Source organism: Gopherus flavomarginatus, chromosome 4 (genome assembly GCF_025201925.1).
Source record: "Gopherus flavomarginatus isolate rGopFla2 chromosome 4, rGopFla2.mat.asm, whole genome shotgun sequence".
NCBI lineage: Eukaryota > Metazoa > Chordata > Testudines > Testudinidae > Gopherus > Gopherus flavomarginatus.
In genome coordinates, this window is record NC_066620.1 from 37,673,030 (window position 1) to 38,826,462 (window position 1,153,433).

At 42.2% G+C, this 1,153,433-nt stretch overlaps 5 protein-coding genes and 2 long non-coding RNA genes across 19 annotated transcripts; 5 read left to right on the forward strand and 2 right to left on the reverse strand.

Moving 5' to 3' along the window:
- The first annotated feature begins 1,603 nt into the window (after positions 1-1,603).
- On the forward strand, positions 1,604-11,625 carry TMEM247 (transmembrane protein 247). The gene is made up of 5 exons (XM_050951950.1): positions 1,604-1,697; positions 1,880-2,046; positions 8,574-8,807; positions 9,323-9,658; positions 11,253-11,625. Exons 3-5 carry the CDS (start codon positions 8,730-8,732, stop codon positions 11,460-11,462), a joined length of 624 nt encoding a protein of 207 aa, XP_050807907.1. The 5' UTR covers positions 1,604-1,697; positions 1,880-2,046; positions 8,574-8,729; the 3' UTR covers positions 11,463-11,625.
- A 5,118-nt stretch (positions 11,626-16,743) lies between these two features.
- On the forward strand, positions 16,744-98,706 carry LOC127050249 (uncharacterized). Of its 4 annotated transcripts, XR_007774167.1 has the most exons (7): positions 16,744-16,870; positions 31,149-32,252; positions 49,587-49,628; positions 56,351-56,481; positions 92,089-92,365; positions 96,721-96,840; positions 97,435-98,706. It is a non-coding gene; the product is annotated as an uncharacterized LOC127050249 (long non-coding RNA). The 4 variants fall into 4 exon arrangements; XR_007774165.1 differs by lacking the exon at positions 56,351-56,481; XR_007774168.1 differs by lacking the exon at positions 56,351-56,481 and having other exon boundaries at positions 16,744-16,863; positions 31,145-32,252.
- EPAS1 (endothelial PAS domain protein 1) lies at positions 83,697-234,885 on the reverse strand. Of its 3 annotated transcripts, none has more exons than XM_050951801.1 (17): positions 234,492-234,885; positions 158,893-159,083; positions 135,065-135,216; positions 133,443-133,527; positions 132,574-132,692; positions 132,272-132,474; positions 128,988-129,080; positions 110,221-110,327; positions 103,304-103,451; positions 101,949-102,157; positions 101,400-101,590; positions 93,907-94,017; positions 91,016-91,500; positions 89,555-89,678; positions 89,337-89,454; positions 88,102-88,278; positions 83,697-86,118 (listed from the first exon to the last, which is right to left on the reverse strand). In XM_050951801.1, exons 1-17 carry the CDS (start codon positions 234,515-234,517, stop codon positions 85,967-85,969), a joined length of 2,691 nt encoding a protein of 896 aa, XP_050807758.1. In that variant the 5' UTR covers positions 234,518-234,885; the 3' UTR covers positions 83,697-85,966. The 3 variants fall into 3 exon arrangements, with proteins under 3 accessions (XP_050807758.1, XP_050807757.1, XP_050807759.1); XM_050951800.1 differs by lacking the exon at positions 234,492-234,885 and adding an exon at positions 233,176-233,219; XM_050951802.1 differs by lacking the exons at positions 128,988-129,080; positions 234,492-234,885 and adding an exon at positions 233,176-233,219.
- Positions 233,323-310,516, forward strand: LOC127050256 (uncharacterized). Of its 2 annotated transcripts, none has more exons than XR_007774181.1 (3): positions 233,323-233,963; positions 308,554-308,627; positions 308,705-310,501. It is a non-coding gene; the product is annotated as an uncharacterized LOC127050256 (long non-coding RNA). The 2 variants fall into 2 exon arrangements; XR_007774182.1 differs by lacking the exon at positions 233,323-233,963 and adding an exon at positions 294,383-294,440 and having other exon boundaries at positions 308,544-308,627; positions 308,705-310,516.
- A 22,995-nt stretch (positions 310,517-333,511) lies between these two features.
- Positions 333,512-831,635, reverse strand: PRKCE (protein kinase C epsilon). Of its 6 annotated transcripts, none has more exons than XM_050951832.1 (17): positions 829,545-831,635; positions 669,395-669,458; positions 632,271-632,351; positions 517,600-517,759; positions 514,242-514,276; positions 511,116-511,201; positions 508,475-508,607; positions 504,676-504,818; positions 499,910-499,942; positions 499,389-499,485; positions 498,536-498,750; positions 495,307-495,480; positions 425,215-425,369; positions 377,123-377,261; positions 371,821-372,009; positions 360,199-360,345; positions 333,512-335,594 (listed from the first exon to the last, which is right to left on the reverse strand). In XM_050951832.1, the coding sequence occupies exons 1-17, from the start codon at positions 829,890-829,892 to the stop codon at positions 335,448-335,450; spliced, it is 2,346 nt and encodes a 781-aa protein (XP_050807789.1). In that variant the 5' UTR covers positions 829,893-831,635; the 3' UTR covers positions 333,512-335,447. The 6 variants fall into 6 exon arrangements, with proteins under 6 accessions (XP_050807789.1, XP_050807794.1, XP_050807790.1 ...); XM_050951837.1 differs by having other exon boundaries at positions 830,434-830,458; XM_050951833.1 differs by lacking the exon at positions 499,910-499,942.
- Positions 831,636-883,604: 51,969 nt separating this feature from the next.
- SRBD1 (S1 RNA binding domain 1) lies at positions 883,605-1,133,181 on the forward strand. Of its 2 annotated transcripts, XM_050951786.1 has the most exons (23): positions 883,605-883,667; positions 885,404-885,564; positions 901,522-901,666; positions 906,476-906,558; positions 910,019-910,184; positions 911,387-911,749; positions 914,011-914,177; positions 915,843-915,960; positions 916,434-916,572; positions 925,318-925,414; positions 928,600-928,735; positions 936,451-936,554; positions 944,059-944,166; positions 951,482-951,639; positions 955,759-955,849; positions 956,940-957,047; positions 1,016,535-1,016,626; positions 1,038,086-1,038,168; positions 1,099,574-1,099,680; positions 1,102,318-1,102,494; positions 1,106,702-1,106,878; positions 1,126,112-1,126,296; positions 1,132,163-1,133,181. In XM_050951786.1, the coding sequence occupies exons 4-23, from the start codon at positions 906,476-906,478 to the stop codon at positions 1,132,450-1,132,452; spliced, it is 2,949 nt and encodes a 982-aa protein (XP_050807743.1). In that variant the 5' UTR covers positions 883,605-883,667; positions 885,404-885,564; positions 901,522-901,666; the 3' UTR covers positions 1,132,453-1,133,181. The 2 variants fall into 2 exon arrangements, with proteins under 2 accessions (XP_050807743.1, XP_050807745.1); XM_050951788.1 differs by lacking the exons at positions 1,126,112-1,126,296; positions 1,132,163-1,133,181 and adding an exon at positions 1,113,340-1,114,285.
- Positions 981,079-982,446, forward strand: LOC127050244 (uncharacterized). Its single transcript, XM_050951980.1, has 2 exons — positions 981,079-981,463; positions 981,880-982,446. Exons 1-2 carry the CDS (start codon positions 981,208-981,210, stop codon positions 982,263-982,265), a joined length of 642 nt encoding a protein of 213 aa, XP_050807937.1. The 5' UTR covers positions 981,079-981,207; the 3' UTR covers positions 982,266-982,446.
- Positions 1,133,182-1,153,433: the final 20,252 nt, after the last annotated feature.

A 1,153,433-nucleotide genomic window follows, 5' to 3' on the forward strand; every position in this document is an offset into this window, starting at 1 on the left:
CATTTCTATATTGCAGCAAGAATAAGAAACTCCTTTCTTTACTCCCATCTCTGACTTAATCCCATATCCTGCAAACCTCATTCATCCTCTGGAAGTCGCTGGGGTTCCTGCTGTTAGTGTGAGGATGATGTGTGATTGTTGCGACTTACAGTTCAGCCCCTTAAACTGGGTGATAACTCTAGTGGGATAGGCTCTCCCCCATCCTTGTCTCCCCTTCCCCTCATGCTTCAACCCTGCTGCTCTGGTGGCTTATAACTAGGCTTGGTAGAATACAATTTTTAATTTTTTAAAATAACTTTGAGTAATATCAATTGTTTATTTTTAAGCTTTTTTGTATTTTTATAATTTTTAGTTTTCAGTTGTGGGAAATTATGGGGGAGGTCAGATAAATTTTAATGACAGTTGAAGTTGAGATTCAAAGAGCTGAACTTTAAAGCACAAAAAAGAGAGACAAGGTGGGTGAGGTATTTTCTTTCTTTGGCCCAACTTTGGTTGGTGAAAGAGACCTGGTGCACCTATGGGGGGCAGCCCACTTATCAGCTCACTTCCTACCTCCCCCAGTGTCTCCTGCCTGCTGGTGGGCCCTACGGATCAGCCCCTCCCTACCCGTGCCTTCCGCCTGCTGTGAACAGCTGTTTTGTAGCACGCAGAAAGGTTGGGAGGGAGGGGGGAGGAGTGAGGATGCAGCACGCTCAGGGGAGGGGTTGAAGCAGGGGTGGAAAGAGACAGCGGGAATGGGGACTTGGGGGAAGGAGTGGAGTGGGGATGGGTCCTGAGGCACCCCCAGTGGTTTGAAAAGTCAGCGCCTGTGGCTCCACAGCCCTGGAGAAGAGCTCTGTGGGGTTTGAAAGATTGTCTCTTTCACCAACCACAGTTGGTCCAATTAAAGATATTACCTCACCAGCCTTGTGGCTCTCATATCCTGGTACCAACATGGCTACAACAATACTGCAAAAACCACTAAGTGTCAATGTCACATGTCAAGATATACAAACTAAATATCCTAAAAGCAGAAAAGATTTGTTGATTTAAGTATTTGTTCTCTAGTCCATTTGTAACAAGCCCAATTCAGAAGTTTATATCATTGAAGTTCTCAAGCAGCATTTTTCTTGTTTTCCCTATCTGTAAATTTCAGTTATTACTGATGGAAATATGTTTGTGGATTTGTGTGTGTATGGTGAAATCAACAGCTAATTTCCAAGTTAACTGCAAAAGAACCCGAGAGTTTTCAGGTGCCTTAAAATCCCCTGGAATCATGGTTAAAGTTGCTTTCTCTCCTCCCCACCAAAATCTGAAATGGCCAGGAGTAGCCAGAGGGCTGCAGGAGGGGCCTCGGTTTGGTTCTGGAAGATACAGCCCCCATGTGACAGCCACATGCTGTGCACCAGGTACCACAACCCACAGCAGCAGTGCAGAAGTAAAGGTGGCAATACACCATATACCGTGCCACTCTCACTTCCGCACTGCTGCTGAAGGTGGCATTTGTTACAGCAAGGGGAATAAGGCAACACTTCAAGAAGGAAAGCTTTAGAAATGGTAGAGGGGAGATGAAAGGAAAGCCCCTTGTCCCAGAAGGACAGACTCAACTCCCTTCCGTATCTGTCACTGGTGGATTTAGCTTACAATAAGGGTGTCCCTCCCTCCCTGTGTGATGTAAGAAAATGAAGAAAAGACAAGGTACCATGGTGCAAACAAAGGTAAGTGTATTAAGGGTAAAGGTACAGAAAACTGGGAAAAATGGGAGGAAGAAACACAGACATAAACATACAGTGAATCAGTGACTGGCTTTAGAAACTTGAAGCTCAGACCCACAAAACCTCCCTTGGTATTCAGAAAAACAATAAAGAAACCCCAATACAGAACCTTTCCTACGATTTAGGCGTAGTGGACACAGTGTACAGATGCAAATCCCAGGGGCTTCTACTCTCCGGCTGATTTAGAGCCTTTGAGGAGGATTACTGGGGAGTCCTGAAGACTGTTGGACTTCGTCGCGGCAGGGGAGACCCTCTGGGATGATGGACACCAGAAAAACAAGATCCTCCACAGGTAAGATGGATTCGGTTTTCTGTGGCGGGGGTAGTGATGACAGGCCTCTCCTTCCTCAACCTCTCTGCGGGATAGATAGCACTCTACTCTCTAGCTCTGTAGTGGTGGGAAGACCCGACCGTGGATGCACTGCCGCTGGAATGGACAGCCCCGCGCAGGCACTGAACAAGATCGTATATAATCTCTAAGGCCTGGTCTACACTGGGGGGTGGGGCATCAATGTAAGATATGCAACTTCAGCTATGGGAATAGCATAGCTGAAGTTGACATATCTTATTTCGACTTACTTCCCGTTTTTACGACGCGGGATCGACGGCTGTGGCTCCCCAGTCGACTCTGCTTCTGCTGCTCACCCTGGTGGAGTTCTGGAGTCGACGGGAGCGCGTTTGGGGATCGACATATCGCGTCTAGATGAGACATGATATATCGATCCCCGATAGATCGCTACCTGCCGATCCGGTGGGTAGTCTGGAGGTACCCTAAGGCAGGAAAAGTTTTGCAGGAATAGAATGTTGGGGGTTGGCTTTGGCAGGAGAAGCTGGTTCAGTCCAGTTTGAGCCAGAGGACTCCAGTGTCCAAGCTGTAAACAAGTCTGCTTACAAAGATGGAGTCCAAGGGTCATAGTTCATATACTCCATATTAGATTCTATTAAAGCCAGTGATTTACTTAACATCACTTCAAAAGTACATTATTAAAACAACTAATTAAACATATTAAACAATACCAGCATTGCTTCTTTATACTTAACACATTGCCTTCAGAGCTGAGCGCCCAGCCAGCACCCACCAGTATCAGGTCGCCCTGCCAGTGCTTAATTTGTGTCAGGTCTGAGCTCTGGCATCTCTTTCAGTACAAATTAAACACTGGAGGAGGCAGCGGAGCCCAGAAGTGATGGGGTGGGAGAAGCCCATGGAGCCTCTGGAGGCCAGGGGTGATATGGGGGGGTGCTAAAATACAAGTTCGCCCAGGATGCCATTTTCCCTAAGGCCGGCCATCCGCCATATATTAGGCAGAGTGCATGTTGCTCTTCTTCAAAGCAACAGCTATGGGGACCCAGCATGCGCCTGCAGTGCATACTGATGCATCTGCTCCATCTTTTCCTCATGTTGCCATTGCTTTTAATTCTCCACATGCTGGTATTTCAACATCATCAACGCATAAAACCTATCTGCATCTTTTCCAACTCAGTATCAGCTCCTTTGGCCTGTCTGATGTGTATCAGCTGCTGCTCTTCGTGGTGGCTGATCTTGCCCCCTTTGGAGACTGCTTCTTGTTGTGAAAGACCTCTCTCTGTTGTGCAGTGTCCAGTTGTGCCTCCTGATCATTATTGGCCTGGGCTTCTGTGGTGATAGAGGGAATATGTGGTAATGTTGGGGTATTGTCAACAGCATCCTGGTACAGACTGGGCAAAAATATATATTCATTTCTAAGCAACAACAAGCAACAAAGTTACTTCTAGAATAAGAAAAATATTTTTCATACACCTTAAGAGAGATGAGTTCAAAAGGCCCTACTGTATAGAGACAGACACCTTTCAATATTATAACACACAGCACAAACAATAAGAGCACCCACTGGAATGATATAAAATTACAGAAATTAGAATTTGCAAAGAACTAAGAGGAAATCCAGTCTATTCCCCCTTCCTGTGCACAGCTGTCCCCTGCAGTACATTTTCTACTGCTTTGTGCAACCAGCTTATTAAAGCTCCCAGTCTCTCACTACTTTACTTGGGACAGTGGTCATCCCCCATCACAGGTACTTGTGCCCCAAAGTACTGCCCTAAATAATTCCTCTTCCTTCTGGTGTTCACACTCTTCGGTCAGAAAGTCCTCTCTTACACATTGCTTACCCAAACTATAAATATTTAGATCTTTCTACCGAAGTCAGCCCCTCAATACTGCCATTTTTAATGTTCTTCTCTGAGCTCCCTCCAGTTTGCCACTATCTCTGCCATTTTGTCAATTGGTTTAGATTTATTGTCAAATCCTCACCTATTATGACGGGTGTCTGCACAGAAATTAAAACACAAGCCTATTTGACAATAAAATACTTGAAATATACAAAAACCTGCATCTACCACTTAGACATTCAATCATGCAACTACTATTAGCAATCAGAAACAGCACAGCGCTAATACTAACAAAACCCTCGTATATTTTTCAACCATCCTTCAAAAGACCTCCTTTCTCAAGTGAGTAAAATCCTGGCCTCTATGGAAGTCAACGGCAAATCTCCTACTGACTCCAATGGGGGTCAGGAGTTCAACCAATATTTATTCACAAATTATTACACAGGTTTCATTTTTTTAAAAGGTATTTAGATGGAAAATACAAAACTCATCCTCGTTCCCTGAGGTAATTTACAATTTAATGTCTGGCAGATAAAGAAAAGTGAAGATTAACTGAAATATTTGCCTAGAAGACTTAGGCACAAGGCCAGAGAGAGAAATGAAGCTACACAACACTGGATTCACAAGCCTCCCACTCTCTCCTGGAGAAAACTCAAACACCAGTTGAACAATTCAAACCCTAGACCAGACTGCCTCAATGATGTCATGAGATTCCACATTCCTGCCTGCGCATTCTCCCGGCTACTCTGATCACCAATATTCTCCGTTGCTAAAGGCCCTGCCCTGGCTTGTCTGCTTATCTCTCAGCCTCATCATGTTGCATGGACAGAAAGCATTAGAGCAGGACAGAACATTCTGATGGGGGACAGTTCTATTGTTCTGGTGAAATGTTGATAGTAAATGTACAAGTCAATCATGCCACCGGTGTGCAGGAGGCAGATTGCCAGAACGCCGTTAATCTGAACAATAAAGGGGTCGTATTCCACGCACAATGCCTCAGGAGCTCCCAGGCATACCTGGGACCATGCTCACTGCTACATGCTCTCAGAGGGTCTGGCATATGCTCCCTGAGAAATACTGGGAGATAGATAGAATAGGGTTGCCAAGAAACAACAGGATATTACTCGTATCTAAACAGAGTGAGAGCTGGACTGTGCTATGCCCACATGTGGATGTGTAAAGCAGGGGCTGGGACAGTAGGCAACATAGTCAGCATGTGGGAAAAAGCCTTCCTTTGGCAATCCCTGCGCATGAGTGGGCTGTAATTACACGCTACTCAGCACAGGAGCCTCTTCCTGCTTGTGCTTCCTGGGTCAAAAGCCATCCCAAAGAGGAGGGAGGGCACAGAGCCATTACCCTGCCTCCACTCTAGCCTGCTGGCAGAGTTGGATGCCCCTTCCTAAGGGGCAGGGCTGTGGACATACTCTTGCTGGGTGGTGCAGCTGTGCACTTCTCCAGACTGGGGGTCATGCCTAAAAGTCACAACAGGGCCCTCATTTACCCCCTGCTTTCGCTCAGCATCCATGATTACCCCTTATTCCAATTAACTTACACCGAATCACACTTCTTGGAACCCTTAGCACATGCTCACACTCCTGCATTACCGGCATCCTCTGTAAATTTGGCCTTTAACATGGATCCCGGTGCAAGATGCACAAAGCTGCCTAGAGAAAACATGTTCAGCTCTAAACTGTGTTTCACCATCTATTAAAAGACAGTCTTTGTAATCAAATGTGAAACCACCAAACCCCCAAACAGCAGTGTAAGTAGCACTCCTGAATATTATATTCCAGGGAGTGCACTTGCTGCTGTGGAGAAAAATGACAGCAAAGAAGGAAATGAAAGAAAGTGTCATCCTGGAATCTGTGGCAATAACTGCAGAGCAATGGCAGCAACACACACAGAGTGCAGCTGCCTGCTAACTGCTAACCTCCATTCTGCAGGCCAACTGACAGCAGGCTTGGAAAGCTAGGAGAAAAGCAAAGCAAAAGAGATCACTGGATGAAGGAAATAGCAGCCTCCACTTTTGGGGGTGGAAGGAAATGGCTTTGCCTTCCTCTCTGGTTTGAATTTGGAAGCCAATATAAAAAAAAAATGAAGGCCAAGACATTGTAAAGTGCTGAGCACCGTCCAGGTCCCTCTGAAACCACTGGGAGTTGAGGCTGCTCAGCACCTTACTTGCTGTGGCCACAAAAGTTTGAGTGAGGGAAGTTGCAGCTTGGCAAGTAGCAGATGTGTATCACTGTAATGTCTGCTGAGCAAACAGCATCCTGTGCCTCCTATCTGCCAATACAATCATTCAGCAAAAACATTCATATATTAAATTGATTTCTCCCCAATTCACCACACCACTTGATCCCACAAGTCCTTTTACGTCTCTTTCATAAGATTTATAGGAAGATCCTTTCAGGGGGACAGCTTGAGAATTTGAATAAATGTATCATTATTAGTCACTGAGGCATTGCTAAAAGAACAGGAGTACTTGTGGCACCTTAGAGACTAACAAATGTATTTGAGCATAAGCTTTCATGGCTACAGCCCACTTCATCGGATGCATAGAATGGAACATATAGTAAGGAGAGATATATACACATACAGAGAACATGAAAAGGTGAGAGTGAGGCATTGCTATTTCTCCAGTAGCCATCAGGGATGCAAGAAACTTAACTGCAAAAAGCACAATGGGTGCCACACATCTCCACTCCACCATTGCAGTGGTGCTGGAACTAGGAGTGCATCGCACCCCCTGACTTGAAGTAATAAAAAACACCTAATAAAATGGTTTTCATCATTAGCATCCTCACTATAAAAATTGCTCCATGGCTCCTGCATCATTGACTCAGAAGGCACACGCTACTTCCATAAACCTTCTGGAGCTCCCTATTTCTCCACTTGCACAGCCTCTGAGTATACAAATACCTAGTGCTGGTGCACCTGCCAAAGTAATAAGATCTTCAGAAAAAGCATTTAAAAACAGTGTTAAAATTCTCATTCAAAGATGAAGATGGGATTCTATGCACTCATGTATCAGGGTAGGTGCAGCAGCCCGGGATTTGAAAATCCAGACATAATCTGACACTACACTGGATAATTGATATATCAGGGATGGTCTCAATAATTTAATGTCTTTCTCATCTATAGCTTCTACGATCCTGCTCTCCACACATCACCTACCACTGAGACACACTCACAATGCCTTGGTATAAATGACTACACAAGGTACTGTGCTATTAATAAGCAAGCCCACTGTTTCTTTACATGACATAAATGACAAATACCATGTTGACAGGTGCCTTATAAATGCTAATAATAATACATAGGCCAAATTTGGAGGCTCATACTCCTTTCGCCCATGCCCCAGTACTAACAGAACAAAATGGTGTTTTACCTAAAGTACTTCCAAGGCCCCCATCTTACAGTAGCTGAGCACCTCCCACTCTGTTAAGGTATTTATGCTCACACCATGCCTATGAAGTACTATCATCTCTATTTTATGGATGGGAATGAAAGCATAGAGAGACTAAGTGACTTGTGCAAGGTTACGTAGGAAAGTCTGTAGCAGAGCAGAGATTGAACCTGGGTTTCCCAAGACCCAGGCTGATGCCCTAACCGATAGATCTTTTCTTGCTCTCTAAACCTAAAGATTTATATCAGTGATAATAGTGAGGATGTGGGAGGACAAGTAATGTGACAGTTCAGGCCCTTAGCAACAGAGAGCATGTAATATGTTGTGGCAATAGAGTGATTATGATGTCAGCAGAGTGTGGCAATGACATCACTGTGGCAGTTTAGAAAAGTAGCTTGGTTTGTGTTTTAATGGTGTGGGCCTGTCGGAGCAGCTGGGGCTGAATTTTCTGCATGGGGGACTTGTGAAACAGAGGCTGCTGTTTGTGTCTCTAATGTTTAGTCTAGTCTCCTCCACCACTTCTGTGCCTAAATCAACTATGGTAATTCTTCAGTTTTTCTTTTCTTTATCAACTTTAGGCAATAATGTAGCTCAGAAGCATTAGAGAATGAGTTTTGTTGCCTTTCTAAATCTTCTTACAAAGATGACTTTTGTGGGTCATTCCTCCTTTATAAAATGTCTAAATAAATACTGTGTAGCTTGGGTAAGAGACAGGTTGCATTCTTATTTCAAAAAAGTCAGTTGAAAGGATGCTTTTGACCTTGATTAGTGGCAGATTGCATCTTGCAAGCACTGTTCTGTGTTGAGGGCAATGAGGGGCTGCTTCATTCTAAAGAGTCTTCAGGATGGATTGTACCTCCGGAAAAGAGAAGTTATCCTTCCCAGAGCTCCAGGAAGTGTGTTGACTGTGCTATGCCATACGATGATGCAGCATACATCCTTTTGGGCCCTAGCCAAATCTACTGGTTTATGTAGAAGAGGATGGTTTCATATTTCCACCTCATCCTTGCATACTGTTTGGGGCCAGATTTTTAAAGGTATTTGGGTGCTTAAAGATGCAGATAGGTGCCTAGTGGGATTTCAGAATTGCCTAGGTGCCTAATTCCCAGTGGTTTCAATAGGATTTAGGCACCATGGTTCTTCTGAAAATCCCACTAGGCACCTATCTACATTTGCAAATGCTTAAATACCTTTCAAAATCCATCCCTTGCCTTCTTAGGCGTCACTTGCTTAAAAGTACATCTATGCTTTTTCCCAATCTGTGCCAGGACACCTCCAGAGGTACCTTGACTTCATCAGATGTCTCCCATGTTGAGACGGAGTCTCTGCATGTTAGAGATCAGGAGACACAAGCTGATTTGGAGCGGCTCAGCAACCTAGAGGGTTCGGAATATTCAGACCAAGCTGGTACAGCATTAAAGGAAATGCAGACAGGGTTTGAATTTACTGTGCAAATAGCTCAGTATAAAGACAACAAGAAGCAGCAGCAGCCTGAGAAGATGGTAAGTGGAAGTGAAAATTCAGCCAGAGGTAAGACCCCTGGTGTATAATGGGAGATGTCATCCAGCTCGGGAGCTCGGCCCCTAAAGGCGAGTGGGCACATGGGACATCTGAGGTACCTCTCTCATGAGGCAGCAGCTTGGATGGACACAAATCAATATTGAACTGACTTTAAATGAAACATTTTGATTTGGTTCAATGAATCAAAATGTTCTGATTTGGGTCAATCTGACCTCAACAAAATAGTTCATTTAGATTTTCCTATATAAAAATTTTGATTTTGCTGAAATTGTATTTTCTGTTGGAAAAAAAAATTCAACAGAAAATTCCCAACCAGCTCTATAAAATAACTTTTCAAAGGGAACTGATGAATATTATAGGATTAGTGAGTCCTCATGTGAATATATAATTGCCCAAAATTTTAGGTACATGAGACCAAATCTGTCCCATCAAAGCCTGATTAGGTCTCTTTTATCAGCTTAAATATGAATTTATACCTACTCTCAATATGTACCAGGATGCTTCCAGAGGTACCCAAACATCATCATACATCCTATATGATATGACAGAGGGCTTGGATGGTAAGAGCCAAGCAGTCCATTTGGAGAACAGGGCAAAGAGAGAAGCTGATGCTTTGCAGCCAGAAGAATTCACCAGCATGGGTGAGATCAGCAATTTGGAGGAACTGGAACAGCCATGTGGCAGACGCATCACAGCCACTGATCTCGAGCTGGAGAAGATGAGGTGGGATTCTGCACTGACGAGGCTGAAACACAAACATGAAGACAATGAAAAGCAACGGCAGCATGAGAAGACTATGGAGCAGATACGTCAACAGGCAACACCCAGATCAGTAAGTGGGAATGGGAAAAAAGTGGTGGGCATGACAGAGTGGGAAACTATTTCCACAATTCCATAAAGCCTCATTCCTTTGAGTATTCCTTCCTCAAGAACATTTTCATGCTGCTTTTAAATTAGATGTGCGAATGTGATCCCTATAGCTCACACTGTTGCTCACAGAGAAGTCAAGGTATTGCCTCCTCTAAGAACAGTCCCCTAAGACTGTGATATAATTAAAATGAGCCGTTAAAGTACTTTTAACTTGCAAATTAAGTTTATTGGATAAAGTTCAATGGGCTTAAGAAGAAACATAGAAGGAATGTTTTCCAAATTATGAATACAGTAGAGTAATGGATCTTACTGATGGTCCTACTGATTAACTTATGGCCAGCTTTAGGAGTAGCTGACCTGGGTGCCAGTTTCTGGAGAGCACCAAATCAACATGAGGGGTATGTCACATGGCTCAGCCCTTGTTTAAGTGTTTGTGTTTACTTAGCCACTCGAGGGGCCCCTGAAAATGTTTGCCACCCTCAGCAGCAAAACATTGAGGGCCTGCCCTGGTTCACCTGCTTCCATAATGAAAGAGGTCAAAGAGGACTTATTGCTAGAATAGTTCCTGAAAGATTTCCTGAGGTACAGTTAGATGACCAAGCCACAGGTATATCAGAGCAAACAGCTATGAAGTCAGGTAGATATCTGATCACCAAGCCCATACAAATTTGGAAGATGGGCCAGATTTCGCAACAACTTGTTCACAGAAGTAGCCCTGTTGAAATCACATAGTCAAGGGTTTGTTGGATTTGGTCCATTGTTACCAGGTGTCCAGTCTAAAGGAGATAATTTTTTGACAGAGGCAGAAAGATTTAGAAGATGTGCCACTCATAAATCTCAGTTTAGTGGGTTTTCCTGATCAATGTTGCTATCTCGGGGGTTATTTCTCCTCTCACTTTCAACAGTTGGTTACTGGTGTGAGTAAGAGGAATATCAGGCTGTCTATTTCTATGTCATCTATGGTAAGATGTACATGTATCTTGAGCGTTTCTTGCAGGCTTTGTGCTGTTAGCTAGCACAAGATAGATAGAAGTGTTTGCATTATTATTTATTATTTGTACTGCAGTCGAGCTTAGGAGCCTCAGTTAGGATGGAGGACTGGCACTTGGCAAGGTGTTGTACAAACCCATAGATTTTAAAGTTATCTGTAACACCTTCTGTATGTGTAGTTTGGAAACAAGTACTGCAGGAGGGCATTAAGCAACAGTAACACAAATGGAATTAGAAATATAAATGAGATCAGAATCAGGCCCAGTGTATTATTGACATCTTTCAGGCTCAATCAAAGAGAGAAACTACCAATTCCTTTATTAACATAAGGCCTAACCATTCCCATATATGGGTTGTGTAGGTACGTGTTTGGAGATGATTGAGCTATTGGTTATTGAAAGATGAATTAATATGTGACTCTGAGCTCACACAGAGTATGGGCTACACTGTTGGTGACATCCAGTACAGACCAAAAGGACTGGGTGTGCTGAGCAGTGGCATCTGTACAAAGTAGTGTGCAGAATGCAATCTTGCAATGTCATGCAGCTCTCTTCCTTTTTCCACAGTTTGGCCAAGGACTCCATGATCTACTCCAGCCCCAGAACCAGTACACCTTGTTTCTTTACTGCTTCATCTTTATACACCTCATTTACACAGTGAGGGAGCTGGCGTTCTATTTTGTTATAAAACACTACTTGTTTTGCTTTGCCATTGTGCTCTATTTCATTTTCAAGATAATTTTCCAGGATTACAAAAATAAGAAAAAATGTTGCTAAGCCAACCGCACATTTGCTACAGCTGAAACAGATGCTTATCTGTCCTGACTTTTTCCCCACTTTTCCTGCTTCCCATCTCCATTATCCCACCTGCGCTTCACCTCGCATTTCCACTATCATTTATACACAATGCTAAAATTGGTGCAAGTTTCACTTACTCCTTTTGAATATTGTAGCTGAATATCATTGTTCAATTACATGTGCTTCCATTAACATATTCAGCATAATTCTGTCACATTCTCCTATACTAATAAAGATACATGTAATAGAAATTGCTTTGGAATGTGTCTTTGTCCATTTATTCTCACCTCCCTGGTGGAAGTTAGCGGCTTGGCTATGAGGCTTGTTTCTGTGAGGCTGTGTGGAAGGGGGCCCATGTGGTTATTTACTCTTGGTGTTTTCTCAGTGAGAAGGTTTACTTGTTCCTAGATGGGATGTGCCACACTCTTTAGTTCCACGCCATTTCTTTTGAGGATGGGTGGCCCATTTTCACGAACAAGCATTCACATTTGTTGCAGCCAAGTTCTGGTGACTGCTGAGATTGCTATAGACTCGGGACCCATAAAGGAAGATTTAGGAGATAATGCTTCTGACCTTTTTGTTGGGAGTAAGTGTAGACAGAATTTGGTGATGTCCCTTTTACACTATCTTTATCATGCAACTTAAAGGTCCTCCCACCAGGTGTGGAAAGGTGAGAAATTGTTTACCCTATGAAACAGCTGATGAGGAGCTAGTACAATCTCATTCACACATTCGCAAACTTAGAATTGAAGCATTATTAAGCCACACGTCTCCATAAACTTTATTGTATGTATTTAAATCATCCTAGCATTTGTGTCCTTGTTGTTCCTGGGAGGTCTGCATATGGCATTGTGTACATGATGGGGAAACAACTCAATGAGCATTTTTGGATACCTTAATCCCAACATCTAAAGAGCTGTTCAAGTCAAAGTTTTAGGGGATGATATGGGTGTAATTCAAACATATTCCTGAGTATGCTTCTGATATGCTTGATCCTGGACAGGATGATATTCTGTGTGTATTCAAATGGCATTCTGTTTCCATACACAGCCCATGCTATCTATGCATGGCAATTAGATAAAGCCTTTTGAACCATGTCCATTGACGAAAGTGTATCTCAGACCCAGATCTAGCTATTGGATAAACACTGACCCACCACAGAATGAGTGCAGATCTCCAAAGTCACCCCACAGCCAGATCTACAGCTCTATATTTTCAAAATAGTGGAAGATCACAGATAGGATTCTCTAGCTTGCATGTGTGCAAAGATCTGCAGTAAATCGAATGATCGATGGCATGATCTTCCTGAGAGGAGGCTTGACATGGTAAGTAAGCTGAGGCTGTCTGACATTGACACAACCAACATATGAGAGTTCAGGTAACTAGTCCAAATAAAATAAGGGCCAAAGGTTTTATTGCAGCTAGATTTCCTCTTCTCCAAGGTTAGATGACAGTTGGCTCACTGCACACAAGAGACTTTAGGCTACTCACCTGTCATACTTTGTGGTTCCTCTGTAATGCAGCAATTAGCCTTAGCTGAATTCAGCCACACTGTATCTGGAATCCTTGGCAGCATGAGGAGGCTGCTGACTAAAACAGCTGTTCTGGTTGACAAGTGCCACCTCTTATGTTGGCCAGGGAGAGCCATATTCACTCCAGAGCAATTCCAGTTTACAACTGTAATTGAGATTTTTCACCAAGTCAAGCAGCGGGATATCACTTGTGTAAAATCCAATCAGCCTGAGAACCCTTTCGATTACAGATATTTCTATCAGCATCAGTGTGGACACCAAATCAAGTCCACCAGAAGCCCCATATAAAGAGGTTCCCCTCTGTAGTTCTGTAACTCCACAGTGTTTCCAGTGTGAACGTCCTAACAGATGTCTGCATGTCTGTGATAGCTTAGGAGTTGATTGGATGTTTGCACACATTTTTAAAATAGTTTGGACTGACAGAGTTATTTGAATGGCTGATGACAGTTAAACTGTGTTATTAAGCCTGAAGTGAAGAGATTAAAAATTATTAGTGCAAACACAAATGTAAACACATTATAAATGTAATTACCTGTCTCCAATAACATGGGATGGTGGGGGCTAAAAGTGCCATGGAGTTGAAAGGGAAAAAATGAGGATTTTAGTGGGATGTGTCCCATTGACAGACGAGACATACATTCCCTGCAACACGAATGACTTAGTACTTAGGAGGACAGATAGCACAAGAGTCAAAGGACCTTGGCAATAGAGCTGGGTTACTGTAGCAACAGGGAAATGGTGACTATGGTATAATGACATCAGTGAAATTGTTTCTACAGTTAGTTTGGTTTGGGTTTGAACTTTCTGTGGATGGGAGAGTGGGATCCTTGTGAAATGGAACCTGTTGTTTGAGAAATCAACTTCACAAAGTTTATTTCTTTCCCTGTGCCTAAATCTTGTGTGACAAGAGCTCTATTAACTTTCCTTCATAGGCTTTATTCTGTAAGTTATCTGAGGCTTCAGATGACTGTCATAAATGGGCTTTTGGGAGCAGGAATAGACATCAGTGGGGGAAGAGTTCAGTAAGTGGGAAGATTTGGAGCAGCCAAACAAGGGTCCCCTGTGACCAGATGACATTGAGTGAGAAGAGATGCAGCTAAAGGTTGAGTTAACTAAGCTGACCTACCACAATGAGAAATAAAGAGTGACAGCATAAGAAGATGGAGCAGATGTGTCAGCAGGACCCATTCAGAGAGGTAAGTGGAGCTAGGCTGCCTATTACTTTTTTGTGTTAGAACGTTGCCAGGCAGTAGCAATGTGTTGGGAAATGTGGGTGAAGCAGTAATAAGGCGTTCTACTAGAAGAGAAGCTTTCAAGAGAAGAACATCTGAGGGGTACCAACAAGCACAATCAGCAGTGGGCTGTCCTACCATCAATCAGAGTCACTAGCAATGCCTAACTGATTCCGTCTGTTCAAACAACAGTTGCACTAGATCTTTGTTCTGTGTTTGTGCACAGCCAAGAACAATGGGGACCTGGTCCATGACTGTGGCTCCTAGGCGCTACCACAATGAGAAATAATAGTAATATAATATAACATGAATTATTGCCATTTATTATTATTTCACATGTACACTACGGTAGCACCTAAAGGCCACAACCAACTCATGCCCTTGTGCTAGGTGCCAGGCAAACATAATGGACAGTCCCAGCTGAAGGTGGGTTACAGTGGTGGTGCTATAGAGTGGCACAGACAAAAAGGACTGGGCCATGCTGAGCAGAGGAGTCTGTGACTGGGAGCATCAAGGACATAAGCATGCAATGTCACACACGGTTGTCCCCTACAGTTTGATGAGGCACTCAGGGGCCTTTGCCTGTCCACAGCCAGCTTGCATTTTTCCTGTATTACTTCATCTTCATATCCATTATGAGGAAACTGATCTCTTTCATTATGAGGCATCTTTTGTTCTGCATTGCTGCTACCGTAATCTACTTCATTAAAACCTTCCTGTATCATTCACATACTTTTCTTTGTGCACTTTCAATATACTCAGGCTGGGGAAAGCCGTCCTCCAAGCATTTGAGTGTCTTGTATGCAATAGCCAAACCACTGTCTATGGAAGAAAAGGGTTGTTAGACGCAAGGACAGCTCTGTGTTTTTTGCCGCCCCAAGCATGGCAGTCAGGCGGCCTTCGGCAGCGTTTCTGCGGAAGATCCTCTGGTCACGCGGATTCGGCAGCATTTCTGCGAGTGATCTGCCAGTCTTGCGTCTTCAGTGTACCTGATGCTGAATTACTGCCGAATCCACGGAACCAGTGGACCTCCCACAGAAACGCCGCCAAAGGCTCCCTGACTGCCGCCGTCACAACGACCGGCACCCACCCCCCCACCCCCCGGCTTGCTGCCCCAGAAACATGCTTGCTGCGCTGGTACCTGGAGCCGCCCCTGGTTAGACAATATGGGCACACTTCACTGTGCTTCTCCAATACTTGATTTCTATTAGGATGTTGTTCTGAGTGCCTTTGCCTGGGCTAAATATACTTACGTAGACTGCTCTGTGTATGACAATTAAAATGAGGCACAGTGAGCTTAGCCCAGAGTCACATATACCCCAGATCCATGCCTCACTATGAATATTTATCAAGTGCAAGGCCAGTTCTCCCAAGAAGATTTCTGCAATATTGTCTCCTTAGGAGACCTACATTCAGACTGGCTTGACTTGAAGGTCCAATGACATTTTCAATCACGGACCAAATTTCAAGTGATCTGGCTTGACATTTGGATAAGTGTAAATTATAAGTGGATAAGTGCAAATTATAAGTGAAATTTGGATAACCACGAGCTGTGGTTCCTCACTGCCTCACCAGCAACTTGTTCTGCTCACTGTTTCACCAGCCACTCGCTCACCACTGTCAGTCACCTTCTGCTCTTACATGCTGGACAGAAACACAGTCTCACTACAACTGATTTCAGCTCTGACTGAGCCTTTAAAACAGGGGTCAGCAACCTTTCAGCGGTGGTGTGCTGAGTCTTCATTTATTCACTCTAATTTAAGGTTTTGCGTGCCAGTAATACATTTTAACATTTTTAAAAGGTCTCTTTCTATGAGTCTATAACATAGAACTAAATTATTGTAGTATGTAAAGTAAATAAGGGTTTTTAAATGTTTAAGAAGTTTCATTTAAAATTAAAATGCAGAGCCTCCAGGCTGGTGGCCAGGACCCGGGCAATCCCCCTCAGCTACATTTTGAACTTAAGATGAACTATTGTATATACAAGGTTTTGCAAAGCCCAGTTGAAATGTTCCCATTTTGTAATCTTAATTCCAGTGGAAGATTTTTTTTTTTTGAGGGAGTGCCAGGACAAGTAAGCCCCGAAGTAAAAGTTTAGCTAAGAACAAAAGTGAAACCTCTCTATGTTATTCATCCCAGTTGGGTGAAATACAAAAAGCAAGCAATCAGCATTAATAGTAGAAAGGAAATCAGATTTTTAAAAATCTTGGCCTTCAATAATGTAAATTTATTACACAGGAATTTAAAAAAACAACTACACATGATTTTAATCTGACAGGGTCTCTTTAAGTAGTTTCATTTTCTTGCTAGTCAGTGCCAGGGGTTTGAAAAGACATCAGGTTTCTGTTAGACATAGCTGTACCTCAGCAAGATCATGTGTAATCCTCTGACCTAGTGAACATCTCAGAGGTCTGCATCATTTGATTACAGCATCACATATCTGACAAAGAGCTCCACCTCTTACTAGTGAGCAGTAGCAGCTTTTAGGGGAAGATAAGAGGAGAGGCAACTGGGCAGAATAACAGCTGGAGGAAGGTTGTTGCCTATCGCTGTTAAGGGGAAACAAGGGACATCTGCTACTGCCTCTGCCTTGGGAGGCTTCAACAAGATGCAGAGGTAGGTGGTCTGATCCCCTCTGCATAGGAGGGTAAGGGGAGAAAGAGGGAAAGCACTTAACTTAGTAGCCTTGAGGGTATTGACTGAGTGAGTGCATCACCCTTTATCCAGGGCTCCTAACTATAGGTGCATCTTCTGTTTGCTCTTGGGTGCTGTATTCTCTAGAGACCAGGGAAGAGTGACCTACTTTTAGAGGCACCTTAACCTCATATACCCCTTAGGTTAAGCGATTTGGAGGTGCAATAAGGTGTGGGGAACTGTTTGCCTGCCTTTATTTGTGGGATGTGTGTGACACTTGACTGTCTTTACTTTTAGGATGGTTAATAGCATCTGTGCTGCTGATTTCTCCATGTACACAACAGGTTTGGGGGTTGGTTAAAGAGCAACAAAATAAAGATGACAAATCTGCCCTCCTTGTTCTTACTTGCTGCTATTTTAGCAGGCAGCCTGTGCTTGCAGACAACTAGAAGGGAATGGTCAGGTGCAATTTCTCTGCTTAAATTCATAGAGTACTAAAGCTTTTGCTCTTATTAGTCCTGATTGGATGCTTTCTCTCAGTCACCTAATAAATAGTTCAAGTGCCAATACTGATGTCTTTAGCATGTGTGTGTATATGTATGTATGTATGTGTATGTATGTATGTATGTACTATTATTTCTTCATCATATAGGAACTTTCCCAAGGTGACGGGGGATGGGATGGTGGACAGTGGTTGTTCACAGCATAAGAACTTTCCAAAGCTCCATTCTCATTGGGGAGATGAGGAGGAGAGTTTTTAAACCATTTGGATTTATAGAAATAATTAAATATAGCTGCGTTGGAGAACAATGGTTCTAGATCCCACCTTCTAGCTTAAATGTCATCGGATTCTGCTATGACGTGGTTCACGTGGAATTGGATTCTGCTCTCTTTTGCACTGGTGTAATTGAAGCTACAGGAGTTACTTTTGATTTACACTCATAACTGAGAGCCAGATTTTCCTGGTAGCATATCTCTCACTTTCTGTAAGTGGACAATCAGGGCCTTGCCGCTAGAAATATTAGGGCCTGGTGCTGCAAACACTTGCACGTGTGAGTAACTTCACTCTTATGAGTAGTGAGCCTACCAATGGACTTAGCTTCACTTTGAGGATGCCCTCCATTTAAACCCCAATATAGCAAATTCTCTTCCCCAATTAGAGAGAGTCTCTGTGTATTGTCATCATAAATAATTTGTGTCCAAAGTGTCAGATCGTGAAACTGAAGTTTCTAGAAATGTTCTTGAATTCAATGTGCTGGTTGTCTGTCTGATAAGATTTTTTTGACACAGAATGAGTGTTTAATAGTCTTCTCTCTCCTGCACCCTCCCCATAAATAAACTCATTTGGCAATGACTCCACAAAGGCAATTGCTATATTCATGGCTTTTCTTAAAAAGAGAAACCCCTAATAGACTGCCTAGGTGGAAACATGCAGTGTCCCAGTTAGGGCAATCTATGTGCCAGAAATACTCTTTTGTAACTGGCTTCCTTCTATCTTCAGACCTGGAAATTGCTGATGGCTCAGCATCTCTGTGCACCAAGTGATACACCATGTGTGTGAGTGATGGAGGTCAGTGAACCAAAATGGTCATTCCATTTCCTAAACCCCATGTCCTCTTGAGGAGGTATCAATGTATTTTTCGGAGACAGGGATTTGGCCCCTTCTGAAGTGCATAACGCTTCCAGCTCTTCTCTCAGAGTCAGACCCAACTCTGACCCAATGGTAATCTTTCTACTGACCTCAGCCATCAGCCCTTCAGTGTCTTGCAAAGTACAGACAAGGTGTCAGAATCATGTTTGTTTCAATACTATAGCAGGGTGAACAGAAACAAACAAACTTCACTTCTACATTAATCCCCCTGCAGCTGTACGCCTTCCAGATATTCACACCACTCTTTGGTAATACTGTATTCCACTGGACAAAGATGCAATTAGCAAAACAATTTGGCCCAAGTTGTACAGCATTGTATTAGAGTCCTGTCAGCAGCAGGGCATGGAGGTGGAAGGTGGGGCCGGTGGAAGAAGGGATGACTGTTATTGCCTGGGGGGTGGGAGAGTGACTTTGTTATTGCCATTACAAAATGAATAAGATTCTTTTAGATTAAAGGTGGATCTGTTTTAAACCGGGGGGAAAGAGGTCTCATCTCTGCAATTAAAATGGCAACATTTGGCCAACTTTGTGAATTGCAATGAAACATACAAGTCTCAAATGTCCTTGTTTTCAAAGTTTTGTGTGACTGTTCTTCACAGGCCTTTGGCCAGAGCTTTAACTCTGTCCCACTGAACTCAGTGGAACTATTTGCATGTGAAAGGATCAGCTGGTCTCTAATTAGTAGCATTCAGTGTGCTGCTTTGGGGTCCAACCATGTAGCTAACTTTGAGATTAGTCCATTTAAATCACTGAGATGACCCATAGGCAAAATATCACTCATGTTCCTAGTGTTTGCAAGAGGAAGCTCTGGGTCTTCTGCCCAGTGTGACTCGGAGTTGTGGTTGACAGCTGCAAAATCAAGACAAATATCTTCCCCTATAGCAGCATATTTGGGGCTAGGACTAGCTTCTCTATGGACTCTTTTGCTGGCAGGTCCGGCTGCAGGTTGCTGGCCATTTGGGCTGACTGTGAGGTGATGACTTTGGATTTGTTTGCTTCCTTTATGAACCATTTTGCTCCCTGCTGTGTGTCAACAGTAAGTGCATGTACTAGCTTCAAATATGTGAACTATACCATCCATTACATTAATAAGTAAGGATTATTTCATGCCCCTACAGGTATGATGCAGCAATGAACATGTTCCTTTTAATTGCTGTAAGACACACATTCTCATGCTTGTACCCTTACTCTTCTTTTAAATTTTAGTGGTGTTTTTAAATTGATGTCTTAAAAAAAATTAAATGAAAATGATGAGGCTGGTGGGGAGGGAGGTAGCTGTTTGTCTTGGGTTTGGAAAGTGCTAAAATGTTCTGGGGGGTTAGGTTTATGTATTCTTGAGATGTATTATGGGAAACTTTTAAAAGGGAGTGAGTGGACAGGCCTTGGAGAGCTGAGGGCACCCCTGAGAGTGGGAGTAATAAGACCTAGAAGGACCGCACTCCACAGCAGAGAGGCACATTCCAGAATGAGGTGGGGGGAGATGGGATGCCATGAGGATGCTCTATAGAGTACAGGGAAAAGAAAAGGCCATTCTTGAAAAGGAGGAAGAGAGGGAAAAAAAGGATGAGGTACCTTGTAAAAATGCTGGAGGAGCAGTCCCTGACGGGGGAATGGGATTATTATAGATCGCAGCCCCACCAGATGTGGATAATAGGCTGTCAGGCTTCCCCACCAAGAAGATAACAAGGTGGAGAGGGAAGGGTAAAGATATGCTTGTGTGCTGGTGGATCAAGGAGCTTAGGGAGGTGTCTATAGGTATGGATAAGTATCTGATTGTTCAGATGCTGTCTGAAATAATCCCATATTACAACACCTTGGTTTTCACTGGTTTCATATGTATCGATCTAATACTCGTGGATGGCAGTGTGCTTTTTTTTTAATGCATTTTTGTGATATCCCATCACTGTAATAAAGCATCACTGCTTCCGATCCAGTTGCTGCTGCATTGAGTGCCAAGTTCTGCTTTCACATTCTCATGTTAAAGATCCTACACACTTCACTCCAGCCAGTAGCTCTGCCTTGCTCACGTGTTGAAACAGAGACTGTGACCAATACTACTTAGCTTGAAGATCTCCTGACTAAGTTCTCACCACTGCTTAGCATTAAGGACTCCCATCCAGATAGATGCTATGCCAGATGCTGCTTAGCCTGGAGGTTTGCTAGCCAAACATTGACTTTGGGGTGCACATAAGGTGACCAGATGTCCCGATTTTATAGGGACAGTCCCGATTTTTTGGTCTTTTTCTTATATAGGATCCTATTACCCCCCACCCCGTCCCGATTTTTCATTCTTGCTGACTGGTCACCCTAGGTGCACAGGCTGTGAGTTAGTGGAAGCTCTTACTACTTTCTAGCAGTTACCCCATTCACTGGCCAGAGCAGAGGGTAGCTTGGACACAAATTTTAGCTATGATCTCTGTTAATATCATGGGTCTGAGGGAGAGACTTGAATCAGGGTGAGGAAGGACTTGCGATGAACAAGACAAGTGGTTTGGGAATCAATGTGGTTTTATCCATCCTGTGATTTCCATCCAAGCAGATACTCTTCCATATAAATGAGGTTGCTAAGGCCTAACTGGCTTAATCTTAAGAAACCTATTAACAGTCTTGAAAATATAACAAAAGTAACAATTCTCTTTATCTGCGCTCTGGCTTTTGTTCTCACAGAACCTGAATAGCTGCCTATGGCACTTATTCTGTAAAGGACATAAGCAAGTGCTTAAGTTTTAAGGCAAAGAGTAGTCCCGTGGACTTCAATGGGACTATTTGCGTACTTAAACATGTGCTTAAGTGCTCTACCGGATCAAAGCTTATGAGAGCTCCACAGCCTAGTTTGATTAACTTGGTCCTTGTGTTTCACCATGTGTAAATTGGGGCTAATACTTCGCTACCTCAGAAGCATGGTAAAGGTTAATTCATTAGGGTCAGTAAACTATGGAGGGATACTCTGCTGAAAGGTGCTAGTCCAGTGCCAAGATTTACACACGTACAAAGGAGGGGAGGAGAGGGGAATGATTCAAAGGCAGAGGGAGTCACTAACATTTCAATTGTCTCAGGGTGCCCTCTTTTGGAGCTTCTGAATCACTGCATTGGACTCAGATGTATCTTCAACAGTCTTCTCTCTTGCTAACATCTGCACTCTGTAATTGGGGGCTTTGGATTTAGGTATGTTTTTAAAAATTTGAGGGATCCTTTTATCACAGTTAAATGCAAAATCAGAAGGTGTAATCTGATTTTGGGGGTTTACTGCAGTGCTCACCTTAGTCCTCAACCCTGCGCTGTTTCCAATGAGATATCAAGAAGGAGCAGGGTTTGACCTTTACACTTAATTGGCTGTCAGCCCAGTGTGGCAAAAGAGACTCTATTCTGATATAAACAGGTACATCAACTGTGATTTCCAGAGGATCTGAAGGAAGGTAGGTATCCACATTTCATTATATTCCAGTGAGATATGGGCCTCTCACTTCCTTTAACCCTTTGAAAATCTCACCCTTTGTCAGTAGACAGTGAACTGTGTTTCCTGGCTGGCTTTCTAACCAAAGGTCTCTAAAAATAAGATGGTACGTGGTCTAAGATAGATCATTTAGAAGATAGTTTCAGATGGTATGTTATCTCATAGAAGTAGAGAGCAGGATGGGGTCCAGACAACAATTTGTCTGTTGCTTAAACCAAAGCTGCAAAACTGTTATGGAACCTTACCAGACAAAGTACAAAATTTGCTTGCATAGCCTGATGGGTGGGGGTGGGGGTAGAGAAGGATGGGAGGTTTTAACTTAGCTTTCAAAATAAATAAGTTGCCCTAGGCATGAGGGTGATTAGAAATTTGTGAGGTTGGCTTCACCAATGGCTCTAGTCACAGAGGGTTAAAGAAACTTTTTTTTTGGTCTGGCCTCTAGTAAGCTTGAAGTCTGTCTTGAGAGGGTTCAGGGGACAGTCCATTGTCTGTTGGAGAGGAAGGAGGATAGTTGAATATTTCTACTAGCCTAGAGAAGTTGTTCCATCTTATTTCTATTGTCTAGAGTCCTTTCTTTTATTCAGTGGAATGCTCTCCTGCATCCTCACTCTGCTTGATTCCATGGGACATCCTGGATTTGGAACTGAAGGCTCCTCTCAAACACCTACATTCCTGGATCAGCTAACCTTTTAAGAAGGGATTATATAGTGTGTATAGAATGCACCTAGAGGAGGAAGAGAGCCAATGACAATACTAGGGCATCAAAGGTGGCAGAAGGAGAAGAGTCACTCCTCTGTTTAAAATGAAGTGTCTGTTCTGCTTGATCTTTGTTTGCCTAGTGTACTCTCTCTTCCTACTGCCTGCCTGCTTACTCATCTGCCCCAAACCTGGAACCCAGTCCAGATCTAGGGGAGTCCTTTCATCTACTTTAACAGCAGTTTCATCAAGTGCTTCTATTTTCCAGCCTCTCATAGTGGGGTATCATGAGACTTCCCAGCCCATGATATCACAGTGATGCAGCAACCAGAACAGAGATGTAGTTACTCACTAAGGACTAAGCTTCATGGATATATTATCCAGGTTGAGCTGGCCAAGCCTCAGTGAGAATTTTGGGTCAGTTGAATCTGAAGGTGATGCAGCTGAACGTTGCCCTGTGCAGCATCATGTTGTGGGCGGGTTCAGATTCTGTTCCTCTTAAAAGAGCACCAGGGCGTTGTATTACCCCAGCTTGGTTTTACTGTGGCAGCAGTTTGAGAGACAGATGAAGATTAATGAAGTGTTTCAAAGGGCATTGCCCAGCTCAGTCAGCTCGTATCCACTGTCAGCCTTCTCCTGAGATTCCTGCAGAGTATGCCTAAGAAGAGCCCACAGTGAAGAAAACATTAATTGTTTGTGGGCAACAAATAAATACAGTGAAGAAGCTCACTAGCCAGTGTTCTCCCTGCTGGCCCTGACAATGCTGTAAAGACAACATCCAGACAAGTAAAGAAGACAAGGGGGGTGCAGAGCTTCTGTATCAATTGACTGGTGAAAGAGGTTATCTTCTGAATTCTGCCTGGATGGCAAACACTCAGCCTTTCTGGGTGTCAGAATAGTGGAAATGAAGACTTTGAATTGGGGCTGGAAGTGACAAGCCTTTGTCCTCTTTGCTTACCAGCTCAAGATTTTGTAACATTGCATGCTATGTGGGAAATGTATATTGTGCCAGAAGCGTGGAGGGGACCTGATGTAACAAATTGTCTAAATGCTATTTGATAGGCTAAGAAACCTGTTCGGGCTATGATTAGGTGAAGGTTGATATTTAGGGTTAATGTGTTGGATTAGTTTTGATTGGCTGTGGATTGGTCCTGCTTTGAGCAGGGAGGTGGACTAGATGACCTCCTGAGGTCCCTTCCAACCCTGATATTCTATGATTCCCATTACATTCTCTCACAGATTTCAACCCAAGATGGAAGAAATCTAGCAAGATTATTTGTTCTCCTGATGGTTGTCACATTGGAACTGCAACCGTGGCTTCTTTTTATTTGGATCCAGGATAGCACTAACACTGCAAGAAAGGGCTTGGGGCTGAGTTTGAATCCAAAGCTCATCCTCCTGACATTCTGAGGAGGTTGGAGTTTGAGATTCCACTTGTGTGCAGACAATCCACATCAACTGATCAGTGGCGTATGCTTTGTAAAGTTCAATAACTTCCTGTCTGTCAGTGGACACAAGGCAAGAGGCAAAGAGATCAACAGGAAGCCTTTGTATATCTTTGCTATTCTCAAACACAAGGAGAGAGACTGAGAACTGGTATTTTTTCTTATACTGCAGAGAAGGATATCTGGAGGCATTTTGACTATAGGAAGAGCATCTGGAAGAAGATGATAGCCTGGTCCTCTGAAGAATCTACCTGTTTGTCAGGCTTGTAAGGCAGTTTGGCTAACAAATGACAGCCCAGACCAATGTGAAGAGGGGGACCTTGAGGTAATTTTTCTTGGCAGTCACATAAAAGGCTTCTCTCATGGACTGGGGCCAAGATGTTCATTGACTGTGGCACAGCAGAAACAGCCAGAGCTGCCTGCAAAGGTGACTTACAGGATGGGTACCTTGGACTTCTTTTGTTCTCTTACCAGGTCAATCAGGAAGAAAATCCTCTGTCAAAATGAAGACAAAGATCTTTACAATGAGCATAAAAAATGAGGAGTGTTCTTGCATAGCCCTCGTCATCCAAGGCAGAATGAGACTAGTAGCTGAAGTTGTGGTGCTAGAATCTGCATCAGGAGATGAGGAGCCTAAGGAGCCAGCACGGCCACTAATTTTCATTGCTGCCAGTTAATCTGAGAGTGAAAGAACAATCTATCATCCCAGAGTGATGGAGGTGGTTAGACCTGATAGCTCACAGGCCCAAGGGGGGAAGAAACAATCACTTCTCTCTAGAAAGGAAGGGATGGACAAGTGATTAAAGCACTAAACTAGCACTCAGGTTCCTGGGTTCAATTCCTGTCAAATCACTTAATGCCTCTTTCACTATTTTACAGAGGGGAAAATAATACATCCCTACTCCACATGGGTGTTGTGGGGATAAATTATTAACATTTGTGGGGTGATGGTACACTTTGGTGATAAGGGCTGTACAAATAGACAGAGATCTTTAAAATAACAAAACAAACAGTGCTTCACCCCTGCCAAAGCTCTTGGCAACTGAGCCAAACAAATACAAAAAAATAACATGGATCCTTTAAAATACAAACACATAGCAATGAACACAAGGCTGAAATAAAAGGAATGAGATATGGAATAAAAGGAATAAGAATAAATGACTGGACAGGAACATCAATGTTAGGTCAGATTTCCAAGTACTCAGCACCAGCGACAAGGGCCAGATTTCTCATTGTGACGCTTCTGGGCAGATTTTTCAAAAGAGCTCAGCACTCAATATATTGAGCTCTTTTGAAATCAAGCAGCTTTAGCTCTTTTGAAAATCTGATCCATGTTGTCCTAACCTGATGGGTTCTGACTTACAAGGCATCCCAAACAAGCTGTTTCATTTTTCTCTCTCTCCTCATTCCCCGAAAATCCAACACATTATTGTCTCCTTCTCACTGTGGAATCCAACTCTGTACTCCTATACAGATGAGAAGATCAGTTGGGGAGGGATGTTCTTGCAAACAGTCTGTTTCCCTCTACTGGAAGTAGCAGAATAGAACAGTTCTAAGATGTCAGCTGATTTGCAAAGCAGCTATAAAACCAAGACTGGAAACTTACAGGAAAGGTGAAACTGCATCTTTTGTGATCAGAGCTCTGAAAATCTGTGCTCCAGAAGGTGGCAGTCTGAGCAAGCAGGAAACTTGTTCTCCAGCAGACATGTGTTCTTTGTTTTTAGTTTCATACAGTTGTGAGGTTTTTCTCATAATCTTTATCTTTCAAAAAAGACCAGCAGCCTGTGTGTTTGACAAATATTTGTATAGTATTGTAAATTCATACAGACTTCAAAATGACCTTTGAGTCAAAACTGGAGCAGATTCCCACATAAAAAGGAATTGGGTTTAGTTACTATTTTTGCGTACAAAACCTGTATAAACAGAAGATATTTAAGTGTATGCCCTAAATACTTCATCTCCAAAACTGAGGCTGGAACAGCATAGCTGCATGTTCTCTTTATTTCGGCTCTTCAAATCTGCTATCAAGGGCCTGATCCGTCTCTCCTTACACAGGCAGAACTGCCATTGACTTCCCAAGCTCCATGAGCCTTAGAGGATCTACAGGAGTGAAGGGGTATCGCTTTGTCTTGGCACAGACTCTGAAGCCTTGGCACCCCTTATTACCAATATTGGTTACCTTCCCTACCCAGGCCATAATCCTGCAAGACACTGAGCAATTCTTGGAAGTGATTAGCATTCAATGGGAGGTGAGGACACTCAGCCCCTCATAGGATCAAGCTCAGAATATCCCTAGGGACACAGTGGGGACACATTGTGTGTAGTGCCGCCACACCTGGCTTGCCTCCAGCTTAGTCCCCTGTGAGGCCCAGGGAATGGGGTAAGGATCTGCACTGAGGAGGCAGCTGGCCTTCTATGGGGGAAAGAGGAGATCTGTACGTTGTAGGTCTCCTCCTTGTGTAGCTCTCCAGGGCTATTATTAAAACCTTTATACAGAACAGCTCTTTTGGAGCTGGGGTCTGCTAGTTTGCAATGAGGGTCTGTTTCCAAGACAGAGCAATGTGTTTGCTTGGCTAAGCTGACAAGGAAACCTAAATATATAACAATATAAATAAAAGGGAAAATATAATAAATACATCAGGCCTGTTTTTCATTTACATTATGAGGTCCCTTGACTCTAAAGGGAATTTACAGCTGTTGTAAATGTAATTTATGCCCACTTTAAGGCCCCTTTGTGCTATCTGGATGGTGGAAAAGGACCTTGGTGTGAATGAAGATTAAAATTGGTACGACGCTTTTGGAAACGGCTTATAACAGAGCAGAAGTGCCAATGTGGCTATTTCTGTTTCAGGGCTGCACTTTTTTTTTAAACGAAATATTAATTTCTTAGTAAATTATTCCCAAAACTAGAAGCCTTAAAAGAGACTTTCTATGCTTTTTCTCTTTGAAAGTAACAATTTGCAACTTTTAATTTTTCAGTGGAGTCCCCAAGAGACAATTTGGATCTCACGCTGATGTCATTCCATTGATATATATATATATATATATATATATATATATATATATTTCCTTTTCTTTGAGTGACTTTGATTTGACACTGCTGTAACTGAGGTCAGGCTATAGCCTTACATATGATATGACTTGCTAGGTCCACGTCTTTGACTCAAAGTTGAAAGCTGGATTTTTGTTCAATCTCTAATAGTATTAGCAGTAGGGCTGTCAAGTGATTAAAAAATTAATTGTGATTAACTGCACTGTTAATAATATAATACCATTTATTAAAATATTTTGGATGTTTTCTACATTTACAAATATATTGTATTCTGTGTTGTAATTGAAATCAAAGTGCACAGTGCTCACTTTATATATATTTTTATTACAAGTATTTGCAAGGTAAAACAAAAGGAAGTACTGCAGTGCAATCTCTTTATGATGAAAGTTGAATTTACAAATGTAGAATTATGTAAAAAAGTGCATTCCAAAATAAACCATTGCAAAATTTTAGAGCCTGCAAGTCCACTCAGTCCTACTTTTTGCTCAGCCAATCACTCAGGCAAACAAGTTTGTTTACGTTTTGCAGGATATTCTGCTGCCCGCTTCTTGTTTACAATGTCACCTGAAAGTGAGAACAAGCGTTCTTGTGGCACTGTTGTAGCCGGCATCTTAAGATATTTATGTGCCAGATGCTCTAAAGCAGGGGTTCTCAAACTGGGGGTCGGGACACCCCAGGGGTTTATGAGGTTATTATATGGGGGGTCGCAAGCTGTCAGCCTCCACCTCAAACCCCGTTTTGCCTCTAGCATTTATAATAGTATTAAATATATAAAATTTATAAAGGGGGGTTGCACTCAGAGGTTTGCTATGTGAAAGAGGTCACCAGTACAAAAGTTTTAAGAACCATATGTCCCTTCATGCTTCAAACACCATTCTGATGATGGGTTCTCTTTGATAATGATCCAAAGCAGTGCAGACCGACTCATGTTCATTTTCATCATCTGAGTCAGATGCCACCAGCAGAATGCTGATTTTCAATTTTGGTGTTTCAGATTCTGTAGTTCCCACATCGGAGTGTTGCTCTTTTAAGACTTCTTCTGAAAGCATGCTCCACGCTTCATCCCTCTCAGATTTTGGATGGTACTTCAGATTCTTAAACATTGGGTTGAGTGCTGTAGCTATCTTTAGAAATCTCACATTGGTACCTTGCGTTATGTCAAATCTGCAGTGAAAGTGTTCTTAAAATGAACAACATTTACTGGGTCATCATCCAAGACTGCTATAACATGAAATATATGGCAGAATGTGGGTAAAACAGAACAGGGGACATACAATTCTCCCCCAAGGAGTTCAGTCACAAATTTAATTAACATGTTATTTTTTTTAACGAGTGTCATCAGCATGGAACTATGTCCTCTGGAATGGTGGCCAAAGCATGAAGGGGCATATGAATGTTTAGCATATCTGGCACGTAAATACCTTGCAATTCCGGCTATAAAAGTGCCTTGCAAATGGCTGTTCTCACCTTCTGGTGACATTGTAACTAAGAAGAGGGCAGCATGATCTCCAGTAAATCTAAACAAACTTGTTTGTCTTAGCAATTGGCTTAACAAGAAGTAGGACTGAGTGGACTTGTAGGCTCTGAAGTTTTACTTTGTTTTGTTTTTGAGTGCAGTTATATCAGAAAAAAAATCTACATTTGTAAGTTGCATTTTCACGGCAAAGAGATTGCACTACAATGCTTGTAAGAGGTGAATTGAAAAATACTATTTCTTTTGTTTACAACTATTTGCACTGTAAAAATAATAAAAAATAATATACATCTTGATTTCAATTACAAAAAATACAATACATATGCGAATATAGAAAAACATCCAAAATATTTAATACATTTCAATTGGTGTTTTATTGTTTAACAGTGTGATTAATCACAATTAATTTTTTTGAGTTAATCATGTGAGTTAACTGTGATTGACAGCCCTAATGAGCAGTTGAATCACATGGTGGTGGTATTTCAAACTACCTCCAGATCAATAAGAAACCTGTATATTAATCTGCAGAAGGAAGGTTAGAAGCTTCAGCTATTTTAATTCAGAACTTCAATTTGGAAGAACAGAGCATATTTGCTGAAGAAAGGCCACAATTTTTTGCTGTGTTCCAATGTGGTCAACCTTGTGGAGGACTTGCATTAGTGGATAAATCACAGGGAAGCCAGCAGGACATAGATGGACAAGGGGTTTAATGTTCCAGTTAAAATAACTACATTACAAAGAAACTCAGAATGTAGGACCAGTTTGATATGTTATTCAATTGGCATAATTTCCAAGGTCTTTTAAGACAGTCCTGGTTTGTGAATGATGATTTTTTTTAATTTAAAATGAAAGTGGTTAAATGGTCTGAATTGCTTGTGAAATGATGCAGTTCTCACTCTCCCAGTTCCTTCTGGCTTGGTATATTGTAGGTTCCCATGCTGTTTCCAGAGGATGGCAAGTTTCCCCAGCTATCTCAGGAGGCACTTGGCAGGGGAAAAAAACATCTCACTTGTGTTGCAAAGTTCTGTTTTTAAAATGGAGAAGGTTTTTTTTAAAACAAAAAAATCAAATCTACTTTGGAAAATTCTTGCTTTGCTCTCGTAATGCTTGGACTAAAAATTGAGTCATCAGTTTCACTTTCTTTTGTGGGAGCATAATACTCCAATGTTTGGGTTGCAAACTCTAAAAGGAAACGTTTAAATGAAGGCAAACTGTTTTCACTGGCATTTCAGACAATCATGAAAACATCTGTTTTCAGTTTTATAATGCCTCCTTTTATTTATTTATTTTAAACCAAATTTTATTATTTGTATTCTGGTTGGTAGTACCTGGTAGCTCTAGCCAGTGACCACGATCCCATTTACCTAGGCACTATACAAACACAGAACAAAAAATCTGTCCCTATCCCCAAGGATTTTGAGACTAAACGACCAGACAAAGTCCCTTTTACACACACACACACACACACACACTCAAAGTGTAGCCCAACTGAGAATTACTAAACAGAAACACGTGACATGAAAGAACGTAAACAAAATAAAATCTAAAACAATCCGTTTGGAAATAAATGCTTTGAACAGAGAAGATAAGCAAGGTAAGCAATGGAATGTTACACTTTATACAAATATAGAAGTTTTGAAATAGACCTGGAGTCTTATTTGCTTTGAATCTCTGTTGCAAAGATGTTGGATCAAAGCTTATCCCTCTAATGCAAAATAAATTGTATTAAATATAATTATATGCCACTCACAAAGATTCAAAGACAGATCTCATCAGCCATACAAATATCTAGGTACGTGCATTACTGGTTTGTCCCAGGGTTGGGAAACAATTAATTTAATTTAATAACTCGGTGAGCGGATGGTGTTTTCATTAATTTTATGAAAAAAACTCAATTACCAGTTCATAAGGAGTCTGATCAAAAACCTGTACAAGTCAGTGGAAGTCTTTCTACTGATTTCAGTGGGCTTTAGATCAGGCCCAAAATACACAGTAATCCTTCCCCCCACAACACGCCTAGGCAATATAATAATGCATCCTCCTTTCCTCATTCTAATATATGGGAAAATTACACCTTCTAGTTCCTGCTAATTTTGAAGCAAGAGCCTCACTGCCATTATCAGAGGATCTCTAGTAGTATGTTAATGAAGCAATGAGACATGACAGGTTGTGTACTGTGGTCTAATAATGTGCCTTGGAGGTTAATAGCACCTGGCCCTTGTCTTCATGTACAAAGTGACTATGAGCAGCTAACTGTCCAAGTATATCGTTATTAGCCCTTGATCTACTCTGGCCTGTCTTCTTGCAGTGATGGAAAACTCGTGTATATAGTTAAAAAAGACAATGCAATCCTTTCACTTCTCAGCCCAGGTGCAAGATCATTTTTAAGGGGACTAATTACAAAGTATTTGATTATGGCAATGAAAAACGATTAGCACATTTAAGAAGAACAGTTTGAAAATGGTCTTTTTGTTTTGGTTTTTCCCTGAAGGAAGCAGATAAACAGCTATCCTGTAACTGTGGGCAAAAGTCCGGGGGAGAATGAGAAGCTTTCCACTACACTTAGGGTCCTAGCTTTGTCCTGTCATTGGGAGAGTGCAAGAAGGATAGCTGGGGAGGAGGCTGATCACTGCATGCCCTCGTCTACCCTCCATGGCAACCAGCAGAAGTAACTGACTACAGAGAGAAGCATATGTTCTGTTCAGCTAAAGGATTATACAGTGGCCACACAACCTGGCTTCATGCTGGGAGTTTGGAGATGCTCTATGAAATCTGATGATCTCTGAATAAATTAAGTCTTCCAGATAGCACAATCTGCTGATGGAAAGCAGTGCATAATTTTAGCATACCTGAGCTAAGCAAAAACTCAGGTGCTCGAAAGCAAGCAGCATGTGTGGTTTCCTTGGATGACAGTTCAAAACTCTCTCAGAATCCTTGTACTGAATCAGAGATGAGAAAACTGAAGTGATCTGCTTCCTGCCACAATATTGGCCCTAAACCTATTCTGCATTAGTATGAAATGAAGCTCTGCCTACATGTGCGGCTATAGACAATTGAAACACTACCCACGAATGAGGAACTGACTGACGTTCCAGTCCAGTGAGTTGCTGAGCTTCACTTGTTGGTGTTCAGCCCCTTGCAGGAAAGGGCCATAAAGGCTGGGTCTTTTTCTCCTTAACTCCTAACATTTCCACTGAGTCTTGATGGAAAAAGAAGGGCAAGACCTGCACCCCAAATATGTCTGATGTGCTTGTCTGACTTTAAAAGATTCAAATTTCTGTTACAATTCAATTCCAGCAATGCCCCTCTGCCATGTACATTGGCCAAACCGGACAGTCTCTATGCAAAAGAATTAATGGACACAAATCTGACATCAGGAATCAGAACACTCAAAAACCAGTAGTAGAACACTTCAGCCTGTCTGGTCATTCAATGACAGACCTGTGGGTGGCAATTTTGCAACAGAAAAGCTTCAAAAACAGACTCCAATGAGAAACTACTGATCTGGAATTGATATACAAACTAGATACAATCATCCTAGGCTTGAATAGGGGCTGGGCATGGCTGAGCCATTACAAAAATTGACTCTATCTCCCCTTGTAAGTATTCTCACACTTCTTATCAAACTGTCTGTAGTGGGCTATCTTGATTATCACTTCAAAAGTTTTTTTTCTTTTACTTAATTGGCCTCTCAGAGTTGGTAAAACAACTCCCACCTTTTCATGCTTTCTGTATGTGTATATATAACTCCTCAATATATTTCCATTCTGTGCATCCGAAGAAGTGGACTGTAGCCCACGAAAGCTTATGTTCAAATAAATTTGTTAGTCTCTAAGGTGCCACAAGTACTCCTGTTCTTGTTACAATTCAATGTGTCAAGTGACTGCTTCAGCAACTGACAAAACCTAGCTGCTTAACTGAGGAGGCCTTCCAACAGAGGTGGAGTGGAGATGTTCCCAGTATTTGTGGGGGTATGGGTGAGTAGACTGTAAAGACAGGTACTTGCCTAGCTAGGATGGTCTCTTGTACTGTATCTTTCACTTAATAACACAACTGGAACACTGAGATCCTCTTTCATAGCTGCCATGGTAAAGGACCCTTCATGGAGAATACCCTGCCAGCAGGGCAATTGCAGCTTGTGTGTGTCTGCTAACAGCAACAGTGGTGGTATCACAGGGAGAGAAGCAGTCACTTGAATAGGCAGGTTATTTGAGGGTTCATAGGTCAAAACCAAGACCATAAAGCCCATCCAGAAATTAACGGAAAGTCAATTCAGATCACAGAGCACTAGTATTGTATTTACTCGATCATAAGAAAGTTCGTTTATGTCATAAACAGATAGCTAAGGGTTAATGTCTCTTTCACCTGGAAAGGAGTAACCTGAAACACCTGACCAGAGGACCAATTAGGAAACAAGACTTTTTCAAATCTGGGTGGAGGGAAGTTTTGGGTGTGAGTTCTTTGTTCTTTGTCTTGTGTCTGACCCTCTCGGCTATGAGAGTGATTTTTCTATCTCCTGGCTTTCTAATCTTCTGTTTCCAAGTTGTAAGTACAAAAATAGTAAGACAATAAGGTTTATATTGTTTTCTTTTTGTATTTACATGTGTATAGTTGCTGGAATGTGTTAAATTGTATTCTTTTTGGATAAGTCTGTTTATTCATTTTTTTCTTTTAAGCAAATAACCCTGTATTTGTCACCTTAATACAGAGAGACCATTTTTATGTCCTTTTCTTTCTTTTTATATAAAGCTTTCTTTTTAAGACCTGTTGGAGTTTTTCTTTAGTGGGGACTCCAGGGAATTGAGTCTGCAGCTCACCAGGGAATTGGTGGGAGGAAGAAGTCAGGGGGAAAATCTCTTTGTGTTAGATTTACTAAGCCTGACTTTGCATACCCTCTGGGTGAGGGGGGAAGTACTTGTGTTTCCAGGACTGGAAACAGGGAGGGACGCTAAGGTCCAGATCTGGGAAAAATGTTATGACAGTTTATAAGCCAACCCCCCTACAAGATGGGTAAATAAAAATGGAAAATGTTTATGATCCATTCATGAGCCGACCCTATAATTCAGGGGTCAGCAAACTTTTTGGCTTTTGGGCCATCAGGATAAGTCGCTGGGGGGCCGAGATGGTTTGTTTACCTCGAGCCTCCGCAGGCACAGAGTTAAACCTAAGTAAATGAAGTGTCCCGGTGTGCCAGCTGCTTACCCTGACAGACCTGGACAGCAACTGGTGGGGAAATTTTTTTGGGAGGAGAAGCTGGGAGTCAGGGGAGTAACCCCTGTGTCTACCCTCCACATGACCCCACCCCTAGCTCGGGACCCCCACACTCTCCCCATCCCATCTCTTCCCACCTTATCTGGGGAGGGTCAGGGGAGGATGTCTCTAAACTGGCTGGAGCTGCTATGGAAGGCTGGGCAGCGTGGCCACAGCCTCCTCTGGCAGGCCAGACCGGGTGGCACAGCCGCAGCATATTCCAGTGGGCTGGGCCGGGCAGCACGGCTGCAGCATGCTCGGGCTGCGCGGCCGCAGCCTGCTCTGGGGGGCGAGGCTGAGCGGCACGGCTGCAGCCTGCCAGCCCCGGAGCTGCAGCTGCTTTGGAGGCTGGGAGGAGAGCAGTGTGGCCTCACCTCTTCCCTTCTGTCTCTGCTGGCTGTGCTGCCTCTCCTTGCTCCCTCTGTTGGGGGGAGGGGCTGTGTCCCACCTCTCCCTCTCTATACCCATTCATAAGCCAACCCTCTTCTCTGGTGCTTCCCTTTTTTAGTAAAAAAATTTGGCTTATGAACGAGTATATACGGTATATTGTGATGATGTGGTACCTCATAGGCAGTAACTTTCTGCTGTAGCTTCAGTTCCTGAATAGATTAAAGATGAAAACCCGCACAGGGCATGTTGCAGCAGACTGATTTTGAGGTGACAAAGGCACTGATGACGAGCTATGTCCATGTCTGAGAGAGATGGGAGGCAATGTAGTTTGGTTGGTGGGGCACCAGAGTGGGAGTCAGGAAACTTGGATTGTATTCCTGGCTTGGTCATGGACCTGCTGTGTAACTGGGAAACATCACTACACCTTTCTGTGTCTCTGTTTCCTTTCATGTGCATGTAGACCAGGCCTGCACAACATGTGGCCTATGGAGGGGGCAGGGAGGCTAGGGGGTGGTGAGGAGGAGAGTGGTTGGGCAGTGGCGGGGGCACAGGTGAGCTGGCGGCGGGGAGGAGGCTTGAGGAAGCAAGCGGGTGGGCTGTGGTGGGGGGGCAGGTGGAGGGGCAGCTGGCCCCTGCTCACCACCGCTCTGCCTCCTCCCCTGAACACTCTGCCCCGCTTCCTGCGAATCAGCGGTTTGCGCGGGAAGCCTGGGAGGGCAGAGAAGCGGTGCGGTGACTTCGCGCTCAGGCCCAGCAAGGCAGGGACGAAGCCAAGGTGAGCTGGGGAAAGGGGGGGGCGCCTGTGCCGCAGCAGGTAACCCGAGGGGAGGGGGCACAGGGGAACCGCTCCCCACCCCAGCTCACCTCCCCCATCTCTGTCTCCGCCTCCCTGGGCCTGAGTGCGAAGCCGCCACTTGCTTCTCAGCCCTCCGAGGCTTCCCGCGTGAACTGCTGATTTGCGGGAAGCAGAGGGGCTGCGAGCTTGGCCTGACCCGGTGCTCCAGGCGAGCGGCGCGGCAGTAGCACCGCCAGCCAGCTCCAGGCAGTGCAGTAAGGGGGCAGGGAGCGGGGGGAGCGGGTTGGATAGGGAGGGAGGGTGGTCGGGGGGGTGGATAGGGGTTGGGGTGGTCAGAGGGTGGGGAACGGGGTTGAATGGGGGCAAGGGTCCTGGGGTGGTGGCCATCAGGAAGGAGGGGAGGTTGGATGGGGCAGCAGGGGGCAGGGGCAGGGGCAGGGGTAGGGGTTCCAGGGGTGGTCAGGGGACAGGGAGAAGGGGTGGTTGGACAGGGGAAGAAGTCCCAGGCGGAAGGCCACGACCCCTTTGTGGGATGAGGATGGAACTGGTTGTTAAGATTTTGGCAGCTCATCACTGACCCGGGGGGTGGGAGGCTGAGGAGGTGAGCGGGTGGGCAGTGGCGGGGGTGAGTATGCGTGCTGGGGAGGGGGGGCTGAGAAGGCGAGCGGGGGGCAGGTAACCCAGGGGAGTGGGAGTTTGAGGAGGCGAGAGGGCATTGGCGGGAGGGGGCAGGTGAGCTGGCGGCGGGGGAGGAGGGCTGAAGAGGCGAGTGGGCAGGCAGTGGCGGGGGGGCAGGTGAGCCGGTGGGTGGGAGGAGGAGAGCTGAGGAGGCGAGTGGGGGGTGGGGGGCTGAGGAGATGAGCTACGAGTCAGTGGATGACCTGTTCTACTGATCTGATCTGGCTCCCATCCCCTCTCCAAGGGTTGCAGCTGTCTGGAGGTGCTGCCTTCCATGCCTTCCTCAGTCACACCTCATTCATTCAACAAGGCAATTGATTACAAAGAGGGGGGAAGATCTTATTCTACTTCTAGCAAAAAGACATTTTTCTTTAACCTTAATTATACTACCTTAGGGGCTTCCTATAACATATTACCAAGGTTCAATACTGCTGTTTCGGTAGCGCAGCACTGGGGATGGAGGGTTTGTTTCCGTGGGGTGAGCAGTGCTTGGGGGGGGAGTTGTTTCGGGGGGCTGGATGGCGCTAGGGGGGTTGTTTTTGCAGGGCGGGTGCTGCTGGGGGGGTTGTGTGTCGGGGGGCTGAGTGGCACTTGAGGGGGGGTGTTTCAGTGGTGCTGAGGGGGTTCAGCAGGGCTAGAGGGGTTTCGGCCCTTAGCTGTTTTTGTTGGAGTAATATGGCCCTCACCATTTTATGAGTTGTGCAGGCCATTGTAGACTGTAAACTGTCCACACCAGGATTCTCTCTTGCTATGTGTGTGTATGGTGTTTAGCTCAATGGGTCCCTAATTTTGACTGGGACTGCTAGATATTACCATATACAAATTAAGAAGGAGATTGGGGCTGTGGGGAGTCCATCTTGGTCACTTATGAGAACCCTTCATCTATAAGGAGCTGGTGAGCTAACCAGATGCCCGGGCATATCAGACATGTGTCCTCTATAAAAGTAATATTTTGCCAGAATCTTCAAGTTGCTTTTGCCAACCAAGTTGTCTTTGTTCCAGAGATAGTGCCAGAGATAGAGCAACATAGTTATCATAATATACACATACTTGATTCTAGAAAGGTAACTGAATGGGGGGAGGGATAGCTCAGTGGTTTGAGCATTGGCCTGCTAAACCTAGCATTGCAAGTTTAATCCTTGAGGGGGTCATTTAGGAATCAGCAGCAAAAAAAATAGTTGGGGATTGGTCCTGCTTTGAGCAGAGAGTTGGACTAGGTGACTTCCTGAGGTCCCTATGAATTGTAATTTTTAAAAAAAGTATAGCACTAGGTATATAGTCTCCCTAAGAACAGCCATACTGGGTCAAACCAAAGGTCCATCTAGCCCAGTATCCTGACTTCCAATAGTGGTCAACGCCAGGTGTCCCAGAGGGAATGAACAGAACAGGTAATCAAGTGATCCATTCTCATCTTCTGGCAAACAGAGGCTAGGGACACCACCCCTACTCATTCTGGATAACAGCCATTGATGGACCTATCCTCCATTAATTTATCTAGTTCTTTTTTGAACCCTGTTATGGTCTTGGCCTTCACAGCATCCTCTGACAAAGAGTTCTACAGGTTGACTGTGCATTGTGTGAAGAAATATTTCCTTTTGTTCATTTTAAACCTGCTGCCTATTAATTTCATTTGGTGACCCCAAGTTCTTGTGTTATGAAAAGGAGTAAATACCACTTCCTTATTTGCTTTCACCATACCATTCATGATTTAATAGACTTCTATCATGTCCCCCCTTAGTCATCTCTTTTCCAAGCTGAAAAGTCCAAGTCTTATCAATCTCTCCTCATACGGAAGCCATTCCATACCCCTAATCATTTTTGTTTCCCTTTTCTAAACCTTTTCCAATTCCAATATATCTTTTTTGAGATGGGGCGACCACAGCTGCACACAGAATTCAAGATGTGGGTGTACCATGGATTTATGTAGCGGTCTTAATGATTCCCAACATCCTGTTTGCTTTTTTGACTGCTACTGCACATTGGATGGATGTTTTCAGAGAACTGTCAACAATGACTACAAAATCTGCAAGATCTCTTTCTTGCGTTGTAACAGCTAATTTATGAATATGTTGAATAGGACTGGTCCCAGTATAGACCCCTAGGGGACACCACTATTTATCACTCTCCATTCTGAAAACTAACCATCTATATTCCTACTCGTTTTAACCACCTACCAATCCATGAGAGGACCTGCCCTCTTATCCTATGACAGCTTACTTTGCTTGAGAGCCTTTGGTGAGGGACCTTGTCAAAGGCTTTCTGAAAATCTAAGTACACTATATCCACTGGATCCTCCTTGTCCATATGCTTGTTGACCCCCTCAAAGAATTCTAGTAGATTGTGAGGGATGATTTCCCTTTACAAAAACCATGTTGACTTTTCCCCAACAAATTATGTTCATCTATGTGTCTGACAATTTTTTTCTTTACTATTGTTTCAATCAGTTTGCCCGGTACTGAAGTCAGGCTTACTGGCCTGTAATTTCTGAGAACGCTTCTGGAGCCCTTTTTAAAAATTTGCATCACATTAGCTATCTCCAGTCATTTTGGTACAGAAGCTGATCTAAATGATAGGTTACAGACTACAGTTAGTAGTTCTGCAATTTCATATTTGAGTTCTTTCCGAACTCTTGGGTGAATACCATGTGGTCCTGATGACTGATTACTGTTTAGTTTATCAGTTTGTTCCAAAATCTCCTCTAATGACACCTCAATCTGGGACAGTTCCTTAGATTTGTCACCTAAAAAGAATGGTTCAGGTTTGGGAATCTCCCTCTCATCCTCAGCCATGAAGACCGATGCAAAGAATTCATTTAGTTTCTCTGCAATAGCCTTATCATCCTCGAGTGCATCTTTAACATCTCAATCGTCCAGTGTCCCCACTGGTTGTTTAGCAGGTTTCCTGCTTCTGATATACTTAATATTTTTTTTTGCTAAAGTCTTTGGCTAGCTGTTCTTCAAATTATTTTTTGGCCTTCCTAATTATATTTTTACACTTCATTTGCAAATAAAGTACACTTTAGTAAGGTATTGGATAAGCTGAGTGGCATGGGGTACTGCCAACATTTTGTAGGCAAGCAATATTTTAAAAAACATTCAGGAGCATTTTGCTGCACTACATAAGTAGTTGGGAAGAACTGACTAAGCAGCAAAAACAAGCTCTCTGGCTTACTAATTTTGAGGCCACCCAATATGGCTGCATCCCAGGTTTGTGTATGTCTGTCTTGTCAAAGGGGATATAGTCTAATGTAAGGAATACCCTACTGTTACCAGTACAAGCTAGCAGCTCATGGTACCATTCCTTTTTAAGTCATTGTTCAAAATCATAAGTTTAAAACATTTTTAATAGAATAATTAAGATACTGTAAATTCAAAAATAAAGCGAAAGACACTCCAGGCAACCTAACCACATCCTGGTTACTGCTCAGGTATTATACTAATAATGATTATACTGAAACTGATTTTTGGAGCTTCAAAAAGAATGAGTTCACATGAAGTGGAGATAGATGGCATTTGTGAGGGTTACCAGGAAATCCATGTAAAAACCAAGGGCTTGATCCTGTTCCTATTGAAGACAATGGGAACATTGCTGTTGACTTCCGAGGTGCGAGATCAGACTGCCTATGCATTGACTACTAACATGAACCATTTAAATAATTAAGGCAAAATGTCTGCAGTTTTTCTCTCTCTCTCTTTCTCATTCTTTTTTCTAGTGTCTGGACTATCAAATTTTGTTGCAAGCTACCAAACTTGTCTGGCAGCCTGGACAAACACCACACTTGAAAGTGAGTTTATTTGCCTCACATTCTGGATTTTGCAGAAGTTGTTTCTTTCTAAAATAAGTGATTGATATGGGAGGGGCATGGTGCGTGTGGTGGGTCTTTGTGACTTTTTGGTGTGTGCATAGTAGGCATACAGTAGCCTTATATAATGGATAGTGTGGTCCTGCATTGAGCAGAGACTGTGGGCAGGGCTCTGCTCATATGGATCTCATGTAGGATCTGGTCATAGAGAGAACCAGTTCACTAGGGACAAGATTCTGATATGCTGATAGCATTATACTCAAGGCCTTGTCTGAACTTGTACTGCTTTAATTATTTCAGTGCAACCCCCTGGTGTGGACTCTGTCATACCAATGCAAAGGTACTTTACACCAATATATCTAATCCTGTGCAGGACAAGGAATAAATTATCTGGAAAAAGATCCCTTTATATGGGCATAACTGCATCCACATTAGGGGTTAAAACTGTTTAAGTAAAAAATATCAAACTTCTAACCAAAATAGTTATTGACATACACTGTGTGTAGACCAGGCCTTACTCCATATGAGTAGTCTCTGTGCAATGGACCTGATTCTCAGTCACACTAAGGCCTGTTTATAGGCCCCTTGGCAGCCAGAGTGGTGAAAAATTTACATTTACACTCACTTCAAAATCTCTTTTCCCTGCCAGAAAGATGTAAAGCAATCTTACTATAAATGAGAATCCGATTCAAATGGGTCTCTTATGGAGTAAATCACTTCCCAACATAAGTAAGGGTATAAGAATATGGCCCTGAATTATAATTTGGAAAAAAAATTAAGTAAAGGCTCTTACTTTATTATGAGGTATGTGAGAGAAGGGAGGAACATAGCTAAGGGCTTATCTAAATTTAAAAGTTTTACAGCCATAACTATGCTGGTAAGGGGTGTGATTTATTTTATGTATTTATTTTCCTGACGAAGTTTTATTTGTGAAAGTCCTAGGATACAGTTGTACTAGTATAAAGTGCTTTAGATCAGTATAACTTTTTCTCTTCAACAAACTGGAATCTGAAACTAGACTGGAATAAGCACTTTTATAGTGGTGTAACTACATCCACATTATTTGTTTTTCCATTTTAACCATCTTGATATAGTTAAAGTGGCAAGGATTTTAAGAATAGACAAGTCTTTAACATCTCTGCCGGGCCCTTCGCCCTAGCCCCTCACAATTTGTTGTTATATATAATGTTATTATGAACTTTTTATCAGTTTGATTTTTTTTTCTTCCTTCCAATGAAATAACTTGTACATTTCACTGTGATTGTTTAAATTGAAAGCTGAAGCCTGGTACTTTTTTTTTTTTTCCCACGAGAACCTCTCATTTTGTGGTTGCTTGAGGAAGTTGACTTTAGCAATTTAAGATGAAGCAGCGGTTTATTTAGAAAGAAACAGTGGCCGTTAACATATTTAGGCATCTTTTTTTGTTAACAGGTGCAAGAGCTGTCTAATCACATGATGGCTACAGGAAACCTATTAACCATAGTGTTCAGGTTAGAGATAGGTCACACAGATAACTTAACCTTCTGGTATTGTTATCTTAGAAATTTTGCTGTATCTTTTTTTTTCTTGTACTTCAGTGGCTATATAGAAAATCTTACTATCTTCAATCTCTAGATTGTGTTATGTGTATGACTTCGATAACAGAAAGTTGGTGACAAAAAGCAGTGACACTCAGCCTGACCCTAACCTTGCGGAGCTCTATTTGGGAACTGGAACAGTGGCGTGAGGTTAAGCGGATGTCAGCATTAAATCTGAATTTCTATGCTTTTGCTGGTTTTATGTCACAGGCTCCAATCCTTGCTTAAATGTAGCCTTGTTTTATAAATTAAGCAGCTTGGAAGCATGTCAGTGCATGGCATTTTTTTGAAGCCATTAGTCTGTCGTTCAGGACATCTCTGACAGCTGTAAAAGTCTCATTTAGGACTATGGCCTGGCTTACTTGGGGCTAAAACCTCTGTTTTCCAACAAAATCTTCACCTACTATTCCAGACTGCCATGCAGGGGGCTATCCTGACCCAGCAGTCCCATAACGGTACATCTGAGATACAGAGCTGGCATTGACAAATGAAATTTCACTTGTCATCTTCAGAATGTAAACCTTATCCTGAAGCATTAGAGACCCCAGAACAACAACATTGTATTAGTGTGTTAACAGGGCCTATCTCTCTAATTAAAATATATATATTTTAAATCATATCTGATATAACTGAGGGTGTTCCTGTAGTCTATACAAACATCTAATGATATTTTTAAATCTTACTGAGCTCTTGGCTTCAGTGTGGACTAATGTTCCTCTGCTTAGGGTGCTAATCTGGGATTTAAAAGACTGGGGTTCTGTTCCCTGTTCCACCACAGGAGTCTTATGTTATTTTGGCAAGTAATTTCATCTCTCTCTACCTGTTTCCTATCTGTAAAATGGGGATGATCGTACTTCCCTAACTCAACAGAGTGTTGGAGAAATATATTAATGATTGTGAAGCACTCCCATACTATTGTAATGGAGGCCATATAAGTACAATAGACAGTGATATCACATTGCAATGAGTTCTGTATGTTCCTTTTTTTAAGACAATGCAAAAGTATTTCCTTTGATCAGTTTTACAGTTTTGTAGCTTTTTAATTTCACTGAATTTCCCTCCCCCCCAATCCTCTTGTATTCTGAGGGGTAAACAACAAGCAACAATGTACCTTCTCTCAATCATCCATTATTTTGTATGCTTCTGTCATGACACAAGTTACTTGTCTCCTCTCTAACTGATTACTGTCAGTCTTTTTCAATCTCTTCCTGGTTTTTCTGTGTCTCAAAGAATACTAAGAGATGAAAGCAGGATTTTCCTTTATAAAAACCATGCTCTTTGTCCTTATCTTATTGCATTCCTCTTGTAGCTTTATAACTCTGTTTTAACAAACTTTTCAATACTGAATAAGGTTTACTGGTCTGAAATTCCTAGGATCACTGCCAATACCATTCTTAAAAACAGTTCTAGCTAGTAGGCCCAGTGGCCTAATGGATAAGGCATTGGTTTCCTAAGTCAGGAATTGTGGACTCAAGTCACATCTGAAGTAAAACATTATTCTCTCACTGACAATCTTAAATCAAGAGTGGATGTTTTTCTAGAAGTTCTGCTCTAGAAATTATTTTGGAAGTTCTATGGCTGGTGTTAAACAGGAGGTTATATTAGATGATCACCGTGGTCCCCTCTGCTCTTGGAATGTATGAAAAACTGCTACCCTCTAGTTCTCAAGTATATAAGCTGATTCTGATGAGCAATTGGATATTTTTATTAGCAGTTCAGCCACTCCATTCTTATGTTCTTTTAAAACAGTTGAGTGTGCATCTTCTGGGCCTAGTGCTGACTTGATGCTGTTAGGTTTTCAATTTATTCTAACACCGCCTTTATCCCTGGCAGGTGCGTTTGAAAAAAGTAGATCCAAGGTAGGAATCACCCCAAAATCCTCTAGTGAAAACTGATGCAAAGTATTTAGCTCTGTGTCTTTCTTTGCTTGAAGCCACAAAAAATCTTATCACTTTCCCCAAATTTTTTGTTATATGGTTCTATGAGGAATCAGGATTATAACCTAGAGAAGACCTAACAGTCAGAACACATTATTTCCATAGCACAAGTCTTCTGATCACATTTGAACCAGTTGGGTGCTCTAACTGAAAATATCCTTGAGGAAATGCTACAGACTGAAACCAAGGTATCAGAAGATTCTGACACTATTCTAGATGTGAAAATATTGCAGACTGAAGCAGATAATATGTGGGAAGAAAATAATGTGCATTGCAGAATGAGTCCAAAATTTTCTTGCACTCAATACAACATTAAATAAAGCAATAGCAGAAGCAAAGACATTGGACAAAGTAACAGTTCCCAATGGATAGGAAACCAACTTCCCTAGACAGTGACTCAGGATTTTGGCTGATCTGAATAACTTTCACAAGGTTTCATCTGCCACTTAATTCTAACCTTCTCTTGTAGCTTCCTTGAGAAGTGTCTGCTCAATGAGAGAATCTAGAGATGGAAAAGACCTATTACAGTTGATCATTTAGACCTTCCTTTTGCGAATTGTCTTACTCTGTGACCAAGGGAGAAAATGGTAGGGTAGAACTAGGTATTATTCCTGACTCTGACATGAACTTGCTGGGGGATCCTGGAAGGAAATCACTTAACTACTTTATACCTCAGTTTCTCCAGTTGTACAATGGAAGTAATATTTACTTATACATAGTCATTATTTGGTGTGTATTAAGTGCTCGGAGATCCTTGGATGAAAGGCTCAGTGTGTATGTATTATTTCTGATCTTAATCTTGCTTTCACCTTGTTTATTATTCACAGTACATCTTCATAACTTGTGAAGGCATTATACTTTTCAAGTCTGTAATTGTTAATTCCTGCTCCTGCTATGCAATTGTCAGACTAGAAGAAGGAGTCCTTTTTAAAGCTATTTTCCGATGATACACATCTACATTACATAAACAATGACAGTGCCTTTTGGTATAAATATTAAAGAAACACCACAGAATAGAAACACTGAGATCATGGTCACACCCACATTTCTACTCATAAAAAAAACCATGTGACCACTTCATAATAAGCATCATATTTCAAAATGTTCTGTCCCTTAAGGCTGTCTCCTCTGCCTGCTTATTGCTTTTACTAATTATTTCAAACATACAATCCTCCATATGGAAGTCAGATATTTTAGTCATAACAAAACTAAAAGTTATTTTCTTTGGAACAGAAGTGTTCCTCATTGTCACACTGTGATAGAGTAGTCAGTCAACAGGTACCATTTAGAGGAAATCACACACTGTCTTCTCAAGGAAGCTAGACCTTTCACGTCTCCCCCACTTCTGTCTAGTTGTGGAATGACAATTAGGCCCTGGTTCAGCAAGGTACTGAAGCATGTCCTTGATGTTAACAGAACCAGACACAGTTAAAGCTGGGAATTAATTGGGGCATTAATATCTTAAAGGATACCATTTTCTCCCTCAGCCACAGAGTAAGACAATTGACAGAAGGAAGGCCTAAATCAGGGATTGGCAACCTTTCAGAAGTGATGTGCCCAGGGCCAGCTCCAGGCACCAGCCGACCAAGCACGTGCTTGGGGCAGCACCTTGGGGCAGGGCAGTGCTTGATTTTTTTTTTTTTTGGTTCGGCGGGGCAGCACTGGAGGGTTTTTTTTGTTTTTTGTTTTGGCGCGGCGCTGAGGGGGTGGCGCTGAGGGGGGCGGGGATTTGGGCAGCGTGGCACTGGTGCTCAGGGAGGCAGGGCTAAGGGCAGCGTGGCGCTCGAGTGGGTGGTTTCGGCAGTGCGGTGCTCATGGGGGGGGTGTTACGGCAGCGCTCTTTTTGTTTGCTTGGGGCGGCCAAAAAGTTAGAGCCAGCCCTGGGTGTGCTGAGTCTTCATTTATTCACTCTAATTTGAGGTTTTGCGTGCCACTAATACATTTTAACATTTTTAGAAGGTCTCTTTCTATAAGTCTATAATCTATAACTAAACTATTGTTGTATGTAAAGTAAATAAGGCTTTTAAAATGTTTAAGAAGCTTCATTTAAAATTAAATTAAAATGCAGAGCAGAGCTTCCTGGACCGGTGGTCAGGACCAAGGTAGTGTGAGTGCCACTGAAAATCAGCTTGCGTGCTGCCTTTGGCACGCGTGCCATAGGTTGCCTACCCCTCGTCTAAATGATCAGCTATAATAGATCTTTTCCATCTCCAGATTCCCTCATTGAGCAAACCCTTCTCAAGGAAGCTATAAGAGAATATTAGAATTAAGTGGCAGATAAAACCTTGTGGCAGTTATTCAGACCAACAAAAATCCTGAGTCACGATGGCTTACTCTTCCTAGTTGGGGGAGAGGTGCTGGGTGAAAGCTGAGTCACCTGAAAAACTGGTTTGGGCAGATGCTCTAAGAGATCTGATGGGGGTTCCTTTCCTATAAAAGCTCCCTTGAAAAAAGAAGATGCAGAGACACAATGGTGATGGATATCTTGGATTGGACATATGACCACAATTAACAAAGAAATGCTCAGTCTTGGAAAAAATACAGGGAGCCTAGATAGAGACCCAATTTCTGAGCGGTAATTCAGGTGAAAGAAATCATTCTGCCTGCTTGTAGTTCTATTCAACTGCATAACACAAGGTTCTTGCCCACCCAGCAATATTTTAATAATATCAGTCTGAAGCATATTTGTTTGCTTTGCCTTTCTATTTTATGGTTATTTCTCTTTATTCTTTCTGATAAACTTGATCTAGATTATGGCAAATGTTAAGTGTGAAATAATCTACACTCCAATGTGCCTGAGGGAGAGAAACCAGAACACTGACTTCAGAGGAGATAAAAGCTGGTGTGCAGTCAAAACTATGGGAACTGCAGGGTCAGTCCCAGCCTGATGCTGAAAAGAAGCTGGCATAGTCGACCATGGAGGAGGGGGAATACTTAAGGTCTGGAAGGTGTTTTTTGTGGCTAGGGCTTGCAACTCTGGACCAGATTCTATGCTGTTGCAACTTCACTGAAGTCAGTGGAGTTATACCAGAAAAGGATTTGGTCCAACATGTCTAACCCAATTAGAGATTCTGTCCGGTAGATGAAGGTTCATAGGAGAAACTAAATGAGTGCCTGCTAATAGTCTAGCTTCAGTGGCTCATGGTGATTGTGTTTGGTACCAGAGGTCTGATGCACATCCTCTCCAAAGAGGTTTCACAGCTGTTACGATTTAGGTCTAGTAGGAAGGTTTTCTACTTGCATTCCTAGTTGCAAACCAGGACTGTATGTACAGAATGCTGGAAATGAAAGAGCACAGCATAAAGTGAGGCTCATGCCAATGTCTGACCTAGGCAGTTGAGAGTACTGCCTATATGAAAGGGGGATAATTGTGTTCTTAGCAATAGCTCAAGTCAAATGTTCAAGAAGTTGCTTCTATAAATCTTTGACACCTTTTTTTGCTGAGTGGTGAATCGTGTCAAAATAAGTTGCATGTTACTGTCAGAATGATATTGTTGTATCAGTCATGAAAGAAAAGCAGAAGTTTGTCTTTAGAAGCTAAGAGGGTTCTGAAGCTGATAGAAAAATACCTCCTGGGATTCACACTTGGCAGCAAAGGTCATTAGGAGTGCTAGCTGGATCTGCTTCCAGATAGTCTTGCTCTGGATTATGGGAATTTATTCGAGAGGGTTTTCTCCTCCTCATTGTCACTCAGGTTATGAGCACACTGGTTGCTAACAACTTTGGAGCCAGGGGTAGGGTAGGAGGGGAGAAGCACTTGTGACTTTCTGCAATGAGTATTTACAACAGGTACTGAAGTAAAGGGGTGGGAATGGGAATGTAGGACAGGACACAGGAAACTCACCTGGGTCCATGATTTCTTGAGGCCCAGTTACTTTGGGTAAATATAGGGCCAGCCTGGGACAACTCAGGGATTTGAAGGTGCAGTTTGCTTTGGAAGTATAGCTTTTGAAAGTTTCCTGTAAATAGCAATGTATCTCACGGGGAACATTTTTCACAGGGCTTCTAGCCCTGTATTTTAAGTACCCTGATCTGTGCACCAAAACAGCAGGGATGAATTCAGAAGGCATTGTTGAAAATTTGGCTGCATTGGCAGAAGATAGGAAGAGTTGATGGGACTTTTTTCCTGCCATGCTTGAAAACCCTCCATGGAACAGAGCTGTGTGTGTGTGTGTCTCAGTGTGTATTGGGCGCAGAAGTTATGTGGTGCAAGGAAAAAGAAAATTACTAATTCATGTTGTGTGGTTTCAGAGTGGTAGCTGTGTTAGTCTGCATCAGCAAAAAGAACGAGGAGTACTTGTGGCACCTTAGTTATTTGAGCATAAGCTTTTGTTGGCTAAAACCCACTTCATCAGATGCATGCAGTGGAAAATACAGTAGGAAGATATACACACACACACACATATATATATATATACACACACACACACACACACACACACACACAGAGGACATGGAAAAAATGGGTGTTGCCATACTAATTATAACGAGAGTAATCAGTTAAGGTGGACTATTAAAGTGAATGAATTTTAGCCTCTCATATGTCTGTAATTAAAACACACCTTAGGCCAGTTCACAACAATACATACAAGACACTTTTCTTTTCATACATAGCACCATGCATATACATTTAGAAACGACATGTCAGACATAAACCCTTAATCAGCTGCTCACCATAAGAGCCTTGCTAGTTCCAGCACCTACAGTTATTCAGTTCATAGTCTCATCTATACCAAGTCTTCACATTTTCATTTAAATTACCTTCAGACCATATTCAGAGTCTGTGCCTCTGGTGTGCATGTCCCTGTTTGCACATGAATTTTCCTATATAAATAGGCATTTGCTTGCCTTATCTCCTTTTTCATAGGCAAATGCTTAGGAGAACATATGCACACGCAAGCAAACTGACTCCCAGAGCTGGTCTGTTTCAGTAGTGGTGGAAGATGATGAAGAGTCCATTTGCACCTGGTTTCTTGTCCTGCAAATAAATATTTCTAACTGATATCTGTCTGAAATAATGCAGACATTTTACTTGATTCTTATCAAAGGAATCAAGAAAATTCATGTTTTAGATTTATCATTTTGTGCTTGTTTTAATAGAGAAATTAATGGTATCAGGCTAGAGTTGATCTAGACGTATCTATTTATTTTGTTTAGATTAAACACAAGGACTGTGTTATTATTATGTAAGTGTAAACAGTGCCTAGCACAATGGGTGCTTGTTCACAGATCAAGGCCTGTAGGTGCTAACACAGTATTATTAATAAATAATAATTTCTTTGCTCTGTGGCAATTATTTTTGCATTGATGAAAAGTTTATAACTAGTGCTGAGAGAAACCAGAATTTCTGATGTGTGAGAATTTCTGATATTCGACATTTGTTGTTTGTCCCAAATTGGGATGAAATGTTAAAATATTGAAACTTTTTTTCTTTTTTTTCTGGATCAAAAAGTTCTTTAAAAAAATTCAGTTCAGAAATGTTTAGTTTCCATTTGCTGAGCCAAAGTGTAAGGTTCTGTTTCAGATCATTTTGACAAACTGCCAAAGGTGCTGCAGTACCTCATGGGAGTTGTAGTTCAGATCCCTCATGTCTTCATTCACAGCTATGGACTGGGCTAACATACTACATTCATATGAATCCCATGATGCACAATGCAATTTGTTTGAACTGAAGACTGCTTTGCACCATGGAGATGAAGCCCAGCCCATAGGAGAGAATGGGGGCATGAAGCACCTGAACTATCACTCTCAAGAGACAGCACAGCACCTTAGGCAGATCTAGTTTAATGCTGAACTGGCTCAAAATGAAATGGTTCCATTTAGTTCAACAAACCAAAATGTCTTGATTTGCATTGAACTGTTCCAAAACAAAATATTGTGCTTCATTTTCTCCGATGGAGAACTTTGAGTTTTGTAGAAACTGCACTTGTCAACAAAAAATAACGTTGACAGAAAATTCTCAACAAGCTCTAGTTATAGCCTTAATGATGAAGATGCTACCATAACTACATTATACTCTTGTAACCTTTTTTTTTTTTTTTTTTTTTTGAGGACAAATATTTTAGTCATATAATAAACCTTGGGCCAGATTCTCAAGCTAGTATCAATCATCATAGCTAAGGATATAGTGCTTGAAATGTTTTGTTTAACGTACGTATGTGAGTGAAGCATTTTCCTTTCTGAGAGCCTTTAATTAATCTTTTAGCCCAGCTTACCTTGCTTACATCTAGGAAAACAGGAGGAGATAAGTGTCCCGCTCCTCTTAACTTTCAGTGGGGACTGGCACCTATCTTCCATTTGTGCATTTTGAAAATCTCCCAACATTGAATTACTCAGCTGCTCTTACTCCCCCCAAAATGAAATGTGAACACGTGTATGTGCATGACTGAAATGGGTTCCTTCCATGAGGCACTCGGGATTCTCAGTGTGGGATATTGGAAATTGCTTTAAAAATAGAAGGGGAGTTGTTGTGGTTTGTTTAATTTATTTATCTTTCTTTCTAGAAAAGCAGTTATAGGTCACTTAGCCCAGAATCCTAGGGGAAGGTAAGTGTTTATTTATAATTTCCTGCTCTCACAGTACCATAAACATGCAAGGTGCCTTATAATACAGCTAAAAATGGATACTGTTTAATCTTATATTCAGGTCAGTGAAGTGGGCCCTTACTCCTACACAGTCTTACTGAAGTCAGTGAGAGTCTAAACTGGTATCTGCCCACATGGATCTGAATGCAGGAAGGGAAACTAAATGAAGAGCAGAGCAAACAGGATGAGATGGCAACACAGGGAAGGGGAGACAAAGGGAAAAACTTGTGAATTAGTCTTGTTTAAAACAAGCTTAAAACAAAAATGCTGTGGGTCTCTTCACCAGTACTGGAAAGGTGGAGGAGGAGGAAGAGTTGTTGTTGTTGTTAGTATGTAAAAGTTTGTCTTAAGAACGGCCATACTGGGTCAAACGAAAGGTCTGTCTAGCCCAGTATCCTGTCTTCCTACAGTGGCCAATGTCAGGTGCCCCAGAGGGAATGAACAGAACAGGAAATCATCAAGTGATCCATTCCCTGTGGCCCATTCTCAGCTTCTGGCAAACAGAGGCTAGGGACTCCACCACTGCCCATCCTGGCTAATAGCCATTGATGGACCTATCCTCTATCTAGTTCTTTTTTGAACCTTGTTATGGTCTTGGCCTTCACAACATCCTCTGACAAGGAGTTCCACAGGTTGACTATGCGTTGCATGAAGAAATACTTCCTTTTATTTGTTTTAAACCTGCTGCCTATTAATTTCACTTGGTGACCCCTACTTCTTGTGTTATGAGAAGTAGTAAACAACATTTTCTTATCTACTTTCTCTACAGCAGTCATGATTTTATAGATCTCAATCATATCTCTCCTTAGCCATCTCTTTTCCAAGCTGAAGAATCCCCGTCTTACTAATCTCTCCTCATTCGGAAGCTGTTCCATACCCCTAATCATTTTTGTTTCCCTTTTCTGAACCTTTTCCAATTCCAATATATTTTTTTGATATGGGGCAACCACATCTGCACACAGTATTCAAGATGCGGGCGTATCATGAATTTATATAGAGGCAACATGATATTTTTTGTCCTATTATTTATCCCTTTCTTAAGTATTCCCAGCATTCTGTTCACTTTTTTGACTGCCACTGCACATTGAGTGGATGTTTTCAGAGAACTATCCACAATGACTCTAAGATCTTTCTTGAGTGGTAACAGTTAATTTAGACCCCATAATTTTATATGTATAGTTGGGATTATGCTTTCCAATGTGCATTACTTTGCATTTATCTACATTAAATTTCATCTGCCATTTTGTTGTCCAATCACCCAGTTTTGAGAAATCCCAGCACAGCACCCCAGTGTCCTGCTTGGGAGATGTGAAATGGAGCATAGCCAGGTTCCTTAAGTCCACTAGTTTGTATGTTTTCCAGGCTGTGAGGTGAAATTGCTACTTCAGTCAGTCAGGAGCATACGTACACATCACTATAGGCAACTAAGTAACTAGTTAACAATCTAAACTCAATTTAGGGAATTATTGAACCAGTAACTCACGTCTCAACTTGTAGATCTTCAAGTGATTACCTGTGGTGAAATGTTCTGTCAAGAACAATTCAATAAGTTCAGAACCGTTTTCTATGGAACCCAATGACTCAGCAGCTGGCATCTAGTCACTTCAGAACACACCCAAACAGGAGCTGTAGCAAAGCCAAGACTTTAATGCAGGGAAAACAGATTTAGACTTCTCTCTATCCTCTAACTAGGGACTCGATCCTACAAGTACTGAGCTCTCTGGCCCCGAGCCAGGAAAGCACTTAAGAAAGTACTTAATTCAGAGTAGGTGAGCAGCTCTAGAGATGGTGTCATAATTAAGCACATGCCTAAAGGCTTTGCTGTATCGGAGCCAGAGAGCTCAGCCTCAGCTAGGATTGAGGTCTAAAAACTGCATGGCTGAGAGTACAAATATACAACTGTGACTTCAAAACATTCAGGGACAGAAGCACAAATTTATATTGTTTTTCTTTTACTTGTCCCTTTTAATGACCCTGTGATGCTTCAAAAACAGGGAATCTATTTTCTCCACTTCTGAACTGAATATCTGTTGCCCCTACATGCCACTGAGGTCATTCAGGGGGATATGTATAGCTGTGTTCACAGGCTTCCTTAAAAATTATTCTGTTTAGGGAGGCAATGGCATCTAGAGAATGTTAGAGCTATAAATGCAATGACTGGCCTAGAACAGGGTGTAACTACTGCAGGTGGGACAGCAGGAAAGGTTCACCAGAGTTTGAGACATTTGTATACAGAGCTTTGTGTCAGCCAGCCGAAAACTGTAGATCCATCTACAGAGCCCACTCTGAATATCTCCAGATGACCATGCAGTGAAGATACAAAGTTTTAATTCAGGATAACCGCTAGAAACAACCAGTATTTCAAAGTTTAATACTTTGGATTTACACCTGTGCCTCTGAGGCTTTCCCCATTGTCTTGATGCTGCTGCCAGAAATCAAAGCTCTATGCCACACAGGTGTTGCCATGTGTCCCTGTACAACCTCTCCATGACTGGACTTCCTCATGCAGCAGAACTACATTTCTCTTGTCTTTCAGGCTTCTCAGGAGCTGGAGGATTTTAGCCTGGGGAAAGGAATACTTGTGCAGTAGAACAGGAGTTCACTTCCTGCAAGACAAGAACCCACCACACAAGTAATTAAATTTTAGACCCAAAAAAAAAATATGGCCCCACTCACTCATCTGTAATTAATCTTAATTAAGATTAAGAAAATAAACCTCTCTTGCTGCAGGAGTCTACAATGATGGTTTTGGTGCCAAGTATGAGGCCCACAAAACCTAATGTATGGAGCTGGATAAGGTTTAAAAATTAAACTGAACCGTTTAGTAACAACATCTCTAAATGGCTCTGAATCCAATGACGTAGAACCAGACTACACTTTTTGTATAGCACCTTACTACTCAGGTTTCCCATTGACTTCCACAGTTCAACAGCATTTCATTCACAGAATTAAAGCTCAATTACACACTTAGGGTCAGATTTGCAAGTGGTCAGCACCTACATTTTATGGACTGTGCTTAAGCAAAAAGAATAAAAAACCACAACGCCCTTAACAAGGCACCTATCAACAGAACCACCTTGTCCTCACAGCATCATCTTGCCTAGCTCTCCAAATGACCAAGAGAACATTTATACATCTGTGTGGTTTAAGCTATTGTATCTAAACTAGCTTCAGTGGGACCACTGCTGGAGTAAGGTGTTGCTATTCAGCATGAGTAAAGAGATCAGAATCTGGCCCTTAATGTTTACTTAAGTCTGAGTCCTTGTACCCCATGGCCATACAGCTGTTTTCTCAGGCATGTAGGGAAGAAGCCAGGCTGATGGTGTGGGCTTATGGAACATCTGTTGATTTTTTTCTTTGCCCAGGTATTGTCCATTAAGTGTGTTATCAGTTATGAATTCTTTTATATGAAACACTGTTTAGTTGGGATAGGCATGAAAAAGTTGAAATAAATAAAGAAAGCACACAGAGGATTCTGCTGAACTATCTATGCAATGCATTGCTGACTAAAGCAAAAGCATTATAGATGAAAGACAGAGAAACACGCACATGCCTTTTACTAGCTGTAGGAATTTGAGACAGTCTGATTTAAACTGTGGCACAATAATTCTTACCACTCCTCCTTATCAACAACCGGCAGGTGAAGCTCCTCTTCTTCCTCATGCTATTGTTTATTATTATGGTAGCATGTAGAGCCTCCTACTGAGATCAGGGCTCTGTGGTGCTGGTCACTCTGCAAACACAAAATAAGAGAAAATTCCTACCCCAGAGAATTTACAATCTAAATAGACAAAACAAACAAAGGATGGGATAAAGAGAGTATTATCATTGCATCCTCTGCATGCAAATCCTCCTGTCTCCTTGCATTCTACATACAATCCCTCCCTCCACCCCCTTTCTCTTTCTGCTTTGTTTTTTTTTTCCTCTCCCATGTATCAACAAGGCCAATATCTGGCCTGGTGTCCTCCCCCTCTCTCTCTTTCTCTAACCATCCATAAAATGGCCATTGTTCTGGGTTTGACTGGAATGCCCTTTCAGATAGGGGCTTCCACATTTGAGTTGAAGGCCTGCCAATGTCCAGCAGCCACTGGTTTACTGCAGATGCCAGTCCCAGAAGGTCTCTGTGGAGCTCTAACTGTTCTGCTGGAGGAGTCGATCTTTCCTTTCTCTACATTGTTGGCTCAGCTGCCTGTGCTGCAATGTATCTGCTGATGTACAAGTAATGTTTGACTGAATTCAGGGTGTGCCATGTCCCAAAGGAGTGTGCCATGTCCCAAAGGAGGCATTTTCAGGGCTAGGTCACATAACTTTGGAGAGGTAGAAAAGTAAGTCACAAATGAGGGACGTCTGGGTGTGATGCTGTGGCAAGTGAGCAAAAGGGGGTTGGAGGAATCTGGGAATGTGCTAAGCATAAAGGTAGTAGTGAGCATGGCAAGTGCTGCTTGTATGGGGAACACAACCACTGCTTCCCATTGCTCTTCAGTGTCTGTGCTAAACCCCAAATACCACTTTATACCCTTGCTTTTTAAACTCATGTTACTTTTTGTACATACAGTGCCTTGCTGAGAGGTTGTGGGTTACAAAACCCCCATTATGGCATTGCCAGGGTTGCCAATGGCTTATAGGTGATGGTCTGACTTAGAAAAGGATTTGTAAGCCAGGCACATGCATGACTTAACGTCTTACACAAGCACTGCTGAAAGAAAATGGATTCCGCCTATTGTGCAGCAGGTATAATGGGGCTTTGGTAATAACCCAGTCCCATAATTACCTCTCTCTCTATGCCAGAAATAATTTGGCCAGGCAGTTATTAGCTTCCTCCAGTATGTGGATGGCACTTCAATATTTGAAGACTTCAGTAAAGTTAGATGTTGATTTTTAAACACCTGTGTCTTTATGAGGGCTGTTTTCTGGGAGATACACTGTGCTTTTATTCTGTCATTAGTCACAAATATCATTTACGCTTACTGACTATGGCTCTGGTTTTATCACTTCTTGCCAAAGCACCTTTGTGTTAGAAAGAAAATTGACACCTGACTGCAGCTTTATTTCCTTGGCCCATTATCTTGCTTTTCCACTCTCCATTGTGAAACAGATATCCTGTCCTCAGATTTAAGTTCCTGTTCAACAGATCTAAATAATAATCATGGTCACTCACCACATTCAAACTGGTCTGACTCTTTGGGATTCTTATGCCCTGCATTGTAGAATGTTCATCCTCACCTCTGCAGATGTGAAACCCCTGCTGCTCCACTGCACTGGGAGACAGGCCAAGAGGAGCCATGCATCTAATCATGGGTTTTATACCACATATACCACCATGGTATCTGTCCCCTTGCCTGGTGTGGCAGACCAGAGAAGGGCATAGGGTTATGGCTAGTGGTTCCACCAGACTCATCCTCTTGTTGCCCCTGCTTCCTTGGAGTGTACAAGGGCTAAAACCACTACTACAGCTCATAGTCTAGCGTGGGGCTGTGTCTACACTATCCTGTGACCATAGGTCTGAAGGGGAAGGATTCCCCTGGATCCACTATACAAAATCCATTTATTAAATACTTTGATTGGGGGATAAAAATCTGTCTCTGTCTTCTGCAATGTGTTCATTTTTAAATCAGCCAGGCTAATAAAGACACTTTCCCCCCAGGCTCCACATCCGTCCAAAGGTATATCCAATATCTCACAGTAACTGTGAGCTACAGAGACAAGCTTATGCATGCACTTCGGGGAGTTTTAATGACATCCATGGTAACCATGCAGTGCTGGATTAAGGTATAATCTAACTAAGCTACATCGTAGGGCCTCTAAAAAGGAAAAAACTGACTCTATTTCAAATGTTGTCAGAATCGGTTGATAAATAAAGGAGATACGGGAAAAAGAAGATTTTCTCTAAATATAGACATTTTCATTCAAATATGACAAAAAATATACACATCTGGCTACACAATACTCTTACCCTCCTCTTACCCTTGACTAATTGTTCATTATTGACAGGTGGGAGGCCAGGGCTGAGAAAAAAGGATAATTGCACTTATAAAATTAGTATTTCTACGAGTAAGTCTGCTATCAATCTCCTAAGGCAGCATTTTGTTGGCCAGCTGCTACTGGTGAAATTCTGACCATGACTTCATAACTTATTTAAATAAATAAATAATCTCACTGCCAATAAAATCAGGAAAAAATGTCAGGTCGGAGACGGCAGCATCATGAAGCAATCCTGCCAAGCTCATACTCGTATGTTAGTGTGTTCTTTCTTCTTTTGATCTATATTTAAGTACAATTGTGTGCTTTCTGCTTCATGTGCTGTCCATGCTTCACATGATTGAATTTGCAGGTGATTGTCTTATGGACTTGGGTCAAGTGGATCTTGAGGAGGATAAATTTTGTGTTGGCTTCCCTCCGTCAGTTTCAGGAACCTTCACAGTAAATATCAGAGAGTGCAGACGAAAGGATAAATAGAGGGTTTTGAGAGATGTGAAGGAAGATATACATATATATCAAAATATTCTGAGTACTTGGTGAGCAAGTTATTTCAAACTCTGTGTATATATGATGTATAGGCTATTAAAGCCTATAATATTCATATTTGCTTGAATATAGGCTAGTTTTTCTCACTTTCTCAATGCTTGTCTAGAGATTACCAGTCTTTTTTTCTGGTAAATTCTTTCTTTTTCTTTCGCACATAGAGCTTGTTGTCAGTCTGTGTGTCCGAGGTGTTTACTAGAGATTCATTAGTGGTCCTGGGGGAGACAGAGGATAGAGAAGTGAACGTGAGGGGGGGAGCCTAGAAGAAAGACTGGAATTTTCTGCTCAACAGGTTTGGAGTGTGCAAGATAATATTTTATTATAGGTTGTATGCCATGTAAAAATTCTTATATAGACTTATAAATCACATATCATATGCATAATTAATTATATTTTTATAGTATGGCAAAAGAAAATTCCCAAGAATTCATTGTTTTGTAGTGAAAATTAAATTGGAATAAACATTTGTAAATATATTTTATATATCGTCTGGATAAACTTTGTATCTCGCTAAGAAAATTAATCAAACTTTTTTTATTTATAGAAAAAGAAGGATAATTTTCCATATTCATGGTGTAAAAAAAGTTATGTATTCTCTCTTGTTTTCCTGTGAGAACATGGAGAAAATAGCACTAGCTTTCACAGAAATATCCTGATAAAAAAACACAAGTTTTTGGAATATATATATTTGTTGTTGTTTTGTAGATATATAAATCTCAATATTTATAATATAAAATTATTTTTTTACAGGTTTCAATAAAAACTTTCTGCTACTAATTTTAGTAGCAATATTAGGTAATTCAGTATAACCTTCTATAAAAACAAAGCAAATCAATTTATTGGAAAAATACAACATGCATACAATCTTCTGATGGTTTCTTATTATCTGGGTGTAATTCATATCAATATAACTAACAATTGAGATTTAAGCTTGTGGGTTATATGCATCCTATATCCTGTATTGCCTCTTGTATCCTCTTTTGCCATCTTATATCCTCTAAGAGTCTCATTGCGTATTCAGACAAGGAATTCCACAATTTAGATGCCCGAAAAGAAAAGAAAAATTTCCTGAGAACTCTTCCAGTAAATTGTATTATTTACTGCATTTTTTTATTTCGTATTTTTTATATTGTTTACTTCTACTTTACTTACATTTGCAATTAGTTCAAAAAATTTGTCTAAAATTTATTTCTGTCATGATATCATCATTACAGAGAGGGCTGCTGAAAATGAAGATTGTTCTAATTTTTACAACTTCGTGTTTGTATATATGCAAATATAAAGCTTTCGCGTTTATATATTCAATGTCCTTTCTGTGAAAATAATAAATTCATTTTTTTTATGGTATGGGGCCTCTTACACTCGACATGACTTAGAGACTCAGAATGTCATAATCCGGCCCTGTAATCACAGCAGCGAAATGGGAGTGCTTTGTGACTTTCTCAGAGATCTATCATGTGCCTATAGCCTTTTCCATAGTTCTCCTGAACTGTGTTTTATGTATGTAGAAGATCAGAAACATTTTAACAAACCCTTCCTCTATTTATCATCATGTACCAAAGATTATCCTACTTTGCAGCATACTTTATAACAAAATTTACATTTGTTTAGAGTCAGCAGTTTAAGGCAGAGGGTCTTTTAAACTGTAGGTGAGTCCAGATGTGCACAAATGGTCTTAAATGTTTTAATTCTTTAAGTTCAAGTTGATAGCTGAGCTGTGACATTGTCAACATTATCAGTGAGAGGAATGAAGTCGGGGGAGGAAGGGGGCATTGAAGCAGTGTAGAGATTAGGATGGTGCAGGCTCTTCCTCTTTGTCAATTTTACCCCTTTAGCATATGCTCTGGCACAGCTACTGAAGGACCAGCATTCCCCTATACAAGGGCAATTATTAATGTAAAGGATTCTTCAAACAATATGATTTTTGGTAATTCAGTTTAATTGATAGAACTTTGACAAAGAATGAGGTTTTCAAAATGTAACTTTTCTATGATCCCTCTATGACTAAGGGATGATCCTCAAAGGGTATGTCTACAGTATGAAATTAGGTCAATTTTTTAGAAATTGACTTTATAAAGTTGATTGTGTGCTTCCCCACTAAGCTCATTAATTTGGCAGTGTGCGTCCACAATACCGAGACTAGTGTTGACTTTCAGAGCATTGCACTGTGGGTAGCTATCCCACAGTTCCCACAGTCTCTGCCACCCATTGGAATTCTGGGTTGAGCTCCAATGCTTGAAGTGGCAAAAATATTGTTGCGGGTGGTTTTGGGTACATGTCATCAGGCCCCCCTCCCTCCATGAAAGCAACAGCAAACAATTGTTTCTCGCCGTTTTTCCTGGGTTACCCGTGCAGACAACACAGCACAGCAAACATGGAGCCCACCGTATGTCTCCTGGGTGCTGCTGGCAGACATGGTACTGCATTGCTACATAGCACCAGCTCCTTGCCTTTGCAGCAGCAGATGGTGCAGTACGACTGCTAGCTGTTGTCGTCGTCTCCTGGGTGTTCCTGGCAGACCTTGGTGAGGTCGGTCAGGGTGCCTGGACATAAATGGGAGTGACTCCAGGTAATTCTCTTCTTTAAGTTTTGTCTCATGGAGATGCAGTGCTGCTTGGAATATCATGCGAGCTGGAGGCTTCTGCCTCAGGCTGCTCTCCCAGTCAGCAGCACTGCATGGTCCCACCTACTCCAGCCTACCCCTTGCTCCCATGGCTGATGAAGCCTGGACAGTAGTAAGAAGCAGTTCAACTACAGGCTGAGCAAGTGCAGAATGGTGGTAGAATGTGCATTTGGATGTTTAAAACCGCACCGGAGCAGTTTACTGGCTCGGTTAGACCTCAGTGAAACCAATATTCCCATCGTTATTGTTGCTTGCTGTGTGCTCCACAATATCTGTGAGAGTTAGGGGGAGACATTTATGGCAGGGTGGGAGGTTGAGGCAAATCGCCTGGCCATTGATTATGTGCAGCCAGACACCAGGGTAGTTAGAAAAGCACAGCAGGGCACGCTGTGCATCAGAGACGCTTTGAAAACCAGTTTCATGACTGGCCAGGCTACGGTGTAAAAATTTTTTTTGTTTCTCCTTGATGAAAACTCGTCCCCTGGGTTCACTCTGTTTCCCTGTAAGCCAACTGCCCTCCTCTCCCTCCTTTGATCACTGCTTGCAGAGGCAATAAAGTCATTGTTGTTTCAAATCATGCATTCTTTATTAATTTGTCACATAAAATGGGGGGATAACTGCCAGGGAGGAGGAGGGAAGAACAAGGCCACACTGCACTTTAAAACTTACTGAATGCCAGCTTTCTGTTGCTTGGGCAGTCCTCTGGGGTGGAGTGGAGTTCTGATAGCATGGATTCCTCTCCCCATACAGTGATCAGATCCACTACCTCCTGTTCAGTCCATGCTGGAGCTCTTTTGCGATTCTGGGACTCAATGATCACCTCTGCTGATGAGATCTGCACAGTCACCTCTGAGCTCGCCATGCTGGCCAAACAGGAAATGAAATTCAAAAGTTCACGGGTCTTTTTCTATCTGGCCAGTGCATGTGAGTTGAAAGTGCTGTCCAGCGTGGTCACAAAGGAGCACTCTGGGATAGCTCCCGGAGGCCAATACCATTGAATTGTGTCCACACTACCCCAAATTCAACCCAGCAAGGTCGATTTCAGCACTAATCCTCTCGGAGGGGAAGAATGCAGAAATCGATTTTAAGAGCCCTTTAAGTAGACAAAAATGGCTTCATCGTGTGGACGGGTGCAGGGTTAAATCCATCTAGCACTGCTAAATTTGACCTAAATTTGTAGTGTAGACCTTTTCCCTGAGTTCACAGAGAAGTGCTGACAGAGCAGACCCATAAGAGCAGAAAATTGCACACCTTCCTTTCTCATGTCATAAATGTGGAAGAAGGGAAGCAGGGCCATCTGTGCCCTCCTCCTTCTTCCCTATAAATACCCACCACTCCCAGGGCTGCTTCACCAGACCAAGGGAGTGGGCTCTGCTGCTCTCCAATAGATTAAACAACCCAGAACTCCCTTTCTGCCCCCATGCTGCCCCCAGTAGTGAGGGACAGGCTCCAGGTTCACCATTCCCCCTGATGCTGATTCTTCTAGTTGTGGGCATGGGAGGTGGGGAGAAAAAAGTGTTTCTCAAAATGAGGGAAACTGACTTAGCGGCTTAAAGGGGGAAAGGGGAGGTCAGTGCACTGCAGGAGAGTTTGAAAAGGAATGAATTGGTTCAGAACTGAGCCTGTTCCACACCAGCCATCCCAGACTAGCACCATGTTACCACCCTTGTCTACGGAATTTGTCCTGAGACATTGCTTTCACTTACCCCACACTAAACTCTGGAGACCATAGTTATGTACGTCACCAGACTGCTGGCAATTCGCATGGTTAAGAAAACACCTGTGTGCACCTCTGCAGGCAGAGCTACAAAACTCAGCACTGAAATGAGGCGTGCTTGATCCCTTAGGGTCTTCTTCTGGTGTGACAGTGACATCTCTTCCATACTGCTGCAACTAACACCTCCACCGTTCAGTCTGACTACACCAAGCACAGTGGACAGAGCGGGAATGCATGCAGTTAATACTGGAATTAAATATTTGGAACACCACACAAACAATGGCAAATTCTCTTAGGACTGGTCTAGTGTGTTTTAATGTAGAAACGGGGCTAGGGAATTTTTAGTGTGAACCAGTTAGTGTGCAGCACATTAGTGTGCACTAGAATTTACACATGAATGGTGCTGACTAGTGCACTGAATAGACAAGTCCTTAGTCACTTTTACTAGTTATTTTGGACTCCCCCTTACTGAACCATTCCTGCAGGCTGTGCTAGGAGCCTTAACTCTGTATTAATGAAGTTTTGGGACATTCAATTCAATGAGATTGAAAGGTGACCTATTTAAAACTGATACAGGGAAATATTTGACCAAATGCATAGTTAACCTGTGGAATTCAGTTCCACAAGATCTATTACTGCGTCCAGGAACATAGTAGGTTTCCAGAGGGATTGGATATTTACATGGATAATGAGAACATGCACAGGCACAAAAGTAGGATACACGTTTTTTTAACCCACACCCTTGCTTTTTGGGGCATAAGTCACCCACAAACTGAACGGTGAGGAAGAAACATCCACTATGAACAGGTTATTCCATGGTTGTCCACTTCTCTCCTATCTTCCTGCGAAACCTGGGTATTGGCCACCGTCAGAGACTAGGTTCTAAACTAGATGGAGCCCTGTTCGGTATGGCAATTCCTATGATGCTGCAAGTACGCCACCTGCAAAACTCTCATTACATCTGGTAGAAGGTCCATGTGTGGAGAGATTGAAGGATCAGGCCCAGTTATGTCACAGACTTGAAATATAGTCTTGTAATGAGTTCATAGCTAGGAATACGTGATTTCCCACCCCCAGTATTAGTGTCTTTCTCCTATGGTGATTGATCGTGTATGTGTGTGTGAGACCCAGATCTTAGATCATTTAATTAATCAGAACGCTAACTATTCAGGCCAAGACTGGTGAAACTGTTTATATGTTTTAAAAAATTGGTTTCCTGCTGGCTGGCTGGAGAATTGTTCATTAAATCACAGGCAATAAACTGCTTGCCAATATTTTCATTCATCCTGTCATCTTATGCTACAAATTCATACTTTTTATTTACAAATATCTGTCTTTATTTTAAATACCCTCTAATGAATTGTTAAGGCATTCCTGCATTAGCATACTATCACAGTGCTTGCAAATTTAATCTAGGACTTGAAATATATATAGCTTCTTTCTTTAAAGTGTAGGAGATGAAGTTTACACAGTTTTGCTATTACTAGTAAATAATAAGCTGCATAAGCAAATGAAGGCCATTATAAATCTTGTTTCATGGACAGTTTAGCTTTAAACAAAAGGATTTCTTCACACTGAGCCTCATTAGTCTGATTAACGGGTTGGTAAAATGAAGCATGAAAATGAAGCATGACATTGACATGTATTGATTGTACTAAATGTGTAAACCGTGTTGCTTTAAAGTGGAAAAACCTTGAGAGCAGTATTCCCCGACCAGTTTAAATTGTTAAGATTTAGATGTAGCTGAGTTTTATAGCCTGTAAACAACCCTGCTCCGATGCATTAAAGGGAGATGCTATAAGAGGTTCAGACTCTGCTGAGGTTAATACAAGAGGGACTGGTGTAGTTATTATCTGAAGGAAACACTGGACAGGAAAACATGATGGAATAATGGATAAAATCCGTACTGATTAAACCTAATGTAAACATGAAGAAAATAGTTGTGTTGTGAAGTCAGAATATAGTTAACTATTCTAAGAGAACCGTCTTACCATCCTGCCCATCTACGTCTTCAGCTGTGCTTTATTGCATTTTCTTGCTTATTAAAAAAATCCCATTTTTAACTGAGTTTGGGAGCGGCTGAAATTTGCATCTTGATTGGAGATTTTGACTTCTTATGGTGCAGGAGCTGCACTGTGTATTTTAGACATCACTACAGCATGTTTTTTTAGGGTCCAGTTTTCTTAATAAAGTGCTGTGTAAAGAAGCTTTATTTCTTTAGGCACTAATCTCCTTCAATTGCAACTAAGCCTCTTTTATGCATACTGTACCCGCCCATCCCAAAACTACAGCTGTGAAAAATTTTGTTTTGTGCTTTGCTAGAGTGGTCTTTCTAGGGGAGGGGGTTCACGTTATTTTTATTCTGTAGCTAGCTTTTGAAACTAAATTGAGAATTTGAATTTATCTTTTCATGCAGAAGCAAAGTCAGTTTTAAAGTTGTGAAAGGACAGTATGAATAAAATCGGAATTCAACTGTGACTGGTTCAGTTGCTTAATCTACATTTCTGATTTATAAGCATCTTGAAAATTATTTTGAAATACTATTGAAGGTTCAGGGAAGGACAATCTGGCAATATACAGTATGATACTGAATTGAACATCCTAATAACTTAGAGACCAGGCTAGAGGTTTTAAAATATAAAAAAGGTATTGAATTACTGTCCCACGAACATCACACAACAAGAGAGGGGAGGACAATCATTTATAAAAATAGTAAAATGTCACTGTAAAAATCTCAGTAACCTTGGTTTAAATGCAGTGTAAGATGTGCTGAAAAATATAGCTGTATTTGGAGAGTGATAAAATGTGAAAGGAAAATGCACTTCCCACAGATGTGCAGCTTCATAATGCTTCCTAGGGCAGCTTACAGTAAGATAACCTTTTCACTGTATAAAGTAGATGTGTAATGTACACCTCCAAGATTAATTCAGTGACCTGGGAAGGAATGCTTTCCCATGCTTCTTTCCCTCCCTCTCCCTCTCCCTTCTGTTGTGTGTACAGTGAAAGTCACATAACGCAGGCAGAGCCTGAGTAAATGGACTTCATATGACCTATATTAAGGACAGAATCTTTCTCCTGACACTAAGGCACTGGGGGCCTGACAGCATTTTCAAAATTTGTTAAATATTTTTGGATTTTTAAAATAAAATTAAAGGAATTTTTTAAATGAAATTTGCTTCAAACTGAAAAATTGAAACCTTTCATTTTGAAAATATGAAAAGGAAACATTTCTATTTCTTTTTCAGATTTTTTTCCTCAAATGAACAACTTGACAACATAAAGATAAACTTTTGCCATGTTTTGGTAGCTCCAAAACTCCATTTTTTCAGCTGAAAAATTTCACCTAGCTCTACCCAAGAGACAGAATCAAAATACCGTAAACTTGAACATCCAATCAGGTTCAAACAATGAATTTAAAGTAATTTCAGATGTTTCATCTGTCCTGGAATCCCCTGCCAATTACTTGAGATTTTACAGTCAATTTTTTCTATTTTTACAAAAATTTTCCTCTTTCCTGTTGTGGGAGTGGGAGGTGAGGTGGAGAAAGTGGCTGTCAGAATGAGGGAAACTGACTTAGCTGTGGTACATTGAAGAATAAGGTATGACTCAGTGGGAATCAGGAAGGCAGAATCTGGACCAAAGTAAACAAAGAGTTATAGTAATTGTAGATGTTACCTATACAAATAACAGAATTTTCAGGCAGATGGTTGAGGGAGGGGTTGGTTAATTGTTGTTTTGTTGTTTTTTAAAATTAAGGCTGCAATAGAGAATTTGGTGTCGGTGTCTCTTTTTAATGTGCCCAGTTTCTTGTAGATTTCTGTCATGATAAGACTGGCCTTAAAAGTGCAAAGACAATTTTCCCCAAAGCTCTTCAATAAATATTAAAAAAAAAATCAGACACAACAAACTGCACTACATAAATGTGCGTGTTGTCCCAGCTAACGAATGCAAGTCAATGTGGTTAAGCAGGAAATGCACTATATTATGGGCAGGCAGAGAAGGGCTTCATCTTAACAACTGCCATTGCACCTAAAATAGTCCTAGCTGTGTGGTCTCTTTTCTGATTAACTCTGCATTTCTTTGCTTTTTGTTGTTTTGCTTCCTGTTGATATTATTTTTAATACATCTGACAGACCTCACAGGCTGCAATCAGTGGCCATCAACATTAGTAGTAAGGTGGTACAATTAGTCTTCTGTGTTCTTCTGGTGGATGACTCATGTGACATATCTCAAAATGAACAGTTACTGTATCAATTATTTTATGCCTCACTGAATTGAGTATAATGAGTGCTGTGTTGATTTTGTTTTGTTTTTTTTGTTTTTTAAGAATTATGCACCAGCCACATTGTATGATGCAACTTAATTCACAAATGATATAAACGTCTAACTGAAAAATGGGTTCAGGCTTAGAATGATGCCAATGACCTGGTGGCTTTGATTTGTGTTTTGGCACTTGCGGTGGTTTGATTTTGCTCTTGACCAAACGGAATATAACTTGTCCTGTATGAACATGTACAGAAATCAAGCACAGGACTTTCACATAATGGACTGCCTTCTGCTCACTGGTATATCCCCAATGAAGTCAACTAGGAACAGAATTTGCCCAGCATGTTTTAAAATATGACTTTACACTCTGAAAAGAGATTGTGGCATTGAGGGGCTCTGGTTTAATAGGTCTATCTGCCTTACACAGCAACTGGGCTTAATTTACAAGTAAAGTTGGGTTAGGTGGTTGTTTTTGTGATGGTGTCTGTCTGGTTACTAGCTGGCAGACAAGCTCAGATGAGAGCAATGAGGCAATTCACTTGTGTGTGAATATCAAAGAAATGCTAAAAGCAGTGTGTGTTCAAGCCAATTCACTTGTTAGTATAGATCAAAAGGAAATAATAATGTTATTGTCCACTTCTCCACATCTCAAACCCCACCATTAGTCAAACCCCAGGACCAATTGCCATAGAGAACTGAACTTGCTTTCTCATCGTTAAAGGTGGTCCCTCTCTAAAGCCTGACTGCAGCACACTGATGTAGTAGTGTTCCTGTGCTGCTAGCCACTCTGCACCTGTTCCGTGGAGAAACAGAGAACTTCAGCCACAAGGCTTTCTCTCTTTCACGTTTCATGCCTAATATGGCCAACATCAAGCATTCAAAAATCAACAGTCAAGTCTCAAAAAATCATGAGATTGAGATTCATGCAGTAATAAATTCTTTTTATTTGTTTTCTTCTGTTGGTTCCTTTAGGGTCACATTTCCAAGCTCTTCTTTACAACCATGAGAGCATTTTAAAAATGAAAGCTGAGTCTCATATACTGATCTGACTCTATTAGCTGGTGCTTTATTAAAAAAAACACCAAATATCGTGAGACTCATGAGATTTTTAAGCTGCATGTATGCTTTAACTCTGTGAGTCTTCGCCTCCCCTCCCCCCTCCCTACTCTACTGCTAAGGGTTATTTTTCTTTTTAAAATAAAGCCATTTTGATGTGATCAGTGGCTAGGGCTCCTGTGGTGCTTTGTAGCTGCAACTGAGTAAGAAACAGTCCCTTTTACAGAAAGGAGGAACAATGAACAGAGCCCAGGGTAGCTGAAATCCAGGACTGTGTCTCCTTGGAATGAGCAGACCCCTGCTGACGTGGATGATGTCACAATGCTAACATACAAACACAGAAGTAAGCAAAAGCCAGCTGTTGTCCAACACGTTGGCTTCTGCAAAAGGAAAATAATCTCAGAAGCATGGTAAATTTTATTTCTATTTGAAAAAATCTTGTCTCTTTCCCACTTGGAAATTATTTCCTTGTCTTTTGGGAAGTTTTAAACAATAACCAGTTCACAAAAATATTAAGAAATGGGATTATATTTTTAATAAAGGTAAATAAATCTGCATCTTTCAGATATCAAATATGTGTCATGTATGAAATTAACATTTCTCCATTTAAAAAGCCTTTAGAGGAAAGGTCAAGATTTGACCTAAACCACTCTAAACAAGAAGGGCTGGACATGAGGCTGAAATTCCATGCTTTCAGCTGTTCTCTTGTGTATTTCAGCAAATAAATGTAAAACTACCTACTGTTCAGACTTCAGTTGTGCTTAGGAACAATGGAGCTGGATTAAGGATGGAGTTAGTCTTTTTGCCATATATTTCCTGTTTGGTGATTTAAGTCAGAATCCCAGCAATATTTTATTATAGTTTTTCACATGTAATTGTCATATGTTTCTGATTGCTGCGTTCACATGCATAACAACAACAAAACAGAAAGGATCTTACTTGCATAAGCATTTACATGTGAAAAAGGAGAGATCTGTTGATGAAAAGTGTGTGTGTAGTGGGGGAGGCTGGGATTAAATTGCTGTTGGTCCTTTGCACAAATGGAGGCAAGATAACGCAAGAAGCCTTCCTCCCTCCATCTGCATCCCATGCAAAGGCCAAGGACCATTGCATTCACTGTGCTCAAGGCAGGGTAAGACCTGTTCTTTTATGGGTCCTGTTCTTTGCAAATCACTAAGGGGGAGGGAACATGGTCCCATCCTATGAAGTGGGCAGGGTGTGCTGGGGGAGCATGTTATCACATAAAGAAAGGTCAATTTGACACCTCTCCTCCGGGCATCAAGGAGCATGGAGGATGTGCTATATCCTTGAACTCCTAGTGCAGCTCCTCCTCGCCCCCCATTCAAGGCTGTGGACCTAATCAGTATTGTAGCTCCTTACAACACCACCTTCAGTGATTTAAAGCACTTTTCTTCCTGAATGATTCCCCAATATTACTTGGCCATATCCAGGCTGTAATCACATTGCCTATCCCTGAAATGTAACCTCTTCTGGGAAGCAAGACATGGAAGGACCCAGTGCTGGAACATGTAACATCACACAGCAATGCTAACTGATGAGTTAGGATACTGAGCTCCAGGGAATATTGTATCCCATTGATGCTGTAGGAAGGATTTAACTAGGGAGAATGTAAGCATCCAGGTTAGAATTTATCCATCATACTTGGATTAACACCCTTCAAAAGATGACAAAAGCATTATGGAGTTTACAAGCAGTCTGGACAGCTGTTTTCATCTCCTCTAACAGCTGAAGTCAATGGAAAAACCCCCAGTGATGTCAACAGATTTGGGATCAGCCTGAAGAAGGTAAAGTGTGTGCAGAGTCACCCTGTTCATTGTACACAGTCACGATATAAATTCCTTATTGTTCAGACAGCGGTGTCACTGCACAGAAAATGGGAACTATTTCACAAATCCTTCTCTCCTGATATTTTTTTCTCCAACATGGTAAATGAGTTTATTTGTAGGGCTGTCAATTAATCGCAGTTAACTCACAGGATTAACTCAAAAAAAGTAATTGCGATTAAAAAAATTAATCACGATTAATAGTGGGATTAATTGAGTTGTTAAACAATAGAATACCAATTAAACTTTATTAAACATTTTTGGATGTTTTTGAACATTTTTAAATATATTGATTTCAGTTGCGACACAGAATACAAAGTGTACAGTGCTCACTTTATAATTTTTATTACAGATATTTGCAATGTAAAAAATGATAAAAGAAATAGTGTTTTTCAATTCACCTCATGCAAGTCCTATCATGCAATCTCTTTATCATGAAAGTGAAATTTACAATGTAGATTTTTTTGTTACACAACTGCATTCAAAAACAAAACAATGTAAAACTTTAGAGCCTATAAATGCATTCAGTCCTACTTCTTGTTCAGTCAATCGCTAAGACAAAGAAGTTTATTTACATTTACGGTAGATAATGCTTCCGACTTCTTAATTACAATGTCACCTGAAAGTAAGAACACGCGTTTGCATGGCACTTTTATAGCCAGCATTGCAAGGTATTTACGTACCAGATATGCTGAACATTCATATGCCCTGTCATGCTTCAGCCATCATTCCAGAGGACATGCTTGCAGGCTTGCAGACTGATGATGCTTGTTTAAAAAAAGAATTCTACTTAGGGGAGAATTGTATGTCTCCTGCTCTGTGTTACACGCAGTCTGCCATATATTTCATGTTACAGCAATCTTGGATGATGACCCAGCACATGTTGTTGTTTTAAGAAAAAACAGTTACCTACCTTTTGTAACTGTTCTTTGAGATGTGTTGTTCATGTCCATGCCATTCTAGGTGCGTGCACACCCATGTGTGTGGGCATCGGAGATTTTGCCTTCACAGTACCTGTAGGGCTGGCTGTGGCACTCTCTGGAGTGCTGCACTCATGCTGTGGCATATCAGGTGCTACCGGCCCTATGCCCTCTCTGTTCCTTCTTGCCAACAACTCCAACAGAGGGGAAGGAGGGCGGGTAATGGAATGGACATGAGCAACACAACTAGAAGAACAACAGTTACGAAAATGTAGGTAACAGTTTTTAATTCTTTGAGTGCTTGCTCCTGTCAATTCCATTCTAGGTGACTCACTAGCAGAAGCAACTGAGGTGGGTTCGGAATTCACAATCTTGCAGTTTGTAGCACTGCTCTGCCAAAGCCAGCATAGTCTTGAGCATTCTGGGTCAGTGCATAGCGCGATGCAAATGTGGGGACTGATGACCAGGTTGTGGCCCGACAGATCTCTTGGATGCCTGCGCCCTAGTCAAATGAGCCGTCACGATCACTGGTGGGGGCACTTTCACCAGCTCATAGCTGCAGCAGATGCAGGCCATGATCCAAGACAAGATTCTCTGGGCTGACACTGGCCAATCTTTCATCCTGTCAGGGACAGCAATGAACAACTGTGTTGACTTACAGAATGGCTTTGTTCTATCAGTGTAGAAGGCCAGCACCCATCTGACATCCAAGGTATGCAGCCTGCACTCCTCATCCTTCACATGAGGCTTTGGACAAAGGATTGGTAGGTGCAGACACAGCTGGACCATGTCCCTGTAGAAGACCATATAGGGCAGCTCCCACATGAGTGCCCTGATCTCGGACACCCTGTAAGCCGAAGTTATAGCAACCAAGAAGGCAAACTTCCAGGAGAGAAGCAGAAGGGAGCAGGAAGCCAAGAGTTCAAAGGGGGGACTCAGGAGTCTGGACAGCACAAGATTCAGATCCCAAGGGGGAACTGGGTCTCAGACATGCAGGTAAAGGTGCTCCAAACTTTTCAGGAAATGCCCCCTCATGGGATGGGCGAAGAACGACTGGCCTTGAAGCGGAGGGTGGAATGCTGAAATGGCTGCCAGGTGTACCTAGATTGAAGATGGCAACAGATCCTGGTGCTTAAGGTGCAGTAAATAGTTCAGGATGTCCTGCAGCTGGGTTTTATCCCCATGAATGTGTTGGTCTGAGACACAACACGTGAACTGCTTCCACTTTGCCATATATGTAGCCCTAGTAAATGGTTTTCTGCTGCCCAGCAAGACCTGCTGGACACCAGCAGAACACTCCCATTCATCTGTACTCAGCCACACAGCAGCCAAGCCATCAAGTGCAGTGACTCCAGGTTCAGGTGCAGCAGGTTCTGTGACAGCAGATACAACCAAAGAGGTAGCTGCAGTGGGATGACTGCTGAGAGACTCTGCAGTGATGACGAGGCCAGGTCGGGGCTATGAGGATGATCAGTGCTTTGTCTTGCATCTGGCCACCACTGTAACCTTCTCCACCAGAGTGCCAAACTCTGGGGCCAAACCCTTAGGGAGGGATTCCCAGAACTTCCCAGAGATTAAAACTGTATTAGCCCTGCAGAGCCTGATGATTCGCCACCCAAAATTGCAGGCTGGCAGTAGAATAAATCTGTCTCACAAATAAATCAGGTTTCTTAGCGTCCTTATTTTGGGGAGTCAAGGAACTGGGGACCTGCTTGTCTTTTTCATTGGCTGCAGATACAACCAGTGAGCCCGGGGGCAGGTGGGTAAAGAGGTATTCAAAACCTTTGGCTGGCACAAAACACTTTTTCTCGGCCCATTTCAAGGTGGGTAGTGTGACGTTGCACTCTATATGATTTTATGAAAATATGCTAATGAGTTTAATATAATGTAACTGGAATATGCTTCATGCAAAAGGTCTCTTTGTAAGGTATCATTACAAAGCTTATAATCTACTGAGTGTGATCATCCTATTTGTATAAATGTACCACTCTTGTATCTGTAATTAGAAATATGAAATATAACTCTGAGGGCCTATTATAATTATGCAAAGTGTGGGCCATTAATGGTGGTTTGGAATCTTGATGACTCCCATTAACAAGGACAATTGACTGCAGATGGCTATGTTTTACCTGTAAGTCTTCCTATATATGTGTGTGCTGGCAAGTGCGTAATGAAGTCTTACAGTGACATGTGATCATGTCACCTGAACTGGAATCCATCTGTAAGCAGTCAGGATAAGCTCTACCCTGACATCTGGTGGTGAATTACGGCAAGTGTGGAAAAGAATTTCAGGAGCTGATCTTGTTTGCATAGGCACACCCACCCTGCCTAGCATAGCCCATGGCAGCCTAAAATGATCACTTTGACAGCTGTGGGATCCCCAATTTCTCTGTTATTGGGGCAGGAGGAATAAAGTGGTGTTACCCTGATTATGTGAATGAGGGACTATGAGCCTGTTTTATGACAGAGGATCTCACCATCAACTAGTAGCACTCGCTAGACAAGGGACATGGGTGCCAAAGCCCAGTGAATTGAGAAAGGTTGGGGATTGGTGTGTTTGTACTTTATTGAATGGGCCTCTTTTAAGGATCTGGAACACCAATTGCATCTTCTCCTGTCTCCACTGTTGAAGAGCAGAGCTAATTTTGATTCCATTAGGAGTCTATCTAGAGGCTGCTGAGCTGACTTCACTTTGGGCCAACAGTGCACCAGCACTGGGGCTCCCCTACTACAAGCTGAAATCACTAAGAGCTGAAATCACTGAGTGATGTGTTAACTAGTGGGGGAGCCTGAAGATCTATTGCTAAGCAGCTGGCAGAGCGGCGCAGTTTGCAGCATGGTTGGAGCAGCCCACAGAACAGTGAGCGGAGCCAAGCTGAGCTGTTTGTGGGATGGTTGGAGCGGCCCATGGAACAGCAAGCGGAGTGGAGCGGTTTGCAGGGATGGCTGGAGCGGCTCACAGGTTGGCTGGAGGAGTGGCACAGTGGGTGGAGTGGAGATGGTCATGGTGAAGGCTGCAGCAGAACTCCATGGAGAGGCGGGGCAGTTGGCCCGGCCCACGTAAGGTGCCCATTAACACTCTGTGTGCGACCCCCCCATTTCCACCCAAGCTGGGAGAGTAAAACTCTGCAGATAAACTTTTGAACTCTGGGGCGGAACTGACCAGAGACAGAGACATTTGGGTTGTCGGGCTTTGGGATGATTGGACTTAAGACCTTAAAGGGGAAAAGGACATTGCCAAAACTTACTTGGTGGGTCTTTTGCTCGTGGTTTATGTTATGAATCTTGTTTGTAGTGTTTCCCCAATATGATGCCACATTGTTTCCCTCCTGTATTAAAAGGATTTTGCTACACTCAGACTCCTGTGCTTGTGAGAGGGGAAGTATTGCCTCCTAGAGGCGCCCGGGGGGGGTGGCATGTAATTGTCCCAGGTCACTGGGTGGGGGCTTGAGCTGATTTTGCATTGCGTTATTGAAACGGAATCCCTGGATACTGAACCCGACCCTTGTTGCTGCCCACTCAGAGGGGCAGAAGTGTTACACATCTTTAACCTGGTGCTTTTCCATTGAGAAGGAGGGGGTGGGAACCCAGAGAGGGACAAAGGATTCTCATCTTATGCAAAAGATATATAAATGGGTGGAACAGAACAAAGGGGGAGCCATCATGGGGAATACCCTGGCTACCACCTGAGCTGGAACAAGGGCTGTGCCAGGGGAAAGGATTGTGCCCAGACTAGGAAGGCATCCAGTCCATGAAAGAAACTTATTGAAACATCTCTGAGGGTGAGATTTTTATCTGTACTCAGTTGTATTACTGTATTAGGCTTAGATTTGCGTGTTTTATTTTATTTGACTTGGTAATTCACTTTGTTCTGTCTGCTATTACTTGGGACCACTTAAATCCTACTTTCTGTATTTAATAAAATCACTTTTTACTTATTAATTAACTCAGAGTATGTATTAATACCTGAGGGAGCAAACAGCTGTGCATATCTCTCTATCAGTTTTATAGAGGGTGAACAATTTATGAGTTTACCCTGTATAAGCTTCATACAGAGTAAAATGGATTTATTTGAGGTTTAAACCCCATTGGGAGTTGGGCATCTGAGTGTTAAAGACAAGAACACTTCTGTAAGCTGCTTCCAGGTTAATTCTGCAGCTTTGGGGCATGTGGTTCAGACCCTGGGTCTGTGTTGGAGCAGACTGGCATGTCTGGCTCAACAAGACAGGGTGCTGGAGCCCTAAAATGCCAGGGCAGGAAAGCAGGGGCAGAAGTAGTCATGGCACATCAGGTGGCAGCTCCCAGGGGGGTTTCTGTGATCCAACCCATCACAGACGGGATGAAGGAATGGGTCTGCCACAAGGCCTTGGCTATCTTGAGGATCCCTTCATGCACAGTCAGGCAGGGCAACCCGGGCAAGTGTAGAGGCTGAGAGAACATTGAAGAGGGTGTCCTCCTGCTCTGCCATCTCCTGTACCTCAAGCCCCAAGTTCTTGGCCACATGCCAGAGAAGGTCTTGATGCTCCCTGAAGTTATCTAGCTGGCTAGCTCTGGAAGGTCCTGCAACCACTTCATCTGGGGACAACAAGGAAGACTGGACCACCGGTGGAGGTGCTGAGGTCTCGACCACTGTCAGAGAAAGAGGCTTTGCGGTGGGCACAGGTTCCTCCACCCTGACCTCAGAATGGGCTTTCGGTACCAGGTCTGGTGCCAGTGGAGCCACCATCCGATATTCCATTTCAGGCACCTAGGAGTGCTGTGAAGGAGGCATCATCACAACTGGTACGCCCCACGCGCTCCAATAAGGCCACTGCACTGGCTACTGGCCATGCTGCTATTGTGGTGCCACCAATGAGGGACTCTGGTGCCCAGTGACATCGATGAGAGCGTGACAATGGGCTGAACGGGCCTTCCATACTGGAGGAACCCTCCTCTGGCAACCATGGAGGAGCCGTCAATGCCTGTGTTTGTTTGCTGGTCATAGCTACAGGTGAACATTGCCTGGGCATAACTGCACAGTAACTGGAGCATCGAGAGCGGTGCCAGGGGGACCAGGACCGGGGCAGGAAACTTTCCCACCATGCTGGTGATTGGTCGTCCTCTAAGCGTCAGTCCCATCAAGACAGCAAGTGGTGCTGGGAATAGAAAGGGGAGTGTTGGCACCATGCCAGAGAGAGTAGCACCATGGGGAACTGGAAGTGTAAATCCTGGGTGACTGATGATACGATTGGGATCTGCCCCAGGATTCCGAATGCGGTGGTGATGATCAATGTGTTCTATCCGGTGACTGGCGTTGTTCCCCTGTCCTCTGAGGAGCCTTAATGGTGGGCTTGTCTTCTTGAGGAGCCTTAGCTGGGTCCTGCAGCACCAGGGTCGTCCTCGGAGCAGGTGGAGACCTGTGTTCTCTCTGTGCTGGGGGGAGCCTGGGCTGACAGAGGTGCAGGCAGGAGTGTGGGTCCCATACCGCTCCCATGAGTCAGTTGCAGACCTTTAAGGGGGCTGGGCACTTCAGCTGGAGAGGCACGATTGCATGGACATGGGTCCCTTGATAGATGACCACTGGGCCTTCTTGCTCAGTGCTGGGGAGCACTTCTTGGCCACCTTCTTCGGTGCCAGCGATGGCAAACAGGTCCCAGCGATGTGCTGTGCACGGAGGCCAAGGCATTTGGTGTGACCTGCCCAGATGGCTTGGAAGCCTGGCAGAGGGCGGATTCCATCAGGAGAGCCCTGAGGCAGATGTCCCGCTCCTCTGGGTGCGGGCCAAAAGTTTTTGCAAATTTGGCACCGCCCCTTAATGTGTGACTCCCCAGGCACTGAAGGCATCTGCTGTGGTAGTCACTAACATACATAGGCCTGTTGCAATCCAAGCAGAGCTTGAACCCAGGAGACTGGGGCATGCCCCGCCTGGGGCAAAGTCCCACTGTGACCCTAACTAGTAACTCACTAACACTTAACAAGTACTTAAAAACTTTCTAACTACTTAGCACTAGCAAAGTGAATGTACAATGGCATTAAGGCATGAAGTTCAGAATGGTAGACACCCGCTAGCTCTTGCTAAGCAAGAAAGGTGCTCTGACTGACCACCACAGGCGGTAAGAAGGAACTGAGAGGATGTGGGGCTGATAGTGCCTGATATACTGCCATGTGAGCACAGCACTCCAGAGGGCGCCACAGTCAGCCCTACGGGTACTGCTAATGCAAAAATCTCTGACAGTTGCGCACTCTGGTGTGTGCACACCTGGAATGGAATCAACATGAGCAAACACTCCAAGAAGAACACTTTCACTGCAGATTTGACAAAACGCAAAGAAGGTACTGATGTGAGATTTCTAAAGATAGACGCAGCACTTGACCAATGTTTAAGAATCTGAAGTTCCAATATCTGAGAGGGATGAGCTGTGGAGCATGCTTTCTGAAGTGTCGAATGAGCAACTCTCCGATGCAGAAACTACAGAACCCGAACTACCGAAAAAAGAAAATGAACCTGCTGGTGGCATTTGACTCAGACAATGAAAATGAACATGAATTGGTCTACACTGTTTTGGATAATTTTCTAGCAGAACTTGTCTTCAGTATGGATGCATAACCTCTGGAATGGTGATTGAAGCATGAAGAGACATGAATCTTTAGCACATCTGGTATGTAAATACCTTGCAATGCCTGCTACAAAAGTGCCATTCGAATGCCTATGCTCACTTTCACGTGACACTGTAAATAAGAAGCAGGTAGTGTTATATCCTGCAAATGTAAATAAACTTGTTTTTCAGAGCAATAGGCTGAACAAGAAGTAGGACTGAGTGGACTTGCAGGCTCTAAAGTTTTACATTGTTTTACTGTATTTTCGAATGCAGTTATTTTTGTACATAATTCTACATTTGTAAATTCAACTTTCATGATAAAGAGATTGCACCACAGTCCTTGTAATGAGGGAATTGAAAAAATATTATTTCTTTTGTTTTTTTGCAATGCAAACATTTGTAATAAAAAATAAATATAAAGTGAGCACTGTAAACTTTGTACTCTGTGTTGTAATTGAAATCATTATATTTGAAAATGTAGAAAACATCCAAAAATATTTAAATAAATGATATTCTATTGTTTAACAGTGTGATTAACCACATGATTAATTGTGATCAATTTTTAAAATCGCTTTACTGCCCTACTTAAATTTGATTAACGCTAGGCATGCTCTAACTAGATTTTGCTCTGGAAACCATAAGCAATAGAAGGACCTACTAGATTCGTTTCTATGCAACAGGAGGAAAGCTTAAGCTGTTGCTTCAACCTTCTTAAAATTTACCCAAACTGGAAGCAAGAAATAAATTGTTATGTACAGTATTGGGCTTCTCTATATCTCTGTATAAATGCTGATTGCTCTTCTTATTCCCCTAGACTCAGTGAGGTTCTGCTCTGAAAACTGACTGTGTAAATGACATCTTGTTGTTTAGTGTTTTCCATCTGGAGGTCGCATTCTACTTTCAGTTATATTGGTGCAAATCCATTGACTTTAAAGGATTCACAAATGGTATGACAGCAAGCAGAATTTGGCCAAATGACTTTTCATATCAAATTTGCTCAATTTCCAAGTTGACGTGGTGGGGAGTGGCGGTGGTTGGCATTAACAACCAGTTCTGCAATTCCTTCTGCTAGCTGAACATAGTGCTGTTTTTCTTCTGCTCTGCATGTGTCACTGCTAAAAACAGATGTTAAATGAATGTTAAGGTTTCGAAGATAAGCATTTAAAAGTTAAGAAATGCCAGATAACAGCATGTACAAAATTAAAATGGGAAAAACAATATATTTCCCCTAATCTCTTTCTTGGAAATGGCTGAACTGTTCTAGCTGAAACTTTTTTAAAAAAAATTAGTCTGACACAGATACTTGGCATGGAAAATTTTCAGCCCAAATGGTTACAGTGTGGCAAAGCTGTGACTAACTGAAAACAGGCTTACCATGGAAAGTTTAACTATGGGCATCACTGCCAACTCTATCAGTAATAATATGGGCACAGGCAACCTTAATTCTAGCATTTCCAAACTTTTGAGTGCTTAACTTTGCAACCTTAATTTATCTGTGTGCATGTGTATGTGTGTGCATGGAGAGAGCGAGCGAGATGTACAATGTCATCAGCCATCATTGACAATGAAGCCTCTCTAATCAGAATGTAGCTGTTTTTAGTTTATTCTGGCACAAGCATCAAATACAGCACTGTGTGCTCTGGTCTTCTATAGCTTTATTAATCTGAAATAAACACTTTTTGACAGAAAACTAGGCAGCTGTGACTTAGCACATACACAAGAGGAATAGCAAGGTGCTATACTCAGTGATTTTTTTTCTCACCATAAGCACATTTTTATTCATCAAATGAGCTGGTATAATAAAACCGATATCATTGATTTTTGCAAATTCAGAACTTGAGGTTTTTCCAGTGGTTTTCTGCAGTAGTCCAGTGACTTTTTTCCCTTGATGTGCCTATCATTGCTTACTGTAAAGATGATGTTGGCATTCTCAGCCCTTCTCGCCCAGGGTGATCAAACTATATTTTGATGGGTGAGTAAAACTTGTGGTGGTTTTTTTTTTTTTTAAATCTCCTCTATTGGTCATAGTAAAAGACAGGTGAGTTGCTTTGGTGCCCAGACTGGTAAAGTTCTGTAATAATATTGCAAGACAGTCTTCTCTGTTTAAAGTTAGTGACCAGAAAAAACAGAAACTGTATAAACATTAAAAACATCACCTTTCATGCAATTCACCTTACTTAGCCCCGACCCAACAAAACGCTCAAGCACACGAGTAGTCCCATTGACTTCAGTGCTACTAAAAAAGAAAAGATATAATTTGCCTAGAAATACTCACTTTAGATTTAAAAAAATCTAAACTCTAGAGCCTCTGAAAAACTGCATCAAACAGCCTTCACTGCAAATGACCTTGACTCGTTCCCCAGTGTGAGCCAGTTTTGAACTGGTGACCTAGAAGCAAAAGCTTGTGTCTCCACCAACCCTGCTGCATCCTTGCACAGGGGAATCTAGATCCATGAATACCTGTGAATAAAGATGCCTTGAGCCAGTTGTTTCAAGGCTTTAGGGAAATGATAGACTGGAAAAAATTCTGATTCCTTGCCTAATGGTAGCTAAGTCTTCAGATTTGATTGTCCTAGTTCTTACCGTTTGGTCTCGTCCTCTCACTAGTCAATTTGAATGAAACATGGCTGCTCCTGGGATTAGCTAAAAACATTTCTCTTACTTTTATGCTGCTTTGTTTTGGCCTGTTGTGCCTTAATTTCACATTTTCAGTCTCCAATTTTTTGTGTGTCTGTCTAGCTCTCATGTGCTCTTGTATGTTTAGTTCCTTTCCTTGCTTCAGTAAAATGCCACTGCTAGCAGCAGTGTGAGGCTGAGAGTTAGCACTGACACTCTGGAACAATCATTTCCCATTCAAGTGGAAATTCTAGCTAGGAGTCTAGAGCTGCTCATGCAGAATAGCACTGAATCCTGGCACCAGGTAGAGCTGCCTGCTGTTGACTGCTCATTGTGGTTCTATCCACGAATGATTTATTTCTGGTACCCCTTGAAAACAAGAGGAATAGTCTGATGGGTCTGGAAAGCATCTATTCTTGGACCATTTGCTTGTACCAGCGTGTGCTTTGCTGCTTGCTTACACATGGGCTTATTTTGATTCAGTTCATTGGAGAAAGCGAACATTCTGCCACAGCCGTGCTATAGAACAATGACAACAGTGTTTCCACCAAGTGCAATGCATCCTCAAAGGTAGGAGGCCTCAGGTCTACAACCCTTGTAACACATGCATGGGCGCTGGCACTTGTGGATGTGATGGTATGTAAGTGTATTTGTAGAAGCCACCATGGACCTAGGGCACCAGTCTCCTTTTTCAACCTCACTCAAGCCCTGTGTAAGTTGAACTAGCAGAGTAAGGGTTTGTATAGTGTCATAATGGGCAATTCTTTTTTTAACACTAGGCTGGTGGAGGTGGAGGTGTGTGGTTGAACACACTGAAACTGTGTGACAGGGGATTGCTGTAGCCCGATGAATCAGGCATCCTTCTGTTTCATGGCAGCTGCAGGGATGTAGGTCTCATTTCTCTGCAGCTTTGTTTCTACAGGCACAAACATTTACCCCTTCCAATTTGTCATTCTTAAGGATAAGTTTTTGGATGTCAGGTCTGGCACTGATTTGTTATGTTTGAAAAGCCTCAAACAAGATCTTTCAAGAAATAGATAAGAAACTTCAGTCAGAAAGGTGATTAATTCTATTATGAAATACAACAGGCCCAGGAATTTGATTGGCATTATCTCGTTAAGAATGCCTCTGACCTGGGCCACCTCAGCTATTGTGCCATGTTCTCCAGTATGGTCTGAAGGAGTGACACTGATGTACAAAAATACAGAGAGCGAACCAATTCTTCCAGTATACAACATAATTTATGCTCACTCAGCCTTTTATGAGCTCAAGGAGCAGTATAAGCAGAGTAACACAACACTAGCGGGCAGCAACCCCCCTCCCTTCCTGCCCTGGGAACCCAGGATTTTGAGGGCTCATCACCAATTGCAGCTGCCTCTTCCCACACAAGCGTGGACTTTCCAAGCTGAAGTGACCTTCTAAGAAGTCCCTAGGAAGGGAGCACAGGTATTTACTGTTTGTTAGAGGAATTTTTAAATGATTTAAAGAGGACAACTTAACTGTTTTATAACTCGCAAGGTCTGCAAGGCTTAGGCTGAGTAACCACATGATATCTCTTCCCTTCGTTCTCAGTCACTTGGTTTAACATGTTTTTAATGAGACTGTAAACTCTGCCAGGCAGGGACCACATTTCCACACATATTTGGTACCTAGTACAACAGGGCCTCAGCCAGGATTGGAGCCTGTGGGAAGCACCAGACTATAAATAATGATGATAGAATACTGGAAGATAGTGCTAGTTCTACTGAATCAGGTGGTAGTGTAGCAGCTGAGCAAATTCGTCTGCTGCAGGAGCCATGCCTGACTACTTGAAGTGGACACAATTGGCCAAAGAAATAAAAATGGTTGGTTGCAAGCTAGAGCGATATAGTTAAATGATCTTGACTTAGGTCAGCTCTTACTAGGAGCGCTCGGATGCTGGCAAAGCACTCCTAGGGTGACACAGTTCATAGGGGCAAACCTGGGGAAATAAGGGGGGAGGGCCTGGAATAAACTAGAACTGTGTTTACATTAGAGATTTTGCCAGCACAGTTGTATCAGTCAGGGACTTACACCTCTTCACACCCCTGACTGAGATAGCTATGATGGCAGCAGTTTGTAGTCGAGACCTGCCCTTATTGTGAGATGCAACATACCATTGGTTCAGGAACATGCATAAACAGGGAAAGGCAGTGGTAACCTGTTGATATTTCAGTGTGGTCATGACAGTTAATGAGTCCATTGTTTAATGGAGTCTAGGCATGGGAAACTAAGCTTTTTTGGTTAATACCCACCACACATGCACATGCACAACAGTAGCCATCGGTGGCTTTTTCTGGCGGGACAGAGGGGACTCCAAACCTAGCCATCATTTTTCAGATGGAGTTTGGAAGGCTTTGCTTGTTCCTGCAGCTTCCCTTTCTAGAGCCAGAGCAGCTGCTCCCAGCTGCCTTCTCAAGTTATGGGTTAGGAAGAAGCTATGATCTGGCTTTAAGATGTGTTTAGTGCACTCCTCGGTTTACTGTGTTACCTATAAATACTTCCCCAGTTCTTGTTAGATTTCTTGATTAAACTTGCTTTTTCACTTTTCCTTGCCTTGCTTTGCGTTGTTTAATGCTTTCAGTAAGACCAACTAAGCGGAGAAGGAAGAAGTCTTAATATCATGGTCCTTAATGTGCTACTTGATCAGCTAAGAGAGGTCAGTGAGGAAATCCTTACTCATCTACAAATACGTTTATAGTTAAAAGAAGAAATATGCTGCTCTCAAGTTAATTTACTCTTAATAATAATCCATTAGCTTCTCTTGTTGTGATTTGCTTTTGGGTCCATAGATGATGGTGCCACTATTGTATATAAAACATGTATTGCTTTTGGCTGGTGTCTTGGGTGCTCACTGTGGCTTATGCACCCAGAGTCAGATGTCTGAATAATCGTATGCACACCAATACAACAGCAAGGCCCAATGGTCCATAAGTGACAAAGCTTGGCAAAGGAAGCAGGTTTGGACTGGGTATTTGAACGTGGAGCTGACTGATGCTTCGTGTAAGAATCATAGAATATCAAGGTTGGAAGGGACTTTAGGAGGTCATCTAGTCCAACCTCCTGCTCAAAGCAGGACCAATCCCCAACTAAATCATCCCAGCCAGGGCTTTATCAAGCCTGACCTTAAAAACCTCTAAGGAAGGAGATTCCACCACCTCCCTAGCTAACCCATTTCAGTGCTTCACCACCCTCCTAGTGAAAAAGTTTTTCCTAATATCCAACCTAAACCTCCCCTACTGCAACTTGAGACCATTACTCCTTGTTCTGTCATCTGCTACTACTGAGAACAATCTAGATCCATTCTCTTTGGAACCCCCTTTCAGGTAGTTGAAAGCAGTTCCCCCCCTTATTCTTCTCTTCTGCAGACTAAACAATCCCAGTTCCCTCAGCCTCTCCTCATAAGTCATGCGCTCCAGCCCCCTAATCATCCTGCCCTCCACTGGACTTTTTCCAATTTTTCCACATCCTTCTTGTAGTTTGGGGCCCAAAACTGGACACAGTACTCCAGATGAGGCCTCACCAATGTCGAATAGAGGGGAATGATCACATCCCTTGATCTGCTGGCAATGCCCCTACTTATATAGCTCAAAATGCCAGTAGTCTTCTTGGCAACAAGGGCACATTGTTGACTCATATCCAGCTTCTCATCCACTGTAACCTCTTGGTCCTTTTCTGCAGAACTGCTGCCTAGCCATTCGGTCCCTAATCTGTAGTAGTGCATGAGATTCTTCCTTCCTAAGTGCAGGTCTCTGCACTTGTCCTTGTTGAACCTCATCATCAGATTTCTTTTGGCTCAATCCTTTAATTTGTCTAGGTCTCTCTGTATGCTATCCCTACCCTCCAGCATATCTACCACTCCTCTCAGTTTAGTGTCATCTGCAAACTTGCTGAGGGTGCAATCCATGCTATCCTCTAGATGATGAAGATACTGAACAAAACTGGCCCCAGGACTGACCCCTGTGGCACTCTGCTTGATACCGGCTGCTAACTAGACATGGAGCCATTAATCACTACCCATTTAACCCAATGATCTAGCCAGCTTTCTATCCACCTTATAGTCCATTCATCCAGCCCATACTTCTTTAACTTGCTGGCAAGAATACTGTGGGAGACCATATCAAAAGCTTTGCTAAAGTCAAGGAATAACACATCCACTGCTTTCCCCTCATCCACAGAGCCAGTTATCTCATCATAGAAGGCAGTTAGATTAGTCAGGCATGACTTGCCCTTGGTGAATCCATGCTGACTGTTTCTGATCACTTTCCAAGTGTTTCAGAATTGATTCCTTGAGGACCTGCTCCATGATTTTTCCAGGGACTGAGGTGAGGCTGACTGGCCTGTAGTTCCCCAGATCCTCCTCCTTCCCTTTTTAAAAGATGGGCACTACATTAGCCTTTTTCCAGTCATCTGGGACCTCCCTGGATTGCCATGAGTTTTAAAAGATAATGACCAATTACTCTGCAATCATATCTGCCAACTCCTTTAGCACCCTCAGATGCAGTGCATCCAGCCCCATGGACTTGTGCTCATCCAGATTTTCTAAGTAGTCCTGAACCACTTCTTTCTCCGCAGAGAGCTGGTCACCTCCTTCCCATGCTGTGCTGCCCAGTGTAGCAGTCTGGGAGTTGACCTTGTTTGTGATGACAGAGGCAAAAAAAAGCATCAAGTACATTAGCTTTTTCCACATCTTCTGTCACTAGGTTACCTTCCCAATTCAGTAAGGGGCCCACACTTTCCTTGACTTTCTTCTTGTTGCTAACATACCTGTAGAAACCCTTCTTGTTACTCTTAACATCCCTTGCTAGCTGCAACTCCAAGTGTGATTTGGCCTTCCTGATTTCACTCCTGCAAGAGAAAGTCAGAGCTCTTCAAATGGGGGGTGGGGAAGCATGAGAAATGGCATAGGGTGAGAGAAAGAAGATGTCTTGGCAAGAGCAGTTTCTAACAGGGATTATTTGAGGGCAAGTCACTGGCTGATTCCCTAGCTGTAAAATGGAGTCAATAATACCTCCCTATCCTACAGGCTGCTGTGATGGTTTGTTAATGTTTGTACAGTGCTTCTGTAGGAGCGGTATACATATTGCATGTTAGACAATGACTGGAACTGCTAAGCACTTGCAGCTCATATTGGCTTCCGTTGGAACTGCGGATGCTCTGCATCAGTGATCAGTTTTCCTCTAGAATATTTGCTGCCTTTGAATGGCCTGTCCATGGAAGTGCTTTGGTAAAATCCTTAGGAAAAGAGCTGACATGGTTGTTGGCATTCGAATCTAAACCCTGGGGAGGGAGCTTGCATGAAGGTCCTGACATCTGAGACATCCAAGGCAGTGGGAGAAAAGAATTTATTAGGAAAATCATGATTCATAGAGGCACCCTGGTTGCTAGCAGTACGGTACGCTTGACTACTGTTGCCAAACACTACAAATCAAAGGTAAAAGTATAAGAGAATAAATGCATAAAAGTATAAAAGAATAAATGCAATGATTGGCAGTTCAGTGTCTAAGATCATTTTCTACGTTATTTGTTAAATCAAACACCATGTGTATTGCATGTACTCACTCTGGCAAATTTCTATTAATTTTCCAAATTCAGTGGGTCATATTGTACCATAAGTTTTAAAACAGTCCCTATTGAAATAAGAGTCAGATTCAATGGCATGATATGTTTGAAGGTACGGAAATTTATCTTTAACCCTTTGCATACTGAGGGCTGGTCCAGGATCCATTGATGTTAATAGATGGAAAGGTTTATAATACATCACTGTGTCTTTATGCCTCTGGTTGATGTTGCTCTAATATTCTTTTCTAGTTTTTAAATATGGGTAGCTTTTGTTCTTCTTTCAAGCTTTTAAAGATCAATGCAAACCTTCATTTTCTATAAATAATTTAATAAATACTTTGTTTTACAATAATACATCAAGTGATAAATTCATAGCAAACAAGAGTCACGAAGAATTTAGGATCAGTATACTTTAATAAGGTATCAGTGTCAAAATACATTTCCTTATCAAGTTAAAGTTCCCATACAGTCATTATATTGTCAATAAAAATTCAGAAATAAAGATCATAAAATAATGCTGCTACGTTTGGTTAATATTAAGCATGGAATATTTGAGTGTCTAGTAAACTTATGGTATAACATCTTTAATGCTGAAACTACACAACCAAAAAAAAAAAAAAGAGCAATATTTAAGTGTCATTAACCCTTCAAGCACTCAGGTCATTACCACTGCAGATTTGTCAAAGCTGCTTTGCTAAGTATCATTAGATGCTTACACTTTTTTTCTCACATAGCAATAGGTTCCTTTTAAAAGTAACTTATTTTTGGTAAAAAGTTCTTAAAGGTACTGCAGGACACTAATAACTTTTTTTAAATGTACCAACAACAGAAAAGGTTTTCAATTATTTTTTCAGTGTGTAAGACCATAAGGCTAAACACAATGAGCTCTGAAGTGCTCAATGAACGCAATGCTCCCTACCTGCAAATGTCAGTGCATAGTACAAAGGGATTTGATGGAACATAGACTTCAGTGGAGTTGGAAGTCTGAGTAGAATGGCTTTGAGTTTGGGGACAACTTTAAGGGCCAGATTTTCAGCTGGTGTAAACTGGCACTGATTTACATCAGCGGAGGATGTTAGCTTAGGGGCAAGAGGAAATAGTTTGTCCTCGCATCTGCTATCGGGGCTTTGCCCTTCCTTCCTTGGTTTTCCACTGAACATCTAGACTTCAAAGAGCAATACCATTATTCTTATTTTCCAGCAAAGGCAAAGAGGTTTCCGGGGACAAAACTGAATCCTTGCCCTTTAAATAAATTCATGATAACAAGAGTTGTTTTTATGGTGGTTCTGAAGATGTCCGATTGCCTTACAATGACATACTGTAAGATACTTGAAAGGCTATCAACAATACAAGGAAAGCTAAAACACTAAAGAAAATCCTCCCAGCCCAACACTCTTAACATCTTATTTTCACTAGGGTAACTCAGTAAAAGGCAAAGGTAAGTAGGCAAGCGGAAATACTATTTTAACTTTTATTTTTAATGTTTCATGAGTGTGGATTATGTTGCTAGGTAGCAAATAAAATGCACACACAAAAAAGGTCAACTTAATTGATAATTAGCAGTGTTAGTACAAAGTTTGGACAAATCCTTACAGTCCTGCAATATTGGCAACACCATCCTGAGTGTTCCCAGCGCTCGTCAAAAACAGCTCTTAAAAAGTGAGTATGGTTCTGGTTCTATGTCTTAGCCATAACAAAAGTACCAATACATAATAACCCAAACAGAAATTTCAAAGATTCAGTTACATTTTATGTAAAAAAAGAGAAGAAATACCGCCCCCCTCCAAAAAAACCCCATGAAACCCCATCACAAATGAAAACCTAGATGCAGAGCCTCTGCTAGCATACGTCAGTGTAGCTCTCTATATAGCAATAGAGCACCAGTTTCAGCAGCTGAGGATCTAGCCCGTGTTAGGGAAACAAAGCTACGCTGTGCAACTTTCACAGATACCCACAAACTCTGCAGTTCACCCTTCACATTTCTTTCAGCAAATAGTATCTGATTTAGGGAGAGAAAGTCAGAAAGTGGTGGTGTGAGGTTTTTTTATTTTTTTCCCCAAAGATGTTAACATTTACAATATGATTAGTGCTGGGAAATAGAGACTACAAACACAATAGGGGCATGGAGCATTTTAATTTAGAAGGTCAACACAAACTGTGGTAGGAAAGCAGATTTTTTTTGTTTGTTTTCATTTATCTTTGGCAATAAAAATCAATCTTTGCAGTACAGGAGCCAAAGTATTAGAGAGACATTTACACCACAGTTTTGTTAGCATGAATACTGAAGAAAATGTCAGCGAATATAAATTACAAGTCAGGCAGGAGGGGAAATAATATAAATTTTCTAAAGAACACTTTTATTGAAATAGAGAAAAATACAGTAGATGTATATTTTTAATAAGAATAATAAAGTGAATAACTTCAAAAAGGCCACTATTTGGTAATGTGGACAAGTTCAATACATAAGTAAAATCTTGTAAAAGTGTATTGGGTATTAGAAATTGTCTACTTGAAAAAATATATTTAAAAACTGAAGCTGTTTTGAACAGTATAGGCCAAGGAACAGTGCAAGGTTACTCAGGTTGCCTGGTCAAGAGCTCTGAGCAAATCACATCCTTGCAGAAGTGTAGAACTGCCCAAAACAGGGACATTCACCTCACAGTCATATCTGGTCAATTCAGGCAACAAATAGGGTTCATAAGACTGCCCAAGCAGACGACTTGTCACACCTGAAATAGAGTGTTGAAGAAAAGTTGTAAAATAGTGAATGATGCCCATCTAAACAGAGTGGGGAAGGTTAATGTTTCCCTCCTTTAGCTTTCTTTGGTATTCTATAACATTCAGGCACCTGAAAACAGCATTACATCTTCCAGTTCAAACCTATATATGCCAAACAACATTTAAAACTGAGAATAATCTCACCTGTTGAAATTTTAGCTAGAAGTGAAACATGTTTTCTTTTCCTTGTCATTTAGATTTTTTTTTTTTAAGGGGAAATCATTCTAGTTCAAAAACAGGAAACCTGTAGTAAACCACATAGTTTTCTGAATTAGCACCAATTGCATTCATGTTCCTCATCTAATTTTTTTTTTAAAAAGGATCATAAAATAAAGTCAAACCTACATCTACTGAACTATGACTCACTTCTGTGATTGTGCTGTTGTTGTAGTAAGCTGTTTGTTTACACTTTCAGTTGAAGGGAAAAATGTATGCACAAGTTGCCAAACATAAAATCACTCTGAAGTGACACAGTTGCTACATTTATAACTATGAAAAAGAACTGCAATAATCATATTTAACGTTGCGCTACGTCATTTCAACTTTATTCCTTTATTTACCAAGATTGATGATGGGCGTCAGATTTTGTTGAGATCAAAGTTACAAAGTCCAAGTATATGGAGGAAAAGACAGTAAAAAATGAAGAATCAAATTCAAATATAACTTGATATAAAGAGGACAAAGACAGTACTGGGTGCTGGGAAAAGGCAATAATGGACAAGTTTTCTCCACTCACTGTTGGAAAAAAAATATTTTTTTAAATTCTCGTTAAATTTGTTTAGGAAGATTTTCATTACAGTCAGAAAAGTGAACTGCTATAATGTAAATTAATGTGCTGTTGAACTGTGAAGCATGCAATAGCAAGGCATTGTAAGGTGTTATTTTAGCCGATATATTTTAATACATTTGCTAAACAGTCCTTATTAAAGGAAAAATGGCTCTATCTGATGTTAGTGAAGTATAATTTTAGAGGAATAACTGAGGCTTATTTACCCTTTGCCTAAATCTATATAGGTATCCATGGACAGTTATGCCTTTGGACACTTATTTTGAAGAGTATCCACTGATGGGTTCTCAAGGGTACAGACGCCGATGCATGGCCATTTAAATTTTCAACTTTGGATATTTAAAATTAATGCTTTTCAAGGGTCAGAGCCTTCTCTCCTGCTTCTCTGGGGTTGGAATGCTCTAAATGCAGCAGAACCACCATGGATCCACTGCACAGGGGCTTACGTGGCCACACAGAAGAGGAATAAGATACAGGCTAGTAAGGGAAAGCTTATGCATGACTAGTGGATCTGCAACAATGTGGATGAACTGACTGAAATCAGGCCTAGTTAATGGCATTCCAGAAATGGCTATTTTGACAGCTTCTGTGCTACAATCTAATGGGAGGATTCTGAGCTGCCAGTTCATACAGAGTTCCCTGGTTCAATCTCCATTTAACTTAAGCTTCACACGGGACAAAATTGTTGGGTTGGATCACGTTTAACTCATTTTCTGGGAGGAAGAATTTTATATAAGTACATACATGTATGTGGCTTACTGTCGAGACTGTGCTGAGGGGTGCTATTGAAATACTTGATTGATAGTGTGTGCAATATAAATGTTCATATTAAACGTACACACATCTATATGGAGAGAGAGAGAGAGAGAAAACAAAACACTAAGTTGAATTTATATGAAGTGTTAAAGTTTGTGCGTACGATATGGCCTAGAGACACACGTTTGTGGGATTTATGCACAAACTGTCAAACTAGATATAAACTTATACATACATTCAGAATTTCATCACTTCAGTATAATATGAACTATACAGATTTGAGTTGAAGTTTATTGTCCTCTAACTCCCCTTTATAAGCCATCAGTCCTCATATCTGTATTGAAACCAAAGAGCAAAGCTATTTTCTCATTTGTCTGTGATAGCCCCTTACCTGACTTTTTATGAGTTGGTTGAACATTGAAGTTCTGATAATGGGAACTGTAAAACTGAGGAGAGAATGCTGCTTTCTGATTATCTCCAGGGCTTCCACAGGAGGGTTGCTGCTGTCGCTGCTGCAGTTGGTTCATTGGTTGGCTCAGACCTCTCTGTGAGTTACGAATAAACTCGTCTAAAATTAAATGTGACAATTGTTTTTTTAAAATGACCTTTGTGATACAATGTGCCAATATATCTTCTAGGAGCACAAGTGCCGGGATTGAGCTTCCCAGAGTCCTTGACTATAGTAATGAAAGTATAACTGGCAAACTTTACTACACTGCTTCAAAGCTATGGCAGACCACCTTCACTGGTTAGTCAGTCACAGCTTCCCTGGAGCAGAGATTACATCACTGTGCCAAATGAGTGTGGCCATTTTGTGAGAGAGCTTAAGACTAGGAGGCTATATTCAATCTTTTTTCACTTAAAGGATTAATGTGTTCACTGAATTATTTATACAGATAGTGCAGATGAAATTATTTTTTTCTTCCTAATAAGAGTTCATTCCAAAATCTACAGTAGGTTTAGATAACCACCTTATTTTGATCACTGATCATTACCAGCACTTGAGGGTTCTTTCTTCAGAACCACTGACTGGGTAAACATACTCCTAACCTAGTTGTGAATAAATGATGCTGCATATACCAGGATGGGTTGTAGAACACAGTAGACCATCGTATTGTGACTGTCCCAGTGGGGAGAAGAAGAATTGGAATTTTAATACTTCACACTAAGCTGATGTCTTAACACAGAAATCACACTTACTTTAAGCTGCCTTCCTATGGCCTTGGACCTATTGCACAGCGGTGGTTCATATTTAGAAGAATATTTTTGCAACCAGAAAGTATAAACTTTTTAAATGAAGACTTTGATGCTGTGGAAATTACTGGAAATATCAAAAGGCCACAGTGACCCTAAATCTGAGCTATAGTGGAACTATCACATCAGGCTCCCTAGGAAACAGAGAGCCCCAGAACAATATATAAGCTTTCATTTACAGGACAATCCAACTCAGAGCACTGTTGACTGCATTAACAGTTGTTGGTCTAAATGTTTGGTTTATGGTAGTTCTTCTGCTTTTGGCATGAAAATGGCAAGTATGATAATTCCTGTACAGAGTCCTTGTTTCTAGTGAAACTGTCCTAAAATAATATCTAGAAATGAACATTATAGAATCAATTTATGTCTTACCAGTAAGGACACTTGTGCTGAGGGACTTCTTTTCAGTAACCAATGAACAATTTTCACCTTTGAGAATTTTCATCCTTTTCCACATTAAATGAGATGGGTTCATCATTGACAAATCCGCCTGCAGTTGGATAAAGAAACCAGAAACAGACATAACTAATCAAAATGAAAACCTTTTTGTAATGGTCATTGAAGTGTCTGAATTCCTTATAACAGATTACCCCACTCAGCTGTTGAAATGTTTGATCTTCATAATCCATCTGTCGCTTCAGTTTCAAACTGTTGGCAAGAGCAATTCTTGCAGGGTTTATATCTATGCCCCGTTGCTCAAAACTCTCCAGTGATCTGTAAAGGAAAGACCTTTCCTTGAGTGAGCAGTTTGCAAATAAATAAGACTATTTGTGTCTGACTGATCTTTCAAAGCATTAAGGTTCTTTTGGCATAGGACCGTGGGATGGGCTAGACTGTAAGTGCAGAATTTTTCCTGGACAGCTAACCCAGTTATCAGTACACTTACTGCCATAATGCTTGGAAACTTTCAATAGCAAGTGTTAATGAAAGTCTGGTAAGTCATTACCTCACAATCTAGAAGCAAAACCTTGATTGTGAAACAAAAATTGTATGACTTAGTAGGTCAAATTTTTAACAGGGCTTAACCTTCCCCGCCATTTTTGCAGGCACAATTATGGGCCCATATGTTAGTGTTTGTGGACCAATATTTGGCTCTGTGGTCACATAACCAAAAAGGCTAGCAACTGCATACAATTAATTGATCCTTCACATATAAAACTGCACGTGCCCACATCCCTGAGATGGTTACAATTTTTTTTAGAAAATGAAACCCATCATTTTGTACATCTTTAAAAGTATTAACAACCCTAAAGCTCTTAGAGCACTTGTCATCTGTGATTCCCAAAGAGCTTTACGAAGGTCAGCCAGTATTTTTATCTCCATGTTACAAATCCAGAATCTGATGCACAAAGTTGTTAAGTGACCTGTCTGAACTGGACTACTGTGCTTCTATCCTGGTCCTTACCCTATGCTCATCATAGTAGTAATAAATATAAATAAACTGCATTGAAAATCTGAAATTTAAGGATGATTTCTGTTTAACAACATGCTTTAGACTATTACTGAAGCTCTTTACCTACAGTATTTATATGGTCCCCATGACTGTTGTATCATGTATTTGCCCTGCCACCAGCTCTGTGAGGTGGGGAAGTGCTATTACCTCCACTTTACAAATGGAGAACAGAAGCTCAGAGGCTTGCCCAATGTCACACAGGAAGTCTGTGGCAGAGCAGGGAACTGAACCTAGCTTGCTGTAACAATTGGGCCATCCTTCTCTCTGTCCTACCAGATCTGTTTCTGACACTGTTTGTGACAGTAAAGCAGCTTTGCAAACTGTTCTCTGTTTTTGTGCTAGACATGTACATTTTCACAAATCCACACATCAGTACACTGATGATAATGGTGAAAATCAGCCCACTTCTGCTCCCATTCAAGTCAATGGAAGGGCAAAGCTGTTCACTTCAAAGGACAGCAGAATTGGGCTCCTAGTATTCCATTCTGTTGAAACAGATTATTCCAGCAGAATGGGCAAATAGACTTTTTCAAGGTTTGCAGCACAGAAGTCTCAAGGAGAGATACACCTAACAGCTTGCATATTAGGATAGATTTACCTTTTCTTATATAACGACATGTTGGGAGAGTGCACTGGCGGCCCTGATGATGAACTTGCTAAGGACCCACAGTATTTATCCATTAGTCTCCACTTAGCAGGAACATACTGTACTGGTGGATCAGGTGGCCACTGGCTGCTTGGTCTTCCAACCATTGAAGCCAGTGGGGTGCTGGCTCGCACATGGTATGGTGGCAGGGAGGATTTGTTCAAGGCGTTGAAGGACACAGATGACAGAGGCCCACGACCATGGTTCATATTTTTATTTGACATCTGTTGGCAGTATTTCTCCAAGAGAAACTGATTCTGAGAGGCAGGAGCAAGGGGCTGGAAAATGGTACTCATGCTACTTAAACTTTTCTGGGTGTTTTGTGCATTTTCAGGGAGAGGACGTTCTTCTTGGCAGATTGGACTCAGCTGGAAATCTTCCCCATCCATGGGAATGTAAGGAGCCAGGGTTTCAAGATCCAGCTCATTGAAATCAGTCTGTACAAATAATAATAATAAAAAGCACATGGCAATTAATGTGTACATGGAAGATGAAATATCAGTGAATGTAAGACTGAAGAATCATTATACCTGCTGTATAGCTAAGAGTCAACCGAATTTACTTAAATATACTGAAAAAGGCAGATCCCTATTTAAAGATGCATGTAATTTCTATACTGAAATGTCTGTTTTCATGAATTCTATACTTGTTTCTGATATCACCAGGGATAAGGTTGCAGGGCAGATGAGAAACATGAAGCAAGACTGAAAATCATGCTACACCCACGAACCATGCTAGCATATGCACAGCACTTTCTGAAGGCTAATGCCCCAAGGCAGTTTGGGAGGTCAAAGTGGGTTGAACTGGAGCAGATGTTCCACTGGGCTTTGAATAACTTGTTTGCCAATGCTTAAGTGTGGCATATAGGTCAACTTCACACCAAGCCTGACTAATGGAAAATAAGTTATTCAAAATCTAATTGCATAGAAAATGTGCATCAAACCCACAAAAGGCCTATTAAACACAGTTCACAGGACATTAACACATTTGCAGGACATTAACACATTCATTTCTATATTTTTCAGTGAGAGTGCTGACTGCATCTAAATCTTGCATCTTCCACGCAGAAGCAATGCAACCTAGAAGCAGGAAGAGAGCATGCTTCCCATCCACCCAGATCAGCAACACCCTCTCCTCCTATTTCCATCACAGCAACAGTCCCAGATCTAGCCCTTAAAAGCCCTAGCTCCACCGGGAGGATTCAGATGACCACCAGCAGCAGGTGGAGGAGCTGCAAGCAGGACAGAAAGGTCTCATACACCCTTGAAGTCATCTGAGCAACCTGATGTTGAATTGTTTCTGGTAACAATTATTTCTATTGTGCTCCAATTCTCACACCATGTTTGCCCTCCTTCCTCCTTGCCTGCCTGCCATTTCACTCTCCTTCTCTACCCCTCCTCTGTTGCTGTCACTGCTCTGTTGTGTCAAAACTTAGACTGTAAGCTCCCCAGGGCTTTTCTTATCTAGAACACTTTAAATAACAATCCTCCCTCTAGCTACGGTGTATACAGAGGGAGTGTCTGTGCTCTCAAAGTTGCTACCGAAGCATGGAGAGTAGTCTAAAAAGAGGTCTCAGGCCTTTTTTATTTGGAAGCAGTTTTCAATCAATTTCTATGTCGCTTTTTGACCAGTTATGAACCCAGAAAAAGGAGAAGGACGGACTGAGTCCAAAGTGATTATTCTGATTTTTCCACTGGGCTGTGTGTGATACGTGATGTGTGCACTTCCCTGTCCCTGCCTTGTTGCATGTTGCCTGGTTGCCCATCAGGCCATCTGGCATTGCTTATTACTAGTGCCGCTGTATCCAACCTGAATCAGTATTCAATGTTTTGAAAAGCTATTTTTCACTGTTGAATTGAACGATATAGTCTATGCCAAACAAAATATGAATGAAAAGATTTGCTTCGTAGTTAAGTCTAAAATTCACTTGCACACTCTCACAAGGGCTCTATGTGTATGTGCAAATCAAGGGCCGTCTGTTGCAAGTTGGAGGCATCTGTATGGGCATAAGCATTTTTTGTGCATGTGCTTTTGAAAATCTTTCCTGTAATCTCCTAGGTTTACCCATTTGACTGGATCTCAGCAAGCTGATCTCATGGCAGGCATTTCTACTTCTAGCAGTGGCAGCTCCAACTGGAGAAGTTTGGATCATTTCCACTGCGCCTGTCTCAGTCTGTGCACAGATCAGTCCTCAAGTGTTAACCTAGTTCTTAAGATGTAGCTGAAAGAACTAGAGCTCATTATAGCCCCTGCATCATAAAACCTCCCCTAGGAGGAGCAACATTACATTCCAGGTGGAGTCCTGCTGGCACAGGATCTCGAGGAGATGGACTCAATCAGCAAACTTCACAGCTTGTCCACTTTCCATTCATCTCCAAGGGCCGCCTGGGGGTTGGGGGGCAAGTGGGGCAATTTGCCCCAGGCCCTGCAGGGGCCCCCATGAGAGTTTTTCGGGGGCCCTGGAGCAGGGTCCTTCACTTGCTCCGAGGGCCCTGGAAAACTCTTGGAGCTTCTTCCGCTCCGGATCTTTGGCAGCAATTCGGCGGTGGAGAGTCCTTCCACCCCGGGACCCGCTGCCGAAGTGCTGGGTCTTTGGCAGCAATTCGGCAGTGGGAGCCCCCCGCCGCTGAAGACCTCAGGCCCCCTGAATCCTCTGGGTGGCCCTGTCATCTCCATACTCTCTCTTGACTACGTTGACCCTTGCTGGATCTTCTTGAGGAATGGGAACTGTGAGCAGCATTGAGAATTAAGTGCTGTATTACAGTAGAATGGTCATCCATGGTACTGGTTATGGGAGAATTGTTTCATCACTTGTGGGCAAGAAAATACTATTGTCCTCTGACCTGAGAGTTGCACTGGTTCTTTGACTCTGTGTCCATGGCAAAGAGCTTCTCAATCACCTCAATCTTAAGATCTTCATCTAAGGAGCTGTAATAGTCTTCTGGGCTGCTTGGCTGCACAGGAATAAAAAAGAAGCCTTTAAGAAGCAGCTAGATTATCAGAGTACTTGATTTTAATATGGTGCTGTCAGTGCACTGTGCTGTACAATAATGAACATCAGCTATGCAAAACAAACAACGAGGCTGGGTCTACAGCATCTCCACAAACCAAATATTCTACTCAACTCTAATAAACACACACTAGTCTCCAAAAGAAAAAATGGTTACCTACCTTTCATAACTGTTATTCTTCAATGTGTGTTAGTCATATCCATTCCATTCTAGGTGTGCGCATGCCCACCTGCATGGCTGTCGGAGATTTTGCCTTAGCAGTATCTGTAGGGCTGGCTGTGGAACCCACCCTACGTTCTCTCTGTTCCTTCCTGCCAACAACTCCGACTGAGATGCACAAGGGCAGGTAATAGAATTGACATGAGCAACACATCTCTAAGAACAACAGTTACACAAGGTAGGTAAATGTTTTTTCTTCTTCGAGTGCTTGCTCATGTTGATTCCATTCTAGGTGACTCACAAGCAGATTCAACAGAGGTGGATTCAGAGTTCACAGTCTTGCAGTTTGCAGCACTGCTCTGCCAAAGCTAGCATAGTCTCGAGCGTCCGGGGTCAGCATGTAGTGTGATGCAAATGTGTGGACTGACGACCAGGTTGCAGCCTGACAGATCTCTTGGATCGGCATCTGCGCCAGGAAGGCAGCTGACGATACCTGCACAATAGTCGAATGAGCCATCACGATCACTGGCGGGGACCCCTTCACCATGCAGGCCATGATCCAAGATGAGATTGTCTGGGCTGACACTGGCCAACCTTTCATCCTGTCAGGGACAGGAACGAACAACTGTGTTGACTTATGGAATGGCTTTGTTCTATCAGTGTAGAAGGCCAGCGCCCATCTGACATCCAAGGTATGCAGCCTGCGCTCCTCATCCTTCACATGGGGCTTCAGACAAAGGACTGGTAGGTAAATGTCCAGACCAGTGTGGAACAGGGATACGACCTTGGGCAGAAAGGCCGGGTGTGGACACAGCTGGACTTTGTCCTTACAGAAGACCATATAGGGCAGCTCTGACATGAGCACCCTGGTCTTGGATCCCCTATAGGCCGAAGTTATAGTGACCAAGAAGGAGACCTTGCAAGAGGCAGCAGGAAGTCAAGAGTTCGAAGGTGGGAACCAGGAGTTTGGACAGCACAGAATCAGGTCCCAAAGGGGGGACTAGGTCTCAGACATGCAGGTAAAGGCACTCCAAACCTTTCAGGAGGCGCACCATCATGGGATGGATGAAGACTGACTGTCCTTGAAGTGGAAGGGAGAACGTTGAAATGGCTGCCAGGTGTACCTCGATCAAAGATAGCGACAGATCCTGATGCTTAAGGTGCAGTTAATAGTCCAGGATGTCCTGCAGCGGGGCCTCTTCTGTATGAATATGTTGGCCCGTTACCCAACTTGTGAACCGCTTCCACTGTGCCACATATGTACCTCTGGTGGACAGTTTTCTGCTACCCAGCAGGAATGCTGGACACCAGCAGAACACTCTCATTTGTCTGTACTCAGCCACACAGCAGCCAAGCTGTCAAGTGCAGTGACTCCAGGTTTGGGTGCAGCAGGTTGCCATGGTTCTGGGACAGCAGATCCAGCCGAAGAGGTAGCTGCAGCTGGGTGGCTGCCGAGAATGTCAGCAGCATGCCGAACCAGTGTTGACGAGGCCATGCCAGTGTTATGAGGATGATTGTCGCTTTGTCTTGCTTTACCTTGAGCAGTACTCTGTGGATTAACGGCACCGGCGGGAAGGCGTACATCAGCGCTCCTGACCAAGGGATCAGGAAGGCGTCCAACAGAGAACAGAACATGTGGCACTTTCTGTTCTGCCAGGATGAGAACAGGTCCACCTGGGGAGTCCCCCACCTGCGTAAGATCAGGCTGACCACCTCCAGATGGAGTGACCATTCATGGTGAGACAAGAAGGTCCTGCTGAGGTGAAATGCCAGGATGTTCTTGGCTCTGGGCAGGTGAGCAGCTACCAGATGAATGGCATGTCACACACAAAAGTCCCAGAGGCTGAGCACTTCCTGACAAAGGGCCAAAGACCTGGCTCTGTCTTGCCTGTTGATGTATTGTCCATCAGGACCTGCACCACCACTGCCCTTCACATGGGGCAAGAATGCTTGGCAGGCCAGGTGAACTGCTCTGAGCTCCCTGATGTTGATATGAAAAGCTAGATCGCTGTGTAGCCAGTGGCCCTGAGTCCTGAGCTCTCCCAGATGGGCTTCCTAGCCCAGGTCTGAAGCGTCCGAGATCAGCGTAAGGGACGGAGATAAGGACACGAAGGGAACCCCGTGCAGCACCAACTTGGGATCCAGTCACTAATCCAAGAATGAGAGGACATGGCTTGGCACCATGACCACTTGGTCCAAGGAGTGCCTGCTGGAGATATAAACTGAGGCCAGCCATGCCTGCAGAGGTCATAGATGAAGACAGGCATAGCTGACCACATATATGCATGCAGACATGTGGCCCATTAGTTGCAGGCACGTGTGGGCTGTGGTAAGTGGATGGCTCTTTGCGTGGACAATCAAGTCTGACGTGGCCTGGAAGTGCACTTCTGGAAGGAAGGCTCTGGCTCACGTGGAATCGATAACTGTTCCGATAAACTCTATGAGTTGAACCAGCGTTAATGTGAACTTTTCTGCATTTATTAACAGGCCTAGGTTGTTGCAGATGGACCACACCAGACTGAGGCTCTGTTGGACCTGCTCCGGAGACTTGCCCTTGATGAGCCAGTCATTGAGATACAGGAAGATTTGGATGCCTCAACTTCTCAGGTAAGCCGCTACTGCTGCCACACACTTTGTGAGCACCCTGGGGGCTGAGGACAGGCCAAAGGGTAACACTGTGAACTGGAAGTGATGCCCAGCCACTATAAACACAGGAAGTGCCTATGGCCTAGGAATATGGAGACATGAAAGTAAGCACCCTTTAAATTGAGAGTGGTGTACCAGCCCCCCAGATCCAGGGAAGGGATGATGGAGGGCAGGGAGACCATGCGGAACTTCAACTTCTTGAGAGACTTGTTAAGGCCATGCAGGTCCCTTTTGGCTTTTGGGATTAGGAAGTACAGTCCTCATCCTTCCATGTCCCGAGGAACCTCCAAGCCCTGGAGCTTCTCTACCTCCTGAATGAGGAGTTGCTCGTGAGAAGGGTCCCTAAGAGGGACGGGAAAATGAGGGGGTGGGAAGGAGGGGCGGCCAAGAACTGCAGGGTATAGCCCTGAGCCATTATGTTCAGGACCCAGAGGTCTGATGTAATCCATGACCAATCACTTCTGGCCCCTGATTCTTTTGTGGCTCCAGGCTGGGCTGGTGAGCAGGAGGAAGAAAGGCGACAATGACTGAAACTAGCATCCCTTCTCCGTGTAGGTCCCTGACGAGGCTTCGAGAGTGTTGGCCAGAAGAGCTTCCTGGCTGATTGTGGCCTATGCATGCCCAACAAGTGAAGGGTAGCCCTAGTGTCCTTCAACCCGTGCAGCTTGGCATCCATTTGATCCGAGAACAGACCAACTCTATCAAAGGGGAGGTCCTGGATCAAGGCCTGCATCTCCTGGGAGAGGCCTGCTATCTGGAGACAGGAACTACGTTGCATGACCACCACCGATGTGACCACCTTTGCTGCTGAGTCCACCATGTCCCATGCAGTGTGCAGGGAGCATCCGGCCACCATCATACTCTTCTTCACCAGAGTTGCAAACTCTTGGGTCAAACCCTGAGGGAGGTATTCCTGGAACTTTTTGAGACCATCCCAGAGATTAAAATTGTACTGGCCCTGCAGGGGCTGATGGTTTGCTACCCAAAATTGCAGGCTGGAGCGTGGAATAAATTTTTCTCCCAAATAAATCAAGTTTCTTAGCCTTGTTGTTTGGGAGTCAAGGAGGCGGGGACCTGCTTGTCTGTTTCATTGGCTGCAAATGCAAACAGCAAGCCCGGGGGCAGGCGGGTATAGAGGTACTCGAAATCTCTGGTCAGCACAAAGTACTTTTCTCAGCCCATTTTGAGGTGGACGGAATGAAGGAGGGGGTCTTCAACAAGGCCTTGGCTATCTTGAGGACTCCCTGGGAACACGTGGAGGCAGAGAGAAAGCTGAAGAAGGTGTCCTCCTGCTCTGCCATCTCCTGTACCTCAAGCCGAAAGTCCTCGGCCATGCACCATAGAAGGTCTTGATGTTCTCTAAGTCATCCAGCAGGATAGCTCTGGAAGGTCCCATAACCACCTCATCTGGGGATGACGAGGAAGACGGGACCTCCAGTGGAGGTGCTCGGGTCTTGACCACCATTGGAGAAAGAGGCTTTGGGGTGGGAAGAGGTTCCTCCACCCTGACCTCAGAACGGGCTTTCGGTACCAGGTCCAGTGCTGGTGGAGCCACAGCCCAAGCTTCCATCGCAGGCACTGAGGAGTGCTATGAAGGAGGCATCATCACAACCAGTATGTCCCACGTGCTCCAATAAGGCCACTGCGCTGGCTACTGACAAAGGTGCAGACAGGAGTTTGGGTCCCATACCACTCCCAGGAGTCAGTGGCAGACCCTTAACAGGGCTGGGTGCCCCAGCTGGGGAGGAACGATTGCGTAGCTCTGGAATAGTCTGGTGGGCAGGTCTGAGTCCCTTGGTAGATGACACCTGGGCCTTCTTGCTCAGTGCCAAGGAGCACTTCTTGGCCTTTTTCTTCGGCACTGGCAAAGGTGAACAGTGCCAGTAGGAGTTGGGTCCTGGAGGTGTGCTGCTCATGGAGGCCAAGGCACTTGGTATGACCTGACTGGGTGGCTTGGAAGCCAGGCGGAGGGGGCAGATGTCTTGCTCTTTCTGGGTGCAGGGACAAAAGTTTTTGAAGACTTGCCACCGCCCCTTAATGTGTGACCACCATGGGCAGTAAGAATGAACTGATAGGGCGTAGGGCCGGCGGCACCTGATATATCCAGTATGAGCGCAGCACTCCAGATAGGGTTGCCAGGTGTCTGGTTTTCAACCAGAACACCCAGTCGAAAAGGGACCTTGGAGGCTTCAGTCAGCACTGCCGACCAGGCTGTTAAAAGTCCCGTCAGCGGTGCAGCAGGGCTAAGGCAGGCTCCTTGCCTGCTGTGGCTCTGCGCAGCTCCTGGAAGCAGCAGCATGTCGTCCCTCCAGCTCCTACATATAGGGGCAGCCAGGGTGTTTTGCACACTGCCCCAGCCCCAAGTGCCAGCTCTGAAACTCCCATTGCCCGGGAACCATGCCCAATGGGAGCTGCAGGGGCGTGCCTGTGGATGGGGCAGCCAGCAGAGCCACCTGGATGTGCCTCCATGTAGGAGCCAGAGGAGGAACATGGCACTGCTTCTGGGACCTGCCTAAGGTAAGTGCCACATGGACCCTGGATCCATGACTTGCTCCCCTGTCCCACCCCCAATCCGCATCCCACCCTCCAAACCTCTCGATCCCAGCCTGGAGCACCCTCCTGCACCCCAAATCCTTCAGCCCCAGCCCCACACCAGCACCCACACCCACAGCCAGAATCCTCATGCCCCCCCACGTCCTGCCCCCCTGCTCCAGCCCTGATCCTCCTCCCACCCTCCAGACACCTCATGCCCAGAGCACCATCCTGCACCCCAAGCCCCTCATCCCCAGCCCCACACCAGAGCCCACCCCCCTACCCGCCCGCCCAACCCCCTGCCTCAGGCCTGATCCTAATCGTGCCCTCCAATCCCCTTGGTCGCATTCCGGAGCACCCTCCTGCATTCCAAACCCCTCATTTCCAGCTCCAGCCCCATCCCAGAGCCCACACCCCCCAGCTGGATCCCTCACCCCCCTCCATGCCCCACCCCCCTGCCCCAGCCTTGATCCCCCTCCTGCCCTCCAAATCCCTCAGCCCCTATTTGGTGCCCCCTCCTGCACCCCAAATCCCTCATCCCCAACCCCACACCTGAGCCTGCATCCCCAGCCAGAGCCCTCACCCCCCTGTGCCCCTACCACAGCCTGGAGCCCCCTCCTGCACCCGGAACTCCTCATTTCTGGCCCCACCTTGGAATCTGCACCCCCAATCCAGAGCCCATACTCCTCCCAACTCCCTGCCTCAGCTGGAGCCTCCTCCCATACTCCAAACCCCTCAGCTCTACCCCACAGCCTGGAGTCCCCTCCTGCACACTAAACCCCTGCCCCAGCCCAGTGAAAATGAATGAGGGAGGGTGGGGAGAGCGAGGCCTCAGATGAAGGGCTCAGCAGGGGGTGGGGCAAGGTTGTTTGGTTTTGTGCAAGTAGAAAGTTGGCAACCCTAACTCCAGAGGTCGCCACAGCTGGCCTTACGGGTACCGCTAAGGCAAAATCTCCAACGGCCACGCATGTGGGCACATGCACACCTAGAATGGAATCAACATGATCAAGCACTCAAAGAAGATTATTACTTTTATCACTAAGAAATGGTGAAAAGTGTTGCATGCGATAATGATAGAAATGGTCTACCATATATATATAGAGTACGGCTTCAGATATAGTGTAAAAATAAATTTAAACTGACAATGTGAGACATCCCCTCTTAGATCTCTCTGAAGAGGAACAGGGTAAGCAGGGGCTCAGGCTTTCCTCTTCCAGCGTTTACAAACTAAATGGGGCATCCTCCAGGAATGGCCTGCTGGCTATGCTAAGTCAGCACTTTCCAACTTCTAGGAGGCGATTATGAGAGTTTAAGCAGACTAAACTCTCATGTGTTCCAGTCAGTGTCTACTGCCTCTCATTCAGCTGTGCACCATCCAGCTTAGTTCAGAGCAAACCAAATTTTCGATTAGAGAGTACACAAATGAATGGATGACAAACAGCAGCAGTTCACTGAGGCCCAGCACAGAGCAAGGAGGGACAGAGGAAATCCATGGTACCAGCCTGAAAAGCCTTAAGTGCCAGGACTGGTACATGTATCAGTAGTTGGGAACCACTGATATATGGCTACAGCTTCTACCGAATGAACAAATAAAGGTACTATGCCAGGATTTTTGTTAAAGGGATATTGATAATGGCTGCACTATCTAATAGCGGCCTTTTACTGGCTAATCCACCTAGAAGTAGTAGTGGCTTGGTCTAGCAGCTGTACAAAGGATGTTTTAATGAGAGAAGTGTGAGGGTGGCTGGGAAAAAGGTACTAAGCGCAGGGGCTAGCCCCGATTTATTATCCTCATCATTTTGTTCAATGTGTATACAATACAATGTGTGTATAGTTGCCTTGGTCACTTCATAAGTACGAGACCACTACTGTACACGTACCTCCCACTGATGTCGAGGGGAGTTACATACAAAACATCACACTCCATTTATTTACCTTGCAGTTTGTAGATTAGATAATTTAATTTTCTGTTCGAAGGTCTTTCTTACCGTTGAACAACTGCTGTTGCTACTTGCACTTGGAGTACTACTGCCTGGTGCAACTTGGGGCATGGTAAATGATGGCATAGTCAGCTTTTCACTTTGGGGAGTATGGGTCTTCACTTCCACTGGCCACTGTTTGTTTAGAGTCAAAACAACAGCCTTGTTGTAGATAGAGGCTTCCTCAAACGTCTGTGTCCCTGAACAGACATTAACAAGATTTACACATTCTTTCAGCCTGACAATTCTGTTGTGCTATGACACATTAGCAGCTATTTAATAAATAAATAAGCAAGCAAGCATCTCCCAGTTGCCATGTGCATGCTTCACATTCTAAGGTTTCAGTATAAATCAAGAAAAAATAATAGGCCTGATTGTCATCTGGCTCACAGAAATTTTTCATTGGTGTGAGTCCTTTGACTTCTATGGAGTCACACTGGATTTTCCCAAGTGCAAGCAAGAGCAAGATCTGTCCCATTGTGGTTCTTTGCATTTGTTAAACAAGAAGTATTTTGTGATTATTTTTTATTGCATGCTGCTTGATGCTACAATACTAACCGAAATCCAGAGAAATAATGGCATCGCCTGGTGTGGGTGCCAACTGAGCAAGCTCCTCCGGTTCTTCCTTCAGTTTTGTGAACAAGAAGTCACTCTTCTCAGTCACTGGGACCCCATTATCAAAAATAGTATTCATTGTCAGCAGGTGAGGCTTAAACAGAGATTCTGTCTGGTCCATTGAGAATACAATGTCATTCTTCTCAATTTCACTAACAAGGCAATTAGATCTGTTAGACATTTTGCACTCTAAAACAAAGTCAGTGTATAAACAGTTAATGAACTGTTACAACTTTAAGGCAAAGGCCAAAACTGCCACTAATTTTTGGTGCCTAATGTGAGAAAACTGGAGCTGTAGTTGCTGAGCACCCAGAACTTAATTTGAAGCAAAGAGGAACTGCAGTTGCTCAATAATTCTGGGGGATGATTCACCACTGTTACTCCAGTTTTATAGGTGTGTAATTAATATAGTAATGGCCCAGATCAGTTTCACTCTACAAGATTGCAGTTTTTGGCCTAGTCTATGACCACAATATTTAATTTTGCCAAGAGTAGATCACTTTGTGGTCCTGACTTTGCTGAGGAAAACTACTGTATATACTCGTTCATAAGCCGAATATTTTTGGTAAAAATGTGACACACCAAAGTGCAGGAGTCGGCTTATAAACAGGTCTACACCAAAATTTGATGATTTTAAACTCTCTGGAATCATTGAATTGAATATCTAATACATTGTCATTTTGTTTACCTGGAGCATCTGCAGGCATGGAGCCCCTCAGCTCCCATTGGCTGGGAATGGTGAACTGAGGCTACAGGGAGCTGAGGGGCTCCATGCCTGCAGATGCTCCAGGTAAACAAAACCAGCGGCTTACCCTGACGACCAGGAGCCAAAGTTTGCCAACCCCTGAAATATAGGGTCGGCTTATGAAATGGTCATACAGTTTTTGCTATTTTTACCTAACCATATTGGGGGGTCAACTTATAAATGAACGGGCTAATGAATGAGTATATATGGTACTTCTTCCTGGTGATATTTACAAGAGATTAGGCTTTTCTTTGCTCCACCTGGTAGCAAGCAATTATTGCAAATTTTCCATGCAGGTTTTATATCTGGTCCTCCCAACAGACTAGAAATTATACTGCATGCAAATAAAAGCCTTCTGCAGGCATGTGTCAACAGATTTTGTATCAAATAGACATTATTGAAAGAAAAAGTCCAACAGTTGTGTTTGATCTAACTTGCTTGGCAAAGTTGGTTTCAGAATATCAGAGTAAAATACACCTTTCAAAAATTCCACTAATTGCCTGTGTTACAGTGTAGATGTTCATAAGCACTTTTGGCACTCTGTATAACTTACCTCAGTACATAGTTGACACAGACAATACACTGAGGTTGTAGGTTGCGTGTATTGTAAATGACAGTTCCTTGCGTTTCCAGCCACACATATCCACCATGCTTTGCAAGCATTCGGTACTGGCCAGTTACTACTTGACCTTTTGCACACACTATCAAATAGGACAAAATATAAATAATGCAGCAGCATTTATAAGAATGCAATATATAAACATAGCACGCGGCTTAAACCAGTAAGACTGCTTTAGAGTTCAAGTCATGTAACATGACAGCACTATAATTAAAGCTATTTGCTGGTAACTGTCTGATTATCTTATTTTTTTAAAGTGTAAAGGTTAAAGCCAAAATTTTCAGAAGTGGACACTACTTCTGGGGGCTCAGTGTGAGAGAGTTCAAGTTAGGTGCCCCAAATCGGTGGCTACTGATTGCATATGTATACTGAATGTAGACTAGTCTAAGGCCAGTGGTGAGCTGGAGCTGGTTCCTACTGGTTCCCAAGAACTGCTTGCTAAAATTAGATCTCCATGGAGAACTGGTTGTTAAAGGGCCTGCGGGCTGGACCATCCTGTTGCTCCCAGGATTCCCATCTGGGGCGGCTGAGGCTCCCCCAGCCCCTCCCCTGCTCCCCCACCCTTAAATCAGAACTTTTTATAGGGAACCGGTTGTTAAGATTTTGGCAGCTCATCACTGTCTAAGGCCAAGCATAGGTGCCTAAAGTTAGGCTCCTCAGACCATGTTTAGGCATCTAAAGAAGTGGACTGATTTTCAAAAGTGCTGAACACCCATCAGTTGCTTTTTATTCAGGTGTCTATGAATTTAGGAGCCCAACATTAGGTGCCCCCACCCCTTTTTTAAAAAAAATCTTAGCCTAAATTGTATATATTTTCCTTCCTCATGCCTTGGAACCTATGACATCAACTCCAGATATACACTCCTGATATATTTTGTTATTGTTGAAAATAAAGAGGCATGGTATTACTATGCTGACACTGCTCTTACAGCAAAAGGGAAATAAACGAAAAACATTTTCAAAGCTTTCACGGTGACATAAATGAAGTATTATCAGTGGTACTGTTTTGTCAGTAGAGAAAATGGAGAGTTGAATTGTTCTGCTTTTCTGGCTGTTTGGCCTATGCAATCGTCATTATTTCTCTGTAATACTTCCTTTTAACCTACCAGTTTCCAGCTAAGACTTAGATGAAGGTCAAACAATGCTTACAGGACAATGTAATACTTCCATGTTACTTCTGGGTTACACAGAAGATAGAATCAAGCTTTGTTTGGGTAGTAGCACACTGAACAAAAAAAGTACAGTTCAGATTTAGAGTTTGATCTGGATGCTTTACAAATACTTTTATATATCGCCTAAATAAGACATCTATAGTACTCACAGATAGGTAAGATGTTTCAGTGTAGAGTTCTTGGCATTTAAGAATTTAAGTTTTTAGGGTGCTTTACTTGGTGTCAACCTTCCATTTTCCTCAAGGCAGCTAATATGGATGGTATCTTCCATTCAAGCAACAGTCTTTCTCCCAACTGACAATAATTTTCTATCCATGTTAATAATAATATTGCAATCCATGCTAGCACATAAGCTCGCCATTGGGATTCAAGTTTGCCCAATCAAGCCCTTTTGGCAAAATTTCCCCTTTAAGCACCTTTCAATTGTAATAACGTTATTTGTTCTCAATTAAACTGATGTACTAAAGGCCAATTGTAGTTGGACTTGATCCTACAGTCTTTGCACAGGAAAAATCCTGCGTACGTGACCATTGTAGAAACTATTGAAGCACAAGTCCTTCCTGCACAACCACAATAGAACTGGGCCCAGTAAATTTCTGAAATAAAATAAGGTTAGCATACTCAAATGTAGTTAGGTGCCTAACTCCCTTTGATTCCAATGCGGGGCAGGCACTTAAGTATCTTTGTAAACCCCACTCTAAGTGTTCGTGGGTCATTTGTAGTGTTTCTCTTCCTGTCTCTAAAGTTTTTTTCCCTAGGAATATTTCATCATCCTTCATTTAATTTATTTAGACTTTTTTAATTTAGACAAAATATAAGATTATTGTTTTTGATTAAATATGTTTTTGATTAAATGTGTGGAACAAAATCAAAAGGTTTTGTCTTTAGTATGTTTCAGAGACTGTTCTGCTCTGCTTGTGCAACATAATTACATTGGCTTCCTAATCATCAGCTCTTCAATAAGAGTCATAATAAGGGTGCCTGTTACATTACAGGAAAGCTTTTTACTGCTTTAATCTTCCCCCTCGCCCTCCAAAGCACATCATGTTCTGATAGAAAGAGTGGCAGAATGCTTTCTTTGGAGTAACGCTATAAATTACTAATGCACTTGAATTTTGTCTTTCAGTTATCTATGCCTTCAGTCTGACTTCCAAGTTGTTAGAAAGTTAAAAGCATTTTATTTTAAATACGTTACCAAAATATTACATCTCTATCTCATACAACATTAATTAGATCATCACACTGAAGAATAAACAAAAAATATTATCTTCAGTTACTTTTTATTGCCTTTAATTGTTTACAAAGCTGCTTTTTAATTGTTGTCATACATTTGAAATAGATGCAAAATATGATACAACTGACTTGGTCTGTCAAACTCCTATGTACTTCCCATTGACATGTCTCAGATGGCCAGAGCCAGCTCCCCATGGAAGTCAATGGCAAAATTCCAATTGTTTTTAATGGGAAGGCCCTAAATGGATATAGTTCTAGAATATTAAGTGTTTGCACAAAAGATTCCCTGCAAAGCTATATTTTCCAGCCAAAGACAAAGATTTTCATCTCTTCCTCACACAACTGGTAAAAGAGTGGGGTATGTTAAACCCTGCAAAATTGAATTCTAATCTTGCATTTGATGACATTCAATTAAGTCTTATACTGTATATGGAGCTATACTTGCAGCCAAGAACACAAACAGTACTATGGTTTATTTCAGCACAGGGTCATTACCTCATCTGAAAACAACATTACAGTATTGTAAAACTGCAACAAGTGTATCAGCGGTGTCACCAGCAAATCGGGGAGTAGTTCTGTTTCCATCTTAAAGGCTCATTTTAGGTCTGTTCACTCAACTTTCAAACTTTTTTTTCCCATTCCTCATTATAGTGGTGGATTACCTTCTTGTAATGAAAAATAAATCTTGCTCTAGAACTCAATTCTTTTCTTTGTTTGGTAACATTACATTGTTGGCACTGATATATTCAGAATCAGTGGGTATATTATAGTGTGATTATACTTGGCTCCTGCAGAAAGCATAGTTAGGTTAAATAAAATTTGGATGTCTAATATATTTAGCAAGGAGTTTTATTTTTGTTTTGCATTTTAAATGATTACTTTGCAGCTCTGCTAGGAGAAGAATTTTGTGAAGCATCGATCAAAACAGTTAGGAGAACTCTCCAGAAGAAATTGTATCTTGTTTTAACTTTTAAACAAGGATAATTATGTGTCATCTTATATCTGATCTATTAACATTAGATTACTCAGTGTGTGTTAGAAATCACAGAACATAACTCATGAACATCCGCCCAGTTTCTCAAAAGGTCACAAGGGCTTCCACGTTCAATAAGGGCTTGCTGGTGCTCAGGTGGCTGCTTGTTCATGGCTTGCTATTCCTATGGCCCCAGCCATACAGGCTTCTTTAAGAAGTGCCTGGAGGCATTTGCCTCAGCGAGATGCAATGGGCCAAATTTTCTGGTGATGTAAAGAGACATAGCTCTTGTTGAGGTTATTGGAGCTGCACAAATTTACATCACCATAGAATTTGGGCCAATGCCTGTAAAGGGCAGAATGCATAAGCTATGCTACCCTCAGACTAGATACAGTATATATGCTTCCCCACACACCTTCAGAGACTGTGGGGCTACTCTTAGTATTATAGGGCCTGATCCTACACATTTATTACTAGATGTAGTGCTCATAGCTGTGAGTAGCCCTATAAGGCTGCAGTGGGATTCTTTTTATAAATAACCACTTCTGGGTCTTCTCCACTGATTTCAACATGCTTCTGGATTAGGGCTACGTGGAGGGCTTAAGTGACACACAGGCTTTATGCTGGCCCTGTGCATGGAGTCGATCTGACTCCGTTAGAACAAGGAGCAGCCTCCACTGGTGGCTTATTTTATTTCCTCTCCAGTGCGATTTCAATATAAACTGTAGATGGTCACTTTTATTGATATCTGGGATTTAAAAACAATTTAATGCAACATAGCCACTGATTGCTCATGATGCCTCCTAATCAGATATCTCAGAATACATAGATTCCTTGAGTGGAGACAATATCATTAATTGCTCACCCCTGTAAAAGACCTAATTTGTTTTGGGGAATTCAAAATTTGTGAAAAAAAGACGAAACCACATGAATGGATTGACAGAAGCAGGCTAATGGAGAACAAATATAACTGCTTCCTCAAAACATTCTGATTAAAACTAACATTGTTCTGCACCACAGATGAGTATCTCTGCTGTCAAACATTCTTATTAATGAACATCTGAGCACTTAACTTGTTGGGGATGGAGAGGTCTAGAACCTCTGCTGTTAGGGCTAATGTAACCCTCCACCCCTTTCTGGTTATGCAGTTGCCTGCTGAGACTGATTATTATGGTCTTTAAAAAAGTTAAAATCACTCTGAAAGGGATGTGGAAAAAGATGATCGGGGTCTATCACTGGATGCCCCCACAACATGACTGAGCCTTTCACTGTAAATGCATTTGGTAGACACATGTAGGGCCTTCATTATATTGCTATGAAATGTCAACTCCAATGCACAGACAGTCACAAAAAATTCTATATTTATATATTAGTCAAAAGACTAATCTTTAGGAGATTAATGTTAATGGTCACCTTTAATCAAGAAAAAGAGAGTTAGAAATTTAAAGTAAATGCAAAGAGCTAGAGAAGACATGATATAGTTAATTTCATCTACCAACAGCTTGTTTTACATTTCAAGGACAGCAATTATGACCTCCAAAAGACAGCTCAGAGTTTTATATACTAATTTGATTATAACTGTATATATTTCCGGTCATTATTATTTTCCTTGTGGAAACCATAAACTATGGTTGAATTTAGTGTTCCACAATTCATTCACGTGGTTAAATTACACACATGACACTCTTCAAATAGCTCATTATGTCATTTTTAATTTGTATATGGAGCCAAGAGTTTGAGTCAGATCCTGTGGACTGCTGTTAGACTGCTACAGAACTGGATTGACACTTTGTGAAAATGACTATGACGTAAAAAACCAAGCAATTCACCTCACATAGAGCACACAGGAGATGACACAAGGGAACAGTAAAATGGTCCAGCTAGTTCGGTATCCTGTTTGCAAGAGAGGCCATATACAGGAGACACCTGAGCAACTATATCATCTTCGTAGGGTTGTTTCCTGGCCCCCAGCTGGTCCAAACTGTTGTATCCTGAAGCATGAGAATTTGGCACCTTTGTATTTCTCTAACCTAGCTAACGTAATGGCATTATTATTTGTATTATAGCAGCAACTAGAAGCCACAGTCAGGATTCAGGCCTCATTGTATTAAGCACTGCACAAGAAGATCTTACCATCTAATTTAAGGAAAAAAGTAACAAAAAATAAGACAGGAGCAGGGGAAGGAAGATGAAGGAAACGGTCCTGAGAACATGCAGATAATTTTATTTTTTAATCTTACTAAGCAATGTTTCTCAATAGTATCTTCCATCAGCATAGTCACAGGTTAATTTTATGTCATATAAAATTGGCTTTTTCCCTCCTTGTTTTTGTTTGTTTCGCTTGTTACATTGAAAGCTCCCTTGTTTCGACATTATAAGATAAGACAAACAAGAGTGGTAGTCTGCATCTTTTAGGTATCTCTAGCATATCTCCTTTCATGTGTGTTTCTCTACTAAATAATCTTTGAGATTTTAAAAATTCTCCTCCTATGGAACTCGCTTACCCCCAATCAATGCTTCATCATATTCTATGACCTCTCATGATCATTTCAAAATGATCGTATCAGGAATGAAATGAGATGGTCATAAGCATACACAACATTCACTGTGAAGCATTGATTTATACAATGGCATTATACTTTGCTTCCATATAGTTCTCCAACCTTCTGACCACCATTGTCTACTGAGCAGATGCCAACATTTAGCTGACCATGTCAGGTAATATGGAAACCAACTAAGTATAAAAAGAGTTAAAAAAACCCTTCCTCCCAATATATATTACCTCGTATACTGAATGCCATCTTCCATCTATCTCATTTTATTAAGTCCTGTTGGAGTCTCCCCACAATCTTCCCTACTCCGAATTAGCCTAAATATTTCTGTGTTTTTTCCAAGCTATTTGTTTTGGGTGGGAAAAAGAAGTAAAGTGATGGGGACAGGAGGAAAGAGAGAAAAACATTGAACAAGATAACTTAATAGAGCTTTTCTTATTTATTATATTGGACACTTGTGTCTAATACTGATCACTGTGGTATGCCACTATTTACTTCTTGCCATGCTTGAAATTGACCATTTATTCTTATTTACGCCTTCCCAATATTTACTGCTTGCTCTTACCCAGCTTTTCAGCCTCTCAACTGAATCTGGTATCATGAGTTAACTTAGAAAAAAAGGGTGTGTCCACGAATGAACATCCTGCAAATGGAACTAGTTTTGTTTCTAATTTAGAGTGAAATTCATCAAAAGGGCCAGCCACGGGGCTTCAATGGGACATAGCAAAAAGCCAATGCATCACTTAAGTTTCACTTTGAAGCACTAGTGCAATCCCTTTGCATTTCTCTCTCACAGAATACATGCAAGATATACACAAGAACTCAACAACACGCCAATGTGCCTTTATGTTTGCAGCTTGTTAGTCAGGTACATGCATACCGTGTTTTATGTACAACAAAGGACATATCAGCATGACTTACAGTTCTGATGGCTTTTAGTCATATTTTCTGAGTCCAAGGCATGATAGAATTCATATGCAGAACGGCCCAGTAGCTCTTCTGGGTGGTATCCAATCAATTCAGTAATTCTTGACCAAGAAAAAAAAGGTTTAATTAGATCTCTCCTACTCTACAATATCTATATATATTTCAAGTGCTGCCATGAATTTAAGTCCTTATAGCAATAGAGCTGAAATGTGATGTCAATTTCTTTTTGAAACATATTAGGAAATATAGTATTCTTAATAATGATCTGCTGTTACCATACTTAGGGTATATCTACCCTGCCATAAAAGACCCACAGCACAGTCACAAATGGCCCAGATCAGCTGACTTGGGCTTATCCAGCCTGAGTCGGAATGTCTACACTGCTACCTTTAGCCCTGCACCCTGAGCTCCGCAAGCCTGAGTCAGCTAACATATGCTCTGAGATGCGGTGCCATGTTTTGTTTTGTTTTAATCACAGTGTAAACATACCCTTTGAATACTTTTATCATTCATTTTGATAGCTGATTATTAAGGCAGCCATTAAAAACACTATTTTCTTCCCAATGGTTCCATAACAGTTGGAAAACTCACCACAAGCAAATCATTGCTTACAAGTTGCCTCACTCTCTATTACTGCAGATGGACCTGATCCTCCACTCCTCCACACTAGGAGCAGTGTGTGCAAAGAATAGAAGGTCCTGCTCTCTGGCTATCTACTCTGCTTGTATAATTCTTATGGTTTTGACTTTAAAAACTGAACTGTAGCAAGGGATTAGCTCATTGCTTTTGGTATTTCATTTATCAAAGCAAATTACACAGTAAACTAATGCCAGGAGAGAGAGATTTTAAAGAAATCAGCTGCTCTGCTTATTCAGTAATGTTTCTCAACAAAAAATCCATGAGGATTTTTGGACTGTGTTACTTGGATCAGGAATCCACAAACTACACAGGGTTTACAGAGATAGAATTGTGAAAGTCTGATCTCAAAAATCAGAAGTTTCTTAAAGGACCTAAGTAAGTATTTAGGAAGGATTTAGCTTGGGACATCAGAGAAATAAAAAAAGTCTTCAAAAGGAGTAGACATATCAAAATAAATATTTACAGGCTGGGGGGTTAATTTTAAATAAGTGTTTCCTAAATTAAATTTGAAGTGCATGTAACTGTCACATGAAAAATATTCAGGAATTCATCTATTAAAAACAGGAAAAAAAGTAGACCTCAGTTAATGAGAAAACACCTATATATATCCAACAGCAAAGTCACATCTACTGCAGAGATTCTAAGAAACCATTATAATTTATTGTTTCATCCATAATACTCCTGGGTGACTTCTATTCTTTAAACAAACTGCAGTAAAAACTGGGAAATTAACAGACAGCAACAAAAAACAATTGACTAACTCCTAGGTTGTCATAAACATTACAAAGCCAGGAAATTCAGACTTTAATGAATACTCATTCTCCTCTTTCTTCCCGCACGTAACTGCCATTAACATTAATAGTTACACAGGCCTAAAAGCAGCACAACAGAGAGCAGAATCAAACTCTCAGTTTTGTATACATGAGCTTAGGAGGAGTTGCTGTTAGTCTGAGTGTTTTTCCAATGCTCTAGGGAAAAGAATGGCCAAGTCATAAACATCTATAAAATAGGTACATATAAATACTGCAAGAGCCATGTTAATGTTCAAGGCAGCCACCTGCAAGGCCTCCCCCAAGCTAGGATCACAAATAAAGTATGTACATTAGTACACCTCTACCTCAATATAACATGACCCAATATAACACAAATTTGGATATAACGTGGTAAGGCAGTGCTCCAGGGGTGGCGGGGAGGAGGGAGGAGCTGAGCACTCCGGTGGATCAGAGCAAGTTTGATATAACACGGTTTCACCTATAACGTGGTAAGATTTTTTGGCTCGTGAGGACAGACTTATATCGCGGTAGAGGTATATATGGTTTGATAGCTGACACTGCTGAGTCAGGTGCTTTACATACATAAACATATGGTCCACATCTCTTGTGACCCCTTTATCTTGTCTCAGAAAAATCCATGTGCCAGATTCTGATTTCAGTTGGGATGACTCTAGATTTACGTTGGTGTAAATAGGATCATGTCTGGCTCCTTTGTGGGGAGCCTACAGAGCTGTTTGTCCACAGATTTGGGGGATCCATGATTGGGGTCGATAACTTGTGCCCTTCACTCCCCCCCCCCCTTGCTAATCATGGATATTCTGACGAGTGCATATGGAAAGTGCTCTGCCAGAATTTGGCCCTGTAATTGCCACCCCATACACAGGATAAGAAATTCATCCTGTTCTATGAATACCAAGTAGCCACCAATACATTGAGTCTGCTTGTTGTAAATCATGTTTCTTTAAATATATCAGAGTGGTGTGGGCTTGAAAAACATTGTTTTCTATTAACTTGCTTAGTCAGTGAACAAATACAGCATTTCAACCCCAACATTAAAAAATCATGAGTTAGGTCCCCCCCAAATTATGAGAGAGGCTTAAGAATAAGATGATTTTAAAAATACATTTGGGGGTCCTTTTTGTTTGCCTTCTGGTTTCTGAGCCTTTACAATGTACTTGGGTCACGTTTTCAAGCTTTCCTCTGCAACTAGGAGGACGAGAAGTTTACTTTTTAATTAAAGCTGAAATTCTCATAGGACCCAGCACTTTAAATAGAATACCAAATATCATGAGACCCACAATGTAACTGTTAATGCTGCAAATAGGCTATATAAATAAAAACAATAATCAAAGTCTGCTCTGTCTTCAGTGGAGATGCGTTGGTATAACTGGCCACAGAATTTGGCCATCTGCACAAATTTGAATGTGTAATCCTTAAAAATTTTGAACCACTGGTACAGAATCAGTAAACAACCTAGGTGGGATTGCAACCCCATCACCTGGGGCAAGTTGTTAAAATTCAGTGAGTTTGGGATTTAACCCTAGTCTTCAAATATGGATTTAGAGACAGGAGGGGAAAGAAAGTAAGTTTATCAGTAAAGCAAGGGACAGACACTGATCTCAGTTATACAACTGTAAATAAAAAATTACTCCATGATCTTCAATTGAGTTACACCAGAGAAATGGACATGAGAGTCCCTCGTGCTGTAGTAATGCATAATTTTGTCTGCAATTCAAACATGCCATTTTTAGCTAGCTGCATGCTGGTTCTATGGATTTTAATCCCCAAACTCCTCTTTCAATCTGTTTCTAGCTAACTTCCTCATTACAAAAATACCCTTCCTGTAGTTCCATGTTACAGCACTACCTCTTGTAAGTATAAGCCTCCAGTGAGGATGTCAAATTGAATTAGATCAAATGTAATCTTTGGATTGACTGTTGTGTCTCTGGCAATGGGCGTGTCAATGTCCTTTTGCTGAGATCAGCTAAAATGTACAAACAGTATATTAAAAAAAGCTCTTGAGGCTGAGTATCAGGGAACTGCATCTATGTTGTGAGAGAACAATATCGAACAGACAAAAATTCTAAACATCCTAAATCACAGTGAAATATTACTCAAGGATTAAAGTTTTAAAATAGCTACTTTTTAAAACTGGCTAAATCAACTGTACTCCCTTGTTAACTAATCTGTTAACAGTTCTAGGCTTCACTGCATTTCTCTTTAAACCCTGTCCAATTGTTAATCAACTATACTTAACAAAATTTGAAGCAAGAGATTTTTCCTTTTTCTCTCCCCTATCAGAAAACTAAAATATGTTAAAAGAGCTTCAAAGATATATTTTTTTAAAAGTACCATAGTATGTACTACAGAAATTCTGTATCTTCTAGCTGTTACAAGAGTAACCTTTACTTAAAGTTGCAGAACCATTTCATGCATTTTGGGAACAGACAGGGGCTGGCACTGATAATTTTCAAAATCTTAAAGTTAAAGGCTACAGCCTTTGCAGAGATGAAAAATAGATTAGCCAATTCCATGTCACATTATGCACCAGATGTGATGCCAAATGCGCCACCAGTGCTGCATCACACACAGCCCATAACTCCATTTTAAGTTACTGGGCATTTTGTGAAAGAATATGGTGTGCAGCAAATAAGTTGAATATATTTGTCAAAAACGCTATTACGGAGCTGCTTTAGTTTAGTTTTTGACAAAATCCTCCAGATACTCTGAATAGCTTCCACAGGAATCTCTTTATTGTACAGAATCTCAGATGAACATACAGAGCAAATTGTACAGTAGCAAGCAGTTAGCTTGAACCAACCAAACATAAAGGAGGAAAGCATTCTTCTGGAAGTGTGATGTGGGAAGGAGGGAGAGAAAAGAAAAATAGAAGAAGAAGATCTGTATGTGTGCTCCATGGGACTAATCAATCTTTACACAAGAACCAAGAAATCCTTATTACTTTGGGTTTCAACACTAGGCAGAAAATTATTTCTCGTTCAAGCTGTGGAATGACTAAATAGCACATTTTATTTTAGTGTACTTTCATCTTTGAGATGAAAAGCGGAGTGAAGAAAGGATGTGTTCTTTCCCTGACACACTTTGGAATCTTCTTCTCAGTACTCCTGAACTGTGCGTTTAAGGACACAAAAGATGGAGTGTATCTCCACACAAGATCGGATGGGAAACTCTTCAACCCTGTCCTGACTTAAGTCAAAGGCCAAAGTAAAAAAGGTGCTAATCAGGGAAATTCTGTTCACTGATGATGCTGCCCTTGTAGCCCACGATGAAGATCTGCTACAAGAACTCATGAATCACCTTTCAAGTACCTGTCAGGCATTTGCTCTTACCATCAGCATTAAGAAATGGTTGTATTAGGACAGGGGGTTCCACAAGATCCTTCAATCTCCTTAAATGCAAACCAGCCAGAAGCAGTCCAAAAGTTCAGCTATTTAGGTTCTACAGTAACCACCAACCTCTCAATGGATGAAGAACTAAATGTTCGCATTGGAAAGGCTGCCACCACCTTTAGCAGACTAACTAAAAGAGCATGGAACAAATCAAAGTTAACCATCAAGACTAAAATGCTAATGTACCAAGCTTGGGTCCTCAGCCCTCTCATGTATGGTGGGGAAACATGGACAATTTATGCTCATCAGGAGAAAAGTTTAAACAGTTTCCACCTACGCTGTTTACACCGCATACTCAACATCAAATGGCAAGATAAAGTCACCAGTGCAGAAGCTCTTCAAAGGGAAAATTTACCAGGCGTGACAGCCCTGCTCAACCAAAGATGATTGTGCTGGATGGGCCATCTGAGTAGGCTGGAAGACAAATGTATACCCGAGGACATGCTATATGGCAGGGGTCGGTGTGGTGTGCCGAGTCTTCATTTATTCACTTTAATTTAAGGTTTCACGTGCCAGTAATACATGTTAATGTTTTTAGAAGGTCTCTTTCTATGTCTATAATATATAACTAAACTATTGTTGTATGTAAAGTAAATAAGGTTTTAAAAATGTTTAAGAAGCTTCATTTAAAATTAAATTAAAATGCAGAGCCCACTGGACTGGTGGCCAGGACCTGCGCAGCATGAGTGCCAGAAGTTGCCTACCCCTGCTATATGGGGAACTATTAGAGAGAACAAGAACAACAGGATGTCCCAAACTTCACTATAAAGACACATGCAAGTGAGATATGAAGGAATTTGAAATTGATCCTGACCGATGGGAAATCTTGGCAAGTGATCGTAACAAGTGGCTCCATCATCTCCATCAGGGAATTAAAATCCATGACAGGAGCTGGCTCCTACAGATTGAAGAGAAAAGAGCCTATAGGAAGCAAGCAGCTCCTAACCAGGGTGGATAAAAATCAATGATTAAAAAAAATTGGAGTTTTTTATTTAAATCGGACTTTCTTGATAAAATGCTTTTTGAGGAAAAAAAACCTATCTAAAGATAATGTATCTTAATTAAAACTATAGCTCAAAGATATCTCCCTATGGAATAGGCATTATAAATTCTAATTCTATAGTATGAGACAATATATTCATGTAACGTTTAAGAAAAGTTTTGTAAATGAGTTCAATAGTTCATGAATTAGGAATCCAATTTTATAGGGTTTCAGGGGCTTCTGTATAGATTATTTAGGTTAATCTATCTACCCAATGCGACTCAGTGCTCAGTCTAGAAGATACCATCAGAGATGTTTAGTTTTGCGGTTCTCAAACTGTGGATTTGTGTTTCCAGAGATAACATGCTTGTCAACAGCAAAAATGTTTTTAAATAAAATAAATAAATAAATAATATATAGAGGTGAGAAATAACAGATCTCAACCCTATTGTCCCTCTGCAAATTTGTGTACACAAAGTCAATCCCTTACCTCTCTCTAAAAGTGCAAAGTTTCAAAAAGTTGAGGTCTTTGTGAGTGTAGCCTTCATTGATTTGAGATCTGCCATACCTCTCAGTAGAAGGGAAAACCTATAATGGCAGCAGGCCATAAAAGAGACCCAGCTTGGGCATATTTTAATGAAGTTCCTCTATGTGTGGGTAAGACAGGCATGCATGCAAAAAGCAAACAGTGCAACAAAGAAATACAAGACCTGGCTGCCCAAATGAAACAACATCATGAGATGTTTTCCTTCTCAGGAGGAAGCTGCACTGAAGATTATGAAAGGAACATGTAAGAACATGCAGGATCTTCAGGTAAACTTTTTTTATTTCATACTTCTTTCTTGAGGACGGCCTGTCTTCCTTCTGGACTATTCTTGAATTCTCATGTCTGAGCAAAAAATAATAGTTGTTACTCTCTGGTACTATCATTTTAGGATTCTGAAGACTGTCCACCTTCAAGATCACCATCATTTTCTATAGTTTCAGAGTTATCTGCCAATGATAAGATCCAGCAGATTACAAAAAGGGCTAATTGATGGGAAAATTGCCCAGTTTGTTTATGCAACAAACTCTCCTTTCTGTATGATTGAGAACCCACACTTCATTAACATGGTTCAGTCATTAAGACAAGGATACAGTCCACCCAACAGAGCAGATGTCGTAGGAAAATTGCTGGATAAAGTGTATGAAAGAGAAATTTAGCAGTGTGCAAAAGGTCTAAAGGGTAAAATTGTTAACCTGAGTCTTGATAGGTAGAGCAATGTCCACAATGATCCTGTTTTAGGTGCTGTGTGACAACAGAAGAAGGGAATGTCTTCCTTACTGAAACAATTTATATATCTGGAAATGCACACATGGCAGAATATTTACAAGAAGTAGCAGTAAAAGCTATAACAAACTGTGAAAACAGCAAAGAATCCTGTGGCACCTTATAGACTAACAGACGTTTTGGAGCATGAGCTTTCGTGGGTGAATACCCACTTCCTCAGATGCATGTAGTGGAAATTTCCAGGGGCAGGTATATATATGCTAGCAAGCAAGCTAGAGATAACGAGGTCAGTTCAATCAGGGAGGATGAGGCCCTGTTCTAGCAGTTGAGGTGTGAAAACCAAGGGAGGAGAAACTGGTTCTGTAGTTGGCAAGCCATTCACAGTCTTTGTTCAATCCTGAGCTGATGGTGTCAAATTTGCAGATGAACTGAAGCTCAGCAGTTTCTCTTTGAAGTCTGGTCCTGAAGTTATTTTGCTGCAGGATGGCCACCTTAAGGTCTGCTATAGTGTGGCCAGGGAGGTTGAAGTTTCTTTCTTGGGTTTGTCTTGCAGTAGGAGGCTTCTGGCTATGCCTACCTTCATGCCTCCAGCTTCCATCCTGGACACATCACACGATCCATTGTCTACAGCCAAGCACTGAGGTACAACCGCATCTGCTCTAACTTCTCAGACAGAGACCAACACCTACAAAATCTCCACCAAGCATTCTCAAAACTACAATACCCGCACGAGGAAATAAGGAAACAGATCAACAGAGCCAGACGTGTACCCAGAAGCCTCCTACTGCAAGACAAACCCAAGAAAGAAACCAACAGGACTCCACTGGCCATCACATACAGCCCCCAGCTAAAACCCCTCCAACGCATCATCAAGGATCTACAACCCATCCTGGACAATGATCCCACACTTTCACAGGCCTTGGGTGGCAGGCCAGTCCTTGCCCACAGACAACCTGCCAACCTGAAACATATTCTCACCAGTAACTGCACACCGCACCATAATAACTCTAGCTCAGGAACCAATCCATGCAACAAACCTCGATGCCAACTCTGCCCACATATCTACACCAGCGACACCATCACAGGACCTAACCAGATCAGCCACACCATCACCAGTCCTTGCCCACAGACAACCTGCCAACCTGAAACATATTCTCACCAGTAACTGCACACCGCACCATAATAACTCTAGCTCAGGAACCAATCCATGCAACAAACCTCGATGCCAACTCTGCCCACATATCTACACCAGCGACACCATCACAGGACCTAACCAGATCACACCTCAACTGCTAGAACAGGGCCTCATCCTCCCTGATTGAACTGACCTCGTTATCTCTAGCTTGCTTGCTAGCATATATATACCTGCCCCTGGAAATTTCCACTACATGCATCTGAGGAAGTGGGTATTCACTCACGAAAGCTCATGCTCCAAAACGTCTGTTAGTCTATAAGGTGCCACAGGATTCTTTGCTGCTTTTACAGATCCAGACTAACACGGCTACCCCTCTGATACTTGAAACTGTGAAAAGAAATTCAAATGTCTAGTATGCAGCTTGGTCAGAGACAATGCTGCAATTGTATCCAAGATGAGAAGAAATTATTTAGAAGAGAGTGAAGAGAATCCCAAGCTAATAACATATGGCTGCAGTATTCATTTGACGCACCTCCTAGCCAAAGACTTCAGTGTTCCAGAAATAAAGGCTAATGTTGTTGAAATTGCAAAATTCTTCCATAAGAATCACTTTGCAGCAGCTGCTCTGAAAAAAGTGGGAGGAACCAAGCTAACTCTCCCTCAAGACGCGTGATGGAACTCAGTAGTGGACTGTTTTGAGTACTGTATCAAGAACTGACCTAATCTGACGAGAGTTTGTGAACAAAATCGTTAAAAAAATAGATGACACTGTCACAGCCAACGTTCTCAGCATTGGGCTTAAGGGAAATGTTGAACACATGCTGAGTACCCTGAAGCCTATTTCTGTAGCCTTGAACAAAATGCAGGGAAATAGCTGTTCTATTGCTGATGCCGTTGAAATTTGGAAGGAACTGAGTGAGATCTTAAAAAGAGAAATATGCAATGATAGAGTTAAATTACAAGCATTAAAAAAATGAATGGGACAAGCACTATCTCCAGCTCATTTTCTTGAAAATATTCTCAATACTCAGTACCAGGGTCAAACCTTAACTGTTGAAGAAGAGGAGTTGGCTATGACATGGACATCCAGCAATCATCCCTCCATAATGCCAAATATAATAAACTTCAGAGCTAAGGGTGAGCCATTCAAGAAATATATGTTTGCTGATGAAGTTTTAAAGAAAGTCACACCAGTGAACTCGTGGAAGTTACTTAAGCACTTGCATTCAGAGACTGTTGAAGTGATAATCTCACTTTTAACAGCAGTAGTTTCTTCTGATGGTGTAGAAAGAATATTTTCTTCCTTTCAACTAATTTATTTCAAATTGAGAAATCATTTGGGACCTGAAAAAGCAGGAAAGCTTGTTTTTCTTTTCCAGATTATGAACAAACAGGAAAATGAAGGTGAAGACGACTGAGTTAGCTGCAGAAGCCAGTATTTAAAGTTTCTCATGTTGACCTGGCTGACACAGTCGATTTAATGTTTTCTTTTTAAAATATTTCATTTAACTATTTTAGTTAAACCAATTTTAACAAAAACAAACCTGATTTTAAAAAACTTGAATGTTTAACTAAATTCAAAAATTCATATGCTTGTTTTGTTAAAATATTATGTTTGCTGTTGAAGAAAAAAATCCAGAATACATTAATGTAGTTGTTTTAGTTAAATAAAACAATTTAAATATCTTCCTGTTAATGTTCTCCTCTTAATACAGCATGGCAAGAAAATCCTCCAAATATTAACGATTAATCTGTTGAATGGGAGAGATAGTTCACCTCCCAGTGACTTCATAAATATCTTCTTCAATTACCTTTGGTAAATGAAATAACCAATCATTCATTCATTTTCTGATATAGCTGTGAAATTACTCTGAAAAGTTTTCAAAATAAATCACTTTAAAAATATACCTTCTAACAACGAAACCTACATCTATCTCTAAGTTGTGAATAATATGTATTAAGGTTATAACAACCAACAAGAATGCACTTTTATGTAGAAATCCATGATTAAATCGAGTCTTCCTGACTAGTGATTTCTATCATGGTTTAAATTAAATCCACCCTGCTCCCAACCAAGATACATATATTTGTAACAACTGCCAAAGATCATGCAGATCTCAGATTGAAGTATTCAGTCACATGAGACATTGCAAACATGCACCACCAACCATCATAGGCAGCAATTCTGACCATCTCTTGCAGATGAAAAGGGTGCCAACAATGAACAAAAAATTTGGTCAACACTCCTGCTGATACTTGCTTTGTGTTCTTAGTTAACATCTGTATTTCAAAGGTTACATGGCTGCCAGTTAGAGGAATAGTAGTAATTTTAGTTGAGAAGGTATGGGTCGTTGGAAAGCACTTTGCTATCCCTTCTACCTCTCTTTTCAAATTTAAGTATTTATGGAATTTTGCTTTCGATGGACTGCCTCTTATGTTTTGTTACCTGAATCTTCCTCTCAGTTACATCCAGAGGGCCAGCTTCTGAACTCAGTTATTCTGGTAATAACCAACTGCTATTTTATCAATGTAGTTTTTACAGCTGTTCTACTCTTTCCTTTTTTAATTGTAGTAAAAACATTGTGGGATATTAGTGACACACAGCAAGGCTTTGTGGTTAAGGCACAATACTGGAAATCAGATGATCTGGGGTCTGTTCCTAGATCTGTCAGTCACAGACTGACTGTGTGACCTTAGGGAAGTCACTTCACCTCTTTGCCATTTAGTAAAATTTATGCATGGAATATTCCCTACCTCAAAGGTTGTTGTGAGGCTAAGTTAATTAAATGTGAACTGTAAAGGGCTGTTTTTATTAAATTGGTCTTGCACCCCATTTTACTCCTTTACAATATATAAAGACAGACAAAGCTTTTTTGATACTTCCCACTCACCTCCCATTTTTTTACCTCAGAACAGCTTGTGGAAGAAGCTACTACCCAGCATAAATAAGGATGGCAGTATACAAAGCATGTCCCATCCCTACAGCCCTCCTTGTGGTGAGGCATAATGCTGCAGGCTCACCCTGCCTTACTTTCCCCAATTGGGTCACCAGTAAGTTCACTTTAAAGGATCTGGGCCAAGGGAAGCCAAAACTGACTAACAATAAGTATGTCCCCTTTACAAAGGAGAGGGAGCAGCTATAACAACAGTTCATAGGGCTCTTACCTCAGGACTCTGGTCCAGAGACCCCAAACTTGAAAGTCCACAAACAAAGTCTCTGGGCCTGGCCAGGCTAATCCCATGGAGTCTAAAATAGCAAGCACAGCCCATTGCAGTATGTATGGCTTCTAGTCCCCTATCTCCTGCTCACCTTCTCTGCGGTGTTACACCCCATATTCTTCATAGAAATACTGTTCTGATATGAATATAGCCTAAGATATATTTCATGCAAGATGTGTCTTGTAAGGTATCATTGGAAAGGTTATGATGTACTGAATGTGATTATCCTATTTGTATGCATGTATCCTTTCTGTATCTAAAGTTAGGAATGCTGACTATGTAACAATTACAACTGTGTGTTTTTGGGAGACACCTACCGGACAACTGGCCATCACAGCCTTGATGGGCCATTAGAAAGAAACAGTAAGACTGTGAAGAGACTAATCTCTCTCCTTCCTCAGAGGCATCCTGGGATGTAGCTGTGACACTACCATATCAGGTGGTCCTGTCACCTGATACAAAATACCACCTTTGACACTGCTGGTACTTTTCCTCTGTAGGGGGAGGGGGATCAAACTACAGTTTCCGACTTTAGGTAAATCCCTTTTAAGGCTGGAGAGGGGGTTAATCTGGACTCTTCTCCATTGCCTACCCAAGAAGAAAGACTACTGAAAGCACCTGGAGGGATGAAGGACCTAACCTGAGGGGAAATGCAGGGGTGAGTCCATACTGAGACTTGGGGGTCCAGTTTGTAAGAAGAAATAACTGGAACTCTAAGCTACAGAAATGCTGCAAATTGTCTAAAACAACATTTAGGGTGAGAAAATCTCTTAAAGATTAAGCTTAGTATGCGCGTTTTGTTTTATTTGCTCAGTAATCTGCTTTGTTCTGTTTGCTATCCCTTATAATAACTTAAAATCTGCCTTTTATAGTTAATACATTTATTTTGTTTATAACATAACCCAGTTTGTGCAATTCATATCTTGAGGGGAAGGGGGCAAGAAGCTGTGCATATCTCTCTTCACATTGAGGGAGGGTGAATTTTTATGAGCTTGTGCTGTGCAGATCTTTCTATACAGGAAGGTTGGCACCTGTGTGCTGGGGCAGGTCCCTTAAGCTGAGTCTTCCCAGAGCTGATCTTTGTGTCTGTGTCTTTCTGCAGCCGGGTGTGGCGCTGCCTGTGTGTGTGCTAGAGGAGGCTTAAGAGCCTGGCTCAGCAGGACAGGGTAAAGGGGGCCCAGGATGTTGGAACAGGCGATCTCAATGCATCAGGTGGCACCTTAAAGGGGGACAACCCATCACAAGCCCCTTGAGATGCTTTTAATGACTTATAAGTTGTGACAAGGCTTAGAAAAATGGGTTGAATGGCTACAGTATTTTTGCCCAAACTAGATCATGAACAAACATTTTTGTTTTAAGAACTATCATGATGCATCCAATTCAGATATCTCAGTACAAAACATTCCACTTACAAACAATTCTGTTCATAATGTGTGTTATTTTCAGGTGGCTTTTTCCTTCCTTGGTTTGTAATTCCAAGAGATGTTAAAGATACAGTGACTTCTCAAAGGTCAAGGCTAAGGGCTAAAAATACTGTGGTAATGTCTTTCCCTTCTCCATCCCCCATGTTTCTAGCGGGTTGAAAATGTAATTGGTAGGGTGTGCAAATGTCACAGAAGCCCAAAATACAATTAGACACATAAATACATAAATTCTAAGGTTGGGAGGAACCCTTGTGATCATCTGACATCCTGTACAACACGGGCCATACAATTTCAGGCAACGATTTCTGCATCAATTTTAAATAACTTGTCACTGAATTACAGCATATCTTTGGGGAAGAAGACCTCCAATCTTGATTTAAAGACTCCAAGTGATGGAGAATCCATCACAACCCTAGGTAAATTGCTCCAATGGTTAATTACTCACACTAAAAATGGGCATCTTATTTCTAGTCTGAATTTGTCTACCTTCAGCTCCCAACCAGTGGATCTGGCTATGTCTGCTAGACTATAGAGCCCTCTGTTAACAGAAATATTCTCCTTGTCTACATACTTACAGACCACAATCAAGTCACTTCTCTCAACCATCACACATTCTATGCAACAGTGTCTCAGTAATTCTATGCTTTGGAGGATAAGATTATACTTCAAAATTATCGAACAAACTGGAGAAATGGTCTGACGTAAATAGGATGAAATTCAATTAGGACAAATAAAAAGTATGCCAGTTAGGAAGGAACAATCAGTTGTACACATACAAAATGGGAAATGACTGCCTAGGAAGGAGTACTGCAGAAAAGGATCCGGGGGTCACAGTGGACCACGAGCCAAATATGAATCAACAGTGTAACACTGTTGAAGAAAAGCAAATATCTTTCTGGGATGTATTAGCAGGAGCGTTGTAAGCAAGACACAAGAAGTAATTCTTCCACTCTACTCCACACTGATGAGGCCTCAAATGGAGAATTGTGTCCAAGCTTATTCCCCATACTTCTCACATTAGTATACAGACATCTAAGATACCGATTTGATTACCCTCTTGCCCTCAGCCAGGTCTGTCTTGTCTCTCCATTATCCCTGCTATAACTGCCCATGCTCCCCCCATATTCTGACTGTTCTCCCAGATCTCCATGTTTTTGACTATCTGTGGGCTTTGGTCACCTGCCCAATTCAAACCTACTTTAAAGCCCAGTCTGTATCCTAATATGTTCTTCTCCTTCCTCGATATGTACATAAGAACATAAGAACGGCCGTACTGGGTCAGACCAAAGGTCCATCCAGCCCAGTATCCTGTCTACCAACAGAGGCCAATGCCAGGTGCTCCAGAGGGCGTTAACATAACAGATAATGATCAAGTGATCTCTTTCCTGTCATCCAACTCCACTATCTGACAAATAGAGGCTAGGGATACCATTCCTTACCCATCCTGGCTAATAGCCATTAATGGACTTAACCTCCATGAATTCATCTAGTTCTCTTTTAAACCCTGTTATAGTCCTAGCCTTCACAACCTCCTCAGACAAGGAGTTCCACAGGTTGACTATGCGCCGTGTGAAGAAGAACTTCCTTTTATTTGTTTTAAACCTGTTGCCCATTAATTTCATTTGGTGGTCCCTAGTTCTTATATTATGGGAACAAGTAAATAACTTTTTCTTATTCACTTTCTCCACACCACTCATGATGTTATATACCTCTATCATTTCCCCCTTTAGTCTCCTCTTTTCCAAGCTGAAAAGTCCTAGTCTCTTTAATCTGTTCTCATGTAGGACCCGTTCCAACCCCCTAATCATTTTAGTTGCCCTTTTCTGAACTTTTTCTAATGCCAGTATATCTTTTTTGAAATGTGGAGACCACATCTGTACGCAGTATTCAAGATGTGGGCACACCATGGGTTTATATAAGGGCAATAAGATATTCTCCATCTTATTCTCTATCCCTTTTAAAATGATTCCTAACATCCTGTTTGCTTTTTTGGCTGCTGCTGCATGCTGCGTGGACGTCTTCAGAGAACTATCCATGACGACTCCAAGATCTCTTTCCTGATTAGTTGTAGCTAAATTAGCCCCATCATATTGTATGTATAGTTGAGGTTATTTTTTCCAATGCACGTTACTTACATTTATCCACGTTAAATTTCATTTGCCATTTTGTTGCCCAATCATTTAGTTTTGTGAGATCTTTTTGAAGTTCTTCACAGTCTGATGGACCCCATCTCTGCTTAGCAGTCCTTCTTCCTAGAACAGCATCCCGTGGTCAAGGATGCTGAAGCCCTCCTGGCAACACCATCCTCGCAGCCAGGCATTCACCTCCTGGATGCATCTGTCTCTGCCTCGGTCCCTACCCTTGACCAGAAGGATCGAAGAGAACACCACCTGCACGCCCAACTTCTTTACCTTTACTCCCAGAGCCCAGTAGTCACTTCTGATCTGCTGAGGGTCATACCTCACAGTATCATTAGTGCCCACATGGATGAGTAGCATGGGGCAGTAGTCAGATGGCCTGGTGATCATTGAGAATCCCGCCTTAACATCTTGGATATGGGCCCCTGGCAGGCAGCATACCTCCCGGGATGCCATGTCAGGGCAACAGATGAGTGCCTCCGTCCCCCTTAAAAGAAAAGTCACCAACCACCACTACCCTATGTTTCCTCCAGGGAATGGTGGCTGCGATCCTCCTAGCCTTGGGGGGTACATGGCTTCTCCTTCTCTACCTTTGGGGGCAATTCCTCATTGCTCATTGCTAGGGCAGCATATCCATTTTCTATCACTGTGATGGGTGAGTTGGGAGTAGGGGTGGAGCACTGCGTGATGCCAGAAACAACCAGCAGCCAATGTCCTCCCTGTGACAGAGCCATATCTTCCTCTCCTAGTGGCATGACAGCAGTCCTCTGTAGCTGGATAGCCTCCTCAGCCTTGGATGTCTCCATGCAAATACTCTCAAGGAATTCCTCGTGGAGACAGATGCTGCTCAGCCTAGCCACCTCCTCCTGTAGCTCTCCCACTTGCTTTCTGAGAGATTCGACCAGCAGGCACCTTTCAACACAGGATGGTCCCCCAAGCCTGGCTTTCTGTGAGTGGGAAATGCAGACCACAGTCTATGCAAATCCACACCAGGATCTGGGTACAGGCATCCAGGGTTAGGTTGTCTGTCTGGATACAGGTGCAGATGGAGAAGACAGGAGCAGTGTTGGCACTGGTGATACGGCCTTTCCTAACCATAATGATTATATTATATCTCCTTCCCACAAACTCCCTCCCAAACTCCCCTGTTTGTGGACCCCTGTTTGCTAGCTCCCCTTGGTTGCTCAGCTTCTGGCTTTTAAGGCCTCCTTTCCTAGGTCAGGGGGACGGTGATCGCAAGGCTGATTGAGGCTAATCAAGGATGATCAAGGAAGATCTCCTCACCTCAGTCCCTGGAAAAATCATGGAGCAGGTCCTCATGGAAATCATTTTGAACCACTTGGAGGAGAGGAAAGTGATCTGGAACAGTCAACATGGATTCACCAAGGGCAAGTCATGCCTGACCAACCTGATTGCCTTCTATGATGAGATAACTGGTTCTGTGGATATGAGGAAAGCAGTGGACGTGATATATCTTGATTTTAGCAAAGCTTTTGATATGGTCTCCAACAGTATTTTTGCTAGCAAGTTAAAAAAGTGTGGATTGGATGAATGAACTATAAGGTGGATAGACAGCTGGCTATATTGCTGGGCTCAACAGATAGTGAGCAACAGCTCGATGTCTAGTTGGCAGCGGGTACCAAGTGGAGTGCTCCAGGGGTTTGTCCTGAGGCCGGTTTTGTTCAACATCCTTATTAATGATCGGGATGATGGGATAGATTGCACCCTCTGCAAGTTCACAGATGACACTAAACTGTGTGTGTGGGCGGGGGAGGTAGATACGCTGGAGGGTAGGGATAGGGTCCAGAGTGACCTTGACAAATTGGAGGATTGGGCCAAAAGAAATCTGATGAGGTTCATCAAGGACAAGTGCAGAGTCCTGCACTTAGGATGGAAGAATCTCATGCACTGCTATAGGCTAGGGACCGACTGGCTAAGCAGCAGTTCTGCAGAAAAGGACCTGGGGATTACACTGTACGAGAAGCTGGATATGAGTCAGCAGTGTGCCCTTGTTGCCAAAAAGGCTAACGGCATATTAGGCTGCATTAGTGGAGCACTGCCAACAGATCAAGGGAAGTGATTATTCCCCTCTTTTTGGCACTGGTGAGGCCACATCTGGAGTATTGCATCCAGTTTTGGGCCCCCTACTACAGAAAGGATGTGGACAAATTGGAGAGAGTCCAGCAAAGGGCAACAAAAATGATCAGGGGGCTGGGGCAAATGACTTACGAGGAGATGCTGAGGGAACTGGGCTTGTTAGTCTGCAGAAGAGAAGAGTGAGGGAGGATTTGATAGCAGCCTTCAGCTACCAAACAAGGTGGAGCTCAGCTGTTCTCAGTGGTGACAGATGACAGAACAAGGAGTAATGGTCTCAAATTGCAGTGGGGGAGGTCTAGGTTCATAGAATCACAGAATCATAGAATATCAGGGTTGGAAGGGACCTCAGGAGGTCATCTAGTCCAACCCCCTGCTCAAAGCAAGACCAATTCCCAACTAAATCATCCCAGCCAGGGCTTTGTCAAGCCTGACCTTAAAAACCTCTAAGGAAGGAGATTCCACCACCTCCCTAGCTAACCCATTCCAGTGCTTCACCACCCTCCTAATGAAAAAGTTTTTCCTAAGATCCAACCTAAACCTCCCCCACTGCAACTTGAGACCATTACTCCTTCTTCTGTCATCGGGTACCACTGAGAACAGTCTAGCTCCATCCTCTTTGGAACCCCCTTTCAGGTAGTTGAAAGCAGCTATCAAATCCCCTCTAATCCTTCCCTTCTGCAGACTAAACAATCCCAGTTCCCTCAGCCTCTCCTCATAAGTCATGTGCTCCAGACCCCTAATCATTTTTGTTGCCCTCTGCTGGACTCTTTCCAATTTTTCCACATCCTTCTTGTAGTGTGAGGCCTAAAACTGGACACAGTACCCCAGATGAGGCCTCACCAATGTCAAATAGAGGGGAATGACCACATCCCTCGATCTGCTGGCAATGTCCCTAGGTTGGATATTAGGAAACATTATTTCACTAGGAGAGTGGTGAAGCACTGGAATGGGTTAGCTAGGGAGGTGGTGGAATCTCCATCCTTAGAGGTTTTTAAGGCCTGGCTTGACAAAGCCCTGGCTGGGATGATTTAGTTGGTGCTGATCCTGCTTTGAGCAGATGACTTCCTGAGGTCTCCTCCAACCCCAATTTCTGTGATTCTATGATTCTCTGATCCATGAAGCAAAGGCTCAAACAGTCTCCAGACACATAGTCCCAGCTGACCCTGTAACTGAAATAACCTGAAAGAGAAGGAAAAACACAAACAGCCAAACAAACTCACTCAGCCCAAGATTAGTACTTGCACCTTGTTCGTTCAGCAGGGGGATTTCCTTCTCCCCCTCTCAAACTCCCCTGTTTGCAGTCCCCTCTTCACTATGAGTCAGCACTGTACATTTTTTCAGCAGCAACATCTTGTTTTTAAATGATACTACAACAACTTTAGTTTTCAAATACATTTTAAAATGATCTGGTTATTATACTGAAGTGATCTCACTACAACATCTCATGAGCCAAATTTTCAAAGGTGCTACATAAGTTGTCCTCAAGGAATTTCCCTGTGGGAATTCAGCTTTTGAATGTGCATGAGTATGGGGATGTGTGCACACAATCAAGATCATATAGAAGCTTTGAAGACAATTTAGAACTCTCTTTTGACAATCAGGCCTTTCTGTTAATTCTAAGAGCTCCCCACACATTCACCAATGTATACTTGCAAGCGCATGGTGCTCATCTACCTGTGTGTTTCACATTCAGTCCACTCTTCACTGCTGGGAGGCAGGATATCACCAGTCCCAGCCCTTGCATTCATTCTCTGAGAATTCAAACATCTTTTTAAAAAACAAAAGAAAGTAAGGCAGCTACCTCCTATTACACTACTGCTTTCTCCCTGTCCAAGCAGAGTAGACTCATATTGCAATCTTCAGAATATATTTCTAATAATGATATGTTTGCTACTAAGTGTGAAGGAGGCAATGATCTCAGTCACAAGTTGCCTTTATCCAGTCATATGGTACATTTCTAATCTTTCTTACATTCATAGCTGCCAAAATTACTAGGTTCTGTGGCTCCTTCACAACATTATGTAAAATACTAAAACTCTTACTTGCAACCATTAAAAGTCTTCAAAGCACCAAAGAAATTAACTAACTAAATCCCCAATCCTGCACACACTTCTGCATGTGCTTAACATTAAGCATGTGTAAAGTCCCAATGACAACTATGCATATTTGAATGACACTGCTCCTGTGTTGCATGTGTATGTGTACGTGTTTGCAAGACTGGGGCCAATAGTCAACTAGAACATAATACCATTGGTAAAATCCTGAAATGTAAAGTATAACCTGGTGTCAGAGTCGGTAGAGGGCAGAAATATCGACCCAAAAGTTGAAAGTTTGAGACAAGACTTTTGGTCCTGGGTTATTATGTCAGAATCACCAGAAAAGTGCCTGATCTTGCTAAATTAAAAGGGGAAGAATAAACATCAAAGATTAATTGCCTTTCACTTGGCAAAAGAAATGCATCTCTGCTTTATAGCTGTAGCAAACCTATTACAGAATTCTTACAAATTCTCCATTGGAAAATTCTATCCCTATGGGATTAGCCAGCTGGTAACATACTGATCCAAGTGACCCAGAAAACAGCACTTAATTTGTATCCACAAAATACGGGAAAGCACATGAGTAAGGACTCTAGGAACAAGCCCATATATTAACTCACTTTTTAAAAAACAACAAAAATGGATTTATGTTACCAGTAAAGCCCTTAAGACCTAAAGGGCAAATGCTATTGCTCTGAATTGTCTCGTCTTCTAACAGTGAGCTTGCAATATTCTACTTGCCAAAGGAGAATATGTATTTATTTTAGATTTGAGAGTAAAAATCTCATTTTTCCCCCTTATCATCAGTCATGATGGTAAAGGGTCAGGGAGCAGATTTTGGCCCAATTCAGAGGTGAGCATAAGTGAGCCAAGTAGGGTTGCCAGGCCTCCAGTTAAAAGTCCAGTCAGTGGCAGTGTAGGGGCTAAGGAAGCAGCCGGCATGTTCCTGTGGCCCCTAAGCACAGGAGCGGCCAGGGGGCTTCCACGTGCTGCCCCAGCCCTGAGCTCCAGCTCTGCACCTCCCACTGGCCGGGAACCATGGCCAATAGGAGCTGCGAGGGTGGCGCCTGCAGACAGAGGCAGTGTGCAGAGTGCCCTGGCCGTGGCTCCACCTAGGGGCTACAGGGATATGCCTGCCACTTCCAGGAGCCGCCTGAGGTGAGCACTGCTTGAAGCCCGTGCCCTGAACTGCCTCCTCTGCCCAAGCTCAGAGCCCCCTCCTACATTCTGAACGCCTCATCCCCAGCCCCATCCCAGAGTCCACATTCCCAGCCAAAGCCCTCACCCCCTCCCATGCCCCAACCCCCTGGCCTCAGCCCGGTGAAAATGAGTGAGCGGGGGGCAGGAAAGCGAGCAATGGAGGATGGAGTGAGCAGGGATGGGGCCTCGGAGAAGTGGTGGGGTAGGGGCAGAGGGCAGGGGGCAGGGCAAGAGTGTTCAGTTTTCTGTCATCAGAAAGTTGGCAATCCTAGAGCCAACAGAGCACTTATGTTGGTGTACAGTACACCTCCTTCCAATCCTTCCTGGTCATGCATGTTACACCAATTTAGATAAGAGGTCACCAACTGGTCCTAGAGGATCTCCCAGTCGATCGCAATCTCTGCTGGTGCATCGTTGCTGCCACTAAGGCAGGCTCCCGGAAGCAGCCAGGATGGCCCTTTGGGGCAGAGGGGTCTCCCTCTGCGTGCTGCTCCTGTCTGCAAGCACTGCCCCTGCAGCTCCCATTGGCAGGGAACAAGGAGCGGTGGCTAATGGGAGCTGTGGGGACGGAGCTTGCAGAGAGGGGCAGCACGCAGAGCCACATGCCCCCCACCCTCTCCCAGGGGTGCAGGGGTGCACTGGGCCCTTCCAGGAGCGGCATGGGGCCAGGGTAGGCAGGGAGCCTGCCTTAATGGCAGTCACACTGCGCCGCCAACTGGGAGCCGCCAGAGGTAAGTGCTGCCTGGCGAGAGGCCACACTCCATACCCACTCCTTCACCCCGAACTCCTTCCTGCACCTCAACTCTCAGCCCTGAGCCAGCCTCCTGGAGCCAGCACCCCATACTCCCTCCTGTACCCCAACACTCTGCCCCAGTCCTGACCTCCCTCCCAGATCCAGCACCCTGTACCCCCTCCTGCACCCCAACCTCCTGCCCCAGGCTCAGCCCAGAGCCTGCTCCCACACTGCGAACCCCTCGGCTCCAGCCCAGAGCCCACACCCCCTCTTGAAACCCAACCCCTTACCCCAGCCTGGTGAAAGTCAGTGAAGGTGGGGGGATGGAGTGATGGGGAGGGGGATGGAGTGAGTGGGGTGGGGTTTTGGGGAAGGGGCAGGGCCTTGGGGAAGGGGTGGGGTAGATCCTGGGTTGCCCTTAAATTCAAAAAGTGATCTTGGACATAAAAAGGTTGGAGACCACTGCTCTAGACTCACCTCTATAATCTCACACGCATTTACCAACATGGGTTTTACAATCTTTCCCTTGTGCATCACGTCCTAATTTGACCCTCTGTGCCTAAATTGGTAAATTTTAATTACAGTTTTCCAAGGTTGTGTGGAGATTACAGTTGGCATGGGTAGGAAAGAAAGGGATTGTCTCCCCATTCTATGAGACCTTATAGAAACTCCTTTCCTAGTGTTCAGGGTGGCTTGGAGAACTATGGTACGGGAAACTAGCCACCCACTGAAGGAATCATCCCTGCTTAACCTGTTGATTTCAAATTAGAAATCCAAATGGAGACTGACATTTCTCAAAACTGTTCCTCTCCAGGATTGTAGGAACAGCCAATGGAAGAATTTCACTCTTGCTAGTGTGCAATAATTTAACCTGTTCAAATACAAAGAACACTGTGAAGGAAGACTGTGGTTTCCTATTAATTAATTGTTTTGTTAATAAAGATAAATCAGAAACTTCCTAGGCAAGGAACAGTCAGTAGATTCTTTACCTGTCATCACAATAGGTAAATTTCATGTCCATACTATGGCGACTCAAGAAAGTCTTGCTGTCCAGTGGGATATCCATGTTTGATGGGTGCTGAATAGGTTCACACATTATTATAAGGCAGGTGAGGAGAGGCTCCTTATACCCACACAGGGTGTGAGGAGGACAAGTGTTATACACCTTAACTTGTCCAGTGCAGTGCAAGACCTGAAACAAATAATGATTTTATAACAAGGCACAAAGGTACTTGCTGAAAAGACAGTCTGATTTTCATCAATAAAACTTGTTATGGCTAAAATGTGATACCTTCCATGTGGCAGATTTGAGGTTCACAGTTCTGCCTCTGTTGGTAACAGTGCATTTCATTCTCATGAAGAAGTCACGCTCTGTGGATATCTCTTTGCTTTTCTTTCCAAAGCCTGGACCTAAGGTGAGGAAAAAAGGCAATTTCTTGACTAATAAGCTTTTTGCACAGGCTGGGGGGTGTTTGTGTTGCTTTCAAAAAATCTCTCTTTTATTTTTAAGCATAAAGGATTTGTAGATAACAACAGATGGTTTGGTTCTCAAATTGTTACCTTCCACATCAAGACCTGCGCCCTGAGCACTCTTGGTTTAAGTAATATTTAGCATGAGTGTGAAAAATAAATCCCCTCCTAGGATAAAATATTAGACTTTTCTGCCACTTTAGTCCCATTTGAACTCCATGCTAAGACCTCAAGCATGAAAACTACTTCATGTGAGCAGACTCCTGTACCCATGCAGAGCCTCACAATATCAAGCAGGGCTCTGTACAAGGGCAATGGTCTACCCATGCAGAGCAGTTTGCACAGGTTTGGGGTGTAAAGACTTAAATGGTATGGGAGCCCTGTTCATTTTTAACTAGTATTTCAGCCTAAGGTACATAATCTTTGCGAACTATTGCAAGTGAAGACATTGCGTTTGTTTTAGGTTAGAAACAAGAAAGCACCAGAATACACAGTTCTTAGTGCTGTTATATTTAATCACAGAGTTTTAAAAACAGTGGAAATGATGTTGATGCCAAATACTACTCCAGGCGTTAACATTCTCATTTGCCCGTGGCCTCTATCTAACTTCCGCTATCTATTAGTTGCTTTATTGGGGTGTTTAAAAGGCAAAGAAGAAGAATACATCAACAATTTGAACTTTTTTCTTACCAGTTTTCAAACTCAGATTCTCTCGAATTTCCTCATGGTCACATGGGTGGGTAAAGTCAAATATGCTATGTCCAGTTAATTCCACCTGTTCAGGAAACAATACATATATTTAGCCAAAAGTGAGGAGAATACATAAAATTTAATAATACAGAAGACTCTTTTGGAACACTGATTCATTCAATGCGATCAGAGAAAAGGCAAAAGCAATACAACATGCCTGAACTTTTCTCGATGATCATTTCAGTTCCTCACATTCTTTTTTACCTGTTTCCCTAAGGTATGATTTATCTGGGGCATTTTTGAGGCTATTTTGGGTAACAGCAAAATAATTCTTAAGCTTAGAACTATGAGCTAGATATCCTCAACAAACTAATCAGTCAGTGAAACTAAGTCTATTCACACCGACTGAAGATCTGCCCTAAACTATTAAAACCAGAAATGATATTGGAGACACCACGTGCCAAATTCAACACCAGTGTGTGTAACTGTCATGGTGTGCATATCAGCAATAATTTTAGCCCACTATTATTTGTCAGCTATTATTTAGACTCTATATCTTGTAGACTCATTTGTGCATTTTGATTTAACCCTTAAACTGATTGGTAACTCACTTCACCAATGCAAAGGGCCCATTGACTTCAATAACCTTTGGATCCAACTGACAACATCCAAATAATCAGACTGTATGGGAGAAGGGCAAGGGAACCCAGGGAACATGACACCACAGCTCTCCCACACATGCTGCAGTCACTGCTCCAGGCTCTGGACTGGAATGGCAGCTGCAGCTCCTGAATGCCATGTGCAAGGTATGTAAGGACCACTGGATTAGAGCAAGATAGATCCTGTGGCCCTTAGCTCTCTCTGTCCCTGACCCATCTTCTCACAGTCTTTGTAGGGCCACTCCCCTACTTTGGGGTATATGTGGTGCTGAGCAACCTCTGCACAGTCATTCCCCGCCCTGCACTTATGGCAGTCAATGGCTCCCATGCCACAGGTGAATCTTAGCATAGGCAGTGCCTCAAGCACTGGGGCACTTTGGTCCCTCCTCTTCTCTCCCTGTGGCACATAACAGTTTAGTCTCCTGCAGGCTACAATGTTTTAGTATAATTTCAGCTCTTGGGTTTTGTGCGTGGGTGCTGGGTGCTGGATGCTGTTGGTGGCTTGTGACATACAGGAGGTCAGACTAGATGATCTGATGGTCCCTTCTGGCCTTAAACTGTAACTCTGACATTAAAAAGATCCCTCCTAATCCCAAACAAACCACTCCCCTATCAAAAAAAAATTGTGAACACAGGCCAGTCTTATATCCTCCAAATCTGGGGACTAGCAGGACAAATGGAAAATGGTGTTCCAGATCTGCGAACCCTTCACTGAGAATATCCTGCACCCAGGCACCTCAGTTTTAAACGGAGAGGCTGACAGCTCAAGGTGCTGATTCAGAGTGCTACAGTGTCACACAGGGGCTACGTTTGCTCACTGTGTGTTTCACTGAATGAGATCACAGCTTTATTAAACATAATTTGAATTAGTCAGAAGCACAGTGAAAACAGAGAAACTATGTCAAGGTTTCTAGGAATTATGTGACAATGGCAGCTCTTTAAAAGCAGTAGGGAACAGATTACCTGCGTGAGGCCCATGTATTTGTTGATGTTCTCTGACAAAAAGATCATGTCTCCATCCTGTGTCACCACAGCAATAAATCCCTCCAAAGCTTTCAGGTACAAGTTGTCTATCTGCTGGTCTGTCTCTAGGTCACTCTCATTGTCAGCACATACTGAAACAAAAGGAAAGTGGCCAATAAAATCAGTTTTCAGAGCCATCATTTTTCTGCTTACTTTCTAATCACACCAAATAGCAAAACGCTTTTCTGATGCCAGAATGCTAGTTATAGAAAAACCCTCTGTGCGCATTCTTGGGGAGGATGACAACTGGGTGGGCCATCTGCATTGGGTCTGAAGGGGACATGTCCATCGTTAGGAAGAGAGAAGACATCTTTTGTAAAGGTGAAGAAACACTTACTTTACAGTAACTGTAGTTCTTCAAGAAGTGTTGTCCATATATATATTCCACTGTTGGTGCACATGCACCCAGTGCATTCATGTTCAGATTCTTTTGGCTAGCAGTGTTCTTTGGGGGCCACATCTGTAACACGAATGTCCTTGGGCCTCCATAAATGGTGGGGCAACCCCAACTGCTCCTCAGCTCCTTCACCAATATAGAAACCAGGTTTTGTGAGACTCTCTGTGATAGCAGGGAAAGAGGGCGGCTCATGGACTAGATATGGGCAACATATCTTGAAGAACCACAGTTACTGTAAGGTAAGTAACTATTTCTTATAAGAAATGGGCACTAGGAGCCTACCTAAATAATGAAGAAAGCATGGCCCTACCAAAATTAGCATCAGATTTTGACACTTCCACTGTGGAGTAAAACTGGGCAACTATGTGCACTGGACCCTAAGTACAGAGCTCCAGCATTGGAATATTTCTCAAAGCAGCAACAGAAGCTGCTTGCACTCTTGTAGAGCGAGCGGTCACTCTCACTGGTGGCTCTACGTTTCCTAACTCATAGCACAGTCGGATATGAGTAGAAATCCAGTTAGAAAGTTTCTTTGTTGAAATGGCCTGACCCTTCACTCTGTACCCATAAGGCATCAACAATCTGGGGGATACCCTAAATGGCTTAGTTCTGGCCTTGTAGAAAGAGAGTACCTAGGAACTTCCAGGGCATGAGGCTTAGCCTTACCTTTGTTTGAATGTGGCTTGGGGAAAAACATAGATGGGAGTATAAAAAATGGTGTTTAGATAAAAATCAGAGACTACTTTGGCAAAAAACTTTGGGTGAGGTCTCAAGGACACCTAGTTTCTACAAAAAACTGTACATGAGCGCCCTTGCACTACTGCTTGCATCTCTTCTAGCCTTATGGAGGATAGTACTGCTCCCACGCAGACTGTTTTGATGAAATAGTGATTGTGAAGCTAATGGCGCAAAGGGTGGGCCCATTAACTCTGTCAGTACAATATTTAGATCCCAAGGAGTGGGACATTCTCTGACTGGGAGATATACCCTCATATGGTCTTTTAAGAACCAAGGCACCAGAGGGCATGAAAATGTGGAATACCTCTATATTGTTCTGTCGGAACATGCATTGACATATCCAGGTGATGATCACTTGGCTGATACAGAGACTTCAACCAACCTTGCATGCAATGAAGATGAGTCTGTCATGCTGCATTAAATTACATAGGTGGAGGAGGCCATTGTGTCCTAAAAGTCTGAGACAAGTCCTCACCAATATCTTGGGATGAACTTGTAGCTAGATGGATAGGTCTTGGAATCTCTTTTGTGGAAGATAAGCCATTTGAGTTATTACCTCTAGCTCAAGGGCGGGCAAACTTTTTGGCCTGAGGGCCACATTGGGTTTCTGAAATTGTATGGAGGGACAATTAGGGGAAGCTGTGCCTCCCTAAACAGCCAGGTGTGGCCCGGGCCCCACCACCTATCCGACTCCCTCTGCTTCCTGCCCCCTGATGGGCCCCCCTGCCTCATCCACCCCTCCCTGTCCTCTGACAACCCCTGGATCCCCTGTCCCTGATTGCCCCCACTGCCCCATCCAATCCCTCATCCCATTCCTGACTGCCCCCTGGGACCCTTGCCCCACCTAACCATCCCTTCTCCCTGACCGCCTCCGGAACCCCTGCACCTGACTGCCCCCCATTGCCCTCTCCAAACCCTCCTCTCATTCCTGACTTCCCCCCGGGACCCCTGCCCTCATTCAAGCCCTGTTCCCTGCCCTCTCATAGACTCATAGACTCATAGATTCTAGGATCAGAAGGGACCAATGTGATCATCTAGTCCGACTCCCTGCACAAAGCAGGCCACAGAACCCTACCCATCCACCTCTATAACAAACCCCTAACCTATATCTGAGTTACTGAAGTCTTCAAATTGTGGTCTGAAGACCTCAAGCTGCAGAGAATCCACCAGCAAGTGACCCATGCCCCACGCTGCAGAGGAAAGCAAAAAACCTCCAGGGTCTCTGCCAGTCTGCCCCGGAGGAAAATTCCTTCCCTACCCCAAATATGGCGATCAGGTAAACCCTGAGCATGTGGGCAAGACTCACCAGCCAGCACTTAGAAAAGAATTCTCTGCAGTAAATCCTCTGACCACCCCCAGGATGCCTGCCTCATCCAACCACCCCTTCTCCCTGACTGTCCTCAGAATCCCTGCCCCGACTGCCCCCGTTGCCTCATCCAATCCCTCCTCTCATTCCTGACTGCCTGCCTGGGACTCCTTCCCCATTCAACCCTCCTGTTCCCCACCCTCTGATCACCCGGACCCCTATCCACACCACTGCCCCCTAACTACCACCCCAAACTCCCCTGCAATCTATCCAACCCCCCCTGTTCCCTGCCCCCTTACTGTGCTGTCTGTAGCACAGGTGGCTGGAGCACCAGGACAGGCAGCCATGCCACCTGGCTGGAGCCAGCCACGCCCCTACTCAGTACAGAGCACCACGTCAGGCCGCGGCTCTGCAGCTGTGAGACCCGGCAAGAGCTCACAGCCCCGCTGCCCAGAGCATTGCACTGGCGGCGCAGTGAGCTGAGGCTGCAGGGGAGGGGCCGGGGCCTAGCATCCTGGGCCAGGAGCTCAGGAGCCAGGCAGGAGGGTCCTGCAGGCCGCAGTTTGCCCACCTCTGCTCTAGCTGGAGAGGCAACTGTACGGTAGATTGGATGGAGAGATTTTTTTAGGTTCAAGCACCAAAACTGCCTCAGCCATGCTGGAGGTACACCACGATTATCCATTGAATGGGAATTAGTATTGACTTTTCACCTCTCTAGGTCTAAGAGAGAACAGAGATCACTGAATGGGGTCATCTAGCTGTTGATTTAACTTTTTTTTGTTAAAAAGGCTAAAGAGAGTAGCAGATGTTCTGTATAAGATAAACTTGCACTTCTTGTCCTCTGAGATAAGCTGCCACTACTGATAGCCATTTTTGTGAATATCTTTGATTCTGTCAATAGATTAAATGGTAGCAACCTACACTGGCAGTACAAATTGCCCACTTGAACTTTCATACCTTCTGTGGGCAGGACAAATTGCTATATGGAAATAAGCATCCTGGCAGTCATATGCTGTGTACCAGTCATGTGGATTTAGGGTTAGAATTATCAAGGACAGAGCCACCTTCCTGACCTTGAGCTTGTGAATAAAGGTGTTCAGCTGCCTCAGGTCCAGAATAAGGCACCAGCCCTCTTTCTCCTGAGGCACTTCTTCCACTGCTTTGGGATTTAGAAATGACTGCACATCCTGATGTAGCCTGCTGTCATGAGAGAGGGCCTGAAAAGGGATGGAGAAGATGTATGGGGATTGTGAGTGAGGGTGGTCTGGAATTGGATGGAATAACCCATTTCTATGATTTTCAGGGTACAGGGCTCCATAGTGATGATGATCCAGATCAAATGAAAATGAAATAAAAGATTCTCAAAAGGAGGGAATAAAACAGGAATATCCAGAAGAATATGTACACTGCTCCTGACCAAGCACTTAGATTTGCTGCCTTGATGAGGTGGATGCAGATTACTTCCTTTTGTGGAATTTTTGGCACTTTCTTGGAATTTCAAATTGTCTTTATTGGGTGCCTCTCCTGTTGTTGAGGACTAAAGTGCTTCCACTTTGATGCAGGAGTATAGATTCCTAAGGACCTTAATGTGGTATGTGAGTTCTTCAGAAAGAGTAAAGCTTCATTGTTTTCACAGTGAAAGTATCACATCCCTTAAACGAAGATCCTCAGTTGTAATTTGTACCTCTTTAAGGATCCCTGATGACTAGAGCCAAGAGGATCTCCTTTTGGCAACTGAGGTAGTCATAAATCTGGAAGCTGTAATTGTAGATCAATAGCTGCTTGGAGGGTAGTACGCAGCAACAGTTAGCCTTTGACCACCAAAGACTTAAAATCCTCCCTAGTACCTTGGGGAGGTGTGACACTTGGCAGACCAGGTGCCAGCTCATGCCAGAGCCCTAGGCCAATTCGCTTGTATATTAATATTGATCAAAGTGATGGTTAAATGTATAAGAGTGTACTTAGTGTTTAAACTTCATGAAAACTAGTGGGATGTTACTTGCATTGTTTTCACTTATTTGTATCCCATTATAATAGAGTAGCAAACATTTACCTAGTGTATACTCCTGTAACTAAATAACCTATCACATGAGCCATCAAGCAAGAAAGAAGCCTTGTGGAATGCAAACGAAGAACTTTAACAGAAAAGTGCTAATTTCAAAGAAAGTGGACATTGTATGTGATGTTTGAAAGTCAAAGACTCAAAATGCATTCCTTACTCTCCGTAATCAAAGGAAAAGTTCACATGTAAAGTGATGCTATCAGTTTGATTTCTGTGAGAAGAAGCTATAAGTATGGATTCAAGGAAGGATCCTGCATCTATGGACTATTTGGACTCTTACAGGGAAGGGTACCAGATGCAAAGCAGAGATCCCCAGAGACAATATGGGCTTCCTGAAAAGACTTGGAAAACTGGCAATTTATTACATCACTGCCACCATTTGAAATTACAAACTCTGACTCACCTGTGCAAATATTTTCCATGCTTGAAGCTCTCCATAACTCTCATTTCCTTTTCTTAGCTAATAAATGTTTAGTTAGTTTACTACAGAATTGGCTACTAGTGTTATCTTTGGTATAAGACCTAAAGTACCAACTAATCTGGGGTAAGTGTCTGGTTTCTTGGGACTGGAAGCAACCTAAATGTCATGAGATTTTTGGTGTAAGTAACTATTTTATAACAAAATCCACTTTGTCTGGGTGGCAAGATAGATTGGAGAGTGTATGGGAACTGTCTGTGACTCCATGATAAGACTGGTATAGTGATCCAGTAGTTCCTATTTGTCACTGGCTCGGTGATATCTAATTATAGAACACACCACTAGTTTGGGGTGTCTGCCCTGTTTTCTGACAGTCTTCCCTGAGTTATGTACTCACAACCACGAGCTATTCCAGACAGCATGACAGAAGCTTGTCTGCAAATTTAGATATGAAATCTCAGTTCATATAATTGTGCTTCACCAACAGGGCCTAGTCTCATTTAGAGCTGTGATGTAGAATTTTCGATCATTTGATATTGCTTTTTGTTGAATGTCTTATAGTCATCTAAGTCAAGGGAGATGACATAGGTAACCACAGTCTCCACAGGGGATGTGGATGAGATGAATGCTAGGATGGGATGGTCTTCTGTCTGCGACTCCTCGTCAGAGCCATGACCAGACTGTTCAGCAGACTGTGAAACAAACTATGCTTGTTGTAGAGTCCCCTTGTGAGATGGATAAGGTGACCTAGCTCTGGACTGAGATACAGACTCTAGCTTTCTAGCATGACTCATTCCCCATGGAACCTAATAAGCCCAAGAGTGTTGGAAAGCATAAGAGGCAGGTGACCAAGGGGAATACTATAACACACCAGGGAATACTATAACTCTTTGAGATTCTATAGGCTGAGATAATTAAACTAAGTCGTTGATTCCCTCTCAGGTGTATACTGGTCTTAATGCCCAGACCTCAGAGAAGAAGCGAATGAAACCTCTCTACTGCCCTCAGAGTCTGAGGAGGAGAATGAACAATCATCCTGGAAAGGAGAAACTGTACCAGCTGATGGGCTGGGAGATGCCTTAGACTGAACTCTGATCAATATTGCTTAAGTACTCAGTACCACAGGAGCCAGTTCCTCCTTTCCCAGGGGATCTCAACCCCCGCTCAGGCCCAGGGCCCACCTCCACCCCACCTCTTCCTGCCCCTGCCCCACTTCTTCCTGCCTTAGCTCCGCCCCCTTCCCCGAGCACACTCCATCCCCACTCCTTCCCCCAGTGCCTCCTGCACACTGCGGAACAGCTGATTGCAGTGGTGGGATGCACAGGGAGCGATGAGGAGAAGTTGATCGGGGGGGCTGCTGGCAGGTGAGAGACGCTGGAGGAGATCTGGCTGCCAGTGGGAGCTAAGCACCCACTCATTTTTTTTCATGGGTGCTCCAGCCCTGGAGCACCCACGGAGTCGGCAGCTATGCTCAGTACCAGTGCAGGAGCAATGGTTGGTACCAGGGGAGGCACGCTCACTACTGCCAATAGCAGGGAATCTGGTACTGAAGAGACTAGTAGGTATTCTGCACAATGCCCCAGTACTGAAGATGTTGGTGCCACAGAGAGCTGAGAGGATGACATCAGTATTGGAGTGGGTAGTACAGGGGGCCTCAGTCCTGAAGTGATATAAGAACAGCCATCTAGCCCAGTATCCTGTCTTCTGACAGTGGCCAATTGCCAGGTGCCTCCGAGGAAATGAACAGAACAGGTAATCATCAACTGATCCATTCTCTGTTGCTCATTCCCAGCTTCTTGCAAACAGAGGCTAGGGACACCATCCCTGCTCATCCTGGCTAATAGCCACTGATGGACCTATCCTCCATGAATTTATCTAGTTCTTTTTTGAACCCTGTTATAGTCTTGGCCTTCACAACATCCTCTGGAAAAGAGTTCCACGGGTTGACTGTGCATTGTGTGAAGAAATACTTCCTTTTGTTTGTTTTAAACTTGCTGCCTATTAATTGCATTTGGTGACCCCTAGTTCTTGTGTTACGAGAAGGATTAAATAGCACTGCCTTATTTACTTTCTCCACATCAATCATAATTTTATAGATCTCAATCATATTCTGCTTTAGCCATCTCTTTTCCAAGTCCCAGTCTTATTAATCTCTCCTCATACGGAAGCAGTTCCATACTCCTAATCATTTCTGTTTCCCTTTTCTGAACCTTTTTCCAATGCCAATATATATTTTTTGAGATGGGGTGATCACATCAGCATGCAGTATTCAAGATGTTGGCGTACCATAGATTTATATAGAGGCAATATGATATTTTCTGTCTTATTATCTATCCCTTTCTTAATGATTGCCAACGTTTTGTTCGCTTTTTTGACTGCCGCTGAACATTTGAGTGGATGTTTTAAGAGAACTATCCACGACTCCAAGATTCTTTCTTGAGAAGTAACAGCTAATTTAGACCCCATCACTTTAGATGTATAATTGGGATTATGTTTTCCAATATACATTACTCTGCATTTATCAACACTGAATTTCATCTTCCATTTTGTTGCCCAATCACCCAGTTTTGAGCGATCCTTTTGTAGCTCTTCGCAGTCTGCCTGGGACTTCACTATTTTGAGTAGTTTTTTATCATCTGCCAATTTTGTTACCTTACTGTTTACCCCCTTTTACAGATCATTTATGAATACGTTGAATAGGACTGGTCCCAGTACAGACCTCTGGGGGACACTTCTATTTACCTTTCTCTATTCTGAAAACTGACCATTTATTCCTACAGTTTGTTTCCTATCTTTTAACCAGTTACCAAACCATTAGAGGACCTTCCCTCTTATCCCACGATAGCTTACTTTGCTTAAGAGCCTTTGGTGAGGTACCCTGTCAATGGCTTTCTGAAAATCTAACTATATCCACTGAATCCTCCTTGTCCAAACGCTTGCTGACCCCCTCAAAGGATTCTAGTAGATTGGTGAGGTATGATTTTCCTTTACAAAAACCATGTTGACTCTTCCCCAACAAATTATGTTCATCTATGTGTCTGACAATTTTGTTCTTTACTATAGTTTCAACCAGTTTGCCCAGTACTTACCAGCCTGGTAAGTCATACTTACCAGCCTGTAATTGCTGGGATCACCTCTGGAGCTCTTTTTAAAAATTGGCTTTCCTCACTTTAGCTTTCCTCCAGTCATTTGGTACAGAAGCTGATTTAAATAATAGGTTATGGACTACAGTTAGTAGTTTTGAAATTTCACATTGGAGTTCCTTCAGAACTCTTGGATGAATACCATCTGGTCCTGATGACTTATTACTGTTTAGTTTATCAAAACTCCTTTAAGGACACCTCAATCTGGGATAGTTCCTCAGATTTGTCACCTAAAAAGAATGGTTCAGGTTTGGGAATCTCTCTCACATCCTCAGCCATGAAGATCAATTAAAAGAATTCATTTAGTTTCTCTGCAATGACCTTATCGTCCTTGAGTGCTCCTTTAGCATCTCGATCGTCCAGTGGCCCATTGGTTGTTTAGCAGACTTCCTTCTTCTGATGTACTTAAAACAAATTCCTATTACTTTCTGAGTCTTTGGCTAACTTATTTAAATTCTTTTTTGGTCTTTCTAATTACATTTTTATACTTCATTTGCCAGAGCTTATGTTCCTTTCTATTTTCCTCACTAGGATTTAACTTCCACTTTTTAAAGGATACCGTTTTGCCTCTCACTGCTTCTTTTACTTTGTTGTTTAGCCAGAGTGGCATTTTTTTGTTTCTCTGACTATGTTTTTTTAATTTGGGGCATACATTTAAGTTGAGCCTCTATTATGGAGTCTTTCAAAAGTTTCCATGCAGCTTGCACGTATTTCACTTTTGGCGCTGTAGCTTTTAATTTCTGTTTAACTAACCTCCTCATTTTTGTGTCATCCCCTTTTCTGAAATTAAATCCTACAGTGTTGGGCTGCTGTGGTGTTTACCCTGTCACAGGGACTTTATATTTAATTATATTGTGGTCACGATTACCAAGCGGTCCAGCTATATTCACCTCTTGGACCACATCCTTGTTCCACTTAGGACTAAATCAAGAATTGCCTCTCCTCTGGTGGGTTCTGGGACTAGCTGCTCCAAGAAGCAGTCATTTAAGGTGTCAAGAAACTATCTCTGCATTCCATCCTGAGGTGACATGTACCCAGTCAATATGGAGATAGTTTAAATCCCCCATTATTATTGAATTATTTATTTTAATATCCTCTCTAATCTCCCTGAGCATTTCAAAGTCACTATCACCAACCTGGTCAGGTGGTCGGTAATATATCCCTACTGCTGTATTCTTCTTATTAGAGCATGGGATTACTATCTCTAGAGATTCTTTGGTACAGTTTGGTTCATTTAAGACTTTTACTTCATTTCATTCTATGCTTTCTTTCACTCCTCGTGCCACTTCCCCACTAACACGACCTGTTCTGTCCTTCTGATATATTTTGTACCCTGGTATTATGGTGTCCCATTGATTATCCTCATTCCACCACGTTTCTGTGATACCTGTTATATCAATATCCTCATTTAATACAAGGCACTCTAGTTCATCCACCTTATTATTTAGACTTCTAGCATTGGTAGATAAGCACTTTAAAAACTTGCCATTTTTTAGCTGTCTGCCATTACATGATGTAACTGAATGGCACTTTTTTTCATTTGACTCTTTCTCATCAGATCCTACCTGTATTTTATCATCACAGGTGCCTGACTGGGTGCCAGAGTTACCCTTTTGTACCTTGTGCTCCCCGTTCAGCTGAGTGTTGAGAGGATTTGTGGCTCCCAAGGAAGGACCGAATGATGGAGACCTAGATCTCTTCCCTCTGTGGACTCTGCTTTTTCCTCCCCTTTGTCCCCTGAGATTTAACCAGGCAAGGAGGATCTTTAGGAACCGCTGTTTCAACTCAGTAAGTAGAAGAGCCAGCAGGAGTCCTTTTAGATAATGAGCACTCAAAGGTTTCTGCCCAAGGCACCCAGGGGCTGAAGGGGGGACTCACTGACCTCTCTAGCAGGAACTTTTTCAGGTGAGATGCCATAGCTCCTTCGACGAACTTAGAAACGAATTTACAGATGGCACATCACTATGTAATGTGCTGCGTACTCGGATACAACAAGCATCTGGCATGCCCATTACTGAGAGACATTACTGCCAGAATGAAGGGCAACTTGGAAACTTGTGTTCAGTCATTATGATTGATCCCTGGTTCCCTGTACTAGGGCAAACACTGAGGCAAAACCAAAATTCCTTATTACTGAAGAAAGAAGAAAAGGCTAAAACCAGGGGCTGGCAACCTTTGAGAAGTGGTGTGCCAAGTCTTCATTAATTTAAGGTTTTTGTGTCAGTAAAAGGTTTTGCATGTCAGACTGGCAGTGCAGGCGGCAGATGGAATCCCAGACTGGCAGCCAATTTGGGGTTTCGTCCACCAGCCCCTGCCAGCCGAAGTCCCAGCCACTGGTCCCTCTGGCCTCGCTCAGCCCGCTGCCGGCCCGGGTTCTGTCCATTCAGGCTGGTAGCAAGCTGAGCAGGGCCGGCGGCCAGGACCCTGGCTGGCAGCAGTGTGCCACTAAAAATCAGCCCGCATGCCACCTTTGACATGCATGCCGCAGGTTGCCGACTCCTGGGCTAACCTAACAATAATCACTAACTGACAGCTATTCATTTACAAAACAATGGGTAAGCTGCACAGTAAGCAAAGAGGGTACTGCCACGGAGAGTCAGAACTGAGGGGCAGTTGGGGTCACCCTGCCCTTTACATCCTCAGCTGGAGGTAGGAGGATACACAGGGTGTATCTATATTGCAGCTGGAAAGGTGTCTCCCAGCCTGGGTAGACCGACACATGCTAGTTCTGCTCAAGCTAGCATGCTAACCATAGCAGTATGGATGCTGTGGCGTGGGTGACAGCATGGGCTGGCCACCCAACTACAGACACAGGGGGTTGGGTGGGCTTGTATTCACAGACCTAACCAATACTGCTGCCCGTGCTGCAACATCCAATCTATTTTTAGTGCATTATTTGGGCCAGAGCTAGCACATCTGTCTACCTGCCTAGGAGACACACTCCCAGGTGCAGTGCAGCTCTATGCTCAGAGTGCAGGCACAGCTCCCAATGGACATGGCTGACTGAAAGAATCTGAATTCAAGTGCACTGGGTGCATGCCCTGCAACAGCAGAATATAGACTGACAAGCACTCAAAGAAGAATGTATTGTTTCTTTATTGCTGTTTAATATTACTACTGCAACACACAGGGTCTATTCTCCAGTTAAGAGTGTATGTAATGCTTATTACTACTAAGGACATTCAGGGCCTTGATTTTCAGATACCTTATTTGCAGATACCTGATTTGCACCTGCAATTACTGAACCTGCATGTAATGGCAGAAGCAAATGTGCCTGATCTGTACACCCAAGTACTCATTTGCACAAGCAGATTAGTTCATGCCTAGATTTTGTGAATCTCTCTTCCTACATTCCAGTGCTGAAACCACTCTTAAGGTATTAGTCAAGAGATAGACACAAATAATTTGCTTAAAGGAGATGTTCGTCTAAAACAAAATCACCCTCATAATGTTTGTGACTAGTTTAGGTCAGTCTCTTAAGACAAAAAGTGGCTGGCTAGCAGAAGCCTCCTGTACAGGTTTCACAGTATATCAAGAAGGCATTAACTCCTATGCTTTGCTTATTCTAGTACAGAAGAAATATGTATTCATGGAAATGAAAATTATCATTTTTTCCCTACCTCTATACTGATGGATTCATCCTTAAGGATTTTTCCCATTTCTACTGAAAACACTGATTTCAGAAGTCTGCTAGAATACTGAAGCAGCTATTACTTTGTAAATACATATCATATTTATCTATTTCATATATTTTAGCAGGAAAGAAATGGAGATCAATTGTTCTTACTTTAACCTACCTAAGAATTAATGATTTAAGATTAAAGGGTAAATCCTACTTATACCTACGGTTGAGCACTCTGACCAGTCCAAAATCTAATCAGTCAATTGACCAGTAAAATATTGTCAGATAATGTCAAAAATGGTCAAATATTTTAAAGCATTACTTCATTAGAACAGTAACCACAGCAAAAACAAAAAAGAAAGACTTTATGGTCTCCAATAGACTTAGCCTTAGATAGATACATATTCCTAAAACAAATTTACTTAACTGAGATATTTTAACTCAGAAAAATGTGGAACAATGAAATGAAGTTCTAAAAGATGAAAGAATAATTATCTTTTCTAGCAATGTCAGGTGGACATTTAAATGTGAACATTATTCAAGACAGAACAGTTACAAAAGAAAAGAAAATGAAATTAAACAGAAATAAAACAAACACAAAGCAACTATAAGAGAAAAAGTCATTTTAAAATGCTCTCATGCTAGGTAGACAGCAGGCCAACTCAGTGAGCAGCTTAATGGCTGTGCCTCTTTTCTTCTTGTGTTGGGGAAGGAGGTTTAATGAGTCTGAACCCTCCTTTCCCTTCTCCACTCCCTTCTGAGTTAATTTTATATGTTTGTCTAGTCAGTTTAGACTGTAAGGGCTTTGAGGGCAGGAAATGTCCCTTTTAACTTGTTTAATGTGCTTTGTAATTCACCAAGAACATTGATGGCCTGGTATACAAACAAAAATATACATGCCTACAATGTTTGTTCTAAAAGATTCCAGCCAATCAAAATGCTCAACTTTGAATTAGTTCACCTTTTCCCCCAACAGGTGGCATTAGCATGTAGTAATATAAGTGACCAAGATATTTAGGTAGGCTCGCTAATAGATGGCACTATGATACATTCAGAAAGGTAGTCCGTTGCCTACATCAGAACATTTTTGCTGGAATACTTGACTGTGGTCAAATGATAGGCAGTCAATTGACAGGCCAATTGACATTATTTGATGAGTCAATTGACCAGACAAGCCTCCATAAGGCTTTCTGCAACCTCTCTGCGTGACGCATGGGAATGCACTGAGAGGTGTGGCTAGGAGAATTTCAGTGGGTCATACACTGCAGTCCCTACACACTGGAACTGACCATACCCCACAGCCGGCAGAGCACATACCTGAAGTGCCCAGTAGGAACATATTAAGGCTGAATTCTAGAGCTCCCTGGAGAGCTTATTTAGGCATCATGCCCTGATGTTGTGTGGGTGTGTTGGGAAGCGAGGGAGTGGAGTCATCATTAAGCCACTTTCCATCACGCCCAGCACAGGACAAGATTGAGCTCTAATGAGTGAATGTCATTTCATTTGTGCATAACAATTTAGATAAAACAAACATGTAGGGCCTAATTCCTCCCTTGTGCAACTCCACTGACTTCAATGGCATTCCACCAGGGTTGGAATTGGCAGGTAGAAAACATACCACAATAGATCTGAATAATATTCACTTTGACCATAACGCCCAGTTAAAACAATTCATGTAAGCGGCCATCTGCCTTCTAAGTGCAATTATGCTGCATACAGAATGTCAAGACTACTCTTCCGGAAGCGAATAGTTTAGTCAGCAGGGGCCCTGGCTATAACCCAAAACAAACTGCACCATGTGGGTTCACAGCAAACCTAATCTTCTCGACTCTCTGGCTCCAACTGAAGCCTCTTTTTTTCTATTTTTTTCTCAGCTCATTAAATGTGCATTAGCAATACATCACCATTCAAAAACAGGAAGACTATTTTGTATTCCAAAATACTCAGTACCACCAACAGTAAAAAACAAATGCTTTACTTGTAGTATCAGATGATTACATTACTTTCACATATGTATTATGTCACATACACATGCACTGAATGACTTCCTTGCCGCACTCATGAAGAGGTTCACGATCAAGCCCTAGGGTCTCAATTCAGCAGATCACTTAAGCATATGCTTAAATTTAAGCACACACTTAAGCTCTTTGTTGCATTGGACCCTGTCCATTTCTTTAACGTTATATTAGAACAGAAAAAATGGCCCAACGCTGCATAACACTGGTAGCCTCAATGTCAGTAGTTAATGGGAATCCTCACTTGTAGTCAATTAGCACCTTGTAGGTCCTGCTGCTGCTCACATCCAAATCTTGGTCTACACATATTTTTTGTATTGGTATAACTATGCTGATTAGGTGCGTGATTTCTTATCCATAGTTTTACCAGTACAACTTCTAGTGTGGATGTAAAAGATGCCTTATACAGGTATAGTCATTGCTCTTCCTGCATGGGGAATAACTATCCCAATATAAAGCATCTTTATACTAGTGTGACCAGGCCAGACTAAGGGAGTTACACCATTTTAACTACATTGGTATAGTTAAAGCGGTACAACTTTTGCGTACAGACAGGTCCTAGGTAAATGGCAAAAATCTGATTCACTTCAGTAGAAGCACAGTTTTGCAGACTGATAGGAAAGTAAACAGAGAGACTTTGTAATTCAAGCATATCTCAGAAATGACTCCATTTTATTTTGTTTTAAATTTTTTTAGGCAATTTACCAGTGGACTGCACTGGACCATAAGCATGAGCTATTTTAGCCCCAGAGGAAAATGTTTGAGCAAGTTGGGAGGGAATGAAAATAGGGGGTTAGAACAAAATGACTTTTTCAACTTATGTTTACAGTAGCTGTGATGTCACTTACTTTGGCAGAAGTAACTTGGCATCTCCTCTCCAGCTTTTTCAGGGGTTTAGGAAGGTAATTATTGACTCAAATTATGTTCAAAAAATTGCTAATTACATTTTGAAACAAGCATGATGTGTATTTTCCCCTTTGTGGAATCTTACAAACAAGGGCTTGCTTTTTAATGGAGCCCTTTTCATTTCTCCTTTAATAATGATTGTAGCATAGTTACCGTGCCCTGATCATAAAAGTTCAAGACTGGAGTGCAAAATTCGATTTTATTCATCGGTCTCCTTAAATTTAGATTAATTCACATCACATTACAACTTATTATTTGTATTAGGGTTGTACTTATGGACTCCAACCAACACCGGAGCTGCGTTGTGCTAGACACAGTACAAGCCATGATGATAGAATCCCTGCTCCACACAGGTTAGAGTCTAAAATAGACAAGGCAAAGGGTGGGAAGGGGCACAGAGATGTGAACTGACCCGCCCAAAGTTATACACATCACATCTGTGGTAAAGCCAGGAATAGAACCCAGGTGCTCAGGGTCCCCATCCAATGCCTTAGCTATTGGATCATGCTGCCTCTGAGAAAGTATTTCCTAGTTTGTGTAAAATTTAAATCTTTTACAGCTTTTTAATCAATTCTCCCCTGCCCACAGAAAAGTACAATTGATCACCCAGTAACTCTGAACTGTTATGGCAAGTCCTTGTTGTAATGTTTATTGTACCCTTCTTTTATGCTAAAAATAGCCCTTGTAAACAAGCTTTGATTAATTCCCACTGTCAGGATGTGCACTGTTCCCAAGTTTTAGAACACTTTTTCCATAGATGCTTGCTCATTTCCTTTAGTCCAACCTCTTGGAACAAATGTAAATGCTAAAAGTCAGATTTCCCTTGAAAGATATAACAGCTCAGGTGTAAATGAGCACCATATGCCATCTGAAAGAAGGGTCTGTATTCTTTTACACACCTTTTATCTTGCTCAGATGTGACTTTTTTTAATTTGAAATATCAAATGCACATGTGGTCTACTGGAAATCATCTGCACTGACATGACCTAAGAGTCAATCTTCAATGCTGACTCCTCCCCTGGGCTAGGCTAATACTCGGAAAGTTGTTTGGATGTCATGTTCAGCAGATGAAATCACATCCTGCCCAATAGCAACAATTACTGTTCCCTACTCCCCCCAAAAAGGGTGATAGGGTTTTATCTGGCATGTGTGGGGTAAAGAGCAAGGGTTTTTGTAAGGATACATGTTCTGTTTCTGTAAAACTATGGTAGGAAGGCAGACAGAAGAAGAGTTATGGAAGATTCTAGGAAGATGTGCTACAGCAGTGGTTCTCAACCAGGGGTCCCCTGCGGGTATGCAGAGGTCTTTCAAGGGGTACATCAACTCATCTAGATATTTCCCTAGTTTTACAACAGGCTACATAAAAAGCCCTAGTGAAGTCAGAACAAACTAAAATTTCGTATAGACATTGCCTTTTTTTATATTGCTCTATATACTATAATGCACTGAAATGCAAGTGCAATATTTATATTCCAGTTGATTTATTTTATAATTATATGGTAAAAATGAGAAAGGAAGCACTTTTTCAGTAATAGCGTGCAGTGACACTTCTGTACTTTTGTTTGATTTTATAAGCAAGTCGTTTTTAAGTGAGGCAAAAGGTACACAAGACAAAACAGTCTCCAGAAAGGGGTACAATGGTCTGGAAAGGTTGAGAACCACTGTACTTCAGTGAATCACAGAGAAACAGAATAGCTTTACAAATAATATTATTTGTCTTATTCTAGTAAAGTTTCTCTTGTTCAGTATCAGAGGAAATTGACTTTTTCTGTGATTCTCTGTCCTGACATAACAATCCTCATGTCTGAGAAGATATTCTCAATTTGTTCAATAAAAGCTGCAATTTAGATGCATCAGCAAAAAGCCATTAGGAAAGCTCCCAGCTTCCTGAAGGGCTCACTTAGAGACAAGCACATCAACAACTTCTAGAAAATACTTGCCTTCTTGCTATTTAGTAACTTTATTACAAAACGTTCATATCCAGTCAGAGCCACCCAGACCTGTGAGGAGGTTCAGAAGGCACTCAGCACCTTGTAGGATTAGACACTTAGCTGGAGTAAGTCAGATAAGACTTTTCTCAAGAGAGATGCCATTATAGGAATGTAACATTCAACACGCTCTCCCACTCTCACTGATGGGGCTGGGGTCAACACAGGGAGTTATTTTTCCAATTAAGCAAAGCAAAGCAAACAAACAGCTATTTTTAAGTAATGTTTTATGTCACAATGGTCTCAGCTTGTCCAGACATGCTAAACAATAGCCAGACCAGTGCTCTGTAGAGTTTATGCTATCCCTTAAAATCATACAGAACAGCTATTTTTTCCCTTCTGCTCCCTGCTGGCTTTCCGGCTCTGTTGTCTCCCTCGCTTGAAACAATTTCACACTGACTTCCTTGCAACCTCCCTTCTCTGAAACAACTTCCCGTCTGCTTCCCAGCTCCCTCTCCATTCCTTCTGCTGTTTCTCTCCACAGAAACGACTACCAACACCCAACTTCCTCTGCTGGATTTCTACACAGAAAAGTGTCCCAGGTGTCTGTACACTTAGAATAAGGAGAGGGAAAGCTGACAAAACAATCTTTGCCTGATTAGCCTAATGAAAATATCTGGCATAATGTGATCCATATTACATGGTCCTGAAACACACAACTCACTAACATCAATGGGAGTTCGGATGTGCAAGGCATTGATCCCAGTCATGCTTCTTTTCTCATGAATGTTGTTATAGTCTCAGTTTAGTTCTGACGACATGTATTAACATACAAAACTGATATTTAAGTAGCTTGCCTATACTCCAGCATTCTCAGGCCAGCTGGGAGATATAATCCCTCCAGTGTGTCCTGGGTCAGTCTCAGGGCCTCCTCCAGTGGGACATGCCCAGTAGAGTTCCAAAAGAAGCCTCCCAGGGGGCATCCTTATCAGGTGCCTGAACCATCTCAGATGGCTCCTCTTGATCCAGAGTAGATCCAGAATAGCGGCTCTACTCCGAGGCTCTTCCAAATAGCTGAGTCCTTGCCCTGTTTCAGAGAGTAAGACCGGCCGCATGTCAATCCATCAAATTTTATCTGTGTACTAAAAATCTTAGGAACCTGATTCTGCAAACTCTTATTCCTCTTTGGACTTCAGCTGAACTACTCACAGAACTAAAATGGAGGATCAAGATCCTAATTTGGAAAAAACAAGATATATTCTAAAATAATCACACTCATTTTCTAATATAAAGATGACAAAATCTATCATGTCAATATAATTAGAAGACATCTTGAAAAATCTTTAAGGTGATCATATTTAACAATATCTCTGCTAAGTTCCAATTATATTGTGTACTGTTCTGTCTACACACAGCATGGAAACAATTATAAAGCTATTGTTTCAGTTTGCTTCCTGTGATACTGATCTCAGTCAGGTTGTCAGACCTACAGCCTGTATTTCTAAATGTTAAAGACTTCCTTTCCAACATTCCCACACTGAACTGCCTACTGTGAAAATCAAAGGGAAATGTGTTACTAAGTAAAGAACAACTTTTATAAAAGCAAACCCTGGTATTTTTTACCCTTTTGAACTCTGAGATATTCAGGCAGCTACTTCCTATTATGATAGGACACAAAGGGCCAAATTCAGACCTTTCGGTGACTTCAATGGAGTTGCAACATCTTACATGGAGGCAGGTATTTTCAGAGGGCCTTAATGGAGGAGGAAGTGTGGACAGAGCATTGGACCCTGGGACTCAGGAGACCTAAATTCTATTCCTGGCTCTCCCAGTGACCTGCTGGGTGACAATGGGCAAGTCATCTCACCTCTCTGTGCCTCATTTTACCCATCTGTAAAATAGAGATAATGACACTGACCTCCAATATAAAACCCTTTGAGTTTATTATTAAGCATTTATTAAATTATTTTTATTATTATTGTTAATGATGGAGTCAGACACCCATTAACTTTTAAGAGCAGTTGGCTATCTAATTGCTTTAGATCCCTTTGAAAATTCCTGTTACAGTGTGAATGTAGGATCCAGTCCTCTGAGGTGCTCAGCACTCTGAATTCTCACCCATACAATGAGAATTATAGAGGTCAGCCCTTGGAAGTATCAGACCCCTGGCAGGATCAGAACACATTGCAAACACTTTGATATCAAAACATTTTTTTCTTAAATGACTGTAGCTTTTGATGAAAACAATCAAAGCTTGAATAACCACTAAGCAAGCAGCATTGTGTACTGGATTCCCTTTAAAGTATTTTTTTTCAAGTTGAATTGGCAGCTTGTTTTACTAAAAATGTGAGTACATAAATGCAGCAAATATTATTTTTACAGTTCCAGGCAGTTACAAAATAAATACACTCAAGTCCAGTTTATAAAAAATGTCTAGTTGACTTAATCATTGTTGTGTCCAAAAAGACAAGATAAAATGAAAAGTAATAGCCTGGGTTGAGGCGATCCACTGCTTCTCATGGAGAATTCAGCCCTTTAAATTCCCATTTTCAATGTCAGCAGTCAGAGACCAGCTGTCACACTAACTTCTGTGCTTCTAATCAATCATTTTATCAATGTACCCTACTGGAATTAGATCCCTTATGTGTAATAAAAGGGCCAAATTCTGCTCTTGTGAACACCAACATAAATCAAGGGTAACTTTATTCAAGCTACTGCAACCAGTCTTGATTTAGACTGGTGTGACTGACAGCAGAATGTGGTCAAGTATCTCACAACACACTTTCCATTCTGTTCCACACTACTTTCAGAATGTTTGCATGATGAGCAGCAATCCTGGTCATACATGAGTGACAAATTGTATTGAAACTAAAGTTTTCCATTAAATTTGACATTTCATCATTGTCTGATGACAGCTAGAATGCTGCTAAAATGTATCTAATTCAAAAGAGCCCAACATCAAAGATGGTAAACTAATTCTCATCCTGTTTTCAAATTAATTGATCAGAAAAACTATGGTATTTAAGCATTAACTATTGTACATAACTATTATATAACAAAGTGAAGCTCTCCATATTATTAGCCAGCCCCCATTCTCTCTTGAGGGACAAAAACAATATTTTTTCAACTAAACCTTGACTGCTAAAAATTTTCTGAGAAATGCGAACTTTTATTTACAAAAAACTTGATTTCCAAATATCACACTTATTCAGGGCAAGAAATAATTTCTTAATGGGTATAGGTTTACTTTAGGCTAATTCTTTCAATATATAATTCCTAAAATATCTCAATCTGTGTTTCCTTCTTGGGACTTTATTGGCAAGTTTCTATTCTCCCTTGATACCAATGCATTCTTCCCACTGGTCTTAATGGTAATCATGTGTGAATACTGAGGGAGGCAACAAGCTGATGAAAGTAAAGTCTTGTCTCGTCAAAAAGAATTTCAAAAATCTTTGCAGTAATTTAACACTGCTGTGTTCTAAAGCCAATAACATTTTAAAACTATTTATTTCAAATATTCAGAGTCAAATTCATCTGTAGATCACTTGGTTAACTTAAACAGATCTGCACCTGAGATGAATGTGGCTACAGGCCAGGAATTTCAGAAGTGAGCAAGGATTTTGTATGCTCAGTTTGAGACACCTTAGAGGGTTCTGATTTTTGGAGAGCAGGTGTAAAGCACTTTCTGAAAAATCAGGCCCCTTTAAGGTGTTCAAGGTGGGCACTCAAGAGTGAAGACACCCAGAATAACTTCTGAAAGTCTTGAATGTCTAAAGGTGCATTCTGTGTAGAAACAACTCAAACTTTGGTTAGATGCTGTAATTATATTTGCTGTACAAACAGAACAACAACATCTGACTTGCTGTTGGATTTATAGTTAAATTTATACTTGGCTTGGAAGATAAATAGTTGAATTATTAAAACAAAGGCTGTCCCAATTGTAACTGATGACATATTTCAGGTTCATGTAGGTGCTGGGTAGTGGGGTATTCCAGGCAAAGCGATTCAGTTGCATTCACCACACACTTGTTTTAAAACCTGATTTAATATCAGAGGCATGCCAATATCAGGTCTTGGAAGTGTCAAGCAGTGTAAACTTAAGCCAGACATGTATGAGGGCACTATAAGATATGTTTTATTCATATTTCTTAGTCTGCCAAGAAATATAGATGTAATTCTTTTTGAAAAAATTCATTTTGCCTTAGTAATTGCCAGATGAATCTGGTGTCCTTGTGTGATGATGAGAACAACAAATCTGAAGTTACTTAATTTTAACTTTCAAAGACATCCTTGTAATATAACGTTATCTGTCTTGTTGTCCTTAGGTAAAAAAAGAAATTTGTTTTCCCGCTACTCTAGTCCACTCTCCACCAATCAATAGCTCACAATCTGTAGATGTAAAAAAGTTCTACAATATTTAAAATTGGTTAACTGATAACTAGTTGGCATGACATATGGAGTTTTTAATGGGAAGAAAGTTTGTTTATTTTATGCAACTTGTTTGAGTATGGCATATTACTTACAAAACCACAGATGATATGCAAGTTCTGCTAGCAAAGAGTTTTCTAAAGATTCCTCTATTTCATTTTCCATTAAAATAGGCACAGATAGAATGTAATTTTCTCACAATCACTATGAGCCAAGAATAAAAGCTCTTAAATCAGTTCTGAGGAAGTGGAAACACACACACATCCCATAATCACCTGGAAACAGAAATGCGTGAATTTGACTTAATCTGATGTGACCTGCTGAATAACCACAATCAGCATGTGTTTTAGCTATTACACTCCATGATAAAACAGACACTCAAGAAGTAACAGAAAAAATAAGATGCTTTCTAATAGCATTTTTTGCAGTATTATTATAATCCCACTTGTCAACTTAAAGACTGTGGGTAAGATCTTGACTCCATTGAAGTCAATAGGAGTTTTGCCGTTGACTTATCTGGGAACAGGATTTCACCCATACTATTTCATTTTTAACTCAGGCATTGTATGAGTTATTGTTAATGTTGTAGTTTCAATGTTCAAGAAATCATTGTATGAAAATCACCCCAGAAAGATCAAGACTAGTGACATGCAACACTTGAAGACATAGTGAACTTTGAAGAACATGCAAAGATTCAGGTTTGTTTTTAGTTTAATCAAAGAGTTTTACCATCCCTAGATCTTACAGTGTTCAGTCCAAAGAACTAAGTGACCCTTTGATTTCAGATGTTGTAATTACTCCTTATATATCCTATTGTAGGTAATGAGTAATGGCATGCCTCCAAACATCAGGGGATTAATTCTTTACCATTTTACATCCCTGATTTTTTCTGTCATAAAACTAAATACAGATGTTATTCCTTGCCACAATTCAGAATCAAAGAAGAATGAAAACTATTACAGTTGCTTTATTGACCTTGCAGGTTGCAGGGGCCACAAATGTCCACTGAAGTAAGTTCCCATAGCAGCGTATACTCAGAAGTGGTAGCAGTAATTAAAAACTTTTAAAATACATTTCATAATTTACAGGTGCTGAAAGATCCCATTCACCATGTGTGCCATCATATAGCTCTGATATGAGCAAAGTGGGTGGTTTCTCTTTTAACAGAATCTGTCCATCCAGGTCAAATATTTTAAGATTGTGGCTTTAGCTATTTTAGCACATTGTGCCTCAGATCTACCAGAATGCCTGTCATAAACAGATAAGTAAGAGTTAATAGAACAGAAGTACTTCATATCTCTTTTGCCTGGAAAGGGTTAACAAGTCCAGTGAGCCTGGCTGTCACCTGACCAGAGGACCAATCAGAGGACAGGATACTTTCAAATCTTGAGGGAGGGAAGTTTTTGTGTGTGCTGTTAGTTTTTCGTTGTTGTTCGCTCTGGGGGCTCAGAGGGACCAGACGTGCAACCAGGTTTCTCTCCAATCTCTCCGATACAGGATCTTATAAGTTCAGAATAGTAAGTACTAGGTAGATAAAGAGAGTTAGGTTTATGGTTGTTTTCTTTATTTGCAAATGTGTATTTGGCTGGAAGGAGCTCAAATTGGTATTTTGCTGAAAGGATTTTAATTTGTACTTGTATACTTAGGCTGGGAGGGTATTCCCAGTGTCTATAGCTGAAAGACCCTGTACCTATTCCATTTTTTAAATTTACAAAGATAATTTTTACCATTTTTTCTTTCTTTAATTAAAAGTTTTCTTGTTTAAGAACCTGATTGTTTTTTTTATTCTGATGTGAGACCCCAGGGGACGGGGTCTGGATTCACCAGGGAACTGGTGGGGAGAAAGGAGGGAAGGGGGAAAGAGAGGCTAATTTCTCTCTGTGTTAGGATTACTTTCTCTCTCAGGGATAATCTGGGAGGGGAAGAGAGAAGGAGGGGGAAAGATGCATTTTCCTCTCTGTTTAAAGATTCAAGGAGTTTGAATCACAGTGATCTTCCAGGGTAACCCAGGGAGGGGAAGCCTGGGAGAGGCAATGGTGAGGGAAAGGGTTTACTTTCCTTGTGGTAAGATCCAGAGGGTCTGGGTCTTGGGGTTCCCCGGGCAAAGTCTTGGGGGGATCAGAGTGTACCAGGCACTGGAATTCCTGGTTGGTGGCAGTGCTACAGGTTCTAAGCTGGTAATTGAGCTTAGAGGAATTCATGCTGGCACCCCATCTTTTGGACGCTAAGGTTCAGAGTGGGGAATTATACCATGACAATGCCATCTATTATTGATCTACTATCAGCATATAGCACAATTAATCCTTTTAAACAATTTTTTTTTGGACATTCAAAATGTCAGAGCTAACTTCTAGATGCATGTATGCAAATGTGTTTTCCATGCCAAATCAGGATTTACTTGTCTCAGCATGGAAAATTTTCTGTAATTTATAATCTAGGTATTTTAATTATGATTACATTCTTGAAGCCTGAAATCTTTTTATTTGATTTTAATTAACCATTTTCTAGGGCATATTTAGATTAATTTCTATCTATATGAAATGTCATTGAATTTGGCTACAAATCTTATTTTGACAATTAACACCCTGCACGATTAATGATTGATATTGCTCAATCTTCTCTAAACCCTTAAAAAAAATCACATTGTTCTGATGAAAAGCTATGCTCTAATGTTTGTCTGAGCTCTCAGAACACATGCTGAGGTGTCCCCTTTATGCCTTTAGTCTTTTGTGTTTAGAAAATAATAAGCATACCTTTCCATTGGGATATCAGCTAACATTGACCTTTCTCTTCCATGGGCCTTACCTGAGGACAGCAGTTTGTGAGTGCGTAAGAAACTGATTGCCAGACGCATTATGGATGCCTTGTCCAGATGTGAACTAACGCTGTGGGGCAAGGGCAGTTCGTGAGCTAATTCATAGAATACTTCAGTCTCCTTGCTTCTTCTGCACCTTGCTGCATCTCTTGATTTCTCCTTCCTCCTTTCTGAGCTGCTCCTATAAAGTAAGCAAAAAAGACAGCTCCTGAGAAGCAATTCATATCTAAAGAAAGACATTAACTGTCAAGGAGTATGATCTCAGCAGTGAGCCAGCTGGCCATTTGGCTTAAAATAATAGATGTGATAGCATTTTGATTCTTTATAAAAGCCTCTGGAAAGTGACATCACAATAAAGAAAAAGTTGAAATTTTATTCAGGTCAACATTTGGTCCCACTGAATTCCCACTGACTTCAATGGGAGAAAAAAGTGGCCTTTAGTGATGAGACTTGAAAAATACAGCAAATCATGAGTGCTGCCATCATTCAATTTAAATTTGATTCACTAAGGGACTTTGTTTTCAGGAGGTTTTAAAAATTGTTTGGATTTTTCAAGCAAGCTGAATTCAGATATTTTCAGTCTTTGGAGATATATATATTTTTCAAAACGCTTTTTAAAGAAACTGTGACCTCATTTAAAGTCAAAGGCAAAACTGCCATTGTTTTTACAAGGGCAAAGATTACATCCAGAATCTTTTAGTTTCCATAACTATATAAAATAACATATGGAATGATACAGTATTATCATGGAATGCTGTTCTGATAATTCTGCCTACAGTGCAAGGATCTTTTACACTGCTGTCATATGGGACAGATATTAAAGAAAATACACCTCAATAATATGAATTTTACTACTGGCTACAGACCTCTCACAAAGGATCCAATCCTGCTAGGAACAGAGTGTAGAGAGCAGTGCACCACGGTGATGGGTTCACAGCACCTGTTTTACAGTTGGAGCTATTTCAGAGAGTGTGGCACTGTTCCTAGATATAGTGAGTTGGAAAGGCCATTCCTTACATTTCAGTAAAAGTAAGTAGTAGGCTATTAAGCTCTGTTGGGCTACACAGAATGTCACAGTTCAAAAGCTGATGCTACACATGAAAAAGCATCCTTTTTATTTTATTTTTTACTATGAAAGAGACTGACCATGAAATACATTAAATAGAAAAATACTGTAGCATGAAGTACAGCCAATTCTTGGCAAAATCTGTTCTAGTAAAGTCTCCTTCTCTCTCCTGTGTGTCCCTCCAGTGAAATAAACATAACCAGTACAGCTGGCTCCTCCTCTCCAAGGAGAACAAGAAATAACAAAGGTCAAAGGTATTTTACAAGGGGCAGTGGACAAAATTCATCCACCAGAAAGCCCAATGCTAAGTTTAAAGAAGCAAGAAACACAAGCATGGTTTGTTACAAGTTTGAGGTGGTTAGTTTGTTGAGGAAAAACTTCATTAATCCCTATACAGCACTTCATAAATAGTCTTGGAAGGATTAGATTTTTAACCAGTAAATGTCGATTTCACCATACATCCACAAAGCAACGAAAAAATATTTCCACTGTAATAATCAAGATTTACAGATAGGCAAAGTAAAAAATAAAAAAGCTGCTTGAGAATTTAATTAGCGTAAAAATCCAGTGATTTTTGACTTGAATTAGGCTTGTTAGAAATGGAGTAACAAATGAATAGTTATGATTTCTTGATCTAAGGATATTTACTTTGTATATTTTGACCTGTAATGCTGACAATTTGTGTTTTAACAGTCTATAAAGTCAAACTTTTTGAATATCAATGTCTACTGTCATAAAATAATTGTCTGACATCCCCCAATAATGTCATGCCACTGTGAAAATCTAAAATGGATAACAATTTAAAAAAATGCTTACAATTAAACCAATATTATCCATCAGAATTTTTTTTTACAAATTGAATTCTGCCAAATCTATTTATAAAATGCATTTATACCACAGAGCACATCTCCTCCAAAAGGAAATAAAAATTTAAGAGGTGTTTAAAAATCTTCAGCTGATATAAATCAGTGTAGTCCCACTGACTTCAGTAGAACTTAATCAATTTACAACAGCTGATGGCTTTAGCCCTTAGCTGTTCATCATACAGTGTCCAGTGAAATGTATTGCTCCATTTCCTGATCAGAAAACTATAACATAGTAGTCATTTTAAACGATCTGGCTTGGATGAGAACAGGATGTGACATGTAAGAGGTCAGTCTCTCAGTTTCAGAAGCTGCAATTCTTTAGCAAGTATCCCATTTCCAGTGTCACCTACACAGGTTCTCATTTTGAGACTATGAACTAAGATGTCTGTGACCTTGGCCAAATTATAGCATATTTTGAGTGGGAGAGGTTGCGTGGCTGGACAGGTTGGAAGTGCTTGTCATCAGGGGAAATCACAAATGACTTTGTCATCTTGGCTGCAGCTCCGCGCGGCAGCCAGCATATCCGGCTCCTAGGCAGAGGGGTGCCCAGGAAGGCTCTGTGCGCTGCCTCTGGTCACCCCTCCACTTAGGAGATGGAGACATGCAGCTGCTTCCTGGGAGCCTTGCAGACTCTCCCCCACCTGAAGTCAGTGCCACCAAAGTCAGCACCCCCTAGAGCCCACACTCCCTCCTACACTCTCCATGCCCCAACCCCCTACCCCAGCTCAGAACCCGCTCCCGTGCCCAAACTCTCTCCTGAATCCCATACCCCACACTCCCTCCTGCACCCCAACCCCCCCCCACACACTCCAAACCCCTTGGCCCCAGCCCAGAGCCCCCTCCCGCATCCTGAACTTCTCATTTCTGGCCACACCCCAGAGCCCTCACTCCCCCACACAAACCCCAACCCTCTTCCCCAGCCCAGAGCCCCCTCCTGCACCCCAAACTCCTTACCCTGACCCCACCCAACAGCCCACATCCCCAGCTGAATCCCACACCCGCTCCCGCAGCCCAGCCTCCTGCCCCAGCCCAGTGAAAATGAGCAAGTGAGTGAGCAAAGGAGGAAGGGGGGATGAAGTGAGCAGGGTGGGGCCTCAGAGAAGGGGCGGGGCAGGGGCAGGGGCAGGCCAAGGGTATCCAGTTTTCTGCAATTAGAAAACTGGCAACCCTAGCCTAGGGGATGAGGTTGTAGATGTGTGCTGATGGGCATGTTACCAGAGTAAAAAGCCTCGGAAATACATCTTTTAATCCCTAAGACTGACCTCCAGCCAACTTAGTACAGAACTATTTTTTTCCCAGGTGAATATATTCTAAAATGTTGATGGAGAGACTATTATGAAAGTTATCTATAAGATGCTGCAAACATGGAAATAGCAGTCGCATAGAAATTTGACAATATTTCAAAAGGACTGCTTAGGCCCTCAATAGGGGACACTGATTCTTTACTTTGACTGGGTGGAGTTTTCATATCATGGGACTATGGTAATTTAACAAACACAAGTTAATTAGTATAGCATCTTAGCCTTAGGCCATAGTGCACAATCAAATAAATATAAGATAAATCAGAAATTTAAATCAACACAGCTCAATAAAATAAATACAGACTTTTCAGATGCAAAAGAAGATAACATCAACTCTTCTCCCAAAATCAAATACACTTTTAAAATCACAACCCATCAAACAAGATGCAAAATTAAAACAAGAAGGGTTAGAAATATATTTGTTCATTTAGTCAGAAGGAACCTACCTTTCACATACTTTTTTCTTGTCTTTATGACTGGCCGGCAACTAGGGTGAAAGCCCATATAATAGAAACATTTTCCCCACACAACAAATATTTTAGTTTTTGATCTGGTGTAGGAGAAGACACCTGAGCCAAGAATAGGATTTAAGGTAATTTAATAGTGATCTAATAAGTAATGGTCAGATTATCTGCTCATGTACAGTCCCTCCACCCACATTTCTGCACCGTTTGTGTGCAGGAGAGTCAGCTACCTCTATTGTCCTTCTTATACAGATTGCAGGAGAAGCAGAACCATGTGTGTATTTTTACATCAACGTTTTCTCAGGGAAATTATGTTTTTAAAACTCCATTTCTATGTAAAGAAACCTATGCTATGCCCCAAATGATTCATCTCTAGAAGTAAGCCCACCAGTGGAATAAGGATTAGAAACAGAACAAAAACAAAAAAGAAAACCCCCATGCAGCAATATTTATGAGAACTTCCAATTGTGACTTGGAGAATGTAACTCAAACCACAAACGTTTTAGTTCCATTCTAAATGTAGAGCCCACGATTTTCAAATTGGTTCTAAATTATACAAAACATTCAAAATTGTAGAAAGTAGCATCCCCACCAAAAAACTTCCTTTCATTTCAATTCTAAACCAAGCACGTACACAGGACAACATTTGCCATTCACAAATTAAAAAAGGGTTGTGTAAGACTGGCAACCTCATGATGCCACTCAAGTCACAAAGGAAAATATTTAGTTTTGTCAACCTTAGTAAATATAATACAGAAGTGTGGCTAATGAGGCAAGCTGGTTTCATTAATGATGGTTGCCCAAGATTTTTAATAACCTATGCTGTCGTTAGAGAGTAATTGTTTCAAACTGTATTACACTATCCTTCTACAATGTTTCTGATCACAGTCATAATTTTCATACCTGACGTTTGTTAAAATGTATTACATACTGCATCCATGGCTCTTCTTTACCCTACGAATCCCTAGGGTAAAGAAAAGCAGGCTCTCTACCTTTTACAGAATTAATTTGCTCAACCATTACATTTTTAAATAAATAAATAAGTTATCTGAATGCAAGCACTTCTGCTTGAAATACTCCCCCCTCTCCCCCGGTCACCTCATGTATATCTGTTTTTTCCTTTTCTTTCCCTAACACAGCACACTGAAGCTGCATCATTACTGCAACCAGACATCCAACACACACACACACATTGGTGCAACGCCAGCTATTTCTAGTGGCACAGAGAATCCCAACAACATGACTCTATCTACTCTTCTTTGTTTATTTGCCGGCCAGGAACAACTCTTTTAAAGAATGTCACTCAATGCTTCCACTTCGTAGCTGTGAGGTTTCAAAAACTGCTGGTGTACATGTTTGTTGGTTTGTTTTTCCAGCCTCATGGAACATCCTGCACAAGCAATGACAGTCAAGCAAAACAGAGACCTCACTAGTATGTGGTATTTTCATTGTTTTCCTTTGCACACTGAAGGCCAAGGCTGGCTGCAGTTACTCCTACTGATTTCAGTGGAGGAGTATTTTACCCAGTCTATGGCTTGATTCATCCATGTCAGTGGAAGCAGAACTACACAACAACAGGGCTGTACTAAGCCACGAAAGAGTGCTTACACTTAATCTTTTTCATACCTCATTCTGATAAGAGGACGGAACAGGGAGAAGGCAGGGCTTAGCAAACTCCTGAATCACTCCCTCACAGCAATTTTAGTCAGGCTACAACCCACTTTTGCGGAGAAAAAGAAAGAGCTGTTTGGCCTGAATGCATGTTGTTCTCTGGAAAAAGTGACTCAAAAACATGGATCTACCTCACCCAAACTTCTCTGGGACTTTCAAGGAACAATGTGTAGACACAGTGTTTCCACCAACACACAAACACAGAGCCTATCAGCTGCCAAGTGCCTCCAGCGAACCCCCTCAAAGGCCATTGGTTCAAAGGGGCCTGGATTAGACCCTCATCTCTCCACACACACACACACACACTCACGTTGTAATTGCATGAGTAAGAAAGGAATGTCAAAGTCCAAACTTCTGCAGGAAAACAACAAAATCACACCCAGGTCAGGGAGCAGGCTAGACTGGCTCCCTCACCAGAGTACCTCAGCCTCCTTTCAGGGAATAATGGTGGGTTGGTTGTTTGGGTGGAAGAAAAAGAAAGTTTCAAGCAAGGGTTTTCCATGCTAGTTTGATGATGCTCTGGGGTGGCTGAAGCAGTGTTTATCCATGCATGAGCACAGTTAAAGAGTTTGACCTGCAAGAAAAGGAAGTGTTGAGAATCTGTGGATGATTCTCAAACCATAGAATATAAACAGCTTGTCTTCCCTTCCCCACCCTCCCAAAAGGCTGTTTACAAGATTCCTTAGTCGCTTTTGAGTGTGTTTAGTTCAGATTCTGAAAACTGCTGTTGTATGGGGGCAAAGAAGACAAAGTACTCAGGAGTACTTAATGAAATCACATGAATTATCAGTAGCAAAAGTTCCCCAGGCCCCCCAAAATAAGCCAACAACAGAACAGCCCCAAAGACAACTATAACACCGACAGACTCCAGTCAGTGGCAAGCAGGATTGAACCTGGGACCTCTGGAGCTTAATGCATGAGCTAAGGCTCTAAGAGCAAACTCTTTAACCTCTCACTTGCTCTCGGCACTACTAGATGGGACAGAACACCACACCCAGAAAGTGTGTGAGTTACATACTTCCCCTCACTGGGGAAGCACATCCCAAAGACTTCCCAGTTGAAATCCCAGACAAGCCCCCACTTGACATACCAACAGACCCGTGTTGTCAGTGGGCAGGATTGAACCTGGGTCCTCTGGAGCGTAAAGACTGAGCCCCTACCGCATGAACTAAAAGACAACTGACTGTTAGCTAAGGCTGTAGACCAGACTCATTTATCTTTCTCTAAGTGGTTTCAGTGCCACTAGATGGGACAGAGCACCACACCCAGAAGTTGTGCGGGTTACACAACCACACAAATAAGAACAAACAAAGAGTATAACTCAACCAGCCAGATGAGCTCCAATTATTTTAATTATGCCCTGAACAGAATTAAGGGCCAGATTGTGATCCCCTTTCTCAGGGTGAATAGCCCCTTGCACCAGAATGGTCTCACTGAAGTCAGTGGGAGTGTTTGCAGAGTCAGGATGAGTTACAGGGATCACAAACTGGCCCTAAAATGTAACCCTTATTCCAGTATTGTAGTTGTGTGTATAGCTGCCTACCTTCAGGAAAACAAAGCAATGTACATGCATTTTTGTTTTAAAATATGGCTCTGTTCAGTCATGGGGTAACTAGAATCCATTTGCACTCGGTAAGTAATTCTTGTCTATCACAGGTATAAAGTGTTCACTAGTTTGAAGTAGTGTTAGACACGCAAATTCTGCCCTGGGCTGCACCTATGCAAGCCCTCTGATATCAGGAGAGGTTGCACGGGATAGAGACTGGCCCCGTTTATTTAAATAAAGTGAATCCATTCCTGAGCTGGATCAGCTGACATACAAACTTCTGCTTGGTGCATCCATATTTGTTCTTTCGTCCCACCCCACCAATAACTGGCTTTACGTCAACTAAGAATACTTGTCCTCAGTTAGTATATCTCATCTTTAACCTTTCCATGAACATCTACCCTTCAATGTTCTTGGTGGCTATTTAGCAGCTAGTATCCTGGCAATCAGCTTTAGAGATGGGTCCTTCTGCTATGGACTTAAGCTTGTTTAGTGGACTCTTCATAGTGTCACCAGAGTTGATCATCTTCCGTCTTTACACAAGTCCACGTGTGTGCGCACCGCATGACAGTGCTGCTGGAACAATTTACATAGCTGGGGGTGCTGAAGGCGGAAACCATGTATGTGGATTGTTATTACTACTTCAAGCCAGGGGGTGCAGCAGCATTAGGGTGACCAGACAGCAAGTGTGAAAAATTCGGACAGGTGGTGGGGGATAATAGGAGCCTATATAAGAAAAAGACCCAAAAATTGGGACTGTCCCTATAAAATCGGGACATCTGGTCACCCTAAGCAGCATCCCCAGCACCCCTACTTCCAACACCTATGCTGCGGAGGAGGAGTGAATCTGTGTGCGCGTGCACGTGTGTGCGTGCATGTTTAGGGCTAGCATCCTTGTCAAAAAGTGTTTGTTCTGCAGAATGTTATAACCCTGTAATACAATTAGGTTCCAGAGCACTGAAGTCCCAGGGCCTCTGCAGTTAATACTCAAAAAGCAGAAATCAGTATTTAGCTATGGTAGTTTTCACTGATACAACATCTACTGTACTGTGAATTTATAAAATGTTTAGAATTACATAGCTTCAGACGGGCTTACTTTAGTTTACTTAATTAGTTTTGTGTCTCTGGACTTTGTTTGAAACTGCTGTGTAAGTAAACCTCTTAACCTTATAAAGTAACAGGCATATTACCTTACATTACAAGGCTCGTTATTAAGCACTTGTAGCTCAGACATGTATTAAAGGTCAAGAATCCACAGTTAATTAAACTGTCACACAAAATATCTATAGTAATTCATGCTGGCTTCAATGTTTACAGTAAAAGCTTCAGATGTTAACTTGTAGAACAAGAATAGCTACGAAAAGATAACATAAAATATACATGATTTACTGTACACACAGAATGGTTGACCAAATTGATTAGACCTCATTTAGAACAGTAAGAATTTAAAGGAATATTTTTAGAATAAAATTCATATAAATCTAAAAGTAATTAACTATGTGGATAATAGTCTATTACTGATTACTTTTTAATTAAACCAAAAGCACTTTTTATCACTTATTTACATTTTGCATTTCACTCAATTTGGACAATAAGTGCCAGATATTCAGCAGCTTTAAAATAGCATAGGATCTAGCCCTGAAACTATAAACTGGTCAGTTTCTCTTCTGTTTACAGTCATTTTCACTTTCTGGTTCTACACTAGTTCAGCGATTCAGTGTTTGAGTCCAGTTCCATAGACACTATTTAACAAATGTACAAAAGTGGGTGTCATTCTTATTTTATTTTTAAATTTCATTAAAGTATTTTTAATAATGGGGTTTTGTAACAACTTTATCCATCTTATGTTCAAAAATAACCTTCACTCTGGGCATCACACTGTCCTTTTGACAGTGCCCCATTAAATTAAGAAAACTGATAACTTGTAAATGAAACGTGCATGATAAACAGCAGTTCACTCACTCATCAGGAACTGCGACCAAAAATATGGAAGCTGAGAGTGTAACTCCATCCCATTTAAAGAAGACAAGATTGTCCCAGGCAAAACCAAGGTAAGACTTTCTCTGGTGAAAGGGGTTCACTGATGCATTATTTTCACAGGGATGGCCAAATGGTGGCTCGTGAGCTGCATGTGGCTCTTTTACAGTTAAAGTGAGACTCACAAAGCCCCCTTACTCCACCCCATCATTCTCTGTCTACCAGGCTGGTGGGCGAGCTCAGGGCTTCTGCCCTGTGGCAGGCTGGTGGGGATAGTTAGAGGCTTCTGCCAGACATGACTGGTGCCTGCTCGGGGGAGGGCACAATTTAAAGCTTCATCCCCCCAACAACTTGAGTCACACACATCCCAGGCACTCTGCTCCTCTTACCCTCAGTGTCCCCCACCTCCATCCCCGGAGGCTCCCAGGTGTTAGCTCCACATGGAGACACAGCGGCAAAGAGCTGGGAGCTGCAGGGAGAAGCCACTGCTTTAGCTCCATGGGGAGAGGCAGCAGCAAAAGCAGCAGCTCCAGCAGCTGCCAGGCGGGGAGGGAGCCTGGCGGCACCAATTTACCAAATAGGGCCAGCAAACCCTGACAAAAATCTGCGTGGAGTACATGACCCCAGGTGCCCTTCCCACATCACCTCTGGCTTCTGCCCAGCGGGGAGAGGATCTTGCCTCAGGGCTTCAGCAGGAGCAGGGCTGGAGCCCCAAGCCCAGTGGGCATCTCCCTGCGGGGCTGGAGCTCCAGCAGGCACGCCCTGGCCCTTGAACTGTGGAAGATTGTCAGATGTGGCTCAGAGGGTCAGTAAGTTTGGCCACCCCTGTTCTAAAGGCTTAAAGCAGACTCAAGTGGCCAAATTCTGCTTAGCCATAAATGACCGTGTTTAAATTATACACCAGGTGTTAACTGATTTGAAAACAAGTGTGTGAATATATAAGTGGTAAAGTGGTGTAACTTGCACTGATTTGGCATCCAGTGGGTGTGCAAAACAAGTGCAAGGTCCACACCAAAGGGGGTTAATTAGTACATTGAAGGAATGAAAGTTTGGGTATTGCAGGAAGTCAGTCACTAACAGGAGGGCAAAAGAGAAATAGGGGTATATGTTACCTTATATCCTTCCTTCTTTTAAGGTTGCTTCTTCCTGCTGTGCCACAGCACTCTGCCCCTTTGGTTGCTACACTTGTTTTGCACACGCAAATTGGTGCAAGCTAAAATCACATCCCTATTTACACCCATTTTTTTTATCAGTTTGTACCCTCAAAGTTTAATTTAGAACAAGATTTTCATGGAGATGAGCCTGCTAATCCTAGGTCTGAATTTGGCCTTTGGTTTCTATTTGCAAGTAAGTATGGGAGTGAATTTGAACTGGCAGAAGTGAGATATACTTGAAGTCTTGGGTAGGGGGCAGAGATCAGAACATGCTGTGGGAGCTAAGCTTTTTTCAGCTTTCTATCTGTAATTATAAGTCTTTCTAAAAGGTGCCTAGCACCAGGGTTTGGGGCTTGATTAACAATGGAATTTGAACGTGTGGAAAAGGAGGAATAGGATTTAGGGGGGGATAGTTAGTAACACAGCAAATAAATCTAAGCACTTTTAAAGTACATGAAGTCCATACCACCATTACAATTTCCATGTCCCAGACTAGCTCAGCAACAGATAAGGACTCTTCCACAGCCATGTTGATGTCAAAATGAACAGACTGATTCTTTGGGGAAGTCAGATTTGTAATCTTCCACACGTTTTTAAATTCCAGAAGGGATAGATCCTCTCTCATGTATGAAGCACTAATATGTTATTACACTTGTAATCGAGTGTTATTGGATTTGTAATTTTTTAAAATGAAAATTCCTGGCATAAGTTTCTGAAAGACATTTACAGAGACAAAAAGCATAACATCTACTTTTAAAAAGTTTATAGCACTGACATCTTGCTTTTTATGCAGATATACCCCGTTAATCAGCAACTGAAGGCATCATCACAAACATTAAAGGTATCAAAGGGATTTAAGAGCAGTTCTGATGTTAATGACCCTGGGCTACAAGAGCAATTAATTTCTTTAACATCCATGTACATAGTATGTCACCACATTCTGATCATTTGGTACATTCTAATAACAACCAAAAGAAAGTCAGTACAAATCTATTATAGTCGTTCGTTGTAACTTTCTCTGCAGTTATGTGGAACTTGAAATGCGAAAAGTTAAAGTTAGAATTTTAGCAAATTCTCCTCTGTCTATACTTGGGTTGCTTTGCAGTGTGCACATGATGCAAAGAGACCTTAAGGCCAGAATGGCTGGTCTCAGGAGGATTACTCCAGCTCTGGGGCAAACTCCAGTGGTGTAGACTCAGATCCTATGCCATCTCCACTCACTGTGGTTAGAATAAGGGGTATGGTTACTGGTAAATGGGATAGGACTAGAGCTTCTCTGCACCACAATTATCCCTGACTACTGTAATGGCCATTGAGGCTATTGTCAATCTTGGTAATTTAGAGTAGTCCAAAAACTGCTCTAATTTCTATGAGCAGCTAGAGCAAAGGTTCTCAAACTGGCGGTTGTGAGCCCTCAGAGGATTGTGAGATTATCATGGGGGTAGGGGGCCATGAGCTGTCAGCCTCTACCCCTAAATCCCATTTCTCATCCAGCATTTATAATAGAGTTAAATATAAAAAATATGGTTTAAATTTATAAGGGGGGGCACACTCAGAGGCTTGCTGTGTGAAAGGGGTCACCAATGCAAAAGTTTGAGAACCACTGGTCTAGAGGATAGAACGAGCCTAGCACACAGCTCGTCTTGGGTCAGAGAAGTACAAAGCCACCTTTTACAGCCTCCCCTCCTGAGCAGTACTATCCTAACTCAGCCACCACCATGGTTCTGGATCATTGCGTCTTTTAATCTGATGCTAAAACTGTTTGGCACAACACAACTACAGTGACATTCAGCATCCTTTAGAGGCTGTTTGGAATGCCAGATAAAACAGCCATTGAGAAATGTGTTGAGCAAGGACAGTTTCAATGCAGGTTCACCTTGAAAACGAGCAATTGCACTACCCACCTTGTAAATAAACTTTTCCAAGCAATGCAATGTTTTTCTGTGGTATTGCTTTTCTTCACAACCTCTACTTTTAAATCAATGTTAATTGTAATAAAATAGGAATTGGAATCACATCATAAAGCTGAGGATACTGAGGATAGTTGCCAATATGGAGCACTATATATTTATCAATTATTTGTATTCAGAGAGATTAAAGATCTTAATCTCACAGCAGCCTTTTGTTGTAGCAATCAGTCATCCTTGACAGCTAATCTACAGATCTGTACAAATAATTACTCAGAAACTCAGCAAGTATTGTTAAGATCTGCTTTCAGATAAGTCAACTGTTTACCTAATCTGAAAGCACATAGGAAAAGGTGTGCGTTATCTCTGTAGTAGAGGGTAAGAACAGGGATGAACAAAGTGCAGCCCACAGGCCTGTGTGGCACTAGAAGTTGTGCTCTGCACAGCATCCAACCACCCTGATTTTTCAGATGAAAGCACAGACTACGTTCTAGCATGTGATAGGCCTCCTTGAGCCAAGATGAAGGCTGCTCAGCTCAAGGTAAACCATTTCATGCTGGGATCCATAGACCCGCAGGTAAATCAGCCTGTCTCCTTTTAATTCTGATCACTATTTTAAGGCTACAGCTACATTTTGCCACCAGATTACCTCAATGTAAACTCTCTGCACAAATCTGTGGGCAAAATTTTGCCCTAAAGTCCGCTGGTTTGTGAATGACTGGGAAAAAAATTGCTTCAATCTGCTGACATATTCTGGATATACACAACCTACAATGTGGGCAATACCAGCTGAGGTTTGTGGGACCTGTGGTTAAAATCACGAGTACTCCAGAAGGCCCAAACTTGCAGCCACAACACTAGCTTTTATCTGATAACACTGGCATACAGTTCTGTTAAAATTTCACTCCGGATGTCTTTGTGGAAAGAAACAATCAGAAAGTGGCTTGCAGAACGGGCGTGGACCATCAAGGACTCGAGAGAAACCTCTTTGAAAGGAAGACGTTTGAAAATACCCCACATCCTGCTTTTCCACCATAATATCGCCACTTCATAAACAAGATGGTATCAACAGCCAATCTTATAAGGTGCTGGAGGCGCCTAACCCCCATTTCACTGTGTGTGAAACCAGCCCAATTGAAGTCAAAGGCAAAACTCTCACTGACTTCAGTGGGGCCAGGACTTCACCATGTGAGTAGTCCATGTAATAAGTGGCCAGTGGGTGAACCATGGGCTCAGGGAGGCTAGCCTCTGGCCCAGCCCATCCCTTCTGCCTGTGACCCAGACCCTCTCAGACCCTCTCCATGCTGAAGCCCAGAGACCCCATCTGCGGCCGCCAACCACTCCTCACCCCCTCAGCCCCAGGCCACCTAAGGGCCTTCAGCCCCAGAGCACCTTCAGCCCCAGAGCACTGGGTGGGCGGCATGCAGCCCCCCTCTCTGCCAGCCCCTGGAGTGCAGCACAGTGCGGCCCTGGACCTCGGGTGGTCCCAGCCATCCCAATCCCAGTCGTCCTAGCTCCAGCCCTGCCCCAGCCGGCTTCCAGGAAGAAGAGCAGCCTGCCTGGGCTGGAACAACTAGTGGTAAGCAGGAGGGGGCTTCCAGGCGGAGCATGGGGGGGCATGTGGGGCTGTTTGGAGAGACACAGCCTTCCCCAGCCTATTATACACGCCGCCCATGAGTGGGACTACTCACAGGGTGAGATTTTGTGCAACAGAACTCTCAGCACAGGAGCAGGGAGGCTAAAGTGGCTTCGCCATTTTATATCTGTGCTGCTCTGGTGGCCAGAGATACCCCCAGAGTAACATAGACAGCACTGTCCATGTTAAAACATCCTCTCCAGGGTTGCCTTATGGGCTGCAGCACTGCTAAGAATTCTTACAGCACACAGCACTGTGTGTTGTAGTCCAGCCCAACACACCCCTACAGCACCACAGCACCTATTCCTGTCCCTGGGCTTGCAAGGAGAGTCCTTCAGAAGAGGCCTTATGGCTGTTTTCCAAAGTATCAGCTCTGAAGAAATCCTCCCCTGACCAGAGTTGCTCTTAGGGCCTCTTTACAGCATTCCAGCCCCTTTTACCTGGCGTGAAAAGGCTGGAGCAGGGGTGCAGATCTCACCCACAGTGTATCAAGTTAAGCACGTACTTCAGGTCTTTGTAGGATTAGCAGGTAAAACCTTGAATGTAAAAGTAAGGTAATTGAAAATGAGATCCTAAATGTACACTATGATGCGCTCGGATTCTGGAAACATGATTTTGATTATTTCTTCAAATAGATAATGTTCGTAGGTTTCTATGGATACATATTTCAAATAAATAATGTCTGGACATGAGCCTTTGTTGAATTATTGAGGATGAACTCAAGAGGAACTAGGATTTCTTTTTAACACGTCCATTTATTCATATCTCCACAAAAGAAACACAACTACTTGTCTCATTAAGTCACTTTGTTTCAAAGATCATATGTCTGTGTGTTTGTTGATCTCTTTATATATAGACTATGTGCATAGGGTTACCAGGTGTCCGGTTTTCAACCGGAACACCCAGTCAAAAAGGGACCCTGGTGGCTCCAGTCAGCACCGCCAACTGGGCTGCTAAAAGTCCAGTCGCCAGTGCAGCAGGGCTAAGGCAGGCTCCATGCGGTTCCCAGGAAGCAGCTGGCATGTCCCTCTGGCTCCTTGGCAGAAGGACGGCTGGGGGGGCTCTGCGTGCTGCCCCCGCCCTGGGCACGGGCTCCACAACTCCCATTGGCTGCGCTTCCTGGGAGCCACAGGGAGTCTGCCTTAGCCCTGCTATGCCACGGACTGGGAGCTGCCTGATGTAAGCAAGCACCACCCGGCTGGAGCCTACACCTCAACCTGCAGCCCCAGGTCGGAACCCCCTTCCACACCCTAACTCCCTCCAGGAGCCCGCACCCTCTCCTGCTCCCCAACTACCTGACCCAGCCCTGAGCCAGCTCCTGTACCCCAAACCCCTCATCCCCAGACCCACCCCAGTGCCCACACCCCCAGCTGGAGCCCTCTTCTCCTCCCACATCCCAACATCCTGCCCCAGCCTGTTGAAAGGGAGTGAGGGTGGGGGAGAGCAAGCAACGGAGACGGGGAGATGGAGTGAGCAGGGGGGGGCTCAAAGAAGGGGCGGGGGCAAGGCCTCAGGGCAGGGGTGGGGTAGGATAAGGGGGTTGAGTTTTGTGTAATTAGAAAGTTTGCAACCCTAAATGCATAGTGAAAGTACATATATGTAAATGCATTTATAATTTTATATTTCAGCTTATAAAAATTTGCCCATTGATTCCCCCTAGGTGACTTTGAACCAATGTCTGTTAATGGCCTATGTCTCGTCTTGTTCCTGTGAAGTCCCAAGAACAACATAAAGTTTATACAAGATCTCTGATCAGAAAATCTTCATGCAAGAATGTCAATTTCATTTAATAGCTGCATCTTGATTATATTAGGGCCTAGCTGATTAAACAGGAATGTGTGGTTTCTTTATGGTCTTTTCATTCACTTACAGCCATTCGCGATGAGATCATGAATATCCAGGGATCCTAATTACAGAAATGCACAAGACTTATCCTGTCATTTGGTCTATCTCCCTGACATTGGTGAGAGTAATAATTCCTAGAACAATAACGTATCCATTCTAACTTTAAATATCCCAAGTAATGTGGTTTTCTCCACTTCCTTTAAGGATCATTATCAGGAAGTATGTCCTGACAATACGCCTACAATTTCTGGTCTTAATTTCTTCCCATCATTCTACTTTTTAGGATGAAAGTTTTGCCTGAGTAAGGACTGTGGAACAAGGATCTCTAGGGTCTCCCCATCAATACCTCATTTTCCTTTTCCACGTAGCCACGGTCTCATATTATATTTCTTTAGTGGTCAATGCCATTCTAAATTAAACCATCAGGAATCTGAGGGGAAAGCCACTACTAGTCTACCCTTATCTTAGTAGGTACTAATGTGAGATTGAAACCATAAGTCTGTCACCACTTTATGTTCAGAGAATAGGAGAGATGCATCCTGTATAGTAGTTTAGGGGGGCATGTGAGAGTAAATGACCATTCAAAGAGGGGAAAACTATGCATATGACCCTATCTCAATTAACGTGATGTAAACCCAGGCTAAATTCACTGAAGTGAGTAGAGTTACCCTGGATTTAAAGCTTGGTATCAAATCATGCCCAGATTTTTCAGAGCCTTAATGTCCTTGAATATTTCTTTCCAGCTGTTTAGTATTTTGGCTGGCTGGCTTTTTTAGGCAATAGCTTCATTGTGCCAGCTAGAATGACTAGAGAAAATGGTTCTCTTTCTAGCATATTCCACCTCATTCTTGTGCTCCATGAAAAGACATCTGATGAGAAACAAAAGGCACTTCTCCATCCCCACTCCAGTTTGAATCCTTCAGACTAATATGAACCTTAACACTCTACGTTGGAGGCAAGTTAGATTGGGTCAAATTCATTCCTGAGGTAAACTAATTACGTCAATGGAGTTATACCACAGATTGTCCCAAAGTGTTCATCTTCACAACAATGAAGCCAAAGTCACAGATAAGTTGGTAAGAATTTCAGTCAAATAGCCAACACATAAAAATGCCTTAGAACTGAGAGATTATTTTGGTTGTTATCAAAATTTGATGAGCATTTAAGCAATTCTTAAATGCCTCTCAGCATTTGGCTCTGCAGTGAAATGTTTGAATGAAGTGGAAACTACATGTAAAGAGGAAACAATTGTAGCTCTCAATATCAGTATTTCAAATATTTTAAAAATTAGGGCTTGGGTTGCTGAGCTCGGTTGGCAACTCTTGTGACACAGGATAATTACTCATTATACAAAATCTTTCAACAGGACCAAGAGTATAAAGGAGCTTAAACTTTAAGGCAATGGGAACAAATGCAAGCAGAGCCATTTGATTTTTTTTAAATGGCCTTGCTTTAGCAACTTTAAATTTCTGAACATCCTTGTAAACTAATATCGTTTAAACAGATTAATTTCTCCTTTTACACATGGACCAAATCTGAGAAAGAGACATTTAGTGTATATAAAACTGAAGGGAAGTGGTTACATCTTCTGTGTGTTCTTTGCTATTATCATTTGCACTGTTAGGCCAGCTTCTCCTTCTAATCCATCCTGAACTGATGTTATAATGCCATTACATTAGTGTGTTACAATGATTGACTGTGATGCCACAGATTCAGCATTGTGATTACTGCAGGATCAACGACTAGGGGAAACTGCTTTCTAAGGGTACATCCAGACTACCCGCCGTATCGGCGGGTAGCGATCGATTTATCGATCCCCAAACGCTCGCTGTCGACTCCAGAACTCCACCGGAGCGAGTGGCGGTAGCGGAGTCGACGGGGGAGCCGCAGCCGTCGATCCCGCGCCATGAGGACAGGAGGTAAGTTGGAATAAGATACGTCGACTTCAGCTATGGTATTCCTGTAGCTGAAGTTGCATATCTTACATCGACACCCCCCATCTCCCCACAGTGTAGACCAGGCCTAAGGAATAAAGTCACCTTTAAGATACAAAGAGTTAAGTTCATTGCTGGTGTTGGTGGATGCAACTCCATTTACATTATTACAGTTGTCCCTGTGTAAACCAGATAGTTTACCCCAATAAACTAACAGAAACAGCAGTAGAAATTCTAGAAAACGTGTAAAGAGAATTGTATTTCACTCTGATACATTTAAAAGCTTTTCCAGTATGTAAGTCTCTCTCCTCCACTCATTATTTTCTGTTCTGCAAAGTGGGCACAGAATAATGTTCAAAAAATGGAGACTGTTGCGCAAAATTCTTAACAAGTAACACTTTCAATCCTTTTTGGGTAGGTAGCTTAATGCTATTAGCCAGCAGAGAGTCAATGAATGTTTGGTATAGTACATGAAGCAAATTGACAATGGAACTTTTTTTTACATTATTCATTCAGACACAAAGTTAAAAACTTGGCCCTCTCTCTGAAGGAATTGTTTTCAGGGGAAAATCCCCTGAAAGAATTACAGAGCTAAGGGCTTGTAAAAAGCAACGAAGAGTCCTGTGGCACTTATAGACTAACAGACAGCTAAAGGCTTCTCTACACTATAAAATTAAGTGAACTTTATTTAATTCGACCAAGAGCCTCTGAATTATTGAAGTCAATTGTGTGTGGCCAAACCATGCTCATTGTCTCGATGGAGTGCATCCTTACTAGCACTGCATTGTGGGTAGCTATCCCAAAGCGCAACTTGCCGCAGTGTACTTTAGGAAGTTTGTGCAATGCCACATAGGACCAAAACATTGTTGCAGGGGAGAATGGGACCATTGTGTCAGCATCCCATGATGCACTGTATTCCCTTTTCGTGCCTTAAAACTGCCGTGCATACGCCATAATCCAGAAGCATGGAGCCTGTTCAGTTGTGCACTCTTGCTGTGAGCATCTCAAACACCTTGTGCCTTCTTCTGCAATATTTCCAGAGCTGAAGTAGGGCCCGCTGCACAGAACATAGTTGAGACATTGCACCCCATAATGCTTTATAGAAATATGCTTATGAATGTAAATATGATATAACTTGAATATGTTTTATGCTAGATATGCCACATAATATATCTGTTCAAAGGTTATGTTCTTCTGCATGTATTCATCCTATTTGTATGAATGTATCATTTTTGTATCTGAAATTAGAAATATGAAATATAACTCTGACGTCCTATTGTAATTATGCAAAGTGTGGACCATTAATGGTGGCTTGGAATCTTGATGGCTCTCATTAACCAGGACAATTGGTTGTGAATGGCTCTGTTTACTTATCAGAGGGGTACCCGTGTTAGTCTGGATCTGTAAAAGCAGCAAAGAATCCTGTGGCACCTTATAGACTAACAGACATTTTGGAGCATGAGCTTTTGGTGGGTGAATACCCACTTCGTCAGATGCATGTAGTGGACATTTCCAGGGGCAGGTATATATATGCAAGCAAGCTAGAGATAATGAGGTTAGTTCAATCAGGGAGGATGAGGCCCTGTTCTAGCAGTTGAGGTGTGAAAACCAAGGGAGGAGAAACTGGTTCTGTAGTTGGCAAGCCATTCACAGTCTTTGTTTAATCCTGAGCTGATGGTGTCAAATTTGCAGATGAACTAAAGCTCAGCAGTTTCTCTTTGAAGTCTGGTCCTGAAGTTTTTTTGCTGCAGGATGGCCACCTTAAGGTCTGCTATAGTGTGGCCAGGGAGATTGAAGTGTTCTCCTACAGGTAAATAAGTCTTCCTGTATACCTGTGTGCTGGCAAGTGGGTAATGAAGTCTTACAGTGACATGTGATCATGTCACCTGAACTGGAATCCATCTTTAACCTGGTGCATTTCCATTGAGAAGGGGAGATGGAAACCCAGAGAGGGACAAAGGATTCCCACCTTGTGCAAAAAATATATAAGGGGGTGAAACAGAACAAAAGAGGCTACAGTCATGAGAAATCCCCTAGCTACCACCTGAGCTGGAACAACGACTGTACCAGGGGAAAGGATTGCACCCAGACTAGAAGGAGGCTAGTCTGCCAAAGAAACTTATTGGAACATCTCTGAGGGTGAGATTTACCTGCATTGTTTCCTACTGTATTAGGCTTAGACTGCATGTTTTATTTTATTTTGTTTGGTAATTTACTTTGTTCTGTCTGTTATTACTTGGAACCATTTAAATCCTACTTTTTGTATTTAATAAAATCACTTTTTACTTATTAATTAATCCAGAGTAAGTATTAATACCTGGGAGGGGCAAACAGCTGTCAATACCTCTCTATCAGTGTCACAGAGGGTGAACAATGTATGAGTTTACCCTGTATTAAGCTTTATACAGGGTAAAACGGATTTATTGGGGTTTGAACCCCATTGGAAGCTGGGTATCTGAGTGCTGGAGACAGAAGCATTTCTTAAACTGTTTTCAGTTAAGCCTGCAGCTTGTGGGGGACGTGGTTCAGACTTGGATCTGTGTTTGCAGCAGACAAGTGTGTCTGGCTCAAAGAAGGCAAGGTTCTGAATTCACAAGCTGGCAGGGAAAACGGACTCAGAGGTAGCCCCAGCACATCAGGTGGCAGTCCCAAAGGGGTTTCTGTGACCCAACCTGTAACAATAGTGATGTCCTGCAAGTAGACCAGGTTTATGAAACATTGTATCATGTAAAACAAAGGAAGCAAGCAAACAAACCAACCCTTCCTAATTGTACACTATTAAATGCTGAGGGCCAAATTCTGTCCACACTTACAGTCATGCAAGCCTACTGAAATCAATACCGTATAAACACACAGGTAGAAATAGCCTGGTCCATATGTAGTTACAATATAGATCAAATACCGACATCAGAAGCAAAACAAACATTTTAGATACAACAAAACTGAAATAAGAAGTGGCTATAGGCTCAACATTTGTCACTTTCCAGAGACAGATGCTATTCTGAGTGTAGGAAAATACAGTGGATGTTTCAGATAACACTGTAAGCTAACTGTCAATAAATACTTGGCCAGATCTGCAGTGGGTGTAAATCAGACTAGCGCCATTGACTTCTACTGACATTTCAGTGCTAATAATGTTTTTATCTTCAGAGGCTCTTCAGCCACCAGAGACTACACTAGGAACTTATATCAACACAGTTAAGTCTCTCAGGAGTATGAAAAATCCGTATCTCGAGAGAAATAGCTAAGCCAACTTATCCCCCATTGGAGACAGCATTAGGCTGGCAGATGAATTCTTCCAATGAAGTAGCTACTACCTCTCCGGGAGGTGGATTACCAACACTAATGGGAGAATCCCCTACTGTCTGTGTAGGAAGTGTCCACACTAAAGTGCTGCAGCAGCACCACTGTGTCTGTTTAATGTAGACATACCCTAAGAAGGCCACTTTCCCCTCCTCTCCAGCAGCTGATATCATTACAACATTTGCCCTCCAGATGGAAGAGACTGTGCAATCTTCTTGGAAGCTTTTAAAGCCACTCCAACCAACTGGTGGCCAGCAGCACAGAAGCCATATATGACACTTTGTTTTGGGACCTTCCTGATCTTTCTTGTCCCTGCAGACCAAGCATGCTACATTACATAGGTTCCACTGATACCAGAAGCAAATACCTGACTTTACTCAAGAATTCTAGTCTCACAGAGCAGCATGGCTATCATACCATTGTGTCAGAGATGGGAGAGTTTTACTTAATTAGTTTCAATTGTGTGCAATATCCAGTAGGGATTAATATTTTGCAGCCATTTCCTTTTGAGCCTTCATTTGCTAATGCTAAATAAACCACAGAGCAAATATTTACATTTAAGGTTGGACTCTCATTTACACTAAAGCCCATTTACACCACTGTGGAAGTTTAAAGAGGTCTCAAATTGGATATAAATTACAGTTAGGCCCATATTATGTAGTAGACTTTGTGCAGTCTTCTGCTTGTAAATTTGTTTATTGTTATGTTCCTCTGCAGGTAGAGTTGCCAGATGCTCAGTTTTTGACTGGAAAGTCCAGTCGAAAAGAGGACCTGGCTGTCTCCTGTCAGATGTACTGACCCACCACCAAAAGTCTGGTTACCATAGGGCGGGAAGAGACACTGAGTCATTAACCCTGCCCATACTCAGCCGGGGCTACCTCCAACCTGCCAGCAGACTCCTTGTCAGTCTACAGCAGCTCCCATCCCAGCCTCGTAGCAGAAGGGAGGGAAAAGGGAGAGCTGAGGAAGAGGTGGATAAGGGGCAGCCCTTGGGGGAAGAATTAGGGCAGGGGGATGGACCTCGGGAGTCCAGTTACCAGCAATTAGAAAGGTGGCAACCCTATCTGCAGGGGAAGCAGAAGGGAACCTTTATTCAAACCATTCTTGAAAATGCACAATAAATAAATAACCATGAAATTAACCAGTTATGAATAATGCTGTTCCAGGCTCTGATCCTACAATGAGTGACAAGTTAATTAAAATATAACCTATGCTTCATGTTTGAGATGCTGTACAAAATTCAGCATCAATAGAGTTAAAAAAAAAACAAGAGTAGAAATAATGGCCTAGATCCTCAGCTGGGGTAAATCTGCATAGCTACTCACTCCTTTTTGCACTTGGTGGGCATCTGGATCTCTGGCTTCCTGTTTGAAGTTTGGCAGTTCTAGTTTGTGCAACAGCCAAACTTCAAAGAGGAAGCCTGAGATCCACACACAGAAAGGTGCACACAATTGCATATCTACACACACACAGTTATGCATCCAGAACAGAAGGCTGCTCCAAGAAAAGGACCAATGTGCTCATTCACATGGAGTCACAAAGACCGCATATGCAGTTTTGCAGGCATCCTATGGGCCTCCTTTCCTTTGGCAGCAGTGCTCTTGGTGGAAAAAACATATAAAAACTTCTATTTTCTCTTGTTCTTTGCTAAATTAAATTATTTATTTATTTATTTATCTGGCCTGAATGATTGTTCCAAAAACTACTGCTTCTCAAGAGAAGCAGCAAGAAAGGAATTAAAATAATAATGTTGGAGAAAGTACATGCCATGCCAAAAATAATTGTTTTGTCATGAGGAGTCTGCACTGGGATACACTACAGAGGCCTAAGATGAGACATACTGAGAAATAACAGCACCACAGCTCCTGTTTGAAACGGAAGTGCAAAGGAATTTTCAACTTCATGCATATAAAGAGCATACTGTACACACTGTGATACAAGCTAAATCCAAAAGTAACACTGCTGGGACTGATGTAATCTTATTGAATTATATTCAAATAATGGTGTAGTTAACTATGCTGTACAGAATAGGCTGCAGCTGCTAGAGGAGACAGAACTTACAAAAAACTATATTTTTACAGCTTATAAAACAGAAACAAAATGAACAGTCTCTCTCTTTTAAATGAAGAAATGTTTCCTTAAGTCCTTTATCACTGGCATATACTGATATGCCAACAGTGGAAGAGATGGAATTCTGAGCTCTTTGATTTTTACAAAGCTAATTTGCATTATTGAGTGTGTTTCAGTAACAATTTCATAAATGATCAAATGCACAATTAGTAGATTCTACTTAATCTATGTACAAGCTCCACTTTTCTTAGAAGCTTAAAATGTAGTTTTCACTAAATGAATATTTAATTAATAAAACACCTCAGAAAAACAAACTATTATATATTAAAAAGTTCCATCCTTTCATTTTACTTATTTTTCAGCATTATTGAAATAAGTCCCACTATACGTAAAAAGCACAAGTAACTGTTCCTTCACATTTTGTTAGCACTTCCTCCTTACGTTGCACTTTTACGTTAGCTTTTCAAAACGGAAATTATTTTTAAAGACATTTTAAGATGATCACCAGAGATTTTAAAGAAACAACAACAGAAGATTTGATAGCAGAACTGGACCATCTGCCCGAACATTTTTCCAATAATATCTACTTAATAGAGGTCAAGTATTTAAAGTCTGTTTTCTCATTTTATTAGCCTTTTTCAAACCTCCATGAGAATGCCTGTCAAAAGTGTAATAACTCTGTAGCAGCCTTTTATAGTGCATCTAAATATTGAAAAGATTCACAGATTGTCTCAAACTGTTTATAACATTCAGAGAAATAAAGACAAAAGCAATCTTGCTGTTCAGCTTTATCAAACTGAACAATTCATATCCTTAAGGGCAGAAAAAAATCTTTTGGAAAGCACATTGGGTGAAATTCATCCCTGTGCAAAGGGACAGAAAAGCTCAATATACTACTAAATTCTCAATTAAAACCCCAAAACAGCACTTACGTGGTATGTAGTCCTTGTGCTAGGGCTCTGCACAGGGATGAATTTCACTTATTATGACCACAGCATATGTTTTATTTAAAAAAGAAAACCACAACCAAGGACACACTAACAGGTGACTCTGGGATAATGACAGCTTTATGAGGAGAATGACTTACAAAGTCATCTTTCAAGTGTCAGTTTTATTTAGCAGACACTATATTTTTCCTCTTGCTTATCAAACCAGAACTTTTCTTTGCCTAAGTTCCTTAAGATTTTGCATTTCCCCTTATTTTTAGCATACTGGTACTCTACCCCTTTCCCTCTTTTAAATGCTCCTACAAGGGAAAAAAAACCCACACAAGATTCTCGGAGACAGTCAAATATTGGACAGGAAGATATGATGGCCCAGTGTTGTATAGCTTTCAGCGTCCATCCTCAATTCTGGACCAGTGGATTTTTCCATACAAATGCTATCATTTCAATGGGCCAGTTTAAAATGATAATTTAGAGGCATGAACTCCAGGTTAAATAGAAAAGGACCACAGGATTACAAACCAGAGTGCAAGTTGAACTCCAAACAGAGGATAAAAGGAAGATAAGAGACACAAGGAAGATTATAAACAAAGGGCTTGGCTACACTCGAAACTTCAAAGTGCTGCTGCGGGAGTGCTGCAGCGGCAGAGCTTTGAAGTGTGAATGTGGTCGCAGTGCCAGCACTGGGAGAGAGCTCTCCCAGCGCTGCACGTACTCCACTTCCCCATAGGGATTAGCTTGCAGCGCTGGGAGTCGCGCTCCCAGCGCTGCAGCACTGTTTACACTGGTGCAGCGCTGCGGCACTGTTTACACTGGCGCTTTATAGAGCTATATCTTGCAGCGCTCAGGGGGGTGTTTTTTTCACACCCCTGAGCAAGAAAGTTGCAGTGCTGTAAAGCGCCAGTGTAGCTAAGGCCAAAGTGACTTACAATGATCTAACCCTATGAAAGACGAAACATCAATTCTTCTTTGAAAATACTGTGTGTATATCCACACTGCCAAACTGATGGAAGGAATTTCCTTCTCCTTCCTCTACACATGTGGCAGCAACCACCAAATGTTGCTTTAAATTTTGGTGCCCTCAGATTTACACCATTCACTCATACTCACTGCTGTGGTAATTGTCAAGAAAACATTTCTACAGATAAGTTATTCAGGATAGGAAAAAACAGTAGTGGATCAATCCCACCCATGTTAGTAGTGACTGAAAAGCCTGTTGTCGTCTGCCATCTATTTAATGCTTTGTGTGTCCTTTCACAAAGTAACCACCACCAGCACCACAGTTGGTAACTCAACTGACTGTCTGGAGAGGCCAAGGATTGAAATGTCATGAAATATGCACTGGGGCAGTGTTTCCCAAACTGTGTTCCGCGGAAAACTAGTGTTCCGCACGATGTGAATAGGTGTTCCGTGAAAGAATAATAATTTTTAAAAAAGGTCTTTAAATTTATTTTAATTTTAAATTTGGCATATTTGAAGCATAGTTTACAACTCTTTTTTAATGACTATAATTTAACATAAAACTCTTTTTCCGGTTATTGATAGATCTCATATTGAATATCATGGTGTAAAGAGAACATGGCATGCAAGCATGTTGACGTCTACCCCTTTCGGGCACATTTCAGTTAGTGACGTCATACCTTTTCCACTCGAGACTGCGCAAACTGCAGTGGTATGCACACACCATTCTCTTTATGCCATTTTGAATATAACATATAATATAATGTTATATTCTTCATGTTGAATATAACATATTCAAACCTGTGGGTCTTTACCGTGTGTGCAATAAGCACAACTAAACTAGCTTCGCTCGAAACAATATAAATATTTGTGACAAAATTTGACAAAAATCAGTATTTCTAAATATTGTTACTAAACCTAATCACCATGGATTTGTGGCTAAAAGAAGGAACTTTGAAACAAAAAAGCAAGTTCTTTTGTTACTCCAACTGTGGCAGAAATAAACGAGCAAAAGTTTATGACACTTCAAAGTGAGGACGAACAATTACAGTCTTTTGTTGCCAAAAAATCTGTTAGTACTAGTGAGTTATCCAAGGTGAAAGAACTTCCACTGATGTATATCAAAAAACAAGAAGAAGCAGGTGTTAAAAGACTGAAACAAAAGTACAATGAAAGTTATTTGTCTTTCGGTTTTATGTGTGTTGGAAATAAAGATATTCCTGATGTACAGTGCGTCGTGTGCAACAAAATACTAGCAAATAGTTCATTGGCTCCTGCTAAACTTCATAGGCATTCGGAAACCAAGCATGCTGAATACAAAAACAAAGATATAATTTTTTCAAGAGGAAGCGTGACTCACTTGGAAACTGTAAACTTTCAAAGATTAAAATTGCTAAAACAGACAACAAGACTGCAACAGAGGCATCTTATCAAGTAAGTTACCGTATAGCACTTGCTGGAGAAGTTCACACTATTGGAGACGTTCTTATCAAACCGTGCATGAAAAATATTGTAACTTGCATGTGGAGCAAGCAGTCTGATAAAAAAATTCATGCTGTACAGTTGGCAAATAATACTGTTGCACACCGTATTAAAGATCTTGCCAATGACATAGAAAAAGCTAGTTTGCTGACTGAAAATTTGCCATGAGTATTCATTGCAGCTAGATGAGTCCACTGATGTTTCATGACTTGCTATGCTACTAGTATTTGTCCGATATAGATTTAATAATATTATTCAAGAGGACCTGCTCTTATGTGAATCTCTGCAAAGCAACACAACTGGAGAAGAAATATTCAACTGCATCAACAATTTTATCAGAAAGCATGAAATTAGTTGGGGAAAATGTATTGATGTATGTACTGATGGTGCTCGAGCAATGATCAAGAAGATGAAAGGAGCTGTAACGCGAATCATAAGTGTGGCACCAGAAAGCACTAAGAGCCATTGTGTTCTACACAGACACGCACTTGCAGTTAAAAAAATACCAGCATATCTGAAAATTGTGCTCCATGAAGCAGTACAAATTATCAATTTTGTAAAATCTCGACCACTTCAATCCAGGTTATTTAAAATTTTGTGTGAGGAAATGGGTAGTCAGCACAAAGCACTTCTTTTACATACGGAAGTGAGGTGGTTATCCAGAGGAAAAGCGCTTGTGAGGCTTTTTGAGCTTTGTAATGAACTACTTGTATTCTTCACTTCAGATAATTCAGGATGAAAACTTAATGATTGTCTGACAAATTCCTCATGGCTAATAAGACTTGCGTATCTTGCAGATATTTTTGCAAAATTAAGTGAAATTAATCTGTCACTGCAAGGAAAGAATGTGACCATCTTTACTACAACGGATAAAAATTCGTCATTAAAAAAGAAACTGGAATTCTGGACATAACTTTGACTGCTTCCCTACAGTACATGAATTTCTGATTGAAATAAATTCTACAGTCCATGAAGAAGTTTCCAGCACCATTTTACAGCACTTACATGACTTGCAAGCCTCTTTATTAGAATATTTTCCTACAACTACTGATGATAATGCCTGGGTTCAAAATCCTTTTGTAATTACAGCCAAACCAGTCAGCTTTACTGCATACGATTATGAAAACCTAATTGACTTAACTTCTGACTCTGATCTGAAACTAAAGTTTAAGGATTTTCCGCTGAATAATTTTTGGAGCAGCCTAATAGAAGAGTACCCTAATGTGGCTAAACGTTCAGTTCGAGTGCTCCTTCCTTTTGCTACAACCTATTTGTGTGAGATGGGATTTTCATATTATACTGCAACAAAAACCAAATATAGGAATAGACTTGATGCTGCACCTGACATGAGGATTCAACTTTCCAGCATTATTCCTAATATTAAGCGAATTTGTGATAGAAAAATGCAGAAACACCAATCCTATTAAATCCAAATTTGTATTTCTGTTTATAAAAATAGATTTTCCTAGTAAAAATCTAATTTGTTTGGTGTTCATGTATATATAAAAACAGGTTTTTTTAAGTAGAACACTGTTTTTAATTTTGACTCTTGCACTTGATTTTTGTACTACTTTATACGCGCTTTCCAGTTAGAAAATTGTTAGTTCAAGTTATTTTAAATTTGTATTTTTGCTTTGTTTTATAAAATAAAATACATTTGAGCATAAATAACGTGATTTTTTATTTGAAGACCAAAAGACTACAAAATAATATTACACGTGTTCCGTAATAGGATAAAAAGTGTTCCATGGCCAAAAAAGTTTGGGAAACACTGCACTAGGGTCCCCACCATTCAGGGTTGAGGCACACTGGCAGGGTATACTGGCATTTCCACTGCCTAGGCTGTGCTTTTCCTATGGACCTCAGGCTCCACAGTTATTCATATAAAAATCTCACTTGATTTTTCTTGCATGCTTAGTTTATAAAATAGTACCTCAGAAAGCAAAATGCTGGGAGAAAGCTTATTCTTGAAATCAAACTTAGTATGTATTGCTCATGCCTGCACCCCTAAACACCAGTTCAGCACAAAGAATCCAGACTAGGAACAGAAGAAGGAAAAGAGAGCAAGAGGTATTATAATACTTGCAGCCTCTTATCTGATAGTGAAGTAAAAGCACATGAGGGAATCCAGGTGAGATGATCATTCCAAGAGCCACGTGTATATCTCAACACAATAATGTGCAGACAACTCCAAGAGCTGGAATATTTACTCTGCACCATCTGCACCCCTCTGGGAGTTCCCAACCCTACTAAATTTGTAGTCATGGTGACATGTCTTGTCTCATTCTGAAGGTTTACATTTTTTTCTCTCACAGGACTAATAATGAGTGTCAAAATAATGTAGAATAGTTACTATAGAGTTTCAAGGTTTTCTGAAAACTAGGCCCCTTGGAGGTGGAAAGTACATAAAAGTCCTGGAATAAGGCCTTGACCATTAGATTCTTTTTAGGCTAGGTCTACACTACAAACTTACACTGGTGTAACTACATTGCTCAGGGATGTGAAAAATCCACACCACCTGAGAAATGTATTTATGCTGACCTAACTCCCAGTGTAGATAGCGCTGTGTCAACTGGAGAGTTTCTCCTGCCCACATAGCAACCGCTTCTCAGAGAAGCAGATTAAGTACGCTGAAGGAAGCAGCTCTCCTGTCGGCACAGGTAGTGTCTTCACTAAAGTGCTACAGTGGTGTTGCTGCAGGTTTTTAAGTGCAGACCTGCCCTCAGCAAGCTACAAACTGCCTATTCCTAAAGCAATAATATAATATTTTCCTGAATTGTCAAATCAGTAATTAGTTTGACAATTAGTAACTCACCCTTTCTTGAGACAGGCATATGTTATAATAATAATACAATAATAATATTTGGAGATATACCTATCTCATAGAACTGGAAGGGACCCTGCAAGGTCATTGAGTTCAGCCCCCTGCCTTCACTAGCAGGACCAAAAAGTAAGTCAAATAACACGCTCAGGTGGTAGAAGGGGCAGAAGGATCACATCTTTTTGTTTACCACACCCAGTTAGCCCCAAACTCCGCATACTGCCAATACTTCTAGTGATGCTACTCAGATCACTTATTAATGGAGATATGGCCTTAGAATGAGATCCTCAAAGATATTTAAGTGCCTAACGCACACTGAAGTCAATGGAAGTTAGGCACCTAAATACCTTTTGGATCTGAGCCTTACTGACAGTCCTGTGCTCTTTCCACTACTTTACAAAGACTCTATCTTGCTAGTCAGCGCTCCACACAACTTAGGCCTCCCACTCTCTATCGCCCATGCTCAGGCTCTCTGCTGCTGCCACTTTGCAGATACTCTAGCAGTGCAATTTATGCTTTGCACATACTATCATAGATGCACATTCAAAGAAGATGCTGAGCCATTGGAGTCAACAGAAGGCAGGGGTGCTTAGACAATGCTCAGCAACTCTCAGGATCTGGCCATACAATCTGTATAGGCCTGACTGAAAACCCAGTGTTACTGACAAAATGAAATTTTTTGAAGAAAGTGTCTGCTTTCCTCAAAAGTTTTCCAATATTTTATTAGAAAAACAAAAAAGCTTTAGTTTTCAATAGTTTTTGGCTGAAGTTTTTCAGTGTTCAGGTTTTTTTGCAAAAAATCAACGTTTTTCTGTGGGGGGGAAAAAGTACATTTTACAGACAGCTCTAAGGTATATATTTTACACACACACACACACACACACACACACACACACACACACACACACACACACACTCCTCTCTCTCTCTCGCTGCTACTACTCTTGCCCATTGTAATCTGGGTTTTATTTTTTGGCCTTTGTTTCTAACTCTGTTAGGGTCTTTGGTAACATCTGTTGCTGTATTTAAATAGATGTATATAAATAGTGTGTCAGTGTATCAGAACCACCACCTTCCTATGCAGTTATAGTGACCTTATAGCTTTGCTTTGTTTTCATTGCAGTTTAAACTTGTGCCTGAATAATCAGTTTATAAACAGTCCTGCCTGTTTATAATTAGAAGCCAGTATACAGTTTCTACTGTATGTTGGCAACCAGATTTCTATCACCCGGTCACAGGTTGTCATCACAGGCTCATTTTATCTCTGTGAATAGGTTTAGGTTTTTCTGACCAAAAACAATGTGGTAAGAACAAATCAAAACATTGAGCACACTTTTGATGCTAAACAAATAGACAACCATACCAACTAATAATTAATAGTAATTTGCTATTATTTATTTGCACTCTACTTAAACAGAGCCAAATGGGTTTTATGAAGATGATGTGCATGAATAAGATGCCAACTTCCTTGAAACAGAGCATATGGTATAAATTATTCTTCAAGGAGCCCTTCATTCTCAGGTCAGCTATTATACATTTCCATAGGACAATTCCTAGTAATTACATCTAATAGCATTTTCACTGCCAAATGCATTTCTGAAGGAGGCTGATTCTATTTTCACTACCAATAGTACTGTAAATAAAACCATTACCAAATGAAATCTACCAAAAACTTACAAACTTGTCTTGTTTAAATAAACTGCATTGCAAGACCAAGTACTAAGCTAATCTCTGGTTGTTTATAGCATATATTTGTACATTTCCCAAACACTTAGATCCAATGGGAGTTACACATGCCACAGAGAATGCAGTTGTAGACATGATACAGAAGTGTGACCTCAGAAAGATACATATCTATAATATTTATAATAATCACTATTCAAGTAAAATTTAAGCAATGGACTTCAGAACAATATTAGACAAACTGTCTCAAAAGATTTTAACACAGAAATGTATTTTTCACCTAAAAGTACAATAGAAAATGTTTACGGTAAGTTTCAGAGCAGCAGCCGTGTTAGTCTGTATCTGCAAAAAGAACAGGAGAACTCCTGTTCTTTTAACACTTTGAAACACTCTTATGGCATTCATCGTACTGAAACTCTGCTATGGTATTCATGAAAACCAAGGTATTTGTTTACAATAAAACATTACAATAATAGCAGAATTCTGCTATCAGATAGGAAGTCAGTCAGCCCTATTTTGTCTAATTTGCCACCTACACTTTGTAGTGTTTATAAGAAATCATGTAACCAGGGATAGGTAGGTTGTGTGACAGACAGGAATAGCTGATCATTTGTCCTAGAAGTGCAAAAATATTTAAGTGCCTAAATCCTATTGAAATCAATAAGAGTTAGGTACCTAAATACCTTAGAGGATTTATAACACTTGTTATAATATATATATTATATATACATGCAAGTTTGTATACAGTCAATTTATGCCTCTCCCCCACCTTTCATAATCTGCTATACACCATGCTCTTTGGGTCAGGACCTTGTCTTCATGTACTTTTGTATGGTGAGGCCCTGAGATCCTGACTGAGAATTTTAGCTGCTACTGCAATACAATTATTAAGTAATAAATAACAGTAGCACTGCAGAAAGATCAGTCATTCTAAAGGGTTATCATAGACAGACCATTAAAAAAAAACGTGACAGGGTAACTGTCCTTGACATTTGCAAACTGGAAAGCACTGTTCATTAGTTTCCAGGCTGCAAACTCAAAATAGTTCTATGTACTGGAAACAGAATTTAGCAGTTGTTCCCTCTGCAGACTATCACAGCTGCAATTTAAAAAAAGAGTATTTTTTTACAAACAATTTCAGTAAATTAGTCTATCCAGTTGTACTATGAAAGAAGCCACACAGTAGCACTACAGGTAACAATCTTACAGCAGATACCATTTTCCTATCACAACAGCAGCCCTAAATATTCAAAAAATCATGAGTTAGGCTCACCAAAATCGTGACATTCATTTAAAAACATGAGATTAAAAAAAATTAGAGATTTCGTGTTCTTTTTATTTGCCTTCTGGTTTGTGAGCCTTTAGGGTGCACTCAGGTCACATTTTAATGCTTTTCTTTGCAACTATAAGGCTAAAAACTTTCATTTAAAAAAAAAGAAAGCTGATAACCCCATTTATTCACAGGAGTCCAGGAGCTTGGCTTCCTTTGGGAAAAAAATTAAATATTGCAACCCTCATAATAAAGTTTCATGGGTTGACATCACTGCAAAAGGATAAATCATCATCTCAAACTGCTTGCATCACAAGAGGCACATTCCTTAAGTAGAATAGCTGGTATTAATACTAGTTATGGGAAACTAATTTATTAGTTCAAATCATCCACACCCTTTGATAGTAAAATATGACATGAAGGCAAGACTACAAAAGGACAATAGTAGTACTAAAAGACAGGAAGTTTGCTTTGGGATTTAGAATAAATAATGTCTTACTCCCCTATGCTTATGCTGAAAAAACCTCTACCAAAGTAAAAACAAGACAGGAGTGGGCAACAGTCACTCAGGAGACATTATCTGTTTAAACTGCTAATGGCAAGCTCTGCTGTTATATTTGTATTATTGCTTTTCTGCAAATTTCTTTTATCAGCGATAATTTAGCTTTTTATTTCATTATCTAGCACAGCAGACAAAAGGAAAACAGGTTTGTTTTACAGCAGCTCCAGCACTTGTTCCGTCCATTAACATTGACAGATGAAGGCAAATTAAAGCTCTTAGGCCACATTTTCAACACACATTGTCGTGAGTACTCTGTATCTAACTAGCCTGTGTTTCTAAAGTTGCACAGAGCACAAATTATGCTTTTATTTTTTTCCATGAAGCACATATTTTAAAAAAACATAATTTTTTTTTGCATTTTTCAGTTTTATCTGCCTACCAAGAACAGATGCATATCATCTAAGCATAAAGCAAGGAGCACCAATTTTTGTAATTTTTTGTGAGAAATAAACATTAGTGATGAGTCATCTGAAGACTGAAACTTCACTTCCTCCCATCCTCGTTTTCTTTTTTCTAAACTAAAACGCTATAAAACCACAAAGGAGGAGTTGGGTTTGATTAAAAGATTAGCCATTACATGGTGAAACCTAATTCAAAGGACATTACATTATATTTATACTTTATTTTAGACTTGTTTTAAGCCACATGATTTCTAAATCTTGATCCAAAAACATGGACTGCCAACAAAAAATGTTTACTGGATCAAATGCAGATATATTAGACAATATTTCCTGTAAAAAAGTCATATATTTTTTAAAAACCTTGAGAAGTTGCCACTGCAACCTAAAGCATAAAACTGTACTATTGTATAATGCACAAAGTCAATGATAAATTATTTCAAAGGTCAGACCCATATAATAGGGAAAATCTTTACAAAGAGTGACATGGAAAATAAGGAGTGCTGACCCCATCATTTTAAAATAATGAATCTATATTGAATTATTATAATTAATTATAATTAAATAATGCCAGTACCATTTCATCTTCTAACTGAAACTGATAATTGTTCTCTAAATAAAAATTGTGAAACATTTACATTAGATTAAAGTGATGTAGCTTTAAATCATTTCCCTAATCATTGTTAGAAGACTGACCTATAAGCAGATTTTTTGTTTGGGAGTAAGGTCAGTGAAAATACAGTGATGTTATATTAAAAGTTGGTGGAAATGCATAGAAATCCAGAACAGTAAGAAAAATATCTCCTAGGTTCCCCACCAAAATAATTTTGAAAAGCAAACAAACATCTTTTAATCTTTTCCTTTTCTTGCAAGCAGGCTTTGCAGGGTCCCCAAAGTAATAATAAAAATGAAATTACAAAGAATGTACGCCAGTGTTTTCCTAAGAGGGCCCTTGTTAAGAGAAAAAGAATACGCTATTTGAATATATTTAACCAGCAGGAGAGTCTAAATCAGGCTCTTATGATTTTTCCTCCCTCATAATCCACCACAAAGTTCAAGGGTCAGAGCTTTCCCAGAGGTTCACGGTGCATAGTGCAAATGTTGTACACTGAAAAGTTCCCAAAGGCTGTGCCCATTTATATCTCTGGGACTGAACTAGGCATAAAGCAAAGCAGAATTTGGCTCAAAAATCTTCACATTTTCAATTAAAGTTCTTTTAATTGCATCTATAGGGATTATATTGTTTCCTATTCATCCTTTAAAGCTGTGAACTTATAGAAATACACACACACACTTGCACTGTGAATATTTAACTATTTTCTGATAAATGGATGTACAATATCAACTATGTTTCTTCTAATGGGTGTAGGTTATTAACAGCATATCGCTAGAGATGTTCTAGTAACTTGGTTGCTTTGAATTTCTGTTCTGATTACAGGTCTAGAATGAATTGAAAACTGGGAGAGTTGAGGGTAGACATTATAGAGATATAATAATGCAGTATAGCAGACCTGGGAAGATATTAAGCTGAAAGCCCGTGCACATGCTATTACACAGGAGTAGTTCATAAAGTCATGTGTGTAAAAAAGTCCAAAGTGGCTGAGAACTTAAAAAACAGACAGTAGCAGATGGAGAATCCCAGTGATCATTGGATGTGTTGAAATTCTAAACAAAAATATTTTAGGAATTGCATATTAGGAAAAACCTTTTCACTAGAAGGGTGGTGAAACACTGGAATGGGTTACCTAGGGAGGTAGTGAAATCTCCTCCCTTAGAGGTTTTTAAGGTCAGGCTTGACAAAGCCTTGGGTGGGATGATTTAGCTGGGGATTGGTCCTGCTTTGAGCAGGGGGTTGGACTAGATGACCTCCTGAGGTTCCTTCCAATCCTGAGATTCTATGATTCTATGAAAAAGAGCTCTCAGGCATTCTTGTAGCTGTTTCCATCACCTCATGCTGACTCAACAGATATTAAGAATATAAGAATGACTTTACTGGGTCAGACCAAAGGTCCATCTAGCCCAGTATCCTATCTTCCAACAGTGGCCAGTGCCAGGTGCCCCAGAGGGAATGAACAGAACAGGTGATAATCAAATGATCCAGCCCCTCACTCAGTCCCAGCTTCTGGTAAACAGAGGCTAGGGACACCATTCCTGCCTATCCCGGCTAATAGCCATTGATGGACCTGTCCTCCATGAATTTATCTAGCTCTTTTTTGAACCTTGTTATGTCGTGGCCTTCACAACATCCTCTGGCAAGGAGTTCCACAGTCTGACTGTGTGTTGTGTGAAGAAATACTTCCTTTTATTTGTTTTAAACCTGCTGCCGATTAATTTCATTTGGCGACCCCCTAGTTCTTGTGTTATGAGAAGTAGTAAACAACACTTCCTTATCTACTTTCTCTACACCAGTCATGATTTTATAGACCTCAATCATATCTCCCCTTAGCCATCTCTCTTCCAAGCTGAAAAGTCCCAGTCATATAAATCTCTCCTCATACAGAAGCCATTCCATACCCCTAATCATTTTATTGCCCTTTTCTGAACCTTTTCCAATTCCAATATACCTTTTTTGAGATGGAGAGACCACATCTGCACACAGTATTCAAGATGTGGGTGTACCATTGATTTATAGAGAGGCAACATGATATTTTCTGTCCTATTATCTATCCCTTTCTTAATTATTCCCAGCATTCTGTTTGCTTTTTTGACTGCCGCTGCACATTGAGTGAATGTTTTCAGAGAACTATCCACAATGACGACTCAAGAAAGAGATCTTGGAGTAAGAGCTAATTTAGACCCCATCATTTTATATGCATAGTTGGGATTATGCTTTCCAGTGTGCATTACTTTGCATTTATCATTAAATTTCATCTGCCATTTTGTTGCCCAGTAACCCAGTTTTGAGAGATCCTTTTGTAGCTCTTCGCAGTCTGCCTGGGTCTTAACTATTTTTGATAATTTTGTATCATCTGCAAATTTTGCCACCTCACTGTTTACCCCTTTTTCCAGATCATTTATGAATATGTTGAATAGGACTGGTCCCAGAACAGACCCCTGGGGGACAGCACTATTTACCTCTCTCCATTCTGAAAACTGACCAATTATAACCACCCTTTGTTTCCTATATTTTAACCAGTTACCAATCCATGAGAGCATCTTCCCTCTTATCCCGTGGCAGCTTACTTTGCATAAGAGCCTTTGGTGAGGGACCTTGTCAAAAGCTTTCTGAAAACCTAAGTACACTATATCCACTGGATCCCCTTGGTCCACATGCTTTTTGACCCCCTCAGAGAATTCTAGTAGATTGGTGAGGCATGATTTCCCTTTACTAAAACCATGTTGACTCTTCAACAAATTATGTTAATCTATATGTTTGACAATATTGTTCTTTATTTCAGCGTCAACCAGTTTGCCGGTACTGAAGACAGGCTTGCAGGTCTGTAATTGCTGGGATCACCTCTGGAGCTCTTTTTAAAAATAGGTATCACATTAGTTATCCTCCTGCCATCTGGTATAGAAGCTGATTTAAATGATAGGTTACAGAGTACAGTTATCAGAGTGATAGCCGTGTTAGTCTGTATCAGCAAAAAGAATGAGGAGTACTTGTGGCACCTTAGAAACTAACAAATTTATTTGAGCATAAGCTTTCATGGGCTAAAACCCACTTCATCGGTTTTAACCCACGAAAGCTTAAGCTCAAATAAATTTGTTAGTCTCTAAGGTGCCACAAGTACTCCTCATTTAGACTACAGTTAGTAGTTCTTCAATTTCACAGTTGAGTTCCTTCAGAATTCTTGGGTGAATACCATCTGGTCCTGGTAACTTATTGCTGTTTAATTTATCAATTTGTTCCAAAACTTCCTCTAATGATACCTCAATATGGGACAGTTCCTCAGATCTGTCAGCTAAAAAGGATGGCTCAGGTCTGGGAATCTCCCTCACATCTTCAGCCGTGAAGGCTGATGCAAATAATTCATTTAGTTTCTCCACAATGGCCTTATCATCCTACAGTGCTCCTTTAGCACCTCAATCATCCAGTGGCCCAACTGGTTGTTTAGCAGGCTTCCTGCTTCCAATGTACTTAACAAAATTTGCTATTACTTTTTGAGTCTTTGGCTAATTGTTCCTCAAATTCTTTTTTGGCCTACCTAATTGTATTTTTACACTTCATTTGCCAGTGTTCACGCTCCTTTCTGTTTTCCTCACTAGGATTTAACTTTCACTTTTTAAAGGATGCCTTTTTGCCTCTCATTGCTTCTTTTACTATGTTATTTAGCCACAGTGGCTCTTTTTTTTGTTCTCTTACTATGTTTTTTAACTTGGGGTATACGTATAAGATGAGCCTCTATTGTGGTGTCTTTAAAAAGTTTCCATGCACCTTGAAGAGATTTCACTTTTGGCGCTGTACCCTTTAATTTCTGTTTAACTTATCTCCTCATTCATATTCAGTACTCATATTCAATGCTTCAGGGTGATGTTTAGGTTATTTGTGTGTACCTGTTGTGTTGTTGTGCTGGGAGAGTTGTGTGAATTTCTGCAGGAGACAAATGGGGGGGGGCTTCTGTGAGGGCTGTGTATGTTTGAGGTTATCATGTGGGTAATGGCTTTGACTTGTATTGGGAAGGGGGATTGTGTTGGGAGATATGCGTTGATTTGTGTGCATGGTGGTTAGTTACACAGATCATAGAACTGTAGGACTGGAAGGGACCTCAAGAGGTCATCTAGTTCAGTCCTCTGTACTCATGGCAGGACTAAGTATTATCAGACCATCCCTGACAGGTGTTTGTCTAACCTGCTCTTAAAAATCTCCAATGATGGAGATTCCACAACCTTCCTAGGCAATTTATTCCAGTCATACTATCGCAGCATGACAATTAGGACATTTTTCTTAATGTCCAACCTAAACTGCCCTTGCTGCAATTTAAGACCATTGCATTTTGTTCTATCCTCAGAGGATGAGAAGAACAATTTTTCTCCCTCTTCTGTGCAACAGCCTTTTATGTACTTGAAAATTATGTCCCCTCTCAGTCTTCTCTTCTCCAGACTAAACACACACAATTTTTTCATTCTAAACCTTTCATCAGTTCTGTTGCTCTTCTCTGAACTTTCTCCAATTTGGCCACAGCTTTCTTTAAATGTGGCACCCAGAACTGAACACAATACTCCAGTTGAGGCTAGGGTTGCCAACTTTGTAATCGCACAAAACCGAACACCCTAGCCCCGCCCCTTCCTTAAGGCCATGCCCCCTGTCCAGCCTATTTTCTGAGGCCATGCCCCCCTGCTCACTACATTCCCCTCACTCGCTTTCACTGGGCTGGGGCAGGAGGTTGGGGGGCAGGAGAGGGTGAGGGCTCTAACTCGGGGTGTGGGCTCTGGGGAGGGGCCAGAAATGAGGGATTCAGGGTGCGGCAGGGGGTTCCAGGCTGGGGCGTTGGGGTGAGGGTACCATCTGGGGGTGCAGGCTTTGTGATGGGGTTGGAGATGGGTTTGGGCTGCATGAGGGGGCTCCAGGCTGGGGGGTGGGGCAGAGGGGTTCAGGGTGTGGGAGGGAGCTCTGGACTGGGGTAGGGGGGTCAGGCACTGTCTGGGGGTGCAGGCTGTGGGGTGGGGCTGGAGATTAGTGGTTTGGGATGCAAGAGGTGGTACCAGGTTTTGGGGGGCTCAGGGTTGGGGCATGGGGTTACCTCCAGCAGCTCTCGGTCAGCAGCGCAGGAGGGGGGCTAAGGCAGGCTTCCTGCCTGTACTGACTCCACGCTGCACCCCGCAAGTGGCCAGCAGGTCCAGCTCCTAGGCAGAGGCATGCAGGCAGCTCTGCACACTGCTCTTGCCTTCAGGCACAGCCCCGGCAGCTCCCATTGGCTGCAGTTCACCAATGGGAGTGTGGAGCTGGTCCTCGGAGCAGGGGCAGTGCATAGAGACCCATGGGCCCCCCAGCTAGGACCAGACCAGCTGGCTACTTCCAGGGTGCAGCACGGAGCCAGGACAGGTAGGGACTCGCCTTCCTTACCTCTGCAGCACTGTTGACCAGACTTTTAACGTCCCGGTCAGCGGTACAGATTGGAGCCGTGAGGGTCCCTTTTCAACTGGCTGTTCCAGTCAAAAACTGGACACCTGGTCACCCTAGTTGAGGCCTAATCAGCGCAGACTAGAGAGGAAGAATTACTTGTTGTGCCTTGCTTACAACACTCCTGCTAATACAGTCCAGAATGATGTTTGCTTTTATTGCAACACTGTTACGCTATTGACTCATATTTAGCTTGTGATCCACTATGACTCCCAGATCTCTTTCTGCAGCACTCCTTCCCAGGCAGTCATTTCCCACTTTGTATATCTGCAACTGATTGTTCCTTCCTAAGCAGAGTACTTTGCATTTGTCCTTACCAAATTTCAACCTATTTACTTCAGACCATTTCTCCTACCACATTTTCACTGGCAATCACTATGTTAGACGTCCAATTATTAGTAACGTTTTTGTTGAAAACTGAAACAAAAAAGTCATTTAGCACTTCTGCCATTTCCACATTTTCTGTTATTGTTTTCTCCCTTCATTGAGTGACAGGCCTACCCTGTCCTTAATCTTCCTCTGGCTTCTAATGTATTTACAGAGTGTTTCCTTGTAACCCTTTATGTCTCTAGCTAGTTTAATCTCATTTTATGTCCTGGCCTTTCTAATTTTGTCCATACATACTTGTGCTGTTTGTTTATATTCATTCTTCATAATTTGACTTAGCTTCCACCTTTTATGGAACTCTTTTTTGAGTTTCAGATAATTGAATATCTCTTGGTTAAGCCAACATTGTCTCTTGCCATACTTCCTATCTTTCCTATGGAGTGGGATAGTCTGCATCAGTGGCAGTTGGGCCAAATAATCCTCCATCTGTGCAGTCTCCCTCATAAAACCAATGAAATTGTGTGTGCAAATTAGCTGTAGAGTAAGGGTGGTGATCAGTTGAGTTATCTCTGATATCAGAATGTTGTAGGACTCTTGGCATGGTATAGACACATGCCTTGCTTTTGCACAGGTATAGTTCACAAAGTCAAAATGCCTGAGAATTTACAAAATGGATAGTAACAGAGTGCAAAAATCCAGTGATGATTGAACCTGGTGAAATTCTTAATAGAAAGAGCTCTCAGCCATGCTTGTAGCTGTTTCTATCACTTCACACTGATTCACAGACATAATAAGCTCCAGAGTGACACACAGAGTGACAATCCCAGAATCTTATTACACAGATATATAGGAACAGCTGAGGACACACCTTTCAGTGCTACTAAAATGCATGGGATTGGGAGAGATTTTGGGACAAAATGGGTAAATGCTAAAAAAAAAAAAGGATTCTCCATCTTAGTTGGCACAGATGGCTTGTATGGATAGAACAATTATACTTAACCCAAATCCAAAACATTCATCTAAAGCAGCAACATCACCAGTAGATTGTCTTACACACACAGGCGTGGCAGAGTAATCTAATAGATTGAACACAGGGCCAGCAGTCAGAAACTCCAGAATTCTAACTCCCCTCTCTCTGCCTTGCTGTGTGGCCTTGTCGAGTTACTTAACCTCTCTGAGTATGCCTACACACCAAATGAAAGTACCTGTGCTAGTTTTAATCTATCTAGCATGGGGAACTACAGTACTGAAGATGTGGCAACACGGACTTCAGTGAGGGCTAACAACCCAAGTACAAGCCCACCAGGGACCCTGAGTATGTATGCTGGCTGCTGGCCTGCAATGAAATCCATGCTGTTATCCATGCCAGCTAGATTCAAGCTAGTGCAGGTATATCTACCTGTGCTATAATCATACCTTCATTTTCTGTGTTGTCATAACCTCTTTAATCATTCTTACAATGCTGCATGTTGGAAATATTAATGAGTCAGTGTTTATACAGCAGTTTGAAAATGTAAAGCACTATATAAAAATGTTAAGTATTATTAACTGTGGAGGGAGTTACCTGCCCTATTTTCCAGCTTGTTAAGATGTAGTAATAGCAATAACTAGAAATAATCCAAGCTCATATTAGTGGGTACATCAAGGAATGTAGTACCCAGAAATGAAGAGATAGAAAAAAAAGACAGACAACTTCTCCAATCTTGGAAAATGCTCAACTGTAGGTCCTGAAAAACAAATGATCTCAGCTGAAGAGTGAGTGACACACGCTCTATTTTTTCAAAAGGGGTCTCTAATTTTGGATGCACAATTAAACATAACACCTGGCAAGACCGCCAGTAATGTGGTGCACCTACAGTTCCTGTTCAGCAAAATCCTGGCCCTACTGAAGTTAGTGGGAGCTGTCATTCAGATAAAGCTCAAAGCAACTGAACTATACGGATATACACCAGCTGAACATCTAGTTCATACATTTTTCAGTGCTCTACAAATAATTGTAGCACACAACAATCTCATCAAGGAAGTACATATGACCAGAATAAGTCTTACTGGGTGACTGTTAAGCAAGTGTTTTAAGGCAGTCTAGGAAACGATCATTATAACTATACGTAAGGTTCATTTCTCCTATTTCCTCAAAATATTATTTTACTACCTTGTAGCTCTCTGTGGGTTTATAAAAAAATCATCTGCTTCCCTTGGATGTTGCATACAACATGATTCTACACACAACCTTCCCACATTTTTGCACATACAACATTCTGAGGGTTTCAACATACATTCTGCATGCACCCATTCTCAAACTACATTTTGTTGTCAAGCAGTAACAATACAAATCATGGGAGTCATGGCCTGAAAATGTTGGCCTGAAAACTGAATTGGCCTCGTGCTTGCAATAACTAAGAAACACAAAGCATTAAACCATTTTAAAGGTTTGCAATATGGTATTAGCACATAATTTCTAAAACAAAATTTTTAAAAAAGAACTTGTCCAAATTCTTCTTGGGTAGTTCAGCATTACAGCACTGTGTCAGAAGGGGAATCAAAACACCATCACTGAAGTGAATCAAGGGACCTGAGGGACCTGGTAGATAACCAACTGAACACATGAGCTCCCACTACAATGCTGTAGCTAAAAGGGCAAATATGATCCTTGGATGTATATTCAGGAACTATTAAGTAGGAGTAGGAAATTGGTATTGCCTCTCCATACAGCATTAGTTAAACCATTACTGGAATACTGTGTAACACTTCAAAAAGGATGCGGATATGTTGGAAAGAGTTCAGAAAAGAGCCACAACGAGTTGAGATCTGAAAACATGTCTTCCAGTAAAAGACTAAAGAGAACCAATAGACCTTATGGTTTACTCAAGTGAAGGTGAATTGATCATAGTAGGTGTCTCTTTAATCAAGCAGAAAAAGGCAGAAATGAGATTCAGTGGCTGAGGGATAGTTCAGTGGTTTGAGCATGGGCCTGCTAAACTCAGAGTTGTGAACTCAATCCTTGATGGGGCCCACTGGGGGATTTGGGGCAAAATCAGTGCTTGGTTCTGCTAGTGAAGGCAGGGGGCTGGACTTGATGACCTTTCAGGGTCCCTTCCAGTTCTGAGATAGGTATATCTCCATATATTTTAAAAATTGAGGGCTAGAAAAAAGATGCAAATTTTTAACAGAGAAGTAGTTAACCACTGGAACAATTTATAATAGAATGTAGTGAATTCTCTGTCACCTGAAGTCTTAAAATAACTAGATATTCTTTTAAAAACATGCTATAGTCCAGGGGTCGGCAACGTTTTTGATGTGGTGTGCCGAGTCTTCATTTATTCACTCTAATTTGAGGTTTTGCATGCCAGTAATACATTTTAATGTTTTTAAAAGGTCTCTTTCTATAAGTCTATAATATATAACTAAACTATTATTGTATGTAAAGTAAATAAGGTTTTTTAAATGTTTAAGAAGTTTAATTTAAAATTAAATTAAAATGCAGAGCCCCCTGGACCGGTGGCCAGGACCTGGGCAGTATGAATGCCACCCGTGCCATAGGTTGCCTACCCCTGCTACAGTTCAAACAGAAGAGAGATGAGAAGAGAGATACGCAAGATGAAAAGCTGTCATTGCTTTCATAAACACAGTACATCTCTATCCTTAATGGAATGCTGTTTTGTCATTTCTTACAGAAAACACTTTTCGGTGAATCACATTAAATATCTCATGTCTCCTGGAGCAACCCCTTATGAATCTGAAATATATCCCATCAGATTCCAGGAAAGGGATATAATGGTCACACAAAGGTGTGCCCCATCATGCCTTTTACATACTAAGAGTAACAACAGATACACATAAAAGGCTCAATCCTGCAAAGTCCTGAATGCCCTCAACTTCCACAGAAGTCACCTTCCTGGAACAAGTCCAAATTGCAATTTACAAAAAAAAGTACTTGATCCCCTTGCTCTTAGGCAGGTGAAACACCCAAAGAATTCAACTCTCATCTTACATATCAATGTTCCTAATATCAAATGTGTTTGAACTAAAAATATTGCTCCCCATAAACATTTCATTTAATTGTCTTAATAATAATGAACAACTAGAGACTGGGGTGGTAAAGAGGTAGGAAACTAGCATTTAAAATGAATACAAAGCTTAACACTGGACACCCAACAAAACCTGCAAACATTTGTTCACTCAAGGTCTTTTTTCAGCAGCCATGATGAACTTTCCCAGTTCAGGAGAGAAGAAGAAAACATTTAGGGTCTTCAGTCTACAACTCTGCCCACTGCACCCTAATATTGCCCCTGCTTATCATGAGATGATCCTAGCCATGGCTGGTATCTTATTTCTGTAACCTTGTGGGGGTTAGATGGAGCCAATTTTATGGCTGTAATAGTTCTAGTGCTGTTATAAAAGATCTTTTCCTGTGAAGAAGCACATTCTTTGTGGGGGGGAAAGGAACGACCACACTTGCTAATTGGAAAATGTTTGTTTTCATTTAAAACAATCAAAGCAAAGCTGCAGCAACAGAAATCATAGTTGCTTTAGAGCTTTTAATAATCATTAGGCTGTGAACTGAACTGCACCCACATAAACAGTAGATGCATAATGATGGAATTGTGCACATGAAGCATATAGAGCCAGATTTTGTTTCCACTGAAATCAATGGGAGTTTGGTTATTGATTTCTGGAGAGTCAAGATTTAGCACCCAGAGGCAGAGCATAATTCACTCTAGTGCATAAGGCTCACAAAAATCTCTATGCCCTACTTAAGGCCTGGGATGGGTCAATAAAGGCCTACATTCTGAATAGGTCTGTACCTGCACTTGTGTGAAACTAGAGCCTTAGGTAGGGTGACCAGACAGCAAATGTGAAAAATCAGGACAGGGGGTGGGGGGTAATAGGAGTCAATATAAGAAAAAGTCCCCAAAATCGGGACTGTCCCAATAAAATCAGGACATCTGGTCAACTAGCCTTAAGGCTAGTTTCTGCCATACTGTTACCGGGTCTGTGGTGAGGGGTGGAGGAAAAGTTAAGATCTTCCTTCCGCTCTGCATAGTCCATATAAGGACCAAAGAAACTCCAGACCCTTAGTGCATAAAAATGCAGAGTTGGCACTCTGCCTTCTCCAGGGGGCAGCACAGTGCCCCAAAGGGGTGGGAAGCGATTAAGAGGAAGAAGGGACATAGGTTCACTCAGCCCTGTCCTGACCAGCAGAGCTCCCCATGAGGCTGTGTGCAACCTTGCATGACAACCCCTTCAGAAAGGCTGTACCAAACGAGCACAAATGTGTATTATATTCATGAGTGAAGTCTATAAAGAACACTTATAAGTGACAGCAAATCCATTTTAAATTAAAACCATTGGCAGGCCAGCCTGTGATTCAGCTGAGCTGAGATTGTATTCAGCAGTCCTGGCTGCAAGGGGTGATTCTGCCAGCCCTCACCCAAGTGGTATTGTTCCACAAACTATCTCACTGAGTGAAATACACACCAGTGACAATCCCTCCGTCACATCTTGGATACGGGCCTCAGGCAGGCAGCATACGTCCCTGGATGCCATGTCAGGGCAACAAATCCCCTTTATCCTGATCGATCCCTAGCTGACTACTCTACCTAAACTGCAGTACTGTGTAACACACCAGATGCTTCTCAATATATCACAAACTCAATTTTTGTTTGAAACATGCCACTAGGCTGTGGCATGCATCATTTGAAAAGCCAACAACGTGGCATGCTTTTCACTTCACTTACACACATGCCACATTTAACAAAATATATGAAATCACAATTGCAATAGGCAGAGAACTTTGTTTTCACTATGTGTTTGAAGAGGCTTAAATAGGTTGTTTAGCCCTTCAGGTACATGGACTATTTTCTCATGAAACATGCTTTAACATTTTATGCATCACAGAGCATGGTCCAAATCCTAGAGTCCTGAATGAGTTTTCACTCGTCTTTTCCCACACAAAACTGCCATTTGCTTCAACAGAAGTTTTGCCTAAGAAAGGCTAAGTTAAAAAGTGAGAAAGGACTTCAGCATTGTCAGTAACTAGTGTGTGGGATTAAAAACATCCTGTCTTAGTCAGACTACTCCCCATTTCTCTTATCTTTGAGCACAGGCACCTTAAAAGTACATATCTGCCCTTCCACGTCTTTTGGAGGAGAGCAGTATCTCACTCCACCAACAGCTGAGTGATGGATGCTGCTACCGCCCCCTCCAAGAATCTATAATTCCACTAATGCTACTAGACATGTGTGGATCTGAGATCACAGTCCATTACAAGAATCTACATAGAATTCAGAACGGGTATATAAACTCACTGACATAAGCCACAAAGGGTGTTTCCCCATGTACAAAAGTAGATTACTCTGTACAGCTACGTGCTTGCCAAAAATGGCACTTAGTCAAGTAAACATGTGTAGAAGGCCAATCTGTTGCTCTTTTCTCTGACTGAATTCAGCAGGAGTTGTGTTTGGGTATGCAGTTTAGGATCAAGCTCTAAATGTTCAATGTGCTGAATTAGAGGTACCCCACATTCTAAAATTCTTGGGTAAAAAGAAATATCCGAAGGAGAAAGACATACACAATACCTTGAGTTTTTTCCAATTACATTTTGGTTCAATCAAGTTTATAGATTTCTCTATACTCCTGTATCAGAGGGGTAGCCGTGTTAGTCTGCGTCTGACGAAGTGGGTATTCACCCACGAAAGCTTATGCTCCAATACGTCTGTTAGTCTATAAGGTGCCACAGGACTCTTTGTCGCTCTATACTCGTGGTTCACGTACTAAAGCCCATCGGCCAATAGCTCAGCTTTACACATAGATACCGCTTTAGTCTCTTCACACTAATTTAGTTACACTACACTCAGAACACTTTTCTGAAGATTCATCTGTTTTAAAACCATTCAGACAATTTTCACAATGTAGAAAAAGAATTTAAAAAGGAAAATAATTGATATTTGTGTTCTAAAATATGGTCTCTCTTTGTATTCATTTTAAAGAAAAAGTCACTTTAACTGATTGTGGGCTCCTTCTCTAGTCTGGCTAACCTGTGCTCAATTCAATACTGGAGGAGAGAAAGGACTTTAAACTACCTTCAAATGTCCTGATCCTGGGGCCATCCTGGCAGTAGTCCCCTCCCCACAATAAGGTCTATCTTGTGCTGTCTTCCCACAGCCCCAAAGAGCTTTTGCTGCAGCAAGAGATCAGCTGAGTGCAGGGACAACTTGGCTATACAGAGCAAGGTGATGTCTCCATCAGCTGAAGCTATGTCTACATTACAGAGACTATACCAACATATATCCATCAGTATAGTTATGCCAGCATAGCCCCGTAGTATAGATGCAGCCTACATGCACAGAAAGGGTTTTTCTGTCAGTGTAAGAACACCACCACCTCCCTTAATGAAGTTAGTGATGCTGACAGAAGCATTCTTCCATTGGCATGAATAAATCTGCACTGAGGGTTTGGTCAGTATAGCTAGGTGGATCGGGATTGTTGTTTTTTTTTCCACACCCATGACCAACATGCTGATATAATTTTTCAATATAGACCAGGCCTGCGTTTCCTCCTGCAGAAAGTGCCTGGGAAAGCCAGGTTTATGGATCATTCATACTATCTGAGTGATGCAGTGGGGATGCCCTGGAGCACTTAGCTCTGCATCTATCGACCAATAGTGCAGAAAACATCTAACAATCAATAGCAAAACATAGGTTTGCATTAAAAACACTGCAAAATATGCCAGATGTAGCCAAAAATAGTGTTTTCTGTTAGGTTTCTGTGACACTTTCCAAAATGTTACTGATGACACCTAGACTCTAAACAAAATAGCACGGATCTCTAGTCTGAAATCTCTGCATTCAAAAGACCAGTCACTTTTGAATGACTTTAGACAGGTATTCATGAAGAGCTGCCTTGTTCTCATATTAATCTATAAATATATATATATTATTTAAAATTAATAAGGTTAACCCAGAATGTTGCAAGAAGTCATCTGTAGGCAGAATGCACTTATCGATGTCAATGATACCATGACAACCAGATAATCTGGATCTATGGAATAGATGACAATATGAAATGATTTGAACAAAATCTCATAATTGGTCTATGCTGATGACCAATTTAATTCTAGCAGGCATTCCAGCAGACATTTAATAGAAAGTTTATACAATATCATGTAAAGTCTGTAAACTATAACAAATGTACCAGTAAGTCTACTGGGTAAATTTACAAACATACCAAAACAGGTATATTGTAAGCCTTATTATTTGGCCTTTTAAAATCATGCCAGGAATTGAGATATCAAAGAATCTGAATAACAATTTGGCAAGGAATTTTAGAAAAAGGAATCATAGTAAAATTCACATGATGTGTGTGCCCCATTTTTAACACAAATTACCTGACATCTTACTAATTATGTGCAAAGCTAAATGTTTTTAATAGTGTAAAATTGTGGTCTGACATGTAAGCTGCTATAAAATGCATGTCCAAAAGTTAGATAGAAATAAACACAGGTTATGCTGACTGGGAAACATTAGCTGAACACATTTTCTAAATTTAATCTACAGCTCTGAACCAAACAAAGCTCTATGATAACAATTTCCTTCAACTGCAGTGCAAAATTAAAAAACTTCAGCATACACATTTTAACCACAGGCAATTATTTACATTCTGGAAAAAAGCTTATATGGGAGCATTTAACACTGGTAGAACCAAAGGAATATAATCCTCTTTTAAAGCAAATATTTAAAGTTACCTGGAATACATTTTCAAAGCAACGTACAGGGATTTAGCTGTGTGACTCCTATTAATGCTAACGGACGTTTCAGAGTGCTTTGAAAGTGGACTCATGGATTAATATTCTGGTATGAAAAAAACCTTTCCGCTAATGTAGTTTTTTATTTATCTCTCTATTTATTATACAAATCAGACTAACAAAAATTTGCATCTCCAAGATGCATTCAACTTGAGTTTTCATCTTGGCTATTAGTTTTCTTTTGATGATGTTCCTATTCCATAGTTTAAACTGAGCGTTAACTAAAAAAAGAGAATCAGACACAAAAATATTCAGTAATAAAGTAATAAGTCATATCCCAGTACAATATATATCCCCCATACAGTTCCATATGAAAAGCACATACAACTGAAGAATTGTCCACTCCGTTCTACTGCACTCACACTTGACAATAACAAGTTCTTTGCTGTTTTTAAAACGTTGAATTTCAAGCTGTCCAATTTAAATTTAAATGATCAGTTTTTCCATTTCTCTCTCTCCTCTTCTGCTAGCCTTAAGAATGTTCCTCCATATAATAAATTTGCCCAAAGCACTAAATAAAGTCTAATCCAGAAAAAATGAGGGAAACTTTCAAGTGAAGTACATGAAACCCATTGGCTTTCAGTGGGAATTAGGCACTTAATTGCCATTTGTGCCTCTTGAAAATCTTTCCCTACAGACCTTAAAATATGTAAACTCCTGTTTATTTACATTTCCTATAGAATTTAAAAGAAAATGGTAACCATTCTAGAAGTTTTTTGAACCATCCTAATTTAATAAAGAATTTTCTATCTGCTATGGGTTTCTATAGAATGGTTCAAAAACCCTGATGTAGCTTTCTGTATTCTCTGAAAAATTCTGTAGGTGTTTAGAGTAATTTCTATAGAAACCTGTTACATTTCTGTAAAACCATTGTTAGTTTTCTCTGTTGAATTCCACAGGACTTTTCCACATTAGACCCTCATGTTTCCATTTAAGTGCACAACATGTCTTGTGTTGCCAAGAAATAAAAAATGGTTTTCACTAGTTTTGCCTGCAGCATAAGTTGTCATTATATGATCATAAGGGCGCTACCCCTACTCTGGAGGGTATAAATGAAAATAAGAAAATAATGGCAACAATCCCTTCTTTTTAAATTATGGGTTTATTTCAGATACATGATACTACAAATTTTAGAACCATTAGGACCAAACTTCTAAGTGTGTTTGGTGTTTTTAATTTTATTTTACAGTGTATACATTTTCCTCTCTCTTCCAGGAAGGCACAGATATACTAAAATAAGATGTAAAATAAACAAAGCAAGCACAAATATCTTTTCTTAGTTAGTTATTACCAACTACTATGTTGGTTTAAGCCAACCTTCTTCCATAAGACTAAACCAGGGGTGAGCAAACTTTTGGCCTGAGGGCCACATCTGGAAATCGTATGGCAGGCAATGAGTGCTCACGAAATTGGGGGTTGGGGTGCAGGCTCCAGCTGTGGGTGCGGACTCAGGGGTGGGACCAGAAATTAGGAGTTCAGGGTGTGGGAGGGAGCTCCGGGCTGGGGCAGGGGGTTGAGGTGCGGGGGGGCGGGGGTGAGGGCTCCGGCTGGGGTATGGGTCCTGGGGTGGGGCTGGAGATGAGAGGTTGGGGGTGCAGGAGGATGCTCCAGGCTGGGACCGAAGGGTTCAGAGGGTGGGAGGGGGATCAGGGCTGGGGTAGGAGGTTGGGGCAAGGGAGGGGGTCAAGGGTGCAGGCTCTGGGTGGCGCTTACCTCAAGCAGCTCCCAGAAGCAGTGACATGTCCCCCCTCCGACTCCTACATGGAGGCGCAGTCAGGCAGCTCTGCATGCTGCCCTGTCTGCAGGCGCTTGAGGTGGGGGCAGCGTGTGGAGCCCCCTGGCTGCCCCTACACATAGGAGGGGGACATGCTGCTGCTTCTGGGAGCCATGCAGAGTGGGGCAAGCTCCTGACACCTCTCCCTGGCTAGAGTGCCAGAGCGGGGCTATCCCCGGACCCCACTCCCCAGCGGGAGCTCGACGGCCAGATTAGAACATCTGGAGTGCCGATGCAGCCTCCGGGCCATAGTTTTCCCACCCCTGGACTAAACCCTAGAGTCCCCATCGTCACAACACGTTTACATTGTGCTAATACTTACTGGCTGAGAAGCCCAAACTGCAATCATTTACATCCCTTTCAGAGACTACTTACATGCACGTTTGCAGGATCAGGCCTTTAAAATGAACTGGGCAGTGACTAGACCAAGTGCACAGTTACACAAGAAGCAAGGAAATATTATGCAAGACCACAGGAAGTTAAAGGAGACAGTATTCTGGGCAGACCTGGCAAGAAGTCTGTGTGAACTTCAGCTAACAAGCAAACTTCGGTCATTGGCGCCAAATTCAGCAGAGAGCATTCCCAATGCTGCAAAGGATAACACTGCACATGTTTTTGCCAGTAGGCTACACTCCAGGACATCATGTACCTGATGGGATACAGATAAACTCAGGTTTTTGTGTGTTTTTTGCTAAGTCTTAAGTTATTTTTAAAATGTGGAGAGTATTTTCATTTTCAATATTTGTTAGAAATAGCTAAAGGCTTGTTTTCATGGCTATCCTAACAGACCACTGCTACTTCTGCTCCTTATAATTTTAGCTACAGTAAGTGGCCTACAAAGGAAACCTTTTGGCAATAGCTCCATTTTTTTTTTGCCCTCACATCTCTCTCTAGGTATACTCTACTTAAAAATTATTTCCTTTGTAAGAACCAAATCCTCCAGGAAAAACATTAGATGAAGTTCATGTGAGTTTTGCTTGTATAAGGACTGCCGGATTTGGTCCCAGTCTTGCAAATGTTGATTACCTGGTAGTATAATGAAGGGAAGATATTTTCTTCTTTGTTAATGGTTTCTCTTTAAAACATTGATGACAAAGTGTTTGAGGTGGGAAGCTCCATTTTGGTTTGCACACATAGTCAAATAAAAAACACTGCATACTAAAGTGTCACACAGCACAAAACAATTGTGACATGTCTAGTCTACTGGAATTCTCAATAGACTCTATTTTATATTTCCAACCACCATCTAAACAACACTAGCTCTCTCCTTCTGGCAAATATACAATGAAATACACACAAACAATAGCACTGCCATGAAGAGAGGATTCTGAGAATTACGTTACTTGAGTAGTAGATCCGGATTGCCACACTTGCGCAAAGTTGATTTAAACTGTTTCCATCATGACTGTTGTTTAAATAAGGTAAATATCAAACATACACAGATCCTAACCATAGATTGCCGTCCTGTAGTACACTCATAAAGAGGTCCCCATAACCTATCACTTTTGCAAACTCAATTAAACCACCAATACAGAAAAGTGAAAATGGCATTGGTTACAGTGCCTACCTTGTTACACTGGTGTAACAATAACCAACGTGAATCATGACCATGACCACAAATCACAAATGAATACAACTGGACCACTCGAACCAAAAATATCCCTTTCCAAACAAGGATTAATTGTTTTGTGTCAGGAATCAGATTCCCCTGATGGCATGTCCACTGTCACTCTTGGAATTTCTGGATCCACAAATGCAGTTGTTGAGAAGTTAATTTCCTATTCCAAATGAAGACCACAATTCCATTTCAAAATGAAGACTCAGCTTTGATGGGACCACTTATAAAGTTAAGCATGTGCTACAGTACTTGATAACAGTCACAATGCTAAACACCTTCCAGGATTCACTCTTAATATTCCAGCTAAGAAAACCAATTAGCTTTCATCTATACACGATGACCATGCTGTTCTCTCCCACTAGAAATAACCTTCCACTGAAAATGAAAGGGTAACAAATCATCACAAATCACACAAGAGAGAGTAGAGGGATGCTTCCAGTTCAAATATCTTCTCCCATTTGTTCAAATGATCAAAGCTCCAGCACACTGAAGTTCCTCCCGAAATGCCAAAAACAAGGAAAAGTATTAGGGAAGAAGGGATAGCTCAGTGGTTTGAGCATTGGCCTGCTAAACCCAGGGTTGTGAGCTCAATCCTTGAGGGTGCTATTTGGGGATTGGTCCTGCTTTGAGCAGGGGGTTGGACTAGATGATCTCCTGAGGTCCCTTCCAACCCTAATAATCTATGATTCTATTTTACCCGCATCCACTTCTAGCAGATGCCAAATGGCAAGATGAGCCAATACTCGATGATGATACTATCACTGTTCTATAAAGATCAAACTGGAAACTCCTCTATGGCTGCTTGATCTTCTATTAACATGATTATGTCTATTGAAAATCATTAACACAAATGTTAGGTGTCAAGCCAGCTGAAATCACTGTATATAGTCATAATTTATATGGTTCATTCTTAGCTGTAATTTGTCACAAACTAGAATACACCTGCTACCAAAGACTAAAATTCTTTACTTTCTCTTTGGGGAAAATGTATCTTATTTGTTTCCAAATACTCAAATTTATGTCACTAAGTGGCAGCCTTTTGTTTTTTCTTCAAATAATATATCTTATTTAACAGCCTCACTTTAAATATTGCAGCAATTCTTGGCACCAGAGCAAGTGGAATGCTTTTTTTTTTTAAAAGGCCACACATGACGCATTAACATAGATTTGTCCACAAAGTGTTTTCTCCTTAAACTTTGATAAACTAAAATCCACTTCCTGCACACGTAAGGTGACCAGATGCCTTGATTTTATAGGGACAGTCCTGTTTTTTGGGTCTTTTTCTTATATAGGCTCCTATTACCCCCCACCCCATCCCAATTTTTCACATTTGCTGTCTGGTCACCCTATGCACAAGTAACAATATAAAAACAGATATTTGCTCAGCATTCCTCATACCTTACACAGCATCTAACAATTGTGTTTGCTTAAAACACCAGTAAATAGGAGACTGAACACAAGTGGAATCATTGCTAAATTATCGTTTGAGGAGGATAAGTTATATTTAATCTAAACTTACAGGGGGCTTTCTTTAGTATGCATCTATTATTTAGGCCCCAATCTTACAAACAGTTATACAACTGTTTAACTTTACAGATCAGTTCATGTTGACTACAGTGCAAATATTCACATCTAAAGTTAAGCAGATGCGTAACTGTTTGTAAGATTGGGGTGGTTAGTTTATAAGCTTTCCGCCCAAGGACCATCCTTCTGTTATATGTCTTTTGCCATGGGCAAGGGAGAAATTTTCCATGCCCCTAAATGGGGAGCAGGCTGTGGCTTTAACTGCTCAGTTGTTCCCAAGTAACTCAGTGGTGGGAAATGTTATGCAAATTGCCCTAATGCAGCCTCACAAGGTGGGAGAGGGGGGTCTTCTTACTCCTCACCTCCATCCCTGCACCTAACTCCATGTTATGTCTAGTTACAATCTAGCCCCAAATGGCCAATTCCTAGTTCCCAATCTCTACGCAGCAGCAAGGGAGGGGCTATGTATATGAGAGCTTTGCTTCTCCTTGTTCCCACCCAGTGAGGGGATTAATGTGAAAGGAGTGAGCAAGGTTAAGAATGTTGATATCAGTTTTGATCCTGTCCTTTCATACAAAGCTCCATGCATTCAGATGTGGCATTAAAGTGCTTTTTTCTGCTGAACAGTTTGCACCAGATTTTCAAACTAATTATTATTTGCACTACTATGCTATGTACACATAGGAAGAAAGTCACTACCACAGAAATTTATTATTATTATTTATAAGAACAGCCATATTGGATCAGACCAATGGTCCCTCTAGCACAGTATCCTGTCGTCTGCCAGATGCTTCAGAACAGTGGTTCTCAACCTTTCCAGACTACTGTACCCCTTTCAGGAGTCTGATTTGTCTTAGATACCCCCAAATTTCACCTCACTTAAAAATTACTTGCTTACAAAATCAGACAAAAAACACACAAGTGTCACAGCACACTATTGTTGAACAACTGATTACTTTCTCATTTTGTCTGTATGAAATTTAGTTTGTACTGACTTTTCTAGTGCATTTTGTGTATCCTGTTGTAAGATTAGGCAAATATCTAGATGAGTTGATGTACCCCTGGAAGACTTCTATGTACCCCTACGCATACACCTACCCCTAGTTGAGAACCACTGCTTCAGAGGGAATGAACAGAACAGGTAATTCTTAAGTGATCGATTCCCTGTTGTCGATTCACAGCTTCTGGCAAACAGAGGCTAAGGACACTTCAGAGCATGATTTTGCTTCCCTGCCTGTCCTGGCTAATACCCATTGATGGACCTATCCTCCATGAACTTATCTAGTTCTTTTTTTCGAAGTGTGTTACAGTCTTGCCCTTCACAACATCCTCTAGCAAAGAGATCTACAGGTTGACTGTGCATCGTGTGAAAAAAATACTTTTGTTCATTTTGAACCTGCTGCCTATTCATTTCATTTGGTGACTCCCTAGTTCAGGGGTCGGCAACCTGTGGCACACGTGCCAAAGGCAGCACGCAAGCTGATTTTTAGTGGCACTCTGCTGCCAGCTGGGATCCCAGCCACCAGCCCCGCTCAGCTCGCTGCCAGCCTAGATGGACGGAACCCCGGGCCGGCAGCAGGCTGAGTGAGGCTAGCAGCCGGGATCCTGGCTGGCAGGGGCCGGCAGACGGAACCCCAGACTGGCAGTGGGCTGAGTGGCTCAGCCCGCTGTAGGTCTGAGGTTCCGTCTGCTGCCCTCACTGCCACTCTGGGGTACATCAACTCATCTAGATATTTGCCTAGTCCACCAGCCCCTGTAAATGTAAAATGTATTACTGGCAAGCGAAACCTTAAATTACAGTAAATAAACAAAAACTTGGCACACCACTTCTCAAAGATTGCCGACCCCTGCCCTAGTTCTTGTGTTATGGAAAGGAACACTTGTGTTCCATAACACTTCCTTATTTACCTTTTCCACACCCATCATAATTTTATGGACCTCTATTAAATCTCCCCTTAGTCATCTCTTTTTCAAGCTGAAAAGTCCCAGTCTTATTAATCTCTCCTCACATGGAAGCTGTTCCATACCATTAAATATTTTTGTTTTCCTTTTCTGTAACTTTTCCAATTCCGATATACCTTTTTTGAGATGGGGCGACCAAATCTGCACACAGTATTCAAGATGTGGACATAACATGGATTTATATAGAGGCAATATGATATTTTCTGTATTATTATTTATCCTTTTCCCAATGATTCCTAGCATTTTGTTAGCTTTTTTGACTGCCGCTGCATAGTGAGTGGATGTTTTCAGGGAACTATCCATAATGACTCCAAGATCTCTTTCCTGAGTGGTAAGAGCTAATTTAGAAGCCAACATTTTATACATAAATAGTTGGGATTATATTTTCCAATGGATATTACTCAGTATTTATCAACATTGAATTTCAATTGACATTTTGTTGTCCAATCACCCAGTTTTGTGAGATACCTTTGTAACTCTTTGCAGTCTGTTTGGACTTAACTATCTTGAGTAGTTTTGTATCATCTGCAAATTTTGCCACCTTGCTGTTTACCCCCTTTTCCAGATCATTTATCAATATCTTGACCCATATTGGTCCCAGTACTGACCCCTGGGGATACCATTATTTACTCCTCTCTATTCTGAAAATTGACCATTTACTCCTATCCTGTTTCCTATCTTTTAACCCATTACTGACATGACAGGACCTTCCCTCTTATCCCATGACAGCTTACCTTGCTTAAGAGTCTTTGGTGAGGGACCTTGTCAAAGGCTTTCTGAAAATCCAAGTACACTATATCCACTGGATCCCCCTTGTCCACATACTTGTTGACCCTCCCTCAAAGAATTCTAGTAAATTGGTGAGGCACGATTTCCCTTTACAAAAACAATGGTGACTCTTCCCAACAAATTGTGTTCATCTGTTTGCTGATAATTCTGTTCTTTACTATAGTTTCAACCAACTTGCCTGATACTGAAGTAGGCTTTGGAGCCTTTTTTAAAAATTGGTGTCACATTAGCTATCCTCTAGTCATGTGCTACACAGGCTGAGTTAAATGATAGGTTACAAACCACAGTTAGTAGTTCTGCAATTTCACATTTGAGTTCCTTCCGAACTCTTGGGTGACTACGATCTGGTCCTGGTAACTTATTACTTTTCAATTTGTCAATCTGTTCCAAAATCTCCTCTAAGAACACCTCAATCTGGCACAGTTCCTCAGATTTGTCCTCTAAAAAGAATGGCTCAGGTTTGGCAACACACCTTACATCCTCATCACTCTGCCTAGAAGCCTCAACTAAAACAAAATGATATCTCCTGCACAGATATTTAAAACTACCGTGACCTTTCCATGTATATTGCCCTGGCTTTAGTTCAAATCCATCTCATTGCTTCAGGTACACTTGGGGCTGCTCATCTACCAGTCCTAATATAACAACAACAATGGGTTTGTCATCTCAAAGATATGTTCATTGTTTTCTGATCCCTTGCTATTTCCCTTGCTAAATGTCTCCTAAATTGCTCAAAGTACCTAATCTGTACATTGATCCTAAATTCCCTCTAAACTGGGCTGCGGCAGGGAGAGATTCCTCTCCCCCAGCCACAGACCCAACCCAGGCCAGCCACAGACCCACCCTGGCTGTGGAAGAGGTGCCCCTCCCACAGCCCTAACCCAGTCCTGGCCCAGACTTGCCACGGCCATGGGAGAGACATCCCTCTTCTTGCCCCATATCCCAGCCTCGGCCCAAACCTGCCACAGCCATTAGAGAGACACCTCTCCTCTGGCCCCAATCCAGCCCTGGCCCAGCCACAGCCGTGGGATAGGCGCCCTTCCTCTGGCCTCCACCCAGCCCTGGTCCGGACCTGCCACAGCCTTGGGAGAGATGCACCTCCCCCAGCCACAACCCAGCCCGGGCCGGGATCTGCCACAGTCATGGGAGAGACACCCCTCCCCTAGCTCCAACCCAGCCCCGGCCCAGCCGCAGCCAGAGGAGAGGTGCTTCTCCTATGGCCCCAGTCCTGGAGCTGCTGAAGTGGGGAGAGGCACCCTCCCCCCGCAGCCCAGGTGCTGTTGCAGAGAAAGAGAGCTGAAGGGAGACCTCTCTCCCCACCGTAGCCCTGGGGCAATCTGCACCCCAAACCCCTCATCCTCAGCCCCAACCCAGAGCCTGCACCCCCAGCCAGAGCCATCACACACACACCTGCACCCCAACCCTCTGCCTCAGCCCTGAGCCCCTTCCCACACATCGAACACCTCAGTCCCACTCCCACCACATGAATGTTGTTATGAGCATCAATATGGAGGTGATGTGTCACACATCACCTCCATATTGGTGCACATACCAAAATTTATTCTGCACATGGGTGGGAAAAATTAGAGGGAACACTGCATTGATATTATAACATAAGGGCCAAATTCATAGGAGATGCAAATGGTGGTGTAAATTACTTATAAGCAGGTGTAATTTATACATCGAGGGATAGCAGGAAGTGGTATAGTAGGAAAAACAATTAACGAGATAGCATAAGAAGGCAGTAAGGTAACATAAGCTCCACTATTTATTTTGACCTTCTTGTTAATTATTCTTATTTAGGAGTCCCAAACCAGGTATGGATTTCATTGTGCTGGGCAGAGAAAGTTCCTACTAAAAATTTTTCAATTTAAATAGACATCACAGTCAAACGGTGGAAGTGATGATGTATTACTACCTCCTTTTACAAATGGAAAACTGAGGCACAATTATCTAAATTTCCAGAGATCACTCAGGAAGTTGATGGCAGCACCAGAAACCGAACTCAGATTTCCTGACTCCTTATCCAGACCCTTAATCAGGGTTCTTCCTCTCTACAAAAGTTTAGATGCTTTTCCTGCCATATTCACTCCCTTTTAATCCCTCAACAAGTAATTTATACCCTACTTAGTGGCATGCAATTTACACCAGAAGTTACATCACCTCTGAACTTGGCCCTTGAGTATTTAATTCCAAACACCTGACTGTAATTTAAGAAAGTTGCTCAAAGTAGGATGCCTGTTCTTGATAAGGGACAATTTAAGCTCTAGGAAGTGCAGACCCTCCCTAGTTCCATTTACTCCAAACCCCCCACCATAAGGACCTTTCCTGAAGAGCCAGCCTTCTGGCTGTGGTAAATCTGGCCGTTTCTAGAGCCTGTCAGGGTTCATCTTGTATCAGTCAAAGGAGTTGCCAGAAACAGATCTTGGTGTACTCCTTTCATAGTGCTTCCGGCACTAAGCCAGTGTCAGAGCAAATAACTGAGTTCAGAGTTGAAATTCACAAAATGACATCCTCAGCTTGCAGATCCTCAGTTTGACATGGCTCTGGATTGGCTGGTTACATGGTTAATAAACAATTTTTTTCTATGGGTAATAATGAGTGTTTCTAAACAGTGGTATTAAGTTTCCCTGCAAACATCTGCACCTGCTTATATTCCACTTTCAGGTCAGTGCATGCCTATGTAAATAGGGTATTCTCTTTTTCTGAATCATTTGTAGAATATATAGCTCTACTATGTAAAAACCTGTGGCAATGTTAAGACAACTTGATAGTAGAAAGGATGTTTTCATAGAAATATCCCTCTGGTTAGTAATGGCAATAACATAACCTTCAAATCACTTTGAGAGGAAAATACAACTGTAAGAAAATTAAATCTTCAGTTATAACAACAAAGTTATTACAACTGTAGCACTGAAGAGTTCATTGGGGCTGAACAAAGCTGCCAGAAAAAGGTTCTGCTGTCAGACTAAAAACAGTGATCCAGCAACTTTAGGTTAGCATTTTAAGAGCACGAGTTTAAGTTGTCAAAACCAGTCAGGTGAGAACGATGCTGTGTCAAAAATCAAACACCAACATTTTCTTAACTGCAGGAGCCACATTGTTGCACTAGAGCCAGATGTTGCCTTCAGTGTGACCACAAAAAGAGGATCTCCTGCATGCATGGAGCTCACCCATTCATATATGGAGGGGTCAGCTGCCTCCGCTGACTTTCGCCATACTGCATTTGTTTAGAATTGGCTTCAGCGAAGGGTGGGAAGTGGCTGGGTTAGGCCACCTGGAGATTCCCTGGGAAAAGCAACACAGTCCTTTTCCCATAGATCCTCCTTTGTGGCAGGGATCCTCATTAGAAGGGGGAATCCTAAGTGCAGCCAGAACCAGAGGTAATCAGGGGCACAAGGCCTTCATGCTGATGACCCTTCTTTCCTGGGAATCAGTGGGGTTTAGTGGCAGACTTTACAGTTCATTCCTGTAGGGCAGGGGGGAAGGAGAGAGGAAACCCCACCCTCCCAACAAAACATCATGGAAGAAGCTCTCCAAAAGGATTCTAGCAGAGTTTTTCTCCCCCCACAACCACCACAAGAGAGACAATCTAGACCTTAGTAAAATCCACAAGTCATTCAAATACTCTGGACATAGTGTCATCAATTTTTTCATTTCAGTAAAAGTACTGCTTAAAAATTCATGGAACAATATAGCCCTCAGATCCAAAGCCTGGAGTCCTTTACTCAGAACTTACACAAACAAAGCTTCCATTACCCAAATAAATTCCGAATTCAGGACTTCACCCTACAATTATTTGTATCATTTTACTAATCAGAAGATTATTTACAAAGCCATTCTTGCTCCTATTGAATTCAGCGGGAGCAGCAGCAAGCCAGGACTCTATGTAGTTATCTCATGGGCTCAATAAGTGGAATTATATCCTGCATATGAGACTGACAATGATCAAGAATGCTATTGTACAATAGTAGAATATAAAATCTAACTAGACGTAGCAGCCTCATATACTGTGTCACAGAAAATGCTTTAGAGTGTGAAGCAAGTTGCAGGTAGAATTAAAATTATTGTGATGGCTTCAGTTTGATCTGTAAGCAATAGCACATTTTCCATTATATATAAAGCCAGTCAAATTACTGTATTTTAATGTCACATCAAAGATCTTCAAAGTATTGTGACAATAAGCAGAGCTGATAATGTCAAGAATTCACTCATACAGAGGGTAATATAATTGTGAATGCACAGGCCTTGGAGATTCACTGATAATAACTGGAGTGTTATAACAAGAATGATATTTAAAGGATTGGTCTGTGGTTTATCATACAAATGCACTGTTAAATGCAAGTGAAAATGGACTGTTACTCAGATATTAAGTGCAGTGACTATGCTACCATTTATTGTGTCCATTATTTACCTCTGGTGAAATAAAATACATGGAATCTTGTTACATTACATTTATAAAAGCTCCTTCATAACCACTAACATGTGACCTTCATACTTCTCTATCTTAATACTAAGCAAACATTTGTTGTGCAAGTGCACAATTGTGTGTTCTAAAGGTGAACTACAGTATACTGACAATTGAAACGCTATTAAACCCATTCACATCAAAATTCTCATGACCATCAAGTGATTTTTCACTGTGTGCAAACAAAATTTAATTAATTAAAGACTCCAAGAACATAAAATTGCAAGGGCTTTATGCTGCAGGAAAATGAGCTTAATAATGCACATTGGTTTTCATGAAATACTGTAGATTATTTCAAGCAGTACTGTAGATTATTTCAAGTATTTGTAAATTACAGTGTACTATGTACAAGGAAACCTATTTTAGAGGATTGACAAAAATTGATTACTTAAAGAAAGTGGTTTCCGAAATACATAGTGGATACCAGATGTACTAAGTATGTTTGTGGATACTATTGTACTAAGTTTCCTATGGCAGTAACTTACTTAAGAAAGGTAGCCATTTGTATAAGTATTGTATGATAATATAAGTGTTGTATGAAGTAGTTTTGTTTGTGTAGCGGGGTGGTCACCTACTCCTGCCCTGAGGGGTATAAAGACAGCCCTGGGAGGGGGCTGTTGCAGGGGAAGGCAGCTACTAGACTGATTGGGGAAACAGCCGCAGCTGGGGCGAGTTGTGGAAAAGAACTTCAGGGGCTGAACTTATTTGCATAGGCACACCCACCCGGCCTAGCATGAGCCCAAATGGTCACTTTGGCTGCTATGGGATCCCCAGTTCCTCTGTTATTGGGGCAGGAAGAATAAAGTATTGTTAACTTGATTATGTGAATCAAGGACAATGAAACTGTTTTATGACAGAGGGACTCGCCATCGACTAAGTAACACTTGCTAGACAGGGACATAGGTTCCAAAACCCAGTGAATTAAGAGAGGCTGGGGACAGGTATTTGTAGTTGATGGTATGGGTGTCTTTTGAGGGCCTGAAATACTAATTGCACCTTTCTCTCTTGTTACTGTGGAATATCAGAGCTAATTTTAATTATATTAGGAGTCTAGTTACAGGCTGCTGAGCTGAATTCATTTTGGCTAATGGTGCACCAGTACTGAGGCTCCTCTACTATAAGCTGAAATCACTGAGTGCTGTGGGGTGCCCTGAAGATATGTTGTTGAGCAGCTGGTGGAGCGGAGCAGTTTGTGGGATGACTGAAGTGGCTTGTGGGACAGCTGGTGGATCAGAGTGGCTCACAGTGAAGGCTGTAGCAGAACCCCATGTAGAGGTGGGGCAGTCAGCCTCAGACTACATAAGGTGCCCCTTAACACTGCTGCCCTCCCCACCTCCCACCCCCGGCTGGGAGGTAAAACTCTGCAGATAAACTTTTGAACTCTGGGGCTGCACTGACCAGGGACAGACATTTTTGGGTTGTTGGATTTTTAGGACTTTGGGTGATTTTTTCGGTTGCTGGACTTAAGACCCTGAGGGGGAAAGGATACTGCCAAACTTACTTGGAGGGGTGGGTCTTTTGCTATGGCTTGTGTTATGAATCCTGTTTGTGGTGTTTCCCCAACATAATGCCACATTGTTTCCCTCCTTTATTAAAAGGATTTTGCTACACTGAGACTCTGTGCTTGCGAGAGGGGAAGTATGTAATTGTCCTAGGTCACTGGGTTGGGGGCTTGAGCCAGTTTTGCATTATGTTATTGAAACAGAACCCCTAGAGACTGAACTCGGCCCTTGTTGCTACCAACTCAGATGGGCAGAAGGGTTACATATGAAGTAGTTTTGTTTGTGTAGCGGGGTGGTCACTCACTCCTGCCCTGAGGGGTATAAAGACAGCCCTGGGGAAAGCAGCTACTAGACTGATTGGTGAAGCAGCCACAGCTGGGCCACGTCCCAGTCAGGCCTCAGCTAGCCCTATATAAGAGGCTGGGAGCCAGGACTCAGCAGTCACTCTTTAGCAATAGAGGGAGATGAGTTTGGCTGCTTGGGTGCTGAAGAGGATACTGGAGTGGTGTAGGGCTGGGGAAAGGCAGAGAAGCTGGGGAGCTCCAGCCTGGAAAGCCCCAGGCTGCGGCCTAGCAGAAGGCCAATGGGAGGTTGCAGAGAACAGCCTAGGGGTAGGCAAAGGCAACAGGTCCAAACCCAACCTTGCCAGCAATAAGTAGGCTCATACTGCAGTCTGCCCCAGGGTGTGGGGGCTAGATGATGACTGGCAGTAGCCTTATACTGAGGTGAGGTGGGGACAGTGGGTGAGAGTTCCCTGGGGAGGAGGGACCCAGAGACTCTGGGGTGTACTGCCAGGGTGCAGCACCCTGGTGTGCAAAGGGCATCGGGTCTGGAAGGGACACCAGCCTGCAGAGGGTGCTCTGGAGGCTCGATGAGCTAATGCCCAGAAGGACCAGCAGGAGACGCCAAAGGGGTGAGTCCCACGTGCTTACAGGTGATGGAGAATGCAGGCATAGGGGCAAGGCAGGACAGCGGGACTATTGCCTGGACATTGAAGGAACAAGCAAGAGATGGTGGATTCTGGGTACGCCTGGGTTTTCTATAGGGAGACCTCAGGTGTTGTCCCTGGGTGGGCCCCAGTGTCAGCGCCCCAGAGGAAGGGGGCTGATGACCTGCAGGGGAGCTGGGAGACCCAGAGTGGACTGTTGGAGGTGCAATGGGACCTCCATGGACAGATGGCCCAGCTGGCAAAGGAACAGCAGGCCCTAATAAAGCTCCTGCGGAGGGAGTTCAGGAGAAACTACCGAGGACTGGAGCAGGAGCCCAGCGCCAGCGCCAGGAGGCCTGGCGTGGAACAGAAGATGTGTTACGCCTGTGCCAGGCGTGGACATATCAGGTGAGTCTGTCCCTACTGGGCTGGGGGCAGGGTGCCTCACCCAGAAAAGGGACAGCGGCAAGTCCCTCAGGCAGTTCTCCAGAGGTCTCTCCCCTACCACAGAGCTGATGCTGGGAAAGAGGGCCGTCTCTCCCCAGCAGCTCCAGCCCTGGTGCTGAGGAAAGTCACCTCTTTCTCTGGCCGCCACAGCCCTGCACGTCCCAAATTCCCCCCACCCCTTCTTCTCACCCCATTGCCCCCTCCCACTTATCCCTTATTCCCTCTAAGGCCACCACCTCACCTTATATGTGCATCTTCTCCAGGGTCCAGGCACCTAATTAGTGGAGCCACGGCTGTGTGCAGGCACACACCTTAGGGGGAACTATCCATGGACCATCTGAATGGAGCTCGGACCACAGTTTGAGAGCCTCTGATCTAGACTGACCTCCTGCATAACACAGTCCAAGGATGCTCACCCAATAATTTCTTTATCAAACCTCCTGTCTTCTGTTTGAGCTACTGCATATCTTGTAGAAAGACATTGAGTCCTGACTCAAAACTGCAAGTGATGGAGAATCCATCAGATCCTTAAATTAGTTGTTCTAATGGTTGGTTAATTATGATTGTTACAAATTTGTGACTTATTTCTAGTCGAATTTGTCTATCTTCAGCCTCCAAATATGTTTTCAGACTCAGATAATGGGGTACATAAATATTTACAACAGATAACGTTCATATTTTATTGGTTCCAAACAAGTTTTTAATGATTCTACTAATTTTATTACCACATACACCTTCAGACTGCTAGCTAATGATACTTTTACCAATATCTACATAATTTAATGCAGTTATCTGATTTAAAAAATCTTCATATCTAATTTTATCTTTTCCTTAGACAGTACAATTGTATTTTCTAAAATGAGAAGTGACAGTCTAAACTTCAAAGTCCATTGTTAAGGAAAGGGCTTTTAAAAGAAATGTCAATTAAGTATGTGCAACTGACATCTCTAAATGCATAAAAACCCTGTGGTATTCTACTTTCTGATCCTGCCACATGCTGCTCAATAGGAAGAAAAGAACAGGAAAGGAGTCAATGGAATGCCAATGAAGTCACAGTGGAAGTTGAAGGTGCTGATTAATTTTTAGAGGTGCACAACATTTCACATCAGTAAGTACTTCATTCAGACTTTTTACTTTCTGAAAAACAATTATAAAGGCCCAGTAGCTAAGAGATAGTAGAGGGGGGGGCGGGGAAAGAGTGACTAATTTATACAGCATCTCTCATGAATATCAGTACACTACAGAGTATAGTACATACAAGGATTGCAGCGGATTGTGGCAATCATTCTACACCATCAAAAGCTTCATTTGGTAAACACAACAACTTCATTTAGCAAAAATGATCATCTAGTTGTGTTCCTGTCCAACTGGGAGAACGGGCAGCCAGCTGCCTTTGGAATCAATAGTCTTCAGATTGCTGTTGGAGATGATACATTGAAAGAGTTGAAGAACTAGTCATAACATGCAATCTTCATATAATACGAAGGTTGATCACCAAAGCAACAGCCCAACAACAAGAAAGAAAACTCAATACCTACATTGCTCAAGTTATTAAAATGAAAGTTTACAGACATTTAAGTTGACTCTCTATCCTTCGTTTATAAGAAATAATAAATTAAAATGGTTTCGTTTCTATTGATCTTGGAGTCTAAAGACCCATTTCATTAATCACTTATATTAGCTTCCTAGCATCTATGGATTTGATACACTACTATTGGTTTTTTCCCTAAAGATTTTAAAATTTAGAGACAGATGTCCTTGATGTAATAAAGATTCAGCTCACTAAGTCTTTATTCTTCCGTGTGTCTGATTATTGCAACAATTACACTTTTTAGTAAGAGGAGTTCTTGAAAAGTGCTATAACCATCTTTCCTGCATGTACACTCAGGAAAAATACAGTTGTAAGAGATGTGAATTGCCCCTAGTTATCTCAATGACAAGTGTTGACTTAAAAGCTTAATGATACTGCTCCATTGTCTTTAACAGAACTAACCCAATGTACACAAGCTGGAGATCTGGCCCAGATTTTTAAGTCATTTAGGAACGCTATTCCATATAAGACCTTAATTTTGTAGACTCAACCTAGGGACCATAATTAAAAAGTGTAATCTGGCGTGCTTCATAGACAAAATTTGACAGGCTTCATGTTGATATTTTCCTTCTTTGAGAATTATTTAACTAATATCAACTTCACATACCAGACTACTTTTATAGATGAGAAACATTTTAATAATTCTGACTTTTTTCACATTTTGCTCCTGGTGATAGACAGAGAGGCACAAGTTGTTGAGCAGTAGATTTCTTTTAAAGCTTGCTTTTACTTCTAAAATATGTTACACATGTGAATTACTAAGGACTTTTAGAAAAAAAAGAATGTATTTAGTTCTGTTTTGGCTATGTATATTCTTAAAGGGTTTAAAGGCAAATGCTAAATTTGAGAGTGAAAATGTAAAACTATTAGATCTCTCCTCTGCCTCTAATTGGCTTGCAACGTAAATAAATACAGCATAGAATCAAGATACCAGTCATTATTATTGTTGATATCCCAGAGCAGAGTATGTTTGCCTACATTTTAGCTGGAATGAAACAGTTTCTGTAGATTTTTGTTTTTTTTCTAATCTACTGTCCTCATTAAAAAATAATACAAACCAAACATTCTGCTTCTGCTCAGATGCACAAAACTGTCCATAAAGCTGCAATAATCTGATATTAATTTCACAACCACAGGCTGAAATAGAACATTTGTAAAGTTTTCTGAACTTTTTCAAACAATCTTTTGGAGGGAACACGATAAACATTCCATTAATCAAAGAAAACTGCTGACTCCACATAATCATACATACAAGACGGGTCAAGATCAGGGCACCTCTTTGACTGAAGATCAGACACAAAAATTCAACTAAAGCAACTTTGCTTCTTGTTAGACAAAACACTTAATGAGCTTCTATAGAATGGAATATTCAATACTTGCTGTGTCATGTAATGCGATGGACAGTGGAGCACAATGGATATTTTAGCCCATCTCAAACTCTGTATAAAAACAGCCTAAAATTGTTTTAATGTCTAAAATGGCACACAGTTTACAAAGGACTGTTTGTGGTACAATTCTTAACAATTAAAAAAAAATCTAGAGCTAAACACAATCATGCAGGCAAAAGAGCCAAAATCATAATTAAATTTAGTACTAAAAAGTATAATTAAATATGGCTAATTTGGGACACTAACTGCTATCATCCAACTGGTCAACTGTAAGTCATAAAACAAATAGTGTATTCTACAGTGCTATTGGAAAGCGGCATTATGCAGTTTCACAGCATTATACAAAAAGGAAGCTTGGTAGTTGTGAATAATCTTGCAAGTCTAATAAAAAGTGAATACTGTCTCTAAGTGATTAAGCTCTTACTAGCACCAGCTAATTAAAACACTTTGCTCCAACTAATGTTTAAGCAGCTACTGAACACAGCACTAGACTGACAGATAACAAGATTTTTCTCAAGGAAGTAACATAAAAAACTGCACCTGCATAGTGGACCATATTTGCATTTTGTTTTAATCTATAATGGTGTGTTCTGGCTATTGGCATATACTTCATGCCTTACAGTATGCCATAAAGTGAAATGCACATCCAGAATTTTCTCCCAGCATGTATATATGATGTATAAGCAAGCACACTAATATTTAAAAGAATACCCTGATCACTGCACTTCACTATTAACAGATCTAAATGGAAAAGGCATTTCTGTGTCTAGAATTAACTATTTGTTTGCAGTGTTGTTATAACTGTGTTGGTCTCTGGACATTAGGGAGACAAGGTGGGTGATGTAATGTCTTTTATTGGACCAACTTCTGTTAATTAAAGAGACAAGCAGTCGAGTTGACACAGAGCTCTTCTTCACATCTGGGAAAAGTATTCAGTGACACAGCTAGATGCCAAGTGGAATAGATTGTTTAGCATAAGAAGTTAACATGTTGTAAGGGACCAGTCAAGGTGAAGTCTGCAGTTAACACCTCTCCAGTCATAGGCAGGTTAGTGGGTTATAGACTGTTGCAATAAGCCATAAATCCAGTGTCTTTATTAAGTCCATGATTTTTAGTGTCTAACGAAGTTATTAATTTAAGGTCCCAGGCTCATCCTTTGAAGGTTGCGCAGGTTTCTTTTGAGGATAAGGACTGAGTGGTAAGATATGGAATGAGCATTTTGTGAAAAATGTTCACCCACAGGTGATATGGTGTTTTTGTCTTTTCTATTTGTGTTCGTTCTAGAGCATAATGATTGTCTTGTTTCACCCACACAGTTGTTATTGTGACATTTAGTGCAGTGGATGAGGTATACCACATGGTTTGAGTGACACATGTAGGACCTATGGATCTTGAAAGATACGTTGTGAGGCATACTGATCATCACACCAGTGGAGAGATGTCTGCAGGTTTTGCATTTGTGAAGGCAGGATCCTTTGTCCTCTTATTGCAGAGGTGTTTAATTACTCACTTTACTTGGAATCAAGTATCAGAGGGGTAGCCATGTTAGTCAGGATCTGTAAAAGCAGCAAAGAATCCTGTGGCACCTTATAGACTAACAGACGTTTTGGAGCATGAGCTTTCGTGGGTGAATATTGATGCTGACGAAGTGGGTATTCACCCACGAAAGCTCATGCTCCAAAACGTCTGTTAGTCTATAAGGTGCCCCAGGATTCTTTGCTGCTTTTACCTGGAATGGCTCTCTTACAACAGTGGTTCTCAACCAGGTTGTAAGAGAGTTAATGTACCCCAGGGGGTATTCAGAGGCCTTCCAGGGGGTACCATCAACTCATCTAGATATTTGCTTAGTTTTACAACAGGCTTTATAAAAAGCACTAGCAAAGTCAGTACAAACTAAAATTTCATACAGACAATAACGTGTTTATACTGCTCTACATATTGTACACTGAAATGTAAGTACAATATTTATATTCCAATTGATTTTATAATTATATGGTAAAAATAAGAAAGTAAGCAATTTCTCAGGAACAGTGTGCTGTGACACTTGTGTATTTTTATGTCTGATTTTGTAAGTAAGCAGTTTTTAAGTGAGGTGTAACCTGAGGATACGCAAGTCAAATCAGACTCTGAAAGAGGTACAGTCATCTGAAAAGGTTGAGAGCCACTGTCTTACAACATGTTAACTCTCATGATAAACAAACCTGCTCCACCTTGTATTTAGCTGTGACACTTGGGTGTGTCTACACTGCAATAAAAAACTTGTGGCAAGCCTGTGTCAGCCAACACAGGCTCATGGGCCTAAAAACTGCAGCCAGTGTAGATGTTCGGGCTTGGACTGGAGCCCAGGATCTGGGACCCAGTGAATGGGGAGTGCGCCAGAGCCCAGGATCCAGCCTGAGCCCGAAAACCTACATCACAGTTTTGTAACCCCTCAGCCCAAGCCCTGTGAACCCAAGTCAGGTGACACAGGTGAGCGGCAGTGTAGACATACCCTCTGAGTACCTTTCCCAGATGTGAAGAAAAGCTCTGTGTAATCTCGAAAGTGTGTCTCTTTCACCAACAGAAGTTGGTCCAGCAAAAAATGTTACCTCACCCAACTTTTCATTATAGAATTTACTGTATTTAAAATAATCTGCCTTTATTACTATGCCTCATTGGCCATCAGTTCCTTTACCTGATATTCATAACTTGAGAGGAGTCAAATGAACCAAATGAAATAGGTTTTTTTCTCTGCAAGGCTGTTTTTTCAGTTCACGTAGCAAGATGCTCAACGTAAAGAAAATGATTATAATGAGTTTCACCCGACACTGGAGCTTGAGCATTGTAGTTCAAGCATTACATTTGGAAAAAATACAACTAAGAAAGGTCAGTTCTATGCTCACATTTGAAATATGAATTGCAATACATTACACATCTTCCTTTCACTCTTTGCCAAACAAACTATTATGCTGGTAACAAACAGCCCAATTCTTCAGTGCTTACTCATACGAGTGCTATAATTCCATTGACTTCAATGGGACTACCTACAGCAGTAAGAACTGCTTTCAGGAATAAAGGTTGTAGTATCTGGCTCTCCAGAAGCTAAGTTTTCAAGACAATGCAGTACTTTTTTCCCCTTTCTGCACAGCTTGTAAAATTCTTAAACGTAGGAAAATAAAATTTTGTTCACTGGAAGTTTATAATTCTTGTAGATAGGTCAAATTTTTGCAGTTAGTGGAAGTACTTAAAAACACAGTTATAGAATTCACAGTGCACAACACCTCTTGTTTTGAAATGTATACACTGGAATTTCCAGATGTGACTGCTACATCATAAAATTAGATGTGCTATAGAAAGCAAGAGGAAATTCATTATTTAGATATATGGCAAGGTCCCTAAATATGAAGAATACCATAATAACAGAATTCCAGTACTGAAGGCTTCCATAGTATCTGAACAGGGTGAATATATGATAACTGGGGATAAGAACAGATTAGTAGAAAATGTAATGTTATTTGACAAACAGAAAATCAAAATGACGTACTCCACTCAAGGGTGCCAGATTTTAGCATTCATCATGTGAATGGTTATGACTTTTGACAGAAACAGTGGTTGTGAAGTCAAAAGTATATATAACTTGGCAGAAACCAAGACAATTTTAGTAGTCTCACAAATGACAACAAATGCCCACATTCTGCAGTTATCTGGGTGAAATCCATTCAACCTGTATAAAGTCCAAATATTTGGGCTGTAATATGAGTGGAATGAACAGTGGCTTGGGAACTGAAACCTACCCCTTCTAATTGGATGTGGGTGCCACTGAAGTCTATGGGACTTGGTTTCTGACAATTGGATTAGTTCTTTTGTGAGTAAGGATTTGCAGGCTACTATTGATGGTAAAGCTCTTAGGACCACATCCTTCTCCGATTAAAGAAAATGGCAAATTTCTCATTGACCTCAGTTATGCAGAATCAGTCCTTTAAGGGACAGGTCAATGGGAGTTGAAGGCACAAAGTATCTCATGAGAGTTTCTTAGCACTTAGCAGTATCAAGCTTTAAATATTAATAGAAAGCATTCAGTTATCTAGCCACAGTTGAACAGGGATATTTAAGTATCAGATGTTTGGTGTTTTGGTCAATTTTTTCATACCCTGTTCCCTCCCCCTCTAATATCACCTAAAAATTAGCACGGCTTATAAAAAAAATCTGACTTCAGTATAGTGTCATTAACAACCATTAACTTTTCTGCAGACATGGGGGGGAATAATGAAACAATCATACAAAAGTACACTTAAAAATCACTGCTGCCAGATTCTGACTCAGCAGTGGCACATGCATATTTCTCATAGTCTAAGTTGTTCATTTTCTCAACTTGAAAAATCTCTAGTAGTTTTTTTTCCAGCAATCTGTGTTCTGAATGAATTTATCAGGAAACACTGAACAAGCATCATCAGTGTTCACTTTGAGCAAAAGAACAGCTTTGACAGTGTCTGCACTCATTCGCTTTACTCCAAAGACTGTTCCACATGAAACACTAAATCCTATGTTCCTGATAAATACAGACCAAAATCTACTTGGTCCTGCAATGTGTCTTGAAGAAAATAAATTCTAACTATAAAAAAATAACCAATTACAAGCAAAAATCAATCATGGTTAAATAAAATCCAAAGACATTTCAAATATCTGAAAAGAAGTTCTCAGAACACTGAAATATCATATGAAAAAAAATTGTATCATGATTTTGCATATGGCCATGTTTGGAATATGAAGATTAAATATATGCTATATTGATTACTCTTAGTTTATATTATCTTGCAAGTAAAATTTGTTTTATTCTTTCAATGATTTATTAAAATATATTAATATTCTAAGAAATATTTACTTTTTGTTTAAGAATACAAATACCTACAAGAAGCTTTCCACTGACTAATTTGAAGTAATGGATCTATTCATTTTCCATCAAAGTCGGTGGTAGATGACTCAGACCAGATTTTTATTTTCGGAAACGCACCTTACACCTACTAATGAGAGTGAGACAACTTGACAGTTCTACATAAAATGTCGCTCAGATCTCTTTGACTTGGACTGAAATGTAACTCCCATGCGAGAATCCTAGGATGATCTTTGATTTTTAAAGCACAGTGTAAAATGTCCTGGATTATCCTTCATGGAGTGCCACTTGTTTTATGGTGGCAGAACTGTTCCTCAAGGCTTATGCTTCGAGACTTGCCTGGAAGTCCTACAAAACAGATTTTTATTAGCATCATCACTTTTTCTCCATGAAATTGATTTATAAATTGTGATATTATGTGAGCCACGTTAAGTTTCCAGCTGTATATCCAGCTAGAAATCAAGCTAATAATACTGTAGCAACTGATAAACTAAAGGCAATAAATCATTCATATAAAAGCAACAAATGAAAATAAAATATATTAAGTTTCAATTGACTATGCAGAATATTCCTGTACATACATACATTCATACACACACACCTGAAAGAATACTGAACTAGATACATGACCTTTCATCTCAAAGCCCCATACAAACATTGTACTCACCCCTATTACACACCTCTATTACACACCTACTTCTGAGATATGGAAATAGGCACAAGAATGTCAAGTGATTTACTTAAGATCACACTTGAGTCAATGGCAGAACCAGTAAATTAGAACCCAGATCTCCTAAATTTCAGTATTGTGCTGTATATAAAAGTATATTCTTAGGCACTTTAGAGAGAGAAAACCAAAGAGAGGAAAGAAGAAAGTGCAGTAGGCCTCAAGCACCAGTAGTGCACTGGTTTCATCTTCGGGCCAAGCCTTAAACCTGCACCATCTGTGGCAAGACCTGCCCCTTGAGAACTGAACTTTTTAGCCACTCTCAATGCTGCAGCATGACACATAGTAACTGAACTGTTTTGGCAATTACACCGTTGTCTTGAGACAGTTGCCATCTATGGGTATGTCTACACTGCAAAACACCTATGGCTGGCAAGCCAAGCCCAAACATCTACACTGCAATATTACAGCCCCACCACAGGGGTTTAATTGCAGTGCAGTCACACCCTAAAATCCGCTTAGTCAAAGTTCTCTGTGCACTAGACACTGTCATTCCCTTATAGTTTTAGGTGATTGAGTGATTTTTTTTGTTAAAAACTGTGATATTACTATCTTTCATTAAAATTGTGAATTTTCAGTCTGACGATTATTTCAGCCCTTTATTAAACGTACTACATATTTTTATAATACACCTTACTGTACTATAATTTTTTTCACACTTCTCTTCAAAACAGAATTATGAGGGTACATAACATTATCCAGTACATCGTTCTTTGCATAGAATGTTAACTCATATGTAGAACAAATGTGCAGTTCAGATAAAGTATATAGCGCTAATACATTAATATCTGATATGCTGATGGTTCTAAAAATACAATTTAACTAAAGTTATCCAGTGCAATAATTTTCACACTGGTCATAGTGTAGCTTAGTCAATGATCTGGAGCTAGTGCACAAATTAAAATGAAATATTAAAAACAATTTTTAGAAGCTTAGTATATCAGTAAATGAAACAACTATATAAGAACAATGGCAAGATAAGATATTTCCTTCATAAATTACAGCTTGTATTTACATATTTCTGTATTCAATGACAAAAGTCAATCTTGCAAACACTGATAGCATAAAATAGCTTGAATATCTCAACACATGGGTCAATCCTGCAATTTTTAATCACTTGGATAGTCTTTACTCATGCAAGTACTCTCATTGATTTCATGAGTTAAATGTCTGCCAGTTTTGCACTATAGTTCCTGATTTCCTTCCCTTTGTTTCCACCTGTAAGGTGTACAGAGCACCGTAACAATTTGTATTAAGATTCAGTAGGTTCTCAGTGGTAATTACGGAGCTTGAATACCTGGATTTCTGTTTTCCTTGGCCATATTACTATGATATAATTAAATCCTTACTTTACATCTCCTTACAACAAAAAATATTTAGTAAGAGTAAGAGAGAAACACCTACCCAATAACTGTGCTCAGCATATTCACAGAGCCCTCAACTTTAAGTGAAATGATTGGCAGTTAAAACACAACATGCTCCTCTGGTCCTATATTAAATTCTGGTGTTTCATCAGATCCCCAAAATTATGAGGCCATCTACACAGTACACCCTCAGTACACCATATGTTGAGATTTATCGGCAATATAAAATTAATAAAATGTTTACATAACATGTAAACTATTCCCATGTAATTGTAATTAAGAAGCATGTTTTGTTAAAATTCCTTCCTTCTAAAACACCATCTTCAACTCAAAAAATAATTACCTAATTGACATTAAAAATAATAAACCTTGTTGTAAATTGCATTAGCTTAATTGCCGAAAACTAATGAACTAAATAACCCTGAATTGGAGAACTAGTATTTGTTGTTGATTGTGGTCTGCATATGTGCATGACCTTAGTTTCAAATGACCAGCTATGGGTGCAGTTATGTATTTTCGATTATATTGTACGCTCTTCTTTGTATGAGGAAGATTGATAACCACCAGAAAGGTGGATTCTTTCCCACTTAGCAGAAAATTTTTGGATGGAGCAAAAAAGTGGGAGTAAATGGAAGGGGGGGAGACCTTAGCCCATGGGTGGACAAACTGGGGAGCGAGGTCTGGGGCTCAGCCCCGCTCAGGTGCTCCAGCCAGGGACCACACCAGCCATGGCACAGCCCCACTCTGGCTCCTATGTGCTCCAATGGGAGCTGCAGGCGCTGTGGCGTAGGAGCCATGGAAGGGATATGCCATTGTTTCCGGGAACCTCTTGAGATAAGTGCAGTTCAGAGCCTGCACCCCTGAGCCTCTCTCTACGCCCCAACCCTGATCCCCCTCCCACTCTCCAAACCCCTCAATCCCAGCCCAGAGCACCCTCCTACACCCCAAACTCCTCATCCCCAGCCCCACCCCAGAGCCCACACCCCTAACCAGCCCTCATCCTCTCCAGCACCCCCACCTACAACCCCACCCCAATTTAGTGAGTATTCATGGCCCACCATACAATTTCTATTCCCCAATGTGGCCTTCAAGCCAAAAAGTTTGCCCATCCCTGCCTTAGCCTCCGAGTAGCAGAGACCTCTCTGGTGCAGCCAATCAGAAAACAGACAGCTGAAAATTGCCCAGCGCAGCTAATCAGAGCGCCGCTATCAGGATATTCACTTTCAATGCAACCGAAGTGCAGACCCTCAACAGGAAAGGGACTAACTCCACCCTGAGCTCAGCTCCCTGGAGCATTAGCTGCAGAGGAGATCCGCTCGGTCAGTGTTCCAGCCAACGCTTGGGCTAAATACTGATCAGTTACACAGGACTTAATCCGGACTCACTCTGCCCCCTTAAGGAAAATGAGTCCGGATTCACAACCGGTGTAACTGAGCTCAGCCGAGCCTACGATGCCATGTCTCCCGACTGGCCCCCGCGCTCGCCGAAAGTCCCATTGGGAAAATAACACAGGGTACTTATCCCCTGAGACTCCAGCCGGGGTCCTATCAACCGGGGTTGGATGAATGCGGAACTTACACTTGCTTGGCTTTATATCCCAGTTTTTATCCTAAACCCGCACTGGGGAGCGCAGGTGGAAAACTGGGGTATATTGCTCATGTGCTCTCCCGGGGAAGCGGCGGAGTATCCATTACGCTTCCCTGAAGCTCCCAGGGACGCATGAAAGTGCGGGCTGGAGCCTCACCACTGCATATGCTACGTTTCCCTATAATGTATATGACATGACGAGGAGCTTTTGAAACTACCTACTTTTGAGATCACTTTTAGGAAATCGTTCATCCTGGTAAATTCCTTCTGCCCTGGTTCAGTGCAACAACTCACCCCACCTGCTATGCTGTTTTTTAATCCTTCACCTCTCGGGGGAATTAACTTTTTGTAACCTGCTGCACCAACCCATCTTGGACTCGACTTCATTTTGCCTGGGCCGCTACAGACTGAGAGAGGAAGGCGCAGGGCTGCGACCACCCTCCGCGTGTGGTGTAAAGTTTTGTGGTGGTGTGCGCGGCTTGGGCAGGAAGGTTATCTTTGCTGCCCTGCTGAAATGACCTCTTCCTTCGCGGCTGCGGCGATCAACCAAGACAATTAACTGTCAAGAACCATTTTTCCTGCCGCTACCCCTCTCAGGGCCCGATCCCGCGCCTCGGCAGTCAATGGGATCACTACCATGAACTTCGACCATGGCTGGATCCGTAAAGCGCCAGCTTGGGTAGTTTGGTAGCAGCGGCAGGCAGCTCTAGCCTGAAAGCATCCTGAGTCCCAGCCGCGGGGGCAGCCCCAGGACCTGGAGTCCACGCAACAGCCTCAGCCTTGCGGGAGAAATCGAAGTCACCCAGGCAGCAGCAACCAATGACCCCTCCAGCAGGCGACGAGACACGGTCCTGTCCTTGGGACCGTCATAACTCAGGAGACTCCCAAACCCCGTGCCTCTCCCCGGGCACCACGTTTGCAGTTGCACTGTTCCCACGTTCATTGCACATCCCACCCCAGAGCCTATCCAGCCGCTTGTGCCCCCGTCTCGCTTACCTTTTCTTTTCCTTGTCAGCTGTCATTACTGAGGCTGCTGCTCGTTGTGCTGCTTAAACCAACTCGGGCTGCCAACCAGGGCCCCTCGGTCACGGCTGTGGGTGTCCTGCTTGCCGATCCCCTCTGCCCCCCAAAAGCACCCGGCAGCCTAGAGATCCCAGGCGTGGAGGGGGGAAGGCCGGGGAATGGCTCGCGCTCTCGCAGCTGACAGCAACGCTGGTGCACCAGTTGTCCTGTAGGAAAAGGCTGAAGCAATCCTGGCCAGGTCGCCCCTGAGCTGACCATACAGTCTCAGGACACTGCCGAGGATTGTACAGCCCGCCCAGGGGGGAAGGAGAAGGGAGAGACCGGGATCCCCCTCAAATCTGAAGCCCTGCCAGAAGAAAGTTCTCACTTTAAAACTTCAGGCTTCCCTGGGCTCCGGGGGGCAGGTTCAGCCTCTTTAGCCCCGTCTCCCGCTGGAGCTGTCGCGGCTCGTTCTCCAATGGGGACGGGAGCTGGCTGAGCCCTCCTCCTCCCGCTGCCCCCTCCCACCACGTCCACCCAGGCTCCAGCAGGACTTGCCGAGATGAGGTCAACGCCGCGAGGGTGGCAGGGCCAGCAAGGAGCGCTCAAGGGACGCGGGGGCGGAGGGGACGTTGTGGGCAGCGGGAGTCTTTCCTCCCGCTGCGCTGCACCACGCAGCCCCCTGCAGCAGCCCTGCCAGCAGCACCCCGCTGGGCTGGAGGGGGCAGGGCAGCGTGCCGGGAAGGGGGCAGCGATTGCTTTGCAGGGGGCAATTCCCGCCCCTCGGCAGCGTCTGCTCCCGGCCCAGGGGGCGGATTTCCCTCCTCCGCGCGGTGCCTTATCACTTGCTGCATCGGGCGGGATGCTTGGCTGAGCTCGCCCCGCAACTCGGCCTGCGCTGCTGCCCCGGGCACTCCAGCACTTTCCCAGCCAGAGCAGCGGGGGGCGGGGGGGAGACGGGGGCGAGCTGCCCGAGAATAGCCTTAGGGGAAGGTAGCTGGGAGCACCTGGCAGGTCAGGCAGAAACGTGACTGGGGCTGTAAACATTGGCTTGTGGGTGACTTATACCCTCCCCCCGCCCCCCACACACACAAGCGTTGTTGTTGTTTTTTTTGCCGGGGGGAGGAAGAGATTGTATTTTATACGAATTGTTTTTCTGTCGTGGATGCACTGGGTCTGCAGGGGTCATTCTTCAGACTCGAAAAATCAAGCTCTCATCATCATGCTTTTGCCCTCTTAGTACATGCAGATAAGGCCTCTCAATTCCCTCCGCCTTCAGCTGGCTGGGGCTGCTCCTCCGACTAGGAGCGTCGCAGAGGCGATGCCTCTCATTAATTAGGAAATAGCTAGTTTGGCAAAGATTCACAGAGGCATTTAGTGGAAGTTAGGAGCCTCAATACCTTTGTAGATCTGGGCCTTTGATATTAAGGTTAAGACATTCAGATACTATGGTGGTGGGGTCATAGAAAAGTGATTACTTGCTTTAGCTGGCTGTGTGCTTGGTAAAGTTCCCAGGACTTTCTTTAAATCCCTCACCCAGGTTGTTCTCACAAATTTATCTATCTGGATTATACCTTAACTAAAAAATGCTCTTCACAAAAATTTAAGACTGTCTATATTAATACATCTTTCATATCAATAGCCACAAACCCAGCAGCCATTCGACAAGCTCAAAACCCAAATTAGTCAGCCACACACTGATGAAAAAATACCCTTCTCACAACTACTAACTCCCGGTGCTCAGTTACTCTTCAAAATATTAGTATCACATATGAATGTTCCAAATGAGGGAGGAAATGGGGTCACAGACTCAGTGATTGTGCTCCAGTGCAGATCACATCTGGAGAGAAGTGAATATTGGAGCATAAGTTTGCACAGGCCCTCAGCTTACTGATCTTCCTTCCTCAGACTTCTACATTTTGTTTCTTTTTAAAAAGCCATTGTATCCTTGTTTTTTGTTCAAATAAAAACAGCAATAAAAAACTTTTTTGGTATTAAGTGTCTGCTGGGGAAATAAAGTACTAACGCTCAATTCCTGTGAGCTCCTGCTATGACATTTTTCAAATTGTACAATTAAATAAGTCTCTGTCGTATCAAAAATTATTTCCTCACACTACAATCTATTTATTTTTCAGCTTAATTGCATTCATGATCTCTAAATACTTAAGATTTTTTTTTAATTAGACAACTCAAACCCAAAACATCTTTTGCTCAGAATAAAAATTGCTTGTTTTCTTACACTTCATCATAATGGAAATAACTTCATATTTTGCCTATAATAGATTATTTCTCCATTCTTCAAAGTTTAGCTATTTCCCCATGCCACTTTCATATACTGTTTAGAAAAATATTGGTCAGAGAAGTGTTTCTTTGTGTAACATGTTTAAAGCAATATATATATTTCTATATTAGTAATACATTCTGCTCATCTGAAGAGAGCTACCCATGCTTGCATAGCAGCAATCTGATTATGTGGTAACAGTTTCTTATACAACAGAACCTACACAAAAGAAAACTGCAAATATTTAAAACCTAAGTAACCCTGGTTAAACAGAATTTGTATGTACAGGGCTAAGTTTAGCCTTCAAGTGATAAAAGAATGCAGCAGGATCAAAGAACCAGTCATTCATTCTCCAGATTAACTTGAGTTCTTGGTCCTTCACTGATTTTTGCTGATGTCACTGCTTTGTGAATAAACAACTTGACTTCAGAGTCAGACAAGCAAAGAATTTAAAATGGCTAAATTTAAAATGCACAGTAAAACTCAGATTTTACCCATTGGCCTAGTCCTAGCGACACTGTTCTAGATGGCCATATTGCAGCACACATTTCTTGCTCCTTTGACCAGCAGGGGCTGAAAGTACTGGAGCAGTAATGGCCTACTCAAGAGTGACTCCCCAAAATGTCTGAGGAATGATGATAGATTTTAAAATATATTATATTCTTTCCTTGCCCAGGAGCATGGTAGTGATGATATTGCTATGTCATGGAGATAAGGAAAGTAAATAAGCATAAAGGATTTTCAAGGTTGTCAGCCATGCATCAATTATCAGAATAATAAAAGGCCCCATTGAAATCATGCGAGTTTTGCCACTGACTCCAGAGGAGTCAGGGTTTCAGCCACAGATTCAATAAAATGGTCCTAAGATTGCCAGAAATGACAGTATAAACAACTAGTTCTCAATCCTGGCTAACAGAAGAGGGAACAGATGCTCCACATTTGAAAAGATTGTTCCAATTTTCTGCAAATCAAAACATATCCACCTATTCTAGGGGCCAAATATAAAAACATAAGAACGGCCATACTGGGTCAGATCAAAGGTCCATCTAGCCCAATATCCTATCTTCTGACAGTGGCCAATGCCTGGTGCCCCAGAGGGACTGAACAGAACAGGTTATCATCAAGTGATCTATTCCCAGTTGCTCATTCCCAGCTTCTGGCAAACAGAGGCTAGAAACACCATCCCTACCCATTCTGCCTAGCAGCCACTGATGGATCCATCCTCCATGAACTTATCTAGCTCTTTTCTGAACCCTGTTATAGTCTTGCCCTTCACAATATTCTCTGGCAAGGAATTCCACAAGTTGAGTTGTGTGAAAAAATACTTCCTTTTTTTGTTTTAAACTTGCTGCCTATTACTTTCATTTGGTGACTCCTAGTTCTTGTGTTATGAGAAGGAGTAAATAACACTTCCTTATTTACTTTCTCCATAATCATGATTTTATAGATGTCAATCATATCCCCCCTTAGTTGTCTCTTTTCCAAGCTGAAAAGTCCCAGTCTTATTCATCTCTCTTCATAGGGCAGACATTCCAGACCCCTAATCATTTTTGTTACTCTTTTCTGAACCTTTTCCAATTCATCTCTTTTGAGATGGGGTAATCACATCTGCACACAATATTCAAGATGTGGGAGTACTATGGATTTATATAGAGGCAACATGATGTATTCTGTTTTATTTGCTATCCCTTTCCTAATGATCTCCAGGATTCTGTTTGCTTTTTGACTGCCGCTGCGCGTGTTTTCAAAGAACTATCCACAATGGCTCCAAGATCTCTTTCTTGAGTGGTAGCCAATTTAGACCCCATCGTTTTATATATATAGTTGGAATTACTTTGCATTTATCAACACTGAATTTCATCTGCCATTTTGTTGCCCGGTCACCCAGTTTTGTGAGATCCTTTTTAGCTCTTTGCAGTCTGTCTGGGACTTAACTATCTTGAGTAGTTTTGTATCATCTGCAAATTTTGCCACCTCACTGTTTATCTCTTTCTCCAGATCATTTATGAATATGTTGAAAAGGACTGTTCCCACTACAGACCCATGGGGGATACCACTATTTACCTTTCTCTATTCTGACCATTTATTACTGTCCTTTCATTCCTATCTTATAACCAGTTACCAGTCCATGGGAGAACCTTCACTCTTATCCCATGACAGCTTACTTTGCTTTAGAGCCTTTGGTGAGGGACCTTGTCAAAGGCTTTCTGAAAATCTAAGTACACTATATCCACTCAATCCCCTTTGTCCACATGCTTGTTGAGCCCTCAAAGAATTCTAGTAGATTGGTGAGGCATGATTTCCCTTTATAAAAACCATGTTGACTCTTCCTCAACAAATTATGTTCATCTATGTGTCTGACAATTTTGTTCTTTACTGTAGTTTCAACCAGTGTGCCCACTACTGACATTAGACTTACGTGCCTATAATTGCTGGGATCACCTCCGGAGCCCCTTTTTAAAAATTGGCATCACCTTAGCTATCCTCCAGTCATTTGTTACAGCTGATTTAAATGATAGGTTACAGACTACAGTTAGTAGTTCTGCAATTTCACATAAGAGTTCTAAAGGAACTCTTGAGTGAATACCATCTGGTCCTGGTGACTTATTACTGTACAGTTTGTCAGTCTGTTCCAAAACCTCCTCTAAGGACACCTCAATCAGGCAAGTCCCTCAGATTTGTCACCTAAAAAGAGTAGCTCAGGTTTGAGAATTTCACTCACATCCTCAGCCGTGAAAACTGATGCAAAGAATTAATTTAGTTTCTCCACAATGGCCTTATCGTCCTTGAGTGCTCCTTTAGCATCTTGATTGTCCAGTGGCCCCACTTGTTGTTTATCAGGCTTCCTTAAAAATTGCTATTACTCTGAGTCTTTGAATAGCTGTTCTTCAAATTCTTTTTTGGCCTAATTATATTTTTTACACTTCATTTGCCAGAGTTTATGCTCCTTTCTATTTTTCTCACTAGGATTTAACTTCCACTTTTTAAAGGATGCCTTTTTGTCTCGCACTGCTTCTTTTATTTTGTTGTTTAGCCACAGAGGCACTTTTTTAGTTCTGTATCAGAGGGGTAGCTGTGTTAGTCTGGATCTGTAAAAGCAGCAAAGAGTCCTGTGGCACCTTATAGACTAACAGAAGTTTTGTAGCATGAGCTTTCGTGGGTGAATACCCACTTCATCAGATGCATGACGAAGTGGGTATTCACCCATGAAAGCTCATGCTACAAAAAGTCTGTTAGTCTATAAGGTGCCACAGGACTCTTTGCTGCTTTTTTAGTTCTCTTACTATGTTTTTTAATTTGGGGTATAGATTTAAGTTGAGCCGCTATTATGGTGTCTAAAATTATATATATGTATATATGTGTGTCTGTATACACACACACACACACGCCTTCGTTTGCTATGCTGGGATTAAGTAGCATTTAAGGGAACCCATGCATTTTACAGGGATTTCACTTTTGGCACTGCACCTTTTCATTTCTGTTTAAGTAGCCTCCTCATTTTTGTGTACTCCCCCTTTCTGAAATTAAATGCTACAGTGTTGGGCTGCTGTGATGTTTCCCCCACCACAGGGATGTTAAACTGAATTACATTATGGTCACTATTAACAAGCAGTCCAACTATATTCACCTCTTGGACCAGATCTTGTGTTCCACTTAGAACTAAATCAAGGAATGCATCTCCTCTTGTGGGTTCCAGGGCTAGCTGCTCCAAGAAGCAGTCATTTAAGGTGTCAAGAAACTTTATTTCTGCATCCTGTCCTGAGATAAGATGTACCCAGTCAATATAGGGATAGTTGAAATCCCCCATTATTAATTATTATTATGGAGTTTATTTTATAGCCTCTCTAATCCCCTTCAGCATTTCACAGTCACTATCACCATCAGCTGCTATATTATTAGAGCATTACTATCCATAGAGATTCTATGGTACAGTTTGGTTCATTTAAGATTTTTTAGTTCATTTGATTCTACACTTCCTTTCACATCTAGTGCCACTCCCCCACAAGCATGATCTGTTCTGTCCTTCCGATATATTGTACCATGGTATTACTGTGTCCCATTGATTATCCTCAATCCACCAAGTTTCTGTGATGCCCATTATATCAAATGTCCTCGTTTAATATGAGGCACTCTAGTTCACCCATCTTATTATTTAGACTTCTAGCATTTGTATATAAGCACTTTTAAAACTTGCCACTTTTTTGCTGTTTGCCATTACATGATGTAATTGAATGGGACTCTTTCATTTGACTGTTTCTCATCAGATCCTACCTTTATTTTATCTTCCATCCTCTCCTTACTAGGACATAGAAAATCTCCATTAATAGATCCTCCCCTAAGGCATGTCTCTGTCTGAACCAGGTGCTCCTCCACACGTCGGCTTTCCCCCAGCCCCTAGAGCAGTTTTTAAACTGTGACCTTTTTAATTTGCTTCTATTTTGGTTTAGGCAGAGCCCATCCTTCCGGTATAGGCTTCCTCTTTTCCAAAAGTTTCCCCAGTTCCTAATAAATCGAAACCCCTCCTCCCTACACCATCATCTCATCCATGTATTGAGACCCTGCAGTTCCACGTGCGGGACCAGTTAGACAGGCAGAACTGGAAACATTTCAGAGAATGCTACCATGGAGGTGCTGGACTTCAATCTCTTACCTAGGAGCCTAAATTTAGCCTTCAGGACCTCTCTCCTATCCTTCCCTATGTCATTGGTACCTACATGTCCACAACCACCATCTCCTCCCCAGCACTACACATAAGTCTATCTAGATGTCTCAAGAGATCTGCAAACTTCACACCAGCCAGGAAAGTCACCATGCAGTTCTCATAGCTGGGTTTGCGATGACTATCTATGTTTCTCATGATCGAATCCCCCATAACTGTTACCTGTTTTACCAATAACTGGAGTTCCCTCCCCCAGAGAGGTATCTTCAGTGCTACATCATCTGAAAAGAGGCTCCCAACTATGGGATCATTTCCCTCTGCTCCAGTTGGATGTGCTCCTTCCCTGAGACTTTCATCCTCCTCAACAGCACAGAGGCTGTCAGACCAAGGATGGGACTGTTCTCCTGTGTCCGGAAAGTCTCATCTATGTACCTCTGTCTCCCTTAGCTCCTCCAGTTCAGTTACTCTGGTCTCCAAAGCCCAGACCTGGTCTTCTTGCACAGAATGCACACATACACCACCTGCCCATAGGGAGTCTAATAGATTACCATAGGGCAGGTAATCATACATGCTGCATTGAGTGCAATAAACTGGATAGCCCCCACTCTGTTGCTGGATTTCTGCCCACATTCCTTTTTACTCCTGCAGCTCATTCCTTTGTTGGTGTTTTGTTTTTATCAGTGGATGTTTTGGGCTTTAAGTTTAAAGAATGTTAAGTGTAATTAGCTCCCCCTCACACTCGACACTCCCTCTCAAAACTCTCATGTTAACTGCTCCTGTTCACTAGTGCCTCTGCTCACTCGGGGTGGGCTTTCTAAAGTCCTGGTCTTCCTGAGTAGCCTCACTCCCTGGTTAAGGGCTGATGGGTGCTAACGGGCTTAGGGATCAAAGCCTGGTTAAGAAGCTCTCCCTAGCAGGCTGCCAGGCTCAGCACATAGAGTCCCCCAAACAAACAGATCACAATGTATATTTCAGTCAAGCAGCAAGCACACCACAAACACACTACAGACAAACTTACCCCAAGGGTCACATAATTGTTCCTCCTTCACCTGGAGAACTCCCTTGCAAAACTTCTCAGTGCTGCTTATATGATTCACTATGTGAAAGTAAAGCACACTTCAGTACTTCTATATAACAGAGAAAATTTCTCCCAGGAAAAATCCTTGCTAGATGCTGTTATTCAAACAGAGAAATACCAAATTTTATTCCCAAATGCATTGTTACTCTTTTCTATTTTGGGCATTATAAGGAGTCTAAAAGGCCACATTTGCTATCATGTGCCATCAATGCCCCTCTGCGATATACATTGGCCAAAACAGACAGTCTCTACACAAAAGAATAAATGGACACAAATCTGACATCAGGAATCATAACATTCAAAAACCAGTGGGAGAACACTTCACCCTCTCTAACCATTCAGTGCCAGACTTGAAGGTGGCAATTTTACAACAAAAAAAGTCAAAAACAGACTCCAAAGAGAGACTGCTGAACTTGAATTAATATGCAAATTAGATACAATTAGCTTAGGTTTGAACAGAGACTGGGAATGGCTGGGCCATTATACTAACTAAATCTATTTCCCCATGTTCAGTATCTTCACACCTTCTATGGGTCATCTCAATTATCACTTCAAAAGTTTTTTTTTCTCCTGCTGATGATAGCTCATCTCAATTGATTGGCCTCTTACATTTGGTATGGCTGCTTCCACCTTTTCATGTTCTCTGTATGTACAAAAATATCTTCTTGCTGTATATTCCAGTCTATGCATCCGAAGAAGTGGGCTGTAGCTCACGAAAGCTTATGCTCAGATAAATTTGTTAGTCTCTAAGGTGCCACAAGTACTCCTGTTCTTTTTACAGAAAAAGACTAACATGGCTGCTACTCTGAAATCTAAAAGATAGTATTTCCCTGCACTTAAAATAGATAATACTGCCATATTTCAAGTACCAGCCTGTTTTAAAAGTATATACTGTGGTTGTTTAATAAATGTAGTATCCCATGCAAAGTACAGCAATAGAACAAAATGACCAAATATTGAAAAACACACAGAAGCCCCAATGTTTTATTTGATGCAGCAATAACAGCTTGTCCTCTTGGCACAGATGGCATTTGTATTACTCTATATGCTTTTACTATGCCACAAATAGCAATATAGACAGATTAGGAGTGCCAGGGAAGCACTCAGGAGAGAGGATACTCCATGAAGTGACCTTTGTAGAGCTTTGTCAGTGTACACTCTTTAAACAGACAGCATGTCCAGGAAACTGCAGAGCAGCAGGGGGGTCAGGCTTGGAAACCAGACTATCCCTAAGGTCGGTGTGTCCCTGCCCAATGCTCCAGTGGGCTCCTTCCACAACGCAGTCCTATAGGAGCATGCTGTTACAAGCCATGTAGCCACTGGGTTTTTCCTGGCACCTGTGACTCATTCTTACTTTAATGGGATTGATGGTGCGGAGGTCAGTTAGTGCTGGTTCTATACAGATTTCCAGCAGAAATTTGTATGGTGCGAAGAGGAACATGAAGTAGACTGCATCTGCACAGGGCTTCTATGGCAGGGGTGGGCAAACTTTTTGGCCTGAGGGCAACATCTGGGTATGGAAAATGTATGGCGGGTCATGAATGCTCACAAAATTGGGGGTTGAGGTGCAGGCTCTGGCTGGGGGTGTGGGCTCTGGGGTGGGGCCAGAAATTAGGACTTCAGGGTATGGGAAGGGGCTCTGGGCTGGGGCAGGGTGTTAGGGTACAGGGGGATGAGGGCTCCAGCTGGGGGTGCAGGCTCTGAGGATGAGGGGTTGGGGTGCAGGAGGATGCTCTGGGCTGAAACTGAGAGGTTCAGAGGGGAATCAGGGCTGGGGTAAGGGGTTGGGGTGCAGGATGGGGTCAAGGGTGCAGGCTCTGGGCAGCACTTACCTCAAGCAGCTCCCAGAAGCAGCAGCATGTCCCCCTTTGGCTCCTATGTGGAGGCACAGCCAAGCAGCTCTGCACGCTGCCCTGTCCATAGGCGCTTGGGGCAGGGGCAGTGTGCAAATCCCTCTGGCTGCCCCTCCATGTAGAAGCCAGAGGGAGGACATGCTTCTGCTTCTGGGAGCCACACAGAGTGGAGCAAAGCCCGGATCCTGTGTGACAAACTGGGAATGTTCTTAATGTTTTCTCTGAATACTGTGTTGGTGCCTCAGTCTCCCCTATGCAGTTCTTAAGTATCTAGGTGGTGGAATAAGGGTGTGTGATTACTACAGAGCAAAGGGCCAGTGCACCTAAATGCCTCCTTCTCCTAGCAACTGATGGCCTGGGCCCCTTCTCTGCAAAGGTGCCAACTGAAGGTGTTGGAGACAAAGGGATCAGGTGACCTCCTGGCCCAGGAAAGGAACTGAGGAGAGGAAGTGGGGTTGGAGGGGTTGGAAGGCTGGAGCTGGCTGGGGACGAGGAGTGAAGTGCAGACCTGGAGGTCTGGCTCACTGACCCTCCCCGGATTGGATCCAGCTGAGAGGTCTGGTTTGCAGTACCTATAAGCTCTGATTTAGACCATGTTCCTGCCATCAAATAAACCTCTGTTTTACTGGCTGGCTGAGAGTCACATTTGACTGCAAAGAGGGGGTGTAGGACCCCGTGGCATCCCGAGGATCCCGCTGGGGCGGGCTTGCTGTGGGAAGCACACAGAGGGGGCAAAGGATGCTGAATGCTCCAAGGAGAGACCCAGGAGGTGAAGACGTGTGAGCTTCTTGCCCTGAAAAAGTCTGCTCCAAGGGAGAGGAGGCTCCCCAAAGTTTTGATTGGCTTTGTGAGGAGCAGTTCCAGAGCATCGCCTGGGGACTCCGTGACACCCTGCTGCCTGACTGGAGTGTCAGAGCGGGGCAAGCCCCAGACCTTGCTCCCCAAATGGAGTTCAAGGGCTGGATTAAAATATCTGAGGGCTGGATGTGTCCTCTGGGCTGTAGTTTGCCCATCCCTGTTTGATGGCCTCTTGAGTCAGCAAAGACATTCAGAGATCTGCTTTCACTCCATACTCTCAGAGAGGTCTCTGGCTCCAGTTGCTCCCATTTGAACTGTAGAATTATAGAGCTTCTCACCACTAGAGTGGAAATAATCTTGAAGTGTCCCAATATCTATCTTTACATTTATATTCTTAATGTTTCATTAAGATCTGTGTGGCAATGAATTTCATAGTTCTTTAACACCTGTTTGAAAGCCCACTGAAGTCAATAGAAAGGCTCCCATCTGCTTCAATGGCGGAGGGGGAAGTGTTCAATCTGACTCAGATAAAAAAGGGGGAGGGGGAGGAGAGAGGAAACCAATTGCATATTGAAATAAAAGTCAGAACTCTAACTTATAATTAAACAATACACAATGAAACAGACAAATTTGAAATTTCTATAGGTTCCCTTAAATGCTACTTAATCCCAGAATAGCAAAGTAAGGTAGGTACATACACACACACACACTTCTGAGAACACAATTTTATGTAATCAGATATTCAAATCAATGTATGTAATGTGTTTATTTGAACAATCTAATCTCTGAAATAGCATGCACCTCTCTCTGGAGTACTGTAAATATATGTAAGCAGGGCCAACTCTAGCAATTTTGGCGCCCCAAGCATGGCGGCACGCTGCGGGGGGCGCTCTGCCGCTCGCCTGTCCTGCGGCTCCGGTGGAGCTGCCGCAGGTGTGTCTGCGGGAGGTCCACTAGAGCCACGGACCAGCAGAACGTCTGCAGAAACGCCTGCGGCAGCTCCACCAGAGCCTCCTGCCGCCCTCCCAGCAACCAGCAGAGCGCCCCCTGCAGCTTGCCACCCCAAGCACGCGCTTGGCGTGCTGTGGCCTGGAGTCAGCCCTGCATGTAACAGTTTATGCATTTGCTTAAAATGCAGTGGAAAATCGTGCAGACATGATTTTCAAACACGTGATGATTCTGGGCCAGTACTGCAGAATGCTGAGGCCCAGATCCTCAAAGATATTTGGCCTCTTAACTCAACAGAAGTTAGGAGCCCAAATACTTTTGAGGATTTAGGCCCAGTGCCCCCTGTGGAGTGCTCAGCACCCTCAATTCCCATAAATTAAGTGGGATTTGAGGGCACTCAGCACCTTGCAGGATGAGCCTCTCCCAAACCTCTTCTTTTTTAAAGTTCTAAACCATCATTATTCAAACATATCAATTGCACACTTTTCACAAAGGAGTACATCCATGAAAAGGTTGTTTTAAAATTAAACCATTTTTGAGTTAGCCAAGTTCCAGATTATGTGGAAAACTTCAATGCCTTGAAAAGAACTGCGAATCACAGCTTTGTTGCAAGGAGCACCAGGGCTGTGCCCCTACACCATTCCCCGAACATGCTTTTATTTCTTGTTTTTAAGATGGCTTATTTTGCTTGGCTTGGGGACATGAACTCCTTTTGGATGAATTTATTTTTGTCCCCATGATCTTCCTTTTCTTGCCTCATCACCACCAGAGGATGCAACACTGTATCACAACATAATGCTGACACCTGAAGTGACAGTCTAACCCAGCGAGCTTTTATCTGTTTTTATCACTGGTAGCAAAGATAAGTTTTTAATTTGGTTTTGTCCAGTTAGCCCTGCAGAGCCAGTCACTGGGGAGGAAAAGTGAGAGACAGCATGGCATAGCAGATTGGAATCCCAGGACAGTGCTTAAGACCTGAGCTCTAGTGCCAGTGCTGTTGGGTGACCATGGGTCTGTCACTTCCCTTCCATGTGCCACAGTCTCCCCCTCTTATAGATGGGAATAATGATACTAACATCCTTTGTAAAGCCCTCTGAGTTCTAAAATCTAAGTTCTATATCTCTGTTAACAATTGTGGCATGAGCCAGAAAAGAATAGATGCAGAATATTTACTACTGGTGACATGTTACAGAAAAAGAAAAGCTTGACTAGTTAATAGGGTTGGCAGCTAATTAAAATAATCCTTACTTATAAATTGGGCCAGTCTGATATGAAATTCAATGAGAGACACATGACACCATTTTGACAGTCATTTTTCATACTATGGGTCATAACTTCAGCGAGCATAAATCAATATCACTGCCTGAGTTCACTGCACATTCTATAAATCACTTTAGGAAAACCTCTTAAGCAGACTCAGTCCTGTAGTCTTCGCAGAAAGAGAGCTCCTGTTGAAAGGACTCTACAATCAAGCATGAAAATAGTATTTCAGGGGAGAGGTTTGTGATTTTTTAGAAACTTCAAGATACAAAACGCACACCTTCAAGAAATTACTAAACAGATAAGCTCAGTCATTTTAAGGCATTGATTACTTACAGGCACATTCCTGACGTTTCAGCCATCACACGCCCTTGAGAAAGGCCTGATGGCCAAAATGCTGGGAATGTACCTGTAAATATTAAAAGGCTTAAAATTACTGAGCTTCTCTTCGCCTTTTTCGGAAGGTGTGCTTAGTCTATGTTGAAAAAGTCACAATATTACAATGGATCACTGCAATAATGTATACTGAGGATGTCTTAATGCTACAAGAAAGGAAGTATTTAAACTTGCCACAACAGTCTTACATGATTATTTCTTCTATGGTCATCACTGATTTGTCTTTTACAAGTTTGTTGCATTAGGATCTATTTCAAAAGAAAAATGGTGACTAATGAATACTGAAAAAATCCCCACATGGTGTTGGCATAGACCACCAGAAATTGGAGCAGCATGTGTGAGGTTTATATAACTTGTTGAACGAAGAAGGGTTTATTCTCCTTTCTTTCTGCAGCTTATTATCCAGTGATCTTGTGCTCTACTGGTTAGTATTACCTTAAAAAACTGAACTGTTGAAGATTATAGATAAATGCTTTTGAAAGCCAGGGCCCTAATCCATCAACACATTTACGCATATGCCTAACTTCAAGCATTGAGTAGTTCCATTGTAATCAATGGGACTATTTATATGCTTAAAGTTAAGGACATGTTGATTCAGCATGTTGAAAGTACCAATTAAAAGGAGCCAGTTACATCATTTCTAAAACATATGTTTGCATCAAATGTTATTGTATGATACTACCATTATATATATTTAATGCAGTTAAATGCATTGAATAAATGCAGTTTAATGCAGTGAAGAAAGCTACATTTTTCACAATGATAACCTTTGTCTGCTGAAAGCCTTGTGATCCTTCTGGAGGAAAGGCACCATATAAGTGTAATATTACACACTTCTTATTGCACTTTGAAACCAGCCATCACTGTAACTATTATCCTAGCTCTTAGTGCGCCACCATGATGTTGATGCAGCATGTAGCCTTCTTTGGCCTCTTGATGTGAGCGCCACTGAAGGACACATACATACAAGTACTTCTATAGTACTGCAGGTTTCTTTCTGAGGCAAAAGCAGAGACATTTAACAAGTGGGGAGTTCAATTCCCTTTGGGATCAATAATAATAAAAAAACCCACTACTTAAAGTTGCTGTTCAAACATGAGTCTATTTATACTTTAGCAGTGTTTGGAGATAGTCACCACGACCCCTCAATCCCCAACAACAGTCCTCTTGCTCAGGGCCGGTGCAACCATTTAGGCAAACTAGGTGGGCACCTAGGGCGCCTAAAAGCCCACTCAGGGAGGTGGTGGAGTGGAGGTGAGCTGGGGTGGAGGTGCACAGGGAGGGCCACTCACAGTAATGGGGGGCTGCACAGGGGAACCGCCCCCAAATCACCTCCACTCTGCCGCCTCTGCTGAGCACACAGGCCCTGCTCTAATTCTCCTTCAATCGGCGCTGCAAGCCTGGGAGGGAAGGAGAATTAGAGCAGCGCCAGCATGCTGAGCGGAGGACAGCTGGGACAGGCTCCCCAGACGGAGTTAGCTGCTGCGAGGGGGGGTGAGTTAGCTGCAGCCTGGGGGGTTCCTTGGGTGGGAGGGGTGTGTGGGCTTGGTTAGCTGGGGGTTGTGGTGCAAGGTGGAAGTTTTGCCTAGGGCGCAAAAATTCCTTGCACCGGCCCTTCTCTTGCTAGAGGAAGTGGAGCAATATTGGTGAGAGGATTCCACCACCACTGCAAGAGCAGTGCAACCTGTAGAGGTTCAGAGCAATATGAGGTGGTAATGAAGGATTCCTCCAGTAATAAAGCTGATGCCTAACCCTGCAGCCTTTACTCATGTGAGCAATTTTTACTCACAGCAGGCGAAATCCCTCCCTGCGCAGAACACTAGATTTTCAAATGTGCCAAGGGATTAGGATCACACATGCTATTGGTTTCCAAAGGAATGCATGCTCCTAAATCCCTTCAGTGCTTTTGAAAGGCCATTCCTGAAGGTTTCAATGATGCATAGGCCTGCACTGACTCTTTGCATAAGGCTGAATTTCACTATTAAGTGGATCCATTGACTTAAATTGTAGGGAGAAATGGGGACAGGAGCAAAGAATCTATCACCATAATTCTAGTGCTGAGAGGCAGGTCCCTAGTAATCAGTGTGAATAGAGTCAGGTGGCTTATATTCCCCAGAAGTGCTAATTTAGCATAATTAAGAGCCTAACAAATTTTAGTTTTAAAACGCAATAGTGTTTAAATTACAGAAGTTTAACAAAGCTTCTAAAAAGCTATAACATCCCTTATGCTTTTATTTTGTGAATATAAAAGTGACAAATTGAAAATCTGAAATGCACAAAAGGCTTCAGGGACTCAGATGCTGAGCCTGATACAAGCTTTTGTGGGCAAGGAACCCTCCTGATAACATGACAGTCATTGTCAGTGCATTGTAATTGTTGCCTTTGAAATGGTCCTGCAGTGCTTCTGTAATTTCAATACCTAGCCATTTATTTCATTAGTATATCTAAAAACAAACAGGGCCAATCCCACTTCTGTTGAAATCACTGGGGAGTTTTGCCAAGAAACATTGGAAGAGTAGGATCAGGCCCAAAGATGCCAATGTACTACTTCAATTGTATCTAGAAAAATCTAAACCTTTCAACTACATGAGGTGGTGATTAGGGTGACCAGACAGCAAATGTGAAAAATCAGGATGGGTAGGGGGTAATAGAAGCCTATATAAGAAAAATACCTCAGAATTGGGACATCTGATCACCCTAGTGGTGATGTTCAGACTCCACTCATATATTTTAGAGCCCCTGAATATTCCATGAAAGTGGGCCTCCAATTACCTCTTACCATGGAAAGACTTGCAGGCTCTTAAGCACAGAAGGAAGTGGTGAAAATAGCTGAAAGTCCTGAAAGTAGCGGTGATTCTTGAACAACTATATATTCTTTTCCTCTGCTTGGGTGTGCTACATTATTTGGAATGCCACCTATTATCTAAATTGAAACCAGTTATCTGCATTAAGTAACATTTGTCTTCATTATATTCAGTTATACTGTGTAGTTTATGATACGATACATGCAATTACATTGCAAAATGGGAGGTTTTGTAAAATAAGAGAAGAGAAAGCTAGAACCAACATGCCACAAGTCATCTACACTTTTGGGATAAGAATGAATAAGAACATTTCATAAGGAGTTGAAAAGCAACAGAGCACCATTTACCTAAGATTATTGTAAATTAATTTACATTGCAGAGTTACTTTGGTTAAGGAAAAGGGGATACTTTAGCCTGTGTGGTGACTTAAATCCTGAGTTTCACCACCCTAAAACAAAAAGTCAAAGGACCTAATCTGCTGGAGTTATGCCAATTTAAACTAGGAGAGATCCATTTCAAGTGATTCCTTAGTCTCACTGTTCCACATTCATAACTTGAATTGATCTTAATAGGAATTATTCATAGGTATTAACAAAAGGACAAAGGCCCTAATTCTGATCTCATGCCAGTTTTAACAGTAACTATTGACTTCTGAGTTACTTGTAATTGACATGAACCTTAAGTGCAATCAGAAATCAGACTCCAAATATTTAACTATTGTGCAATCTCACAGAACATTGTGTGGTTACTATTCCTGTGTGTTAGGTCCAAAAAATAAATAAATAGAAAATGCAGTTAGGTAAGGGCCTGATCCAAAGTCTAAGTCAGTTAAAAAAGATTCCCATTGACTTAGATGGACTTTGGATCAGGCCCTAAAGATGTTACACATTTTAGATATCTATGTTGGTTATTCACCTAGGACAACCCTACTTAAACTTCAGAATAGCATTACTTTGATAGTGATGCTTTGCACAACTCTGAAGGCAGCGGATTTACAACAGGGAAATGGATTTATGTTCTACATTTTATAAAGATACAGTAAGAAAAGGAAGGGGCGAGGGAAAGTTTGTTTTTGTTTTCTCTCTTTTGGGGGGGGGGGTGGGAGGTAGACAAGGAGGCTTCAGGCACCTACTTAAAACCTCCAATTACATTTTTTAAATAGTAGAGCTAGTTAGGCCTGTATGGCCCCAAAATCTTGGCAAGCCTGACAGGCTTGGCAGGTTTTTTCCTCTAACTGTGCCATAGAGCCTGAGGCAAATAATAGCATTCCAGATTTGCCCAGCTTCAGAACTCAACAACAAAGAGCAAATAAATATACCCACAATCAAGTTTTCAAAGCCATGGATTTAGATTTAGCCATATGAGTTCTACAAGTGTCAGCAGAAGTGTGTGGCTAAACCCCCCTGTAAAGGTAAAAGTAACTTAGCAGAGCTATGCTGTGCCAACATTCTTAAGCGGAATTCTCCATCCAATCCAGTGGGAAATGCCACTTAAGAATTGATGGCACTACACTGTGTATATTTAATAAAAACACCCAGAGTGGGATGTCTACAAGTACTCATTGAGGCCTAACTCTCAAATTGACTCTGATGGGTGCAGGGTTAGGTCAATGCTTTTTGAAAATGCCACCCTAAGTGTAACACTTGATGCCTTTGGGCTCATTGATAAAGCTACTTCGTCTTCTGGGGGTGGCAGGGTTACAATGAAACTACCCATTCTCAAATGCTGTCTGCACTTCACCTGATTATCCAGCCATGTTGAGTTCTGCTTAACATCTTTTGATAGTGTCCTACAACATGGCTGGCTCCCCAAAACAGCATTGGAAAGATTGTAAGGTTCTAAATTGAAGACCAGGCTAAAAGCATTTTTTCTTTCAGCAGTACCAAAATGCAAGCAATAAGGGCAACTGTATGTTTTACTTAAACCAAGATCCCATCAATGGGGTCCACTTGAAAATAATCAAGGAGGCTAATTTTGAATTGCTTAACTGACTAAGTGCTCACATGATTTAGCTTATTGGGTATTGCATATTTCCATGGTTACAGGCATATAAATGACTTTAGTGGATCTTATCAATAAGCTTAATTTTCACTGTTCACAACAAGATTGGTTTGCTATTTTATTAATTTTCATTCCCCTATTTATGTTCTAGCTCTCTGCTTGCTAAAAGTAAAGTGATGAGGAAACTGATAGTGACTGTACTCTGACTTTCAGAGCATGCCTGTTTGAAAGCAAACAAATGAAACAGAAATTGAGGTCTAAGTTCTAGCTGTTGATTTATACTAGAAAGTACATATATGTTTATGAAGTACATTGAAAAGAGATATTTCTGCCTGCATAATATTCCTGCCTCGTCATTTAAAGAAACAAAAAACCTCAAGGTCAGTTTCACAAACTGGATTATCCATTTTAAATTATGCAAGGGGGTTTGCAGTTCTTCTCTAGTACAATGGTACATATTTTAAGATCACTTGTAACATTGAAGTTAATGGTACTCAGCACCTGGCAGCATCAGGCCCTACCTGACATATCTTCATGGATAAGTTTGTGTTACATTGTAGCTAACTTTGGGCTCAGTTCTGCCGGGTTGTTTGGCACCTTCAGCTCATATTAAATTCTTTGTTGACTTTGACAAGGGGTGGGCAAACTACATCCTAGGGGCTGCATCCGGCCCTCCAGATGTTTTAATCCGGCCATCCAACTCCCACTGGGAACAGGGTCTAGAGCTTGCCCCACTCTGGCACTCCAGCCAGGGAGTGGGGTCAGGGGCTTGCTCCACTCTGCACAGCTCCCAGAAGCAGCAGCATGTGCCACCTCCAGCTCCTACGTGGAGGGGCAGCCAGGAGGCTTCGCACGCTGCCTCTGCCCCAAGCGCCTGTGGACAGGGCAGTATGCAAAGATGCCTGGCTACACCTCCATGTAGGAGCCAGAGAGGGGACATGCAGCTTCTTCTGGGAGCTGCTTGAGGTAAGCACCACCCAGAGCCTGCACCCTGATTGCCTCCCACGCCCCAACCCCCTGCCCCAGCCCTGATCCCCCTCTCACCCTCCAAACCCCTCGGTCTCAGCCTGCAGCACCCTCAATGCCTCATCCCCAGCCCACCCCAGAGCCTGCACTTCCAGCTGGAGCCCTCACAGCCCCCTGCACCCCAACACCCTGCCCCAGACTGGAACCCCCTCCCACACCCTGAACACCTCATTTCTGGCCCCACCGCAGAGCCTGCACCCCCAATTTTGTGAGCATTCATGGCCCATCATACAATTTCCCTACCTAGATGTGGCCCTCAGGCCAAAGTCTGCACACCCCTGACTTAGACCCTTATTTTATGACTGCCCCTGCCCCTGGATATTTATATATATATATATATATACCTGCCCCTGGATATTTATATATATATACCTGCCCCTGGATATTTCCATTACATGCATCTGAGGAAGTGGGTATTCACCCACGAAAGCTCATGCTCCAAAACGTCTGTTAGTCTATAAGGTGCCACAGGATTCTTTGCTGCTTTTACAGATCCAGACTAACACGGCTACCCTCTGATATTTTATGACTGATTTTCAAAGCCACTGAGGGGATATGAATGCCATTTCAATAGAAACTGGCCATCAAAATCCTTTTGATAGCTTTGAAAAATCACAGCCATAAAGTCAACAGCATATTTAAGAGTGCATTGATGGGTAAGAGAGCAGTGGAGAAAACAAGTTCCAAACATTTTTTCTGTTCATGGCTTGCTCAGGGTCACATAAGTATTTATTTTACTTTCTTCTGTATTACTAGGCACCCTAGTACAGTAGATGAATGTGATTTATCTAGTACCTTGAATGAATTTTATAAAATCCATCATCAAAAATAGGCAAGTCCCACATTTAGGTGAAGCGATCTGACCACAGACATCAATAGACGAGTCATTAGATTTATTTTATCCCCTGAAATTTAAGGTTGGCAGAAACTCTCCCCTGCAGCCCTGAGAACATGACCCTTTCACTGAAACCTCAGTAAGGTCTTTTGTCCCAATTCCTCTTCAATCACGCCAAAACCCAAGCCCCCCAGCACATATATTGGTCACTTCCCGCCCCTCTTCTTATGACAGAGCCGTTAACTAGCAGCTCTCTTGTGCTCCAGCAGCCTCCAGAAGGCATGTTGACTTTCCACTGAATCCTCGATCTGCCTTCCAGCTCTGCCCCAGCCAGCGTAGCTTCCCAATGTCTGGGCCAGGCTCCCCCTGCTCTGCAGGTCACAGGTATAGCAGAGGAAGGACCAAAGCAGGCAGAAGCTCATCCACTGCAGGTTGGCACCACAGCTACAGGCTAATGCTTGCCCAGCAAATGGGCATAAAAGAGGCTGCAAATGAAGCTTCGTACTGCCTAATCAGCCTGGTAAACAGCACATTGCAAGCAGCATGGCTCACTTTTCCTAGCTTAGCCTCTTCTCTGCTCTCTTACCTTCAGAGCCAGTGAAGATTTGAGGAGGAGATGGCTATGTGGGGGAGGCACAGATCACCACAAATCCTGTGCTAGTTGCTGTTTTCCTTGAAACCCCAGCTTCTGAGGCCATGTAATTCTGAAAATCTTACTTTCTTTGAAAAATTAAAGGAAAGTTTCTAGTCCTAATAGTTGCAAAGAAAAGCTAGAAAAAATCTTAAAAACTAAAAAAGGCCAAAAAAGAACTCATAGTGTTAATTTGAACTACTTATGATTTCTGAGTGCATAGGTTAGCAATACTGTTAATCTTAAAGGGTAACTTTTTTTTTTAAAGAAAGGAAAGACATAGGATCTGAGTCTGATCTCACTCACACAAGTAAGAGCCAGGAGTAATGCCATATTAAGTCAATAAAGTTACTGTAGTTATCACCTACTCTTGCAATTTTTATTGAGAGAATCACAGTTTTGGATTCATTTCTTTTTAAGTCCCAGCTCCTAGAATCAAGATTATATGAGAATTGCAGTTTTCATTTTAAATAAGTGAAATGAAATTTTATCCTTCATGGTTATGAAGGATACCTAGAAAGTGTGACCTGAGTGCTCCATAAAGGTTCAGAAACCAGCAGGTACATAAAACTCCACAAAGTTCATTTTATTTTAAAAATTGCATCTTTTTGAATGTTTGCAATTGGCAATACCAGCACCGGATCAGAATCAGGTCAGGTTTCTCCTTGGGGGAAAAAAAAAATCTCTATACTAGTGTGGAAAACTGACTCACCACCAGGCATAACCTAGCTGCTCTTTCATCTTTATTACCCTCCACCAGAAGTTGCTCTGGTCCTGTGGTAATCTGCCTTTTCTCACAAATTAGCCATCTTGCTAGGTGATGTTTTAGTTCCACTTCTTCTATGTGGAGAGTCAGCACAAAATACAGTGTTTTTACTTCTGACCTCAGCCCTGTCTCAGGGGTTTAAGTTATCCTTTGGTCAGGGAGCATTATACCACCCTCTCAGTGGCTGGCAATAGAACCTAGGCCCATCCTTTGTATTGGGTTCCAGTTCCAGCCCTGTAATGAGCAGACAAGATCTGTCTCTTCTAACCCTTCCTAGGCTTCTTATAACCTCAGCCAGTCTCTCGTACCTGTAAGTTCACCCTTCTTTCTGGTCCAGGACTTGCATGGCTCCCCCTTGGAATCCCACAACAAACTCCAAAGCACAAGTACAAACTTAAACCAATTTCTACCTTCCTCAGGCTTTGCCTTTCGTGACTTATGTTCCCTTTGCTCCATTGAATTGAGGAACACTTCCTGGGGTCTCTCCCTGGAACTGCAGAGCCTGAGCTTTTATCAGTGCCCACCACTAGCATTTGCCCTACTCCACTGGCACGCACGCACACTATCTTTCTCTCCCTCTCCCCGAAGAGTATCCCACAGCCACCTGTCTCCTCACCTTAACTTGCTTGGGGTATGGCTACACTTGCACTTCAAAGCGCTGCCGTGGCCGCGCTTTGAAGTTTCGAGTGTGGTCGCAGCGCCAGCCCTGGGAGAGAACTCTCCCAGCGCTGCACGTGCTCCACATCCTCTATGGGTGTAGCTTGCAGCGCTGGGAGCCGCGCTCCCAGCGCTGCAGCACTGTTTACACTGAGGCTTTACAGCGCTGTATCTTGCAGTGCTCAGGGGGGTGTTTTTTTCACACCCCTGAGCGCGAAAGTTGCAGCGATGTAAAGCGCCAGTGTAGCCATGGCCTTAGTCTAGAGAAGCACCTTGAGACTCCATTTCTTCACTACCCCTACTGCTCCAGGCTTCCTCTCTTTATAATCACCACCAGCAATCGACCAGGTGAAACCAGGTGTCTTAGGCCCACATTAAGCCTTTTGTCACCTGTGTGGGGTAGACATCCTATCACAGCTTATATGGTACACAATTAAGCAAAGAGGCAGAGATCCACAAAGGTACTTAGGTGTCTAAATCTGTGATCTACAAAACTCCCAATCAGCTGCTACTTAACCCTGTAGGCACCTAGACTCATTTGGCACCTACATTTTCAGGGTGAAAGTTCCCTAGGCACCTAGGTTTCTGCCAATGGCTATTTAATTATTTAGCCAAAGTTGCACAGTTTCAATAGGAAAGACTTCAAGCCCCCTATCCAATCCCATAGCTCAATGGTTAGAGCACTCTCCTGAAGGGTGATAGATTCCCATTCAAGTCTTTTCTCCTTATCAAAAAGAGTGAGAAATTAAAACCAGGTCTCCCACTTCCCAGGTCAGTGCTCTAATCGCTAGGCTAAAAGTTATAAGGTCATCATTGCAACATTCTGTTCAGGGCACCCAGAATTATAAGCCACTGTATTATCCCTCTGCCTCAGCAAATAAGAGGTTTGCAGCTGGGAGGGATAGCTCAGTGGTTTGAGCATGGGCCTGCTAAACCTAGGGTTGTCAGTTCAATTCTTGAGGGATTTGGGGCAAAATCAGTACTTGGTCCTGCTAGTGAAGGCAGGGGGCTGGATTTGATGACCCTTCAGGGTCCCTTCCAGTTCTAGGAGACAGGTATAACTCCCTGATCTTCCAATCTGTCCACCTTGCCTGAAAATTCCTTGAGACTTTGCCAGTCTAGCCCTTGCCAGTAACAATCAGTGAACACCAGAGCCATCTCCTTACAGTATCCAGTCCCTCTGAATGACTAGGGTGGCCAAATGCCTTGATTTTATGGGGATAGTCCCAATATTTGGTGCTTTATCTTATATTGATGCCTATTACCCCCCACTCCATGCCCAACTTTTCACACTTGATGTCTGTTCACCCTACTGAACACTCACAGAAATTATTACATTCACTGCCTCCAAAGAGATAGAGCACACACCAACCTGTTAGCTTAGCTGAAGATTTTAAAAAAGGGAAGGAGGAGGATCCAGGAACCACAGGCCAGTCAGCCTCACATCAATCCCTGGAAAAATCATGGAGCACGTCCTCAAGGAATCAATTCTGAAGCACTTAGAGGAGAGGAATGTGATCAGAAACAGTCAGAATGGATTCACCAAGGGCAAGTCATGCCTCACTAACCTAATTGCCTTCTATGACGAGTAACTGGGTCTGTGGATGAGGGAAAAGCAATGGATGTGTTATTCCTTGACTTTAGCAAAGTTTTTGATATGATCTCCCACAGTATTCTTGCTGGCCAGTTAAAGAAGTATGGGCTGGATGAATGGACTATAAGGTGGATAGAAAGCTGGCTAGATCATCTGGGTCAACGGGTAGTGATCAATGGCTCCATGTCTAGTTGGCAGCCATATCAAGCGAAGCGCCCCAAGGGTTGGTCCTGGGGCCGGTTTTGTTCATTAATGATCTGGAGGATGTTGTGGACTGCACCCTCAGCAAGTTTGCAGATGACACTAAACCAGGAGGAGTGGTTGATACGCTGGAGGCTAGAGAAAGGATACAGAGGGACCAAGACAAATTAGAGGATTGGGCCAAAAGAAACCTGATGAGGTTCAACAAGGACAAGTGCAGAGTCCTGCACTTAGGACGGAAGAATCTCATGCACAGCTACAGACTAGGGACCAAATGGCTAGTCAGCAGTTCTGCAGAAAAGGACCTAGGGGTTACAGTGGACAAGAAGCTGGATATGAGTCAACAGTGTGCCCTTGTTGCCAAGAAAACTAACAGCATTTTGGGCTGTATAAGAAGGGGCATTGCCAGCAGATCGAGGGACGTGATCGTTCCCCTCTATTCGACATTGGTGAGGCCTCATCTGGAGTACTGTGTCCAGTTTTGGGCCCCACACTACAAGAAGGATGTGGAAAAATTGGAAGGAGTCCAGCAGAGGGCAACAAAAATGATTAGGGGGCTGGAGCACATGACTTATGAGGAGAGGCTGAGGGAACTGGGATTGTTTAGTGTGCAGAAAAGAAAGAACAAGGGGGGATTTGATAGCTGCTTTCAACTACCTGAAAGGGGGTTCCAAAGAGGATGGATCTAGAACACCATGAGAGCTGCCATATACCAGAATGAATCACAAGGCAAACTGCTTAAGAAGTAAATGCCCTAGTGATAAGATAAGTTGGTGTTCTGAGAATGTAAGTGGTATTTATATGTGCACAATGAATGTAGAATTATTGTGAGGTATTTTTTGTGTGTGTGCAAATTTTAGGGTGTGCAGTTTTTTATATTTGATTTTGAATATTCAGGGCCCTTATACTGTCATCTTTCCATGCATGGAACTCTGAGAAGTCATTAATTCCTCACATGGATGATTGATTAATTAATACTGGTAAAGCCCTTGGAGCTTCTCAGGTTACAGGCCAAATGCAACTGAAAAATAATGTATAATTCAATAGTGGTAATGGATAATACATTGTTATAATTATTTATTATCATTACCACCAAAAGGAAATTGTGCATAAAATGGATGTCAAGAAGGATAGTTCCCTGATTTTTGACTGATTTGTGCAATTATGACAGTCTAAAGTTAAAATCATTTTGTCCATTTGGGAAAAAACCCTGAAATGGGTTCCAGCACTTTAACCTAATGTCTTGTTCCCTCTTGCTTAAGATATAATGTTAAAAAACCAAAGTTTTCAGGGAAAGCATTCTTTGCTGATGGAATAATACACCTACAGCTAATATGAGTACTGCTGAAGTTCTCATATTGTCTCAAAGGGAAACTATTCCAGTTATTGAGACCTCAAACCTATTGTCAGATTTGCTCCATCACAAAGCCAATGGATTATGGTGTCATTGTTGCAACTGATGCCTCCATTACTAGCAATTGTATTGGGTAACAGCCAGTCACAATATAAATATAATGGCCCAAATTCTGTTTTCAGTTACACCAGTACAACTACCAAGGAATTTTTTTAACAAAATCAACATTGTCAGACTAAACTACACTGACAGTGTCTTTTTAATAACCTTTTTTTTCCATCTTTAACTATTTACACATAAATGCTCAGAAGTAAAAGTTCAGTAAATTTTGCAAAAGAACAAAAATAGGCTTCATAAATGACTTAAGATTCACACTCCACCTGGAACTTCATATTGAAGGATCTGAGCCTGAGAAGGAGGAAGCTGCTACAGTTGTGCTGAGAGAGTCCAGTGGAGGGGAAATTTTTAGCATTGCTACATTTAAATCTAGACTGCTTGCCAAGTTCTCTAACTGGATGGTATGAGAGATTCTTGATAGTAAAAGAAGGGGAATGCCATTATTAGTAATAAGATGAGTTAACGATCCATTAATTGGCTTTTTCCTAAGAGGAATGTTCTGATCATAAGAATTTTGGTAAATACTCTCTAGTTAGTAAAAAAAAATTATCAGAAGTAGGAGTTTAAATGGCCTTCTGTGAAATAGCTGTGTTATCTCTTGTTTACAGTACATTCTGATATTGTCTTCTTAGCGCTGAAACAGACGGACATCTGAACATGTGTTACTCAGAATTTGCTGAAATGAAAGATTATTAAGCATTTCCCTGTCCTATATTCTGTATTAAAGTTTTCTTTATAAACACTAATTGCCTTCATCAAAGCTGTCCTCCCATCTAGGATGTCAGATACAAATTATATTTATATTGAAATGCTTGTGCCTATATATGATTTTAACCAATTAATAGTTCTGACAAGAAGAAACTGTGGGTCAGATCCTCAGTAGAACTACTCCAGTTTATACCAGTTTAATCTAAATCTACGGTATTTAACATCCCCAAATCCTCAAGTTCTAAAACAGCTTTTCTTCATGGTTCTCTTTAACCTTGCGTGTTTTCCTGTATAGAGAATTTTTATGTTAAATATCTTCAAAATTTTAATTCCTATGGAAGCTGCTGCACTATAAGTATCTTTTGATATTATTTAGACTTGCTCTAACTTATTATAATTAGGGCCCAATCTTGTAAATCCTTACTCATGCATCTAAGTAGTATTGCCATGAATAACGGTTTGCAAGACTGCAACTCTAATAAGTGATCTTCTCAGGCCTGACACAATCATACTGAAATCAGTGGAAAACGCCCTTTACCTTCAATGGAAGTTGGTTGAGACTCATTTACACTGTATGGTGGAGGTATTAATTCCACAGCTCCAGCAGTGTTTAAACCTTGTATCCCTTATCAACACGCAGACCCTTGCACAATAGTTTTTGATCACCCCAAGGAATATTGACACAGACTTAGATGCATTAACTTGTAATGCCTTTCCTCTAAATCTTTTAAGCAATCTTGTAAATTCAAGGCTCCATCTGAGAGCAAAGGCATAGTGACTTAAACCTTTGGACCTGTAAATTGCCAGTGTGAGTGGTAATAATTAGGCGAAGGGCATGGTGTCTGATGTACATAGCCACATTTTCAATAATATAGCCTCCTTTTTTGTGGGCATTATTCATTTGTGCCCTCTAAAAGGAAGACTGAGCCTCAGTCCTTTAAACCTGTACCTCCACCTTTTCTGAATTAACATGTAGTTAAATAAAATCTGCATTTTTAACTTTTTTAAATTAAAAAGAATTGTACTCTGGTGTTGGTTACATTCAAAAAGACACCACTGAGTTCAATGGAAACTAGGACTGTCAAGCCATTACAAAAATTAATTGCGATTAATCTGCAATTTAAAAAATTAATTGCAATTAATTGCACTGTTAAATAATAATAGAATACCATTTATTTAAATATTTTTGGATGTTTTCTACAATTTCAAATATATTGATTTCAATTACAATACAGAATACAAAGTGTACAGTGCTCACTTTATATTTATTTTTTATTACAAATATTTGCACTGTAAAAAAGTTGAACTTACAAATGTAGAATTGTTTAAAAAAAAACCCTGCATTCAAAATAAACCAATGTAAAATATTAGTGTATGCAAGTCCACTCAGTCCTACTTCTTGTTCAGCCAATCGCTAAGACAAACAAGTTTGTTTACATTTTGCAGGAGATAATGCTGCCTGCTTCTTGTTTACAATGTCACCTGAAAGTGAAAACAGGCATTCTCGTGGCACTGTTGTAGCCTGGGTCACAAGATATTTACGTGCCAGATGCTCTAAAGATTCATATGTCCCTTCATACTTCAACCACCATTCCAGGGGACATGCATCCATGCTGATGATGGGTTCTGCTTGATAACAATCCAAAGCAGTGCGGACCGACGCATGTTCATTTTCATTATCTGAGTCAGATGCCACCCGCAGAAGGTTGATTTTCATTTTTAGTGGTTCGGGTTCTGTAGTTTCCACTTCGGAGTGTTGCTCTTTTAAGACTTCTGAAAGCTTGCTCCACACCTCGTCCCTCTCAGATTTTGGATGGGACTTCAGATTCTTAAACCTTGGGTCAAGTGCTGTAGCTATCTTTAGAAATCTCACATTGGTACCTTGCATTTTGTCAAATCTGCAGTGAAAGTGTTCTTAAAATGAACAACGTTCTGGGTCTGCTATAACATGAAATATATGGCAGAATGTGGGAAAAACAGAACAGGGAACATACAATTCTCCATCAAGGAGTTCAGTCACAAATTTAATTAACACATTCTTTTTTTAAATGAGTATCATCAGCATGGAAGCATGTCCTCTGGATTGGTGTCGAAGCATGAAGGGACATATGAATGTTCAGCATCTCTGGCACGTAAATACCTTGCAATTCTAGCTATAAAAGTGCCATGCAAATGTAAATATCTATATTTGTAAGTTGCACTTTTACGACAAAGAGATTGCACTTCAGTACTTGTATGAGGTGAATTGAAAAATACTATTTCTTTTGTTTACAAATATTTGCACTGTAAAAATGATAATCAAAAGTAATATACACTGATTTCAATTACACAAAATACAATATATATGAAAATGTAGAAAAACATCCAATATATTTAATAAATTTCAATTGGTGTTCTATTGTTCAACAGTGCAATTAATCATGATTAATTTTTTTAATCACGATTAATTTTTCTAAGTTAATCACATGAGTTAACTGCAGTTAATCAACAGCCCTAGTGGAAATCCTACATGCACACAAGAAGCCAGAATACAGACTGTCATTTTATTTAAATTATGTTTTATTTGTAGTGATGCAAATGTTCATATGGCCTGATTCACACTCGCTAATGCAAGGAGGTATATATTCCAGCTCTATACACCAAAAAGTTCCTTGCACCATAGGCTTAATTCTCTCTAAGGTCTCACCTTGTTAATATGGTGCATTTCATACCCAAGAGCTCTAGGGTAATTTACAGGTTCTGCCATATCATCCTCTCTGATAGTTCCCAAAAAGGATGCAAAAGGAGTGGAAAACCTGTCCCCTTGCACTAACCTCCCACCCATGGACACCATGGAAGTTCCTTGTATAAATTTATTTGGGCTTCTGTGGACTTTCAGGGGCTTTGGTTAAGCAAAAAGAGAGTAGATCTAAGTAGCAACATTTTAGTAGAACCCCCTGATTTGATCCTGCAACCCTCCAGAAATTATAAAAAAATTATTTATGAATCATAGAAGATTAGTGTTGGAAGAGACCTCAGGAGGTCATCTAGTCCAACCGCCTGCTCAAAGCAGGACCAACCCCAACTAAATCATCCCAGCCAGGGCTTTGTCAAGCCAGGCCTTAAAAACCTCAAAGGATGGAGATTCCACCACCTCCCTAGGTAACCCATTCCAGTGTATCACCACCCTCCTAGTGAAATAGTTTTTCCTAATATCCAACCTAGCCCTCCCACACTGCAACTTGAGACCATTGCTCCTTGTTCTGTCTTCTGCCACCACTGAGAACAGCCTTGTTCCATCTTCTTTGGAATCTCCCTTCAGGTAGTTGAAGGCTGCTATCAAATCCCCCCCTCACTCTTCTCTTCTGCAGACTAAATAAGCCCAGTTCCCTTCTAAATCATGTGTCATTTCCCTCCTCTGGACTATCTCTAATTTTTCCACATCCTTTCTGTAGGGAAGGGCCAAAAACTGGACGCAATACTCCAGATGTGGCCCGCCAGTGCCGAATAGAGGGGAATAATCACTTCTTCGAGTGCTGTCCCCATGGGTGCTCCACTCCTGGTGATGGTGCCTCCCAGCGCCATTTTTCAGAGATCTTCAGTAGCAGTGCCTGGTCGGGACGTACGCATTCAGCTGCTGTCTCGCTGTCTCATTAGAGTCTGCTTGAGTGTGCGCATCCCATGCACCCCTCAGTTCCTTCTCAATCATCCGGGGCTGAAGACGGGACTCGGGGCAGTGCTGATCCTCTCCCCTGGTTTCTAAAGGAAACAATTACAAAGAACATAGAAATAGTTAGTTAGTAACATCCTCATTGTTTCACTTCCTTTAGAATAGTTACTTAATTAAAAAACAAAAACAAAAACAAAAAAACCTTTTTTCTTCAAGTTTGTCTCCTGCTGAGACACTTTCTCCTGGCATTCATAGCGCAATAATGCCAGGGACCTCAGGAGTCAAGAAATGTGCTTCTTGTCAGAACTCTATGCCAATGTCTGATAGACACTCACGTTGTGTGAAGTGCCTCGGCGAGACACACATCCCTACCAAGTGTGTTCATTCCACAAGCCTCAAAACCAGGGCTCATCGTGACAGGGACCTGCGGCTGAAAATGCTTCTCATGCAGAAATCCCTGCAGCTGCCTCTGGAGAGGGCAATTGCAAACCCTCTCGCTCATGCTCCTCAGCCAGGTCCAAACCAATTGGAAGCATGGCTTCACCCTCTTAGGCGAAGAGGAAGATAGCCCAACTGTCTCCATGCAAAGACTTTCACAAGGGTAAAGGGTCTCCTGTGAGAACCTTACCCTCAGAGCTAACACCGAAGGCAGGTGCCTCCAACCATCCCAGCACCTCAGCCATGGCTCCCGCGGAGCGCAGAGGCAGGGACCCAACCTCCCATACCAAGAAGGTCTCCTCAGCACCAGTCCCCTGGGCACCGAAAATAGACCTGGTGCCTGCTGCTCAGATAACAGCAGCAGACCTCCCACAGGGTGCCTACAAGTGTCCCATGGCACCGGGAAAACTAAAACAAAAGTCTGTGCACACCTCTGAGCACAGATTGCGTGCAGCAGAATCACAGCCCAGGGAGCAGCAACAACAGTTCCTCAGTCAGGACAACCTCTCAGTGGCACCTGAGCCTAACTCTCTGCTCCTGGACACACAGTGCTCACTTTTTGACCAGCGGTTTTCCCCCCTGACCTGGCTACCTTTACTGACAGCGAGCCTGATATGCAGCAGCAGGCAGAGTTCTCCCCACCTGCCTCTCCTCCTCCACCAGAACCTTTGGCACCTCAGGTCATGGCTCACAACCACCAGCCGCAGTTTCCCTACTTCACCCCCAGTGGATGGCACCTAACTTTTCTTATCTGATGCCTTGGCCTCAGTGGTACCCTTGGTACCCTACTGCCACTCGCCTCATGCTTCTTCCACCAGACCACAAGCTCCTTCTGTGCCTCTATCTCCAGCTCCATCTACTTCTAGAGTGCCTGAACCCCCCTCTGAAGAGGTGGGCTATGGACCATACCCTGATTCATCGACTCATAACTCTCCATCAGCTCCAGATGGAGCCCTCATGCCTCCAAATTTGGACGACTTTAAACAATTCCAGGAACTTTTCAAGAAGGTGGCACTCAGCCAAGACATCCCTTTAGAGGAGGTCCAGGAAACACAACACAGACTCCTCAAAATCCCCCAACCCTCTGCTCCCTCAAAGATCACGCTTCCCATAAATGAAGCACTCCTAGAACCAGCTGAAACTCTCTGGCAGACTCCAGCCTCTATCTTACCAACTTGCAAAAAGGCTGAACATAAATATTATGTTCCTGCTAAGGGCACAGACTTCTTATTCTCTCATCCACAACCAAATTCTCTTGTAGTAGATGCAGCGACACACAGGACAAAACAGCCACACTACCAGCCCACCCCGCAAGACAAGGATCTGAAACACCTTGATCTCCTGGGACGCAAGGTTTATACCTCCTCCACTCTGCATTTCAGAATTGCATACTATTCCGCCCTACTTGCAAGCTACGACTTCGATAACTACAATAAACTCTTTGATTTTACCTCTCATATCCCAGAGATAGGAGAGCAGACTTTAAGTCAATCCTCGTCGAGGGCCAGCTGGTCTTCAGAACGGCCCTACAACTATCTCTAGACATGGTGGACACAGCAGCCCGCACTACTACTAGAGCACCTGAAGCCAATTAGAGCACCTGAAGCCAATTAGAGCACCAGCAGTCAGTCATGTGATAAAAACCCCTGCTTCAGTCAGACAGTGTGGGAGTTGGAGCAGGAAGGTTTGGCTGGAGCAGAGAGCAGTTTGAAGGAATTGGAGAAGAGAACAGTATTGAAGAGAGACAAAAGGAAAGTTTGGATGAGTGCTGCGGTGGGCTGAGAAATCCAAAAGAAACCCTAGGTAAGGGGCACCTGGCTTGTGTAAAAGGAGGGCAAGAAGCCCCTTCCCAAGCTGAAGGGCAGGAGAGGGAAGTAGCCCAGGGGTAGGAACCGCTAGTTCAAGTGGTTCACCACAAAACCTCAGGGCCCCTGGGTTGGGACCTGGAGAAGAGGGCGGGCCCAGGTCCCTCCCTCTCCACTCCCGTCCTCAAGGACACTAGTGGGGTAATTAAAATACCGGTTCAGAGGCAAGCAACGGTGCCCTGAAACCTTCCCCAAAGAAGAGAAAGCGCGAGACCCAGCATAACAGTACCAGCAATTTGCCACACGGAGTATCTACCCATCTCTTCCCAGGAGACAACAGTATCAACCTTATCGGAGGCCATACACAACAATATCACCAGCCTCAGCCCAGACCATAAAATATACCTAGAAATCACCCTAGACCTCCTAGGCTCAGACAAAACCAAGTGCAAACAGCTACCTCCCATCCATTGGGAAATAAACAACAATTTTGAAGAGTTGGTCAAGCGTTGGTTGACCACCCCTTGGCTCCACCACCTATTTGACCATTTGGCCACTGCCTCCAGGTTTTCCACCATGCCTTGCAGCAGATTACACAGGACTGTTGGGTCCTGGAAATAGTCCAGTTACTCTATCCCTTTTATATCCTACCCTCCTACACTTCCCGCTTCCCTGTCCCTCTTTAGGGACCCCTCTGACGAGCACCTACTTCACGTAGAAGTGGCTTATCTTCTACAGCTAGGTGCAGTGGTACCTGAGCCAACACAACGTCAAGGAAAAGGTTTCTACTCCCACTACTTTCTGACCCAGAAAAGACCGGGGGATGGAGGCCTATACTAGATCTATGCCTACTGAACATATTCGTAAGGGTACAGAAATTCAAGGTGGTCACACTGGGCACAATATCTGCACTTGAACAAGGGGACTGGTTCACAGCCCTCGACCTACAGGACACCTATTTTCATATATCCATTCATCCAGCCCACAGATGCTACCTCCGATTCACAATCGGACACGACCATTTCCAATATAGGGTACTCCCTTTTGGACTCTCCACAGTGCCGAGAGTATTCTCCAAGACCCTTGCTGTAGTTGTGACCCACCTCCGCAGACACAGGACCCCCTACTTAGACGATTGCCTCATCAGAGGCAACTCATACGACGAGACGCTACAAGCCACCCATTTCGCCTTTTCCATGGCTTAGGCCTGCAAATAAACATCCAAAAATCCACCCTGACACCTACACAGCAGATTGAATGCATTGGAGCTCACCTGGACTCAATTTGAACCAGAGCCTCACTCCCACACAACAGATTCCTCGCTATCATACGTCTCATGTACATGCTCTCTGTTCGTCCCAGGATACAGGCAAGAATTTGCCTATAGCTCTTTGGCCACATGGCAGCCACCACCTTCGTGGTCAAGTACACCAGGCTGCACGTGAGATGTCTCAGGGCTGGCTCAACTCCAACTCCAAACCCAGAAGGCACAGCCTCTGCATGCTGCTGGCTCCTCCTGCGAACATACTAGCTTCCCTACAATGGTGAAGAAGACCAGAGAACCTCTGCATGGGCTTTCCCTTCCAGCAACGATCCCCGGTGCTCATGCTCACCACAGACACTTCCCTGATTGGTTGGGGAGCGCATCTGTGGGGACATACGGCACAAGGCCGCTGGTCCATGCCAGAGACACGTCTGCACATAAATATCCTAGAGCTCAGAGCAGTGAGATACGCCTGCCTTCATTTTCTTCCCCTCATAAAGAACAAATCTATTTGGGTCCTAATGGACAATATTGCATGTATGTTTTACATCAACAGATAGGGGGAGCATGATCGCACTCCCTATGCATGGAGGCCATCCGATTGTGGAATTGGTGCATTCAGCACCACGTACAAATTATTGCTTTGTACCTACCCGGCACTCAGCAGACACTTCTCCATAGAAGTGGAATTGCACCCTGCGATACTATAACAGCTCTTCTCCCACTGGGGACCCCGTCAATAGACTTCTTTGCTACAACCAGAATCGCAAATGCCACCTATTCTGCTCCAGAGCAGGATTCGGGACTGCATCCCCAGGAGACACGTTCCTCATCCCATGGAACAGCTCTCCCATGTATGCCTTTCCACTGATCCCTCTGATACACAGGGTCTTGCGCAAGATCAGAGACAACAAGGCCTGGGTCATACTTATTGCCCCGACTTGGCTGAGACAGACATGGTATTCTTACCTGCTCCACATGTCCTCCCATCCTGGACTTTTCCCAACAGACCAGATCTGATTTCTCAGGACAGTGAGTGGATTATTCACCCTCAGCTCCAGAAACTCCACCTGACAGCATGGTTCATGGTTCCAGACCGACGAACTAGCCTGTTCTGAGCAAGTCCAATATGTCCTCCTGCATAGTAGAAGACTCCACTCATAAAACTTACCTGCAGAAGTGGAAATGCTTCTTCCTGTGGTGCTCAAATAAACACTTAATGCCCCATACTGTGACCCTCCACAACATCCTAGACTACGTCCTGAATTTGAAACAGGATAGACTCTCGCTCACTCCATCAGAGTACATCTCACGGCCCTCACCACCTTTCATGATTCACTAGATGGCTATTCACTCTTTGTCCACCCCACTATAAAATGCTTTCTCACGGGCCTACAAAATCTCTACCCTGAGATTCATCCATCGGCAGCTGCATGGAATCTCAACCTTGTTCTTCGCAGTCTTATAACCCCCCATTCGAGCCCTTAGTTTCCTCATCTCTTCTTCACATGTCCATGAAAGTAGCTTTCTTGGTTGCTATAACATCAGCAAGAAGAGTAGGGGAAATAAGCGCCCTGATGGCCTACCCTCCCTACACAACCTTTTCTAAAGACAAATTTATCTTGTGACTGCACCCTAAATTTCTCCCTAAGGTGGAATCCACCTTCCACCTTAACCAACCAATATACTTACCTACATTCTATCCCAAAGCTCAAGAGACTCCACCCAAGGCAACTCTGCATACCCTCGATGTCAGACAAGCAATAGGCTTCTATTTAGACAGGACTAAGTCATTTCACAAGTTTTTGTGACTATTTGTCTCCACTACTGAGAGATCGAAGGGTGCAGCTATCTCTAAGCAATGCCTTTCCAAGTGGATCTTTGACTGCATCAGATCCTGTTACTGCATTCAGAACGCTCAACCGCCCAAAGGCATCAGAACTCATTTTACTCGAGCTATGTCAACATCCGTTGCCTTCCTCCATAATGTACCCATCCTGATAACTGAAAGGCTGCAATGTGGTCATCTGAACACACATTTACCAAACACTATGCTATCACTCAGGATACCACGGCAGACACCATAATAGGCCATACAATACCGTTTACAGTACTCACTGCCGCAACTTCAAAGTCCCACCAGCCATAGTACGTACTGCTCCACATTCACCTGGAGTGGAGCACCCACAGGAACAGCACTTGAAGAAGAGAAAGTTACTCATCTTGCAGTAACTGAGGTTCTTCAAGATGTGTGTCCCTGTGGGTGCTCCACTCCCTGCCCTCCTCCTCTCTACTTTGGAGTACTATTCTGACTTCTCCACGGTAGAGAAGGAATTGAGGGGGATGCGGGACATGCACGCACAGGCAGTCTCTAACAAGACCACCAGACAGCAGCTGAGTGCGTGCGTCCCAACCAGACACTGCTACTGAAGATCTCTGGTCAACAGCACCGGGACGCACCGTCACCTAGAGTGGAGCACCCACAGGAACACACATCTCGAAGAACCTCAGTTACTGCAAGATGAGTAACTTTCTCTTCCCTCGAACTGCTGGCAAAACTCCTTAGTCCTACTGAAGGCACTGGGGTTACTCATGTGAGCAAGTTTATGCTAACACTGTTTTAATGCTGATACTAGCAGTGCTAGAGTTAACTAGCAATGAGTTGTACAAACTCCTGTTCCATGAGTAGAAAGCCACTATGTAGAGGGGTGGAGGTGTCCAGCCCTTGTGAGCAGGGAGATGATGGGTTACGTGGAAGAAAGTCTTCACCTTCAAGGAGTTTAATTTTCTGCCCAACTTTGGTTATGGCAATAGGTTATTTTTTGGTATGTCAGGTTCTTGTCCCAGTCCAATTCCGAGTAGACAGGTATTTGAATTACGAAAGCCACCACTGCAAATGGCACTAACTGGCACCCTGTTTGGAACTTTCATTAGAGAGGTGAAGGAGTGAACAGGCTATGGAGGCTGAACTATCCAGTCACCCTTCGAGGTGGTCATCCAGAACGAAGCATGGGGCACAAAGTGGGAGCAACAGCATGAAGCTTGCCCTGCCACAACGTGCTTGTTCTTTTATAAATCCTGCAAAGGACTGTGTCATTTCCAGGGCTGTCAGTCTAGCACAGGGGTGGGCAAACTATGACCCAGGGGCCACATCCAGCCCTCCAGATGTTTTAACCTGGCCCTTGAGCTCCCGCTGAGAAGTGGAGTCTGGGGCTTGTCCTGCTCCGGCACTCCAGCCAGGGAGAGGGGTTCAGGCTTGCCGCATTCCGCGTGGCTCCCCGAAGCAGCAGCATGTCCCCCCTCTGGTTTCTGTGTGTAGGGGCAGCCAGGGGGCTTTGCACACTGCTCCTGCCTCAAGCGCCTGCGGACAGGACAGCGTGCAGAGCTGTGGGAGCCCCCACAGCTTGAGATGAGCACCATCCAGAGCCTGAACCCTCGACCCCCTCCCACACCCCAACCCCCACCTCAGCCCTGATCCACCTCCCACCCTCCGAATCCCTTGGTCCCAGCCTGGAGCACCCTCCTGCACCCCCAACCCCTCATCTCCAGCCCCACCCCACAGCCCGCACCCCCCAGCCGGAGCCCGCACCCCCCCCCAATTTTGTGAGCATTCATGACCCGCCATACAATTTCCATACTCATTTGTGGCCCTCAGGACAAAAACTTTGCCTACCCCTCATCTAGCACCTAACACAAACACTAATTTGTCATGAAAAATGAAAATTAAAACAGTAATTTTTTTTGGTAATATTTCATGCTAGGCCTCAGCTGGAGTACTGTGTCCAATTTTGGTCACTAATGTATAGAAAGGACGATGAGAAACTGGAAAGGATACAGAGGCAAGTGACAAAGATGATCAAAAGGATGGAATGCAAGCCATATGAACAAAGGCCAAAGGAACCGGGTATTTGTAAAATAACTGATAACTCCCTAGGAGGAAAACAACAATGGACAGCATGAACATGTGCTGGAGATATTTTCACCTGCAAAATGTTTTCAAGTAAACAATTATGAAACAGAGGATGTATAGAGCCTTAATTTCCATTATTTGGTTTATAATAGCACATAGAGGGCCCAACCTCCAGGCATTGTACAAACACAATTAAAAGATGGTCCCTGGTTCTTGTTACTTTCTCTGTTGCAACCTCTTTTTTCTCCACAACTAACCAAAAGTGAAATGAAGTGAAGAAAAGAAAGCATAGGTTCCAACTCTTGGTGGAGCATTGACAATTTCAGCTTAGTTGCATTGTTTGCAGAATTTTCACACTAGTATATTAGGCAAAGAGATGTACTTCTGGTACAAAAAGTAATATCAAAGTTATGCAAGTATTAAGAATGTGTACAGGATCTACTGTAGATAAGTGCATATTCAGTGACCAAATAAGAGAGTCATGGGGATTTCTTTTTTTAAATACAAACAGAATACACTCACAATCTCTAGTTAGTCATCAACATTTATGGAGACTGATTGGTTATCAGGCACCAAAATGGGAATGCTGGTTTGAAGCTGTCAAGAGAATAGGTTTGATAGCACTGATATGCTTGTGGCTAGATAAAGATGCATAGCTGCTGTCAATGATTCATTGTGTGCCATTTGACATAAATGTTTCTTGAGTCTGGGAGTATCTAGATGTCCAGGCATCTCTGTAAAAAGGCCAACTTGGTTACTCCTTTAAAAGTAAATGCAAACCTAATGGAAGCAAAGAATTGGGAACACACACACATTCATACACAAGAAGGAAATGCTGGAGCTCTTTGCAGCAGAGGTGTCATTTCTGCTTACACAAAAAAGAGGTGGGAATTTTCCATTCTATTCTATGTACTGAAAGTGAGACACAATAGCAAGTGTTCTCTGTGATCTGTAGTTCAAATGAGGAAGAAGAAGAATCATTTTCCACTTGTATCACTATCAATATGGGATGCACCACTTATCAGTCACCCAGAGTGCAGTGTTTTGTTTCTCTTTGATGAACATGAATGAGCCTCAGTAAAGTATTAGGCATTAGGAATCATTGTCCTGCACTTTGGGAGGTGAGATTGCTGATGAGGCAAATATAAGGGGAATGTCTCCACTGGCTGAGCTGTTAGAAATCAGTAAATAACCCGGAATTCTTTTAACCCAGTATCTATTTGTTTTTGGCCAGATCATTAGCCAGAGACATGAACAGGTAATCCTTTCTCTTTATCCTTATGCAGGGAGCACAAGGAAAGAGCAAATTAAGGGCATTTCACTTTGGGGTAGACCAGGTCTCGTTTTCAGAGACTGAAAGACTGATTGAGGCTGATCCCCAGGTGAGCCATGACCAGAAACAAATGTTTGTGGAATATCTGCATCAGCATGTGTAGTGGTGTAAGTTAACTCAAGTTAATTGGTAATTAACTCTCATTATAGCAGGACCAAAAATGCTAATCTAGACAAGGCCTGTTCGTGATCTCAGGCAAGTCACTTAGGCCTCAATCCAGCAAAGCATTTAAGCACTTTGAGATCCTCGGATCAAAGGCATAAAATTAATGATGATGATTATAATTAAAGAAATGTCAGACGGCTGTCTTGTGTAGCAAAGAGGTGGGGTATTTTCCCATTCTATTGCTTCATTGTAAAATCATTTTGAAAATTTTGCATTGTGCTATGTATACCATAAATTATTTTTTATTTAAATTGAAATGTGGAGCATTCTTCTGTGATTTTAGCACATGTAACATTATTGTCAAAAAAAGAATGGTAGGTATGTCTCATATACACATTCAGACAAAATTGGGGTGACCAGATGTCACTTTTTAAAGGGACAGTCCTATATTTAAGCCCTCCTGCATGTATCCTGACTTTTTCTTAAAAATGGGCAAATTGTCCCACATTTTCTGCCTCCTCCCCATCAGTAATGGTGGGTCCTGCTGCCTGCCAGATCCCTGCTCATCAGCCGCCTGCCCACCAGCGGTGAGTGGAGGGGGTGTCCAGTGGCTGACGATGGGCGTGGGTGTGCAAGGCTGGTGGCAGGGCAAAGCTGCAGCATGCAGTGCTGGCTGCTCCCCATGCTGGTCCATCAGCACAGCCCCCGCTGTGTGCCAACTTTCAGCCAGCAAGGCCTCACCCCATGTCCCGTGCTGGCGGTGCTCTGTGGTGGCTGGTGAATGCCTGCAGGCGCCAGGCAGCGGCCAGTTACGTGTTGTATCTGCTGCCCACCCATCAGCTTTCTACATGCTCCCTCTCTCGCTGTCCTCTCCTTGCTTTTCCCTTTACCCCCACACCCCAGCCCTGCTGCTCCTCCATATCCCCCTGGGCAGGGAGTGTCCCACTCCCAGCGCTGGGCGGAGAACCAGTCCCTGGTCCTCAGCTCACCAACAGCCTGTCTGGCAGGTTCCTTCCTTCTCCCACTGCCTCTGGCTGGGCCAACGACCCAGGAAAGCTCAAGACCCTCTGGCCTGGGGCACTGGCCAAGAGGAGCCGAGCCCTGCATGTGCCAAAGCCCCGCACAGCACTGGCACGGGGAAGCCTCTCCTCCTCTCAGCTAAGCTCTGGAGTGGTGCTGGGGAAGCAATTTCCAGCCTGTTCACACCCCAACCCTGCAGGCTCCACAGCAGCCCCCCAGGCAGCAGCTTAGCACCCTTTTCACCCTCCTCCGGGTCCTGTCCCCAGGGAGTGCAGAGCTGCTCCATCCCCTAGGCACCCTCTGCTGCTGAGCCATCTCTCTGGTTGGGTTCGCTGAAGCCCCTGCAGTCAGGTTCCCTGGGCCCTGGTGCACAATGCATCCTTAGGGCTTAACCCCTTCCTTCCCACACTGTTAGCTGGGGACAGAAGGTGGCTTGGTTAGGTCGGTGGCCAGCAGCCTGGAAGTGTTAGCTGCCTTTCAACACTGTGTGGGCAGGAAGGAACAAGCTGCTTCTAGCCACAGGAGAAGGAGGGAAAGAGATGAGCTCTGCAAAGACATGGGCCAGGTCATCCCTTCACCAGCCCCGCCTCTGCTGTGGCTGGAAGCAGCTCCCATCCCCTCCCTCCTGCACAGTGCCAAAAGGCTGCTGTTGGACACAGTCTGGTGTGAACCCTGGCAGAAATCAGGGGGGATAGGCATGTGACCCTGTGTGCCCCCCACATTGCCTCGGGAAGACACAGTCAGGGCCAGCGCTTCCATTTAGGTGGCCTAGGCAATCGCCTAGGGCGCCAGGATTATTGGGGGGTGGCATTTTGCCGGGGGGGGGGGCAGGCGGCTCCGGTGGACCTGCCGCAATCGTGCCTGCGGAGGGTCCCCTGGTCCCGCGGCTCCAGTAGAGCTGCCGCAGGCATTCCTGCGTACGGTCCGCTGCTCCCGCGGCTCCGGTGGACCTCCCGCAGGCACGGCTGCGGCAGCTCCACCAGAGCCGCAGACCAGCGGACTCTCTCCTCAGGCACGACTGCGGCAGGTCCACTGGAGCCATGGGACCAGCGCGCAGGGCGGCAAAATGGCCATGCGCCTAGGGCGCTAAAAACACTAGCGCCGGTCCTGGACACAGTGCCAGGTACCAGGAGAGTTGGGTCCGTCCCGGGGGCCCAGCCAGGCATGGAGGGCGGAGAGCACTGGGCAGGGAGAGTCGGGTTGTTCAGTCACCTCCCGCAAGTGAGAGAGGTGTATGAGAGTGTGTGTGTGTCACCTCTCCCTGTGTGAACCCTAAAGTCTTAAAGATAGGAAGGTAAATAAAAAGAACCCAACTACTCAGTATTTCTTTTTAACAGGCTCAGTCAACTTGATGCTAATTTGAATGCTTGTACAGCATAGTTCTGATTGATTGCCATTGAACTTGCTTGAATACGAGTAATTTTACCAGGTGTCCCATATTCAGCATAGGGAAATATGGTCACCCTAGACAAAATGAATCAGATGCTTGATTTACAAGGAAAAAACAAATGAAATCATATAAATACTTCTCCTTTAACAGGGTCTGATTTATAAATTGGGGTATTCACAGAATTTTAACTATGACATTAATATTATTTTGAGCTCTCATAAAGAGATTCCATTTCAGGAAGCAGGGTCATGAGGAACAATCTGGGTAGCTATTACTCTATACATACAGCTGAAACTTTTAGTGCTATGAATGTTTCAAATCCAGAACATTTCCTTACCTCAGAAAAAGTATGTGGGGAAGAAATCTGAGATGAGGAAGTCTCCACAAAGATTTCTTCAAGGGGTGCCCTGAACCTCATTACATCAAGGGCTCTTGTGTTTTCTAGATTTTTGGGACAGGGGAAGATTTCAACATTTTATCAAAGTACTATATGTGTTTAAAGTATCACTTCTGAGCATGTTCAGCTGGCATCTGCTAAGACTTCAACAGAGAAAGTCATGCCCACTTTGTGACAGTTTTGCACATACTCTGTGCAGCCTAATGCTCCCAAGAAATTTCTGCTCTTAGGCTGCTGCTGGGACAGTTTGCAAATCGAAAATTGAAAATTCCACCAAAACAAGAAAAAAAGCAACCATGTACTAACCTCAAATACAGGATGAGATTACAGATGTGAAAAAAAAATACATCCTTAGTGTTTGGGGTATCACCACAATTTTAACAATATTCTGCAAATCATAATTTTTCATGCTTTAAAAATGTTTTTTTCTCTCCATTAAAAAGATAAGTCATCAAAGTGGAAACTTAAGTGCTATTGCCTTGTTAATACAGCCTTGCAGAAAACATTTGCTAGCTAACTAGTAATAGTAGCAAAGATAAGACTCCACCCTTTTCACATTGCATTTGCCTTACTGACATAGGAGTCTATATGTGACAACTTAACTATTAAAAATATTAAGTACAGGCCATTTTTCAATTTAAGAAGAACAAGGACATTAAATTGGGATGCGGGGGAACAGCATTAAGCTAATTTTAACATGGCCCAATAAAAATCACAAAGTTAGGAAATGCAAGAGTTAAAATTCTAACTGCAACGATCATTCAGCCACAGGTATGTATTATTACTCTTATTTGTGAAGACCTGTCCATGCAAAATGTATCATACACAAAGACTATTGAGCCATGCGGAAACCCATGAAGTCTATAAGGATCTGCCCAGGCCTAGCAGTCCACTTGGACATTCGACCCACACACCACAAGTTACAGGATCAGGGCCTACAACTGAACCATCAAGCTGTTTGCATACCCAAACTGCATGATCATGTGACAGACTATATGTAACCCTTGTCCTTCTGTATACCATCTCCTCCCTAATGTTTATTGCCTTGGTCATCATCTAATACTAGGTTGTAAATTCTTTCAGGCGGAGATCACTTCTTCCCATTTTGCCTACCACGCTTCTGGGTGTTTTCAAAATAATAGAGTGTAATAAAACTGACTCCCACTGACTTCCCTGTGCAGGATTAAAATGCAGAGCAATATGCTAGTGTTTGTTGTAAAGTATGTGCCATAAAACAAAGGATATGTGGCTTTGTTAAAATTGCTTTTTGAACCTTAAATTTTGCATTGTCTGCTGTTTTGTGATTTTTATCTGTGTCACCTTAAAACTGCTAACCTAAGTTTGTGCTTTCTATATACATACTTAGCAATGGGCTGTATGGGACTTGGTCCATACTTTGTAAAGCACTTTTGTGTTCCCTTCAGGATGAAAGGTGTTATATAAATGTAACGAATGATCATGATGTCATTACAATGGGGGCAATCAAACCCTCAGTTAGCTCAATATATTACACAGTTGCTGTTAGCAATGATTTTGTTACAATTATGTCAGCACTTCCATTATAACCCACTTTTTTCATGAATTTATATTACTCAGAAAAAGTAGTTCATTATAGTCTGAAAGCTGGCAGAGGAAATTTTAGACTAGAGAAATTTTTTTGAAAAGAAATTTTTAAAAATAGCTGTATCAATTTTTAAACTCAAAGTAAAAAAATATAACCTGGTTTTTGCATTAGTACTGCTCAAAATTGACACCATTGATCTGGTAATTAACCATACCATAATCGCTATGGGTATTATGAAAACCAGACTTTTAAATGTGTAAGGACTTTAAAGTTTAAAGTGTTTGATGTAGCTATTTTTCCAAAAGAATTTTCATGATACTACTTATTTCCTCTGTAGGAAAGAAAAGTATTAATATCCCCATTTTATAGATAAGTCACAGAAGCAAGGAGAGGTAAGGTGACCTGCCCCGTCACACAGATGATCAGTGACAGAGCCAGAAATACAGTCCAGGACTACTGACTCCCAGTTCAGTGCTGTGGCAACTGGGCCACGGTGCATCCTAGCAAAATTGTCTAAGACATTAAGGCCCCAACCCTGCAAACACTGATGGAGCTTGACACACAGTTTCAAGTTAAGTACATGCGTAAGTATTTACAGAATTAAGAGTGGAAGACTGTTTTCTGCTCTCACATGTGCAGTAGTTTTTTGTGTCATGCATGGTAAGCAAGGTACAGACGTTCCTCAACTTATGCAAGCATTCTGTTCCGTTGAGCCTTGTGTAACTCAAATTTTGCGTAAGTCGGAAATGTATACCTGACCATTATGCCAAAAAAAAAAATTAGGTCCATCTAGATACCAAAGTGTTGAGCGTAGTATATAGAATAAAATTCAGTGAAGAAAGGCATACTTACTGATAATGTGTGTTAATATTTATACAATGCTTTGATGATATAAGGTGCTATACACATGCTGAATTATTTATTAATTATTATTATTATTATTAGAAAAGCAAGTCCAGAAACCTAAGTGCAAGCCAAAGTCTCCTGCATGGTATCAAACAAGCACACAAAATTGGTTCCAGAGAAAAGAGCCTTATCATTCTCAAAAGGCAGTTCTTTGTTTGCAGCCAAACATTGAGATACAGGTAGAGTCAGAGGACAGTAAAACTATAACCCACAATTCCCAGGAAAGAACAATTACCTTTATGAGATAGGGACACATGCTTTCCTCTGTAGTAAAAATTAATATGCATGAACATACATAGAGAGAAAGATCTAAGATCTGCAAAAAATTTACTTTGCAAATAAGCTGCATATGTTTCTACATCAGTGGCCTATCCTGCAAACCTTTCCTCATGCAGATATTTTCACTGGCCAAGATTTTCAAAAGTGACTAGTGATTTTGAGTACCTAATCTGAGACACCTTAGAGGGGCCTAATTTTCAGAAAGTGCTGAGTATCCTCCTCAGAAAATCAGGCCCCTCTTAGGTATCTCAGGCTGAGCACTCAAAATTACTAGTTAATTTAAAAAATCTTGGCTCTTGATTTCAATGGGATGATGTGGGTAAGTAAGGGTTTGCTGTAAAATTTGTATTGTAGAAACCACCTGGGTGTGAGGCTTGCTCATACATCCTCTGGAGAGATTGAACACCTGCAGATACTATACCAGATTGTGGCACTGAGATTTGCTTGGGGTATGAGGCAGGACATCAGGGAACTGATTATGACTCCCTCACGCCCTGAGCCAGTCTGCCACAGCCCTAAGCCCAATATAGGTTACAACTGCCTATTAGTTCAAGGGACCATATGTCAGCTGAGGATTCTTGAAAAATATTACAGTCTGGCTCTACTGCACTTGACCCTGTATGCTGGGAGGGTGTGGGAAGGCACACTGGATGAACCCCCAAATTGGAAGATACAGGGACTTTTTGTTCCCTTTGAGCCACAGCAGCAGGCCAAAGAAAATAAAGTCATGTCAAAGAATCTGGCTCAGTGTGCTGGAGACACTATAGAGGAATGCACTACTAGACAAACTGCTATGGCAGCAACCATAGTAGGTGGCCATTATACGTTATGTGTAGAAATGCAGCAAGCTTTTATGAAGCTTGTTGTAGCCTGAGATGAAGGCCAAATACCTCCACTATTTACAGATGGCCTTTTTTATGCTTATATAGCCACTGAAACATGTATATGTTAGTCGCACTAGCTACAGACTTCTGCTGATTGCAAGTTAATGATGCTCAAATTAGCAGTAAGGTGCTATTAGTTTTCTGTAGTAACTTAAGTGTGAAAACAATGTAATTCTTTGGGTTTTGCCTTGATTCTTCCCATATTTTGCCAGGCTACTTTACTTCTGGAGTGTGCAGATCTTTTTCAGATCTTTATGGGACTGTCTCTGTGTTTTTGGATAGCTTAGCACCAAGGAGAGGTTTTTACGTGTGTATCTGTAGGAGGTTTCTAACAAGTAACTATGCTTTTTGGCATGTGAGTACATGGCTCATAGTAAGCTTTCAATATTCTGGGCAGAAATAACTTACTACTGGCAGAAATTAGCACCTCCAGGTGGGATGGTATAAGTGTTTCAGTGGAATCCTAAGTATACTGTGGCCATCTGCTAATGACTGGTGTGTGGGCTGCCTCAGATTAAAAAGGGCTTGAAAAAGCTTGCTGCATAATTACAGACACCCTATACAGATGCCCTATTCCAGATGATGCCATATATGTGATGATGCAGTGAACTGCATCATCCCACAGCAAATATCTCTGGTGTTTGGCTTTTTCTAGAGTTAGTTCTAGTCATACCTAGTACTGGTTTCTATTACGTTTCTCCTGTTGACCAGATGGCTTACTGTTTAACTTGGTCAGTCATTTTTATAGTAGATTCTTGTGGATCTTTGCCCTTTTCATGCTTTTGCTGAAAATGGAGACTACATGGCCATGAGTGAGTATACAGTGAGTTAAAATTCAGCTCAGGAAGGTTTAAGGGACTCAGTCATGACAAAAATCATATTCAGAAATGTTCCTTGCCTATTTCATTAATAGAATTTTTGATTATTAAAGCTGGAATAATTTAAGTAATGTGATTTACCTCTAACCATGTGCTGCATTCTGTTTATTTACTTTGTGCATTTCCTTTGAGCCCTGATTCAGCAAGTTAATTAAGCACATGTCTAACTTTAAGCATGTAAATGGGCCCACTGATGCCACATGCTTAAAATCAGGTATTAAGTACCTTGCTGCATCAGGGCCTCCTCTTGGACAATGAAACAATTTCATTGCCCATTCCATTTTTTTATTCCAACATAATGACAAATGGGATGATTTTGATGAAATCTGAGCCTTGAGCAGGAAGAAAGGAGCAAAGTATGATATTCCAAAGACATTATAAGAGCAATTATAGATACTGCAGATCCTCAGCTGGTGAAATCCCAGGAAGTTGGGTTGACTTCAATGCCAAGTTACACCAGCTTCAGCGGCGGGGGGCCATTCAGTCGCACCGCATCTTCGGCAGCACTGAAGGGCCCCCCACAGCTGAAATGCCGCCGAAGACCCGGATCGCCACCGGACCAGGGCTCACGGGGCCCTTGTTGTGCCCGGGGCCTAGGGCAAATTGCCCCACTTGCCCCCACCCTCTGGGCGGCCCTGCTGACAGCCATTACTACTCATGAGAAAATGGATCGAAGGCAATTAAAGGCACATGGCACTGTGAACTCTGTGAACAGTTAACAGAAAGAGTAGCAGACAGTGGAGTTCCCAGAAGAAATTTGGGAAACAGAAGTGCCTACATGCTAACAGGTTCCAATAAGGAAACATGATCAGTGTGTAACATGCAGTGAAATGTCCCTGTTTCTGCAGAACAGCAGCTCTGAGAAGTATGAAATGCCCCATTCATCTCAGTGTGTGCTAACTCAGAAACCCAGTGAAAATGTGATTGGTAACTCACTGTTAACAGTTTTTTCCACCTCACAGCCAAGAAGGTGCTCAGTCAAATCCAAGGAGCCTACCAGAGCTCAGGGGCCTCCTCCTCAGTCAGACTTGCCACCAGTCGGGTTTTATCCGGACAGTCCAGTTTTTGGCTTCTATGTCTGGGTTCCAGTAGAACCAAGCTCAGAAAGCCCAGTGGGGGATCTGAACCTCAGTGAGAGAAGGCAACCCCAAGGATCCTAGCAGAGCACCTGAGCATATTCGGACTTCACTGAGAGAGAGTCAAGTCTAGAGAGCATGAGTAATCATGTCTGAACATCTACACAATTGACTCTGAGTAGAGGTGACTCATGTGAGTGAAGCTTATCTTATGAGCAGAGTTCAGAAGAGTACCACCACTTCCCCCCTACACAGATACACACAATTAATCTGATCCATAGGGATATAACAAGGCTTGGTATTAGATCCAACCTAATTTAGTTTCTTTACTAATTACCTGGAAGTGAGGATACACCATACACTAACAAAAATCACAGATGATAGTAAACTGGAAAGGAAAGACAGAGAAATGAAGGAGGATGGCCTACAGGGTTAGAAATATGGGCAGAAAATGGAATGGAGATATAATTTAAAAAACACAGACTAATGCGGCACATCTGAAGAGAAATAATCTGAAATATAAATATTCCCTGAAAGGCAGAAACCTAGAAAGCAGTAAAGTCTAAATCAGGGCCAGATTCATCCAGGGTTGCCCTCTCTGAGATGCAGGAAAAAACCAGCCACTGACCACCCCCAGCCCCCTTCCCCAACAAAATCCAGCCCCTGGCCATCTCAATGCCACCACCAACAAATAGGTTCCTAGTTCAACTATAGACAACTAGTACTAAAATGTTTTAGACAAAGACAAACACATACTAACACAGGCTGTATATTTTATGTCGTTTTATCCTTATTTTACACTATCCTAACATGCCATTGCAGTCTAGAATACAGGGGGTCTGACTGAAGAGCGTTCTAACATGTCCCAAATGGAAAAAACAACAATGGCAAATTAAATCTTTTAACTGGCAAGGCAGTACAAAATCTAGCCAGGCTGGTTAAAAACTGGCAACCCTAAATTCATCCCTTCTGTAACTCTGCTTAAATCAATGACGTTTCATCAGGGACAAATCTGGGCCCTAGGGTGAGAGTGGACAGCAAATGATTTATGGGTTGGCAATGTGATGTGACAGACAAAATGGCCAATGCATTTTTACACTTCAAAGGCATGGAGCAAAGAGGGGATAGTCCTTCTCTGCAAGGCTTTCGTGAGAGTATAGAAGCAACAGTTCTCTGCGAAACAGCTTCAGAAAGCTGGGACAAATGTGAGGTTGCTTAGAGAAGAGAAACAAGAATAATTATGTGTCTGAGAGGAACTGGTTTCTGAGGAAAGACTACAAGAGCTAAATATGTCCAGCTTGGCTAGGTAGACACAAAGGACAATGGGAGACAGATGAAGGCACATGAGCTGTAGCACCCCTAGCTGGAGAGCCATTTTGATTGGATTTCCTCCAAATGGCTGGCAGATGCCATGCACTCTGCTGGGCTAACCCTCAAGCATTTGAGACCATGTTGTGATGATCTGAGCCCTGGTTTGATTTCTATCTATAAGCAAAAACCATTGTCAGAATGTGTCAACTTTAAAAAAAGCTGTTTTTTCAAGGGTCTGTATCTCAGGAACCCTTAGTCAAATGGCCCAAAATTTGGATCACTGCCCCTCCACTCACCATGAGGCAAACCAGATTTAAAGGCAATCTGATTAACTGTATGAATTTTAGAGCACTTAGAACAGACATGCTTTAAACAGAAAGCTAGTCTTAACTTTAACTATAGCAGAGCAGTCATTCTGCTATAATGTAATAAAATAATATATGCATAGATCTGAATACAAAAATCTGCCTCACTCCAGAAGCCTGTATATTGGAATTCTTAGCTGAATTAAAACATTCCGCAAACACCAAGAACTGGATACAGATGTGTCTATTAGTAGCAAAATGTGTAATACTCAGAAAATGGAAATCTAACTTTTGTAAAATGACTGCTCAGTTCAACAAAAACAAGCTCTCTACTCCCCAGACTGCAAGTTGGGAACTTGCTGCTTTATTCAACTGTATCATAATGGAGAGAGAGTGTTGGGGGGAATTCCCACTTAGAACCCAGGAAATAAGGGGGTATGAATGAAGCTTAGCTCCATCCCATAATACTCTACATAACCCAGTTAATTATATTATAATCAGGAGAGGGATAGCTGAGAGGTTTGAGCATTGGCCTGCTTAATCCAGGGTTGTGAGTTCAATCCTTGAAGGAGCCACTTAAGGATATGGGGCAAAATCAGTATTTAGTCCTGCTAGCAAAGGCAGTAAGCTGGACTCAATGACCTTTCAGGGTCCCTTCCAACTCTCTGAACTAGGTATATCTCCATATACTTTATTTATTTCGCCTATCACTTCACTACACTAAGATGCCACCAGTTTTCACAGAATAGTTGAAAGAATTGTCAAACAGAGCTGTAATGGAGAAAATAACTTTACATAAGTGACAAAATGAGGGAAAATGCAGTATAATTTGGTGTCACGTGGAAGCATTAATGCAGTTGGGACATAACATGGCGTATACAAGATGTTCTGCTTAATGTTTTTTTAGATTACAGTTGTAACTAGTATACATTGAGCATCATGGTCATAAACTGAGCTTTTCTTGGGAATTAAAAAAAAACTTAAAAATTCATGAAACAATACATCCGTATATTTGCATTCTTATGTCCTCTCATCAATAACACTGACAGCTGTATTCATTTAATATCTATTTTTTTCCTTTTTCAGTTTGTTTTTCTGTTATTTAAAAAAAACAACTAAATGTTTCATAAATAAACTGGACAAGTTATTGGCAAATGTCCTGTAAGGAGCATTGACAGAAGGGATGGACTAAGTCATCTAATAAGTCTTTTCCAGCTTATTTCTATGTCTCTGTGGAACTTGGCAATCTTTCCTGCACTTTTACTTCAGTTTAAAATAAGCTGTAATTGTGGTCTTGTCTAAAACTTGGCATATAGCAAGTTTATGGCACATAGATACACAAATATAGTAACTTTCATTTTCTGCATATTATATCCTGCCATTTATGATGTCTGTGGGAATAATTCTTCATCAAACTTGCCTCTAGCTCTTTTTGTTGGCATCTATTTGCACAGAAGTTTTATGTCATCTGTTTTTCCTTTTTTTACTATATTTTTTCTTACTCCTTTTCCTTCAGAAACAGGTAATAGTTACAAATTATGGGTATAAACATAAAGACTTATCTAGTTCTGTTTGTCTCGTCATTGAAAAATAAGTGATATATATTTATGGGGGATATTATATAATCATACAGCCATTTATGTGGAAAACAGAATCTTGATCTGTGTATTTTGGTTGCCTCATTAAGGCCATTTTATTGTAACTCTAGACCCACTTGGCAGCACTAGGTCACTTGTTTCCGATAGCAATGAAAAAAAACTGAATCCAGCATATTTTTCCAGGATGTTGTTTTCTCATCCATTTCAGTTTCCAGTTCCCATGAACTAGCTCATTGCTGTTGTGTTTGGATTCATTACACTGCAGAAGAATGTTTAAAACATTTTAAAGGTTTGAATTAAAAAACCCGTCTCTCTTCATATTGGGCCAAATCTTTAGATTCTTATTTTATTTTTACTCAGTCTTTACTCAGGCAAATCCCCACTAGTTTCACTGGGCATTTGAGTAAAAACTGAGGGCCACCTTGGTAACATTAAAGCTGTAACTTGCATTTGCAGGGCATTAAGGGAGAGTCCTGGGGGATAATACTGCAGCAGAAGCTCAGTATAGAACACTCAGCAGAAGCTCTAGAACATTTATTGAGAACTCCAAGCAGAGCACTGAGAGAGTGAATTCTGCAATGATACAGTGTCATCTGGCTCCACTGAATTGGTTCAGAACCAAGGCCTCACTGGGTACGTCTACACTGCAATAAAACACCTACAGGTGGCCCATGTCAGCTGATTTAGGCTCAGGGTTCAGCCTGTGGGATTATAAAATTGCAGTGTATTGGAATTGGTCTGAAGCCTGGGCTCTGGGACCCCAAGATAGGGGAGAGTCTCCAGTTCTGCACTCCAGCCTGAGTTTAAATGTCTACACTGCAACTTTATAGCCCTTCAGCCTTAGTCCCATGAGCCCAAATCAACCAACATGGGCAAGCCATGAACATTTTATTACAGTGTAGACATACTCATTCTCACTCCAGCCTCAATCCCCTTTTTGAGAGGCTATCTCAACTGGTGGCAGTAATCCAGACTGGAGTCTCCATTCCCCACAGAGATACAGGTTTGTCCCTGCCCGGGGCTGAATAGTTGGGAAGAATCTTTTAAACCCCCATGCATACCCATCCTGGGGCAGCCACACTTGGGTCTGTCTTACTGCAGGATTTGATCTTGATAGAGGTTTATTCTATTTATTATTGATGTATTTATTCATTCGCCCCTGGTGTTGGGGTGAGTAGTTCAATTTATCTGATAAACTGCACCTGGGGGACAGCCAGGGCTTAAAAGCCTGGTTGAGGATTGAGCCCAGCTGAGAAGGAACAGGTGGGTCTGGTAAAAAGCCAGGAAATTGGCAGTAGAAAGGGGCTGCAAGCAAAGTAGCTTATAGCTATGCCCTAGGAAAAAGGAGGTATCCTTTGAGGCTATGGAGTTAAGCAGCCTACAGTTCCTCCTTGGGGGAGTGGATGTTTTGGCTGGTAAAGCTAGAAATAGGGAGAGCCCAAAGATGTAGGAAGGAGTCCAGGGAAAAAGCAACAGGGTCTCAGAAAAGTAACTACAGTTGTTAGACAGGGTCCCTGGACTGGAATCCAATGTAGAGGTTGGACCCAGGTTCCCCTAAAAGCTATTGGAGAAGTGGACACTTTGGACAGTGAAGGGAAGACTGCCACTTTAGATAGAGATCCTTTGATATCCTGGAAAGGAAGGATTCTCGTGGCCTGGCCAGAGAATCAACCCATAAAAGAGAGAACATGCTGGGTGGCAGAGAGAGAGGCAGCAGGGCATGTGAACAAGTAGCAAAAGGGGGCATTGGACCTAGAAGGAGCTAATCCCCAGAGCAGCTAGGAGGAAGTGCCCTAGTGGTGAGTGGAACTCTGTGACACCCCTCTCCTTTTAGAGCAAGGCAGCCTTTAGGAGCGAGGCTTCATTACAGGAAAAAAGCTGTGTCTGTTTAACCATGGAGGGTTAACTGAAACTGATTTAGTTACAGCAGGGGAAATTTATGTGGAATATATTTTCAATGTAATAGTGGCTTTTTTATTTATTTAGCTTAAGTCAATTGGGAACAGGCTTGAGCTAAACTGCAATAAGTCACTCTTAAACTGAGAAGTGTTCATGAACAGTTTAAACCTGCTTAAACAAAAAGGTTTTAAACCCAATTTAATTTAAAGTGGTGTCACTTTCCCATGTGGACAAGGCTCAAAAATCAACTGGCAGAACCTCTAGTTTGAGCTCTGTAGGCTTCCTTTTTTGTGTAGCCAACTGTCTGTCTTCAGGTGTTTTTACAGTCATTTCAGCTAAACCTGGGGTTCAGATGTGAAAACTAGCATATCAGGGGCCCATTTCTCCCACTTCAGGATATGAGCCATGCCCAGAAGTTGTTCATATCCTCTGATGGAAGAATCAGGCCCACTAGGGGCTTGATTTTCATTTTGTTTCCAGAAATGATGATCACTAGCAATTGAAGTCAGCGGATTCCCAGCACTTCTGAAAGCCAAGTATGGATTTGTGACACTCCTGAAAGCCTATGAACACCAGACAACATAACAGAATGGAAGTGAATTAAACTAAATGTGGGAGGGAGCTTGCCTCTCAGTAAAGGGCATGGTATATGTTAACTTTTTTGCAGTACTGTTCCTTTCTATAAACACAGTCTATGTACTGATCTGAAGATACACTAGTCTGAAGAATTCTGCCTACCTATACAAAATGAGTAACAGTAGGGTCTGCTGTCAACCCTCAAATGTTTCACTTAGGACAGAGAGAGGGACAATGCAGGACTTTGGCCCTTTTATCTACAGCATACCCACATTGCTATGAACACTTCACCCTACCCGGAGCTAACTTGCTTCGAAAAATCTGAGAAATCAAGTAGGAACTCCCCTTGAGGCGACAGGTGAGGAGTTCCAACAACTGTCTAGTGGTGAAAGAATGGCATAATTATGATTGCTTTAATAAATACTATACTTACAGTGTCAGCATTAGTAAAGAAGACAGACTGCTGCGAGATAAGTGGAAAAGAGATAAGGGGATACCTTCCCTTAGACTCACATACAAGTTTCAATACAGAAACTGCAGGGCCTGACTGTCCTGTCCCTATCCCATCCCCCACATCAGATGTATATCAGACACACAAGTATTGACAACAATCAGATCACAAAGCTAGTCAATGGGGGGAACTGAAAAGTACTATATCTGTTTCATGTTCTAGTTATCACACAGTGTGGCAAAAATAAGAAAGATCTTTCCCTCCCTCTGCTTTCCTCAGCTGTGTTGAATGTCAGCTTGGTGTAGCCAAGGCTCTGGAGCCTGCTATCTCCTTCCCAAGCTGCACCAATAAATCATGCATTTATTAGGCAAGTCTGTGCTCTGTATAGTATTAGTGGGCCAGATCCTCAGCTGATGTAAATCAACATAACTCCACAGACCTCAATGAAGCTATGCAGATTTACACCAACTGAAGATGTGTCCCATCATGAGCAAGGTTGCATTAAAGGCCCCTGAAGCATTTCTGCTTTCTTCTATCCCACCTGTACTCTGTAGTTTTTAATTCTGAAGTCTCTAGAGAGAAATAAAATGTTGAGGACACTCAGGAAATCTTAAGGGCCAGACTGTAACACACGGATTAGTAATTTACTTCTGGAGTAATCCTATTTACATCAATATGATTACACAAGGAGTAAGGTGCTTTTTCTATGTGATTACACGTATCACAGTTTGGCCCTTAATGAGGTTAGAGATATGTTAAGCAAAGAGGATGTTGCTAACAGCTGTATGAGACAGTGCAGAGGCCTAGGGATTCAAGAAACCTAGTCACAAACAGAGAGATCAAAGAGCCTCAATTTTATGGAAATGAGAGCAGTAAAACTATCCCAACACTCTGGTACAAAGGGAAACACTAGCTGATAATATGATAATGTCAGACAGAACAACTAGCTTCTTACCTAAACAAACAAGGGGACAGAAGAAAACAACAGTAGTCAAATATTCCATGACTTGAAGACCTACATTTCAAAGGTTAGCTCAGCTGTAGAAGAGACTGTTTCCTGCTAAGCCAATCAGTTATGGGCATGGAGCCTTCACAAACAGCTTTGCTGGCTAATGACCTCCAAGCATGGATAATTGAGAGTAATGTTTCTGTATTGAGCTTGAACTAGGAAGTATCCAGATATTGTGTTTCATAAGACTGAAGTGTCTAGCAGCAAATTCAGTGTTATTGAACCAGAAAGCAAGGGTCTGCCAAATGTAGGTGATATCAAAAGTAAGGTACACATTCAAAAGACTTGCCCACGGTAATTCTAATAGCACTACTGAGCCCAGAGGACTGGTGTTGGAATCACTGGCTTGAGGACTTAAAAAGGGCATCCTCAGGCCAGAATGTTATAATTGTGCGTGTGTGCAAAACTGTCAGCATCATGTGAGCACTCTTGTGCATGCTGTTCAAATAAGTCCTCCAAGCATAAGCAACAGCAGCAAGGCGTCTAGGGGTTATACCCAGTATGGTTGCTACTGCCTTACAGTATAAGATTTTTCAAAGCAGCATCACTGGTTAACCCCAAAAAGAACAGGAGTACTTGTGGCACCTTAGAGACTAACAAATTTATTTCAGCATGAGCTTTCGTGAGCTACAGCCCACTTCTTCAGATGCATAGAATGGAACACACAGACAGGAGATATTTATACATACAGAGAACATGAAAAGGTGATAGTATGCATACTAACAGGAAGAGTCTAATCAATTGAGATGAGCTATCATCAGCAGGAGAAAAAAAGCTTTTGAAGTGATAATTAAGATGACCCATAGAAGGTGTGAGGAGAAATTAACATAGGGATATAGATTCAAATAGTGTAATGACCCAACCATTCCCAGTCTCTGTTTAGGCCTGAGTTAATTGTATCTAATTTGCATATTAATTCGAGTTCAGCAGTCTCTCTTTGGAGTCTGTTTTTGAAGTTTTTTTGTTGCAAAATTACCACCTTCAGGTCTGTCACTGAGTGGTTAGAGAGGTTGAAGTGTTCTCCCATTGGTTTTTGAATGTTGTGATTCCTGATGTCAGATTTGTGTCCATTTATTCTTTTGCATAGAAACTGTCCAGTTTGGCCAATGTACATGGCAGAGGGGCATTGCTGGCACATGATGGCATATATCATGTTGGTAGGTGTGCAGGTGAACGAGCCCCTGATGGCGTGGCTGTGATTATGTCCTATGATGGTGTCACTTGAATAGATATGTGGACAGAGCTGGCATCGGGCTTTGTTGCAAGGATAGGTTCCTGGGTTAGTGTTTATGTTGTATGGTGTGCAGTTGCTGGTGAGTATTTGTTTCAGGTTGGGAGGCTGTCTATAAGCGAGGACTGGCCTATTTCCAAAGATCTGTGAGAGTGAGGGATCATCTTTAAGGATAGGTTGTAGATCTTTGATGGGCTGGAGAGGTTTTAGTTGATGGCTAGTGGCGTTCTGTTATTTTCTTTGTTGGGCCTGTCATGTAGTAGGTGGCTTCTGGGTACTCTTCTGGATCTGTCAATCTGTTTTTTCACTTCAGCAGGTGGGTATTGTAGTTTTAAGAATGCTTGATAGAGATCTTGTAGGTGTTTATCTCTGTCTGAGGGATTGGAGCAAATACGGTTGTATCTTAGAGCTTGGCTGTAGACAATGGATCGTGTGGTGTATCCTGGATGGAAGCTGGAGGCATGTAGGTAAGTATAACGATCAGTGGGTTTCTGGTATAGGGTGGTGTTTACGTGACCATCGCTTATTAGCACAGTAGTGTCCAGGAAATGGGCCGCTTGTGTGGATTGGTCTCGGCTGAGGTTGATGGTGGGATGGAAATTGTTAAAATCATGGTGGAATTCCTCGAGGGCTTCTTTTCCATGTGTACGCATACTTTCACCTTTTCATGTTCTCTGTATGTATAAATATGTATAAATATCTCCTGTCTGTGTGTTCCATTCTATGCATCCGAAGAAGTGAGCTGTAGCTCACGAAAGCTCATGCTGAAATAAATTTGTTAGTCTCTAAGGTGCCACAAGTACTCTTGTTCTTTTTGCGGATACAGACTAACACGGCTGCTATTCTGAAAACTGGTTAACCCCAGTGTCACATGTGCAAGTGAGCATCCTGGAGACTGAACATCATTTTACAGGATTCACTCCCTTTGAAAGCTTCCAGTCTCTCTAAGAGTCTTCTAACTGTAAAAATGGCATTTCTCTTTGCCTTAGCTTCAGCACGGAGCATGTCAGATCTCCAAGCCTGGTCAATCAAGGAATAGTCCTGTACTTTTCACAACCACAAGGTGTATCAGAGGGCAACAAAATCAGAGTTATTTCCAAATACTAATAAGGTCTAGGAACCAATAAACCCTTCTTTCTAATCAAATCCTAATTATTCTAAAGTAATGCAATGGCATAGAAAATATAATTAATGAAATCCAATTGATCTTTTCATTGTGAATGATTTTATTTAATTAATTTGTCCCTTTTTCTCTTTGCAAATTCTCTGTGAGAAAAATCATGGTTTTTGATTTTCTCATTATTTGAAATTTTTCAAATTTTTTTTAAACTTTTCTGAGGTTATGGACTATTTGCAAGCTGGGCATAGTGAGTGTTCAGTCCACTGTTCAGAAATGTATCACTTGTGTGTTGTGACTGGGTCACCTAAGTTATATAGTATCATTTCTGTTTCTTGACTGGATGAACTAGGTACTTTTGTTTGTGTGGAAGCAAATTTCTGCTGGTCAAGGAATGAATTTGTTTAAATTTGATTAAGTAACCTCCAATTGCTGGCCCATAATTCACCGTAAAACTGAACAAACAAAACAGCGGTTAAGTTAATTTTTTTCTAGTGAATGAAAAGGGAGACCTAAGAAACTGAATTGAAATTTGGGGTTTAATTCAGCAAGCTGGTTGAGAACAGACTCTTACCCCACTCATCCAGCTTTAGCTCATATGATATATTTGAAAAGGCCAAATCCACATAGACAGACATCAACCACATTCATACTATTATATGACTGAGATAAAGACAAAAAAGCTGTTTAAATCATCAATACCTACGCAACTCAGAGCATGCATATCAGAAGCCAGCAGAGTGAAGGGAATTTCAGCTCATTCAAACATAGCAGGCTCAGCCTCATGGGGACTAACAATCTATGCACTCTATGAAAGGATTTGTAAGGCCACAATATGGTAAAATATTCATATTCCTACTAGGCATTGCAAACTGGATTTGCAAGCTTCTTTGGAGCCAGTCTTCAGTCATTGAGTCCTGCAGGCAGTAGTAGTGTCTCAGTAAAACACACCGACAAATAACTCTGCCTGATCGTTTTTGTTTATACATTTTTACCTCAATGTTTGTTCCTGTCTGATCATTTATTTTCTCAGAATTTGATCATAGCCACCCATCCAGACCTTATCTAACTAAAGAGAATATTTTAAAAGCAAAACAAGTTGTTTCTCTGAACATTTTTGAAGGATAATTGAATGTTCAGTTTTAATTATTGGTTAGCATTGCTAAGAACTTTCCACTATAAAACCCTATTTTCAGTGGCTTATAACTTTGCCGAACTTTGACTGTTTAGGCTGAAATGTCCCATGCTGGGTGTCTGCCTCAGGCTGATTTTTTAAAAGAAAGTTTAAGCTAAAATTTTTCAGTTTCGGAGATTGAGAGTGGGGAAAATCCACTGTTTTGTTCATGTTAAATTATTATAGCTGTTTCATGCCTCCATGCTTTGGATTAGTGAACTGAAATTTGAGCCTGATGATAAGGATGTGCCTTTTTTCATTCCTGTGAAAATCCACCCGAATCTGGCCAAGCTATAACCCTTTCAAAACTGCAGTTTGTACATGTTCAGTAGAAGTTTATTATAGTTTGGGACTTAAAATTCTCTGAAGCTTGTCTGTCCTGAACATGGTCCACCCCTCAAACTCCTGTGTATCATCAGCCTGCACAGGTGCATCCCTACAAAGTGACGGAGCATGTTTCATCCCAGGGCTGAGCAAGACTTTCCCGGCAATTTCTGTTCTCAGTTGCCAGATGTAGTACAAAGCATCAGAATGCAGAGCAGGGAGATGTTCACTCGTGCCCTCTTGATACCCCAACCCCTGCTGGTGCCCAGGCAGCAGGCCAGGAAGGAAGGAGGAAACTGCCTGGCTTGAATGCACAAGGTGAGAAGCAGTGGGGGCTGTGCGGACAGTAGCTGGAGGCATGGGGATACTGACAGTAGGCAGGACACGAGCAAGAGCTAGGGGAATAGGAATAGTACTGGGTTTATAATAGTGCCAATGGTGCCATGGTGCTGGTCCCACACTGGGAAGGGGCCCTTACAGACCTGTCTAACTCATCCACACGGCCAAGTCTGTCACCTCCCCCGAGGCAATCCAGCACTGAGGCCTTGCTGCGTGAGCAGCTCCTAGTCAGCAGATACCACTTACCAGTATGGGGCTTCCCGCCAAGCACCCAGGCTCTGCCATGCAGGGTTTCTGGGGCCGTGTCCCTGTGGGTCTGCCCTGCTCCCCAGCATGGGTATGGCTCTGAGCAGTCTCTGCTCACTGCCACCTGTAGGGCCCTGCCCACCTCCTTGGGGCCACTCCACCTGGGACTGGTGCAGAGGCTGGGCTGGTCTTGGCCAGTGGGGAGAGAGGCAGCACGGGGGCCTTGGTTGGGCCTCACTTGGCTGGGCCCTGCCAGGCAAGTGGGTCCTGAGGGAGCCTGGCCCAGACAGGCCCTACTCCCACTCCAGCCTGACTGATTACACCGCTCCCAAGGGTCCAGCCCCAGCTGCGCTGCCTGCTTAGCCCACCACTCAGGAGCCACGGGGGGAGGGGGGAGGTGCTGGTAGAGTTGCCAACTCGGATAAGAAGCTATTCCAGGAGATTTTTTTTTCCAGCATGAAGTAATGTCATTTTAAAAATATATCCTATTTAAATCTCCCAGATTGTTTCTCAGTAACCACCAGGAGATCAATGCCAATTCTGGGAGACTCCAGGCCAATCCTGGAGGGTTGGCAACCCTAGGTACTGGCCAGTGCAGAGTGGGGGATGTTTGTTCTATTTTAGGGCACTGGGCAGTGGGGAGTCTGTGTGGTGCACTGTGCAGTTACGATAGTGGAGGAGTCCTGGGAAGTGTGTGTGTGGGGGGGTCCTGTGGGCAGGGTGGTGCTGGGCAGGGGGTGTGTGCAAGACACAGTGCAATTGTAGTTGGGGTCTGGGCTGGGGGGCCGCTGGGCATAGGAGCACTGAGCAGTGTGGCACGGTGCATGGTGTGGGCCCACCCCTGAGGGGAAGGGTCACACTGGCAGCACAGGTCCAGGTGGGCCAGTGCATGTCTGGCGGCTGTAGGGTAACCAGATAGCAAGTGTGAAAAACCTGAATGGAGGGTGGGTGGTAATAGGTGCCTATATAAGAGAAAGCATCAAATATCAGGACTGTCCCTACAAAATCAGGACATCTGGTCACCCTAGGCGGCTGCCACTTTGTAAACAATGTCTTTGTGTCGAGTGGAGCGGAGTTGTCCTCACCGTGCCATGCCCCATTGGCCCTGGCCAGCCCCTCGCTCCGAGGATCGATCCCCACCTCTGCTCCAGGCCCTATTGCCACCATGGAGGCCAACAAAAGGTTAATCCGGGCCTAGACAGGAACAGAAGATGGGACCATGGCAGCATCCAGGAGGAGAGGGGACAAGAGCACATGAAAGGACAGGGACAGGACCTCAGGTGGGAAACAGGGAAAGAAGGAGAAAGAGACAGAAGGGTCTATAATCACTAAAGAAAATTCCCCTCCAGAACCTGGAACTGAGGTCATGATTCTTTAGTCTCAACAGTCCTCTGCTGTCAATCACTGACAAAGTGTTCATTTCATCTCCCTCCAGAAGCTGGTCCACGGAGAGGATGACAACGTACTGTTGTTTCTCCATTAGCTCAAGCAGTAGAGGTCTGTGCAATGGATCAAAAGGTTCCAATTCTGCTGATGATTTGTGTGGGTTTCAGTCTGATGCCGCATGATGGAATTTCTGTTCTTCAGTTCATTCAGTACAGAGGTCAGACCTGCCCTGGGGATGAATCAGGGTTGTGCAGTGAAGGAAGCCATTTTTTGTAGAACCCCTGCCTCATTTGTCACAGAAGTTAGATGTATAATGACTGAGGCAGAGAATTGCAGGAATGGAAAGAATGGTCTCATGGGTAAGTCACTTGAATGCCACGCTAGACAAAGAGATTCTACCTGTGCCTGTGTCACAAAGTTCCTGTGTGAGGCTCGGCAAGTCACTTAAACTGAAACTTTGACAGGTGGCCCATTATTTGTGTGTTCCTCATTTTCTGAGGTCCTGACCTGAGAATCTGGGGCCAGGTTTGCAGAAGTGCTGAGCAGTCACAACTGCAACTAAAGTAAATTGAAGGTGTGCTATGAAAACGTTAGGCGCTCTGAAAAATCAGGCCCTAGATTTCTTAAATTTGGCACCCAAAATTAGTTCATACTTTTGGCAATTTTGTCCCCAATTTATCTGGCCCAGAACCTCACAGGCATTTAGGTACCTAGCTCCTATTGATTTCAATGGGAGTTAAGATCATAAATACCTGTGAGGAACTGGGCCTCTGACATAATTCTCCCATCTGTAAAATGGGGATAGCACCCCCATTTCACTTCACAAATATTAATTCACCTTCACAGCACTGCTGTGAAGTACTTGGCCACTTTACTTCTGAAGAGAGCACCCACATAGGGGTTTAACTTTAACTAATGTGCTTTAACTGCACACCTTTAGTTAATTCAACTTCACTTCTCTGAGTGCTTTCAAGTAGACTTGTCCCTCTCCCCTCCTCCCCCTTCTCCCCTCGTGCCCCTCCCCCGGCATAGTTGAAGGCAGCCTGAGAGACGCCTTCTGCTCACAGCATTCCATCCCATACTCCTCTGGGGGTGAAGAAACTATTTCAGTGGCTCAAAAGCCTTCAGGGAATTAGGACAAAGGTTTTCTGTCAAGTGTTTCATTGTTTCATCACCAGAGGTTATCCTTTGCTTCTATCTCTTTTATGATACCAGTCTTTTCTCTTGACTAAAGGTTTAATAGAAGATCAAGCTCCTATGGAGGGCCTGATTCTTCACTGCCTTGCACATTTATACCTCTCAAAAGGAACTGTAACATTCTACCAAATGGGAGCAATAGTTTTATAGCTTTTTGGTCCAGCTGTAAATGAGTGAAGGTGTGCAGCAATGGAGAACGAGTCTCTTCTGCAAACAGAATGTCAGCTGTGTTTGTTATTAAGCCACTTCCACCCAGGTTTGTCAAAGCTACAGAGATTCCAGTCCCTTCTGTTCCCATGGCCAACATCTCTCACTATTTTTGATTAATCTTAAGGTGGGGGGGCATAGTCAAAATAAGTACCAGAGCTCTATGGTTGCCTGGCCTGCTACACCGCCAGACAGAAGTCCTGGGCATTTGGGATATTTGAGCAGCAGCTATCATCAGGAAGAGCTCCTGCTCCCCACAACAACGCTCAACATTTTGATACAGACTATTGATCTGTTTTGTGCAGAAATACTACTACATAATTAAAGCTAAATTACTCATCCATTCACAGGATTGCTAAAGGCAGCAAGGTTCTATCACTTAAAGCAGAAGGAAAGACACCTAATAATGCCATTACCTTCCAGTGCTCAGTGAATACTTTAATTGATATATGAGCTGGATCCAAAATCACATTCACCATTCCAGCAAATGTTACAATGTGGTACAAATTACTAACAGATAAAGCAAAACATTGGTCCCCAACTGGCAGTGGCTAAGTTAATATCAGTATAAATAGGCTGATTATTGCTATATTTGACATGCTGTGTAATTTTATATATTTTGCTTGTGAAGCACTGAAAGAATAACCAAATATACCTATCATTTTACTGCCTGAATTTGTAGCTGGCATAGAGTGGAATGCAAGGCTTGCTGTGCTGCTTTGATGTGCAACAAATTCCAAAAAGGGGGTTTGTTACATCCCACATATTATCACATTGAACTGCCTTATAGCCTGTTAAATGCTATATTTGATTAGCTGAGAATAGTGGGCCATTTCCATTACATAACACAATATATAGTCATAAAAGACCATCCTTATTCACCAGGATAGCTCCTACTCCTGGGTCCACTACTAGTCAATATTTTCTTTCATGACTTGGATTATGGAATGGTGAGTATGTTTATAACATTCGTGGATGACATGAAGCTGGGGGAGGTTTCTCATTCTTTGGAATACTGTATAGGATTAGAATTCAAAATGAACTTGACAAATTGGAGAATTGATCTGAAATCAACAAGATGAAAGTCAATACAGACAAGTGCAAAGTACTTCACTGGGGAAGGAAAAAGTCAGATGCACAACTAAAAAATAGGGAATAACTGTCCAGGTGGTAGTCCTGCTGAAAAGCATCTGGGGGGTTATGGTGGATCACAACGTGGGGCAGTTGTGAAAAAGACTAATGTTCTAGGGTGTATTAACATGAGTGTTGTATGTAAGGGTATGTCTTCACTACCAGTTGGATTGGCAGGCAGCGATTGATCCAACGGGGATCGGCTTATCGTGTCTAGCCTAGACGTGATAGATCAATCCCCAAGTGCTCTCTCATCGACTCCTGTACTCCTGCTCGGCAAGAGGCATAGGCGGAATCGATGGGGGAGTGGCAGCAGTCAACTCACCGTAGTGAAGACACCACGGTAAGTAGATCTAAGTACATAGACTTCAGCTACATTATTCACGTAGCTGAAGTTGCGTAACTTAGATCGATCCTCTCCCCCACCCCCCAGTGTGGACCAGGCCTTAGATACAAGAGGTAATAGTCCAGCTCTACTTGGCACTGGTGAGGCCTCAGCTGGAGTCCTGTGTCCAGTTCTGGGAGTCACACTTTAGGAAAGATGTGGATAAACTTGGGAGTGCCCAGAGGAGAGCAACAAAATAATAAGAGGCTGAGAAACCAGACCTATGAGAAAAGATTTAAAAAACCTGGATGTGTATAGTCTTGAGAAAAGAAGACTCAGGGGGACTTATTAACAGTCTTCAAACATGCTGAGGGCTGTTACAAAAAGGACTGAACAATTGCTCTTCATGTCCATGCCTTTTATGACTAGACAAGAAGTTATGGGCTTAATCTGCAGCAAGGGAGATTTAGGTTAGATATTAGGAAAAGCTTTCTAATTATAAGTGTAGTTAAACTCTGGAATAGGCTTCCAAGGGAGGCTGTGGAATTCCCAGCATTGGAGGTTTTAAGAACAGGTTGGACAAACAGCTACCGGGGACAGTCCAGGTTTATATGGTCCTGCCTCAGCTCAGGGATTGGACTTGATGACTTCTAGAGCAGTGATTCTCCATCTTTTTGGGCTCAGGATCCATTTGTAAATGTTATGGCCTGTCCCAACCCAGTAAATAGTGCGGTTTTAGTCAGATCCTGACCCCCCCGGGGGGGGGGGGAGAGGTTGGGTCCTGCCCAACACTCACCTGAGAGTCAGGCTGGCTGGGTTTGGTTCTCTGTTCTGGGTGTTGTAACCTCTGAGGTTGCAGCACCACTCAGGTTTAGCCCCACTGTACTGACTGGACCAAATTTGTGTGAGTGGAGTTATGACCTGGCTCTTGGGGGTGCAGTGACACTCACTCAGATTTGGCCTTCCGAGACTCCTGTCATCATGACAGCTGGACTAAACTTGAGTGGCACTGAAACCTCAGTGGTTGCAGTGCCTGGAGCAGGGAGTTGAGCCCAGCCAGCCCCTGGAGCTGCCACGCCACCCTTCAAAACAGTCTGCCAATCCAATTTTGGGCATCAAGTCACAGGTTGAGAAACCTTGTTCTAGAGATCCCATCTAGCCCTACTTTTCTATGATTCTACTGAATCATTTTTGCTGTCCATGGTTTGTGCAAGGCTTTGATGGTATCTCAGGGAGATTCTGAAATATGCCAGAGCTATTTTAATAGCTTCCGAAACCAGCCTTTACACTTGTAAAACCAGCCTGGTAGCCTTTCAGTCTCATGAATATCTTCTGCTCTAGTGATGCACTGCATATTGTATCCCACACTGGAAGTGCCACATTGTTTACTACAAGAAGAACTTTGCCCCATAATCCACTAAACTTCATTCAGACGTAGTCAGGGTAGAATCATCTTACTTTATTATCTACTGATTCAAAGCTGGAATTTGGCAGCTTAGACCACAATAGAGCATTAGGTGACCTATCTCTGTTTACTTTCCACTATGTGTTTGGATACAAATCCATTCTCATCTCACCAGGGATCTTGTTTTCTGCATACTCAATACTGTAAAATGTTGCATGCCTCTGCAGCACTCTGGCTTTACATGCTGTAAATCAACAGTAGCTCTGTTTGAGTAAGGACTACAGGACTTGGCCTGTATAATCATAAATAATCCTTAAAGGATATATCTAAATATTTATATTCTATTTCATTTTAATCAATCATAGAGTATACCTTTAAATATTGAAATGATAATGTAGTCTAATGAAAACTTGGTGTGATTTTTTCCAAAGCGCCTGTGTGCCTGAGGAGCACAAACCTTATTGAAAGTCCCTGGGCATACTGTGTTACTTTCCATGAGACATGTGACTCTAAGGGCATGTCTATACTTACCGTGGATCAACGCTGCAGTGATCAATCCACCCGGGGTTGGTTTAGCAGGTCTAGTGAAGACAGGCTAAATCGACTGCAGATCACTAGCCCATCAATTCTGGTACTCCACTGGAATGAGATGCATAAGATAAGTCAACAGGAGAGTTTTTCCCGTCAACCTAGCATGGTGTAGACACCGCAATAAGTCAACCTAAGCTACGTCGACTCCAGCTATGTTATCCAATTAGCTGGAATTGTGTAACTTAGGTCGATGTAACCCCGTAGTGTAGACCTGTCCTCAGTCACACAGGTGCTTTGGAAAATCCCAACCTCAGCCTTCAAGGTTTTAACTAGTGTAGCCTGGGATTTGTAAAGGTGCCTAAGGTAATTCCCAAATGCCATTGCAAATCAATGGGATTTGGTCTCCAAATGACCTCAGATTTTTTTTTAACATCCCAGTCCAGCCATTAGCATTGGTGTTGAAAGAAAAGGCTTTGGCTGGTGTGAGAATGATCAGTCATGCTGCTCCATTAGTCTTTTTGGAAACAATTCATCAAATTCTGCAATTGGCCATGCATCTTGTGCTCCCCTGTTGAGCAGAGTGGGGTTGCACAGAGTGAAGGTGGATTTGGCTCCATAACATTAACAAAAGAGCATTTAGCCTGGAAAGGAGATTTAGAGTGTACCATGGTGAGATATACAGATAACTATGAAGGATATAATGAAAAAACTATCAGTCCTCTCTTTTTATCTTGTCTCATAATATGAGTACAAGGCGATACTGAGTTAGGTTAATGGCCAGTATATTAAAGATCAAAAGAAATGCTATTTTATCCAGTGTGACCGGATTTTCAAGAAGGAGGGATAATTTATGACCTTTAATAACATTTGTAGCTTACTGTACCAAGATAAAGATGATCAAATATTATGCTCCTGGTCGTGAACAGATTGCCAGTGTGTATCAAGAAGGAACCACAGATTCTTCTTTGCCTCCCTGTGCTGGACATGTGCTGGAGTGGTGTGTGAGGATAAATGTACTTATACTTCCTCCACACATCTCCATTCTTCCTCCACACAGCCCTCTGCTGCCCACTTCAGGGAGCTTGTTGCCACCTCCGGCCCACCTTACTTTGAAAGCTGGCCAAACGCTAACAATTCTATTTCATGAAAAATGTTGAGGTTTCAAAATTTGTTTTTGTTCCACATTGGACCAAAAAGACCCTTTGAAATTTTTCATACAAAATTATGAGACACCAACCCCCAGTGTAGCCATTAGCCCAATGAGCAGGGTACTCCCATAGGAGTCATAGGTTCAAGTCCTGGCTCTGAACTAGACAGCAGGAGCTTGAAGCAAGATCTCTCAGATCCCAGGTGAGCACCTCAGTCACCAGGCTATTGGCTATGCTGGGTGTGGCTCTCTAGTTTTGACCAGAAATTCCATCCTGATCTAGACAAAATTTCCTGACAAAATTTTCATCAAAACTGATACACTTTCTTGAAATATTTTGGTTCAATGATCAGCATTTTTTTAATGGCAAAACCTTTTATCGAAGTGTTTTGACCCAGCTCTGTTTGCTTCTCCTTGAGCCCTGACCTCCACTGCTACAAGCCAGACGGCAGAGTGGGGAACAGCAGAGTAGGTGGTGAGCACAGTGTCATTAAGCTCTTTAAGATCTCAGCTTCTTAATTATACTCACCAATTGCCCTCTGCTGCTCCCTGTGGAGCCACATAGGGGGAGGGAGTGGGGATAGAGCCAGCACTGCTGCCTTGCTCTGTACTTCCTGCACCCACGTGACTCCACACGGAGCCATAAAGAGAAATTAATATGTTTAATTAAGAAGCTAAGCTCTGAACCACACTTCAGTCACCGAACTAGACTCTTCAGATCTTCCCTCTCTGTGCTCACCCATTACTCTGTGCTGCTGTTTGGCTTGTGGGGGTGGAGGTACTGGAAAGGTGAAGGAGCAGAGTAGCAAGGAGAGGGCAGGAAGCAACCAGGGATTAAGGCCTCAATTCAGAAAAGTACTTTGGCACTTACAATATACACTCCTAAAAAGAAGAGGGGAAAAAGAAGAGAGAGAGAGAGGAGTAATGCAGGACTGTCAATCCCAGTTCAAAATTATGAGCCAGGACCCCATAAACCATGGGACTGGCTTAAAAAATAGGATTTTTTTTTAATTATAATTTTTTTGATCTTTATTTTCCTGCTGGTTTATGAGCATTTCGGAGGTCACTTTCTCAGGCTGTTTCCCAAGCCACAACAGCAATAAACGGCCCTATTTTTTTTACGAAAGCTGAGAGTCTTGCATAATCACATGACTTCAGGAGTTATGGCTTGAAGAAACCCACCAAATATGTCCAGTGTCGCCAATTCTCATAATAAGTTACAGAAAGACAGGAGAGAAAATTGAAAGAGAAAAGTGTCAACAGGGCCGGCTGCAGCTTTTTTGCTGCCCCAATTGGCAAAGAAAAAAAAAAGCCGCTATCAGGGGCACTTCTGCGGCTGCTCTACCATGCTGCTTCATAATTCGGTGGCCAGTCCTTCCCTCCGAGAGGGACTGAGGGACCCGCCGCCAAATTGCCGCCAAAGACACAGATGTGCCGCCCCCAGCCTGGAACTGGCCCTGAGCGTCAGGAAAGAAACAGACAAAGGAAGACTATGGAGAGAAAGAAAGGTTTTAGGGCACAGGGAGGCGATACATAAATATTAGATATTATTAATTAAGAGCCGTTTCAGAGAAAAAATGGAAATGGGGGGGAAAAAGCAAAAGCCACAAAAGTAAGAGAAATAGGGTAGTATCCCTTTAAATAATTTGAGATGCTCACCATGTTCTGTTCTAGATGCTGCCAGAAACCAGTCAGGGCAGTAGTATGCATGTAGGTAGGCCTGGCATGTTTCTATATATTTAGGAAATAGGGTTGTCTAGGACTCAACTGTGCCCATTTGGTGTCTTCATTTTATTTTTGTCATGTGAGCAAAAGATCTACCCCATGGAAATGAACTGATGCTGCTGTTGAAGGGGAGCAAAGAGGAATGGATAGTGTGACTGAGATAGGGGCCCTCATGTGTGCATACATATCAGGGAAGAAAACTGAGAGAGAGACTTTGCCTTTTCAGCTTTATCTACACACAGTTTTTGTAGCACATGGCGGGCCGGGCCGGTTTGCTTACCTGCTGCGTCCGCAGGTTCGGCCAATCACGGCTCCCAGTGGCCGCAGTTCACCACTCCAGGCCAATGGGGGTGGCAGGAAGCGGCGGCCAGCACATCCCTCAGCCCGCACTCCTTCTCACCACCCCCCTTGGCCTGGGGCAGCGAACCACGGCCAGTGGGAGCTGCGATCAGCTGAACCTGTGGACACGGCAGGTAAACAAACTGGCCAGGCCCACCAGCTTGCTTACCCTGTCGGGCTGCATGCCAAAAGTTTCCGATCCCTGATCTAATACATTGTAGTTTTGTTTACCTGGAGCGTCTGCAGGCATGGAGCCCCTCAGCTCCCGGTGGCTATGATTTGCCATTCCCATTGGATGGGAACGGGGAACTGCAGCCACCAGGGGCTGAGGGGCTCCATGCCTGCAGATGCTCCAAGTAAACAAAGCATCCCGACCCACCAGCGGCTTACTCTGATGGGCCAACCCCTGAAATATAGGGTCAGCTTATGAAAGGTGTTAATACCGTTATACAAGGCATTGGTGAGACTTCATCTGGAATACTGTGTACAGTTCTGGTCTCCCATGTTTAAGAAGGATGAATTCAAACTGGAACAGGTTCAGAGAAAGGCTACTAGAATGATCCGAGGAATGGAAAACCTGTCATGTGAAAGGAAACTCAAAGAGCTTGGCTTGTTTAGCCTAACCAAAAGAAGGCTGAGGGGAGATATGATTGCTCTCTATAAATATATCAGATGAATAAAAACCAGGGAAGGAGAGGAATTATTTAAGCTCGGTACCAGTGCGGACACAAGAACAAATGGATATAAACTGGCTATCAGGAAGTTTAGACTGAAATTAGATGAAGGTTTCTAACCATCAGAGGAGTGAAGTTCTGGAACAGCCTGGACATATCTGGTTTCAAGACTAAGCTTGATAAGTTTATGGAAGGGATGGCATGGTGGGAGAGCCTAATTTTGGCAATTAATTCGTCTTTGACTACTAGCAGTAAATATGCCCAATGGCTTGTGATGGGATGTTAGATGGGGTGGGATCTGAGTTACTACAGAGAATTTTTTCCTGGGTGTCTGGCTGGTAAGTCTTGCCCAAATGCTCAAGGTTTAGGTGATCACCATATATAGGGTTGGGAAGGAATTTTCCTCAGGGCAGATTGGCAGAAGACCTTGGGGGGTTTCATATTCCTCTGCAGCGTGGGGCACGGGTCACTTGCTGGAAGGTTCTCTGCACCCTGAAGTCTTTAACCATGATTTGAGGACTTCAATGGCTCAGACACAGGTTTGATACAGGAGTGAGTGGGTGATATTCTGTGGCCTGCATTGTGCAGGAGGTCAGACTAGATGATCATAATTGTCCCTTCTGACCTTAAAGTCTATGATTCTATGAAAGAGTAATACAGTTTTTGCTATTTTTACCTATCCATTTTGGAGGGTTGGCTTATAAATGAATGGGCTAATGAATGAGTTTATACAGTATATAGATTTAGAAATGGATATAGCTGAAGAGGAAAAATGACCATAGTGTGGAAGCAGTTATACCAGCATAAAGATGCTTAACTGGAATCGCTTATTTCAGTAAACGTATGGAAATAATCAATACTAGTATAAGAACTTTTATACCTATGTATCTGCATCTATACAAGGGCATGTACTGATTTAACTACACTGGTATAAAACCACTCCCCTAATTGAAATAGTTAAATCGGTCCAAAAACTGTGTAGACCAGGCCTTACAGAAAGAGAGGAAGAGACAAATTTTAATTATATTTTGCTTTATTTTAGAATTTTCTTTAACTCTGTCCTGCCTACTGATGAGAGACTATTCTCATGAGCTAATGGTTGTGTAATCTTTCTGCCAAATACACTAAGAAACATTCATAGAATCATAGAATATAGAATATCAGGATTGGAAGAGACCTCAGGAGGTCATCTAGTCCAATCCCCTGCTCAAAGCAGGACCAATCCCCAACTAAATCATCCCAGCCAGGGCTTTGTCAAGCCTGACCTTAAAAAACCTCTAAGGAAGGAGATTCCACCACCTCCCTAGGTAACCCATTCCAGTGGATCCAAGTTGTTTAGTTCTTGGAAAATAACTAAAATGATGCCTAGGCCCCTTCCCCTAGACCCAAGCTTATGTCTGCTTTGGAAGATAAATCTTCCCTGGGTCACCTTTGCAGACAATATTTTTCCCATTTGTAAGCATTTCTTGAATATGGAAGAATAATCTTTTATTGGAGGGAAAGGAAACACAATCAAAAGAACATGGAAATCTCCTGTAAAAATGTAAGGCACTTAAGTCAACAAACCAGGAGTTTAGTCAACCTTCCCTCCCCAGCGGCTCAATAAAAGTACATCTGATGGAGATCCAAAACTCTGTCCACCACAAACCTCACTCTCTGAAACCCCACTCATCAGCTGAGTCACTCTCTAGGATAGGGATAGCTCTCCTCTGTTGGGTTACCCACCATAGTACCCATTCCACTCCACCAGTCCAGTTGTGGAGTCTGCCCCCACTTCACTGCCAGTCCAACCCTACATATTCCTTCTATAAGCTCCAGGATGTTCAACTAGGAAACCAAGAACAATACGACTTTTTAGATACAGCTCCAATTCCTTATCACTAGAAAAGAACACTGCCTCTCTTATCTTGTTAGGCACAAGCTTCATTATCCAACCTTAGTTCAAATCTTATTACCTGATGGTGGTTCCTCACCCATTTAGCACAATTCCTATGCCCTTTCATTAAATAGTAAGGATATATATTATCACACACTTGCATTATAACTTAAACCAATTCTAACCTAAACAACACTTAGCTGGTGGAATTCTGGGTAAATAGTAGGTAAATAGTAAGCCAGAGCTCCTTTGTTTTCCCTCCTCCCCAGTAAAGGGCACAGCGAGTTCCTCTAAATTCTCTGTCCTACATCTGTAAATTGGTATCCTGTTTTAACACTTTGTCAGGTGGAGATTTTCTAGGACAGGGTTGAGTTCCAGCTCTCCTACATGTAGGTTAATTTAGGTCTTAATTAAAGCTCTTTGTTACACATAGCTAACAAGAATAGTGATAATTGATCACATTTTTGTACTTATATAGCAACTTTCATCCATCAATCCCAAAGCACTTTAAAAGATGGGTTAACTAAGTCTCACAATTCTGACATGGGATTGGAAGGTAGTGTTAATGCATATACTTATTTCACACATGGGCAAACTGGGATATAGCTATATGGCACAATAGGCTTTTCATCAGGTCTGCATTTCTAAGTGTGTAGGCTGCTATCAGCCCCAAGGAATCACTGCAGTATGCCAGCCACACCCCAAATCATCCCCTACACCAGAGCTGGGTGTTATAAGGCTAAGCTGGCCTTATAGCAGCTGGAGAATCCCCATCTGACTTGTTAGGGCACATTTTGCCTTATTTACACTGCTGAAACTGGGCAGAACAAGCAGTATAGGCCTGGAGCAGGTAAGGGATTTTACCAAAGTCACATAGTGATTCAGTGGCAGAGCTGCAAACAGAGTTCATGCATCCTCACTCAGTTTTACGACCTGACAATCAGATAATAATCTCTCCTCTAGCTACTGCTTTCTTCCTTTCATTTGTAAATAAAGTGTAAATAAATTTTGGATTAAAAATAAGCATGCAAATCAGAATACATAGTCAAGAAAGACTGTGGGCCAGCATCTTGGTAAAACTGAGATCAGAACTTGGACCTATCCATCCAATTTATGCTTAAGTCTAGTATAATTTCCAAACAGGGAACTCACCTTGCTTTTTTTTCAATCACATAATGGGTATATTTCATTACATTACTGATAAAGGGATTAAGCCAGCATGCCTCTGCTCCCTGCCCTGCCCCTTCCCAGGCAGAAAGAACACAGTATGCAAAACACAAAATCAATATAGAAAGAAAAACTTGTATGACAAGCAAAAGAATCACAAAAATAACAGGGGAAGATTCTGTGTTTGCACACCACCTAGCAATGGGGTCCTGGCCTGTGACTGTGGTTCTCAGCTGCTATGGCAATGTAAATAATAATGATAATTAATTGGACCCTAAAACTCACTATCACAGTGGAATTCCTTGTAGATAACCAATATAGGTGAAATAAACCCCTGTTATATCAAGGGCATGTATAGCTAAGATCTTCTTCTCAGATCATCACTTTGGCTGTGTCCCCTTTGAGCATCTGTACTGGCAGCCCTTCAAACACATCACACTATAGCAAGTCAGTGGCAGAGAAAGACCTAGATCTCAAGTGTCAACACTGCTTCCCCCCAGACACTGAACTGTAGAACTTGGTCTGATCCACAGCGTTACTAGGTGCTCTACTTGCTCACATAGAATGGCTAATAAAGCACTGATCAAAGGAGTCCTTTTATGATGCCTGCTGTGAGCATCTCTCACACAGCGATGCTCCACTCCAAGACCTGGGATCGTGAAGCAAGTCCTCTTCTCCCCCTGACTTGTCTGATGAGAGAAGGGTTTGTTGAATGCATGGTGGGAAAAGGACACTGGAGAAAGCCTGGGCTCTTAATACAAAAAGATAGTAGAGGAAACAGCTGTTGACTCTCCATCACCAACACAAACTAGGAGGGAGACTACATATCCCCCTGACCACACAACCCACCAACCCTCCAAAGAGCCAGGAGTACGAGGGCCTCCCTGATGCAGGAGAGAGTGATTATCCATTTGTGTGAGAGGAGCAATGATCCACTGGTTAGATGAACAGCTTGGGGAGTAGAGAGTGTGAGTTTGCTTCATCCTCAAACATCTGGTGTGACTCTGGGCAAGTCACTCAGTCCTTTTATGTCTCAGTTTCCCATCTGTAAGATGGGGATAATAGCATTTCCTTACCTCACTGGGGAGCTGTGAGGATACATACACTAAAGATTGCGAGGCTCTCAGATAATCTGGTGATGGGAGAAGTACCTAAAATAGATGGAGCGCCTCACTCCTACTATCCAGGTGGGGAAAAAGATGGGAAAGAAGATATAGGTCTCCATCAAATGCAGTCTGTTTATCCTTAGTGTCAAAGCCTTTCACAATGTGCACTCCACCCACTTACATAATCTTCATCTTGGAGCAAGGTCAGCCCCGGTATTTGCTCTGCCAATGGTGCCAGCTTCTATCACCTGACTCTCTGCTTCTCTTACAAGCATGTTCACACTCTCACCTAGGGTGTCCCTTACAAGTAGGAACAGCTCCCAGTCAGAATCTGTAAAGCAACCTCCTTATCCTCCTTTGAGTTCCTCTTCAAAGCTCATCTCTTCCACAATGAACATGGAACACTGTGTTCCAATGACAGCCTGACAGGTGCTGAGCTGTGATTACTGCTCTTGGCTGACTTAGAACACTGCACATCCTAATATTGTCCCCATCTTCCAGTCCAACCTGTCTATGTGTCTCATCCACCTATTCTGCCTACTCTTTTTGACTATGACCTTTTGGGGGCAGGAACTATCGTTTACCATGTTTGTACAGCACCTAGCACAAAGAGGTCCTGACCTATTATAATTGTTTAATAAAGAATCATCATTATTATTATTATTAATAATAATATTCAAAGCAGGCATTGCATGAGTACATTATTCACCTTGTCTGGGTTTGTTGCAGTTTTCCCAATGGGACCTATGAATCAAAGTTAGCAGTGATGTAACCTGTGACAGAAATTACACCTTAGGTGCAAATTAGCCATTACATAGGGATTAGCATAGTGTAATTTTCACTAGCGTGGCATTCTATAGGGATGAAAAACAAACAAAACTTTGTACTATGGGATGGAATAGGATGGGTGGAGAGTGGAAAGAAGGAATGAAGCATGAAAAACAACTAACTTGGGATATTTCCAGAGTAATGGCCGGTACCCAGGCAAAACTCCTATTGGAGGCAATGGGAGTTTTGCCTGGCTAAGGACTGCAGGATTTGACCCATGTGAATAATAGTTCCTTTGCTGCTGTGGCATTTCTAGCCTACTGCTTCAGACACAATAAGAAGATGCATCATAGCAGTAGCTGAATAATACTTAAAATAATATCTTATTCTAAGCGGTTCTTATACTAAACAAATTTTCTGAATCACCCCACAGTCAAACTGATGCTCACTTTGCAACTCCTAATTATTACATAGCATTTGAGGCAACTGGGAACTAGAGAAGGAAATGACAACAAATGCTTTCTTAAAACTTATTGTCATACCAGATGTCAGCCACTTTTTTTCAGAGTATTTGTGTCTGTTGTGCACCTAACAATGCAACCATCTGTCATTGCAGTTACCCTCAGGAAAGGGTGTCACACATATTCACCAAGCAACAAGGAAACTTGAGAGATATGGGATATATTAAAACCGGCAAGTGGTAAGTCAAAGGGGAAAGTCATGTATATGTAGAGCCTTGTAAAGTTCCCCTTTTTCTACCTGAGACTTATTTTCCAGAAAGCTGAAGAAAGCACAGGTCAGAGCTGGGCCACAAACAATTCATAGATGTCAGTCTCTGGCCATTCACTCCAGAATGCAGAACAGCATTTCTCTGCTGTTGGCGTCAAAGCCAGGCCTTCACCAACGGTGAGTCACGCACCAAGCAAGAATTATGTTATCATTGTTTACGATGTTACAATAGTGCCTGGAGAGTCCAACCAAGATCAAGGCCCCATTCTCCCACCTACTGTCTTTACACACAATATGAGACAGTCCCTGCCCCAAGGAGCTTACAAGCCAGAGGGAGACTAGATGCTCAACTGAACATACAACCCACCCCTATTGGGGACTAGCCACCGACACCCCAAAGAGCAAGGAGTGGGCAAGCAAGAGCTGAGGACCTCTGACTCCCCCACGCAAGCCAACCCCCAATGGACATCAGGAGAGGTGGGGAGAAGAGATAGAGTGCCCACCCCTTTCTGGCAAGGGAAAAGAGCATAAAGTGCCCCCCTCCCATCAGCCAAGAGGACAGTAAAGCTGGGTGTAATCTGCTTCTGTGGTTGACACAGCAGGATCCTAGAACATCCCCTCTACCATAGACTAAGAGCCAAGGCAATTGTAATTGAGAGTCCCTTGTATAAAACTCTAAGCCAAGAGTCTGAGGTAATCACACAGTCTTGTTGATCCACTTGTGACACCGGCAGATCAGGTACCAGCTCATACCAAGGGCCCTAGATCTCACTGAACACTGACAAATACATAGCTGGAAACCTGTCTAACTCACCTGTGCACTAGTATTGTTAAAATAGGTATTAGATTTATAGATATGTGTTTAATGTTTGGACTTTATGAAATGCTTGTAAATTGCTGCATGCTTCAGTCTCATTTATAATATCTGTATCCCATGCTATATGGCAGAGGTGGCCAAACTTACTGACCTTCCGAGCCAAATACAATAATCTTCAGAAGTTCGAGAGTTGCAAGACACTCATAACCTGCCCTGCAGGGTGGCACCTGCTGGGGCTTGGGACTTCATCCCCATGTGGTGTGCCTGCTAGGGCATGGGGCTCACCTGCTGAAGTCCGAATCCCCAGCACCTCCCCACTACTGGGCTACAGCCTAGAGACCCCACCCTCCCTGCAGGCAGAAGCCCCTAACCCCACCACCCAGCTCCCTCCCACAGTCTATTAGGTGGAGAATGGGGGGGAAACATGGGGTCTTCGCAAGCCTCACTTCAACTGTAAAAGAGTTTGGCCACACCTGCTATATGGCAATATTTAAGAGTTTGCTTTGTAACTATAAAAGTGTTTGCTGTGAAACTGGAAACCCCCACAATCAGGAGAGAAGTATTACCAAGTGTGAAATACTAGTTTACCACAAGACATGCCGTTTTCTGTCCAACAGAAGAGGGCCTCTTTCTTTAAGGATCCCCAAAATCTCATTCTTTAATGCCCAAAGGAGTGATGGACAGAATAGTTAGGCCTAATATCTGACACACCAATTTTGGTTCACTGATTTCTGGTTCAACCCTTAGCTTGTTTACCAGGAATAATCTCAGCTGGTCTAGTGTCACCAGATGAACCACTGTGGAACATCAGTGGACAAAAGACTTTGTTCCACCAACACCCATAAAGAAAGGGTTTGCACAAACCCTCAACCCCTCACAGTTTGAACTCTAGGGGAAGGGAAGAAAAATCCCTGACCAGAAGGCTCTGTATCACTATGTTGCTAGGATTTTGGAGAAGGCAATATTTCTAAGCATAAGCAAAGGTTAGCTTTAAAGAACATATAGAGCTTGCACCTTACAGCAGTTTCTATTACCTTCCAAAAAGTAAGACTGTAACTTCTTTGTTTGTATGTGTATGTTTACTTGCTTTAACCTTGTAAATAACTTTCATTTCTTTTTCCTACTTAATAAACCTTTAGTTAATTTGTTATAGGATTGGCTATAAGTATTGTCTTTGGTGAGAAATCTAAGGTACAATTGACCTGGAGGAAGTGACTGGTCATTTGGGACTAGGAGTAACCTGAATATTGTTGTGATTTTTGGTGTAAGGGACCATCTGTCAACAAAGGCAGACTTTCCTGGGTGGCAAGAGAGAGTGGAATGCCCAAGGGGAATGTCTGTGACTCCATGTTAAGGCAGTTCTAGTGCCTGAGGAGTTCATAGTTGATACTTGAATAGTGAAATCTGATTATTGAACACACAACCAGTTTGGAGTTTGTGCCCTGGCTTGTAACAGTCTGCCCTGATGTTGGCACCCACATTCATGAACCACTCCAGACAGCTTGATACCACTTTTATAAATGCATCCACCAGAAGGGATAATCTGATCTGTCCTTTCTTTACCAGTTACATGATGAACAGCAGCATTACAGGTCAAAATTCCAGCCATGTGGCTTTTCACTGGTAACCTCAGAATCAATATGGATTTCTTGATTTGGAGTTAGGTTTGCAAGGCCAATTCATCTGTCCTTGTTCATTGTGTAACCCAGATACACTTCCAATTTCCAGAGAATAGTGAAGGCCTGATCAGTAGTCACAACAGCAACAGGCAAAGCCCCAAGTATTTGGAGTCATGTGTTTTTCTGTTTGGATAGATCTCCTTTGAACAAGATTTCAAAGATTCAGTTAGTGTTTGGCTATCGGGCACCTGTGACAGAAGATGACTGACTGAATCAGTGCTTCCTTTCACTCAGAATCACTCATTGTGGATACTGGATAGCAGTTACACAAAAGTGTATGGTACACAAAAGTGTACTTGTATTGTACATGGAAACTAGCTTTCAAAGCAAACTGAGGGATAAATGTTGAAGCTTAGAACACCCATTAGCATCCTGATCAAATCTCTCTTTTATATCCAAAGTGTTATGTTCCAAGAGTACATGCTATAAACTGCAGCTCTGTAATAACTTGCCGGGTTACATGCAGGATTGTTGTTTTGATAAATCTGCTTCCCTTTAGTGTCATCAAACCTTTTTTTTTGGGGGGGGGAGGAGGCGGGGGGCAAGGGGGGAGAACAAACAGATCAGAGTGCCAGTCTTTTTTTTTCAACCAACTTTTGTACCTATTGAAACATTTTGCAAAATTAATTAGATGAAATACTTTGCTGTCTCTGGAGTCTGGTGTACTCTTTTCATTAACACAGAGGCTGGAATTAAGCTGGCATCACTTCACAAGCCATTAGATCTGTGATTCACAACCTGGGGGCTGTGAGTCTCTGATGGGTCAGGAGGAACTGTTGGATCACAGATTGCTGCAACTATCAGTGCACCACATTGGATGTCTGCCTCCCCTCGTCACCTCCCAGGAAGCATTTTGACAGATAAAGATGGCACAGTACGTTCACCTACCTCCCCCACACTAAATTTTGGCTGCAGCATAACCAGTGCCCAGAGGGGGGAATGTTATGGTTGTGCTGTGCTCTGGCACTGAAGCTCTTTCTCCTACTGTGAATGACACTGAGTGAATTGTATTATGCTAGTCAACATTACAGAAAGTGCCATATCAGTGTATAAACCTGTTCAGTAACTGTTTAGTGCAGGAAGGAACCTGGCTTGACTTATTCTCCAGCTACTGACCTGAACTGAAAAGAAGAGAGAGACAATCAGAATGAAAAGAAAAGAAATGAATAGTGTCAGTGAGAAAATAGCCAGAAATACAGCAGAGAGCAAGAGAGACATAGACCCACCCACTGCAAATAAAAGACCAGATCCTGACCTACCTCTGCACTATGTGTGAGGGCCAGAAGTGTAGAGGACAATGGAATTCATGTTTGTGAAGCACCTAGTCCCTGGCCCATGACTGGGGCTCCTAGGTGCTACCACAATACAAATAAATAACTGGGCAAGGGGGAAAACCCGCATCAGTATCTGCTTAGCTCATACTCCTCCCCAGGAGAAAGAGTCCACACTTCACTCAATGGCAGTTATATCTGGCCATGTGGGAGCTGGTGAGTGATGGACAGGGAGGTAGCAATTCTCCTGAGGTCTGAGTTGGGGGCAAGAGGGAGAGGGAAGGATTTCCCCGGCTGAATGGCAGATGAAGAGGCTGTACAGGCTGTGTGGACCTGAACCTGCAAGCCTGATTCGAGTTGTCAGCAATGTAGGATGGTTCCATCAGCATGAATATGGAGTACCTTCAGGTGTTAGGGTGGAGAGAGAGATCACAATCCCTGGACAATATTTTTCCATTGAAAAGTGGAGATTCATCAGAAGTAAAACATTTCACAGAAGTGTGTCGATTTTTTTATTAAATTTCATGTATACAAACGTTGAAAAAAGCCTTTTGATTTTTCATTTTCATATTTTATAATATAAAGGTTTTTAAAAAATGAAATAAGTAAAACCTTGAAATTGGAACAAAACATTTCAGTGTTATTGATCCAAGATTAAATTTGCAGAATTTCATTTTCAGGACATTAGGTTTTGCTCCATATTGGAACAGAAAAAAATTCAAAATTGCAGAGTGCCCCAAGAATTAAAAAATCCAGGTCACACCCAGCTCTGGTTCTCAGGACCGTCATTTTATATATCATTTGAACAGCGCCTCTTAATGCACTGTTGAGGCATTGGCTCAGTACTGACTCAGGAAAAAAGTCCCACTGGCTCAATAATCAACACTGCTTTTTATAGCACATGGTGTCTCCTAGGAAATGTGTGTGTGTGGTTTTCTCTAGTAGTGTGTGTTGTATAGTTGATTGAACTTCATGTGAATGTGACTATTACTTCCTTGCTTTTAGAAACAGAATGAGCATACACAACTCCAAGGTAACTAAGTTTTTTGTTGGACGATATATAGATATTATGCCAGAGTCATTAAGACACCAACAGTTAAGGCTATCTTCTGGTTTGCAGGTATTCACATTTGTTAGTATCTGTCCCAAATTTTCAGCACACAAATACTGAGAAAAGTTTTAATTTCTGAGATGTTTCAAGAAAATCTGTTAATATCCAAGTTCTCATTGATTAAACAGTACCTCCCCCCACTCAAAAAAATTTCACATTCTGAGTCTCATGCTTTTTTAGACTTCTCTAGCTTAAGAGCTACAGAGGAAAGATAAGAAAAAGCAGAAAGGTGATGGATTGTAAAAAGTCAGAGTTTGGTGGTCTATCTGGGGTGATGTCATTAACAATGAAAAAAATATGTTTAATCGTCATAAGTGGCTCCTTCTACACCCTGGTTAGCTGAGGGAGAAAATGTTCCATGTTGATTTATTCCAAGGAATAAAGAACTGCCTTTTGATATATGCCCTTGGTAATGCTCTCTGCATCCAAAATTGAGATTGTAGGGAATGGATGTTATTAGGCTACAGGCTATGTTCTGTGTCAGAGAAGATCGCCACTGAAGTAGCTGCTGGTTCATCCAAGACTAGGATGTCTGTGAAAACTAATATCACCTTCCCCAAACCTCAAGCTGTGTAGTTTTACAGAAGGGATGGTGTAAGGGTTATGCAGTGCAGATGGGAAAGTGAAATTTAGGAAGGAAGTGGTGGGAGGCTGGCATTCTTATTGGGACAGAGTTTAGGTCGGGGTGTGTTCTTTGCTGTCAAATACTAATGTGTGGTGTATTCTCTGTCCCAGTCAAGCCCGGGTTATCGTTATCGCATTCCTATCCTTCTCTCCATTCATGCAGGCCCTACCCAAGCCTCATCCTTCTTGGCTTAATTACCTTTCAATAATCCTTTTGTTTTTCTTTATGATTTCTAAAACCTTGGTTCATTCCATGGTTCTTTCTCATCTGGAGCACTGTCTCCTCATCCTCCTTCTCCACCTCCCCAGTTCTAACTCACCCATCAATCAAGCCAACATGCTATCACTAAAATAACCTTCCTCTCCCTCCACTCTGTCCATGCCATCCTAGTTCTTTTTCCCCCTTTACTGGCTTCCTGCCTCTTGCCATATCAGGTTCAAACTTCTTGTCCATACTTTCAAGGCCCTGCACAGCTGCCATCTGCAAATGTCTGATAACATGTTAATGAGGCATTCGCACACTATAGCCATATGTAGTTTATATATATCTGCAGGGAGCTCATCAGGGCCAGGTCTTTCCCCAGACATTAAGGAGGAGATGGCCTCAGCTATTTCCTCAGTGCTAATGTCACATCCCAAGGCCTCACATTCTTCCACTTCCAGTTTCTTAAGTGAATAGTCACTTAGGGAAGAATGTTTACGGCTGAAGTTTGATTCTGCTTTGGAATTGTATAGTTCCAAGTAGAATTCCTGGAATCTGTTGTTTACAAGCAAGGGTCAGAGGCTGTAGAATCACTTTCTACTTGCATTTGAGGGATATAACAGGAGTTTTGCCGTGCGTAGCAGCTAAGTTAGATGACTGGCATTGTTCTCAGTGTTGCTATGCTCTCTGGCTCTAAGATTAAGCTGTTCAGCTGAGTGTGCAATATAAATTATTGTTAGACAGCCTGAGTAAATGCAAAATAACTTCCTTCTTGATCAACAACATCCTTTTCTTATCCATGGTCAGGAGCATTAGCAAGATCTGAAAATGTAACTATGGTATAAGCTCTGATACTTAATATAAGTGTCAAACAAATGCAGCAGCCTGTTAATAACTGCAAAACATATGGAAGGGATAATCTGCAACCTAAAGCATCTTGGTCGTTTACCACTGGGTACTATTCTCCTTAAAAGGCTAATAATGAATGATGTTACATGGGATTTCAGCAAGACTGTGCTGAGAAAGTGGTATGAGTCTGTTCTTTGATGGTACAACAAAGTCTTTCCTGGCTTTCTGCTGCTCTTAGAATCCTTCCACTGGAATTCCCTCTCTGGCCCATTTCCACTCTTACTGAAGCGAGTAGCCATATTCATCTAGTGCAGCGTCAAGCCTCCTGTTGGGGCTTTCTTATGGGAACTAGTGCAGGGACAGATCACTTCATTGTCAGACTCATAAAATGTAATGATCAGGAAAAGAATGACCAAAGTGAGCACAGAATTTGCAGACATTTTTTACTAGAGCAAGTTCACCACATTCACTTGTAACCCTTCTGCCAGGTCGAATTGATAGCAGTAAGGGCGGGTTCAATACGTAGGGGTCCCTTCCCTACAACATAATACAAACCAGCTTGAGTTCCCACCCAGTGACCTGGGAAAATTTTATACACACCCCTGGGTGCCTCGAAAAGGCAATACTTCCCCTCTCGCAAGCACAGAGTCTCGGTATAGCAGAAAATGTTTAATAACATGAGATAAACAACATAGCATTACATTGGGAAAACACCTCAACTAGAGTTCATAGACCAAACCGTGAGCAAAGACCCACCCCAGGAAATTGGGCCGTGTCCTCTTCCCTGGGCTCTTGAGTCCAGCAACCCCCAAATCACCCCAAGACTCCAAAGTCCAATACCCTAAATGTCCCTAGAGTCGAGCAACCCAAAGATCACCCACAGTCCCAAAAGGTCCGCAACCTAAAAGTCTCTGTCCCGGGTCAGTGCAGCCCCAGAGTTCAAGAGTCTATCTGCAGGGGTTTTTCCCCCGCCAGCCTGGGTAGAAAGGGGCACCTTACGTGGTCTGGGGCTGACTGCCCTGCCTCTCCATGGGGTTCTGCTTCCGCCTTCCCCATGAACTGCTCAGCTCCACTCCACTGCACCAGATGCTCTGCTCCACCAGCCGTCCCATGATCCGCCCAGCTATCCCCGCAAACTGCTCGGCTCCGCTCGCTCCATGGGCCGCTCCAACTGTCCCACAAACTGCTCCGCTCTGCCAGCTGCTCTGCTCCACCAGCTGTCCTGTGATCCGCTCCAGCCGTCCCCGCAAACTGCTCGGCTCCGCTTGCTCCATGGGTGCTCCAACTGTTCCACAAACTGCTCTGCTCCACCAGGTGCTCTACCCTGCAATATAGCTTCAGGCTCCCCCACAGTTAACACAGTTCTTTAATGATTTCAGCTCTTAGTGAGGTCAGCTCAGGAACTTGTAACTTAGATTCTTAAAGGAATCAAAAATTAGCTCTGGTTATCAACAGTGGAAAGAGAAGGAGGTGCAATTGATGCTTCTGGCTCACACAAGGAGCCCACTCCCTTGTCTAGCGAGTGCCACTCAATTGATGCTAAGACTCCCTGTCACAAAGCAGTTTCACAGTTCCTCATTCACACAATCAGGGTGACAACACTCCACTCCTCCCGCCCCAACAACAAAGAAACTGGGGATCCCACAGCTGCCAAAGCAACCATCCCAGGCTGCCGTGGGCGAGTGCCACTCAATTGATGCTAAGACTCCCTGTCACAAAGCTGTTTCACAGTTCCTCATTCACACAATCAGGGTGACAACACTCCACTCCTCCCGCCCCAACAACAAAGAAACTGGGGATCCCACAGCTGCCAAAGCAACCATCCCAGGCTGCCGTGGGCTATGCCAGGCGGGGTGGATGTGCCTATGCAAACACGATCAGCCCCTGAAATTCTTTTCCACACTAGCCATAATTCACCACCAGATGTCAAGATAGAGCTCATCCTGACTCTGCTTACACACTTAAGTAGTCTGAGATTAAGGGCATGGCTACACTGGAGAGTTGCAGCGCTGGTGATGGGGTTACAGCGCTGCAACTCACTCTGTGTCCACACTTGCAAAACACAGCCAGTGCTGCAACTCCCTGGTTGCAGCACTGGCTGTACACCTGGTTTGTTTGGGGGGTAGCGATTCCTGTGCTGGCGATGCAGCGCTGGTCATCAGGTGTAGCCACCAAAAGCGCTGTTATTGGCCTCCAGGGTATTAGGAGGTATCCCAGAATTCCTGTCCACAACAAACCGGAAGAATGACTGAACTCCGATCTCCCCGTAGCTACTTAGCTAAAAAACAAACACAGCTGCTCTTTGCTCCAGCGAGCGAGCGGAGGCAGGGGAATTGCTTTGGCATGTTCACAGCTGTTTGCTTGAGGAGAGAGGGGAGGGGGGAGTCCGTGTTGAGCAGCTGCTTATATGGTCTAAAGACTATTTAGGAGTGCATAATTTGCAGTTACTGAATAAGAGACAGTTGGGGGAAAGGTCAAAACTTTTAAATTATTGAAGGTAGGCACTGTGTATCTTCCAGTCCTTAGAACTTGCAAGGCAGGGAGCTGAGAACAGTGTCAGCTCCAAAAATCCACTCTCTCTGTCTCCCCCACGCTCTCTGTCACACTCCACCCCACCCCCCTGTTTTGAAATGCACGTTGCAGCCACTTGAACGCTGGGATAGCTGCCCACAATGCACCACTCCCAACAGCGCTGCAAATGTGGCCACACTGCAGCGCTGGTAGCTGTCAGTGTGGCCACACTGCAGCGCTTTCCCTACACAGCTGTACGAACACAGCTGTAACTCCCAGCGCTGCACATCTCCAAGTGTAGCCATACCCTAAGTAATGAATGCAATGTGTGGACACAAGCTGTCTATCCTAATGGCCTTCTGCCATTAGAAGACAAAGGTCTTCTGCAGTACATTCACTGTTAGCACTTGTAGCTAGGGTCCTACCAAATTCACAGTCCATTTTGGTCAATTTCACGGTCATAGGATTTTAAAAATTATACATTTTCATGATTTCAGCTTTTTAAATCTGAAATTTGTTATTCATGTTTGTTATGAATATGAATATGAATCATTTGTTATGATTTCAGCTATTTAAATCTGTTGTAATTGTAGGGGTCCTGACCCAAAATGGAGTTGGGGGGTTGCAAGGTTATTGTAGGGAGGGGGTTGCAGTATTGCTATCCTTGCTTCTGGCTGCTGCTGGTGGCAGCGCTGGCTTCAGAGCTAGGCAGCTGGAGAGCGGCAGCTGATGGCCAGGATCCCAGATCTGAAGGCAGAGCCACTGCCAGCAGCAGCACAGAAGTAAGAATAGCACGGTATGAAATTGCCACCCTTACTTCTGCACTGCTGCTGGCAGGGTGCTGCCTTCAGAGCTGGGCACCTGGCCAACAGCTTCCACTCTCCAGCTGCCCAGCTCTGAAGGCAGGGCAGAAGTAAGGGTGGCAATACCGCAATCCCCCTAAAATAACCTTGCAATCCCCCCCCTTTTGAGTCAGGACCCGCAATTTGAGAAACGCTGATCTCTCCTGTGGAATCTGTATTGTATAGCACACAAAAGACCAGATTTTATGGAGGGAGACCAGATTTCACGGTCCGTGTCTGTGTTTTTCATGGCCATGAATTTGGTAGGGCCCAGTTATAACCTGTGGGTTTGTTGATCAACCCTGCTGATGATTTTTACATGAGAGAACACTGCTGACACACTGAAGGGTCCCCCTTGGATACTCTGTATTATATGGAAGGACCCACCTCGTATAGAAAAGGCTTGACCAGGGGTAGACAACCTATGGCACGTGTGCCGAAGGTGGCACGCGAGCTGATTTTCAGTGGCACTCATACTGCTCGGGTCCTGGCCACCAGTCTGGGGGGCTCTGCATTTTAATTTAATTTTAAATGAAGCTTCTTAAACATTTAAAAAACCTTATTTACTTTACATACAAAATAGTTTAGTTATAAATTCTAGACTTATAGAAAGAGACCTTCTACAAACGTTAAAATGTATTACTGGCACGTGAAACCTTAAATTAGAATGAATAACTGTAGACTCAGCACACCGCTTCTGAAAGGTTACTGACCCCTGGGCTTGACTATATAGCATCATTGTAGCTTTCTGTGCTGCAAATAGCTAAAAATTCAGCCCTGAGCAGTTAGGGATCATTAACACTTGCCACAGTGATTTCCACATGGGTTACATCTGCACGCTGGAAGGATTTGGTCTGAGGCACCTGAAGGCTTGCAGAAAGGTTTAGCAGCTCAGAGAGGGGCTGAGCTGGGAAAGGTGCTGGTAGGGAGTTTACAGATGAGGTTACCTGTCTGCAATACTGCAGCACAATTTACTGTGAACAAGGCTACACGTTTGAAGAATACTGTGGCTGAGAATGAAGTTAGAGTTTGTGTGTGGGGGATAGGAGTGGTTATTGCTCTGTGCAGTTAGAATGCAGACACAGGCAAGGAGTTAGCACATTGTCAATCCACATGGTTCCACGTCATATTGACAGATAAAGTTTAAAGGTCTTAAAATTGTCTCTAAATAGGACAACCCCTCCCTCCCATCCCAACATGAACGTACACACAAGTGAGCGGATTTGTATTTGCATAATCCATTTAACCTTTATCTGTTTCACCTCACATCTAACTTAATCAACCACATCCTTATTAGAACACAATGTACAAGTTCAAAGGGTGAGAGACCTTCGACCACTCCTCACTTCTCATTAACCAAAAATCAACACAAAAATGTTCCAGAGATTACACCAACACAGGCAAAAATACATTTCATAGAGCTTACGGGAATCAGAGGTCCTTAAGCTTCTTCAGAGTGTGGACCACATCTTAATAGGGCACTGATATCATTGTTACCTTCCCTCTCCATTTACAAAATCATGACACACCCCACTTCCACTTGCAATCAAATAAATCCCTGTGGCGGCTACAGCCACTGCTTGCATAGCAAAGTAATATTGCAAAAGTATGTGATATATTTTAAGCTGCCTTTTAATGTGATTGTGCAACTGGAAAGAAGCAATATAGCCATTAGCACGACCAGCTTGTTCACCAGAGCACCAGCAAGTGCTCTGTGAGAATTGTTTTGCTCTCATAAAGACATCATTGCCATTGGGTAGGACATTGGACTCTTGGGTTCTGTTCCCGGATTTACCGTTGTCCTGGTGCATGAACATGGGCAAAATGCTTCACTTTTCTATACCTTCATTTGCCTATCCAGATAATGGGGATAATGGGCTAGACTTCCTCGGTAATGTGCTTTGAGAGCTACAGATAAAAAGCATTCAGTACAGTACAGTTTGAAATGTGTCAATAGATAAAATATTACAGTAGTAAGAAAACAGCAATTTGTTGATGCAAATATGCTTATTTTAAAAAAGAAAAAATGAGAAATAAACAAACAAGGTTTTAGTTCCATTTCTGATATTTAGCCAAAGAAGTTTCAGATTCTAACCATACCAGGAATCTGGTATTGGTGTCCTCATAGGAGGTGTGCTTAAACTAAGTTTTGCTTATTGAATATTGTCCCTAAGCTCAATACTGTACAGGACATAGAAGGAGATGGGACCTATTCCCCAAGGCTGATGTCCTGAAAAATCACATTATTTTCAGAGTGTCCCTAAAGGTAGGATACAGACCACCCCATTATACTGTGAATCTCCCACTCGCACTGGTCACATTTTTGTCCTCTGTGGCTTTGGGCTTATTGTCCTAGATGACTTTGTCTTCCATGTGAATCATGGCTCCTCAAAATTAGCATATCAACTCCTGGTTTCCATGAAAACCCTGGGCCATAAGTCATTGGAGGTGTGCTGATTTACACCAGCTCAGGCCCTGTGTGCCATACACCACATACTGTATTAAATAAGTCATGGCCATATGGAATCAACAGGATGAGTCAATGTAATCACTGACAATAATAGATATGCACCAGGGATGAATTTCGTACAGAATTTTTTAAATTAAACTCAAAAGCACTACACGCTATTGATAAAATTATCTTCTTTGGGAGCACCTTAGCAGTGACCCTATTCTGTCCAAGGCACCATCTCACAAAGACCCTAAAAAGTCTCACTCACAACCAAATGTAGAGTGCTTCTCTGGATAAAATATTGTCATAGTCACCTTCCTGCAGAGATAAAGTACATTGGCGCAGACACTGGTCTCAACCTAGTACTGACTGCTGTTCCTAGATACATACATCATGACCATTCTCAGCTTCAGCTAACCTTGTCTAGCATGTGAGACAACACAGTGGGCAAACAGTGGATCTGCTTGATAGCTACAATCTCCTGATACCAAAACCATGCAGTTCCTCATGCCAAGTTCATGCAGTGCCCACTTCAGCAACAGACTCAGGGTCATTGGCTATCTTTTGGACTGGTCTTTTTCAAGGATTAAATAGCTGTGTACAAAACTGAACATGCTTTAATGCGTTTCCAAACTTCAGACAAGGTCTGGTGTAATTATTTCACAATATTTTTAGTAGGATTGTAGCTTGTGTTCCACCTTCAGCCCCTACTCCCTCATGTGTCATGTAGTAACAGGAGGGATAGTGTGGGGACTGCTTTGACAGCTGGATTAGTTTTCCTAATCTGCTGGAAAACTTAATCGTTGCTAAAATTCCAGCAGAAGACGACATGAGTGAGCAATGTCCTACTGTTTATTTAAGGTTACCTCTGGTAGACAGTTCCTATGTTTTGGTTCTTGCTTCTGATAAAAGCTCACTGCAATCTGGTTGTCAGCTCTGTAATGTTTCCAGCATTAGCTCTGTCCCTCTCCACAGCCAGGACTCCCCAGTCCAGGTCTGCTCCCCACACCTTCAGCAGAGGGCTGAGCAGTTTGCAGGTAGTTATGCTGCTGGACCAATGGCTGGAACTTCCACCTGTTATCTCATGGAAGCTGCTCGGTCCTCTCATCCCTTTTTTTCCTCGCAGGAGGGGTGGATGAGACCTAAGAGCAGGTCATGGCTGGAGGGAGGAGACGGACCATGTTCATCATCCTTGCCAATACTGGTAGCTGATCAAAAAGTCAGAGCTTGAGATTGGTGAAATTCCAGAAAGCTGGAATCACTGGACACAAGATTGAGGTTAGACAAGTTTGAGAGTGGGGGATGAGGATGATCTGACGTGCTGTGTGAACACAGTGTGGCTGTGGCTAGTGCTTCCCAATGTTTCCTACTACCCACCAATATAATTCCTACATTGGCTGGGTTTACATTCAGCCAGCCACTCTTCACCATATACTGATTTTACTTAGGCACTAAGCCAGGAGTCTGCAACCTCTGGCACATGGCTCACTAGGGTAAGCACCCTGGTGGGCCGGGCCAGTTTGTTTACCTGCCGCGTCGGCAGGTTTGGCCGATCGCAGCTCCCACTGGCTGCAGTTCACTGTTCCAGGCCAATGGGGGTGGTGGTAAGCCACAGCCAGAACATCCCTCACCTGCGCCGCTTCCCGCAGCCCCCATTGGCCTGGGATGGCAAACCGCGGCTGTAGTCAGATGCTCCCAGTGTGGTGCTCTGCTCTGTTCAATGTTGAGCTCAATCGGCTGCGTGCATGTGTTCCCTCTGTGTGTTGTCCCAGCTCTGTGCAGATAGCTGACACAGCAGACCCCGAGAGAACCCCCAATGACCACAGACTCTCGTAAGGTACGAAGGCACATCAGCCAGGTTTATTGTAGAAGAGAAACACAGTCTCCAGCTCCCCGGCATAGAAATCCAAGGTGCTGCTGAGGTGCGGCTAGCTAGTACTCATGTGCTCCCTGTCATAGTATCTTTCCCAATTCTGAACCTTAGCATCGAAAATATGGCTACTAGCATGAATTCCCCTAAGCTTAATTACCTGCTTAGATCTGATAAGCTGCCACCAATCAGGAATTCGAGTGCCTGATACACTCTGGTCTCCCCAAAACCTTCCCTGGGGACCCTTAAGACCCAGACCCCCTGGATCTTAACACAAGGAAAGTAAACCCCTTTCCTCACCGTTGCCTTTGTCAGCCTTCCCCTCCCTGGGTTACCCTGGAAGGTCACTGTGATTCAAACTCCTTGAATCACAACACAGAGAAATTAGGTCTCCTGGAGAGAGAGAGAGAGACAGATTCACGCTCCGTGAATCTAAAACAAAGGGATTCCACCCTTCCCCTCCCTTCTCCTTCCCTGTTAAGTACAGACTCAATTCCCTTGAGTCTCAACAAGGGGAAAAAAATCAGACAAGTCTTAAAAGCAAAACTTTTAATAAAAAGAACGAAAAAAGGTAAAAGTTTATCTCTGCAATATAGATGGTAAAAAGTTACAGGGTCTGTCAGCTTACAGAAAATAGAAAGAAGCCTCCCCCCCAGCAAAATACAATTTAAAATACTTCCAGCAAACTACATATTTGCAAATAAAGGAAAACAAATAAAAAGACTATACCGCCTTTCTACTTTTGTACTCACAAAATTGGAATAGAAGGTTAGAGAGCCTGTAGGTACGTGTGGTCACTCTCACAGCCCAGAGAGAACAAAGCAAAACCCCAAAAACACAAACAAAGGCTTCCCTCTACCAAGATTTGAAAGTATCTTGTCTCCTGATTGGTCCCCTGGTCATATGTTTGGTTCCCTGTTTGTTAACCCTTTACAGGTAAAAGAGACATTAACCCTTAACTATCTGTTTATGACACTCCCTGACAATGGACTCGGCTCAGTCAGTGGCGGGCCTTTCCACAGCCCCCTAGGCTGGACAAAGACACTGCCCCAGGGATGCATTCTTATACACAGGTACAAACAAGTTACACATCACTCCTGACATATTGAAGTGCAACCCCTCTATGCAGCAAGGTACAACCCCTCTACGTAGTAAGGTACAACCCCTCTACGTAGCAAGGTACAACCCCTCTACGTAGCAAGGTGCCGCCTCTCACCTTGTACATGTTGGTTCGAACAAAACAACTCTATCCATCATATTACCCTTTTGGCCCTGTCATTGGGATGGGTCAGCCTGTTCCTTATTATCTGTGTGGAGTATACAAGTATGCGAATGTTCTGATATCTGGTGACCAGTACCTTTTAGGTATCTCTTTTCGCAGCATCAGCCCTTTCCTTGCCAGCTTCTGTGAGCAGGGCTGCCTCTGACTCACAGCCTAACTTTGCTTTATGATAGCTTTATGAAAGTCTTGACCATTACTTTAGTTCAGGCATTAGGCATCATACCGGGCCTCTAATACCATAGTTTATATCTCAGGGCCTCCTCTTAATACAGCTGCCAGGGGTAGCCGCGATCGGCCGAACCGGCTGACGCTTGTGGAGCCACAGGTTGGCCACCCCTGACCTAGATCATCCCTGGTCAGTGTTTGTTTAACCTGTTCTTAAAACCCTCCAGTGACAGGGATACCACAACCTCCCTTGGACACCTAGTTGAATGCTTTATAATTAGACAGCTTTTCCTAATATCTAATTTAAGTCTCCCTTGCTGCATATTAAACCAATTATGTCTTGGCCTACCTTCCATGGACATGGAGAACAATTGTTGTTATCCTCTTTATAAACACCCTTAACATATATTTGAAGACTGTTATCAGGCCTTCTTTTCATGAGATTTTATATGACCAATTTTTAAAAAACTTTTCTTATAGGTCAGGTTTTTCTAAACCTTTTATCATTTTTGTTGCGCTCATCTGGACTCACACCAATTTGGCCACATATTTCCTAAAGTGTAGTGCCCAGAACTGGACACAGGACTCCAGCTGAGGCCTCATCAGCCAAGTAGTGCATGTCTTATATACAACACACCTGTTAATATACATTAGAATAATATTAGCCTATTTCACAACTGCCTCACATTGCTTGATTCATAGTTAATCTGTGATCCACTATAACACTCCCAATCCTTTTCAGCAATACTGATGCCTAGCCAGTTATTTCCCACTTTGTTGTTGTGCATTAGATTTTTTTGACAGTAATTTCCACTTTATTGAATTTCAGCTTGTTGATTTCAGACCAGTTCTCCAATTTGTCAAGGTCATTTTGAATTCTAATCTTGTCCTCCAAAGAACCAGCAACCCCTTCCATCTTGGTGTTATCCACAATTTTATAAGCACACTCTCCACTCCATTATCTAAGTCATTAATGAAAATATTGACTAGTATCAGACTAAGGACTAAGGACAGACCACTGGCTAGTTGAGTCCTCCCAGTATGACAGCAAACCATTGATAACTACTCTTTGAGTATGGTCTTCCTCACTCTCCCAGCCCCTGCCAGGACTGAGCTGTCTGTGGTGCCAGGAGCACCATCTCTTCTTTGGATCCAATGAAGAACTGACTGGTCTACAATGCAGCTCCTTATATACTAGCCTGCAACCCTCTGCTAGGCTAGCGCCTTGCAGCCTCCCCCGGATTGGCTGCTTACTGCACAGTCTCTGTAGGCTAACTTGGAGGACTTAGCTCCACTGCTCCTTTCCTGAGACAGTGTTACAGGACCCTGGTCCATCCTGTCACAATATTACAGCACTCCTAGGAACCCCATTCAAGAATCAGAGCCCCATTGTTCTAGGCCAGGAGTGGGCAAATTACAGCCCACGGGCTGGATCCGGCCCCTCAGGGCTTTGGATCCGGCCCATGGATTTGCTGCCCCCAATGGTGCCTTGGGCCCCACGCTGCTCTGGGAAGTGTCTGGCACCACGTCCCTGCAGCCCCTGGGGGAGGATGTGGGGCAGAGGGCTCTGTGTGCTTTTCTTGCCTGTACGTACCTCCCCTGAAGCACCCATTGGCTGGGAATGGGGAACCGTGGCCAATGGGAGCTTTGGGGGAGGTACCCATAGGCGCGCTGAGCCCTCTGCACCCCCTCCCCCAGGGGATGCAGAGGTGTGGTGTCGGCCGCTTCCTGGAGCAGCGCAGGTCCGAGGCCAGGACAGGCAGGCAAGAAACATAAGAACAGTCATACTGGTTCATCCAGTCCAGTATCCTGTCTACCAACACTGGCCAATGCCAGGTGCCCCAGAGGGAGTGAACCTAACAGGTAATGATCAAGTGATCTCTCATTCCTGCCATTCATCTCCACCTTCTGACAAACAGAGGCTAGGGACATTCCTTACCCATCCTGGCTAACAGCCATTAATGGACTTGCAGACCGCTACCACCCCGGAGCCGTTCCAGGTAAGCTGCCACCCTGGAGCCTGCACCCCAAAGCCCTCCTGCACCCCAACCCCCTGCCTTGAGCACCCTGCCGCACCCAGCACCCCTCCTGCAAGTCAACCCTGAGCCGCCTGCTGCACACCTTCCTGAGCCCCCTCATGCAGTGTGCACCCCCTCCTGCACCCCAACCCCCTTCCCTGAGCCTCCTCGTATATCCAGCACTCCACCTGTGCTCCAACCCCTTGCCCTGAGCCCCTTCCTGCACACTGCACCTCTTCCTACACTCCGCACCAGACCTACATTCATGGCCCTGGAAACAATTTCACCACCCCGATGTGGCCCTCTGGCCAAAAAGTTTGCCCACCCCTGTACTAGGCTCTGAACAGATGAGCACTATCAATGATTCCTCAGAGATCTTACAGTTTAGGTGTCAGACAACTCACAAAAAAACCACAATAGGACACAAGTCAATGGGGGATGAGATGGGGAAATGGGAGAATAAGTACTTTCACTCACATAAATATCATTTATTTATTATTATGAAACCAACCATAACAATCAGGATAGCTTTTTAACAGGAAATGGAAAAGAGCTTTGAATCAGCCTGAAGGAAGTACTGGTCTGACCAGAAGAGAAATATAATCTGTATGTCCACTTAATGTCCACCTTCAGGCTGAAAATTAGATGAGCCATGTTGGTGGGTCCAGGCTTCATGTGCAAGGTTGTTATGGGGGATGGGTAGGACAGTCTGGCTCAATGTGTCAGAGGCATCTTTGAAGATGGTGTTGAAATGCCACCAAAGCAAGAGAACTAAGGACTGCAAGCCACGGCTGCTAGCTCTGCAAAGAAACCTGCACTACTTGGAGGTTTTGGAATAACAACATGGTGATGTTGGCCTTGTACTTGGACTCACAAATGAAGTGCTTGCACTCACTCGATTTATTTTCCTGGGGAGACTGCTCCTATATATGCTACTACATCAGCAACTTTGCACACTTTAGGTCAGTGAAGCATAGACTAACCCAAATTGACCAAATAAGCCAGCAATAGGCTAGTATTGTCATCAAGCCACAGTTTGGTGATGCTGGCAAGGGTAGAGGGTCTTCTCAGAGGCCATAGTCATGGAAAATAATGGGATTTATTATTACCGATCAGGTATTGTTCAACATGCGTGAGCGATTGGGGATGTTGCTTGTAGGTGTAGTGGCCCTGGGTGAAATTGTTGTGTGTTTGCACCAGTGCACTGCAGCAATCTGGCACAAAGATTTCTTGATACTAGCTGTTGTTTCCCATGACTGGTACTCTTTAATCAGCATAGACTGTAAGAGTTCATAAAAGGAACTGAAGAGGTTATATGTAGTGCTGGGTGAGATTTTTTGGAATAAACATTTTTCCATGAAAAACACAAACCCCTCCTCCAACCCCCCCCCCCCCCCGCCCTTTCAAAGTTCTAACATTTTGTTCTGACATATTCCAAATGAACCTTTGATTTTTGGGATCAAAACAATGTATTGTTTGAAATTTCCTTCAAATTTATTTTAAAAATAACTTAAAAACTTGAAAATTGGAGGGTAAGAGCACAAATCCCATGTGTATGCTGCTTGTGCTGTTGTGTGCGTTGTTGTATTTGTGTTGATTTGTGTGGTTGGCACATGCAGGGTGTGCGCGGGAATATTTGTGTTTGGAGTTTTTGGGTGAGGTGTGTTGTGCTGGGAGAGTTGTGTTGATTGGTGTGGGTTGCAGTTGGGTGCACAGATGTGGCAGGTGGGCCAAATAATCCTCCAACTGTTCAGGCTCCCTCATACAGCCAATGAAATTGCTGCATGAAAATGAGCTGTCAGGTAAGTTGATTGAGTTACTTGTGATGTCACAATGGTGTAGGACTCCTGGTGTGCCATAGATACATGCCTTACCATGGCTGTCCATTGCACAGATGGAATTTTTAAAATCAAAATGGCTGAGAACTTAAATTTGGATGGTAACAAATTGTGCTGACTCAGAAAGAGTGCTCAACCATGCTTGAGCTGTTTCCATCACTTCACATTGACTCAACAGACATGTTAGGCTTTCAAGTGAACAGTGACATTTCTGGACGCTTCTTTTATCAGTAACAGCATAGACAATCTGCTATTACTGAATTCCTGGGTCCCTCCCTCCATAGTTTCAAGTCCAACTCACTCGTTAGTAGATGTTGGCTGCATTCTATGCACAGTCAGTAAGAAGAGCTTTAACTGGTAAGCAAGAACATGAAGTTCCCAAACACCTAGAAACTGTTTTATTAGACTGTTGGTTTTGTTTGGTGGTAATGGTAGATGCTTCCCCCTGCAGCCCCCAGGCAAGCACCACAGCACCAGTACTGTACTTGCCGGCAAGTGTTCTCACTACCAGCCATGCAAGAATGGGCTTCCATCTCTTCACATCAAAGAAAAATACCTGCTTTGGGCTAAAAAGGGAAAAAACAAGCCAACCTGACTTATTTGTGCCTAAAAGGGAGACATGAATTAAAAGGTATATGCTAAAAGCAGGATTTGCCATTGTTTTTTTGCCAGAAATGAGATTTTGGTTAATTTTGAGCAACTCTGATCGTGAGGTCAACACACCTAGTAACAGCTTGAGTTACTCATTCATGAAATGCAGCCATTTCCTGAATATGGACATATGGTGTGTGGCTTAGGTAGCATTCCAAGTAGAGTGTGACTGAGTTGGATTTATGCATCTTTCCTTCGAAAGCATCCCAAAGCACTTTACATAAACTTATGCCCATTAACCCACTCCTGAAATGTAGGCTCCTCCAGGGTGGATCACATTGCCAGAAACATCAGACTTTGTTAAATTAATTAAATAAAATAGAGACAAATTCTTGTCCAAAGCATAAGTTCAAATGACATAATATCAAAATAATCAAGTATCACACAGTGGTTTGCTTTTAGGCATATCAAAAATAACACATCTGTGCAGATGGGCCTGGCTGCTGATGGACCCCGAGATCTGCAGGTTCTGGAAGACAAAGGTACTGTGCTTCCACGCTGCCTCCTGGCTGCTTCCCTTCACTCTCATGTTAGCATAGTCATCCAGGGCTTCTGTTGCTGGGAAATGCCCGCCACATTTTATAAAGAATTTTTGTTTTTCAAAATTTCTGGGCTTTTTGATGAAAACAGAAATCCAATATATTCTCATTTTTTTAAGTGGGGGAGAAGATTCTAAGAGGAAAAAAAGGAAAAACTGAAAAACTTCAGAAAACTATGTCATGAAAATTTTCAAAACCAGGTCTTCTCAAAAACTTTAAAGTGAAAATATTTTCAAAAATTTTCCAAAGCTCATATCCATTCTCCATCTGGCTCTTGTTACAGACAACTGCCTTGAAGCAGCATGGTTGGCCAATTTACTGTAATTTGAACTAACTGGTTGTATAATAGCATATAATTTATCACCCTTTCATTTTTAAGTAGCATATTGTTTCCATCACAGCAAACACAGTAAAAATAACAGATTAATTTGTATTATATTATAAGACAAATGAATGTTGGTAGGTTTGCACTCATTTAACGTATGCAAAATTTGGCCACTTACACTTTTAAGGCATGTGCTCGTTATTTCTACTCAGGTAAATAATAGAAAATTAGCGACATGCACCTTCATATTTACAACTTTCAATTTAATCTTTAATGAGAAAGAAGTGACACACTCAGAAGGGTCTGGAGATAAGGCACCTGTGTAATGAGGTAATTTAGAAAAAAATATTAATGGACCCCTGTTAAAGAAGAGACAGGCATAGATTATCCCCGAGTCAGGATCTGTCACCTGCTGGTTTTACTGTGAAAGACTAATAAGGAACAAATTAAACAAGCTAGAAAGTGGTTTATTAAATATGGTGTAAGTAGATAAATAAAGATATAACTCTGAGGTTTGCGAGGGCATGAAGCCCAGATTCCTTTTCTTCCTAAGGTATAATAGATATAGGTGTTTGTATTTTACAATCAAAATCCTCCAGAAAGGGGTTCCTCCGGTTCTGCATTGACTCTGGTCAGTTGGATCCGGACCTGCTACTGTGTTCAGGGATGTCAGGAAGCACAGGAGGAACTCAGGCCAACAGCAGCCGGATCAGGACTGCGATCACGATCTGGAGGTAAGTAGTAGAGATGTTGCCTCTTGGAGCTCTCTCTTCTCTCCCTCTCCCTCCACGTGTGCATTGAACATTAACTACCCTGACTTGCACGCAAGCTGTCCCATCCCGCAGAGTCTGCGTGTACAGGGTTACTATACTCCTTTCATGATGGGGCACCTTGTTAAAGAAAGGGTTTCCAAAAACCCATCACATATAAACCAAATAACTTCACAGACTTCTAATGTGACTTTGGGTAAATCACTTAATCTACCTTGTGCCTCAGTTTACCATCTGTTAAAACAAGGATAATACACTCTGGTGTTCTGATAATAAAATCATGACTGACCATGAGGTGTTCAGATACTATGGTGATGAGAGCCACATAAGTAGGTGGATATATTCAGAATTTCTATTTGACAGAGATTCTATCCTTCTGAAATATACACGTGCTCAGTACAGCTCTCCCAGCATGTACAGTTAATCAGAATGAGTTCCATTTCTATCCATAAGACAGCAGTCTCTCAGCACCTTACAATTCACTAGCAAAGAAGAAAGCCTTTTTTAAATATTTATGTTTTAGAGACCTGTGAAAAGTTAGCGGGAGGGGTAAAACCGGACAGAAAACATGACATGGATTAATATACTAGGGGAATAATGAAGTCTATTGCCTTGTAAGATGGCAGTTACATTCTTTGTATGCTTGGGTTTTGAACAACTGCCTCAAAAAGACAAAAAGTGACCCAAAGAGCTTTGTGTACCTCGAAAGCTTGTTTTTGCACCAACAGACATTTATAGAAGATCAGGGTTGGAAGAAGCCTCAGGAGATCATCTAGTCCAACCCCCTGCTCAAAGCAGGACCAACACCAACTAAATCATCCCAGCCAGGGCTTTGTCAAGCCAGGCCTTAAAACCCTCTAAGGATGGAGATTCCATCACCTCCCTAGGTAACCCATTCCAGTGCTTCACCACCCTCCTAGTGAAATAATGTTTCCTAATATCCAGCCTAGACGTTGATCCAATAAAATATATTATCTCACTCACCTTATAGATTTATAGATTCATAGATTCTAGGACTGGAAGGGACCTCAAGAGGTCATCGAGTGCAGTCCCCTACCCTCATGAAAAGACAAGATATTCTTCCAACTGTATATCCAGAATATCAAGTTGCTTGATAACTGTTTAGCTGCCAAAATGTGTTATGGTACGGCCTTTGTTAATTAATGTCCCTTGAAAGCCAAGGTTACTGAGGCTCAGTGGAATTGAGGGGGCTGAGTGTGAGGGACAAACTGGAATGATAATAAGGAAAAGCTGAAGGAAATGAGCGAGGAGATATTTGAATGACATGTAAGGAATTTGCTGTTTTAAAGTTAGTTAATATTTGCTGTAGTTTGAAGCGGTTTGGAAAACTCTCTGCCAAAGACAATGAGCTGGTAGCTGCCATGCTGGGGCTGAACATTTACATACATGGTGGAAATGAGAAATAGCTTAGAATTTGCCATTTGTCCTTCACGCGTATTTTCTAGGCCGACAAACCATTTAACTAATGCAAATCAAGACCATTTAACGTTCATGTGTACTAATACATGCCGCCTTTTCAACTTTTACACTTTGCCGGCTGTGAAATTTTAAAGGAATAAATTAAATAACTAGAAAAGATTTCAAGCAGGCTCTTAGGCCCCAATCCAGAATATCATTTAAACATGTGTAATGTTAAACACGTAAGTAATCTAATTAAAGCCAACAACTCCTCACCTGCTCATGTTTGAGTGCTCTGCTGGACTGGGGCCTTACTTCCCAGCATGTTGGTGAGATTTGTGGGAATCGAGGGTGCTCAATACCTCTTAGTACTGGGTCCTTATTTATCAAATCCCCCTTTACAAAATGTCCCCCCACAAAAACCAACCAACCAAAACAAAAAATCCCAGCATAATGAAAAAGTATTCTTTCTTCAGCCTTGTAAAAAATGTTTTCTTCCACTGGAATTTGTCATGAAGACTTAGAAAAAATAAGATTTAACATCATCGTATTTATTCGATTCTGAAACAATACACATTCACATCCTTTTGAATACAGTACATTTGGCACAGTAATAATGTTTACGATGAAATAACACTAATGAATGGCAAGAGATTCAAATTACATCCATATGAAAAAGAAATCCTGTACAAATAAAGCCTCACCAAAAAACTCAGCCAACCCCAACTCTAAAACTGAATACATTTTATATTTAACAAGAGCTATTCTGCCCATAATTTAAAAAGAGGTAATTTTTTAGCTTTTTGGAGAGAATTCATTATTTTTCACTCTATGGAAAAAATGTTTCCACTTTTTATAAAATCTATATGGAAGAAAAACAAGAAACAGTGGATTCTTCTTTTTTTTTTTGGCATTTTGCACTCATTTTACAAAAAAAGATCAGGAAAGATTTTACAGAAATGTAACAGCATGTCCATTTTTAAGAATTATCTTTAAAAAAATGTTCAAGGTAACAGACAAACCTCCTAATGTAAACCCCACACAGAAGATCTATTTATTTGTATTGAAGAAACATCTGCCCATGCAAAAGTTTTACCTCCTTGACTTCGCACTTAGCATCCTTACAAAACAAATGCAGGTGCCAAGGCCTCTTGTAATAAAAATGTGTGTTCATGATTTTCACACTAAAAACAGGATTGATCTAAACCGTTTGCTCACAAAAGCTTTGTGGAATGTATTTACCCCTCAAAAGCAAATGCTAATAATTTTGTATAAAGGCCTCTAATTTTACAAACAGTAGTGCACTATGTAATCATTTTTCTTCATTCTATTCACCTATGTAAAAGAACACTTAGCACTGTGATCAGTTCTTGCCTGGATGACTAAAGCTACAGGTGGTGAAAACTACACAGAGCCAGTAGTGACACATGAAAATGTATGGGCAATGTTACAAGTTTCCTTGGAAAAAAAAATGAGATGATGTAATCATTAAAATGTTTCTGTGCTTGTACTCAACTCCAGAAGCTAGTCTTTTCCCAGTACATAAATTTAATGAAGATAAATTAAATTAATCTAAAGATTCGATCCATTATTACACCTGTAGGCCAGACAACACATGAATTGATATAGCATAATATTTAATATTTTGAAATCATCATAAGAATATATATAATAATTACACCTGAGTTTTTAAAAAAACAAACTGGAACTGAATGTTGTCATCAGTTACAAAGGCTATGAGCAGCCAGACGCATAATTGACACAAACTAACTCATTTGCTTGAGACCAAGATTTCTCTCTTAAAGCCAATGACTCGCACTTTGTCCACCACAATTTGTAACATTCCTTTCTCTTTCCTAGCTCTATCATAGCAGAGAGTTGAAGAGAACTATAAAAGAGCTTTAGTATAGCTTAATATATGTCTACATCTTTTATAACAAAAAAAAAACCTCATCTCTCTGACAGTAATTTGAACCAATACACATACAGAGTATTGCACATGGACATTATTATAATTATTCTTTCATAGACTAAAGTTTTTATAATATGCCTGAACATGCAGCAGTTGATACCTCTATATTCAATGAATTCCACAGGCCTTGCAGCAAACACTATATACAAAATCTCACCTGTACAAAAGGCAAAAAAGCTTCTTAAGTGCCACTTTGCCAGTAACAAGTATATATATTTTCTGTGCAGCTGGAAATCCATGTGCAACAATTAAAATGGATTCCATTAACTGCTCACTCAGTCCAGTAAAATATATAATAAAATTACCTCAGCGATACATGTACACAAAAAACACAGGGTACTTCTGGAAATATAAGTACATAACACTGTTAGCATATCTACAGGAGGTAACTTCACATTAGTAATATTGTCCACATGAGTTACCACTTCAATTAATACACAAGAAAATCAATTTACATCTTTCCATAATGTCAGTTTTTGAATGTTTGATCTTCAGTCTTTCAGCACACTTTCACATAATCCATGTTAAGCTTTGTTTTCTGTTTTTCTAATAGCACAGATTTCATATTAGATTTTAAACATTAAAAACAGTAGTACTATGGTTTTGTAAAAGTGTGCAAAAGTAACACACTGCTGTGAAAAATAAATACACATAATTAAGCAGGATTGTTATCATTCAAATTGAATACAAAGGATTATTATTTTTTAGAAACATGTAATTTAAAACACCTCCATGCCTGACAATGTTTGCTTTGGGTACAAACTTTTACTGAGAAAGAAAAGTAATGTTTACCCAATTACCTGTCAAATTTGTAGTAAACCTATGTAGCTTTGTTAAAGCTATTATAGGCTTTTGGAGAACTGATCGATTCTTATACTTTAGCCCTTTAATACCTGTCTATAAAGTATCTGATTTCCTATTTTAAGCAACTTCTTACATTATCTTAATGATTCTTTTTATTCCTAACTACTAATCATGAAAAATTAGCAAGGCCTGTTTTTGGTGGATAGTTTTACATTACGCTTGCACCCCAGTACGTTAAAGCATATGTATGTGATCAGTAATTGCACATCTAAGAAAGTAGACTTTTTCAATTACCACAGAACTGTATAACTGTTTTCTTCACATCTGAGTACAAACGTCGTTGTAACCACCAGTGCAGAAGAAATGGCTCTTGCTCTCTTAATTAAAGATGTATGGCAATTATGTACTGTTGTAGGATGAGAAATAAAATCTGCTAAATCTCTCTTTTAAAATAGTATGGCTTTTTTGTTTCATGAAAAGATGCAAATGGTGTCCTTTCTGGGAGACCTTAAGAGTAACAGAAAGGTTGCAAATTGCAAAAGCACGGCAGTGTGTTACATCTACAATTTCTGATACAAAATTGTTTTGCATTGTTTGTGAGACAGAAATTAAGAGTGCCTTCAGATCAGACAATTAAAGGAAAATAATAAATATATAGTTTAAATCGGGATACGGGCTCATGGTAAGAGAAGTAGTTCTTGATCTAGTGAGTCTCAGTAACTGGAGAATCTTCTTAGGACCATTTCTTGCAGCATCATTCATCTAGCAGCCCACTGCTGACTACGGCAGTAGCTCTTCTCCAAAATAAGAGAACCCTTTAAATTCTTCTTGATTGATTTGCTTTATAATTGTCTCATCCACTAGCGTTAATACTGGCTCTTCTCGTGTAAAGTCTTGATCAAAGTTATTTACATCCCTTTTGGTTTTCTGGGGAGAAAAGTATAAAAAGGTGAGTGAGTAATGAAATAACATACTAAACCCAATAAACATCAAAACTGCTTTTTTGGGGGGGCTGAAATAAGCAGAATTTTCTGAAATGATAAAGAAAAGCTATTTCACACAAAGAATAACAAACATATGGGATAAGCTACCAAGGGAGGCCACAGAAGCAAATATTATAGTGACTTCAAAGAGTCCCACTGGTTACTGGAGCGCGAAGGGGTCGTGATATGATGAGAAAGCAGGAAGCTGAGATTAAGAGTCATTATAAAAGAAATGGTATGGTAAGCAGTGTGGCCATTTCCTACTCTGACATTTTTCTATGGTTTTAATGGCATCACACTTGAGACAATTAAAGTGAATTGTCTTCCCCACAAGACAAAGGTCAGCCCTAACTGAGCTGGTTACGTTTGTGTTTAAAATGTAAATGTAGAGCTCATGACAGGTCCTAAACTCAACATCTTGGAGGCTCAGCACAGACAATTCACGTTTCCCCACGTTGCCCTGCTAATATGATCTGGATGAATCAGCTCTAGAGCTGAAATCCTGGCCCCATTGAAATCAGGGGTAAAGCTCCCATTGAGTTCAATAGAGACAGGATTTCACTCTAAGACCTCAGGGTCATTTAGTCCTTGGTCTTTTCTTGGCAATTGCTGTGATTTGGATATCTACCAAGGAGGAGCTGGACTAAGAACACCAACTCATTTCACATAGATCATTGAACAACCACATGACAGTGATTATGATCAGTCACTACCCACACAAAAGTGACTTGAAGATGTGATTGAGAGGTAAAAAGCTCCATCTCTCATTACCAGTTTCCTGAGCTCTGCCGTGTTCTTGCATTCCACATGAATGCAGTCATATTTCAGGTATGCACAGCGTCGTTGAAAGGAATGGGCATTTTTATTTGTTTTTTAGACCTTTCACGGCTGCCCATTCTTTTGCTGTGTTTCATGAAACATTTCAGAATAGTTACAGCTGAACCAAACAATATTCAATAAGGCAAAACTGCCATTTTAAAACTGGTTTACTATCAATTCTAAAATCAGACAGATATTTTTGAGATTAAGATACCAGAAATACAGTAGCAACCTAACTTACAATGTACTGTGTCAAATCATATTGTAAATATATTTACATACAGAAGTGTATATGTATTTCCTTTCAACACATATCTATAACTCTTGCTAATGCTAATGCAAGAATATGCCCATCAAAGCATTATTTAGCTGATCAACTCTACTGATGCATCAGAAAAATATTTTTCTTTATTTCACATAACTGACTTTTCTCAGATCTGTCAAATAGTCATAGTAACTAGTATAATCTATTTTGGCTGCATAGATTTTATATACCAATAATGTATCTGTAATAGCAAAATAACTCCCCTATTTAAAATGAAGAATATCTTTATGATTTGTGCACTAAAGGATCTTCTAAGTGATGGGCAGTGAATAACATGCATAAGTCCACCTACTTGTAATGAGATTTCTGAAGATACTATAACACCCTATGTACTGCCTTTAAAATGCTAAAGTGGAAAAAATGGATATATATTTTTTAACCTGGTACATAAGGATTTCATTCTATACAGTTTTAAAACAATGGGCTTTAAAGTCCTTAGTGAATTCTTACTCAGATGGGAAAATATTGGGGAAACTATCATTTGAATTTTTAAATGAATTTGCTTTTGACTGTGTTCACACCCCTCTTCTGTTTGCTCTCTGTAAATATCCTAGCAAATGAGTTCATTGTCAGACATGTTCACCAAAGCAGAAAATCGCAAGTGAATATTTTCGGAACTGACTTTCAAATTTGTAGTAAGGATTTTATGCACCAGAACCCTTATCCAATGTTCACACTTTGAGTACTGAATACTCAGAGCCAATAACCTGTGGACAAGTTGTAGAACAAGAATTTTTTAAAGAACTAACTTTCATTGAATATATTCGTGAGGAGTGTGGTTTGTTCGCTGGGAATTTGCAAACAAAAAGAGAGGCTAAAGTCGTCAAACAGGCATTCATCATAAATCATTTGCCCAGCAAACTGAGGGCCAACTTTTAAAAAGTATTTAGGGACCTAAAGATACAGATAGGTGTGAAACGGTATTTTCAAAAGCACCTATGCTCCTAACTCCCAGTGACTTTTAAAATGCCATGCGGTGCTTATTTGCATCTTCAGGAGCCTTTTAAAATCTGGCACTGAGTTTCTAATGTGGGCAAAATTTCCAATGAATTTAATAGGATTTTTGTCTAGGTAAAGACTGAAGAGCCTCAGAATTTTTCAATGTTTTAGATATGGAGGCAATTATCTACTTTTCAACATAGATATAACTATAGATATAATAGGACTAGCATAGAGCAACCTGCATTGCATACTCTAGCAGGCCTCTAACAATGCAATTACTCAAACCAGACAAAAATGAGTGGGACACAAACAAAACTGAATAGATTAAGTAATCCAAAGAAAAAAGCATAACCATTGCTTCTTTTAAGCAGAAATCCTCATTTGAGATTTGGCTTCTTAGGCCATTTCTTCTTGAAGCCCCTTGTATTTTGCGGGGCCTCATCCACTGTGAACAAACAAGTCTGAGTGCATTACTGCTTCTTCCTGGCTTTGCTGTTTTAACATTCTTGCATGCTGGGTGCCGCATAGGCCCATAGCATGCACAATTCTAAAGCTGCAGAACCAGAGCACAGAAGGAAGGCAGCAAGGGCTGCTGCTGTCACCCAGAAAGGATCCTGAAAGGTAGAAGGTAGAGAGATTCTAAGGCTTCATGTACACTATGAGCTAGGGGTTTGATTCCCAGCTTGCATACACATACTTGCACTAGATAAACAGTAGTGTAGCTGCAGTAGTGTAAGCAGTGGCAGCAGTGGCCTGGTTTACCCACCATGGTACATAATTGGCATAGCTAAGCCAGGCTGCCGCCACTGCTAATGCCTGTGCTACTGCAGGTACTCTGCTATTTATACTCGTATTAGCTTGATAAGAGCTCACACAAATTTGTGTCTGAAAGCTGGGAATCCCATCCTTGCCTGCAGCATAGATGTAACTGAAAAGTATATGAAGGGAATGGGATTCCAGTAGAGCCAACCCTAAGCATTCAGTCTTCATAAGTAAGGCTACAAAAAAATCTTGAGATGGGATTAAAAATCATAATCACATGACTCCAGGAGCTAAGGCTTTAAGAAAAACACCAAATATCACAGGATTCTGATAATGTAATGAGTTGGCAACAATGGGATTTTCTCAGGGGAACTACCAAGGCAGCAAAGCCAGTAGGGTACTGAAAGTCAGAGGAATTGACATGTGGCATGGAATGTGAGTCAGGCTTCTGTATGGAAGCCCAAGGGGAGCACAGCAGTCCATGAAAACTGACTTCCCATACAGCATATGTCACAAGGAAAGTCCACTTGGTTTCAGAAATTGCGTTTTTTCTGGGTTGTCTGGACAATGTGTGTGTCCAACCCAAGTGAACTGTACCAATGAATCAGAGACAGAGAGACAGAGCAACTACACAACAGTTTCTGACAGGAAGTGAAGGATACTGTGCCCTGATGAAACTGCAGGTGGGCAGAAAGTAGCCAATCATTTTGAATTAGACTGAGTGCCCAGCATTAATAAATTTATTCTTATGAAAAGTGCCTTGTGATCTTTAATGACCACAGGTGGTCAGGTCCTTGGCCATCTCCAGAAGCACAGTGCCTCTTCTACCTTGAAAAAAGATATTGATTCCAAAGGAAGAGTGCCACCTGCTTAATCACCATCATCCCTTTCTCGAGAGCTCACAGCCATTAGTGACCCTGTTTACCCTTTGGTAAGCTCAAAGTGGTGTGACTTCCTGAGCAGTTATATAACATTACAAATTAACAAACTAATGAACAAAACTGACTGTAACATAAGATGACATTTGCAAGAAGACCATTTTTAATTTCACTTAAAGTTACTAGTGCTGTTCAAAAGGCCACAGACAAAACAGAATTGTTAAAAGACTGTCTCATTCAAGGAACATTGTTGTTAGTCAGATGTCTCCAATGGTGTGTGTTGGTTTACACAAGGGAATCCTACTTCACATTTTAAAATGCTAATTTTTGTCTTGAGTCTCTATAGGCAGGTCATATAGTGGAAGGGGTCACAACGGGCTCTGTATGGAAAAAGACTTTGGAAAAAAATTTTTTGATTAAGCTGGGCTGCTGAAGGGCACACTTTAAGCATTGTCTGACCAAGTACATGAACATTTATTTTGGCTGTGATTCTGAAAGATCTTCCTACCACATGTTTTTTCTGACCATTTTAAGCACTATCTATATGCAGTTAGTAAGTGAGTAATGTGAACTTCAGTACACGTTAATGAGCATGCACTGAACATGGATTATTTGCACAGTGACTATTGCAATGGTTTTATTTTCACTTTCTGTACTGTACTGCCATTTAAGTCAATACTGAATTTTCTACTTCCATCCACAGAAACAAGTGTAGCAAACCAAAAGCAATGTAAACATGTAACAAACTTTCAAGTGACAGGGACAAAGATCAACTGTCAGCACGTACGTTGATGATCATAAACTGAGAGTCAATAAAATATGAAACTCTATGAACTAAAATTAAAACCCCATCTTATTTGAAGTTCTGGGGTGTGAGAATATAGCAAGATGGCTAAAATTCTTTGCATTCAGTCTTCTCCCCAAATCCATTTGAGACAAATCTGAACTGTGAATGCCCCATGTTTCCCTTTGAAATGAAAAGATACTGAAATAGCTAGGATTTGAACAAATGTACTATAAAAACATGCTGCATAAGTAAACACATATCGGCCTGTACACGACAAGAAAAGAATCAGCCTGATCCTATGATGTCAATGGCAAGATTGTCAAGATTTGCTATGGCAGCAAGCTCTGGCCCAATGTGTGTAGTAAGTGGAAGTAAGTGGCCAGAAACACTCACTGAAATGAACAAATGCAGAATATGCTTAAGAGGAAGAGAGACACTACCCCACAATCCTCTAAAGAAGGGAGATTCTGGTGTAGAGAAATATGCACTAAGCTTTTTCATACCCCCAGTAGACTAACATGTCACCATCATTGCTGACCACATGCAGACAGCTACTGTAAGTGTAGACATTCAGTGAAAACTTTATTATAATTTATGCCACCCTGGTGCAGATTTCTGTTAACAGCAATATTTGACTCCTCCCAAGTTTTCTCAGACCATAGTCCAATCATGAAGTTTGCAGCTCTTCTGAGGATATACAGCATGAAACCTTTTTAGTGCCGTATGTGGGTATGGCAGCAGCATGCCAAAATGAATATTGATATTTGCCCTGAATTTAGAGCTACTTCCTACACTCCTAGTGTGTAGCCACAGGAGCACATGGCATCAGTGCAAAAGGAATAAGTGGGGCAGGAATGTCTGCACCATTCAGTGTATATCATACTCTTGGGCAATTTAAAAGGATCCTATCCAGGTTCTTGGTATTAACAAGGATAAAATAACATGGAATGATTGGGTTAGATTTTTTGATGCAAAGGTTGGGTGTGGTTATACTGCCTTTGATGGGAATTGAGGGGTCTCAGCACTTTATATGACTGAGCTCTTGATAAGTTAAAAATGGACCAAATCCTGTAGCTTATTACGTCTTTTCCAGATAAGAATCTTATTAACATCACACAAAAGACACAATCCTTTAGCATACCAGACAGAGCCAATGTCCTTTCTATTCTCAGCCTCTTTCAATTAAGTACCAGAAAATATTGAACCATCAAGGAACATCTTCCTTAATGTCACTGCCCCATGTCTTGAAATGGAATGGAAAGTACCTGGATGATTTCAGTGAGAATTTTGCCTGAGTGAGAATTATAGTGGACTCCATGGTTTGACCCAGTAACTCTAAGAGAAGAGTAGTCAAGACCTACTGGGTCAGTGTTCTCAGTATTTTCTGAATAGCTTCTCACCAATAACATTTTCAGACGGTATTGTTCAAGAGTAATGGAAGCTACAGCAGTCGAACAGATCGCTGCAAAGCATAAGGTACTTGGCTAACCTCACGTATCAATGCCCTCTCATTCACCTTTCTTTTGTGTGACAGCAAAAACAGCAGCGCTGCCTGAGGATTGTTTTACACCAATCCAAACCTCTGTTCAACAATGCAAAGTAGTTTCTAAAAGGTTGGTAATAGCTGTAAAGACACAGTTATTTTCACACTTCACTCATTCTACATATACAGAAGATTCGGTATGAATATTGAGAAAAACAGGCTGAAAAACACAAGCTCAGCTTTCTGTTGAGTACTCATGTTTTTAAAAAGTATTTGCATGTATAAGAAATCCAATTTGTTATTATAAACCAAAATATTTGCTAAAATCTTTTTGGGAACTACAAAATATGAAATATATTGTCTTTGGCTAAACAGAATAGTTTTAGGAATTAAAAATTTTCAGTCTGTCAGTTGATCTTTTCATGTGGGAGGGCTGCAAGAATCAGGTATATACTTCTTAAACAATCATGATCACAATGACTTCAACTAAAGGTTATCACCAGGGAAGGGTTTTGAACCAAAAGTACCCAGTTTTTATGACTATGCTAACATCCTTTGCTTTTAATCAGAGAACCCTGTGTTCTGATACTAACTTGTTTTTTACATATAATATGAAAAAAAAACGTTTCAGATTTCACTGGGAACAAATGGAAAGTGAAAAAGAAACGGCTTTCATTAAAAGTTTTAATAGTATGAATCTCAAGTACTTAAGACATGCTGCATTATGCAATTCAAATATTAATTACCAATGCACAGATACCTCTCTTTAGCATCACACAACTTTACAGAATTTTGCATTTTAAGAAGGATAACATTGCCCTCTAGCAACCCGTAACCACTTCTGGAGTGGGAACATTATGCAACAGAAAGTGGAGGGAAATACCCTATCCAACTAAAGGGACATAAGAATGTACTAATTACTCATAAGAATGTACTGAAACGACTCAAACTGGAATATGGTTATGACACCAAGCTGAACAGCTCTAACTCTTGCATGCCATTGGACCCTTCATGATCGCTGTACGGTTAGTTAGACATCTCACTCATTAGATGCCACCCTCTAGAATCACTATTCCCTATCACCACGTTGTGGCATTGGTTTAGTACTAACTAAGGCTATGCCAGCACTGGAAAAAGGGTTTTGGTTTTTTCAGTGAGATAACACACATGAGAGTTATCATGTTTTAAAAATCATAATGGAGACAAGGTACCTGTAGTTTTTGCACTGAGGTAGCGAGGTGAGATCAACAGTATACCTACCAACTGTGGTTGATTTAGTTTAGTTTACCTCACATTAAACCTATACTGCCTTTCTCCACTGGGATTTTACAGAAGGAAAGTTAATGCACATTAGTTATCCCACAGTAAAGAAACATCTTTTTTCCGCGGGGAAGACAAATGGCATGTCTATACTTCAAATATAACCATGTTGGCATCCTTTCGTCTGCAAGAGATGGTGGGAATTGCAGCCTATGATGTAGATGGTTTGCAATGTCTCATGTGACTGAATAGTTCAATCTGAGATTTGTATGATCTTTGGCAGTTATTGCAAATGTATGTATCTTGGTTGGGAGCTGCTTGCTTCCCATGGGCTCTTCTCTCTTCAAGCTGCAGGAGCCAGCTCCTGTCATGGACTTTGATTTTCTGATGGAGACGATGGCGCTACTTGTTGCGATCACTTGCCAAGACTTCCCATTGGTCAGGATCAATTCCGAATTCCTTCATATCTCACTTGCATGTGTCTTTATAGCAAAGCCTGGGACATCCTGTTGTTCTTGTTCCCTCTGATAGCTCTCTGTATAGCATGTCCTTGAGTATATGCCTGTCTTCCAAACTACTCAGATGGCCCAACCAGAGCAGTTGTCTTTGCTTGAGCAGGGCTGTCACACTTGGTAAATTTGCCCTTTGAAGAACCTCTGCGTTGGTGACTTTATCTTGCCATTTGATCTTGAGTATGCGATGTAAACAGCATAGGTGGAAACTGTTTAACCTTTTCTCCTGATGAGCATGGCACATTAAAAAAATGGCAAAAGTAGTTGCCTTGCACAGATATTAGTTATGTAAAATTGACATTATTTTTTTAAGAACACCCTAACATTGAGATTTATATATTAGAATCACTAGGCAAATTATAGATTTTATAATAAAATGTGAATTACACAAGCTACCAAAAAGCATCTGACACCAGAACAACTTCATTTATTTTGTAAACAGAGAGCTTTGACATAAGAAAAATGCTGTGAACTTCAATACACTATCTCATCCTCACAGGCTGTGTCTATGGTATATTAGTCCCCTCGCCTATTCACATCTCCCACCACATTGTAAACAGGGCACTAGCATCTTTATCTAACCCTGCTCAGAGCAGATCTTGCCAGCAGAGTGGTAAGATCTCTGACTGCCATCCAAACCCTGTCTACACTGGAGCACCCATGTCTTGTAGCTTCTACTACTAATGCAGCTGCATCTGTAGTATTGCAATCAAGTCTATTTAAGGCCTACACTATACCTCATTCCAAAATAATCTGCAGTTAGCCTTCCCATATATTCCTGTGATTTCTAAACACAACACAAGTCTTAAGCACAACCATCTGAAAAACAACAACTGGATGTTGGGCCACTATTAATACAAGCGATTGTGTATTTAACTTGAAGGAAAAAATTGAACATTAAAGAGTTATTCTGCCTTCTGTGGATTAAACTACGACAAAGGCAAAAATAGTATCAAACGCCACCCTGAAGCAAATGCCGCTAGTAAACACTTCATCTCTCTTATCTGAAGCATTTCCATGACTACAACGCTAAGAGTGGACACTTTCTGTCTTCTACTCTGCCTGTAGTAGGGTCTTCACAACATACACACTTCTGAACATATAAGGTGTAACCACATATTAACAAATGCTTGTTTCTGTGCCCCTCTTCCAGCAACAGATGGTCCTAATGCAATGAAACCGCTGCAGTTTCATTGTGCAGGGAGGATGTGCAGAGGTGGTAGCACTGCTCTACACTAGGAGAATGATGATTACACATACCAATCGGCCATTCTTTTGGGGCTGCAATAGTGGCCATAGATCAGCAATGCAACCTACTGGCAGGTAGGGTTGCCAATAGGGCTATCAAGCAATTAAAAAAATGAATAGCACGATTAAAAAAGTAAATGTGATTAATTGCACTAACAATAATAGAAAACCATTTATTTAAATATTGTTGATGTCTACATTTTCAAATACATTTTCAATTAAAACACAGAATACAAAGTGCACAGTGCTCACTTTATATTTATTACAAATATTTGCACTGTAAAAACCAAAAGAAATAGTATTTTTCAATCCACCTAATACAAGTACTGTAGTGCAATCTCTTTGTCATGAAAGTTGAAATTACAAATGTAGAATAATGTACAAAAAATAACTGCACTCAAAAATAAAACAATGTAAAGCTTTAGAGCCTACAAGTCCACTCAGTCCTACTTCTTGTTCAGTCAATCACTCAGACAAACAAGTTTGTTTACAATTATGGGAGATAATGCTGCCCTTTTCTTGTTTATAATGTCACCTGAAAGTGAGAACAGGCACTTACATGGCACTGTTGCAGCCGGCTGTGACGGTGTACCCCATAAGGCTTAATGGGAATGTGCTTATGAATGTATATATGATATAACTGGAATGTGTTTTATGCTACATATGCTGTGTAACATATCTATGTAAAGGTTATGATATACTGAATACACTCCTATTTGTATGGATATCTCATTTTTGTACTTGAATTTAGGAATATTGGCAGTATACTTGCTAGATTTCTAAGTAGCTTTAGTAAAGCATTTGGTCAGCTTCTTAAGAAAGGAATGTGCAAATTAAGTGCCCAATCAAGAACCCCTTAAGCCAACAATGAACTCAAAGACACCAATCCATATCAGAGCTTTCCCAGGAATGTGGTTTGGCTGGTAAGAAACTCAGTCATGCATGGACATGTGACTTGCCCATATGACTCCAAAATAGGGTGACAAGACGGCACGTGTGAAAAATCGGGATGGGGTGGGGGTTATAGGAGCCTATATAAGAAAAAGACCCCAAAATCAGGACTCTCTCTATAAAATCAGGACATCTGATCACCCTACTCCAAAACTACATCTTGGAGCTGGACTTTGCATAGGAGGTAGGAGGGGGTCTCCACTCACAAGGGAAAGTCTATTTAAATCCCTGGGAGACCCCTCCATCTTATCTTCAGCTGGCTCAAAAGACAGCCTCCTCACCCCCAAGGATACCTGAAAGAAACTGGAACAAAGGACAGTAACTACAGGGGGTGTGAGTGATTGCTGGACCCAAACTAGAAGGAGACTAGTCTGTAAAAGGAAGTTTAGTGGAATTCCTTTAAGGGTGAGGTTTTTATCTGTATTCAGTTTTCTTACTGTATTAGACTCAGACTTGCGTGTTTTATTTTATTTTACTTGGTAATTCACTTTGTTCTGTCTGCTATTACTTGGAATCACTTAAATCCTACTTTCTGTATTTAATAAAATCATTTTTTACTTATTAATTAACCCCAAGTATGTATTAATACCTGGGGGAGGCAAATAGCTGTGCATATCCCTCTATCAGTGTTACAGAGGGTGAACAATTTAAGCTTACACAGGGTAAAATGGATTTATTTGGGGTTTTGACCCCACTGGGAGTTGGGCATCTGAGTGTTAAAGACAGGAACACTTCTTAAATTGCTTTCAGTTAAGTCTGCAGCTTTGTGGCAAGTGGTTCAGACCCTGAGTCTGTGTTGGAGCAGACTGGCGTATCTGGCTCAACAAGACAGGGTGCTGGAGCCCCAAGCTGGCAGGGAAAGCAGGGGCAGTAGTAGCCTTGGCACATCAGTTGGCAGCCCCAAGGGGGTTTCTGTGATCCAACCCATCACACCGGCATCGCAAGATATTTACATGTCAGATGCGCTAAAGATTCATATGTCCCTTCATGCTTCAACCACCATTCCAGAGGACATGCAGCCATGCTGATGATGGGTTCTGCTCAAGAATGATCCAAAGCAGTGTGGAGCAACATATGTTCATTTTAATCATCTGAGTCAGATGCCACCAGCAGAAGATTGATTTTTTTTTTTGGTGGTTTGAGTTCTATAGTTTCTGCATCAGAGAGTTGCTCTTTTAAGACTTCTGAAAGCAAGCGCCACACCTCATCCCTCTCAGATTTTGGAAGGCACTTCAGATCCTTAAGCCTTGGGTCGAGTGCTGTAGCTATGTTTAGAAATCTCCCATTGGTACCTTCTTTGTGTTTTGTCAAATCTGCAGTGAAATTGTTCTTGAAATGAACAACATATGCTGGGTCATCATCTGAGACTGCTATAACATAAAATATATGCAGAATGTGGGAAACACAGAGCAGGAGACATACAATTCTCCCCCAAGGAGTTCATTCACAAATTGTATTAATGCATGATTTTTTTAACGACCATCATTAGTGTGGAAGCATGTACTCTGGAATGGTGGTTGACGCATGAAGGAGCATATAAATGTTTAGCATATCTGGCACGTAAATACCTTGCAATGCCAGCTACAAAAGTGCCATGCAAATGACTTTTTTCACTTTCAGGTGACATTGTAAATAAGAAGAGGGCAGCATTATCTCCCATAAATGTAAACAAACTTGTTTGTCTTAGTGATTGGCTGAAGAAGAAGTAGGACTGAGTGGATTTGTAGGTTCTAAAGTTTTACATTGTTTTGTTTTTGAGTGCAGTTATGTAACAAAAAGCATCTACATTTGTAAGTTGCACTTTCATGATAAAGAGATTGCATGACAGTACTTGTATGAGGTGAATTGAAAAAGACTATTTCTTTTATCACTTTCACAGTGCAAATATTTGAAATAAAAAATAATAATATAAAGTGAGCACTGTACTCTGTATTCTGTGTTGTAATAGAAATTAACATCTTTGAAAATGTAGGAAGACATCCAAAAATATTTAATACATTTCAGTTGGTATTCTATTGTTTAGCAGTGCTATTAAAACTGCGATTAATCACCATTAATTTTTAAAATTGTGAATTTTTTTGAGATAAATGCGAGTTAATTGCAATTAATTGACAGCCTTAGTTGCCAAATTTCTAATCGTATAAACCCGAATGACCTTGCTCTGTCCCCTGCCCCCACCCCCGCTCACTCCATCCCCCCTCCCTCTGTTGCTCGCTTTCCTCCACCCTCACTCACTTTCACCGGGTTGGGGCAAGGGGTTGGGGTGCAGGAGGCGGCTCAGGGCTGGGGCTGGGCATAATCATTTACTAACCAGAAATATATAGAAATTATATATTTTTAATAAAAGTCACAATATATTAGGAAGCTATCAATATAAAGTGTGAGTCCTTTTTAAAAAAATACAGATTTGGTAGACCACTCAGCTTTTACCAACAAGCACGTTCACCCCAAAAGTTAATGGATATTTTAAAAACTTCAGTGCACAATCATGCATCACGGCATGTTGCTTCCAGTCCTTGCTACATCTCTTGCAGCTTCAGCACATTGTGAGTATGTCTGTACTGCAATTAAAAGCCCACAGCTGGCCCATGGCAGCTGACCCGGGCTCCCGGGGCTCAGGCTAAGGGGCTCTTTAATTGTGATGTAGCCATTTGGTCTTAGGCTGGAGTGCGGTCTCTAGGACACTGCAAGAACAGCATTTAATAAGTAATGCCTCTCTCCTCCTGTCCGTTTCATATATTTACTAAGCCAGGGGTCGGCAACCTTTCAGAAGTGATGTGCCAAGTCTTCATTTATTCACTTTAATTTAAGGTTTCTTGTGCCGGTGATACATTTTAATGTTTTTTAGAAGGTCTCTCTCTATAAGTTTATTTATTATATAACTACACTATTGTATTGTAAAATAAACAAGGTTTTCAAAATGTTTAAGAAGCTTCATTTACAATTAAATTAAAATGTTGATATTAAGCCACCAGCCCGCTCAGCCCGCTGCGTGTCTGGGGTTCTGTTCACCTAGGCTGGCAGCAGGCTGAGCGGGGCCTGTGTTCGGGACTCCAGCTGGCAAGGGTCCAGCAGCCAGAACCCCAGACCGGCAGCCAGAAACTCAGACCGGCAGCGAGCTGTGCGGGGCCAGCAGTCGGGACCCCAGACCAGCAGTGGCCTGAGTGGTTCAGCCCACTGCTGCTCATGGGTTCCATCTGCTGGCTCCTGCCAGCCGGGATCCTGGCTGCCGGATCTGCTCAGCCTGCTGCTGGTTTGGGTTCCGGCCCTGCCCACATACAGTGGGTACCTACCTTCTCCCTGGTTCTGGCCCATTCTCTTCCTCTCTCTGCACTGAGCTGAGGGTGTGAGTGCACTGAGCACAGGGCTGGGGGTGAAGGCTCTGGCCAGGAGCTAGAATGAGGAAGGGGGCTCAGGGTTGGGGCAGGAGGTTTAGGTTTCTGTGTGGGTGGGGGTCAGGGCAGAGGACTGGGATGTGTGTGTGGGGGGTCAGGGCTGGAGGGGATATGCCCCTATTCCACTCCTCCTTTCTCAAGGCCCTGCCCCCTGCTTCTTCTCTGCCTTTGCCAGGAGCACCGAGCACGCTGACTCTGCTCCTTCCCGACCCCCTCCCTTGCAAGGGCCATCAGCTGATTGGCCGGCAGGGAGGGATGGAGAAGGGGCAGGAACCCAGCACTCTACAGGAAGAGGCAGGGGAGCTGGCAGGACCAGGTTTCTGCCCCCTGCCCCTTGCCCCCTGCCCCCATGGGGGGAGCAAAGGGCGGAGAAGAGCGGCCGGGCTGGGCATGATTTTTAATGGCACGCTGCTGCCTGCCGGGACTCTGGCAGGCAGCAGCGTGCCATTAAAAATCAGCTTGTGCGCGTCTTTGGCACATGTGCTATAGGTTGCCGACCCCTGTACTAAACTAATGGCCTCATTATAAGAACTGGTGGGACACAGCACCTCTAACATTCAGCCCCCAAATACTTTATTAAACAGAATCATATTCTCTCTCTACCAACTCCTCCTCAAGTGAGAGCCCTGCATATCAGCCTACAATGGCTCTGGTTAAAATCCTTGGGGAAATAGTGGAAGCTGTAGTTTTTCCACAGAGATTTTAAATTTTTGACTCTTGGAATGGGCTATTGATAATATAATGGGAGCAGCCACATGAATTAGGGCAAAAGTAAATGCTTTGCCTACACTCTCTATCTGCTAGCTCCCAGCTGAGAACTGCAGCAGAGCCAACGAGGAAAGACTCTAACTCCCTCCTCCCCTTGCAATGACTTCCTCTTCACTATCTGGCTTGGGGATAAAGGGCCAGATCCTGCTCTTTTTGGAATCAACTGGAGTTTTACCATTAACTTCCACAGGACCAGGAGCAGGCCCAAATGAGCTACTTTATCATCTGTGTTAACATATAAATATGTTATAACATAATATAAATATGTCTGTGTGAGTGCTTCAAGAATGCACTGGAAATGGCCACAGTAATAAGAATCTGTGGTTCATATCATTTTCTCAAAATAGAACTGGGGGTTTAAGCAGCCAAAAAGTGAACTAGAATCACTGTTATTCTAAGGAAGCCCAAAAGCCAAGCTAGAACCTTCCTGCTGCTTACCACTCTATCCTAACTGGCACAGTTGGAAATGTAAAGTGAAGAGAAAGTTAAATGTAGAAATGAACTGCATTTAATAATTCAAAATGAGAATATTTTAATATTACAAGACTATGAATATGCAAAAGGAAAGAAACAAACACTACTGGGTTCTTTGAACAGAATCAGAAGAAGCATTATAATAATTGTTTAACTTATAAATATTTGGGGAATTGCACTGTTGGGAAGTAGCTTTAATACTTCTGTTATTCTACTGTGTTGTGGTATCAAAGCCAAAGACAGCTGTTCCCAGCACTGACACTCAATAGAATAAGAGACAACCCCCCTGCCATTCAAAAAAAACTCAAACCAAAACAAAACAAAAAACCCCAGAAGACTAACAAACGGGCAACTATTGGAAAAATGGACCCTTGTTCATCTAACCAAGGAACAGTGGAGTCCTTTAAAATATCATTTTGCTTATATTTTCTGATCTACTTTTTACACCATACTTCACGGCATCAAATTATTTGGATAAAACCTGCTAAAAAGATTTATCCCTCAATTCTGAAAGAATATAGGGTTAAAAACAAGGTTCCAGATTATTTAGTCTTTGAGACCTAAGCCCTTTTGTCCACAAGGGAACACATAAAAGCCACACAAGTTTCTCCACACTGCCCTTCCAATCTGCCTCAACCCTATTCTGAAGTGACCACAGTGAGAAGTTTGATCTTCAAGTCATTCAGTACCCGGACAAACTCTGTTGACGCTGCCATTTATGATAGTACTTTTGTGGTGGTGGCAGCTGTCACCTGAGAACTAAACTGAGATTACCAAGTAATTTTACCACCTATCTATCAGCAGGTAATGATTTTTAATCACTGTAAATCTGCGTGGGATTTGAACCACTGATTAAAGAGAAGGGAAAATCCTGTATCTTGGAGCCACCCCACTGCCCTTAAACATTTACCTCTCACCTATATTCATTGGTAGGGTCCCATACATCTTGGGTTACACCAGAAATGAGAAATGGGTAGATGCTAACAAATATTAGCCACCCACAGATAAAGCCCAAAGTTGGTTTTCTCTCCATTCCCCCCTTTATCTAACAGAGATAAATTTACCACAGTTTAAAAAATATTGATAGGTATTAAATCTTTAATGTCTCAAACTCTTTATTTGTACACTAGCATGGCCACAATGTCAGCATCACTCTGAGAGAAGAGCTCCTTAGTTAAAGAATCCTGAAAGGACAGCAGGGAGGTGGGGAGTACATAATGCAACGGTGCGTTAACAATGGTACATGAGTGTCTGAGGTTTCAACCCACTACCCAGTGTTTGATCTTAGCAATAACATTTCATGCAAAAGCATGCAGTATAGCCCCTTCCATTCCCCTCTGCTAAATGCTGATTGCCATGCATCAGGATGACTGAATGGAAATACATAATGAGACTGAAGGCTACCTCAAGGTTATTAGGCCTCAAAATCGACCTACCTTGACGTTTTCCCCATACTGAAGGCCTTACCTTAAAGAGGGACATTCACACTGAAGCAAACTTGAAAAGAGAGAACATTTATACAAAAAGAAATTTACTTGGCCAGTAATTTCATGTGTTCCTTTCGCTATTATTTAAGGATATTGTATTTTAAGAAGGGTTTTCTTTCCCAAAGCCCAACAGTGAAGTCGTAATTCTGCCTTTATGACATCACAGTCCACTGCCATGGAAATTACAGTGATGTCAGAAATGCAGCATTGTGACTTGACAGCAGAAGGACAAGAAGCCCTCATTAAAAAGCACAAATATCTTTGCTCATTAGCAATCAATGTAAGGAAATAAATCTAAAACATGGGAAGATTAAAATGATTTATATTTCAGTCCAATATATTTGCAAGCTTTTTCCAGAAAGAAAGTCCCTCTTTAAGGATTCCAGCCACATTTCATTGTAACCTGACATTTGCGGCAGCAATTTAAAAATAAACATACACCTGGCTTACTGAACACATTTTCAGCGGCTCTCCATTGAGGCACCTGCAAAATAAGCATCTTTTGTATGTGCAACTTTGCATGTTTGCCTGTGCAAATAAGGTAACTGTACACGCAAAGGGCCTACTTGCATTCACCATTTATTACCCAATTTTCACACATTTGTGGGCATGCAGAAAAAGTGTTTGGACATTCACAGGTGCATTAATGAAAAAAAAAAATCACTCATGAGCATTTTCTCCAGTCATAGCAAGTGCATTGGCTAGTTCCAAAATTTGGTATTTGTGGGATGATTTTATTTTGAATCTTTGCTGTAGCACAAAATTAAAACAAAATTGCTGGCATCCTTAAGACAAGACTTATAAGGAGGAATAGATTTCGGAAGAAAGATTTAAAAGAATGAAATACATACACTGTGACTTTGAGAATGATAACTAAGGGGGACGGGGCTATGATAACTGCAAGGTTGCAGATACTAAGAAGTGATAGCAACTCTTTAAGGTGGTTGTACAAATGAGCACAGGAAAGTTTAGGCTATCCAGAGAAATCTCTTAACACTGAGGTCTGTTATACTGTAGAACAGTCTCCGAAGGGAAGTGATGCAAGTGTTGTCATTAAGAAAATATAAAACTGGATTCAAATTGAGCATACATAATTTAATAACAATATTTCTCAACTATATGGCCCCTTCATTGGAGGATATCAAAGTGCCTTATACAGGTGAGTAAGTATTACTAGTCTCATTTTACAGATATGAAAAATGAGGTATGGAAACTCTAGGTGATTTGTCCACAGTTACACAGTTAGCCAGTATTAAAGCTGGTAAAAGAACCTAGAACTCCTCTCAGTCCTCTCGTTCCAACCTCTAGACATACTGCTGCCTCCCAGAGCCTTTAAAATTACAGACTGAACAGACAGGCATTGGGAAAAATATTCTCAACAACACAACAATGGTGGTAATGGGTAAGCTGGCAAAATGCAGGGGATTCAGATAAACCAGATGCTCATTTGGCAGCACTTGCTTTTATTCTATATTGCCATTTACAATCCTACCACAGCAGAGCAAGAGATTACAACCAGTCTTTCCCATCTCTCATTTTTATGATTCTAAGACTGCAGATCACTTTTGAAGCTTAACAGCCGACCCCCCAAGATGGATAAGTAAAAATAGCAAAAATGGTATGACCCTTTCATAAGCCGAACCTATATTTCAGGTGCTGGAAAACTTTGGCTCCCAGCCCATCAGGGTAAGCAGCTGGCAGGTCAGGACATTTTGTTTACCTGGAGGGTTCACAGGCACAGAGCCCCCCAGTCAATATTCAATTAAATGATTCCACAGAGTTTTAAATCATCAAATTTTGGTGTAGACCCGTTTATAAGCTGACCCCCGCTCTTCAAGGCGTCACTTTTTTACCAAAAATATTCAGCTTATGAACAAGTATATACGGTATCTGATCTGAGAGAGAAAGATTTTCTTTGCTTTAGATTGCAACAAAACTTTCAATAACTTGCGACCTACCCTGATTGCCTTTTGTGACCCATCCTCCAGAGGCTGTGACCCAGTGATTGAGAAACGCCAATCTTACTGAAGTAGTAATTTTACTGTGTCCATATTAAACAAACAAGAAAAAGGAGGAAGAATAAAGGGCTGATTTTCAGAGTTGCTATACATCTGAAGCTCCAACTGACTTCACCCAGGTGAGCTGTGAATTTAGGGTTAGAACTTTCCCCCACCTTCAGTGGGCAAGTGGGACTGGGATAGAGTGGATCCTGGATCATAGTACCATTCTTTCCTTCACCCCTAAACACACAAAAGTCCCTCTGTGGATGCTTCATTACTTGATGGACTGATGTGTGGGAGGTGGTGGGTCAGCAATGCAAGCACACTGGAAACCCATGGGGACTTTTGTGGACAAATGAATGCTTTTCACCAATTTTCTCATTCACAGTGTGAGACTCCTCCTTCTGGGGAATGATCTGATCAAATCAGACTAATGGGCAAAGGCCATGCTGCCATGCAGCTAGAGAGGGATGGAGAGCAGAAAGCCAGCCTGGATACTTCAGGCCCTTGTGGTTCTTGGGGGATTAGCTCTTTCATTGTTGGAAGCCTCAAAAACACTCTATGGCTAGAGATAGGAGAAAACTTGGCCTCCCCATATGGAAGAATCCTAGGGTTTCGCTGACACAATATGGGAGTATTGTGCCTGGTGGGGTGAACTTCCCTTAGCCCTTATTCTAGAGGATGGGTTTAAGGTTCAAAGTGCAATTATAATCATCTAATTTGAATTCTATGACACAGGAAAATTCAAGAAGTTCTTTGAAACTCAAGCATAAGCTTTCTAAGAATAATGGAAGCAAACCCTAAGAGACACTATCAAGGTCACCAGGCCCAAGATTTAACATATCCTTCCTTCTTACCTCTGTTTGCAAAGTCCATTTAATTTCTGTATCAGAGGGGTCGCCGTGTTAGTCTGGATCTGCAAAAGCAGCAAAGAGTCCTGTGGTACCTTATAGACTAACAGAAGTAATGGAGCATGAGCTTTCGTGGGTGAATACCCACTTCGTCGGATGCAGGGTATTCTCCCACGAAAGCTCATGCTCCAATACCTCTGTTAGTCTATAAGGTGCCACAGAACTCTTTGCTCCATTTAATTTCTATTATTTTCCTCCAAACAAATGCTTCAATAATATTTTTGCTTTAAAATAAAATAAAACCTTATAGGATCCCTCCGCAAGAGAAGCACCTAGAGAACTGGTGCAGGAAGCACACTAAAGGAATTCACTTCACCTGCATAAGCATGGATCCCATTGCCCTTCCCTGACCCACAAGTATGCTACACACTGTGTCACTCTTAGTAGTCTGCTGCTTAGCTCTTTTCTGACATTGCTCTGCCAATGGCTCCCCCTGTGCAAATGGCCTTGGAAGGGTCTTCTGTGCCTGGATGATTTTCATCCCAAGGCTGAAAGCCAAAGATAGTTTAGGAAAGAGATCTGTGTTTTTAAGCTTCCAAGGGATCATTGGAATCAATAAATCATTTTGAAAATGATGGAAAATCCTTGACAATATCCTTTTAATTTAGAAAGGTAATTTACTTGGTTACAACCACTAGCTGAATAAACTTTCATGAACCTCATTAGAAGCTGCACTTCCATGAAAGTTGCGGAGTTGCTTGTAATGGGCATAAATCATACTTTCTGTAATGGTGTAAATACAGAAAGGCTGGTTAATGAACAGCCATACAGCTGCTTCTTACAAATCCAAGTGGAAGATTCAAAGATCAGTCTTAATGGATGGTAGAGCTGAAAATGACATATTGGACCAATGTAGAAGAGGTTGGGAGCATGACTATTACTGTATACACCAGATATTGTCCTTAGTAATACCTGCTATGGTTTCCTCTATCACTCTGCAGAGGGATTTTTGCCCTCTCTGAAACAGGAACTGATCCAAAGCCCAACAGATTCAATGGGAGTCTCTCCTGGCGTTGATATCAGAGTTTTGGATCAAGCCTACAGTAAGCACAGCAAGAATAAAAGCCAGTATGGATTGTGACAAGATGGCTAAGGTTCATCGGGTGGATCGTGCGCTTTTCTTGGTGGGGAGGGGGAGGGCTAAGGCGCCACACCTTGTCTCTGCTCTTGGGCGCTGAGGGCCCCGCTAGCGGCCCAAGAAGGCGGTAGAGGAGGGAAGCAGGGGAGGGGTCTTGGTTTGCCCCTCACTCTGAGTCCCAGACCCTCTTAAACCCTGTGGGTTTCTTACCCTCTTCCCCCTTGGGTGGGGATACCCTTGGTCCTTAGACACTGGGGGAGGGAGTCTCCCTGCCCTACCAGGGCAGGGTCTCCCTTACTTCAGTTCTCTAGTCTCTCAAATCTCACACACCTCCAAGCTCCAGTCCTCTCTCCTTCCTCCTCCTTCTCTGACTGCCTGAAGCAAGGGGTTTTATTAGATTCCTGGCAGGGCAACCTAATTTACCTGTAGCAACCCTCCCTAGTCTACAGGGAACCACACCTTAATTAGCCTAGGGCTTATATATTTCACCTCTCCCACTGCTTCCTGGTCGTCCAGTATCACAGGATGGAAAGGACTGTCAGGATTCCTCCCACATTTCTAGGGTTTCTGGGGTAACACAGGCATAACTGAGTCAGAATTTACTCTAGATATTTACTCAGAATTAATTCTAATGCTGATGCCTCAGTCACCTCCTTTGGCAGATTATTTTACTGACCTCAGTGTTTGACCATTTTTGCTAATGTCTTAACTTTCCCCTTTTTCCCCTAATGTCTTAAATTTCCTTTTTTGAAAAAAAATTAAGCCCTTTATTTGTAATTTTATTACCCATAATTCACTTAAATCATTATCCCTCTTTTCTTACTTCCTCAAGTATCTATGACACAGGTAGATAGCAAAATCCCCCTTAGTCATCTTAGGTCTTGGTCAGAAAACAGCTGCACACTTGTGTAAATATGTGCCTCCTTTGCACAGGCACTACTATATATGTTCATGCAAATCTGGAATTTTGATGCACACATGACTAGATGGGCATTGTGCGCATTTGCAGCTATGTGCATTCACAGTGCATGTAAATGTGTGTCTATTTTCTGACTACAACTCAGGTCTCTTGGCTCAAAGGTGTTCTCAGTATGTTAAGTCTTCCTAACATCACTGTTGTATATCAAGCCCTTTTTTTTTTTTTACATTTTTAGATGACATTCTTAATCAATATTTCCTTCACAGAACTGCAAGAAGTTAAAAATTGTAGAGCACTTCAAGTGTGCCTTTGTCAGGGTTGAAAACAAGGCAGTTAATTAAATTGAATCAAATTTGAAGGGGAATTCTACATACGTTCCATTCCATTTGTGTTAGTCTTCCGTACTTTCTCCCTTCCATCTTTTATTGATTGGTGTCCCTTCAATCTTTCCTAGATTGGTGTCCCTATAAAATCTTCTTCTGGATTATTTATGAAGATATTAAATTTTATTGGCCTAACACTGACCCATCTGAATCTCACTGGATGTACTCCGACTTTGAGGTTGCACGGTTTATAATTGTGCTCTCATTGTGTAACCCTTTTGTCAACACTCAATACAAGTCACAATTTTCTTTTCCAAATGATATCACTTTTCTGATTAAGAGGTGCAGTAAAACTTTCAGATGATCTTGCCTGGGGATTCTAATAAAACAGGGAAAACCAAACAGGTGCAAAACTATGGAGCCGGTACAAAAGAATCACATAGTGTAATTAATTATGCATGGTGCACTTTCAGAGTGGGGAGATGCTAACTGTAAGAACTGATAGAGATAAGTCAGAAGATAAGTTATCCTTGATACACTTTTTACTGAGAGGGAGGAACAGATTGAGAATGAGAAAATAATAGACCAGACTAAAAATTTTTGAATTCACCATCATAAGGAAAGGTTTCACAGAAAGCAGCCGTACAAGGCTACTAGATTTCAGCAAGGCAAAGTCTGGAGAACTAAGAAAGCTGGTGAATAAGGTGTGATGGGAAGTATGGAAATCCAATGCTGTGATAGCAGCCTGATAGATCATAAAACCCAGCATAATTAAGGTGCGACATACAATTATCCCTACAAGTAAGTATTTCAGGAGCCACCAGTTGACACTCTAGCTTTACAAGGAACTGCTTAGAGATCACCAACAAATCTCAATGAAAACAGAAGAGGTAACCAAACAAAAATATTAATAGTGATGTAAGGAAGAAGGAGCAAATATGCAAAAGGTGCTAATGCTATCAAAAGGGTGTGAGAGGAAATAAAAATGGCTTTTGCAATATATTGGGAGAGAAAGAATTATCAGAAAGAAAGAAGGCCCATTAACATATTAGGAGGGGTTATATCAATGATCAGTCAAAATGGCTGAGATACTGAATTCCTTTTGGTTTTTAATAAGAAGAAAAACAAAAATTCATTTGGACAATTAAATAATGAAGATCTTGCAAAACGGCTATTGATAAAGTAAAGATAAGGGAATAGCTGAAAAATGTGAATGTATGCAAAACTACCAGTAGATAATATGCATCCTGAGGTATTAAGGGAAAATAGCTGACAGAAGTACTGGATCACTGGCAATTAGTTTCAGAACTCTCTAGAGAAATAAGGAGATATTGGCGGCCTGGGGTAAAGCGAGTGTGGATTCATTTACAATTTCACTTTGAGTTCTGGTCAGTCCATTACTAGAAAAATGTTGACAAACAGGACAGGTTTAGAGAAGAGCAACAAAAATGATTATGGGATGAAAGGACACGTCTATGTGGAAACGTTAAAAGAGCTTGACATATATAGGTTGGCTAAACTTGACTTAACAGTTCAAATAGTTGATGGGTGTGAACAATGAATGGGAAGAAATTAATGAGGAGAGTACAAGGAGGTAAAACTCGGACCAAATTGGATGAAATTAGAAAAGGGAAGATTTAAATTTAGATTTTGAAATATTCCTCTGAGTGAAATCTATTAGGTAGTGGCATGTTCTCCCAGTGAAGTGGTGAAAGCCCAGTCATTTGGGATATATGAACCTACATTGTTATCCCACAGAGGAAAATTCTGCATAGACATATGGGACAGACTAGATGACTTAATAGGTCTTTTCTGCACCTAATTTTTATGACACTTGGATTCATTGGGCCCAATGTTTTTTAATATCTTCATAAACTCTCTGAAGAAAGATACAAACAGAACATTGAAAATACTTGCAGACAAGACCAAAGAGTACAATAAAGAGGGAACAAAATTAAAAGAAGCATGAGGGTTTCCAAAGCTTTGGCAGCCAGTGGAAAATAATATTGTCTGATTAGATAATGTAGGGGACTGCGGAAGACTGTGTCATGGCCTAGCTAGGGTATCTCCGCTTTCTCGGCGGCCTTGTGGAAAGCCCCTGCTTGCTAAGTGGCCGGTCATTGTAGGACACGGCATGCCAGTTATAATTTGCTTTTAACTGGTTAAAACCAGTTTGTATGGCCTTAGGCCAAAGGGCGGGCACAGCTTGTGGAAAGTCCCTTTTTGCATATGTATAAGTTGCTTTTGTATTGTGTATATATAGCTGTATGCTCCTAGTCCCGCCTTTGGACTCTGACCCAGGCCGAGCTAAGCTTCGGTGCTGGGTTCCCCGCCAAAGTGACAGCAACGCCCAGGGTCCCCGTTGCAAATGTGTCACTTTACCTTCATTAAAGCCAAAGAACTCACAGTCTGTGTGGGCCTTGTTCTTGCAGAGCATCCAAGCACGTTACATATATAAAAGTACCATACTTGCAGTGCTATAGTCAAGAGTCAATTCTTTCTTTAGACTCTAAGCCAATGTTTTCAAATACCTCATCATAAAATTTGCCATACATATTCTTAGCCCAAAAGCTAACATTTTTGTAAAATATAAATACATCTCATTTGTTTGATAATTTTCGTTTAGAGGAAAAAAAGAATAATGAAAACCATTTTGCCTGGGTTCAGTTGCTTTAGCAAGAGAGGTGGATGTTTATTTACATTTGTTAATTTAAAATATGATACTTTATTATTACTTAGTAACAGATAGGTATCTGGATATAACTAGACCATTAAACATTTTTCTTTCCTTTATTGGTTTTAGTCCTTAATGTTGTTTTATTGTATTTTTTTTAATTTGATGTAATCAGGAACATTTTCCTAAATACCACAACGATTTACCAAGGTGAGACTATTGCATAGTTCCTACTGAGAATGTATATAACTTGAAGCACATTCTTCAGACTGAGATATCCATAGAAACTGAGGGAAAGCTTTAAAATTAGATCTTGGGCTCTCTTCAGTTTGCAAAGAGACTCAATACAAAAACATTACAGTGTATTCTAATCTGACACTTACCTTCCGAGGAACCAATACCAGGGAAATCTCTTCAGCAAGGCACTTAACTCTGTTATTTCAACTTCTAATTTCCACGCCATGTGCATAGTTTCTTAATACAGCAAAAGAAACCAACAAGTACAAATTTTTAACCAAGTTATTTCCAGAGTTTACTCAAACTGCTACTTACAATCCGAGGTTTGAAGGGTGGCTTGATTTTCTTTTGTTCAAGAAGAGCCCAGTCAATTTCCTTAAAGAACGGATGCTGTTTAATCGCGTCCTCCCCATTTTGCGACGCCACACAGCCTAGTCGCTTATTTGGGTTTTTTGTCATGAACTGGGGAAAGGAGAAGTTATAAAATATTAGTGACATATGGTTGATAATTATTTGCAATCCAACCACACATTCTCAGTACAGCTCCTTGTAAGGATACTCTCCTAGAAAGGGCTGCATTTCTTGCATGAGTGATAGGATTCCCTCCAGGGGTCAGAGGTTCCAAGCAAACTCATCTGAGACTCCTACTTGTAAATCTCATGGGAAAAGGCTCTCTCAAAAATTTCAGGAATATCCTAATTTCACCTGGTTGGGAACAGACTCCTTTTCAGTATTTCTACTTATACTTCCAGTGTTAGACAAAACTGGTAAATGCAGCAACAAACTATTAAACCCTCCAGAGTCATCTTAAGGATAGATGTTCAGGGAGGCTCTTATTTTAGCCACTCTGGTTTGTGCTGCCATAAATATGATTTTTAACTGTTAATTCAATTGCTTTTCTTGAATTCATAGGATCACAATACGGATGCTCTAGCACACATGCTGGATATGGAAGAAAAGGTGCAGGGTCCTTGTCCTTAGTTCCCAGCGTTCCCACAAAGGATGTAGGCATAATTTATTTGTTTGCACTGGCAGTGCTAGGAGGACACTAAGTCACATTCTAAGTAGCTGCCAGAGGGAGTGTAGTCTCATCCTGGAGTGGGTTGGGGCCTGGCTCTGCACCACCCTTACACAAGAGCCAGAAGCTCTGAGACTGGCTGAAGAGAACATAGCCTATGACTATTCTCTCCATGTGTAGCAAAAGCTGCAGATAGTGAGTTCTACTCAGTTCCTCCTGGCTTCTGCAGGTATAATGTTGCCAGGAGGCCTCTGCATAGGTGCAACCCTTCTCTCCCTTGCTCCCAGTAAGGGCCAGATTCTAAGAATCATAATTAAGATAATAAATATTTCATGACCATGATTTCTGTGAAAACAACATGATTCAGGGTGTTTCCCTAAAAAGTCATGCACTGCATGTAGTCACACTCATGTAAAGTGGATATAAAGCACTACCAAAACAAATTCTGCATGGCTGTAAATCATATTGGAGAGAACAAGACCCCATGGAGTTTGTCACTATGGCCAACATGTGAGTGAGCTAGATTCTTCCATGAAATTTTACATATTTGTCTCTCTATATATGCAGTGTAATTGAGTATGGGAGAGTGATCAGGGTTTTAAAATAGTTTAACACTATTAGTTAAATATTATTAATTACTAATTTTTGAGTTTTGCATTTTTCCCAATTACCAGAGCATCTTTCCTCATAATTTCCAATGGCAAACATCCAGCTTCATGAGTATTTTGGTCTTTTGTTATCTTTACAAATTCTTAAGCCAGTACTGGCAGCTTTTTAACAGTATTCTCATAGAAAATAAACTTAATGAGAATTAACATATTGACTTTTCCTTCTATTTTAAAACTAAGGTTATAATCTTTGCATTTTTTGCCAGCACAAAGCCATGACCTTTGCTCATTCTTCTGCCCCAACAACCTTCCTTAGCCAGAATAGATCTCAAAGCAAAATCATACCCAAGAAAAATAGGTTTCATTTCATATAATCCTTTCGATATCTTTCTCCTTTGACAAACTTATTTTCACAACAATATGGTTTTATTGTTTCTTTATACCATACACATAAGACTATTTTGGACAGCCAAGGAAAAATGTGGTTATGTCGAGTGGAAAGCTGCACATATACATTTTCCCTTATCTCCTGTATGCTGGCCAGGGCAAAGTTACACAAACATCTGTGCCCCAGCTATTGGCTCCTGTGGCTTCTCCCATAAATATGGTGTCGTTTTACCTTGAGCGATCCAGTTAACTTAGAGAAAGTGGTCCCCACAGATAAAGCAGTAATTTCAAATAACCCTTTGCAATTAGCATGTTGAGAAGTCCCAGCCTTTCACTTATTACTGAAGCAAAGAGCTTAGCAAGAGCTGATGAAAGTATTAGGCATGTGTGGGTGAAATATCCCTCTGCGCTGTACTGACCTGGTACCCCTGTGCCCGTGAGAGTAATGGGGGGGGGGGGGGCGGTGGAGAGGACACATGGGGGCTACAGGCAGAAGGAAAGGCACAGTGGTCAAGCGTCAGAAGCACTCCATCTTTATGCTGGGAAGTCCCACTCTATATTGGAAGCAGGGTAGTATGGAGAAAACTGTTGGGGGAAGCCACAAGAAGGGCCTCTGGATCTCTGCTTATGCAGATCCAGTTGCAAGGTACAAAGGAAGTGCAGTGGCTGCTGTTCTAGCCTATAGGTAGGAGATACTATAGCAGCTGCAGAGTGGAGGCAGTGCAACCTCATTTCATGCCCCCAAGCTGTGGGTTGGAGTTTGCAAATGAGTGCATATATAGCCACCCACCCCCAAGCAGGACAGCCACATATAAAGTCTCAGGATCCATGGAGGTTTAGAGAGAGAGTTTTACCCTGATATGAACAAACAATGTAACTGCAGCTATTTGAACTACCAAGGTTACCTGTTCACATGCTTCAGAAAATATGCTGAGAGATCACCAACAAGGGAGAGGAAAAACTTCCCCCAACAGCATAGTATTACACAGCTGGCCAGGTGCATAATGTTTTCCTTTGCACCTTTCCTTTAAGCACTGGTACAGACCACTGTCAGAAACAGCAGATAGGACTAGACTGCTGACTTGTCTGAACTAGGATGAGAACTTCCATGTGCCTTTCTCTTAAAAGAGCAGTAATATTTTACATTCCTGTCATGGCTTTCATCCAAAGTGCTTCACAAACTGCAATATGACTGAAAAACAGCCTCTACATGGAGGAAGACAACTGACCACTGCACAGCATATTCCATAACCATGAGTGATGGGGAAATATTGGCCAAGGGCCCTGGAGCAAACAGATATTCATACAAATACGGCAGTGGAATCGTTAACGTCCTCCACAGAGATAGGACATTGTTTTTTACAGGATAATCTGCATAGACTGCTTCACAGTTAGGGTTGCTAAGCCTCCAGGATTGTCCTGGAGTCTCCAGGAATTAAAGATTAATCTTAAATGAAAGATTACATCATAAAATGAAACCTTCAGGAATCTATCCAACCAAAATTGGCAACCCTACCTCACAATGAACTGCACATGGAAGCCACCTTATCTGCTTCAGAACAGTGACCATAAGAACATAAAAGTGACTATTTTATTCTACACAGATTCTCATATTGCCTCCATCAACTAGTATCTGAGCACCTTCCAGTAGTGAATTAAGCCACGTGACTAACATCTGTCACGTGCTGTTTGTTTGCTCTCATTCTGTCTCCACAGGGAGAAGTATGTGTGCAGTGAAGTTTGTTTTGGTAGGGTTTTGTTTCGTTTCCTGTAAAATTTATTTCAGCTGCTACAGAAGCAGTTACTGCAGCCCTTAAAATGGTCTCTCCCAATGAACATGTGACACATAGTTGGGTCAGCAATTGACAGGAGACTAATCTACTATCTTCTTAAAGGTACAGTGCACTTCTTCCATGCAGTACATTGTGGTTCCAAACAACACATCAGCCATCCCAAGGACAGCACTTCCAGCTTGGTCTTAAACAGGGGCGGCTCTAGGTATTTTGCCGCCCCAAGCACGGCAGGGAGGCTGCCTTCGGCAGCATGCCTGTGGGAGGTCCCTGGTCCCGCGGATTCGGCGGCACACCTGCGGGAGGTCCGCTGAAGCCGCGGGACCAGCGGACCCTCTGCAGACATGCCGCCGAAGGCAACCTGCCTGCCGCCTTCACGGCGACTGACAGAGCACCCCCCGTGGCTTGCCGCCCCAGGCACGTGCTTCGCGTGCTGGTGCCTGGAGCTGCCTCGGTCTTAAATTAAAGTGAGCTATTTTCACTGTTTCTCCAGGTTCCCCAATAGAAGGCAAGTCTCATGTCAGTAACTGCCTGTATTTTCTGCTAGAGGAAATAAAAACTATTTTTGAAAGAGACTTTGTCAAAGGATGATGATATACTGAGAAAACCACAAAATGCATTCCTAGGTTCCTCTGCTTTATTTCACACACAGGAGCAGCTAAGTGACTGGGAGAGAGGGGAGACCAGGAACCAGCCACAGTGCACCTTGGAGAAGAATAACATGGAAGCCATATGATATGCTTTTTGTACCATGTAATCCCGATATCAAAGCAATAGAAGCTGGTCTCTGTCTATATCAGGTCCTATCCTCACGCCAGGCTGCAGGCAACCAAGACATCAGCACAAGTATTTTTTTAAAAGTACAGGGGATTAAGATGCTACTAATTAGTGTAGCTACTAACCCTAACCCACAACCTAATAGGACTCATATGCAGATACTGAGGGTGAAGAGACCTGATGAAATGATAACAATGAAAATATGTTAAAAGTATTTTTTATGTTTGTCATACTCTGTAATCCCTTCAAAGGCTGAAATGGACATTATCCTACTACCCCTTTTGTCCTTTTTCCATGTGATAAATATCAATTCATTTCCCCTCTATTTTCTGTGGAACCCAAGCCAGTGCAGATTATTTATCTCCCAGTTTGCTAAAGCATCGCTGATGATGTAATTGTCAATACAATTATAGACTAAAAGAACCTTCCTATCAACCGCCATATGGTGGGATGGTGCCAATGCTGCCGGAGAACCACATAAAAAGTCACAAGATCATGCATTAGTCATAGCTATTGCCTTTTTATTTTAATTTCTTGAGGCTGGATCCTGCTCCCAGTGAAGTTGATGACAAAACTTATAATGATTTAAATGGGAGCAGGACTGGACTCCTGCTGACACAGTGGTAAATTAAAATTAATACCATGGGCCCAATGCTCAGTTACATTAAAGCACCTTTGCACCACTCTGGCAGTGTAAAGGGGTCTTAGTATAAATGAGAATCTGATGTTGTAGGTCATGAGACTTAGGCAGCTAAGTGTTTAACAGACAAACTCTCCAAAGTATTTAGGCACCTAAAGAAACAGATGGGCACCCAGTGGGATTTTCAAAAGCATCTCAGCAGATTAGGTGCCTACCTCCCATTGAAATCAACTATTTAGGTGCTTTTAAAGATCCGACTAGACACCTATCTGCATCTTTGAATACCTCTGAAAATCTGGCCCTGTGTCATTTTTGAAAATGTACCTTAGGTGCTTTTGCAAATTTTACGGTTAGAATGTGAAGAATATTTTCTATCAGGTCAATTTTAAAGTAGGGTCAAATCTGGAGCTGAAACTATCTGATCATGTCCTTTTAATTTCTAGAACCAGCTTTAAACACAAGCAAGACAGATTAATAGGCCTCCATAGTTCTGTAGGGACTCAGCAATTCATGGCCCTATTCCTCCAGCTTTGGTGACCCAGAGATAAGGGGCACAATTCAGCTTCCCATTCAGCCATTCCCTCACTCTGCGGAAGCAGAGACTGCAGCAAGTCAGCTTCCCTCTTCTGATACTAGACACAGAGAAGGTGGTATAGGAACCTGAACAGCAGCTTGGGAATCCTGAAATTTGCAAGACCAGTACTGATTGCCAGAAGGAATGAATCTCATACTTTGTCATTCAAGGAGAACAAAAGTGCTTCATATACAGTCACAGCAAGGAATAGAGACCTTTGCTGGAATAATATGGACACTAGTAAACATTTATGACTCAGCTGGTATACTGAGGCACAGCCAGCAGTAGGGTGCAGAGATGCACTGTTCCAGTGGAAGTTCCTGGGGTGCTGACCATAGATAGGTACCAGATCTCTTGGAACATGGGAGAACACTGCCAGAGTGGTGCAAAGGTGCTGTCATCTTTCCATAGGGTGCACCTCTCCTTTCCATGTGGGCCCACTCTGCTGGCAACGGCGAGGGGAATGGGGATGAGGCATCCTGTTTGGGAAATCTAGCACTACTTGTGGTGCCAGACCTGTGTAGATCTTCTGAGTGTGCCCAGCTCCTGTAAATGAGTGCAAGGTGACACAGCTCCCACAGCCACACTACAGCTGGTGCAGCTCTCAGGTGGTAACAGTGGTGGTAGTGTTAGTGTAGACAGAACACTGGTATGTCTACCACTATGCCATCAAGATCTGCTCTAAGCAAGGGTAGAGAAACAGGCCTCTGAGTAGGTCTAGGGGACACAGTAAAAATGCCCATGTCCCATCAGCACAAGCACTACCACTCTTCTTACTACTGGTGGAGCTCTATTGGTGGGAATACAAGTATCTGAGGCAACACGAAAGACCAATGATCCTGATTCAACCATGAAGACTCATGCAGAACTCCCAACAAATTCCAGTGACTGCTAACAAATTCCAATGACTGCTCAAGGACAGCAGCACTCCACCCACAGGACAAGGAGTCAAGTGATTCATTATCATTGTACACTAGCCTCAACCATTGACACACTGGCTCCACAATGGCCTCTTCTTCCCCACTGCTCATACAGATCTCAGTGGTTTTCTGACACCCTGCACTGGATGAAGAGAGAAGAGCAGATCTTGTGTGCCAATGGTGAGGGGAAAAAGGCCGATTCAGATAAGATGAAACATAATAAATTTCTCAAAGCCTACAATGAGGCTGTATTACCAAGAGACTAAGAGAACCTTTCTATCAACCACCACTGAGGCTGCCAAATCCTGACTCAAATTGCTATCCATGGTGGTAAACCACTTCACCAGTGCTGAGTGCCTACAACCTGCATCTGAACTGAGCACCAAGTGCTGTAAAGAACTGTCATCCTTCTTTGTTGAAAAGATCACACATCCAAGAAGCCTTCTCAAGCAGCAAGCAGCATGGATCTGTTCCACTTATGCCCACCAACCAACAGCCCACATGCATTTTCACATTTCAGTAAATTCATTCATTAAGAAGTTCTGGACATTCCAGAGGAATCTTGACCCAAGACTTGTGAACCTGACCAATGCCTTCCTGGCTTGTGAAAGAAAGTCATGACCAACTGGTGCAATTCCTGACTGAAATAGCCAAAGTGTCATTCAGGCAAAAACCCTTCCCTTCTCCTTCAAACACACAATATTCTGATATACTGACATACTGATTCTAGCTAACTGCTGCTCAGTGTCAAACACTCCATTTCTGAACAAACTCATTTAGAAGCTGGTTGAGGCCATCTATAAGCTCATTTAACTGAAGCTAACATTCTAGACCTGGCACTAACTGGTTTCAAGTAGGACATGGAACTGAAATTGCTTTAGGGACACTGATGCATGATCTCCTCCTATCAAAGGCTAGAGGACAGATATCCATTCTCATCGCCCTGGACCTCACAGTATTTGACACTGCTGACAATACTGTAGTCTCACCTGAGAGTGGTGGGCAGGGGTACAGGGCAATGCATTAAAATGGTCTGAGTTTTTCCTAGAGGCACGCACCCAATGAGTAGTACTGGGAAACTGCATCTCTATCAATAGACCCCTGACTTGTGTAGTCCCACAAGGATCAATTCTCTCTGGTCTTTTTCAGTGGCTACATGCAATTAGTAGGTGAACTGGTCAGATGACATTGATTAAAGTGCCAGCAATATGCAGATGACACACAATTCTACCTATCCTTCACCACATCAGACCATACTGCTATGACCTAGCATCAAGATGGCCTAGTACTTGGAAAAGATCAGCTTATAGCTGAAGAACGGCTGGCTAAAGCTGAACAGCAGCAACAGAGAGTTGACACTAGGGGGCAGAGGGAAGCACTTTGAAGAGTTCACAGCCACCTTAGCAGTCTTTGTTTAAAAGAACATACCACAATTGGCCAATTCAGTCCATTGTGCAGGTGTAATTGTGGAGCTGGTGCTGAGCTCTCATATAGCTGCATTCATGAGTAATGCTTTCTATATCATCTCTGGTTGGCTAGGAAACTCTATCCCGTTGTGGTAGATGATGATCTGACCTCACTTATTCATGCATTTCACTACCTCTCAGCTAGAGTACAGTAATGCAATATATCTGGGCATGAAGACATCAGCACTTAGGAAACTCCCAGTAGTATAGAATCAGAACACTGAAGCACACGTTCTCCTACCACAAACACATTAAACCTGTCATTCGTTCTCTACACTGACCTCCCATAGAATATTGAATCAAGGTCAAGGTCTTGGTCTTTATCTTCAAGGCATTCAAAGGCCTGGGCCCAGCATATCTAAAAGACCGCTTAAAACTCCAGGATGAAAATGGTGGTTGGCAACTTTGCTCCTCTGGAGCAAGGCAGCTTGCTACAATAAGGGCAAAGCTCATCAGTGTGGGAGACAGAAGTTTCTTGGGGGCAATCTGAGACTGTGGAATGAACGCCTCCATGAATTAAGGACCATCAAAGCCTCACCACCTTCTGCTCCAAGTGCAAGGCGAATTTCTTTGACTTGGCCTTTTCTAACAAACACACAGCAACATGTATATATATTTTTAAAAATCCAAATGACACAAACAAGATACTCAACAGCACACACTTTTCCCTCTGTGGAGAGGATGAGTAAACAAACAGCATGTGATAGATGTTAGTCACATTGCTTAGTGCATTACTAGAAGAAGCTCAAATACTACGGTGATGAGCATATCATAAGAACCTATACAGATTAGAATAGAGATTTTCCCAGAAAGGCTAGTGAAATTATAACCCACTGGTCAGTGCAGCTTACATGTCTGCCTCTATGCCTGAGTCACAGATCATATGAATCTGTTACCAGCACCCATCTGTAATTTTAGCTTTGGAGGTGCCCAGTTCAATCTCTGGGGTTGGCCAAGACGCCAGGCCGTCACACAAGTAGGAGCTCATCCAGGACTCAAACTAAACACCTCCAGCGCTAAACACAAATCTCTACAACTTGAACTAAGCAGACAGACTCAGTAGCAGGGGACTGAAACAGACTCACATCCTCTATGGTCAGACACAGAAGGAGATCAGTAACACACTGACCACAGACAGTGGAAACCAGAGGAAACTCATCTCAAGCGTCTGAAGCCTACAGCAGCTCAAATCCCAAATTCCACTTATGTGATGGCTGCCATACTGTGGATTGAATTAAGGACCTCCAGACCTCCAAATCTGTACAGCCTGAACTAAACCACCAGGCTCCAAGGGTGAGAGCTGGAGCAGACCTGTATCCTCTGTGGATCAGGTACAGAGGGAAATGCAAAACACACTGGCAGTAGGCTAGATAGATACAGCTTTTCTCTCCATCTCTTGCAGACAAACACAGTGCTGGGCACAATCTATCATGCATTCCAGCACTATCAGCAGTAAATAATCTCATTTCAATGAATAATTGTCTCTCTCACATGACAGAATGGAATTTTAAATAGCATCTCCTGCATATTCACAGAAACAGGCCTAAAAAGATCTGTTCTTATAGGATAAGTAACATGCTGTCAGTAATGTTTGCTGGAAAATTGTCCTTGGATTTTTTTGTGGGAATTAAAAATGGAAAATATATTCTTGCAAAAAAATTAAAAATTTAAAACACTGAACAGAAAATTACATTTGAGGTAAATGTATGTCGTTTTGTTAAACTTTCCCCAAACCCTATTTGAAGGGCTGTGAAAATGTAGTGTCTAAAGAACATGACCCATGTCTGAGAGTACAATGTGAGGAAATAAACTGTTCCAAAGCTAATCCCTTGTTAGTATTCAGCAGTAAAATACATAGACGCCTCTCTATTTCCTCTGTTTTTCCTGTTCTTCATCTGACAATGTGGCTAAAGTATTAGATGAAGATCACAAGTTTCTAATGTTCAGACAATAACTACAGACACAAGCAGATTGTTAACATAAGGGGCCAGATGCTCAGCTGGTGTATACTGGCACAGCTCCATTGACTTCAACTGATTTACACCGGCGAAGGAACTAGCCCAACCGGGAGTATATCTTTTTAAAATATAAAATGTAACAGATGATTTATGATTGTAACTCTCTTTGTAGAGTTTAAAAAGGGCATTAATGATAACAAACTACAAACAGAAAGACATCCACAAGGGATCACAGTAAGGTAAAAATAAGCATGGCTTGTATCAAAAGATATTGGCAGAAGAACAGACTAACCAGAATTGTAAACTGACAACAAAACAGCATTACAGGAAACCAACCTATTATGTGTCATTGCATTTATCTTTCACAAAAATGTGTCGCTTACACAATAGGTCTGTGAATTATTTTCTCTGAGTGGTTAAGACTTATGGACCTGAGCTGTAACATTGGGATCAGCGTCTAATCTCTCATGAAGATGAGAGTGTTGGGCCCTAGTTTTTCGTTTGGTTTATTATGGACCAGGGCCACTGTCAAAAGTCAGATCTGCATCTCAGCTGCTCTAAAGTTCAGGGCTTTTGGAATTTGAGGGTTTGGTTCATGCCCATATGAGCTATCCATTTCCTTGACTCTATACAAGGACTTCCCCTAAAAATCCACATCTTACTGGGCTGTATCTTCTCCCCTGTCATGGAAACACTTGTGGTAGGGAGAAAGTGCCATGGTAACTCATCATGAAATGTTCAGTTTCAGAGCCATTCTTCACTCTTTTAGGAGTCATATGATTTACATTTGTCTATCTCATTTGTGGTGCAAACAGTCAGCTAGACGTCTAGCTGTTAATGCTTGTGCCCAGAGCTTGCCGAAGATTCACAAACCCAGATGCACAATCAGGCCTATTGTATAAGCAACACATTTTTGTGAAAAATAAATGCAATGACATATAATAGGACACACGAAAGAGTAATTTCAGCTAAGGACAAGAATAAGGCGCATAAAAAGAGTCACTGAATGATGCTTCTTGTCCCAGTGCTGTCCAAAGTCAGTGTTCACGCCAGCTTTCTGTGCCACTTGCAGAATGAAACCTTATGCAGATCTTATTATGGTAAGACCCAACCTTTAAAGTTCTTCTCAAATTGAAAGCCCCAAATTTACCACTGGGATGCAGTACAGGACTGATGATTAAGTAGAATGTCCAGAATCACCTGGTGACATGTTTTGGCCACCTGACAAGTAAAACCCACCTGGATTTGACAAGATTCCGTCAATCACCCAGCTCACCTGGAGTGAAGGACCAAAGCAAAGTCACTTGCATTATAGTGGGAACATCTGTTTAAAAATGCCATTGTGTCAAGTAAGGAAAACAACATGCAGCTTTAAAATATTTTTTGACAACATGTTACAAAAGACAGCAGGGTGGCCAAGTTTATATGTGGATTAAAATAAAAACATTGACACTGTTTCTTTAATTACATAATGCTTCCCCTGCTCCTAGTGAGCATGCAGTGTGTAAAGTGTCAGAGTGATAACACAGCTCTAGTTGATTGTGATTTTCCCTGAAACATGATTCTGCCTAGATTTATACAGCATACAACTGCAAGGAACACAAACATTCTGTTCCTTTCCCACAAGAAGTGTAATTTATCCCAGGACCCATTATCCTAATAGTGGCACTCTGAACTGTGGTTGAACTCCCAGTGGTGACTGTTCTGAACTCCTGAAGGTAAATTCAATTTTTAGCAAGGGAATAAAAAGAAGAAAAGAAAAAAAGGAAGAACGAGAGAAAGAGAAATGGAAGACTCACTGCTTTTAAAATGCTGACAGCTTCTTTGCTGAGCCAGACTGGGTAGAGCACATCATCATGAAGGATGGATTCAAAGAGATCATCTTCATTGTCAGCTTCAAAAGGAGGTTGCCCAGCCATCATTTCATACATCAGAACACCCAAAGCCCACCAGTCTACCGAGGGACCATATTCTAACTCTTGGAGGATCTGTTAGGGAAACAGAGAGGTCAGATTTAATAGGCAACTTGAGTGATACCTTCAGATGCAGGTTTACTGATTAGACACAAGATGCTTATCCTACTACAGTGTCTCAAAGAAGCCAAGTCCTGTTGACTTCAATGGCAGTAGGCTTGGGCTTTTTACTTGTGCAGCTCTTATTAATATCAATCATATGGCTAAGTTTCAATGTGTTGCACTGAAAACCAACCTGCAGTAGTGTCCTCAGAAGCATTAACCAATTTCTTGGTCTCCCCTAGCATGTTCACAAGTAAAGGAGTTGTATAGCCGTCTATATTGTTTAAACCAAGTCAGGGAAAAGTCTACTGCATATGCAAAAAATTGGTGGTAAATGTAAATTCAGAACATAACAGACCATTGGTTTGATCCAGGATCGCAATCTAGCCCAGTATGTTGTCTCTGACAATGACCAATACCAGAGCTTCAGGGTGAGTGTACAGAACAGGTCCGATGGTGTAATCCTCCCCCACCTTCTTTTCTCAGCTTCTGGCAGTTAGAGATTTAGGGTTGCCTGAGCATGGGGTTGCATCCCTGACCATCTTGGCTAATAGCCATTGATGGATCTATCCTCCACGAACTTACTAAGGTCTTTTTTGAATCCAGTTATGCTTTTGGCCATCACAAGATTCCATAGCAATGAGTTCCACAGGTTAGTTGTGTGTTGCATGAAAAGTACTACTTCTTGTTTGTATTAAATCTTCTGTCTGTTAAATTCATCAGGTGACACCTGGTTTTTGTATTATGGAAAAGGGTAAATAACACTTCTCGTCTGTTAGTCGTCTGTTTTCACACTGAATAGCCTTAATCTTTTCAGTCTCTCTTCATATGGGAGCCGTTCCATACCCTTGATCATCTTTGTTGCCCTTCTCTGAACTTTTACCAGTTCCATGATATCCTTTTTGAGATCAGGTGACCAGAACTGGACACAATATTCAAGTGTGGGTGTACCGTGGATTTACATAGTGCCATTATGACATTTTCTAGCTTAATGTCTATCTCCATCCTAATAGTTCTTAACATTGTTAGCCTTTTTGACCACTGCTGCATGTTCAGCTGAACTTTTCAGAGAACTATCCACCAAGACCTCCAGATCTCTTTCTAAAGTGGTAATTTAGAACCCATCCTTTCATTGTCCCTGTCTTGAACACTATAAATTGATGTAGTTAGTCTTGTTGCACAGAGATCTGCTAAGATTTATAATGGTCCTTTTAGTATGAATACTGGAAGCCAAAAGCATTCTCCTTTGAGAATTTTGTTTACAATAGGAAAACACGATACCCGTTCGTGCAGCATCAGCCCCAGTGTACTGTACTAAAGATTGTAGACTTTGCTTTAATTATCTTTGCTTCTTGGGAAAACTGGCAGGTTTTCTACTTGTAGTTGCAGCAAGTTCCAATGTGTTACACAAGCAAGTCCAACTTTGCAGCAGACACCTTGGGTAGGTTAGAGTGATTGATTATTATTTTATTACTCCAGGGCTACTGTTATTTAAGGAACAATCTTAATTGTTGACTTTAGTCTGTTGGAAAGGAGTCTGCAGTTTGGCTGCAAAGTATCAACACAAGAAGGTGATAGTTTAAAAGAAAAGGTACTGTGACCCCGGGCTGACAGTTGTAATGGTAACCCACCATATACACACTCAAAGATTATTAGCATTATAGCTGGAATCTTCTGGGTAGGGATTATTGTACTCAGCTCTAGTGAATGCTGATTGCACTGCATATATAAAACCCATCCAATATTAATATAAGCACAGGTACTGGTCTAAGCTTTGAATCATAGTGCTTGGATCCAGATCTGAATGTCCCCAAAATCTGTAGGTGGTTGGACCCTGTGTTTTGGTTTGTGATATGATAGAAATACATTATAGAAATGTCAGCTGCAAAGTTGTCCTCAGAATTGGACTTCTCCATGGTCTGGTGTGGGAATGATCTTTGGATTTCACATTCTTACTTTGGCATCCTGTCAATCAAAAGTAACATGAATGATATAGTGGTGACTGAAGAGGACAAAGCAGTAGGAAAGCTTGAGGAAAAGGAATGGTGAGAAGCAAACAAAAAGGGAAAATGAGTTTTGCCATCTTCAATGGGCCCAAATTTTCATCTGAAAATGTCTAGGAGTTTAGTACTGCCTTTTAATTTAGTAAAAATTTATAAAAAAATCCACAAAGTTCTGATTCTTTTTTCTAGTAGAGTAAAGAAATAATGTTCACAAAGCCAAAACCTTACACCCATTTTGCTTTCCTTTTCTTACTGGAGTGCTCTCTCAAACTGTGCAAACCACCCTAGGCACAAATTGTGTAGCTTTAAAATGAGTTTCCTTGCCTTTGCACTTACCAATACTTGGTATCATCTAGTGCTAAAAATACAGATTTACACTTTATCTTTAATTAGCAACCAACATTTTCCCCCTGCAAAATAATGCTTCATGAAAAAAATGCTGATATAACTTTTTGCCCAGCATCCTTAGCACAAATGCAATATGTGTGAGATACATGTAGGCTGCCTTTACTAGAGGGGCCTCTGAACTTTATTGCGAATGTTCCAGTTGGGAAGATCCTGTGTGCTGCAATCCAGCCTTAGAGACCACAACTCCCATGATGCCTTGGGGAAAGAGAGAGAGAGAGAGAGAGAGAGAGAGAGAGAGAGAGACTTGCTCTTCCAGGCAGTGCAGGCAGAGCAGGCAGTGGGCTCTATTTTTGGGGAGAGGAGCCAGATTACTGGTGTGGAGCTCTGTCCATAGCGGGTGCTGCTGCTGCTAGGAAGCCAGAAGCTGCAGTTGAGAGCCTGCTGGGGCTTTGACTGAGCAGGGAGCTTCAGAGGTAGGTTGGTGGCTTCACTGGAGCCAAGGGAGAGATTATTGCTGTGCCTGGAGCTGACTGAGGTGGGCCTGCAGTGAAGGCAGTGTGAGTAACCCTCACTCCTGTTTGGGAAAGTATTTGCACGGGAAGGGGCACAGCAGAGAGTCTGAGTCTGAGGAGAGGCAGAGTGATCTTCGCATCGAACCAGGACCCAGAGCTGCGGACATGTGGTGGAGCCAGCTCCGGTCGTCAGAGGGGTTGTGCAGCTTGTTGCCTTGGCTGGACAGATACACAGAACTAACAGAGCGCTGTCTCCAGCTGCAGATCTCCAAGCGCTCCCATGCATGTCTAGGACTCTGAAATCCAGAGGCGTGTCCACTGCGAGGTGGGATAAATGGTGGCAGAGCAAATGCCAGTTACATAATATTCATTTATTACTGTATATTATATTTGTTAATTGATTTTATTCAACTGCCCCCTGTGGATTTAAATTAGTAGTGACGTATAATCTTATATACCCTGTTATACCCTGTTTCTTTAACTTGTTAAGTAAAGGTTTGTTAATGCTAAATTAAGTATAGTGGATGTATATTATTTATAACTGGTATTTTTGAGTTAGACCAATGCCACAGATTTATTCATTAATTATTATTGTTGTTGTTGTTATTGTTATTATTACTATTTGAAGGAGTTTATTCCTGGAGGTTCCCAAGGTACACCATTGAGTGTGTACAGGAGCTAGCCAGGTGGAGGCACTGCCAACTGTAAATTCCTTTAGTATACAGGGACTACAGCAGAGGGGTGGATAAAGGATTCCCACCTATCCAACATCAGCACTGGGATACTCAGGATGTCCTTTAATGTCAACAACATCAGGCACCCAGGCACACAGGCGAGTGTTGCCTGTTCCGAGTAACCCAGGAAAGAAAGAGGGGTTAAATACAGGACAAAATTTTCAAGGATTGGTGACTAAACTTGAATGGGCAAATCTGTACAGTACCTGTTTTGCACATACCAATGCCTGTACTTATAAAGCATCTGACAAAGTGGGTATTCACCCACGAAAGCTCATGCTCCAAAACGTCTGTTAGTCTATAAGGTGCCACAGGATTCTTTGCTGCTTTTACAGATCCAGACTAACACGGCTACTCCTCTGATACTTGTACTTATAAAGAGAATCCATGTAAATGGTGCTGACTCAGCTTAGGCACTGACCTTTGAAAATGTATCCATGGTATTAAAATCTAGGTAACTTACAAATAGCATAGTGCTATGTCATCTTTTTTATCCAAATATCACCCACTATGTGAATGTAAGTTATGTCCCCTGATTTCCATCAGAAATCCATCCATGCATTAATTTGCATATTTCCCATGCCATCTGGACGAACAGGGGAGTCTATTACATGTCACTCATCAGTACCTCAGAGCAGAGAAACAACGATACTCCCATACAGGTCTAACACAATATGATACCTACAGTATGTTACATTGTGTCAGATCATATCTATGTACGTCTTATTACATCCCTGTTTTTAGGCCTGGGTACAGGTCACTGCTAAGAGGGAGCATCCGATTACATCCAGCATCTGAAAGATTTAGAAGCACCTTCAATGCGGCAATAGGCTCATAAATGTGGACAAGGAGAAGAATAATGCAGTGTGCCAGGAACATGTCTCAGGGGAAAATGTTAAACAACAACATCATGCAATAACAAACTGGTCACTTTAGCTTCAGTTTGACATTTTTGTTCTTCACCTTCTAGTACAGAACAAGACAAAAGACTAGATGATAAAAGAGCAAAAGTTGAGTATGTTTAACTGCTCGAGTCTTTTGGCAGTTGCAGCAAGGAGTGTATGACATGGGTATTTTGACATGTGGAGTAACTACTCAATTGAAAGGAAAAGTAGCATGGAATGGGCAAATATCCAGTGGGAAAACGTTATACACTATTACTCACTAACGAAAGAATGACAGACAACTGGCTACCAGCAAAGCTAAACAATTTACTAGAGAATGACATCAAATACAGTACAGGAAACTTTTTTAAAGCAAGGTTGCAACAGCTATCAGGGACAGAATCACAGACATCGCTCCTCCCTTACACTCAAAGGGCCACATTTTGCGAACTACTGCTGCTCCTTGTAGAGATCCGCAGATTTCAACAGGATTATTCAAGTAGTGCAGATGACAGAATCTGGCCCACACTTTTCACCTTGCACATACAACAGATACAGCATGGTTACTGGTAATATTTGTACGTGAAGTCTGGTATAAAAAATACCTCTGGAGCTATGTAGTCTGGTGTTCCGCAAAATGTAGTGGTTGTTACTCCGTTCAGAATCCCTTCTTTACACATTCCGAAATCTGCCAGCTTGCAATGACCCTCTGCATCCAGAAGAATATTGTCCAATTTCAGGTCTCTGGGATAATAAAAAGGTGTAAGATTCAATATTTAACCCTTTCTCTCAAACAGGCCACATACTGCAAACATTTTAAGTACATGGCCCTTGTCTGACCCACAAACTATAAGAAAGCACAAACAGGTAAGTGCACAGCAAAAACAAACAGAATCAGCTGTTCGCTATGTGCATGTAGAGTTTGCAGGAGTCATTTTGGTGTAACAAGAAAACTGAGGGTACCAAGCACTTTGCAGGATTAGGCCTTTAAACTTTTGTCAGGTGCATAAAAGTACAAGCCTCAAGCCCAACCCAGCCGTACTCAGCACAGTATCAAGGATGAGTGTGAGAAGACTTGCCCCTGTATAATTCCCAAACCTAGGCCTGGCCAGAGGCCACTTTGGATTCCATCACACCTAAGGCCCGGTCTGCACAAAAGAGATTCACATGGACAACGTCTAACAATTAAGTTATACTGGGGCCAAACTCTAATGTAGATCTGCTGTATCAGTGCAAAACGAGGCTTACCCCAGTCACGCTTACCTGGGCATGTTATTGAGATACAACAAACCCTGTTTTGCACCACTGCAGGCTGTCTATATTAGGAGTCTGCACTGGTGTGTAACCAAACTGATGTAATTGCATCAGCAAAAATTCCTTAATGTAAACAGCGGCTAAGAAAAGTGGAAGTAGCCATTCTAGCAACAAGGGTTCACCGTGTTGCTCCAGACATAGCCTTTTGCCAAGCGAGAAGAAAGACACCAAACTATGATTCCAGCTTGACCCCAATTAGAGGTTCTGTCTACGCCTCCTACAGAGGCAGGCTAGGCAGGCTTTGCTTTTCCTTTGTCCTGCTGGAGTGGTGCAAAGAGTCAGAGCACGCTAGGGATCTGGCCTCAAAAACTGGTAGGAAGTTACCATTGCCAAAGGCTAGCAATGTTCTGAGATCTGAGCTTGGTGGTGCCTCCAACTGGCTCGCCCCTGTACACACTCCAGGGCAGGGGTGGGCAAACTATGGCCCGGGGCCCACATCCAGCCCTCCAGACGTTTTAATCTGGCCCTCGAGTTCCTGCCGGGGAGAGAGGTTGAAGGCTTGTCCCGCTCCAGCACTCCAGCCAGGGAGCGGGGTCCGGGGCTTGCCCCATACTGCGTGGCTCCTGGAAGCAGTGGCATGTCCCCCTCAAGCTCCTACACATAGGGGCAGCCTTGGGGCTTTGCAGGCTGCCCCCACGTGAAGAGCCACTCTCGTAGCTCCCATTGGCCGGGAACTGTGACCAATGGGAGCTGCAGGGGCAGCACCTGTGGATGGGGCAGTGTGCAGAGCTGCCTGGCTGTGCCTCTGCGTAGGAGCCAGAGAGGAGACATGCTGCTGCTTGAGGCAAGCACCGCTCGGAACCTGCACCCCGATCCCCACCCCCGCCCTCAAACCCCTTGGTCCCAGCCCAGAGCACCCTCCTGCACCCCCAACCCCACATCCCCAGCCCCACCCCAGAGCCTGCACCTTGAGCCAGAGCCTTCACCCCCACCTGCATCCCAGCTCCCAATTTCATGAGCACTCATGGCCCGCCATACCATTTCCATACCCAGATGTGGCCCTCAGGTCAAAAAGCTTGCTCACCCCTGCTCCAGGGCGTGCCCTGGGAACCTCCAGGAATAAACCTATTCTAATAATAATAAATAAATAAATAATCAATCTGTGGCATGGATTTAACTCAAAATACCAATTATAAATAATATATATCCAATATACTTAAATTAGATAGCAATGTTCAATAATCCATCTTCCACACATTAAGGCAATATTTATATATCCTTTTAGGCTGAACGTGCACACAGAACACACTGTAATATGAAGGACTTTTGAGTCAAATAAGGACAGTTTTATTGTTCCAGCACTCAAAGAGCGTCTCTTAAAGCCACTCTGTTCATTGTGCTAAATGTAACACTTAGCAGGTTCTAAAATTGGCATATTTTTCAGTCCTGCAATCTGTGATTTTAAGAGAGGCACAGTCCTGCCAAGAACAGAATCCTCAGTGCTGGAGTTAAAAGCAAGAGTTGTCAAATACATCCAGGAAAGAAGACATCCTACCATAATTTGCATGAAAAAATCACTTAAAAATATGGGATTGGGTTCCGCCACTAGAATTTTAGTTCAAAGTTCTGATTCCAATGAGAGAGAAGACTGAGGAGGATAAGCTCCCAGCCTTGCAATACCTCATTATTTTCTTTGCATAAAAAACAGTTCAGAAATAATCTCACAGGAATATAACACATTCATTGTTAAAGAGCAGCACAGCACATCCTAGCAGCTGGTTTCTAATCATTCTTAGCATGAATGTGTTTATGTCAAAAATACCCAACTCTCAGTTACTAGATTGGGAGGGGTCAAAAACATGTTGAGAAAGGGATATCCACCTTTCCTGTCTTGCACAGTATTTATACATTTTCTAAAAATACTGTTGATTATCTCATGATTTAATACAGTGGATACTGTGTACCATTAATTTACCTGTCACCTGCCTTAGGTTGGACCAAGAGGGGTAGAAAAACACTTGAATGAAAAAGCAAACAAGTAAAGAAACAAATTGATAAAAACAACAACAAAGTAAGTAGAAAGTGTTTCTGCTTAGAGGTGCATTATACAATCCTTTTTATTGTTATTTATTCATTTAGATGTATACAAAACTTAAAGAAGTGTCTGTCTGGGCTCTGAACATCTCTCCCATACATTAAAAATACAAGCCAAAAAATACTGACAGAAAAAAGAAAAAGAAAGAAAGAAAAGAAAAATAGCTGTTTTTCCTAAGGCAAGGAAGGGAACAAAATCCCACTGTATGTTCACACTGTACCAAATACTCAGCTGGAGCCAACTATGCTAAAACAGATTTAGTAGTATCATTCAGCCACATTTCAGAAGTACTTGCGAAACATATATGCCTAATAGGGAGATATCTCTTTAAGAGACCTATGGGAGGGTGGGGATAGGAGTGAGTTGTGTCTGGGTCATTGTTGCTAGGCAGATTTACCACTCCCCATCCAGAAGTTTCTGGACTCGGGTTTGGTAGTTTTGGATATGCTCCAAAAGATTCCCTGCTGCTGGGGTCAGACTCCATGAGGGAAGTGGTCAGAGCAACTGCTTTACAAAAGGCCATGTGCCTTGTGTGAGTTGGGAGAAAGGAGCAGAAACATCTTGCAGCAGATTAATGACATTGTTAACCCTCCAACAGGGAAGCATGGCCAATGTTAATTATAGAAAAGGGAAATTGGGAGGGAAAAATAATTTCTTCTATTTTAATTGTATACTTTGAATGTTGTTTGATTTTAGCCAAATTGTTTTCGTTAAATTGTCTCAACTAGTTTGATTCACCAACTTTCTCTTTAAATGTGATAATGAGAAAAAAGTCATTTATATTTTGCTATTCTCACTTTTGTGTTTTCTCATCATGGTTTTTACAAAAATCCATATATTTAACTGAGTAGTTGGTTAATCAGTTAGCTGACTGGCTAACAGTGCTTTCAGAAGAGGAAGAGTCTGCATGGATTCCAACTGAAGAGTCCTAAAAGCAAATGGAGGGAAGACGTTGCTTGTGACTGACCTGTTTATATTTAATTAGTTTTCTTTATTTATATTTATGTATAACTGTGAAGATAATGTATGAGGATTATAAATTAGCCATGTTATGTTCTAAAATTAAATTATTACATTAGAACATCAGAGTTATGAACTGACCAGTCAACCACACACCTCATTTGGAATTGGAAGTATACAATCAGCAAGAGCAGAGTCTCCCTCCACAACCTCCCTCCCCCAAAAAAGCATACACAGTACTGTGTTAAACATAAACTACTAAAAAAATAAAGGGAAAGCAACATTTTTCTTCTGCACAGTAAAGTTTCAAAGCTGTATTAAGTCAATATTCAGTTGTAAACTTTTGAAAGAACAACCAGAACGTTGTGTTAGAGTTACGAATATTTCAGAGTTACAAAATACCTACATTGCTGAGGTGTTCATAACTCTGAGGTTCTATTGTATTATTTATTGTTTCCTTATCATAAGATTTTATAAAGTTATAAATTAAATTCATTCCTTTTGTTCCTGTTGGGACTGAATGTGGGGAGGTTGACCCTGTGCAATCCTTGCTGAAAATCCTGACAGACCGAATTCTGGGTCTCCAGCTACTTTCCTATGGGAGTTGGGTTGGTTTTTTTGGGGGGGTACTGGAGAAGAGCAATGAAGTGAACTGTAGCCCACCGAAAGGTTACATTTGCAGAACTGAGGACCTCATTTGTAGTCAAATCACCCCAACCTTCCTTCAGCATGAACCAAGCATCGTCATCCACTGACAACCCAGCCATGCAAGAAATAATTAAAGGCAAAGTCACAAGAATCAACATTTTTAATTCCATGAATCTGGTCTACACTTTATGAAAGTCTGCCCCACCTTGTGTTTCTCCAACCACAACCAAAGGGATCATGTGAGCTAATCCCTTCGTACCAACTCTTGTTAGTTCAGGTAGCATTGCTCCACTCTGTTGGCAACTGTAAAGAGCCCCAGCTGACCATCCACATAAGGTCCTCCAGGACAGGCCGCAAAGTCTACTGTCCCAATACCAATGTAAGCACCCTCCTGAGTGCATTCCAAACTGGAAAAAAAGCCCCACCTCTAGGAACAAACAACAACAAGAGAAAAAATCCCCCCCCACACCAACCTTTTCAACCTAGTGGGTCAACCATTTCCGCTCACCATCCTGGTTAAGCCCCAATTACAGAATTTCTCATTGTCATAGATAGGAGACAGATACTAACCAGCTCAATCCTACCCTGCCAATGGGATGAGATAAATAAAACAAAAGAGTTAACTCCAAAAACCACACAAGCCCTCCATGAGACTCTGCTTCCATCTGAGTCACAAGTGCTACACACACAAGGGTGTGTGTTCAAACTAGACTGTGACATCATTTAGTAGATCTAAGAAAGAGAAGACTGGACTCTTGAAGAATGGGAAATTTCTACTGTGTGCAAACACTCTGATGTGAGTTGTGAAACCGTCTACGTTCCAGGCTGAGCTAGCTGAGCTAATAAAGGGGTCAACTACAGCACCAAAGCAGTGCTGCCAGGAAATTAATTCTTCTAGGTGGAGGTTCAGAAAAAAGCTTGTAATTGTAGATGTTTTTTAACCTTCCAAATTTGGAAATCCCCACAACCTATGGAATAATAAAAGCTGAATTAGAAAGTTGAGCTGTTAGGATCAAACAATCATAGCATGATTACATTTGACACAAATTAGGAACCAATTCAGCTAGTATCAAAACAGAAGTTAAGAACAGAAAGAAGGTCATAATGTGGCTAATTATGATAGAGGATTGATGAAATTCAAGGGACAGCTCAGAAAACTGGAAACTCTGGAATTTGTAGTGGTAAGACTGATCCCGGAAGCTAACGATTCTTCTTAACTTTTAGCTTAACTCTCTGATCTTGGAATTGGGGATTTCCCAGTGCTGGCAGAGGTCACACTGGCAGCTGCTAGCATCTACTCTTTAACATTTTGTAAAAGCCAGAAGCATGCTTGGCAATGACTAGATAATAGATGAATACATAATCACCACCCCAAGGATCTTCTAACCTAAAAACAATCCTAGAGAGCAATAAAACACAATAGCACCAAACCACCATGTGGTGGAGAGGCATAGTGGTGCAGTCACTAGTTTTATTTGCTTATGGGTAGACAGACATTTGTAATGGGAAAGCTGGATACAGACTCTAAGATAATTAATAGACAGGAAAATTCTGAATACATCAAAAGTGGATGATGCCATTTACATCACAAAAGTTTAAATTGACCTGCAAACGATCATCACATATTAATGCAGTGATTCTTGTAGCCTTCTTAATTTAAACGGTTAATATTTACTTGATTAGGTTTCACCTCTAGAAAGGCTAAAGTGTGTCAGTTATCATTAAATGGAGGATCCCTGAGACACACATGAGGAATAAAAAATCTTTCGTTAGCCAAGAATTCAACACCTATTATAATAATATAAAGGATGGTAAAAAATAAAAATGAACTTGTTTAGTCATGGTCCCTTGTGGGGAAATCCATTGACAGGAGAGTGTGTGACATCTTAGTTTCTACTATCTAGTCATCCTGATCTTCCCAGTTATGCTCCAGGTGCCACTCTCTCTTATACCATGTTATGTTAGTGCCCATTTTAGCCTATGCATATTCATAATGCATAGTATCAGAGGGGTAGCCATGTTAGTCTGGATCTGTAAAAGCAGCAAAGAATCCTGTGGCACCTTATAGACTAACAGACGTTTTGGAGCATGAGCTTTCGTGGGTGAATACCCACTTCGTCATAATACATAGACACCCCTTTTCTTCTTATCTTAACTTCTACAACCCAATTCCTATAGGTTAATCAATCATTTACTTCATACTCATTATCATTTACAACAATAGTTGCTATGGCATTACTGCAGTTAATGCTTGTGACTTGTGACATATATTCATTAAAAATCCCTAAAATATCAGTAATTCATATTTGTTGTTTCTTACCTCATCTCACTGCACTTATTTATACTTCACAGTTGTGAGCTGAGGTCTGTTGTCTGTCATTTATTTATGTCAAGTTATACTTAGGCCTTTCCTCTCGTGCTTCTGTCAGTACAGGTCCTTAGGCTTCCAGGTTCACTACTTGCATGATAGTAGAAGCCACACCTTTAGGCATCATCTGAAATCCTGCAAACGCTACATTCTGAACCTTTTCCAAAATGTGACCCTCATCGACTTTAAGGCCAGAGGGTACCATCATGATCATCTAGTCTAATCACCTGCACATTGCAGGCCATAGAACTTTGCCCACCCACTCCTATAATAGACCCAGAACCTCTGGCAGAGTTACTGAAGTCCTCAAATCATGATTTAAAAACTTCAAGTTACAGAGAATCCACCATTTGCACTATGCAAGTGACACGTGCCCTGTGTTGCAAAGGAATGTGAAAAACCCACAGGATTTCTGTCATTCTGATCCGGGGAGAAATTCCTTGCCGATCCCAAATATGGCAATCAGTTAGATCTGAGCACGTGGGGAAGAATCAGTATCCAGACACCTAGGAAAGAATTCCTCATGATAATTGAGAGCCCTCCCCATCTAGTGTCCCGTCACTGGTCATTAGAGATATTTGCTACTAGCAGTCACAGACCAGCTCCATGCCAGTGTAGGCAGTCTCCTTATACCATCTACTCCATAAATTTTTCAAGCTCAAGTTAGATTTTTTGCCCCACGTTATTCCCCTTGGAAGGCTGTTCCAGACTTCACTCCTCTGGCTTTTAGAAACCTTTGTCTAATTTTAAGCCTAAACTTATTTGTGGCCAGTTTATATCCATTTGTTCTTTTGTCACATTAGCGCTTAACTTAAATAACTCCTCCCCTTCCGTGGTATTTGTCCCTCTGATGTATTTATAGGGAGGAATCATATCTCCCCTCAGCCCACTTTTGGTTAAGCTAAACAAGCCAAGCTCTTCGAGTCTCCTCTCATAAGGTGGGTTTTCCATTCCTCTGATCACCCTAGTAGCCCTTCTCTGCACCTGTGCCAGTTTGACTGAATCTTTCTTAAACATGGGAGATGTGAAAGTAGAATGAATTATATTGTAAAAATAGAATGGATTAAAGAAATACTGTATGTACCTTTAAGCAGAAATAAGAAATGTTGAAATACAGGTGTCAGGAAAAGAAACATTAAGGCATAAACAATGAGGCCACTTAAGCTAATGGTGAAATATTAACCGGAGATTGGTAAAAGTTTATAAGGAAATTAACTATGTATGTCTAGCCTCAGGTAAACTTGTCCGTTCTGCTTTCTTTGTCCTCTTGTTAAGTTTGCGCTCTTTTTATCTGTATAAAATAAGGTAGTGTGGGTCTTGGAAAGCACTCACATTATCTGAGTGTGTTAGCAGAGCGCTGTGCTAATAAAACAGAATGGTCTGACAAATTGTGAGTCGTGAGTCTGACTTTGACAGAGACCATAATTGCACACAGTGCTCCAGATGAGGTCTCACCAGTGCTTTGTATAATGGTACTAACACTTCCCTGTCTCTGCTGGAAACACTGGTCTACAATTTTTGAGAAGTCGTCTGCTTCAGAGAAAAAATGTGATATTTATTATGTATTTTGACGTGCTGAATTCTAATATGACAATTAAAACAACTGATTGGCTACTGTTTCTAAGATATTTAAGTTTTTACATTTTATGTCTATGTATATTGTGTAGATAGTACAGTTTTAATCATAAATTGTAAACCTCGGTCTTTTCATGTGTTTATGGTTGCTTTATATGATAATATTTCACCTGTCCTGTTTATGGAACACTTTAAAAATCAGCAAAAGGCTTATATAAATAAAATTTATTATGAAACAAAAGGCAAAAAACTATTATATACATAGTTTAGTCCTATTCAGTGTCTACTCGGCACTTCTTGGCTTGTCTCTTGTATTCATTAAATGGAGCATCTCTTGTCACTGTCCAGCAATAGTCTGCAAGCATTGATGGGCTCCATTTGTCCTGATAGCCTGCCAGGAGATTCCACTGCTGTAGTCTGGAGCCCAACAGCTCTGCCTTACTCTTGGGTAGTTCCAAATCCCTGACAAGGTCATTCAGTTCACCTTGTGTTATGAGGTGTGGTTCAGAGGAGGAGGATGAGAGAAAATGTGGGTCCGGTGACATTGATGGTTCAGGACCAGAAGTTTCATCCTCTTCCTCTTCCTCGTCTGACTCAAGTGAGAATGATTCTGGTGCATCAGGAACCGGCAGTCCTTCTCCATGGGGTACTGGGTGTATAGCTGATGGAATGTTTGGATAATGCACAGTCCACTTTTTCTTCTTTGACACACCTTTCCCAACTGGAGGCACCATGCAGAAGTAACAATTGCTGGGATGATCTGTTGGCTCTCTCCAAATCATTCGCACTGCAAAAGGCATAGATTTCCTTTTCCTGTTCAACCACTGGCCAAGATTTGTTGCACAAGTGTTGCAGCATATGTGTGGGGCCCACCTCTTGTCCTAATCTCCAATTTTGCAGCCAAAATAAAGGTGATAGGCTTTCTTAACCATAGTGGTTATACTGCGCTTTTGTAATGCAAAAGTCATTTCACCACAAACATAGCAGAAGTTATCTGCACTGTTCACACAAGTACGAGGCATCTCTGCTCACTTTGGCTAAACATAAATGTGTCCCTTTGCAAAATCAAACACTGACAAATAAAAGAGCACGACACTGTATGATTTCTAGAGCTGATATAGGGCAATTTGTTCAGCAGAGTGATGTAAGCTTCGTTATGATTGCATCATCCATGACTTCTAGGAATAACATGATGCAATTAATATCATGTATGACGCAATACCAGCTTCAGATTGCATCATTCATTGTTTTGCCTAAAAAGCAAGTACTGTCCAAACCCAGTCATAGATTTATTCATAGATCCAGTCAAAGATGTATTTTAGTCATTTCTGGTTTAAATTGAGATCCCTTCCCTTTATAACTCACTTATCCTCCGCCATCCCCAAGTCAAGGGTCGTATATACTGGCCCAATAGCATATCTTGAAAACTAGAGCCAATCAACAATTTTAAGCATCATTTTCATTCTCAGTGACCCAAAATTAGTAAAGTTGGACTACATTTATTTTAGAAGCATTTTGGCTGTAGAGCAGTGAAATACCTTCCTGATGCATCCCAGGATTGCATTAGCCATTTTTCATGGCCACATCACATTGGTGTCTCATAGTCATCCTGCGATCAACCAATACACCCAGGTCTTTCTCTTCTGCTGTTGCTTCTAACTGATAAGTCCTCAGCTTACAGAAAAAAAACTCTTGTTGTTAGTTCTTAAGTACATGACCTTGCATGTTGCATTATTAAATTCCCTCCCGTTTCTATTACTCCAATTTTTCAGGTCACACAGATCTTCCTCTCACTTGACCCTCACAGAAGGCAGTTTTGGGACCCCTTCGTCTAGTCAAAAAGACAGGTGGAGGGCTTGCAACCCTTAATTGCCAGTTGAGAACCCATATGTTAATGGACTTCAAAATTATTCTTAACATAAGCAAAAAATATACTGGAGTTAAATTAAATTAGGAGAAATTTGAAAAAGACTTTAAAACAATAGCAGCACAATTCCTATAGCCAAACATGTAGGAAGCAAGGAGACAAGTTGAGGTTAACAAAATGCCAAAATCATAGCTAGAACAGTCAAATGAAAATCTATCAAGGCTGCAACACCCTCTGAAACCATTGAGGAGTATTTGGTTCATTTACAGTTACCACATTTTAAAAAACAAATAGTTATGCAACTCGGGGGCGGGGGATCTAATGACTAAACGGACGTATAGTGAGAGCTGGCAGGCTGAGGCACTTCACCTTGTCACACATAGAAAAGATGAAGAAACAAAGTGAGTACAACAGAAAAGAATGGTCAGGAAGCATATCTTTGCACCACACTGGGGTCAATGAAGAAACTGAAAGCAAGTAAAGAGCATCCTATGAGGACAAGAATTCAGAAGACAGACCACCCCCACTAGAAAAAGTGGCATGTTTTCTCATTCCTTAGAAAAGTAGTATAGTATATTCTTCTTTGTTTTGATTAGCTGAGGATAGTATTTTCTTTAGGAATGTTTCCCTTAAGTGTATGAAAAATGTGCATGTACGTGCATGTGCCTGCATATGTGTGTGTGTGTGTGTGTGTGTGTGTGTGTGTGTGTGTGTGTGTGTGTGTGTGTGTGTGTGTGTGTGTGTGTGTGTGTGTGTGTGTGTGTTAGCAGGACAACTGCAAGGCTCTGTTATCCATCATGACACTCCAGCCTAATTTCTTCCCTCTTATTACTCTATACCTATTTCACACTACCACCACATTTGTACATGACTTGAGTGAACAAATGGTGCTCTTTCCATATGTTCCTTGGGAGACAGAAAAGCTGATATGCAACCAATTATGGATGCAGGAGAGCTGTACATACTGTGGCTTCCCCCACTTTTGTGATAACCTAAGTCCTGCTTGAGGTGTGGGAGATGTGGCCTACATCACTTCTTATCCAAGGTCTCCTGCGTGACAGTGTAAAGTGGTCCCAACCAAGCCAATGGACTAGTTTGTACAGATTTACCATATAAATTGCTTACAGAACCAAATTCTCTCTCTCCTAACTACACTGCTCCAAAACCACTTCTATTTAAATGTGCAGTACCCTCTGCTGTGCAATATAAATTAGAGCAGTAACTTCTGATTGTGCAGCCATGAAAAATGTTACTGTGATATTATTCTGGTGTCTGTGTTCACTAAACGTGTTCAACCTCAATAATAGAGGATGCTGAAAAGAACTATTTTATTTGAGTATAGTTTTAATTATACTTAGCACAGAGTTTAAGGAAGCTCTTTAAAAAATACTGAGCTTCCTCAACTCCCTTCAGCTTCAGTGGGAGTTGGAGATATTCTGCATCTGGCTGGATTGATTTTTTTTTAAACAGGCATAGAAAAGGAGTAGCAGTTTTGACAGTGCTAAGAACTGCTCCAAGAAACAGCCAACCATTTTGTTAATTTGGATAGTGAGTAAATAGCCATCAATCTCTGCAATTTAGAGTAACTGTCTGCACAGAACGACTCATTCTGTCTTTTGTTTCCCAGTGTAAATGCCAACTGTCTTCCCCTAAATCTGAACCTCCCAAATGATATAGTGTGGGGGTAGCTCAGTGACAACAGTCTGTTAGATTTCTTCTTTCTCCTTTTGCATTTTATTCTCAGGGACTAAGAAAAGTCATCTGTGTCTGGCAAAATGAGACACCACAACATGAGAGAATTGCAAACAGCCCAACCAGTCATGCCAGGAAAATGCCCAAATCACCTGAATGCAGTAGAAATATATTAAGCTCTCTTTTTCCTGGTTAGTGTGCCAAAATCTACTGTACAGACACAGTTCAGTTGACTTCAGCAATTGACCACCGAAAATATGCTCTTTTTCAACACTCTTTTTTCAGGAAGCATTAAATAGAATAATTTGGGCCTTGGCTTTGATTTGTGAACACTTGCCAGCATCACAAATAACCACGCAAGCGAGCATGATTGAAGGATCTGTTCGAGAGAGATCCAGGACTATAATAGCAAGGCTAGTGCAGGTCAGAACAGAGATGTATGGACAGACTCCATGCACACTGTAGGCCACCAATGGAGAGGATGAGAGTTTGTACAGTGCCCATTCATACTGGGCCCAGATCTGCAAAGGGCCCTTCCTGTAAGGTGCTGAGTGCCCTCAGTTCTAATAAGAGTTGAGATGATCATACAGGATTGGATGATTATAACCTGACATTAGCCAGTAGCCAGTGTTATAAGAACCTCATTTGTATAGCCACCAGAATGTCTCACACATATTTATTTAGCTAACACAGATAATTATATTTCCACTAGGCAAAGCAGATGCATTTAAATAACCAAAATGGGTTTCTACCAGTAACATCAGAACGTCTGCCAAATACTACATACTATAGTCTTTGAATCAGGGTAAACATGAGCTCGTGTATATAAATCTACATTTGAACAACAAAATCAAGTAGCTAAGAAACACGGTCATGTACTGGTTTAAGCAAACAATCATTTAGAAGCATATATATCTACAGCAGCTGTTTCTACTCTAACTTCAAAATGAAGAAAAAACCAAAAAGCTTATAATTTTCAGTGTGGGTGGCACTGGATTCAAAAGATTCCAGGCGCCCAGAGATGCATTTATTTTAGAGGCTAATCATTGCATTGGAGGCAAGGATCAGTTGTTTTTCGTTTGTTTGTTTGTTTTGTTTTTTTGATTTTTGAATTAAATGCAAAGTTGGGAGTTAAATAAAGGATCATAACTTATTGTAAGTGCGTAAAGAATGTCCAAGCTAGAGTAAAATGCTGGCAGTAATGTAAAGAAAGGGAGCAGCATTGTATATATTTACTCTTTAATTGTTCTGAACTGGTCAGAAAAGTAGGCTATATAAAAGAACCCTGAGGTCTTTCATAATTTTTAATTTCTATTTTGCTGCTGTTGTTTATAATAAACCCCTTGAACAGTGCACCTGAGATAATATTCATTGACATTGTTTTCTTCTATGGGAAAACCTGGCCTCCACTGCAAAGCTTGAATGGTCAGGATGTTCAGGGAGGGAGTCACAGGAGGCAGAAGGGAAGGAAACATCCCCTTCCAAGCCATGACTAGGCAATGGGACAATTCTAAGCTGCTAGAGTTTGCGTTTGGAAGCATGAGAGTTCTTTATCCCATTATCACACAGCATTAACAATCTGAACTATGTAGCAAGCTGGAATTATTTTTCTTAATGAACAAACCTGATTCCTCCATTCTTACATGCTTACTGGAATATGGATGCTTTTTCTGAATCAAGGCTTAATGGGCCTGTCTGGTGCCTGATACAAACTCACAATTTTCTGTCATTTTATCTGGTGCTGCATCTAAACGTTAGCAAGTGTACAGTACATCCCTTGATCACCAGAACCTCAGTTGTCTGAAATGTCATAATCTGAAAGAGGATTCTGTCTTCTCAAATCTATTAACACTATTGGCATAAGTATCTGAAACCTCAGTTCTTCAAGCATATTCATTGTCTCCCATAACATTCAGATAACTAACGTGTGATGAGGCATTTAAATCTCCAGGCAGCACAAGGGACCCAGGAGTGGTGTTATAGCCACGGGGCCCAAGACCGAACCTTCAAGCCCAGTGACGGAGTACTCCTCCTTCTCCCCTCTGAAGAGTCAAAACTGCTTGCCCAATGGCAGGGTGCTGACAACTTGATCCAGCGAGTGAGGCCAGTCATGTATGAAGTCCACCAACCAGACCGAAGAAGAAAGAAGCAGATTTACCACATAATCTTCTGAAGTCTTGGCATGCACAGGATGAGTTGCTAGTTACCCCTCACCCACCTGAGCCGGCCTTAGGTCCCCAGGTCCTGGATATGGCCAAGACTGAGGAGCCTCACCTGGGGGACACCCTCTCCCCAGAACAACAGGAACAGGCTCGGTACCTGGTGGCTGCCTTTCGTACAACTTTCACTGCCCTTCCCAGCCAGACTAGCATAGTCCAGGACACCATTAAGACGAACCCGGGGACGTGATTTGGGAAACCACTTGCCCGCTCCCACGACAGACACAGGAAGTTGTTGAAAGGGGGAGTCCAAGCGGTGATGGAGCTACGAGTCATGGAATGATCACAGAGCGAATGGCACAGTCCCATCGTGTTGGTTCCGAAGCCCAATGGGACTCTCCAATTCTGCATAGATTTCTGAAAAGTGAACACGATATCAAAGTTTGACATGTACCCTATGCCCAGGATCAATGAACTCCTCAATCATCTGGGAAATACAACATGGAAGTAGCCTCACAAAAGGCTACTGGCACATCCCCTTGGACCCGAGCTCCAAAGAGAAGACTGTGTTCGCTATGCCGAGAGGGCTCCAGCACTTCACTCGGATGCCATTTGGCCTCCATGGAGCCCCGTCAACCTTCTATCACCCGATGGACCACCTCCTGGACCCCCAAACTGAGTACGCTGCGGCCTACCTGGATGATGTCGCAGTATACAGCTGCCAGTGGGAGGAACATTAAAATCAGGTGGTTGCCATCCTCTGGACCCTGCAAGGGGTTGGGCTCACGGCCAACCCAAAAAAGTGTCGAATTGTCACCTGGGCTATACCCTTGGCAGGAAGCCTTGTCCACCCCCTCAGAGGAAAGGTCCAGGCACTGCAAGCATGCCTGGCCCTGATGACAAAGCGCCAGGTACGACAGTTCTTACATCTGGCTGGATACTATTGGCGCTTTGTGCCCCAATTCGCATCCCTCGTGGCCCCCCTTACGGCCCTTGGGGCCATCTTCTCCCAGGAGGTGGATGGAGAAGAACATTCCATCCTCTACCTCAGCCATAAGCTTTTGCCTCGTGAGTGCAAATACTTGGTCATCAAGAAGGAGGCCCTCGCCGTAAAGTGGGCAATTGACGCGCTCAGATATTATCTTCTGGGGCCCCCTTCATCCTGATCACCAACCAGGCACCCCTGCAGTGGTTGAACAGCATGAGGAACTCTAACACCAGGTTGATGTGCTGGTACCTTACCCTCCTGAAGTACCTCTTTACTGTCAAGCATTGGGCAGGTAAGGAGAACGTCAACGCTGATTTCTTCTCCTGCTTAGGGCGGAATCAAGAGACCAGCCCCGAAGATCGGGAGCTGGACTTGAGGGTGTGTGTGTGTAATGGGGTGGATTGGCCACCCACAGACCCGGAGAGGGAAGAGCCCCTCATTGAACCCTAGTGGGCGGAGTCAAGCCATGCTCAACCCTCCCATGGGAAATTAGTGGAAGGGCCCAGAAGTACAAGAGACATGCTGGAGAGCTCAGCTGGGATGCAGCCACCAGAGGAGCCAGACACCTCTGAGCGCCTGAGCTTGGAGGCTGCTGCAGATCTGAACACAGAGGAGCTGCAAGCCCTGACAAAGGCCTGTGCATAAGGTAACAGTCTCAGTTGAGAGTGGGTCTTAGAGAGGGATTGAGTGGTTTTCTTTGTGAGCTTGTGATCCTGGTCATGTTGAGGACCCCAGCCTGTCCTCTTCCTGTTGGTGATTTGACAGGCTTGAGATCTCCGCTTCCTGTAAATAAATGGTCTCAAAGACTGAGGCCTAGCAAGGGGAATTGGGGACAAAATGGTTACCTACTTTTCGTAACTGTTGTTCTCCGAGATGTTTTGCTCATGTCCACTCCATTCTAGCTGTGTAGTGCCCATGTGCACAGTCATTGCGCTCATGTGCTGGTATATTAGGCGTTGCCAACCCTATGCACTCTCAGTTCCTTCTTGCCGGCAACTCCAACAGAGGGGTAGGAAGATGGGTAATGGAATGAACATGAGTAACACATCTTGAAGAACAAAAGTAACAAAAAGGTAGGTAACCATTTTTTCTTCTTTGAGTGTTTGCTCATGTCGATTCCATTCTAGGTGACTTACAAGCAGTATCCTTGGAGGTAGGCTCAAGTTTGCAGTCTAGCGATTTGCAAATCTGCTCTCCTGAAGCCAGGAGCGTTCTGGACCTGCTGGGTAAGTGTACAATGGAACGTGAATGTGTGGATAGATGACCAGGTGGCCACCCTACAGATGTCCTGGATAGGCACTAGGGCCAGGAAAGCTGCTGAAGAGGCTTGCGCCCTGGTTGAGTGGGTGGTTACAATCACTGGAGATGGCATCTTTGCCTCATTGTAGCAGAAGTGAACAAACACAGTGGATCCAAGAAGAAATGATTTGAGTGGACACTGGATGATCTTTCATCCTTGTGTTCATCCACTGTGACGAACAATTGCATTGACTTGCAGAATGGCTTGGTTCTTTTAGTGTACAAGGCAAGCGCTCGCCTGACATCTAGGGAATGCTATCTATACGCCTCCAACTTATGTGGCTCTTTAGCATAGGTGCAGCCAAGTATTAATTAAAACTGCCTGCTATGTGCGTGCCTACTTTTTAAAATCAAAATAACACTTAACCATTATTTGATAAAACCACCTGATAAAAGATGCTGAAAGGATGGTATGAACCTAGGAAATTCGAATCAGATCAAGTCTTTATAGTGGAATGCTTAAAAATGTCAACATGTCCCAGACATGAAATTTATCCATAGACATATTATCTTTAAGGATTACATTCAGATTAATCTAATAGGTTACTTTGACTTACAAAATAACTCACACTTGTTTTGCGGTGCTTTTAATGTATATATATATGGGTAAAATGCCAAACCCACCATTATTTTGCAATGGAACAGTAATGATGAAAAATTAAAACAGAAAGAAAAGCAGTCACTGGATTTCATAAGCAATTTTTCTAGATAACAGTAGTACAAACATTCTTAGTGTTTTTACAGTCAGGATCTCATTGGGCAGAGGATAAAAGAAAAAAACCCACAAACATAAATATCCATTCCACTGAATGCTTTCTACTTCTATAGTACCTGCATTGCAGATAGGGAAACTGAGACAGATTGATTGGATGGTGTCCTCTTAACCTATGACACTTCCATCCAAAACGTTTTTTATCTACTGAAAAGATTAGAGAAAAATATTTTCCTTTATTTTCACACTATCTTTATTGTATGTATTTGACAGCATTGAATATATAGTCAATTCAGTGCTCCTCTCTTTATGTAGATTTTCCATCACCAATGGCTTGATCCTGCTCCCATTCAAGTCAATAGAAGATTTCCCATTTTTGCAGGATAAAGCCACCCACTCCAAATCAAATTAAAAAAAAAAAACACCTTCATTTGCCTTGATTAATATCAGTGATTATAAGATAAACCTCAGACAAATTATCTAGCTTTTGAAATTGAGATATTAAAGATTATAATGCTTAACTATATAAGTGGAAAAACACCTTACACCGTTAATATATACATTTTCACAGACTAGCCATAGATTTAATACCATTGTTTAGACACAGAAAAGTGGGCTCGAAAGCAACACTATTCTATGTTGTTTCAGGCATTCAGAAAAAAACTCTACTCCCTCTCCCCCATTCTAACAAAAATAACAGAAGAAAAGCTGCTACTGTAATCAGCCATAATTGAAGGCATTTCCTGTATTTTGTTATCAAAATGTTTTTTTTTTCCATTACATACCAAGTGAACTCTAGTAAGGTCAAGACACCAGAGAAAAACATGACCAATTATGTCTTTAGTCAAATGAATCAACTACTTTGCTCTTCTTTTCAGAAGCTGGAATCTAGATTTCATCTCAGGCCCCGTAATCTTATGTCTTAAGTCACATTTAAAGAAAAGAAAATCCTTCCACATTTACAATTCCTTCAATACTATTTAGCTTGTCAGGCTTCTCCACCACTCCCATCACCTAAAAGCCATCGTTAGCCTAAGCTCAGTACTTTAATTATATTACATAGAAAAAACAAACCCTGTTCCAATATGATCTGAGCATGAGATAAGCACAACAGGATACAGAGATTTTCAGTTATGACCACGATGCAGGGTCAAACTCTGCCCTCAACTACAACTTTGTTGATTTCAATTATGTTGCCCTGTTGTCAGTCAGGGTAGATTAGGGAAGTCAATGTAGTTACACCAGGGATGAACTGACCAACTGTTGTATGTTAAGGCCACTCCATGGTGCCTAAGTGTAAACTAGATGGTGGTATATTCTCTATATAGTTATAAATAGCTTCAGTTAACCATGGAACTTGTGCGTGTACATTGAGAGAAGAATAAGCAATATAGCCCACAGTAACTTAGTTCAGCCACAGCAGCCCTCTTCATAAAGGGTCTTAGGTGTTCTAATAACTAGGCAGAACAAGGGGAGTTAAGAAAAACAAAGAGTAATATTCGTTTACGCCTAACCAATAATGTCACTGAAATTATATTTTTTAAATGGCTCATACTTTGCATTTGGGGCCTGATCCTGAAACGTGCTAAGCAGCCATTGCTCCAGTTGAGTAAGAGTTGAATTTGTAGTGTAGTCAACAACATCATTGCTTTAAAAGACTCCCCGCTCCTCTTCCCACGTTAGCTTTTTTGACTCTTCTTCAGTTTTCTTGTTTTAATCAAACCAGGAGGGGGAACTGAATTAAAATCAGAGTTCCCTATTTTTTTCCAAGAGGTACAATCTGGTTTCTTCACAGGCTTCAAACAATAGTTTTGTTGGCAGCAGGTTAAAATGTTGCCTTCTGGCTAGACAGGGTCTATTTTCAAGCATATTGTGGGCCTGGGGGTGGAAAATCCTGAAAATCCTATGCTTTTGGTCACTAATCCTGCAGTTGGATGGAGAATGTAAGCCCAAGTATGAGGCAGAGAAGACAGAGAGCTAGCTCATCATCCATGCAACTGCTGCTGGAATACCACATGCAGTCCTGGCATCCACAATTCAAGAAGGATGTTGATAAACTGGAGATGGTTAAGAAAAGAGCCACAAGAATAATTAAAGGGTTGGAAAACACGCCTTATAACGATGCTTGGCAGAATTAGATTTTTAAAATAATTTCAATGGATAATAACTATGTTCATTTCTAAGCAATTTTTCTTATTTTTATCAATTTAAAGTTTCACAGTTGTGGGAAACCATGGGGGGAGAGCATCAAACAACAATTATTTAATGACAACAGATGTTGAGATTCCAAAAGTTAAAGCTTTATAACTCTTAAAACACAAATTGTCAACAGACAAAGTAAATTTCCTTAAACGCTAATAAGTCCTCAATCAGCATTTTTCTTACTTCACCTATAGGTAAATTTCTATTATTATTGATGGAAATATTTGTTCTTGGTTTATGAATGTAGCATGAAATTGACATTTACCAATAAAAAATTAATCCTTCCAAGCCTACTTATAGTGATAGACTCACGAAGCTCAATCTATCCAGTTTAACAAAGACAAAGTTAAGGCATAACTAGTATCTACAAGGGGAACAAATATTTGATAATAAGCTCTTCAAATCTAGTCAACAAAGGTATAAAATGATCCAATGACCGGAAGCTGAAGCTAGATAAATTCAGACTAGAAATAAGGTATAAATTTTTAACAGGGAGGGTAATTAACCATTGGGAAAATTTATCAATGTCGGTGGTGGTGGATTCTCCTTCACTGATAATTTTAAAATCGAGCCTGGATGTTTTTCTAAAAGATGTGCTCTAGTTAAAACAGGAATTATTCTGGGGAAGTTCTATGGCCTGTGTTATACAGAAGTTCAGATTAGAGGATTACAGTGATCCCTTCTGCCTTGGAGTCTAGGAATCCAGCCATGAAGTATCCATGGTCTGATATGGTGCCCCATTGAATTTGACTGCACTTGGTACAGCAGCTTAGGTCACCCATGCCTAAAGCCAACCCAGTTGATAGGCCACCAATGCTCTTATTGGAATTAAATGTTTTCTCCATACTTTTCTTTAAAAAGAAATATACTTCAGATCTTTAGGATTTTTTTTTTGTCTCTTAATCCATGTGAACATAGGTTGATTGGCAAAAATCCCAGTGAGATACTAAGTGTCTTTCATGTCAGTGGCGCTACAATCCACATATACAAGAGTTTGCCATAAAAATCTTTTGTGCTGTTAGTAGGGGCAGTTCCTGAAAGTGGTCAATTAATGGAACTTCCAGTGAAATCAATGGAAGTTCTAAGCCCAAAACACTCTTAGGTCTGAAATCTCAGACTTGTTCATCTTCTTCTCATTACTAACTTGCCTTTATGGATTCACAGTTCACAAACCATCTTTCACAGCCTCTCCATTCTTTGAAGAGTACAGATCATAACGAAAGAAGCAGAAAATAAGTCATACTCAACAAAGATAAAATACAAAAAGAGAAATGTGGAGAACAAACCTGAATGGCAACCCAAATTCTAGGACTCTTTTTTAGAGTCTGCTTTGTATTAGGATGACCAGATAGCAACTGTGAAAAAAACGAGATGGGGGTGGGGCGTAATAGGCGCCTATATAAGAAAAAGTCCCCAAAAACGGGACTGTCCCTTTAAAAACAGGACATCTGGTCACCCTACTTTGTATAGTCACTTGATACATGAGCTCAGGAAGCAATTCAAGCTTAATAGGCCTAGTGTATGAAAGAGCAATGTAGCTAATTGTTTTAGGAGCCTACCTAAGAAGTAAGCCAAAACATTAGGAGAGGTGTGGCCTTAGTGAGTCAGTCATTTCTGCATCCAGGCCTGCTGTCAATGGTGTGGGCAGAATAGAATACCCACAAAAGGCCATATTGTGAATCCCTACTCATCTTGCCAAGCACTTAATCAAATAGTCCCATTGGTTTCTATAGCACTACTCACTAGAGTAAGTGCTCACCACAATCTGTCCCTATTTACACATGCAGACCACCTTTGAACTCCTTGAGTAACACAGTACCCACTTTATGCTTGTGTTAGGGACAGACTGAGCCACCACATTCAGATACAGATTTCTCAAAAGTTTGGTGGTTTTTGGACCTGGGAGTTTGATTTGAGCCTATACCTTTCATTTCTACCATTTCCTTTATTACCCTAACCTTATGTAGCCTTTTAAATCAAGTTTCCAAGAAATAATAATTCCAGTATGGGAACCACACCATAATATAGAGTAAAATCCCCTGGCACAGGTAACCATGAGATGGATGATTGCATTTAAAACCATTAATGTGCTAGCATGATCCTGTATTTTTGTGCCATTTGGGACAATGCAAAAACTCTGCAAATTCATGGTGTGTAGACTGTGCGACGGAGGAGTGTTGTTGCAGGTTGCTATATATAATGCTTCTTTTTATAAAACAAACACATGCCTCAAAATTCTCCCCACTCTTCTCCCAAGGGTATCTTTAGTAGGGAACAAAAACGAGTCCTCGTTTCAAGCAGGCTCTTATTATAGCCCCATGTCAAGTTTCCATTGAGAAGAATGCTTTCTAAGTCAGAAATAATAACTTTACAGGGAACATTGATATAGACAGATTTTTGCAAGTTCCCTCTAATCCCAGTGAAACCTTTTGGGTCTTTTTATGGAAAGCCTTTCCACAGGCTAATGTACATGGTATTACATACAAATGGATTAACTCATATTTATGTTGACTCGTAAGAATGTTGTTTCCTGACAAAATGTTTACTTATATGGAATCACTGGAGCAAAGGTTTTAACATTTCTCCTTCCATTCTGATTTCAGTAGCATAGTTCACATGCCTAAGTTTGTTTTTACACAACCATGTGATCTGAACTCTGGAAGGATATGTATGCTCTTAAACTGAAAATCTTTTCTACCCCTCAAATAGCTCTATGTCATTTAATTGGGGTGAAAGCAGCGGTACTCAACAGAGATGTAATAGGGTTCTGAAGAAACTACTCCAAAAACCTATAGAATTTAATAGAGAATGAGATCTTTTCTAGAGTTGTGGGGAGAGAGAAGAGTTGTTGTTTTTAAACCATCGAGTAGTATTCTGTAGCAGAGAGAGAATTCTCTGGTTCAGAAGTTCTAAAAAAGGCTATCATTTCTATTAAATTCCATAGGACACTTTTATAAGGGAGGATCTCTGGCAAAATTAAAAAGAACCTGGTCATTGATCTATAACATAACAAAAAATGTTTCAGACTCTGCTGATAGCACCTAACTTTATGACCAGATAGAAAACTGACATTATTTTGTTTATTTTAGAAACAGTCACTGGAAAGAAACTTGAACGACTATTACATGAAATAAGGAACTTCTTTTGCATTTCTTGTAATCCCCACACTACTAAACAAACCAAATGGAGTTGTGGGTGCACAAGGAATGCACTATCAAGACTTAAAGGTGACATGATTTGGTAGTAGTCCCAGGAACAAAAGACAGAATTCTACATGTAATCCACTTGAAAAATGTGGGTGACAGCTCCCTCTAGTGGCTGGTCTGCATAGAAGATAAGAGCCTTCTACTGCTACCGGGTAATGGAGTTAGTTCTGTAGTTCAAGAGTAGAGGTCTTTGCTTTGGCAATGTGATCCTGGCTTCAAAGCCTGATCATTACATATGGAGTACAAATATTTATATTTCAGAAGTTGGCCATTATCAGCTAGAGGTGCATAAAGAGATCCACATTATGGTTCCCTATGCTCACAGATAAAAGTTTCAATTGTGTTTTATTAACATTTACAAATAATTTTTTTTCTAGATAGAGAGCCTGTGAGTACATTTTAGTTTCAAGGTAATTTTATATGTACTGTGGTAACCCATGAAAAATAAAGGGTTTAAACTGAACAGCTAATACAACTTTAACTCAAGCACTATCAATGGGATGCTGTCATTAATATAAGAAAACACAAAGTAAAGTTCACCTACTATGTTTAACAACCTACATACATAATAAAAGGCACTATTCTTAATTGTCATACATGTTATGGAAAGCTGGTTTGTAAGAGTGTCACTCATGAAAAATGACACCTCATGACTTGTTTAATAACAGGATATATACATTTACCAACATGAAAATTCATCCACAGAGCTACACCCACCTGGTATTTGTTGGAAAGTTCAACAGAGAACAAAAAGAAAATAAAAAAGGAAATGGTTCTACGAAGGCTGATTCATGAATGCAAAACTTGGGAGAAGTAAAAACTGTAAAAATGCAGACAGTTGTAACTTTTGGTATTTACATGGCAGCTAATCCAGGCAGACACTGACCTCAGCAGGATTACAGGGCAAACTTTGCACAAAGATGAACTGTTCCTAAACAATTTCTTTAGTATGGAAACCATGTAGTTTGAGCCTGACATATTATTTTTAAAACTTTAAAGTGATATAATCTGAAGTCCTCAGTAACAATCTCTTTGGGGGTGAGAGTGTTGGTTGGGGGAGTGTTAATTAGTCTACGCAAGTGTCTAGCTATTAATGTAATGTTTCACAAATCTCCTGCTAAACGTTGGTAAGGCCAGTAATTATCCTATTAAACTTCCTGAAACTCACACTGGCAACCAGTTTTAACTTCTGCATGAAACAATGATACAGATTTCCAGAGAATTGTTTTTTCCATAAAGTTTTATAAAATCTTCCATTTACACTAAGGTCCCTTTACACCAGTGGTTCTCAACCAGGGGTCCGGGCCCCACTGGGGGGACATGAGCAGGTTTTAGGGGGTCCACCAAGCAGGGCCAGCGTTAGACTCACTGGGGCCCAGGACAGAAAGATGAAGCCCGGGACTCTGGGCCCCACCCTGAGCCCCACCATTCATGGCTGAAGCCGAAGCCTCAGCAACGTAGCTTTGTGGGGCCCTCTGTAGCATGGGGCCTCAGGCAATCGCCCTGCTTGCTATACCCTAATGCTGGCCCTGACTTCTATATGCAGAAAAACAGTTGTGGCACAGGTGGGCTGTGGAGTTTTTATAGCATGTTGGGGGGACCTCAGAGAGAAAAAGGTTGAGACCCCCTGCTTTACATCACTTTGACACTGTAAAGTGGCCTAAAGTGAGTGTAACTATAATTTACTCCTACTTTAAGGCCACTTTACACTGCTAAAGTAGTAGAAAGGGGACTTAATGTAAATGAGAATTGGCCCTTTGAGTTAAATGGCCAGGATATTAAGCTCCAGTATGCAGCTTCTGTGCATGTGCTGCCACCTCTTTCCATAATCATATTTATATATGATTATACATATTTCTACTATACATAATCATACATCTATTTCCACTGTGTCTTGTGAAATGGCCGGTTCCAAAGGTGTAATCAAATGAAACAGGGAACTTTGAGAAACAAACATTTTAATAAAGAAAATACTTTGTATTAAGAAAATTAGAGAAGAAAAGCCACAGAAGTTTTGCTTCATCCAAAAGAGAGCAATGCAGTGTATCAAAGTTTGAATGACACCTAAATTGTCTAGCACTCATAGAAATGGGGGTATCAGTTTACAGTCTTGGAAGCCAACTGTTTTATTATTATTTGAAAGTTGATCTTATTACTACTTTATTTACAGGATAATTCATAGGGTGCACTATAATATGGAACTCAACATTCATCATCATCAGTCAAGATAAATGATGTTGAATTCAACCACCTGTTCAGACTCTTTTATAAGCTGTAGTTCATTCTAGCCTGAGTCTATGGCTACACTGCAGATGTAAGAGCAGCACAACTACGGCACTCCTTACAGAAGAGGTTTATCCATTGCTGTAGTTAATCCAGCTCTCTGGGAGGCAGTACTTAGGTCAACAGAAGAATTCTTCCATTGACCTAGTCATGTCTACACTGGCCTTAGACAGGCTTAACTATGCTTCAAAGGCACATGGATTTTTCAGATCCCTAAGCAACATAGCTAGGTCAACCTAAATTTTAGGTATAGAGCAGGCCTGAGTAGAGCCACAGCATCTTGTGCATTGGAAAATCCCATGCAAGCGCCAAGAAACTCTTTGAGGTTGCTTCAAATCATTCTGCTGAGGCAAGAGTTCTCTATCCTTTGGCAGTGGTTCTCAAACTTTCTTTTTGGTGGACCACTTGAAAATTGCTGAGGGTCTCGGCGGACCACTTAGAGATCTTTCCAAATGTTGTTTGTACTGTTAGCTAACTATTGTGAAGTGCTTTGGATAAAAGCACTATATAAAAAAAAAACCTTAATAATAATTAACATTTTTTGTTCTACAAATAAAAGCACACAACTCATATTTTAATATCAATAGTCTTACCTTTCTAATGTGATGGACATGCCCTCTCTCTACCACTGCAGCAGCCCGAGCTGAGGCTGGGAAGGACTGGGGTCTCTCCCCCACCACAGCAGCCCCCGAGCTGGGGCTGGAAAGGAGGGAGGTATTTCCCTCGCCACAGAGCTGGGGCTGGGAAGGTGGGCCATCGCTCCCCAGAAGCTACAGCCCTGGAGCTGGGGAAAGGCACCTCTTTCTCTGGCCACCACAGCCCTGCATGTCCCAAATTCCTCCCACCCCCTCTTCTCACCCCACTGCCCCCACTCACCTATCCCCTATTCCCCCCCAAGGGCACCACCTCACCTTACATGTGCATCTTCTCCAGGGTCCAGGCACCTAATTAGTGGAGCCACACCTGCGTGGCTCCACTAATTAGGCGAGTGGCACTTCAGTCTCTTGTGTGCGGCCAGCCAGGTGCGCACCTTAGAGGGAACTATCTGCAGACCACCTGAATGGAGCTCACGGACCACTGGTGGTCCACGGACCACAGTTTGAGAACCACTGCTCTATGGAATAGGCAGGGAACAATACACACCAAACCTGCTGATGTTCTAAGAATCTTAGATAAATCCCACAAGAAGCAACAACATTTGCCCTTTTGAGTCCTACTCTTGTGGCCTTGCTTCTGGTGGCTGCCACAAGCTTCCCTCAGCTCTTCCTCAGAGAAATTTCAATGGGTGGAAGTGGAATTCACATAAGATAATGCTGATGGGAGAAGCTGCTGTGGAGACTGGTTATCTCCTCACCTTTGCCATTCAGCACACCGTCTCCCTGATCTGCAGAGCCCTGACTTCACAAAGTTTGGTTGGGGAGGCTTCCATAGGATTGTGGGGGAAAGGAACATTCTGCAGAGAGGATATCCTTTCATTTTGTGGCTGCTGTCATTTTAAGACCCCTTTTCACTGCAAGAAAGGTGTAAAAGGCCTTTGTGCAAATGAGAATCAGGACCTCTATATAATATTTATAGGGCATGATACACTGTGCCTCTGGAGTTATTACAATTTATCCCCTAAATATATTCTGTATTTAGGCATTTTTGGTAATATCTTTTTTTGTTCTCAATATACAGCACCACAAAGGCTTATGACCTGTTACTCTGGGTTAACTGAGGTAAATACGTATTTAGGCGGTTTCTTAAGTGCATATTATTTCCCTACTGCAAGGACTCCTTCAGAACTGTTTCATATTTATTGCTTCAATGTGTGTTTGGAACCTTTTAAATATCCATTAGTCCCCTAATTAACCATAGCAATTCCATTTGTGTCATTATGTTTATCAGGATATATTTAGGCACTTTTTTCAAAATGGGTTTTATTTACTTAATAGACTATAAAATCTCCCTTGGAAACCTTATGCTGTTTCAGGTAAATAAATACTGTGGATACCATAGTGTTTACCTGTTAATACTTAATTTTACCACCATCTATTTGGACAAACCAGGTACTGTAGTTAATTTAGGTTACTCATGACCAAGGTTTTCTCAGGACATTTGCTTCTACATGATCTTGGCCCTGGATACATACCACACTGGCACTGAGCCTTCCACTGATGGGTATCTGCACTCATACACCAGCTGCTACCTAGATCTTACTCTTGCTGTGATATGCCCTATGATATGGAATACTTTGCTTCTCCCCCACTTATCCTGAATCAATCTTTTTCTTTCCAAGAGAGGCGAGGTGGGTGAGGTAATATCTTGGACCAACTTCTGTCTGTGAGAGAGACAAACCCGACCAGTCTGAAGAAGAGCTCTGTGTAAGTTCGAAAGCTTCTCTCTCTCACCAACAGAAGTTGGTTCAAAAAAATATATTACCTCACCCACCTTATCTCTCTAATATCCTGAGACCAACACGGCTACAACTACACTGCATATATTTTATATCCCAAAAGAATTTATTGCCAAACGATATACTAAACCTTAGAACTACCACTGTCAGCTCTATTTATTGCCCCTCCTTTCATCCCTTTCTTCAATTATTTTTGTGTGTTCATATTTTGAGAAGGAGGTATTATATTGTATTTGGTTTTATTTTGTTTCGTGGTTCTGCAAGTGCTTACATGAGAGATGGGGGTTATATTATTCTAATCTATTATTAATAATAAGTCAAGAAGAACTATCTGGAATAGCTAAAATAAGTATCTGAGATGCAGCCCTTTATTTCAATGTCGTGTTTGGTGCTTTTACACACTGATTCTGACGGGCCATAATTCAGCCCTACTGAGGCCAAACTCACATTGAAATTTTACTCCTTGGGGAATTCTGTGCCATTGTGCATGTGCATAAATCATGTCTCCCACAGATTTCTTTGATTCCCCACAGAAAAATGACTTTCTAACAGGGAAGCAAAGGGAAGCTGCAAGAGCAGTCATGCACCACACCCTAGCTGCTCAGGTACATCGTTTCAGATACCCAGAGCAGCTGGCAGAGACGTAAATCATGGCAAGGCTGGGGACATCCCAGCCAGAAGCTCCTACCCTGAGCTGCTTGTCCCAGTTGGGCTGAAGGCAGGAGAGGACAGGACTGCCTCTTCCTCTGCAAGGAGTGGCTGGGGCTGTGTCAGACCCACCCACAGAAACTTCCCCCAGCTGCAGGAAGCTCAGCATTCTCCCTTCTTCCTGCTCCCATTGCTCCTCAGCTGCAGTGGCAGAGGTCATTGTACAGGGAGCCACTCCCCCATTCACCCAACCCCAGGCATCCACACTTCCCATACCCAGACACCCCCACCAAGCCTCACCCTATACACCCAGAACCCCCCCCTAGCCCTCGATGCCTGAACTCCACCCCATTGACCCTCAACCCCTACAACTGGAATCCCTCTGTGCCCAGATGCCTTGCCGCCGGACCCTCACCCCTGCATGCAGACCACCCCACATTCAGCTCCCTGCATTCAAACCTCCACCCTTATGAGCCTCACACCCCTGCACCATCTTGAGCCCCCACATCAAGACCCCCATGCCACTGACCTCCAATTAGCTGCACCCAGACCCCCATCCCACCAAGCCCTACTCCCCCAGGATCCAGACCCCCCTGCTGATGCCCCCACACTCAGACCCTTCCACTGAGCCCATCCACTTTCACCTGGAAGCCCCTGAAGAGTCCCATTGCCCCTGCACCTGGAACCCCTGCAATGAGCCTCTGTGCATCCAGATCCCCCCACATCTAGAGCCCCTACTGAACTGCCTGCACCCAGATATTCCCACACAGAATCCTCTCACCCCACATCTGGATCGCCCCAGACTGAGCCCCTCCACACTTGGATCCTGCCTGGTTGAGCCTGCTTGTCTCACACCTGGTGTGCCTCGTGCAGAGGGGCAGGGCCCCAGGGTGTTTCTGGGGCAGGCCCAGGACTTGTGCAGTATCAGGGTAGGCTGCAGCTTCACCAATGAGTCCATGTCTCCAGGGGTTGTGAATCTGCAGGACGATCTCCTACTTTTGTGCAGCCAGTGGCCTGTGCTCCTCACTGCTATGCTGAAGCCTCTGCATGTATTTATTGACAAATAAAACTTGCAGAATTTCGCAGATTTAAAAAATATTGTGTGCGGAATTTTTTGGTGCAGAATGCCCTCAGGAGTATGAAATGAACCAAAGTTCCAATCACTGTAAGGATTACTGAATTAAGTAAGCCTGTTACAAAAGTGAAAATCAGTTGGATGGCCTGCAGTTGATGGTACTCCACTCTCTCACCTCTCAGACCATCTTTAGTAAGAGCTTATAACTGGCTCTGTGGTCTTGAGGTATCTGCAGTCACCTCCACTGCCGTTCTAGGCTCCCAGCGTTAGATGGCACATTTGGACACCAGGTGCAATGCCAGTGCTAGCCCATTGGGGGCCCTAAGCAAGTATATCCCCGCCCCTCAAATATATACTAAAAACATATAGGTGGCCCCCTTTTGCTGCTCAGGGCCCTAAGCATTTGCCTTGTCTGCTTATGCCGGACACTGGCTCTGATCAGGTGTTTCTAACAACCAGCTGACAGGTGGTGTTGCACCACTAAATGTTTTTGATGATAATCCATTCTATTGGTGCTGTTATCTCTGAGTTCACCTCCAGGCACAGTCCTCAAAACATGACTCAATCTGGGTTTTAATATATAGTTTTGCTGATTTGTCGCTCTCTCTATTATTGCTGGGGAGTAAGTAGGATGTTGAGAGGTAGGCGAGGGAAATTTATAAAAGCAACTGGAGGCTTGTGCCACACAGTAGCATCCGAGATTGCCATAGTTCTTCTCTATTCTTAGGAGAGAAATTCTTTGTGGTAATTCTGTGCTCCAACATTCCCATTGTAAAATGGGTGGACACAATGATGAAAAAGTCTGACTTGTTAACACAATAGAGCTAGCCTATTACCTGGTAAGTGTGCATGAGATGAGCTGCCCACCTTGCATATGGTCAATTAGAATATCAATCAGCTGAGATCCATTCTCTGCTGTGTCACAGACTTCCTATCTGACTTGGGCAAGTCACCTAGTCTCCCTGTGTTTCAGTCCCCCATCTGTAGAATATGGATAATACTTCCCTATCTCACTGTGGTGTTGTAAGGATAAATACTTTAAAAGATTATGAGGCAACCAGATACTATCGCATTGGGCACCATATAAGTACCTTTGATGACAGATTTGCTTTGCTGGTGCTTCAGGCTGGCTATGTGAATAACTATATTTTGTGGGTTTATTTTGTATGTCCTGTCTGGCTTGTGTCCTTAGTACCCTCCTTTTCACTTGTGGAAGCTGGGTTACAGTTTCCACCTCCACTGTCTTAGAAAAATCTTTGTTGTTACTTGGGGCCAACGGATCACCAGTAACAAGATCCTTGCAAGAACTGGTCTGCAAACTATGTTGGACGTTCGCAGGTTTCACTGGAGCGCATGCCTCAAGATCATCTGCTGAAGGCTGTGCTTTATGGACAATGTAAGAACTTCCTGCAACACAGAGGAAGGCCAAATCTCTGATACAGCAACAAGGTCAAAAAGGCCTCAATAGATTCAGCATTTCCACTGACGACTGGAAAAATCCTCCCCACAATCGTTCAGTTTGGAGATGCCAGATTAAGACCGGTGTAGTCAAGGTGGAGAGCTACCAGAGAGTCCAGGCTGAGGCCCAAAAGTGAGTGACAAAGTAGAGTGTGCTCCAACCTCTATCTGGTGAGGGGAACTGTAGCCACTGTGGGAAGGTTTGCTGCCACGCATCGGGCTCTTTTCCCATGCCATTGCTAAGCACTACCAATGGATGGATTTTGTCACATCGCCTTTTGTCTCTCAAGATGTTTGACCGCCATATAACTATGTGTAGTTGACATGCTGTGATGATGATAGGAGTAGAAGCCCTATAAATATAATTCTCCCTCTCTAAAATCCTCCAGCTAAGCATAGATTCTCTGGAGACAAGATCTAGAGAATGGCAGGGGCAACTTTTCTTTCAGTTCCACATAAAAGGTAGTACTGATTAAAGTGGTCTTTGGTGTAAAAAGTGTATCTCTATGTGTATTGTGGCAAATTGCCGGCACTGTTTTGATGGGTCTTGCGCTTTCTCTTCTTTGGGGAGGCTTCCGGGCACCATTTCTTGCCCCTGCAGTGCAATGTTAACTGCCCCACTAGTGTCCTAGAGGAGAGGAGTGGAGAGGGAGGGACCTGGGCCCGCCCTTTACTCCAGGTCCCAGCCCAGGGGCCCTGAGGATAGTGGTAAACCACTTGAACTGACACTTCCTTCCCCTGGGCTACTTCCCTCTCCTGCCCTTCAGCTTGTGGGGGGCTTCCTGCCCTCCCTCTGTACAAGCCAGGTGCCCCTTTACCTAGGGTCTTGGACTTCTTAGCTCACCACAGCACTTCTCCAAAATGTCCTCTGCTTCCCTTCAAACTATTCTCTGCTCCAGCACCACTTCCTCTCTGCTCCAACTCCTTCAAACTGTTCTCTGCTCCAACTCCCACACTGTCTGATTGAAGCAGGGGTTTTATCATGTGACTGCCTCAAGTGCTCTAATTGGCTTCAGGTGCTCTAATTAATCTATAGCAAACTTTCTTCCCCTTACAGGGAATAAAGCTCCCTTCTAACCCTCTCCTGCTGCTCTCTGGCCATGCTGTATCACAGTATATTTATGTTATCTCCACGCTCACTCGCTCTTGTTCCTCCGAGACTGCTATTGTAACTAAGTTCTATTAGTTTATGGTCAAGGAGAGGTCAATGTGTCTGATGAAAAGACTGTAGGAAAAATGGTCAAGCAGGCAGCTCACCATGTGGCAAACAAAACTCATGTGAATTTCTTTAAATCCAAAACAAGTTACCAGTTATACAAACAGTCTGCTACAATTCTATTTCCCTTTCACTTACTGTAGACCCTGATCTATAGATCCTGACCTCCTATTAAACTTGTAAGTAAATTTAGCTAATTGACAAGGTTATTTCTTTTAATGCCCTCTTTAGTAATTTAATATAAAATGTACATGAAAAATTATTTTTTATTACACTGGTGACTTGTTTTGGTCCATTCTTCTCTAATAACTTTTCTGGTGATAGCAATACATTTTACCACTTTGTTTTAATTCTTTTTCTCTTACTGAAGAATAATCACCTTTCAGATTTGACCTAGTGGATGGCAAATTATCTTCTCTTTCTGCCAACATTAATTAATTAGTTTAAGTGATCCCGAGATATTCTGGCCTTATCACTTTTCAGCATAATCTTGGCAGCGAGTCCATTTTGTTTCAGTCTTTGGTTCTCCCACCAGGGTTGGTTATGGTTTATCTGAGGTCTTCCTAGTGAAGTCCTGCCATTGGCTATTCTGACTGTGGTGTTGGCTTTCATGCTTTGCTGAGAATGTTGGGTTTCTTACGGCCTGGTTTCCTCTTCTGCAATCCTTCTGGTTATTTTGGAGCTCGGCTTTCCCTCTAGTATTGGCCTTGCTGGTTTCAAATTAGGTGCCAGCTTGTCTGGCTTCTAGCTCTCCTTTTTACAGAGGAATGCAAATCTCCTCTTTTATTAGTTATTATTACATCTTTTCCTTTTGATTATTGGCATGGTTGGTACTTTGCCTTCAGGTGAACTGGCTTAATGGATCTCTTCTGAAACAGCTAATAGATGCAGGTACTGTTGGCTACAGTTCAATACCAGGCACAAATTATGTTAGAAAGGGCAGAAAGTACTAACACGTTAAAACCTGTTGGGCTTATTAACCAGATGATGACAAACTAAGTTCTGTGACATCAAGTCATTTTAGTCCACCTCCTAATTAATTAAGTTTTGTTTTCTTCACTTAAACACTGAGGAGCAACTAAACTGGAAATTAAAATGCTGCAGGTTTCAGTGATAGAGTGGATCCCCTGTAACTAAGTTGATCAATCAAAACTGCCGTTGAAAAAACCCAAGAACAAAAAAGAAAACAAAAACCAGTAAATGCAAAATGAAAACTAAAAATATTAAACAATAATAAAAGATTTTTGTCAAAACATGGAAAATATTGGGACTATCAAAATGTTTTCATGAAAATAACCATCTTTTAAATGGCCACATTTTACACCCGTGGATCGAGGCCTGGCTCCAGGCACCAGCTTGTTAGGGGCTTATTCCTTCACCCTCTCACTTCTCTGGTCCTTCTCGCATGAACAGAGAGCAACAATACCCGAAGTCCACAAGCGCAAACAATTCGATGTTTATTGGGGTGAACTTCCAGCAAGCATGATTCCAGTTTCCTTAGTGCCCCCTTCCCAGCTCTGACACCACAGAGCCTTGCCTGTGTCCCTGTTCCTGTTCCCATCCCGTTCCCATTCCCCCTTTAGCAAAACATGATCCCAATTCCCCCAGTCCCTGCTCCCATTCCCCTCCCCTTACTTCCTGAATGACTGTAGACTATATAATAAAACCTTAGTTTTGCTTAGCTATTCCTTAACCAATCATTTTACTGAAATTTAACTAACCAATTCTAACGTATTGTAACACAGTTATTTAACCAGTTATATTCCACCACCTTCATTGGTTTACACCCAACAAAATTAATTATACAACAGACAGAAACAATTACAGAACCAGACAGATGTAAATAAACATACAAAACAATATAGAAGTGAGGATTTCACAATTACATCTACACAGACATAAGGGTTTTCCAGTTGTGTCTATTGATAAGTGAGTTCTTGCCAGACAGGATGCTATCAAACTAAGTTTCCTTTTACATCTTCTAGGCTCTTCCCTCTCTCTGGAGGTGATAGGAATATCAGGGCAGAACTGTATTCCTAATAGCCCAATAGCACCTTATTTCAATGTGACTAGTTTGGAATGTGAGGATGTGACCATACACTTCCCAGCTTATGGCTGCCTAACTACATCTTAGCTGAAGGCCTTAGCCTGTCACAATAAGAGAAGGCCATTATACAGACAGTGATCTTTGATTCTTTCCTTTACACCTCTATAACTAGCTAAGTGATAAGAATACACCTACATTCTAAAAGTATAGGCCTTTGCAGACAGGCCTGAACATCTATATCCTAACACAGCTCAGCAAGCAGGTGCTTGAGGCGGCGAAGGGGAAGGGGCGGCACGTTGGGCTCTTCAGCGGCAATTCGGTGGCAGGTCCCTCAGTCCCTTTTGGAGGGAAGGACCTGCTGCCGAATTGCCGCCGAAGAAGAAAGCAGCGTGGTGGAGCTGCTGCTGATCAAGGCTTTCCCCTCCCCATGCTGCTTGGGGCGCCAAAAACCCTGGAGCCGGTCCTGCCCAAGCCTCCATGTTCCCTCCAAAAAATGTGATCAATTTTTTTTTATTTGCTCTGTTGAATAACAACTTAAAGCTAGAGTTGCTTAAACATGTTGGACCAACAATGACACTGAGTTATCCCTTTCTCTGCTGCACTCTTCTGTCTAACAGCATGGTGGAAACCCTTTGGAAGTGCCAACGTTCCATGGTAATTTATGGAACAGCACCCAAGGACAGTTTGCCCTGTTCCACATATTACCACTGAACACTGGAAAGAGCATTCAACAGTATGCAAGAGGTCACAGCCTCATTCAAAATATAATGCAATGATTGCAGGAATGGTGTGACAGAAATATCAACTGTTTTAGAGACAAACAAACTTGGGGCCCTGTGGAGACCCAGCCTTCACTTTGATTTCCCTTCCTTTTGTCAGTTTGTGTCTCAGCCTTTCAATGCCCAGGTTTTAAATTTAGGATTCTATCTTCAAGATTTTAATGCAATGAAAAATAAAATCAAATTTATTCTCATTTCACTGTTCAGAAAAAAAATTGACCACAAAATGATGATGGATTGGGACTTGTATATTTATTTCCATTGACACAACAAAGATGTTTCTCAATGTTGTAGAGAAAACTGCAGGGACCGAGTGATTTCAATAAACCATAGTATTAGCATGTGCTGTGGCATAGTAGCTTTTTATTTCACATGCGTATCCCTTAGTTAAAGTCTACTTATCAAGTGCAGGAAGATAATACACATTTTTCCTGTTATGAAAGTAAAAACAGAAATACCAAACATCCTAAAATAATTGACATTCAAAACAGAAAATAAATATTTTTTCATACTTCCTGTGAGCAATAAGGTTTTACTGTTGTTATCTGTCATGAAGTGCTGTTCCCCTTCCTACACTGTCTGCAGGAACATGGTTGCCCTCCCAGGAATGTAAACTTGTCATTAGCCTTGGCAGACTCCCACTCCTTCCCTCCCTCTCTCATTTAACATCAACTCACTCTCATACTGTAACTGGAAGGTAGGGGTCGCAGATTTATTTATATAATGTAACATTATAAAAATGGACATTAAACAAGGAAGACCTTGCACCAAATAAACATGAGCAAAAAAATAATGATGCTGATCTTCCCATTGGGAACTCCTTTTGGAAATAGCATACCATTCCCAAAGTTAGGGCAATGTTGCTAATCTACCTTCTTCTTAATGTTATATGTCCATTAATCTTTCCTTATATACCCAGTTCTCCTGCAAGCCCGATGCTTCCCATCTAAACTGAGGAATTTCTCAAGTTCCAAAACCAGGAGAAAATTTTAAAACATTCTACGGTTGAAAGGACCATATGGTTTACATCCTATTCCCACAGTCCTCTCTTCCTTCCCACAGCTGGAAATCTTGTTCAAGGGCTCTTCTATATAACAGCAGCCTTCAGCGCAATACACAGCCTAGGCAGACGGCAAGGTGGACTCTTTCAGACAGAATGCCAGAACCACGAGAACCAACACTTACTCCCACTTCACCTCTTCTTCTGCCTGTTTCTCTCCACCTCAGCCCATTGCCTTTTCCTGCAAGGAGGCATCCTCCTTATTCCTTCATTTAGGGATTGCTGACCTGCCTAGATTCAATAGAGGGAGAATGTAGAGAGGCTGGGAGTCCAGGACATTAAACCCCTTCAGCCATCATCCCCCAGTTTTGGAGACTGAAACTCTTAAACGAAGGGCTAGAATGTGTTTCAAGGAACAGATATGAACAAAGAGTGGTACCTAAATTGCACCATCCTAGGAGTAGCCGCAGAAGACACTGACTCTGACACACTCACGTTAAGCTCAATTCCCTCCTTCCTTCCTTCCCCTTTGCACTGGGAGCAATTTGCTGGCAGCTGTAAAGGAGTGGCCACCAAACAGCATGGCTTGATGGTTTCAGGGCAGCCCTGCATGCAACCGTTCACCTCAGTTTCCCTTCTTGGATCCCCAAATAAAGTCCACACAGGATTTTTCCAGTCCAGTCACAACAGCCCTCCTTAAGGTCTGATTTATTAACTTAAAATTCACAACTAAACACAAAAGTCTTCCCTCCAGACTTCCACTGGGTACAGCCCATACTCCCCTGGTCTGGTCAGAGTCTCTCCTGCCTCAGCACTCTAGTCCTAGCCCTTTTTCAATTCACCTCAAACAAGTACTGGACTGTAGTCTATCATGGCAGAGACAGATGCATCGTGGAGGTGAATGCCTGGCTGCGAAGATGGTGTCGCCAGGAGGGCTTTGGCTTCCTCGACCACGGGATGCTACTTGAGGAAGGACTGCTAGGAACAGATGGCGTTCACCTTTCGAAGAGGGGAAAGGCCTTATTTGCGCACAGACTGGCTAACCTGGTAAGGAGGGCTTTAAACTAGGTTCGACGGGGACAGGTGAGCAAAGCCCACAGGTAAGTGGGGAACAAGACCTGGGAGATGGGTTGGAAACAGGAGGGAGCACGGGCTATAATGGCAGAGAAGAAGGAGGGTCAGGGCAAAGCTGGGAGGCAAAATCAAACCAGTATCTTAGATGCCTTTATACAAATGCAAGAAGTATGGGTAATAAGCAGGAAGAACTGGAAGTGCTAATAAATAAATACAACTATGACATTGTTGGCATTACTGAAACTTGGTGGGATAATACACACGACTGGAATGTTGGTGTGGATGGGTATAGTTTGCTCAGGAAGGATAGACAGGAGAAAAAGGGAGGAGATGTTGCCTTATATATTAAAAATGTACACACTTGGACTGAGGTGGAGATGGACATAGGAGACGGAAGGGTGGAGAGTCTCTGGGTTAGGCTAAAAGGGGTAAAAAACACAGGTGATGTCGTGCTGGGAGTCTACTACAGGCCACCTAATCAGGCGGAAGAGGTGGATGAGGCTTTTTTCAAACAACTAACAAAATCATCCAAAGCCCAAGATTTGGTGGTGATGGGGGACTTCAACTATCCAGATATATGTTGGGACAATAACACCACGGGGCACAGACTATCCAATAAGTTCCTGGACTGCATTGCAGACAACTTTTTGTTTCAGAAAGTTGAAAAAGCTACCAGGGGGGAAGCTGTTCTAGACTTGATTTTAACAAATAGGGAGGAACTTGTTGAGAATTTGAAAGTAGAAGGAAGCTTGGGTGAAAGTGATCATGAAATCATAGAATTTGCAATTCTAAGGAAGGGTAGAAGGGAGTACAGCAGAATAGAGACAATGGATTTCAGGAAGGCGGATTTTGGTAAGCTCAGAGAGCTGATAGGCAAGGTCCCATGGGAATTAAGACTGAGCGGAAAAACAACTGAGGAAAGTTGGCAGTTTTTCAAAGGGATGCTATTAAGGGCCCAAAAGCAAGTTATTCCGATGGTTAGGAAAGATAGAAAATGTGGCAAAAGACCACCTTGGCTTACCCTTGAGATCTTGCGTGACCTACAAAATAAAAAGGCGTCATATAAAAAATGGAAACTAGGTCAGATCACGAAGGATGAATATAGGCAAATAACACAGGAATGCAGAGGCAAGATTAGAAAAGCAAAGGCACAAAATGAACTCAAACTAGCTATGGGAATAAAAGGAAACAAGAAGACTTTTTATCAATACATTAGAAGCAAGAGGAAGACTAAGGACAGGGTAGGCCCACTGCTCAATGAGGAGGGGGTAACAGTAACGGGAGACTTGGAAATGGCAGAGATGCTTAATGACTTCTTTGTTTCGGTCTTCACTGAGAAGTCTGAAGGAATGTCTAGTATAGTGAATGCTTACGGGAAGAGGGTAGATTTAGAAGAGAAAATAAGGAAAGAGCAAGTTAAATATCACTTAGAAAAGTTAGATGCCTGCAAGTCACCAGGGCCTGATGAAATGCATCCTAGAATACTCAAGGAGTTAATAGAAGAGGTATCTGAGCCTCTAGCTATTATCTTTGGGAAATCATGGGAGACGGGGGAGATTCCAGAAGACTGGAAGGGGGCAAATATAGTGCCCATCTATAAAAAGGGAAATAAAAACAACCCAGGAAACTACAGACCAGTTAGTTTAACTTCTGTGCCAGGGAAGATAATGGAGCAGGTAATCAAAGAAATCATCTGCAAACACTTGGAAGGTGGTAAGGTGATAGGGAATAGCCAGCATGGATTTGTAAAGAACAAATCGTGTCAAACTAATCTGATAACATTCTTTGATAGGATAACGAGCCTTGTGGATAAGGGAGAAGCGGTGGATGTGATATATCTAGACTTCAGTAAGGCATTTGATACAGTCTCGCATGATATTCTTATAGATAAGCTAGGAAAGTACAATTTAGATGGGGCTACTATAAGGTGGGTGCATAACTGGCTGGATAACCGTACTCAGAGAGTAGTTGTTAATGGCTCCCAATCCTGCTGGAAAGGTATAACAAGTGGGGTTCCGCAGGGTTCTGTTTTGGGACCGGTTCTGTTCAATATCTTCATCAACGATTTAGATGTTGGCATAGAAAGTACGCTTATTAAGTTTGCGGACGATACCAAACTGGGAGGGATTGCAACTGCTTTGGAGGACAGGGTCAAAATTCAAAATGATCTGGACAAGTTGGAGAAATGGTCTGAGGTAAACAGGATGAAGTTCAATAAAGATAAATGCAAAGTGCTCCACTTAGGAAGGAACAATCAGTTTCACACATACAGAATGGGAAGAGACTGTCTAGGAAGGAGTATGGCAGAAAGAGATCTAGGGGTCGTAGTGGACCACAAGCTTAATATGAGTCAACAGTGTGATACTGTTGCAAAAAAAGCAAACGTGATTCTGGGATGCATTAACAGGTGTGTTGTAAACAAGACACGAGAAGTCATTCTTCCGCTTTACTCTGCGCTGGTTAGGCCTCAACTGGAGTATTGTGTCCAGTTCTGGGCACCGCATTTCAAGAAAGATGTGGAGAAATTGGAGAGGGTCCTGAGAAGAGCAACAAGAATGATTAAAGGTCTTGAGAACATGACCTATGAAGGAAGGCTGAAGGAATTGGGTTTGTTTAGTTTGGAAAAGAGAAGACTGAGAGGGGACATGATAGCAGTTTTCAGGTATCTAAAAGGGTGTCATCAGGAGGAGGGAGAAAACTTGTTCACCTTAGCCTCCAATGATAGAACAAGAAGCAATGGGCTTAAACTGCAGCAAGGGAGATTTAGGTTGGACATTAGGAAAAAGTTCCTAACTGTCAGGGTAGTTAAACACTGGAATAGATTGCCTAGGGAAGTTGTGGAATCTCCATCTCTGGAGATATTTAAGAGTAGGTTAGATAAATGTCTATCAGGGATGGTCTAGACAGTATTTGGTCCTGCCATGATGGCAGGGGACTGGACTCGATGACCTCTCGAGGTCCCTTCCAGTCCTAGAGTCTATGAGTCTATGAGTCTATGAAAGTGCAACTTCAAATGTAGATTTTTTTTTTTGTTACATGACTTCACTCAAAACCAAAACAATGTAAAACTTCAGAGCCTGCAATTCTACTCAGGCCTACTTCTTGTTCAGCCAATCTTGTACACCTCAAGCATCTGTGCCCCTCAAATATATGGATTTGGAAGTACACGTGTACTGGCAGTGTACCAGTCCCCAGGATCCAGGGAGGGGATGAGGGAAGCCAGGGAGACCATGCAGAACTTGAGCTTCACCATGTTCTGGTTTAAGCCTCACAGGTCCAAGATGGCCCTGAGCCCCACTTTGGCCTTTGGGATAAGGAAATAGCAGGAATAGCATCCTTTGCCTTTGAACTCCACGGGTACTGCTTCCACCCTCCTAGGCCAAGGAGCCGCCCCATCTCCTGCTCGAGCAGAGCCTCGGGGAAGGAAGCATGGGGGTAAGGGGTGGTTGGGCAGGGAGGAAGTAAACCGGAGGGTGTAGGCCTGGGAGATGGTGTTGAGGATCCATCAGTCAGATGTCAGCCGCGACCACTCCAGGAGGAAAGCACACAACTGATTGGAGAATGGAAGCTTTACTGGGGGTGGATCCCTGATGAGAACTCGCAGGGCACCCCCGGGCGTCCCATCAAAACCGCCTTTTCCCCGCTTGCTTGCCCTTGGAGGACTCAGGCTGGAGGGCAGGTCGAGACTGCCTCTGTAGGCTCCTCTTATAGTCCCATGACTTATGAGCGGTCTCATATTTTGGGTGAGTGGCCTGAGCAGGAGTCTGCTGCGGCTTGAACTTAGGTTTAGCCAGAGCCGGAACACAGAGACCCAAAGTCTGGAGAATTGTGTGGGAGTCTTTCAGGCCATGCAACTTTGTATCCATTTGTTCCGCAAACAGAGCTTTGCTATCAAATGGGAGGTCTTGCAGGGAGGTCTGTGCCTCACTGGACAGTCCAGAGAGCAGGAGCCACGAAGCCCTTCTCATGGACACCACTGAGGCGATGGACCGTTTGGCTGTGTTCGCTGCATCTGAAGCTGCCTGCAGGGTTGCCCGCCCTGGCAGCTGCTGTGCCTTTCTCCACCAGCACTTTGAACTCCTTCCTGTTGCGTTCCTGGAGGAAGTCCTCGAACTTGGGCAGGGAGCCCCACAGGTTGAACTCATAATGGCCCAGGAGAGCCTGGTGTTTCGCCACCCATAACTGGAAGCTCGAGGACGAATACATTTTTCTTCCAAAAGAGTCCAGCCTCCACAAATCTTTATTTTTTGGGGTAGGGGCTGGTTGGCCCTGCCACTCCCTGTGGCTGACTGACTTGACCACCAGGGAGTTAAGAGCAGGGTGGGTGTATAAGTATTCATGCCCCTTGGTGAGTACAAAACACTTGTGTTCTGCTCTCTCAGAGATGGGGGCCAATGAGGCCAGGGTTTGCCACAGGGCATTTGAAATTTTTGCCACCCCTTCATGGAGAGGCAAGGCCACCCTGCCTGGTGTCTCAGAGGACAGCACATTAAACAGGGAGTCCAAGGGCTCCTCCATCTCCTCTGCTTGGAGGTGGAGGCTTGATGCCACCCTTTTTAAGAATACTTGGTGGGCCCTAAAGTCCTCCTGTAGAACAGAGGGAGGTGGGGCCGTAATCACCTCATTCAGGGAGGGCGAGGAGGCCGGCACAGTATTCTGGTTGTCCGCCGGCACTGTAGGGTCCATCATTTGGTCGGTCTCCAGGCACGGTGCCGAGGATGTACGTCCCACTGACTCCTTCCTCAGAGGTCTGGAGAAGGAGGCCGAAGGTCCTTCTGAGGTTCTGGCCACCAACTGCGGGGGCTGTGGTGAAGGCCATGGTGCCCACTGATAACACTGGGCCAGCCACAGGGCCTGGTGCCACTGCACCTGCTGTGGCACCGGCGGGGCTGGTTGTTTGGCCTGGCCTATTGATGGACAACTACGAAGGTAGGCCAGGCTAACATACATCCTGCCACTGTCCTCGGTGCCCGGTGCCATACACTGAACGAACAAGTAGTTTTGGGGATGAGCTACAGCAAAGCTGGAGCAGAGCAGCACCTTCCGAAGCACCTTCATTGGTGGCAAGAAGGAACTGAAGGTGGGGGGAGCGTGCAGCACCATGGAGGCACCGCTCCCCTACAGTACTGCTAGGCGAGAAACTTCCAGCACCGGTGCACATGGCAAGCACACACATCTATTGTGGAATACACATGAGTAATCACTCAAAGAACAATCAACCTTCTGCTGGTGGCATCTGACTCAGGTAATGAAAATGAATATGCATTGGTCCGCACTGCTTTGGATTGTTATCAAGCAGAACCCGTCATCAGCATGGATGCATGTCCTCTGGAATGGTGTGTGAAGCATGAAGGGACATATGAATCTTTAGCACATCTGGCATGTAAATATATTGCGACATCGGCTACAACAGTGCCATGAGAATGCCTGTTCTCACTTTCAGGTGACATTGTAAACAAGAAGCAGGTAGCATTATCTCCTGCAAATGTAAACAAACTTGTTTGTCTGAGCAATTGACTTAACAAGAAGTAGGACAGAGTGGACCTGCAGGCTCTAAACTTTTACAGTTTTATTTTTGAAAGCAGTTTTCTTGTACATAATTCTACTTTTGTAGGTTCAACATTCATGATAAAGAGATTGCACTACAGTACTTATATGAGGTGAATTGAAAAATACTATTTCTTTTTTTACAGTGCAAATACTTATAATAAAAAAAAATATAAAGTGAGCACTGTACCAATTTGTATTCTGTGTTGTAATTGAAATCAATATATTTGAAAATGTAGAAAACATCCCAAAATATTTAAATATATGATATTCTATTATTGTTTAAGACTGCAATTAATCGCAATTAATTTTTTTAATTGACAGCCCTACTTACAACCTAAGTAAACTAACCTACAAAAGACACCTATTGTTTAAGATATTTCTCATCCCTCACCCCTTTAAAGTGAACTGTCATTGTGATTGTTCAGCTTTCTTATCTTCTGTTTTACAGTCCCCCGCTGACTTGTTCAAATGGTGCTGAAGTGTACTGGAGAAATACTGCACTCTATGGCCATTGTTCCCTAAGATCCTCATGGAAACGAGACATACAGCTCACGAGGTTATACTCTTAAAATCTGGCTTATAAGGATAAATATAAATGTTAGTGTTTGCCTTAATGATGGTGTTTGCCAGTGGTGCCTCAATCCAAATCCAGTGGCCTCAGCTGGGAATAGCAAGAATTCATTAAGTATCCTTTCACAGACTTTAGGGCCACAAGGAACCTTTACAGTCACCCAGTTTGATCTCCTGCACAAAACCGACTTAGAATTTCACCCAAGAATTCTTGCATGAGCTCAATATTTTTTGGTTAAACCAGAGCATATAATAATAAGGGTTGTGAAGTGCAGAGAAATATAAATGTAGCAGTCAGTGGAAGTGGTTAGACTGAACTGCTGGTCTCCTAACTGCTAGCTCAGTGCATGCTCCCCTACACTGAAGGTTACATTAAACTGCCTATGACTGGCTTTAAGAGGCAAATGGTCCATGGTCTTTCATCAATGGGTTCACAGGCAAAATCAGTGTTGTGGTCTCAACCACAAGTCATGAAGTTATGGTACAATTTTTCATAACTGGTATGTCTGTTTGAATGGCACGGCACAAACAACAAGAGTGCTGCTGGTCTGGGCTGAGCTAAAGGGGCTTTCATTACAAACTTTGTGGGTAAGTCTGTGCAGTGCCTGACTTACTCTGCTTGTACTATCAGTCCCAGATAAGCCTAAATAACACCAAATACTAGATTGTGGGGGGAAAATAAGCTCTGAGAGTGTGTTTAGCACTGTGAAGGACATGGAAGTCACACTCCCTACACTGAGGACCTTCCATAATCTCATTAGATGGACATCACAAAGCATATCGAGGTTCAGTCATACAGCATGGCTTTTTTAAAAAACGGCAATACAGCTTTATATGGAACTATTTATATAAATTGAGAATGTGAGCTTTGTTTTCACCACAAGCAGCAGAATCAGATAACGCAACAGCACTGAGATACAAAACTCTATTACACAGATAATTTAAACAAGACTGGAAACTGCTGTTGAACCAATTGCAAAGGCATGAACTTCGAGCTGAATTTCTTTTTTTCAAATGAGAAAAACTTTGCCTTTGAACTCTGGAGGAAATGAGGCTAATACTGTCTCTTAAAAAAGAACATCACTAACTAGCCTTGTAACACTCTCAAAATCTGACAAACAAGCCAGAGCACTAGCTAGAGAGTTACGCTTTTAGAAATAGACAGTTATGTTTAGCTCCAAACAGGAACTTCCAAATACACCGCTACTTCGATATAACACCACTCGATATAACACAAATTTGGCTATAATGCAGGTAAAGCAGTGCTCCAGGAGGGCAGGGCTGCGCACTCTGGTGGATCAAAGCAAGTTCGATATAACACGGTTTCACCTATAACGCGGTAAGATATTTTTGGCTCCCAAGGACAGCGTTATATCGAGGTAGAGGTGTATGTGGCTAAACAGAGGCCTGAAGACATATCAGGTATTTTGAAACCTTACTCCCTTCAAACATGTTCCAAGCATGCCCTGAAATACTGCCCATATAAGAATCATTTCCCACCTTGGAGAACATCCACTAATTTCACATCACAATGTCTTTGCTAGAGCTATCACTATACAGGAAGTGTGTATTACTTCATTTGAGTGTCTGAGGGTAGGGTAGGTATTTTGATTGGTGGTTAGTCAAGGGCAAAAAGTACTTTTTTTTTTTTCACTTTTGCTAGCTCACCCCACCACTTTGGAGATATAAATGAAATAATTAGAACCAAATGCCTTTTTCTTTCCAGTGAGTCAGTGCAATGTTTCAAACGATGATGGATCTTCTCCCTGAAAGATGACTACATTCTGGTGCATGTTAAATACTAACAAACATTTTAGCATTCCTCAAGGGCTTATCACACCATGTATGAATCATGACCTTTTTTATAGTATATTATTTAAGGCAATAATAGTGACTTGCTTTTGAAAAAAAGGCCCATGTCACTGTGTGATGTATTAATAGGAGTGTCATATTTCAGACTGATAATGTAATTGTTCTGCTTTACTCAGCACTGGCAAGGCCTGTTGGAGTACTGTGTCCATCTTAAGAAATATGTAAACATATGGGTCCAGAGTAGCAAAAATGAAAACATGATCTATTAGGAAAGGGTGAAAGAATTGGGCATATTTCGTTTAGAGGAGAGGGCTGCATGATAACAATCTTCAAATATGTAAAAGCTAGTTATAAAGAGGATGGTGACCAATTGTTCTCCATGCCTAGTCAGGGCAGGACAAGAAGCTGGCTCAGTTTGCTAGAAAGGAGATATCCCAGTCATTGGAGGTTTTGGGGAACAGATTATACCAGGGGAGGGCAAACTACAGCCCGTGGGCTGGATCTGGCCTATCAGGGCTTTCAATCCTGCCCACAGAATTGCCAGCCCCCTGGCGCAGCGGGGCTAAGGCAGGTTCCCTGTCTGCCCTGGCCCCACGCTGATCCCGGAAGCAGCCGGCACCACATCCCTACGGCCCCTGGATGGTAAGGGGGGGAGGCAGAGGGCTCTGTGCACTACCTTCGCCTGCAGGCACTGCTCCACGCAGCTGCCATTGGCCGGGATCAGGAAACCACGGCCAATGGGAGCTTCAGGGGTGGTACCTGCAGGTGAGGGCAGCACGCAGCAGGGCTGCCTTCCCCATCTTGTCCCCCCAGGAGCCACTGTCGGACATGCAGGTCACTTCTGGGAGCAGCGCGGGGCCAGGCAGGGAGTCTGCCTTAGCCCTACTGCATGCTGCGGCCAGACCAGAACTGCTTGAGGTAAGTGGTGCTCGGCTGGAGCCCACATCCAGACCTCCTCCTGCATCCTGAACCCCAACCCTCTGCCCTGAGCCCCTTAACCCCCAGCCCTAAGCCCCCTGCTGTACCCCTCCTGCACCCCAACCCCCTGCCCCAAGCGCCCTCTCGCACTGTGCACCCCCTCCTGCACCCCTACCCCCTGTCCTGAGCCCCCGTTGCACCCCACACCCCTCCTGCAACCTCCTGCCCTGAGCCCCCTCCCACACTCTGCAGCTCTCACCCCCTCCCACACCACGCACTCCCTCCCACACTCCAACCTCCTGCCCCAGCCCTGCATTCATGGCCCTGCATACAATTTCCCCACTCAGATGTGGCACTTGGGCCAAAAAGTATGCCCACCCCTGGATTAGACAAACACCTGTAAGGAATGGTCTAGGCATACTTGGTCCTGTCTCACTCAGGGGATGGTTGGTTGGGAGTGGACTAGATGACCTCTTGAGGTCTCTTGCAGCCTTACATTTCTATAAGTCAATGATTATGATGATATTATGGATTATAGATCTTCAATTGTTTTTTTAAAGTAACCGAGATGTGCATTTTATACATTATTAAGTTTCTTGGTGACCTTCAGGTGAGAAATTAATAGTTACTAGGAATAAAACAATGTCCAGGTCAAAAAAATTGTACTAAAATAAAGCAGCAGGAAGGGATGTGTTCTTAGTGGATTTTCCTTGCTTTCATCTCAGAACCCACATTTTTTCTTCTCATTTGTCTCTTCTGAAACTAGCCCTAGTACAAATACATCACCAACTATTTTAATACCACAGCATGTCTTACTACAGTGTGCTAGAGCTACGACAGTATAGGCTACTGAGTCAGAAGTTGAGACTATCTCAGCAAGCTTTAAAACACAGAGCATTGCTCACTCATCAGCATTTAGAATGAGTGTGTACACAGTGATTCAGTGCAGTTCAGAGCCAAAGCACAAGGCTCTATATATGAGAGAGAAGGAGGAGGGGGAAGGTTACTATACAAATCAATATAAGAAAGGTGTTGTGTAATGTTATCATTTTAGATTTTCTTCACACTGAAGGTAATTTGTCTCAAAAGTGTCCTTTTTGTTTCGTTCACTGAAATCAGTAAATTAACTGCTAATTACTCAGGGTGTAAATTCCAGCTACCAGTGCTGGGAAATGAACATTAGCCTGTTTAGAAGAACTAATCCTCAAAATCCTTCATTTGTTAAGACACTAAACTTCTCCTTCCCACCCCCAAAAAGTGGCAATTTATGAAATTCTGATGCATTCAGAGAGGGGTTACCTAAACCCTACTGATGTGTTGTTTGGGAAACAAATAAAGGGAGATGGAAGAGTCCTTACATAGGCAACAAAGGTAAGATATGTATTTAGGGTGTAAGCACTTAGAATAATTTAAACCCCAGAAAAAGAGGGTTTGGAAAGGGTCCAAATTGGATCTGGTGAACTGATTTTACTTTTGCAAGACTTACAACCTGATTGTCAGTGTTATGGATCAGCCAGACATCCAACTGCAGCTAGAGATGACCAACCCCACAACTGGTCAACATTTTTCTGTCAAAAAACTTTTTACAGAAAAGTGTCTGCTTTCCATGGAAAATGTTGATTTTTCATCAAAAAAATGAAACTTTTCCTTCCACTTTTTGATGAGAAGTTGAAATTGTCCATAGAAAGTAGACACTTTTCTGTGGAAATGTTCATTAAGTCAAAACCCATTTTTCTATCAAAAAACAGTTTTTTGACAGAAAAATGCTGACCAGTCCTAGGGTTGGCCACCTCTAGCTCTCACTGACTCCATTTTCCAAGCAGCTCTAATGCAGCATCTTTAAAAATGAGTCCATCAATTATTTAAATTCCATGTCCTCAGCTAGACTCGTCCTCAGCTAGACTTTTTTCACATAAAAAAATCTAGTGTCCCCCCCCTTCACTCCCCTAAAATAAGTCAGATTTAAAATTTGACAGGAGTAGGAATATCAGAAACTCTAACATATATCTATGGCCTGCAACAGACTTAGAGATCTAAATAAGGTTTAAAAGACTCATATCCCAAAACCCACAGCTTTGCTGCTTGCTACAGGCAGGCAAGATTTATCGCAAGTGGTGACAGGCTGCCAAAAATAATTTAAAAAGAGAGGAAGGGTGAAACGACAAGATAAAGGACTTAATAAACATATGGATAACAGGGTGAAAATTTCTCAAGTGGTTCCTCATTTCTAATAATAAATATTTATTCTTAAAAGCATTCTTCACAGCACAACAAAATTGTCCATAAATTGGTTTGATTTGCTTTTGTTTTAAACTGGAAGGGTAGTGATTTAGTTTAGTTTTTGTTCAGATGGGAACTTTGAGCAGTAACAAGCAAATCCAAATTGTCTGCAAAGAGCCACTTCCTGTTAGGGACTGAGACTTCACCCTAACAGTTAAGAAGAAAGGCCATTGCAAACTACTATCCTGATTCTATCAGACTGGAGACAACTAGGACAAACAAACTCAGGAAGTGGCAGGGAGTTCGAAAGCGAGAGGAAATCTATGGCACAGAGAGGAAAGTGAAGAGATTGCGCTGATCTGCAAAAAGTTCACCCCTAGGTCAGAATGTGCCAAGCTTTTCAAAAAGCTTTATTTGTACTATAATACAAAACTGGCACACACAGCTGGCGATTGCTGCAGAGGCTATTCAAATGTTAACATTCTGAATGATAAACTGCCAAAAAAAGTTCTATGTAAGCAAATAGGAACAAACAACTAATCTAAATTTGGTTGCTAAGAGACAGAGGTTTTCAGCCAAATTCACCCTCAAGTCTCAAGAATACTTTATTCTTAATCAAGAAAGTACCTGTAGATGACGCCATGCTGATGAAGAAACATGAGTGCTGATGTGACCTCTGCAGCATAGAAGCGGGATCGAGGCTCGTCAAATTTGCGTGAGCGCTGAATTTGAAACATTAGATCTCCACCATTTACATATTCCATGACGAAAAAGAGGCGGTCCTGAAATTAATTAAAACAGTGCTATTTAGCTAATTTCTTCAGCCACACAAAGGGCTGCTTTAAACTACACATTAGGCGACAGAAGGATTTGCGTCAAGAAACTGAAGAACTAAAGCTACAATTCTGAACTGGGGAAAGCTGACAACCAAAAAACAAAAAACCCCAGAGAAAACCGATTCAAGAAAGAGCGAACGAAAGAGAAAAGATAGAGAATTAAAATACGATTAAAAAATAATAAGGATTATTAAAATAGTACAATCAGCTTTGTATTTTTAAAGAAATGTTTACATGCTGTTTAAAAAACCCATTTAATATAAATATTACAAGCCAATGATGATTCTGTCAGTTTCTGAAGGGCAGGACAATTTTGCAGGTTGCCTGCCCTCCTGGCTCCCTATCCCTACATATTATCAAGCACTCTGTGTATAAAATGCCTTTTCTTCCAAATTATAACTTCAGAATACATATTACTAATTATTTATATGGAAACTACTATTGTCAGTAGAAAACAGTCAAAAATCACAAGTCAGGCTTTCTCAAAAATCATAAGATTGGCGTAAATATAATCAGATTTTTAAAAATAATCTATTGGGGGTTCTTTTTAATTGTCTTCTGGTTTTTGAATCTTTAGGGTTCTTTTTTTTTTCAGACTTTTCTCCATAGCAATGAGGGGTAGAAACCCTCTTCATTTTTCAGTGGCAGCTGCCATTTTCACACAATGATGTGACTTCGGGAGCTGGGGCTTTCAGAAAAACACCAAATATTGTAAGAGTCACAATAAAAAATAGCAGCAATTGGCAATGCTGAGAAAAAAAATGTGAGTGAGGCATTTTAAAGGTCCCCAACCCAAAGAACTTATAACATAAACAGACAATGCAGAACAAGCATAGGCAAAGAACATGGTATATACATTTTTATCATCTCTGTCCCATTTTCTCTGAAGGTTTCTTGTCCATCCTTAGAATTTTACCTAACTATATCATTAGCCCTACCCCTCCTTGAGCTTTGCCTTTTGCGAAATTCAGTAAAGCATTTAAACATCACTGACTTAAATTAAGCATGTGCTTAAGTGCTGTCCTGAATGTGGATGCCTTCCTGAAGGGGGCTTGAAACATTTGCTTAGCCCAGTAAAGGTCACAGGTGGAGGATGTAGAGGAAGAAAATGCAAGCACTCCAACTGTACACATCAGAACATTGGAATTGCCACAATGGATCATTTCTGAGGTCCATCCAATCCAGCATCCTGTCTCTGAGGACATATCTTAATTACAGCTGCTACAGTGGCACTGTAGCACTGTAATGTAGAGATGTCGTAGATCAACTGAAGGGGTTTTCCATTGCTGTAGTTAATCCACCTCTCTGACAGGCAGTAGCTAGGTCTATGGAAGAATTCTTCCATCCGCCTAGCCATGACTATATTGGGGGTTACATGGACCTAACTATGTCACACAGGGCATAACATTTTTCACAACCCTGAGCGATGCAGGTAGACAATCTAAATGTTAAGCATAGACCAGACCTGACAGTGACTGATACCAGACAGCCACCATCATAGTCCTTTCCTGAAAGGAAAGATTGGGGAAACAATAGCATTACTGCTGCTAGAAGTTACAAGCACTCCAAAGGAAATGGTATAGGCTATAGTCTTTCCACCTTCCAGACTGACTCAATATTGCCAATCCTAAGTGTTCAAAAATCATGAGACAGTCTCCAAAAATCATTAGATTTAAACCCTCATGATATTTGTGCTCAACAAAATAATAAATGTGAGGTTCTTTTTTATTTTGATCCTCACGTCACATTTTTCAACTTTTTTCTGCAACCATGAAGAATAGAACCTTGCTTTAAAATGACAAAAAAATAAGGAAGAAAAGAAAAAAGATGAGATTCTCACATAATCCCAGAAATTGGTGCATTAAAAAAGCAACAAATATTGTAAGACTCACGATAAAAATCACAAGACTTAGCAACACTGCCGTCTGAGGGATTGCAGAGATGTGGGGAAAGAATACACTATACCTCCAAAGAGGAGATGCAAGCACCTGTTTTCAGCACATTCCCAACTTTTATTCCAAGAGTAGTGCATGCCTGTATTCTCTGCAGGCAGAATGGCGCTGAAGATTGGCATGGGAGAGGCACACAACCAATTTCCAGTATTATTATGCCTTACACCTTCCCATTTGGAGAGGACATGGGAAAACATTACAAATATGATTGGGATGAGAGGTCACAGTCTATGTCATTCAGTTGGCTAAAGTAATTCCTCCCAAGGTGATCACCTTTTCACTGTAGCATTTTATGTTCTGCAAAGTTGGTAGAACCTGGGCATGACTGAGCAGCAAGATGATCAGGCAGCAGGAGAACGGGGTCAGCATTTGCTACCTAACTATGACATGCTGGCTGATTCCCCAAAATGCAACCCACTGGATGTGTCTGCACCATAAAAACAAAAGGACTCAGACATCAAGTGCACAAAATGCTGTCGGTTGTCCTTGTTATGCTATAAAGAATCCCACAGGAACAGCCTTTCTGTGTCATGAGACTGCTGAGTCACCTATTCCACACTACTCAGTACTGTGGGTGAAGGAACTCTGGAGTAATTTCCTTGTGGGATGAAGATAAGGAAAGCAGTTGAAGGCACATAATTACAGTGGTTACAGTTTCTTTCTTCAGTGGGGAGATACTGCTGGAGACACTATCTCCCAAGAGTGGAGACTGTATATTTATCTCCTAAGCTGCTGATACTGCCCCCTTGACCTTGATTTTATTTCAATTTTTATTTAAATGATCTTTGGATACTCTTCTCTTATATGAACAGAAGTACCCACTAGAAATTTTGTAATCCCAGTCTATTTTCAAAAATGCTCAACTTTCTTGACTCTGATTTGAGCAGAGAGGATGCCCAAGAAATCTTATGCAGAAATTCAGCAGAACCTTCCTTGCTACACAGGCCTATTAATATTTTATGTATGTTACTTAATATGAGTTCCCAGTTCTTGGATGAGATCCTTAATCCTAGGTACTGTTCCCAAACTACTTTCAGTTCAGTGTTTGAATTTCTTTGCCTAATCAATAGGTTGTACAGATTCAAGTCCATGCACTTTGATCTACACAGAGACTAACTCTGTAATTCTAGTAGGGTGCACAGGGAAACACTTCAACATCACTACCCTAATTCATTACTTCTGTAGGTACAGTCATAGTACTTCCATGTTTGGTCCAAATAGAGCCCATATTCTCTCAAACACCTATCTGTGGCAATTCTAAGCATCACATACTGTTGAGGTCAAAATGTGATTTCTGTGGTTTTGGTTTAGGATCCTTTACAGCAGGGGTCAGCAACCTTTCAGAAGTGGTGTGCCGAGTTTTCATTTATTCACTTTGATTTAAGGTTTCGCGTGCCAGTCATACATTTTAACGTTTTTAGAAGGTCTCTTTCTATAAGTCTATAATATATAACTAAACTATTGTTGTATGTAAAGTAAATAATGTTTCAAAATGTTTAAGAAGCTTCATTTAAAATTAAATTAAAATGCAGAGCCCCCCTGGACCGGTGGCCAGGACCTGGGCAGTGTGAGTGCCACTGAAAATCAGCTTGTGTGCTGCCTTCGGCACATGTGCCATAGGTTGCCTACCCCTGCTTTACAGGATTTTCCTCATTTGACCAATCTGGAATTTAATCTGGATTGTGGAGCCAGATGTCTTGTGCTCAGTTGAACACAGGGGATTCAGCAACAACTCTGGCCTCAGCAATGGCAAGCTACTAAGTCACACATCTCCCTTCATATTTTCAAATGGAAGGCATCCTCACCTGGATTATTTTATACACACTCCAATGTACTTTTTTGTTTATGTGAAAGGGTATCAGACACCACATGTATTGACCAATGTTATGCCCTACAAGTATATTGCTCATCTCTCCAGGCAAGTGTACAGACTGGATCTTGGATTTGCTGGTTTAACAGCACTGTGGGTAAATGTATCCTACAGGGATATCTGTTTGACACGGCATTAAGTGCCTATAAAACGCTCCTGTAGGTTACACTCTCCTACTACATACATTTACATTTCAAACAGCCTTCCTAGTTTTCCCAGCTGTGTATTACAGCCAGTTTTATTGGACAGCCAGAAGTGTCTTTGAAAATCATGTTTTCCTTATGTCAAGAATTCAGGTGAGGATTTTTTATTTTAGTATAATGTCAATTTGTATAATCAATTGTAATAAAACACAACGTGTCAATAATGCAGCACTGGTACAGAGAGCATCTTCCTGGAGAAAAGAGGACTCCAGTATTTTTACGACACCGTGCTTTTCTAAACCCATTCTTTAGCTTTTCGTTTCCTATGCTCTAGAGAAAGGACCAACTCAATCTGGAACAGGCATAAACAGAGACTAAAATGGGAGCACATACGTTGGCATCTATATCAAACTCTGTTTGAGAAATCTATTTACCTAGGTATTTTTCTGGTTCCCATCACTACAGTACCATCTGAGAAAAAAATGTATTGCTACATACTTTCATTAAACCTTTTGCACCCATAATTTGGGATCCTAATGCTAAGAACATATGTATTCTTTTGTTATCTCCTATTTTTATCCCATTACACACACACACACACACACACACACACACACACCAAAACCCACTCACACAGGATGAGATTCTGGCCCTATTGAAGATAACGGCAAAATTCCGATGGACTTAAATATAACCAGGATTTCGCCCTCATCGTACACTTCCCTGTACAGAAACTGAGGCACACCTGAGAACATATCATTCATTAGATCAATCACAATGAGAAGGTTACAAAGTGGACAGAACACAGTATTGTACAGTATTGACAACCAAGTACCTAGAGCAGCTAACTATTAGATATGGTCTTATTAATCAATTTTGTTCCAAAACTGGTTTGGATTATCTTTTGGATTCCATATCCATAACATTTGAGAAGTATGTTTTGATGAACAAAAAAATATGAAGCAGTCTGGGAACTCCTTCATTACATAAACTAAAATAAAAGAAAAGATCACAAACAAGCCATTATAGATTAATCCCCTCTTGGTATCTGTTAGGCAAAACCAAAAAAGCAAAGGACTATAAAATAAGCAAATATGTTTTCCGAAGTAAAGACTTTTTACAGGGTTTTTGTTTTTCTCTTAGTCTAACCTTCTCTCCCTTGAATTCGAAGAAGTTATGGTGGAATGAAAACACTTAAAATAATAAATGAAAACAATCTAAAACAGAGACGGTGGGTAAGAATGTTTCAGGGCAAAGAGGATGAGAGATAAACAGTCTGGAAGACAACAAGAAAAGCTTTCAACTTTAATCTGAATTTTCATGGTACTATAAACTTTCCTGTCTTTGGTTTCAACTATATCTCTTGTGATAACTTGCAAATCTGCCTGTCCTGACTTGTCCCAACCCCTCATCTTGGTCTACCTCACCAATATAGCCTCCTGGTTGTCTCACTGTCACTTTAAGCAAACATGGGCAAAACCAAACTCCTTAATTTCCCTCTCAATTATTCTCTTTCTTTGTCACTCTAAGCACCACAATCTTCCTCTCACCCACTAAAGCCTGTCAACTGAGGCTACATTTGATTCAGCCTCTCTTATCCCATTCATTTAAGCTGTGCCCAAATCCTGCCTCTTCACCCTCCTCAATATTTCTAAGATCCATCCTTTATTTTCTATCTCTACAGCAAAAGCTTGCATCCAAGCCCTCATTATCTCCTGCCTTGATTTCCTATAACTGCCTCCTCTCTACAGATATATAGACCCACATTAGTTTTTGACATTTTTGTTAGCCTAGCAGTATACATGCTACTCTTGTTCTTTCTGCCCTCTCTGTCTGTCTCTCTTTAGACTAAGTTCTTTGAGGCATAGACCATGCCTTCTTTTCTGTTGGGAAAACTATGGTCACCTCCAGAAAAATAAATAGCAATAATCTCTGAGGGCATAACTAGGCCATCCTACGTCATCTTTGAAGAGGTGTGAGTGATGACCAAGAACCTCCTCCTAGATATTCTTGCCAATTAGTTTTATGTTGATACATGGTTCTCTATAACCTATTAGTTGTTTATATGTGAAAAGATACCATTGTTGGGGAACGGACTTCCATGTAAATCCCAAACAAAAGTTGAGACTGAGAACTACAGCTTTTGATGTACTGTTTACAACTGAGAAATTATCACTGCCTACCACTTTTAGGAATTTATTATCATTATATCAGCCCTTAATTCACCCTACGCTTTGTTTGTTTTTCACTTAACATTTAATGAGATCACACTGTAATGAAAATGTATTCATAGAGCACAAAGTACAATTATTACTGGCAAGCTCAAGAGTACAAACCTTTCCCCAAGTGAACCTTAGGAGCTGTGTGACCCCACATGCAGTTGAACGCAGCCAAATTAACTGAAATATCACAAAGCAGAAATAAATCATCCAATGTGTTTTCCAGTTTCATATCCAAGACATGTATCCGTGCTATATGCCAGGCAAGCAATCTTTTCACTACAAGCCCTAGACTGTAGGATCTAGCCCTGCAACCGTTCAAAGCACAGAAATCAGGAAAGGCATCAAACATATACTTCTCAAATAGAATTCACAGTTGATAAGACTTATCAGCATTCTCCAAGTACCATTTTTTCCTTCTTTTATGTTTCTCATACAAATGGGTGTGCATAAATTCTTCCTGATTCTCACTAAATCCTTAAACTAAGTTCATGGTCTCAATAGACTTTTCTAACAAACAGTATCAGAAAGTTACATCTGAATCAGATTTTTCCAGACATTACTGAAAAATATTTCATAATCATGCTAGAAAAATTAGGAATGTGTGCTGATTGAGAGTAAATTTAACACACAAAAATAGCTCATACATGACTTATATCTTCTGTTAAATGACAGAGTGTTTTGTGCTATAACAATACCAAGCTTGTTATCAATACAAAAGTCAAAATACACAAGAAGCCAGATAAATACATCATGTCTTTGGTATGCTGTGTAAGATGATATTTTATTCAAATCATGAGTGTATTAAACTCTTTCCCAACTAGCACAAAACTGTGATTACTTAACTCTATTTAAACAGGATGCTCAAACAGTTTGTTTAAAATTACCTAAAACTGCAGCAACTGTCCCACCCATTAGAACTTGAATAAACATTTCCTGCTTCTGATTGAAATTGCACAGATACACTGGACTTAGTACACAAAACTAAACAAGAGCCTTAAAGAACCAGAGATGGAAATGAACCAGAATCCTAGATTCAAACATCTCCCCCAGCCCCAATGTTGGAAAGGGTCATCTGCACAATGAGTAAGTGTATTGTGACAGACCCAGACCAGTGGGGTACAGGAGTCTGGTAGAGGGCAAATATACTGGTCACTGGATGAGTAGTTTTCTATTCCCTGAGTGACCAGAGCAGGGGCTGCACTAGAGCAATCAGGAACCTGCTAGAACCAATTAAGGCAGAAAGGCTGATTAGTTCACCTGCAGCCAATCAAGGCAGGCTAATCAAGGCACCTGGGTTTAAAAAGGAGTTCACTCCAGTCAGGCAAGGGGGAGCCAGAGGAGAGGAAGTGCGTGTGAGGAGCTGGGAGCAAGAGGCACAAGGAGCTGAAAGTGAGAGGGTGTGCTGCTGGAGGACTAAGGAGTACAAGCGTTATCAGACACCAGGAGGAAGGTCCTGTGGTGAGGATAAAGAAGGTGTTTGGAGGAGGCCATGGGGAAGTAGCCCAGGGAGGTATAGCTGTCATGCAGCTGTTACAAGAGGCACTATAGACAGCTGCAATCCACAGGGCCCTGGGCTGGAACCCGGAGTAGAGGGCAGGCCCGGGTTCCCCCCCAAACCTCCCAACTCCTGATCAGACACAGGAGGAGTTGATCCAGACTGTGGGGAAGATCACGGAGGTGAGCAAATCTGCCAATAAGCGCAGGACCCACCAAGGTAGAGGAGGAACTTTGTCACAGTATGTAAGACAAGAGATATGGAGAAATACAGAGAAACAAAACCTCAAATTCATTTTATTTCCTTTCAGATTTACTCAAACATAGTCCTTTAACAAGAGACTGTGACATGTAAAAAGGCAGTTATGTTTATAGTGATTATTGTTTCCAATTTTTCAGTGTCTATTTTAAGGCCAATTATGGCTTTTTAAAATAAAAAAATTAAAGACAAGAATAATTTTTTCACAGTGTTTAAAAAAATTGCTTCTATGAATGACTAGAAGAATGACTTCCACTGTAGTCTCGTGTTCCTTGGGATGAACACCCAGAAATGATGGTGAGAGCTCACAAACAATTTTAAACATTTCAAGAACTGTAAGTCTGGGGTATTTTCAATGTGCATTTTATAAAATCTATTCTCACTCTCAGTGTTTGAATCAGAGGTGTTATCAGTAGTTATAATGTACAAATGGAAATCTATACAAACAAGAGGTAACAAACATAACAAAAATATTTCTGACAATCCAGCTGCTTTAATTTTCTTCAGGTTGGTTGGAACTACCATTTTTATGCACATAAATACTCAGTTTCATTCCTCTCTCCCTGGTGCTGTTTCTAATAGGCTTTCGCACTTTGCTTTCTAGAGGAAGAATGGTCTTGTGGTTACACAATGGCCTGAAAGTTGTGTGATCTGAGTCTGTGACTCTCAGAGAGTCACTTACTCTCTCTGTGCCACAGTTCCCCATCTGTAAAATGGAGATAATAATCCTTCCTCAATCATAGGGCTAATGCAAGGAGATATTGTTATACTTCTGAGGTAGTTAGACACTACCGAGATGGAGGACGTATAAGATCCTAAATAAAAATATTGCTCAATTGCATTTTTATCTAACATTGTACAAACGTTTTGAGGACTGGATGGCCCAGTTGGTAGCAAGATACTTTCCAAATATGAAACCAAAGCAGGTCAGCTGTAGCAGACATTTGAAGAAGATAAGAGTATTCTTCTTCACTTACTGTCCTAAACTGTTGTATGAGAACATAAGAACCGCTATACTGGATCAGACTAAAGGTCCATCTAGCCCAGTATCCTGTCTTTTGACAGTAGCCAATGCCAGGTGCCCCAAAGGGAATGAACAGAACAGGTAATCATCAAGTGATCCACTCTGTCGCCCATTCTCAGCTTCTGGCAAACAGAGTCTAGGGACACCATCCCTGCCCATCCTGGCTAACAGCCATTGATGGACCTATCCTCCATGAAATTATCTAGTTCTTTTTTGAACCCTGTTATAGTCTTGGCCTTCAAAACATCCTCTGGCAAGGAGTTCCACAGATTGACTATGCGTTGTGTGAAACAAATACTTCCTTTTGTTTGTTTTCAACCTGTTGCCTATTAATTTCATTTGGTGACCCCTAGTTCTTGTGTTATGACAAGGAGTAAATAACACTTCCTTATTTACTTTCTCCACACCAGTCAAGCTGAAAAGTCCCAGTCTTCTTAATCTGATATGGAAGCTGTTCCATATCCCTAATCATTTTTGTTGCTCTTTTCTGTACCTTTTCCAATTCCAATATATCTTTTTTGAGACGGGTTGTCATAACATATTCCCAGATTTGGACCTTAGCGTCCAAAATATGGATGTTAGCATGAAGACCTCCAAGCTTAGTTACCAGCTTGGACCTGGTAAAGCTGCCACCCACCCAAAAATTAGAGTGTTTTGGGGCACTCTGGTCCCCCCAAAAACCTTTCCTGGGGACCCCAAGACCCAAATTCCTTGAGTCTCACAACAAAGGGGAATAAACCATTTCCCTTCCCCCCTCCAGGTGTTCCCTTCCTGGGTTCCTGGAGAGAGATACAGAAGCAAGCTCCGTGAAACTAAACAGAGGGATTCCACCCTCCCTATTTCCAGTCCTGGAAACACAAGTACTTCCCTCTTCACCCAGAGGGTATGCAAAGTCAGGCTAGTAAATCTAACACACAGAGATTTTCTTTTCCCTCTGACTTCTTTCTCCCACCAATTCCCTGGTGAGCTGCAACTCAATTCCCTGGAGTCCCCCACTAAAGAAAAACTCCAACAGGTCTTAAAAAGAAAGAAAAAATACATAAAAATGGTCTCTCTGTATTAAGGTGACAAATACAGGGTCAATTGCTTAAAAGAAATATGAATAAACAGCCTTATCCACAAAGAATACAATTTAACACATTCCAGCAACTACACACATGTAAATACAAAAAAACAAACCTATGGTCTTCCTATCTTTGTACTTACAACTTGGAAACAGAAGATTAGAAAAGCAGGAGGCAGAAAAATCCTCTCATAGCCGAGAGAGTACAGGCAGAAGACAAAGAACAAAGGACTCACACACAAACTTCCCTCCACCCAGATTTGAAAAAGTCTTGTTTCCTGATTGGTCCTCTGGTCAGGTGTTTCAGGTTACTCCTTTCCAGGTAAAAGAACATTAACCCTTAGCTATCTATTTATGACACGGGTGACCACATCTGAACATAGTATTCAAGATGTGGACGTACCATGGATTTATACAGAGGCAATATGATATTTTTTGTCTTACTGTCTATCCCTTTCTTAATGATTCCTAACATTCTGTTCACTTTTTGACTGCTGCTGCACACTGAGTGGATCTTTTCAGAGAATTATCCACAATGACTCCAAGATCTCTTTCTTGAGTGGTAACAGCTAATTTAGACCCCATCATTTTATATGTATATTTGGGATTATGTTTTCCAATGTGCATTGCTTTGCATTTATCAGCATTGAATTTCATCTGCCATTTTGTTGTCCAGTCACCCAATTTTTTGAGTTCTTTGCAGTCTGCCTGGGACTTAACTATTTTGAGAAGTTTTGTATCATCTGCAAATTTTGCCACCTGTTTACTCTTTTTTCCAACGTGTGCTGTTAAACAGCTGCCACTGTCCTTCCAATAATTGGCTGCATTTCAGCAGAGTGTAGTGATTCCTGTTTAAAATAAAGGATTCTATAGCTTGTGAAGCCTTTGGAAGTCTGAGGTGAAAAGTATTACCATATATTAGTGCAGGGTGTTATTCATAAATTATTACTACTATGATTATCACCATTTGAAAGCAGCTTTACTGAAATTATTGAAAGGTCTCAAAGTCTAGTGGATAAGCACCATCTTTGCTGACAGCCTCAGTAGTAAATGAACAGACATGCAGACCAAGATGGCCCCTCATTCCTTGTGATGACCCCTCCAAAGTGTATTGAGGGATATTTGAGGGGAGTAGGCAGAACAATGTTGTTCGTGCTGTACTTGGTGTGTGTCTAAATAGCCCACATTAGGTTTCCAGGCTGTTCCAGGAAAACCACTATTAAAATTCACTTGCTGGGAAAAAAAAACAAACCAGAAATAAAAATAGCTTGTGGTGGGCTGGCCTGATTGGATACAAACTTTTACCTAGAAATCAGAAAAGAAAACAGCATTAATGCCATGCTCCCTTCTCCCCCACAATCCACCCATTTTATATCACTGGCCCTGGACCATATTCAGCCCATACTATGAACCCAGTCAGTCGTGGTCCAGGCAGGTTGTGGCAGGAATAACAACTGGTAGTGCTGAGTGATACCTTTACAATTCCACTATGTGCTTAGGTGGATTGTGGAGTGCTCAGGGCTAAGAGTTGCAAAAGTAGTTACCTAACTTCACCCTCACACTCTAGCCAAGTAATGGGAAACAACAAGCTGTGATCTGGTCAAGACAGGCTATATTATGGATGCAAGTTAGGTTTTCAAACTAATGCTTTTGAAGCTTGTACAGAGTTTCTTATAACCTCTATATTAGATTAGTCTAATACATTGTGTTTGTGGCCTAGACTGAAATATAAAATGAAGCCTCTGACTAGGGTTTTAACTTGAGCAGGATGCCTGTGCCCCAATTTTAACTTGCACAAAGCAGGCGTTGTACATTATTTTTGCCCTGGGGGTTTTACTATTGGCTTCCTGTTATGTATCAGGTTGTTTTTAGAATTAGAACAGAATTTGTTTTATTCAGTCTCTCATCTCCCTAAAGTAACCCAAAGTGCTTTCCAATGAGCCAGATGCTGCTGGTGTACAATTGACTCTGTAAGCTAATGGGGGAGCCGGTATATGCTCAGCACTAGATCACGGACTTCTGGAGATTAGTCTATCATAACCAGGGAGTGTTATGGAATGTTAAGTTCTACCAGCTAGGCCAGGCCATCTTACAGAGATTCTAGCTTTCTATACACAGATGGAACAGATTCCAGGTGGTTCCACAGCTTCTGAACTGGATCTAGAAGCCTTCCATTTTCAGGTATCACAATCTTCAGGGGGAAGGATAGCTCAGTGGTTTGAGCATTGGCCTGCTACACCCACGGTTGTGAATTCAATCCTTGAGAGGGCCACTTAGGGATCTGGGGCAAAAATCAGTACTTGGTCCTGCTAGCGAAGGCAGGCAGCTGGATTCAATGACCTTTCAAGGTCCATTCCAGTTCCAGGAGATAGGTATATTTCCTCTTATATAATCTTCTCCCTATCGTTTAACTCCAGCATGTTGAATAATTTATGCTAAGGGTGTGTTCAAAGAGCCAACCATTCTGCCCACCAGATCCTGAAAGGTCCTGGTGTTACTAGGGGAAGAAGGTTAAGAGGCTAAAACAGAACCACTTAGGGAAGATAATGAAGAGGGTGGAACCACTAATCTCTCTCCTGTTTGTTCCTCTTCCACTGAGTTACTTCTTGGAAAGGGTTTGTGGCTTGGGTGGAAGGACAAGCAACTTCCCATGGGAGGCTATGTAAAGGAGAAAAAAGTGCATAAACCAACGTTTCAAAATTGGTTCACACAGTTAATTTAATGTACTGTATATAAGTTATTTGTCTGGTTAACATAAAGCCTGACACTAATGCTCGTTTGCTTGCCAAGAGACAGTAATTAATAACTCACAAAAAACTGCTTAAAAAATAAAAATATACACATCCAGGCTACCTTGGAGAATTAATCCCATTAGCACCAGTGTGCACACATACTGTACATAAACTTCATTTCTTCTGCTGTCTGCTCCAGAAACACTGTCCACCACATTTTCTTTGTTGTTTATGTTGTTCCCTGTGCCCCGGAGGGAGAGGGGGAATCAGGACAGTTGTTCCCTTTATCTGCCTTCCTTCTCAAGAGTAGTCATCAAAAGAAGCTCAGGGAACATTAAGTGAAGCATTCAGGCTTCTACCAATTCATCACCAGAGGGCTGCTATTCATTGAAGCATCAATCTTGCACCTTCTATGGGGCAATCATTGCCCCCCATCCATTAATCAACATGCACTTATAGCCCTGTGCTACAGCGCTCCTGTGTAGAACACCCACCCTTAGGTTATTTGTTTTTTCCTACTACTATTATTATTTATATTACTTTAGCACAGGGGTGGGCAAACTACAGCCCACGGGCCACATCCAGCCCCCAGGACCGTCCTGCCCAACCCCTTAGCTCCCGGCCAGGGAGGCTAGCCTCCAGCCCCTCCTCTGCTGTCCCCCCCTCCCCTGCAGAGCAGCAGTGTGTCTGGCTCCGGCCGGTGTGGCAGCCAGACACACTGCTGCTCTGCATGCTCTGCTCGGCGTGGTAAGTGGTCCAGGGCTGGGGCATTGCATAAGGGGCAGAGGGTCCTGGGAGGCAGTCAGGGGACAGGAAGAAGGGGGCAGTTGAATGGGGCGGAGGTTCTGGAGGGGGACGGTCAGGGGACGGGAAACAGGAGGAGTTTGATAGGCGTGGGGTCCCAGGGGGCCTGTCTGGATGCAGGGTTATGGATGGGGTTGGGGCAGTCAGGGGATAGAGAGCAGGGGGGTTGGATAGGAGGTGGGGTCCCAGGGGAGGTTAGGGTTGGGGGGTCCTGGGAGCAGGTGGTCAGGGGACAAGGAGCAGGGGCGGGTTGGATGGGTTAGGGGTTCTGAGAGGGGCAGTCAAAGGACAGGAAGTGGGAGGGAGTGGATAGGGGGTGGGGGCCAGGCTGTTTGGGGAGGAACAGACTTCACTACCTGGCCCTCCATCTAGTTTTGCAACTCCATTTTTTGTGGCCCTCAGGCCAAAAAGTTTGCCCACCCCTGCTTTAGTACCTAGAAGTCCTAATCTAGGCTAGTTGACTTGCAATGCCTTGATAAGGGAAATTCCAAAATCACTCTTGACCAAACAGAAGACTGTAGGATTATTATTTGTCCATGCCACAGTAATGGCACATAACATATGGAAATTTTGTATATAACACGGTGGGGCGGGGGGTAGGGAGAGAAGTGCATTCAATCTCTGCCCTTATTTTAGGACCTGATTCTGCAACCTTTATTCACTAGAATAGATCACTGATTCCAACAGGACCACTCATGTCAGTAAGATCTACTTGCATGACTAAGTGGCAAAGGAGCTGGCTCTTCATTTGTACTTTCAGAGAGTTTGCGGGTGGAAGGGAAATCCTATGCTTCATTCAAAAGAGCTAACTGAATGAGATCTTTGCCAAAGTAAAAATATTCACTAGCAGAGAAATAGCTCTTCTCTACTATGTGAAGTGTTTTAATAATGTTCCCACGTACTTATAAACAGAGGTCAGCCAGTGACAACACTTGGTTCTAGCTTGACAGCACAGCAAGAAACTTTGTACTGCACTGTGATCATCAGAATAGGACAATATCTTTTGTAAATTTTCCATCAGTTCACAAATCATGCCCTGGGTGCCAGAAATAATTTATGTTCAACAATTTATTTGAACTCAATGTTCTGAGTAATATAAAATTATTACATTACTGTACAATCAGAATTCTGTACTGGGATCAGATGAATTCCCTTGAAATGGGAAATTAGCATGCAGTAAACATTCAGGCAATTGAATCTCTCTGTGTTTTAATTAACATACAAACAAACATCGGCTCCCACAACTTTAGAATAACAGGGGATTACGTTACAGTATTTACCGATCAAGCTCTCTTCTGTGGGATCCCAGCTAAGCCAAAACAAAATAAATATGACAGCAAAGAAAAAAAGATACGACATTGCTCCAGAGGAAGTTTAGAAAGTCCCTTCTTCCCCACCCCGTCTTATTTTGTTTGAGAATATCTCATCCTTCCACATCCACGCAAACCCTCACACAATAATTGTCTGCTTCCCCTGGTGTATGGCATTGATTCACTACAGCTCTTAGGGGAAGCAGCAAGGTTAACAATGGTAGGCACACCAATGAAGCAACATCTTTTTTTCCAAATGCCCACTGAATCTCATTTCCACAAATACAAGTTCAGCCCCCCATACAATACACATCTGAGCGGAAAGGGTTCAAGTGTGGATTTTATCATTACAGAGACAAAATGGGTGACGTAATATCTATTATCGGACCACCTTCTGCTGGTGAAAGAGACAAGCTTTTGGGCTCCACAGAGCTCTTCTCCAACACTGCAAACAACACTGGATTTTATCAGTTATTTATTATTTGTATTGCAGGAACACAGAGACCTCCCCAATCATCGACTGGGACCCCACGGCACTAGGCACTGTACAAAAGACAGAAAAAGACAGTCTGTGCCCCGAGCAGCTTACAACCTAAGTATAATACAAGAGACAACAAACAGATGGGGGAGTACGAGGAAACAGTGAAAAGATAATGGTCAGCAGATAAAGCAGTGTTCACTGCATGCCAGCTGCCCAGTCACTGTCAATTCAAGCCACAGCCTTTGGTGAGGGTAGGTGTGAAGGTGCACTGCCCCAGTAGGAGACCCTTTGCTTCAGGCAGCATACGCCTCCCCTAACACCTACTGGGCCTCCCTTTGAAAGGATGCAGAGTCAGTTCCCCTCCAAGGGGAGCAAGCTTAGCTGGTTGGTACATGGCAGGGAGAGGGGAATGGGCCCTAGACCAGCAAACAGCCTTGCACATTCCTTGTGTTCAGGAAAGAGAATGCAAAGGCCACAACTGTGCCAGGCTTTATGGGGAGAGGGAGCAGGACCCCTTTAAAAACTCTCCTCCCTGAGGCCCCAGGCAATGCCAAACACCAACTAATCTCATACTGCACATCATTTTACACTGTCCTTTCTTACTCAGGGACAACTCATGTCAAAGGAAAGCCATTTAATAAGACAGAGATGATAATTAAAACCAGAAGATTTCCCAAGAACCCTACTGACTTTTACTGGCACTCTTGGGAGTCTGACAACGTCACAATGTCTCATCACAGAGATATGAACGTTAGTATGACCAGTAGCTTGTGGGTGGGGTTCTGACAGCGTGTAAACCCTCCTCTCAAGGCTACAATTGTATTTGCTCAGAGCTTTTGTCTGTACCTACCAGAAGTACCTGTTTTATTGCCTCACCTGAGCAGTATCTAATGGGGGCTCTTTCTGATACATTGTTTGTTGCATTTACTTGCACCCAGCATTAATTTACCCATAAAATCTTATTTCCTGCTTTGACAAATTCCCATTTGACAAGACAACAGACATGATTAAAAAGGCAGACCAAGCTACAAAGAGCAAAACAGCATTAAGCATCAGCATCAATAATTGAAAATGAATTACTAAACCCTCACTTTTATTAAACCCCACAATTATTAAAAGTTCACTTTCTATAAATCCCCCATTCATCTTAAAGCAACTAACACAGGCATGAAAGCTCACATTCAGTACACACTCAGCCAGTACATTTACCCAGTGTATAGACTGACACCAAGAGAGGGAGGGGTTGTCCCTATCGGTCTTAGTACAGGACCTAGATTCTAATCCCACCTTGGATACAGACTCTCTCTGCAGCTCTGGTCTAGTCACTTAACCCATCTGCATCCCCAAAATTGAGAATAAAAGAATAAATAATAATACTTATCTACCACACACAGGATAAACTAAAGGGTTTAGTTTCGTTCAGTTAGTTAAGTTAGTTTAACTTCTGTGCCAGGGAAAATAATGGAGCAAGTAATTAAAGAAATCATCTGCAAACACTTGGAAGGTGGTAAGGTGATAGGGAATAGCCAGCATGGATTTGTAAAAAACAAATCGTGTCAAACTAATCTGATAGCATTCTTTGATAGGATAACGAGCCTTGTGGATAAGGGAGAAGCGGTGGATGTGATATACCTAGACTTTAGTAAGACATTTGATACGGTCTCTCATGATATTCTTATAGATAAACTAGGAAAGTACAATTTAGATGGGGCTACTATAAGGTGGGTGCATAACTGGCTGGATAACCGTACTCAGAGAGTAGTTATTAATGGCTCCCAATCCTGCTGGAAAGGTATAACAAGTGGGGTTCCGCAGGGGTCTGTTTTGGGACCGTCTCTGTTCAATATCTTCATCAACGATTTAGATGTTGGCATAGAAAGTACGCTTATTAAGTTTGCGGACGATACCAAACTGGGAGGGATTGCAACTGCTTTGGAGGACAGGGTGAAAATTCAAAATGATCTGGACAAATTGGAGAAATGGTCTGAGGTAAACAGGATGAAGTTCAATAAAGATAAATGCAAAGTGCTCCACTTAGGAAGGAACAATCAGTTTCACACACACAGAATGGGAAGAGACTGTCTAGGAGGGAGTATGGCAGAAAGAGATGTAGGGGTCATAGTGGACCACAAGCTTAATATGAGTCAACAGTGTGATACTGTTGCAAAAAAAGCAAACGTGATTCTGGGATGCATTAACAGGTGTGTTGTAAACAAGACACGAGAAGTCATTCTTTCGCTTTACTCTGCGCTGGTTAGGCCTCAACTGGAGTATTGTGTCCAGTTCTGGGCACCGCATTTCAAGAAAGATGTGGAGAAATTAGAGAGGGTCCAGAGAAGAGCAACAAGAATGATTAAAGGTCTTGAGAACATGACCTATGAAGGAAGGCTGAAGGAATTGGGTTTGTTTAGTTTGGAAAAGAGAAGACTGAGAGGGGACATGATAGCAGTTTTCAGGTATCTAAAAGGGTGTCATCAGGAGGAGGGAGAAAACTTGTTCACCTTAGCCTCCAATGATAGAACAAGAAGCAATGGGCTTACACTGCAGCAAGGGAGATTTAGGTTGGACATTAGGAAAAAGTTCCTAACTGTCAGGGTAGTTAAACACTGGAATAGATTGCCTAAGGAAGTTGTGGAATCTCCATCTCTGGAGATATTTAAGAGTAGGTTAGATAAATGTCTTTTAGGGATGGTCTAGACAGTATTTGGTCCTGCCATGAGGGCAGGGGACTGGACTCAATGACCTCTCGAGGTCCCTTCCAGTCCTAGAGTCTATGAGTCTATGACTGCTGATGCAAATTTCATCCTCGAAAGAAGCTGATCAGTGGTTGCCCTGATGCTGTCCCCAGGAGCTTTGGGTTGGGGAACGAATTTGCAACTTGTAGTTGGGGCTCACTAGGAGCAGCAATAGAGGCTGCCCTGGGGATGTGCGAATGTGTATCCCCAGCCATGAACTTTCTCCAGACAGCAATGCCCAGCTCCCAGTACAGTGGAAGTTGTAGTGCTTTTTGGACTATCCACCAGTATTGTACCTCTGCCCTGGGTTGAGCTGGGGTGCACTCATGCTAGGTGAATCAAGCCCGATATCTGTAACAGGCTTCAAAGATGTAACATGCTACTACATAAGTGCACTGTAATGAATAATTTATCCTTGATCATGATATCAAAATGAAGTGATGACATTACTGTAACATTAGCAGTAGCTTGTCTTTAGCTAGGGGCATAAGGAACATTTCTCTTGCCCATTTGATAAACAGAACTAGGTCCAAATGTGCAAAAGTGTATGAGCAGAAGGGAATAAAGACTTTTTGCATCCCTGACTTTGCACAAGTCTAATGGTACATGCTGGTTGAAGTTTTATGGGCCCAAATCCTCTCTATGAACATGCACATTGGAACTTCAGAGAGACAAGGTGGGTGAGGACCAACTTCTGTTCATGAAAGAGACAAGCTTTTGAGCTTACACAGAGCTCTTCTTCAGGTTGGAACTTCAATCATATCCAAAAACATGTGGACAATTTTGAAATGCTGGCCCTGTGTATGCATGTGTAGATGTGCACATGCTTTTAATAGCTATGTTTTCTTCATAGGCAGGATGTGCCTATAATGCAGTGGCTCAGCAACAGTTTAGTTTGGCCACCAGTCTTGTCAATAACATTCCCTCATTCTGGACCAAGAAAAGGGGCTTTAATATGCAGCAAATGCCAACTTCAGCTTATCTAAAGCAGTCCATATTTTCTTCAAAGCCTTCACAAAATTTTCCTCTTTGATTTGTAATGCTGCTAGTTAAAGGATAAAACTTTACAACACACAGCATCTATTGCAACATCAAAGATGATTACAGAATAGTCCGGTAGTTTACTTATCCACTTTGGAATGCTCATAAAAAAGAAAGATGTGTGCAATAGGAATTTGCAAAATGTGTTCTCTTTAAGATAAACTGACAAAGGAATGTACATGTGCATGGATACAGTAAGATCTGATTTTGACACACACACACACACACACACACACACACACACACACACACACACACACACACACACACACACACACACACACACACACATTATATATAACTTAAATGGTGTCATGTTTTCAAACCCTAGGAAGGTATTTAAGACGACAATGGAATGAGCCAGTTCAGAAAAATTTAAAGCTAGTGTGAATATTGTCCTAGAAAGTGCAATATGACTCAAAGCTCAAAAGAGAATTCGGGAGATGGAAATAGCCAGTTTAGACTAGGATTTTGGTATTGCTTTTGCAACAAAGTTTTTAGCCATCCAATGACATCACAAGATAGAGCTACCAAACAGATGGACAAATCAACTTCAGAAATAAGGTCTGTGGCTGGGAATTTTGGTAAATGGTCCTTAGATAATGCAAACATTTATGTCAATTATTAAGAAAAAGAACACATCTGCACTTTTTTTTAACCTTAAAGAAATACTGGGCTAATTTCAGCCCTGGATCACCCTGGCTTCTGCTAGCATAACCGAAAGTATAAGGCTCCTGCAATGGGAAGTTCATGCAGAAGAGGACTGTGGTGGTGTCAGGGACCTGTGCCTGCTTGCCACAAAATGGGTGTCTACAGTTAACCAGTGGAGGCCTTAGATCTGGCAATATTTGCTACATATAAAGGGGCATGGCTGGTGGATGTACTGATTCAGCACAACTCCTGAGAAGTCTCTGCTGGTGAAGCTCCTACTGTGTCCCAACAATAACTTAAAGCTATTCCCCAAGCAGAAGAACCTCTGAGAGGAATGAGTAGGGATACATGAATGCTTGACTGTCCTAACCCAGGGTTGAATCCCCACTGGGAAGCAGGGCCCCTCTAGTGGTGCAGAAAGGTTCAGTGGGGTGACTGTGGACAAATCACTTCATCTTTCTGAGCCTCTGAAACTTTAATTTGATGTCTGTGACCATGGGCATCCAAGCAAAGTATTCTGACTATCACTACACGAAGAAGCTGGGGGAACCACTGGTGCTGGGTGAGCATAATTGCAGGAGGAGGAGAGGTATTTTTGATGGTGGAAGCTTCCTAAAGCGCAAGAGAACTAATCCAGCAGGCAATATATTTTGAAGACTAGTACTGGTATAATGGTCTTTTAAAAAACGATGCCTGAGGGGCTACAAGTGGGTGACCAGGGTGCTAGGCTAAGGAATGTAATTGTGGTTGTATTACTATTAATGGAGGTTGGTAATACAAAATATAATTCTCTCATTTATTTCCATGTTATTCTGGAGAAAAGATTTTTATTCACCTTATTTCAAGTTTATAAAAGATGAATCATACTTAACACCATGAGGATTATTCATTTACAATTCATGAACCAACATTAGAGAGTGAAAGCATTTAAAATAACGTTGATAGGAAAGAGTAAGAATGCACAGAGGTCAAATAACTTGGGTGTTTAAAGTTCTTCAACTCCGAAGGAGCCGTTCAAAGCTTTTTTCCACTGCATATATCAATGAATTGTGACATCTGCATACAATGCAGTAGTGCAGATCACATGTAAAAAAATAGTACAAATTCCATTCACCAACCACAATTAAAGATTTGTTAAAACCCTGAACTTTCTACAATGCAGCAACGAATATGAAATCATGTTCAGGAAAGCACACCATTCAATGAAGCCCATTAGGGCCCTGATCCTATCATTTGATCCACACAGGCAGAACCTTGCAATGGCCCTGAAGTTAACTGGGTGATGTGTCTGGGTCTCAGCAGGTCTGATGGCAGGAGTGGGACTTAATTTGTTACTGAATTGTTCACATGTTGTTATGTTCCTATTAGTTTAGAGTATCAGAAATAAAGCCAAGAATTCAGACTGATTTAAAGTATCTGATTTCAATTAATACAGAGAAGATTAAGTCTTTGTACAGTACTGCCATTGGTGGCAATGAGCATTCTATGCACCAATTCGGGACAGTGTAAAAACCAAAGTACTGGTTACAATCAGGTAATTTATTTTATTTAGATTACATATACGATAATGCAATTCCTTGAGCATTTCAGTTGGACTGAGACAGCACTGTTAAGGAGAACACTTGAAAACTCAGTTAAAGCAAGAGTACCGTTCTAAAGTAGTTTCAAAATACCTACAATTCTCCTCTGTGTCTGAAATTGCTTTCAAAATGAATGTAGTTCATATCTGTGTCATGGGAGCATTTTTTTTGTTTGAATTGTCGCACACAGGAAAAAAATAAACTTGAAACTGATTCACACAAACTCAAACATGCCTCCCTTTCTCCCATCAGGTGGACTTTTTACAGCAAAGCCAATGAAAACATGTTTCTATGTCTATACTGAACGGGAATAAAACAATAAAAATTATTTCAGCTGCTGCAGTTCAGGAAGTAAAACAAAAACACCAAGTAGGAGCAAGGAAGAAAAAAAATTCCTGGCTTTCAGTCTCCTTGTTCTCTCTCTAGCCTTATTGTCCTGCTGCTAAAATAAGTCGCTCACTGGAAAGAAAGCTCACCACCACTTTCAGAAAGAGGTTTGTGTTTTGACAATGTTTTTTAACTCCCACAAAGTGCTTTTTGATCGACTCCTTGGGAAAAAATAACAGCAAAAAAAGCCAAAGTGAAATATTTTGTATTAACAGTGGGAAGTCAACCTGTGAAAAAGAACACAGACAGCGTACGGTATTGTGCATTTACTGAGAGTACGTGCAGCGGCTGCAAGTTGAAATCCTGTTGCTGAGATCTTGCAGAATACAAATAGGGTCTCAGAGTACTTGAGAGCACAGTAGCAGGGAAAAACGCCAAACCAAATTCTGCTCTTGCGTGTATGCACAGTGGTATTCTGTACCATGGGTTGCCCCGAGATCAAAGGAGTTGGCTCCACATATGCCAGGAGTCAATTGGCCTACTGTGTCTTATTTAGATCACATTTTCCATATAAAGCCAAGCTAATTTTCTGCCACCACAAGCAAAATGTTACTTCTGTGGGATCATTTCAATCCGCCTCACTCCCCTAAAGCCCAGCATACCCGTGATATCTCTTTGGTTTTGATATTTGGAGAACCAGTTAAAACCCATGAAGTATTTGGATGTGATCCAGCTCCCACTTTAGCACAGGTTACTGAAGGACTCAGGCCAACTTAACCCCACATCCCTTTGCTCTCCTCACATTCCTTCTGCTTCCAATTTCACCATTCTGTACCTAGACAGTTGTACAATGGAAAAGGACAACAATGACCCAAAGAATGGCTTATGTTTACTGCATTTATTTTGTTTTATTGGAAGTGCAAATCTTTAAGTTCTATATCAACAGTTAATTCTGTAACAACTTTTTGCAAAATAATTCAAATTGACCCAGTGTTAACACTATAATACTCCACAGCCAAGAGAAAGCAGGTGCCCATCTTCCCCTCTACATCCCCACTTTAGTAAAATCCATCCCCTCAGAAAAAGAAAAAAAGCCTGGATAAAATATATAGGTTTTCCAATGTGTCCTGAAGGCAATCTGGCAATACTCACTTAGGGCCAACCACTGGCTGGGGACTGCAGGAGTACATTACACTCTAGCCACTCCTCCCTACCCCCGACACACTTCTACTTGGAGGCAGGCCCAGCAGGAAGGGCCAGCTGGGGATTTCTCAGCACTGAGGGAGCCCCCTCCCCCAAATGAGTTATGGAGTCTCAACTCTGTGTGGTGCCTGAATGGCACACAGAGAGCAAAGTGGGGATTAAATCTGCCCCTATAATTTTTAGGAAGAATTCTAATATATTGTAAAAAAATAAATAAATAATGGAAAGGTACTATTCAGACCCAATGTTATTAAACGTCAGATCTAAATAATGCCACCTTAAGATCATTTTGATTTTATACTGGACGCTAAGGAACAGATTTTAAAATCACTGCAAGGGTCTAACTTTTACATCACACCCAAAAAATTAGGCAGAGCTAGGTAAAGCTCCAAATTTGGGTGACACACAGGTCCGTGAATATGTTGCCCAGAGATTGCAGAAGTCGCAGAATGCTGCAGCCAGAGCTTTAACTAGATCCAAACTACGGTAATTGGCCCTATTACGTGACCGTATTGGTCCCATTGTGGGTGAGGTAATAACTTTTATTGGACCCTCTTCTGTTGGTGAGAGCTTACACAGAGCTCTTTTTTAGGTCTTCCACAGGTCAGACCTGAAGAAAAGCTCTATGTAAGCTTGATAGCTTCTCTCTCTCACCAACAAAAGTTGGTCTAATAAAAGATATGACCTCATCCACCTTGTCTGTCTAATATCCTGGGACCAACATGGCTACAACACTTCATGTAATAGGGTCAATTGGTTTGGATCTAGTTAAAGCTCTGGCTGCAGCATTCTGTGACGTCTGCAATCTCTGGGCGACATATTTACTGACCTGTGTGTCAGCCCAATTTTGGCACTTTACCTCTGACTAATTTTTTGTGTGTGTGGTTTAAAAGTTAGACCTTTAACATTATTTAAATGTAGTTTTGTTTGATTGAATAAATATTTAACATCCTGGACAGTGAACTTGTTCCTTCCTAATGTTTCTTTCCATCCTGACACAATGAATCAATGGATCTCTGCCAGAGTTATCCCATCTTAAGAAGGGACAAGATGTGTATCCTCCAGATGAGGTGGCCACCGAATGTCCTGAGTTGCACTGCACCTTTTTTGCAGCCTGTGCTATGTTTAATATTGGTATATTTATGTCACATCAGCGTAAGAGACTTACACATTTAAATAATAGACTATCTGGCTCACGAAACCACTATAAACATATAATTTCCACACAATATCAAAAATCTTGAGACACTTTTAATGATAAGTTAATTTTTGAAATGGGGCCAAATTCACACTGGTGTAAGCAGGGCACAACCCAGTTGACGTCAGTGGCGTTGTGCCTGCTTATGCCAACAATTAATTTGGCCCACAGTGTTTAATTTACTTTGGCAACACCCAAGTGAATAGTTGCAGTATCACTACTTGGCAGTACTTTGTATGCACAAAGACTTAAGAACAATGCATTCCCTCTGGGGCTCACAGATTGGTTAGGACAAAATCAGAACCAAAACCAAACCTTTACCAATTCCACAAATCAAACCTCTTCTGAAGCTCAAGAAGGTTCCATTATCTTTCTGGTTTTTCTGTTTTCATGAGCATCTGCCCTTTTTAGTTCTGAGTGGGATTAGAAGCAGATTCACTCAATAAGAAAATTGAGTCATACTTTTTTCTAGCCCAGTTAGAGACAGGAGGTACCAGTTCTGACAAGATTCCCAGCCCAGTAATGCAGAGCAAAGAGGTCTTTTTAGTATAGATGTAAACAACAAAATATTCATCATTTAAAACCTCACAAGGCTCTGAGAGCCCTCAGCTCCCATTGAATTCAATGGAGTAAGAAAACGTATGCTACACGTGCACACATGCATGATTAAAAATCCTCGTATTTATCAAAATATTCAGAATCCAAGGAGACCAAAAGCAGCAATCTGAAAATAACCTGCAATGCCTGGACAGCTGCTGCTGTTCAGCACAAGGGTGATAATACCTAAACTGAATACAGACACTATCCTTACTTGATCTGACTGTGCAATTGCCATTAATGCCAACAGCAACTGCACAAATAAGACCCATATGACTCCAAGTGCAAGGTTCATGCCTTGTCAGGAACTCTGTTTTTAAGCAGACTCTCACTGCAGCAGGTTAGTCTGTAGATCCAGTTCTACCCTCCACACATACCCACCTAACTCCTTCTGAGCCATCAGCTGTTGTAGACTGCCTTGAGGAGAGGGGTCAACATTAATGTCTGCAGGGAAAGTCCCTCAAGATGTATGAGTGTGTGACCCCTCCTCACCTGATTAGAAGCCATCCACTTTGTCCCTAACCCCTTTTCAAATGTGAAGATCCCAAACCAGACCGACTCAACATAGAGGCACTTCTCAACTGGTTTCCACAGGATTTAGTTCTCCTTCATTCATGGGAGTAGAGAGGAATATCTGGTCCTATGTTTTGGCATTTCTGGTTCATATTGAAATTGGTAGTTTTCCTGCAGCTACCAAGCAGTATTAAAGTAATCATAATCTTATATTTACAAAGAACTGTCTATCACTCTGTGGCATTAACAATATTTTCAAAGGCTTGCTTTGGGTGTAGGCTGGGGAAAGGGATGCATTTTTGATTTCTCCATTTCCTTCCTATGATTGTCTGTTCTTATAATAATACTAAATACAATTTATCTGGGTATATTTTTTTCCTTTTTATTTGTCACTACTAAGCCACAAGAAACTTGCAAAATTCTGGTCCGTTAACATAGTCCGTGCATTGTTTCATCCATTAAAGGAGATCCATGGTAATTGCTCAGTAATGAACTGTGGAATTCCATGTCTGCAGATATGAAACGTGAGTTTTCTTGAATATTTGCTTATAACGCCATTCCTCTTCCTTCCCTGGGAGGTTTTGATTACACAGGTTTCTGTGGCTACATTACATGTTGTTCTGTTTTGAAGTGAGTTCAATAGGAAAGCCTGTATATCGCATATTTAGCATGAGAGTTTACAATAGACAGTAATGTTATTTTAATTCAACCTTTAAAAACAACAAGTACTTTGACTGGTTAACACTGCGCAACTTTGGATTCCCTCTTTCTTTTCTCCTGGTATGCTCTGTGGGAAACAGTTGGAAAACTCCGTCTAGCAACCTTTCACATTGATAGTTTTCACCATTTGGCACAACAGTGAGGCTGTAAGTACTAGTTAGTGTTGCTGGATTTGCAACATGAAGCATTCTACTATTTTTAGAATGTGTAGTCTCCATTTGGAATACACAAGGCTACTCTACAGCATTAGTCTGCTAAAACATTCTTTCGTAGATGAAGAAAAGGAGCTCTTGCTTATTTTAAAATTATGAGAACCCCTAAGCAATTGTGTTTCTGAAACTGGATTCAAACACAATGAATTCAAAGGGAACGGCTGGGGCACTCGGATCTTTTGAAAATCAGATCATTTATTTAGATACTTGACAGGAGACTACCTTTGGGCACTTGTTTATGAATGTGTTGGCCAAAGTTTGCATCAAATTTCTGGATTTTAGACCTTGAGAAGAACTGAACACTGAAAACTAAACATGCCATTTTGTGGATGCTCTGAAGTAACTTGCTATTAATGAAATATCAATTCTGCAAAATAGCTTCTCAAGAAGAGGAAATTAAAATGAATAGTGAATTACACTTTACGATATAGTGACTAATTACAATGTAGTTACATTGCAACTATAGTGTAATTACACTATACTCTATTCTAAAACTAATAATTACAAATTAGCAGTAGTAAAATCTCTAACTACTAGGAAAGAAGTATGGTAGCAGTTCTCTTTCCTCCTTCTCCCTCTGCTGCTGCTAGTCTGCTCATGATCATTATGAAACATGAGGCGCCTATCCCCAAGCAGTTCAACCATGGTTCGTACTTCATGAGGAAAGCCAGAAATATTTATTAAGCCGTCTTCAATTTTCTTCACTTCTGCGGATATGTTGGTGACGATTGCTTCTCAGTGTAATGGACAGCCATGGCATCCAAGCACGGGGCCAGACAAAATGAAATAGAAGCTTAGCAGAAGCATATGGTATCTTCAGTATTTTCACAGAAAGAACCAGAGGCAAGGCAGAGATACAAAGAGTATCACTGTAGTGTAATCACCTTCCCCTTGCCTGTGCTTGTTAAGGGTCCAAGTTGTTCTAAGATCTTGGATAAAATCTTGACATACTACTGATGGGGGAAAAGTGGTCCTTATGGTAGGTCTTTAAAAGAGTTTCTAATGCACAAATGATATCATCAGATGCAAATAAGCTGCAAAAGTAAGATCAGGGCTATATGCAGTGCTCTCAAAGATAGATGCAAGACGATTATTGTAATCATTTCTCAAAACAATTTTCCACGCTAGACAGTGATCTCAAACTCAGCATTTACACTAGAGTTCATTGAGATATGCACACTAACAAAATACACCTAATGTATCTATCCTCACATGGGAAAAGCCAGCTGCTCAGAAGGCTGGAAAAAGCAAGTCAGGAGAAATCCCTTAATTTTATCCTTAAGGTTCTCTTGAGTCTGGACTGATGCAATAACGTGTAAACCAGGTGGAGAAAACAGTGCTTGGACCGTTCTCTCACTGAGGAGACTTGTCATTGATCAGATAAAAACTGCTGTGTTATTGAAGTTACTCTGATAAAGCAATTTATCCTTGGACTTAAAGCACATCATCATAGATTTTGCTTGCCACCCACCCACAACTAGTCTAGCAAATCTAGTCAATGTAAGGGAACGGATGTTTACCAGCAACATGAAGGACAAAACTGACATTAGGCCCATGGGACCAGAGTATAATCTGTTTTATACTAATGTACTTCCACTGAGTTTAGTGGAATTACTTAGACTGGTGTGAGATCAAAATCAGGCACATACTCCTAGGAGTGACTTTAAATCACTGGGCGAGGGGGAGGTTGATTATACACACACTTTTTAAAAGAGTCACATTATAAAAATGTCAAGGTTGCAAAGTGAAGCACTCAAAAGTCAGGAAATGCCAGAATTAAGGTTGCCAGTGCAATCTTAATTTGTCCCCCTGGTGTCCATGCATTATGATGCAGTTCTTAATTACATGATCACATTCTGCCTCATTCAGGGCAGGGATGATGCTCTGGGTGTACATCAGGATTGTGTAGCGAAGGAGACTTGTCTATAGGACTCTTCTCTCCTTTGCTGCAAAAATTGGAAGGTGTATAGTAAATGCGGTAGGAACTGCAGGAAGAGAACACATGGTTCTATGGTTTAGGCAGTTGAATGCCACTCTGAAGAACCGGATTCTATCCCATCCCAATGCCAAAGAGTTCCTACATGATGCGAGACAAGTCACTTCAAAAGAGTCACAGTTGGCCATTAATTCTTTATTTTCTGGGCTTGTCTTGCAGAAATACTGAACACCCTCAGCTGCAACCAAAGGTGACTGGAGCTGTGCCTTGAACATATAAAATGCTATATAATGCTAAGCACTCTGAAAAATCAGGCCCTTTGTATCTTCAGATCGGGCACCTAAAGTTAGCGGACATTTTTGAACTGTGCCTCAGTTCCCCAGCTGTGCAATGGGAACAACAACAGCACCTAATCGCACAGGGCACTATGAATATAAATTCATTCATGTTTGCGGAACACTCAGATACTACAGAAATACACATGAGGAAATTAATAAGTTTATATTCAGGAAGGGTTTGAATGGTGCGTGTTAAATCAGATCTGAGGTTACACATTTAATGAGTGAGAGATCCTAGGGAAAAACAGCATGTGGTCATGTAACTAAGGAGTGTATCATAATGTACATACACTAGAATGACAGTAAGGTTACTTGGGAAACCATAATTCTGGCATTTCCTAAACGTTGAGGGCTTGGCTTTGCAACTTTAATGTTCTTTTAATTTTTTTTTTTTGTGATGTAATTTTATATAGAAGGCACAGAGTTCTTGTTTTTAGATAGGTCATTTAAAGGCTTGCCAGGGAGAGGACAATTAACTTACACTTTATGGACAAATTCTCATGGGACCTAAGCCAGCGTGTGGTGAATGGAGTTTGGGTAGGTACCATATAAAAACTCTTAGATGCCATGTCCAACAAAGTAAGATATTCTTCAGGAAACCTTAAGAAAAGGTTTACAAAGAGAGGCGGGAGGTGAGGTGCAGAAAGAGATAATTCAAAGGTTCACTTCCATGAGGCTATAGCAAATGAGAGTAAGAGTAAGTGGATGGAAAGTCAGGCAAGTGTAGGAAAATGGAAATGATCCTCTCTAAAAAGGTTGTGGATAAAATCCTGACTCTGTGGAAGTCAACGGCAAGGCTCCCATTGACTCTAATAGGGCCAGGATTTCACCCTAGCAAGATTCTTATGAATACGGAAGATACTCTAAAGGAAGGGGAAATCTTGTCAGAGCTGCTGACTAATATTAAGTCAACTTTAGAAGCAGTTTTTTATATTTTTTTGCCTTGTCAGCAGGTTACTTGTATATCTGTGGTATGACTCTGACCTTATATCCTCAAAGGCATGGCCCACAATATCTAGGGAAACATGACAGTGGGTGCTGACAGAGTGGGACATGTTTAACCTTGGCAGGAGGGAAGGAGGGGAGCTTAACAATAAGCATTTTTCTTTTTTTTTGAAAGCAGCTGCCTTCTTGAACTTCACTTAAGCAGAGGAAGTAACATCCAGCTGGGCTATTGCTATAACAAAGGCTTGGACTAGTACAGAAGCGAGGTCGGGAAAAAAGGGGAGGAGGAGAAGTCTGACATCTTCTAAAATAAGATACTTTGTAACTCAGTGTGGTTAACTGGGTCCAAAGACCTGAGAGGCTGAAATCTTCTCTGCTCAGCTAAATTTAAAGAGAAGTTTGGGGTTTGAACAATCTCAGAGACTGTTGCAGATGAGGTTTCAAAGGCATAAGAAAGAGAGACCCCAATCAGTCAGGCTGAGTTTCATTGTCTCACTAAAAAGAGTATTTAGACATTAGTCTATGGTGTACCATGGTGAGGAGTGCCATTTACATAGGTAGAGAAAGAGATGTTTTCTTTTTTTCCCTCATAGGTCTCTCAGGTATCTCAGCCATATTTAACATCTCCCCCGCACTAGTACTACAGAAGTCCACAGTCACTATTTACGTTTAGGTGGCTTTCATAGCTCTAAGAAAGGGGAAATAAAACAATGAGCTACTGTACCACTCTGATCTTCAAATAAACTCTGACATGGCAACCACCAAGGCTAAGGAGTTACACAAGCAGGTTCCCATGTATCCAGATGAAAATGCACAGTACCCCTTAACATGCCCATAATACTCTGGTCTATAATTCAGAAACTTGAAAGACAAAACAAACAAGGACTGGAAGGTGTGACATCTGATTAAAAAACCCAAAAACAAAACAATGTACCTTTTCTATTGAACTGTTCTTATATGCCCTGGAGTTTTCTGTGGAGTATGTAACAGATGTGGAGTTCATAAAATGGTATTCAGAAGAGCTAGGAGCCAAGGTGACGTACCTTCAGATCAGCAGAAGCTTTATGAAGACTAAGTTTATCATTCAAATTTCTTGAGTTTGGCCAAATTGTCAAACCTAATCTTCTTATTGGGTTAGACATATCCATTTGCATGTGGTAGCAAGTGGTATATGAATGGCTGAGGATTTACATGCTCCCTTTCTCCAGCTCACTAAAATATTGCAGGATAGTGTGGTACTTCTCAGGTTTGTGTAGTGCATTTAACACGAAGAGGGTCAGCAAAGGAGTAGGGTGCAGAGGTGCAAAGAAAGAGGGTGCTTTCCTCACTGTATAGTTTAAACAGTTTAGATTCTTCTTAGAATTGACTCACAGTTTTCCTCTGATATATCTGCCACATCTTCACACCATTCTGACATCCTAGACACCAATCAAAATGTGTGGAGCAAAAATCCCTTTTTCGTGCTGGGCCACTATTCTGTGTTTTCTCTTTGTTTTCTTTAAGGAGAAAGACTACAGGTTACTGCCATCAGATTCTGAGCTTTCCTAAAGGCAAAAATTGAACATGAATGCCTATTGCTTAGCTACCATTCTGTGATAGGCATGGTAGAGTTGGCCTCTGTCAAGTATAATTCCCAATTCTGGACCTTAGCGTCCAAAATATGGGTACTAGCATGAATTCCCCTAAGCTTAGTTACCAGCTTAGATCTAATAGGCTGCCACCAATCAGGACTTAGAGTAGAGTGCCTAATAGACTCTGGTCTCCCCCAAAAACCTTCCCTGGGGGTCCCAAGACCCAAATTCCTTGAGTCTCACAACAAAGGGAAATAAACCATTCCCTTCCCCCTCCCTTCTTCCTCCCAGCTCCTTCCCGCCCTGGGAACACTAGGAGATCGCCTGATTCAACTTCTTGAATCACCACGCCGAGAGGAGTGTTACCTTCCCCCTCACCCAGAGGCCGTACAGATTCAAGCTGCGTGAATCTAACACAAAGAGAAAATTTATCCTTCCCTTCTCCCCACCAATTCCCTTGAACCTCAACTAGGAGAAAAAAATCAAACAGGTCTTAAAAGCAAAACTTTTAATAAAAAAGAAAAAAAAAGGAAAAAGTTTATCTCTGCACTTTAGATGGTAAAAAGTTACAGGGTCTTTTAACTATAAAAAATAGACAGAAACTTTCTCCAGCAGAAACACAATTTAAGCTACTTCCAGCAAGTACACATATGCAAATGAAAAAAAAAAAACAAATTAAAAGACTATGACTGCCTTTTCTTACTACAGTTCTGAATAGATAAGAGACTGTAGCAGGGAGATTGGCAGAAACCTGGTTGCACCTCTAGTCCCATCCAGGACCCAGAGCGAACAAAGCCAAACCCAAAACCCACAAACAAAGGCTTCCTTCCATGAGATTTGAAAGTATTTTGTCTCCTGATTGGTCCTCTGGTCAGGTGTTTGCAGGTCACTGTTTGTTAACCCTTTATAGGTGAAAGAGACATTAACCCTTAGCTATCTGTTTATGACAGCCTCAAAGAGAACCTAAGTGGAAAAAAGAAAATCAAAGGGCCAGATTTTAGCAAGCTCTTGTGCAGAAGTTAGTTCACAAAAAAGCTGTCTTCCCTTTCTCTACACTCCCTGCACTGGGACCAGGTACAGTGAGAGCCCATTATTTACACCCTTGCCTATCTCCCTTGCTTCTTATTATACCTCCCCTCTCCTCTTTACCCAGTGATGCCTGCTTCATCATTTCTTTCATTTTCTTCTCCCATTCCTGTCTTCTTATCATCTTCCAGGCCAGCACCTCTCTCTCTACCCCAAGTGCAGCAGGTTCCCACTTCCCCCTCCTTTAAAGCAGTCTGGAAAACCAACTTCACTCCTGAAGCCTTTATATGCACACTCAAGAGAATATACGGCTATTTCCAGTACCACTTTTTTAAGCTAGCAAACAAAAATCTTGCAAATTTTTACTATCAGCTTGAGATTGCTGTGCTTTTTTATCCATCCTTACACTGCTTGGCCCATATGAATCCTTTTTAATGTCTTGTACAGTGGTGAGGACAATGTCAGCACTTAAATAAATAAATTATTGGAGGGAATTTTATCTTTTATGAAAAGCTTCTAGTTTTTCTCAACAATGTAAGACAATTTAAATCAGGGAGGCTAGAAAAGAAAAAGAAAAAATACAAATACATACCTCTCTCATAGATCTGGAAGGGACCCTGAAAGGTCATTGAGTACAGCCCCCTGCCTTCACTAGCAGGACCAAGTACTGATTTTGCTACAGATCCCTAAGTGGCCCCCTCAAGGATTATGCTCACAACCCTGGGTTTAGCAGGCCCATGCTCAAACCACTGAGCTATCCCTCCCCAAGGAAGGCAGGTGACCCATAAAGGCCTATCCTACCTTCTACCAAATTGTCTCCAGACCCTCAGCTCAGGAAACACAGCATTTACAGAAAGGTGGAGATACAATAGTAGATTAATAAAAAGGAAGATCCAGTATTTGGCAATTCCACTGGAAATCAGCAGCCCTACTGACACAAGTGTAAGGAAATGAGCTGAGTTACTTAGAAAATTTGGCACAAGTGCAAAAGAAAACGTACAGCTTTTAAAAACAACAAGATATTTTAAGGGCTCTGGTTAAATATTGGAATATTTACTTTGAACTATTTCCCAATAAACACCAGTGCATGTTACCAGGCAACAATACCATGTTTGTTAATTACACTTTAGTACCAATCCTGTAGAATTATAGAATATTAGGGTTGGAAGAGACCTAAGGAGGTCATGTAGTCCAATCCTCTACTCAAAGCAGGACCAGCACCAACTAAATCATTCCAGCAAGTGTTTGTCAAGCCAGGCCTTAAAAACCTCTAAGGATGGAGATTCCACCACCTCCCTAGGTAACCCATTCCAGCGCTTTACAACCCTCCTAGTGAAATAGTTTTTCCTTATATCCAACTTAAACCTCCCCCACTGGAACTTGACACCATTGCTTCTTGTTTGGTCATCTGCCACCACTGAGAACAGCCTACCTCCATCCTCTTTGAAACCCCCCTTCAGGTAGTTGAAGGTTGCTATCAAATCCCCGCTCACTCTTCTCTTCTACAGACTAAATAAGCCCAGTTCTCTCAGCCTCTACTCATAAGTCATGTGTCATTGCCCTCCGCTGGACTCTTTCCAATTTGTCCACATTCTTTCTGTAGTGTGGGGCCCCAAACTGGATGCAATACTCCAGATGTGGCCTCACCAGTGCCGAATAGAGGGGAATAATCACTTCCCTCGATCTGCTGGCAATGCTCCTACTAATGCAACCCAATATGCCATTAGCCTTCTTGGTAACAAGGGCACACTGTTGACTCATATCCAGCTTCTTGTCCACAGTAACCCCCAGGTCCTTTTCTGCAGAACTGTCACTTAGTCAGTAAGTCCCCAGCCTGCAGCAGTACGTCAGATTCTTCCACTCTAAATGCAGGACTCTGGACTTGTCCCTGTTGAATCTCATCAGATTTCTTTTGGTCGAATCCTCCAATTTGTTTAGGTCACTCTGGATCTTATCCCAACCCTCCAGCGTACCTACCTCTCCCCTCAGCTTCGTGTCATCTGCGAACTTGCTGAGGGTGCAATCCATCCCATCATCCAGATCATTAATGAAGATATTGAACAAAACCAGCTCAGGACTGACCCCTGGGGCACTCCTCTAGATACTGGCTGCCAACTAGACATCAAACCATTGATTGCTACCCAGTGAGACCGACAATCTAGCCAGCTTTCTATCCACCTTATAGTGCATTCATCCAATCCATACTTCCTTAACATACTGGCAAGAATACTGTGGGAGCCTGTATGAAAAGCTTTGCTAAAGTCAGGATCTATCACATCCACCGATATCCCCATATCCACAGAGCCAGTTATCTCATCATAGAAGGCAATCAGGTTGGTCAGGCATGACTTGCCCTTGGTGAATCCATGTTGACTATTCCTGATATCCTTCCTCTCCTTCAAGTGCTTCAAAAATTATTCCCTGAGGACCTGCTCCATGATTTTTCTGGGGACACAGGTGATGCTGACCAGTTTGTAGTTCCCTGGATTCTCCTTCTTCCCTTTTTTAAATATGGGCACTATATTTGCCTTTTCCCAATCATCCGGGACTTCCCCCGATTGCCACAAGTTTTCAAAGATAATGGCCAACGGTTCTGCAATCACATCAGCCAATCCCTCAGCACCCTCGGATGCATTGCATCCGGCCCCATGGACTTGTGCTCGTCCAGCTTTTCTAAAGAGTACTTAACCGGTTCTTTCACCACTGTGGGCTGGTCACCCCCTCCCCATACTGTGCTGCCCAGTGCAGCAGTCTCGGAGCTGACCTTGTCTGTGAAGATTGAGGCAAAAAAAGCATTAAGTACTTCAGCTTTGTCCACATCATCTGTCACTAGGTTGCCTCCCCCATTCAGTAAGGGTCCCACACTTTCCCTGACCATCTTCTTGTTGCTAACATACCTGTAGAAACCCTTCTTGTTACCCTTCACATTCCTTGCTAGCTGCAAGTCCAGTTGTGCTTTAGCTTTCCTGATTACACCCCTGCATGACTGAGCAATATTTTTATACGTCTCCTTAGTCATCTGTCCAAGTTTCCACTTCTTGTAAGCTTCCTTTTTGTGTTTAAGCTCACCAAAGATTTCACTGTTAAGCCAAGCTGGTCGCCTGCCATATTTGCTATTCTTCCTCCATACCAGGATGGTTTGTTCCTGTGCCCTCAATAAGGCTTCTTTAAAATACAGTCAGCTCTCCTGGACTCCTTTCCCCCTCATATTAGCCTCCAATACTTCTGTTGATGTCAGTATTTCTGCCCAAGCAAGGACTTCAGGGTTGAGACAAATATTTATAGGGAAGAAAAAAATTGGAAATGATAGGACAGCCTTATTGAGAAGAAGGGGGAAAATAAATAACCTGGGGAAGAAACCAGTATGAATAGCACCTTTTCAGGTAAAACAAAGGCACAGTATCAACATTTGGTTAGTTGAAGGTACATGGGGGAATGAATTAATTTGGATATACCAGGGATCATATGATCAAAACAACTTTAGTTCCAATGCACATAGGAGGATATAACCTCAGTTTGGATAAATTAAGTTTCCAAATAATCAAAGACTGAGGGTAGTTAATAAAGATCACATATTTATTAAGTCATAAGGGCTTTCATCAATTCAATATTAAGGAGGGGGGAAAAAATCAAACCCTAAAAAAAAAAAACCACCCAGGACATTTCAAAAGTTAAAACTGAATCTTCAGCTTGACTCTATCCCTCTGTGCTTATATCGTGGGATAAATAATAACAAGAGAACATGTTATTTGTAAATATTAAATATATATTATTTGTCTAGCCACAGTGTGCTAAGTGACTGTAATACAAACCAGAAATCCTTGTAACATCTTATACAGTATAGTATGCAAACCGGGCAGGATCCTGCAGTCACCACATATACTATGCTCCCACTGAAATTAACAGATATTTTGGGTTCTCAACCAATGCAGGATCAGGCCCATTTTAATGCAGGCATCATTGCGTAGGAAAGTCTGCACTGAGAATGATACATACAATGATTTTGTTTTCAAGCACAAGAAGAGAAACAGTGTATTAGATATTTTCAGGGATATTTTTAAATACTAATCACGTTCTAATCAAACATGGCTAAAAAATTCTTTCGACTCAGACTGACCATGGATGGAAACTTTCAGTCCAAAAGCAATTTCAGAAAATTGTGAGCAACTGAAAAAGGGATATGTAGAATGGCAGAGAATAGGAGTTGTGAGTGCTTTGCGCCTTTTAGAACCATGCCCACAAGCACATTTCATCCAAAAGGAACCCAAAGTGCTTTATAAACTGATAACAGCCATCATTACACCCACCACATTTTGCTGCTTGATCTTTTGCATTTGACATTATGATAATGACAGTAAATAGAATAACAACTTGTACCTGCAGCTTTAAAACGAGCAGTGATGTATATGATGATATAATTCCTTTCTTCTTATAGCAAATCTTACAAACAAGGAAATGTTTTAAATAGACTTTCCATAGGGAAATGTAAACAAACCTTACTACACCAGTAAGCAGAAGATTTTAGCTCTGCACTCCACACAGACAACTTCCCAAACTGATTTTGTCTGCATACAAAAATAACAGCCTTTGTTTTTCTAATGTATACATTGAACATGGTTTATTTTGTTGCTGTTGATCTGACAGAATTTAGTTTTTATAGAGGGAATGGAAAGATTGCAATTCTTGTTAGTTAGCCAAATTTAAATGTCTGCACTGAGATATTTTGGGTTCTCAACCAATGCAGGATCAAGCCCATTTTAATGCAGGCATCATTGCGTAGGAAAGTCTGCACTGAGAATGATACATACAATGATTTTGTTTTCAAGCACAAGAAGAGAAACAGTGTATTAGATATCTTCAGGGATATTTTTAAAAACTAATCACGTTCTAATCAAACATGGCTAAAAAATTCTTTCGACTCAGACTGACCATGGATGGAAACTTTCAGCCCAAAAGCAATTTCAGAAAATTGTGAGCAACTGAAAAAGGCTCTGAATTCTCCAGCCTATATTACTCAGGGATATAGCATGGAACAGTCCTTTAGGGTTAAAAGATTCAAAATGCACTTTTTATCAGCTGTGCATCTCTAGAAGTTTCTTTTTTAAATCACAGCCTAATTATTGCATGTATGACTTTCCCCCGTGCCACTCTTGGATTGCAAGATGTTTTTCTTGTCATACAAGCAGGTCTATAAGAAGCCCAAACAAGTTCAGAAAGAGTTATATAACATTGTTTGCATTTTTGAGGGCTATAATTAGAGTGATAAGATTATGGCAGAGATCCTAGAACAGATTAAGGATAGAATTCTATGATGAATGAAAGTTTGGGTCATTAGAAGTGCAGACCTAAAAGTCGTGTGTGTGTGTTTTTTAAACGAACACGCAGTTAAACATCCAGGACAATAAAATCTTCCATTAACATGCACCTTAAATGAAACTCATTAAGAGTATTGGTGGATAAGTTTAAAAATACAAAACAATTTGCTACTAGTAAGCCTGGCTCAAAAGGTGTGTTCTGCATCTAGACGGACAGCGATTAAGTAAAGGGACACATTTTGTCTTAGATGCATAAGGAAAAGTATTAGAAGACTGCAAGTGGACAGAAGTAATTTGCGTGGACAGAGGGTCAATATCCTACTAGAATCAGATTGTAGCACTCATGCAATTACATAAGAACATTAATTTTACAATAATCAGATCTCCTGGTTCTGAAAGAATGCATTTCAATGAATGAAGGCAAATGGTTTTTATAGGGCAGGGAGCAAGTCTGCAGCTGGAAGTGTTAGAAAATGAAAAGCTAAGAGTTTCTGCTTTGAAAATTGAAACAAAGCATACATATACTACACCTTCAGTATGGATAGGATTGTTTCAGAACAAAAACCTACTGATAGCCTTCCACTTGAAAGCACAACGTGACAAGTTCACCAAATTAACACATTAATGCACATAAACAGCTTCTCTATGTTAGAAATGTGGCTCTATGATTTAACCCACAGAAAGCTGGGCATCTGAACAACCTGATTGTTGGGGGCCAATTGGTTGGTTTATTTTCAATGCCAAACCCCTTGATGGAAGGGAGCAGCAGGCTACATTCCCAGTAGCCATCTGTGACCCTCCCTGCACCATGCATGTTAGGGGGCCCTGTAATACATGGGAGATAAGGATACTTCATCTCAGTCCTATTGGAATTTAATGTATTTCCCACAGACGAAAACCCCTTTACTTGGATTCTGAACCATCTTTCAGTGTTTGGCTCTTCAGAGACTTCAGAAACAATAAAAAAGTGATTTAGTTCAAATACATTCATTTAGGCAGAACCCCTGTTTAAATTCATCTCAACAAACGTGGTTTTAATCTCCCGTGTGTATGGGGCCATAATCGCAAAAAATCATGTAAAGGAAAACTCAAGTCACCCAAAGAAAGAAGCCACACATTTCTGGAGAATGAAGACTAAATTACAAAAGGCAAAATTCTGTAACACCATCAAAAGCTTGTAAGCACAGCAGGACTGATATTAAAGAAAAGTTATGAAAATAAGTAGTTTATGTTCAAGGGAAACAGGACAAAAATTGAATGAACAGAAATATGGCAAAAGTATGGATGCTCTGACCAGAGGAACATGATGGATTAACTTTTTCTATTCCCTGACATAAGTTACCATCTCTCATCTCTGACTAAGGACAGGCAGCAAAAGTCTTCCTCATAGATACTAGTGGAGAACTTGGCAAATGGGCAAAACGTCAAGAATCCTTTAAGCAAAAATAGTTACTTGAACAGTATCCAGTATACACACACATGCCCCCCCCACTAAGTGGGCCATAGTAAAACTCACCACCACCAAACCCAATATAAATGGGAACGGAAAAATCATCTGTGCACACCTTTTATCGCACTTCTCCTATGGCTTTTACATTTTTCCCATTCCAACTCATAAACTGATATGTCACAGTGGGTAACACTTAAATACATGTAGCCAGCAGGTCAAAACTCGCGGTATCTGACTAACTGATCCATGTCTTGTTTGAATGCAGAATGTCAAGATTGCAGTCCTCAAACAAACAGCAATGCACTTAGCGACATTAAACAGAGCAGTCTTTGGGGGAGCAGCCTCATCATGTCTAGAGAATTTTCAGTTTCGCCTGACTGAAGACTGTTGAAAGCAATACCACATGGATGGGATGTTTCATGATGTTTCTGAACAACACAGCCAGATAGAAACCACCACAAAAAGGGAAGTCTATAATGCTATGTAATAGGCCCCCATGTTTTTCATGCCCATCTCTGAAAGTTCAATGGGAGCTAACGCTGGCCTGCAAGACTGCACAGATACTTTGCATTGTTATTAACCAACATGTAAATCAATGCAGCGCAGCCCAGTTAACCTACATCTTGCTATAAAACAGTAGCAAAGGTGTGAAATTGCGTGGCTTTTACCATGGCATAGATCTGAACTTCAAAGTCTAGTTGGGATCAGAGTTAAAAATTATGAAGTTCTTATTCACACTATGAAAAGCTGCCATGCTGTGGAACTTGTATACTCAGATGAATCTAATTATTTTATCTGTAATTCTTATAAATGAGGGTTCACTGCATATAACGCAGGAATTAAAAAAATATACCTTTGTTATTGATTGATTGCATATTTTGCATATATTGATTGATTGCATATTTTGTTTCTCTGTTTTACCAAAAGGGGCAATTTACAGGACATCTCAGTGTGTTTTATAAAAAATACATACTTATGTGGTAGTGATGGTAAAAGATTAAAGGCTAAGGGACTGCTCCAGCTCCTTACAAAATCAATGGGAGTTTTGCTGTAATCTTCAAAGAGATCAGGATTAGCTCACAGATGCTACTTCACTTATTCATAAGAAGGCCCACTGGAGATAAATTAAGCTGCTCGTGTGAATCAGGATAAGGCCAAAGAAGGTAAGAGTTACAGCCACTAGGCTCAAAAAAGTATTGGCCAGGGAATCAGAGACATTTGGTAAGTGTTCTTATTGTCTGAAAGAACAAACTGCTTTTCTGTTCAAACAGATCCAATTATTATTTATCTTGCAACTTTCTTCTCTACAATAGTTAATTTCAAGTTAAATATATTCTTACTCGCTGCATTCACTCAAAGCCTACATATTTTCAGTATTTTGGTGTAAGCCTATATTATATTTTTTATTTGTTTCATTGGACTATCAAAGATGAGTTGCAAATATTTTTTCATATTCTTTCAGTTTAACCACCTCTTTTGATAGTATCATAGAAAATAAGGGTTGGAAGAGACCTCAAGAGGTCATCTAGTTCAACCCCCTCCTCAAAGCAGGACCAACAGCAACAGCTGGGCCTTAAAAATCTTTAAGGATGGAGATTCCATCACCTCCCTAGGTAACCCATTCCAGTGCTTCACCACCCTCCGAGTGAAATAGTGTTTCCTAATATCCAACCTACACCTCCTCCACTGCAACTTGAGACCATTGGTCCCCTGGGGCATTCCACTTGAGACCAGCTGCCAACTAGACATTGAGCTTGATCACTATCTGTTGAGCCCAACAATCTGATGACAGTCTGATGACAGTAAAATATTATACATCACTGCCAAAAATATGTAAATGTACAATACTACCACATGAAGCCTTGTTTAGATCATTATGGGCCTGATCCTTCAATGGGTTTTGGATTAAGCACCAAATCTGGTAACTATTTACTCAGCTTTAATTAATTATGCCACACAAATAGCAATAATAAGAACATGAAGCTTAAGTTTTCAGATGCAGATCTCAAGCCAGATCTTCCATTAGCATTTTTTCCCTCCAATACAGTTATCAGGTTTAACTAAAAAGATAATCATCTAAATGGTTGAAAACATACAATGTTAACTACAGACATTGATTAGTAATAAATGAAATGAAATATTTTTAGATACATTTAGGGATATTTTTGCAGATCAAAAATCCCATCCCACTCTCAGAATAATTAAACCAGATTTTTAATGTCGTTTCAGTTTAAACTTAAACCTATTATTGATTAGGTGCACACATAGGAACAGTCAGTCCTTAACGTTGGTGAGAGTACAAATAACAGATGGGAACATGACCAGCGATATTTGGCAAGGGCATAGTGATATGGAACATCATAGCATTGCAAGAGGATGCACTAAGTTCCTTTAATAATTGCCTAACTCTTTGCATATTTTTAGTATATTTCAAAAAGATAAGACATTTTCTGATATAAATATGTAACCCATAGGTTAAACTGACATTCTCCTTGGTTGTGGCTGTAACCACAGCTGGCTAAAGACCAAAACAATGCATAAAATATTTTGTTGAATTTCAATTTTTTTGTGACTATCTGTACTTGTGACTAATGGAGGAGATTAAGTTGGAGCCCTTTTGTTTAAATGAGTGGGAGTTGCCAATGGGCCCTTGACCTGGAATCCCGTCTTCTATCTGGTCTAAAATAGACAAGAGCTGACTGCCATGCAGCATGCTGCAAGGCCCATCTCTTTCCTCAGGCTGAGGTATGTTTTGGTTTGGGTCTTATGGTGGAAGGTGAGGTATTTCCTCTTCTACCACACCCCGCATCATCATTGTCTGAATATATTTCATGTGTTTGTGGGGAAGACGTTGGGAGAATTTTATATTGGTTTTTTTTTTCATTTCAAGTATGATAGGCTCCTGAGTGGTGCTGAGAACACACGCTCCCTGATCCAGTACCGCTCTCTAGCACATGCATAAATTTAAAACCATGGGTAGACCTACTCACATGCTTAGAGTGATCAGCACTTGCAAGATCAAGCCTTAAATTAATTGTAGATTTTTAAATTAATGTCAAAGCTTCAGATTAGGCACATTTTGGGGGCAAATAAATTAAAAATACATAAAGGAGCTCAATATATATTTTTTCATTTTTATGCAGTACAATTGCTGAAACAATACTTTGAGGGTACAAAGAAGCCTCATTAAGACTGGGTTGAAAATGTGGACTTGAACCTCTATTTCTCTTTGTTCATCAGATATCAGGTACTTAGCTCATATCACAATTGAACTGGGGGAGAAATAAAGCAAGATGGTAATGAGAATGATGTGTCCAATATCTCTTGACTTGCGAGACAAAGAAAGAAATGCCATATACCAATGGAAAGTTGAGGATGACTATTTCCTATTGGCATATACTTCTAGCTCTGATGGTTCATGGGACATAAGACTGTAAATCTCAAATGGGCCCATTTGTTCTGTGGTCATTTTTAGGACTATATCTAACCTATTCCAGAAATATGCATGTCCCAAACCTTGTATCAGTGTAATTTCCAGTCTTTAAAAACAATGTATAAGAACCTCTTACACATTCTCTAAAGAAGTTCCTTGACTTCAGAACTAAAAAAGTAACAGTTAAAATCAAAATTCATTCAAATCATTTTGGGTTGGTTTTTTTTGGTTCATGTACATTTCTACTAACTGACTTGGAGCTTCCCACTTGGAGCTGTGTGTTCAAATGAACCCAGAATCACAAAGCAAAACTTAGCTGAAACTACCAAGCTACCCATAAGTTAGATTCCAGGGGCAAAAGAGAGATTTTTCTTGAAATTTATCCCAAGTTGACTCAGAAGGTTCATGATTGTGGTCTGGTTTCAAGTTTGTAATCAAAGTTTTACACAGGATTATCAGTCTCTGCCCCAAACCCAGCAACTGCTCTTGGTAAAGAAGAACAAATATCTACACTCAAAGGAAAAGAGTTTAAAAGATTAGAAATTCTCATAATTTACTTCATCTTGTTGTCCCTCTTAATACTCTATTCAAATCCTCAAACTTCAGTTCATTTGTTGTTCATACATCTCCTTGTAACCAACAGTAGTTTGAACTTTTAGCACACGAGATATCTTACCCATTTGTAAGCAAACATGTGGCTGGGACAAATAGTTTTTATACAGCCCTTCATTGTACCATGATAAGATCTGGGGAAACTTTTTTTTGCTTCATAGTTTAGATTTCTTTATTCTAATATAACATAGAGAAAATTCTCCACCCTGTCTGCCAAGACACAATGTTCTCTCTTCTGTCTGGGAAACAGCTTGAATAATGTGATTTACCATTGACTTCAAGACTATTTTCAAAAAACCGGCAAACTTGTGTATCCTTCTGCCTCTTCAAGCAATTGCTTCCACATTTGCCAAAAGAATGTAAACAACTTTAAAAACAGCATGCTACTAATGGATAAAACATTAGCTTTCCCTGGACCAGATCAGTAACTATACCTAGTTGCTATCAATTCTGTTTTGCAGGCTGCTGTTAACTGTGCAATTGTGCACTGCTGGAAATGCTCCACACTTTGTGAAGGTTGCTGAAAAAGTGAATGAATCTTAGCAAAGTCTGCACTGTGTATTCAGCCCCTCGTTGAACAGCATCTTACAAAGGTAACAAAGACGTTATGATTTGGAGCTCTCCTCTGCTTCTTAAGCCTGAATTATCAGCCTAAATGAAAGGTGAGTAAAACAATACTCAGATATCGTGTTACACATGTGGCTGAGTTCACAAGTTAACCTAAAGGATATCTGAACTACACCAGAGTGTTTTATGTAACAATACAACATTAAACTCAACTATGGAAAGCAGATAATCTCCCTGGGCATGTCACCCAGCAACAACACTTAATTTTTCCCACAGATTGATAATTCATGGTAGGCAAACTTCCAAAAGTTGGATTTGGTTAAGCTCCTCGAAGTTCAGATTCCAAGTTAAAGCCCTGCCAAACCTTTTTGATCAAGAATTCTTACTACATCATCATCTCCCTGTCTTTGGTTATGCCAGAAATGCTGCACAAGATGACTTACCTATGGTCTTGGAGTACACCAGTTATCATTAAAGCACTTGTTCTTGAACTGCACAAGCACAGAGTAGACAGTGGCTATATTAAGGGCTGTTATAAAGAGGGTGGTGATAAAATGTTCTTCACAAGAAGTAAAGGGTTTAATCTGCAGCAAGGAAGATTTATGTTAGATATGAGAAAAAAACTTTCTAGCTGTAAGGGTAGTTACGTTTTGGAATAGACTTCCATGGGAGGTAGAATCCCCATTATTGGAGTTTTTTAAAAACAGGTTGGACAAACACCTGTCAGGGATGGTCTAGGTTTACATGGTCCTGCTGCAGTTCAGGGGGCTGGTGACCTATCGAGTCTCTTCCACTCCTATATTTCTAAGATAGAGCATCTTGCGTTAATGAGAATGCTTTGGCTGTCCAAGTTACTCAAGCCTGAGTGAAGCCAAAAAGAGGTATTGGAGCTAAATGCATCAGAAGGATCATACTGAAGCCTGTATGTCCTCAGAAACACATGGTTTCTGTCGATATCCTCCCTGTTTTTACTTTACACACTTTTGAAAAACAACACATTTGAGCCTCCTCACCTGCCGAGGCAATGTCATTTAATGTATCTTTCAGGACTTGTGCTCCTTACTAAAGGACTGTGGGTATATAACTCCAGAATTCGACAGCACTGCAGTCAGCCATCTTGTGTGTTCAGCCACTGTCACCAGAAAACCCAACATCACATAGCTAGGATAATCTTCGGCACTGAATGGCAAGGCTAGGTAACTGCATGTTTGCAATTTTGCTATCAGAATGGGAGGTTGGGACAAGAAGTGAAGGGTCCATGAAAACAGAAGGAATGTTTGGACAGTGACCTTGGTTTCAGGTGACTTTAACATGTATGTTTTATTGTTGTTATGATTAGAAATGCTTTGCTGATAAGGAGAATAATGAATTGTTATTGACTGTTTCTAGGGAAATTGTTAGTCTGTTAGAGGCTATTATGAGTTATGTGCTTTGGAGAAAATTTATAAAAAGTTTAGTTAGAAAGAGTGCTTTGGAGTAGACTTTCCTCTGGGTGAGGATTTGACACCTAAGTTCCCCAGCAGCTAGATGGAAGGAAGAGCCCCCCAGAAGGCTGGCTGCTGAGTCCTCAAAACCATTTAAGACTTTTTGGATAACTAAAAGTTTGGAATACTCTGAACCTACTGTTACACACACACACACGCTGTATGTATGTGCATGCGCACTTGAGACCTAATAAAAAAGTAGTTTTAGGTGAAAGCGCCCTGGTATGTATCAAACATTTATCAGACAGATGAGCTGTGCTCCCCCTGATTTATTCCTGACACCACCGGGAGAGAAACAGTAAAGTTAACACTGCTTTGGATCCTGAAAACCCTGGGTAAGAAACAGTTGCCCATCTTTTCGTAACTATTGTTCTTCGAGATGTGTTGCACACGTCCATTCCATTCTAGGTGTGTGGGCGGCCATGTGCACAGTCATTGGAGATTTTTGCCTTAATAATATCCATAGGGCCAGCCATATATCAGGCACTGCTGGCCCTACGCCCTTTCAGTGCCTTTTTGCTGACAACTCCGACAGAGGGGCAGGAGGGTGGGTAATGGAATTGACATGAGCAACACATCTTGAGAACAGTTATGAGAAGGCGGGCAACAGTTTTTTCTTCGAGTGCCGGCTCATGTTGATTCCATTCTAGGTGACTCACAAGCAGTGCCAATGGAGGTGGGCTCGGAGTTCACTGTCTTGCAGCTTGCAGCACTGCCCTGTCAAAGCCAGCATCATCTCAAGCTTGCTAGGTCAGCGCATAATGAGACGTGAACATGTGGCTGGATGACCAGGTAGTGGTCGGTACTTGTGCCAGGAAGACTGCCGAAGATACCCTAGTTGAGTGAGCAATCACAATTGCTGGCAGAGGCACCTTCGGCAGTTCACAGAAGTAGCGAATGCAGGCTGTGATCCAGGACGAAATCCTCTGAGCAGACGCTGGGTGACCTTTCATCCTGTCTGCCACTGCAACGAACCACTGCGTTGACTTACGGAACAGCTTCGTAATATCTATGGAGAATGCCAGAGCCCCCGTGACATCCAGGGTATGTAGACTATGTTCCTCATCTGATGCATGAGGCTTTGGAAGGAAACAGGTAAGCATATGTCCTGGCCAGTATGAAACTGGGAAAAGACCTTGGGCAGAAATGCCGAGTGCAGTCACAGCTGGACATTGTGCTTGTAGAAGACCTTATAGGGCAGCTCTGAGGTGAGCTCCTGAACTCAGACATCCTGCCAGCTGACGTTATTGCGATCAGGAACGAAGCTTTCCAGGAGAGAACAGGAAGTCAGAGGCTCAAGGGAGACCCCATGAGCCTTGATTGTATAAAATTCAGGTCCTGGGGGGGACTGGGTCCCGGACATGTGGTTTGAGGCGCTCCAGATGCTTTAAAAACTCTGCCGTCATATGATGGGTGAAGATAGACCTGCCTTGGAATGGAGGGTAGAACGCTGAAATGGCGGCCAAGTGAAACTTGATCAAAGAGAGGTAAAAATCCTGGAGCTTGAGGTGCAGCAAATAATCCAGGATGTCCTGCAGCAGGGCGTGGTCGGCCCAGATAAGCTGTCCCGAGGCCCAACACGTGAACCTTTTCCACTTGGCCAGGTAGGTCACACAGGTAGGTCATTCCTGCTGCCCAGCAAGACCTGCTGAACATGGGTCGAGCATGCCTGTTCGTCCATGCTTTGCTATGCAGTAGCCAAGCTGTCAGGTGCAGCGCTGCCAGTTTCAGGTGCAACAGATGCCATAGTTCTGGGACAGCAGATCTGGCCAAAGGGGCAGCTGTAGCGGGTCAGCTGCCAAAGGCTCAGCAACATGCCAAACTAGTGCTGGCAAGGCCATGCAGGGGTTATTTGGATAATTTTTGCCATGTCTTGCTTGAATTTCACAAGGACCCTGTGAATCAACGGCACTGGCCGAAAGGCATATATCAGTCCCCCCCAACCAAGGAATGAGAAAGGCGTCTGACTGGGAGCCTCGGTCCATCCACCGGATCAAACAGAACACGTGGCACTTTCTGTTCTGCCTGAACACAAACAGGTCGATCTGGGGAGTTCCCCACCTATGGAAGATTATGCTGGCCACCTCTGGATGGAGCAACCATTTGTGGCAAGACGAGAAGGACCTGCTGGGGTGATCTGCCAAGATGTTCTTGGTGCCAGGTAGGTGGGCGGCTACCAGATGAATGGAGGATGCCACACACAAAAGCCCCAAAGGCTAAGCGCCTCCTGACAAAGGGTCAAAGACCTGGCACGACCCTGCCTGTTGATGTAATGTATCGCGGCAGTATTGTCCTTTCAGATCAGGGCAAGAAAGCCTGGCAGACCAGGCAAACTGCTCTGAGCTCCCTGATGTTGATATGAAGGACTAGATCATTCCATAACCAGCAGCCCTGAGTGCTGAGCTCACTCAAGTGGGCTCCGAGCCCAGATCCAAGGTGTTGGAGACCAGGGTCAGTGACAGGGATGGGGTTGTGAAGGGGACTCCCTCCAATACCAACTCGGGATCCAATCACAAATCCAGGGATGAAAGGATGCGGTCCCACACCTTGACTACTCGGTCCATGCCATGCCTGTTTGGGATGTAGACTGCGGCAAGCCATGCTCAAAGAGGCCGTAGATAGAGCCAAGCATGGCTGACCACATATGTGGATGCAATCATGTGGCTCATCAGTCACAGGTAGGTGTGGGCCATAGTGAGCGGGTGGTTCTTCAAATGGGAGAGCAGCTCTAACGTGGCCTAAAAATGTGACTCCAGAGAAAACTCTGGCTCGCATGGAGTTGAGAACTGCTCCAATGAACTCCAATGAACTGGACTGGTGTTAAGGTGGATTTTTTTCTGTTTATTAACAGGCCTAGATTGTGGCAGGTGGAAAGCACCAGACTGAGGCTCCTCTGCACTTGCTCCTGAGACCTGCCCTTGATGAGCCAGTTGTCAAGATACAAGAGAATTTGGACCCTTTGATGTCTCAGGCACCATGCATTTTGTGAACACCCTTGGGGCCAATGACAGGCCAAAGGGCAGCGCTGTAAACTGAAAATGGTGCCCACCCACTATGAAACTAAGGAAACGCCTGTGACCTGGGAATATGAGTCTTTTAAATCGCGGGTGGCGTACCAGTCTCCCGGATCCAGAGAGGGGATGATGGAGGCCAGGGAAACCATGCGAAACTTCACCTTCTTGAGAGACTTGTTGAGGTGATGCTGGTCCAGTATGGATCTGAGGCCCCCTTTTGCCTTCAGGATTAGGAAGTAGCGGAAGTAGTACCCCCTTCCTTTCATGTCCCAAGGGACCTCGTCTACTGCCCTCAGGCACAGGAGGTTCTTGAGCCTCCTGAATGAGGAGTTGCTCATGAGAAGGGTCCCTGAAGAAGGATGGGGAAAAAGGGGGTGGGAGGGAAGGGCAGCTGAAAATTGCAGGGTATAGCCCCGAGATACTAAGTCTAGTACTCAGCGGCCTGAAGTGACCTGTGACCAGGCCAAATGGTAGGAGCAAGGCAGTTGAGGAAAGAATAAGGTGGATCCGGGGGATTGACTAGGGTGTTGCTCTTGAGCGCGCCATCAAAATGAGTGCTCTGGCCTCTGGAATGTTTTCCTGGGCCAAGCTGCACAGGTGAGCAGGAGGCAGAAGGGCTGCAACAACCAAAACCAGTGTCTTTGTCCCTTCTCCTTGCAGACCCCAAATGAGGCTGCCAAGGCCTTGGCGGCAGGGGTGGACAGAACTGCTTGTGCGCCGACTGTGGTGTATGCATGTCCAGCAAGTGAACACTGGCCCTGGTGTCTTTCAGCTCATGCAGCCTCGTATCCGTCTGGTCAGAAAAGAGACCATTCCAATCGAAGCGGAGGTCTCGAATGGAGGTCTGCATCTCCTGGGAAGGTCCGGTGGTCTGAAGCCAGGAGCTGCGCCTCATCCTTACTGTCAACGTGACCACCCTGACTGCTGAGTCCGCCGTATCCACGGGTGGCAGGTATCAAAGGCAGGGGAAGGCTCAGCCTACCCAAACTGCCTGTGTGGTCCTGCCCACACTCCATCCCACTTCCCGCCGGGGCTCTTCTTTTCCATGTGGCCGAGTCCTAGGCCAGTGATGCCGGAACTGGGGGATGGTGAGCCAGAGGGCCATAGCCCTCCAACTTTTTCATTGTTCACTGGGGCGGACCCCAACCCCTTACCCTCCTCTTCCCCCAAGGCCCCACCACCCCTCCCCCCGCCCATGCCAGCATGGAGCCTGGCCAGGGAGCCCAGGGAGCTGTGGAGGACCGTGGTGGACCCCCCACCTGGTGGACCTCTCCACAGCTGCCCATGCAGCTCTCCCTGACCCAGCTCCGGACAGGGGTGGGGCCTCAGAGCTGCAGCCTTGCCATGGTAAGAGGTGCTCATTCTGCCTCAAGCTGCTCCGGGGTTTGGGGAGCTCTGGGCTCAGGCAGGGAAAGAGGGGCAGGAGGGGCAGAGCCGCAGGCAGAAAGGGTGGGCCAGCTGGGGACTAGCCTCCCCAAGTCCGCAGTTCACCCACCGCTCATGGCCGCATCCTGCACTGTTTGGAGGGAGCACCTGAGGCATCGCGATGCCCTTCTCTACCACGGTATCAAACTCTTGAACCAAACCCTGTGGGAGGGACTCCTTGAACTTACGGAGGGTGTCCCACAAGTTAAAGGTGTATTGCCCAAGAGGACGTGGTGGTTTGCCACATGAAACTGTAAACTGGCCATGGAATAAATTTTCCTCCCAAACAAGACACGTTGTTTGACCTATTCATTTTTCGGGGTCAAGCTGCAGTGCCCTGTTTTTCCTTTTCATTGGCCACCGAGACCACCAGCGAACCAGAGGGAGGGTGGGTATAAAGGTATTCAAAACCTTTGGCCGGGACAAAATACTTATTTTCAGTCTGTTCTGAAGTGGGAGGGATGGAGGAAGGAGTTTGCCAGACAGGTTTGGAAATCTTGAAGACCCTGCCACGCACTGGTAGTGCCACATGGGTTGGGGTAGAGGCTGATAAGACATTAAACAGTGTGTCCACCTGCTCAGCCATTTCCTCAACTTCCAGCCCAAGTTCTTGGCCACCTGATAAAGCAGTGCCTGGTGGTCTTTGAAATCATGCAGCAGTCTGGCCCTGGAGGGCCCTGTGACTGCCTCATCCGGGGATGAAGATAAGAACTGTACCACCAGTGGAGAGCCCTGGCTCTCTTCTCCAAGGGGGAGGGAGGCTTAGGAGTGGGTATAGCCTCCTCTGCCTCAGCCTCCATGGGTGCCTCTTGCCTGGTGCCATCGGTGCTGGCAGCTGCTGTTCCAAGGCGGTGGCAGGCGAGCAGAGTGAAGGGGGCATAGCCATGACCAGCATTCCCCATGCATTCCAACAGCCACCGGCCGGGCTGCCACTGCGCCGATGCTGTCAATGTGACCTCCCTTCTGTGCCAGAGGAATCTCCTTCCAGAGACCATGAGGGGCCATTGACACCTGGGTCTCTTTGGAGACCATAGTCATCAGGGACTGGTGCTCGGAGCGAGGGGACTAGTATTGGTAACCAGGGGATCGATGTTGGTGCCAGGGGTACTGGAGATGGTACTGATGACACCTGGCTCTTCTTTCCTGGCACCAGGAAGCTTCCTCGCCTTCTTTTTAGGCAGCAGTGATGGGGAATGGTTCTGGGCAGAGCCCAGTGCCAGGGGCGCACTTCGCACCAAAGCTGAGGTGCTCGGTGAATCCTGCCAGGACAGCTTGGAGGCCGGACGGAGGGCAGACTCCATGAGGACAGCCTGTAACCAAATATTCTGCTCTTTCTGTGTGTAGGGCTGAGAGTTCTTACAAATGCGGCACTTGTCTTTTACGGGTGCCTTCTCCAAGCACTTGAGTTAGCTGCTGTGGGGGTCACTTACAGGCATAGGCATGTTACAGACAGCACAGGGCTTAAACTCGGGAGACCGGAGCATGCCCCACCCAGGATGAAGTCTCCCATTGGGTCTAACTACTAATTACTATCCAGGGCCACCCAGAGGATTCAACGGGCCTGAGGCAAAGCAATTTCGGGTGCCCCTTCCATAAAAAAAAGTTGCAATACTATAGAATACTATATTCTCGTGGGGGCCCCTGCGGGGCTGGGGCCTGGGGCAAATTGCCCCACTTGCCCCACCCCTCTGGGCAGTCCTGTTACTATCTACACTTAACAGCTACTTAACACTAACTAATAAAGAATCAACTATATATAGGACCTTAAGGCTCGAAGTCAGAAGACGAAACCATTGGCCCTTGCTAAGCAAGGAAAGGCACTCCAACTAACTACCATGGGCGGTAAGAAGGAACTGATAGGGTCAAGGGCCGGCGGCATCTTATATACCAACACATGAGTGCGGCACTCAAGGGGGCCCTATGGATACGGCCCTACAGATACCGCTAAGGCAAAAATCTCTAACGACCGTGCATGTGGGTGCATGCACACCTAGAATGGAATTGACATGAGCAAGCACCAGAAGAACAGGTTTATAAATCAATAAATGGATTACACTCCTCAATATACTCCAGGTAGTTCTTTTCAACCACAAAAGAGAAAATGTAGACAATTCATTTAATAGGTAATTCCAGTATAGTTACAAAATAAATTGCTGAAATAAGTTTATAAATATTCTTTAATTTATCTCTGCTTCAGAATTTCAATGGGAGAACACTGCAGATTGAAAATTTAGACAAAATCTGAAAGGGGACTGACATCACTTTGTGGCATGTTTCTCAGTGCATTATGCATGATGCCCTTTTGGCTGTGGCATGATATTGCCAGCTGTGGCTCACTATTTACATCCCTGATGGGAAAGCACAACATGCTGAAAGTCTGACATCTTTCTTTGGAACCTAATCTCTTAGGGACAGTAACCATAATCTGAGGGAAGTTCTAGCACAGGAGGTATATGTCATTTATTCTTATTACAATATGCAAAACATTTTGGTACATGTTATCCTTGATGATCCATCATGGAATTGCATGTCACGCTATCCATTGGGAATCCTGGCCTTTTTGCAGAAGCATGACTGTACTTTAGATAACGCTATTTCCAGTTGCTCAGATAGATTGGACGTTATCTCTTTAGAGTGTGGGAAAAGAGAAAATGCAGCCACAGTCATTGGAAGATTCCTGATGCTAAAAGCAACATCTGAAGAAATAATATGCAAGGAACCAATTAAGAACACTGCATTAGTATTTATACTGTATTATGGGATTTTTTTGTTTTCAGATGTGATTTTAATTGGTTTTCTTCCATTCAAACTGTGAAGTGTCCAATCCCAGTATGATCAGGACTCTTACACATTTTGCTTCTATACAGTTTCTACCCTACACATTTCCACTGCAGAATGTCTCATTCTTTCTTTCATGTAATCAACCTGGTATTACCTTTTCTCCTGTACTCTGCACTAATCTCTTGTAACCTCTTTTGGCAAAATGAAGTCAAGCAATAGATTTCATACATATATGAGCCAACATAGAAATGACAGGCATATAAAGAATTAGTGAAAACTGATAAATCCATGTAAAATCTGTAGTCCACAAATAATGTTTCCAGTTTAGTACTTTATCATAATCCTTCCCAAAAGCACAAATCTTTGTAAATATCCAGTAAGCTGGTAAATACCACATGCTCATTTATTTTACTTGTACAGTAAACATGAGTTACTCTGAGCCACGTTTTCTCCATACCTATTCAAAGCGATTATCTATTGCTCTCTTTACCTACTGGACATTTCTAGTTCTATAAATGCAACAGTGACCTTTAAAAGCATTAATTGTATCTACTTAATTTTCCATACTTTCCTGTTTCCAGTACATGATTAATTCTTGGCAAAGCATATGGTTCTCACAGCTGAAAATACTGGCTATTCACTACTGTGAACTAGTCAGACAACAGGAGACATTGGGCCAAATTCTGCCATGAGACAAAACCCACTGAAGTCAACTAGATAACACTGGTGCAATTGAGGGAACAATTTGGTCCTTTTTTGTAATCAGTATTGCAGGGTGAGAATTTTCTCGGAAGCTAATTCAATGTAGCTGTTATTGAGGAAATAAAACAGAAGACAAAAATGTTTCAAGATCTTTGACTAAACCACTGACCTATAGAAATATTTGAATTCAACAGTTTTCATCACTTTGAAGGGATTTCTTCAGCAGAACTGTTTCATGGAAACGGATAGCACGGACCTCTTCAGCCTTTCTACCTGTTGTACAGAAGTTTCAGCGTCTACTAGAACAATTTCTCAATCAGTTCAATGGCATATTTAGAATATAGCCAAATTTGTGTACTGTCAAGTTTTATAGCTGGTTCAAATCAAAAGTTGATAGTTATCTGACATCTATTTGGATGCCTTTGTGAAGACAGTAAGAGGTGTTAGTCTGGTTCCTAACAGAAAGGTGTCTACATCCCTCAAATCAATATTACACTTGTTTTTTGGTCTCAGAAGGATTAAAGTACAAAATGAGTATGGAGACTGACCTGCTCGCTCTCATCCTCCAGGTCAGGGTTCAGACATGCCGAAAAACTGTGGAAAAATTTGTACAGCCACTGCTTGGCCTGTACCTGTTCTATGTATAAAAGAGTGGTTATTACAGGGTTATTGTTGTAGTGCCAGCTTAAGTGCAAGAGTGTAATATGAAAAATCAAAGAGTTTGAAGAATGGCTAGCCAAAAACTCCAAAGATAATAACAAAATGTTTTTTAAGTACATCAAAAGCAGGAAGCCTGCTAAACAACCAGTGGGGCCCCTTGACGATCAAAATACAAAAAGAGCGCTTAAAGATGATAAAGTCATTGCGGAGAAACTAAATGGATTCTTTGCTTCAGTCTTCACGGCTGAGGATGTTAGGGAGATTCCCAAACCTGAGCTGGCTTTTGTAGGTTACAAATCTGAGGAACTGTCACAGATTGAAGTGTCACTAGAGGAGGTTTTGGAATCAATTGATAAACTCAACATTAACAAGTTACCGGGACCAGATGGCATTCTCCCAAGAGTTCTGAAATAACTCAAATGTGAAGTTGCGGAACTATTAACTAAGGTTTGTAACCTGTCCTTTAAATGACTGGAAGTTAACTAATGTAACGCCAATATTTAAAAAGGGCTCTAGAGGTGATCCCGGCAATTACAGACCGGTAAGTCTAACGTCGGTACCGGGCAAATTAGTCGAAACAATAGTTAAGAATAAAATTGTCAGACACATAGAAAAACAAACTGTTGAGCAATAGTCAACATGGTTTCTGTAAAGGGAAATCGTGTCTTACTAATCTATTAGAGTTCTTTGAAGGGGTCAACAAACATGTGGACAAGGGGGATCCTGTGGACATAGTGTACTTAGATTTCCAGAAAGCCTTTGACAAAGGTCTCTCACCAAAGGCTCTTAGGTAAATTAAGCTGTCATGGGATAAAAGGGAAGGTCCTTTCATGGATTGAGAACTGGTTAAAAGATAGGGAACAAAGGGTAGGAATTAATGGTAAATTCTCAGAATGGAGAGGGATAACTAGTGATGTTCCCCAGGGGTCAGTCCTAGGACCAATCCTATTCAATTTATTCATAAATGATCCGGAGAAAGGGGTAAATAGTGAGGTGGCAAAGATTGCAGATGATACTAAACTACTCAAGATAGTTAAGACCAAAGCAGATTGTGAAGAACTTCAAAAAGATCTCACAAAACTAAGTGATTGGGCAACAAAATGGCAAATGAAATTTAATGTGGATAAATGTAAAGTAATGCACATTGGAAAAAATAACCCCAACTATACATACAATATGATGGCGGCCAATTTAGCTACAATGAGTCAGGAAAAAGATCTTGGCGTCATCGTGGATAGTTCTCTGAAGATGTCCACTCAGTGCGCAGAGGCGGTCAAAAAAGCCAACAGATGTTAGGAATCATTAAAAAGGGGATAGAGAATAAGACAGAGAATATCTTATTGCCCTTATATAAATCCATGGTACGCCCACATCTCGAATACTGTGTACAGATGTGGTCTCCTCACCTCAAAAAAGATATTCTAGCACTAGAAAAGGTTCAGAAAAGGGCAACTAAAATGATTAGGAGTTTGGAGAGGGTCCTATACGAGGAAAGATTAAAGAGGCTAGGCCTCTTCAGCTTGGAAAAGAGGAGACTAAGGGGGGATATGATAGAGGTATATAAAATCATGAGTGACGTAGAGAAAGTGGATAAGGAAAAGTTATTTACTTATTCCCATAATACAAGAACTAGGGGTCACCAAATGAAATTAATAGGTTGCAGGTTTAAAACAAATAAAAGGAAGTTCTTCTTCACACAGAGCACAGTCAACTTGCGGAACTCCTTACCTGAGGAGGTTATGAAGGCTGGGACTATAACAATATTTAAAAGGGAACTGGATAAATTCATGGTGGCTAAGTCCATAAATGGCTATTAGCCAGGAAGGGTAAAGAATGGTGTCCCTAGCCTCTGTTCATTAGAGGATGGAGATGGATGGCAGGAGAGAAATCACTTGATCATTGCCTGTCAGCTTCACTTCCTCTGGGGCACCTGCCATTGGCCACTGTCGGTAGACAGGTACTGGGCTAGATGGACCTTTGGTCTGACCCAGTACGGCCGTTCTTATGTTCTTATGCCTTCCACAAGCACTAAATTCACTTAAAATATATCTTTTTAAAATGTAGAGTCATTTTCTTACAACTGATGATATTATTATAATACAAAATAGTGTGGTGGGATTGTAAAGTTAAAAAATTACACACAGGAAAGAAAGTTACGGTGCCTGGGAAAAAATACACGAGTACTGAATACACTATGTGATGCAGGAAGAAATGGATTAGTACACATGACGCAGGAGAAATGAAATATTTATACTACTGTGCGTAGGAGGAGAAAGACTGCAGGCAAATTAAATGGAGAATTTCTCTTTCTCTGGGAAATAATTACAGCAGTTTTGTAAGCTATAATATACTAGCAAAACTACTGGGATATTTTCTGAGACGATAATAAAGTTCTCTCCATATTTAAATAATATTTTGTGCTTCTTAGGACCACGAAGAACGTTAATTAAGCCTTACAAGCTTCCCCTTTCCCCCACGAGATGTTATTATTCACCATTTTTAGGAGTTGTGGAAATTGAGGAACAGAGAAATTAAATGACTCACCCAAGATCACACAGCGAGTGAGTTCAAGACCCAAGAGTAGAATCGAGAACCTCGGACTCTCAAGCTTGAGCTCTAACAATGACGTAACAGAACAGTCCACAGGGGTGCAGGATCAGGCAGCAGCAGCAGTTCATAAGTGACTGGTTTGTTCAGCTCCTAATGATTTCTTTTTATTTACTTATTTTGCAGTTTTCTAGGAGTAGACACCAGGAAGTGTGAATGACAATATGTCCCTATATTTTATATGAGGAAGATATGGTATCCCTGTAACATTGTGAACATTACCATTTACCCTGTCACACTAGTAGTGGAAACTATATTAATGTACATACAGCATCTCTGTGTATTCTTAGGGTTGCATTCTAAGGCTATGTCCACACTGCAGCAGGGGGTATAATTTGTATCTTGTGTAGATTTACCCATGCTAGCTGTAATCTAGTTAATTCACTAAAAATAGCAGTAAGGACATGGCAGCATGGGCTAGCAATGCATTTATATACCCAGAAAGGCCAAGCAGGCTTCTATAACTTATGCTGAAGCCTACACCACTGCATCCTCACTGATATTTTTAACAAGCTAACTAGATTTAAGCTAGCACAGCCTGCACAGGTACATCTACACCAGCTCCCCGGCTTGCAATGTAGGTGTAGCCTAAGGGACTGACTGTGCCTCTAAGGCCCGGTCCTGCATTAGAGGCAGTGTGGAGACTCAGTGCATCCAGGGAACAAAGAGGAAACACAACTGACACCACCTCTCTTCCAGAGCATAGCAAGACACTCCACTGCATATCCTTCTCGCCTTGGGGAGAGGACGAGAGAACACCGCATGACAGATATGTAGTCACAGTGCTTAATGCTGTACTGGAAGGCACTCAGAGCACAGTATAAGAACCTGAATAGAACAGAACAGAAGCATCTGTTCTCCCTCCACTTGTGGCTGGTGAAGTGGGATTATGGATCTGCATCATTGCCATCCCTTTGAGGAGGTCATCATTGCTCTGGGTGCTCCCTGGATTTAAAGACTGCCTGTGCCCTGCCATTCCAAGCGTGTACAAAGGGGCTCCTTATGCCCTTTTAATTCCACCATACACAGTTGCCAGCACAGAGGTGAGGCACAATTTGACTCGTAATATATTGGAATAAAATATTAGATAAGAATCAACCCTACCTCCATCAAGAATACAAAGCATGTACCGGTAGCACATTAGAAGCTCAGTCATTTCCCAGAGTTATTGCATCTCATACAATGGGAACAATGCATAGGCCAAATTCAGAAGTGACATATAAAGTGGTATCAGCTGGACTCCCTTCCACTAGCTAACACCCGCTCCACTTGTGTATAAGTGAGTCTATGCAAGTATAAGCTATACACTGAGAAGCAGATAGAAAGTGTAAAGTATCCCCTATCTGAATTTGGACCATAGTATGTAACATATAGAGTACAGAAAACTATCAAGTCTCAAACCCAGAATTATTCATTGTGACCCATGGAAACGTGAAGTGTGTGATAAACCTAAAAATTAGAATTATTACTTTGTGAGAGATTTAAAAAAAACCAACCCAGTGCAGTGGAGGTTTAGATGAAGATGCAAAAATGAATGTTTTGCAGATTCAACTCTTTTTCCCATGATGAAATACTCTGGTGTATAATTACCATTTACTGAGCTTGCTGCTGTTAAAAAAAAGTAATAAAGTGCCCAAACTAATCCTGCATTTGGAAAGAAGCTGCAAAAGAATCAGATCTTCATGTACAGTTTCCTTTTTTCCGGTGTCTTCCTACAGGGTGATATTGTTGTTTACTTGTAAGAGCAGCAGCTAACAAACATTGGGTAAAACGTTCTCTCTCAAATCACTGAAGTAAAACAGTGGCTCTTTCAGCATTGTTTAAACAATTAGTAAGGCATAAATGATAACCTGACAGGTACCTAGGTCAGCATCAGTTTTCCATGCTTCAGTTATTGTAATGGGCTTTGCTGTTACAGATACAGTTCATGCAGCTTACATTAGAGCCAAACAGCGAATAGCCCTATGTGGGTACACATGGGGAAGGAGACTTCCAGCCACAATCTGGATTTTGCACGTGCCGAGTGGGAGGATTCAGGGAGTGTTACTGCTGCCAGTGATGCTAGGTGCTCCTAGCAGGTAGGCGTGCTATGCAGTTTGCATGGTGTGGGGGACTATCAAGATCATTTAGTCTGACCTCCTGCACATTGCTGGCCATAGAACCTCACCCACCCGCTCCTGTAATAGGCCCCTAACCTCTGGCTGAGTTACTGAAATCCTTCAATCATGGTTTAAAAGATTTCTAGTTACAGATAATCCATCATTTACCCTAGTGTAAACCTGCAAGCGAACCGTGGCCCATGCTGCAGAGGAAGGTGAAAACCCCCCAGGGTCTCTGCCAGTCTGACCCAGGGGAAAATTACTTCCCAAACTCAAATATGGCAATCAGTTAGACCCAGAGCATGTGGACAAGACCCACCAGCCAGACACTTGGGAAAGAATTCTCTGCAGTAACTCAGAGACCTCCGCATCTAGTGATGCTGGGAATATTTGCTTCTGTGCACATTCCCTCAGCACACATAGGGGCCTACTACTTAATTACATGCTTTAGTGGCAGAAGGCCTCCAACGACAGACATCAGTATGATAGCCCATAGTATCTGGTAGCTATGTGCAATGTGCATGGTTGTGAGGAAAACTCACTTTTAGAATTGAGAGAGGTTGGGGTCAGAAAGGCGGGGCAAGCACCAGAGTCACGGGTCTGCTCCCTCCCCACCGTGCTTCCAAGGTCTCTCCACTGAATGGACCCTGAAAGCTAAGGTGTCTTCACACACAGGAGGAGGGGGAGAGGGAGTGGAACATCAGCACTCGGCTGTTGTTTTGGCAGTGGCACTCCCTGCTCCTTGACCTCTCCCTGTGGATGTATTATTTGAGAGGTTCTTTGTCCCCGGTAACTCCACACACCACCCAACCAGACTTGTGACAAAAGAGAACTCTTGCAGAGGCTCCTGTTACAACATGAACAATCTTCATCCTTCTCAGCACCACCGTGAAATGTATCAAACAGCTTAAAAAACACAATCAGCACTAAACACTGGATTTATTTAAACCAGCATTATTAAATTATTCCTCCCAGTTGAGAACAATTGCACCATTCATACAAACATGTCAATTTAAAAACACTTCATGAGGAACAAACAAAAATGATCATTAAAATAGTCACATGATTGAAGTGAAGGCAACACACCACAGAGTCTGCAAGGGAATGTGGATTCTGCAACAGACGTGTATTCAAGTTCTGCTTTCCCTACAAACCTCACTACGACATTTGCCCATTTTTGGAAGACGGCACCCTTGTCTTCTTTGATCTCTGCCAAAGCAGGATGTACAAGACAGACAATTTTGGCAGGAAAAATGTTGGTAAAGCTTGTGGGTGGTATTCTGAAAATGCATCTGTACTCAGACATGCCTCAACAGGAGTGGTAATGTGTTTCTCAACGGGGGAAGTGTTCAGAGTTCTACAATCTCTACGGAGAAAGCAGGTAGGTCCACACACTTTTGACTCCTCCTGCTACTCAAATAAGCTGCTGTCTGCACTCAATCATTTCACTTATGAAATCTACTAGACAAGCTGGATGGTGAATCTTCAGGTATAGCAGCCATTGGTATAGCTACACTAGTGCTGACTCGTAAATGTAGACAAAGGTAAACCAAGGTGAACCCTAATTATCTCAAATCAGTGCAGAAACTAGATTGCCCTTGTCTATACCAGTGTAGCTATAGTGAAAGCTGGTCATCATTTGCTGAATCAGGGCTATTCCTAAGTGTGGACAAGGCCCCAGTAGGTTACTACTAGAGCAAAATGTGGAGCTGCAGCTGCAACACTCACTTTTACATATGCACACCAGAAGCAAGTCATGTATTTGGATTTGAAAAGGATGGTGAAAGAGTCCTATTCAGTTTCGATGCTGCATCAAATTCTCAAAATAAAAATTTTTACTGTCTTAAAAAGAGAAGCTTTTAGATATTTTTGACTGATGCCTTCTTTAAGGCTATGTCTACACTATGGACCTTACAGTGGCACAGCTGTACCGTCTCCTGTGTGCCACTCTCTGCCAGCAAGAGAGAGCTCTCCCACCGGCTTAATTAAACCACCCCCAATGAGCAGCAGTAGCTATTTTGGCAGATATGGTGCTGTCCACACTGGCACTTTTGTCGGTGAAACTTATGTCAGTTGGGGAGAGGGGTGTTTTCCACACTCCTGCCGACAAAAGTGCTAGTGTAGACAAAGCCTCAGTTACAGGACTAAGTACGGATATGGACCCTGAGGGAGTTTGACTGCTCTGTTAGCTGGGTCTTGAAGTGTAAAACTAACAGGGCTAATGGGAACAATGGATCTTCAGTGAGCTAACCAAGCTTCAATAAGCTTTCAAGAACAGCTAATAACGATTAAGCAGCATAACAGCAAGTTTTCCAAAATCAGGTCACCACGCCGGACACGGGAACTTGTGCGCATGAGAGACAATAATTACAGTATTTACTCAGTAACTTTACCATCCCGACTATTCTCAACCACAACTTCTACTTTTAAACAATGCACTGATCACTAAACAATCATAATGTGTTACTGTCTCTGGGATATCTAAATTAAAACACACAGCCCGAAGTAATTCCTGAAGTATCATACTCAGCACAATGCTATTACATCAGATTGTCGGGGTTACTCTGCACTGCACGATGCCTGAGTCATCACTAGATATTAGTCCTTTGTGCCTCTTTGCACTTCATGAAATATCTGCAGAGCAGGTGAACTTCATTTTGTTTGCACTTGTGACTTGAATAAGTCTGTTGGAACCAACTAATAATAAAACAATACAAGTATTAGTAACATCTGTTGTATATTGTATGTTTACCATTGATTCAACCCGCTCACACAATTAACACTGATGGAAAATTTGTCTGCTCAATGTATTAATGTACCCTGTGCTAAAATATTTTAGCTCTGATGAATCTAAAAGTTACTGGGGCTAATCCAGTGGTCTGTTATACATACACAATCCCACTGAAGCCACAGGCATAACAAAATTGAGCCATACAAAATTTCTAATCTGACACTAACCAGTAACATAGGGCAGTGCAAACTTGTCCTAAACAGATTACACCCATATAGCAACTACTGCATAATGAGTTTAGCTGCTTAGCAACCAAAGCACAAGAATACCAGGTAAAATGGATTAGAAACCTCTGATTTGTGTCAGATAAATGTAACTGGCCAGCCAGTGAGATTAATTTGCACCGAAGATCTCAAATGACACCACTCTAAGGTATTATCACACAAGACATTTACTAGCCTGTTAAACAAACATAAGGGGGAAAAAACTTTACCATGACAAGAACTATTTTTCCCCACTTACAAACATGCTACTTCTTAAAGGAAAACTCTGTCAGGCTAAAAATCATGTAACAAAACAAAAAATATTACCTTTGTTACTTATACCACCTAATATTAAAAAAATAAAGAGCTTTTAAAACCTTATATACTTTTCATCATTTATACTGTCTGTTCAGCTTTGAGTACTTCATTTTTAGGAACAAAAATAGACTAGTCCATTCCACTTCCTGGTTCTCATGCTATCCACAATACCGCAGTGTGTGAATTGGAAAAACTGCATGGGAATATTTAAACAAACAAACAAACATTTAAACAAACAAAAACTGGTTTGCACTGTCATTTAAATAACAATACATACCATCTCCATTAGTATTAATTTCTGTATGTTTATTTTTTAGCAAACCCTAATTTTTGGATGCAAACTTCCTGATAATATTGACATTTTTAGTCAGCAGTCAGGGAACTAAGGCATAGATTCTAATTTTTTTTTTTTGTTTCTGGTATCAGGGGCCATATATACATACAGTGAGAGATTGCCCCTGCCACAAAGAACTTACAGTTTAAATCGACAAGCCAGGCAAAGGATGGGAAACGTCAGTGCTTTAAATACAAGAACATCCTTCCAGCAACAACAACAATGTGCTAGGAGCTGCACAAACACAAAGGAAGAAATGGTTCCTACACCGAAGGTCTCACAACCTAAGGGTATGTCTACAGACAATGGCAAGCTGTGGTAGTGCAATGTGCCACTGTAGCACTATAGTGTAGACCAGTGGTGAGCATGCAGCCCATCAGGGTAATCCACTGGCAGGCCGCCAGATTGTTTGTTTACATTTGCATGGCACCCATGGCTTCCAGTGGCTGCCGTTTGCCGTTCTCGGCCAATGGGAGCTGCAGGAAGAGGCGTGGGTTGCCCTACATCAACAGAAGAAGTTCTTCCATCAATGTAGGTAACCCACCTCTCTAAGATGTTGACAGAACAATTCTTTCATCAACCTAGCTGCACCTACAATGGGGGTTAGGTGACCTAACTACGTGGCACAGAATGTGAAATTTTTCACAGCCCTGAACAATGTAGCTAGGTCAACCTAAATTTTAGATGTAGACCAGGCCTAAGACAAACAAGCAGTATGGGAATGGTACAACATACAAGTGAACTGGTCAATGTAATCTAGTGAAGGTGAAGTAATTTTTAAAAATAAAGCTGCATAGTCTATAATGGGATGTCTTTTGACTCATTCACTATTAGTTGGCTGATTTCTAGTAGGTGGCACAGCAGAGTGGGTCTTTGAGAGGGATCTGAATGTGGAAAGATGAAAGGCCTTACAGACTAGCTCAGGGACTGTGTATCATGCAGAGGACAGATTGCTTTTAGCACTTAACCACTGTAGGAAAAGTCCATTCTCATCTTGGGGAGGAGACATTTTAGTGTCCATGTTAATAACCTTCCTCGTTTTCTCTGATCTTAATTTGTTTAAACAATTAATTACTATTCCAAGAGAAGTTACTGTAGGGCTGATTGTAAATCTTCCATAAGATGTGAATTGTAGAGGAAATCTGAGTATCATCAACAGTGAGATTGTTCTGCTAAAAAGAATGTCTTCAATGCAAACTGGAGGATGTCTATGTATAATGCAATTTGGCCAAAGGGAAACATTTCTGTGAAGAGGCTGTTGATATTTTGAAAGCTACATTAGAGTAACAGCCTGAAAGATTTAACAAGGAGCACAAAGTTGGTCTAAAACCAAATGATGACACAGTAATGTAAGCATTAACTATTTCAATGCTGATCAGATAACATGAGAGTAACACAGTAACATGAGAGTAGGACACAGGAGTAGTGGAGGGTAGGAAATACTGAGGAAAGAACAGGGGGAACCCACTAATTGAGGAAAGAAGGAGAGGAAAAAGAGAAAGGAGGATGGGGGAAGAAAAGAAACAAAGGTCAGAAAAAGCAGTAGTCCTGAAAGGAAGCTTGTGTTCCCACTGAGGGATGCTGAATGCAATGAGAAGGTACTATACAGATCATAATAATGACAATAAAAAGGTTAGTAACTACCTAAAGGCTGTACCCTATCACAGATCTTTGTGCAAGCTTCCCATTGCCATAGCTGTACATGGAAAGTCGTATGTTCTTCTCAATTTTCTAACCTGGCCCCCAGACAATAACTAAAAATAGGATGTCGCCTTCTGCACAGAGTGAGTCAACATTCCTGCTGAGCATACTCGGATAAGGTAAAAAATGGAATCGCTTCCATAATATATGAATGCTAAACGATACTATCTGTTTGTCTTAGGTTTTATACTGTTGTCTTTCATCCCAGTATCCAACTACCTGCCACACAAGAATTGACAGCAATAGCAAAGTCACTAGTTCATGTTGTCTCAGGCTCTTGTCCCTTTTCTGAGGTTAGGGTTTCCTTTTCTCTCTCTCTTTCGTTAATTACTTTTCTTCTGATACTAATGCCCCTCTTCTGATAACAGTGTTGCCTCTTCTTCTGACACTAATGTCTTGCTTCTGACATCAGATTTGCCCTGTCGAGTGGTAGCAGAATTCTGGGGTCCTGCAGGCTGCCTTCCCAGTGGAGGGAAATCAGTGGTGCAGAGTCTGGGAATACCCTAAGTTTAGCTTGTCTCATTTACACATATAGACACACCTGTCCTGGAACAGAGGCAGTCAAAAACAGCATGCAGGAAATCCCCTTTTCTAGAAATGTCCCTGCTATTGAGATTCTCTTGAAGGAAAACTGTATAACAAAAATCCCAACAACACAGCATTTCCTGAAAGATTAAATTCTTACCCGCATACTAAGAAAAAAAAACACACTTGTAGGACCATATACTTGCACCATCTGGTGTATATTTCCTGCTAGTCTTTCCAATAAACATGGGCATAATTATATTAACCAATATTTTTTCTCTAAATTCTCCATTAGCAGATGAAGCATGGTCTAACAGTCTGAAAAAAGGATTGAGAGCCAGAAACTTGAGTTCTAATTCAGACTCTGGTAGTGACTCATTTTTTTCACATTAGGGGAAGTCACTGAGGCCAAAAGTTCCCAAAGTGGCTACTAATTTTGAGTGTCAATTTTAGACACCTCTGAAAACCACACTCAAAGTGTCAAGTTGGGTATTTAAAATTTAAGGAAGCCAAAATTAGCAGTCACTTTTGGCCTCAATCGCTACAATTTGTACAATGGAGATAACAATGCCTACTTATTACACTTCCATGGCAGGGCTGTTCTTGACATTAATGTATGTTCATAAATCACTTTGAAGATTAAATAAATATATTGTTTAAATTACTGAAATTTCTCTTCCAGAAACCTGGTTTATAAAACAAACACAGAAGACCAATGAACAGGATAAGTATGTATTAAATGAGTCACATGATGATCTATAAATGACAGATAGCATGGAAGTTCAAACTAGCCAGTTTATTCCTCTTGCCCACATCATTTTAATGAAACTTTTATGATAGCTAATGCCATCTGTAATAAGTACACAGTATCCTATGCCGCCCCACCTTACTAGCACCTCTTCATTCCTTGTATTACTCCTGCATGCCCAAAGTACAAGCTAATGACTTTGAAATTTTTTTTAATCAAATCTAGATTTCTTAACCACAGATATGACACGTGCACAAACATGTACAAATACATACACATTACATATTCATGTTAAAATGTGTGACTATTTTCTAACAGAATGGCAGAAATGCATTAAATTGCTAGATTTTTCTTTAGAAATGATACATACTACCCTTGGAGAAATACTCCAGTATAGAAGAGAGGCAAGATGATGTTGTGGTTAGGGCACTAAACTGGGACTCATGAGACCTGTGTTCAGTTCTGAGCTCTGCCAGAGACTTCCCACGTAACATCTCTCTGTGCCTCAGTTCTCCATTTATAAAATGGGCATAATGGTTACGAACCTCATGAGGGCTTGGGGGAATAACTATACTCTCAGATTCATGAGGAAGAAAAATCTCCAATGCAAATGCACCAGAAAGCTGACTTTAAACATTCATAAATCCATCTGTTAACAACAAGACAACAAAATTGTCTTGATGTTAATTAACATCTCAGTATAATTAATAGATTATAAGGCAAAAAGGGACAATTATCTAGTTTGATCACCTGTCTATAAAACAAACCCTATTTGAAGCATCTAGCATTCTTCATTTTTCAAATTATTCCAGCATTTACATTTCCTACTGAAAGCATATTTTATTCTATGTTTAAGTAACTTCAAAACACTGAGCTGGTTTTGATCAATTATTTAGAAAAGTTTACCTGTAGGTTTGAGACAAAACATGAAAAAAATTCAGCTGCAAAAGGTTTTACTTTAGGAAGTTAGGAGCAATTCCTTTCATGATTTTATTTGAATTAATTTATTCAACATCTCCCCCTGCATTATTTGTTCAGTTTATAAGCTGTGTGAACAACAGATGGGAGTTTCACAAAAGTTTTCAAATAACATCCTTTAATTTTCTGGTAGCCTCCCAGTTCAGCAAAACATATGCTTATACCCATCCCCATTCACCAAGAACTTCAACACGTGCTCAGTTTTCATGTCAATGGATTTAAGCGCTTGCTTAAAATAAAACACATACTTACATGATTTGCTCAGTTGAGTCCCTTGTTCAGATTATGGTTCCAATCTTGAAGTCAAAGGGGCTATTCATGTGATTAAAGTTAAGCATGCGTGTAAATGTCTGCAGGCTATGGACCCAATGTATGTTCCTGACAGCCTTCTCATCTGTGTGGGGAGACTGTCTGACACTTGCCAGTCAAAACTGAGAAGCATTGTTGAAGCATCATTAACATGTAAGTGTATATCCATATTAGCATCCACTTGGCATAGTTCCTGAATTGGGCCCATGGCTTTCCAAAATAATTTAAAATATTTTCCATAGTATATCAATGATGACTATAAGATAATTTAGAAAAACATCTTAATGAAAAGTATATCTGAACGGATTAAAATGTCTACCTTATGAAGAGACAAGGTAGGTTTGGTAATATCTTTGATTGGACCAACTTCTGCTGGTGAAAGAGACAAGCTTTTAAGTTTATACAGAGCTCTTCTTTAGGTCTTCTCTGTATAAACTGGCAAGCTTGTCTCTTTCACCAATAAAAGATGGCCCATTCAAAAGTATTAGCATACCCACCTTCTCTAATATAAGGGACCAACATGGCTACATCATCACATTATGAAGGCAAACACTACAGTGTGTCTTGCCACGCAATCTGTACTGAGCAACTTCTCTGCACTGTCTGCACGGTTTTAATAATACTTTACAGCATGCAAGGGAAAGCTCCCACTTTTTAGAAACATTAATTTTTGTGGGGAAGGGTATAAAAAATAAAATGAAGTTACATATAGAAAAAACCCATCAAGTACTTTGGCAATTAATATAATGCCAGTCTTCCCCAATATGACCAATAAGACATATCTGAATTGCAGGATCACTATGGTAGGGCCCCGTTCTGAGGTTTTCAGCACCTTGATCTCCTACTGCAGACAATTTTAGTCTAAATAATTAATCCAACACTTATGTTTGAAACATTGTTGGCTCCACTGTGCAAAAGCCTTTGTCTCAGCAAAGCTATTTTTATTGTACACAGTGCTTGTTTAAGAACTGTTTCCCTACCTGTTTTTTTAATTGGAGCTGAGCAAGTAATTCAGTGAATAATATAGCTGTTTCCCCCCCAATTTACAAACAGTTTACAATTTTTGCTGATGTATTAATTATGTTTATATACAATTTCTACAAAGAGTCCTTTGTAGATTGTTCACAAGCAGTTCTTTGAAATATTTCATTATTGAGATGTGTTGCTTTGTTTTGACTGGACACATAGGTCACATGGTATTTTTTGTTGTTGTTGAACAGGACAAGCTTAATTCTTAAAGACTCCAGTTTCATGTGAGAATTACAAGTTCAACTTTTGCTCTCTGCTAATATAACGTTTGAGTGAAATCAACCCCTGTATAGAATGCCAGCACAATGTCTATGCATGATTAAAGTTCCACATAAACCAATGGGGGTCCCACTATTTTCCATAGGAGACTGTATCACAGCCAGATATACTTCACTGTGTCTTGGAACACTTGTTAGGTGTCTAGTTAGTTAACTAAAGTTACATTCAAGTTATAACTGACCACAAACTCTAGTCTAGTTATTCTTCTTGAGAGAAGGGAAGTACTGAATAGTCTCTTTGGTGGAGAGATGGCTTAAGTGGGAGGAGAACAGAGGACTGAGAGGATGTCAGTGGAAGCTACAGACAAATTTGTGAATCTCTTACACTGGGAAATGGCTTGGAGAGCGGGAAGAATACAATTCAGAAGTGTCACGGGAAAGACGGTATGGGCTGGGAATGGAAAGGGAGGGAAATCACCAACAGAAGCAGGGAGGGAACAGCAGTGGCATAATTTACCTTATGCAAAGCTGGCCTTTATTGATGTTAACATTCCCCAGTCACATGACTCGTATCAGCAGGATGGTATATTTATTTACATTTCAGGAGGTCTGGTCTCCCTTAGTCTCGAAAATCTCTCTCTGTTGATGAAATCTATTTCCTCCAAATGCCTCCTCTATTATTGTAAGAGTAGTGTGTTCAAACATTCTGAAACTCAACTGACATTCCAATTAGAATGATCCTCAGATTCTTTGAAGTCTCTTTGGTAGAAATAAACTTTACTTGGATTTTTTTCATATACGTTCCTAACACATTATTTGTGCTAGTGTCAGAAGATGTGAAAGGCTGAAAACCCCACTACTTTAAATACTATGAGATTATGCCAACAATCTGCTAATGGAAAATTTGAAAACTGTAATCTAGATACTACTGACAATTTTCCTACAACACACTAAACACATTTCTTGTCTTCTTAATCAACTGTTCAGTTAACAATTTTTCCTGACAATTCTGTTCAAAAACCTTTTAAACTCCGATACTCCATAACTGCATGCAACTAATTACCACAATTGCACATAAAGCCACAGCAAATTCATAAATAAGCCAGGTAAACATTTAACTACTCATTTGTGCATATACATGTTTGGTTCTGCTATGCAACTAGACAGTATGTTTTTTGTTATGCCTATGTTGGTTTAATGACTTTGAATTAGTAACAATGGGCTAATTTCTCCTGGGTTTAACTCCACTTATTTTAACAGTTACACCAACAATGACTTTCCCCCAAGAATTCAAATGTCATTCTTTGCTGAAAAAGAACCCTGAACTCAGGACTTGGCTGGTAAGTAATATAACTGAATTTTAAGTATTTTATTTTAAAAATTAAACATTTATTTATAGATTTTAAGTCTAAATATTGCATTTTCTCTAAGGACCAAATCCTGGTCCCAATTAAGTTAATGACAAAATTTACATTGACTTAAATGAGGTTAATGATTTGGAACATGTAACATTTTAAAAGAACTTTTTAAGATTACAGATGTTTTTAAGGTTTTAACCAGATACAATAATTGATATTCTATCAACAAAACTGCTTATTTAGGCTTTATTCTGCAGTCCTTAGGCAAAACTCCCACTGAAGTCAACGAGATGACGCAAAGTATGAGAGAACCTTTATTTACCAGGTGAAAAGCAGACGACTGTTATCTGCTCTGCTGGATGACAGATGGAAATAAAGGTCTATGGGGGTGAAGTATGGAAATTAGCACTGAATATGACTAGTCTCAAACATCTTAATTAATCAGTTTCAGATAGTCTAGACAATTCACTCACCATCCAAATAGAACATTTCAGCTTACAGAGTGCTTACATTTTGGTAGCAATCACAGTCTGCAGAGGGATTCCATATCAGAAATCCCTAACAGTGAACACACAGTGGAGAAGGGAATAGTTTAGGGAGTAAGGATCTCATTATCATTGTTTGCTGTCCTCCTACCTCATGGACAGCATTAGTTTTATAGGAGTTGATTTGAAGGGCAGCATATCTGCCTCCTCTTCTTTTTGAACTCTACAAACATCAGCTTCATTTTACGGCACAAGAAACTGAAAATATGAACCGCAGGAGCGTTCTCCTGTAATCTTATTTCTGTCAGAGTTAACGAAAACAGAGTTTTAATGAACCATTTGGGTATCTCTTTTTCTGCATACTGGACACTAACAACATTTTTATCTCAGTTATGTAAGCCACTGATATATCCTATTATCGTATACAGAAACCCTAGAAAAGGATAACTCAGTAACCTATTGTTATTTCTCTACTGCCATCTTCTGGCATGTACAAGGCAACACAGTATTTATGCTGGTTAATAATGGCACTACATTTCCCATAAAGATTCTGTTTGGGCAAGCACTGAGCTGGATATACCATTTTCCTTTGATTTCTTGATAACATGCAAATTAAAAGGAAAGCCCATTCAAATTTCATTTTTCTGAGGCGTCAGTGAAATCCTCTAAGAAATATTTCAAAACACTGTGCATTGATACCTTTTATGCAGCTTCATTTTGAACTGCAAGTACTTAATACTGTTGTATAGCTCTCTTGATGAAAGTTAACCAACAGGCTTATTTAGCATACCTTGGTCTGGAAGCAGCAGTAAAGTTGTGTTAGATAGGGATGTTTCCGTGCTAATGCCAGAATTCTCTTTTCTGTCATTGTACAGTCTACATCATCATCTTGAAGGATGACGTCTTTCTTTAAGACTTTCACCGCATATACTTCATCTTTACCTTTTAGCTCAGCTAGCATGACCTGGAATCAGCAGAAAGCTTTGCTTATACACAGCATATATAATCACACAAATATATGATACATGACAAATTTAAACGCAATAGAAAAAATGTGTAGAGATTTGAAAAGTACAGAACAATTGAAAAGATAACTGCATTCACACGGGGAAGATAACTGAATACCCACCGACGAAGTGGGTATTCACCCACGAAAGCTCATGCTCCAAAACGTCTGATAGGCCTATAAAGTGCCACAGGATTCTTTGCTGCTTTTACAGATCTAGACTAACACGGCTACCCCTCTGATACTTGCATTCACACGGCACTCTCAAGTTGCCTATTTTACGTAGCTTAGTAGCTGAAGAAATTCACATTTTAAAATGGACACTTAGTAGAACTTTGAATATCAGTGTATGCTTCATTCAGTTTAGTTAAGATTGCAGGCAGTTAACTCCTTGTTATCCAGTACCTTACAGTTTGCCTTCTGTGCCCTACTGCTGAGATCTGGAAAATAGGGAAGGGGACAAAGCTAGAGCACAATGTGGGTTTACTTCCCTTTTTGGAAAGTGCTGCAACGATTTTGTCATTCTATAGAACAATGCACATCACAATGACAGCCTGAAAAGAGCACCCAAAATCAGCACCTATTTGAGGGAAAAGTCCTGTCCCATTCAAACCTGAGCTTGGCTTGTCTGGGTGTGGTACAGAGGTACTCTGCAGAGACTGATTGGCGTATTGAGGAATAAGGAGACAAAGAACTGCTCCAGAACTGGTACTGCAGGAACCCCTGCATATGCAGAGACCTCTTTATTATGGAGGAATCAAGAATGGATCTGTGTAGCAGCAGATTCCCATGTTCCATCCCTATCTCTTAATCACCACAGAGCATAGCACACTGAAAAGAAAATTACTGTAGATCTGCATAGCTCCAGCTCCACACAATCCCTGCCGCCCTTACTCGCTTTCAGTAGTATGTCTACACTATGAAAAAAAACCTGTGGCAGCTGGCCTCAGTCAGCTGACTTGGGCTCATCGCGAGGCTCAGATTGCGGGGCTATATAATTGCAATTTAGATGTTTGGGCTTGGATTGGAGCCCAGGCTCTGATACCCTTCCCCTCATAGAGTCTGAGCTCTAGCCTGAGCCCAAATGTCTACATGGAAATTCTATAGCCCTGCAGCTCGAGCCCCATGAACCTGAGTCAGCTGACCTGGACACTGAGACTCGGTGCTATGGGTTTTTAATCACAGTGTAGACATATCCTCTGCAGTGGGTATGTCTATATACCCAAAGTGAGCCCCCTGAGAATTAAAGGTATGAAGCATGCATGGTGTTTTCGGTCCTCTCACAGACTCCTGCTTCTTCCACTTATTGCCTCGGAGTGGAACTGCACCAGTTCTGCTGCCTAAGGGAAAAGATTTGCCAATTTGGAAATAATTACTCCTTGTTCTCACATGCCATCATTATTATCTTCTTAGTGCTACTTCTGAACTAAGATAAATCCTTGCAAGATATTCACAGTAGGAAGATCAGACCAGTCAGTAAATTATTACTCATTATTTTTATTCATAGAATCATAGAGGATTAGGGTTCGAAGAGACCTCAGAAGGTCATCTAATCCAACCCCCTGCTCAAAGCAGGACCAACCCCAACTAAATGATCCCAGCCAGAGCTTTGTCAAGCTGGGCTTAAAAACCATTAAGGATAGAGATTCCACCACCTCCCTAGGTAACCCATTCCAGTGCTTCACCACCCTCCTAGTGAAATAGTGTTTCCTAATATCCAACCTAGACCTCCGGCAATGCAACTTGAGACCATTGCTCCTTGTTCTGTCATCTGCCACCACTGAGAACAGCCAGCTCCATCCTTTTTGGAATCCCCTTTCAAGTAGTTGAAGGCTGATATCAAATCCCCCCTCACTCCTCTTCTGCAGACTAAATAAGCCTAGTTCCTGTAGCATCTCCTCATAAATCATGTGCCCCAGCCCCCATAATTCCGTTAATTTTTCCCCTTTTCTCCCTCCCAAGAAGTATGCTAAAATATTAACAGCTTAATTAGGATCCATGGAAATCTGCATGCAGAAAAACCTGCATGCTCATTTTTCAAGCATTAGCACTAGTGAAAGCAGCCAGTAGATCAACACCTGTGTAGGCATGTGATGGAATTTATACAAGCTTCATTCATGCCAAACTCATCCGGTCAACTCAAAGTCAAACTCAGCCAAAACCACAGAGCTTTGCAAGGTTTTCATCAAGCCATTAATGGGCTCATGTTTGTTCAAAATATAGTCCAGGCTCACTGAAAGGTTTAAAATACTGCGTGAATCTTATCTGGGTTTCACATCAATAATGAAACCAAAATCAGGAGAGGTCTGCCTGGCGCGGGGGGGGGGGACGGGGTCCTTAGGACAGCTCCGGCCTTCAAATTATTTTTGCTTTCTTTGTTGAGAAAACCGTGATTTTACTATTGCTAGCGTTAAGGGACACAATTCAACTATCACAAAATGAACTGGATTATATCTTGGTCTATTTCATCATCAATAGAATCATCAGGCTGCTGCTCCTGAGCTAGAGGAGGGATGGAGACCAAACACAACTTGATTTTCACATGGCGTGTGGAATTTTCAAGGCAGGAAGTTGGACAAATACAACCAGCCATCATTTGACTTGCAAAGTGAGCAAATTTGAAGTGGAAATCATCTAAAGAGAGAACAAACACAGAATCCCATAATGTCATTTCTACACTTCTGTTTCCTATCGGAGTATACCCACTGTAGTTATTTGCCCTGTCAAGCAGTATTTATTCTACATTTAGTTAATGCAGTTTCAATAGTGAAATCTTGAAATCCAGAAATCTAGTTCAGAGCTCTTAGCCCTCATTTTTATAATGATTTAAACAGTAAAGTAATTCTAGCTAATCATCAGGATACATATTCATCAAAATGACTATTTTGAAAGCTGACTATCCCAATAAGTAAGACAAGAAAGAAACGCCTGTGGTGGGATCACATTAGGCAACATTAACATTAGTACTGTGTATGGCAGAGTCAAAAATAATCCATCAGAGAAAGCCACCAACCTTGCCAAAGCTGCCTTTCCCTAATACTTTAATGAAGTTGAACTCTTCCAGGCCCATTCGCTTGGTCTGGACTTGTTTGACTTCCCCGTTTTCACCATTCTCCCCAGGTTTATTAAGCTGATTGTCTGTTGATGTTGTTGCTGTCGCTCTGTGTTCTTCTCCTCGATTGTCAAATGACAAAGCTTTCCTAATGTTGTTTTCAAGCTCTTTGATTTCTGTGAAAAGGTGGGAACAACAGATTGACTTCTCTACAAACCCAGTCCACGCTATTGCAGGTGATTCCGTCCCTCTTCTCATTATAAGAAATATACTGCTGAATCTCTCAGGTAAAGTTATTTAGTTATCTAAGGGCTTAGCTAATGAAATTTATAAGTTTTAAGGGTGACCACTACATTTCAGTACCACATAAATAATGTGATGCAAGGCATCAATCTAAATAAATAGATCATGCTGACTTTCACTTCCAAGAGCTACAAGCCCCACTCTGCTTCCAGAAACACCAGCATAAATAAGGAATGAACACTAACTCCTCTGAAGATTCAGGGTTCATGTGAACTCTCTCTTGTGGGTTCACAGTTCCCCTGAGTTTCACTTTGAAGTCAATGGAATATACTGGTGTAAAGGAGAGGAGAATCAGGCCCTTTCAAAGGTGTTTTTTTTTAAACTACAATTCACAAATTTCCCATCAGATTTCCAGATCCCTGAAGGCGACTTTTTGTGGCTTACACTCCTTGTTTAATTTGAAGCAGATTGTCTATCAAGGCCAGGGTCCATTGTATCAGCACTATTACTCCTCATAGAGACTGACACTAAAGCAATATTTACTGGTATGGAAACAAAACAGGTATCTAACCCTGATCACACGGAGAGGTCGGTGCTGACTTTGACCTGTCTTCTTCTGAAGGTGTGGTTCCAGGAACTGCCTGCTGAGATTCTGCACCTGCAATTAGCTAAGAACATTCCCACAAAAGGATATTCAGCTGTGAGATCCTCTAACACAAAGAGTGCAAAAGAAGCAACTTCAAAAACAAAGTAACTACACAAAGGGAAGGAATAAAGGGAACTGAGCACACTTTATCCTCGCTAAATTATCATCTCACTGCCTGTGTCAAAAGTTAGATTCCAATGCCTACAGTACAGGCTTTCACTTTAAAGATGGACTGAAATGCTTATCAAACACAAAGAAAGACGTCTATGTAAGATTTCAATTCAGTAACGTGAACTTAACAACTGCAAGCACATATATTTGTAAACAAATTAGTCCACAAATATTAGTTCTTCCATTAGAGTCCAATCCTGCAGGGTGCTAAGTGTCCTCAGTGGCAGATGTCATTGACGTCAGTAGGAGTTCATGCTGCTCAGTATTCTACTTACCCCAAGACCAGAGTTCTCGGTGTTGCCTTTTCCCTGTAATAGCAATAACAGTTCACAGATCTGTGCCGACATCTTAGTGATATCCTCAAAGATTTTAGTGGTGCCCTAACCCTTAATGCTGGGTTTGGGCCTTAAAATGTCTTTCAATTCACAATTAAAACATACTGATATGTAAGTTTTAAGCCTTAGTTTCTGTTCATTATATGGGATCTCAACCAGCTTTACAATCTATTTCTCACAAAAGCACATAAGTACATTGTTATATCCTTGGTACACAACATACATCTTTAAATCCCCTGTCCTCTCACTGGTATGTTTGTTGCTGGATTGTCTCATTTACAAGTTACTACGGTCAAGATTAGGTGTTTTCTATGAAAAGCTACTTTATTATATGGGGGGAAAAAACAGCCAGGTAAGCAGAAGGTTTTCTTTTCAAACTGTAGTATTAGTATTACTGCAAGTACTAAAACAAATGACTTGGGTCAAATCAGCAGGACCATCACCGGGTATATCCCACACATTCACTGTTGTGGCAGAATTCACAAAAGGCTCAATCCTGCAAGCTGTTGAGTGCCATCACAGTCAATGGAAACTTCCTTAAATGTATATGGTGTGAATAACCACCTTTGTAGGTAAAGATGTACTGCTAATTGAATGCTAGTATTTAAGAAACTGACACAGTATTCTAAAGGGGAGCAATGTTAGAATGTTAAGGTGTAAACAAATCACAGCATTGACTGAAATACTGCATGTAGTACTTAGGGCCAGATTTGTAAAGATACTTACAATAGGTTTGTAGTGGAATTTTCCGAAGTGATTTAGCTCCTAATTCCAATTAATTTTAATTGTAGCATTAATGGGATTTAGTTTCATATACATTTCAAAGCAAAAATTGACAAACTAGAAATAAATCTTCCCTAGCTGAGTTTTTGCGACTGGAAAACCTGAGAATATTTTCTACCTGTAAAACATTCCATAGTGAGCCCAGTTCTTCTTTACATTACACCTCTGCACTCATAATGAGTTCAAAAGACAATATGACAAAATGAAATTTAATATTTAGAGGAAACCCAGTTAGACAAAACACTGAGGAAGTACAGCAGCGTACTACATTTTACTAACCTTTAGCGAAATATTTTAATAGATTCCACCTAATATAACTTCAATGATAAAAATTACATGTCGTCCAGGGAATAGGGGTGTGGACTTAGACCTAGGGTACGTCTACACTATGGGATTATTCCAATTTTACATAAACCGGTTTTCTAAAACAGAGTGCACGTGGCCACACTAAGCACATTAATTCGGTAGTGTGCGTCCATGTACCGAGGCTAGCGTCGATTTCTGAAGTGTTGCACTGTGGGTAGCTATCCCGTATCTATCCCATAGTTCCCGCAGTCTCCACCACCCATTGGAATTCTGGGTTGAGATCCCAATGCATGATGGTGCAAAAACAGTGTCACGGGTGATTCTGGGTAAATGTTGTCACTCAATCCTTCCTCCGTGAAAGCAACAGCAGACAATCATTTCGCACCCTTTTTCCCCTGGATTGCCCTGGCAGACGCCATAGCATGGCAACCATGGAGCCTGTTTTGCCTTTTGTCACTGTCACCGTATGTGTACTGGATGCTGCTGACAGAGGCGGTACTGCAGTGCTACACAGCAGCATTCATTTGCCTTTGCAAGGTAGCAGAGATGGTTACCATCCCCATTGCACCGTCTGCCATTGTAAACTGGCGATGAGATGATGGTTATCAGTCATTTTGCACCGTTTGCAATTGGAAATTGGTGATGACGGTTATCAATCATTTTGTACCATTTGCAATTGGAAATTGGCAATGACGGTTATCAATTATTTTGTACCGTTTGCAATCGGAAATTGGCGATGACTGTTATCAATCGTTTTCTACCGTCTGCTGCTGTCATGGGTGCTCCTGGCTGGCCTTGCTGAGGTCGGCCGGGGGCGATGGACAAAAATGGGAATGACTCCCCGGGTCATTCCCTTCTTTATGTTTTGTCTAAAAATAGAGTCAGTCCTGCCTAGCATATGGGGCAAGTCTACTAGAGAGCCAGAGAGCACAGCCGCTCCGGGTCAGAGCCCCAGAGATCCCGCAGAAATGATGAGCTGCATGCCATTCTAGAGGGTGCCCCTGCAACAACCCCACTCATTGCTTCCCTCCTCCCCCAGCCCTCCTGGGCTACCATTGCAATGTCCCCCCATTTGTGTGATGAAGTAATAAAGAATGCAGGAATAAGAAACACTGACTTTTTAGAGAGATAAAATGAGGGGGAGGCAGCCTCCAGCTGCTATGGTAGTCTAGGCAGGACATTAAAGGGTGCGGGGGAGAGGAGTGCAGCCTCCCGCTGCTATGATAGTCCAGGGAGTACAGAATCTTTTCTTTAGACACAAAAGAGGGCGGGGGCTGATGGAGCTCAGGCTCCAGCTGCTATGATGAGGACGGATACTAAGCATTTTGTACCATCTGCCAGGAATGAAAGGGAGTCATTCCCATTTTTACCCAGGCGTCCCCGGCCGACCTCACCGAGGCCAGCCAGGAGCACTCACTAGATGATGACGGTTTTCCACCATTTTGTACCGTCTGCCATCAGGAAAGGAAGGGGAGGGGATGCTGCTGTTCAGCGCTGCAGCACCGCGTCTACCAGCAGCATGCAGTAGATGTACGGTGACATTGAAAAATGGCAAGAAACTATATTTTTCCCTTTTCTTTCACGGGGGGGAGGGGGGTAAATTGACGAGATATACCCTGAACCACCCCGGACAATGTGTTTGACCCTACAGGCATTGGGAGCCAAGAATGCAAATGCTTTTCGGGGACTGTGGGATAGCTGGAGTCCTCAGTCCCCCCTCCCTCCCTCCATGAGAATTCATTTGATTCTTTGGCTTTCCGTTACGCTTGTTAAGCAGCACCGTGCTGAGTCCCTGCTGTGGACTCTGTCTATCATAGCCTGGAGATTTTTTCAAATGCTTTGTCATTTCGTCTTCTGTAACAGAGCTCTGATAGAACAGATTTGTCTCCCTATACAGCGATCAGATCCAGTATCTCCCGTACAGTCCATGCTGGAGCTCTTTTTGGATACTGGGACTGCATGGCCACCCGTGCTGATCAGAGCTCCACGCTGGGCAAACTGGAAATGAAATTCAAAAGTTTGCGGGGCTTTTCCCGTCTACTTGGCCAGTGCATCCGAGTTCAGATTGCTTTCCAGAGCGGTCACAGTGGTGCACTGTGGGATACCGCCCGGAGGCCAATACCGTCAATTTGCGGCCACACTAACCCTAATCCGACATGGCAATACCGATTTCAGCACTACTCCTCTCGTCGGGGAGGAGTACAGAAACCGGTTTAAAGAGCCCTTTATATCGATATTAAGGGCCTCGTTGTGTGGACGGGTGCAAGGTTAAATCGGTTTAACGCTGCTAAATTCGGTTTAAACGCGTAGTGTAGACCAGGCCCTAGTGTGTCTGCCACTGACTGCTGCACAACTTAGGGGAAGTTATTTTCCCTCTTTACACCTCTGTTTTCCCTCTGACCTTTTGTCTAAATAGACAAAGTTCTCTGTCTCTTACTACCTGTTTGCACACTGAGCACAACAAGGCCCCGATTTTGGTTGGGCTCTCTACATGTTCCCATAATAATACAATGTGGTTATATAGTGATTTTAATTCATGCTTCAATATGTTCCTTCAACAAAATGACAATTAAGGATGGAATTTTCAAAAGAGCCTAAGAAGTCCCACTGAAAGTGTTAGGCACTTCTGAAAACCCCACTCTAAGACTCTTTCAGAACCAGTTTTGTAAACAGAGCTGCTGTACACTTTTATCAGTGGCAGTGCTATCAAATATTAGCAAGCACTGCACACTAATTTTGTGCAATTACAATACAGCAATTTTTCTTTATTTTCCTAAGATTTGTTATTCAATTCATCGCTTTCCAATGTTCCCATAACTTTATTTGTTTTGCTTTAAACAGTTTTTTTAATATTTCAGGACAAATATGTAGTTGACCATGAAAACAAAATTATGTCTAAAGCCAAGGGACTAACATATGTCAGAAGAACCAATTGTAAAGGTCACTCATTTCAAGAGGTGAGAGACCACTGCCATCACGATGCAAATGCAGATAGATATGAGACCATATGGTGATCAGGGCCACATTGTAAATCCAAATTAACTCAGTTGAATTCAGGATACATTTTAGGTGGCCCATGATTTTTGTTCAAAGAAAAAGCAGATTAAAAAAGCAGATTAGCTTTGGAAATACCTGCTTGCAGTTAATTTCTTTTTATAAGATAATGTTGTTGTTTCAGTGCATTTGTCATCATTACAAGAATATCAGAGGGTAGAGTCTAGCCTCTGGCAATCAAATGATCTCATGACAGCTTTCAACCAGACAGGTGTATTTATATATTAGTCATGTATTTCAGCGAGAGATCAAAGTAGTCACTTTGGCTTCTGAAAAGTCCAATTCCTTGTGCCAATCAAAAATAAAACCCATCTTGACTGTTTAAGTTGTCTTCAGGTTTGCAAGACTGTACCGTATCAAAACAGATTCCCCAAAGAACTTTACCAGGGATGATGTATGTTAAAACTCCAGAGCCAAGTCCTTTTAGCCTTACTCACATGAATAGGCACATTGACTCCAATGGATTTCTGGAGTGAGTTAGGTGAGTAGGATACAGCGCCAGCTGCTAATACTGATGTACATTCATTAATTTATTGCTCCTTTTATGTGAGATTTTTGGTTACCTTTTTCCTTCGTTGCCCACTATTAGTGATCTTATCTGGAGTGACTCCAAGATCTGCAAGTACTTTAGCTATTCCTCTAGCATCCACTCCACAGTTTGGTGCCACGTTTGTTTCACAGCGTCTATGTACATTCATCTTGCAAACTGCAATGAAATGTGTGGTGGGGAAAAAAAAAGGGTTTTCAGTAACTTAAATAGATGTTTATTTAAAAATATCCATTTTATTTGATTTCAGTCAGACCTTCCAGGATCTAACATTTCTTTTAAAATATAATTCTATTTCAGTAGAAAAGAATTTAGCTGAATTTGGAATGGCACTTAACACATTAACATAAAATTATGAGTCCACTTCATTATTCTTAAGAATATAACAATAAAATATTAAAATTAACAGAAAATTGAAAATAATAGTTTTAGACATGCAACCTCAAGCTCCATGCATTTGGACACACACAATTCAGTTACTCTGGTAGTGGCCTGTGCAGGCTGAGCAACATGTTAAAGTGACTTTGCTAACCTCTACTTTCAGTTACACACATGATAATCCAGAATAACTCCTTTTACCTTCAGTACAGTTACTCTGGATTTACACTGGTGTGACAGAGCCGTCTGGCCCATTTATCTCTCCTAGTTCTATACTGAATTTTACTCACTGCCTACTATCACTTCAGCATATCCAACAGGGTTTTTACCACCATCTCAGCCTAAGAGGTGCTTTGGAATATGTTATCCTGTATGTTTCAGTGCCTAGCACAATGGGGTCCTGATTCAGGACTAGGGCTCCTAGTCATTACAGTAATACAAATAATGACAATTAATTATTATTACTATTATTATTAAGACATTGATAGAAACCTTATAGAATATGCTGAGCTCATCATGGGTCAGTGAACAGTGCTACTCCTCAAGGTACTTCTCCTGCTCCTACTGAAGTCAACGGGAGCTGCATCAGACCCCAGGACAGTGACAAGGCAGCCTTTACAACAACAGAGAAAACGAATAACTCTGCAAATCTCAGACATGTTCTAACTAGAAAAACATTTAGAGCTTTGAACTCAGCCTAATCTTCCTCCCATTGACTTCAAGGAGAGCGGAACTAGGCCTTAATCTAGCTCTTTCTAATAAACGGCTTATAGTAGTGTCTCTTCATCTGCTTTACTCAAGACTGTTATAATCCAGCATCACACTAACAAGCCTTGTATTCATGTACCTAGTTTTAATTTTTATATGAGGCCAATCACATAAAAAAATTCTCTCCCCCTTTGGATAATTATCCCCTACACAAGATGCGCTGATTCCCTCTCCCCCTCCCCCTGCCCCCACTACTGTCTTTGTAACTAGCATGTTAGCATGACCAGGGAAGGCATGTAGTTTCCTGGTTTCTCAGAAAGGAAAAAAATAGTACAGAATGTGGACTTAATTAAAAATAAAGTGGATTGGATTTGTTGGTAGTCTACTGACATGTCTGAATAATTTAGCCTTCAGCGCCCTCTGGTGGATCATGATACAATGCATGCAAAATTACAAGCGTTGTCAGGCGCTGGATGGACAAGATTCTCTCACTTTAAAATTCCTCCCTGTATCAACAGAATTATATCAGGCATGAATTAAGCCCAGTTTACCACACTATTTTCCTATTATGATTTTAACCAACATCTAGTCCAATACAAGTTACACTGCACAGCAATCCTGCAGAAACAGGTGCTCTATGTATTTAGCAGCAATCCTGAGCACTTCAGAAAGAAGGTGGCTTTGAAGTTCCAGTATACCCCCTACACACAAGAATGGAGCAGAAAAGTATAGGAAGAAAACCCTATGGGCTTGTATGTCTGTGATCCAAAACATAGCTGGCAGCTCAAACATTTGGCCTATGAGCCTTAACAGTGTGCCTTTAAGAGCGGAACTAGCTGAAATGAAACAAAGCAGAAAATTCTGTGCATTCTCAATATGTAAGGTTATTTAAACAGAGGGAGGAAGGGTAATACGCAGTGTAAAACAAGATAAAAGAAGAGCATTTCTCAGGTATAAACTTTTCATGGAGGAAGCCACCAGAGCGTGCTTAAGCAGGCAAGTTTCTGGAAAGGTGAGCATTGATAGGCACTAGTTTAAAGAAAAACAGGAAACACTACTGTCCTGCTGAGAAGCAACCATTTCTGGTTGTTTGTGAATTTAGATTTCATGCAGGTCATGATGTATTTTTACAGGAAACAGTTTTATAAGGAAAGCATGAAGAGAGGAATGAAGATGCTATATGCTGAACCCTTATTTATACATGAGCATGATGATGATGATGAGGTGGTGGTGGTGGTAGAGGAGGAGGAGGAGAAGAACCCACAATATAAGGAATTGAAATTGAATTGCTATAGAATGGAAAGGAGATGGTAGATTGACTATAGTTCTAACTGAGAAATGGCAAATACCAACAAGACCCAGATGAACTGAAAAGGGTGGTCTGAATTTCCCACCAACAGAATTAAGGTGAAATAGAAACACAGGGATGGCAATAATAAGAAAATAATGGTCTTAGTCCTGCCACTACTCATCATTCAATGCTCCAGGGGGAGGCTTAAGCCTCACAATGCCCCTTATCATGAAATACTCTGCCATGAGAGAAATTTCTTCATGACTCCAGCTGGTGATCACCTCATGCCCTGAAGCATAAGGACTGGCAGCTCCCTAATAATTTCATTTTTACCCAGGGTAACTGCAGAAGATATTTTTATTCATAGACTACAATGCCTTTTATATGTCACCTTTAGCTCCTGCTCTTTGGAAAATCAGGCAGAATTTTTATGAGTTTGGCAAGAGCTTCAAGCCATAGTCCATTAAAAACCCACAACAGATGGTTTGATTCTTCATTGATCCCAAAATGCTATTACCCTGGAAGTATTTGGACAAACTTTACTTCCCCTTTCAGAACAACTATCTGTCTGTCTCAGAGGAATCTAGTCCTTAAGGCTGCCTCATTACCAAATGGAAATGTACATCCTTCCTTCAGCAGAAAAGAAGCCTCACGTTATCCAATCTAGCAGCCATAAGGAGATTTGAGGCCACCTCTTCCCCGCTAAATCACAAAACAGCCTGTGTCAAGGAGATTAAGGATGAGCAGCCAGTTCATGTCAGGTGCATGATCTAGCTTGGATTTGGGATTGGAAATCAATGCACACTCCAACGCCTGTGTTCCAAATATTGGATAAGGACACAATCCCATTCTTTCAGAATTCCCATGGGAGGGAGCTGACTAGCCTCCACATAATATGGTGCAGCCAGACATACAAAACCTTTTTTTTCTTTCTTTTTTCTTGGCTTGGGACTCAAGTTTGGTCCTGCATGGACTTTGCACGGGTAAGGCTCAGCCTTCATGAAGATATGAAAGCAAAAAATAGTAGTGTATAACTTCCATCCTACAGGAATAAAAATACCCAAGAAAAATTGAAGGGATACAAACCTTCATGCTTCTGGGCATATGTCAACCTCTAACTAATCAGATTAGGAAGAAACATTCCCCATGGGAAGGATATTCCATAGCTATCTACTGCAGGGTTTCTTGCACCTTCCTCTGAAGCATCTGGTGCCAGATGTTGTCAGAGGCAAGACAATGGACTAGATTCTGATCCATGATGGCAATTCCTATTATCTTATGCTGCCACTTGCTTTTTACTATTAACTGTACCTGCTAGAAAACAGAATGACTTGGCAACACTAACGTATTTTCCTGTTATGGCAGGCAAGCACTTCCCAACCCAATGCACTGGCTGAGAAACATAGAAAATCTCTAAAGCAGAAGTGGTTCTCCTTACCTTTGCATTGTAAACCTTGTCTCAAAAGACCCCAGAGCAATGAACCACAGTGGTCACAGAAGGTGGGCACTTTGTAATTATGAATGCTGAACTTGTGAGGCATGTTGACACTGAAGCGCTGGGAGCCCACTTGCTGAAAAAAGCAAAGCACAGCATATTGAAATCCCCTTTGTTTCTAATTTTTCACTTTATGTCAATGTGAATGAGGGCCCTGATATGTTTTGAAAAGTACAGAGGTGAAACAAGATGAAATAGGTACATGTTGGTGTAATCATCCCTTTAAATGGGTTTATTTCCCCCCAGAGTGTTTCACCTTTTATTTATTTATTTATTTATTTTTGTTCTTGGTGTTCAAAAGATCACAGATAATTGATGGTGCAAAGACTGCAGTCTGGTTCCAAGCATTCCTGGAAATAACAACTGCACAGCTATCAGCAGAGATCTCTCAGTGTGAAAGGCAAGGAAGTCGCTCCCAATTGTTTTGAGAGCAGGCATGGGAGGTGCTAGTACAGGAGAAAATGAAAGACGTCACAATCCACTTGCTTTTTTATATTCCACAGGTCTTTGGATTAGCAAGAACAGAAAACAGGGTACTGTGTACAGGGAATCCACAGTACCATTAGCTACTGACTGAAGATCATCAATGAAAAGTTAAGGGTGCCCACTGCCTAGCAAAAAAATTATTTCAATGCTTTTTCTCCCTCTTTCCTATTACTGCTGGCTTCTCTCCAGTGGACTAGCACCCCTCTAAACAATGAGAGCATCGTATCAGCAGTGCATCTAAGCTTCCACTAGTCTGGAGCCTGGGAACATAAATCTGCTCAAGTATCAGAGGGGAAGCCATGTTAGTCTGTATCCACAAAAACAACAAGGAGTCTGGTGGCACCTGGAAGACGAACAGATTTTTTTGGGCATAAGCTTTCATGGGTAAAAGAAGTGTGTTTTTTACCCACAAAAGTTTATGCCCAATTAAATCTGCTCAGGAATTCATATATCCTTGTGGACACTGCTCAAAATCATTGTTACCCAGAACACTGGTGCAGCAGGGCTACATCATAACCCATGAAAGAGATCACGTTCTGGAGAGAAAGCATGTCTGCTCCCCAGAACAGAGGGCAGAATATTCACTGCAGAGGTTAAAGTGTTGTTCTAAACTGAAACACGCTGCAAAAATGGCCATCGAGAATGCCAGCAGCTGGTGTCTCAGTGACATCCACTTAGCGTACAAGTAAAATTCAGTTGGCGTACAAGTAAAAATAAATAATAAATAGAAGGTGGGGGAAGTGTTTCCCCCAACCGTAAGTGCCAGGCCTGCAAACTCAGCCATTGGCAGACAGTATACTTTACAGCATCTTTTATGCTACTCCAAGTTACGTGGAGGGGCGGAGGAAAATCTGGCTGGCCTGGCTCATAACTGCAGAAGCACAAAGGTGGTTTAAAACCACCTCCACACACCTTCTCTATTTCCCCAAATTGCAGGCTATGTCTTCACTGACAAAAATGGTTTGTCTTACCACAGAATGATCCACGCACATTAGCTGTTCTTCTGTAAAAACAGAATGGAGACAAGGCACTGCAGTTTTACTGCAAGGTAAACTAGGTGATCTCATCTAATTACCTCACATTCACACTACAAGGCCATTGGTTCCATTTAGGATTGCACAGCAAGATAACTATCACATGTTAGTTATCTCACTGTAAACACTCATCTTTGGTCAGTGCAGACAAAACCATACTGTGCATTTATTAGCCACAGTTCAGAATCTGGGTCTATGTCTGGAGTGAGCTTTTTGTCTTCTTTAAAAATGTATATCCTTTGAAGTGGAAGTCCTGTGTTCTTTTATATTTAGAGCAGTGGTGAGTACTGTTGGTAGATATAAATAATAATATAATGATATCCAAGCTCAGTAAGACAGTTTATTTCATTATCAGCAGACATCATTTGCTTAAATATCTGGTAACACAGATAGACAGACAGACAGAGATATAGACAGATCCCTTTTATATTATGCACAACATTTCTCCACAGCTGTGAAATAACTCTTAGAAAATCTGTTAACTACACAGTAATGGGTATAACCTCTTCTGTTTTATTTTATAACTATGGGCATTATTCAATGCAGAATATTACATGTTTTGCTTTTCTTCCACATTTGGAAGGCCTACATGCAGTTAAGAGCAAGCCCTCTGTAAATAATTTATGTCACCTCCGGGCACTCTTTTATGTTAATATATGACACACAGGCAGAGATTTTATACTACTGATAGCTAATGAATCATCTACTTTAAATGCAATTGGGAGAAAAAGGGTCTGAACCTCCTCCCACTGCATTCAATGGCAGAACTTCCATTAACTTCAATGGAAGCAGGATAGAAACAAAAGAGAGCTTTGAGATGTCAGAGAATTTTGATTTTGTCTAACGCTTGCTAGCCAGGAACAGACTACTTTACAATTATTCCCAACTAAATGGAGCTGTTATGGTGATTTGTCATTCAAGAGTAAATGTTATACTATGTGGAAACCGGAAGGGTGCAAACAAACTCCATAACTTTTTGTTGATGAAATGGAGGAGGCGGTAGTGACATGAATAGATAAAAAGATTTCTTTTTTATCTAGAGCATTTATTTTATAAATATTTACCTCGTCATGAGTTTCCTGTTTCTTTAAACCAGCACACTTAGTTATTATAAGCTCATGGCATCTCTTGTGGACTACACAGGTGCAAACTGTAAACAGAAAGGGGATGAAAGAATGAGTTTTCATGAAGACAATTTTAAAAGTAAAAGCTTGAAGGCAAAAGGCTAAGACACTGGGTCCCTTCCCCTGGGATATGAAAGACATCGGCTAAAAAGGCCCAGATCCTCAAATTATTGTTGGAAGCATTGTTGTAGTCATGTTGGTCCCAGTATTTGAGAGACACAGGGTGAGTGAGATAATATCTTTTACTGGACCCAATTCTGTTGGCACTGCCGCTGGAACATTTTTAGTAGTGGGCGCACTGAAAGCCAGCCCTCTTACCCCTGTCCACCACCCATTCCACGCCCAGCTGAGGCCAGGAACAAAGCCCTGGGTGCGGGGTGGCAGCCGGGACCGCGGGTGCGCAGGGCCAGCAGCCTGGGGAGACAGCCAGGACCCCGGGCATGATGGGGTGCAAGTGGGGAGCCAGTGGGTGGTGCAGCACTCCCCACACCCATAGTTCCTGCGTCTATGTCTATTGGTGAAAGAGACAAGCTTTCGAACTATATAGAGTTCTTTTGCAGATCTGGGTTGACTTGAAGAAGATCTCAGTGTAGGTTGAAAGCTTGTCTCTTTCACCAACAGCACTTGCTCCAATAAAAGATATTACATCACCGGTCTTGTCACTTCCGGATCCACAAAGGTATTTAGGCTTCCATCAGTGTCACTTAGGGACCCTAAATATCTTTGAGGCTCTGGGCCAAAGTGACTTGTGATTTTGGGTGTACAATTTAAAACACCTGAAAGGGTCCTGACTTTCAGAAGGTGTATTCTTTGCACTTTCTGATGATCAGGCCCCTTTAAGGGATTATCAGAATGGGCAACCAAAATCCAAGACACCCAAAATTACAAACCATCTTTAAAACTCTCATCCACATCTTAGTTCTGTCACTGGATAGCAGCTTATATAAAACACTCATTACTTGTTTAGTACAGTCAATGGGATCAGCACTATATAAGACATGAAGATAAAGACAGCCCCTGCCTAAAGAGCTTTCAGGCTTAAAGAAACACAAAGGCACATGGGATTCACTGTAACACCAGAAAAAGGAAGAAGTGAAGTTATTTATTTATTTATTATTGTTACTACTAATAATAAATGAACATTTCCCATTGTTTCTGCAGGCAAAAGTACTTTGTCAATATCCAGTGTCAATTACATTTGAAAAAAAACCAAACAGACAGTAGACTAACATCTGCAGATACAGCAGATGAGATAACAATTATAAGGTTATCAATCCATTGTTCTCAAGATGATGAAAAATTGTCCTCCATGAAAGAAAGACTGGCTACTTTTGATAACAAGACACTGAACTAGATAGAATACTGGTGTATTCCAATATAGCAATTCTTATTTTCTTATGTAAAAACGTCTCTTAACGTTTTTGTTATGATGAGAAAAACTAATATTTTCAACTCTCTCATAACTGAAAAATAACAATGCATCTTGCTCAAACTTTCCAAAAATATAATCTTTGGCAGAGATCAAAGCAGGAAAAATTTCATCCCCCAACATGACTGTTTTGAAAAGTTATGAGCATAGGAAATTAGAGGTAAAAATGGAAATACTTACTCAGCCTTAACTATAACATTTGCTACCGGTGACATCTATAATTATCTAATCTAATTAATTACAGTATTTTGCCATTAGCACCTCTCATCCAAGGTTCACAAATGCTTAACATGGGATAAAACTTCCACCTTTTCAAGAGCAAAAAAGTGAGAAACAGAGATGTCAACATTTCCAGAAGCGTCCGCTGTGACAAAATGGGAAATCTGTCCATGTACAGCTTTTGAATTCTGCTTGCTATTGGGGACTCTCTATGTGTATCTGTGTCAGACTGCAATCTCCATTTTGAACATGGGGATTGTTTGTCTTTTCTGATGTATTTTGCCTCCACACTGAGTTAAAATCCACAGGAGGTGACAGGAGAAATTTATGCACCTGGCACAGAGCTAACAATGGAAGGTTGTTACACTTTACCAATCATCCATTCAAATGCTGCACCTTTGGAGAAAGAGAGGGCTGCTTCCTAGGGCAAACTGATTTTTCAAGTCTGAACTCCAAGCAATGAGGAGGTAATTAAGGAATGGGTCACCTGATAAGGCTGATCAGGGGATGACATGACAAAATGGACTGGAGGTTGTAAAAGAAAGGGTCTCTCACCAACCACTTCAGAGATAGAGAGAGAGAGAAATTCCATATTCCAGAGGAGAAGCCACATGCAGGAAGGTAGGGGAAGAGGAAGGATCCTGGAAGCCTTAAAAGATTCTGACCTAAGCCCAAAGAATGCTCAAGAGTGGTGAGGAAACAGGGTACAAGTATTTTATTGTTTGGTCTAACTCTGTATATTTCTTGTGTTATCTAAAATCAAGAGTAATTATATTAGAAACCTTACAAAGTCTATGTTTTATGTACTTCAACTATCACATGTTATGGAGACGTAAACAGCAAATCAGAGTGTTCACAAGGTTGGAGCTCTGGGAAAGAGCGTGCTTAAACACTGGTCAGCACTGGGCCTGGGAGCTTGGACAGCTGGGCCATGAGGTTCAACTTAGTCAATACCAAGGATGCCAAAGAAAGAGATGGTAGCTGAAGCCTACCCAGACTCAGGGCAGCTCAAAAGCACATAGGCCCAGTGGGAAGGATCCAAACACTGCAGCCTGCTCAGTGTCCAATAGGGGGAGCTTTACCAGGGCTGCAACATCCACTAATTTCGGATGGCCAGCGTGACAGGTCTGATTTTCAGAGATGCTAAGTATACGCTGTTCCTAGTCACTTCAACCGAACCACCTCTAGTTAATGGACACTTTTGAAAATATGTCTAAGAGAGTTGCTCTCAGTCACAAGTCAGTAACTGATTTTGTTATAAAACCTACATATTCTGATTCATAGTCCTGTGCTCCAACCCTGCTCTTATATACATACACACTATGTCTGATGAGTAGTGCATAACCCTGCTTATTTATATGTAACAGCTATAATATATTAGTATCTATTCTAGTTTCTCTCTGTAGATTTTCTCTTACCTTGACATTGGTATCCCTGTTTTCCTATTACACCCCTGTAGATAAGAACATACATAAAGTATTTTAGAAAATGTAAAATACATAGATCAAAAAAGTCACACTATGATGTTTTCTTCATCTATTGGCCAGGTTCATGATTCACTAGAACATTTTCCTGTAACCCGCAGCCTGCACGCTTCATCATTGACTAGTTTTCATATCATCCTCTTAACATGGGAGAAAGGTACCTCACATGACCTGGGAAGGGGTGTGAAGGCACCATCTGGATCATGTACTTGGTGCATTCCTACTTACTCATGGACAGTTCTCTGTCTACTAAACAGATGGAGTCCTAATAAACTGAAACTTGCTTTTGCTGATATTTCTCTTTTGTTTCTGAACTGTTGCTTAATTAGAATTTCTCTTTCCATGCCCAAAATTGACACTGTATACAAAATGTATATGTTGTCCGTGTTTTATAATGCTGCATTTATTCTGCAACTATTTTTGGCATAACTAGACTTATTTAAACTGAAACTCATGATGTGTACAGTGTGAAAACAAGAAAACCTCAGGATGTCAGAATGTGGAATGCCCTTTGTGCACCTTTTGCCTGTTGTAATTCCTCCCCAAACCATGTCAAACCTTCTCTAGCCTAGTGCCCAATCCTGCTGTCCCTTCTTACATGAGTCCAAACGACTTGAAAGTATGTGACTTCACTATGATTATGCACATGTGAAAGGCTTCAGGATCTGGCCTCTCCTTATAAACTCTTTAGAATAGGAATTTTGAACCAGATTCTGCTTCTTGCTACCCTAGAGTAAATCTGGCATAGCTCTACTGAAGTCAGTGCAATCACTCTGGATTTACACTGGAGTAGCTGAAAGCCAAATCTGTCCCCATGCCTTTTCTTTGTAAAGTAACACACATCTGTGTATACCTGTAATTCATACAATAAATCATTTTTGAAGTGGAGCTCTTGACTTAGCGTTATGTTATGATCTTTATTAATTCAGACGTGCATTTTAGGCTGAAAAGGACATTTACAAATGTGGGAACCTAAAGTAACCTTATAAAAGTGGCCTGATTGTCAAATGTGCTGTGCACCGGCATCAACTTCACTGGGACATGTGGGTGCTCAGTGCTTCTAAAAATAAGGCCACTTTTGCCTAAATATGAATTTAGGAGCTTAACTTCAGGCATCCTAGCCAAAAATTATATTCTTAATATTAGGCTCATAAGTCTACTTTCAGGCACCTACATAGCAGTGGCCTGATTTTCATTGAAGTCATTGAGAGCTGCATTGCTCTGCATCTTTGAAAATCAAACCTCTTTCATCTAGGTGTCTAAATATGTATTTAGGAGCCTAACTTTGGGCACTCATTTTAAAACAAAATTGGACACAGGTTTGAAAATTTTGGCCTTCTTCAGTCCAATGGAGTAGGAAAAAACCTTGCTGATCTACTAAAGGGTACTAACAATAAGCTCAGATAAAGTTCATGAAAGCAACAAGGTTTTTCTCTCAAAGGCTGTTTGTTATATTCACTGCTGGAAGGAAGTAGCTCAGAAATGAAGAAGCAGAGTAAAGATATTTGATAGTCTGATAGGATATTCTGGTTCCATTGAAATCAATGGCAATGTTCCCAATGACTTAAATGGAGGTAGGATTTTCCTCTTGGATGAGGTGACAATCCCCTTTTCTAGAATCCTCATTCTGGGTGGTTTCTGCATGCCAGCTGATATTTTAGATCCTGAAACACCCTGGGCTCACATCCAAAATATCTATTTTCTAGGGGGTTTCGTCATCAAAACTGAAGCTTTTTAAAGCTTCAGGAAAAAAATTGGCCATGAGTACTTCCTCCTCATACAGAAGGCATTCAGGATGACCACCAAAAGAGGGAGGGGTTAGGAAGGCACACAGCCAAATTCAGTTTCACAGTGATTCCACTGACTTCATTGAAGTTACTCTGGATTTCTGCCCAAGTAACTAAGATCAGAATCTAGCTCACACTGCTTTAAGTGGTGATTATTAACTGAAAAAATTATTTCTTTAAATTTTTTAACAAGTCATACCACAACTCTATGCTCTCTTTGCTCTTGTGAAGTCTAGCTCTGCAGTGACACTTACAGTTGTGAAATATATATATAGTGTGTCCCGGGCCACACTATAGCAGACCTTAAAGTGGCCATCCTGCAGCAAAAAAACTTCAGGACCAGACTTCAAAGAGAAACTGCTGAGCTTCAGTTCATCTGCAAATTTGACATCATTAGCTCAGGATTAAACAAAGACTGTGAATGGCTTGCCAATTACAAAACCAGTTTCTCCTCCCTTGGTTTTCACACCTCAACTGCTAGAACAGAGCCTCATCCTCCCTGACTGAACTACCTCATTATCTCTAGCTTGCCTGCATATATATACCTGCCCCTGGAAATTTCCACTACATGCATCTGACGAAGTGGGTATTCACCCACGAAAGCTCATGCTCCAAAACGTCTGTTAGTCTATAAGGTGCCACAGGATTCTTTGCTGCTTTTAGTTGTGAAATATGAGATTTAGGCTAGCCAGTACAGTAGTGAGTTACAGGAATCAGATCCATTTTAGCTATTAGGCCAGACAGGACTGAGCTCTGTAATCTAAAGAAAATCCCAAATTTTATCAATCATAATGGAAGTTTTTGACAGGTTTCAGTTATTGTTTGCAAAAGCTGATGATGAATGAAATTGAAGGGGAAAAGAATTGAACTGCTGTATCGCTCTGTGACAGATAAGGCAATTTCCTGCAATATCTTTGGGCGATCTCACTGTGTTAAGTTTATGTGTCATTGCAGGCCCATTGGGGAGGGTGACCACAGCCCTCCAGGAACTAACAACAGTGCGGGGGGAAGTGGGAGTGTGGGGAGAACGGAGCTATTAGGCAAATTCACTCAGCTTGTAACACTTCCAGAGAGGTACCACCACCTGGACAGGCTCACACATACTAGTACAAACTGGATTCTGTGTGGTAACTTGGAACTGTGGCAATTACACAGTTTATATCTTTCACAGAGAATGTGAAGTGCATACGCTGGCCTAGTTAAGCAGTCTGTCTTCCTCAGAATAACACAATGTAGGCAGGAAACTGTGCAGCCTGCAAAAACCCTGGGCTGTAGGAAGAGAGACGAGGGTCTCCATTCGAGAGAGAGGTGACGGCTAAGGACCTGGGAGCTTAGAGTGGGTGCCCTTTCTGGACCATGGCGGGGTCATACAGGTGGCGTTCCCCTGACCTGTGACACGCTCTACTCCTTTCGGACTGCGGCAAGACACAATGGAACCTCAACAGTTCAATCCAAAACAGCATGACATTTGCAATAACAACAACAAAGCCAAATGTTGGTTATACCATATAAAGTCTCGGCAGTGTGAACAATATGTTGGTTGTCTAAGGTAGGTGGCCATAAACTTGTGTCCATTGACTTGATGAACTCTGCGTCGCACAGCACCCTGCCGTTTTCTGGGACGCATCCGCTCTCTGAACACACGTTCTTCATTGTCTTTAGGTGCTGAAAAGAAAAAGCACAGGGGGGAAAACGATAAGCATAAAATCATCCCAGACACACACATTCTGAGAACCAGACATGCAAGGAAAAAATCAAAATCGAAGTCTTAAACAAGCCCCATGTATCTAGCAGTGTAAGGAAACTCGCTTCCACAAAACTTGGTACAGGCTCGACCACAGGCAAAGCAGAGTTATGTTTATTTTTTTCATTTAAGGCCTAACGTTAATGGGATACACCTCTTACTGATGTCAGTGGGAGCTGAGGTTTTAAGCAAGTCTTATAGTCTAACCCTTTTGCTGTAAACTCCATTGGGTGGGGATGAAGTCTTCTTCTGAATTTTGTATAGCTCCAAGCACACTGCAGCTACTTAAACAATAAACACTGCAATTCTCCAAAGTCCTCAGAGATCTCAACTCCCACTGCCTTCAGTAAGAACAGAGGGTGCTGCTGAATACCCTAAACTTTGGGAGAGCTTAAATGCAGAACAAAATTGTCCCCGATGGTCTTTTTCTCTGAAACAGGCAGGACAAAAACTCCATATGCAAACACCTGGAACTTTGGGGAAGTTCCAATTAGGACCTGAACTTTGTGGTTCTAGCTCTCCTCTAACAATAATGTTATTCTTATTAGTTGTGTATATACTTGAGGAAAGGGAGGTAGTCTCATTAACTGGTGTTTGTACAATTGCAAGAAAGTGGGAGCTTTCGCGGATGGGGGAGATGAAAGTTTAAATTATGGCTTCAGACTCATAACGCTTAGGAAGACCCTTCAGGACACCAGGGGCTGTTTTTCAGAGTTGGATTGGAGGTTTATGCACAATTCTCATGAACAAATAAATAATCCTTCTATACACTGTTTTGAAAACATAGCCCTGTGTCTCCTCCAGAAGTTTCCGTATCTGGCAGGCTGTTCTGGATGAATTAGCAGCAAAGAATACCTGTGATGTGATGTCCCATTATTTATTGTAAAGATTAGGATACAGCCGGTGACTTAAATAAATGATATCACATTAATTTTAATGGACATGTGCGCATTTATATCTTTCCTCACAACAATCAAGCCCAGCATTCAGCAGTGGACCTAATGAGCCACACTTTAGGCAGAGTTTTGCTGTGGAATTTGCAGGGTTTCTGACCGTTACTTGATCCACCCCTCATCATTCCTGTTGAAGGTAGAAGACTGGCAGATCAGCAAAGACAAACTTCAAGTAACAGTAGAAAAACTATTTATGTTCCCAGTAAATAAATATCCATGTCCCCCGAAACCACTCCTTCAATCCATGCTAATTAGCACCCCTATTGACACACTCAGCAGAGAGCCCAAGGACTAGAAATCTCTTTCTGTCTATACTCACTGGGTCTAATTAAGGTACTTTCAAAGCACTCCTCACCTTGGTATCTGCAGGACAGTATCTTTGTTTCCACACACAACATAAACCACTTTTACTTCTTCTTTCAATGGTGATGAATTCTCAAGAGGGCCTTCTCTACTAAACTTAGATCTAAAAAAAGCCTTTAGCTAAATTAAACCAATAGCACTTCTGCAGTCTACAAAACTGGTTACCACTCAGTTCTTTCAGATGCCCAGACAGACACAAGAGGGTATATCCAAAAACGGATTTAGGTGCCTTACTGCCCCATTAGGGATCTAAGATCCTCAACTTCTGCTCAGCTCTGTCTAATCCTGATGGTGCCTAAATTCCCTAGGCACCTAATCTTCCACCAGTGGGCATGCACAAAACCAACCAAAGTCCTGACACCACGCAGCCACTCGACATCTTAGCTCATGCCTAAGCCTCTGCTGGATTCTCAAACTAGGCATTCCCCTGCCTAACTTGCCTGTGGGGCCTGATCCAGTAGATATGCTCTGAGCACTCCTAACCCGCACAAAAGACAGCCAAGGGTGAGCAGGCCCAGAATTTTTGTGGCTGGCTGGTGCATCCTGATTACCCAGTAGCCCAAAGATTAAGGCACTCACCTGGGATGTCCAAGAGCCAGGTTTGAAACCCCATGCTGCCTGGTTTGGAACCCGGTCTTGAATCCAGGAGGACTCCCACCTTCAGGGAAAGTACCCTAATCTGTAGGCTATTGTGTATACTGGGGAAGGGATCTCTCAATCTCTCCTGCTGAAACTCTGCATAAATACATTAAATACTCATTGGGTCAGAGCGAGACAGACTCTACAGACCACTGGTTAGGGCACTCCCCCAGGACATGTAAGAGTCAAGTTCAAATCCCTGGTCCAATGAATATGTAATTAAGTGAAACAGTGTCAACAGGAGAAATTGGGTATTATGGAGTGGGGGGTCTCTCAGTCACCTGATGGTCAAGGTATTTACCTAGGATATGGAAGGCCCAACTTCAAGTCTCTGCTCCCAATCAGGCAGAGCAAGGATTTGAAAACAGGTCTGTCATACCTCAAGTGAACACCCTGAGCCACTGGCTATAATAAGGAGTGTGGGTCTATTTTTTTAATGATAAAGGGATGACCTGACTTAGGCCCCTAATTCCAGGAGAGGGTTCACAGCTATTAGTCCCAAGCAAATAGAGGTGCTTCCCTTCCCAGCCCAGAGTTAAGCACCTAAATAGTTTTAAGCAGACCCCAATCCCCCTCTTCTGCATTTCACTAATCACAAGCTTAGGCAGCTCCCCCCTTAGTTTGCTGGCTTCTGTGAATCCCATTCTTAGGTGCCTAACTCTCCCCATTCATTGCACATGGAGCCTGAGCACAGAGGTGACAAGGAATTGGTGATGGGGAGGGGGGGCACATGACCACCCCATGTGTTGACTCTACAGGTGGGGCAGGCATATTCCTACCTATTTGCCCTAGCCTCCCCCTTACTCTCTAGGAAAACTAGAGTTCAGCGAGGCCCCATGCTCTCTCCCCCACCTCTTCTCCCTCTGATGTCTCCGCTCCCCACTGGCCCCATGGCGGCTCACACGCTGCATCTCAAACCCCGCCTCAGTGCCAACCACATGCTGCATCAAACAGAGAAACTGTGACCGAATTTAGGAGAGCACTGATGTTGCAAAAACCCACCATATGCCTCTGGGTGACCTTTCTGTGCATGTGCTGCCGGCCCCTGCCAGCAAGTGCTTCCCCTCTCCCTGCGAGGCAAGGCAGGCAGAGGCTGGAGCAGCTGGGGGGGGCTCCGCATAGCAAGTGACAGCTTTTGCCACTAAGAACAAGAGGAGAGCACAGCTCTTGGAGCTCAGAGGTTGCCAGACTGGGGATAAGCTGACGAGCAAGGCTTGACGTTGAGGCCGGAGCCACCTGGAGTTGTCACTCACCTCCTCGCCAAACGTTCCTCCGTGTCTCACAGTTTGAAAACTTCTGAATAGAAGCTGTTGCTAAATGGAAGGAAGAAATCTGAGGGGGCACATGATCAGCCTGCCCCACCTACAGATTGCGTCTGCCTGAGCACCTAACTTGGGGCTTAGGATTCCAGGGCACCTAAAAGTTGTCACAACACTGAGCACTGCAACACTTAAGTCCCTTTGTGGATCTAGCCCAAACTGAGCACTGATGACCCAGACTTCATTGTTAGTTGCCATGAGCAGTCAGCATTACAGGAATGCGTATGAATCAGACTACAGTCATAGTCTAGTGTCAAACAATATTTCAAGTGCAAAGTACTTGATACTTAACTTTCCTTCAGTTTCAGCACGATGTCTTTTAATATCATGCTGAAGAAGGACACATACTTTGGTCTATCATATATTTCTGTCCACCTTTTTTTAAAAATATGGGTTTTGCTCCAGGCTTTGTTATGAAAACAATTGTACAAAAGGAATGAAAAAAAATCAGAGAACAAATGCGGTCCATTTTAGACTTCATTTTTTAACCAATTGCTCAGAAGTCGTTATTACTACTAAAAGCTGTAAATGTGAAAACTACTTACTTAGAATCATAGAAGATTAGGGTTGGGAGAGACCTCAGGAGGTCATCTAGTCCAACTCCTGCTCAAGGCAGGACCAGCCCCAACTAAATGATCCCAGCCAGGGTTTTGTCAAGCTAGGCCTTAAAAACCTCTAAGAATGGAGATTCCACCACCTCCCGAGGTAACCCATTACAGTGCTTCACCATCTCCTAGTGAAATAGTTTTTCCTAATATCCAACCTAGACTTCCCCCACTGCAACTTGAGACCATTACTCCTTGTTCTGTCATCTGCCACCACTGAGAACAGCCAGCTCCATCCTCTTTGGAACCTCCCTTCCAGTAGTTGAAGTTTGCTATCAAATCCCCCCTCACTCTTCTCTTCTGCAGACTAAATAAGCCCAGTTCCCTCTGCCTCTCCTCATAAGTCATGTGCCCCAGCCCCCTAATCGTTTTCGTTGTCCTCCACTGGACTCTCTTCAATTTGTCCACTTCCTTTCTGTAGTGAGGGGCCCAAAACTGGATGCAGTACTCCAGATGTGGCCTCACCAGTGCTGAATAGAGGGGAATAATCACTTCCCTTAATCTGCTGGCGATGTTCCTACTAATACAGCCCAAAATGCCGTTAGTTTTATTAGCAACAAGGGCACACTGTTGACTCATATCCAGCTTCTTGTTCACTGTAATCCCCAGGTCCTGCCCATCAGTTCCCTTTCTGAAGTCCAGGGTCCATATTCTGCTGATCTTCTTTCTTCCTTTTCTCAGGATCCTGAACTCGACCATCTCATGGTCGCTGCTGCCCAGGTTGCCACCCATTTCTACTCCCCCTTAACAATTCTTCCCCATTTGTGAACAGCAGGTCAAGAGGAGCACAGCCCCTAGTTGGTTCGTCCAGCTCTTGCACCAGGAAGTTGTCCCCAGCACTTTCCAAAAACTTCCTATGTTGTCTGTGCACTGTTGTATTGCTCTGCCAACAGATGTCAGGGTGATTCAAGACCCCAATGAGAACCAAGGCCTGTGATCTGGAAATTTCTGTTAGTTGTCCAAAGAAAGCCTCGTTTACTTCATCCTCCTGGTTTGATGGTCTAAAGCAGATGCCCATCACATCACCCTTGTTGCTCTCACATCTAAACTTAACCCAAAGACTCTCAACAGACTTTTCTCCAGATTCATACTGGAGCTCTGAACAGTCATACTGCTCTCTTATATACATCCCTTACAAACTCCTCCACCTTTCACCCCTCACCTGTCCTTCCTGAACAGTTTATATCCATCCACGACAGTGCTCCAGTCATATGAATTACCCCACCAAGTCTCTGTTATTCCAATCACATCATAGTTCCTTGACTGTGTCAGGTCTTCCAGTTCTTCCTGGTTGTTTCCCAGGCTTCTTGCATTTGTGTACGGGCACCTAAGATAACTAGCTGATTGCCCCGCTTTCTCAGTATGAATCAGGAGCCCCCCCACCCCAACCGCCTGCACCTTCCTCCTTGCGTTTCCTCCCAGCATCCCACTTCCCCATTTACTTCAGTGCTTAGGTCTCCATCCCCTGGTGAACCTATTTTAAAGCCCTCCTCACTAGGTTAACAAGCCTGCCTGTGAAGATGCTCTTCCCTCTCTTCGTTAGGTGGATCCCATCTCTTCCTAGCAATCCTTCTTCCTGGAACAACATCCCCTGGTTGAAGAATCCAAAGGCCTCTTTCCGACACCACCTGCACAACCAAGCATTTACCTCCACAATTTGGTGGTCTCTACCTGGACCTTTTCCTTCAATGGGGAGGATGGACGAGACACGACTTGTGCCTCAAACTCCTTTATCCTTCTTTCCAGATGTAGTCTGCAGTGACCTGCTCAGGGTCATTCTTGGCAGTATCACTGGTGCTCACATTGAGAAATAGGAAGGGGTAGCAGTCCAAGAGCTTGATCAGTCTCAGCAGACACTCAGTCACATCCTGAATTCTAGCTCTAGGCAAGCAGCACACTTCCTGAGTTTCCCAGTCTGGGCGGCAAATGGATGATTCCATCTTCCTTAGGAGGGAATCCACGAACACCACTACCCATCTCCTCTTGGGAGTGGTGGTCGTGGAACCCCCATCCCTAGGACAGTGCATCCCCCATGCCTTCTGGTCGATGGGGTTGCCTTCTGATCCCTTCCCTCAGATGACTCTTCCAAACCATTCTTCACCATAGTACTTTTGCAGAGAACCTGAAAATGGTGTCTTACCTCCAGGGCCGGCTTTAAGGCGATTCCTCCGATTCCCTGGAATTGGGCCCCGTGCCTAAGAGGGCCCCGTATCTTAGGCATCTTCTAAATTTTTAGTTTTATTTTTTACTCACCTGGTGGCGAGGGGGGGTCCGCTCCGAGTCTTCAGCAGCATTTCAGTGGCGGGGGGGGTCCACTCCAGAGCTTTGGCAGCATTTCGGTGGGAGGGGGCTCCTTCAGCACCGCGGAAGACCTGAAGTGGACCCCTCACCGCCGAAGTGCTACCGAAGCCCCGGACCATCATCGGTTATTCAAATCGGGCTCCACCATTCATAAAGCCAGCCCTGCTTACCTCTATCTGCATGAGGTGGTACATGGGTTCTCCTTTTTCTTCTTCTGGAGGTCACATGCTGACAATTTTCTTCCCTATTCTCCCCCGCCTTCTGATTCTGCCTGCAGTACCAAACACTGACTTCTATGCAGTGAAACAGTTTGAAACCGTTTTCACATATTACTAGCCCTTTATCAATCAGTTTGTTTTGAAAACAAAAGAGGTTTAGAAACTTGAAAATAAGTAAGAGAGAGAGAGAGAGTGTGTGTGCGCGTAGGGGGGCATTAATTAGTTCCCATAAAGATACTTTTTAAAGGAGACAGACTATCCATTCATACATCTGGATCAGCACATTACAGGATTTGCTAATAGACATGTCCATAGCACAGCAATTTTAGTTGTGTTTTAAACATCAAAGAAGCCTACTCTTCATTACATACATTTCATCTTCAGAAATGAGAGTTCATTTTAACAAGACACAAGCATCTGTTGGCTGGCCTATATGAAATTTTAGCGGTCTCTTTCTGTTCCCAAAAGACAAGCATCTCAGTTCCCCCAAAACGATCCCTTCAATCTAGGCTAATTAGCATCCTTCATGCAGAGGAAAAGGGGTTGGATCAATCATTCCGAAATCCCAGGATTCGGGCAATTTTTGCAGCAGTCCCTCTGTGCTACTCAATGCCTTGGAGAAATGGCAGGAAACCAAATTTTTGGATATGAAATGTTGCACTACGTAATGCAGTCTATTCTTCAGGAGTCATGCTGCCATTGGTCCCTTAGTCACACCTGCACACTACCCTATTCTGAAGACCTGGGGAAGGCACAAAGCCTGCACCAGTATTAATCTTTCAATGTTTCACAAAAAAAATCTACTTGCAAGTAAGAAACTAGATATTCTGATTGTATATAGTTCATCATTCATGATGTAGCATTAGATCTATAGTACAGTCTTGACTCCTCTGCCCCTTGGTGTCCTCAATTTATGATCTTCTTGTGGTTAAGGCTACAATCACTTTACAAGGTACAATGTCACCTAGAGTTTTTACATTTTAGTCACCAAAAGAAATACAAGGAAAATATTTTTAAGTCAAAAATTGTTTAAAACAGTAGTGTAATAAGTTGTGTTTTCAGGCCTCTTACATGAAGAGTCTTCTTTATTAAAATCACATGTTTCACTTATGATAGCCACAGGACGGTCACAAATAGTAAAGAATAATGAAAATAACAAAACTGTTTCTCTTGTAAAAGAAAGCACATACTTTAGCAATGCTAACATTAGATTGTGGGGATTTGTTTGGGTTTCTCTGGTAATATTCACTTCTGTCATGCAATGGGTGAGGTACTAGCCTTTTGTCACCACAGATCAAGATTACAGTTCTGATCAAGTCACAAGTAAAAACTGAATTCAGTAGTCAGTCGGTCACATCCTAGCACAAGTGAACAGTTGTCCATCTTTACACTCACCATGTCACATCACTGGACAAATAGCTACTTCTCAAAAGAACTCTATTAAAAATAATAGTACCACCAAAACGACAGTATTCTACAGTACTCACCCACAACATTGCTGTGTCACTGTTGTAATACGATGTTTTGGACCACTACCACAGGTTAATGTAGTAGCTTTATTAAGTGGCTCAGGACTGGACAAGTAGGTTTGTGGACAGAGCTGCGTTCGGAAAGCACCTGTGGCACCTGTTGGCTCAAGCTCAGCTTTGTGTGTCCCAAATTCCCATGAACAGTAAATTCCCCTCGCCAGTTTAAATAAAACAAGACACATGCTCTAGTTATACACCAGTGAACATCTTCACTAATGCTGTCCATTTGGCTATCCCAGAGGTTTACTTAGAAAAAACAAAAACCATAAATCCCCCCTACTTTTATCTGCTGGTGGTTCAGAGATGGCCAGAAAATGCTCGGAGAGTAGCAGAAAGAGCCTTGTATGTATGGCACAACCAGACAATGCTCTCAAGATTTCCTTTGGAAACTATTAGCTTTACATGTGAAATGAAAACATAATGCAGCTGTAGTTTATTATAAGGGCAGATAACGATGTGGCTATTTCCACAATGATTTCATACATGCCACAAGAATATAAATATGAAAGTGTTTTTATAGACACACCACCCCATGAGCAGTAATTTGGAAGTAGCAGTTGTGTTAGTCATACAGTTTAGTATATATAATATTTGCTCATTTCAACTCAATGAATTTAAAAAAGAGTCTTGGGAAATTCCTAGAGCCCTAAAATAATATTCCGGAGATACTTTCCTCTGATAGAGAGTTTGAGAACCATTTTTCAATAAGATTTATAGAAACAAAATCCTAGAATGGTAGATGATAGCTCCAGAAGAAACCTCTGAGATACAGCATCTAGTCCAGCCCAATTCATTTATTTCCATATTAGTAGAGGAGTTCGAGTTAAGATTAGATGAGTTTGCCAGAACTATTTTATTAAGCAAATGGTTACAGTGTCCAAAGTAAATAGTTCTTTCCCCTCCCTTATATTATTTTACTTAGATATTCATACACAATAATCATTCCCTCATTAAAAGCAGTTTCTTTTAGCAAAATAAATTCAGTTCTCTTAAACTTTCCTAAGAAATTCTAAAGACCCATTTTTTCGGTTGTCCTCTTTGCCTTTTGTTGTTGTTGTTGTTGTTTTTTTTGGAGGGGGCATAATCCTTCACGGTATTATTTTCAAGAAAAGGCAGCAGAAATGTGCATGATAATTTAACGATTCTTGGGGAGGGGATGTCTCTGCAGCATATGTTCCATGCAATGTTGTTGTAGCTGCGTTAGTCCCAGGATTTCAGAGAGATAAACTTGTCTCTCTTATCAACAGAATTATTATCTCAACCACCTGCCCCTCTAATACAGCATATCACATTTAGACTGCCTGTGTGCCTCAGCAACCAAAACCTTAAGCATGTGCTAAGCCTGTGAAAGACTGGGACCGTAGCGAGTTGCCTGTGTTTAACATTGACCAAAAATCCAGAAAATGTAGTGCACATTATATAACATTATGGAAAGGGACTCTGTAAAAGAGAAGTTAAAGCCAAAATGTTCACAAGTGCCCATTAAGTTGGGACGCCTCAACTTTTGGATGTCCAGCTTGAGACCCCCAGGGACTTTTTCAAAGGTGCTGAGCATCTACAGAGATTTAAACTGAAGACAGTGAGAGCTCAGTATTCTCAAAACATCAGACCCTGGATATCTGAAGCTGGGAACTCAATAATTGAGGCACTCAGAATTAATGGACAATTTGAACATTTTGGCAGAAGTGACTTGTCCAAAATCCAAGAAACCCTATGGCAGATCCATAAAGAGAAAGAATTCAGGTGTCCAGATTTCTAGTCCTGCACCGTAGGCAGAGGAATTGACTTTCAATTTTAGCCTCCAGGCTTTCATTTATTATTAACTTACACTAAAAAGCCTCAAACTATAACTTCACTATAACACTATATATAAGGTCAGGTTTCAGAGTAGCAGCCGTGTTAGTCTGTATCCGCAAAAAGAACAGGATACTTGTGGCACCTTAGAGGCTAACAAATTTATTTGAGCACAAGCTTAGTGGGCATGCATCCGAAGAAGTGGGCTGTAGCCCATGAAAGCTTATGCTCAAACAAATTTGTTAGTTTCTAAGGTGCCACAAGTACTCCTGTTCTTTTTACTATACATAAGGTTTTTAATGATTTGTTGTCTATTTGCCTGAGAAAGATCAGATGGCTTCATTCCAGATTTCCAGAGGGAAAAGAGTTCTAATGGTGATGTCCTGGTTTGTGTCCTTGCTAGCTGAGAGACCACAAGTACCATCAATAAAGTTGTAACAAGCTGGACGGCTCTCACTAGCAATACCTAGATTTGACTGACAAGTGCTAGAGACAAGGGGCTATCACTGCCTGACTTTTACTTCTGGATTCACTCCCAACCATGGCTCTGAAAGACCTGGAATCCTACTGAACATCAGGGAATGGTGCAAAGCAATGTATTTTTCCAGGTTTCTTCTAGATGAGTGTGATTTGTATTATGTGTGTGGGGTGAGTCTATTTATGTTCTCTGTATTATGTTGGATGTTCCTAGACACCAATTGCTATAGGCACTTTTTGGGACTTAAAAAAATAATAATTACTGGGTATTATTTAAAGAGGGCTGAGATACAGGATAGGAATCCTGCTTGTTAAATGACAAAAATTAAAACACATTAGGTTTCATTTTATAATGAAATGATTAATTTTTAATGTAAACTGAAATGGGGCAACATGCAGTGTAAGACCACTGACTGCAACAGGTGGTACCCATCTTAGGTAGCAAAATGTGACATTGCCATCATCGATCTTCATTACTGCAAGTATTCAAGGCACTTTCTATGGTAAATACAAAGGAGTAGGAGAGAATACTGAAGATACCAAGGTGTGTCAGGAAAAACTTGCAAATTTTTCATTACCACCACTCTGTATCCAAATGCTGAGTTCTCAAAGAGAGCCCATTGGTTTCTTCCCTGCACCCAGACTACATTGCTGGTGACTGGGTCCTGCAAAACATTCACACACAAGTTTCCTTTAAACTGTGACTACACTGTTAAAGCAAAAACTACACCGATCCCCATTGTTACATTGGTCACACTTTATATTAAGGATCCATTTATAAAGGATGTACAAAAATGTTTTAAATATAATACAGACATGAGCGGAATGTGATATAGATAGTTATACACACATCAGCTGATGCATATATAGATATAGGCTATGGCGGTAAGCAAACTATTGATCTGCTGTACTTTAACAATTGAATAAGCATTTATTAAAATAACTATTAATCATGTATTAACCCTTTTTAGTCTACTGTATTTATAACTGGCATTTTAACAGAAAGGGTGATCATTGCATTTTATCATCGTGAGGCATTCTTCCAGCCTCAGAAAACAAGCAAATTGTTGCCATGGGATATTTAAATACTGTAGATTTTGATCAATATGCATTTATTAATTTAATAATAATTTACACTAATGTAGCACCCTCAGTTTCAGGATATCAAAGCATTTTACAAACATTAATGAAATGAACCTTACAACACCTTACTTAGGTAGGCATTGTTATCCTTTTACAGAGGAGGAAGGAAATTGAAGCGACAGGTGGAGTAGCATGCGCAAAAACACATGGCAAATCTGTGTCAGAGCCAGGAACAGTATCTTGGATTCCTTAAATCACAGGATTGAGTGTAACCAGAAGATTATCGTATGCTAAAATTATGCTCTGGGAATTTCTCTGGCGCTCCAATAGCCTAATGTATTTACAGGCACAGAGCGCCACAAGAAAGAACAGAAATATTGGTACTGTGACCAACCACACAGAAACAGTAACAAAATTTTGCCCTTAAAAGTGGTATTTTCTAAAAGAAATTGTGCATACACTCTTTTCTTTGTTAAACTTTCTTGGGGTTAATTAACTTAAGCAACAAGTTAATTTCATAAATCTTGACAGAGGGAAAACCATTATTATAAATAATAAGGAAAGAGGTAAAATGCTATAAACCTGCAGGTTTTCACTGATCCACAGACAAAATTAATTAGGTGGTACACCAAGGTCATATAAAGAATTGATATTTTATTACAAATACAATATTTCTGGACTTAATTTCTTTAATAAATGATGAAGACAGTGATTTAGGTTTCCTAGATCTTGAACCTGCTCACCCATGGAAAGTAAAAAGGCATTTTTTCCATGTACTTGAATGATGAGGTCCTTAACAAGATATGCACTGTCACCAAAGAAAATCTAAAGATGTCTAATAGTAAAAAATAAAATGGACGAATCATTATAGAATAGAAATGTTTTCAAAACAAGTAAGTGTCTTGACACATAATGTCCACTATTAATTACCATATGTACTTGTTCATTAGCCTGCTCGTTTATAAGCCGACCCCCCCAAAATGGTTAGGTAAAAATAGCAAAAACTGTATGACCCTTTCATAAGCCGACCCTATATTTCAGGGGTTGGCAAACTTTGGCTCCCAGCCGTCAGGTAAGCCAGTGGCGGGTCAGGATGTTTTGTTTACTTGGAGCGTCTGCTGGCATGGAGCCCCTTAGCTCCCTGTAGCTGCAGTTCGCCATTCCTAGCGAGACGCTCCAGGTAAAGAAGACGACAATGTATTAGATATTCAATTCAATGATTCCATAGAGTTTACAATCATCAAATTTTGGTGTAGACCCGTTATAAGACGACCCCCGCTCTTTGATGTGTCACTTTACCAAAAATATTCGAGTACATATGGTAAGTAGATGCTTTCTGAACCTCCAAAAATAACTTTCACTTCAGATTGTGTAGGGATCAAAACGTGCTAGGTGCTTTAAGTACTTGCTTGAGTTCTGCCTTAAATGAGATGCATCTAAATAAGCGCTTAAATGTTTTCCTTTATTGGGACCAGAGTAAATCACAGTCTATGCTCTGAAGTGTTTACAAAAAACACTCAATTCATTCACACACACCTGTGCAGGGGGGGAAATGGGCTTCTCTCCTCTCTACGCTCATATCTGTGATCCAGGTGGCTAGTGCAAGGGAACAACAGATGCCTTGTATTACTTTCCTTTGCTCTCTTGCATGGCTATGCAAGGCAGGCCATAATCTAACCCAAGGTGACCAAGGCAGTGACAGGCATGTGGCTTTTTTTGTTCCAGGTTTTGTTTTATTACATATAAAATACCCCCACTCAGGGCCAGTGCAGGGAAGTTTCGCGCCCTAGGCGAAACTTCCACCTTGTTCCCCCCCAGCTAACCCCGCCCCCCCCCCACGGCAGCTAACTCAGTCCCACCTGGGGAGCCCCCCCTGCAACAGCTACCCCCCACACCGTGACAGCTAACCCCTCTCCCCCCCATCCCCCCATGGCAACTAACCCAGCCTGGGGAGACTTCCCCCCTTCCCCCCTCCCCGGCAGCTAACCCTGCCTGGGGAGACTTTCCCCCTTGCCCCCCTGGCAACTAACCCTGCCTGGGGAGACTTCTCCCCTTCCCCACCCCCCGGCAGCTAACCCTGCCTGGGGAGACTTCCCCCCTTCCCCACCCCCCGGCAGCTAACCCTGCCTGGGGAGACTTCCCCCCTTCCCCACCTCCCGGCAGCTAACCCTGCCTGGGGAGACTTCCCCCCTTCCCCACCCCCCGGCAGCTAACCCTGCCTGGGGAGACTTCCCCCCTTCCCCACCCCCCGGCAGCTAACCCTGCCTGGGGAGACTTCCTCCCTTCCTCACCCCCAGCAGCTAACCCTGCCTGGGGAGACTTCCCCCTTCCCCACCCCCCGGCAGCTAACCCTGCCTGGGGAGACTTCCTCCCTTCCCCACCCCCAGCAGCTAACCCTGCCTGGGGAGACCTCCTGCAGAAACTAACCCTGCCTGAGTAGCCCGCCCCAGCTCACCTTGGCTCCGCCTCCTCCACTGAGCACGCTGGCGCTGCTCTAATTCTCCTCTCTGCCCAGGCATAGGGCGCTGATTGGAGGAGACTTAGAGCTGGGCTGTGTGCTCAGCAGAGGAGGCAGAGCGGAGGTGAGCTGGGGCAGGGAGCGGTTCCCCTGTGCGCCCCCCCCTCGTTATTGCGGGCAACCCTCTCCGCGCACCACCCCACCCAGTTCACCTCCACCTCCTCGCCTGAGGGGGCTTTTAGGCACCCCCAACCACTAGGCGCCCTAGGCGGCTGCCTAGTTTGCCTAAATGGTTGCACTGGCCCTGCCCTCACTGCCTCCTACTGGACCGTTATTAATGTCTGATCCAAACTTTATTTCCATACCCGAATTACATTATTTATTGACAATGTCTTTATTAGCACCTTTAAGGTGCTGAACAGGTAACTGATAATAATGCAGCCCTATCCTTCCAACCATGGCATTATCTATAGTTTTCAGATGAGCCCATAAAAAGGGAAATCCTGTGTGCTGCGCATGGATATTGAATTGTCTGTGCCTTGACAATTTTTGCAAGAATAGGCGACTGACCTGGTGTAAGACAAAATTTTACAACCTCACTCTTGTGCAAGGCAAAACTTGAAGCCAATAGTCAAAACTCCACGCCCACAGAAGTGGGATGTAGCAACTGCATAGCTACTTTGGTAGTGGCTGTGGGGTAGTTCTTTTATCCCTGGGAACAATATTCCATCATTACTTAGGCAAACTTCCCTGTGATATAAATGGGAGAATTTCCTCATATAGGACTCCAGGATGGGCCCTTATATCTTCCATCAATCCATGTCCACAACTCCCATTAACAGTATCAGGGAGTTACACTTATGCCTCAAGAGGTGAGCAGAAGACAATTTTTGAATGAAAGGTAACATTTAAAGCACAGCTTAACAATTTAAAGGAGCAGACGACTAGAAATCTAGTAAATTCAAACAAAAAAGTAAAGTTAAAAGTAGTTTCATGTACCACCCCTGCCCCGGAACCCCCAGCGAATTTTTGTGAAAGTTCACACAAGCAACGGGGAAAACTGGCTAACTACTTGACTCTAGAACAGACACATTAAAAATGAATATATGCAAAAAGCTGTCAAATCCACAGAGAAACCAAAATAAAAAAAATAGAGGCACTTTTTTTCTCTAATCTCTTCCACTTATAATAATTGTAGGCATTACTTATAGCAACAGTAGGTAAAACACTTCCAGGCACAAGTATGATTTTGAAGTTAATGATGTCCCTTTAATAAAGACTTTGTCATAGAACTATCACAAAGATTCCATTGTCGCAAAAGAGTTCTGTTGCTAGACATGCCATAGGAAATTTACAGTTAAACAACAGACTCTCTGAAAAATCCATTTTATATCTCAGGGTTTTTAGATATTTCAGCTTCCAAGACCTTTTTCTCAAGACAGAAGTTTAGAATAAGTATTTTCAGTATGAAAAGAGTCAATTTCACAGAAGCAGGGAGAAGAAAAATCAGTGATACACTGTAATCATTTCAAAGGTTCAGTGACATCAAATAAATCACTGCAGACAAAATGTCACTATCACAAATGTGCACTTGAAGTGAGAGAAAAGTCTGTGTGGAATTTGTGTGTTCTTCATACAGACCACGCAATGAGCAAGAGTCTAGAACTCTTACTCATGATGAGTGGTACCTTACTCTACTGAACCGAATGGGTCTACTTAAGGAGTAGCATGCTACTCAGTGTGTGTAAGTGTGTCACACTTACTCCAATAGGTTTCCAAGTGAGGAAAAGTAACGCAAAGCTTTTGGCGACATAGTGGAAAGATGCCGTTCTTCATATCTGTAACCATACTACACTGACTGAGCCCTCATCTGGTCTCAGCCTAAAGCCTCAACCCTACAAAGAGATGTATGCAGGTGGGTCCTTGAGCCAGTGCACAGCCCATTGACTTCAATGGTGCTGAAAGCATATGCATGTGTGTCTTTCTCTGAGGATCATATTACAGGATCAGGGCCTAGGCAGAGCATGGCTGTAAGTACTTGGAAAGGAAACAAACCTCTTTCCCAAAAAGAGTTGTGGGAAGTAGTGTCAGTGATTCAGAAGGAGGCATGGTTCCCTCTGAATAACAATTAAAGCAGGTATCTGACAGCATTATTTTAAGTGCAAGCTGTTGATGGATAAGGGAAAGCTCAGGTACAATTTGTCGTTTCATGTCAGGGCTGCAACATGGCATTGCTGATGGAAGCCTTGTATGGCTGGAATCCTTGTACTCAGATATGGGTTTAGTTTTATAAACTTATATTTCCTCTTATGTACAGCATACAGTTTCCTAGAAATTGCATGTGGGCTTGAGCTAGCAGGATGAAAATAAGATGGAGGCTGCAGTTTGTGATCTCAAGCCCACCCAACCACTTAAACTTGAGCCCAAGTCGCAGCCTGAGCTGCAACATCCACACTGTTATTATAAGCATGCTAATTCACACCCGTCTACCCAGTCTGGGAAGTTGCTCCCAGTTGCAGAGTAGACCTACCCTCTGAGGCATGGCATACAATCTCACCTTTCATTCCTAGGTCTGTTCCTACAGTTCTTTCCTGAAGAACCTCTGTCTCTGTCCTTAATACCCTCATCATCAGATGGACTTTCAAGCCCTTTTATACCCCTGGGCTGGAGCTAATATGGCCCTACCTGGTCTTGTTGCCAGGCTGACTCAGAAGAAGAGCTTTGCACCTCAGTGCAGAGTCCTAGAACCTACCCTCTGCCACACAAAGTATTCATTATTTTCATCTCTGCTTCCTAAGAGCTCTGATTTTCCAGTTCCATGGGTTATCATAGCACCTATTTTAATAATGAAAACAGATGTAATGAAAATCGTTCAGTATTTACTGTAGATGTCCAATGGGCTTTCAGAGAGATTCCAGTTATAAACAGTAAAGAGACAAATTTATGAATTTGAATCAAGATAACATTTGTCTAATTGATCATAAACAACATTTTAAAACGGGATGATTAATAGACAAATCAGAAATAGCCTATTTGTCCTTCTGCAGGGACCTGAGGTTTGTTGCTTCAAGTGAAAAAGACTGGGCTAGATTCCTATTCCCTTATAGGACTAGTCAGTGCTAAAAGAGTATCAGACTGCAGCCCATAACTCAGAACCTAAGACTACATTGCATAACATGCTCCATGTTATCACTGTAATTAGGTTTACTAATATTCTTATTATTGATCTTTTGAAGCAAGTAGTAGTCTTAGTAAATTAAAAGTGTCTGATCCTGCATTCTCTGCACCAAGAACTCACAATGAAGTCAGCAGAGAGGATTTAGAGGGTAATATTTACTTATGAAAGAGTGGGGAAGAAGAGGAACATTGTACCAGGTCCCTGAGCCCAGGGGCACCCCAAAATGTCTGCAACTGGAATGAAGTGGAGATGAAAGGGGTGGCTCCAGCAAACGTGATGTATCAAGGCCCCAAATTTCTCGACAGGCCCAAGGGTAATACAGTAAAGTCATAATGGCATAAAGGCATAATGGCAAAAGACAGATGTTTTCTTACAAATTTCAGCTATTCTTATATTGAAATTTTAACCAAAATTAAAATATTTTCCAGGTCCAAAGTTTGGAATTTGGGCTTTGGAGAAATAAGAGTCAAATCCCACTCACCTTCATACATGAATAACCCTACTGATGTCATTGGGACTGCTCATGCAAGTAAGCAGAACAGCATTTGTCCCTGAGTGATGGGGTTTAGTATTAAAAATAATAATAAGTTTATCTCCACAACAGCTTCTAATTTGCTCACTAGCTTCAATATTCTTCAAACGTATTCTATCTGACTCCGAATGTACAGTATCTTGTGCCATCTTGCTGCATGATGACTTTAGGAGACAGGTAATTTACAGCCCCATCAACAATCCAAAACTACCAAGTGCTGGAAAACAGATCCCAAAGCAATACAGAATATTTACTGCACCTGAAATAGACTAATAATTATTAATAATCATGGCAGCAAATTTTATTTCAAAGTAAAAAGAAGTGCATTGTCCTCTGATGCCAGTCTAAAACCTAGAGTTCTCCAGAGAAGGAGAACCTGACCAAACTGTCAAATTATTTTGTAAATAAAAGATTTATTATACTCTTGGTTTAAAATGACAGATGCAAGTAAGATACCCAAGAACAGAGATGTCTGATAGAAGCACTATATTTTAGGTATCACATAAAATACTTTAAATATATACTACATTTAAAACAATATTCAAACCCAAATAAGTAAAATAAAAACCTTACAAAAATGTGGCATATATACTATAATATACATATTTACAAATGAAATTATATAAAATTTATGCTCAAGTATAGATCTTATACCTTCTCAATCATTTTTGGAAGCACTCTGGATTGACAAGCAATATAGTACGATTGTATATACACATTTATACTCTTAATCCCAATCTGACATTGCCATTACAGATTCTTTAGTCCAATGTATATTTTCTTTTTTTAATTTTTTTTTTTTGAGGGACTGGGGAGAAGTCACTGTACATATTTAGTAAATGTTTAGAAAGCAAATGCCTTTTTCCTTTTGTTCAAGTTTACTGTTCTTAAAAAAAATAATAAAACATATATTTAAAAAATATGCCAGTATTATTATTCATAATCCTCCTGGGATTATTTTGTGATCTCTCCACAGAGATTGCTACATCTAACAAACAAATGCTTATTGTAGCTATTTGTTTTCAATATATTACTGCATAACACAATATTAATTATTTTAATCAATTATTAAATATCTTTAATTTCCTTTTTTTTTTAACATATAAATCTATTTACTATGGGTCTGATTCTGCCATCCTTACTCAATGAATAATATTTTACTCCTTGAACAATCCCATCATTCTAATCACTCATCCTCTACTAATGGTCAATTATCTGTCCAGTGCATTTGGGTGTAGAACCATTTAAAACAACATCAGACTTTGAAACAAACAGCAAAAAAATTCATTCCCTCCACCTTTTTCCAAACCACAAAGGAAATTTAACCTACTCAGGTAAATGCCTTCGACAAATTCTAGTCTCCTGACTAATGCAAGGGGTCCTAGTAAAGTACAATCCATTGCTTATTTATCTGCCTCAGCATTTAAATATACAATTTATTAATAAAAGCACTTAGAGAACAACGATAGAGGTAAATGTACATGTAAATCAGGTAGCAGTAAAAGTACAAATTATTATTTATTATTAGCTTAGTGCTCTAAGGCCCCAGTTTAGCAAAGCACTTAAGCATGTGATTAAGAATGTGAGTCATCCCAATGAATACATGGACTGCTCAAATACTTAAAGGTAAGCACAGCTTACTGAATCAGACCAAGATACACTTGCACTGTACAGCAGAAAACTGTGCTGAACAAACAATATGTTCCATTCCCTTAAAGACTTACATTCTATGGGCACAATGTGGTACAGTACTGGACAATACAGAATGATGATGTGTTGGCAGACGGTCATTACAGTTGGAATAGGTTAAGAAGCAGGCTTTAAACGAAGGTCTCCTTGCCCCTCAAAATAGGTCAAAATTAAGAAATACCAATGCAGAGTCCAAATAAGGAATATTCTCTCTCTCTGTTCAATCTCAAAGCATTTTTATATATAGCACTTATCACCTTAGCATCTAGGCATAGTGCAAGGATCAAACCCCCCCCCCCCCCACACACAGTAAGATCAGCCTGCATAGTCCGTTCCCCATCCTTCTGTAGATGTGATATCGAGTTTTATCATGAATGTGATGTCAGTTCTCTGTTCCATTCTAGTTTCTAATCTAGTTGCTACTTTTTGAGTGTGCCATTAATTTTTTTTCAGTTTTGTTTCTTTAGGGTCATTGGCCTAGATCTTTGAAACACAGACAAAAAGGTACATACAATGTTGCTAACTCTCACAATTTTATCGCAAGTCTTGAAACATCTGACACTTTGCTTAGTGCCCTAACTCTATTAAACGAAAGCTGTGGTTCTCACATAAATATGCAAGTTTCTAGCCCTCATGGTTGCAGAGAAAAGTGTGAGTACACCCTGAAGCATAAGAAACCAAAAGGCAAATAAATAAGAAACCCCACATTATTGTTTTTATTAATAACGTCATGATTTTGGTGGACCAACATGACTTTTGAAAGGTTGGGGTTGGCACTATAGTACACCTAAGGGTATGTCTACATCACCCGCTAGATCAGTGGGCAGCAATCGATCCAGCGGGGGTTGATTTATCGCGTTCAGTCTAGACGTGATAAATCGACCCACCAGCACTCTCCCGATGACTTCTGTACTCCACTGCTGCGAGAGGCGCAGGCAGAGTAGACGGGGGAGCAGCAGCAGTTGACTCACTGCAGTGAAGACACTGCAGTGAGTAGGTCTAAGTATGCCGATTTCAGCTACGTTATTCAAGTAGCTGAAGTTGCGTAACTTGGATTGAACCCCCCAGTGTAGACCAGGCCTTACAACAACTAGAAAGTAGATTCACAGGATAGAACTCTTTAAACTCCTTTGCAAACAGGTTGCAGAATCTTGGACTATTCCAAAATTCTACTCTTTTCTTGATTTTCCAGACTTCCTTCTCCCAGAGTTCACGATGGGGATTCTCTCTGTACTCCTGCCTTTGGAAGGGCTTTAAAAAAAAGTCATTTATGTGCTATACATGCTATAGAAATAATACTTTCTGAAGTTTACCTGAGCACCTAGCTGTATCTGTCAACTGACAGACAGAATTTCAGGGTAGATTGTTTATACGTATGAACTTCTGGAAGCAGGCTAGTTGGATCTAGGCCATTTTGTGTGACTGATGGCAGTTTATGTCTCTAATAAATGTAAACTCACTGAGGGAGACAGCTGGAAAATGACCTTTGAGGAGGCAGCAGATGTGTTGATTGAGCCACATTTTGAATTTCGTAGTTCTGTTAAAGTTGATACAATATTCAAGAATGCATGAAAAACTCATTGATGGAAGCAGCTGGCAAGTGTGAGGAGTGGATGTTGGAGGATGAAGAACCTTACTGTAGGAATTGAGAATAAAAGGAGGAGAGAGTATTTGGGGGGGAAAATGAGCCCTGACTTGTATTTCTGTAAGAGAATAATCAACTCATGGACGAAGCACATATGCTAAGACTTTAATTGCTCCATTAATATTTTCTCATCTTTATAGAAGAGAGAGAAAAAATGAGATCAGAGAAGGAATAGATTTCAGAAAAGAAGGAGTGGACAAAGGCAAGTGAAAGGACGAGGGACTGGAAAACATCCAGAAGAATTTTATTTTCCACATGACCTGCCCAATAGCACAGTGCATGTAGAAAAGGGATTTTAGTCTGGGAATCCAGTTTAGGGTTGGGATTATATAGACACTCAGCGTCTGGTTTAAATTGAATGTACTGTACATTTATCTGATCTGAGGGAAAGTGAGTGCTCCCTACCCAGGAGGTTTTCTGTCATCTCAATTGTTGGGAATGCCAACAGAAAAGCACCAGAGGGACAAACTTTTCCATAGGAATCTGGAAAGCGTCAGTTTGAGCCCTGGCTTGTATTTCTGTAAGAGAATAATTGACTCATGGAGGAAGCAGATACGCTAAGACTTCAAGTAGACTGCTAGCGTTTGGTCCATTAATATTTTCTCAAACATTTGGGGCAGATCTTCAGTTGGTGTAAATGGATTCAGTACACTTGACTTCAAAGGAGCTATCCCAATGTACCCCAGCTGAGGATCCAGAAATTAGTTTTTCCAGATATTCTAATACAGGAGTAGGCAACCTACGGCACGAGTGCCAAAGGCGGCATGCAAGCTGATTTTCAGTGGCACTTACACTGCCTGGGGTCCTGGCCACCAGTCCAAGGGGCTCTGCATTTTAATTTAATTTTAAATGAAGCTTCTTAAACATTTTAAAAACCTTATTTACTTTACACACAACAATAGATTAGTTATACATTATAGACTTAGAGAAAGAAACCTTCTAAAAACATTAAAATGTATTACTGGCACACGAAACCTTAAATTAGAGTGAATAAATGAAGACTCTGCACACCACTTCTGAAACGTTGCTGACTCCTATTCTAATAGCTAGTGCTAATACGAACCATGCTTAAGCAAAGGACCAGGTAAGAATCTCACAGATATAAAAGGTGCTTAACACTGGAGGCAATTCTACAGCGCTATTTCAAGCAAACCAAGTTCTCTTCCCCCTGCCCCCACACACACATCCAGCAACATAAATTTTGTCTGTCACCACTGGATGGCACTCTAGCACGAGACAGAAAACATACCTACTAATCACAATAGCGAAATCCTATCTCAATCTGTGACTTTTTAAGACCTGAAATTGTTCAGTCCTAAGAGCCAAAGACCACAGTATGCGCTGAAGGTTAACTTTAATCAAATATGTGAAAACTCTGTGAAAGAATCAATCAATGTGTGTGGGAGAAAATCTACTTCTAACATTTCTTCAAACAGTAAACTTTCCAAGGAAAATATTTGTTAAACGCTGGGCTGCAGAACTTACACTGCGGTTGTAGTTGAAATAGAAAACAGAGTATGGGGGGAGGGGCACCTTTTCCTACCCCCTTTTTCATCCCCTAGTACAAAGAATCTAAATCAAAAAGTATTGCAAGGTCTAAATAACTCCCCACCTAAATTATTTTGGAGGTGTACCAAAAATACGGGGTGGGAAGGAACAGAATGAATAGACAGACAACACAATTCTTGGCATTCCTCAAAGAAGCAGTATTTGAGATGATTTATTTCATTTGTTTTCTTAAACTAATTTGGTTACAATAGTAAAAGGTAACTTTTTCATGTGTTTTTATTCTATAATTTTGTTTAGCCATCACTTACTAAACAGTGAGTCAGCATCGTCTAGTAATGGTCCAAAGCACTTTCACTTACACTGGTGATACTGAAGGGTTTGGTGTTCTTATCATAAAACACCATGGATGAGGTTTTTAAAGCCACATAAGTGATTTAGATGCACATTTCCCATTAGAATCAATGAGAGTTCAGCTTTCAACCCCCCTAAGCAACTTTGAAAGTTTCAGCTTGTTGCTTTTTGTTTGTTTTTCTAAATGATGCATCCATTATTTCAAGCCTTTAAAATAACTATTTCTCAGTAACAAATTAGGAGTATTTGGCTCCACTTTTCCCATACAAAACCTGCACTGACATCACTGGACATACCACAAGTGAATCAACAGGAGAGTATGACCCTGAATTTAACTGTGTGAGAGTGAGAGAACAGTTCTGTGCTCAAAGAATACAAAAACTTCAGTGCATATTTCACATTGAGTGCCAGCATCATAACCATTATCCAAGAGCTTGCCCCTGCTGAAAAATAAAACAGGTGAACTGGACTGGCTTTGGTTGCTTTAATTAATAAGAGATAATCAGATGGAATATTTATATTTGTTCAAAATATATCCTTGGTTATATCTACACAACACATTCAAGACAGTGTTGTTACACATGTGTAAGAGCAAGCAGAATTTGGCCCAGACCATTTAAATTAGGAATAGCCAATTGTTTCTTTTCTGTTCAAACCTTAATTTGAAGCAATTATAAAATCTTAACACAAACTAATTCAAAATTGAATTATTAAAAAAGTAAAATAAAAAGGGGTTAGAGAGGGTTAGGCAATATTCAAGTATGAAATCAAGCCACGACCACCATCTGATCTTTTTGTTTTTCAAGCACCTTCAGGTATATTAATTCTTTTAACACCATAATGTATTCATCCCAACATGCCTCTGTGCAGTTGCTGATAAGCATGTAGGAAGCCTGCCCACGATCAACAAAGGCAGTGAGCTAGTGAGCTTCTAGAAGACACATTTGGTATCTTCTACCAAATACTTAAAGAGGTCTTGCTATTGCTGCTGTTGCTAGTCTGCCTGTTCCCCTGCTAAGCTGAAATACCACTACAGGAAGCAGCAGCATTTGTCTGTCACTGATGAGAAGTCTTATGTTTGGAAAGTCTGAGCAAAGTGGAGAACTGGCAAGGCTGGTAGCAGTTAGTAACTGAAGGCTTTAAAAAAATACCCTTGAAAAATCTCAGGAAAACTAGGGCATATGGCAACATTTCCAAGAGTTACTTTCTGAGGGATGTGATGAGCTTTCACACTCAGCTCCCATATGTGTGAATTACCTGCGAAGTTGTTAACAGTTCTCAGAAAAAGTTGCTCACACTGCCTTTAGAAAAGAAGAGTTCAATGGAGTTCTCACATTTATAGTTTGAAAATGAGTACCGTAATATTGTAGTAGGAGCCTTCCAATATGACTAATTGAATGAGAAATCACCGTACTCATGCTCTGATGAATTTTGCACTAACTTTTCTCTGAAGAGGTTGCTTTGGAAGCCAGAAAAAGGGCCTGATTACTACCCAGAGCTGGAAGAGATTATCAGCAGAAGCTGTCCAGATATGAGTTAATGTCATGCAAGCAACTTTTAAGAACCTGTTAAAAATGGAATACATAAGACTCTGACTTTTTCCTCCAAAGACAGAAAAGAATAAGCTTAACTGGTTGGTTTCTTTAATAAACATTACCTTTTAACAAAATACCAGAGGCTAAATGCCAAGATATATGTCATTTGCTTTGAGAATTGGGGATAAAAGTGGTAATAAAAAGGCCTTTCCTCAAGAAATGTGAGCCTAAAATAAAACATTGTTAATATCCTGTATTTTGTTCTTTTCAACAATCCAAGAAATAGCGTTCAAAGGATTCCAAATCAAAAAGAAAAATCTGAAGATTCTTTTAATCAAATGGGAAGAACCTTCCCCCAACCCCACCCCGAGCCATTTCTGAATTCTAGTGCTTCACTAATCTCTTTTACTGAAAAGTCAGTCTTCACCCCATTTGCTCTGATGAAAGCAGAAAGTACCCAACAATACTAACACAAATTGCACTTATCTTTTTAAATAAAGGGAAGTATAAAATCATTAAGATATCTTCTCTCAAATGATCATGTTTTAGCGTGAACTAAGTAGTCAGGAAAACAGAATGGAGAGAGTATTTATAGCATCAGCGAGCAAATTTAACAGAAATTACTTAAAATATTATAAATATGTGAGAGACCAGGTTGGCTCACAGGTGGTCCATGGAGGAGTAAAGGCTTGGAATAAAAATAAACATAGTAAATCGGTTTGAAATGTATCTGCTATAGTACAAAACCCAAGAAATGAGAAAAAGAGAGAGACAACTTCCACTGCTGTCAGAAATGGGACTGCCATTTTATTTTCCACTGCATCACACAACTGACTTTCTTGAACCAGGAAATGTGACAATCAAGTGATACGATTGGCTGAACCTGGGTGTTTTATCATTTTTAACGTGTTTGGGGCTGTCAGATGTAGTGAGCGCCCACAAGCTACACCAGGTTAATTTCCCCCTTTGTTACTCCAAACACACAGCTTAATTGTTACTGGTTCCTGAACATAATATAATTAATTCTTTGTCTACACTACAAAATTAACTCAACTTAAGTTACATCAATGATTATCCATCGCTGTAATTAAACCACTTTTGCAAGTCCACACAATGCTCCTTGTGACTTCTTTTTGCACTGCTTTTCAACAAATCCTGTAAACTGCACACCCACCATCTCTGTCTGAAAGCATGGATCCTGCACTGCTCTCCAGTCTTGTGATGAGTGTTATGAATACAACGTGGCTGATCCTGCAGTATTTCATGAGCTGTGAATCTTATAATGATATCGAGATGTCCGCCCTGCTGCATGCCATGGAAAGAAACAATTCAAGATTGCTGTTGGCATCCATGGAGCAGCTGCCGACACAAGCACTGAATTGTGGGATTGCATTGTGATGCAGGTCTGGAATGATGAGCATTGGCTACAGAAGTTTCGGATGCACAAAGCCACCTTCCTAGAATTGTGTGCAGCGCTCACTCGTGCCCTGTGGCTCGAGGACACCAAAAGGAAAAGGAGAGCTGCCTTCACAGTGGAGAAGTGAGTGGCAATCACTGTGTGAAAGCTGGCAACTCCAGGCTTCTACCAATCAGTTGCGAATCAATTTGGAGTTGGGAAGTCCACCGCGGGAGTTGCAGTGATGCAAATGTGCAGGGCCATTAATTGCATCCTTCTACGAAGGACTGTGACTCTGGGCAATGTGCAGGAAATAGTGCATGGCTTTGTGGCAATGGGATTCCTTAACTGCAGAAGGGCGATAGATGGCATGCATATCCCCATTTTGGCCCCAGACCATCTTGTGACGGACTACATCAACAGAAAGGGCTACTTCTCTAAGGTATTGTAAGCACTGGTGGATCACCAGGGTCATTTCACCATTAAAGTGGGGTGGTCAGGGAAGGTCCATGATGCGTGCATCTTCAGGAACACTAGCCAGTATATAAAGCTGCAAGCATAGACTATCTTTCCAGATGAGAAGATTCCAATTGGTGATGTGGAAATGCCAACTGTGATCCTGGGAGACCAAGCCTACCCTTTGTTCCTGTGGCTAATGAAGCCGTACACAGGAAACCTTGACTGCAGTAAGGAGCACTTCAACAACAAGCTCAGCAGGTGCAGAATGACTGTTGAATGTGCCTTTGGCAGATTAAGTGGTCACTGACGCTGCCTTTTTGGCAAGTTAGACCTCAGTAAGGAAAATATTCCCATGGTCATAGCAGCTCTGCATAACAGTTGTTAAGCTAAGGGAGGAAAACTTCCACAGGTGTGCGGCACATCTGCAGAAGCTAAAGACACAATAGACAGAGGCAGTATTGTGAGGGCACTCACAGCCTTGATTCACCCAAGTTAGATACATCGCTCTCTCTCTTTCCCTCAGCAGGTACACAGCCTGGTAAGAGCCTTAAGCATGGGGAGTTTGGCCCGGGAGGGAAGGGGCAAGATGGGACAAATGTTGGGATGGTTTCAGAGGAGGATCACTACAAGCCCCTAGGTACACTATTCTGAATACTGGCACCATTTTCGAGAAGCAGGGGTGATAGAAGCTGATTTCTCACTCCTGAGGATAACCGTGGCTGCAGGGGTGCAGCTCCGCATGCGTGTGGCTTCAGACCGTATGCTGCTCACTTCTGTGAAGCATCAGTGCCTGCAGAAGTTATTGCCAATTGACACAGCAAAGTTTCATACTGCAGGGGAAGAAACAAGGAAGCACTCCCAAGCAACCTGCGGCTGAGGATTGCAGAGTGCCTCCAGGAGTTTCCTAGAGATCTCTATGGAGGATTCCTGGGACATCCCAGTGTGCGTTAAACTTTTTCAAAGGGCTCCCTCAGCCTAGCTGCACAAGAGAATGAGACGTAGGTGCAAACAAAGCTAATGCTAGTTATTTCTATCCCTTATCGCTCTTCTATCCTGTTGAAAAAAAAATGCTTAACCTCAAGTCTCCCTGCAGTATCAAAGCAAAATGAGTACTTACTGGAGCTCCCCTCTACTGTATCAAGCATGCCAAAGCCTGAGTGCTGGGACTGGCTAGACCTTTCTGGAGTTAAAAAGAGGTCCTGGCTCACCACACCACTGGATGACCCTTTCGCCTTATCCCCCATCCTCCTCCAACTCCACTTCCTCATCCACCACTTTATCCCTCAGGGTTCATTTTGCAGGCTGCTGCCTATAACTGCCCTCTCCCCCTGCCGACCACAGTATTCATGGGGCTCTTGGTGGTGGCGGTGGAGTTGCCGCTGAGCATGGCGCGCATCTCCCATAGAATTGGAATATCTTTGGTGATGCAGCAGACCAATGATTGGCCATCCTTGCCTCCTGGTACACCGGCTTCAGCTCCTTAATCTTAGCATGGTACTGCTGTGTGTCCCTTTCAGGCCCCTTCTCCATGCCATAAGCAATCTGCCCTATGGCTGGAGTGGAGCTGCAACTGCAGAGCCTCCTTTCCCCACAGACTCAACACCAGTGTACTCCAGGCAGGAGTACATTTGCTGCAGGGAACTGGCATGGTCATCTGGGGAGATCTGATGTGGGCTGTCCACGCTGAGCAAACAGGAAGTGGAATTTAAAACTTTCCTGGGAGAAGGTCATATACCTGTGTTCCTGGTGCAGGGCAGCAGAGTTCAAACTGGTGACCAGAGCAGTCACAATGGGTGTTGCGGGACACCTTCTGGATGTCACTTAGGGCAACACAAGCAACACAGAGTCTACACTGACATTGTGTCACTCTAACTTCGTCACAAAATTTCTATGCCTCTCATTGAGGTGGTTTATTATTTTGGGATAACAGGAGAGTTAATCACTGGGAGGAGCATTGCAGTATGTACACCTCCACTGTTTTATCTATGGAAGCCAGGGGAAGAAACAAAACTGTGTAGTGTAGACATGGCCTTAGTCTATGTGCAATATAAGCAGCAACCCATAGTGGTACTAACTAAAGTGTTGCTGTAACGTTGTTCTTTATTAAAATTATATCATGTTTGTTCCCACAACATGCACAGATCTATGCCCCGCCAGTGGGGTGCTACCTCTACAACTCCATTCTCCTCCCACTATAATAAAATTAAAACAAAATAAAACTGTTTTCACCTACTCTGATAAATCTGACCAGTCCCAGGAATCCAAATTTCAATATCCCAAGATAACACAAAATATAATCTACAGATATTTTTCTTGGGTATATAAACGGATCTAAAGATACTCCAAAAATAACAGGCCTTTGGAACAAACATATTTATTCCTTACACATTTACCAGAAAAGTACAGCAGCAAAACAAACATTCTCAGCAATTCTGAGACATCATTAGGAAATTAAAATTGCTTTTTCATCCCCAAGAATTTCAAAGTAAAAGGTTGTGTCAGACTGTCCTAAGAAATACTCACTTGTCAAATTTTTTGGTAACTTTGTGTTTTTACTTTTCATTATTTCTAATTCCCTCCTGAAGTCTAGAAAATAGTATTTCTTTCAGGATCAATTTTGTATTTTTACTGTCAGTCAAACACTGATTTTTTTTCCCCTTGGATTTTAAAAGGACTGTAGATGAAATTGACATGTCTGTTTTTGTCTACAATAACAACTTACAGCTTTATAGAGCCTTCTTATTCATCTTTTCCCATGCACCAGCAACAGCAACGATAACAGCTCAGCTTTTGGGAATACATTTGTTAATTAAATGAATCTGTCACAGATAGCATGAAACATTTTAGCATCTTCTCAATATTATGTTTAAGTTTAGAACAATGTACTGAGCATTACTATTGGTAACACTTTATCTTTCAAAATATAGCAGTTTTAAGGCCAAGTAGGTCAATTTTGGGGCCTACATCTTTGATAAACACCTCTTTCAGACAGTTATGGTGAGCAGTGCACTTTGCATTACCATTGGTTATGCTATTAACAGATACAAATTAAAAAGCCATAGCCAGAGCTTACAGTCTTAGGACCAAATCCTGCTTGCCTTTGCTTACCCAAACAGTTTGATTGACTTCAATAGTTCAACTGACATAACCTAAATGAGAGAACTGTGTGTGAAGAAAATTTGGTTTTTCTGTAGTGATTTACAAAAGGAAGTAATTATAATTATCCCCAGTTTACAGAGGGGAAAACTAAGCCAGGTGAAGGGACTTGGAAATATCATGCCAATATATAAATACATGGTACACCCACAGCTTGAATATTGCATGCTGTTCTGATCGCCCACTTGAAAAAAAAATATTACAATTGGAAAAGGTAAAAGGAAGGGCAACAAAAATGATTTGAGGTATGGAACAACTTCCATACAAGGAGAGATTAAAAAGACCAGGACTGTTCAAATTAGAAAAGAGACAAGTAAGAGGGCATATGAAAAAAGTCTATCACATCATGAATGGCGGGGACAAAGTAAATAAGGAAGTGTTATTTACCTCTTAACACAACACAAGAACTAGAGGTCACCCAATGAAATTAACAGGCACAGGTTTAAAACAAACAAAAGGAAATACTACTTCACACAATGCACAGTCAACCTGTCGAACTCATTGCCAGAGGATGTTGTGAAGGTCAAAAGTATAAGTGGATTCAAAAGATAATTGGATACATTCATGGAGGATGGGTCTATCATGGACTATTAGCCAAGATCATCAGGGATGCACAACCTCATACTCCAGCTGTCCCTAAATCTCCAACTGCCAGAAGCTGGGAGTGGACAACAAGGGATGGATCACTTGAAATTGCCAAGTTCTGTTCAGTCCCTTTGAGGCATCCAGCATCGACCACTCTCAGAAGACAGGGTACTGAGCTAGATGGACCACTGACCTGACTCAGCACAGCTCTCCTTATGTTCTTGCCCAAAGTCACTCAAAGCCAATGACAGAGGCAGGAATAGAATTCAGGTCTCCTAAATCCCAATCCAGTACTCAATCCACTAGACCACAAAGAATTCACCCCAAGCAAGTGTTTAGTTACTAAAAACATAAAAATGAACATGATGTGAAGATTACAACCAACATCAGATAAAACAGTAAGAGACAACCAAATGTTTATCACTGAATTAGAATCATATTTTACTTTCCTGTGCATCATCCTTTAGTATTTTTTTCTTGCATCATAAATGCAAATGATATCAGAGCTCAGAAGAAGAGAGGAGGAATTTGTCAAATTACTGATCATGGACTATTTTTGCTGTATACAATACAATGATAGCTATTTTACATCGTACATCACCTGCTATTCAGGCAGGGGCCAGCAGTCCACAATCATTTACTCACAAGTGTTAATTTTAGAAACAGTAAAGCGTGCTGGAAATCAAGGTGCTTAGGGTGCAGCGGCACCTCCTGGCTTGAAGTGGTTTCCATCATATACAGGAGTTCAATTTTGTTCAATGGCTCTGTCATAAACAGATAGTTAAGGGTTAATGTCTCTTTTACCTGTAAAGGGTTAACAAGCTCAGTGAACCTGGCTGACACCTGACCAAAGGACCAATGGGGGGACAAGATACTTTCAAATCTTGGTGGAGCGAAGTCTTTGTTTGTGCTGTTTTTTTTGTTCTTTGTTCTCTGTTGGAGCTAAGAGCGGCCAGACGTGCAACCAGATCTTTCTCCAATCTTTCTGAAACAGTCTCTCCTGTTCAAAATAGTAAGTACTAGATACAAGGCGGAGTAGTCTTTATGTTTGTTTTCTTTATTTGCAAATGTGTATTTTGCTGGAAGGATATTTTACCTCTGTTTGCTGTAACTTGTAACTTAGGCTAGGGGGGATGGAATCCCTCTAGTCTATATAAGCTTAGACCCTGTAAACATTTTCCATCTTGATTTTACAGAGATAATTTTTATTTTTGCTTTCTTTAATTAAAAGCTTTCTTTTTTCAGAACCTGATTGATTTTTTTCCTTGTGTAAGACTCAAGGGGATTGGGTCTGGACTCACCAGAGAGTGGTGGTGGGAGAGAAGTGGGGGGGAAAGGTTAATTCCTCTCTGTTTTAGGATCCAAGGAGTTTGGATCAGTGTACCTCTCAGTGAAAGTCTGGGAGGGGGAAGGAGGGGGAATAGTTTATTTCCCTTTGTTTTAAGACCCAAGGGGTTTGGGTCTTGGGTCCCCCAGGAAAGATTTTGGGGAGACAGGGAGTGTACCAGACACTGGAATTTCTGCTTGGTGGCAGCACTATCAGATCTAAACTAGGAATTAAGCTTAGAAGGGTACATGCAGGTCCCCACTTTCTGGACGCTAAAGTTCAAAGTGGGAATAATACCTTGACAGGCTCTCAGCACCCCCACTATAAAAATTGTTCCAATGCCACTGGAAACATTTATATCTAAAAATAATACCTACCAAAAAAGTTAACTGATAACTATTATTAATGGCTTTTATCAAAACTAAATGCTTTAGCTGAGATTTCAAAGGAAAAATGATATAATGAAATGGTTAGCTCAAGAGAAGAAAAGAAGGGCTTACATGGGTCATAGAATTCCTTCCTTTCTTTCCTTCAGAATAATACCCTGAGTGCAGTAGATATGCCACAATACTGGACACCAAAGAGATTATTAAAGACTCTATGATAAAGATACAAGTGCGATTCTTTGGATCTGTTTCATGTACTTTGGAGTTGCCCTATTATAAAATGATTTTTAAAAAAAAGACAAATGCCTAAAACCTCTCTAATCACTTGGCTTGTATATTGTATCCCCTTTTCCCATCCGTTGTCTTCATAGTTTTAGACTGAAAGCTTTTTTGGTAAGAGACTGGTTCTTCTTCTGTGTTTGGAAGATGTCTAGAAGGTTTTCACATTACAACCACCACCATCTGCATTGTCTGCTATTCTCTAAGTAGTAACAACAAAAATACCACCACTTCGCATTTCTAGACTGTCTTGTTTTATTCAGGAACATGTTTGCCTAGGTTTATGCTCACAACCTACAGAAATTATGCACTATTGTATTTTATTCCATGTGTTCAGGTGGCAGACTGTAGCTTGTTATCCTCCTGCTGTATCCACAAGGGACAGCACCCTGCTCTTTCTCTAAAAAGCCAGCATGCAGCTACCTCTTTCCTCAAGTTCCCAACCCAAATTCAATCTCTTCCCCCTCTCCCTTTCACATTTCTCTTCCTTACCTAAGGTCCCCAATCTTTCCTTCCCCTTCCCAAGAGATGAATAAACTTATTTCAGGGTTTTTCTGTGATCATTTCTCTGTCTTTCTCAGAGCCAGAGATCCCCAGTCCACAAACAGTGCTATTAGAAAGCAACAAGGAGTCCTGTGGCACCTTATAGACTAAGCATAAGCTTTCACGGGTGAATACCCACTTCATCAGACATCTGACGAAGTGGGTATTCACCCACGAAAGCTTATGCTCCAATATGTCTGTTAGTCTATAAGGTGCCACAGGATTCTTTGTTGCTTTTTACTGATCCGGAGTAACACGGCTAACCCTCTGATACTTAGCGCTATTAGAGTTGATTAAAAAAAAATCTGCAAGAGCTTCTGCTCTCATTTCTTCATTTCCTTCACTACCTTTCCCACAAGCTGTCAAATCCTAAGAATTCCCAGTTACACAGGACATCAACATTACTAAAAAGGCTACTGAACATAGATGATTAATTTAATATGAAGGAATTTAAATGTACAAGATGATCGATGTCAGAATGAATCATGGCTCTACAGAAACTTAATTTATTTTTAAGAACAGTTAAAGGAGTCAAGTATCAAAGGCTCTGTTTCAAAACTGACAAAATCAATGAAGCTTTAAGGTTTGACCAAGCATCTTCGCAACACTAAATCCAAAGCCTTTCCTCCTGAGGCTACTGACTGACAAGATTAAATACATTTTTAAAAGTACTAGCAAAACTTGGGGTAAAATCAGCCCTAAATTTATAACAATCACACTACTGTAACCTATGTTTACCTACCATACCTCTTGAGCCACTTGTGGCTTCTCATGGCCCTATACAACACTATATCTTTGTGTCTACGCACAATGCTGCAATGACAATGTGGCAGGGGAAACGGGATGTTAACTGATAGACCAACAAGCCTCCCCATATACAAAGTGTCAAAAACCAGGACAAACTCTGAATACCAAATCTTTGTGTAGGTTTTAACCATTTTTGGGTTTCTCTCTCTCTTTCAGCAGCTGATAAGGAGACACTTATCTCTTTACAAATTAACTTGTTTTCACCCTTACATATCAACCCTCTTTGCCTTCCTTCTCTCTGTTTTGAGCCCTTCCCTCTCACTTCCTATTTTTGACCCAGTGTAACTACGGAAATCTTCCTCACACGTTCATCTCCTCCTCTGCACCACTCTAAGCCCTTTCCCACCTCTATCTCTACAGCCCACACGTTAAATAGGTGACAATGTTCCATGCCAGCTGATTCTCTGACTTACACTAGTTGTTGAATGTGGGAGGAGTGTTGCCAGCATTCAAAGTGAGAAATGTTCAGGAAGATTAATTCTGATTATTCAAGAGACAAGCTGAGTGAGGTAATATTCTTTATTGGACCAAGTTCTCTGGTGAGAGAGACCAACTTTCGAGCTACACAGAGCTCTTCCTCAGGTCTGGAAAAACAACTCAGGGTTTGTCTACACTGGAACTTCGTCGGCAAAACTTCTGTCGTTGAAGGGTGTTAAAAAAACTCTCCCAAATGACAAAAGTTTTACCAATGAAAAGCGCCGGTGTGAATGAGTGTTTCTTTAAGATTCAGTATTTCAGCACCAGCACAAACCAGGTAATATTGATAAAGTTTCTGGCAGTTGGCTATTTTGACATGAATTCCAAGGCGGGGTGGGAGGAAAAGCATATGGAAAGAATGGAAGAGAGAGCAGTCAAAGGTCTGATGTCAGACAGGGCTACAGAATACCTTATTTTTACTGGTAATATGCAAATTTTACTGAAATCAACAAGAGCTGTGTACACACATTATGGAGCCAGATGGTGCACAGGGATTTGAGGCAGGAAGGAGAATGAGACATTTGCAGATCTGAAGAGGCATTATATAAATAGAATTTGCCATGGGAAGGAGGAGCTTTTACAAATGTGTGTTAGCTTACTAATATCTTGTGATGAAAAAGCCCAGCTGTTTAAGTAACTTATTTTTTCTTTTAATCACAAAGTTGTGATCTACAATTTTAAACAACCAAATCTTTAGCTTGGAAAACTAAAGGACCAATCCTGTTCCCAGTATACTCAGTGGGAGTTTTGTTACTTTGATGGAAATCAGATCAGGGCCTAAATCAGGGATCGGCAACCTTCCAGTAGTGGTGTGCCGAGTCTTCATGTATTCACTCTAATTTAAGGTTTCATGTGCCAGTAATACATTTTAACATGTTTAGAAGATCTCTTTCAATAAGTTTATAATATATAACTAAACTACTGTTGTATGTAAAGTAAATAAGATTTTTAAAATGTTTAAGAAACTTCATTTAAAATTAAATTAAAATGCAGAGCTCCCCAGACCAGTGGCCAGAACCCGGGCAGTGTGAGTGCCACTGAAAATCAGCTTGCGTGCCGCCTTTGGCATGCATGCCATAGATTGCCTACCCCTGGCCTAAACCAAGAATATGCAATTCGCTAAACTCTAGAAGGCAAAGACAACACACTTTACTCAAAATGCAAAATCTTCTTCCTATTCTATGGGCTGCAGTTTGATCTTTAAAAATAGAATTATTTTCGTTTGATACAGTTTAGCAATCAAAAACAAAAATTCTGATCATACCACAGTTCATAAAAAAGAGTTTTACAAAGCATTGGGTAATCTTATTAAAAAAAAAAAAAAAGCAGCTCCTTCTAAACAAGATAACCACTTGGTGGCAGAAGAATCAACACCTTGCTCAAAGACCATTTTGCTCTAAAGCAAGCAGGATTTGCACTGTATAATGAATTATTTGCCAGTGACAACGTAGATGAAAAATGCATTGACACACTACAATTCACCTTCATTACATACCCCTGCTCTCTGGAGCTAACTACTGCAAATTGAGTAGTTTTCATTTTTTGTAAACTGAAAACAATTACTGTACACTGAAGGTGACAAACAGATCATGGTAGTCAAGGCCAAATTTATACATAAATCAAGTTTTTAGGGAAATCATTAATTTTGATGTTTCTTTTAATCACCTCACAGTTCAATAATCTAAAAAAACCCTGTTTTAAAGATACAGTGAGACTAAAATGCACTTAGAAATGTGCATTAGAGCCCATTACTCTGGTACCCTTGAGTCTTATACCTCTGCAAATAATCAATTACCAGTTACATAAAATGGAATAGAATATCCCAGAATCCCCTATTACTCACCAACTCTTTCTCCCTCTTCTCCAAATGCCCTATCAGAAAAGTCATTCCAAAAGGATAACCAAACAAATATAGAAATCAAGTAAAACGACAGGAATGAAAGAGGAATGGTTCATGCATTTCAGAATCATTGGCTAGAGGATGGTAGTTACTGAGCCAGGGAACAAGACACTTTCTACATCTTCACTCCTGCATGGCTACTCAAGCGCAGGTCAATAAAATGTCCCTAGCAGATATTTGTCCACCTGCACAGACACAGTGCAAACTGCAGAAAGATAAAGTAAGGAAGTAAGCATGCTATATTATGCCCTTTCTAAGGTTCATGCATGATCCTGCCATCAACAGTTAAAAACTAAATCAATCTGTTGACCTGAAATAGATATTTTTGAATGATCTTACAACCCTCACTAGAAGTTCGACTGAAACCAATGGGACTAAGGTGAGGTCTATACCTAAAAACTTCTGCCAGTATGGTAATGTTGGTTAGGGGTCAGATTTTTGTAATGACACTTTAACACCAACAAAAGCCCTAGCATAGATGTAATAAGTGATGATCTCTACCTTGGGGGAACACTCAGAAACCCTCATCCTTGTAAAATGATTGCGTGGAATCCAATGCAAAGTTTGTCATGTCAGGTGTCTTCAGAAGGCTCATGATGTACTGAGCATTATTGTTATAGTGATATTATAGTAATGTTATGGGTCATAATTTCACATTTATAGTTATGAGGCTGAAAATGTATCCTCATGGCTTAAAGAAAGCCCAGGCAAAAACTTTCCAAGAGCAGAGAGGCAGTTCACATCTCATCAGGGCAGATATGGGACAAACCCAGCCCAGTCTCACAGGAACAAAGGACACTAGCCTAGGCAGCAACAGAAGAATCTGTTAGATTCTTGAGGGTGTCAACCCCCTTCCTTTGGTCAGTTTGGAACTGTGACGAGGTAATGCTCACCTGACTCTGAAGGGGGTGAGGTGTGGGGACAAAGCCAAGAGGGAAAAAAGGACATGATAAAAGGGAGACATTCACCATGCTTTCTCTTTTTCTCTTCCACCTACATCTACAGACACCACACCAAGCGACTGAAGCTCTGATCAAAAGGGAGAGTCTGGCTGAAGAGCAACCAGCCGGCCTGTGGTGAGAAGAATTTGAGTTTATAAGGGCGCTGAAAGTGTTAAAATCAGCTTAGAATGCATTTTGCTTTTATTTTCATTTGACCAAATCTGACTTGTTATGCTTTGACTTATAATCACTTAAAATTTATCTTTATCATTAATAAATCTGTTTGTTTATTCTACCTGAAGCAGTGTGTTTGGTTTGAAGCATGTCAGAGGCTCCCCTTGGGATAACAAGCCTATCAATTTCTTTGTTAAACTGATGAACTTATATAAGCTTGCAGTTTCCAGTTGGCATAACTGGACACTGCAAGATGGAGGTTCCTAGGGTTGTGTCTGGGACCGGAGATATTGATTAGTGACATTCGGTTACACAATCTAAGGAGCAGTTTACATGCCAGAGGCTGTGCGTGGACAGCTCAGGAGTGGGGGTTACCCAGCAGAGCAGGGTAAGGCTGGCTCTCAGAGTCAAGGATTGGAGTGATCTAGCAGATCACTGGTCTGGATAACACCAGAAAGGAATGTCACAGTAGTTATACCAGCAAAAAAATGCTTTTGACAGTATCACTTCTTTTGTTCAGGAAACTGGAATAAATTATACTAACAAACGCACTCTTTTGCTGGTATAAGCTGCGTCTACACTAGGAGGGTTTACTAGTATAGCTATACCACCAAACCTTTTGTATAACAAACTAGGACTAAGTGGGTGACTCAGTGTTGCAGGTTTACACAGGGTAGCAACCCTGATTCAAAACTAGAAATCCGTTAGTCATATAAGCATATAAGCATACATGTAAGCATACTAATCAGTTATAATGAACTATGCTGACACTGAAAAAAAAAGGAGGAAAGAGAACTTGAGACCTTTCTATATCCCATTTCTACACTTTCCATGGTATTTGACACTTTAGATCATGATAATACTGCTCAACATTCTTATTTGGAAGAAATATCTCTATCTTGTCACCTAAACTCTTGCTCACAAAATTTAAAAAGCTAACAGCAAAAGTATAGGGAAGGAAAGAACAAATGCGTATGTGCCTCCTAGAATTATTACAATTAATGGAAGTGACAGTTTGTTACCATAGTAATGAACACTGGAGTTGGTCAAATTTTTAATAAAAAATGGCAACATTTTGTGAAAGATTTTTTGCACCTTTTCCAATTGGTTTACCTACAGGACTGAGAGGAAGTACAAGGGTTCCACTCTTCTAGTGACTGGATGATTACCAGAGGATGGATGCTTGTGGTACCATTATTATTAGGACTGTCAATGGCCCTTGTCCTGCAACTAGTTAACTGAGAAACAACTGAACACACACACACACACACACACACACACACACACACACACACACACACACACACACAAACAAAATCCAATAAAGATAATCCACCATTTGCTGTTTACTCACATGGGACCTGATGCTGTATGTCATACACACAAAATTCCTCTTGATGGCAATATGAGATTGGGTCTCCTGTTACCTTCCTGGATCCTGAAATCCAGATAGCCTTGTTGGTATTCTGACTCTAATTCTCCTTATGCTTCTCAGAATTAATGTATACATCTGGTAGGGTACTTCTAGTTATTTTTAGGATATTAGCTTTTTCTTTGTTTGTTTGAGATAGAGTGCTTTGAAATCCTTGTTGGATAAAAGCTGCTGTGAAAGGTGCTATTATAAACGGGCCTTCCCTTCACCAGTATGAACTGGCAAGAGCTATTCTCATGGAGGATTACTGAATTTTGCAAGTTAGTACATAAACAACCAGTAAAAACACACCACAAGAAGTACTTTGGTCATATTTTGACAACTGCAATTTTGCTTTGTTACTATGATAATATTTCACAGAACCTTAGCAAAGGTACTATATAACGATAAGAATTACTTTTTGGTGACCTCATAATGGATGTGTACATTCAAACTTGTAGCCTTATTATAAACCTACACACTATCATGGGCACTCACTCACCCACAGAATAGTTCTCTACCCCTGGAACTCTATATTTAATAAGTTCCATCATGTCTCTAACTACTGGTTAGAACTGTAAAGAAAATTTGTATTTTCAAACATGTCTGTTTTCCTCATGTGGTTGATATTTTGATTCACATGAAAGAGTCCATGAAGAAAAGATAAATTGTATCTGTCTGAATGTACTAGAGCGATACTAAGGGGGAGGGATAGCTCAGTGGTTTGTGTATTGGCCTGCTAAACCTAACCTTATGAGCTCAATCGTTGAGTAGGGCCATTTAGGGAACTGGGGTAAAAATCTGCCTGGGGATTGGTCCTGCTTTAAGCAGGGGGCTGGACTAGATGACTTCCTGAGGTCCCTTCCAATCCTGATATTCTATGATTCAGTTTACTAATTGGAATGCTGAATTTTCTCCTCTCTCAGTAAAGATTTATAGTAGCAGATTACAGGCTTGAGGCTTCTTATTCTTGAACATTATACAGCAGGATGGCCAAACGTACTGACCCTCCAAACCGCATACAACAATTTTCAGAAGTTCAGGAGCTGGGGTGCACCTGCCCGGGCTGAAGCCCTGAGACGCCCCTTCCTGCTGGGCAGACACCAGAGGGGCTGCAAGAGTGGGGGATGCACAGGGGTCACATGCCCTCCAGATTTTTGCCAGGATTTGATGGCCCAGCTCAGTCACATGGTGCCACCAGAACCCCTCCCTGCACAGCAGCTGCTGGAGCCGGCCAGCTGGGAGCTGCAGCCATGGGGAGAGGCAGTGGCAAACTCCTGGGAGCTGCAGAAAGAGCTGCTGCTTTTGCTGTTGCCTCTTTCCACAGAGCTAAAGCAGCAACCCATCCCTGCAGCCCCAAGCTGTTTGCCACTGCCTCTCCGTGTGGAGCTGCTGCGAGTAAGAGCTGTTGAGGGGCCAAACCTTTAAATTGTGCCTCCTCACACAGCAGCAGCAATCAGCCATCTCTGGCAGAAATCCCTAGCCCCACAATCCTGCTGCAGGGCTGAAATGCCTCACTCCCAGTCTGGTAAGTGGAGAATGGGGGGGGTATGGGGTCTCCACAAGCCTCACTTTAACTGTTAAAGAGATGCATGTGGCTCGCAAGCCGGTTTCACCACCCCTGCCTTATAAAATGCTTCTTCTCTAAAGCTGACTTACATATAGAAATGTAATATTTTAGTTTTTGTTTCAGCTTTGTTACTTACTTGTCTAAACAGGAAACCTGCCAAATCTGATGTTTTGAAATGAAGTTTTCAAACACTCTCCCATGCATCCAATTTAAGAATGTTTAGAGACATTTCTTTCACTCTCTATTGAAAAGTGTATGTGTTTTCTTTTACATTGTTTTTATTTAGCTACCGCAGATTCAGGGGATGGAGGGAACACAAAGCTAAAAATGAAGAAGACAAAAAAATAAAATGACATCCTTAAACTTTAAGTGCAGTGAATGAACCCAGAAGCAATGGAGTGTAAGCTTGTTTGAGAGTCAAGGGTATTGTTAAGACAATTTAGGGTTGTATTTAGGGTTGCCAACTTTCTAACTGAACACCCTTGCCCCTCCCTGCCCCACCCCTTCCCTGAGGCTCCATCTTCCCTCCCTCCATCATTCGCTCTCTCCCACCCTTGCTCATTTACTCATTTTCACCAGACGTGAGAAGGGGTTGGGATGCAGGAGGGCTGAGGACTCCGGCTGGGGGTGCAGGCTCTGGGTGAGGCCAGAGATGATGGGTTTGGGATGAAGGAGGGAGCTCCGGGCTGGGAGGGTGGGATTGAGAGTGTGTGAGACGGCTCCAGGTTGGGGCAGGGGTTGGGGTGTGGGGGGAGGGCTGTGGATGGGGGTGAAGGCTCTGGGGTGGTGCCAGGGATGAGGGGTTTAGGGTGCAGGAGGGGCTCCGGGCTGGGGCTGAGGGGTTCGGAGTGTGGGAGAGGGCTCTGGGCTGGGGCAGGGGGTTGGCGTGTGGCAGGGGGTACGGGCTCTGGGCTGGGGATGAAGGGTTTGGGGTAGGGCCAGAAATGAGGGGTTCAGGGTGCAGCAAAGGGCTCCAGGCTGGGGCAGAGGGTTGACGGGGTGAGGGTGTGGGTGGCATGGACTTCATGCGACTCCTGGGAAGCAGTAACATGTCCCTCTGGCTCCTAGGCAGAGGGGTGGCCATGGGGCTCTGCATGCTCTCCCTGCTGACAGGCGCCTCCCCCGCAGCTCCCATTGGTTGCGGTTCCCAGCCAATGGGAGCTATGGAGCTGGCACTCGGGGCACTGCCTGCGGGCAGGGGCAGTGCACGGAGCCTCTCTGGCCGCCCCTTCACATAGGAGCTGGACATGCCGGCCACCTCCCGGAAGCCACATGGAGCCAAGCAGGGAGACTGCCTGCCTCCCTGCACTGCCAGCCAGACTTTTAACAGTCTGGAGAAGTGGTGCTGACCAGAGCCGCCAGGGTCCCTTTTTGACCGGGTGTTCCGGTCAAAAACCGGACACCTAGCAACCCTATCTATATTTCATGTTCATTTAAATTAAAGTGAGAAAGCAAAAATTAAAGTCAAACTGCTGAGTTTCACCTGTGTCAAAATTTCACAAGAGCTCGAAATAAAACCATAAATTAGCTTATGGTCTCTTGAAACTGGATCTAGGTTCACTCAAAAGGATTGGAAAAAAAGTGTTCCGTTATTTTAGTTAATTAAAAATCCTTTCCTTAAAGACTTTACAAAAGGCAAAGACAAGTCTTGTGCAGTGAACAAGCACAAATGGCACATGGTCTTTACATAACAAGCATGTGAATTGTGTTTCACCTCCACCTCTTGCCATTAAGAATATAACAGTCAACTACTGTTACAAGCTGCTGAAGTTTCTATTTTAATGTAAAAGGTACAGAGGCTAATATCTTTGTTGCTTAAGATCACAACAAAACGCTGTTGCATTTAGAATTGGTAGGTTTTGGGGAATGGATGATTTTTTTAAGGGAGAAGCGGAAGGGGGCTTGATGTCCATTAATCAGGAGGCAGCTCCAAGGATAAAGGTTGACATGAAGGAAGGTACAAAGTTGGGAAGGAATAAAGATGACAAAAAGAGCAGTAAGGAGACACTGAGACAGATCATAATGAGCAGACTGATAAAGACATTTTGAGTCAGTGACACTTGCAGAAGCTTTAGCTCACATTCCTCCCAGAAGCATAGTGTAATGGTTAAAGCACAGCCAGTTCTCTCCCTTCCTCTGCTATAGACTCACCATGTAAATGTGAGTAAATCACAATATCCGAGCCTCAGTTTCCCCAGCTGTAATACTGGGATAGCAATATTTACCTGTGCCACTTGGTTGGTGTGAGATTTAATTTGCTCATGTTTATACAGCCCTTTGAGAGCTCAGGTGGAAGGTGTTGTAGGCCAAATTAATATTGTATTTCATCTCAAGTAATTAACAACACGAAGTACAAGCATGTGTACAGACATAATTGTATAAATTAAAATCAAATTTGAGAAGAGTACAGTGCAACAGCATCTGTGTATTCATGTACACCCCTTAATTGAATAAAACAAAAACATTTTACCGAGGCCTAAACACCATGAAATCACATGGCAACAAAACTGGCTGCTAAGCAACAGAAGTCCAAGCAGGATTACCACTGGTATTGTTATTAGAGAGCTATTTCCTCTTCAAAATATGAGAAGAAACCAAATTTTAATTCTCCAGATCACTTAGACACAGAATCAAGAGATTCTACTACACTGTCATTTCTATTTTCAGACAGGAGACTGAAGGTCAAGTAATTTCAAAATACCGGAGAAGTGTCACAGATTCCCAAAGAGTACCTGGAGTGGCTTAATGCTCTGATAAGAGAGAACTGATAGAAAATAAAAGGGTCATACTGTTTACAAGGCATTTCAGACAGACACAATATTATGGGCAATAGCTATTAATGAACTTGCGACACACATAAGTACAGACAGCTTTTTACATAATTAAATGACTTTACATTTACATGGCCTCTTTCCAGCTGAGAGATCACAAAGTGCTTTAACATACTGTAATTAACCGTCCAGCCCATTGCTGGGCACTGCTACCACACAGTTCACCAGCCAGCCCATAAAAAGCTCCATAATCTCTCCAGCACAGGAAAGGGAAGTACTGCTGGAGTTACGAGGAGACCAGGCACAGGAGGGAGCCAGAGACTATGTGAGAGCAGGATCAGCCAGCCAGAGACAGCCTGGGAGTTGGCTGAAGAGGGAAGGTCCGGCAGCCTTCAGCCTGGAAGGTGGAGCTGGAACTGGATGTCCTGAGAACGGGACAGAGATGTACCCTGTTGCTGGCAGGAGGCCAACAGTAGCCACAGTAGTGCCGCAGCCTACATGCAAGAGGACAGTGTGAATAAGTCATGACAAAACCAGTTTATCTTTATGCTCTTCTACTGGACTGTCCTTAGGGCTGGGTTGAGTGAAGTTTTGGCTTCAAGATAGTGATAAACTTGAAAAGGCACATCTACTAGTTACCCACAGTACCTCAAGGAACAAGCCTGGGCTTGAACCCTTCTACTGGACTTGTCTAGAAACTACAATTTGTATTTAACTCATTGACAGCTGGAAGTTTCTTTCTAGGTGCTAAGACTTTCCAGTTCTTCATCTCTTGGCTCTGAGCTCATCAAAACACCAGGTTACACTCCTGAGAATCCACTGGGGTTCAGTGCACTACATCTGTCGCAATTAAAGAGGGGTTCATTGCAGTACATGACCACAGATTGACATCTGGTGGGGTTTGATCAAGCATGTGTCAGAGCACAGATTTCAAATTCCCCTTTTAGAAACAAATAGGCAAAAGCATGATGTCAAAGCCCCCTGGGGACTTTACATGATACTCAGCATCAGAAGAGTAGCCTCCTCCTGACATCAGTGCATAATGCACAGGAACTGGAGGGTTTAAATAACAGCAGGTGGGAGAACTACTTCAAACTGTTCATTCTGATGCTCCTAAACCTGCCATTTCAGAGATCCTACAAGCTGTGACTGCGCACTCTCTGCTGCAAATTCGTTGTAATAAACTTTGACACACTCTGGATCTGTAAAGTTAAGGGCAATTAATTGCAATGGCAAAAGAAATAACTGCTGCAGAAAATCATGTACTGTAACCTAAATTTATTTCTTTATGGCACTCTGTCTTGAGGATGGATGCAAATGGACTTGAAAAAACTCCTGTAGAGTAGCAGGGCCCAGAAATACCTTATAAAGCCAGGGGGTTACTCAAACATCTCCAACCCAAAGGGGAGTTGGATTTTCCTTGCACTGTGCCAAATAAATGTGTTTGTCCATGGGGAAGAGAGGCATAAAGACAAGTTGCAGGTCACATAAAGCCTATCTCTGCCTAATATATTAACAAACGGTGCATCCTTCCCATTTTGCCAAGGTTATGTGAGATTCTGGGTTATCTGCCATCTAACTGCGACTGCATAGTGTTAATAGGTACCAAAGGGCTGCTTAAACTAGCTCACCCAACTGATAAAAACATCCTCTATACTTTGAATTAGTGAACTAGTACAGTTTGTTCACTTAGGCCAGTTTTTTCCTGTTTTCTGTGTCTCTGCCTCTTCTACTGCATAATGTGTCTATACCAAGGCACTAGCCAAAAATACAGACAGAATACCAAACTGACATGTGTTTAGATGGGAGTGCTGTGTTCTACCATTTTGCTCTGTACAAAACTTCTATGCCCCTCCCTACATCTGTGCCTGAATCTAGGGTGACCAAATAGCAAGTGGGAAAAATTGGGACGGGGTGAGGGGTAATAGGTGCCTGTATAAGATAAAAGATCTGAATATCAGGGACTGTCCCTATAAAATCGGGACATCTGGTCAACCTACCTGAACTCCTCCCACTTCTATGGTCTGTCCAAGATCCACACCTGACTGATCCAATTTATAATACTTACTCTCAACACTTCTTGTGTCCCAAGAACAGCCACCGAATGTCTTCCTTCTCCTCATTCAATACATTTTGGAAGTCTCATTTATTCCAGGAAACATTCCTGCTGTAAAACCACAGACTACTCTCTTTTGTTCTGTATTGTACCCGCTAATGCCATTACTGGGGGTGGAGGCTGAAGGGGGTGGTGGTATCTTGCAGCAATGGTCCAGAACACTTCACCTTAGATACCATTACTACACTGCTTTACATACAGCATATAATTTAGTGGACCTCTATTGCAGTGTTGAAATTTTATTTGAAGGAGAAAAAGAAAGAAGAAGAAACTGTGTTTAATCAAGTTTACCATTTTCCATACCATGCACACTTAGGCCACTTTGTGACTAGTAAGCACGACAGTGGAAGTTGTACGGGTCAGAATTATTGTCAGAACTGGATTCCTACTTATTCACTAAATACAGTGGCCCCCCTAATTAGAGATCCTTTGTGCTGGGAACTTTCCAGCGCCAAGGAACTACAAAATTACCGCCTCCACCTTATAATTTCTTCTTCTGCATGTAACAGACTCTTGTGAATTTTATTTTGAATTAGAAGGGAATATATGGATATCAACAGTTTGGCTGGTGGAATCTCATTCCCAGAAGAAATAAGCCCAGGTTGGCAGCATGGTCTCATATAGTAGGTCTAAAGCAGCTCCTAGCAGAGCCAAAAGTCTGGCGTAAGCAATGGCAAACGTAATCCAAAAGAATGTTGAGCACATGCATTTTTTCTCCTTGTGTCCTTAGAATTCAGCCATTTTTCCCCACTCACAATGTGCTCATACTACAAGTATTGTCACAATACACTTCTGAAGCAGAGTGAGTAGGAGAGATGACCCAGCCATTGGTACTATGCAATCAACATGTAAAAACCCACACCTAATTCAGCCAGGCACATCATTTTCTGAATCAAATCCTTGGTGGAGTACTGTTCAACAACTGTTCTGGGAAGTTTTTTCTTTTAACCAACCTCCATTACATTGTCAACATTTGAAAGTGATAATTCTGCTCCTGCTCCCACTCTCAGTTTTATCCTTTTCCATTTGATATTTCCCTGTGTTTTCAATTAAACTGAAATTAACATAGCTGTTTTAGTTTAACACCCTCAGCTTCAATTCATATAACCCTTTATCATGCCAAAATATCTTGGCTGTTGCACCAGCATCACTGATAACGTCAGCATTGTTCTCAGAATAGCATTTATTAGCTAAACTGATGCTGCAGGGCCATCAATGGGAGCACAAATTACTGTGTTTATGTAAGTCTTGTTAATAGAGCAGCTATTGTTTCTGTGGGTATTTTGTGGTGGAGAGGGGATCTTCTGGATGATCTCAATATCCCTTTTTCAAATGGTCTTGCACCAAGCTACGTGTTCTTCTCTCCAGAGGAAGGCTGGATGGGACTTTATCCGAAGCTCAGCAAAACCTTGCCTAAGTTGACAAGAATGAGTCACTAAAGAGCAACACAAGACACTTACATTCTATTACACTCTCTACATTCTTGACCCTGAGCACACTGCCTGGAGAGCATTCTCTGCTCAGACCAACCTGGAGACAAAACAATAGGAACACTTACCTGTGCTTACCCGAAAATTTCCTTTCTTTCAGTCACATGGTTCACAAGTCCATTACAGGGTATTTTGCCTGACTGGTCTGGGGACCTTAGCATGGTGAACAAAGAAGGCTGATCCCACTCACCTCATACACATGCAGGCAAGCTTCCATTTTGAGTTGTAATTGTTCAGCAGTGGACCATTAGACCTGAATCAATAATAGATATTAGGAATCTGAAGTGTTTTACTCACAAGAATATGCCAATTTTAAAATGCTATAGGCTGAACTTTGGCAGATCATTTCCCTGGACCCATCTGTGGGAGCTCGCCCTGCACTGGAAGAATTCCTTCCGCAGAAGCTGCACACGCTACCCCTCTCCTCACACTAGTTTACTAAAATATGCAGCATTTGAAACTTAAACAAGGTTGTCATACTGTGATGTACCCCATATTCTTCATAGACATATTGTTATGATATGAATATGGCATAACTAAAATATGTTTTCTGTTACGCAAGATGGGTCATGTGAGGTATCATTGCAAAAGTTATGATCTTTTGAGTGTGTTTATCCAGTTTGTATGCATGTATCATTTCTGTATCTGAAGTTAGAAATACTGACTATGTAACAATTACACCTGTGTGTGTACTTAGGGGAATGCCCACCAGACTGTAGGCAATCAGCCTCAATGGCCATTAGGAAGAACAGTAAGACTTGGAAGATACTAATCTCCTGCCTTCCTGAGAAGCTCCCAGAGTTGCTGCTTTGACACTACAGGATCTGGTGATTGTGTTATTTGGTACTAGAGCCCATCTTGGGCTTTCAGTGTTTTTTCCATTAAGAGCGGGTGAGGGATCAGACTGGGAAATAAAAGATTCCCGCCTTATGTAAATTCTATTTAAGGTTGGGAAGTGAGGCAATCAGGACTCTTCTCCATTGCCTCCCCACCCAAGGAGGAACATTGCTAAAAACACCTGACGGGAAAGACAGGGGCTAAGTCCAGGCTGAGACGGGTCCAGTCTGTAAAGAGAAATAACAGGAACTCCAAGCTACAGAAACGCTGCAACATGCCTTAAACAACATTTAGGGTCAGAAATTACATTTTGTAACCTGTTTCTTAATTGTATTAAGTTTAGTTTGGGTGTTCTGTTTCATTTGCTCAGTAATCCCTTATAATCACTTAACATTTACCTTTTGTAGTTAATAACCTTATTTCTTGCTTATTTCAAAACCCAGTTTGTGCAATTCATAGCTGTGGGGTGTGTGTGGGGGGGAAGCTGTGCATATCTCTCTCCACATTGAGGGAGGCGGCAAATTTTTATAAGCTTGCGCTGTGCAGATCTTTCTAGACAATATTATTTTGGGTTTATACCCCAAAGTAGTGTGCATGTGAGTGCTGGCCATTCCACTAGCTAACTCCTCCCACACAGAGCAGATTTCAACCTGTGTCTGTAGCTGGGTGCTGCCTTACCTGTGTGTGTGCTAGAAAAGGCTTGAGAGCCTAGCACAGCAAGAACAGGGTGAGAAAACCCAGGCTGGTGGAAAGGGCGGGCTCAGTGAGACCCCAGTACATCGGGTGGCACCCTAGGTTCAACCCGACACATATACTTTTTAAACAAGTGAAATAATGACATACAGCGATAGTATGCAGGTTTTAAAACAATCAAAGACAAAATCCTTCTCACTGTGTGTGAGAGACGGGACCACAAAAATGAGTGGGTCAGGTTAGCAGGATTTGGCCCCACAGCTAGAATACACTTTACCTGTCAAACTCTATTATAGCAAATGCCAAATCTACCTTGATGCAACATTAGCCATTTTTTTCTAGCCCAGACTCAAATGCAAGAAAAAAAAACCCTGAAGACAAAATCATTTGAGGACAGTCAACTACTGTATGAAGCCAAAGTCAAGACCAACATGTGCATCCTGCTAATCTTCAAAAGCCAAATATTTCTTAGAGGACCTGAGTGCGATCCATGATATGGTCATGAAAGTTTCCAGAGCATATTGTCCTGGGAGACTTCAACATCTATATTCATAGTGCCTCTGATGCAACAGACCAACTCTCAGTTTCTCACAGGTAATCTCTACACCTATATACACAGCTCAACATACCCTGGACATGATTTTTTTTATACTAAACAAACACAAAAAACATCCCACTAGCCCCCCCTATCCAGGGCTAACCTCTGCCTCCTCCACGCCAACATCATAACTCTCTTGACCTTCAGGCAATAAGAAGCAAACATAATGGACTGCCCCTGGAAGCAGAATGAGCCAGTCATATTCCAAAACATCCTTATGAGCAACACTATCACAACAACAAGCTATATAATGAGAGAGTAAGGATCTCCTAACAGTATAACTCTATCCATATTGACCTGTTAGTGACTCATGAAATGCCAGTGAAGCAAGGGATATAATACTTTGCACTTACGAAGCATTTGAGCATTATTTACTAAAGTCTCACAGCATTCTATGAAGAAGGTAAATACTAAGACTCCTATTCTACTGAAGGAGTAACTCAGACTAAATTAAGTCAACGTGCCCAAGATCACAGAGCCAATTAGTGCTGGAATCATGATTAGACTCCCCAGGCACATACCTCATCTGCTAGGCTGAGTGCCTGCTGCTCAATTTACCAAAGCACTCTGTGCCTCAGTTTCTCCACCTATACAATGGGGATATCTGATTCCCTACAGTACCTATCGTATAATGTATATTCTTGGACTTTATCTATAATGACTGTCATTGCCCTATTTTAAAGATATTTTGTTTTACAGACTGATATATTCAACATATTTGCTTTCAGGGCAGCTAAAAATATGCAGCACTACATTTAATTGGTATAGTGGATACTGATGAAAAATAAGCTTAGTTATAAAAGCTTAGATTAATATGCTGTCATAAACCTCGGTGTTATCCCCTTCCGCAAAACCCCAATGGCAAGGGGCCTGCAGGAAGGAAAACTCTTGCAGAGTTTCATAATTGAGGAGTGGGTTTGGCAAGGTGGAATTGACCCCCAAAATCTGTATGGAAGATCCCCTATGTGTGTCTCTCAGGGTGGGCAACAATCTATCCCTCAAGTCCTTGTAACTGCTTGAACACTTACATCTTTGATCAAAGCAAGCTTATTTTAAACTAATTAGCATAAATGTTTAATTAGCCATCAAGTTTCATTTCAGCTTTTGAATCCAGTTCTACCACCCCACTAAATCCCTGTTGTTTCAGTTGCGGCCACTAAGGACTTCGGTCCAGGGATTCTTTTAATGAACAGGGCTTTTAAAGTGTTGGCGGACTTTGATAATGCACACGTTGTGCGATGTTTCTGCTGTTTGGTACAGAAATGAATGTACAGTGATTGAACCAAACCTTAATATGTAATACTCATTCAAAAGCCAAGTGCTCCAAGTGTAGGCGGCTCTCACTGAAAATCTTCCTACGGAAGCTGAACACATTTCTTGCAAAACAACACACTGATTTCTATGCAAGTAAGTTTGTTGCCTTCACCAACCCTGGCTACATTCTTGTGAGCCAACTAATATATTCAACATCATCGCATCACCTACTGAAATAGCCATCCTAGTCAATGCATATATTGTGGTCATTATTTATTATTCCATTTCAAAACCCTGCCGATTAATAGTTTATTATTAAATTTGCTCTAGGTTTGATAAATAAGCCTTATGTAATGTCAACTCCGTTATAGTCTCATCAGCAGCAAATTCACTAAATCATCAGAAAAAAATTCAGATAAAATACTACCTATTTATTACATTCATTTATATTTCCATGGTACAGTCCACACAAAAAGATCTGAAATGCTTTATGTCAGGCTGTCATGTAAAACATGATTTTTTAATCATCTTCGTCTAATTTACTTTACAGTTTGTAATTATACACTTGCACAATTGTAATATAAAGTTAACTGTAGTTTTTTACAGAATACTGATGATCATATCAATGCATTACTGGGAGTTTCCCTTTAGGATCTTTGCTTCTCCCTTAATTTCCCCTCACACTTTGCGTCTGGCCAGCTCACCCTTCTAACCAATGCCTCTGCATGTGGTTTCCTTTTCATGGCTGACCGTATTACACCAAAAAGTTCCAGTGGCCATAATCAACACTTAGGGATGAATTCTGTGCACTGTTCTTCTCCCTTTGCACTGATCATATGAGAGCAAACACCAGCAGCACGTCCCCTGCCAGGGATTGCTCAGGCATGGGGGACCCCCACACAAGGCACAGAACCAGCAAAGCCAGTCCCTGCAGTCCCTAGTGCAGGGGGCACATGGCTAGAGATTACTGCAGTCCAGCTCCTCGCCACTGAAACTTGGTTTTTGAGGATTATAGCCAGATGGTGCTCATTAGAACAGCCCCACTCTGCTCTAACCTGTTGCTGGAGCAGAGAATCAGAGCTGTAACTGGTTTGGGGTTTTCAACTTCCTTTCTTCACCCTCTCCTGGGCTACCCTCCATGGAGGATGCTGTTCTCCTTAGGGTTACCACAATTTGGTAAGGAAACTGATAGAGCTAGTCTCTCCTTCGTCCTCTGCAATTCAGCATGTAGCTAGCAGGGAAGATGCTGAACAGCTGCAGTATGGAAGCGGCAACAGCTGCTCAGAGTGCTGCGGCTCACATCACAGATGCTTGTGGGACTACCAGGGAAGCAGGTGGCAAACAGTGCCTCCAACTCCTTCCCATAACAACTAGGCTGATTCAGACACTTCAGTTAAAAGACAGCGTGCAGCTCTGGAACACACTGCAAACTCAGAATCAAATACACTTTTCTTTCCTAATGCAGTCATGCTCATCGGCCACAACTTAGAGTCTTAAGAGCCTCGAGTGGGATCTCACTGTTCCATTTCTGGGTCAGCAGGAAAGAATCATGCAGAAGTGATGCAAGGCCTTCCTTTTAATTTCAGTTTACAGTGTTCCCAGTCTGTATTGACCAGGGGCCTGATTCAACTAACTGATGTCAAGGAAACACTCTCCTATTAACTTCACTGGAAGTTGGGACTGGCCTCTATTTCTAATCTAAAACTAGGCTGGCCCTGGCTACTTAACAAGGAACAAAACAATGTCTTCAGTCTACTTTAGGGATCTTTGATCTTTTCCCCCCACTTTTTCTATCTCATACATTTGCTGTAAAAATAGCAAAACATCTCTTTAGTTTTAAGATGCACTGATGCTATTAGATATCGTGTACATTTTTCAAAAGCACCTAAGCGCCAGATTTTTTTCAGGTATTTAGGTGCCTTAAGGGGCAGACAGGAACCCAGTCTGATTTTTCAAAAGTGTCCAGGCACCTAACGCCACTGATTTCAATGGGAGTTAGGTGCATAAAGGCTTCTGAGAATGCCACCATGTGCCTGTATCTTTATAAGGTTGCCAATTTTGGTTGGATGTATTCCTGGAGATTTCATCACATGATATAATCTTTAATTAAAGATTTAATCTTTAATTCCTGGAGACTCCAGGCCAATCCGGGGGAGTTGGCACTCTAATCTTTAGATACCTAAATAAAATAAAGAAATCTGTCCCTAAGTAACGTATGGTACATCTACATCACAAATTTACAGTAACTCCTCATTTAACATTGTAGTTCTGTTCCTGAAAAATGTGACTTTAAGCAAAAGATGTTAAGTGAATCCAATTTCCCCATAAGAATTAATTTAAATAGGTGGGGTTAGGTTCCAGGGAAATTTTTTTCACTAGACAAAAGAGAGTGTGTGTATATATATATACACACACACACACACACACACACACAGCAATGATGATTGTGAAGCTTGGCCGAGGTAATGAAGTCAGAGGATGGGATATTTCCCAGGGAATATCTTGCTGCTAAATGATGAACTAGCATTCGGCTGAGCCCTCAAGGGTTAACGCATTGTTGTTAATGTAGCCTCATTCTACAAGGCAGCACAAATGCAGGGAGGGGAGATAGCATGGCAGACAGAGACAAAGACACACCCTGTGTGTGAGAGAGATGTGCATTGCCCCTTTAAGTACTCTGTCCTCACTCTAAGTACATTGCCTTTTTAAGAAGATCAGCAAGCTGAGACAGCCGCTGCTGCCAGAAAGCTCCCTCCCATGTCCCTCCGTGCTCTATGGAAATGGGGTAAGTGGGGGGCAGGAGCAGGGGGCAGGAGAACACCCTGACATTAGCACCCCTTTCACCCCTCCCCACACATATCAAGCAAGAGGCTCCCGGGAGCAGCTCCAAGGCAGAGGGCAGGAGCAGCACACAGCAGTTGGGGGAGGGACAGCTGAACTGCCGGCAATTGATAGCCTGCTGTGTGGCTGCAGTGCAGGGAACTTAGGGGAGTGGGGAGCTGCTAGGGGAGCTGTTGGTCCACCCTGGTTCCAAGCCGCCACCAGCTAGCTCCAACGGGCTGCTCTTCCTGCAAGCAGTGGTCACAGCAGGTAGCTGCCAAACAATGTTATAAGGGAGCATCGCACAACTTTAAATGAGCATGTTCCCTAATTGATCAGCAACGTAACAATGAAGCAATGTTAAACAAGACGACAAAGTGAGGAGCTACTGTATATGTAACTGTAGCTCAGGTTTGCATATCCCCACTAGCTTTCACCTAACTAGCACAGGTCATACCAGTAGTGAAGACATGGCAGCACAGGCATCAGTGTAGGGTAGCCATCTCAGTACATAAAATAGGTCCCAGCTGAGTCTGTACTAGAAGTTGCTAGCCCACGCTGAAGCCTGTTCTGCCCTATCTTCACTACTATTGTTACCTGCACTAGTTAGATTAAAGGTAGTGCCCGTAAGCCTTCCTACACTGCAGTTAAACCTTAATGTCAAGAACCAGAACATATGCAGTCACATCAACTGGTTAGAGCCATAGACAGGCAATCTGGAATAGGTCAAACCAGAGACAATAACCAGGAACTGGGGATAGGGGGAGAAAACAGGAGCCAGAATGAGGAACAAAGCCAGAAAGCAGGGACCAGGAACTGTATCAGCAGCACTTTAGAGCTCTGCCTTGTGACTTGAAATTTACCCACCATTTTTACCTTGGCAATATAGGGCCCATACCTATGAAATACTAAGCACCACCCTCACAGGTGCTGCATGTCCACAACTCTCACTGAGGCTAGCATTTCATTGAACTGCTGAACTCAGTTATCAGACTACAGCTGAGGTAATGCTCAAACTTTTGAAATCCACCTTGTGGTCAGTGTAGAATTGGGGGTTGTAAGCCATGGAAGGAGCATGTTTGCAATAAAGTTGGCCTCCCATAAAGCTTGGCTCAGCAAGACTCTGAGACTTCCATAGCCTTCTATGATCCATAATGAACTAAGCTACTATAAACAAGGCCTGTCCTTTTGCTTAGCATTGCTCCCTTTTAAGGTTTTAAAATCTCCCCCTAGATTTAAGCAGTTGCCGATCTTGCCCTCTCTCCCTGAAAGAGTGGTGCAGTATTTACAGAAGACACAAGATTAAGTGGATGATTCTTATTAGAACAGGCCTGGGTAAAAAAAAAAACCACCAATAGAAGAGTGTGCTCTCTCTCTTTCAGTACAAACTGTGAGAGAGGCCGGTACTCTTCATGTTTCCAAAGATTGAGGAAAGTATTCTCTTGGGTATGCACCCTGACGAGCACAGCACAGTTATTTTGGCCTGGTATTCAACATATTGAGTTACACAAGTGGGCAAAAAAGTTTATGGACTTTTAACAAAAAGCAGAAACACATGAGAGATTTTCACTACCTTGTAACTCAAAAGCAGCTTAGACAATTTCCTTTAATCTTTCAAAAAAAAAAAATCGTGTTTGACCTGGGACTAAGCATGAGAATTTTCAGGACAAAACTTCATTAAAAACTAAGCTACAGGTGACAAAACTAGCATAAGATTGGTGCAAAATTCAAGCTAATCTGTGGCTTTACTCCAAGCAATGTACAGTAGGGTATGGCTGTGCTGCCCTGCGAGCACACGGGCAAGTGGATTCTGACTCAGAGCCGCATTCTGCCTTCTGGTTCCCCTGTGCTCCTGAGTGGGGGAAGTACACTGTGAAAAGCCTAGCTCGGGCAGGTAAGTTTCCTGAGCAAGCCAACACCGTGGGGGAAGAACCAAAGGCCTGCTCACTCCTAACCTTTTTCCCACTCACATTCATAAGAGGAAGCAAGAAATATATCGGTCCCACAGAGGCTGCTCTCCCCTCTACATAAATCCAGGTTCCAGGGAATTTGCCAGATGCAGGGAGTGCAGTATTCCTCTGTGCAGCTCCACAAGCCAGGCCACAATCTGGCCCTTTACTAAAGTCATGGCTATAACCTCATATTTACAATAAGACACTTTTCCTTTTTTGTATAAAATGTAGATGAGGAAACAATTAGTTCTAACCATTGTACAAGAAACTCCAAAAAGAGAAGTGAAGAAAGGTTTCAGAGACCTTGCTTCCCTGCACCAAATTACTATCCTCGTATTTCTTTACTTTGGCCCATTTTCCTTTCTGTACATAAGTTTGCCTGGCTCCCCTCCACTTAATTCTTCACACTTCAAATAACAGAGATCTGGCACTTTCAAAAGAGAATGTAGCAAATAAAGTCCTGTAAGAGAAAAGGAAAAAACCCAATGAACCAAAGAAAAACCCCCTCGAACTTTCAAACTGTATATTCTTTGTGTAATGGATTAGACCAAGTAGTATATGAAAGTAAAAAATTCTGCTGTCCCATGTCGTCACTATTCTTCAGAGAGCAGATAATCAGAGTAAAGTGCACCCTTCTGCCATGAAGAATTCAAATTCATTCTGTGAATAGCTGCTGTAAGTTCTGTGCACTTTTAAAAAAAAAAATATTGCTTGTCTTATACGACGCACTGTGTTTTATGATCACATTGGCACAGCTATTTTAGTGAGGAGCCAAGATCATAAGAAAAAATACAGAAGGTCTCTGAATTTCTACCAGATGACCAGCATAGAAACACCTATATTTGGATTTTCCACAGCATATAAATTCTTTTTTTTTCCTTTTGGCAGAATGCTCAGGATTTTCCACAAAAAGTTCATATTAATAAAAGAGAGGAAATAGACTGTTGACAAAAGTATCAGAGACGTTTGAAGCATGGGATCACTTTAAGTAAGAGTGCCCCTAGAAAGGTAGCACATCTGTAAACATTTACCAGCAAGTATACCTTCAACACCAGCCTAAGAGTCGAGACTTTTCAAGTGGTCCTACAGATATGGCTTAGACTGAAGAGCTTAGCAATACTGAGCAGCTCATCTTGTACTAAAAAAATAATTTTTTAAAGAGAATTGTGGGTGTGTCGGGAAGGATGCAGTTTGTTATGTTTAAAAAACATCAAAAACTGGCTGTTGAAAGCTAGGCATCTAAATGTAGCTTCACGCACCAAAATAAATTGTTTGTTTTCAGGGTGATAAATAAATGCAGATCCCACTGACTTCAATAGGAGCTGTGCTTCCTCAGTCCCTTTGAAGGACAGGCTACTTTTATAAAGGCACCTAAATGCGGATTTATGTATATTGGGCACCTACATTGGGCCTATTTCTATTCAGCAATTACTTTCATACTGTGGTCAATGAAATGAGAGAATTTTTTATTTAAAGCAGTTAAATTGGCTTTCTCAGCATTGAAAATTCTAGAGAAAGTGGAAAACAATGCTACTAGAGCATTGTGACAGGATGGACACGACTTCTGGGATGCCACCTGATGTACTGGGATTTCACTGAGCCTTCCCTGCTCAATCAGCCGGAGTTCCCTCTCCCTGCTTTGGTGAATTTGGCTCTTCGGCCTCTTGCAGCGCACGCACACACACACACAGACTGAAGTCAGCTCTGTGTGAGAGGACTCCCCTAGCACTCACGTGCACACCCCATTTTGGGAGATAAACCCAAAATAATACTGTCTTATGCTGTGTAGAAAAATCTGCACAGCGCAAGCTCATAAAAATCTGCCTTCTTCCTCAATGTGAAGAGAGATGGGCACACTTCTTGCCCCCCTCCAGTTAGAAATTGCATTAACTGGATTTTATTATAAATAAGAAATAAGTTTATTAATTAACAAATACCAAAGGTGGATTTTAAGTGAATATAAGAGATAACAGACAGAACAAAGCAGATTACTAAGCAAATAAAACCAAACACGCAAGCTAAGCTCAATATACCTAAGAAACAGGTTACAAAATATAATTTCTTACCCTAAATGTTACTTTAGGCAGGTTGCAAATTTTAGGCAGGTTGCAAATTTTCTGTGGTTCAGAGTTCCAGTTATATTTCTTTTCAGACGGGACCCCTGTCTCAGTCTGGACTCCCCTGCCTTTCCTTCAGGTGGCTTCAGCAGTCTTTCTTCTTGGGCAGACACTCCATAGAGAGGAGAAGTCCTGTTTGCCTTCCTCACCACCCTTAAAATAGGATTTACATAAGGTGGGAATCCTTTGATTCCCAAACTTGACCCCCCTCCCCTCTCAGTGGAAAGTTACAAGAAGTCCCAGATAATGTTTAGTATCAGGTGACAAGACCAAGTGACCTAGTAGTGTCACAGTTAGGTCCCAGGAGGGAGAGATGTCCCAGATGTCCCAGGAGGGAGAGAGATTAGTATCTTAATAGTTTTGTTGGTCCTTCCTGATGGCTCATCAAATTTGATGGCCTGTCCTCTGGTGGGTGTCTTCCCAACACACACCCAGTTGTAATTGTTACACAGTCCATATTTCTTACTTTAGATTCATAAATGATACATGCATACAAATTGGATAATCACATTCAGTAAATCATAACCTTTCCAATGATAACTTACAAGACCCATGGCATAAATTATCTCTCAGTTATGTCGTATCCATATTCTAAGCATATTTCCGTAAAGAATATGGAGTGTAATGTCACAAGCATCCTACTAGAAACTATCTGTGCAGGATTTCTCTCATCATTGTGACATTGGTTCTTCCTTCACCCCTTACACCAGCCAGGGGCATATCAAATGGCAATCCTCGTTTCATCAGGGCACTGGTTGAATAATAATTTCCCAATCAAAGTGGAGACCGTGGACAGTTTTTCCTCCTATATACAAATATCCTCTGTCTATGTCCTTTAGCTGCAACATTTGTTAAACTTCCTACTCCCAGTTGTCTCACATGTACAGCAGGCTGCTGTAGTGAAATATACAGGTTATTCCACTTTCTGGTAATGTGCACGTGACTGAGTCAGGATCAGGTTCTCAGACACTGTAGAAAAGATTTGATACAGCAGTAGTACAGTATAATATCCTTCTAAGAGAAGTTTAATGCAACTGAGCCAAATCTTGTAATCCTTATTGAGTGCTTTGCCTGGGGAGGGACTGTTGGATTTGGCCTAATTGCAGGGATCTAATTTCACTGAACTTGAATATTCCTTTGAAGAAGCAATTTCGGGGCATAAGGTAACTGCATTCTTTATTTGTATAAGAATATAAGTGGCTTATAGTTAAAGAATGTTACAGTAAGTGTTATGTATAATATATAAAAGTGAGCACAAAACAGGACGGATCTAGCCTCCCCATTCAATGTGTGCACTATGCTGAACTGCCCAGGTGGCACCCCCCTCACCACCACCACACACACAGCAGCTCCTTTTACCCTGCAACCCTAATCCCAGACTAGTGCTGAGGGGAGCCCTCCAAAATGGGTAAGTGGGGCCTGGGGGAGATAGCCTGCCCTGCACACATCCTGCAGCAACAGCCTCTGTCCTCCAGGGCAGGGCCTAGCTCCTTGCTCCAGGCGTTGCAACCTGGCACACAGGGTCACCATGCCTCTCAGGTTTGGCTTGGCTGTCCCTCTAGGCAGCCGAGCCAAACCTCACAGGCACTGATTCTGTGCACCTGGTCGTAATGCCCAAAGCAGAGCCCAGCCTCACAGGACCAGGGCCACCGTTGAAGAGTGTGTATAGGGTGGGATGTGCTCTCCAAACCCCCACTCCACTTCTCTGGGATCTCCCCCTCCACACTGGGCCAGAAGTGCCTGTTTTTTGCATCCTTTATCATTTCTGTGGATGCAACTGAAACAGTGAACCTACGCTAACGTCATGCCTGGCACAATACCAAAACCAGGCTTAATCCTAGCCTCCTTTATTTCCCCATACACCTTCTCTAAAACACAGATGTTAAAGATTTAAAAAGCCTGTTTTATAAAGTTCCCCAGATGGCTGGACACATTTTTGCCTGATCTTTTTGTTGATTATGTTGCATCGCTGACAACCAGATCAGTAGCTCTGATTTCCAATGCTATTAGCCATCTTCCATGCACAAGGCCTTGAAATAGAAGCATAATGGAGTCACATGTGCTTTATGAAAACATTATTTACAATGATTTTGCCCCACATGAACCTCTGTGTGCTCCTTGATACAACACAAAAAAAGCCCTTTAAACACTGCACAGAACATGTATTGAAGACAAAAGATAATGCAGGTCAGTTCATTACACTAAACAGGCACTTTAATTTGTTTAGTGCTTTGGAGAAATTAGCTTTCTATACACATTGACATTAGCTTTTATACGAAAACTGACCAACAATTACATTCTAAAAATAGCATTTATTGTTTTCAAGTCAACTTTTATTAGTGTGATGATTTCCCATCATTGGTCATCAGCAGGCATTGAACCCAACACTTCCAAAACAAAAAGCATAAGTCTCTACCTTCTTTGATTTCAAAGCAGGTTGGATTAATCTGTTAAGTCTGTTACCTGGCAACTTGTATGCAGACCAGTTACCAGACTGGGACAAACACCCAAAAGGTGGTAATGTGAGTTACATAAGATTATTCTGGACATCCCTAAACGTGTTAGTTGCTCATGTTTAAAAAAATATTTACATAGGAAAGAAAAAGAAAAAAACTAGATACTCTGGGCCAAATTATCTCATTTAAAAACAGTTGGTTAATGGTATCTGCAAAGGAAAATAAATTGCATTTGTGCCCTTTTCCCCTTCTTTATAAAATACAGAAACAGTCTGATTTTTTAAACTGGCTTTTCTTCTATGCTCCCCCCGCCCCCCCACTTAAATATAAGTAAGACTAAATTTCGTGCTCCTTGTTTTTGCAGGACAACTACTTGGAAGTTCTAAAAATTGAAGAATGAGCTTTGACAGCACTCAGGTGAAAGGAAAAGCAGTGCTGACTTTCACAATGGCAGCTTTTCTCCCCAGTGTTTGTCAGAAGTCTGAATTAAATAAATATTGATAAAAAGCAAAAAATAAAAAAAGTAGTTTTTAAAAGTCTGAGTAAAAATACCCTGCTATCTCAGTTACTCAGGTTTCAGTCTCTTATCTTTTTCTATGATACTCTGACTAGTTTTCAGTCCTCCAAGGAATCCTCCGGGAAAATCACGGAAGTCAAGACATACTATTTCTAACTCCAAAAAAGCAGAAAAAATAGTTTTATTTTAAAATATCAAGTCTTCTTTACATATCCTAAAGAAGCAAAATAGAGCACAGGTTTCCCCTTACCTGGAGATTTTTAATGGAGTTACTTAGGGTTTCATTTGGTGTAACAGAGCAAATTTTTTTCCTTGAAAGCAATAGATTGTTTGCTTTCAGTTTTCTAAAAGAGACAGTAATTTAATATGCGAAGTCCAAGAACTCTGTTTAAAATACAGTATTACAGGAGGCTTGCTTTCCTAAATCTCCACTGTGATTTTTAAAAAATTCATATCACGTCCGCATTTTATAATGGAAAAAGTGTAGAATGCTGAAGAATTATTTACAGGGGAAACATTGTGAGAGCTCCACTGACGCAGTTTATTCTAGAGAACCATTTATAGAAGTGCCACTTTGCCATTTTCGCCCTGACTCTAAGCAGCATGTGATATTCCCACCCCTATACAATAGAGCTCATTATACTGTTTCCATAACAACCAATAGCAGTACATGAAATTACTTCCCAATAAGAGTATGACAAAATTAAGTTAGATGCTGCTAAATGTATCTCTTAGATGCTCATACAGTGAATGAGAAACTACATCTGTGAAGCAGACAGGGTGGGTACCTAACGAAAGAGACCCAAAATGTTAAATACCCAATGAAAAGAAGTCTGGACATAGTGTTCAATCCTGCATTACACCTCTACCTCGATATAATGGTGTCCTCGGGAGCCAAAAAACTTACCACGTTATAGGTGAAACTGCGTTATATCGAACTTGCTTTGATCCACCGGAGTGCGCAGTCCCGCCCCACAGAGCACTGCTTTATCCTGTTATATCCGAATTTGTGTTATATCAAGTCATGTTATATCAGGATAGAGGTGTAATTACACAGGAAAAAATTGGCTTGAACACCGGACCATAGGAATTTGTACAGTGGAGGAGACCAATTATCCATCTAGCCCAGTATCTTGTCCCGAAACCAGCAAAATAGCAGATGCTTTAGAGGAAGGTATAAACCCCCATAATGGGCACTTACATAATAACATACCGCCAGGGAAAATGCCCTCCTCCCCCTAAGATTTATATAGGATATACTTTTCTATTGTGGGTGGTGTAACCACAGATATTCTTACTATTCATAGACGTGTCTAATATTTTTACTATTCAGCCAGGATCCTGGCCTCAATGTCTTATGACAATGCATCCCATAGGTTAATTATGCATTGCATATAAATATTTTCTATTTTAAGTTTACTTTTTATTTTCATTGGGCACTACCTTGTTTCAGTAACAAAGAGAAGATAACTATTACCCCATGATTAACCTTCTCTAAATTACAGAAGAGCCAGTCATAGTCTGTTTGTGCAGTGCCAACCACAATTCAGCTGATCTCTGTTGGGGGACTCTGGGCACTACTGTAATGCAAATAAAAACAACAAGGCTATGCTCCAACCTAGCAGTTGCTCTAAACTTTAGAATCTAAAGTAAGATAACAGATTATTCTCTTGGCCTACCTCTTTAGGAGATCTCATCATAATCTGAATATAAAAACTTAAAGCAAGCCAGTTCTAAAACCATTTTACCATATATTATGCAAGGGAGGGAAAGAACATCCCTCTTCTAATTCATACTCTTTTTAAAAATACACTCCATATTTGATCAATCCTAGATTATGAGATTGAAGACTACAAAGATATAGGGGAAAATTGAACAAAAGGTTTATTTTAAAGGAATTTAAGTTATTTTCCCCCAGGCACATACAACAATAATCAGCGTAGATCACTATTTCTTAGCCTCTTTGGCAAACACCTAACACACTACTAAGGAGGAAACTGTTATGGAGGAACCTAAAATCTCATAAAGGGCTTTGTACTTCAGAACTAGCACTGTTCTTACTACAGCCTAAAAGATTTGTATCTTCCCATATGATCTGGTAACATCATTCACAACCTACGTTACTGACTGAACCACTGGAATTTCGAGGAAGGTGAAGAGAAAAATTCAATTTCTCTTTGGGAAACCCAGCTGTGTCTCAGACTAATGGGTTGTCTGGTTCAAACTCCTAGAAGCAATCTTCAAACCCAAAGCAGGAAACTTGTTTAATGGAGGAGGAAACTGGGATTGTAGAGTGAGCTAGATTGTAAAATTTTGCAGGCAAGCTCTTTGGAACATCCTTTTATCTGCCATCCTTAATGTGGTGATGTGTAGTTAAAATAAACTACTACCACTGCTGCTGCTACTACTACTACTAAACTGAATATCCCAGGGAAAGAACTGCACTCATCATACATACAACCAGACACAAGGCCTGAAACCTAGACATCCTACCATAGCTCTAACAGTCTGAGCAAAAAAATTACTGAAATAAAAAGGACATGGTCAAGGCTGGCAAGCCTAAAATTAGACCCATCAGCTGTGTTTTGGCTTGTTTTATGCCAGCCCTCCCCAAGGTGCATATGTTCCCTTGTTATAGGCAGGCAGCATATTGATATACAGAAGAACCCTGCTCATCGCTGCAGAGAACTGGATTATATTTCAATACCTTCCTTCTTTTCAGTATGGCATAAGGTGGAGGGCAGCAGGGAGGCATTGCTTTTGTCACAATGTTTTTCCCACCTGTTAACAACCCATGTAAAGAGCTGCACAAAGAAAGATGTCTGCAGTATACACTGAGCACATTTCTCATGCAGCAAAAAGAGAGACTGTCAGCCTTAGGAGGATGGTTACATTTAAGATACTGTACTTTATATTTTGGATCTGTCAATCTTCAGTTTTCCTTCATGCTATACATTCAGTTGTGGAATTTTCCCAGTTGTATTGTGCCTGGCTCCTGGATTTGAGAAGGACTCAGTCTCTCCGCATATATGCTACACATCTATGCTCCTTCAGAAACAATTTAAAATAAGTCTTGTCCCGAGAACTTCGTTGAACATAAAGGACAAGTCTACACAGTTTTTCTAGCAGTATAACTATTTCAGAGAGGGGTCTGATTATTTACAATATGGAGAGACAAGGTGGGTGAGGTAAAATCTTTTATCGGACTAACTTCTGCTGATGAGAGAGACAAGCTTTCGAGCCACATAGAGCTCATCTTCAGGTCAGGGAAAGGTACCCTCAGCATCACAGCAAAATGCAAGGTGGAACAAATGGTTTAGCATAAGTCGTTGCCACATATTATAAGGGACCATTCAAAGACCGATATGGCTACAATTACACTATTTACAGTATAGTTATACTTGCACAGTCCCTAGTATGGACACAGTGATACTGGTGTAATGCAGCATTACACCAGCATAGTTTACTACCCATTCTGTAAGGGAATAGTTATACTGGTATAAAGCACATGTATACTGGTATAACTATACCAATGTACTTAAAGCAGTACAACTTATGTGCATAGGCAAGCCCTAAGCCACATAGACAATGAAGGAAGTAGTTTGCTTTCTGCAGGGGTGAAAGTAACTTAAAGGACTTACCAGTACCCCGGAGTCCTGAGTAGGGGCGTGGCCTCAACTGGAAGAGGCATTTAAAGGCCCTGGGGCTCTGGCTGTGGCTGTGAGACCCAGGGCCTTTAAATCACCCCGGAGCTACCAGCTGCAGAGGTGGCTGGGAGCCCTGGGGCTCAGGGATGAAATAAAGGGCCCGGGGTTCCGGGCACTGCGGATCTCCGGGCCCTTTAAAGCACCACCCAAGCCCTGCTGCTGGAGCTCCGGTGGTGATTTAAAGTGCCTGGGGCTCCCTGCAGCGGCAGGAGCCCCAGGCCTATTAAATCCCTGCACAAGCCCGGCTGCTGGGCTCTGGTGGGGATTTAAAGGGCCAGAGGCTCTGGCCGCTGTGGGGAGCCCCAGGACCTTTAAAGTGCTGCCCAAGCCCCACTGCCGGAGCTCCAGCGGTAGCGCTTTAAAGGGCCCGGGGCTTCCCACAGTGACTGGAGCTCTGGGCCCTTTAAATCCTCACCCGAGCCTGGCTTCTGGAGCTCCGGCGGTGATTTAAAGGGCCCCGCAGCAACAGGAGCACTGGGCCCTTTAAATCACCCGCCCAGGAAGCTGGTCCAGTCCAGCACAGTGTACCAGCTCCTGCCAGTGTGCCGGACCGGACAGGCTTACTTTCACTTCTGGTCTTCTGACATAAACCCTTAATCCTTGCTAAAAGTGCAAAGTGCAGTGGCCAAAAAACAGTACTGACAGTGTTATATTTTCTGACAGGACCTCAAATCTGTGGAGAAATGACATGATGGCCAATAAAGTCTTGTGTCCTGAGGCTGAAACAACCAAAGGAATACCTATGGAATGGTTACCTCAGCATCGACATTCTGTTGTATATGACTCTGAGAATCCTATACACACTTGCCTAATCCAGGATTAATTGGAGGCACCCACACATTTCAGCAAGAAGACAACTGGACACATCTCTCATTTTACTTGCTGTGATGAACTCAGAACTGCTTTTGACATCATCGGGCAAGATTCTCAGGTGCTCAGCACTGTTAAATCCAGATTTTAAAAACAACTCAGATCCTATTAGTTATCAAAATAAGGAGCAGATTCTCAAAAGGGCTCAGCACTCAGTGAGCTGTGTTTTTCTGAAAAGCTGGCCACTGCTTTAGGTGCCTGTCTTCTGAAAAACTGCCTCAAAACATATCCTGTACTCCACCCCTGCAGGTGTCCAAAGGTGCAGGAGAGACAGAGATTCTACTTGTAGGGTGTCAGGAAATAAATGAATCCTTGTTGTCTGCTATGCCTTCTTTACAGGGGGAGGGAGATTGGACACATCAGATATTGCTTCTATCTGCTACAGGGACCATTACAGGAAGCTGATAGACGATAGCGCTGGGAAACTACTTTGCCATTCACAGAACTGTTTTAGTAGGCTAGATTTTATTTCAACAAAGTCACCTAAGTCAGTTTTGTTGGTTGTACACAACATGCACATGAACTCTTAAGCAATACATGGTTATTTTATATTTAATTGATATACAATTATTTCACCACAAAACAGAAACCTATAAAGATAATATATTTCGTTCCAAGCAAGGACATATAAAAAAAAGCCACACATGAAACAAATGATTGCAATAGTTAAGTGGTGGCAAAAATACTAACGTACCAACAAGGTCAAAACAAAAGGAACAAAACAAACAAAAGGAAGTATTTTCACACATTGCAAAGTCAACCTGTGGAACTCCTTGACAGAGGATGTTGCGAAGGCCAAGACTATAACAGGGTTCAAAAAAGAACTAGATAAGTTCATGGAGGATAGGTCCCACAATGACTATTAGCCAGGCTGGGCAGGGATGGTGTCCCTCCCCTCTGTTGGCCAGAAGCTGGGAATGGGCAACAGGGGATGGATCACTTGATGATTACCTGTTCTGTTCATTCCCTCTGGGGCACCTGGCCTTGGCCACTGTCGGAAGACAGGATACTGGGCTAGATGGACCTTTGGTCTGACCCAGTATGGCTATTCTTATGATCACCCATCTTCCAGGGTAGAATACAGAGAGCTTTAAGGGAAATCATGTCTTACTAATCTATTAGAGTTCTTTGAAGGGGTCAAACAACATGTGGACAAGGGGGATCCAGTGGACATAGTGCACTTAGATTTCCAGAAAGACTTTGACAAGGTCCCTCTGTCATAAACAGATAGTTAAGGGTTAATGTCTCTTTTACCTGTAAAGGGTTACAAGCAGTAAACCTGGACCACCTGACCAGAGGACCAATCAGAAGACAAGATACTTTTAAATCTCAGTGGAGGGAAGTCTTTGTTTGTGTGTTTTCTTTGTCTGTTGTTCTCTCTGGGTTCTGAGAGGGTAACCAGACGTACCTACAGGCTCTCTCTCATTTTCTATTCAAATAGTAAGTAATAGTAGAAGGCGGTTTAGTCTTTTTGATTGTTTTCTTTATTTGCAAATGTGTATTTTGCTGGAAGTATTTTAAATTGTATTTTGCTGGGAGGAGGCTTCTCTCTAGTGTCTATAAGCTGAAAGACCCTGTAATATTTACCATCTAAATTACAGAGACAACTTTTACTTTTTTTTCCTCTTTCTCTTTAAGACCTGTTTGATTTTTTCCCCTTGTTGAGGCTCAAGAGAATTGAGTCTGTACTCACCAGGGAATTGGTGGGAGACAGGGAGAGAGAAGGGGTGGGGAGGGAAGGTGGAATCCCTTTCTTTTAGATTCACGGAGCTTGAATCTGTCTGTCTATCTCTCCAGGATAGCCCAGGGAGGGAAAGCCTGGGAGGGGGAGAGAAGGGGGAGAAAAAACCTGATTTCTCTGTGTTGTGATTCAAGGAGTTTGAATCACGGTGATCTCCTAGTGTACCCAGGGCAGGAAAGATCTGGGAGGAAGAAAGGAGGGGGAGGGGAAATGGTTTATTCCCCTTTGTTGTGAGACTCAAGGAACTTGAGGTTCCCAGGGAAGGTTTTTGGGGGGACCAGAGTGCCCCAAAACACTATATTTTTGGGTGGTGGCAGCTTATCAGATCTAAGCTGGTAATTAAGCTTAGAGGAATTCATGCTGGTACCCCATCTTTTGGACTCTAAGGTTCAAATTGGGGAATTATATCATGACACCCTCACCAAAGGCTCTTACGTAAATTAAGTTGGGATAAGAGGGAAGATCTTTTCATTGATTGAGAACTCGTTAAAAGACAGGGAACAAAGGGAGGAATAAATGGTACATTTTCAGAATGGAGAGGGGTAACTAGTGGTGTTCCCCAAGGGTCAGTCCTAGGACCAGTCCTATTCAACTTATTCATAAATGATCTGGAGAAACGGGTAAACAGTGAGGTGGCAAAGTTTTCAGATGATACTAAACTGCTCAAGATAGTTAAGACCAAAACAGACTGTGGAGAACTTCAAAAAGATCTCACAAAAGTAAGTGATTGGGCAACAAAATGGCAAATGAAATGTAATGTGGATAAATGTAAAGTAATGCATATTGGGGAGAAAAAACCCAACTATACATACAATATGATGCGGGCTAATTTAGCTACAACTAATCAGGAAAGAGATCTTGGAGTTATTGTGGATAGTTCTCTGAAGACGTCCATGCAGTATGCAACGGTAGTCAAAAAAGCGAATAGGATGTTAGGAATCATTTAAAAAGGGATAGAGAATAAGATGGAGAATATCTTATAGCCCTTATATAAAATTGAATACTGTGTACAGATGTGGTCTCCTCATCTCAAAAAAGATATACTGGCATTGGAAAAGGTTCAGAAAAGGGCAACTAAAATGATTAGGGATTTGGAACAGGTCCCATCTGAGGAGAGATTAAAGAGGCTAGGACTTTTCAGCTTGGAAAAGAGGAGATTAAGGGGGGATATGATAGAGGTATATAAAATCATGAGTGGTGTGGAGAAAGTGAATAAGGAAAAGTTATTTACTTGTTCCCATAATATAAGAACTAAGTGCCACCAAATGAAATTAATGGACAGCAGGTTTAAAACAAATAAAAGGAAGTTCTTCTTCACACAGTGCACAGTCAACCTGTGGAACTCCTTGCCTGAGGAGGTTGTGAAGGCTAGAACTATAACAGGGTTTAAAAGAGAACTAGATAAATTCATGGAGGATAAGTCCATTAGTGGCTATTAGCCAGGATGGGTAAGGAATGGTGTCCCTAGCCTCTGTTTGTCACAGGGTGGAGATGGATGGCAGGAGAGAGATCACTTAATCATTGCCTGTTAGGTTCACTCCCTTTGGGGCATCTGGTATTGGCCACTGTCAGCAGACAGGATATTGGGCTGGATGGACCTTTGGTCTGACCCAGTATGGCCATTCTTATGTTCTTAAATCATTACTGCTCTTGATATTAGCTTATTAATTTTACAAAAAATATAATAATTCAGTCTAGTGGGTAAAATGGAAGCATGAATGAGCTGCTACATAGTGGAATTTCATACTGGTATTTTGTTGATTGCCTTATGAGTTCCTGCAGAATTTAATGGACCATGAATTTGGTAGGTCCCTATTCACAAGTATTTCACTTTTGCTTGTTTTAGCAGAAATAGTTAGCTACTGCATTCTTGGATTGCAGGCAGTTTTGCCTAGTGGATGGAGTTAGTCAAAGTTTGGTTTTGATAGCTGAACCCCTTTGTAACTATCTGGAAACCAGCACACTTAACACCACGTATCATGCACAATGGGAATTTATTTATGATTTATTTATGCTTATTACACACCAGAATGTGAACCCTATAGTGAGGCTTAGAAATCTTTAAGCAATTACCAATATCTGATCTAAGGCAATAGATTTTTTTCCAGGGTTTTCAGCCTGGAATGAAGTCATAACTTACAATTAATTAAAAAAAGTGACCTTAGCTTTGTGGAATCTGTGGACTTAAAAAAAGTGTTTTAATCTCAATGGCAAAAAAAAAATGAATAACTAAATATGGGTTTCTATGAAATTTTTCCCACAATTATCTCCAGTACTCCTATTATGACCCTACTGTGAAGAGCAAATTAAATCACCAGAGATTAATAAGTCTGACTTTGTTTTTAATAATTTTGATCTCAAAATGGTTCCATAATTTCCATTTGCCTGAGGCATCCATGATTGTGTTGAGAATGGAGATAAAGTTAATAATAAACAGTGTCTCACTCAAGTGGCATTGATTCTCTCCATCGGCCTCTCTTTTTCTATAAGAGCCATAAGTTGTTCACAGGAAAGATGCATGTTTTATTGTAAGAGTTCCATTTGAAAGAAAATGTATTAACACTTAACTCAGGTTCCTGACTAAATTATATACCATCAACTTTAAGATGATTATCTAAGGAGAGGTTGCTTACCTGTACAGTAACCGCAGTTCTTCAAGATGTTTTGTCTCTATGGGTTTTACACTTCAGGAGCACAAGCAGTGTGTGACTTCAAATCAGAGATTTTCAATAGCAGTGTCCATGGGTCTGTGTCCTACTCATGCTTGTGCTCCAATCCCAGGCTTTATAGGGAAGAGGTAACATCATGTGAGCACCCCTTTCTGGTCAGATGTGTCTGCAGTCTTTAGACAGTCCTAGCCAGGATATCAGGCCATGCCCCCAGGGCTTCCTCCCTGGAGACAATGGTTTCACCCTCTCTGGGCCCTTGTGGCCCCAGTTGGGTCATTAAGTAGTTCAGATCCCCTTCTAGGGATTTATCACTGTCCAACTGGAGATCATTTCTCCAGTGGTCTATGAGGGGCACTTCATGACCACCCACTACTCTGGGTCCCAGCCCAAGGACCCTAAGAATAGCAGCCATGCACCACCATGTCCTTTCAACCAAACTGCTTTCAGTTCCCTAAGCCTCTTCCCCCAGACCCAGCCTTAATTAAAGCTTCACCTTACCTCTTGGCTCTTCTATGTTCAGGCCCAGCAACCAGCCAGGAGCTATTCCTCATGCCCCTAGTACCTGCCAGACTGAGCTGTCTGTGGTGCTGCAGTTCCCTTTGGCCAGCCAGGAGCACCATCTGCACTCCTTTGGCTCTGCAAAGAACTGACTCTGGGTTGCACTGCAGCTCCTTTTATATACTAGCCTGAAACCTTCTGATTGGTTAGCACCTTGCAGCCTACCCCGATTAGCTACTTCCTGCGCAGTCTCTCTAGGCCACTTGCAGGACTTAGTTCCACAGCTCATTTCCTGGGATGGGTGTGGCAGGACCCTGAGGCCTCCAGCAGGTGGCCTCTGGGCCTAGTCCACCCTGTCACAGGATCCTCTGCTTCCTAGACATTTGCCACCACAAAATCTGGCCAGAGACAAGACTCTGAAGCAGAGGGGAAAGAGAGTGGGTAGCGCAGCACCCATAGGGACAAAACATCTTGAAGAACTCCACATACTGTAGAAGTAACCTTTCCTTCTTGGTGTAGTCGTCCCTGTGGGTGCTCCACTTCAGAGACTCCCAAGATGTGCCTAGATCAGTGATTCTCATCCAGGGGTATGCATACACCTGGGGTACGCAGAGGTCTTCCAGAAGGTACATCAATTCATCTAGATATTTGTCTAGTTTTACAACAGGCTACATAAAAAGCACTAGCAAAGTCAGTACAAACTAAAATTTCATACAGACAATTACTTGTTTATACTGCTCTATATGCTATACAAGTGGTTCTCTACCCACAGCCCACTTGCAGCCCAATCAGCACACAGCTGTGGCCCATGTGACATCCTCAGGGCCATACAAGTAGTATATATATTGTGCGTATGTGGCCCATATAACATATAGAGAGCTGCATATGCAGCCCACAATGGTAAATAGGTTGAGAAAAACTATACTACACACTGAAATGTAAGTATAATATTTATATTCCAATTTATTTTAAATTATATAGTAAAAATGAGAACGTAAGCAATTTATCAGCAATAGTGTGCTGTGACACTTTTGTATTTTATGTCTCATTTGAAAATAAGTAGTTTTTAAAGGTGAAACTTGAGGCTACACAAGACAAATTAGACGGCTGAAAGGGATATAGTAGTCTGGAAAGGTTGAAAGGCACTGCCTAGACTATGGGGGTGGGAGCTGAGGAGTAGAATCTAGTACTGATTGCAAGATAGCCATTCTAAAAGCATCATCTGCTCCAGAAGCATGTATGATAGCGTAGTGCCAGGAAATGATATGATGAGATGACCTGATGGTGGCTTTAGAAATGTCTAATGAGAGTGTTCTTAAGAACAGCACTGTTCCCTGCTAGAATGGGCAGTCACCTTACGAGGAGGATGTGATCCAGAAGCTTTGTAGCATGACAGAATGTATCTTGAGACCCTATTTAGACATCTTTGGGTGGAGATAGAGGTTCCCTTCATTCTATTAGAAAAGAGAAAAAAAACAGAGTCAAGGAGAGGCTCTGAAAGGCCTGGTTCTTGACATGTAGAAAGCTAGGGAACTTCTAAGGACCAGGCTAGCTTCCTCCCTGGAGTTACATGGCTTAGGGTAGATGATTAGCAACAGAATGTTCTGGTTAAGGGAAAAACGTGTGGGTGAAAGGTCATTTTGTCTCAATAGAATAAATTGCAGGGTAGATCCACCATAAGCATACCCATTCCCCTACTCTCCTGGCTGAGGAGATGGCTATTAAGGGAGAGGTTTTGAAGGATAAAACAGAGAGAGCAGATCACTGGGGGGGTTAAAACAATAGTTTCCTTAAGGTATTTAGAACACAATTGAGGTCCCAAGGTACTATAGGCTCTCTGTCATAGGTGAAACGGTTGACCAAGCCCTAGATTAATCTGGATGCTATGGAGTGTGCAAATACAGAAGCCCATCCACAGGTGAGTGGAAAACTGTCATAGCTTGCATGGTGGATCTCGATGGAACTTAGTTACAAAGTTGTATTGCCTCTGGGCATGCATAAGGATAGGATCTTGCTCCTCCTTGGAGGTTTACATAGTGTATGGATGCTTTGTTTCCATCATAAGCCTGACCAATTGGCCCTTTATGAAGGGAAGGAAATGAATGCTTGCGCATCGAACCACTTTGACATCAAGTAGTTTGATATGAAGTGTGAATACTTGGGAAGTCCACCTGCCTTGGGCTATAAGGCCCTGGAAGTGATCTCCCGAACCTATCAATGAGGCATCTCTGGTAACAGGCCTCATGGTGGATGGGGTGAGGAAAAAGTGAGAATGGGATCCCAACACAGACTTTTCAATTGTGGGGTGCGTAGACTCTCCAGGATCTGGCTTGGAGATATCTCGACTGCAGTCTGGGTGGAGTGTAACAAATAGGCAGGCTGCTGTGTGGCCTAGCAGCTGCAGGTAGGTCCATGTTGTGGTTTGAGGGCTCCTTTGAAAGGCAGAGATAAGATTGATCATAGTGGTAAATCTGTACACAAGCAAGAAGGCTCAGGCAGTTGTGGAGTCCAGGGTGGTTCCATGAATTCTATGTGTTGGACGGGCATCAAAGTGAGCTTTTTTTGTGTTGAAACTCAGTCCCAGGGAGCAGAGGAGAGCCAGGGCATTGCTGGTCACAGACTGTAGTATAGGAAGGGACCAGCTTTTGAGGGGCCAATCATCGAGATAGCGATCATCCCTAGAGGTATGAATTTACTGTAGTTCATATAGTCATATTTAGCCACTTGGGCATGGTAGTTAGCTACTACTGAAGCACAGTTGAAGAGTAGTTTTTCCAATCAAGAAGGTAGAAATGTTCGAGTTCCTTGCCTGTGAGGTAGACTTAGAATGATGTTGTCTGTTTCTTTCATTTACTGAATCAACCACTGAAGTCACTTGGCCAGGGAGGAGGAAGAGGACTTGTTAGATGTTGCCACCTTATCCTCAACTCCCAGATGGTATTCCTTTGGAGGGTCATCACCACGTAGAGGGGACATGATCATGGTGTGTTGGAGGGCACCTCTTGCTGAAGGGTGCCCTGTAATACTGCCCCTCATGTTCTTCATAGTTGTATGATTATGATATAATTATGACATAATTAAGATGCATTTTGTATAAGATGTGTCATGTAAGGTGTCATTAGAAAAGTTATGATTTGCTGATTATAATTATCTTATCTGTATGCATGTATCATTTTTGTATCTGAAGTTATGAATATTGACTATGTATCTGTATTTCACACCTGTGTGACACACACTAGGCAAATTGCTTCCAGTCTAGATAGGGGGCTGTGAAGGGCCTATTCAAGGTAATGGGCCATTAGGAAAAACAATAGGCCTTAGGAGAAGCTTATCCTCCACCTGGTAAGCCTTCCTGAGAATGCTCCAGACAGCCTGTAAGTAATGGCTACTATGACTCAGCAAGGTATGCAAGGGCATGTGACCAGGCCACATGATTCTGGACTCCATTTTGTGATGTCTGTATTTTTCCACAAACTAGTCTGGGAGCCAAGTTTGAAACAAAGGGTTCCCGCCATCTGCTAAAGCTATATTTGGCGGAGAGTGACATCATCTGTTGTTTTTCACTTCCCAACAACTGAACACCTAAGAGAAGCTCCTAAGGAAAAGGACTTGGAATGGGGGAGGGGATCCCAAACTGCAAAGCAAATGCAGCTTGTCCCTTAAGAATCTGCAAGCCTGCTTGTACCATCAGCCAGGGTGAGAATTTGCTAATTCATATCCTGTCTTTCTAGTATCTTAGGCTTAGTTCGTGTTTTTGTTTATTAACTAGGTAATCTGTTTGCTATCACTTATCACTTAAAATCTATCTTTTTGTAATTAATAAACTGATTTTATGTTTTAATCTAAACCAGTAAGTTTGGAATGAGGTGCTTGGGAATCTTAGCTCAAGGGTAGGGGCTGTTGCATTTCCTCCCCACATTGAGAGAGAGGTGAGCTCTATGAGCTTGCGCTGTGCAGTTCCCTGTGCAACGCAAGATGGTATACATTTTGGTTTATATGCCAGTGGGGGCATGCATGCCTGGAGAGCTGGGGGTCATGTTGGCTGTAGCCTCTCTATTGCTAGTTCATGCAGTGGGTGGTCAGAGAGCCTTGCATGTAACTGCAGCTGGGGGTACCCCTATCTGTGTGAATGCTGGTGGAAGTGTAGGACCTGGAGCAGATCTGCAGCTTGTCACAGCAGCACAGTGTGAGAGGGAGCTCAGACTGGTGAGTCAAAATGCTCAGTGGTACCCTAGTTCCAGGTGGCACTCTGGGGGGAACCCGCCACACTGCTCCTTTGGAGGGTCATCACCAATCAGGGGGGCATGATCATTGTATGTTGGTGCTCCTCTAAATGGGACTTCTTGCTGAAGGGTGCTCTGTAATACTGGTCTCCATATGGGGCCCAAGGATTTCAGAAGGCCCAGTGTGGTAGAGCTTAGGGGTATGGTGGATCCTAAAGGTGCTGCTGCCAAGGTGGTTGGTTCATCACTGACTGAGTCCTGGGAGCTCCGCTTCAAAGCAGGTACCAGGGAAGGAGGCAGAAACTTGGACAGAAACCTCAGAATCTGAGGAAATATTCTTCCCTGTTTCTGAACAGCAGAGGGAGGTTGGTCATCATGGTACTAAGAAAGGGCAGTCAGATTCCTCAAAGGCCGTGAGATCCTTGACAGCAGGAATCTACTTAGGACCAGTGAGAAAGTCTGCTGTATAACCAGCTGTGATGTAGACAGTGGTACCAGAGACAGGATATCAGACAAACTACATATCCCTTATGTTCCTGGCCTGCTGGTGGGCTGGTACCAGGGGAGCCAGAGCAGATTTCTTTGAAGAGTTCTGTTACCTAAAAGGCCTTGAGCTGGGTACCAACATCAGTGCTGAGCAGGGTTTCTTGCTGTAGGAAGCACCAAGTCTTTTTAAACATTATGTGAGTCTTGGTACTGGAAGACTAGAGGGGGAGGTTAGGAGCCTCAGCAGTACCCATGCCAGGATGCAAATTCTCCTTATTAACTAACCTTTGGGGTGATTGTCCCTTCCCTTTCCACTCCCTACCAGGGGACTTGTGACATCTTTTATCAGGATGCTTCAGGGATTTTGAAACTGTCCCCTGAAACTTGTTTGTCAGAAATGGAGCCATGGAGGTCAATGAGGCATTTGGATCCTCAGAGCCAGGAGTGGGTGTGGGGGCAGGTGTGTCCGTCCATGGCCTGAATCAGAAGTAGGACTCAAGGAGCGTTCCATGAGGAGTACCTTGAACCTGTTTTCCCTGAACTTCCTAGATCTTGTCTTGAAGCCAGAGCAGACCTTACACTGACAGAATATGAGCCTCCCTGAGGCAGTAGTTGTCACTGAGGGAAAGACAACTTGCAGGTCTGACAAGGTTTAAACCTCTGGGGTTTTGAACCTATCCAAAGCAGAAAAAGGGGTTCTTAAAGGAATCAAGGTGGGCAGGGAGACCCCGACTGCTGGGAAAAAGCCAAATATGAGGTGACCCCCCCAAAAAAAAATTTGCACAGGTGCAAGAAAAACAAAACAAAGTTGAAGAAAAAAAAATAAAAAGAATGAAACAAAGTATGGAAAAATAACGGATTAGTAAAGCTAACCAACAGACACCACAGAACTCTGTCTCAGGGTGCAAGCAGAGAAAAGGAACTGGAATGTTGGTAGGTCTAACTTCCCCTATACACCCTCGGATCAGAGCACGATTTGTAGGGCTCAGCCTGGACCCACAGACCCTGCTATCAAAAATCTCTGCTCGAATGCACACAGGCATGTATATGCACCTGAAAGTGCATATGCAACATAGGGACAGCTATTTGCAAGCTATTCACTTGCCTTTCCAGGGAAATTTCTTGTGACGTTGATTAAACCTGATAAGGAGTCTGAAGAAAGGATAATATTAATACCAGTGACTTCTTGAAAACAACTCAACAGCAAGTTAGATAACATTTAGTCCAGGGCTCTGGGGCTATAGCTTTTGTGGTATTATAAGACTTCTTAACAGCAACCCAAATACTAAAAGTCAAATTTATATGGTTCCCATAGGATTACTCAAGGGGCAAGGTACTAGTCAATATATGATCACAGATGGCACAATCTGGCCTTTAGGGAGCACACAAGTCAGATTTGTCTTTACTCTTGATCAATTTTTTTTTTGTCTTTTTCCCCTCAGTTCTGTTAAAAGAAACCTCTTTAATGCATTACCTCAGACATATGACTTCCTAGTTACAGTACAGAATTGTCTGATCCTCAGAAGAGAGCAAATACTCTGAGTAGGACAAATTTAAGCACACGAGAAAGTAAGGAATGGACTTCCAACCCCCTGTCAACAATTCTGCAATCAGTTCTCCTATGTCTCTCTCTGACTCTGAGGGGGCAACACAGAGTAGGCTTAAGACTTGGTTGGTGAGGTTACAAGAAACAGATGTATAGGCATATGGAGAACTCAAGTTGAAATGCATGCACTAACATGCAGACACTTATTGCCTAAAATTTAAAGTTAGCTGGCCACATCTACAAGGAGCATAAAGGCTAAAGAAAGCAATTTTAGGCGGTCTGTGGTACAGACTTCTACCTGCATAGCTGTATCAGTCAGGGCTGTGACGAGATGTGACTCCTGACCAACACAGCTGTCCTGGCAGAATCCCCTAGTGTAGATACAGCTATATCAGCAAAGCTGTGCTTTTACCTGTAGAGCTTGTTTTGCCAAGGCGTGGTTTTATTATGTTAATACAAAGTGCAGCTTTACCAATATAGCGGTATAAACACAAGCAGAGCTTTGCTGCTATGGTATATCAGTATTTCTATAGTGGTAAAGTGCTGTTGGGTAGAAACAGCCTTGCATTTTCTGCTCAAGAACCAAAGGAGCCAGGGAAAAGAACAATTAAATTTGTTCCCAGAAATGGGACAAACAGGAAAACCAATTGAGTAAATAAAGACATAGCTCGTTACTCCACTTCAGTGGAAATTTCTAATCAATGGTTCCAGTGATAAACTGAATGCAAGCAGTAAGTGTTGCTTTAGAAAGTGTTCAGGAATTTTAGTAATAAAATTGGTGTAACCGAAGTAGAAGAAGGGAAATTTGCATTGCTCTTACTCATCACACTGTGACAAAGTTCCTCCTCTACCTTGGTGGGTCCTGTGCTTATTGGCAGATTTGGTCACCTCAGTGATCTTCCCCACAGTCTGGATTAACTCCTCCTGTGTCTGATCAGGAGTAGGGAGGTTTGGGGGGAACCCGGGCCCGCCCTCTACTCTGGGTTCCAACCCAGGGCCCTGTGGATTGCAGCTGTCTATAGTGCCTCTTGTAACGGCTGCATGACAGCTACAACTCCCTGGGCTACTTCCCCATGGCCTCCTCCAAACACCTTCTTTATCCTCACTCACCACAGGACCTTCCTCCTAGTGTCTGATAATGCTTGTACTCCTTAGTCCTCCAGCAGCACAACCTCTCACTCTCAGCTCCTGGTGCCTCTTGCTCCCAGCTCCTCACACACACTTCCTCTCCTCTGGCTCCTCCCCGCCTGACTGGAGTGAGCTCCTTTTTAAACTCAGGTGCCCTGATTAGCCTGCCTTGATTGGCTGCAGGTGATCTAATCAGCCTGTCTGCCTTAATTGGTTCTAGCAGGTTCCTGATTACTCTAGTGCAACCCCTGCTCTGGTCACTCAGGGAACAGAAAACTACTCATCCAGTGACCAGTATATTTGCCCTCTACCAGACTCCTGTACCCCACTGGTCTAGGTCTGTCACAACACATTCTACAAACAGGAAGAGCAGCTTTTATCCCAAAAAACAATAGTATAACAAATACGAAAAGCATCTCCAGGGATTATACTAAGTGCAGAAAATGCAACCTAATAAAAGCTTTAATGTTTTCTTAAACAGTCCACTAGAGAATGAATCATCTCCACAAAATGTTATACATAAACAAAACTTTTGAAACTACACACTACCTAGATCTATCACCATTTGATATGTTTGAAAGAGGAAATCCAATGCCTACAGGACCTCTGAGTAGCAGGAACTGATACAATCATCCTTAGAGATACTATAGATGAGGATGGTTTGTAGAATCTTGAACATCCACTTTTCGTGATCCCAGTGTACTGCACAACTGTAACTGACAGAATTAGGGAAATAGTTCCATGAGCATTTTATAAATAACACATCAATGGTTGGATTTTCAAGATTTCCCGAAGGTGTTAGATGACCAAATCCCACTGAAAGCCAGAGAACTGGGCACCTATCTCTCTTAGGTGCTGCTGAAAATCTCTCCTGAAATACAAACTACTTACTATGTGCCTGCTCCAGAGCATTTTGGAGTCGGTGGGTATCTTTCCATTAACTTCAAAGGGCTTTGCATCAGGTCCTATATGAACATACTATGAATTGTTGAACCATGTCTTCCACAGTGGCCATGACAGGTGGTTCAGAGGAAGAACTAAAACCACTATAATTGATAATTATGTCATAACATACCTCCAGTGGGAAGTTTTTTCCCCAACTCCTGGTTGGATTACACCCTGAAGCAGTGTGTGTGTTTACCTTATAAATAAATAATTATCTGAACTAGCTCTTCCTGAAGGGCCAGATGGAGAACCCAGTGCTCACACTGGTGACTTGTATGCCAAACAAGTGGTCCCCCATTGACTCCAGTTGGTCTACACATGTGAGTCACTGTTAACAATATGAACAAGGTGCTCACAATCTAGCCCACAATGTGAAATTTGTTTAATTCTACTAAACTCTGTCAGTGGCAATGAGTTCCACAGGTTAATTATGTAAATTTTCCTTTTATCAGTTTAAAATTCATTACTTTTTCACAGGGGTCAGCAACCTTTCAGAAGTGGTGTGCCAAGTCTTCATTTATTCACTCTAATTTAAGGTTTCATGTGCCAGTAATACATTTTAACATTTTTCGAAGGTCTCTTTCTGTAAGTCTATAATATATAACTAAACTATTGTTGTATGTAAAGTAAATAAGGTTTTTAAAATGTTTCAGAAGCTTCATTTAAAATTAAATTAAAATACAGAGCCCCCCCAGACCAGTGGCCAGGACCCGGGCAGTGTGAGTGCCACTGAAAATCAGCTCGTGTGCCGCCTTTGGCACATTTGCCATAGGTTGCCTACCCCTGTTTTATAGGGACCAGATTACTACAACAAACACTTCAGTTGTGACTGCTGTCAGGTTTGAACACAGGTTTGTAGAAATGAAAGCCTGGTGTTTTAATCCACAATGACAGCTTGACTCTTGCTAAAGTGAGTGTAGTAACCCAGGGTTAGATTGCTACTTTCCCTGTGCCTCTGCACTGCAGGGGATCGAGGAAGTATGAGAGGAAAGATACTTCCCTAATCATTGCATCCTCCACACAAGGGCTAATAACAAGTCTTTGTGCTTAAGATATGCAAGGACAGCAAGCTAGTGCTCAGAGCAAAGCCATTCCCCCCATCTTCCCAAAAAATACCAGCATACAAAACTGGCCTGTTGCTGGTATGAATTCAGAGTGTATCCTATCAAAAAGGGTAGCAGCAGCTGATCTGCTCGTGAGGGTTATGGATTAAGGGACATATTTGTAAAAGTATTTAGGAACCTGAAGCTGCAGATAGGAGCCTATCAGAGTTTTACAAAAGCACCTAAGCAGGTTACGCATCTAACTCACTTGAGTGGTTTTGAAAATACTAGCAGTGTCCATCTGTATCTCTAGCAGCCTAAATACCTTTGCAAATCTAAGTCTACAATTTAGTATTAAAAATTATAACTCAGTATAGTATTTTCAAGACTTCTAGAGGCTAATCATTCCTTCATGAGAATGAAGTCAACCATCACACTAAAAACCTGATCCTCAATTTGGCAAGCAACCATCTTCAACTCTGCAAAATTACTGTTCAATATACCTTCTACTTTCTACTCAGCTTCCTCAAATTCCTGACAATCACTGTACAGAAAACCGATCACTTCCTTCCTTTGTTAATTTGTGTAGATAAAACCTCTTATTCAGCACATAATGCTCAATTTTCTCTTTTTGTTGTTTTTGGGGTTGTTTTAGTTTCTTCTGCTACTAATCTCATTACTTGCTTTCACTCAATTTCTCCTGTTTTACCATGTTCAGCTTTTCTAACTGGCCTTGATCTAGCCTCCTTGTATCTCTGCTTCACCATATAGCCTTTTCCAGCATTCTATACATTCAGTTCCTTCTACTAAAAAACAAAACAAAACTAGACTCCCATGCCACAATGTATTGGCATTCACAAGATCCAGACAGAATTTGCAGGAATGTGTGTGTGTAATTCTGAGAGATTTCTAAGGCAGTAAAATGTTTTATGAAGCCCACACTATGAATCCCCAGAAATTCACCATATTTTTCAGCAGTTGACACTAAGCCAGTAATATAATATTGCTGCCAACATTAGCCCACTATGCTTAACGCAAAAGCAGTGAGCTCATACTCGTCTACTTATCACCAGCTCATCATCATCCTGACATCTGTGAAATCTTGAAAATTTGCTATAGCGATGTTATTCAGTTGAAACTATGTTTCAATCTAAACGTTCCATAGTTACATTTAGTTAAATGTATTGACACTGACAATCTTATAAGGGCTGTAGTAGGTTTTTTCTGCTACATGCAGTTTGTACATAAGCCAGCCTGCTGGATTTTGTGGGCACTGTACCTAACTTTAGCATTAAAAATAAATGGTACAATCTGTGCTCATCATTGTGAAATGCACAATCAGCAGCTATACTCTTCCACGTTATCACAAGTTAGAGAATGTGTTTTCTCAACTGTTTAGTTGCCAAGTTTAAAAGAAAAAGAGCTTTTTATTGGTGTAAAAAAGAAGCTGAGTACAATGTAGCTTGTACTGTTAACTCAGGAAGGATAGTACAGAAGTTGGGGAACCAGCCATGACTCAGGAAATCGAGGTTTAAGTCCTGACTCCTGTGTGACCTTGGCAAGTCAGTTAAGCCATGTCTGCACTAGCGTACTTACAACAGAACAGCTGTACCAATGCAGCTACACCACTGTAAGATTGCTCATGTAGCTGCTCTATGCCAAGCTCTCCCATTGATATAATAAAACCACCTAAACAAGTGGTGATAGACGCTCTCCCACTGACATAGCATTGTCCACACCAGGGCCGGCTCCGGGCACCAGCTTAGCAAGCAAGTGCTTGAGGCGGCCACTCCGGAGAGGGGCGGCATGTCCAGGTATTCGGTGGCAATTTGGCAGAGGGTCCCTTGCTCCTGATCAGAGCAGAGGACCTCCCGCTGAATTGCGACAGATCGTGATCGTTGGGTGGTTGTTTTTTTTTTGTTGGTTGGTTTTTTGGCTGCTTGGGGCAGCAAAACCCTGGAGTCAGCCCTAGTCCACACCAACATTGATGCCAGCAAAACTTATGTCACCTGGGGAGATTGTTTTTTTTCACATCCCTGAGCAACATAAGTTTGCTGACATAAGTGGCAGTATAGACATAGACTTAGTCTCTCTGTGCACACTTCCCCATCTGTAAAAATGGTATTATAATGCTTCCCCCATCTGTTAGGTACTCAGATACTACAATAATGGGGACCATATAAGATAAGGTCCCAAACATTTCAAATATAAAACAAATTCAACAATGTAAAGGTGCAATTTTAAAAGTTGTATTAGAGACACACTATCTGTTTAAAAAACTCAAGTTAAACGAGACAATAAGATAAAAAACTGAAGAGATTTTCTTAAAAATTAAAAATGTCAAAGTCCAGCGATTTAGAAAGGCAAGCAAAACTATTTTTTCTTCAAACATTTTTCAGTTCCAAATATTTTTTTAATTTTGGAAGGGGGCTTTGTGGATTTTTGTTGTTTTGATTGTTCTCTCTTTCTCCTTTTTTCCTCTTTCCATTTGCCGCGGGAGAAAAAGGGGAGAGACAGGCAGCATGTGGAAAAAACAAACCAAAATGATGAGTTCAAACAGGGATCTTTTTGGAAAGCTGTAATTGTTGGGCCAGCTTGCATTGAACTTTAATGAAAGAGATCAACCAGAGTAGTGCTAGACACTAAGTTCCTACTCCCTGCTTTTAGTGATCAGAAGAAACTGAATCATGGTCAGAATGGTATCCCTTTCAACTGATATGCCCTTAGGTGGGAGGGGGGCAAGTACATAGAGTGGACATTGTTTTTTCAAGACCTCCAAGGTCAGATGTCAAGACTGCATGCATTACATTCAATGGTGATCCATGCAGGCAATGCTCAAAGAACTGGGGGTTTTGCGCGATGCGTGTTCTTTAGGGGTGTTATAGGTGTGAAATGGTGTCATCGGATTTTTTAATTATTTTGCTTTAGAAAACTAGTAAAAATTCATAGAGATGGAAAAAAAATAGGAATTTTAATAAAAATGCAAACTTAATAGGATTTAAGCTCTTTAACTTTGAGATAGAAGGCAGACACTGAGCTGAGTCCTTTCCCCATAGAAGTTAACAGTCGATTCACAACTGACTTTAGGGCATATGTGGTTAATATCCATGGGATTTTGCAGCTGTTAAATCAGCCACCAGACAACCCAATCAAAACCATGAATAAAAATCTCGCTAAAGGATAGAAAATTCAAATAAAAGATGTAAAAACCATTAATCCATTAGAACTACATTCTTGAAAAGCATGAGATGGAGCTCACTGAGAAGCAAAATCCAATCCCAGAACATATAAAGATACCTATATTTGGGAAACTGCTTTTAAAAAAGTAAATAAACACATTGTACTAGGAAATTGGGTCACAGACTAAATCTGTGAGGCAATGGACCTCATTAATAAGAGAACCTTTATGAGTTTCGGTAAAATAAAAGGAAAAACTGCACCAACATTGGAACTCCAGGGATTGTATAAAACTTTAGAGAAAAAACCCACTATAATAACTGTTCAGGAAAATTATATACGTGGACCATCAATCCTCTAAAATTTATTGTTTTCTTTTAAACCAGATAACCAGTATTTTCATATGTCTAAAACACATCTGATAATAAGACCTACTCTTTCAATGTACAGATGAAAATGGGATTAAAATTGGGAGGAGCGACGGGGTGAGGGAGAGAGTCACACACCTACCAAACTAGAAGAAATACTTCATTAATGCAGACTATCCAGCGAGCAATGGGGAGAGAGGGGAAAAAGAAGCAAGGGATGGGGGCAGGGTCTTGGAGGAAGAGGCGGAGCAGGGGCAGGGCCTTGATGGTCCAGTTACCAGCAATTAGAAACATGGCAACCCTAAGTCCAAAGTGGCTTGGAAAAGAAGATTCCACCCCCTCACTCACCATGTGCACAAAGCCTGATTACCAGGGCGGTGATGGGGAACGGATATGGTTTGAAGCAACTACATAAACTTGTTTGAGAGTCTAAAAAGGTTACAATGTTCTGAAGCAAATCAGTATTAATAACTGAAAAAGTTGTGGAGCAAATACATTTAGAACCATATGTCTGCATTATAGTCAGTGTTTCAGGAACTAATGGGGGCTACGGTTCAACATTAAAATGGATCCATTACAATTTAATGTGATTGCTAAAAGAATCAGATTAAGATACTGGAACGACAGAAATCCCTTTATGGGCAACTGATTCCTAACTGATTCTACAGTCCCAGCCTCATGTGAAAAAGTAATTTAAGTAAATATGGAACACACAACAAAATGGAAGAGATTAATAAGATCTGGAACCCATTTTTAATACTTTATAGGAAAATTCATAGAGACGTAGCACAGTTTAACATATGGTTTTATTGTACTAAGTGCAAGGAAGAAAAATGTGATTTGTGCATAGGTTCTTAAGAGGCTGGTATTTTTATTTCAATTCTAAACACACACACGGAGGCTAGATGCAGTAGTGCAGTCTAGTAGATAGGACATTGGACAGGGAGTCAAAAGACGTGGATATTATTCCCAGTTCTGCTGCTGCCCTTCTGTGCGACACTGAACAAGTCCCTTTACCTTTTTGTTACTCCGTTCCCTCACCCCCACCTGTTGTCTAACTCATCTGTTTAGACTGTGAGCCGGGGTGGGCAAACTATGGCCCACGGGCCACATCCGGCCCTTGAGTTCCCACTGGGGAATGGGGTTAGGTGCTTTCCCCACTCTGGTGCTCCAGCTGGGGAGCAGGGTCGGGGCCTTGCCTTGCTCTGCCCTGTGCGTGCAGCAGTTTTGCACAGCTCTTGGAAGCAGAGGCAGCCAGGGGGCTCCGCACACTGTCCAAAGCACCAGCTCTGCAGCTCCCACTGGCCAGGACAGGGCAGCGCACAGAGCAGCGTGGCCCCACCTCCACATGGGAGTCGGGGGGGACAGGCCCAGGGCTGCCCAGGGAAGGGCAAATGGGGCAATTTGCTCCAGGCCCCAGGCCCCACAGGGGTCCCCATGAGAATATAGTATTCTATAGTATTGCAACTTTTTTAAATGAAAGGGGCCCCCAAAATTGCTTTGTCCCAGGCCCCCTGAATCCTCTGGGTGGCCCTGGACAGACCGCTGTTTCCAGTAGCCGCTTCAGGTAAGCGCTGCCTGGATCCCTTACCCCGCCCCCTCAGCCCCCTGGCCCAGCCCTGATCACCCTCCAAACCCTTTGATCCCAGCCCGGAACACCGTCCTGCATCCCAAACCCCTCATCCCTCGCCCCACCAGAGTCTTCACCCCAAGCCGGAGCCCTCATCCCCTTGTTCACCCCAATCCCCTGCCCCAGCCTGCCCTGCATACAATTTCCATACTGAGATTAGGCCTTCAGGCCAAAAAGTTTGCCCACCCCTGCTGTAAGCCTTCTGAGGCAGGAATTCTCTCTCGCTATGTATAATGGGGCCCTGATCTTGACTGTGGCCTGAATGCATTACTGAAACACAGATAACAATAGCAGCATTCTACAGAATACTTTCCTGAATTTTTAAAAATATATATTTTACATCAATGGATTTGGTTTACATTGACTTATTTCATTCAATTTTGGAGGAGAATTTAGCTTATGTTTTTAATAGCTTAATTATCTGTTTTGATTTCCATAAGGAAATAAAATAATTTGTTATTTTTTAAAGTTCAAACAAAAATGTGTTCCCTAATTCACACCAAGGCCTATGGCCAAGCTTTTCAAAACTCTAATAGAGTTTGGGTGCCTCAATTTTTGGGTGCCCAACTTGAGACACTTTCAAGGGGCCTGGTTTCAGAGGGTGGGTGCTAAGCACTTTTTTAAAAACTAGGCCCCTTTTAGGTTTATCTAATCTATCACACCAAAACTGAGACACCCATTAGGGTTTTTAAATTCTTGGTGTACATGCATGCAGGTTTTAATGAAATTCAGACAGAATGCTAATATGATTTTATTCTTCAAAAATGAAAAAACTCAAACCAATCTAAAAGTTACTCTGTTCAATTAGATCAGCTAGGACAGTGGTTCTCAAAGCCAGTCCGCCACTTGTTCAGGGAAAGCCCCAGGCGGGCCGGGACGGTTTGTTTACCTGCTGCGTCCACAGGTTCAGCCGATTGCAGCTCCCATTATTCACATCTTGACCTCACTAATGAAACTGCTAAGAAGTCTGAGGGTTTTTTAAACCTTTTTATTAAGGGAAAGTTTCAATAAAACATTAACATAGTACATGGTACATTGCTTATTCAGGATCAGGTCAATATTCAAAGAACCTGGCTAAAGATTCTGTTCACCTTCTCTGAGTATGATAGAAAGAGCAACCAAATTTCTAAATACCTATCCTCTTTTTTGGTGCTCCTCTTGTGTACGTACTTGGTGTGAAACCTCTTCCATTCCAAAGGCAGATTAAAATAAGAAGAACTGGAGGAATGGAACAAATATGAAATTTCTTGACTAACTGTGATAGTTTTGGTGTCAATTTTTGTTACATGGATACCTGTCTACTAGGGACTGGACTGAAAGCAGCATCATTTTGCATAGGACACTAAAGCAACATCAGTAGCTACCAGTGCTAGGCCACTACTAACCAGGGATGCAATGAAGTGAAAAGCTCTATATTCCACTAGCAACTCCCTCTAGGATGCTCACCAATATATACGCTCTGCAAGACCAATGAGACTACTGCTCCATCACCTCTCTCTTTTCTGAAAGATGTTTGTATCTGGTAGAGCTCTCTGCATTGCTTGGCATATGAATGCCCCACAAAGCTCCGCAAATGACCCTCTAGAGCTCATTTTATAATTTAAAATTTTTTAAAGCCACAGCAAACAACTCCAATATCAACCCAACATACTTTCCAAAAATAACCAAAGAAACAATCCATCACTGAATACTGGAAAAATTAACAAAAGCTGGGTATTTTTTTCTTTAAAGTGAAAAATCTCATATCTAAAAAAACTACCTTGCCCAACTGCCTTTTATTATTCAAAAATAATTTTCCTCTGGCAGAAGCCTCCACATGAGAAATTTCAGGCACATTTGGTTTCATTTAGGCAAAGTTAGAAAAGAGGTCAAAATTGGTCATATAATGGAAAGCAAGTCACAGCTACTGCCTTTCCATAAACAGCAAGGAAATCTGGTTGTAAGCCAATACTTATTTATAGCCAGCATTTATTTTTAGGTATTTATTTTAGTCACTAGAAAACAATTGCCTCTAAGAAATATTTATTACTATCTGCAACATTTTTATGACACCTGTCAATGCAAGTATTTTGTTACTGCTTACAACTTATCTATGTTCACTATCTGTGTGCACATGCACACACTGTTTTCATTGTGATAATACTGAAGGACCTGGAAGACCTGTTATGTTTCTAGCTAATGATAATGGACCTAATTCTGAGGTCCACGCTCAGTTTGTACTTGGTCTTTACTCAAGTTAAACTCCCACAGGGCCAACACCTGACCTCACTGAGCATTTTTTGCCTATAACCATAATGAACTGATCACTGCTGGTGAAATACGGTATCTTTCAAGTCCCTTATCCCAAGAGATTGTCCTATATTCTGAAGTCGAACTCCCACATTCCCATTTAGAAATGGGAAAGGCTAATTTACGACAACCAACTTAGGCTAACTAATGATCCTTTTTAAAAAAAATATTTTTTTTTATTTCATACGTGAAGATTTATGAAACAGAACTTACATAGATTTTTTTTTGTAGGTCAAAGCCTGATACCTTTTCAGCTTTTACTCCTTTCTTACTCAAAATTCTGTGCTGTTTAGACTGATGTGTAAAATTCTCAATGGCTGGCTCTTATTTTGCAAAACTATTGCCCTTTAATATAGCGATTTCCTTTCACTGATGTTTTCTGTATTTTTCCCCTTCTCTTCAATTTAACTATTTTTTTCCACATTTGGCGTTATGTATTGAACTGAACCTTGTCCATACACTCCACTCCTTCTGGAACCAGCACACCCCGGTACTTACATAGACCCCACCACCAACGTATCTGACAGTCTCCCAGGTATTTATAGATTTATCCCTGGAACACTCCCTGTGAGGTAGAGAATTATTACCCACCACATTTTACAGGCTGGGAATGAATTACAGAGAAATTATGTGATTTACTCATGGTTACATTGGAAGTCTGTGGCAGTAGCACATAGAGAGTAAGCATAATAAGTTGCTTTTAGACATGCAGGGCTTTTCCAGACCAGGAAAATTAGTATGGCCAACAAAGGCCTGGTCTCCTCTTAAAGCTTAGGTCAACAGAGTTCCGTTGGTCAGGGGTGTGAAATATCTACACCCCTAACTGACAGCTATGTTGACCTAACCCGCACTGTAGATGCAGGTAGGTTGACGGAAGAATGCTCCATCAAAATAGCTACTTTTGTTTTGGGAGGTGGTACTCCTCTACTGTATTGATGGAAAAAAAATCCTTCCATCAGTGTAGACTGCATCTGCACTAAGGGGTTATGCTGCTTTAGCTACTGTGATGTAGCTATGCCAGTGTAGTCCTGGTAGAGTAGACATATCCAAAAAGTTATTTTTTACAAATATATAGCTTGGTGTGGTCAATGCTAACAGCTAGCTAACTTGCAGCTAATATTTTTAGACATCACTTTGTACAGACCAGGTGCTAAGTGGCATTTAAAAACATGTTAACTAACAAGTGTTGACTAACATTTTAAAAACACCATGCATTTTTTCAATCTACACAACACCTAGGCCTAGGCCTTGTATAGACTAGGATTTGGGAGGTTAGCTAACATGCTTAGTGTAGACAAGGCACTGTGCACTTGTCTTTGCTAGGAAAAAAAAGGTGCGGGGTTTACCACATGGAAGACGGAGGTAAACCCAAGGTTCCCCTTTGCATTTACATCAACCTTCCAACATATGTGAAAACTACAAACTGCTTTGTCCACACTAGGATTTGACACATTAGACAACAAATGGTTTAAAAACCCACCTTTTTTCCTAGCGTACAGCCTCAGACATGAGGCTCTTCACATGTGCTAGCCAGTACCTTCCAAATCTTAGTCTAGATAAGGCCCTATTTGGTAGAAAAACCTGGATGAGTACACATTTCCTTGGTAGGACTGAGACAAAGCTACTATAAATAATAACATTAACTATTTTGAAAATAGGTTTATTTCTCCTCCAAATGAAGTGGCACCAGCAGCTCATCTCATTTTTTCCATGAGTCGTTTACTTAGCTCCCTGCAGAAACGCAAGAGCCTGTGTTAAAAACTGCTGTCAGTATTATCAGAACAACAGAGTTCAACCCCACATTACCTTTCAGATGAAAGCACCATAGATATTTTTCAAAGCTCTCTCTACTGAATTACAGGGCTTAGATGAGCCCTCTGTCCTACTCCACATATAAAGTCTGAAGAGGCACTGAATAGTGCACAAATGGGCTTAATGTTCATAGCTCCTATTCCAAGCCCTCCTGGTTTTTCCCCTCTCCAACAGTAAAGAAGCCTTGAGGACAAAAATCAAGGAAAGCATTCTCAGAGATAAAGAATTATTGAGCATGGAAGACGCATACATTATCACAGCTTCTTGAAGTCCAAGTGCTACCTGGACAGATGAACAAAACAGCATGTTATTCTATGAACTATTGATTATCTTCATATTTTGCCACTCAAGACTTGGTTATTTCTTATTGCACAGAGTGGGTTAATTCCTTGTCTTCCAATCCAAGCCAGATGATTCACATTAGGCTGGTGACGTTAATGTCTTTAGAAATGCTGCCAGCACCATAATGCAGCAGAGCTTTCAATGGGTGTAACTTTTCTGTAAAGTGCATAATGGTTTTGCTGTTCTTAATGGTATGCCTTACTCTATCCCAAGATATTTTAAGTTGATTACTGAAGTCATAGTCTACTAAGGCTATTATCAACCATTCTGTCTACATTAAAAGGGATCCCAATGCCCTGACTACCATCCCATTGCAATCAGCTCATCAATACACATAAGAGCTAGAAGCTTGATATTGATTGCTGCATCTAATGGACTCATTATGCAGTTCATTGTGACCTTAAAACAATTCCACATTGGATACTCACCCAGGTCCTTATTCAAAACAACAATCTAAATTACTGGGGGGGAGAAGGGACGAAGAGTAAAAAATGATGAGCCTGCTGCTGTACCTTAATTAGCAATGCAATGATAGGGTGGACTTCTTCCAGGTCTGCATGAGATGTTATGCAACACTATAGGCTCTATCCTGAACTAACAAGCAGCCAGTTTTCCACACAGCATGAAGCGGCAATTAATAGTAACTGGTCATTACTAGTGCTCATTATGGCAAAACAATCTGTGTTATAGCCTATTGCTGCCTCAATGAACTGCAGTCATTCTGCGTGCTGCTTTTTGCACAATATTCAGTCCATGCTCACCAAAATTGTGGTTGTTGTATAACATCATTAAATGTCACAGTAATTCAGCAAAACAAAATGTATTCCTTTCCCTACAGAAAAGCAGCACAAAGGTAGAGGATGAATGCACTTTGCAAATATTTTCCAATTAAAATATTTTTTTCTGCTGGGCATGTCTGCAATTAATACACACAAGCATTCATTTAGAAAAGAAGAATACAAAATACTATGAAATGTGTTTTGACCTGCCTTGGAGCTGACCTTGTTAATACCTGACCTTGCCTGGAAGAACTCCTGCTATGGACAATGGACTTTATCTAAGTTTCTCACTCCTTATTACACTTTAACGAACAATGAAAACAATGGAAGGTTTGAAATGTTAGTTGCAGTTATTGTGGTAGAGCCATATAGTTCTCTCTCAAGAATTGTATTGCAAGTATACAAATCTCTCTTCCCTGACTGGGTAGCATAATCCCTGTACACTAAGTGGATCAATCAGAATTGCCAAACAATTTGCCTGAGCAAAGACATCACCTTAACTTCTCCGTCTGCAGAGGCAGACTAAAGACTACAAAAGGTATATAAAAGAAAAGAAAAACAGAGCTAAGGGAGTATGAAAAGAGAAATAGTTTTACAAAACGTGTGACATACTTCTCTGATTTCCGGTTTTGGGTTCAATCCTGCTCTCACTGAAATCAATGAGAGTCGTGCTTGCGAGATCAGAATTTGGACTTTCACCAAGAAGTTACAATATGAGGCCTAAATTTCTTGATAACAATTTCCTTAGCTCTCCAATTACTTAGATTTACCTGGTATGATATTTCAGAAGCCTCTTTCCCATTAACCTGGTACTCTGAAAATGTAAATATATCAAAAAGAGAGCAAAGAGGTGAACTGACCATGCTCTATAGGTATGTATATGGGAGAATATTTCTGAAAGTAAAGGGCTATTTAATTTAGCAGACAAAGGTATAACAAGATCCAATGGTTGGAAACTGGAGCTAGATAAATTCAGACTAGAAATAAGGTGCACATTTTTAAGTGAGCGTATTTTAACCATTGGAACAATTTACCTTAAAACGTAGCGGATTTGCTGTCAATTGATGTCTTTTAATCATGACTGTCTTTCTAAAAGATACGGTTTAACTCAACCGGAACCTATTAACTTGATGCAGGAATCACTTGGTGAAATCCTACTGTGGCAGAAATAGGGGTGCAATAATTTATAAATGCTGTGTATGACCTTGTTATTGGGATCTTTACTGTATGACTACACTAGGTTAAATGAATGGGGCTGTTGTGAAGCAAACAGGAAGGCAAAACAATAGCTGGGGATCAGCTATCTCCCAGTAAATACTTTATTATGGTTAAGAGACAATGCCTCAGCTATTAACTCCAAAGATAAAACATCTGAGCTTCAGCCAAGTTGCAATGCTTATTCTTCCAGTGCTGGAAGCAAAACGGCTATAAAGAGTTAAAAAGACACTCTGACAAGAGGCAGACACAGTTGTCAGGGCATCATTCTGGGAACAGATTTGACACCAGAGATGCCCTCCAGCATGTCTGAAGAACTTAGGACAGCCTAGGCTTCCAATGGAGGGTTGATAGGCCTTTAGGTAAGACAGGCATGCATACAGACGGTTTTTAAATCCTTTTTTTCAAATGTTATGCTTTATCATGTGGATAGTAGTCATAAAGCTCACATAGCAATCCTAATGTTGAATGAAACAGAGCAGGCACTGACCAAGTGGGAATCAGTCCATGAAAGAATTAGAGATCGCTTTCAAACTAGATTCTTCAAACTAACAGTTATATAGTGCTATGCACCAACCAATGAAAACCCAAATAATCAAAAGCATCTTTGTCTTATCTATCTCAAGATATGTTAACCAAAGTCCAAAAATATGATGCTATAATGACTCTGGGTGATTTTAATGCAAAGATTGAAAATAAACACTGGTGGACTGGATAAAGTCATGGGCAAACGCAGCATGGATTTGGACATGAACGTAAATGGTGAATGATTAGTAGAATTAGTAGATTAGGCAGTGTGAACAACCTAATAATAGGTTAAAGAATATTTCCTAATAAAGAAACCCATAAAGCAACATGGAGCTCACCAAATGGCACTACAAAAAACCAGATAGATCACTTCTGCATTCCAAGAACGTTTTGCTACTTGTTGGCAGGTATACCTGCGTACAAGGCAGCAGATCTAGGCAGATCCATAACCTTTGTATCACTAAACTGAAGATCAAGTTAAAGAGGATGAAGGTAAAAATACAACTGTGCATCACCAATTAAAAGACCAAAACACAAAAAGCTTTTCAGGCTGAAAACGGGTTCAGTGTTCTAATGGAGTTAACTGAAGAAAACCAAGACATTGATACTCTTTGTGAAGACATCAGCAAGTGCTAGCTAGAAGATGCAAAGGCAGTTCTATCATCAGTTCTATCATCAGCATCATCAAAATCTGCTACCCGGGCAGCAGTGGAAAAGAGAAGTTTAAAGCAAAAACTTATGAATGCTAATGTAAACTGACCTCTCAGAGTAGAGTTATTGTGATATCATTTGAAATACATAGAAGGGTCACCCTGGGATAAAAGGTTAAATGGTAGACAAGATAACACAACTGGCAGTAAAAACAAAACAAGTCAACCACACCTCACAGCCTAACAGGGATTTTATTTAAAGCACTGGATTCCACCTACTTACAATAACAAATATATGAAGAACACATACAATAAAACAAACAATGATTCTGAACCTTTAAGGTTGGCAATAACGGATAATTATAATGGTCCCTTTTGGCCTTAAAATCCATTAGGCCATGAAATTCCAAAACACCTGGAGACGAGTTCTTCTTGCTGACTTTTTGAAGATCCAAGGTCCCAGAATTTGGCCGCAGTTGTGGAACGGGGTAGTCCAAAAACAACTTGCCTAGCACTCATCTGTTTTATTAATATGCCAACTTTAGGTTTTATAGTGCAATTTGTTGTATGCATGCTTTATTTCAATTAGAATGGGAATTGATATAAATGCACTTTATACAAGTTTTTCTTGCACTTTTAATAAAAAGATATAGAAATTTACATATAAGAAGTTAAGAGGTAAAGTTGATTATTTTAAGGGTTTGATTAAAAATGGTTATTTCCATTTTTGTTGACAAGTGTGGAAATTCTTACTTTATAAAATGCTTAAAAATCTCCTAGACTAGAATATTGGGAGCTTTCATTCAAACTTAAAAAGTAAAATAAATTCAGTATTGAGTGCCCCAATGATTAAAAAATAATTCCTCTGTTCTTTAGTCTGTCTGTAAATGCTTTCAGTTTTTATAGACATTTCAGTGTAGAAGTGATCACTACTCTGGGCCTGCACTCTGCCAGAGGATTTAGCAATTCAACAATATTTGATTATGTTTAGGAGAGCTTTAATCTTCCACACTGGGAGCTAAATCTCTCTCAGGTATAACTATATTTAGTTCAAGGAAGTTACACTGGGGATAAATTTGCCGCTGAAACTCCTATTTGGAAATCTGAAGCTCTCAAAAATGTGACGCACTTAACAAATTGAAATCAAACCACAGACGCACATGACCAAAAGCTTGAGGTGATTAATCAAGGCCAGATTCTGTCAAACTTAGTGACACTGAGTAGTTCTTTATCCTATGTGTAGCTCCCTTGCAACTACAGTGGCAGCTTCTTTCACCCTTACTCATGTAGCAACTTGCTCAATGACTAGCCCCATTGATTTAAATCAGATTATTCATGGAGAAAAAGTACCATGTCAATAAGGATGGCAGAAGCTGGCCCTCAGTTGTGACTCAGAGAGGCTCCCACTGATGTCATATAGCTTTCTGCCTGAGTAAGGACTGACAAAAAACTGAGCAAAGACCTTAGGATTTGGGTCATATTGTACAGTCACCTAAGCTAATGGCTTCTAATGTGAAACAGTTTATTAGAGAATCTCAAACACACCCCAAATTTCACAGACACACAATGTGCTTAAACAGAGGCTGCCTTTTTATTATTATTCCAAACATCACCAACAGTGCTAACAAATTAGCACTTTTGCTGCAGCCATGTTTCAAATTTTGGCCCCCAAAACACAATTTACCTCATTAAAGTCATAGGTGTGCAGTTCACCTCCGAACAGAATAAAAAACAGTTCTTTTCCTGTCTCAGAAATTTGGTGCAATTAAGCATTTGTGACCTGAAAGAGCAACGTTTGTTTCCACCTTATTCTCCAGACAAGCTTCAACAATTAAAAATGCAGAGCACACAGTCCTTGTCATCTACATTGCTTTCTACCATATAGACCTCTTTAACACTGAACTCTGGGCATCCGATTTACATCATTTTATAAATGTGTGTTGATAACTCCAAATAGCTGCCCTGTAAAATTTCAAATACGAATCTGCTCTGTTGCTGCCCATTAAACTCCAATGTCTCTGAACAGAATGATTTTAAACACTTTTGGAAGCTGCAAGATGTGGTCATGGAAGATGCAAAAATTATAGCTGCCCAAATGAAGTTGCCTAGCATGACTTTGGGCCTGCTGACTAAGATGGTATGAACACAAGAAGAAATCTTTCATTTAAAGGAAGATACAGTTTCAAGGTCCTGTGACCAGTAGAGTGCCTGACAAAGATATTTTTCTACTTACTATGTAAGGCTTTGTCTACACTGACAATTGAACAACAAAACTTTGGTTGTTCAGAGGTGTTACCCTCCCACCCCCAAAAGACAAAAGTTTTGCCATGGCAAGTTCCAGTGTGAACAGCGTGTTGTCGGCAGGAGCACAAACTCTGATCGCTGGGGAAAGAATATTTTGTCGGGAAAAGAGCCAACAGACAGCGGCTACACTGAGGTGCCCGACTTCTAGCAGCACAGCTGTATCAACACAGGCAGGTCACTAAAAGCTGCATAGTGTAGACAAAGCCTTACACAATTAATAAGCACAGATGAATTACATCAAAGTTCAGGTGAATGTCTAAACTGACTCTCAGTCGATTCAGCCACTGTTCTGTGCTCAGAACTAACTGGAAATAGTCCTTATTGTTTAAGCAATCCAGGCTTAACTTGCAACTCTGTCAGTTGCTTTTTCCTTTGGAATCTACACATGAGACGCAACAAGCTAAGCTAAATCACATGTTCCGACTCAAATGGCCAAAGGAGAAAGAGCAACCTAGCTTTGCCTAGACAAGGACACATAGTATCCAGTGCAAGCCCATGTAATCTCGCACTGTGGAGTAGCGCAAACCCAGAGAAGGTTGCAGCCCTGTGAAAATGGGCACACAATGTCCTTCCTGCTATCTTCTCATTCACATACACACACACACACACACACACACACCTGCTCCTCTATCATCAATAAAGTTCCAGCTGTCTCAGTCAGCACAGGTTCCCACTATGTGTTCTGCCTCCCTCTGTGGAGTCTCAGAGTCCAGCTGGGGCAGCAAGCTAACAGCAGCACAGGTACAGATCTTTACATGCCAGGATGACTGTGGGTAGAGAGACAGAGGCTACAGGGCAGCAAGGAGAAGCTGCAGCTCACCAACCTACCTACCTACAGCCAAGGTGTGAACCCCTTTGGATTAGTAATCCTCTGCTCACTATTCAGACCCCCTTTCTCACGATGGCTCTGTGGCCTGGGAAAATGCTATGCTGAATCCACAGATCTATTTCTTGGCAATGAAAGCATTCTCGTCCACATACATTTATACAGATAGGAAGGTCATGGTCCCAGATCAGTAACTTTCACCAAAATCCTTGAGAGGATGACAAGCTACAGCCCTGCAGACAGGGGCGGCTCTAGCTTTTTTGCTGCCCCAAGCATGCTGCCTTTGTCGGCTTGCCTGCAGGAGGTCCCCGGTCCCGCAGATTCGGCGGTGCACCTGCGGGAGGTCCACTGGTCCCGCACCTTCAGCGTACCTGCCGCCGAATTGCTGCTGAATCCGCGGGACCGGCGGACTTCCCACAGGCATGCCACCGAATAAGGCCATAATGGTTCAATTCCATCCTCAGGCATAATTCCAACTGCAGTCAAAAGGATTTGTGGCCATGTAGCTGAGGTCACAATTGGGCTTTTTGGCCCTCCTGAAATCAAAAGGAGTCTTTCCACTGACATCATGAGCTTTGGACTAGGCCCTACATAATATATGTCCAGTATCCTCCTCCAAATGCTGTTAAATCCTTTTCTGCAAGAAACTTTTATCTAATAATGTACAGAATTTGAATTACCCCCAAAACACTTTCAAATCCTGTGAAACAAGATGCAACTTTTCCTGATAGCTTTATCTTTAATTTTAATATTTTTCGTACGAGCCCTAAACAGATTAAAATTAATTGGAGCCTGGAAGCAAATGGGGAAGATCTCATAGTTGCCTGTGATGAAAAAAAATTCTACACAACAAATTTGGGATATTTAAGCTCAAGCGGGGTTGCTGGGTTTTAGCAACACTTCCACGATGAATTTGATCCAGTGGGATGGGTCTTACGTAGGTTTGCTTCATTTCAGATAAACCTACTGATGGGTAATACTAATTTGTAATGATACCACAGAAACTTTTCTATTTTCATAATTTTAATTGACATTTTTATATGCATACATACGGCAGCAAAAATGAAAAACTAATAATAATTACACAATCAGCAACCACCATCACTTATTTGGATTTGTTTTGTTTCCTGTAACTGAGGGACGTTCTTAAAAAACCTCAGGGCCAGACAGTCCCATCTTTTTGCCTGTGCTGTGACAACCTAGATTTGCTGGATCTTGCTAGATGGACTGCAGAAGGGGAAACACAATTTTCCCCAACCCCTCAGATCACTCACTGGAGGTGGGCAGGGTGAAGGAGTGGAGGTTTAGCTCTTCTCTATGACACTTGTTAGCCCCACACACTGGGAATCACAGAATAAGAGAAATCAGCCCAGGTTACCTGGATCTGGGTTTATAGAGCTGAACTTTCTTCCAGTTGTGCTTGGAGGGAATTGGGTGAGTGGTGGAGCAGGGACACTGCTCCTCAGCAGAACAGTGTATTGGAAATTTGGTGATTGGGAACTAGGAGTTTCCATTCCCCTCCATAGGGTTTCCCCATATAACAACAGCCATGTGGAACTCCAGCAGTCTCCGAAGCCCTATATTTGGCTTTCTGAAGTCAACATTCCAATGAAACCCAGGAAACAACTAAGCTGAGTCCAAAGGCCAGCATGTCTTTCAGTTACACTGATTTTGGAAACTTTGAGTCCAGTTATTGGTGTATATTTTGAAGCCAATCTCTCCCTAGAAAAGCACTAGAGACGCCTTTAAAAAAAGAAATGCATTGCAAAGATTGTCTTTACCTCTTATAAAAATCCCCAAAATCATGGAAGCCTGTAGATCTGGACTTTGTGGGCCCAACACCCACCTCCGTTGTTCATTATACTGCCATTTACAGCTTCCGTCAAATGATTAAAAATTGGTCTTATTACTAGGGAGTACTTGCATTGCAGCATTTTGCATCTTCTGAAATGCAAAATGAATTCCTGGATACTTTATTCTAGGACATGTTTCCAGCTAGATCTTTTGCTTGTAATGATCAGATTTACCTGTGGTTTTCTTAGTAAATAACCTATCAATGTTAAAGAGACAAAGTAACAGACTTTCTCAGAAATACATAAGGTTACAAAATATATCAGACATCCACTGATATGATTGTTTAATTTAGAAGGCACCTGGAGGAAACTGAACATCAGTATTTGCAAAACTTTGCTAAATGGTTCACAACAAATTGTGCCGGGATCCAGTGTTTAAAATGGTAGATCATCAAGGGATTTTAAGGGTGTCCAAGGAGCAATATTTAATCCCCACTTTCAATAGGTACATTTTCTTAGTTCCCATGCAAAGCAGCTGTTGCAGGTGCTCATGGTCAACAAGGGAGAGGAGCTCTTTTAGGCAGGTTGGGGTTGCAATATTAGGAGAAGTTTTAGTATCCCATACAGACTGTAGTTTACAGAAATAAGAGCTTGATATTAGATTTCAAAGCTGGAGGAGGGATGTTGTGTAATTGCATACAATTACTTATAAATATGTGCTGTAGGCCCATGCTGGAATTGCACTACTAACTGCAAATAATAGGGTGCAACTATTACTACCACAGAATTACTTTGCAGTAATAGGCACACAGCACCAAACCCCAGCCATCTCCCTTTATGTTCCATACACCATTTATTTCATGTCTTGTAGAGCTGATAGACATTTTTTGTTCTAAATGTATTTTTTAAGACAAAAAAACCAGGAAATGTTCATTTTTTGGCAAAAATGTTGGGGTTTGCATTTAAAAAATAAAAAACAAAATATCACCAACACTACTCCACCCCACCCCACCCCTTGCCCCCCAAAATGTAAAACCAAAAATTTTGGTTGCAACCAACATAAAAAAAAATTAGTTTTAAGGATTTAGGTTCTTTCTCTCCTTCCCTCCCAATCAAAAACCCCACACAGACACTTTTGAACAACAATTTAAGTTTTCACAGGAGGAATAAACATTTCCTAGCTAACCCCGGTGCGTTGCTTTTCAATGACCAAAGTGACACTGCACCCCTTTTAGATGAGAAAACAGAAACAGACACTAAGTAACACCCTGTTCATGTGAGTTCCAGTCTTCCCCTGCCTGTGTAAGAAAGAGGAGTATTGCCTCTGCAACATCTCCTCTCCACACAAAGGGGCTTCCCCACACACACATAGCACACTAGAGACATGAGTGGCACCATGGTTCAGTTGGTACCATCCACTGCACACCTGCAGACATCTGGGCATCAACACTTGAACTGTCTCTCCTCCGTGACTACTAGCAAGTTGCTACTCGAGGGCCCAGTGGCAGCCAATGCAGTATGGATTCTGCAACAAGCAAGGAAGAGGGTCTCAATGGAGCCATGCAGAGATGCCTCTTCCAAGCAAAAGAGATCTGGGGTGGGGAAAATCCTACAGACCATGCCTCCACAAATATTTCCCCCACTTAGAAGATATTTTGGAAGTCATTCCATTAGGTGGGCCTGACAGAATTTTTCCTGCCTCTCCTTCCCCTTCCGCAGAAGGAGAGATCTGGCTGCACGGGATTAAAACAAAGCAACAATGATTTTCTGCACAGCTTGTGTATGAAGTATAACCAAAATCCTAACAAAGTAAAGGAGTTTTTTAAACCTGAAGCTAAAAAAGAAAAAAAAAGCCTACCCCTGTAACACTGGACATTTTTGTGAGTCTGTATTTATTATTATGACCATGGAATGGAACAGGTTTGCCCTTCTTCCTCTTCTGCAGCAGAAGTACACTCTGTCAGCTTTCCCCTTCAACGGCTGTTAAATCTCACTGCCTCTCAGGAGCCCTACAGATAATCTGGCCATAGTTTTATTTTTTGAAATTAATAAAAGAAATTATTAATGAAATTATTCCTTTCAGCTTTTTTTAAACTCTCAAAACTATTCATGAAGAACTTCCACTTGATCTATAGTAAGCAGTGAGACTCAAATCAAAATACATTTGTATTTTTCACTGTTTTGATAAGAATATATTGGCCCAACCCTGAATATATCAGAAAACTGCATACACTCATATTTACAGCACACAATTCCCTGGCTCTATTACACATAAAAATGTTAAGAGACACTGTCAGGTTACAATTCAAATTTTAAAAGAAATCCCACAGAATTAGTTAACACTCATAAAAAATGAGCAATACTAAAAACAGAGGGATTTTTAAAAGCCTAATTAGTTTTTTACTCCTTAGACTGTTGGGCTGGTGCTGAAGGATTCCTGCTGCAGGCACACAGTCAGGAGTGGTATAATCAGCATTAGAAAGTATCTACCAGTACTTACAAATTTAATAAATCTGTTACAATAATATGGTACATGGTTGTTATATCCTAGATTCCATTTAGCTACAATATAGGCAGTCTTATTTCTTGGTGCATTGATGGAGTTCAGACAGGACACAGGGGCATACTTCCTTCCCTCTCCCTCCTTTCTTCTTGCTCCTAAGTAATTCACCAAATGGCAGTAAAAAACAACAGTCAATCTGCAGGACGGTCACCTGGTCTCTTGTGTTAATGTCAGCTACCTTTGACTTATGTGTGTGACATTCTCTCTCATTAAGGATAAAGGATTTTTTCTTTGTTTACATTCTTATTGTTATTGTACCTGAAATCACTGCAATTTCTTAAAGTGACATTTATTTTTCAAATTGAAACAAATATATTTTGAATCTGCAAATGTTGACAGAGAACATTTAATTACAGAACTAAGTATCCGTCTTTTTTTTTCAGATCTGTCAACCAATGTCCAACTGAAATGTCCAATAGAGTTTGAAGATTTCTTACCAAGAAGACAGTTTATTTCACGTCACTTATCTGAATGTGGATTTCCTTAGCCACACCAAAGATGGAAGCAAATAGTTTAGCAAATGGAGTTCTGTTTCCCTCATTCCGCTTCCTTCTTTTGATGAATATTGAAGAGCATGTTGAAGTACGGCAATATGATCTGAATAGCCCCAATCAAACAATATTTACTGTTTGTACTATGTAATTAAATAGGAACAAAGGCAAGCAACCTTATAAGATTCAAATATGTGGAATAGTGTCATGGTAAAACATGCAGAAACTTCTCAAGGAAGGTTATCAACACAAATAGACCCCAGGTTTCTAAACATCTTTTCCAAGGATAGGTTCTTTCTCAGAAGTCAGATAGCAACAGAGAACACAGAAGCTCATTTAAAAAAAAAAATTCAAAGATGAATTCCTGTTCCACCCTAATTATGGAAAATGATAGCCTGTAACAAAACAAGTATTGCATAGGCAATACGATGCAATTTTCCCCACATCGCCCTACCAAAGTGGACTGTATTCTAGCAGAACTAACATCTAAGGGTCACAAAAAAGTTCAATCTCCATGTCAATTCAATTGTTGTCATTTATGCTGAGCACATCAGCAGGGGTGCCATTTGTAATAAAGCTTTTTGTGATAGCTCCCCTAGGAACTGAAGTTAGACCACCAACTAATTTCACACAGGCCACCCAAGAATCCCTCACAGCACAAAACAAGAGCAGGATTTTTGAGCAATTAGAGGATTTTCCTTTCTTTTTCTTTTTTGTGTGTGCATTGTCAATTGTAATACAGAAATCGGTAAAATAATAAGAGCAAGAGAAATTCTCAGTCCTGCTGGCTAAAACAACAGAAAAATCCTACACAACAAGGACTTACAAAAATAGGACACACACAGCCCATGATGGAATCCATGCATTACAAAAACAATGCTGACGTCATGGTACAGCTCACCATGGAGAGCCAGCTTTCCATGCCTTAGGCAAATGCTCAACTGCCTTTTACCAGCACTATTAGTCACTGCCATGACAGCAATATAGGATGAAATCAGCATCCATTACATTGCATGGCTACCTGAAATGCCATCAACCACTGTAATAGCAAAGGCCTGGAAAATTACTAGGAGCGAAATTGTGCTTTTGCTTGTGCTAGTACATTTTTCAATTGATGTAAACCCATTAAGACAGTTAATCAATTACAAATCAAAATCCATTCTCTGTACTATTAATGAGTGTATCTTTGCTTAGGCATAACCATGGACTGAAATGCTTTCCAATTAAACCTTTACAGTGTATAAGTCATGCAAAGTAATATGAAATCTCTCCAAGCTATGTTACTTACAAACAGCATTTTCCTTACTTTACAAGATTTAAAAAATATATAAATCAGATTTTTTTAAGCACCAATTTACCGAGGACCAAATCCTGACCAATGGGAGTTTTGCCTGAGTAAGACTGAGAAGTTTGAGTGAGTAAGGACCTCAAGATTCACCCACTCTTACAAACACATGCACAGTCTTGTTCTATTACAACCTTCTGCACTCAAAAAGGATATCGGAGCGCTACATTTTCTTAATCAACTGCTTCTCTTTCACAGTGGTCCAATATTGCTGCAAAAAGATTACTCTGTATCCACTCTGTTTCACTGACCGTAGTCTATGATAAAAGTCAGGGTGAGAAGGAGCAGGTTTGGAATATCCTGCACTAAATCTTTAATGTGAAATATTTCAATAAAAACAAAATTTAAAAATAAAATTAGGAACCCTTCAGATAACTCCTCTCATTTGTGTCACAGAGATGAGGAAGAGAATAAAGTGTCTTATTCTGCCACCCTTAGTTCCATCAATAATCCCAGCGGCCTCCAGTGACTAAGGATTAGAGCATTGGACCTAAACAAGGGATTCAGTCAATTCTGCATTTAATATCTCATAAATTCAAGTTAATTTAATTACATTAATTTAGCTCCCAAATTCTTTAATATCTTCAAGTAGGTCACAAGTGTGGCCTACACTAGAGAGTTGAGTACATCTCTGTAGGTAACAGATGCTAATGTGAATACAAACACTCAGCACCACTGACTGACTCACCGATGCTACAGGGGACAGCCAATGAGCCAGACCCTCTGCTAGGCACAATGGTGACAAGGGACCCAGTGAGGCACTCTGATTCTCAAGGCTCTTAATGGCAGCCTCAGCATGTAGCTGCAGGGGGTGACATAAGAGCCAGCTATACCTGTCTCGGACTCCCCGACACTGTGGGAATCCCAGCTAAGGAGATACAGAGTCTGCCCCTCCGTACACCACTGAGGTAGTGAAAGGGGAGCAGAGCAGGCCAGAATCTGGCACAATAACTTTATATCTAAAGTGACAGAAATATATACAAGGCTGACAAGAGAGATTGATCAAATAATACATTGTGTGTTCCCAAAGGAATATTAATGCATATTTTAAAAGGGCATGCATTTAAAGCATTAGCAAAAAAGTGCATCATCTTCACCAGAGTGGTCACAAACAGTACGCAGGAAATCCCCAGCCCCAGGAACCTCAATCCAAACACTAATGCCTGATTACCAGGTAGCACCTCTGCCTCAAGAACTGATTCAAATTAGAGAAATTACAGAAAAAAGCAAACTTCCCTACTGTTTACCATAGCTCCTTGCAAAGTTACACCACACCAGAAAACTAACACACCATTTTCTTCCAAGACTGGAAACTTGATTAGATGTTAAGAATTTGTAAGACTGTGTGACATTGCCATCATGATTTTCTTTAATTCTGTCCACCATATTTTAAGGTATCTGAGGACCAGGAATCCAGAACTCCTGAGTGCTAACCCTTGCTCAGACATGGAGTCCCACTTGTGATCTATCTAGAAACTTGTCCAGGTTTTCATCTCATCACCATAGTAGATAAGCTCCTCACAATCATTCATGGATTTTTCCTCAAGAATCCTGTGCAGTGGAGAAGCATTATCATCTCCACTTTACAGATGGATAATTGATGTACAGTGTAGATTCAGTGACTTATGTAAAGTCTCAGAAAAGTCTGCAGCTGAACTGGGAATTCAACCCAATTCTCCTGAATTCCAGTCCATTGCCCAATCCATTAGACCATACTTCCCTTCTTGCCTCATCTGTAAAAAAGGGCAATTTTAATTTATACTTACCTAAGTTACAAGAGTGTTGCAAAGATTATTGATTAAATGTTTTTCAAGTGCTCTGAAGAGGAGAAATGCTATATAAGTGCAAATATTACGTAGTAGGCCATGTTACATTTTCCTTGCAGAAGGGTAGAGGACATCCGCCATGCCAGCACAAGCACTGTATGCATAAAATAAGGATATTGATTTTGCTAATTAAATAGGAGTAAAGAAGAGAGAAATTCTAATGCTTTAAATGTATAGTAACCAGTATCCTACAGCTTGTTTGTACCCACTGTTTTCAAAGGATTAGTAAATATATTTCAGCAAACGATGAGAACACCCTCAAACGTTTGCATATACATTCTCTGTTCCATCTTCTACCTAGTAGAGAAGATTTGCTTTTCAAACTGTGTGATAACTGTCAGTGGGTTTTTGTTTTTCATTTTGGCTCTTTTCGGTTTTCAGACAGTGCATTTATGTGGGTTTGTCACAAGTGAAACAAGAATTACCTGCAGTCCGTAAACAAGAGACAGGAAACTGAAGGAAGCAACCCACCCTTAGAAACCTTTCTTGCTACTTTTGGACCTAAACATCCACATGTAATAGTCATAAATTTAACACACACGTTAAAGGGACTGATCCTGCTCCCACTGACATGTAGAGTTTTGCCACTGACTGCACAGGAGCAAGAGAAAGCCTTACTTTTTTTTCTCCCGTCAGTCAAATAAAGATTAGATGTGCTTGTAGAAAATATAAGACAAAGATCTGAGTTATGCACCAAAACTAGGGCAGACCACAACAGTGGCAGATAGTACTTGCAGAACAATTCTTTTTTAAAAATATGTTACCTTCTGTACTGTAACATTCTCCAAAGTCTAACTTCTGTAATATGTTATCCCTGGGAATTCCAAGGCATAAGCAGAAAGCAGAATTACATCTATAAACTGAATAATGTTAATTTTTTCAGCAAAGAGCCATGTACTGAAACAGCAGGAATTTAGAGCCAACAATATCCCACTTTAAAATGATTAAACTGGAATGGAAATATTTATTTTTCTGAGATAATATATAAATATTTGATGCTTTTCAAGCACTAATTGATCAAATTTCAGCTGAAGGAAATATACACTAGCCAGCTCTGATCAATCTAGCACACTAAAAATAGGAGTGCAGCCGTCACAGTGCAAGCATCAGAAAGGGCTAGCTGCCCTGAGTACATGCCAGTGTTTTGTATGAGACCGTACTCAAGAAGGCTAGCCTCTCCTGGGGCAGCAGATACACTTCTGTCTTTAATTATATATATGCGTACATTTAGCATTTTCTGGGCATTGGTCACTGCTATTGGTCTATGCCTCTTAAATGAATGATGTGATCCATTTATCTTACAAGAATTTGGAAACCCTCTTTTTGGTGGGGGGAGGTCAGGAGAAGCACTGAGCAAGGGGTTGGGGGAATCAGTGGACAGAGGAGGACAGAGACAGGCAGTATGTCTCTGGGCATTGGGAGCGCAAACATGAAAGAAGAAAATGCTACCATTAAGGAAGGCGTAACTGCCACTCAGCGCAGAAAGGGGTCATCCATTGGATATGCACAACTTTTGAGGGCATCTAGCACTGCTGACATCACTATGATTTGCACATTGTGCACTGTTGCCAACTGTCATGAGTTTAATCACAGGTCACACGGTATTTCATGTTTTTCTGAAAGCCCCAGTTCCAGGATTCAAGTGATAAAGTGATCATCTCAATTTTCGATTTTAAAAAGAAGAGTTAATTTCTAGCCTTTGTGGTAGCAAAGAAAACCATAAAATCATGACCTGATCATTCCCTAAAGGCTCAGAATACAGAAGGCAAATAAGAGTAACGCTTTTTAAAATGATTTTTAAGACAACCTCTTGATTTTTGAATGCTTATAGTGGTACTACTGATTGCATTCTGGGGAGCCCAAATACCAGATTTTGGTTGTCCTTTGCACAAGCTACACAAAGACAAGAAAGAGCTAGTTGGGCCTTTTTTCTCCTCGTACACCTGTAAAAGAAACAACTGGAATATATCCTTAGAATTGTAGCTCTTCTCCCACACCACCCCTTCAGCTTTTGAGTCCACAAGCAATTTCCACTCCATGGATTGATGTGGCCATTCAGTCTGAATCCAAGCCTCTGTTTTGCAGAATTTCTTGATTTCAACCTGCTCTAAATATCTGATCACACTAGAGCCATAGTGATTTTTCAATAGCCATGTTTGACTATTTTCTTCTTAATTTAAATATTTTTAAAAATTAATCTCATGTAAATCCTTTTGCTATTTATCTACAATCTACTCAATCTTCTCTATGGATTCCTTTAACATTATCCAATCCAAAATAGCCAGAACTTATCTGTTCTTGATTTGAAACTCCTTGCCTCATTGGGGTGCATCTTTATGGAAGCAATTTTAAGTAGTAGTAGTGGTAATATTAAGTAATTAGAAAAATTATTAATAGCTTTGCTTATTAAGCCATGGTTTATCCTCCCAATAGTGGCCTCTTTATCTAATCTTTAAATTCAAAGTAATTCAGCAGTGTCTCCGGCATTCTGAAACAGTAACTTCCCACAAAGCCAAATTAAGTATACTTCATTGGCCTTCCCAAACCAAAGCTTAGATTAAAATATGCTGTATAGTAAAAGTTATACTGTCATCGACGCACCTGTTGCTGACTTTTAATTGTAATGTGCCCTAAGCCCCTGGAAGGGGCTTCTTTCTAAATAATATCCTTAACCCAGGCAAAATCTCCAGTGGGATTTTTTCCTGGGTAAGGACTTTAAAATTTGGCTCATTACTATTCATACTACTGGAAACCAAAAGTGTAGAGGTCAAACACACAATACTTACTTGGACAAAAATCCTACCAACTTCACTGGGATTTTTTTTTTTTTCCCCGTGAGTAAAAACTGCAGGGTCAGGTCTTATATTTGTTGAGTGCAACTATGAGATTAAAAGGGCTTTTTCCATATTGTGGAAGGTGCTGATCAAAAACTAAATGTGAAGCTTTCTACTGACTCCAGTGGACTTTGGATTAGGGCCTGAATGTATCAGATTCTGAATTAGAAACTTTGAGTTTGGGCAGTGGCTCCTGTGGTCAATGAAATTACACCAATGTAAAACCAATATACATGATACAGGAATAGCACAGAGGTGTTTGCTAATGGTATAATTGTAATCCTCCTGTCAAAAAATAGCAAGGTTCAGGTCCTAACCTTTTGTCACATTTTAGGAGTATTTCCTCACTAATCACACATCCGACTTGGGATCCCATGTGCTGAGCCCCAAGAAAACAGAAGGGTCTGAATAACCAAACGGATGCTTCCCACATCAGCAAGTGATGAATAGAAACATATAGTTTGTAATTAAATCAGAGGGTAACAAAGGGAAACTCAGTGTGATCACTGTGGCAGGTGTGGAGCTGATATGTAATTATATAGAATTATTATGCTATGTTAAGAATATACTGGTCTATAATAATTTTATGAATACTGTATATGACCTGGTCAGTGAGGTAGAGTTATTGTATAGTTATACTGAGTTATTACATTTTCTAGCATAAATGTATTGGTCTAGCTTAATAGGGAAAACACGCAAGCAACAGAAAGGTCTAGATAAGCCACCTCCCAGCAAAGATTTGGTGGGCAATTACAGGACAATGGACTACTTCCAGGCTCCAGCCTGAGATCGTATAGCAGGAACAGAGTAAAATATTCACCCAGAACTCCAGAGTCTCCACAATGCTGCATCTTACAAAATTTGCACTCTGGAACAAAGAAAAGTGACATCAGAGTAAAGGCTGTCTTGCAGGAGGCCCTCTGGATAGACAGTTGTTATATCACTCCACTGGCTGTGCACTGAGTCCTACCAAGCTCATGCCCCTACCAAGATACAAACAGCATCTGGGCTCTGGCAATAGTAAATAGGGGACAATACAAAAGCTGGGCTGTGGTGCTAGTGACCAGAGTTTCCCACTCTCCCACACCTAATTCCTCCAATTTCCACCAGCCCTTGGCACAGCAGATGTCTGTGCTTCACTGTGGCATGTGACTGCACTTGTTGTGGAAGCACCAGATAGGCAGGCTTTCCTGCTGTAGACTGGGAGGTGCTCTGCATGAGCTGCTTCTGTCCTCTTGTCCTCAGTGCTATCCCATGACACCATATATGCGATAAAGTCTCAGCTTCTTGATAGTGGTGAGGGAGACAAAGCAGCTGCTTTCTGACTGGATAAGGAGTATGTCAATCAGTGACTACTGGCACAGCTACACCCCATCCTAGCAAGGAAATATATTTTCAATCTGAGCGCTGAAGCAAAGGGGTATTAAGCAGTCCGACAGCCGAAATTCAAACAGTACCATTCCCAAATGTTTACTGCCCTTCATTCCATAAACTTCTTTTACCAATTAACTATTATCTTCATCTAATATAAGACTGCACGTGTAGTTTCTTTTTTAATTAAAGAGTTCCACTGGGCTAGTGTTTATTGTGAGTGAAGGCTCTGGGCCAGAGGCTGTCACGCAGTAGCACAGAGTTGTATATTACCCATCCCTGATTCAGAGGCCAGATTTTCAATGTATGTAGTGCCTAAAGATGCAGACAGGCACAGCGGAGAATCCCAGTAGGCACCTAAGCGAGTTGGTACTGAAATCAATAGATAACAAAATCAATGAAATCAAATAAAAAACTTCTGTCCCTATGTGCCTGTGGAGAAGGAGATTCACCTCACAAGAGGGCATGCAGCATCCCTTCAACAACCTTCCCTCAGGATCTCTCTGGGGAGAAGTTAAGGAGAGCTCTGCAGGCAGGAGTTCATGACAGTAGGCATTGAACAAAGAACCGACATCTGTGATTTCTATTAAAATGTTGTTTGGATATACTGAATTGAGCCTTATTTTCTGGATGAAGTTAAGGATGTGTAAATAACCATAGTGGACAGCTTCTTGGTTCACCCCAGAGTCCTAAAGAAGAGCATCTGCCTCCATTTATCACCACTTAAGTGGTATCTTTAGTATTCAGTGAGGCAACTATTTAATAAGGATTAATTTCAGGTCAAATCATGGTCCTAATGAAATCAATGATAAAACTCCCACTGATTTTAGACCAGATTTTGACACTTAATATTGTCTTTTGTCTTGCAAATTAACTAAAGATAAAAATATGCGGTTAGAATTACGCAGATAATGATTTGGGAAAAACACATTCCCCTCAAACTCATGGAACAGATATCAAAATTCATTTTTCATTCATCGCATTTACAAAGGATTTGTGGGTATGTTTATTACTGTTTCAGTATACCTTGTTATAGCAATTGCAGTAAAACAGCAACACAGGAGCACTAATAAATTTGTATCAGTGTCCTTAATATTGTTACACTTCAGATCACCTTTTCAATCAGGATTTATATTATCAGACATTGAATTGACCACTCTAACTTCAACCGAAGTCCTACTCCTTAAGTTCGTTGGGCAGGAAGAATGGGAAAAGAAGATACACAGTTTAATTGAAGTTGAACTTACTAAAACAAAATACTAATCCAAAGACGTATGTCTCCAAGGACCGCAGAAGAAGAGAAAGCATAAAGAAGGACAAAATAATAAAAAAAATTGGGGGAAAAAAAGGAACAAATAAATTCCAGATGTTCAGAGGCAATTTATTTTCTCAGTCCCTTTTTGGTGTAGGTATATCTAGAAGAAGGGGAGTTTCTTTTCATGTTGTCTTCCAAATCTCCTACTTATGTTACATCAGAATGTTCAGTGAAACTGTTTTGGCTTTATTAGTGGCCCAGAAGATAGACTGCATATAATATATTATAGTGAGTTTTTCAGAACAAGATTTCAGAACTAATTTCAATTTTACCAAGATGTGCTCTAAACCAATTCAAGTCCCTCAGTGGAATACACAATTGTATTATTAATTTATATAACCCTTTATTAGCAAAGTGTTTGTACTGATGAGTTTACCAGTAGGTAGTGCTGCTGGAATAAATCCTGACTGGATTATTATGTAAATATAACTCTGAGAAAGGACTGCTTGGACTTATACAGTACGTAGCATTTGTAACGCTAAAAAGCACTGATTATGAAATATTAGTTACGTTTTCTATTTTAGGGGTCTGGGACAGTTTCAGGTAAAGAATCAAAAAGTAGGTCAAATGCCCCAGAACAACCCAACTGTCTGTAGTAGGGAAGTCTTGGCTATAAAATAGCTACTTAACATGTGCTTCATTGACTTTATACATCCAGTGCCCATGACTTTATATACCCAGGGCCCAACAGTATTTAAATAAAGCAATGCTAACATTTGTTGTTCTCCATCTGAAGGAGTCTACATGAGCGCAACACTATGTAACGCTACATTAATCATCAAGGTTATGCTGCCTAGAACAATATGAATCCTGCAGAGGCTTATGGCTTTGAACATACCAGTGTAGAATAATTCAGTATATGGCAGTAGTTACATCTGATTTTCATTAACTCATTTGAAAGTGACCTCAGGCATCTCAAAGCCTTTATCACCCAAGCTACTAGCACTGAAGAGGCAATGATCTTAAGGTTTTTCTTCTGAAGGAATAGTGCAGTACAAAGAAGGCACCGTTTGTGCAGCCTGTTCTGGACATTTTACTGTTGTGTTTGTTTCTAGTTTACAAGAACAGAAGCATGCTTTGAGTGCCTGATCCAAACCTACTGATGTCATGCCAATGGAATTGGAAAGAGTCCCATTGACTTCCATGGGTTCTGGATCAACCCCTGAATACAGATTAAATAAAAGGAAGGATTGAGAAAACATGAAAATACAGGGCCAAATGCTGATGAACCCAGTGGGGTTGGATAAAGTCAAAATCTGCAAACAACATGTTCCAGGCTAACTGGCTATATGAAAAGCTGAACACCAGTCCAATATGCCAAATCACTGACAAGTTAGGTGGGAAATACACCTCTGGCTAACATAATTAATATGAGTCCACATATATATAACTGAATCATCCCCGGGGAGCGGGGAGAGAAAAATCAAACAAAAACATTATTTCTTACCTGTGAACTTTGTTTTCATATGATTAAGTAAAACATTGGCTCCAATTCTGACAAAGGAAATGTTTAATCTACCCAGAAGCAGTTGAACTTTTGGTGGCACAGGAGTACTTTACATACGTACACACACATCCATCAAGAAACTATTCGAAGTAGGAAACCCCCCAGATAAAACAAGAAACAGAGACAAGTTCACATATCTGATAAAACAGTGTGCCTCATCTGTTTTTATAAGGCTTGCTATAATAACCCCATCTCTCTGATAACGTGCAATAAAACTATTGTGCTGTGGCTTTCTACTACAGACAAGCTAGGCAGAACAGGCGTGTCTTAGAATGCTCTCCCACATCCTCGAGAACATTAACATAATAGCTGAGATGGATGATCTACCAGTAAGAAGAGTTGGTTTGTTTGAAAATCTATACTCTTTGATAAGCTCGCTGGTTTCTACTCTCTCATCTACAGGAGTGCTTTATGTTTCAGTGGGTCCCACTGCAGCTCTGTATTCTTTTATACTTCTGTGTTCCCCTTCTGTCGCAGGATGCGCTTAGATCAACAGAAGCAAAACACAGATTTTGAATGATGAGTGCTGAAGTCTTTTCGGAGTATGCCTGGTTTGTGCACTCTGCTGACGATGTTCAGGGATGACTTTTAAGCAACAGCTGAAGACATGGTTGTTAGGAGAAACTTTCCATTATTAATTTTTTGCCACTGTAATTATGAGCCAAATTTTGAACTCGGTTACAATGCTATAACTCAAAAGTAAACCCTTTAATTACAGTCAGTTACTCCCAATTTATAGTAGTGTAACTAAGATAAGAATATGGCCCTATCTTTGTACACAGATGTCCTGTATGCAATAAAATACACTGGAATGGGATAACTAAGAGTGCTTTCTCACTGTCTATGTTTAACACGTACACCTAGTATGCACAACTTCTGCACATATAGTTTATTCAAACTCTGCTTTTTCAAAACCAGAAAAGTTCTATTATGATTTTAAAAAGGAAATAAATTCTAATTTTTAACAAGCTTAAGTGATGTTACATTTTATTTCTCACTCCCTTTTGATCAGAAATGGGCAACCGATCTAAGAATGAATAATGAGCCAAATCTTCCAATCATTAACTCTGTCTCCATTCAGTACTCTCTCTCTCTCACAAAACTTCCATAGTTTCAGTGATAGTTTTTCTTGAACAAGGACAGCAAGAATTGGTTCATGTTGGCTCAGTAACTATATTTTGTGTTTATACAATATAGTGCCCCACATGAAAATTTCCAACAACCTTGATACTAATTATTTTAGTTTCACAACGTACTATGGTTGGAGAAGTATCCACATTTTACAGAGAAGAAAACAGAGACAAAGAAATAAAATGACTTACACAGAGTCAGACAATGAAGTATATAACAGAACCTGACTATCCTGCCTTCCTCCACACTAAATCAGTCATCAAAAATTCAGTATGTGGATGTTGAAAGCTACAGCAGCATCTTGCTTACTCTTCAGTGCTAAACTTGCACCTCTCTGAAATGTATTGAATATAATATCTGGTTATATATGTACATCAAGAAAATTATTGATATGTAAAACCAGAGTATTTTAATGAAAACCTTTACTGTAGTGGGTAGTTCCAGGAGCCTGCTATAATTATGAAGTGCATTAATATGAATTACACAAATCCTTAGAACTCTTCTCAAATACATTTTATTCTATTTTTCTCTCAGAAATAGGTTGAAGCACTTGAAGGTAATTAACAAAATGTACGCAGCCAACACGCTGCTTGAACATCAAAGCAAACCTGGCACCACAATGCAGGCTGCTGCAATTTAAAAATAACCTCGCTGAAACCTTATTGCAGTAAAATTATTGAAATTGTAATTATTGCATTTGCAGTTAAGAAACCAGACCTTTTATTTTTCCATTGTATTAGCCTTTCCTTTAAGTGGTTCTCAAACTGAGGGTTGAAACACCCTGAATATCTATGACACTAATGTTTAAGTCCTTTAACTAACTAGAATTTGTAACTGTATTGTGATGACTGTAAAATATTTGGACTGTAATATAACTTTGTAATATTACTGTAAAATTCATGACTCATGACTTAGTTACACTCTCGAGTAGTTTAGATGTCAAATCCTGTCAACCATAACATTCTGACCTTTGAGTTTATTTTCTGGATTGTAAAGTGATGATTCAACAGAAGGTAATTTCCCCTTTAGTCAGTACTACATAAATGCCCCTTCAAGGGATTACTGGGCATACTGCATTGCTAGAGGTGCAGTCTTTTAAAATTGGACAAAACAGAGGTCCTGACTATTTGCAGTAGTTAAAGATCTCACAGAAGTTTTCATAAAGTCAGGGGTGGGTCCTTATTCCAGCGTCCTGGACAAATTCTAAGACTCATGATTATATCTTTGCCTAGCTATATTCCCCTGAAATTTCAACTAGAAAAATTGTTTTTCCACTTCTTAGCCTCTTGTTGTTCAATGTTGATGGGTACTTTAAACAGTTACTTTGTTTCACCTCTGATATGGCTGCATTTCAGTTGTGGATGAACTGATCTTGTTACAGCTTGTGTATCTGCTAAGGGAGTTTGTAAAAGGCTCTGAGATCCTTTTGGATAAAAGGAGCTATAAAAATACAAGATATTTCAAAATACTGATTTTTTTAAAACCTTCCATTACATCAGCGTTTGTTTCAAAAACAAAATTAATGCCACCACTTTTGGAGGAGTAGCCGAAAATCTTAATATGGGAGCTTCTCTGCTGGCATGAATCTTAGCATAGTGCAGACATCAACCAGTGATGCTTATATACAAGCAAAGAAATAAACAAAATGCCAGGTTAAAAACTCTTGAAAAAAACAACAACAATCTGGTAGAGAAAAGAAAAGTGACCAGATATATTTAGAAATTAACCAGGTAGCTGCAGTTCCCTCAGATTGAATGGAGAATTACAAAGTAAATAAAAAGAAAAGAGTACATTTCAATTTAAGATACACTTGTATAATTCAGCTTTTTTTTGATGTGATGCAGTTTAACAGTCAGCTCCTCACCTGATATGAATTGGCATCACTCACTCACTCAGATCTACACCAGCTAAGGATATATCCCAGAGTCTCTGATACTGGTTTATCGTTTATTATTGGGACATTCACATAGTTTTCTATTGGAACTGTTTGTGTTCCAACTTTGAATACAAATACGTTATTCCTTAAGAATATTTCCCAAGCTCTAGAAAAGGCTTTAATAGGAATGGGAGTAAAATCAAGGGAACACAAAGTTTGAAACCCTGTGTACTATGCAATAGCTGAAAGTCTACCACACAATTAAGGCAATACAGAATGCATGGCAACTACTGTCAATGATTTGTATTTTACATTTATCACAGCATTACACAGGATGCAAACTCACTTTGGTAGAATAATCTGAATGAAATCTGAAGGCAACAGTGAATATGAATTAATATGCATTGTCTATAGGAAAGACACAGGACTAGGTAAAGTCTACATCAGTTACTATTTCTGATGGTTTAATTACTAAAGGCTTTCATAAAACCCAAGGGAATTGTGTAAGGTCCTGACCATTTTTGTTTAGATCTTGCTGCTGCAAAATTTTCTATAAACAATTCTGGACTACTAGTAACAAACACACACTTTAAACAGTGGTTTAGATGTTTTCCTGAATGGCAGAGCAATTGTTTTAGACACTAAAAATCACATTTTAATGTGCATGAAATGGCTCAATCAAAGAGACAAAACAAACTGAATTTTCAAGCGGAAAAATAATTAGTAATGGAAGTGAATTTAATCCAAAGCTATACACTATACCTTATCACATTAGACACAATTCAGCTGACATCTAATAAAGCTATGTCAGAATATTTCTCTTGTCTCAACCAAACTAAATGCATGGGGAAGAGGGGGCAGCCTTTCAAAACTAAACTAACCTTGGGGTGAGTGAGTTTGTTTGGCTGTTTGTGTGTTTCTCTCTCTTTCAGGTTATTTCAGTTACTAGATCAGTTGTGATTGTGTGTTTGGGGACTGTTTGAGCCTTTGTTCCCTCGGTCATCCTTGATCATCTTTGATCAGCCTCAATCAGCCTTGTGATTACACTCCCCCTGTGTGATTAATGAGGGGGTAGGGCTGACCTAGAAGAGAAGGCCTTAAAAGCCAGAGGCTGAGTGACCAAGGGAGTTTGAGAGGGAGTTTGTGGGAGGGAGATGTAATATAAATGCTATGGTTCGGAAAGGCCGCATCACCAGTGCCAACGCTGCTCCTGTCTCCTCCATCTCCGCCTGTATCCAGACAAACAATCTAACCCTGGATGCCTCTACCCTGATCCTGGTGTGGATTTGCAGAGACTGTGGCCTGCATTTCATACTCACCAAAAGCCTCTGGACAAACTGGCGAAATGGTCTGAAGTAAGTAGGATGAAATTCAATAAGGACAAATGCAAAATACTCCATTTAGGAAGGAACAGTCAGTTGCACACATACAAAATGGGAAAAGACTGCCTAGGAAGGAGCATTGAGGAAAGGGATCTGGGAGTTATAATGGACCACAAGCTAAATATGAGTCAACAGTGTAACACTGTTGCCAAAAAAAAGCAAACATCATACTGGGATGTATTAGCAGGAGTGTTATAAGCAAGACATGAAAAGTACTCTTCTGCTCTACTTCATGCTGATTAAGCCTCAGGAGTATTGTGTCCAGTAGTGGGTGCCACTTTTCAGGAAAGATGTGGACAAATTGGAGAGAGTCCAGAGAAGAGCAACAAAAATGATTAAAGGTCTAGAAAACATGACCTATGAGGGAAGATTGAAAACATTGGGTTTGTTTAGTCTTAAAAAGAAAAGACTGAGAGGAGACATGATAAAAAGTACGTAAAAGGTTGTTACAAGGAGGAGGCAGAAAAATTGTTTTTCTTAACTCTGAGGATAAGGCAAGAAGCAATGGGCTTAAATTGCAGCAAGGGAAGTTTAGGTTGGACCTTAGGAAAAACTTCCTGTCAGTCTGGTTAAGCGCTGGAATAAATTGGAGATTTTTTTAAGAGCAGGTTAGACAAACAACTGTCAGGGATGGTCTAGATAATACTAACTTGTGCCATGAGTGCAGGGACTGGACTAGATGACCTCTCGAGGTCCCTTCCAGTCCTATGATTCTATAGGTTTCTCTGGTAACAGTGCAATGGTAACAATATCATCTCAATACCACTTACTGCAGATCCCTCTGCAAAGGCACTTCCAAAAGCATACTACAAAACACTACCTCCTTAATATGAAAAGACAACTTGAATAGCCTCCAGATTATGGGACAAGGCTGTTACAAGTCATTTTTACTTCACAGGTTACCAAACCCACAGATTTATCCATCAATCTACCTAAAAGATCCACATATCTAACTAGTATAGACAAGCCAAAAGTGGATCACCTCCAAGTGTCAATAAGATTATTGAACTACCTGAATTTAATCTGGGTAGCTTGCAAACAGGGACCAGTCGACTAGCAGAGCAAGTAGTCCTATACCTGCAGCTCTTTCCACCTATGGAAAAGCAGAAAAAAGGGTCTATTTCTTTAAGCCTCTTATTTATTTCATTATATGAAATACATCTGTGAACATTTGAGTTAAATAGATGTTTTTATTCTCCAATAAAACAGAGAATTGGGTCTCCTGGAAAAGCACATCTATTTCCAAAACAATATCTAATCATCTGCAGTATTTACATGCGATTACAATGTGCAAGGCCCTTCCAGCAATGACCATATTCATTGAAGATAAGCATGTTTAACTTGGAATGTTTGGCACCATGAATAAAGGATATTTGAAACCCCAGACATGCACATGCCTAATGAATAGGAATTACGAGTAATCATCAAGAGAATCTACCCCCAGGAGCCTACTTTATAAATAACCTCAAATCAATAGGTACAAAATGTTCAGCCAAACTAATTTTTGCACAACATCGAACAGTCTCACTGTATTTAGTCCCTCATCTAAATACATGTTCAATTTCTGATCCAACATCATTGTTAGTGGGCAAGGAGTTTGATTTATGTGCTCAGCCCCCACTAAATAAGAAATACACAACTACATTAATAGAAGTGTACCATAAGACAAGGCATGGACTCAGTACAAATGAAAATAGCCCATAAAATCTCCACAGCCTTCTGTGTTCTTCAGCTATGAAGGCTATTCTTGGTTATCAGAGACTGGATCAAGAGAATACTACTTCTAGAGCAGCTATGGAATATTTCATTAAATATTCTAATTATTTGATAGAGACTACTCAGGTAGGGGCTTCTTTCAGACACTGGGGGTTAGGATGGAGCAACACCAACAGACTCTGGCCCTAGGTTTTATCATTATATATGGTACTATAATGGAAAACCAGTTCTTGAAAATTTCAAGGGATTCCAGGGAACATATTCAGCAATTCCCAGTGTCTTAACATCAAGAAAGAGAACTTAAAGAGATCTCAGCCCAACAGTGATAAGCCTGGCAGGTCCATTCTTGAGGGCAGCCATGGTGAAGGTCATGGATACTAATTACTGGATTCGGAACAAGTGTCAAAACTTGCTTGCACACTATCAAATATTAACTAACTAAAACAGAATTCAAAGAAATTTAGATATGAAATGAAGTGAATAGTTAAACAGGCAGGGCCATTTTTTAAAAAACTTGAGATTTATTGAGTCATATGGTGAGACATAAGACATTAATGTTCATCAGTGTTGCAGAAGTTTCTACACAACATCAAATGTGCGGTACTTTGGTTGGAAAAATCCAAAAATGATGAACCGTAGGACTTGCACATGTGACACCAAACACATACCCCAAAAGGCATGGATAAAGATAGCTGATAGGGAATTAACACACATACAAACACACACACACACACACACACACACACACACCACTCCCCCCAACTCTGTATTTTGGCTCAGATACCACATGGGCATCTATAGTCAATACCCAAACAGGCTACTCAAGTTCAGCCATGGAAAAATATGAGAATGGGCACTCTAAATTGTTACCTTAGGTGCAGTAAAGAGTTGCATTCCCTAGGGAGGAAAGATATGTCCATGAGAGGAAAGCTATCATGATGCCAGAGTCCTTGTCTTCATCAAATAGTTGTCAGGTAATATCAGGAAAAACAGAATATATACTCAAATGATATTATGAAATAAAACTAGGCAAAACCAACATAGTCAGATTTGTACCAATACCTGGCTGGCAATGACATTTGATTATGCTAGTTGAGGTTTTATCTGTGACAGACCGACAGCAGTACATTCCACATCATTGGGCTGCATGTTCAGGACATGTTCATCTGCTTGAGGTATATCACTCTTGCTGAAGAGGTATAGATGCCCATCAGCTGAATACAAGAAGTACACTAACCTATTGGTAGGGCCCTACCAAATTTATGATCCCATTTTGGTAAAATTTCACGGTCATAGCATTTTTTAAAACCTTGAATTTCATGGTTTCAAATATTTAAATCTTAAATTTCACAGTGTTGTAACAATGGGGGTCCCAACCCAAAAGAGGGTCATGGGGAGATGGGTTGCAAGGCTATTGTTAAGGGGTCGCGGTGTTGCCATCCTTATTCCTGCACTCCCTTCAGAGCTTGGTGGCCAGAGAGTGGCGGCTGCTGGCCAGAAAACCTACTCTGAAGGCAGTGCTGCTGCTAGCAGCAGCGCAGAAGTAAGGGTGGCAATACAAGATCATGCCACCCTTGCTTCTGCACAGTTGCTGGGTGCCTGCCCAGTAGCCACCACGCTCTGTCCACCAGCTCTAAAGGCAATGCAGAAGTAAGGGTAGCTATACCGTGGTTCCCCTACAATAGCCAGTTTTCACTGGGGAGACCAAATTTCATATGGCAGACCATATTTCATAGTCCATGATGTATTTTTCACAGCCATGAATTTCATAGAGCCCTACCTATTGGGATATAGTATTGTCACAAATTGTGCATCACTTGTCCACATCTCTCTGTCTTCCATGTAGACTCATACAGCCATATCCTCCCCTCCTGTATGTGATTAACACATGTATTGAAACCTCAGTTGCCCAAAAAGTTACATGCATATTTATATTGCTGATAGACAGAACGTGGGCGTGAACTAACATTCTTGTGTTTTTGTATGTCTGTTCTATTTTCTGGGAGATGCATATCTTTTTCAGTCCATTAATTTTGAAAAGAAAAAAGCCTTGTTGTACTTGATATAGAATTATCCCTCCCTATGATCAGTATTTTAATTTTGCTATCAGAAGATAACCATCACAATCTGCATCCCATAATAAAAGGACGTAATGGTAAAATAATAAATTCATGCAGTTATGGTAGTGGTACATAAAAATATATAGATGAACTCAGGAGTATATTTTATAGACTTTATTAAATGCTAATAAGAGTATATGAAAAATTGAAAATTGTAAAAGGAAACACCTTGGATGAGAGTATCAAAGACTATTGACTTGTCCTCAGATACAGTTGTGTAACTGCTGAAATCAGTTTGAGTTAGGTGTGCATACCTCAGGGCAGAATATGGCCCATTATGGGCATCTCTTATTCACTCTCGTGAGCAGTTGTTCTCATAAGCGGTCCAGAAAAGCCAATGGGACTATTCACAACATGAGAAGGGGTTCACAAACTGGGCATACATTTTCATTTCTTTCAGAAGTTAAAGACCGGGATAAAGTACAAATTCAAATGTTCTGGTTAACAAGTAGTAAATTTCATGGGGGTTCACAATCCATCATGTGTATTGTGTCAGACCTAAACTAAAAGAAATATATTGTATTGGTTTAAAGGGCATAATATATTAGCTGTTCTTGCAGACTTTGTTTTTTTCTTCACAAGAAACTTGATTTTGCCAAATTACACATCACAGGTTTTTTGCTTTGTCTAAAGGCTGAGGCTCAGAAGGCTGAATTCATTTCTTTATGATACTTTTTCAATTCACGACCTGAAAGATCGAGAAGTGTGAGGCTGACATTTTAGCACATCTGTGTGTTAGTTATTTACTTGAACATGATTTTATTCCTCTGAATCCAGGATACAATTCAATGGTTCTGTCTTAACTCTTGCTAATATGTTTATTGATAACGTATTTATCAAACAATAATGTGTCAGCAGTTTCTGTATCATACCAAAATTCTTCCAAATATTATTAAAAAACAGAAGCCTATTCAGTGAACAGAGTATAGGGTCTATAAATATCAAATGATATGAAAATAATATAAATAAAGTGCATACTTCATCAGAGATGGACTCCAACCAAAGCCACAGTTCTGAGCACAGCTTTGAAGATGTCTGAAATCTGTAAAAATCTGGATTGGGCCTGGCTTCAAAGGGTCTCTATCATAGTGGTATGACCCAAAAACCTGGATCCAAAAATCCTCAAAACTAAGGTGAATTTGAAGTTCAGATGAAGATCTAATTTTGTGTATTGAACATTTTATACTGAGCTTTTATAATGCTCTTATTCTCTTGATTTGACATGAAACCATATATGTAAAATTAGATTGTCTATCTTTATGGAGAACAAGGGGTGACCAGAAAGCCATGGGTGACCTACTGGTTAGGGTGCACAAAGCTTTCCTAACGGAAATTGTTCAAGTGGAAAGTCAAATGTCAGGCCAGGTTTGCTGAAAAGCTCACAGACCTTTCATCAAGCCTGTATTAAACTGGAAACAATGAAGAGAAAGTCTGAAGCAAACTCCAGACAAGTTCCAAAAGTGCCTAAGACTATTTACAGTTTCAGGTGCAAAGCAGGAAAATTTGATGCTTTCATTTTGAGGGTTTGTTTGAATCTAAAACTCCAAGTGAAATTCAGATGTAGAATGAACCAGAGTCAGAGGGAATTAGAACAAAAACAATAAAAAAAGAATTGTACAAACCTCTGTAAGTGGAAACAATGAAGTTTCACACAGCTCTACAGTGTCCCTTAATTCTGTTCTATGGGAAAGCCAAACAGGCAGATTTTTTGAATGTCTTATTTCTCTCACAAGATTGTCTTATTTATCCTTCCCATTATGCATCTTGGGCCTGATTTTCAGATATGCTGAACAGTTGTCATTGATTGCAACTGGAACTGTAGATGCTCAGTAATTCTGTAGAGCAGGCCCTTAGGCCTGATCTACACTACAAACTTAGGTCTACATAAGCCCTGTTAAGTCAATCTAATAATGTGTCTACTCTACCGAGTCCCTTCCACATCCTAAGTGGCCTGTAAAGTAGACTTCTGTACTCCACCTCCGCAAGAGGCACAGCACTTGATTCAACATCCACGGGTCAACACTGGGATATTGTAGACATTGCGTTGTGTAATTCGAATGAATTTGCCTCTAGGAGGTGTCCCACAGTGTTACGCTGTGACCGCTCTGGAGAGCACTTTCAACTCCACTGCACATCAGCCAGGTACACAGGAAACAGCCACTCCCATTATAGCCCTGGGAACGTTTGAATTTTCATTTCTTGTTTGATCAGCATGGAGAGCTCACCAGCACAGATGATCATGGAGACTCAAGGCCACAAACGCACTCCAGAATGGAGAACAAAGAAGGTGGTGGATCTTATTGCTGAGTGGGGAGAGGAGTCTGTGCAGGCAGAGCTCTGATCCAGCAGAAGAAATGCTGACATCTGAACCAAGATTGCGTGCAGCATAGGGGAGAAGGCTACAATAAGGACACACAGCACTGCCTCATGAAAAAATAAAGGAGCTTCGGCAAGCATACCAGAAGACAAGGGAGGCAAACGGTCATTCTGGTTCTGCCCCACAGACATGCCACTTTTATGATGAGCTGCATACAATTCTCAGACCCCACCACTATCCCAAAACAGTCTGTAGATAACTCCCAGGAGCCCTGGGCAATCTCGAACAACAAAGAGGGACACTGATGAGGAAGAGGAGGAGGAGGATGTGAGGCAGACAAGCAGAGGATCCATTCTTCCCAACAACCAAGAACTGTTTTTAACCCTGGAGCCCATCCCTTCACAGGACCAGTTGGCAGTGGAGTGTGATGCTGGGGAAGGCACTTCTGGTGAGCACACATTTCCAATCAAACTGTAGCGGTTACATGCCATTATTTTTAATGTTTAATCCAGGGGTCAGCAACCTACGGCACGCGTGCCAAACATGGCATGCGAGCCAATTCTGAGCGGCACGCATCTGCCTGCCGCGGTCCCAGCCCCACTCAGCCCCCCCGCCCACCACACTCCGCTGTGGGGGCAGGAGACAAAAGCTTGGTTCTGCAGCAGCCAAGCCTCCCCCGTCTCCCACTTCTTCCCCCAGCGTGGTGCTTTCCTGCCCCACCCCGTCTCCGTCCCTGAGCCAATCAGCTGATGGCCCTTGCGAGAGGTGGGGGGAGAACGGCAGCGTGCAGGCAGCTCCATGCAGGACGCAGAGAGAGGTAGGGACGGGGCCTGGGGAAAGCGGGTGGAACAGGCATATATCCCTTCCAGCCCCCTGCTATGAGCCGCTCAAGGCAGGGGGCTGGGAGCACCCCCACGAGCCGAGCACCCCAGCCTTCTGCCCTGACCCCCCCCACACACACAGTCAGCATTCTGCCCTTCACCTCCCATACCCCCAGCCCTCTGCCCTGACCCTTGAACCCCCCCACACTCCCAGCCCTCTGCCCTGCACCTCCACACACACCCAGCCTTCTGCCCTGCACCCTCCCCATCCCATCCCTCTGCCCTGACCTCCTCACACACCCAGCCTTCTGCCCTGCACCCCCCAGCCCTCTGCCCTGAACCCCCCGACCCTCACACACCCCCAGCCCTCTGCTCTGACCCTTGAACCCCCACACACCCAGCCTTCTGCCCTGCACCCCCCAGCCCTCTGCCCTGAACCCCCCGACCCTCACACACCCCCAGCCCTCTGCTCTGACCCTTGAACCCCACCCCCAGCTCTGGAGTCCTGGCCGTAGGCGCTGCTCAGCCCGCTGCTGGCCTAGGTGAACAGAACCCCAGGCTGGCAGCGAGCTGAGCAGGCTGGTGGCGTAAGATCAGCATTTTAACTTAATTTTAAATGATGCTTCTTAAACATTTTGAAAATCACTTTACATACAATAGTTTAGTTATATAATATAGACTTATAGAAAGAGACCTTCTAAAAACGTTAAAATGTATTACTGGCACACAAAACCTTAAATTAGAGTGAATAAATGAAGACTCGGCACGCGACTTCTGAAAGGTTGCCAACCCCTCGTTTAATCTGAATGAAAAAGTAGGTAAAGTGGTTATTGGTGGCCAATCCAGCTACGCAGAGGCTGCTCTCCGAAAAAGACTGTTTGCATGGAGATGGCCCGGGCATCCTTCATGGAGATCTCTAGAAAGCTTTCATGGAGGTACTTTGCAATCCTTTGCAGAAGGTTTCTGGGAAGGGCTGCCTTATTTCATCCACCACAGTAGGACACTTTCCTGTACCACTCCAGTATTAACTCTACTGGCATCATTGCAGCATAAGTACCAGGTCTGTACCCGGACGCTTGCAGCATCTGCTCACTTGCTGCCTCCATTACCCTCAGGAGAGCGATATTGCATAGGGTCACTTAGGGGAAATGGGGGAAGTTTTCAATGATATTGTCATAAACAGATGGTTAAGGGTTAATGTCTTTTACCTGTAAAGGGTTAAGAAGTTCAGTAAACCTGGCTGACACCTGACCAGAGGACCAATAGGGGGACAAGATACTTTCAAATCTTGGTGGAGGAAAGTCTTCGTTTGTGCTTTTTTGTTTGGTTCTTTGTTCGCTCTTGGGACTGAGAAGGACGGGACATCATTCCAAGTTCTCCAAATCTTTCTGAATCAATCTTTCAAAATTGTTGTAGTAGCCAGGCAAGGCGGATTAATCTTATGTTTGTTTTCTCAACTTGTAAATGTGTCTTTTTGCTGGAAGGATTTTTACCTCTGTTTGCTGTAACTTTGAATCTAAGGCTGGGGGCGGGGGTCCCTTTAGTCTATATGAATCTGAGTACCCTGTAAAGCATTTTCCATCCTGATTTTACAGAGATAACTTTTACTTTTTTTCTTTCTTTAATTAAAAGCTCTCTTTTTAAGAACCTGACTGATTTCTCCTTGTTTTAAGACCCAAGGGGTTTGGGTCAGGGTTCCCCAGGGAAGGTTTTGCGGGAACAGAAAGTGTGCCAGACACTAAATTCTGGCTGGTGGCAGTGTACCAGATTTAAGCTAGTAATTAAGCTTAAAAGTGTTCATGCAGGTCTCCACTTTTTGTACCCTAAAGTTCAAACTGGGGGAAAAAACCTTGACATGGTGAGCAGCAGTTGGGATTTTTAGGAACCAAAAGCCAGTAGGATTTTTTTTTCTCTCCTTTCTAGCTGCTTGGAAAGCAGCCTGAGGGCAGAAGTGTTATGTTTTTAACAAGGGTCTTTGTTAAGAGGAGGCTTCCAGCTGTGAGCCAGCAAAAGACATTTGTAAGTTGAATTGTTTTCTTTCTTTCTACCTCTTGGGTATAGCTAGTTAGAAAATCTCTGTTAACCAAGCAGCCTGAGCTGAAGCATCCCAGTTTCAGTGAGCTGCAGAGGTAGTGTGGCCAACACAAGAAAGCAGAAAAAATGAGCACCAAGAAAGCAGTTAAACAGGAACTGGCTAGACTGGATGCAGAAGGGAAAGCCAAAGAGGCTGACCACAGGAGAACTATGGAGATGAAACAAAAAGAGCTAGAGATGAAAGAAAGAGAAGAAAAAGCCAAAGAGGCTGACCACCGGAGGGCTTTGGAGCTCCAGAGGGAGGCCCTGGAATTAGAAAAGGCTAAGCAGGATGGAACAGCCAACCCTAACAACCCTTCTCCAGGTACCGTTCCCCATTCCAGGAAATTCCCCACCTACAAGGCAAGTGATGATACTGAGGCCTTCTTAGAAAATTTTGAAAGGACCTGCCATGTGTACAACATCTCTCCAGACCAGTACATGATAGAGCTGAGGCCACAGCTCAGTGGACCCTCAGCAGAGGTGGCAGCTGAAATGCCTAAGGAACACATGAACGATTATGAACTTTTTCAAACCAAGGCCAGAATCAGAATGGGGCTAACGCCTGAGCATGCCCGTCGGTGGTTCAGAGCCCTAAGGTGGAAACCAGATGTGTCATTTACCCGACATGCCTACCACATTGGAAATAATTGGAATGCCTGGATATCAGGAGCAAATGTTAAGTCTCTGGAAGACCTGTCCCTCCTAATGCAAATGGAGCAGTTCTTAGAGGGTATTCCTGAGGAAATAGAAAGGTACATCCTAGATGGGAAACCCAAAACTGTAACCGAGGCAGGGGAGATTGGAGCCAGATGGGTGGAAGTGGCAGAAAAGAAAAAAGCTACTAGCAAGGGGAGCGAATATCACAGGGGGCAAACCAAAAATAAACCCTATCACCGAGGGCAACCCAGGACCCCACCTACAACCCAAGGAAAGCCCCAGACACCCTATTGTCCCACCTCACCAGTCTCCAGCAACCCACCTCGACCCAGTGACCAGTCAGCTGGGCGATGTTAAATGTAACGAACTGGGACATATAAAGGCCAACTGCCCCAAGAACCCCAACCGAGTACAGTTCATTACACCACAATCACACCAAAGATCCCCAGGCCCAGATGCCTCTCAAATACCCTCGGAGCGAAGGCAAACCTTGAGAGTGGGCGGAAAGAAGGTTATCGCATGGAGAGACACAGGGGCACAAGTGTCAGCTATCCACCAATCCTTAGTGGACCCCAAATTCATCAACTCAAAGGCCCAAGTGACAATTTACCCATTCATTTCAAAATCTGTAAACTTGCCTACAGCTGAACTGCCTGTCCAGTACAAGGGCTGGTCAGGAAGGTGGACTTTTGCAGTCTATGACAATTATCCCATCCCCATGCTACTGAGGGAAGACTTGGCCAACCAGGTGAAGCAGGCCAAGAGGGTTACACGCAGCCAAGCCAAACAAGCCTCCAGACCCATCCCTGTTCCTGAGCCGTCCACAAGGGCCCCGTCTGTGTTACCAGAGACCCAGACAGAGGTGGTGGACCCGGATCCCCTGCCAACGACTGCAACAGCCATAGTGCATCCAGTACCAGAACCAGAACTGGAAAAGCAACCAGCACCAGAACCGTTGCCAGCACTGACGCCAGCGCTTGCAAACCCATCTTCCACTCCAACGCCAGAGGGCACCAGCGGGCCTGAACTGGCAGAAGCAGCAGACAACCCTACCCAAAAGGCTCAGCCAGAGCCTGAAATATCGCATAGTGAACCAGCGGAAAGCGGTTCACCATCAGCGAAAACAACCTCATCACCTACATCGCTTCCAGAGGGACCAAGCCCAAGCCCACAGTTTAAGGAGGAACTGGTGTCTCCAGCCTCAAGGGAACAGTTCCAGACTAAGCAGGAAGCAGAGGACAGCCTTCAGAAAGCTTGGGCGGCGGCACGGAGCACCCCACCACCTCTCAGCTCTTCTAACTGATCCCAGTTTGTTGTAGAATAAGGTTTTTTGTACAAGGAGCCTCTTTCTGGTGGACACCAGGAAGACTGGCATCCTCAAAATCAGTTGGTAGTCCCAACTAAGTACCGGGGAAAGCTCTTAAGCTTAGCCCATGATCATCCCAGTGGCCATGCTGGGGTGAACAGAACCAAAGGCAGGTTGGGGAAGTCCTTCCACTGGGAGGGAATGGGCAAGGACGTTGCTAATTATGTCCAGTCTTGTGAGGTGTGCCAAAGAGTGGGAAAGCCCCAAGACCAGGCCAAAGCCCCTCTCCAGCCACTCCCCATAATTGAGGTCCCATTTCAGCAAGTAGCTGTGAATATTCTGGGTCCTTTCCCAAAAAAGACCCCCAGAGGAAAGCAGTACATACTGACTTTCATGGACTTTGCTACCCGATGGCCGGAAGCAGTAGCTCTAAGCAACACCAGGGCTAAAACTGTGTGCCAGGCCTTAACAGACATTTTTGCCAGGGTAGGTTGGCCCTCCGACATCCTTAGGAACTAATTTCCTGGCAGGGACCATGAAAAATCTGTGGGAAGCTCATGGGGTAAATCACTTGGTTGCCACCCCTTACTACCATCAAACCAATGGCCTGGCAGAGAGGTTTAATGGAACTTTGGGGGCCATGATATGTAAATTCATAAATGAACACTCCAATGATTGGGACCTAGTGTTGCAGCAGTTGCTTTTGCCTACAGGGCTGTACCACATCCCAGTTTAGGGTTTTCACCATTCGAACTTGTGTATGGCCACGAGGTTAAGGGGCCATTACAGCTGGTGAAGCAGCAATGGGAGGGGTTTACGCCTTCTCCAGGAACTAACATTCTAGACTTTGTAAGCAACCTACAAAGCACCCTCCAACACTCTTTAGCCCTTGCTAAAGAAAACCTAAAGGATGCTCAGGAAGAGCAAAAGGCCTGGTATGATAAACATACCAGAAAGCGTTCCTTCAAAGTAGGAGACCAGGTTATGGTCTTGACGGCGCAACAAGCCCATAAGATGGAAGCGTCAAGGGAAGGGCCATTCACGGTCCAAGAGCGCCTAGGAGCTGTTAACTATCTCATAGCATTCCCCACCTCCACCCAAAAGCCTAAAGTGTACCATGTTAATTCTCTCAAACCCTTTTATTCCAGAGACTTAAAGGTTTGTCAGTTTACAGCCCAGGGAGAAGATGACACTGAGTGGCCTGAAGGTGTCTACTACGAAGGACAAAGTGATGGTGGTGTGGAAGAGGTGAACCTCTCCACAACCTTGGAACATCTGCAGCGGCAACAGATCAAGAAGCTGTGCACTAGTTTTGCCCCATTGTTCTCAGCCACCCCAGGACGGACTGAACGGGCATACCACTCCATTGACACAGGTAATGCTCACCCAATTAGAACCCCATCCTACCAGGTATCTCCTCATGCCCCAGCTGCTATAGAACGGGAGATCCAAAACGTGCTACAGATGGCTATAACCCGCCCCTCTACCAGTGCATGGGCATCTCCAGTGGTTCTAGTACCTAAACTAGATGGGGAAATACGCTTTTGCATGGACTACCGTAAGCTGAATGCTGTAACTCATCCCGACAACTATCCAATGCCACGCACCGATAAGCTATTGGAGAAATTGGGACGTGCCCAGTTCATCTCTACAATAGACTTAACCAAGGAGTACTGGCAAGTACCGCTAGATGAACCCGCCAAAGAAAGGTCAGCCTTCATCACCCATGCAGGGGTGTATTAATTTAATGTGCTTCCTTTCGGACTGCGAAATGCACCCGCGACCTTCCAAAGACTTGTAGATTGTCTCCTAGAAGGATTGGAAGAATATGCAGTTGCCTACCTCGATGATGTGGCCATTTTTTCTGATTCATGGCCCGAACACCTAGAACACCTGGAAAAAGTCTTTGAGCGCATCAGGCAGGCAGGACTAACTGTTAAGGCTAAAAAGTGTCAAATAGGCCAAAACAGAGTGACTTACCTTGGACACCAGGTGGGTCAAGGAACAATAAACCCCCTACAGGCCAAGGTGGATGCTATCCAAAAGTGGCCTGCCCCAAAGTCAAAGAAACAGGTCCAATCCTTCTTAGGCTTGGCCGGGTATTACAGGCGATTTGTACCACACTACAGCCAAATTGCTGCCCCACTAACAGACCTGACCAAAAAGACCCAGCCAAATGCAGTTAAGTGGACTGATGAGTGTTAGAAGGCCTTTACCCAGCTTAAGGCGACCCTCATGTCTGACCCTGTGCTAAGAGCCCCAGACTTTGACAAACCATTCCTAGTAACCACAGATGCATCTGAGCGTGGTGTAGGAGCAGTTTTAATGCAGGAAGGACCAGATCAAAACTTCCATCCTGTCGTGTTTCTCAGCAAGAAACTGTCTGAGAGGGAAAGCCACTGGTCAATCAGTGAAAAACAATGCTACGCCATTGTGTATGCCCTGGAAAAGCTATGCCCATACATTTGGGGACGGCGTTTCCAGCTACAAACCGACCATGCTGCGCTAAAGTGGCTTCATACTGCCAAGGGAAACAACAAAAAACTGCTTCGATGGAGTTTAGCTCTCCAAGATTTTGATTTTAAAATTCAACACATTTCAGGAGCTTCTAACAAAGTAGCTCATGCACCCTCCCGTGAAAGTTTCCCAGAATCAACTGGTTAAAAATTGTCCTTAAAATGTGAAAAGTCTTGTAGTTTACATAATTAGTAGTATATGTAAAGGTGCATGTGTTTTATTAATCTGTTTATTCTAAAGTTCTAGGAAGAAATCACCGCCAGTGTGGTTCCATGCTGTCCGAGATTTGGGGGGCGTGTCATAAACAGATGGTTAAGGGTTAATGTCTCTTTTACCTGTAAAGGGTTAAGAAGCTCAGTAAACCTGGCTGACACCTCACCAAAGGACAACAGGGGGAAAAGATACTTTCAAATCTTGGTGGAGGAAAGTCTTTGTGCTTTTTTGTTTGGTTCGTTGTTTGCTCTCGGGACTGAGAGGGACGGTACATCATTCCAGGTTCTCGAAATCTTTCTGAATCACTCTTTCATGTTTCAAAATCGTAAGTAGTAGCCAGGCAAGGCGGATTAATCTTATGTTTGTTTTCTCAACTTGTAAATGTGTCTTTTTGCTGGAAGGATTTTTACCTCTGTTTGCTGTAACTTTGAATCTAAGGCGGGGGGCGGGGGTCCCTCTAGTCTATATGAATCTGAGTACCCTGTAAAGCATTTTCCATCCTGATTTTACAGAGATAACTTTTACTTTTTTTCTTTCTTTAATTAAAAGCTTTCTTTTTAAGAACCTGATTGATTTCTCCTTGTTTTAAGACCCAAGGGGTTTGGGTCTGGGTTCCCCAGGGAAGGTTTTGGGGGAACAGAAAGTGTGCCAGACACTAAATTCTGGCTGGTGGCAGCGTATCAGATTTAAGCTAGTAATTAAGCTTAAAAGTGTTCATGCAGGTCCCCACTTTTTGTACCCTAAAGTTCAAAGTAGGGGAAAAAACCTTGACAGATATACTTTAAACTGCAAACAATTCAGCAAGTAATCCGCCCCGTTTGGTGAAATATGAGTCACACAACCACGCTTTCCCAAACATGCTGTGGTTGTGGTTGGGAGAGATCACCACGTATTGCAAGCAGTACTGGGGGAAAAAAAGGGGGTGGCAGTTTCCTGTTTGTCTCCCTTCCCCCTCGGCTTGGTGCCGCTTTTGTAAAAAACAAACTATTTGGGGATGTGACAGGGTTCGACTCACCATTCGGGTGTCTCCTGCTGGCTGTCCTAGGGATGTTTCATCACCTTCACTTCTGCACCAGGGATCCACATCGCTCCCAAGACCTTGGCATCCTCTTCATAACATAGCCCTCCGGCTGTGCCACACTCCATGTTCCCCTCTTTCCAGGGGACAGTATTGCAGTCCCTCAGTCCAGTCACTTCCTCAGTAGCAAGTGGGGGCAGAGGAGGGCCTGGGCCCGCCCACTACTCCAGATTCCAGCCCAGGGACCCTGTTGATGGCTGCCACTGCTGTGCCCCCTCCGACTGCTCTGTAGATCTCCGTGGGGCACTTCCCAGCAGCCCCAGCATCCTCTTTGCCCTTGCCTCAGGACCTTAGCCTCCATATCCCTGCAGCCTGCCAGGAGCTGCCTTTAGCTCCCTGGGTCTCTGCCTGCAGCACTGCTATGTCCAGGGTGCTTGCTGCTCTCCGCCTGCACAACAGCCAGTCTTCCTCCCTCCTCAAGCTCCATGGAGTGACTGAAGCTGTCTGTACTGCAGCTCTTCTTATGTGGGCCTGCCTGGCCCTGATTGGCTGCTCCTATAAGCCCTTCTGTGATTGGCTGCCTCCTGTGCAGCCTCCCTAGTGCTCTCTTAACCCCTGAGAGCCCAGTGGGGGGCAGGTTCCCTTACACCAGAAACAATGCATGCACTGTCAATACTATCCTTGTGCTTTCCATTCCTTGCAGTTGAAACCTTGTCTGTCGGTTCATCCTCCACACCAGGACAGAGACTTTCTCAGATTAAAAGGTGGAAAAAGAAGACTCAGGAGGACATGTTCAATGAGTTAATGCACACCTCTAAGAGTGACAAGACAGAGCTCAGAGCATGGAGGATTACACTGTCCGAGGACATGGACAAGGAGGAGAGGAGAGCATGCAGGGAACAAAATCGTGCCACACAGGAAGAGATGCTGCGGATTATGAAGGAGAAATCAAACACATTGAGGCATCCGGCTGAGGTTCAAGAAAGGCAGCTGGATGCTTGAGTCTCTCTGTATCCTATGCAGAACCTGCTGCCATCATCACCCAGTTCTACATCCTCCTCCCCCAACCATCCTATGAAGTGGGAGTAGGGGTGGGGCGAAGTTCGGTTTCCCTTGCACTCAGCACCAGGGGAGGGTACAAGGACCGGAAGGTGCCCAATCCCACACCTCTGATTGTTACTACAGTGCATCTGTAAGCAAACTTTCCTTGTTCTCCCCCGACAGTGTTATCAGTCCTTTTGCCCCAAGTTACCTTATTTTTCTTTGCTATCTCTGTGTGTTTGGGTGCATAATAAAACTGAACGGATTGAGGAGAAAAGATTCTTTATTCATTCAACACACGGCAGTTGGTGAGGGTGGAGTTTACAGGGGATAAAATGCAATGGAGGGGGCAATTTGGTAAGGAACAACACATATAAGTGTCACATTACTCTGGCTCATTGCTGAAACTGGGTTTCAAAGCTTCATGGAGACGTAGAGCCCCTTGATGTGCTCTTCTTATTACCCTGGTGTCTGGCTGCTCAAAATTGGCTGTCACCCTGGCAGAAACTTTTCTCCCTTTGTTTTACAGATATTATGGCGCACATAGCAGAAGCAACAATGAGGATCACTGAGGTCTAACTTCATGAGCAAACAATGACAGTGACCTTTTAAACATCCAAAGGCACATTCCACCACTATTCTGCACTTGCTCAGTATATGGTTGAACCTGTCCTTACTGCTGTCCAGGCTACCTGTGTACAGCTTCATGAGTCATGGGCACAAGGGGTAGGCTGGGTCTCCCAGGATCACAACTAGCATTTCAATACCACCAATGGTTATTTTGCAGTCTGGAAAGAAAGTCCCTGCTTGCAGCTTTCTGAACAGACCTGTGCTCCTAAAGATGCATGCATCATGCACCTTTCCCGACCATCTCACGTTGATGTTGGTGAAACGGCTCCTGTGATCCACCAGCGCTTGCAAAACCATTGAGAAGTACCCCTTTCGGTTTAGGTAGTATTTGGCAAGGTGGTCTGGTGCCAAGATAGGGATGTGCATTCTGTCTATCACCCTGCTGCAATTAGGGAACCCCAGGATGGTAAAACCATCCACTATGTCTTGCATGTTGCCCAGAATCACTACCCTTCTTAGCAGAAGTCTGTTAACGGCCCTGCAAACTTGGATCACAACAGATCCCACAATAGATCTACCCACTTCAAATTGATGCCTCACTGACTGGTAGCAATCTGGCATTGCAAGCTTCCACAGAGCTATTGCCACTCACTTCTCCACTGTCAGAGCAGCTCTCATTTTAGTATTGATGCACTTCAGGGCTGGGGAAAGCTTTGCATACAGTTCCTGGAATGTGGCCTTATGCATTCAAAAGTTCTGCAGCTACTGCTCGTCATCCCATAGTTGCATAACAATGTGGTTCCACCAGTCAGTGCTTGTTTCCTGAGCTCAGAAACGGCGCTCAACCCTGTCAAGGTGATGCATGACTGTCGCCAGCAACTGTGAATTGCTCCACTTTATGTCTTCCAGCAGGGCTGCTTGCATGGCATCACATTGTTTCACACATCAGCTCCTGTATTGGCTGCATAAATATTGCAGGATAAGGCGTGAGGTGTTTTTAATGTTCACAACAATGGTGTACAGCTGAGTGGGGTCCATGCTTATCATACTGTGGTGTCCGCGAGGGTAACCCAGGCTTGCAAAAAAGGCTTGGTTTGTTTGCCATTGATTTCAGGGAGGGTGAGAGGTAAGTGCATCATGGGAGGCTAACACCATGTTCCCATAATCACCTGTGCCAATGTTTTGGTCCCATAAGACATTGCAAACCAAACCCAAAATTCCACTCAGCTACGTGCACTGTGGGATAGCTACCCACAGTGCAGTGCTCCGTGCATAGATGCAAGCCCTGCTAGTGAGGACGCACTCCGCCAACTCAATGAGTGTAGCGTGGACATGTAAGATCAACTTGCTTAAATTGGAGGCTCGATGATGACTTACATAAAGTTGACTTAACTTTGTGGTGTAGACATGGCCTTAATATACAATTCTGTTCCTAATGAGGTTTGTGATAACTTCAACAGGAGAAGCACTGGGACTTTAATGTAATTTGAATTTAATAAACCAAATATTTACTGCCCTCAGCATAGCTTATGAATCTGACTCTATTCTCATTCTGTTCTTCAGAGGGTGTAAGCAGATGCAGGGCCAAAAACAATTCTCAAATGTGGACTGAAAAGCTCAGAAGGGCAGCTGGAAACAAAAAATATCAATTAACAGCATTGTTAACAGAAGTTTAAGAGAGTTGTGAAAGTGTATATTCATGTTAATTTTATGAATCAACTTAAAAATAAGCATAGAACAAGTATTAAAAATTCTCAGAAACTGTTAAGGGAATGCTGATTGTTTACCAGCTCAAGAACATGAAATGAACAGCAAGATGCAGATGTGTAATGGCAGCATGCACACCAGTAAAAAGCTAGGAATAAGCTTGCAGACAACACAGGTTGTGAGTCATTTATCCATTGTTCAGTAATTGAAAATATACCATACTGAAGCTGTGTCCTGGCAATAATACCAGTTAAAAAGATGAGCCATTTATCAGAGGGTCGATTAAATGAATTCTACTGTAGCTCAAAAAGATGATTAGAAGTATAGTAAGAATACAAGGATTTTAAACACATAACTACAGTCAAAATATTAATAATGTTATTTTCTGATAATATACTGTGGCACAGTATGCACTTTGGATTAAATTCTGCCTAACGTATCCAGTATTGAACATTATTTAACTGTACTGTAGCCTGGGGGCGTGGCCTCTCCCCAAGACTAGCAGGGAGGAACCTCTGCCCATCCCCTGGTGGGCAGAGCCAGGACACCCACACTGGCCTCATTGGAAGCAGAGGGGCAGGACAGGAAATATAAAAGGTGGGCCCTGCAGCACAGGTGGGCTGGAGCCACCAGAGGGGACAGACACCTCCTACCCACTGCTGGAGCTGGAACCCAAAGAGGACCCTGCAGTGCTGAGAACTTGCCAGAGCTAGCAGAGCTGCCAGCTGACTAGGGTGCTGAGGAGCTTCTGGGACTGCCACCGAGCATGCTGGGAAGATGGAGGATACCGAGGCACAGAGCAAAGAGGTCATAGGAAGTAGCCCAGGGACACTAGACTATAGTCTGGTTGTGTGGCCAGAAGACTGGTCGGCATCTTTCGGCCAGATCCCCGCTCACCAAGTGGCAGAACCATCCACCACTGTTAGGACCCTGGGCTGGGACCTTGTGGAGTAGGGTGGGCTTGGGTCCCTCTACAGCCTTGCAGCGGGCAGCAACCCCACCTTAGGCCAAGAGGACCTGTGTTTGTCTTTCATCTGCCAGTAGGGTGACCAGATGTCCTGATTTTATAGAGACAGTCCCGATATCTGAGGATTTTTCTTCTTTAGGCACCTATTACCCCCCATCGCCCATCCCGATTTTTCACACTTGCTATCTGGTCAACCTGTCTGCCAGAGCCAGGTTGTCAGACTGTCTGTTTCATGTCCCGCCCTGCCTGAGGGCCTGAGCCCACAGACTGGTTGTTGCCCCACCCTGCCTGAGGGCCAAAGCCCAGAGACTGATTGGTGCTCCACTCTGCCTGAGGCCTGAGCCCTGGACCACTTGCTGCTTGGCCCTACCTAGAGACTGCTAATTCCCTAATAACCTTTGCCTTGCTAAGGACCTGAGAGCCAGGAGGTGTGGCCTCCTTCCAAGACTGATGGGGAAGGCTAGCCACCCACTCTTACATGTACCCAGAAGATTTTACATTTCTAAATCATATCTCATTTTATTTACAGTTCATAGTCTTCTCTAAATTTAAAGGTGAAACATCTAGTGGTCTGTTTCCATCAACAGTTCCCAAAACTGGGTGAGTAAATGAGAGGTTCCTAGTTTTCTTCTTTCCTTCTCATATAAATATGGCTACTCCAAAGGCAGAATGCAGCCTTTGCATAATTTCCTTTCAAAGCATGTGAAAATCAGGGCATATATTGCACAAAGGGTGGCAAAAGAGAGATTTTACTTGAAATATGTTACGTATACAATTTCACAGCTTTTCCTACCTCAAATTACTAGTACCTTCTCAAAAAAGTAGAGTCTTGCAGTCCTACAAAAATCTATTTAAACTAAATTCTCTATCAATGATTTGCTCTCTTTGACATGTGTTTTGGCAAATAGCTAAGAGCTTGCCAAGGAAAGGTCACTGATCTTTGCCTGAAAAGCTTGGCCAGTGTTATATGGTAAGGGCCTATTACAAACATACAATGCTTTCCAGATGTTCCATCAACTAACTGGATATCGTCCAAGGGAGGGCTGTAAATCTACAAAGAGATGCTTGTTACTAAAGCATTCACCATATAAAAATCAAAATATCTATAAACACCCTATGGAGTGCCTCTTTGCTGGGAAGGGGCTTGTAAGCACAAAAGGTCATACTGGACAGCCTCATCTTATACCATATACTAAAGATGTGGCCCTTAGTACTGAAGATTTCTCCTCCTAACTAAAGGAGTTTGTCAGTTACCAAAGCCAACCTATCTAGCGTTGACAGTGCTGACTGAAAAACGAACAGACAAAAGCGATATAGGAGTATGCATGACTATTTCTTAGCTCCACCTTTGATCCTCCTCCCTCTTCAGCTATTTATGCCTGTGTTAAAATGCCTGCTCTTCAATCACAGAGTCAGTTTTTCCTGCAATGATTATCTACACACTAACCAACACCCAGTTACACTGGAGAACAAACAAGTCTCATAGGGCCAAATGTAACCCAGAATGCTGCTCTGAAGAGAACATAAGTGTGTTACTGTAGTTTAGAGCCTGAACTTCTAAATATTCTTCTTAGTACTTCAGATCAAAGGAAAGAGTCGTCTCACAGATTATGATGGAACTTTGTACAACGTTTCCATCTTAGAACAAGTGACTGTCCAGCAGTCTAAATATTGCAGGGAATTACTCTTTGGTCAACATTAAAACTGATATTCAAAAGGAAAAACAGTTCCCTAGTCAAACTAGGGAGATGAGTGATGGGGTTTGGATGGTGCAGGTTTCTTACACAGCTGTGCAGATGGTCATAACATAGGTCAAGGCTTGAAAGCACAGAGGAGAAAAAGCAAGACTGAAGAACTTTCATTTTTGAGATAAGTGTCCCCAACTAAAAGCAGCAAAGAATCCTGTGGCATCTTATAGACTAACAGACGTTTTGGAGCATGAACTTTCGTGGGTGAATACCCACTTCGTCAGATGCATGTAGTGGAAATTTCCAGAGGCAGGTATATATATGCAAGCAAGCTAGAGATAACGAGGTTAGTTCAATCAGGGAGGATGAGGCCCTGTTCTAGCAGTTGAGGTGTGAAAGCCAAGGGAGGAGAAACTGGTTTTGTAGTTGGCAAGCCATTCACAGTCTTTGTTTAATCCTGAGCTGATGGCGTCAAATTTGCAGATGAACTGAAGCTCAGCAGTTTCTCTTTGAAGTCTGGTCCTGAAGTTTTTTTGCTGCAGGGTGGCCACCTTAAGGTCTGCTACAGTGTGGCCAGGGAGGTTGAAGTGTGCTCCTACAGGTTTTTGTATATTGCCATTCCTATTAGGCAATGGCAATATACAAAAACCTGTAGGAGCACACTTCAACCTCCCTGGCCACACTGTAGCAGACCTTAAGGTGGCCACCCTGCAGCAAAAAAACTTCAGGACCAGACTTCAAAGAGAAACTGCTGAGCTTCAGTTCATCTGCAAATTTGACGCCATCAGCTCAGGATTAAACAGAGACTGTGAATGGCTTGCCAACCAGAAAACCAGTTTCTCCTCCCTTGGCTTTCACACCTCAACTGCTAGAACAGGGCCTCATCCTCCTTGATTGAACTAACCTTGCCAACTACAAAACCAGTTTCTCCTCCCTTGGTTTTCACACCTCAACTGCTAGAACAGGGCCTCATCCTCCCTGATTGAACAAACCTCGTTATCTCTAGCTTGCTTGCATATATATACCTGCGCCTGGAAATTTCCACTACATGCATCTGACAAAGTGGGTATTCACCCACGAAAGCTCATGCTCCAAAACGTCTGTTAGTCTATAAGGTGCCACAGGATTCTTTGTTTCTTTTACAGATCCAGACTAACACAGCTACCCCTCTGATACCTGTCCCCAACTACACACTTAAAATATTTTGCTGTAATCAAAATAAGACCTGAGAGTAAATGCATATTTGAAATTGATTTAGATTAATCTCCTGGGAGGAGAACACTTATTGTGCAGTAGAAAGATAAGCACTTAAATCTGATTTCAAACATTTGTGGAAGTAGAGAAAGAATTGACAGGGATTTGAAGGGGATTTCAAATCCACACAGTTTCCTTATGTGAGCAAGAGTCAGGCTAGCTGTAACCCTAATAACACAAGATTTGTAGAAGCAAGGATTGTGTGAGGTGAGTGGGAAAGAGAAAAAAAAAGGGTAGGAGGGTGCCAAAACCCAGGAAACCGCTAGAGATAACAACATATCTGCCTTGCTGCACCCAACTTGAGTGTGAGACCTCTGTTTTTCTCTGACACATCTATTTTTTATAACTTCAGATCTGCTTTAGCTTGGAGAGACACTAGTTTTCTGATTCTGATGAAAGGAGCAAGGGAAATGAATACTCTGCCCATTTTGCTCAGCTTGGCTCCAAAGGGGAAAATCTCTTCTCACACTTGATAAACTGTGAAATGGCTCCTGAAAACAACAATTCTACTTACATTTGAAATTTGTGAGCCAACTAATGATTGCTGTTATCCTGCAAAAACAAGGGACTGGCAGCACAGGAGCCTAAAGAAAGAAAACTGAAAACAATTCCATCCTACCTTCAAATCAGTTTAATTACAAACAAAAGTGTCAGGGCTATACCCTGACCTGAGGCTGAGTTCTGATCATGGCAACTGAGGGGACGTGGGGGTGAAAGGTGTGTCTAAGTATGGAGCCATTCTTCTGGCTGGATATTGACCTACATCTGGAGAGGGACTTGGAGTGCGGGGGCTAGAGCTCTTCATGGGATTATTTTTTAATCCTGCTCCCGTCCCATCCTGCAATACCCACTCTCACTCCCACTGATACCAGAGACCTCTGTGTTCTTGGGGAACCAGGGTGTAGTATCCAGTCTCCATCCTCTGCTTAAACCAAAACTCATCAGAGGAAAAACCTTGCAGAGGGCAGTGAAGGCTGTTGGGAGACACACCTAGACCCCTCCTGACAAGGGTGACAAGATTAAGACATCTCCATTAGCATACAGAATGGAGAGCAGAGACAACTCCCCTAGCCTCATCTGCATGAAAGATGGGACAGGAACACATCTCAATTTACATACAGAATGGAGAACAGAGAAACACACTGAATTCTGGGACCAGAAAAAGCAGGGAAGCACTGCATCACGGGGAATCTCTGCTCCAGATGGGAATGAACCTATGTCTGCACACACCCAGCTCAGCAATTATCAGACCAATTATAGTAACGAATCCTTAATTGATATCCAAATAGTGAAGCAGCATAGTTGCATTGTGAGCTCCCTGGAAGAAAACACCACCCATAGCCAAGAGTGATCAGCTCCTATTGTCTGGTCTAAAGAAAACCCTTGAGTCATCATCTTACCTATAAACAAATTTAGTGTTCTCCCTTGAACAACTGTATTTTCTCTACAAAAATCCCTACTCACCCTCTAGTCAGGGTTCTGATGCTTAGATCCAAACTAGGCATCAGTTCCACTGGAACTCCATCTTCTCCCAGCTGATCGTGCTGGGGGCTCTGCCTGTCTTCAGCCCTCAAGACCATGAGCTACCAGCATCACCTGGGTACCCCGACCAGTTCAAGCCTCATGGGGTGGGTGAAACCCCCCCCCCCGTCTCTCTCTGTTTTCCTTTCTACCTTAGGTAGTAACCATTAATAATGTATGTTATGTTGGTCTAGTCCTCCTTGTGTAGTTATCACTAGTATTCAATAAATAACTTTTATGGTTAAGTTGGTTGCTTCTCTCTCTCTTGATGAACTTTTCTCTTCTGTGTTTTTAGCTTCCCCCATTCACTCTACAGCAACGCTTCTTTTCCCTAAGCTAAAGATCCCTGCAGCGCCCAAAATACTGTGGGGTTTGCTCATCAAGTAGGTTACTGCCAGTACAATTGTGTTGTGAGAGTGGGGATAGGGACATCCTGAATCTGGGACACATAAGGGTGACAGCTTGAAAGTGCTGCTTGACCCAGTCCATGGAGCCCAGGGACACATAAGGAAAGTCAGCTTGAAAGTGCTGCTTTATCCAGCTCACTGTGAGTCCGGAGACATATAAGGGGTCAGCTTGACAGTGCTGATTGACCCGGCCTGCTCGTACTTGCTCTGTTAATGTACGTGTGGGTGGGTGTGTGCTCATCCGGTTCTGGGGCTGGAGAAACCCAGCCCTGGGGAACCTAGGTCCTGCAGGATAGCTCTATTGGGAGAGGACTTGCAGCAGGGAGAAGTAGAGCTCCATATGAAAACACAAGTGAAACAAGCAGTACATTGATAGAATTACAGAATCCCCTTCTCCATAAGAGTAACCCGAATAAATGAGCATATCCCAAAGTAATGAGCAAATCTGGTAACACCACACACTCCCATATTGTTTCTTGCATTTTTATCTTGCTCCCACCTGCAAAAACCTTGGATACCACAAGAGAGACAGATTGTCTCATACTACTAAAAAAAAAAGTTGGTTAATTGTGATTAACCCGACTATATATGCTGTCTGTCCTACATGGGAGGCTAGGATAAATATTGATTGTGGCTAGGCTCCTCACAAAGCGCCAGAGCTACAGGCTTGTGATCTCCTAATCCCCCTGCTAATTGGCTTTGACTGCAGTGACTTAGTGATGCGGAGTGGCCTCCCTCCGAGCCTGAACGGGGAAGGATGACAGCCAACACACTACACTACAATGTACAGGAAGATTAGGATTCCACACACTAGATGTCACAGGCAGATGACCCAAGACACCTTGGGTTATGAAAGAAAAGAGTCAGGGGGACTATGCAGTGAAACTATTAATGGATTTTGTGGTTCTTCCAGTTCATGTGTTCACTATAAGAATTGGACGGTTTGTTGTATATTACTAGTGTTACAGAATCAGCCTTGTACTTGAGCTACAAGTGGCAGAATCTCCCTAATGGGTTCTTCATCACAGGGAGAACTAGTAAAATGAAGGAAGCTGTACCTAGAGAGGGAGTAAAAAATTTCTATTCTAAAATCCCACTCTACTGATTGGAGCCAAACAGCTGCTGTTAGCCACAATGAAACACCTGCAGCTGAGGAGAGATCGGCCTGAGACAGGTCTTCATCTAAAGGAAAGATGCCACTGACAAGACGGGTTGCGGGGGATGGTGTTAAAGTTCTATCTTGGTGGGAGAGCTATACAGATGGAATAAAGCATGGTTTATTTCTTTGTCTGTAATTTATAGTTGTTGAGAAATTGAGAAATCCTGCTAGTAAAAGTAGAGCTGGTCTATGAATTATCGTGACAGCTTTTTCCCTCCGCACCCCAGCCCTCCACACTAACCCTCTGTCTAGTTGCAAGATATCTAATCAGTAACCATGTTCTGGACATTCAGACTTAGTGCCAGCATTCTTTTGCAGCCCACCTCCATTCTCTAATCACAGTAGCAAGCATCTGGCTATGAAGCACAATGTAATGCCAGCCTGAAGAATTTCAAGGGAACAGATATGTTAATACAAACCACCACTGATTTGGAGAGACAGTCGCAGATCACAAGATTTTGATAAGTCTCCTCATTTAGGCACAATTCTGAACACTACGGGTACGTCTACACTACAAAATTAGGTCGATTTAATAGAAGTCGAATTTTTAGAAATCAATTTGATACAGTCGATTGTGTGTGTCCCCACTAAGCACATTAAGTCGGCGGTGTGCATCCACAGTACCGAGACTAGCCTCAACTTTCAGAGCATTGCACTGTGGTAGCTATCCCACAGTTCCCACAGTCTCCGCTGCCCAATGGAATTCTGGGTTGAGCTCCCAATGCCTGATGCGGCAAAAACATTGTCGCGGGTAGTTCTGGGTACATGTCGTCAGGCCCTCCTCCCTCCCTCTGTGAAACAACAGCAAAAAATCATTTCTCGCCTTTTTTCCTGGGTGACCCATGCAGACGACATACCATGGCAAGCACAGAGCCTGCTCAGCTCACTGTCACCGTATGTCTCCTGGGTGCTGCTGGCAGACGCGGTACTGCAGTGCTACACAGCAGCATCCCCTTGTCTTGCCTTGTGGATGGCAGACGGTACAATACGATTGCTAGCTGTCATCATCGTCCCGTGGGTGCTCCTGGCTGACCTTCGTTAGGTTGGTCGGGGTAGCCTGGCAGACATGGGTGCTTCTGGCCGGCCTTGGTGAGGTCGGTCGGGAGCGCCTGGACAAAAATGGGAATGATTCCAGGTCATTCTCTTCTTCAAGATTCATCTAATGGAGATTCAGTCCTGCCTGGAATATTATGTGAGCTGGAGGCTTCTGCCTCAGGCTGCTCTCCCAGTCGGCAGCACTGTGCAGTCACACCTACCCCAGCCTACCCCTTGCTCCCATGGCTCATGAAGCCTGGAAAGTAGTAAGGAGTAGTTCAACTATAGGCTAAGCAAGTGTAGAATGGTGGTAGAATGTGCATTTGGACATTTAAACGCTTGCTGGCACAGTTTACTGTCTCATTTACACCTCAGCGAAACCAATATGCCCATCGTTATTACTGCTTGCTGTGTGTCCTACAATATCTGTGAGAGTAAAGGGGAGACGTTTATGGAGAGGTGGGAGGTTGAGGCAAATTGCCTGGCTACTGATTACATGCAGCCACACACCAGGGCGGTTAGAAGAGCACAGCAGGGCGCACTGTGCATCAGAGAAGCTTTGAAAACCAGTTCATGACTGGCCAGGCTACAGTGTGAAAGTTCTGTTTGTTTCTCCTTGATGAAAACCCGTCCCCTTGGTTTACTCTACTTCCCCGTAAACCAACCGCCCTCCTCTCCCCCGTTTGATCTCTGCTTGCAGAGGCAATAAAGTCATTGCTGTTTCAAATTCACGCATTCTTTATTAATTCTTTACTCAAATGGGGGGATAACTGCCAAGGTAGCCCAGGAGGGGTAGGAGAGGAGGGAAGCATAGGGGTGGGGTAGTTGTAGGGGCATCCCCTAGAATGGCATACAGCTCATCATAGAAGTGGCATGTCTGGGGCTCTGACCCGGAGCGGCCGTTTGCCTGTCTGGTTCTTTGGTAGATTTCATGGGGCACTGCTGTTATAACCTCTGTTCTTCATGCCCTTTGAGATTTTTTCAAATGGTCTGGCATTTCATCTTTTGGAACTGAGTTCAGATAGCATGGATTTGTCTCCCCATACAGCGATCAGATGCAGTACCTCCCGTTCAGTCCATGCTGGAGCTCTTTTGCGATTCTGGGACTCCATGGTCACCTGTGCTGATGAGCTCTGCATGGTCACCTGTGCTGATCAGCTCACCACACTGGCCAAACAGGAAATGAAATTCAAAAGTTCGCGGAGCTTTTCCTGTGTACCTGGCCAGTGCATCTGAGTTGAGAGTGCTATCCGGCGCAGTCACAGTGGAGCCATCTGGGACAGCTCCCGGAGGCCAATACCGTCGAATTGCGTCTACACTACCCCAAATTCGACCCAGCAGGATCGATTTCAGCGCTAATCTCCTCGCTGGGGAGGAGTACAGAAATTAATTTTAAGAGCCCTTTAAGTCGACAAAAATGGCTTTGTCGTGTGGACGGGTGCAGGGTTAAATCAATCTAACGCTCCTAAATTTGGCCTAAACTCGTAGTGTAGACCAGAGCTAAGGGATGAGTTCCTATGCAGGACGCTCCAGCGCAGACTCCCTAAATAACACCCCAAATGATGTGTACAAACAGCCATTGAAAGTGAGTAGGGCACAGATATAGCATCTTTGCCACTCCCTGTAGAGGGTATCTTCTTCTGCCCTGATGTGAGGCAGGGGCAACTCCAGAAACTTTTCCCATCGTACACACCCTCAATCTCTGTAGAGCCATGCCTGCTGCAGCTGCTGGCCCCAGTTACTGGCCCACTGAGTCCATGCTAATTTCAGCCCCCAAATTCCAGCACAGCCCACCAGGTACGGCATCACTCCCCATCCCTGAGAGGGGACATGGGCTGCAAGAAACAGGACAATGCTAGGCAGGATCCCGGGGAGGAGCTCTGCTGCAGCGGGCAGCCCCCTGGCAATAACAAGAAGGAGCAGTGCTGGCCACCCCACTGACCACACAAGTTTGGTCTCAACAGCCCTCCATCTTGATGGCGAGGCCAAAACTGAGTGAGTGGCATTGCAGCCCAGAGCACGGGGGTCACATCACCACTCAGGTTTGGCCTCACTTTCCCTCTGTCTTGACAGGACAAGGGAAGGCCCAACACGGCCAAAAGTGAATCAGTGGCATTTCAGACTGGTGCTCAGGGGTCATAGCACTGTTCAGGTTAGGCTCTGAGATCCCTGTGCACCAGTGACATTGGCCAGTTGCCTGGATATGTACCCAAGCAGGCTTTATTTTGTGGATGCCACTGAACTTACAGAGCAGGAATAAGCTCTGAGAGTATCTGGCATATTGGATTTGCAAGCATGAAATGTGACTGGTGTCACAACAAGTGCTCTTTTGCTCTTCCCGTCCTTGGTTTGCATTTTTATAGACTGCTGGGCTGGAGCTTCCAATACAGAGTGAGATCAAGTGGTCAGGTAATAAACCTTCATTTGTAGAAATGCTGCCATGACCTCCCATTACAGGTAGCCATAGCAGGTTTTATTGTTATTCATCACATTTCAGCCTGTGAAAACGAAGTTTGAAAAACAGCCGAATTTGAACACTGAAATTAAATGGCTTTCATGACTACATGGTTTGTGTTCTTGAACCATACCAGCTTTCGCTGATACTCACCACTTACAATGTGAGATGTGATATTTTATTGGAATTTAAACTGCCTACTCTGAAATGAAATCTTAATCTTGTGTGTGATTGTGTGAAAAGGCAATTACCTAATATGAACTCAGGCATCCGATGATGATAATTAATCATCACAACTTACTGTGCATAATGCAAAGAAAGGGGGTTGTGGATAGTTCTTATTTAGAATGCTATTATAAGCCATTCATAATGATACAGTCAGAAAAATAACTGCGTGTCCCCTCAAGTCTGTTCTCGGAATCATTCTATAGTCTGGCCCACATGCCAAAATGGTGGTGTAAAAGTCACATAGTGGTGCAAGCCACCATAGGTATCTGTACATTGGTGTAATTTACATGGCAAGGAGGTGGAAGAGGAAAGCTGTAGCAAATAAAAAGCAAAAACTACTTAAAAATAGGTCAGTCTTCCCTTTAAAGCCATATAAAGTCTACTTTGATGAACAGGGATTTAACCATTGTTTGGCCAAAGTGCGTCTCTTATCCCATTCTATGACCATTTGTTATGATAGTTTATAAACTGACTCACCCACCTTGTCTCACTGTGTTATCATGAATTCTTGGATGAAAGTTTTAAACTTTCATTGCAGCTCTGAAATTGGTTCAAGAGAGTCAGGGAGACGACACTGGAGCTCTTATATCTCATTTCTGATGTTAAAAAACTCAGCCACAAGTTTTATAAGCACAAGAGGTAGATCAAAAACCCCACTGTAATAGCTCAATGAAATAATCAATGGATGTCATAGACTCATAGAGTCATAGAACTGGAAGGGACCTTAAGAGGTCATCTAGTCCAGGCTCCTGCACTCATGGCAGCAGTAAGTATTATCTAGAACATCCCTGACAGGTGTTTGTCTAACCTGCTCTTAAAAATTTCCAATGATGGAGATTCCACAGCCTTCCTAGGCAATTTATTCCAGTGCTTAGCCACCCTGATAGGTGTACTTCACTCGAGAAATAAACTCTACACAGCAGTCAAACCAGGTTAATATGGAAAATCAGTATGACTTTGGACAACAGCCAGCCTCAAGGAAATAAAAGAATAAGGTACCTTATCTCAAAAGATTCTTCCCTTCAACAGAATAGAAAGAATGAATGGAAATACCCTTCTCTGTTTGCCACTGACCCCATTAATGATGAACATTAGCAGGAGTTAAAGGTTGTAGCACAAGCTATTCTGGCTGAAAGTCATCTATAGTGCATGCACATACACAACAGTTAACATGAACATTCTTCTTGTAAGACATTGGCATGATATATACCAAGAAGCCATGCTAGAACTAGGTGCAGTACAACAAAAAAATATGGGAAGAGTATTAGGAAAATTCTTCCTGCTGACTTCTTGCTGGTGACTCCTTACAAACATAGGTCTGTTGTAAGTCTTTTCTTTCAATGAGTTTATTTTTCATATTTATTCCTTTACTGGATATTCAATTAATAAAGGAGACACTAATGTGCCATGCAGCATTAAAATAAAGCATCCTGGAGCAGTAACAATGACAACACATTTTGAACTCGAATGTCTATTAGTTGTTTACAGAACACTTTTGCTGTACTTGTTTTTTGTCCAGACATCTTTCATGCTAAGCTACAATAGTACTGCAGCTTCTGACTTGACACTTCAATATGTACAAATATTTCTCTGCTTTAGGAAGTTTCCACTACCATCATTGTATTAATTCTTCAGACTCTCAGGGATTTCAGTCTCTTCAGCCGGAGATGAAACTACTATAAGAGGGATGCCCAACCAGTTGGAAAACTGTACTCAGAATAATTATCAGTGGCTCATGGTCAAGATGAAAGGGCATATTGATTGGGGTTCCACAGGGATCGCTCCTGGGTCTGGTTTAATATCTTCATAAATGATTTGGAGAATGCCATAGAGAGTACCCTTCCAAAGTTTGTGGATGATACCAAGTTAGGAGGGGTTGCAAGAGCATTGGGGAACAGGATCAGAATTCAGAATGATCTGAACAAACTGGAGAAATGATCTTAAATAAATAGGATGAAATTCAATAAGGTCAGATACAAAATACGACACTTAGGAAGAAATAATCTATTGCACAAATACCAACTAGGAAATGACTGCCTACAAAGGAGTACTGCAGAAAAAGGATCTGGCGGTTATTAGTAGATCACAATCTAATTATAAGTCAGCCATGTAATACTGTTAAAAGCAAACAGCACTCTGGGATACATTAGCGGGAGTGTTGTACACAAGAAGTAATTCTTCTAGTCTATTCAACATTTATAAGGTCTCAGTTGGGGTTCTTAGGGAAAGATGTGGACAAGTTGGAGAAAATCCATAAGAGAGCAACAAAATTATTAAAGTTCTGGAAAACACGAACAATGAGGAAATATTGAAAAAATTAGGTCTAGTTAGGCTGGAGAACAGAAAACTGAAGGGGGACATGATAACAGGTTTTCAAGTACACAAAAGGTTGTTACAAAGAGCAGGATGATTAAATGTTCTCTTATCTACTGAGGACAGGACAAGAAGTGATGGGCTTAAATTGCAGCAAGGGCAGTTTAGGTTGGACATTAGGAAAAACTTCTTAACTGTCAGAATAGTTAAGCACTGGAACAAATTGCCTAGGGAGGTTGTGGAATCTCCATCATTGGAGTTGGAGATTTTTAAGAGCAAGTTGAACAAATATGTGTCAGGGATGGTCTAGATAATACTTAGTCCTGTCTCAGTGCAGGGGTCTGGACTAGATAACCTACTGAGGTCCCTTCCAGTCCTACATTTCTATGATTTTGACTTTGAACATGTCAAGTTCCCTTGATTTCATGGAAAAATGGAGAACCAATACAAGGTGAGCACATGAGAGGGCAGATTTTGGGCCTCTGAATGTAATGAACTGTCTGGTAAGTCCTTTTGTTACCTGGTTTGAAGTTTCTCTCCAAGGGAATGAAATTAATTCCAAGCCTGTAAGGCCCACTCCCTAATCACATGAGCAGTCTCATTGAAGTTGGTGAGTAAAAGCTATTCCCACAAGTTAAGAGTTGCAGGATTCATGCCTGTACCTTTATCTATGACACGATATGAACTATTACATAATTCATCCTTCTGCCTTACAGAGTACTTTTCTCTCTTTCAGGTACTTCACTTTATTGCTCACAGCAGCCAATTAGTGCTTAGATCGGGGAGGGGGGGGAGAGGGGAAGGAGGGAGGAGTATCGTGCCACATAGAAGATGGCCATTTTTTATTTACCTGCAACGGGCCTTTCCCCTTAAATTTTAAAAGTGGTAAAGATGACTTCCAATAACAGCAAATGTTTTCCTAAAACCCTGTGTAATTCTTTGCAAATGTAGGGGTTAGTGTATTAGATCAGAACTGCTGCCAAGGCTCTCTTGTTCTACTTGGCAACACTTTCAAGACAAAGCTGTAACCTGAGAATATGCCTTACCACTCAAAAACATAATGAATTTGCAATTAGAACAGAGGCCCTTAATCTTGTGCATGTATCTTCTCTAAGATCCCTAGAACAAATGAGGTAAGAGAGAAGTAGAAAAGACATATGGGCAGAGGAAAATCCCTCGAAAGCACTTTTAATATCAAATACAAGCCACTTCAAAGCAAGTTCTTTGAAGGTTGTAAGGTTCACTCAACATAACCAGTCCCACTAATGCTTTTCTAACTCCACTGTGTCAGCACTCCAGTACAGCCCCTGTGTCAAATTCAGAGTGAGTGCAAGCAAGGTGCAACTCTGCTTACACCTGAACTGAAACAGGCCCTTGTTGTTCTGAGCTCCAAGATAAGACAATCTGAACTACAACTGGCATGCAAAAGTGTTTTAAATCTTTTTATTTGACTCCTATGCTTTATTAAAGTTTATATGGAAAAATCTAGATCAGGGAATCCTTTCTGGCACTGCCTTAATCTCCAAAGAGGGCTTTGTCATTTGCAGGCCAGTTGATAAAAGAGATTCAGCCTCTCTATTTCTTTTGTATGTTTTATACACTGAACCCGAGAAGGGCTTAATATACTTGGAACCCAATCTTGCAAAGACTTACGCGCACACACACTGTGAGTAGTCCTGTCCTATTGTCTTTAATGGGACTACTCATGGTGTGTTTAAGCACATGCATAAATCTTTGCAGTATCAGGGCCCAACACTATAAAATGTAATATCTTCACACACTGATACCTGTATTATAAATAGCCCACATGTATTTAGTAACTATGTGGAAAAAGACTTGATGTTCCATGCCATGAGCCAAAATGACATCTAAAAAAACTTTTAACCCTCCAAATTTGTGTATGCACTAAATACAGTATGGTACAAACACAACCACTTGCATATGCAAGTGGCATTTAGGTGCCCAGCTATGCATTTTGCAGACCTAAGTGGAGGACTGGTTTTGAAAGTACAATGTACCAATTTTGCTACTAAACAGACACAAGCCTTTGAAAATATGGACCTCTGTGCCACAATGTAGTGTCCACTCAGCATTTTATCCTAAACTCTTCAGTCCAGATTGCTCCCACTGCAATTTGCAACAATTCATTTCATCAAGGGCAGAGCTTGTTCTCTGCTTCTCCCGCTCCCCACACCCGCTCCAGTGCAGAATGGATATATGGTTCAGATGCCAAAAGCTGCAAGTCTCAGGAGCAGCACTGTTGACCTCAAATGTTCAGAACTTATGAGCAGGCCCTAGACAACATGATTATCTTAAAAATCATAAGATTGTAACAAATTATCTATAAATTTGGGAATTTTTGTATTTGCCTCCTGATTTCTGAGGCGTTAGGGCTCATAATTTCAAGCTTTTTTCTGCAACTATGAGGTCTAGATATTTTTTTTTAAATGAAAGCAAAGATTCTCAGACAACAACATGATTCCAGGAGATGGGGCTTTAAGGAAAAAAACACTGAATACCTCAAAACCTGCAGTAAAACTCTGAGATTAACTGGAGGTGAGTCCAAATGCCTTCTTCAACACTTCTCTGGTGGAGTGGCAATGACAGAACTCCCCTGCTCTAAAAGATGTGTCTCAATGCAGAGAGGGGGCATACAAAAGAGTCAATAAAACCTCTGGCTGTATTAACTTTTATGTAGATTCCCAGCTTGTCTCTGGAATAGGCAAAGGAATCCAAGTAGCAATGCCAGCGCACACAGTCCCTTGCCCCAGCACTTCTCCCAATGACAGCCTCATCCCTGACTCCTGATATGAAGTTTCTATCTATAGATGGACCTCTACAACGTCGAATGGCAACAGTGGAGAAGAGGCCAAAACTCCTTCTCATGGCCTCGGCTAGGGATCTGCCATGTTTTCAACTCCTCTATCCACAAAGGGGGAAGGAGTGTTTGAAGCCCGTAAATTCCTTGATTTTGTTGTGGGTGAGGCAGAGTGGTGTTATGGAAATTGCCAGGACCACAAGATTGACTGTTACCGGTACTGTGCCATACCAAAGCAAGAAGCATATGGGGGAAAAACAAGTTAATGATTGGAATTCACTTTGCAGGACAATTAGATTTTTGTGGGTCCAGACGGAACTAAAGATGATGTTTAGGAAAAGGAGTCTTGGTGGTGTAATGGGTTATAATGCACAAGCCTTTCATCTCCAGGGACTGGAGTTGAAAACCAAGGTTTCTGGTTACAAATAAGATCCAGTTTGCTAGTCTCATTCCTTTCAAAATACACCTCTACCTCGATATAACGCGACCTGATATAACATGAATTTGGATATAATGCGGTAAAGCAGTGCTTCGGGGGGGGAGGGGGACGGGTAAGGCTGCACACTCCAGCGGATCAAAGCAAGTTCGATATAACGTGGTTTCCCCTATAACGCGGTAAGATTTTTTGGCTCCCAAGGACAGCATTATATTGAGGTAGAGGTGTATATGACAGTATTCTACTGTAATAGCCCATAACATTGCCTGATCACTACTATGAGATGTGTTTTAGACCAGTACTGTAGGACAGTGTATAATCTGCCTATGGAAAAATCCACAACCTTTCTATAACTTTCTAGAATCACTTTATAGTAGGGCTGTCAATTAATTGTAGTTAATTTCACGCGATTAACTCAAAAAAATTAATGATGATTTAAAAAATTAACCATGATTAATCGCACTGTTAAAGAATAGAATACCAATTGAAATGTATTAAATATTTTTTATGTTTTTCTACATTTTCAAATATGTTGATTTTAATTACAACACAGAATACAAAGTGTAGAATGCTCACTTTATATTATTTTTATTACAAATATTTGCACTCTAAAAATGATAAACAAAAGAAACAGTATTTCTCAATTCACTTCACACAAGTACTGTAGTGCAACCTCTTTATCATGAAAGTGCAACTTACAAATGTAGGGTTTTTTTGTTATATAACTGCACTCAAAAACAAAACAATGTATAACTTTAGTGCCAACAAGTCCACTCAGTCCCACTTCTTGCTCAGCCAATTGCTAAGAGAAACAAATTTGTTTACATTTGCAGGAGATAATGCTGCCCACTTATTAATTGCCAGACAGATAATTCTGCCCACTTCTCAGATACGTCACTTGAAAGTGAGAACAGGCATTCGCATGGTCCTGTTGTAGCTGGCGTCGCAAGATATTTACGTGCCAGACGCACTAAAGAGTCATATGTGTATTTGCACTTCAGACATCTGTCCAGAGGACATCCTTTCATGCTGTTGACACGCGTTAAAAAAAATGCATTAATTAATTTTGTGACTGAACGCCTTGGGGGAAAAACTGTACGTTTCCTGCTCTATTTTACCCGCATTCTGCCATACATTTCACGTTACAGTAGTCTCGAATGATGACTCAGCACATTTTAAGAATACTTTCACTGCAGATTTGACAAAACACAAAGAAGGTACCAATGTGAGATTTCTAAAGATAGTTACAGCACTCAACCCAAGATTTAAGAATCTGAAGTGCCTTCCAAAATCTGAGAGGGATGAGGTGTGGAACATGCTTTCAGAAGTCTTAAAAGAGCAACTGTCTGATGCAGAAACTACAGAACCCAAGCCACCAAAAAAAGACTTTCAGCCTTCTGCTAGTGACATCTGACTCAGATGATGAAAATGAACATGCGCTGGTCTGCACTGCTTTGGATCATTATGAAGCAGAACCCGTCATCAGCATGTACGCATGTCCTCTGGAATAGCGATTGAAGCATGAAGGTACATATGAATTTTTAGCGCATCTAGCATGTAAATATCTTGCGATGCCAGCTACAACAGTGCAACACAAACAACTGATCTCACTTTCAGGTGACTTTATAAACAAGAAGCAGGCAGCAGCATCTTCTGCAAATGTAAACAAACTTGTTTGTTTGAGTGATTGGCTGAACAGGAAGTAGGACTGATTGGACTTGTAGCTCTACAGTTTTACATTATTTTATTTTTGAATGCAGGGTTTTTTGTACATAATTCTATATTTCTAAGTTCAACTTTCATGATAAAGAGATTGCACTACAGTACTTGTATTAGGTGAACTGAAAAATACTATTTCTTTTGTTTTTTACAGCGCAAATATTCGTAATAAAAATAAATATAAAGTGAGCACTGTGCACTTTGTATTCTGTGTTGTAATTGAAATCAATGTATTTGAAAATGTAGAAAACGTCCAAAAATATTTAAATAAATGGTATTCTATTATTGCTTAACAGCATGATTAATTGTGATTAATTTTTTTAATCTCTTGACAGCCTTATTTTAAAGTCTATACAAGAAATGTATATACTTATGTAATTCTGTAGGATCGTTTAAAGATAATAGAATTTCACAAAAAATGATAAACTTTGTAAAATTATTTTTGCTATAGAATTGTATTAGCTTCATCTCTATTATATTCTGTGCACCTCTCCAAAAGGATTTTCTTTTTCCCTAAAGGTTTAAAGAGCCTAGGGACATCCATTCATATAAAAAAGAAAACCAAAATCCAATGGCAATTCAGCACCACTGGGAGTGTGTGATAAAAGATTGAAATAGCGAGGTTGTTGCTAGTCAGAATTAAGATCTTATTGATGAACTGCAAATGGAAGCTTTGAAGAACATCTGCACACACCATGATGGACTGTTAGATCCTTACTTCTATGAGCTCTAAACTTGACACAGCAATTAAAAAGAAGAAAAAAATATGGCTATTTGTACTAACATGAAATTTGTTCCACATATTGCAGACACTGGCTAATCAATCTATGAGAGTAAAACAACAAAGCAGATTGTCTTACAACTTTTCGAGGCACGAGTGAGAATTGCTTAGGAGGCATGTGTTTGTTATTAAAGCATCATGTGTGCAGTTTATATGTAAGAATGAAGGGTGTGAAGAATGCCCTATGTGGCCACAGGCGTGTAAGAACAGCTGTAAACAATACATTTTTTTTAAAAATAAGACAAAAGCACAGTATGTGCTTCTGCAACTTCTAGCAATTACCCATGGACAGCAATTATTCCTTTTTGAACACCAAAATGACACATGCAAAACATTCTTCTGTTGATCTCTTAAGTGATCCAGGCAAAACAACTGTAGCTTACTCCTGTTTCGCATTTCTCCTCCTGCCAGGGCCCTCATGAACTTGCATTGAGTAATCTGACCCAACAGACACTGTTTAGATAGGCTGCATTACACGTAACTATTCAAAAGAACACAGCTTAAACTGACTCATGAAAAAAGACCCCATGCCACCAAATACACTTCAGCAGCTAAAATCTTGATAAAGAGCATGTTTGAGGCGATACACAGAAGAGCTTTGGGACTCTTAATTGTTTGGACTGTTGTAAATTAGTTTCATACCATATATGACCCGATCCTGCCCCCACTGAAGCCGCTGGCAGTATCCCTAGCAAAAACAGTTGCTGAGGAGTACCTTTAATTGCCATGGAATACTCATCTTCCTGATTTCTGGGGTTTTCCCCAAGCCAATATGCAAGTGCTGTATTACCAAATACAAACCACTACTCTTCTATTATGAAAATATTTTGCTTATGCACTTTGCTTGGAAAGGGAATACTTTAGTGGAGAAAATACTAATAATTTAGTATGATGAAACACGATGTGTATAACATCTATTTCTACAAATTTAACAGTGAGTGTCAGGTTTATAGCATATTTTTTCCCAAAACCAGACAAATAAGTACTTGGAAATAAATTCCAGGTATATTAAACAGCTCTAAGCTACTGCATCTTGGTTACTATCATATTTATTTTTTTATTGTTGTCTGTCTATAATTCCAGGACTAATATGGACTGCTATTCCTTAGAGGTACAACAACACATACTTCATTAAGATAACATTTTCTTTTTAACATGAGCTTGTGCAGATTAGGTAAGTAATACTGCAATACACTGTTTTCCCCAGCAACATTTGCATGATTTTTAAAAAGCACCATTCATGGGAGGAACAAGATAAAATATTGAAAGGTCTTACCTTCACCTGATGATCCTGAAAGATCTATGATGACATATACTCTTCCTTCTGGCTCCAAGTCAATCTGTAATTGAGAAGAGAATAAAACATTTAGACTGGTGTTCCCTTAAAGAGCTCCTGTGTGCACCATTAATAAAAAGTTTTCACTGATTCTTAAACCCGAAGGGAGAGGTCCGCAAATGGTGGGGCGCATAATGTTTGGGGAGGTCTGGTGTGGCCCAGGCCAGCCCCTACATGTGGCAGGGAGGGAGTGCCACCCAGGCCCGTCTCCAGCTACGGTCCTCGCTCCTGGCCCTGTGCTCCCAGCCCTGGCTTGGGGGTGGGGAGTGCACAGACAGGGGTAAGGGGGGGTGTGACCCTAAAAAGTTTGGCAATCCCTGCCCTAAGGCATGTCACTGTTCGCAGAGCAAGTATTATGCTCTCACTAAACCTGACCCCGCAAAGAGCTAAGCACCTGTATGAGCTGCTAAGCAACCTCAACTCCCACTGCAGTCAAGGGGCCTCCATACCCTGCAGGATCAGTCCTGCTTCATTTTATACATCCAGTAAGCTACTTTAGTACAGTAATAAGCTTTGCAGAGGTGAAAGTAAGCCGGTCCGGTCCGGTACGGCATACCAGCAAGAGCCAGTACGCCGTGCTGGACCGCATCGGCTTCCACAGTGGGGATTTAAGGGGCTCTGGGCTGCCCGCAGCTGTGGGCAGCCCCGAGCCCTTTAAATCTCGGCCTCAGCTCCGGCGGCCAGGCTGGGGCCTGGATTTAAAGGGCTCGGGGCTCCCTGCGGCTGCGGGCAGCCCAGAGCCCTTTAAATCCCAGCCACGGCTCCGGCAGCCGGGCTGGGGCCGGGATTTAAAGGGCTCGGGGCTCCCCACAGTGGCAGGAGCTCTGGTCCCTTTAAATTCCGGCCCCAGCCCCGCAAAGCTCGGGGTTCCCCGTGGCGGCCGGAGCCTCAAGCCCTTTAATTTGCCCCTGAGACCTGGGGCTCCCAGCTACCTCTTCAGCTGGGAGCCCCTGGTTGATTTAAAGGCCCTGGGGCTCCCAGCCACAGCCGGTGCCCCAGGGCCTTTAAATCTTGAGAGGCCCCACCTCTTCTGCTTGAGGCCACGCCTCTTCTGGATGAGACCAAGCCCCCCTCAGGACTCCAGCAATACTGGTAAGTCCTGAAAGTTACGTTCACCTCTGAAGCTTTGTCAAGTCTCTCACATGCATTTTAACTACTTCTCCCAAGGACTGAAAAATCATTTTAAAAGGAAGTGATATCAAATAACTCTTGGCTGTAACTTACACTAAGGCCAGATATGCAATGAGAAAAGTACACTTATAACCAATTCAGTTTCTGAACAGATACAGATGAATTCTGGTTTCAGAATACAGGGAATCAATGCACACAACTTCATTACCGTTAACATTTGTCTGGAAGTTTATTGTTACGTCAGACTGAACAATCAAAATGCTCCAATAATTAGGTACTGTATTCCATCAGGCTAGCTTGCCTTTATTATATTTACTGCCTTGCCTTCATTATATTCTGCCTTTATTATATTCAGCAGTAACGCAAGGAACCTACAGGCCTGTATCCTTTAAGACATTAGCTTCAGCCATTAGCATAAGGCTTGAGCCCATGAACTTTGGATAAATGACCTAACAGTCACCCCTGTTTTGGAGAACTGGAAATAGCGTGTGAGGGGGAATTTTGTCCATAACAGCCAACCACAGGAACATGAGCTAACATCTGCAGATATCTGACTACAAGAGTGCCATGGCAATGAATTGATGTGTATGATAATAAGTTGAGATAATTAATATAGGAGAAAGGGACCCTAACATAAGTAGGGTGAGGAAATACAAACAAGGAAGGGGGAGAGATCTCTACTGAATATGCATTAGACACAGTGGTGTCAGTGTAACATATTATAAAAGCTGTATCCCAGCCTGTGTGCGAGAGGAGAAAGAGATGTAGCCCTTGAGAGGTGTCAGGATGATGGCCACTGGTGATGATGAGGGAAGTAATGGCGATGAGGAAGACAATGGCCAACATTCCAGGTTGTTCTGCAAGGGATTGTGAGAATATATGGATGTTCAGTTGTACATTCTTTATCATCTCACTCTACCTAATTAGAGTGTTTGTGACTTTGCTAAGTGTATTAATAAATTATTATAAATATAGAAGGATTCTTACACTGTGAGTGTTGCAACTGTGCACATCGGGACTCTCAACTACACAGCAATTTTAATACTGGGTCTGATCTTGGGAAAGAACCTGTCAACTCTCAAAGTGATAACTGAGAATTCTTAAGTAACCATATAATTAATACATAATATATGACATCTTATGGCCCTGTCCTGTGAGATTCTGATTACCCTTTGCTCCCATGATGATGGATTTCAATGGGAACTGAGGGTGCTCAGCACCTTTCAAGATAGAGTTCTTAAAAGAAGATCTGATTGGGTCTAGATATTGGAAAGCGTAGGTTTAGATAGATACCACAATGACAAATGCAGTATAAATGCCTAGACAGATGAAATGTACAGTGCAATATATTATCATCAACTCTGAATTTTACTAATTATGTGTGATTATCTGACTCCCAGAACATTACACTGACGGCTTTTGTGATTTAAATCTCTTTAAAAGTTTCAGGAAAAGTTAAGGAAAGAGAAAAATGTCTCATTTAAGTATATGAACACACAGCATAACTACAGGTTTCAGAGCGGTAGCCGTGTTATTCTGTATCAGCAAAAAGAACGAGGAATACTTGTGGCACCTTAGAGACTAACAAGTTTATTTGGGCATAAGCTTTTGTGGTTCTCCCATTGAAATCTCAGTGGAATGCTGCAGTGTGTTTGGAACCAAAGCATCATGGGCTATATTTTACCTTCTTCCTACCTGACTGTGCAAGACTGCACCAACACCTACCTGCATGGCCATTGAGGACCTACTGGGATCACAGAGATGCATACACAGGACAACTCCCCACAAGCAAGTGGGAGAAGCGGAGTGAGAAGTAGGTGAAGATGGCACCTTTTCCACCTTGTACTGGCAAGGAATGGAGAGCAGGAGGAGGGGAATAAGTGTCATTGTGTAAGGGGCTGACACTTCTTACTACCTAATCCAGCAGAGGTTCAATGCCTTCCTGAGGTGACAACTATCCACTGCTCCAGATCTCAGGCATCAGTTCCCAATCTACATCTGCTGAAGTGGGAAAAGGGGGAGTGCTTAAGATCCATAAGTGCTTGGAACTTTGTTTTTCTAAAGTCATACATTTTGGCTACTAAAAACTGCATCTCAAGTCACTAATAATGCATTACATTAGAATCTTGCTAATTCACACTAATGACTAGAAGATAATGGTCTCCTAACCTTTGCAAATTAGCAAGGAAGTGAATACACACAACAAAGCTAGGATCACAAAATGTACTTTGTTCATTAATTTTGACAACTACAGTTTAGGTTGAATTATTTATAATATCTCACTCTCCTAGTTATAGGAAATTTCACTATATCACGCTGGGGTTGAATCTTTGCTCAGATGTGGGGAGAAAGAGACAGTTTGGTTGAGGATTAAGTGGTGTGCAGATTCGCAAAGTTCTATGATGTTGTAGAGGGCGTAGAGGGGAAAGTCACAACAATGGTTAAAACATAATTTTCTTCACATTTTGGGAGAAAATTTCTCATTCAGGCTAAGAAGTGGGATGAGTAGCTGGTAACGTTTTTGTTGTAAACTGAAAAACAAAGGAATCTCTGGCAGTGCAGAGGGAGTAGTGACTGCATCTAACTCCCCAGCTCAGGGGGATACATTGAAGGGCGATGAAGGAATACCAGGGGAAACAGGTGGGCAAGACGAGTGGCCCAGAGCACAGTGTGCTCTGATATCCCTAGCTGGAGGACAGTCCCTCGGGGACCATGCCGGATGGTGTAAGTTAGAGCAGCCTTAACAGGCTCCATCTGTTGCTAACCTTTTATCCTCACCTATAGGTCCTTCAAAACATGGGAACCTCTCGCTGCACTTCTGTTCTTGTCTCTTATTGGGTCACCCCTGCGTCCTTCACTCTGCCAATAACGCCAGCCTAATCCATCCAAAAGACTTTCACACAAATGTTTCTGCATAAAGGAGTACTTGTGGCACCTTAGAGACTAATACATTTATTTGAGCATAAGCTTTCGTGGGCTACAACCCACTTCATCGGATGCATGCAATGGAAAATACAGTAGGACGATATATATATACACAGAGAACATGAAACAATGGGTGTTACCATACACACTCTAATGAGAGTGATCAGTTAAGGTGAGCTATTATCAGCAGGAGAGAAAAAAACTTTTTGTAGTGGTAATCAAAATGGTCCATTTTCAGCAGTTGACAAGAAGTTGTGAAGAACAGTGTGTGGGGGGAGGGTTTGGGGGGGAATAAACATGGGGAAATAGTTTTACTTTGTGTAATGACCCATCCACTCCCAGTCTTTATTCAAGCCTAATTTCCTCTAATGCCCCTGCTCTACTTGCGCTACACTGATGACATCTTCATCATCTGGACCCATGGAAAAGAAGCCCTTGAGGAATTCCACCATGATTTCAACAATTTCCACCCTACCATCAACTTTCAGCCTGGACCAGTCCACGCAAGAGATCCAATTCCTGGACACTACAGTGCTAATAAGCAATGGTCACACAAACACCACCCTATACCGGAAACCTACTGACCGCTATACTTACCTATATGCCTCCAGCTTCCATCCAGACCACACCACACGATCCGTTGTCTACAGCCAAGCTACAATACAATCGCATTTGCTCCAACCCCTCAGACAGAGACAAACACCTACAAGATCTCTATCAAACGTTCTTACAACTACAATAACCACCTGCTGAAGTGAAGAAACAGATTGACAGAGCCAGAAGAGTACCCAGAAGTCACAGGACAGACCCAACAAAGAAAGTAACAGAACGCCACTAGCCGTCCCCTTCAGTCCCCAACTAAAACCTCTCCAGCGCATCATCAAGGATCTACAACCTATCCTGAAGCATGATCCAGCACTCTCACAGATCTTGGGAGATAGGCCAGTCCTTGCTTACACACAGCCCCGCAACCTGAAGCAAATACTCACGAGCAACCACAGACAACACAACAAAAACGCTAATCCAGGAACCTATCCTTGCAACAAAGCCTGTTGCCAACTCTGTCCACATATCTATTCAGGGGATACCATCATAAGACCTAATCACATCAGCCACACTAACAGAGGCTAGTTCACCTGCACATCTAACAATGTGATATATGCCATCATGTACCAGCAATGTTCCTCTGCCATGTACACTAACCAAACCAGACAATCTCTACATAAAAGAATAAATGGACACAAATCAGACTTCAAGAATTATAACATTCAAAAACCAGTCGGATAACACTTCAATCTCCCTGATCACTCGATTACAGACCTAAAAGTTGCAATATTACAACAAAAAAACTTCAAAAACAGACTCCAATGAGAGACTGCTGAATTGGAATGAATTTGCAAAGTGGACACCATTAAATTAGACTTGAATAAAGACTGGGAGTGGATGGGTCATTACACAAAGTGAAACTATTTCCCCATGTTTATTCCAGCTCCCCTCCCCGCCCCCGTTCCTCACAACTTCTTGTCAACTGCTGCAAATGGACCATTTTGATTACCACTACAAAAAAGTTTCTCTCTCTCCTGCTGGTTATAGCTCACCTTAACTGATCACTCTCATTAGTGTGTGTATGGTAACACCCATTGTTTCATGTTCTCTGTGTATATATATTTATTCCTACTGTATTTTCCATAGCATGCATCCAATGAAGTGGGCTGTAGCCCACGAAAGCTTATGCTCAAATAAATGTGTTAGTCTCTAAGGTGCCACAAGTACTCTTGTTCTTTTTGCGGATACAGACTAACACAGCTCCTACTCTGAAACAAATGTTTCTGCAGCTTTTCCACCAAAGAAGCCAGGCGAGGGATTCAAAGAGGGCTGAGGAGTGATCTGGTCAAACACTCAAACACTCAAAGCTGAACTTTGAATGGATTGGGAGGGATGGAGAGGGGGAGATGGGTGTTAGGAAGATCAAGGAGGTGGTTGTCCAGACATGGGATGAGGATGGCCTGGTTGAGAGGTTGTCCATGAATATCAGTAAAGTGTTAAGTATTTAGTGAGGACATTTGTAATAATTTCTGAAATAGAAATAAAAATACTACTACTGAAATACTATTTATCTCCTTTTGTAGTTTTTAAATACAAGATATTAGAAGATCAGAAGCACCGGTGCAAGGACAGGCTTTGAAGTCTGAGCTGATGTTTGCTTTTGAACAAGTTCTATAGTACTCCACAGATGGCTGCTTGGAAGAAAAATACTTCTATGGCTCCATTCATACCAGCCTCACATAAATGTTTACTTGGGCTTTCAATACAGGCCTTTGAATCTGAAAAATCAACACTCTCCCTCCCACCTGCCCAACCCCAGGATACTGCCCCGCCAAAGTCAGTCAATGCGTCTCCTGAGTAGCTGAAGGTGTCACAGCAGATATAAATAAGTGTTCTTTCTGTCCAGTGTGTGTATGCCGCACTCTCTCTGTCTCACCCTCTCCCTCACCCAGCAGCCCAAGACAGAGCCTTGAGCTCTGAACTCATTTCTACCACCAAGTAGACAGCTTCCATCAGCTATTCCAAACTCTCTCTTCTCCTCTCAGTTTGTTACTCCAAGAAAATTTATGAAAATTATTTTCTAACAAAGGATTTCACGAGTTAAATGGAATGCTCCAGTACTGATGACACAGCCTTACTTACAAGTTTATAAAAACACAGCTTTCCACTTCACTCAGGATACACACGTGTCAAATGTGTACTTTTATCACAGGCAAAAACCAGTTCCTCTCCATGTAAACAGCCTCTGCCCTCTCATAAATGCTTGTGAAGACAAATAGGTCTTCATCTGACTTCTAAAGGCCAGGAAACTCAGGGTGAAATCATGGACCTATTGAAGTCAATGAGAGTTTTGCCAGTGACTTCAATGGTCTCAGGATTTCACTTTCTACCTCCGCTGGGTCACTGAGGGGTAAGCAGGAAGGGAGAGAAAACTTACTCTAGAACTGAGTACCTTGCACTAAGCACACCTCCTGCCAGCAGCTCAAAGACATTTAAATCAAATGACTTAGTTCAAAGGCTCCAGCTGCCATGGACCCAAAGCTCACTGAAGTCAATTAGGATATGCCTGCAATGCAGATGGGAGATCGATTCCCAGAGCAGGTAGGCAGACTTGTGTTGCCACACCTCACACTAGCATACTAAAAATAGCAGTGCCAGAGCCCATGACCTCCACACTGCTATTTTCAGCGTGCTAGTTTGAGGAGAGCTAATGTAAATCTGTCTACCCATACTGGGAATCATGCCTCCCAGCTGCAGCACAAACATACCTACAGAGTCTTGGACTTCAGATCAGGCCCTTCATGGATAATCCCAGAAATGGAAGGTGCAGTGTCTATTAGCAATTCCACTTCATGCTGCATAAATGTTTGTACTTCATTGCTTAGAGATTACATTGATGAGAGTGTGAAGATCTCAAATAAATTAGACAGAGGTGGTCTCTCAGAGAGCTAGGATCAAACCTATACAGGGTTTTCAACACCAAAGTCTTCACTTTAAATAGAACCTGGTGGACAATTAGTGAAAAAATATTCCCATATCCCAACATCACCTAAAAAGCAATGCAAAAAGCTTTCAAGTGATCTTGAAATGCTGTCTAAAAGCGCGTGCATTGCAATTACGCAGTGTAGAAACCAGTTACTTGCATCTTTTAAAGCAAAGTGCAAATCTGAAAGCAACTTTTTCAAATGCCTATAAAGACACTGGCAGGAGGCCACCAATGTCACCTGTGGTTCTAGAAGCAGTTGCTGATTGATCAAATTCAATTTGGGTAATAGAGGGCACAACTTGAATGCAATGGGGGTTATGCCTGCTCATGGCAGGTCTGAACCTGACCTTCTAAACCTGAACCTGGCTAAAAAATGTTTGCATCTTTGACTATGACTTGGACCATTGGCTTGGAGAGAAGTTATTTATGAAAAGAAAAAGCAGGGTAGCAAAGAGAAAACCAAGGTGTGAACACAATTTGCCTGAGTGACAGAGATGAGTTGATCCAAGCTGAACTTTGTTATAACCAAGGACTAAATCTACATTGTGTCCTGTGCAGCGCAGACTATGATCTCAATACGTAACAAAAACATTGTTAATGTAAAAACACATTAGAGAAGAGGTTGAACACCACCAAAACATATTTGTCTTTGCTTTCTGCATAAGCCAATTTCATGGCATCAATTAAAGTGTCTAGTAGTAGGTGCAGAGTAAGATGAATCATATCTGTTTTTTAAATACGTCCTATGTGGAAATAAAGTGAAACAATAGCTACATTACAGCAATGATCTTGAAAAATTTCAGGCATGAATAAAACATATGACTTGGTCTGTTTCAGGAAAAATAAAGCAGCTGTCCACAAAAACAGACCTGCTTTCCACATACACCTGTCGAAACAATGCCCAAATTTCAGCATATCGTCATTTCTACTTCAGTACTTATATAGCACTCATCACCATACCATCAAGTGCCTTACAATCATTCATGGATTTTATCTTCAACAGAGCTGTGAGGAACAGGAGTTTCACCCTCATTTTACAGATGGGAAGTGGAGAAACAAGTTAGATTAAGTGACTTGCCCAAGGTTACACAAAACATCTGGGGCTTGGCCAGGAACCAAACCCAGGATTCCTGAGGCTTAGATTAGTGCCATATACACTGACTAGACCAGAGACCTTTGGCACACAGCCCATCAGGAAAATCTGCTGATGGGTTGGGACAGTTTGTTTACCTGTAGACTCTGCAGGTTCGGCCGATCGCAGCTCCCACTGGCTGCGGTTCGCCGTTCCAGACCAATGGGGGCTGCAATCGGCCGAACCTGCAGATGCTGCAGGTAAACAAACCACTCCAGCCCGTCAGCAGATTTCCCTGACGGGCCACGTGCCAAAAGTTGCCGATCCCTGGAATAGACCATCCTTCCTACTTTTCCTTTAAGCTTCATTTATTCAGAACATGCACATCCTGTCTTCCTGTAACATTAGCCACTGACATCTAAGTAATGTTTTCACGACTATATTGGCTACATACTTCAGAGCCAATCTTTCTCTTTATTCAAGGAGTAATGCAGGAGAATCAAGAATCAAATGCTTTCTTCCTCCTCCCACAGCATTTCCAAATCATGGCAGTTTTTAGGTTACTCTAAAGCAGCGTGAAACTCAATCTGTGCTCACAGGGATTTGTGCAAGTTTATGTCCCACTAGTTTTAGTTTATGAGTTTGCATCCCCTGAATTTTGTTCTGAGTTCCAGGTAAGCCCAAAACTTGACCAATAGCCATGTTTTTCCTGATTTCAGATTGAAACTGTGGAGAGCTACTTAATTTTGTATGGTTCCCAGCCACAAAAAATATATATACAAAACCCCAGGCACAACTCTCCTAATTTGGGGTTTCTTTAAGAAAGTTTTTCACTTCTCCAAGAAGATTGGATATAGTGATTTGGCAAGCACTGACACTTCATCTACATATGAAAAAGCTCTGAGCAGCAAATTTCACTCTTGGTAATTCCTGAATAAATCCACTGATTGGAGAGTGACCTCTCTGACTTCAACAGAGCTACCCCACCCAAATTGACAGTGATACAGTCAGAGAGCTAAATTTGACCTTAAAGAGCAAGTTCAGACATGATGTAAAGCAGTTGCAACTCCATTCACATCAGTGGACCTACACTTGATTATAACAAGTTCGAATTTGGCCCTAGAAGCATGGACTATGGCACTCATCCTGAAGTCACTTTTGTACAATACAAGCATGTTTTCTAAGACTAGGTGCGTTATTTTTATTTAAAATCTAACTTGGCTCTTGACAGAGAAATCTAAGAATAGGTGATGACATAACAGTTAGGCAGGGCCAGCGCTTCCATTTAGGATGCCTAGGCAATCACCTAGGGCACCAGGATTATTGGGGGGCGTCATTTTGCCGGGGGGGGGGGGCGGCAGGCGGCTCCGGTAGTCCTGCCGCAGTCGTGCCTGCAGAGGGTCCCCTGGTCCCGTGGCTCCAGTGGACCTGCCGCAGCCGTTCCTGCGGACGGTCCACTGCTCCAGCGGCTCCAGCGGACCTCCCGCAGGCACGCCTGTGGCAGCTCCACCAGAGCCGCGGACCAGCGGGCCCTCCGCAGGAATGGCTGCGTCAGGTCCACCGGAGTCACGGGACTAGCACGCGGGGCGGCGAAATGGCTGTGCGCCTAAGGCACTAAAAACACTGGCGCTGGTCCTGCATTTAGGTCTTCATGGGGTAGTGACTGTATAACAGCATTCTCATAACTCAATTAGCTAACAGTGCACTGTTGGGATCAGTTCTACTCTGATGTCTCTGAGACAAGTTATTGAACACTACAGGATGCATAAGAAAGCTTTCAACCTCATAGCTGCCTGGGATTTTTGGTCCATTTGAAGCAGTAAAAACTAAATGGACCTAAGCAACGAAGCAGCAGCAAAAACAAAAAAATTAAATGAAATCTTTATACTGATATACATGGATTTTTTGTGACATTGAAGGATTATCCAATACTCGGATAGCTTATGGGCTAAACTTCTAAGCACACGATTTGACTCTGCAGATGGTCATATTTGTAATGTAGGATTGCCGAAAGCCAAAATATACTACTAACGCTTACGGAACGTATAAAAAGTAGAATAGTTTCTTCTTGTAGCACAAGTAATGCACTATTTCTTTTCAGAAAAAACCTGCATTGGACAGTTACCTGGAAAAACTGATATAACTCTAGATTCATTTCTTTTTGCAATTTTGTGCATACATTTATTATGTTCATGTAATCTCTTTGCATGATGCCTGTGCACCGTTTAGTTAATTACAATATCTGCTATTTTAAAAGCAACAAGCTATGTTTCCCAATGGCTCTCACTACCCGTAGTAGTGACAAGGAGTGTAATGGGAAGCAGCAGAAGTGCTTTGCAGCCTGTTCTCCAAAGTTTATCAAAATTAAAATGTTACCTTGCATTAGGGAGAGAATATCCCTAGCTGCAAGAGGATTTTATGCCAATTGTCAGTTTCATTAAGAGAGTTTTGTAACCAGTCCCTTTCACTTCTCCCTGGGTGATTGAGACTGTTTTACAATATATGGTGCTAATGGAATATACTCAACACAACTCTGGATCATACAATCACATTCAAAACTGAGGTCAGTACCAAACAGTCACAGGAAAAACAGAATGTATATAAGAAATACATTTGTCGTGATTAAAAGGGAATGACTGAAAATGGAAACTTCCAGCTGTCCTTGGGTTTATGTTGTTTAGCAACAAGATTTTGACAGATTTTACCTTCTGTTTTCTACTTAAAAAGCTAAAAAACAGGAGTTTCTGTTTAATACTCTATTTAACAGCAAAAATAAATTAAGGGTGGAGCTCGTTGAAAGCATCTACGGGTATGTCCAGGAGTGAGCTTCCTGGCTCAGTTAGACAGACAATGGCTAGCTTCCCTTATCTAGCCTGCTAAAAAATAGCAACGTAGACATGGAGGCTTGGGCAGCAGCTTGGGTTCTCAGGCCCACCCGATGCCCTGGGTCTGAGCTCGGTGGCCAGCTCAAGTCTTCACCAGAGCTGCAACATCCACACTTCTATTTTTAGCACATTAGCTCAAGCTGAGCTAGAGCAAATCTGTCTACCCAAATGGGAATACTCGCTCCCAGCAGCCGTGTAGACAAACCGTAAATGACTTAAAGCACAACTCCCATTCAAAGATGCTTTTGAAAATGCTACTTTAAATTCTGTTACAGCCACCATCAGGCACAAGAAAAAATCCCAGTCAGAAATATCAGAGTAGGGAGATGGCTAATATGGTTCCCACCTTTAACTTTATAATAGTGTGAAAAAGTCAGCTGTGGTATTGTTGTGATATTTACATTGTCGTCATTGTACGATGCGATGACATTTTGCAGCTGATGAGATTGTGGCTATATGTTACCCTGCAGTAACGTAATATGATCCCCAAAGCACTTTTACAGCTTTTTATATCTTCCAAAATGCTAAAAACCAGCCAATTAACTAGCCAACACAAATTATGGGATCTCACAACATCCCAAAAAAACATTCAGGGTTGATCCCACAGAATTAGGCACTGGTAGCCTAAATGGACAGATAGCTGCAAATGGAAGAAAAGTTACTAGAAAAGCAGTAAGAGAAAAGGGAAGCAAAAGTAATGCATGGTATAAATAACCAAATCACAAAATCCCCCTCCAGTATAAAACACTCTCTCCAAAGTTCAGAATGTTCCACCCGTGGTTTAAGATGACTCCAGAATCCATTGATGGAAGAAGTTTGATGTGGAGTTCAATGTATGGTACCACAAAGCTGAGGATTTTAATTTGCGCAGGTTAAAGAGATCCTGATAAGTAGTTCGGCTCCTAAAAAAGGTCTCTGCTATAGCCAGAAAAAAAGAGCAGGGATATGCAAAGTAATGAAAAAAAACAGGTCTCTCTGTCCAGACTGAAACCTCCTCATGCACTGTCTGTGACTAAGATACTGCAGTAGTGTTTTAATGCAGTAGATCCAGGAAGGGAATCTGCACTTCATATAAACTCTGAAAAGTAAATTAGCTATTTAAAATTTTAATTTCCAATAATTTAAGTGTTAATATGATTTTGTTTATAGCTATTAGAATCATAGAATTGAGGAAGATTAGGGTTGGAAGAGACCTCAGGAGGTCATCTAGTCCAACCCCCTGCTCAAGGCAGGACCAACACTAAGGTGACCAGACATGCCGATAAAAATCGGGACAATCCCGATATTTAGGTGTTTGTCCCGCGTCCCGACCGATCTTTGGTCGGGACACAATTTGTCCCGACATTTCGTTCCACTGGCAGAACTCACCTTTTTTAATTTTTTTCCCCTTGCTGCTCTGCTGGCAGCACTTGGCTTTTTTTTTTTCCTGTCGCTGCACTCGCCTTTTTTTTTTTTTTTTTTGCTCCGCCAGCGGACACCCACCCCCATGTGTCCCAATATTTTCTCCCTCTCATTTGGTCACTCTAACCAACACCAACTAAATCATCCCAGTCAGGCCTTAAAAACCTCTGTGTGTGAGACCTGCATCTGTGTGTTTATTAGATATAAAAATTTAAAACATTTCAGGAACAAGCAAAACAATCAGATTTTACTTTATGTTTTTATTTTAATTTCAACATACAAAAGATAAAAGGACTCCTCCTACCAGACTCTCGACATTGCTGATAAATAAGGGCTTGGCTTCCCTTGCGAGTTAGAGCACATTAAAGCAACCCCAAGCGCCCTAGCTCACTACCCGTTCACACTGGCAAGGCACATAGAGTGCTCTGACTCCAGGGCTAGAGTGCTTCTGGTACTCCACCTCGGCGAGAAGATTAACACTTGGTGCGCATTGGTAGAAACACCCGGGTGTCAGTATGAACGAGGTGTTGCATTACTGTGCTCTGATCAGCCTCCAGAAACGTCCCATAATCCCCTTAGGTCAAGAGGCCATTCTTGTCATTGTTTTGGAATCATGCAAGCATGCTGATATGCTCTTTTAAAGCTCTGTTTCTGACAACCCACATGCTTATCTGCTCCGAGACAAAGCAATCATTACTGTGGAATGCTGTGTGTGAGAGAGAGAGGCGAGGAGGGGGAAATCTGTTGCTGACTGAGCTTGCAAGACAGCATGCTGACATGCTCTCAGCCCCCCAAAAACCCACTCTCTCTCCCCCCACATACACACAACACTCTCCCTGTCACACTCCACCCCACCCCACATTGGAAAAGCATGTTGCAGACACTTGCATGCTGGGATAGCTACCACAATGCATTGCTCTCTGTGGCCGTTGCAAGAGCTGCTAATGTGGCCATGCTAGTGCGTTTGCAGTTGTCAATGTGGACAGATTGCAGCACTTTACCTACTGAGCTCTATGAAGGCTGGTTTAACTCAAACCACTCTACATCTGCATGTGTAGCCAGGTCCTAAGTAAAAACTCTGCAATCCAATAAAGACACAAACAGCAGTAGCATCAAACAAACTTTTCTTTGCACCACAGGAGCCAGACTAAAACTAAGTCTCTCCACCTCCATTCCTACTAACTTCGCACACAGTCCTGAATCTCCACCAAACCTCCCTAACTAGATGGGCTTTGCAGTGTTCCCTTTGGGCATCAAACATGTGGGAAAAAGTCTGATTGCTAAATTACATTATCTGCTGAAGAACTGATTTCACAAGCCACCTACTTAATTATGAGAGAGACGTATTTTGACTTTTAAAACAAACTATTGAACATAAATGTATTTGGTATTTTGAGGAAATGCCTCCAGAATCTCTCCTATTTGTCCTCTAGTCTCACCCTATAGCTCTGTGTCCTTCCATCTGGTCAGGATACAACTTCTTCTCGAACCTCCTTACCTCCAGTGAATCTCCTTACATTGGCAAGACGCAGGGGAGTCCCCCTCGCACAGAAACTAAATATACATCTTCCACAGTGCTTACAGCTCTTACTAGTTCTGGGAAATACTGACATGGAGTCAGAACTCCCATTTAGTAGTGCACTGCCACACAGATCATAGAGCTGCCTGTCAGCATAAATGTTAGAGTTTTGAAATTGATCCTCATAATTATGACGACATTTCACAGTTTGCTGCCAGGTATCTGATCACAGCAATATAAAGAAGTTGAGAAATTTTAGCCACGGTAAGCTCTATAATTTATTCACTCAAATTTAAAAATATACGAGACATCAAAGATCGTGCAAAGATTCAAATATGACCTACAGAAAAGACTGAACATTTCTCAGTACCAGACATAACACAGAAAGAGGAATCCAGTGAAAACAAGATCCAGTTTGAATAATCACAGCATTCAGAAATCAATTTAAAAAAAAAGCCCAACCACACACACACCTATATATTAAATGAATATATTGACATCTAGACACAATATACTAAAATCGGATATTGTGCATCTTTGATGCAGCTGCACAAGGTAATGATGTGATCTACCATGAATTACTGTGGCAAGAGTCCCACAGGTTGCTATGGGAAATTGTTTTTGAACTCATTGCAGGATACAATAAATACATAAAATAAAAAAGAATTTCTCCACTATACTGAGACAGATGGTCTTGTGAACCACTGGACTGGGACTCAGGAGAACAGAGTGCGATTTCCAGCTCTGTCACAGACTTCCAGTGTGACCCAGGACAAGTCACCATACTCCTCATCCCTTAGCTCTCCATCTTTAAAATGGGGATAATATTCATCCTTTGTCTGCCTTGTCTATTTAGATTATACGGTCTTTGGAGTAGGGATTGTCTTCTACTATGTGTTGGTGCAGCATCTAAATGGGTAAAACAATATATAGTAAATACATTTCTTCTACTGGAAGAAGAGGCTAATCTACAGTACAATTGAAGCACGAGCTGAACATGGGAGCAAACTCTCTGTGGATAGCCAAGTAACGAAAAGCTTATGTGGTGTGTCAGGCAGGGCCACTCAGAGGATTCATGGGGCCTGGGGCAAAGCCGGGGCGCGGACATAAAAAAAGGCACCACCTGCTGTGGTGCTTGGACTCACTGGGTGGGGCTCCGAGTCTGCGGTGGCAGCGGGTCCTTCACTCACTCTGCATCTTCGGCAGCACTGAAGGGCCCGCCGCCGAAGTGCCGCCGAAGACTCGGACCGCCACTGGGTGAGTAGCCAGGGAAGGGATTCTTGGCCAGGACTTGGGCCCCTGCTGGGCCTGGGGCAAATTGTCCCACTTGTCCCCCACTCTGGGTGGCCCTGGTGTTAGGAAGGCGTTACTGGCATGAGTCATTTTAGCTGAGTACCAGTGCCAAACCTTTATGGTAGCCTCACACCTCATGTCATCAGTTATGTCAGAAGAGCTATTTTAAGAGTATTTTAGAGTTTTTCTTTCTGCCTTTAAATCCAGGCTTTCATGATATTATTTCATCACCACAGCACATTCCTAATGAGTGTTAGTAACCTCTAAAATAATACATCTAGGGAGGGGGATAAATTTGCTTCGGGCTAATGCCTGGTTGAACCAAACTAGATGGGAGTTCTAGCTGATGGAGGAGAGCAATCAGACTGGTGGGAGACACTGACTGGCTAGGAAAGGGGAGAGTCACAGAGGGTGGTGAGGTGGGGGTTGTTGAAAGGTTAATGGAAAGAAGTAAACTGTGGAAATCAATTTGTTAGTCTCTAAGGTGCCACAAGGACACCTCATTGTTTTTGTGGACAGGAAATCAGGCATAGAATCAGGCAGGAAGTTGTCACACTGGATCACAGCAGTGTTCATCTGCTCCAGTACCCTGCCTTTTGGCAGTTGCTGATGCCAGCACATTCAGAAGAAAACTCTGCAGTGGCAGTTATTGGATAAACATCCCACAGATAAAGTTTCCTCATAACACAACCCTCCATAGTTTATGCCACAGAACGTATGGGTTTTTATCCCTCCCCAGCTCTTGTTTATTTAAACAAATTACTATTATCCATAACGCAATTTTTAATACTTTTTGGATACTAGGCCCAGATATTTAAAGGTATTCAGGTGTTGCTGCGCTCAGCATTGCAATACCTAACTGATTTACAAGCCTAAAATCTCATTTTCAGAAGGGTTTTAGACATTTAGGAGCTATCACTGCCATGACATCCTTGGGGAGACTCCTTTTGTCCTTCCTTCAGTCTTTAAATATAGAACTATATACATTTTAATACATAGATACATACACACACAAATATAACCCACAAAAATCTGTTAAGAGCACCTATACAAAAATCCACACCAATACTAGAAGAAACTGATAACAGCCGTAGAATCAGAAATCTTCACAATATTTCATGAGAACAAAACAAGTTATTTAGAAAAGTCAACAGAACCTTCGACTAACGCTTCAGGAAACTTTGCTAAAACCTGGTCTACACAGTTTTATACCAGTATAATTATTTCCATTAGGGATGGATTTTTTAACTGACTGTTATTATGCCAGTGTAAAGATGATCTATACTGGTATAAGCATATTCTTCTTCCCTTGTGGGAATAAGCTATACCATTATAAGCACATTTATACTGGTTTAACTGTGTCCATACTGTAGTGGTATAGTTAAAGCTGCATACAAAAACTATACAAGCCTTAAGATAACCTGAAACACTACAGGGGAAAACACACATACACACCCATTAAACGCACGTGCACACACACGTCTCTTGGGCGAGAAACAGACGAAACCACATGCAAGACAGAAGTTTGCATGAAGCCACTCATTTGAAACACATCTGTTTAATACATTTAGAGAAGGAAAAGAAAATCAGCTATGTGCAATCAGTTTCCCAAGCAGATGGTTATATGATTTCAGAATAAGGAGTTTACATTATGTGGTAAAAACTGACCTGCAATTTCATCACAAAACTTTTTCAAAATCCGTTCCTCACTGCACTGCCACTAGTGCAGTGCCATTTCCCAAACTGGAAGGAAATAATTAGCTGCTGTGTAGCTATAACATTCTCCAGCCCCATGCAATCTTTTTAAATGTTTCTTTTCTTGGCTTATGACATTTTTTTTTCCAAGTATATACTTCTCAGCTGGCAACCAGGAAGGGGCTAGATTGCCTGCAGAGCTGATGATAAAATACTGAGCTTCTAAAATACAGATTGCTGGTTTGAATCTTGCCTGAGTTAAAAGATGACTGAAAGTTAACATCTGGTGGCAACCATGAAATGATCTGATGATTTCAATCCTGTTTTGTGGGCACTTGTTCACATCTCATAAACCAAAGCCACAACTGTCATATTTGTTGGCAGTCTCAGCAGGCCAGGAACTAGCTGGACAGGGAGACCTAACTACTCCAATTCCGAGTTGAGAGTAGTTGTTTCCTCTGACTAAAGATAGCTGAAATACATTGCCAGGGCAACATGGGAAGTTGCCCACACTGTACAGGATCCATGGATCCAGTCTTCAGGGCTGACTGGCAGCTTTCACAAGCAGCTATGTCTACATAAATCAGTGCTAATGAACAATAATTTAATTCTTCATATCTCTCTCTCCTGTATTATATCTGTTGTGGATTTAGTATGAAGGCTTCAAGTCTAATAGATGATAAAGCAACATTTCCTGTTTAATATATAGCACATTTTTTTCTTCTCTTCTGTGGTAAAATAGTCTTTTCTTTTCCCTTTGTCATGCACTCCCTTCCCCTCCAGATGTACTTTACAGAAGTGTGCTCAAGAGAGGAAGTACCCACACAACATTATTATATCAAAGGTGAGGGAAACCAGAAAACATGCAGATTTTTTTGAAGGTTTGCAATTCTGATAGATTAACAGTTGGGAGCTCTACGGCTGATGATGTGGCATAAATTCAAATCCTTCCTAAATGAGGCAAAATAATCTTCAAAGGCAATGTATAAATAACTGATAGGAAGTCATGAAGTTGAGCTGAGGTAAAGCTGTCACTCAGATTTTCGGTATAAGTGTATTTCATATGTATTAATCCTTTCCTGTGACATCAGAAATATCCCTTCTCAAGTTTTGGTTGCAGGCTGCACGGCAAGAGAGGATTGCCTTGGTTTACAAAAGACATTGATCCCAAAATTTGTTTATTAACTGCATGTATTTTTAAAGGGATTTTTGCATACAAATATTGGCTTGGCCAGGCTAGGCTGACAGGCAGTCAGATTACCCTGGTGTGGGCCAACTACATCGGTTTACTCTGTCTAGGAGAGAGAACTATTGTCCCTTCCACTTTGAAAGGGAGACTAAAACAAAGTTAAACTTTTAGTAAGTTACCTCTCCTGCCATGAAACCAAAGTACAGGCTGGGCTGGCACCAAAGCTCAGGATGTTAACTGCTAACTTGCAGATCCCATGAGATGTCTAAAAGCCTCAAAGCCATGAGTGACATGACTCTACAAAACTTGTAGATAATACAACAAAAGTCCTAATCTGCATGCTGCCAACATGGAGAAACAAGGGATAAAGAACGAGATCTTCAGTTGAAGAAATAGCCTTAACGTTTCCTCCATTTCCATTCACTGTCACTATGGCCTACCACAGGAAAAGCAGGGAAAGTACTATGGACAGGTGCTCCTGAAAAGAAAACTGAAGATCGGCAGTAAAACCAAGAACAAACCTGAAGCATGCGCATCAGCCAGAAACTGAAGTATCTCGTTTCGAATCAGGGAAAAGACTGGGAGATGCTGGGAAAGGGGAGAATCACAGGCACACACAGGGCACAAAATCATGTACTATTGCAATTTACAAGGCGGAGATAAAACACAGCAAGCAAAGCCACAGGAAACTGATTTATGTTTTAAAAACAAAGCTAAGCTAAAACGACTTGAAGTGTGAAAATTTCAAGTTCAGAAATAAGCCAATCTCATTCCTAGGTATTAGAAACACTTTCCATCACATGAACCAGTTTGAGCTATTGCTTTCATGTTATCGTACTTTTTGTCTGAACTCAGGCCTGGTCTACACTACACGTTTATACCGATTTTAGCAGCGTTAAACCGATTTAATGCTGCACCCGTCCAAACAACGAAGCCCTTTATATCGATATAAAGGGCTCTTTAAACCAGTTTCTGTACTCCTCCCCGACGAGAGGAGTAGCACTGAAATCAGTATTATCATATCAGATTAGGGTTAGTGTGGTCGCAAATCGACAGTATTGGCCTCCGGGCGGTATCCCACAGTGCACCACTGTGACCGCTCTGGAAAGCAAACTGAACTCGGATGCACTGGCCAGGTAGACAGGAAAAGCCCCGCGAACTTTTGAATTACATTTCCTGTTTGCCCAGCGTGGAGCTCTGATCAGCACGGGTGGCAATTCAGTCCCAAATCCAAAAAGAGCTCCAGCATGGATCGTACAGGAGATACTGGATCTGATTGCTGTATGGGGAGACAAATCTGTTCTATCAGAGCTCTGTTATAGAAGACGAAATGCCAAGGCATTTGAAAAAAATCTCCAGGCTATGATACAGAGACCACAGCACAGTGCTGTGTGACAAGCAGAACGGAAAGCCAAAGAATCAAATGGACACTAATGGAGGAAGGGAAGGGGGACTGAGGACTCCAGCTATCCCATAGTCCCCGCTGTCTCCGAAAAGCATTTGCATTCTTGGCTGAGCTCCCAATGCCTGTGGGGTCAAACACATTGTCCGGGATGGTTCAGGGTATATCTCGTCAATTTACTCCCCCTCCCCCCCGTGAAAGAAAAGGGAAAAAATTGTTTCTTGACTTTTTTCAATGTCACCGTATGTCTACTGCATGCTGCTGGTAGACACGGTGCTGGGGCAATGAACAGCAGCATCCTCTCCCCTCCCTTCTCTGGTGGTAGACGGTACAGTGCAGTAGGATTAGTAGCCGTCCTCGTTATCAGCCCGTGAGTGCTCCTGGCTGGCCTCAGGTGAGGTCGGCCGGGGGCGCCTGGGTAAAAATAGGAATGACTCCCGGTTATTCCCGGCAGATAGTACAGAACGGCTGGTAACCATCCTCATCATAGCAACCGGGGGCTGAACTCCATCAGCCCCCTCCCTTTTCTGTGTAAAGAAAAGATTCTGTACTGCCTGGACTATCATAGCAGCGGGATGCTGCGCTCCTCTCCCCTGCACCGTTTAATGTCCTGCCTGGACTATCATAGCAGCTGGAGGCTGCCTCCCCCTCATTTTATCTCACTAAAAAGTCAGTGTTTCTTATTCCTGCATTCTTTATTACTTCATTACACAAATGGGGGGACCCTGCAATGGTAGCCCAGAAGGGTTGGGGGAGAAGGGAAGCAATGGGTGGGGTTGTTGCAGGGGCACCCCCTAGAATGGCATGCAGCTGATCATTTCTGTGGGATCTGACACGGAGCGGCTGTGCTCTCTGATTCTCTGATACACTAGTTCTCTAGTACACTTGCCCCATATTCTAGGCAGGACTGACTATATTTTTAGATACAACATAAAGGAGGGAATGACCCGGGGGGTCATCCCCATTTTTGTCTTTGCACCCCCGGCCAACCTCAGCGAAGGTCAGCCAGGAGCACCCATGACAGCAGCAGACGGTACAGAATGACTGATAACTGTCATTTCGTCGCCAATTTACAATGGCACAGCAAACGGTACAAAACGACTGGTAACTGTCTCTGCTACCTTGCAAAGGCAAATGAATGCTGCTGTGTAGCGCTGCAGTACCACCTCTGTCAGCGGCATCCAGTACACATACGGTAACAGTGACAAAAGGCAAAACGGGCTCCATGGCTGCCATGCTATGGCGTCTGCCAGGGCAATCCAGGGAAAAAGGGCACAAAATGATTGTCTGCTGTTGCTTTCATGGAGGAAGGAATGAGTGACGACATTTACCCAGAATCACCCGCGACACTGTTTTTGCACCATCATGCATTGGGATCTCAACCCAGAATTCCAATGGGCAGGGGCGACTGCGGGAACTATGGGATAGCTACGGGATAGCTACCCACAGTGAAATACTCCAGAAATCGACACTAGCCTCGGTACATGGATGCACACCACCGAATTATTGTGCTTTGTGTGGCCACGTGCACTCGACTTTATACAAACTGTTTTATAAAACCGGTTTATGTAAAATCGGAATAATCCTGTAGTGTAGACGTATCCTCAAGGACCAAGCTTTTCAGAAGTGACTAGTTTAGGTGCCTCTGTTTCTGGATGCTCCTCCTCTAACAACTTATTGGGACATATGCATAAGAGTATTCAGTATTTTTTTAATATAAAGGTGTCTCAGGTTGAGCACCCAAAAATTACTAATTATTTGAAAACCTTGACCTACGTGGACAAAATGCATCCCTATTCACCCCACCAAATTCATCAGGAATGAATTTATCCCCTTATATTTAGGTACTGCAATTCACTATAAATAATGAGGCACCACTAAAATGACTTGTCGTAGTTTCACACCAAGAACTGATTTTTAAAAAGGGGGGGAATGGGTATTTTCAAATTTTTTGCACAAAAGAGTCCCTTTTCTGTCAAAAAATGTCAGAATGAGAAATTTTTCAACCAGCTCAAGTTAACATGCAAGCAAGAATACACAGCTTTCAAGTGTTATACACAGATCCTCTGTGATTGTTATGAAGATGAAAGCAAAAAAACAAACAAAAAAGAACCACCACTGGTTCCACACAAATATCGCCGATGCACTTACATACACAACAGTGGCTTAAAGAGTTTTATAATGTCTTTTAAATTGCTATAGAATAAACATTAATATTAAAATAAATATCTAATGATACACAAACCACAAGAGTAAAAACAACAGAACTAGCACCAAATATTTAAATAACGTGCCCCTTCTTGGAAACAGCTTTGCTTCTTAAAGCTTGCCAAGCGTTCCACTGATTTAGATGCTCTGAAACAGCTATAGTTAGTGTAAACATTAGAGATTTAAACAAAGTAGAAAATAAAGTACAGCTGACTTGTAAAAGTAGCTTTGTTTTTTATATTTCTTCAGTCAGGAATGACAAGCCCAGTTGCAACCTCAGATAATATATGGGGCATAGCACTGTGTACAATATTTTGAGAAATCAGCCAGGGTGTGGCTGTGGGTTCATGCACACTTTGTTTTCCCACTCCTGTAGTAAATGTGATGTGGAACCACTAAAATGGTGATGTGTTGCATTGCAGGGCCTATCTACTTCGTCCTGTCTATGTTGTAAGCCCCTCCAAGTTGGCTTTTCTGTTATGGGCTGCTAATGTGCCCGGGTAACTGTTAGGAAGTGAAAGAGAGTATACTGGGAGCCCTCAGTCTTTACAAAATGGGGGAAGTCCAATATATCAGAAGGATTATGGCCACTAATAATATCCTTTAAATAGCCTTCTATACACTAATTAGGATTAGCTACCCACTACCCATCAAATCCATGCACCATACAGTATGAATGGAGCCACAAGGCTTCCAACGTTCTAAGAATGGAAGAATCTATGGAAGCAAGGAAAAATTTCCTCTACATGCAGTGGCAGTTAAAGAAGATAAAGTTAGAAACTATTAGGAAAAGGATAGCTAATAAAACAGAGTATATCGTAAGACCACTATATCAGCTACAACTTGCATACTGTGTGCAGTTCTGGTTGCCCCCTTTCAAAACGATATATTAGAAATGGAAAAGTTACAGAAGGGCAACAAAAATGACTAAGGGTATGGAACAGCTTCCATATGAGGAAAGATTAAAGAGATTGGGTGTATTAAGCTTGGAAAAGAGATCATAAGGGGGAGTATGATAGAGGTCTATAAAACCGTAAATGGTATGGAGAAAAAGTGTTATTTACTCCTTCACATAACACAAGAACCAGGCGTCACCCAATGAAATTAATAAGAAGCAGGTTTAAAACAAACAAAAGGAAGTACTGCTTCACACAGTGAACCTGTGGAACTCGTTGCCAGGGGATGTTATGAAGACAAAAGTATAAGCGGATTCAAAAAAGAATTGGATAAGTTCATGGAGGATAGGCGGTCCATCAATGGCTATTAGCCAGGATGGTCAGGGATACTGCGCTAGATGGACCCAGTATGGTCATTCTTATGGTGGGATTATAACTCACAGGATACAACTCTCCATTGCTTTGCACTTTGGGCAGTTATTTACCTCTGTGTATAGTGATCACACAGTGATACCATCCTGTTTAGCCAAGGTCACACAGGGAACCTACAGCAGACTTAGGAACTGAACCCAAACCTCCTAAGTCTCAGGCCAACACCTTAACCACAAGAATCTCCTTGTGGTTTCAAAGCAAATGTTCCTTTCATAAAAGCTTGTCCAAAAGACGGTCATTGGCATCTCAAGTGTGCAAAATAATGCACAGAGTATTTCATTCATTCTTATATACAAAGGCAATTTAAAATGCACACCACACACACAAAAAGTTATTTTATAGTTCCTCAAAAGCAAGTATGCAGTGTTGGATGAAATGCCTCAAAAATTAACAAATTCATCACATTGTTGCCCAAATTACTATGCGAGAGTTTCTACAAAATTAAAACTAATGCCTCTAGAGAACTAGTAGGTTTTCTGCTTGCAGGTAACTTACTGTATTATCTTTTTGGTACATACACTTTTTTATTTTAATACTCCTAGTTTGGTATTTTGATGAGCTGTCTGTTGATCACTTCATTATTTTCTTTTTTTTATACCGCTTTTGTCTTGCTCTAAAGATGGTGTTTCTCCCTCTGTTTACTTTAATAGATTAGGAAGGGATTAATGAAGCTAATTCTATTTACAAAATGGCTATTCTGTTGAAAACTGCAAATTATCAGTGATTCACTTTGACTTCCTCTGCAGCCTTAGCCATAACAAATCCAGGGTAACTCTTGTGTCAGCCACAAAGTGCCTCCTGCACTCAGTTAGAAAAGAATCAATTGCAGTGCACACTACCTGTGTTTAGGGCCAGAATGGAAAACTCACTGTCAGACACAAGCTAGCACAAAACAAACAACTGGACACATGCTGCCAGGCAACTTATACTCACTGAAGCAGAGCTAGATCAGGGCATAATTGCCTCATGATGAGTGCAGCAACCATAAAGGAAAAACACCAACATTTGGTATTGGCATTGCTGTTGCTGTTACCTGTGAAGGTAAAGTCAGGAGGGAAGCCCTTCAGGTTGGACTGGTGAATTGAGGGTGTAGAAATAAATACACCTTTAACACACACACAATGTGCAGCAGCACCAGTAAATCCACAAGTCCCAGAATAAAGATAGCAGCAGTATGAAGTAGAAAATCATGCTCAGTAATAAGCAATGGGCACACCATGCAAACAAACAAATACAAGTACCCCATACCTGAACCCATCTGGCATTACTGAGCTGAACTTCTGCTGCAGAATGCACAGATGGTTAGGCAACGTGAAAGGTGTTTACTAAAATCAGGCTACAGTTACCAACAGACGCTGCATTATAATCTCTACTTCACGTCTATCTTGAACATTTCCATTTATTGTAGTGCTTTACATGGGTCGAGTTTTTACAGAGGTGCATGTGCGTGACCTTCTTAAGGTGTGGGATTTCAGTTTGATTTGGATGTTTACCAGAAGCTTGCTATACCTCACTCTAATTCCTTAGGCTGAGCTCATGAGACTTCCAGCCTGTTCTTGGGAGATTTCCAGTACTTCCTGGTTTCAGTTAGCCCAGAAACCTGCGGAGCAGATAGCCTTGCCAATCATGCAGTGATTTGCTTGTTCCTCTTTCAGTCCAGGTTGAAACAGGAAGCAGAGAAATACTTGCATGTTAGGTCCTTCTCTGCTAGATTAAAGAACCTTTTAATACCTAGTATGTTTTCCCCAGGAAGGTATTTGTACACTGATCGAGTCACCTCTCAATCTTCTTTTTGATAAGCTGAACAGATGAGCTCCATAGATCTCTCACTGTAAGCTATTTTCTACAGACCTTGAATCATTTTTGGATTTTATTCTTGGTTCAGTCCTGACATGTTGTGTGACTTTGAGAAAGTCACATCACCTTTCCGGGCCCCCACTTCCCCTCTCACCATTAGTCTTATTTAGATTGTAAACTCCTCAAGACACAGACACTCTCTTATTATGCTGTTATACAAAGGGGCCCTGATCTCCTGTATAACACCCGTATAAGTGTCTGGAGCTGCTAGGTGCTATACTAATACAATTTGCTATAAAACATTAAAGTGGCTATTATTATTATTGTAACATATCCATAACCTTAAGGAACATCACACTTGTCACAACGGTGCACAACTAGTCCTTCCTTGAAACTGCGGGGACAGAACTTGGACCTTATAGATTCATAGATTGTAGAGCTGGAAGGGACCTCAAGAGGTCTTTGAGTCCAGTCCCCTGCCCTCATGGCAGGACCAAATACTGTCTAGACCATCCCTGATAGACGTTTATCTAACCTACTCTTAAATATCTCCAGAGATGGAGATTTCGCAACCTTCCTATGCAGTTTATTCCAGTGTTTAACCACCCTGACAGCTAGGAACTTTTTCCTAATGTCCAACCTAAACCACCTCTGCTGCAGTTTAAGCCAAATGCTTCTTGTTCTATCTTTAGAGGCTAAGATGAACAAGTTTTCTCCCTCCTCCTTATGACACCCTTTTAGATACCTGAAAACTGCTATCATGTCCCCTCTCAGTCTTCTCTTTTCCAAACTAAACAAACCCAATTCTTTCAGCCTTCCTTCACAGGTCATGTTCTCTAGACCTTTAATCATTCTTGTTGCTCTTTTCTGGACCCTCCCCAATTTCTCCACCTTTCTTGAAATGCAATGCCCAGAACTGGACACAATATTCCTGTTGAGGCCTAACCAGCGCAGAGTAGAGCGAAAGAATGACTTCTCATGTCTTGCTCACAACACACTTGTTAATGCATCCCAGAATCACATTTGCTTTTTTTGCAACAGCATGACACTGTTGACTCATATTTAGCTTCTGGTCCACTATAACCCCTAGATCCCTTTCTGCCATACTTCTTCCTAGACAGTCTCTTCCCATTCTGTATGTGAAACTGATTGTTCCTTCCTAAGTGGAGCACTTTGCATTTGTCTTTATTAAACTTCATCCTGTTTACCTCAGACCATTTCTCCAATTTGTTCAGATTATTTTGAATTATGACCCTATCCTCCAAAGCAGTTGCAATCCCTCCCAGTTTGGTATCATCTGCAAACTTAATAAGCGTACTTTCTATGCCAATATCTAAGACGTTGATGAAGATATTGTACAAAGCCAGTCCCAAAACAGACCCCTGTGGAACCCCACTTGTTATACTTTTCCAGCAGGATTGGGAACCATTAATAACTACTCTGAGTATGGTTATCCAGCCAGCTATGCACCCACCTTTTAGTAGCCTAGTTGTATTTGCCTAGTTTATTGATAAGAATATCACGCAAGACCATATAAAATGCCTTACTAAAGTCTAGGTATACCACATCCACCGCTTCTCCCTTATCCACAAGACTTCTTATCCTGTCAAAGAAAGCTATCAGATTGGTTTGACATGATTTGTTCTTTACAAATCCATGCTGCCTATTCCCTATCACCTTACCACCTTGCAATGTTTGCAGATGATTTCCTTAATTACTTGCTCCATTATCTTCTCTGGAACAGAAGTAAAACTAACTGGTCTGTAGTTCCCTGGGTTGTTTTTATTTCCCTTTTTATAGATAGGCACTATATTTGCCCTTTTCCAGTCTTCTGGAATCTCTCCTGTCTCCCATGATTTTCCAAACATAATAGTTAGAGGCTCAGCTACCTCCTTTATTAGCTCCTTGAGTATTCTAGGATGTATTTCATCAGGCCCTGGTGACTTGCAGGCATCTAACTTTTCTAAGTGATTTTTAACTTGTTCTTTTTTTATTTTATCTTCCAAATCTACCCCCTTCCCATTAGCATTCACTTCAGACTTCTCAGTGAGGACTGAAACAAAGAAGTCATTGAGCATCTCTGCCATTTCCAAGTTCCCTGTTACTGTTTCTCCCTCCTCACTGAGCAGTAGGCCTACCCTGTCCTTGGTCTTCCTCTTGCTTCTGATGTAATTTGCTGTTCAAAGCATGGGACCTATTAATGCTGATTCCATTCAGCAACCAGCAGTGGCACATACGGAACCACGTATCATAATAAGAATATCAGTGCAGTTTTTACCTGATAATTCCCAACCTGTATTGAAAGGGCAGTGGTCCATAAATTTCCTGTACGTAAAAAGCTGCTTGGGTAGGCAGAATAAATTGCCATAACCGAAAGGCACTGTATGGGAGGTATGTCTCATGAAAGATCCTTCCTCCACAAAAGCGTTTGGAAAGACGGTGCTCTTCTTCAGAAACGCATATTTCAATTCAGGAGGTAGGTTGCTTCCTCCTCTTAGTGGCTTTCCACTTCCAGCTGGGTTACAGACAGTATAAAAGCCCTATCCACCAGCCATTCTGTGGGAAATTCAGCTGCAAAGTAGTACCTTGCAATCACCTACTAAGGGCCAGATCATGGTCCCACTCAAGTCAATATAACAACCCCCTTTTATTTCAGTGGGCTATGATTCAGCTCTAAATGTGGAAAGATCTACTTTAAAGGTGACCTGAAACAGCAAAGATATATTTCAAGATAGAAGTTCTATAGTTAAAAATGTAAGAGAAATCCACAGGCTGTTTATCCAGAGACAGAGCAATGAACACTTTACACCACTGATTTCACAAAGACTGAACTGGAAAAATGTAACTAGTGTGTCAGGGAGGTTCTTTTTTTCCTTTTAAACAGTGGTTTTCTGGGTTGTAGTAAAGATGAAAATGATTCACGCACAAGTATGACCTCGCTAACTGTCAGGGCAAACTCCCTTTAAATAAAGCTCCCTGGGGAGTCCTATAGCTCTCCATGATGTCTGTGTAATATTGCACTGCAGAGTGAGAGTTTTGGACTGTTTCCATTTCTGACTCCCTGACCTTATCCAGTGTGCTAGCTGTGGCTCAGTCTGATATGTTGCATTCTAACTTCTCCCATGAGTCTATAGAGTTTCTCTTTTGGGTTGTCTCAGATTTCATTCTCTGCAAACCACCTACTTTTAAAAAGCCTTCCATTTATTCTAAACTGCAAAATTATTTCTCTCCAATCATCCAGGAAAGGAGCCCCCTACAAAAAGTTAAAACATTCTACAATATATACACTAATCAGTCGCTAAATAAGAATATAAAGTGCATTTGAATCTAAATAACTAGAACACAACAGTATAAATATTGATTATCTCTTGATCTACTATTTTAGCTCACAGACAGGGATAGATATAAGAATTTCTGGCTGATTTGTCTATTGCTCTTAAAAGTTCTTCCAGATGTGTTAATTTGCATCTTTGGAATTGTACTAGTTTGCACCAAACAGCAGTTACATTATTATTTTTCTGGGTACTGTAAGAACCTATAAAGAAAGATTTATACCCTCCTTGCTGGCAGAAATTTTAAGGCTTCTGGAAGTCCCTTGGTCCTTAAAACAGAATCTGAGGGTATGTCTACACTATGAAATTAGGTCGAATTTATAGAAGTCTATTTTTTAGAAATCAATTGTATACAGTCAATTGTGTGTGTCCCCATTTAAGACCATTAAGACCATTATCTCGGCGGAGTGCGTCCACGGTACCGAGGCTAGCATCGACTTCCGGAGCATTGCACGGTGGGTAGCTATCCCACAGTTCCCGCAGTCTCCGCCGCCCATTGGAATTCTCGGTTGAGCTCCCAATGCCTGATGGGGCAAAAACATTGTCGCGGCTGGTTCTGGGTAAATGTCGTCAGCCCCCCGCCCCCCTCTGTGAAAGCAACGGCAATAAATCATTTCCTGCCTTTTTTCCTGGGTTACCCATGCAGACACCATACCATGGCAAGCATGGAACCCGCTCAGCTCACTGTATGTCTCCTGGGTGCTGCCAGACGTGGTATTGCATTGCTACACAGCAGCAGTTCATTGCCTTTTGGCAGCAGACGATGCATTATGACTGGCAGCCATCGTCGTCGTCTCCTGGGTGCTCTTTTAGCAGACCTTGATGAGGTCAGTCGGGGGCGCCTAGGCAGATATGTGTGCTTCTGGCTGGCCTTGGTGATGTCGACCGGGAGCACCTGGACATAAATGGGAGACGACGATGGCTAGCAGTCGTACTGCACCATCTGCTGCCAGCCTAAGATGTATAAGAGAGATAGAGTGGATCAAAACGATAGAGACCAGATTCATTTGCTCCCCACTCCTTCTCTCCCTCCCTCTGTGAATAGGTGGGGGAGGGATAGCTCAGTGGTTTGAGCATTGGCCTGCTAAACCCTGGCTTGTGAGTTCAATCCTTAAGGGGACCATTCTGTGTGACAACCCTGTAAGCCATGTCATCAGCCACCCCTCCCTCTGTCAGAGCAACAGCAGACTATTGTTTCACATCTTTTTTCATCACGGCCATAATTATGAGCACTGTAAACACCACATGAGTTATCTTGCACTATATGCAGAACCAGAACTTGCAAAAGCAAAACCAGGAGAGGAGGCAAAGGCAGTGACAAGAGTGATGAGGACATGGACACAGACTTCTCTCAAAGCATGGGCCCCGGCAATGTGGACAACATGGTGTTAATGGGGCAGGTTCATGCCATGGAACGCCGATTCTGGGCCCGAGAAATAAGCACAAACTGGTGGGATGGCATAGTGTTGCAGGTGTAGGACGATTCCCAGTGGCTGCGAAACTTTCGCATGTGTAAGGGCACTTTCATGGAACTTTGTGACTTGCTTTCCCCTGCCCTGAAGCACAAGAATACCAAGATGAGATCAGCCCTCACAGTTCACAAGCGAGTGGTGGTAGCCCTGTAGAAGTTTGCGACGCCAGACAGCTACCAGTCAGTCGGGCATCAATTTGGAGTGGGAAAATCTACTGTGGGGGCTGCTGTGATCCAAGTAGCCAATGCAATCAAAGAGCTGCTGATATCAAGGGTAGTGACTCTGGGAAATGTGCAGGTCATAGTGGATGGGTTTGCTGCAATGGGATTCCCTAACTGTGATGGGGCTATAGATGGAACCCATATGCCTATCTTGGTGCTAGAGCACCAAGGCAGCGAGTACATAAACCGAAAGGGGTACTTTTCAATGCTGCTGCAAGCACTGGTGGATCACAAGGGACGTTTCACCAACATCAACGTGGGATGGCTGGGAAAGGTACATGACGCTCGCATCTTCAGGAACTCTGGTCTGTTTCAAAAGCTGCAGCAAGGGACTTTCTTCCCAGACGAGAAAATAACCATTGGGGATGTTGAAATGCCTATAGTTATCCTTGGGGACCCAGCCTACCCCTTAATGAAGCTGTGCACAGGCAGCCTGGACAGTAGTCGGAAACTGTTCAACTACAGGCTGAGCAAGTGCAGAATGGTGGTAGAATGTGCATTTGGAAGCTTAAAAGCGCGCTGCCACAGTTTACTGACTTGGATAGACCTCAGCTAAACCAATATTCCCATTGTTATTACCACTTGCTGTGTGCTCCATAATATCTGTGAGAGTAAGGAGGAGACATTTATGGTGGGGTAGGAGGTTGAGGCAAATCGCCTGGCTGCTGATTACGTGCAGCCAGACACCAGAGTACAGGAGGGCACAGTGCGCATCAGAGAAGCTTTGAAAAGCAGTTTCATGACTGGCCAGGCTACAGTGTGAAAATTCTGTTTGTTTTTCCTTAATGAACCCCCACTCCTTGGTTCACTCTACTTCCCTGTAAGAGAACCACTCTCCCCTCCCCCCTTCGATCAATGCTTGCAGAGGCAATAAAGTCATTGTTGCTTCACATTCATGCATTCTTTATTAATTCATCACACAAATAGGGGGATAACTGCCAAGGTAGCCCGGGAGGGGTGAGGGAGAAGGGAAGCACTGGGTGGGGTGGAGGAGGAGGGAAGGACAAGGCCACACCGCACTTTAAAACTTATTGAATGCCAGCTTTCTGTTGCTTGGTCAGTCCTCTGGGATGGAGTGGTTGGGTTCCCTGAGGCCCCCTCACTGCGTTCTTGGGCGTTTGGGTGAGGAGGCTATGGAACTTGGGGAGGAGGGTGGTTGGTTACACTGGGGCTGTAGCGGCGGTCAGCGCTCAAGCTGCCTTTCCTGAACCGCAACCATACCCTGGAGCATATCCGTTTGTTCCTCCAGTAGCCTCAGCATTGCCTCTTGCCTTCTGTCACCAGGCTGACACCACCTATCATCTTCAGCCCGCCACTTATTGTCTTCAGCCCGCCACCTGTCCTCACATTCATATTGTGCTTTCCTGGACTATGACATTGTCTGCCTCCATGCATTCTGCTGGGTTCTTTCAGTGTGGGAGGACTGCATGAGCTCAGAGAACATTTCATTGCGAGTGTGTTCTTTTCACCTTCTAATCTTCGCTAGCCTCTGGGAAGGAGAAGATAGTGTGAGCGTTGAAACATTTGCAGCTGGTGGAGGGAAAAAACGGGAGAGTGGTAGTTAAAAAGACACATTTTAGAAAACAATGGGTAGACTCTTTCACGGTAAGCCTTGCTGTTAACGTTACATAGCACATGTGCTTTCGGTACAAGGTCGCATTATAGCATGAGAGATCTTTCACGCAGGGCTGGGCAACAGAATTTGGCTTGCAGGCAGCCATGGTAAGACACAGTCTTTTGGCTTCTTTAACCTTCATAACATGTGGGAATGGTTTCAAACAGTGGCGCCCTCATTTCCCATACCAAGCAGCCGTTGGGTTAGCCATTTGAAAGGAGGAGGGGCTGCGGTTTTCAGGTTAACGTGCAGCACAAACCCAACTTAACCCCCCCCACACACCCAATTCTTTGGGATGATCACTTCACCCCTCCCCCCATCGCATGGCTAACAGCTGGAACATTTCCGTTCAGCCACAGGCAAACAGCTCAGCAGGAACGGGCACCTCTGAACGTCCCCTTAATAAAATCGGTCTATTTCAACTAGGTGTCCAGGAATAATATCACTCTCCTGAGGATAACACAGAGATATAAAGAACGGATGCTGTTTGAATGCCAGCAAACACTGGGACCCTACACTGCCAGGCTTTGTTCCGTAATGATTCCAGACTACGTGCTACTGGCATGGCATGGTAAAGTGTCCTACCACGGAGGACAGAATAAGGCTGCCCTCCCCAGAAACCTTTTGCAAAGGCTTTGGGAGTACATCCAGGACAGCTTCATTAGATGTCCCTGGAGGATTTCTGCTCCATCCCCAGACACGTTAACAGACTTTTCCAGTATCTGTACTGGCCACGAATGCCAGGGCAAATAAATCATTAAACATGCTTGCTTTTAAACCATGTATAATATTTACAAAGTTACACTCACCAGAGGTCCCGTCTCCGCCTGGCAGGTCCGGGAGGCAGCCTTAGGTGGGTTTGGGGGACACTGACTCCAGGTCCAGGGTGAGAATCAGTTCCTGACTGTCAGGGAAAACGGTTTATCTGCTTCCTTGCTGTGAACTATCTTCAACCTCCTCCTCATCATCTTCCTTGTCCCCAAACCTGCATCCCTGTTGTGTGCTACTCCATTGATGGAGGTAAAGCACAGGGGTAGGGTAGTGGTGGCTGCACCACCTAGAATGGCATGCAGCTCATCAGAGAAGCGGCATGTCTGCAGCACTGCTGCATGTCCCTGTTATAGCCTCTGTCCTTCATGCCCTTTGAGATTTTTTCAAATGTTTGGGCATTTCGTCTTTTGGAACGGAGTTCTGATAGCACGGATTCGTCTCCCCATATAACGATCAGATCCTGAACCTCCTGTTCGGTCCATGCTGGAGTTCTTTTGCGATTCTGGCACTCCATCATGGTAACCTCTGCTGATGAGATCTGCACTCATCTGCAGATCGCCATGCTGGCCAAACAGGAAATGAGATTCAAAAGTTCGCAGGCCTTTTTCCTGTCTATCTGGCCAGTGCATTGGAGCTGACAGTGCTGTCTAGAGCAGTCACAATGGAGCACTCTGGGATAGCTCCCAGAAGCCAATACCATTGAACTGTGACCACACTACCCCAAATTTGACCCAGCAAGGTCAATTTCAGTGCTAATCCCCCAGTCGAGGAGAAGTACAGAAATCAATTTTAAGAGCCCTTGAAGTCAAAAAAATGGCTTCAAACGTGTGGACGGGTGCAGGGTTAAATTGATGTAATGCTGCTAAATTCAACCTGAACTCATAGGGTAGACCAGAGCTGAGAGTCAGAGACCAATCTTGGCAATTCTTTCTTTGCAGAACAGAGCCTTCTCTATTGTACTGCAGTGGAGGTAGGAGCAGAAAACCCAGATGCACTGATCCATTCTAAGGCCCCAATCCTGCAATCATGTACACAACTTTACTACCTGGAACTATCGCAACAAAATTAAGCAGTACTGAAATATTTTCAGGATCAGGGCCTAAGACCTTTCACCCACTAAACCATGGGCCAAAATGTTGACCTGCAAAAACTACTTTTTCTTACTAACTTTGGATACAATTCTGCAGAGTATGCCTGTATTATATTGTTTTCTAGCGTTCAGTTCTCCATGTGATTAACATCTCCAAGAAGTATTAAAAAGCTAAACCAAAATGAACACAAAGCCCTTGTTCAGTCAAGAGATTTTTATGATGTTTGATAACGAATAGAAAAAATACATTTTAGTTATTTTTCATTAAAATTAAGCACTAAAAGCTTGCAGACTTTAATTCTACTATCTTTCTCATCAAGTCATGTATACCATATTTCTGATAAATATTTTTAAAAATTACACCCATTTGAGATCATTATTTTTAGCATAACAATCACATAGTGCAAACAATTAGATATTTGCTTGCAACCATCAATATTTGCTCAGAGGTTTTGAGAAAATTCTCCTTTTGGGATTAGATTTTCCATATTTCTTATCAGTCAGAAAGTGTTTGTTCTAAAAAAATTAATTTGGTGGAGAGTGTTTCAGAGTTAGGTAATGCTAATGCACATATTTTTTCTATTGTAAGTTATCATCATGCTTAGTTAACCAACAGAATAAAAAAATGGTCTGCCTTTGGAAAAGGGCTCGTTTTCATCCATATTTGACCAAGTTTGAAAGAAGTTTGGTGATCATAATAAAGATGAGAGACTTAACAATAACTTCAGAAAATGCTCAGATTTTTGTGGCGAAAGGAGCTTAATGAAGCCTCTCCCACTTAGCACATTTTCTGCCCAGCCTGATAGCCACAAGGGCTGGGACAATTTGAATAAGGAAGTATGTAAGAGCTTCAAGACACACACACATAACACAACCCTCCAACAAAAAGCCTCAGAGAAATGAAAAAAACTCCATTTCCCACCATCTTATGATCTCTCCACAACAGGCCTGCAGCCTGCGGAGGCTTAATGTGCAGCCCGCGACAGGGAAACAAAGGGCTCTGGGCTGCCCGCAGCGGCGGGGATCCCAGAGCCCTTTAAATCTCAGCTGCAGCAGGGATTCAAAAGGCTCTGAGCTGCCCGCAGCGGTGGGGATCCCAGAGCTCTTTAAATCTCAGCCGCAACTGGGATTCAAAGGCTTTGGGCTGCCGGTTGTGGCCAGCCATGGCAAGGATTCAAAAGGCTCTGAGCTGCCTGCAGCAGCGGGGAGCCCAGAGCCCTTTAAATCCCAGCCGCGGCCAGGATTCAAAAGGCTCTGAGTTGCCCGCAGCCACGGGGAGCCCAGAGCCCTTTAAATTTCAGCCGCGGCCAGGAATCAAAGGGCTCTGAGATGCCCGCAGCAGCGAGCCTAGAGCCCTTTAAATCCCCGCCGCGGCCGGGAATCAAAGGGCTCTGGGGTGCCCGCAGAGATTCCCAGCTGCGGCTGAGATTTAAAGGGCTCAGGGCTCCCCAGTGGCTAAAGGCAGCCCAGAGTCCTTTGAATCCCGGCCGCGGCTCCAGCAGATGGGCTGGGGCTGGGATTGAAAGGGCTCGGGCTCCCCTCAGCAGCAGGAGCTCTGGGCCCTTTAAATCCCTGCCCCAGCCCCGCAAAGCTCCGGTTTCCCCCAGTCGCCGGAGCCCCGAGCCCTTTAATTTGCCCCTGACAGCTCCCAGCCACCTCTTCAGCTGGGAGCCCCTGATTGATTTAAAATCAAGTATCACCTCCCCACCCCCAACCTTCCTTTTTGGCCACAGCTGTTTTGGTGGGGCGGCGCTGGGGAAGGAGGGTTTGTTTCTGCAGTGCTGGGCGGTGCTGGGGCAGGGAGGTCCTGAGGGGGTGTGTTTCCGCAGGGCTGGGGGGTTTTGGCCCTCAGCTGTTTTCTTTGGAGTAATGTGGCCCTCGCCGCTTTACAAGTTGTGCAGGCCTGCTCCACAAGCTTTCCTGCATTCTTCAGTATTCTGCACTCAAAAACAGTAAAGCTAACTTTTCCTGTTAGCAACATACACCCACCACAATGTTAGGAGATCTAGGGCTTCCCTTTCAACCTAACCTCACTCTCTACACCCAAACAGTAACAACAGTAATGAAGGAGGAGATTCACACCTCTCCCACCCAAAGAAATATGAACTTAAAAGCCTAAGTGGCATCACTTAAATATTGTTATTACGTAAAAGCAATTTTTAAACCTTATATTTCAAAAGCAAAAGTTAAAGGAGAAAAATACATGTGTGGTTAAGACTAAACAATTATCATCATAAACATCAGCGAATACTAAAATTAAGTTTTCTACAGCATAGACATGTTGCACAGCCTTCAATTGTTCCAGAATATACTTAAATATAAAACATATATTAATGCTACACATTTGAAAAAACAGTTTTCAAAGTTAACATTGCACTGAAAATTGAACTACTACCTTTTTTGATTTTCTGAAATTTTAGATTAAACAGCCTTAACTTTTCACTTTTTTTGACTATTATGTCACATTTGGATAATATGCTGTGTCGATCGCTGTGCCCAGTCTCAGACAAGAATGACTAAGCAAGCTGAAGAAGGCATTTCTCATCTCTAACTGGATGTCCAGGAATAGTGATGAATCCAACAGGATCTGGGAGTTTTCACTGCTTTAACAAACAAGGAAGTCTGGGGGAGAGACGGAACAGAAGTGGGCAGGTGCCGTCAATGCAAGTAATGTCCCAGATAGTTCTTTTAAACATTATGTACTCCTGACCGTCATTACTTCTGGCTCATACTGAAACTGGACAAGACTGTTGTTCTTCATGCAGGTGCTGATCCACTGGGACATCTTATAAAATTAGGTGTATAGCTAGGTGTCATCAGCATACTAGTGATAATGAAGTCCATGCTGACTCACAACCTCTCCAGAAATATCTACATGATCTCACAACAAGAGGAAGGGGGTATATTGATCCCTGTGGGACTCCACAGGTGAGGGCTTTCAGAGGATACAGCAGTTACCCATTGCCACTCTGTTGGAGAGGAATGTTTGGAATCATTGCAAAGCTGTGCCATTTACTACAGCTATGGTATGTATGTGGGTCAGCAAGAATTTGTAGCTGATTGAGCTGAACACTGCAGAGGTCAGATAGTATGAGTATTGAGACATAGCCTTCGCCATGAGGCAGAAATGGATGGGAGGAGGGGAGTTTGTGACCCATAGCCCTATTTTAAAATTTTACCATAGGATCATAATAACACACAGATATAAATATTCCCCAACACCATCAATGTAATCTTCAGAGTTTCAACAGTTGCTTCTGGTTTGAAGAAAACATAGCTAACTTTCTAAAAGATATTGGTGAGGAAGGGAATTTTATACCACACACTTTCATCAAAGCCTTCATCTAAAGTTTGCTAATTTAAGGAAAAAAATTCAATGAAAAAATAAGGAGTCAAACTTTTCATGCAAATGTCATGAAACATGTCCCTTTTTTTAACCACCTCTGTCTTTATCATCCTACAATACCTTAGTTAAGAAAAGAGAAAAATAAAGTACTGAAGATGCATGCCCTTAAAAGATGCTTGCACAGAGGACAAAGGAACAAAGATTGAACTAATATGAGTTAACATCTGTTCTCAGAGGACATTTTCATTAGCACTGATACAACTGAGAGAGAAGTGTTGCCGCAGCTTTTACACTTACAGAAATAGTGAGTCTGGTGTTGCTATTTGCATCCTGTAACACTGTCCTGGGATTTGGAGAGCTGCAACCACCGCAATCTGTTTTGTAACCCAAGGGAACCTTAGACCTAAGAGTTACCATACTGCTAGTGCAGTTTATAGATTCTGAAGGGCTTCAAGAGAGCAAAGCAATAGCTCTTGCGCAATACTCCAGTTGAGGCCTAATCAGTGTGGAGTACAGTGGAAGAATTACTTCTTGTGTCTTACTTATAACACTCCTGCTAATATATGCCAGAATGTTGTTCGCTTTTCTGCACAATGTTACACTGTTGACTCATAATTAGTTTGTAGTCCACTATGACTCCCAGATCCCTTTCCGCAGTACTCCTTCCTATGCAGTCATTTCCCATTTTGTATGTGTGCAACTGATTGTTCCTTCCTAAATGGAGTACTTTGCATTTGTCCTTACCGAATTCCATCCTATTTACTTCAGACCATTTCTCCAGATCATTTTGAATTTTAATCCTATCCTCCAAAGCACTTGCAACCCCTCCCAGCTTGGTACCATCCGCAAAAGGGTGTTGTGGAGAGAGTAGGCAGATAAAATGGATGGAATACCCAGTTTGAACGATCTCTAGGACCCATTGGTCCAATGTTATACATTCCCAGGCTCTGCGGAACGCTGCCAATCGGTGGCCAAATAGCTGTAATAGATGATCAGCTGTATCAGTTGGGGGGAGTGGTCTAATGGGGCCTTGACCTGCCCATGAAAAGTGGTGCTTAGATGTAGAGGTTTGGGACAAACGTGGGCCATGCAGTTTGTGTTTTGGAAATTTCCCATTATTTCTTTGCACCTCATAATGGCACTGAGGTTGGTATTGCGCATGCAGCCTATGCTGAGTTTGAGGACTAAATTGTCTCTTTTGTCCCAGTGTACAGATACTCAGCGACCAGAGGGTAGCCCTAGAATCCTTCAGGGTATGAAGTTAGGAGTCAGTCTTCTTGGCAAAGACCTTCATGCCCTCAAAAGGAAGATCTTCCACCGTGGATTGCACCTCTTTTGGGAATCTCAAGTGAAGCCATGACACCCATCGCATCACCACAGCTATGGACATGGACCTAGGTGCCATGTTGGTGGCGTAGAGGGCCAACTGTAGTAATGTTTTTGTCACTAATTGGCCCTCTTGGATAACAGCCTTAAAGGTGTCCTGATGTGTGTTTGACAACTTTTCAATTAAGTCATTAAGTTTAGAGTAATTTATGTAATTATACTTGGCCATTAGGGCCCGATAGTTGGTGATACTTTCTGCTGAAAAGATCTAGGCACTTCCAGTCCCTATCACAGGGTGTAGCCCTGGACTAGTGTTGTCAACCACGGGAATTGATGGCATCCATCACAATGGAGTTGGGTGGCAGGTGAGAAAATAGGAATTCCAATTCCTTTGTGGGAACACAATATTTTTGTCAACTCGCTTGCAAGTTGACACCATGAGAGCTGGTGTTTGCCACATGGTCTTTGCCATGTCTAAAATGGCCTCATTAATTGAGAGGACAATCTTTCAGGAGGATGAAGAGTGGAGAACATCACGGAGTTGATAGGTGTTCTTGAATTCCTCCAGTCGTATCTGGACCAAGTTCACCACCCTCTTTGCCATCTCCTGGAAAAGAAGGAAGTCATCTGCCAGAGATGGTGGGGGAGGCATGACAGCTTCACCCGGAGAAGAGGTAGACATGGCCTTTGGTATTATTTCCTCCTAGGTACTGGCTTTATGTTCCTCTGTATCCACAGGCAGTTCCAAGGCCCTGGATGCTGAAGTCAAGGGGTGTACCTGGTGAGTTCTCAGGCAAGGCTCGAAGTCCAAATAGCAGGCTGTCGGCGTGCCACCCAAGGGTCCCAATATGGCCATTGGGGTCGCATAGGGACAGGTGGAGGTGCCCATGGGTGGCCGTACCAAGATGGTGGTGCTAGTAGAACCATCTGTGTGTACATTCTTGGGCTCTGTCAGGCCATATGGAGCTTTGGAGGAGTACTGTGAAACCACCCAATCTGGCTCCCGCTAAACAGTGGATGGGCATGACATAGCTGCAGGGATAGCCCTGTGTTTGATAAAAATTTAGGGCTGAGATATCAGTACTGAGATGCAGGGACTTGGGTGCATCCCATACGGCAAGGTCTCTGGGCTGGTGGAATTCCACCAGTACCAAATGTCCCAGTGTTGGTGATAGTGCTGGGGAAACGGAGATTTTGTCTGCACTAGTCTCTGGTGCCGGGCGAACTGTTGCTGGCAGTACCAAGGTTGATTTGCATATTAGGAGCACCTTTATAGAGTGCTTACTCCTGTCCTTTGGTACAGAAGACTCGGTTCCTGTGCCCATTGGGCCCAGGGGCCTGTCAGTGGTATCAGTAGCTGTCGGCGGTTGTGAGGTATGGGTGCCAAACTGAGATGGTCTTGGTGCCAGTGGTGCCGAAGATACCAAGCAAGATGGTGATCGCTTGCAGCTATCTCTGCACTCATTTAGGGGACTTCCCACTCTTTTATTAGAATACTTGTTTTTCTTAGAAACCTGTTTCTTCAACCCACTTCCCTTAGTTGTGGGGAAGACTCATGTCCCCTGGGCGACTGGGGTCAGAGAGCTGCCTCCGTAAAGATGATCTTTTGGTGGAGCTCGGCCAGAGATGCTGGCAGAAGCTTACACTTCTACTGTATCTGGCCCTCAAGAAGGCAACAAATGCATTAAGACTGCTTATCTGTAACGGGGATTGCCTCATTGCAGGTGCAGCACTTCTTGAAGTCCAGAAAGCCAGGCTTACTCTGCTAAGGGAAAGGGTCCCCAGTGGGGGAAAAAGGCAGGAAAAAAATAAAGGTTGTTATTTTTTAAATTTTAAGGATAGAAAAAGAACAGAAGAATTACAACTAGAACTAGAACTGGGAAAACTGTATAACTGTAAAGCTAAAACAGAAGAACAATAGTCCTAACGGACTGCTAATGACTCCATCTGTAGCCCGAGGCAGTTGAGAAGGAACTGAAAGGGGTTAGCCCAGGAGCGCTGACTAGCCTCCTGGCATAGCACAAGGAGAGAAAAGGAATGTGCGGGCCCAATGGACACTGCTACTGAAGATCTCTCATCAGCAACAAAGAATCACCTGATTCTTTTCAGGTGCGATTTACCTTGTAACCAGGCATGCCGGGGCTAGTCATCCTGTTACAGGATTAACCATTAATTGTACACATTGTAGTAGTCTTGCAAGGTGAACCACTCCAAGTGATGTAAAATGCAAACAAGATCATCGTCTCAGAATCTGACTCCACGATGGGATGATTGGAGGATAATTACAGAAAATTTCTGGAAACAGGTCAACAATTGTGCAGCTGCACTGATGCAGCTGTGCCGCTGTAGCGCTTTAATAAAGATGCTCTAGTTCAGGGGTAGGCAACCTATGGCACATGTGACAAAGGCGGCACACGAGCTGATTTTCAGTGGCACTCACACTGCCCGGGTCCTGGCCACCAGTCTGGGGGGCTCTGCATTTTCATTTTATTTTAAATTAAGCTTCTTAAACATTTTAAAAACTTTATTTACTTTACATACAACAATAGTTTAGTTATATATTATACACATAGAAAGAGACCTTCTAAAATGTTGAAATGTATGACTGACATGCAAAACCTTAAATTAGAGTGAATAAATGAAGACTCGGCACACCACTTCTGAAAGGTTTCCGACCCCTGCTCTAGTTAATCCACCTCTGCAAGAGGTGACAGCTATGTCGATGGGAGAAGCTCTCCTGCTGACATAATACTCTCTCCATGCCAGCGCTTAGGTTGGTAAAACTACGTTGCTCAGGGATGTAAATTATTCACATCCTTGAGCAATTTAGTCATACCAAAGTAATTCTGTAGTGTAGCCCAGGGCTAAGACAGGAATTCCTGCTGAATTCAATGGAGCACAGTGTGTGGAGGGTTTCCTGGTCTGCTACTTATTTTTCAGTCTGCACACAGAAGAGTCGTTTCAGAGTGGAAGCCGTGTTAGTTTGTATTGGCAAAAACAACAAGGAGTCCTTGTGGCACCTTGGAGACTAAAAAATTTATTTGGGCATATGCTTTTGTGGGCTAAAACCCACTTCGCCAGATGCATGGAGTGGAAAATACAGAGGAAGGTATAAAACACAGCACATGAAAAGATGGGAGCTGCCTTATCAAGTGGTGGGTCAGTGCTAACGAGCCAATTCAATGAAAGTGGAAGTGGGCTATTCTCAACAGTTGACAAGAAGGGATGAATACTAATGAGGCCACTGTAATCAAGGTGGCTCATTTCAAACAGTTGACTAGAAGGTGTGAAAACAATATACCCAAATAAATTTGTTAGTCTCTAAGGTGCGACAAGGACTCCTCGTTGTTTTTACAGAAGACAAGGAATTTCTTCCACAAAGTAATGCAACTTCAGATTTGTGTGAGGATAAGGGATGGACTTGAAGGTGAGGTCATTTTAAAAGAAGAGGAGCACCACATCATGGCTCTTTCCCCCATACCCTCTAGATACTACAGCCTATAAAGAGAGAGGTCTAGTGGAGATCAAAGTATTTTATTTACTTTCTTTTTTGTTATTAGGTTTTCTTCCAACATTACCACAAGCTTTTTGCTGAATTTCAGTAATGTGTTTTCTGTATAATCCATTTGATCTTTTTGTTTAGTTTCATGTTTTGTAGATAGTGTGAATATATAATGCATCTGTCAGAGGAATGATTGCCCAGTGCTTAGGACAATAGCCGAGGACTTAGGAGACCCATGTTCACTTCCCTGCTCTGCCTCCAACTTCATGTGGCAAGTGACTTAAGCTCTCTGTTCCTCATCTGTAAAAGAGGAATGCACTACTTCCCTACCTCACAGGTATGCAGCAAGGATAAATATATTCAAGATTGTGAAGTACTTTAAGTTCTACTAATGGAAGCACTATGTAAGAGATTGGTGATATCTTTACCAATATATTACATCTTTTTTATTACATGTAATTTTAAGGACATTCACGCTTGATGTACCTGCCAAAACCACATTAGAAGAGCGCATATCTTATGGGATCTGCTTGGTCCTCATTTGGCAGAAGACCAAGATGAGTTTGTTAGAAGTACAGCTTCCGCCCCTAATGGGTCCATTTTGTTTTAGTTCCAGCTGAGCAAAGGACTTTCCATTGCTCTGCTATAACCTTGGGCATCCACAAAAGATTCAGGAAATTTTGCAGGTGCAAGTGGTGAAGGGATTAAGGCACCAGGGGGAAAAATCTGATAAGTAAAGAAGTGACAAATATCTCTCTTCTTCCTCTGTGCTGAGAGCTGTTCAGCAATGCTGCTGTTACATGGAAAAGCACTGCACGAAAGACTGAGTAATACAGGGAGTGCACAGCATGAACCCTTCCCCACTCAGCACTGCCTAGGTCGCCTTGATTGACAGAGAAAGGGCAGGTACATACAGATCAAAGAATATCTGGAGGTCCAGAATATTCTCTCAACAACAAGCCTTTCCTCCTCCAGTTTGCTGCACTTTCTTAATGAACTGTCATGTAATTCACCTGAATTTATTACTCAGGAGACAATCTGCCACCGTTCCAACTTACAGTAATAATGACAAATCCATTTCCAGTTACACCGTGCATTAATAGGCCTGTTATTGCTTATCTATTGCATGACTTAGTGAAGAATTAGAACTTTTTCTTCTCTGTATGCTGTCTTTCGTACTATTAAGTTGTCTGTAACAGACAGAAGGAATAAAGAAATATATAGTCTGAGATTATTTCATGTATTAAAAATATAATGCTTTCATTTGCTACACTGATCTACCTATCTAAGTATTTATATGGCCATCATCACCATGACATGCGTGCATCCCATTTTTTTTTAAAGTGACAAATGCTCTCTTCTCTCTTACACCAAGAAGCAGGCTTAGAAAGTTCTCACCTCCCTACATGCTCCACCCCTTTTAAATGAAAGAATCTTTGAGCTTGTCTGCATGAACTTTTAGTTCACAAGCAAGCTGGGGTGTGAATCTATTCCGCACTAATCTGCCACAATCTGTCCAAGTGAAGCCTATTGACTTGCATTACAGTGAGGGTACTGCTGTGCTGAAACCTGGGCAAAGAGCTGGGTCTTACATTCAGAGCTGAACGTGATGATACAGTGTCAAAATAGAGGCTAGAAAACAAACAACTTCCAGAAAAGAATCAGATTCAGATTTAACCGCTCAATTCAACTGGGACACAAGATAATAACAAAAAAAAAATGCACTAAATACCTGGTTTTTAACATGATCCTTTGCAGCATTGCAGTTTTTAAAATCAAACTCCACAGCTTCACTGGTTAGGGTTGCTAACTTTCTGCTTGCAGAAAAGTGAACACTCTAGCCCCGCCTCTTCTCTGAAGCCATCCTCTCCCCTCCCACTCACTCCATCCCCCACCAGAACAAAGTAGTTATTTAATTTTAAAAAATTCAAAAATGATCACGGTTGGAGTTTCTGGGGACTGTAGTTTAACTACAAGAACCTAGAGAAATGTGACTCTTCATTTTGAGGAAAGGCAGTTCCCTTTAAAATAATTGAGAAATGTCAATAAATCAGCGTTACTGTGCTCTGAATTTTTAACTCGGCTGCTGAAATGCTCCAGAGCTGAAATACAAAACATTTGGAACCATTTCCGTTCTCTTTCCTAACACAGTATATTGAGCTGTGAATCAGTTTGCTGCTCACCTGTTTCCTGAAGACTGAGGTTTTAATCCATTTATACTGCTTTACTATAGAAGAAACTGGCCTAGGATAGTTACAATTGCAAAACTGAAATGCTGTGACACCCAAAGACCAATTCTAGTGGGTAGATTGTGCTTCCTTATGAAAGCCCCAAATCTGCCATTTTCTGTAATCACTTGGACTTGTCACAGAACTCAAACTCCTTCCTTTCATTTTTAGCCCCTTGTATTAGTAAAAGAACAGCTGTATTTCTAAATCCAATCAGACAGCTCTCAGGTCGGTGTCCTTTTCCTAACTGATTTTAGAAATAAACAAATGCAGTACAAAAATCTCCCACCCTCCCCTCAAAATCCTGTCAAAGCTTTATATCGGGGTTGGCAACCTTTCAGAAGTGGTGTGCCGAGTCTTCATTTATTCACTCTAATTTAAGGTTTCGCGTACCAGTAATACATTTTAACATTTTTAGAAGGTCTCTTTCTAGAAGTCTATAATATATAACTAAACTATTGTATGTAAAGTAAATAAGTTTTTTTAAATGTTTAAGAAGCTTCATTTAAAATTAAAATTAAAATACACAGCCCCCCGGACCGGTGGCCAGGACCCGGGCAGTGTGAGTGCCACTGAAAATCAGCTTTTGTGCCGCCTTCAGCATGCATGCCATAGGTTGCCTATCCCTGCTTTATATAATAACAGAATCAGCAGAATAAAACCAAACTAATTTTGTTTTATGAATAAAATATTAACAGTAGCCCTATAGAATAGGCAATTTGACAATAAACCCAAGACAGCACTTGCAATATAATCACGTAAAACATAGGCCTTTTTCTGTATATTCACCTTTCAAATTCCTGTATGCTATAAATACCTTGAGCTCTGTTCAAGTTTCCTTCCCTTCTAGAGTTCATTCAATAGCTTGTTAGTACCAACCTATGGCATGCCATTTTTCAGACAGATCAAACATTCGTTGGAAAATAATCAAGAGCAAGACAAAGGTATATCTAAATATCTAATTGCTTTATATCTTTTTCCTTTTAAATGTAGGTACCACCTATTTATCTGATTGACTTGGGAGACATCAGAAATATTTAGACAATAAGAGTTTAGGATAAACGAAACCTGTTTCTAAACAAGTTTGGGGTCGTCTGAGTTTGATAATCAGGGTTCAACCTGGTTCTCAGAAAGGTTAGGTGTTGTTATTTTGTTGGATTTTTTTGGAAGTATTAGACATTTACATAGATGAGAACATCCACAGCTACATTACATTGGATTTAAAGGATAAGGGATATAAGCCTTCATGCTTCCTGGCATAAGCCAGTCATTAATTACAGGGGTTTTAAAAAATATTCCTCTATGCATAGGATCATCTGCAACAGCTTGTACTGGCTATGGTCCACACAGCATGCCATGTAAGTGGACCATTAACCTGATCTAGTAATGGCAAGACAGATCTTTGAAGATCCACATCTTCATTTGCTTGCTTTTATATTTCTACCATACCTGCCCTGTTTCATGGACTTCATCTTTTTGTTCATGAACAACTAGAAGAGATTCCCTGTTGATGCTGTTTCCTTAACAGGGAGAAGGGATCGTGGCTAAGTGCACTTTGCAGCACTCCTAGCTCATCCAGGAAATTCATCCAGGTTATAATGTGGGACTGGATCCCACAACCATATTCAGTGAGTGGAAAAAAATACTACCACTTTTGAGGGCAAAATCTGGTCCCTAATCTGTAAGTCTGATGGTTACTGAACACAGGCAACCAGAAGTAATCCTAAATATGAAAGAATAATGTGTAAGTTCAATAAAAATAATGAAGCCTATTTTAATGACTTAGTATCTAGCTCTTCCCCCAGTGCCCTTAATGACTTCAGGTGCTTCTTTTGGCCAAGAAGCAAACAAATAGCACTAAAAAGATGGCTCTCCAATAGCCATGCAGAGCACTATCACGACGTCCAACAACACTAACCCACTCAAGTACAAGTTAAATTAACAGATCTTAAAGTATCCAACAATATCATGCAACAAAACAATAGAGTCATGTAAGTTCCCTCTATTCAAAGAGAAGCAGCATAATATGAAGAGATAAAACTAAGTATTGTCAATGACTAGTTTATTGCGTTGATTTACACCACATTATGTGGCTTTGATAATTCAGGTTTTCAAAGTCACAACCAAGCTCATGTTCACAGCTTTACTGGGTGACAAGGGTTAACAGAGGTTCTGATGACTTTAAAGCATGGGTGACTTTATTATGTTCTCCAGTACTCTGAACAAACAGAAAGCCCAGAAGAGTGATAATTGTTAAATAAGCTCTCTTAAAAATACCTGCTTAGCTCTAACTACTATTAAATCATTTTAACACCTTAAAGTGAAAATTCCCCAGACACATTTCCATCTTCTTTTTCCAATTTACCCAGTCTACTTGGTGGGATTTACAGATGTTCATAAGTGATTTAAAAGCATATGTTTCCTTGAAAGTCAATGGGACTGGGCTCCTAAGTCACTTTGGTGCTTCTGAAAATCCCACCCATAGTCTTTCCCTACATATTCCCAAGCCATTCCCCATTGACATCACCTGAGTGACACCAACCACCATGAGACAAACAGCAGTTAGAACACTTAGAAATGGGAGAAAGAGAGAATCAGCAGTGTCTTCTATCTCATCCAGAGAAGCGTGGAGCTCCCTCATATCCCACTAGTATGAAGTCAGTGGAAAGCCCTTTGTATTACTAAGAAACTGAACACAGACAGAGCTATATTTGTTTTTATGACCAAGCAAGACTCAAAAAATAGAATGGAATGTCCCAGAGACTGACTGGTCCTTTCTGTGCATCTTAATAAGGATACCAGGATAAAACAAAAGAGAAAGCCAGTGTACTCTAGGATTGCTATCCGTGCTTTCAAATGTCTTCTCTGTAGAATCCTCCTTATGGGGGAGGGTTGTTGATGTTAATTGACAGTTCTCTCCACTTCATGTAAGCAGTTTATGTGCTGTTAAAACTATCACACAATCACTGCACTCTCAAATGAAGTCGCACAGGAAAATGATAAAAGACAAACACCCTACCACCTGTGGGTGAACACTTCAGAGTCATCATTCTATGTCTGGCCTTTCAGCCCTCATCCTCAAAGGAAACCTGCACACACTCTCAAAAGACGAGCCTGGCAGCTTAAATTCATAATTCTACCAGACACTAAAAATCATGGACTGAACAGAGACACTGGATTTGTGGCTTATTACAACCATCTGTAACCCATTAACCCCCTCTATTCATCCTATGACTACAGAGGTGTTAACAGGCTACTCTACCTCAAATGGTACCTTAAAATATGTGCCAACTATTTATGCTAAATAATCTGTTCCCCCTTGCCTTTAGCTGTGATGCTGGAAGCATCTTTCCCAAACCTGAAGAAGAGCTCTGTGTGGCTGGAAAGCTTGTCTCTCTCTCCATGAACGTTTTGCAGATCTTACTAATAGGTTGGCTCAAGGCAAGATTGAAGGTTGGGGGAAATAATTATTTTAAGACTCCCCAAAAAAGGTTTTATTTAAAAAAAAAGTAGAGATCTATTCAAATATAATGCATTATGTTGTGTTCACAGAGCAAATTTGTACAGTTTTTAAAAAAGTTCATTCACATTGTTCTTCATTGTTATAAGGGGTTAAGTAGAGTGATCAAAAACTTCTTTGTTCTGTATTCCCATTTGACCAGGATAGATTTTTCACACTCTGTTATAGTTTCAGCATGCCACTTTGTACTTTTCGTGCATCCTTTCCAAATTTGTGCTTGTTGTAGTGTGTATTGTTCTGTTTAGGTTAGTAGCACAAATGTTTACTAAGTTGTTCCTGATCTGGTATAGTCACAAAACTAAACTTATTTTTAAACACATTGTGAGTGTATATTTTAAACTTGTAATCTTTAAAAACAAAGTACTGAGTAATTTTTCATGATTTCTTGAAAAATCACGTTAATATATTAGTTTTTAGAAAATGTAATTTGCAAGTGAATATTTAACAGGCACCAGATGATATGTTCTTAAATGAATTTTATAAGAAACACAGGCACTCTTGAAAATCCAACCTTACCTGCTGCCAAAGTGATTTAGAAGCATAAGTCACTGCTAATTTAGGTGCTCCCATCTTATTTATGGGCTTTTGAGAATCTCATCCTTAATTTCTATGACTTTGGTTATTGCAGTGGGAGAGGGGTAGATAGCTTGACTTTTCTACGCAAAATAAAAATATGTCTACAAAAAACCTGACCTCTGTTGGAGGAAATGTAGACTCCTGCATGTATGTAGTTGCCATTCCCCCAAATTCAATCCTTTGGATTACAAAATAATTATTTCCCCCCAACCTTCAATCTTGCCTTGAGTCAGGGATTTGTCAACCTATTAATACGATCTGCAAAACAGTCAAGATTTCAAAATAAAAATCGTGTGCTGTGTAAGTTCCAAAAACATTGGTGGAGAGGTGAGGCACTCATGGGTTCAACAGCAAGGCTCCAGATGTTTATTATTATTAGATTGGTCCCTCAGATTATATATATGTAATTGTCCTGGGTTAACTCTGCCTCATTTTTATCCACCAAACCAACAGTAATTTTGCCCTGTGCCAGGTGGGTCACTTTATAGACTGGGTCACTTTATAGACTCTCCCTTTCTGGGACAACATAGAGTCTGACAGACCAGGAGTCCAATGACACAGTGAAGGGACAATAATTCCAAGCTTCTGCAGAGCCCTGACCCCTTTTTTCTAAGGGGTTTTGCAATTTTTCCCCCATGGGGTTGTAGGGGAATTCAGTAGGGGAATCCACTCTTCTGAGTTCCAGCTCAGGGACTCTGTTAAGCAGTTGGGACCAGCTCCTTACAATCCCTTATTACTTCCTACCTTGCCTATCTTACAGGGGTTCCAGACTCCTTTTCTCTGATTCTCCCTCTCTGGGCAGTTTGACTTCCTACCTGTCTCCTGCTACTGAAGTCTCTCCTCAGTATTCTCTCTGGCAGCCAGCCCTGTATCCGCAGCCTTCTCACCCCCAGCTTTGCTGGCTCAGCAATTAGCCACAACTAAGGAGATAGTTAGCCTGCCTGTTAACCCTTTTGTGGTTGTTGTAGCCAGGATGGGGTCGATATACTTCATGGCTGTAAAGAATACAGGCAACATTTTTAAAAAGAGTTGAAGAACAGAACAGAAGGCCTCAGCTGCACAGACAGTAAAAGCCTGGGACTAAGATAAACAGTGCGTAATACTCTTCTCCCACCCTTTGTCTTTTCAATATAAATTGTAAGCTCTTCAAGGCATGGACTGTCTCTCAGGGCTGGTCTTCACTACCAGAGAGATCAACACTGCTGCAATCGATGCAGCAGAGGTCAATTTAGAGGGTCTAGTGAAGACCCACTAAATCGACGGCAGAGCACTCTCGGGTCGACTCCAGTATCAGCTCTCAGAGAAGAATAAGGTAAGTTGAGCAAAGAGTGTCTCCCATTGGTGCAGTGTAGTGAAGACACCTAAGTCGACCTAAGCTACATCAACTCCAGCTACATTATTCACGTACTTACCCCTGTGTTTTCACAGTGCCTCACATAATGATCTCTGTCAGTGTCAGCACGTGCTACCAAAATATTAATTAAATATTAGCTGTCAATTAATCACAGTTAACTCAAGAGATTAACTCAAAACAAATTAACTCGATTTAAAAAATTGACCGTGATTAATCACAATTTTAATTGCACTGTTAAACAATAATAGAATACCAATTTGAATTTATTATAAAATTTTTGGATGCTTTTTCTACATTTTCAAATATATTGATTTCAATTGCAACACAGAATACAAAGTGTTCAGTGCTCACTTTATATTTTTTTATTTAAAATATTTGCACTGTAAAAAAGATAAACAACATAAATAGTATTTTTAATTCATCTCATACAAATACTGTAATCTCTTTATCATGAAAATGTAGCTTAAAAATATAGACTTTTTTGTACATAACTGCACTCAAAAACAAAACAATGTAAAACTTTAGAGCAGGAGTTGGCAACCTTTGGCACGCTGTCCATCAGGTAAATTAGCTGAGACATTTTGCTGATGTTGACCATCCACAGGCACAGCCCCCTGCAGCTCCCAGTGGCTACGGTTCGCCGTCTCTGGCCAGTGAGAGCTGCGGGAAGCAGCAGCCAGCACGTCTCTGCATCCTCCCGCAGCTCTCATTGGCCGGGAACGGCGAACTGCAGCCACTAGGAGCTGTGGGGGATCATGCCTGCGGATGGTAAACATCAGCAAAATGTCTCATGGCCTGCCAGCTGATTACCCTGTTAGGCCGCATGCCAAAAGTTGCCGACCCCTGCTTTACAGCCTACAAGTCCATTCAGTCCTACTTCTTGTTCAGCCAATTGCTAAGACAAACAAGTTTGTTTACATTTACGGGAGATAATGCTGTCTGTTACTTATTTACTACGTCACCTGAAAGTGAGAACAGGCGTTCGCATGGCACTGTTGTAGCAGGTGTTGTAAGGTCTTTATGTGCCAGATATGCCAAACATTCATATGCCCCTTCATGCTTTGGCTTGTAGATTATGCTATCTTTATTTACAGTGCAAACATTTGTAATAAAAAATAATATAAAGGGAGCACTCATACTTTGTATTCTGCATTGTAATTGTAATTAATATATTTTAAAATGTAGAAAAACATCCAAAAATATTTACAATAAATTCAAATTGGTATTCTATTATTGTTTAATGGTGTAATTAAAACTGATTAATCACGATTTTTTTAATTGTTTGACAGCCCTAATTATAAATATATAATTGCAACAAAAGAGTCTTTGACCGGGCTCTGGGTTTTCCAATCACAGATACATTAGTTTGGTGTGCAGAGGGGAACTACCCAAGCTGTAGTTGTTAGAGACTGGGGTACTATGGCATGCAGAATATATTGGGGGTATTGTGTGAGAACATTCAGGAATGCAAACTCTTTAAAGCCAGAGGAGCTCAGATTCCCTCACCATTAGCATCCAAACACTACTGAGTACAGAAAAGGTACAAGACATTGGTCATCACCCTACCCAGAGATGTCCAGCACTTTATTTCCAGATGAAATAAGTTACTCTCAGGTAAACTGCAACTATTGAGGGCGGGGGGAGAATCAGCGCTTGGGGCATAGCCAAAAACTTCAGGGTGACTACGAAAGGGGGATGGAGAAAGCAACCCAAAATGGCAGCACTAAAAAGTCCTACCACTAGTTTCACAAGGATTCTATGCTTGCTCCTGTGAACCACCCACTAGTGGATTTTCTCTTTACACCAGAAATCTGTAAGGATGGTCTAGTTGGTGTTCCAAGCAGTCACACACCAAGAAATAACTTCCATCTCACAGTTATTTTTCATCTCCCTTTAAGGTATGACAAAGACATTCCAAAGGCTCCCAGAAGCTCAATATCACATTATAAAAGACAATGCTTTCCTCCAGCTCTAAAGCCAGTCAGAGAAGCAAGTTAAGGTACATGACCATCTACCTCCTCCTGGCCTCCCTACACACTTCCTACAGAGTCTCTCCCTGCTCTTGGCTTATATCCTCCCACCTCTGGGAATAAAGTGCATGCTGCCAATTAGGCTTGTTAACATTCCCCCAAGGAACTCCTGCTGTTCTATTAAGCCTAATTGTTGGATTGCTGGCAGCAGCTGTGGGATGTCTGGTTGCCTGGGACAGGGTTTTAACTCCTTGCTTCCCAGGTATTGCATGAGGTTTATCCACCCCCACCAAAGTACGCAACACATTAACACTTTCACCATTCCTGTTAAAGTTTTTTAAAAAAGGACAGACTCATGCCCGTGCCTGGAAAATGCTCTTGAATCCAACATCTGAACCAGTAAATCCAGAGCAGACATAGAATAATTCCCAATTAAAACAGCCTGATACATCTATAACATAATCTGAAGCTCAGTGCTTTATTCTGCCATGTAAACAAAGCCTTCAGAATTGCACGTGTTAAATCAGTCTTTAACTTCTGTAGATCAACTATCTGCTTCTTTAATCCAGAACAAATTTATAGATATATTCTTGATGTTTCACAGCCACAGTATTACTTTTAGGTTTTGCTGTTCCCATAAAACATTATTTGGCATATTATTTAGCAATAACATTTTTCAATTTTCATCCCAATGGTTTCATTTCCCTGGGGCGAAAAGTTCCTTCAGACAGAAAACTGTTTGGCTCTTAAAAATCACATCTTAAATTCAATAGGCCCAGCTCGCTCATCAATATCCACTAACTTCTATGCTGCAAAAGTCCCATGCAAATCTACAAACCCTGCAAAATGTATTACTGAATGCAGACCAAAGTTGCCAAAAAAGTGCATGTTAAGCTGCTCCATAATACCAGCGTGTCTAGTAGCAGCAACTTTTGTACTGATGAGGTATCTCATCTGCGGCTGTCTAATCCTGCAATTTATCATAGTACTAATCCATCCAGGAGTGACCATTCATACCCTGTGTTCACACATGAGTCTAAACTGTTCTTCGAATCCTTCTTTTGTTTTGTCTTTTTTCAAATTCCCTCCTGCCCTTCCACAAGTTTTCTAATTTCTTCACAGCTTTGTTCTGCCAAGAAATACCAGACTCATTTCTTTTTCACATAGTGTTTATTCTTCTCTGTTTCATTTGAATAACTGACTTTTTGTGGCGCTCCTTGAGAACCAGCCAGGAAAGAAAATACTGCGTTTGCAGTCCTCGAGGCATTATTAAATTGGATACTTAGTTCCAGAAACCAATAGGTTGGCTTCCACATTTATCACTTTAAATGAAAAATTTTACATGGGAATATAAAATGCAAAGATATAGAAAACTGGCTCCAATAGGAAGCAATTGACTCTCACAGAATTACCACACTTTTCATTTATTTTCACTTTCAACTGCTCTGCACTTCACTCTGAGTTTTACAGTCCAGCCAGAAGCCTCATTATTGATTATATTTCTGAAAAGGTTAAAATACCATTATTGCTTTTCATAAGCTCCAACCTACAATATACATTAGGAAAATTACAACTCCCCTTTTTATGAATTCAGATTTTATAGAAGAATTTACAGTGAGTTAACACTGCTTTTCTGTCTGTATGGATAGATACATCTTACATGACGTGACAGTTTAAAATATGAATGAATCTAATAATCAAGACTCTGATTGCTTCTAGTTACCTTGTGATATGTCATAAGATACCCTGCTATAGCTCATAGTAATTCCATAGAGTAATTCCATATTTCTAAGCACAAAAGCATTATTATGTCAGGTCATGATATCTTGTCATATAACAAGAACATGCTGTGTTTACCTACAGAGGCCATCTCTGAATCTTTATTACAAATCTCTAGCTAAAAAATTATACCATGCCCATGGTGTCTCAGCACCACCTTCTAATCCAGCTGCATGAAATGCGAAACCCAGATCTAAAGGATCACCTTTATGTCCTTCTTCCACACCAAAGACCACCACTCATTAATTTTTAATGGACATTTCATGAAGCCCTATTTCCTGCTATTTACTGAGTGGAAGAAATACTTCCAGAAAACATTCCAAGAGAAGGTAGAGGTGCTTAATGGGCTCAGGAGAAGAAATCACTCCTAATCACATCCTACTCAATGCAGGTCAGTTTGCTATCCCCACGGAGTGCATGTGTACTGTCTGTTACTGAGAAAAAGCCAACAGGATTTATTTATAGGGTGAAATTCTGTCCTCACCTGCACCCAAAGCAATCTCTGTGACAACCACTGACGTTAGCAGGGGAACATGGATATAACTGACAGCAGAATTACAGTTAGTATTTCTGTAGAAGCAACCAAACTTTACTATTCCTAAACTGCTCTTGAGTACCAAAAAAAGAAAAAAAATATGTATATGTACACAGTATATGTACTTTTGGGGTTGGGAAGGACGACTGTCTCCCTTTATCAGCTCATCCAATTCTCCCTAGCTAGACCAGATGTAACCTGAAGCCAAGTAGCAATAGGTTCTATGGTGTGTTTAACTTTTTATGTTATTACTAGCATGCAGTGGCTCATTTTTATCCCTCCCACGTGTCCTTCTCTAACATATGGTCACCAGTGCTGTGCTCTTCCTTTAGGTGAGAGGGTAGATAAACAACCAATCACTGAGACTCCAGACTTGTAAAAAACTAGAGAATGACCTCCTACTTGGAAGTCCTTTACTTAAGTCCCTCCTACAGTACGTTCTGTTCCACTCTAGTACCTGGAGGATCAAGAACTTAACTCCACAAATGTAGCATCAGTCACCGTGAGGGATACATTTTCACGTGAAAGCCACAAATTGTCAAACATGCACAATATTCAGGTTATCAGGGATCAAACTCAGTTCCCATTGGATGGCTGATAGGTGGCTTATGGGAAATATATTGGTGGGCTCAGCGAGTTCCCAGTGGAAAAGTGTCCACATCACAAAAGTCACCACCACAGCTGACTAACTAGCAGTCTTTTCACAAGTCATAGCATGGAGGTCCAGAATGTGATAGGTCATGAAAACTGAGAGCTTGTATACATTAGGGATTTGTGCACCAATGCAGCATTTCAGTGTAGATGTGCAGCACTAGTATACATTGGTGAAAAGTGGGAGAGAGGGAGTAGAGCATGGGAGGAGTGTGTGTAATGAAAGACGAGTAGAGAGATTCTTGGTATACAGCCACTAGAGACAAGGAGGGATTTAGGGTTAGGTGCCTGGAAGGAGACAGAACTGGCCAAGGGAGGAAGGAGAACCCAGGGAACTATAGACCGGTCAGCCTCACCTCCGTCCTTGGAAAAATCATGGAGCAGGTCCTCAAGGAAACCATTTTGAAGCACTTGGAAGAGAGGAAGGTGAGCAGGAACAGTCAACATGGATTCACCAAAGGCAAGTTATGCTTGACCAACCTGATTGCCTTCTATGATGAGATAACTGGCTCTGTGGATATGGGAAAAGCAGTGGACATGATATATCTTGAGTTTAACAAAGCTTTTGATACGGTCTCCCACAGTATTCTTGCCAGAAAGTTAAAGAAGTATGGATTGGATGAATGGAATACAAGGTGGATAGAAAGCTGGCTAGACTGTTGGGCTCAATGGGTAGTGATCAACTGCTCGATGTCGAGTTGGCAGCTGGTATCAAGTGGAATGCCCCAGGGGTCGGTCCTGGGGCCAGTTTTGTTTAACATCTTTATTAATGATCTGGACAATGGGATAGATTGCACCCTCAGCAAGTTTGCGGATGACACTAAGCTGCGGGGAGTGGTAGATATGCTGGAGGGTAGAGATATGGTCCGCAATGACCTAGACAAATTGGAGGATTAGGCCAAAAGAAATGTGATGGAGTTCAACAAGGACAAGTGCAGAGTTCTGCACTTATGATGAAAGAATCCCATACACAGCTACAGGCTACGGACCAACTGGCTAAGGATCAGTTCTGCAGAAAAGGACCTGGGGATTACAGTGGATGAGAAGCTGGATATGAGTCAGCAGTGTGCCCTTGTTGCCAAGAAGGCTAATGGCATTTTGGGCTGCACTAGTAGGAGTATTGCCAGCAGACTGAAGGAAGGGATTATTCCCCTCTATTCGGCACTTGTGAGGCCACATCTGGAGTACTGCAACCAGTTTTGGGCTCCCCACTACAGAAAGCATGTGGACAAATTGGAGAGAGTCCAGCGGAGGACAATGAAAATGGTCAGGGCACATGACTTATGAGGAGAGGCTGAGGGAACTGGGATTGTTTAGTCTGCAGAAGGGAAGAATGAGAGGGGAATTTGATAGCAGCCTTCAACTACCTGAAAAGGGGGGTTCCAAAGAGGATGGAGTTTGGCTCTTCTCAGTGGTGGCAGATGACAGAACAAGGAGCAATGGTCTCAAGTTGCAGCGGGGGAGGTCTAGAGTGGATATTAGGAAACACTATTTCACTAGGAGGGTGGTGAAGCACTGGAATGGGTTACCTAGGGAGGTGTGGAATCTCTATCCTTAGAGGTTTTTAAGGCCTGGCTTGACAAAGCCCTGTCTCGGATGATTCAGCTGGGGTTGGTCCTGCTTTGAACAGGGGATTGGACTAGATTACCTCCTGAGGTCTCTGTCCACCCTAATTTTCTATGATTCTATGAACTGGTAGCTGGAAGGGGATGAGGACAGGGAGATGGTGGCCATGGGACAAAAAGGGAGAGGAGATTGTAATTAGTTGGGGAGAAGAGGGCATTGATGGTCAGGGGGAGGAGTTTCAGGCCAAAGGTGTAGCAGGAAGAGGTGGTGCAGGGGGCAAAACAGGTGAGCTCACAGTGCCATGAGGCAGAGAAGCCCTGTTCAGTCACTTGGCCAACCAACTGAGAATGAGAGGAGATATCTCCAGATGTCATCTTATCATCATCATAATCAAGACCCTCTTGTGCTAGTCACTCTACATGCATAAAATTGGAATATGGTCCTTGGCCTAGAGAGCTCCCTCTCTAAGCATAAGAACAGGCCTGACTACAAACCAACTCCCTTGATTCCCAGTCCCACGCCTTATCCCTTCAACCACGATTCCTCCACCGGAAGAATGATCCAAGATCCTTATCAAGCCTACTTGCTATGAATCTGTTACTGCAGTTTTAATTAACTCCTAGATTAGAGTCACAATCACTACACTGGATTTTCTTATGGGCATACAAAAATCTTCCCTTGACGCCATTATGTATTGTTTCTTTATTTGTTAGTATTAGCTGCAAAGAGAGTTATAAGTAATTTCTTGCAGCCCTTCCCTACAATACTTTAACTGATTTGAAAGATCAAGCCTTTTCCTTGCTAATTCATTATTCATAGAAGAGAGAGACAGCGAATGCGGGTTTCCATTTATTTCTGCTGAACAACAAATCTTGTGCTGGTTTTCAGAAGGGTCCATAAGAGCAATTAACTGAGAAAAAAAGTCAATTGCTGAAAGATAGGTGGAGAGCTTAAAAGGCGCATTATTCAGAAAGCAATAACACTGTTCCCTAAAAGGAATTCTACAATGATGTAATCACATTTGCGGAGATGAAGTTGTAACAGCTGCAGCATATGTGAACTTTTCAGATTTGTTCTTGTGCAAGTAGTGCTAATATAGCTGAAGTTTATATATTGCCTGCTCAGGAAAGAGTTGAAGGGGTAGCAGCAGGTAAGGGAGAGTACACAGCAAATGCTGTTCCATTTTGTCTCCTTATAAGGCTTGAGTCAATTCACACGCAGCAAGAAAAGCCCTGAAAATTTACCAACCGTGGCTCAGTGGAAGCTTCTGCACTGTAGGGGCCTAACATCATCTCTTGATGAATCCAGCCCTAAGTATTCTGCATGCCAATATTTGAAAATGTTACTAAAAAGGTAGTTCATTAGAGTTCAGATCATATTTCCTTAGCATCTGTGCATAGGTTTCCTTTTATCTAGACATCTCTATGGAGATGTATTGTACACCTGGGAACTGGAACATTTAGATTGTATTGTATAGGTTGGATGTTTTGTGAATGAAACAACTAAAGATTTTTCGATTTGTACTATAATCTACAAGTGTTACAGAAAAAAAAAAGGCTACCTGGCTGTGCTATTCAGATGTAATGATCAAGAGGTATTAATAATCCTTTACAAAAATTGTATTTTACAGTTTTGCAGAACAACCCTAGAGATCACATTCAATTATTATTTCCCAGGATAAAAGTGGATGGTGAAAAGGTCCGCCCTCATCACTGTAGCTAACTAGAGATACATCTGACACAAAATCATATACAGAACCTCCCAAAACAGTGCCAGAAATAATACTCTTTTCTTGCATTTTCATGTGTTGGAAGGAAGGAAAAGGGAAACAGCAGGGAAGAGAATTCACAGCTACTGGAGTGAAGAATAGAAGAACCAAGTTAGCCAGCTAACATTTGGAGGCAATTCTTCAAATAAGTATAGGCACTACTGTGTACAATTTGGTGGGAATCCAAAATGATCGTGTGGGGCTGATTCTGAAATGTATTCCATTTCACATGGAATGTCACAGTGCATGGTATTCTAATCAGTCAGCATAAGTTACTCTGTCCTATGTATAAGGCATTAAGAGTGAGAATATGCAAGCTTGTTTAAAACCTGTGCAAAATATTACTACATTATTGTGCATGCTGCCTTTTTAAATACGTGGAAAATAAGCGTTTGTAAATAAAGCTTTTACTAGTGTTCATTTTTTAGCTTTATATGGAAAATAATTTCACACAGGGAGAAATACCAAACAGGCTTGTTACAAGAAATTCATTTCTCTTTACCAGGCACTCGTAAGTATGATCTACCAGTAGTTCCATTTACAAAAATGAAGAGAAATTAGAGAGTTGGTTTGTTTGTTTATAAAAAAAAATCATTAATGTGCTGGTTTAAGACAAGTGACTTCAAGTTAAACTGAAAGACTTAAAAGGACAGGATGGGGGGCAGCCCATCTAGCCGTTTCACATTAGCGCTGAGCACCTCAGCTGGTGCAACCTGGCATAGCTCAGCTGACTTTGAGACTGCTAAATTACCTTACAGCCTTTAAGGAGCTGACCCTAAAGCTTTACAACACTGCCGATTTGCAACTTTTAAAAATCAAGCATCAAATCCAGATGAGGGAAGGTTTCCTACACTGAAAATAAATTAGTTCATTTTGTAGATCAATTAAAGTTAATTTAACACTAACTGTAATTTATCTCAAAATACATATTGACTGATGCTGCAATATGGCAAACTTCAGAGACCTGTTCAAAAGGAAAGCACATAGGCTTATTTCCAAAAAGGGGCCAAGATCCACATGCTGCTATGGCAAGCGCCAGCCTTCTCCCATCTTTCAAATCCAGCCTCAAAATGCACTTTTTCAGCAAAGGATTATCGATGTCAACACCCACTCTCTGAAGTGCAAAAATCCCCTCTGAATACTGTATTCTGGTTACTCCCACAGCTCCCACACCAGAAATATTAAGAGAGAAGCTGTGGAAGCTGGCACACCTTCTGTGTTATTGGCTTACCAATGACAAGCAGTGTACAGTGGTTGTTGTAACTGTGTCACTCTCAGGATATTTGAGAGATAAGGTGGGAGAGGTAATATATTTTATTGAACCAACTTCTGGACTAACTTCCTCTTCAGGAAGAGCTCTGTGTAGCACAAAAGTTTGTCTCTCTCACCAACAAAAGTTAGTCCAATTAACGATATTGGACCCACCCACCTTGTCTTTCAAGTAGCATAAAGGCAACTACGAAGATAGGTATTCTGAACATCATGAACCAAGATAGCCACATATGCACCTGAAATCTCAGAGTGTGCATGTGCCCTTGCATTCTGTGATCAGGAATGGGAAGCTGTGAAAGCTTCAGGTGGGTGCCTGACTTCTGCCAGCCTCCCACACATTCCAGAGTTTTCATGTTCCATTGCTCCAATCTTCAGACTCCTCCTAACTTTGATGATCCTCTTGGCAAGTTCTCTTCTCTAGCAGAGTCGAGTTGGTGCATGCTGCCTTAAGCCTACATGTCTCAATGCTCAACATGATCAGATTTTACAGAAAATACCTTCCCTGGCCCCAGAGGGGAGCCTCAGAGCAAAGGAACAAAAATATAAACAGAGTAGGAGTGGTATACAAAACACACAAACACACACAAGGCTTGAAATGAATGTCTTTCCTCTTACATGGGGATTACTGAAGGTAGGAAGTCTCAGGTGCAAGTCACAGAGTTGGAATTTTCAGGAAAACACAAAATAGAAGGTAGTCCAAAGCCAGTTTGTAGGGGAAAGGTGGTGGAACCCAGGAGCCTGGGAGACAAAGGTGTGGAGAACTCAGGAATTTGCATGGAAGTGGTGAAGAGGGAATGGATGTCCATAAATATTTCAGAAGCAAAGTAATATATAAAAGCTCATAGCATGTGTTCTTTGAATTCAAGTTTTGAACAGTGTGATATTTGTGCTATTGATCCACATCTATACTGATTTCCATGAGCACTCCTCCTCCAAGAGTACTCAAGGAGCTTAACAGTAAAAATATCATAATACCTAAACAATACTGGAATATACATTATAGAACATAACATTAAAATGCCATAATGAAAGCCAGTTACAGAGAATCCCATGATATAAAGGACACTTCCTGTTATCCAATTTCCTTTCATTGTACTTCAGTGGAAAAAAAATTCTATAGTGAACAGGCACTTGGCAACAGATTATTTTAATAGATACATCACATTAACCTTTGAAAGTGTATTCTGCCCTTCAATTATAAATGCAAAAATAACACTCTGCACGATGTAGTAGATAAGATTTAAATGCATTTGTTTTTTCTTCAATCTATTTTTCATACTTTCCTCATGATTTCAACACCGTTCTTTCTGTCCTTGATAGTATTCCCCCGCCCAAGATAAATATGAGTTTACTAAGATGACAGCTCCACATTCTGCTATACTGCATACATTTTAATCGTAATTTAAATGACTGATACATTGTAGTCTGAGGAAGATTTCATGATTCTATTGGCCTTACTCACTCAAGTATCCTTATTGTAAAGGTGTACAATGAGACTACTCAGGAGTAGAGATTATTTACAAGAGGAGACTTTGCAGGATCGAGATTCATTACTGTAGATTTTCCTTTGTTTCTTAGGCTTACTGTATTTACACTGTGATTCTCTCCAGAAAGGAATCTAAGAGCAGTTCTGTATGTTTTATGAATTTCCTCCAAGACACAAAGTTCAGTACTGCTTTGAGGATCCACTCTTGTAATCAAAGAAGTGTTTTCAGTTGTCCTACTTCTGCATCTCAGGTGTTTCATTAAAGCGGCCCTTTGTCGTCACATGACCATGAATATGCAGTAATTCTGACTATTCGATTTCTAGTAGCATGCAGACCAAAATGGGAGGAGGAAAAATAATAAATAAGTTAGACTACAGCATTATGAAAGGAGTGCTGTATACATGGAGGAAAAATACCAGAGCCTCTAAAAATATGGAATTCCTTATCTTTTACAAGAAGAAATGTATTAAATTTTAGGAGCTTTAAAGGGACACCCAGTTTAGATTATGACCAAACATCAGGTTGTTAAAATAAAGGATTTTAGGCCCACAGAAATTTGAGATTAAGGCGGTGTATCAGAGCAAGTCCACCTCTAGGACAATGCAGGATATGGCTCCCTAATGGAAGCATTAGATATTAAACTGATATTACAACACCAAAGAAAAAGTGATTAAAAACATACAGTAATATGAACAAAGGAACTTGTATTAGTTCAATGAAAACTATTTCCAAAGTTCCTACATTCCCCTCTGAATTCAAATACACCAATGTGCTAGCACAGAAGAAAAAAGAATGTGTAATTTCTTAAGCTATGTTTAGTTATTGTCTAAATTGAGTGAAAGGCAAAAAACAAACAAGTAGCAATATTTAAATGCAAATTGGGCTTTTAAAATTCTTATAGTTTAAATAAGGCAAAAGTATTAATAATACAGGCCAATCCTCCCCCCAGCCTCACGCAACTATGTCCCTTACCAATCTTCCAATATTTCTGAATTTTGAAAAAGGCTGTAATGCTGGACCAGATTGTGCAACCCTTACTCATGTTATGTAGTGCCTTACTCTGCAAACAATCCCGCTGAAATCAATGGGGATCGTTGAAATGTCAGGAATTACTCACAGTCATGGTGGCAGAATCAGGCCCTGAGAAAGTCGAAAGACTGTACAGGAAATGTACTTATAAGCAGATGCCAAAAGGGATGTATCATATGATACATGAAGTACAATATAATTAGCTACTGTGTAGCTGCAGTAATTGTTCCTTTTACATGATTTCTAGACTCTTCTTTAGCTGTTTGAAGGACAACCTGTAAACTGCTATTCTAGATAGCAAAAGGCTGTCTCCGTAGGTAAATAATGACTACTGTAGGTATTACTGTATACAGATATTAATGGACTACTAAACATGGATCACTGCGGTAGATTTCATACCGTAGATTTCCTTTTTTCCTGAATACGGAGGATATATTTTGGGGTAAGGAGTGGGACCTATGTAGTTCCTCTAATTACTACTACATGGGAGTTTGTCCCAGTCCTGCAATCAGATCCACATTTGCAGGCCCTAATGCCCAAACAGACTCCATTTAAGGCCCATAGGCAAGGGTCCACCCATGTAGATTCAATTCCAGGATCAACGCCTTATCTTCTTAGACCATGCAGTACAGCAAATACAAATATTTTTATATAAAGTTTTTATTTTTCCTAAAACCAAAAAATTACTGCTTGGTTAGATAAAAATTGAACTGTTATTTATTCAAGTGGCACATCTGTGAAGCTGAATTGTAACCTCCATCATGGTTGGATACTTCCACTATACACAACCAACTCTCCAGGGCATATCTTCTACTCAGTTCCTACTCTCACTGATAAAGTGGCATGAAGAGGCCAGCTGATAAATACTCTTGCATCAACAAATCCAGAAAGTGTTGGCAGCTCTTTTGAGGGATAACTTCTAAGAAATCCAGAGAGAGAGTTGATGTAGAAAAAAATCTTGTCTAATTAACACATATGATTTCTCTGCTTCTTCATGCAGTACTGCTATAAAGGTATGTTCATAAAGAGCTACCAGAGAAAACTATGGAAAAGCAAACAACACAAGTTTGGAAACCCTCTCCTCCCCTCTACCCCCTGCCCATTTTTCCCCTACAGAGTTTTTCCACTGGAAAAAAGATGAGATAATGGGTAAAAAAAATAAGATTTGAATAATTCAGCTTTATTTTTATTTGTTAAGTTATATACAATTCTAATGTTACAAGGGTTTGGTTGTTTCCCCTTAAGTTAACATAATTTTCAGCCTAAATGCTAGTTCTCCTTTAATTGTTTCCATAACAAGATCACTTTCTTCAGTGAAAAAGATCATTAGGGCCAGTTTATTTCTACATGCCTTATTCACCTTTTTTTTTTTAAATACACTGGCTGACAGAAAATAACACTTCTGAATTGCATCTGCTCTATGATTTATCAGGGAGACAGTTTCAGCGGAGCGGGCTGGAGAGAGGCGAGTTAGCATCTATTGCAATAAATCTAAGCATGATTTCAAAAGGAATACTATACTAAGGCTACATGTAGCTAACTCTTTCAAACATCTGAATGATCAGTACCTGAGAATCCACAAAAACACATTATTCCAAATTGACACCAATCATCAGCACAAAAGAAAAACAAATGCCATTCAGAAGATTTCAACCAATTGTACAACAGAACCATAGTTTAAAAGTGCCAATTAGGTAAATCAAGATCCACAGTATTTTACTTTTGCTTTTATTTTAATTTTGCTGACCACTGCTATGGCACATTAATTATTAAATGAAGACCGTGTGTGCGATGCTGAACATGATACAAAATTAAGACAACTTCTGTCCTTAAGTAGTAAGACTGTAAGAACAGTAAAAAGACAGGATGCCCTGGGAAGGACACAGGAGGAAATTATTTGCAGGTCTGAGTATTATTATGGGCATCACAGAACAACAGAGAGTTAAATCCAGGTCCCACTGAAGCAAATGAGAATTTTGCCTTCACTTTAATGGGGCTAGGATTTCAACCAGAGTCTGTAAGAGATATTCGAACATGGAGAAATGGGTGGCTTGGTGAACCAGATGACAGTTCAGTGCTCACAGGCAGCATCAAAGAGGGCATGGAAATAAAAAGTACCATCAAGACTTCAATGGCTGGCAGAATGGAGGGGCAGCAGATACCACTGGAGGACCACTGGGAGGAGTGGTAGACACACTGAAGGGTAGGGATAGGATACAGAGGGACCTAGACAAACTAGAGGAATGGGCCAAAAGAAATATGATGAGGTTCAACAAGGACAAGTGCAGATACCTGCACTTAGGATAGAAGAATCCCATGCACTGCTACAGACTAGGGACCGAATGGCTAGTCAGCAGTTCTGCAGAAAAGGACCTGGGGATTGCAGTGGACGAGAAGCTGGATATGAGCTGACAATGTGCCCTTGTTGCCAAGAAGGCTAATGGCATTTTGGGCTGTATAAGTAAGGGCATTGCCAGCAGATTGAGAGATGTGGTCATTCCCCTCTAACAAATGGAAAAAGTTAATTTTAGCTGCCATCCTCACCCCTCCATCAGCATTTAGTGCTGACCCAGCCCCCAACATCCCTGCTCCCCATTGCATTTCACTAATCATCTTCCTTCTCTCACACTCTTACCACTCCTGAGCAGATTCATCCCCCAACATGTTTTTCAACACATGCCTCTGTCCTCTTTTCACACTCCCAAACTCTCCCTATCAGATACAGATGAGCTGTTTCTTTCTCTTTAATGATAGGTAGGGCCCTATCAAATTCACAGCCTTGAGAAACACATCACGGACCATGAAATCTGGTCTCCCCTTGTGAAATCTGGTCTTTTGTGCATACTTTTACCCTATACTATACAGATTTCACAGAGGAGACCAGCATTTCTCAAACTGGGGGTCCTGACCCCAAAAAGGAGTTGCGGGGGGAGGGGCTCTCGCAAGGTTATTTTAGGGGAGGATTGGCCATGGGGCTGCAGAGACCTGGCGACCGCGGTAAGCACCGTCGGAACCCCACACTTCCTTCTGCATCCCAACCCACTGCCCCAGCCCGGAGTCTCCTCCCACACCCAAACTCCCTCCCAGAGCCCACGCCTCCCACACCCTCCAATCCCTTGCTCCAGTCCTGAGCCCCCTCCTGCACCCCAAATCCCTCAGCTCTGGCCCCACCCCAGAGCCCACACCCCCAGTCATGGCCCTCACTCACCTGCACCCCAACCCCCTGCCCCAGCCCAGATGAAAGTGAGTAAGGGTGGGGGAGAGCAAACACCAGAGGGAGGCAAGATGGAGCATGTGGGGGCAGGGCCTCAGAGAAGGGGCAGGGCAGAGGCTGGGCCTTGGTGAAGGGACCAGGAGTCGGATGGGGTGTTCGGTTTTGTGCCATTAGAAAGTTGGCAACCCTAGGCTGGCTGCTGGCTGAGGGCCCAACTCTGTACGCAGCAGTGCATAAGTAAGGGTGGCAATACCATACCATGCCATGCCATCCTTACTTCTGTGCTGCTGCTGGTGGTGGCTCTGCCTTCAGAGCTGGGATCCCGGCTATCAGCTGCTGCTCTTCAGCTGCCCAGCTCTGAAGGCAGCAGCGCCGCCAGCAGCAGCGCAGAAGTAAGGGTAGCAGTACTGCAACCCCACCTACAATAACGGTGCAACCTCCCCACAACTCCTCTTTGGGTTAGAGCCCCTACAATGAGAACACTGTGAAATTTCAAATTTAAATAGCTTAAATCATAACATTTATGATTTTTAAAATCCTATGACCACTGCTGTCTCCCAGTTCACTATGATCTGTAATCTGCTGTGCTTAGAAGCAAAGCAAAAGAGAAAAAACATGTATCTAGTGACAACACTCCATTCTGCACCAGCTCAGCTCGCAGCTGGTGCTTGAGCTATCTCTGCTCTTCATCCTAGCCCTGCCCTCTGTGCTGTGTACAGCAATCTCATGGCACATATAATACTCTTTTTGAATCAAGGTTTAGAGATAGTCTCTAAAGGCTTTACTTTCAGATGACACCAGTAGAGAGATCAGGATGAAACTGAGGAGGGCAGACCTGAAGAAGCAGAGAGAGGGAGATCTGACTGAGGTGTGAATGGAGCAAGCAGAAGAGAATTTATATAGGAGGCTGTGGGGAGTTTGAGACTGACAGAAGCAGCTTAGATGGTCGACAGAAGCTGGGTTACAGCTTCAATAATACTACATTATTGTCTGCAATTGGCTTATGAGAGCAGGCTAATACCAGAGTATTATTAGAAAACCAGTACCCTGCCAGAATTTAATGCACATGGGCAGAGTCATGACTGTCCCAACATAAATGCAATCAGGGAAACAGAATCTGGGGTTTTGCAAGATGAGCTTCAAACATCTTGAAACTAAAAAAAACCCCAAATTAGTAAATTCCACATAATTTCTCTGTCAGCATCAGGTACCACAGGGGAGGGAGCTGCTGAATTGGATTATGTGTATACCAGGCTGGTTATCCAGCTGATGGGAAACCATGGTGGAATTAGGAGGAGTGGGATAGCTAAGGACAAGGAGGGGAGAAAAGGGGCACTTTTGACTGAAAATAAGGTAACAAACTTTCTGTAACTGTTCCTATTGCATATTAGCTTTATAGTCAGTGGCCGGGAAGGAACACAGCTAAAACGTCTCACATTCATGTCACCTTCCAACTGGGGATTTCAAAGGGCTTTACAAATATAAGTTAAGCCTTTTACCCCAAAGAGGTGTTACATGATTATTTCCCCAAAAATCTTACAGATGTGAAAATGGAAACACAAAAATGGTTAAGTGACTTTCCCAAGGTCATGCAGTAATACAGTGGCAGAGCAAGGAAGAGACAACATTTCTTAATTCGCAGGCCTGTACTTTAACCCCTACCCCATGCTCCCTTCACCAGTACAGCACCAAATACTTTATTTCCCAACATTATTGTCAGATGGGGGTCTTCTTTCTTTTACTGATATGCAGGGAAGATACATACACTTAACTCCTATTTGATGGATGGATGGGAGAACCATACTGAAGCAGAGACAAAGGCAATATAGGATAGTGGAGAACAGAAAAAGGAAAGGAAAGGACAAGGGACAAAAAAATATAATAATCAAGGAGCAAATGACAGTATTCAGAAGGGAGGAGCATAAGAAGTCAAAATCTTCACTCCCACTAGATGGCAATATTGTTTTCTTGCAATTGTACAATAGACTGTAAGAAATCAAGGGAAACAGCAGTGGTTTCACGGTGTTTTCTAAAAGTTCAACTGTTTTGTACATTTGAAAAATAAAAAGAGAAAAACCATCCTTGTGGTCTTAAAAAAAGCCATATATAAATATATAGGTTGGCCAATGTATATACTGTGCTATAAATACACACAATAAAATACAGGATCTGTCTTTCGTATGGCTTGGGTTGGTGGCAACGACTACAAATTTATATCTAGGTTTGATAGCCAGCACATTGCCACAGTAATGAGCTGGTGAATGTCCTTCAGGCCCCTGGCAAAAGAACAAAGGGAACACTCAGATATGATGTTTTCCATCGTTTGTGCCTGGTGACCACAGTTGCATACAGATGTTTGCCTCATTTTTCATTTAAAGACGGTTTGTCCACACCTCCCATGAGATGTCCTGATATGATTCAATCTGCACCCGTCTTTCCGATATAAATCAAAACCCAGTGGTTCCTTGGCAGGGTCAGCGATCAGGTATTTGTTTTGAATGTCGAAATACTCCATGTGGCTCTCCACTGAGCCTCAGCATTGAAGTTGGGTGTAAAGGTCTTAATGAGGTTCCTTAAAGGATTGCGGGTCATCACGCAGGGGGATCTTCACGTTTGCATTGTCATGGTTAAGAAAGTGAGATGTCTGAGCAGCTCTTCTAATCTGTGGAGGCTGGATGTGCGATAGGACCAGGAGCCAGTCGAACAGAGTTGATTAGAGCGTCCTTGATACTATGCATATAGTGTTATTGAGTTGAGTGTCAAGGAGTTTAGTGTGACTGCTGTGAGACCACACTGGTGCACAATATTCAGCTGCAGAATATACCAAGGCAATTGTTGCAGTTTGCAAGATCCGTGGACTGGAGTCGCATGATGTTCTGGTCAATTTTCTGATAAGTGCGACACAAGACCTGACCGTATTGCGGGTGTTCTCAAGGTGTTGTAAAAAGGTCAAATTCTGGTCCAGTATAACATCAAGATACTTTGGATTAGCCTTGTGTCTGACGCTCTCACTGCAGAACTGATATATAGGATAGAATTGAAAGGGCACTATTAACACTGGTAGGCCTATAACTAGCCCTATGACAAACAGGGTCTTCAGCTCAATCGCTGTCTCTGGTGCTAGGTGTTTGCAGGGTGCCCGGCTAGCACCCTGGGGCCGTACCCTGACTGAGGCTTTGGGGTGCTGCCCTACTAGCGATCCCCACTGCGGATGCCCGGGGGGCAGAGGCGCGAGCAGGGACGCAGCGAGGAGTCCAAGGGCGGGTTTGCTCCGCCGGGAACTCGGGCGCCCGCCGCAGCCTCCAGGCAGCTCCTGGGCTCTCACCTGTCGCCTCCCTCCCGGGCTGGGCCGGGTCCCCTGTGGGCGCTTTCCCTGGGTCAGCAGTTAACACTGCAAAAGCAGCAGATAGAACTCTTGTGGGAGGGAACATCTCAATTTACACTCAGACAGGCCCCTCACCCCACCTCCTGTGATGTTAAGCAGCAGTTTAGAGCAGCATCTAGGGACTCTAGAGGGATCTGCTTCCAGCCACCTTAGCCAGAGGATGGTCATGGTGAGAGCAAGCCCAGGAGCAGTAAACAGGTTAGGGAGAAAATGGAAGTATGCCCACTCTTTAAAACACACTAGGGGGACCAGATGTCCCAGTTTTATAGGGACAGTCCCTATTTTTGGGTATTTTTCTTATATAGGCTCCTATCACCCCCCACCCCATCCCGATTTTTCACATTTGCTGTCTGGTCACCCTAAAACACACAAACAAAGAAAAGCACACACTCCCACACAGAAGTATTTGTGAGAGACTCCATGCAATGTTTTAAATGCTCCCTCCATTCAGTTTTGCAAATTACATGCTAGCGAGTGGGCACAATGTTCCTAACTAAAAAAATGAAGAAAAAAGTTAAGCTATAAAACCAGCTGTTCTCCAGAGAAACAAGCACCCCAAACTAACGGTATGCTCTCTTTACAAAATTCTACAACCCTAAATATAGTAGTCCCACTATGAAGAATTAAAAAGGGTCAGCCAGCTGCCCATCATCATAGAAAACACTTCACCACTCAGTATCATTCACACAGCCTTAACTTTGCTTCCTACCATTTGAAAAAAATTGGCAAAGATCAAAGTAAACTACTAGCAGATGAGAGAGGAAAGATGGCCCAGTGGTTAGGACAGTAGCTTAGGACTTGAGAGATCTAGATGCAAGTCCCTGATCCCCCTACAGACTTCCTTGTGCGACCTTGGTTAAGACACTTTTAACTGGGAAGAGGAAACGCAATGAGGAAGGATGATAGACTTCCCTTTCTCACAGGAGTGTTGTGAAGATAAATACATTAAAGAGCATGAGGTGTTCAGATACTAGAGTAATGGGGGTTTATGTGTATCTAAATTACATTGAGTATACAATCCAGTTTCTCATTTAAGAGATCTACTTCCATTATACTCTGATGTTAACATTCTGCAACATTACTGACTGCAAACAAAAACAACAATTGTCTTTGCTATACAACAATTATCGTTAAAATACAAATTTGCAAGGTCACAGGTACATAAGCCTATGACACCATGTTAATCAAGACATTCCATAACACTAAGTAGAGTGATCGTTCCAGTTCTATTCTGTTTCACCAACACATCTCATTGTGAGAATACTTCTAGAACTTGGACATAATGTAATAAGTCTCACTATAATATATTAATTTTAGAAGTTGTATCTTGACCTTGAATAGAAGTACACATCCAACCACATATTTCCATTACACAACAAAACATGGAGACCGAGTGAGAGGTGGTTGATACTAAAGGAAGGATTACATAGTTATGGAGAACTGGTTGAATCCTTTAACTGTTAAGGATTTGAGGGTTTCCCAACTGCTGTAAACAGGCCTTAAGCAGTATTTTGATAGGTATAGGGCAAACTCATAACACAGGCTCCCATTCCATCACATATAGATCGATACATAGGTACAAACACACCATCAAGATTATACAAATAACTTTTAGTCAAACTCAAATGTCCAGACTTTAGCCTGACTTTTTTCCTAAAGATTGAGCTTGCAGCTGGCTGGCCAGGGTCCTAGTAAACTGTATCTATTTTCTCCCCTTTACTTGGGGCTTAGCTGTAGAATTTCTTGCAGAGAAAGTATAATATCTTTTTTCAGGTGTTACAGTAGTCTACACAGAAACTAACCTATACTGAAACCTTTTTTTTTTTTTTTTTTTTTAATAAAATGAACATGGTTGAGAATTTCCCTGCTTTTTAAATGAGCAAAAATACTTTATGTTTGTTTGGCATATGACGTCTGTAGGATCAACTCTGCTCTGACAGCCACTGATTGAATCATGCTGTTTTCAAAATATGAATATGCATTCAGTAAAGCTGGTACCATTTTTTTAATTGCAAAAAACGTTAATTTTTTGTAAATTTTAGGGACGAAAGTTGACCATTTTTCATTCTTTTAGAAAAAACAGTTTTAATCAACATTTTTCTCAAATATTTTTAAAACTGTAATAAAAAATTTCATTTTCAAAAAAATGTAGGTTTTCAGTAAAGGAAGATTTTTATAGTCTTATGGAGAATAAAAAAGCATCCCCAAAGAGCACAGCAAAAAATGTCTGCTGGTTTTCACAAAAAAAAAAAACTAAACTAAACTAAACTAAAAAGCCAGCTCTAGGAGCCAGACCTCCTGTGTATCAATGCCAGAGTCAGTTCATATGTCCATAACCAAAAGCACTGGTCAGCTACAAGATGTAGATTAATGACATTGCTTCCATCTAGACTAGTGCCAGTTTTGTTACTCTCTTCAATAGCAGCAGACTTGAGCTCTACATCATGATACACAAAATCTCAGTCACAATCTGAAAACAAGCACCTCCCTGTGTTTAATCCTTAAAGAAATTAGATTTAAGAAAAAAATACATTGCCATGCCATGTAGATTTCTCTTGAAAATGGTTGTAAAAAGCCTTTCAGTAGACCTTCCACGAAGTTGTCCATACATTATTTTTGTTGGCCACTCTAACACACAGTACTCATTGAGCAACTGTTACAATGACTGATCCCCTCTAAAGATTCCAAATTATAATCTAATAATTGAGATGTCTAACTGGGATAATTGAACTGTTATTCTCTTAACCTGAATCTGCAAGGTCAGGTCTCAAATCTAAAAAGGTATATTTTTTGAAATACAAGCCAAAGACAAGCCTTTGTCTGACCTTCACCAGCAAACCAAAAAAAAAAGCAAACATTACTAGTCTGAATGGAAATACAAACATTCTGCAACCTCAACTATAGCACATGCTGATATCAACCACGCTAAGAGTTGCATATTCGAGATGTTTAGATTGTTTTAAATGCACTTTTCCTTCACTCCACATATACGTACAATATCAACAGATGCAAGGCTTAGATCTAACTGTGCTCTGGCTGTTGTTAAAATGAAGTTTGTATGAGTGTAAGTGAATTGCCTACCATCATCCTTAATTAACAAAGTAATTAAGGCCAGGAGGGGCCAGATTTTTAAAAGAGATTTAGGTGCCTAATGATGCAGAGAGAGTGAAAAGTCTAATAGGTTCCTATCTGCATCTTTAGTCACCTTAATTCCTTTTAAGAGTAACTAAAACTATATGAAGATAGCAAAAACTCTTCCCTGTGGCACAAAAGTGAACACCAAGAAGGGAGATGTGTTTGTACTGCACGGCAAAGTGTGCTCACTTTCCGATGGAGAACTTAAATCATTATACTACCAAGGCCTCAGCAGACTTGGCAACAGGAAGCACATCATGACCAAGTGATGGCACAGAACTATTAACAGAAATGCCTTGCTGTGTTGCAGCTTCTGAAGGTTAGACAGGCATCAGCAATGACACCGAAGGGCAACAAGCTTTAGTTTTGACATATGCATGCCATACTGGCCTGCAACCAAGAAAGAGAGAAAATGGGCAGAAAGATAAGATACTAAGGTGATTGAAATGTGTCTGTGCCAATACACAGCCACCCATGTGGTCGGTTATATATGCACAGTAAAGCTAGAGATACATACATCTGGGACAGAAATAGCAACTTCCCTTGCAATGTCCATTTCCCATCCTGTGGGATAGGAGCTCACTCCTGTGTGGTGCTGAGTTTCCTCAGCTCCCACTGAACTCAGTGGGAGTTCCATACTTCACAGCACCTATTAGCACCTAGCAGAACAAAGCCCTAAGTAAAGCTGCTATGATAGCACCTTGGTGACCAGATGCTGAGCTGTGAAAATATGCATAATTAGAGCCCTGCAAATCCACAGATAACCACTTTATTTCCATGGATATCTGCATCTACAAATGTGGTTTTAATGTTTCCCATCTTTGCGGATCACAGATCGGATGTGTGTCCCAATGTCTGTATTGATGCAGGGCTCTAACAATGAGATAGGTGCCGGTACAGGTGCACATGTAGATACATATAAAAGGTGGCAGGCAGATTGCGGGTCGGATACAAGTTAATTATCATGGAGGCAGATTGGACGTGGATCCAAATTTTTGTATCCATGCAGGGCTCTATCCATAATCAGCAGAGACTCACTGGCCAGCAGCCTATTCTCACGCTGCATCTCACTTCCATAACTATCCTCTGTGCTCCTTGGGACCAGATTACACTGTATCGAGACAGACTTGGCAGCTGTGGCTTGGGCTCGCTCTGTGCCCTTTCTTGATGGGAGCTGGTTGTGCAGGGAGTGTGGTGCTTGCCATGCTTCCTGTTTCTGGCAAGACAGCTGCATCTGCTTGAGCATACTTCACTCCGCTTCACCAAATACTATTTACTGCCTTAGCTTACGTAACCTGACCACTTCTGTCATATGGCACCCAAACAGGACAACAGAGCTCTCAACTCTCGCTATCATGGCTCCTGTCACTAATACATTGCTCTGTTCATATGGTGATTAGGTTAAGGAGCAAAACCCAGGCAGTTGTTAGTTGTGCCAAACACGGTAATTTTCCCTTAAGAGCTAAGACCACCCACTGTGGACTGACTAATTGATAAAATTAATATTTTAATCTCACAATAAGACATATGCTATTTGTTTGTACCTTAGCCTGAAAAGAGCCATTACAAATATATATAAAAAACACAGTGGGGGGGGGGGTGTGAAACCACTTTGCAGCAAGTTAAAACAGCCTATTACCAGACTGAAAAGAAGAGGGATAGAATCTTTGAGGTCAATGGGAACCAGAAATTTTGACTTCTGAGAAATAATTCTGAAAAATTATCAGGAGTATTTCAAGCCCCAAACAGGGAAAAGCCTTCCAGAAATGTCAGAAGAAATGAAGCTGAGTGAATAATCCCATTTGTGATCAACATTGGTTCCAAGAAAACAGAATTATCATACAAACTGGTCAGAGCAGGGAAAGGACTCTAAACACCTGTGTGCTGAGCTTTATTGTGAAACAGAAAAGTAAATGCAAATAACGTACGCTCTTTGCTTAAGACAAACAACAGTCCTTCCTCCTGGATTTTTAGAGAGCAAATCCCTAGTAGCATGCAAGGAGTGGGAGTGCTGAAATAGTTTACTATTCCCCACAGATGGCCCAGCCGTGCAAATCCCCACTACACTCTGTCCCACCAAAAGGAAAAGGTTAATCCTTTCCCTGACAACACTCCCATCACATCACCACATTTCTAGGAAGATGAAGTGGTCGGAATATCAGAGAAGGGGGTGAAATCCTGTCCCTATCGAAGTTAATGAAAATTATACCAGTGATTTCAATGGGGCTGGGATTTCACCCCAGATCTGGAAACAAGTTATTTAGAGCAATTCTAAATCATGTTTGCAAACTAGCTGGCAGGAACAATCAAAACCTGCCAGGATATTTTTCCCTAAATCTGTATTATTTCTCTGGAAAGCCTATTTTCTATTTTATTTGGGTCTAGTTGCCACTCTAAAGACACAAGAAAATTAATTCCTAAACATTTAGCAATGTATTGAATTTACACTGAATCCCCTTCGCTGCTATTGATGCACCAAATTTAACTAAAAATCCCAAACCCTGCAAGTTGCACAATTAAATCCAATACATTTTAGCTGATGGCAATACAAACATTAGTTTTACTCTATCTTGTAGAGACAGGTAGTAAATATCCACATTATCACAATAACTGAAAGAATCTTTTTAAAAAACCCTATGCTTTTTACAAATTCAAAATCTGCAGCGTTATTACAGATAGTGCTCCCATTTCTATAAGTACCTTTCATCCTGAAGGATCCTAAAAGATTTTGAGGTAGGCCTAGTCTACACTTCAAGGTTATATTGGTATAACAATGTTGGCAAAAATTCACACCCCGCCCTCACCAATATTGTTACAGCAGTACAGGCACTAGTGCAGACTTATATCAGGATAGTGCCAATCTAGTTATTCCCCTTCCTGTATGGGAACAGCTATAGAGGTACAAAGCATCAGAATACTGAAATAGTAACTATAGCCACACAAGGGAGGTTGCACTACTTTCACTATACCAGTCTATTATTATTTGCATTACTGTAGCATCCACAGACCAGGACCCCACTGTGCGAGGTGCTGGACAAACACAGCACAAAAAGAGTCAGTCAAAGCAGTACAACTTGCTAGTTTATACAAGGTCTTGCAGACACAGGAATCACTTCAAGCTCCATCTAGAAAGGCAGCACGCAACAGAAGTTTACAGCAGGAAGCGAACGAGATCATAACCAATTGCAACAGAATAATATTAATACCTGGTTATTTCCTTTATGGAACAGACATCTTCCCGGTCCGTGACATTTGGGGGCTGCATTGGTTTCTGCAGGAATAAGCGGTGCACACCACCCATAAACATCTGAAGCAGGGGGAGATTTAAGATCAAGAACTATAGCAGGAATTATATATAGGCGGCAGAACGTATTTAACCAAATTGAAATTTGGCTAAGACACGACGATTGAGATTTCTTCTCCTGCAAAAAGGACCTTGGCATCAGTGATACAACTAAAGTCCTGTCTATTTGTTAAATCTCATCCAAAAGATGAGATCTCCAGCTTCACAGTGCCTCCCAGCAGATGACTGGAGATTTAGCTCTTAAAAGACTCAGAAAAATTCTGCCTACTGAATTATCAATACCACCTAGTCCAGTAAGATATGCTTTCAAATGCACACAACGTCAAGCTCAGACAGTACATTGGCTGAACAGATCTGATATGGCAATCAGGAGTAAAATGGGTCGCAATGATAGTGCTGGTGTGGTCATACTGAGGCTGAAATGACTGGTTAAGTTAATACTTTTCCTTGGTGCTTTTGTTTTGCTATTCCTGGCTGCAGACAAACATTATTTTACATTCACGTGGCTTCCAAAATCTTCACAATGGGAAGGATTAGAAATTACTTTCCCTCATAGATAATGAAAGCTTTGGTTCTGGAGAATACAGTAAGGAAAGCAACAGGAAGATCATGACCCTGAGTTAGTGAGTTTCTCTCTCAGGTCTGGTCTACCCTATGCATTTAAACCAATTTTAGCAGCATTAAACCGATTTAACGCCGCATCCGTCTACACTATGAGGCCCTTTATATCGATATAAGGGCTCTTTAAATTGGTTTCTGTACTCCTCCCCAATGAGAGGAGTAGCGTTAAAATCGGTATTACCATATCGGATTAGGGTTAGTGTGGCCGCAAATCGACGGTATTGGCCTCCGGGTGGTATCCCATAGTGCACCACTGTGACCACTCTGGACAGCAATCTGAACTCGGATGCAGTGGTCAGGTAAACAGGCAAAGCCCCGAGAAATTTTGAATTATATTTCCTGTTTGTCCAGCACAGAGCTCTGATCAGCATGGGTGGCAATGCAGTCCCAAATCCAAAAAGAGCTCCAGCATGGACTGTACAGGGGATACTGGATCTGATCGCTGTTATGAGGAGACAAATCTGTTCTATCAGAGCTCCATTACAGAAGACGAAATGCCAAAGCCTTTGAAAAAAATCTCCAGGCTATACAGTGCTGCGTGACAAGCGTAATGGAAAGCCAAAGAATCAAATGGATGCTCATGGAGGGAGGGAAGGAGTACTGAGGACTCCAGCTATCCCACAGTCCATAGCAGTCTCTGAAAACTATTTGCATTCTTGGCTGAGTTCCCAGTGCCTGTAGGTTCAAACACATTGTCCAGCGTGGCTCAGGGTATAGCTCGTCAATTTACTCCCTCCCCCCCCACGTGAAAGAAAAGGGAAAGAAATCGTTTCTTGACTTTTTTCAATGTCACCCTATGTCTACTGAATGCTGCTGGTAGACGCGATGCTGCAGCAGTGAAGAGTAGTTTCCGCTCCTCTCCCATCCCTGGTGGCAGATGGTACAATATGACTGCTATCTGTTGTCACCATCAGCCCGTGAGTGCTCCTGGCTGGCCTCAGGTGAGGCTGGCTGGGGGCGCCTGTGTAATAACCTTAGTCCCAGATTTGGACCTTAGCGTCCAAAATATGGGGGTTAGCATGAAAACCTCCAAGCTTAGTTACCAGCTTGGACCTGGTACCTGCTGCCACCACCCAAAAAATTAGAGTGTTTTGGGGCACTCTGGTCCCCCTGAAAAACCTTTCCTGGGGACCCCAAGACCCAAATCCCTTGAGTCTTACAACAAAGGGAAATAATCCTTTTTCCCTTCCCCCCCTCCAGGTGCTCCTGGAGAGATACACAGACACAAGCTCTGTGAATCCAAACAGAGTGAATCTCCCTCTCTGTTCCCAATCCTGGAAACAAAAAGTACTTTCCTCTTCCCCCAGAGGGAATGCAAAGTCAGGCTAGCAATCCAACACACAAATCTCCCCTTGATTTCTTCCTCCCACCAATTCCCTGGTGAGTACAGACTCAATTTCCCTGAAGTAAAGAAAAACTCCAACAGGTCTTAAAAGAAAGCTTTATATAAAAAAGAAAGAAAAAATACAAATAGTCTCTCTGTATCAAGATGACACAATACAGGGCAATTTCTTAAAAGAATATTGAATAAACAGCCTTATTCAAAAAGAATACAAATTAAAGCACTCCAGCACTTATATTCATGCAAATCCCAAAGAAAAGAAACCATATAACTTACTATCTGATCTCTTTGTCCTTACACTTGGAAACAGAAGACTAGAAAGTAGAACTACTTCTCCAAAGCTCAGAGAAAGCAGGCAGGCAGACAAAGACTGAAACACTCAATTCCCTCCACCCAAAGTTGAAAAAATCCGGTTTCCTGATTGGTCCTCTGGTCAGGTGCTTCAGGTGAAAGAGACATTAACCCTTAGCTATCTGTTTATGACAGCCTGGGTAAAAATAGGAATGATTCCAGGTCATTTCCAGTAGATGGTACAGAACAGCTGGTAACCATCCTCATCATAGCAACTGGGGGCTGACCTCCATCAGCCCCCTCCCTTTCCTGTGTAAAGAAAAGATTCTGTACTGCCTGGACTATTATAGCAGCGGGATGCTGGGCTCCTCTCCTCCGCACCGCTTAATGTTCTGCCTCATAGCACCAGCAGGCTGTTCTGTCATAGCACCAGAGGCTGCCTCCCCCTCATTTTATCTCATTAACAAGTCACTGTTTCTTATTCTTGCATTCTTTATAACTTCATTACACAAATGGGGGGGACACTGCCACGGTAGCCAAGGAAGGTTGGCGGAGGAGGGAAGCAAAGGGTGGGGTTGTTGCAGGGGCACCCCCCATGAATGGCATGTAACTCCTCATTTCTGCGGGATCTGACACGGAGCAGCTGTGCTCTCTGATACACTGCTTCTCTAGTACACTTGCCCCATATTCTAGGTAGGACTGACTCTATTTTTAGACATCATAAAGGAGGGATTGACTCGGGGAGTCATTCCCAGTTTTGCCTTTGTGCCCCCGGCCAACCTCAGCCAGGGGCACCCATGATAGCAGCAGACAGTACAGAACGACAGATAACTGTCATCTTACTGCCAGTTTACAATGGCAGCAGACGGTACAGAACTACTGATAACCGTCTCTGCTATCATGCAAAAGCAAACGAATGCTGCTGTGTGGCGCTGCAGTAACGTCTCTGTTAGCGGCATCCAGTATACATACGGTGACAGTAAAAAAAAAAGCTGAATGGGCTCCATGGTTGCCGTGCTGTGGCGTCTGCCAGGGCAATCCAGGGAAAAAGGGTACGAAATGATTGTCTGCCGTTGTTTTCCCGGAGGAAGGAATGAGTGACGACATTTACCCAGAACCACCCGCGACAATGATTTTTGCCCCATCAGGCACTGGGATCTCAACCCAGAATTCCAAGGGGCGGGGGAGACTGCGGGAACTATGGGATAGCTACAGAATAGCTACCCACAGTGCAACGCTCCGGAAATCAACGCTAGCCTCGGACCATGGACGCACACCGCCGAATTAATGTGCTTAGTGTGGCCGCGTGCACTCGACTTTATACAATCTGTTTTACAAAACCGGTTTGTGTAAAATCGGAATAATCCTGTAGTGTAGACGTACCCTCACACAGGTTTCTCTTGCATCAGTAAGAGTGACACTTCAGGGTAGAAGAACTAGATTCAGACCCCGGTGTAAGCCCGTGCAACTCCAGTGAATTCAGTGGAGTTGCACCAAATGTCACAAGCCTGAATTTGGCCCAGAATGTCACAGCTTTGCCCACAAAACAGTTGAAATCCTCCTAGCAAGTATGACAAGTTATTGTTTCCACTGCTATATAAGCCACACTGTCCAATTGCCATGGTTGCTGAGGAGGGAAAAGATAGTCATGTCATAGATTAACTAGCAGAGTTTTCAGAAAAAAAGTCATGTGTTTACTATTCATTAACATATGTGAGGAAGGTAGTTTGGAGAGAGCCTAAAAGATCCAACACAGTTCCCTATCTAGCAGATCCTTAAGGCCTGTTCTACACTTGGGGTGGCGGGGGAAATCAATCTAAAATATGCAACTTCAGCTACGAGAATAGCGTAGCTGAAGTCGACGTATCTTAGATCAACTTAGATTGACTTACTTCACATCCTTGCAGCGCAGGATCGACAGCCGCTGCTCCCCCGTCGACTCCGCTTCCGCCTCTCGCCCTGGTGGAGTTCCAGAGTCGATGGGGAGCGCGTTTGGGGAATTGATGTATCGCGTCTAGATGAGACGTGATACATGGATCCCCGATAGATTGATACACTACTTGCCGGACTGGTGGGTAGTGAGACATACCCTAAGAAGGATGGGCTCAGTTTCTGGAATTAGAACTTTTTATTAAATGTACAATCGCAGATGTTAACAATGGAAAGGTCTACCCATCTCACAGTAACAGAATCTCACTGTGACATCACAGTCTAAGAGCAGGAAAATATCAGTGGTGACAATGTGCATTTATCTTATCACAGTACTGACTGTTTCCTTTTCAGCTAGTACCAGCCCTAGAGCAGAATCAGGTCTGCCCCTAAAATTCAATCTTTTTTGCTATTCTGCCACACCCTCAACATAGCTAATTCCTCTCCCCTATCAGCACACCATCATTAGCACAGAACTCAGCCAATCACTAAAATAATCTGAAGACACCCACACACACACAAGATGTGCTTGTATAAGCAGTGCAAATCTTCTATTCAAAACCCTTTATCTTTGATCCTCCTCTAGGCAAGTAGTGCTAAAGGATACATTGCCCATCTGCCAAGGAAGATTGTCTGGGAGGGAAAACTCTTGCTTCATAAGAGCAGAAGAACAAGCAGATTGGCAGACCCACTGTCCAGATCGTCCAGTATATGCCACTGACAGTGGCCAGATCCAGATGCTTCAGAGGAAGGTGCAAAGTCACCACAGTGGAATAACCACCTCCTAAAAGGGCATTTATGCCCCTATATAAAAACATGGAATCCCTTTGTATCCTTCTTACCTCTCAATGATAGTTTCCAAGGGTTAATTACGTGTTTGTAAAGTAGTATTTCTCTGTATTTCTTTTAAATGCCTTTAATTTTACTGCATGGCTCCTTTTCCTTAGATTAGGAGAAAAAAATACTGCAGGAATGCTCAATTAACCTTCTGTATCTCACTCATTATTTTACAGAACTATCATATTAATTAATCTGTGCACAGGAAGGCCCAATTACTTTTCCTTGGCAGTTAGAGGTAATTTACATCTCAGCAACGTATACAAGCAATTCAAATTATATCTTCTAATCTGCATTGCCTTGCATTAATCAACATTGGATTTACTCTTATAATGGCAGCATTCTCCTACAGTACCTTTTTTGGGTCCTTCTGGAGGGCCTCAGAGTCTTTGCCCAAAATAATTGCGAGACCTGAAAATTCTGCCACTTTATAGTTTAGCTGCTCTCCCATTAACGGACATATCAAACCAGGGTATCAACATGAGTCCTTGGGGAGAACTGCTGTGAAACTATTAATCTGCTGCTGAAGCCTGACTATAGATATTCCTACTTGGTTTCCATCTTCTAGCTGGTTTCTGAGTCATGACAGAACATAGTCATAGGCTGAGAGACAATTTAGTTTCTTCACTAGCCTTTTGTGAAGGACCTTGTGGAAGGCTTTTTAAAAGTCCAAATTAATTGTGTCAGCTCATTCTCTTGTAGCCTTTATTTTGCAGGCATGCTCCAATAATTCCATTTGATTGAAGAGGCATGGTTTTCCTTTACATGACTCAGTGGCAGCAGGCAGGGGGGTAGATTTACCACCCCAGAATGGAAATATTGAAGGGACTGAGTAGGGTTGCCAACTTTCTGATTGCAGAAAACTGAACACCCTTGCCCCACCCCCTCTCAACTCCTTTCCCCAAGGCCCACCCCTTCTCCAAGGCCCCAGCCCTGCGCACTCCATCCCCCTCTATCTGTCGCTCGCTCTCCCCTACCCACGTTCACTCGCTCATTTTCACCAGGCTGGGGCAGAGGAATGGGGGGCAGGAAGAGGCGTGGACTCCAGGGTGGGGCTAGAAATGAGGATTCAGAGTGTGGTAGAGGGCTCAAGGCTGGGCCAGGGGGTTGGTGTGCGGTGGGGGATGAGGGCTCCAGCTGGGGATGTGGGCTCCAGGGTGGGGCCAGAAATAGGGGTTCAAGATGCAGGAGGGGTGAGAGGGGCAGGCTCTGGATGGTGCTTACCTCAGGCAGTTCCCAGGAAGTGATGACATGTTCCTCCAGCACCTAGTTGGAGGCGTTGCACCCGTCTGCAGGTACTGACCCACAGCTCTGATTGGCTGTGGTTCCTGGCCAATAGGAGCTGCAGAGCCAGCACCTGGCGCATGGGGCAGAGTGCGGAGTCTCCCTGGCTGCCCCTGTGCATATGGGCTGCAGGGACCTGGTGGCCGCTTCTGGGAGCTGCGCAGAGCCAGGGCAGGCAGGGAGCCTGCCTTAGCCCTGCTGTGCTGCTGACCGGGCTTTTAACAGCCTGGTCAGCAGTGCTAACCAGAGCCGTCAGAGTCCCTTTTCAACTGGGCGTTTCTGTCAAAAACTGGATGCCTGGCCACCCTAGGGCTGAGGTACATTTCTCTCCGCATCACCCGATGTTTCCCAATCCCCCAGTATCTCAGAGGCAAGAGCGTGATCTCATGATGTTTTTGCCCCTGCGTGCATATACCAGGGGGTGGGCAGAAGAAGAGCGGACCCTGGAAGACAGGCTGGAGTGCCTGTGGCAGTCCACAAGATCTGACTAGCCACCAGGGAGCAGGTAGGAACAGTTCTCGTCCCTCTGCCTTCCAGCCACCACAGAGCCTAGCAGAGATATCAGGACTGGAGGATAGGCAGGAGTATTTGTGCCAGCTGATGGGATGAAGCGGCAGAAGGAACCATCACTGCCAGGCACTAGCCACCAAGGAACTAGGGTGACCAGATAGCAAATGTGAAAAATCAGGACGGGGGTGGGGGATAATAGGAGCCTATATAAGAAAAAGACTCAAAAATCGGGACTGCCCCTATAAAATCGGGACATCTGGTCACCCTACAAGGAACAGCAGTACAAACTGCCAAGAATCAGCTTCCCCACGCCTGAGTCTCAATAACTCCCTCTCCTCTCCCTCTGCACTCCTATTCACAACTAATTTCGCCCTCCCCAGGCTGATTTGTCTTAGCCTGGGCACTTGGGCCTTTCATTAGGCAGCCCAATTCACTGAATGGCTAGTAAGCAAGAAAAACACTCTTTCTAAACAAAAAGAAGTTGGCAGGCAATGGCTTATAAGAGACATAGGCACAAAAATGCTTTTACTTAGCTGGCAGCATCTGCCTGATTGACAGGTCATAAGCAGATGCCTCCTATCTTTCCAGATTCATTTTACGAGTGACCAGAAAAAACCTCAATTTTTCAAGATGATCAGCAGCTAGAAGAGGAGGTGACAATTCTAGTGCCACTTTTAGAAGGCCCATGGAAGGTGGTTTGTAAACATTTTTTAGAGAGAGAGGAAATGGGAATCACTACAATAAGAGAAGGTTTTCAGGCCTGTTTTTTCTGGTCCTTCTGCATCCAGTACTTCATCTTCTTCACTGCTTCTTAGAGTTGCACTGCACTGTCTCTTTGCTCAATTACCCAGCTGTCTGTAGGCAAGAGTCAAATCCTCAAAATTTCAAGTGAAGTGTCATTAATTTTGACCTATTAAGCTTGGCCAGCAATGTTTAAAAAAATTAAAAGAAAGCCAGTGACTGCACATGCCTGCCCAGAAACATCATTACTTATTGGATGGATAAAATATGAAGGGTAACCTGCTACATAGCAAGGCACATCCTAAAAATGACAGATCAAAAGTGAAACATGCATTTATTGCATCTTGCTTTTTAATAACCAATAGGCAGAGATGTGTCACTCAGTTTAGAAATCATTGAAATATTTTTTTAAAATACTAAACTCCACTTCATACATTTTATATTAAAATCTTATTAAAATATCTCTTTTTTGCCAAGAATTTCTCACATACAAATATCCCCCACTGCCTCATACTCATAGCTGGGCTGGATGCTAATTAGCTCATCCTGTTAGAGTGACTTATAAATGTCATTACAGATGGGTACAGCACTGATGACAGCCCAAGCTGGGGAATGTATCACCACTCAGTTACACAAGCTGCTAGGAAACGAGAAGAATGGAAATTAGAAGATAAATCTGGGACCTTGGAAGCACTTATTACAGATTGAAAGATAAACCATCCCATTGCCAGAAAGAATCCAGAATACTAAAAACCCCCACAATTTTCATTACACCGCTGACAAAAGATACTCACAGTCAAGTGTTAGATGTTTTTAAGCATGGTGTAAAATAAAATCAACAATAAATTAAGATGAGTAATATTCTGAAGTCCATATTACAAATTACTACAACGTTATAAAATATTTAGGGCCTGTTCCTTCAATTCAGTGAGATTGCTCGTCAGCAAGTATTACTCAGCATGGCTGTGGCAGGAGAAGCAGGCTTAGAAAGTCAGTGGTAGGATTCTGTGCTGGCATCAGACGGGTGCAAACCAGTACAGACTCCCATTATGTTTAAATTCTTGACAATTTCTCTCCCCACTTTCAGAGAGAAAAACAGCCCAATAGACAGCAGAAATGATACAGCTCTGCATGGAGGGTGTGATGTAAGGAGCTTGCCTTTGCAATGCAGATTCCCCATCCATTAGTGCAGGGAACTGGGTTTAGAGGGCAGCCAGGGGACAGTGGCTGCACGGCTTCAGAGAGCAAACTCCCAATACAGCAACAGCCGTGCTGTGCATTCTGACAGGGTGGTTTTTTTTCTCCGTCACCTTCATGTAACCTTGCTCCATATACAACCCATTATTCAGGTTATGTGTAGGGTACAGTATTTGGGCCCAGGACTTCTCACGGACTTGATTTAGCAAAAATTAAGAAAGTCATTGTAGCAGGTGAAATCCAGGTACACTTGTGGCTGGCTTGGGCTCTTAAATTAGACTTTAGGCGAACAACATTCCATTTAGTTCTTGTTGGTTTTCATTATCAATCCCAAGCATTCAAATATCATGAGTCGGGACTGCAGAAGTCATGAGAGTGCCTGAAAAATTAGTTTTAAAAAGAATTTTGGACTTTGATTGGATATGGAGGCAGTTGTCTAGAAATGCTTCATCTGGTCCCTAAGTACCACCCATGAAAACTCAGCCTCCACAGGTTTCCAGTCTCTTCAGCTCTTCACTTCTCTCTCCCTTTCTTAGAGGATTGTTTAATTTTATCTGACACAAGTTTCTTCAATATTTCCAGAACATTTTATCTTATTTTATTTGTGCTTGTGTTTTTCCTTTGCACACTCTGAAGGGGAACACTCACTGCCAGTGACACCGGTCAGACCAGGGCATGGCAGGTTGTCTTCCTCCTAGGCATTCCCCTTTCTCATTACAGCTCTACTGCACGATGGTCTATCCTTTTAGCAACTTAGTTTTCCAACCGTACACATACAGAATTCAATAACATGGAATTCTTCAGAAGTCAGAAAGGAATTCTGAGCTTCCTCCTTTGATTGGGATCTGGATCCTTGCACCTTAAGGATCTGCCCCAGCTAGGTTCCCTGTCATTGTTCCCTCTTCAGAGTTTGGTAGGCAAGCCTGGGCCTATCCTCTCCACGGGCTCCAATCCAAGGCTCAATGTTTGGCAGCTAAGACCTACACTTTGGTGCACTACGCAGCTGTCTCCCTGGATCACTCCCTACCAGTGTCCCCTCTTCTTACAGGAGTAAAGTAAAGAGCTGAACACAAAATGAAAGTTTCTGACTTCAGAAATCACCAGGCCCTTCTTTGCTTGCAGGTGAGGCCAGGTCAGTATTGCCAAGCCTCAGGCAGCATGATTTCCTGGGGTTTTCCTACCCAGGTATTCAGAACACAGGTCAGCTCCCCTAACTATCTGCCTGCCCCCAGCTACTCTGCTTCCCTTTTTAAGCTCTACCTCCAGAGTGTGTAAGCTTTGCAGGTGAGGTGAAGTGAGTTGGGGTGGGGCCAGGCCACCTGGTCACAAAGCAGCTCCTTAACCCCTTCTTCTCCAGTGTGGGGTTTGTATATCCACTGTGACAGGGTATACCAGGACCTTTGAGGCCCCCTGCTGGAGGCCTGTGGTCCTACCACACCCCACCTCACTTCAGGATAGGAGCAGCTGGGTCCTCCAGGCCCACCTAGAAAAGCTGTGGGAAAGCAGCCAATCAGAGTCCAGCAGGCTGAGCTAACAGGAGCTGCAGAGGTTGGCTGGGACCTGAGTGGCAGAAAGGGTGCTCTGGTCTGGCCACAGGAGCCTGAGAGATAACCAGAAGTTGAGCTCTAAGTGCATTTTGCATCATAGAAGGAGACCACAAACACAGAGATGATCCATACCTGCTGACAGTGGGGGGCCCCCACAATTTAAAGGTTTGGCCACCTTTGGAACAGCATGAATCATGCCCTGCTCCCCAAGCAGACCCCCCTTTACTCTCAGTCTTCCTTCCCAGAAAGCAGCGGCCCCTCCCTGCTGCTCCTAGCTGTTGCTCCTGCCTGTCCCCATGGAGCGCAGCTTGCTAGCTCCAGCAGCTGCTGCAGAGGGAGGGGGCCCAGCTGCACCATGTGACTGAGCAGGACCAGCAAACCCTGGAAGAAATCTGGGGAGGTACATGACCTCCCATGTACTGCTCACACACCACCTCTGCATGAACCTGAGAACAGTACCCCTCAGAGACTAGGTGACAGTGAAGAGATCCACTGGGAAGAAGCCCAGGGAAAAACAGTAGCAGCTAATTTACAGAGTTAAAGGGAGCAGTGCATGACTGCTGTTCACAGGGTCCCCGGGTTGGGACCCAGAGTAGTGAGCGGACCTGGGTCCCACCTCTGAGGAAATGGACTAAGCCATGAGATGAGGATAAGACTCTTTACTAAAAGCCCAGAAAATGGCGGGAGTTTAAACAGACCCAGAGAAGGGGCTGAAGACCCAGGAGAGGGCCAACCATCTGTTGAACTTTGCCACCTAGGAAGGGGACTGAGCTTAAGAGGTGACTGGCTGGAGAGCTGGGGCTGTGAGATCAGGTAAAGTCAGTCTTGAGGGAGAAAGCCCTGCGGGCAGTGCTCTATAACAGGGCAGGGACGGACTTAAAGTTAGCACAGAAGCGGCTGAGAACTGAGCCCAGAAACAGAGCTAAAGACACTAACAAGGGCACTGCAATAGGCCCTGTTGGACCTTTGTTACCCCAGCAGGAGTTCATCCATTATTGACTGTGTGACTTAGCGGGAGGGCTGAGCCACTAAAGACCCACCTATGAGGTCAACAACCTATGTGGGACGCCAGGAGAAAAATAAAATTGCAGCACTACACTCAGCTGACAGGATGCACTCACCAGAGGGTGAAATGCTCTAAAATCAACAACTGTCTTCGCTCAATGCTTTTTTTTATTGCTTCCCCTGTTGTGAATTGGGGAAACATAAGCATTTTGATTAATGGACTAGCCACTTGGTCAGCTGACTCTAAATACTCATTTGATTTATACAGAACAGGAGAGAGGATGTAGAATTACAGAATGGAAATTCAGAAGATGAAGGGGTTAGGCAGAAATCGAAAGAAACATATGCCTCTAGATATTGTGACTGCATGGAGCAACAGGGGACACCTGGGCTCCCTATCCTAAAATAAGGAAAAACAAGTTGCAAATAACCACCTACTGAATGTAATTTTTATTTATAAAACATCTAACATCTAGTGTAATAGTGACAATCTAATAGTCTGATCATTTTCAGATTTGCTTCCTGAATTGTATGTGTGACTCAAAACAGATAGAAATTGAATGGAAACACTGATACATTGTTGCCTTGGCTGGTATAATGGTTATAGGATCAACTGACAGGCAGCATTCATATATTATGATAGGAAGCATGGTCTTTGTATTTCTGGTGTGAAGCCAGTCCTCCAGGTCTTCAGCAGCATCCTCCCAATGTACAACCATCTCTCTTCAACAAATTCTCAGCCCTGTCTTGCAGATGGATACTAAAAGGGAGTTGTTTGATCCTCTGTAAATCTGGCCCTTCTTCAGAGGTGACTAACACCCCACTTTCAATGCAAATGTCCTACTCTTCCTAGAGCACTACTGTTCTGCCACAAGAAATGTTTAACTCCTGTGGAAACCACTGTATCTCACTGCATCCTTTGTTGTGCAAATGTAGATGTGAATTTCTGGGACAGTCTGGCATGGTTCTTCTGGATGGTATTGCCCAAAAGTTCTCTTTAATAAGACGCTCTGGAGGTCTTCTAGAAAGATTTACACACAGAGCCAGTCTCTAGCATTGCCAATCAACCTCTCAGTTCTGAGAGGATTATAACTATTTTACCCCTGCTCATGACTCCTGAGAACAACCTCCTTTATGAAACTGTGGATCAGATCAACTCGGTTCTAGAGGAAGCTGAGTTTTTCTAAGAGCTCACCCTTCTGCATCCAATCCTTTTTGATTATTAGAAGCAAAGACCTTTGCTAGTTTGAAGGATAAGTTGATAGCTCTTCCCTTATCATTGTCCAAGGAGGAATAGACAGAGGGGAAGCAGAGCGGTAGGTCTGACTCCCTGCTCCCCAGGTGCCACAGTGGACCCGGTATCTGGGAGGTTCAACTGCAGTCCAAACCCTCTCTTTGCCTGAAGTCTGGCTGAATGTGTGACACATTCAGGTTGGGCTGTAGTAATGTGGAGGTAGGTCACCACCACAAAACCAGGCATAAGCGATGGGGCAGGGCTGCAGGAACATACGGGTTGAGTGTAAATGTCAACTGAGATGCTGGACACTTGGCAGATCCACCTAGGCACTATTATGATATAATAGCTTACACCATAGCTAGCTATACCCACTATCTGTCTATGAACCAGTACATTCAGTCCCAAGGTGAGACATGGGCACAATATCATTTCAGTGTAGAGACTTTCCTGGCTAACTCAAGAGTGGTATCAACAGCAGGCAGCTATGTTGTTTATGCCTCTGGGATACCACAGCATTCAGATACCATGGTAATGACGGCAATATAAACGCCTATATAGATAATAGATTCAGTCTCTCTCTCTCAAAGCTGAACTTCTTAGGGGTTTATGGTAGGGGAAACAGAAGAGGATCATCTGAGCCCTGGGAACCCTAGGAAAATGATACCCACTTGCTTCTGCTTGACACTTATCTCCCATCCTAAATTGGTGCAAGAAATTAATGCTTTATCCTTTGAACCAATGGAGCTGAAGTACAGATAAAACAAAAAAAATCACATGCCCTATCACAAGATCATGGGGCTACATTAAATGAATAAATATGGCTCTATCATGTGAGCCTTTTCTGTAAGCCTCTAGATATATTTTATCACTTGCAGTAGCCACAGAATAAAAAGACATTGCTGTTACGACACTGGCAACTTTGAAAACAAATGAGGCATCATGTGATTTAAAGAATTTCAAATATTTTATCTAAAAAGTTGATAAAGCTGCAAGGTTTGTACTTGTAAAGAACTGTCTGCTCCAGTCCACATCTCTCCCATGTCTAGTATTGCCAAACTGAGCGATACAAATTACAAGTCAGGAGTACAGATGCCAGAGCCTACAGCAAAGTCCTGACATCTAGAGTCTGGGGGATCCCTTTTCTCCCATTCCTCTGTCTAACATAGAGCTATATCACCCCTCCTACAGAAAATTCTCTGGGAGAGGAAGCGAAGAGAAAATATCAGAGGAAATTCCATATGTTGGCACCAATCAGTTCAGAGCATTAGCTGGTATAAATTGGCATTGTTCTGTTGAAGTCAACGTTACACTGAGGATCTGCCCCTATGGGTTTCTAACTTATCATCACATTGATTTGCATACTTGACCAAGAGGTATCATGCTATAAACATTTGGATGTTATGAGCTCTTGGTTTAAGCCAATTTATTGAAGCCATTCATGGAATTAGTCAAGGCAGGGTGACCAATAAAGAGAGAAAAGAACTTCCCATAAGTGCAACCAGCAGCAGTCATTTAAATGGTGGTACGATACAACCAACCATATGATTGCTTGAATACATCAGGTTTACAGAATTGACTTGAACGGGTTTTTGAGGACACTCAGCAAATCACAGGATGGGACTCTAAAAGTGAGGAGAGTAACTTGTGTAGCCACTGGCAACTGTGCCAATTGGTGTAAAATGCTATCCAATCAGAATTCAAGGCAGGGAAGAATTAGCCCTACTATATGCTGGCATGGGCACAAGAGAGGAAGTATCTGATAATTCTGGCTGGACTGGCAGCTCGTCAATTGCTGACTGCAATGAATAAATGCCTAGTTTTGTTCTTACCAGAATCTAAAGATATGATTGGATTTTTACGTACAAAAGCCAATGAATCAATACAAGTACTAAAGCTTCTCTCCGCTTTCAGCTAACACCTTTTTAATCTCGCCCACCTTAATATGCAAAGCCATGATTCAAAGTGTATTGAAGAAGAGCATTTTGACTTTTTTCCATGTGTATCTTTCATGAGACATTTTCCTTCACACCCTTTTGTTAGCTTTTGTTATTACTGCAGTCACGTTGCGTTTCTTTTCATATCGTGTGTTTTGTGTTTAATAGCCAGCCTCTGCCTGCACATTTTTGAACTTAATGAAAAGGGGAGAGTGTTCTTTCTTCTCCCTTCTATCTGTACAAAACTACACAAACTAGGAATGCCTAAGGACATAATTCCAGGCATTCTACAGCTGATTTAAGAAGACGCTACCCCTACCCCTAGCCAAAAAAAAAAAAAAAGAGATTATTATCCACCGTGGAGATTTTACACTCTTTACTGAAATAGCTGGTACGGGTGGGTCAATGTTGGAGACAGGATGCTGAGCCAGAGAGATCACCAGTCTGCTTAGTATAGCAATACCTATGTTCTTATTAGGTGTTAGACATTATGTTACTAGACAAATATGTCAGGCCAAAAGCCAAGCCTATCTCCTGCATTACATTGAAGGATTAAGCTGCAAGCATACTCATTTAATAGTAATTTAATGGCCTATTAAGAACTCGACTACACTAGTTTTACGCAGCATAACTGCACTGACTTCAGAAGAGTTATTCCTGACACTAGAGGTTTCTTACAGTCAAGTAAAATCAATCTAAATGCAAAACCAGCATAAATCAGAGAGATCAGGCCCTTTCTTCTGAAACACTCTCTAGCACTGAAACCTTAAGACAGAGAAACAGTAATAACTAGCTCTTCAAAGCTTTAAATCTTTTTGCGTTAAATTACTGCTAATGGTGTTCACAAAGTTAAATCAATGTAGGATCTAGCTATGTTGCTCATTGAGGTCATTAACCAACCAGCTTGCAGCCTGTGAAGGCTCATTAAAAGAAATAATTTACATTTTATCTTCATTACGTTTATCTTGTGAATTTGCAGGGCAAGACAAGAGGTGCGGTCAAGACCCTGTGCATTGCTTTAGTCCTTAATGTGAGACTTGGGAGGCTCAAGTGGTGCAGAGGGCCTTTTGCTGGATGCTGTTGGTGCAAAATTCTTCTCAGAGAGGGTAAAGATTTCATTGACAAATGACCCACAAACATATTGCAGCAGTGGCAAAGCTCAAGCTCACATAACACATTTGAGGACACTTTGTTCACAGGGTATTTTGCAGCTTTTATACAAGCCAGTTATAGAACTATCAATATGATTTAAAATGGAAAATACTGAAGCTTGTTAACTGTATTACCTTGGCAATATGTTTACATTAGGATAAAAACCAGCAGCAGCAACACTCCCCCAGGAGCATGATGGCACTGCTGTGCAGTGCACTATGGACATTCATCATTTAGATGTGATCTCCTGATCCTCTTCACACAGACAACATACATAGTGTGGAGGAATGTCAGATCCAGGAGCCATCCATTAAGAGACACTTCCCGTTGTCTTAAAAGGATGCTTCCTGCCCTATCATACTGAATATATGGTGGGATGGTGACAAGAAGAAAGGATAGGAAAGGAAAGGGGGACAAAAAACCTCAGAACTGAAGAGGTAATTTATTAAGGACTGGAAAGAGGATGCAGTAAATAGCAGCACCCAGGGAAAGAATCTATTAGCCATTAGGTTAGCAGAAGACAATTGGTCACATTAAGTTGCCTAATTTCATATCAAATCAGACTTAAGAGGTCCATATATGCTATATGGTACATTAGACCTGATTTATACAACAAAGTACCATCCCTTTCACAATTTAGCTGTATGTGAATCCTATGATAACTGTGCAAAGTCTCTGTGTTCATGCAGTAAAAGCAAATAAATACCAGCAAGAAAATAATTTCTGCACTTCTAGGGCTTTATTATAAAGACGTAAAAAAGACTTTAAAATAATGGCAAGCGGTGAGCAGCTGAAGTGGGAAGACTCAATGGCATTCTGAAAACAGACCCTGTTAAAGGATCTAGACATTCTTTGCACTGGTCACAAGCTAACATTTCTTGGAGCTCCCACCTTTTTTCCAGCTCTCACAATACAGGCGAATAAAAGCCATGTTTCTGAGAATAAGTTTTTCAATGTTAAATCCCCACTGGTTATTGGGAATGCTTCAGCACTAGTTATCTATCCCCTTGGCTCAAACTCAGGCTGCAACAGGGTTTAACTACAGGTAGTACATTAGTAACTCCAAGGTTTGATGCTCGTAGGACCCTAGTCACTTCAATGTGAATAACTGGTCTCACAATTCATGGTGACAGATGGGAAGTTGTCCAGCAGGAAGTATTAACATAGTAGCAAAAGTGGCTAAAGAAAATTTCATTGTAAGTTCAAAACAGATCCTATAGAGACTAAGGCAAGCCTGGTATTTCCTCATGGGTGGTCCAGAAATCCTGTTTTAACCCATTAGTAGGACTTTCTGTTGCGATAGTTACTGGAAGAACTGACAGCCCAGGGGTCAGCAACCTTTCAGAAGTGGTGTGCCGAGTCTTCATTTATTCACTTTAAGGTTTCGCATGTCACTAATGTATCAGAGGGGTAGCCATGTTAGTCTGGATCTGTAAAAGCAGCAAAGAGTCCTGTGGCACCTTATAGACTAACAGACATTTTAGAGCATGAGCTTTCGTGAGTGAATACCCACTTCGTCAGATGCATAAGATGCCAGTAATACATTTTAACCTTTTTTGGTCTCTTTCTATAAGTCTATAATATATAACTAAACAATTGTTATATGTAAAGTAAATAAGGTTTCAAAATGTTTCAGAAGCTTCATTTAAAATTAAATTAAAATGCAGAGTCCCCCGGACCGGTGGCCAGGACCCAGCCAGTGTGAGTGCCACTGAAAATCAGCTCACATGCTGCCTTCAGCATGCGTGCCATAGGTTGCCTACCCCGGCCTACAATTTACCAGCTCCTTTGAAAAAGGACGTTCTCTCCCCTCGCCCGATCAAATTAACAGCCAGCCAGTGGACTCTCCTAAAAGCTTAATTTTCTACACATCAGCATGTGACTGGAACAAGAGACTATGCTGCAAGATGGGTGTGAAGCTCTATACATGAAAGCGTCCCATAACATTCTTTATGGATTATACACCTCTGCTTGTTAAAAGCTCATGGGGCTTTTGATAAAGTCATGACTACAGTATGCTCTGCTATTCCCCACGAAGATCATGACTATTGTGAAAGGCTGCACTCCAGAGGACACTATGTTGCATATGGATCATTTTAGCACACAAACTGAGTCAGAGATGGAAGAGGCAGTCTCCATTTCTGATAGCTAACAATTAACTTATGTTTGAATTTTTTCCCTATAGAAGTTGTTTCTAGTTTTAGTTGTCTCTGATTCTTCCTGTCCGGGTGAAATTCCTCATAAGTCACTGTAGCATGCACTCCCTTCAACTCTACCAGCATAATGATTTAGTTTTGTTAACCCAGAAGTGTCCTTCCCTTATCTTTTGTACTGTTTGTGTTGATTGTGTACTATTATTCTTACTGTAGCAGGAAGCCAGGCAGGGGAGCAGCAGAAGCTCTACAGTGAAAGAGAGCGAGAGAGAAAGAGAGAGAATCTTTATTAGATTCAGTGTTTTGTTCAGTGTTAGGAAGAAGTGCCATTCTGTGATTCTTTACCATTGTCACACATAGTATTCATGAGCTCCAGCCATTTGAATTACGAAGATGGGAAGTTCTTGGGTGTTTAGCTGAAATCCATAGATATTGACCCCTGTCATGCAATAAGGTTATTAACTATTTGTAAACTGGGGCCAGGAAATGAAGATAAGCCCACCTATGTATCATGATGGTTGGGGAAGATGAACTCACCTCTCTGGTGAGTTCATACCAAGCCATTTCAATGGGTGTGAAGTATGAAGACATTCATGCGCATTTTACATTAGTAAGTATCAAAGAACTTGCAGGTCTATTCCCTTTGCATTGCTGTGATCCCCATTAACTATTATCTGGCATTGGAGCCACTGAACTCATTACACAAACTTGGAATGACTACCAGGACATCATGTAGTTTGAGCACTAGAGGGTAAGGAAAATGACAGTGAAGTACTCACTCTTCACAGCAATTGAAGGCTCTTACCAAAATGATGGCGTTTTGGTTAGAAATGAACTAGATTGAAAGATTTCTGTCCTAGGAGGCACTTTGATCAAAAAAAATGCTTCCTCTTTCTTTTCCAAAGCATGTAGACAGTAGTGTTGCCATTGTCATACTTCTTGTACTGTATAGACAAAAAACACCATGCTCTATTGTGAGTTTGACTGTCAGAGCCTGTGTTGGTAGGAATGGGGGTTTGGTGGGCAGAGGTATGCCCATGGCATTAGTCCCTGTAAGCATGGCTGACCTTCAAAACGATGCAGTGTGAGCCCCTCTGCACCAGCCCTGGTCTGCTAGCTGGCGTGGAGTCCCACAGCCCCAGCCCACCAGCCACCTGTCCCCTCCCAAAAGTCTGGAGCCACTGTTAGGAATAAACACCCTTAGTCATGACATTCAATCCAGCTCTGCAGGACTACCATCATTTAACCCTGTGGGAATGGAACTCACTAACATATGCTTAGATAAATGAGAATCGATGTCTTTGCTTTTCTTTGGCCCAGGAAAAAGGATCTGATATTTGCCTTATTAGAACATAAAAATCTCTTCATACAACTGAGGTACCTACCAGAAGGCAGGCAAAGCTGCACAGTGTCTAGATGCAAGATGCTGAACGTTCAGCGATGGAGAAATATACTCCTCAAGTGTCATAAAATTTCAGTGGTTTCAATTACTTCTGTACTCCACTTTGTTTTAATCAGTAACATGTGTACAAGCACATAAATCTCACATTGCATACCCTCCAGGTTAGGATCAGATATTACTGTAATAAGCATAGCACACAGCGATCAGCCCAGACTCCTACAGTGCTGTTGAATCGTAATATCTTTGCATCTAATGCTATGTTCCAGATTATAACTGGCAAGCATCTTAGCTTCACACAATAATGCCATATGGAGTTACATCTGATACTGTTTGAGTAGAACTCCTTCTCATCCAGAACACATCAAACAGTCCCACAGATACACTATGGTGTTTAATTATTAGTAATTCAAATTTGAAAGCTACATATAAAATGTGTTGCATATTAGAAAAATAATTCTTGCACCAAGAATTAAAAAAATTATTTGCTGTATTTTAGCAGCAGAATCTGTGTATGCAAATAAGATGCTTGCATGCTTACCTATAGGCCACTTTTTCCAGCAGAACAGTTACGGAGTTAGAGTCATGGCAGGGTTATTAGTTAAGCGAGAAAAGGACTTAAGAACATAAGAACTGCCATATGGGGGCAGCCCAATGATCCATCTAGCCCATTATCTTGTCTACTAAAGTGGCCAGTATCAAAACTTTGGGAGAGAGGGGCACACAGAACAGGCCCCTTCTGTTCCCCACCCAGCTTCTGGAAGTCACAGGTTTCGTGTCACCCTACACATGGAGTTACATCCCTGACCATCTTGGCTAATACCCATTGATGGACCTATCCTCCATGAACTTGTAAATTCAGTTGCACTTTTGGCCATCACAACTTCCAATGGCAATGAGTTCCACAAGTTAGTTGTGCATTGTGTGAAAATATTTCCTCTTGTTTGTATTAAGTCTGTTGCCTACTAATTTCATAGGGTGACCCCCAGTTTTATATTGTGAGAAAGAATAAATAGCACATTCACTTTTTCCACACCACTCATGATTTTATAGACCTTTTATCATATAGAATCATAGACTTTAAGGTCAGAAGGGACCATTATGATAATCAAGTCTGACCTCTTGCACAATGCAGGCCACAGAATCTCACCCACCCACTCCTGTAACAAACCTGTGTCTGAGCCACTGAAGTCCTCAAATCATGGTGTAAAGACTTTCAGGGTGCAGAGAACCTTCCAGCAAGTGACCCGTGCCTCACGCTGCAGAGGAAGGCGAAAAACCCCCAGGGCTTCTGCCAATCTGCCCTGGAGGAAAATTTCTTCCCGACCCCAAATATGGTATCAGCTAAACCCTGAGCATGTGGGCAAACCCTAATCTTGTGTTTCCTTGTATGGAAGCCATTCCATACGCTTGCTCATCTTTGTTCCCCTTCTGTGAACCTTTTCCAGTTCCACTATATCCTTTTTGAGATGGAGCAACTGGAACTGGACACAGTAGTCAAGATGTGGGCACACCACAGATTTATATGATGCCATTATGATGCTCTGTCTTATTGTTTATTCCTTCCCTAATATTTCCTTGTGTTCCACATGCACAACTAGCAGCAGCTAGGGCTCAGTCAAGGCAGATTAATAGAGACACAGCATTAGATAGTTTACATGCAGGTAGTAGTTGTGGGCAAGTTTACTGTCCAAATGGGGGGAATCTGTTTCAGCTTCTTTGTAAAGGGGGTTGATTTCTGTGGTGAATTTAGTCTTCTAGAAGGAAAAAACAAGTCTCTCATTTATCCACAGAACAGGCAAAACAATTCCTCACCAACAAGTCTCAACCCTGATCTGGACAGATCAGGGACAGAAAGAGAAGAAGAATTCAGTCTCCTTTTATTTGTATAGTATCAGTAGTGCCGTGTTTTCATCCACAGTCAGCCAATTCAATCCTTTGCTGCTGAGACTGTTAAGGTTACCAATTAAACCCACTGTGATATTTTGGGGAGGAGGGAGGGGTTTGGGGCAATTTATTTTTTGTCATGAAGCCACATGTTCAATATAAACTGATTTGAGAACATGATACTTATTTCAGATAGCCGAATAGCCAATAGACAGTATTCCACTTTGAGTAAGTACATTCCAGGGCAGGAGTCCAGTGACATAGTGACTTGATACATCCTATTACCTATCCCCTGGGATGCCCCCTTCCCTTTCACAAAATCCATTTTCTAAATTAGGTATTTGCTTGAGACTCCTGTGTTGGCCAGGGGGGCTTCCCTATAGCATGATCATCATTTTAATGAAGAAATGGATTACCCCATATGGTCAACCCAAAAAAGGAGCTATGGCCTAAGAGTCCCTTAAACACCAGGCACTTATTTTCACTTCAGAGGCTTCAGCTTTATTGCAATGTACAAGTAATGTAAAGAACTTATTAAACTAAATATATAAAGAGTCAAATTCCTTACTCAGTCCAATTCTGGCAGACTCCCCATTGACTCCACTGAGTAAACACAGCAGGATTTGTTTCATACAGCTATACATTACCAGAAGAACACAGTAACAAATAGGTAAAGAGTAGCCCTTTCTAGCCGACTAAAGGAAGGTCCTAATCTTCCAAAAATCTTCCACCAAAACCAGGAAGAACCCTTGGAACAAGATGACCTGTCCCCCTTGTTTATGTAAGTTGGGAGCAACAAGGAGAATTGCGCTCAGTGAAGAGCAAGTTACAAAGCAAGAATAATTTAATAATTTTTGGCACCTCCCTTGAATTTGTATGGATGAAGGAGCAGCAGCACAGGCATTGCAAAGCAAGATGGTGAGGCTCTCTGATCTTATGGTAATGCTACTAAAGATACAAGTGTTTAATACTGTCCCTTTCTCAGTCATCCAGTACAGCATACTGGGTCTCTGACTCTACCATATGCTTTCAGAGATCCTAAATGAAAGTGTTCACGTAACGACATTGTTAAAATACACTGTGGGTTTTGGACAGATATAAAGAAAATTACCATTCAGCAAAACACTCCACAATCAATATTAGTTCTGTAGCTTCAGGTGTTCAAATCAGAAATATCACATTTTGCATAGTCAAGTCTGTCTGTGCCTGTTGGCCTGCCAAGCTTTGAGCTTCTTTAATTAAATCCAGAGAGCAATTGCTCTGCTGCACATGCATTTGTGTGTGAGCCCATAAAATCCACAAGAGGCAAGACTGCAGTAAAACATTTGCCAGACTAAGACACATTTAATCTCTGTGCAAGCTATAGCTGAGCGGTCAAGGCTGCCACGCCTCCTGTCAGCTCCTATATAGCTGTCCAATGGCTGCAAGGGAACTTAAGTGATGAGCACTTTGATCACACTGACCTTAGGTGCAGGGGTCAATCCTTGACGTTCCTGGTGACAAACCTGCCAAGATAAATAAGCCTTCCATGGCTTAGAATGCATATCTCTCGTAACTTCTTTCCCGTATGCTCTGTCACAACAGTTGCATTGAGAGAACCATCTTGCTATCTGCCCTCAGGTTGCTGCTCCTTAGAAGAGCAGGCAGTAGGGCCTTTCCTCTTTTTGTGGAGAGGGGAGGTAAGGGGGTCCCTCTGCTCTGGAATTCACTTCCTCTTGCAATTCAGAGTCCCAGTATACTTCCTTTTAAGATGTTATGCAAAATGCATTCATTCACTCAGATTTTCTTCATGGGGGTGTGTAGGGGGTATGGAAAGACGTTTCTCTTTCCATTTGACAAGAAGAGGTAGAATATTGGAGTTGTTTGGACTAATGCCATTTGTTGACAACAGTTGTGGTGGGGGGGGTTTGGGGGGGATGAGGGTTTACACTCCTCATTACAGGGCAGCACGGCCTAATGGCCAGAGTCCTTAGACGTAGCCCTAGTTGCAGGGCAGCACTGTCTAGTGGCCAGAGTCCATAGACTTGCCTCTGGTTACAGGGCAGCACAGATTAGTGGTCAGAGTCCATCTAATTGCCCCTGGTTGCAGGGCAGCACAGCCTAGCGGCCAGAGTCCATAGGATTACCCCTGGTTACAGCACCGTAGGGCCCTGACACTGGCTCAGCAGGGAGATCCTACCAAAACACACTGAGGCTTACTGGGGGCAAGGTACCAGTCCATTCATCCCCCGCCCCGAGTAGCTTCCTACCATCTTGAGACTTGGAGTCTCCCACAAATCTCCAGGTTTTCTGCGTGTCTCCAGGTCCATTACCTCCTTGGGCTCCTCCCACAGCAGGGGTTCGTGCTGGCCAGGGTAAGCTTCAGATCCCAGTGAGTTCAAGGATGCTGGCTGGTTCTCCACAGGCACTTCCCAGGTAGATCCTTCCCCTATAGCCGCCCACCCAGACCGAGCAGAATTCCCTCCTTTTATACTCCTATAGCATTTGGAGCATGCCCAATACGAACGGAGCGGGACTTCCTCTGTCAGAGCTACTGGTCTGATGCTGCTGGGGCTAGTGCTGGGCAGGGTTGCCCCGTCACACAGGGTATGATATCAACTTTAATAACATGCACCCAAATATAGCAGGAGCACAGTGCAACATAAAGTAAAGAACTAGAACCAATTGTGTTCTCCACTACCCTTAAACTATCATTAGCTATTCAGAAGCTTCCAGGATGCATAGATAGTCAATTCTGAAATATGGATATTTTGGGGGGTTCAAATCCAGTGTGTGGGGACTTTCAGAAGGGAAACATTCTGCAAGCCTCTTGAAGCACAGCTCTGATAATTTAGTAAAAGGACAAAACAATGGGGTTGGTTCCTTTCACTCCCTATTTCCAAAAGAGAATAGATCAGGTCAAGCAACAAGAAGAACTCAGATGCCCAAAGAAGGCTAATTTATCATATGATTACGTTCACCTGCTTATGAAACTAAGTGTGACAAAATACAGACTAAACAAAACTTAAATGTCTATCATTGAAAAAGGGTTGACATTTCAATCAGGTTATTGAACCACAGCTCCTTGAAGTTAGGTGAAAACTGGTGCACTTACGAGCAATAATTCTAAGACAATGAGTTGAATCCATCAGGCCAGCCCTCTCACAGTTCTGCCTCAAATTAGAATTCCTTGATGCTGGACAGCTCTAAACTAGATTTCACATCTCCAGTTTTATTGATTGATGCAATGACTGTGATGACTGGGTTTACAACCAATAAAATGCCATGAAAAATAACTGTGTTGTGCAGTTACTGCTACATGAAAAGACAATCTCACTGCTGTCTGGCTATAAATTAAATAGAAGTTTTCTAACCTTCACTTAAAAGTATGTCAGAGTTACAGCAATGGAGTATTGTCAGTAATATGGATGAGCAAATAAAAAACAGAACAAGAACTCCACAGATAAGTGACAATAAATGTTCTAATTGTAACCATGCTGGGAACATTAGAAGCAAATAACAGCAAATTTGGTAACTTGAAGTGCCATGTAAAACCCTGACTATACTTGGATAAGGAGACCAAGATTTTCTAAAGGTTTTTCCAGAGATTTTGGATGTCTCACTCTTTGGATGGCCTATAAGATACATCTTAAAAGAGGCCTAATTTTCAGAGAGAAGGTGCTCAGCATTTCCTGAAAGTAAGATCCTTTCAAGATGTCTCACTTTGGCTACCCAAAATAACTAGTCACTTTTGGAAGTCTTGGCCTGCATGTTAACCATTAAATAAATAAAATTGGAGATATACCTATTGCCTAGAACTGAAAGGGACCTTGAAAGGTTATCAGGTTGAGCCCCCTGCCTTCACTATCAAGACCAAGTACTGATTTTTGCCCCAGATTCTTAAGTAGCCCCCTCAAGGACTGAACTCACCATCCTGGGTTTAGCAGGCCAATACTCAAACCACTGAGCTATCCTTCCCCCTCACTACTTCCTTATACCCTTCACCAAATCCTAAACTGGAGGAAATGGTTCAGTCACAGATAGCACTAAAATTTTTACACACCCAGTACAAAAGAGCATTCAGTGTCTGGGGAAATCCTTTTGATCATCTCAGGGATCCAGAAAAGTAGCAGGCTCTTTGTGCTGGGTATCAAAAACCATTCAGCCCCATCCACATTCATAGCTAAATCTTTCTCAATGTTGAAACCTTGAGGAAACTGTGGTTTACACCTACTGCCCACCAAGTCATTCTCCTAGTGTAGTGTTCTGAGGCCCTATGTTCCCCAGGGAAAATTTTTGAATGTTCTCACCTTTGCTGAACCAATTTAGCAATGTTGAGTCCCCATGCAGCCACCCCTAATGCAGCTACTGATGCCATTTTCAGCATTAGATTCTCAACTAGGATAGGAGAACACATAGCTGAAAACTGGGTTGGCAACCAGTGACCCATCTGTATTGTAGTTCCAAATTGTCCAGAGGTCAGAATATTTCAATCATTTTATCTAGTTGTAGACAATTCTACAAAGATGAAGCCTCAGAAGTTTTGTACAACTACAGAGTACTTCCTCCACTACCCATCTTCCCTATGCTATTCTATGAACAATACAGTGTCATCTAGAGAGAGTAGAAGACAGAATAAGGAAAAAGAAGCATGATTGTTTTAAGTTAGAAGAACTCTCAATAATATTTTTTAAAGATACAGTTAACATATTATCACATGTCCATGATGAGGTTTTAAATTCTAAATAAAGAAGTTCTCAGAATTTAAAGGCACTTATTAAATAGCTCCTATTATCAAAGGTCTTTCCTCAATTTCATTCAATAGCTCCTGGGTATTTAAAAGAAAAAGCTAATGCTATTTCTTCTCAAATATAACAGAGTGTACAATTTTCAAAAGTGTCTAAGTGACTGAGAAACCTAAGTCCCATTTTCTAAAGGGATATTTAAAGTCAATGGGACTTAGGTCCCTAAATCACTTAGACACTTTTGAAAATTTTACCATCTCTTTTCAGCTCTTGCTGTTTTCTCTCTATTTGTTACTTCCAGGAGTTCCATTTAAGTCATTCAGGATTCTTTCTCAAAACCGTTTTTCACCAGCTGGCTATTTATATTGCAAATAGCAACTAGAGACTCCAACCAAGTTCAGGACCTCACTGTACAAGGCTCTGTAAAAACACTTAGTAAGAGACAGTATCTGCCCCATAGAGCTTACTAGCTAAACACCCGAAGTAGTATCTTCCTCTCAATTTTACACATGGGGAACTGAGGCACAGGGAGAATAAGTGATTTGCTCAAGATTACACAGGAAGACTGTAGCAGAGCTCAGGGATTGAACCTAAATCTTATGATTTTCAGAGCCTTAACCACAAAACCAACCTTCTTCTCTACTAAACCATACTTTTCCTGCAGGTAAAGCTATAATAACGCTGCAGTCTCTGCCTCGGCCCAAGGCCTGGGCAGAAGAAATGCTATTGTGCGTCGCATCTAGGAGGTGCTAAAAAGAAGGCTCCTTGTGTCCTCCCCTCCCAACTTATGCTCCCATATAGGAACCAGCCACAATCTTGCTCTTCACCAGTATATATGCCCAATAAAGAAATGGCTTCTTTACATTACATTTGACTTCAATTTAAGTTCTTCTTTTTCTCCACTGCACGTTCAAATATCTGTTAGTGACCAGCATTCAGAGTTTACTTAGCTGTAACCAAGAAGGACAATATTACGAATGGGACCAAGCCAAGAACATTATTATTATGTTGCCGTAAACATACACTGCACTTTACTAAACAAATAAGACAAAAAGGTTCCTGACCCAAATCCAAGTGAAAGGTAAAACCATTAGAAAAATATCTTGCAGCATAAATCTCAGAACACAGTGACTAACAAGCAAGTACAATTATGCAGCACAGAATCCTGGTTTTATTTTTGGAATATGCAACTCCGTGCAGAGCTCTGAGTTACTGTAATGCTAGAATTCTCCCACTGTCTCACAAAGCATGCTTCATTCATCTAAACAGGAGCAGAGTCTAAAGAATATCTGTACAGACTGGAGTTAGAGCCAAGCCCTCAGTGGATGGTCCTACTAACGTCAGCTTCTGCTTAAGCTATCTGGACTAGACAAGCCTTAACATTTTAACAATTAACAACAAATAAATAAATGAATGGCAACATGTTCAGTTTTGGCACAATGCAACAGATAAACCATGATCTGATCATGAAGATCCCTCTTCCAGTACAAAATGCATCTAGTAGCCCCTTGGTGATATGAAAGGGAAAATTAATAGGCCTTGGGTCATACAGTAGAACCTCGTAGTCACAGACACCTGGAGAATGGAGGTTGTCTGTAACTCTGAAATGTTCGTAACTCTGAACAAAGTGCAGTTTGAGCTCCAGTTCCAGCAGCTGACACTCCAAGTCGGGTTTCAGCAGCAGCTGAACTCCCTCCTCAGTGCCTGCAGCTTCCTTGCAGTCAGATTCTTTCCCTGGGTTGGATTGCAAGCTTGTCCCTCTCCCAGCCAGGGAAGCGGGGTGAAAACAGCTTGTCCCCCTCCCGGCTGGAGGAGGAGGGGTGAAAACAGCGCCCGCCCCCCCGGCCAGGGGAAGGGAGGAGGGGTGAAAGCAGCGCAGACCCCAGTGCTGCTCCTGCTCTGTTGGCTGCATTGAGCAGGCAGACCCAGCGTCTTCATTCCCAGGTGTAAGTGGCTGCCCCACGCCTGGGGAATGGGGACAGGCAGCCCAGATGTCCCTACCTTTAAGATGCAATACAGGCACAGCAAATGAAAATATTTGCCTTTTGGGGGGGAGGGTGTCTCTGCAGCTGCCTGATTGGTTACCTCTGGTTTCAGATGGTGTCCGGTTGACTGGTCAGCCCGTAACTCCGGTGTTCATATCTTTGGTGTTCTACTGCATCCTCAACATCATAACTAATTGCTAATGATGATCAGTTCTCAGAAGGTAAGCCATTCGGTATGGACAGGGAACCATATACATCTAAATATGCTGAGAATTTACCATTCATGTTTTGCACCGATAGCTGCCGCCTCCTCTTTCACTCCCTACACGAGTTAGCTACCTGCCACCTACTCTACCACTTGCTACAATTTTTCCTTGAACTACAGCAAGACGCCAGTGATACCCCACTCCCCAGAAGTCTTTTAATATCTGTTTTGGAGACTTTGCTATGCATCAGGCACCTCTAATTACATCTCTTCAGTCTCAGCACACTCTAGACTTTGTTGTGCCCTAAATTATGATGTGTGTAACACATATATCCAGGAGCTGCCATTAAGCAGAAGAGAGGCAGCTAGCTTCTGAATAGGATTTTAGAAGCTTGGTAGGGATCAGCAGTGCGCGCAAGATCTGGAAGGGAGAACTCAGGAATGCAATGGGAATCCATAAGTGTGTTTGGACCAGGCATCAGGAGGGTGCTTGGGAAGTAGCAGGGAAGCCATCAGCTTGCTGTGGGTCTTGACTGAGTTTGGAGGAAACATAAAGTATGCTGGGAGATGTGAAGGTGAGAAAAGTATCCAGAGTAAATTTAGTGGGGAGGGAAAGCTAAAAGCTTATAAGGAGGAAGGAGGGTTCCAAAGGCATGCTAGGGACAGGAGAAAGCAAAATGAGAGAAGGCCCAAGAACTAATTCTATGAGGCAGTGGAAGTCATTTCTCATACTTTAAAATGAATCCCACTCAGAGCTGGATTAGCCATAGCACATCCCCTTATCCTCAGAGGTGAAAGCCCAGGAAAGACAACGTTTTCATAATATTTTAAAGTCAGAATCATACCCTTAACATCCATAGTTGATGCTTACATTAGTGCCCATCTGCTCAGATAGCATGCTGTCTACTTCCAAGCTGGCTGAACCTATGCTCCAGGGCACAGATATCAGGAAGCTATGTCTTACATAGCAATTGGTTGTTGTTTTTTAAACACTGCACAGGCCATCCTTCCCACAGGAAGACTCTCCACTATATTTACCCAGAAGACGACAGAGTTAATAGTTTCCCAGAGTTTCTGGCTCAGAACAAGACAGGCTGCATTGCAGCAGGTGTCTGGAAAGCCTATTAAGATTACTGTGGAGTACTCAAGCATGAAATATCACTGTACTGTCCTTGAGCAGTCTATGGGCAGGCAAGTGTGTGACAAACTGCACTAGCAGAGGTGGTGGACTGAAGACAGTCACAAAGAAATAATGTGACAGAGCTCCTAACATACCCAATGCACTTGCTGCAATGGAAGTTTTTCACAGGGCCTTTAAAGTGAGATGCAGAGGAACAAGTTACTTTGCATATATTTGTTCTGCCACAGAACTGCCATTGCTTATACATGGGGAAAAAATGCATTTACTGCAGAAAATTTGCCTTCCAGAAACATTCAGCTTGTGGAGAAGAAGACTGACACAACAATCATCAGCTGGTTGTGATTATCAGGTTCCCAGAAGGGAAATGAAAAAATGACCACAGTTCCCAGACAACACATCAGACCCCCTGTTACAGGGCTGCTGCCTCCAGAGGACCCCCTAATGGCCCAGGGTGGCTCTGCAGCATCCCTGCTTCAGTTTCCTCTCCTCAGGACTCCTCTGTGATTTCATAAACGCTCTCAGTCATAGCCAATAACACCCTTAATTGGGCTGGTTTGCTATCAAACCATTCCAAAATGAAATCCTCAAAGTCCAAAACAAACATAAACTGAAGAGGCTTCACCTCAGAAGCCATCTGGACCCAGTTCTTCCTCCCCGAGAGCCTGTCTTCTTGTTTTCTATCCAGCAGCAGCTCTCCAGGACGTCTTGCCTAGACTCTTGCCCTCTCTGGCTCTTTCAGAAGCCTCTGTTCTTATCTCTTTCCCAGAAGGCATGATTTACCCACGGGACATTACCCATTCTCTCCATCTGGGGAGCTGAGCTAATTGTGTCACAAGTGGGGCAGGCCCATCTCCCCTTAAAGAGGCCAGCCACTCTGTGACACCTCCACTTGAACTGAGATAGTAGGGGGTCTGGAATCACCAGTGTGAGGAAAGCCACATACTAACAACACATGTTGTTAAGCACTGAGACCAGCTAGGGAGGCAAAAGAGATTCTGGCTGGAACCACAAAGAACAGTAGTGGAGACAGTGGCAAACTACGGCCCACTAGCCGTTTTAATCCGGCCGTCAAGCTCCCGCTCGGGAGTGGGGTCTGGGGCTTGCCCTACTCCAGCGCTCCAGTCTGGGAGCAGGGTCAGGGCCACTCCGCATGGCTCCTGAAAGCAGCAGCATGTCCCCCCCGGCTTCTATGCTTAGGGGCAGCCAGAGGGCTCCACACGCAGCTCCCACCCCAAGTGCCAGCCCCGCAGCTACCATTGGTCATGAACCATGGCCAATGGGAGCTGCAGGGGCAGCGCCTTCGATGGAGCAGCCTGCAGCAGAGCCACTGGCCACGCCTCCACGAAGGAGCTGGAGAGGGGACATGCCACTGCTTTTGGGAGCCGCTTGAGGTAAGCGCTGCCCAGAGCCTACACTCCTAAGCCAACCCCTGTGCAGCTACCCCCTGCCCCAGCCCTGATCCCCTACCGCCCTCCAAACTCCTTGGTCTCAACCTGAAGCACCCTCCTACACCCCAAACCTCTCATCCCCAGCACCACCCCAGAGCCCGCACCCATAGCTGGAGCCCTCCCCTCCACAACACCCCCCCTGCCCCAGCCTGGAGCCCCCTCCTGCACCCTGAACTCCTCATTTCTAGCCCCATCCCGGAGCCCACACTCCCAGCCAGAGCCCTCACCTCATCCCGCACCCCAACCCCAATTGCATGAGAATTCATGGCCCGCCATACAATTTCTATACCCAGATGTGGCCCTCAGGTCAAAAAGTGTGCCCACCCCTGCAATAAAACCTGAGAATCTATGAACTATTAATGACTTTATATAGGAAATTTATATAGGAAATTTTAACCGTCCACAGAAATAAAAATAAATGTGTTTCATATGAGATTCAGGAGACTTATCTGTGTGGCACCCTGTTAGATCGTTCATTTTAATGTTATTAGGTTGAGACGCTATTTTCTTGCTAGAGAAAATCAAGATCTTTTGAACCAGAACGAAGAATTGCAACCATGGTATCTAGCCACATCCCTATACACACAAAAGAACTGACTAAACCGCCTCATTTTTCATGTGCTACGTAAGGTTCCAATTCAAAATGAAAAACAACAACAAGCCATAGCTGGCTTCTGTGCAATGGAGAAAATATTTTCCCTTTTCAGTTAAAAAAAAGAGAGAGACAATTTTAACTGAATTGAACCCCAGGGGCTAAAATCAGTCCTGCTGTAAAAAGGCAAGATTCTACTGAAGTCAGTCAATGAGAGCTGTAGATACTCAGCACTTCTGAAAAACAGGTCAGAGGTATCCAGGAGCTGACACCTATAATTAGGGACCACTTAAGAACATTTGGGGCTCATCCCCACCCAATTTACAGATGGACCCACAGAAAGTTTAAGCAAATTGCCCAAGTTCACGCAGCGAATCAGTAGCAGAGTTAGGAATGGAAATCAGAGTATGATTGCTGGTTTAGAACAGTGACCAGATAATCTGTCTCCAATGGCAGTCAGTCACACTGGGCCAGATCTTCAGCTAGTGTAATGGTGGAACTTTCCTATTTTACATCTGTGAGGAACTGCCTTGCTATGTTTAATGGAGGGCTCTAAAATAAGTATTTTCAGGACAAAAAAAGGGAAGGGGAGGAGCCTGAAATGGGAATTTTACACCTTTCATGACAATAATTTAGCAAAAAGAATGTACATGATTTGTACAAATAACATTCTCTCATAGCAACATGGCTTTAGGCCACGTTACAACCACCATGATGAATCATTTGCAATTAAAGCACGCTAAGGTGTGCTTTTAGACTAAACTGCAGATCAGCAAAAGAAGAATATTGTGCTCCAATGGAAAGAACAGCAAACAATCCCCCATAAAGCTTCAGATGACAGGGCAGCTAAAATACAATATGCAATGGGAGTGGATGCACCTAAGACCATGAAAAGACATGTGGCAATAGTTTATATAATATTATTGCCTGCTTTCCTGTATAATGTATATTTGTAGCCGTTATTATTGAACAAGAACAATTATAAGTATTAAGAACAGTGTCAGCTTTGTATCAGAGACTTCTTCTATCTGGGGACTACAGCCTGCCATATTAGGGGATAGTCTTAACATTCAAATAGGTCCTTCCCATCTCCAGCTTCCTTTATCTTCTATTTACTGTTGGGATGAATATGAAAAATGCTACTTATCACAATTCTAGTTTTGTAACTACAATTAGATAAATATTACAAAAAGCTTCCCATTAATATTCACAATTTTCATATCATGAGATCTTGCCTCCTCCAGATTCCTCCCCTTTCATATTTACTCAGCAGATGTTCCAGTGAACAATTACACTCGCAGGAATATTTTCCAATAGTAGATTTTGAATTCATAAATCTGACGAGTTACTCTCACTCACTCAAGAGACAAATGTCACGTGATCCATCAAAACGACAAATTCTGAACACCTGCAACAATTGTGCATAAATGAGCTACTGCCCAAGAATTAGGCACAGAAATGTGGGAATTTTCAAATAAAGAAAAAATTGAGAAAAATCAGAACCTCACTGTGAATAGTTTGAGAACAGAAGTTCTGACATCTACCAGTAAGTAGTAAGTTATTAGTCACACATTATTCACCCAACTCTATTTATAACTCAGCAGTAATGTTAATTAATGGATAAAATTCAGAAGTCCAGGAGTAAATATTTAATAAAACAATAGCAAATTAATAGATATATGGGAGTATAAAATATATGGGGTGAATCCTAGCCCCATTTAAGTCAGTGGGAGAACTATTTACTTCGATAAGATCAAGGTTTCACCCATTAATTTTACTGGTCTCTACTTTTTCTTGTGCTTTCAGATTCCAGTCTATTTTCAACTATACAAGAAAGCATATTGTCTGGAAGACTTTCTTCAAAATACGATACATCGACTAAAGTTTGAGAAGAGATCTAGGATTTGCTAACATTCCCATGCATGTTCAATCATGACTCAAGGAGATGCAGCAGCATGCAGAGTTCATTTACCATTCCGTCCAAATATGTTTAATACCACATTATATGATTAATTCTCAAAGAGCTCGTTTACTGTATTTTGTTTATTAGCTACTGTAGCTCATAACAACCAAGTATTGTATTCCTCAAGGCTACAGAAAGACTTTTTAGGTTAATAAAGTTTGGACATTGTCCAAAATGGACATTTGGCATTCATCATTTGAAGCAACTCTGGTGAGATTATTGAATGCCTCAAGGAACATGAGCCAAGTGGAACTGAAGAGAATCAAAACTGTGAATGTTCTAAGTGCTGAAAACAAATACTTTGGATACTTGTGGTCCCAGCCACACAGGTTTCTTTGACTGGTTCTCTAGATCCCCTTCCTGATTCTAGGGAAGAGAGTTTGTTGCTCCTCTCCATATCTGCTTCCCAGGCACTTGGGAGACTGGAGTTTGGAGCAGGCCAGACCTCTACTGCAAGCAGGCTGGCTCTAGGCACCAGCGCAGCAAGCAGGTGTTTGAGGCGGCCAGTGGGAAGAGGTGGCACGTCCGCCTCTTCAGCGGCAATTCGGCAGCGGGTCCCTCAGTTCCTCTCGGAGGGAAGAACCTACCGCTGAACTGCCGCCGAAGAATGAAACAGCGGCAGCAGAGCTGCCACCGAAGTGCTGCCGATCTCTTGGGGCAGCAAAAACGCTGGGGCCGGCCCTGACTGCAAGTTACAATACACTCAGCTGAATGGGAAACAAAGGGCACCCACTGGTGCAGCAGAGTTCTTAGTTCAGCTAAGTGGTACATTTGCTCCAAGACACAGGAAACCACTGGTTTAAATACTGAGGTCTATTCTGCTCCTTCATTGTGCCCATGGAGGAAGCTATGTCCCACATTATTTTTATCCTGAAATATTTTTCCAAGTTGTGTTTATGTATTATTCCTGCAAGGCACCATCCCAATATAGTTTACTGTTCAATTCATAACTATCAGAAACCATTTTTTTCGTATGTCTCACATACATGCAGACACACATTAAGGACAAGTCTCTCAGCTGGTAAGTTGAGATCTCTTGGCCAAATTATACCAGCTGAGACTATGGCCCCAAGAGCCCAACAATACACTGAAAGATGTGTGTGAAAACTCATGCAGCCAGACGGTTCCCTTATTAGTTACATATCATGGCTGGCCTCTACTCAAATGTTTTTCCTACAAATGTTTTCAATAATTTGCACTCCCTAACTTGCCTCCAGATATGTATATTTAAACCAGTAGCAAAGGAATAACTCTTGGCTTGTGTTAGAAACACTAGCTTTTGGTCACTGCAGGTCCCTTTTGAAGAATCCGCTATTGCAAACATGCAGAAGGTGCAAATTGTGAGCCCTGCAGATTTGGCAGGATTACAAACGAGCAAAAAATAAGGTGTTATCTGCTAAACTGTTCTTGTGATTATCAGTAGAAAACAGGAACACCTTCAGTCTTTACTGGCGGCAACCAACCCACGAGGCAGCTAGTGGTTTCAACCTCCCACACTCAGCATTTACTAACTAAAGGGCATGAGTGCAGGATCTGACTAAAATACATATCTGCAAAATTTTTGTTTAATTTTATACTTTAGTGAAGTCACAAAGTTGGCCAGATGCTACTCTCAGTTATCCTGGTGCAAAGCCAAGATCTCCACTGAAAAGATGTGTATGTTACTCATTCTAAGACAGACGCCCAGGGCCGGCTCTAGCCACTTTGCCGCCCCAAGCACGGCAGCACACCACGGAGGGCACTCTGCCGCTCGCTGGTCCCGCGGCTCTGGTGGACCTCCCGCAGGCGTCCATGCGGAGGGTCCGCCGGTCCCGCGGCTCCGGTGGACCTCCCACAGGCGTGCCTGCGGATGCTCCACCGGAGCCGAGGGACCGGCGGACTCTCCGCATGGATGCCTGCGGGAGGTCCACCGGAGCTGCCTGCCGCCCTCCTGGCAACCGGCAGAGTGTCCCCCCACGGCATGCCACCCCAAGCATGCGCTTGGCGCTCTGGGGCCTGGAGCCGGCCCTGCAGATGCCACTACCCATTAGTCCCCTTCTGGGACTACTCCAGAAGTAAGGTTCAACCCAACGTGAGTAAGGGTGGCCCTCAATAATTAAACACAGTGAATATTAAATCCAACCTAATAAATTGCTAGTGTTGTCCCCTAGCTTCCAGAAGAATGGTGGAGGAAGGAAGCAATTGGCTACCTGGCTCGAAAATAGCAGATTACTACCCTCCCTGCATCAGCTCAGCTCATTCCTTGCCCACCTGTGGAGAGTGAGAGACATAGAGGAAGTGGAGTACCAGGCACATACCTCTTCCTCTCTACCTGCCCCATGACTGAAATTCAGATGTGGGGAGGTAGGACAGGGGGATCCTGCTCCCATTGTACTCTGCACGGCCACAGAGGTTGTTCAACAAATCGTCACATAATACTTAGGGAAACACATGCATTTTTTCCCCCTCAAAACCACTCCCTTTGGCATGGAGCACTGCACAGCCTCCACCTCATATCTGTAAATAATGCCATTTTTTATCCAGAATAGTGTGTGCACACACATACACTCTCAAAGGAAAAATCCCCAGCTGGGGGGATTCCTTTAATCTTTCTAAATCAAACATATCTGGACCCAATTATAATTTTTGTAAGACAAACTGGCATTCAAGATGACAGAATGCCAAGACATCCCCATCTGATCCGAACTGGGGTTTATAACTGAAAAGCGGACAGAGCCTTAACTGCAAGAGTGATACAGAGCACTGCTATAATAGTAGCTTTCAATTGTTGAATAATTGATTGACAGCTGCCTAACTACAATCGTTGGTATGTTCAGCCTCCATAATTATTCGCTTTCCATGGAACAACCAACTCAGACTGATGGGCATCCTGTCTGCATCTTGTCAATTACATGTGTATCCCTGGCATTCCTCTGTTCTGCTTAACTATAGGACAGCTACAACCTCAGCAACTCTTTTTTTTAAATGCAGCTCGATTTTTTTTTCAGACTTCAAGTGCATTTCATGCCCTCAATTCTTGCACATAGTTCCATTAACAGTGGGAATTGTGCACTCAATCCATGAACAGCTGTGCTATGGGATAGGCTATTTTGTAGATGAGACCACAGACAGATATTGATAGTAATTAAAAATCCCAGGATACTTTTTTGAAAGAGTGGGATGCTATTTTTCCATGACCTGAGAAAATACCAGTGTTGGTAAATAAATGTACATCCCTGCCCCTAGAATCCCATGTTAGTTTGAAACATATACAGGTATTCTTCGCTTCCTATCCTAAACTATTCTGTAGTGTTGCTGTGTGCTGTTACAACAGCTTGTATCTTCCACCAGAAACTGCTGCATTTCATCAACAGGATATACCCATATGAGTGCATCCTTCAAGATGAGAAGGGCTATATAAAGACCAAGGATGAAATCCTGCTTCCACTGAAGTCAATGGCAAAACTTCCATTGACTCTGGAAGGGCTAGGATTTCACCCAAACTGCTTATCACAAAAGGGTGTCTGCCTCCAGCTGAATTCTTTTTTTTTAAATTTAAAGTTTTAAAGTTTCTGCCAGAATGGTTCAGGACATTGGCCACCTTAATTCTGGTCATTCCTAACCTTTGAGTACTTGACTTTGCAACCGTAACATTATTTTAACATGTTTTTTGGTGGGAGGGAGGGATGTAATTATACATATGGGATATTTGTGACACACTCAAGGTTCAGCCTAAATGTGATTATTGCGTTTCTTTTTACTTAGTCTGTTCCAGGTAGGTTAATTTCCCTGAAAGAAGAAGTACTATCTTTTAAGAAGGTATTTGAATACCACTAGGAAGGTTCCTTTATGGACTAGAGCAGAGGAAGGGGTATGGAAGAAGGAAACAAAGAGAGGCTTGGACAGAGGAGAAAATAAGAGTAGAGACTTCCTGAGAGAAACAGCTGCTCATGAAAAACACGTGAACCTTAAGAACGTGAGCAGTGGAGTTATAAGCTTCTAAGCTTCCAAAGTCTAGCTAGAAATAAGGAGTTTAAAGATTCAAGGGAAACCCCCCGAAACTAGTTCACAAGACATGTTGAAGTACACAGGCAGTAACAACTGTGTTAATCATTTAAGGCTTGGTCTACACTACGCGTTTAAACCGATTTTAGCAGCGTTAAACCGATTTAACGCTGTACCCGTCCACATTACAAGGCCCTTTATATCGATATAAAGGGCTCTTTAAATCGGTTTCTGTACTCCTCCCCGATGAGAGGAGTAGTGCTAAAATCAGTATTATCATATCGGATTAGGGTTAGTGTGGCCGCAAATCGACGGTATTGGCCTCCGGGCAGTATCCCACAGTGCACCACTGTGACCGCTCTGGACAGCAATCTCAACTCGGATGCAGTGGATAGGTAAACAGGAAAAGCCCCGCGAAATTTTGATTTTCATTTCCTGTTTGCCCAGCGTGGAGCTCTGATCAGCACGGGTGGCAATGCAGTTCCAAATCCAAAAAGAGCTCCAGCATGGACCGTATGGGAGATACTGAATCTGATCGCTGTATGGGGAAACAAATCTGTTCTATCAAAGCTCCGTTACAGAAGACGAAATGTGAAAGCGTTTGGAAAAAAAATCTACAGGCTACACAGTGCTGCGTGACAAGCGTAACGGGAAGCCAGAGACTCAAATGGACGCTCATGGAGGGAGGGAGGGGGTACTGAGGACTCCAGCTATCCCACAGTCCACAGCAGTCTCCGAAAAGTATTTGCATTCTTGGCTGAGCTCCCAATGCCTGCAGGTTCAAACATATTGTCCAGTGTGGTTCAGGGAATAGCTCGTCAATTTACTACTCTCCCCCAATGTGAAAGAAGAGGGAAAGAAATCGTTTCTTGACTTCTTTCAATGTCACCCTATCTCTACTGAATGCTGCTGGTAGACGTGATGCTGCAGCAGCGAAGAGCAGTATCCGCTCCTCTCCCCTCCTCGGTGGCAGACGGTGCAGTAGGACTGGTAACCGTCCTTCTTATCAACCCGTGAGTGCTCCTGGCTGGCCTCAGGTGAGGCCGGCAGGGGGTGCCTGGGTGAAAATAGGAATGATTCTCGGTCATTCCTAGTAGATGGTACAGAACGGCTGGTAACCATCTTCATCATAGCAACTGGGGGCTGAGCTCCATCAGCTCCATTCATATGTAACTTTATTTTCAGCAAGATTTAGCCACATGACTCATGAATATAATAATAATTAGCTCTTATATAGTAGCACTTTTCATCAGCAGATCTCACAGCGCTTTACAAGGAGCTCTGTATTATTATTCCCCATTTTACAAATGGGGAAACTGAGGAAAGAGAGCAAATAAGTGAGAATTATTTTACAGAATTATTGTATTTTTATTGGAATTGATTTATTTTGAGAAAAGTTTACCTTCTTTATGCACAGTTATTTATTGACTGAGTCTGTAACCTGCGTCTGAAACAACACGATGTCCCAGGAATCTATGTGGAACAAAGGAACGTAAAAAGCCACAACCAAAGCTCAGAAATTAAAGAGTATGATGAAGAACCACACAAGACCCAAAGGTGACATTAACCTTTGACACCCTGATGATGATCTTAGAGATTGTCAGACAATCCCTTAGTCACTAAAAAAAAATTAAAAATCCATTTAAAGAGAAAGTGAAGCCAATCTCCCATAAAAATTCCCATAGTTCTAGAGAGGATATCCAGCTTACACTCTCCTGTCCCGTCCCCACCCCCCAAATCAGAAGATTAAGCTTGCTAACTGAGAATGCACTACACCGGCTGCCACAAGGTAGGCAGTAATACTTCATGATTCATGACTTTTTAAGCATCTAATAGATTAGAAATGGAGGCACTATCTTCTAAGACTAAATGGGAGTGCAGTGCACTTAATGACAATACAAAAAATTATATATTTGGTCAAACTGATGTGTTATATTTACAACATCTTAAAATCTGAGGGTAGACTGCCATGATTTGTGATTCATGGATATTTAAGCAACAGATTAAGAACAAGGGTTCTATCTTGTAAGTGATGAGATATAATATGAAGTGAAAAACACGTTAATTCTGTGGTGTGCAACAGGGAGTTAACCCTTTTTCAAATATCTGTTTTAGGACTATGCTGTGCAGTAAAGATAGGCATGCTCTCAAATACCGGCATCAATCATCCCATAGAGAAGTGCAACCCACACTGGGGATGGGACAGAGCAGAGCCATACCACTCCAGGGGAAGTGTCAGGGAAAATTCCTCCCCGGCATATAGGAGTTGCACATCCACTCCTAAAAGCCCCACATCTATAAGATGTCCCAGCACAGATCAAAAAAAAGGAGGGCTATGTACAGCACTCTCTCACATGCTGGCAAGCTGAACAATTTGGCCACCACAATGGGACAGTGCTAAATCATCCTAAAGGGATAGTACAACATGCACATACTTTCTGCGCAGCTGGAGTCCAGGAGGGATGTCAGCTCCTCAAACACAATATCTCACAGGGCTCCATACCACCCATTAGTCAGACCTGTGCCTTAATGGCCCAATTGAGCCCTAAACTGAAGCTGTATCTCATGAGCATTACCAACAATGCTAGGAAACAGACGAGAATAGGAATAGTTGTCCTCCAATAGGATGTGGAAATTCTACATAATGACTGGCTACCACCTGACTGACAGAGGCTAAGGCCTAATCTCTGCCTTCTGTACTGGTGGTACAGGAGTATCTTATTAACTCACTGCACCATAAAAGCAGCAAAGAATCCTGTGGCACCTTATAGACTAACAGACGTTTTGGAGCATGAGCTTTCGTGGGTGAATTCCTCAGGTGCATGCATCTGAGGAAGTGGGTATTCACCCACGAAAGCTCATGCTCCAAAACGTCTGTTAGTCTATAAGGTGCCACAGGATTCTTTGCTGCTTTTACAGATCCAGACTAACACGGCTACCCTCTGATACTTGCACCATAAATATCACCGTAGACTGTTTGCAAGGCATCGCTTTTCTACGCACATTTCCCCCTTTCCCCCCTTTCTACACATATTTCTGTAGAGACTTCTAATATCAGGCCAGTCAAATGTGCAATGAAATCCAAGTATTCCAAAGCCTCAAATAAAATGTCTAAGAATCAAGTCAGTGGATGTCACAGGAAGAAAGCTTTATGCCCAGTGGGTGCTGAAAGCCTTTTTCCCCAACATGTTAGAGTATAACTGCACATATTAAGAGAGCCATTTTAAAAAGCCCCTTTAAACATTTGCTAGTGTTGCTGAAAATATTCTGCAACTCCTTTTTCAGTCCTGCTTTTAATGATCCTGCCCAAGAAAACCACCAGCAGCTAAGTCTTGCCAGCTACCCCGACCCAGGAGGTGAATCCCTCATTCCTCCTCACTATGCTTCTGGCTCCAAGACCCATAATAGAGTCGTTAGTGTTCCTTTTTAAAACAAAACAAAACAAAATAAAAAAACAACACATTCACTTCCCTCCTTTATTTCCTAGGGAAAAGTTAATCCCTCCATATGTCCCGAATGGAGAGCAACATACGCTCTAGAGGAGCGCTTTACCACTCCCACAATTCCCACTGCAATTCTGACTGGCGCCACACCACTATCCTCAATTTTAATATTAAAATAATATTGGTTGGGAATATTATTTCCAATAACTAAATATGTACACATTGTTTTGTTCTTATTTATTCCAGAATCACAAGAACACAAAGAGCATCAAGTACCTATGAGCTTGGAGTAATCTGACATAACATAAAAATTAATTTTTAGGACTCTGTGTAGCTATCAGTCCAGCATGCATGAGAAGACTCCAACTGCAGGCCAAGCAGGAGGGATCACCACTGAGGAATAGAAAGAAAGAATCCAGAACTACTTAAGAATCAGAGTTCAGGCCCAATAGCATTCACTCTAAGTGAAGTCCAGCAGAGTCAGGAACATAATCCTTCCTAGCAACCCCTCCTCCTCACTGAAGACTATCAGGCCTACAAGGAACCTTGTCTGCTAAAGGATTGTCACACAAGACCTGTAAGGGCTGGGGAAGGCAGAAAGTAGAATTCTCAAACCACTGAGAATAGCTAAAAGAACATTCTTGCAACACAGATACACCCCGCATATAAAGAGGCCCTGCCTAGGTATTTATACCATGTGCATCAGAGTGGTACCTAAGCACTTCCAGAGCTTATGAGCACCTACCAAGAAAAAGATGGTTACGTTTCCTTTAAATAATGACTGGCCTGTCCACTGCCCTGTAAATATTAAAGAAGGGAGCCAATCTGGCCTAAGAACAGAGAAGAGGAAAAAGGAATCTGCTCTCCAGCTGCCTGAAGCCTAGTTGAAGCAGGCATGGTTTGCAGAAAGAAGCTGACTCCTTCTGCAATTACGGAGGCACATGGAAGCCATCAAGCACTGCCTCAGAAAAGGGGCCTAGAAAGAAGAACCATAACGGGGGCAAACAAGGGTCTAGTGCAGTGGGATGAACACCCACTCCAGCCCTGGAAAGATTGGAAAAGCCCTACAGAGGGCTGGGGCTGGGCAAGGTAAAACTCTGGCTGATTGGGGGAAGTGGCTGCAGCTGGGGCCATGCCCCAAACTGAGCAACAGGGCCTTATAAGAAGGCCAGGGAAGCTAGAAGCAGCAGTCTCTCTGACCTAGAGGGAGACAGGCCTGGCTGCTGGGGCACTCACCCAGGGGAACTAGAGTGAGGCAGGGCTGGGGAAAGGCCTTAGGAGCTGGGAAACTGTAGGCCAGTAACTCACCAGGCTGCAGGGCCTAGTTCTAGGCCTTCTAGGTACTGGGCTTGAAGAGGGGCAGCTGGCAGGTGGGTAAAGGCAGCCAGTCCAAGCGCCTTGTTGCCTGTGATGATTGGCTGATACACTGCAGTCTGCCCCAGAGTGTGGGGGCTAACCAGAGACTGGCAGTAGTAAATAGGGACTGGGGGTTCCCCTGGGGTGGGGAAACCCAGTAAGACTGTGGGGTACTGCAGGAGACAGAACCCTGAGATAAGGGCACTGGGTCCTGGGAGGGACATAGGCGGCCAACAGCAAGAGGGATCACTAGCCTGCAGAGGGTGCTCTTGGGTTGAAGAGCTAATTCCTGAGGATGACCAGCAGGAGGTGCTGCAGGGGTGAGTCTAGGCCAGTGTACAGTAGTAAGAAAGGAAATGGAGATAACTAGCTACCACATAACTCCTTAAGGTAAAAAGTAAACAGGTTGTTTTGAACAAGGCAACAATTTAGTATTGTGTATTTTTGATCAAAACACAACCCAGGGAGTCATGTGGGAGATGCCTCAGCTGGGTCAAGACTCTCACCTGGTGAAAGAAATGAAGGCATTTAGGCCTGTCAAGGAAATTACAAAAAATAAAGTAAACCTAAATAGTTCCAGCTATAGCTAAATAACCTTTGTGCTAGATATGCCAGGTGATTAGGCAAGTGGCAGTTTCCTCTCCTTAGAATGCCCTAGAATATTTCTCAGGGAGTAAGTCTTGGGCCACAGAGGCAATAGAGGAGGGGAGGGAAATTTATTATGGGAACCACGCGGTTTTCAGGTACACAGACAGACAGACATTTACATATACACACAGTGCACAATCCATTGCTGCCTCAGAATAAGAGTTTAACTTACCATAAGGTCTTGTTAAGTGACTATGTATGCACCATATATTATATAATATGGATGAAGATTAGTAAAAGCCTGTAATCTAATGAGTTACAGTGACTTCTACTCTCAATATCTAATGGTGTTCATTTTAAGTCATTGACAGAAAAGCCATGCACCCCAGGAGCTGGATCTCTTAGGAATCCCATTTCCCTTCAGCTGGATTCCCCAAAAGTTCCAAAGTAGCAGCAAGAAACCCAAACTGTCATGTAGCACCAGAGGTCAGCCTAGATGACTGGAGCAGGGATAAAAGACCTGGGGCTAATTCTATTTCTTTTATTCTCTCTAGGTAGCTTTTTTGTGTAGCACTGTAGGCTTCACTTAAACTAGAGAAGTTGTTTCTAGCTGGAAGGAAACTGAATCAAGCCTAACAAAGTAGCTTTTGAACATATGCATGTTTATAGATTCATTGTTCATTAGTTTGTTTCTTTCCTAGTTATTCTCATAGTTTATTATGATCAATTTTAGATATTTCTGATCCAGGTGGCAAAGACTAACTGCAGCAAGATATTCTTGTTTTCTGCATCTCCTTCCAATATCCTGCCTATCCTTTTTTTTAATATATACTCTTCCCACCACAATCTGTCACAAGACCGTTTATGTCAGAGAACTCTGAGCAAAGGCTTGAGAGCCAGGCACTTCAGGCATTCAAATTTAAAACTGTGGCCTCAGTGAAACTGAATGAAGCAAGATTATCTGTAAATGGGAATAACACTAGTTTTCTGTCTCGCATGAGTGTTGTGGGGGCAATTTAGGGAACTTCTGTGAACTGCTCTGAAGATAAAAAGCATTACACAAGTAAATCCCTACTGGATGGCATTGGGGTTACATCTGGTTTGTAATAATGTATCTGTAGTTCTAATAAGAAAAAATTGCTTAGATCCAGCAAACCAGTGACAGTCTACAAGGGTGAAGAATCCATTTAGTTCTTCTCTACAAACACTCCATTGCTTGCTTCCAGGAAGATTTCACAGGGTGGCTGGGTCAGGATAGTACTGATGCTGTACTGGAGGCCCTATTGCTCCAGGGGCCAAAATTCATTGCTCTGGTAAGTGGGTGAAACTCCATTCACATTCCTTGATATGTTCAGAAGGACGTCACAAAACCATACACCCTTTGTTTTTTACTCAAAATTGCTTCTGATAAAAGATTTAAGTAAACAGCTCCATCAGTTACTTATCAACAGTGACAAATGCTAACATGTTCTCCTCTACAGCTTTGTTTGCCCCCAAAATTACAAAGTTAAGTTTGTTCAATACACTTCACTACTTGCAGTTTTCAAACTCGTATAACAAAAAACATAGGGGAAATATTCAGAACTAATCCTAAACTGTCATAGCTCCATTGACTTTACAGCAGTGGAGGATCTACCTCAGAATGTCTTACAATGGAAGTTGTGTACGCATGCGTATCTGAGGACTCTGGGCTTTGAAACAGTACTATATTAAATCTATAGGGCACACCAACAGGGTCTACACGGACCAATTAATATGCAGCCTGTGAGTGTGCTTTAGAAATTACACCCCCACAGTGCACATTACCCCATCATGTAGACTTGTTCTTACTTGCACAGCTCTATGGACTTCAGTGTGACTGCTCATGTAAAGGTTTGCAAGATGAAACCCAAGCAACATCATCATTGCTATGAGAACTTATGTCCTGGAGTGACTAGGCATGAATGGACTGAGTTAAGTGAACTATAGAAACAACTGAACTGGCCTACCTTTTGTGGGTTTATGTCCACATGTGCAAAGTTCCTGCAGAGTCCTCAAACTAATGTTACTACTTCAGTTCTTTCAGAACTAACTAGCAGCAGTTTGCAATCTTCATTGTTTAATTACTATTCTGAAGTGTGATTTGAAAACCATATGCCACTGGGGAAGGAGATTTTCATTAAAAGGACAGCGTTCTCTTCAGAGTTTATTCACATAGGAACCCCCAGTAGACTTTAAAGGTTGTATTTCAGGTTTTTGGCTTGTTCTACGTTTAGGAATTTTTTGTTACCAACATATTAACAAAAGAGTTCATAATTAGGCCACCTTTAATCAACAGTGTAGCCAAGTAAATTGTCACATAGTTGTCCATCTTTTTGGATTTGCCACATAATTTTACTCCAGAAGGCAAATGCAATTACTCAGTTTGCACTTTTTTGCAGATACCATTTGAAAATTCACAGCACTAAATCTCATTATTGTTATAAATGAAACTGGCCTTTAATTAACTAGCTAAACCAGCAGTTGTTAAACTATAGCCTGTGATCTACCACAGTCCACAGAGCCATTCCTTGTGGTCCACAGAATGAAACATTTTTGGGACCTGAGGACTGGGATCCTGGGAAGAAGGCAGTTTGCAGGATTGCTTATGAATTTGAGAATGAAACTGGAGGACCATCAACCTACATCATGAAGTGGCCCAGAGTCTCTCTCATATCAAGATATACTTAGTGTTGGAGGGGTGCAGGTCCCGGATGCCAGGGGACTAGATATGCCTCCCTAATTCTCAAGCTGCCCTTACTCCTGGGGGAATTCTCTGCCATTGCGCTCATAATTCATGTGCCATGCATATTTTTTTCCCCCCAGAAAATAACTTCTGCGGGAAAGTTGTTACAGTTCAGCCTTCTGCCCATCCGAGGGCTATGTGGTGCTAGAACAGAGCAACCGCTCCCAGCCAGCCCCAGCTACCATAGGAAAGAGAAAAAGCCCGCAGTGCCTGTTAGGCCAGGTCAGGATACAGACAGCATGGGGCACATGGGGCTGCTGGGAGGTCACAAACAGGGGTTCATAAGGGCTAGTGGGGGAGGACAGACTGCGGTAGGGGCTGAAAGGGAGTGGAGGTGCAGGGCCACAGGAGGGAGGGAGAGAGAGGAGGTGCAGGGACACATGGAGACGGGGAGGGTGTGCAGAGACACACAAGGATGGGAAAGTGGGTGTCTAAGAGTGAGGGTGGAGGCACACGAGGACAGGGGGTGCAAGGACACATGGTAGTGCAGGAATACATGGGGACAGGGGCAAATGTGCCTGACTGAATGGGAGAGGCTAGGGGTCAGTCAGGGTCTGTATGGGGGACGTTCCCTGACAATCTCTCCCCACCCCCGCAAAAAACCTCTTCCATACTTTTCCACCCATAGCCAACCACTCTCCAAGTTCACACACAGTCTCCTTCCCAGCAATTACTTCCCTCTCCCTCAGTTCCTCCGTTACCCCGACTCACCCAAGCCTTTACACTGCTTCTGAGGGATGCAGGAAATACAGTTCTGTATTGTAGTTTAAATGAATTATTACTCAGAGTTTGGTATTAATATGCCTGTAAGGAATCTATTTGTCAAAAAAACATTTCCTGAATCTATTTTCTTGTCTGCATTGTTACAGACATACTTGCTGACAGGTATTTTGAAATAAATTATCAAAATAATTGAAACTGGTGTGATTATATTGTGTTATTTTGACAAATAAAATATGCTGAATTTTGCAGAATTTTAAAATATTGTGCATAGAATTTTTAATTTTTTGGTGCAGAATCCTCGCAGGAGTATACCCTGGCATTAATTAGGGAAGTTTAGAGGCCACTCTCAGAACACTAGGCTATGGTTCCTACAGAACCATATACTACTTGGAAAAGGTTGCTCCATCCCCAACACTCTTCTTTCACCTGCTTTATAGCAATTGGACTTTCCCCTCCAAGGGAATTCTCAGGAAGCCAACTGTGGTTTATGCTACTCAAGAAAGAAAGGAGATGGAACTATGGTTGGAAGTGTAGCCTAGTGTTTCTAATTATTATTATTATTTATTATTTATTTTGCACAACAGGCCAGCAGTTAGACTCCATAGCGTTTTATGTAACAAAAGGACTGTTTCACCTTATAAAATATACAGGGGATGACAGATTTATGGGTCATTTCTTAAAGGCTCATGAGCAAAACATCATGATGTGGCTATTTTGAATCTATGTTAAAGATTTTCAAATTCCTCACCACATTTAATTTCCAACCTGAGAAGAATGAAAGACAGATATGCTTAATAGAATCACAAGGTTAGAAGGGATCGCAAGTGTATCTAGTCTAAACTATCCAAGGCAGATGGCTATCAGCCTCCTTTTGAAAACCTCCAGTGAAGAAGCGTTCACAATCTCCCAAGGCAGTCTGTTCCATTGTCCTACTGTTCTTACAGTTAGAAAGTTTTTTCCTGATATTTAATCGAAATCTATGCTGTAGTTTGAACACATTGCCTCTTCTCCAACACTCTGTGGCAAAAGAGAACAACTTTTCTCCATCTTTTTATGGTAGCCTTTCAGGTATCTAAAAACTACTATCATATCCTCCTCCCCTTAATCTCCTCTTTTCCAAACTAAGCATATCCAGTTCCTTCAGCCCTTATTCATATGGCCTGTGTTCCACTCCTTTGATCATCTTTGTCATAGACTCACAGAATCATAGAACTGGAAGGGACCTTAAGAGGTCATCTAGTCCAGTTTCCTGCACTCATGGCAGGGCTAAGTATTATCTAGACCATCCCTGACAGATGTTTGTCTCACCTGCTCTTAAAAATTTCCAGTGATGGAGATTCCACAACCTCCCTAGGCAATTTATTTCAGTGCTTAACCACCCTGATAGTTAGGAAGCTTTTCCTAATGTCCAACCTAAACCTCCCTTTCTGCAATTTAAGTCCATTGCTTCTTGTCCTATCCTCAGAGGTTAAGAAGAACAATTTTTCTCCCTCCTCCTTGTAACAACCTTTTATGAACTTGAAAACTGTTATCATGTCCTCCTCAGTCTTCTCTTTTCCAAACTAAAAAAAAACCAATTTTTTTTAATCTTCCCTCATAGCTCATGTTTTCTAGACCTTTAATCATTTTTGTTGCTCTTCTCTGGGCTTTCTACAATTTTTCCACATCTTTCCTGAAATGTGGCACACAGGACTGGACACAATACTTCAGTTAAGGCCTAATCAGCACAGAGTAGAGCAGAAGAATTACTTCTTGTATCTTGCTTACAACACTCCTGCTAATATGTCCCAGAGTGAAGTTGTTGTTTTTTGGTTTTTTTTGCAACTGTGTTACACTGTTGATTCATATGCAGCCCTTTGTTCACTAAGACCCCGCTCACCTCTGGATCCTTTCCAGTTTCTCTACATCCTTTCTATATATTGGTAACCAAAATTGGACACAATACTCCAGTTGAGGGCTAACCAGCACCAAGTAGAGCAGTACTATCACCTCCTGTGACTTGCATGCTATGCCTTCGTTAATGCAACCTAAAATTGCATTGGCTTTTTTTGCAACAGCTTCCTGTTAACTCATGTTGAGGTTGTGATCCACCATAACTCCCAGATCCTTCTCAGCACTGCTGCTGCCAAGCCAGTTTTCCCGCATTCTGTATTTGAGCAGTTGGTTTTTCTTCCCTAAGTGTTCCACTTTATATTTGTCTTTGTTGAATTTCATTTTGTTGTCTATATCCCAGTTCTCTAATTTATCAAGATCCCTCAGAATTTTAGCTCTATCCTCAGAGTATTCGCAACAACCCCCACAGCTTTGTGTCATCTGCAAACTTGATCAGTGTGCTCTCTATAACTACATTCAGGTCATTAATAAATATATTAAAAACCACTAGACCCAGAACAAATCCCTGTGGAACCCCACTTGAAACCTCCCTCCAATCCGACATCATTCCATTAATAGTTACTCTTTGTTTGCGGTTGTTTAACCAGTACTGTATCCACTTAATTGGTAGTTCTGCCGAGCCCACATCTCTCCAGCTTACTTATCATAATGTCATGTGGGACTGTGTCAAAAGCCTTGCTGAAGTCCAGGTATATTATGTCCACTCCATTCCTCCATCCACCAAATCAATTACCCTTTCCTCACTATCAAATCAGAAACACTTTTTCTCACTATCATTATTATTCTTTTTTTCACCAAAGTGCCCTCGGTAATACAGCATATCTTTACCTCATCATCCCTTTCCAATCTATTTTGCTTGTCAGCTATGACAGCAATTGGCAAACACTTTCCCACCAGGTTTTCAGTTCTTTGTCCAGTGCTATCAAACCTGCAGGCCCAGAAGCCCCAAACCCCTGGAAACCCACCAAATAAAGGGCAAGGTATACATATGACATGCTAACTGTTCCATGTTCAGTGCCATCTGGTGTGGTCTATAAGCTGCAATGTGTTGACAAAGTCATGGGTAATCAGCACTATTTTCTCTTTTCCTTGCCACCAGCCATTTGGGGCAGGTGAACAAGAGAAAATTGTATAGAGGATCTTGGGCCTTGCAGCAAGAGATGGAATGACCCAATCAACAAGATATGCAGGGGTCTGATTTATCTGAACCAGCCCTGTCTGAGGGTTAGCATCCAGCCAGCAGTTCTTACCCTTAGCCATAGTGACTCAGAAATATGCTAACTGTACAATGAGGTAATTATAAATCTCCAGATGAACTCGGTAATAAAGGGATCCCAACATAGTTCTAGATGAAGCTCAAGTGACACCACTCAAGCTCAATCTACAACGCCCTCATGCTGGCAAGATTTCTTTACCTTCTGGGATTACACATAACTAAAGCATACAAGCTTGTCATCAGCTATACAGCCTGGTGGCATCATGCCTGTGACTCAGACCATCTGTGTCAATGACGATTGAGAACAGAACTGATGTTCGTAAAGTCAGTTAACTGGCAGCTCCTGACCAAAGGTACTGACAAATGCTAGTTCTGTCCACTGCTGCTGAAGCACATAACCAAAGAGTTCTATATGCCAGGTGATGCTAATTAAAGTGTATGACTTAATCAGTTCAAAAGTGTTTGATCTGCAAATGCGATCACTTCCAACACATTAAGCATTAGAATTAGAGTTGCCAAAGCTATTTTATTATGGAATTATGTCAAGGGATATTTCACTTTAGGTTGACATGAATAACTACATGCAGTGATAACTACCTTTTAATAGTCTATACGGTGAAAGATCCCATACAGCCATTTCAAAGCCTTTAATCCCAAGGTTTAAATTAAACATGCAGAGAAGACAAGATTTTTCTAAAAGAAGCAAAGAGTCCTGTGGCACCTTATAGACTAACAGACGTATTGGAGCATGAGCTTTTGTGGGTGAATACCCACTTCGTCGGATGCATGTCACATGCATGTCACATGCATCCGACGAAGGGGTATTCACAGACGAAAGCTCATGCTCCAATATGTCTGTTAGTCTATAAGGTGCCACAGGACTCCTTGCTGCTTTTACAGATTCAGACTAACACGGCTACCCCTCTGATACTTGACAAGATTTTTCTAATATGTGTGGGCAATAAGCCATCTCACATCATCTGCACAAGTGTGTATATGTCTGTATATAATGTAAATTTATATAACATTTACGTAACAAGTGTGCATACAAATCGAATGCAGCAGTCCATCTCTATTTAGCAAAGCATTTAAGCATATGCTTCATTTTAAGCATATGCTTAAGTACTTTACTGTATGGGGAACACAGATCACATGATGGTACAAGATAGTATAAATGTTTTATTGGCATCAATTTGGGGTGGCTGCATTACTTACAAGGGGTGAATCCACAGGTGAGCTGAAATGGTCATCTTAAGTGCCAATAAAATGTTATGTCACTCCATCCTATCTTGTATTCTGTATGTGTCACATAAGTTACAGAAAATCTATTTTAGAAATGTTTAAATTATAATCAGTTTATAAGTTACAGCTAATTATTTTATGACACTTTTAGAAGTTCTAAATTTTAATTTTCCATACATAAAAATGTCAACCCTTTAAAATTCAGTCTCTTGGGTCTTTGCAAGTGCAATTCCACTGGAAATTCAGGAATTTCAATGTTTGAAGCTATGTAGAGGTTTGAATGTTACAAGTAGTTCCTGGCAGAAATGGAATAATGGGCAGAGTTGAGGGTAAGCCAGTCAAAAGTGCCTGATGCATAACATTTCTCATATCATGGCAACTCACCAAATGGCTGAGCAATCTGGCATATGGATACATAAGTAGTATATCTCTGAAATATAGATTGCATATCACCTATTACTCTAGTAAAATAAAAAACAACCAGCGTAGTGTTACGTATGTTTTCTTTTGTGTACATGCCTTTCCTAAACCTGTAATATCTCTGGCTCAGTATATAGATAAGTCAAGCGAGACCTAGATTTAGAGATTACAAATATGTTAAGTACCACGGTAGTTATTTTTATTATTCTTTAATTAAATTTAAATTCTTAAATGCCAAAGAATAGACAAGTGAACTTACAGATTCACCTTCTCTATGTTATTTGTTCTTCAAATGTCTTAAATTTCTTGGGAAAAGTGAACAGGAGAAATGATGGTGCAATTCTCCAAATGGCCGTTGGAAAGTTATTTTAGGAGTATTTCAAACAAAAATACTAAAGACTCTCAAACCCTAGACAACTTAATCAAAACTTAATTAGAAAAATCAGAAGGTATGTCTTAAAAATCTTCAGAACATGCACAAGCTAATTCTCTCATTGGGAAAAGAAGGAATCGCTTTTAAAGAAGCCTTTAGTACAGAATATATACTGAAGCTAGCATGGAGGAGGTACAAAATGCTAGTCTCTTTGTACTTCATATTCAAACTCCCAACAATTTCAGGCAACTCTACATACTACATGTCCTGAATTGGCCTTTTCCCTTATTCCTGCACCTATCCACAGCCAGGCCAACTCCTTGTGACCCTGATTCCTTGTGATGCCCAAGTGCTAAGGCAATGTTATTTTAATCTTTCTGGTGACAGATACACACGTATGCAGTTTCTTTACTGCACTTAATGATTTGTAAAGAGTGTATTTCTGATTGCAGCACCCCTACGCTTCCTCTCTGTAGTTTCCTATGGGACAGATTTGGAATCCCCTATCTCGGCAAGACTTCCACCGAGAGTTCCTGAAGCCCTTATAAAGACACAAATCCTGGTGCATTCTGTGGAAGTTTCGCCTGTTTGGCAGCTGTAAGTTCTAGCCTTCTCTGCTGAAGAGCTCTGGCTGGATTTGCTTTCCGCTCCTTGCAAGCTACTGTAACTTTTAACCCCATCTTTAGTAGTGCCTTTTATTACAGACATGCTAATTTCTCATCTCCCACCAGTAGGCAGGATTAACTGCTTTTCACTCAGCTGCATTCACAAGATGTGAAATAAAATATAAGTTATTAGCTTTTGGCCTATTTTTTCAGAGTAGCATATTATGTTGTAGCTTTGTGTTGAGTGGGAAAGTCACTCATTCACTTCATTTTATGCCATATTACGTTGAATACACATGGGGCAAAATTCAGGCCCTAAGCATTATCAAGTACAGACGTAAGCACACAACAATTCTTCAAAAGAAACATAGTCTGTATTCTGCCCATTCCCATCCAATCTCCCCCACACCTCCTCCTTACTCCACAAATTATTTCTGCTGGCAGTCAGTCATATGTGCAATACAAAGGCCAGGGCTTGCATGCTAAAACTCAGATGTCAGTCCTAGCCATTTTATTCTCCATGCCTCCAGCTATGGAGGACCTGAAGAGTAGTAGTTTTATTACTCCTGTGGGAAATTCTGGGTCAAAAAATTAAAAATTCTGAGCCCCAAAATTAAAAATTCTACACGCAATATTTTAAAATTCTGCCAATAGTCTGCATATTTTATTTATCAAAATGACACAATAAAATCATGCCAGTTTCAATTATTTTGGTAATTTAGTTCAAAATACTTGTCAACAAGTATGTCTGTAACAATACAGACAACACAAAAGATTCAGAAAATGTTTTCGACAAATAGGTTCCTTACTAGATATATTAATACAGAACTTCGAGTAATAATTTAAACTACAATACACAGAGGTATTTCCTGTACCACTCAGAAGCAGTGAAAAGTCTTGCGGGAGTCAGAGGTGATGGAGGAGCTGAGGCAGAGAGAAGTAATTGCTAGGCAGGAGTCTGGAAGTGAACCTGAAGGGTTGTTGGGTGTGGGTGGGAGAAGTATGGAAGAGGGTTTTTTGTGGAGAGGAGGGATTAGGGGAGTTGCCCCCATGCAGATCCTGGCTGACCCCTGACTTCTCCCATTCAGCTAAGCATATCTGTATGTCTCCATGTGACTCTGCACCTCCCCTCCTCCCTGTCCCCATATGGCCCTGCACACCCCCTGCCTTCTGTCCCCATGTGGCCCTCAACCCCCACTCCCATTCAGTCTCTGGCTCAATATTCTCACCCCACTACCTGCTGTGCCCCCACCACCGTCTGTCCTCCCCACTAGTCTTTCTGAACCACAGTTTGTGTGACCCCCCTGCCCCAGCAGTCCCGTGTGCCCTGCTCTGTCCATCCCTCTGATATCCTGTGCCTCCTCACGTGGCCTACGGGCAGGGCACTGTGAGAAAGGCAGTCTCTGCCCCTTCCTCTCTGCAGATGGCTGCTCCAGCCCATGAGCCAGCTGCCCTCTCTTCTAGCACCACATCAGCCCTGGTGGGCAAAAGCTGTAACTGCAGTGTGACCCTGAAAGCTTCTAAGCTTCTCTTCACATCCTCGTCAGAATCAACTGTACACATCCCAGTGAAATAAATCAAATGCAGAACAGCTTCCTTGATTTAGCTCAAATGCCCACAAATCATAAAGTGCTGCTTCCTGCAGCCAAGAGTCCAGGTGGATAACACAGGTTGTATTGTGGTTACAATCTCTGGGCATTGGTATAATGCTTCCCACTATAAGCCAGGCAAACAGTTCTCAAGCTCCTCCTGTCCCCTCTCTGGGCCTGTTTCAGGAGATAATTAGAGTGCATCTCCTGTCTCTTCTTAGGAAATGCAAGTGAAGTGTTGCTCCCTTTGGGAGCCTCTGCTTCCTTTTTATGCCTTCTCCAATTTAGGAGGCACAGCTGTCAGTTCCACCTCCCAGAAACCTAACACGCCACAGTTACCAGCTCTTCTCTCCAGGTCTGGCTGCTCAAGTAGTGTTTAAAGATTTGCTTCCTCCTTTCTGCCCAGTGAAAGGTTTAACCCCTTCCTGATTCCCACATGGATTGGGTACATACACCAGATTTACAGATTTATGTGAAATCAGATGCTGAACTAATAGGAACTGACAGCACTCAGCACCTGACAGGATTGGGCTCTACATCACTTGTGACTGTTCTTAATAAAGTACTTTTCAATTCTTGTAATTCAGAAATAAAATATTTATATATCCCTATTAGCAAAGTACAAATAAGGCGTGTCAACTAGTGTTAAATAGAATAGCTCTGCAAATTCCAGGAAAGGCACATGCAGCACTTAGACAACACACATACCCAACAAAGGCTGATTTGTAGTTAGTAACAGTAATAAATGCCAAGGCATAAACTCTAAATAAATTGCCCTGTTGGAAGAATTCAAGATACAGTTCTGTAATTAAGCCACAATGCTCTCTGCATAGTCATATAATAGATGCTTTTTGAAGTTTGGCCTTGTGATGCAGATATATTTACAAACCTAAACTTATTCAACTTGTTTACTGGTATGATAGATTAATCTTTAAGCAGTTTTTAAAAATACAGTCTTGACAAAACAAGTAGTGAGAAATAAATTAACAGCATAATCAAGGTACAATATTGAATTACAGCATCACTTAGGGCATGTCTACACTTACCTCCGGAGCAATTGATCCAGCACGGGTTAATTTATCATGTCTTCAATCGACCGCCGAGTGCTTTCCCATCGACTCCAGTACTCCACTGGAGCGAGAGGCACAGGCGGAGTCAACAAGGGAGCATCAGTCGACTTACCACAGTGAAGACACTGTGGTAAGTAAATCTAATATGTCGACTTCAGTTACGTTATTCACGTAGCTGAATTTGCATAACTTAGATTGATCCCTATTCCCCTCCCACCCAGTGTAGACCAGGCCTTAGTGTTCTTTTAAGCACCAAATAAATAAATAAATAAATAAATAAAATTATTTGCCATCCTGGGTCCATTTCTTCTCTAATGCACATCCATTCAACTTTTACATCCATTCAACATTTTTTACTTCAGTTGACTTCCTGCCACTTTGCACTGGCCTATGAGTAAGTGGAGAAACAAGTCCCTAATCTTGAATCTTGCTTTATCCTTGTGAACTGCTTCATGCTGTTGTTTCCTTTTTGTATCAAAGACACAAGGCATTAGGAGCCTTATGCTACCCTTCATTCATGTGAGCAGCTACCATTGGCATTAATGGGAGATCTGCCAGACATAGATGATGGCTCTTAATTCAGTCTCAATAAGGACCCTCATTTTTGTGACACCAAGTTCATTTGAGCTCCACGTCCCTAAAAACAAGTGAATGTTGTATTTGCTTTGAGAAAATAAAACTATCCTGCAGACACAGAAATACAGGGTGTATATAGTTGGCATCTGCAATATGGTGCCTAGGTAGTTTGATTTACAATGCTATCATTTATTTGGATTTTTGCTACAATAAAAGAGCACCATTCAATGCTCTGGGTGCCCTTAGCAAGCTTTTAAATATATGCTACTAAAACAAATGTTCTTCCAAATCAAATAAAATAGTCTAGCGACAAATAAAAATTAATCAACCTCTTCACAAAATCCCAGCCCCACCTCCACCCACACCTGCTCAACACTCATCTCCAGAAATGGGAGAAATGGGTGTTGCAGTGTGCCCTGAAGGCCAACAAAGTTGGGCTGTTACAAACACCTGGGTTGGTGAGCTCCAAATATCCAGCACCCTAACAGAGAACACTGCCAGATGCTCCCTCTCAAAAGGGAGGTGATCTCCACTCTACTTCAGCCTCTGCACAGTGAACTGAAGACAGTATGTTGCCCATTATGATCATAAAAACATACCAATATTATTCTCAAACCTGCTTCCTTTATAGTTAATAAGAGTTTTGCCATTGGCTTCAACTGGGTCCAGAAAGAATGACAAAATATTCAGGATGAATGTGGCAGTATTAAAAATCATGTGCCTGTGGGGTCAGATTTTAAAAAAAGCTCTGAGATGGATTTTCAAGTACTCCACATACAAAATTCAAGCCAGGTTTTGAAAAGAGTTCAAACACCCAGTACCTTCTCTTGTGATACTTATGGCCATCAAAGAGATGAGATTTTGACAAACTGGCCAGTAATGTAGGTGCCTAAATGGGAGTGGAGCACTATTAAAAACCATTAAAACTTCTCCTATTTTTTTCTGTAGTATGTTGCTTTTCACACAGCTGTGAAAGGATGAATCGCAGCAGTGAAGTTCATGCTAAGGATGAGATTTTGAATAGAGGAATTCCTGTTTGCTGAAGGTCATGCGTCAGAAATACCCTTTTCTGTATATCAGGCTTTAGAAGGACAACACCTCACTTCCTGGTCTGGGCAGAATATGTTATGAATTTTCAAAATAATACTGGGATGTGTTTTTAACAGTTCTTTTAAATTACAGATTAAATCATTACAAAAATGGTACAGAACTTCTAACATCCTGTGGCTGTTTGCACTCAGACTGAGTACTTGTGGTTTATTCTGCAGAAAAACTGATTTTTGTGGGGGCAAAGAGAGAGATTTTTCCAACATAATCTTCTCCTAGTTATTTTCTATGGAAAGGTGATTTAAATATTACAATAGAAATATAAATAATTAGGCTGTTCAATTCAGTACAAGAGCCAGGAAGAAAAATTAAATAAATCCAGACTGAATTATGAGTGTAAGGGAGTGATGATTGCCAAAAATAAAAATACCATAGAAGAATGGAAAAACATGGTGTCTTCCTTTAAGCCACAGCAGTGATTAATCAAAGCTATCAATGTCCATACACACCAGCTAGTGTTGTAAATAAACATATTTGTACATTTTTTAAATTACCAGGATTTTACCAATAGTTATTTATAACAATATTCTTTATCAGCCTGAAACTGAACACAGAAATTGCCATACTAGATCAGACAGTGGTCTATCTAGTGAAGTATGCAGTGTCCAGTAACAGATATTTCAGAGGAAGATGCAAGAAACCCCCTAGTGGACTATTAAGAAAGAACTTCTCCAAATAAGAAGTCTTCCTATCTCCTGTCAGTTCATGGCTGGCTTATGTTCTGAAGCATGAATGTTTATAGTATATAAAAAATACAGGATAACTAATGTAACATACTATCTACATAATTTTTGTAATCCAGCTAAACTCTGGGTCTCAGTGATATCCAGTGGCACTGAGTTCCACAAGTTAACTATTCATTGTGTAAATCCTACCACATGGAAGGACATAGTCATAACATGGTAGTCCCATGGCATAGTTCAGTTCTGCGGTATAACTGGGAGAGAACTGTGTTTTAACCATGTTCCTGAATCATGCTGTAGGCATACTAATATCCAAAAATTAGATGGATGTATGAAAATATGTGCTGTTATGACACATTTTCCCATAAATATTATAAAAGAAAGTACAAAGGCATATCAGAGACATGCATTTCTCTAAGGTGATATTGTAGAATTTCAGACATTATCCATTAACAAATGTGAGGTCGATATCATGGGCTAAATTGTTCCCTAAGGGTCATTACTGCCAAAGAAACAGCAAACACTTCAAGTTTCAATTTACAGAGTTTCCAATGAACCATTTGGGAGTAAGTTGGCTTTGCCCTCTTCACAGAAGTTCAAACCCACCCCCCACCCCCTAACCTTCAAGACTCCGCAGAACCACATGGATTTCAGCACATGTAGTGAGTCTGAAAGGTGAGAACACACTTTGTTTTTCTCCCTCCCACTCAGGGATGCAAAGGGTAACATTTTTTCCTAATGGTTGATATTGTACTATACAGAAGAAGTATTGTTACCACTTTCTAGTCTTCATAACTTTTGATGCAAATAATTTAAAGCAAAAATTTCACACACTTCCCTACTCTATATAATGGTAGCACATTGCAACCAGATTGAGACCTTTCACAGATGTTGATCATTGCAACTATAAGAGGGGTCTGCAGTTCAGAAACACATGATTGCTATTCAGTTAATACTGAACCTCACACATAAGGGGCTAGATTTTACCACTTTCTATTAATGGTGTCTGGTTCTGACTTCAAAAAACACAGCAGGGCTCCTAGTAATTTTCTTACCTGAAATTACACCAATAATGTTCCTATCAGGGAACAGCATTATCTGAACCACATTTATCTTTATACTAAAAGTCCAGAGACTCAATATGTAATCTGAAAAATTGTTCCACAATGGATTATCTCCATAAGAATTTAGCAGTGATGTCACATATCATAAATAGGAGCCAATAGCATGTATTGGAAAGGCTTCCTATGGCAATATGTTATTAGCAAAGCCCAAGGTGGATACACAATTTGTATCCGCATCCGATCTGCAATCCGCAAACATGATCCACGGATATGAAGCGGATATCCACAGATCTGCAGGGCTCTAGTTATTAGAGTCTTCACAGTGCTGTAGGTCTAGCTACACGAGGCTTGAATAGACTGTACCAGAACAGCAGCACTCCAGTTCCCCATTATTGTTCTCTACGTTAAATAATTAGGGTGATTCCAAACACTGAATTCCACAGCCCATGATGCCGTCTATGACTGCAATAATATGCATTAGACTGGAGGTTGCCACCTGCCATATGTCCCAGAACTGCATCACACTCCTGTGTTTTTGCTGGGCTCAGGTATATTTATTCTAGCTGTGTTATAATATTGTGTGATGGGAAACAAGCCTTCTGGACCTTAACAGGGGAACCCTCTGCAAGCAACCCTTCCCTCCTCGTTTTCTACATTGGATGCAGTTCCCCCTCGTCCTCCAGAAGATGCCAGCACCTACACAGATTATAGACAGCTGTCCCAAAACACCAAAGGCTGGTCTACACTGGGGGGCGGGGGGCGAATCGATCTAAGATATGCAACTTCAGCTACGTGAATAGCGTAGCTGAAGTCGAAGTATCTTAGATCGATTTACCTCTCATCCTCACGGCACGGGACCAGCATCCGCGGCTCCTCCTATCGACTACGCTACCGCCATTCGCGCTGGTGGAGTTCCGGAGTTGACGGGAGCGCATTCAGGCATTGATATATCGCGTCTAGATGAGATGTGATATATCAATCCCTGATAAATCGATCACTACCCACCGATACAGCGGGTAGTCTAGACGTACCCCAAGTCTTCTTAATGCTTGTGGACCCTAATTGAGATAGTAGGTGGGTGCTCTGGGATCCTGGAGGTGGAAGAGTGGATAAAAGGAATACCTCTGTTGCTGGAACACAGGGAAGACAGTGGAGCTATATTATTCAACTAGAGGTCAGCTGACCTTGCACCTGAAAACAACTCTGAAAGGTAACCGGAAAACATGATTGTCTCTTCTCGGAAAGAGTGAGGAAAGGAAGCCAGAAGGACCTGTTTGATAAAACTTGGAGCACAGAAGCATGAGACAAGGACTTCTTTATAATAATAATATTGCAGTTCCTTTTAAAATTCTTTCTAGTTTATTTTTTATAAGTCATCTGCTGGAAGACAGTCTGTGCTATGAAACTGTGAGTTTGACTTGAGCCACTGGAAACAAATATACAAATCCCAGGAAAGGTGTTCATTTACCAACCCCCCTATGACTCAGGTATTTTCAGTAGGGCCAAGACCTTTCATACATTGCTAATTTACCATGGCAAAGCATAGCTGTCATACTGCAGCCAAAAAAGCAGGTGAGCCGTGCCTCATTTGTCCAACATGCACACCACAAAATACTGAAAACCCACGGCACATTTTAGATGGAGTTTTGTTTCAGCATGCTGCTCTACACCAATGACAAAAACTGTAAGTATTTGCTCATCACAAAAGTGCTAAATTATGAAAAATTGGATTGGGATATGTACATTTCTCATTTTAGTCATGCTTACGGAGGTTGTCTTGCTTCTTGTGATACTTCTGAGTTCTACTCTGACGGAAGTGGGTGGATTTTCCCTTTACAAATGACCAACATTGAAGCCAGATTATATCTGTCTCAGCACAAGTCATTCCAGCTATGACTGCACTCAAAACACTGATAGACCTATCTAGTTGGGGTATTAAAACATAGTTCAGTGATAGAGGAGAGATTAATATATGTCTAGAGTTAGCACCCAGAGGCCTTTACAAAGATCTGAACCTCGTTATGGGCCAGACTGTGATATCCTTATACCACGAATAGTTCCCTGAAGTCAACAGGAGTGCCTATGGGGCAAGGCACTACTCAGGATGACTAAGTGTATCACGGTCTGTCCCTATGTGAGGCACTGTACAAACGCGCATCCCCTGCCCCAAAGACCTTGCTCTACCCACATTGTCAACACACCCATCATGGTGGCATCTGAATGTAGTAAAGAGATGACCATGTAGAGGAGCTCCCAAATGGCAGAGCAAAGCAAAGGCAGAAGTTAGATGTCATTTCAACAGAATCATTTTTCTTGTCACCAAGGGGCATCCTATAATATTTCTGATTATTTCACTTGATGCTCTGATGTCTCCTTTTTAGATGGCAGTTGTTACTAGAACAATGAGAAGAACATCTAAAATGTGATAGTACAAGGCATTAAAACATAGAACTAGAACAGGTCACTTTCTGCTCCCTGTGTGGGAGGAAAACATTTTCAGGGATATTATTTTTTTACAGTCAAAAATAATTCCAGCACCACGAAGATATACTAACTTAACATAGACCCTAATAACTGTACAGTGATTGAAACAATGTGTGTCTGCTGGACTTAGATAACTTAGAAGAATCACTTCAAACAATATATTTTATTTTTGCTTGAGTCCACAGAGCTGGCACCAGATGGCTTTTACTCGTGGGTTATGATTGATTTTTGTGTTAAAAAAAAAAAACAGTCTTCAGTCAGAATCTAAATTAGGCCTACCTAATTAAAATAGTTAAAATTATTATTTAACAATACTCTCATATCAGTGACCTCATCTAGACTTCAAGGCTAGTTTCTTTAATGGTGCTGGTTGCCTAAGGCCGCTTAGAAAATTCACAGCGTAAAGAGAGAATCTTTTCTGTGTATCATAATTGCTTAAAAGGCTAAATCTCTCCTGGGGTAAATTAACATAGCCCTATTGACTTCAATGGAACTGTGCTAATTTACACCAGCAGATAATTTAGCTCTACGCCCCTCTTGGGGTGCAATGCTGAGCATCTCTTATAAGATGTGCTGAGCTCTCTGCTCAGGACCCCTCAGGAAGCTCTAAACACATTGCAGAATCCAGCCTTAAAGGCTACGTGTACCGATTATCATATTTAAAACTGTACTTGAAGCCAGGAAAGCTGGACACTTTGTTCTTTTTTTAAATTACAGCTGAGATTTTGGAGAACGTTATTAATCCACCCATTGCTGCCCTGCTCAATACTAATATTTCTGTACTATGGATTTGGATTTCCCCTCTGCACACGATACACTCACACTTGTGATGTCGAAGGATAGCAAGAGCCATCCTCTGAAAATAACGCTAGAATTATGGAGTTGCTTTTAAGTATCAGAGGGGTAGCTGTGTTAGTCTCGATCTGTAAAAAGCGACAAAGAGTTCTGTGGCACCTTACAAACTAACAGAAGTATTGGAGCATGAGCTTTCGTGGGTGAATACCCACTTTGTCAGATGCAAGTTGCTTTTATCTTTACTCAAGTACTGTGTATGCTCTCTCTGTATGTATGCACGCACACACACACTCTCTCTCTCTCATACACACACACACAGAGCAGTGTTGTGCATTACTATTCCATTTTACTGATTATCACTGCAGAGAGCAATTTACTTATACACCATAGATCAAACCTTAAGATCGGATCCTGCCAGGTACTAAGTGCTTTCAACTAAATGGACATAAAAAATGTGCTCAGCATTTCACAGGAGACATTCAACATCTCCCAGCATTGAGCCCATACTTTTCAAAAGCCACTTCCTATTTGTCCTTTGTTTACCCTGGCTTGTCTTGAAAAGTAAGGCTTTCTGACATAAAGATCACTTTGGAAATTATTTCTCTCATTTTCTTTGATGATTTCAAAGGGCAGGAAAAAATTTCTCCCCTTTTTGAGAGCCACCCAGCTGAAGCAGAGAACGTTACTGTTTACAGGCGGGCTAACTGGAGCCAGTTATAACTCAATTGACCTGCCTTTGACTTAAAATACCTGGAAAACCTTGCTCTGTGCTTGTTAAACGAATACTGTATTTTACTTCCATAGATGTGTCTGATTTGGGAAGATCAAGCTTACCTGTAGCAATCAGATAAAAGAGAGATTGCCCAAATGGATCCTTGCAAAATGATGTACACCCACCCTACGTTATACAACAAGCCACACAACTCACAAATAAGCACATGTATATTTGTACTATGCCACTGGGAAACAGAAATTAATAATAAATCAGTTCTTTATGAAGTTTAATCTGAACAATGAAGTATGCTAATAATTATTAAAGCTGCTACAGGAATCTCAATTCCCTCCTTCCAGCGGTGCTCAAACTGTGGGTCGGGACCCCAAAGTGGGTTGGGACCCCATGTTAACGGGGTTGCCTGGGCTAGCTTAGATTTTCTGGGGCCTGGAGTCAAAGCCTGGGGCTTCAGCTTTGTCCCCCTCCACCACCTGGGGCTCAGGCTGGCTCAGACTTCGGTCCCTTCTCCTGGGGTCATGTAATAATTTTTATTGTTGAAAGGGGGTCACAATGCAACGAAGTTTGAGAACCCCTGCAAACCTATATAGCTTGTATGCTGTAAGCATAACAAGTTGGTGCAGAATGGCATTAATTGTTCTATATTACTGAGTTAGGGCATGACAACAAAAGTGTGTTGCACATGATTATCACTAACAAAAGAAGAAAAACAGTTTAATTCTTCCCCTACTTCATGAACTCTCTAGTTATTAAGAAATATTGATGAGTCAAAACCTAAAACAAAACATTGTTTAATCAAAGTGCACAAATAATATCCAAATGTACTAGCATCACATCAAGAACTGAAGATAACACAGCTGTTGTCTTCATTCTCAGGTGATAATCATGAACATGTTCTTCTCCTACTTGACAGAGCACCTGCCAACACACTAACAAACCAAGCAATACCCAGCTGAGCTGCTTCACTCAGACAAAGCTCTAATGCTATAATTGGTGTCGCAGCTCAAACATAACAAGCCTCTAACGTTGGGATGATCTGGGGATTTACATGTATGCATAGTGATTTCTCCTCCTGTTTACACTGGTGGTGTAAGCCAGGGGTAACCCCAGTGTAGTCCATGGTACTACATTAGTGTAAGCTGAGAACAGAAGAATTAGACTCTTATAACAGAACTCCCAGAAGCTAAGATGATTGTTGGATTCCATGACCCCATATCTGAACACAGTGAACTAGTGACTAAAACAGAGAACTGAGATTCAAGTGACTTGGGTTCTACTCCCAACTTATTTAGGGTATGTCTACTCCGCAATTAAAAACCCATTGCTGGCCTGTGCCACCTGATTCGGGCTCAGGCTAAGGGGCTGTTAAATTGGAGCGTAGGCTTCCGGGCTCAGGTTGGAGCCTGAACTCAAGGACTCTGCAAGGTAGGAGGGTCCCAGAGCTTGGGCTGCAGCCCAAGGCCTGAAGTCTACACTGCAATGAAACAGCCCTGTAGCCCAAGCCCCGTGAACCTGTTTCAGCTGGCACGGGTCAGCCATGGGTGTCTATCTGCAGTGTAGACATACTCTTAGGCCAATATAGTGAATCATAGCTGGTAATTTTGGGTGTCCAGCTTGAAATATGTAGGTAGCAATTTTCAGAGGGTGGGCCCTGGTCCCCCTAGACCCTGCTGCCAATCCCACCCATGGGGTGGCAGCCTCCCCACCTTAGGCCAAGAGGCCTGCATTTGTCTGCCATCTGCCAGAGCCACTATGTCAGCCTGTCTGTTTGATGTTCTGCCCTGCCTGAGGGCCTGAGCCCCGAGACCAGTTGGTGTTCCACCCTGTCTGAGGGCCTGAGCCCCAAGACCGGTTGGTGCTCCACCTTGCCTGGGAGCCTGAGCCCCTAGACTGTTTGGTGCTCTGCCTTGCCTGAGGGCCTGAGCCCTAGACTACCTGTTGCTCAGTTCCGCCTAGAGGGCCAGGACCTTAGAGACTGCTAATTCCCCAATAACCCTTGTCATGCTAGGGACCCAAGAGTGATGGGGCATGGCCTCCCTCTGAAACTGACGGGGAGGGAGGGCCACGCACTCCTACATGATACTTACTTCCATTGTAAAGCACTTTGAGATCTATGGATGAAAAGCCTGCTCCATCAAAGTTAACTGGAAACTTCTCATGGCCTCAGTTCTGCAGGATCAACCTCTCTAAGACAGGATGTATGGTCTAGTGCAGTCGTTCTCAACCCTTTTGGACTGAGGAGCCATTTGCAAATGTTTATGGCCTGTCACGACCGAGTACATAGTCTGGGGGTAGAGGCACTGGAGTGGTTTCAGTCACACCCTGCCCCCTGGGGGTTGGGTCCTGGCCGGCACTCACCTCACAGTGGCAGCTGTTGCAGCTACTGTGCTGTGGGACTGGGTGGGCTTGGCTCTCTGCCCCTCTAATTGGACCAAATTTGTGAGAGTGGAGTTGTGACCCAGCTCATGGGGTTACAGTGCCATTCACTCAAATTTGGCCTTCCCGGACTCCCGTCATCATGACAGCTGGGGTAAACCTGAGTGGCTCCAGGACCCCTGAGGTTGCAGTGCCTGGAACAGGGAGGTGAACCCAGCTAGCTCCGTCGGACAGAAGCCACAGGAGCTGCCACATAATCTTTCAAAACATTCTGGCAACCCAATTTTGGGTTCCAACCCACAGGCTGAGAAACCCTGGTCTAGTGGTTAGAATACTAGCTTAAAACTTGGAAGACCAGGCTGCAAGTCCCTGCTCTGCACAGACTTCCTATGTGACCTTGGGCAAGTTACTTAGCCTCTCTGTACTCAATTTCCCACAGGGGTATAGTGAAGACAAATACATTAAAGATTATGAGGTGCTCAGATACCGTGATAATGGGAACCACATAAGTACCTTAGATATGAGAGCAATGTATTATTATTTTCCTATGTAAATCCAGGGTTGATTATGGACAAAGGTGTGTTATCTGCAGCTAAGCAAGGTAAATCTTGGCCCATTTATTTAAGAACAGACTTGTGCCACGCTTTAGATAAGATGCCATCCCTTCAGCTCAAGCAATTAATGCCCTAAATTGTACCAAAATGTGATGTGATTGGAAATAAAAGAGAAAGCAATGAATAGCAGAACACAAGAACGGTAATATCTTAAAACTTGTCTGACCAGTACAGATTAGGCAATATTGATTAATTTATTAAATGTAATCATCATAGAAGAATAGGGTTCGAAGAGACCTCAGGAGGTCATCTAGTCCAATCCCCTGCTCAAAGCAGGACCAGCACCAACTAAATCATTCCAGCAAGTGTTTGTCAAGCCAGGCCTTAAAAACCTCTAAGGATGGAGATTCCACCACCTCCCTAGGTAACCCAGTCGAGCGCTTCACCACCCTCCTAGTGCTGGTTTTTCCTTATATCCAACTTAGACTTCCCCCACTGCAGTTTGAGACAATTGCTTCTTGTTCTGTCATCTGCCACCACTGAGAACAGCCTACCTCCATCCTCTCTGGAACCCCCCTTCGGGTAGTTGAAGGCTGCTATCAATTCCCCCCTCACTCTTCTCTTCTGCAGACTACATAAGCCCAGTTCCCTCAGCTTCTCTTCGTAATTCATGTGCCCCAGCCCCCTAATCATTTTCATTGCCCTCCGCTGGACTCTCTCCAATTTGTCCACATCCTTTCTGTAGTGGGAGGCCCAAAACTGAACACAATACTCCAGATGTGGCCTCCCAGTGCCAAAGAGAGGAGAATAATCACTTCCCTTGATCTGCTGTCAATGCGCCTACTAATGCAGCCCAGTATGCCATTAGCCTTCTTGGCAATAAGGGTACACTGTTGATTCATATCCAGCTTTTCGTCCACTGTAATCCCCAGGTCCTTTTCTGCAGAACTGCGACCTAGTCAGTCAGTCCCCAGCCTGTAGCAGTGCATGGGATTCTTCCATCCTAAGGGCAGGACTCCGCACTTGTCCTTGTTGAACCTCATCAGATTTATTTTGGCCCAGTCCTCCAATTTGTCTAGATCACTCTGGACCCTATCCCTACCCTCCAGCATATCTACCTCTCCCCCCCCTTAGTGTCGCCCTTGAACTTGCTGAGAGTGCAATCCATTCCATCATCCAGATCATTAATGAAGAAGTTGAACAAAACGGGTCCCAGGACTGACACCTGGGGCATTCTGCTTGATACCAGCTGCCAACTAGACATCGAGCCATGCATGGATCACTACCAGTTGAGCCTGATGATCTAGACAGATTCTAGTCCATTCATCCAATCCATACTTTTTTAACTTGCTGGCAAGAATACTGTGGGAGACCGTATGAAATCCTTTGCTAAAGTCAAGATCTATCATGTTCACTGCTTTCCCCATATCTACAGATGTGCTCCATGATTTTTCCAGGAACTGGGGCGAGGCTGACTGGTCTTAGTTCCCCAGATTCTCCTTCCTCCCTTTTAAAAGATGGGCACTATATTTGCTTTTTTCCAATCATCCAGGACCTCCCCTGATTGCCACATGTTTTCAAAGATAATGGCCAATGGCTCTGCAATCACATCAACCAACTCCCTCAGCACCCTCGATGCATTAGATCCAGACCCACGGACTTGTGCTCATCCAGCTTTTATAAATAGTCGTTAACAAGTTCTTTCACCACTGAGGGCTGCTCTCCTTCTCCCATACTGTGCTGCTCAGTGCAGCAATCTGGGAGCTGGCCTTGTCTGGGAAGACCGAGGCAAAAAAGCATTGAGTACTTCAGCTTTCTCCACATCATCTGTCACTAGGCTGCCTCCTCCATTCAGTAAGCATCCCATACTTTCCCTAACCTTCTTCTTGTTGCTAACATACCTGTAGAAACCCTTCTTGTTACCTCTCTTGCTAGCTGCAACTCCAGTTGTGCTTTGGCTTTCCTGATTATACCCCTGCATGCTCGAGCAATATTTTTATACTCCTCCCTAGTCATCTGTCCAAGTTTCCACTTCTTGTAAACTTCCTTTTTGTGTTTAAGCTCACCAAAGATTTCTCTGTTAAGCCAAGCTCATCGCCTGCCATATTTGCTATTCTTTCTGCACATTGGGATGGTTTGTTCCTGTGCTCTCAATAAGGCTTCTTTAAAATACAGCCAGCTCTTCTGGGCTCCTTTCCCCTCATATTAGCCTTCCAGGGGATCCTGCCCATCAGTTCCCTGAGGGAGTTAAAGTTTGCTTTTCTGAAGCCCAGGGTTCATATTCTGCTGAGCTCCTTTCTTCCTTTTGCCAGGATCCTGAACTCGACCATCTCATGGTCACTGCTGCCCAGGTTACCACCCACTTCTACTCTCCTCCTATCAATTCTTCTCTGTTTGTGAGCAGCAGGTTAAGAGGAGAATGGCCCCTAGTTGATTCATCCAGCACTTGCACCAGGAAGTTGTCCCCAGTCTCCAAAAACTTCCTGGATTGTCTGTGCACTGCTGGATTGCTCTCCCAGCAGATGTCTGGGTGGTTCAAGTCCCCCATGAGAACCAGGGCCTGTGATCTGGGAATTTCTGTTATTTGTCCAAAGAAAGCCTCGTCTACCTCATCCTCCTGGTCTGATGGTCTATAGCAGATGCCCGCCACAACATCACCCTTGTTGCTCTCATCTCTAAAGTTAACCCAAAGATTCTCAGCAGGCTTTACTCCAGTTTCATACTGGAACTCTGAGCAATCACACTACTCTCTTATATATGGTGTAACTCCTCCACCTTTCCTCCCCACCTGTCCTTCCTGAACAGTTTATACTCATACATGACAGTGCTCCAGTCATGTGAGTTACCCCACCAAGTCTCTGTTATTCCAATCACATCATAGTTTTTTGACTGTGCCAGGACTTCCAATTCTTCCTGCTTGTTTCCCAGGTTTCTTGCGTTTGTGTACAGGCAACTAAGATAACTAGCCAATTGCCCTGCCTTCACAGCATGAATCAGGAGGCCTCCCTGTTGCACCCTACCTTGTGTTTCCTCCCAGTATCCCACTTCCCCTCTTACCTCTGGGTTTAAGTTACCATCCCCTGGTGAACCTAGTTTAAAGCCCTCCTCACTAAGTTAGCAAACCTACATGCAAAGATGCTCTTCCTTCTCTTAGTTAGGTGGATCCCATCTCTTCCTAGCAATCCTTCTTCCTGGAACAACAAACTGTGGACGAAGAATCCAAAGCCCCCTCTCCAACACCACCAGCATAACCACACATTTACCTCCACTATTTGATGGTCCCTACCTTGGCCTTTTCCTTCAACAGGGAGGATGGAGGAGAACACGACTTGGGCCTCATACTCCTTTATCCTTCTTTCCAGGGCCACATAGTCTGCAGTGACCCGCTCAAGGTCATTCTTGGCAGTATCATTGGTGCCCACGTGGAGAAGTAGGAAGGGGTAGCAGTCTGAGGGCTTGATCAGTCTCAGCAGACACTCCATCACATCCTGAATTCTAGCTCCAGGCAAGCAACACATCTCAAGTTTCCCGGTCTGAACGGCAGATGGATGATCCCGACCACCACCACCCATCTCCTCCTGTTGGGAGTGGCGGTCATGGAACCTCCATCCTTAGGACAATGCATCCCATGCCTTCTGGTTGATGAGGTCTCCTTCCGATTGCTTCCCTCAGATAACTCTTCCATGACTCATTAAAGATACAGACTACTAAGGAATAAGTATCAGGGACACTGGCTGATCCAGATTCAGACACAAATTCAATCTCCACCATAGCTACAAATATTGGTGAAAGCCAAACACAGGGGACCATTTTCAAAGACTCTTGTAATTTTGAAACAAAAAGAGGAAATGTATAAAGGACCCTTACAACTCTGACCCTCCTAATTTGTCTGCTCTTCTATCTTACCAAGTTGCCCATCTAACCTCTTTTGCTCCACCAGTGATGCCCTGGTCCACCAGTCTCATCTGCCTGCTTCTCAGCTTGTCACACAAAAGGTTCTGCACCTTCTTCTGTGATACCCCTTGTGCAATGAACATCCTTTCTTAACTGATCAGTCAGACAATACCCCTTTCCTCAAGACCCATCACATCACATACGTCCAACAAGTCACAATAATTCAACATTTCTGGATACTTTGCATATTTCTGACCTAAACACCACAGCTTATTTGCCTTATGCATTTTGTTACACCTTCTCTAGGCAGCTGACCTTTGAACTTCACCCCATTCTTGACATACAAGTTGTTCAAACCTCACGTTATAGTTTATTGCTCACCAGCCAATTGCGAGTTTGTAAATTACTTTATTTTTAAACTGTAGGCTCTTCAAGGATGGCACTGGGCCTCTTTTGTTTGAACAGAATCTAGCACATTCAGGGCGCTAGCAAAACCAATAAATAATTCCAGTGTAAAGATGTCATTCAGACACTATCTGCAGAACATTTCATGTTCTGGGCAAGTTTTAAACACTTTCATTTCAAGTCTTACCTTTAAAAAAAATCATATAGTATAAAAGAGAGGTAAAATTTTCAAAGGCACCTAAGTAGTCTCTTAAGCTTCCCATCATTTTGCCATGGAGTTTGACTAATCAGTGTGACAGGGTCAGGTCAGATGGCTACAGGAGAGTGTTAGAAGGCAGATATATTAGTCCCAGAATAAGTAGATCCCTTTTCCCTGGGTAAGGTAACGGGCAGTTCCAGAACAAGAAGAAATTGCTAGAATCAATTAGGACAGGCAGGCTAATCAGGGTACCTGAGTTAAAAAGGACCTCACTTCAGTTTGTAGCATGCATGCAGGGAACTGGGAGCAAGAGGCACTAGGAGCTGAGAGTGAGAAGGCATATTGCTGGAAGACTGAGGAGTACAAGCATTATCAGACACAAGAAGAAAGGTTCTGTGGTGAGGATAAATAAGGTGTTGGGAAGAGGCCACGGGGAAGTAGTCCAGGGAGTTGTAGCTGTCATGTAGCTGTTACAGGAGGCACTATAGACAGCTGCAATCCACAGGGCCCTGGGCTGGAACCCGGAGTACAGAGCAGGCCCGGGTTCCCCACAAACCTACCAACTCCTGATCAAACACAGGAGGAATTGACCTGGACTGTGGCTTCTACCAGAAGGGAAGGTCTCTGAGCTGTATCCTGACCACATGGTGAATCTCTGAGGCGAGCAAATCCGCCAATAAGCGCAGGACCTACCAAGATAGAGGAGAAACCTTGTCACACCCAGGCATAAAACTCAAACAATCGGGCTCCATGTGTTGAACCTTGCATATTAGGAGGTGAACTCCACTTCCCAACCTGGGAATTGCTGCACAGCAAGTGTGGTAGCTGCTGTAGCCCCTTTATGCCACTTGTACATTGTATTAAACTCACAATTTATGGCACCAATAGCAGCAAGAATTATATCCAGTAGCCACATAATAGAAGCCCACACAATACTGCAGAGGATTGCTGGGGGGAGTGGTGGCTTCTTAAGGCTTGTGCATATTCTTCCTTGACCTCAGCCTTCCTATCTTCAGCTTTGGTTAGATACTAATTTTTATCTCAACTTTTCAGAGACTGCATTAGTTGCCAGATGACCTTCTCACTCTTCAAATCTGATTTTTTTTAAAATGGCCTTTGATCAACACTTTGGATTATGCCACAGGATTTTGAAATATTTGTGACAAGTTAGTCATATGGAAACAAAAAAAACAATACTTGGCTGGAATACATGTGCCTTTTAAATAGAATGTAATTGCTAGAATGTTTTAAAAATTCAATACCTATCATTTATTCAAACAAGGTTGGCTCTCACCTGTTTAACTGCACAAATTATTTAAGTACTCTATTACTGTATTCACTAATGAGATTAATTATGTCATAAAAATAAGACTTTCTGATTTTATTTTAAAAAAGGAAGAGGAAATAATATTTCCAAAGTCAGGCTAAATCGTACCATGCAGAGAATGATTTTAGAAAAGAACTAGAACTCGAATCACAGTTCTAATAGGCAGGATCAAGACCTATTTAACATGGGAAAAACCACGCTATTTTAAAAATACTGCACTAAATTTATCCCTGGGGAAATTTTTAAAGCTCCTAAGTGACTTAGGAGTTTAAATCCCATTTTCAAATGGATTTAGTGCACTTTTGAAAATTTTACCCCTTGGCCTCATTAAGGTACATAGGTCTCTGCTTAACTTTAAACATGCAAGGAGTCCCCTTGATGGCTGTGGGACTATTCATAGACTCATAGACTTTAAGGTCAGAAAGGACCATCAAGATCTAGTCTGATCTCCTGCACATTGCAGGCCACAAAAACCTCACCCACCCACTCCAACAATAGACCCATAACCCCCGGCAGAGTTACTGAAGTTCTCAAATCATGGTTTAAAGACTTCAGGTTTCAGAGTATCTACCATTTACACTAGTTTAAACCTTCATGTGCCCTGTGCCCCATGCGGCAGAGGAAGGCAAAAGAACCCCTCGGGTTCTCTGCCAATCTGACCCGGGAGAAAAGTCCTTCCCGACACTAAATACAGCAATCAGTTAGACCCTGAACATGTGGGCAAGACCCACCAGCCAGACACCTAGGAAAGAATTCTTGGTAGTAACTAAGAGCCCTCCCCATCAAGTGTCCCATCACCAGCTGTTGGAGATATTTGCTGCTAGCAGTTGCACAAAATTAGGCACATAGTTAAGTTTCCTGTGGAATCGGTATCCTATTTTGCAGCAGGGTAGGGTGCTTTTGCTCCTGCTCAAGGGGACAGCACAGCATACCACATAAAACAACCCAGCATGCCCTGATCTCATTTATACCAGCATAAGGGCCTGATCATATTTATGTAAAGTTAAGCGTGTGGGTGTTTACAGGAACAGGCCCTACATCTAGCATAGCTATGCTGAGATTAATGCAGTTACACCAACCTTAAATGACGTGAGAGGTGAATCAGCCTCTATGTCTCTGTTTCCCCTCACCGATGGATAGCATGTTAACATAAGACTCAGAAGGTTTCCCAATTTCCTTTTGAAAATCTTGTTTCTTTACTTAAGTGACAATCATGTTAAAAGTCACATTCCTTTAAAATCATGTTACTTTTATTACTATAATATCCCCAATTGTATGAACAGAAAGATTTTTTTTTAATTAACTGATTTTTCACAGTTTCTGCTGTGCTTAGTTTTTGTGCTGCATTCTGCTTGGACAAACTTTGGTTTGTAGTCCACGTCATTTGCTGTTTCTTGTGCATTATTAATGATCTTACCAAAGCTGGATGAAAGAGACAAATGGAATGGGGTCAGTTGGAAGAATGGGATAATGAGAACAGAGCTATCATGAGTTAGCACAACATCAGGGTTTCAGACATTGCAGGGGAGTGTTTAAAATTGGTTTTAATGAATTTGTGTTTTAAAATTACAACAGTTTACAGATTTGGCGCTACAAAACATTTGTGTGTGCACAAAATCTAAGTGTGGAGCCTAAACTACCTGCAAGTGTTCCTTTAAAATCAATCAAGTGTACACAGTACACTAAAATAACTATAGAACCATTAGTTATAAGCACAAGAAAACATTTTGCTCTTTAAAATACAAGGGAAAATACCTACCTGCAACTTATTTCTTAAGGGACAGGTAGCATTTGAATACAAAAATTGTTTATTAAAGTTAACTAAAACCCTTCTTCCTCAGAACCATGACTGGCACAAAGAGAAAAGGTGTAGAATGGAACTTAAAGGAACAGAGCCCTGTGATACTGAACGAGTATATGGCACTGTTCCTAGAATTATATTTGTGTTTGACCATTGCACTGGGAGTGTACTTATCAGTTACTGACAAAGAAAGAGCTCAAGCACAGCAGCACAGTAGCAATGTTACAGTGGATCGGCGGTTCAGCACAGTAGGTGGTGACAACTGTCACAGGATTATACTGAAATTGGGACAAAAATCTCCTGGTGCAGTTCAATCAGCTGTCCTTCAAAATCCAGCCAATCTTAGTGGGATGGAAGCCATATGCGGCAGAGTGTTGGAGCACCTCCAGCAGAATTTACACTGTGACCTATCCCGCATCCTGTATTTGACAGTTCGCTTGGCAGTTATTGCAGATGTGGTTTTGGGAGCTCTTCTTCTCCACTCACCATTATTTGTGCAATTCCAGTGTTGTCAGTGCTTTGCTACAAGTTTGCAATGCATGGTTTCCATCCCACCGGGATTGTCTCAATTTTGAGGGATAGACTCTCAGCTTATTCTACTGAAACTGGAGATTCTGTCCCAGCTTCAAATCAGTCATGCTAAATCTGGTCATCTCTTAACCAGGCTGAACCTCTTCCTCCTCTGTAACACAGCCTATTGGAGTAGCACATCTTCACTTTCTCTGACTTCCAGGCAGGTGGCTGCTCGCACACCTCACCAACCTGTCCGCTGCTTATTCTGAAGTGATGTCCAGATCAGATTCTCTTTGAGGAAATCTTGGTCCTGCTAGCAAAAGGCAGAGCAACAAGATAGTTTTTCATAGTGAAAGAACACTTTAAAACCAAAACTCTACTAGCAATTCAAATCACTCACTTTGACTAGTAATCAGTAGGTTATATAATTCTGCACTTTTTGGGGGGATCATGCTAGGTTGTATTTCATTTTAGCAACTAGTGCAAAGCATAACTGTCATTCAAAAAATTGCCTAATGTATGGCACTATTGCTAATACTATAATTTGCTGATCCAAGTGTTTAATTGTTGCTGAATATTCTTTTCTGACCTTTCCAGTGACATCTGTAATGTAGGAAAGAACTTATTTATACAGAGCTAGGGCATTTCATTCAGTATTCTCTGATGTTCCCTTTTTCCAATCCTTGCAACAGGTTTTACACAATCTGGTATCAGACCCTATCACTGCCTCAATTTCTTTTTCCTGGATACTCAGAATATCCCTTCTCAAGGTCCAGTTTATCAACGTGTCAGAATTCAAACATCAGCTTAAATCAAACAAGCCTTTCCCTCATTTCAGATTCACCAGCCTCTTGCAAGATGTCTCCCCTAACCTACTACCCAGCATTTTCTCAAGTCTTGTCAGGCTTCTGTTCTTATTCCTCACTCCAGATAGCTCCCACAGGCCTCTCCATCTGGTTGGGCTGGAAAGTCCCTTCCCCAGTCCTCTCTGATGGTGAACTTTCTACAGGTCTTTCTCTAGAAATCTGCCAAAAGCTCTCGTGCCACCAACTAAGGCTATGTCTGTACTAAAAACCTTACAGCAGCAGCAGCTGTACTGATGTAGCTGCACCACTAAAAGATCTCTCATGTAGCTGCTCTACACCGACAGGAGAGAGTCCTCCCACCCGCCCAATGAGCAGCAGCAGCGATGTTGGCAGGAGATGCCAACAAAGCGCTGTGCACACTATGCCAGCGAAACTTATGTCATTCCGGGGGGTCTTTTTTTCTCACTCCCGGAGTGACATAAATTGTGCCGATATAAGTGGTAGTGTAGACATGGCCTAAGCTAAGCAGATTCCTGTTTCTCTGCCTCAAAGCCCAACACCTGGGGAGGCACCAGACAAGGCACAGTGAGACTGAGCCCAACTCCCTTAAAGAGCCGGCACACTCTGGGACACTCTCATAGCATTTCATTACCCCAGCCCCGGTGCCAAACAATTATTCCAAGAACGATTTCCCCAGCTTTGTTTTCTAAGCAACGTGTTCACATTTCCAAGCCAAAATTATAAAACCACAATAAAAATGCAAAAGACATTTTAGAAGTACAACAAGAAAAAGGACAATAGTAACTCATTACCCCTTATGGGCCAAGTCCTGCAGTCCTGACTCGAGTTCCCACTGATTTCAGCAGTGTTTGAAGAGTTGTAGGTGGGATGGCAGATGTGATTTCAGTGGGAGTTCTCTGTGAGAGAAGAGAGCAGGACTTGGACCTGTACATGCAGTAGTAGTGGTAATGAATAAGAGTAAAGGGCAAAATGATTTTATTAAATGTCAGTCTTTATTTACTGACTGCTTTTCCTAGTAATATTTACACACCTAATGGTAGGATTTTCAAAAGCACCTAAGTGACATAGGAACACTAGTCCCATCAACCTCAAACAATTTCTCGATTTGTGGAAATTCAGTATGTCAGAAGGTGATTTTGTTTGCAAATGCAGTACAGGCATAAGTTTGTGTTTTTCTCAGAGGAAAGATGTTAATGAAGATCTGGATTTGTCTTTTTCAGCACAGATGAGAATTTTTATGTGTGAAATGTCAAACTTCTCAGGCCAACTCTACATTACAAACTGGTCGACGCAAGATATGCATATAGTCACCGCAGTTATTATATCGTTTTTGTGCGTGCGTATTTGGCTCCTTGCTTTGGCACTGGTGCAGACTCACCAGGAGTAGCTATCCAAGTGTGCAACCCACCATTGTCCAGCACATTGTCTTTGGGAAGTTTTGGCAATGCATAGTGGGGCAGAAAATAGCCGCACAGCAGTGACAGGGAGCAAGGTGTTAACTTCCCAGCACGCAACTGTCTCCATCCCATAATGTCATCTATAGCCTTTTTAAAATATCTCCTTGCAGTCCGCCATCTCTGACAGCAGCATGGAGCCTGCACAGCTCTGCACTATTGTCACAAATGTTGCAGGCACAGGACACATAATCCTTGGGTATTTGTAGAGCCATAAGAACTGAATCAGCATAGACCATGATGATTTTGCGGAGGACAGATTGCTGTGGGATATAGCAAGAAACAATTCAGGGTTGTTGGTGGCGTTCACAGAGCAGCTGAAGATGGTGGAGTGCTCTTCTGGACCCAAGAAACAAGCACTGGCTGGTGGGATTGTATTGTAATGCTAGCTTGGAATTATAAGCAATGGCTGCAGACCTTTCAGATGCACAAGGCCACATTCCTGGATCTGTGTGCCAAGTTCGCCCCAGCCTTCCAGTGCAGGGACGCCATAAAGAGAGCTGCACTGACAGCAGAGAAGTGAGGGGGGATTTCACTGTGGAAACTTGCAAAGCTGGATTGCTACTGGTCAGTGGAAAATCATTTTGGAATTGGAAAATCCACTGTGGGGGCTGTTGTCATGCAAGTGTGCAAAGCCATTAATGGTTTCCTGCTGCGCAAGACCATGACTCTCGGCAACGTGCAGGAGATGGATGCTGTATGTTTAGTAAAATGCAAGATAATGGATGGATCTGTAGCAATGGGGTTCCCAAACGGTGGTGGAGTTGCCAAGTGTTCAGGAACCGCGGCCAATGGGAGCTGTGGGGGCAGCGCTTCCAGGTGCAGGCAGCACACAGAGCCCCTGGCCCGTCTGTCTAGGGCCCGCAAGGACATGCTGGCTGCTTCTGGGAGCTGCATGGAGCCAGGGCAGGCAGGGAATTAGCTGGAGTCCTCACTCCCTCCCATACCCCAACTCCCTGCTCCAGCCCTGTGAAAATGATTGAGGGTGGGGGAGAGCAAGCGACGGCAGAAGGGGGGATGGAGTGAGTGGGGGCTTGGCCTCAGAGAAGTGGTGGGGCAGGGCCTCAGGGCAGGGGTGTTCAGTTTTGTGCGATTAGAAAATTGGCAACCCTAAGCACAAATATCCCTATTTTGGCATCTGATCACCTTGCCAGAGAGAACATCAACAAAAAGAGCTAGTTTTCTATGGTTATGTAAGAGTTCATGGATCACCAGGGATTCTTCACCAACATCCATATTGCTAGTCAGGGAATGTGCTTGACTCTTGCATCTTAAAGAACACAGGACTGTTCAGAAAGCTACAGGCAGGAACCTTCTTTCCTTATTGGCAATGTTGTCAACAGTGATCCTGGGTGACCCAGCTTATCCCTTACTCCTCTGGCTCATGAAGCCATACACTAGACACCTCAACAGCACTAAGAAAAGATTCAACTATTGGCTCAGCTGGTAGAGAAGGACAGTTGAATGTGGTTTTGCTAGATTGAAGGGGCTCTGGTATTGTTTAATCACAAGTTTGGATCTCCGTGAAAAAAACATCCTAATGGTTGTAGCTGCCTCCGGTGTCCTGCATAATATCTGTGAAGCAAAAGAGAGAAACGCTGCTGCCGGAATGGAGGGTGGAGCAGCTGTCTGCTGAGTCTGAACAGCTCAGAGAGGCTTTGAAAGAGCACTTTAACAGTAAGCCACAGTAATGCGTTGTGGTGTATTGTGCTCTACCTTGCCCTGCTGTTTTGGAGCTTTTTAGGAATTGTGTGGTGCTTGGTATACAGCTATGAACATAGCTGGTAATGCACCTATTAATTTTGAAGTGCTGAGTGCTTTCTGAACTACAAGGCACTCTGCAACATATGTTGTAAACTAATAAAGATTAATTATTTTCCAAATAATAGAATGTTATTAAGTAACAAAACCAGTACAAAAACCATCTGTACCATTTAAAAGCAAATACATTAAAAACTTAATATATTAATGGAATAGAACTTACCAATGGGAAAGAGCATTCTAGTCCATTTTACCTACATATACAGCATCAGTGGATTTCACAGAGCAGTGCATGTGAAGCTGTGGTTGTCCTTAACAGCCCCCTGATGTGGAGTGGTAGGGGTAAGGTTGTGGCCCCTGGTGCCACGTGCAACATTGTGATGTATGTAGGGAAGTGCTGTAATGGAGTTCTCCATGGACTGCAAACAGAGGCAAGCCCAAGATTGTTGAACCTGCAGGTCCACTAGAGAGTGCAGCATCTGTGTTTGCTGTCAGAGGAGCCCCATTCTGTTCTGCTGAATCTACTGCTCCTTTTCCTGCTGAGACTCCTGGGTCTTTCTCCTGTCCGCTCTTTCCTTCTCCAGGCTGTCTGCATCCTCCAAGCCCTTTGCTTACAGTCTGATGCAGCACTGGCTAGCAGGATTTCATTGAACATGTCACCTGAGTCCTCTTCTTTCTCCTTCTTAGCTGGCTCAGGCATTCCAAGGATGTGGAGGAGGAACCCTCAAGGCCTCGATGGCAGCAGCTGCAAATAAAACACACAGAGGAACCATTGTCAGTATAGTCACAATTGAAAGTGACAGTTAAGATTCAGAACTCCCCTCCCTTGCTCCCCTAAAATTTTAAACAAGTCTATTGACACTTCTGCTTTGGAGTGCTTGTGCACATGCCATCCGCAGCACCAGCCATTGTGAGTATGGCTCACAGGCAGTGAGGCAGGAATTGCTCAGTTGCATGAAACTATGAGTCTAGGGCAACTGCACTGAATACTGGTACCATTTTCTACATGTGGTAGTGATTTTAGCTGATATCTCACTTCAGCAGGTAACAAAGGCAGAGAAAGCACAGTTACAGCTGGCGTCCTAAAGAGGCCCATATGCTGCTAGCCTCTTTACTGCAATGGTGCCTGCCGAAGTTATTGCTGAGTGGCATGGGAAACTGTCCTACCACAGAGGAAGACATAAGGCTGCCATCCCTAGAAACTTCAGGAGAGGACTGCAGAGCATCACCATGAAAGTTCCATCACAGTCTCTCAGGAGGATTCACAGGACATTCCTGTGTACATGAACTAACTGCTCTCCATGACCCCTCCATGACCCCTCCTAACTCTAAAGGGGAATAAAAAGCAGATAATAAGATACCTCTCTTCGTTGTACCTCCTCCTCTTAAAGTACAAGTAAATTAATGAAAAATGATATCTGTGAGCTGCTAAGTTAGGGGCTTCAATGTAATGGAAAATAAATGTACACACTTACCTGAGGTTCTTTCTCCTGCACTGGGCTCACCCATGATTGACTGCCGAGACTGACTGGACTGCTGTGGAGTCTCATATAGGTCCTGGCTCATGGCTTAGCTGGACCCGCACCCCTGGTCACATGTCCTCCATCTGCCTCCTCTTCCTTCTGCAGCTCCTCTTTGCTGTTCTTGCGAGGGGCCTGCGATTTTGGTTTCTCAGATTTATCCTCGGTGGTCTGCGGGGTGGTGGTGGAGTCTCTAAGTATGGCATGCAGCTCTTTGCAAAAGCAGCAGGTCTGTGACTTGACATGGGATTGACATTTTGCCTCCCAGGCCTTCTAGCATGCCTGCCACAGTTCCTTCGCCTTCACATGGCACTGCTGTCGGTCCCCACCGTACCTACAATCCCCCTGCAATCTGCTCATAGATGTTGACGTTTCTATGGCTGGTTCAGAGCTGTGCCTGCACAACTCCTTCTCCCCACAGGTCCAGGAGATCCAATATCTCCTGTCTACTCCAAGCTGAAGCATGCCTGGAATGTGTAGCCCACAGTTCAGCTGGGCAGTTGCTCACAACAATGGAGAGCAGCTAGATGTGCTCACCAACCTGGACAGTCAGGGAAAGGCACTTCAAAAATTTTAAACAGGAGAGGTGGGTTCCAGTCTCCGTGACCCCTGGGCAGTGGCATTCACAATTGTGACCAGAGCAAACAGTGTTGAGGATTGTGCGACAGCTGGGTCAACATAAGTAATGCAGCATCTACACTTGTGCTGTGCCAACCTCAGTACATCGACCATGGCTCAATGCTGCTCAGGGAGGTAATGTTTGTCAATGTAACAGGACACTTACATCAGTGCGAGCCATTTAAGTGTAGACAGGTAGATGCAAGGCCATTTATGTTGACCTAACTTTGTAGAGTAGACCAGGCCATAGTAGAGAAAAACCTCTATGTAACAGCTGAAATTGTACTAACAATTAGGAAGCTCATTGAAGAATCGAGTATTATACACATTTCAGCAGTTTAAGACTTTAAAATTAGAAGAAAATTAATCACTAGCAAGACGTAAATAAAAAAATCTAAATTAAATAAAATACAATTATATTCTTTCTTTAGAATCATGATTTGTATTCACTCACTTCATCCATATAACTGCTGCCTTGCAGGAAATACTAGTACTGCACATTTCTCTGGCTTTTCAGTCCTGATCTGGAAGCAACACCTTTCAGAGTGAAAGTGTAGCTCAGCCTTCATGGCATAGTCAAATTTTGCTGAAATTTACCTGGGTTTCCAATTAGTGATGGTTGTTTTGTGATGTAGATGCCTGTCAACCAGGATCAGAGTCTACTAATTGATTTAAACCAACAGTCAACAGATTATATGGTTTACAGCAGCTGATGATCTGGCTCTGAATATGTAGATACGAAGTAAAGCTTCTAAATAGAAAATCCTGGGCTTCTCAAATTTCATATTCTGTGCAGATAAGTTGCATGGATAGAGAAGAATAGAAAAGGGAAGATGGATAATGATCATACTCCTGTAGTCTATTTCCAACATTCATCATCCAGTCCTCATCAGGTACAAGTACAAACTAACATGTAGAGTGACCTATACTAAAATTATTACAATTCAATCCGCTGTCCACTGGAATAATAGGACTCCTAGACCTGCTAGCTGTGGTAAGTTATCACACAAAAAGCAAAAGGTGCATGACAATACAAAGCAGAAAACCAGGGGCAGGCACCTGAACAACCTTTATAATTAATTCAGCATATGGAGTATAGTAGATGGCAAGCTGTATCCTACTATTTTCAGTGGATATTGCTACTGGTTATATCCAGTATTCCTCCTCATATATTTTTGTATTTCTCATATATTTTCACTAGATAATTAGGCCCAACAACTCCTGTGTTAGCTCAGCACTTTGAAAATCAGGGCTTTCTCATTTACGCACCTAACTTTAGGCAGTGTCACTTAAAGCCTTCACACTACTCACTGCAGCCCCAAAGTATGGACCTGACCTTGCAAACACTTACGACCATGAGTACTCTCATTCCAAGTGTTTTTACAGGCCCATAACCAATATTTAGGTAAACTGCTGAACTTTTCTAAATTCCATTTTTCATAATTGCTGATTGACGAGGCATTCCGTTTCTGTTCAATTCATAATCAGCCTATTTTATCCAGTGATGCCACACAGTCACATGAGTGTCATCACCATCATTTACTAAAGGAAATGTGATGTTTCCAGTACTGGCTTTGCTATCACTGAATAAATCAGGTAAATAAGGAGGGTGATTTTAAAAGAATATGCTTCATTTTTAGATCTTGGGAATCAGCAATGATTGGGAAATGAAGTATGTGAAAAGGGCAGTACAAAATGAAGTCCAGTACATTATTCTAACTCTAGCTTTATGATATTCTGTGATGCAAATAAAAGGTCTTCATTTTTAAAAGTTGGGACTGGTTGAACACATGCATTCCAGTTATTCAGCCTGCAAAAGGATTAATTTCTCACGAGGGCCCAATTTCAGTGACTTCAGGATGAGATTTTCTCATGCAAAGAGTTGGGCTTACTGGGTAAGATCCTTAGCTAGCGTAATCAGCATAGATCCAGTGATGTCAACAGAGCTATGTTGATTTACATCAACTCAGGATCCGGCCACACATCTGGCAGATAAACTAATATCCAGTGTCCTGACTACTAGCGATCTGAACATAAGCACTAGTAATTCTAGTTCATAAAGTTACAGTCATGAGCCTTGTTATAAAAATAATTTTCTTCCCACTTTAAAACTTACTGATTTACATGTGACTATATTACTAAATTAAAGTACAAACTTCATACATGATAAAGCTTGGTAAAATAGATCAAGACATGTCTATTATAATACTATGAATGACATTTCACCTAAATTGAATCACACTTAACTAATACTTTCATGTTATTTTTAACAGAATATTTCTCATGATTTCCTAACTTATTGCTCCGTATTTCCCAAATGTAAAGCTTTCAACATCTTCCTGAGTATCTTTTGCTCCATTCCTAGTACTTTATTCAGCTATAGAGAAGCTTGTAACATTAACAATCTAGGACTCTCTTTAAAACTGCAATGTAGCCATTAACAAGTAAAATCTGCAAAACTGACACTTTAACTATGCTGTGTCTGTATTGATGCATCGCTGTAAAAAGCAGCCATCTTTTTAATTGTCACTGTTCTGTTTTCAGAAATCAACACAAGCTTCTGCGTAAATGCACAAGCATTTTTTTAAAAAAAGCACATAGCATTTAATCCTTTAAAAATCTGCCATCTGTTAGTATCTAGACACCACTTTGAAAATGTGCCATGAAGTACACATGTACAGGTAGTCTGCACTGGGTCAGTAAACAATGTTACAAATTAATTTTTGTGACTGCTGAGTATTCCTAGTGACAAAAGAAAATTGCTTGTTGCGTGTTTAATGGAGTCTTCCTAATGCAAAAGTCGCGATCATGATACTAAGCTTTGTACTTGTGTATCATGTTAATGCTTCCACTGTAACCATAGTGTCAGTCTACATCACAGCCATAATAATGAGAAAAGCATGTAGCATCTTCCTGAAAAATTTATCTTTTAAAAAAACATTAGGGATAGCATAATGAGCAAAATCAACCAAAGCAGGTGAGCTGACTACATACAGGAGAAATTTTTTTCCCCCTAGAAAACAACACAGCTACATATTGGACAGCGATGTCCACTTTGCATTCTGGACTTTTGATAAGAAATACAAGGTCAGTAATTTCCCCTTAAAACTAATATGGATATTTAAAAAAAAAAAAGTTCTCATAAAAATACAGTTTAGAACTGTATGTATTATAAGGTCATGCACTTGAATGCATGAAAGCTGTTAATATGTTGACAGGAACTGTTATCAATATATTACTATTTTGACAAATTCATTTTATTATAAAGGTCTAGTGTAGGAAGCAGTATTGCATCAGACTGGATGGTGTAAGGTAAAAGACGGTAACAATGTGATTTAATTTAATATGCTCAGCAGGTACATGTTAAACAGTTGTAGCTACCAGGATTACTGTGTTAATGGGCAGACCTTAGAACTGATAAGCATAGTTTCCAAGACTGTTCATCAGACTATATTTATTAGATATTGCAGGCATTAAGGAGAAATTGGCAACTCCAATTTCTGTTCTTAATTTCTGAAAAATAGCAAGAATAACAGAAAAAACAGCTGCCTTCAATTACAGACCTAAAATGAGGAATTTATTTATCTTATTAAACATAGGAACCTCATCTTTAACATGATTAAAGGTCCAGATAGTGCATACTTACAATGCACAAGTATATTTGTTTGACTGAACGTGGTTTAGGCCATGTACATTTTCCTTGTAGTTTAAGAATCATAAGGCAACTTCATGTATTTGATTTCAGAGAACATTTCTTTTTTCTAGGCTTTAAACTTCAAATACTGCTGAAGTTGTTAATAAATGTGTTGTTTTTATTTATTTTTATTTTGTTTAGAGATGGCACTAGATATAGGCTTAATCTAAGCCTCTAGTAGCTCAGTGAAAACAGCTGAAGAAACAGTTTGTTGTCCTGAAAGCAAGTTTGTTGGATGTTCCTACCTATTAACAAGTGAAATAATCACATGCAGTATAGTAATAATTATGCCATGTTCTATCCTATACTGATCAAAGTCAGTAAAGCAAGATTCATTAGATAATTTTGGAAAAGGCCAACGCTGGATCCTGCCAGTATTTGGCCGCACCCTTCAAATTCTAATACTTAAATAGAGAACAGGTGTATCTGCTCCTGCTGCACCAATAAAATTCAGACCATAAGACATCACGGCATGAGAGCAATGCAAAAATGCACATCCAGCACCTGGATTCTGCTGGATCACCCAATTTTTGGCCACGACCACCCTGCCCTCAACTCTACTGCATCAATGGAAAACAAATGTAGACACTCTTTTTACTCCCAACAAATCTGGACCTCAATGCATCTCAATACAATAGCACCACAAATTCCTGGATTCGCTACCGGGATCCTGACAGATCTTGTCAGTTTTGGGGCCCAAACTGCTAAATTCCATTGCCTACTTAAAGAACGTATTTAGATGCTCCTATTGCACCTTAAAAATCTGAACCCTGATGTGCCTAGCACAATAGCACTGCCAAAATTCATATTTGGCATCTGAATCATTCAAGGTCCTGCCAAATTTGGGCCACAAACGCAGAATTTGTACCATAAAAATAGAAAAGTCTTGCTTCTACTCTTCCACCAAAAAACATGAGCTGAATCCTGGTCTGATATTCCCATTGATTTCAGTGGGGCCAGGATTTCATTGCTGGTTTCAGATACAAGATAGCTGCAAAAACCTTTCCAAATGAGCTAAGTTTTGGCTGCATAATACCCAGTTTTAGCATCTAAACTTGGTAAAAAAGCAACTCTGATAGTCCACCAAAATAATACAGACCCCAGGCATTGTGGTGCAACATATTTAGCAGAAGTTATGTTTGGCTTTATAGACTCATTTAAAGCTATACAGGTTAATTTTAATATTAAAATAAAAAATATACAGCCCTCATTTAGTTCTTAGTCAATCAGCATAAATAGGGCCTGATTGTCATTTACACTAATGCCCCTTTCCTTCACGCTGACACCTCTTTATATCCACTTTAATGCTCCTTTACACTGCCATTGCGATGTAAAGGTGCCCTTTCGTGTAAATTAGAATCAGGCCCATGATCTGCCAACTATTTTCTAGTTTGGGCTCTGGTGTTTTGTTGTTATTCCATCTGCTAAACAAATAATCCCCAGATTTGGATTCTTCATCAAGAATAAAAAAACATGTAGGTGCACATTTCATAACATTATGGCTGGTCATGTATGGAACATCCCAGATCAGAGGATTGTTTCTAATGCTTTCTTGTGAACATTATTGTTAACATTATTTACAATACATATAGCCAACTTTGTTGCTGTTTCAGTGATACATTATAGTTGTGAAATGCACATCTCCAAATGGTTTTTTGTTTGCAGTGCAATTGAACCACAATATGCTGGGACGCTGGATTAAAGATTCTGCAGCGCAGTGGGGCTTGGGCACCTCAGATCTGGATATTTAAGGGGCAGCTAAACATGTGGCTTAGTTAGGCAGTGGAATTTCACAGACTAGGACCAAAAATTGACAGAATTTAGCTATCAAGTACCTGCAATACAACTGCATTGGAATGCACCGAGATCCAGATTTTTGGTGTCAGAAGAATATCTATGTTTGTTTCCTATTGCTGCTGTGAAGTTCGGAGTTTGGGATCAAAAATTGCCTGGTTCTAAGTATCAGATCTGGATTTTGGTGGTGCTTTCATGCCAGGATCCAGCATGGTCTGGATTCTGTTGGTGCAACAAGAGCATTTATAGGTGTTCTCAATTTAAGCATTAGAATTTGGGAGATGTGAGCCACATTCTGGCTCCATCAAGATCTAGCTTCTGGATCTGGGTTTTTGCTGCATTGTTACTCCTGGATGCACTGGGGGTCTGTCTTGTTTGTTTTGTTTTGTTTTTCTGGTACAATAGGAGCAACTAGACTTGTTCCCCATTTAGGCAGTGACATTTCGGAGGCTAGATCCAGTAGGATCCACCTTTTACCCAGACTCAATGATTCCCCCTCTCCAAAAAAAAAAAAAAAATAATTGTAAAGCACATCTTAGAGAAGGGAGATATGCGGTAACAGTGCCTGACTGAGTATAACAAAGCCTGGAAAGGCTTCAGAGCCATTTCATGCCATTGGCAACCTAACTCTGCAATGAAGGTGTTGCATCCCCAGCTGTGCCTTACAGAACCATATGCATTTACAGTGCAAACACTTACCCAGTCCTCAAAGTGGCGGCTCCCATTCTGCAGCAAGTCCTCAAACTGTATAGTGCAGTTAGCCACAAAATCATCGTACCCAATGGGGGCATCATGGAAAACAGCCATCTCAATCTTCCTGCCATTGCAAACGTCAGTGACAAACTCATCATTCCAGGCAGGGCTGTTAGTCTTTTGCTTGGTCGAGGTCTGCCCGATCCTGGAATCGTCCACGTTGAGGGCGATGTAAGGGTCCAACAAAAAGGTCTGTGGTCTGGGACCCACCGCATGCCTCAGCGACCAAGGTGTGGGTTTCAGATTCACCGCCTCGCGGATCTTGATTTTCAGCAAGCCATTAAAAACCACCATGGTTGGATGGCTTCACTTTTCCTGGGATTAAGCACACTCACTCACACACACACTCACACACACAGGGAGGGAGGCAGGGAGATCTCACCAATAAATAGGAGAGCAGGTCTGCGCGGCGGGGGAGACCACAACGTGGGGGCTCCCTTCTTGTTGCTGCTGCTACCTTTGATTATTTAGCCTTTGCTCTTGCGACACCCCGTGAATACATACAATGTGCCTGTGTTTCTAACGGAAAACAAGGGAGGAAGGGAGGGAAGAAGGGGGGGACGGCCGTTTGCAGAAACCCCCCCCAAAATACAATCAAAATCCGAGCATAATAAACCTGGGGGGGGGGGGGGGCAACAGACTTCCCCTTCACCTAGATCATAATCCTGAATCAGCCTTTGCAAAGGAGGCAGAACCGCGATCCGAGGCTCTTGCTCACGCTAGTACTGTCTGTGGGCAGCAGCAACACACACAAACCCGAACCACCAAGCCAAACAACCAGCCCTGCCTACTTCACACAGCCTCTGCTCAGAAAACACACACCCGGGGACCTTACATCCGCATAGGATCGAGGAGCCTCCTCGCCTTCTCCTCCTCCTCCTCCTCCTCCTCAAAGGCCAAGGATCCAGTGGAACGAATCCAATGCATGAGGGGAGTCTGCTCCGGATCAGGCTCTTTGGAGATTTAAAAAGGCACAGGGTGACCACCGCCTTCTGGATGGCTAGCGCTGCTGGCTCGCGGTGGTGCTGGGCTGAGTAGCAGCAGCAGCACCACCCCACCTCTCTTTGCCTCGCTCTCTCTAATGCAGGAAATGCGCAAAAGACGTCAGTGTGTGTGAATAGAAAGTTTTGCCTGTTGGGGGAGCAATACGATAAAAGTGAGCATGAAAGAGCAACAGCTACAAGCAAGTCAAGAAACCACGACTGGGGTCGTGACTCTTCCAGACTCAATAAGCGCTGCCTTGCATATGCATGGGGTGATTTGTTCAGGGGTGGGGGAGTGGGGGCTTCTTCCTTCTCCCTCCAGTCTGCTCAAGATAAACGTTGTGAGCCGTGGGGGGGGGGAACACCCCTGATCATCTTCCTCTGAAGTTTTAAACAGCGCCCCCGTTTTATGTCAGTTCTTTATCACTCAAATCCTGCTCCCCAATAAACACTGCAAACATCTACCCCCCACCCCCTCACGCAGTCTCCCGCGCTGTGTACTGTTGTTGTTGTGTTTATTCTCACTCCGGTGTGGATGATCCCAAGACGTTACTGTGATTTCTTAGCCTGCAAGTCTATAGTTCAAATGTGTATTTGTGCAGTATACGGCACAGAAAAGAGATGTCAACGCCTAACGTAAATATTTCTTTCTGAGGAATTTCCACTGCGGCTGTTTGTTGTTGTTTCCTTTACTTTCTTTCTTTCTTCTCTGTAACAACACAAATCCCACTGGGATCCCTTTCGGGCTCTCCAATCTGCGATAAATTGTTGTTGACAAATGCAAGCTTCGGTTTTTGGACTCCTTTTCCCTTGTAATCGCTTTGATCCTCGCTGGCTGACAACATTAACCCCTCAGCTCCCCGTTGCAAGCAAACCCAGCAGAACGTGTCTGCCTTCTGCTGGTGCATCCTCTCTACCCTCCCATTGGGCAGCAGCCGCAGCATAGACACCCTGACGTCATTTTAGGGGCAGAGCTTTTGGCTTCTTTAGGAAGAATTTCCCCTCCGTCTCCAAGCGCTGGGAAGTGAACTGAGAGCCAAAGGGAAATCGTCCTCCAAGGCAGAGCCGAGATTTGATTTGCGAGGAAGGGGACCTGGAGTCGCTTCCTCCTGGGTGAGGAGAGTTGTTTGGAACAAAAGGCAGTGCAAAGGACCCAGGAGATTTTACCTGGAAAGACAATTTCCCTGACTGTTTTGCCTGGAAAACTTTGATAAGTAATACTGCCTGGGTAAAAATAATGTGGTTTTGCCACCATTGCTAGGACTGTAATCAAATATGCCAGCCAAAACCACACACTTAAACTATAAACTTCATATGCCTTTGTCATGAATCAGTCTCTTTTTCTGCTCTTGATCATCTCATATTTCAGAGTGCATATGTCAACGTTAACAGAATTCACATAACATTAGTAAGTGTTTAGCTATTTTGTCATTGGCTGTCCTCCAACGAATACTGGAAATAATACCACTGGGAAATACCTACTCAACCTGGAGGTTATTAAATGCAAAAAACCACCCTACTACAACACTATGGGTGAGATTCTATCAAATCTGTCATGTAGGGATTTATACCATTCTCATCAGCATGGTATTTGAGAATTTTACAGTAAAACAGGAGAGTCTTTCTCTTCACATGATTGTAGAGAAGTCTGGGAACCATCATGTTACCTAGTGTTTCTATTATGATCATTATTACTGATTTTGTGTTATTAACTTATTAGCATTGTTTTGTTGTGGAGAAGCAGAAGGCAAAGAGATGGATCCTGCCCTTCGCTCTGAAGGTGGTAAAGATTTGAGTTCATTCTGCTCCCCTGAGGAAAAGAGTTCCAGTCTATGAGCTGGCTGCCAAGGAAGTTCTGTCTCCAGCTCTCATGAGTCTAAATCTAGATGGGGACAGCTCCAGTGTTAACAGGACAACAGTCATGGAGGGTCAAATATTGGATATCAGGCATCTTAAATCCAGTCAATGGAGAGCTTTAAAGATTAGCACTGTGGCCTTGGTCTGAATCTGACATTCACTGGGGAGCCAATATAATGACTAGAACAGAAAATAATGTATTTCCACAGAAGAGTATTGTTTAGCAGGCAAGCTGACGTATTCTGGACCTGATGGGATAGCTTCAGGATTTGTGCATTAGTTCCCATGTATTGGGTATTGCACTAAAAAAGCCTGAAGGTTATGAAAGCATGACTGTTAGTACTGTATCAGAGGGGTAGCCATGTTAGTCTGGATCTGTAAAAGTAGCAAAGAATCCTGTGGCACCTTATAGACTAACAGACGTTTTGGAGCATGAGCTTTCGTGGGTGAATACCCACTTCGTCAGATGCATGTGGTGGAAATTTCCAGGGGCAGGTATATATATGCAAGCAAGCTAGAGATAATGAGGTTAGTTCAATCAGGGAGGATGAGGCCCTGTTCTAGCAATTGAGGTGTGAAAACCAAGGGAGGAGAAACTGGTTTTGTAGTTGGCAAGCCATTCACAGTCTTTGTTCAATCCTGAGCTGATGGTGTCAAATTTGCAGATGAACTGAAGCTCAGCAGTTTCTCTTTGAAGTCTGGTCCTGAAGTTTTTTTGCTGCAGGATGGCCACCTTAAGGTCTGCTATAGTATGGCCAGGGAGGTTGAAGTGTTCTCCTACAGGTTTTTGTATATTGCCATTCCTAATATCTGATTTGTGTCCATTTATTCTTTTCTGTTAGTACTATGTGTGTTCTTCTGGCAGACCACAAATAGGAGAAAGCATTTCTGGTGCACATTGCTACTTCATCTCACAGCATCAGCCAGAAGTGCAGAAGGACCCCGGTACTAGTCACAGTCTCTGGGCAGACTCCCTTAAATGGGGAGCAAAGATATGATGCCAGTTATATGAAATGCCTTCCTCAACCACCCAGCATTACATCTGTCTTGTTCAGTTTCAGACAGCTGTTCTGTATCCGTACTTGTGATTTCACTGAGATAGTGTAGTCACTGGGAGATTTCACATGCATCAAAGTCAAGAAATACAAAATTTAAATACAAAATTGACTCCTTCAAAAACTGTAACTTGGTCTGCTTGGGCACACATAGTATTTTGTATTACATGATATGATGTTAATTTTAGTGCCTCAGAGAGAGATTTTTAAGTGCATTAAATGGCCCTCATTGGAGGTTTTGTGTCATGTGCCTTAGGTATGGTTACTGTGGGAAACACTTTGAATTTCCTGACACTGACGTAATGTAAAAGCTGAATTCTTATATTGCAACAATGTATTTTTTCCATTTAATTCCTTTTTATTTTTTTAAAAAGATAACTGCAATCGAACATATAATCTGAATGCACAAGACTCAAATAAACACAGTGTATGCAGTGGCTTTTAATATTCCTGCATGTCCATGAGATCACACATGCAAATGAATGCATATTTTCAATGTATTGTAAGTCTAATCACTGAAATAAATATATGTGCATTTATTTCAGTGGGTGGATATTCAGTTATATGTGCACACAATATGTTTGCATACACGCATACCATACATCTGGTTTTATATACTGATGTATACACAGATATGTTGTGTATGCAGATATCTGGCTATCTGCATCTATAGCCAAGTTCTGTTCTCTAATTTTAGTCAATGTGAGTTTTGCTATGCACTCAGTGGGACCATGATCTTGCTGCAATGGGACAGCTTGCATGAGTTAGGACTAAAGAGCTCAGTAAGGATTGCAGAATACATTACGTTGTATTTATTCATTTATCAGATGTTTTTAAATTTTGTTCAACAAAAGCATAAATTTCTCCATGTGGATCATGTACCTGCAAGACTAAACTTTTCAAAGTAAAACAGCTATAGATTTACTCACAGGGCACCTGAACCATTGTTGTAAAGTTCAGTTAAAAACAGGTGAAGGAACCTGCTTCAGATATTCCCTCCACAAATTCATCAGTAGAAGAAAAATCAGCACAATTGTCTCAAATATTGTAGTTGTCAATAATGGTAATTAGTATAATGCTTTTCATCCTGAATGGTTTTTAAGCATTTCATTTCTGGCTTGATTTTAGTTTCTGTTCCCTTATCATGGGATTTGATCCTCTAAGAGCTTAGAGGCAAATACTGTTCCTCCTATTCCACATGAATGCGGAAGGCCAAAACTACATGGAAAATGCCCCATTTCTGCTGCAGAGAGGCTGCACAGGGGACCCACCATCCTTTTGTATATCGTAGTGCAAAGCTCCACAGTGGTTCTTGGCCATTCACTGCAGAGGGGCATATCAAAGGGCTGGGGTCTCAGCCAATAGATGTGTACACAGCATGGCTCCACAAGCGCAGTGCCATCCAGAGAGAGGAGCAATGGCCCATGACTGATTCATGACAGGGAATGGATCACTTGATGATTATCTGTTCTGTTCATTCCCTCTGAAGCACCTGGTATTGGCCACTGTCGGAAGACAGGATACTGGGCTAGATGGACCTTTGGTCTGACCCAGTGTGGTTGTTCCTATCCTTCTCATACCCAGTCATGGTATCCACAGGTGCCGACTTTCCAAAGTGCTGGGGGTGCTCGACCCAAAGCCCCACCTCCACCCCGCCTCTTCCCGCCCCACTCCACCCCTGCCCCATCTCCTCCTGCCCTCCCTCGACCCCCACCCCACCTCTTCCGACCACTGCTTCATCCCCTCCCTTGTGCATGCCACAAAACAGCTGATTGCAGTGGGCAGGAGGCGCAGGGAGGGAGGTGGGGGCGTTGATAGGCGGGGCCTGCCAGCAGGTGGGAGGCACTAGGGGGAGGGGGAGAGCTGATAGGGAGGCTGCTGGTGAGTGCTAAGCATCCACCATTTTTTCCCTGTGGAAAAGCACCACGGAGTTGGCACCATATGGTGTCCATAGCCAGGTGTCTATGGCCAGGTCTATGGCCAGGTCTATGTAGCTCCTGCAGGCAAAGCCCTTTTACTCAAGCTTTGCTCATGAGACCAAAATTTGGCCCTCACACACAGCTGTAGCACACAAATACTGGAAAACTGTATCCAAGATGGCAAACAGTATTTATTGTTACCATTCAGATTCTTGTTAACTAACTTAAACTTTTTAACTATTTTTAAAAAAGATAAATTAAACAATAGTGATTACATTGGAGGGCGAAATCAGCACCAAGGAAATATGGATAAAATATTATAGAAGTAGTAACACTCTTGGAAGACAGCGATTTTTATTTCTGGAGGATTTGTGAGCTTTACCATAAGTATGAATGTTATTAATTTATTATTACAGGTTAGGGCACCAAAACTGCAAACACTTATGCACACAGATGAATAGATTCCGAGGCCAGAAAGGACCACTGTAATAATCTAGTCTGACCTCCTGTATAACACAGGCCACAGAACTTCCCCAAAATAATTAACAGCTTTGTGTCAGGACTACTCATCTGCTAAAGCTACTCATCAGCTGAAGTGTCTGCAGGATTAGAATCTTGATTTCCTGATTAATGTTACATCTGTGCATGTAACCACACATCAGTCTACTGATAATTTAGGTATTCTGCAAAAACCCGGGGTGGGGGGTGGGGTGGGGGAAACAGATCGTAGTACACCAATAAAAATCTGGACATATTTATTTGCATATTAAGCTTTAAAAAGCGAATATTAAACTTGTAATCAGATTGCAATCATGTAAGAAAAACATGTAGTCATGCCCAAAGAACAGCCCTTGAGTATAGCATTTTGTGTCTTCAGTGCCCCAGCCTGCTTTCCCTGCTTGAGTTACAGTAACAGTGAAATGAGAACTAGCAAGCTGCAGGCAGCGTTTTGTTACCTTGAGTCAGCCCCTGACCTTTGCATGGCCCATGAATCCCAAATGGGCTCTGTGGATAAATAGCACTATCTGGTGGAGGGAGTGTGTAAAGTCGTCTCTCAACTTTTAATGAGCTATATAAGTCAGTTAAGAATCACTGCTGCTGCTGTTGTGTTCCTGGTCCAGAGCTGCTGGAAGTTTTTCCACACTCATGGCCCCAGTGAGCTAGATAGGGAAATGTGCCTGGCAGAGTTTTTCATAGCTAATGTCAATGCTAATTGCAAGGATTTCCTGGGAATTGTATAAGTTACTGAACCTTCTGTGAAATCTTTCGGGGCTCTTCAATTATGGCCGTTTCAGAGAAGGGTGGTTAAATGTTACATTGAAACATACACACACATCCAGAGCAAGATCCACTCTCACCCTGATGGAGAAGCTTTAAGAACCACCTTCATGTCAGAGATAGATTCAAAACTGGAACCCTGGCTATAAACTTCCTGACCTCTGGCTATAAACCTCCTTAACTTGGAGCTCTGACTTTAGATCCAAACATAGTGGTCAATCCTGCAAAGAGTTATGGATATGAATAACTTTACTTCTGTGAGGCAGTTCAATGGAACTGCTTCTATGAGTAAAGTTCCTCATGTACATAAATGTTTGCAGGATTGAGTCAATGGAAACTGCTGAGTGCCCAGCACTTTTGAAAATTAGATCTCTTACTTTAGGTGCCTACTTTCAGCCACCTATTTCTGAAAATCTTGCCCAGGTCCTCTCCCGAGAGCATTTTCATTTTCCTCATACTGTACAGGATTTATGGGATATGCAGATATCTAATTTCCCTTCAATAGGAAAAACCCAACCGTCTCTGGCTCAAACCTTCTTCTCTCCTGCTACAGCATTTCCTATCACCAGCCAATTCCCCGTTAAGGAATTCCTGCACTGCAAAACATTTACATGGGGGTTGTTAGCTAGGGAATTCCTAACATCCCCTCTGAAATGTCTTAGGGATGGAGAACATTCTCCTGTTTGTGGTTAATGTTCTCCAAGTCTTAGTAGTTATGTCTAATTATATATTTGACCCTCTACATTTAAGAGTTTATTTTAAATCAGGTGCATCAGTTAGTGGAATCTCATTGGTAAGAATTATGTCTTAGACTTGACCTGTCACATGGATCTTTTCAGCCTCCACCTAACCTATCATAGTTCTCCTAGTTTGCTGCATTCTCTGTGGGTGTGAAGTTCACTGTTATATAGAATCATAGGACTGGAATGGAGCTCAAGAGGTCATCTAATCCAGTCCCCTACACTCATTGCAGGACTAAGTATTATCATTCTAGACCGTCCCTGACAGGTGTTGTCTAACCTGCTCCTAAAAATCTCCAACGATGGAGATTCCACAGCCTTCCTAGGCAATTTATTCCAGTGCTTAACCCTGACAGTTAGGAAGTTTTTCCTACTGTCCAAACTAAACCTCCCTTGCTGCAATTTAAGCACACTGCTTCTTGTCTTATTCTCAGAGGTTAAGAAGAATATTTCTCCCTCCTCTTTGTAACAATCTTTTATGTACTTGAAAAATATTATCATGTCCCGTCTCAGTCTTCTCTTTTCCAGACTAAACAAACTCAGTTTTTTCAATCTTCCCTCATAGGTCATGTTTTTCAGATCTTATAATCATTTTGGTTGCTCTTCTCTGGCAGGGCCAGCTCCAGCTTTTTTGCCGCCCCAAACAGCGAAGTAAAAAAAAAGAAAAAGAATGAAAAACCCGATTAAGCTGCCACCAAAGTGCTGCCGAAGAGGAAGAGAGGGAGTGAAGGATCTGCCACCGAATTGCCGCCAAAGACTGAAGCGGAGTGATTGAGGTGCTGCCGAAGTGCTGCCAAAAAGGAAGAGAGGGCCTGAAGGACCTGCCACCGAATTGCTGCTGCAGACCTGGACGTGCCACCCCTTTCTATTGGCCACCCCAGGCACCTGCTTCCTTCGCTGGTGCCTGGAGCTGGCCCTGTTCTCTGGATTCTCTCCAGTTCGTCGACATCTTTCTGAAATGTGGCACCCAGAACTGGACACAATACTCCAGTTGACGCCTAATCAGTACAGAGTAGAGCGGAAGAATTACTTCTCATGTCTTGCTTACAACACCCCTGCTAATATATCCCAGAATGATGTTCGGTTTTTTTGCAACAGTGTTACACTGTTGACTCATATTTAGCTTGTGGTCCACTATGACCCCTAAACCCGTTTCTGCAGTACTCCTTCCTAGGCAGTCATTTTCCATTTTGTATGTGTGCAACTGATTGTTCCTTCCTAAGTTGAGTACTTCGCATTTATTCTTATTGAATTTCATCCTATTTACTTCAGACCATTTCTCCAGTTTGTCCAGATTGTTTTGAATTTTAATCCTATCCTCCAAAGCACTTGCAACCCCTCCCAGCTTGGTACCATTCGCAAACTTTATAAGTGTTCTCTCTATGCCATTATCTAAATCATTGATGAAGATATTGAACAGAACCAGACCCAGAACTGATCCCTGCAGGCCCCCACTCGTTATGCCCTTCCAGCATGACTGTGAACCACTGATAACTACTCTCTGGGAATGGTTCTCCAACCAGTTATGCACCCACCTTTTAATTGCTCCATCTAGGTTGCATTTCCTTAGTTTGTTTATGAGAAGGTCATGTGAGACAGTATCAAAAGCCTTACTAAAGTCAAGAAATACCATATCGACCTCTTCCCTCCATCCACAAGGCTTGTTACCCTGTCAAAGAAAGCTAGCAGGTTGGTTTGACATGATTTGTTCTTGACAAATCCCTGCTGACTGTTACATATCACATTATCATCTAGATGTTTGCAAACTGATTGCTTTAATATTTGCTCTATTATCTTTTCAGGTACAGAAGTTAAGTTGACTGGTTTGTAATTCCCCAGGTTGTCCTTATATCCTTTTTATAGATGAGCACTATATATTTGTCCTTTTCCTGTCTTTTGGAATCTCTCCCATCTTCCATGACTTTTCAAAGATAATCACTAATGACTCAGATATCTCCTCAGTCAGCTCCTTGAGTATTCTAGGATGCATTTCATCAGGCCCTGATGACTTGAAGACATCTAACTTGTCTAAGTAATTTTTAACTTGTTCTTTCCTTATTTTAGCCTCTGATCCTGCCTCATTTTCACTGATATTCACTATGTTAGACATCCAACCACCAACAACCTTCTTGGTGAAAATCAAAACAAAGAAGTCATTCAGCACCCTCTGTCATTTCCACATTTTTTTATTATTGTTTTTCCTCCCTCGCTGAGTAACGGGCCTACCTTGGAACAGCATCCAGTGGTCAAGGAAGCCGAAGCCCTCCTGGCAACACCACCTTTGCAGCCAGGCATTCACCTCCAGGATGCATCTGTCTCTTCCTGGGTCCCTACCCTTGACCAGAAAGATCGAAGAGAACAGCACCTGTGCTCCCAACTCCTTCACCCTTACTCCCAGAGCCCTGTAGTCACTTCTGATCTGCTGAGGGTCATACCTCACAGTATTAGTGCCCACATGGATAAGTAGCATGGGATAGTAGTCAGAGAGCTAGACGATCCTCGACAATCCTTCTGTAATATCTCGGATACGGGCCCCTGGCAAGCAGCATCGCTCCCAGGATGCCATGTCAGGGAGACGGATGCCTTCGTCCCCCTCAGAAGAGAGTCACCAACCACCACTATTCTAAGTTTCTGCCTGGGAGTGGTGGCTGCGATCCTCCCAGCCTTGGGAGTACATGGCTTCTCCTTCTCCACCTTTAGAAGTGATTCCTCATCGCTCACTGCCAGGGCAGCATATTGGTTTTCCATCACTATGGTAGGTGGATTGGGAGTAGGGGTGGAGCACTGCCTGTTGCCAGAAGTAATCAGCAGCCAGTGTCCTCCCTATGACTAAGCCATATCCTCCTCCGCCGGTGGTGTGACAGCAGTTCTCTGTACCTGCATAGCCTCCTCAGCCTTGGATGTCTCCATGGGAATACTTTCAAGGAATTCCTCGTGGGCACCTCAGTCTAGCCACCTCCTCCTGTAGCTCCGGATCATTGCTATTCTGAACATGGAACTGCTGGAGAAAGAGTGCTTGTGAAGGTAAAACCAATTCTGTTTCATACCAATCACACTTCAATTATCAGCTCTCATCTGGAGAATGTGCAATATACTGTTGGGGCAGGGAAGCTTCCTATGTACTAACATTACATGGGACTCTAATGTGCATGACATAATAGGAGGTCTGATGATACTGAGCACAAGGCTACATTGTGCCTATCACAAAAATCCCCAAACTGAAAGGTTTTCAGTAAAGCTGTTGATTAATCGCAGTTAACTCAGGGACTAATGCAAAACAAATTAATCGTGATTTAAAAATTAATTGTGATTAATCACAGTTTTGTTCGCACTATAAGTACTAATTGTTGCTACCTTTTCTTGAGTATTCCATTCTTTTGCAACAACCAAGAAATGCTCTGCACGTTTCAGCATAATGTCTCTCTTCAGTATGCATTGCTGTTAAATGTAATGCTGTCATGGTATAATTCCCCAATCTGAACCTTAGAGTCCAAAAAATGGGGTACCAGCATGAATTCCTCTAAGCTTAATTACCAGCTTAGATCTGATAAGCTGCCACCACCCAAAAAATTATAGTGTTTTGGGGCACTCTGGTCCCCCCAAAAACCTTCCCTGGGGACCCCAAGACCCAAATTCCTTGAGTCTTACAACAAAGGGGAATAAACCATTTCCCCCCTTCTCCTTTCTTCCTCCCAGATCTTTCCCACCCTGGGTACACTAGGAGATCACCGTGATTCAAACTCCTTGAATCACAACACAGAGAAATCAGTTTCCCGCCCCCCTTTCTCTCCCGCTCCCAGGCGTTCCCTCCCTGGGCTATCCTGGAGAGGTAGACAGATTCAAGCTCCATGAATCTAAACAAAGGTATTCCACCTTCCCCCCTCCCTTCTCTCTCCCTGTCTCTCACCAATTTCCTGGTAAGTACAGACTCAATTCCCTTGAGCCTCAACAAGGGGAAAAAATCAAACAAGTCTTAAAAAGCAAAACTTTTAATAAAAAGAAAGAACAAAAGTAAAAGTTGTCTCTGTAATTTAGATGGTAAAAGTTACAGAGTCTTTCAGCTTATAGACACTAGAGAGAAGCCTCCTCCCAGCAAACTACAATTTAAAATACTCCCAGCAAACTACACATTTGCAAATACAGAAAACAATCAAAAGACTAAACTCGCCTTTTCCTGGTACTTACTAAAATGAGAACAGAAGAGATTTTTTCAGAAAGATTGGAGGAATCTGCTTACACATCTGGTCCCTCTCAGAATCCAGGGAGAACAAAGCAAAACCCAAAAAACACAAACAAAGGCTTCCCTCCACCAAGATTTTAAAGTATCTTGTTTCCTGATTGGTCCTCTGGTCAGGTGTTTTTGGTTTACTGTTTGTTAACCCTTTACAGGTAAAAGAGACATTAACCCTTAACTATCTGTTTATGACAAATGCATACTGAAGAGAGACATTATGCAAATAACTGCAGTGTCCATGCAGAATCAGTCAGGTGTGCCGTGACTCCGAGATAGCTGTGATTGCCCAAGGATATCCAGTGATCACCAGTCAAAGCAGCAGCTAGTGCATCTTTCAGAAGCTCCAACTTTGTAGTCTTCTCGTTGTGATATAGGTCATGTATTTGTGATATAATGGTTCCTCAGGAGAGCAAGGTGTATGACTGATTGGAAGATGCAATTTGAATAACATCTCTTAACCCTCTGTCATTTACAATGTTGAGTGATGTGTAGTTTATAGCTATCCACTTTGCAATAGCATTGGTTAAGATGTTGTACTTTGATTCATCCATGGGCTTGTAGCTATCCTGCAACTCTGTAAGCATACTGTGTCAGGGCTGGCAGGATTCATTTGCAGACTTGAAATACTTCAGTGGTATTGGAACTTGGCCTTCCATTAGCTACATATAACCATCTTTTTATCCAGCACAATAAAAAAATGATTAATAGCAACTATTTTTTAATAATCATTTGATAGCCCTACTTATCAAACTCAGTCTTGAAACAAGTTAGGGTTTTTGCCCCACTACTCCCTTGGAAGGCTGTTCCAGAATTTCACTTCTCTGATGGTTAGAAACATTCATCTAACTTCATGCCTAAACTTGGTGGCCAGTTTATTTCCATTTGTTCTTGTACTACTACTGACCCTTAACTTAAATATCTCCTCTCTCTCTATGATGTTTATCTCTCTGGTGTATTTATAGAGAGCAATCATATCTCCCTTCAGCCTTCTTTTTGTTAGACTAAACAAGCCAAGATCTGTAAGTCTCCTACTGTAAGGAAGCTTCTCCATTCCTCTGATGATCCAAGCAGTCCTTCTCTGAAAATGATTAGGGGGCTGGGGCATATGACTTACAAGGAGAGACTGAGGGAACTGGGGTTATTTAGTCTGCAGAAGAGAAGAGTGAGTGGGGATTTGATAGCAGTCTTCAACTACCAGAAGGGGGGGATTCCAAAGAGGATGGACCTCAGTTGTTCTCAGTGGTGGCAGATGACAGAACAAGAAGCAATGGTGTAATGGTATAATTCCCCACTTTGAACCTTAGCGTCCAAAAGATGGGGTACCAGCATGAATTCCTCTAAGCTCAATTACCAGCTTAGAACCTGTAGCGCTGCCACCAACCAGGAATTCCAGTGCCTGGTACACTCTGGTCCCCCCAAAACCTTGCCCAGGGACCCCCAAGACCCAGACCCTCTGGATCTTAACACAAGGAAAGTAAACCCTTTCCCTCACCGTTGCCTCTCCCAGGCTTCCCCTCCCTGGGTTACCCTGGAAGATCACTGTGATTCAAACTCCTTGAATCTTAAAACAGAGAGGAAAATGCACCTTCCCCCCTCCTTCTCTCTTCCCCTCCCAGATTCTCCCTGAGAGAGACAGTAATCCTAACAGAGAGAGAAATTAGCCTCTCTCTCCCCCTTCCCTCCTTTCTCCCCACCAATTCCCTGGTGAATCCAGACCCAGTCCCCTGGAGTCTCACCAGAATAAAAAACCAATCAGATTCTTAAAAAAGAAAAGCTTTTAATTAAAGAAAGAAAAAACAGTAAAAATTATCTTTGTAAATTTAAGATGGAATATGTACAGGGTCTTTCAGCTATAGACACTGGGAATACCATCCCAGCCTAAGTATTCAAGTACAAATTAAAATCCTTTCAGCAAAATACCAATTTGAACTCCTTTCAGCCAAATACACATTTAAACTTCTTCCAACCAAATACACATTTGCAAATAAAGAAAAACAACCATCAGCCTAACTTGCTTTCTCTACCTAGTACTCACTATTCTGAACTTATAAGAACCTGTATCAGAGAGATTGGAGAGGAACCTGGTTGCACGTCTGGTCCCTCTGAGCCCCCAGAGTGAACAACAACCAAAATCTAACAGCACACACACAGACTTCCCTCCCTCAAGATTTGAAAGTATCCTGTCCCCTGATTGGTCCTCTGGTCAGGTGATAGCCAAGCTCACTGATTTTGTTAACCCTTTACAAGCAAAAGAGATATAAAGTACTTCTGTTCTATTAACTCCTACTATCTGTTTATGACATGTAAGCAGAGTCAGGATAAGCTCTACCCTGACATCTGGTGGAAATAATGTCAGAGAGTGTATTTGCATAGGCACGCCTACCCTATCCCAGACTGCCGAGCTGTGGGACTGCTTGGTGACAAATGACTCACCCTCAGTTGGGTGGTACTTGCTAGACAAGGGACATGGGTTCCAAAACCCAGTGAATTGAGAGAGGCTGGGGACAGGTATCTGTGCCTGGGGGTACAGTCTCCTTGTGGAGCCAGAAGCACCAGTTCCACCCCCCTTCTCTCTCCACTGTGGAATGTCAGAGTTGATTTTTTTTATTCCCTCAAGAATCTAAATACAGGTTACTGAGCTGAACTCACTTTGGGCTAATGGTGCACTAGCACTGGGGCTCCCCCACTAAGAGCTGAGATCACTAAGAGTTGAAATCACTAAAGAGCTGAAATGACTGAGCTGAGAGCACTGAGTACTGTGCTAACTAGTGGGGGAGCCTGAAGCGATACTGTGGAACAGAGCAGCTGGTAGAGTGGAGCAGTTGCGGGGACGGCTGGAGCGGATCACGGGATGGTTGGTGGCAGCAGAGCGGAGTAGCTGTGGGACGGGTGGAGCGGCCCACAGAGCGAGCGGAGCCGAGCAGTTTGCAGAGAGAACTGGAGCAGCTCATGGAGCAGAGCAGCTGGTGGAGTGGAGCAGTTTCTGAGGACGGCTGGAGTAGCAGAGTGGAGCAGCTGGTAAAGCGGAGTAGTTCGTGGAGAAGGCAGAAGCAGAACCCACGGAGAGGCAGGACAGTTGGCCCTGGACCACGTAAGGTGCCCCTTTCTGCCCAGGCTGGGGGGAGGGACCTCTACAGATAAACTCTCGAACTCTGGGGTGGCATTGACCAGAGACTTTTGGGTTGTTGGACTTTGGGGTGATTGGACTTAAAACCCTAAGGGGAAAAAGGACAATGCCAAACGTACTTGGAGGTGGGATTTTGTTTATGGTTTGTGTTATAACCCTGTTTGTGGTGTTTCTCCAATGGGATGCCGCATTGATTCCTTCCTTTATTAAAAAAATTTTGCTACACTCAGACTCCGTGCTTGCGAGAGGGGAAGTATTGCCTCCTAGAGGCGCCCAGGGGGGTGTGGTATGTGAAGTCCCAGGTCACTGGATGGGGGCTCGAGCCGGTTATGCATTGGTTACTGAAACGGAACCCCTGGATACTGAACCCGGCCCTTGTTGCTGCCAACTCAGAGGGGCAGAAGGGTTACATTTTTGGGGGCTCGTCCAGGATACCTTGGTCAGTACCCCTCACAAGCACCTGTTGAGTGTTCCACTGTATTGGGAAATAATTGTGTTTATATTTTGAGGAAACTACTGTTTGTATAATGGCTAATATGTCGGGTTTGTTGGGCCCCAGTCCTGCAGCCTCTAGCTCAGGGGCGGCAGACTCAGCCTATGATTGGGCAAAAGCACTGGGGCATATATTGGAAAAGATTGTGTTGGCCTATGCTACGTCAAACTCTTGTCGTAAGTTAAGGTTATTTGATGGGGAAGAGGAGTTTGAACTCTGGTCGGAGCATACTACTGAAATGCTGCGGGAGTGGGCCGTACCCGATGTAGAAAAGCGACAATGTCTAATAGAGAGCCTTAGTGGCCCAGCATTAGATGTAATTCGCACCCTGAAGCTCACTGACCCTGAGGTCAGTGTGAAGGACTGCCTAGAGGCCCTTGATAATACCTTTGGGAGCGTAGAGGGCCCTGAGGACAGTTACTGTAAATTCATTAATTCCTGACAGCAAAGGGGTGAGAAAATTTCAGCCTATATACAGAGGCTGGAGAGACTACTTCAGAGAGCTGTTATGAGGGGAGCAGTGACTGCTGAGCAGATGGATCAGACCAGACTGGCTCAAGTTGTAAGAGGGACTCAGTATCGGAACCCAATCCTACTTCATCTCCGGCTAAGAGAACGGCAGGAACATCCCCCAGGTTACTCCCAGCTGATAGAGGAGGTCAGGGAAGAAGAAGAAAGGCAGGCAGCCAGCGAGTGTTGGGAAGCCCAAACATTGGAACCAGCCAGCATGACGCCACCGCCAATGGCCAGTGTACTGATGGTGAGCACCACAGAGGAACTTGCCCAACAAATGCAGGTCCTGACAGAACAGATAGCTGAGCTGCAAAGCATCATTGACTAAGCTAAGATTCCCCGGAATAAGGAGCCTCAGACTGTGATGATAGAGAAGTCAGTATCTAGAGTCACCGTCCCACCTCGCCGAATGGGGAAAGGACAATTCTTTTGCTACCGGTGTGGTCAGGATGGGCACAGTGCTGCTAACTGCCATAAGGAAGAGAACCCCTCCTTAGTGTATGAAAAGCTGAGGATTAGTTGGAAGAGATCCAGTAGCTGCCAGAAAGTCCGAGGACGGAGACCACCTAGGCCTAGAGGATTTGAAGATTCCCCCAGAAGAGACCATCCAGCTGGGATCCCTGCAGGACTGATAGGGCCTCGAGCAGAGGTCATGGTGAGGATTGAAGGGGTGGAGTGTAAAGCCGTGCTTGACACTGGATCTCAAGTGACTATTATATTTCAGTCATTCTACCAACAGATGCTTAGGCACCTGCCCATACAGCCACTGACTGGCATTGGTCTGTGTGGCCTCAGCATGGATGAATACCCCTATCAAGGGTATGTCATAGTGCACCTGGAATTCCCAGAGGAGGTTGCTGGGGTAAAGCAAGAGGTGGACACTGCTGCCTTAATATGCCCTGACCCGAAAGGGACCTCTGATGTGTCTGTGCTGATAGGGACCAACTCCAGCCTCTTCAAGGTGCTCGCGGATTACTGCAGACAACGGGCTGGGGACCAGTACCTGAGTACCCTGATGATCCATACGCTTTGTGCTGAAGCCTATAGGAAAATTGAGAGCGCTAAAAATGAGACATCTGAGCTACCGATTGGGGCACTGAAGTACATGGGTACAACCCCCTTAGTAGTGCCTGCAAGGACGGAGCAAGAAGTACTTGTCATGAGTACCAAACTGAAAGGCAGTAAAGGGGTATTAGCAATGATAGAGCAGCCGGCTGAAGGAGAGCTCCCGGAAGGAGTGCTGGTCCCCAGTGGAGTCATAACCCTACCTGCTGAAGCCCAGGAAAAGGTGACTATACTGATTACTAATGAAACAAGTAGAGATGTTGTTGTGAGGCAAGGACAAAAGATAGCAGACCTCTTTGAGCCTGAATCAATTGTAAAACCCCAGTGTGAGACTCAAGTGCCAACAATAGACCCAGCAAAGTTTGACTTTGGAGATTCACCATTGTCCGAGGAGTGGAAAGATCGCCTAAGAAGGAAACTTTGTGAAAGATCCAAGGTGTTCTTATTGCATGAGTGGGATGTGGGATGTGCAAAAGGAGTAGAGCACAACATCAGACTACATGACCCTCGACCTTTCAGAGAGAGATCTAGGAGGCTTGCTCTCTCCGAGATGGAAGATGTGCGACAACATCTTCAAGAGCTGGCTGCAAATGGCATCATTACAGAGTCCCGCAGCTCATACGCCTCGCCCATTGTGGTGGTCCGTAAAAAGAATGGGAAAATCCGGATGTGTATTGACTACCGCACCCTAAACTGCTGTACTGTGGTTGACCAGTACACAATGCCTCGAGTTCAAGATGCCTTAGACTGTTTGCTGGGAAGCCAGTGGTTCTCTGTGTTGGATCTTCGGAGTGGATACTACCAGATCCCTCTGGGTGAAGAAGATAAGGAGAAGACAGCCTTCATCTGCCCATTAGGGTTTTATCAGTTCGAACGCATGCCCCAAGGGATTTCTGGAGCACTTGCCACATTTCAACGTCTTATGGAGAAAGTTGTGGGAGACATGAATTTACTGCAAGTGTTAGTTTATTTGGATGACCTGATTGTGTTTGGAAGAACTTTGGAGGAGCATGAAGAAAGACTTCTTAAAGTGCTTGATAGGCTGGAGGATTATGGTTTGAAGCTTTCAATTGACAAATGCCAGTTCTGCAGGACCTCGGTGAAGTATGTGGGGCACATCGTGTCCCAAGAGGGTGTGAGTACTGATCCTGATAAAATAGAAGCACTCACTACATGGCCACGTCCAAGCAACTACAGAGAACTCAAGACCTTCCTTGGGTTTAGTGGTTATTACCGCAGATTTGTGAAAAAACTATGCTACAATTGTAAAACCCCTCAATGATCTTACCAGAGGATATCAGTCCAGCAAGGACAAATCTAAGACCAAGAATAAAAGGCCTTCCGTGCAGAGACACTATGGCCCCTTCGAACCCTTTGGGCCACGGTGGGATGAGAGATGTGAAAGGGCTTTTCAAGAAATCATTACTTGCCTAACTCATGCCCCAGTCCTAGTATTTGCTGACCCAAGCAAGCCATTTATCCTGCATACTGATACCAGTTTGGAGGGTCTGGGGGCAGTACTGTACCAGGAGGTGGAAGGCAAGCGTAAACCTGTAGCCTTTGCCAGCTGAGGACTATCTGATAGTGAAACCCGCTATCCCACCCACAAGCTGGAGTTCTTGGCCTTGAAATGGGCCATCACTGAGAAATTTCGAGACTACTTGTATGGGGCTCAGTTCCAGGTGTGGACAGACAACAACCCACTGACTTATGTGTTAACAAGTGCTAAACTGGATGCTACAGGGCAAAGATGGGTGGCCGCTTTGGCTAGCTATGACTTCAGCATTCAATACCGATCAGGGAGAAGCAATGTAGATGCAGATGCATTGTCCAGGCATCCACAGGCACCACGACTTGCTGTGATACCCACGGATGGAGTGAGAGCTATTTGCAGTGTAAGTCGCCGAGAGCCGGAGGCCCATGAGAGCCATCATGGATGTGTTGCTGAAACTTTGGGCCTACCCCCTGAATGCGTGCCTTCTGCTTCAGTAAACTATATTGCTTTGGACCAATCTCCCTTGCCCATGCTCAATACGACTGACTGGCAAGAGGCCCAGCTGCAAGATATTGACATTCGTGATACACTACTTGCCAAAAGAGAGGGGCGAGGCCCAGCTGAGGTTGTCCCACCTACCCCAGAGGGCAAACTACTATTGAGAGAATGGACCAAACTAAAACTGATTCAGGGAGTGCTACACCGCACGACCACCGACCCTCTACAAAAGCAACGGAATCAACTAGTGCTGCCAAAAGATTACAGAGCCCTGGCCATGAGGGCCCTGCATGATGACTTTGGACATTTAGGGATGGAGAGGACCCTGGAACTTATCCGCAGTAGATTCTATTGGCCACGGATGGCTGAAGATGTTCGCAGGAAATGTGAGACCTGCGCGCGATGTGTTCAAAGGAAAACTCTGCCCACGAGGGCTGCATATCTGAAGAACATCACCAGCAACAAACCTCTGGAGCTGGTTTGCATTGATTTCTTGTCTTTAGAAGTGGACAAGAGGAATATTGGGAACATCTTAGTAGTGACCGACCATTACACGCAATATGCGCAGGCATATCCCACACGTGGTCAGAGGGCCACCACTGTTGCTCGAGTACTGTGGGAAAAATATTTCTCAGTTTATGGATTCCCAGCCCGGATACACTCGGATCAGCTACGAGATTTTGAGAGTCACCTTCTGAAGGAGGTGCTGAGGATAGCAGGTATTAAAAAGTCGAGGACAACACCTTACCACCCACAAGGTGACCCTCAGCCAGAGAGGTTCAACCGAACCCTATTGGATATGTTAGGGACTTTGCGGCCAGAGCAGAAGGCAACCTGGAGCCAACATGTTGCATTTCTGGTGCATGCCTACAATGCCACAAAGAACGATGCTACGGGGGTCACCCCATATCTCTTGATGTTTGGGCGAGAACCAAGACTACCCATAGATTTGTGCTTTGGTGTATCAGAGGATGGCGATAGCTATGAAACCCATCAGCAATATGTATCCCGACTACGAGAAAAGCTACGGGATGCTTATCACTTAGCTACGTCTGTAGCTCGGAAGAACGCAGACCGCAACAAACAGCGATATGATGCTAGGGTGCGTCTGCAAGAGCTCCAGCCAGGGGACAGAGTCCTGCTGCGAAATTTGGGTATTGCTGGCAAACACAAGATAGCTGACAGATGGAAGGCAATACCTTACTTAGTGATAGAAAAGCTAGGAGACCTGCCAGTCTACAAGATCAAACCTGAAGAGGGTCCAGGGCAGACCAAAACCGTGCATAGAAACCTTTTGCTCCCTGTGGGAGAATTGGTAGGCAGCCCTTATGAGATGGGCCACAACAGGGCAACTGGGCAGAACGAAGGTGCTGTACCAAAGCCGCCTTCCAATGTGGACAGCCGGCCTCCTGCAGCTAACCTACCCCTACTCAGCACATCTGACAGTGAGTCTGAGGAGGAAGACACAACCATGGTGTATCCTGGGATGAAGACAAGATTTCAGTCTCGATCCGCTGAATCAGAAGAGAGCACATCCTCTTCTGCCCTAAACCCTATGGCAGAAGTATTTAGGCCCATTCCTGACATCCCTGAGCCACTGGTGGAACCCCCGTGTAATGACTTACACAGGCTATTGGACAGTGGTGACATACAGATGGAGGATGTCCAGAGCACCTGTGACCCTCCACTGTTAGAACTAGAAATGCAGGAGCCTAAGCCAGTATCTGAGGGGAACTCACAGGAAACCTCCCCATCCGGCACTCAAGAGGATGTCCCCCCCTACCATAGCAACAGAGATTCTCAATAGGCGAGACAGGGTAATAAGACCAGTGAAACGGTTAACTTACGATGCACCTGGGGTGATTAGTGAGGAGCCTATACATTTAGCACACAGGTTTGTGAAAGCTAATGTGGGCTATCTAATGCCTTTTGGAGGGGACCAATAAGTTGGTATAGTAGGGAATGTGATTTGTCGGGACGACAAACTCTTGGCTGGGGGAGGATGTAAGCAGAGTCAGGATAAGCTCTACCCTGACATCTGGTGGAAAGAATGTCAGAGAGTGTATTTGCATAGGCACGCCTACCCTATCCCAGACTGCCGAGCTGTGGGATTGCTTGGTGACAAATGGCTCACCCTCAGTTTGGTGGTGCTTGCTAGACAAGGGACATGGGTTCCAAAACCCAGTGAATTGAGAGAGGCTGGGGACAGGTATCTGTGCCTGGTGGTGCAGTCTCCTTGTGGAGCCAGAAGCACCAGTTCTCTCTCCACTGTGGAATGTCAGAGTTGATTTTTTTTATTCCCTCAAGAATCTAAATACAGGTTACTGAGCTGAACTCACTTTGGGCTAATGGTGCACTAGCACTGGGGCTCCCCCACTAAGAGCTGAGATCACTAAGAGTTGAAATCACTAAAGAGCTGAAATGACTGAGCTGAGAGCACTGAGTACTGTGCTAACTAGTGGGGGAGCCTGAAGCGATACTGTGGAACAGAGCAGCTGGTAGAGTGGAGCAGTTTCTGAGGACGGCTGGAGGAGCAGAGTGGAGCAGCTGGTAAAGCGGAGCAGTTCGTGGAGAAGGCAGAAGCAGAACCCACGGAGAGGCAGGACAGTTGGCCCTGGACCACGTAAGGTGCCCCTTTCTGCCCAGGCTGGGGGGAGGGACCTCTACAGATAAACTCTCGAACTCTGGGGTGGCATTGACCAGAGACTTTTGGGTTGTTGGACTTTGGGGTGATTGGACTTAAAACCCTAAGGGGAAAAAGGACAATGCCAAACGTTCTTGGAGGTGGGTTTTTGTTTATGGTTTGTGTTATAACCCTGTTTGTGGTGTTTCTCCAATGGGATGCCGCATTGATTCCTTCCTTTATTAAAAAAATTTTGCTACACTCAGACTCCGTGCTTGCGAGAGGGGAAGTATTGCCTCCTAGAGGCGCCCAGGGGGGTGTGGTATGTGAGGTCCCAGGTCACTGGGTGGGGGCTCGAGCCGGTTATGCATTGGTTACTGAAACGGAACCCCTGGATACTGAACCCAGCCCTTGTTGCTGCCAACTCAGAGGGGCAGAAGGGTTACAGACAAATGGTCTCAAGTTGCAGTGGGGGAGGTCTATGGTGGATATTAGGAAAAACTATTTCACCAGAAGGGTGGTGAAGCACTGCAATGGGAAGTAGTGGAATCTCCATCCTGAATCTCCACACTGAACCAACTAGTTCTGTCCATGCTCTGGCACCAGCTCAACACCCTGAGCTCCACCCTGGGGATCCGGCCCATCTTCAGAGGACAGTTCTGGAGTTTTTCTGGCCAGGACTGCACTTGGTCTCTGCAGGGGTCCTGAGTCTTCCCCTGGAGGAGGGAGGACAGGGCCTGGTCTGCCTCTGCAACCAGGTCCATGTCTTCCACCTCCAGGCCCCGCAGAGACTCCTTTATGGTGCAGGTAGTCCAGTGTGGAGCAGATTGTCGCATGCCTTCCTCCACCGCCTCTTAGGGCTCCAATACGACCAGCAGCTCTTTTTTCTCCATCCAAGGGGTCTTCCACAAGACCTGTCCGAGCTGCTGGTCTTCTACCAGGATCTCCTCCAGACCTGGAAGCTGTTCTCAGGTTTGTTCTGGTCACCGAAGGGGAGGACCTCCTCATGGAGCGCCTGCTACACAATCCCTATCTTCGTGTGCAGGTGGTGGAGTCCCCCTCGGTGCACTGGAGGCTGGTCCTGACAGAAACTACGAGAATTGGAGACCTCCTGGACTACAACAGTGAGGACTGGGTGTATCTCTGAGTGCTCGGTCAGTGAATGGGGCTCTCCACCTCCTGACCTTCCCCTGCGCATGCTCCAGAAGTTGGGGGCAGACTTGTTGGCCAACTCTTAGGTTTTCCTTGAGCGGGTACTGTGAGAGGGTGCTCCCTGCCCACCCCTTACCCGAGGCCCTCCGGACCTTTTCATCAGGCCCCTGTCCCACGAGCCCCCCCAGTCCCCTCCCTTCCACAGTCTGAGCCAGCTGCATGCCCTGCAGCCAGTTCACTTTCGAACTGCACCAAGGAAACAATTATACATGCTCATGCTCCACACATTTCACTTCCTCACCCTCATGTCCCTCCCGATACTAAATAGCAGGACTATCTACCACCTGTGGAGGGTGAGGAGCCCTGGTGGGCCAGCCTCTATTCCACTCTGGTCCAATGGCTCTCTGGGGATATTGGTTGGTGGCTTCTTCATGGAGCCATGAGCACGGGTATGTACATGGGGCGGTTCATCCCAGCCCTGACGCCTGCCCCTTTTGCAGCTTGTGGGAAACCTGGTGCATGCTTATCTTGAATGCATCAGGTTGCAGCCTGTATTCTGGCTCCTCCAGAACCTCCTGCTCAGGTTCTGACTGCACTTTTCCCAGCACCTGTTTATATTCGTGTAACCCTTCTGCCTGTCTGAGTTCGCAGCAACAAGGGCTGGGTGCAGTCTCTATGGGTTCCGATTCAATAACGCAATGCAAAACCGGCTTGAGCCCCCACCCAGTGACCTGAGACAATTACATAGCACCCCCTGGGTGCCTCTAAGAGGCAATATTTGCCCTCTCACAAGCACGGAGTCCGAGTGTAGCAAAATCCTTTTAATAAAGGAGGGAAACAATGTGGCATTATGTTGGGGAAACACCACAAACAGGATTCGTAACACAAATCATGAGCAAAAGACCCATCCCCAAGTAAGTTTGGCAGTATCCTTTTCCCCTCAGAGTCTAAGTCCAGCAACCCAAAAGATCACTCCAAAGTCCCAAAAGTCCAGTACCCCAAAAGTCTCTGTCCCTGGTCAGTGCAGCCCCAGAATTCAAAAGTTTATTTGCAGAGTTTTACCCTCCAGCCTGGGTGGAAATGGTGGGGGATAAGGGGCACATGGGGTGTTAAGGGGCACCTTACATGGTCTGAGGCTGACTGCCCCGCCTCTCCATGGAGTTCTGCTGCAGCCTTCACCATGAGCCGCTCCACTCCACCAGCCATCCTGTGAGCCGCTCCAGTCATCCCATGAACTGTTCCACTCTGCCCCACTCCGCCCCGCTTCACTCCACTCTCTGTCCCATGGGCCGCCCCAACCTCCCCGCAAACTGCTCAGCTCCGCTCCACTCGCCATCCCATGGAGCACTACAACCATGACACAAACTGCACTGCTCTGCCAGCCGTTTAGCAATATAGCTCCAGGCCCCCAACTAGTTAACACATCACTCAGTGATCTCAGCCATTACAGATTTCAGCTTATAGTAGGGGAGCCCCAATGCTAGTGCACCATTGGCCCAAAATGAATTCAGTGCAGCAGCCTGTAACTAGACTCTTAATAGAATCAAAATTAGCTCTGCTATTCAATAGTGGAGAGAGGCAGGGGTGCAATTGGTGTTTTAGGCCTTCAAAAGGAGCCCCTACTATCAGGTACAAATACCTAGCCCCAGCCTCTCTCAATTCACTGGGTTTTGGAACCCATGCTTCACATCTAGTGAGTGTTACTTAGTTGATGGTGAGTCCTTCTGTCATAAAACAGTTTCACTGGCTTTGATTCACATAATCAGGGTAACAACACTTTATTCTTCCTGCCCCAATAACTGAGAAGCTGCAGATTCCACAGCAGCCGAAGTGACCATTTGGGTGGCTGTGGGCTAATGCTAGGCGGGGTGGGTGTGCCTATGCAAACAAAACGAGCTCCTGAAGTTCTTTTCCACAACTCGCAACAAGTTATCACCAGATGTAAGGGTAGAGCTCATCCTGACTCTGCTTACATCCACACACCCTGTCTGTGGCCCCACAAAGTTGTGAGACGACCTCATCAACCTCCTCCTGGCCCTGGCCAAGGTGGCCATTTTCAACACCAGGAGAACGATGCTAGACAAGGGGATGCTCTGTGACTTTGGGGCCTATTTCTGCTCCTCCCTGGTCTCATGCATCCAGGCAGAGTTCCTCTGGGAAGCATCTGCTGGCTCCCTAGACAGCTTTGAGGAGCAGTGGGCACTGTCTGGGGTTCTCTGCTTGGTGTCCCCTTCTGGATCCCTAGTTTTGAACCTGTGACTTTCACTACTGACCCTGTTATTCATTAGTTGTCCCCCATATTTAGTTGGTTCCTGGGTCCAGTGGTGCCCGCTCACCTCTCAGGATTCCAATAAGGCCTCACTATGTCCCCCTTCCCCCAGTCCTTGCCCTCACTTAGCTGTCCATTGTGCTGCAGTTCCCTCAGCCAACCAGGTATTCAGTCATTTCTTCTCCAGCTTCCGGCAGCAACTAACTGCTGCTCTATTCTGCAGTTCCTTTTATATGGCCCTCCTGGCCCCTGATTGGCTGTTCCAGCAGCCCCTCTGATTGGTTGCTTCCTCACTACCACTCTAGGCTGCTTGGAGGCTAATGCACCCCATCACATCCCCATTTTACAGATGGCAAAATAGAGGCAAAGGGAGTCTAAGCTCCACCTTTCTAGAATTGGCTCAGTTTTCTAGGTGTTCAACTTCTGACACTAAGGTCCTGACATGAAAGGCCTTTAGATACTGAGGTTTTGATTTGCAGAGGTATTGAGAATGGGAAGCCAAAGCAGTCAGACCATTACTAGAATACCATTCCCGGATTTGGTGCCCCCACTTCAAGAAGGCTGCTGAAAAATGTGAAAAGGTTTAGAAAAGAGCTACAATGATGCGAAGTTTGGAAAACATGCTTGACAGTGAGAGATTGAAGAAGCTCAATTTCTTAGGTTTATTGAAGAGAAGGTTAACAGTGACTTGCTCCCCATCTACAAGATTCTACATGGCGAATAGACTTCTGATAGCAAAGGGGGTTCTTTAATCTAGCAGCAAAAGTCATAATGAGATCCAATGGTTAGGAGCTGAAGCGAGACATATTCAGACTAGAAAAAAAGTGGCGTATGTAGTGTTGTTGTAGCCATATCAGTCCCAGGATATTAGAGAGTCAAGGTGGGTGAGGTAATATCTTTTATTGGAGCCACTTCTGTTGGTGAGAGAGACAGGCTTTTGAGCTTTCTTTGTAAGCTCAAAAGCTTGTCTCTCTCACCAACAGAAGTGGTTCCAATAAAAGATATGATCTCCCCCCTCTTTCCTTGTCTCTAATATCCTGGGACCAACACGGCTGTAATGACACTGCGTAGAAACAAAATGCACATTTTTAACAGAGATTTAATCAACCATTGGAGTAATTGACCAAGGGATGTGCTGGATTATTTATCCCTTCAAGTCTTTAAGTCATGACTATATATCTTTCTAAAAGATTGGCTATAGCTCAAAAAGAAGTTATGGACTTGATGCAGAAATATAGCCTGTGTTATGCAGTGGCTCCGACTACATTATTATAATATGAATCTATTAACTTTTGAATTTCAGACCAGTTTTATTCAGGTGCCTAAATATATGGATTATTAAATATCTAATTTTGGTCACCCATGTTTGAAAATCTAGACTACATATGTAAAGTTGGGTACCAAAATTAGAGAGCACTTTTTGAAACGTGACACACAGTGAGTAAGCAGCAAAGCCAATAAGAGTGTTCTAATTTCGATTCACACAGAGGGAAATCCTCCTTCCTGTGTCAAACCCAAGTAAACTGGCTTGATCCATGGGACTGCACAGTGACGAGGAGACAGAACCCTCCTCTCTAGGCCACAGATCAGAATGTGACCATTCCAGGGCCATTACCTCAGCCAGTAGGGTTTCCAGTCCGGGTGCCTTCCTTCTGCAAAGAGGACTGACTGGTCGATCTCTGTAGTCAGTGTTCCACCCAGGGTCTATGGCACTTTGGCACCAGGCTCTATGTCACTAAATCCCTCATCTATGATGGCATGGACAGTGCCTAGTACAATGGGCTCTTAGGACTTACTGCAGGCCTAATAATCAGGCCTTAATATCAGGGAAGGGGACCCTCCAGAGTTAGGCTCCACAAGAAGAAGGTGGCTTTAATGCCTTCTATGAGCTCCAGGCACAGGTGCTGACTTTCTTCTTTGCAGGTAGGTGTTCCCAACCCTGCTCTGCCCCAAGACCCTACCCCCACTTTGCCCCTTCCCCAAGACCCCACCCTTGCTCTGCCTCTTTCCGCCCCCACTCTGACCCTCCCATGCAGCACCTTCATCAGAGGTGCCATTTCAGATTTTTTTCAGGGCAAGGGGGCAACTTTAACCGTGATTCAAGGGGCTATTTATGCTCTTGACAACTTCTTTGCTGGATAACTTAGCAATTGTCTGACAAGAGCACTGTATCTAATTCCTATATAAAAAAAAGAAACTTAAATAAATATTAAGCCCACTCAGCTCTAATACTAACATGTTCTAACATCTTGTGGCAAGTCACCTAATGGACACTGGTTAGGTTTAAAATTTTAATGTCGATTCTTACTTTGTTACTAACTCTGAGGAGAGAGAGAGACCCCGTCAGAACTCCTGGGTTCTATCTCAACTCTGGGAGGTGAGTGAGTCTAGTGGGTTACAGCGGGGGGCATCTGAATTCTATATAAGCACATCAGAATGGTCATACTGGGTAAACCAATGGCCCATCTAGCCCAATATCCTGTCTTCCAACAGTGGCCAATACCAGGTGCTTCAGAGGGAATGAACAGAACAGGTAATCATCAAGTGATTCTTCCCCTATCGCCCACTCCCAGCTTCTCACAAACAGAGCCTAGGGGCATACAGAACATGGTCTTGGAACACTGCCCACCCTGGCTAATAGCCATTGATGGACACATCCTCCATTAACTTATCTAGTTCTTACTGGAACCCTGTTATAATTTTGGACTTCACAACATCCCCTAGCAAAGAGTTCCACAGGTTGACTGTGAAGAAATACTTTACTTTGTTTGTTTTAAATCTAATGCCTATTAATTTCATTGGGTGTCCCCCTGGTTCTTGTGTTATGTGAAGGAGTAAATGACATTTCCTTATTCAATTTTTCCATACCATTCATGATTTTATAGACCTCTATTGTATCCCTCCTTAGTCATGTATTTTCCAAGCTGAAAAGTCTCAGTCTTTTTAATCTCTCCTTATTGAAGCTGTCTCATACCCCTAATCATTTTTGTTGTCCTTTTCTGTACTTTTTCAAATCCAATATATCTTTTTTGAGATGGGGTGACCAAATCTTCACTCAGTGTTCAATATGTGGGCATACCATGTATATATATAGAATAAGGTGACCAGATACAGGGCCGGCTCCAGGCCCCAGCGCGCCAAGGCGTGCTTGGGGCGGCATGCCGCGGGGGACAATCTGCCGGTTGCTGGGAGGGCGGCAGGCAGCTCCGGTGGACCTCCCGCAGGCGTGCCTGCGGAGGGTCCGCTGGTCCCGCGGCTCTGTTGAAGCATCCACAGGCACGCCTGCGGGAGGTCCACTGGAGCCGCGGGACTGGCGAGCGGCAGACGCCCCCCGTGGCGTGCCTCCATGCTTGGGGCAGCGTAATGGCTAGAGCCCTGACCAGATAGAAAGTGTGAAAAATCGGGACGGGGATGGGGGGTAATAGGTGCCTATATAAGAAAAATTCCACAATATTGGGACTCTCCCTATAAAATCGGGACATCTGGTCATCCTAATATAGAGGCAATATGATATTTTCTGTCGTATTATCTATTCCTTTCTTAATGATTCCCAATATTTGTTGCCACTTCACATTAAGGAGATGTTTTCAGAGTACTATCCACAATGATGCCAAGATCTCTTTCTTGATGGATAACAGCTAATTTAGACCCCTATCATTTTGTAGATATAGTTGGGATTATATTTTGCCATGTGCATTACTTGGCATTTATCAACATTGAATTTCATCTGCCATTTTGTTGCCCATTCACCCAGTTTAGTGAAATACCTTTGTAACTCTTTGCAATCAGCTTTGGACTTGAGTAATTTTGTAATATCTGCAAATTTAGCCACCTCACTGTTTACCCCTTTTTCCAGATCATTTATTAATATGTTGAACAGCACTGGAACCAGTACGGACCCCTGGGGGACACCACTATTTACCTCTCACCATTCTCACCATTTATTCCTACCCTTTGTTTCCTATCTTTTAGCTGGAGTGTCTGGCAATGCTTTCAGGATCATCTAACCATCCTTAATTTAATTTAATGACAAGCCTCTTGTCATCTTAATCACCCTGCTTGTGTTTATAAACAAACTGCCTGCCTCAAAGGCAGAAGCTGGGAGCAGCACAGAGCTTACCACATATCGCACTCAAGCTGTGTTGCAGTTAAGAGCTCAGGCCAGGACTTGTGATGTGAGCAGACCTCAGGTACGAAACTATGGAGGGTTAGAGTCCTTGTTCTCCCCAGATGGTGCCCCTGGCTCCGCCTGCTGAACAGCTGTTGGGCAGGTGGTTGGTGGGTGCTGAACACCCACTATTTTATTTGGAGCACTTTATTTGGAAGACATGAGATTCAAAAATCTCATGTCTTCCTTCCCCTTGGTGGAAGTGCCCTGAACCTGTTACATCTAGGCCCATTTGTGGGGGCAGAAAAGAAGTAATGCTGCAGCAAGGATGGTAATATGCAAGAGAAGCATGGAAAATATATTAATATTTCTGCATCTACATTACTGTGTGTGCCACAATTAGCACAATGTCCTAGTCATGCTTCATAAAATAAAGAGCATTTATGTTAATTCAGTAGGTAACGTCTTCATTCTGATTTCTTCCTGTTAGACTGGTTCTAATCTAATATGCTTAGTTATGATGAAATCTGACTACCATTATATCATTCCTTCCAGAGCAACACAATGTCCGTTTTTCTAGTTATCTCTGTTCTGGTTTGTATTTGCACTTAATTTGGGATTTTCATACTGTACTTAATATCCTGAATACAGATGTTAGGACTTTCTGCCAACAATGAGACATTAGGTAAATGCATATTTATAAACTATAAAAAGCTAAGAGTTCAAATAACGTACATCTCCTTTTAGTATAAAAGGATAGTTTAGACAAGCTCTCATATCCTGCTCAGAAAAATCTAGCGAGCCATTTTATGCAACTAGTAGGAAATCACAAATTGAGTGTGGGGGAGGGGCGGAACCAGGGTGGTAGAACAATCACGTTAAAAGCCATAAGATGGTTACCTGTTTATGTCTATATATGTGTTTATTATGGCAGAAGTACTGCACACTATCATTAGAGAGTTCCATCTTTCATTACCCCCCCTCCTTCCTCCCACCCCATTGCTGAGTGTGCATTAATAACATAACCTTTTTCCAGTGAGAAACTTTTTGCCTGGTTAATTCAACAATGGCAGAAGATAGAAACATCACGTCTAGATTCTAGGGCTCTTAAAATCTCATTGAGATCTAAGAAAGGGCCATGTCTAAAGAAAAACTCTTTAGTTGTAAAGTTATGAGATTTTAATGAGACATTTGGCACAACAGAATTTGGCTGGTTTTGCTGTGGATTTGTTTTTTATTCTTAGCAATCTAAAGATATAGAGGCCAACATTTTGAAACTTATTTAGGTACCTGTATGTAAATAGTCTGACTTCCGGAGATGATGTGGCCACAGCTGCCATTTTATTTAACACCTTTGAAAATCAGGGCACTTTTATTTAGGTGTCTAAATGTGGATTTTGGTGCCTACCTTTGGGCACCATGTTTGGAGATTTTGGCCAGCATTTGAGGTGATGTGACAGGGTAGTCTGCCCCCTTAAGGGTAGTTGTGCCTAGTGGTCAACCCCTTTCCCCTCATCACATTGTGTGTCCTTTCACGATTTCGAAAGGCCCAATATACAAACAAAGACCTATGAGATTAAGTGGTGACAGGGAGAAATCCTGTCTATAAAGGTCCAGGACCAGGATCCTTGCAGGGGGCTAAATTATAACCCTGCTCCAAAGAGGAGAGCTGGCAACCCTGGCTTAAGGAGAGAGGTAATAACCACGTCAATATCCAGCTCCAGGAGGAGGGCTTGGGATCCTGTTTAAGAAAAGACAGAGACTGAAAGGTAACCCAGAAGGAACTCCAAACATGACAATTGTTACTTCGAACATGGGAATTGAACTCATAATGACTCAGGTACAGGGCTGAGCTCTTTGAACCCTGGGAAAGACAGGAAAACCTGGGGAGGCGAAAACTGAGGTAGGGAGTGTCTGCAGTGCCACACTCAGACAGCAGGGGGTGCAACAGTGCTGTCATGCCCTGTGACAGATGAGTTTATATATTTTTGATTATTTAGAAAGTTAGACCCTGCTCCTACAGTTGAATCCATTCAGTTATACAACTGCCTCTGTGCAAATCTTTACTGATTGCAGGTGTAGCACTGTGGGCACTGGGCAAATATCTCAGAAAACAGTCAGGAGGATTAGGGGCTTGTGGGGCCTGGGCTAGAGCAAGTGGGGGCCCCTTCCCACCCCTTCCACCTTCAGTCCCCACTGCCTTCTGTTCCTGGTGCTCCTGCCGGGGAAATGGGGTTCGGGCTGGGACATGGGGGCTTACCTTGCCCCGTTCCTCCTACCTAGCACTCCTGCCAGGGAGCAGGGTCGGTGTGCGGGGGCTTCTCCCACTCCCCGGCAGGAGCGTTAGGAGGGTAGAGCAGGGCAAGCCTCCAACCCTGCTCCCCGGCAGGAGTCCCAGGCAGGCAGAGCGGGGCAACCCCCTGCACCCTGATCCCACTCCCCGGAAGGAGCACTGGGTGGGCGGAGTGGGTCAGGGCACGGGGTTGCCCATTTTTCAGGGGGCCTCCCAATTGGCCAGAGCCCCGGCGTTGGCCCCATTGGCCCAGTGGTTAATCTGCCACTGAGAAGGAAATAGGCTACAGAGAAGCATGAAGGCATATAGGGAGAGGGGTTCTCTGGATAAGATAATTCTATTTTATCCATTAAAATGTTGATGTAATAGTTAAACAAAACCATTTAACTGAAACTTGAGACTCTCTGCTTCTTTGGGAATATATGTCTGGTGAGCAGAGGTGGCTTTGTTGATAATACGTGAGAAATGTGGCAAGCCCCAATTTATTGCTACTCATGCCTTTCAACCTGAGTGCAATTTATCTCTATGCCTAGTACAAGATGTAGCTGGATTCCTTCTTTTTCTGTGAGATTGTCAGTGGACTGCATAGAGCAGATAAGATGATGGAAGCAACATTACTGCACAGTCTGGAATACCCTCCACATAGGATTTCCCCTAATTTAATAGGAGGAGAAAGTAATTTGAACAAACAGATGTGGCCTTCTGTGCTTATTTTACTCTACAAGAAGGTAACATGTCATAGGTGTTTGGGGTTATAAATCCTGATTAGGCAGTATATATAAGCATGTGCTTACCTTTAAAGAAGTGCTTAACTCCATCTCTATTCAGCCAAGCACTTAAAAATGTGTTCCATCCCATTGAATGTGTCTTAATCCTTTGCTGAATTGGGTCCTTAGTTTGAAATTGATGAGTCCAGGGGGCTTCATTTAAAGACTACTGGATCTAGAAGGCCTGGGTTAAAGAGTTCTGCATTAAACAGGCACCAAGCCAATATAAAGGACTGGGGCATAAGCGGTCCGGCCTAGCAGTACAGCCAGGCTGATGTGTTCACACTAGCAGTTGCTGAGCAGGAGTTGGAAGAATTGCAAGAGCCAGTCCAGTAATCAAGAGTGAGGTTTAGGGTTGCCAGCCCTCCAGGATTGTTATGGAGTCTCCAGGAATTAGAGATTAATCTTTAATTAAAGATTATGTTATGCGATAAAACCTCCAGGAATACGTCCAACCAAATTTGGCAACCTAGTCAGGCTGGTATTGGAGACCAGGAATCAGTGGAAGCACCAGGCTAGAATCAAGAGGCAAGCAACACAGTCAGGGTGAGGCTCGAGTCAGAGACCAGAGATAGTACCACGCTAGAATCAGGCTGGAGTTGGAGACCGTCGATCAAGCAAAGTCTGGCATTGCAGCAGGCGAAAGTCTGTGTGGCTGCCCAGACAACTTCCTGAGCCAACTCCTCGGATTAAATAAGACACTATTTAGAGGGCTGCAGGGTACCATCACTCTGGGTCTCTTGGGTGGTATTTCCTGCGGTGCTTACTCTCCACAGTGCACCCTAGCTGTGCCTCTACATAGCCTCCTGGCACTGTGGGACTATCGGCTGTAAACCTGGGTTCTAGGTCCCAGGTTTTATGTCCCAGCTTCTTATAGCCAAGAGGCTCCACATCAAGGCCTTTGCAAATCCCACAGATGAATAATTCACATTATTGTGAAAACTGACATTAATACACTGCTAAGGCTGAGAAACAATGAATTCAGAAAATGCAGACTTGAAGCGCATGGTTAAATTTAATGTGTTTAAGTGCTTTCCTGGATAGGAATGCTGTCTTTCTGTCCTACAAGAAGTCTTTTCAAAGCTCTCCTGAGGGGCCAGGCCAAGGCCCAACCTCCTTCCACAAAGGGCCCTTCCCAACACCTCACAGGAAATTCAGGCAGTGACTCCTTCCTCAATGGGTCGAGGAAGGAACTTGCTTTGTCCTCAGATTTTATGAGTGTGTAAGGACTGAAGAGTGGTCTAGGTGTTTGGGCCTTAGCCCAGCACTCAGGTGGCAAAGGTTTAAGTCCTTGCTCCCCCACAGACTTCCTGTGTGATTATAAGCAACTCTCTTAGTGCCTCAATTCATGGGGGGGAAAAAGGGGTAGCTCAGTGGTTTGAGCATTAGCCTGCTAACCCAGGGTTGTGAATTCAATCTTGAGGGGGGAATTGGTCTTGCTTTGAGCAGAGGGTTGGCCTAGATGACCTCTTGAGGTCCCATCCAACCCTGATATTCTGTGTTATTCTGTAAAGTGATATTTCCCTACCCCACAGGAGTGTTCAGAGGATACCCCATTAAAGACTAGCAGGTGCTCAGACACTGGTAATGGGGTTCATAAGTATCAGATAGATCTTGTGTTTAGGTCTATAATATAACTCTAACAAGATAGAAAATAGTGTATATTTGTAATAAATGTGTGAATAACTTCACAGCAAACTCTGTGCTGCTTTATCTCTTTATGATTATGGACCAGATTGTGAATCTCTTATCTCACTAGGCAGCAGTTACTTGCATGAGTAGTCCCAGTGACTTCAATGGCACTGCTCTTGAGAGTAATTGCTCACAGTGCAATGAGCAGTTTGGCCTTACATTTGTAACTGGAAAGAAATAATACAAATATTAAATTTGAAATAAAGTACACTTAAAATGATGCAGCATAAATTTCTTTTAGTGTGTTTAATGCTTCACTGAATTATAGGACAAAAGCAGATGTTACAAAATTAAAATATCAGATTGTGTTACATATGGAAAGTGGATATTGGCATAAAAGGCCACATTTTTGAAAGGGTGGCCTCCTTTTCTATGATCACAGTTTGCATTAGGGGCCATTATAAACAGCCTATTTTCCCTTCACCATGAAGCACTTAGTGCTGTAGTATGAAGCTGGAGGTATAAGTCCATAGAGTGTATTAGAAAGAATATCAATAGCAAAGTGAAGAATAAACCCAAAGTTAAATTCAGCTCTGATGTAACTCCATTTTACAAGAGGGCTGGATCTGGCTGAATGGACTAAGGGTACGTCTTCACTACCCGCCATATCGGCGGGTAGGAATCGATTGCTCGTGGATCGATATATCCCGTCTCATCTAGACGCGATATATCGATCCCCGAATGCGCTTATATCGATTCCATAACTCCACCAACCCGAACGGAGTTGCGGAATCGACAGAGGGAGCCGCGGACATCGATCCCGCGCCGTGAGGACGGTGAGTAATTCAATCTTAGATACTTCGACTTCAGCTACGTTATTCACGTAGCTGAAGTTGCATATCTAAGATCAATTTTCCCCCGTAGTGTAGACCAGCCCTTAGTCAATGGGAGCAGGAGCAGGTTTAAAGAAACTAGATCAGTTTAGAAAATGACACCTTTTTACAGTGTTATAACTTAGTGGGGAGGCTGTACAGTATGCATGATGCTTAGGCTAGTAAAATATTTCCTGGAAATACAGATTCTAATCCCAGCAGGTCTGATCAACTGCATAGCCTTCTCCAACAGTTAAAATGAGTTTTATACTGATTACTAATTAAGGCCCAGTCCTATAACAGCTTATGTGTGTACTTAGTTTTACAGCTGTGAATAGTCCGTACGATTTCAATGGAAATATACACAGGTAATATTCAGCAGGTGCATTAAGAACTGGGGCTCAATATTTTTTATATTAATGTATTTTGTTTGTATGGTACACCCTGGAGACAGCAGCTCTGGAAATGGGCCCATTAATAAAGACAGTCAGGAAACAGATTTTAAAAGACTAAAAAGAACTTGTAGCACAACACAGAACAATTCAAACTGCCCGTAGTTCCGGTAAAAGATCATTGTAAGGATACCTGGTGAGTCTGAGTTAATTTCTCGTTTTGTGATAAAACATTAATCTGAGCTTCTAGCTGCTCTGTCTTGAGACTAAAGAACTTATGGCACTTTTTGTAAAAGCAGGAGTTACCTTCATGTTCTTGGTAACCCCTCTCCCCTTTAAAACAGGATCCCAGTGTGCTGTGTGCTTAGGGTCTCTCTTCTACCCTCAGAGGTGGCGTTTCTGGATGCTGTATATTTTTCAGTTTGTGAAGCACTTTGTTATCCTCAAGAACAAAAGATATTGCATTCAACTGAACTATTTCTGTAATTCAGGGCTGTAAGTTCTCAATCAGCAGAGAGGAAGTTTGATAGAAGCATATTTACAGTCTTCTATTCTGTCCATATGGTCATCATATCAAGCAAACTAAATATGAATATTGGTACAAAGAAGAAATAGAATCATAGGACTTGCAAACTCTTGTGTAGGTGTCCTCTGTGACTCCTCAGCACATGCACACTTCACAAAAGATGAGTGGGATGCTTAATTTTTCTAGATGTAGGAATAAAATAAAATCCAGTTTATGAGCAAATAACTTCCGCAGTTTACAGAACTGTATGGATCATTGACACAAATTTCACTACAAGTGTATTGCTTCTCTTACTAACTACACAGGGGAACTACAAATTGTCCAGTAATTCAACACCATCTCCCCAAAAAGATTGCCAATACATTTTAGTAAGATAGCTTCATATTTTATCATTAAATTCTTAAAGGGGAAACTTCTGCAGCGCTGAGATTTTCAAGAGTGCCTAATGGAGTGAGGTGTCAATTTACACATTGGGTGCCTCACTCTCTTACCTACCTCTGCAAATTCCAGCCTTCAAATATTAGTAACAGTGCAGCAGTATAAATGCACTACAGCATATTCAGTGGAGTGATAGCTGCAATCCTCTTATTCTTCACTGGTAAAGGATGAAGTAGGGAGCTGAAATGAGAACTTAGCAGTTTGCTTATTGCTAATGGAGGGGCACACCACTGATGCCATATTTACACTACCACTTTCGTTGATATAAATTATGTCACTCAGGAGTGTGAAAAAACACACGAGTGACATAAGTTACACCAACACAAGTGCCAATGGGCACAGCACTATGTCAGCAGGAGAGCTTCTCTCACTGACATAGCTGTGGGTGGTCATGGAGGTGCTTTTATTATGTTGATAGGAGAGCTCTCGTCCGTCGGCATAGAGCAGCTACACGAGTGATCTTACAGCGGTGCAGCTACAGCTGTGCTGCTGTAAGTTCACTAGCGCAGACATGGCCTCAGGAATGTAAGGAAATGTAAAATGTCAGCCATCTTTCAACGTAAGCCTGTCCTGGCAGTGGAGAGCTATGAATGTGAAGTCTGTAGGCTGCTGTGTAACTGGTGGGTGTCAATACATGCATTTAATAGAAGGTAAAAGTTAGGTCTTGTCTACACATACAGTTCTGCTGTTGAAGACGCTCTGTGTTGACGGGAGAGAGCTATACCGTTAGCATAACAGAACCACCTCTGCAAAAGGGGGTAGCAGGGCCGGCTTTAGGACTACTCCACCAATTCCCTCGAATCGGGCCCTGCGCCTAAGAGGGCCCTGCACCCAGTGAGAATCCCTTCCCTGGCTAGAGGCACCTTTTTAATTTTTACTCACATCACGGCGCTCTGGGTCTTCGGTGGCACTTCAGTGGCGGGTTCTTCGCTCCCTCTGGGTCTTCGACGGCACTTCGGCGGTGGGTCCTTTGCTTTCTCTGGGTCTTCGGCGGCGGGTCCTTCAGTGCCACCCAGGACCTGGAGCGAGTGAAGGACCTGTTGCCGAAGTGCCGCCGAAGACTTGGAGCACTGTCCAGTGAATACAAGCCCCACATGTTTTTTTAAATGCTTTTTTTTTTTTTTTTAGTCATCCCTGTGGAGAGCCTGTCGAAACTGTTCGAATTGGGCCCCACACTTCCTAAAGCTGGCCCTGGCTGCAGGGAATACAGCACATCTCTCTATGTGAGACAGATGCATGTATATCTATCATTCTCTATAGAGATAGAAAGATAGTCATGTACCTTTATTTGCTATTTTTCTCAGTGTCTCTGATACTATGGGATAGCATTAAAATGGAAAAAAGTCAATGATGGTTATGAAGGAGATTTGAGAGATACAATGTCTGATAGTAAACAGTCAGTATGAAAGTTTTAGAGTTCACCTAAATAGCTGAAAGCTAAGAAATAACAATGATGACACAAGATGACAAAGCGCCAGGTTTAATTTTTAAAGCAAATTTTACTTAACATTTTCTACTGATGCCCTGGCAAATTTCCGTCTGTGCAGAGCCCTTCCCTTCTATGGTGACAATGAATATACGATGTCAAGTAACATACAGACTGAAACAATGTTAATGTCAGCTTTTGCCTTTTGGCCCCACTCCCCCGGCCAGAGCCCTGTGGCCCCGCTTCCGCAGCCGGAGACCCGCAACCCCACGGTCCCGCTCCCCAGGCCAGAGGGCGGCAAGTCCCGCTGCCCCACTACCCTGGCCGGAGCCCTGCAACCCCACAACCTCACTCTCCCAGCCGGAGCCCCGTGGATCCGCCACCCCGGCCAGAGCCCCGCAACCCCACGGTTCTGCTCCCCCGGCCGAGCGCGGCAAGTCCCGTGGCTCCGCTACCGCGGCCGGAGCCCCGTAACCCCACGGTCCCGCTCCTCCGTCAGGAGCCCCACAACCTCGCGGTCCCACTCCCCTGGCCAGAGCCCCCAACCCCGCAGCCCTGTTCTCCCAGTCAGAGCCCCGCAATCCCGTGGTCCCGCTACCCCAGTCAGAGCCCCGCAACCCTGCAGCCCCGCTCTCCCCCAGTCGGAGCCCCACAATCCTGCGGCCCCGCTGCCCGGGCCAGAGCCCCGTAACCACGCAGTCCAGATCCCCCGGCTGGAGTGCGGCAAGGCCTGCAGCCCCGCTGCCCCGGCCGGAGCCCCGCAACCCTGCAGCCCGCTGTCCCGGCTGGAGCCCCGCAACCTCACGGTCCCGCTCTCCCGGCCAGAGCCCTGCGGCCCCGCCACCCCAGCCAGAGCCCCTCATCCCCGCAGCCCCGCTCTCCCAACTGGAGCCCAGCAACCCCATGGTCGCGGACCACCGGGCCAGCATGGCAAGTCCCGTGGCCCTGCTACCATGGCTGAAGTCCCATGGCCCCGCTATCCTGGCCAGAGCCCTGTAACCACGCAGTCCAGATCCCCCGGCTGGAGTGCGGCAAGGCCTGCAGCCCCGCTGCCCCGGCCGGAGCCCCGCAACCCTGCAGCCCGCTGTCCCGGCTGGAGCCCCGCAACCTCACGGTCCCGCTCTCCCGGCCAGAGCCCTGCGGCCCCGCCACCCCAGCCAGAGCCCCTCATCCCCGCAGCCCCGCTCTCCCAACTGGAGCCCAGCAACCCCACGGTCGCGGACCACCGGGCCAGCATGGCAAGTCCCGTGGCCCTGCTACCATGGCTGAAGTCCCATGGCCCCGCTACCCTGGCCAGAGCCCTGCCACTCCTCAGCCCCGCTCCCCTGGCTGGAGCACGGCAAGTCCTGGGGCCCCGCTACCCCGGCCAGAGCCCCGCAGCACCACAGTCTCGCTCCCCCAGCCAGAGCCCCACAACCCCGCGGCCCCGGTCCCCTGGCCCAAGAGTGGCAAGTGCAGCTGTCCCGCTCCCGCGGCAGGAGCCCTGCAACCCTGCGGCCTTGCTACGACCTCGGGACCGCGGAAATCCGAAGTGCCGCCTGGAGAGTACATGCCCCACGAATCGGCCTGCACTGGCTAAAGCTGGTCCTGGGCGGTAGCTATGTTGGCAAGAGAAGCTGTTCCACCGACCTAGCACTGTCCACACCTGCGCTTATGTCATGTAATTTATGTTGTTTGGCAAGGGGGTCGTGGTTTATTCATACTCCAGAGCAACATAAATTACGCTGACATAAACTGTACTGTAGTGTAGACATAACCTTACTCCTTAATCCACTAATGTTTTCATTACCTCTCAGTACTTTATTTTGAAATGCTTTATATGTGACTATAGATGGAAGTCACCCCAGCTTATTCTGCAAAAAGGGCCACAAAGTAAGCTTTTATACAACATTTTCTGTGCATTAGAATTTATGAAATTTGGGGTCAGAGTAAATTATATTCTGTGCTATCGTATAAGATATGGGGTTACAAGAAACAAAACTGTCCATCCTAATGGCCCATTGTTATAATTAAAACTGAGTTTGAGGACAGTTGCTCCTGAATCTAATAACCACGTTCTCCAATTTTCAGGGTAGATGGTACATTTAATGTGTTCCGTAAACCATGGTGTGACATCCAGGGGCATAGCCTGGTTACAAAAATATGGTTAGGGTCTTGTTTATACTTCAAACGGGAGCCATGCTGTGACTAGATTTGTTGAATTGACTATATTGGCCATTAGGATGACTAATGTGTCTGCACTGTGTCGAACTGTTTTCAATACATTTTTGAACACAATGACAGCCTGTCCATGGCAAATGTGATTAAAGCCTGTTACAACCATAATCAGAAACCATTGCTACAACCTATCTGGGTGGGATTAGATATCATGGTGTAACATTATCTCCCTGGGTTGGCCAGGGGCAGCAGGAATTAAACCCATGATCCCTGGATCTAAAGATCATGAGCCTCTACTGGCTGAGCTAAAAGAGCCAGTTCTGTTAACTGCCTGTGACAAACAGGCTAATCAATCTCTAGGCACATCTCCACTGACGACAATGGAAGTACAAGTCTGACTTTGACCCATACCATGGAAGCCTAAGTGGTTCTACTTTTGATCTCTAGGGTTTTTGGATGTGTCTACACACATAAAAGCCCAACTTAAACTAAAAATTGTTTTCTTTTTATAACAGATTCCTCTCTCAAATGGAAAGAGAGGAAATAAAAACTAAGAAATAAAGGAAATCATTCACTAGTTTCTAATTCTCTGAATATATTTTGACACTTCATACAGTCTCTTGATTTCAAAATTACCCACTAGTTGCCCGGCAGTAGCAGCAGCACTCACAAACAGTTTACCCTCTTTTCACTAGTTTTTTGGGAGTATATTACGGGTTCCATGGGGTGCAATCCAGAATACTGCTGAACCCTCTGTCCCACCAGTCTGGGCTCCCTCTCACACTATGATGCTCTGACAAGCTGCAACCCCCTCCAGATACTGCACTTACACAGCCATCCACAGACAGGGACACACTCAGCTCAGTTACATGAATGCTTTTGCCAGTCACTCATGAACCAACAATAGAGAGGCTCTAGCCAATACCCCACTGGTCCCCAGCCTAGGACTCCAGAGCTGTACTGTCTTGCCCTGGTCAGAAGCCTGACCAGTTTAAGTTTATTACCCAGTCCGCCCCTCCCTCAATGTGGAAAGGACATGCATCAGCTCTTGTTCCTGAGTAGATTTCCCATGCACTCCAAGTAAAACCCACTGTTTTAGGTAAAATATAAAACAGATTTATTAACTACAGAAAGGTAGATTTAAAGTGATTATAAGTAGTAAGCATACAGATCAAAGCTGGTTACCTAAGAAATAATAAATAAAATTCCATAAAATTCCTGCGTTCTATAAACTAGACAGGATTTAAAGCAGTGTCTCACCCTGATTCCATAATTCTTTAATACACAAGCTGGGCTTCTCTTTTCCTTTCCAGCCTGGGACCACCCTCTCAGTTCTCCAGACGTGTTTCCAGGTGTTGAGCTGGGGGCGGGAGTGAGGACAGATGATGATGTCACTTCCCCTCCTCTATATGTTCCTCCAGCTTGCTGGAAAGATCTTTCATTATGACATTAGTCAAGCAGTCTCCATTGTTTACATGCTCTCTCTGGGAGGTCTCCATACTGTTTTTGGAGTGCGTATTACCCTTAATGGGCCATCATCAGGGTCTAACTGTCCCAGTGTTGTACCAGAAAGGCTGATTGTGACTGTTTCTAACCTTACAACATATTTCAGTAACACATGTAACTTTACAGATGACAGCACATATAATCCAAAAGGATACTAATGTTCAACAGGAACAATCAGTTTCACACATACAGAATGGGAAGAGACTGTCTAGGAAGGAGTGTGGCAGAAAGAGATCTAGGGGCCATAGTGGACCACAAGCTTAATATGAGTCAACACTGTGATACTGTTGCAAAAAAAGCAAACGTGATTCTGGGATGCATTAACAGGTGTGTTGTAAACAAGACACGAGAAGTCATTCTTCCGCTTTACTCTGCGCTGGTTAGGCCTCAACTGGAGTATTGTGTTCAGTTCTGGGCACCGCATTTCAAGAAAGATGTGGAGAAATTGGAGAGGGTCCTGAGAAGAGCAACAAGAATGATTAAAAGTCTTGAGAACATGACCTATGAAGGAAGGCTGAAGGAATTGGGTTTGTTTAGTTTGGAAAAGAGAAGAGTGAGAGGGGACATGATAGCTGTTTTCAGGTATCTAAAAGGGTGTCATCAGGAGGAGGGAGAAAACTTGTTCACCTTAGCCTCCAATGATAGAACAAGAAGCAATGGGCTTAAACTGCAGCAAGGGAGATTTAGGTTGGACATTAGGAAAAAGTTCCTAACTGTCAGGGTAGTTAAACACTGGAATAGATTGCCTAGGGAAGTTGTGAAATCTCCATCTCTGGAGGTATTTAAGAGTAGGTTAGATAAATGTCTATTAGGCATGGTCTAGACAGTATTTGGTCCTGCCATGAGGGCAGGGGACTGGATTCGACGACCTCTCGAGGTCCCTTCCAGTCCTAGAGTCTATGAGTCTATAAGACCAAGACTTTCAAAATGATACCCCTGGAATACCTTGTACAAAATATATCATAATCATATCACCATGGTAAATATGGGGGTGTCAGTAGGGATGTAAATAGGGTTAAAAATAGTAACTGGTTAACCTATTAAAATTCTATTGTTTAAACCAGGGGTCAGCAACCTGCAGCTCTGGAGCCACATGCGGCTCTTTGGCTGCCCTCTTGTGGGAAGCTGTGTTTTGAGAGGGTGCGGGGTGCAGACTCTGGCCAGGAGGCGCTTACTACACGCGGCTCCGGGCTGGCAGTGCAACAGGACTCTGGCTCCACGCCACTTCCAGAAGCGGCTGGCTGCTGGCACATCTCTGCATGCCCCTTGGGGGGAAGGAGACAGTGGGTCTCTGTGTGCTGTCTATGCCTGCAAGCACTGCCCCCACAGCTCCCATTGGCCAGGAACTGCCTGTGGTAAGCGTCTCCCGGACAGAGCCTACACCTCACACCCCCTCCCATACCCCCTCCCATACCCCAACCCCCAGGCCAGAACCCCCTCCTGCACCCAAACTCCCTCCCAGACCCAACACTCCCTCCTGCACCCCAATCCCCTACCCTAGCCCAGAGCCCCCTCCTGCTTATATTCAAATTCAAATGGCAGAGGTCACATTAAAAGTATTCGTGAGTAGCAAAAACTTTAATATGTTCACTTATTGTTAGCGGATAAATTCTAACTCTGCAAGTAACCTTGTGTGTGATGTGGCTCTCAAAATATTTTGGTCAAAGACAAAAACAAAAAAATGGCTCTTCTTCTTTGAAAGATTGCCAATCTCTGGGTTAAACGGTTAACCATTAAGGATTTCTGCCGGCCCCATGCCTGGGACTTCACTGCTGGCCCGGGATCTTGGATGCCAGCTCCGTGCCCGGGGTCCTAGCTGACAACCCCATGCCTGGGGTCTCGGTTGCTGGCCTCACACCCAGAACTCTGCTACCAGCCTGGGATCCTGGCTACTGGTGCCACGCACGGGGTCCCAGCTGCCATCCCTCTGCCAGGGATCCTGGCTGTTGGCCCTGTTCTGGGGACCCCGGTGCCCATCCAGGGATCCTGGCTGCAGGCTCGCACCCGGGGTCTCAGCTGCCATCCCCGCTCCTGGGACTCTGCTGCTGGCCCAGGATCCTGGCTGCTGCCTCACACCCGGGGTCCCGGCTGAGTCCTGGGTATGAGGTGGCAGCAGAGTTTAATTATTAACTGAAACCGATAAGACTGATGCTTATTGCTTAACCAATTAAACTTTTACATCCCTAGCTGCCCAGGATGTTGCTTTGGGGTACAGAGTATCACAGTGTATAAATAACCATTGTGTTGGGCAGTAAAAAGCAAATGGCAAGCACACAAGTGCAGTCAGTACTTAGGTATTGACTGAAGTTGGTTGACAGTTTTCCAACACAACAGTTGTGTGTTGGAAAATGCTGATTCTACAAAACTGTACCATTTTACAGTAACTTACTGATTTAATCAGAATTTGACATGGAGTTATCAAAATACTTCATTTTGATTAAATGAAAATGATTAGATAAAGTAGGAATGTTTAATTTTGACCATGACTTTAAGTTTTATTATAATTTAACACAAGTCTAAATGAAATGTTCCAACCTTATCTAAACAAAATCATCTGAACTTATCAAAATATAAAGTTTCAACATACTGCAGAACTTTTTTTCACAGTAAATATCAATATTTTGACTTTTTGTTCCAATTTGAAATGAAAACAAGTTTTGAAATGCTGTAATTTCTCATTATATTAAAATTACATTTTAAAACCAGTTCTAGTTCTGACAGTAAAAAAGCTTTCCAGCTTAAAGGTTGGCACTGACAGATATTAAGGTACTTAAGAATGACCATACTGGGTCAGACCCCCCTGGTTTGTTTGCTGCCCTCAGATTGACACCCTTCTCCCACAATGAGGTAGCTCAAGTGGCAGTGATCTGTGCTAGAGTGCTGCAGATTCAGGTTTCAAATACCACTGCTGAGAATGATAGGTGATTATTAATGTTGCACTTAATTAATTTTTATCTTTAACTAGGAAATTGCATACAAAAAACTAAGTTAAAAGAATGTTATTTAGATTGCAAAGTCAAGAACTGGAAAGTTAGGAAATGCCAGAATTTAGGTTGCCCATGAAACCTATGCATCGTGATAGTCTTAAATAATTACATAATCATATACTGTTTTTTCAACAGGATGCCTGTGTTACTTAGTATTTTGGATGGATGCATAACAGGGCAAAATTAAGGTTGTGTGGGCAGCTGTAAAGCTGATTTTCTTAACTTCGGAATACTTGACATTGTAAATAACATTCTTTTAATGCATGTGTAAGCAGAGTCTGTATGAACTCTCCCCTGACATCTAGTGGTGCGCTGTGGAAAAAGACTTCAGAAGCTGATCTCGTTTGCATGGACACACCCACCCTGCCTAAGTGCTCAGCATGACAGGAATGCTTGTCCAAAATGATCACTTGTGGCTGGTGTTGGATCCCCAATCTCCTTGTTATTGCCGCAGGAATAATAAAGTGTTGTTATTCTTGTTGTGTGAACTAATGGCAGCAGAACTGTACCTGGCATACCCTGATGGAGGGACTCACCCACAAGTGAATGGCACTCGGTAGGCAGTGGACATGGGTTCCAAAACTCAACGAGTTGAGGAAGGATGGGTGGATGTTTTGTTTAAGGATTTCAGATAGTGTTTGAGGTTTTTGTTTCTTCATGGTATAATAAAAGGGCTAATTTAGATTCAATTGAGAGTCTTATTACATACTGTGGAGTTGAAATCACTAATATCTAGGCTGAAGTATTAGATCTACTTTGAGATAGTGTCTTTATTGCAAAAGACTGCTCAGTGTGCACTATTAGTGAGGTTCCCCGCTAACACCTGAAATCACTGAGAGCTGTGTTAAGTGGGGGGCCCAGAAGATATCTTGGTGAGTGGTCAACTGGTGGAAAGATGCAGCAAGTGGCCAGCAGGGTGGCTGGCGGAGAGGGCCAGAGAAGAACAGATCAGAGAGGCATGGCAATTGAGTGAGTGCCTTAGCAGTGGAGCATGTAAGATGCTTTCTTATCTCTCCGCTCCACACAGGGTGGGAGGTGAACTCTGTGGATGAACCTCTGAACTCTAGGGCTGCACTGGCCAAGGACAGCAACTGTGAGTGGGGTACAGAGAAGGGACTTTTGGGCTGCTGGACTTGAGAAACTGAGGGGAAAAGGGCACTGCCCAATTTACTTGAGGATGGGTCTTTTGCTTATGGTTTATGTTTATGAACCCTATTTGCGGTGTTTTCCCAGTTACTGAGTTACTTCCCTCTTTTTATTAAAAGTGTTTGCTACACTCAGACTATGTGCTTGCAAGAGGTGAATTATTGCCTCTTAGAGGTGCCCAGGGGGTGGTGTATAATTGTCCTAAGTCACGGGGTGGGGGCTTGAGCCAGTTTTGTGTCGCATTGTTGAAAAGGAATCCCTAGATACCGAACCTACCCCTTGTTGCTGCTGGCTCCACCTGGCAGGTTTACACATGCAGAAGCCATGCTGGTCTCAGGATATCAGCGAGACGAGGTGTGTGAAGTATTATCTTTTACTATCTTGGTGTTTTTTTAACATAGCTTTTAAAAATCTGATGTGCATATAAATTTGAAGAAAAACATATACATAGATTATATCTAGCAGGTGGACAATAGTTTTACTGTGCTGAGCATATTTAAACCCATATACTTGAAAGCATTTCTGTTCAGGACAGCATTTAAGCATGTGCTTAACTTTAATCTTATTCTTCTGTCCCAATGAAGTCAATGGGACCACTTGTGTTTTAAATTAGGCATGTGCTCAAGTACCTTGCTTAATCTGGGTCTGAATGCTGTCCTGAACAGAGATGAATTTAAGCACCGACTTAAGTGCTTTCCTCAATTGAGGCACTAATACTTTATTAACCTTATGGCCTGAAATCAATGGGAATTTTGCCAATGATTTCAGTGGTGTCAAGCCTAACCCTTGAAAGAAGAAATTTTGCAATAACACAGTACAAACATTATACAAAAAACACTAATTTAGTTTGTGCTTATGCTGCCTTGCACTAGAAAGGAAAATTCTATAGATTTATGAGAAAAAACAACAACATGAGTAGATTAGTTTTAATTCAAACTGTTCCGAGGACTTCCAGATTTTAGACTCTTTACCTCATCTTACTACTGGAGGGTGCTTTCAATTGAATATCGGAATAATTGTTACACATTTTAAAGGCTTAAAGTGATGTCTGTCTTAATCTCTTGCAGCAGGGGTCACTGTAAACAAATATAAGAGAACCTGCCAGGATGGAATACATTTGCTAGAGCAGATATTACTGACTAAAGATAAGCTGCAGTGCCAAACAGTGTTAGTGTGGAAAAAAGCCCCAGCATTTTTATAAAGATAACTTTCCTAAAATCACTGGTATAGACTTAGCTCATTCTTACAAGAATGGTGACCTAATTTCAAACTATTAATAGAAGTGAAGGAAGTTGGCTCTGTGATATGTACTCAGACACAGGAATTCAAATGCAGTGCATCAAAGGAACTGGATGACACATACATTATTTATGTCTCATCCACAACTTTCATTGCAAATATTTAAAAAAATTAAGCAGATCAAATGTTTACATATATTTCAAGTTACTTAAACTCACATAACCTCTGAGCATACTTATGTAGTGTGTTGAGGCATAAAGGATGGTTTCAATGGAGCTGCACTGATATAATTGAGAGGCCAAATAAAGGGATGGAAGGGCCAAATAAAGGGATCAGAGTCTCAACTAGTGTAAATTAGCATATTAACTTGTTTTACACTAGCTGAGGTTCAGTCCCAGAATTCCTAACATGAATTGTTGCAAATTACATTAATCAGTTAAACTACAATAGGCTTGTCTTTGTCAGCAGGTATTTCCTTAACATTGAGTTCTTACACAGTTTCTACTCAAGTCTTTATGTGGACAAAACTCTCATTAAAGTGAGGCCCTGATCTTGCAAACACTTACCCACTTGATTCCCTCTAAGTATCTGAGCAGTCCTATTGAGTTCTATGGATCAGATCCTCAACTTGTGTAAAGCTGTCGCTCTCTTGAAGTGAATTTACACCAGCTCAGGATCTGGCTATGGAAATATTGATGTGCATAAAGTTAAGTGTGTACATAAGTGTCTGCAGCTTTGGAGCCCAAAACTAAACTATAAAGGTCAGGTGAGCTTTATGGAAAGAGAGTGTTGATGTTGAGTACTCAGTTTAAATTAATGTCAGATGGTTAAAGTCATATTTATTATTAATACTTAAACTTGAATTGTTCGTATTTTTTAATATTATTACACCTCAGTTATATTTAAGAAGTTACCATTCCTGGATTTGGCTGGCTGGGTAGTTATGACCACAAGTTACAAATATTTATGATCCAAAACAGAAGCCCTTTTACAGTAGTGGGAACTTGCAAGGAGGTTTCAATGTAATATCCTTTTTGCTACGTTGTTGCTACGCCTATTACAAACCAGCACCCATAAAATTTTCCACATGTGGTGGATTCCATAACATTTTGATCAAATGTTAATCAATAGATATAAATGAGAAAGGGACTGAAATATAGCAGAGATCACAGCGAAATATATCTCATAATACTTTTAAGATAGGTCACTGTCAGGTTGACAGTATTTCCAGTGTTAAAATGAAAATATTTATTGTCATAGGGAAGAATAGTATGAGTCTTGGTCTGCATGCTGTGGAGCAATATAAACTTGCTTGAAGACTTTAGAGCTAAATACTCTTCTCTACTTCTACAAAGAGAAAGGAGGGATATGTATTTATTTATATGGTTTTCTATGCCCCCCCCCCACCATGGTATCTAACCATCTCAGATATTAATTTATCCTGACAGCACTCTAGTGAGGTAAGTATGATTATCCCCATTTTACCGAGTGGGAAGTGAGGCACAGAATGAATAAGGGCCTAAACCAAAGCCCCCTGAAGTCAATGGAAAGGCTATCAGTGACTTTCAAGGTGAGATAGGCCAGGAACTGAACCCCCCAGCTTCCTGCAACTCCACCCTTTGACAGTGCCTTAATCCCAGGCCATTGTTCCTTTCATAAAGCAGTGGATCTTGTTGGTTTTGGATGGTGGAGGAGGAGTGCTGGCTCTGCAGCGTATTGGACCCTGGTCTTCAGCCCACACAAGGCCCTCTGTGCGCGCTGCTCCTCTTCTGGAAGTGGTGGTAGCAGGACAGAGACATACTCCATGAAGTGTCCTCATTTTAGGATTAGAGTTTGAGCTCTACAATGTAGCTAGAAGATGGAGCTCTGCTAGTTTCTGGATGGCCTGAGATCTACAGGTAAGTCCTGCACAGGCCGTGGCATTTGCAGAGGACTTGAGTGAGAGGAAGAAGATTGGGTAAAGAAGGATAGCCCAGTGATTTGGGTGCTAGCTGAAGAGCTGGGTTCAATTCCCTACTCTCCCACAGGCTTCCTGTGTCACTTTGGACAAATCAGTTAGGCCTAGATTCACAAAAGTATTCAGGTTCCTAACCTCCATTTAAATTAATGAACTTCCATCCTCTATGCATGGGATGGGGATAATAGATTTTCCTACTTCACAGAGTAACAAAGAGTCCTGTGGCACCTTATGGACTAACAGACGTATTGGAGCATGAGCTTTTGTGGGTGAATACCCACTTCGTCGGATGTGAATACCCACTTCGTAGGATGCATGTCATGCATCCGACGAAGTGCGTATTCATCCAGGAAAGTTCATGCTCCAATACGTCTTAGTCTACAAGGTGACAGGCCTCTTTGCTGCTTTTACAGATCAAGACTAACACGGCTACCCCTCTGATACCTACCTCACAGAGGTGCTGTGAAGATAAACACATTAAAGCTCGTGAAGTACTCAGACATTAAGTTATTGGGAGCCTGAGTGCCTCATCATAGTTCGGGGCCCTGGGGGACGTTCCAGTTAGAGTAGAAATTTTCTTTGGTGGAGGCTTATTTATTTACAAGGTATGTACAAAGTTCTGCTTCTCCAAATGTAGGAGGAACCAAGAACAAAAGAAGCAGTTCTTAGCTTGCAGACCTAATCCTTTTTTAGACAACACTATATCCAAAAGCTCTCTTTGTAGCTATTACCCAGAGTCATACACTGTACTCACAGGCTACTGCTTGGGTTTCTTGCTTTTTGCCACTGCCTCTCCCTCTGTTCTGTGTGTTCTCAGTTTCCTTCACACCAGAGGTGAAAGTAAGCCGGAATGCTCCGGTACGGCATACCAGCAAGAGCCGGTGCACTGTACCGGGGTGGAGAGGCTTTCCCTGGTGGCGATTTAAAGGGCCTGGGGAAGCGGCAGCGGGGCTCAGGCAGCAGCAGAGCTTGGACGGCATTTTAAAGGACCCAGAATTTCTGCCGCAGCTACCACCCTGGGCCCTTTAAATTGTACCCGGAGCCCTGGAGTAGCGGCGGCAGGGCTCCAATGGCTATTTAAAGGGTCTGGGGCTGCGGCAGCCGCTACCACCCCGGCCCTTAAAATAGATGCCGGAGCCCCACCTCTGCCTTCCCAAGGCTCCGGAGATGGTTTAAAGGGTCCATGGCTCTAGTAGCTGCTACTGCCCCAGCCCCTTTAAATTGTTCCCAGAGCCTGCTGGAGCCCTGGGGAGGCGGGGGCGGGGCTCTGGCAGCGATTTAAAGTGCCAGGGGCTCGGCTGCTGCTACCGCCCTGGGCCCTTTAACTCCCTGCTGGAGCCCCACCATCGCTACCCCAGGGCTCCAGCAGCAGGGCTCCGGGGATGATTTAAAGGGCCCAGGGTGGTAGTGGCAGCCGGAGCCCCAGGCTCTTTAAATCACTGCCCGAGCCCTCATCTGCTGCTGCTGCTACCCTGGGGCCCTTTAAATCACCACCCGAACCCCACTGCCAGATCCCTGGGGTAGCAGCGGCGGGGCTCTGGCGGTGATTTAAAGGGTCAGGGGCTCCTGGCTGCCGCTACTGCAGCGGCGCCCCGGGCTCTTTAAAGCTCTGGCAGAGGCTGGGGCCCTGGTGGCAGTTGGGCGCCCCCTCCGACGGTGATTTAAAATGCCTAGGGATTTAAAAGCCCTGCCTCTTCCAGTAGAGGCCACACTTCTTCTGGTTGAGGCCCCGCCCCCTCTGAAGGACTCTGGAATACCGGTAAGTCCTTTAAGTTACTTTCACCCTTGCTTCACACACACCTGACCACAATACCCCATGGAATCCTCTGCGGATTAGGGCCATGGTGCTAGTTTCTGGAAACCCCCTTCCCATGGGGATCTGGGTCATTGTGCTAGTTTCTGGAAAGATTCTATATTTTATGCCGGTTTTTAGATATGGTCCCTTAAATGTTTCTTACAACTATCTTAAGTGAAGGGTGAGCACACACTCAATCTCAAAGACGTTTGTGGTCCAAGCAGTGACCAGTATCTCTGAGCATAATAGTGCTTTAGACAGATGTTCGTATTTGTACAGAAGCCTACCAATTCTGCACTATTCCCTCTCCTTAACAACTCCTCAAGAGTTGTGTTCACAATGATTCCCAACTCATGCCTTGGCAAAGAAACTTCTTCAGGATGGGGAGCTGATATAATGGAGAGGTATTCATATAAGTTAATGCATTTTAATACATTTCTTAAAGTACTTAGTACTCTCTTTGCATGGAATCACATTACTTATTAAATGAAACAGCTACTAAACTACTACCGATAAACAGCTTCTACTCTTGGGGGAATTCTGCGCCACTGTGAGCATGCATAATTCGTGTCCCCTGCAGATTTCTTTGCTTCCCTGCAGAAAAATGACTTTCTGATAGGGAAACAAAGAGAAGCTGCAAAACCAGTCACGCACCGCTCTCTAGCTGCACGGGTACATTATTTCAGGCACCCAGAGCTGCTGGTGGAGAGGTAAATCACTACAGGTCTGGGGACATCTTAGCCAGTGGCTCCTACCCTGAGCCAGGATTAGCTGCTAGTCCCAGCTGGGCTGGAGGCAGGAGGGGATGGGACTTCCTCTTCCCTTGCAAGGAATGGCTGGGGCTGTATCAGACCGCCTCTAGAAATCTTCCCCAGCTTCAGAAAGCTCAGCATCCTCTACTGCTTCCTGCCCCCATTGCTCCTCATCTGTGAGGGGAGGGCTCATTGTATGGGGAGCTGCTCCCCCATCCGCCCAACCCCCGTGCATCCAGAACTCCCATACCCAGAAACCCCTGCCAAGCCTCACCCTGTACACCCAGAACCCCACTAGCCCTTCATACCTGAACCTCACCCCCTTGAGCCTCAACTCCTGCACCCCTGCCTCCAGACCCCTATCCCTGCACCCAGATCACTCCTGACTGAACTCCCAGCACTCAAACCCCCACCCCGATGAGCCCCACCTCCCTGAACCCCCACACCACTGACCCCCAATTAGCTGCACCCAGACCCACACCCCACCAAGTCCCACCCCGCTGCTGAGGCTCCTACACCCAGACCTCTCTGCTGAGCCCCAACCACTTTCACCTAGAAGCCCCTGTACCCAGAATCGCCCACCCGAGTCTCTGTGCATACAGATTCCCCAAACCTAGACCCCCCCCCCACTGAGCTGCTTGCACCCAGATTGTCCCACACAGAATCCTCTCACCCCACATCTGGATCCCCCCCCACACTGAGCCCCTCCACACTTGGATCCTGCCTGGTTGAGCCTGCCTGTCCCACACCTGGTGCCCCTGACGCAGAGGGTGAGGGCCCCAGGGTGTTTCTGGGGCAGCCTCAGGCCTTGTGCTATGTCAGGGTCAGGTGCAGCCTCATCAATGAGTCCGTGCCTCCAGGGTGGGAGGCCGCAGGGTGATCCCAGTGGCCTGTGCTCCCCACTGCCATGCTGGAGCTTCTGCATCTATATATTGACAAATAAAACTTGCAGATTTTTAAAATATTGTGCCCCGAATTTTAAATTTTTTGGTGCAGAATGCCCTCAGGAATAAGCTTCCTCATAGCTTGAGTTCCAGCTTTGTCTGTGTTGCTTAGGTGGAACTACAGCTGTACAGTACACAGACACATCTAGTGGCAGAATGGAAATCTGAATCTTTCAGACATTGATTAGGCTAAGGCAGGGGTGGGCAATAATTTTCACAGGGGGGCCACGCCATGAATTTTGGTAAATTATCACAGGCTGCACATTTCTACCATATTAATGGAGAGGGTGCAGCTCTGGGAGGAGCTCTGGGCTGGTGCAGAGTACTGGGGTGCAGGAGAGGGTGAGGGCTGTGGAGTCTGGGAGGGTGTTTGGTGAAAGAGTGGGCTTCAGGCTGGGACAAGGGGTTGGGGTACAGAAGGGGGTGCAGGGTCTGGGAGGGAGTTTGGGTGCAGGAAGGGGTTCTAACCTGGGGCAGGGGGCTGGGATGCGGGAGGGGATGCGAGGTGCAGGCTCTGGCCAGGAGGCGCTTACTACAGGTGGCTCTCGGCCGGCATAGCAGCAGGGCTCAGGCAGGCTGCCTGCTTCCTGTGGCCCCATGTGGCTCAGGCCAGCTGCTGCTTGCTTGTCTCTGCGCTTGCCTTGTGGGGAGGGGAGGTAGCAGGTCTCTATGTGCTGCCTGCATCCACAAGCACAGCCCCTGCAGCACCCATTGGCTGGTTTCCACCCTGCTGCTCCTGGGACTTTTAATGGCCTGGAGATCATGAGGGGGCAGCTAGAGAGCCTGATGGGCCAGGCAGAAATGTTAGATGAGCTGGACCCAGCATGTGAGATGCATTTTGCCCACCCCTGGGCAGGGCTGCCCAGAGAATTTAGGGGGCCTGGGACAAAGCAATTTTGGGGGCCCCTTCCATTAAAAAAAAGTTGCAATACTATAGATTCGTGGGGGCCCCTGTGAGGCCCAGGGCAAATTGCCCCACTTGCCCCACCTTCCCCCTGCAGCCCTGCCCCTGGGCTAAAGTATGAATAAGGCTTTGCCAGCCCGGTCTATACTGAGCCACACTTTGCCTAAGCCATATAATGCAAATAAACTCTTTCCACTCCTGAAGTCAGGAACAATAGTGAGGTTACCAGGGGCTGGAAAAGGAGGGTGCCAGCTGGAATCTGCTTGCTGGGGACTGGGATTGTACTGGATACATACAGACAGGGAAGGAGTGGCTGGAGCATGGCCAGGGGACGGACTGGACCATGGTGAAAGCGCTAACGGGGGCGCGCTGGCCGCACTGGTGAAGCGGGTATCCAGGCTGGCCCTGGAGAGCGGTGAGTTCCCCCGGAACTCGCTCCCCCCGCCTTGCCCGGCACAGCAGGGCTCCCACCGCATTTCCAGGCCGTTCGCTTTCAGAGGGGAAGGTCTGTGTTACGGAGGGTGTCCGGCGGCGCGACCCCTCTCGTGACGCCTCCTTGCAGCGCGGCCCGGCGAGCTGCTCCCGCGGCCGGTGGGGGCGGGGGCGGGGGCGGGGGCACAGCACAACAGCCTCCCCCAGGCCGGAACTGCCGGCGGGGCCGCTAAGAACTCAGCGCTCAGCCCGGGCCTCCCGGGAACCGAAGCTGGGGCGGCGCCGGGCCACGCTCGCCCCAGCCGCAGCTCACGCAGCCCCGGCCGCGGATTGGCCCCCAGCTTGTTCCTTCCGGGGCCGCCCGGCCGCCGCTTCCTGATCCTCCCCTTGCGCGGCGGGACTAGGCCCGGCAGCCGCGGCCCTTTCAAACCCAGCCCCGGCCCCGGCTCCGGCTCCGGCTCCGGCTCCAGCCGCCGCCAGCAGCAAGCGGGAGCGGTGCGTGAGCCGCCCGGGCCGGGAGAGGGCGGCGGGGGTGCGCGGGGCGGAGGGGAGCCGGCTGGCGCTGCTGCCTGGCGGCGGGGAAGGGAGGTTGGTTGCAGGGGCTGCTGGCCTCTTACCCCGGTGCCTGCAGAGGGGAAGAAAGTCTCCGGTGGAACCAGCCCTTCTCCCGAGTGGGGGCTCCGCGCTGCCGGGACCCTGCCGCCGGGGCCAGGGGAGCCCATGCTGCGCTGACTCCGGGTTCCGGGGCGCAGAGCACTGGCGGCTCGCAGGGGAGCCCCCTCTGTGACACTGCAGGAGGGGAGGGGATGCCCGGAAGTGCGGGGTGGTTAACAGGAGTGTTGATTGAAACGGCCTGGGCCACCCCCACACGACAGCAAAAAATCTGTCCCTCCCCCCCCCCGGGCCAGCTGGAAAAACTTTCTGATGATGGGGGGACGGTTGCTGTTTACCTGCAATCACACACTTAACAGTAATGAAAAATGAATTTTGTTATTGGCATGACAAGCTGTGCAGTGGTTACCAACATGCAAAAAGACATACCACCCATTTATCACTGAGTGAAATGAAAGCCACTAAATTAAACTAATTAAACTCTAGTGCATAGACCTAGGGTTTATACCTGACTCAGCTACTTGCTTGCTGGGTGACCTTGAGGAAGTCATTTTCCTCTCTCTGCCTGAGTTTCTCCATCTGTTAAATGGGAATGATGATCTTGACCTCCTTCCTAAAGTGCTTTGAGATCTATGGACGAAAAGTGCTATATACAACCTAGGTGGTGGTAAATATTTGTCCAGCTTTGGACTTCATTGTGTTTGAGGTATTATCCTCTGTCCACCTTTCAATTGTTATTATCCTTCTTCTCATTCAGTGACAGGTTCCTCCATAGTATGGGGTTATTTCTCCCCTGTCACACAGAGGAGTGGGGTCGTGGGGTGGTGGTTTGGGGAGTACTTATAAAGTTCACTGCCTTGATGCACAGCTAAGTGTCTGTTCTCACTCCTGGCCTAGCCAGGAGTACTTTCTGATGATGCAAAAACAACAACGAGTCCTTATGGCACCTTAGAGACTAACAAATTTATTTGGGCATAAGCTTTCATGGGCTAGAACCCACTTCATCAGATGTATGGAGTGGAAGATACAGGAGCAGGTATAAATACACGAAAGGATGGGAGTTGAGGACCCTAGTGTGAGGTCAGTCTAACAATTCAATTAAAAGAAGGGAGGAAAGATAACTTTTGAAGTGATGAAAGTGGCCCATTTCGGACAGTTGACAAGAAGGTGTGAGTAACAGTAGGGGGAAATTAGGTTTAGGTTTTGTAATGACTCAGTCACTCCCAGTCTTTATTCAGGCCTAATCTGATGGTGTCCAGTTTGCAAATTAATTCCAGTTCTACAGTTTCACATTGGAATCTGTGTAGCAACAACTGCCCTTTAACCTCAGCCATGCATATAACAACAGTAATGCAAAGTGAATTTTATTATTGGCATGACAAGTTATGCGTGCTCTTTGCCCACAGCTACTGGGAGCAAATTTGGCGGGAGGGGGAGAGGAAGGGAGTATATTCTGTGTCACACTGGCATTCTCCCCTTCCAGCGGTGCTTCCTTCCCAGCTCCTGGGAACTTCTCCCTATCCAGCCAGTTTTAGGTGCTCTTTAACTGTTCACCGCACCGTATATGTCTGTCCTGTTCTCACCAGCTGTGTAACCCTCATCTCTCTCTCTCCCTCCAGCTGGTACTGGGGCCCTCCAGATTGGCACTTCTCATTTTGCCCCCAAGTACCTTTGGCTTGTTTTCTCCAGTGGCGTTTGCATACCCTGGCTATCTATTCCTCCAGCTCATGTGTGCAAAATTGCAGGCAGTTTTGCAGGATCTGGCCCTAGGAAGACTCTGGTAAGTTAACTCCCCCACCCACCCCCAAAGTCTAATTTTTAATGGTCCAAAAATGGAATGGCCAGGAAAACCTGACAGCACAGATAGCAGAACAAAGTTTTCCAGCAGCAGCAATGTGAGTCATGTCTTCTGCTGCTTGTTGGCTGTGTGGTCCTCGCACCTCTGAGTTTCTCTTCCCACAGCTTCTTCACACGCTGATTCTGGAATGCAATGGAGTTGCCTTAAAATGATGAACGTAAATGGCAGCAATTATACATATGGTGTAGAACTGGACTGTTTTGTTGGTATTAACCATGTGGTAAAAAATTACGCCCCCTCCTCCCCCTTACAGAATCCATGGGTTTTTTTTTTATAGGTATTGGAACAACCAGCTCTTGCTATGTCAAAGTTTGTTTTGGGGCTGTCTTGGGCAAACTTAAAACTCCTCAAAGCCCAGTCACTAAATGTTGCTATCATTAATATTCTGTTGCCTTCCCTGCTGTACTGGTGGGATGACTGGTGAATTCTGTTTGTTGAGGATTAGCAAAGAGCTTCCTGTATAGGCAGACCTGCAAAATGGTGCCCTGTATAAGCAGACCTGCAAAATAGGGTCCTTTGTAGGGAAAATATCATTTTGGATTAACTGGAAGACAGTTTAAAACAGCTTCCTCTTTGCTGGTGAAGGATTTTGGTATGATTGTTTCAATGAGAAAAAATATCATTCACTTTTGGTTTTTGAAATGTCATTGTTTCAAACTGAGACAGTCCAGCAAAGTGTAAGGTGAAAAATCCAATTACTAACAGATTTTCTTTGTTTTTTCCCCATTAAAATTTCCTGGGAAATTAAATACCAAAACATATGCAACATCAGGGTTACGAGATCTAGGACTCAAAAGTCAGGAAATTTCAAAATATAAGGTTACAGTAGTTAAGTTAACTTGACCATGTTGCAGAAATGTAATACTTTCCATAACTCCTAACTCTGGTTAAATCTGAACCTTAGTGTGTTACTGTTTATTAGAGTGTACCATATAAAGTATACAGGATGTTAACATTGCAAGGGCAACCTTTGGGTTTGAAATTCTTGACTATATTATACTAAGATAACGAGACTTAGCACTGCATTAATGCTAGCTTTTTGCACTTAATCATTTCTAAATTCATGTATATTTAGCCACTGGAAGTTGCTTTTCCACCATACAACAAACAAATGACTGACATGAGGAGCATTTCCTTTAGGTTCACACTTGATTGACTTGGCTTTAGTCCTGCCACACGTAAAAAATATTTTCTCAACCCTTTTGGAGTCATAGAATCGTAGGACTGGAAGGAACCTCGAGGGGTCCTCCAGTCCAGTCCTTTGGACTTAAAGCAGGACTAAGTATTATCTAGACCATCCCTGACAGGTGTTTGTCTAGCCCGCTCTTAAAAATCTCCAATGATTGAGATTCCACAACCTCCCTAGGCAATTTATTCAAGTGCGTAACCACCCTGACAGTTGGAAGTTTTTCCTAATGTCTAACCTAAACTGCCCTTGCTGCAATATAAGCCCATTGCTTCTTGTTCTATCTTCAGAGGTTAAGGAGAATAATTTTTCTCCCTTGTCCTTGTAACAACCTTTTATGTACTTAAACACGGTTATTATGTCACCTCTTAGTCTTCTCCAGATGAAAGAAATCCAATGTTTTCAATCTTCCCTTATAGGTCAGTGCGGAGTAGAGTGGGAGAATTATTTATGTCTTGCTTAGAACTCTCTTGCTAGTACATCCCAAAATTATATTTGCATTTTTTTGCAACAGTGTTACGCTATCTTTATAACATAATGAGGCCCCAAAAGGCCAATCCTGCTTATGGTTATCATAAACCTTATCCCAGATTTGGACCTTAGCGTCCAAAATATGGGGGTTAGCATGAAAACCTCCAAGCTTAGTTACCAGCTTGGACCTGGTACTTGCTGCCACCACCCAAAAAAATTAGAGTGTTTTGGGGCACTCTGGTCCCCCTGAAAAACCTTCCCTGGGGACCCCAAGACCCAAATCCCTTGAGTCTCACAACAAAGGGAAATAATCCTTTTTCCCTTCCCCCCTCCAGGTGCTCCTGGAGAGATACACAGACACAAGCTCTGGGAATCCAAACAGAGTGACTCCCCCTCTCCGTTCCCAGTCCTGGAAACAAAAGCACTTTCCTCTTCACCCAGAGGGAATGCAAAATCAGGCTAGCAAATCCAACACACACAGATCTCCCCCGGATTTCTTCCTCCCACCAATTCCCTGGTGAGTACAGACTCAATTTCCCTGAAGTAAAGAAAAACTCCAACAGGTCTTAAAAGAAAGCTTTATATAAAAAAGAAAGAAAAATACATACAAATGGTCTCTCTGTATTAAGGTGACAAAATACAGGGTTAATTGCTTAAAAGAAATATGAATAAACAGCCTTATTCAAAAAGAATACAAATCAAAGCACTCCAGCACTTATATTCATGCAAATACCAAAGAAAAGAAACCATATAACTTACTATCTGATCTCTTTGTTCTTACACTTAGAAACAGAAGATTAGAAAGCAGAAACTACTTCTCCAAAGCTCAGAGAAAGCAGGCAGACAGAAAACAAAGACCCAGACACAAACTTCCCTCCACCCAGAGTTGAAAAATCCGGTTTCCTGATTGGTCCTCTGGTCAGGTGCTTCAGGTGAAAGAGACATTAACCCTTAGCTATCTGTTTATGACAATGGTCCACATGCCTTCCTTCACTCCTTCTCTCGTGCACCTCAGCCCTATCTATGAGTGTGTGTGTGTGCATGTTTGAGGGGAGAAAAGCTGCATTAGGTTTTCAGGCCATAAGCTGATCTCCTGGTGTGCAGTCACTTCTTCTCAATATGCTTTGCATGAACTGAGTTAAGATATCATCGATCATAAGTAGTTATGAAGGACTAAAAGAATGTGCCACTATCTTTGTTGTATGCCACAGATTTGATTTCCAGCATTTATCTGCATGCATTCCAGCTATATTCATTGTGTTATGTGCAGCTGTATTAGCATGGCAGAATGGTGACTGATATGAAGAGACGTGTATGAGTACCTTGAGAGATCAAATATGCCTTATGGTAGTACTGAGTATTGTAGGCTATGTTTGCAGAGGTGAACACAGGTGTCTTCTTATCATTGGGATTGTCAGCAGTCTGGTGACATATATATCTGGTCTCCCGTGCTTAGTGAGGGCAAGAGAAGGAAATATCTCAGAAAAAATGCTCTGGCCAAGCATGAAGGAGTGGTAACATTTTGCAAGTCTGATGTGGTTTGTGTAGATTAGGCTCAGTGTTTGAGTGTAAGGCGTGTGTAGGTCACTGCTGGTTGCTATACCTGACCTAAACCCAGTGTAACTCACATCAGCTCGGTGTACTGTGTACCCCTCTAGAGATGAGTTGGCTGCAGAGGTTGATGAATGTTTGCAGACTTGGCTTAAAGAGATGGGTCTTTTAGTTCAGGCAGTAGAGGCTCATTGAATAAAATACAGAGGTTCCTTGTTGCTGATGACCCCTGCCTGCAGGGTGTGGCACTACGCTAAGTTTTGCTTTAGTAAAGAGAAGATGTTAAAATTTGTCCTCCAAGTGTTCATGTGCTCTATTCCACAAGTGTTCTGTAACATCTTTGAGAGTAGAGTGCTTGTACATTTATTGTTGGTGTGCTGGGGCATCACTCACGAGGCAGGATTGATTTTGCATTGCGGGGGTGGCATGTGACTTAATTCTTTTATTTCCCTGGTTTTCAGAGATTTAAATTTAGCTCATCTGGAAGGTTCACTGAGGAGTCTTAAATCTGCATTAACGAAGTTTTGGCGGATGTAATCTACCTTATTTAAAACCAATTCAAGGCTAAATCATTTTTAACACCTGTGTTCTAGATTAGGTAGAGATTTAGGTCCCGATTCTCATCTCACTTGCAGTATGAACAGGGCCGGCTCCAGGCCACAGCGCGCCAAGCGCGTGCTTGGGGCGGCACCTGCGGCGTGCTTGGGGCGGCACGCTGCAGGGGGCGCTCTGCCGGTTGTTGGGGAGGCGGCAGGCGGCTCCGGTGGACCTGCCGCAGGCGTTTCTGCGGACGGTCAGCTGGTCTTGCGGCTCCAGAGGACCTCCTGCAGACATGCCTGTGCCAGCTCCACCAGAGCCGCGGGACCACTGGACCCCCCACAGGGGAGCCGCGGGACCGGCGAGCAGCAGAGCGCCCCCCGCGGCGTGCCGCCATGCTTGGGGCAGCGAAATTGCTAGAGCCGGCCCTGAGTATGAATCAAACAAAATTCCATGGAAACTGAATTGTACCCTTATTAAACTAGTAAAGGAGGCAGATCTGATCCATAGACTAATACACAGTTGGTGGATGATTAAACTTTAAAGTGAAATTTAGCAAAATCAAAAAAGTGGAAATAGTTTGTTCCATCTTTTTTAGTATCATTAACTTCTTAAATTATTTGCTTGTGTTTCAGATGTATGGATTATGGCATCTGCATGGCATTTCTGATTAAATGGTGTAAAAATTCAGATTTTTGTAAAAGGTCACCGCCCCCTTTCAGTATGTCTGGGAATAGCAAGAGAGACAAGGTGGGTGAGGTAATATCTTTTATTGGACAAACTTGTGTTGGAGAGAGACAAGCTTTCGAGCCACATAGAGGTAGCTCTTCTTCAGATATTGGAAAAAAGAACGAGGAGCACTTGTGGCACCTTAGAGACTAACAAATTTAGTTGCATTTAAGCTTTCATGGACTAAAACCCACTTTTAGCCCACAAAAGCTTATGCCCAAATAAATTTGTTAGTGTCTAAGATGCCACAAGTGCTTCATGTTCTTTTTGCTGATACAGATTAACAGGGCTACCACTCTGAGGTCTGGGATAGGTATTCCAATCATCACAGCTAAATGCAAGGTGGAATACATTACATAACATAAGAACGGCCGTACCGGGTCAGACCAAAGGTCCATCTAGCCCAGTATCTATGTACCGACAGTGGCCAATGCCAGGTGCCCCAGAGGGAGTGAACCTAACAGGCAATGATCAAGTGATCTCTCACACCTGCCATCCATCTCCATCCTCTGACAAACAGAGGCTAGGGACACCATTCCTTACCCGTCCTGGCTAATAGCCATTTATGGACTTAACCGCCATGAATTTATCCAGTTCTCTTTTAAACGCTGTTATAGTCCTAGTCTTCACAACCTCCTCAGGTAAGGAGTTCCACAAGTTGACTGTGCGCTGCATGAAGAACTTCCTTTTATTTGTTTTAAACCTGCTGCCTATTAATTTCGTTTGGTGACCCCATGTTCTTGTATTATGGGAATAAATAAATAACTTTTCCTTATCCACTTTCTCCACATCACTCATGATTTTATATACCTCTATTATATCCCCCCTTAGTCTCCTCTTTTCCAAGCTGAAGAGTCCTAGCCTCTTTAATCTTTCCTCATATGGGACCCTCTCCAAACCCCTAGTCATTTTAGTTGCCCTTTTCTGAACCTTTTCTAGTGCTAGAATATCTTGTTTGAGGTGAGACCACATCTGTACACAGTATTCGAGATGTAGGTGTACCATGGATTTATATAAGGGCAATAATATATTCTCAGTCTTATTCTCTATCCCTTTTTAATGATTCCTAACATCCTGTTTGCTTTTTTGATCGCCCTGCATACTGCGCGGATATCTTCAGAGAACTATCCACGATGACTCCAAGATCTTTTTCCTGACTCGTTGTAGCTAAATTAGCCCCCATCAGATTGTACGTATAGTTGGGGTTATTTTTTCCAACGTGCATTACTTTACATTTATCCGCATTGAATTTCATTTGCCATTTTGTTGCCCAATCACTTAGTTTTGTGAGATCTTCTTGAAGTTCTTCACAATCTGCTTTGGTCTTAACTATCTTGAGTAGTTTAGTATCATCTGCAAACTTTGCCTCCTCACTGTTTACCCCTTTCTCCAGATCATTTATGAATAAGTTGAATAGGATTGCTCCTAAGACTGACCCTTGGGGAACACCACCACCATGTTGTTTAGCATAAGTACTTAGCACATATTCTAAGGGACTATTCAAAATAGAGTGGCCCATAACACCTCTGCAGTCAAAAGACAAACAGAGGGGCCTAATGGGTTATAGATTGCTGTAATAAGCCATAAATCCAGTATCTCTGTTCAGTCCATGTTTTTTCCTGTCTAGCAGAGTTATGAATTTAAGCTCCCAGGCTCATCTTTTGAAAGTGTTTGGCAGGTTTTCTTTGAGGATGAGAACTGATAGGTCAGATATAGAGTGATTTCTCTGTGAAAAGTGTTCACCCAGAGGTGATAGGGTATTTTTGATCTTTTATAATTTTCCTGTCTGAGTTCATTCGAGACTGTAGTGATTGTCCGGATTCATGCACGTGGTTGTTGTGGGACATTAAGTGCACTGGATGAGGTACACTACTGTGACGTTATTGATATAGACTGGGACCATATAGAACATGGTTTGCAACCAAGGTCCTGTAGTGGCACCAAATCCTATGTAAATGGGGTCATATAAGGTGTCTAAGACCAAGTTATGAGTTACTGGTTATGATTATGCTGTCTGTATGTCTGTATCATTTTGTAGTTGAAGTTATAAGTATTGGCTCTATACTGTCTATATTTCAAACTTGTGCTGTGTTACTGGGAAAGATCCCAGACAAGTGGGTGTTAGCTCTGCTTAGCCTGCTTGATGGTCCATTAAGGACCATCAACTACACAATTAACCCATTGAGAGGAGGCAGATACGCCTTGTGACTCAGCAGGGTGTGCAGAAACTGGCCCATGTGACTGCAAACTCCATTTTGCTGTAATTTTCCACAGTAAGAACAAAGAAGTGTTCTTACACCTGGAAGTGCCTATATAAGGCTGATGCCTCATCTCCATCTTGTCTTCAATCCTGCTTCTTACCTCTGGAGGGACTTTGCTACAAACAGAAGTTCTGCACAAAGGACTGAATGACCCCTCCCAGCTGGGGATGTTCTCCAGAGACTTGATTTGAACCTGCAGTTTACTCCATCACTGCTACAAGCCTGAACTAAGAACTTTGCCATTACTGTATGTTATTAATTCCATTTAACCAATTCTAGCTCTCATCTCTATCTTTTTCCCTTTATGAATAAACCTTTAGATTTTAGATTCTTTATGGCAACAGCGTGATTTGTGGGTAAGATCTGATGTGTATATTGACCTGGGTCTGGGGCTTGGTCCTTTGGGATCGAGAGAACCTTTTTCTTTTTACTGGGGTGTTGGTTTTCATGACCATTCATCCCCAGGACAGGTGGCACTGGTGGTGATACTGGGATACTGGAGTGTCTAAGGAAATTGCTTGTGTGACTTGTGGTTAGCCAGTGGGGTGAAACCGAAGTCCCTTTTTGTCTGGCTGGTTTGGTCTGCCTTAGAGGTGGAAAAACCCCAGCCTTGGGCTGTGACTGCCCTGTTTGAGCAATTGGTCCTGAATTGGCACTCTCATTTGGGTCCCGCCAGAACCGCATCATCACAACTACATGTTGTGATAGGCATTTGTAAGATCTATAGATCTTGAAAGTTGTGTTGTGAGGGGTGTTGATCATTGTAGCAATTGAGATGTGTGTAGGTTTTGCATCTGTTTTTGCATCTGCTTTGACTTGGTGTGTCCTGGTTTGTGAGGAGCTTGCTTCTGATGATGAGCTTGGAGAGGTTGGGGGATCATTTGAAGGCCAGAAGAGAGGGTTTAGGAAAGATTTATTTCAGGATGGGGTCTCCATTAAGTATGGGTTGTGTTATTTGATGATACCCCCTCTGGGTTCCAGTGTTGAGTGGTAGGTGACAGCTAGAGATGTGCAGTCAGAGAAGGTTTTATTTCTGTATTGAAGCAGGGTGTCTCGGGGTATTTGGATGGCAGGTTGCATGATGCAATCAATTTCTCTGGTGGAGTGTCCTTTTTTGTTGAAGTCAGGTTTAAGTGACTTAGGGTGCATATCCCAGACTTTTCTGTTGGAGCATATTCAATAGTATCTGAGTGCCTGGCTATAGATAACAGATTTATTGGGGTGTTTGGGGTGGTTGCTTGATCTATGAAGGTAGGTGTGATGATCAATAGGTTTCTGGTATATCATAATTGTCCCTAGGGTTTAATTTTTGAAGCTGATTGTGGTGTCTAGGAAGTTGATACTAGTGTGGGAGTGTTCCAGAAAGAGTTCAATGGACAAGTGGTGGTTTAAGTTGTGTTGGAAATCTATGGAGGAGTTTAAGCTATCAGTCCAGAGAATGAAAATATTATCTATGCTAAACAATCTCTTCTACTTTGCATTTAGCTGTGATGTTTGGAATACTTTCCCCAGACCTAAAGAAGAGCTCTGTGTGTTTCAAAAGTGTCTCTCTTTCTCTCTCTCTCTCTCTCTCTCGCCAACATAATATGGTCCAATAAAAGATATTACCTCACCCGCCTCGCCCCTCTCATATCCTCGGACTGAAATGGTTGTATCTACACTGGGAATAGCAAAACATTTACTCTTTTGACTATTTTTAAAAAAAGGAAAAAGTAATATTCTGTGAGACAGATATGATGTTACGATAGTGCAATGTAACATCATTGTATCATGCTGTGATTAGGGAGATGAAAGTATTTTTTTGTCCTGCATTTTATAAACACCAGCAGACTAACTAGCTGAGCTGGCAATGTGGAGAGCAGAGTGGCAATCCATGCACTTCATCCCACCATGTACTCCTGTGCCTGCCCTGCCCCTGCCCCCACTAGGGCTATTGCATGCTGACATCATTCCTGCCCTGCCTTCAGATTTTCAGTTACGCTCATCATGAAAGAGTGTCTAGCATCTACTTATAGGCAGGGGAGAACTTGAGGCACAAAAGGTTTTAAACAGAGTCCTGAATAAACTGAACCCAATCAGCAGGGTCGGCTCTAACTTTTTTGCCACCCCAAGCAAAAAAAAAAAGAGCGCTGCCCTGCCGTAACACCCTCACCCTGAGCACCGCCCAAGCCCCCGACCCCCTGAGCGCTGTGCCGCGTCGCCCAAGCCCCCCCCCCCAGCGCCGTGTCGCCCAAGCCCCGGCCCCCCCGAGCGCAGTTTAAGCCCCCGCCCCACCCCCCGAATGCCACGCCGCCCAAGCCCCTGGCCCCCCCAAGCATCGCGCCGCCCCGCCCAGGCCCCGTCCCCCTCCAAGCGCTGTGCCACTGAAATACCACCCCTCTGAGCGCCGCCCGCCCGAAACAAAAACAAACAAACTAAAAAAAGCCCTCCAGCGCCGCCCGGCCGAAACAAAAAAAACAAAACGAAAAACCAGAGCTCCACCTTGCCCTGCCCTGCTCCAAAGTGCCTCCCCAAGCACATGCTTGATTGGCTGGTGCCTGGACCCGGCCCTGCCAGTCAGACCCAAGTATTTGTGGAAGGCAAATGGTGATTAAGCATTTGAATGGCAGTTTTTTTTTTAATCATTGTTAAAGGACCTGTCTTCTCAGTGACAGATTTCCTGAAGCATCTCTCCGACTGTTGCTATGGATGTCTGAATCTGGAGAAACCTGGGCTGGAATATGGGGCGTACAATCTTGGATTGGATATGAGGTACACCAGCTCTCTTTCTCTGCATAGAGCAGAGCAAAGTTGTTACACAGACCAAAGAGCTCAGAGAAGGAAATTGCTCAGGAAAACATTAAGTGTCTCATTTCTCCTCTGTGACTAAGCTAAGTGATGCTGCCTTTCTGGGTCCTGTAAAATATTCAGAGGAGATATGCTATGTGAACTGTTTCTTCTGTTTTCATCTGATTCTCTCTTAATTTTTATTTTTTTAAGGAAGCAACTGTTGTGTGGGTGTTTCACACATTTTGCTCTCCCGAAGGGCAGAATATTTTCACCTTGAAGGGGAAATATGGAAGCATAGGTGCCAAATCCTTGGGTGCTCCAGGCACTTAGCACCCACTGGCAATAGAGCTGCAGCCCCAGCCAGGGATCAGTAGTTCCTGGGCAGCCCCGCCCCCACTGATCAGCTAGTAGACAGCTGTGTTATTTGCTTAGCAGCTGTTCAACTTTTGTGGCCTCTGGCCTTGCTGCAGCTGAGGCCCCTCTTCCAAAAGCCTCAGGGAGTAGCTCCACTACTCCAGCCAGGGTTAGGGGCAATCAGGGGGAGGGAGCGCAGGCTGGGATCCATCTTTTCTGAAGAAGACCAGCCTGATTAGCAGCGGTGAGACCCTGCTCACCTGGGTTGCCCTGCCTCCTACTACTTTTTACACATACTTGGGGCTCAAACTACGGCTCTGATCCTGATATTACTCTCTTGGGATCAATTGTGGATAATTTTCACCACCCACTTCCCTGTTGGGGAAGCAGTAATTAAAAAGCTATTCAGGGACTGGGGTAGAATTTATGGTGCACATTTAGGTCATTTGATCAAGAGGTTCCCAGCATATGTCCTCCCCCTGCATTATGAGCATCTTTTAATTTTCAAAGTACTCTAAAATCCACATGCATAATGAGATTATGTATGCCACAACAGGGGCAATGGTACAAGTTTGGAATAATTTGGTTCAGGCGTTCCTCAGATATCATCTCCCCCCCCAATAAAAAGAAAATTTTAACATTCCAGTTGATCTAAAACTGACATGCATAGTGAGATTACCTTGAACAATGGTGTTCCACAACTGAAACAGAAGTAGAGGGGAACTCCTATTGAAATGAACGGGTCATTTCACACCACCAAGAGCTATTGTGTTAGACTGTTCATCTCTCTGGGGCATCCTAATTCATCTGAGCACCTCCCACTGAGGTGAGTGGGCCATTCCGCACATCAACAGTACTCCTGTACTTCAGAGGGCTGTGCAGACCCCCTTCCTTTACACTAGCTCCCTGAAGTAGATACAAAGTCTGGGGCTTCCTGCTATTCCTCTTGCTGCCTCCAGCTGGTATATGTGGTCCTCACAGCCCATCAGTTACCATCCTCTTTTCTTCCCATGGCCTGTCCAGCCCTACCCGGGGCATGGTGGGGCCAGGAGGAGGGCAGAGCTGGTAGCTAAAGTGGCAGATCATTCCCATGCCACAGGTGCCCTCCGGCCCCCCTCCAACCACTCACACTTCTTCCTCAAGAAACAAGGGAAATTAACTGCCCAAAATCATGGTTAATGCAGGTCTTGTTTTCATGACAGCGCCTTTGCCAGTATAGCTATGCCTGCTAGACTCATCCCTGCTTAGTACCCTCTTCAACTCAAGAAGTGTGTTTCAGATTCTTGCTGGCACTGCCAGTGTGACATGCCTTCTCTGGCTTCTCAGATTGGGTTTATATCTGCTGGTGAATCACAGCGCCACTCATTAGATTGATTCCCAGGCTGGTGAACCATCTGTGGTACATTGGTATAAAATTAATGACAGTCCATTGGTTTCATTGGGGTTGTTCGTGATTTACACTGCTACAAGTGAGGAGAGAATCAGGCATAGGCACTGACTCTGTGGGTGCTCCAGGGCTCAATCACCCATGGAAAAAAATAGTGAGAGTGGTCAACACCCACAGCTGTTCAGCTGGGCTGCCATGCAGCTGTTCGGCAGCTGGCATGGGGCCTCGGGGGAATGAACGGAATAAGGGCAGGAAGAGGAGTGAGGGTGAGGCCCTGAGGGAGAGGGTGGAGCAGGGACAGGAAGAGGCAGAGTGAGGGCGGGGCCTCAGGGTTGGGGTGGAATGGGGCAGAGTGGGGTTGAAAACCCACCAGGGAAAAATAAGTCGGCGCCTATGTATGGAAGGTAAAACAGGGTGTCTGGAGCCTAAGCGCTCATGTGTAGTCTCTGCCTACAGGGCATGCACAGAGGGGTTCTCTCCTAGTGAAGTGTGTTACAAAAGACTATGGTTGTGGCCACAGTAGGATAGCTACCACAACGCACTGCTGTCTTTGCCATTGCAAGAGCTGCTAATGTGGATGCGCTCCAGGGGTGCACTCCAAGGTCACAAGGTGTACAATATGGACATGCAACAGGGGTTTAATTCAAGCGTTTTAATAAAAATGGTATAAGTTGTGGCGCAGAAACTTACCAGTGTAGACATACCCTCAGTCAGGATCTCTCAGAGAGGCCTAAAGGTGCTGGTGCCTTTGTCTTGTTAGGTGAAAGAGAGACAACTTGAGGTTCTTTGCCGTTTTCTTTTATAGTCCAGTGAACTTTTGAAGTGGATTCTTTTGAGGGTTACCCTTTAAAGTAAAGTTTATTCAAGCAGTAAAGAAGGAGACATGGAGTCTGGTGGTGAAGGAGGCTTCATGCTTCTTTTATTTTCTCCACTTCTGTTTGCTGAAATCCATACTGTTCTTTCTGTTTCATACCATTTCCTCCTCTTGTTGTTTCAAGGACCTATTTACTGCTTATATGTAAATTGAGGTAAACATACTTTCCCGTTGTTGAGGATAGGCTTGTTTATCAGCTTTTGCCTAAGCAGGGCTTTCTGGTTTTGAACTTGTGCTAATAATGTCATATGGGGGTAATTCATATCTTTCATATAACACTGATACATATATTTCACCATGATATTATTGACAAAGTTGTTAGTTTTCAAATGATACCTCATAAGGCATATTTCATACAAAGATGATTACAATAGTATGTAGGCCAGGGAGGGGGTGGGTGGGCAGGCAGAGGGCTCTGTGAGTGGCGTGGGACCAGGCCAGCCCTGGCCCCAGTGCATGCCGCTGCCACCCCAGAGCCAATCCAAGTAATCTGTGCCAGGCCAGAGCCCATGCCCCTCCTGCACCCTGCCCTGTGCCCCCTGCTGCACCTTGCACCCCCCTGCACCCCAACCCTCTGCCCTGAGCCCCCTGCCGCATGCCGCACCCCTCCCTGCACCTCTGCCCTGAGCTCCCTCCTGCACTCTGCATCCCAGCCGCCTTCCCCGAGTTCCCTCCTCTGCCCCAACCCTTGCCCTGAGCCCCTTCCTGCACACTGCACCCCCTCTCATACCCTGCACTCCCTCCTGCACTCCGCACTCCCTGTCCTGGCCCTGCATGCAATTTCCTCACCCAGATATGGCCCTTGAGCCAAAAAGTTTGCTCACCCCTGGTGTAGGTGATGAATACACTTCTGTTTGGTCCAAACTAAACAGAAAGCATTTTAAACTGGATTAGGCTGAATCTTGTATCCAAATGTTCAGGTAACAGGATTTGTTGTATAGTGTAGATGGAGATATATGTGTAGGTGGTTCCACAGTGACTGACTGAAATCTAAAAATGTGTCTTCTTGCCTTCTGCTTTGCTAAATTCTTCTGATGGCTCTGGTCACCCAGCTATGCTCTATACTGCACTTTGAGAGGAGTTCATATAACGGTCACTCTTTTCTCAAGTGCTGTATTAGAATTGGTTATCATTTGTATTACACTAGAAACTAGGAATGCCAGTTTAAGGATCAGGCCCTCATTGGGCTATGCAATACAGAAAAGTAGCTAAGAATCATAGACTTTAAGGTCAGAAGGGACCATTATGATCATCTAGTCTGACCTCCTGCACAATGCAGGCCACAGAATCTCACCCACCCACCCACGTCTGTGTCAAACCTGTGTCTGAGCCATTGAAGTCCTCAAATCATGGTTTAAAGACTTCAAGGTGCAGAGAACCTTCCAGCAAGTGACCCATGCCCCATGCTGTAGAGGAAGGCAAACCCCCCCCAGGGCTTCTGTCAATCTGCCCTGGAGGAAAATTCCTTCCCGACCCCAAATATAGCGATCAGCTAAACCCTGAGCATGTGGGCAAGACTCACCAGCCAGACACCCAGGAAAGAATTCTTTGTGGTAACTCAGATCCCACCCCATCTAACATCCCATCAGAAGCCATTGGGCGTATTTACCGCTAGTAGTCAAAGATGAAATAATTGCCAAAATTAGGCTATCCTGTTATACCATCCCCTCCAGAAACTTATCAAGCTTAGTCTTGAAGCCTGGTATGTCTTTTGCCCCCACTACTCCCCTTGGAAGGCTGTTCCAGAACTTCACTTCTCTGATGGTTAGAAACCTTCGTCTAATTTCAAGTCTAAACTTCCTGATAGCCAGTTTATATCCATTTGTTCTTGTGTCCACATTGATACTGAGCTTAAATAATTCCTCTCCCTCCCTGGTTTTTATTCCTCTGATATATTTATAGAGAGCAATCATAACTCCCCTCAGGCTTTTGATTAGGCTAAACAAGACAAGCTCTTTGAGTCTCCTTTCATATGGCAGGTTTTCCATTCCTCGGATCATCCTAGTAGCCCTTCTCTGAACCTGTTCCAGTTTGAATTCATCCTTCTTAAACATGGGAAACCAGAACTGTACACAGTATTCCAGATGAGGTCTCACCAGTGCCCTGTATAACAGTACTAACACCACCTTATCTCTACTGGAAATACCTCGCCTGATGCATCCCAAGACCGCATTAGCTTTTTTCACAGCCATATCACACTGGCAGCTCATTGTCATCCTGTGATCAACCAATACCCTGAGGTCCTTCTCCTTCTCTGTTACTTCCAATTGATGCCTCCCCAGCTTGTTATTAATAGTTCTTGTTATTAATCCCTAAATGTATGACCTTGTACTTTTCACTATTAAATTTCATCCTATTACTATTACTCCAGTTTACAAGGTTATCCAGATCTTCCTGTAAGATATCCCGGTCCTTCTCTATGTTAGCAATACCTCCCAGCTTTGTGTCATCCGCAAACTTTATTAGCACATTCCCGCTTTTTGTGCCAATGTCAGTAATAAAAAGATAAAATAAGATTGGTCCCAAAACCGATCCCTGAGGAACTCCACTAGTAACCTCCCTCCAGCCTGACAATTCACCTTTCAGTGCGACCCATTGTAGTCTCCCCTTTAACCAGTTCCTTATCCACCTTTCAGTTTTCATATTGATCCCCATCTTTTCCAATTTAGCTAATAATTCCCCATGTGGAACCGTATCAAATGCCTTACTGAAATCGAGGTAAATTAGATCCACTGCATTTCCTTTATCTAAAATATCTGTTACCTTCTCAGAGAAGGAGATCAGATTGGTTTGGCACGATCTACCTTTTGTAAAACCATGCTGTACTGTATTTTGTCCCAATTACCATTGACCTCAATGTCCTTGACTACTTTTTCCTTCAAAATTTTTTCCAAGACCTTGCATACTACAGATGTCAAACTGACAGGCCTGTAGTTATCCGGATCACTTTTTCCCCCTTTCTTAAAAGAGACCATTTCTGCCCCAGAGATCTTACATACTATTGGAACATTACCACCCTTAGATGGTATTCACAAGAAAAGTGACATGCAAAGCCAGTTTTCACTTTAAACATCCGGTGAGGAAAAATGTATCAAAAAACTTGACGAGAGGTTAGAAACCTTAGCCAGAAGCTGAGAGACAGACACAGGTTGTACTCCAAGCCCAGTGCTGGGGTACCGTAATGAAATTGGGTTTGAGGGAAGTGCTAAGGTTATCTAAGGGTATGTCTTCACTGGCAGAGTTACAGCGCCAGCAGTTACAGTGCTCCTCAGAGAGCACAGAAGGGAAACCGCTGTTGTGTGTTCACACTGTCAGGGGCCTAAGACTATATGCTTGTAAGCCTTTTTTATTGTTAACCTTTTTTCTCTCTTTGCTGTTGTTTTGAAGAAGCTGGCTGAAGTCACTCTATTTTCATGCTGTTCACAGGCTTCTGAAGGGAAGTCTGTATATAGCAGGGGCAAAACCTGTTGCACCAGCTGAGGAAGTATGGTTAGTAAATGGGGATGCTGTAACCTGGAGACCCAGTCTAAAAGTGAAGTGAACCATAGGAATCTGCCTTGAAAGAAGTGTAGGCGTGGGCCTGTCACTTGAAAGGGGTGCCAAGAGAGAGGTGAAGGGTTCAGCTCACCCTGACATTAACTAATGTCCCGGTTTTCAAGAAATTATAGCTTCACAAACTTTAATCACGTTCTTTCAAAATTAAAATGAAATATCGTTTCGTATATCTTTTGTAAAAACAATAAAAATCTGATTCATGCAGGAGTCCGGCACAGTGACCTTTCAGCTTTAAAAATCAGAGGAAAAAGGAGAAAAGTGACTGTGTGAAGGAGCAAGAGTATCAGAGAGAGAAAACAGCTAGCAGTGCAGCTTGTGAAGAAGAGAAGAGTAACTGAGAAAGCTCAAAGGTGAGTAGTGTCTTGTGTGTTCCAGGCAGATTTATAGCCTCCTCTAAGAGCAACATTCCCCCATTCACATGAATGGGATTTCTGCCTGTAGAACAGCATTAAGAAACTGGTGTATTATTAACAAATGTTTCCTGCAGTGGGAACCGATTCTGAGTGCAATTTAACCGCTGGTGCTAGTTGACATAGGGTTCAGTCATGCCTTCTGCAGCGGTGCTGGAAAATGGTTTTGACCTATCGATACTCGCAGTCTAGTATTAGTTCATGGGGGGGAAAGCTGCTGAAAACCATTGTTGGTACAGTAACTCCTCACTTAACGCTGTAGTTATGTTCCTGAAAAATGCGCCTTTAAGCGAAACGATGTTAAGCGAAACCAATTTCCCCATAAGAATTAATGTAAATGAGGGGTTAGGTTCCAGGGAAATTTTTTTCACCAGACAAAAGACTATATCCTCAAGGATTACCTCTCTCTCTACACAAGGCAGCAGGAATGGAGGGAGATAGGCGCATTTCCTTTAACAAGGCGCACTGCCTTGTTAATTAGATCAGCTCTGTCTGTCCCCTCTGCTCTATGGAAGATGGGGTAAGCGGTGTGCAGGAGCAGGGGGAAAGGGGACACCCTGACATTTGCCCCCCTCTTCCTCCTACCCGTCGTCCCCCCCCACCCCCCGCACAGGAGTCTTAAGGAGCAGCTCGAAAGCAGAGGGCAGGAGCAGCACATGGCAGTGAGGGGAGGGACACAGCTGAACTGCAGGCAGGTGCTGCACAAGGAACTTAGGAGAGCAGGGAGCTGCTAGGGGGCTGCCAGTCCACCCTGGTTCCAAGCCCCCACCAGCTAGCTGCAACAGACTTCTCTTCCTGCAAGCAGGAGACAAGAGGTGGCTGCCAAATGACATTAGAAGGGAGCATTATACAACTTTAAATGAGCATGTTCCCTAATGATCAGCAAGGTAACAGCGAAACAACGCTAACTGGGACGACTTTAAGTGAGGAGTTACTGTAGTAGGTCAAGTTCATAGTGCCTAGGTGGGGTTGATTTAAAGGGCTATGTTTGCAAGGGGACACAATTAACTGGTTCACATGTGCAAATGTGTGGTTTTCAGGGCACATACCCTGCTTTGGAAAAACTGGCCCCAAACACCAAGGAACAAACTGATTTTTGTTTTCTTTTTGGGCTATGCTCCTGACATGGTATCTGATATCTTAATGCAGGCAATGCTGTCTTATAATTCTGGGATACAAACTCCACCTGTCTGCTTACAATGATACGGGCCAATCAGTTTAAAAAAAATCTGACCAATCCAAGCACATTTGTTGCGGAGTTGTACCTACTGCTTGCAGAACAGAAACAGAGGCCATGTCTACACTTACAGTTTTGCAGCGCTGGTAGTTACAGCTGTGTTCGTACAGCTGTGTAGGGCCAGCGCTGCAGTGTGGCCACACTGACAGCTACCAGCGCTGCAGTGTGGCCACATTTGCAGCACTTGCAGTGCTGTTGGGAGTGGTGCATTGTGGGCAGCTATCCCAGCATTCAAGTGGCTGCAACGTGCTTTTCAAAAGAGGCAAGTGGGGTGGAATGTGACAGGGAGCGTGGAGGAGACAGACAGAGTGGATTTTTGGAGTTTACATTGTTCTCAGCTCCCTGCCTTGCAAGTTCTAAGGACCGTGCCTACCTTCAATCATTTTAAAAGTTCTAACTCCCTTCCCCCACTCCTCTCTCATTCACTAAATGCAAATTATGTACTTCTAAATACCCGTCAGACCAGATCAGCAACTGCTCAACACGGACTTCCCCCTCCCCCCCGCCGTGTGAGCGTGCTGTTTCTCTCTTCAAGCAAACAGCTGTGAACATTCCAAAGTAATTCCCCTGCCTGCCTCCGCTCGCTCAGCAAACAGGAGCTGTGTTTGTTTTTAAATAAGCAGTTTGGCTGAACTCCGATCTCTCCCTTTCTTCCGGTTTGTTGTGGACAGGAATTCTGGGATACCTCCTTATACCCCGGAGGTCAATAAAAGCGCTGGTGGGCGTCCACACTTGCTGACCAGCGCTGGAATCCCTACACCCGAGGCTCGACCGGGTGTACAGCCAGCGCTGCAACCAGGGAGTTGCAGCGCTGGCCGTGCTTTGCAAGTGTGGCCACATCCTAAGTTGCAGCGCTGTAACCCCCTCACCAGCACTGCAACTCTCTAGTGTAGCCATGGCCAGAGACAATTTCAATGTCCTGTTGTTGGCAGGGATAGATATAACATGCTGATAGGTAAAACCATGTAAAAAGTAAGGTCTAGTCACCCTAGAGGACAAAAGTCAGTTTTAAGAGCCCATTCAGTTAGCAGGACATCTAGACGTTAAGAAGGGAAACTCAAATTCAAATAAAAAGAATAGGAATACTTGTGGCACCTGAGAACTTATGCCCAAATAAATTTGTTAGTCTCTAAGGTGTGCCACAAGTACTCTTCGTTCTTTCTGCTGATTCAGACTTACACGGCTACCACTCTGAAACCTTTCAAATTCAAATGTTACCACTGGTCTGTGCACATGTAAGGCTAACAACTTCAAAAGCTCGGGGGAATAATGGGTAACATAGTCATTTCCCTGGGAATGCAAGGAGTGGACGCTGCAGAGAGGTTTCCCAAGCCACCAGAGATGAGCTAATCAAAGTGTGTAACTGATGGGCAAGGCTCACTCCTCTAGATAACATAAGAGAGGATATTTGAACCCAAACACAACTGAACAGAGGAGAGGGAAGAATTATGTGGAGGATTTCCAGATTTCCTTACCGAAATGGTATATAGGCAATTCTCTGTAAGTACATGATTTTAGGATCTTATCTACTATGAATTTAATAACATTTTGAAAATAATTGTTCTTGCTCTGGTAAGTGTTTTATGCAATATGTTTGCTGCACAGGGCCAGCGCTTCCATTTAGGCAGCCTAGGCAATTGCCTAGGGCGCCAGAATAATTGGTGGGCGTCATTTTGCCGGAGGGGGCGGCAGGCAGCTCCGGTGGAGCTGCCGCAGTGGTGCCTGCAGAGGGTCGGCTCCTCGCGCGGCTCCGGTGGACTGTCCGCAGGCACCACTGCGGCAGCTCCACCGGAGCCGCAGAGCACCGGACCCTCCGCAGGCACCACTTCGGCAGCTGCACCAGAGCCGCGGGACCAGCGCGCAGGGTGCCGAAATTGCCGGCCGCCTAGGGCGCTCAAACCCCTAGCGCCGGTCCTGTTGCTGCAGGATCAAAAATTGACACCATGTAGAATCAAGCACAAGAGTTTATTACACACAGTGCTGGCGGAGTGCCACTTTGCTTATCAGGCTCAGAGACACGGCAGGACAGTTAATTACACTAGATTATATAGGGTGCTCATTGGGCGGAGAGAAGCGACGGGGATGGGTTTCCCAAGCCGCTGGATAGGTTCTAGCAGCAAGACAAGATAAGCACAATAAGTCAATGGTCTAAAAGATTACATAATGGCTCCGCCTAAGGCTCCAATTAACATATTGCTGGCACACAGGTAATTACCCCCAAACTATGTCTATGAAAGTGTATAGGTTAAATTCTAATTTTGGGGTCCATGGGAATGAAGTAGCAGCTCTCCCAGTTGACCCAGCAGGTACATTCCTGGTGATTTAAAGCAAAAAAGTAATAATTAGTATTTAACCATAACAATTGTTTATAAGTTTACCCTTGCATTTCTTTGGGCTAGGATTGGCATACATCTCTGATGGGAGGGTCTCATAACTTATGTCAATTATATAAGGCCTCTCCCTGAACTCTGTCTGAGATCTGAGGGGTATTGTACCACTACCTCCTCCCTGCATTAGGGAGTAACCATGAGGCCTTTCTCAGCACTTCATGTGTCTATAACTCACGATGAGGACGCCCAGTTACATCTAGAGTTATGCTGACTCCGCTCACTGACTTGAAACACACAAGGTTATCTGTTTACCCCATCTTTCTCTTAGCTATGTATTGTTCTTTGTTAGCTAGTCCTCATCCGGGCCTATATGAAAAGTTCTTAGCAGAAGCTGTATTTAAGATTTTACATCCACCGCAAATAAATTTTGGCCCTTCATTTGCAAACAGTTATTTTTTAAATAATGTTTTGTGGTATCCAAATTTAAAGACTGGATGCAACTTGACTCTGAGGGAAGTGTGTGTACGTCTAACAACTAACCATTGTTTTGTGGAGTATATGTAGCTGTCTCTCTGAAAACTAACTCACATTCTTGGAACTTAAACTTCATTTCTGGGTTGATCAGAGAGAGTGTTTGTAATCCAGGGCCTGTAGCTAATTATTTAGAATTACTGCCTATGTACACATTGGGTTTGGGGAAGTCTGGTAAGTCGTGTTGTTAACACGCCATAATGCTGGTGAAATGGCATCCATTTTGTTAGGGCTGGTCCACACATAAGTTTGCATTGAAACAACAAATGAATTTTCATTCATGCTTTATAACAAAGTGTGGATTAAAACATGCTTAGTTATTTTAGTGCAAGTTTGTGGACCACTTTATTTTAGAATAGAAATATTTTGACTTAAATTGGTTAAAAAAAATGGCATAGATTTGTGTCTAAAATGATTGCATTGGCTATATGTAATTTTCCCCAAAGCAAAGTGTTGTGGGATTAGATTGTTTTGATGCTGTGGTCTAACTTCTTTAACATATAGGAGTGTATTCTGATCATACTACATGCAGACTTGTGTGCCAGTTTCCCCACAAGTACTCCATAGGGTACAATTCTGATAAACTAGATGAGAGAGAATATTTTTGTAGTTGATTGTTGTTGGTTTCCCCCCAACCTCTCTTCATTTCAGATGTCAACTCTACCAAGGATAGCAAAATCTAAAGCAAAGCCACTGGTATCAGAAGAAGATGAGTTACCCTCCTTTCTTAAATCGTAAGATTAATTTTCCATTCAAATTTTTTGGTCTACAGAACATATCAGTAATGCATATTTGTTGTATTTAATTTGCTTCAAGTTTCAGGTTTTGAGGTCATTCTGGTGCAGTATAAGTGAGACAAAGGGTGTTCTCAAGATCCTGGTCAGAGGAGATGAAACAATTAATGTCAAAAAAGGGATTGATTTACTAAACAGCCCTTCCCCCACCTGCATTCTTAACACACACAATGAAAATAACAAATGGTAAAATGTATGTTAGGCCTTGTCTATACTTGCAAGTTAGAGTGCATTAAATGAGCCTCGGGTGCCCTAACTCCTGAGGCGTCCACACTGGCAAGGCACTTAGAGCGCCTGGACTCCGTGGCTGGAGCACCCCTGGTAATCCACCTCCACGAGAAGCATAGAGCTTGCTGCGCCCAGGCTGAAGTGCCAGGGTATCAGTGTGGATGACATGTTGCATTACGGCGCTGTGATTGGCCTCCGGAACTGTCCCATAATCCCTTGAAGTCAAGCGACAATTCTCGTAATGGTTTTGAACTCAGCTGCAGGCATGTGGATATCCCCTTTCAAAGCTCTGTCTCTGACAGCTGGCATGCTTATCTGCTCTGGGACACAAAGCAAACCATTACTGTGGAATGCTCCTTCTGCAGAGGCAGGTGTGTGTGTATGTTATGCTCATACAAAGTACACGGGATCTTTATAGAGGAAGGTAAATACGCAGCATTTATTGAAAATACAACAGTTAGCATATGCTTTTTAGTTACACACACGCACTCTCTCTCTCGCTCTCCCTTCCCCCCACCCCCCCGCATTGATGTTTATAGTTACCAGTCCAGAGTCTGGATCAATCTAGTGGCCAGCCAGATTGGTCGCAGAGGGGAGCAGGGCTCTGTCCGTCGCCATCCGATGTTCCTGGAGTGTGGCAAGACGAACACAAAGTCCCATGGCGAAGCAACCTCCTTTTGTAGGTGTTTTTCTCTGTTGAAATCTATGGATTTTGCCGTGTAAACATTCCAATACACTTCTGAGAGGGTCATCCTGTCCTTTGTCCTTAGGGGTGCCAGCCTTCACCTCAGGGTAGTCAATTTGCTCTTCATTATGGATGCCTGTTGATGATTCTTTGATGTTCTTTAAGTCTCTTCACTCCTTCCTTGACCATCTGGCTCTAACAGTGGCCTTCACACCTTATCTTTTTCTAATGCATACATTCCTCATTCACACAAACAATCTCTTACAGAACCTTCAAATACAGACAGAATTTTATATTCATCAGAATACATTGTAAATCAAGCCTTGCTAAATCTTATAATTTAAACAATTCACACTGGGGCTTCAGGCCCTCAACATTCCTCTAATCTCCTTAACATAGATACAATACAAAGTCTTGTCTCTTACTTTCTAAAACCTTAAAACAAAGAAATGTATATTTAACTAGACTGCCTAATTTGTAATATATATAGGAAACCATAGTAGAGATTATAACTTTTCCTAAAACAAAAGGGTGACCATAATCAGTCATAAGGATTGTTCTGGTCTGTCATTCCTTTCTGCTATTCAAAAAGTGTGGCTGACAGGATGAAATCAAATCATACACTAATTCTCATAGTACATTATAAAATCCAGCTCCTGTTTGTGTGTGTGTGTGTGTGAGAGAGAGAGAGAGAGAGAGAGAGAGAGAGGCAGGGGCGGAGGATGGGGGCTGATGTCGGGGTTTCCCCCTCCCCTCTGCCGCTGTCTAAACTTACAAAAGAGCATGCTGACCCACTCTCTGCCCCCCAAAACACACTGTCTCTCCCCTCACATACACACGTCACACTCCACCCCCCCCATTTGAAAAGCAGCTGGCAATCTAGTACTGTAGGATGCCCTGGAACAATGGGATTGGGAAACCTGCATCATGTGATGCTGTGCCTGCCTTATTAGGCATTACAAACCCTTTCCAAAGCATGTTGCAGCCACTTACATACTGGGATATCTACAACAATGCACCGTTCTCTGTGGCGTTGCAAGAGCTGCTAATATGGCTTGCAGCTGACAGTATGAACACATGGCAGCGCTTTCCCTGCTGCTGTATCTGAGGGCTGGTTTAACTCCTGGTGTTCTGCATCTGGAAGTGTAGCCAAGCCCTTAGAATAAAGACTAACTACTAAAGTCCCCAAAAGAAAACCAACCATGTACAAACCCGTGTGTACCACTTTAGCAAGGCCAGAGGTCTGCATGGAGTAGCTCTAGATCCTGCACTTCACTCCCGCCACTAACTGCAGTAGAATTAAAGGCTTTACTTATAGGGTTTGGCTGCACTTGCAGCTGTACAGCGCTGGGAGTTAAAGCTGTCTTTGTACAGCTGTGTAGGGAAAGCGCTGGCCACACTGACAGCTACCAGCGCTGCAGTGTGGCCATATTTGCACCATTTGTAGCGATGTTGGAGTGGTGCATTATGGGCAGCTATCCCAGCGTTTAAGTGGCTGCAACATGCTTTTCAAAAGAGGAGGATGGGGTGAAGTGTGACAGGGAGCGTGGGAGAGACAGATTTTTGGAGCTGATACTGTGTCAGCTCCCTGCCTTGCAAATTCCGACCACTTCCCCCACCCCCTCTCATTCAAATAGCCCTCTTTGTTTTTTTCCTCACAGATCAGATAAGCAGCTGCTCCGAAACGGACCCCCCCTCCCTCCCGCCACACTGTGCCACTTCTCTCCTCAAGCAAACATTCCAAAGGGATCCCTCCTGCCTGCCTCTGCTCGAGCAAACAGTAGCTGTGTTTGTTTTTTAGATAAGCAGCTCCGGGAGCCCCGAGTTCACAACAAAACAAAAAGGGGCATCACAACAAAACAAAGAGTGTTATCTTTCCTTAAAAAGCATTATGGGAAGGTTCCGGAGGTCAGTTACAGCATAGTAAGATTAATCACTGTTTACACTGGCACTCCAGCGCTGCAGCACCAGCGCTGTTCTCTTTATTCCTCTCGTCGAGGTGGAGTACAACCAGCGCTGTAGCCAGGGAGATACAGCGCTGTATGTGCCTTGCCAGTGTGGACGGGGAGTAAGTTACAGTGCTGTAAAGCCACACCAGCACTGTAACTCTCAAGTGTAGCCAAGCCCATAGGCTCTGCATCCCTTCCCTCTCATCTTCCCTGCCCATTTCCCTTTACTTCAGAAAACAGCTTTAGAATTTTTCTTGGACTCCATCTATACTTAAAACGTGTATTGAAAAAATCACCCCCTTAGCGACATAGCTGTACTCACAAAAACGCCATTATAAATGCAGCTGTGTCAACGGAAGATTGCTGCTATTGGTGTAGTTAATGTTTGGGGCGGTGGTGTTCCCACACTGGCAGAAAAACTCCCACAGTCAGCATGCATGGCCTCGGTGCTTAGGGGACTGTATCCGTCTAAGCTCTGTAGTATAGATATAGCCTGACAGATGTTTTTTTCTTCTTGCAATGTTTACTTTTGTTTCAGCTCCTCTGAATCAGAGGAGGAAGAGGAGGAGTGGGAACCAAAAAGGAAAGTGGCAAGTAAACGTAGGCTGCCAAAAAATCCTGAGTCAAAACCTAAAAAGGCTGCTGCTCCACGATCAACTGTGATTAGGAAAAGGACCAGGAAGACAGCGGTAAAAGAGGAGCCGGTAGGTATCTGTAAGCAAGACACACATAACTACTAAATCTGTCAAATGCAATGGCCAAAATTTTCCTGCTGAGAGTTGTGGGTGCTCAGCACCTCTGAGAATTAAGCCATACATCTCTTTATAGCCGTGAAGTTTATATATTAATTTAAAGAAAACTCCCTATCTACCTCATCCCCTCCTTTAGAGGAAACGAAACAGCACTGAAATGTCATTTTGTTGTACTGCGCCTGCATTCTCTTCCACCTTTTCACAACTCTGGTACTCCAGATAAATTCTTAGCACAATGGAAGGGATAGAAATGCTGTACGTGTTATACTACCATGAGTTAGTGTTGGTTCAATAGTGCAGCTTGCAGAATATTTTTCTCTAAATCTTACCCAGCAACAGTGAAGCCAGTTCAGTTTGAAGACCTAATGAGTATGTTTTTGAGTGACTTTCCTTGTGTCTTTCATCAAATATTTGATACTGAAATATAAGAGTAGGGCTAAGAAATACTCAAGATTAGAAAAAATTGCAGGGAGGGTATTCATCACAAGGGAAACTACTCTGTTTGTAACTTACCCTAATGTGCTTAGGTATTCCAACATGCATGGCCTATGTATAAGATCCCCTGTGTTTGGAGCTCCCTTTGTTACTGTGTTTGCCAGTCTTTGATCCTGGATCCCAACATAGAACTTTGGTGGAAAAACTGGGGCACACGCCAGTTGTGACTTGCATAAGGCTTCTCAACAACTTAGCATAAGGAATGGAATTGGAACTCAGGAGGTGCCTTCTAGTTCCAAGCTCAGTCTGTTAGAGCACTGAATTATATATACACGATGTAGGCAGTGAAACCCCCGGCCTACATTCTCTCCATAGGTAATTTTAAGAGAGCAGTTTAAAAATAATTCCAAGATTTCTAGACTAACTTTGATCTTCAAATCCCATCTCTACTAGGCTGCAGTTTTTGTTATCTTTTTGCTGGTCCTTTGAAGGTCTGCTTAAGACAGGCTGCACTGTAATTAGGGGTCTGATTTTACAATGCTGAATACCAACTGCAAGGCTCTGAGCACCTCTCAGTTTAGGGCCATAACTTGGGAAAATGATGTCTACCATCAAATTCTCCATGTGACAACACTTATGTTAAATCTGCTATGTTTTTATAGGACTAATTCATGATATTCAGTGTTTTATTTTGATGGATTATTTGGATTATTTGGCAGAATGTATCTTTGCCTATTGCTGCTGATGAAGACAGTAAAGATGGACTGAAACTTTTACAGCCTGAAGAAGACAGAGACCCCAAACCAAAAACTAGAACTAAAAACCCAAAAATGCCTCGGGGAACAAAAATAAATGTTAGTCAAGGAAAGATGAATAGCCTAGATAGTGATGAAATACCGTCAACAAGTGCGCCTTTGATGGAAAATGAAGTAAAGCAGGAAAAATATGAAGAAGATTTTACATTTGATGAACCCCCTTTAAAAAGGATAAAATCGACAACATGTCCTCAAGGAAAACCAGTAAAACATCCTGGAAGCACCAAGCACCAAGAGGAATTAGAAATGAACTGGGACATTGTGCAGGTATGACATCTTTCCATTTCTTTATAGCAGTCCACTAATGTGCTACTGTAGCTTACAGAAATAAGACTAACCTGGGCTCTGGTACGCATTTGTGATTCCTGTTGACTTCAGTAAGAGCTGTTGACACATTCCAGGAAGTAGCATGGTACTCTTAAATAAATAGTGCTTGAGTTACTTTATTTACTACAGTTTGTTCTTAACCTGAACATAGGCTGTGACAGGATACACAGATGAAAGTTATAGTTCACTATAAAATGCCTCTGAATAACCAGTTTTACAAATTTCCATTCAGATATCATTCTGACATTTATGACTTGTAGACACACTTTGAATTAAAGATTGTTTAGCGATTTACAGAACAATCTCACTTTCTTCCTCCTTATCACCATTAGAGCTTGAGGGAGTTGCAATTCAAAGACTGTAGCACCCTTGAAAATGTAGGATTTTTTTTTTTTTTTTGCAGACTTCATAGTAATTTCTAGAATGTAAGTTTTAAGTATGATAAAGAAATCATGGCCCATTTGTTTTGGAGATAGACTTCAGCATATATATCAGCCAGAATGGAACCTTCATCCAGATAGACTTAAAACAATAATGTCAAATAGTGTGAGGACATCTTCATGCATCTCAGTAGAATATTAACTATGAAGCCTAATCATGAGCATCTAAATGCAGATGTTGTAGAAATAGCCAGTTAATGCCCTTGTTCTGTGGGGCTAAATGTAGCTATGGAACACTGGGATGTGAGTGGAATAGGGGAGCACATTGTAGCGTACTCATGTTACTATACAGCTTGCTACTACATTAAAAATATTAGAATTGATTATCAGAATTCTCTCCCTGACATCCTTAAAATTCTGCTGACTTCAAAAGGGAAGAAGTTCCTGCAAATACTGTTGGCAAACTCCCTGAATTTCTCCCATGTCCTTGTTTATTATCTAAGCCTATGTATGCTGTTGGTTATAACTAGGTACTCAGTAAAGTACATAAGATATTTTATGTAGCCTCAAATGTGTTACTGTTAATGTGATTTGTATGATCACAGGTGAGCATGTGTGTGTTGTATAGTCATATAGAGTAAAATTTTCAGAGACTTCTGAGTCACTTAGATGTTGTCTACACATACAAGTTGTGCCACTTTAACTATTCCAAGATAATTAAAGCGATGCAAACCACCGTAAGGTAGATGCAGTTATACTGGCATAAAGGGGACTTATCCCAGAAGAGCTGATTCCCATATACTGAGTCCACACTATGGATTGTACTGGTATAATATATCAATAGAAAATTCTGACCCTAACTGAATTAGTATACCAGTACAAAATCTGCATGTAGATCAGGGCTTAGGGTATTATGAAAATTCTGCCTGTATTTAATTATTGAGACTTCTGTAAAATGAGCTTGATGGCATCATTTTTGGTTCCCAGTGGACCAACTCTACTATTTTTTTTTAATATAGGGTTCTGCAATGCCAGTCTCCCTGCCGCCCCTTCCAACCCCCCCCCCCCACAACCTACTGCAGCTATTTTTAATAATTGGGTGGGGTTTTTGTGGTGATTATTCTGCTAGAAAGTTGGCCTAATTATGAGAATTGCATATTTTGGTTAGGATTGATGTCATTCTCACCTCGGTTCAGTTTTAGTGCTTGTGAAAGGCCCTGGAGGCTGAAGTCTTCTGTTTATCCACAGAGCAGCTATAGCCCTGACAGATGAAGTATAATCTTCGCCATACCACCGTATCAATGTACCTTAGCCACCCACATGGCTGAGGATATTCCAGAGTACGTTCAGCCCTTGGTTTTTACTAATAGCAAAGGTGCCTATAATATGGTGGTGGTTTTTGCGATGTTGACCCTTGTGTGTTAGGAAAGACATTGAGATTATCAAAGTCACATCACACGTGGAACAGTCTTTAATAATGACTTTTTGGTCACCACTGACCTAGTATAACAGGATTGTGGCCACCCAGTGCTTCCTGTTCATCCTACCCCCCGTGTCCGTCCCCACAGTGGCCACTTTATTTCATGGTCATCATATGCCAGAACTCATTCTTTTTTCTTAATAAGTACAAATTCAGGGTCAAGGTACCTGTAGCAGTATTATAGTTTTGAGACATGCTTTTGCAAGCCTGGCATTCCATCCAGCAGAGGGCAGTATTGGGCACAAAACAGCACTCTATACTGGCTTTATATGAAACTGAAGTGAAGACATTAAGCCAATTTACCAGCTTTAAAAATAGTTACTTATGTTTTCTTGTGGCAGGTCCTGTCAGAAAGAACAAATATTGAACCATGGGTGTGTGCAAACATAATTTGCCTTTTCCGTGATGAAAACACAATTCCATTCATTGCCCGGTATCGAAAAGAGCTTGTGAATAATCTGGAAGCTGATGCCTTGCGAGAAGTACAGCAAACACTGGAAGAACTACGGTAAGTAATCTAGTCGGGGGCGTGTATGTGTGTGTGAGGGAAAGGAGTTAAACCATAACCTGCTGCCAGGTCTGAGTTCCTCATGTGCTTGGTTACAATTTGGAACGCTGTGCGTATGGTCTCTAAAAGAGCAATAGTATAATTCCCAGTAAAATATGTCGTGTAAGTGGTAAGTATGCATCAGTAATGCAAGGAGGGAAAATTCCAACTAGAATGTTCCCATTTAAAAAAAAAAATCACAAAGATCTTAAAGCCAAAATACTGAGTTAAAGAGAGGGGTATCCTTGATGCTCCCTTGCCTTTCACTTTGTATAAGAAGAAAAAAGAGAGTTAGAGTTACTAATTGCTCAGTGAGGAGTTATTTTAAATATATTTTGTGATTTAGAGGCCCCTGAAGTTTGTAGCCCTGAATCAGAAATAAGCTCCGCTCCTTGCATTGACATCTGAACATCTGGAAAAGAAGCCCAGGGCTCCTTTTCGGTAGCTGCAAGAGTTAGTCCGCAGCTTCTAGTGTAGGGTAAAGCGAGTAGCATGTGGTACCTTGGTGTTTGTAGTGGGCATGGAAGGCAGCCCCAAAATATTACTGTGATGAGGGAGCCAGGCCAAGAGCCAGTAACCCATGCACACACTTAGCAGAGACAGAGGAAGTGAGTGCAAGGAGCAAGCTAGACTTATAAGTAGGCAAGGAGGACAGGGAGTCACTCCCCTTCTCCCCCCGGGCCACATGCACACAGTCTCTCTGGGCCTGTGGAGACACAACAACCCTCTCCAAATAATATAGTTGGGGAGTCGGAAGCACTTATTTGGCCAAGCAGAGCAAGCTGCCGCTGAAGCAGCCTGCAGCTCTCCGTTAGTTCAGACTCCACCGCAGAGGCAATCAGGGCTGCCACAGTTCCTCCTTGATGCAGTGGTTAGTGTGTCTTTAAAATCTGTTTGATGTGCTCTAGGTGGGCAGGGAACAGATGTAAAGGTTCTGTGTGCTGAGATCTACCCCTTCCAGTCCTGGCCATTGTTGGAGTAGGAGATTCCCCTCAGATAGGGGAGAATACCTGGGACAGGAAATGGGGTTCTGGGAGGGCATGCAGTATTGTGTGCCACTGTCAGACCAAGTCAAGTGTTTTGTAATGATTTCACTTACTAGTGGCTACTGGACCCTAAGACGTCCCTAATACTCTCTGCTACTATAGAGACAGATCCTGAGAGGTGCTGAGCATTTGCAGCTCCCGTTGACTTAAGCAAGAGTTCCAGGTGTTCATCACCCTGGATTTAGCTCATACGTACTTAATATAAATTCTTATTTAGATGAAGTGTCAGAATTGCTGCACTTGGATCACAGGGTGGCAGTGTTACAAGGAACATCAAAGCATAAAAGACTTAGCTTAACACTCTTTGCTTGATTTCTAGATTTGGCCCCACCCAACTAGTGCAAGCTTTGTTGATTGTTGAACAAATGAGAGAGAAATTATTAGGATTTCTACAGCATTTGTCAGAGTTGGTTCCTTGAGGCTGATCTATGGTGTAGTCTTCCATAGCTTCTGAGGCCAAACACACTGCCTCAACAACATGCTGTCATGAGACCCAGTGGGTTGGACCACATTTAGTGATAATCTTTTTAATCTGATTTGAAATGTGATTATTTATTAACATAAAACACATGTATTGTAGTACTGTTGCAAAGAAGACACATGCAACAATACAGAAGATAAAGAAAGAAGGAAAGCTATCAGGAGCTCTATTAACAGCCTTATTAAACTGCAAAACTTTGGATGAATTGGACCATGTGGTTAGTGTCTCTTTTTTAAATATGTTTGTAAAATGTTATCTTGTACAATTAAAGAAGAGGTAATGAAAAATGTTAGCTGTGACTAGTGCTGTGAGAATAACTAATTTTTGGTTCGCTGGCCATTCTGAAAAATGGGGAAAAAGTAGTTTAGGATTTGAACAAAACATTTTGTTTAGTTTTTTGAGCTTTTTTTATATTTTGTAAATAAGCTGAAGCACATTTTGAAATAAAAAGTCATTTTGAATCCAGAAATTGAAACTTTTCATTTAGAAGATGTTAAGACAAAATGTTTTGATTTGGGGGGGGGGGGAATGGGGTGGTATTTTTGACTGAAACAAATTGGTGAATTTGACACAAATTTGCCAATGTTCTGGTTGACCCCAAATATGTTGCCTAGCTTAGATATGGCAGAAATGTTGATCTCTGCCTTTTTAAATAACAATACATCTTGCAACTACTTTTCCACCCCACAGTCTGCGCCATATAAAACTGGAAGTAAAGGCACCAAAGCCCAAAGGGCCAAACAACTGGGATTAGAACCTGCTGCCATATCTCTCATCGAAAACCCAGTAGAACTCAGTCTATTTTCTTACATTAAGCCTAATGTCAAAGGTAAGTACTCAGTTCCTGTATGCGTTAATGGGAATTAGAACATACCTTGAATAAAAAAACAGCTTTATTTATTAGTTGTCCTGATACTATTGAAAGTTAATATGAGAATATCTTACATTGCTTAGAGACTTCAGCGATAGATGCAGTAGAAAAAGCCAAGTTGAAAATCACGGTCATCTATTGTCTAAAAAAAATTCTGGAAAATCCTAGAAGGAAAGCTCGAGAAATGAGAACCTGCTACAGGGACTGTGGCATGAGGAAATATAGGGTGAACTTCACTACAACACAGAGGGCCTGTCTAAGGTTCCATCCCCACTTACACCCTTGACACGATACTTAAAGTTCAGTGTTATAAAGGGTCTTGTGCAGGCATCTTGCACTGAGGCAAATTTCATCCACCAAGGCACATCCTAAAAATGTCTGTATTTGGTGGTTGGGAGTGAGTGGGAGCCCTTTAAGTGCTGGGTGGGTCTTCATGGTGCTGGAGAGAAGACAGTCTGGTATTGGAATGGGTGCTCTAACTACTAGTGTCACATTTAAATTCTGCAGAATTGATTCTGTCTTTGAAAATGCGATTATTCGTAGAGGGCAGTTTCCGACAATAAACCACGTCACCTTTTTTTTACAACACATATGCTGAAACTGCTTGTTGATACTGACTCTTACTCATCTCACATTATAAACAGTAATCAAAATATAAAGATTAACTAAAATGGTCCAAATTTAGCATTGTGAATCAATTGGCAAAATTTCTGATTGATTAAATATCACATTTTAGAGTGCTGCAATATTTCATAAGCAAGATGTTGCAAGCACTGCTGTGTACTATACTGCCAGATAATTGATTGTGCTGGGAGAGTGCCAGAGCCAAAGGGAAGTATTTGTAATGAAAGTTGAGATCAGTTATCAGGATGTTTGAATGTTTGCATTCAAAAGGGACTGTCAGTTATTGGAGTAGCATGTTTCATTGTCATTTTTAATATTTGGAATGAATAAACCTTTCAATATTCTGCTAGAAATAGAGAATCAGAGCTTGCATTTATATTATGCCTTTCATCGTAAAGGACTATGAGGCACTTTACAAACGACATACAGATAGGAATCAGGATCTGGTGGACAGCCTGCATGCAGTATGAAAGGAGAATAAATTTTGTTTGATCTCACAGGAGTGAGCTCCTAGTTATGCAAAAATGGTCCCATGGGATTCTGGCTTATGGCTTTTAATTTCTCAGTTGAAATTTTTAGAATATTCCTAGTCATATGTTATGTATCAAAAAAAAAACCCCTCAAACTCTGAATTAAAAATATGTTGTTTAGATTGCAAAGTCAAGCATTCAAAAATTATGAAATGCCAGAATTTAGGCTGTCTGGAGTCTTCATTCTGCTCCTTTGTGCATATGCATTGTAATATAATTGTTAATTACATGATCACATACAATTTTTTACACAGGATCCCTTCCTCCAACAGTGCACCCACTAGGTGGTGCTCACTCAATGGGTAGCTCTTCAATATTTCTCTTATGCTCACCATCCAATGTGCAGATGTATCCTTTATTTACTGCACCCCATCCAAATTCTGCACTGGATATGGAATTATTCATTTCCTCACATGCTTTTGTATCGTGCCAGTCATTGTAGTGTCTGAGCACCTCACATACAAATTAATGTTTAATAGGAAAGACTTGCATCCTTTTTTATAAATGGGAAACTGACACACACAGATTAAGGGCAAAGTTTACCACTATTTTGATTTGCTCAATAACTTGCTGCTTGTTCTGTTAATTTAGATAGAACAAAAGAACCCAAAGAGTCAAAAAGGTGTGTTAACAGGACACTGAAACAGTACATCATTAAACAGTTTTAAACAAGATTTGGGGTTTTGTATACAGAAACATCAGCATGCTTATTACCATGGTAAACACACCATTAAGAATTCTTTTAACCTTTTATTAAAGATACAGAAAGAGAAGGAAAAATGATTAAACCATTTTAAATTTAATGTGGTAAGTAAGGCTTTTATTTGAACAGAATCTCTTACTCCCTTTTGTTTTAGTTGTAGAGAGTCTTTAAAGGAACTCCCCCATGCCCAACCACCCTTGTTTGATTGTCTTCTCAATGGTAATAACTGCTTTTGGAGAGTAGAGAATAAGTTAGTTGAGATGGGCTGGAGCTGTCGATGGTAGTGTTGCTAAAGTCCAGTTCTGTTTTCTCGAAAACAAGACAAACACATACACAAGGGAAAAGAAAAGAACAGCAAAGATGGAAAAATGCAGCTTCTGTCTTGGTGTTGACTTTCACTTGCAACCTCACTGCTGAAAAACACAGGCACCACACATGGTCTTTTCAGTCACACTGCAACCTGGTAAACTTGTACTAGCATTGTTTTGGACATTGCATTTAGCTGCCTTTCTGGTCACAGGCTTACAGCAGTGTTCTAAAATAAACAGTTTTGCCCAGTTGAGTCAGACTACTATTAGAAAGTGTGGCAAAGTACCTGCTTCTCTGCAGGCTCAGTCCTTTTTAGCCTTGGAGGCACAGGCTTGGGCAAAGCAAAATCCTTCCAGGTCGCACAGGGTCTGGCTGATCCCTCCCTCAGTCAGTCCCTTGTGCTGTGTTTCTCCCCTTCTGGGGACAGAGTGCAGTCTTCCTTGCTGGAAGGGTTCAGAGCCTTGCTGCACCTAACTTGCTGGCAGCTTCTCTCACTCTCCTCCCTGCTTACATGCCGGGGAGTGTTTAAAAAGGCCTCCAGCAGTTGGGGCCAGCTGAAGCTAATTAGTTCCCTGGTAACTCCTTTTCCAGCTGAACCTTATTTCCCCATGGCTATCTCTCCTCAGTGGATAGGGAGAGGCCTTTTAACCCCCCAGGACTAATTACTACCCCTCCCTTTGTAGCCATTTGTCCTGAGTTTGCCACAAAGGTGAAGGAGAAGGAGAGGGCAAAAGTGTATGATATGTTGGGGAAGAGTCAACACAGCTTTTGTAAAGGAAAGTCATGACTCACCAATCTACTAGAATTCTTTGAGTGAGGCAACAAACCTGTTGACAAGGGTGATCCAGTGGATCTAGTGTACTTGGGCTTTCAAAAAGCCTTTGACAAAATATCTCCTTGAAGGCCTCTTAACAAACTAAGCAGTCAAGGGAGAAGAGGGAAGGAGCTCTCGTGGATCAGTAATTAGTTAAAAGACAGGGAACAATGGTTAGGAATAAATGGTCAGTTTTTAGAAGAGAGAGAGGTAAATAGCAGAGTCCCTCTGGTATCTGTACTGGGACCAGTACATAATCATAAATGATCTGGAAAAAGGGTTAAAGAGTGAAGTGGAGAAATTTGCAGATGTTACAATATTATTCAAGATGTCCAAAGCAGATTACAAAGAGTTAGATCTCCCAAAACTAGGTGACTGAATAACAAAATGGCAAATGAAATTCAATGTTGCCCATTGGAAAACATAATCCCAGCTATACATACAAAATGATGGGGTCTAAATTAGCTGTTACCATTCAAGAAAGAGGTCTTGGAGTCCCCATGGATAGTTCTCTGAATAGAATAACAGAATATTAGCTGACAGAATATTAGGAACAATTAGGAAATGGATAGATAATAAAACAGGAAATACCATAATGCGACTATGTAAATCCAATGTACACCCACACCTTGAATACTGCATCCAGTTCTGGTCACCCCATCTGAAAAAAGATGATATATTAGAAATGAAAAAGGTACAGGGAGCCTTAGACCTTAGTCAATCTTGTGCTTTGCTGCACATTGGACTACCCACATTTGTCATCTTTGCCTGTAAACTGCCCTTCTCACCAAATCTTCCCATTTCATGTGGAGGTGCTTGATGTTCAGAACTCTTTGTTTCCATGTTATTCGCGGTCTTCCTCTCTTCTTGTATTTTCTGGTTTCCATTCAAGGACAGTATTACTTGGTAAGCGTTCTTTTTCCATTTTCAGCACATGTTCTTTCTTTTGAAGCGCTTTAAACTTCAATTTGATGTTTTCTTTCAGCAAATAGTGATTGTTCCCTATATCTGCCCCTCTGAATACTGTTGTGTCTAACACTGATGTTTTCCACCTGTGACTAACACAGATATAGTCGATCTCATTTTGTGTACGGCCATGTTTTTTTGTGCTTGTTTTTATGTTGGAAGAAGGAATTGCAGATGCTAAGATTGTTTTTGGCACAAAATTCAAGAAGTCTTTTGCCATTGTAGGTCTTTGCTCCAGTTGTATGTGGAATGATGATTATTTCCCAACCTCTTTCATTTCTGATCGGGACATTAAAATCTGCCATAACCAGGACAAGATTGTGGTCTGATATTTCTTTCATTACATCGTATATAATCTCTCTTTGTTCTCTGCATCTGCATTGTTTGTTGGAGTACATACCTGGACTATGATGGACTTAATGTGCCGAGAGTGGACTCTAGCTGCCAGTAGCTTATCTGATATTGGCTGCCAATTCATATGTGATTTCTTTGCAGCGCTATTCATGATGATTCCTACATCTCTCTCATGTTTGGTTCCATCTGAATATAACATTGTTTTTTCTCCAGATGTTATCATACCTTGATCTTTTCTTCTAACTTCACAATGTCCTAGGATGCCAGTTTTATATCGATCCATTTCTTTGATTACCTGTGCTAATTTTCCTGCACTATTTAGAGTTTATACATTCCATGTAGCTATGGATGTACTCTTTTTGGCTTTCACAGTTTGGACCATCAAGTGGGTGACTACTTGATGGATTTGATCATCCACTGTCATATGTGCATCTGAATGCTTTCCAGCCTCCTCAGGCCTTGATTTTTGGTTTATGTGAGTAATCTCTGTAGCTAGACCTTTTTTTTTTTTTTAATGTGATGGGAAACTGCCCCATCAACCAACCCTCCTCCTATTTGATCCGGGCTTGGGACCAGCACTGGTGGAGTTCGTACAAGGAAGGGCAACAAAAATTAAGAGTATGGAACAGCTTAATGTATGGGGAAAGATTAAAGAGATGGGGACTATTCAGCTTGGAAGAGGGGCGACTAGGGGGGGAAATGATGGAGGTCTATCAAATCATGAATGGTATGGAGAAAGAGAATAAGGAAGTGTTATTTACTCCTTCACGTAACACAGGAACCAGGAGTTACCCAATGAAATTAATAGGCATCAGGTTTAAAACAAACAGAAGGAAGTACTTCTTCACACAGTGCACAATCAGCCTGTGGAATTCGTTGCCAGGGGATATTGTGAAGGCCAAAACTATAACTGGGTTAAAAAAAAATTAGGTCAGATCATGGAAGATAGGTCCATCAATGACTGTTGGAGCCAAGATGGTCAGGGATGCAACCCCATGCTCTGGTGTCTGAAAACCTCTGACTATAGATGCTTGGACTGGATGATGGGATGGATCACTGGATGATTGCCCTGTTCTGTTCATTGCCTTTGAAGCATGTGGCATTGGCCACTGTTGGAAGACAGGATACTGGGCTAGATGGACCATTGATCTGATCCAATATGTCCATTCTTATGTACTTATGGATGGGAAGGAGAAGAAATAAGGTAGGGAAGGAAATTAACAGATTTGGTGGTGGGGGACGAGAGGTTTCCCTTCTCAGGTTGTGGTTGGGATTTAGCAGAAGTCAGTGGAGGTGGTAGTGTCATCTGGGTTCCTCCCTCTGATCCAGTTTGGTCAGAATATGCCTTCGAATCAGGATGAAGAAGGTACAGAGTCCCTGAAGACAGTGGGGTTGGCAACCATGATGGTGAAGCATGCTCCTTCCACTTTTTCAGTCAGCCAGCATCATAGTAGCCTGCTCCCTTGTTGTCTGTCTTTTATTATGTATCCCAAAAAGCTGTGATGTGTGGAACAACTCCTCCTCTTATTACATTGACTACCAATTAGGCCTAATGTCTGAAACACCAATTTTGATTGATTGATTTCCAGTCTCTCTCTATTCTTGTTTACCAGGCATGATCTTAGCACAGTCCTTGAATTATATCAGTAGGTCCTTTTGTTTGAACTAATTTGGTCTTTGTCTTCCTTTTGCACCTTTTCCTGTTGACTTTGATTGTTCTAGTTAGCTATTTTATGTATTTTTCTCACTTTTCACAGCTGACTTTACAATTATGGTAAATGTATAGGCCCAGTTATTCCAACTTTCCCGATTTGAGAAAACTAGGTTTTTTATTGTATGAAGCATTTGTATAGCTTTCTGTATGTTCAGAGCCTTGTACAGATGTTAAGAGATTGAATACCTATTTTATATGTGAAGAAAGTTAGGGCTTGTCTACACTACTGGCTGGATCGACGGGCAGCAATCGATCCAGCGGGGGTCGATTTATCATGTCTAGTATAGATGGGAGAGCATCTCCCGTTGACACTGCGGTAAGTAGATCTAAGTACATTGACTTCAGCTATGTTATTCCCGTCCCTTCCTCCCCTCCCAGTAGTGTAGACCAGCCCTGAAACAGATTTGCGCAAGGCTCCACTATATCCCTGGAGAACCAGGATTAGAAGGTGGAATCTTCTGATTCCTCCAGGCCACACTGCCTTACTGGCAGAGATGCTAAGCACTCATAGCTTCTGCTGTCTTCAGGACTGCAAGTGCCCATCACTTCTTAAAATGAGACCTCATGTCAAGTTGGGCATTAAAAAAAATGAAGGACATACAATTGTTGGTCTGGGCAAAATTTTGGTATAGTAAACTTGACCAGTATTGTATAGAAAATTTGGCAGAGCCAGGGATAAAACAGAGTTCCCCTGCTTATGTGAACCTCCTTGAACCAGAAGACAAATCATGGCTCAGTCTTGATGTGCCTTTCACTTTTCGTTCGCTAAGCAGCTGAGGCAGGGATTCTATAGGAAAAAGTAGCATTCAATCATATTATTAAAGGCTAGGTCGTAGTGCATGTGCACAAGTGCATAGAATTAAGATTGCTCTGGCAGCCTTAGTTCTGGTATTTCCTAATTTGGAGTGCTTGACTCTAACATTCTTTGAAGGTTTTTTCTGTGTAACTTTTTATTTTAAAAGGAAAAAAAAGCAAGAACAAATTCTATAATGTGTAACTGTGGTGCCTCATCCCATGCGCCAGCAGCAGAGTTTGAATCCTAAAATTTCGGCACTGCAGCACAGACGTCTAGCATTTGAAGTAAAGGATTAACTATTATAACTTGGTTGCAGGATTAGGCTGTTACCTTTGTAGAGGGTGTAACACTCTGGAACAGTGCTTTATGTATATGTAAATAGTCTGTTTTACAATCAGCAGACTGAAGCACATAGATTTGGCAGATTCTTTTGAGAAGTAGTGCAGCTAAATGGTGTTAAACTTGAGTGTGCAGACGCGAGTTTATGCTTGGCTTGATTGCTCTCAGTGGGATATGAAGCCTTGCAGAGTTGTGAGGGACACAACTGGTTTAACAGGTGAGTCCAGAATTCATGAAGTATATCAGAAGCAGGAAACCTGCAAAACAATTGGTGGGTCTGCTGGATTATCAGGGATTAAAAGGAGCAGTTAAGGAAGATAAAGACATTGCTGAGATATGAAATCATTTCTTTACATCCTTCTTCATCTCTGAGAATGTTGAGGGGATTTCTAACCTGGACGTGCTCCTTTCTGGTAATAAAGAGGAGGTACTCTGAGTCTGAGGTGTCAGAAAAAGAGGCTTAGGAGCAAACTAATAATTTACAAAGCAAATTAGTCACCAGGTCAGAAGGTACATCTAAGACAGTGGCTCTGAAACCTTTTTGCTGGTGACCCTTTACACATGGCAAGCCTCTGAGTGTGACACTCCCCCATGTAAATTAAAAATGCTTTTTAATATATTTAACACCATTATAAATGATGGAGGCAAAGCGGGATTTGGGGTGGAGGTTGACAGTTCGCAACCCCTCCATGTAATAACCTCATGACGCCCTGAGGGGTCCCGATCCCCCGTTTGAGAACCCCTGGTCTAAGAGTTCTGAAGAAGCTGAATGAAATGGCTCAGCTACTAACAAAAATATTGCAATCTCTCATTTAAAAACAGCCAGTGTTCCACATTTAGCAGGATAGCAAACATTTTTGTACCTATACTTAAAAAAAAAAAAAAAAGGCTATAGGAGTAATCTTGGAATAGCAGACCCTCTAAGAGTTACAGCTGTACTGAGCAAAATGGTTGAAATAATTAAAAATAGAACAAAAAGCATCTGAAGATCAGGCAGCCACAATACAGGGATCATAATGTGCTCCCCCCGTAATACTGACGTTTATAGCATTTTATGGAAAGGTACTCAGGATTGCAACAACGTAGTATGCTTAAAAAAGTGACATACTTGGTAGGTAGTGGGAGCGTATGATCCTCTGTTTTGCTTACTTATCTTGGGTGAACTCTCTTAATCTGTGTCCAAACGTCTAACTTTATTATTTTTATTATTTCTAATGTATAATAAATATGAAGCCCATGCAAGTACTTTTGGAATAAGGTATAGATGTTTGATACCCATCTCTCAATTAATGTTGCTTTGATTTACAGTAACATAATTAATAATCTGTACTTGTAGAATCTGATATTAATTTTAGATGTTTTGGAAGGGATGGCCAGATGCTATTCGCTAATTCCATCAATCTGGTTTCTTTATTGCAACACTCCAGATTATTCCAGTAGCTTGTATTTATATCCTTTCCATTTGTATGTATTTAGGGATATGTTTTATTACTGATGTTGTTATTGCTGGTTTTTAGCTTCTTTATAATAATTAGCAGTATGTTTTCATTTAAGGACTTACAACCATTCAGGAAGTAGAGGCTGGAGTACAACACATCCTTGCTGACATGTTTGCTAAAGATAAGGATACACTGGATTTCATTAGGACACTGTAAGTTTCAAAGTTTCATAGTCATTCACTTATTTTGCAGGTTACATGGCCAAATTCTGTCTTTTTGTGTTTGGCAGAGAACTTGCCCCACACAAATGCTGGGAAAGAAGTATTATTGGCTATCGCTCTCTCTGCATACACACAATCCTTAGTCCTGTGCCTGGCAAATTTATTCAAGACCAGAATAGGAGAAATCTCTTGTGATCAGGACAGGATATTTAATCCCCTAAAGCTTGGATTTAGAATGTCTCTCAGCAGCTTCATTCACGATAGCCCCATGAATTGTTCTCCCTCAGAGTTTTAGGGGGATTGAAAATTGGAAGGAAAATTTTCCATCACTTGCGGCTTCCTCACACTGCAGCTTTTCAAGAATTTACCAGTAAGTCGTGTGCATACAGATTAGGTCCTCAGGGCCAACCTGAGACCTAATGTCTCACTTCACTTGTACCCTCTTAGGCCAGGGCTGGATGCAGCCTATAAAAGTTAATAGCTCATTTTCTGTGGTTTAATTCTTAAAGCATAGAATCAGTATAATTAAAACAGTGTGAAGATAATAGTCTCCTGCTTTAATATAAATGCCAAAGCAAATCAGAGAGATTTATTTTCAAAGCAGGAGACATTGATCTTTGACTGCATTTGAATAGAATGAGTTTATTTTTGTTATGCGAAATACTGATTTAGATTTAATTGCTTCATCTGATGAATTGATGCAGTAGAGTAACAGTTGCTCTTGCTGCGTTGTTATTAGTGCAACTGTTATCTATATGGAGCAATTTATCCAGAAAAAGTAATTTTTTTAGCAATATACTGCATTATGAATTGGGTAGGATCTGATTGGCTGATATTATAGATGGGGCCATACCAAATTCATCGCCATGAAAAACATGTCTTGGACCGTGAAATCTGGTCTCCCGGGTGAAATCTGATCTTTTGTATACTTTTACCCTATACAGATTTCACTGGGAAGACCAACGTTTCTCAAATGGAGGGTCTCAACCCAAAAGGGGATGGGGGGGTGTCACAAAGTTCTTGTAGAGGGTCACAATACTGCCATCCTTAATTCTGTGCTGCCTTCAGGGTTGGGTGACCAGAGAGCAGCAGCTGCTGGCCAGGCACCGAGCTCTGAAGGCAGTGCCCCATCAGCAGCAGTGCAGAGGTGAAGGTGGCAATACCATACCATGCCACCGTTACTTCTTTGCTGCTGCCTTCAGAGTCGGGCGTCACTTTGAGGACTGCTTTGCGTGAGAGAGATGCTTTTGTAGGTTAGCCACCCCAGTTCTTTTACTACTTTGTTCTCAAAATAATTAATTCTGCAGATAACCAGAAAATGCTTAATGGAACAGTGATGTCCTACACGCTCATATTTTTAGAAACTCTGTTCTGTTGTATCAGTCTAAACTACAAATTAAGAATTGTTGCTGTGGAACATTTTCTTTTTTTTTTAAAGGATATCCTAAAATTTAGCTGTCTATAATAAAGTCATAGTAGGGTATGCCAAGAAGCAAGTGGATATTGAGTTTGGCTAAATGTTGAAGTGAAATTTAGAGAGACAAGGTGGGTGAGGTAATATCTTTTACTGGACCATCTCCTCTCTAATATACTGGGACCAACACAGCTATAACAGTACTGCATACAAAATGAAATGTAGGCATTTGCTAAATACATTATATCTTTGCAGCATTCTGCAACCTCATGAACTCTATTTGTATGAAATGACAGGAGAAATAAACATATTTGAAAGCTTTTTCCTTTTGTATTTTAACTTTATAACAACATTATTTGCAATGAGGTTAGAATGAATAATTGATTTAGGACTGGGTTAAAACAAATACTTGTTTAACGGAGTGGTCTGTGTTGAAAAGAGGAGTTATAGGTTAACACACAATGTTAACAGGATCCTTTTTTGCATGGTAAATTAGAATGACATTTAAAAAAAAAACAGTTTCATTTGGCAGGGTTGCACCAATCATGGACAGGTTATAGCTTTCATAAACTGTTTTTTAAAATATTTTAAAACTGGAGTTTGGCTAGAAATCATTAAAGACTAAGGGTAACATTTTCAAAAGCATCTAATTCACTTTCAGTGAGACTTAGGCTCCCAAGTGCCTAACAGCTTGCCTGCTTGGGGGGAAATTATCCAGCATAGCCATTCCAGAATAGCTACTCCAGTGTAATTTAGCTATTGGGTATAACTCCTTGGTGTAAACACTCTCTTCTGGCATATTTTAGATACTGTGTTCACATGAGGAGCTATTCCAAAATAGCTGTTCTGGTCAGTTTTCCCCATGTACAAAAGCCCACTTTTGAAAAAGAGATTTAGGTTCCCAAGTGTGCTAGGTGCTTTTGAAAATGTTATCCTAGGTTACTAACCTAGGTTACTTAGTATTGTGAGGATGAATGAGAGAAGTACCTGAATAAATGTTGCTCTTTTCTCTCCCTCACTTTCCAAGAAACTGAACTAGTCCTTCTGCAGTTTTCTAGACTGTCATGCTCCCCATCCACCTATTGGTTTCTTTGGTCTGGAGCCACACTTTTTGTCTCACCTTTTGTCATTATTCTCAGCTGGCCGCTCATCGGATCAGGCCGGTGTTAGGATCCAGTAGCCACAGAAGTATAGTTACTCAATCAGACAGGTGTGGGGGACACAGCCAGGGAGTTGGCAGGACTGTGTCCATCTGGGCTTCCAGATAGAGTCTCTCTGCCCCAGCCATAGTTCTTCTCCTTCCACGCAACACCTTATATGGGCCTTCCCAAACCTCCAGAAACATCTAGTCTCCAGGTTTAAAAAACCTTTGGGGCCAGTTAGTTTCATATGAGTTAAAACTTGCTTCTCATCCACAGTACTGTCATCCCTTGGCTAGTGAAAACCCCCAAACTGCAATGTAAAAGGAGCCTTTGGGCTCCCCACTTAGATCACTCTTGAGAAGGATATGGCTCAGCTTTTCTGAGCTCTGCTTGAAATTCTTTTGCTGTCCATATATTAACTATATCTTATGATTTCATTCGTGTCCCTAAGACATGTTATGCAATTCGCTTATGATGACTGACATAAAATGCAATTGAAAACAATAGTATCAGCTTCATATTTATTTCTGTAGGATTTTGTATTTTAACTCAAACTCCAGTTACACTATTAAAGGCTTCATGTCATATCACCCAATTAACTTACTCTTCTTTGTATTTAGATGTCAGCAAAGGTACATATGCATCCAGTCAGCCTTGGCAAAAGTGTCATCAAAAAATGTAAATGAGAAAGATGTTAACAAATTCCAACTGTACCAGAATTTTTCTTGCAATATTAAGAACATTCAACATCACCAGGTACACATTATGAATATGTTATTGATTTTCTTTATAATGGTAACTGACAGCATGTATACATCTCCTAGAAAAAAAACGGTGTCATAAGAATTTCCTTTAAAAATTGAGTTTACCCATTTTTTTATTTCACAATTCAGTCACCTGAGGTAACGAAAGATACTGGTTTCTTGGAAAAGTAACTTGGAAGGTTAAAACACGTTAAAAAATTGAAGTGGAAATTGACTACTCAGGAGTGTTTGTTTAATTAAAGTGACTATTAAAGCAAATGTATTTAAAGAGTCAATAGCAGAGTGTTCGATACCAATGAGATCCATTTGCTGAAGGAGAATAGGGCACATGCCCTGTTTTTCCAAGGCAATAAGCAGGTACCAAGCATTTGGAGGAAAAAAGAGAAGGTTAAGTAGTTTATCCTGACAAGGATAAGAATATAGGTTACTTTACTAGTTTTTCACTAAGAGCAATGCTTTTTTCTTTGTAGTTCTTTGGTCATATCTTCTTCTGTTGTTTGCTTCAACACTGAGTGGCTCAGAGACCAGCCACATGGGCAAAGAGTGCTCTGAGCCACTCGGCATTAAACCTGTCAGTTGAAATTGGTGCAAAGCAGCAAGAAAAGGTTAGATAATTGTAGTTAAAGGTGACCTGCCAATATAGTACTTAAAAAGAAAAAAAAGATAAGTATTCAGCAGCTTCATTTGTGCTGAATGCTTCAAATAAGAAGGTCAAGGGAAACATTCAGCATATAACATACTGAAGACATAGGTAGTATTTTTCCTGTTTGGCAGGTGATCAGTCTTCTGATCTGTGAGGTCTTTCTGATAGTCTTAAATGATAACTGTAGAGCTGTAGGTCTTCAAAAGGGATTATGGGAAGAACGATTTCTGCACTGGAGGGGAGCTTTTTCCATTGATATGCAATGTCTTACACCCCCATCAGTACATATGCTGCTCCAAATTGCTTAATCTTAGAAACAGAGGTGCACACTTCACGTATTGCTCTGAATATTCTAAATGTAGAGAATTCTGCCCTGATGGGCTGACAGGCAACGTGTGTACCTTCTGGACACTGTTCTATTATTTAAACGAAGAACCTTCATTAATCCACAAGAAGTGTCTAGATTTGTAGGTGGCTGTTTTCTGCTTCTGCTCTTGTATAACATTTCTTTATTTCTGTGACACTGTCTTCATTGCCTTGTCCTGTTGCCATTTTAAAAAGCCATGTGAGGTTTTGCCTGTTAAAGTTGATTTTGACTTTTGTTTTGAATTCTCCTGAGTGTTTTAAAGTGGATTTGTTATGCTGAACACTTGCCATAGAGGTACTGAGGTTTGAAATTAGTTCACGTGTAATACTACAAAGATTACATTATTTCTAGCAATCTGGTTATTGGGGAAAGGATGAAATTATTACTAATAGTTTTAATATCTAAACCTTGGTGTAAATGTGTAAGAGGTCCCTGCTATGCTCTTTTTATTAAGTGTCAATGTTTATAGCATTTTATCATATTTTTACAGTAATTGGTCTGTAGAGGTTTACGTTAATGAAGTCTGAAGAGCTCAATTAGCTCAAGCCTAGACTATCATTTTTACAGTATTTCTTATAAATGATTTATATTTTATCATAAAATACTGTGGTGTGTCAAATTTGTAGATCCCTACCAGAGATTGTTTTTCATTTGAAAAAAGATAGCTTCAACCATTGCAGACTGATCAGTTTCTCCATTACTGAAGTGGCAGCAAAAATAGATTGCTGTTAGAATGCGTAATAAAGATAAAAGATCACACAATGTGTCCTAACATGGCTCACTGAGTTATTGAGAATAAATCAACATCTATTCACGTTTCACCATGTTGAAATCATGCAAATTAGAGAGAGAAAAACCCTGTCACCTTTTTTCAACTAGCCCCACTTCAGGATTATTTCCGTAACGCGTTTTCTGTTGCTTTGTCTTAATCTTTATTTTAAATGCCACAAGTGATGTATAGTCTTCATCACAGTTTTGTAGAACACTAAAATTAACAGTGCATGTACAGTATCAGTTAAAGAATCCGTTCCTGTAACTGGGAAGGTTTAGAAACTGATGCCCTCTGGTGACTCAGCATAGAGGAGACAAAGAGTGTGTTTTGTTTGCACAGTACGTGATTTCAAAATGCATAGCTGCTAACCATTACTTTCTCAGTGTCTGGAGTCTTTTTTCTGAGGGCAGTATTATATTAGAATCATGAGTCAGGCCCCCCAGAATCATGAGATTGGCTTGAAAACCTCATTAAAATCCTGAAAATCAGGTAATTAAATATATTTGAGTGCTTCTTACTTCCCTTCTGGTTTTTGAGCCACATTTGCAAGCTTTTCTCTACAAAAACGAAGGCTCCAAATTTACTTTAAAAAAGTGAAATTGAGATTTGTATGAATGTTATAAATGTGAAAATTGTGTTAGGGCCCGAGAACCAGAACACTTAATTGCCTAACTTTTTTTTAAAAAGTGACTGGCCAGTTTACTTTCATCCTCCAAACTGAGTGAAGAGGGAAAAATAATTAAACATCATAAATGGTGAAAAGGCAAATTTAAACTTTTAAACAATTCTTGCTGCTTCAGTTTTTTTAAAATGCACATTTTATGTTGTGTTCCTTTTGAAAAGTAGAAGGATCTCTTGGGAAATTGTCCAGGATTCTGTTTCTCTTCCCCTTTTGAAGATTAAACAAGTGCAAAACAAAACAACAACACAGGAATGTGCCTCTATTGCTTTCGCAAAACCAGGAGCTTTATTCTTTCTTGATCAGCCTATAAACTTTTCTTCAGTCTCCATCTACAGTGAATCCATCACCAAATTCCTCTGTTTCATCATTAGCTTATGTCCTCACTGGACCTTACTTTTGTTGCCTTCTCGCCAACTCTACTCTAACTACTGAATGTTTGTCTGTCATACTTGAAAAGTCTGTGTTGTTTGCATTGTTGTAGTGCCTAAGAGCCCAGCTAGGGTTAGGTCCCATTGTGCTAGGCACTGTACAAACATAAATAAGCAATAGGCTGTGACCCGTGCAGTTTACAATCTAGATCTCCTGTTTTTAAAAATACAAAATACTTCTCTCTTGCCATACTCGCTTCCTAATTTCAAAACACCTTTTCTCTTTCTAGCCTTGCTTGCTAGGGGGAAAATAAAACCTTTGTTTTTTGTTTTTTCACCTAGTATTTTATTTCTCTTTCAACTTGGCCCTCGGTTTCTGAAAATCTTGGTCATTCCCCACCCTGAATTTATTTCCTATCCAATCCTTGCAACCCTGAAAGCTATGTGGTCACACTTTCACTTGCGGTGCTCTGGATTAGAACTCTCCTTCCCTCCTAAATAATGCGAGTCACTTCCTCTTTAAGTAATGTCTTTTCTCCTGTACCTGTTATGACTTTCAGTAAAGAATGTTGTGATCTTCCATATTAAGGAGGCCATATAAAATATGCACTGAAGAGAGAAGAAGGGATAGATAAACTCATTCAAAGAAATCCTCTTTTTCAGTCCATTGTTTTTTAAGAAGCATGTCTGTAAGTGATGTGGAGAACTTGGAAACTTTAGGAAGAATCTGTGAAATTTAAAAAAAAAAAAAAAAAAAAAAAAAAAATTTCCCTACATAAAAATTACACTGAGAATGCTAGAGCATTCAAGTTAGGCAGTACTCAGAGTTAAAGTTCTATGAACAACCTTAATTATGCCATTTAGAATCATGTATCTAATAAAATCATGTATATAAAAGTACAGAATAAGTTGTTATTTCTAGATTTGTAGTGTGAGTAACACAGTACAGTAAAAGCTGTGTTATTTGGTACTTTACCAGCCAGAAAGTTCTATAAACCAGCATTTCTGATCTTCATTGAAAGTCCGGTTTATAGTCTAGTTGGCACGGGCCTGCCAGGCTCCCTACCTGGCTCTGCATGGCTCCCCAGAAGCGGCAATATGTCCCTGTTGCTCCTAGGTGGAAGAACAGCCACCAGGGGTTTGGAGTATGGGAGGAGGTGCGGGGCTGGAGGTTGGGACATGGGAGGGGGTGCTGGATCTGGGTGGCACTCACCTCTGGTAGCTCCCCACAAGCAGCGACCTGTCCCTGCTGCTCCTAGTTGGAGGCGTGGCTAGTCAGCTCTGCATGTTGCCCCTGCCTGCCCTGAGTGCTGGCTCCACAGCTCCTATTGGCTGTGAACCGCAGCCAATGGGAGCTGCGGGTGCAGCACCTGTGAGTGGAGGCAGTACGCAGAGCCGCTTAGCCATGCCTCGCCTAGGAGCAGCAGGGACAGATTGCTGCTTGCGGGGAGCCACCCGAGGTGAGTGCCACCCAGATCCGGCACCCTGCATCCACTCCCATGCCCTAGCCCCAGCCCCAGCACCCTGCCCGGAGTCCCCTCCCACACCTAAACTCCCTCACAGAGTCAGCACTCTGCACCCCCTCCTGTGCCCCAATACCCAGCCCCACACCCCCTCCTGCACCCAAACTCCCTCCCTCTTGGTTAACTGGAATTTTCACTTACTGGCGCACCCCCCCCCACACACACCCCCATTGTCCCAGCATGCTGGATAAAAAAGCTTTTACTGTACTAATGAAAACCTTAATTGCATCTGAAGAAGGATATGAACTGAACTGGATGGAGAAAAAAAGATAATTCCTGGTTGCTGAATTAAAAAAAAAATTAAAATATAGGTTTTGAAAAATAACGACGCAATGTCAGCTTCATTGTATGTGTAGCTTTACCTTTCCTGAAGGTGCCGCCTGTCTGGAAGATTTTGCTGTACATTAAAGATAGTAGTTATGCACCCTTTTTCTCTAAGGGTATGTCTATCTACACAACATCTAGACACCCGTGGCTGGTCTGTGCCAGTTGACTCGAGCTCGCAGGGTTTGAGATGCGGAACTGTTTCATTGCAGTGTAGACTTCTGGACTCGGGCTGGAGCCTGAGCTCTGGGACTCGCCCACCTCGCACGGTCCTGGTCCTGGGCTTGAGCCCAGAAGTCTACACAGCAATGAAACAACCATAAGCCTGAGTTCCCTGGCATGGGCCGGTCGCGAGTGTCTAGTTGCTGTGTAGACATACCCTAAGAGGAAAGAGGTCAATATATCCTGCCCTTCTTCTAGGATGTTAGCTGTTCAGGTAGGGGACTTATATATGTACAGCACTTAGCATATTTTAGTCACTGCCACAATATAAATAATAGAATGAACCTCCACTACAACATCTTGACATTGTCTGACTTGCTGTAAACATACTAGTGCTTATGCACTAGTCTCTTTCATTCTTCTTTTCTATACCATGTGGCAGGAAGACATAATTGGGTATGGGGGAGGGGAGGCGGAGAGTGATATGTAAAATACCATGTTTTAGGCATAATAACTTCAATACCATTTAAAAAGTGTGATTCAAAGGTAGGGTGACCAGATGTCCCATTTTTATAGGGACAGTCCTGTTTTTTGGGACTTTTTCTTATATAGGTGGATATTACCCCTCACCCCCATCCCATTTTTTCACAGTTGCTATCTGGTCACTCTATTCAAAAGAGATAATTAAAGTTACTGAAAGATATAAATGTAATATATTAATTCAAGACTGTTGCTGCTTATTTTAAGGCTCTCTGATAAATATGTAATCAGAAAGTTCTGGGAAATAATACACAAGATGTTATGTATTCAATAGCTAGAACTAAGTCTGATGTATCTCTTTGTGTCACTGGATTAAATCCCTGCTCCTATTTTGTTTTTAAAAGTTATTTTATTCATTATTCATTATAGTGTAACTCCTATCCATTGGGGTTGGAGAAAAATGTATGGTAGCTTATGTCCATTGTGGCTGTTTGTGGAATCTGCTGCCAAAAGTGAATACTGTACATGACATGGGGAAATTGGCTAACTGCTTGCCATATTTAATTGAGGCCCTTTTCAATTTATATTTTTTTCTGTAGACTCTCATCATTTAGAACAGACTAAATTGAGTGTTGAATTTTAAGGTTGGTGAAAACATTTGCTAGTGAGAGAGAACTCTTTTTGCTAAGTTCCAACTCAGAGCATTTTTACTGCCTAGTTATAAGCCCTTGTAAATAAAGTGTTTTAATTAAACACTGACCCTTAATAATAATGTTGTGAATAGTGACACTATAATTCTGTATCAGATATGTTGTTTGTCCTGTACATCATTTTGATTTCACTTTAGCTTGACATTAACTTTGTCTTTTTATATATATATAAAAAATTGGAATGAACATGAAAGTATTTGATTTGTTAAAAATGTGTCTTTCTAATCTCTGCATGAAAACGTTTGCTTTGGCAGTCAAGGTACCCGATGCTATAATATTTCACATGCAATTTTTATTATAAGCTTTGTTGTTCAATGATATGTCAGGCCTAGTATGTCACAAGCACAATAAAGCTGAGGAATATAAATGGGTACTATGTCCTGGAGTCATTTTAAACCATTGTATTTAACATATGTGACATGTCTGAGTTAGCTAGTGATTGAATTAAAGTTCATGATTGACACAGAATGCTCTGTTGTGACAGTGTTTATGGCCTGTAATATGCAGCAACATGTGCAGTAATACAGGAATGTCAACTTTTAACAGCTTTTTTTAATGGAATCTCCACGTCTAGTGTTTAAGGAATATGTGTTGGTGGAGCTTCACTTAGAGGAAAAAAAGGAAACAAAACTGAAATATAAAAACCAGTGTTCTCTGCTGTGCTGTTGCATGCAAATAGCATGCTTTACATTTGTTACATTCCTTATTCTGAGATTTCATTGTCTATAAGATACCAATATAGGGCTTGATCCAGATAGAAAAGGATCCCATTGACTTAAATGGGATTTAGCCTAGGTTCATAGTGACAAACTTCCAGTAATTGCCTCTTGAATTGTGACCTCAGATTTGCATCTTAGTCACAGATGCCCATAAAAAACCCAAAATGTGTATTGAAATAGATTTTTTTCTTTCCAGACCTGCTAGTGTATTAGTGTAAGTGCTGCATTTGTGCACAGATTCTTTCTCCTGTGAGCATAGATGATTGTGTCGTCAATATGTGCAGTGATTTAAAGGCTGGTATATTAATACTAATTTGAAAATGGGGTCCAAATGTTTTAAAGTTTCCTAGGGGGGAGTAATGAAAAGTTCAACTTTTACAAATTAAACTGATTACCTTTCTTGTCACACATTCTGCTACAAACTGACTGATTTTAATATGGGTTGTTATCAGTACAAATAAGGAAACCAGGAGCATAAATGTAGCTCTGTCTCCTGTTTTGCTTTGAATCACTTTCTGTTTTGTTTAGTCAAAGTTTGAACTGTGGTTGTACAAGGACAACACCTCAGTGGATCAATCAGTGAATTAACAACTGGCTATTTTCCTATTTTGTTTTAAATATATATAAATATATATATTGTTTCTCTCTATATAATACATGTATACATACATGTACATATGTGTATATATATAAAAGAGAAACTGGATTCTGAAAAAGAAATTGGGATTCTTTACTCTGGGGAAACAATATACTGTATTCTGCTATGACGTGATTTTATCTAAGTTACATTTTGGATGTTATCTGTACAAACCAATACTTTGTCAACTGTTTTACTATATAGGCAGCATGACTTGCTCCAGAATGTCAAGCAAATGTGTATACAAATGTTGACTTGATAAGTTTATCTTTTGGGTATTTTGTGTGTCATCTGTCTTTGCCATTTATGTTTGCACTCAGATTCTGGCCATTAACCGAGGGGAAAATCTGAAGATCCTGACAGTGAAGGTCAACGTTCCTGACGGGGTGAAGAATGAATTCTGTAGGTGGTGTGTCAATGAAAGGTCTGTCTGTGTGTGTGTGTGTGTATATATATGTATATATATTCTTACTGAAATCATATTTTAACATAATATAAACAGCTACATACTAAAATGCACCTCACATGTCTTGTTACATTAAGAAAATAATTTAAACAAATGTTTAACGTATTAGATGAGTTTAAATCTGTGAACAGCTAGATTTCATACTGTATTTTCTCCTACTGCAGGCTTCTTATTATTTGGAGGAGGAGGAGGAGGTAGATGGTTTTGGCTGTATCTTGAGAATTCTGGCAACATTCTTTAAGCCTAAAATTCTAAAATATTTGAAGGTTTATTTTGTAATGCATTTTGAAATTTTTACAGTATGCCCTTTGTACAGGGACATGTGGTAGAAGAACATTTAGGATAAAATACTAGTATATTTTGAAGCTCTGAAACATCTGGCACCAGCCACTATCAAAAGACACTATATAGGTTTCGATAGACCATTGGTCTGACCTACTATGGCTTTTCTTAGTTACATTGATATGTATTGACTATATTGTCTAAAATAGTCTATCTGCATTCTTAAAAATTTTGTGCCAAAAATATGAAAGAACATTCTTATTTCTAATGAAAAGTACACTTTTTAAAATAAAGAAGGTGTGACTACTTCCAAGGCACTATATAATTTGATACTTTGGAATGCATTCTGTATACTTTCAGGAATGTCATTTACTGATATTATTTCTTAAATATTATTTTTTATTACCCCAAACACTAAATATGATCTGTTTCTCCATAATTCCCATCACAGATGTCCTGACAACTGACTATACTGTTTATGTAGGCTAGTGGTTAAAGCAGAAAATTGGGAGTCCGGACTCAGGTTCTATTTCCATTTCTTACTGAGTCTCTGTATGACTTCAGGCATGTTACTTTCTTAAGATAACTTGTCTGTTGTGAGGCTTGTTTAACGTTTGCCAAATGCTCTGAGAATCTATGGTGAAAGATGTGCTCTGAGTCCTAGTTATAGTAATATTTTCTCCAGTGCTTTGCTACTTCTAGGTCTTGTTCCCTTCCCTTCCCAGCATCCTTCCCTTCAGTGTCAGCTGCAGCCCGGCCATCTGCTTTGCAAAATAATATTCTCCTGACCTTATTTGTTTATCTTGCTTGCATACAAAAAATATCTGAGCTGGGGTTTTCCAAGGATCCAAAGAGTGTTAGGCACCCAATTCCCATTGTGAAGGCTCCTTGGAAATCCTGATCTTGATGTGTAAAATTTAGTTAATGTGAAATAGTGCACAGACAGGAAGAAAGACCTTGCTAATTTCTGAATACATAAAGAAGATAACATACTATGATATGAAATTTTAAATTATACACCACAGAAAGTGTGTGAGTGATTAAAATTGGTTTGCTCTGGTAGTATAGTGTTTCTTAATTGTAAGGTCCTTGGGCTTTTCAGAGCTGCCATGATTCTTGATCTCAGTTAAAAATCCATTTTAGTTCATATAGACACTAGAGACTAAACTGTTTCCCAGTGTAGTAGGTGAAAACTTTGTCTACAGCAGAGGTCCCCAAACTGTGGGTCATACCCCAGGCCAGCCCCCCCATGGAGTGGGGAGAGAGCGCCACCCAGATCCGCTCCTGACCCCTCCCCTAGCTGCCGGGCTTGCGCCCAGGGATCCGCTGCCGGCCCTGAGCCATAGGTCCCGGCTGCGAGCCACAGCTCTGCCCCCGCTCTCAGCTGTGGCTCCAGCCTTGGCCCCCTTAGCCCTGTCCGCATCCTCCCCACCCAGAGCTGCGTCACTGCTCCCAGCGGGCAGGGAGTAGAAAGGTAAGAGAGAGTGCGAGGTAAAAAGTTTGGGGCTCACTAGTTTACAGTGGAGGAAGGAAATATCTGTAACAGTCTTAAAAAGCTGCATCTACAATAGAATTCAGCAACAGCATGAGTCACTGTCAGTGGAACAGTTTGTGCTGCTACGAGAATGACAGTTTAAAATTTAAATTTAGATATTTTTGTCAGTCTTCCAGTGCTAAGAGGAATAATGACCTCAGAAATTGAATGTTCGACTCAAGAGTCAATATATGATCTTGCTTAGGTTTTTCTAATTAAGAGCCGAATTATTTTCTCTCAGACGAAAAGATTCCATAGGAGACAATTCCAGTAGATCTTGATGCATGAAAATCTATGCTAGATTCTACGCATTCCCACTGGATCTACGAGTGTACATCTGATCACCAGAAGAGTTTCCTAATGTTACTGAACATGGATTCTGCTCCACCCTTGGCCAGCCATCTTCAGTCTTGCACTGGCCACGTTACTCTGATGATGTTGGCACAATCGTCTGAAGAGGAGGATGAGAATAAATACACTCAGGGCTGGCTCCAGGCACCAGCTCAGCAAGCAGGTGCTTGGGCCGGCCAAGCAGAAGGGGCAGCACGTCAGGCTCTTAGGCGGCAATTCGACGGCGGGTCCCTCAGTCCCTCTCGGAGGGAAGGACCTGCTGCCGAAGAAGAAAGCGGCGTGGTGGAGCCGTTGCTGATCACGGTCGCGGCTTTTTTTTTTTCTCTCCCCCAGCCACTTGTGGCGGCGAAAACCCTGGAGCCAGCCCTGAATACACTCCCTGGTACCACAAATTCTAAATTTGACAGGTTGATCTTAGCTCCTCATTCATCTCATGTACAGATGGAATACCATGTAGCTTACTGCATTAGACCCAGACCTGAGTCTTTTTGGACTGCTCTGAGGTAGGGATTCCAATGTATACAGTGCACCAAGTCTACTTTTGTGATTTGCAGCCTAGTCAGTATTCTCTGTGCTACCTCTCTTCATCCCATATAATTGATTTGTAAATATTGGAGGCAGTCCTGTTTGATGACACTATTACAAAAGATTTTCCCTCCTATTATCAGTTGTTTCATCTGCAGTCACTGAAATTCATCAGCAATTCACATAAGAATATCTCTCATTTTTTACCCAGTGCTTTAAATACTGTATATCTTTGGGGACAGATTTTAGATGCTGCTTTAACTTTTTGTCACCTTGCTAACATAAACAAAGGAGACTTTCATATAATATACAGTAGAACCTTAATTTTATGAACATCAATCTTATGATATGCCCACATCTTGAATACTGTGTACAGTTGTGGTCTCCTCATCTCAAAAAAGTTATATTGGCATTAGAAAAAGTTCAGAGAAGGGCAACTAAAATGATTAGGTGTTTGGAACGAGTCCCATAGGAGGAAAGATTAAAGAGGCTAGGACTTTTCAGCTTGGAAAAGAGGAGACTAAGGGGGGATATGATAGAGGTATATAAAATCATGAGTGATGTGGAGAAAGTGAATAAGGAAAAGTTATTTACTTGTTCCCATAATATAAGAACTAGGGGCCACCAAATGAAATTAATGGGCAGCAGGTTTAAAACAAATAAAAGGAAGTTCTTCTTCACACAGTGCATAGTCAACCAGTGGAACTCCTTGCCTGAGGAGATTGTGAAAGCTAGAACTATAACAGGGTTTAAAAGAGAACTAGATAGATTCATGGAGGTTAAGTCCATTAATGTCTATTAGCCAGGATGGGTAAGGAATGGTGTCCCTAGCCTCTGTTTGTCAGGATGGAGATGGATGGCAGGAGTGAGAGATCACTTGATCTTTACCTGTTAGGTTCACTCTCTCTGGGGCACCTGGCATTGGCCATGGTCAGTAGACAGGATACTGGGCTGGATGGACCTTTGGTCTGACCCAGTATGGCCATTCTTATGTTATGTTCTTATGAGTGACCAGTTATATGAACCATTTTTTCTTACAGAAAACAAATGAAAAAGAAATCACATAACAAAAGTGAAAGTAAATGAAAAACAAGTTGACATCATATCCCATTCTGATGCCTTCAGGGCACGAGAAGTTGCTTTGCAGTGGTTTAAAGGACAAGAAGAGAACAATGCAGTGCACTATACTGCAATTTATGCATCATATCTACTGTAATGTTGAGATGTTGATTTTACAAACTCCTCAGTCCCCAGTCATTTTAATAGGGGTTCTACTGTAGTGTTATTCTGAGGTGGGTCACTGCAAATCCCAAAGCTTTTTTTCTTATTCTTGTGCCTCCTAGGATTTGAAAAGAGATGTCAGTGCCCTATATCCATAGTTACCTACTTATTCACTTGCTTCTCATCACTGTAGTATCTGAGTGCCTTCCAATTAGTTATGGAGTGACCATCCAAACACTCATCTGAGATGAAATTTTACAGAAGGGGAACTAAAATACAGAAAGATTGAGCTACATGCCTAAGGTTACACAAGAAGCTGGTGGTGAAACCAAGACTAGAATCCAAATATCCAGAGAGCAGAAAGTGCCCTCTCCACAAGACAATGCTATCTCCTGCCTGTTAAATTAGTAGTTAATACAGTAATCTTTAATTTGTTCTCCTGAGGCAGTCTTATAACATGCCAGTGAGGGGAAAAGGGGAATTGGAGGGTGATAGGCCTCTTTGAAGACTCTATAACTACTGATGTGGTATAAATCAGAAGGGCTGGAAACTGAAGATTATGTTGAAACTCACTGGGATGAGCAGCACCCGCTGGAACTGTCATTGTGGTTGGGCCAAATTCTAGAAAATGGCTGGTTAGGTTGAACTGCCTCCTGCAGTACCCTTGACTCTGTATCTAACCCCCACTTATGCGGCAGGACCATACTGATCACTGAGGAGGAGGATGGATTTGTACTGAAGTGTGATTACATTTTCAGAAGTTACTCTGTAAAAATAGAATCACTTGGCTTGAGGGGAGAGTGGATTTTATTTTTTCCCTTCCTCTCAGGATGAAATTCTCAAATCCCACATAAGCCCAGAGTTATTATGCTTTAAATAGCTGTTCTTGTGGGTGACTTCCACCTTCCATGTATAATTAGCTAAATTCTCAGGAAAACAGATTTTGACTTGGGGTCTAGAAAACCTGCTGTGTTCTTTTTGGATCAGTCATCGTCACTGGTAATGAAGATTCCTCAGTTGAACTTCAACAATTCTGTTGATGATGAGTGTGCCCAGATAGAATCCAGCTCACTCTCCCATAGCTATTATTTGCTATGCAGGCCCAACAGGAGTGCAGATATGTTTACCTTATTCCCTAGGGTAAGCAGATGCACTCAGAGAGAAGACCCGTTGAGTAAGAAGATGCTATTTTCATAACAACTTTCCTGACCATTGCCACACTTAAAGTATTTTAGAAATTAAGTAAGTATTCCAGAAAAAAACACTTCACTGAGTAGAGATTATTTAGGTTCAGATTATCTTTCAAGAGCTATCTACAGGTATTTTAGCTCCTTTCCAGTGTTAAACTTTGCTTCCCTCTCTGTCCCCCACAAGTAATGGAATATGTGTGTGGGTTAAAAAACATGCTATTTATTCACTGGCTGTTTATTGAATACGTCTTCTGGGTGTTTTTAGTTTCATGACGAATTGTGGAATGTGGTTCTGAGGCATTTATAGGACTCCTCACTGAATATCACAAAATCACTTTATTAGTCATACGTAGGTGGCATGCAGTCAAAAATATCTGCTGTGATGAGCTATTTGTGGATAAGAGATCTACTAATCAGCCTTAACAAGAGAGAGGGAACCTGATGTCTGCTGTCCAAATGCATTACTGTCTCCATCAGTATAGTCAGTTTTACCACCTGTACAAATTTCTGGTAATAGAATTGGGTAGCAACGAGAGCAAAGTAAACCCTGCGCCTGTTTTATGTGTATACCAAAAAATTCTCTCTGCAACAACGTATAATAAAATTGTGGCCAAAAATTGTTGGTACAATGTTAAGGTCGTAAGGCTAAGGACTCAAAAGTAATGAAATGGTGAAACAAGGTCCTCACGTAATCTTTAAATCCCCTTGTATATATGCATCAAGGTATGATGTTTAATTAGATGATCACATACTTCTACTCAAATATAAATATAAATATAAATATACAAGAAGAGAATCCATTTCAGGAGATAATTCCTTAAACAACTGAAAGTTTGTCTGGGCTATTTCAGAGAAGTTTAGGGATCTGGATCTTTTTAAATTAGCTTTACATGTAAGTGCAGTACATACAAGATTAATACTCTATCTTGTAAAAATTAAAATAATTTTGAACTGCGCACACAGCTGGACAGATTTTCAAATGGCTACAACTCTCTCATGTTGTTAAAAACAGCTTTCTGAAATGTACCCAAATGTTTCCAGATAGAGAGAGAGAGAGAGAGCAATAAATCCTGCCATGTCCCTCTTAGCTGCTCAGTGGACAACTTTAATTCTCTTGTGTCTGGTAGGTGATTGCATGGGTTCTTACTAATAATGTTACTCAGAAAATAGCTTGGTGAGAACCAGAACTTTGCATCTGATCACACCTGAATTTTGAGGAAGCTTGACGTTCAGATCAGACTTTTGTGGCTTGGGTTGATGTCTTGTAGCAAATCTTAGCAGAGTCTTGTCAAGCCACACAGTTGCACCAGAGTAGAAAAGGTAAAAGATGAGCATGGCTTACAAAATTCTGGGAGATTATTTTTTAATGAGATTTTGCCAGTCTCTGGAATTTGGTGTATAATTTAAGCATACCAAAAAGAAAATACATGTACTGGGTACATGTTTGCTTTTTTGCTGTTCCAAAACAAATAGACTGTTTTCACTCATAGAGATGTTAAGAAAATGTTTTAACTCAATTTTGCATTTGTTTTCCCTTAGCTGTCTGTAGTTCAGCGCTTCAACTTTTATGTGACCTTCGTTGCCTTCCTTAACCTCTATTCACGTCCATAACTCAATAATGACCTCTGCAGGAAATGCTTTGTCACATATGAGGCAATGGGGAATTGTAAATGAGGTGCATATAATGGAAATGTAAAACTGATTTATTCATACATTTGGGATGAAATTTGATTGGTTCTTTTTTCTTTTCAGTCCAAGTAAGAGGGAAGTTTTAATTTATTTTTGCAGTATTTTCTTTAAAATGAAGACAGTCTGAAATACCAGTTCCCAAAAAGTCCATAGTCCCCTCACCTTTTCTGACAGTAAAGTCATGTGCCAAGTTACAGTGCCTTCTTCAATTCACTGTTGAAGATATAACTTTACAGCAGTATTGGTGCAGTAATACTGGCATTTATAGAACATTATGCTAAAGCAATTAATATTAAAGACTTGCTTTGGTCTTTATTTTTTCTCTCTCTAACTATGGAAGCTTCTTCTTATCTCAAGGGGATCTTCCATACTGAGGGTAGGACAAGAAATAATCAGCTTAGTTTGCAGCAAGGAATTTTAGGAACAACTTTCTAACTACAGTATAAGGATACTTAGTCACTGGAACAGAGAGGTTTTTGAATCCCCATTACTGAAAGTTTTTAAGGACAGATTAGACAAATGCCTGTCAGGGATGGTTTAGGTATCCTTGTTCTGCCTCAGTGCAGGGAGGCTGGACTAAATGACCTCTTGAAGCCCATTCCAGCTCTACATTTATGATTTGGTGTGGTGGAAGTGTTTAATGCTGCCCTTTTTGGTTTTTTTTGTATAGGTGGAGACCAAAACGCTATGCAAAACCAGAGTTAATGAACATATTGCATAATTCGGTGGAAGATTCATATAAACGTCTTATTTATCCTCTACTCTGTAGAGAATTCAGGTAAACACTGAACTGTTTTTCACAAAACCTGTTACCATATAGGATTTAGTGTGTATCATTCAGCCAAGTAAAAATTAATAATGTTCAGAGTAGCCTGAAATAATCCCAAAGAGATGAATTATCATTCTCAGTTCTCAAGATTCAGTTTTCAACTGCATTCAGGTTAGTGTAGGTAAACAAGTGGTCTATGCTGAAAGAGAAAAATTTTGACTTGCATTATATTGTTTATATTACTAAAACACGCTTTATTGTGACGTGCACTATCAGAAGAAATCTGTAATCATAATTTTTTTTAATTGACATTTTATAGGCATTTTATTCCTATTAATTTTAATTGGAGAAAAAGTATTTAAAATGTTCAATAACTCAACTTTGGGAGGGAAAAAAGAACCCTATTTCGTATGTTGGCTGTACTTTTCATAATATTTTTACCTAACAAGTACAGGTTAGAGTTTATATTACAGTACTATAAACACATCATTATCATCATCTTAACAATAAACCTTTGTCTCTGAAATTGTCCTAGACATCTGTTGTTTCCATTACACAATTGCCATTGCAATAATGCTGTCACTGACGTTGTTCTGACTCCATTTCTCATATCTGTCTGAAAGAAACTGACAAAGTAATTGCTCTTGCTGGAAGTGGCCCTTCTGTTTGTCATCTGTACATGATAACTATAGTAGTCGTAATGTTGGTTTGATTCTGTACTATGGGTATTTTGATGGCTCTGGAAAATAGTCGTATTTTCAGTGACACTGTAATAGCTGTGTCATGAGATGAAGTGTCACAGGCAAGATATATAATACTGTTTGTTTAAACAGGAAATTTAAAATTCAAAACTTAGTAGCATTTGAATCTATTTTGCCATTGATGAGTGGGAGTTAACTACATAAGTAGACTCCAGTGTGACTGACTTAAGTCCCCAAAGTAGATCACTTCACAGTTAGGCTGCCATGTTGGGCTTAATTTGCATCATTCCTTGCTACAGAATCTAATGTGTGACTTCTCTGGCCTTAGATTTTACGCATTGGTGCAGCCTCTTTTGCAGATGGGGAAAGCCAGGGTTTGCACTGGTACAGCTCCCCCTTGTTTTGAATCAGGATACGCTGCACTGGTGCAGATTGTATCATATCTTGCCTTCCCCCGTGTACACTATGGGGTTGTGTCGCTGCAGCATCTGTGGCTGGCCACTTATAACTGTAATCAGGACACAAGTCCCAGCCCTGAATCCCTTCCTGTATTCCAAACTCCTCATTCCTGGCCCCATCCCAGAGCCCGCGGCCCCATCTGGAGCCCTCACCCCCCCCCACACCCCAGGCCCCTGTCCCAGAAGGGAGCCCCCTCCCACAGTCTGAATCCCTCAACCCCATCCTCAAACCCCCTCCTGCACGCCAAACCTCTCATCCCTGGCCCTACCTCAGAGCCTGCACCTCTAGCCGGATCCTTCACCCCCGCTTGCACCCCAACCCACTGCCCCAGCCCAGTGAAAATGAGCAAGCAAGCAAGGGTGGGGGAGAGTGAGCAACGGAGGGAGAGGAGATGGAGTGAGCGGGGGCAGGGCTTCATGGCAGGGGCGGGGCTTTGGAGCAGGGGGTGGGGCAAGGCAAGGGTAACTGGTTTTCAGCAATCAGAAAGTTGGCAACCCTAACCAATGTAGGCAAGGCCTGAGAGTTGGGATTTCTGAGATCTGTTCGTAGCTTCAGCACTGATTCACTCTGTGACCTTGGGTGAATCATTTAACTTCTGTGTTTGTTTCCTCATCTGTAAAATGGGATTAATTGTACTCAAAGGGTTTCTTATGAGTTGTGGTTATATAGGGGCAAGTTTTAGTCTGAGATCCCACTTGACTCTCCTTATAGTGAATGGACAGCATGTGAAAGCATATCTGAAGGTTAAATTTGGCATTTAAAGGTTTGTAAAATGATACATATAAAGTGGACTTGTGAATTTGCTTGGTAACTGCAAGCTGGTATGACAGAAGCAAGTATTCAAATCCATTCCTCTTTTTCACTTTCCCCTGAACCTCCTTCAAATTTGACTTCAGGTTAAGGTTGCTACAGTAAATATAACCCTTATACAAAATACACGACAAAAATATTGGTTAGTTGTGGTAAGTGTCATAAATACTCAATAAATCTTACAGTTAATACATTAGTAGGGCCCTACCAATTCACATGCAAAACGCATCCCGGACTGTGAAATCTGGTCTCCCTCCTTGTGGTATCTGGTCTTTTGTGTGTTTTTACCCCATACGATGTAGATTTCACGGGAGAGACCAGCGTTTTTCAAATTGGGAGTCCTGACCCAAAAGGGACTTGCAGGGCGGTCATGGTATTGCCACCCTTACTTCTGTGCTGCTGCTGGCAGGGCACTGCCTTCAGGGCTGGGTGTGTGGCCAACTGCCACCACTTCTGCGCTGTCACCTTCAGAGCTGGGGAGCCAGAGAGTGGGGGCTGCTGACTGAGGGCCCAGCTCTGCAGGCAGCAGTGCAGAAGTAAAGGTGGCAATACCATAACATGCCATCGTAACTTCTGCGCTGCTGCTGGTGGCAGCTCTGCCTTCAGAGCTGAACTCCAGGGCCTGCAGCCGTCGCTCTCCAGCTGCCCAGCTCTGAAGGTTGCACCACCGCCAGCAGCAGCGCAGAAGTAAGGGTAACAGTACTGAAACGCTCTCTCCCCCTGGCCAAATAACCCCTCCCACACACAACTCCTTTTTGGGTCAGCGCCAATTAGAACACTGTGAAATTTCATATTTAAATAGCTGAAATCATGAAATTTACTATTTTAAAAATCCTATGGCTGTGTAATTGACCAAAATGGGCCGTGAATTTGGTAAGGCCCTGTACATTAGGTTAAGAATACTATTGATGCGAAAATCCACTTTAAGTTGCAAAAATAGCCATAACACACACACGTGCACACCAGATAAACATACAGGAATACGTGTTTTTCACCAAACCAACACCTTCATTGAAATCTTCATCAATAATTTATAATGTGAAGTTTGCTGCAACAATGGGTTAGTGCAATTTTTTGATTTGCTTTTTTAAAATAAAACAAATCTACTCTGGATCAGGTTAAGTCTGAGTTTAGGAAATAAGTGAAATACTTCGTTCCTGAGTGGATGTTTGTCCATATCTTATTGTTTGGGAAAATTTGGCATAATTGGCCATTTCCAATTAGGAAAGGCCTGGAACTGAATAATATAGGATGTGTGCTGAAACTGAACTCCTATGGGGAAGAATGTACGGCACCTGCCAATAGTATTCCTGGCTCAAGACAGTGAGCAATCAGTTTCTCACTTTTGTGACCACTTAACTCCTCTCCTTTTTTATCCTCTCTCTCTCCTCACCAGAAGTTTTTCTTTGGAGTCTTGCAAGGGCTGCTAAAGTGTTTTAAAACCTCCTTTTAGTGTTAACATCTCCAACTTTTTTTTTATTAATAAGCATTGGAGCAGAAAGTTTTGAAGAGTGTATTGAAACTTTTACTCCTGATGATGATGAGGAGAGAACTTGCCAGCAAGACAATTACCTTATTTATTGTTTCATTTCCTGTCTTCTACGTTCCTTCCTGTCAGATACCATGATTGCTCAGATGTGGTATAATAATGTCCAGCCATACTTCTGGCTCTTCAGAATACATTTTATTTTGTTGCAGTCCTGCATGGAATAATTTCATAGGGATCCAACACAAGTGATGAGATGAAGAAATATTTTTTAAAATGTATAATACTTTCCTAATTTTCCACACACTCTCAAAAAGCATTCGAGCTTTTTCCCTCACTGTTCTTCATAGACCTTTTTTTCCTATACATCTCATTTCACACCTGAAGTTCCCACAGAAAATATTGCTTGTGCTTTGCATATGGAAGTTGGAAATGGAGTCCAAACTTTAGAACCCTTATCTTCCAGCTGTGACTCCAGAGTCAGTAGGCCAAGATTAGGATAATTGCCTTTATTAAATACTTCTTTTGGCAATTAAATAATTGGAGATAAACCTATCTCCTAGAACTGGAAGGGATCCTGAAAGGTCATTGAGTCTAGCCCCTGCCTTCACTAGCAGGACCAATTTTTGCCCCAGATCCCTAAGTGACTCCCTCAAGGATTGAACTCACAACCCTGGGGTTAGCAGGCCAAATCTCAAACCACTGAGCTATCGCCTCCCCTCCAATGATTAAATACAATTTTGAGTTTCAAATGCAGAAGAAAATTAAAGGAATCTCTATAGTCTTTATATTTGTTGTTACTATAATCATCCTAGTAAATTTGAAATGATATGTTAAATCATTTGTTAAATTATTTTATTTTTCATAAAATGGCAAATGAGAATATTTATTTTCAAAATAATATTCTTATGTTAAAGAGGGATCCCCTCCTCCCCAAAACCTTATTAATAAAAGAATTAAAAGAAATTAGAACAACACAAAGCTAGATATTTTATCATTTCTGACGCAGACAGTGGTGCCTTGAGAACATAAAGGGAAAATAAATGTCAGGCTACCTAGGACAGTTTCATAAAGGATTAAATTACTATCCAAAATTTTAAATTGAGGGCCAGCACTTGGGGTGGTGGGTTATATCACTGATACACATGTTGAATGAGAAGCAGGTAGAGAGAAAAAGAGAAGTTTATATTTGAAATTAAAAATACAGGATGTTAAGTAATAGAAAGGACATACGTTATAGTCTCCACACATCTGGCACTTTCAGTACCATTTCCTGTTACTATAAAAGTTTTTTAAAACCAAGCCAACTTCAAACATGTTACCATAAAGTGTACAAAACTAATAACATGTGGCTAGGGGTAAATTCAGTTCCTGCACAGGTCCCCGTTATAGTAGAACTGGTAGATTGAGCTGCATGTGGGGAGTGGATGTCCTGTGTATGATATAGAACCCACTTTTTGGGGATAGAGGAAAGCCAGGGCCAGAGGATCTTCCTTTGTGCAGATTCTCCAGTCTTCACGTCCATACACCATGGCAGAGGCAGCGACTGCTTCTGCTGCTGTGTTCAATGGCGGCTGCTACAACGCAGCCATTCTGCTACCTGGGGGTGATTCCTCCTTCTACTCAGTGGAGACCAAAGCACAGTCTGCTATCTTTGGGCTGGTCCACACTAGCGGGGGGGAAATCAATCTTAGATACGCAACTTCAGCTACGTGAATAACGTAGCTGAAGTTGAATATCTAAGATCGAATTACTCACCCGTCCAGACGGCGCGGGATCGATGTTCGCGGCTCTCCGTGTCGATTCCGGAACTCCGTTGGGGTTGATGGAGTTCCGGAATCGATATAAGCGCGCTCGGGGATCGATATATCGCGTCTAGATTAGACGCGATATATCGATCCCCGAGCAATCGATTTTAACCCGCTGATATGGCAGGTAGTCTGGACGTACCCTTTGAAATACTAGGGCAGCCTAGGGAATGCATGTACATTTTGTGTACTTTTCATAATCTCCCTTTTGATAATATCTATGCTAATTTTGTGTTCTTCATTCAAAAACAATTCCAGAGGGATTTTCTTTCTTTTGCGTGAAGGATGCCTTTCCGTAGAAATGCTTTGCAAACAATGTGTGAAGGGAAACATGTGGGTGGTTTATGTCTTTGAGTGTTGAAGGGACATCACCAACTTGTAATCTAGTCTGTTTTTCAAAAATAGGAGTTAAAAGTAGTTTCACATTCTACATACATCCATGAGTCCGGGTGCCAGTAGTTGTGGTTTGTCATATTTTCCTATCTTTTAAAAATGTCTTTTCTCCTCATAGTTGCTCTGTGTAAAGACGTTCACGAACTGGGAATACACTGGATCTTTGGGAAACAATGGATCTAACTATGCATAAAATACTATCAAATGCACAAAATTAATTGATGTGTAAATGAGAATGTTTATATATTTGCATAGAGAATTAATTGTATAGAAAAACTATAAAGAATTATTTTCCCTACTTTTTCATTTATGGTAATCTTAGGTGTTGTGTCAGTGGTACATTAATGTGCATAAAAGGGTTCCTTTTTGATTGATCAAAAAGATACACATTCCTGGGGGGAAAAGTGTGGGTAGTTTTAAAGTATCAGACGGTAGCCGTGTTAGTCTGGATCTGTAAAAGCAGCAAAGAATCCTGTGGCACCTTATAGACTAACAGACGTTTTGGAGCATGAGCTTTCGTGGGTGAATACCCACTTCCTCAGATGCATGTTATATGCGGGTTTACAGTGTTAGTTACTATATGAGTCATCATGACTTCCTTAATTATCCTCATAACTGATCACATTATACATATGGTGCATGGATGTGTGCACATGCAAAGAGAGAGTACTGAATACTAATGAATTATTTTGTTTTATAAACTTTTTTATTCCGTAATAAGTGTAAACAACTAAGACATTTTGTTGTTATCAGACATTCTCTTCTTGGCTGCTGTTGACATACAAGGCACATACTTTGCATACTTACACCTAGCAAAAATACACATTTGTCTCAGATAAACAAGGATATTTTAAATAAATGATGCTAAAGTTACAGAACTCATTCCTTGGTCTTCAGTGGCATATTTATTTTTCCTGTCAAAGATCATGGAAGAGGAAAAAAAAATAGAGAATGTTTTGTATCTATGAATTTCTGCTTTGCCTACATCCACACAAGCAAATGTGGAAACACATCAACTACACTATTAGTATTTTGCATCTGAAATTGTTTATCAAGTCACCAGTTTCAAATACAGTTGTGAAATACTGTAACTCATAAACCAGATAGGCTATCTAATGAATTATAGTAATTTAGCAATTATAAATAGAAATGACTTATCAGGCTATCTAGTCCATTTCAAGGTTAGTGGCTTAAACCAATTCTCCTTGGTAGTAATTTTCTCAGTAATTATCTCACTCTCTTCAGGTTTACATTAGAAGCTGAATTCAGCATAGGTGTTTCTCAAGGCCGGTCTGATGAGAATCAGAATACCATTCCCTTGCAAGTAGAAACACAGCTTTGAGTAGAGGCTGCTGTCTATTCAAAAATTTAATGGTGGATCTGTGAAGATAAGGCAGAAAGGAGTCTGTGCGGACTTTACACAACTTATGGGTAACTGTAACTGCAAGCTAGTTGCTGATGCTCCTTTCTTAGGACTACAACCAATTTTTCACATACTATTCCAGTTAAAGTAAAGGTACCAAAAACTCGAGATCCATAGTGCAAAGTGGATGGTAACAAAGAAATAATCAGAAATGCTCCAAAAAGAATGTACTTTGAACCAACTAAAAAAATGTGTCTGAAAACTAACTGAAAAAAACCCCTCTTTTTACTTTCTATTCTCTAAGGTCAAAGTTAACATCTGATGCAGAGAAAGAATCTATAATGATGTTTGGAAGAAATCTTCGACAGTTGCTTCTGACGAGCCCTGTGAGAGGACGTACTTTGATGGGAGTTGATCCTGGGTACAAACATGGCTGCAAGCTGGCAATCATTTCACCAACCAGTAAGTTTAAATTCCAGTTTTTTCCATCAGCTTTTAAAACACTGTTTAACTTTTGAAATTTACTGAATTACAGTAAAAGCTAGCTGTTAAACAATATACTTGTGGAGGGTATCTATTTTCTCTTATGATTTAGTCTTTCATGTGTGCATGTTACTTACCCTGCAAATTCCTTTAGTTGCATGGAATTAAATGTTACGGGCCTGAGTCTCCACTCCCTTGTCTAGTCATTTTCACCTGTGCCAAGTGGGAATGAACAGTTTTGCACTCTCATCACACAGTTGTGAATAATTAAAACACAATAGTTAGGAATCAGACCCTTAATGTATTACAGCTTAAAATGGAATCAGTATTTGAATACTTGCTTCATAATTTTTTCCCCACACAAATAACCTGTTTACACACTTGGAAATTGACTTCTTCTCTGCTTGTTTTTCTTTAATATTGCATATTTTAAAGTAAACTGGCACTTACAGAAGGTGCAGGACCCAGCAGCTCCGGAGATCTGAAGTTCTCTGGTGAACAGGTGCAGCTTTTAGGCAGCTGCAGGGCAAACCTCCCTAATGTGCTTTAATTTGGTCTGGAGGTTTACCCCAGTAAGGGTATGAAAATGTTTGTCACTTTCTCCTCCCATCCTGTCCTTGCCTTCTTTGTAGAGACTTCAAAAAAGAGCCAACAGGTGTGATGGCATGTGTTTTGTCATGTAGGTACTTGTCCCTCTCTCTAGTTAATAAAAGCTGTTTGTAGTGTTTTTCTTACATTGGTTAACTACCCAGTCAGTTTCTAATGATTCTGGCCTTGTTTACAGAGTTCCTTATGGTTTGGAGCAGAGTATCTATAATACATTTTGTTTGATTCATATGAAGACATTGGTCTAAAATGCCCAAGTTCCATTTTCAAAAGTCACTGAAAACCTAAAGCCATGTCTGTACATGCAGTACATCTAGTAAAGATGCTCTATGCTGACCGGAGGGAGCTCTTCTGTTGGCCCACCTCCATGATCAGCATGAGCTATGTCAGTGGGAGAAGCTCTCCCGCCGATATAGTGCTGTGAACACGAGCGCTTATGCTGGTGTAATTTATGTCAGTCAAGGGGTTGGAATATTCACACCCCTAAGTGACAAAAGTTTTGCCGACGTAGGCTGTGGTGTAGACATAGAAGCCTAAATCTCATTGACTTTCAGTGAGTCTTAGGCTAAGTCATTTAAACATAATAAAATTTTACCCATTGTCTTGTAATGTTTATGTTTCTCTGTTGAAGGACAGAAAAACATTTCCATATAAATTCTATCTTTTTATGGTTTATTTAGCCTTCTTTTCCCTACCCCTTCCGCACTGGTTACGTATTCAGCAGCTGAAATATATTAAAAATGGTGAGCGAGCCAGGGTCTTTCCTATCTTTGACCACAGTAAATCTGTATCTCTCCTCAACATGTCAAACTGACACTTTACAATATGTATCTTTCTTTAAAAAAAACCACAAAACCCCAAAACAAGCAAACAAAACAAAAAAAACTCTGCATTCTGTAACTCCTTGATGGCCATACCATGTGCATCTGGAAACTGTATAAGTATTTTGTCAATTCTTCAGTGAAATAAAACATTGAGCCACCCCACCTGTGGTTTGGATAAAATGTAAAGTACGCTGCTTTTTATAATAATCAAACAGGCTGTTAAGAGAAACCACCTTGTAAAACTTGTGGATGTTTATGCATGTTACAGTCTTTGTTTAAAAAAAAACAAACCCAACAATTATGGATCACAGGAAATAGGCCTTTTTTGCAAGCTAGTGACACTTGATTTAAAAACATGTATGCTGTTCTTCACAGACTAATTTTCTCTTTTCTTTTCAGCACAGATTTTTGTGAAAATGGAAATTACACTTTCCAGTGTGTGTGTGTTTTTTTGTTTTTTGTTTGTTTTTTTGCTAGACTGTTGTTTTGGGGAAGTAGTAATGGCTTTGGTGTTAACCCCATATTGCCTATATACAAGGATCAAATAATGTACACTGCTACCTCGATATAACACCACCCAATATAACACAAGTTTGGATATAATGCGGTAAAGCAGTGCTCCGGGGGGGGGAGGGAGAGGGGCTGGGGCTGTGCACTGCTGTGGATCAAAGCAAGTTCAATATAACAGGGATTCACCTATAACGTGGTAAGATTTTTTGGCTCCCAAAGACAGCGTTATATCGAGGTCGAGGTGTATTAGTTTTTATAATGCCTTCAAATTTATTTTCTTCATGTTGTTTTATATCTCAATGAGTTTGCTTATTAGTTGTCTGATTTTTAACAGTTACAGACTTACGTTTCCTTGATTTTCTGTATAAAGTTTCCTGACTCCCTGATGGCCTTCCAAAGTACCCAATCCAGCATTCTCTCTAATTTAATCTCTTTCACAGCACATATTACAGGGAATAGACTTGCACACACTGTATATTCAAATAAGACTGCTGTATTTAAGTACAATGAAGTATTACTAACTTAAAGAAAGGCATGCTTAATTGGGACAGCCATTTTATATTCACTTAGGATTTAGCTTGGTAGTGAATAGTAGTGACTCCTTAACTGGGACAGCATTTGCTTAAATTCTGCCTAAAGGACGGACACGTTTGACCAGTGCAAAGCTAGTTGTATTGCTTAACTAGGTGTTAAAGAGTCTTTAAATCCTCATTTGGGGCCAGCAGTTGCCAAATGCAAATGAAAAGGTGCAGAAAACTTGGTTATAACATAAAACCAAAACATTATGGATAGTTTTCATTTTTTTAAAAAGAGGTCGGTCAATTGCAGAAATAAGAATACGTTTGTATCTTTTAAGCGCTTTACAAATATTTACTGTTCTCATAAGACTTTTGTAAAATAAGTAAATAAGTGTTATTAGCAAGGCTTGGTAAAAACGAAAGGAGCCCAGATCCAGCAAAATGTTAGCCTGAACAATTACCGATGGATTTATCCTCCCAGCACCCTTGCGATGTGGGAAAGTATTAATCTTATTTTACAGAGGAGCCGAGGCACTTGTCACTAAGTGACTTGCTTATGGTCATGGAAGAAATCTGTGGCCAAACCTGGAATCAAACTCATGTCTCATGAGTCCTAGTCCAGTGCCCTCAACAGTAACTAGCCTTCCACCCCTACATCTCTCATCACAGAGCAGATGAGGGCCGCTGAGATAGAGGAATTCAGGAACTCTGATATCTGTTGCTGAGCTGGGAGGAGTAAATCATTGTATCAGTGTTCTATTAGTTCTTCCTAATCTGGGCGAGAGAAGCAGAAATCAGAGAATTAACAGTGTCTGGGCTTGTTTATTTGGAGGGGTAAGATGCTGTATGGGGATGTGATTTCTGGGCACATCAGATTTCTGATGTGCTGCACATGAATTGGTCTGTGTAGACTCTGCTGGTGTGCACTAAAGGTTCCCTAGTGTGTTTTAACTTAGTTCTGTTTAAAACAGCACTGCGATGAAGCACATGAACAGGGTCTAAATGGACCAGTTAGTATGCTTTAGAAATCCAACCTACAGAGAGCACATACTTCACTGTCTAAACGAAACCTCAGTCTCTGGATAGGTGCTGTAGTAGACACTCTGAATTCTGCAGTGGAAACTGATGCCCATGATAGCAATGTGGAGTGTGTATTCACAAATGCAACGGTATGTTATCCCCACTTTGCAGGGAGGCATAGTGACTTGCCAAAGCCAACAGAGGGAGTTTCTGTTAGAGCTGGAATTAGAATTTAGGCATTCTGTCTTCTAGGTCTGTACTCAGACCACTAGATCACACCTCTCTAAGCGGATCTTTAAAATGTACAGATTACAGCAATAAACCCTTTCTGCCCCAAGGAACCATTTCTTCTAATCACAAAATATTTGCTGAATACAAACAGTGATGCTGAATGGTGCTGGTGGTTTGTTATCTGGACATGTGTACTAGGAGCTAGGCAAAGTCTATCAACTCATTTCATTCTGGCAGTGAACCCAATTGTACATGGTATATAAGAAAATGGTGGATAATTATTGAAATGTTTTTCTTGTGAATCAGCCCTTCACCTTGGTAGTTCATCAGGAAATACCGTCTGGATTTTTCTGTTTCTAACTGAATGGTTTTGCCTTTCCTCATTCTAGGTCAGATACTCCATACTGATGTTGTCTACTTGCATTCTGGACAAGGATTCCGTGAAGCTGAAAAAATAAGGAGACTTCTTGTGCATTACAAGTATGATAACGAAGCTTTCATTAAACTATAAATAGGATAAATATCTACATTGTATCAAAATTGGATATACAAGCACTATGCCCAGAGATTTAGTGGAATTTCCCCTTTTATGGCTGATGGCTGAATGTTGCTCAATTTATGTTCATGTTTTAAAATATTGTATGTATTAGATGCTTGTGAAATCAAGCAGTGAATATAGTTAGTTTACAAATTAGATGCTGTGGAAATGTATTTGCAAAGGTGTGCCAATTCATCTTATTCCTACTGTGCAGCACCCATGTTAGTCAATTTTGGGAGCTTTTATGAACAGCTATTGCCACTTGTATTAAATTTTGGGATGGTTTTGGGTGGTGGGACGTTGTTCACTGGGAATTAGGAGTTTGACGTTAAACACTCATGCATACCTGTTGATAGCCTGATAGCCCTGGCCCTTACTGTACTGTTTTTGAGGCAGTTCCATCCAGTGTTATTCCATTGAGTGAGCTTCCAAAGCGAGTTTTTCTTTATTTTAGCTTCTGTTTAATTGAATAGAAGCCATTTTACATGGGGAAGGATTTTCCTGTCTGTGCAATAAAATGATTTAACATGAAGACTGCCAAGGTGAGTCATGAATGATGTACTACAGCCCTTGAGTTTCCTGTAGTTAGGAATTTTGTTCACTTCTATAAGAGATATGTGAAAATGATCACTCTCGCCGCTAACAACATCACAATGCACTCAAACCTTCAGACAGTCAGTCCCTTCCGCCATACATGCCTCAAGCCCTTGAAAAGCCTTACTACTAGAGCCACTTAAAGGTTGTTTTGCTGTTGTACATGCAACTAAGAGGATGGAATTCTTCATTGCAGGGTACTAGCTACTTTGTAGCTACTGCAGCAAGACACACTTTTGTGTGTGTTGTGCAGCTTAACTCTCAGCTAATCAGCCTGGTTCATGCTGAGGTGCTGATGTCTACAGAGTTCTAAGATCTTCCTGTGTGTGGAAGTTGGCGGCATGTTCTTGTTGAGTACAGCCTTTACATAAAGTGAAATTACTACACATCCCTAACTATGCAGGAAAACTGAATGTTTATCCTTTATCTCCTTTAAAGCTGCAGCACTGTTGTGATAGGCAATGGGACTGCCTGCAGGGAGACAGAAGCTTACTTTGCTGACTTAATTATGAAAAAGTACTTTGCACCACTGGATGTTGTATATTGGTAAGATTGCTTACTTTGTTTGACATTTCGTTTTCCTCTTCAGCATATTTCAATTTCAGTAGGTGCTTTTAAATGTTTTTTTTTTTTTAAGGTAGTTCCTCTGTAGTCCTCACCATCCTTTACTGGCCCACTCCTCTGGCCATAGAGAAGTGGACTTGGCTCCCTTTGGAGTATGTAAGCACCCATTCATGGGGAGAAGTTCACTAGAGCATCATTCAATGCATTCCCTCTCCTTGGGGATAAGTGTGCTGCCTCCATAGCAGTCGCCAAGTCTCACCAGCCCAAGGAACTCGGCCCATAGCTGAGGACCTGCATCCCATATCCTCTGTGTTTCACTACAGCAACTGTAGGTTGCTGATTGCTTGGCTGGGCCACTGGAAAGCACATTTAAATACTAGTATCATCTGTCTATGCTATGGAACGCTTGCTGATCCTTTGGGTATTAAGTTGCCTGGAAAAAATCCTTTGTTAATGCACTGCAAGTGTCATGAAGGATTCATCTTGACCATTAGATTTCAGAATTCAGCAGAACTGTCTGAAAAGCCTCTGTTTTGGGTTTTGTTGTGAATGCTGAGTCTGCCTGCTAGCACACCAGAGGACAGAACCTCTTGGTTTCCCTCTGAGAAATAATGGAAATATACCCACTATTATTTAATCATCTCAAATGATTTTTTTTAATCTTGGAGTAAGTGTTTGCATTGAAAGTAAAAAGCAACCATTTTTGTTCCTCCACTGAAATATTAAGATGGATGCAGTAAAAAGAAGTTCTAAGTTTTCCAAAAGGGATTGCTCTTCTCTCTTTGGGCTTTTGTCATTTTCTGTGTGTTTAAAGTTTTTTTGTCAAATCCATAGATTGAAAAGAGATCTGACAGAAATTTTCAATAAATGCATTTTTCCTAGGAAATTATGTTGTCATGTAACTCCATTTGTTCTTTGTTTTCCAGACTGGTATAAATTTGTGATGAGAATCAATAATTAATCTGATTTTATTTCAAAAGGCACTCTAGGGGTCCTGTTCAAATTTTTTAATGTTTGTTTTCAAATCGGAAGCTCATACAAGACTGTAGAAGCTTTTTATTGACTTTAGCCCCAAAACAGGGGCTTTGTGTCATTCAGTTCACATGGAAGACAATTATAATATGTTTGGGAAAAAGTCATATTGTAAAATTTTGTTTTCATTTATTTAGATAAAATTTGAAAGCCAGTTATGGAAATATAAGTGCTTTATTCTTTGTTGGAAGAAGCAATTGTAACTTGTTTGAATTTGTCATTTTTTTTTCAGTTCTCTGTGCTACAGAATGCAAATATCTGTTTGTTAAAGTTTGTGCAGCAAGATTTGTTTTTTTATTTTATGACCGGTTTTGTGGATGGTTTTCTTATCATGCTTTGCTTTTTTTTTCTTTGTGTTTTGTTATATTTATTTTGTGAGTAGAATAGGAATGTAGAGAGAACTTCCAAAATATTTAGCTCTGTCAGTTTCTTGGGCTGAACTTTGTGGAGCTACTGTAATGCAATATTTTAAAAATAAAAATATTAGGAGCTGGTAAAATGCATGTGGAAATAGAAATTGTGAGAACATTGTTCAGTCCAAAGTATCAAGTAGGTAGATTTCTCTAATAACTGTATATGGAGACAGATTTTTCTCAAATTTCAAGAATTAGATTACTCATTAAATCATATTATATCTTTTTTTGACAAAACCTGTTGTAAAACTTCAAGTGAAATATAAACTTTTTAGATTGTCAATAAAAGAGAGAGCTGAAATAAAAAGTTAGCATAATTAAAGTACTATTTAGTATCACTATCACTATTAATTTATGTTGTACTAGTATTTGCAGGTCCTAACTGGGATTTAGGGCTCCTCTGTACTAGGTGCACACTTAAGGAAAAGATGGTCTCTGCGTTGGTGAGCTTGTATAGGGAACTAAGAAGGCACCAATGATAATGTTAAAATGAATAACAGGTGGAATAATTTTAATTGCAGTAGACATATTCAGAATATTGGATGCTATTAGCCACGTAGCTGTCACTATTTAAATATTTCCAAATAAGCTGAGCCTGGGGTCTTAGTGGCTGTCCCCCACTTCTGACCTCCTTGACTATCTGTCTTTTTATGGAGGTTGGACTTTCATCTTGTTCTTTGGTCTGGCTGCTGTTTCTCTCTGCTGAGGGGTGTGTGCACACACGCACAGGAAGCCTGCTGCTCACTCTTGAAAGCAGTTGTTAGAAGCAGGCAGTAGTTTTTTTCTTTACTAGATAGTTTAGCCAGCGGCCTGGGACTGAGGACGGCTAACAACCAGGACAGAATTTAAAAACCTGAGCAATCCTGGCCAAATGGGATATTGTGAAGCATGAGTCAGAAAAACGAGTACTGTCAGTAACCTGAATGTTTTAATGGTCCAAGAATAAACACTTCTTTTTGTCTTATTACATTTCCAGAAAAGCTTCATTAATTTAGAGTAGGGTATCAAGCGATTTTAAAAAAGTAATTGCGTAATTAATCGCACTGTTAAACAATAATCGAATACCATTTATTTAAATATTTTGGGATATTTTCTACATTTTCAAATATATTGATTTCATATACCAGTTTTTTATTTCAATTACAACACAGAACACAAATTGTACAGTGCTCACTTTATGTTTAATTTTTATTACAAATATTTGTACTATAAAAAACAAAAAATTGTATTTTTCAGTTCACCTCATACAAGTACTGTAGTGCAATCTCTTTATCATGAAAGTTGAACTGACAAATGTAGAATTATGTAAAAAAAGGCCTGCATTCAAAAATACAACAGTGTAAAACTTTAGCGCCTACAAGTCCATTCAGTCCTACTTCTTGTTCAGCCAGTCACTCAGACAAACAAGTTTGTTTACATTTGCAGAAGATAATGCTGCCTGCTTCTCGTTTACAATGTCACCTGAAAGTGAGAACAGGTTTTCTCATGGCACTGTAGTAGCCGCCATCACAAGATATTTACATGCCAGATGCGTTAAAGATTCATATGTCTCTTCATGTTTCAACCACCATTCCAAAGGACATGCATCCATGCTAATGAGGGTTTCTGCCCGATAACGATCCAAAGCAGTGCAGACCGACGCACGTTCATTTTCATTATATGAGTCAGAGGCCACCAGCACAAGGCTGGTTTTCTCTTTTGGTGGTTTGGGCTCAGTAGTTTCCCCATCAAAGTGCTTCTCTTTTAAGACTTCTGAAAGCATGCTCCACACCTCGTCCCACTCAGATTTTGGAAGGCACTTCAGATTCTGAAACCTTGGATTGACTGCTGCATCTATCTTTAGAAATCTCACATTGGTACCTTCTTTGCGTTTTGTCAAATCTGCAGTGAAAGTGTTCTTGAAATGAACATGTGCTGGGTCATCATCCAAGATTGCTAAAACATGAAATATATAGCAGAATGCGGGTAAAACAGAGTAGGAGACATACTATTCTTCCCCAAGGAGTTCATTCTCAAATTTAATTAACGTATATTTTTTTAACAAGTGTCAACAGCTTGGAAACGTCCTCTGGAATGGTGGCTGAAGCACGAAGGGGTATACAAATGTTGTTCTCACTTGCAGGTAACATTTTAGATAAGAAGCCAGCATTATTATCTCCAGTAAATGTAAACAAATTTGATTGGCTGAACAAGAAGTAGGACTGAGTGGACTTGTAGGCGCTAAAGTTTGACATTGTTTTGTTTTTGAATGCAGTTACGTAACAAAAAAAAAATCTACATTTGTAAGTTGCACTTTCATGATGATGAGATTGCATTATAGTATTAGGTGAACTGAAAAATACTATTTATTTTGGTTATCATTTTTACAGTGCAAATATTTGTAATAAAAATAATATAAAGTGAGCGCTGTACACTTTGTATTCTGTGTTGTAATAGAAATCAATATATTTGAAAATGTAGAAAAACATCCTAAAATATTTAATAAATTTCAATTGCAATTCTATTGTTTAACTGTGCAATTAAAACTGCGATTAATTGTGATTAATTTTTTTAATCGCGATAATTTTTTTTGAGTTAACTGTGATTAATCGACAGCCCTAATTTAGAGATAAGGTTGCTCAAATCCGTTTCTTCGTGATAATCAAACGCAAGGACCTTTTCTACACACAGTCTGAGCACAGCTGTGTAGTTAAACATGTGCTACCCCCTGGGGAGAGGCACTTTTTTTTGGATGCCTTATATCGCTTCTGCTACTACTAAGGAATCAATTTCAGCAAAATCGAAACAGGACATTGTTAATCTGAGACAGGAGTGTTCACCCTGGGGCATTGCACAGATTGAACTAAATCAGTTTACAAACCAGTTGAGTGAAACCAGTGCTAAAAGTGTAGCAGAAAGCATAAATTAAGACAACGTGCACACCCAACTCAGTAAACCAGTCTCCAAGCATTAGTTCTTCAGCACTGCTCAAGCATACCAACAGTCTACTACAGAGGTCGGCAGCCTTTCAGAAGTGGTGTGTCGAGTCTTCATGTATTCACTCTGATTTAAGGTTTTGCGTGCCAGTATTACATTTTAACGTTTTTAGAAGGTCCCTTTCTGAAAGTCTGTAATATATAACTAAACTATTGTTGTATGTAAAGTAAAGAAGGTTTTTAAAACATTTAAGAAGCTTCAGTTAAAATTAAATTAAAATGCAGAGCCCCCCAAGACCTGTGGCCAGGATCTGGAAAGTGTGAGTGCCACTGAAAATCAGATCGTGTGCTGCCTTCGGCACCCGTTCCATAGGTTGCCTGCCCCTGGTCTACTACCTTGCCTAGATGTTCGCTTTCAGTTCAGCGGTACTGTTGCCTTCAATGCACGTACTTCAAAACAGTGTCAATCCAGAACCCCCCCTTAAAAAAAAAAAAAAGGGAGGGGCCGGTATGTTCACTGGCCTTTCAGAGGAGGCTGGCTTTGTCAAGGTATTATTCCCACTTTGAACTTTAGCGTCCAAAAAAGTGGGGACCTGCATGTACCCTTCTAAGCTCAATTCCTAGCTTAGGTCTGATAGCGCTGCCACCAACCAAAAATATAGTGTTTTGATACACTTCCTGTCCCCCAAAACCTTCCCTGGGGGACCCAAGATCCAAACCCCTTGGGTCTTAAAACAAGGGGAAATAAACCATTCCCCCTCCCAGACTTTCCCCTCCCTGGGTTACCCTGAGAGTTACACTGATCCAAACTCCTTGGATCTTAAAACAGAGAGAAATTAACCTTTCCCCCTCCTTCTTTCCCCCCACCACTCCCTGGTGAGTTCAGACCCAATCCCCTTGGGTCTTACACAAGGGGAAAAACATCAATCAGGTTCTTAAAAAAGAAAGCTTTTAATTAAAGAAAGAAAAAATATAAATTATCTTTGTAAAACCAAGATGGAAAATGTTTACAGGGTCTAAGCTTATACATAGACTAGAGGGACTCACTCCCCCTGTAGCCTAAGATACAAGTTACAGCAAACAGAGGTAAAATACCCTTCCAGCAAAATACACATTTGCAAATTAAGAAAACAAACATAAAACTAATTCACCTTTTCTAGCCAGTACTTACTATTCTGAACATGAGAGACTGTTAGAAAGAATGGAGACAGATCTGGTTGCACGTCTGGTCCCTCTTAGTCCCAAGAGAGAACAAAGAACAAAAAAAAAAAACAGCACAAACAAAGACTTCCTTCCACCAAGATTTGAAAGTATCTTGTCCCCCGATTGGTCCTTTGGTCAGGTGTCAGCCAGGTTCACTGAGCTTGTTAACCCTTTACAGGTAAAAGAGACATTAACCCTTAACTATCTGTTTATGACAAGCTTGCTTAACAGTTCAGCAGTACTTAAAGAGCAGATTTGGGAGCTCTTGCAAATCTCCCAAATCAGCTTCGTAGTAGCTCAGCTGTTGCAGAACATGTGGGCTTGGAGGAGGGATAGGAAGTGGATGGGGTGGAATTGCACGATTTGGCTTCTTTTGTATTTAAAGCCTGTGGTATATACTTTTTAAATTATCACTAACGGAGGGGTTGGAGAGCACAGGTGATTTTTTTTTTTTTTTTTTTTTTTTTTTACCATTTCTCCCTCTCATTTTCTTTTTTCTCCGACCCATCATGTGAAAGTAGCATAATACAGTTTCAGACAATGAGAGTTATACAATGAGGAAAGTATGTGGGTAATTGTATGTACTAAAATTTGTGCACAATCGAATGTCGAACTTCTGTGCACAGCTGCTATCACTGCATGTGCAGTCCTGCTTATGTTGTGCACTGATGACCAATTACACATCCAGCTAGTTACTTGCATGTGCAATTACTGCAGCTGGGCATGCATTTTTGCTTACACACTTTGAAATTCTGGTCCTCCATTTCCAAAGCCATATATAGTAATTTCAGAATTGCATGTAGAGAGATCTTGGGTAAAAACCTGATCCCATTAAGGTCAATGGGAATTTTGCCACTGACTTCAATGAGGACAGGATTTCACACTTTGTAGTTGGTGGTACAAGAATGAAATGACTGGGCAGGTCTTCTTTATTTAATTTGCATATTTTAGTTTATTTTTCGACATATTTTGAAGGAGACCAGTCTGTTTTGTCTTCCAGCACTATGGCAAAGACAAAATATTTTATTTGATCAGCTATTTATAAACATTGCTGATACCAGTAAGTATAATAAAATATGAGCTATTAAAATACCAAGACTTCAACAATAACAGTTATATATTCATAGAATCATAGAATACAGTAACTCCTCACTTAAGGTCCTCTCACTTAACATTGTTTCAATCTTATGTCCCTGGTCAGAGGACATGCTCCATTTAAAGTTGTGCAATGCTTCACTATAACATCATTTGGCTGCCTGCTTTGTCCACAGCTGGCAGTCCCTCATCAGCTCCCCTACGCCCTCCTCACAGCGCCTCCCGCCCACCGGCAGACCCCACGGATCAGCGCCTTCCCTCTCCTCCCTCCACCTTCTGCCTGTGGCAATCAGCTGGCCTGCGGCATTCAGGAGGGATGGGGGAGGAGTGAGGACTCGGTGCACAGTCTCAGCCTCCCTCCCTTGTCTCTCGAAAGCCACAAACCAGCTGTTTGCTGTGGGCAGGAGGCAGGGGAGGGATAGGGGAGGAGTGAGCACGCAGCATGTGGAGTAAAGAGGGGGGGAAGAAGAGACGGGTTAAGGGTAGGGATTTGGGGGAAGGGGTGGAGTGGGTGGGCTGAGGATTGAGCCCTCCGTCCCTGGTGCTTGCAGAGTAGGGGGAGGTGCCGCTGCTGCTGCGCAGCATGCTTCTCCTAGCCTATAGCACCTTCAGCCTCCTTGCCTGCCTCATTGTCTCCAGTGCCAGTGAGCTGTGCCTGTGTGAGGTAAGGTGGAGGCACCTCCCAACTATAGTACTGTACTATATAGCAAAAAAAAATTTCCCTGAAACCTAACCCCCCCATTTACGTTCATTCTTACGGGGAAATTGGATTCGCTTAACATCGTTTCACGTAAAGTTGCTTTTTTTCAGGAACATAACTACAATGTTAAGTGAGGAGTTACTTGTCAGGGTTCATCTAGTCCAACCCCCTGCTCAAAGCGGGACCAATTCCTAACTAAATCATTCCAGCCAAGGCTTTGTCAAGCCTGACCTTAAAAACCTCTAAGGATGGAGATTCCACTACCTCCCTAGGTAACCCATTCCAGTGCTTCACCACCCTCCTAATGAAAAAGTTTTTCCTAATATCCAACCTAAACCTCCCCAACTGCAACTTGAGACCATTACTCCTTGTTCTGTTATCTGCTACTACTGAGAACAGCCTAGATCCATCTTCTTTGGAACCCCCTTTCAGATAGTTGAAAGCAGCTATCAAATCCCCCCTCATTCTTCTCTTGTGCAGAATAAGCACATAGTTTTACTGAAATACTCAAGTTTTGCGAAATGAAGTTTGTATTCAAAAATGAAATCACTGAAGACTGCAGTAGGAAATGAGGCATATGGTGGGTTGTTTTTTTTTTCTGGTGTGGCTTTAAAAACTGTCTGAACAAAGTTTGACAGTTTTTGATTTAAAACAAATATTTTTCACTACTTTTATAACTAGCACACTTTCCTTACCTAAGTCCAACCTAAATAATTGCAGGACTTCCTCTTTTTTTTTTTTTTTAATGTAGTTTCTCTTGTAGACCTATGTTTATTGAACTAGATTAGGATTGGACTAGAGCCCAGAGACAGTCGTATATGGTCTGTAGTTTTTTTGTTACAAATCAACTTTTGTCGCCAGGCCCAGTAAATATTCTTGATTATTTTTGTTAGTTTTATTGTGAGTTCTTGCCAAAGATACAATGTATTATACCCAAAACAGATGTTCTGTTTAGACAAATGTATATTTGCTTTAAGAGATCCCAAAATGAAAATGAAACAATAGTGTGTTCAGCATTAACATGACAGCTGATGAACTTCAGGATTTCATGGGCCTTTTTAAGTTAAGTTAAAAATCTTTGGGAAATACATATGTAGAGCAGTGGGACTGGTTTTCTTTGGCTTGCTGTCCTTTCTAGGAGTCTTTGAGTGACAACTGTTTGAGTGACAGATGGGCTATGCTAGAATAGAGCAATGTAAACAGCTTGATCATGTTCTTAAAAATAAATTTAAAAAGCACAATTTTACTTTCTGCCTAAATTGTCTTATGATAAGAATACAAGCATTCTTGCAGGTGAAACTAATTATTTGTATATTTGTATTGAAGTGCACTCACGATAAGTTAGCAAACAGTCCTGTGGCACCTTATAGACTAACAGACGTTTTGGAGCATGAGCTTTCATGGGTGAATTCACCCACGAAAGCTCATGCTCCAAAACGTCTGTTAGTCTATAAAGTGTCACAGGACTCTTTGCTGCTTTTACAGATCCAGACTAACACGGCTACTCCTCTGATACTTGTCACGATAAATTATTTCAGCTCACACTTAACAATAGTTTGTAGCATGTGCATTAGATTACTGGTAGATAAAACAACATCAGAAGATTAAGAATGTAACCTGTATACTTTAGATGTTTTTTATTTATCATCTATTTGGCTTGTTGTCATTTGTATTGTTTCTGTTATCCTGGACTTTAAACCATTTGTCCTTTTCCCTTACCTTTGACACAATCTTTTTCTGGCTTTTCAGATATTTCAAGCATTGATCTTATTGATGATCTACTAGTATTTGTGTTCAAACACTACTATATTGTAGCAAGTCAAGCAAAATCCATAAAATCTTGTAAGATCATTTCTAATGCATTTTATTTCTTTGCTTTAATGTCTTAAATACTTAGGAATTTTCTGCTGAGGTAGAATAGGAGTTCCATAACTTTGAAGTTGGTTCTTAATGGTGAAAAATTGATATGAAAATATTTGTTCAACAGGAATTTAAGTTCATTTGTATTTTTATAGGTATCTGTACAAACTGTAAATTCCCCTTTTGATTTTAATCTGTGTTTTATGTTGCTGAATATCTGCTATACTCTGTAGACTTGAACAAATGCCACTTTCAACTTCTCTGTGCCTCCACATTTCTAATGTTACACTCAACTTAATTCCATTGCTTTTCTGCTTCATATCTCAGTTTGAAGGCAGTCTGACGTTCAGGTTCATATTAGGATAATTAGGTTTCAAGGCGAAGCAAGGGGATTAAGATGTCTGACGTCTAGTTGCAGAATAAAGTTCAGAGCCACTTATAAAACTAGTTTGATTGGTTAACGGAAGTATTCAGTGCTTATGCGAGCATTAGTCGGTATTTCATCAGGTATTCTCAGTGCTGTAACTCTAGATGTGACCTTGGGACTTGATTTACCTCAGCTCAGTTTTCTTTATTAATGTGCCATGAAAGAGGTACATGAAAGATAGCTAACATCAAAGCACCTTTTAAAGTAAAATAGTTGATATGAATCCCTTGGTATTAAACACTGTCTGTCAAATGTTTCAGCTGGCTTGCATCCTTTTACAAGCTATTGCTTGCTGCATTAAAGCAATTGTTTCAAGTCTGTTGAGGGTACTGAAAGGAGAGGTGGGGAAGTGGGAAATTTTACTCATATTTCTTTCAAATTGTATTTTCTTCAAGTTTTTATTTTGATCTGTTAGTGTATAGGAAGCAGAAAATAGTTTCCAAAGCTGTTGCAAAAGGAATAAATGTTCTACAAAGACAGCATGTAAGTGTCTGAACTGAAAAACAAACTGTTTTTTACCCATTTAGCTACTTGGGTTTTGCCAAGTCTTAAACGCAGACGTCCAAAATTCTGAACAACACATAATATTTAGAATGGTGACAAGGGGTGTGTGTGTGTGTGTGTGTGTGTGTGTGTGTGTATAAAGCAGTGTTTCTCACACTGGGGTCACTGCTTGTGTAGGGAAAGCCCCTGGTGGGCCAGGCCAGTTTGCTTACCTGCCCCGTCCACAGGTCCGGCCAATCGCGGCTCCCAGTGGCCGCAGTTCGCTGCTCTGGGCCAATGGGAGCTGCGGGAAGTGACAGGGCTGAGAGACATATTAGCCGCCGCTTCCAGCAGCTCCCATTGGCCTGCAGCGGCAAACCGTGGCCAATGGGAGCCGCGATCGGCCAGACCTGAGGACGGAGCAGGTACACAAACCAACCCGGCCCGCTGGATGCTTTCCCTACACAAGTGGCGACCCCGGTTTGAGAAATGCTGGTGTAAGGAGTGTGTGTGGAGGGGAAAATAAGACACAAATAATTTTTTGAAAATTATGTAATGTTCTCCATCCAAACTGTCTTCCAGCCCTTGCTTAAAGGGTGTTAACCCTTTTATTGTGATCACTAGGAGCAGTTGAAGCAGAACTGATAACCATGAGCACGTCACAGAAACAACCATATAATATGTTATATTTCCTGATACTGACAGCAGGCAGCAGTAGTTTCATTGTAATCCTGTTTTAATGAATGCTAACTTTTAGCTGCGTTTGTATTTGAGACCATCCTGTAAATGAGAATTTTATTTGTGGGTGAAAAGAGTGATTTTCTACAACTTTTCTTGCTATATATATAGCAAGAAAAGTTATAGAAAATATATGTTTGTGTGTGTGTGTGTGTGTGTGTCTCAAATCACATATGTGTGTGTGTGTGTGAAAACATATTTGATAAAACTATCAGACATAATCAGCAGGGCTCAAGATGAGGTTCTGAGCTTCATATAACATAAGCCTGCGGATAAGTATAAAGGTGTGGTGAACCCAAATTGTTAGAGCCCTGCAAATCCGCAGATGTTTTCCATCTTTGCAGATTGAAGATTGGATGTGGATGCAGATTTTTGATCCTCACAGGACTCTAGAGCAGCAGTTCTTGATGGGGAGTGGGGAAGAGCGGGAAGGGTTGAGGGGGTCCGCCCATTGGGCTGAAGCTCTGAGTCCTGGTGCCCCCCACAGGGGTTTAGCCCTGGGGTGTGAGAGGGCGGCAGGGGAGTGCCAGACCTCAGGGCTTTAGCTCCAGGGGGGTGGGGGAGGAGTGTTGGGGCTTAGGGCTTCTGCCCCGCTGGGGGCTGAAAGATCAGGACTTCTACCCTGGGTGGCTGTGGCCCCCCCGAAACCGGCTTCTGGCCCTCCAGGGAGCCTTGGACACCTGGTTCAGAACTGCTGCTCTATAGGGTGCTGGTGCGGATATGAATCTATCTAAAAGTGCAGATTGTGGGTCAGATACAATTTGATTACTGTGGATGTGTATCTGCACGGGCTTCTACAAATTGCATCGAAGAGTTAATCTCAGAAGGCACTTTGAAACTCTGAACCTGACTGTGTAGAAAAGGCAAGGTTTTACTTGTCCTGAGTATGTGACTATTGGAAAAGTTTACTGGGTATGCTAGATTAAATCTCTATTCATCTGTCTAAAGAGGAGCAAGCAAGTGAAAAAAAAATTGCACAGGCTCCAGAAAACCACCAGCTGAGCTGGCAAATTAGGAGATGTGAATTCTGGCCTTTCCTAGAATAAATTTGGGGATTTTTAAATATAAACTTTTAAAAGGGTGTTAACTGAAGTTGTGAAATGGGTTTTATAGCAATGTGGAAGGAATTAGGATTTTTTGAAAAACCCTGCCTCTTTTGGAATAAGAATGAAGTCCAGTCAGGAACTTTTTAGTAGATGTAAAGAGAGTGAATGATGGGTCTACATCAATCTGAGAACCAGACATAAAACAAAACAAAACAAAACATAACTAGTAAAAAGAGGTCTACATCTAAATATAATTCTTAACTTTTCCAGATCATCAGAGGGAATTATCTGATGCAGATGTAGAACAATTAACTTAATATCTTTTAAAAAGATACTCCTATATTTCTTCCCCTTTATTTTTACTTTTGAGAAGAAAATCATGCTAACAATGATAAAATATGTAGCCAAGTTCAAAAATATCTATCGTACGTAAATCTCATCAGATTTTATAAAGATCTTATAAACACACACAAGAAAAAGTTGAATTTGTGCAAAAATAGAAAAGATTTTAAGCAGAGTGAATTTGATTTAAATCAAATGAAGCAGTTATTTATGAAGTCATTGGAAGGTGAACAATCTCCAAATCAGCAGGTTAATCATTAATATTTGGAGAATTTTCTTGCCATACTGTGTTAGGAGGAAAACATCACCAGACAGACATTTACATTGTTTTATTTAACTAAAACAACAACGTTATGTATTCTGGATTTTTTTCTTCAACAGCAAACATAATATTTTAACAAAACAAGCATGAATTTTTGAATTTAGTTAAACATAAAAGTTTTTTAAAATCAAGTTTGTTTTTGTTAAAATTGTTTAACTAAAATAGTTAAATGAACTATTTAAAAAAACAAAAATTAAATCGACTGTGTCAGCCAGCTCAACACGAGAAACTTAAAATATTGGCTTCTGCAGCTAACTCAGTCATCTTCACCTTTCATTTTCCTGTTTGTTCATAATCTGGAAAAGAAGAACATGCTTTCCTGCTTTTTCAGGTCCCAAATGATTTCTCAATTTGGAATGAATTAGTCCAAAGGAAGAAAATATTCTTTCTACACTGACTCAAGAAGCTACTGCTGTTAAAAGTGAGATTATCACTCTAACAGTCTCTGAATCCAAGTGCTTAAGTGACTTCCACAAGTTCACTGGTTTGACTTTCTTTAAAACATCATCAGCAAACATATTTCTTGAATGGTTCTTTTTTTCCCAAGCTGGGTCTCTTTTATGGCCTGCTGCCATTATAGGTTTTCCCTTCTAGTGAGAGAATGGTATGGCAGATCTCAAATCAATGAAGGCTACACTCAGAAAGATCTCAAAAAGCATTTTATCAAAAAAATCCAATTTAAATACAAAAATATGATATATATAATATATATATTTTAAATAATTGATTTTTATCCACCCTGATTTTAAGCCTGTATGTTACCAAGCATGCAACTATGCATTCAAGGGCAATTATTCATACATTTTACAATGAAATACGTTGATTTCAAAGTCAGTCTCAAAATTCAGGTAACTATTATTCAAATAGCTCTGTATTAGAAACTGAGTGTCCATTTTCAGAAAGATATTGGATTACAAATCTGGGGGACCAAAAAGCCTTCCCATCTAATCACTGATACACTTGTATTTTATAGTATTATCTACAGAGTAACTAGTTGTAGGAAATAGTATGGGTTTGTTCAGAAAATTTTTGATGCCACAGAAATGTAGGTAATTAAAACCCCGTACTGACTACCTCCTCAGGAGAAAAAAGTAGATACCAAAATGATGAGCACTTTATACATATAATAACAGAAAGGAGTAAGGTGAGGGGAAGCAAATGAGAGAAATATTTACAAATAAAAGAACAAAAAAAATTGCAAGTGAAGGAGATTTCTTAGTGATAAGCTAGGAAAAATGCAAAAGATAGTGCTTACTGTTTAGCACACCACAAGTGTGTCCATTCGATCTCATGAGATTTGGTTGGCATCATGGTCAGAGCTTTGGAAGGCATTCACTGAGCAAGACTATATATGTGAGTAAAGTGCAACAACTTACTCTAGAAAGCTCAGAGTCAGTTTAAAAAACCTAAAGTACCAGTATAATGCATTAAACAAAGAATTGTTGAAAAGCCATGTACAAAACAGAAGGCAGCTAGTTATTCTGTGCATAAAAATGAGTTTAATCCATACGTAGCCATCATTTAAAATTGTATTATTATTCTGTTGTGCTGTCCGCTAATGTTTCAATACTTTTAGTTTGTCAACATAATTTACTGTACTCAGGATTTTGTGTGTTGGCAATAGCAATCTCTCTAGTCTGAAACCTGGCATTCAAAATCTTATCATAGAAGACAATGATTGTTATTGAATTTGAAGAAAATTGATTTGCTACATTATAAAAATGAAACAAAATTAGCCTATTTAGATGTCTTTTTTTTTAAGGTTCCATAGATTAAAGACCATCTTGTTTTCTATAATAAAATGATTTAGGTTATTGGTTCATAATATAGCTACATCCAATAGAGCTTTTATATTCTGTCTAATCAATAGTCTACTTTTCATACAATGTGTAAAGGCAGACTTACATGAGTTACTTTGTTGAATTGCTATAAGACAACTAAGCGTAAGTCAGTGTTATAAATTAATGTTTTTGCTACAGTCAGTTGTTAAAAACACATTAAACTGTTCTTAAATAATTGCTGACAAAATAGACTATTGATAATTGATTTATTTGTCTGCGCTTTCTATCTAAAAGCCTCTGCTATTGGAATTAATCTAATTGTAGTTTTGGGACTCTGTGTGGGTAAAGTATTGGTTGGGTGGATGAATTAGGATACACAGTGTATACCACCATTGGGGTGTATGATTGCAGCACAGCCTTGTCCTGTTGCCTGTAGCAGTAATCACACCCACTCTGTGCTACTTGGATAATACTTATATGGCCACATATCCGCTGTTCATTCCGGTAGTACCTAGGGGCCTCAACCAGCTGAGGACTCTGTACTGCTAGAAATAGAATAAAAGGCAGCGTTGGCCCAAAGAGCTTATAATGCACAACAAAGAGGTGAAATAGGCAGAGTAGGAGCACAAATTGGCAAGCGAACAAGCACTTGAAGAAGTGGTTTTCTTATGTCAATTTCAAGTAGGTGTGTGTGGCACAGTCGTCGGAAGGTTTTTCCCCTAGTGGTACCCGTCTGGTCGGCCATGGAGCCCTCTGGAGTCGCGTCTTCATGGCGGTGAATAAGGTCCCTGCTGACCCGCCACCTCTTCAGTTCCTTCTTATCGCCATTGACTGTCATTGGAGCAGCTCTTCTCTTGCTATGGCAAGCAATCCCCTAGTGGACTCCTTCTGGTTGTATCTGTAAATAGTTTAAAACTTAGTATTAGTTCAAGTAGTTCTTAGTTTCAGTTGAGGGTTCCACCCACCATGTTTCCCTTCCCGGGGACCGGAGCATGCCTCAGTCTCAAGGGTTCAAGCAATGCAGGTCCGATCTGAAACCTATGCCAAAGGGAGACCCACACGACTCCTGTTTAAAGTGTTTGGGGGAAGCCCATCAGACTGAGAAATGCAAAATCTGTAGAGGCTTCTGCCCAAGGACTAAGAAGGAGAGGGACTTTAGGCTGAAACTATTCCTCATGGAGTCAGCCCTTCATCCCCAGCCCGCATAGGCAGCATCCTACTCCAAGCTCAGCACTTTGGTGCGGAGCACACCAGCCTCAATAAGAGAGGCCGGTGCTGAGGAAGGACTCGAGCTCCAGGGACCTTCGGCACTGCCACTCCCCGACACTGAAGACCTACTGTGGTGCAAGTAGCTGGCACTGTTCCCATTTGCTGGTGGTCACTATCCCACTAAAACAGTGGAATAAGGAGGCGCCAATGAGGTGCATCCTGCGCCAGGAAACGCTGCTCCAGCTCCGACTCAGCCAGTACCGGTCTCTCAGGGGGGTCTGTCGAGTCTGGTTCTAGTGGACTCACCAGTGCAGGAGTCTCGGGAGGAGGACTTAGACCTTCCCTCCAAGCCAGACACCATTGAGGCGGCTAGGGATCTCATAGCAGTGATGGTACAGTGCCCCGCATGGTACTGCAAAGAGGCACTGTGCCCTCTAGGGGCAAGCCAGCAATGATGTGGCACTGCTTGCCCTCACCTCAGCTCTGCTCCTTGGCACCATCTCGCTCCACACTGCCCTGGTCGCCAGGATAGGAGTCCTTGTTGGACTTGGAGGCAGAGTTGGCACTGCTCCAGACAGCAGAAAGGGAAGCCATTGCCTATGATGCCTATGATGTCATGGCCACCAAGCCCAAGGGTCCAGATCCCTGTCAGTGGTTTTGTCAGCATGGGCCTCTCCATAATCAACATCTGTAACCCAGTAACCTCTGCGGGGACAAGAGATGGGCATGGAGGCCGGCACTAACCCCACCCTGGGGCCGGTACTGAGATGGGCCTGGGCCTGGAGACCAGCACCACTCCAGGCACCATTTAAGGTGTTTCGGCAGGGGGATCCCTGCGAGCCTGAGGGGGCTCATCCTTCCCTGATGAAGTGGTGGCAGGCACATCTACCAGGCTGGCGACCATGGACAACAGAGCCCATCAGGAGTTGATCATGCGGGTGGCTCAGAGTTTGGGCATTCAGGTGGAAGAGGTGTCGGAGGAGACTGACCCCACGGTTGACATTTTGTTGCCTGGAACTCGAGGGTGGCTTTGCCTCTCATTAAGACCATCCACAACACTACTAAAGCATTTCGGCAATCATCTACGTCTCTTCCCCCCATATCAAAAGCGGTGGAAAGGAAGTATTTTGTGCCTTCCAAAGGGTATGAGTACCTGTTTACTCACCCTCAGGCACTCTGGTGGTGGAGGCTGCCTTCTAAAAGGAAAAGCAGGGACAACTGGGACTGACACCTAAATCCAAGAGGGCAAAGAAGCTGGACCTCTTTGGTAGGAAGCTATATTCTACCGGGAAGCTCCAGCTTTGCCAACCAGCAGGCCCTCCTTAGCCGCTATAGTTTTAATTCATGGAACATATTGTCTAAATTTAAAGATCTACTTTCGTTGGACTCCCATTCAGAGTTTGCTGCAGTCCTCGAGGAAGCAGGGTTGTCATGAGGACCTCCTTACGGGTCTCCTTAGATTCGGTGGACTTGGCAACCAGTACCATGGCAACCGCCATAGCCATGAGAAGGAGCTCATGGCTTCAGGTGTCGGGACTCCTGCATACCATTCAGGACTTGCCTTTTGACTGTGTAGGGTTTTTTTCCGAGCAAACAGACACCAAGCTCCACAGCCTAAAGGACTCAAGGGCAACTCTGAATTCTCTGGAGCTTCATATGCCAGCGCCTCAAAGAGAGCATTTTAAACTGCAGCCTGTTCCCTGATTCTATCCAGTTCCTCCTAGGCAGGACTATAGCAGGATGTAGGAGTAACAGACAGAGACCTTCTCAGTCATCCTCTAACCAAGGCCAGGGCTCAGCAAAGCAGACCCTAGCCTCCAAGCCAAACTTTTAAAAGTGTACCCAGAGGCAATGCACCAGTTCAGATCCCACATCCTTCCACTCCCTTTGTGAATCATCTGTCCCATTTCTACCATGTCTGGGCACAAATCACCTCAGACCAATGGGTCTTGAGCATGGTAGAATTGGGATATTCTCTCAAATCCTGTTCCCTCCTGCCTTCCCACCCTCTTTCCCCGTCCCTCTTCAAGGACCCTTCTCATGAGCAACTTCTCATACAGGAGGTGCAAATGCTCCTACAATTCGGGCCGGTAGAAGAGGACTCTTTAGAATTCAGGGACAGGAGGTTTTATTCCAAGTATTTCCTAATCGTGAAGGCCAAAGTTGGGCTCAGACCTATTCTAGACCTCTGAAACTTCAACAAACTTATGAAGATGATACAGTTCTTCATGGTCTCCCTGGCTTCCATTATCATCTCCCTGGATCCGGGCAACTGATACGCCACCCTCGACTTGAAGGACATGTATTTTCACGTGTCCATATTCCCATCCCACAGACAGTTCCTCCACTTTGTGGTCAACAACACCCACTATCAGTTTACAGTTCTTCTCTTTGGGCTCTTGGCGGCCCCTCAGGTGTTCACCAAGCGCATGTCAGTCATGGCAGCCTTCCTGCAGAAACGGCAGTTGTAAGTATTCCCGTACCTCGACAACTGGCTAATCAAAAGCCACTCTGGAGCCTCATACTGAAAGTAGCAAAGTCGACCATAACCCGAACTCAGAGAACAGAGTTCATCAGAGCTCTCCTGGACTCTGGTCAAACCAGGGCATGCCTTTCAGAAACTCGCTTTCTTAATCTGGGCGCCATTGTAGAGGATCTCCGGTGATACCCCACCACTACAGCACAAAATTGCCTGAAGCTACTCGGCCATATGGCTGCTTGTACGAATGTAGTACAGCACGCCAGCCTGCAGCTCTGTCCCCTTCAGGCTTGGCTAGACTCAGTGTACAGGGTGAATCAAAATCGCCTAGACTAATTGATCACACTCAGTGCCCCAGTTATTGAGTCCCTCGGGTGGAGGCTTGACCCGCAAGAGGTGTGTGCAGGAGTGCCCTTCTCCGGGTCTCAGCCCTTGCTGTGTCTAGTAATGGATGAACAAAGCCATTTAAAAAATCAACGCAACTATTCATTGCAATTGCGGAGCATATTTAAAGGACTTCCAGTCTTGTCCTAAAGGATCTCTTCTTTGGTCACACTCTGTATCTGGGCAGGCTATGACTTGGCAAAGAAACCTGCCCCCAGCGCTGACAGCACACTCCACAAGGGTGCAGGCATCCTCAGCAGTGTTTCTGGCACAAGCTCCTATCTGCTCCTATCTGCAGGGCAGTGACGTGGTGGTCAATTCACACCTTTTCATCGCACTACATCATTACACAGCAGGCCAGAGACAATGCAGCTTTCGGCAGAGCGGTGCTACAATCAGCAATTTCTTGAACTCTGACCCCACCTCCAGGGAACTGCTTGGGAGTCACCTACTTGGAATCAACATGAGGAAGCACTCGAAGAATTTTAAATGGTTACCTACCTCTCGTAACTGTTCTTCAAGATGTGTTACTCATGTCCATTCTGTGACCCACACGACTCCCCTCTATCAGAGTATCCAGCAAGAAGGAACTGAAAAGGCAGTGGGTCAGCAGGGACCTATATACATCGCTATAAAGGCACGATTCCAGGGTACCCGACCCGATGGGTACCACTAGGGGAAATACCTTCTGACGACTTGCCCGCAATGCCCACACACCTACTTGGAATGGACATGAGCAACACATGTCGAAGAACAGTTTCAAGAGGTAGGTAACCATTTTTTATTTGCTCCCAGAAGGCATGTCCACTCACTAACAATGAAGAACGTTATCTCAGAATACTGTTTGCCTGGTTTTGGCCTGCCCAAAAAGCCACGTTTAGCTTTGGGAGGCATTTCATAAATGGCACCCTTGGAGCACATGCTTCTGCTCAGCTACATGACTGTAAACAGAATTGTAGCACTTGTGATATTTTACGTGGTGTTTGTTGCTTGAGGAACTGAATACATTTCCATACATATAATGAATCACATTTTCAGCTGGCCTTGGTCACATCCTTCAGTTTTGTGCCTTCAGAAATGGGCATGTTTGTGTTTACCATATAGTAAAAGTTCACGTGCAACAGTTTTTGTTCAAGAACAGGAATTTTTTGTGCGTTCTTCACTATCTTCTTGTTTAAATGCCTGTTTGAATGTACAAAATGGTTGCACAGTCTTATCTGTAGTATTAAAACAGGGGACCATTGCTGAAAAATGTGGCTCATTATATTTCTACTTGCCACAGTGACCACACAACACTGCACATGCTGGCCCAAAGTGTGAAATAGCAGTTCAGAGAATCAAATTTTGGTCTCCTACATGCTAGTGCTGCTGCCAAGTCACCAAAATCTTTAAGAAACCATGAAGTAGTTATTTTTTTAATGTTAAATTTGTAAAGGAGGGCCATCTCCACGAGTGCCTCTTTGTAAATCAAGAGACATTTGTGATATTTCACATCCATCTCATATTTAGAGAAACCAGCAAGACTTTTTAAGAGTTGTTTTGTCCTGGTAACCATGGCAAAGGAAGGTGAATTCTTCATTTTTTAGGCTACCATCCATAAGTAATCTCTTGCTCCAGTGTGATCACTTGTGGAGTATGTTACTACTTAATTTAAATAAAAGTGTCAGACTCTGGCTGCAGATTTACAAAGTATTTAATACTGATAATATCCAAATTAAAGTGACATAAATACAAGGTATATCCTTTCATTTGAGGTGTGTAAAAACTGAGTCTTCATTATTTCTCTAACCTGGCTGTGTGTTTGGACTTTTTCTTCAAGCATAGAAACTGCCAGAGCATAATGGATAGTAAGCATTTTTCATTTTACTTAAATTGAGATTCTGCCAAACTTCTTATGTATCTGTTAATTTGTGAGATCTTGTCTGGATTTCTGCATTCCAGCTCCTACTGGGCTACCTCTGTTTTTGTGGGATGTTTGTTAGTCTTTTTTTTTCATTTAATAGATTTTAAACTGTGCAATTATAGTTGATACTGATAGCAGCTATATTTAAGTTGTCTGACGCTTTCCATTATAGCCTTTCGTTTTCAAGTTGCTTATAACTGACAAAATTTAACCTTGTGGGCTGAAAATTCTCATCCGGGTCTCTGCCTAAGGGAGAATTTGTTTCAAATGATTGACCAAAAATGGTTCAGCCATTTTTGAGAATGAAATTAATGTTGGGGGAGGTGGAAATGCTGTTTTTCCAATTTTGAAAAATGTCCGTCCCCCCTCTTTCTTTTATCTGATATCATTGTGGTTTGGAAAAGAAAACTGAAATTTTTCAGCAGAGGTTGGAGAGGTGCCCTTTACTGTCCCTGTGTTCGGATTTGGTCAAGATATAAGCCTCAGGAAATTACCATTTTCACATTCACAGTATGGTTTGCACAGCTGTTAGCAAACTCTTAGTACCATGAGCTCAACTGTATAAACCTCAGAGAGGGAGAGAGGAAAATGACTTCTACATTTGAGAAACTTTTAAAAATTACCATTAATATAATCACTTCAAGTTCTGATAGCTTGAGATCTTCCAAGGCTAAGAAGCAAGTGCTGCATGTCCCCCTAGAAAGCTGAGACTTTCCAGTGGCATAAAACTCCTATTTCTAACCCTAACTAAATATTGTCCATGCTGCACCTCAGGTCCATGTACATTTGTATGATCTTTAAACTGAAAAGTGTCCTTGTCAGTTGGTTGGACATATTCCTGGAGTTTTCATCACATGACATAGTCTTTAATTTAACGATTAATCTTTAATTCTTGGAGACTCCAGGAGAATCCTGGAGGGTTGGCAACCTTACTTATCAGGACTCATATAACTTCCTTACTAGGAAATTGTGGGGGGGGGGGAGGGAGGAGAGAGAGAGGAGGAGTTCTTACTGGCTCTGTGAGTGAAACTGAAAGCAGCCACAGCAAGAGAAGTTGTTCAGTTTACTTCTGATGCCTTCAGGACATGAGAGAGAGAGAGAAATAGACATGGTGTGCATCTCAAAGGCCACTGTATGGTTTATTCCAGTTTGAAAAGGGATTAGCACTAGATGTCTGTGCTGTCCAAAGTTTGTAATTGAAGGTGGCTATTGAGAATAATTCCTTGTAATACCTGGATTCTAGCAGTGTAGTAAGTGAGGGTATGTCATTTGTCATCGTCTGAGACTTGAAGACAAGAAACACATTGAGAGCAGATACTGAAAAGTGCTAGCAGTGCCGAACATCAAATTCAGTTGCAGGACCTTCCAACAGGAGCTTCTATAGAGTAGAGTATAGATAGCAAACAAAATTCTATGCAAGCTCTTATGATAAGAAATTAAAATGTTTGTTATAAGTAGGTAATTCACTGAAGATGAAATAAAACAAGTATTGTGAACAAAGTACAAGCATAAAGAAGGTTTTTGCAAAGCTCTTTGACCTCATTGTGATGATTTACTTTTTGGTTACATTTTAGTTAATTTTTGTTAAAACAAAACAAAACAATTCAAATGATTTTTTTTCATAGTCGAGAGTGAAATATACAAAATATAAGGAATACAGAGTTGAGACAGAATTGTGTGTTATGGTATGTACTAGGGCTGTCAAGTGATTAAAAAATAATCACACGATTAATTGCATTGTTGAACAATAATAGAATATTATTTATTTAAATATTTTTGGATGTTTTCTACATTTTTAAATATATTGATTTCAGTTACAACACAGAACCCATAGTGCTCACTTTATATTTATTTTTTATTACAAATATTTGTGCTGTACAAAAAAATCCCCCCAAAACCCAGTATTTTTCAATTCACCTCATACAAGCACTGTAGTGCAATCTCTTTATTGTGAAAGTTGAACTTACAGATGTAGAATTATGTACAAAATAACTGCATTCAAAAATAAAACAATATAAAACTTTATAGCCTACAAGTCCACTCAGTCCTACTTCTTGTTCAGCCAGTCACTCAGACAAACAAGTTTGTTTACATTTGTGGGAGATAATGCTGCCCATTCCTAGTTTACAATGTCATCTGAAAGCAAGAACAGGCGTTCTCATGTCATTGTTGTAGCCGATGTCGCAAAAATTCATATATCCCTTCATGCTTCAACCATCATTGCAGCGGATATGTGTCCATGCTTATGATGGGTTCTGCTCGATGGGATCCAAAGCAGTGCAGACCGACGCATGTTCACTTTCATCATCTGAGTCAGTTGCCACCAGCACAAGGTTGATTTTCTTTTTCGGCTGTTTGAGTTCTGTAGTTTCAGCATCAGAGTGTTGCTCTTTTAAGACTTCTTAAAGCATGCTCCATACCTCGTCCTTCTCAGATTTTGGAAGGCACTTCAGATTCTTAAACCTTGGGTTGACTGCTGTATCTATCTTTAGAAATCTCATATTGGTACCTTCTTTGCGTTTTGTCAAATCTGCAGTAAAAGTGTTCTTAAAACAAACTATGTGCTAGATGATCATCTGAGATTGCTGTAACATGAAATATGTAAAAGCAGCAAAGAATCCTGTGGCACCTTATAGACTAACAGACGTTTTGGAGCATGAGCTTTCGTGGGTGAATACCCACTTCTTCAGATGCATGTGGTGGAAATTTCCAGGGGCAGTATATATATGCTAGCTTCATGAGGTTAATGGATTTCCACTCCATACGGCTAACTGCAGTGCCTTCTGATACATGAAATATGTAGCAGAATGCGGGTAAAACAGAGCAGGAGACACACTATTCTCTCCCAAGTCAAAATTTAATTAATGCATTATTTTTTTTGTGAGCATCATCAGTATGAAAGTATATCCTTTGGAATGGTGACCGAAGCATGAAGGGGCATACGATTGTTTAGGCTTTCTGGCATGTAATACCTTGCAATGCTAGCTACAAAAGTGCCAAGCAAACGCCTGTTTTCACATTCAGGTGATGTAAATAAGAAGCCGGCAGCATTATCTCCTGTAGAGGTAAACTATGTTGTTCGTCTTAGCGATTGGCTGAACAAGAGGTAGGACTGAAGCCTTGTCTACGCTACTCTGTTATTTCGGAATTAGCCGAGTTAATTCGAAAAAAAAAAGATTGCGTCTACATGACAAAACCGGCTTTTTGATTTAAAGGGCTCTTTAAATCAATTTCTGTACTCCACCTTGGCAACTGGAGTAGTGCTTAAATCGAGATTTCAATCCCAGGTTAGAGGTATTCTGGATGCAATTCAACATTATTGACCTCCGGGAGCTATATCAGAATGCTCCCTTGTGGCTGCTCTGGACAACACTCTCAACTCCGATGCATTAGCTAGGTAGGCAGGAAAAGTCCCGGGAACTTTTGAATTTCATTTCCTTTTTGGTCACCATTGGCACAGGTGACGATCAGCACAGTCCACCATCACAGGCGACCATGCAGAGTCCACCATTACAAGAGATCACGCAGTCCCGGATTTGCAGACGAGCTCCAGCATGGTCCAAATGGGAGGTACTGGATCTCATCACATGTTGAGGAGACAAGTCTGTTATGACAGAACTACGTTCCAAAAAAGGAACGCAAATACGTACGCTAAAGTCTCCAGGGCCATGATGGAAAGAGGCTACTCCAGGGACACAGAGCAGTGTCATACAAAAATCAAGGAGCTCAGGCAAGCATACCAAAAAACCAGGGAGGCAAACGGGCGCTTTGGGTCACAGACCCATACATTCTGCTTCTACCGTGAGCTCCATGCAATTATGGAGGGTGACGCCATCACTACCTCACCACTGTCCGTGGACAACGGCAAGGGGGAAGTTGCCTGGAGAGAGCAGGAAGAGTCATTGGAGGACGAAGAAGAGGAGGAGGAGGAGGAAGACAGTGAACAGGCGGCAAGTGAGGAATCCATTTTCCCCCCAGCGAGGAACTATGCTTAACGCTGGAGCCAATAGCCTCCCCCACTCCCAATGTGGGCTCCCAGACCATGACCCTGGAGAAAGTACTTCTGGTGAGTGAGAACCTGATTGGAGCCACGCGATGGCGGGCGGAGGGGAAACCCAGCCGCGCTGGACTGTTTGCGTATAGTTTAAAGCGCTCATCCCTTCTCAGAGCCTCATTGGAGCCATGTGGTGGCCATGGGGGGCAGGGGGTTGTGTGTTGTGTGAAGTGATCATCCCAGAGAGCCCGCAGGCCCTCCTTTATGGCAAACCCACCAGGCATTGCTTGCTATGGGAAAGAGATCCCAACAGTTTGAAAACATTAAAATGAATGTAGAAGAAGCAGAACCCCGCGTGTCCCTAGGCTGCCTGAAAGCTGAATTCTGTTGCCTGGCTGTGTGTGATGGCTTACTCATACCAAAGTGTCCCCTTTGTTCTCTGTAATGTATATTTTAAACTACTACCTTCCATTTTTCTCCTCCCACAGGTGCAAATGTTTCAACGCAACCCCTATCTACTCCGTCCCAGAGGCTGGTCCAGATTAGAAGGTGGAAAAAACGAACTCGGGAAGACATGTCTGCCGAGCTCATGCAGTCCTCCCGCACTGATAGGGTGCAGCTGAATGCGTGCAGGCAAACAATCGAGGAGTCCCATAAAGCATTACAAGAACACGAAGAGTGGAGGGATGCGTGTGATGAGAGCAGACAGGATGCTATGGTCAAACTCATGGGGGAGCAAACTGACATCCTACCTTATGGTGGATCTAATGCGGGAAAGGCAGCAAGACCACAGACTACTGCTGCAGCCCTGTATAACCACCCTCCCTCCTCCCCAAGTTCCATACCCTCCTCACCCAGATACCCAAGAACATGAGTGGGGAGGCTACGGGGACCCACGCACTCAACCCCGGAGGATTGCCCAAGCAGCAAAAAGCTGGCATATGCGAACTTTTGATTTGGTTTTTGGACTTGTCCCTCCCCCCTCCAACCCAACACCTCCGCCCACCCCCCATCTGCCTTCTGATTTCTCTCAGTGTGTTGTGCAACAAATAATAAAGAACAGTTTTTAAACAATTTAGACTTTATTTCCTTTCATATATATAGGGGACAGGTAACTTCAAGAGAAACAAACACAACTGTCACACCTTACCCTGGCCAGTCATGAAACTGGCTTTCAAAGCTTCTCTGATGCGCAGCGCGCCCTGCTGCGCTCTTCTAATCGCCCTGTTGTCTGGCTGTGCGAAATTGGCTGCCAGGTGAGCTGCAGGATAACTATAGGCATTTCAACATCCCCAACAGTAATTTTCTGGTCTGGGAAGTAAGTCCCTTCCTGCAGCTGTTCAAACAGACCAGAGTTCCTGAAGATGCAAGCATCATGCACCTTTCCCGGCCATCTCACAATGATGTCGATGAAATGTCCCTTGTGATCCACCAGTGCTTGCAGCACCATGGAAAAGTACCCCTTGCGGTTTATGCACTGGCTGCCCCATGTGCCGGGGCCAAGATAGGGATATGCATTCCTTCTATCGCCCTGCAGCAGTTAGGGAACCCCAGCGCATTAAAGCCATCCACAATGATCTGCACATTTCCAGAGTCACTACCTTTGATAGCAGCTGGTCAATGATTGTGTTGGCTACTTGCTGCACTGCAGCCCCCACAGTAGATTTGCCCACTCCAAACTGATTCTCAGCTGACCGATAGCTGTTGGGTGTTGCAAGCTTCCACAGTGTTATGGCCACTCGCTTCTCAACTGTGAGGGCTGCTCTCATTTTGGTGTCTTTGCGCTTCAGGACAGGGGACAGCAAGTCACAAAGTTCCATGAAAGTGGCCCTACACATACGAAAGTTTTGCAGCCACTGGGACTCATCCCACACCTGCAACACTATGCCGTCCCACCAGTCTGTGCTTGTTTCCCGGGCCCAGAATCGGTGTTCCACGGCATGAACCAGGCCCAATGCCACCATGATCTCCCAATTGCCACATGCCGTGCTTCTAGGAATGTCTGTCCATGTCCTCATCAGTATAGTAATTGCATTCTCGTCACTTCCTCGCCTGGTTTTGTAGGTACTGCACATACTGCTGGACAATGTGCGAGGTATTAAGAATGGTCAAAACTGCAGAAGAGATCTGAGTGGGCTCCATGCATGCTGCACTATGGCGCCTGCATGGGTAATCCTGGAAAAAGGGTGTGAAACGAGCTGTTTGGTTCAAGATGGCCTATAAAAGGCGGTAAATGGTTGTCTTCTGTAGCTTTAATGGAGTTGGGAAGCTTGTTAGAGCTGCAAGAGTGGGAGAGCAGAGTTTGCAGTGGAAACGTGAGCAGAGTTTGTGGCAGAAGCTGTGTGGCTCAGGTCACAATGGCTGAAAAACGGCAGGGACTTGTTGCCTGCTGTAGCTTCCATGGGAGCTCATGACTGACAACATGGAAAAAGCAGTGGAAGCTGTGTGGCTCTGTTCATGGTAGCCGAAAAAAGTCGGGAAATGCTTACATGAAAGAATAGATAGAATGACGAGAGGACATGCGAGGTGGATTCATAGTACCAGGAGACAGGCGGTGCACTATGCTGCACTGTCTGCTGGTAGTATGGCATCTGCTGTAGCTTTCACAGAGGGAGGAGTGAGTGACAGCACACACCCAGAAATACCTGTGAGAATGTTTTTGCCCCATCATGCACTGGGAGCTTAACCCACAATTCCAATGGACAGCAGAGACTGCGGGAACTGTGGGTTAGCTACCACAGTGCACCAACATTCGATGCTGGCCTCAGTACTGTGGACGCACTCCACCGAATTCATGTGCTTTAGTGGGGACACACAACACCGAATGTATAAAATCAAAAAAATAAATTCGAATTAATTATGTACTGTAGACGTACCCTCAATGGACTTGTAGGCTCTAATGTTTTACATTGTTTTTTTGAGTGTAGTTATGTAACAAAAAAATCTACATTTGTAAGTTGCACTTTCATAGTAAAGGGATTGCATTTCGGTACTTGTATGAGGTGAATTGAAAAATACTATTTCTTTTGTTTATCATTTTTACAGTGCAAGTATTTGTAATAATAATATAAAGTGAGCACTGCACACTTTGTATGCTGTGTTGTAATTGAAATCAATATATTTGAAAATGTAGAAAAACATCCAAAAATATTTAATTCATTTCAATTGGTATTCTGTTCTTTAGCAGTGTGATTAAAACTGCGATTAATTGGGATTAATATTTTTAATCATGATTAATTTTTTAAGTTAGTCGCATGAGTTAACTGTGATTATTCGACAACCCTAGTAAGTACATATATTTTCTTCTACAAGTTACATCAATAATTTTTTTAACCAGTTCATTTCATTTGGATTATCTTCCATCATATAGTTCAGTTGTTAACCAAACTCTTATTTACAGTTTAGACAAATTTGTCAGTTTATAAAAATAAATTGTAAAGTAAATATAGAATTAAATTCAACTGTTTAAGGATAATAAGACTTAGGGTATGTCTTCACTACGGGATTATTCCGATTTTACAGAAACCGGTTTTGAAAACAGATTGTATAAAGTCGAGTGCACGCGGCCACACTAAGCACATTAATTCGGCAGTGTACTTCCATATACTGAGGCTAGCGTCGATTTCCAGAGCGTTGCACTGTGGGTAGCTATCCCATAGCTATCCCATAGTTCCCACAGTCTCCCCCGCCCATTGCAATTCTGGGTTGGGATCCCAATGCAAAAGCATCAGAGGGGTAGCCGTGTTAGTTTGGATCTGTAAAAGCAGCAAAGAATCCTGTGGCACCTTATAGACTAACAGACGTTTTGGAGCATGAGCTTTCGTGGGTGAATACCCACTTCGTCAGATGCATGTAGTGGAAATTTCCAGGGGCAGGTATATATATATGCAGGCAAGCTAGAGATAATGAGGTAGTTCAATCAGGGAGGATGAGGCCCTGTTCTAGCAGTTGAGGTGTGAAAACCAAGGGAGGAGAAACTGGTTTTGTAATTGGCAAGCCATTCACAGTCTTTGTTTAATCCTGAGCTGATGGTGTCAAATTTGCAGATGAACTGAAGCTCAGCAGTTTCTCTTTGAAGTCTGATCCTGAAGTTTTTTTGCTGCAGGATGGCCACCTTAAGGTCTGCTATAGTGTGACCAGGGAGGTTGAAGTGTTCTCCTACAGTTTTTTGTATATTGCCATTCCTAATATCTGATTTGTGTCCATTTATCCTTTTTCGTAGCGACTGTCCAGTTTGGCTGATGTACATAGCAGAGGGGCATTGCTGGCATATGATAACGTATATTACATTGGTGGAGGTGCAGGTGAATGAACTGGTGATGGCGTGGCTGATCTGGTTAGGTCCTGTGGTGGTGTCGCTGGTGTAGATATATGGGCAGAGTTGGCATCGAGGTTTGTTGCATGGATTGGTTCCTGAGCTAGAATTACTATGGTGCAGTGTGCAGTTGCTGGTGAGAATATGTTTCAGGTTGGCAGGTTGCCTGTGGGTAAGGACTGGCCTGCCACCCAAGGCCTGTGAAAGTGTGGGATCATTGTCCAGGATGGGTTGTAGATCCCTGATGATGCGTTGGAGAGGTTTTAGCTGGGGACTGTATGTGATGGCCAGTGGAGTCCTGTTGGTTTCTTTCTTGGGTTTGTCTTGCAGTAGGAGGCTTCTGGGTACACGTCTGGCTCTGTTGATCTGTTTCCTTATTTCCTCATGCGGGTATTGTAGTTTTGAGAATGCTTGGTGGAGATTTTGTAGGTGTTGGTCTCTGTCTGAGGGGTTAGAGCAGATGCGGTTGTACCTCAGTGCTTGGCTGTAGACAATGGATCGTGTGATGTGCCCGGGATGGAAGCTGGAGGCATGAAGGTAGGCATAGCAGTCTGTAGGTTTTCGATATAGGGTGGTGTTTATGTGACCATCACTTATTTGCACCATGGTGTCAAGGAGCATTATCACAGTTGATTCTGGGTAAATGTCGTCACTCAGTCCTTCCTCTGTGAAAGCAACGGCAGACAATCATTTCGCGCCCTTTTTCCCTGGATTGCCCTGGCAGATGCCATAGCATGGCAACCATGGAGCCCATTTTGCCTTGTCACTGTCACCGTATGTGTACTGGGTGCTGCTGACAGACGTGGCATTGCAGTGCTACACAGCAGCATTCATTTGCCTTTGCAAGGTAGCAGAGACAGTTACCATCTGTATTGCACGGTCTGCAATTGTAAATTGGTGATAAGATGGCGGTTATCAATCGTTTTGTACCATCTGCTGCTGTCATGGGTGCTCCTGGCTGGCCTCGCTGAGGTCGGCCAGGGGCTCATGGACAAAAATGGGAATGACTCAGTACAGAAATTGGTTTGAAGAGCCCTTTATATTGATATAAAGGGCTTCATTGTGTGGACGGGTGCAGGGTTAAATTGGTTTAACGCTGATAAATTCGGTTTAAACGTGTAGTGTGGACCAGGCCTTACTGTGGAAACTGCTTTCTATGTTACTAAATAAGATAAGGCCTGGTCTACACTACGCGTTTAAACCGAATTTATCAGCCTTAAACCAATTTAACCCTGCACCTGTCCACACAACGAAGCCCTTTATATCGATATAAAGGGCTCTTTAAACTGATTTCTGTACTCCTCCCCGATGAGGGGAGTAGCACTGAAATCGATATTGCCATGTCGGATTAGGGTTAGTGTGGCTGCAAATCAACGGTATTGGCCTCTGGGCGGTATCCCACAGTGCACCATTGTGACCGCTCTGGAAAGCAATCTGAACTCGGATGCACTGGCCAGGTAGACAGGAAAAGCCCCGCGAACTTTTGAATTTCAGTTCCTGTTTGCCCAGCGTGGAGCTCTGATCAGCACGAGTGGCGATGCAGTCCCAAATCCAAAAAGAGCTCCAGCATGGACCTTACGGGAGATACTGGATCTGATCGCTGTATAGGGAGACAAATCTGTTCTATCGGAGTTCTGTTACAGAAGACAAAATGACAAAGCATTGGAAAAAATCTCCAGGCTATGATAGACAGAGTCCACAGCAGGGACTCAGCCCAGTGCTATGTGACAAGCGTAACGGAAAGCCAAAGAATCAAATGGACGCTGAGGGAGGGAGGGAGGGGATACTGAGGACTCCAGCTATTCCACAGTCCCCGCAGTCTCCGAAAAGCATTTGCATTCTTGGCTGAGCTCCCAATGCCTGAAGGGTCAAAAACATTTTCCCGGGTGTTTCAGGGTGTATGTATTCAATTTACACCCTTCCGCCCCCCTCCCCAAAGAAAAGGGAAAAAAATCATTTCTCGCCTTTTTTCAATGTCACCCTATGTCTACTGCATGCTGCTGGTAGATGGGGTGCTGCAGCGCTGAACACCAGCATCCCCTTCCTGGTGGCAGACGGTGCAAAATGACTGGTTTCCATCATCATCTTCAGCCTGTGAGTGCTCCTGGCTGGCCTCGGTGAAAATGAGAATGACTCCTGGTTATTCCCGGCAGATGGTACAGAAGGCTTGGTAACCGTCATCATCATAGCAGCTGGAGGCTGAGCTCCATCAGCCCCCCCCCCCTTTCATGTCTAAAGAAATGATTCTGTACTGCCTGGACTATCATAGCAGCTGGAGGCTGCGCTCCTCCCCCCCCCACCCTTTAATGTCCTGCCTGGACTATCATAGCAGCTGGAGGCTGCCTCCCCCTCATTTTATCTCACTAAAAAGTCAGTGTTTCTTATTCCTGCATTCTTTATTACTTCATCACACAAATGGGGGGACATTGCCATGGTAGCCCAGGAGGCTTGGGGGAGGAGGGAAGCAACAAGTGGGGTTGTTGCAGGGGCACCCCCCTAGAATGGCATGGAGCTCATCATTTCTGCGGGATCTCTGGGGCTCTGACCCGGAGCAGCTGTGCTCTCTGGTTCTCTAATACACTTGCCCCATATTCTAGGCAGGACTGACTCTATTTTTAGACAAAACATAAAGAAGGGAATGACCCGGGGAGTCATTCCCATTTTTGTCCATGCGCCCCCGGCCGACCTCAGTGAGGCCAGCCAGGAGCACCCATGACAGCAGCAGACAGTACAAAAGGATTGATAATCATCATCGCCAATTTCCAAATGCAAACGGTGCAAAATGACTGATAACCATCATCTCATCGCCAATTTACAATGGCAGACGGTGCAATAGGGGTGATAACCGTCTCTGCTACCTTGCAAAGGCAAATGAATGCTGCTGTGTAGCACTGCAGCACCGCGTCTGTCAGCAGCATCCAGTACACATACGGTGACAGTGACAAAAGGCAAAACAGACTCCATGTTTGCCATGCTATGGCGTCTGCCAGGGCAATCCAGGGAAAAAGGGCTCGAAATGATTGTCTGCCGTTACTTTCACGGAGGAAGGATTGAGTGATGACATTTACCCAGAATCACCCGCGACACTGTTTTTGCCCCATCATGCATTGGGATCTCAACCCAGAATTGCAATGGGCAGTGTAGACTATGGGATAGCTACCCACAGTGCAACGCTCCGGAAATCGACGCTTGCCTCGGTGCAAGGATGCACACCACCGAATTAATGTGCTTAGTGTGGCTGCGTGCACTAGACTTTATACAATCTGTTTTAAAAAACCGGTTTCTGTAAAATCAGAATAATCCCGTAGCGTAGACCTACCCTAAGAAAGAGTGGTGACTTGATCAGGGTCTAAATACCTTCATGGGCAGAAATATCTGATCCCAATGGACTCTTTAACGTACTGGAGAAAGACAGACATAGCAAGAACCAATGGCAGAAAGGTAAAGCCAGACAAATTCAAAGAAGAAATATGGCACACATTTTTAACAGCGAGAGTGATTAATCATTGGAACAAACTACCAACAACGCATGTGGTGGATTCTACATCTGTTGAGATCTTCATATCAAGACCAGATGCCTTTCTGGAAGATGCGCTTTAGTTAAACACAAGATGTTGGGCTCAGTACACAGAGATAACTTGGTGAAATTCTATGGCCTGTGCTATGTAGGAAGTCTCATTAGATGATCAAATGGTCTCTTACCTTAAAATCTATGAGAATATAAACTGCTCTGACAGCTTTCCTTTAAGCAACACATTATGGATTTTAAATTCACATTTGCTTTGGCATTTAAGGGAATAAAATGAGAGGAGTAATGGCCCATTTTTTGTGATGCTGATGAACATAAGATCCAGTGTGTAAAGACAGCTATTAATAAATTAATATCTTAATATTATTGCTAATTTACATTCTCTATCAGAAGATAACAGTGACTCTGGATAAGTGACTCTGGAGGCTGGCCCTCTGACAGCAAGCTACTTAAAAGGACTCTGGAAACTTGAAAGTTAGTCAGTTCTTAAAGAAGCTAATTTTGATTGTCTTCCAACCACATTTTCTCTCCTCCTCCCCCACAGTGTTTCTCTCCCTTGCTGCTGTGGGAAAGGCTCTCACAGTCAGTTTAATCTGTTTCAGGGTCCTGTCCTGCTCTCAGTAAAGCAAAACTCCCATTCAGTTCATTTGTAACAATCAGGCCATAACTGAACTGATATAGAAAATGCTGCCAAGTGTGCTGTGAAAATAAACTAGGGAAGGTTGGGACAAATGAGAGAATTTTACTGTAATCTCTTTTGCTTGAGTGTTTCTGTTCTTGTTACTGCTTAGTAGAGAAGACGGTAAAGATAGAAGTTTGTTAGTCATGTCCCTTTAACCATTCTCTGAATCAGTTACGTGGAGGATTTTCTATTCCTTGGAACACCTATTAAATCCTAAAAGCAAATTTGAGTAATAATGTAGTAGCACAGTAGTTGGAAGCTGCATGAAATGTCGGTTGTATCTCATTCCTTTTTTATAAGGTTATCAAACATCTCTCTATCCAAACAGATCAATTTTCTATTGCACACTTCTACAGAAACAGATAATTTTAAAATAGCAACTCATCCATATGCAGCTGTGGTTATTGCTAATATTAAATCGACTCTTCAAATGAAACCTCTCTTAGAACTAATTGCCATGTATTTCATTTTAAAACTCTTCAGTAGGTAAAGCAATCTTCCTGTTAATCAGTGGTTGCTCAGTACTTTTGGGTAGGTTACACTGGAACTAACATTTTGATAAAATGTTTTCTGACATTTGAACTTGACAGGAAATGTTCCAGGGAAACAATTTAGACATGTGCTTTCACTGGATTATTCTCTTGTCAGGATTGTGATATTCTACTGTAGCAAATGTACTTTGGAGTGAGCTTTCAGTAAGATCACTGGTGCAGTTAAAATTTATTTGTTGGTCCTGGTTGGTTTCTCTTTATAACATAAAGTCACACCTCAAGCATATTTTGTCACATTGTGTGAAATGTTGTTTCTGGAAGTTAGTGTATCACATTGAGGTAGGTCAGACTGGGTATTCTTGCATTCCTTGTGTTAGAAAAGTAATAAGCGTTTTAATAGTGGAGAAAATGTTACATCTACGGGAGTATTCTAATAGCAAAAGTAAACTTAAGGGACATTGTCAGATTGAATGTTTGAAACTAACTTCAGTGAGCAGATAGGATACCCTTTTAATATGTCCTGACTTTTAAAAAATAAATCTTTTAAAGACATGCTTAATAAGGATGCTTATTTGCCCTTTTCTATGGTGTTTAGAAATTCATTTTCAGCTGGCCCACAGATAACATTTCTAAACATTCTCTGATCCACTTCACCGCACCCTTCTCTTTACCTCTCTCTGTATATATCTGTTGCTGCCTTTTCAGTCTTCGCAGCTATTACTACTAATACCTTTTTGCGGGTCCTGGAGAAGAGCATGCATGAGATAGGAAGTGCAGATAGCCATCAACAGCAAAATGAGGGGAAGATGGATTGGAGAGAAGATAAGAGTCTTTGATACAGTAATTATTTAGGGTTTACTTGTGACAATAGGAAGTACAACTTTTCTGATGGAAAGGATTTCAAATATCATGCCTCCTTAACTGATAAATAGGAAGAGGATGGATGATTACACTTTAATTCTCAGTAGCTGAAGGTTTAAAGCTTTTGCTATTAAGAGTTTCTTGTAACTTTTAACAAATTAAATAATATGTAGTAAATGCGTACGTATGTTGTAATTAATTTAAAAGATTTTAATATCCCACTCAAAATAGACAATAACACGTTAATTATGATTGTTTTTCAGTCCACCTCTAACACTTGGAAAGCATTAGGAAAAAGCTAATCTACTTTTACTTAGGGCTTTTCTACACTTACAGCACGGCAACGCTAAGTGAAGATACTATTATGCCAATGGGAGAGCTGCTGCCATTGGCATAGGTACTCCACCTCCTCAAGAGGCAGTAGCTATGTCAATGGAAGAAGCCGTCCCCAGATCCCGAGTGATGCAATTATACTGACATAAGTTTGTAGTGTAGACGAGGGCTCAGTGTTACAAGCTCGTAAACTATATAATACATTTTAACATAGGAGTTATGTCTTTATTTGTCTTAGTGAAACATCGTTTCATCTAAAATATTAAATATTTGCACTCATTACAAAGAAGATGCTTTCATTTTTAAAACAGATCTCCTGTTTAAGATTTCAAAGCAGTATTAGAATATATAAAGGGAGTGTAAGATTGCATCTGCTGTACATTTGAAAAGCACATTTGTTAATCAGTTTCTACTGTGTCTGCCTGTCAAGATACAAGTTTGAGATTCGTTGTTTACCACCAAATCCTGTAAACCAGGAGAGCTTTCCATGATGGGGATGTTATCAGCAATAGCAGAGGAAATGCAGAAGTATGCATCTGTGAAACTTGCTGGCTTTGTTTCACAATGTTTAGTAAATCCAAATCAAAGGACTCAATTTTGCAGCTTTTAGTAATTTTAAGCTTCATTTCAGGTTTCTGGGGTTTGTCTGGCTTCAGGGTTTGATGCAAAAGATATACACATCCCTAAACAGAGCCTTAGCTCACCAGCTTTCAGGTGATTAGAAAAAAAAGATTTTCAAATATTTTGTTTATAAAATATGCATATATTATAAGAATCAGATTCTCCTCTCATGTGTACCAGAATAATTCCAGAGTAACAATTCTGTTGAAGTATATTGAGAATCAGGCTCTTAATATTAAAACCTGCGTGTACATTCTATTAATGATTTGGGATCCAAGCAGTATGAAAAAATATTGTTAAAAGCTTTTGAAGTTCACCTTCTCTTAGGGGCATGCTGTATTTTCCATTAATGTTTGCACTCTCATCTAGCCATAGTGATTGATGGAAGACACAAGGAGCTTTCCTGAACTCTTTACATCTAGTGTTAACACCAGACAGTGTTAGCCCTTATAGTTCCTGAACAAAAGAATCAGTTCCCCAGTCTAGTACAAAGCACTCAACTATACTCTTAATTTTAACCAGTTGAGTTTTCGAGTGTAGACTTCACTGATAGTCTTTGTGTGCTTATGCCAGAGAGGAGGCCAAGATATTCTAATGCCCCGATGGCACGAGGCTCCCTAATAGGGCCACCAAGGTGAGGAGAAGCCCATGGCTTTGCCATACTAGCCAGCAGTGCTGAGTTGGTGCTTGGGAGAATAGATGCTGTGCTATGTTAAAGGGTGTCACAGACTCCGCTCTGGCATGTGCTTCCCTCAAACCACTTGGAGGAATTCTGTCTGAATGAGACAGAATGCCTGTAGGTTACTTCTGGGGGAATTCTGCGCCACTGCACATGCCCAGAATTTATGTCCCCTGCAGGTTTCTTTGCTTCCCCGCAGAAAAATGACTTTCTGATGGGGAAGCAAAGGGAAGCCACAAGAGAGGTCATGCGACCCTCCCCAGCAGCATGTTTTGGGTACCCAGAGAAGCCAGCAGAGAGGTAAATCACTGGAGGGCAGGAGGCAGGACTGGGGAAGACCTGGATGGTGGCTCCTACACTGCGCTGGGCTCAGCTGCAAGTCACAGTTGGGCTGGGGAGGATGGGACTTCCTCTTCCACTGCATGGCATCCGGCACCAGGTCAGACCCAACCCCAAGTTTCTCCCCTGGCTACAGGAAGCTCTGCAAACTCCTCTCCCCACACCCACTTCCTGCACCCATCGCGTCTTAGCTGCAGGGAGAAGGCTCCCTATACAGGGAGCTGCTCCCCCATCTGCCCAAACCTGTGCATCCAGACCCCCTCATACTCAAACCCTCCCAATGAGCCCCACTCCCTCTGCACCTGGACCACCCTGATGAGCCACCCGGATCTCCACCCTATCGAGCCCCAACCAGCTGTATCTGGATCACCACTGAGCCCCACTACCCCAGATGTGGACCCCCCCACTAAGTGGGGAAGTGTCCTGTTACTTTTTTTTGAAGTGTAGTTGTTCCTTTTTTTTTGCTTTCCAGTTAAAAATGAGTTATAAACTTCATTCTTTGCATGGGCTTATTCCTCAATGAGGGTGAATGCCTTTGTCATGCTTGAAAAAGATTGGTTCATAGCACTTTGTTTTCATTGCTGCTTTCATCTTAAATAATGTGTAACTCCCCCACACCCATATCCCCCTGCCAAGTTCTGTTCCTCCCCCCACCACGATTTCCCCTGTTGAGGCCCAGCCACCTTCACCTGGACTCCCCTGTAGAGTCCTATTATGGTTGCAGCCAGAACCCCCAACAAGCCCCTGTGCATCCAGCGGAGGGGGAGGGGGAAACAGCCACCCAGATCCCCCGCTGAGCTGTCTGCACCTAGATTGCCCGAAACAGAACTCTCTCAACCCACACCTGATTCCCCGCACATTAAGCCGCTCTACACTTGGTTCCTGCCTTGCTGAACCTGCCTTCCCACACAGAGGAGCAGGGCCCTGGGGTATTTCTGGGGCAGGCTGCATCCTTGCGCTGTGTCAGGGTTGGGTGCAGCTTCACTGCTGAGTCCATGTCCTGGGGGTTGGGTGGGTGGAGGCAGGGGAAGAGCCGCACAGTGATTTCTCACCTCTGTGCAGTCAGTGGCCTGTGCTCCCCAATGCCATGCTGGAGCCTCCACATTTACTTGACAAACAAAATTTGCAGAATTTTAAAATACTGTGAGAGAATTTTATTTTTTTTTGTGTGCAGAATTTTAATTTTTTGGCACAGAATGCCTTCAGGAGTAGTAGGTGCTCCCTTTGCTGTGGAGTCTTTCCACACAGATGGTCTTTCATCCTAATTTAGACTTTTATAGTGATCATAACCACCACTGTGTGTCTATTTTTTGTCTCTCCCATCGTTTTCCTCCCCCCTTAAGTAGATATTAAAAAAAAAAAAAACAAAAAACTATTATCGTTATTGGAGGAAGATGAGGTGCAAGAAACAAGTAACAATTTGATCCTCAGGCAGATGAGATTCATTGTAATTCTACTTACTTCCTGTGAGAATCAATAATATAGGGCGTAGAGTTAACTTCATTTCCAATTTATTCTGATTTATCTTTGTTTACAATATTTAAAACACTAGCTCTTTTAAAAAAGTTACTCTTCAGTGTGATTTGGATGTTATTAAAGGCAAACTGCCAGTGTCTGTTTTTAAAATATCAAAGCTTGTTTGTCAGATTCTATCTCGGGGGAGGGGCGGAATATGATTATTCTGAAAGTTTAATAGATCTGACTCTTTAGTAAAATCTGAGGCAGTCATTTACTTCCTTAGACCTTGGAGAATTGGAGAATCCTAGCTGCAGACTAACTGGCTACTCTGGCAGGGTGAAAAAAATCCCAGCTACCATGAGCTGAAAGAATCATTCCATTCTAATGCCCTGGTCTTGCAAAGCACATGCACTTCGGAGGTTCCAGCCCTTTAAGCTCAATCCTGCGTGTGACTAGTTCCAGTGGAGTCAATGGTATTATTCAGGTGATGTGCACAAATGTTTGTTTGCGGGATTGGATCCTCAATCATTATTTTCATTTCATTATAATGATCTTCATTTTATAGTACCAAGCTTCCAACAAATGCAAGTGTGGGTGAGTTGTAGGAGTGGGGAAGTGTCCGGTAACTTTATCTGAAATGTGGTTTTTTGTTTTTTTGTTTTTTTGCTTTCCAATTTAAAATGAGTTATAAACTTAATTCTTTGCATGAGCTTATTCTTCAATGAGGGTGAGTGCCTTTGTCATGCTTGAAAAAGATTGGTTTGTAGCACTTGGTTTTCATTGCTGCTTTCATCTTAAATAATGCATAACTCCTTTTAATTGTGAACCAAATACCTTGAAACACATCAAAGGCATATTTAAAAAAACAAAAGCTATATATGGCTGTGATTAAAAACCTCCACTTACCTTCTGGTTTTGTATCTGCAAATAAGTGCTGGTGCATTTTACAACACGTAGAAGCCTGTCTACTATATTTTCAGGCCCAAAAACGTAATTAGACATCACTGTGCTATAAAAGGCACTGGCCAATGTCTTTCACAAACTGCAGTGTAAAAATTGAGATTTCTTTTCAAAATCAGGCTGTGTTTTGTATTATTTGAACACAAAAAGCACTTCAATTTTGTAATGGACTTCCTATATTTTTTCATATTTGCATAACTCAAAAATGGCTAACTTACACTTAAAAAAACACCTCCCATACCCTTAAACAGAGCCTAGGAACGAAGCATAGAATCATAGCTTTATGATGGTAGATTTCAGTCCAGAAACATTTTTCAGAGAATTTATTAAGAGATGAAAATAGGTGTTTAAAATTAAATCTCTTTCAGCCTATGTTTATGCCAATTATAGTGATATAATTCAGGGAAAGCGTACAATGTGGATTCCCCACAATCTGAAGGAACAAATTATTCGTTTTTAAAGTAAATACCAATTAAATCCATTTTTATCTATTTTTTTTCCTTCTGGTTGCTTTTTTAGCAAAACCTCTGCAATTTACAAAATTAATTGGTGTCTTTTTTTTTATTTTTATTTTTTTTACTGCTGGTATGTTTAGAGAAATATTACCATAGTGAAACTTCTTTGTGCATAGATTCTCAGTTTGTGAGCACTTCTGTATATAACTCAAAATAAGAATTTATCCTTTGTTTTATATGGTGGGAGGTTGAAACAATGGTGAGAGTTGGGTTGCCTGATATGTAGCCCACTTTTGTTTGGAGATGTATTGGATTGAGATCAGCATCTGTTACTGCAGACACCCAGCAGATGTGCATGATATCAGCAAAAAACAATATTTAAAACAATGACAGTGAAGAGCACTAGAGAAGACATGAAAGAAGCCTGGAGGCCTAAAAGTAAAAAAAAATTATAATTTAAGAGTAAAGCACCAAATCTGTATCTGTGGCACTGTGGACATCTGAGTAAGTCTCCCTGCATTTAGATGCATTCCTCAGAAAAGTAACTTAGGGAAAAATATATTTAATCCTTAAACTCATCTGTTAGCATTTTGCTTTGGAGGTTGTGGTGATTTGGCTATTACTTCAGCTTTCTGTACGTTTGAATTTTAAAATGCAATATTCTAAATTGATCTGAATTTAACTTGAAATTCTGAGCCTGATGCTGCTAATTATTTTGCCATCAGACTGAATATTAAACATATCTACTGGATTGTTCCCTCTTTTTGTTTTCATATAACACCTGTGCTTGACTTTTTATCTGTCATAAACAGATAGCTAAGGGTTAATGTCTCTTTCACCTATAAAGGGTTAACAAACAGTGACCTGCAAACACCTGACCAGAGAACCAATCAGGAGACAAAATACTTTCAAATCTCGTGGAGGGAAGCCTTTGTTTGTGGGTTTTGGGTTTGGCTTTGTTCTCTCTGGGTCCTGGACGGGACTAGAGGTGCAACCAGGTTTCTGCCAATCTCCCTGCTACAGTCTCTTATCTATTCAGAATTGTAAGTAAGAAAAGGCGGTCATAGTCTTTTAATTTGTTTTTTTTTTCCATTTGCAGATCCTATCAGATCTAAGCTGGTAATTAAGCTTAGGGGAATTCATGCTAGTACCCATATTTTGGACGCTAAGGTCCAGAATTGGGAATTATACTTGACATGGTGTGCATCATGTGGGAAAGATAAAAGCAGCAAAGAATCCTGTGGCACCTTATAGACTAACAGACGTTTTGGAGCATGAGCTTTCGTGGGTGAATACCCACTTCCTCAGATGCATGTAATGGAAATATCCAGGGGCAGGTATATATATGTGTGCTAGCAAGCAAGCTAGAGATAACGAGGTCAGTTCAATCAGGGAGGATGAGGCCCTGTTCTAGCAGTTGAGGTGTGAAAACCAAGAGAGGAGAAACTGGTTCTGTAATTGGCAAGCAAAAGGCTTGCCAATTACAGAACCAGTTTCTCCTCTCTTGGTTTTCACACCTCAACTGCTAGAACAGGGCCTCAACCTCCCTGATTGAACTGACCTCGTTATCTCTAGCTTGCTTGCTAGCACACATATATATACCTGCCCCTGGATATTTCCATTACATGCATCTGAGGAAGTGGGTATTCACCCACGAAAGCTCATGCTCCAAAACGTCTGTTAGTCTATAAGGTGCCACAGGATTCTTTGCTGCTTTTACAGATCCAGACTAACACGGCTACCCTCTGATACTTGGGAAAGATAAGAATCCAAAAGCCAGTAGGATTATTAATTTGCTTCTCTGCTAGCTGGTTATAAGCAGAGGGAAAGGGTTTATTTTTTTAAACTGCAACCAGAGAATTTTTTTCCCCTTGCTTCGGTCTGGCTGTGCATAGATATGGCCTCAGGCAAGGGCCATTAAGTTTAACAGGGATCTTTTGTTAGACAATACAACTCCAGCTGTGAGTCAACTACACCAGCAGAACACATTTGTAAATGAAAGACAGTTTCTTTGGCTTTTTAACTCTTTCAGGAGAGGCTAGGAAGTTAAAAGGACTCTGTTGCTAAGCAACCCCAGGAAGCCAACAGAGAACCTGAATTTCAGGCAGTAAACACCAGAGGGCGCCTCAGCACAAGAAAGCAGGAACCATGAGTTCCAAGGAAAGCCTGAGACAGGAACGAGCACGGCAACAAGCCATGGACCAAGAAAATGAACATAGGAGACGGATGGAACTAATTAATGCAAAACTAGCCAAGGAAGAGGCAGCCCACAAAAGAAAACAAGAAGAAGAAGAGGTGGCCCACAGAAGGAAACAAGAAGAAGAAGAGGCAGCCCACAAAAGAAAACAACAAGAAGAAGAGGTGGCCCACAGAAGGAAACAAGAAGAAGAAGATGCAGCCTACAGAAGACAGATAGAACTCCAGAGGGAGGCCCACCGACAGGCCCTGGAATTAGAACAGGCTAGGCAACAGAACACAGCCAATCCTAACAACCCTTCGCCAATAATGGTTCCACAGCACAAGAAATTTCCCACCTACAAGGCAGGTGATGACACTGAGGCCTTCTTAGAAAATTTTGAAAGAGCCTGCCTTGGGTACAGCATCTCTGAAGACCAGTACTTGGTAGAATTGAGGCCACTGCTCAGTGGACCCTTAGCAGAGGTGGCGGCTGAAATGCCTAAGGAAAAAATGAACGATTATAAACTTTTTCAAACCAAGGCCAGATACGGAATGGGGATAACACCTGAACATGCCCGTCGGCGGTTCAGAAACCAAAAATGAAAACCAGATGTGTCATTCTCCTGACATGCCTACCACATTGCAAAGAATTATGAACCCTGGATATCAGGAACAAAGGTTAACAATCTGGACGAGCTGCACCTCCTGGTACAAATGGAGCAGTTCTTAGATGTATTCTTGAGGAAATAGAGAGGTACATCCTAGATGGGAAACCCAAAACGGTAATCGAGGCGGGGGAGATGGGAGCCAAATGGATGGAAGTGGCAGAAAAGAAAAAAGCTATTGTCAAGGGGAGCGAATATCCCAGGGGGCACACCGACAATAAACCCTACAACCGAGGGCAGCCAAAGACTCCACCTACAACCCAAGGAAAGCCACAGACGCCCTATTCTTCCACCTCACCAGTCTCCAGTAGCCCACCTCGACCCAGTGACCAGTCAGCTGGAAGATGCTTCAAGTGTAATGAACTGGGACATATAAAGCCGAAGTGCCCAAAGAACCCCAAATGAGTGCAGTTCATTACACCACCATCACACCAAAGATCCCCAGGCCCAGATGCCTCTCAAATACCCTCAGAGCGAAGGGAAATTTTGAGAGTGGGCGGAAAGAAGGTTACTGCTTGGAGAGACATGGGGGCACAAGTGTCAGCTATCCACCAATCCTTCGTTGACCCCAAATTCATCAACCCAAAGGCCCAAGTGACAATTTACCCCTTCATGTCACAAGCTGTGGACATGCCTACAGCTGAACTGCCTGTCCAGTACAAAGGCTGGTCAGGAATGTGGACTTTTGCAGTCTATGACAATTATTCCATCCCCATGCTACTGGGGGAAGATTTGGCCAACCAGGTGAAGCGGGCCAAGAGAGTGGGAATGGTTACATGTAGCCAAACCAGGCAAGCTTCCAGACCCATTCCTGTTCCTGAGCTGTCCACAGAGGCCCCGTCTGTGTTACAAGAGACCCAGACAGAAGTAGTGGACCCGGATCCCATGCCAACAACGGAAACAGCCACAGTGCTTCCAGTCCCAGACCAGGAACTGGAAAAGCAGCCAGCACCAGAACCGGTGCCAGCACTGACGACCGTGCTTGCAAATCCATCTTCAACCTCAACACCAGAGGGCACCAGTGAGCCTGAACTGGCAGAAGCAGCAGACAGCCACACCCAAGAGGCTCAGCCAGAGCCTGAAATACCCCCTGGTGCACCAGCGGAGAGCGGTTCACCAGCAACGGAAACAACCCCATCACCTACATCGCTTCCAGAGGGACCAAGCCCAAGTCCACAGTCTAAGGGAGAACTGGTGTCTCCAGCTTCAAGGGAACAGTTCCAGGCTGAGCAGGAAGCAGATGACAGCCTTCAGAAAGCTTGGGCGGCGGCACGGAGCACCCCACCGCCTCTCAGCTCTTCTAATCGATCCTGGTTTGTTGTAGAACAAGGACTTTTATACAAGGAGACGCTTTCTGGTGGACACCAGGAAGACTGGCATCCACAAAAACAGTTGTGGTTCCAACTAAGTACCAGGAAAAGCTCTTAAGCTTAGCCCATGATCATCCCAGTGGCCATGCTGGGGTGAACAGAACTAAGGACCGGTTGGGGAAGTCCTTCCACTGGGAGGGGATGGGCAAGGACGTTGCCAAGTATGTCCGGTCTTGTGAGGTGTGCCAAAGAGTGGGAAAACCCCAAGACCAGGTCAGGGCCCCTCTCCAGCCACTCCCCATAATTGAGGTCCCATTTCAGCAAGTAGCTGTGAATATTCTGGGTCCTTTCCCAAAAAAGACACCCAGAGGAAAGGAGTACGTACTGACTTTCGTGGACTTTGCTACCCGATGGCCGGAAGCAGTAGCTCTAGGCAACACCAGGGCTAAAGCTGTGTGCCTGGCCATAACAGACATTTTTTCCAGGGTAGGTTGGCCCTCCGACATCCTTACAGATTCAAGATCTAATTTCCTGGCAGGGACCATAAAAGAACCGTGGGAAACTCATGGGGTGAACCACTTGATTGCCACCCCGTACCACCATCAAACCAATGGCCTGGTGGAAAGGTTTAATGGAACTTTGGGGGCCATGATACGTAAATTCGTCAATGAACACTCCAATGACTGGGACCTAGTGTTGCAGCAGTTGCTTTTTGCCTACAGGGCTGTACCACATCCCAGTTTAGGGTTTTCACCGTTTGAACTTGTGTATGGCCACGAGGTTAAGGGGCCATTACAGTTGGTAAGGCAGCAATGAGAGGGGTTTACGCCTTCTCCAGGGACTAACATTCTGGACTTTGTAAGCAACCTACAAAACACCCTCCAACACTCTTTAGCCCTTGCTAAAGAAAACCTAAAGGATGCTCAAAAAGAGCAAAAGGCCTGGTATGACAAACATACCAGAGAGCGTTCCTTCAAGGTAGGAGACCAGGTTATGGTCTTGAAGGCGCAACAGGCCCATAAGATGGAAGCATCATGGGAAAGGCCATTCACGGTCCAAGAGTGCCTGGGAGCTGTTAACTACCTCATAGCCTTTCCCAATTCTCCCTAAAGCCCAGAGTGTACCATGTTAATTCTCTCAAGCCCTTTTATTCCAGAGACTTACAGGTTTGTCAGTTTACAGTCCAGGGAGGAGATGACGCTGAGTGGCCTGACGGTGTCTACTACGAAGGGAAAAAAGACGGTGGCGTGGAAGAGGCGAACCTCTCCACAACCCTGAAACGTCTGCAACGGCAACAAATCAAGGAGCTGTGCACTAGCTTCGCCCCATTGTTCTCAGCCACCCCAGGATGGACTAAACGGGCATACCACTCCATTGACACAGGTAATGCTCACCCAATTAGAACCCCATCCTAATGGGTGTCTCCTCATGCCCAAGCTGCTATAGAACGGGAGATCCAAAACATGCTATAGATGGGTATAATCCGCTCATCTACCAGTGCATGGGCATCTCCAGTGGTTCTGGTACCCAAACCAGATGGGGAAATATGCTTTTGCGTGGACTACCGTAAGCTAAATGCGGTAACTCGTCCAGACAACTATCCAATGCCATGCACCGATAAGCTATTGGAAAAGTTGGGACATGCCTAGTTCATCTCTATAATAGACTTAACCAAGGGGTACTGGCAAGTACCGCTAGGTGAACCTGCCAAAAAGAGGTCAGCCTTCATCACCCGTGCAGGGGTGTATGAATTTAATGTGTTTCCTTTCGGGCTGCGAAATGCACCCGCCACCTTCCAGAGGCTGGTAGATGGTCTCCTAGCAGGATTGGGCAAATATGCAGTTGCCTACCTCGATGATGTGGCCATTTTTTCTGACTCCTAGGCCGAACACCTAAAACACCTGAAAAAGGTCTTTGAGCGCATCAGACAGGCCAAACTAACTGTTAAGGCCAAAAAGTGTCAAATAGGCCAAAACAAAGTGACTTACCTGGGACACCAGGTGGGTCGAGGAACCATAAACCCCCTACAGGCCCAGGTGGATGCTATCCAAAAGTGGCCTGTCCCAAAGTAAAAAAAACAGGTCCAATCCTTCTTAGGCTTGGCCGGGTATTACAGGCGATTTGTACCACACTACAGCGAAATCGCTGTCCCACTGACTGACCTAACCAAAAAGACCCAGCCACATGCAGTCAAGTGGACTAATGAGTGTCAGAAGGCCTTTACGCAGCTTAAGGCGACGCTCATGTCTGACCCTGTGCTCAGGGCCCCGGACTTTGACAAGCCATTCCTAGTAACCACAGGTGCATCTGAGCGTGGTATAGGAGCAGTTCTCATGCAGGAAGAACCGGATCACAACTTCCATCCTGTCGTGTTTCTCAGCAAGAAACTGTCTGAAGGGGAAAGTCACTGGTCAGTCAGTGAAAAGGAATGCTATGCCATTGTGTACGCCCTGGAAAAGCTACGCCCATACGTTTGGGGACGGCGGTTCCAGCTACAAACTGACCATTCCGCGCTAAAGTGGCTTCATACTGCCAAGGGAAACAACAAAAAACTGCTTCGATGAAGTTTAACTCTCCAAAATTTTGATTTTAAAATTCAACACATTTCAGGAGCTTCAAAAAAGTAGCTGATGCACTCTCTCGTGAAAGTTTCCCAAAATCTACTGGTTTGTCTTTAAAATGTAAAAAGTCTTGTAGTTTACATACTTAGTAGTATATGTAAAGGTACATGTGTTGTATTAACCTGTTTATTCTAAAGTTATTGGAAGAAATCACCGCCAGTGAGGTTCCCCACTGTCTGCGATTTGGGGGGCGTGTCATAAACAGATAGCTAAGGGTTAATGTCTCTTTCACCTATAAAGGGTTAACAAACAGTGACCTGCAAACACCTGACCAGAGGACCAATCAGGAGACAAAATACTTTCAAATCTCGTGGAGGGAAGCCTTTGTTTGTGGGTTTTGGGTTTGGCTTTGTTCTCTCTGGGTCCTGGACGGGACTAGAGGTGCAACCAGGTTTCTGCCAATCTCCCTGCTACAGTCTCTTATCTATTCAGAATTGTAAGTAAGAAAAGGCGGTCATAGTCTTTTAATTTGTTTTTTTTTCTATTTGCATATGTGTACTTGCTGGAAGTAGCTTAAATTGTGTTTCTGCTGGAGAAAGTTTATTTCTGTTGTTTATAGTTAAAAGACCCTGTAACTTTTTACCATCTAAAGTGCAGAGATAAACCTTTTACTTTTTTCTTTCTTTTTTATTAAAAGTTTTGCTTTTAAGACCTGTGTGATTTTTTTCTCCTAGTTAAGTTTCAAGGGAATTGGTGGGGAGAAGGGAAGGATAAATTTTCTCTTAATGTTAGATTCACGCAGCTTGAATCTGTATGGCCTCTGTGTGAGGGGGAAGGTAACACTCCTCTCGATGTGGTGATTCAAGAAGTTGAATCAGGCGATCTCCTAGTGTTCCCAGGGCAGGAAGGAGCTGGGAGGAAGAAGGGAGGGGGAAGGGAATGGTTTATTTCCCTTTGTTGTGAGACTCAAGGAATTTGGGTCTTGGGTCCCCCAAGGAAGGTTTCTGGGGGAGACCAGAGTCTATCAGGCTCTCTATTCTAAGTCCTGATTGGTGGCAGCCTATCAGATCTAAGCTGGTAATTAAGCTTAGGGGAATTCATACTAGTACCCATATTTTAGGCGCTAAGGTCCAGAATTGGGAATTATACTTGACAACATCCTGTTAATTTCTTGCTGTTTAGTAAATTATACCCTGCAATTTTCTCTGCTGTATGTAAAATCTTTTTTTATCCCATGATGCTTTATTCTCTTAATTGACTTATGTGATTCACCTCTGAGAAACACTAGCTGGTGCCTCAACACATCACTTATTTCCAATAAACAGCAGAAATTCACTTGACAGACAAAACGGGATACATTTTTATGCTGAGCAATGTAAACATGGAATATCCACAAATCCACAATGTAGAGGATAGTCTGCTCTTTTCTCCTCTTTTTTTTTTTTAATGAAGCCCAGGAAATTTAGACTTCATAGTGAGATTAAGAATGGGGAGAATGTCTGATTATTAGCAAAGACATTGAGGCAGTCACTCAAAAAGGATACCAGTGTGTGAATTTAATAAAGTCTCAGCAGAGGACTGTTTTATCAGAAGTATTTTGAGTCAGAGGATAAAAGCAGGAGGCTGTTAGCCTATGAAATGGAAAGGACAGAACTTTCCACATGTATCCTACCTATAAGAGAGGCAACAGATAACATCAAGATCAGCACTAAAAAAATTAACCACACCTTTTACCATATTATATAAGCTTTTCCTCCTACCCATGACCCAAAGAAGATTTCCCAGTTTCTCTGTAATATCTTCCGTTCAACTATAGATCACGGAGAAGCCCTAAACTCTGTGATCTCCCTGCAAGAAACCTAAAACTGCTGTGGGTTTCCCTTGTGGAAAGTCCCAGATACTCCGCAATGTTCTAATAGGTAACACTGGAAAGTATCCTCTGGTATTTTATTTGTTAAATAAGGTAAAAAGATAAGGAGATCTTGCTGGATACCATCATGAGATCAAATTATTGTAAAAAAAAGTAGTATAAAGCCTGAATCAGAAAAGCAAATCTGCAGGCCAGTATTTCTTAAGAACCAAGGCTATAGAATCCACACCAAAATCCTTGTTGGGCTCCTTCCAGAATATTTAGAATGAGTGTTAAAGAAAATGACAATTGCTGGAGGTGCAACTCTCCAAGAGGCACTTTGATCCATATGTTGTAGTCTTGTCCAGTTATTGCTGCACTCTGTAGATTAAGTCTTCAGGAGAATTAACATGATGTTAAGCACCAACCTCTTGTCCAGTATAAGTAACTACATTTTAACCACTGCATTCACTCTATCTGAATTATCTGGCCTCCGAACAAAAACAGTTCCTCAGGGCAACTATGGAAACTAAAAAGCATATTCTTACAGCTTGTTTGAATAAGTTCATTCCCCCTATACAACACTGGTTGAATGCACTGTTGGATCTGACTGAATTTGAGTTCCTCTGTGAAATGCATTAATGAATTAATTCTGGCTCTTATTCTAAATAAACAAATAAACAAAGATGGATGTCTTGCCCAATATATCAAAATAAAGAGGTTTTTGGACAGGCTTCTTTTTCTTCCTGAACACATGGAAAGGCCAACATGGGCTCCATCTACTTTACTTTATGCTGTTGAAGTGCTGAAGGCTCCGTCTGGCCCCTCTCTCTAAGCTCTAAAATCTTTCCTGGCTTCTGGCTCTCTCTTCTGGCTTTTTCTTTTATTTATTTAATTTTATTGCTATAGGGAACTGTATGTGTGTTATGCCAGGAAGCAAGGATATAGAGCCCCAAGAGAAAGTCACGACTAATAGTAGCAGTGGATGCTTAGAAAGAAAGTTTTAAAAGTTACCAGTGCAACATATCCAGACAGTATCTGTCATGTGAGTGAAGGATTTCAAACTTGAATGCTTACAGGTACAATTTGCAGGAAGGATGCAATATAGAATAAAGGCTCTATTCTGAAAATCCTTGCTAATGCAAGTAGGTCTATTAAATTTTAAATAATTACCCTGCTCTTCATGCCCTGAGCATGCTTATTTCTCAGTAGAAAAGGGTGAAAGGGACACCTTGGTTGCCTCTGTTCTTGGCTAGGGTAAACTGGGAAGAATTGACTACAGCACCCACACTACTACTTGTGGACAAGCTTTTTTTTCATTTCCCTTTGAGCTGTTACTGATCATATCAGGGGGGAATCATTGGATAGGTTTGCAATAATCCAGTTTTTTTTCTGGCTTGTTCAAAAATTATAGCTATTTGCATGAGTAAGGACTATTCAATACAGCAACTCACTTGGGTAAGGGTGGTTTATGCCAGGAAAGATTTTCAGGGGTCAAGCTATACAGTATTGTATGGAAGTGCGCTATGCTGCTGCAAGGCCATTTGTAATGGACAACTCTTCCCAACAGCAATAGTAATAAAAACAGTCAAGTTAACAAACGTTCCTTTCCTGTTCCTGAATTGTAAGAATATGCTGTTTGAGAGCAATTCTCTCCCTATGCATCTTACCATTCCAGTTGATGTCACCATAACTGATGGTGCGTGGGCTGGAATCTTCCTGGTTTAATTGAGAATGAACTGCCGGCGGAACATTGTTAGTGATAGGCCTTCTGCTCTGAAACTTGCACCTCATGTTCTGTTGACTTCTACAAGGCCCATCCTGCTGTCCCAGGTTTTTCTGATCTGGGAAGAACAGTGGTGGGCATATGAGTGGGATTCATTAGTCTGGAAGGGTTTTGATAGTCTCATTGAGTAAATTGATTCACTGAAGGGCAGAATCTAATAATGTTTTGGTTAATTTCTTTTTAGATTAACTGATTATTTAGATTATAGATAAGTGCATTAAAAAACAAACCAAAAAAATCCTCTCCATACATAAATATATATTAAACCTGAGCATTAACGCACTGCATTTCCCTTGCGCTTGTCTTCTCTTGACCAGAGACTGCCTATATTCTCACTGGTTGAGTAGCTTTTATGATATGGGAATCTAGATGGAATCTTGTTTGGTCCCTGTTCCTGAAAATACCTGAGAATGTGTTTCCTTTGTCAACACAAATTGTCCTGGTGAAGTCATTGGGACTAGTCAGTTGCACGAAGCTAAGCATGTGTGAAGGTTTTGCAGGTCAGGACGTTGAATTGTAAAATTAATACAAGGTATATCAGTCTCTGGAGGTGTCACGTTTTGAAATGAAATTTTCAGGCTTTTATTCATAATGTCAACCCTGAGGCCCTTTGAGTATCTCTCTTGCTCTCTTCCAATTAAAATTGCTGAGTTATATTAATTGACTATTAATCAGTAATTTTTTCAGAGCATTTTTAAATGTGTGAATACATGTTCAGTTGTGTGAATGTTCATATAACCTGTTTGGAAGGGGCTTTTTTTTAAGAGCTATTGTGTATTTTAATGGATAACGCTAAATGAAATTCGCAAAACTGAAGAAGTTAAAAGTTAAAATTGACACTTTGCTCTGATTCCATTCTTTACTGACCCACTTGTTTAGGTAAGGCAGTGTATGACAGTATTATCCCATGTTACCTTTCCAGTGCCTAGGCAAAATGAATGGAGGGGATTGAAAGAAAAATGGTTAAAATTCCATCTCTAAAATTCTCCTTTACTACAGTACTTAACTCTGAAAGTAAAAGCCAAATAGATGTATGGCTTTAGTTGGATGATTAACTTGGAAGTAGAGTTTAGATATGAAAGCTCATATTTACGTAAGCGTTTGCAACAGAGAGAGGGGCTTCAAGTCAGACTGCTTTACAAGCAATGACAGAACCTGTTTTCACAAATTGTCAATAAAAACAATAAGGGCACATGCAGGTAACTGTCACCTTTAGGCTCGAGAGGTGCCATACTAGGTCTTCGCTTTTCGCTCCTGACTTGGGATTTTATTTCTCCTGGGGTGAATCCATAGCACCAGCTTTGTTCTGATAACAGCATCTGGCACTAGATTGATTTAACAGACTATGAGGTTTGCTCTTTTCAGATATGCACTCGTACAGCGGCTACTGTATAACTCTGACATGACCACACGCTGCTGTTGTTTTTTCTGCCTCCTAGCACCACGTGTGAAGCTAAAACTCTTTGACACCTGCCATTTGGACCCTTTTCGTACTGAAAAATGTCATCGTTTTCAGACAAGATGAAGACAGATATCAGATCGTTCTTCTCTTTACAGGGATGTGCTGAGGGCATGGTTCATAGATGAATGAATAGAGGATTCCAGTGTCATAATTTTACAGTTTGTTACATTAGTTTAGTAAGCTAGAGGTCTTACTTAAATTATGGATTCTGAGCCTTACATCAAAATGGGAAGGAATTAATCTTATTTAACTCTAATATTAAGTAATGTTTATTTAATCCATTTAATTCTGATGGTAGTAAATAAAAACTTTTCATACAACCTTCTCACTTGCTGTTTTTAATATTGTGCAAAAAATTTTCAAATAGAAATACTAACTGAAAAAATAAGATGAGAAAATCCTGAACTAGTTACTTTGTTTTGTAAAGTAACCAGTGAACGACTTTATCTAGGAAACTTTCAAATTCCTCAAAATCAGAAGTTTAGCAGAGGTGTGCTATATTCTCCAAACTTTCAAGTGTTGTCTCAGGAAAACCTGTTCGCTAATGCGGGTGTCACAAGTGTCACCCATGTTGCTGAAAGCCATTCCATGTTAACAAAGAAGAGGTCAGGTTGCATATCTCTGAACAAAATTGCTCTAATACTTAAAATACCTTTTTTTGTTACATTTAAGTACTTTACAGGATGCTGTTAGAATGCAAAATCAGCATTTTGGTTTCACTCTCAGGTACAGGCCAGCAAGAGTCTGAAAGGATGTGCTTTTTTAAAAATGTGCGAATGTCATCCTGTCAATTTGGAGGCGAGTGGAGGTGCCCTTTTAAGAAAATTATTTCAGTAATTGCATTTTGTATTTCATGCATGCTCAGAGGTTTGACTGCAAACGTTTGTAGCTGAACTTTCCCTGACTTTCTTGGTTTCCTCTTAATTTATTGTAAAGTAAGCTTTCAACAACATTAAAGAATGTGAGAAAATCCATAAATATCTCCAATATTTGAGGTCTGAGTTATTCTAAAAGGTCCCAAGGTTAGCAAAATAAATAAAATTAGACATAAATGGTGTGTGTGTGTGTGCATTTATTTTTGTTTGCCTGGTGTTAACTCTGTTTTCAAGAGGGAATTCAAAAGAAGTTGCCTTTATTTGAAAGGGCATGTTTATTTCAAAATTAGGTGGCGAAATAGTTAACTTACATTGATTTTGAGTAATTATGTAATTCCAGTTTTAAATTGTTCATATGACTTAATGCCAGGTGGATGTTATCTAGATGTTGTGCCTCCTTTCCCTTTCTAAATAACTACCGTAATTCTTTATGTGAAGAGAGAGGCTGACATGGATTTTTTTTCTTGCATATTTTGGGCTCAGATATTTATTTACGTTACTTTATATCTACCATGATGCTTCTGTTTGTAGTGAAAGCTTCCATTTACATGCTGTTTTAGGAGAATTCATAAACTTATCAAGCAAGAATTGAAATCAGAGAGAACTTGAAAGCTATTTTCCTGTTAAAACTAGATGATAAAATTTATTGAGGAAAGCATTGAAATCAGTTCTCTCTTCGTAGGCATGCAGAATGAATATATTTTGAAATTGTAACATTCTTTTCTCTAATACAGCATAAAAAAGTTCCTTTTGTCTTGATGCAAAAAATGTATATATGTAAATTAATATTTACAGTGCTTAATATATAGAATGTTCAAAGATGTTGATCGATCTCAAGCTGCAGATTTAAATCTGGATGAAGAAAACGTTGGTGTAGCCTGAAAGTGCCTTTTCCTCATAGGGAGGGTTATTTATTTTCAAGCATTAAATAGAGTGAGTGAGCGAGGGGGTTATTTTTAAACATTTTGCTCTCTGTTTCAAATATGCTTTTAAAATTGCAACACAGTCTTGAGTGTCTGAAAGCAGTTATCACAAGGGTAGAGGTACATTTAGAAAAACATTAGCAAGTTTAGCGTTCTGAAGAGTAGGCAGAGACTTCAGTTCCCAACCCCTAGCCAAAGGAGGTTGAGCATGTCAGATGAAGGTCATATGTCTGCAGTCTCCAGAGCCTGAAAAGGGAGTCTGATGAGTGCATTGTACTGACTGCAGCCTCTGCCAGTTAATGGAGTGGCACGTTGGCTTTGTCAGGAGGTGAAGTGCTCTAGCAGTCTAAGTCAAGCAAGGTCAACTAGGAGGGAGGCAAACATTAGATACAGCAGCATATGCATGCACATTCCAATTGTACATGAAGATGATGCAGATCTGAAATTGCTCAGAAATAATTTTGACTTGAAGAGGTAGGTTATGAGGGAGGGACCACTCAGGCATTACTTGTGCACCCAAAGCTTTCTGTAAAGCCAGGGAGTTATTTAGATTTGTAAAGAATTCAGAGGTAGTACATTTTGGCCTTAACTTGATTAAATGACATTTTTACTGAAGGCAAACACTCTGGGCCATATCTTGCTCTGTTACATCGGCAGTAATTCAGATTAATTCCATTTACTTCACTGGAGTCCCTGCAAGTTTGCATGTTTGATTCCTTACTGTACGAAACAATGAATGGGAAAATGAATGGGAAAATTGAGTTTTAGAAGTGGTAGTGACTATATATTTACACTGTGAATTTGTTTTACAAAAATAGTATTGGGCCACAGTCTTGCAGTTTGAGACAACTTAGACCCCTGCATCTGAGCAGAGCCCTGTTGACTTCACTGTGTCAGCACATAGGGACAATTCAGGATTTGTATATTTCAGGATCATGCCCTTCATTAGCTTGAAAGATTTATTTTTGCAGCTTTTAGAAAGTCTGTCTGAGATCACTATTTATTAACAACTGTAAGGTTATACACTGATTAGGCAAGCTGGATAACTTCCTGCAGTGTGGTATCAGGTGGCGAAAGTGTCTTGCAGCAAAGAATAAAAACATTAACATTACTTAAAATACTTAACTTCTAATGAGCTTTTGCTCTAAGGGGAAGAATAGAGAAACTATTAGCCCCAAAATTATGGCAAAAGAAACCTAATAATGTTAATGTAGCCCGACATGTTATACCCAGAACCCAAGCCAATATATATACAAATAATCTCAAAACCTTCAGAGCAATTTTTAAAAATCGTTACATATTGTGGATGGTTCTGTAAAATCAGGCTTGTGTTTAAACACACCACAGTATAATTGTTTGTATTTGGAATGTAAACTGACAAATGATGTGATGAAAGAACTGTCTGTGGATATGTAGAGATAAAGATAATAACCAGTTAACAGAGCTCCACCAAAGTATTAAATCTGCAATGTGTTTCAATTTGATTCTTTATGGTGGTAAATGATCATTATTACTGGCTTTGATGCCAAGGATGCTGCAGCTGTTTTTCCCAAAGAAATAAAGTGAATCCGTACATGTTCATGATATTCAAAGAATTCCATTTGGTGTAGTGGGGCTTTATCCTCAGATTATCTTCTGGTGGATTTAAGAAAGCATATTGATAAATTATCTTTCATCAGTTTTTCAGCCCTTGACTCTTGTTTGATTATGATAACTTTCCAATCTGATAGACTGTGGTTTGTTGTTGAAGTGTTGGAACACTGATTGGTCAGTTTCCCGAGTAATGATGATAGGTGATGCTTAATTTCTACATCCTGCAGGTTTTGCACATCTGTTGTTGCTTGCATTCTGTATCTTGACAATGAATGATATAAATCACATCTGTTGACTGTAAATTTTGCCTGTAATGGTACTAGTGAATACGCAGATGGATACAAATACAAGTTGTGCATCGCTTTGAATTACAATACACTCCTATTGTGAGGAGAATTTTAGGTTCTATGTCTTCTCTGACAATGAGTTAAATGAAGAGGTTGGTCAGTCAAGGGGGTTTTTGTATGGCTGTTTGTAGCCTAATTGATCTGAGGTATCTGAAGATTCTTACTGCGTGTTATTTATGTGTGTTTTGAAGCTGCTGGATACAAATGTATAGGAAAAATAATCTTAATTTAAAAGACTAATTGTTATTACTTTGTCTCATTTATTTTGTAGGTGCTTATGCAAATAATTTCTCCTGCCTTTTTGCACACATTTAGATGTCAAATTATCTGACCACATCTAAAAATGAGTTAGCTGGCTATCTATATCAGCAGTCACATTTGATGATGCAAAGTGATAGATTGTCTTGAGGTCTGTTTTTAAATTTAGCTTTAAGTGTGTGATGCAAGTTTATTACTGTTTCTTTTTCCACATTTTTATTTCTGTCTAATTATAGTATACTCTGTTCTCCATTCTCTCATTCTAGTGCTCTTTATGAATGCTGCTGCATCTCTCCTCCCACCTGTACTCAAGGATTATCATTTGAGGAACTCATAATCTGGCTCTATTTTCTTGTTTGTTTGTTTATTTATTTCCCTGCATGTGTTATGTTTGGTTAAGGGAAGTACTTGCTGAATCTGGGTCAGGAAGTGATAGCGTCATCACTTGCTTTTGTTGTGTTCTCTTAAAGGAGGACACATAGCACCCTTGCATACTATCCATGCACATTCAAGATGTTGCACCAGATGACAATGGGATTGCACGGATGTGACTGAGGACAGGATTTGGACTGTGACTTTGACCTGACAAGTGGCCTTTTAATGCAGCACAAAAAAGAATGATCTAATATAAGCCATCTTTTGCTGTGCAGGATATAACAATTAATAAAAACAGAATGAAAAATAAACAGCATGTAGTTTCATATTTAAGTAAAAGCTGGATGAAAATCTTTTCTTCTATAAACAAGATAAATGCAGACTTTAAAATATTCACAATGCTGAAAAATCCTCTAACGATACACACTATTAAAATTCTGAATAATAATTAGTTTGATTGACACACAGACCTAAAATTTTGTGTGTTTCCAGGCTAAATTACAGTTGTCTTTATATTATTCAACAAACACCTATTAAAAGATTTTTCTTGCACAACCTGTCTTGGTTTTCCTTTTCTGCTTGGGCCGTATCACTAGCCGATGAGAGACAGTGAATTTATTATTTGAATTTAGTTTCACAGTCTCTCTGACCTAACAGTGTGCTTCTATCCTTTCTGGATTTTCCAGTCCTGGAGTTCCATTATTTTTATGTCCTCTATAATATTTAAACCACTTCTAGCTAGTAAGATTACTCAGTCAATGTGGGGCTCTCCAGTGTTTCAGCCCTTTTGCAGAGGTCTTGCCTGCTGCCGCCGCCAGAAGGTAAATGAAGGGCTTATGTGATAGTTTAATAGTTTCCCAGACAATCTCATAAGTGCAATAATTAATCATGATACTTTTATATTTTAGAAATTAAATTATGCAACCTTCAGCCTCAAAACACTGTTTTGGGATACATCATTTTTAGTCAATGGCAAAACTTCTATTAACTATGTTGGGTCAAGGATTTCACCCCAAATGTATAAAGGTGGCTTATTGATTCTGACCCTCTTTGTCCCATTATTGTTTTATAGCTAGTAATGTTTTTATAAGGCAACTACAAGAAGTTGTATTTATGCACAGCAGTTCTGCCACATCAGTGTGAGAGGATCGTTGTAATTAGGATGGGAAAATCCTCCTTAGAGGCCGAATATGTAGATGTCCCCTCTCTATTTTATAGATTATGAATCCAGTATTGCATTTGATCTTAGGCAAAAGACTAGGGTGTAATACAGTGTTAATAAACATAATTGAGATTTGCAGAAGTATTATAAAGCAATATCGATTTTTGTCAATTCTAAAAGTATAAATACAGATATGTATTATTTTAACATGTATGGTATGGATGGTTAAGCATATTAGGTAAAATTTTCAAAAGTGCCTAAGTCCTATTGCCTTTCAATGAGATTTAGGCATCCACGTCACTAGGTGCTTTTGAAAACTTTACTGTCTATATGCACAAACATGGGTGAAGTAGTAATTATATAAAAGAGCTATATGATAAAATTTATTTTGAGTTAGGAGCAAATTTAACCCTCTTTGGATTCATATGCGCTAATTTCCCCCTATTCCTTTTATTTCCTTGAAAATTAACAAAAAGAGAAAATGTCAGTGTTGTAATAGAATGTTTTTATTTGATCTCTAAGTGAAATGTGTCTGTCGTTATGTCTGCCAGGGTTAGATAGGCTTTCCCATTTATTTAGAATGTAGTAAGCAATGTTAACAAAGGAAATAGAACACCACCAGGTGGTGCTAGTGCAATACATTTAAAGAGCAACCCTGGTTTTAACATTTAAAATGCATCTTTTTTAGTAACCGTAAATGAGACCTGCACACCACATAAGGCTTTATGTACTAAGCAATAAGCAATAATAGCGGTGTAATTAGTAAACATAAATTGAAGGATTATGTAGTGAGTAATTTGTGTTCAAGGGAGCTTCAGATGTGTATATTTTGTAACTTTAAAAAGTTGGATGGGGATATGGAGAAACATCTTTAGGATGGATTATATCACCAGTGGGAAGGCATATTCTATAAACTTTGCCCATCTTTTTGTTGATGAAACCATTAGGAAGCAGTATGTTGTGATAGCATATATAAGGCCTGCCACTTCCCACACACTGTGGGTATTTTGTGTGTCCGTGGCATTGTTTGTTGTTTATATATTATTTCTTACGATGTATTAGTTTTCAATATGTAATTATTTTCTATTAATTATATAATTGCTATTTTGTACTGTCCAAAGATGTGGTGGGTATTCAGAAATGTCCAGAAAAAAATGATACCCTTTTGTTTTGTCCAGTATTTTTAAGCAAAATAGAAAAAAAAAAGGTATTTAAAAAAATTTAACTGAAAACCCCAACAAATCCAAATATTAGACAGTGCATCTTTTCATAATAGGTAAAAAATTGGCCCGTTTTCAAAAGTGATTTGAAAGTCCATCTTAGGTGGCATTTATGCTCTTCTGAAAATTTAACCAATCACCCCTTTTTTCTTGAAAAATGTTGTAAAAACAACTTTTCATCTGGTGAGAAGAGTTAAAAAACTATATGGATCAAATTCAGCAGAGAGGAAGCAAACATGATTCCCACTGAAGTCTCCAGGAATTATACCAGCTTATGCCAGGTCTGAATTTGACTCTAGATGCTCTGAGGAATGGTAAAGATAGACACTTGCAATTGGGCAGCTGAGCAATTAACTTAAGCTGGTATAAAAAGCCAAAACAAAACTCTTTTGCTTGCTATAATAGTATTTTTGTGATCAAGATAAAGCATATCACTTGGGTAACCGCTTTGGTGCAACTAAAACCAAATGAAATAAAACTAGAGAAGTATTAATAAGTCTGTAAAACCTTGGCTGAGGCTGGATGAACCAATCATGTTTTTGGAATTGCTTTTCTGAAATGCATGGCCCTATACTATTACTCTGGATAATTTGTTTTATTTTACGTCTAGATTTTCCAGTCTCAATTCTGAATGCCAGTTGTTTGGGGTGGTTTTGTGCTGGGTGGAAGCTCTGCTGCCTTCGGAATCTCAGATCTGGAGTGCCCAGTGGGGATCACTGCATACATACAAAAACATCTTTGAATGCAAATCTCATTAAAATGATACGTGCTTTACCTGAGTGCATTCCATATTTTTTTCTAATTAAAAACATGTTGTAGGACAGCGTTTCAGTTTTGCATGTATGGAGTATAAAATTCCTTATGCTTTAGAAAAGCAAACATGCTCTTTCAGTTGTTGTTTCCTAAGTATTACTTTTGTTTACTGTTTAGTATGTAAATTTTTGAACCATCTAAAACTATGGGTGATTTTTTCCCCAAGTGCACAATGAAACCAAAGTGAGCTCACCTGGACTAGTAAAATAACATTTTGATGAGTGTCAATAAATCATTAAGTGTCCTTGAATTTCTAGTCAAGTCACTTTTAAATTAGTGGACTCTGCTGCTGTTCCTTGGTAGGGGGAGACACGCTCTGGTGGACGCTGCTGTTCCACGGGGAGGTGGTAGCCCAGGGCTCTACTGCTGCTCCTGGGGGATGAGGGCAGCCCGGGGCCCTGGTGCTGCTCCTGGACTGCAGCTCTGGGGCAGCACCCAGGACCAGCTGCCTTGGGCCACCCGACAGCAGCTGGTGTAGCTTGGGCGGCCCTGGGGTCAGCTACCCTGGCCACTGCAGAAGTCATTGAGGTCCCAGAAAGTGACCTCTGTGAAAGACTCACAGCCTTATTGATATATATATATACATATTCTAAATGTGTGTACAGGAGATAAGGTGGTCCAACTAAATTACCAGCTAATATTTTTGGTTTGAGGAAATCTGACTTCCTGATTGGTCACAAGTGAATAGTGTCTCACCCATTTTTCAACATCACAGAATACTGTAGAGGTTGGCATGATGGGCAGTGTGTACTCGGAGACCTACCACTGAAAGAGCAGAGGTTTTACAGGCCAGGCAAGGAGTAGGCGCACTGGCAGAGCTGGAGGTGCTTTCACAGTATCTGTACTGTTGTCTCACTGTGGCCAATGATATTTGTCCTTCACTTTTATTAGTATTCAGTTCATCCAGAATATTTTTAAAATGTGTTTTAAAAATTTGGAAAAAGGCAAAAAAACCACTTCTTAATGAAGTGAAGTCTTGTCTATCTCAAGCTGATTTTATTGTCAGCTGTGCATTTTTAACTGTTTGCTATTCTATTTCGTAGCATTGTCAGTGAAGCGGGAGCATCTATCTACAGTGTTAGTCCAGAAGCTTCTAAGGAGATGCCAGACCTAGATCCTAACCTAAGAAGTGCAGGTATGAAATATACATAATAGTTTTATTATTCATATAATTGAATTGGTATTGTATGTGATATTCCGTACAGTAATAAAAAGAGGCCCATAAATACAAGGGGAGGGGATGGACTGAAGAAAGCACTTTTACCTGTGACTTTGCAACTCTTTATATTTGGTTGCTTGGTTTCTCAACTGTAATGTTGGATTAACATTATTTGGTATGGAGTTTGGAATGTGTTTGAAATACTGGATATCTAACTATCCATCTGACCACACTGCCTTCTATCTAGCCCTGTTAAGGCTCTGAGCTGACATGTCTCATGAATATGTTTGGTCTTGTGGACTTCTGGGGCTAAACAAGATCCAGAAAATTGCCAAACTTTTGACTGAACAACAGGACATATGCACTCTTCTATGAACTAACCCTCATCTTTCTCACATCTCACACACACTTGCGAATATATACATACGTGTCTACAATTTATATTTTGCCCAGAATGTGGTCACTTTTAGTGTGTTTTTCCAGTAACTGCACATGATCTTTAAAGCAGAAGTAGTTTGTTTTAGAGATGTAAAAATGACTACTGCAGTGTAAATGCCACTGTAGTGTAAAATAGGCCAGGTGCATAATGAGATCATTGGAACCACTGATGGTATTAAAATGTGTGTTTGATTATGGGATACTCTGTCAGGGTATAACGTCCACTGATTGCGGTGGGGCCAGGATTTAACGTACAGATTCCAGCTCTTCAGGGGACAGAGTTACAGGGGCAGAATGAGGTTGTTTTTAGGGCTGTCAAACGATTTAAAAAATTAATCATGATTAATAGCGCTGTTAAACAATAATAGAATACAATTTATTTAAACATCTTTGGATGTTTTCTACATTTTCAAATATATTGATTTCAATTACAACACAGTACAAAGTATACAGTGCTCACTTTATATTAAATTTTGATTACATGTATTTGCACTGTAAAAAAAAAAAAAGAAATAGTATTTTTCAATTCACCTAATACAAAGACTGTAGTACAATCACTTTATCCTGAAAGTTGAAGTTACAAATGTAGAATTATATATAAAAAATAACTGCATTCAAAAATAAAACAATGTAAATCTTTAGAGTCTACAAGTCCACTCACACCTACTTCAGCCAATCGCTCAGACAAACAAGTTTGTTTACATTTGCAGCAGATAATGCTGCCTGCTTCTTGTTTACAATGTCACCTGAAAGTGAAAACAGGCATTCACATGGCACTGTTGTAGCTGGCATCGCAAGATATTTATGTGCCAGATACACTAAAGATCCATATGTTCCTTCATCAGGGCCGGCTCCAGGCACTAGCTGAGCAAGCTCGTGCTTGGGGTGGCAGATACTAAGGGGCATTCCCTCGAATCCCTTTTTTTTTTTCTTTCTTCGATGCTTCGGCTGCCCCGTAGGTTTTTGGTTCGCGGCTCCAGCCGCCCTGTAGGGAGTGGCGGTGCGAAGGAGGGGAGCGCCTTGCTGGGAGCAGGCTGGACCCTCCGTCTGCCCCAGCTGGTGCCAGGTTTGTAGCAAGCCCGGCAGGTCAGCCCATGTCCTTCCCCCCCCCCCCCTCGACTGGAGCGGGGCAGAGCCCTCCCGGCAGGCGGCGCGGCGGAAGCCTTGGCTGCTCCCCTTCTCTCTTCCCCCCCATGCTCCGACTCCCTCCCCCCCGCTGCCTGAAGCACGTCTGCAGCGCCGGGAGTCCCCCTGCACTCATGCTCCAGCCGCTCTGCACTGTTTTTTTTTTTTGTTCTGCCGCTCCAGCTGCCTCGCAGGTTGTTTTTTCTTTGTTTTTTTTTTTTTACTTGAGGCGGCAAAAAAGCCAGAGCCGGCCTGCCCTTCATGCTTCAACCACCATTCCAGAGGACATGTGTCCATGCTGTTGACAGGTTCTGCTTGCTAACAGTCCAAAGCAGAGCGGACCGACTCAAGTTCATTTTCATCATCTGGGTCAGACGCCACCAGCAGAAGGTGAATTTTCTTTTTGATGGTTCAGGTTCTGTAGTTTCTGCATCAGAGTGTTGCTCTTAAGACTTCTGAAGAATGCTCCACACCTCATCCCTCTCAGGTTTTGGACGGGACTTCAGATTCTTAAACCTTGGGTCTAGAGCTGTAAATCTCACGTTGGTACCTTCCTTACATTTTGTCAGATCTGCTGTGAAAATAACCGTGTGTTGGGTCGTCATCCGAGAATGCTATAACATGAAATATGTAGCAGAATGCGGGTAAAACAGAGCAGGAGACGTACAATTCTCCCCCAAAGTGTTCAGTCACAAATTTAATTAATGCATTTTTTTTAACGAGCATCATCAGCATGGAAGCATGTCTTCTGGAATGGTAGCTGAAGCATGAAGGGGCATACAAATGTTTAGCGTATCTAGCACGTAAATACTTTGCAACTCCAGCTACAAAACTTCCATGGAATGCCTCTTTTTACTTTTAGGTGACATTATAAATAAGAAGTAGGCAGCATTATCTCCCATACATGTAAACAAATTTGTTTGTCCGAGCGATTGGCTGAACAAGAAGTAGGCCTGAGTGCACTTGTAAGCTCTAAAGTTTTACATTGTTTTGTTTTTGAGTGCAGTTATGTAACAAAAAAGAAGCTATATTTGTAAGTTACATTTTCACGATAAAGAGATTGCACTACAGTACTTATATGAGGTGAATTGAAAAATACAGTTTCTTTTGTTTATAATTTTTACAATGCAAATATTTGTAATAATATAAAGTCAGCACTGTACACTTTGTATTCTGTGCTGTAATAGAAATCAATATATTTGAAAATATGGGAAAACATCCAAAAATATTTAATAAATTTCAGTTGGTATTCCATTATTTATCAGTACAATTAATCACGTTTAATTTTTTTGAGTTAATCGCGAGTTAACTGCGATTAATCAACATCCCTAGTTGTTTTATATGACTTTATCTGTGTTTCCATTTTCATAATTTGTAAATTTTTCTAGTGCTTGCTCACCTTGATTCCATTCTAGGTGTGTGCGCGCCCATGTACGCGGTTGTTAAAGATTTTTGTCTTTGTAGTGGTATCTATAGGGTTGGCTGTGGTGCCCCCTTGAGTGCTGCACTCCTGCATCGGTATATTAGGTGCTGCCAGCTCTACACCCTCTGAGTTCTTTCTTACCACCCGTGGTGATTAGTTGGAGCACCTCCTCCTTGTCTACCAAAGGCTAGCGGTTTCATCTCTACTGTATTCGATCCTTAGGGCCTTGTAAATAGTTTGTTTATAGTAGTTAGTGTTTAAGTAGTTGTTAAGTAATGTAGGAAGAAGTTACAGTCCCAAAGGCCTCTGCCCCAGGTGGGGCATACTCCAGTCTCCAGGTTTTAAGCCCTGCTCTGACTGTAGCAGGCCTGTGCCTGTTAGTGACCCTCATAGCAGCTGCCTGAAATGCTTGGGGGAATCGCATGTGAAGGACAAGCGTTGCATGTGTAAGAACTTTAGATCCAGGACCCAGAAAGAGCACGACATCCATCTGAAGGCCCTCCTCGTGGAGAGTGCTCTCTACCTGTCTTCTGAGCCTTTCCAGCTGGACTCTACCCCTAGCACTTCGGCCTCGATGCATAGCGAACTCCTGGCATCGGGCAAGAAAGAAGTCCAAGAAAGACAGCTTCCCGGCACCAAGCAAGAAAGGTCTCAGGGTACTGGGCAAAGGACCCAGTTTGAGCCACCTGTCCACACCAGAGCCATATGGGCGTGCCTCCCCAATGGAGGCCCCTACCTCCCCAAGGGACCTGCCACCGACTCCCGGGAGCTGTAGGGGACCCAGGCTTGTGGCGAGGCCAATGACTTTCCAGGCTTTCCCAGCACCCAGAGAGAAGAGGCCTCTACCAGTGCCGCTGGTGCCTTGTGTATCACAGGAAGTGGCAAAGGCTCCCTACGAGGACAAGCCAGCTGTCAAACTCCTCCCCTCGCCGGCAAGTGAGCGCTGCCGATCCCCAGAGCTGAGACAATGCTCTCTGTCTGCATACTGCAGATCTCCAGTTTTGCAACCCAGGTCCTCTGCAAGTCACCCTAGATCACCGGCACCATGATCGCCGTCCTCTCAACGCGGATTGCCTAGCGGGAGGCGCTGGTCATTGTATTACTGGCATCGTTTACCCTCCCATGGTTGTCGTCTTGGCGCAGACCCCTGTCTTCTGCACCATGGGAATGGTCTCTGTTGCTGTACCGGTACACCTGCCCCCAGCATCGATCCTCTTATTCAAAACGCCAGTCTCCAGTGGCGACGGTTAGCCACCAGACGCAGGCATTGACAGCCACACTGTGGTCATCGGAAGTGGATTCCTCCAGCACTGAGAGGGAATTGAGTGCCCCGCCGAGGCATCTCCGGTGTGATCGGGCACCTGAGGCTGTGTCAACCTCTGTGATGCCATCTTGGCAACATGGCCAGTGGCCAGCACAGTGGCCTTACTGGAGTGTGTGGGGCATGCTTCTGATGCCAATACCCCCTTCACACCTTGGGGCAACAGCTGACGGCACTTGTGGCACACAGGATCAGTGTGCAAAGTGCACTCAGAGGTCAGGGTAGAGGAGCGAGTGCCCACCCCAAAACTCCCTTCCCCTCGGCGATGTTGCTCTGGGGCCTCCCCCGGTGGTCCAGTTGTCATCCTCATCCCTATACGAGGCGGAGGTAGGGCCCTCGAGTGCCAACCCGCCGGATGACTTCAAAGAGCACTAGGCCCTGCTTCGACGGGTGGCCAAGAACTTGGGTCTGGAGGTAGTGGAGATCGCCGAACAGACGGGCACCCTGTTCTGTGTGCTCTCGGCACCTACCCCTGTCTACGTTGCACTATGAGTGCATGATGGGGTCTTAAAAATAGCCAAGCCCTCTGGCAAACCCTATCATCCATCCTTCCCACCTCCAAGAGGGCTGAGAAAAAATGCTTTGTCTCAGTCAAGGAATTTGAGTACTTATATACCCACCTGCCTCCAAGCTTGCTGGTAGTCTCTGAAACCAATGAAAAGAACAAATAGGAGCACAGAAGTTCAGCCACCAAAAATAAAGAGGCCAAGAAGCTGGACCTTTTTGGGAGGAAGGTTTATTCAATGGCCAGCCTTCAGTTCTGGGTGGCAAACTACCAGGCTCTGTTGTGCAGCTACAACTTCAGCTTATGGGATTTCCTCTGTAAGTTCAAAGAGTCCCTGTCTCAGTACTTGGTCCAAGAGTTTGGTACCCGATGGAGGGAGGTACTGCAGCAGCGAGGTGCTCCCTCCAAATGACGTGGGATGTGGCCAACTTGGTAGTTAGGGTGGTTGCATTGGCGGTGGTCGTGAAGTGCCGCTCTTGGCTTGTCCCAGGAAATGCAGGCCTCAATTCAAGATCTCCTGTTTGATGGGAATGGTCTTTGCGGAGCAGACTGATGCAAGGCTGCATGACCTAAAGTACACTTCAGCCATCCTTTGCTCGCTGCGTCTGTGTACGCTGCAGTCGGTGAGGAAACAGTTCCAGCTGCCGCCAAGGTCTTGGCTGCCTCGACAGGGATCTGCAAGAAGAAGGGATAGAGACACAAGCTTTCTTCAGGTTTTAAAAAATGTTTAGGAACTGCTTAGTTAAAGGTAGGCTATGTGGAGCTTATGAGATGTGCAAGGATAGAACACTCTATGCCTCCCCAGTGGATCTTCCTCCTTCCTCCCCCACGCATGGAGAAGAGTTGCATTGTGTGGTATATAAAGTTGAATTATTACAATAAATCATAGGCCTTTGCCTCCCCAGGCCACCCTCTTGCCTCTTAGTGGGTATGTCTACATTGCAAGAAAACACCCGTGGCTGCCCTGTGTCAGCTGACATGGGTTCATGGGGCTTCGGCTGCAGGGCTATAAAATTGCAATGTAGATGTTCAGGCTCAGGCTGTGGGACAGCCCCTCCCCCAGCATGTCTACACCGCAATTTTATAGCTCAGCAGCCTGAGCCCCACGAGCCGAAGTCAGGTGATACAGGGCAGCTGCAGGTGTTTTATTGCAGTATAGCCATGCCCAGTGTGGCTCTCCCCTTCCTGTATGCTAATTTACTCCTTTGTGACTAATTCCTTCAGGGACCATGCAGAGTGTGCAAACACCACGTCAGGGTAGTGACGGACTGCATAGTGGAAACGCCTTGTTATTTGTAAATGATGCTACTAGTAATTTGTCCCTACTCCAAACCTCCCCAAATTACTATTGTTACTGAAAGGTACCTGTCACCACCCAGACCAACAGTTAAAAAATATTTGGAGTTAATATAAACAAACAAATAAACATTAGGAAAATGTTCCAGGTGGAAAGTTCCTCGTTTCTTAAACTCTCTTAATCTCCAAAACACACCTGATTTTTCTGATGCTTTCAAGAAAAAATGACGTCCTGTGAAATATCAGGCAATTTGCCTTAGTTTTCATAAAACTAGTGGGTCAAAAGCAGGTCTGTTAATAGATGACTAGCTTCAATGTTAATTATGTAGAGAATTGCATCTCTCTAAAATATATAGATATTTTACTTCACCCATCATTGAAATGCAGCCATCTCTGGTTTGAAAAGCAGTACTTCTTCTGCAGTCCCCAGGAATGCTATATGTCAGTTTAGGATAAAAAGTCAAGAATATTGATTGTATCCACTTGCAACTGCAGTGGGATATCAAGGTTTATAGAAGTCAACTCCCTAAATACTTGTTTACAAATATGAGAATACAGCCTTTTAAAATCTAGCTGACTCTTTTCTTGAGGTTTATTTATAAAAAATCTATACTGTAATATATTTCCCTGCACTATGCAAGCAAAGACATGAACAAAGTTAGCATTGAATGGCTAACTTTCAAGGGAAGCACAGCATAATACAGTAACTTCTCACTTAAAGTCGTCCCACTTAACGTTGTTTCATTATTAGGTTGCCGATCAATTAGGGAACATGCTCGTTTAAAGTTGTGCAGTGCTCTCTTCTAATGTCGTTTGGCAGCCGCCTGCTTTGTCCACTGCTTGCAGGAAGAGCAGCCCGTTGCAGCTAGCTGGTGGGGGCTTGGAACCAGGATGGACCGTCAGCCCCCTATCAGCTCCCCCTGTCAGCTCCCTGCTCCCCTAAGTTCCCTGTGCAGCAGCTGCCCAGCAGGCTAGCAATTGCAGCTGTCCCTTCTCCCACTGCCGTGTGCTGCTCCTGCTCTCTTTCTTCATGTGCGGGGAGGAGGGGAGGAAGAAGAGGGGCTGTCAGGGTGTCCTCCTCCCCCCTGCTTCTGCATCCCTCATACCCCATCTTCCATAGAGCAGGCGGGACACACGACAGGGCTCAGGACAGAAGGAGCTTGCTAGCAGCAGCAGCTGCTGTCTCAGCAAGCTGATCTAATTAACAAGGCAGTGTACTTAAAGGGGAAATGCACATCTCTCTCTCTCTCACACACACAGTGTGTGTCTCTGTCTCTGTCTGCTATGCTGTCTCCCCTCCCTCCATTCCTGCTGCCTTGTAGAGTGTGAGAGTTAACCCTCGAGGGCTCAGCCAATTGCTAGTTCATCATTTAGCAGTAAGGCATTTCCCTGGGAAATATCCCACCCTCTGACTCCTCCACCTCAACCAAGCTTCACAATCATCATCACTGTGTACCAATATTAAATTGTTTGTTTAAAACTTATATTGTGTGTGTGTGTGTGTATTATACTATATATATAGTCTTTCATCTGGTGAAAAGAAATTCCCTGGAATGTAACCCCCTCATTTACATTAATTCTTATTGGAAATTGGATTCACTTAACATCGTTTTGCTTAAAGTCACATTTTTCAGGAACATAACTACAACGTTAAGTGAGGAGTTACTGTATAAGCATAGTATTGAAAAAGAATCAAAAGAAACTGATAAAACTACATTTGCTACTTTTTCCCTCTTGAGTGCATCTTCCTCTTGTAATCTTGGATTTCTTTTGTTTGGTATTGGTGAGCATCTGATAATATGGTGTGAAAGATAACTTTTTTTAATTATGTTACATCATGTTAGGTTCTCTGTACACAAAATAGAGTTTAGTACATTAAAAGAAGCTGACAGCAGCATGATGAAGTGTGACATTTATAGTTAAGATAAAAGATACTGCAGACATATTATATGAGATAGCTGTGATCTTAACACAATTTGCCACTTTAACATTTCTCTCAATACAAAGTAGATAGACCCGTGTCTGCCCATGAGCTATATGAATCTAAAAAAATATAAGACAGTGCATTTTGTAGGAGAATTCACTTTCACATGTTGTACTTTATTAAGCACTCTTCTGGTAGTGCTAAAGAACCACTGCTTGTGTAAATGTATCTTTATTCTCACTCAATTCTGACTTCCCACTTAAAAATATAATACAGCTATCCTTACTGAAAATGTTTTATTATTCATTTCTTATAAATGAATAAACAGATAAGTGTTCACTTAGCCAAAAGGCTACTGCATTTGGCATTAATTGGTAATCTCTATAGATGGGTCAAGAACTGAATTATTGTTCTATCAGCTTTTTAACTTGTTATTAAGGTTATTAAGAATGTTGTGATGATGCTATTTGGGTGTGGGATTTGGCTTGAGCATGATAGAAATTGAGCTATTATCTCTTCCAGCAGCCTCTTATCCATGCAAAACAAGGCGTTGATGTGTGCCATAATAAATCCCTGCAACCTGCACAGAAGTGGATTGGGGGTAAATGAGGATATATGCTATATCAATCTCAGGGAGTTTATTCGGCTCTGTGAGGGTCCATGGGCAGATAAATGGTATCAAAAACTGCGAATAAGCCTAAAATGATCAGCATGGACTCCTAACCTTTGTCCGTAGCTAGAATCACCTGCTGAGGTGATATGGTCTGTGCTACCATCAGTATGCAGAAGTCAGGCTATTTTTATGACCGTGGGATTTTTTTTGTTTTTTTTCGTCAGGGAACACAGGCTTTTCTAGTTCCTGGCTGACGTGGTAACTTTTATGAGGGCATGTTGACTGAATCTCAGACTTGACAGGATGGAGGTGATTGTGGTCCTGTCTTTCCTCAGTATTGAATGGGTTCACGCACCCTTTCATCAAGGTGTTTGCAATGTAGTGATGTTCCTGGATCCCTAAAATGTCAGATGTATTTTGTAGTCAAATCACCTGTTTTCATATGAGCCTAGTAAGGTGATTCTAACTGTACTTTCTATGTCTTTATCAGTTATTTATTCTCTTATGACCTTCAGACTGGATTACTGAAATGCACTCCATGTATGATTAACCTTGGGGGTCACTTGGAAGCTAAAGCTGGTGCTGAATGTTACTGTGTGTTTGCCTAGAAGAACTACAGATGCCATATTGAATCAATTTTCTGAGAGACAGTACTGGTTTCTTTCTTGATTCCTGGTGTAATTTAGGTTGTTGACCTGATCCATTATTCTCTTCATGGTTTAGGTCCTGGTTACCTGGCCCTGATCTACACTGGGGGTCGGGGATCGATCTAAGTTACACAACTTCAGCTATGTGAATAACATAGCTGAAGTCAATGTACTTAGATCCACTTACCATGGTATCTTCACTGTGGTGAGTCAACTGCTGCTGCTCGCCCATCGACTCCGCCTGTGCCCCTTGTGGCAGTGAAGTACAGGAGTCAACGGGAGAGCGCTCGGGACTAGAAGCGATAAATCAGTCACTGCTGGATCGATCGCTGCCCACTGATCCGGCAGGTAGTGAAGACATACCCCTGGGAGCCTGTATTTCAGCTAAAGTCATCTGAGGTTTTCTGTCTGATCGTCCCTAGATTTCAGTGTCTGGAGATGGGGGTACAGGAACCTCAGAGGAGGGCTCTTGGCTCTGGAACTTCTTGTTTCCATTAGCCCACTAAAGTCAGAGTCTGTTGACCTTTAGGGCACCATGCAAGATCCATCTTGCTTCTTTGATTTTTGCCTGGGGGGCTGATTTATAAAAGTGATATATAATTTAACGAGGCATGGACTTCCCCGTTGTTGACACTGACCATCAACTATTGTGGTGTTTGTGCATAAATAACATGTGATTACACAGTGTATCTGGTTTAACTAATTCTACACTTTTTACTGTATTCCAGTACAATAATTTTTCTGCACGATCTGGAGTTCAGAAATGTGACATGCATACTCCTTAGGCAAACCCTCACCAACCTTTCAAAATGATGTCATCTCTTATAGTAGATTTCCTTTGAATTTTATGGTTGGATTGGGCAGATAAGCTTAGTGTTCTGGTAGTAATATTTAAAACCTTGTAAACTTCAAAATCAATAACATTACCATGGGTATGGAAAATTTCAAACAGTTTTTCCAGATAGTATTCAAATGATGTACAAATATATTTTTGGGACATTTGGGGGGGCTGGAGGTTGTCTTGTGCTCTTCACAGAATAAAACCTGAAGTCTAGATTTTTAACACTATTTTAAACTGAGATTTTTATATTAATACTTATTTTAAGATCTCTTTGTTGTTGGAATCAGAGTACACATCTACACCATGAAGTAGTGGCACATCAAGGCAGCCTACAAGCTCACTTTGTCGTTTTTACTTTATTATGAAGTACAACTGTTTGGCTTACTGTGAAACAGGGATTTGTCTAGTTCCTGGACCGCTGAAAATCTTGTTAGCTGCACACCACCCGGCATTGATTTTTTGGTGGTGGTTGTTTGGGGTAGGGAGTGGAGGAGAGGATGTATATTATGTTTGTCACAGATAAAAATGTCTGGGTTGAGTGGTCCCTGACTGGCTGTGTAATGTAGAAAGCAATTGATCAAGTGGAATGTTTGTTTCAACTGCTGTGCGTAATCAAAGGGGGGAAAACCCTGATGAAATTAATGTTTTATAATAACTTTAAGCAACAGCAGTGCTGCTGAGTCCTGGAGATAAATTGTGGCATGAAGGTTGAGAGAGAGAGAGAATTGCTGCCGTGAAGTAAGATTATGTAGCAGCTCTGATTGTGTGTTGGGGAACGGTAACACTAATTTAGGAATCCTTCAATTTCAGGGTATTACATTTCATTTGAAGTTTTTACCGTACTGATAAAATGTCTTTCTTTGCAATCACTTTACTTTCTTTTTTCTTAACCACTTAAAACCAAAATAAAGAACATGGTGTGCTCCATTGCACCAATTTATGCAAGTAATACAGAAAAGCCATAGTATGAAGATTTCTTCAGACACAGGTAGGATAGGAAAGGGCACTTACCGTTTACAGACAAGGACATCTATACTACCCCTTGTCAGAAGAGATCACCATACTAAAGCTTGTCTGTACTACTTAGTGCGGTGAAGCACTAAGTTAATGTTGCACTTAGTGCAATGAAGCACTTTTTAATGTATTTATCTGCTTAAGCAAGATCAATGCATTTTAATTTCCATATTACAGAGCATAAAAGAAACACCCATCTTCATCTCAGCCTGTCAGGGCTTGGGATCCTATGTTTGACTTCATAGTTGTGTCTCCCAGTTAGTAGGAGAGCGAGCTGCAAATATGTAAACAAACTAAAGTTACATTTTGCACAAGCATTGCGTACCAAGATGGTGAGAATGTGGGCTGTATTCTATTTGCAGGTATGATATTGAAAAGACACTGCTTTAAAGAATGATTTCTGAGGATAAAGTGTGTCTTGGAGAGCAAAAGGTCAGCTAACGCAGCTTGGCTTAGCATTGTCAAATCCCATCTGCTTGTCTTCTCTCCACAGGGCAGAATACATTGGATTATTGTACGCTCAAAGTTCAGCAAACCATTTGCACTTTCCCTTGCAAGCAAAAACCTTATAGGCTTGTTGGGACTTTGAGACTGTCATGCTACAGGGGCTAGTACCCTTGGGTGCTGTTAAAGATAGAGATGTACAGTTCAGAGCTGTCATAGTGCCAGCAAATGGAAGGTAAAGATAGGAGACAATATAATTTCTTCTGACTTTATCTTAAAGAAAGTAAAACCATTTGATGCTTAGATGTGTGGGACATAGTGCCTTGATGTCTACTTGAGCTAATTTCTTCGTTTTCTTAAAAGAGCACCACTCCCCTTCGGCTGCTGAAAAGAGGTCATTTTTCAAAAACTTTATCATACAAAAGTCTTATGGTTAAACCTTCCCCAATGTTTTAGAGTCAGTAAATAGCAATGGCAGATCACAGAGAGCAGGTGTGAGTTACACAGGTTTAGAGACATAGAATAAGGGGAAATCAACGCTATATATTATAAACTATTTTGACCTAAGTACACAGCATCAGTTGTTTTTGGAGTGTATGAGAGTAATTGTAATGCAGAACAAAATAAAATTGTATTGTATTGCCTCTTTCATGCAAACTATATTATCAAGAAAATTTATAGAGTTTAGTAATCCACTTAATTATAGTAGAGTTGGAGAAAATACATGATTTTTTTTTCCATCTGAAATTTGACATGAGTTGGAAGGTCTTTGGGCAGGGAGGTTTAGGAAAGCTGCTCCGGATGTCAGGAATTCCACATTGTAGGGGCACAGAGAGGAGATCCAGTCTAGATCAGCAGAGGCAGAAGGTAAGAAGGTAGAGCTGCAGCTCCATGGCATTAGCTGGAGCATGACTATTGGAGGTTTATAAATGAAATGGAACTTGATCCAGCAGTGAATGGGAATCCTAAGAATTGTACGCATAATGCGCACACACGTTACTTCAATACTGAGCAGTATGATACAGTCTTTGTTTGAAATGGCCTATGGTATTTTCATTATATGAAGAAGCTTGTAGGAATATAAGGGTTTTTTAAATTGCTATTGAATGGCTTTGTACTTTTTAGTGGGAATGACTATTTGAGCCAATATGACAACTTGATCTGCAACTTTAGATACAGAGTGTTTGTCAGTCTTTACTTCCTTATCACTGTGGATGCAATCCCATATTGTTGGGCTTTGTGCAGGCATGGTTGTGTGTGAAAGGAAATGTCATTAATTCCCAAGCCTCCAGGCATGACTGTAGGGCTCCAGTATAGCGCTCCCTCCCCCCGCCCACCAGGTTTGCACTGGCGTTATTAGTCTTTGAACAGAGGACTTAGCTGTTTTGAGCAGCATAATCAGGAGCCCACTTGAATGTCAGTCTGTCTGTTCTGCCCGTGGTGCCCCCATAGCCTCACCACTGGACTTAAAAGGAATAGGGCCTTGCTGTCTGGGCTAGGTGAGTATTATCTTGTGTGTGTATTGTTTGGTTCAGCATTGCCATCAATGGGAGATACTTCTGTATGTTTCTCTCATCAGCAACATGCCATGTACTTTTGTGTAGCCTAATCTTTGTGGCCGAATGGACACTTGTATATTTTTTGTAATAGTGTGGTGCTCAGATTTAACTTGAAGTGCCTGTCTTCTACCTTGTTGACATTTGTTTCGGTGCATGGCGTTTCTCGTATCCCTGAGCAACTCAGAATTTAGTAGACCAGTTCCACTGGCCTTTTCCTTTTGGGTTGTGTCTTTCATGGCATAATCCCATCACACCCTTCAGTCCTCTGGGAATGCTGGAAGTGGCCTTTTCCAGAAGTGCACCATTACTGCAGACCGTTGCAAAACAAGCTACTACTAGTGTGAAGGAATGATGGAAGTAGCATCCTTCCCTTCCTACACATACCTCTCCCCCTGGTGGCTCTCTCATTTCTGTGATGTTTCCCGCCCTTGCCAGCTGAATGAACAATAGAGGTAAGGCTACTCTTGAACTTGGGTTTTATATGTGGCAGTGTGCTATGCTATTCACTGAACCCTCAAGACTACCTACTGTTTCTTAATAAATAACATAAGAAACTCTGTGGCCACCTGGAAAAGATTAATATTTTATTGTTGACATCAGTGAATAATACAAAACATTGTGAAAGTTTTACTTTTGTAGTAATAATGATAATAAAGTAATGCTGGGATGATGCAATTAAAATTAATGCCAGTTTAATTGTTAAATGTACACTGGCAATTTTTTTTCTTTTAAGTTGCCTGTTTGAACAGATGAGCGAAGAAAAACCTTTTTGAATTAGCACCATCTAATAAGACTCTTCAAGGAATGAGTAACAATCAGTCATGTCAGACTTCAGTTTAAAAGAAACAAAACAGCCAATGCTGTTGTCTATTAGGGATGGTCTAGACAGTATTTGGTCCTGCCATGAGGGCAGGGGACTGGACTCGATGACCTCTCGAGGTCCCTTCCAGTCCTAGAGTCTATGAGTCTATGAGTTTCATCCCCATCTGACCATGAATTAAAATGGTGATATCCTATAAAATATCAATTCAGAAATGCTTAATACTCAGGCAGAGAAAATTTGTTTATTGAATGTCTATTTCTGAGTAAATTGTTACTTTCAAATAAGTCATATTTTATTTTTCACTCTTAACTTGTGCAAGGATTTATTGTTTTTTATATATAAAATATATATAAGCAGTTTTATTAAAATTCTTTTTTCATTCATGATGTCTTTAGAGATTTCTGTATTGTGTTAGAAGATTGTCATTCATTATTTCATTAATCTTAAGCAAATAAAAGGTTATCAGTTTGATGGAGTTAAAACTAAACTAAAATATAACTTTTTAGAACAAAAACCTGCCAGCTTGCCACCAAAGAATTTTGGATGAGATATAGCTGTTGAGCCGTTGCGTAAATAAGTTACATATTTAAAACCCATTGAGAAAATATATTGGAATTCAAAACAGTATCAGAAATCCTGGCCTACTTAGAAAGAATGCTTAATGAAAAGACTACTGTACATTTTACTATATCCCTTACTAAGAGGGTGAAATTCAGGTCAACAGGATAGAAAGCTTCTAGGGCTCAGGAAACCTGAAAAATCGATCACTGAGTAAACATTATTGCAGATCCTTATGGAGAGTAACTGATCTTGAACACAAAAATGAGCTTTATAAAAAAGATTTAAATATGTTAGAATGTTCCCAGACCTATCATTGGGTGATATATTGATAGTAATTACTGTTGAAATATATGGTCTTTTAATTATCTTAGTATCTTAAATTGAGTTCACATTTAAAATGTTAATTTAGGTTTAAAACTAAGAAAGTAGATTTTTTTTTTTTTTGGTTACTTGGATGTTTTTGTAGTAGCATGTTTCACCAAGAACAGAATACTGAGGTTTTAAAATAAAAATACAGAATGTTCTCGTTTATGACAACATTTAAGTTGAAAACAATCATTGCCTAATAGCTTGTGGTTGCCACATATTTATTTATATAGGCATTTGTAAAAGTCCATTGCCTTTGCATCTGGAAGCCTCATATTTTATAACAACAAATACTCCCACTCATAGAGGATGGCCAAATCATCATCGTTGTTGCCTGGGATGCATTTTTAGCCGTGTGTTAAGACCCATATGTTTAAAGGAATGTCATCAACTTAAAGCTCCCATTTCTGGCTGAAAATGTTTTATTTCTTATTATTACAAGCAATGCTTAAGGTCACTGAAAATGAAAGAAATCAGAGAGAAATATTTTTCTCCCTCTCGCAGTTTGTGTTCTTAGTGCATTTGGCAGTACTCAGTGTACAGTCAGTTTCGCGGCTTTCTCATCTATAGTCAGTTTCCCTGTTCTGTGTGGATCTTGCACAGCAACTCAGGAAAGAAAATAATATTTTAAAATGCAATTGTAAAACCACAGAAATTGGCAAGTAGATACGGAGGCAGGTATGATCGCCTTTAAACTTCTTTTAGTTCATTTTCTTTTTAAATTGACTAGATTCCTGTTGATGTCCCTTTAAACAGGATGCATTTATGCTGCGCCTTGTATGCCATCATAGTCTAATGCTATCTGGTAATGAGGATAGGCAGGTAGCATAATTAAGGGCCCTTAACTAAGAATGGCCCGCCGTCTATTCTTGGACCTGACAGCTGAAACATTCCAGTCGCTGTTAACTGCCATAATATAAAAATACAGTTTTCTTCTACTCTCATGGCCAAATCCTGCAATTTTCACTCGTTAGGGATTTTTCCTGAGATACTTGAAGATTTTGCTGAGTAGTAGGAAGTGAAAGTTGACTCAGTTCTGATCTATAGGAACAATACATATTGCTTGCGATGGCAAATATTAGCAAAAAGGAAGTTGGATAAAAGAAGTTAAAACATTGCCTTTAATTTGGTCTAAAGATGGGAATTGTCAGAAGGTGAATTCTTCTTGTCTCTCTGTCTAACTAGATGATAAAGGATTATTTTAATGTCTTGTGAACATAGAAGTGAGGTGATATTATTAGCTTGAATTGTGCAAGCAGCTACTGTACAAGCTTTTGCCCCACGGCACTGTCAGTGCACCTCAGTGAAGACTGGCAAAAATACTAAACTATGTGGTGGCTGAGTCACGTCAGATATCCAGTACGTAGTGGATTGAGACCATCATACTGTTGTTACATCACCATCTTGCAAAGTGCTATAAGATATCTTAATAATAAGATAGCATTTCAACATCTATACCTTCTCTGTACCTTATTTCAGACATTGAGGTGAGAAGCATGTACATTAAACCCAGTGTGCAACCCTCTTCTCCCCTTAAGCTCTTAAATTTTATATTGCTTTCCTGCATGGCAGCAGAATATATTACTGTAATTTCAAAGGTTGCAATGAATATTTTATTAATAATTGGCAATTTTGAAGAGGTTTTGCATCATCCTGTGTGCAGTTTGCTTGATTATATTTTCTGATGAATGAAAAACAGTGCAATGTTGAAGTTACAATGCTGTTTAAAATCAAAGAGTAAAAAGGTTGCATGTTTTATTTCAAAAAGTTTTCTTCACATAGTTTTACTTCAGTTAGACTGATGTCTTTTGACAATGATATTTCAAATCTCCTGCATGTTTGACCTGGCTGACATTTTAAGAGAAAATTGATTTATTTTATTTTATTTCATTTTATTTTGCTGCTTAGCCTTCAGAGTATGTCATTTATATTTTCTGAGCAAAAATGAAATATCCTTTAATAACTTCAGAAATGGTGAATGAGTTGCCATTCTAAAAATGTTCTAAAAATGCATATTTTTTATTCAGTCCTAGAATGCATATTTAAAATAGTTTCATCAGTTTTGGTAATTAAACTATATTGCTTCATTTTTTTTTTTAAATGTGATTTGCTTTTGTATAGGGAATGCGACCCCCCCGCAAGTGCTTCTGTTTTACCTTCTGTGGCCCTGGTGGTCCCTATGGGCAGACACGGGAGAGCCCTGTTGACTTTGCTCTGGTGCCAGAGTCCACATATGTGGATCAGATTGCAGGATTGGGGCCTGAAATTGCTGCCGCCTTAAAGGATCAGTATCATGGAAATCCATTACTCTGACATCTGTACATAGGGTTCTTGTGTCAGGGTAGGAGAGTTGGTGCATGCCACGTGAGGGTGTGAGTTTTCATAGTATGCCTTCTATTTTATTTCTCAGTTAGAAAAATTCTGGAGTAGAGCTGAGGCTTTCGTGGAGATTTTCACAGTGCTGTGCCATTGTGGCATTAGGAGTTGTGTACTCTCCATTTTCTTCTTCAAGTAGTATAATCTGTTGGTTGGTCTTTGTCCTCCACTTTTCCCATGACTCCCGCAAAGGCCCCAATCCAGGAAAACACTTAAGCATCTATGTAACTTTTAAGCATGTGAATAGTTTCTTTGATTCCCATGTGTGGATGTGCTTAAGTGCTTTGCTGGATTAGGGCCTACCTCCAGGACAGAAACCCTGCAGAGACATGCTAGTACTGTTATCAGCCAAACTTTTACAAAAAGGAAGGTTCCAGGGTTTATAAAATGAGGCTAAAATTGGGTCCACGGAGAAATTTCAAAACACTCTTGTCCTTCCTCTAGCTGTGACTATCCTGTGTCCATTTGTTTATTTTATATAGATATAATTAGATTAATACAGACTGATACATTTTTGCTCTCAGATTTTTTGCTCTTGAAAAACACACGTATGCAAATTTATTCCATATTGATTAGTTTTTCTGTAGTTAAGAAACACTTATGTCAAACAGTTATATAGAAATTGAGCAGCCTTCCTTAAACTTGACTTGTTGACACTATATCTGTGTGTGTGTTCAGTAGTATAAAATAGTTAAAAATAATCTTTTCTATTTTGCAACAAAGTCATTTTGATTTTATTTATTTTTAGTTTTTATGCTTGAGTGAAACTCTGCTAACTTTAAAACCTGTTAGTGATCTGTATGCTCAGGAGGTTCGGTTGGTAATTATCCGAATGATTATTATAGGAGAGCATTTCTGTTGTAATCTAGAGCACTTGCACTGATTAACCTTTTGTGATTTTGACAAGAGCCTTTGAATTCATATGTGAGAGCCTTTGAATTCACAACTTCTGTGATAGAGAAGCAGGCAGATCAGATGTCACCTGTATAGTGCTTTCTAAGCCTAGCCTGGAAGCTACCATTGTCAGCTTATGTTAAAGCTATAATAATAAAGGATGTGAAAAGTATTACATGACCGAGCAGTGAACTTAATGTTAACTGTACATCTTATTTTTTATCAGAGGGGGGTGATAAAAATCTTTAAATGTGAAGTACCTGGTGCCACAGTCTGTTGGTATATTTTGTGGCTGTGGTTTTGAGGAGTCTTCCGTAAGAGGGAAACAAGTAGACATTAAGTTTGCAATATTGGCTTTAAGCATCATTGGATAATAAAGTTCTTTTCAGAAACGTTATGAATTATATGTCAGTCTATCATAATAGTAGTTGCCATTTAAAGATGCGTGTAAAAATTTTTGTGCACCTGTAAACTGTTAATTTGAACATTCACATTATTTGCTGTTTTTTTATTATGCCAGTAAATGTACCATTGGGGGAAAAAACATTAACGACCCAAATATAATTTTAAGCCATAGCTCTTGGAGTGTTCACAGATCAGCTATGGACAGCTTCTGGGGTGGCTTATAAAAGACCCCAGCCTTCTCCCGTCCTGCCTTCCTTCTCCTCTTTTTACATCCACAGCAGGTGAAGCACCCGCAGCCTCTCCGGGGACTGCCCTTCAAACCCTCTGCCATGTGACACCAGAGCCGAAATCTACTCTTGGGCCTTTTTCCCTCCACTCTCTTTGATCTTTGATTCAATCACCAGTTTTCCTACTCCTCCTTCCTGTGTCTATCAGGCTCTTTCTGTCCGTACATCTTCTCTTCACTCCCTTCCTACCCTGTTACCCCACCACCGTGACCCTCATCTACCAAAAAGAGACCATGGATTTTAGTCTGACCATTTGCTTGTATTCTGCCCCCCACCCCCACCCCGCCTTTTGTTTCTTTGTCTGTTTAGTTTGTCACCTCTTTGGGACAAGAAGTATCAATTTCTGTGTATTTGTACAATGCCTAGCAGAATAACCTACTGGTCCCAATTTGGGCCCCGAGACCCTATCTGAGTAAAAATAACAGTCTTTACATTATAACTAATTAGTTAATTTTCATAAGAACAAAAACCCTAGTTTGAAAATGTGTTCTAGGTTTATAACGTTACAATCTTATTGGGTTCACAATGGAAAACAAAATATGTTTGCTTTCTTATGGCAAGTACACCACAGGGTTTATTTATAACCACATATCAGGACTGATTCTCTAGTGCATTAAACTGCTTTGTGCTGCGCTGGTGGTGCAGCTTAATACCAGCTTATCTGGCTCCTGAAGGATCTACTTTGCATCGAGGGAATCTTTGGGTATTGTGACTACTATGCCACCCACCTCTTGGCTGTTGGCATAGGGAGTGTGTCCAGAGCATCCCTGTGACCCAATGATCCCTGACTGTCAGACCAGCCTCTTGATGGAGATGGAGGGGAAAGGCCCTGGTCACTATTGTAAATTCAGCCTTCATGGCCTGTATGGGGCCTCAGGTGCAGACAGGCCTGTTTATTTGTCAGTTCACATGAGGACTGGCTGATATCCATTTCACTAACATGCTAAGTCCTAGTAGGCAATTCTGTTCAGTCTTTCATTTCTTCAAATTCTCTGTGTATTATGATTGGCCCTCTTATGAATGGTCTTGATATTTTATAAGGAGATGCTTTGCTGTGTGTTACTGGCTCATTGTCTGGTCCTGCATAGAGTAGTATTAGGAACCATTGGGTTTAATCTTGAGAAGGAATTTTGTGCTGCTAACCCACCCAATTCCAACCTCCCGTGGGTAGGTTTACCCTACATGCATATTTCTGCCATTCTTGAAGGCCCGGATCTGCACTTCAGTATTCATGGAACATCTTGCACGATGGTATTCCATGTCACGATTTCTGGAGGTAGGCAGAGACACCTTACCAGCATGGGATAGTTCAGAAGAGCAGTTAAATCAAGCAACCTGTCTTCTCTGAGCTCTCGTGCTGGGGAGAAGAGGGAGCTTACACATTTTAACATTCATTGGGCAAGACTTTTCTGTTTGCTGTGAATGGGAGGGAGCGATATCTGCATAGTTAGCCTAGGAGTCAGAGTTTGTAAGTAGATGCCAACCCTGAGAGCTCAGTATGTGAGGGGCTGGCTACAACAACAGCTCTTAGGTTCCAGCAATGGACCAGGTTTCCAGGTTACAAATGGAGAGAGCTTGAGTTTGGTAAGATCTTCCTTCCTGTGTGCAATTAGTTATTTCATAAAAGTGGCAGCCAGTTTTGTCCTCTGTACTGTCTCTTGATTTGCAACCTGGCATTCTCAGTTAAGAATCAGTACTTAATCAGTACTAAAACAAATAAACTGAGATACTCGGTAAAATTTTCTGGAACACCGAAGTTCCAGTTTAAGCCTAAGTCTCATTGAAAGTCAATGGGGCTTGGACTTTTAAGTGACTTAGGCTCTTTTGAAAGGGATACTTTCTGTGTACATGTTACTTAATACTCTCTGGATGGCTTTTAGGTTGACAGTTGCTGTATAGAAAAATATCCTGATATTGCTACCCAGTACAAGTGATCATTTAGAATTTAATTAATAGATAGTTCAACTACAGGTGTACAGGATACAATGAGACTTTTATGTTGTGGAGAACTAATGTAACGAATCAGAGTTAAATTTTCACTTTATAAGAAATATCTACAAACATCAATAATGTCATTTAAATTTCTACAACTCAGATTCAGAGGAAATTTCAGAACTTAGTAACAGAAAATGTCATACTCTCATTTTTAGTATGAAATCATTGTTATATAAAATAAACTTTTCATCTATATATTAATTATCTCAGACTAACTGAAACTAGATTCAAAAGCCAGCAAATTAGTAGGCCTATGACAATGGAAAATGAGATGCAGTGGTATGTGTTCATTTTAGGCCTTTGAATTATTAAAAAAAAAGAGTTCAATAAGTATAGATTTCCACTTATATTTCTAACAATGAGGAAAAGATTGAGAAAAGAATGTGTCTTGATCATAACTTTGTGCTGCTTTCATTTGTAATAAAACATTTTCTCTCAGTTAAGGCATTCACATGGATTTTTTCCAGGCAAAAAAAGAGAGATTAAGTATCTACAATACTGAAAAATACTAACAAAAGTAATTATGCAGTGCTGCTCTTTACGTAAAACCACAGTTCTTTTCTACTTCTATTTTTCAGTTTCCATAGCTAGACGTGTACAAGACCCATTAGCTGAGCTAGTGAAAATTGAGCCCAAGCACATTGGAGTTGGAATGTATCAGGTAAGGTAATGCAGATCATTTAATCTAGTAATTCAACATGATATCGTGCAACACAAAAACACTGCTTTGTAATTAAGTGTCAACTAGTTATGTGTCTACTTTAAAAGATTTGTGTGGAATAGATGGGATGGTACTCAATATTTATGTTGTATGGGTTTTTTTCTTCTCTGGCTTTAACAATTGTGATTTAGATTTAGAAATGGCTATAGCCAGATTTATAGTCTGTTTAAAACATCAGATGAAACTGGTAACCCGATCTGTAATGATGTGATCTCTTTCACATCATTACAGCAGTGGGGTTTTATTTCTTTTTGTAAAATACTATGAGATATTGATCCTCCATTTAGAAGCCATTGGTTGGCGCCATTATCTACATTCTTTCTTCCCTTACTGTTTGTAATAAAAACATTGATTTCAGATTTTCTTTCATTTACGAAAGCTGAACTGGAAAATGTTTGACAATTCTTATATAGTTTTGTGGGTTTCTTGAGGTTATTGGGGGAAGGGGGCAATAGTTAGTTTTAAATAGTTTTTAAATCTTTAATGTTATTGAGAAGTAGTTTAGTGACTGTCATTTTATTGCATCTGCCTGTCTGTCTTACACAGACACACACTGTAAGTGCTACATATAATACAAATAAATAACTGTTGCCCTTAATTGAGGAAACCACTTAAGCACTTGTTTAAATCCCAGTGACTTGAATACAGAAATGCCAAAAGTGTAAGGAACATTAAACACGTGCTTAAGTGCTCTCTTAAACAGAGGTGCTTTCATGAATCCAAGAGATGGAGCAGAAATAAAAGCTGAAAGGTTTGAAGAAATAAAACACAAAGTGTTTAATTATATAGTTCAGAGGTCACGTAGCTTTACGTCCAGGTAAGTTCATGATAATGTTGAATGTTTTCTTTTTAAAATAAGAGATATGTGTCCAGTAACATGTATTATCGCAAAAGATTGTTGGTCAACAATTCATCTAGTGAAGGTTGCTCACTGTGCCATTGTTGTTAAAAACTACTTTTATAGATAAAGTATACTATAATTCCAAGAATAACTGGGATTCTGACTGACTGTTTTTTAATGTAATATAGTAAAGATCCATCTTGTAAATTGATTGGTTGATATCAATCCTGTTCATTATAATCTTACATGAAATGCTAATTAAAAGCATCCATTTCCTATGCAATGTAAAGTTTCTTTCTGATAGTTGCTTTATTTTTGCTGTTGATTAATAGGAAAATAAGTTTAGTAATCTTATTAAAATAAGTGTGCATATTAATCAGCACTTTTGATGCTGTGCCTTGCTGGTTTAAAGAGATGAATTTATCATTCTATGATGTATCATATAAGGTGTATATATACATGTAATTTGAATCCATTATAAAATTCCAAAAAACTATGCCTCAAGGCTGTGTGACCTAAAAGTGTGTGTACACTATCAACCTGGAAAATCACACTTCATCTTAAAATGTTGTATCAGTTATTGTTGTAAGTAACCTTAGGAGAAGATGGTACTTTTCCTCTTTTTAATTTTGCTGTGTGCATTGGACAGCACTTAGTGGATAGTAAGTTTCATTCAGTTGCTGGCCTCAGTTGCATCTCTGTGGTGCACTGCTCTCTGAGGAGCCCATCTGCACACTCAAGGCTCTTCACAGGGATGCTTATAATTACAGCAAAGCAGGTGTTTGCACAGAGAGAACAGAGAGAGGCTGATCTGCAACATGTTTTGTTTTGTTGCTCTTGAGACCCCCTAAAGACCCTTAATAAACACAGTAAAAGAGTAACTACTCCCTTTATTATTTTTAAATAAAAAGTCAGAATATACTACTGGAGACCTGAAGGTGACTATATCAGAAAACTGATATTTTGCAGTTGGCTTATTCTAAAAAAATGTCCAATTGACAGCATCCCTTTAAACATGTGGTGAATTTATAGATCTCACATCAGAGCACCTAAAAGGCTCTGCATATGCACACATTATCTGCTACCACCAACATATATGTTTTGCAGTAAGCCCACTGGAGTACTTTTGAAGATTTAAAATCTTAGCTTGTGTTCTAAATGATTATTTAAAACTTCAAAAGAAGGGGATTTCAAAATTGCAACTGCAGTTCAGGCAGGACGCTACGAGTTTTCCCACTGGTCCTTTGCACTTAAGTCACACTGTGGTGCAAATAATACTTTTAGATAAAGAAACCACCTGTCAGAAGGTTTTAAATGAAAATATCAGCCCATAAGCTATAAGATGCTTGTTCATTGGTATAAAGGAATTTTGAATTACCCAAGCATACTGTGACACTTTTGAAAACAAATTGTATTACCATGTTTCAAAGTTTTGCCGTCCTTTGGGCAACAGAACTCTTTGTGAGGGGGAAAATATTAAGCTATTATGACTTGTCTTCCTTTGGGGAAAACAGTTATTTGTTTACATCTTAGCAGTTAGAGATGGAAAAAGATCTATTAAATCATTGAGTGATTGTAGGATGTAGTTCCTCAATAAAGAATGTATCAGATACAGAACTGAATCTTATCCAAAATAATTTTAAGGGTTATTTTACATTTGCCTGTCCTTAGTGCTAGGTTCTTTTACTAATTTCTAAGATGAAATATATCAACATACATAAAGATAATGGACTTCTGATAAAGAACATTATTTTATTCACCCACTATAATAATAAACCTATAATAGCCCCTTTATATGACCACATTCCAAAATGAGCTCTCTAGTGTGTCCATAAAGTTAACAAATCCAAGCTTTGGTTCCCTTGGCATGAAAGAAGAACAGCTACTAGAGGAGGGGGATCATAGATGAAAGTTGAGAATATCAGCAGATTGGTCCCTCAGTGTGATTCCAGGGGTGGGCCAACTGTGCTATTACCATAGGCCCCAGCTTATGTGGGTGTGCCACACCACTGTGTCACTCTGCCTTTTTTCACCCCTTCCTCCACTAATTGATTGGCTGTTTTTGATTGTTCTTTGTTTTGCTCAGCCACTTGTGGTGGCGTGGCAAAAATGTTTTCTGCCTTGGCAGGCAAAATACCTATGGCCAACCCTGGTGATTTCTCCCAGTTAAATCCTGACCAAGACTTCCTAAACTGTGTGCCTAAATTTAGAGTTTTAAGTCCATGGTTATGTTCCTAATGCTGAGGACTCAGTAACTCCCACTCAAGAGAAAGGGAGCTGCTGGATATTAATACCTTTAAAACAATCAGGCCCCTCATACAGGCATAATCAATTTATGGCACACTGTGAAGAACAAATCCACACTGTAGGGCGTAGGTAATTCAGACTCTGAAGGTGATGAATTTCCTCACTTAAGTATATTCTGTGTCTGATGAGTGGTCAGTGGTTTCCAAACGCTTTCCTCTCAGAGATAGTACTTGAAAATTTTTCCTAGAATATCTCCAAAATTAGGCCCACATATTTTGTGAATATTACTCATGTAACTGTATTATTGATGGAGCTGGTAGCACTGCCTATTCTTAAGGTTGTCCAACACTTTCCATTATAAGCCCCGAATTTCAGTTGCGTATAACTTTGCAAAACTTTAGGTATTTGGGCTGAAATTTTACATGTCCGACTTTCTGCCTGTTTGGGGGAACTGTAGCCAAAACAGAACAGCTGTTTCTGAGAATGAGGCTAAAGAAAGGTATGTTTTGCCATGTTAAAACCATTATTGCAGCCTTCTCTCTGAAATGCTCTAATGTCCATATACTTTGTAGTAGGGACTTGAAATGAGGTAGTGAGGGACCCTTGTGTCAAGGCTGTCTTTGTGAAAATCTTCCGAATTTTAGCCAAGTTATAAGCCATTGAAAATTTGCAGTTTTCATGTGCTCAGTAGAGACTTGCTAGAGCTTTACAGGTAAAAATTATGAATATTGTACCCTCACTGAACATGCTTAAACCTCTCACAGATTCTACTGCTGACCAAACTGCACATCTATCCTCCCCACATGGTGACTGAGCATGCTCCAGCCCAGGGCTGTGGGACTCAGGACTTTCCTAGCTCTCAGCTGCTCTGGGATGGGATGGGACAGTGCATCAGGACTGAAAGCAATGATCCTGTCTCTCCTGTGCTCCGGATGACTTCCTAGCTGGCACCCAGGAAGGGGACAGCACCTGGTTTGAATGCAGAGGGGAGAAAAACAGAAGCAGGGAGGAGGAAAAAGGAGTAGAATGGGACAAGGAGTCTGGAGATACTGGGACTGGCTGAGGAAGGGGACTGGGACTGGGAGCATGGGGTGTGGGAGGGGGAGGCTGGGACTGTTTGGGCAAGGAGGTTAAGATTGGGATGATGGCGGAAGATTGGGCCTGGGAGACAGTGTGTGAAATGGTGTGGGGGCAACTGAGATCAGACAAGAGGCTGTAGACCAGGTGGGCAAAGAGATTGGGGAAAGGAGCCACAGTGGGGACTAAGATTGCATGAGGAGCCCAGGGAAAGAGGCTGGGATTGGGAGCCAGTCAGGACGGGTAGGAGGTAGACAGATGGAATGAGGAGTCAGCAATGGGGATATGGGACAGACTGGACAAGGAGACTGGGACTGGGATGAGAAGAGTTAGAATCCAGAGAGTGAGAGGTATGTTCTTGAAAAGGCATTAAGTGACCCATGTATTACTTAAGATATCATCTATGTCTATAGAAAATAGATTGACACCAGTTGTTGGCAAAGGCAACCTATTAAATCGCCACCTAACAAGGACCAGCAAGAAGGGAACAAGAAGAAAGAGGCTTTACAACTACAAGCTGTGTTGTTTGACCACAAAGTCTTTAAGCATATGCTTACTGTATTTACCTTGAGACAAAAGTTTCATGTCACTGAGATACAAATCCTTCTCTTTTTACACAATCCAACGGTGGTGTGGCTTAGAAGGTGTCCATCTAAAAATAAAGGAAAATGGGAGGGATTTGATAATAATGTAGGTCGGTGGGGGCTAATCACAATAGCATTAAGTGGTGAATGAGGAAAGGTAGGCACCATCTGTCCGTATCGTTTCCGCTAGTGCTGTATCTGCCTGATGACCAGGTGTGAATGAAAGGTGAATTTTAAGAACAAGGTCTCCAAGTAGCCAGCCCTTATTTCATCCGTTGATACTGTGGTGATCTATTATATTAATTGCCAGGAGCGTACTAGATCAGAATGTTAGAAGGGCAAGTGTTTTCTTAGAATAGACAGAGAAAAGGAAGAATCTCAGCCATAACAGCAACTTACCTGGCATGACCCCTGTTTGCGGGCAGACTGCTTAGTTGTCAAACCATAAGTTCTGAGGGATGGTCTCTGAACAAGATATACTCAATTTCAGTTTGCATGATCTGCAAGAGACCTTAAATGGAGAGTTTTGTACCTCCACAGAAAGGCAAACTGCCAAAATTCTGCACCAGAGCCTCCTGTATGTGGTAATGGATGCATTTTACACCAGCTGGCCAGCAGTCCTTTATTTGGCTTTCCCCTCCTTTCTTCTTATCCTAAAGGTCCTATGAACAGTGAAGACAGATGGAGGAATGTTCCTTCTAGTAACTTCTGAGTGGCCTGGCAGGCCATTGTACGTGGTGCTCAGCTGACAGTCCCATCAGCTATGCTCCCCATTCTTATGCCCCAACTTACAGACCTGTTGTTACAAAGCCAGTTCATTGCACTTCCCCTGAAAACATCTTGAAGGTCTGACATGATTCTGGATATTTGTCTCCCTTCTATTTGTCCTCTGATAGGAAAAGGGCTTGGCATTCCTGAAATGTCATTAGACCTACACTCCTACCTACAGAGTTGAATTAATAGTCTGACTGCATTTATCCTATATTTGGACTGCTTCCGGTTCACTTGTTGCTAAATGGACTGGATCTTGCACCTGTGACATTCCCCAGGGTATAACGTGGACTGCTGAACTGCTGTGTTCCCTCAACTCTATAGCCAAAGGTGCCTTTTACACTGCTTTGCTGTGAACAGCCACTGTTCCCGGTCCTGCTCATACAGAGTCACTAGCATGTAAAAGCACTCCCAGCTGAATACTTGAATGCTGTCCAATCCACTCATGAATTACATACAGGGCAACGCCTGCATATTCCTAGCCCCAGCCTTCTACCCCAGAAACGTGTCTTATACTGTTCAGTATCCCCCGGGACAGTACAAGCTCATAGTCAGTTTGTCATTTCAATAAAGGAAAATGATTGTGCACCAGCTTTGTTGCCTCAAGTGAAGTTTCCCAAACACTTCAAACCAAACACGTAGTAGATTAGATAAAACATTAAAACAACTTTATTAACTACAATAAGACATATTTTAAATGGTTACAAGTGATAAGGCATAAAGTTAGAATTGATTACAAAAGAAATAAAAAGATAAAATTGCAAGCTAATCCCTAAATTTTAACAAGCAAGTGAACCTAAAAGCAAAAGGTTTGTCGCACTATAAGCTGCAGCACATTTCACAGTCTATGGCCATGGCTACCTTTACAGTTCTGCAGCACTGGTAGTTACAGCTGTGTTCGTACAGCTGTGTAGGGCCAGCGCTGCAGTGTGGCCACATTTGCAGCATTTGCAGGGCTGTTGGGAGTGGTGCATTGTGGGCAGCTATCCCAGCATTCAAGTGGCTGCAACGTGCTTTTCAAAAGAGGGGAGTGGGGTGGAATGTGACAGGGAGCGTGGGAGAGACAGAGCGATTGGATTTTTAGAGCTGACACTGTTCTCAGCTCCCTGCCTTGCAAGTTCTAAGGACTGGAAGACACACAGGGCCTACCTTCAAACATGTAAAAAGTTCTGACCCCTTCCCCCACCCCTCTCTCATTCACTAAATGCAAATTATGCACTCCTAAATAGCCGTCAGACCAAATAAGCATCTGTTCAACATGGACTTCCCCCTCCCCCTCTGCCATGTGAGCGTGCTGTTTCTCTCTTCAAGCAAACAGCTGTGAACATTCCAAAGTAATTCCCCTGCCTGCCTCCGCTCGCTCAGTTTGGCTGAACTCCGAGCTCCCCCTTTCTTCCGGTTTGTTGTGGATAGGAATTCTGGGATACCTCCTTATACCCCGGAGGTCAATAAAAGCGCTGGTGGGGTCCACACTTGCTGACCAGCGCTGGATCACCAGCGCTGGAATCGCTACACCCCAGGCTCGACCGGGTGTACAGCCAGCACTGCAATCAGGGAGTTGCAGCGCTGGCCGTGCTTTGCAAGTGTGGCCACATCCTAAGTTGCAGCGCTGTAACCCCCTCACCAGCGCTGCAACTCTCTAGTGTAGCCATGGCCTATGTCCCCTTCCAGTCTGTGACCTCTCCCCTTCGTTCAGTGCCCTTCAGGAATTTGTTGATGTCATGAAATGTAAATTTCTTCTTTACACCACCTCCCCTGCTGGAGAATAGTTGCTTAATTAGGTGACCGTTTTTGAACACTGGCATGCCAGTGTGTCTTTGTCTCTGAGAAACTGGTCTGTGGGCGTTACCTGGAATTACAACATATTTCAGTAACAATAATACTGTAGAAATGTATAACTTTACACATAGTGTTGCTACACATATCTTAACAGGATAATATTCAGCAGATCATGAGTTTTCAAATGATACCTCACAAGGCATACTTTGTACAAAATATATTATAACCTGTAAAAGTAGTGAACATGGGGTATGGGGTGTCACAGCACTAAAGAATTATATATTGCAAAAGGAGGCATTAGATCTCACTCCTCTTGTAAAGTGGTCTCCTTCTGGGCAGAGAGAGAATCTGCCTCAGAAGAAGAAATTTATTGAACAACATACCCCTCTATGTGCCATTCTTGTCTGAGTGCGGGAGCTTTCTCTGAGACAGCTTTCAAGTGTCCTTGCTGTAGATCCTTGGCTAGCTTTCCTAGATAAATCCTATTTTGTCTGGATATTGGGTACTGCTAGACATATCAGTTTCCAAATCGTTGGAGCTTCTCAAGCAGAAAATGGATTTGTAAATTGTGTTTCTAAAAGACAATCAAACAGTCTGAAATCCTATCTTGGGTACTGCTTTATTCTCATTTTACATTATAGTTCAAAATTTTACTGCTGTTAGGAAAGTTACTGGATGGTGAATGAGGTTATGTTAGCTAAGAAGAAAAAGATGCTAAAGTTTCCAACCATCTACCTCATAAATTATAAGAGGAGAGCAAACCCACTTTCAGATTTCTATAGCTCCTTCTAGAGGGGCAATTTACAGGTAGGACCAAAATTCCATTTGACTAGAATTCTCTGAAAATTGTTGTAGACATAATTGAGTTTATTATTATGAAAAATACTCTTCTAACTTTTTAAGAGCCTTTTAAGAATAGGTTGTGGGTGTGAAGCTTCGTGGTCAGAAACATGTCAGGATAATTGCTTTGATGGCTGAGCTAGAATAGATAAAGCTCCAGTGCTTTAAAGGAATTCTGGTAATATTACTATGCATTGCATTTGGACTGTTGACATTCTTATTGAACAGGGAAGAGGGCTACCATAAGAATACTTTTATCAATGGATATAAGAAATTGCTTTGATTCTCTGGTTGTGAGTTTAAATATAATTTGTTATCTAGGTAAAATTCCACCTCACCCCACCCTCTTTCTGTGATTCTGAGATCCCTAATCCTGTGGAATGACTTCAGCTCCACTGTGCTGAGAAGGTACAGTTTGCAAAGACTGCACACAGGAGGACTCTGAGCCATCAGTATTCCATAGAGCAAGTCTGTCTTTCTGCCCAGTGTGTTTTTCCCTGGTAGAGCAGAGAGGAAAGTTGGGAGGAGTCAGGGAAGAAAGTGAGGACATGGCCAATGGAACTACTAGCTGAAAACCTTCTGTCACAGAAGAGTAGTGTAGGAGCTAAGGCAGTGGTATGGTTTGGCGGATACTTTTGTCTCCTCTGGTGAATTCCTGTCCATCTGTAGCTGAATGTGACAACAGTGCCTTTGCTCCAGCTGGTGTGGAACGTGTCTGCATTCTCCACATCAGGCCACTGTGAGCACAAGCTTAGGCCTGTGCTCAAGTCTCTCCACTGGCTCCTGGTCAGTTGCCAATGCTGGTTCCTGGTCCTAGTCTTCAAAGCAATTAGCGGATGAAGCCCTGATTACATTTAAAACTGAATTTTGATGTACGGCCATTGAAACAGTTTTAAGGGTGTAAAAATCCTTTCATAATATTATCCTCTTGTTCTACACTAGAGCTTCTTTCCTGTTTAGCATATTTGGAAAGTTATCTCTTGCACATTAACATTCCATAAGAATGTATAGTTCTTTGAGTGATTGCTCATATCAATTCCAGTTAGTTGTGTGCGCGCACTGTGTGCACGGAAGTCAGAACCTTTTTCCCCTAGCAGCTACCCGTCGGGCCAGCTGGGGAGCCCCCTGGAGTGGCGCTGATATGGCATTCTATATAAGACCCTGCCAGCCCAACCCCCCTTCAGTTCCTTCTTACCGTCCATGATGGTTGTTGGAACAGTGGTCTCTTGTTTTCTCAAGTGCTCCACTAATTCCAATTCTTAATTGTTACCATTGTAGTTAATTGTTAATAGTTAGCGTTAAGTGTTTTCTCTGTAGTCTTAAGTGTAGTTTAGTAGTTGAGGGCAGTTTTGCACTCAACAACTGCCCTGCGGGGCTCTGGGGCATGCCGTCCCAGGGCTTTAAGCCTTTGCACGTCTTGCAACAAGCCCATGCCTAAGGGCGATCCCCATGACTCCTGCCTTAGGTGTCTGAGGGAGGGCCATCAGGCTGACAAGTGTAAAATCTGTAAGGCGTTCAAGCCCCGGACAAGAAAAGAGAGGAAAATTCGACTCAAGCAAGTCCTCATGGAGTCTGCATTGCGGCCCTCTCAAGATGTGGGCCCAAGTGCTTTGGTGTGCAGTGCTCCCCTGGCAGTACTGATTACAGCGCCACAGAAGATCCTGCATCCACCTTGGGACCGACGATCTCCCGGGCCCCAAAAATGCCTGCCTCAGCACCGTTCCCATTCCCCAGTTGCTGGAAAGAAACAAGCCTTAGCAGGACCTCTCGTTAGGGCCAATGCAGTTGTTCCGGCCCCGACTGAGCAGCAAGCCAGCCCGCCCAGCACAAGGGACCGTGCAAGTGGAAGAGATTACATTGCCTTCCACCCCGGATACCTTGAAGGCTGCCAGAGGGCTTATCAAAATGACAGCCCCAGTACCCCCGGCCCCAGCACCTTCCCCGGTACCATCCAAGGGCAAACTGGCGATGTTTGAACTGTCAGCCCCCAAACCAGCATCTCCATGCCACTCCGAGTCCTGGCGCTGCTCTGAGTACTGGCAGTGTCCCAGGTACCAGTCTGACTCACGGCACTGGTTAGACTCGCGACGCTGGTCCCGCAGTGCTGACCCTCAGAGCCGTTCCCGCTTGAGGTCATTGTCGACTGCTGGAACATGGTCCTGCTTGAGGTCCAGGTCACGCTCAGTGACCTCGCAGCACCATTCGGCGCTATGCCGTACGGAACACTAATCCCCATGTAGACTGTCACCACAGCACTGGCCCACGGCCCAATGCCGATTCGCTTCACGGCACCACTCACCAGAGCAGCACCACTCTCCACCACAGCACCAGTTACGGTCATGATCAGCCTCACGATGCCAATCTCTGCATGAACCGCGGGTGCCAAGGGACTTGGTGCCCCCTTTGCTCCATTCTCACACTGCTCCTCCTTGGCCATTGTGATCTCAATCTCCTTCCGGCAGGTCGGGGAGAGCTTCAGGAGTTTCAGACATTCCCCAGTCGGATCTGGGAAGCCTCGGTCAAGACCCCCCAGCACCTAATTGGCAGCCCCAGTGGCAATTTTGGACTCCTTGGACATATCATCAGGCCCAGGGCGGCTCCCCAGTTGCCCGACCATTGTCACGCTCGGACACCTGACCTCTCAAGGCGACCCTCAATTGTCCCCCTCTGGACCCGGACCAACCTGCTGAGTCAGCACCCATGGTAGGGGCTACCCCAGGTGCCCAAGAAGAGCTGCCCACAGCTGATCAAGACACTATCTCTGCCCCGGTTCTTCCAGTGGAGTCGTTTTCGTCCTCCTCTGATGAGGCTGTGGCTGGAACGTCCACGTCTGGCCCACCTCCGATAGACTTTAGGGTCTTACAAGAATTGCTTAGGCACGTGGCCCTTAATATGAACCTCCAAGTTGAGGAGGTTGTGGAGGATGAGGATCCTGTGGTGGACATTTTAGGCCCGGAAGGGCCTTCCAGGGTGCCCCTTCCCATGAATAAGACCATTCAAACTAATGCCAAGACTCTCTGGCAAACCCCGGCCTCCATCCCTCCAACAGCCAAAGGGGTGGAAAGAAAATACTTCGTCCCCACCAGGGGCTATGAATATCTTTTTGCCCACCCCACTCCATGCTCCCTTGTGGTGGACACGATGAACGCCAGAGAAAGGCAAGGCCAACAAGGACCTGCTCCCAAGTCAAAGGACGCTAAACAGCTGGACCCTTTTGGAAGAAAGGTTTATTCTACTGAGGGTCTCTCGTTACGGATCACTAACCAGTAGATACAATTTTAACTCTTGGTCTGTGGTCCTTAGATTCCAAGATCTTCTCCCAGCAGAGGCTCGTACAGAACTGGGGGCCATTGCTGAGGAGGGTAAATTGGTTGCTCGGACATTCCTTCAGGGTTCCCTCAATGCTGCGGACGCGGCTGCACGCACTCTGGCATCAGCATGAGGCAGAATGCATGGCTCCACTCTTCGGGACTCCTGCCGGAGGTTCAGCACACCATCCAAGATCTCCCCTTTGATAGTCAGGGCCTGTTTGCGGAGCAAAATGATTCCTGCCCACATACCTTAAAGGACACAAGAAACACGTTAACTCCTTGGGTATGCATATGTCGGCTAATCAAAGAAAGCCGTTCAAACCCCAAACTACCCAAAACACACCTTCCCACGTAGACTCAGGCAGGACTTTTCTTGTCAGAGAAGCAGATACTTTTGACATAAACCGACTCATCCTCCCTGTGGACAGGGTCAAGGGCAATCCAAGCTGTCCCCAGGCCCTAAGCACCCTTTTTGAAGGTGCGCCTGAGGACGGACTACTAGCTCTCACCCCGGACAATTATCCCTTTTTGAACCATCTATCCCATTTCTACCATGCCTGGTCCAATATTACATCAGACCACTGCTCCTCCACAGGGTGCAGACAGGATATTCTATCCATTTTCGTCTCGTCCCACCCTCCTTCCCCTGTCCCTCTTCAGGGACCCTTCTCACGAGCAACTGCTCGTCCAGGAGGTACAATCCCTTCTTGCCTTAGGGGCAGTGGAGGAAGTGCCTTAGGAGCTCAGGGGCAAGGGTTTCTACTCCTGTTATTTCCTTGTCTCCAAGACAAAGGGAGGCCTAAGAACCATTCTGGACCTCAGGGAGCTCAACAAGCACATGGTCAACCTGAAGTTCCATATGGCCTCCTTAGCCACTATCATTCCCTCTCTGGATCCAGGAGACTAGTATGCCACCCTCGATATGAAAGACGCGTACTTTCACATTTCAATTACTCCGTCTCACAGATGTTTCATCTGTTTCGTGTTGAGCAAGACGCACTATCAGTTCACAGCCCTCCCGTTCGGCTTGTGCACAGCCCCTCGCGTCTTTACCAAGTGCATGGCAGTCGTGGCAGCTTTCCTTCATTGAGGCCATATGCACGTCTTCCCGTACCTCGATGACTGGCTCATACGGGGCCTGTCTCACCAACAAGTCAGGTCTCAAGTACAACTGGTCACAGACACATTCAGTCGCTTGGGCATCATGCTGAACGTCAGCAAGTTTGTCCTCTCCTCTACTCAAACAATAGAGTTCATCGGGGCAGTCCTGGACGCAAACCAAGTGAGGGCCTTCCTCCCAGAGGCCAGGCACCTGGCTGTAGCAGGCATGATTACCAGCCTCTGCAAGTTTCCCATCACCACAGCAAGGCAGTGTCTCAGGTTGCTGGGTCACATGGCGTCCTGTACCTACGTGGTGCAACACGCCAGGCTAAGACTCAGACCTCTGCAGACGTGGTTGGTGTCAGCCTATCGACTGGGACGCAACAGCCTAGAAATGGTCCTCATGGTCCCAAAGCGCGCACACGACTCCCTGTGCTGGTGGCTGGATCCTCAGATGGTGGGTGCCGGAGTCCCATTCCATCCCCCTCAACCCACCTTGACCCTGGTTATAGACGTGTCTGCCCTGGGATGGGGGGCCCACTTCGGGAGCCTAGCGACACAGAGCTTATGGCACAAAAGCGAGCTGTCGTTGCACATCAATATCAAATAGCTCAGGGCGATTCGCCTTGTGTGCCAAGTCTTCCTTCCCCACTTGAAGGGCCATTGTGTAGCAGTCCTAACGGACAACACGACGGCCATGTTCTGCCTGAACAAGCAAGGCGGATCCCGGTCATCGCCGCTCTGCCAAGAAGCCCTCCTTCTGTGGGACTTCTGCTTAGCCCACTCCATCACCCTTCAAGCCTCGTACCTACCAGGTGTCCAGAACGTACTGGCGGACAACTTGAGCAGGTGTTTTCTCATACACAAATGGTCAATACGGCCGGACATCATTCACTCTGTCTTCTGCATCTGGGGGTTTCCCCAGCTCGACTTGTTTGCTTTGCAGACCAACAGGAAGTGCCCAACCTTCTGTTCCTTCTGGGGTCACAGCCCGGGCTCTATAGCGGACGCCTTCCAAATCATGAGGTCAGGCCAGTTGCTTTATGCCTTTCCACCGTTCCCGCTGGTCCACAAGGTGCTTCTCATGGTCCGCCAGGACAAGGCAGATGTCATACTGGTAGCCCCAGCCTGGCCGCGCCAGTGTTGGTTCCTGATCCTGCTGGACCTGTCAATTCAGGCTCCACTACGTCTCCTTCTCAGCCCCGACCTCATCTCTCAGAACCACGGTCTCCTCCTGCACCTGGACCTTCCGTCGCTCCACCTCACAGCCTGGAGGATCCGAACCAGGCTGAATGCACCTGTTTGGACTTGGTAAGGCGTGTGCTCCTCGAAAGTCGGAAGCCGTTGACTAGGCTGACCTACGAAGCTAAGTGGAAGAGGTTTTCCTGCTGGTGCGCTCAGAGGCAGGTGTCACCGCTCTGGGCTTCGATCCCATGCATCTCGGACTACCTGATGTTCTTAAAGGATCAGCACCTAGCCTTTGGATCCCTTAAGGTTCACCTTGTGGCCATCTCTGCGTTTCACTCAGGCACGGCCGGGCGCTCAGTATTTGCATACCTGGTCATGCAGTGTTTCCTTAAAGGCCTGGAGAAAGTCCATCCTCCAACGAAGCCACCCGTGCCTGCATGGGACCTTAATTCGGTCCTCTCCTGCCTTATGGGCCCTCCTTCCCAGCCACTGGCCTCCTGCTCACTTTTCTATCTCTCCTGGAAGGTTGCCTTCCGAAGGCCATAACTTCCACACGGCAGGTGTCTGAACTATAGGCTCTCATGTGTGAACCGCCCTATACTGTTTTTCATAAAGATAAAGTTCAACTAAGACCCCTCTCGGCCTTTCTGCCAAAAGTGGTGTCCCACTTCCATGCGAGCAAGGATATCTTCCTGCCGGTTTTCTACCCAATGTTGATCTTCGGGAACAGCGTCTCCATTCTCTGGACGTTAGAAGGGCACTCGCCTTCTATATAGACCGAACAAAGCCCTTCAGTAAAACAACCCAGTTATTTGTCGCCATCGCAGAGCAGATGAAAGGCACTCCCGTTTCCTCTCAGCGAATATCGTCGTGGATCACTGGGTGTATTCATACTTGCTACAGCTTGGCAAGTGTCCCTCTGCCTGCTGTCATGACTCACTGCATGAGAGCTCAGGCATCGTCCGCTGCCTTTCTGGCACGTGGGCATGTAAGGGTCCGGTGCTGGGGCTCGTCCCTCTCAGGCGCGGCGGGGAGCCAGGGCACCTCCCTACAGGCAGCAGTCCGTGCAGGGCCCAGACCTGTCAGCAGGGGCTGAGCAAACGAATAGTCTCTAAGCAATTCAGAGTCCTAGGCCTTCAGCAGGGGCTAAGCTGACACAGGGTCTATAAGCCCGGCCCTGGAGCAGGGGCAGGGCAACAAGCAGTTCAGGCTCAGGGCCCTTCAGCAAGGGCTGAGCAAGTACAGAGTCTATAAGCAGTTCGGGCTCAGACCTTTCAGCAGGGCTGAGCAACACAGTACATAAGCCTGGCCCTTGGGTGAGGCAGGGCAGTAAGCAGCTCACAGCTCAGGCCTTTCAGCAGGGCTGAGCGAATACAAAGTCTATAGCCCAGGCCCTTACAAGTGGTTAGGCTCAGACCTTTCAGCAGGGGCTGAGCAACAAGTTAACAGTATATAAGCCCAGGCCCTTGGGCAGGGCGGGGCAGGACGCAGTTCAAGCTCAGGCCTTTCAGCAGGGGCTGAGCAGCAAGTCAACGATATATAAGCCCAGGCCCTTGGACAGGGCGAGGCAGCATGCAGTTCAAGCTCAGGCCTTTCAGCAGGGGCTGAGCAACAAGTGAACAGTAGCAGTCTGTAAAGCCCAAGCCCTGGCTCAGGGCAGGGCAACAAACCCAGGTAAGGGTCAGACCCTCAAGCAGGGGCTGAACAGCGAGTTAAACAGCACAAGAGGCCTCCTCAGGCCAGAGGGAGGGGGAGTCTGCCACCCTTGGAAGGGTGGCAGGGGGGACGCAGGCCCTCCCACTCCACTGCATCCCAGCCCGGGGCCCTAGCAGCGGCAAGGGTTCGCTGCAGTCAGTGGGGAATCCTGGCCGCAACACACTGACATTGGTTCAGGGTCCCCTGGAGCCAGACTGGGGTCAGCTTCCCCCGGGCCACTTCCAATCTCCCCCTCTAGGTACCTGTCCTTCGCCGGCGTCGTCCAGCGGGTCCCAGACCATGGGTTCCTCAAGGTACCGAGCGTAGGGAAGCTCAGGCAGCTCCTCGGGATACCGGGCACGGGGAAGCTGAGGCAGCTCCTCGGGATACCGGGCACGGGGAAGCTCAGGCAGCTCCTCGGGATACCGGGCACGGGGAAGCTCAGGCAGCTCCTCTGGATACCAGGCACGGGGAAGCACAGGCCAGCATTCCTCCGGGTACTGGGCACAAGGCAGGTCAGGCCAGCACTCCTCCGGGTAGTGAGCATGGGGCAGGCTGGGCTCGGCGGGAGCTCGGGCACCAGCGTCTGTCCTCTCCAGCAGTCTGCGGGCAACTGAGCGCTGAGGCCTGGCTTTTATACTTCCTGTCCCGCCCCTTGACTTCTAGGGGGCGGGGACAGGCGGCGGTGGCTCCTCCCATGGAGGCACCTGTTCTGGCTCGTCCCTCTCAGGCGCGGTGGGGAGCCAGGGCGCCTCCCTACAGGGCCTTGGTTCACACCTTCACGTCCCATTATGCCTTCATTCAGCACGCTTGGGATGATGCGGCCTCTGGCAGTGGTTCTTCAATCTGCAGTTCCTTGACTCCGAACCCACCTCTCAGGTAAGGCTTGGGAGTCACCTAACTGGAATTGATATGAGCAATCACTTGAAGAAGAAAAAACTGTTACTTACCTTTCTGGAACTGTTGTTCTTCGAGATGTGTTGCTCATATCTATTCCATTCCTCCTTCCCCCCCTCCCACCTTCCCCTCTGTCGGAGTAGCTGGCAAGAAGGAACTGAAGGGGGTTCGGGCCGGCATGGTCTTATATTGAACGCCATAATCAGTGCCACTCCAGGGGGCTCCCCAGCCGGCCTGACGGGTAGCTGCTAGCGCACACAACTAACTGGAATTGATATGAGCAACACATCTTGAAGAACAACAGTTACAGAAAGATAAGTAACCGTTTTTTTCTCAAACCTGCAAAAGGAGAGCATGCTTGATTCCAGATGTAACTGGAACATTTTGTGTCAAATAAAATTTGTGAATGATATTCTTAGCTGGTTCCTTAAGGGAAAAGAGTTGAGCTAATTCCTGTTGTAGTTCCCACCTATTGCTGGAGGGTACTGATCAAAGGAGGATTTTATGAAGCATAATTGGAATGCCTAATAGTAAGAGCTTAAAATATGATAATGCTGTTCCTTCCCCTCTTGTCCTTTTCTCCTCCCACTTTTCCTCTGATTTTATTGATTTTGCATTTTAATGTTTATCTATGACCTTTACCATTCCAAATTAAATTGGATATCATACAGCCTAGCTTGTTTTAAAATAAAGTTTGACATATAGAGAGATTTTCTTGAAACTTAAGGGAACACTGTTTCACTAAGATTTGCTTCCTCTTTAATTGGCAGTGGGAGATATATTCTCCAATGTCCTGTCCAAATTATTGTAGTATGGCTGTTGACCTATTTTTAAAATCTGTGGGTCCAATCTTATAGACCTTAGTGACTACTCTAAGTAGTTCCACTGAAGCTACAGCAGGTTCTCAGCTGGTTGCCTTCTGGAAAGTGGGAGGTTTTCGCTTTACTGTGGAAGATGGGTGGATGATTTTCTTTCCCATTTGTTCTTCTTACCTACGGACTTTGTATGCTCAGTCACTAGGGACTCAAATAGCCGTGCAGGCACCTCTCAACACTGATCCTTATTCCCTTTGGCCCTAGGCCTGAAAGATAGGGAGGGTCAGAAGAGACAGAAATGTGCAGGTTGTACTGGGAGAGTAGCTCAGTGCCCTTTCCTGTAATTTTAAATAAAGCCACAAACCAGACACAGTAGCAGTATTGCCCCCTGTCTCTGTGGCCCTCCAGTGATGGCTCTAGTAATAGTACGTACATTTGAAGGGTTCATTGTACTGGCTAATAAGTGAACTTCAGGTTTTTGACTAAATAGTATCACCTAGAATTTCACCACTGTTTTAAATTCCTTCATGAAAGCTCTTTGTGTGAGACAAATTGATTAGAGCTTCAGTGCTTAAAATATGTAGATATTAAATACAGGTTGGAGGTACACTGCTACCCCACTATAACGTGGTCGTGAGGAGCCAAAAATCCCTACTGCGTTATAGCTGAAATCTCGTTATACTGGGGTAGCGGTGGCAGGGCTCCGGCGGTGATTTAAAGAGCTCCGGGCTCCAGCCGCTGCGAGGAGCCCCAGGCCATTTAAATCACTGGTGGAGCCCCGCTGACACAGCCCCAGGTAGGGGTGGTTGGGCTCCAGTGGGATTTAAAGGGCCTGAGGCTCCCCAGAGCAGCCGGAGCCCTGGACCCTCTAAAGTGCCGCTGGAGCCCCGCAGCTGGAGCCCCGGGATAGTGGTGGCAGGGCTCCAGTGGTGATTTAAAGAGCTCCAGGCTCCCCGCAGCAGCCGGAGCTCCAGACCCTTCAAAGTGCCGCCGGAGCCCTGCTGCTACCGCGCTATATGCGAACCCATGTTATATCGGCTTGCGTTACAGCGGAGTAGAGGTGTATTTAGAAGGGCTCCGGCTGCTGCGGGGAATCCAGGCCCTTTAAAGCAGTGGCAGGGCTCCAGCGGGATTTAAAGGGCCTGGGCTCCCCGCAGCAGCCAGAGCCTCAGACCCTTCAAAGTGCCGCCGGAGCCCCGCTGCTACCGTGCCATATGCGAACCCATGTTATATCGGGTTGCATTATAGCGGGGTAGAGGTGTATTTAGAAGGTTGATTTTGAAAAGACATGACTAGAAAGTCTACTATAAATGTGTAAGGTATTCGACAAAAATTCAGACTTTGTATTAGGTCCCTATGTTTAAATCATTAATAAAAAAACAAACATACATATGTCCATTTGATTGTAATAGAAGGCTAACGCTTCAATAGCTTTACCCAAAACAATCTGCAAGTATTTAAACAGACCCAAATGAAACACAAGCATAAAATTAGGAGCATTGTTGTATTGCATTTTCTCTCTCCACGTGAAAACTGCTGGAAACTAACAATTACGTTAGAGTAGCAAATTGCTAACAAGAAGAGACTGGTATAAAAGAAATATTACTCTTTCTTATTCTCTCTCTCAATAATATTAATAATTATAAAGGATTGGTGTGCAGTTTTATGTTTGCAAGCAGAGTTAGCTTATAATTCTACATAACAATACATGTACAATCTTTTTAATGGTTTACAATGAGAATCATTCTGTTGCCTATCTCTTATATTAAAATGTATATTGATCTTACGATCTGTACACATTTCCTATCCTTGTGTTTTCATTATTAGTATAGAGTGAAGTGCACTGCTTGATACTCTGCATCTGAAAAGCCATATTTTTCTGTGTTGAGGACTTTTATTACATTTATTTATTGTGGATTAATTGGATCATAGGATATTTGGATAGTAAGATGCACTAGAAGAGCTTGGATGTCATAAAAGAATCGCTTTCAAAGAGTTTTTGAGATGTAATGTGCAAATGAGTGATTTTTAAATCTCTGAAGCATGACTATGTCATAATGACCTTAACCTCCAGATTTGCTTTATTACTTTTATTTAAAAAAAAATCTGTATGGGGGTGCTATGTGCATGTTTTTTGATGAAGGAAATGAGATGGTTTATTTATTATGTGAACAGTGCTTTCAACTAAGAACTGAGTGATTCACTGAGATGTGGAAATGCACAGTTCAGCAGGAATGAGTGTTCCGTGGTCTGATTTCAGCTTTTAACACTCAAGTGTGCAGCCTGCCTATAAAATGGTTATTCATTTCCCCTCTCTAAATTCATAGACAAGTATATGTACCATCAAGATTATTGAGCATGGAATGGATCACTCGTGTTCTGAGCGTTGTTTTTATGATTTAATTGTGTTGTCCTAAGTCTTGATTGAAAGGGCTACCTGAAAAGAATACATGCCAAAAACCTAGAGGTCTAAGGATACCGATGCTCCATATTGTAAGTACTTCTCAACAGTCATACATTTATTAAAAGGATGTATGCAACATGACTTCCCTTTTGCAAGTCGTATCTAAAGGCAGAACATTGAAATAAATATAATAATATGTGCCTTAGGTTAAACAATTAAAGATGTGACAGTCTAGTGAAATGCTAGAACCATATGATACTATGAGAGAAACTTTATAGCACAATATTTAAAGAAACTTCCCCGCCTACAGTCCACATGGTCCACTTTGCAGGGTTCAGTGCCCTTGTTGTATACCAGCAATCTGCAACCCAAAGGCCAGAAAGGTTGTTATTCTTCAGCTCCTGCCATATTCAGTGTCATCTTTGGTTATATGAAACTCTCAAAGCTGAGAGAAAAGAACATATGAGCAGGGCATAGTGAATGACATTTCACAAGATATGTGTTCTTTGACCCCCTTCCCACTAAGGAAAAGTGAAGCCGGTCCCACCAATAATGTCTGCCTTAAAAGAATCAAAGTACCTTTACTCTCAGTGTCAGGCATAGCCAAGGGTTTTCCTAGATGAAAATTACATTGGCAAAGAACACTTCCATAGACTACTAGAAAGAATAATAACCCTAAAATTCATGTGAGAGACAAGCCAGAAATAATCCTCAAAGTTTATTGGGCACAAAATCTTCTGGAAGTGGGAGATTTTGGTGTGATCTAACTGCTCTTGGCCATTGGAGGCAGGAAAAACCCAGGGCATGTTAATAAGCAGAAGTCACTTGACTAGCGTGGGAAGGGGTGGATTTTATTCAGGCATCCGAGCATCAAATCATGGAATCCTGTGTATTGGAGGTTGAGGAGTCTTTTAGGTTATATAATCTATCCACTTGCTAGTTGCAGGTTTGTTAACTAAATCATATGGTGGGAAAGGCATGAACTCTGTGAGAAAAGCAGGCAAAGACCCTACGAGTTCCTGGTTGGCAAACTTTTGCTGGGGAGTTGTATGCTCTTCATTTCTGAATGGCAAAAAACCCCAGCCATGTGTTGAAGCAGCAGTATGGAGGGGAAAAAATTAAAGCTGGATTTTTGAGTGAAACCTGTTTGCTTCTTAAACTGTAGTGGGTGTTTTTCGGTCAGCTAGAGACGCAAAAGTTGCTGAAAGACTGTTTCTAAATAAAATTGGAGATCTGGAGCCTTAACAGCATTTAAACCAATCCTCAACAGCAGTTCTTCCGACTGCAAGGAGGGTTCACATCTTTCACTGCTGTAGTTTTGGCAGTCTGATCAGTGAAGCCTGCCTTTTTGGGGCTGGTAGTGAGAACACCAGTCTGCCGCTGCTCTGATTCTCTACCTTGTTGGCAAACTTGAACTAGCATTATATATGCTTTCTGCCTTGTCTGGTTGGTGCTGGGGGAAGTGGCCACTGGACTGTCTACCTCGAAGCTGCAAATAAATGAGGTGTTAGGTACTGCAGAGGTACGCTAGTAGCACATCGGAATGGGTTTGGCAAAACTTGAGACTGGCTTTCGCTTTAGCGCCCAGGCTGAAACTTGGAGAGGCCCTGCCCTGGTCCCTAAGATACCTGACCTCTGTTAAGTGGAGCTTGCAGTTGTGATGAGCCCATTGTTGAAGTTTTTGGAGCTGCCTTATAGGGAAGCTCTCAAGAAGGAAGAGCAATGATGGGAATGATGCTGGTGGTGGTTGTAAGTCGGGCTGTCAAGCGATTGAAAAAATTAATCATGATTAATTGTGCGATTAATCACACTGTTAATAATAGAATACCATTTATTTAAATATTTTTGGATATTTTCTACATTTTCAAATATACTGATTTCAATCACAACACAGAATACAAAGTGTACAGTGCTCACTTTATATTTATTTTTTATTACAAATATTTGCACTGTAAAAAACCAAAAGAAATAGTATTTTTCAATTCACCTAATACAAGTACTGGAGTGCAATCTCTTTATCATAAAAGTTGAACTTATAAATGTAGAATTATGTACAAAAAAAACTGCATTCAAAAATAAAACAATGTAAAACTACAAATCCACTCAGTCCTACTTCAGCCAGTCGGTCAGATAAACAACTTTGGTTACAATTTGTAGGAGATAATGCTGCCCATGTCTCATTTACAATGTCACCTGAAAGTGAGAACAGGCATTCGCATCGTAGCTTGCATCGCAATATATTTAGGTGACAGATGCGCGAAATATTTGTATGTCCCTTCATGCTTCAACCGACATTCCAGAAGACATGCTGATGATGGGTTCCGCTCGATAATGATCCAAAGCAATGTGTACCAGCACGTTCATTTTCATCATCTGAGTCAGATGCCACCAGCAAAAAGTTGATTTTTTTTTTTGGTTGTTTGGGTTCTGTAGTTTCCACATCAGAGTGTTGCTCCTTTAAGACATCTGAAAGCGTGCTCCACACCTCGTCCCTCTCAGATTTTGGAAGGCACTTCAGATTCTTAAACCTTGGTTCAAGTGCTGTATCTGTCCTTAGAAATCTCACATTTGGACCTTCTTTGCTTCTTGTCAAATCTGCTGTGAGTGTTCTGAAAATGAACATGTGCTGGGTCATCATCTGAGACTGCTATAACATGAAATATATGGCAGAATGTGGGTAAAACGGAACAGGAGACATACAGTTCTCCCCCAAGGAGTTCATTCTCAAATTTAATTAATGCATTATTTTTTTAACAAGCATCATCAGCATGGAAGCATGTCTTCTGGAATGGTGGCCGAAACATGAAGGGGCATATGAATGTTTAGCATATATGGCACGTAAATACCTTGCAGTGCCGGCTACAAAAGTGCCATGCAAATGCCTGTTCTCACTTTCAGGTGACATTGTAAATAAGAAGCAGTCAGTAGTATCTCATTTCAATGTAAACAAACTTGTTTGTCTTAGCAATTGGCTGAACAAGAACTAGGACTGAGTGGACTTGTAAGCTCTAAAGTTTTGCATTGTTTTGTTTTTGAGTGCAGTTATGTAACAAAAAAAATATACATTTGGAAGTTACACTTTCACAATAAAGAGATTGCACTAAATGGGAGCTATTTTATCTTTGAAGCTGTAGCAGCTGCCAAGTGGCTTTGCATCCTGGGTAGAGAATTCCTTTCCTCTCCCCTAAGCCCTCTAAAGAGTGCCTGCCACAAGCCCATGTACTCTGGCTTAGTTCAGAGTACAGGTTTTGGCTGTGTGAAAGTAGTCATTTTGATAATAAAAACAAGAGGAGATATGAAGATTTTAGCTGATTCTTGTCTTAGTATTTCTGTGGTACAATATAGATGTTTACCAATATCTTCAACTTTGAAGATAGGGCAATAGCTCAACAGGATCAGATGCTGTTTCTTTAAGAGCTGAAGGAAATCAGCCCATGTGAACTTCAAGAGCAGTGCATGAGCCTAATGAGACCATTGCATCTATGCCTGTGGCCCACGAGGCTGCCAATAAACTGCATTGCTGTCATAGACACACAAAAAAGCATAGACAGGATTTAAAAAACACATTTTTTATTATTTCACAGGTATTCCAAGCTGAATTAGATACATTTAAAAATAAATATTTAAATGTCAATTTAAGTGTCCCCCTTAATGCTGCTGTCTATTGTTATTACAATGTGTGTGTTTTTAGGTAACTTCTAAAATTTAAACTACATCAAGACAGTCTCAAAATAACCCACCCTTTTTTTAGCACATTAAGGTGGGATAATTTAGTTATAGCCTGTCAATAGGAAACAGCTGTTTGTTGTTGACGGGTTTCTCCTCCCCCTTAATCAAGCTGTTTCTAATTGTATGATTTACCAAATCTCAGTTTTCAAAAATTTACTAGAAGGGCAGCTTTTGTTGTCAAGTGACATAGATCTGGTTAAAAATACTTTATAATATTATAGATTTCTAACTATTTAGTTAATACTTCATAAGGAGTAGGTGTTTCTAAAACTCTCGTTAGAGGCAGTTGAACTCCAGAGATAGAGCCTATCATGTACAATACACCCTCCATGCCAGTCTGGTTAATTTTTCACTGTTTGATCTTCCTTTCCATAAACGTACTTGAGCAGAGCTAGTTCAGACAGCAGGCTAGATTAGTTATGATCCAATAGGGTGGATTTGACTTCTTGAAAGACACCGTTCTGATGTTGAAGCCAAGGATTAAGAGGAACAAAATTGAGTTATAGAGCTGTGAGTTTTTAGGTGACTTGGCTTTTCTATTCACTAGATTGGTAACATTCTGAGTGAACAAAAGGCAAAAAGAAAAAAAGATTTATAAAGTTTACCATTACAGAGACAACTTACTCAAATAAAATCAAAACAGTTTCCTAAATGCATGTATGCTATTGTTCTATTGAGTTTCATGTTTATAAATAGAAATGTTAAAAACCTTAGTAAATGATATGATCTCATTAACAATGGAAAATTGCTGAACAGCTTTCATACATGTACGTAAAATGTAGTTCAAAGTTTGCAGCCTCTCTTGAAAATACTGGAGCTATTCTTTCTTTTCATGGCATCTTACATCAATTTGTATATTGCTTTGATTTTTTTTTTAACTATAAAGATACTACTTTTTTTTTTCATTTTTGTAAAGGACTGTTGGGTAGTTACAGTTTAGTTTGGGGCACTCACAGTGTCAAGTTACTATCTGAAATCAGTGATGAATTCACTTTCTCTATTTTAAAAAGATACCATAAATAGCATTTAAATTTATATTGGTATTTTAAGCCATTTAACAGTTTATTACATGCAAATGTTAATGTTCATGGATATTATATAAGATATATGCCTTTAGTTTGAACTGAAATTTAGAAAATATTATTTTTGGCACAGTTTGAGTAACTAGCAAAGTATGGAACACAGGGATGAAGGTTCCATATGTACCGCTGTGCTTATATATTTCACTAGCTATTGTTAACTGAAAGGTGCTCTTTAGTTGATATTGTGCACAATTCAGTTATAAGAGAACAGTATGCACATTTGTTTATAATAATTTATATTCAAAATATTTTGATTATATAAGTGATTTTCCTCCTCCTCTCCTCAAAAAGAAGAATATAAATGAGTATCATGCTTTCTCCCAAGACTTATGCAGTTAAAGGTTATTTGTGTGTTGTTCAGTAGTTGTCACTGAAGCTTACAAGTCTCATTGCATTTTCTAGTAGAGACATTATTATGTTGTACAAGATTTCTTTGTTTTGTAATTTGTTGCATTTAGATTTTATCTGGCTAATAGCATTTTTTGTAAATGGTTTTTAAAAGAACACTGTTATAGAAATTAAAATTATGTTTCATTAGGCAAAGATTAATATCTGTGACCTTTATTTTCGGATCAGCAACATAAATATACACTTTTTTCTATGTCACTCATTGTCTAAGATTTCATCTTTGTTCTGCTTTCCATTACATACCATGAATTATATGAAATTAATTTAATCGCTATTCCAAACAGAAATTAAATGTGCTCTAATCCAGAGTTACGTTGTTTGCTTTTACAACTGTAAGTCATAAGTAATTAATTTTCCTTGGAAAATTAATTCACTTACCATTCCCAGTAGCATCATGTGTTGACACAGGGTTATAGATAGTTTAATATTTTTCTTCAGTATGTTGGCCTCAACTTTGGAAGACCTTATATCAAAAACAAATTCAAATTTACTCAACTGTATATAATGCAGGGTTATTTAAAACGAATGTTGTCTTTTTTGCTGTCATCCAGATGATGATGACTCTAAAATTATGTTTGAACTTTACAAAACCTTAAGTCTGTGGATAGATGTGAGACATTTTTTTAAGAAGTTGACTATCTGGCTCATTTTAAACTTGAATAACATGAGCACTAGTACTCTGTCAGTAGTAGAAAACCTATCTCCACAGAGAGCAGGCTAACTATATATTCACAAGACCTTTCACCTACACCTATGGACACAACCATTTTTAAACTGTGTTCCTGTTGCTCCTTCTTCTAAATGAACTTGATCCCATGTAATCTCATTCTGTTTTCTGTGTTATGATATAGATATGAATTTGAGATGGAAATTTACTGCAGTGCAGGTCTTAAGTAGTACATAGGAACTTGTTCACCCCAGTACAAAGGGCCTTCACATCACTCTTACTTTCCAGTAATGGAAATAATGGAGAGGCAAAGTAGGCCAAAAATCTTCCAGAATGACAAGTTATTTTCCCTTCCCCTTATTTCTTGGGAACTCAAAAGAGATAAGTCAACCACATTAAAATTTTGGTTGAGTTTGCCAAGAGGTTGTTAGCTTGGAGAACTATTTTCCTTTAGGTTTGTACGGTTCCATAAAACATACAGTGTTTATTACTTAAGTTTATTTTTGTTTATTTAAGTCTCCAGTGTGAAAGTCCAGTGGTGGCAATGTTACAGTTCAAATAAGCGAGGCTTATTTTATAAATGTTCCTTTGTGGATTGGTAGCTGCATTTTGCATGAGCACAAGGGGTCAGTACCAATGGCCTACAATTTAGGTATTCTGAAGGGAGCAGGAGGAGGAGGCAGAAATTGACATTTCATTGCAATGTAAAGTAACTACTACATCAGGTACAAAAATGTTGTTTTCGCAGTCAAGGGGAAAAAAATCAACAAGGGCCATATTGACAATAAATAATACTGTGATGTAGACTTAATTTTTCTACATACTGCATGTCTGTATTTATATAGGAGATATTTTATTTTATATATTTTTCATTGAAACACACATTTTTGTAGAAGCTAAAGATTAGAAAAGCGTTAATACATTGTAGAGTTAGTGTTCTGAAAAGAACTCTATTACGTACACAGGTAATGCTTAGACTCCGCATATTTGTGTACATCATGCATATATTTATGCATGAAATAGTCACAGTAGTGATGAATGTATTGACAGAGCTCTCTGTTAAATCCTGTAACTTTCATGCAAAAACTAAGAAAGGTCCATGGTATTGAGATTGGGCTCGAATGGGATATTTTAAATGAATTTATAGATCTGACACTTGACCCATTCTTAGTAATTTGCCTGGTGGTTCACACTTTTTTTTTAATTGTTATTTCATAGGGATTCATTATATAATTTTACATCTTTAAATATCATGCAGAGAAGATATTCATGGAGCGAATAGAATTTGGCTATATAATTACCGTTAACAATAATGAGAATACTGAAGCCAACTGTTGCCCATCACACTGAATGTTTTACCCCCTAGACATATGCCATCTTGACTAAGTGCATGTATGTTCAGTTTTAACTGAAGATCTATTCTTGTTGAACAAATGAGTACCGTATGCAGGCATGCTGCATCTCCCAGATGAGAATGAAGGGGAATGAGAAGCGAGAACCAGCTGTACCCCTTTTCATATGTACTGTTTATAAAAGAGTTTATGCAACACATGCTGCCACAAAATATCAGCATTCTTGTTCCAGTTACCCTATTGGCTCACTGTTATCTATATGCTTCATATCAAATTGTATTGGATGTAAAATGACTTGGGGAAAGAAAAATACCAACCAAAAGCTGTTGCTTTTTCTGATGTATTTCATGGCAGTTTACAAAATTTGTTTCTGTTTGGAATATTCCCAGATGTATTCATTTTGTGCAGCTGATGATGATTGTCTAAATGTGTAAGAAAAATGAAGCTGGAATTGTTGTTAAAAAAAAACAATATCTGAAAAGGCTGTTTCCTTAGTTGAAATTTGAATTTTAAATCTCAGGGTAGTTTTGGATTAGATAGGGCAGAGTTGGCACTAATTTTGAAATAAACATTTGGACTATAAGCTACAGTAGGAAAAAAGCATAAGAAACATGAACAAATACGTACAGTGTCTCTTAATAGCAGTGTTTCGCTCTGTGGAGGCCACCAAGAAGTCTACAGTGATTGACATGCATTCTGGTAGAGTATTTTTTTCTTGTGGCAGTGTTGAAGTCAGTCAAAGTGCATAGACAAAGCTGAGTGAATACCAGTTTCCCCAGTACAGGGGCTATTTTTTCAGGAAGTCTAACTCAAACCAGATGTTTTGCCTAGACCTAGAGTTTGTTGCTGCCAAGCATCTCATCAGAGGTCAGAGTTCTGGGCTCAGGGCCCTGCTAGAATTCTTTCACAAATTGCTATTCGGTGAGGTTTTAATCCTAATGGAAAGAATAATGTGCTTGTAAAATCTGCAGTTATTACAAACACAGTATACATATTGTGGACTTCAAATGACTACATATTTCACTCCCATAAACAGGGAATGTAGATGAATGCAGTGTGTAATAGCTTTGGACATTCAAACTGAAACCAAGTATATAGTTTATACGACTGTTAACCATTTGCATTCTTAGCACTCCTGTAAAAGGAACAGTAATCTTGACTAACAATTGGCAACAACAAAAAAAAAACAAAAAAAACCAAAAAACCAAACCACTCTGCTGCCCCCACGTTTGTACTTGAGGCAGTTTCCTGAAATAAGTAGAAAAGGCTTATGTTTTTGAGAATTTGAAAAACTGCTCACTAAGCCAGTAAGGTTGGCTGTTTCATTTTTGTTTTGGTTTTGCAACTCTCAATTTAAATTAGTATCAGTAGCAATATTTGATGACCTAGCTACAGTCTGACCAGTTATATATGCATACAGCTAAGTCTTAACCTCAACAGTTTCTCACTGGACAGTATGTACTATTCTATAATTTACTTAGAAATTGCTTCTAAATTTGAATTTTATCTTTAGTTAAAGCAGGGGCTAGTAACAATCTTACATATCTTTTTTTTGTGGCTTGTTTTTGGTAGTGTGGTGTATTCTTATAATATGCAGGATAAGCTTCTACTGTGATTCTGCTGAACCTGATTATGAGTATAGGAAACTTTTCAATGTAGCTGCATCTGAAACTAGAGAACACTCAACTCAATAAGAGATAAGGATGGCGATTAGAACATGGCTCTTAAAATTTATATGCCTGTAGTAGAAAAATATTGCATAGAGTGTGAAATTAGAATACGCAAACAGCCTTTTTTTAGGCAAGTTAAATGAGATTCTTCAATTCTTACTCATGCAGTGTAATACCTTACTCTGCCACTAGCCACCCCGAACTCAAAGGGGATTGCTCATGTGATTAAGTACTATTCTGTGTGAGTAAAGTTTACAGAATTGGACTCAAGCTCACTGAAAACTGTAGGAAAGGGCAGAACTTTTAAATAAGCTTTTTGAACTTTATTTAATTATTGAATTTAATGCTGTGTTTCATCTAAAACTATCCTTGTGAGTTTTAAGTTACTTTTTAAAAGTATTTTTATGGAAAAATTAAGAGTTTCTCAAAACTGTTTTAGTTGATGACTTGTCACACCTGTTACCCAGTCCTTGTAGTAATCACAGTTGGGTGATAATCACACTGGAAAGGGGATTAGTATGCATGAAGCAATATGGCTGCAGTAATGTCATAAACATTGAGACATGCTGAGGTGTTCATCTGTTACAGGATATTTTTGTACTGAGAAAACAGTAAGCCATGGCATAAATGTTACTGCTCGGCAACAGGTGTTTAACTTGCCAAAAAACTTTTTCAAAACTAATACAGCTAGCCAGGAAAGTTTCCTGGTGGACAAAATGTGTTGGTGTGGTATTGAGTATATAATTTTCTGAACAGGGTGCAACATAACTATGATGGCTACAAATTAAACAGAAAAAGATTCTGTTGAAGTTTATATTATGAATAGAAAATTATTTTTGAGACTCTTACAGTGGTCAGTAAAGTATTGTGAATAACTGAATCTCTTGGTTTGGTGGCAGAACCAAAAATCGGGTGGCAGGGGATTCTTTTTGGGTCACCTGGTATGAAGAGTTTTCAAAATTTTCAGCAAATCATAAGAGTTGAAAATGAAAACAAAATTATTTTGGGTTGAACAAATGTTTCATTTGGCCTGAAACACAGTGTTTCATGTTATATACGGGTTTTTTTAATCTTTAAAAATAAAATTGAAACAGAATTCACAACAAAGTCATTAGTAATAGAAAAATCAAAATGTTTCATTTAGAAAATGTCAATTGTGTTTCATATTTTTCTGAAAATTTTTGTTTTTTTGGCTGAAAGAATTTGACGAATTCAACACAAATTCACAGTGTTCCCAATTACACTTTTTTTTAAAAAAAAACAGCAAAAAAGGCTTTGTCTGAAAAATGTCATGCCGCTGAGGCAGTTAGACATTCTTCAAACTGAAAAAATAAAGTTTTGTTCTTGTTGAACTACATTATTCCACAATTTAGAAAGGAACTCCTGGTCAAAATGTCATTTCTAGCTTTATTTTTGTTATAACATACATTTAGATAAATAATATTTTGTCTTCGATTTATTGTGCAAAGATCACTTAGGTTTGGAATTGCAAACATGAGTTAGAAAGGTTTTGAGCTATGTGAATGTATAGATTCTTATCAGCTCTTGCTTTATTAAATGACCTGCTAGTAGTTCTGTGTTTTGATTAGCTGAGAATATTGACCTAGCTTAAAAATTAAACAAATTAAAGGTATATTGTTTTTGTTTTAAGTAAGGTAATATTACTGTAAATTGATGTACAGAGGCATAAAAGAGAAAATATTAAGCATAGGCTGGAAGTAATTCAATGCACCATTGATTTATGGAGTATAAAGGCTAATCTACTTGGCCTTGCAGTTTGGACTTAGGGGGTGTAAATTGCAGCATGCACCAAGGTGCTGCGCAGTAACTGCTTCATGTGGATGTTGCTGGAGTGAATTAAAAAGTACCTACTTCATATTAATGTAGTCCTATTTGAAGAGCAGGTTTGTACTCGGCTCGGATCAGCCAGACCTCAACTGCTGCTACCTGTGCTACGGCAGCGACATTGCTATTTATGCACATATTAGCTCGACTGCTAGCGCATGTGTACATGAGTAGGGAAATCACACTCGTAGCTCCTAGTGTAGACATAGCTTAAGACTACAATCTCATAAGAGAAACTTTTTCATATTAATGAGTTTCCATTTGCCAATAATTCTGTCATTTGTAACTTGAATCATTCATCACCCTTGCAAATAGGTCTTTCAAGACATTATTTGCAATTTTGTCTTGTGTTTTTGTCCTTGATGTTGTGAAAATGGCTGTCTACTGTTACAGGAATGAAAAGAGATCCCATTCAAACATCTTTTGTGTTTCCACTTTCAGTGGAAAATGTTTTTCAAACCTGCAGCTGGTTATTTCTGCAGGAGTTCCCACTTATATTCAGTTTTGATTGACATTTTGAAATGGCAGCTTTTCATGAAAAGCTGTTAACTTGTAGAATTTGGTTATGGTACTAAGACAGACTGACTTTGTTCTACTGTTGGGGCCTGTCCAACCTAAACAGAACCCTGCATCTGAATTTAATAGTGCTACTCAGCCCAGAGAGAGCAAGCATTTTTTTTTTGCATTTGTGCTTCTGATGTGTTTTTAAACCTGATCTGATAGATATTCATACTGATATCTTTTCTGTTATGTAATTGCTTTAATTGGCATTCTCTCTCTTTCTCTCTCCCTCTCTCTCTCTCAATCAGCAGGTCATGTTCTATTGTTTGAGTGATGGAATATGTCTATTTTAAGTGGTGAAATTAAATGGAAAATGTATTTTTACAATGAATGTACCCAATACACAGGCCTATCTTATTTAAAATTTTAAAAATAACTGTCTGTCTTTTTTTACTTTTTTCTGTTCTTGAGGTGGTGAAAAAAACACATTTGTGGTCTTAACAAATCATCCTAACACTGATTATATTTTAATTTCAAGTTGAAAACTGAGAAAATGGTGAATAACATAATAATTCTCTCCTAATCTTTGCCAAGTTTCTCGTTTATAATACACCAGATAGCTGAAAATCAGAAAGTATAAGAAGGGATATATCCAAAAAACAGAGCTCCCCACTGCATTTATTACCATGCTTCAAAATATAAAAAATGTTCATATGCATTAACTGAAAGGAGTAATAGTATTTTTAACATCTTGTACACATGATGTTATTTACTTAAGGGAACGAAAAAACATAAGCAAAAAGAAACCCTGCATCCACCACTGAAGAATAATAGTGCTTTACTTAAGAGTTAGAGGAAACTCTGCAAATATTAGTTCTTGTATTTATATCAACACACTCTTCTTTTCCCAGAAAGTTTAACTTTATACCCCCTGAACTTTAATGTTATTTGATAAATGAGCGTTTGAATCCTGGTTTAATGGAAGTGTACAGCATATTTGTGCCAGATGGTCACAAGTGCCACTGTATGCTTTTGTGAAGCTATTTGATCAAAAAATCACTGTTCTCTTTACAATGGACAGAAAAAGAGACATTTCAGAATTTCTTACTGGCTAATTTCTTTCATGTAAGCCTCTGTATCAACCTGCCACTTCAGGATTTCTGGTTTTAGATATTCCCACCTAACCCCTCTGCTGCTGGGTGGTGTTCACTGTCTCTCTCCATACCCTTGAAAATTTCTTAGTTTTCTCCTTTTGGGGCTCTGTGTCACCTCTTTCATCCTTCTGGCCAGAGACACCTTAATAGGAGGCCATTTTGAGTCATTTACCACCGCTCCCGAATCATCTAGATAGTGGTGATGTTTGAGTTCCAAGAGAAGACTGCAGCGTGTCCAGCCCTTGTGCTGGCACAGTGAATGAGAGACTGCAAATTAAAAATAAAATAGGATTAAAAAAAAGTTATATGTCTTAAATATTAAGAAGCAAAGCATAACATCTGATTTACATTTGTACTCTGAAGTAAAGACCATCAGTAATTTCTCAGCAGTGTACATCTCTATTCTTTGGTTTAATATATGGTTACACAAGCAGCTTGTCTATGTCCTTTAAAATTCTAAAAACAGTCATAAAGGTGTGAATAGTATGTGACTGACACTTAATTAGCTGTAGTGTAGTTGTATTTTGAATGCCAAAGGCAATAATTTTAAATATTTCCTATATCGGTTCCTTTTTTTTTTTAATTTAGAAGTCAGTCTCTTTATACAGTTATACACAAATAATACTGAAATTACAATCTTACAGTGTACTGATATTTTAAGTCAGGTGTGTTATTTCATTTTAGGTCTTTCTTTTTTAAATAAAATTGGAAGTTTCTTAAAAACCATTCAGATTAAATGAATAAAAATATCTTCTCAGATCTATAATTTGTGTAGACTGTAAATGTTAATGTGCATTTTTAGGAACAATTGGAAAACATAAATTTGATGTTTCAGCATATATGTAGTGTCTTAATTTTAATTTTTTAATTTATCCATCATCTTTGGTGATGGGGAGTTTTTCACAATGCTTAAATCAGTGCAAGGCTAAATGGAGTCAAAACCAAAATGTGTTGTTAAAAGATAAGTATAAGTCACTATTATCCCTCAGGCATAAGTATAGGCAGAATAGATTGTCTTTACAGTTGTACTCCAAAGATCAAGCAACCAGATGAAATCTTGGCATAATTGAAATCAATGGTAGAACTCCAAATTGACTTATATGGAGCCAGGATTTGACTCACTGGTAGGGTGACCAGACAGCAAGTGTGAATAGTCGGGACTGGTGTGGGGGGTAATAGGTACCTATATAAGACACAGCCCTGAATATTGGGACAGTCCCAATAATATCAGGACATCTGGTCTCCCTACCCCCGGCTCTGTCAAACCAAAAGGTAAAGTAAATTCCATTGTCAAAGACCCTCCACTTCACACACTGTGTGCGAATGTATAGGGATAAGACTAAGCGCTCTTGTAGCTATGACCCAAACAATAAAAGGATTGCATGGTAACCTTCTCTTTGAGTTTCTTGTTTAGTGATCATATATAAAATCTTCAATATTTTGGCAAACAAGGAAATAATTTAGATAAAAACAACATTAAACTGGGCGTAAGGCATCTCAGTATCTTAAGATAAAAACATTAGAAGGATGTTCTAATTAGCATTGCAAGCCCAGGAATTTCTGAGTGAAGGTTAAAATTAAAAGAAATCCAAACATGGTAAGGTATGCCAACTTAATTCTACCCATTTCATTTAGATCTTCAAATGTTATTATACACTCTTCATAATGGCTTCACTACAGAGCAGAGATAAGGCTGTTTGGGTGCCTTAATGATGCATTTCCATACCTTAACACAGTGGTCCCCACCCTTTTCGTCTGGTGGGTGCCAGATGAAGGACTGAGGCAGAGGTGGAGCATCCGCTGAAATACCGCCGAATTTCTGCGGCATTTTGGCGGCGACGCCTCTCAATGACATCGCTTCTCGGCGGCAAGCAGCATCATCGAGAGGCGTCACCGCCGAAATGCCGCAGAAATTCGGCGGATGCTCCACCTCCAGCCAGGATGCGGACACATTGGGGACCTCGCCTTAACATATTTGGATTTCTTTTAAGTTTAACCTTCACACTAATTATGCTCATTTGGGAGATAAATGCAATATCCCTCTAATGTTTTTACCTTTGATTTATTGATATATACTCTCAACCTTAACTCCAGTTTAACTCTTCTCTGGGAATATATAAGTGGCATGGTATTACTGTTCTCTCAAGAAGTCTGTATGGCTGTAGTGGTCTGGAAACTCATCAAACAGAAGGGCTACTAATCTGAAGCATTTCTCGTATCCTTTAAATCTCTTCATCTTTTTTTCCCCCTCTGCCTTAATAGTACATTTGTCCTTTTAGTTCACAAAACCTACTGCTTGGCTGCAAAATTCATCATTACAAATTGAGCTGTAATTGAGAAAGATGTAGGAATACTGTTATCATTTGCCCCATCAAAACTTTCAGTCTCTTCAGTGAAAGTGTCAGCACAGGGATGGTGCCCCATAATAATAATGAAATGGCACTTAAAAATTTTTTGCTTTGGATATTCTAAGGTGACCCATGAACCCTCTCCCTGTTGAAATGACATCCCGTGTAAAGCTTTGCAACCGAGTAATGATTTCTGTTACTTTGTGAGTCTGTACTGCTATTGCCAGGAATCATTTAAGTTTTCAGAACTTATTTCCAGCAAGGCACAACTTCTTTTTCATTCAATCCAATCTGATGTCCAAGAACGTTATAACTTTACAACCCTCTGTCTTTCCTTAAACTGAACAGGTTCCAAAATCAGTAATAAGATGTCCGTAGTTCTTACTTTGCCCCAAATATTTGGCAATCCCACAAGAATTATCCCCAATAAATGATCCACTGGTCTTTACCTTGACTGTTTTTATTAACAGCCATTGAAAAATGGATTAAATGTTTCAAGAAACTCAACATTCCATAAGTTCATATTTATCATAGAAATGTAGGGCTGGAAGGGATCTCAAGAAGTCATCAACACCATCCCAAAATTGTATGGAGGACTGGTTGGGGAGGCTGTGTCTCCCCAAACAGCCACGCATGACCCAGCCCCCGCCCCCTATCCGACCCACCCACCCACCCGCCGCTTCTCGCCGCCTGGCGGTGTGTACCTCCCCCGCCCCGGGACTCCTGCCTCATCCAAACCTCCCTGTTCCCTGACTGCTCCCAGGGACCCCTGCCCCCCCGCTCTCTGTCCCCTGACTGCCCCCCACACCCCATCCAACCTCCTGTCTCCTTCCTGACTGCCCCCCCCGGGACTCCTGCCCCTATTCAACTCTCCTGTTCCCTGCCCTCTGACTGCCTCGACCCATCCACCCCACCGCCCCCTGACCATCATCACCGCAAACTCCCCTGCCCTCTATCCAATGTCCCCCTCCTCCAGCTCCTTGCCCTCTTACCATGTTCCCTGGAGCACCGGTGACTGGACCAGGACAGGCAACCATACAGCACAGAGCACTGGGTCAGGCCCTGGCTCTGCAGCTGTGCTGCCCCAGGAGATCTGGGCCTGTGGCCCAGAGCATTGCGCTGACGGCGCAGTGAGCTGAGGCTGTGGGGGAGGGGGAACAGCAAGGAAGGGGCTGAGGCTAGCCTCCTGGGCCAGAAGCTCAGGGGCGGGGCTGGGCAGGAGGATCCTACGGGCTGGATGTGGCCCACGGGCTGTAGTTTGCCCACCTCTGACCTACACCATCCTACAGGTGTTTGTCTAACCCGGGAGTCGGCAACCTACGGCACGCATGCCAAACACAGCACGCAAGCCAATTTTGAGTGGCACGCAGCTGCTTGCCGCGGTCCCCGCCCCCAGCCCCACTCAGCCCCCCACCCACTGTTCTCCCCTGTGGGGGCAGGAGGCAGAAACTTGGTCCTGCGGCAGCCAAGCTTCCCTGTCCCCCGCTTCTTCTCCCAGCTTGGTGCTTTTCTGCCCCTTCCCTGCACCAATCAGCTGATGGCCCCTGTGAGGGAGAGGGGGAAGAGCAGCAGCCTGCACACTGCTCCGTAGAGGAGACAGAGAGAGGTACGGATGGAGCCTTGGGGAAGGGGGTGGAACAGGACATATCCTTTCCAACCCCCTGCCAGGAGCCACTCAGAGCAGGGGACTGGGAGCACCCCTACAAGCCGAGTACGCCAATCCTCTGCCCTGACCCCCCCCACACACACACACTCAGCCTTCTGCCCTGACCCTCCCACACCCTCCAGACTTCTGCCCTGACCCCCCCCCCACACACACACTCAGCCTTCTGCCCTGACCCTCCCACACCCTCCAGACCTCTGCCCTGACCCCCTGACATGCACTCAGCCTTCTGCTCTGCACCCCCCGCACCCTCCAGCCCTCTGCCCTGACCCCCCCAACCCCAACACACACCCAGCCTTCTGCCCTGCACCCCCACAGCCCCATCCCTCTGCCCTGAACTCCCCCCCACAGCCTTCTTCTCTGTACCCCCACAACCCCATCTCTCTGCCCTGACCCCCCCACACACCCCAGCCTTCTGCCCTACACCCCCCACACCCCAGCCCTCTTCCTTGATCCTTGAACCCCCCCACACACACCCCAGCCTTCTACCCTGAAACCCCACCCCCAGCCCTCTGCCCTGACCCCTCAACCACCACCCCTCAGGTATGGGCTCCCAGCCGCAGGCCCTGCTCAGCCCGCTGCCAGCCTGGGTGAACAGAACCCCAGGCTGACGTAAGATCAGCATTTTAATTTAATTTTAAATGACGCTTCTTAAACATTTTGAAAACCTTGTTTACTTTACATACAACAATAGTTTAGTTATATAACATAGATATACAGAAAGAGACCTTCTAAAAATGTTAAAATGTATTGCTGGCACGTGAAACCTTAAATTAGAGTGAATAAATGAAGACTCAGCACAACACTTCTGAAAGGTTACCGACCCCTGGTCTAACCTGTGTTTAGAAACTTCCAATGATAGGAAACCTATTCCAGAGTTTAACTACCCTTAGCTAGTTTTAACTACCTAGGTTTTCCTAATATCCAACCTGAACCTCCCTTGCTGCAGACTAAGCCCATTACTTCTTGTCCTACCTTCAACGGATATGGAGAACAATTTATCACAATCCTCTTTGTAACAGCCCTTAAGATATTTGAAGACTGTTATCAAGCTTCCCCTCAGTTCACTTTTCTCAGGACTAAACATGCCAATTTGTATAACCTTTCCTTATAGTCAGGTTATTTAAACCTTTTATCATTTTTGTTACTCTCCTCTGGACTCTCCAGTTTGTTCAAATCTTTTGCAAATTTTGGTGCCCAGAGTGGGGGACAGTTTTCCAGCTGAGGCCTCATCAGTGCTGACAAACTGCCACAAGCTCTTTAGATTTCAGGTGCTGGAGTGGAAAAGACAATGAAGCAGCTAAATAAAACTGCAGTTGGAGCCTTTAAGTGGAAGTCTATGGATAACACAAGTCCAAATTGTGATGTCAATTTCCACAGTAAAAAGGTGTCTAGGTGTGAAAATGTAACAGAAAAAAATCTAATTTTAACAGTAGATTTTTTACAAGTTTCCATAAAACAAGAACTAAACTTCAGTGAGTTCAGTTGCCAGAATTTTATAGTTACATAACAGATTAGGACCATCAGTTGAGAAAAGAGTTAGTATTTTTCATATCCGGTATGCTGTGTGCCTTTTTCATCTTGCATGCTCATCCACCAGATGATTTACTAACGCGGTAAATATGTAGAATCGAGTTGGTTTGCAGTTTGAGGAAATGTGTCTGCCATTTATGACTGAGCAAATTAGAGTTATTTCAGTGCATCAAATGAAAGTCTAAGATTAGCCTTCAAAGGAATATTGTCTTCACTGTAATTCCCCTCATGAGGGGTGAGAAGGAAAAAACGGTTGGATCCTATAAGCAAAAGTATATAGGATTAAGACTATTACTGCCATACCGGGTTGCTGTTTTTAAAGATTTACCAAAAAATCTTTCATCATCCCTTTTAGGCAAAATTATTGAGATTATTATAACACTTTTTTTTTCAATTTAAATCTATTTTTGGTCTGAGACTTCTATAAAAACATTGTAAATTCAGTAGCATAATGTCTGATTTCATGTTATCACATGGATGACAGTGTCAAAGTGGAAAACGTTAATTCTGTGTCTTCAGTTGGAGCGTGAGTGGAAGGGCAGGGGATTCTTTGTATCAATATCTGTAAAGTAAAAAGATGAGGGACTGTATTTAAGAGCTGTAAATGATGATTTAAAAAAAATCTAAAACCTCATAAGAAATAGTTCTCTATTTGCCTTGGGAAGGATGCAGGGAAGGAGATAAAATTTCCTGTGTGAAGTCTGAAGGTAAGATGTTATAATTTTTTTTATTTCTTGGCCTCTTTCTAGTGTTTTGAGATAACTGAGAACAGAAGTCAAAATGCCTTGCACTTTTATTGTTTGCAGCTGTACTTCATAAATTACGCATTTAGTCCTAAGTATTTATACAGATAATGGCACCTAATTATTGTATTCAACACTTCTTTAAAGAAAAATTTGTTTAGCAATGAAGAGTCTTTTAGTATCCATGTATAACTCCTGTCATTTTGGTCATGACCTTCATCCACCACCCTGAAGTATCAGACTCAGGGACAGAACACCTAGACTGCAACAAGGCTAATACTAATGTATTGCTTTTTGGATCCAAAAAACACATGGTTTTGCCCTACATCTCTTGTACATAACTTACTACCTCAAAGTCTGTCTAAATTAAGAACCTTCTTGACTAAAATAATTATGGAAACATTGATCCCATTTGTTCATATCTATAAGGTAGTCTGATTTTCACTGCTAGCAGAGTTTAGCAGGCATGAGGGTTTGGGAACAGCTGTAGGAGACATTTGTATGTTCTAGCTGCCAGAAATTTAATTTCACAGTGCTATTAAAGTGACTCTTTCTCTCCCACTTCCCCCTCTCCCCTCCTGGCTGCAAACATTACATCCAGAAGCTCAAGTGGATAGCCTGGTCCCAACTTAATTGCACTAGCTGTCTGCAAAAAATGTCAGAGCACTTGCTTTGGAATAGGGTGAAATAGGTTCTGTAAAGGACAGGCTACTCCTTTTTTCTCTCCATGTTTGTCAAGTAGGCAATTGTTTGTTTTTAGGGGTGGGAGGTGTTGGTGAGGGTATGTGAGTGTTATTCCATTAAGAGGATATTTAAAGTAAACATTAACTTGTTTTCTATGTTGTTCTGTGGGACATTTCAGATCAAAATTATAGTTGTGTTTGTGAGATAACGCTGGACCATACTTCTAACTAAACAAGGGGAATCGGTAATTTTTAGTATTTTAGCAAAATGCTATAGTAACCAAAACATGATAGGCTGCATGCTGCATGATGAATGGAGTTCAAGGCTGCAGCCAGGAAATTGAGTTGTAATCCTTCCTCTTCCATTGACTCCTCCTGTGATTTAGGAGATGTGACTCTAATTTTGTGCTTCAGTTTCTCCATCTGTAAAATGGGGACAATAAACATACCTACATCGCAGTAATGCTATGGATTTTAATATTTCTACAGTATTTTTTTTAAAAGGCACTGTTGTTGTTTGCACTTCAGAATGATTTAGCAGAACCAGAATAGTTGTCATAGAAATCTTTCTTGTGAACTTAGTACGTAAAACATTTGAGGGAGTGCTTTGGTTGGTAGACTCCAGAGGCTTCAGCCATTTAAATGAAATGCATAGAATCTGAGTGTGTTTGTACCACAGGTAATTTACGTGCTGCCACTGAAGCTTCAGAAGAAATAGCAGTGCTTTTAATGTTATACAAAGGCGTTAAGAGCAGCGGAGAAGCCTCTGCCCAGTTCTACAGCTGAAGACTTAGTCTTTCTAGCCTATTTGTACTAGGAACTGGAGGAACAAAATTGTTAGCTAAAGACTGATTTTTAAGACCAAAACAGACATTGAGCCACAGTCATTGAATGGATACCTGAAAGATGCTTCGTGGTGCTACATAGTCAAAAGTTGTATTCAGAGAGAAAAGACTGAAGATCCCATTGAGTAACTGGGTACACTTTTTCAGCTTACATGGAACAAAAGAACTTGAGCCGACTGATCTGGACAAGGAAGCCCTATTCACTCAGTAATAAATGAAAAACCTTGAACTGTATATATTTTTAATCCCCCTGATACCTCACAACTCCGTTTACAACCTTGTCTTTACTAAAATGATCTGTAGAACCAAGACGACCCAACAAGCACAGAGAATCAATACAGCATTTGCTCTTTGGTAATGAAAAAGAGGCACAAATTATAGTGTTAATTATACTATACACACTATTCCATGATTTAAAAAGTCACATGCACATTTTTTGAAACTGGTAACAATTGCTCAATATTAATCTCTTTCGATCTCTAATGCTAATTATTATCTAGGTTTTAACCTACACCATCTAAAATGTTTTTATTTTCAGATTGCCTTGCTTAGCATGTGTTTGAATAATTAAAACAAGAGAAAATGAAACAGAAATGGGGAGAGTCCTATGCTAAATAGATCACTTAAGGAATTTATTTTCAATACCATTTGGGGTATTAATATTTTAAGCATTTATAACCCAAATGGCACATAAGGAACTTATTTTAAGTGATCTATTTAGTATAGGCCTCTCCCCATTTCTGTTTCATTTTCTTAAGCATTTAAAAATAAATATTAAAATGCATGATTTGGCTTAAACCACCCAACACATGCACAACAATTTTAAAACATGTAAAATGTAAAGCATTATTGAATTAACATTTTAAATTCTCTGAAATTGCAAGAATTGCAAATATGATAACTAAACTTCCTGAGATGTTTTCTGTGTTTGAAAACTAGCAAGCTGGAACTTGATTGATGAGTGTCAGCAGTTTTCTTTCAAATCTGATCTTTTTCTGATCTGACACAATATGACACCATATTGTCTATAACAGTAAAAACGAAGAAAGCTTAGATGGTCTTTGCTCAGAAGTGTAGCTAGTCTTGATCAGCTGAAAGTGTTATATTTGTATCTATCTGAATAAGAAGGGTGCATTAAGAAAAGTCTCTTAACTAGCCTAGAAATGTGCCCAAAGATAAAGGATGTTAGAATTGCACTCTGATACACCTTTTGAACATACCGTTGTCAAAACTCCTAAGTACAGTTTTTAAGCTAAATTTTTTTTGTCAAATAGTGATTACTTTAGTAGTGTACCCTAAACTGCTTTGAATGATTTTTCTATAATATAAGTTGAGATTTTTTTTAAATGTTATGTTTTTGTGGTAGTGGGTACCCCCGGCCCCAAGTGTCAAGGATGCCACTTCTTTTGTTTAGGGCTGCTGTTTCCTATCAGGGTTCCCAGATCACCAACCCTTAAAAGCAAAACAAAATGCCAACAAAATGCACATTCAGCTGATTTCTGGCATTTTCCCTCTAGCTGAGGAAGGAAAAAATGCTCAGGCTCATGTGAAGCCACATTATTGCTGTTTCGTTGGCTGACTGTAAGAGGGTGCTGAAGATCTGTGTTGTCGTCAGTAAATTTTCTACATGTTGGACCTTTGCACAGTGATGAATTTCACCCCAATGAAGATTTGTAACAAAATTAAAGAATATGCAGTATTTTATATTGTGTATAAAACAATACAAAAATTATGAAACCCTCAATAAATCAGATGATCCCCATTTCTCAGCTTCACTCACTCTCCTCCTGTCCCATTTCTGTTTAGCTGTGATTTTCTTTAATGGAAATGTGTATTTTACTCCTCAGAAATAAATCTTCTAATTTTTACTACTTGTTCTTTAACTTTCTTTGGAGCATACTTTTTTTTTCTTTTGCCATTATCTAGTAAGGACTGATTTCACATGGCAAGAATAATATAGTCTGTAGACAAAGTGATAAAATACCAATCGTATATATGTGCCAATCCTTGAAGTGATGCAGACACCCTTTTCTTTTTTCCCATTTGACTTTCTCTTTTATGAAATTATATGTAGTGATTAAATATATCTGTTGTCATTTTTGTTTAAGAACAGAAATCTAGGCTGGTATGTGGGTCTTGATTAAGGATGACATATATCCCATTTCCTGCAAAATGAAAACCAAAACTCAAATCTTTGTTCAGGTGTGGGTAAGTCCTTTCTCCCATTCAGTTCCACTCTCTGATACAAGGGCAGCCTCTTCCCCACAGCTTTTAAAATGGGTAACCAACAGTTCTAATGGTCACTGAAAATTTGCCATTGCAGTAGCTGCATGTGCTTTTAACAGACATTCCCAGAGCTCATGGTACATCTCACTATATAAGTGGCTTTTGGGAAGAAAAAAACATTTTTAGTAGGTTTGGATAAACACCAACGTTGAACTTCTGAACCCTTCGGGGCGTGCCCATCACTAGCCCATGTTTGCTTGACAATGGTCACCAAACTGTAAGAATAATCAGTAATAAAGATACACAGTTTATAGCCCAGTGTAATGCCAGATGACCAGCTCCTATATTCCAAATGTAATTCTAAACTGTGTAGCTTTCCTTGTACTGCATTTGTTTTCATTTCCATAGCAAAGCTTTTATTTTTGGCTACTACTTTTATCCTCAGTTATCTAATGTATTTGCTCAAAAATGCAAAACACCTGGTAGGTCTTGTTTTAAGCAAAAGTCCTGATCCTGCAAACACGTCTGCATGTGCGCACTTTACTGATGTGAATAACAGCCACATTGACTTCAGTGGGACTACTCACCACACCCTGCCTGAGTGTGTGATTGCAGGGTCACTGTCAAAGGTGGCCTGATCCTGTAATTTGTTGCGCAATTGTAATTTGTAGAGCAATTTTCTGAACAAGTGCACAAGGAATTGAAGAATCGGGGCCTGTGACTGTCAGCTGTTTGGGACAAGGAATATTACTCCTGGGTAATTTCTGTGCCGCTGCACAATGCAGAATTTGCACATAAGTTAATATTCTGGGCATAATTTCCTTTCCCCTTCCCCCCTGAAATGGGCTGGAGAGCTGCTGGTCGCAACTAGTGGCCCAGCTCACGAATAGAAGACATTGCCAAGGGCATGGGGAGGGAGCTGGACAGTTTCAGGCAGCTGCAGTTCCTGGCACATCCTGAAAGAAGGAGGCGGCGTGCAGGAAATTCCACACAAGCCTGGGACCCAGCATCAGGCTGTTTCTCCCTCTCGATCCCTGGGCTCTGGGGGGAGGGGAGTGCAAATATCTGGGTGGGGGCACGTGCCCTGTGGCTGGGGCCTGGGGGGTAGGGGTGCAAGGGTCTGGTCTGGGGGGTGCCCCTCTGCTGGGCTCTGTGGGGGGGAAGGGATTTGGGTGTTTGCCCCATGGCTGGACTCAGGAAGGGAGCAGAGAAATAGGAACTGGGTTGTTGAAGTGGTTTCTTTAACTCCCTACTCCTGGGAGAATTTTTTCTGTCTGTATTGTTAGACATAGTTGCTGACAGGTATTTTGAAATAAATTACCAAAATAATTGAAACTGGCATGATTGGAAACTGGAATGTTGTTTTGACAAATAAAATATGCAGAATTTAAAAATATTGTGCTCAGAATTTTTTATTTTTTGGCCCAGAATTTAATTTTTTGGCATAGTGTGTACACATACCCACACCCACACACAAATATAATGTGGTTCTGTCCTGATTCCAGCCAATATGTACTACTAAAGTACAAATTCCAAATAATAATTTGGAACATCAAGTAATAAGGAAACATTTCTATATTTTATAATTATTATATTAAATATATACAGTAATTAAACATTTACTAAAGCAGCAAGGTTAGACATACCGTACTAATCACATGACTAGATCCATCACACATCCAGTCTCCTAAAAATCTTCAGTACGGTTAGTTGTTAGCGAAAAATTATGCGTGAAATCTTGGCCCCAATGAAGTCAATGGGAGTTTTGCCATTGATTCCAGTGAGACCAAATTTTGATTCTCCATGGCCCGTCACGTTGACCAATCATTTACACTTATTTAAAGTACATCTCAGATTTTCCAATTAGATACTTTTCTGAACTTTATGGGGGAGGAAAAATCTGTCTATATGATATGTCCCAAGTTTGTGTAAAGTTATTTTTTTATCGCTAAGTTATAAATCCCTGAAAATAAGGGTTTACAGTGGAAACAAACATTTGTTCTAGGATGACTGATGCTGCTAATATTGTATCGGTATGAATATATTATATTTATACATATAGTATCTAAATATGTTAATTAAGCTAAACTAAACCAGGAATTATGCATTTGTGATAATTTAGGTGTCTAAATCTTGCCTCTCTCCCCCTTTGTTCAGCTACATCCACTAGAGGACACCTTAAGGATATATTGTACACAAAGTAAGAGCAGAATTAGTGTCTTGTTATACAAGGGAAACATGTATTTTTGTATTTTGGAACATGTAAAAAATTTAAACTTATATGTTTTTATTTGAACCTCTGCAGGAAACTGTTTGAAAGACAGAATCGGTGTCTGCTATTAGTATGAACGAGTTGAGGCAGAACATCACTGAGCTGCCTTCTCTTTAGCAATCCATTACTGGATGTGAATGTTCATTTAATAAGTTCCCATGTCTTCAGTAGCAGTAAGGGATATGTTGTGATGCCACAGGTCACAAGTTTATATTCAGCACTTATCAGGGAATGGCTGTGACGTCATAGCTTTTTTTCCCTGTCTCTGACTACTGAGATCCTTGTTGTTAAAAATGTTACATTTGGAAGAGTGCTCAGCTGTCAAGCAATAAGCAGGTACTGTGTTCTCTTCCATGCAGTTCTGCCAATGCATATTGATTCTCACCTCCTGCTGCACTCTTGCTATCTGGATTCTGCATCTACATGGACCAGATACTGCCAATTGTGATGTATTGCTCCCAACTGTCTGCTGGTTTTGAGAAGTAGTAGGACTTGAGTTAAACCATAATATTCATTTTCATTGGTGATCTAAACTACATAGCTTTTATCTCAGTGCACAGCAAATCTTAAAAAGAAAAGGTATAAATTTGCTATACAGTACTGAACTTTCTTTTACAGATGAATTATTTATGCTTTTGCTTAAATATAACTTACTCACATGTACAATGAATGGTGCTGAAATTAGTTCCAGTTATCAAAGATATGAATGACACAATGGGTTCTTATGTGCTGTGTTTGGAGAATCTGAGAAACACTGGTACTGAGTACACTATTCTGTTTTTTCAAATGTTTCCTGGATTTCTGTTAGCTTTCAGTCTTTCATGGGCCATTCAACACACACTACCTTGGATGACTATTTTGAGCTGCCATATGCCAATCAAAATGAAGTGGATGCTTTCTAGCAAGCAGAGAAAATAAGCTTTCTTTATTTGGAATTGGCTGCATTTTCTGTGGAAAACATTCTTGCATTTCCTTTAATTCCTAACCCTGTTTTGGCCTTTAGCTATAGGAGGCAAAGGGAGAGTGAGGGGAATGAGTGGCTGATAAAACAAAGGGGGGGGCCCAAATAAAGCCAATACAGTGAGCTATGAACCATAAGTAGAAACTATTATTTAAGCCTGGGCAATATGAATGTTTTTGTGCTAAAGAAGGAAAGTCAACTCTTCTAAAACCTGCCCTCTGCAATGGCTTCTGAAGCTGTATTCACATTACATAAAATTAATTTTTCTTCTGATTTAGTCAAATAACCACTATCATGATTAACAGCTGGTTCTTCTTTGAGTGATTGCTCATACCAATTCCAGTTAGTTGTGTGTGCACACTGCGTGCACGGAAGTCAGAAACCTTTTCCGCTAGCAGCTACCCATTGGGCCGACTGGGGAGCTCCCTGGAGTGGCGCCGATATGGCGTTCTATATAAGACCCTGCCGGCCCAACCCCCCTTCAGTTCCTTCTTACCGCCCATGGTGGTTGTTGGAACAGTGGTCTCTTGTTTTCTCAAGTGCTCCACTAATCCCTAGCCTATCTTAATTGTTACCATTGTAGTTAATTGTTAATAGTTAGCGTTAAGTGTTTTCTCTGTAGTGTTAAGTGTAGTTTAGTAGTTGAGGGCAGTTTCACACTCAACAACTGCCCTGCAGGGCTCTGGGACATGCCCTCCCAGGGCTTCGAGCCTTGAACATCTTGCAACAAGCCCATGCCTATGGATGATCCCAATGACTCCTGCCTTAGGTGTCTGGGGGAGGGCCATCAGGCTGACAAGTGTAAAATCTGTAAAGCATTCAAGCCCCGGACAAGAAAAGAGAGGGAAATTCGACTCAAGCATCTCCTCATGGAGTCTGCATTGCGGCCCTCTCAAGACGTGGGCCTGAGCACCTCAGTGCGCAGTGCTCCCCCAGCGGTACCGATTACTGTGCCACAGAAGATCCCCCGTCCACCTCATGACAGTGATTGTTTGGCATATAAGCTTTGTAATGAAAGTATTGATGTGTATTTGCATTTAATATTGACATGACAAGAGCAGTATTTTGTGGTACAACAATTACAAAATGTATTTGAATAGTGACCTAGAGAAAGCCAGTTGGCATGAGTAGCTGCCTGTATTTAGAAATCTCATTAGCATAGGACTTAACAAATATGCACCAACAGTACAAAACTGACTTCTTTATGTAAAGTTTCCTTAAGTAGTTGTGTGTAGCATTTTCTTTTTCATTAAGAATGATAATTTTGTTATATTACATTGTCTAATTTATTAGAGGTGTGTGAGGGAAATTCTACTACACTTTTAGTAGAGCTGTGAGGATCTCATATTTGCCTCTTGCTTTTCCAAGTATACACCAAAGTTCCCACCCCTGCCAAGGGCTCATCATGCTTATGACAGGCTAAGTGGAACTCTTCCCTCTAAAACACACAACTGCTGCTCCTTAATCTTCTACAGTGGCTCATATTCTGAGACTAAATTGAGCTGTGAAGCATCACTAGGCTCACCTAGCCTTTGTGATCTTCCACCTACATTCCTCCAAAACAATTTGTTCTCCCCTGTCCTTTCCCAGAACATAATCTTCCTTGTTGGCTGTACCCCTCTGTAATGGCTCAGTGCGGAGGCCATCCCACTCTGGGTCCTCAGGAGGCCATCCCGCCTCACTACGACACTGATACGTTGGCCGCTGTGCGGAATGAAGTGATCTCTTCTCGCATGTGGGGCCCAGGCCTGTGCTCAGGCTGGGTGGGAACCAAACAGTCAATGGGTCCCAGCCCGCGATCAAGGTGGGACAGCAAAGAGTCTGAGACTCAGGCCTGTGTGCAGGCTGAGCAGCAAATAAACAGTCAATTAGCCCAGGTCCTGGATCAAGGCAGGGCAACAAAGAGTCTGAGGCTCGGGCTTCTAGCCTGTGGAAGGGGAGACTGCCACCCCTGGGCTGGGGTAGCAGGGGGACGCAGGGCCACCCACTCCACTGCGTCCCGGACCAGGACCTTTGTCACTGGGTCAGCAGTGGTCCGGGCCAGTCATCTTCTCCCTCTGGGGTCAGATCCGACAGCGATCTGGGCTAGTTGTCTGCTTCCTCCAGGTCTGAGTCTGGTGGCCCAGGCCAGTCCCTCAGCACCCTCTGTCCTTTCCCAGCTCAGGAGGCATCTGCTCTCTCCAGTGGTTGCCTCCCTACTGAGCTTTCTGGGCCGCCTTTTGTACTTCCTGTCCTTCCCACCCACTTCCTGAGGGAGGGGCAACTAGGCCCTGCCTCCACCCACCAGGGCTTAGTGCGCGGGCCCTCCCACTCCGGGTCCTTAGGAGGCCACCTTGCCTCACTTCACCCTCCTTCAGCAAAGTTCTGGAGGGCAATTCCCTGACCGGACTTGCTGCTATTTTGGAGCCAATCAGATCCCAAGGTTCCTGGTTTAATCTCCCTCTGATGTTACACAGCATTCCCTGCCAGGGTTAATTGTATGCCATGTTAATGACACAAAGAAGGACTGCTATTGGAAATGAAATCCCAGCCTCCTGCCTGGCAGTTAGACGCATCGTTATGGAAGCCACAAATCTCTCTCTTGATCCCCCTCCCATAGAAGTCAATGGGAATTCTGCTATTGATTTAAATTAAAATCAGATTGTGCCCCTGGTGTGGCCTTATAATATGCATTGGAGAACATTGATATTTGTTCTATTTTTGCTTTGGGATATATTGTAGTTACTGCTAGTTTTATCGCATCAAGGCAGAGGTCATAGCTTTGGATATCAGTTTTACAAATAATGGGATTTAAATTGTGTAACAAGTGGGCAATGCTATTGCTCCTGTTGGGACATACTTATTATGAGGAAGACTAATTCAACACACACAGAGACAACTGCTAAGCATCTGAAGGGTCAAATGTTGTTTCTTTAAATAAAGACTGGTGCATTTTTGTTTTGTTTTGTCAAAATTTTTGATTGATGAACACAGAAATCCTTTTCTCCCTCTGGAGCAGTGACTCTCAGCCTTTCCAGACTACTTTACCTCTTTCAGGAGTCTGATTTGTCTTGCGTACCCCAAGTTTCACCTCACTTAAAAACTAATTGCTTACAAAATCAGACATAAAAATACAAAAGTGTCACAACACACTGTTACTGAAACGTTACTTACTTTTTCATTTTTACCGTATAATTATAAAATCAATAGAAATAGAAATATTGTACTTACATTTCAGTGTACAGTATATAGAGCGGTATAAACAAGTCATTCTATGAAATTTCTGTTCATACTGACTTTGCTAGTGCATTTTATGTGGCCTGTTGTAAAACTAGGCAAATATGTAGATGAGTTGATATACCCACTGGGAGACCTCTGCGTATCCCCTCGGTTACGTGTACCTCTGGGTTGAGAACCATGGCTCTGGTGTATTTCAGTAATATGTTGCTATTAAAAACAAACAGAATTTGGATTTTAAAAGACAAGAAATGAGTCAGACTTAAATACATAGCATAACAAAATATCCCCATTTAGAAAAACCACAAAAAAATCTTCAAAAGAAAGACTTGAAGTTAGGCTCTTTTATCAAACATCAGAGGGATAAGCTTGTGTTTTTAGAATCTAATTGAAAGGGATTTTCCAAAGGGACGCTAGAGATTAAAATGTCCAACCTGAACTTTCAAGCACTTCTACCTGAGGTGTAAAATGTGTTGTTTTTTTAAAAATCTGCACATGAAAGGGTGCTAGTTGTTAAATTATTGTGTATTACATTACTCCTGCCATACTTAAGACATGATATTTTGATGATAAACCTTGATTTTCTTGATTTCATATCTCACACATTTGAAATTGCAGCCAGTTGCATACAAGTCATGAGAGTAGTTTAGAATGTTCCCCCCTCCCTTTTTTTTTTTTTGAATACCAAAGCTGATTTTTCAGAAATTAAGGTGTCTTTTAATTTTAGACAGTGCAATGAAAAAGTTTTAATTTTATTTTAAGATGTGCTGCCTCCCCCAATTTTTAGAGGGGATAAACCACCACACACTTAAAATAAATGCCACTCAGAGTTATTTGGTAGCACTAGGCTGTATCTTTTTTCTTAATTCAAAAAGTGCTATATTTCATGAAGCAAATTGACCAGTCTCACATGGCAATATTAAATTTCATAAACACATATTTGAATGATGGGTAGCAATGTAACAATGCTTTACGAGGTGCTAGAAATGTTTCATTACATACTCGAAGAAAGAAACAAAGAATTTCCACTCACTTTTTAGCTTGCTGGAGCTTTACTTTAGAATCAAAGGATAACTGATGTTTAAGATATTCAGAAAACAGAACAGATTTCCCTCTACACACAGCCCTACCTATTGAGGGTTAATGTCGATCTGGTTATACCATTGCTATTCCAGGCCTGGGTCCAGAGCCCAAAAATTTCACTGCACGATATTGAGAACTCTCCTCCAGCCCCTCTCTATGACCGTGTTAATCACCTCATTAGGTCATGTCTGCATTTAGTTTGCGAGCTCCTCAGGGTAGGGATAATTTCTTTTTAACTGTATTGTGAGGGGCCTCGCTGGACTCTGGGGCACTGTAAAATAATAGGAATGCATGGGCAGGTCAATTGATTTCTACTAGTGTGTATATGTAAAATGTCAGTGTTCATTTTAAAAATATTTACTGCACATTTATGTGTCACAGTACAGTTTTTAGACCCTGTTTCAACCTCTCTTCAACAGACCCATAATTGTCCTTAATTGATCCCAAATAAAGGTTTTGCAATGGACTTGGTTGAGGTTACCAAACTTGTTTTTAATTGTGACCTATTTGCTGTTTGGTCTTCAGATGTGAAAGGCTTAGAGCAGTAGTTTATTTCCTCACCCAGGCTCCAATAGAGGAGGTGTTTTGGCACATGATTGTGACCCTATTGTTTAGTGCGTATGGTCAAGTAGGGTTAGCAAACATGTTTGTCCAGACCCTCAACTCCTCTAAACTGTTCAGTTTACACGAGCTGATGATCTGGCTAACTGGAATTTAAAACTGTGTAATTTTTCATTACGTTGCCACTGGGCTATATTTCAAGTCCAGATCTAATTTGAATAATGAATAAATACAAAGGGCACCACCTTACTCAGCAGACTACATTGTTTATGTTCAGTCATAACTTTAACTCCACATTTTTGTGACTTCAGTCACAGAAATAAAGTTTTACTAGTCTCTATTCCTCTTAACACTACAGAAACAGTAGAGTTGAGAGAGTTTGAGCTAGATTCTCTATCCTGTACATCAGAATTGTTTACTAAATTCCAGTGGAAGTGCCATGTTTTGTCTTCACTTACTCATGTGTTAGCAATTGCAATGCTATAGCAGAATTTGGATTGCAGAATCTATATTGCTGTGATTTCTTATTTAGACTGTGTTAATTCGAACAGTGTGCTTGGTGGTTTCCAAACACGGAGAAAGACACAATTGCTGTCCTATAGATAATACCATCTAAATACAGAAGAACAAAGGATGGCAGGATGTAATACTAAAGCAAAATGATCAGTGGGTGATACGTGTCTTAATTAGTTCTTTGTTGTTTTGTGATCTGGGATTTCATTTATTTATTTATTTTGCTTTTTATTTTTTGAAGTTAAACAAAGTACATTGCCCTCTCCTAATCATTGTGATACAGGAAAACAAAACAAAACAAAACAAAAACCATTTTGACTTTCAGATCCCAGGATGAATTTTGGGGTGGTTGTTTGAGAACAGAAATATTTTTAAGCTTAGCAGATTTGCCACGGAACTAATTGAGAGACAATAACTGGAACCTTGTGATCTGTAGTCCTTTCTCAGAGTAGAACCATACTTCAAAGTGAGACATAACTATAAACTAAATTTATGAGCTGTTGGTTATAAAATTCTAGGTTGAAAGTGTAATTTTGGTATTAGAACTTCCTTTGATGTTAATTACAGTTTGTATGATTTTTATTTTTACTATATCAGTTTCAACTAGTCATCAGGTAATCTAATTTTATACATCAGTACTTCCTGGTTCACTGACTATATCCTAGAATATAAATACCAGACATCGCATTGCAACCCATGGTATTTATGATACCACAGAATAATATATTTTGAGATACCTTCTATTTAAAAAGTAATCCTGCAACAAAATCAGCAGGTAGTGCTTTCTAGCACTGTTCCGAGAAGCATGCTGGCCTTGTGTTTAAGGAATTGGGGTGGGAACAGGGGATCTGGATTCAATTCCTCGTTCTGTCACTGATTCCTTGAGTATCTTTATGTAGCATTTGAGAGGTGTGATTGCAGCACATGCAGGTGTACCTGAGCTAGGTTGAGTAACAGTAATAGTGAAGCCACTCAAATATGTAACCAGGATTCTGAACAGGCACGACTAGTGCATGCAGCCACCTGTGTTTCCACAGTTTCACTGCTGTCATCACTTGAGCAGGTATGTCTACATGTGCTGCAGTCATATCTCCTGAATGCAGGGTAGACATACCACCTGTGTGACCGTGGGGCTCTCACTTTATCTCTGTGGGTCTTGGTTTCCCATCTGTAAAACAGGGACAATAATCCTTTCTTCATTAAAGTGAGGTTAATTGGCTTCTGATGCACAAGAGGTCAGACTAGATGATCATAATGGTCCTTTCTGGCTTTAAATATATCACTCTAACTCTGAAAACTGCAAGAGAAAATAGAACTCTTGCCTAACCCTATGCTGGTCCCCACTACTGTAGTTGCTGAGTAACTTCATCAAGCCTTGTTATTGTGAGTTTAAAGGGATACTGTCCATTTAAAAATTCAAATTTTAATAATGGATTTTCAAAATCTATTCAGCTTGAACCTGAAGTGGTTTGTTTAGGTGGTAAATGTTCCCATGCTGGTATTTGAAATGGATCCAAAGAGCACGATCAGACCCATTAAGCATGGCTGGGAGGAGCACTCCTGTAGTGCTAAGTCCCTCAGGCTGAGCTCCTAGTGCAGAGGATCTACTGACCTTGCTGCATCTGGATTCTGTATTTCAAAGGAGAGGAAGTGAGTCCAGTCCCTGTTGACCTTGCTGAGGGTGGGCATGGAGCATTTGAAAGTGAAGAGCAGTGCCAGGTGCCTGGAGGCCCCCGTCTTCACAGTGTGTGTATGTGAAGTTGAACACCCAGCATACACATCCTTCTTCCCTCTCCCACCTGACTGTGTAAAGGAACATACAGGTCGTAGCCTCAGCCCCTGTCGCAGGAGATGAAGGCTGCCCTAATGTTTGTGTACTCCACCTGCACCCCACAGGGCAACTTATCTTTCTTAGTAAGATGCTTTGAGCATGAAGACCCATGTGTGGTGTTAAGGGAAGTCAGTGCATGAGGGGACAGCACCACGCATGGGTTGTGACGTGGAAGGCCTTTGTGTAGTGTTGGGATGGGAAGGGTTCCAAAAGGATGGTGTTAGTAAAGTGGTGGTAATGTCTGTGAGATATGGGCAGAGTTAGCATTGTGTATGAGTTGGGTGAGGAGTGTTCATTTAAGAGGATGGACTGAGGAGTCAGGTGACGTATGGGTTTGCTGTCTGAGTGGGGAGGCAGTTGTCAAACATAGTGTAGTATGGCTCAAATTTTGACAATAAACGAATAGGTGAAGTATAGTTTGAAAACAGTGATCCCACTCTCCATAAAATGAGATTAAAAATCTGATTAAATTTAATCATATGCACATAGATTGGAGGTAAAAGTAGCAAAGAGTCCTGTGCCACTTTATAGACTAACAGACCTTTTGGAGCATGAGCTTTCGTGGGTGAATACCCACTTCTTTGGATTGGAGGTGTTTCCCTCCTCAGTTATGCTTCTTTGAGTGCTTTCTCATGTCAATTTCATTCTCGTGTGCCCACGTGCGTGGTTGCTGGAAATTTTTGCCTTAGCAGTAACCGTAGAGCCAGCTCTGGCTCCCCCTTGAGTGCCACATTCATGTGTTGGTATATCAGGTGCTGCTGGCCCTACACTCTCTCTGTTCCTTCTTACATCCCGTGGTGGTTAGTCAGAGCACATTTCCTTGAATAGCAAGAGCTATCAATTTCACCTCTTCTGAATTCAAGCCTTAGGGCCTTGTAAATAGTTTATAGTAGTTAGTGTTAAATAGTTAAGTGTAGTTACGAGTTAGAAGTTAGAGTCCCAGTGGGGACTTTGCCCCAGGTGGGGCATGCCCCGGTCTCCAGGGTTTAAGCTCTGCACGGACTGAAACAGGCCTATTCCTGTTAGTGACCCCCCACAGTAGCTGCCTCAAGTACTTGGGGGAATCACATGTGAAAGACAAGTGTTGTATTTGTAAAAATTTTTGACTCAGGACTCAGAAATAGTGGGATATTAGTTTCCGGCTCTCCTCATGGAGGCTACCCTTTGTCCAGCTTCCAAGCCGGACCGCCAAGACTAGCCTAATATCTCAGCCTCGTGTGCAGTGCACCCCTGGCAATGGTGCTCAGAAAGAAAATGAAGAAACGCGGCTCCTTGGCACCGGGCAAGGAAGATCATTGGGTTTCGGGCAAAGGACTCACTTTGGGCCACCTTTCCACTCCAGAGCCATGTAGACATGCCTCCCAGTCAGGGCCCTTAGCTGCTTAAAGGATCCACTGCCAACTCCTGGGAACGGCAGGGCACCCAAACTTCTGGCGGCATCAATGCCTTTCCAAGTTTCCCTGGTGCCGAGAGAGCAGAGGCCTGCGCCCGTGACACAGGCACCCTGTGTGCCGCAGGAAGCAGCAAAGGCTCCCTCTGAGGGAAAGCCAACCGCTAAAATCCCTTCAGGGGGCAGGTGAGTGCCACTGATCCCCTGAGACAAGGCAGCACTCTCCATCTCCCTTCCACAGATCTCTGGCGTCACAGCCCAGATCCTCTGGGGCTCGCCCCTGGTCACCAGCATCACGATCCCCACCATCTTGATGTGGATCGCCTTGGGGGAGGCACCAGTCTCCATTCCACTGGCACTCCCAACAGTTGTCCTCTTGGTGCAGATTTCGGTCATCTGCCCTGTGGGAGCACTCCCCGTTGCAATTCCGCTCCCTCCTACCCCCTCGATACCGGCACCAATCCTCCCACTCCAAACAGAAGTCTCTGGTGGCGACGATCAGCAGGCAGACAGGCATCAATGGCTCTGTTGTGGTCACCAGCAGGGGATTCCTCCGGGATGGAAGGGCAGTTCAGACCCTCGCCAAGACCCTACCAGTGCAAATGGGCCACATCGACGTCTGTAGTGCTGGGTTGGCAGCATGGCCAGCGCAGTGGCCTTATCGGAGGAGGTGGGACATGCCAGTGATAACAATGTCCCTTTTGCACTGCTCATCTGCCACTCGGTGCCTGAGACCTGCTCAGAGGTCGGAGTAGAGGAGACAATGCCCACCCCAAAAAACTCTTCCCAGGGATGATGCCCTGGAGCCTACCCCGGCAGTACATTCGTCCTCAGCCCTGGACGAGGTGGTCGCGGGACCCTCAAGGGCCAGCTGGCCAGATGATTTTAAGGAACACCAGGCCCTGCTTTGACGGCTGGGCGAGAACTTGGGCCTAGAGGTGGAGGAGATGGCCAAGCAGTTGGACACCTTGTTCAATGTGTCTCAGCCTCTACCCTGGCACATGTTGCACTGTGATAGAATAATAGAATATCAGGGTTGGAAGGCACCTCAGGAGGTCACCTAGTCCAAACCTCTGCTCAAAGCAGGACCAACCCCAACTACATCATCCCAGCTTGGGCTTTGTCAGGCCACGCCTTTAAAACCTCTAAGGATGGAGATTCTACCATCTCCCTAGGTAACCCAGTCCAGTGCTTCACCATGCTCCTAGTGAAATAGTTTTTCCTAATATCCAGCGTAGACCACACTGCAACTTGAGACCATTGCTCCTTGTTCTGTTATCTACCACCACTGAGAACCTCCATCCTCTTTGGAACCCCCCTTCAGGTAGTTGAAGGCTGCTATCAAATCTCTCCTCACTCATCTCTTCTGCAGACTAAATAAGCCCAGTTCCATCAGTCTCTCTTCATAAGTCATGTGCCCCAGCCTTCTAATCATTTTCCTTGCCCTCTGCTGGACTCTCTCCAATTTGTCCACATCCTTTCTGCAGTGGGAGCCCCAAAACTGGATGCAATACTCCATGTGGCCTCACCAGTGCATGAAGGGGTCCTGAAAATTGCCAAGGCCCTCTGGCAAACCCCATCCTCCCTCCTCCAAAAGGGCCGAAAAGAAGTACTTCGTCCCAGCCAAAGGGTTCAAGTACCTTTATACCCATCCACCTCCAGGCTTGCTGGTTGTCTCTGTGGCCAACGAAAAGGACAAGCAGGGACACAGTAGTTCAATTCCCAAAAATAAAGAGGCCAAAAGACTGGACCTTTCTGGGAGGAAAAATTTATTCAGTAGCTAGCTTGCAGTTTGGGGTGGCGAACCATCAGGCCCTCTTGGGCAGGTACAATTTTGACTTATGGGACTCCTTCCGTAAGTTCAAGGAGTCTTTCCCTCAGGCTCTGGCACGAGAATTCAACACCCTAGTGGAGGAAGGCACCGTGGCGGCTGGGTGTTGTCTCCAGATGGAATGGGACGCAGCAGACTCGAGGCAGCAGACTCGGTCACGTCAGCAGTAGTCATGAGGCGCAGCTCCTGGCTTCAGATCGCTGGCCTGTCCCACAAGATGCAGACCTCTATCCAGGACCTCCCTTTCGATGGGAATGGTCTCTTTTCAGAACAGATAGATGCGAGACCGCATGGGTAAAAGGGATCGGGCCACCCTTTGCCCCCTGGGCATCCAAATGCCACAGTCTCCACGGAAGCAGTTCCGGCTGCCCCCTTGGCAGCCTAGTCAGGGACCTTCAAGGAGAAAGGATAGAGTCACGAGCTTTAGTCATCTCTGCCCTTCCTCCTACCACTCACCCATGCAGCCCAGCCCAGAGAAGCATCCTGGGGGCAGGAAGCACTCTTTTTTTTTTTTTTTAAATTTACATTGCTTCTATTGCATTTACAGTGTGGATGAGAAGTCTCTGTGGTGCAGTCAGAGGAAACAATGCCAGTCAGAGGCTGTGTCTCCAGAAGAGTTTGCCTCAATTCACAGCTGGCCGCCTTCCACAAGCCTTATTTTCTCTGTGAGTTACAGATGGCTTGTAACTAAGGCTGTGAGTTTGTCACTGATTCTGTGACTTCAGCAGCAGCCGGTGTGGCTGGCCCAGGGGCCACCTGAGCAGCTCTGGCAGCCCCTGGGCCAGCCACACCAACTGCTGCTGCTGCTGCTTCAACAGTGGGAGTTTGAGTGTGGGAGGGGGCTCAGTGTTGGGACACAAGGCTGGTGCAAAGGTTGGACCCCTTTGCACCAGCGGGGATCTTGGGCTGCTCCCCCGAGAGCACCCACGCCGCCCCTCCCCCCAGAGCATCTGCAGTACCTCTGGGCAATCTCCCCCCTCAAGATTTAGTCAGGGATATGTAGTACAGTACATGAAAAGGAGCTCGGATAACAACCTTGAGTACTCCATTCTGTGCAACTTTACACGGCGAAAACTGAAGGACGACTTTGAGAACTTGCAGAAAGAAAAGCTCCTTAAAACAGCTGAATCACGCAAGAGCCTCAGGATATGCAAGCAGGAATTGGCGTAGTATAGATTGAGCATAACAGCATTGAAGAACAAGGGTAGAGAGACAGTAATTGACAGAGCAGGGATGGAGGAGGTCTGCAAGGACTTCTATACAGAACTGTTCAAATCAAGAATCAACGTCCCTCTCCCAACGCTCCAAGAATCAGAAGAACGTGTCCCCCCAATAATCATCAGCGAAGTCCGAAGCGCACCAGGTGAAAAAGGGAAAAGCTCCAGGCAAAGATGGAATAACGTTGGAAATGATTTCCACAGGAGGCAAAAAACTTTAAGATTCAGTTGATATCTCGAAGAAGGAAAAATACCATCAAGCTGCAAGAAGTTGAATACCATCTTGCTGTACAAGAAGGGGATCAAGAAAATCTTAAGAACTATCACCCTATATGTCTGCTCTCTCATATCTATAAACTCTTTACACAGGTGATAACGAACCAACTCTCGCAGAGTCTGGATGAACAACAGCCAAGAGAGCAGGCAGGGTTTCGAAGAAATTTCAGCATGTTCGACCATATATTTACCCTTAGCCAGCTCCTGGAAAGCGCGAGAGAATACAAACTCCCGCTGTGCATTGCTTTCGTTGACTTATGAAAAGGCCTTTGATAGCATCGAGTTCAACACAATATTAAAGGTGCTCGCAGGGCAAGGCATTAACACGCAGTACATCAGTTTGTTGATGGAAGTGAATACTGGATGTACAACAGAAATTACTCTCCTCGAAACTCCCCTCCGCATCCCAATCAAAAAAAGCGTAAAGCAAGGAGATACGATTTCACCAAAACTATTTACCGCCTGCCTTGAAATGGTTATGAACAAGATCAATTGGAGAAGTGGTGTTAATATAAACGGAGAACAATTATCTCATCTCAGATTCGCAGATGACATCGTACTAATTGCTGAAACCACAAACCAACTGCAGAGTGTACTACGAAGTCTCAACAAGAAAAGCAGTCAGGTCAGTCTGAAAATGAACCGCTGCAAAACGAAATACTTGCGATCAGACATCTTACGAAAAGCCTGAATAATGGTAACAAGAGAAGAAATTGAGGAAGTGGAACAGTACATAATATGCGCCAAGACATGAACGGAGAACTCTTGTGAAGGATTTGGGCAGGATGGCGTGCATTTAACTCCATCAAGGACGTCCTCAAAGCAAAAATCGACAAGACCACACGTACAAATATCTTCAATTCAACAGTGCTGCCAGCCATGCTGTATGGCAGTGAGACGTCGGCACTGACGAAGAGAGAAGAACGGCGGCTGTCGGTAGCTGAAAGGGCAATGGAACGAGCTATGTTGGGAATTTCCCTTCTGGATTGTATCCCAAATGAAATAATTAGTGAACACAGCGGTGTGAAAGATATTGTCGTGGAAAGCAGATATAATAAGATATGATGGGTGGGTCACATAGCATGGCTCACGGACAGTAAGTGGACTGCAATCATTACTGAGTGGTACCTGCAAGAACAGAGTAGACCACTTGGTTGGCCTCCAAGAAAATGGGAAGATGACATTGTTAAAAGTTTCAGATGAACGTGGAAAAGAAAGGCAAGAATGCGAGAAGAATGGCGGACGTGTTGTGATCGGCAGAGTCTTAACAGCTGAAGACCAATCGATCCAGGGGATCCAAGTGATATAGTACAAGTGATGGACAGGTCACGGGCCGTGAATTTTTGTTTACTGCCTGTGACCTGTCCATGACTTTTACTAAAAATACCTGTGACTAAAACGTAGCCTTACCTATAACTAAGGTTTTAGTCCTGCTGTCTGTAGAAAACGGGCAGCCCTACAATTTGCTTATCTATATCCATCACATTCACACTCACTCACCGTGCATCGGTTCACTCCCATATATGTTGTAGATATCCATTCTGAGTGGTTCATCTGTAGTATATTGAGGTATTAAAGAGGAGCCTGTCTTTTTTTCTTTTTATTGGTAGTCGTCGAGCTATTTAAGCAGGCTTAAGCTGTACGCAGTTGGTGGACAAAGCTGAGGCATGCTTACAAATAAAATTATTGGGCCTTCTGCAAGAGAAATATGTCCTGACACCTTTAAAGGGGTTTCTCGTTTCTTTCCTCTCTCACTTTGCTCACCAACATCTTTTAAAATACGGACCTCAGCCACAAGTCAAACATACAACCTTGGGTGTAAAGACAATGTGATATCTGTAATGGTAAGCATTATCGAGGAATGGTAAAGGTTGCAGTGGGATTTTTCCATTGATAGCCCTTATTTCTTAAATTCTAATATGAAGCTGAAACACACTGACTTGTTTTTTAAAAAGTGAAAAAATGCAAAGCTCTCTTTGAGAGGCCTATGAATTTTTAGTCATTGGCAATTGTTCCTGGAAAAAGAAATAAATCAAATCAAACACTTCACAGATTTTTCATGTTTGCTCTCACTCACTAAATTTGTTCTTCATTTAACACACAAGCTACAACAGGCACCAAAGTTCCCCTTTGAAGCCAGAAGACCATGAGTTCAAGTTTCACCTCTCCTATTGGTGGAGATAATTCTGTGCACTTTACAATCCTTGCTATTGATCAAGGCTTCAGATACCATCCCCTTGTGTTACTGATGATGTAACTGAGTACTGTATCTGAAATGTCACACGACACTTCTCACAGAGCTGAGAATCAAAGCTAAGACACTGTGGTCAAATCAAGTTTTGTCCACACAGCCGTACAGCCTCTCAGAAAGATTGGCCAAATGTGGTTGATTACATTCTCTGTTATTTGGAGCTACTCCTACATATGCAGCTCTACAAATTACTCCTGGGGGGATTCTTTGCCATTAATGTTCTGTGCAGAATTTCCCTTTTCCTGCAGAATTGATGCTACAGAGCTGCTGGCTGCCACTAGAGGCTGCTGGAGCCAGCGAAGCCCAGCTCGCAAATACAGGACACTGCCGAGAGGGAGCAGGGGGGTGGGAGCTGGAGGGTTCTGGGCAGCTGCACTTCCTGGCACGCCCTGAAGGAAGGAGGTGGCATGAAGGAAACTATGTACAAGCCCAGGATCCACCATGAGGCTGTTTCTCCCTCTGGATCCCTGGACTCTAAGGGGGAGGGTATGCAAGTGTCTGGGCTCGTGGGGGGGAGAGGGGGGGCTCGGCTGGGCTCTGGAGGAGAGAGGGTGCAGGTGTCTATCATAGGAGTGTTCCTTTGATCTGCTTATATCATGTCAGTTTATTAATACATTTGTGGCGATCAGTGTACATTACAATATGATTAGCTCTAATAAGGAGGACGACATTGGCACAGGAATTGGTTATGTTATTAACTATTGTTTAATGAATGACAAATATGACTAGACGGAGCCTGATGCTGGTGGCATGTCATATTTAATTATAATAACTTTAAAAGAGCTGAATGGCTTGGGAGATAAAATGTAGTACGGGACAAAATATCTGGGATCTTGGCTTGAATCCAAGACGATGTCCTAAATAAATGCATCACAGAACCACTACAGATCAACTCAGATTTATGTGAGTGACTTATAAGAACCCTAGAGCGAAGCCAACATTGTGATTAAATTAGCTCGTACATTTAGAAAGGATTCTCCCTTCAGGTCAGACTTCTAAGCATTGGTGGACTCATAGAGAAGTTCACATTGTTATGGATTGAAGTAAAACTTTGGTATCTAGAGTTCCATAACTTTTGATCTTTAACAAGCATGACTAATTAAAACAAAGGAAAAACATGCAAACAAATGAAAAGCTAGAAGAATTTTCGGTAGTGCTACTGTAGTGAAGGATCTGCTAATCTTCTGAATATAGCCATTTGCAATTTGATGTATTTTATTGATGCAGGGTTGAAATTTAGCCTTCATGTTCTCAGACCTAATGTAATATCTGGTTTACTCTTAAAGGGTAATGAATAATGAGCTGTTCTATAATAACATGAAGATTAGTTGTCAAAAAAGGAAAATTTGAAGGCACTTAGTATATATTTACCCCGCTGCAGTGTGCACAGATGTAGCATTCATGTGTGCAAATATGTCCAATTATTATCCAGTGATATTAATTTAAAAATTTTATCCTACCTGTCTTTTTAATAACAATTTTAAAATGGGATTTTAGAATAAGGAGGTAACTATCAGGCTAAACAAATCTATATTTATAGGTATAGATAATAAAATACAATGTTAATTCTATTTTTCAACTGAATTGTGTGTGTGTTTCATTAAATTTTGATTTTAAATGAGACAGGAAAACATTTATTCAGTGCAGTAAAAAAAATGGTCTAATTTGACAAGGAATAGAATATACTGCATATTCTAGGAATTTGACACACAGCAGAGTTCTTGCAAAGAGATATTGAGGAACATTAAGAAAAATCAATGGGCTAAAGTAACTCTACAATAGAAAAAGTAGTATTAAATTTGAGGTCCCTGTAATGTTGTTTCTTATGTTGACAATAGACTAGCAAATATTTTGTTAAATTGCCATTGTCTGCAGTTCTCATTTATCTCGTTTATGCACGTTCCAATATTTCAGTAACCCTATATCTGTATTTTTGTGTCTCAGCATGACGTCTCACAGACTTTGCTCAAAGCAACTCTGGACAGTGTGGTTGAGGAGTGTGTCAGCTTTGTAGGAGTAGATATTAACATCTGCTCAGAAATACTATTAAGGTGGGTTGAATACTTTCCTATTCCAGTAATTACATGGCTCTGGATCACAGAGTCTGTGTTTAGTCTGCCATCTGACTCAAACTCTGCTGTAGCAAATGGCTCTTGTGTTAAACTTCCAATTACATGAAAATGACATATTAAGACAGTATTTCACTGGAGTATTAAGGGTCAGCTTTTTGAAAGAGGGGATGTGGTTCTGCAAGGTAAAACCATTCTTCTGAGAGAGACAAATATTTTCAAAGTAATAACGCATATCATAAAACAAACACAGCATTCAAAAATAACATGGCATAATAAATACGATATTAATATTGCAAAGGAAGGGATTTCCAAATGTTCTGTCTGTGAGAAGATGGCTGTACAGATTATAACAAGTAAAGCTAGTTGAAAAACAGAGAGAAAATTCTGGAAAATGTTCATGAAAAATGTATCCCTTTTCAATGTGTACATTTTAAAAAAATTACTAGTTCTATAATGTACTGGAAAATGTTATGATTTTTTATATAAAGTTTTTGTGAAATTATATCTAATTGTCTGTTGAAAAATCAAAATTCAGAAAATTTCAACCATGTGGTCCAGTGGACTGTTAAAAATAAACAGTGGGAGGAGGTCATGCCCGTAATCATAGAAAAGTAGGACTGAAACAGGTCATCTAGTCCAGTCCCATCCCCTGCCTTGACAGGTGTTTGTCTAACCTGTTCTTAAAATCCTGCAATGACACTCCACAACCTTCCTAGGCAATGTATTCCAGTGCTTAACTACCCTTACAGTTAAGAAGCTTTTCCTAATGTCCAACCTAAATTTCCCTTGCTAAAACTTAAGCCCATTACTTCTTGTCCTGTCCTCAGTGGTTAAGGAGAACAATTTATCACCCTCCTCTTTATAACAACCTTTTCCATACTTGAAGACTGTCATCATGCCCCACCCCCTCCCCACTCTGGTATCCTATTCTCCAGTATGCTCTTCTGCTTCTGTACAGGGCTTGTCTACACGGCACCGCAGTGTGCTCTAAAGAGATGCGAGTTGTAGCGTGCGTTAGCATGTTGCACTCTAACTACCCCATCTAGACCCTGCTGGTATGAACTACAAGGTACTTAGTTCATGTTGATGAAGTCCTGTCTGAACTACATTACATGAACTACATGCACTAGGTACCTTGTAGTTCATGCCAGCAGGGTCTACATGGGGCAGTCAGAGCACAAATGCTCTGCAGTTCACACCCCTTATAGTGCACACTGCATCAAAAAGCAGTGAGTGTTCCTGAGAACTAAGTTGTAGAAAACAGAGCATCCCAGACAGGCTAATTATCAACATTGCTTACTGTTCAGGTATGTGATATGTTAAATGTGTTCATCATCACCTGTTGCATTTACAAGGCATATTATATCTCTGCAGGCCTGAGAAGTTAGATATGTTCTCTGAGGCAGATTAAAGATCAATGGAAATTTTGTGAGCTGTATATTTGAGGTATATACCTTTGTCATCAAGAAGAGCTATTGTAAGCCATTGTGAAATGAGAGTACGTCAGAGTGCACTGTGGAACTTCCAGTGAGCTGTCGCAGGTTCCCTGTTTTGAGTTAGTGTGCAATAAGCATGTGCATTAGAAAGTCTAACACCCTGGCTTACCATGCACTATCCACTGCCTAGATAAGAGCTTAAAATCATGATCTACTTCTTAACATTTCTAAGAATGACTTGCCAAAATTTTCATTCTTAATTAGTAGTATTTTTACTTTGTGGGTTGTTACGTTTCAAATTCTCTTTATAATTCTGTTATTTCAGCAATGCTGAGTTTGTCACTCTATTCCAACTTTTGTTGCATGAAGGATGAGACTGTTCGGGGGTAATTTTTCTTCTCTTTGGCCACGTCCACACTACAAAGTAAAATCAAAATTAATAAAATCGATTTTATAAAACAGGTTTTATAAAATCAATTTTACGCGTCCACACTAGGGCACATTACTTCGGTGGTGTGCGTCCATGGTCCCAGGCTACCATCGATTTCCGGAGCGGTGCACTCTGGGTAGCTCAGTAAAAGAATGGGACCAATAACTTCGATTTCCGTCCACACTAACCCTAAATCGATATAGTAATATCGATTTTAGGGTTACTCCTCTCGTTGAGCAGGAGTACAGAAATCGATTTTAAGACCCCTTAAAATCAATTTTAAGTGCCTTGTAGTGTGGACGGGTACAGCGTTAAATCGATTTAACGCTGTTTAAATCGATTTAACGCTGTAGTGTGGACCAGGCCTTTGCTATTTTGTGTCTTTTGCATCGATTGCAGGTGCTGTTTCTTTTGGAACCACTATCAGTGACACTCCATGAACAATTCTCTGCTTCCATTCACTTAGAACCTGAATGCAGATTTGGGTCTGATCCTGCAGAAGTATCCTCCCACACAGACCCTTATACCCAGACAGTCCAGAGTCTTGTTATGGATCCTTTTGCAGGATCATGTGAAGATGGATCCTTCAGTCTTTGGTCTTGCACTGCTTTTGCACACTATTTAGTGTATTGATATTTGTGTTATCCAGCCCAGATTTCCATGAGCAGTTTGTATCTTTGCTGTTAATTTGTATCTGCACTAGTTATTGTTTATTTGTAACTAATATATTTTGAAAACTTTACTTCTCAGACATATTGCAGGACTGAATGCTAATAGGGCTAAAAATATAATTGAATGGCGAGAAAAGAATGGACCATTTATAAGTCGGGAACAGCTCAAGGAAGTTAAAGGACTGGGCCCAAAATCCTTTCAACAGTGCGCTGGCTTCATCAGGTTTAACCAAGAATATATAAGAACCTTTTGCAGGTAATTACTAAGGTGTGAATTAAACTCAGTAACAGCCATGCATTCACAAGCCCATTCCTTCTCAAAGCAGCAAACAGGCAGAGCTGACTGAGTGTCTAATAGGTTTGTTGGCTATAGCTAAGGCTAAGATTTTGTCATGAATATTTTTTTAGTAAAGTCACGAACAGGTAACCGGCAATAAAGAAAAATTCACGGAAGCCCATGACCTGTCCCTGACTTTCACTAAAAATATTCATGATAAAATGGGAAGTGGCTGGGCAGCTGCGGGATGGCTGGGAGCTCTGGGGCCACAACCACCCATGGGGACTCAGAGCTCCAGGGTTCCCCTGCTCCCTGTGGTGGCGGGGAGCTGCAGGGTCCTCCTACCCCAGCAGCAGAGAGCTGCGGGAATCCTTCTGCTGCCACAGTGGGGAGCTGCCTGGGGTCCCCCTACCCCACTGTGGAAGCAGGGAACTGCTGGGGATCCCCCTGTCCCACTGCAGCAGCCACAGACCTGCCAGGGATCCCCCTGCCCTGCCCTGGTGGCAGGGAGTTGCAGGGATCCCTCTGCTTCTGTTGCAGTGGGGAGCTGCAGGGGTCCCCCTGCCCCACTGGGGAGCTTCTGGGGATCCCCCTGCCCCATCACAGCTGGCGGGGAGCTGCAGGGATCCCCCTGACCTGCTGTGGCTGGCGGGGAACTTCAGGGATCCCTATGCCCTGCTGCGGCTGGCGGGGAGCTGTGAGGTATCCCCACTGTCCATGGCGGCTTGGGGATCCATCAGGCGGTGGGCGATGTACTGCACAGCTCCTTGCTGCTGCGAAGGCAGCAGGGTCCTGCAGCTCCCAGCCACCAGGGCTGAAGTCACAGATTCCGTGACAAAATCATATCTTTAGCTATAGCCCATTATTGTGAATTAGGATTCCTGAGTTTTACTCCTTGTTCTGCCACTGACTCATTAGTGACCTTGGGCAAATCTCTTTAGTCTCTCTCTGTGCCTCTGTTTCTCCATCTGTACGATACTGATAACTCACAGGGGTATTTTTAATGCATAATTGTTTGTAAATTACATTCTTCCAGTGCTTGCTCATATCGATTCCAATTAGGTGTGTGCGCGCTGCGTGCACAATCGTCGGAGAATTTTTACCCTAGCAACACCCGATGGGTCGGCTGTGGAGGCCAGGAGCCTAATCCTGATATCAGATAAACAGATGCCTATGGATGCATGTCTTGCAAAATCAGGTGCTGCATTGAAAAACCCAAGTCAAAATTAGGCCCTGACTGCATTGCCTCTGCAACATTTCTGGTGGGCCCAACCAACAAAAGATATCCTGTTGTGGGCCAGAAGCCAGTATATCTCTGCCACTGGGCCATCAGCATTAGAGCTTTATTTGTGCTAATTCCCATGTTTTATATTTGGCAAGTTAACAAAAACATAGCAGTTCTCACCTAAAATATTGATCTGAAAGAAGTTTTAACAGTCTAAACTTCTTTCTGGGCTTCAAGAGCTTGATTCACTCCACTGATGGACACCAATGTATGAGTGGTGAATGCTGTGATGGAGGGCCCAGAGCTGTTCCACACTGCCACAACAGTGGGCAGCGCTGAGCAGGTCATGGTCTGAGTACAAAGATATGAGATGAGCAATTTATATCCTAGGGAGACTTCACTCTGAGGACTCATTTGATGCCCTAATCATATTTTGAAGCTGCACTCACTTGGTGGAATTGCCAGGAAAGGGTGGCAGTGACAAAAGCACAGCTCACATGAGGGCAAGTCTCTTTTCCTTTCTTCCTCCCAGGATAGGATGTAGCTTCACCACTCAGGCAGACGGTGTGTCCAGTTAGTACTCCCTTTACCAGTAGGGGCAGTCAAGCCCTAGAACTATTTGTGACTTTGCAGTTTATTCAATATCTGAATAGTTCTTAAAAATGTGTAGAAATAATTGATTGAACTTACATCATTGAGAATGTAGGATATAACTAGTTTATTTCATAAATGCGTTATAAAATGCTTAGTGACTACACTGAAGTGGTAATAATTTTAACCATAAGTTTTGTAGTGTTCCAAACATTTCAAACTAATTTCTTTTGGTCTGGGGTTTCCCTGGTTTTGTCTTAGCCCTGGTTTGAGCAAAATCATTTCAGCTAGTTGAGTGAAAAAATATTTTTACCATCTGATCTCGCTGCTCATATAACTCATAATCATCTGACACCTAAACACTTCTGACTTGAATTGTTCTGTAGATTTCACCGAGACATAAAGGTATAAAGTTCCAAAATAGATAAATCTGCTAAACTTTTCAATTTCAGACATTTTCAAGCTCCATTAAAGATAGCTGTTAGGACACTCAAGTCCAGTCCATTTTCAAAGGTGGTAGAGTTAGTAAAGCCTGCAGGCTGCACAGGAACTTAATAAGTTAGTCAAAAATGACTCTGTTTTAGCTGTTGTGGGTAAGGACCCTGTAGAGCTGATAAGCTCTGCATGGATGAGAGTTACAGAAATCTTTTAGCATAAGCTTAGAGTCAAGGAATTTACAAGTACTTACATGGCTCTGGATTATTTTCCCCTTTAAAAACAAAACAAAAAGTGAAGAATGAAATAGAAAAATCTCATACCAGTGCAACATTCAAAATTAAATATCAACTATTGAAAAGTTTGGAATGTTTTAACAAAACAGAACAAAATAAGTTATCACATAGCACTAACTTAGCCATATTGTATCTATCTAGTATTTTCTATTGCTGTTTTTCTTTTAAAATGACATGAGCACTTTCACTGACCACATCACTAGTACATTTTACTGTGAAACACCATAACTGATTAATCTGGTTAACTAAATATTATCTGAAAACATCATCAGTATAGAAAAATTAATTTTTGTGTTTACTTGCACTTGCCTAGTTAGAAATGTATGAATAACATTATATAAGTAGTGCATAAGTGCAAATTCTATATACACATTCTCCCTTCTTTAAAAAAGGTTTAAGAAAGTTTATGCAATATTTGGAGAAGGTTATACTGACTTTATTAAGACAGCGTTAGGGTAGGTCACATGAAAACTACAATTAAAATACATAATGTCATAGTTAAGCAAGAAATAATAACATACGCGGTATGCCTTTATGGGTAAGATCCTCATCCCTCCTCCATCCCTTTTACACCAGGTAATGGGGCCAGAGCAGCATAAAGGGTTTCTAGAAGCCCAAGATCTGGCTGAGAAAGAATTTCCTGGCAAAGAAACTGAGACAGACGGCTCTATGCTGTCCTCCGAGGATTCCCTTACAAGCCATAGCATAGGGACCAGGCCCGGGGGTGGGAGGATGGGTGATTGGCAGGGCTGCAGCATGTTGCTCTGCAGACATTCTGGGTAGCACTTCTCCCACAGGGCTGTCTAAATTACACCCGGGAAGCTCTGACCCCTGGAGCAGCCTAGGATTGGGAGGGCACAAACATGGCTTATGGCCACTGTAGGCTCCCCACCCCCTGGGCTGCACCTCACAGTATCACCCTAGGTGTATTTCTCTGGGAGATAGACTTCTAAACAGTAATATATTACTGTAGTATCTGGCTCTAAAGGATGACAGAAATATCCTGTTCAATGTGTAGTAGATGGATGCTCCCACTTCTGCAGTGTTTTCCATCTGCAGATGTAAAGTTTTACAAATATTAATGAAGTAGTCCCCACAGCACCATGTGAAGTAGGAAAATAGAAACTGTGTGTCACATGACTTGCCCAAAGATACATAGTCTGTGGCAAAGCTGGCAGTCAGTTGTCTCGAGCTTAGCCCCAAGACTTATTTCTAAGTCCTCTACTCTAATTTAATGGTGTGGTTTTGTTTGTTTCATTTGTTGCTATTTTCTATTGCCTGTAACCATATAATCCCTGCATTGTTCAGCAGTTAGATGCAACCGAGAGACACACTTCCCATAACTTTTTAAGTGGACTTGTGAATGTGCCGCTGTGCCATTTTAATGCTTCTTAACAAAGGCCCCTATGTTCACGCTGTGAATAGTTTATATTGAGTATCATATTATGCTTTTACCCTCTCCTTCCCATGAGAAGGAGCCAGAACACAATCTTATTTTGTAATTTTAAAAAAATGAGCAATTAAGGGCTAAATCTTTATGGAATGAACAGATTGCAAAAGCTGATCACTGTCTGTGTGTGTGGGCACTTGTAAGGGTGTTCATATACCAAGAACTATGTCTCTTTTTGAATTTTGACAGCAATCAGCAAACTAAGCTTGCAGCAGAAGGTCATACACTTATGGCTAAAGCAGATGTTCAAGTCACAAGTGAAAAATGGGGCAAAAAGAAGAGCAAACCAGCAGCAAAAGTTGCAGTTCGGCCAAATCCTTTGGACCAAACTTGTATCCACCCAGAGTCATATGACATTGCAAAGAGGTAAGCAATAGCAGAGTTTCTGAGCAGTTTATGCAATTAGTCTTTTAAACAGTGAGCAGTGATTTTTCTTACATAATGGAGAAATTTGTTAAACTTTTGGGGACCCAGAATACATATGCGTTAACGTACATGTGCACTAATCTCACCCTTCCCCAAAAGAGGGACGTTCCCATGTGAACGAAGGACTGGAATCCATTTTGTTTGTCCTTTTATATGTTTTCTAAGCTTTTCAAAAAAGGGCGATTTTCAGACAAATATTGTGTGTTTTTGTAATTTTATTTCAGTGAGGAAAACGTGTTCCAAAGTTTACCTAGAACACACAGACTGCACTAGTGAATCAGAGTGCCATTATGCTGTATCTTTGGACATTCCAACTATTAAAATACAAGCAAATTTTCTTCCCACTAGCCCTCTCACTTTTTCTTCCAAGTATGACTCTCATCACCTTGCCACCAATACTGAGCCCCTTTCCGTCCATTTGCCAGCTCCATTATGCCATACCCCATACCATTCAGGTTCTCTGCTTGATCAAGTGCAGAAGCAAACTGCTGATTGTTCTATAAATCTGAAAAATTGTGGCTCTGTCCCAGCCCCATCTTGTATATTATGGGAATAAATAAAAAAGGCACTGTTTGCATTTTCTGTAACCTAATGTTTTGTGCAGTATTATTTCCCTTCCGTTTTTCTCCATCCATTTAAATTCTCCTGCAATGCCACCAAGTGATGATAGTAGTAGGTGTAAAATTCTTTTCAGCAAAGCTGTGGGAGTTAAACTGGGTGTTACATCAGCGGGATTGGATCACTTTATACCCAGCAAACGTGCTTCAGTGTCTCTGATTGTGCCCAGCCTTGCTTGGCAATCTGTTTATCACAGTGGAACCTGCAGCACCTTACTATTCATGAGAGCAAAGAGGGGCCATCAGCAAAGTGTTTCATGCATCTGTGATTTGTTAGTAATAAATCTGTTTCAGAGACGTTTACACTGTAATCAGAAGCCCTCATTTCAGGTAAGTGTAACTTGTGCTTAGCAAAGTAAACAAACAGAAAAAGTATCTAGTTAATACTGAATTTATTATCGATTCTGGTCTCCATACGGTCTTTGCCTGAAGGTAATTGAGCCATGGTTTTCTTTATTCCTAAAAGTAATACCATTTAAATGCAGTTCAGATTATGCTAAGGTACTAAAGAATCACCAATTGCAAATAAATACAGTGTGTTAATGTGTTGGCTAGTCTAAGCATAAGAGCGATTGCCTTCTAAATAAAACAGACTTTCTTTGTTCAATAAAGATTGTCCATTAAAATAAATGTGTATATGTTTGTGTATGTGTATCTGCACGTTTATGAATGTGTCATTATCATTAGCCTTTAAAATTAAATTCAGATCTTACCAGGTGCTAAGATGTCTGTATTAAATTCCAAATACTTGGAAGTTTTAGCATGGGACCTTTTGCTGAGAGAGGAAAATGTTTTTTCTTGTAGGTGACAAAAAACAGTAATTCAGAGACCATGTGTGCCTTCCTTGTTAGGGGGTAAAGCAGCTGGTAAATGCTTACTTAAGATGTGATCTTCTCTATCATCACCCTAAGGTTGAAATTAGACTCTTCTTTCCTCATGAGAAAACATTATCTCCTCCTATAAACTAAGTAGTGCCTATTTATTTTTGAAACTGAACAGGTACTTTTTGTAAACTATCCTGGAATTAATTTAAGTAGCAGTTAGACGTTTTGGGGTTCTTGTGAACTCTTTGGTATCACTGTGTCCAGAGGAACAAGAAGTTTGTGTTTTCTATGTTATTAAGTAGGATGGTTAAATTAAAAAAAAAAAAAGCATTTACAGTTAGATAATTGTATACAGACTGTATAAGACCATATTCTATATTTAAAGTAATGTTGTTATACTCTAATAAGTACTTGGCACTTCTATAATATCTTACTAGAAGGTCGCAATCAATGCACATTTTGTTGCTTCTGTAGGCTAAGTGCATTGCAGACACTAGGAGTTCCTTGGATTACTTCATTGCCTTCCTGTTCATGACCTTCCCATCCTGTTCTATTTCAGGGACTCCTTGCAACTCCCACCCCATCCTCTCCCTCCTGCCATGGGCTCCGTCTATGTCCCCTTTCCCAGTACTAGGGTCCCCCATTCTCCCTCTATGCCAGGGACTCTTTATGTCCCCCATTTCCCCTTACCCCCATACTGCAGTCTCCATTCTCCCTTCTCTAGGGGTTCTGTGTGTGTCCTCCATTCTCCCTTTCAGTTTTTCTGATTTTTTCACCAAAATCAATAGGATTCTGGCCATTGATGCGTAGAATATTCCCTGAAATTTTTTATTTAATCAGCTGTAATGTCCAAAAATTATTATGTTACAGAGAAACATTGAGAAATGTGCCTGAGTTGAGTGTTAGATTCCATTTCACTTGGCAAACCAGAACTTCTCAAAACATGAAAGAGACTTTGTTAGATTTAAACATAAGAATTGTTAAAAATAATATTGCACATTTAAAAATGAAATAATTTTAAACTCTAATTACCTGTCTGCATTCATGCAGTTTGTTTTGGTTTTACATTTCATTCAGCTTGAAAACTGAACAGAGACTACTTAGTTTCACTTTTTCCTATAGTCAATTTCACTTTCTGGTTTTCGTGTTAATACTATAATTAAGCCCCACTTCAGGAAACAGAAGTACGGCCATTTTTTATGTGGAATACAACAGTTATATAATAGTATGCAGCACCTCCATAGACCAAAGAAAGATAGAAAATAAAGAATAATAGATCTTTATTCTTATTTACATCAAGGCCCCTTTATATTATTCTTTCTGTGGAAAGTGGGGTGTAGGAATTTTAGTGTAAATAAGAATCTTAATCATCATATCCAGCTGAAATTCCAGAGGGATTACCTGATTTAGAATTTGGCCAGGACCCCAGGGTTAGCACATCTTATAAAACAGCCGCATACGGCCCGCGGAGCCTCACTGTGCAGCCCGTGAGGGGATTCTAAATCCCGTGTACATGGCTCTCTGCAGGCAGCCCAGAGCCCTTAGAATCCCGGCCGCGGCAGGGAATCAAAGGGCTCTGGGCTTCCCGCAGCGGAGGGGAGCCCAGAGCCCTTTAAATCCCAGCCACGGCCGGGAGTCAAAAGGCTCTGGGCTGCCCGCAGAGATTCCCAGCCACGGCTGGGATTTAAAGGGCTCAGGGCCCCCCCCTCGCGGCTGCAGGCAGCCCAGAGCCCTTTTAATCCCGGCCCGCAGCCGCTGATTGCCCCCTCACCGGACCCCTGCTGCAACTGCCCTCCAGGACTACCACCCCCTATCTAACACCGCTGGTCCTTGTCCCCTGATACCCCTATCTAAATGCCGCTGCTCCTTGTCTCCTGAGTGCCCCCTCCCGAAACCCCTGCCCCTATCTAACCCTCCCTCCTCCTTGTCCCCAACTGCCCCCTCCTGAGACCCCCCCAACTTTCCCCCAGGACCCCACCCCCTACCTGTCCCCTGATAAACCCATGGGACTCCCATGCCTATCCAACTGCTGCCTGTCCCCTGACTGCACACCTGAATCTCCGCCCCATCCAACCCCCCCTGCTCCCTGTCCCTTGACTGCCCCCTGGACCCCTCTACCCCTTCTCCAACCCACCGGCCCCTTACCGTGCCACTCAGACCGCTGTGTCTGGCTCCATGCAGCTCCAGTCACGTTGCTGCCATGCTCCTCTGCTAAGCCCATGCCGCTCCCCCCTCCCCCCCCCCAAGCACCTGCCTTCCAGATTTGAACACCTCAAAATTCAGGAGTGCTCAAGCTCAGTTTGGGCAGCTGTTACTTCATTTCTCTCAAATCAAATATACGGATCCACTGTAACTTGCTGTAGAAAAAGTAGGATAAAATTGAGCAAGAAATGCTTATTAGGACTGGAATTGCTATTTTCAACAGCCATTGCCTTTTTGTTTGTTTAAAAGGAAGACAGTGATATTGCATTGGCAAATTCCCCATAGAAAGAAAGAGTGGAACAAAAGAATAATAAAGGCACCTCAACTTTTCCTCATTTATGGAGGACAGTGTTATAATATGCATCCAGATATCCTCCAATCACACAAGCTGAAAATTGTTCCACTTCACTGCAGCTCTGTAACCATATGGGAACCAATCCTGTCTGTGTGTTGTGCACATCCAAAATTCCTGCTGAATGACCTGCCCTGGGAGCGTTACCAGTGACCCAGGGCTGGGTTGGCAGGAGGTGGGGGGGGCACTGGTGGGGGGAGCCCAGGGCTGGGGCAGCAGCGGGGTAGAGGGAGGGCACTGGTGGGGAAGAAAGGGGGAGGCCCAGCGCTGGGGCGGCAGGGGGTGTGGGTCGGTGGGGGGAGAGCCCAGGACTGGGGCAGCAGGGGGATGTAGGGGGGAGCCCAGGGCTGGGACGGGGGGCAGCCAAATTTTTTTTTGCTTGGGGCAGCAAAAAACCTAGAGCCGGCCATGCCAGGTTCCCCCAGCTGCTGGAGCCCCGGGCCCTTTAATTTGAGCCTGAGGGCTCCCAGCCACCTCTTCAGCTGGGAGCCCCCAGCTGATTTAAAATAAAGTATCACCTCCCCACCCCCAACCTTCCTTTTTGTGTCACAGCTGTTTTGGTGGGGCGGCGCTGGGGAAGGAGGGTTTGTTTCCGCAGGGCTGAGTGGCCCTGAGGCTGGGTGTTTCTGTGGGGCCGGGAGGTTTCGGCCCTCAGCTCTTTTCTTTGGAGTAGTGTGGCCCTCGCCGCTTTACGAGTTGTGCAGGCCAGTTAGAAAAAGTGTCATGGAGTCTTTAATTGACAGAAGTGGTAAGGACCTTCGTTTGATAACTGATCCATGGGCTAGTGTTTGCTAACATCATATGAGGTACTGTCTTTGCAGTTATTCAGAGGAAAGACTGCCACCTACTGAATCACCAGCTCCACTTCATGCGCCACCTAAAAGTTCCTTGGAGCTTTTTCATCTATGTGCTGACCCTGTTTAGCTTTTTGAGTTCTGAAGTGACCACAGCAACGTGGTACGGCTGCCAACCATGCTATGTTTCATATAATTTAGTCTCTAATACAGTAATTAAAAGACATTTTTCTGGCTGAATAATTCTGCCCATTGTGCTTCTGACTGAGCATTTTGGCTTCTCAATGTAAATATTTCTGCTGAAATATTTAGACCAATGTTAAAGTTGTAAATATTGTGTCATCTGGTATGCTTACACAGAAGCACACCACTTGATTCTGTTGCTTAGGTGTGGAGAAATGGAGAATCTAACTAAAGTGAAGAGCAAGAAAGATAATGAACTAACCAAGTAGGTAACTTAAAGTAAGTGAACAATGAAACCATTCCTAGGATTACTTCCAGTCGGGGAAGGCATTGCATTAGTCTTGACTTTTCTGACTAGTGCATGGTTGTTACATTAGACATTTATTTATTTTAGTTTCAGTCAATGATAGAAAAGCTCCTGGGTAAACTAGATGTGAACATGTACTCACCCATAACATGAAGGTAAAAATGCAATAATAACGATATCTGTAAATTATTTTAATAAGCTTTTAATACCAATTCCCTTTTATTTGAGTTTATGCTATAGGTTGGCAGTGCCTTTTGCTAATGTGATGTATCTGGATGCAATAGGCATTTCCCAAAGGTTTCATTCAGATGAACAATATTATTGATTGCAGGTAGCTACACTTGAGAGAAAAGTTATAGTTCTGCAGAAAATTGACAAAGGACAGGAAATATAATATTAAAATTGACATTCATTAGGACATTAGGACAGTGTAAACTGAATTTCCTTTCTTCTGGCAATTTACATCACAACTTTAATACAGTTTAAATATTATTGTCAATAATTTTTTTCTTTATCTGTATTTTGAAGGATTAAAAAGAAAACAGCACTTAAAAATAGCTTATAACCTGTGTAATTAAGCAGAATTCATGAAACAGCTGTTCTAGACTCATTCTGGTTTGTTGGATAAATATGGTTTAAGGATAAAATTCTACTAATACTTCAAACTTCAACATTGGTTAAGTTTATGGGGCCTGATCCAATGCCCTTTGATGTCAATGGAAATAGTCTCACTGACTGAATGAGCTCTGGATCACATGGAGGGCATAATTCTTCGTTGCTGGATCTATGTTCATGAAAAAGCAACTGAAAGATAATGGACTAAATTTTGCTTGTATTACTGATACAAGTAGCCCTGTTGAAGTCAGAGTCATTGCCTGGAAACTAATTTTGTTTTTAAAGATGTTGATCGTTTCAAAAACCTTTGGAACTCCGCTTTATATCAAAAACATTTTCGTGGTTTATTTTTGTATGATAAATTCCTAATGTGCACTGGAGCCATTGAGAACATTGGATGAGGATTAAAATGAGTGGTTTAATTTGTCTATAAATCTGAAATTCATTTCACTGCAACTGTATTTTTCCCCCAGTAGAAGTGAGTAAGGTTTTTTTTTCCTTATGCAGCTAGAGGTCAATCTTCTTGTTCGGTAGAACAACCTGCAAGAGTAACGGGGGTGCTTCTGGGAATTCTGCCATGAAGTAAACAAAACAGCAGTGTCACAAGACTTCTCACATTCTGTAAAATAAACATACTTACTCTGAGTATTGCATTATAAAATGGAATCCAACAGTTCTTTTCACTGTACTGGCAAATGGTGGGACACGGTGCCAATTAACTGAATTTCTACCTCCTTCCTGTAGTCACCCCGTTTGGGAAAACTGAGTGTCGTCCCCCTTGATGGAATCGGAACTATGCAAACCAGGGAGGTAATTGAAAGGGCACAGAAGCAAATGTTCAGTGGCAGAAAGTAGAGATTGGGAAATCCACCCTTCTTCTGCTGCCTCCCTCCCTGGAAAGCAAAATTTTCTGTTACCATCTCCCAGGGCATCATCCCCCACCCTTAGTGCAGGCTCCTTAGGGGGTGAAATTCAGTTACATAAAAGCTGGGATACTGCCCATTAGCTGTTGAATCTACTCTGTAACAGGCATTGGCTGTTGAGTATACTCTTGTAACAGTCATCGCTAGCCCTTGCCTCAGCAAATGTAAAAGATGAGACCTAAACAGAAATAATCACATCTTAAAATAACACCCAGATGAGGCCCAATTCAGCAAAGCATTTAACTTCAGACACTTCATTTCAATGCGACTTAAGTATGTGCTTAATATTAAGCATATGATTAAGTTTATTGTTGAAACCAAACCTGAGTGTTGATAACAAAGATACACAAAATATGGTTGAAGCATAAATCTTTAGTTTAAGCAATCTAGTAAACACATTTAAAAGAGCTCTCTCTCAGTGTGGTTGGCTACATACTAAGTAACATCAGCTTATACTAGACACAAGTCTTACAATTATATAATTTGCAAAAGAACATTCCCACTTGCATAATGCTAAACCACATCTTTAAACCCCTTTTATAAACAGAGGCACAAGATTCCCAAATTGTCAGTCTCGTTGAAATATAACCAGCATGCCAGATGTTGCAGTTTGTGTACATCATATACATATGCTGGTTGCCATCCTTTAAAAATGAGTATGGTTAAGATTCTGTAATAGCTATTTTTAGTAAAAATCAAGGACAGGTTGTGGACAATAAACAGTGACCTGTCCCTGACTTTTACTAAAAATACCAAGGGGGTACAAACAGAGCACTGCCAGAGCTAGCAGCTGCTCCAGCCCCGCTGCTGCTCTAGCAGTCCTGGGGCTGGCCGCCGGTCAGCTGCTTGACAGTCCTGGGGCTGGCTGCCGGTCAGTTGTTCCGGTGCCGCATCCTCTGCTCCCCTCCCGCTACCTCCCCACTGCTCCAGCAGCCCTGGGAGTGGCTGCCAATAAGCTGTTCTGGCTGCCCCGGGGTTGACAGCTGCTCAGAAGAAGTCATGGAGGTCCCAGAAATTCACGGAATCTGTGACTTCAGTGACTGAATCGTATCCTTATCAATGAGTATTTTCCATGGGATACATATATACTATTTTTTAAAAGCTTACATTTAGTGATTAGAAACCAACTGAGTCCAGTAGATGGATACCATGATAAGAAATGTTGCCTTTCCTTCTAAAGTCTCAGATTATAGGCATATGACTGTTACCTTGTTCTAACTTCTTTAGGACTTCCTAAATGTTTCCTTAGTTTTTCTAGTGGCTCTTTTACAATATGTCTTCAAAAACTGGATACCTGGTACATGGTGTATTAATTGTATGGAGAAGGATGTGCCACTGTAAGCTGGTGTTCATAAATAGACTTTTCAGAAACTTAAAACACAGTAGTCCCAGCTTTTCAGGAAAATATGCTGCCTAGGATGGGCTTAGGCAGAAATGCCTTTGGTTTAAGATCTAAAAGGCCATTTCTTTATCTTTTCTTTTTTTATTCAGAATATTTGAACATATTCCGAGTTTGATTAGAATGGATCACAAAGCAAGGCTTTGATAGCGTGAAACCACGAACAAAAAATGTTTTGATAATGTTTTGATTTGTATAGCATATTAAATCATCTTTAAAATGTTTTCTAATTCTTTTACAGCAATTGTACAGATTTTGAGTTAAGAAGACTTAATGCCATGAATCAATATATCAGCACCATTTGTACTTTATTAGTAAAGATTACCTAAGTATTTCCATTATGAAACCCTCTATTTTTCAGGGGTTTCTAAATCAGCCGTAAAATTGGTTCTGGTCTGAAACTTGGCAAGCAGAGTCTCCACTTGGGAACAATTTTTTAACCAAATTTTAAAACAAACAACAACAAAATCCTCTGTGGCCTTTAAAGCAATAAAATATTTCAGAAAAAGAAAATTAGTGGTTTTAAATGTTGGTGGACATTATTTAAAAATGGATGATTTTGTATGTCATGAATCTGTAATGTGGACTTTTGCTCTGAATAATTTGAATCGGAGTAGTGTATAATAAATGCTGGCTTATTTTGTTTAAAAATAAACAATTTCATATGATAACTTTTTAATACAATACATTTTTTGTAAAATATTTTCTCATGCAAAAAGGAATAGCCCGTGCAGAGAACCACTCCTTCCAATGTCTTTGTATGATGTGTAGCACAGGGGTCAGCAGGCTTTCAGAAGTGGTGTGCCGAGACATCATTTATTCACTCTAATTTAAGGTTTCGCATGCCAGTAATACATTTTAATGTTTTAGAAGGTCTCTTTCCATAAGTCTATAATATATAACTAAACTATTGTTGTATGTAAGTAAATAAAGTTTTTAAAACGTTTAAGAAGCTTAATTTAAAATTAAATGAAAATGCAGAGTCCCCCAGACTAGTGGCCAGGACCTGGGCAGTGTAAGTGCCACTGAAAGTCAGCTCACGTGCCACAGATTGCCTACCCCTGGTGTAGCACATTTTGCATGGTACTATAATAAATAATAAGGTTTTTCGAACTAAACTAGAAAGCATCTTTGTCTAACATTTTGTGATTTTCCAGATTGTGCAGTGAATGTGCGCTCGGTTGTTTAAGGAGAAAAATAAGTGTCTGTTTGTCCCCCCACCCCCATCCCCAGGACTCCATTTGGATTCAATAATATAACATGCAGAGTCCTGCAAAACCTTCTTTCAGAATAAGTCTCCTATGTTTAGGAACTTAAAAGTGCAGATTATGACGCAGATTATGCACTTCATGATACTTGCTGCTAACCTTAAGGTACAGACTTTCAAGCCTATATTTTCTAAAAGAAGACTAATATCTCCTTATTTAGGCACCTAAATAAGTGTCTTGATTTTCAAAAGTGCTGAGCACCCAGTGGCTACAAGTGGCCCCAGTTCAGCAAAGTACTTAAGCACTTGCTGAAGAAGGACCATTCAACATATTGGGAAACACTGTATTTGATTCTCAGCACTTCTGTAAATCAGGTTGCTCATTTAGATATCTGAATAATAATTTAGTAGCCTGGTTATAGAGACCCTGTTTTTGAAAATGTTGGCCTTCAACATATATCATTTAAAATACATATTTGTACCTCATACATATACTTTACAAGTCTTATTATTGGGGTGTATTTTATCACAGTGATTGTAATTACATTGCAATTGCAATATAATTACTAAGGCCTTGGCTACACTCACACTTTACAGCGCTGCAACTGGGGTGTGAAAAAACACCCCCCTGAGCGCTGCAAGATACAGCGCTGTAAAGCGTCAGTGTAATCAGGGCAGCAGCGCTGGGAGTGCGGCTCCCATCACTGCACGCTACACCCGTAAGGGATGTGGTTTACATGCAGCGCTGGGAGAGCTCTCTCCCAGCGCTGCCGCTCTGACTACACTCACACTTCAAAGCACTGCCGCGGCAGCGCTCCGAAATTCCAAATGTAGCCATACCCTAAAGCTGGTCAGAAAAGGTGATATTTTTCATTGAATTGTCAACATTTGAAAAACTTCATTCAGCTCTATAAGTTGGATGAAAAGCAGCTAAAAGTTTTGAAGGAAAAATATTGGAGTTTTGTTCCAGCTAAAATAGTTATCGTGGTTGTGCTTTTTTAATAATTAATAACCACTAAATCAACTACATTACTGAAACTTATTATCTATTTAGTATCATATATAATGCACTTGAATTCTAGAAATACATGTATTAATATGGTAATTGCTCTGTCATGTAGTTATCTTTGATATCTTATTAGGTGAAAGTGCAGTAATTATAAGGGTCAAAAAGCATAACTACAATGTAAATACAGAGTATTAGCAAACTACCTACGGTACGGTATAATAACTATACCAATAGTTGTTTATTTCCGTTAAAAGTTATTTCTCAGATACATAATTTTTAATGTATAATAAATTATCTTAATGTTTAAGGACTACATATCTATATATAAATATTAGGGCTGTCAATTAATCACAGTTAACTAGTGATTAACTCAAAAAATTTATCGTGATTAAAAAATTAATCGCAATTAATCACAATTTTAATCGCAATGAATCGCAGTTTTAATCGCCCTGTTAAACAATAGAATACCAATTGAAATATATAAAATATTTTAGATTTTTTTCTACATTTTCATATATATTGTATTCTGTGTTGTAATTGAAATCAGTGTATATTATTTTTTATTATAAATATTTGCACTGTAGATATGATAAACAAAAGAAATCATATTTTTCAATTCACCTCATACAAGTACTATATAATGCAATCTCTGTCATGAAAGTGCAACTTACAAATGTAGATTTTTTTTTGTTATATAACTGCACTCAAAAACGAAACATTGTAAAACTTCAGAGCCTACAAGTCCACTCAGTACTACTACTTTTTTCGCCAATTGCTAAGACAAACACTTTTATTTATATTTACAGAAGACAATGCTGCCCTCTTATTATTTACAATGTCACCAGAAAGTGAAAACAGGTATTTGCATGGCACTTTTGTAGCCGGCATTTCAAGGTATTTATGTGTCAGATATGTTAAACATTCATATGCCCCTTCATGCTTTGGCCACCATTCCAGAGGACATGCTTCTGTGTTGATGATGCTAGTTAAAAAATAATGTGTTAATTAAATTTGTGACTGAACTCCTTGGGGGAGAATTGTACAGTAACTCCTCACTTAAAGTCATCCTGGTTAACATTGTTTTGTTGTTATGTTGCTGATCAATTAGGGAACATGCTCGTTTAAAGTTGTGCCATGCTCCCTTCTAATGTCATTTGGCAGTCGCCTGCTTTGTCCACTCCTTGCAGGAAGAGCAGCCTGGTGCAGCTAGCTGGTGGAGCCTTGGAACCAGGATGGACCGGCAGGCCCCCTATCAGCTACCCCTGTGAGCTCCCACTCTCCTAAGTTCCATGTGCAGCAGCTGCCCAGCAGGCTAGCAATTGCAGCTGTCTCTCCTCCACTGCCATGTGCTTCTCCTGCCCTCTGCCTTGGAGCTGCTTCCCGAGACCCCTGCTTGCTGTGCAGGGGGGGAGGGAAGGAAGAGGGGGGCTAATGTCAGGGTGTCCCCCTCCCCACTGCTCCTGCACCCCGCTTACCCCATCTTCTATAAAGCAGGGGGGGTCACACGACAGGACTCAGGACGGAGGGAGTTTGCTTGCAGCAGCTGGGGTCTCAGCAAGCTGATCTAATTAACAGGGCAGTGTACTTAAAGGGAAAATGCGCCTCTCTCTCTCTCACACACACACACACACACACACACACACACACACACACACACACACACACACACACACACACACACACACACACACACACACACACACACACACACACACACACACAGTGTGTGTCTCTGTCTGCGATGCTGTCTCCCCTCCCTCCGTTCTTGCTGCCCTTTAGAGTGTGAGAGTTAACTCTTGAGGGCTCAGCCAGTTGCTAGTTCATCATTTAGCAGTAAGGCATTCCCTGGAAAATATCCCATCCTCTGACTCCTCCACCTCAACCAAGCTTCACAATCATCATCACTGTACCAGTATTAAATTGTTTGTTTAAAACTTATACTGTGTGTGTATATATACATATAATATAGTCTTCTGTCTGATGAAAAAAAATTCCCTGGAACCTAACCCCCTCATTTACATTAATTCTTATGGGGAAATTGGATGTGCTTAACATTGTTTTGCTTAAAGTCGCATTTTTCAGAAACATAACTACGTTAAGTGAGGAGTTACTGTATGTCCCCTGCTCTGTTTTACCTGCAATCTGCCATATATTTCAAAAAGTTTTATTTTAGAATGCGGTTATTTTTTATACATAATTCTGCATTTGTAGGTTCAACTTTCGTGATAAGAAGATTGCACTGTAGTACTTGTATTGGATGAATTGAAAAATACTATTTCTTTTGGGTTTTTTACAGTGCAAATACTTGTAATCAGAAAAAAATATAAAGCAGGCTGTACACTTTGTATTCTGTGTTGTCATTGAAATCAATATGCTAGAAAATGTCGAAAATATCCAGAATATTTAAATAAATAGTATTCTGTTATTGTTTAACAGTGCAATTAATTGCTTTAATTGCTTGACAGCCCTAATAAATATATAGCTATAAATATCAAGACCTGTTAAATATTCATACCAGAGTGTTTTTCTAACCCATTTATATATTTTCATATATTTGGCAACCAGTTAGCTTAGAGTAGTACGCAAATACTACTTGACATTTATATAATCCACGACAGTAGTTGAAATATTAAGGATTTATATTGTTATGTTGTTTTGTAGCAACACTACAAAAATCTTTAATTTCCTTTATAAATTAATAATGTTTTAATTTTTACTTGAAACTATTACTAGATATTTATGACTCCTTTGGTCCATATAGTTTAACTTTTATTTGGTACTCGCAAATATATACATTCTGTCTAACTATGCACATGCTAATACAAAGTTATGTTTTAGAAGTGATAGTGTTGCATCACCATTAATTCATGTGTGCCCTATGATAAGATTTAATGGCATATCATGTTGCTTTCATGTAATGAACCCAGTACTCTTAGCTCTTAAGTCATGTTGCTGGAAATGATTACATAAAACAGAATCACTGTGACTAAAACCCTTATGTAGCTTTAAGAACTACTGTATATCACAAAGAAGCTGCTTCTTGTAAAAAAAAAAAAAAAAAAAAGTTTAAATGCACTGGAAATAATTGTTGCTTTTTCTAATGATCTTTGCGTTCTGTTCATAAATTTGCATTTTCTTTAAGCACTGCAAGGTCTGTGTTATAATTTTATGCAGATGTGTATGTTAAGAGAACATGATGTGCTTATTTGTTACATCTATGCTACATTTTTACTTTATCTGAGTAAGATGGATGAAATTATGTATTAAATAAAAACATCAGTGACTTAGCCATGAGCATTTCTGCATGTTCTGTAACATCCCAAAGGCTGCTGTAGAAATGAAAGCTTGCTGTAGAAATTCATGAGTAGTATGTGCTAACCTCCTGCTATTTTGATTTTTTTAAAAAAACAAGATTCTGATAGCTTTACCTTCGTTGACATTCCTTTTTATGAAAAGGATTCACCATTAAGTCAAACAATCAGTATCTAAGGATGAGGGGACAATATAGCCTACTTTATAAGATTGATCAAAATTATGAAGAATCTCACCTTTCACATGTCAATTTTTGTGGAACTTTTTAAACATTATTGGGTTTTTAGAGAGAGATGATAGCTGTTGCTAAACTATATTTTAACTACTAATTACAACTTGTTACTTTACTCATATGCATACACAAGAAAATACTTAGAGGAGGGGAGATTGTTTGTTTGTTTTTTATGGGGTCTATAATTTGCTTTCTTGCAGAACTGGACCTGTCAAACTTGTTAAAATTATGATTTCAAAGATAGTATCATCCAGATTAAGAGTTTAACATAACTAAAACCATAGTAAGGGAAGTTGCTTGTCACACAGTCTATTCTTATTTTTTCTAACAATATCAAAACCTTTCTTTTCTGACTGTAGTTTTTCTGACCTTGCAGTAACCCCAAGAAAGTTTTATAAATAAGAGAGCATTTAACTTTGTTCTTAAGCAATGACATTTAAAAATATTGATGATCAATATAACGCATTACTGCTGAGCAAGAACTTTGTGCTTTATATCGATTTTTGTTGTAAATGCCACTTAACGTGTTTGAGTGAAAAATGATGTATGAAATATAGAACCAGATTAAACAGTCTCTTTTTAAAAATTACATCTGTAATCACTATAATCACTTAAGTAATATCTTTATATGGAAATATTTTAGCATCTAGTTTCTTATCAGGACCTAAAGGATTGAGAATCTCTAAAATAAGAATTTTATTGTTTCTATTGAAGATGCTTATATTTGTTGGTGTTGGGCATTTTTATAATACGACAGAGATTCTAGTTTTATCATAGCTGTCAGTATTATGAGCTGTTAATGAAAGGAATTTAGGCAAAGACAAGTTCCTCTGAAAAGACCCCAGTTTAGGAAGGTACCGAAGCAAATGCATTACTTTAAGAACTTGAGTAGTTTTACTGAAGTCAGTGTTAAGTCTCATATTTAAAGTTAGGCATCTGCTTCAGTACCTTCCTGAACTGAAACCAAATTGCTGTTCATGACCTTAACAGTATTAAATGATTCAGATAACTGTGATTGGTAATTTAGGACCTGACTCCTACCATCGTCACTCATAGGAGTAAGTCTTATTCATTCAAGTAGTCCATTATCTTCAATGGGATTCCAAAACCAAAATTTATTTGTGTGAAGAAGGATTTAAGGATCAGGCTCCTGGGCTTACTCGGAGTCCTATTTCTTACTAACTGTTTTTCTTCCGAAAAATCTGCACACAATACTGTACATCCTGATTATATTATCCACACATTTGAAAGATCTGTACATAATTTTTTGTACATCTGTGAACGTTCCATGTGGTAACATTTATTAACAGTGAAATGTGCCCTGTTATTGATTTACAATATGAATGCACTTCTATGACATTCTAATGGTGAAAAAATGTTACTTGAAGGTAGTCAAGCTGAATTTCCATTTCTGGTAAAAATGAAGCGAAGTGCACGAATGTCAGCAGACTTGTTTATAGGTCTGCTTTGTGAAGCATATATTATTTAGAATGTTGAGTCAGGAGGCTGACTGTTTGTAGGGATTGTCATGTTACATCTGCCATGTCAGTCAAAGCTCAGGCAGCTGTTGCCTGCCACTGGCGTTCTAGTGTGGCATTGTCCATCTTTCAGCACTTACCAGCAAGCAGTTCTCTCTCAGCTGTGCTGTGCAGAGCATGCTGCACAGGCCTGCACACATTTTCAGTATTGTCTATACAGCCCCATGAATGTTCTTTTCAGGTAGAAGGAGAATAATACGTGTCCTTTTTCATCTTAGTAGTGCTGCTTCTTTTGGATAACAGTTGCAACTGGTTTAAGGAAATACCGGCATGCTTACGTGAATGGCAGTAATAGTGTTGATAAAAATTGCATTTGCTTTGATACTTTACATTGTTATCCATCCAGTTAAAATGGTTTAGAAATAGCAAAGTGACACCAAAAGTTGAAATCTGTTGATTGAGTTAAAATAAATTAATGGAGATTCAGGGGCCAATGCCTGTCACTGAATTATTGGTTTTAGTGGTTTTGTAGCCACATTTTCAATTTTTTTTAATGCTTTTCTCTCCATTGTTACGGTGTGAAAGAGCCACATGAATGGGGGAAGTTGATTGACACTGCCTACAGGTCAATCAGGTGAAATTGACTATACTCAAATTGCTATCAAAGGAGAAAAGAACCTGAAAAATAGAGAAAATAACTTTATCTAATAATTTTCAGATGTAATAATCTTAGGTGTTACTTGAATCTAGAAAAAAGTCATTTAGAATATAGTTTATAAACCCACAGTATCCTGTTGCTTAAGCTACCTCTGTGAAGTAGGGGACATTATCCACATTTCAGCTGAGAGGGAGACACTGGCTGAATTGACTACGTCACATAGTAAATCAGTAGAAGAATTGGGAATAGAATTCATAAATCTTGATTTCTTGTTCTGGCCCCATTAAAGTAAATGGGAGTTTAGCCACTGACTTCAATGAGGCCATTTTACCTTTATTAATATTCCTTTGTTTTCATTTTCTGAAAAAGAAAATAAGTCGTTCTCATGATCAATATCAATTTAAGATTTGCAACGTTGTATAGTAATTAGATTGATATATATTTATCTCTTCAATCCCCCTCTGTAAATGATGTATCTATACCATGAACACAAAAGCATGCACTAATAGCAGTTGAACAGAGGGCACATTCAGTTGCATCATCAGAAGTGCAATGTCTTTGGTTTCAAGGGAGGAAGTCAGTGATTCACACATTAGCTTATCTTAATGGCAGAAAACTAGACAAAGATACAAAGATAGGCCACATAAGAGGAGAACTATCCATTATATTGTCAAGTAGACCCCCCTCAGGTAGAAAAAAAATAATACTTCATGCTGAACAAAATACTTATCTCAATTGTGCCTTTAAGGCACAGCCCTGCACTGGGAGTAGAGTGGAGGTTACAGCTGCAGGGGAGTGCCAGAATGCATTGTCCCAGACGTGGGAAGAAAGACAAGATGCAAGGGATGTTTTTTAATTAGGCCACAACTTTATTAACTTAATTCATCTGGCAATAATTCCTACAGTGCTGGTCATGATTCCATCCTTAATCTTTTCTACCTATTGAAGGACTGCCATTAGACCCCCCCACCCTCCACAGCTGGTCCCCAGCACCCACAGCTTGTTAAGGGGCAGGGGAAAGGCCATTGTCTCCTCACTGTACCAGATGTTAGGAGCCCAAACCTGTTCCCAGCTTCTTTAGGGTATGCCCTATGGAATAACTCCTGCACTGGACACCTGCTAAGTTGTGGCAACTAAAACCTTACTTCCTGACTTACCCAAGGGTCCCTGAGCTGCTGTGTGTGTAAGGCCAAAAAAAAAAAAAAACCCACACCCCAACCATCTAGCCCTGGTCAATCTGGCAGTGAGGGAAAAATTCCTTTCCATTCCCAAAAAAGGTGACTTGCACTATTGCAGCAGCAGATCAGAAACCCCAGGGATATGTGGTGCTCATGTGGGTGCGAGGGGAGACAGAGTTTATATAACTTCCCACAGTGTTCAGGGCCAGTGGCTTACTTGAACGCTTCCGGCCTGCCCACCAGCTCAAGTGATGCCTTCCCATCCAACTCCCAAGGGAAATGGAACCATTAAAAGAGCCACCACCTTTCTTTTCCCCACCAGTCCAGACAACCCACACCATCACCAGTTGCATTGTCTTGGGGGTGGGGAGGTGGAATGCCTCCTACAGCTCCCTGTTGTGCAAGAGATGTGCCTGTTACTACAGCACTTTGTGGCATGTAGCATATTCCCATTCTTCCTCCATCCTATGTGCAGGTTTTGTTCCACAGGCTGGTGCAGAGGTGTGGGATAGGGCCACGAACCCTGGGGGTGGAGAGTAGAGGGAGCAGACCCCTGTGATTCCTTGAGTGCAGTTGTGGCTGGCTGCTATGGAGAATATGCTAGGGCAGAGGAAGTCTTCATGTTCCTTCCCATTGCCCTCCTGTGCACCTTCATAAAGGACAAGCATAATCAAACCCCATGTGAATCCTGAACAAGCAGAGTTCTATTTGGTGAAAAAAGTCTATTTACTGAACACCAAGACTAGGCAATTAAGAGATGTCTGTGGTGAATAGTTTTAAGGAAAGGACAGATTGCTTCATTTTATAAACATAATATTCCATTATTTTTCATAATAGAAAAAGTATTTAAAAACCACTTGTTTTGAATTTCTCATCCTTTTATTGATATGAGGATATTTAGCCATTGTCACTGATAAAATGAATGTTACGTAAGACACAGCATAAAAATGTATGCTTTGTGATCATATTCATCAGCTAATTCCCTTCAATATCTATGCATGTAAATTAACTATGCTCTTGTGCATTGTGTATTCAAAACCCAAGAACTATGGCCAGGGTGTTTGTGTCTTTATTATTAAATATAATATATTTTCTTTCAGTTTTAGATAATTAAGCCAACCTATGCAGTTTCTTGATTTGGTGGACTAAGAAATACATCAGTCAAATAGTGACCCTGGTGTGACTTTCTTCTGTTAGTATCTGAACACTTAATTATAATTAGCCAACTTTTATATGTAGCTCCGAGACAGCAGATTATTTTGGAAAGTTTTTTCATCCTCTTCTTTAAAATATAAAATTCAGAACCAGAAAAGATTCTTTGAACTTCTGTAAGATTTGCAAATATTATCTTATCTTCACTGTATTTTTGTTTTAATTGAATTAATTAAAAGTCATATTAAAAGAATTACAAAATGATGAAATTTTCACTTTCTGAAGGCATGTCCATGGTAAGTTGCATTTTTTCTGTAAATATTTAATTAATTTTGGGATAAAATGAATCAGCATGAATCTAGGAAATCGTTTTGGAAATAATAGGGCTCATGGATAGCAAGTCCTAAAGTTAAGCCTGAGAAGTAGATTCTATTCTGAACCTTGTATTCAATCATTCATATTCTTCAGAAAAAGTTATTTTAGACTTACACTTTACATGCGTGGCCTCAGCCTGAAAGTGAATTGAGAAGTGCAGAATGTTTGAGTTATGCTAAGATGAAAGAAATAAGCTTTTCTTACTGTTACTTTTTAAAACGAAATGTTTTTGTGCATGTAAGAGTTCAAAAATAGTTTGAACTTTAAACTTGGCAAGATTTCAATCCTCACTGATGACTGTATAAATATCTCTAATGATCTTACAGGTTATTGTCTTTTTTGTTTTAATTCTCAAGGTTTTTAACTTTAATTGGAGGAAACCCAAATGATATAGGAAAACCTGATATGCAACAAAAAGTAAATGCTGTAATTCAAAAAGAAGGAATAGAAGGAGCAGCAAAAACACTAAATACAACAGTACATACACTGCAAATAATCATTGATGGTCTGACTCAACCTGAAGGCTTTGACATCCGAACAGGTAAAAACTGAATGCCTTCTTTATAAAGGTAGTTTTCTTGTAGTCTGGAATTTAGAATGTTGTGGGTTTCATTTTTAAACTGCAAGTTTTCTTCTAAACTAGCTGTAGATTTAGTGGATGTGTAGGCCAACTGACTCCCTCCCTTCATCCTGTCTAACGGAGAAGAATGTAGTTCAGCATGCAGTCAGTCAGATAGTATTTGCTGGCTCGGTAATTAAGGAGTGTGAATTCTGTCTTAAAACATGACCTTTTAAGCCATAGGAAGGTGGGCTGCATGGCTTTTAACAGATAAGACTGTTATAATATGTTGACTATACTGATTAAATCTACTGTTGGCTGTTGTGGGAGAAGCATGAGACGACCAAAAACACTAGTAATAAAGATCTATGGAATAGTAATGTAAAATTCTGATTTATTAGAAGTTTGGGTCACACGCTCCTCAGAGAAGAGTTTAATTGGAGTACATGACTCATGACCCACACTGGTTAGATCTTCACAGCAGTGCAAACCAGTTTAGGGTGGGGGAGAGCAAGGAAGACATAGGAGAGGAGGCAGATATATCAGGAGGTGCAATTGTTCAATGAACCTTACAGTGAATATGCTCTATCCTCTCACAACTGCAAGAGATAAAGGTAGGCAACAAAAATACAGGCGTGTAATAATAAATAGTAGACTGATGCTAAAAGAGAAAAATATATTTCGACTCTCTCAACATTCATTGTTTTGCTTCATTATAGTTATTTATAAATGCAGCCCACTAATGATCCTGGAAATTCATTTCCTATCTTGTAGTAATTTAATTCTGGACCTCTAATGTCTAATTTTCAGTGAAATGGAATATCTAGCCATAAACGTAAAAATACATTGTGTTACCCAACACCAAAATAAATGACAGTTCTTAATGCAAACATTCAGATTTTAATGCACCAATGGCAGTATAATGGTGGAAGATTTTTGGAACAATCTGTTGTAGAAAAGGCCTGTGCCTGGAAACTGTGCTAGTAGCAATCGTGCTCAGAAATGGTTTTCTTAATATAGACAGGAATTTGTGTTTGTTTTGGAATTGAACTAACTTATTAAAATTTTTTGAACTGACCTAACCCATTGTTAAAACTTTATGTCTTAAGAACATAAGAATGGCCATACTGGGTCACACAGGTGGTCCATCAAGCCTAATATCCTGTCTTCTGACAATAGCAGTACCAGATGCATCAGAGGGAATGAGCAGAACAGGGCAATTTATCAAGTGATCCATCCCCCCTGTTGTTCACTCCCAGCTTCTGGCAGTCAGCTGTTTAAGGACACATGGGGAGCATGTGTTTGTGTTCCTGACCATCTTGGCTAATAGCCATTAATGGACATGTCCTTCATGAACTTATCTAAATTTTTTTAACCTAGTTATTCTTTTGGGTTTCACAGCATTCCATGGCAATGAATTCCACAGATTAACTGTGCGTTGTGTGAAAAAGTACTTCCTTTGTTTTTAAAACTGCTACCTATCGATTTCATTCAGTGATCTTTGGTTCTTGTGTTATGTGAAGGGTATATGACACTTCCCTCGTCACTTTCTCCACACCATTCATGATTTTACAGACTTCTATCATATCCCCCCTTAGTCGTCTCTTTTTGAAGTTGAACAGTCCCCATCTTTTTAACTTTTTCTCATACAGAAGTTGTTCCATTTCCTTCATAATTTTTGTTGTCCTTTTCTGTACATTTTCCAATTCTAACATATCTTTTTTGAACTGGAACGACCAGAACTGCATTCAGTATTCAAGGTGTGGGCATAACATGGATTTATATAGTGGCATTATGATATTTTCTGTCTTACTATCTAGCCCTTTCCTAATGGTTCCTAACCTTCTGTTAGCTTTTTTGACTGTCACTGTATATTGAGCAGATGTTTTCAGAGAACTATTCATGATGACTCCAAGATCTCTTTGCTGAGTGGTAAAAACTAATTTAGACCTCAACATTTTTATATATTTATTTGGGATTATGTTTTCCAATGTGCATTACTTTCAATTTTTAACTTTAAATTTAGTCTGCTGTTTTGTTGCACAGTCACCCAGTTTTATGAGATCCTTTTGTAACTCTTTGCAGTCAGCTTTGGACTTAATTATTTTGAGTAGTTTTGTATCATTTGCAAACTTTGCCTTCTCACTGTTTACCCCTTGTTCCAGATTATTTATGAATGTGTTGAACAGCACTGGTCCCAGTACAGATCCTTGGGGAAATCCACTTTTTACCTCTCTCCACTGTGAAAACTGACCATTTATTCCTACCCTTGTTTACTATCTTTTAACCAGTTACTGATCCATGAGAGGATCTTCCCTTTTATCCCATGACAACTTACTTTGCTTAAGAGCCTTTGGTGAGGGAGCTTGTCAAAGGCTTTTGGATAGTCCAAGCACACTGTTTCCACTGGATCACCCTTGTCCACATGTTTGTTGATCTAAAAAAATCTACTAGTTTGGTGAGGCATGATTTTCCTTTACAAAAGCCATGTTCACTCTTCCCCAAAATATTGCATACATCTATGTGTCTGATGATTCTATTCTACATTTTCAACCAGTTTGCCTGGTACTGAAGTTAGGCTTATTGGTCTGTAATTGCCAGGATCACCTAAGGAGCCTATTCTAAAAATCAGCCTTACATTAGCCATCTGACTGTCATCTGGTACAGAGTCTAATTTAAACAATAGGATAAATTGTTCTCGAATTTCATATTTGAGTTCCTTCAGGACTCTTGGATGATACCACATGATCCTGGTGGCTTGCTACTGTTTAATTTTTCTCCCCATGTAGGTACTTATAGACAGTGAACAAGTCATCCCTTAACCTTCTCTTCGTTAAGCTAAATAGATTGAGCTCCTTGAGTCTTTCACTATCACACGTTTTCTAATCCTTTAATCATTCTCATTGCTCTTCTCTGAATCCACTCCAACTTATCAACATCCTTTTTGAGTTGTGGGTGCCAGAATTGGACACACTATTCCAGAAATGATCACACCAGTGGCAAATGCAGAGGTAAAATAAGCTCTCTGCACCTACTTGAGATTCCCCTTATTATGCATTGAAGGATTGTATTAGCCCTTTTGGCCGCAGCATCGGACTAGGAGTTCATGTTCAGTTGATTATCCATTATGATCCCCAAATCTTTTTCAGAGTCCCAGGATAGAGTTCCCTGTCTTGTAAGTATGGCCTGTATTCCTAGATGAATATATTTACATTTAGCCATATTAAAAAGCTGGATCACTAGTGCCAGTTTACCAAGCAATCCAGATTCACTATTCACCATTCTTTCAATTTTTGTGTCATCAGGAAACTTTATCTGTGGTAATTTTTTTTTTTCTTCCAGGTCATTAATAAAATAGAGCCAACAACCGATCCCTGTGGGACTCCACTAGAAACGTACCTATTAATTGATGATTTCCTGTTTACAGTTACATTTTGAGATCTATCAGTTAACCATTTTTAATCCATTTAATATGTGTCATGTTAATTTTATATCTTTCTAGGTTTTTTAAATAAAAATGTCATGCAATACCAAATCAAACGCCTTACAGAAGTTTAATTATATGACATCAACACCATTACCTTTATCAGCCAAACTTGTAATCCCATCAGAAAAGATCACATTAATTTGACTGGATCTGTTTTCCATAAACCATCACCCTCCTTTAATACTTGATTAATCAAGTCCCATATCCGTCTCTCCATTATCTTGCCTGGGATCAATGTCAGACTGACAGGCCTATAATTACCCAGATCATCCTGTTTACCCTTTTAAAAATATTAGCACAACATTAGCTTTCTTACAGTCTTCTGAAACTTCCCCATTGTTCAAAGTCTTATTGAAAATCAGCATTTACAGTCCTGGTTGCTCCTCAGTCAGCTCTTTTAAAATGCTTGGATGTAAGGTATCTGAACTTGCTGATTTAAAAATGTCTCACTTCCGTATCTACTGTTTAACATCCTCCTGAGAAGCTACTGGAATGACAAGAGTGTTAAATGATATGACTACATCACTACTTTGTTTTCTATATTATTATTGATACTCCTACCATTTCCAATTAATAATAGATCAATAACATTGATAGGATTCCTTTTGTTCTGATATACATTGAAAACTCCTTCTTATTTTCCTTACCTCTGCTCTCCATAGATTTCTCCTTGTCTCTTTGCTTCCTTAATCAATTTTCAACAATTCCCAGCTCCCGATTTATATTCATTACTATTAAGTTCCCCTTTCTTCAGTTTGTTATATGTGGTTTCTTGTAGTTTAGTTTTCTAAAGTGCTCCTCCCTTCAGTTTGAACTGAAATACTCTGTTGTTCACTGTTTAATGCTCCTCCATGGAGTTTAATAGAACATGAAACAGGAAAAACTATTTGGGGATGGGAACTTGAAAGATGATTTTAAAATACATATTTTTAAATGTTCTAGTAACCAAAGTAGTCCCCAGGGAGTAAATCTCAAGAGTTTTGCACAAAGACACTAACTTAGAGCAGCAGTTAAATGGCTGGTCAGGTAACTGGATAATCTGCAGACACTGGGTCATGCCAGGCTGGAACGAAAAGCCACATTTTAAACATTAAATGGTTCCCATGGCTTCTCCCAGTCTCATCCCTGCCAGTGCCCTGAGCAGCTATTTAGTTTCTTTTTGCATTGAAATGCCTCTGCGCAGTGTAATATTACAAAAGGATTAACTGATTTGGAGTCAAGTAATTAGGTGCATTCCTAGAGTGGAAACTTCAACGTCATGCAGGGTCTACTGATGCCACCGCCAATCTGGGTAATATTTTAGGGCCTGATACAAAGTGCACTGCAGTCGCACAGACTCTCATTCAGTGAACTTTGGCTTTAGGCCTTTAACTTGTGTTTTATTTTTTTAAAGACAAGGGGAAAACATTTAAAATCACAGTCTAACTTTTGTGAAATTTGGACTCTCTCTGGTAATTAGTATATTACTTCTGCTAAACTATAAAGCTCAGTGCATCAGGAAGAGGAAAGACAGCTGTAGGGAAAGGCAGAAGGGCAGGTATCAAGGTGGCACAAAAGGAAAGAGGTTTGGGTAAAGGATCAACAAATAAGAAGTGAGTAATGGGAGGGGGGAAAATTCCCATCAATTCCCACATACTGTACTATATAGGGTTGAATATACCAACATTGTGCATTTAAAAGTATATGTGTCTACTTCTCCACTTCATCAGTATGAATGAGGAGTGACTTCCTTGAAGTTAGTGGAATTACACTGGTGTCAAACTGGTATAAATGTGTAGAGAGCGTATAGGACTATCTCTGAGGCATGATGGTATGAATAAGCCATTTGAGTGACTTTCCTTTTGCTTAGTGGTATCACCAGACTACCTCAATTGAATATTCACTTTACTGTGTACAATTATGTGCACTAAAATATAACCATGTATATGATTATAAATCTGTGCTAAGAACCACCTGTAGGAGAAAACCCTTCTCCCAAGCAAATGCTTACAGGGCTTTCAATACACTGTGTAGCCATTAGTTATAAACCCTATCAGGCAACCAATTTTTGTTGGTCTCTTGGGGTAGCCTCTTGCCATAGGTTTCACTATACCTGGCTCTCCATATACAGTAGTATAAACTGTTTTAAGTGACCAGCCAAGGGGCTAGCAAAATAGAAGACAATCCATTGCCTGGTAGAGGTAATGCTTATATGAAAGCCAAATGAAAATGTATTGGAAATCCTGGAGCTACTTTCAATTAATCTCCAAAAGTAGAAGGCTGCCTGTTATAGGTGATCCTCAGCACAAGTTTAATTGTACTGTTGTCTTTCCAGTATCTTATTTCAGAAACTTAATTTTCATCTCTTGTTTTTTATGACAGATTTTGATAAACCTGATTTCAAGAGAAGCATAGTTTGTCTTGAAGACTTGAGCATTGGCACAGTTCTGACTGGAAAAGTAGAGAATGCTACTCTCTTTGGAGTTTTTGTTGATATTGGTGTTGGTAAGTCAGGATTGATTCCAATTAGGAACATAACAGAAACGAAACTTTCTAAAGCCAAGAAGAGAAGAAGTCTCGGATTGGGCCCTGGAGAAAGAGTGGAAGTTAAAGTACTCAATATTGATATCCCTCGATCAAGGATAACGTTGGACCTTCTTCGTGTTTTATGAGTTTTTCACCACTGATAAGACTTTTATTTCTTTTTAAAAGGTTAAATGTTGTCACCAAGACTCTAAAAGTTTCAAGTTCAAGTATTTACTGAGTATACTGGAAATGAAGGAATTAATCCAACTTTTCAAATCTTTAATTTCACTTTTTAATTCCAGAAGCTTTTCCAGAACTCTCTCAGCTCCCTCCCCTTAACAGTCACTTTAATACCAGCCCTGAAGTGGCTTTCACCTTCTTATTAGGGCACACACCTTCTTTTTGCAGAATAAGTGATATCTCAGTGCGCTGGCAGACAGATCTCTTACCTGTTTTTTTCTGTGCAAGAATTGCTCTCTCAATCCACCTTTGGTCTGTGCTGCTCCAGCAGACTCAGCCATGTTCATTCATGCTGAAAAACACCACTTGATTGGTCTGTTTCCATGCTGTTTTCTTAAGGAGGGCTTAAAAGTGGACCTTGGCAGAAACTAAAATAGAAGCTTAAAAATGCCCTCTGCTTAGACCAAGGAAGAGCAGCAACACACAATACTAAAATCTGGATATAATGGTAATAGTATTATTGGATCGGTAATTTGCTGTTTTTATTTGAGCTACCGTGTAAAGATTTTTGTTTTTTTTTATTGCTCGGGCAATTATCATATTAATTAACACAGTGAGGTATCTCTAATTTGTTCAGAAAGTTGCAAAAGCATTTTTTCTGTACCTGTACATAATAAAAATCTTTCTGATCTATTTTTTTCAGTGTACTGATTACATAAACTATCTGCACAATCCAAGGGCAACCTGTCCCTTCACAACAACCACTGTTTGTGCACCAACAGCATTCCACTCTAGGAAGATAATTGTGAGGATGTGCTTGTCCGAACATCATGTTACTTAATCGTAATTGTTTTTTTCATTAGCTGAAGCTTCAGATAATATTTTTAGCAGAAACTATGGGAATAGAGAGTGCTCAGTACTTCACAGAGGTGTTCAGAACCTGGTAGGATCAGGTCAGTCCTAGATTCCAAGGCCAGAAGGGACCATTGTGATCTCCTATATAACACAGGCCATAGACCTTCCCCAAAATAATTCCTAGTGCTGATCTTTCAGAAAAACATCCAATCTTGATTTTAAAATTGCCAGTGATGGAGAATCCACCACAGCCCTTGGTACATTGTTCCTTGAAATGTCTACTCAGAAAAAATACATAATGAAAACTAAATGACAATGACAAAGTCTCTGATTGTCTGATGTCAACAGATCTTAATGAGGCTAGAGATTGGGAACCATGATGCAGGAGGGTAATCAATGAGCCGTTCATTTAATCTGTACTGTCTTCCCTGTCCCATTTTGATTTTCTGGCTGAAGTAAGTCATAATGAGTTGGATTTAAGTAGTACAGAGCACATTGCAGACAGTTTTGTTTGATGGAAATGGACTCCTAAATGAACTGGGATGACTGCCAAGGCAATCTGTTCCACAGAAAAGGAGATATAAATTACCTCCGACTCTTCATATATAGGATAGTTCTTCAGATTAAGGTTGAGGTCATGAGTAGCTGTATGGTGTGAAAAAACTAACTTTGAGGCTATCAGTACTGTAGGTTAATAAAGGACCTGGTATTACTGGTCATTCATTCTTTCACAATGAATGGAAACTTGCACCTGAAAACATAAAATTAGTTTAAAAAAAAAACCCAGAGCACATATCCGTTGAAAAAGAGGACAGATGATTCTTTGTAATTTATGCAAGGCAATAAATTATTGATCTAAATTAGGACTGTCAATTAATCACAGTTAACTTATGTGATTAACTAAAAAAAACCAGAAATTAAAAAAATAGTGATTAATCACACTTATAACAATAGAATACCGATTGAAATTCAATAAATATTTTTGGATGTTTTTCTACATTTTCAGTATTGATTTCAGTTACAACACAGAATACAAGTGTACAGTACTCACTTTATATTATTACTTTTTATTATAAAAATTGATAAAAGAAAAAGTGATAAACAAAAGAAATAGTATTTTTCAGTTCACCTCATACAAGTACAATCTCTTTATCGTGAAAATGTAATTTACAAAGGCAGATTTTTTTTGGTTACATAACTGCACTCAAAAATAAAACAGTGTAAAACTTCAGAGCCTACAAGTCCACTCAGTCCTACTTCTTATTCTGCCAATCGCTAAGACAAACAAGTTTGTTTAAATTGAAAGGAGATAATGCTGCCTGCTTCTTATTTACAGTGTCACCTGAAAGTGAGAACAGGTGTTCGCATGACATTTTTGTAGCCGGTGTTGCAAGGTATTTACATGCCAGATATGTTAAACATCCGTATGCCCCTTCATGCTTTGGCCATCATTCCAGAGTATGTGCTTCCATGCTTATGATGCTTGTTTAAAAAAAAAAAAAAAAAAAAAAAAGTGTGTCAATAAAATTTGTGACTGTACTCCTTGGGGGGAGAATTGTATGTCTCCTGCCCTGTTTTACCCACTTTCTGCATATACTACATGTTATAGCTGCCTCAGACGATGACACGGCACATGTTTGTTTTAAGAACACTTTCACTGCAGATTTGACAAAACACAGAGAAAGTACTGATGTGAGATTTCTAAAAATAGCTACAGCACTCAATCCAAGGTTTAAGAATCTGAAGTGCCTTCCAAAATCTGAGAGGGATGAGGTGTGGAACATGCTTTTAGAAGTCTTAAAAGTCTGATGCTTAAACTACAGAACCCAAACCACCAAAAAAGAAAATGAACTTTTTGCTGGTGGCATCTGACTCACATGATGAAAATGAACATTCATCAGTCTGCACTGCTTTGGATCATTATCAAGGAGAACCCATCATCAGCATGGAAGCATGTCCTCTGGAATAGTGGTTGAAGCATGAAGGGACATATGAATTTTAAGAACATCTGGCACGTAAATATCTTGCAACGCCAGCTACAACAGTGCCATGCAAACGCCTGTTCTCACTTTCAGGTGACATTGTAAACAAGAAGCAGGGAGCATTATCTCTTGCAAATTGTAATCAAACTTCTTTGTCTGAGTGATTGGCTGACCAAGAAGTAGGTCTGAGTGGACTTGTAGGCTTTAAATTTTTACATAGTTTTATTTTTGAATGCATTTTTTAAAAATTTTTTTTACATAATTCTATATTTGTAATTCAACTTTCATGGTAAAGAGATTGCACTACAGTACTTGTATGACGTGAATTGAAAAATACAATTTTTTTGTTTTTTACAGTGCAAATATTTGTAATAAAAATAAATATAAAATAAGCACTGTACACTTGTATTCTGTGTTGTAATTGAAATTAATATATTTTAAAATGTAGTAAACATCCAAAAATATTTAAAATAAATGGTATTCTATTGTTGTTCAACAGCACAATTAATTGCAATTAATTTTTTTAATCTGTTAACAGCCTTAATGTAAATGTTACAAAACTGTACAGAAAGTTTCCAAAGTACTAATAATGATTGGCATCAAATTCAGTAAAATCTAGTAGTCTGAAATGACTCCCCAAGAAAGACAAAGAGCTCTGTGACTCACATTTAGAAAGACTGATATTTAAGGAATTGAGCAAAAAAATTAACCCTAGAGATTTATTGATGTATACCACCCTTATCAGGAGAAGGCGAGTAAAAAATATCTAGATAGTTCAGTGAAAGTTTGTTACTTAAGTATTAATTCTTCTCCCAAACTGTTGTATGTATCACTGAATACAGTCTGATACTGTCGGACAGCTAGGGCCCCTCCCTTAGAAATGTCTTGCTCAATTCCTATACTTTGAGATAAAACTTTGTAAAACAAGTTGTTTGTAATAAAATGCAGAAATTCCATTTTTGTAGGTGCATCTTGCTATTACAAAGGCTAGAGAAAATGAATTAATGAAAAATAGTTCATGTTCCAGTGGATTCATTTGATGATGTAAAGAAGCATTGGATATATAGAGAGGCTGGGGACAGGTATGTGTACCTGATGGTATGAGCCCCTTTTGAGGGCCTCTTTTTTGGGGGAGGGATAGCTCAGTGGTTTGAGCATTTGTCTGCTAAACCCAGGGTTGTGAGTTCAGTCCTTGAGGCGGCCATTATAGGAATTTGTGGCAAAAATCTATCTGCAGATTGGTACTGCTTTGAGCAGGGGGTTGGACAAAATGACCTCCTAAGGTCCCTTCCAACCCTGATGTTCTATGATATGCATATGTACATGATCTGATTTTTAAATATATTTCTAATCAATCTTGCAAAATATTCATGACAGTTTACCAGCTCAGGCACTCTATATTTACCCACTCTTGCCATGACTAGAAAACAAACACATTTAACTTGCCCCAAAAAACATTACTTGCTACATGCATGTGAGTGAATAGAGCCAAGCTGCCTGTAAAGATTTTCTGGATTTCTGTTTTAATACAGAATGTATTATTGCAAGTTGTAAAGGCCTGACATTTCTTTCCTCCACCAAAGTATTTTTAAGTTCAAACTACAAATGCCAAGTTATCACCAAGTCTGAAACAATATGTGATGCACAAGTCTTGGTACTAGTGAAAGAAGAGGATATCAAGAGATGGCACTTGTGTTATATAGTCTTTCCATGTCTGTCTGTCTTGGATACTTCTCCCTTTGAAGTGGGCTTGTAAGTGGGCAAAACTCCCCTCTCTACGGATGATCACAAATGTAAATGGGCAACAGTCATGTAATGAACATCAAACGTCTTTGTTAATGGCGAGATTCCTAACCACAAGTGTCCAAACAGCTGTTGGCACAGAGATTAAGAACTAGTTAAGAGAATGTGGTATCATTTAATCTCCCAGCTCTGTGCTGTATTAGCTTCCAAAACTAAAAAGTAACTTCTGTGGCCCTACAGAGAGTATTTTTGGCATTCTGAAATCATTGTTGGGTGGGGAAGGAGAGAGAGTCCTTTTAACAGTCTTATTACATTTTGTCTGTCCAAGTCAGAGCCCTGGTCAAAATGCTACAAAAGTCAACAGTTTGAAAACATATTTTTCAGACTTCTTCAGGCCTTTGACCTGTTCATATAGTATTTCTGCTTCTGAATAAGCCTTGTTAATGTGAAAGTGCTTTATGGGACACTCGCTGGTGATTCTATCATTGTTGATAAGGTAAATGCAAAACAAACCCCAACCCCACAAAAAACGTTCAAAGCAGAAGAGAGTATTCGTTTGGCCTGAAATTTACCCTTTCAGACAATGGCAAACATTAATATTTGCTTCTGTCTATATATGGAGGTCTATTTTAAGTCGGAATTTTATATAGAGCCAATCCCTGTAGTAGCTAAGCTCTTTTCTTCTTCGAGTGCTTGCTCATGTCAATTCCATTTTAGGTGTGTGCATGCCCACGAGCACAGTTGTCAGAGATTTCAGCCTTAGCAGTATCTGTTGTAGGGTTGGCTGTGGCACCCCCTGGAGTGGCACTCGCATGCAGAGGTTTATCAAGTGCTGCTCGCCCTGAGCCCTCTCAGATCCTTCTTATCGCCCATGACGGTTGGTTGGAGCACCTTGTCTTGCTTCGCAAGACCTGCAGAGGTTATTCATTGACTGGTTTAGTGGTGGTTGTACATAGTTTCATAGGTACAACAAGGAGTCCGTTGGCACCTTAAAGACTAACCAATTTATTTGGGCATAAGTATTCATGGGTAAAAAACCTCACTTCTTCAGATGCATGGAGTGAAAGTTACAGATGCAGGCATTATATAATGACACATGAAGAGAAGGGAGTATCTCACAAGTGGAGAACCAGTGTTGACAGGGCCAATTCGATCAGGGTGGATGTGGTCCACTCCCAATAATAGATGAGGAGGTGTCAATTCCAGGAGATGCAAAGTTGCTTTTGTAATGAGCCAGCCACTCCCAGTCCCTATTCAAGCCCAAATTAATGGTGTTAAATTTGCAAATGAATTTTAGTTTTGCTGTTTCTCTTTGAAATCTTTCTGAAGTTTTTTTGTTCAAGAATAGTTATTTTTAAATCTGTTATAGAATGTCCAGGGTGAGTGAAGTGTTCACCTACTGACTTTTGTATGTTACCGTTCCTGATGTCCGATTTGTGTCCATTTATTCTTTTACGTAGGGACTGTCCGGTTTGGCCAATGTATATGGCAGAGCGGCATTGCTGGCACATGATGGCATATATAACATTAGTAGATGTGCAGGTGAATGAGCCCTAGATGGGTGTGGCTGATGTGTTTGGGTCCTCTGATGGTGTTGCTAGAGTAGATATGGGGACAGAGTACGCAACAAGGTTTGCTAAAGGGATTGGTTCCTGCCTCCCAAGGTCTGTGAGAGTGAGGGATCGTTTTCCAGGAGAGGTTGTAGATCGTTGATAATGCACTGGAAAGGTTTTAGCTGGGGGCTGTATGTGATGGCCAATGGTGGTCTGTTATTTTCCTTGTTGGACCTGTCCTGTAGCAGGTGTAGAAGGTTAAGGGGTTACTTAATCACTGTCTGTTAGTACTTACTTCAGATACCAGGTTAGTTTACAAATAATGCTATTTGCAGGCAATGTAAAGGAAGTGTACAGCTGTGGTGCATTTGCTGCTGACGCTGCTGCTGTGGTGCATTTGCTGCTGGTCAGTAATGTCTGACAGTTTCCTGTAGTGGTTTGATCCAAATGTTCAATGAGACATCTTGACCTGGTATGTTCCACCTGTCGTGACCTGGGGTTCATAATGAATAAGAAAAAGTCAACCTTAACACCATTATAATGCATAGAATTCATCAGAGCGGTCCTTGACTCCACTTGGGCCAGAGCCTTCCTCCCTGAGACTCGGTTCCAGGCCATGGTGGACCTCATCACAGGCCTGTGGGCCCACCCACTCACCACTGCCCACACATACCTGAAGCTGTTGGGCCACATGGCAGCATGTACTAACATGGTCAGGCATGCATGACTCTGCCTCAAACCTCTTCAGGCGTGGCTACTGTCAGTCTATGTCCCCAACTGGCACAGCATGGACCGGGTGGTCAGGATCCCGGATAGCATACTGTCGTCCCTCATCTGGTGTCAGGATCCCACATTGGTGTTGGAAGGAGTTCTCTTTGTGGCCCTGGCCTCATCGGTGACCCTTGTCTCCGATGCCTTATACCTGTGCTGGGGAGCCCACCTGGGCACTCATTGCACTCAAAGTTTTTGGTCCAGTTGCAGTCGTTCCCTGCACATCAATGTCATGGAACTCAAGGTGGTTCAACTAGCATGCCAAGCCTTTCAACCTCATATACAAGACAGGGTGATTTAGGTCCTGACAGACAACACGACTACAGTCTTCTATATATATATATACAGTCCAGGCTGGAGCAAGGTCATCTGCCCTTTGCCAGGAACTGCTCAGGCTCTGGGACTTCTGTCTACAGCACAACATCCATCTTGTGGCCGCTCGCTTTCCAGGGTCCAAGAATGCTTTGGCAGATCACCTCAGCAAGACATTCTCGTCTCGCCATGAGTGCTCCCTTCATCCAGAGGTGGTCAATTCCATCTTCCACAGGTGGAGAACTATTCAGGTGGACCTGTTCACATCTTCCACTCGATTGAGGGCATGGACAGATGCCTTTCTGCTCATGTGGTTTGGGGCTGTGATGTACACCTTCCCTCCAGTGCCATTGCTACCCACGGTCCTCATGAAAATCAAACAGGACAGGGTGAGAGTCATCCTCATAGCACTGGTGTGGCCATGCCAACACTAGTTGAGCATTCTGCTGGACCTCTCAGTGGCGACCCCGTTCCAGCTCTGCTCAGATCAGATCTGAGGTCCCAGAACCACAGCAGTCTTCTGCACCTGAACCTGGTGGCACTACATCTGACGACTTGGCTGCTGTGTTGCTAAACGTGCAGGAGCAGCAGCGCTCGGCCATAGGTCAGCGCATTCTGTTGGGAAGTAGGAAGCTTTCCACCAGAGTTACCTATCTGGCCAAGTCGAAAGGATGGATTGCGGACAGAGGTGTTCATCCCGAGCGTGCTTCGGTGCAGCTTATTCGAGACTACCTCCTGCACCTCAAGTTCCAAGGCTTATCCCTCTCATCGATTAAGGTCCATCTGGCGGTGATCTCGGCCTTCCCCCCACCGTTCGAGGGCGGGTCAGTTTTTGCTCAGGATATCACAGACAGATTCCTTTAGGGCCTAGAGCGCCTCTACCCATAGAATCATAGAATATCAGGGTTGGAAGGGACCTCAGGAGCTCATCTAGTCCAACCTCCTGCTCAAAGCAGGACCAAGTACTGATTTTTTGCCCCAGATCCCTAAATGGGCCCCCTCAAGAATTGATCTCACAACCCTGGGTTTAGCAGGCCAATGCTCAAACCACTGAGCTATCCCTCCCCCTCAGAGTTCATACCATTTTGACAGATAGAATAGACACCTTTCTAGGAGTGAGCACAGCACCTCAGCTTGTTCACCAAAGCATTTTCAACATGCCCAAGTAGCATCCCTTTGGTCTTAGCTAAGTTTGTTCCAGTCCTCCTTCACAGGCTGAAGGCAGAGGACTGTGATGGGCAACCTGTGGACTCCCACAAGACTCAGTCTCTGTGCCATCTCATTGAACATTTGAATCAAACCACTACAGGAAACTGTTAGACATTATTGGCCAGAGGCGTCAGCAGCAAATGCACCACAGCTCTACATCTCCTTTACATCGCCTGCAAATAGCATTATTCGTAAACTAACCTAGTGTCTGAAGCAGATCAGTACCTGACTGAAGAGTACATGAATCCAGGGAAAACAGTGGGTGGGGGGATGGGAAGATAGGCATTTTTATGGCTATTCAACACTATGTTATCATGCTCAATAGCAATCAGATGTCCCGCTCTCCCCCCTTGTCTTCATTGACAAAACAGTCTGCATCCTAGGGACCTGCTTGAAATTCTCATTGGTACTGGATATCCAAATAGCTACAGCTGCTACAAACACTTTCCACCTTCAAGCACTGATGGCACAGATTGATGAGAGCATGCTTGTCAAGAAGTGCTCCAACCCGCTGGATTAAGTTCAAGGTCCTGAAAATTATCTTCAGAACATTCAGTGAGTTGTATGCAGTCTTATCACTGGGACCAACTCTTTAGTAATAGCCAGAGCCCTCTATCCATTCATGTAAAGGGAAAGGAAAAGGGGAAACAATCTATGTTTAGATCTTCCTACTGGAGTTTAGTATTTTTCAGATGCTAATACACACCACTGATGAGGACAACATAGATAGAAACAAGCCCAGCTGATGCTATTCTATAATCACAACAAATAAAATCACCCAACCCATGTTTGCTAACAAAAACATCAAAGTTGACTAATTTAGTGTTTACTCTTCCTTTGTTCTCTGATTCGGCTTGAGTGGTTTTTCTTTATTTTATCCAGATTCTATTTTCCTATATCGCCCTAAAAAATTAGCTTTCTCTTTATATTCTGGCGAGAAAGAGGCTTTCAGCCTCTGTAAAGACATACCTAACAAGAAAAAGTATTACAGCCCTGGCTTTTCTTCCTGGCTTAATGTCTGGAAATAGGATTTTACAATTATCTTCAAAATCAATTTCCTTCTTAAGCTTTGTGACTTTCAGGTTTCTGACATAGGATTTTCCACTTTGTGATTCAAGAATTCCATCACTGTTTCTTTCCCCCAATAAAAAGCAGGTACTCTTTCATAGTGAGGTCCAAGCTGTGAGATAAAATCCCAGCACCTCTGATGTTGACTCTTATACAGAGTTTCTAGCCTTTAAACTTTCCTTGCTGTTATTGATTTTACTTAAAACTGCACTCTACAGTCATTGAATGGGAGGGTTAAGTAAAAGACTTCAAGGCTCACTAAACCTCTTACCTCTTAGCCAGGAGTTGTAGATTCCAAGACTTTCCCCATATGACTCCAACTATTGATTGATCTTAGCTGCCAATCTACCTTCAGCTTCTCTTTTCAGTCAAAGACTGTTGAAATTTGCATTCATCTTCCTTCAGTATGAAGAGCCACAAGAAGAACTTCTAAACAATTCCCAGGCTTCAGATGTTAGAAGAGAGAAATACTTTGGCCAAGCAAGATGGCACTTGTACTCTTGGCTGATGATGATGCAAATCAAGAATTTAAAAGAAGCCATTTGTTTTGGTTTTATTCCTTCCCCGAGGCAGATTTAGACAGGTTATATCAATTTTCCAGAAGCTTGTCATCCTCAGGGATGATTTAGTATGCAGTTAAACATAATAAAATCAATAGGAAAACAAATAAAATAGAATTTTCCTGAGGAGCACACAGTTGGAGCAGCCAGTCCATATGGCACAGGGACATGTCAGAATTTCTTTCAGGCTTTGTATTTTACAAGGGGCACATGTATTAAAAAATATTATCCACCGAGTGCAAATTTGCATGGTGATGAATGGTAAGGTGAGTGCAGAAAGGAAAACATTGATACAATGTCTAAAGGGCTTAGGCTGATGAGCATTTGGAAGATAGTAGGCGGCTGAGATGCTCAGTCCTATCAGGGTTTTTTAGTCTCTTTGAGTGTAGTGCTTTATTTGTGTGTGTGGCTATCTCTCTTGAGTGATGAATTCAGCAAGCCACCCTCCCACACCTAAAAGTGGTCCAAGTTTTATTTTCTCCGTATGCTACAGATTGCTTTATTGTTCTAGTTGACTGTACATTACTAAATGAAAACTGTTTTAATATGTAATCAGTTAAACTGGAATTCCTGTCCTGCATTACATCTGCTATGGGGCACCCTCTTATCTCACCATCAGTCATGTTTCTAGTAAAGACTTTATTTGTGGTTGAGCTGTGGATTTTTTTGACATGAGACAATGAGGTATATGGAGTAAAGCCATTTATTTTATGGTATTTAAAATCAGCAGAGTAAATGTGTTTGTGGGTCTTTTTAGAAATGAAATGTGAATGATATCTTGGGAAAGTATTTTTACCCCCAAATTAAATAGCCTGGCAGAAAAATGACACCACCATATACAGAGACCACACATCATACCATCTCTCTGCCCTTGTGTGTGTGTGGACGGGTGCTGGAAAGCTGGTCAGACCCTAGAGACAGTGTTACGGTGTTGGTAGTAGTAAAGTCTGTGGCCCGAATTCTCCATTACACTTTCAACTTGTGTTGTCATTTACATCAGTGCAAAGTGGGTTTGATACTCACATTTCTCCCTTACATTGCAATGGTGTAAATACTCTGCACCTTATGTGGTCAGTGGAGAAATAGGCCCCTTGTCTTTAGGTGGAGGAGCACAGGGAAATATTGATAGATGGCTTAACTTCTCATTTCCTTGCTTTTGTAATAGGTGTAGTAAGAGTAACCAGACTTAACTGGTACACAATGTAATGTTCTGGTGTATGAACTTGCATCAGCAGGAGGGAATGCAACCATCATTTGTAACACAGATGCACAATTTATAGACATATGTAGAAGTCCACTGTTGGGAGAGGGAGTTCACCTCTCCCCAGGGCGGCTGGGAGCCAGGCCGCCTCACGACCTGGGGTGACAACAACAGTTCTGGGCCCAGACCCTCAGGCAGGGGCTGAGCAAGCAGTTCAGTCGATAGAGCCCAGACCCTGGATCAGGGCGGGGCAACAAACACTGTTGCAGGGCTCAGACCCTCAGGCAGGGGCTGAGCAAGTTTATACAAGGTAAGAGGCCCAGGCTTCTGGGCCTGAGCGTTGGGGCAAGGGGGGAGACTGCCACCCGTAAGTGGGGTGACAGGGGTGACGCAGGCCTGCCCACTCCTCTGCATCCCAGCCTGGGGCCCTAACAGCGGCAGGCAACCTGCTGCTGTGTCAGTGGGGATCCTGGCCGCAACACACTGACATTGGTTCTGGTTCTGCTGCAGCCCGACTAGGGTCAGCTGCCCCCGGGCTACTTCCAGACTCCCCCTCGGGGCCTACCTGGATCCTGGGGTCGTCCTCCGCAGGATCCAGATGCATGGGTTCGTCCCAGTCGGGGCTGGAGGGTAGGTCCGGCAGCTCCTCAGGATAGCGAGCACGGGGAAGCTCCGGCAGTTCCTCTGGATAACGAGCACGGGGAAGCTCCAGCAGCTCCTCTGGATAACGAGCACAGGGAGGCTCCAGCAGCTACTCTGGATAACGAGCACGGGGGAGCTCCGGCAGCTTCTCTGGATAACGAGCACGGGGGAGCTCCAGCAGTTCCTCTGGGTAGCGAGCACGGGAAAGTTCGGGCCACTCTGGGCGGCTACCCTGGATTGCAGGAGTCTCCCAGTCCTGAGCTCCTGGAGGAACGTCCGCTCGCTCTGGCCACTGGGGCCTTACTGAGCTCGGAGGGCCCGCCTTTATACTTCTGGGTCTGCGCTTGACCCCCTTTATACTTCCAAGTTGGCGCTTGACCCTTTGCGGGGTGGGGTCAGAGCTCTGTAGCTCTGCCCAGCCCGGCCTCCGGCTGGGCTCTTCGTCCTCCGGGGCGGCTGGGAGCCAGGCCGCCTCACTACAACATATAATTAGATTATGGGCTGCTCCTGGATGCTCAGATTGTAGCTGTGGCCAAGAACACTTTTACCCATCCGCACCTGGTGAGAACATAAGAACGGCCCTACCGGGTCAGACCAAAGGTCCATCTAGCCCAGTATCTGTCTACCGACAGTGGCCAATGCCAGGTGCCCCTGAGGGAGTGAAGCTAACAGGCAATGATCAAGTGATCTCTCTTCTGCCATCCATCTCCATCCTCTGATGAACAGAGGCTAGGGACACCATTCTTTATCCTTCCTGGCTAATAGCCATTTATGGACTTAGCCACCATGAATTTATCCAGTTCCCTTTTAAACATTGTTATAGTCCCAGCCTTCACAACCTCCTCAGGTAAGGAGTTCCACAAGTTGACTGTGCGCTGTGTGAAGAAGAACTTCCTTTTATTTGTTTTAAACCTGCTGCCTATTAATTTCATTTGGGGCATCTAGTTCTTGTATTATGGGAATAAATAAATAACTTTTCCTTATCCACTTTCTCTACATCACTCATGATTTTATATACCTCTATCATATCCCCCCTTAGTCTCCTCTTTTCCAAGCTGAAGAGGCCTAGCCTCTTTAATCTTTCCTCATATGGGACCCTCTCCAAATCCCTAATCATTTTATTTGCCCTTTTCTGAACCTTTTCTAGTGCTAGAATATCTTGTTTGAAGTGAGACCACATCCGTACACAGTGTTCGAGATGTGGGCGTACCATGGATTTATATATGGGCAATAAGATATTCTCTGTCTTATTCTCTATCCCCTTTTTAATGATTCCTAACATCCTGTTTGCTTTTTTGACCGCCTCTGCATACTGCGTGGATATCTTCAGAGAACTATCCATGATGACGCCAAGATCTTTTTCCTGACTCGTTGTAGCTAAATTAGCCCCCATCATATTGTATGTATAGTTGGGGTTATTTTTTCCAATGTTCATTACTTTACATTTATCCACATTGAATTTCATTTGCCATTTTGTTGCCCAATCACTTAGTTTTGTGAGATCTTTTTGAAGTTCTTCACAATCTGCTTTGGTCTAAATTATCTTGAGTAGTTTAGTATCATCTGCAGACTTTGCCACCTCACTGTTTACCCCATTCTCCAGATCATTTATGAATACATTGAATAGGATTGGCCCTAGGACTGACCCCTGGGGAACACCACTAGTTACCCCTCTCCATTCTGAGAATTTACCATTAATTCCTACCCTTTGTTCCCTGTCTTTTAACCAGTTCTCAATCCATGAAAGGGCCTTCCCTTTTATCCCGTGACAACTTAATTTATGTAACAGCCTTTGGTGAGGGACCTTGTCAAAGGCTTTCTGGAAATCTAAGTACACTATGTCCCCTGGATCCCCCTTGTCCACATGTTTGTTGACCCCTTCAAAGAACTCTAATAGATTAGTAAGACACCATTTCCCTTTACAGAAACCATGTTGACTATTGCTCAACAGTTTATGTTTTTCTATGTGTCTGACAATTTTATTCTTAACTATTGTTTCGACTAATTTGCCCGGTACTGACGTTAGACTTACAGGTCTGTAATTGCCGGGATCACCTCTAGAGCCCTTTTTAAATATTGGCGTTACATTAGCTAACTTCTAGTCATTGGGTACCAAAGCCGATTTAAAGGACAGGTTACAAACCTTAGTTAATAGTTCCACAGCTTCACATTTGAGTTCTTTCAGAACTCTTGGATGAATGCCATCTGGTCCCAGTGACTTGTTATGTTGAGTTTATCAATTAATTCCAAAACCACCTCTAGTGACACTTCAATCTGTGACAGTTCCTCAGATTTGTCACCTGCAAAAGCTGGCTCAGGTTTGGGAATCTCCCTAACATCCTCAGCCGTGAAGACTGAAGCAAAGAATCCATTTAGTTTCTCCGCAATGACTTTATCATCTTTAAGCGCTCCTTTTGTATTTTGATCGTCAAGGGGCCCCACTGTTTGTTTAGCAGGCTTCCTGCTTCTGATGTACTTAAAAAACATTTTGTTATTACCTTTGGAGTTTTTGCCTAGCCATTCTTCAAACTCCTCTTTGGCTTTTCTTATTACACTCTTGCACTTAAGCTGGCAGTATTTGTGCTCCTTTCTATTTGCCTTACTAGGATTTGACTTCCACTTTTTAAAGGAAGTCTTTTTATCTCTCACTGCTTCTTTTACATGGTTGTTAAGCCACGGTGGCTCTTTTTTAGTCCTTTTACTGTGTTTCTTAATTTGGGGTATACACTGAAGTTGGGCCTCTATTATGGTGTCTTTAAAAAGGGCCCATGCAACTTGCAGGGATTTCACTTTAGTCACTGTACCTTTTAACTTTTGTTTAACTAACCCCCTCATTTTTGTATTGTTCCCTCTTTTGAAATTACATGCCACAGTGTTGGGCTGTTGAGGTGTTCTTCCCCCCACAGGGATGTTGAATGCTATTGTATTATGGTCACTATTTCCAAGCGGTTCTGCTATAGTTACCTTTCGGACCAGCTCCTGCGCTCCACTCAGGATTAAATCTAGAGTTACCTCTCCCCTTGTGGGTTCCTGTACCAGCTGCTCCATGAAGCAGTCATTTAAAGTATCGAGAAATTTTATCTCTGCATTTCATCCTGAAGTGAAATGTTCCCAGTCAATATGGGGATAATTGAAATCCCCCACTATTATTGGGTTCTTAATTTTGATAGCATCTCTAATTTCCCTTAGCATTTCATCATCATTATTACTGTCCTGGTCAGGTGGTCGATAATAGATCCCTAATGTTATATTTTTATTAGAGCATGAAATTTCTATCCACAGCGATTCTATGGAATATGTGGATTCGCTTAAGATTTTTACTTCATATGAATCTACATTTTCTTTCACATATAGTGTCACTCCTCCCCCTGCACGACCTGTTCTGTCCTTCCGATATATTGTGTACCCCGGAATGATTGTGTCCCACTGATTGTCCTCAGTCCATCAGGTTTCTGTGATGCCTATTATATCAATATCCTCCTTTATCACAAGGCACTCTAGTTCACCCATCTTATTATTTAGACTTTTAGCATTTGTGTACAAGCACTTTAAAAACTTGTCCCTGTTTATTTACCTGCCCTTATCTGATGTGCCAGATTCTTTTTTATGTGACTGTTTATCATCTAATCCGGCTCTTACATTATCCTCTTCCATCCTCTGTTCCTGACTATAACCTGGAGATTCCCTATCATCAGACTCTCCCCTAAGAGAAGTCTGTGTCCGATCCACGTGCTCCTCTGCAGCAGTCGGCTTTCCCCCATCTCCTAGTTTAAAAACTGCTCTGCAACCTTTTTAATGTTTAGTGCCAGCAGTCTGGTTCCATTTTGGTTTAGGTGGAGCCCACCTCTCCTGTATAGGCTCCCCCTATCCCAAAAGTTTCCCCAGTTTCTGATGAACGTAAACCCCTCCTCTCTACACCATCGTCTCATCCACGCATTGAGACTCTGAAGCTCTGCCTGCCTACCTGGCCCTGAGCGTGGAACTGGGAGCATTTCTGAGAATGCCACCATAGAGGTCCTGGATTTCCGTCTCTTCCCTAGCAGCCTAAATTTGGCTTCCAGGACATCTCTCCTACCCTTCCCTATGTCATTGGTACCTACATGTACCATGACCACCAGCTCCTCCCCAGCACTACACATAAGTCTGTCTAGATGCCTCGAGAGATCTGCAACCTTTGCACCAGGCAGGCAAGTCACCATACGGTTCTCCCGGTCATCACAAACCCAGCTATTTATGTTTCTAATGATCGAATCTCCCATCACTAACACCTGCCTTTTCCTAGCAACTGGAGTTTCCTCCCCCGGAGAGGTAACCTCAGTGTGAAAGGCAACCCCAGCACCATCTGAAAGGAGGGTCCCAACTATGGGAAGGTTTCCCTCTGCTCCCATTGACTGCTCTGCTTCCCTGGGCCTGCCTTTCTCCTCAACAGCACAGAGGCTGTCTGAGCAGAGGTGGGACAATTCTACAGTGTCCCGGAAAGCCTCATCAACATACCTCTCTGCCTCTCTTAGCTCCTCCAGTTCTGCCACCCTGGCCTCCAAAGCCCGTACATGGTCTCTGAGGGCCAGAAGATCCTTGCACCAACTGCACACATATGCCACCCGCCCACAAGGCAGGTAATCATACATGCTACACTCAGCGCAATAAACTGGATAGCCTCCACTCTGCTGCTGGGCTTTTGCCTGCATTGTCTCCTAATTAATGAAAGGGTGGTTTAAAGAAAGGGGTTCTGGAATATGGTTTGGATTATAGGTTTTAAGGGGACTAAAAGGGAACAGATAGGACCGACAAGGGACCCCTCTCCCTTCCCACTCCCCTTCCAAACTCCCTTGCAAAACTCCCTGTTAGCAGCCCCTGGTCGCAAGCTCCCTGGTTGCTTGTGCGCAGCTTTATAAAGCCCTGGCCTGAGTTAATGCCCCGTCCACTGATTAAGGCTCAGCCAATTACCAGAGGCTTCAAGCTTTCAAACCTTCCTTTGAAGCTTATCGCCTCCAACTGCCAGCCACAGCACACGGTCCTTCAAACAAACAAACAACCAAACAGACTGACAAACACAAGCTCAGCACACAGCAAGTAACCCCCAAACACAAACACACACACACTACAGTCACTTACCCCACAGATGCTGTATTTGCTCCTCCTTCACCTGGAGAACTCCCTTGCAAAACTCCCTGGTAGCAGCCCCTGTTCGCAAGAAGAGTAGGATCTTCTCTCTACAGTGGCCTTGTCACAATTGTCCAGATCCCTGTCACCTGGGTCACTGGATACTGCAGTGTCCTCTGCATGGGGATATGTACCGAGTCAATCAGAACCTGAAACTGGTGCAGAATGTGGTTACCTGCTTATTGTGTGAAATTTCACACCAGGAGCACATCACACCAGTGCTCTGGGATCTGTACTGGCTGTTGATAGCTTTCTGGTTCAAGTGCAAGATACTGGCTTTAACCTGTAAAAAGGTTTGAGAGTTGGTCACCTGGGAGATGGCCTCTCCCTCTGCCGTGCTGTGCCGTTGAGATCAGCAGCGATAGTCAAGCTGAAGCCCCCTCAGTACAAACAAGTGCAAATTGCTAGAAGGATGTTCTGAGTGGCCCTTCATGGTGGAATTGGTTCTACCTTCAGCTGATCCAAGGTAACCCAGATGAGTTCACTGTCAGGGCATGCTGCACGGCCTCTATGTATTCCCAGGCACTTGGGCAGGGGGCCAGTTGGGGGCTGGAGGAAGTTGTTAACTAGGTCTCCTGTGATGGTGCATTGTTTGTTTTGTTGGATGCAGATGAGATGGGAGGCCACCCAGGGTGACACTGCTGTGGAAGTTTTATTATGGAAGGGTGTCCAGAGCGTGGCATGGGCACCTTTTTATATGTTGTAAGCCTAAATAAATAAATTACAAGTATTAAAATAGAAAAAATTGTGGCTGACAGTGTGCTACAGCAGCAGTTATCAGAAGTGGAAGGGGTTGCTGGAGCCATTGTGTTCCTCCCTGTTCCTTCCTCTTTTCGATGACTGTTGCAATGCTAGCACAGAACAACAGCTCCTCTCTTTAGCCATTGTAGTTGGATGCTGTTCAGGGGAGCCTGAGCTCTCCCTGCTTGTAGACTTGTGCAGGGCCAGCCACAGTCTAGCCCTTCCTGCAGGCCAGAACAAAAGTACCATACCTTTCTCTGCTTGGGCGGAGCGCCTTTCTCTTGCCTAGCAAGTGATTAGTGGTTTCTCCTTTGATTCATGCATTAGTGTTTTGTAAATAGTTTTGTTGACAGTGGTTAGTTAATGAAGTAGTTGTTAAACAATGTCGCTAGTAAGTTAAGGTCCCAGTGGGGACTTTGCCACAGGCAGGGTATGCCCCAGTCTCCGGATTTTAAGTCCTGTGCTGACTGTAATAGGCCTAGTTAGTGACCCCCATAGCAGTTGCTTGAAGTACTTGGGGGAATCACATGTAAAAGAGAAGTGTTGCATCTGTAAGAACTTTCATCCGAGAACACAGAAGGAGCGCAACATCCATTTGAGGGCCGTTCTCATGGAGGCTGCTCTCCACCCAGCCTCAGAGCCATCCTGGCTGGACTTGACTCCCAGTGCTTGAGCCTCGATGCACAGTGCATCTCCGGACCAGGTTCTACCCAGCACCGCTCCCCTTGGCCAGTGCCTAAGAAGAAATCGAAGATGCGCATGTGACGGCTTAGGTCACAGGAACCCCCTTGGGAGCTGCCAACTGATGTGCCAACCCTACTTCTGCCCTGCTTTCCTGCCCTGGCAGCTTGGAACTTCAGTGCTCTGCCTGGTTTGAGCCAGACCCGCTAGCTTGCTGCAAACCCAGACCCAGTCTGAGCCATGTTCCCTAACAGCTGTAGGCTTAATTGAAAGCAGCTTAAGAAGTGTTCCTGTCTTTAACACTCATGCCCAACTCCCAATGGGGTCCAAACCCCAAATAATTTCATTTTACCCTGTATAAAGCTTATACAGGGTAAACTCATAAATTGTTCGCCCTCTGTAACACTGATAGAGATGCACAGCTGTTTGCCCCCCTCCCCCCAGGTATTAATACATACTCTGGGTTAATTCATAAGTAAAAAGTGATTTAATTAAATACAAAAAGTAGAATTTAAGTGGTTCCAAGTAATAACAGACAGAACAAAGTGAATTACCAAGCAAAATAAAATAAAACACCCAAGTCTATGGCTAATACATAAGAAAACTAAATACAGATAAAACCTCACCCTCAGATGTTTCGATAAGCTTCTATCACAGACTGGACGCCTTCTTAGTCTGGGCACAATCCTTTCCCCTGGTACAGCCCTTGTTCCAGCTCAAGTGGTAGCTAGGGGATTTCTCATGATTGCCACCCTCTTTGTTCTGTTTCACCGCCTAATATAGCTTCAGCACAAGGTGGGAATCTTTTGTCTCTCTGGGTCGCAACTTCTCCCTCTAAATGGAAAAGCACCAGGTTAAAGATGGATTCCAGTTCAGGTGACATGATCACCTGTCACTGTAAGACTTCATTACTCACTTGCCAGCACACAGGTATACAGGAAGACTTACAAGTAAAACAGAGCCATCTACAGACAATTGTCCTGGTTAATGGGAGCCATCAAGATTCCAAACCACCATTAATGGCCCACACTTTGCATAATTACAATAGGCCCTCAGATTTATATTTCATATTTCTAGTTTCAGATACAAGAGTGATACATTTATACAAATAGGATGAACACACTCAGTAGATTACAAGCTTTGTAATGATACCTTACAAGAGATCTTTTGCATGAAGCATATTCCAGTTACTGTATATTTACACTCATTAGCATATTTTCATAAAATCATATAAAGTGCAATGTCACAGCGTGACCCGGCACCAAGCATGAAAGACCCAAGGGGCAACAGGTAAAGGACCCTGATCGGGCCACCCACCTGCCTTGAAACAACATGGGGGTGCCCCCTCTATAGGGCCTTCTAGCCCCCCAAGGGATCTGTCACTGACTCCAGGGAGTAGTAGGGGTCCCAGACTCTTGGCGGAGCCTCCACTTTCCCAGGCCCTCCAAACACCCAGAGAGCAAAGAACTCTCCTAGCGCAGCCGGCATCACATGTTGCGATGACCCCAGCAAAGGCTCCCTATGAGGGCAAGCCAGCCATAGCAATCTCCCAGAAGGCAAGCAAACGGCATTGGTCCCTGGAGTCGAGGCAGTACTCTCTGTTGTCATGCCCCACATCAACCCAGATCATCGGTTCGTCGCTTCAGATTGCCCGCACCACACTCCCAGTGTCCACCCTCTTGACAAGGTTGACCCAGAGGGAAAAGTAGCAAAGAATCCTGTGGCACCTTATAGACTAACAGACGTTTTGGAGCATGAGCTTTCGTGGGTGAATACCCACTTCTTCAGATGCATGTGGTGGAAATATCCAGGGGCAGGTATATATATGCTAGCAAGCAAGCTCAAGTTTCTTCCACCACATGCATCTGAAGAAGTGGGTATTCACCCACGAAAGCTCATGCTCCAAAACATCTGTTAGTCTATAAGGTGCCACAGGATTCTTTGCTGCTTTTACAGATCCAGACTAACACGGCTACCCCTCTGATACTTGACCCAGAGGGAGACGCTGGTCACCATATAGCCAGCACCGGTCATTGTCCCAGCAACCATCTCCTTGATGTAGGCTGCCGATACCTAGACCATGGGAACATTCCCTAACATGGTACCGCTCCTGGCACCGATCCACATATTCAAGGCATTGTTCATCTACTGTGACAGTTAGCCTCCAGACTCAGGTGTCGACAGCCCCCCCGTGGTCACCGTAAGGGGATTTCTCTGGCATGGGAAGCAAGTTCAGCCCTTCACCAAGGCAGCACCCACGCAACGGAGTCCACCTCCGCGATGCCATCCTGGCAGCAGGGCAGGTGGCCGGTGCAATGGCCCTACTGGAGTGCCTGAGGCATACCTGTGCCTCCTTCACACCAATCGTTGGTTGCCGCTTCAGAAAAGCAACAGATGGCACCAAGATCAGTGCGCAAAGCACAATCGGATGCCAGGGTCGAGGAGTGAGTGCCCATCCCAAAACCT

What these genes read in the sequence shown, in the direction of transcription:
- LOC127050244 (XM_050951980.1), top strand. Translation starts at nt 981,208, where the DNA reads ATGCAATTATGGAGGGTGACGCCATCACTACCTCACCACTGTCCGTGG. An exon ending in CCCTGGAGAAAGTACTTCTG is followed by an intron (nt 981,464 to 981,879) that starts GTGAGTGAGAAC and finishes CTCCTCCCACAG; the next exon opens with GTGCAAATGTTTCAACGCAA.
- TMEM247 (XM_050951950.1), top strand. Translation starts at nt 8,730, where the DNA reads ATGCAGACAGGGTTTGAATTTACTGTGCAAATAGCTCAGTATAAAGAC. An exon ending in AGCAGCAGCCTGAGAAGATG is followed by an intron (nt 8,808 to 9,322) that starts GTAAGTGGAAGT and finishes AATATGTACCAG; the next exon opens with GATGCTTCCAGAGGTACCCA. An exon ending in AACAGGCAACACCCAGATCA is followed by an intron (nt 9,659 to 11,252) that starts GTAAGTGGGAAT and finishes CTTTTTCCACAG; the next exon opens with TTTGGCCAAGGACTCCATGA.
- SRBD1 (XM_050951786.1), top strand. Translation starts at nt 906,476, where the DNA reads ATGTCAACTCTACCAAGGATAGCAAAATCTAAAGCAAAGCCACTGGTA. An exon ending in CCACTGGATGTTGTATATTG is followed by an intron (nt 957,048 to 1,016,534) that starts GTAAGATTGCTT and finishes TCTATTTCGTAG; the next exon opens with CATTGTCAGTGAAGCGGGAG. An exon ending in TGCTCAGAAATACTATTAAG is followed by an intron (nt 1,099,681 to 1,102,317) that starts GTGGGTTGAATA and finishes TTTACTTCTCAG; the next exon opens with ACATATTGCAGGACTGAATG.
- EPAS1 (XM_050951800.1), bottom strand. Translation starts at nt 233,204, where the DNA reads ATGCTCCAGGGAGCTGAGCTCAGGGTGGA. An exon ending in ACTGAATGTGAAACACACAG is followed by an intron (nt 110,328 to 128,987) that starts GTAGATGAGCAC and finishes TTCTTGGTCAAG; the next exon opens with AATTACTGAATTGATTGGAT. An exon ending in GCAACAGCAGTTGTTCAACG is followed by an intron (nt 94,018 to 101,399) that starts GTAAGAAAGACC and finishes ATTCCTGTGCAG; the next exon opens with CCAAGCAGCCCAGAAGACTA.
- PRKCE (XM_050951832.1), bottom strand. Translation starts at nt 829,892, where the DNA reads ATGGTGGTTTTTAATGGCTTGCTGAAAATCAAGATCCGCGAGGCGGTG. An exon ending in GCTACCCAGATTAAATTCAG is followed by an intron (nt 517,760 to 632,270) that starts GTAGTTCAATAA and finishes TTTTCTTTTCAG; the next exon opens with CACCTAAAGACAATGAAGAA. An exon ending in CACTGCCGAGACTTTATATG is followed by an intron (nt 514,277 to 517,599) that starts GTATAACCAACA and finishes TCTTATCTACAG; the next exon opens with GGGTGTAATAGGAAAACAGG.